This window comes from Rhinolophus sinicus, linkage group LG09 (genome assembly GCF_036562045.2).
Source record: "Rhinolophus sinicus isolate RSC01 linkage group LG09, ASM3656204v1, whole genome shotgun sequence".
In the NCBI taxonomy this organism is placed as follows: domain Eukaryota; kingdom Metazoa; phylum Chordata; class Mammalia; order Chiroptera; family Rhinolophidae; genus Rhinolophus; species Rhinolophus sinicus.
Genome location: NC_133758.1, coordinates 95,083,869 through 96,022,911, shown reverse-complemented (window position 1 = coordinate 96,022,911; position 939,043 = coordinate 95,083,869). Strand labels below are relative to the sequence as shown.

At 36.3% G+C, this 939,043-nt stretch overlaps 5 protein-coding genes, 1 long non-coding RNA gene, 1 other non-coding gene and 1 pseudogene across 14 annotated transcripts; 5 read left to right on the top strand and 3 right to left on the bottom strand.

Annotated features, from left to right (window-relative positions):
* The first annotated feature begins 6,830 nt into the window (after positions 1-6,830).
* On the top strand, positions 6,831-124,203 carry SNX13 (sorting nexin 13). 5 transcript variants are annotated; one of them, XM_074340808.1, is made up of 27 exons: positions 6,831-7,051; positions 22,396-22,525; positions 40,988-41,100; positions 46,496-46,598; positions 48,275-48,364; positions 49,585-49,706; positions 63,970-64,091; positions 64,184-64,285; positions 65,562-65,650; positions 69,723-69,806; positions 74,407-74,545; positions 74,920-75,008; positions 78,800-78,899; positions 79,641-79,834; positions 86,077-86,181; positions 86,790-86,922; positions 90,918-90,955; positions 95,900-95,969; positions 100,033-100,172; positions 104,831-104,938; positions 106,766-106,876; positions 111,007-111,168; positions 113,224-113,295; positions 115,688-115,833; positions 116,092-116,160; positions 117,907-118,019; positions 120,494-124,203. In XM_074340808.1, exons 2-27 carry the CDS (start codon positions 22,502-22,504, stop codon positions 120,739-120,741), a joined length of 2,886 nt encoding a protein of 961 aa, XP_074196909.1. In that variant the 5' UTR covers positions 6,831-7,051; positions 22,396-22,501; the 3' UTR covers positions 120,742-124,203. The 5 variants fall into 5 exon arrangements, with proteins under 5 accessions (XP_074196909.1, XP_019582779.2, XP_074196910.1 ...); XM_019727220.2 differs by having other exon boundaries at positions 100,000-100,172; XM_074340809.1 differs by lacking the exon at positions 111,007-111,168 and having other exon boundaries at positions 100,000-100,172.
* Positions 12,588-12,723, top strand: LOC141567021 (small nucleolar RNA SNORA48). The gene has a single exon (XR_012489421.1). It is a non-coding gene; the product is annotated as a small nucleolar RNA SNORA48 (small nucleolar RNA).
* A 1,838-nt stretch (positions 124,204-126,041) lies between the features above and the next one.
* On the top strand, positions 126,042-373,571 carry LOC141573207 (uncharacterized). Its single transcript, XR_012498894.1, has 3 exons — positions 126,042-127,844; positions 316,932-317,018; positions 372,285-373,571. It is a non-coding gene; the product is annotated as an uncharacterized LOC141573207 (long non-coding RNA).
* AHR (aryl hydrocarbon receptor) lies at positions 343,949-494,686 on the bottom strand. Of its 4 annotated transcripts, XM_074340806.1 has the most exons (12): positions 493,961-494,686; positions 482,955-483,142; positions 468,852-468,955; positions 468,434-468,523; positions 466,131-466,254; positions 465,199-465,329; positions 463,106-463,308; positions 462,211-462,320; positions 461,069-461,210; positions 458,203-459,436; positions 353,063-353,270; positions 343,949-349,866 (listed from the first exon to the last, which is right to left on the bottom strand). In XM_074340806.1, the coding sequence occupies exons 1-12, from the start codon at positions 494,023-494,025 to the stop codon at positions 349,850-349,852; spliced, it is 2,616 nt and encodes an 871-aa protein (XP_074196907.1). In that variant the 5' UTR covers positions 494,026-494,686; the 3' UTR covers positions 343,949-349,849. The 4 variants fall into 4 exon arrangements, with proteins under 4 accessions (XP_074196907.1, XP_074196906.1, XP_074196908.1 ...); XM_074340805.1 differs by lacking the exon at positions 343,949-349,866 and having other exon boundaries at positions 352,998-353,270; XM_074340807.1 differs by lacking the exons at positions 343,949-349,866; positions 353,063-353,270 and adding an exon at positions 420,237-420,305.
* Positions 494,687-808,435: 313,749 nt separating this feature from the next.
* Positions 808,436-822,352, top strand: AGR3 (anterior gradient 3, protein disulphide isomerase family member). Its single transcript, XM_019726644.2, has 8 exons — positions 808,436-808,693; positions 811,156-811,291; positions 815,772-815,835; positions 819,913-819,965; positions 820,496-820,572; positions 820,816-820,879; positions 821,312-821,395; positions 822,131-822,352. Exons 2-8 carry the CDS (start codon positions 811,183-811,185, stop codon positions 822,178-822,180), a joined length of 501 nt encoding a protein of 166 aa, XP_019582203.1. The 5' UTR covers positions 808,436-808,693; positions 811,156-811,182; the 3' UTR covers positions 822,181-822,352.
* A 37,289-nt stretch (positions 822,353-859,641) lies between these two features.
* Positions 859,642-870,466, top strand: AGR2 (anterior gradient 2, protein disulphide isomerase family member). Its single transcript, XM_019726630.2, has 8 exons — positions 859,642-859,713; positions 862,404-862,549; positions 862,795-862,858; positions 862,971-863,023; positions 864,442-864,515; positions 866,526-866,589; positions 868,912-868,995; positions 870,180-870,466. Exons 2-8 carry the CDS (start codon positions 862,411-862,413, stop codon positions 870,227-870,229), a joined length of 528 nt encoding a protein of 175 aa, XP_019582189.1. The 5' UTR covers positions 859,642-859,713; positions 862,404-862,410; the 3' UTR covers positions 870,230-870,466.
* Positions 870,467-876,058: 5,592 nt separating this feature from the next.
* Positions 876,059-911,223, bottom strand: TSPAN13 (tetraspanin 13). Its single transcript, XM_019727176.2, has 6 exons — positions 910,923-911,223; positions 888,637-888,804; positions 887,901-887,981; positions 886,865-886,978; positions 884,148-884,261; positions 876,059-877,165 (listed from the first exon to the last, which is right to left on the bottom strand). The coding sequence occupies exons 1-6, from the start codon at positions 910,983-910,985 to the stop codon at positions 877,091-877,093; spliced, it is 615 nt and encodes a 204-aa protein (XP_019582735.1). The 5' UTR covers positions 910,986-911,223; the 3' UTR covers positions 876,059-877,090.
* Positions 911,224-927,738: 16,515 nt separating this feature from the next.
* LOC141573091 (nascent polypeptide-associated complex subunit alpha pseudogene) lies at positions 927,739-930,144 on the bottom strand (annotated as a pseudogene).
* Between the last annotated feature and the right edge of the window lie 8,899 nt (positions 930,145-939,043).

The following is a 939,043-nucleotide window of genomic DNA, read 5'->3' as shown; positions in this document are numbered from 1 at the left end:
GCATTTTGCTGATATAGTGAACAAGATAAATATTATCCATTCAAATTTGGTGAATGACCTATAGATTTCAAGAATAAATAGCCTAATTTTATGTGCTTTCTGTTTATCTATTTGGTTTTTATACACTGGCCCTTTTCTTGACATTTCTGCTGATTTCTCTGTTCATGGGTATTTACACAGGTGACCATGACAAGGAAGGAGGTGTCTCATTTTAAGTGGAAAGGTGGTAATTCAAGTTCATTACCATATGCAAAAACAGTTCACAGCAGAGTGTGTCTCTGCTTGGTAGCAAGCTTTTTTTAAAAAAGGTGATGATGAATATACTTGCTGAAGAAAAGTGATAAGAAAATGAACTGCAACTTACTTGCTATCATAAGTACCAGTTTTAAAATCAAAAGAAACCTCAAAGAGCGTTTGATCTTGAGCCACAAGACATTTCCTAATGCTTTAAATAACAACTGACTGTGTTAATGTACATGGCATATTAGTGTTAATCTAATTATATGTTTCAACCTCTTAACTTTACAGAAAAAGATACTGAAGCTTAACAAATGATGAATTTTCATCTAAGGTTTCATTCTATTTAATTGCAAAGACAGAACCACAATACAAATCCTCTCAGGCTTCTGTTCTTTTCATTCCACAGCCAATATTATGGGGCATATATCTAATAGCTCTTTCACTTAACTGTGTGTTCATCTACTACAAATAGTTTTAAATTTAAAAATTTTATTGAAAACAGAACGATCACCATATATGTAAGTGTGAAGGTATGTCAACGTAACTTTGTGCCAATTAGTGTAATATATTACCATTTAAAAACAATAGTGATTCTTAGAATACTTTTATTTTTTTACCTTAGTTAAGCTAGTAAAGTAGGAAGAAATATAGTAACAGTCTTTGATTTCACCTTATTCTATAAAAATGGAACTAGCTGAGGTAAGACTTAAATCTCGGGACGTATTAGATTTTTGTCTGAGTACTGATTCCTTTTCTCATTTCCTCCTTTGGTTCAAAGCAAAAACAGGAGGTCAAAGGCCCATTATAGTTCTTATGATTCATGAAAGAAATTGGGGACAAGATCATTGAAAATTTTTAGTTTTTAAAGTTAACTTATTTAATATACTTGAAGACACAATATATATAATACATATCGTTCTGAATTATATAATTATACAGGATAAATGTACACACATACATGTATGCATATATTTCATTTTTTCTTCATTCAGTATTCATTCTACTACTAGTTGTGTTAACTTGGGCTAAAAATTTTAACTTTGTACCTCGGTTTCCTTTCCTCATTTGTAAAATGGGAATAGTAACAGTTCCTGTTTTATAGGATTGTTGTGAAGCACTTATAACAGAGCCTGGCGTATGGTAAGAACGTAATATTAGGTATTACAGTGAATTATATATCTAATATGTATGCATGCATGTCCTTATTGATATCTCTATCTATATCCAAATGAAATTTCTTCTATAAAATCATCAGTTGTTTAGATCTACAGATAAAAATGTAAAAATAATTTCATTATGCATATCCTTTTTTCTTTATGTTTTAGGGCTGTGAAACTATTCTGTATGATATACCATTATGCATTTGTCAGAACTCAGCACAAAGAGTGAAACTTAATGCATGCACATTTAAAAAAATCAAATCATTTAGGAGGTTGGGGAATCTCAAGAAAGAAAGTGGATTGCAACAAGAGAATCTAACAGTATTATAAATGTATGAAACAACCTCACTGAAGGGGATGGAGAACGGTGCAGAACTAAGCAATTTTGGAAATGATTGAAGTTTTTAAGACAAAAGGAACTGCATCTAGACATTGTACTCTAGTTGAAAGGGGGTATCGGTTAATAATTCTGGTACTAGTATACATGTATACTGAAATTAAATGAATAGCGGATTGTAAGAACCAGATTTCTCATGGTTGGGAATAGAATTTACAGATTAGCAAAGGGGAGATGATTCATCCTAGAATGATCCATCTAGTAATGGGTTAGTTGGACACATTAGTAGAACGTATGTTTAGCTTAATGTAGATACAGATGGTTCCAAACAGAAATATTCATAGATAGGTGTTCATATATGGATTAATGTACATGCATATATTTCCTTGCTTTGTCAGCTGCACGGGATCAAAAGAAAACACACCTTGAGCAATAAAGAACACATCTAGTGCATAGATCTTGATTTCTAATGCCGTTCTCCAATAAAGGAGCCAAAGTTCCTTAGAAAAATGGCTGAGTATAGGGCTGGGGTATGATGAGTCTGGAGTATTTTGTAGTACCAGATAGTAAAGAAGTGCTCAAAAACAAAAACAAAGAAAAAACCACCCTACATTGATGGGGATTTATTAAAAGAACATAGGACCACTGAACGAGGACAATTTGAGCAACTAAATAGTATTGGATTTAACCCAAAGTATAAAATAAATATCAATGAGTCCACATTCATATAACAAATGATTGAATCAATAAAAAAATGAAAACTTTCCTATGCAAAATATTAATTCTTGTATATACTCCACCCTCAAGCAGGAGAATAAATCCTTGCTCATTAAGTGTAGGCTATGCATAGTGACTTCCTTCCAAAGAGTATAGTATGGAAAGGGGGAACAAAGAGTAAGTTTGCTGTGGAGAAACCTGGCAAATGCTACCTCAGCCAGGTGATCAAGGTCAATATCAAGTGATAAATCATGTTGATAGTATGTATTCTTGATAAATGACCTGGGGCAAATTACTAAACCTTTCATGGCCTCTGAGGGTAATAAGATCTACTGTGATGGTCTTTGTCAGTTGTTAAATAATATGCAAAATGCCTCCCACAGCACCTGGCCTATAATAGGTGCTGAAAAATAGTATTCATAATTGAGAATTAAATGTTTGAAAAGTGCTCTAGGTCTAACTATTGTGATGTAAAATATTTATTTTAAACATAATTGACTGGGGTTGCCAATGATCTAGTAATACCTGAAATATACTACAGACCTTTACGTGTATGTCTGTGTGTGTGTGTGTGTACAGATGTATAAATAATACGTCCCTTTCTCTTTAGATCTTGGTACTGTTGTGGAGCTATTATTGAAGAAACTTGTGATCATTATTGTTATGGATTCATCTGCTGTTAGCAAAGCTTCATATTATTTGTCTCTGCCTCTTAGGCTTGAGTTGCCTCAGTCTTTCCTCAAAAAAAACATGCAAGAAAAAAATGCATGCTGGGATATTTGAAGCTAGACATCAGAATACTCAAAACTGCCCTGAGATTTCTGCTTACTGCTGCCCTACGAAAGCTGCAACAAAGAATTGAGATATCCTGCTGTTGTCTGTTCTTAGAAAGCGTCTCCTCTGTTGGCAATGCATTATTTCAATACTGATTCACTGGCTTTGAAACTGGACCTTGTTAATGACTACATAGTACTATTTAATGTTCAGTAGAAGTGGTAGGTGACACTGATGACATTGCATTATGAAGAAACTGGAGTTAATAAAGGGCTTAAGAAATCAAAAGACTAAATGTGACAATTGTTTGATAGATGCAAGTTGCTTGGGAGGTTGATACTATACTTTTCCAGTTTCTCAGAAGAAATTGTAGCCAATTTATGACAACCTGGATATGTAGCAGAACTTTGTGTTTAAAACTGAAACATAAGCAAACTGGATATTGTGAATTATTGCTTGGAGGTTTAGAAATCACTGACAGTGGCCTGTTCAAAAGCATGACTTGATTTTTGCCTCTGACCTCTTTGTCATCCTTTCCTGTATTAATTGGACAGATTGGACACTGCTGTTGGCGAATCAAACCTTCTGCAATGATAGACACAGATGTATCCTTATCATGTGTTTCTTAAGATGGATTGCTCCATTTTGTTTTAAATTTCTGATTGATAGCCAAAGAACCCAGCATCTCAGATCAGGCTGTCCCAGGTTCCCTCTGTAACAACTGATGCGATGTTTTTAAGACCACATGGAATGAAACTGCAATCTGCCAAATTAAAAGATTACATATTTTTTTTGAGCTAGCTTCTTCTGTAAGTCTTCTCTTGCCCAACTATATAACTCCTAAATTTCCTAACTCTCTGAAATGACATACCTTATTCACTTTGCTGCTTCCCATGTTAGCAAATTAAATGCATGCTTAAGATATAAATATATATGTGCTTAAGATATTATACTATATATATATATATACATATGTGTATATATATACATATATATACACACATATATATATACACACACATATAGGTATGTTTTTTAACATATTTTATCTTTATTATCTCCCCTCCCATTACCACCACAGAAAGTATCAGCAGGGAAGGGAAAAGTGTAGCTCACAATTCTGTCATAAACTTCTCTCCAGCATTCTAGTGACAGTAAAAGTAATTCCCCCATAATTGCAAGATAAGGACACACAAGATAAGGCCAATATTTTTAAAAAATTAATCTTTCAACATCAAGGAATTTTTTTTTATCAGTTTTAATTAGGCCTTTTCCTTTTGGGGTCTTTTAAGAAGTGATTCATCCATTCATTTAAGAAATATTGTCTACTATGCACCATGCACTATTGAATTCTAGGTGCCTAGGAAACATCATTGAACAAAACAGAAAAATCCCTGACCTCATGGAACTTCGATTCTAGTGGAAGATATTAAGAAAAATAATAAGTATTTATGTTAGAAGGTATAAGTGCTATGAAGAAAACTGAAACAAGGAAGGGAAGATGCTGGGTCTGGGGCAACATTTTAAATGAGATGGTCAGAGTAGGCTTCCTTGAAAAAGGTGAGGAAAGATGGCACAGTAGTGCGGGATCTAGCCATGCAGTTATCTAGTGGAAAGATCTTTCCTGATAAAGAGAACAGTCAGTGCAAAGGCCCCAGGGCAGGAGGATGCTCTGCTGTCAGAAGAGCAGGGCACTGGAGTAAAGTACTTACTAGCAGAAATGAGGTTGAGACAGGTGGATGTAGGGTGGGACTTGGGAGGCGAGGTTTTATAGGTCACAGAAAAGACTCTGGCTGAGAAAATGAGAGCTAGTGAATTTGGCTTGCTCCGAGATCTACAAACTTCTAAGCGTTAAAAGCGTATCTATGTCATATTACAGGTTGGTATAAACCTCAAGTTGTGTCTACACTTAATTTACCACCTTTTAAATAAGTGAAAATTGCCTTCTGGAATGGGAAAAACATATGAAGACAATTAAATACTCAGGCCAGACGCCTAAATTACAGTTTTAATTCACTAGCAAGTATCTTAAATATTAACGAGCCTCCTTCTGTTTTCTTATTTACAGGTTGGAACAGTATCTTTTTCCAAGTTCCTTCTTGTCTCTTGTATCTTATTTTCCCTTAATATCTCAGTCCAGATAGTATTTTCCAATCTTATTTCCTATTCATGGTTTAATCTGTCAGTACCAGCAACATATATTTTATGGAGGTCAGAATTTTGCTGGCCCAGAAATATGGAAATTACATACAGTAGATTAAAACAACAAAAACTAATTGGCCTCAATTATTTGAATTGAGTAAAATCAGGATTTTTCTTTATAATTTCTGCCTGACAATCTAAATAAACCATTTTATTTCCTTGGTGAGGACATAATACTAGAGATAACACAAGGTTTGTTAATGTCTTTACTTAATGTTTTAAGATTGTAAGAGTAATGCATTAAATAAATTTCAGTTCCCACCAGTACTAGGTGTTGCTAAGGAAGGCAGGCCAAGAGGGGAGACACTGGTAAAGCGGAAGGAACCACCGGCCTTAGTTTTCCAAAATACCTTTGTGACCCTTGGAGGGAGAGAGAGAGAAATTCTGCATGTCAAATCTGAAAATTTACTTTTCAGTTTCCTTGGAAACTGGTTTCTACATCAGGGTAACACACTGTGGCACCAGGTTCAGCAAAACTACTTTCATTACCATTGAGGTAGAGGTGACTGCCTTCAATGCCCCACGTTGTAACTACGGGCAGGTTCCGAACGGTGTTTCAGGGGCTTCCATGCACACTGCGCTCCAGAGTTCAGTGCCAGGTAAGTTGGGGCTGTTTACAATGGCACCTACTGACGTTTGCTCACCTTGACACGCAAACACGTCGGATCAAGAGACCAGTAAAGCTGCAGACGGATGGCTGTTAAAAAGCAGAAGTGGCTTTAATCTTTTTTAGGTCTCTAAGCCCTCATTGTTATACAGGTGCTGGCCAATCAACTAATCAGCGACAGTCCTAACTGCTGGGATCAGGGTAAAGCTGATCCGCCTGTATCAGTTCCACAACCTGTCGCGCACCCCAGTAGAGAACACACTGAGGATTGATAAGGACAAAGGAAAGTTTCTATCAAAGTTTAGGACAGAGGGACAGAACGGGGAGCAGTTTCAGATCATAGTCAAGCCCCAGACCGGAGAGGAAGCCAAACCTCCCGCGTGCTCTTCGGTCGCCTCGGGGGCCAAGGAAATGCGACAGGGAAGTTTTTCTACAGGACTTCTGCCGCCTCGTCCGCGAGAGGCGCGAGCACCGCAGCGCCGTCAGTCGAAGGCTCGGCCTCTGCCGGTCTCCCTCCACCCCAGGGCTGGCCAACCCCGGCGCGCGGCGGAGGACGAGCGGCTCCCGCAGGCGTGCACGCCGGCTCCCCGGCTAGCTTGGCGCGGGGCCCTCCCTTCACTTCCCGCCGCGGTCCCCTGTCCATCTGGGCGCCGAGCTCCGGAAAGCTCGCTGCGGGCGCAGACCCGGCCACCAAGCGCCCTTCTCCGCTCCCCCGCGCGCCGGCGCTATGGAGACAGTCACGAGACGCCGGCGGTGCCTGCGCCCGCCAATGGGAGCGCACGTCGCGGGGAGACGCAGACGTCGCTCTTCCAAGATGGCGGCGCGTCCGTCGCGAGCAGCCGGGCCCGGGGGAAGCCAGCGAAGCCGAGTAAAGCCGCCGCCCGGGAAAGGACTGAAGGAGCTGTTGCCACCGTTGGCGGCGGCTCAGGCGGTTTTCGCTGCTGCTACGGCTGTTGCCATGCGGCGAGGCTAGGGAGGAGCTCACTTCCCCGGGGTGTAATAATGTTAACAGAGGTAAGCGGCGACGGCGGCCAGTGTTTACCTGTAAAATGGGGAAGGGGCCCGCGCCAGCCCGTCAGAGAACATCATTTCTCCGCTGGCTGGCCCGACCCTCCGCAGCGGGCCCCGGGGCCCGAGGGGCAGCGGGGATCCTACAAGTGCTCCCTGACTAGCAGCTGTGCTGACTCAACAGAGCCCCACCACCTCCTGCTGCCTGTGCCTCTTTCGCAGTTGCCACTTGCCCGTCGCCCCGGCACTGGTCTCCCCCTTGCTGTCGCTGCCTCTTAACTCATCGCTTCTCTCGTGCGCTGCTCTATGGCAGCGTCGGTCTCTCTGCGTTGCCGCTGGTTCCTGCTCCCCTACGGTTTGCCCGAGGTCTCCCTTCAGTCCCTGGCCTCCAGGGCCCTCCACTTCCAAGCTCGGTCAGCATCCTGGGTTTGTCCCTCGGCCAAACCGGTTTGTGTCCCACCCCCTCTTGACTTGAGGTGGACCTTCTTTTACCAGCAGCGACATGTGGATAACCCCCTCTCCCACGCCCAGTCACCGTTCGCTTAAACCGTGGGAATAAAGTTCTGTTTAGCCTCTACCTTCCTGATTTGCTTAAGGCTCCCTTGGTACTTACTCTTCAGTGGAAGTTTTTTCCCTTGGACCTGAAATGGAAGTAGGGCAACTATGTGATTAGCCAATCAGTTTCCCTTTTCTAGTGCCGAATGTCCATTTCAAAAAGACTTTTTGAAGTAGAGTTTGCCTTTATTAGCAATACTTGGAGGGGAAGAACTAAATTGATGTCACTAGATGCTTGACCCAGTTATATGCCGGTGTAGGCATCACTGAGGATAAATTCTGAAGCTTGTGGATTTAAGGAAATATTTTAGAAGCTGCTCTCTTGCAGTCCAGTGAGGATTGCGATGTCAGCTGTCAGGGTCTAGTTTGGGTATCTTTGGGGCTGAACAGAGGACAGGAAACAACTTTAATCAGCAATGGGAAGTATACTTATTTAGGCCAAAAAGGAAATAAAAACGTTTGTAGATGAGTGGCTTTTGTTGTGTGAAAATGTGATAATAAAGGCCTTAACTTGCCTTTCCAACTCGATTAACTCTGAGACACTTGCTACTTTGCTATTTGTACTTAATCATCTGATAGAACCTGACATATGATGTGTCTGATAAATACTGGTTGATTTTTAACTCAGGAACTACCTATTTCTAGTAATTTGTAGTTCACTTTATATTTCTAAATGCCACCGATTTTTTCATTCCCAAAGTGTGTTTCATTCCCATAGATTATGGTATAAGGTTCTGTTGTCATTAGCAGTATTAGGTTAAAAACCAAAAAGCCTTATAAGTACCGGAAGTTCTATTTGTACCTTCAGTGTGATATTTTGGGGGGAATCATTAGCCTTATAATAAGTTTTCAGTGGTGTTTCTAATGTACAATATTTTACGAGGTGGTGTTTTGATAAAATTTGGCTTAAGTTAGCACCTTTTAAAGAGTTGTAATCCTTTCACCTAAACTCATTGTGTCTGCTAGTAAAATGATAGTGTCTTGATTGGGAAAGATTGAACTTTCTAAGCTTCTGTATTTTTAAATAATTGTGTGTTTCAGTGAAATATTTTAAACAACAGGTCAATGATAGGAAGATATACTTTAGTGCTTTGTGTGTGTGTGTGTGTGGTGCACAGCTTGTAATCGGCAGTGCCAGACTTCCAACCTTGGTAGTCCCTGCCGAGTCTATTAACCACTACCCTGAATTGGCTCCCCAAAGTAAGGTCTAGAAGAAATGGAACTTGGATCTTATTTATGATTTTTAGTAGTCATTTTATAGATTAGAAAACTGAAGTCCAGAGACTTGTCCAAGGTCAAACAATTATTAGTGGCAAAGGTGAAACTAGAATCCCATCTCTTGACTGTCAGTAGAACTCTGACCATTTTGCTCTCTCTCAATGAGTAGTTTTCAGCTCTTTTGATAAATTTTAAAATATATTACTTTCTTGTCTGAATATGTATGGTCAGGTAGATAAACTGAAAGTTATTATCACTTGAGAAAGACTTTTTGCTTTACCTTAGCTTTTTTTTTTTTTTTTTAACTAGGCTCAGAAATACTCCTTTTGTGAAATATTATAGGTACAAAATTTTACTTAATATTAGTTACTAAAATTTAATAGTCTGGGACTTGAATTTTGCTGTTTCTCTTCGTGCTAACTTTAGATCAGCAAGTTTTAGGGAGTGTAATTTAATTTGTGTTAGTTGTCAAACTGTGTAATGATGAATTGTGTTATGATAGATTCTTAAGTTTTGTAAGCATACTCTGAGTTCAGCAAGTGGTGAGTAGTTGTACTATCTGCCTGGTTCTTTTACACGTCACCATTGCGGTATGTGATACTATCTCCAGGAGACCAATGAGGAAACCGAGATTGAGAGTTAAAGTAGCTTGCTTAAAATCATGTAACAAGTGGTGGAGCCAGCTGTCACACCTAGGTCCTGGCTCTTATTCCAAATTATGTGTTTTTGTGGCTCAGCGTGGGATGCATCATTAATTTTTTGTAGCTGATAATCAACAGTATACTATTTTTAGGCTTTTTTAAAACCAAGGTGGGGTTTCCAAGTATGTGGATACATAATAACATAATAATGATAAACATTCATATGAAACTTTTCAGTTTTGTCAAAATAGATCTTTGAAACCTTTTCAAAGAAACCATGTAAGTGATCAACTAAGGGCTATATTAAGTTAAGCTAAAAGAGAAAATTGCTCAATTGAGCAAATACATACGTTGAACTTTGAAACCTGTGAAATATGATTGATTAGTATGAGCTGAAAATACAGCTCCAGTAGGTTGTCTTACATTTTTTTTAAACGTTCAGTTATTTTTTCTTCTACTGTCTTTGCTGCTGTTAGGACTTCTTACTCTTAATGTCACTCTTACTACATTTGGCAAAAAATTTGTTGTAGTATACTTGAAAATTATTTGTTTAATACCTACTCACCTTTAACCCCACCCCCCAAATAAGAGTAAACTTCCATATATCAGAATTAGTTGGGTATGGATGTTTACCTGATAATTTGTTTCAATTAATCTGATTGGTCACAGCATTGAATATAATGAAATTTGTATCAGTGAGTTTTCATTAAACACACTTTGAAACATTTTTGATGTTTCAAAAGCTATTGGGGTTATTACTCTGAGCATTTATTATCACAGAGAACCAAAGGTATAGAGGATATAGGAAAACATGCAGAATTCGTAGCAGTGCTATGGCATACTCTGGAGCTTGTTTTTATTATACATAAAACCAATTACCAGCCTGTTGACACTTGTCTTGTGCTTTTAAAAATAGTGAATAAAAATTGTAGTTATTTAAACTTAATGGTTGTAATTGTTTGGGTTGTGTGCAAACATTAGTAAATGTTAAATAAAATGGTTTATAAAAATAAAATGGTCTTGATGTTGCTTCCATCCTGATTTATTGCTTTATGTATCAGCAATAATCACTGATTTTGTGGTTAACAAATATGCTACAGGTGGGAAAAAGGTATAACCTGCAGCAGTTTTAAAAGTCCCAGGTTAATAGTTGTTAAGGGAGTAAAATTTTGTTGTTCAAATAAATTTGGAAGATAGTTGCTTAAAGGAAGTTAAATAGGTTTCTTCCCTGGAGGACTGCTTAGAGCTTTTGGTAGGTGATTTACTCTCAAAGAAGGTGATAGAATTTTGTGTCATATTGCAAAGTTGTTTAATTTAGTCTTTTTCTGGAGAACCCTGACTAATACAGAGATTTATATAGAGGGTCTTGTATTTCACTTTAGGAAATCCTGAGATATGGTGAATTGTGCATCAAGGAAGAGTCTGTGGACTGCAGGGCTCTTTTTAAACACATACACACTCTCTCTCACACACACACACACACACTGTTGCTTATAAGTGCTTAGTAAAAAATTAGGACTTGATTTTGTTGCTTAATGTATTTATTAATAGAAATACTCTTGGGATGGGTTAACTCTTTAACTACAGGAGCTATTTAATTATTAATTAATGACATTGTAAAGGCTACTAACTAGAAAAAGAACCTTATAGCCATTGCCATTCAAAGGATGTTAAGAGGGAGGAAAGATTTTATGAGAGTGGAAGGACGTTACTATCTACAGTGATCCTGGCTTGCCACTCCACACACAGCATTGTTCAGCATCTTTTGACAAGCCAAGTTGAATATTGCTAACCTTTTTTTCAAGCATTTCAAAGGGCCTTTGTTTCCCCCCCACCCCCGTTGAATTCAAGTTTTCAGGGCGTTTATAAGTAAATTATATTTATTTAGTAATTATTTCCATTGTATTTTGTTATTTCAGCACATATATATCCTTTGTTCATCACTTCATATCAGCAGCTAGCTAGTTGATAGAATTGCAAACAAAAGCAAAGTTGTGTGATTTTTTTTAATTAAGCCCTACAATTTTATATTAGATAAACAATGTCTTCCATTAGGCATTTTGAAATATTACAGTAGAGGTTCTATATTTCTATAACTATCCTTGGTAATTCTATGTAGGGAGATACTAGTATATCTGACTCTAGTGTTCAGATGAATTGTTCGAAGGTTTGTTGACCAGTTTTCCATAGAAATTGATAAAGGATAGTTTTTTGTTCACTGTATTATGTTTGTGATTAAAAGTATTGCATTAATTGCTACAAGTTTATGAAATTACTTAATTTTATTTGAGGAAATATGGAATTAAATTTGGGAGGCCTGGGAAATAAGTAGAATTGTGTGTAGTTTTATATAGATTAAAAATCGATAGTTTATAGATTAAAGGCGTTGGTTTGTGTATCATAAGGCCACTGCAAAACATGGCTTTTCATCGTTTATGTAGTAATTACCAGCATGTATACGGACTTTTGCAGATTATAGAGGGTGCTTTATGTCTTAATTTAATCACATTGGTAGATGTGCTGATGCTTGCTTATATTGTCACATCTAGTTTATGGAATAAAGAGAATTCTCTTAAAGGGAGAAGAAAAAGGGTATGGGAGGATGTTTGAAATATTCATAGACTTCTTTAGGTGGTATCAACTAAGCAGTGTGAGCTAAATAATAATGGAAAAGGAGGAGGGAGCATGAGCTTTTGGAAGAGGAATAAAATAGGTTCCATCATGGGGAAGAGGTTCCAGTGCTGGCCACTCACTAACTAGCCATTTGGTGACAAAGCTAAATGACTGTGGCATTCCCTGAGGTTCTCAGAGTATGGCTTTTTAAATTGTGTTTTGAAATTCTGTAGTTTCACAGACCATCAAGTGCTCCCTCAATTGACAGTAATCTGATTGCCTTTATTTCTGAGTCAGTGTAATGTTGATGTTACAAGGCCTTAAATGTTTGTGAGGAGAGGGAACTTGGAGTTAAAGCAAGTGGAGACAGCTCTTAAACATACCATTATCCAAAGTGGTTGAAATTGAGTGAATATAAAGCTGGAGTCATGGTAATGCATACTTATTTCTATCAACAACTTATACGTATGACAGTAGTGAGGTTAACACACAAATGACCTATACGAATGAGTCCATGTCCGTGGCCTGGGTAGAGTGGCACCTGGTTTGGTGGTGCTTATCTCACATTAGCCAGGGACAAAGTGACTCCTTGTTTATCCCAGCTTGGCTTTTGGTCTGTGCCCATGCCTGCTTTATGCCCTGGACACATGAATTAAAAAAAAAAAAAAAAGAATGAGTCCCAATTTCACGATTCATTTATGATGTGACATTGGGGAAGTTGTTTATTTCTGAGCTTTAGTTTCCTTCTTTGTAAAATTGGAATAATAATAGCACCTTGCTAAGCTGCTCTCACATTGTTGTAAAGAGCAAATAAAGTGGAAGAGGGTATTTAACTCTTTGTAAACTATCAATCGTTATACAAATATTAGTGGCTAATACGTCAGGTGGTGTTTTTTTTTTGTTTTTTTTTTAATATGCCTTGTACTAATATGAATTCAAGTCCTAGGCTCCTAGGCTCACTAGCTTCTCAGTGGGTGGGTGGATCACAGGAGAAAGAGGAACCTCCTTTCTGGGGGTGGGGGTGGGGGGTGCAGGGAACAGACTAAAAGAAGTGACAGGAAAAAAGTAGACTGAGAGCATGTCCTGCAAACTAGTAATGAGAGTAGTTTATTGTGTGGTTGGTAAACTGATTCCAAAGAATTTCTGAAAGGGAAGTTCCAAAATATATTTTGAAAAAGGTTTCTTCCTTGAAAGTCAGCAGTCATTTGTTTGTACATATTCTGAAATATTTGTGGGAAATCTTTCAATTTTAATCAACCCTGATAAATTTTTAAAATCCTGGTACATTCTTAAAAGGAAAAGCTGTTATTTAGGATAATTTTTATAAGGCTTTAGTTGTAACTTCCACTGGATATTAATTTTTGTGGATTAATTTGTTCACCAAACACAAATACACCTACTGTGTGGTAGGCACGTGTTAAGTTCTGATGCTGAAGGGGTGAGTCAGACCTGAAACCTGCCCTCCGAAAATTCACTATCAGAATTAAATTTTGGCCATAATTCAGTCAAAGCCTTGTTTGAAGTGTTTTGTCGGAATAAAACAAATAGCATAATTAAAGGGTGAAAAAGGAAGAAGAAAATGTTGGAGAAGGTAATTACTTGCATTAGCTTTATAATTCTAGGTAAAGCTACCAGTTTTGATGAGATGGCAGCCCTAAAATGAGATTCTCCTTACAACTGTAGTCAGCCCATCTCTACTGTCTGTATTTGCTCCAAGCTAATTCACTATGAGAAATGGGGGGGGGGGGGGGGGGAGAACAGATTCGTTTATTTGCTTATTTTATGTTTCTTCCCTACTTGAATATAAACTCCTGAAGATGGGGCTCACAGTTGTATTCCCAGTGCCTGGAAAAGGGCTTGACACTTCGTATTCCTCATTAAATATCTGTTGAATGAATGTTGACTATTCCCTCCAGTAAAATTAAGGTAAAGGTGAAAAATTACTAAGGCAAACATTGTCCACAGTAAATTTATACCATCACTTTAATTATCCTTCAACGATTGGTTACTATATATGTCCACAAGTTTTAATAGTACACTGTGGTTTAATCTTGTGTTTGGGATCACAACCCCTCCTCAAAAAAAAAAAAAAAAAAAAAGTTGAACACTAGGCTTTTAGTTAGAATGTAATTCTCATTTTTTCCTGCAGGGAAAAATCTGATTACATTGATGTTATTTTCATATAACCAATTTTAAATGGAAGAACAACTTAACTTTTATTTTATATCTCACACTACTGAATATTTATTAGGATTTCATGTGTACCACCTTAAAATGTATTCCTGAACTGGGTGAACTTAAAGAGAGCTTTGTTTATAATAGGGCACTAATGCTGACTTTTGTGGCACTTTGTTGAGTGTTTCGCATTTATACTAAAGCTATCTTGAAAGTTTTCAAGTGTGAGTGAAAATTTGGTCATGGATTTTAGAAAGTTGGAAAATTTGGGGCACATTGTCAAGGAGGGCAGCTGCTACCACAGTATATTGACTAAAATGCCTCTCAGTGTCATGGTTAGAGACAGTATTGTTAGATCCTTTCAACCCATCTACAATTCCACTGCATATTTAGAAATAGTATCTGCTAGAAGAGTTCAGTAAAATAATTCCACTGTGTTCAACTGTGAAAATTAAACTGGTTTAAAGATCTTTAAGTTAGTACGAGAGGCTCATATACGTCAAGTGGAATTGGCTTATTGCACTGTTTTCTCCAGTTTTCTGAGGGACCTTTTCAGTCTGATGCCTCTTCTAAAATCCCTAGGTGAATCCTGCTTTGCTTTTGACCTTAGCCCTGCATTGTTGGAAAGTCCTTGAATGTTACCCCATTTAATCCTGAATTCCTTTTGCTCCTGGAATCCTGGAGATATTTTTAGGTTGGCTGTGGTTTGGCACATGAGAGAGTATGTGATTCTTTGTATTGTGACTTCTTTTCAAGCTAGAGTTGTGTGACAACATGCATTGTGTGGACAGTGGCTTTTGGATTCACCATCATTTGAGGCTTGGAAATTATAAAACTGATTGAAGTTGTATAGTTTTAATGGAAGTAAATTTAATGGGAGTAAGTTTTAATGAAGTAAAATTTGACCTCATGTTACTGATTACATAAATTTTGGGAAGCATAATATTGTACTTTAGAATTTGTTCTTGATTTCTCTTCCTGAGTTTGAGATGGCATGCATTTTGTTCTCAGAATTTTTCTCAGGATGTTTAGTCAGACTGTAAGTATTAATATAATGAGCTACTTTTACATCTGATGCTAATGATTAACATCTGATGCTTTTTATTGAGATATAGAGTACCTAAGTGCTCACCACTTAAACGGTTGCAATAGTCTAATCCTGGTAAAAGTTAGCAGAATAAGAGGAAATTGGCTAGAGGGAGGTTGGAACTTGAAAGGTGGAACACAGCAAAGAAACAGAAAAAGAAACTGAAATAATGTACTTTATAAATAGTGGTGTGTTGATTACGTAAAAATTTTAGAAAAATCAAACAAGAGTATTTTATAATTTATAAAACTGTATTTTATGAACTAAAAAGCTGTGCAAGTTAATATTTGATAGCTGAGAGTATTCAATCAAGTAATAGGCATTAATGCAAAATTTATAGGACTACTGAAATTAGTGAGATTGTCTTTGTATTGGGACTCAGAATGTTAATCATCTGTGTCTGTATATCGTATGCTTCAATTAAGTAGGAGTCACTGCAGATATGCAAAGATTGCTCATTCTTTAGAAATATGTTGTCATAACTGATAACTTTATTAATTGGTCAATGGAGAAAAAAATTCTGAGTATTATAGGAGATAACAAGTAGACATTTGATAAAATCAGCTTCTATTCCTGAATAAATATATATAATAAAATAAAAATAGGTGAATACTGTATTAAAGATTGTATGTTAACAAATGTCAACAGGATACTTTATACTTTTTAATCTTATATTTAGCTTTTTAAATCATGAACAAGTTTGGCTTGTAATTTTTCATCTTTGCCTATCACAGAGGTAAAAATTATACTCTTGCTTTAAAAGTTTGGATTTCTTTGATTGCTAGTGGAGTTGATAATTTTTCTTATGCCAGGCCACTTGTATTTTTTGTTTTGAGTTGCCTGTTCAATTTCTTAATGATTTATAACTTCTCTTTACTCATGGATTTTAACCTTTTGTTGTACATGGTGCATATATTTTTACAATTACATATATTTATGGATTTTCTTGCTATTAATATAAATAAATTTTATGTTGTTAAATATGTGAATCCTTTCCTATAGATTTTATCATTTTTAAAAAGACCTTTCCTGGCCCTAAATTATACAATGATTTTAATTGTTTTAGTAAGAGTTTCTAAGCTGTTTTCTACATATTTTTAGTATTTTTTGTGAGGTATTTTATAGGGGGAAATACTCATAATTTTAATCAATTTTTTTTTTATAGTGCAAAATTTCAAACATACAGAAACCTTGAAAAATATTGCCATCAGCACCCAGGTACCAATTACTTAGATTTGTTAACATTTTGTCCTATTTGCTTTAGATCTGATTCTTTATGTTTTTGTAGCTGAACATTTTAAAGTAAATTGAAGGTATTATGTCACTTCTCCTCAAAATACTCTCCTGAATCTCCTAGAATAAGGATGTTTTTTGATATAACCATAGCATTATTGTCATACTTAATAAAATTACCGGTAATTCCCTACTGTCGTCTAATAATCAGTATACGCGTATACAAATTTCTCCAGTTTGAACCAGGATCTAATCTAGCAATATCATTGTTATGTCTCTTTAACAAAAAATAGCCCCATCTTTCTTCCTCCTTCGCTTTCTCCTCTTCATTATTTTGGGTGGTTGTCCATTGCGTTAGGATGCTGTGTAGAATGTCATTGATAGGCTCCCCCCACAGCCAAAAATGTTTCCCTACATCGCTAAATGCCTCGTGGGGGGGCAAAACTGCCTCTGACTGAGACACTACATTAAAGGTGGTACCTTTTCTGCACTTTCACTTTTTTAGATAAAGTTGTTGTTTCTTAGAATTGGTTTTATCTGACTCCATTCTGTTCCATCGACCTGTGTGTCTATCCTTTAGCCTGTTTTGCTTATTTATTTTACTTTCCTTTGTTGTTTAACTAGTAAGTAGTAATTTTAAAAATAGTTTTATTGAGATATAGTTCACACCATACAGTTTATCTAATTAGAGTGTACAGTTCAGTGGCTTTTAGTACATTCACGTAGTTGTGCATTCATTGCCACGGTAAGTTATAGAACTCATTACCCCAAATAGAAAAACCTTTATGCTTGTGCTCATTTTAAAATTGGATTATTTGTCTATTTCTTGTTCATTTTTAACAGTTCTTTGCATATTCCAGGTAGAAATTCATTATCAGATGTATGATTTAGAAATATTTTCTCCCATTCTGTGGATTGACCTTTCATTTTCTTGATGGTATCACTTGGATCACAAAATTTTCTAATTTTGGCATAGTCCAATTTATTTTTCTTTTGTTGATTGTGTTTTTGGTGTCAAAAGATTTAAACTTTGTAGTTCATTTTTCTTCAGTTAGCTTCAGATGGTATCAAGTAGCACATAAGCAAGACTAAATAAATAGACAAAAATAGGGCCAAAATTAAGCCATTATCATTTTCCCCAACTTGAATTTTGGAAAAAATAATTTTTTCGTGAGTTTTATTATCATATCTAGATTGTGCATTTGTGTGTGTGTGTGTGTGTGTGTGTGTGTGTGTGTGTGTGTGTTTATATAGAAGACTTGGCTGAGAATTTGAGGGCAAAAAGGGGTTGGGTTTACCTTGTAGCAGTGGATAATTACCAGCCAACCACTCTGCTCTGCCATGGGGAAGCTATTATAACTACAGTAACCTAGAATTCTGCAGTGTTTCTGTCTTCAGTTGCCCTGCTGCCAGTGTTCATGTTTAGCAACTCCCCTGAGGGGAGGGAGGAAGAATTCTGCAAAAGCAGAGACCATGTATTAATAATTCCAGCCCTGCCCTCTTTTGCCTGTGTAATCTGCTTACTCCTCTTTGCTGAATTCCTGTCTGCATTATCTCATGATTATTGGGGTGTTTTGTCCATGACTTTTTTCTCCCAGCACATTCTGAGTCTCTGGGTCTTACTTTGGAGATCTCTTACTAGGCTGGCTGGTTCTTTCAGCAGCACTCCAGGTTCAGGAATCATAACTCAGACCATGATATTCTTGAGGACATCTCTGTTTATGGTCCAGCTGCCTCTTCGCAGCGTTTTCCTAGTTATTGCCATAATTTGACCAACAGTTTTGTTTTACTTTCTCAAACAGGATGTTTCATGTTTTTCACTTGGTGGAGAAGTTTTATGACAGCTTTTATAATCGTTACTTGATAGAATAAATGTGAGTGTATTCACTTAAATATTTTAATTGCCTGCTAATTGAATATTAATAAAATGAGTTACAGATATGGTGTGTCTTTTGTAGGAAAGCTGGTATGTGCAATCTAAAAATAGTAAGTTAATAATAAGATAGTACTTGCAATATTTTTTGTTAAAAAAATTACATGCTTCTTAAAACGTAAACCAGTGCAGAAGTGTATTTAGTAAAAAGTAAAAGTTAGTACGTATTTGCTTTTTCTGTTTTAAAAACTGCCTGGGTGCTTCTGTACCTTTCTCATTTAGACAGACATGAGAGAAGTTGCATTAAATTTTTAAAAATTGCTCTTAAAGATAATGATATGAATTATCTTTTTCTGCTTTGATAAGTTTCTCAAGTGTTTAATTTTTCCAATAGTTTCTGTTTATTCTTATACATTTTCTACTCTTCTCACTTCCCCTCTGCCCTATAGATAGTAGTTGCTCAATGAACTGATTGACACAGAAACCAAGGGCAAATGGAACCTAAGTGTTAAGATGCCAATTAATTAATGATTGGAAAGGAAGATAAACTGGTGATTATCACTGGGGAAAAAATATTTATGTAACATTGATTTAAATCAGAAGATCTGTGTATTCAGTATATAATTATTTAGAGCATACTCTATGTGCCAAATGTTATACTTGGTACCAGTTATACATTGTTGAACAAAACATACACAATTTATGTCCTCATGAGTCTTATAGCATATGGTATATGCAGGAAAATAAACAGACCATCCCAACGTAATGTGATAAATGAGGATATTGGCAAGAGAGTGGTTGAAATGGTGAACCGTGGACTCAGTCTCAGCAGGGAAGTGAATACGGAAGTGGGCTAAGTCGGGAGAAAGTAGAAGAATCCAGTGTCTGCAACAATGAATGGAAATGAAAAGTAGATGCAGTTGGTGTAACCAATTTAGAACTGGAAGATGTGGTCCGAGAAAATATAGTTAATTTTCATATTTCCCATTCAGAGACGACAAGGTGATGGTGAAGTTAGAGTGTGGTCTACGGTGGCTGACATGGAGTTGCAGGAAAGTTGCTGGAGGGGAAATGCTTATGATATTAAAAAACAGACTCCTGGATCTATTATGCTTACTTCTGTTGAAGTAATTTCAGGTTATGTAGTACTTGGGATAGAGAAGAACGTTGTGTACCACGTGTCAAGAGTTTTGAGTGAATAATTAGGAGTGCCTTGAAAATCCGTGGTTCTCACTGATTGTGGCTGCACATTGGGATCGCCTGGAGAATTTATAGGCAGTGAATGCTCTCTCCTGACTTTGCTACACGTTGGAAATTCTAATGGCTAGTTCCCACCCCCAGCTAGTCTGTTTTGATTTGTATGGAGTATAACCTGGGCAGTGGGATTTTAAAATGCTCCCAGGTAATTCTAATGTGCAGAAATTGCACAGGGATGGAGTTTTTTATAGGCAGCTGGCTGGAAGTTACAGTTGAGAACATGTCCTTGCATCATGAAGTTGGGGTATGTAATGAATGAAAGAATAAGCAGCCTTTGAAAGGGCTGCAGGAGAAGCAGCTTTTACTTAAAGCAACCAGTGACGTTTTTGAGGATACAGGTGTGTTTTTTCCCATGGAAGAGAGTAAACCTAGAGCGAAGCTTGGGCAGGGAGGGAAGCAGAGGGAAGGAAGACGTTGGATAAAGGAGGAAAAAACAAGAACAGTGCAGTGGTTAGAGTACAGGAGAGGACTGATAACTGAATAAATTTATCTCTTGGAGGTGAGCAAAGATAATAGGGCATAGTGGGTTCAGAATTAGTCTGAAAAATACATTCAGCAGTTTCGTAGTGGACGGGTTGAACTTCACTGGAAGTCCTAGCTTTGTATCCTTCTCTTTGTTAAAGGGTTTGGATGGTTTGTGCAAGGTCATGGAGAGGCCCAGAGATCCAGGCTGATGGTCCACAGGCTCCTAGGGGAGTCGTTAGTGGCCAGTCTGTTCTGACGCCGCAGGAGGAGGTGCTGGGGCCGCAGGAGGAGGTGCTGGAGGGTCAGGCTTGGTCAGTTTTGCCCAGTATAGCTCCTCTCACTGCAACATGCTGCTTGCCTGAGTTTGAAGCTCTGCTGTACCTGACAGTGGTAAAGCCTTCACTGTTTCTTTACTTTTACACGTGATGCTTTTCAGGAATCATTTTAATTGTCCATTTCCAAATTTGTGAGCAACTACTGATAGGTATCTTTTTTTTTCAATGTAGAAGAAATGGTATAGACTTAGAAACAGTGAAAAGGGACGTTATGTATTACCTATGAAAACTTCCCTTGTTTACACAGAGAATTGAAATGAGTTTCACAAAGAAACGACTCAGCCTAGGTTAACTAAAGTGCAAACTCTGTATGGGACTAGAAATTTGTAATTGTTACACTGATTCAGATTTCTTGTAAGAATAAATCAGATTACTGCACTCATTTTATTAGACATGAAACTCGATTTTTTTGTCCTGTTAAACTTGGAAAATGAGAACATCAGACATCACTGTCAACAGAGTGCAGCAAGTTTATTTTTCTTTTAAAACTAAAGAAAGCTTTTTAAAGTATAACACTTACAGTCTTCAAGAACTACCCGAGTTGTCTAAATGAGCTATGAAATTACTTTTGAATGAAGAGTTCATTCAAAACATTATCAAAATTTCTCAGTATATATTTGGTCAGAATAAGGTAAGTAGTGAAGTAGTAAATTTGGTAACAGCTTGATATACAAATAAGAAAATTATATGCTTAGTGGAAAACAAGACTTTTGCATGATTATAGTGTATCATGTTAACTAGTAATTAAAACCCATTGCTTTTACTAAGCAAAATACATGACATGATTAAAGCTTTTGTACTTTTTTAAATTACATGATTTTGCATACAGTGACCTTATTTCACATGCGTATGAATTATGAAACTAAAAGTAACTTTGCGAGGCTGTGACACATAGTAGATGAAACTTTTGATGGGTCATGGGGATTTATGCGACATGAAAAAGATGCTTTTAGCAGCTGGGTTTTGACATGCATTTTTATATGTATCTTTTGTATGAATAGTTTTCAGATGTGCTTAGCAAGATGGAAACTGAGGAGCAATTATGTTAAATGGTTCTTGTTTTCCTTTTCCCATTTTGGATTGACTTACCTGATAGTCAGGTGGATATGAATGATGCCCATTTTTCTAAAAGTCAGTTGATTTTTTATTAGAACCTGCACAACGAGTCAGTTGTCTCAGTCGTCTGCGGTACATTTCACAATTCAGTTGTACAGACACAGACTGTTCAGAGGAATGTTATTAAGATTTTCTTTGGCTGTGGCAGCTGACATCATTTGGCTTAAATTTTCTAGGCCAAAATTATTTCTACTATATTGTATGGTGGGAAATTAGGATAATGCAGGGCAACATTTGTTATGTTGAAATATATCCAAAGCTGTTTCTTGAGGAAAATTTTAGCTTTGCTCATTTGGCTTTGCTGTAGTCTGCCACCTTATAAAAGTAGGTCAGGAGAATATGAGTTAGTTTCTTTAGTTTTTATGGCTTATCTGAGTTTTAGATGTATACGGATTAACTCTAAATCAGAAATATACACTGCCAACACTCAGTGACCTCAGACTAGATCACACTCAGTACCTCTCAAAGCCCAAAAGAATTGATAGTAGGGAAAATGCCCAAGAGTTATTTTATCCAACCTTTCTTTTAGATTGTCTGATTTCATCAATTTATTTAGATCTTCTAATTTCTATCCCTGGATATAGTTTGACTGCTAGAAAACGATAATCTTAGAACACATTAGTTTTCTCCTTGCAGAATTGTCTTCATTGAATTGCCTTTTAATATTTATGTCCACTTTTGTTTAAAGTCATCATGAGAAGCAATTTTGTTAAACTTTCTAATGACTTTCCTTGAAATTGTTGCTGAGAACATTAACCAGTACTTCATGCTTTGTTTTTCAGATAAATTCCTATATGATACAATGCTTTAAAAAATTAAGAGCTGCAGTATAGAGCACCAGTTAATGAGAGGAACCTTGGATATCATCTGTTCCCAACCTGTTTACAGATGAAGAAATTGAGGCTCAGAGAGGTCAGCTATAAGCAGCTGGTCTAGAACCCTGGTCTAGAAATTGTGCTTCTAACAACTGACCCAGTTTTGTTTTGTTTTGAAGTTTATAAAAATTGGAGGTGAAATTGAAATTGATATAATATAAAGTTAACTATTTTAAAGTGAACAATTCATTGGCATTTAGTACAATCAACAGTGTGTGTAATCTCTATACAGTTCCAAAATATTTTCATCACCCCAAAAGGAAAACCATCTATTTCAGTTGCCCCTCATTTTCTTCTCTTTCCCAGCAGTTGGCAACCACCATTCTGCATTTTGTCTCTATGGATTTCTCTGTTCTGAATATTTCATATAAATGGAATTATGCGATATGTGACCTTTTATGTCTGGCTTCTTTCACTTAACATAATGTATCCATGTGGTAGCATGTTTCAGTACTACCGTGTTTCCCCGAAAATAAGACCTAGCCAGACAATCAGAGCAAAAATTAATATAGACCCAGTATTATATTATATTTTATATTATATTATATTATTATATCCAGTCTCATATAAGACCCGGTAAAATAAGACTGGGTCTTATATTAATTTTTGTTCCAAAAGACACATTAGAGCTGATTGTCCAGCTAGGTCTTATTTTCGGGGAAACTGGATACTTCATTCCTATTTATGAGTATGATTGAGTAATACTCCATTGTATATAGATACTACCATTTGTTTATCCATTGATTCATTGATGGCTATTTGGGCCATTTTCCACATTTTGGCTATTGTAACTAGTGCTGCTGTGAACATGTGTGTACATGTATTTTGAGTTTTCAATCCTTTTGGGTATACACCTAGGAGTGAAATTTCTCGGTCTATGTTTACATTTTTGAGGAACCACAAAACTGTTTTACACATTGGATACATCATTTTACATGTCCCTACTTTGTTTGCTTCACCTCTACTCCACTGTGGTAAGATCATGGAGGCTTGAAAAAGAAAATGAGCCAAAGATCAGTTTGTTTTTGTTTTCTTTTTGTAAAAGGTACGGATTCTAATTTAGAGCATCGTATGCAATAGGTTTTTCAACCAGGTTTATCTTTTTTCCCGTGGTTTATTGACTATAATTTTAGTTTGTTCCTTTCATTCAAACTGTGGTAAAGTTGCACTCCTTCATTTCTTTTCCCTCAGTATATTTATTTTCTTAGAACCTACGAGAATGGTTTTAGGGGGTCTGAGTAAATGCCAATCTGTTTATTGTACCAAAAAAAATGAAAAGAAAAGGAAAAAGCAACAACATAAATAGTCTTGGGTACTTTCAAGGTGTTACTTACCAGGGTTCAATTGACTTAGGTGCAGGACAGATTTCTTCATCTTCTACTTTTGCTATAGGTGTCAGTTGGCAAGGCTTGGTGATTATTCTTTTTTGAATCTCTTTAAATTTGAGGCCATCCTATCGCTATAACATCTTGTTTAAACAATGCCTGGTATTACCCTTGATAAATGGATATTATAGAAAATTTAAAGTAAGTGGTTTAATATAGGTTAAATAGTCATCAAAATCTCTTAGGAAACCAATCCCCCACAGATCCTGAGGGATGACTGTAAACTTACATATGTACATATGTAGTACTGAGGAAAGATTCTGAGGGTTATTATTTTTTACTTTAGTTTTAGAAGATAGAGACCTACTAATACCGTGTTTCCCCAAAAATAAGACCGGGTCTTATATTAAGTTTCGCTCCAAAAGAGGCATTAGGGCTTATGTTCAGGGGATGTCCTCCTGAAAAATCATGTTAGGCCTTATTTCCGGTTAGGGCTTATTTTCGGGGAAACATGGTAGGTAGGTCTGAATGCGTTACACTTTGTTAAAAATATCAGGTATCTTAGACTTTTTAAAGGGTGCAAGTCACAAAGAAATTCTGGAATTACCTTAGGTGATAAGAATGTTGTTATAAAGGTACATGGTGAAATCAATAAAATAAGCCTTATTAGATAGCCAGGTTTCACAATAGAACAGAAATGGTGCCCTGCCTGGTTTCAGATAGATTGAGATATAGACTGGAGTTATGGATACAACACATATCTGACCACCAGAAGGTAATTCTGTGTATATAATACAGATCTAGCTACCTGGTGACCCTGTGACCCTCCTAGTATTAGGCTTTTGTCAGTCCTGGTGTTATGCCATTACGATTGACTCTCTGTTGTCTGCCTGCTCGTTTGTCCCTGTCACTACCAACTGACTGTCCCAAGACAAGATCTCATTGATTAGATCAGAGTCACCATTTATCTCGGTTACCTGTACTATTTGATAGAGCTTTTTTCCCAGGCCATCTCATAGACCACTAAACTGGCTATAGAAATCCACCCTTGTAGCTGTGGCCTGACGCGGTGGGGGTCATTCATGTGGCTCAGAGCATGGTGACCTATACTTAACAAATCCCTCAGGGGCATATAAGGTGAGTAATTTGTCCTGAGACGAAGTTTCATGTTTTTACATAGATAATACATTTGCTACAGGCACTGCTTTTTGGATTTCTGGTAGCCTTAGTGATGATCTCAATAGCAAAATAATTTATCATAACCTAACTGAGGGTCTTAGGAAAGAGCCATTTTCTACTTGTAAGAATGTCCAAACCTGTAAGTGATTTTTATCACATTTTATTTGAGCCAGACTTACCATAGTTGCTGGGAAGCAGGATCTCAGATGTTCCAGAGAATAATGACAGTTTTGCAGTTTCTTTAATACCTTTGGAGAAAACTTAAGGAGAGACTTTAAGGACGATTACATCAAAGTGGGAGAAAGCAAGGTACAGGATCATTAACAAGATTATGTGCTCTCTTGAGGGTGGTTACGCCTTCTAGGGGTCTGGAAAAGGGTTACTTCTGGCATTTCTAATGTGTGTTAATCTAGATGCACAAGAACAATGGGCTTGCTTAAGCCGTTCACTAAAGAAGTTATATGCCTGGGGGTGACCACCCGCCAAGACCTGCCCAGTAAGAAATGTATGATAAAACCACCTGTGAGGTCACTTTTGGTTAGATTTATTACAGCACCCCTTTTTTGTCCCCATCCTCCAAGTTTGCATTCTTCTTGTAGTTACAAAAATTCACAGGAGACTTCTGAAGAGTTGCTTTGAGAGTTTATCTTTGAATTTGTTGTGTATACACACACACCCCTCATGCTATCAATTCAAGTTAATTTTTAAGCCATTATAGGAAGTCTGTAACCAGTTCCTTCTTTTAGAGGTGAGTAAACACATTTTGAGAGAGATTTTGATTCCCGAGGTCCACATGATGTCTTATAGCAGAGCTAGGATAGAAACCAGAATTTCCAGCTACTTCTGTATTATAGTGTGTAGTGGCTCCTTAGTGACTTATAAAAAATAAAAATGACTTCTGTATTCCTGGAATTTATCTAATCTTGTTTGGGATTTCTCCTTTGGTATTCTTGATTGTAAGGAACAGAAATATACCCTAGTAACTTCATAAAAAGGAAAATCCTGTGACGTAAAATGGAATGTAGCTGGTGGTATGGGAACTGAAAAACTGACTAAGGTCTCAGCTCTGTCAGAGAACCACAAAGTCTCTCATGGTGGCATTTTAGGGTATATCTGCATCATTTTCAGTTTTTCTTTCAATTGGCTTTCTCACTTATCTATTGGCCTGTATGTCTCCTTAAATAATGGCCACCCCAGCCCAGCATACACATGTTCTTTTTCAGGTTCAGTGCTCACCATTGGATGGCAACAATTTGTAACTTTTCAAGTTAACTGAGAGAGAGTCTAGCTCAGATCACTCACTTCTGGAAGTATACATTGTTTGCCACACAGTAAGTTGGCTGTGTTTGTGTCAGGTCAAGACCAGGATGTGGTTGGGGGAGGGAAAACTAGATAGGATAGTACGATCTCACTGCATGCGAGGATGAGATAGGCACATGAAACCTGCCTTTTACAGTAGGTAACAATTACTGGTTTCATATTCAATTGTTTAGTACACTGGTAAATATACTTTATATTTGGATGGCAAAGATTGAATAGACATTAACATGGGGCATCACTAAGTCCCATGCATTTGTGCATTATTAACTTCATTGATTGTGAAAGAATCTCTAAAGAAATAACCCTCAAGGGTGGACATATGTGCTGTTACAGAATATTTCTTTTTCGGCCCACTTTTTAAGTCAAATTGGTTATTTTTATGCTTATTTTTAGTATTTTATAGTCCACTGTTTTGTGAATATGTTTAGTGTATTAGAAAGGGAGACTCCTGAATTCATTCATGTATTTAATGCATCTCACAGAATCTTGAGTACATACTATGAGTATGTTCCAGGAATTCTGCTTGCTATGGGGAGATACGATTGAATATGGTGTGTTCCCTTCCCTTAAAGAACGTTATCCTTTGAAAACTGAGCTGTCCCTCTTGCTGTTATTATTAGAGGTCCTACCCTCTGTACCTTTGAATCTTTCACCAACTGCTCCATGAGTCATACCTTATCTCACCTGTGCTCTCCTTTACTGGATCCTTCCCTAGAGTCTGACAAGCATACAAATCTCTTCCCACTCATTCCTAAACCTACTGCAATCTGATTCTATGCTCACAGCTCTATTGATGCTGCTCTCAGTAAGATCAACAGATACCATCTAGTTGCCAAATCCCCTGGACATTTAGCAGTTTTTATCTTACTGAACTATTCAATCTGCTTTTGGACACTGCTGATCACTCTCTTGTGGAGCTACGATTCTCTTAGCTTCTGGTCTACCCGTTACTGGTTCTTTTTATATCTTTCTAAGCATGCCTTCTCGGTCATCTTCATGGGCTTTCTTTTTCTTTTTCTCCCCCTTAAGAGTTGATGTTACCACTATTTCATCCTTGACTTGCTACTTTCTTCATTATCTACTTCATTTTCACCTTTCAGATTACTATATGTGTAGTAATAACTTCAAAATTTTCATCTTCAGAGTCTTCCATTAAATACTAACTTCATCCAGTTATTTGCTGGCTGTCTGCACTTGAGGTCCCTATGTATTTTACCCTTAATATGCCCCATACTGAACTTCACTCCTTCATCCAGAAAACAAAGCAGCAAACACGCTGTCCCCCAACCCTGTTTTCCTATATCTTGTTTGGGGTGACTAGCTATTCAGTCAGTTATTATTCTAACTTAAAAAGCTATGATGATGGCTTTCTCATGCTCCATGCAGTTAATGATAAGACCTATTGATTGGGTCATCTAGATATTTCTCCAATCTACAAACTTCTCTCCTCAACTATCTCTGCCCTGTTTCTAGCATTTAGATAATATGACTATACTTGCCCTTCATAGGTTTTCCTGCCCCCAGGTTTGCCTATTTCAAATCTTTCAAAACGAGAGAATGGTTTATACTTAAATGCCCCACTTGCTTCTCACAATCTATCTTGTGAAAACAGCCTTCATTGTTTTCCCCATGGAACATTGTTCCTTGCTTTAATGCCTACTCCTGTTGTCTTCTCTTTATCAGTTGCCCTGTTCTTTATCTGGCTATGTCCTGTTACCCTGAGACTAATCTTAGGTGTCACCTTTTTCAGATGCTTCCTCTCATTTGTCATCCCTGCTCTCTCCTGCAGAGTGGGTCAGGTCACATGCTCCTTCTTAGTACCTTGTAATAGCTGACGCGTGTCCTGTCCTTTTCCTTACTGTGTTGTACATGCATCAGCGATAGTGGGCACATGATAGATCTCAATAAATGTTTGGTCAATGAATAAAAGAACCTTTTATGTAGAAAAGGTGAATCCTCGTATATATAAATACTATGGAATTTTAAATGGTGCGGTAGAGGCAGAGAATACGCGGACTGAACCTTCTACCTGGGAAGAGAGAGGTGCTTATGAGGGAAGCCTTGATTCACGGAAGATGGAAGTTTTTGAGCTCTTCTTGAAGGGAACTTGATAGAGGCTCTTGCTGGAGAGGGAAGGTAATCCATCCTGCATAACAGAAGAGAACAGGTCCTGCTCATGGAAAAGTTAGGTGTTTCAGAATCTTTTTTCCAAGGTCATTTTGTAAGGAGGATAGAATAGATGGCAGACAGGAATCCTAGTCTTGCAGGCTATAAAGAAGGTCTGTCTTGTCTGAGGTTTTGGTGGTGAGAAGGGGAGGGCACCAAGAGATACTTAGGATATAAAATATAATTAATTAGTTGGATGTGAGAGTTCGAAGAGGGCAGTCCAAGATAACTCTGAGATTCTCTTTTCAGTAATTGAATAGGCACCAATGCCTTCTTTTAAATAAGAGAATATAAGAGATTTTTGGGATGGGTAATGAATTTAATTTTACACATGATGAGTTTGAGATACCCGTGAGAAATTAAGTCAGAACTGTTCAGGATGCAGTGGTTTTAGAGACTCAAGTGGTATGTCTGGGCTGGAGGCACAGTTTTGGAAGTCACAGTACATATGAGATAGTTAAAAGTGCTGGATTAGAAAACAGGGTTACTCAGAGATTGTATGTACAGTAAGACGATGGAAGAGTGAAGACAGAATCCTGGGAATTGCAAGCTTTCTCCTGCTTAAAGATAATCAAGGATATATGTTCAAAGCAATATTAATTTTCCTTGATCTCTTTTATTTCCTTTTATTCTTTCCTACTTTCACAGAGTTCAGAAGTTTCCTCTTTACAACCCCCTATTTGTGATTTTCTAATTTTCATCCTTCCCTTCTTCACTGGATTCTTCTTGAGGCTATTAGTTTATTCGTCTTTGAAGTGTTTGTTGTCAGGCTAAACTAGCGAAAAGCAAACGCTTAAATCAGATATGTGAATTCAAATCCCTTCATGAAATGGGCGTATGTATTTATACTGTTACTTCCACAAAGAAAGAGGCTTTCTGCCATTTTTTAAACATATTACTCTATTGGTTTGTTTATCTTTTGTTTCCCACTTTGATAGCTACAAATAAATATTTTGTTTCTTTCACCAAAACAGCTGTCAGAGTATGATGATAAATCACAGCTTTGGATTCAGCGTCAGGTAAACCCTATAGCTAGTGTTGGTACTTGGCAATACTGAAGAGTTCCTGGCTCATTTTCATGGGGTTGTTGGCACTCAGCTTTATGCCATGTGCCTTGCAGGAATGTGATTCCACTCATTCCAGAGTTTTCTGTGTTTCAAGAAAAGTCAGAAATCCTGATTTTTACGTGTTTTTTTTTTTTTTTTTTTTAATTGTTTATCCAGAATTAAAAAAAAAAATACTATTTGGCCAAATAAAACATTACAGTTTTTGATCTCCTCAAACCTTAGATTGTTTGTAACAAAGACCAACCAGCATCGCCTACTTAGGTATTCGAGATGTGTTCCTTCTCTTGCATACTTAGGGTAAGAGGAAATTTCACTGGCGCCCCAGAAGATTGTGGTGGCAAAGGAGACAGGCTCGATCCCTTGGTTTACAAGACTGAGTACTAATGGGGCTCTCGAGTCAGATGGGCTGAGGCCTGTCTCTACAGTAAGTATCCCGCAGTGAATCGTGCCGCCTTCACCTCATTTGCTGAGGTGCAAATACTGGGCACCTTCATCAGTGACTGGAAACTGGAGCGGTTGGTTAGGATACTTTCCTGTTATTTTATCCTGCATGTTTAAGTACAAAATAAAAACACTTATATACTCTTTGGTGTTTTGTCCCAAGAGTGTACCCACACGAATAATGTTTTTGTCAGTGGGTTTCAAGTTTTGAGCACTGATGTACTAATTGAACTTGGAGTATAACTAATTAGGACTCTGTCTGTCTGTCTGTCTACAATTGATAGGTAATTCAATCTACCTATCTACCTACCTATACCTACCTATTTTTGTTGAGTCAAATAAAAGGATTTGCATAGAAAACCTCCTTTTCATTACATAGGAAAATTGGGGAGATGTGTTGGAACTGACCTTTGGCTTTTCTGTTTGTTTTCCTTGGGAGGGAAGAGTAATGATTCTTGGCAAGTGAAACTTTCATAGTTTTGATTGTGCATGTTGTTCCCTTTTAGCAACCGCTTTCCTTTGTAAATAAATTCTATTTGTATAAAAATTAAATCTTACAATTAAAAATATTTTTAAAAATGGGCCACAAAGTGTTATGATTTGATTGCTGGTTCTTGATCTAACTGGCTTTTGACCACATCAGATTAGATCGTGAGAAATTTATACAGTAGTCATCCCAAGTAAAGGACGAGTGATGTTCTTTGGCGGGGAGGGGAGTCTAGGTGGAGCTCCTTGAAGTATGTGCTAATGTATCATGTCAACTAAAATTTTGATCATCTTAACAATTTTCCTTAATTAAATGATACATATTTTACTTATGCTTATAGTTTCTCTTAAGGTTTTCCGTATCAGTTTTTGCTCTCTAGTTTCCTGTTCTAAGATGAGAGATTATGAAATGTGTGAAATGAATCTAGTTAATTTTAATATCATGTAAAAATAGGGTTTTTGCATTTTATTAAAAACTGAATCAATTTTGAGCCGTTTGACTTTTAGCATTGTTTCTTTGGGGCATTGATAAGGCTGAATATCAGTTTATTCTAATTTATGCCTGGTGCCATCTGTCATCATTCTTTCTTTTTGTAAAATCATCTTGTACTTGTGATTGTTTCTATGTGGTTTTTTAAAAAAAGACTATTTTTATAGAGCAGTTTTAGATTTACAACAAAATTGAGAGGAAGGTGCAGAAATTTTCCATATGTTTCCTACCCCCACACATGTACGGTCTCCTTCTTTATCAGCCTCCCTTACCAGAATGGTAATACTTTGTTTATATCAAGGATGAACCTGTTATTAACACGATAATCACCCAAAGTCCATAGTTTAACTTTGGGTTTTACTCTTGGTGTTGAACATTCAGTGAGTTTGGACAAAAGTATAACATATATCTGTCATTATAATATCTTACTGTTGAATTTTAAAAGTTCTTTGTATACTTTACATAATAGTCCTTTATCAGATGTGTGGTTTGCAGGTATTTTCTCCTAGTCTGTGGCTTGTCTTTTAATTATGATACTACCTTTCATAGACCATAAGTTTTTAATTTTAATGAAATTCAGCTTATCAATTATTTCTTTGATGGGTTGTGTCTTTCGTGTTGTATCCAAAAAGGCATCACCATACCCAAGGTCTTCTATGTTATCTGGTCTTCTCCTATGTTATCTCCTATGTTATCTGCTGGCGCGTAATAGCTCCTTTGTGTTTTACATTTAGGTCTATGATTCATTTTGAGTTAATTTTTGTGATGGGTATAAGATCTATGTCTTAGATTCATTTATTTTTATTTTTTGGATGCAGATGTCTAGTTTTTCTAGCACCATTTGTTAAAAAGACTATCTGGTTATGTGTAGTTTTTTGGAAACTTGAATAGTGCATTTATCCCTCACAACTTACTTTATAAGTAAGTTCCATTTATAAATGGAATCTTTAAATATATTTAGACATAAAAGTATAAATAGCCTTGAGCATTGGGATTAAGTTCAGTAAACAAATGATATTCTATGTCCTACTTTTGTATCGAAGAGTCCTTTCCCAGTGGCGCACTCTTGAATAGCCTTAGCATTTGTGAATCTTTGTTCACTTGGAGTTTTCAGTTTTGAAAATTACAAAAACTTACAGTACATAAAGTTAGTAACCAGCTTGGGGTAATATAATACCATTTTGATGGAAAGAAGTGGGTAACTGTAATGAAAAGAGATTGATTTTTCTTGTTTCACTGCAAAACTGCCTTTTAAAGAAAATTTAAGAGGAGTTTCAATACTATTTAAGCTATGGAGACTTTATCTTTTCTGTATCCCCAAACACTTTATAAATGTTTTTATTATGGCACTTATCACATTACTGTTATCATTTCATGTGTATTTTACGTCTTTGTGAGCATATTGAGGGCAGAACTGTCTGATTCATCTTTATATAATTAAGGCCCAATAGATAGCTACCTAATTATTATATGAAATCCCCAAAATAATTATTTTGAAGGACAGTTCTTACATAAAATGTACGCATATCACATACAAAATAGGATGTTAAAACTCATTACTTAGTTCAATATTTAAAAAAAAAATCTTTTTGGTAATTGAATAGGCAATACTATCAATTCATCATAGGAAAATTTTAATCCCAGCTCAATTCCCTGGGCTGTAAACATGCAGCATGCTTGTGGCCTGTTTATTTCCTGCAGTGGTTGCTTAAGAAACACAAGTGTATTTACTAAGTGAATTTTGTGATTATTGTATGTGTTTAAAAAAAATTTTAATGAAAAATTTCTAACATTAAATGTAGAAAGATTAGTATAATGAACTCCCTTCCTCAAGCCCAGCTTAGACATTTATCAACTCATGGCCAATTATATTTCATCTATGCCCATTTTCACTTTCCCCCCACTTTCTACTTCCAGAATTATTTTTAAGCATATTCCTGATATATGATTTCATTTGTAAATATTTCATCATGCATCTTTAAAACATAAGTATTCTTTTTACTAAAATCGTAATACCATTGCACTGGCTAAAAAAAAGTTAGTAACTTGTTAATATCAGTAAATACCCAGAAAATGTTTAGAATTACCCAATTTCTTTTTTTCCTCTTCATCCTTCTTCTCCCTCATCTCCTTTTCCCACTGTATTATTATGTTTTTTAAATCAAGTTGAATAAGCTCTGCATATTGCAATTTGAACCTACAGATTCTCCTCACCCGCTCCGCCTTCTTTCTTTTTCCGTTGTCCTTCATTTGTTGAAGGAACTGGGTGGGTCTTTTGCCTTTTGTGTTTCCCACAGTCTGAATTTTGCTTAGTTCATCTTCATGGTGTATTATAACATTTTTCTCAGTCTTCTGCATTTCCTTAATTAGATTCAGGTTTGATTTTTTTCCTTCCCCCCCTCCCCCAAGCAAGAGTCATTCATAGATGGTGGTGTGTATTTTTCTTTCTAGAGGTATATAATGTCTGCTTCGTGTTAGTTTTCTCTTCCTCTCCCTCTCCCTCTCTCTGGCTAGATCCCTAATATATTAAGGATTGCAATATGGTGATATTCTAATTCTATCATTTCTTCTTTATTACATGGAGTATTTCCTTAAAGAGAAACTGAATTTTCATCAGCTCTCTGATTAGCCTGATAAATGCCTAATTCTCTATCACTTTTCAAAAATAGTTGGTTCAAAATAGATCACTTTTCAAAAGTGATCTTCAATGGAATGAAAAAAAATCTCTGATTTCATGAACTCAAATATTTGAAGTGCTCCAACCCATTGCATTGAATTAATCATTCTTAATGATTTCTTCTTTAGCCATTGGAAGCCTCTTCAGTTTGTCTCCTGAGTCCTTTTGACATACCCTCAAGTAGTCTTTCTGGTGTGGCAAGGTGCTCCAGGCCTATCTTAACTCATTTCCTGCTCTAGACTTCGAATCATCTTCCTCCAGTAGCCCTGGTTTGTTTTAGTGGAACTAATTTTTTTTTTTTTTTTTTTTTTTAACTGATGAGATTTAAGATGGTTTTTTAATTTGTTTTTTTTGTTGTTGTTCTTAGGGTACATACCACTAACAGTTCAGTCAAATTACCATACTGTAAAATCAGTTGAAATAGTTTTCTCCGTGTGGTTATTCTATACTTTTTATATACAATATACAGTTAGATTTGTTTGTTTCATTTTGCTTTTGATTTTGGGAGAGATTGCTTTTATATTTAAAATATTTGTGCTATCATAAAATCAGATCTACAGAACTAGGTATTTTCAAAGTTGTCTGGTTCTTTCCCCGTCCCCTCTACCCCATTTTCTCCATTCCTTATACATCATTATTTTTTAAAGTTTCTCTATGTGCATACATTTAAAAAAACTAAGCAAGTATGCACATTTATAACTGTCCCCTTCCCTTTCTTAGATGATTGGTAGCAATACATACTTTATGTAATTACCAGTATGTAATTGAATTTAAAATGATAAGCAGGATAAATATTCTGATACAAAAACTACAATTTGTTTAAAATATGTAGAATTGGTATTTTCTCATATCTTGATGGAATCTGTTTGCTCCCATAATTAGAAATTTAACTGTCATATTTGGTAGCTTTAAAATTTTTGCTTTAATTATTTTTAAGGAATACTCTTTTGTATGTCATATACACATGATTGCGTATATTTGGGAGTGACACATACATATGTACACACACACCTTTATCTGTCAAATAGAAACATAAGGAAAATAATCTATTTTCTTTCTTTTTGATAAAGATGGAAAGTTTATTTGAAAAAATCGTTACTATTTATTTATTGAAAGTTATTAAGGCACAGGAACAATATGTATAGCTAGAAAAATACAGTTTCTAAAAAGCTCTTCTGTTTTATTTATTTCAACCTCGTGTATCTACTAAACCTTTTATCAAAATTCATGAAACCTTGGTAAAATAGTTTTGCAATTTGAGGCTTTGAGTATTTCCTAGAAATCTGTCAGAACTGTTCTTTGCTATGTTGCCCCATCCACATTTTAAAAACTATATTATTCTTCCGGTATAAAGAAAGCATTAAGTAAATAGGATCTTTAGTTGTTTTAAAACTTAGTTGCTTCTAGTCCCTAATTTAGTGGTTCCCTTAATATGGGTTGTGGGGGTGAGAGGGGGGTCTGCAGCCTAAAGTAGTTTGTATTCTAAATAAACAAGTGTATATAATGAATGTATCTACTGTTATTTCAAATTGTGTACAAATATTTTGTAAATGATAGAATCTAGTTTAAAAAACACTGAATTTATTGTAGCTTCTTATATTTTCTTTGTCATTGGATACTAGAAGTCTTAATTATGTGATAGTCTATGACCTTTCATAATTACTGCTCTAGTTTAAAAAAATGGTTTTCCAGGTAGTCACCTACACATATGTACATAATTCATTCTTGAAAATGTGTAAAACTTGAACAATAGACTTCTGTTATAAGGGAGAGGGTTCTATTATCAAAGAGCTAAAAATACATGAGGGGTAATGTGTATATATGTATGTATACCCTAATTATCGTGGGCACCCCCACTTGGGAGAGGGAAGAAAAACCCCACGGGTATCCAGTGGCCATTATCTTTACCAGCTGGGCAGTTAGCCAACGTGGAGAGAGAACAGTTGATTGCGATGTCTTCCCTTTCCACAGACCGTCGGTCCCCCGTGACTCAACAGCTGGATTGAAAACTTGTACCATGCGACAGTAGTCTTTAGTCATCCTCACAGGGATATCTTAAATAGGGGTGAGGGGAAGAGGATCTTTGTTCCCTTCTTCCTGGAGCATGAAAAGAGGGGTTTGGGACCAGTTCACCCAACAAATGTACTGACTGGCCACGTGTGTCTGCTTCTCTGTGGTTGCCTTCCCGAAAAGGAAGTAATGATGCGGGTTGGTGTCTGCATATGTTGAGACAGCCAAAGAGTACTGTTTCTGTACAGGAATCCCATGAGAGAACAAGCTTTTGGATGACTTTTTTGGAGGGTGGTGTTTGGTGTGGGTATGGCTGGTAGGAGTGTGTGTAGTGCTTTTTAAAGTCAAAAAGTGGGGGTGGGAGGAGGAACACTTCAATTTAGGGTTCTTTTTCACTTTTTCTTCACCTTTTCCATTTCTTGTCCTTTTCCCTTTCTCCTGTCTTCCTCTTTTCTCCCTTCTTTTCCCATTCCATCCCCCATTTCACTTCTCTAGTTAGTAAGTTAATTAATTCCATATTTAGTGAGCTACTTGTTTGTATCAGATCTTGGTTAAATTACATAATGTTGAACGAGACAAGGTTCCACGTCAGGAGCACATTCTATTGAATTACTTAGAGAAGAATTTCCAGCTTACTGTAGATGGAATAAGGTGGGAGGAAAATAATCTATAGTTGCAATAAGGCCACTCTTCATATGGGCACCTTTTTGTTGTTGAACTCGCGTATAATTTCCGTGACCCAAGTTGGCACTGAAGTGGTATCATCTTTAAGATTCTCAGCCCTATCTGTCTAGCTGCCCTATGCCATATAAGATGTTAAGATATACCAAGTGAATATAACTGAGAGTAGTTGACACACGCTAGTGAGACTCATATCAGAGTCCAAGGACCGTTCTGTAGGAGCTCTGACAGTGTATTCTTCATGTGGTCTCAAATAGCTGTTTCTGCTTAGCCCCAGTTTCCACATGCAGCCAGGACAGTCTAGGCTGGCTCTGCATGGAATTAGCTGTGTCATTATGAGCCCAGTTACTTAACCAATCTGCTGTGGGTAGACTTGACTTGAGAGATGATCTCACAACTCAGCCCTTTTCATTGTGCTCATGGCGGTTTTTGAATCAGAGAGCCGTTTAGTGATTTTGCAGAGGTTACACAGAAATTTAGTGGCAAACTGGAACCTGTAATTTCTTTATGTTCTTAGTACTCCATTATGCTCCCTTTCCTATCATGAAAGTCTGTGGTGGGGATCAAATGAATTAATTGTCAGCATGGCTTGCTAGGCATAAAATATCATGAGGTAAATTATTTCCACTTGCTTTCTATTGTCAGGAGGCATATGCGAACTTTTGCATTGTCATTTTTTGATTCTTAAGCATCTTGGCAACAGGGGTCATTTTTAATGCCTTTGTGTGTCCCTGCGCTTAAGGCCAAACTGATACATGTAGTTATCTCAGCACACTAATATATTGGCACCCTTTGAAACCAAAATTCTTTCCATTACTTATGTAGGGCTTACATGGATAAACTGATCGTCTAATAAAAATTACACTATATATTCAGACCAAGGATTTATTACATTCATTACAACTAGTTTTCTTACTAATTTCTTGGGAGGCATGTTAAGCTGATTAATATTGAGATAAAAGAAAGTACGTATTTATGATTTTAGCATTTTTTTCTTATTGTCACTTTTTAGGCATTTGTCAGCTGACAAATTTTAAGGTTCATTAAAGAATCAGGATTGGCCTAGGATCCATTCTCATTTTTATACTTGGTGTGATTGTGGGCAATTTTTACAAACTTCTCTGTGCCTTAGTTCCTCTGTTGTTAAACTAGGAATAATAAGAGTGATTAAGTTAAAATTTGACCACTGGCTCATGGATGGACTGATTTACTCTCCACAACAGCCACATGACATAGGTGAGGAAATGAAGGCATGTAGTGGTTACACAACGAATAAATAAATAGCAAAGGTGAGATTTGCGCTCAGATAATCTAACTCCAGAGTCCATACTTTTTGAGCACTAAGCTATACTACTGTCTTGATTACTTAGGAAGTTCTGAGAAGTTAATGATAGGGTATGTGGAATGCTTGTTATAGTTCTAGTTTTCACAGCTTTTTGGGTTATAGAATTGTATAGTTATGTGGACCTAGAGGTTAATTTAGGGAGAATTATAAATATGTAAATTTTCCTTGGTTCTATACAGTGCTGGTAACTTGTTAGAAATGAAAGAATCACAGACCCAAACTCAGACATACTAGATCAGAATCTGCATTTTAATAATCTGCATTTAAGAACCCTAAAGTTTGAAACTACTGCAGTGGATGATCTTGAAGGAGTTTCTTCCAACTCACAGTTAGTGGATCAATTATAATAGAGCAATAGCTAGCGTGGACATTTCACAGTTGATTATATATTTAGAGAAAAATGGTATATATGAAGGATTATTTTAATGTAAATGACTGTAATGTAGATTTCTTTCTATATCTGGCTTTCATTTTAAGTCAACTCTAGATTTTTTTCTATATTTGGCTTTCATTTTAAGTCACTTCTTGAAGTAATACCTCTTTGAATTTATACAAGGTTTCTGACATAGTACAAAATTATCCTAAACTTTATAATCCTGTATTATCTTAGGAAATAATTAGAACTCAAGATTTTTAAATTGTATTGTATGAGGTTAAATGTTTTTCTTAATTAATCTCACCAAATAATAAGATTGTAATATCAGCCAATTTTATTTATTTATATATATATATATATATATATATATATATATATATATATATACATACATGAACACTAAGAATAACATAAAACGATTATTTTTGGACAATTCACAATTCTGTCAATGAACAGTATAATATTGAAGTTAACTATTATAAGAGATTTCCTTCAAAGCAAATGAGCACCTGACTTGCTTGATTGGAAATGTTCAATTTTATTAGTCTGTGGAATATAAAAATTTCTCTCAGACTTAATTAAGGAAAGGGTCTTCTCTTACAGATTTTTTTTTACTGTCACATTTGTTTAAATGTGTTTTTACTGTCACATTTGTTTAATTTATTTTTTGTTCACTGTTAAATCACTACCACCTGACACGTTGTAGGCATTAAAAATATTTGTTAAATGAATGAATAAGAGTTTGTTTTTGATGATTTTACTACCATTTTCAAATGAATAAGAATAGACTTGTAAGATTCTGAAAATAAGTTTTTAGACAATTGAATGTCTTCCCCATGTTAACTGCTTCATTAAATGATCTTCCTCGTATTAACTAATTGTGATTCTTTTTTGAAAATTTCTTTAATTATGGAAGATATGATTCAAAAAGAGTAAATAAAGCACTTATGCTGTTGTAAGCAAACACCTGATTAAGACATAGAACACTATTAAGTATTTGAGAAGCCCCAGTGTCCGACGGTTGCATACTCCCTTTCTTTATTCCCAGGGATAGCTAAGCTACTTGCTTACTTTCATTCTTAAAACCTTTGAATATATCTGAATGTATCCTTAATAAGTTGTTTATCCTTGAAAAACTGACTAGCAAGCATAAATCTAACTATGTAAAGAAAAAGTAATATTGTTAATATTAGATCAAATCTTACTGGAGGAGGTTGGTTGAATAAAGTATCTGGATCATAATCTGGTTTCAGTTTTCATGAGAATTTACGAGAACTCTCTTCAGAGGAAGTTAGTGGGTTAGATTTTGAGTGAATTTTGGGAAATAGCATCTGTTTCCCATAGTTGGGCATCTGGCAGTACTGTCGTGTGTCAGGTAGCGGATGTTCAGCACAAGTATTGTCAGAGGGACAGAACTGCTCTCTACTTTATTCTCAATCACCGTGCCGACTTGGAGCTCTTAGAATTACGTCAGAGGTGAAACTTCATCAGCAGTCATTCCTCTGGTTAAAAAGATGAGATTGGCTAAGATGAGAAAAAAGAATAATAAAAATACAAATAAAGAGTTCGCCACCCTTATGTAGAAGAAGAAATAATAATAAAATTCCACTGAGTGTATTCTCCTTAAATAAATCTTGTCCAAGATTTCTGTTCATGTGTCATCTAATCATTGAGAGCTTCTTGGACCAACCAAATGCTGTTGCTTTATTTTTCTCTGTAGTACTTATTCCCATCTGATATGACTATGTATTTACTTATTTTTGTCTTTTTTTCCCCTTCTGGAATGTAAAGTTATGAAGATATGTACATTTTTGAGGACATGCTTGTCTTTCTCCCCTTACTAGAATGTAGACTTCCGAGAGTATGTTTTATTCATTGTGGTTTCCCCAGCACCTTGAACTTAGAGCACATGGCAAGCAGTCAGTGACTGGTGAATGAATGAATGAATACAACTGTCTTTTCTCTCATAATCCACAGCACTTATAGTCTATTCTATAGTTTTGTGGTCATTAATTTTGTTCAGTTTAGCATCTTATAATGCTTTCTATTATTTTCTTTTGGTTCAGTGTCTAATTGTTTCATTCTGTAAGACATTCTTCTCTGTGCTTCTTGATGGCAGGAGTGAGAAAAGTGCTTCCTTTGTATACCTCACAATACAAGGCAAATGGATGTAGGGACTTGTTGAATTGAATACATTTATTTATTCATAATGACTTAAATTGCTAAAATACAGTTTTGCTTTGAAAAATATAGTAAAACTGTAAAGTACAGTATAATTCTAAACAAAATAGGTTATTTTTGTTTAGTTTTAAGGATGGAGAATTTTTGGAGATCTTTTGTTGAAATGGTAATTTTGGTATCTGGAAGTTGGAAGTTTTGCAGTTATAATTTTACAAATTTCTGCACACAATATGAATAATAGAAAAATATCACATTTTTCAATGAGATATGGATTTCTTACCTTGAAACTTTAATTTTTAAAAAAGTTTTGTCATGTTATAGTTATGTTGATACTTAGCTTTAAAATGAGATATTCTAAATAGGCACAATTTTGTTCTAAATAAGCACAATTTTATAATCTACACTTTATGTTTTGTGTATATAAATATACAAATGTTTTTATACTTTGTTGTCATTTTTCATGCCAGCATCTTTTTCAACAATTTGTATAACTGTTTCTTGTTGTATCTTTACATTGTCACTAATTTATAAAAAAATAATTGCTGATATTCTATAAATCTCTTTCTACATACAGATTTTGTATATTGTCTCTTGGAAATAAATGTCGAAAAGTGTACTTAATATTTTCAAAAGTAAATATTTTAACATTTATTGAAACAATACTGTAAAAAGAGAAATTTAAAACTTTAAAAGTTTTGCTGGTTGTCTTCTAATTCATATTTATTTAAAAATAATTTTTTTTTGCTTTATTTCAGACCAGTCTGTCCATATGGGGATGGGGAAGCCTTGGCATTGTCCTTTCTCTAATAACCTTTGGACCCTTTGTAATATTTTATTTGGCATTTTATATCCTCTGCTTTGTGGGTGGGTAAGTATATTTATTCAGTGATAATTTTATAATAAATATATCATGTTCTGTTATGCAAAATTGAAACAGATGACCAAGAAAAATGGAAGTATGATTTATTTGTGAATGCTATTTTTACAAATTGTTTTTACCAAGTTTGAAAACGAAAATTAAGATACCTATAGAAATAAAAATAATGATGGTTATTTGTACCAGAAATGTGGTTATCTTTAAAAATAAAATTTACGTTTTCAATGATATATACTTTTTTGTGATAAAAGGGAAGTTTTAAAGATTTTATTCTTTTTGGTGTTACTCCTCCTTGAAGGTTGAAATTTCCTTATCTATTATAACAAAATAAATTATATTGAGATGAAACATCAAGGTTTACATAGTCAGAGATTTTGTGTCATGATTAGAGTTCAAACAATGTTAATTATTTCCCTTAGGGAATGCTGTCTTTTTTTTTAGAAAATTCAAACACCTGATTTTTCAGTTTTCTCTTCATGGTTATTCAGTTTACAATGTTTATGCTTTTTACCTTGCATTGATGAAACTTTATAAGAGAGGTGTCAGTCATGATTTAGTATAGCTTCCTGTGCAGATCATTTGGTATCAGACATGAATTATATGTAAGAAAATGTATAGACAAGAGATGCTTGTGATTTACATACTCTAACCAAGGTAGCTTAACTGAAATGAATGTTGTTAATAGATGTGTGTGTTCATATGTATGTGTGTATATATACATATATATATCAGGGGTGCCAAAAACATGTATACAAGTGGACACTTTGGTTAGCGTTGCTCAAGCAGTAGTTCACCGTAATCAGAAGTGTCTGGACTCTGATGGTAACCACTTTGAGCACCTCTTGTAATTGCAGAAGTCAAACGTGACTTGTATTCATCTTTTGTTATTGCTATATATTGAGTATTACAATTTTAATCTTTCCTTTTTGGCACCCTCTGTATAATAACATTACTGTAATTATTTGTGAAATGAATACCTATGGGTTCTTTTAAAAAAATATTTGAGACCCTCCCCCCAAATTTGGAAGAGTTGCTTGAGCTTATAGGTTTAGAGGACTTCGCTGAATTGAATAGCATCTGTAAACTGTGGCCTGAGAGACTATATAAGACACTAAAGGGGTGGCTTCTGAATATATCTACCAACTATTGCATCTTTTAGGATATGGGTTTGAAAGTCATGTCTAGCCATTTTTGTAGGGACCCTACCCCACTGATTGTTGAATGAGTGAGAATTAATTAAATTGAGCAACTACCTTAAGAACTATTTGTAAAAACTCCTTTTTATTTTAGATTTAGTATTATCATTAAAATTGCTTAGATGTGATACTGTGTATTGAAACAATTAAGAAATAAGCGGTAAGAATCAGATAAATGGAGTTCTGAATATCTCTACTGATTATAAAGATGGTTGAAGACTAGATCTGCGGCCAGTTGGCTTCCTAAATTGTACTTCTTAGTCACAGATTCAGGCTAGAGCTGCATGGATGCACCTCTCCTCCATAGGGTCATGGCTCCTTTACTGATTGGGAAGAAGAGTGTCTCGAGGAGATGTTTCTTTGAAAGGAGAGATTTCTTCTGTTCCACTCATTGAATAAGCCCATGGCAAAAGTGAAGGAGAAGGGTTTCCCAATACTTCTGAGAGAGGAAATTGCAGCTTTGTAGAGGAAGGTAGGGGAGCCCTAGGAACCCTTGAAAGATGCAAAATTGGAGAATTATTTTTTTTAGACTTAACCGCTTCATTTAAAATTTGGGAAAGGGAGAAGGGAGATGAGCCCATTAATTTTAAAGTCACAGATTTTTTTGTTTGTTTGTTTGGTTTTATGCATCCACGTTTTTATTCCTTTGGTGTTCTGGCATTTCCAAGTTTGCAGTAAAAGTTTCAATATGAATTTTTTTCTCTAGTCTGTAGTGGGGCAGATACCACCTTAAGGAGCCCATTCAAATTTCAGTAAAACCAGGCACTTACCCTAAGGAAACAAAGAATTGCTGACACTCTCACGGGAGGTGTTTCTGTGTTAAAAAGTTTAGAAAGTGGAAACAGAGCTCCTGGCATGGAATTCAGAGGACTTTTCAGGAAGGCAATGTTAGCAGGCTTCACCCTGTGGAATGCTCACCAGTGTGTGAGCAGGGCAGGACTGGGGACCACAGCTGCTTTTGGACAGCCTTGTGCAGAGTGGTGAGGAAGTCACCAGAAGATCTTCTGTCACATTTTTTTCAGGGTCCAGCTTTATAAGCTAGTGGCCTCTGAGTATAGGGTCTTCTCATCAACACTTTGAATATTATAGGAAACATTTTCTTTCCTTCAGTTTTATCAAGCTGGCTATTTATCACAAGAACAGATCAGAGGGGGACAGGTGTTTTAACATCCATGTGGAGATTGACAGTCATGACAATTCCCGCAGCTATAATCGCAGACATACCAACAGTAGCATCAGTCATGGTTGCATTGGCACCTCATGAAGGAATGACGAGTAAAGGTTTTGCAGTCTTGATTCCTTTGAGTAAATTTATAACTATATGAAGCTACGAAGGCATGTGTATCCAGGAGCCATCTTCACGTTTCTTCATGAACCGGTCAAAGAGGAGTCTGAAGTCCTTGCCCCAGTTGGTGTTGGGGAGAGAATGACTTTCTCAGAAGAAAACAACCTCTGCGTGGGTCCTGGGTTTTTCACCAGTCCACCAGGATCTTTGCTCCCTTCTTCAGTGTGCTAATTTATCAAGGAATAATTTTCTTTTTTTTTTTGGATACTTATAAAAGTTCTGTAAAAATTTTTAGATAAGATGGGACATTGATGGGTGTAGGAGGGCCACTAAAATCTCTAGATAGTATTGAGTCACATGGTAGGTTCTGAAATTCCAAGTTTCTGCTGTGTCACAAGTTGATCTGATGTTCTGTTCCAGACTGTTGATCCCAGTGAAACTCACTGCCAGAGAAAGGGACTTCTACTTATGTACTGGAAAGCTTCCCCAAATCATCTCACGGGGATTAGGTGATTAAGCGCTGCTCATACTGTGTTTCCCCGAAAATAAGGCCTAGCCGGACAGTCAGCTCTAATGCGTCTTTTGGAGTAAAAGTTAATATGAGACCCGGTATTATATTTATTATATTATAATAACCATGTCTTATAGTAAAATAAGACCGGGTCTTATATTAATTTTTGCTCTAAAAGACGCTTTAGAGCTAGGGTTTCCAGGTGGGAATTCCCGCCTGTTCTCAGGAATATTTTTCGCTTTCCTGTTCCTGAATCCCGTGATATAAACTGTTTTCTGTTCTCCACGATGAATCGGTTCCACAAAGTGACTTCCAATACTACCAACCACCTGTGTTCTAGGAGCTGATTTTCCCGATTTCCCGACCAACTTTTCTTGGGATTTGGGAATGGAAAAGGGAAAAAAATTACCGAGCACAGGTGGGAATTCCCGATTGGAAACCCTAGAAATAAATAGGAAAAATGTCCCAGAGATGCATTGTGAGTAGTACATTTATTTCCCATTGTGAGTATTGCTGGGTTCAAGGAGCCGATTTTCCCGGTTTCCCCATCAACTTTTCTTGGGATTCGGTAACGGGAAAGAAATTCCTGAGAACGGGTGGGAATTCCCGCCTAGAAACCCTAGTTAGAGCTGATTGTCCGGCTAGGACTTATTTTCGGGGAAACACGGTAGGTTATTCAGTTATGGTCAGTGAGTACCTTAATTCCTGAGGCAAATCTTTCTTATTTTGGCTTTAATTATGAAGAATGATTGTCCCTTCGTTAATGTAACTTAGTATAGTTTAATGAATGCCTTATGAATCTTAAAAACCAAAAAAGGCTTTTAAATAGCAATGTCAAATGAAAACATTTCATATTAAAACCATGTCATAGTTTTAGTGTGTTTTTTATTGTGTAAGTTTTTAAAGAGGTGCTTTTTTTTGTTATTTTTCTTATTTCAAATGGAAGTTTGAGAGGTTTCCTATGGAAATCACCTTTTTTTTTTTTGCTAATATTTGTTTTTAAGTCCTGCAGTTTACCTGCAATGTTAAAAATGTATATATTTAATGTATATATATATATAAAGCTAATCCCTTATTTTCTAGTATAAGAATATTTTTGGAAAGAAACTGCAGGGGTTTTTTTTGTTTTGGTAGTTATTTTGCTATACCATTTATACAGTATTAGTATTTATGTGGTTATTTAATGGCATTCTGTTGTGTTTGTTTAGTTGTACAGTCACTTGTAGCAATTGCTTTTACTTAAACCTCAATGCTAGTTATTATTGTTAATTAGGTTCTTTGTGATAGCAGAGAACCTTGGCCTACTGTCACATTGTGGGCAAAGGTTAATGTTTTATCAGTCTGTTTCATAATGACATTTTTAGAAATACATTGTTAACTTAATACAAGTATAAGCATTTTATTGTGTCTGTAAACGTGCTTATAATCAGGTAAAGCAAATACAGAGCCAACTTGATTCTTAGTAATATCAGTTACAACACAGATAGGTGAAATTTACTGATAATTCTGAGGCCGGCTTTTTAAAAAAGAAAAACAGAATTGATGACATGAGCTGATTAGTTTTTATCTGTGTTTTCCACCCTCCTTCCTACTTTTGTGATGCCTGTAGTGAAGAGTGGTGAAATGGAAGGTAGCCACAAAAAGCACTTCCTTGCACTTCTTTTCAGTAATTGAGACTGACCAGATTTAATTTTTCACTGTTTCTTCCTTGTCACTACAATCTTTGAATGACTAAGATTAAGATCATTACAAAATTAAAATTTGTTTTTTTTTCTTTGTGGATTTCCTATCTACTTAGTAGTGCTTAGATTTAATTGGTAAACTTTAAATATAGGAAATATTGATAACATTTAGTCAGTACTTTATAGTAAAGTAGTTCTAAACCAATGTTTATCTTACCTTAACTGTACTTTTCTTTTTTTAATTCCAGGTGTATTTAAAATAAATCATAAATTGGATTACTTTTTTTCTGTAAAGCTTTTATTTGTTCTATAGTCACAGTGGCAAGTTACATTAATATCATGTTAATTAGTTAACAATAAAGAAGTATGGGATTTAGCTATAGATTTAGATCTCATTTGTCTTTGTCCTTGGTTATTAGCTAGCCTATTATTTAATGAAGGCTGATTTTCCTAAAGTTTGAAAATGTTGCCTGAGATTTTTAATGAAATATACTGGCTGAAAACTTTGAAAGACATTATTGTAGAAATTAACAAATGTTTATACGTAGTTCTTTTAAACTTCAGAACATAGCAAAATCTGTCAATTCCTTGCTTTGCCAAAGTCACAAACTGACATTTTAGTGAACGATAAGGCATTTATTACATCTGAAAAATATATATGTTAATAGATATATAAAATTTTGTTTTTGTATCTATAATTAATTTTTTTCAGGGGTTTTGTGGTTACTCTCCTGTTTGGAAAAACAAACTCAGAGAAGTACCTAGAGCAGTGTGAACACTCATTTCTTCCTCCAACATCAACTGGAATCCCTAAGGTAAATAGGGTAAAATGTGAAACCCCAGAGTCTTGTTCTATGCACAGATAATAATGTGATCATCTATATATGGCTTGGCAGATTTTCCTGTAATTTACTAACGCTCACTTTACATTCATGGGGTACTTTGTGATCATGCTTACAAAATGCATTTTAAAAGGTTACCTTGTAAACTTTTTTAGTGTTAGATGTTAAAAGTGGGAATGCAAATTTGAGGAAAAGACAAAAAATTGGGTTGTTTTCCTGATATCGTAACATAGGTTTTCAGAGCATCACATGCATTATTTGTGTCAATGAATACAGATCTGAATGAAATCTGGAACCAGCAGAGGGGGATGTGGGCACTTCTTCTTTGACTCACTTGAAACATATAGCTTGCAATTAGGTTATGTATTATCTATAATTTTAATAATTTAGCGCCAATTTTATATCATCTTGAATATTGCTATTCTGGTTTTTTTTTCAATATCATATTCTCTAAGTAAAATTGGAATTGAGTACCATAGCTAGGCTTCAGATTTGCATTGCCTTCAGTTCTTTTTGTTAGGATAGGGGTAGTTTCATATTTTATAAAGAGACCAATGGTCTTGAGTTGATGCTAGGAACTTAATTTTACAATTATTGTCCAATTTGTGTTAAGGTGTAGGAGATACAGAGAAAGTAATATATAAAGTAATATTTTACATTACTGAAATTTAAAAAACCCAATCCCACTGATTTTCATATTGATAATTCTTTTCTAATGTTTACTATAACTTTTAAAATAGTCTGAGGCTTTTTTCCTTCTTCCTTTAGGACTCCCATCAATATGTATTCTTTGAGTTTGCTCGCAAATCTTTCTAAAGAAATGAACCTTTTGTTTTTTTGACTAATTTCTTAGCCATCCATAGTTTCCATTTATCTGAGTGATAAATATAAAAGATGGGAACTGTATTAAAAATTAAAATCCCAAATAGTAATAAATCCTAGTCAAGACTGGTTACATCTTTGTAATCTGTTTTTTTTAGTAGATGCTATAAAACAATAGTGATTTTTCTAAAATGATTTATAAACATGTTTTATGAAAAAAATTCTTAGAGGTTGAATGTTATAACTTGAAACGTGTTGTGTGTGCACACTCTTTGGTTTGTATTTTTAATTAAAGAGTTTTCCACTACTTTTCACCCTATTTCCAGGTCACTGATCTTTCTGAAGACTGCAGGGAAATAGATTAATTTTCTTTAGTTGCTAAAAATTATCCCTAAATAAAATCAATTAAGAATATATTCATTTGGCAGTTGGTATTCTGTTTTAGGCTTGGGGGATGGGAAGGGAAGAGTGGGAGCTTTGGATAGAGAAAATTAATAATTTAACTCACTTGAAACACTAACTTATGGTTTTAAAGTTTAATTAAAATATGACAATATGTCTGTATATTTTCAGTTTTCTCACATCCTAAGTAATGTTTGCTGATTTTATTATATTTTTGAAGTTAAAAATAGATTTTTTTTTCCTGGATGTGTAGTTTTGTTAATTTGAGAAATAGTGTTTGGTTTATACTGGAGTCTCAAGAAATAAGGTTATTAATTTACTTGAAGATAATGACAGAAAAGTTACAATGAATATTCAGTTAGAAGTATACTACAGAGATTTTAAATCAAGAAACTATGCAGTAAGATGTGACGGTTTCCTTTAAGTGCTTAGAAGAAATGAAACGGGAAGCCAGGACTATAAAGATCGATAGAAGATTGACGGGTGCCAATATAATTGATGAACCTCTCCAGCAAGTGAGTTTCAGTATGTGGTATTTGAATTTCATATATTGTGTGCTGGGTGTTTTTCTTTTGAAAATATTAAGAAGTAGTTTTGCTATTTATATAATATGCTGGAAATGCATTATAATGCTGTCTTTAGTTCTATACTTAAAGATGCTGCCTTATTTATGAACTAATTTATAATCAGGTGGTTTAATTACTATTAAAGCCTTTTTATTTAATTTCCATTTAGAGAAAAGTTTTCACTGACATTTGAAAATGTTTCTAATTATTTTATACTTCAAGTGTTATTCTTTACCTGATGAATAAACTTAGTGGTTTGGTAAATCAGACATTTTTCTTTACTAGTTTTATTAGTTTTTAAAATGGATATACCTACTTTGATTCAACAATGTTAAAAAGTTAGAATTAAAAAAAATTTGTTCAACCCCAAATATTTTCACTGATATTTGGTTGATTATATGATTATTATAAATAATATGTACTTTAAAATTCTAACATTTACTTTATAGATGAACCCATATTTAGTTTATCTGATCTACAAAAACATTATATATTAAGTTGTATTATAGTATTTGCTGCTTATTGGCTAACTTAATACTGTTAACAGATCAAAGGCATTAGAATTAAGTAACTATGTCATTTTTGTAATTTGACTGCAATGAATCCGATGATATAATCTTGGAAAAATAGTTTTCTTTTTGGGACTTAGGGTCCATTAGCATTACTTTACATCTCATTTCATCAAACTGGTTACCATAGTTTGCTGTGTATAATGTGCTCCCGTGTATAATGTGCACCCATGTTTTTGGCCAAAACTTGCAGGGAAACAGAGTTAATACTACCTATATAGTACTTTTCCCCTCACAAATTTGGGCAAAAAAGTGTGCATTGTACATGGCAAAGTATGGTCAAACTATTATTGCATTGAAAACTTACTTTTTCTACAAGCTCCATCTTTATGAATTCTGGGTGGCCTTGGCCATAGATAACTCTTTAATTTTTAACAAATTTGGGCAGTGTATGAATTGGAATACCAAAATAATTTTAAAATTTTTGAAGTGGTTTTTTGGCATAGTAATCCTTTTTCTAATGAAGACCATTGTGTACCACCACAATTTAGTGTATAAAGAATAAAATATCAACTGGCAAATAATCCTTTTAGGTTTTAGCTTGCAACTGTTACTTTTTAAAACCTAGTTATATTTTTTTCCCCAATATTCTTGTTTTAGGTTATCCAGTTTTCCATGAGGGATTATGTCCAGTATTGGTATTATACACTAAGTGATGATGAATCTTTTCTTCTTGAAATTAGGCAGACTCTTCAAAATGCACTCATTCAGTTTGCTACTAGGTAAGGTCACTGCATTGTATTCTGCAGAAAAATGTAAATATATTGTTTGTACCAGTAGGGAAAAGAACTTCTAAATGGGAAGGCAAATTAATTACCATTGACCCTTGAACAACATGGGGGTTAGGGGTGCCGACCCCCACACATTCAAAAATCCACATGTAACTTGATTCCCCCAAACTTAACTACTAATAGCCTATTGCTGACCTGAAGCCTTATGTAACGATAACATAAGCAGTTGATTAACAATTTTTGTATATTACATGTATTATATATTGTACTCTTACAATAAAATAAGCTAGAGGAAAGAAAATGTTAAGAAAATCATAAGGGAGAGAAAATACATTTACAATACTATACAAGTTGATTTTTAAAAATCTGTAAGCGGGCCTGTGTGTTTCGAACCCCACATTGTTCAAGGGTCAGCTGTATTAAACGGTAAGTAGAATAGTAGATTATTACTGTGGGATAACTCAGATTGTAGAATTAGAGACCTAAAAACCTTTAAATGACTGCTTGAAATTTAACCTTTACATTTACAAAATGTTTACCTTGATTAAGCCCTGTTCTCTCAGTCTGTATGTCATTTTCTTCTTCAGGGTCCAAGGATGTGACTTTTCAAAGTCTTTCCGCCTATTTATTGATAATTTATTTTCCTCTCTTACCCAGATATTCTGTTTATTTGAGCTATGGAAGTTATTTGTAGTATAAATTGCTCTCTTAGTTTTGGGACATACCTAATGGAAGTCTTAGAGTAAGAAGAACCCAAAGGAGCACATGGCAGTGGGAAATAACTCAGTTTATTTGTTTATTTTTAGAAGAAAAGTGTATTTTTGATGATTTTGCTTTAAGAAACACCCACCTGTATACTTTCTCCTATGTGACAAAATATTTTGACCTATATCCTTGTAGTTAAACTACTTGATCTTTGTTTGGGGGAGGGGTTGGCATTTTATATCTAGAAATTATTTATTTTTGAGGAAAAGCATTTTGTTTGTATACGTTTTCTTTTTTTTTAATCCAAAGATTTTGCTTCCCGATACTTGCAAAGATTTCCCTAGTTGCCTGTAGCCTCAGAGCACGAGGCTGCATGTCTTAGCCATGAGAATGCTCACAGTTGAAAGTGTTATTTTCTAGCCAACCCCTCTTCTTCCCCACTTAGGTTCTAGAAATATAGTCTGGGACTTTTCAGTTTGAGAGTCTTGGAGGATAGATCTCTGCCCTAAGGCTCTTACTATGCTTTTATGTCTGTTATGGGTAAATATATTGGCTGCTTTGCCTTTGAGTCAGCTCTAACTCCTTGTGACCCTGTGAATGAGGGAGGTCCACAATGTCCCTCCTCAACAGCCCTGCTCAGCTCCTGCAGACTCACGCCTATGGCTTCTTCTCTGGTATCAACCCATCTCATATTTGATCTTCCTCTTTTCCTGCTGCCTTCTGTTTTTCCCAGAATTATTGTCTTTCCAAAGAACCCTGCCTTCTCACCATATGGCCAAAGTAAGACAGCTTCAGTTTTGTCATTTTTGCCTTCAGTGATGTTTCAGGCTTCATTTACTCTGCAGTGCACTCCGTGTGCGTAGCTATTTCCAGCTCATGCTGCTCTGTCAGGATTTTTCCTCTATAACTCAGTTGATCCTAAGCTTTAGAGTGGGAGATTAGTTCCTCACCTCAGGTCGTTGGGGAGGTCTGCAGTAAGGGTTATGGTTTGAACAATAACCTTACTTGTAGAGATCGATTTGAGCTCCTCCCTTATAACTTAACAGCAAGCATTTGCAAAGTATTAGATTGGTGCAAAAGTAATTGCAGTTTTAAACTGCAATTACTTTTGCACCAATCTAATAGCTAGCCATAAATACCACCCTGGAACGCAGAAAATATAATCAAATAAAACCAAAGAAGGTCAGAAATTGGATTTTATCTACTTTATTTCATACGTGTAACATTATCAAGTATTAGATATTGTTTTAGATAACTCTTCTGAAATCATTCGCTGCTTTCTATAATTACATCCTAATGATTTTTTTTTCTTTAAAAGGGCAGCAATAAGAAGAGTTCATTAACTTGTGTCTGACTGCCTAAGAATATATTAAAATATAACAAATTTTAGACCTAGAACGAACTTTGAACTAGTAATTGGAAGACTTGAGTTTGCACCTGCTCTCCCACTTTGCTGTGGAACTGTGAGCAAGAATTTTAAACTCTTTGAACCTTGGTTTTCCTCATATGTAAAATAAGCATGATGTTACCTACCCTGTTCTGCATCCTCACAGGGTTATTGTCAGGATCAAATCCATCTATTCAGCTAATATTTTTGTGCCTACTTTGTAGCAACCAGGTGCTGTGGACACAGCACTGAATAAAACAAAAGTCCTGTTCCGTGAAATGTAATGAAAATAATACTTGTGAAAATGTTTTGAAAATTGGGAAGGAATTTAGAAATTTCAGTTGTTACACCATCCAAGAGCCCTAATTTCACAGATCAGGAAGCTAAGGTCCAGAAAGATTAAGTGTTTAGCCCAAGGTTATCCCGTGAGTTGGGGGCAGAGTAAGAATTAGAATCAGCTTGTTTTTAACAGTCCAGTGTTCTTTTCCCCCCATTCCCTACCAGGCATATTATGATCTAGATTATTCGTCTTAGTCTCCCAACCTTCCTTCTCTTTGCAATGCTTTTCCTCGTTCGGATCCCGTCACCTTGTCTTTAAACTTCATGTCATCCCCGCCCCCGCCCTTACCCCTTCTGTGACGTTCTGTACTACCAAGCTAAATATTTGGGTGATTACAGCAGGAAGAGCCAGGTTTCTTCCATCCTAGACTGTCCTGAATTTACATCTGCTTTGCCATTGCCCTTAAGTTTGGGGGCAAATTAATCAGCTTCTCTTGAGCCTTGGTTTCTTTTGTTCTCTGTGAATGACTTTATTTTTGTTCATGTTTGACTTTTTCTATTATTGCTGCTAAAAATGTACGTCTTAGTAGAGGTTCCATTACTGTTTCCAATGTCAGTATCATGAAAATTAGGTCTATTTACAGTCATTTGAATATTTTGTAATCCTTGTTCTGTGCTGTCTGCTGTGCACCGTGGAGCACATGGCAGGAGCGTGTGTTACTACCCCTGTCCTTCCAGTTACAGTCTTGTATGGGGTTGTTAACCAGGGGCCCATGAAGTCCTGAAAATATATGCAAAACTGTGTGTGTGTTTTTTCCTGTTGAGTGGTTCCATAGATTTCTTTTTTAAAAAGGGCCTATGAACCTAGAAAAAAATTTAGAAGCACTGAATTCTAGTGTTCATATTTATTCATAACCTTGGGGAAACAATTATAGAATATTAGCTAAAATGAAATGCTGATTTTGAGACATAACAGGAAGAAAAGGACATATTTAACAGTCTGAAGTCTTGACTTTGAGCTTTAAGCTCTATTATTGATTAAGCTCTATGGCCTTGAATGGGCAAAAGACATAAATTCTTTGAGTCCAAGGATCACGCATATGTACTTATCAGGTTGTTGTTAGGATTAAATGACATCACATATGAGAAAGTATTTTATAATGATAACACCTTATGTTTACATTGTTACAGTATCTGTTACTCCAGTAGCAGTTTGGGGAAGGAAATCTTCCTATAGCAATCTTGAGTTTTCCTTTGTGGAACCTGGGCTTGAATTAGGCTGGAGGCTTAGGGGATGAATCCCTGATAACTTTTGTATTTTTATTCCCCCTTCAAATAAGATATAATGAGATAGGACAGAAAGCACTGAGAGATCTGTATTATAAGCCTACCTGTACCATTAAGTTACAGTGTATTTAAAAGAAAATTTCTTAGCATCTATTAGTAAAATAGTAATGCTAATACTTGTAGTAACTTTGGAGTTGTGAGGGGCAACTGAGATGATCTGCATGAAACATTTCGTAAAGTATTTGTTAACCAATAAATAACATTTTGAGCAAATTACTTGCCTTTCTGTGCCTCAATTTCTGCATCAGTGAAATGGGGTAATTATCCTGTAGGGTTATTATTGTGATCATTATGAGGGAAAAGTACATGTAAAACAGCACAGGATCTGGCAAATAATGTGTTCAATAAGGTTAACTTTGTTGTTATTTTTGTTACTATGTTTCTAGGAAATATATACAGATTCTTTGACCTTATCTTAGATTTTTGTCTTTTTTTTTCAGGGGGAAGGGAGACAAAATTAAAGCACATGAAATGGAGAAAAAATAAAGTAGTTATTTGTATGGCACTGAGAGCTAGAGATAGAGTGGACCAGAGTAACTGATGAACATCTCATGTGGCTTGAGGCCAAAGCTGGTATATTGGGATAGAGAGAGAGATAAAGGACGTGTTAGGAAAGAAAAATAAGTGCAAAGTTCTAAGAAAGGGGATAAGGTTAGTGTGGCAGAAACCATAAGGAGATTCAAATGAATAAGGAACCCTGTTGCTCTCCAGAGTGAAAGGTGGTTACTGTCTTCATTTTGGGGATTCATCTTAACCCCAAGATTAGTAGAAAGGAGATATATTCTAATGCCACTGCATTCCCTCTTGAAGGGTTTTCCCATGGGTATGGATGTGTAGGCCCCAAGATTCAGTAGTTATGATAGTATCCACTATCATTGTTTCTGGAGTGACAGAGGGGATATGTTCTGAAAGTTTTGCCATTTTGCCCACTACCTTTTGCCTAGAAATTATAAATCATATGTTCCTAGACTTGTTCAAAGACAAGCATAACTCAAATAATGGACATTTGCAACAGTCAAATTTTACACTTTTTTGCCATTTTATATTCTTTGCCATTTGAAAACTTAGTTCAAAACTAACATTAATCGGAAAGATGATTGTTGTCATATTTACTATAGGAGAGCAAAAACAATAAGGAACCATCTAAATATTTAAACAAAGAGGAAGTAAGTTAATGGTTTTATGCCCATAGAATAGCCGGGCATAAAATTGTAAATTGTGCAGTTGATCCTTGAACAACATGGGGGTTAGAGGCGCTGACCTGCTGCACAGCTGAAAATCTGCATATAACTTTTGACTCCCCCAAAACTTAATTCAGTCCTTTCTTAGTATCTGAGGGGAATGGGTCCCAGGACCTTCCCACAGATATCAAAGTCCACAAATATTCAAGTCCCTTATATAAAATGGTGTAGAACAATACATACAGTCAGCCCTCTGAATCCTCGGATGCAAAACCTGGATGTGGAGGGCCGACTGTGTATTTATTGAAAAAAATCCATGTATGAGTGGATTCAAACCATGTTGTTCAGGAGTCAGCTGTATATTTATATAATTCACATACCCTACAATTCACTCACCTAAAGTCAGTGGCATTTAGTATATTCACTGAGTTGTGTGACCTTCATCACACTCAATTTAAGAACATTTTAATGACCCTACAAAGAAACCTTGTATCACTATTGGTCACTCCTGCCCCCCCAAGACTTTTAGCTCTAGGCAATTACTTATCTACTTTTTGTCTCAGTGGATTTACCTATTCTGGATATTTTATATGAATGAGATAATAAAATGTGTTTTTTTGTGACCATCTTCCTTCACTTCGTATAATGTTTTAAAAGTTCATCCATATTGTAGAATATAGTAGTCCTCATTCCTTCTCATTGCTGAATAATGGTCCATTGTATGGCTGTGCCACATTTTGTTTATCCATCAGTCGTTGGGCATTTGGGTTGTTTCCACCTTCTGGATATTATGAAGAATGCTGCTATGAGCATGCACAGGTTTTTGTGTGGACTTATGTTTCCATTTCCCTTGGTTGTATACTTATGAGTGGAATTTCTGGGTCATATGGTAACTCCGTTTAGCTTCTTGAGGAACTGCAAACTATTTTTGACAGTGGCTGCACTGTGTTACATTCCCACCAACAATGTATGAAGGTTTTAATTTCTCCAGATCTTTGTCTGCATTTGTTATTGTCTGTCTTTTTAATTTTAGCCATCCCAGTGGGTGTGAAGTGGTATTTCATTATGGTTTTATTTGCATTTCCCTGATAGCTATGATATTGAGTATCTTTTCATTGTGCTCATTAGTCATTTGTATATCTTTAAAGAATGTCTGTTCAGATTTTTTCCCCATTTTTAAATTAGTTATTTGTCATTTTGTTTTTGAGTGTACTGCCACCTGTTTTTGTAAATGCAGTTTTATTGGGCAGTCATGCTCATTTGTTTGTATTTTCTCATTGTTTGCTTTTGTGCTACAATGGCAGATTGACTAGTTGTGACCGAGAAGATGTGGCCTGCAAAGCCTAAAATAATAGCTATTTGGCTCTTTAGAGAAAAAGTTTGCTGACCCCTGGAATAGATAATTTTGCAGGTATTAAAATATTTGGGAAGTATTATTTAAACAAAAAGGAAATAGAATAAAAAATCACACAAAATAGTGTATACTATATGATTACAGCTGTGTAAAAAATTGTAACTGTGTGCATTGCAAAGGGACTAAAAGTAAATACACTATAATATTAATAGTGATCTTTGGATTGTGGATTTATGGCTGATTATAACTAATGCAGAAAATCTAAAGAAGGAAATTATATTTTACAAGATGGGCATGTACTACCTTTATAACCAGAGAGAAATAGAAACATTTGGTAATCAGCAAAAAAGATATCTAAGGTGGCTACTTAAAAATCAATTCATTTTCCTGTTTCTGTTTTTATGTTCTTATAAACTCATAAATATAAGAATAATTTTTCAACTATAGGTGATGTATTTTGTATAGATAGCCTTTATCTCTTTATTTTCTTGGGAAGTGATGTTTTTTGCATAACAATGTGAATGTGTTTAATGCCACTGAACTGGATATTTAAAAATGCTTAAAATGGTAAATTATATTATGTATATTTTACCACAATAAAAAAAGAACAATACGAAAACAAAGAAGCACGCAAAATTGAAAAAGGCTTTGTTAAGAATGAATAGAGAGCAACAGTGAACTAACTGGGATAACCTCTCGTAGCCGAATGTACATATTATTGGAGCAGCCGAAGGGAGGTAACACAAAAAATATTTACAGAAGTAATTGCTGAAAAATTTCCAAATTTAATGCAAACCACAAACCGACATCCAAGAACTTGCTCAATGATTCCCAAGCACAAGAAACATGAAGAAAACCAAATCAAGGCATATTATCATTAAAATGTTTAAAAGCTGTAAAAAAAGAGAAACTTCAAAGCAGCCAGAGGGGAAAAAAGACTCATCATTATGTAAGGTGGAACAAAGATAAAATATAGGAACACATTTTTTAATTTTAATACCGTGTTTTGTACATGATGAAATAGTGAATATCTAATAAATTTTTGTTAATCAAATTCCCATGTATTACTTTCATGTTAATTTTTTTTCTGTAATATTTTACTGTTGGACATAGGTATTTCATTTACCAAGAAAAATTTACTAAAAAAACTGTTTATTGAAATAGTTGACAGCATGACTAATTTTTTAATACTTTATTTAACATTGTACTTAAGAATTTGTGCACTTAGCCCCAGGTTATTTTTTTTCTTTCCTGTAGCTTAATAAAAGCTTTCAGTTCTGTGTTCTTTATACTCAGCCTCTAAGATAGGTGAATATACATCACATGTGTTCCTCTATCTAGGTTGTTCGTTATATTCTGAGACCCAAGTCCTTTAGAACATCTTGATATTTGATGGCTTTGAAGCTTTGGGACACAGAACTGGACTTAGGTGGTATTGTAGTTCACTAAATACCATTTCTTTAATATGGTTATATAAAACTGCAAGCCTAAATTTTTCTCCACGTCCACCATTTTTTAAAAAATGACCTGTATGAGGCAGGAGGGTTCATATTGTTAAGGTGTAGGAGAGAAAACACTGAATTGAAAATTAAGAACCCTGATTATTATTATTCTTTTTTTAACAAAGCTCTTATTTCACTATATAATCGAGACTAAGTAAATTAAGTTCTGACTGAGGGGCTTATGGTAATCATTTCAGATCCCTTTCAGTTCTGACATACTAAGATTCTCTGTCAGGTTGGTACTAATTTTGATTTGTTTGTTTTCAATCCTACCTCCTCCTCAGATCACTCACTCACATACTCCTCCTCAAGTACTCAAGTACTCCTCTGATCTATTGTTTTACTAGTAAGAGATATTGGAGTAGGATGATAATAAAGTTTATTTAAACCTTTTGTTATATTTCTACATGGTCAGAAAGGATGCTTGATTTCAAACATAAAAGATGTACTAGACTAATCTTTTCTCACTGTATAAAAATCTTGTATTAATGAAACTTGAAAATTTTTTGATTATTTAAACTACTGCTATTTATAGAATGCTGAAAACACAACACAAAATTTGTAGTTTTATAAGTCGGCTACTGTATGTTTATGAGGTGTGAATACTCCTGCCATGCTTCATTGTAAGCGATCAGCATGAAGGCAGTGAACATGGAGTTAGGAAAGAGCTGTGCACATTGGGGTCTCGCCCTTCACACAACTGGGAGGAGGTGCAGCCAAGAAAAGGGAGCAGACAGATTTGTAACCATGAAGTGAAGAGACTGGCTTCCTTGTGTGGTTGCTAATTTAGCTCCTGTAAAATAGGAATTCTCCATATGTTTTTGAGGATTATAGGTGGAGAGTAATAGTCAATTTAATGTAAGTTTAGGAGTGTTATGAAAAAAATCAATACTTACAGTTAAATCCTGAAAGTAGATTTTAAAAGGGAAACACAGGTGCTCTAGAGAGATGTAACATGTAGTATTTATGAGTGAATTGAGATTGAGAGAAGGGGAATTGTTTTAATGGAATTACGAGCAAGTTTACAATTCTGTGCCTTTATTTTGCTCAAATTCAATTTCAGGTTGAAACTTTTGCATTGTAACAAAGTAGTCTCTCAGGGACTCTAGAAGGATGGAAACAAGTAAAGGTTTATGTATTTTAAAGCATATATCCTTTCTAATAATGAATTATGAGGGGAAGTTACTGCCTGATTCAGTGGCTCAAGGAAGAAGGAATTTCTTCTTTCACAGGTAGGCCACCTTCTTTTGGCAAGGTACCTGTGGATCAATTCATCAAAAAGCCTTCTAGTGGAATGAAAGTTTTCTCAAAATCTCAAAGATGCTTGTCAGAATCTACCCAGAAAAACCATGAATTTTACTGCGCAATGATTTTTTAAGAAATCTTATTTTTCTACATAAAAAACCTTATATAGGAAATTAATACATATTTTAATCTTATGTGTTTGGTTATTATATTGCCCTTATTGATTAAGATACCTTTTAAAAACTTTTATATATGTGTATGTGTGTATATATATGTGTGTGTGTATACATAAACAGTCTATGTGCCATTCTTTACTGTTTTTAAATAAGGTCTTAGTCATTTCTGTGAAAAAATAGTGTGGCACCAGGCACATAACATTTATTATAGAATTGTTTCTGTGGGAAAATCAGTTTTTATTTTTGTCATTTTGACATAAAAGACCTTTTCCAGGAAAGTATGCTGCAAAGAATGTGAGGATTGCCTTTGCTGCCAAATAGTCACCCGCTTCTCTAGTCAGGCAAGTCTACGTGATGATGCCACACAGCACATGCTCATTCCCCTCTTGCTTGTTCCTATATCCTTTCTTTCCCCATTTAGATACTACTCACTTAGTAAGACTTGTTTTAAGCATAGCTTCTTTAATTAATCCTACTTAAGTTACAACATACCACTTAATTAACCTGTACTTATTTCTGTGTATGGTTGTTGTCAACAAAATTTGAAGCTATTTTTGGAATGGTACCAATTCTGTGTTACTGTAGTAGAAGTTCATTCAACTTACCTGTAGTTAGTACTCTCCATTCTCTTTGTAAGGCATACTGACTTATGCCCCTAGCATTTAAGGTCGGTTAATAGACCACTTTCTGGTACTTCTGTCCACTTCTGTTCTCATCTTTGGAGCTTTAAGTTCATCAAAAGTCAGTTGTGTGATGCGTGGACCCTGCCCCCGTAAAATCAATAATTGATCTGTGGTATGAGCTTAACATACATGATTTAGAGGAGAAAGATAATCAAGCTTGTTAAAAGAAAAAGTTGCATTTGTTTCTGAACCTGTGTATGCCAGTTATACTTTAATTATAATGATATAAGTTAATTTACTTCTACAGAGACTGAAAACAAGAGTATGGCAAGGTAGTTCCTGTGAAAGCTAAATCACTTTGGAATTCTACTCAAAGCTGGTTGCTAGATAGATGACAACTGAAGTAGATGTATAAACTATGAAATACTGGTGAAAAGCCATAAAGGGCTGTTCATTTGTATTTGTTCACTAATGTCTTTAGTTGTCATGACATTTAAAAGAAACTGGAAACCATAACTTTCACAGTGTGGGAATGATTTCTTCAAGACAAAGGCCACGTTAATATCCCTAAACAACACCTTAGTCAATTAAAAGGTCTTAACCTTATGTTGAAAGATTAATGATTTTAAGTAAAATGAAATATACTCATGATTCTCTCTTTTGATCAAATATTTTTTATTTACAAGTACTTCACCCATTATCAGTTTTACGTGTACTTTGTTCACGTGTGTGTGTGTGTGTGTGTGTGTGTGTGTGTGTGTTGGGATGAGTATTTATGATCATACAGTCTTAAAGCTGTAAGTGTCCTTAGAGAAAACAAACCTTGGGAAGTGATGTGACTTGCTGGATTGCACAACGAATGAAATGGTGAATCTTCTACTTGACAGGGGCATATATGCTAGTCCACTGCTCTTTACAGGAATACTTAGTTGATTTTGATGTATTTTTTTGTGACGATAAGCTGTTCACTGCTTAGATAGAACCAGTGAAACAATTTTTATCATCTCAGTCTCAGCTCACATATTTGGGACATTCATTGCCTTTTTTAGGCATTGGCGTTAAGTAGCTTTGGGGTTTAGAGAGGCAAAAAAAGCTCAGTTTATGTTCCGTTTCGGAACTTGAAGGAGTAAAGAAGGAACTGTTGTGTGAGTCTCATGTGGCCTTTTTCAAGCTCCTGTGAACAGTGCTCTGACCCTGAAAGAGGAATCAATAAATCAATATGTATTGAGTGCTTCCAGTGTTCAAGCACGTTATTTAGCCGCTGTGAACAAAATGAACTCAGTAGAATAAAACAAAGTCCCTGACTTCCTGAGATTTTTATCTCAGCAATTGAATTTATTTCTAGCAATTGAATTATTTAACTACAGGTTGTTAAGTGCTATAAAAAGTGAAAAATTTGATGCTATGAGAACGTATAACCGGAGATCCAGACCTAGTCTGAAGAAATAATGCAGAGGGAGAGGGTGAACGAAGGCTACTGTGTGGAATTAACATTTTCGATGAACTCTAAGGGGTAAGTGGGAATAGTCAAGTGAATGTTGGGGAGAGAAGGGAAATTTATTGCATGTGGGCAGGGGTGAGCCAACTTGGCAGAGGGACTAGCCTGTCCAGAGGCACTGAGATAAGAAGTGGCGTATTTGAGTTTGAGAAGTGGAAAGACAGCCTGTGAGTCTGCAGATCAGAAGGGAAGGAAGAGGGTGGGAGAGACTAAGAGGAAGTAAGCAGTGTCCTGGGTGTGCAAGATTTTCGAGAAAGTATTCCTGCTTAGGCCTGAGATCAAGGGAGGGTTACTGAAGGGTTTGGTTTTTAAAACTTGTATTTGTACGGTCATATCACTCTGGGTGCTCTGTGGAAGATAGAGTGGAGGGGAAACAAGGGTGGATGTGGGAGACCAAGTAAAAGGTGAGGGACAGGATGCTGGTGGTAGAAGGGGAGATAGAGGCATACAGCATACATGTTCAGAGAATACACTTACAGTGTAGTGTGGCTTTTGCTTTTGTGCTTAAATTAAAACTTCATTGATAGTTGCATTCCTTATTAACCTTCGTAATTCTTCCAGCCATTCAGTCAAGATATGTAAGCTCCAGGGATCTACTACTATAAAGTTTCTATTTTCAGGGTAGGGTTAAATACATCACTTACTTACTCTCTTGGTCGTATAGGCAATGTGCTCTCTTATTTTTAAATTCAAGATGTGAAAGCTCATAAGTAATAATAAAATGAAAGTGCAGCTAATATGATTCATTATGTAATAATCCAAGTGTTTTCATTAGAATAGGAATCATGTGTAGGGAATATTTTTAAACAAAATGAAAAAGAGCCTTGACTGTCGGCATAATTTAAGAATAATTGATATTAAGAGTGCTAATGGAAAGCTACCTGTGGATCAATAGAGGGAAGTGTGCCTGTTACATAAATTGAATGCTTTTTAGGTTGATTTATATTCACGTTTCATTTACTATATATTTATCATATACATATAATTTCACCAAAATATTTTCAAATTGTGTTTATACAAATACTACTAGGAATTTATAGTAGATGTTTTTCCTAATTCATGAATGGGAAACAATATATTACTGTTGTTCTTCCTAACCTGGAAAAGTCCTTTTGAGTAAAGATTTACTTTAGGTTTTGCATGTATATTCAGTGGACATGAGTCACGTGGAGGGAAAATGATGACCTTGGATACATATACAGAATACTGTGTTCCATGTTTTCCCCACTCTCAACAAATGTACATATTGAAAGTAGAAATCTATATTTAAAATATAAAATAATTTTATATATTTGCATCGTTCTTTAGTTTTCACTCATTTAAAATGTCATTGTATCTTCTGTAGTGAATTGAGATGGGTTTAAAAAGTGCCTTTTATAATTAATAACTTTTATTAGAAAATGTCAGGAAATTATATGTATGGCATTGTACCATGAAACAGAGTAGATGTAACTTGAAAGATCATATATTCTGCTTCTAACTTTGTTAGAAGGAACCTTTTATGGATTAATAAGGTAATGGCCTATGCTAAGTAAATTCTGTCTTTATAAAATTTTCAAGTATATATGATTTTGTACAGATATTTATATTAAAGGTTTTGAAAGATGCTTATACAGTTTGTGATTCAATTTTAAATAAGAAAAAAAGAAACTCTAGCAACTATTAGGTTTAAAAGTTTATTTTAGTTTTTATGTTGAGGATGAATATTGTTACCAAGTTTAGTGTATGCTTATATGTATTACATGGCTCTTGTATTTTAAAGAATGTTAACTTCTCTGATCCCTGAGCTCAGATTACTTTTTAATATTAATTTGTTTTTGTGTTCATGTACTTAAAATATACTCTTTCTTTTCATGTATGTAACAAAATTATAATTGTGTATTTAAAAAATTAGTAGATGAGTATTAATGACTTACATTTTTATTTGAAAACAACTATCTGTTGTATTTATCAGTGCCATCACCACCTTTAAAAGCTTTCTCTCAAACAGTGACAGTAATCAAGTCAGTTTCTTCACTAGCTTCTTTATTATACATGTGTGGTAATTAACATAATGAATTATGGTGTACCTTTTTATGGCTCTCTCATTGCCCAGCATTTTCATGAATAGACTCTTTGTCTTCTATCTACTTAGTATGTTCTTAAAAGCGTGACTTAATTTTAGTGCTAATTTAAGGAAAAATCATTAAAAATGTTTGTTTAAAACTAGCGCTTAACCCAAGAAGAGGTATAAACTGTTTTTGGCTTATCTGTTGTATTTGTTACCTTTTTTCACTGGTATACTAAATATTTCTTAAAGTCTGTTGCTTTTGAGATAGAGTTTTAGGTAACTTAATAAAATTATTAATCACCTTTTTCATGGCTAAGTGTCGCCATATTCTTTAAACCATTTGTGTGCTATTTGAAATGGCCAAGCTTTTAAGTGCTAGTATATGCAAACAGAAACCAGTCAGATTCATACCAAAAGAATTTAGTTCAGAACCTGACCTGTATAACTAAAAAGAAGAATGTAGATAATTCAGAAATGGTTGAGAAGGGACCAAGAAATGTTTCAAACGCTCTTTTTTTAAAGCAACCGAAAACATTCTGAATTCCTAATGTATTCTTGTGTCTAGGGGAAAAATTGCACAATATACCTGTTGTTAGACTCATTTCAAATTTAATTGGAAAAAATATTTTTTTCTATTTAATTTAAGGACTTAGATATTACCTTTAAGCTTTGACACATTAAATACTTCAAGTAATATAGCTCGAAGACTTAGAAAGATTTGGTACGCCTTGGGTCTTGTGAAAGGGACTGAATGCTAAGATGTAATATAATTAAATGAACAAACTTCAGTATAAATAAATTTAGTCTGATAATCATGTTGTCTTTCAGTAGTCATTAAAATGAATTTATATTTTTTGATTATAATAATTTACATAATGCTTTTATGGAATGTGGTTTTTTTTTTAAGGTCAAAAGAAATAGACTGGCAACCTTATTTTACTACACGTATTGTAGATGATTTTGGCACACACCTACGAGTATTCAGAAAGGCTCAACAGAAGATAACAGAGAAAGATGGTCAAGCAACAGGTGATATCTTTATTCCATTTGAAAATTAGGATTTTAAACTCTGTTTTTCTTTACCATTCACTATATCTTGAATTGTTTCTTTCTTTGTCCAGGTACAGCAGAAGATCTTGTGGATACCTTCTTTGAGGTTGAAGTTGAAATGGAGAAGGATGTTTGCCGTGATCTAGTTTGCACTTCTCCCAAAGATGAAGAAGGTTTTGTTTCCAATTTAACTCTTTTCGGAACAGTGACTGTTCATATTGTTTAGAGACAAGTTAGCAGAACCAGTGAACAAAGATAAGGGTAAAATCTAAGCGTGAAATTATCCTTACAGAACAGGTAGCATAGTGAAGACAGTTACTAAATCATTTTATTTTTTAGCTCTCAAAAGTTGTTTCCAAATTCTTTTTTTTTCTGTTTTAACAGTCATCTTTAAAATTTAAAGATGATAATTAAAGATTACCTCTTGTCTTTTTAAAAGATGTAATAAGTATGAACATTTTATAATCGTAAATTTACTTTTTTGATCCATAGTGATTTATCTTCACTTTGAACTTACTGTTTCTAATTCAAGAATACATCTGTTACCCTAACATATTTTCTATAGGCTTGATTATAATGATTTCAAATAAAATTTACAGTTGAGTGAACTTGTCTTCTTTATGGGAGGTTAGACCAGATAAGTCTTTTCCTAGTTTTGTGATGACTAAGAGTCTTTCCTACTTGGCACGTTTTTTGATTAACAGGACCAGCTATATAATTCTATTCCCGTGAAGTGTCAGCATATGAACAACCACAGAAAAGCATTTCTAGTTGTGGGAATTGTTTTCTTTGATTTTTAAAATGTGCTTAACTTAATTTTTTTAATTTGCTTTTCCTTTTCTCTTTGTCCCTTTTCTTCTTTTCTCCTTTTTATATTTATTATGCAATTCAATTTTCAATTGCCATTCATTAGCACTGATATGAAATAACTAAATGTAAGAAGTAGATATAATGATATGCAATACTTTTATGTAAATCGAGCCCTTGTAAATCAGTAAAATAGAAGAACATACTCTTTTTTCTTTTCTTATTACCTGCCAAAATAGCGATGGTTCTTTCTTGAAAGAAGAGTTACAGGTATATTTTTAAATGTGCAAATAACTTTTAAGTATGCAAAGATAATTATTCTGGTAGAAGTGCAGGATACATGGTACAAGTAAAGTTGTTTTGTGGGCACTTTTATAATTGAAATTTCTCAATGATTCAAAAAGTAGGATGAAACTGAACAGAATAACAAAAATACTAGTTTGATTAATGAGTGGTTACTATTTGGAGAATAATGAAGGAATTTTTAATTAATATTGATAATGTACTAATTAATTACTAAAATAATAAGCCAGTATAATCAGGAAACTGCTTATTTCTACCTTTATTTATGTGTTTTATATTAAGAGTAGGTGGAGACTTCATATTTTCTAATGTTATTATAGCTACCTTTTTTATTTCTAGGATTCCTAAGGGATTTGTGTGAGGTCTTATTATATTTATTGCTACCTCCTGGAGATTTCCAGAACAGGATCATGCGATACTTTGTCAGGGTAAGCTTAAATTCATACCAAATAAATGGCTGTAAAGAAACTTAGAGGAGTGTTTCTTAAAAGTGTTGGTCTCAGGACCCTGTTACACGCTTTTAAAAATTATTAAGGACCCCAAAGAGGTTTTTTTTAATGTGGGTTTTATATATCAGTATTTACTGTATTATAAATTAAAACTAAGAAATTGGGAAACACAGAGTACACAAGCACACTTTCCATTAGTTGATTGATATCGTATCAATAACAATTTAGGAAATATTACTGTATGCTCATCTCCCTCTATTCTCCAGAGGTCCCAGGACCACACTTTGAGAACTGCCCACCTTAGAGTTAGGTACTTGGATTTTTGGTTATAACAAGGATATGTTTAAAATTTTCATTAATATAGCATTACCTATAAATTTACCTGAATTAGGCTAATTAAAATAATACTTCCCAATAGACTTAAAAAAAACACAAAACTGAGTAGCTAAGATTTTGCTACTTGTAATTGGAAAATGGATAAATTAGATGAGAACAGTAGTCTTGGGCTTTTTATTACCTGGCTGTAAACCTTTGGAGTAAAATTCTGTGTACAAATGTAAAGGAATAACATTTTTTCTTTGCTTCCTGCTTATGATTGAGAAATACTAGCTACATAAGCCCTTTTCCTGGTTGAATGGGTGAAACAAAAGTATCCAATTTTTCTAAAAATGAAAGCTTATGATCTCTTTAGTCTACCATCCTGCAAAACAGATGCCGATTTCTAAGGTGTGCTTTTATGCTTGCATGTTATTATTTAAGCAATAATAACCACACAGTTTCCTGATACCTACCTAACATGAATTCAGTGCACTTCTCAGGTAGGGTAATGGTGCAGTGACGTGTGTGGAAAATGCTTGGTTTTGAGGGAAGAGTCTAATAGATTATATGTTGTTAAGACCAATTATTTGGGCTCGTCATTATTGAGGGTGGTAAATACCTGTCATGTCTATCATTAGATTGACATCTACACTGTAGGAGGATGTTGCTAATCAGTCATAGCCCTCGTTCACACTATTTGGCATCAGAATCTTTGTCACCTGGAACTCCAGACAGCCGCTGTTAGGCAGGGTCTCAGCAGCACTTCACAGGGCTGGCTGTCTTTTCTTGAAACTGTCTTTTCTTGGCTTCCATGTGATTGCTCTTTTCTGATTGTTCTCCTCATTTGGACTCCTTTTTAGTCACCTTTATATGCTTTAACTGCTACTTTTAAATATCCAAGTTCTTCAGGCCTGGGCCTTGTTGCTCATCCATCACTTTGGCTTTAAACACCATCCAAATGCTAATGTTTTCAAAATTTCTATCTTTAGTCCAGAGTTTCCTTCTGAGTCCAGGCTATTCTGACTCGCTGCTCCCTGAAATCACCGTTTGATTGACTCACAGCCCTTTTAAACTTTAAATGTCCAACATGGAAATCTTATTCTTGCTTCCATATCCTGTCTGCCTTTTAAGTCTTTTCTCCATCCCAGTAAATGGTATGACCATCCAGCAAAATTTTCTGAGTGGGATGTGGGTTTGTTTACCTCTCTGGTCCTCATGCTGTGTAGTCACTTTATTCCAGCCACACACTTTCTTCTCCAGAAGTGCCATTTTCTCCCTAGCATACGGCTGTCTCACTCTCCTTTTCCTCTGCTCAGAATGATTCCCCTATTCTCTTGGTAAATTGTATTCATCCCTTATATCTCACTTCCTCAGAAATACCTCCCCTGACCACCCAATCTAAAACCCTGTCATAATTCCCTATTACTCTAGGTAAGTGCCCAGTTGTTTTCCTTCGTATTATTTACCATATTTTAAAATGATAATCTGGTTGTTGTGTTTATTTACTTGATGCCTCGTTCCTCCACTAGAACTGTAACTCCCATAAGAACAGGGGCCATATATATTTGTATTTATCATTATTATGTATTTGGTTATCACAGTAGCTGGCACATAGCGGATATCCAATCAGAAAATCAGTTTTAATGTAAGAGGAAACCTGTTTGCCCTCCTTCCTGGCTGTGGTGCACATGTGACTGTAGCTCCCTGAACATTAAGCTGGTTTAGGATCCATGAATGAAGTTCTGCCTTGTCACATGAGGTTATAGTTTAAATTAAGTAGGATTGTTTGAAGAGCAATTATGTTTTTGCTATAGATTGTTCTTTTAGACCAATATTTCATTTCTTTTTGGTAGAAGCTAATTGAGTGAGTGTAACTGTAGAGCACTATATTCAGCAAGTTTTTTCTTTTTTTTCTTTTGACTTGATAGGTCTTTATCAATTTTGTTGCTAATTAAATCCAAGTTTTCTCAAAGGATGTTTTTTCCAGATTAAATAGCAGATTACAGACTTCTTCTTTCCTTTGTATGGATCCTTTGCTGCACTAGAACCTATATAGATAGTAAATGTTGATTCATGATTACATCTTGACTAACCGAACCCTTTTTGAGGCAAATTAGGAGATCAAAGTAGTTTTCTAACTAATAAGAAGCATTAAATTTATTTAAAGTTCTTCCTCACATGTGTTTTTATCATTTTGGGGGGGAAAAGGAACTTAAAAAAAACAGTTTGTGAATTTTCTTCTTTCAAAGTACATTTTAAAATTTGAGCATATGGGACCAGAGACAAAATTTAAAGGAAGGAATTATGTAAATACTAGCTTAATTTTAAAGAAGTTAGAGACTAGAGCAAATCTTGAAAGAATAAGCCATTCCTTCTAATTTGAGACTGTAAGATGTCTCAAAAGGCACTTCAGAAAGTTACTGGAGCATTTATTAGTGCATTTTGGAAATATTAATTCTTTATGGGGTAATAGTTGTCAGAGACTTGTACAGCTTACAAAAGTAGAATTTATATAAAATATTTCTCTGAAGCAAAATCAAGGCGGCCTTCTATGAACTTACCCCACAAACTGGCCCAGATAAATTAGAGATCTGGAAAAAGGAATAAATAAATCAGTCTTTTGCTTAGTAAAGTGAAACATCCTTTTAAGTTTGTAGTTAGGTTCTCCAGTATTAAGAAATGACATTTTATAAATGTAGATTTCACAGGCATAAAGGAGTAAAGATTAATAACAGGTGAAAATATTATATTCATAGAACCAACACTAAATACTTAGTTTCTTTATTTCCATTCATGTCATATTTATCAAATGTCTGCCGTATTTAAAACAATGACCTTGAGAAGATTAAGGGTAAGCATTTTTGAAGATAGATAAATCAGTAGAACTGACTAGTCTCACTAACATGCAAAAGATTCCTAGAGAGTTGTAGTATATTAGAGAAGTAGAAGATACACTATTACATAGTAAGTGATAAATGCCATAAATACAGGGCATAAGTATATTTTAAACATGTAAGTAAAAACAGTATTTAACTGGAATGGTCAGGGTTTATATAATTGGGGAATTGACTCTGTAGTCAGTCCTTGAAGGAAGGGAAGAGTTTTAATAGGTAGGAGTATGAAAAGCTGGAAAGAATGGGAAGGTATATTTTAGAAAATGGTGAATAATTGTATTAACATGTTTTATTTTCATTATTTTCTATTAAGAAAAATTTCAAACACGGATAAATATAGAGAATAATACAATAGACATTTATGTACCAACCACCCAGATTTAACCAATGTTAATATTTTACTATAGTTGCTCTGTACCTCCCTTGAAGGTAACCACTGTTCTAAATTTGCTGTGTATCTTTTTCCTTTCCTTATTTGTTTTTATACTTTTAATAGGGATATAGGAATCCATAAGCACATGTACTTCCATGTTTTATCTTTTAAAAATTGACATAAGTGCTAACATACTAGAGGTATATTTTTGCTTTTCTCCACTCAACTCTAGTTGTCATTGTGAATATGTATCCAAGTCGATACAGGTAGCTTCTTCTCAATTTGTTTTAACTGCTGGTATACTAGCTCATCTGTTTATAAGCTTATGTTGGTTATCAAGTTTTACTTTTATGTGTATTGTGCTTTTCTTAAGTAACAGCATTGTGTTGTGAAATTTACATTATGCTATTGATTTGAGAAGTATATTAGATTAAATTTGTTTTGTTTTGTTTTCATTTTTGTCCAGGAAATCATTGCACGAGGAATTCTTCTTCCATTAATAAATCAACTCAGTGATCCTGATTATATTAATCAATATATCATATGGATGGTATGTACTTTCTAAATTATAACTCTATTTTTAAAGCAGTTTTTTTTAAATGTAGAAATGTGATTTGGAGATGAGGATGCTTAAGCAATAATTTATTAAAGAAATTACTATAAGAATATATCTAAAGATAATCATTATATTTCCAATGTTTCTATTTGCTAATATGTTGAATGTGCTAGCCAAACTCTCTTTAAGAAATGTGTTGATATGGTAATCTTTACAATTTTGGTGCTGGTACTACTTACTGAAATTTTAAAAAGGATATTTTTACGCCTGTGTGTATAGATGATGAATATTTTTTAAAACTGCTATTTGGTTTTAAATACAACTTGTGATCTGAACTACTTAAATAGTATGTATGTAGTTTACATTTTACACTGTGGAGGAGAATGTGGAGAAAAGAACACTACACTGAAAATGAGAAGATCTGTGTTCTGGATCTGTTTCCATCAGTGGCTTAGTGTTTTTAAGCATATAGCTTAGTTTTCTCATCTGTCAGGCATACCAAAGTGTTAGTGTTTACTAAGCTTACTAGCTCTAACTTTTTCTTCTTTCTTTATCATATGTTTTCTGATTTTATATGCTTTTCCTCAATAAATTCATGGTCAAGGAAGAGTTGTAAATGAGCTATTGCTAGTAATATTTTGATATGTACGTCTAGATCTTTGATTCACTTTCTTGAATCTAAAATTTCTTTTCCACAATTGTCTTCTATTAACTCAATCTAGCTTTCCCAGGAAGGAACCACTTGATTGTTTGTTGTTTTTCCATAACCATTATCAAACTTGCCATTGTTCTATTGTTGTTGTTGCAATATTTGTCTCTCCTACCAGATTTTGGGTTATTTGCAGGCAGAAATTATCTTTTTAACTTTGTATTCCTAGATCCTTTCATGGAGGTCACAGAACTTGATTCTTCTTTTCGTTTGTCAACTTTTATCGAGTCCTGTGAGACTCTACCAAGAGCTTTAACAATGTACAATTTGCATAATTAAAAATTTTTTAAATACATATCTTTTGGTTAGGAAGTCTCCTGAAATTTATTCTAAACAAGTTTGTAACAATATTTGAGCAAGTATGTAACAATAGTGTAACAACATTTCATATAAGCAATGAAAACATTGCTTATAATACTGAAAAATTGAAAGCAATTTAAGTGCCCCACATAGAGGATTAGTTTAATAAATTATGGCCTACAGATACAGTAGTATACTATGCAGCCATTAAAAAAAGTGGTGGTAGTATATCTTTATGAATATAAAAGGATGTTTATATTTTTATGTGATAAGGATAACTAAAAATGATGTCTGTAGATATATAATCCTTTTAATAGTAAATAGACAATTATATATTTATGAATGACTATATGATTCTGATAGGATATATACTGACTGAAATGTTAATAGACAGGATTATGAAAGCTAATTTTTCTCTTGTTTATATGTTTCACTTAAAAGGAGTATGAGTTATGTAATAAAAAATTTCTTAGGAAGCAGGAAAACAGGTAAAATTTTAAAACAGTTCAACTATAAAGTAAGAGAAAATGGTGTTAAAGTTTTTTTTTGTTACACAAAAAAAAGATATTGTATACTAACCTTAAATAATCAGGATACAATACTCTATAATTTTACCTGTGGTATAGAAACGGATGCATGATCACTAGAATGTTATAGGTATGTCTCACTCTGTGGGATTAGGAATTGTTTCTATTGATATCTTTGTTTAGTTTTTGATTTTTTTTTTTCCTTAGCTTGTGGTAACTCTATAATAAGTTATAAGGTGAAAATATTATGGGGAGACTAAAAAAATACTCTATAAAACGAATTTAAACCACAAAATTTTACTTTATCTCTCTATAGTTGGACTACTACTACTATTGTGTCTTTATTAATGAACAGGAATTGATCACTATTTTACTTTGCAATAAAATATCAGAAAATATATTTAAAAGAGAAAAATTCATCAGTAAAGGATTTTTAGCCTAGTTTGTAGTCTGGTTTACACACTTTTTACATTATTTGTGCAGAAAACCCTTTATGCATAAGTCATATAAAGATTAAAATGAGCTCTGTTCTTATTCTTTCTCTTAGGTAAATTACCATATTAATGATATCTAACTGTATAGTTCATTTCTATTTGAAAGGGAAAGCTTAGAGCAGTACAGTGGTAACATATATTCTCTGTATATAAAGTGTTAGTGTTTTCCAATAATAGTTTTAAGTTTTTAAGTTATTTCTACAAATAGTTTGAATGGATTTGCATTATTCGTTTCTAAACATACATCGTATTTCTTAAGTTCATGTTAAGTCCTGTCTCTGACTGTGGAATAGATTACCTAATCGGTTCATATTGTTATCTCCAACTAGAGCAGATAAATGAACAGCAGTTTACTTGTTTCTTAATGTATTCTTAGAAAAATCAAGTCCTTGATAACCAACTTCTTTTTCTTTTATTATTGAGGTAAAATTTATGTAAAATGAAATTTACCACACTCTGCCAAATGGTCTTCCAAAGTTGTGTTACAAGTTTGCATTTCCACGAGCACTATTTGAGAGTTCTTTCTTCTCCATATTTTGAACATTTGGCGTTACCATTTTGTTGTGGTTAACTTGCAAATGCCTGATGAGTACTGATATTAAACTTCTTTTCTTGTGCTTATTGGCCAGTTTATTTCATAGTGCAGAACTTACACAATTCCCCAGCTTTTTGACTCCTATTGAGGATGGAATATCCCAAGTCTGCTACCTTTTCATTCCTCCCCTTACTGCTTTGCTTGGCGTAAGTTTTCTTGACAGTCATAAGTCTTAGTCCCTTCACAGCGTCCTCAACTACGTTTTTCTCTCTCTTTTTATTTGCTTGGAGAAACTACACGCTGGTTACATCCAACTTAACCATCTACTCTATTCCTATTCTTAAACAGCAAGTGGCTGGAGAAAAAGACAAAGATAACAGTTACTCATATCATCGCAGAGATTTTGTTAAATTTAGGTCAGAGAATTCCACTCCTCTGTTTAAAACCCTCCAGTAACTTTTTTTTTTTTTAATTCAAGTTTATTGGGGTGACAATTGTTGATAAAGTTACATAAATTTCAGGTGTATAATTCTGCATTATATCCTCTATAAATCACATTGTGTGTTCACCACCCAGAATCAGTTCTCCCTCCATCACGATATATTTGATCCCCTTTATCCTCATCTGCCACCCCCCTTCTCCCTTAGCAATCCCCATCAAAATCCCAATGGCATTTTTAAAGAAATAGAACCAAAAAATCATCAGATTTGCTTGGAACCACAAAACACCCCGAATAGCCAAAGCAATCCTAAGAAAAAAGAACAATGCTGGGGGTATCACACACCCTGACTTTAGCTTGCACTACAGGGCTACAATAATCAAAACAGCATGGTATTGGTAGAAAAAACAGACACATAGACCAATGGAATAGAATTGAGAACCCAGAAATACAACCACATAAATATGGACAGATAACTTTTGACAGAGAAGCAAAAAACATACAATGGAGAAAAGACAGCTTCAATAAATGGTGCTGCCAGAATTGGAAAGCCACGTGCAAAAGAATGAAACTGGACTGCTATCTGTCACCATGTACCAAAATTAATTCAAAATGGATCGAAGACTTAAGCATAAGACCTGAAACAATAAACTTCATAGCAGAAAACATAGGTACTACACTTATGGACCTTGGGTTCAAAGAGCATTTTATGAATTTGACTCCAAAGGCAAGGGAAGTAAAAACTAAAATAAATGAATGAGACTATATCAAACTTAAGAGCTTCTGCACAGCAAAAGAAACCGTCAACAAAATAAAGAGGCAACCAACTGAATGGGAGAAGATTTTTGCAAGCAGTGCCTCTGATAAGGGGCTAATATCCAAAATACACAAGGAACTCACACAACTCAACAACAACAAAGAAAACAACCCAATTGAAAAATGGGCAGAGGACTTGAAGAGACATTTCTCCAAAGCGGGGCATACAAATGGCAAATAGACATATGAAAAAATGCTCAACATGACTAATCATCAGAGAAATGCAAATAAAAACCACAATGAGATATCACCTCACCCCAGTCAGAATGGCTATCATCAACGAGACAAATAGTAACAAGTGTTGGAGAGGCTGTGGAGAAAAAGGAACCCTCATACACTGTTGGTGGGAGTGCAGACTGGTGCAGCCGCTATGGAAGGCAGTGTGGAGGTTCCTCCAGTAACTTAATTTCACTCAGAGTGAAAACCAAAACATATACTATACCCTACTAGGTTTGCCCTCTGTTACCACTGATCTCATCTTCTACTCCTCTGCCTTGCTTTGGTATAGCTCTAGCCGTCATGGCTTTCTTGCTGTCATCAAACATTCTGAACACGTTTCTCTACTTTCTAGCCTGCTATATATTTTATTTACTTTGTTTACAATTTGTGAGCCAGGAGAATGTAAGTACTATGAGTACAGAGATGTAATTTTGTTTCTTTACAAGTGCTGGGGATATGGCCGGTTGTGCCTGTCACATGGTAAATAGTCAAAATTCTATTTTCCCTTAATAAGTGAGTCCCCCTCCCATCTGATTTTTAAACTTTATTTTTCAGATACGTGATTCTAATTGCAACTATGAGGCCTTTATGAACATTATTAAATTGAGTGACAGTATTGGAGAGCTAGAAGCAGTCAGAGATAAGGCAGCAGAAGAATTACAGTATCTTCGTTCTCTAGATACAGCTGGTGATGGTAAGTAGTTAAGTATAAGAATGTTTTACTTTATTGATTGCTAATTTTCAAACTAAACTGTAATTTACCTATCAATTTATGATATCAATTGTTTTTACCTTAACTAAATCTAAATCTTACGTTAACGTGCTAAGAATAAGGTCTTGCAGTTTTCTGAAAGTGAGACTATTTTTATTGCAGTTATCTCTAAAAGTAAAGATAATTGGCATGGTTTAATTTCAATTAAATAATTTTACTATAAAATTTCAAGTTATTTCGTTTATTAAGTAGTTGCTGTATGCATTGGTTTTACGTTAAATTGTAGTGAGTTTGTGTTTAAAATATTTTGCAAATATTACCACTTTCTAGCTCATAATTAATTTGTTTGTTTTTAGATATCAACACTATCAAAAATCAAATAAATAGCTTATTATTTGTAAAGAAAGTATGTGACTCAAGAATACAGCGGTTGCAGTCAGGCAAAGTAAGTCAAGTATTTTTGAGTTAATGTTTAGTTATAAATACTTTATATCCTTTAAAATGTCTAGCAGGGTGGGGGATGGGAGCAGAAGGTGAAGGGGATTAAGAAGTACAAATTGCCGGTTATAGAATAAGTCACGGAGAAGTAATGCACAGCACAGAATATAGTCAATAATATTGTCATAACTATGGGGCAGATGGTGACTAGACTTATCGTGGTGATCACTTCAGAAGGTATATAAATGTCTAATCTCTATGTTGTACACCTAAAACTAATACAGTACTGTATGTCAAATATAATGTAAAAATAAAATTTTAAAATGTCTAGCAAATGACAAAAAGTAGGATATTAACTAGTGCAGTGCTCCACAATAAAGAACTTTTAGAAAAAACTTCTCTTTACAGTATAATAAAATTATTTGTTAAACCAAGCTATAGAGATTAAAACACTGCCTGAAAAAATGCTAGAATAATTAAAGATTTTATTTTATTTATTTATATATTCATTACTCACTTATTATTTATTCAAAATTCAACATTTATTGAATTTTATATAGTGGGCACCATTTTAGATTGACCTAATAAACAAAATCTCTTCATGGAGCTTACATTTTAGTTGCAGAGTCAGAAAATAAGCCAATTAAGTTAATTGATACATAACAGTATAAAAAAAAAAGTAAAAATGTAAGTAAAATGTGAAGAAACATTGTAAAGCAAAGTTAGAGGGATAGAGAATGTCTAAGAGACTATCTAAGTTTTAGATAAGTGCTGAGAAATTTGGTGATGTTTGAGCATAGAGAGGCCTGCATCACATGAGAGAGTCCTGTGAATTTTTCTTTTTCTTTTCCTTTTTTTTTTAATAGAATCTTTCAGGCAAAGTGAGAGTAAATGCAAAGGTCCTGAGCTAGGAAAGCGATTGGTGAGTTAGAGGAGGTCAGTGTGGCTGGTATGGAATGGATGAAAAGGAGGGATTGTTCATAGGAATGAAATTGAAGAGAAAACCTTGAGGGTTAGATTATATATGGTTTTACCTGCTATAGTAAGATTTTTCTTAAGATTCTGATTGTGATGGGAATGCATTGGAGATTTGGCCTGGTGAGTGATGTGATCTGACTTATGGGTTAAGATAATTACTTTGTTCTTTGTGGTGATGAATAGATTGTGGTGGAGTGGTGGGGACAAGAATGGAAAGTAAGTGATCATTTAGAAGACTGTCGGTTTAGTCCAATAAGAAATGTCTGCAGAGGTTGTGAGAAGTAGTTAAGAGACTGGATATAATGCTAATAGGATTTGCTGATGGATTAAATATGAGGTGAGAAACTAAAAAAGGACTCAGATGATTTGTAGGTTTTTTTGGCCTGAGCAAATGCTGTGAATAATGTTTTGTTTTGTTTTGTTTTTTACTGAAACGGATAAATCTGAGGGAGGAGGATGTTTGGAAGAGAGAATCTAATTTTGGATGTTTCAGTTTCAGATCCCTGTTTGACATTCAGGTAGACACGCTGATTGGTAGACTCAAGTTCGAGGGAAAGTTTAGTGATGGAAATAAACTTTGAGAATCCTCAGGATTATCAGATGTTTATTGAAAGTTAAGAGACTGTCAGAGGTTACCTAAAAGAGGGAGTGTAATTAAGAAGATACCAAGGACCCAGCCATGAAGCACTTCAGTTACTAGAGTTTAAGACAAAGTAGATCTACCCAAAGATACTAAGTGGCTGGTGAGCTTGAAGGAAAACCTGGGAGAGTGATATCCTAGAAACCAGTGTGCAGAGCGTTTAAAGAAGTGAGAGATCAGGTATGTCAAATGCTACTAAGAAGCTGAGTAAGATGCAACTTACAATTGATCATTGTGTTTGGTAAACCAAGGGTAGTTGGTGATCTGGTGATAGCATTTTGGTGGAATAGTGGAGACAAACCCGGATTGGAGTCAGTCCAGGAGAAAATCGGAAGAGATGAGTTAAAAACAATGATTACAGTTAGCTGTTTGGAGGAGTTTTACTATGAAGGAGAGCAGAAATTTGGGACTCTAAAACAGAAAAAAACAAACATTTTTTTATTACCTTTATTTAGTTTAGTGTAGTCACCTGTTTGCTCTGTTTATTCTATTTGGGGGATTTAGTTATGACTCTCTGGTCATGTAATTTTGCAATGTATTTAAAATTCCTTCAGGAATGGAAGATATACTTTTTAAAAAATTGAGTTTGCTATATTATTACTCACATTGCTTGAGGCCCACTTTGTCATATACATGTGTGCATTTGTATATATGTCTTGCTTTGTCTCAGTTAACTGTATTTTAAAATTAGTTTGTATACTTATACAAATTCAAAATAGAAAAATGTGATATGGTTTCACTAGTGCTTATTGTTTCTTTAACTAGTTACATTATCTAGATCTTAGAGTTAGTGATCCTTTAGCATCGTTATTTAAAGTCTATTCGCCCAGACACTTTTTTATATTGAATCCTTTTAAAATTTAAATACCTTGTTTGGAAGCCTGTCAGTTCTATTTTGAATATCAAGCTTTACCGCTTTAATAGCTCAGGTCATACATTTTCCTTTGGAAGAAACTTCAAAATCCCCACAGAAGTAGTTTTTTTTTTTTTTTTTTAACCATGCTGCTCACCTTGAAATCTTAGAAGACGCTTTGTCCTTTTTATTACAAATAAAGTGGCAGTGAATACTCTTCTCCATCCCATTGTCTGTGGAGCTGCTGCTGGGCAAGAGAAATCATGTGCTGGCACTGGGTTACTTTATGCCAGTCATTTTAAGTCACTTATTATTCAGTACTTACATGAAGGGAGATACTAATTACAGAAGGAAATGCTTCCTTCTATCTTCAAATTGTCTTCCTTCCCCTTTATGTATCACCTATGCCTAATTTAGTATTCTAAAATAGAGAATAAGGCAGCCTTTCTCACTTTCAGAGAACACCTATCTTTCTTTTTTAAGTAGAAGGCTGTGCGATACGGATTTGGGAATATGTATGCAGAAGCTAGTGAAAATAGTTCACAGAAACATGGGTTTTAGAGGAAAGGGCAGTGGGCTTTGAAAACACTGACTCATTCTTACCAGCTTTGTGATCAGAGGCTACCGCTCCCATCTTCCAGCTTTCTTACCTGTTAAATGGCATTGGTGATACCATCTAATAGGATTGCTGTGGACATTAGATGAAGTAATGTGTGTAGTGTACCTAGCATGGTGCTTGACATATAGATAGATTCTCTAGATTTTGAACCCTTTTTCATATGTACTTAGTTACTGTACTTTATAACTTTGAAAAGTATATGTAATGTATTGTTTACATAGTCTGAGAAGAATTACATTTTCTACATTTATATTTCTATAAAATACATTACAGAGTTTTTACTCTCTTAGGAACAAAATTGCTCTGTAGGAATATTTTCTGTCTTCCCAGTAGATAGACTTCAATCTATACTGAAAAAATGTTGGGATTTGTTTATTCTTGGATATATTAAGCATTATAAACATCTTCTTTAGCCCCTAAAATATTCATTTTCATTTGGAGTATGTAGAGATAGAGAACAATTGAAAATACAACCATATGGATTTATTTTGTATTGGAAGAAATGAATATATATCACACTTTTAATGTGTATTTGTTAAGCAGCTCTGAAAATAACGTTCACTGAGGTGAGACTATTTTATTGGCAACCTACATGTACGAGAAGGGAAAAACCTTATTTTTATTCCTTTGTTTTTATGCCTACATAAAGATCTTTAATCTAATGAGTGAATAGATGAAATATTAACCTACATTCGCTTATATTTGTAGGAAATAAATACTGTGAAACTGGCAGCAAACTTTGGGAAACTTTGCACAGTCCCTCTGGACAGCATTCTTGTAGACAATGTTGCACTACAATTTTTTATGGGTAGGTAAATCCATTTTATGAAAATAACATAGCCTTGACATTTTTTAAATAATTATAAATACTGTAAATTTTAAATAATATTAAGCATGCCAAATCTGTCTCTCTTCCACTCCTATTCTCTGAAATGTTCCTTTTTCTTTGGAAAACATTGAGGTGTGTTTATGAGAAATAACACAGTATATGTAACTTGTTTATATCATTGAGGGAGGGACTTTATTTTTAATACCATTTTAAAATATATAACTGTTAATTTCATTACTGTTACAGCAAATTGCTTTTATTTGGAGGGCATGTTCAGCAAAACTCTCTGATTCCTCCTTTTCATGATCAAAAACATAAATGCATGGTTTATTGAAGAGTTCAATCATTGTTAATATTTAAAGAACTATTAATATGTATTATGATTAATAATCTTTATTGATAGCAGAAACTGAATGTTGGTGAAGTAGTTTGTTTCTGATGAAGCTTTGGTGTAGCACTTTTATCCCCTAGAGATTTGGTCATTTTTATCAAAAACTTTATTTAAAAAAAATGCTTTTATTTGTATTTCCTACATAACTGGTATTTTTAGCTTAACCAATTTGTGATATAACTGTATTTTCACCTCAGACATTTGCTAAACATTTTTAAAATGTAGAGTTTTAAGTGTTTGAAACTTCAGTCCTTCTTACTTGTCATATAGTTGTATGCAACCAGAAATGTGTGACATTAATAATCTCTGTTGTGGATTTTGTTTGGTAGATTACATGCAACAAACTGGAGGTCAAGCACATCTCTTCTTTTGGATGACAGTGGAAGGATACCGAGTGACAGCCCAACAGCAACTACAAGTTTTATTAAGTCGTCAGAAAGATGGAAAACATCAAACCAACCAAACCAAAGGTCTTTTAAGAGCTGCTGCTGTTGGAATTTATGAGCAGTATTTATCAGAAAAGGTGAAGATTTATTTTTGTTAACTGTGTTTTTATCTTCTTTGGTAGTATCATTAGTAGTAATTTTTATAGTACTTGTAAATATCCATTACTCATGCTAGGCACAGCTAATTCACAAAAACTGTCTCATATAATCCTGATAACAGTCTTATTGTGTATCATCTTCATTTTATAGGTGAAGAAACTAATGTTTAGAAAACTGAATTAACTTGCCAACCAAGGTCATGAAAATACTAAATAACAAGTCAAATTTCAAGGTCACACACACTTTCGATTGAAAGACAAAATAGTTGAAAGTAAAAGGATGGAAAAAGATAAACCATGCAAACAGTAACCAAAACAGAGCTAGAGTGGCTATACTAACATTAGATAATAGATTTTAAGGTAAAAATTGTTACTAGAGAAAAGAGGAACATTTTATAATAATAAAAGGGTCAGTTGATCAGTATTATAAAACAGTTATAAACATAACAATACCCCCAACATACATGATACAAAAACTGACCAAATTTAAGGGAGAAGTAGATAATTCAACAGTAGCAGTCAAAGAGAATACCTGTTCCCCTTAATTGATAGCATAATTAGATAGAAAATCACCAAGGATACACAAGAATTAAGGAACACTATAAACCAATTAGACCTTTCACACCTGTAGATTACATCCCCTAACAACAACATAATATACTTTATTTTCAAGCACACATGGAACATTCTCCAGGATAGACCATATGTTAGGCCATAAAACAACTCTCAGTTTAAAAGTATTAAAAAATTATACAAAGCATGTCCTTTACTTATAATAGAATTAGAAATCAACAACAGAAGAATTTTGGGAAATCCATAAATATTCGAACATTAAACAGCACATTCCTAAATGGTCTCTGGGTCAAAGAGAAATCAAAAGGAAATTAGAAATTATTTAGAATTGAATGAAAATGAAAATACAATGTCAAAATTTATGGGGTGTAACTAAAGCAGTGCTAAGAGGGAAAGGTGTAGTTTGAAATGCCTAAATAGAAAGAAGAAAGATCTCAAATCAACAGTCAATGTTCTCACTTTAAAAATCTGCAAAAAGAAAAACAAAATAAATCTAAGGCAAACGGAAGGAAACTAACGATTAGAATAGAAATCAGTGAAATAGAAAACATAAATAGTGAAAATCAATAAAACAAAAAAATTTGTTCTTTGAAAAGCACAACAAAATTGACAAGCCTACAGCTAGATTGGTCAAGAAAAAAAAAAAAAAGACAGATTCACCAATCATGAATGAAAAACAGAACATCACCACCAACCCTATAGAAATTGAAAGGACTATAAGCAAATATTATAAACACCTTTATGGCATCATATTGCACAACTTAGATGAAATGGACAAATTTATACAGACTCAGATTGTCTAACTACCTCAAGAAGAAATAGAACATATAATAAATAAACAAATGTAATTACTAATTAAAAATCATCTCACAGAGAAAAGCCCAGGCCTACACACTTTCACTGGTGAATTCTATTCGACTTCAAGAAGAAATAATACCAATATTTCATAAATTCTTCCACAAAATAGAAAAAAAGAAACCCTTTTCAACTAATTTTATGAGACTAGTATCATTCTGATACCAAAGACAGATAAAGCCATCACTTAGAAAATTACCACTAGCATGAATGTGGACATCAAAATCCCCAAGAGTACTCCAGTACTTTTAATGACTATGACAAAATACCTTTTAATTTATACTTAGCACAAAAATTGTATTTGAATTTTATTTGAAAACTGCTCATTAGTGTACTCGCTTACATTTTTGCCTTATTAAATACATCATACTTAAAATAGTGAACAGTTCTAAGAATAATGGTATAACAAACACCTATATACCTCATCCAGCTTAAGAAATAGAACAGTCAGTATAGTTTTGAAGATCCCTATATATTCTTCATATGTCCTCACCCCAGGTTCATCTGCTTCCTTCCTTCCTGGGGAAGCCAGTTTCCTGTAGTTATTCACTTACTTTCCCATATAGTTTTGCAATACATTATGTTCTAAACAATATATTGCTTAGCTTTGTTTTTAAACTTTATATAAATGGGATGATACTGTGTGTATTGCTTTTTCCTCCTTCACCTTTATATTTGAAATCCCATAATGTTGATGAATGCAGGTATAGTTCATTTTCAGTGAAGTATTTCATTGCACAGGTACAAGAATTTATTTACTTTTGATGATGCTTATGAGTATTTAGTTTCTTTCCATTTCATTTCTATTCACTGCTGCTCTGAATATTGTTGTTCATGTTTTTTTGTGCACATATTTAAGAGTCGAGTCTGCTGTTTGAAAACACTGTTTTAAAGTATATATCTAAGTCTTTTGCATATTAATTGTTAAAGTTAGTTATAGAGTAAATTATACTGTAGTCCAGTAGTTTGGATTACAATTATAATTGAAAAATCAGGAAATTAAGTTATTTAAGTCAATTTCAGCATTTTCAAGATATCATTTTATAGTTTTCTGGCTCTTTTTTGTTTCTGTTAAAAAATCAACGATTAGTTTGTTATTCTTTGTAGCATTGAAAGACATCCCATGTCTCAGGAAATTCTTCAGGACACAGAAAGTCCCAGATTTTAGCCATGGATGCAGAAGGTTGAGGAAAACGTACAAAACCCATCCTGTGATTCCAAAAATAAAGGCTGAAAGCAGCACGTTTTTGTGTCAGATAATGTCATGAATTATCTCCCTTCTGTAGTCATTGCTATTTTTTACCTTGACCTCTAATGTTGGCAACCATTATTTCCTCCTCGTGATAATGGACCCTCTGTTGTGTATCACTCTGAGTGCAACTTAAGTGCATTGCTATCATGATTGTTAGCAGTTCATCTTTCACTTTTCCTATCCTGTGCTTTGTATTTTGATAGGACTGTTTAATTTTTTTAACATTATGAATATTATAACTATGTTTTCTAAAAGTTCAGATAATAAAAATGAGAATAATTACAATACCAATACCATCATGAGCCAAACATCACCGAAAGAGAAGACTAAATGACAGGGTTCTTTTAATGACAGATTGAAGGAACCATACAACTGAATTAGAGAGAGTAAATAACCAAATAGACCTTATTGCACAACGTGCAAAAAATACTTTGGGATTCATCATGGTGGAGAAGGGGATATGAAAGCAAATATGGAGACTGAATGTTGTAAATACTTTTAAGTCAATAAAAAGTTCTTTACGTCTCCCCCAAAGACCCCAGTGATCACTTGAAAATAGTGGCTATTGAATTAGTTTGGGCATACTGCACAAATGAACACACATTGGCCTATCTTCCCTTGATTATTTTGTAAAAAACTGAGTAGATTACATTTCATGATTCAGAGGTTTCCACTGAAATATCCTATGGGTAGACAAGAGAAAATTTTCATGAAGGTGATTTCGTACTTGAAAGTTTAGAGCAATTTCTGTCAGATCGTATCAGCAGTCATGCTTTCTATAGTGTATTGTATTACATCAAATTGAGGCAACACGAGTATATTTTCTATAGCTCCTAGGTACTTTGATTTGAACACAGGGAGTTTTAGATGTTTTCTTGATTTCTCAGATTTTTAATAAACTTCTAAAAACATAAACTGTGCTCATCTGTCTGCATATTCAGCAGACAGTACGAATGTAAATTTTAACAAATTCCATTTAGTTCATAAACCATAAACTTCTTTCCAAAAAAAACGAAAAGATCTTACCTGCTAAATACCATGTGCTTCTTCTATACAACACGGCTAAATGGGGATATCATTCGCTATGAAAGCTTTTGGTCAGTTTTTAGTTCAAAACATGTAGAAACAATGAGATTTTTGACATTATATGAATGTCAGGAGATGACTTTTTTAACATTGACTTTAAGATGGTATCGTTGTTGCCAGTCATAGAAAAGATGCTGAAATATTGGCCTGCAGTAAAATCATATTTTCAAAAATTCGGACAAGAATAATACCTCCTTTAATTCAAAAATAGATCAAGAAAGTGTATGGTGAAAAGAATTACAATAAACAAATTTGTATGCTTTTTCTACAAAACTGTTGCATAATCTTTGAAGAGGCTAAAAGGGACCTTGAAAAGGACGGACTGACCTGAGTTGTTTATGTGTAGGCTATAATAAAAACTCGTACAGTGAAAAAAATGACTCATTTTTTGGAAATAAGACTATTTGAGAATTCAAAAAAAATATTATCAGAGACAGGCTCCTTAAACCGAATTTTCTGTTTCTTTACTAAAACTATAATTTATTTAGAATCTACCTTCAATCTTCACAAGTTTAAAGGATCTGTGTGTTTTAAAACCATTTTCTTTAAGAAGGAGAGATTTAACTTACGACGTCCATTATACTGTGAAGTATTTAAAAATGGGTATTTTAGACATGGATAACGTATGTGAAGAATTCACAGATGCAAAGGATCTGATTGAGAAACAGCTGGTCTACCAAACAAGCCTGTAAATACAAAGGCAATGGACGTGTTTTGGAGAGCTGGAAAAAAATCTGTAGAGCACTAAAAACCTGCTATTATTGAAAGTAAAATCCCATCATTCTATGCCTAAATATTTTTTTTTTTTTTTTTTTTTTTTTTTAAGGGGAACAGGACTTTATTTGGGAACAACTGTGTGTACTTCCAGGCCTTTTTTCCAAGTCAAGTTGTCCTTTCAATCTTAGCATTCAGCTTCAAGTTGTCCTTTCAGTCTTAGTTGTGGAGGGCGCAGTTCAGCTCCAGGTCCAGTTGCCGTTGCTAGTTGCAGGGGGCGCAGCCCACCATCCCTTGTGGGAGTCGAGGAATTGAACTGGCAACCTTGTGGTTGAGAGCCCGCGCTCCAACCAACTGAGCCATCCGGGAGGCAGCTCAGCTCAAGGTGCCATGATGAATCTTACTTTCAGGGGGCAGAGCCCACCATCCTTGACAGGACTTGAGGAATTGAACTAGCAGCCTTGTGGTTGAGAGCCCACTGGCCCATGTGGGAATCGAACCAGCAGCCTTCGGAGTTAGGAGCATGGAGCTCTAACCACCTGAGCCACCAGGCCGGCCCTATTCCTAAACAATTTTGATTGAAGTACATTTAACTTGGTGTCATCATATTGGACTTGTAAGGGAAAGAACTATGATGTAGGCTTAAGAGCAGAGCTGAGAGTCAGTGAATTTTGCATTTGATTGTACTCAGTTATACAGCTATGTAAAAGAAAAGGGTATTCTAAAAGCTGTGGGTAGATCAGAGTTTTATTAAAAAAAAGGAAACAGACAAAGTAAAAATATCTTATGGAGAAAAGCACCCCTTTTCCCCTCTGAAGTGAAACAACCACCACACAACTTTCCTTAATCCACTAACAAGAATTTTGAATTAACAAGAGAGCATTAAAAGTTCTGTAGCCCTTTTTCTACACATTTATACCCTGATATTTACTTATTTTATTTTTACCTTTTCTCCTTTTGTTGATTTCTTCATTGGGTTCCTTAAATATTCTGTTGGATAGCATGGAGAAATTATTTAAACAATACATTCTTTTGTTAGTTCCCCTAAGAGTTACCATCCTTAACCTTCCTTTTCTCCAGAGCCTTCAGAACTAAAATTTCAAGTTGACATACTAGAGATGACCATATTCCTAGCTTTTCAGCATTTTTTGTCCTTTCAATAAAGTAATTTTGCACATTGAACATCAGATTTTAGAAATTGTTGGAACACATTAACTTTTCAGATTTTTTTTCCCTTTCATATTACACTGGAACTTTGCTGTAGTGTTACAAAACCAAATTTACAATAAAGGTAGTCTTTTTTAAAGCTCATTCAAAAGGATTATTTCTAGTAGTAAATGATAAGTAGCAAATGGCTATTCTTTTCGCAATTGTAGTAAATACACATCCAGGACTACTGAATGCTAAACACTAACTCCTAATGACAGTATTTCGTATGTGCCAGACGTTGTGCTTTTATGCCTTATGTAAATCTTGTAATCCTGTGATAACCTTATGTAGTAATACCTCCATTTTGCATATTGAGTAAATGTTTGTCTACTTATTATATACCATGTGATGGTGAGAAGGTTCTAGCTCTTATTTCAGCCTTCTTAATCATCAAGGTGTAATTTACAAACCAAGGATTTTCTGCCAGTTACTTTCAATAATGATTCCATTATTTAATTATCCTACTATCAAAGCTTAATGTGTATTTGGAAATTCCAAAGGTCATTAATACTATTATTTTTCTGTTTGTTAGGCGTCTCCAAGAGTTACTGTTGATGATTATTTGGTAGCAAAATTAGCAGATACTTTGAATCATGAAGATCCAACTCCTGAAATCTTTGATGACATTCAAAGAAAGGTATTAAATACAACATTCATCATTAGATCTTTCTTAAAAATGTTATCTTTCTATAGGCACGTAATTTGTTTTTAAAAAGGTTATTGAAAATTATAAAAGAGGTAACTGAAAAGATGAGTTATGGTAAAAATACTTTTCAATTACCAAAAAAGTAGACCAGTTTTGTTTTCTTATTTAATTGACAAGTGAAGAAAATGCTTATTTTAGGCTGTTTTTTTTTTTTTTTAATCTGTCTGAAGAGCCACATAAACAGTCTTAGAATTTCATGAATTGATGATGTATAAATAATATCACTCAAATTTATTTTAATAATGTTCCTTGAGCCTTTATGGGGACTTGTTTCTTAGAGAATACTACTTCCTAGAACATTATGTATAACCCGCTGTCATGTGACTTGTATTGCAGTAGGACCCTTTCCAGTGCAATTTAGGAACTAGAGGGACAGAAGAAATCATTAGTTGTGACATAATCTTACTGCTGACATCTTGTAAATATAGAGCCTGTGATTCATTATAGCAAGACTTCAGTCTAACTTTTGGTGAACTCTTGTTAGTGAAAATGAGTACTGTATCTGTATTGATGATTGAATATCTTCATTTATGCAATAGGTGTATGAATTGATGCTACGAGATGAAAGGTTTTATCCTTCCTTCAGACAGAATGCACTTTATGTGCGCATGTTAGCTGAGCTGGATATGTTAAAGGATCCTAGTTTCAGAGGATCGGATGATGGTGATGGAGGTAGGTGACACACATTGCATGTGTATGTGCATGCGCGTGTATTCCTATATATTCTGCTTACCAAAACAATGACCTTTCAGATAAAAAATAAAAAATTTCTTGAAGCCCAAATAGAAATTGTAATGTATTTAAAACTATAAATGAATGACAAAGTTCAGTTACCTTACTAAATGAAAATGTTGAAAATTTAATGGCAGATTAGAATATGTAACTATAGAAGCCTTGAATTCTTAAAGAAGAATGTTTTCCTGAGTTTTGTCACCCAAATAGTTTATGGTAAGTAATAATATTATGACTGACACTAGGATTATTGAGAAGATTAAATGAGAATAACAAGTAATGATTCTGAGAGTGTACTGTAAATTATAAAGCATTATTTAAAAAGTACTTTTTTTCTCGCTTTAATTATACCCTTTTCCAAATCCTGTATCATAAGCTGGAAGAAACTACAACAGTCTTTATTCCAATCTTTCCATTTTTTCAAATGTGGATACTATGAGCTTGGTATAGTGGAAAAAGCAGACTGTGAGCGTCAGAATATTTAGTCTTTATCCCTGGTCTACTGCTTATTACCTGTATGATGTTGGCCAAACACTTAATTTCTTTAAGCCTCATTTTTCTTAGTTGTAAATCTGGAATAATATTCTTCTTATATAATATATCTTTCCTCATAGTCATTGTCAGATTTAAATGAAATTATGTATATAAAAGTAATTTATGTACTAAAATACAAATATTGGTTTTTATTAGTAGGAAACAATTAGTTATTTAATAATAGTGGGGAGACAGCCCGTAGAGCACAACAAGGTTGCAGATTCTTGGGCCTGATGACCATTTTACTTGTGATCCAATTCAGAAGTTCTTATTCAACTGTGATTAAATGCCTAGGGTTTGATAAACTTCCTGGTATGGTCTAAGCAAATAAGCGGTGTAAATGACAAGTAAATGAGAAAGACTTGACTAAGTAATATTTTAAGAGAGTACTTCGATTATAATCATTTCCTTATGAATAGGTTTATGGACCAGACCATTTGGGGTTGGAGATGCAGTAGCGATTTTAGGTGGTGAGCACTGCATTAAAAAATACCTTTATAATGGAAGTTTCCTAATTTTTAAAGGTTAAAATTCTTAATTTTAGCCTTCTCCTCTGCCCCCCCTCCAATCTACATTAGTGAGATTTTAGTTTTCAAATAATCTTAAGAAATCTAGTTACAGAAGTTTGCATTTGAGTTATAATAACTTTTGTATTGATTATTGGTCTAATAATTTTGGGTTTTTAAATTAATACTGTTTCTGGCTTATTTATTTGTAAAATTTGAATACTATTTTAACCGGATTTGATTGCATACTTAAGGAAGTTTTTTCTGTTTGTTTTTTTAAGGAGTACTCTAGGGGAGCTGAACAGTAAAATTCACTAGACCTCGAGTTTACTATATAGTATATCTGTATTTAGTGTCTGTTGGAATATCTCTTATAGAGCTGCTGTGAAATTTACAGTAGCAACTCTGCTTCCAGAAAGGATTACTATAAATACTTTTAATGTTGTCTACTTTACACATTACTTAGTATTGTGAAATCTATATCCTTTATGATCCTGAATGAGAAAGGAAAATCGAATCATAATCAACAAATTGTATGAGCTTCTAAGTAATATATAATTTAAAATGATAATAGTAGCAATATATTCTGTGGGAGTAGTTTTGGATGCTGTAGTGTAAGAACTCTTCCAAAGTCTTCTAAATGGACTTTTAGCTTCCACTCATATCTTTCTAGCCAGTCTATCTTCTTTTATGCACCTAATGGAAGCAAATTATGTCTCAGCCATCTCAAGCTTCCCAAAACCTTGTACTTACTTAAAACACAAAGTAGATTTAATTTTTTTTTTCTTTTTGCATCTGGTTTTGATCTGAAGTAAATGTACTTCTCTAATACATCAGTCATTGAGTAATCCCTCCCATTGGAATCATTGATTGTAGTTTGGAATTACATGGTATGTATCTTTTGTATTTCTAGGACATTGCTTTTTAACATTCAGTGTTCTAATTGATGAGCTTTTATATATTGTATCACTCAGAAATTGCCTAACCATTTTTTGAAACCATTTGAAAAAATGGGGAATAATGCGTATAATATGAAACATTGTTATTAAAAATAGCTGTTAGATTTATTGTCTTTATCAGTGTTTAGGCTTTAGGAAGTTAGTACAACTTTTTCAAATAGTGATGCTTATGATTTTCTTGTTTTTATAAGATCAGTTAGTCAAAAATAGGACTCCCCCACATTTTTTGCTGTAAATTCATTTTCTGACTTTCAAGATTAAGCTTCTTGACACTTGACTATATTTTTAGACATTCTGAAATTTTGGCTACTTTACAGGCATTTATTGAAATAATTGTCTAATCCAGTGTTTAATGTGTAGCTGATTGTTAGAAAATGCAAGCTATAATTGAGCCTAAAATTAATAGGCCAGTCCTTATCATGTGTGATAATACTCTGGTGGTTTTTCTTTGCTGGGGAAGAAGTTTCATTCCTATTTAAACTTCAGTAGGTAGGTAGGTAGATAGCTGGATAAACCATCTCTCGTCTCTCTCCTCTCCTCCTCCCCGTTCTTCCTTCTCTTTCTCCTTATTTGTGATTGCCTTCTTTAGTTCAGCTTTAAATTATTTTACAAGTAGATATTTTCTTTTTTATTAAAATATGTTCTCACAGTCTTTTAAAATATTTAAATTGTTTTCTGTTTTCAATTTTGTCACATTATTTTTCTCAACATGTCAAACTGTACTTTTTTTTTGTTTTCTAAGATTTATAGGCAGTTATCAAATTCTTGATTAAGTGTGGACCTACATTTATTTTAAACTTTATTTCTGCATCTTCTTATGTTGATCAAGAAATTAAAACATGCCTTGTTTTTCTCCTGATTTCACTTTTAACTTGACTTGTGTTTGGTGGGAAGCTTTAAAAGATGGGCAAAACCACAGAGGTAGGAGGAATATTATTTCAGTAAGGAGAATAGAGAACTGTTTGTTTATTCATTTCAGTTATCACCTTGCTATTAACCAAGGGGTAATCATAGGTGAAATTTCCTTTTTACCTTTTGTCACCAAAGGTCTAAGGAATGAGGAAAAGTTCTTGGGCATTTAGAACTGTTGAAGTTGGAAAGCAATACCAGCTGCCTTTTTCTGAAAGTAATGGGCATTTGTTTTGAAAACTCCTTTAGAGATCCAAATTCTCAAATAATCTCTTAAGTGCTAGAAACCATATATTAACTTTATAAACTATAAGTGAATATTGCTTTACCATACATTTGAGTTTTTGACGAGGGATATCTTAATGGTAACTTAATTTGCTCAGATATAGATAAAATCCTAAGGGAAAAGACATTTTAATAATCTATAATTGACTTACAAACATAGTTTTTAGTTGCTTTTTAATTAAATGGCATTGCTTATGGAATTTTACATATCTTTTGTTCTATTAGTTATATATTTTAAGAATCTATACAGCTAATATTTTTGAGCCAAGTCTACCAAGAATAAGTAAACTTAATAGATATATCAAAAATGAATCTGTTTTTCACACTAAGGAATAATTTTATTGGTAGTAGCTCTTAATCCAGTGAGACAAATAACAAAATACCTCTGTCATATCCTAATGGACTTCACTCTGCATGTTTACACTGTATTAGACAACTTAATATGGTACTATGAGGATGAAATATTTAATACTTGCTGTCCTGTACATGAATGCCTTTTTCTGTGTGTATGTGGAGGCAACACACACACACACACACACACTTTTTTCACTGAAATTCCTGACTTGAAAAAACCATGGGACTTAAGGGAACGGGTGTTTGGGAGTAGTGTGACACAATTTTTCTTTACTGTTCTGTTATGTCTTGGCTTGTGTGACTTTCATTCTTGGTATTTGAATTTTAGATAAAGCAATTGTTTCAAAAGTTTTTGACTGTATCCTAAGTTGAATTTCCCTTCCCACAGAATCATTTAATGGGTCTCCTACAGGAAGTATAAATTTGGTAAGTACTATTATGAATACTTTAATTATTAAAGTGGCTTGAAAATTATATGAAAGGCTGAGCCTTAACATGTAAATAAATGATATATTAGAAGCCCCCAGGCATCCTTTAATATTATAAGAAGTTATGCTTTTAAAGAAATGTTAAATTCACATGTAAGGCATTTGTGAATTAGAACTTAAGAGTAAAATTTTCATTTTTAAAAATGGGCATAGGTCATAACTGCATAATTCAGTTGTATTTGATAAAAAAATTGATTTCATTATTTTCAATCTCAGCATTTCATATTTTAAAATGAGTGATTAATGCTATAATAGGCAGTAAATTTGTGACATAGAAATGTTTTCATTGGAATTAGTTTTCTCTTGTATTTGGAAAAGAAATGTAAAGCTAGCTGAGGTATCTGAAAACTTGTAGATATTTCTTTAAGTTTACAATATAATAAATGCAGGTGGTTATAAAACATATTTTTAAGCATAGATAGTCTTACAGTGAATTAAGCAACTAATCGTATGATTACAGTTTTAAGAATAACATGTTTTTAGCATATGAGCTGTCATTGGCATTTCATGTATACAAGGTGAAGTGTGAAATAATGAACATTTCAGTTTTTTAATAGGATATCCATCCTTGCCATTGAATAACTTATTTCATAAAATGCTACTACAAAATACATATAACACATATATAACATATATATGACATATATGTATATATACATATATACATATGTATACACACACATATATATGTCATATATGTTAGTGTTCTGTAAAAGTTTCAGTTCAGAGTTTGGGGGTATATATAGGAGGAGATTATTTTCTTTGTTTTTCCTTCTACTTGCATTACTTTTTCTTCTAGACTTTTTGTAATAACTAAGTGGTTTAGAGGTCCATTATCTTATATTGTCTTCTGTACTACTACACTTATTTCTAAAATCACCTTATTGAGTAAATGTTCTATTACTGTACAAAGTATAACATTTAACAAAACACTAAAGCATATCACCCATACTGATATGTCAGTTATTTTGTAACATTTAAAATTGTTTCCTCAATCATTTGGTATCATTACCATTTATTTTTTATAATCCCATAATTTTATAACAAAACTTGAAGTTGTAGAACGTGAAGACAATGTTAGCAATAATGTTCATTATATAGAAAAAAGTTTCCATATGTGATAGCACGTTTCCTTGCTTTGAAATTTTCTAGTATTCACATTTGTAGTGCTTGTACAAGTGTTGAAACACTAGTAAAAAAATATTTTTTCTTTTATTCATATCTGGAATAAATGCTTTTTTAAAAAAGAGAGACCTCTTTTGTCATATAGTGATATAAGCCAGAACAGTTTTTGGATAGAAAAAGTTATACTTGAGGTCAGTAGCTTGCAATATTTTATTATTCAGATCAATCAATTAAATTAAAGCTTTAAGTAGCTGGAGATTTTTGGATCCTCTTTTTTAATACATAGGCATTTTAGTGGATAGCTGCATTTAAAAAACTTTTTTGAGGTTATAAACTAGATCGTGATAGTTTATTCCAAGTTTATTCCAGTATACTAAACAAAGAAAATATTTAATGTGTGGTGTTTTACTCATTTTGCAATTGAGAGTGGCAGGTAAATTATAAGCATTTGTAACAGTGCCTTTTTAGTTGTTTTTGCTGAGTTCATTATCATAGTAAATTTGAATTTTCGGTTTTTGTCTTGGCATAATGTTAAACACTTTTTTTTTTTCAAATTCAAGAACTCCTAATCCAAGGATTACTATATACAAATGGGATTTTATTTCAGGAGAGGATTATGTGTTTCTTTGGAAATCAGTTTTCTATTAGTAATCAATACTTACAGTTCTAAATCAGAATGGAGTTTTTAGTTACTGTTTTCCCGAAAATAAGACCTAGCTGAACAATCAGCTCTAATGCGTCTTTTGGAGCAAAAATTAAATAAATATAAAAATTTTATATTTGTATTTTATTAATATAAAACCAATTAATATGTAATGGTTTTATATTGTATTGTATTATATTTATTATATTAATATAATTATGTTAATTATATTAGACCCGGTCTTATAGTAAAATAAGACTGGGTCTTATGTTAATTTTTGCTCTGAAAGATGCATTAGACCTGACTGTCCAGCTGGTTCTTATTTGCGGGGAAACACGATAATTAATATTCTTTCATCAGTGTAACTTTATATAAGTCTACTTGATATTACATGTAGTTATAACTTTGATTAATGTGTAAGAGGTGTTTCATCATACTGTTTTTATCATATTTAATGAAAATAATACTTATTAATTGTATATTTTAAATGTGCTAAAAGACATTTATATACAAAGTCTTTAACAACTTATGGATTGCTAGTATAAGATGCTGGCATGTTTAAAATAGTAAGTAGCTTTTAGCTTTATAAATGCTACCCTACAAGGGAAGGCTACCGATAATAATAATAATGCTTTTTTGAAAAAGTTGATTGTTTTTAATTGGAAGAAGATCAGAGTAGATAACAATCTGTAGTTTGTAGAATACTCCCATTTCCTCTGATTCTTCTTTCACATAAATATAATATTAAAGCAATGGCTGTGCTATTTCTATCATAATGTTTTAGTGTAGGTCATATGAGCACTTGAAAATAAGTGCATTCTTTTTTTTTTCCCAAAGTATTTTCGTTCACATTATATCCTGACAGAGTCATATAGAGCAGGTGTTAATACCGTTATACCATTGGGAAAACTGAGATGCAAGAAAGACTAGGTGATATGGCTAAAGTCCCTTATGGTATCAGCGATGACGCCTGGACTAGACCTAATTTAAAGATTTCCCACTTGACTTGACCAGGGAAGTACTGTGGATATCTGTATGGAATTTTCACATTTTGCTTTCTTAATTATCAGTCTTTAGCATATATGCTTTTGGCTTTCTTCTTAGAATACAGTTGCCTTAACTTAAATGCCTTTATGTCATAACTGGCTGTATTAAAGTCACTTAGATGACTTTTCTAGTAATGATTGGTAATATCACATTAGGACTCCAAACTTCATTCAGATCCTATGGTTTTTAAAGTGTGAAATATGTCTGAATCACGCCTGTTTGTCTGAGTTCCGCAATACCCTTCCTAAGTTCAGTGATTTACCACGAGGAATCACAGGCCTACTCATCCTCGTGACTAGGAATTATGACAGCAAAAGGATATAAAGCAAAATCAGCAAAGGGAAAAGATGCACGAGTAATGTCCAGAGGAAGTCTGGCGCAATTTCCTCTCCCATAGAAGTCACATAGGACAAACTTAATTCCCCCAGCAATGACTATGACAACGCATGTGAGATATTACCACTAGGAAGCTCAACTGAGACGAAGTGCCAAGGTTTTTATTGGAGGCATGTCACATGCCTAGTATGTACCAAAATTTCAGATTCCTGGGAAGAAAGCAGGTGTTCAGCATAAACTACGAGGTCGGACAGTTAAGTTCGTGAACTCGTCCTAGAAAAAGTGCTGCATACCTCATGGCTGAATATCAGTACAGTCACCTTCCAAGTACTCCCCTTGGGAAGCTATGCACTGATGCCAGAGCCTAGCCCACCCTTCAAAGCAATTTTGGAACTCATTTTCTGGAATGGCCATTAGAGTTGTCATCCTAGTACACTTGATGTCCTGAATGGCATCAAAATGCCTTCCTTTCAATATTTCCTTTATCTTTGGGTAAAGAAAGAAGTTATTGGGGGCCAGATCAGGTGAGCAGGGAGAGTGTTCCAATACAGTTATTTGTTTACTGGCTAAAAATTCCCTCAGAGGCAGTGTTCTGTGAGCTAGTACATTGTCATGATACAAGAACCATGAATTGTTGGTGAAAAGTTCAGGCCGTCTAACTTTTTCATGCAGCCTTTTCAGCACTTCCAAATAGTAAACTTGGTTAACTGCTTGTCCAGTTAGTATAAATTCATAATGAATAATCCCTCTGATATCAAAAAAAGGTTAGCAACATCGTTGCAGCAAGTTCGCGAACATAATTGTCTGACTTCGTACATTGTACAAACAGGTCCTGTGAGCCACTCTTAGCAATTAGGGAATCGTGGGAACCTTCCCTAAATCTAAATTCCCAAACGCCATTCAATGGCCAGCCTTGCAAGCAGTTCTTTCTAAGGAAAGCAGCTTCAAGGCGGCTATATTAACTCTTTTATAGTCTGTCTGCATTATATGATTATGTTCTTTTCTCTGTGTATGTGGGTGTATGTATATGTGGCAAATTTTTAAAAATTTAGACCCAAAGACTATAGTTATAAAAGATGCATTCTGGGTCAGTCAGTAATCTTTGTTTGTGAAATTATTTTTAAAAATTAATTATTTAAAATCTACCTTAGGCTATGGATTCGCTTTGTTGAATAAGTAATCATAATAATAGCTAACAGTTTTTTTGTATTAGGCAGTCTTCTAAATGTTTTAATGTCTTCTCGTTTAAACCTCACATAACCCTATGACATAGGTGCAATTATTCTCATTTTACAGATTAAAATTATTTCCAAATTAACGAAAGTGTTAAATAATACAGAGTGGGCTCTATTATTTTTCAATATTTAAAAAAATTGAAATATTAACTTCAGAATGTGTCCATTTATTTTTATCCACATTTTTTCTTGCCATATATTAAATGTAACCAAGAAGTAGTAGCAAATCATAGTATATGGACAAGCAATAAAGGAAGAAATAATTTGATTTATTAAGTTGATTTCTAATTTACTTTGTTTTATACTTTCCTAATCTTGGCTCTTCGCTCTCTCCTGCGGTATAAATAGAATTATTGTTGAGGGATGAGGATACTAATAATATAAAACTTACATGGGGCAAAGATGAGTGATGCATATATGATGTAGAATTCTTGAACACCTTTTTCCCTGTAAAATTAAAATACCTTCTTTCTTGATTTTTTTTTTTTCCCCCCAGTCTTTGGATGACCTTTCAAATGTATCTTCTGATGACTTAGTACAACTTCATGCTTACATTTCAGACACTGGTAAGAGACTTTAATATATCTATATTTATTACTTAAAAACTATTGATTATTGTTACTCTTACATTATTTTCTACATTTATTTCTACAAACCATTCTTCTGTTCTGTAATCATATTTTTAAGTTATTTTTTTCTTTTTGGCAGCATGTTCTTCATTAAATTCTATGACGTTGATTTCCTTGTGTATGTGGGTATTTCCTTTTCTCTAAGGTTGTCAGTGCTAACATTTTAAAAAGCTCAAATTCTAAACATTTTGTCATTGCTAATAAACTCTGAAAGCAATCTTTTCCTCTTTGTTTGCGTCTAGCTGATCAGTGTCCGCATAATTGTTACTAAATTGTTTTGGGGCCGATTTTAGTTCAATATTTGTTTACATGCATGCAGAGTCAGATTAGACAACTGGGTAATTGAAGCTTTTAGGTATTGGAGTTTGTAGAAGTTCTAGACATGCTTGGATGAGGTGAGAAACCTCTAAGATTTTGTGTCTCAATCAGCATATGTGCAAAATGGTTAGTGAACTGAGGGAAAAAAATCAATTTTCATCATTGCCATTCGGTTATTAGATAAGGTTAGTAAGTAGTAGATAATGATGGTGTTCTTATCTGGCCTCTCACTAGTCCTAGAATATAGGAGTATTTTGTCAGATTGCATGTTGAAGTATAAATATATGAGATATATACCTCAGTTCAATCTCATGCTTACATTTTAGATACTGAAATGAAATTATAGTGTAAGTGTAGTTTAAAAGATAATTTGCATCCATTTTTTTTTTTAATTTTCTTTTTTCTTTTGTTTCTCACTGGAACTGGAGTCTCATTTTGCATTCTGTTCTTTGCTAAATTTCTGGGATAAATTAATCTGTAATTGCTGTTTCAGTAATTTCTTTATCTTTTACAAATAGTTGGTACACACATTACTCTGCTCTTAAAGATCGGTACATAACACCCTTCCTTGTCAATAAAACTAGAGGTCTTGTTGCTTTTCTTTCTAGCTTTTGATACAGTTGTCACACTTTTTCCTTCCTTAAAGTTTTAAATTCTTTTATAAACCTCTGTTTTCTTTATTGGCTTGTCTTCCAAATGTGAACGCTTTTTTTGAAACGCAAACGTTTAGTATTTATCCTTTTACATCTTTCTTGAAGACCTTAAACTTTATGTCTAGAGGAAGGCACTCATGTCCATATTTCTTATATGGATCTTTCTCTTCTCTTAGGATTCTGATTTTTCTGGCTACCTTGTCCATTTATTTAACAAGTATTCTTAAAATGTATGGAAGCACTATGCTAAGCATTTTTAATAAGTTGTTATTCCTGTCAGTCAGGCTTAAGTATAAATACTAAAGAAGCAGCATAATAGAGTGATTAAGAGCACAACTTTCTGTCCAGATTGTTCGGTCAAACCCCAGCTCTGCCACTTAATACTTGGGTGAACGTGGACATGTTCCTTAACTTCTTTGTACGTCAATTTCCTCATCCATAAAATGGGATGATAATAATAATATAATAATAAATAATACTTACCTCATAAGGTTGTTATAGGACTAATTAACTCATTACATTAATAATTAGATGGTAGGCGTTATATATTAGTGCTTGTTCTATAAATATTTATTTACCAATTGGCCTCCAGAATCTCTTTGAGTCTAGGTCCCATATTCTGAACATCTTTATTACAGGAAATAGAACTGAGAGTTTAGTGCAGTGTTACTGAAAGATTGGTCCATGGACTGACTAGTCCTTACTGCTTCCTTCATTGAGAAATCTTGCTTTAGAAAATATTGGCTGAATTAAGCATTGTAGTTAGTGACGAGATTGATTTTTATCCTTCTGGTTCTTGTTTCTTATCCGATTATGGATTAGTAACAAATAGTATGCATGTCACCTGCTGTGAGTAACGTCCTAATGAAAACAAAACCTACTATTTCCACTATAATATCTCACCATCATCTCAAAATCAGTATATATGTAGCCACATTTATGTTCTTTTAAAATTAATTACCTTCTGTCTTCGGTGCTTCTTTTATAATAACCTCCTTATTCTTCCTATTGTGCATGCACCCTGGTCGTGAGCTCCCCTGCCTAGCAGTTTTTGATGAATCTGATTATTCTGTTTTAGAATGCTTTCTTACATTCTTCTTTTCTTTCCTTTTCTGTTCCTTTCTATTTTCTTTGTTCTTGTTAATTCCTAATTGGTTATGGTTTCCTACCTAATGGTTCGCTACCAAACTTATCTTGAACACAACAGATAAGGCCATTCCCTTGTTGCCATGTTAACTTTGTTGGGTGGTGGTGGTTCTCTAACATGACGTTTGTTCTGCGTAGGTCTGAAGGATGATTAGAAGAGGTAAACAGTGAAAAACAATGTGACCTTTAGTTAAAGCCCCTGACAGGAACATGGCCAGTCGATCCCCAGTTTTATATTTTGTCAAATTGGGAACACTGATATTAGATGGAAAAAGAATGAAGGCAATTTTGAGTAGAAAGTGCAAATCTTAGAGAAAAATTTTGATAAAAGCCTGAGAGAGGTTTCTGTCCAACTGCGTTTGCCAATGTAGATTTCTAGCTTTCATGTGTTTAAAATAATTTACTAAGAAACTACACAGACCATTCTTTGCCTAGTTATATACGAAATAAAAAATATTTAGTCAGCGCCAAAATTGGACACTTATTAATTCACAATATGAATCAGTGTAATCTCTTATTAGAAAAGCAGTTTTGGTCATTATGGTAGTTTGAACTCTTAGGGGAAATACTACCTCTCACACATAGAAAGGCTGAAAACAATAAAATAAAAATAGCTAACAAGGGAAATCTACAGACCATCGCAGACCACAAGGAAAAACAAATTCAGGTAAATGAGGCACTATGGAAGCCAAGGAGCTCATATGAACATAAAGGCTGCTGTCTTTATTTTGATAGCATTTTTTATGTCCTCAAGTTTAGAAGAGTCAGGATGGGCTAAGGCCGTGGGAAGTTGATGTGAAAAGAGGAACTAGAAAAATTTAGCCTACTGTCAGGGAAAAGAACAGAGAATGTGAACATCATGGTTGGAAATGGTATCTATCACCCTCAGGAAATTGAAAGCCTGTCTTGTATCCCAACATGGGTATGTCTAGATTCAGCCGTCCTCAACTGATTGCATTCCAAGAATCTCCTAGCCTTGAGAGTATGTGTAGAATATTCATAGAGATAAGAATGCAGCACTATGTAAAAAGAACCAAGTAAAATTATAGAAATCAAGAAACATAGTGATTGAAATTAAGGTCAGTGGATGGATTTAAAAATAGGCCAAATACAGATGAGTGGAGTCAATAAACTTTTAGAGACCTGAAGAAATGATCTAGAATAGAATAGAATACAGAAAGGTAAGAAAATGGAAAATAGGAAAGAAAGAAAATGCTTCAAAGGGTACCTCTTAAGACTAGTACAAAATGTGGACAGGTTTTGATTTTAGACCACCAGACTTGGATGGTTTATGGCAAATTAGTAGGAAAATGCCTTTTTTTAAAAATCTCCAGAATAAACTACACTTGTTAATTGTTGAATATTATAAGTGAGAAAGACTTGACCAAAAGAGCAGATAAACCTTATCCTGTGGCTTTTTCATTCTGTTTATTTGAAGAGATTTTAATTGAAATACAACTAAATAGTGAAGACTAGTACAAAAGGTTATTATTTTGTTTCTGTTATATTTCCTCTGTTAAATTAAAGACTCTGATGCTATACTGTGAGATGGTACAGTGGTAACATAACCAGTAAGAGGTATAAGCTCCGGGAAAGCAGTCCAAAGTAGCCATCACCGTGTAGTAGGTGGGGTCATCATAACACCATAGGTTATTTTGCAACGTAGCCATCATATGTAACACCTATGGATGCCACTATAGAGGACAGGAATCTATCCTTTGGTGACATCCTTTTGTCTCAGTCTGTCATTTCAAATTCTTCTTCATTTCATATTGTCCTTTTTGTTTTTGTTCTTCATCTTCCTCCTTTTTGTGTCTTTTGTTCCTCTTCATTTTGTTTTAAATGATTAGTATATGCTGACTATGACCCATATGCTGTGGCAGGCGTTTGTAATGATCATGGCAAGACATATGCATTGTATGCCATCACTGTACACCGGCGCAATCTAAATAGTGAGGAGATGTGGAAAACCTATCGTCGTTACAGTGACTTCCATGACTTCCACATGAGAATCACTGAACAGGTAATTAGGTTTGTAACGTTTGTGTACTTTAAAATTGTTTCCTGATTCAGTATTTCATTTTGAGTATTTCTGAGCATGCTAAGGTATTGATCAAAGCTAATGAAAGAAAATAAGGTAAGAATATTTGTATAAGTAACATAAATGTTACGCTGATTTTGAACATTTAACCAGTAAACTTTAACTAGTTTTAATCATTGTGGACTACACAAAATATCAATGGTATATCTTGGAAAATTAGAATGAGTGTCTGTGTCTCATTTTAAAAGCTCTCTCTCTCTCTCTCTTTCTCTCTCTTTCTCTCTCTCTCTCTCTCTCTGGATGGGTGTGTATGTATGTGTGTGTGTGTGTTTTATTCTTTGCAGAGGTATTTGCGTTTGGTTTTAAAGTGGGGATGAGGATCACTGTAGGACATTTTGTAGTTTTGTTTTTGGCAGCGTAATTCAGAACTATAGTCATTTTAAATGGCATCCTTATCCACTAGTGTAACCGTTAAATCTTTGATATTGTATATTAAGAACCACAACCTAAATTAAACATTAGCCATATAATGTTGTTAATTCTTACTAAAAACCTTCTTGTTTTACAGAAGTATAAAGACTCTTAAAGATAATAAATATAAGCAAATTATTTCTCTCTTCTATTTTTTATTAGATATATTTTCTGTCCTTAACTTAGAAAAAAATAAACTATCACCAGATGAATTGAAGTAGGTGATCTATGAAATTTATAACTCCTGAGAGACTTTGATTTCATTCAAAGTTTTTAAATATACAACTGGTATTAAACCAATAAAAATTGTAATAGTGGTGACATTTGATTGAGTGGACTAAAGCTTTGAAATGACATTGTACAAGTTTAGTACTCAGAAAATATATTTTTCTGGTCAGCACTGTGATAATCTCATTAAAATATTTTATGAATGAGTGAGATAAACTATTAACAGCTCGAAAATTATTAAAAACAGAAGGTTAGTGTTGACTCCACAGACCCATATTAAAAGGACTATTTTGAGTTATATTCAGAAGGAAATTAAAACTGGACATGTTTGTTCTTCTGTTTTGATTGAATACATCTTTATGCTTCGCTTGATTTGTTTGCAGAGGTGAAAGAATTTTCTGCCCAACGTGGAAGAAATAATTGCTTTAGTTTTTCAAATGTTATCTGTTTGATATTATTTTAAAATCCAATAGCTTATATATTTCTTCTCATCCTCACTTTACCCAAACATAACAAATTTTAAGATAATTTGAATTGCTAAGAGTAATTTTATTTACTTTCAAATTAATGGGAATTTGCTATAATATGAAATTTTCTTTGTGTGAATATCTCTAATTTTCTTTCTACTATTAAGAAGAATGATTGTTGCTTAATTTAAATGTTCTAGGCTAGCACTGTAAATATTATATTGACAGGTACAAGTGAAGAACATACTTTTAAAAAACTTTATTAATAAACCAGTTTGTACAGAGATTTCCTTTTCAATACAGCACCAGAAATTAATGAAATTGATAAAGCACTGTTCATTTTTGAAAGGGCTCAATGCAGGTGAAGTGGATGTTTTGGCTTAGTGTTTCCTATAAAGTCACAGTCGTGTGTGATTACTTAAACATTCCGATTGCTCACAGAGCTTACAAAATTAAAATCTAAGCTTGTGCGTGAAAATGTAGGTTTAAGCAAAATACTAAGCATTTGTAAATAAGACTCAAGCTGTTTCCCTTTTAGCTCTGCCTTATCTGTATTTTTTTAAACTCAGATCCCCCATAAAATAGCAGAAGAAAAATGTAATGACTTGTAATTCACCAGTTGGTAACAGTACAACCCATTGACACAAATTTTAACTCCATAGAGCTCTTCAAGTATTAACTTTATTTTAAAGCAGGCTTCATTTTCTTAATTTAACTTTGTGATGTAAACTTTTTCCAGTCTAAATATATGAACTATCATCTATTTTCTTTAAAGATTTTTCAGTAGTCTAATTTGATGTTTTATGGATAAAGATTTATAAAATTAAAAGAAAATAATTAAAATGTTAAATGTCATATTGTTTTAGAAATGGCTTGAACTACCCATTCATTTATATAACAAATATTTATTGAACTTATCACCTGTGCCTGGCATAGTTCTCAGTGCTGGGAATATAATAGTGAACAAGACAGACCATTCTTGCCTCTAGGAGTTTACATTCCATCAGCCATTGCAGTTTTGTTTTATTGGGTGAACTGTATATAAGTATAGATGAAATACTAGTGATTTAAAAGATATTAAGTATGTGTTAGGGTAACTGAATAAAACTGTTTATGTACCTAGATATAAACACACTTTGAATCCTAATATAAAATGTCAAAAGTGCTCTTTAAATTTTCTAGTAATGTATTAGGAATCTTAACCTGGCATATTCAGTGTGGAAAGATAAAATCTTTGATTTTGGAATATCTGATTTACACATAGTATTTGAGATCTTTGTGAACATTGCAATACGCTCTTTTAATTTTTGTGAGTTCTTTAGGTAAATTTCTAATTTATTTTACATGCCTTTAAAAAATATTTTTATGAAGTTTTGGCAGAGGGAATTATATTACTTTTCAGGAATGGGCTACCTAATACTTAAAATAGTATTTTATAAACTAAGCTTGTGTGAGTTAATATAGAGGATAAAATTTTCCCATTTTTTCCTTTTATAATAATAATATTTGAAAAAAACTATTGGTCATATATGCTTCTGTTCCAGACAGATAATTTAAAAAAGAATTTGGTAGTTTACACTTTAAGAAAATAACTTATTGTAACTTTTTTTTTATTAATAAGGTTTAATATTTTAAAGTTACTGAAATAAATTGTTTTACTGGATACTTTTATATTCCCTTGGTGTATCAGTTCGCTAGGGCTGCCGTAACAAAAGACTACAGACTGGGTGGCTTAAACACCAGAAATCTGTTTTCCCATAGCTCTGGAAGCTAGAAGTCCAAGATCGAGGTGTTGGCGAGTTTGGTTTCCCCTGAGGCATCTCTTTCTGGCGCAGTTGACTGCTCTGCTAACTGTGACCTCACATGACCTTTCTGTGTGTGTGCTCTCATCCCTGGTGTCTCTTTGTGTGTCCATATTTCCTCTTCATGAGCACACTAGCCAGAACCTAAATTAAATTTAACATTTAATTTGGTAGTGCCCCACCTCAAGGTTTTTTTTAATTGAATCACCTCTCTAGAGGCTCTTTCTTCACATATTGTCACGTTCTGCAGTGCTGGAGGTTAGAGCTTCATTTTGGGGTACTACGAGTCAGTTCATAAACTGAATCTGTAGTGTAAGAGAACATGGATAAGTAATGTTCTAGGAAATTAAATATCTTTTAGGGTACCTTGAAAAAGTAAATTTACTTCCATAAGATATGATTAAAAAAAAAATAATTCAGAAAATCAGGTATCAAAGAGGACCCATTCTAATACTTTTGTGAATCACCAAGTTGGTGAATATCACGACAGCATCACATTTTCCCTGTAAATTGCCTCTCCCCTTTTTTTGTTTTTCTTGCCTTGGCTGGGACAAAAAAGCTGCCTTTACCTTTCACACGGAGCATACAATGAACTTGTTCACATTATAGCTGCAAGCAACCATCTGATTTGTCATTCCATTAATAATTTATCAGATTTCCAGTTTGGGGATGAAAATGATCCTACACCTTTTTATTTCCTCTTCTCTTTAATTTCTGCAGCTGGAATGAATGAGTTTTTAAACAAAGAACATTTTTAGAAAGTGTGTTTCATTTCAGAATGTGTATCACATGGGAAAAGCAGTGAGGCAGCTTGAAGTTTTAGATACAAGGCTGCTGGCCAGGCGCGGTCACCAGTTAAATGACTTTATGCTTAAACTGTTAGCAGCTAGCGTGGTTCAAATCTGTGCTTTGGTAAGTCACCGCAGGTTACTCCACATCAGGACCTTGAAGGTGTTCCCAAATGTTAAGTCTATAAGTGCTAGACTTAGAGTATGTATATTAACTTTGTGCTTTTGGCTTTACAAAGATACGCTATAAGCTGATGGCTCTTAATTGTTTTTCTTAGTAATCTTAGAGTTTATTTTTTATGTGATGGATGGGGAAGAAATATCAGTGTTTGTACTATAGTTGTATATGTACAGAGTTGTAATATAGCTCTAAGCTATATTTTTAAATTTTCTTTTTTCCTTTAATAGTTTTACAATGATTAATTGGTTTGAAGTCATCAATATGAAAATATTTCGTTATGAAATTTTTTAACAAGCCAGGAATTCATAACTTTGATCATTAAAAATTTATTTGCTAATACTTTATTCTCAAGTCACAGGGGTAGTTCAAGAAAATATTTTCAAAAACCTTTTATTACTAAATTTGAACAGTCTTACAATTAGAGAAAGTATTGAAATGAAACCGCATGTGATCATCACCCATCTTCATCAGTTATCCCTGTTAGTCATTCTTAATTGAAAATACCTTATAGTAAGGAACATTAGAACTGTGGTTTGGACATATTTGGACAGTATTTTTTCATTTTTCTGATTTTTGATTAATACAACATATTGCAAAATGATCTGTTCAACGTTTCTTTGATACATAGAGAAATTGCCACTTGCAAAATACCTTTCTCTTTTTTGTAAAAAGTTAAGATTATTGAATGTATTTTGTCTTCTAGTTTGAAAATCTGTCAAGTATATTGAAGCTTCCTGGTAAAAAGACTTTTAATAATATGGATAGAGATTTTTTAGAAAAGAGAAAAAAGGATCTAAATGCATATTTGCAGGTAAGTTCATGTTTGTTATTACCTATAGATTTTCATTTTAATATAGCACACAAATGTAGTAGATTTCTTTATTAAAGAATTTTTTTTTCTATAATAGTGGGATAACAGTCACTTTTGAGAAGCATGTCAGATGTGACATGCAATCTGCTCAGTAATTTGTAAATACTATTTTTCTGTTTATTTATTAACTAAGAAGCGTTCTTGAGACTCAGTACTAGGGATTTTGGTTCAGGTTTTAGATGAATACACACACACACAGGCAGGCACAAATGTGCCTTCTACATCACTATAAAGGCTAGGTATTTCATAGTAGACTAGACTGAGTAGATAGTAGTAGTTCTTCATGGTATATCTACAGCTAGCTGATCTTACTTCTCAGATAATTGTGTGTAGCTGCTTCCCATGGTCCAGAATGAGTCTAATGCTTCTAAAATTACGGGATAATTCAAGAAAGAAAGAGATCTGAGGGACTACTTCTGATGTGTAGCATCTTAGGCATGTAGCTTTCTCTTGTGGCATAACAAAACATATCCCACAAGTTACTTACTGCATAAGGTGTTAGGACTCCTAGAAATAACTTTGTTTTAGACCTGGGTACCCTGATGCCAGATATAATAAAATTATTATTATAGTTTTTTAAATACTGATGAATGATTTATAATGTTTTCCATCTATTAGACAAGGCTTTAACCCAGGTACATATATAGTGTTTCATTATTTAACTCCCCACTTCATTCTCTAGAACAGGGGTCAGCCAGTTACGGCCTGCAAACCAAATCTAGCCCACCACGTGATTTATTAAGAGTTTTAGTGGAGCATAGTCACCTATTTAGTTTACAGTTGTCTCTGACTGCATTTGCAGGACTACAGTAGAGTTGAGTAGTTTCAGCAGAAACTCTGTGGACAACAAAACCTAAAATGTTTACTATCTGGACCTTTACAGAGAAAGTTTGCTGAACTTGCCTTAGTATTTATATGTAGTACAACTTAGCTAATACTATACTGGATATTTTGTTTGGAAGGTTTCTCTCTCTCGTAAACATTTATATGTTTGATTGGGTTTGTTTATAGCCATAATTGCAATTTCCATGGCATTATTTATAATTGTAATTTTAATACGTTGTTATTTACTGAAAGGATAACAAAAACATAAATTTCTGCTGTCATTCACCTTTGTCTTCTGGCTTAAATTTGAATGTCTGATACCATTAATTGACTCTTGTCAAATGTTTTGATTTTTATTTTAAATGTATAACTTCAATTGCATTAAAACATGTATCAGTTATTTACAAGATTTAGGAAATCACCACCGTTTCCCAAATCAGATGCTATAAATGTATCTTTTAAATGTGGTTATCCTGTATACTTCTTAGCTAATGATCTCAGTATGTCAAAGCTAGAATGTTAGGTTATATTAGTAACCGTTGTGAAAGCAATATTTTGTTTTATAACACTTAAAAGTTTTTGTCTGGATTATTTTATATACTTTCTGTTAATGTTAAATTTAAAAAATGGAATATGAATAACATAACAGTTTACTAATGTGGATCTTAGTATTAGCTATAAAACCTGAAAATGGAATAGTATTTAAATATATTTGGACAATGTTCATCTTAGATGTGCTGAAAGTCAAAATAGCAGATGGAAGAATATCTACCAAACTGTTGATGGTCATAGAATTATTGATGGCTTTAACTGTATTAAGTGGTTTTTAAATATAAAATTAAAATTCTTTACATTCTTAAATTTCTGCCAGATGAAATTATAAAAAGTAGCTAATTTCTAGTACCCTATCAATGTGAGATACCTTTTTTTTTCCCCTGTTAGTTGCTATTAACTCCTGAAATGATGAAAGCATCCCCAGCTTTGGCTCACTATGTATATGATTTCCTTGAGAACAAAGCCTACAATAAAGGGAAAGGGGATTTTGCTCGCAAGGTAAGCAGACCATTGCATTGGTTTTCTTTACAGATCTATTTTCATACTTTGATCTTGAAAAAAGAAAATAAATTTATATTTGTATGTATGTTTTGAGACTAGAAAAGTTTATTAAATGCTCCTTGGCATGTTTTTCTTCTTTCTGTGCTTTATTAAGCCTACTGTTATTGATAGTTGTGTCTAATAAGTATAAACTCCTGTTTTTACATGGAGATTAAAATCCAGCAGTAACTTCAACAAAAGGGAAAAAACTTTTGAAATGATGCGTTAAGGAAGGTTTGCCTAAGACAGGTCACCAGCTTTTCATTAGCTTCAGAAGGAACTCTTTCTTATTGGGAGGAAATGTCTTCTACTTGAAGTAAGATAAGAAAAGTGTTAAATAGGGTATGATTTTTATGTCTCTTTAGTGAAATCTTTATTATTTAAACTTCATTTTGAGGTACAAGACCTATACTTGAAATAAGATACTAGGTTAAGACAATAAATGATGAAGTTCTCAAATTGAGCAAGATAGCTTGGTGGGTGAGGGCACAAACTTTGGGATCAGACCCCTGCTCTGCCATTTACTAGCTGTGACCTGTACCATGTTACTTAATCTGTTTGGTCCTTTAGTTTTCTCAAGAAGTGAAGATGTCATTCCTCATTTTAGAGCATCTGTGTATTGCAGTATACAGAGGCTCATAACCTCTGACTAAATGTTGGATCTCAGTAGTAGCAGCAATCGTAGCAGGAGCTGTAAGAGTAGGGGAAGCGGGGTGAAGGGTATGTAGGAACACTGCGTATTATTTTTGCAACTTCTTAAAAGCCTGAAATTATTTCCAAATGAAAATTTAAAAGGAAAAAGACTCCCCTACCACTTCTCCCTCACACCCCAAAAAAAAAGATGACCTTTTTTTTTTTTTTTAATTAAGGAATTGGTACAAAATGAGTAAGAATTAGTAACTCTAAGCTTAAGAATTTCATGTGATTAGGAGGTCAGTTTTAACATTCAAGTGGATGTTAACATTTCCAAGTGAAATGTTTTAATAACAAGTTCCAGCTTTTATACCTTATGGTAGGGAAAAAATGTAGTCTTATCTATGTATTTCATGATTGAAGTAATTGAGTTTAAATTCCAACTCTCAATGGTTTTATTGTCAATAGAGATGCATTCCAGTATTCTCTTTTTCATGTTTACCTCATTTCCGTCTTAAAATTGCATCAATTTTAAGATAAGCTAATAGTTGATAACAGCATTTTGAGATAAAAGAAGCATTGTATTAAATGTGCACAATTTCTTTTTACTAACCAGCAGTAGCATATAGATATAGATATATATATATATATATATATATATATATATATATATATATATATATATCTCCAAACAGTTACATATCCCTTTTTTTAAAAAATTACTGCTGGAGTCTAAAGATCCTTCTGAATGATTTCTGGAAATGCATAACATACATTTTTCATAAATCACCTTAGTAATTACCAGGGTCATCTTGACAGCTTTTAGATTGTCAGAATAATTTTTATGCATCAAAAATTAGGGGTTTTCAGCTACATTTCCTTTTTGGTTGAATTATAATATTTTCCCTTAATTATATTTCACTGTAAATTAAATAGCTATTAGACAAAAAATCATCTGTAAACATTTATCCATGGCTATTCGGAGCTTGAGAAATAATACTTTATAACACTAACTTGGTCGCACAATTTGGTTAGCTTTGCAAAATCTGGGGGCCAATTCCTAGAAAAACTAACTGACAAGCCTGTCATGCACACAGTATGTCTCTGTCAACTTTTATATCATGGTGTGAAAGCATTTTAAGCTATAGTTAAGGACCTAAATTAAAATTAAAATTCCTTCATTCGTGTTGTTATCAATACAAATTACTCAACTGAGGTGGTGACTGGATGAGTAGACAACATCTTTGTAAGTCAGGCTAAGTGTACACTTTGGCCGTGATCCTTGATTTACTCCTCTGCTGGGTAATTTGCAGATTTGTTTCCGTTTTTGTTCTGAACATCTGTTTTAAGACAAATCCTGTTTTTAAAAATGTTATCATATGGTGATGGACTCTGCTTTTATGCTTCTAAAAGTCTACTTCAGGGTTAGGCGTCAGAATCTCCTGTGGCGGTTTTTCCATCCTCAGTGGCTCCCGCTGTCCCAACCCCAATACAGATAGATGCTTAAGCTTTACCCTCAGAAATTGGGGAAAGAAAAAATAAAAAGAAATGGATTCTGTAGGTCTGGGGTGGTGCACAGGCAACTATTTTAAATCATTGTCTAATTCATGGTATAGACTTAGGTTCTCTTAAAAGAGTATCAGTGATAGTTTAGCCTTGTACCTAGATCGCGCATGAGGTTGTGTTCATTTAACCGTCTCTAAAGGTTATATTAGTTGAACCCACATCTCTACTGTGAAGTGTAAGATATATAAAATTCTAAAATATTTTTGAGGATATTCAAATAGTTTTTAATATCGGTTGTAGATTAAAGTGAAATTCATGCCTTCTTTGCTTCTGAATTCTACCTCTTCTGTGAATGTTTTAACTTAGAGAGGAGGCAGTTTTCCCTGAAGCTGTGCATTTTAAATGTGGTATTCTTATGTTTATCTCTCTTTAAGAATTCTACTTGTGTTCTCATGAATTAGTTTATTTATAATGTTATTACAATTAAAAATCCACTTGGCAATGATGTCAATATTGGAAATAATGTTCTGATTGATTTGAACACTGTTCTAGTTAACCAGAAACTACTCTTGATAGAATTAGAATTACACACACACACACACTCACACACACACGATTTTACACACACAGGCACACATGCTCATGTGAGAGTTAGCTTCGTCTTTTTGCCCTTTTTATTTTGTATCTCTTCACCAGTGGTAGTGTTTTTCAAACCCTTCTCTATCCTTGTTTCTGTCCTTTGGTTCGCCTCTAAATTATACTATGATGTTTCCCCACAGGTTGCTTATTCTGTCTATCAAGCATCGCTATAGCACTATTGGCTCACCTTAAGCCAGGGAGTAACCAAAACTCCCAACCCTTTTATAGTTATCTTGTAATTCAGTTTTTGTTGTTGTTGTTATTACTATACTTATTTTAGCTCTTCAGAAAGTTTTCCTTGATGGAAACTATGAAAGCATACTAGTGTGGCAAAGTTTTGTCTTCTTGATACCATCTATTAACATTGTGCTATATTCCTTACACAATGGAATTCAGTTTTTACTATTTGTTGTTGTTTTCTTTTTACATGGAACTTAATTTGTTTCTGTGGTAATTTTTATGAGACTCAACACTTTCTGGAAAATATTTTTGTAGTTTCCTATGATTGGTTTTGGGTCCCTTTTTTCTTTTTTCTTGTTTGTTTTTGTTATAAATCTGAGAAAGGTCCATATGTAGCTACTTTGGTTTCTTTACATGTCTCTCCCTTTCTTAATTGAAATTACCTGACATTTGTACAGTCAAACGTATGTTTTAATGCTTCTAAACCCTCTGGACATCATTCCTTTTTGTATCTCTGATCATATTTTCTTTTATAGTTTTTCTATTCTCCCTTATTAAAATATGGTTTACAGGTTTGATTCACAACTTCTCTTTTTCTTCTTCATAATGGATTCCAAATTCCCTCCGTAGGTTCTAACTGTGCATGTAATGTATTTTTAAAATTATTTTTTAAAAATTAATTTAAAGTTGTAGCTTGTTATCTATTTGAGCTGTCTGGGTTTTTGTTTGTTTGTTTGTTTTTCTTCTTGTTTACTTTTCACTATCTCCTCAAAATATCTCTGTCATTGTTGCCTTGAACTGTGGCAGAAGTATGTTGTGACTAATTCCACTTTCATCAGTTTCTGTTTTGGAAACTTCATTTTTTTCAGAATTTTTAAAATAAGGCAGCCAAAACTTATTTTCTAGCAATAACCTTATCACTTAATTTTCTTAGTCATATATTTGTGTGTGAAAATACATTTTTAAGACACATTGAAGACAACAATTATATACTTTAAAAATGCAACAAGCTATTATAGACTGGAAAATTATTGCATCTTTCATGTGTCACACTGTATTTTCCTAGGCTTCTCAGTTGAATAACAAATCTGATACAATAAAGTCATGGTATAATATCTTTTCCCCTTTAGATGGACACTTTTGTAAATCCTCTTCGAAATTCTATGAGGAATGTCTCAAATGCAGTTAAATCCCTTCCTGATAGTTTGGCAGAGGGAATGACTAAAATGTCAGACAACATGGGCAAAATGTCAGAACGATTAGGTCAAGACATAAAGCAATCATTTTTCAAGGTAAGAAGATGTTTTCAGTAATATCTAAAGCAAACTATTTTTAAATCAACTAAGATTTATTGAGCTCCTGCTTAAATTTACCGTATTTCCTTTCAGAAGACTCATAGATACATGGTCTCATAAAGAATAGAAAAACTGTTCAGCTTCAGCTTCAGGTGTACAGTGCAGTGATCAGGCATCTACACCATCCCTGAGGTGGTCTCCCTAACGAGACAAGTGTCCATCGGATACCCTACAAAATCTTCACAACATTATTGATTACATTCCCCAAATTGACTTTCGTATCCCCGTGGCAATCTGGTTACCGACTATGCTTTCTAATCCCCTCACCTTCCCCCTTATCCCCTCCCCCGTCTCATCTCACAACCCTCAGTTTTTCCTCTAAGTCTCTGAGACTGTTTCTGATTAGTTGATTCATTTATTCTTTTATTTAGATTCCACATATAAGTGAGATCATACGGTATTTGTCTTTCTCTGTCTGACTTATTTCACTTAACATAATGTTCTCTAGGTCCATCCATCAACTATAATTTTATATATATATATACAGTTACAAGAAGCGGAGGAATAGAGACAGTGGAAATGTAATGGCTGTGTGCGATGTCAGAGGGGTAGTGGATGGGGGGAGGGGCTGTCACTATGTGAGGGATATAAATGATAAATGTCTAATTATTACATTGTTTTATGCACCTGAAACTAATTAAAAAATGTTAAAAAAAAAAAAAAAAAAAGAATGGAAAAACTAAAGAGAATACATTCTTATCAGAAATGGACACTATAAAATCCAGTCACTTCTCAGTCTCTGCTATGGTAGAATTTTAAAATCCATTTAAAACAAATATTTAAATTAGTGAAGTTAATGCTTTTTGTACTCTTTTATTCCATTACGCAATTTTTATCCTATAATGCTATTAAGTTTTATAGCAAAACAAGTAAATGCTATTGTGAAAATTAGTTACACTAGTATTCATCAGGAAACAAAGTCTAATTTCACGATTCACATGATCAAAGGGAAGAAAAGCCTTTCGCCATCATCTGGCTCTGAGGCGATACCTGCTAGTACATACCTGCAGGTATATACCTGAGAGTGGCATAGAAGAGTTTCCTAGGAACCTTTTTCATTACGTTAGCAAATATAGGTAGTAAACCAAGTAGATCTTTGCTTCTTAATTTGTCCTTTCTTATAATTTAGACCTAGTTGTTCAAGGTTATAATCAAGACTATAAAAGAAAACATGTAAGCTATTAAAGTTTTCTATTAGATCAATTTGAATGAAGAGGAAATATAGAGAAACAATTTCTTTACTGTAAGAGACAATTCCCAACATAGTATATATAAATCATAGTTTTTTGTTAATTCTAGTACTTTCACTGATGCTTCATCTTTATTTCTAATCCTGAAGAAGTACACTAACACTGAAATGAGGATTTCCCAGTGCTGCTTCTGCCAATAATTAACATGCTTTCAGACAAAAGTCACTGAACTTTTTCAGGTTTTTTTTTTTCTCACCAATGACATGAAGGGTTATAACAGGTGATCTTGATGGTTCTTCCTGTGCTAACAAATGAGTATCAGCTTTTACCTAGCAATCAGTTACCCAGCAATCAGTTAATTAGTTCCTTCAGCCTGTTAACATACTATCAAGCTCTTTATGGTAAAAGAAAGAAGATTGGAGTTCTAGTCCCTGGCTATGCTACAACTTTTGGTCCTTAAATCATTTAGGCTTTTTTAGCTTTAAATTCTTCTAACAGGTATGGGAGTTTGACTAAGTAATCTTCCTTTCCAACTCAAAAGTTCTTTTTTTAGAGGAAAAAAAATCTCTTGGTAATTAAATAATCATCCTTTTATATTTGGATTCTAATTTTAGATTGTTAATACTTTTTGATATATATATATATAACATATATACATGCATACACACTTTGTTTATAAGTGTTCCCCAAAATCAAATCAAATGCTGTTGATTGTGTTTGATATTGTTTTGCTTTATTATCGTATTGTGTTCTTTCACTAACTGCCCGTATGTGTTTACTTTGTTCTTCTTTTTTTTGTTAGATGCCTCCTTTAATTCCAAAGACTGATTCAGATCCCGAACATTGTCGAGTCTCGGCTCAACTTGATGATACTGTGAGTCAGTTTTATTTTTGGTAGTGCTCAGTGGTAGTGATTCAGATCATACTTGGCAGATCTTAACATTTTAGTGAAGTATAATAATGTATGTCTGACATTAGTGTGTGTATATATTAATAGTAAGTGTTAAGTTTGATGAATTCTTGCAAACTGAGTATGCCCATGTAATCAGCACTCTAAACAAGAAACAGATTGTTGTCAGTACCCCAGAAAGCCCCTAATGCTCTCTTCCTGTCACTGTCCCCCCCACCAAGGATAATCACTATCCTGAGCTACCCTGCTTTTATAGTTTATGTAAATGAAACTGTAAGGTATGTATTCCTTTAAGTCTGGCTTGTTTTGTTCAACATTGTGATATGCGTCTACGTTTTTTGTGACTGTAGTTTCTTCATTCTCGTGGCCTTACAGTACTCCATAATATAAATATAATACAATTTATTTGTTGTACTATGAAGAGTACTCCTGTGAACACTCTGGTATGGTACAAGTGTTTTGATTAAAAAAATAAGGACATGTTTCCGTTGGGTCTATATCTAGGAATGGAATTGCTTGGTCGGAGAGTTTGCAAAAGTTCCGTTTTAATAGATGCTATCAAATAGTTTTCCAGAGTGTGCTCCACTTACACTGCCACCAGCACTGCGTGACAATTCCAGTGCTCCGCAGCCGACCCGTGTTGTAGCCATTCTGGTGGTTGTGTGGATTTCCATTTCTCTGATGACTGGTGAAATACGGAACCCCTTTTCATATGTCCGTTGGCCATTTGGGTGTCTTCTTGTCTTCTGTGTTTCGCGCTTTCCCCCATTTTTCTGTTGGCTTGTCTGTCTTTGTCTTTTGATGAGTATGAGTGTTCTATATAATTTGAATATTGGTTCTTTGTCAGATGTATTTGTGTACGGCAAATATCTTTATGTGTTTTTCTTCACTGTATATACAATCTGTGCCTATTGCAAGGTCACAAAGATATTCTGTGATTCTCTTTAAAATGTTTTTGTTTGTTTTGCCACACCAAAATTTAGATTTATGTTCATCTAGGATTGATTTGTGTGTTTGGAATGAGGTAGCAGTCCAGTTGACCCAGCACCTGTTACTGAGAAGGCCCTTTTCCCCTCAGTGTACTGTATTTCTCCTTTGTCACAAATCAAGTTGTTGATTAGGTTTGGGTCTGGGCTCTGTATTTTGTTCTATTAGGCAGATTTATTTTGAAGTTATAATTATCACCCTTCAATTTCTCATTGAATTTCTTTATAATCAACTGTCTTTAAAAAAGGTAATATTTTTGTTTTTCAAGACTATCTCAGAATGTTTTATTATGAATTGTGCTGGTATAATATCCGTAACATCATACCTTTTGTTAAGGGTTTTTACAGTTTAACTGTTTATTAGCATTGCCATGTGGCACCAAACTCAGAAATATACTTGATCAGAGGATAGAACAGTATTTATTTTGCCTCAGTAATGGAATGTCTCTCGTTCCCCCCACCCCCTCTTTGGTTAAGCTGTGAGCTTTCAATATGTGAAAGGGAAGGTGTTCTAAGAAAATGTTTACAACATGACAGTTAAAAATGTATAATTCGTGCTGATTTCCCAATATTTAAATTACAACAATGAAGAAGAAATATTTGGAAACAGTATCTGAGTGTTGAAAGAATTATAAACTTACTAGCAATTATATGCAGTTTTGTTGTAGTTGTAAATCTGCAACTGTTTTAGGCTTTATATATGTTTTTTCACATCAAAACATTCTGGTTGTCTGACTTAACTTTTTACATCGTTAATTGAATAGTCCCATGAAAAGTGTTCAAATTTTTGCTTGTTAAAAGTTAAAAGAAAATTCTAGTAGTTGAGTGAAATATGCCTTTTATAATGTTAACTTAGCTATGTACTAGAATTTATTTAGTTCTTTCTCCTGAAAATACCTAAGGACATACAACTCACTAGCAAAGCAAAGCACATTATTTTGTATAGACTGTGTTTTGGTGTATTAAATAAGGAGAAATATTGAGAATATTTTCTTGTCTTGGAAAAGATGTCCCAGGAAATAGGCAAAGGGGCTAGCACTTGTCTTATCAAACTAGTTCAGACCCTACTAAAAGAGCCAACTCATCTTTCCCTAAGACCATCATGAATCCACTTTGAGAATTTTGTTCATTATAGCTGTGGAGTTTACTCATCATTGTAGGGTTATAAAATTCTGTATTGTGTCAAAATGGCCATTAAAAATGTCTTTTCTAAATTGGAATGAAATGCCAGGTTATGAAAGATACAGTACAACTTGTTCTCTAACCTGTGAAATAGTAGCAATGATTTTATAAAAGCAACAAAAGTATCCATCTATAAGAGATAGGTAACTCAAATAAACGTATACTTATTTCTTACCATGTTTTGTCAGGTGGATGACAATATTCCACTTAGGGTGATGCTGCTTCTCATGGATGAAGTATTCGACTTAAAAGAGAGAAACCAGTGGTTACGAAGAAATATCAAAAACCTACTTCAGCAGCTTATTAGAGCCACATATGGTGATACTATTAATAGGTACCACATTTTTCTTCTTTTTGTCTACTTAGAGCTGATCTTACTTAGCTTTAAAACTTTTACTTGTGGAAATAAGATTGCTCCACCTTTATAGGAGAATTTCCTTCTCTGGGCCTTTTAAGAAGATCATTGAAGCAGTCTCTTTCTCTCAGATAATTTGCATACAAATTAAGTGGCCGGCTCCATGAAAAGTATTTTCTTTATTTCACTCACCTTCTAAAATTTTGACCTTACTTATTTAAATTTTTTTACTTTCAGAAAAATAGTTGACCATGTTGACTGGATGACCTCACCTGAGCAAGTAGCAGACTTAGTGAAACGTTTCAGGTATATCTTAAGACACAGTCCCTTCTTTTGGGTAGTACAGTTCAGCATTGTTATCGCTCGCTGAACATTGTTAACTTTGATTTTTGTTTCTTCTGGCTGTAAAGTTGGTTTAGTCATCACTGACAAACAAAAAGACTTATAAGAATTATAATAAACATTTGTCCCGTGGGCCTATTCATCTTTGTTTTCTTTAAAAGCAGAACAAAGTATAAAAGAAAATTCTTGAAGATGTTAGGCTACACTTTATCACAATAATGTGGATTTAAAGTCATTTGAAATATTAGTATAGAGAAGACCAGGTCATATACTCGAATACCTAGTTTTGGGGGTTAATTTTTCTCAGTTGTATTTGCTAACCTTAATTTTAAATGAAAATTTTAAAAATATGTTTATCTTTGGCCATAGTCTAATTTTTGTAACTATTTGAACCTCTGAAAAGAGTACAGATTAAGAGCAGTGATACTCCAATTCATACATTCATTCTACAAAAGCATTCTGAGCCCCTCCCCTATCCTAGCACGTTGCCAATCAATCACCAGGGACTGAGAAATACAGTCCCTTCAAGGAAAGCACATCATAGCCGAGAAATGAACCTCTTTTCTAGAAGTGAAAGATAAGCAAGGTATAAATATTCATGTCATCGTGTGTTTTGAAATAACAGAAGGAAGAAGGGAGCTATCAGTATTGAAAACTATCTGCTGGTATAATGCCAACTAGTACTTTATGTATACTTTCCGATTTTATCATGTTTCACGAGGTAGGGATTTTGTTCTCCATTTTGTTGTGAGGAAGTTGAGGATTAGGGAAGGTACAGCCTGCCCAAAGACTCACCTGCTGGAAAGTAAGGAACTGGGTTTCTCTAACCTGAAGTGAAGTGTCTCCTCGCGATACCGTACTGTTTTCTAAAGTGGGACCTCCGGCCCTGGCATGTTGATACTGATTCAGGGCAGGTAACTGGTGTCCTCAACTCTGGCTGCACATGGGAACCACATGCAGAGCTTTAAAAAGCCCTGATGCGTGAGCCCTACCTCCAGAGAGTCTGACTTAATTAATCTGTTGGAAGGCCTGGACATTAAGATTTTTTTAAAGCTCCCAGGTGTTTCTAATGTGGGAAGTTAAGAACGACTGCTCTGGGGAGCCTCTCCCTCAGACCACATTCCCAGATAGAAGCATAGTTACTGGGCGTAATTCCTGCCTTTGGCCCGAGAGCTAGGGAACAGGAATCAGGCACGCTGTAAAAGTGAAGGAGGGTGGGTTATATATGTGAAAGGAACATTGTAATCACTCCAGCTATAAGATGTGGGTGCAGAATTTGTTTTATATTGGCTTAGTTATAAGGGAATTAAAGAAGGGTAACTGTAAGGAATCTCAGTTCAGGATATTTAGGTGAGATGTTCAATCTCAGTGAGGGGAGAGAGGCCTCCTTTAAGTGTAAATGGGTGTACATAGTCATCTTTGGGTTCTGTTTTGCTATCTTTATCATTTGTTAGTGTTTATAAGTTACTTCAGGACATAGTTCTTCTGTCTTTCTTGTATATATCCTTTTACACCTGAAAGTGAACCTTATAATTAGTTACTATTTGTTGAAAGTCATACCTATATAAAAATTTCAGAAATGTTTCCTCCTTATGTTTATATTTGTGTTTTTTATATTTATGTTTTCTGTAGGAAATTAGAATAATTTCCCTAACTTGTATCATTAGAAAAATGAAATGGTTACAAAATGTATTTAATCTTTTTCATTAGGGATGCCTTTTGGCCAAATGGCATTTTAGCAGAAACTGTTCCATGCAGAGATAAAGCTATTCGAATGAGAACAAGAATTGCAGGAAAAACTAAACTACTTTCAATTATGCCAGGTGAGTAAGGATTGTTGGTCGAAATCTCATGAATTTGTAATAGTTCTGAATTTTTGGCATTGAGCATGCTAGTTTGCTTATGATAATACCATTTGATTGCTTATTGTATCTTAGGCACTGTTCTAGGCATTTCTCATTTTTTCTTAACTAATGCTCAAGCCTCATTGTGAAGCGTGGCACTGTTAATGTTACAGCTTTTTATGGGAGGAAACAAGCTCCAAGAGGTGAAGTCAGCCTCCCAAGGTTTCTAGATGTAGTGAGTGTTGGGATTCTGATTCAGCTCTGAGTGACTTAAAAGCCACTGCTTTCAACCACTTGGGATAGAGTGGTGCTTTTAGCCATTTCACTTTTCTGCCTTGAAACATTTTGAGAATAAAGTTGATAAAATATGTAACAGATGAGAGAGCTAGTAAAGGCATATGAAGTTTGAGGTTTTCAGGAAGAATATTCTACTTAAGAGCACAAACAGATTCTTTCAAAGAATCCCTTTACATAGGAACAACTAATGGCCCATTATTAATCTTTATTAAAACATGATCCCAGAGAAAGTAGATGTAGTGGCATTCTGTTGGTTTAATTTGAGTTACTTCTTTAGAACACCGCTGTCTCACTTAGATTCACTTTGTCCCTTTTGTCTTCTCTCAGTAAGAAAGACTATAAATTGAAAAGCAGTCTTGTGTGCCTGGGTGGTTGTTTGATTCCTTCTTTGGTTATGAATATCTTTGAAAATACCTAGATATCTCCTCTCCACGTTTAGGTTATGGTTGTAGAGAATGGAAAAGAAATATTTGTTAAGGTTTTTAATATCATATGATACCTATTTATTTTCCTATAATTATTTCTGTAATTTAAAACTATATTTCCATCATAGATTTTAATAATCAACTTCTTCTGTCAGTTAAATGGGAAATTTGTCATGTAGCTATTAATTCTGCCTTGTCGACTATACCGTTGCATTTGGAGATAAAAAGCAAATTCTAGAAATACATTTCAGAAAAATATTAAGAAACGATAACTTAGGATATAAAGTAATAAACTATTAGAATAAACCAGATCATGCTATAGACTGACGCAGTTATGCAACTGGAAGAAACCTCCCTGCATTTATTTAGTGACTGTGGCGCGTGTGTCATGCAGACATGGTCTTTGCACTGACCTTTGCCCTCTGACGCTTACATTCTAGTGGGGGCAGAACACAGACTACACAGGTAAATAAAGCACAGTGTGTTGGACAGTCGTAAGTGCAGGGGAAGGGAGAGGTCAGGGGGGATGCAGCTGTAGGACTGGAAGGTGACCCCGAAAGACGACGTGTGAAGACTTGAAGGCACTGAAAGGAGAGATAAAAGTGTTATATTTTTATACATACACATAGTCCTTCTCTTGTTTTTTAATAAATTCACAAACTATTTGCTGTATGTTGTACCCCTACTTAGAAACATACCCTTTGGAAGTTGCATGTTTCTTTGGAAAGCAATAAAAGACTATTTAGTGCTTTCGCGGCCCTGATTTTGAATCACTAAGAATAATCATACAGGTTGTTTCCATGCTCAGATATATATCTCTTGTGACTCCATCCTGCCTAGGAGTAAGCTCCAGACTTGCCCCCCTGGCACTCACAGTTTCCCATTCTTCGCTCCACTTTCTCCACAGGAATCCTAAAATTCTCCAAACTGTACCTACCCCCCATTTCTTCAACCTGCCTTGTTTCTTTTCCCCTTAGTGCTCATTGGCTCGTGGATGTGCTTTCCACCAAAGCTAGTCCTCCATCTGTTTGCACCTATCAAAGTCCTACCTGGGGAACAGTCTACTTCAGTTGTCATGTCCTTGAAAGGAACCTTCCCTTATATTCTCATGTAGAATTTTACCCATTCCCTCCCCCAATAAACATCTTTATACTTTTAGTATTTTTATGGCATTGTTAACTGTGTTGCAAGTTTTTTGAGATCATAGATCAGCTTTCACACATCATTTCCTTATAGCATATTTCTCATTGTGCATTACACACACATAGTAAGAATATTTGTATGGTGTTTTAGAGTTTATAGATCACTTTTCACATTGTCTCATTAAAGCCTTATAAATCCTTACAGTTATAAGCATATTGGTTATTATTAATCTCCATCATACAGATGAGGAAGCAGACACCTCAGGGTAGGTAAGATACAGGTATTAAAGGACAGGATTGTAATTATAATTCAGGGTTTCTGAGTCTAGATCCTACTTCTTTCTCCTGTGCTCTATTGTACCATGTTGTATTGTCTGTTGTATAAGTGGATAGATGCATGTGTGCACACATATAAATTGTGTCTCAGTTATAATACATATCTGAAACACATTAACTTAATACCTACTCGTTACTAGTTACCTACCTTGCTGTGTACTTTACATAGTTTATTTAACTTAGAGCACGGTTTTAAGCCTTGTGTTTCCTTTATTTGAGTAATGAATTATGTTATTTCCCCCTCTGCATTTAGATGAACTGAAGCACATAATTGGGGCTGAGACAACACGGAAAGGTATTCTTCGTGTTTTTGAAATGTTTCAGCACAACCAGTTAAATAGGAGAATGGTTTATGTCTTCTTGGAAGGCTTTTTGGAAACATTATTTCCACAGTATAAATTCCGCGAACTTTTCAACAAACTGCATTCACGGTCAAAGCAGATGCAAAAATATAAACAGAAACTTCAAACAACTCAAGCGCCTTCTTTACAAAAAAGGTGACACTCCAATCTATGAAGCTGGTGTTCATCTTGTCCATAACTAACTGGTATGGACAGATCTTCTGGGGCTTAACTCATATACTGTTGTGTCTGCACCGGTCTTTTAGTGTCTCAAAATAGATTAATAATACATCCATAAGACTGTGGTTCTTCTCATCCTCATCTGTAATCCAGACACTATCAAGAGAGTTGCTGTGTCTTAAATGATTTGGTGCATATTTTTGCAACATTGAAAGGATACTGCCCCCATGTCAAGCAAGAATGACGTCGGTCTCTTTCGTTTTAAACTAATCAGCGTTCTGCAGCAAAGACGAAGTGCCAGACTGTATATATGAGAGCAAAGGAAAGCACAAAACAACAGTTCACAGATAAATTGGCTGATTTGTTCAACAGTGGAAGACTGTGCAATGCACAATTTGGAGGGATTTATTTTGCATAATGATTTTATGGGTCTTTGTCAGAATTTAATATAGTGTGGATTAGCCAGGTGAATGATCTTTGGAACATCTGTTTTGGGTCTGGGGAAAATGACAGAATGCCACTATAGTGTGAAGTATCCTTATACCCAAATTACAGATTTGTGATATAAAAATAAAACCTAGTATAAAATAAAACCAATCAAAACCAGAATTTGATTGGATTTGTTATTCATTGGTATAAAACACATTTTAATGGATTCTTATGTGCTTTAAGGGCTCTATTTTGCTCTTACGGTACTCAATCATAAGTTTTCTTTTGGCATTCTGTGTGTAAAAAACATATAAAAGTTTCAAAATTATTAGTTTTCTTTACCTTTAAGAGATTACTGTTTATACAGTAGGGGGTATAATTTGTTGAAAGAACTGCCAAATGAATTCTGTCCTTCTAAAAATATGAAAACTGAAAAACAAAAACAGTACTCTATTGAAAGTTACCAGATGATAATTTTATTAAATTGTGTGACCTAGACATACCTTAGGTGATTGCAAAAATAGCAAATCAAAGGATTAAAGGAGCTTATTAGTCATATGTAAACATACAAATTCCTAATTCTATTATAGTGTACATATATGAAAATAATGAAAACAGAACTATAATATTTTTAAAAATATGCTTTTATTTATATTTTGCATAATGTAAAATTCTACTAAATAAAGCAGGTTAGCAAAACCCCTCAGTGTATACATTTAAGTCCCTAAAGTAATTTTATACCAACAATAACAAATACCTTTTCCAGTTTTGGAGCTTCTGCATTTCCTATAGTTTTCTCATTCTCCATGTGTCCATCTTGGAAGTCTTTATATCCCTTGTATGCAGGATTCCTGCATAGTTTTAAATACTTCCACTGACTGAGGATTTGGGCGTGTCAGCATTTTTTGTTTTAATATTTAACACTAAAACCTTAAAATAGTGAAGCTACTTATCACACTGAGCCAAGATCCTGGTATTAAAAGAACGTCTGGGTGCTTAAGATAAAGGGACAAAGTATTGGTATCCCAGTTATTTGGGAGCTTTAAGATTGGAACAAGATGTTAGTGTCTTGTTTTCACTGAGCTCTACTTACAGAGTGAAGCCTAATACCCTGTTTCCTCGAAAATAAGACCTAACCGGACAGTCATCTCTAATGCGTCTTTTGGAGCAAAAATTAACATAAGGGTCTTAGTTAATTTTTGTTCCAAAAGACTTATTAGAGTTGATTGTCCGCTAGGTCTTATTTTCGGGGAAACACGGTAACAGAATAAAGCCTTCTTTTAATGCTTTATAATAATCATATTTATTAATAATGCTGTTGTGCATACTTGTAGTATGCATATATTCAGTGTGTGTTGCATGTTTTCAGAATTGCATCAATGAAATCCCTTTCATTGCAACTTGCCGATGAGAAAAGGACCCCTATTTGACTCTGGTGGAAGAAATAATATTTCTTCTTCTCAGTGTGTCTCCCTGCCCTGGTCCGTCCCCATGCCCCAGGCTTTAAAAGTGAGGCTGTGTGAAACGTCTGTAAAAAGTGTCAGCATGGCCAGAAGTGCAATGATTTTTCAAATATGCCCCTGCCCATCTCAAGTATATTTTTGACATAAATAAATCTATGGGTAAACAGAAGAATTCATGTAAAAGTCTAGGGTGTACATGAGAAAAAACATTTCTAGATAATTTAAGGAACACTGGCCATCAACCAGGGAAAGAAACGTCATGCAAGATTGCAAATTTTCATAGCAGCACCCTGCAGGATAACGGCGTCATACCAAAAAATAATTGAGTAAATGAGTTTTTAAAATAATTTTTGTTTAAGAGTTTATATTTCAAAAGCAGAAATGTCAAATGGTAGTCTGCATAAACGGTTGTGCATCTTCTCTGTACACCCCTATGTTTTACATCAGAGAGAGCCGTGGTCATGCTAAAATTAGAGATACTCTTTGAATGACTTGGTCAAGCTGTGTGTAAAATATTTAACCATAAGTCAAGTACAGTGTACTATGTATAATAAAGTTATTACATTTAATGCATTTATTGCAGATACGAATATACATAAAGAGGCTTTATGTCTTTTGATATTTGATTTTTGAATGTGTTTTGTTTTTTAAGTCAGTGGTGCCTTTAGGCAGGAATCTTCAAAATTAATCATTCTTTGGGTTTTCTTTTTTCAGGTAACACATAAACTATTTAGAAACCATCATTATTAACTTCCAATAAGTTCATTCACCTAAAAAAATTGATTGTATGATTTAAATACAGTGCTTAGGTGGGCATTTCCTATTATTAGGTTGTTCTGAATATTTGCTGAAAACAATTGTGCCATTAACCAATGGATGCACTTGGTTAGCCTTAATTTTTAAAAAAAAAAAAATTAAAAACTTTCTTGAATAATTCAGTTTGCTCATTTTAAGTTTGTGCTCCTGGTGTTTGGGGAAAAAAATCAAACAGTTAAATGCTACCAGAAAGTGTACCAATTTTTTAAAAATTAAGAACAATATCAATTTCGCAATCTAAAATTTTAATTTTGTGCAATATTTTCATTTAATGCATGTGTATTTGAGTAATTGTAAAATAAATGAATTTTTAATGTTTTGAGATCTAGTTTAAACTGTCTTCTTAACCCAACAACTTACATTCCGTTGTTGTTGCATCCTTTTATTTAAGGACTTGTTTTAAAAGTCTTTTTTTGTCACTCCTTATAAAATTCTTTTGTTATTAGTAAATTTTGCTTATAGGAGCATGACTCCTGTATTACAAGGGGAAAATATAAAGAGCACATCGTAGGATTATAATTGTTAAAAGATAACTTGTGCATCTCGTTGTGCAGTAAGTGTCAGCTGTGTGCCTAACTATTCTATCAGTACTTTCCTTCTTTAACAAAGACAAAACAACAGTCAGTTATTTTTATTGAACTAAAAAGAAGAGTAAGAATTTTATTTGGTTTGTGTTATGTTCTGTCCATTAGAAAATACTAATAAAGTGTTAACAAACCTTTTTGTTGAATTTATTTAGTAGTCATGTATTTTTATTACTTTAAAAAATGCTTGCTCAGTGTTCTTATTTTTAGTATCTCTGTATATTTTCCGTTTCATTTTAGAAATCAAGCAATGCTAGTTCCAGGTTGGTAGATGAGCTATTGACTACTGACTTATGACTAACTGAATTTAATTCTTCCTTTTACGGGGCAAGTAATTTACGATCATAATGTTAAAGAAACTTCATACTTCCCTGTCATTCAAAATTATAAAGTAATTTTCCCATAGAAAGATCTATAATAATCCATTAACAATTTTTATTTGATATCATTTTTAATTTATAGTCTGCCTAATATTTTAGATGTGTCAGTTCTAAAAGCAGTAGATTCAGTACTCAGCAATGTAGCTATATCTGGTTGGTCATAATCCTTGCAGCCCCTCTTGGACCTGTATCCACAGATTTCTCAGACATCAGATGTGATTCCTTTCACCCTACCAGAGGCAGGCATGGTATTTCTTGAAATGCATGCTGTAAAATATTGGTCCTTTTAAGATGTTCCTGGGTCAATAATTTTATACTTTTATGTAACTTGGGCAGATCTACATGCTATCCAAAGCCCTAAAATGTTCTTCCCAATTCAAATGGTTATATCAAAGGCTCTGAAAAGCTGTATAATAAATCAGTTTAACTTTGTTTAACTCCCCAAACTTAGTTAACCACAGAAACTTTTGTCATAAACACTTAATAGCTTGAAGGTAACGTTCCCTAGGAAGGTGGTTTGAAAATGTTAGTAAGAGAGAAAAGGTGAAGTATCTTTAATTAGGGAACATATAAATTCTAGGAAAAAACAAGTGGATTTGGAACACGAAGATTTTTTAAATATTTTAGCTTCTCATTCCAATGGAAAGTTCAGTTTTTGGAAGAAAAAGGAGAATGAAAAAGTAATAGCTGATTATATAGCAGATATTAGAGTTGAATTTGACCCTGAGTAGCACAATAATTAACTCAATGAGGGATAATAGAGTATGTCTTACAAGAAGTGAGAAAGACACTCGCCAAGGATCTTGCTGATCTGATAAAAAAAAAAAAGCAACTAGAAATGCAAAAGGGAAGAGAGAAGTGTACAGTTTAGTTTTTAAAGTGTGTGCCAGACACTGACCCATATATAATGGCAGGTAGTATGTCTGATCTAGGAAGCATTGCAGCAGATACTGAGAATGTACTTCACAAGAAAAAAAAAAAAAAATAGATTAAAAATTATACTTACTCATGTCTACCAATAAACAGGCTATCGTAAATGTATGAAGTGTGATAATTAAGTTGATAAACGTGACCTTTTACATATTATCGAGTGGAATAAAACAATAGAACTGTTGGAAACCTCCAAGACCACCCTTCTGTGATTCACTAGGAGGGCTCGTATAACTCAGCCTATAATCATACAGCTAAGATTTATTATAGCTTAAGGATGTAGAACAAGATCCAAGGGAAAGGTGCATGGGGCAAAGTCTGAGGGAACCCAGGCACGAGCTTCCACGCTTCTCCCTGTGGAGTCTCGAAGGACACACTAATTCCCCCCAGCAATGAGTTGTGACATGTGTGAAATGTGAGCCAGGGAAACTCATTTAAGACTGCCTACTATGATTTTTATTGGGGGCACATCCTGTAGGAGGCATCCTCAGCCTGGCACATACCAAAGTTCTGGATTCTCAGAAGGAAAGCATGTGTTCTGCATAAACCATATGCTTTGTACCAACAGTTTAAGCATAGTGACTACTTTTATCAGTTTGGGGAATGTAGTTCCCAAAATCTTAAATTCTCAGATACGTAAGAACAAGGGCCAACCTTGTAAGCAAACCTTTCAAAGGACAGCAGTCATACCTGCTATGTTAACACTTTTCTGTACAACTAGAGAGGGTGCCAAATAAAAATGTATACACATTTTAAGAAAGGAAAACTATTAAAATTGTAATAATATATACCGATAACAAAAGATGAATACAAGTCATGTATATATATTTTTTTGGCACCCCCGGTATATACCTTGATCTAAAATGGCTAATAGAAAGTGATGAGTTGCATCGAAGGTCAATAAGATTTATCCCTGTGTAGAAGCCTCTACATAGAGGCAGAGGGAATGTAGATGTAGGTAAAAGGGGACAAAGATCAAGTGATATTGACATGGATATGTATCTCAATCCAAGAAGCTGGAAGAACAGATTTTTGTGTCCAAAGATTCCCATAGTAAACCGTTATGTAACACTTGCCACAACAACTTTTTGAGGTATAGGTTCTGTTAACTAGTTTATAGATGGAAAAACGCAGGTATACAGTGATTGAGTCCGTTACACACAGTTTCACAACTGATAAGTGATCAGGCTGAAATCTCAAGCCAGGTGGTCTGAGTTTATACCGGGTTTTCAACCGCAGTGCTATTGACGTTTTGGGCGGCATGAGTCTTTGCTATGAGAGCTGTCCTGTGCATTCCAGTGTGTTTAGCAGCACCCCTGGACTCTGTCTGCTAGATAATGCCAGAAGCGCGACCCCCCATCCTCAGCTTTGACAACCAAATAGTGTGTCTCCAGACGTTGTCAAATGAGCTGGTCTGGGGGCACAATTGCCACTAGTTGAGAACCACTAACCTAAGCTCTCAGTCACAAAAACAAGCTCAAGTAGGGACTGAAGCCTTCTGGCTGTCGGTCTTTATAAGAAAACACCTGACAAATGTGTGGCTTGCGTTGTAGGGAGAATGTAAACAAAATGCCTAACTCTGCCTTGAGAGTGGGGGCAGGCTGAGACAGCAAAACCAAGTATTTTACCTTGCCTTTATTTAAGGAAGCATCCCATAGTTGAGGAAGGAGGTGTAGGGAAGGACTTCGCAACCCACGATAAAGAGAAAAAGAGGATTTTTCTTGGAATGTGAGATGGGTGATTAAGAAAATTGCTGTTTTATGACCAGGCTATTAACCTCGGTAACATTCATACTTGTGGGATGTTTTTCTTTCAAATAACTGCTGTCCTTTATATTTTGTTAGGAGATTTATTAAATATTTGAACACCTGAAAATTCCCTTGCAGTCTTTGCAAGGAAACACTTTTCCTAAAATGCTCTTGTTTCTGAGTTTTCCTTTGACAGGTGGTCCACCCACGGTGATGCCCAGGTGCCTCGCCTTCTGCACTGACTTTGCCTTTGGGGATGAACCTCATTCAACAATTAGGGCTTTTACCTTTGCTGTCTCTTCTACTTTGTTCCCTCTGGTTGTTTTTCTGGTTATGGGTCAAATCTGGCTGTGGTTTTGATGAGGGCACAGCTGCTTTATAACTCCATTGGTGGAAGCTGATTTTTGTGGTCTGACTTTCTGATGCTCTGTCAAGCAGCCATTTGTCTTTGTGGGTCTTGAGGATTCTTAGGATCTGCTGGCATTTGAGACACAGGTTTAGTCAGGCCAGTACTAGGTCTTACCTGTGGGATTAAGGAGGCGTTCATGTTGCGGCCTACACCAGTAGTGGTGCTGCTTCTGCCAGAGGGAGTATCGGCCATGTTGTTTGTCTCATTTACATAGTAATACAAGCAAAAAACAAAAACAAAACGTACAAAAGTTTTTGTGCCTGCTGGAAATGAAGTGGGTCCTGTGTCTGCTGTTTCTCCTTCCAAAGCTGCTACAACAAATTGGTGAGTTTTGTTCTTTATTTTTGATTCATGGATGAAGTCGTAAAAGTGAGCCTGCTACTTCTGTGTGTGTGTGTGTGTGTGTGTGTGTGTGTGTGTGTGTAACTAGAAGAAAAAAAATCTTGTAAAAGAAAAGTAATTAGCCTTTTCCAAATGGTCTGTTTTAATTGTAATACAGCATTTGCAGTTGGCATTCACCTACTTTATTGTCTCTCAACTTCTGGAAATTAATTGGGGATAAGCACTTTTTTATTTATATGCCCTACTGGGGATGTCTAATTCAAAATTACATATTTACCACCAAATAGGAGAGGATGCATACAAAAATTTAAGAAAACGTTGAAATTAGTTTCATATGGCTTCAGAGTAAGAGATGAAACTTCAACATTTTTCTGGTTTTTGTAACAAATCAATGAGTATGTGTCACATGGGAGACCCTGCTCGCTCCGCCATTTGTCACACGGGGCAGCCTGCGGGGCCTCTAGTCCCGCTCCCCACATAAGAACGCAGGATATGGTGAGGCCAAAAAGGAACACCCACGGAGCCATAGGTAGGGGAGTCATACCACTATAGTCTCACTGGAGGCTGGAGTCACACGACAAGCGACCTACTGTCCACTTTTCTGCCAACCAACCAACTGACTCGACTCACTGGACCCACTCACCAACCAGTGCAGCCGCAGCAGTTATATCGGGCTAATTGGCTCACTGGTTACAGCTGATGGTTAGTTAGCCACAGTGGACGGCCATCTACTCCCCGAGCCAGCACCTTTCCACGTGAGGCTGAGAGCCTGGAAACTACTCTCTGGGACTCTGTCCCCACAGTATGTATGTATGGAGCAGTGGAACAGCAGATTGAATGCGGGAGGTTACTTCTGGTTTGGCAGGAGCTCCATGACTTCCTATGCGACCAGAAGGACGCTGACTAGCCTGATTTTCTTTCTCATTTCTTTAAAAACAAACAAAACCCCACAATGAACCAGATAAATAGGTGAAAAAAAGCTTTCTCTTAAAAACAAACAAAACAAAATACACGTGCATATATAAGGAATTAGGAAGAAACCCAGCACCAAACTCCTCCCGAGTCCCCTGGCTTGCTCAAGAGTCAGATCAACATTTTTTTATCACATGAATATGAAGTCTTTTATAAATGTGTTTGTTGATAGATGTGTATACTACTACTTATCTCCATAGGTAATTAATAAATTAGGTTTATAAAGTGTCTTTAATGGAGCTCCTATTTTGATTGCATAGGTAGACTGAATAGGATTTGTAAATTTAAAATTAAAGAACCAAATAATTTTCAAAGAGAAAGTAAAAGCCCAGTGGGAAAAATTTGCTAGCTCTTTCAGGAAACTCAAATACTTGCTGATGGAGGTGGGTAGGAAAAGTTAGCCATTCTTTAAATTAATGGCCTTGATTGCTAGGCTACAAGAAACAGGTATACATGTGTTATTAATTAACAAGAAGAAAAATGCTAGACCTTGTAGGTATGTAATTAGGTATGTAAATGTAGAAAATATTCAGATAATATTACTGAACAAAATGAAGATTTGAACAAATTAGATAATTTCAATAATTTTGGTTTCAAATAACTAGATACCTTTGCCCTAGGGTGAAAAGTAATATTACTCTAACGTTTCTAATTCATACAAAACTTGGATATATTTTCCCATGGAAAGCCTCATTTGAACGCCATAAATTTCCTACACTGGTTTAATGGATCAAATAAGTTTTCTTTATCTCCACACAACATTTAAGATGATGAAATGTAAAATTGTGTTTGACTAAATTTGTGATTTTTCAACTGGGGGTGAGTTTACCCCTCATGGAACATTTGGAAATATCTGGACATCTGATTGTCAGGACTGGAGAAGTTGCTACTTGCATCTTACTGAGTAGAGGCCAGGGATTCTGCTAAACATTCTGCAGCACCCCACAGAATTGTCTAGTCCAAAATGTTGATAGCACTGAGGTTGCAGAACCCTGAACTAAATAAAATTATTATGGCTTTATACAAAAGGATTTATTTCTCTGCTGCTACAAACCATAAGACAATGCTAGGTAGATAACTATTGCATTTACAGTACCTATGTAAAAGAAACAGTGTCATTGTTTTAGAAATTCATCTACGAGTATGTTGTTGCATATATGAGGAACTCATCCTTTTTTATTGTTAATGATATTCCATAGTTTGGATATACCCAATTATTTTATCTACTCACCAGATGAAGGGCATTTGGGTTATTTCAAGATTTTGGTAATGGTGACTATTAACTCTGTTGTATAAGAAAGCCTTTGACTGGCCTCTATCCCTGGTTCCTGGGAGGTGGACTAAATCCATGGGCTTTCCTGAGTAATAGGAGTGTCTTTGCTATTGATGAGACCCTTAGGTCACCTGAGTTGACTTGGGATGGGAGCTGGTCAGCACAGAGTTGAACAATGTGATGAAAGTTTTGGGAGACTTGGAGCCAGCTGACCTCTGGGGACAAGAGGGGGACTGGAGGTTGAGTTCAATCACATGGCCAATGATTCAATTCATTCTGTCTCTCTAATGAAACCCCCATAAGAACTCTGGACATCAAAGCTCGGTAGAGCTTCCTGGTTGGAGAACACGTTGCTGTACAAGTAGCGTGACTCACTCTGACTCCCTGGGAAGAGGGCATGGAAGCTCTGCATTGTGGAACCTCCCAGCCCTCACCTGTGTGTCTCTTCAATTGACTGGTCCTGATTTTACATTCTTTATAGTAAAACCGTAATCATAATTATAATGCTTTTCTGAATTCTGTATGTAGTTTTAGTGAATTATCAAACCTGAGGATGTTGTGGGAACCCCTGGATTTGTAGCCAATTAGTCAAATATACAGGTGACCTGGGGACCCCAGGTGTGGCTGGTACCAGGAGTAGGGCAGTCTTGTTGAAAACTGTGCCTTTAACCCTGTGGAACGTAATGTTAACTTCGAATGGTTAATGTCAAAATCATATTGTGCAGTACACCAGTTGGTGTCAGAATAAGCATTCATGCACAAGTCTATGGACATATGGTTTCATTCTCTTCCCTTGGGTAAATTTCTAGGAGAGAGATTGCTAGGTTATATGATAAGTATATGCTTAATTTTATTTGAAACTGCCAAACTACTTTCCAAAGCGGCTGTAGCATTTTAAGTTCCCACTAACAATTTATGACAGTTTCAGTTGCTCTGCTTCTTTGGCAGCACTTGGTATTATAAGGCTTTGTTGTTGTTGTAAATGTTTAGCCATTCTAATGGGTATATGGTTGTCTCTTACTGTGGCTTTACTTTCCATTTTTCTGATGACTGATGTGCTTTGCATTTTTCATATGCTTATTTGCCATCCTGTCTATTCTTTGGCTAAGTATATACTCATAGATTGCTCATTTCTTTTTCAGTTGTTTGTTTTCATATTAATCAGTTCTGAGAGTTCTGTATATATTCTGAAAACAAGTTCATCTTTTTTAATCAGATGTGTGTTTTGTATAGAGTTTCTTTTCTTGCAGTTTGTGGCTTACCTTTTAATTTCCTTAACAGTATTTTTCAAAGAACAGGAGTTTTAAATTTTGATGAAATATAATTTATCAATTTTTCCTTTTGGATTCTTCTATCTTGTCTAAGAAAACTTTACTCAACTCAATACCACAGATATTTTCTATGTCTTGTGTATAAAGCATTCAGAAGTTTTCTTACCTTTAGTTCTGCAATCCGTCTCAAATTATACTCACATATGGTGGGAAGCATGAGTTGAAGTTCCTGGTCCCCACTGAATTACCTGGCGTCTTTGTTGAGTATCAGTGGACCATACAGGTGTGGTTCTATTTCTGGATTTTTGTTCTAAGGATCGATATATTTATCCTTTTGCCACTACCATACTTTATAGCTCTATTGTACGTCTCAAAATTCGCTTGTGTGAATCCTCTAACTTGGTATTGATTTTTCAACATAGTTGTATCTATTTGGGCTCCTTTGCTTCTCTATATAAATTTTAGAATTGGCTTGTCTACAAAGCAAATACAAACAAACACAAAACCCTCATAGGGCTTTGATTGGAATTGCGTTTAATCGATAGCTCCATTCAGTGAGAACTGACATCTTAATATTGAACCTTCTGATCCATGAATATGGTATGATCCTCTCCTCAGTGTTTCATAATTTCGGATAAATCTTTTATATATTTTGTTAGATTTAATCAGTGTTTCATGTCTTTTTGATACTATTGCAAATGGCACTATATTTTAATTTCAACTTCCAATTGTTCATTGCTAACATATAGAAATACAATGTTTTATATTGACCTTATATTCTACAACCTTGCTAAACTCACTTAAAGATTCCTTGGGATTTTTTGCATAAACAATCATATCGTCTTAAGAAAGAGTTTTAAATTTTCATTTTCAATCCGTATGCTTTCCCCCCACCACAACCAGCCCCACCGCTCTCTTGCTTTATTTCCCTGGTTAGGAACTCCAGTATATTGCTGAATAGGAATGATGAGAGTGCATATCCTTGCCTTGTTTTTTCACTATTAACTTTGGGGATTAGCTGTAGGCTTTTTGTAGATTCTCTTAGTCAGACTGAGGGAGTTCCCTTTTATTGCTATTTGCTGACAGCTTTGATCACAAATAGATGTTGAAGGTTTTCAAATACTTCTCTGTATCATTTCAGTGATCGTACGGTTATTGATTTTTAGTCTGTTAATATGGTGAATTGCATTAATGATTTTCTAATTAATTGCATTAATGATTTTCTCCTGGGATTAATCCCAATTGGTCATGATTTGTTGTCCTTTTTATATATTACTGGATTTGAACCACTATTATTAAAATTTTTATGGCTGTGATCATAAAGAATATTAGTCATTGGTTATCTTATTATGTCTGGGTTTGGTAACAGGGTAACAGTTTCATAAAGTGTCCTCTTTTTCTATATTCTGCAAGAATGTGTGTAAATGGGTATTATTTCTTCCTTATTGTTAGAATTTGCCTGTGAGGCCATGGGGTCCTGGAGTGTTCTTTGGTGGAAAGTTTTGAACTATGTCATTTTGAACAGTGTTATTCATAGATATAGAACTATTCAGGTTATTTTTTGCTTCTTGGAAAAGCTTTGGTAGTTGAGGTCTTTTAAGGAATTTGTGCATTTCATCTAAGTCAGGTTTCTCAACCAAAGTGACATTTGGGCAGGATAAGTATTTGTTGTGGGAGATGTCTTGTGCATGACAGGATGTGTAGCTGTAGCCCAGGCCTCTACTCCATAGATGCTAGGAGCAAACTCCTCAGTTGTGACAAGCAACAACATTTCCCAATATTTTTGCCGGATGTCTTCTGTTGGTTCAGAATCACTGATTTAAGTTATCAAATTCATTGGCAGAGTTTCTCATAACATTCTCCACCTATTTTTTAGTTTCTGCAAGATTTGTAGGAATTTCCCCCTTTTATTCCTGCTGTTGGTAATTTGTATTTTGTTCTCCTCTCCCTCCTCTACCTCCTCTCTGTTTCTCTCATCAGATCGTCTAGAGTTGAATCAGTCTGGTTAATTTTTACAAAGGACTACTTTGGTTTTCATTGATTTTCTCTGTTGTTTCTCTGTTTTCAGTTTTATTGATTTCTTCTCTTTGCTACTTCCGTCCTTCTGCTTGATTTAAGTTTATTTTTTTTCTTTTCTATTTTCTTAAAGTGAAAGCTTAGATTATTAATTTGAAACCTTTGCTGTTTCCTAGTATAATAATTTAATACTATAAATTTTCTGCTATGTTTTAGTTGCATTCTACAAATTTGTAATTATTTTTTTATTCATTTTTATTCAGTTCAAAAGATATGTCGTTTCTATTTGACTTTGTGTTTACCCATGGGTTATTTAGAAGTGTGGTTAATTTCTAAACATTTTGGGATTTTTCCATATATCTGCTATTGATTTCTAGTTTAATTCCGTTTTGGTTAGAGAAGATACTTATATATATATATAATGCTTTTTAAAATTTATTGAGGTTTGTTTTGTGGCCCAGAATAGGATCTATGTTGGTGAATCTTTCATGTTTACTTGGAAGAATGTATGTTGTATTACTAGGAGGAGTGTTCAATGATTGCTAGTTAGATCAAGGTGATTGGTTGTATCGAGGCCTATCCTTTACCAATTTTATTTTTCTGCTTTGTCTTATAATAACTGAGAGAGAAATGTTGAAATCTCCAATGACAATTGTGATTCTGTTTCCTTTTAGTTCTATCAGGTTTTACTTCATGTTTTTGAAGCTTTGTTTATACATTTAAGATTTTTATGTCTATGTAATGAATTGACACATTTATCATTGCCTGATGTTCCTCTTTGTCCCTGCCAGTAGTCTTTGTTCAGATGTCCAGTTTGTCTGATATTAGTAAAGGCCTGAAAAAAACATACTGCCTGTTGGATTTAAGCTCCTGACCCTGTTTTAAGAGGTTTCTTTTTGACAAAATGTAGTTGACTGTTTTTGTTGTTGTTAGTTTGTTTTTAATCTCAGTCTTTTAATTTGCGTATTTAAATCATTTATATTTACTTTAATTAGTATTATGGTTGAATTTAAATTTACCATTTTGCTAGTTGTTTTCTATTTTTCTCATTTGTCTTTTATTCCCTTTCTCCTCTTCTTTCGGATTGAGTGTTTCTTATGATTCCATTTTGTGTTCTCTAGTGGCATTTAGCTTTACCTCTTTTAAAAACTTCATGGCTCCTCTAAGGTTTAAAATATACAGCTTTAACTTATCGCAGCTGCCTTAAAATAATATTATATACTGCTTTATGGTGTAAGAATTGTACAATATATTTCTACTTTTTCCTCTATTGTTTTATTGTTATTATGCACTTTATTTTTATATATATTATAAGCCCTACAGTAAACTGCTTATTTTTTTTATGTTAGTCAAATATCTCTTAAAGTAATTAAACACAAGAAAAAGTATCTTTTATATTTATTCATTTTTACCGTTTAGAACGCTTTTCATTTCTTTGTGCAAATCCAAGTTTCCATCTGGGAATACTACTCCTGCTTGAAAATATTAAATGTAGCCTTCTTTGTAGTACACGTCTGCTGCCATTGAGTTCTCTCAGTTCTACAAAAGTCTTCATTCCACCTTCATTTTTGAACATTGTTTTCACTGTGCATAGAATTCTGGGTTGAATGTTTTTTCCCCCCTAGTACTTTAAATATGCTAGTCTATGACTATAAAAAGACTAGTGGTTGTCAGGGATTTGGGAGGAGGGGAGAGAGGGATGATTAAGAGAAGCAAAGAGGATCTTTTTGGGTGGAGAAACTATTCTTTATCAAATAAATAGTAGATACATGTCATTTGATATGTGTCAAAACCCATACAACTATACAATATGAAGAGTAAACCTTACTTTAAATGGACTGTAGTTAATAATGTAATTATTAATACATTCTTTTTAATGGGGTAGGTATATGGACCTCTATGTACTATCTCTCAATCTGCAAATTAAAAATTACTAACAAAAATAAAATCTATTAATGATTTTAAAGATTATGTCACTCGATTGTCGGTCTTGCATGGTTTCCTATGGGAAGTCACGTAATTCTTTTCTTTGTTTCTTTATAGACATTGTATCTTTTGTTTCTCTAGCTGCCTTCTTTTATCTTTCCTTTACAGCAACTTGACTATGATGTGTCTAGGTTTGTGTGTATGTGTTTTGATCTTCTTGGAATGGTTATCTGAGCTTCCTGGATTTATGGTTTTATGTATTTCCCTTTCATAAAATTATCTTCATATTTGTCTTATTTCTTGGTCTCTTACTTTTTCTGTGACTCCACTTACCCATATGTTATCATAATTGATGGTGTCGTATATTCCTGGAATTTGTTTCCATTCTTTTTTCTCTTTGTGTTTAATTCAGGAGAGAGGATTTGATTGATTGATCCAACTAATATCCAGTTTAGGGCACTTCCGTTGGGTGGAGATTTCAGGACAGACCACCTCAGAAGTCAGTCTTGGATTAGAAGCCATTCTTTGTCCAGTGATCTACGGCAGTGCTGTACGGTATGGTGCATGGATGCCTACAGCTCATTCTCTCAGCAGGGTTATCAGAGGCAAGGAAATTTCTGATAGAGAGATGTCATAGGCATGGCCAGCACCCCAGGAGCACCACTCTCCTGTGTAATACAGGTTACCGGGGATGGCACAGTAGGAAATACAAAATCATCCTTTAGGAGAGGGAAATCGAGATAATTTTCATACTCCTATCCTAAACCACAGAAATATTGTACAGATGCTCATCCCCTGGATGTCTGTATGAGTTTGTAGAAGACAGTTACTTCCATTTTACCTAGAGTTTATATGCGGCAGAATTAGGAGAGTTACCTTTGAGGAGGCAGAGGAAAGCTTAAATGATATCTACAATCATGTAGTTAATAATATACTGAGGATTAGACACCAGCTCTGGGTTCCTATTAGAGCAGTATCACTCATCTCACCAAAACTACACTTGTCTGAAGTTGGTACATAGAAAACAGTTTTTAAGGAATTCACTAATTCTCCCCCTCTGCCGAAGGGTAATTGTGAGGAAATGTCCTCTATTCCTAGCTGTGGTGAGACTGGTCCCGTCCTGACTGCTGAGCCTACTTGTAATCGATTTGCACTTATTACACAGAGGGAGGCAGTATGCAGGGAGGGAAAGACACAAGGAAAAGGGCATTGGAATGAGACTCTCATGGCTAAAGGAGGTCGGTGACCCACCGGCTCTGTGACCCTGGGCAATTGCAAAATAGTTCCTGGGCAGTAGCCGGCTTGAGCCCCAGCCGTGCTCATTCTCAAATTCAGATGCTTTCAGGCACATATAACTGATGTATGGAGAGGCTCTACCGGTAAGAACATTCTGGAAGACAATGTGTCCTAAGGGAAGTGAGAGGGAGTCTGGGTTAGAAGCTTGGTCAAATAACATTGCCCAACTGTTCAGACAGGAATAACAATACTGAGAGAAGCATTTCAAAGGGAGGTCGTTCCAAAATCTCTGCAAGACTTTGGAGTCACAGGGTAGTTATTTGGGACCCATGTAACCAAGAGTGTGGCTCAGAGATAGAGCCGATATGAATTCGCCTCTCTCAGCAGAACAGCTTTGGTGCACTTGGGGCTCTAAAGAACAGAACACCTTTTGGGCAGCTGTGAACCACTGAAGCACAGCTCTGATGGACCCAAGGCCCAGCCAAACTCCGCCTAGCCTATCCTCTCTGCATTCCTTTGGGAGTTATTGTCCTAAGTCATTTGTTTTTCTTGTGAGACTTTTCACGTGTTAGGACTTAGGCTCTCTAGATGATGTCCACACATTCTTTTGAAGAGCCATTTATATGGCTTGAATTACTGCTGAGCTTAAAGATAACTCTAGGGGATTTTCTTATGTGGATTCAACAGATTCCAATAGTAAGTGGTAAAGAAATGAATGATTCTGTTATTTCAGTCCATCTGCTAGCTGGTGCTTAGAGCCACTCTCTTGTCTTGGTGCTATGAAGAGGGCAGTGACAGGGTCTTCACTTTATGGAGTCATGTAATTATTTCTATTGAGCTGTAGTCAAGGAGATAAATTTACCAAGAACCAGTTTACAACTTATACAAAAAGATCCAGGTACTTGTACATTACATCCTCTAACTCTGTGCTTCAGAGTAGCCCTTCCAAGCATGATTCATAGGACTGCTCTTTACTGAGGGTTAATGGCTGGCTTTTCCAGAATAATAATAATCCTAGCTAACATTTAAACAATGCTTGATGCTTGAAGTGCTTTGCATATTTTGCCTCATGTAATCCTTGAACCCCCCCCCCCCCATGAAGTCAGCATTATTATCATCACCACCTGCATTCTGGAGCTGCAGGGGCTCCTTAGGGTAAGGTACATACTCTGTGCCAGGTCACACAGCTAAGACGTGGTGGAGCTTGAATTCCAAGTTGCTCCATCACTGTGCCATCTTGCCTCTTAACAGTGAGCAAAGGGCTCCTGGGTGCAAAGCCAAGCTTGAAAGCGAAGAGACTGGATTACGAATCACAGTGGAGACGAGTAGCCAGGACACGGAAACCCATGACTCATGCAGTATGAGCATAGGACATTGCCTGGTTCATGGATCATGGAGCCCTGAAAATATAACACCATGAAGAGGATAACTCCTTGAAAACTGGGCTGGACATAGGAAATGTAAGACATTAGTCATGCTGTATATCCATGGAGGGAGCTATTTCTATGGTGTGACATGTGTGGGTGCAGACCATTTCCTTTGAATGATGAATTCTTCCTCCCCTCCAGTGATTTGGAATACAGGTGACTTCCAATATTTACCAGGGATAGAACTATTGTTCCATACCCATAAGGATCATACATTCAGAATGACAATTTAAGGAAGAAATAAGATTTTCAAAGTTGTTTTTATCTCAATGTTGCTTTTACTATCATAGCAGAAGGCCTACATACGTTAGTCATAGGTTCCTAGCACCTCCTCTCAGGACAGAGGGCTGAAGAATGTTAGGCCTCAAGAAAAGAGCCTACTCTGTCTGTCACTTATTTAGATGGTCCTCAAGTCCTGTTTCTACTTTGTGTCTCAAGGTGAAGGCTATAATGAAAGGATCAGGTCAAAAATGAATCCAGCCAGCATCCCGAGAGCACAGGTGCCAGGAACTGGGGTGCCAGCACCAAGAGACAGCCCCTCAGTGTGGAGCTCAGGGGTTTGCAATGTAGACATAGAGCTGTGGCAATGAGGACCTCAGCGGCCATCGTGGTCTCGTCTACAGGCATTAATCAGCACAGCACAGTGAGCCAGAGCAGGCAAGGAAGAAAAGGTTGAAAGCTAAAGGGTAGCCAAGAAGACCAGACCAAGGAGCACATGAGCTGCCGCCTACGATAATTCAGGGGGAATTCAAGACATATGAGGATGTCCCACAAGGGTGAGTGGAGCCAGAGAACCAGTCACAAGTGGTTCTGCTGCCACCCAGTACTAACCTGTAGGCTATGCTGGCCAAGCTCAGTGTGCAGTGGGGTTTTGTGGCTATTCCCTTGAAATGTCGCCCTTTGGGTCTCTGACTTAAAATTCATGAGTCACCAGGGGCACATGAGAGATGCTTTGAACTATGACAAACAAATCAGTGCTATTGTGAGGCAAGCTCGCAACCTCCTAAGGCCTTTCTAATAAAAAACGTTCAGACTTAAGAAAAGATAACCCTCAGACAATAAATTACAAAATTACAATGGAGAGACAGTCATACTGTTCAGCTAGTCGTTGTAGAGGTTGGTTTCTAAAAGACACGCTCTTTCGATCCATACACAGTGTGGAATGGTTGAGCATGTGAGATGGCTGGGAAACAGAGCCCAACATTCCCTTGGAAAAGTCTTTCATCGACAGGTGTTATTTCTTCCTCTCTTCAGGACATCGAAAGGTTAAAGGAGCATGAAATGTTCCCTAATGCAGCTTAGCTGCTAATCATACACAAAGCTATGAAATTGTGATGGAGCTGTGAACAAACGCCCTTTGGCACCTGTTTTTGCCATCTTGGTTTCTTTTCTTCTCACAGCATTTTCACTTCTAAATTTAATTTGTGACTTGCCCCTTCCTCCCAGCTGTTCAGCCCTGGAGAGACACACACACACACACACACACACACACACACACTCCCCAGTTGTGATTTGCATGGCTCACCACTGGGTAGGGATTGAGCCAAGAGCTCAATCACATGCAGACCTTGAGGCCCAGCACTCCTGCTGCCTTCTCCGGCCCACTATGCACTGGTAACTTGAGATTGGGGCTCCTGTATGGAGTCTGCAAAGTTCAAAAACTGTCAGCAAGGCTACCCCATTCAAGCAGGGCTTTCTAGGGGTTTAAAGGGGCTTTGGGTCAGAGTGGCCCGTGTAGAACTTTATGATATGAAAAATGACTTTGGTTGGAGTAGCCCTTGTGACATTCTCACCCTGCTGCTAAGTCAAGCTGCCATTTTGTTATGGTTTCTGGGGAATACGGGCAGATCTTGGGCGCCAGCAGCGGACACACACCTACCCAATTAGGAGTCTGGACAATTAGAACGTTTGATTTTGATTCTGTGCTTTCACCCAGTGTCAAGGAGACGTGAATGACCAGAGCACTTTCTCTTTTGGGCTCCAGACAGTGTGAATTTAACACAATCTTCATGCCTGCTATTTTTCCAGAGAGTACCTGTAGGTGAGGGGACAGAATGATATGAATTTGAAACTCTCATCAGATGAGTGGCACACTGTCTACAGGGACCGTGTTTTTTCTAGATCTGCTTGCTTCTGAAGCCATCACTGTAAAGCTATTGTTTGTTACTTCTGTAACATACCCAATAATGAAGGATGTTGCCAATAACACGGTACATTAAAGAGGCCACAAATTTATCTCCAAGACAGAAATAATATTTGAATACAAAGGCTGCCTTTTAAATAAAAAACATGGTCCTCTAAGGGACCTAGTAAGTCCAGATGTAATCCAAAATACATAAGATAATTCTCTTTGTGATGGAAAGGACATCTCATAGTGGGGCAGCAGAGGCAGAAGATGGCAATTTAATAACGGATGTTGTGAAAAGGGTGAGCTTATTTATACCTTACCTGTATATCAAAATACATTAAAAATCCAATATTTAAAAAGAAACCCTAAACATCAGAAGAAAATATTAGGAGAATTCTATTTGTGTCCTTGAAGTGGGGGAAGGTCTTCCTAATGATGGTTTAAAATCCAAATACCATAAAATTAAAAATTAAGTACATAAGTATGTAAAGTACATAAATTAAGTACACAAATTAAAAATAACCTTTGCATGGCAAATTAGCATATCATAATAGCTTATCAAAAATCAAAAATCAAATGAGAAACAGAAAAATTGCAATGATCAAAGGCTAAACTCTAACTACATAAAGATCTAACAAAATCAATTTAAAAAAAGAAAAACTTTAAAGCATAAAGAACCATATGTTATACACATTCTGCATCTTGCCTTTCAGCTTAGTGATAGTTTCTTTATACTTTTCCACCATTGTGTTTCATTGTTTTGGGAAATCATAATTTTTTTACCCAGTCCCCTAATGATGGACACATGGGCTTGTTTTTTCCAATCTTTTGCTTTAAATCATTTTTTTCAAAATGAAGAATTGTAATGTTCAAAGCTTAGACGCTGAAGTCAGGTTGCCTGTGGGTTCAAAGTTTGGCTATTATCAATTTCAAGCTATATGACCTTGATCTTGGGCCTCTGTTTCCTCATCTGTGTAATTAATTTGAAGTTAATAGTATCAACAACATAAGGTTGTTGTGAGGATTCAGTGTGTTAATATGTAGGTAAAGGACTTAGAACAGTACTTGGCCCATGATAATTGCTATGGGCCAAACAATATGAATTTTACTGGCTTTATAAACTTCTGTGTTTATAACATTTAGGACCCATTGTAAGAGAGAGAGAACTTAAGAGGGAGATGCTGTTTCCTCAGGCAAAAGGTGGGATCCAGTGGTGAGGAAGGAACCCTCTTACTTGCCATTTCTTGCTTTTTAGTAAAGAGTCGCTTAGAAATGCAATATGACAGGCACCAGGCCTGAATGTCAGTAAATGTGGAGAGCAGCTCAGGAATCTGCCTTTTAATAAGCATTCCAGGGGACTCTGCTACAGCTGATCCCACGCAACATTTTGAGAAGGTACTGCTAATTGTCTTCTGGGTGGACCCTCGAATTATAAGCATAGTGACTTGGATAAACTGATTTGAAGATTCTTAAAAATGAACCCACTGTTTAACTGTAGCAGACATTATAAACGAGTCCAGGAAAGAAAGTGTAGACTTTACTGAGGCATTATTACTTTGTAACTGCCTTCAGGGTATGTTGCTTCTTTGCGTTTTGTTTGCATCTAATTTACTCATATATTGCAAGTCTTTGAGGTCAGTGAACTTGATTTCCAGTTTTGTCAATGTCCTCCAAGTCCAGTACATATTCTCTTAGCATGTTCTTGTTACTATTTTAGTGATGGTTAGAGCTACTAAAGAAAGAAGGAAGTTCTAATACTGCTTCAAGATTTATTGTTACCCTGTAAGATTGAGACTTGGTGGCATAAAAGAAAGACCACAGGCTTCATAATCAGTCAAATACCAACTCGATTACTAAACTGAGACATGTTGGGATCGTTACTAAATTTCCGTGAACTCAGCTCATTTATAAAATCAGGATGATAATGCTTAATGCCCACAATTATTCCAATGACTAGAGGTAATATAAAGAGGATGCCACAGAGCACGGGCTCAGTGAATGGTAGACATTATTCGATTAAGGCTGATTTTTCCAGGGGATTCTCTTCTATTGTCTAATGCCCTCTCCTGGACAGCCCAGGACCTGGATTAACCAAAGGTCAGCTCACTTGCCTTCAAACTAAAAGTCATGCAGTTTCCAGACGAAACATGTCAAGAAGACTCTGAAACCAAAGCCAGATAGTCCAACCAAGAAGAAAATCCAGGAGAGGGGCACTGGGATGGAAACCAGAGAAACCAAGTAAGAGTGGAAGGCAGAATGTAGAATTTTCCGAAGGATAATATCAATTATGATAATTACTTTCTGCTGTTATTTACATGTCCAGAATTTAGATACATTATCTCAGTTCATCTTCACTGAAATTCTTTAGGACATAGGAGCAAATATTTATGACCTTGGATTAGCCAACTATACCAATAACACAAGGAACCAAAGGAAAATAAAACAGATAAATTGGGCTTCATCAAAATTAGAAGTGTTTTGTTTCAAAGAACACTATCAAGAAAGTGAAAAGCTAACCCACAGGGAGAAAATATTTGCAACTCACATATCTGGTAAGAGACTTGTGTCCTGAATATAAAGAACCCTTACAACTCGCTAATAAAAACACTAAGTACTCAGTTAAAGAATGGGCAAAGGATCTGAACATTCATCTGAAGAAGATACACAAGCAGGCAATAGCACATGAAAAGATGCTTGATACCATTAGTCATCAGGGAGATGCAAATCAAAGCCACAATGAGATGCCATTTCATAGTCACTCGCATGGCTTTAATCAAGAATACAGACAACAAAGATGTGGAGAAATTAGAGCCCTCATACACTGCCGGTGGGAATGTAAAATGGTGCAGCCACTTTGGAAAACAGTTTGGCAGTTTCTCAAAATCTTAAGCATAGAGTTACCATATGACCCAACAATTCCATCCAAGAGAAATGAAAATGCACATCCACACAAAAACGTGTCCATGAGTGTTCATGGCAACACTATTCACAGGCCCCCCAAAGCTGGAAAAAACACAAATCAGCTGATGAATGGATAAACAAAATATGGCATATTCGTACAATGGAATATTGTTCAGCTATAATAAGGAATAAATATTGGGACATCCTACAAACCTTGAAAACATACTGAATGAAAGCAGTCACAAAGGCCGTAATGTATGATTCCATTTATATGAAAAGTCCCAAATAGGGAAACCTGTAGAGACAGACAGTCAATTAGTGGTTACCAGGGACTGGGGAAAGAAAGGGAGACGAAGAGTGACTGTTAATGGCATCGAGTTCCTTTTTGAGGTGATGAAAATGTTCTGGAATTAGGTAGTCGTGATGGTTGCACAACCTTGCAAATATACTAAAAAGCACTAAAGTATAATCTTTAAATGTGTGAACTGTACAGTATGTGGATTGTATCTCAATAAAACTGCTAATAAATAAGAATTCAAAAAAAATCTTATGAAGTAGGTATTCTATTTAATAGATCAAGGAGCTGAGGCTTTCTGGAGGCCAAGTGGGCGGTGATGAAGCCAGAATTCAAAAGCAGGCTGTCAGCTCCAAAACCTGGATTCTCGACCAAAATGTTCTAATGCTCTTAGGCTTTCCTGAGCTAGAGAGAGAGTCTGAAGTAACTTTTACAGAGACCTGTGGTTGTAGAGCTGCTGGAGAGGGAGCCATTTCTTACTGGTCAGGCCTCTCTTCCAAGACGGAGTGTTCCGACAGTGGTTCTGGTTTAGCACTTCGTGGAGGAGCGAGCTCAGGGTGCTGAAGTCATTCATTGGTTGCTAAGACTGTGATGAGACCGACTGATACATAACGCACAGAAGGCTCTGTTGTGTTGCTGAGAACATTCACTGGGGTACACTGAGTCCAGATGCCCTGAAACTTTGGTGTGTTTCAGCATCACCTGATAATCTTGTGGAAAATGCAAAAACATCCAACCCCCGCCCCCACCCCGGGTTATACTGAATTGAAAACTGGACATCACTTGCTGGTGAGTGTTGTCAGCTGTGTGGGAGCAGGGCAGAAAATCTGGTGGTAAATGACAGGGTTCTGCAAATAGGTGTTGCTAACTCAAGAGCTCCAGGGGAGGTTATTCCAGTTCCTGCCCTACGAGTGCTCTTCAGGGCAGTGGGCTGCTGTACGCAAGAAGCTGAACCCGGCTGTTGTCTGAGGCACTCAGGAGTTCTTCCTTCAAGTTGGGAACCACAGTAATTGCCCAAGGAGCACAGTTTTCATTTGGGGAGATTTAATCCATGCTTTGACTATGTTGATAAAAAAACAATTGTCTTTCTTGGAAAGCTACTCAACTAATCAAGCAAAATACTAAGTTTTGAGTAGAATCCATCCCATATCTTTTCACCAAAAAAACCCCATCATTTTATACTTTGATGATCACAATCCTGGATATGACATGACTCTGAGCCTAAGTATGTGTAGAGAGAGTCTTAAGCAATTTTACATAAATGGGATAACACAGTCAATACATGGTATCATGTAAACTTGCTCTCAGTATGTTCAGAACCCCCATGTTTTCGGGAGAAAATACTCCATTTTTAATGAAAGAAAAATACCTTGGGTTTGATTTTCTATAGTTTCATAACAGTCACCATTTTATTTCAAATGTACCAACAATCCTAGTCTTAAAGTATGTATCCCAAATCAACAGATTACAAAATTTTCATTGATGTTTGTCATTACTCTTTTTTCCCTTTGTGTATTGTAAAAGCTAATAAAAAATACATTAAAATAGTTCATTTCTACCATAAATTTTTAGCCGTACAGGAAATATTACGGTTGTCAAAAAATTTTATGAGTTATTGCTAGATGCACAAATGCATACAGGTCCTTAGAAATAAGGATTGTGATGTTTGAGAGTTTATAAATTTTAAGCTTATAAATTATAAAAAAATTATAATTTTTTTATATGTAGAAGGACAGAATGCTAGCTTTTTGTCACTGAGTTTCTTTGTAATTCTAAAATTCTGCTGGGGGAAGAATCAACTTATAAGCTGTTCTATAAACCTTATTATACTTTGTAGTAAACATGTACTGAAAATGTCCCAATAAATGTTCACTGTCAGAAATTCTAGAATTTTAAAAAACCAAACTTTATGTATGGATAATCATTTTTCCTGTATTCAGGGAATTCAACAGAGTATATTTTGTGTTTGTGCTGGGGAATATCTACTGGAGACTGGAATTCTTTGTTCTAACTGAGAGCGAGAGGTAAATTAATCTAAAAAATAAATTAGATGAAAGAAATTTTGTTTTGAAACATGTTTTTTTTTTATTTCTCACGACATAGAGCCAGTCCTAAAGACATTAGCTGTTTCTCAAGAAAAATGCTCAATTTCATCTGCAAAATAATGAGAAAAAATAAATCTTTTTTATTCATGGTTAAATGAACTATTAGTAAATATTAAGGAAACATCTGGAACAAACTGACAGAAATCTCTTACACTAAATGTTAGCACATTTAAATATAAATACTACAAGTAGTTGGCACTTTTTTCTCTAGATATGACTGCCTTTTCCCACTGTTGACATGAATCTATATTCTCTTTTTAGAGGTGTATTCCTCCCTCTAGAAAATTCTCTTGGGATATTTATAAATAAGCCCCCCCAAAAATGTGTTTGTTTGTTTTTTAATTTTAGGGCATTTTGCACATAATATAACTTTTCTGCTTGTTACCACCTCCATTCTTGTAATTAGACAGATTGATAAAAGTGAAAATTAAACTTTGTCAAAACAAGCATAGAAATATTCATCCCTTATTAAAACCTTTTTCTGTTTATGTGCTCCAAGGGACCATGTTGGCCCTTAAAGTCTGCTAATCCATAGCACACAAGATCCTTTGAGTTTTTTCCTGAACCTGATGGCTGAGAAGGGGACAGGAATGAAAACAGTTTCTAGTTTTTAAAGGGTTAATGTTAGGAGTTCAACTGTATATTTGATCATTTGCTTTTAGCAATTTTGGTTACTAGCGAACCAACGATCCCATGTAGGTAGAGAGAGAGCAAAGAAACCAAAGAGAGAAAACGTTGGAAGACAAAAGTGTCCATTAGCATTAGCAGTACTGAGCATGTCCGACTGTCCTTCCAAAGAACAGTGTCAGCGTGACTACAGAGGGCCTTTTCACACAGGCACATGCATGTGGGCACCCCAGTGGGACAGAAACTCTTGCTCATGTGGAAAGGATTCTGGAGGTTTTCCTTTGGAGGTCGAACCTCTGTGCCCCCAAACAGCAACTCTCGGGGTGCGAACTCACAGCTTGAGTGCCCTTAACACAGAAGCCAAAGTTAGGATAACTGAACCGGAAGCCCAGATTGGGGTAGTCAGTCTTCATGGATGCCGCTTATTTAGTGACAGATTCCTTTTTTTTTTTTTTTTTCCTTCAGAAAAATGCCAGGCTAAGGTTATAGGATCCTTCAAGTTGACAAAGGCTTTCTCATAGGCCACTGAACTGCACTCAAAAGGAAGAGGGAGCACCGAGGCAGTTCCAGGTTGCCTCGCTGGGGTTTTCACTTCCACGTTGAGATTATGGCCAAAGGCAGTTAAATCACTGACGGAAGTGTCGGGCCTGCCTGAGGGAATCAAATGTCTGGAGGTAGCGTTGGGAGATGAGCTGTGGGAATGGGATTCACCACTTTCCACGTGTGTGTGCTGGAATGTCAGTTACATCGGAGCTGCAGATGCCTAACCAGGAGCCGTGGCAGGAGTGACAAAAGGACAGAGACCAAAATATGAGAACCACGGGACCACGTTGCAGAGGACACCTACTGCAGTGACGGCAGTTAGATGATAAACATTGCAGACCTCTTATTTAGGTTTATCAAAATGGTAGGTCTTTCAGAGACCACCTAACACACTACATGTTCAGTTCAAAGGGTAGACTAGAGTTGGGTGTTGTGGAAAACATAGCGTATCTATTAAAATAAATAGATTGCATTCCTAGCTCTCGTTAACTAGCCCTGTGACCAGGACATTTCCTCTCTTTGGGTCTCATTAACCCTATAAGAAATTAATGTAAAATAGATGAGCATGCAGTTTCCAAATTACAAATACATTATTATTAAAGTTATGAGAGCTATGTGTACTTGAGAGAGTAGGATCTTTGATAGCCTGCAAGTTTCCTGAGACATTTCAACAGTCTAACTCATTATGAAATCTTAATATCAAATGGCAAGATGGCATCTTGAATTAGGCTCTGAATGGAAAACTACCATCACCATGAAAGATTGATACACTGAACCAAGTCAAAGATGGGAGTCAAATAATGCCTTTGACCGAGATGAGCAGGCTGAGCTGAGAACCACTCTGTGATGAAGCCGCCTGCCGAGTCCTGCTGTACACTATTGTTATTAATGGATGTGACAGGGAAAGGATGACTCCGTCCTGGATTTTTCTAATCTAAACGTTATCTATGGCAATGCTACTAACCTTTGGCTTCTGGCAATAATAGAGTAGTTAACTGAAGACAAACGCTGGCACTACATACATCCAGAAATACTAGACAAAAGAAACAAACATCGGTGTTCAGACATTAGATTACTACCAAGGCAATCAGAAATGGGGGCACCAAGATCCCAGAGATTTATGCGATCTGAACAGAAACCAATGTATATGTGGTGATGGAAGGACACCTGACTCTGGGTGGTGAGCACACAATGAAAGTATAGATGATGTGTTACAGAATTGTACACTTGAAACCTATATAATTTCACTAACCAATGTCACCCCAATAAATTTAGTACTTTTTAAAAATATTTTACATTAAGATATAATTCCTATAGCATAAAAGTCAGCATTTTAAAGTGTACACTTTTGGTTTTGAGTATATTCACTGTGCTGTGCAACCATCACCATTACCTGCTTCCAGAACATTTTTATCACCACATAAAGAAACCCTGTACCTATCAGCAATTAGTCCCAATCCCCTTTTCCCCCCATCCCCTGGCAATGACTAGTCAACTTTCTAACACTATAGATTTACCTATTGTGGAAATTTATTTATTTGAAATACCTATTTATATGAAATCATATAAATGAATCATACAATGTATAGCCTTTGTGTCTGGGTTTTATCACATAGCATGGGATCTCTGGAGATTGTCCATGTTGTGGCATGTAATAGTGCTTCGTTGCTTTTTGTGTCTGAATGATATTCCATTGTGGACATGCCACAGTTTGTTTATCTAGTCCTCAGTTAGTGGTCATTTAGGTTGTTTCCATTTTTTGGTTATTTTGAATAAAGTCACTATTTGTACACACACACACACACACACACACACAAACACACACATGATCCCAGGAGAAGGGAAGTGCACAGAAGTGCGTACCTTCCCCCTTAAAACATCAGTGGATTTGTAATTGACACCAAACCAAGAAGCTTAGAAGTCAAACAGCTGCTGCTCAGAAGCTAGAAATCCAAGTAGAGCTTGGAGCCATCTCCCAAAGGTGAAGGGATGAAAACAAGGATTTCAGGGTCTGCCAAGGAGTAGGAGTCCTGGAAGCACCCAAACTTCCAGGAAGGATGTCAGAAGAAGCTATACCTCAGGAATAAGGGTTAATTGGAAAAATAAAAACATAAGCCCATTATGACAGAATATTTGAGTAACAAAATTATCAAACTTGACCAAATAACATATAGTGTTAGATGTGATAATGGAGTATTGGTTATATTTTTTTAAGTGTGTTTGTTAGAGAAGTATACTAGAGTATTTACAAATGAAAAAATAAAAAGGCCCTGAGGACCGTAACCTTAGCTGAGTAATGGGGACGAGAGGATGGATTGGAAAGGAAATGGAAACACAGGCACATTAGAGAAGCAGTATGGCCTGGACTTCTGGCCACAGTGTGAGAGTAAGACTGAAAAACAGCAGATAATATACTTCCAAATACTTCCAAAATGTAATTTTCACAGCTTAGGTGCTTATCATTATGTTTCAAATATTTTAAGAGTATGGCAATCATATGAAATAAATTAAAGACACTCTTATCAGTAAAACGCAATAAAATCCCAGCTTTTCATGTATAGCTGCTAATTTAAAAAGGTTTTGTTGTAAATCCGTAAAAAATGGAGTCTCCTATCTCTTCTCTTACAGTACACTGTTGCTTTGATATTTGGCGACATCTTCACTTTTCCAGTGAAACCTTTTTCAATTGAATATGTAATTGGAAATGCTATAAATAAGTAATCTAGATCTTCCCAAAGAAGTAAGTATGAAAGTCTTAATGGACCCAATTCTTTTGTAGTTACCCTACTTAAATTATATTTTAATCTCAAAGTCGGTTTTTTTTGCTTAATTCTTCCTGAAATACTGGCTAGCATGTTCCATTTCGTTTTACAAATGGATAAATCCCAGAAAAGCTATTGTAAAGATTGTACAGATCTGTAAATGTTATTATCGTTATTATCAAATCTTTTTTAACAGCTTCTGATTAAGAGTAGTATATTTTCAAATCAGTAGTTTAAGCCAATCATTTTCCAATTTTAGTATATGTGCTGCCGAAGTGAGCACAACCAATCATTTTCTATTGCTGCAAAAACAGGAACTCTGGAAATTCTGTGGGCAAGCTTACTTTTAAATTATGTAAAATTGTCTATTAACTCTCATTAAGCTTTCTTTTACTTTAATAATCTCATTTCCTTCTGGCTTAAGAATTCCAGTTAAGCTTTTAAATATATTTTAGAGGGGTTCTTATGATTTTGTAGTATTTTAGTTTTATTGCTGAACTTTTTTATTTGGTAGAATCAAAGTGAACACTCGCATCCAACATTAGTATCAAATATTAAACCAAAACACTCAAATGACTTTCTTTGGAGAGTCAACTTATTTCCTTTTGTAGGATAAGATACAAATTTCTTCCTATCATTGAGCATTTTATAAAACAATCTACTATTTAAAGGATTACTTTTATAAATACAGCTAGTAGCATTTATCGATCTGTCGAGCCTCTCGCTACAATTCTTAGCAATTAATTGTCAAGGACTAATATAAAGAATTGCTGATCAGGAATCTCCTGATCAGCACTTAGTTGTGTCATCTGCCCCCTGTCCCCCTGCTGTCTCCTAAAGGAAAGTAACCTTGCAATAAACACTCACATTTTTACCTGGTGTAACTTCCTTGTTCCCACTCCCTTCTGCTTATAAAAGTCTTCCATTTTGTATGGCTCCTCAGAACGCCTTTCTATCTGCCAGGTTGGAGGCTGCCCGCTTCAAATTGATTTTTGCTCAAGAAAACTCAAAATTTTTAATATGCCTCAGTTTATCTTTTAATATGTTGCTAACCAATTGTAGTTACAATTTTACCTTTTGTAACTTTTAAATCCATTGTCAGTAATTTTAAAAAATAATTCCCTTTATTACTTTTCCCCCCTTAAAACTGTTATACAAGTATAAGACCTTGTTATCAAGTGGAATACATGTTCACTTGACTGCTATTTATTGCAACGTTGAATTTCGCTATCTTTCACCATCTTATTAGTTATAATAAAACAGTATTATTTTTAGTGGAAAGCACTACATTATTTCATTTAGATTTTCTTTGTCTTTTGTCACATTAAAAAATTTATCCTATACCTGGTAAGGTCACCATTCTTTAAAGCTGGGTGCTTTACCTCCTGTGTGATCATCTGTGCTACTTGATGATCGTAATCTCATTAGAAGATTAAAACAAAAACATTTCCAGTGGCAATATTTATAATTTTCAGACTTCTCTTTTAACTCTTAACAAGGATGATAACTTTATTAATTTGTATCTTGTAAAATGTTCAGTTAGTCGTGATGATTCATTGCCACCTCAAAAACAATAAGAACTACAAAAACAGGCACAATTTGTGGGCTGATAGATGGTTTGTTCCAATACGGACATATTAGTTGTTAAAATAATGAAATCTTCCCACTCTAATTGGTAAATAATCTCTGTTCTGTGTCTCTGAGTTTTTAAAGCAGTACGTTCATATGTAGTTTGTATTCATATGTAATAACAGCAATAGCATCTAGGCTGAGATGTTTGTGATCAGGTATAATTTATGTTGTTGTTTTTGTTTTCTTTTATTTTGTTTTTAGTCCATGTGAATGTCTGGAGAAATATCTGAGCATTCAGAAGAACGTGGGGCAATTTTTTTGTGTTGCTGGACTGTTTAGCATCCCTGACCCCACATTAAATACCAGTAGTGTTCCTCAGTCATTGGGAGAATGAAAAATGTGTCTACAAGCTTCCAGAATTTTTCATGTAGGGCAGTACCTCCTCACTGAGAAATACCGGATTAGCTTATATTATTAAAATATTAGTATATCTCCTGATTCAGCCCATCAAGATGACTTAAGTCAAAACATTTAGCTTGAGTTGCTCTCTTTAAAAAACAAACAAACAAAAAAACAAAAACAAAAAGCAGAATAGAATAATCCATCTTATTTCCATATAAACAGAGAATGTGAGTTAAATGAGCCTCACCTCCTTGGTGAGGGGCAGGGAAGAGTACGTACCAATAAGACATTTTCTGAAATAAAAACATTGTGAGCTCATGTGATTTTTCCACAACAATGATGATGATAAAATAATTATAATTTATTGAAGAATTATTTTGTGCCAGGCTCTGTGGTCATTGTTTAACATTTTTGAATTTTGTTTAATCCTTCCAACAGCCTAATCTGGAATTGGTATTGCTACCCATGTTAGAGGAAAGGTATGCTCTTAGGAAAGCTGCCTGCTACGTGCTCTTAGCCTGATGGCTGGTTCCCAAGTCTGCAGGCTCTCTGAAGATGGCGGGTTAGGAGCTTGTCTCTCAAGGCTACTACTTTGCTCAGATCCAGGAAATATACAGTGAATGGTTGAGAATACAGGCAATATCATCCTGCTGTTTTTCTGCTCCACTATATCCTAGGAGCTTAATTTAATGTGAAGTTTTAAGTCTCTTCCTTTTCGAAATTGAGCTATTAACTTGAGCCAACCATGTTTGGGTTTTGATTTTTAGTATTTTTGTCATACAACTCCTTGAATTTTTGGACGGATTACCAGAGTTTTGTTTTCATATAGGAGTAATTAAACTCTTTCTGTATCTGATTATTTCTATAAACAGGCAGAAATTGTTATTTGGAGATAAATGATTTCTAGCAGAAACTTGGAACATCAATATATTGGATAGAAGGAAGCCATTTAGTCCAAATATTGGTTGGAAAAAACAATGTCTTTGTTAAACCCCATCATTTGAAAATGAAATGTTGATTCTTCCCCTAAATTCAGATCTGTTGATATATCGTTGATGGTGACATTTGGACTCAGAAATGTGTAAGATAAGGCAAAAAGAATGTCTTATTTGGACTTCAGTCAAATGCATTCTAATTGTGTGATGGCATTAGAAAATAACTGTGGAACTGCAGATGCCCTGTTAGAGCCTCACCACAAGAAGTTCTGGTGAAGATAGCGTTGCCCACATTAATTGATAGGCTTCAGGTATGGAAATTTTTTTTTAACCATAAGCAGTGTTTACGGTAACTCTAAATTTTACCTCTCCTATGACAGGAGAGACCAATATTAAAAAACAAAATAGCAAATAATAATAAACATTAGTCAGTTTATTATTTCTCATCAATAAAATATAAGTTAATGAGGAGAGGAAGTGATAGTTGATACACTTACTTACAGATTTGTTATCTGGATTATAAGAAAAGATTAAGAAGTTCTGATACATAATATCTTCTGGTGATGGCATCTGTCACTGTTAGTCCAAGGTTGTCAATATTTGGGTTCCAAAGGCTAATCTAATTTCAAGGGTCAGAGTCTCTGGGGTGGGGGTGGGGAAGCCATCAGGAACTCCAAGAGAAATTAGTGAAAATACATGTACGTACAAGACTGGAAAATAAATGTTATAAATACTAAAGAGCATTCCAAGAACTGGGAACACATATACAAAAGCTTTGTGTTGCGAAAGGATGTGTGTGACGTGGCCTGACAATAGGAAGAAGCTCACCAAGGCTTTGTGTGAGGAATATTGCCAATTAAAGTGGCCTCCCATGGGGTCTGGACCCAAAAAACACCACGTTGGTTCCAGACTGTCCCCTAAATAATTTGATGTGTGTCATCCTCCAGTATAAAGCTGAGACCCAACTTGATTGTAGTACATTTTTAATTTAGGGGGAAAATTAGGGGCCAAGGCTGAAATCTAAGAGGATGATTGGAAATAAGTGACCTATTTTTACATATCGGCATTTTAGTCCAGATTCTATAGAAAATAGAGCCAGCAAAACCTTACTTTGGATACATCATTAAGGAGGACAATCCCAGGGAAGCAGGAATGAGGGAAATAGAAAATGAAGCAAAGAAGGAGGAAGGCCAAGTGCAAGGAAGTGCATTATAGGACTGGCCACATTTGATATCAAGAGTGAATGACAGCTCTACCCCACAGAGACATTTTCTGGGAGGCTATATGAAGTACTGCATTTTAGTAAAGTCCTTCTGAAGGAGAAAGGAGAATTTATCTCACAACCCCCATTTCCCGTTGGTCAAAGATTTACCCTACAGGATGTTAACTCTTCATAGGATATTAACTCCATACATCCAGGGTGCACACACTTGACCACTAAGAGAATCCCTGGCTTCTCATGCTATAGCAGCAATAGCTGGAGAAGAAAAAAGAGGCATGAGCCGTGGGCATGAAGCAAGGCACTGTGGGCTTGTGCCATGGGAGCTCATGAAAAAATAAGTGACCGCGGGTCCTGGGCATAGGTGCTGCCAAGGGAACCTGAGGTAGCAAATATCAGACCTGATTAAGAGGTGACTGGTGCCTGGGCTGTCTAGCCCTTGAATGCTTGGCCCCTCAACTTAAGTTAAGATAAAATTCAGTTAACACCATGTAGAGAAGACCCATGATAAGAAAGGCAGGCTCTCTTTGGTCCCTTTTTAGGCAACAGGACTGGTATCCGGTCCTCATTCTTCTCCTGAGCTGAGGAGGACCCAACTTTCTTGGTATGCCATTATGGATTTGGTGGAAACTAACTGGAAACTCATGGTAGTAGAACATGAAGGAAGCATATTAACTCAGATAAGAGGAAATCTAGAAGATGGTGGATTTACCAGTTGAATCATGTTCAAGCTCTCTGCTTTCAAGTAAGCTACCATCTGCCCAGATTTTCTTCCTTTTTTTTGAGAAATAAACAGTCATATGTAATATGTTCTAACATCATAAATTTTCCTATTTTGCTTTATACAACAGCCTCAGCACCCTAAGGTACAAAATTCAACTGTTTTGTCAGCTGTGGCACAACTTTCTAAGAAAAGGTGCCAATTTCTCAGCTACATAAATTAGTTGGGTTTTTATTTGTTTATTCACTGTATTTTCCAGTCAAACAAATCCCCATTTTATATTCCAATATTTGCCATATCTCCTCTTCATATTTTGTAGTTTCGTATCTTATTTTGTACTTTTATTATTTTTGGTTGCAAACAATGGTGAAAATGTGGCTTATTTAAGCTGAAATTGAGTCTATTGAAAGTATATCTTAGCTGACAGACTCTGGGAAAGCTGGAAAAAACTTGGGCAGAAATCATGAGAGGTAAAGAGCAGCCAACTTTCTGCCACAGAATGGTCTTCTTAGGATATCATTGCTGATGGCAATGCTACCCTATACCTTCCCCCATACAGTTGGACCCAATGTCCCTGCCAAACCCCTCCCCATCTTGAATCACCTCACCCATCCATTGGGTAATGATTTCTCATCATTATCCCTTGTCAAAAATAATAAAAAGCTAATAATACTTGCGTTTCAGAAGCAGAGAGCTTTATAATTGAATTGATTTTTCTTCAGTCCCTGTTGCCACTAAAGACTTGGTTTTTCAAATTATGAATCTTAAACATTATCCAATAGCAAACTTAATTATTATGTGAGCTGTTTCCCTCTTGGGGTTTCACTACAAACGACTGATGTTTTCTCCCCATTGGTTTTACTACAGTTTTAATCAAACATAATCAGATAATTTGAATGTTCTGCCAGAGTATTTGGCATGTTATCTGGTAACTAACTGAATAAATTTATTGAGTGTGCATAGCTTGAAATTTTCTGGTGATAGTGTTTTATTGATTTGCTCTTTTATAATTAAATCAAATAAGCGAACATTTCTAGGTACCCAGGCAGAGAGAACATGACTTAAACATTTATTGGACTGCATTTGTTATTTTGTGGAATTGGCTGATGAACATACTGAACCATGCAAGATGAGAAATGAAATGTAATAAACCTCATATATCATCCACTGAGCAAAACCTACTTCTATCTAAGCTGTCCAGATTTTTTAGCACCAGCAAAGGAGGAAAAGGCCTGAGTTATCATAGTTATTACCTGTATGAGTGTGATTATAGCTAGAAAAAAATTGGAATCTTTTCAGCCTCGAGGGTCTTTCCTCCAAGGAACCTCAAAATTGTAACTGCATATTGCAGATGTTTTCAATGTGTTTAATTAAGGAAAAATAGTAGAAGTCAGTCAATAAATGTGATTTTGGAAATGGGATCTATAAGCTTTATAAGAACAACACATTTGACTGACTTTTTAATCCTTCAGCCAGCATATTTAGATATTATGTCGAACTACTCAAAGTTTTTCATAGATACTGTATACTCCACTGAGACTGAGAGGCATTCAAACATCAGAACCAGAATACAAAGGGCCATAAAGAACTGCTTGTATTCACAAAGTTAATTAACAAAAACCAGTGACTAAGTTATTTTGCTTTTCATAATGTGTAAGGAAACAATCCCCACCAGGCCCTTTGCCATAACCACAGCATAAGACAGGCTGTTCACTGACTTGATTCTGCTAACATTCCATATGGGAAATTCAATCTAAATAAACATAGAAACATAGTCTCTTCTTTTCTAATCAAGGAAAAAGACCAGGGCACGAAGAGTAATGCCTTGAACCAGGATGTCATTTATACATGAAATATTTATAAATGATATAAATATTTATATCATTTATCGCTGCGTGATTGGTGACTTTTTCCTAGAGCAAAATGGCAGGGGGTTGTCCTCTTTCTACCTGATGGCAGCACTGGAGAAACAAATGGGGCCAATTTGGAGAGCATTCATCATTCTTTATGGCCATTGCTAAATGAGTCTTCTCGAAAAGCTCTTTACCTCTTGGAGATACTTCAAAAGAGCCCGTGGGAACCTGGGGAATGCAGGTTTCCTCCACAAACTTTAAAAGGCTGCAAGAATTACCTGAGTTTCATGGGCCAGAATGTATCCTGTACTTGGCAGTAATGAAACTAGCTGAATCAGATCCATTACAAACTCACCGGAGTCTGTGGCTCTTGACCTTGCAAAGATCAGGCGCTTGCTTTCAAATGCCTGATGTTGTAATCCTAGTTGAGAGGTACAGATTGGGGGTGACCTGTGATTTTCAGGTTTCCTTTTGATCTTCCAGCTCGTCTCATTTGCTGCCCCTCCACATGTGTGTTCCAGCACAGCAACTGTCCCTGCACCTTCCCTAGAGAGCTGCCCACCTGCTCTCCACCAGCCGTCCCTTTGAAGTGAAGGGCTTCAGTTCACGGAGCTCCCCCACCCTTCACTCTCCTACTCCCTCAAGCCCTCCCTGTCCCATTAAACACACACACACACACACACACACACACATACACACACACACACACACACACACACACACACACACACACACCACAGCCTATGCTGGGCTTCTAGTTTAGACTAGGGAAGCTGATGTGATCTCTTTATACTTTGACTTCCCAGGGAAAAGTAGACCATGGTTTTTAATGATTTTGTAACCAACCAGAATGATACCATTAAAGAAATTACTCAGTGGCATTATTAAATCAGACCTCTGTTCTATATGGTGACCCACATTACCATCAAGCACAGAATATTTCTTGGCACTTTTCGTTTTAGTTTTAAGTTATAAGAACACTATTGTGAAGTTCATATGAACTCACCCATAATTTTCAAGTTACTTTAATAATGTATCAAATCATTTAATCATTTATCAAATGACCATCAGTGTACTTATTGTTCTGAGTGTGTCTTTTTAGAATAATGACTAACAATGATTAATTACTTGATCTATGCATTATGTATTAGCACTTATTTAACAGCAAAACAAAATCTTCGTTTCTCCATTTCTTAGTGGCAACTGGAAAATAAAAACACACACCAATTAAAAAAAGAAGACCCACCTCCTTAATTTAATCAAAATCATTACAGAATGCAGAGCCTAGAATAATGCTGATGATGTTTTTATCTTGGGGCCTCCAACATTACTTTATATTTTAAAGCATGTTCTGGTTCAGGGGAAAACAAAATGGAGTCTTGCTTCTTTGTTTAGCTTGGGACAGGTTTCTTAACCTTGAAGAGCCTCAGTTTCCGCATCTATAATGTGAGGATAATGATTATTCCGTCATAGGGTTGAATGAGAACAGTGCCCTAAAAGTACTGGAGCCTGCTTCATAAGCAGGAATCCTGAAACTGCTTGTGTAGAAGGCTGACCCATGCTGACTTCCTCTTCCTGAGGAGTTGGTGAAAGTCTATGAATCAGGTCTTTTCTCTAGTGCCTTCTGGTGAGCTACATCCTCCAGGCTCCCCTCTTCTTTCTTTTCTTAATTTCTTACTCATTGCCTAGCCATAGTCACCTGATCTAGCAATGCCAATTCTGCAAAGCACAGGTCTTTAAAAGACAGCATTTGCCACGTCCTCGGGACAAGTTGACAATATTTTTTCCCCACTATCCATTTTGACATTCATGTTTTGAGACCCCCTACCGCCCCACCGTAGTTTGATAATGAAGGTGTTTGACCAAATGGCTGATGACTGCAACATTTTAATGGAATTGGACCAACATTGAAGACTTTTCACAAACTTCTTTAATTCAACTGAATTACTTGATAAAAAAAAATTGTTTTTTTATATAGTGCACTTAAATCCCTTAGTGATTTTTCTTACTAGTTTTCTTTTATTGAATTATTTTCACCAGGATCAGTTATCTTCTATGAAAGTTGACAACAAAATGTTCATTTATTGATCATTCTGTTTTTCCTCATGTCAAATTTTTTTTTTACCTATTGTTATTACAAGGGTTTGTTGGGTGAGGGGTATTGTTGCTTTATTATTATTTTTTTAATGAACGTATTTTAACCCACAGCAAAGTTGAATAAAGAGTAAAACACATGCTCATATACTCCTTTCATAAATTCATTAAATCTTACTACAATTGGTCCCACTCTTTAGCTCATTTCCCTTTCCCCAAACCATTAAGAATAGGATGCATAGTCACAGTACTTCACCCCTAAATACTTCAGCCTGTCTGTCACAAGAACAAGAATGCTATTCTGCAAAATCCAATTCCTTAGTTGCACTGGGTTCATAGTTAGGAAGGGGAAAATGATTTGATGAACATTAATTTAATAGCATCAACTAACATAAAGTCCTTATTGAATTTTCCCAAATTGTCCCCAAACTGTCATTTGTAGTTTTTTGTTTATTTGTTTTATTATTTGATCAAAGGTCCAATCAGCTTCATCCTTACATATGGGTGGTATTTCTCTTGTGGGAGCAAAACCCATACTCTTCCACTATCATGACTCACATAAGCCATCACAGTCAAGAGGAAAAGTACTTTGCACTCTGAGGTAAATGAAAGTAACCCATGTATGATTCTGACCCTAAAAGCAAGCCAACAGAATAAATTTGAACATTTGCCATAAACCAAAAATCCCTAGGAAAATCAAATTTATCCTTAACTTTTACAATATTAATATTGGAATATATTTCATGACCTCTGTTAGTATGTTAACCATAAGTTGCTGTATTTCCATGTTAAGTAGACTATTGCAAACTTGGTAACCTTAAGAAGTTTTGCATTTTTCCTTTAAATGCATTTGTAATTTATTTATTTTCTTCTTCTTTCTTCCTTTTTTTTTTTTTTTTTTTTTTTGTGGGCTGATTTCCTTAGGTCTCTTTGCATGTCCTTTAAATATTTGCATCTTTAAAACTTTGGGCCCTCATTAGTCTCCCTCAATCTAAAACAATCCCACCACCTTCCTCTCTTCTTAACACTGACTGTTTTCAAGAGTTGAGACATGTTGTCCTGCAGAACATCATTGTTCTGTTCAGCGTGATAAAATCCGTGACCATATCACTACTCTTTTTAATGACAAAATTGTTCCAAATTTAGCCAGTGTGTGCCACAGGAGTTAGCCAACTCCTGTGTCCTGTTAATATACACAAATGAGTACTTACTTGTTTTCTAATACAATAAGTTGTTCCAGGTTTATCCCAGCCCTGGAATCAGTCCTGCTTCCCCTTTCAATGGAGAATGATATTTAGAAATCAAGATTTAGGCCCTTTCAATAAATAGAGCTAGGATAATAATAATTTTTAAAAAATCAGTTGGTATTATTTCCAATCAAACTCAACAACACATAAGTTTTCCCTGCTTTCTCCCATTCCATTTTATATCCTTTTTCTCTCACCAGTAGTGAAACTACTAGTTCCTAACAATATCACTATATTTACTCATTTATTCCAAACTGCAATACACCACATTTTCAGAATTATAACACCAATAACAACAACCCTACTTAGTACTTCAAGGTGAATCTGCAGTTCTTTTTGTCCTTAGAATGTATTGCACAGTACTGTGTTTTAGTTGGACATATTATTTTCTCTGTGTGATTATATTATTAATTACATATAGTTAGGATAATTAGTTTCTGATTATATTTAATTTTAGAGTTTACTTTTTCTATCATTTCTGATTTAATTTTATTGATTGGAGATGTAAAACATTTATATGGTATAAAGGTCAAAACTGAAAAATAAATTATAATCAGAAAAGTTTTGCAATCGTTTCTGCTTCATTTACCCCATTCCTACCAATTGCTGCTGATAACTACTTTCATTAGCTGGTTTATCTTTTCCGTGTTTCTCATAAGCAAAGCAGATATTTACTTTTCCTATTATTTTATTATATAACATGTAGAATTATATATATATATAATATATCAATTTGAATTTTACTTTTTTTACTTAACAGTATAGCCTGGAAATAATTCCTGATTCATAAAACTTTCCTCATTATGGCCATTAATGCTATAAACTTAAATTCTCTTTGCCTAAATGGATTTTTCTATCAATTTTAAATCAATAAATTTACTATATGCAGTTGATGTCAATTATGTTTTTCTCCAGTCAGTTTTTCTTTTTTTTAATTTCATTGTCACCAAGACATTATTATTCTGTCATTATTTCATCAAATTGTTTTTCTATTGGTTTTCACGTTCTTATCATAATAGTAAATTCAGTATTTAAAATTTTTTTTTAAATTATGTATTGTTAATTTGATAATTAATCTGTGGTTTATATTTATTTTTCATCTCATCTATGAGAAGATTTTAAGCAGTATCCTTTAGGATTACTCTATTGTTCAGTAGTAGGTGACAAATCAATTTTACATTCTTTATTGCACTTTGGTGATGAGTAGTCACTGACTACATGGCTGGCTAAGCAAAGATTTAGGGGCCTGAGGTCCCCTGGTTTCAAATGGCAAAGTTAAATGGTGAGGTCTTATCTTCAGGACAGCTGTATGGAGAGTCTCTGCTGCTTCATTAAATGGATTATTCTCTTCTGATCTGTAGCATGGAAGATTCATCCAAGTTGTCTTTTGACATTTTATCAGATGGCAAGAACCTCAGTGATCATTATAAATTAGAGTTTTCTAGTACATTACTAAAAGAATTTCGTGATTTGGTCGCTCTATTGCTCAAGCCTAAAAATCTCAAAAATAAATCCCAAAGACTACATTTGCTTGTGTTTGTGCCAGTTACAACATGAGCTTTTACCTACTGCTGTTGGTTTTACTCTGAAAAATGCTATTCTTCAGTAATGAGGATTTACTGAGCAAATTCCAATGGTTTCTTGAGGAAAACCCAAACTCATAGCTTTGTTGCAATTCTTCCACCAACTTCTTTCTCTGTGACACTCAACTTCTTTCACTGTTATTTATAGAGGAGAAATTTACCTCAGGTCTCTCCTCTATAAATAACAATTGGTACAAACTGGCAATATTGGAAATGAGCCAGTGAGGGTGAGTGGGAAATGGGGTGTGGAGAGGAGTGAAATAATCTAGGGGTCAATTTTCCTCTCTTCCATTTCACATTGAGGAATTACCATATTTTTACAGAGTTCAAGAGATTGAAGTTCTAGCTCTGCCACTTATCAGCCATTTTAGCTCAGGCAATATTGTGTAACAGCTTTTCATATGTAATATTTACCCTGTCAACTTGATGATGGTTGCTGTACACATCTAAATTAAACCATGCCTATCTATAGACAAGCAAGAGAGATGCTTAAAATACTTTTATAAATAAAGGTAAGGCATTTTTATTATTGCTGTAGCTATAGAGCAATACGACACCATTGTACATTTTCTATATCTAGCTCCATCATAATATTTTTATTTTGGTGGCTGTTGGAGTTTGCCAGGCAGTAATACTTGAGAAGTGAGTATGAGTTTCAGAGTTTGATATGATGTAATATGGTGACTCTCTAGAGTCATTGTGTATTTAAAACTTGAAAAGTGTGTCTAAGGATTCACTCTCTTTCCTTCAATGTTAGTAAATAAGTCATTATGAATATCAAGCCATGTTAACAATGTACTTTTCATTTTGGTTAAAGGAGCTTCTAGAAGCACATATCTTTGGATTAGAGCCCACTAGCCTATGGTACGTAAGTAGAATGGAGATCAAAGTTTGACCCTTAGCATCCCCTTTGACTTTAGACACATGTGGGAATGCCTGGGATTGTGGCAGCGCTCCTAAAGCGAGTATTTTCAGGAGGAAAAAAAGTACTCATTCAAGTAATGAGAGAGTCAGAAGACGCAGGCCTGGTCCAATAAACAAGGTCTGGCTTTGGAGTGGAGGGTAACATGACAACAGTAAGGTGGTGGTCTCCTTTGGTTGGTCCACAAATTGATTTCATGAGGTTTTGAGCAGAGCAGAGAGGCATTCACCGAAAGTCTCACTGAGAGCTTAGGGACTTGAGACTGCTGTGTTTTGAGAACTGTGTACTAGGAATAAGGCATCCTGTAGTCTCACTTTATTAGACTGGGAACTCTGGTGCTAGCAGTTCTGGCAGTGACAACATAGAACAAGTGGCATCCACATCATCTGAGACTCCTCTGGGACGCACTCCAGAAACCATTATGAAGTAGAGTGTGCGTGTCTGTGCGCATGTGCATGTGTGCATGTGTGCTTGTGTGTGTGTGTGTGTGTGTGTGTGTGTGTGTGTGTGTGTGTGTTGGGGGGATGTGTGGGAGGAGGTACTTAAAAAGGTCTATTAGTCCTAACATGGCAGGTGGAGATACAGCCAGAGACACCATTTTTTACTATTATTTGGACCCTTTATTTTGTCCTAGATTAGTGTAGTAGTTTTTTTTAATAATTTAAAAATAGAGAGAGAGTGAGGCACAAAATGTGACTGTACTTAATGCCCATGAACTGCATACTTAACAATGGTTAAGATGATAAATTTTATGTTACATGTGTTTTACCACAATTAAAATGTTAAAAAATGGTGTTGGAGGGTGGTGGTGGAATACAGGTGACTTTTCCATTTAAGGGAAAAAGGGTACTTAATTTAATAAATAGAACAATGTGGGACAAAGGACAGCCTCAAAGGGATTTCTGCCAGCCAGGCTGAATAATAATCCATTCTGGTTGGGTCATTAGCTTTCCTGTCTGGTCATTAATCCCTGTACCTTGAAAAAAGACAAGTGCCAATTGCAATCCTTTCCAATAGGATATCCGAATTACACTCACTCCATTGAACCCTTTCCAGACCAGATGTTTAAAGACTTTTCAGTCCTCTGGATAAAAACTGTCCTTTATCTTCTTGATTTATGACAGTTTTTCATTTGATGATCAAAAGGAGCCACTAATAATTCTGCTATAGATGTCTCAGCAAGTCCTCAGGAGAATATTTATACCCCATAGGCTTCTGTACTGCAGTCCAGCTTCACTCTTTCAGCCCCACAGGCCTTAGGGAAGTATACACTTTCTCCCATGTTGGAATATTATTGACATTATTGTTCTTTTCCTTTAGTTCTTTTAAGATCAGGGCTCTGTAGGGTGATGCGTGAAATGGCAGTCACTTGGGGGGAAATGCCTCAGGCACTACACCAAGTCACTCATGTAATTTGACCCCTGTCAAGTTTTGCCATTCTTCTATTGTCACACTGATTGTGGTGTGATGAAAGGCTTTCTGTTTTACCTACTCAGTGAAGTCAGTAGGTTTGGGAAATGTAATTCTTGTGTGGTGAGGAATAAAATGACTATGCATGATTTTTAAGTCTGTATTTTCTTTTAGAAGAAAGATCATGAAAGGAACATCTTTTCTTTGGAATGAGAAAAGTTGTGAAAGGTGGTTGGAACATTCAGAAAAATGCACATTTAGAAATATGACTTGCTAGTTCTACTTGATTTCCTTCCTGGCTGTAAGAATAGAATCTCACCAACAATGAGAGGTCTAGTAGTTTAGTCTTTTTAGACACTAAATCACATAGCCCATGCAACAATTGATTGGAAAACAGTTTAATTTTGGATAAAGTCACAGACCAGTGAGTATTTATTCAAAAAGGTGTTACAGTACTGATAATTGTGAAAAAGAATATCTGCAATTTTGAGTGCATACGTGAACCTATACTCTCCAAAATAGCTTTCTTACTTATTGTCAGGTGTCTGAAATAATGTTATTATTACTTTTTCTTTTCTATACTTTAAGACCTTATGCACAAATGTCTCTGGGAGGAGTTAAGGCACTTTTTCTAAATGTGGGACTAGCTGTTTTAAAATCACCTAGGGTACTTGTTAAAATGCAGATTTGGTACCCAAACCCTTTGAACCAGAAATTTAGGGATCTACATTTTAACATGCCCCCAGGTCATTTTTTCTTACCAAATATTGATATCACTCTTTTAATCTGTTATTAGTCATGTTGACATAATTGAGTTATTGAACTGAGGGCACCTGTTGGTAGGGAGGAGACCTAGAAGGCATTCAGAAGGAAAGGGAATGGGGAGGAGGGGGCAACACTCAAGGGAAGCAAAAAAGGAGGTAAAGACTGACTGGATGTAGACAGATTGGTTTGACCCTTGGAATCTGACATTTGGAAGTATCTGGAGGATGTTTCAGAACTTTCTGTACAGGAGAATTAAAGAAGAAATTTCAAACTCAGACCATAGACAAACTGGAAGGAACAAAGTAGAATCCTACTCAACAATGGGAGAATGATAACTTGTAGGTCTTGGAAGCAATACAAAAAATCACAAAGTGAAAGATAACTGAAAATGTCATATAAACATCCCCAAACAGAATAGCATATATGTAATTGGCGTAAAAAAACAAACAAACAAAAAAAAACACACTCACACGTGCACACATTTATGAAACAAAAGAGAGACAAATTATGAAAGGAATCTAATATGTACTGTGAATCTACTATATGCCAAGAACTTGCACATATTTATCTAATTTAATCCTTATAACTGCCTTACAAGCCCTTATTTTTATGGCCAGGTTGAGAACATGAAAAAAAACTCAGTATCAGAAAGTTTAAGTACCTTGCCTGCTATGATTGATAGCCAGATGGGTGTCTATGTTCTTACCATGGAGCACAGCAGTTCTCACATTGTGGTGGAGACTGACAGCTGCTCACCACAATCCCTATTATCCTCTTTTTCCTAAGTAGATAGATGGGCTCCATTTCCTAGAACTTTGTATTGAGGTGGCCATATGGCTGAGTTTACTGAATGAATTGACAGCAGAAGTGTTCCACTTCCAGGCCTGGCTTAAAAAATTCTCCTTTGTTTCCTTTTCCTCTTCTTGCAGACTGGAATGGAAATGCATTGCAGGGCAGGTTTGGAGCTTACCTGCTAAAAATGGCAGCGCTCCCACAGACTGAGGTCCCAGTAACTATACAAAGATTGACCTGTATAAGCAAAGAACAGGTTCCTCATGTAGTTAAACCAGGGCACATTTAGACCTATTGCTTATAGTGATTATCCTGTCATAACTAATGTTCATGTAAAGAAATCATATAACACCTCTAAAACTCCAGGGACAAATGACCAAATGATATATAAACAAAAAGTTTGTGTAATGGGAAACATACTCAATGATAAATGGAAAGAACCATACTCTAACTAGAGAATAGTTCAAGAATTATAAATTAAATTGTGAGATCTTTTCACAAGACCGTGGGGATCAACATACATTCACACAACACTGAGGCGTTATATATTGGTACAATCTTTTTTGGAGGGAAATTGGAGAATATTTATTACGAAGCATTGTAATATTCATCCTTTTGGAACTGAAAACCAGTCCTTGATATTAATCCTAAATAATTATTTGAGATAAAATCATTGGTATAGGGGTTTATGTGTGATAGCAAACAAACAAACAAACAAACCCAAATGGAAACAAACAAACAAACAAACAAACAAAACAAAAAAACCAGTGTATTAGTTAGGGTTCTCTAGAGAAACAGAACCAACTGGGTGTGTGTGTGTGTGTGTGTGTGTGTGTGAGAGAGAGAGAGAGAGAGAGAGAGAGAGAGAGAGAGAGACAGACAGACAGACAGACAGACAGAGGGAGAGAGAGGCCCTAGAGTGAAGTTGCAATTTGAGTCCAAATGTATAGTCTGCTGGCAAAATTCCCTCCTTTTCTAGGGAGATCATGCTTTTACTAGTAAGGTCTTCAACTGATTTGGATGAGTCCCACCCACATGTGGAGAGTAATATGCTTCACTCAATGTCTACTGCTTTAAATGTTAATTTCATCTAAAACACATCTTCACAGAAATATCTAGAATAATACTTTACCACATATCTGGGTACGATGGCCTAGCCAAGTTGACACATAAAATTAATTAAACTAGTATAGTTAAATACCTAAACAAGGAAAAATGTTTTATTAAATTATAGCAATAAATTTAGTGAAATATAATACAGTCACTTAAAATTATGATTATGAAAACTATATAGCAGCATGGAAAATGTCATTTTCTCATTTCATGGAAGCTTATTGCATGCCCTGGTTGTCGGCTTGTGTGTGTAGGATGGATAAGCCACAGCTCCTCATCTGAAGAAGTTCATAGCGCACTGAGACAGGCATCCTGGGAGATAGTATCTGGGAGAGGCTGTGCTGGCTGAAGGTGGGGATTCATGACAAATGAAGCCAAGGGAGTGGGCAAAGATCAGCCCATGAATGGCTAGAAGGTGAACGTGTTACTGAGGCATTTGGGCTTTATCCTGTAGCTGTAGGGAGCCCCTGCAGTGTCTTTAAAGAGAGCAGCTTTGCCTTCATGGAAGATGATTTTGTGGCAGATAGGGATTCATGTGGAGCAAGGCCTAAGACAAAGAGATTAATTAAATAGGACTGGAGAGAAATACCTTGAGCCTGGATTAAAGTGGTAGCAAAATAGAATGGGAAGGGGGGAGAGATTCCATGGAAATATATGAGAAGCAGAATCAATGGAATTTGATGACAGATTAACCATAGAGGTTAAGGGAGAGGAAAAGCATTGGAAAAACCTCTTAGATTTCTGGCTTGTTTACTTCCCAACAAAGATACAGGGCAGGGTAGGAAAAGCAATTTTGGGGGAGGGGAAAATGAGATTTTGTTTTTTAGTCCATTTTTAATATGTTTCACTTTTTTGATTTATGTGCCTTTGGGACAACTACTGTCAAGGTCCAGTTAGAGAACAGAAACCAAATCAACTATTCTCGCAGAAGGAAATTAATATAAATAATTAGTTAAGCAAGAAAAAGCTAATGAGGAACAGTAAGATAACACAGAGCTACTAAGTGCAGGAAGTGGCTTCCATCCTAAGATTGAAGTAACAAAAGGGAAGAAATCAGAGTTTTTAGACCAAGAAATTTGGGAGAGATCTCTGTGGAGGCAGGATAGAGCTGAGAAATGATGATGACGCTGGACTGAAGGGCTGAAAAAAGTTGTTGACTAGAACCCACAGGTGCTGCTGGGATGAAAGGATATTGGGAGGCAATGCTGACAAGATAGGAAGGACACAGGAAAGACTGACTCCCTTCTTCCTCCTCCAGCCTTGCTGTCTTCCTTGAACAACTCCTATTTGCAGACTAACCCACTGATGGAGGGAAACTGTAATGCGCACAGTACAAGTCCCAGCATCACAGAGTAGAGAAGGATGGGTTTGAAGATGAAAAAAAATAATTTAGAAAACTTAATGTTAGAAAGAAGAAAGGCTGAACATCAGTGATCTTTAAACTAAAAGCTGGTAAACTTGGTGTGACGCATCGTGAACAAAAAAGAGGACATGGCAAAATTCACCAATATCATGGCCGAAGTAAGCATTTTCCCACATAGTCTAACAGCATTAAAGAGAGAAAGAGGATATCAAACAAACAAACAAACAAACAAAAAAGCCAACTTAATCCAATGCATTTGAAATTCCTTGAAATGAAAAACAAAATAAAATGCTTCTTTGATGTATTTTGGAGGGAGGCCAAATCCTGCTACATCAGGGCTGTTCTGTCATTCCAGAAAGAACCCTCTGATTTTAGAAAATCTAATAAGCTATAGCACTTTGGGTTCTTCTGAGATGAGCAAGTGCTCATTAACAGGACTAGGAACATATTCCTTGTGGTTTATTCATACAGTGACTAAAGTTATGACACAGAAGAACATGGAAGAATCTCACTAACATAATGCTGAGCAAGAAGCTAGAAACAAAAGAGTGCATTGTGTACGACTCTGTTTAAAATTCAAAGGAAGGTAAAACTGACTGATGATGGTAGCAACCAGAACTGTGGTTGCCCTTGGAGGAGAACCAGTGACTGGGATGAGGCATGAAGGAGGATTCTGGGGTGTTAGATCAGTATGTGGTCATGGGGGTTTATTTGATCTCAGAAAATTCATCGAGCTGTACTTGTATAATTTATGTACCTTCCTCTAAGCATGTTATACTTTAATAAAAAAATATACTTTAAAGATTCAATTGGGATAGAGACTGAGAGAGGGATGCTGTCTTGCTTTAGTCTCATTTCTTTCCTACTCTTACTTGACTTTGCCTTGTCTTCTAATTTACTTCCGTGCTTCCGTCTCAACCAGGTCGGCAACCTCTTTCATCAGGAAGGATTTGAGGTCTGGTTTGCAGTGACTGGAGATGTTGAAATAGAGAAATACCTTTTGGTTTTTGTTAGGAAGACATTATTGGCCGGATTTCATCTGTACTGGCTGGTTGCGTTGATCATTGTTACTTTGCAAGACTGTCAATAAGTGAAATGCAGGAAGAGGGACTCTTTCCCAATGTCAATGCACTCAACTAAGACCTTTGGCAAAATTGCTTGTTCAGAATGCTGGACAGGTGGAAAGTTTATAATCTTGTGGGATCTAAAGAAGAAAAACAAATCACCCTCAAGTCCTTTGTGCTGTGGTGTTTTTCTGGTCTTTCACTAACAAGCCCTCAGACGAGAGTTCTGAGATTCAAGGCTGTCAGCTTGCTGCTGTTGAAGTTCTTCGGTTTTGCTGTTGAACTTCTTCACAGCTACTTGCTTCTAGGTATTACCTACATAGTAATAACCTTAACGGATTAAATTTAAAAAGTGTACATTGCAGAGTAGCTGTATAAAAATATTAAGAACCCATTAAGATACCCACACAGACCCACACACAAACACATATTAGCACTTTTTAAAAGGTCTCCAGATATGGTTAAATTGGGTCGATTTGGAGGGAAAAAAAAATTAAGAGCAATTAGATAAGTTGTCATAGAAGCTAAAATAGTAGATCATTGATTTTTTTACCTTTCAATTGTGTGAACTAGTTTCATGTAGGTAGTTCATACATTTGTGTCTTTCACATATTTGCAAACACATACATTAACAGCAATCTTTGTATTAGTTAATCAAAGCTTTGATCATGTTCTGGCTCAGTCCTCTAAAAAGCTGCAAATGGGTGTGGGGCTGTGAGGTGGGTTCAAGAGGAGAACACAGCACTAGAAGCCTGCGGAGAATCCATTCACAGGCAACGCTATTTGTTAGTTTTCAAACACTAAGAACTATTTTCAGCAGATGACAATGGACACAAAATCCCAGACAGGCCACTTCTTGGTTTGTTGCTTTCATTTCTGAAAATACCCGGAAGCTCAGATCCTTGCCACGGACAAAGTGCAGTGTTTTGGAGGTGCTGTTAGTGCTTCATCCACAGTGTGATGATGTGAATTCAAGGCAAACAATAAGGTCTTTACGAGGATTATTTAAACAAACTGCTTTTATTTTTTAAAGTTTATTACAGAAAGATTCTGACAGACCAGAATCACAAAGACTAAGAGAATATAAACTCATGTACCTACTGCCCAGATTAAGAAAAACAGTATTATTGATGCAGTTGAAATAGTCCGGCATGTACTCCTTTTTCTCACAATCCTCCTCTGTCCTCCAGGGGTACCCATTTCTTCAGGCAGATGTTTATCATAGCATTGATTTCTTAATACGTTAGATATATCCCTAGTACTTAATTCTTTAATGCTTTTAATGTATATTTTACTAGGAGATACACACCCACACACACACTCACACACACATACACACATACACAGACATACATATACCGGGGGTGCCAAAAAATATATATCCAAGTGGACACTTTGGTCAACGTTGCTCAAGCAGTAGTTTGCTATAATCAGAAGTGTCTGGACCCAGATAGTAACCACTTTGAGCACCTCTTGTAATTGCAAAAGTCAAACGTGACTTGTACTCATCTTCTGTTATTGGTATATGCTATTACAATTTTAATAGATTTTCCTTGCTTAAAATGTGTATACATTTTTGGGGCCATATATATATTATACATATATATACACATATATATTCTTAATACTTAATCCTTTAATATGTTATATATAATATACTTTCTGTGTATGTGTAGTTTTGCTTTTCATTTAAAAAAATTTTATGGACATGGTCTCATACTGTTTACTTTTGTTATTTGTTTTTTGATCAAGTTTATGTTGATGTAAGACAGATTCATTTGTTTTCACTGCTGTGTAATACTTTGTTGCATTAGTATATTACTATTAATCAATTTACCTGTCAATGAATATTAGTTTATCATAACTAGTAAGATGAATATTCATGGAAAAAAGAGAAACCATGTTATGTTTGTTTTGTTTTGTTTTTGGTTTAGTCAATAGCTGTTATTTTCTAATCAGTGTATATTGAAAAACATCAGGTCTTTGTCTTCAGTAAACGTTATTGGGAACTGGGTTGAGAGTAAATTTATGGTGCTGTTCTTCAGTCTAACATTTTAATAACCTCGTTTCCACTTTCATCTCCTTCATGGTTGGGAACATTGTGCCAATGCCCATTCTCTCCCCCTTAATTGAAACATAATCCACATACCATAAAAGTCACACTTTAGAGCATAAATTCAATGGTTTTTAGAATTTTTACAAACTTATGCAACATCACCACTGTTTAATTCCGTAACAGTTCATCACTTCAAAAGTAGACCCCATACCCATTAGCAGTCACTCCCAATTCACCATTATCCCTGCCCTTGAAAACTACTAATTTACTTTGTTTCCCTATAGATTTGCCTATTCTGGAAATTTCATACAAATGGACTACAGTATATGGCCTTTTGTGGATGCTTTCTTTCATTTAGCTCAATGCTTTATTCATGTTGTAGCTTGTATCAGTACTTCATTCCTTGTTGCAGATGAATACTATTCCATTGTATGGATACTCCATACCATATTTAGCTGTTTTTCAGTTGATGGACAGTTGGGTAGTTTTGACCTTTTGGCTTTACAAATAATGCTGCTATGAATATTCGTGTACACATTCTTACATGAACATGTTTTCAGTTATTCTGGGTATACAACTAGGAATAGAATTGTTGGGTTCAACTTTTGAGGAATTGCCAAAGTATTTTCTAAAGTGTCTGTACCATTTTATATTCCCATCCGCAAAATATGAGGGTTCCAATTTCACCATATCTTCACCAACATTTGTTATTGTCTTTTTAGAAATTAATGTTATAGCCATCCAAGTTGGGTGTGAAGTAGTATCTCATTGTGGTTTTGATAATCATTTTCCTAATGACTAATGATGTGGGATATATTTTCATTGGTGCTTATTGGTCATTTGTATATCATTTTTGGAGGAATCTCTGTTCAAAGCCTTTGCTCACTGAAAAACTGGGTTATTTGTCTTTTTAATTGTTAAGTTCTAAGAGTGCTTTACATGTTCTGGATACTCCATCCTTATCAGATATATGATTTGTGAATATTTTCTCTAATTCTATAGATTGTCTTCTCACTTTCTTGACAGTGCCCTTTGAAGCACAAAATTTTACGTTTTGTTGAAGTCAGTTTATGTTTTGTTTTTTTATTTTCTTTTGTGGCTTGTGCTATGATGCCATATCTTAGAAAACATTGCCTAATTGAAGGTTACAGAAAATGTATACCTATGTTTTCTTTAAGAGGTTTTCCATTTTAGCTCTACATTTAGGTCTTACGATTTCATTCATTTTGAGTTAATTTTTATACATTTCATGAAATAGGGGCACAGATTTATTCTTTTCAATGTGGATAAGTTTTCCCAGCACTCTTTGTTGAAAACATTCTTTTCTCATTGAATTGTCTCGGCACCCTTGTCAAAAATTAATTGATCATAAATGTTTGAATCTATTTTGGATTCTCAATGCTATTCCATTAATCTATATGTCTACCCTATGCCAATACCACATTCTTGATCACTGGAGCTTTGAGAAATTGGGAAGTTTGAGACCTCCAACTTTGTTCTTCTTTTTCTAGATTATGTTGGCTATTCTGGATCCCTTGCATGTCTATATGAATTTTAGGATTAGCTTGTCAGTTTCTACAAAAAAGCCATCAGAGATTTTTATAGGAACTCTAGTCAACCTGTAGATCAATTTGTGAAATATTACCATCTTTACACGTTTGGAAGATTTTTTTCCGACATTATCTTCTAATCCTTGAATTTGGGACATTTTTCTATTTAGCTAGGTCTTCTTTAATTTCCAATGATATTTCATAGTTTTCAGTTTACGAGGCTAGCACTTCTTCCATTAAATTTATTCCTAAGTATTGTTTTTATTCTATTATAAATGGAATTGTTCTCTTAATTTAATTTTTGAATTGTTCATTGCGATGCAGCACATTCTGTTTTGTCCAAAAATGAACTTTCGATTTGATGGGGAAATAATCCTCAGGGATTCACTGTCAAATACAGCTTAACAGAAAGGATGATTGTTGTGACATGAAGAATTCAGAGGGAACATTAAGGCCACATAGGTAATTTTTTTTTAACAGTGCAATATTTAAACTCACACTGATGATATTGAGATTAGTCTCTTTAGAAGAGATAGAGCTTATTATATACACATTTTCACAGCAAGTTATCAGTGAGGGCTTTGTGGACTGTGCATATTAAGCAAGGCACACAAAAGCATTCATTCCCCAAAGGAGAATTTTAGACAAATCTTATTCTTCAGACTTCATTTACTGTTTCATTAGTACCTTTTCTTTTGTCCATATAGTCAGAATGCTATAAGTTTTAATTGCTTCCGTAAGATCTGTTTCTGTAAAATTTATCTTAGCTTTCCCTTGAGGATAGGGTCATGTCTCAGGGATACCGTACTAAGCACTTATGAGTCCCTCAGGAATTTTTACAGTCTCCAAAAGTGCCTATAAAGTGCATTATCACCAAAAAAGATTTCACTCATCCAGTTTATCCTGGTGCTCAGTTTAACCAACTGATGCTCTCACAATTCCTTCATTTTCAGGGTTTGAAGCAAGAGAAGCTGTGGCTATTATGTCAGGATCACTCTGTCAACTTCTGAGAAGACAAAACTTGACTTTCACTAAGATTTTTCTTACAACAGGGCAATGGACAAAACAAAATTCTGTTTCACCTCTGTTGGGATAAACACTTGAAGCGCACAGCCGGCCTTCCCCTGATGCCCACGCAAAGGCACAATCGTTAAACAACACTGCCCTCTAGTGAGAAAACTTGAAAAATGACTAGCTTGGAAAAGTCCCCTCAGTGCAAATTCTGTCTGTTTATAACAAAACTGCAGCCCAATTGGAACCTAAATTTTGCGAACCACTGACTTACTACAAATTTCTGTCACAGGATCACAGAGCCCCTGATACTCAATTATCATTCTAAAAGAACGAGACAATTTCCAGTGTTCTAATAATCACGACCCTCCTCGCCCTGGCTCTCCCACCCCCAAGTTATTTAATGTTTCTTCGATTTTGAAAACCTCAAAGTGTTTCACCATGTGAATGTAATGAAATAATATCAGATGTAGTTTTTCCTCAGGCATGAATGCTTCATGACAGCAGGAAATTGAACTATGGATGAAAGCAGGAAAATCGAGGTAGATGGTCAGTTTCTTCCAGAGATGCTCCCCTTTCTTTCTGTGGATGAGAAACCAGAGTTCTAGCTAAATGTGGGAATTATCAAAGCACATGATTCAGAATCCTTGTCCCTTGTGTCTCAGTCCAGCCCCATTATCGCTCCAGGGTGTTCCAGGATGTACTTCCTTAAATGCAGCAGCTGCTTATGTGACATTTCTGTCAACCAGACAGAACATTGAACATGGAGAGTCTTCACTCATCAAACTGGACTCTCATTTTTAATCTCTATTCCCTGAGCCTTATCCATCCTCCCCTTGAAAACACTGACTTTTTTTTTTTTTTAAGAAAGAAGGTGTAAGAAGTTAGGTAGAGTTAAGCAAGGAACTAGTGAAAGGGGTATCCTGCAGTGGTCTGCACCTTGTAAAGCAGAAAAGGGGAATTAAAACTATGGAGCTGGGGGGAGTGTTTCTTCTCCCTCTTTTGCTCTCTTTCTTTCCTGCTCTGTTTCTTTCCTTTTCTTTCCCTCTTCATCTATTTTTAAGTAGTTGACCAAAATGGGTGTTGTTTTTTTAATGGGAAAATACATTTGAATACATATAACTGACAAAGTATTACTATCCAGAATACATTAAAATACCTGCAAGTTATTTATTTTTTAAATTAAATTTATTGGGGTGACAATGGTTAGTAAAATTATATAGGTTTCAAGTGTACAGTTCTATAATACATCATCTATGTATCACATTGTGTCAATTCTCTTTGCATCATCATATATTTGACCCCTTTTACCCTCTTCTACCACCCCGCCCAAAATGTGTTTTTAAAATTACCAGTTGACATCATCCTTGACATAATTACATCATCTTGTCTCCAAATTGACCATATTTGTTGGCTTTACCCCATTGTACTGCTCTCTCTCTCTCAATGCTCCAGCTGGTGAAAAGACATACTGCACAAGCCCTGGTTGAAATTTATGTATGACTGGATCAGAAGTTGGGAGTTGGTTCAATGATCTTCTACGATGAGGGATTAAGGTTTTAACCTAATGTGATGGTATTAGGAGGTGGGGCCTTTGGGAGGTAATTTGGTTTAGATGAGGTCATGAGGGTCGAGCCCCTTGAGATGGGACTAACATCCTTAGAAGAGACATGAGATCTCTTTCTCTCTCCACCATGTGAAGATACATTAAGAAGATAGCCATCTGCAAGCCAAGAAGAGAGCTTTCACCAGGAACCAAATTGGTCTTTACCTTCATCTTGGACTTACTAGCCTCAAGAACTGTGAGAAAAAAACTGTTGTTTAAGCCACTCAGATGATGATATTTTTTTACAGTCGCTCGAGCAGATTAATACAGTCCCTTCCAAGTGCTTTTCCCTGCACCTCGAAGAGTCATATGCCTTATTTACTTAGCTCATTTCTCTTCATCTCTTAAGATCTTGTTCCCACGTGACTACATCCCTAGGGTTAGTTATCACTGTAATGTACTTGGCTACCTACGTCCTCTTTGGAACATCCTGGGCACTCAAGAAATGAGTATTAAATGAATACACTGACTCTATGTTAAATATGTGAGAAAAATCTACTCCTGCTTTTTCAGAGCTCCTTCTAGAGAGAGAAGGTCACATCAAGAAGGATTGTTCCAATGCAAACACTCGTGCTACAAATAACCATACTAATCAAATGACAGACATTTGGTGGATATGTGCAGGTGGGTAGAGCTAGGGATAGAATCCCCAGTAGACAGGCTGAGCATATTGCTTAGATCACCAGTATATAGGGACATACAAACAAATAGGAAAAAAAATGTTTTGGAAAAAAAAAATTGGTACTGCAGGAAATGCATTGCATTCTTATCATGGTAAGAGTTTGAACTTTGTTGAAATTCCTTTTCCTTACTTCAGGGTTTAGATCTTTAAAAAGAAATATGATATTATACATGGTAGGTGGTGGTGGAGTGGGAAGCATCATCTCCAATTCTCAGATCTTCTGAAGATGGTCTTCCAGCCCTGGGAGGGTGTTGTATCAAATCTTTGTCAGAGTTTAATTTCCTGGCCTCCGATAAATCTTCCCTCAGTTTCTGAGCTCATACAACAGGGCAAAATTTCATGGTTCTGCAATGAAACTTGAAGGGGCTGGAGCTTGAGAGGACAGGTAGTACATCCTTACATTAAGGCAGAAGATTAGCTTCAAGAACTGGGCTTTGCTGGTGACTGGGGAGCACTCAGGGACAAGGTCCCAGTGGAGAGGAGGACAAAGACCTCCCCAGTTGGTGACCTCTATTCAGCTTCTTCTGCTGCTCTGGAGGCCAATGTGATTGGCCTTCCTCTTCCCACACACCCCTTAGGTAACAGGATGCCCTTCCTGACCTACGGTCTTCATTTAAGACTATTCTGGAGGCACCTTTGTAAAGAATTTAATGAGTGACCCTGCCGTAAGCTTTATTAAGACGCAGAAATCTCTACAGATGTCCTTCATTGAAAGGATTTCTGTTTCTTGCAAAAGAAAAAAAAAAAGAAAAGAAAAGGCCCAAATTAAGACAAGTAGTGAGATGTGAGATCAGAGATCAGAGGAAATTTACAGGGGAGAGTTAACAGATTCAATCATGACATAAAGCAAAGATGGAGATGTTTAACTTAGTGTAGAGGAGAATACAACCACCCGGCCAGAAAGAAAACACGGGGAGACAGCTTATTAAATTAAATTTTCTACTGTTTATCAACTTGAATATCTTCATCTTCCCATTTATTGACAGAGATTTCTCTCTGGTGAAATCACGTTGGTGACTCAAAAGGGCTTCATCCACTGGCCGTGTGTCGGCTGAGGGCCTTGTGGGACGCCCGTCATTGTTTGCACTGCTGGATGGGAGTGATGCAAGACCCAAGCAGCAACCTGCAGCAGTGCTGGTCTCAGACTGCCTCGGGCCTTGTTCTAGACACTATTTCTTTTTGGGCTAAGGGGTGGCAGGCTGCCCACACCGCTTTATTCCCAGTACCAAATGAAACCTTCCTTAAGTGTTACTACATGTTAATAAACATAGTCAGTGAAACCCACTTAAAAAGAATGACCTGTTTATGAAAGAAACCTTTTGAAAGACAGAATATTTTTCCCTGTGGGCCAAAGCTTAGGCAGAAAAACAAAGAGCTCTTTCAAAGGCTTAAAACATGATGGAGGATGGATTCTGACTTTCTAACTACAAAAATAATACTTTTCGCTCCAACCTGCTCCAGGGAGCTGTAAATATACTTTACAGGCACAGGTTGAACCTTTCCAACTTTCTACCTCAAATGCTCTTCGAACTTGTAAAGGGAGAGTAGCATTAGCCCAAACGTATACACTGAGAGACTGAGGCAGCAGAAACTTAAGGGATTTGCCCAACGCCACTAAGTAACTTCCAGGCAAAGTCAAGAATAGAGCAAGCTGAGGTTGAATATTTCTGTGACACAGGAATACCTCCTGACATCAGGACTAGCTGCCTTCTTTCTCTCATTATCTTCTTTTCTCTTTCCTCTTTGTCTTCCATTTTATTTCATTGATCCTTACCTCCTGCCAATGAGTTGGGCACAGCATGTCTTGGTATTTCCGTCATTAAGCCTGTGTTGGTCCAGGAAGCAAAGGACCTCAAGCTTGTATTAACAGGCTGGTTCAGCTTGTTGTTATTTCTATGAGCCATGAAATAGTAATAGTAAAACTAATCTTGAAAACAACATTCTTTAATCCTGAAGCACTTTGTATTTCTAGACCTACTACTACTCTAGAGTATAACATTTTGTACATGTTTTAATCTCCAGTGTTTGATGGACACTGTTCTAAAGAAATTATGTCTGAATAATTCTGACTCCCCCTTATGATTAGTCTGCCAGGTATCAAATATACATTTATTCACTCATTCGTTAATGCTTTTGTTTGACAATTATTATTTTGAACTCACTTCTGGAGCAGTACTGGGCTTAGTCATGAATATTGTAGAGCAGATTAAAAAAAATTCTTCTTTCTTAAGAAGTCTGTTTAAGGAATGGGAGCTTGTGTCTGGTTCGTTCCTCTTTCCCAATTAAAGTACTGCAAGTTGGTTTAATGGAAATAAGTGTCACTTTGTGTGACTAGCCATTATTGATATAGAGTCTAATACTATTTTGAAACACATTAATTATGGTTTCTCTTGTGCATGCCTAGGTAGAAAACCTTCCTGAAGTAAACCAAGTACCCCACTGCCTCGGGAAGATTAGGTTTCTAGAGATGCTTAAGAATAAGGAAGAATCTATATTCAGCCTTGACACGATCAGACCAAAATAAATCCTGGAGACAATAACTGTTAAAGCTTTCTGTTTGAAAGAACTTTGTGAGTATATTTAAAAACATTTTTGCTAACAAATAAAAACCAAACCAGAAAACATATATTTACACAAAAACTTATATGTAAACATTCATAGCATCATTATTCGTCTTAGCCCAAAGTGGCTGAAACCCCCAGCGGAGCCCCTTGGGTTGTTAACAGGCTGCCCTCAGAGGGAAGACCTAGCAGAGTGAGGCCCACAGTGTACCAGGAGGTGCCCTCATCAGCTCCATCAGCGCTCATGGCTCCTCTGTTAATGCTCTCTGTATACTGCCAGTAGGGACTCTGCCTCTCGGTCGTCTTCAGCAGAGGAACAGGGAGAACCATCCCATCATGGACAAGTGGCCGATGGCCTACAAGAAGGGGATAGTTCATGTTGCAAGTGTCCAAATATGAACAGGGCTCAGTCTAAGGTGTGGATGGTCAAGAGTGCGGATTGTCGAGCTAGGATGGGCATTCTGGGTAGGACTCCTGAGGGCACTGATCCACATGACAGTCCCTAATCACTCTCTTCATGCGTACGATACTTCTGCCCCATTTTAGCTGATGGGCCATTTTAACAGGATTCAAGTTCACGGTGGGATGACTCTTCTAACAGTGCATGCACCTTTTGCAAATTAAAGCTTTATCTGGAAACAGATGATATGAAAAAGTTCTGTTGAATTCAAAGCCAATTTGCATTATTTTGGAGAAATTTGATATTAGTCTGTCGATGAAAGAAAAGAAGAACTGTACGAAAATGTTCTCTTTCTGTGTGTGCCCTGATGTGGAGAGAGATGTGAGGAAAGAAGAAGTTCTCAACTCTCTGAGCCTCAGTTTTCTCTTCTGCAAAAGAAATGCAATAGCTCGTAATTAATTTAGGCTAAAGCTCAGCATGACTCTCTTCTTGCCATGCCTTAAATTAATTAGTACGTTCTTTTTACATGACATGAATAAAAGGTTCAAAATTCCAAGAGACAGACATCAGGGAGAAAGGATTTTTTTTTCCCCCTAACAAAGTCTCTATTATTTTATACTCAAAACATTAATTAATATCAAACATTGCTCATACTGTTTTCTCAACCGTCTGTTTGTGAAGTTTTCCACTTGTTTCACATGTTGGAATAGTGAAAATCTTTGCTCCACCCACTATTCCCGGGATGCAGACGTGGAGAGGATCGTCCACAATCCAGCTCCAGGAACATGGTCTGTTCAGTGCTTCTCCCAAGGGTAAGGTGACTGCCTCCTTCCTTTCAACTCATGTTTGATCTACAGGGATGGTGTCCTGTTATAAATGCTTTCCTTTCTCTTTTGCATATCTGAGATGTGAGCTTGGAAGAACCCTCATGATACAAGGCAAAACAAAGACTGTAGCAATCGCATACTTTCGACCCCTCCCTTCCTTTATTTCATATAAATTATCTCCTGTGAATGGAATGGCCCAACCCTTGGGGAATTATGCATTCTGATGACGTCAAATGCATCCTGTTCCCTCACAAAGGGAGAATTGTCACATGGCAAAATAGCCAGGGAGCCTTGGCCCTATGAGGATATGCACATGCAAGAATTTTGTGATGAACAATCTTGTGGGGAACAACATTATAGGGTTATTGTGAGGATCAAATGTGGCTATATGTGTGGGAGCACTTTGTACAATCAAGCCCTACGGATGCATGTATGCTTTATTATTGTTGTTTTGGACAGAAAGGGATTGCTAAAATCACTCACCTTCTCTTAACATAGTAGATTGGTCTGGAATGAGAATACTTGGGGATGTGACTCCAGGTTAGATGAGGAAGGGTGGTGGGCCAGAGTTGGGGGGTGGGACAGAGAGTGGGAGAGACCTGCTCTTTCCTGGTGCATTGTTTACATTTTCCCCCACTGAACTCAGAGAGAGAAGTGGTTTGCATGACAACTAGGATCTTGTTTTTATACCTGAAAATGGTTCCCTTTTTTTGAGTATTGCTTGAGCAGGATGGCTGCTGTAACGAGAGGTAAGTGTTATCACAGCGAAGCATCAGTGGCCTTGGGCCACCCATCCCAACTTAGATGAATGCACAATGTGAGGCAATCCAGACAGATTCCCCACCAACACCCATCACTTCAGTGGTGCTTAGTGCCAAGAATAATTCTGGAAATGAACTTTCTAAACCACATTCCCTATGCTATTCTTTCTACCCTACAGGTGGTTTCAACAACTCTAGAAACTTACAGTAGTCTCAGGGGAGACAGGTGGGAGCTGGGGGAATGTCTTTCAATGGAGCCAAATGAGAGTTTTCCAGACTATATGTACTCCTGGTGAAGGTCGTGGAATCACACACCAACAGAGATCACCATAAAACGGCCAATACATCTTAATGCTTAAAGGCTTTATTCTAACTCACATACATTTCTTCAACAAAGGAAACTCTTTTTTATGTGTTGCCATTGTTCCAAATTAGCTAGCAGCTGAGTCTGAAATCACTATTTCATCAAGCTAAAGCAAACTGATAATCTGAGCAACTGAATGAAGACATCTTCTTGAATTTTAATGATGGACAGAAATTTCATAATACATGTAAATGCTATTACACAGTTGGTGAGGAGTGTGGGCCAACCACATTATAATTCAACAACCTTGATCATTCCATGAACCAGTGTCAACAATATGGACTCAGGTCTTGTTGGAAATTCTCCCCTTTATTGATGGATGACCTTGGTATTTGGCTGCCCCAGGCATTAGTTCATCTACATGTTTTTATTGAGTACTCACAGGCTGAAGGATCGTCATACTATTCCCTTATGTATGAAGCAAAAGCAGTATTAATTTCACTCCATAATACAAAGTGTAAGAAATGTCATTCTTTTATTTGTCTAAATCAAATTTAACCTATATTCTTATTCTATAATGTGGGTGGGAACTTCAATCTCTGTCATCTGGAGTGTTCTTTACCTTGACCCCAGGGTCATGTGAAGATCCCAGGTCCATTCATTGACCAGAGCATTTAAAGAAGACTATTATCTCTTGAGTTTGTAGTATTCACTGCTGACAATTTAATTATCTCGGCCCATTTGGTTCCTGGAAGGCCAGAAGCTTGACTGTCTTTAAGTCAATCCTGGACATGGGCTTAGGAAAGACAAGGAAGCTTACTAAGCTATACTGCAGGGACTGGCAAAACTTTTACCTCTTCCAGTCTTGCGATGAAACCATCAAAATCATATGCTTCCTTCTGACATGCCCACATCTTCAACTCCAAGCCCATATTTTCGTACCCTCTACCTCTCAGACTATCTGGCATAATTCTCCTGAATGAGATAAATGTTCTGTAAATAAATATCCATGGTCGGTGGGTGTGAGGTAGCGTAGTGGTGTGACATTGGTTTCCCCCAGAAAGTCCTAGCATAGTGCTTGGAATATAGTATCACTCAACCAATATGTTTCGAGTGAACGAAAGAAAATCTAGGCCAGATTTAATTTTGGGGACCACCAGGAAGGGGCCAGGAGAATCTTAGACACTGATTATAACACAGTGAAGCGTATTGAATGAAGGCCAGGCACTGCCTCCCTCCAGACTTGGGTTATATGAGATAATTTATTATATTTTGCCTCAGCCATTATTTGATGGGTATTGTGTGACTTAGAGCTAAAAGCAGTACACTTTTTTCCTGATATAGTTCCCAAAGCCATAGAAATAAAGAAGAGAGCTATTTGACTCTAAAATACAGCATACCACACAAATAACACAATTCAGTGCCTAAACCTTCAGTCAGTACTGAACTACTTATAAGTAAGCACATAATATCCATAGTTTGAAAAAGGCTGGAGGAAAAATTGCATAGGTGTTAAGGTACTATTAGTAGAGGGGTGAAGACCCCAGCACAGCACCAGACCTAAGCACAGCATGAATGCAACGGAAGGGTGGAAAATGTGGCTTTATCTTGCTTCAACAGGAAACAATTTCAACATATTGAAATCTGTGTGGACAAAACAGTATGGGCATCTGAGAACTGGCTGGGGTGATTACCATTTTCAACAAGTTTGAGTGGTTTGTTTGTAACCCCCATGGAAGTGGAGAACCTTTGTGTTTCATGAATACCTGTGTCTGCCTCTGACAGAGACGGGCTGGGGCAAACTGCCAACTAATTCATATCTACAAGCTGCTTAGAATTCCTGCCAGTTGATAGCTCTTTGGAGAATATTGAGAGACCTGTGGTTCCAAGGACAGTAGTTCTCTCCATCTAAATTCATTTTATCAAAGTGGATGAAAAGCAAACTAGAAAATGCCCTCTCAGATCCATTTGGAGCCGGCCGTGAATAATTGGGTATGTGTCTTTGCAATGCTTTTCTCCCTCAAGTCATGCTGAAAAAGAAAACACTAAAAGGACTTTAAGGCCATTCCCCCACACAGCCCTTAATCAGAATCCTTGTGTTCTGTGGTCTGTATATTGGCATGAGATAAAATGACCACCTCCAACTCTTGCTTTAGAGCATGTCTGATTTCCCCAGAGGTGTCAAAGATCTGATAAAACAGAGGTCTTAAATAGCAGGCATGTGATATGACTATAACCCTATTATATACTTAATATTTTTAAAAATTGGCTCATCTTGTAAGTGTATATATATTTTAAAACACTAATATCTGTGAATTAGTGGGTCTGTTGGGCTAGTAATATATATTTTTCATTATATGTAAAATATGTAACAATTTAAAATATAGTTAATCCTGGTCACCTGAACTTATTTTATATTCTACCAGAGCTATTTGGGGAAATATTATAAAAGCTCTGGGAAGTTTTAGTTGAAAACCCATGTATGTAAAGCTGCTGTTTACAGAATGATATTTCTGGGTGACTGTGATGTCACCATGAGAAAGTCTCAACTAGTTCATTTGACCTTACTAAAAAAAAAAAGCATTAAGTATGTGATTTCCTCTAAAATTCAAGGAAGTTTTAACTACTGATATGTTGTCTTTGTATATTACAGTGGCCCTGATTAAATGCCTTTTTTTGGTAAGAGACATTTCAGGCTAGGGTTTGTTTGTTTGTTTGTATGGGTCAGCTATAGAACTTTTTGCTTTTATTTTTTTTAACCTAATAATAGATGTGAGGTATTGAATGACTTCCTAATTATCCCAAGGGAATTCTCAGCTGAATATTTGTTTAATCTTATATCTTGATTATTCCTTAAAAGTATCCAGCTCCCAACAAGCTCCAAGTCCTTCCATGTGACCACTGAAAAGTTAATTCCTTAGCATTTCAATTCTCTGCTTTAAAACTTTCAGTTGCTCCCTTACCCTGGTATTAGAAAGCCTTCCCAATACTTAGTTTATCTACCTTGTTTCCCGAAAAATAAGACCTAGCCAGACCATCAGCTCTAATGCGTCTTTTGGAGCAAAAATTAATTTAATATAGTATAGTATAGTATAGTATAGTATAGTATAGTATAGTATAGTATAGTATAATATAATATAATATAATATAATATAATATAATATAATATAATATAATATAATACCGGGTCTTATATTAATTTTTGCTCCAAAAGACGCATTAGAGCTGATGGCCCGGTTAGGTCTTATTTTCGGGGAAACACGGTATGTAGTTTATCTTCAGGTATCTTCCCCCTAGCAGGACTGAGCTGTTTATTTTTCTTATACACTTAATGCTTTTGAATGTTCTTAGACTCACGTTTATACTTTGAAATGGCCTTTGCCCCACCCCTGTGTCTACACATTCTTTAAAGGTCCAGCTTACCTATCATGTGATTTTTCTTGAAATCTTCTTTTATTCTCATGAGTTAAAAACATTGCTTCACCTCCTAAAATTCCATCTCATTTTGTACATCCTTTATGGCTTTCATCGCAGGCTTGCATTGTCATTACTTGTGTAACTACATATGTGAACATTCTTGGGCTTCTCTGACATTGGAAGGAAATATATATATATATATATATATATCAATTTCCTGTAGCGAAGCCTAGCACACTGTGTGGCACAGCATTTGGTAAATATTTAATAGTAAAGGAATACCTGAGCATCCAAAGCCAGCTTGTCTGAGTGTGTGTGTGTGTGTGTGTGTGTGCTAGAAGAGCACTCAGGGCTTAGGAGCCACCTTATACAGAAGTAGATGTTTAAGATCTACCTTTGAAGTACATAGAAATTAAATCAACTTGGTGTGAGTGACGTAGGTCTCATGGCAGCCTTTGGGACTTAGAAAGTTTCAACCGCAAAAATGTTTACAGCCAAGGCTGTAGCTGGGCTTTATGAACAGTAGCGGGGTCCCTCAGACTTACCTAGAGTCGTGGTCCTTGGAGTGTGGTCCCTGGATCAATAGCATCAGTGTGTCGGGCCCTATCTCTGACCTACACTACATCAGAAACTCTGGGGGGAAGCCCAGCAACCTGTTCCAACCAGCCCTGCAGATGCTTCCGGTGCATGTCCAAATGTGAGAACCACTGGCTCACAGGAAGCTCTGGGAGGGCTACTACTCAATCTTAACACCTCTGGATTCAGCTAAAAGAAAATGGGGCTTTTAAAGCTCTGGAAGGACGGAATGTGAATTTTGTAAGTGAGCATGCCATAATGCTTGTTCCGTCTCAGTGCATGAATCCACAGATGACAAGGTAGGAGCCTACCTTTGACATCCCAGCCTCCCTCATTTGTTTCATTGTGAGAAACTGCTGCTCAGAGGAGCTTGACAAGCAAACAGTGATGCATAGATCCAAGCACTGTGTGCTGATGCTGGGAAATTGATGTGAAAAGGGGCAGAGACGATCAGCTTCCCATCACCTGACTGGTGAAGGTCTTGATGGGACTAATAATGTCCTATGTTACAGGGATGTTCTTTGACTCTGAGGCACCTGGCAGTCCCTACTTTCTGATCTCTTCCGTTTCTCAAGCACATTACTACCCTAGTGCCAGGTTACACTGCGCCAAGTCAGCAGTCAGAGCTGGTTGATTTGCCCAAGATGCTTTTTCCCTCTTGTCTGCTGGCAGTATCTCTGTTGGTTTTCTAGTGTCCACCCCTCCTCCATGTGGGTCAGGTTCTGATTTGTCAAAGCCAATTATGGTGGTTCCATTCCCTCAACAGTGACTCATGGAAGATTGGCAGGTGATCTAGTTGTGGGCAACAAACTGAAGGCAAGTCTGCTGGTAGGTTTCCGTGTACGTTTTCTTCATTTTCAGTAAGAGATGCAAGCAGGGAAAATGGTTCAGGCCTGGACTTTGGTGTGTGAAGATGCGGTACTTGGGGCTGAGACAGCTTTCTTGGCACCATAAAAGTATCTGAGACAACCTGCTGGGGACAGCAGAATACAGAAAGTGGAGGAAATCTGGCCTCTGATAATGTTGAGCCATTGACACAACTACCCCAGAGCTGCACATATAAGGACTTATGTTATAGGAGATGGTAAATGCCCTTCTGCCTAACACTAAATATCAGGTATTTATTGTTGCCATTTCTCGCTTCTTAATTGCTCTTGAAAAATAAAAGGGATTGATGCGATGACAGATTTAAATTACTTCCAGCTCTAACAATTGATGATTTTTGTTCAAAGCACCCTTGTGGGGTGTTCCAAGGTAAAACAAGATTTGGGACCTGGAAAGGGGTGCAAGTATCCTCTGAACTTGGGTCAAGTTTGTCTGAGGTGCAGGATGAAGCATCAAGGTGAGAAGCGGGTTCAGCAGCACGAATTCCTAGGGAGAACTTAAGTCCTTAGCCCCAAAGCACAGCGAAGTCGGGAATCCAAAGGAAAAGCCAGGCCTTGCAGATAGTAGTTGGGAACCTGGTATGGGACAAGCCAGAACAATTCTGATGATTTGCTTGCCTGCGATCAGAGCTCCCTTGGGGCCCCCTCAGGGTTCCAAGCAGGGGTGATATGATAGCACTGAGTACTACATGGCCAGAGATCTCCTTGGAGGCATTGCTGGGATCCGGAGTCCTTTGGTCGTTCAGATGCACTGAATTTCCTCTCTGGCCACTATTCCCTGAACCCCTGGGCCTGGTCTGCTGTTTCGGATGACCTCTGTTATTTCATGAGAACTGAAACATGTGGATTTCGAAAATCATCAGTAAATGGACAGTTGGAGGAGAAGGACAAAGTGCCTCATGAAATAACAGAGATCCTCCGAAACAGCAATTCTCTGCATAGCAGTGCAATTTCTAGCCTTTTCGGATGTCCTGCCCTTCGAAAGACACATTGAAATAAGCCACATAAGTGAAAGAGGATGTTTACATTGGTTTCTAGCGTTTTTGGGTCAACATTGCCACCTAGTGGTAAAATAGTCCTTATATCTGTGTGTGACTTGAAACTTTTTTGTGATTGGATATTTGATTTCAAGTATCTTCAAAGGATACAGTTTTGAGCAAGAGGAGACCATTATTATGATTCGACTTAAATGTATAATTTTAAACATGAGAAAATGGAGACAGTAAAAATCATATGGAATCCAGTGTCCTTTAAATCCACTAAACTAATTATTGGGCTAATGGCAGAACTTCTTTATTTGCTCTCAAGGTTTTCATTGCTCCCTCAGTTTTTCTCCCTAACGTTTTAATCAATCCTTATCCAATTTAGTAGCTACTTCTTGGTGGTAATCATGAAACAAAACAAAGCAAAAATAAACAACAAAAATCAATTTCAGATGAACCAAAGTTATATAACTTTCCCCTCTTTGACGTGCTTGTTTTGTGTCTTTCCCCAAGCCTCTCTTAGTGACTTGTCAGTCTATGAAAATTTCATCCTCTCCTGTGTATGTTTCAAAAAGGTTGAACTATTTTAATATAATCTGGACCATCATCTGGCAAGATTTATAGTTTGGGGCTGGTCTGGGGTGAGGCCTGAGAGTCTGAATTTCCAAAACCAAGCTTCCCCAAAATGTCAGTATTGCTACCAGGGGACCAAACTTTGAATCACAAGGCTTCCTAGAACAATGACTACATTCTCAACAACCCAAACTCTTTCATCAGGAAGGATCAGAAAATGAATGCGACACATAAGGGAAAACTCTTGCCTTAAGCAGCATCTCAGCTGAAGTGGCTGTTTCCCTTTTTGGCTGATGTGGGGGTGGGGGTTTTTGCAGCCACATGAAACTGCTGCTGCTTGCACTACTTAATGAGACAGTCAGGAAAGTTCCTGCATGCTGCCCTGACCACTGGCCTCTCTGGGGAATCTGTGAGAACTGAGTCTGGCAGATGGCCTCCCAGCAGTGATCCTAGGTTAGACAGTCACATGAAAGTGCTACACTTGGTTGCACATTGGAATCACCTGGGGCGCTTAAATACCTACGTACTGATATTTGGGTTCTGTACCTGGATGCCAGAGTTGTAAAATCTTCCCATGTGATTCTAATGTGCAGCAAGTCTGAGAACCACGATGACCCTACAGGCGTACCACTTGTCACCAGGTCAGTCTGAGACAGACTTGGGGAACCCTCTGCTGGCAAGGGGATTCAGCTCTGAGCTGCTCTGGCTATTATTTGTTCTCTCAGGTCTGGACTCTCTATCTGCACCCACGGGTAAGAGGACTCAAGTATCTTGAGAGGAAAAAATTAAGAATTTCTGCTGTTAGCCCACTAATTAGTGTCTAAAGGACACTGGTCACCATATGATTTTCACTGTCTCCATTTTCTCATGTTCAGCATGTAACTCACAATAGGTCTATTTTTGAATGTATGAAAAATAAATGTAATATACATTTCAATGTTGTTTTAGAAATAAAAATAGTAGTAGTGTAGTACCTATTAAATGCTAGATAATGTTCTAAATTATATATATGTATATACATATATATATTCATTTAAACGTCAGACCAACTCCTTTGAGACTAGTGCATTATCCCCATTTTGCAGATGAAGAAACTGAGGGACTGATAGGTTAAGTAGATTCCCAAGGTCACACATCAAACCCAGGCAGACTGTATCCAGAGTTTATACTCATAACCTGTTGCCTTACTGCCTTTCTGTAGCATTAGAAACAATTCTTTAAAAAAGTTGCAGAACTATATGTGAATCATATAGAAAGTAACCTTGTTTAGAGTTACCCTTTATTTTTGACTGTCAATAATAGCTACTCCCCCAGAATAGAAAAAGATTTCTCTGTGCTTGGAGGGAGGGGTAGAGAAGAGGAGAAAATGTCTGTGGATCCCTTATCAGTGGAGAAATGGCCTAACAGTAAGTTGAAGATGGGGGAAAATTTGTGGATAGAAGAAGGCCAGTGATAAGAGGGCCCCTTCTACCCTAAAGGTATCTTGGAACTGCAGAGGGTTCTGGAACTACACCATGAACTCATTCATCATGGTTTCGGCTGGACAGGAAACCCCAGTGATTGAGTTAAATTTTCCCACCTGCATGACCTAATGGGAGCACATCATGAAATTCAATGACTTTTTCATATATAGATAGTTGCAAAAGATCTTGCACACATAGATGACTTTGTGGAGTGATGTGTATCCTCTCCCCACATCCTGTAGAAAGCTGCTTTCTCTCAGTATAACTGTGCTTTCTATAAATTGTGTGTTTCTAAAACTTTGTTGATTGAAGAAAACTTTTAATAAAATCCGGCCTGCTTCCAACTCGGGCCAAGTCATTTTTGGAGAGCGATTATCATCTGACATCGAGCTTTAGAATGAAAGGGGAAGGAGGTTGCAGATATGCAATTGAAAATTGCAGGTGAGTGTAATCAGAATGGTTGCAGGAACCCACCACAGAGAGAGTCAGCCTGTCAGTTGATAACCTCTGACATCCACGAACTATAAGAACTTTGGGGTGAGTAGTGGATCACAGGTAAAATGAAAACTTTTTTTTTTTTTGGTTGTGTTTGCTGTGGTCTCCAGTGTTCATTTTATCTAGTGTAAACACTTCTTAGTGTGTCATGTATTCTATGGCTACTATTTAAATAGCTGTTGTGCTCCTGAGTAAGACACCAAAACCATATCTCAAGTGTAACTCAGAGAGCCGAGGTTTTGACTGGGGACTATTGAATCAGAATGTTTACATTGTCACTTCAGCTTGGTTACTTATATTTTTAGCCAAAGTCTATTACTCTGGAATTGTGACAACGCTCCTATTAACCTTTCTTTCTGGAGGATTTATCTAACATGTTATTTTGTAAACTTTTTTTTTTTTTAGCATTTCTGTAGTTTTTTTATATGCGCTGCATTTATTTATTCAAATATTCAGCAAATTTTGCTGAATGCTCCTGTGGGCCAGTTATGGGGGACACAAAGAACAAGGCAGGATTTTAGAGCGTGGTGGCAGAAAGAGGCTGTAAACCAGTAACCGAGTTGGGTGCGAGCCAGACACTGTTGGTTCTCAGCTCAACAGCCACTCTTTCTATCTTCCAGTCTAACAGAACCTTGATTTAAAAACATAAAATAAAATTAGGTATGCTCAGAGAAGGTGGACTCCATTCAGGGGATGAATCATTATTGGTTTAAGCCAATCAAGCAGTCTTTGCCGTGATTGGTTGTAATGGCCACTTGACGCTGTTCTGGCCAATGAGACAAAAGGTAGAATATTCTGGGGACTACCTGGAAAGGGTTTCGTCACTAATTAAAAACGACAGAGAAGTGGGTAGAATGCCTCTCCTCTTTCTGCCTTTGAATGTGATTTTTGGGGTGATAGTGGTAAGAGCTTGAGGGACAATACTGGGGATGATCAAGTGGACAAATGGAAAGCGGGTATGTTCTTGATGACTGTCGAACAACGAAACCAACTGTATCGCTGACTTTCTCCAGGATTCTTGTTCTCTGAAGTAATCGTGATCATAATCTTTTGATTGTTTCAGGCACTTTTAGTCAGCCATTAGTTACTGTCACTAGAGAAAAATCCTAATTGATAGGTGTTTCAATAAAGTCAGGTACAAATCTTTCAATTTTTTTTGGGGGGGTGGATAGTGGGGAACAGTGTGTTTCTCCAGGGCCCATCAGCTCCATGTTGTTGTCCTTCGATCTAGTTGTGGAGGGCAAAGCTCAGCTCCAAGTCCAGTTGCCTTTTCAATCTTTAGTTTTAGGGGGTGCAGCCCACCATCCCATGCAGGAATTGAACCAGTAACCTTGTTGTTGAGAGCTCGCGTTCTAACCAGCTGAGCCATCCGGCCACCCGTCAAGAAGCTCAGTGGCAGCTCATTGCCTTCAATTTAGTTGTGGAGGGCGCAGCTCACTGGCCCATGTGGGAATTGAACAGGCAACGCTGTTATTCAGTGCTCGTGCTCTAACCAGCTGAGCCATCCAGCCGCCCCTACAAATCTTTATCAGGTACAAATCTTTAAAGAAACACAGAGTACAGGGAGGTAATTTGGCCAAGGGAAATCAGGGAGGTTTTCTAGATGAGGTAAACTTTGAGTTGCATTTTGAAGAACAAGTGGAAATCCACTTGGTAGAAAATGTAGAGAGGGACATCCAGGTGCAGGAGGGCACATGAAACGGCTCAGAGGTCTGAAGGCACGTGGACTTTTTAAACTAATTTATGGTTTTGAGGTATTTAGAGTATTTTGATTCTCAGTAGAATAAATGTATAGCATTGGTGGATTTAGCATTCATTTACATGTGCTCTTTAAAGGTTTTTAATTAAGCTTATAATCTAAAACATACAGTAACCTGTAGTTTGTCCAAGACTTGAATATAAACTTTGGAAGTAGAGTGAATCGTGTGGGCAGTGAGTGAGTCAGGCTGACTACAGAGCACACCGTTCAGCTTCCCAGTTTTGTGCCCATAACTCAATGACTTTCGTGAAACATTAGAAATTTGCTTCCTTTGTTAGTCCTGGTTGTCTGAGAAGCAGAAGCCAGGTTGACATTAAACAGTCAAGGACTTTTATTAGGGAACTGCCCTGGGAAAGAAAATGGGGAGGGAGCCAGGTGAGGCCATCAGACGGGGATGCAGTCGCAATCCACATAATCAGAGGAAAGTTTGTGTAGAAGTTCCCAGGATACCATGCAGTTTAAGGGAGTTTCCCGCACGCCATGGAGGAAATTCTTGAGCCAGAAACACCAGCAGAGACTTTGTCCCTGTCTCGCAGGAATGGGCCTGCCTCAGTATCCCTGCTCTACTCAAAGCAGCCAGTGGGAAGAACAACCTTAGCACACATGGCTGTGGATTACAGAGCATAGCACCTGGAACCACTGTCGGTTATACTCCCCGCAGCTGAAGGCTGGGGAGGCTATTCTCAGTTTCTTTTCAAACAATTGTCTTATAAAGAAAATGACTCAGACTGCTGATGGAAGTAAAAGAAAAAAGATAAAATATTTGTACATTTTATGGGTAATGTTTTTAAATCCTGAAAAATGACGCATCTTTGTAATTCTAGTTACAAAAGTGTTAAGTGTCTTTTGCCTGAGGCTGTCCCACCACCAGCTGCCAGAGTTGAAATTCAAACCTGGTCCAACTGCCTCAGCCTGAGCTTTTTGCACTGCACTGTCCCTTGTAGTCTCCATCCTCAGCTCATCTCTGAGAGCTGAAACCAGACCTCAGAGTGTGGCCCTGTTGCATCTCCACCAGGAATGCGCTTGTTGGAGTAGCCACCCATGCATGACTACAAAGCATGAGACTATTGATTGTGGTGTCACAAATAAATTTCAGCTGGTAGGGAAATCCACAAATAAGGAGGGTTGATTGTATAAGGTAAAATAATGAGGAGTGACTGTAGAAGGTAAAAAAAAAATTGAAAATGTGCTACAGGCCATACAGTGAAGAATTTGTCTCCTTTTCTTCTTTATCCTCAGATACCCCAGTTCTCTCAGCTCCCCCACTCCCCACTCCTCAGGGACCTGCCAGTTATCAATCTGTTATTTATCCTTTCAAAGGTATTCTAACAACACCTTGGAGGAAATGAGTTGTCAGAAGCAGGGGATTTGAATTTAAACAGATCTAGCCTCAGAAAACATATGCAGACTTGGGCAAACAAGGTATTCAAATTCTCTAGGCCTTAGTTTCCTCACCTCTAAAATGGGGGCAATAATCTTGCCTGCTAGGCCCCCTGAGAGGATTAAACAGTGTCATGTATACAAAGTACATGTGATGGAAAACAGCATGTGTGATAACCATGATCTAGCTTCCCAAAGCCTCCTAATTCAACACTGAGGTTCTGACTTTTCCTGACCAACTGCCTGGGACTGACTCACGTGTCCTCCACCTTGGGTCCAAGTTCACAGTGAAGGGTTTGGCTGGAGGGAGAGAGCAGTCAATTAACTGTAGCAATTCTGTGCCTATCGAACCACCACTTCTAGTGAGAGGATTTATGGAAAAGGTCATAAAGATTTTTTTTTTAAGGGTTGGTATAAATCAGTGTTTAGCTTAGCTACAGACAAACCCAGAGACAGGAGATAGGAAGATACAATCTAAAGGAGAAGAGAGAAGGCATTGCATCATTCAAATTAGCAGGATGGTGTTATCAAGCACCCAGTGTAAGCACCCAGTGTAAGCACCCAAGAACGCACCAGGGATCCTACCGCCTGTCACATGGCAGTCTGTCCTTTTCTAGTGGAGAAATCAGTTTCCTCCCAGGAAAACTAAGCACTCTGCTGCCTTTTCCAAGTAAATCTCAGGCATTGATCCTGCTTGAAATGGTCTGTGTAAAATTGATTCCCTTGAGAGAATCAAACAGCTTTCTTCCCTTCAGAAATTAAAATTATTTTTCAATTATGCATGTATTTTCACTTACTAGGTGTGCCACTGTTGGCAGAGGCTTTAGACAGGATTTAACAGAGGAGCTAGCATATCCTTAAAGAAAGGCTAGGCTTTATCTGACTCAAATCTCTCATTCAGTCAATCAGTCAGCATATAAATAAATGTAAAAATAAAATAGAAAACCGTGCCATGGGCAAAGGAGTTTGTATTTGAATTGTTTATCTGCTGTAAGTGCCCAGGCAAAGCTGTCTGGAGCTTGGCTATTTCTATAAGAGCTAGAAATACTGATATTTCCCTGCCTTGTGTATCTTTCAGATTTAATTCCTGTTGACTTCAAAGGGGAAAATGATGGCATTTACATGAAGCTTTTTGTTTTGAGGATGGTTTCAGAGGCTTGTCTGCCTTTTTAGAGAAACTAAAAGCCGTTGTTTCCTCACTTGCTCAGGAGCAGCTACTGTGTTTCCCTGAAAATAAGACCTAGCTGGACAATCAGCTCTAATGCATCTTTTGGAACAAAAATTAATATAAGACCTGGTCTTATTTTACTATACTATAAGACCAGGTATAATGTAATATAATATGATATGATATGATATGATATGATATGATATGATATAATATAATATCAGGTCTTATACAATATAAGATCAGGTGTTATATTAATTTTTGCTCCAAAAGATGCATTAGAACTGGTAGTCCAGCTAGGACTTATTTTCGGGGAAACACAGTACGATCATAAATGTAAACTCAGATTTCTCACTGTTTTATGTTTTAAGTTAGGAACAGACTATCTAAAATATGCTTGTGCTTTTTCTGTATCCTTTAAAGTAGGTAACCCCAAAACACTTGAGTTGAAATCAAGGGTGTACAATTTATTATGGTCATTAAACAAGTAATTTGTCTTCTCCATTTTTCAAGACTCAGCTCTGAGGCTGTACTTTGGAGACTTTTACTACTTTGTTCCCCAGAATTCCTGACCACAAATATTACCGTGGGGGTAATCACTGCCTGCCCACCCAGCTCCAGATCATGGTGTTGGGAAAAGCTAATCAGATGCTGCCCCAACTTTACTTCTTCTGACCTATTAGCTTCATGACAGCTAATTCTTTCTGGGCAGTCTGTAATCTCTTAAAATTACTCACAAATGCTTTCTGTTTGCAAATCTCAAGGAGATGAAGGGAAAATTCCAACCTTTTCATTGAGCTGTTTATATCTTAGAAAATTAATAGACAGAATGCTTTTGTATTGCTCCATATCTGAATACATTTTTTAAAAAATTCCTATGTGCTCCTCATGAAATTCTTTTTCCTTTGTGTACATCAAATGGCCCTTAATAGGGGAAAATAGTTCCCTACCTTTCCCAGATGATGATTTTTTATTTCCCTTCTAGTATGAGACTAAGCTGCAGTCCATGGAAGGAAAAGGAGAAATATGGTTCTGTTATCAAGATACTTACTGTTTGGCTAGTGAGCTCACACATGGAATTATTTGCAGGGATGTAGATATGATAAATATGGTTGTGGTTTAGATAAGTGGTTCTCAACCTGTCTTTCTGCCACAACACACATAAAAATTGAAGGTCACAGATGTGATACACACTCATGGGTGTAATCATGGTTAAACACAGTTCTTGAGGAAGCAGCTATAACCCCACCCCTTTCTCTCTTTGTCCAGAAAACATCAGAATGCAGGGGAATTCTTCTGGCTGGGGTTTGTGGGAAAGGATCTATGAAGGGCTTAGAATTTACTCCATAACTGACCTGCCTTGCCTCTGTCTAGGCTCAGACGCATTTAAGCACTAATAAGTGCATCCTTACTTGAGATGGATCAGTAATCAGCTGCCCCAGCAGTTTGCTCAAGCGACATAGATCAAGGCAACCATGACTTTTTGTGCTTCCCAAGTCCCCGTCGCTCATGATTCCTTTCAGTTACCAGACTAAAGGAGACACTCAGGGACTTGTGATAGCAATAGGGTTTTTAATTCAGGAATTGGCAAATGGGAACAGGGAGGTCCTGGAAGAGACTGAGTAGTCAACCCTTCTGTGGGACATTGTCATGTCAGAGATGGGCACCCGCAAGCACAGCCTCCGCGCTTTGGGGCACACGTATTGCTGGATCCGGCGGGCAAAAGGCTCGCCCTTGCAGTCACCTGCTCAGTAGGTAGGGCCGGGGGCGCTGAGGAGGGTGAAGGTGGTGGGTGCACCCAATCTTGAGCTTCCCAGAGCCCAGGCACAACGGTGGATTGAGAACCCCCACTCCGTGACCCCCATTCGAGGGCTGCATTAGACGCAAGGTGGGAAAGCAGATGGTGTTAAGGGTCAGGCCAGCTGACTGAGAACCCATCCTGAAAACATGGAGAGATGTGGGACACAGGCCTGCTGGTGAGCTGAGACTCCAAATTCCTGCGCAGATTCAAAGCTTATTACACGTAAGCTTATTAAGAAACTCAGGATGGTGACCCAAGAGCTGGGCCCTTTTGAGCGAGGGACCCTGTGCAACCTCCCTGGTCACAGGCCCCTGAAGCCTGCCCTGAGTTTAGGGGTGAGTCCTTGCTCCTCTCCCAGTGACACCAAGGGTACTTGGGCTTCTCAGTTTATAACTGGTGTTGAGGATTTCTCTCGAGGTTCTTGCATGGATAAAGCAAATCAACCTATTGGACCAAAATAATATTGCTAATCACTACATGTTTTTGATCCTTTACTTGTTAAGTTTTTGTTCTTTTGTTTTTTTTTATTTTGGTGATGAGCAATGATTACAAGGTGCTATTAACCGTCTAAGTAATTGTTCCCTCCCTGTGGATCCTTTAAAGAATTTTCTTTTTCCTTGTAGACTCCCTGTAGACTTAAATCTCATATGCCCACAGGGTTAACATGGTCTAAATGTAGGGAGACGACATGGGCTTCTATTAAGGGAGACCACATTCACGTTTGATGTGGACATATAATATCTTCCACATGTGACCACAAAGCAACCCAAATGCTGCATCACAGAAGACATGATGACGACTTTAAGTAAACCCAGTCAGACAGCAGGTGATGAGGGCAAATAAAACTGGTAGGTTCTCCTCGCCCCTGAGGCTTCCCTTCAATAATTAATACAATGTTAGAAGCCACTTAAAGATACTCTCTGGGGATTAGATTGATAAGAGCAACAAGATGTACTATGTATTCAGGTTTTCCTTGTCAACTTGAATCCACTTTGCATGCTGTTTCTTGCCAAGTCAGGGTGACATTATGGTCTCATGACTTTTCTTTTTTTTTTTTGTTCATGACTTTTCAAGGTGTGTGACTTTGTGGTGTATGCCGTTCATTGATTCTAGTGTTTTCAGACCTTGAATGAATTCCAAAGGAAAAAAAAAAAGTGCCTAACTGTATATTCTGTGTAGTGTTTTTAAACTGAAATGTCTTGAAATTGCTAGGATACCAAGGACATTTACAGTTGGAGATGCTGAATGGCACAGTAATGGTAATCTTCTAAGAGAAAATGAATAAGAACAATACTCTCAATTCTCAGAAATCTCTAGGATTAAGTAGAGATGACTTCCAAGGAAGTTATATTTTTGTGCATGGAAAAAGGAGGTGGTATGGGGTGATTCTGTTCTGCTTTTTGTAGTTGGGGGACTAGTATGTTAGAGAGAAATGTAAGTCCTTTGTATTAATCACATTTCCCTTCTTTTATTGTTTGTGTAGATTCAGTTCATTTCATTACTTCTTATTTTTCTTTATTCTTTTATTTTTGTCCATCTGACTTGCCATCATCTGACCTATTACTCGTGTACTTGATTATTTGTCTATTGTCTGGCACCCCAGTAAAACATGAGCTTCATAATAGCAGGGACCACGTACTTTGCTTGGTTGTGTATACCTACCACCTAGCACAGTCACTTAGTGACAATAATTGTTGTCAGCATAGCTGACAATAGCTAACATATACTGAATGTGCCTGACAACATTCTAAAACATTTGACATTTATATGACTTGATTCTCACAATAGCCCTTGGAGATATGTAATATTTCAATCCCCATTTTATAGATGGGAACATCGAGGCTTAGAAAAATTAAGCAAATTTCCCAAACTCATGCTTTTGGTACATGGGTGAGCCATGATTCAAACCCAGGCCGAGTGGCTCCAGCCCTTGCACCTGCCATTTCATGGGGGCAGGGACCTTGACTGCTTTGTTTCCTACCGTGTCCTCTGCCCCCAACACACACTAGGCTCTCAATAAATATATTTTTTTAAAGTAGATGAATGTTCAGCCTGAAGCATGATGTTCCTGTCACTATCCAGGACAGTGGCCATCAAAACTGAAAGGAGACTGAAGTGTCGCTGGGACCAGCTTCCTCTCAAGGAGTCAGGTGTGATGTTCTCAAGGATAATATGGAGGCTGCTCCCATCCTTTAGGCCTTTGCTTCCCCCGTCTTCCTCTTCTTTCCACCCTTCCTTCACTGACGCGTGGGTGGCTGGGGGCAGGGGATGCTATAGATTCAAAGAGGTCAGCTGTGGGGGAAAGCCTCTCAGGGCAGATCTGCACATACATCTGGGTAACTCATTCCTCTGATGTGCAGCTGAGTCTGTGGTGTCAGCAGGGCCAGCCTGTCCCCAGATCAGTGTCCTGGATCTCATCACAGAGCCCCACAACTCGTGTAGCCTAAAAAAATGTGTGGACTCCATTGACTCATGGGTATTCATTTGATGTCCTTCATTAAGAGCTCCCCTCTGTCTGGGGAGAAGCCTTCCACTTCTTCTTTTGGTCAAACTAAAAATGCTTTGATGTGTGTGTGTGTGTGTGTGTGTGTGTGTGTGTGTGTGTGTACTGTGGCTAGGCCCAGAAAGCATTTGCATCCACTTTAAAAACAGTTAGACATTTAATTTCCTTGTTCTCTCTTATTGCCACACAGCTGTTGAGTTGTAAGAGAGTCCAACAGCAGCTTTGGGAAAAACAGTACTTCAGTGTGTGTGTGTGTGTGTGTGTGTGTGTGTGTGTACGCGCGCACAGGCTTGTGCCCCTAGGTGGGAAGGAAAGGGCAGGAGGTGGAGATGTAGCGACAGGGCAGTCAGATTTTAAATATCAAAACACAAAGGTGTTGCTTCAGTTGGGACGTTAAGCTTTGCAGCCTATTAACACACACAGTGGGTGGCTATTGCACACTTAGAGTACTTGGTGGTAACATATAGCACCCCTCCTTGGGCATAATGGCTGCCTTGGGAATCAGGTTGCTCACCACATTCGTGGGACGGCTTTTCAACTGAGAAGGAAATGATCAGAATAAAAGAGGCCTTTATGTGTAGGTACATGACAAGCTGAATCCTGCCTCTGTTACCAGGGAAATTGGTTTTAGGATCAAGGTATGATATACACCCACAAAAACTAAACAAAGAAGTTGAATTACTGATTACCAATCAAGTTTCTGATAAATGTAAAGTGTGCCTTGGAACTCTTCCCTGCTTCCGCACAACAGGAGAAGTATGTAATAGTATAAAATTCATTTGGCAGCCAAATACCCTTATTTCATATTACGTATTCTCACATGTGCATTTGTGAGCTTTTGTTTTCCTTAATTCACCTAATAAGGAAATGCCATCCAAGTTTTCACTTTATATCAGTGTTTTTGGTTTTTAAGTTATCTTCATCCTTTTCATTCTAACATTCTGGTGCAGTGAGAAAAAGCCCTTGGAAAAGTCGTGACAGCAGGCATGGTTTACCTCTGCTTGCCTGATCACCATAGACTGTGTAGACCTTGGCACTATAAAATCTCGTCAGCTCTTCAAAAACCTTGAAAACTGTGATGTTAAATAAAGAGTACTTATAAAGAGTGATGTACCTGACTGGAGTCCATGTTAACTATTTTCATATGCTAAGAGAGGGTTATGATGAGCAATAAGCTCTTTGTAGATTATTATTGAGAGCAGGCTCTTTCATTAGTCATTTGCTAAAAGACAGAACAAAAAAGATACCTTTTCTCTCTGACAGTCTGCATTTTTGTGGAGGAAAGAGCCAATAAACCATAGACAGCATACATAAGTAAAATATGTGCTAATTTAGAAGGTGAGGAATGTTTTGGATAAAGAAAAGTAGTAAGGGGAAAGAGAGATTAGGAATGGGGGTGGGAGACATATGGCAATTTACAAGATGATGGTTAGATTAGGCCTCATTGAGAAGGGGACGTTTGATCAAATACTTGAAGGAGGTAAAGGAGTTAGTCGTGTGGGTGTCTAGGAGAAGAGCATTTCAGGGGAAGGTAGCAGCTAGTGCAAAGGCCGATGTGTGAGCACATCCAGCATGTGTGAGGAACAGCCAAGAAGCCTATGGGGTAGGATTTGAGGTCAGAGACAAGGAGAGTTGTAGGATCGTTTAAGTCGTGTAAGGACATTGATTGTTACGCTAACAGACAAGGGGCTATTGTAGAATTTTGAAATCAATGGATGACTTGATCAGACTTGTTTCACGTGGGGAAGACACCAAAAAGGATAAAGTAGCTGAAACTATTCTAAAAAGTACAACGTGCTAGACAGATACAAGTAAATCATGGTCACCCATGTGGGCATAATAAAAGGAATAGCTTAGTTTTAAAGAATGTTCATTCCAAAAGATGACACTGATGTCAGTTTTCCTGGGCGGAGAATGTGAGCAGGGCTGGGCAAAGGATGGAGCCCTTTTGTCTCTCCATGCGTCTCATGTGTTTCCAAGGTGGGTGGAAGCACAAACTAATCCCTGCTGTGGCCTGTTTCTACACAGTATGGCAGCACTCAGATGCTACCCGGGATAAAGCCACATTAATTTTGACCTAGAACTCAGTAATTGGAGCTGGAGAAGAAAGGATGGTTGGAAACAGATGGAGAGTTTGATTTAATAGGGCTGGTTCTGTTTTTAACCAAGAAGGCATGTGACCCTGACAAGAGAGAATGGCCTCAGAGGACCCTGCAGTGGCATGAGGTCTGGTTCAAAGTGAGATCCACCAGGAGGTAGAAAATCCAGGGTAGAAGTTGAAGGGTTGGACCAGGCTGGCTAGTTGAAGGGAGAGTACAAGAAGTTGTCTGTAATGCACTAATAAAACAGAATGTGGCAAAAACCTTGTTGACACTTGGCTAATGGAGACTGTGACAGCCATTTTAATGTTAACATAGAAGTTTCAGCTTTCTCATGAGTAGTTTTTGCATGGTAGCTATATATTTCCCTCCTTTTATTTTATACTATCTATACCTTTATATTTTAAAGAAGTTCTTTGGTACCATATAGTTGAGTGTTGATTTTTATTTTATTTTATTAATCTAGTCTGACAATCTCTGCTTTTGAATTAGTGTTTAGATCATTTACAGTTAATGTAAACGGCAATATGATTGGTTTTAAATTTATCATTTTGCTCGTTATTTTTTATTTGTGCTATCTGTTCATTTCTTCTCTTTTCTGCTTTCTTTTGGATTGAGTATGTTTCAGGATTTAATTTGATCTCTGCTATTGGTTTATTAACTAGACTGCTTTTATATATTTAGAAATTACTCTAGGACTTATAATATGAATTTCTAACTTATCACTGTCAACTTTCAAATAATATTATATCATTTCACTGTATGAATCGTATAATAGTATACTTTCTCATTTCCATCCTTGATGCTATTGTTGTGATAAACTTTACTTCTACATATGTTAAAGACCCTATCATACACTGTTACTGTTTTTGCTTTAAATAGTCAATTATCTTTTTAAAAAAATTAACAAATGAGAAACAGGAGCTTTTTATTCACCCACATATTTACCATTTCTGGCACTCTTTATTCCTTTGCGTGGATCCAAATTTCTATCGTATCATTTTCCTTCTGCCTGAAAACATCCTTTAATGTTTCTTATATTTTAGTTTAGACAATGATGCTCTAAACTTTTGTTTTTCTAAAAATGCCTTTATCTTGCCTTCATTTTTAAAGATGTATTCACAGGGTATAGAATTCTAGGTTAACATAATATTTGTTTATTTTATTTTTTTACTGTGGTATAAAACATAATAGAAAATTTACTATCTTAACCATTTTTAAGTATACAGTTCAGTAGTGTTTAAGAATATTTACATTATTGTGAAACAGATCTCCAGAACTTTCTCATCTTGTAAATCTGAAACTCTATACCCATTAAACAACAATTCCCTGTTTCCCTGTTTCCCCTTCCCCCAAACCCCAAACCTATATTACTTTCCATTTCAATGAATTTGACTACTTTAGATATCTCATATGAATTGAATCATACAGTATTTGTTCTTTTGTGACTGTTTGATTTCCCTTAGTATAACACCCTCAGGGTTTATCCATGCTGCAGCATAAGACAGGATTTTCTTCCATTTTAAAGTTGTGTAGTATTGCATTGTATGTATATACCACATTTTGTTTATTCATTCATCTTTTCATGGACTTTTGGGTTGCTTTTACTTCTTGGCTATTACAAATAATGCTTCCATGACCAAGAATGTGCAAGTAGCTTTTTGAGACTCTTCTTTCAATTATTTTTGATATATATCCAGAAGTAGTATTGCTGGATCATATGGTAGTTCTATTTTTATATACTTTTAGGAACTGTCATTTTGTTTTCCATAGTGGTTGCATCATTTTATAATTTCACAAACAGTGCACAAGAGTTCCAACTTCCCCCCATACCCACCAACACTTGTTTTGTTTTATGGTTTTTAAAAATTTATTTAATAGCAACTATTCTAATAGATTTGAGGTGATTTCTCATTGTGGTTTGAATTTGCATTTCTTTGACAGTGATATTGAACATCTTTTCATATGCTCATTGGCCATTTGTATATCATCTTGGAGAAATATTTATTCAAGTCCTTTGCCCATTTTCAAATCAAGTTGTTTGATTTTTGTTGTTGTTATTGTGGAATTATAGTTCTTTACATATTCTGAATATTAACCCCTTATCAGATATGTGATTTGCAAATATTTTCTTCCATTTTGTAGGTTACTTTTTTACTCTGTTCGTTGTGCCCCTGGAGGGCCAAATGTTTTTAAGCTTGATGTAGTCTCATTTGTCTATTTTTGCTTTTGTTTCCCGTGGACATTTGTTTATTCTTTTAGCACTTTAACATGCTCTTTTGTTGTCTTCTAGTTTGTACAGTTTTTAATGAAAAGTCTGTCATATTCTTATTTTTATTTATCTTTTTCACTTAATGTGTCTTTTTTTCCCCTCAGGCTGTTTTTAAAGACTTTCTCTTTATTATTGGCTTTAAGCAATTTGGTTATGTTGTGTTTTAGTGTGATTTTCTTTGTATTTTTCCTTCTTTGGTGGGGTTCGTTGAGCCTCTTAAATTTGTGAATTTATAGTTTTCATCAATTTTCAGTATATTTTCCACCATTATTTCTTCAAATATTCTTTCCATTTACCTTCCTTCTGCTTTTGGAATTTCAATTATGTTCAAGCTCTTGATATTGTCCTATAGAACAGTGAGGCTCTGTCAACTTTTTTCAGTATTTTCTCTCTCTCTATGCTTCTTATTGGATAGTTTCTACTGCTGTCTTCAAGTTCAGTGGTCTTTTCTTCAGCAATCTTTTAATCTGCTGTTGATCATAGCCAGTAAAATTTTATTTCAGTTATTACATTTTTCATTTATGTTTTTACTGACTGATTTTTTTCTTGGTTATGGTTCATATTTTCCTCCTTTTTTCATGTCTAGTAATTTGTGTTTATATCAAGTTTGTAGACAAGTTTTCTCTGTTTGAGTCTTTTTCAAAAGCTTTGTAAGGGCAGATCGTGAATAGTCTTTACTCTTGAGCTAATTTGAACTGATTTATAAGATGTGACCCTTCTGTGGTTTCTATTGCATACCTCAGGTATTTCATGGATCTCCATACTCTCATTGGTGGGAGCTCAAACTACTCCTGCCCCTGTGTGATCTCTAGGAATTATTTGGCTTATAAGTTCTCCGTACATTTTCTTTTCCCAGAAGTTATTCTTTGCCCTGCCTCATGGTGTTTCATGCTCTGCAAGTGCATATTGATATTCAATAATAGATTTTAGAGTTCTCCTACACAGATTTATGGAACTTATTCTCAGTATAGCTCTATTTTTCTCAGGTATTCTGGCATGGAAATTATAGCCACTTTGGCCCCTTCGACTCTAATCTTTGTCTCCTCCACTCAGCAAGACTGCAATATGGATTTCTTCTCCTTGTTCAGCGGTTGAAAAATTGCCTTTAGGCAGAAAGTCTGGGCAGTCATAGGACTCACTTCATTTATTTCCTTTCTCTCTGGGTCCACAGCTCTCTGTTGCCTGTTGTCCAACGTCTGAAAATAGTTATTTCCTGTGTTTTGTTCTGCTTTTTAGATGTTAACAGGGGAAGGATAATTCCAGGCCCTATTACTCTCTTATAGCCAAAAGCAGTTTTTCCTTAAGTATATTGAAAACTCTCCTATTACAGACTTTATACACTTCTATGACTGGAACCGGGTAATGGAAGCTATTTAATAAGAAATTTTTGAAAGAGTTGAATTAATGAAGCCTGGAATTAGGTTGAACCATATGAAATTGATAATAAATGACCATTTTTAATGTGTATGATTCATATAGTTCAACCTTATACACTTCTAATTTGGATTAACCAAAGAGAGCAGATTCGAGTAGAGGTGGTTACATTTTCAGTTTGAAAGCTGAGCCAAGGATGGATCCTTCGTGTTTTAAAGGATGTCTAGAACTGTGCATCTGGAAATCTTAAGACAGTTTTGTTGACTTTATTCTTTAAACATAACATTCTAGGTCTACTTATTTGGGCTTTGGGTTTTTGGGTGAACTTGGGTTGTTTTTGGAAAGGAGGACTCTTTCTCTGATTGAGTTTGTAGTTGATTCAAAGAGTATATTTTTGTTCTTCATAGGATCAATTGAGTTATATCCCAAGACAAAAGATTTATAAGAGGAGAGTTCTATCTTACCTTCATTGGAGTAACCAAGCACAGTGACCCATCTCTCTATCCTGGGTTTGGGATCTTTCAGCAGGAATATAGTTGAGCTCTTGGTGAGGAAAAGAATCTCACTAAGAACACAAGAATATTGGTTTCTGAGTTGTGACTACCAGAATGGACAGAAGATTTGAGGAAGTATAATGGAGGACTATATTTGTCTCACTGTTAAATACACAAAATGGAGAATCAAGCTTGGCAATTACCACCACAGAGACAGATTGAAGATAACCTGTTGTGGTTTTAGTTTTACTATTTCATCATTTGTACAATAGAGAACACTTCACATACATTTATAAGAAAAGGTATTTTGTGGGTAACCAGATTGCAATGAATTTCATTTAGCATTATAGGATCATTGCTTGTGAGGCTATTCTGTGAGCTTCCTTCGGAAGGTATTGCAATGACACATGGCCCAGTGTGTTTGCCATCTTTTTCTTCCAGAGAGCCAACCACCCTTAAATGTTGGCATCAGTGTTTACCATATCAGGTTGGATAGAGGATTGTTATGGGTTGAATTTTGACACCATTTATATGTTGGAGTCCTAACCCCAGTACCTCAATGTGTGACCTTATTGGAAATAGCATCTTTACAGAGGTAATCAAGTTAAAGCGAGGTCACAAAAATGGGCCTCAATCCAATATGACTGTTTTCCTGATAAAAAGGGGAAATTTGGACAAAGAGATACACATAGAGGGAAGATTATGTGAAAAGACATAGGGAGAAGATGGCCATCTACACACCAGGGTAAGAGGTCTGGAACAGATCTTTCCCTCACAGCCCTCAGAAGAAACCAACCCTGCCAGCATCTTGATCTCAGACTTCTAGCTTCCAGAACTGAGGGACAATAAATGACTGTTGTCTAAGCCCCCCAGTCTGTGGTACTTTGTTATGGCAGCCCCTGAAAACAAGGGTTAATGCACAACAACATATATAGACTGACTTGGTAGGAGGAAAAAGCATGTAAGGAACAGTGGGCCACCATGAAACTCCTTGGACACTGCTAGACTGTTAGGGTGGACAGTCCATCATTGTTATCATCCAGTTTGTGCATGGATACAAATGCCACCTAGGCCAAGAAGAGCAGGGCAAGGCAGCAGGCCTAGCCAGAGGTTTACTACGAGCTTATGACTGTGCTCATCTGACTGGGAGGGATTTAGACGAAGAAGCAGAATAAGACCTGAATTTTCTGTGTGAGTTGTGAGGCAATTTGATGGCTTCAAAAGAGAATGCTTGGAGTGCATAGATGGTTTGAAAGAAAAATACATAAATACTTTTGCCATCGGCATTTAAAAGACTTAATATTATACTACAACAGGGTTATATTATACTCCACTGCTCTGAAGGATGATGAAATGCATAAAATATGTATAAATCTTTCTTTAATTGAATGTTTAGGACTTCTAATGGCCTACCCTCTTTCTTTCTCTGCTTCTCTATCTCCAAATTATGTGGGTGACAGTGCAGATGTTTCAATCCCTGACTCATCCTTTTATGGTACCTACTTGCTCTTTTGTTTATAATGAAAAATTTTGTTGCAGTCAAGGTGGTAACTGGCCTAATATACAAAACAAAGAAGGAGGTCCAAATGTTACCTCCCAAACCATGGGACTTTATTAAGAGTGGAAATAGAACGTCCCAAAACACTGAGCGGGTGAATAAGGCAGCTGGAGGAGCCCCAGGCCAGTCAGCAGTCTGTTAAAATTGATGTAGGTCCCTTTACTCTGGCCATAGTATAATTTAAAACTAGGTTGGCGCTTCTTGACTTGATTACAACAGTTCCCAGGCTGTGAGGAGTTAAGCCAAAAAGATTTTTATTATTTGCCTTCTCCCTGAAGATTTTAGGCTTGCTGTTTCAAAGAAAGCTAGATACCACAATGAGCCAACTATTTGGTGAGAAGTTTCTCCTCTGGGAGAAAGCCGTTTGCTCAGATTCCAGCCTTTCAAATGTCAAATGTTACTCATCCTTGCTTTGGCTCTTGTAAGCATGGGTAGTCCTTTTTTATTTTCATTTGAGAATGTTTGCTTCCACTAGTAGCTCAGGGAACTTTTACTTGCTGTTTGAAATCTAACCCTGGTACACACAAAGTATGACTAATCCTACTTACTGGAATTTCAATGTTTTCATCAAGGCCGCAGTTTCCATTTCCAATTTTATATAATAAGGGCAAAATACCAACTGGCAAACACACTCTTTTTCTTTTTCAGTTAGTGTACATCAAAATATCTACTGTGTTATAATAAAAAGGGGAGTTTCATAGTGGTGATTTTTGCAATTGAAAGAACAGTGTCTCCAAGTGTGTTTAAAGAGAAGGTAACTCATGATATGTTACCCAGTTAAGACATTTACTCAATGAAGCACTTAAAGTTAACCTGTCAGCTGTGTTTTTTTCATCTTCTAGATAGCAAGGATATTAGGTTCTCTCTAGGCAGGAGGAATGGTATATATACTGGAGTCATGGTCAGTGGAAAGATTTTAGAACAACATACAAATACTCATGCCACAGTAATTGACTCAGTTAAGCAATCATTGTGATGGCCATTGGAAAGATGAAAGCATGTCAGCTAACCAAAACCAAATTTTCGTCTTCTTCCACAACAATCTTTTATCACTTCCCTGTGTCATTAGTGCTCCAAATATGGATTTCTGGAATGCTGTTGGGAAGAACTCTTATCAGGAAGCTGGAGTGGAATTGAATGAGACTTACTCACCAGTCCACTCCTTTAAGGCAAGTCCTGAGTAGCTTAAAAGGAATATAGATATTAATTTGGAATGGCCTAAGAGATTTCCAAATCCTGCTCAAAAGGACCACCTGGTGATTTAAGAAAATCTTGATGCCCAGGTCCCATTCCTAGAATTTCTGGTAGAGTGGGTCAGTGCGTATATCTGTTTCCAGATCAAACATTTGTTTCCAGATTATTCTGGGCTCAGGGACAACAGAGAACCTCTGGCCCCAATTGCCAGTTTGCATAACTGACAACAGAGAAATTATTCTGAATGATCGAATCACTTATGTAGGGTCCGCTGAATTTGGCATGCAAAGGCGAAACTTTGTTCTTTTGTTTAATCTGTACATCATCCCAAATCTCCTGCTGTTTATATGGCTTCTTTGATTCCTCGTTGGTCATTTGTGTGCCAATTGATCAGCAATTGGCAGAAATGTTTCTTGGAAAACCAATGTTCTGAACCTGCGTGGATATCAGAAACACCCGTGGGGCTACTTGAAAATGTATTTTCTCCAGACCTTCTAAATCATAATTTTAGGGAGGTGTCCCAACCTCCATTCTCATAAAAACCTCATAGTTGATTTTGAAAAGCAGATACTTTTGAGAATCTGATTATACTAATGGGAGAAGTGCTGATTGCCTGGTGTTGGGTACTAATTGAAGCTGAACGGCCTCTACAGAAATCATATTAATTTAATTAAGATGATTAAAGCTATTCATTGCACTGTTTTATTATTAGCTTCTGCGTTTGATCAATAGTTATTTGGTAATGGTCCTAAATACTTTTGAGAAGAGCAGGAGGGATCTTTAACACTTGAACATATATAAACGATTTCGGATGCAGCTTGCAATGAATCTTGACTTATGGGTAGGGTCTGAGCAGGCCGTGGAGTAGGGAGCAGAGAATTCCAGGTAAGGAGCACAAAATGAGAGAAGTGACTAAGATGGGAACCAGAATTCCATGCTAGTAGGACAGGGAATTAAGTGAGCAAAGCACATGCAGTGGGAGATAGTGGAACATAAAATTGCACAGAATTAATTGGGGCCTGGGAAATGGCTTGAAGTTGCAAAAAATCAGGAACCATTACAACATTTTTGTGTGTGCACAGGAGTAAAGTGGTAACGTTTTATTTAGGTAGGGTGTGCAGAAGTTCAGGATATAGGGGTGATAGTAATGCAGAGTGAGGAGATGGAACTTGATCTAGGGAAGTGGCTGGGGAATAGGAGGACAGAGTTGGTAAATGTGTGTAGAAGTAGCATGATTTCCTTCGCAGATTATTTAGAATTTTTTTTTTTTTTTTTTGTCATTATTTAAGAAGAAACCATATCAGGCATAAGAAGACATAAAATACCTATTTCCACAATTGCAAAATAACTTCATTGGTCAGATTGGCTGCTTGTTTAAATGGACAGCAAAAACTTTCAGACATAGTATTAGCAAGATTTTTGGTTATGTCTGTGGGTGAAACCTTTTCAACTTAATATGATTGTGTAGTCAGTCAGGTTTATTCTTCATAGAGCAAGCAGACAAGCATTCAGGTATTTGAATATTGTGAATAAGCAGGTAAGATAAAAAGAGTATAATTCACTGCAAAGTGGTTTGAATAGTTTTTTTTTTTCTCTTTATGCGTAACGTTTGCAATTTTTAAATGATTATGCACACAGAGTGACATTGAAGTCAAAAGACAAAGATCCTGGAATTTTCCTGGCTTTCTCCTGTCAGAGCTCTATCTTTCAAGAGCCATTTCAAAAATTACCTTGCAGGTGAATCTTTATTTGGATGCTCCTTTATGTACCTTACCTCCTGTCATGCAGGGTCTCAGGTCCCGCTCCCGCTCTTGGTGGGTGGACACAGAGTATGGTGAGGCCAAAAAGGAACACCAACGGAGCCATAGATAGGGGAGTCATACCACTGTATTTTCACTGGCGGCTGGTTTGGAGACACAGGAAGCAGGAGCCACACGATCCGCAATCTGCTGTCCACTTCTCTTGCCAGCCGACCAACCAACCAACCAACCACCCACCCATCCCTGCCAGCGCAGCCACAGCAGTTACATTAGTGGCTAACCGGTAACAGCTGATGGCCCTCTACTACCCGAGCCAGCACCTTTCCACGTGAGGTTGAGAGCCTGGAATCTGCTTTCTGTCCCCACACCTCCAGTCTGACAGCTTGGATTGTTCCTCACCCCTCTTCTCTCATCCCAGACCCCTAATACCAAACGATTCACTCACTAGAAGTCTTTGGCTCAAGGTAGCAGATGGACATTGTAAAAATCAGTGGGCGTCTGCAATGACAGTGATGGAAGGGAAACCCAGAGCAGCTGAAGTGGACCCCTAGAATCTGTAGCTCCTACAACAGAATGGGGAAGCAATGAGAGTCAAAATAACTTGGAGAAACCTGCTTTGAATTATCAGGTCCCAAGGTTACAAAGCAGCTGAAAAGTGTGAAAGTAGTTGCTCCACAGAAATAGTCTTCCTGTTCAGTCCCACAGTCATTCATGGACAGGCTTTGGGAAGATGGCACTGAACGAAGGTGGACGGGGTCTTTGCTCTTGTGGAGATTTACCTCAAAATGAGCTCAGTTTATGAAAAAAGGGGATTTTAGAATATATACCAATCCATTATATTCTTTGACCTTATGCCTGTCATGTGGTAATAACTTGAGTCTTGCTAGAAATAAAGCCTTCAAACCTTGTTAGAGTCAATGCTGTGCTTCTTCATGTCCTTAACTGTGAAAATGAAATTGAAAGGTAGACATATCTGAACAGGAAAGACATTGGGTGCAATGGAACTTAAAGTTGAAGTAAAGGGCTATGAGGTGGGATTTTCTTATAGCCTTGGGGCTTTTTCTGAGAAGACCTGTCCAATTTGTGTGTGTGTGTGTGTGTGTGTGTGTGTGTGTAATTATTTTTTTCATTCTTTTTGGAAATCCCAAGATTGCAATGGTACGAAACTCAGGAATTTTTTTGGTATAAATTTGTCTCCAATCACCTGGTAAAGAATGGCCCCAATTATTACTAGAAACAAAACAGGGGAAGGATAATTTGTCAAACATAATTTCAAATACAATAATATCAATTTGAATTTTCCTTAAATGATGAAAGCATCTATCTAGTTACAAGAATCTTTTGGCTAAATGGTAGCTGAAGATTGGACTTTGAGCTAATACTTAGGTTAATTGTATCTAATGTTAATATGTCTTAGTGGGGGCAATTAAGTGGAATTATAACTTGTCCGTGTTATATGTTTTGTCTTCCTGATTCACCTGTGAACTCCTATAATTCCTCTTTCTGTCATGTGTCTGTTCCTCCATGTGGGAGAAAATGCCAGGAGACTCTATCCCAACTGTGTACTCTTTTATAGCTTCACTTACTTTGACAGGGAAATATCAGTATTCCTCTTAATTTAAGCACTATTGTCTCTCCTTGATTTCGGAGCCACTGGACATGTCACTGGCTTGCTGGATGATTGGTACCCGTGATGGCACTTCTACCCTATACCTTGGTCAACCCTCAACTGGAATTTAAGCTTGAGGTTAGAAGATGCTCTTTACCAGCCCTCAAGGATGTCTGGCCTAAACTTAGAGCAGCTGCCCCTTAAATATGAAGAACAATCAAGCCCAATAAATACTTTGATATTTTTTTAAAGGAAATGAAAATTTTACAACATTCAGAAACTCTCTGAAGTATAAGCACGTCCAGAAAGAATGTCATATATTTCAAACTTTTCTTTCTAGATGTGTGTTTAAAAGGTGGATAACTCTATGTTAGAATGTTAATTCATGTTTTGGGTTCAGTTTCCTAGCTCATCATTGGGTATTTATTATGAGTTCAACTGAGGGTTATTTTGTTTTATTATTATTTTAACAATACAGTTCCCAGTCTGAAAGATCATTTGAGACATCCTCTCCTTGCATTGTTTCCCTTCTCCCTGAGAAGTGATAATATCAGATATTTGGCCTTTTTTTCCTTCCAGTGCCGGAAACTCCCAGCAGATGTCATTGTAAGGCAGATTTGTTTAGCAAGGCTTTTATAGAATAGCAAATAGAATTGTTGCATGTAGTAGTGATGCATGTATTGGATACTGGATTTAATTTATTCTAGTCTCATCTAGGTGTGGGTTGTTATAAAAATGCAGAGACTCCTGGGATTCTTGCCTGCCTTTCCATACTGTGGGAGAATTGTTTTCCTTCCACATAAATTAGAGAACAAAGAAGAGCAGCCTTGCATTTCCTGGGGTACCCAGCTCAGCATAAGGCATGTCTGTGCTCTTTGTGATACAGAGGGCCACAGGGGTGGGGGTGCCGGGTGGGAGACAGTTGCTGAGACGCAAGGATAGTAAGTGAGACAGTTGGAATTTAGAATGAAGAAGCTTCATGATTCTAGACTCCATACCTTTAGTGATGAAGGGAAAATACAAAGGGCATAAAATATGTGTCCTTAACATGCCCAATAGAGCACATGACTGGTCCTTATCTGAAAAAAAGAGGGGGAGTTATATTGGAACTACCTTACTTATTTCGTGAATAGCAATTTCAGGTAGAAAACATAGTTTCTCCCAGGTAAGGTCAGGGCCCATTTACTTTTTTTGCTGTAAATGTAAATGAAAGTCAATCTAAATTCTCATTAGTTTACAGCTAGACAAATAGTGATATTTTTTCCAGCTTTGTTGAGGTGTAATTGAGAAAATTGTATGTATTTAAGTATACAACATGATTATTTGATTTACATAGTAAAATGATTATACAATTAATTAACAACCATCACCTTATCTAGTTACCTTTATTGCTTTTTTTATTTGTTTGTTTATGGTGAAAATGTGTAATTTACTCTTAGAAAATTTCAAGTATACAATACAGTATTATTAACCAAAGGTCACCACGCTGTACGTTGATTCCCAGGACTTATTCATCTTAAAGCTGAAAGCTTTTAACCTTTGATTAACACATCTCCCCATTCCTCCCTCCTCCCAGGCCCTGGCAACTACCATTCTACTCTGTTGCTATGAGTTGGGCTTTTTTTCCCCCCAGATTCCACGTATAAATGATGTCAAACAGTATTTATTTTTCTCTGTCAGGCTTATTTTACTTAGCATAATGGCCTCCAGGTTCATCCAAGTTGTTGATTTTCTTCTTTTTTATGACTGAGTAATATTCCATTCTGCATACAACTTCTTTACCCACATATCTGTTGATGGACACTTAGGTTGTTTCCATGTCTTTGCTTTTGTAAATAATGCTGTACTGAACATAGGAGTACAGATATCTCTTTAAGATACTGATTTCATTTCCTTTAGATATATACACAGATGTGGGATTGCTGGATCAGATAGTAGTTCTGTTTTTAATTTTTTGAGGAACTTCCATACTGTTTTCCACAGTGGCTGTACCAATTTACATTACCACCAAAAATGTGCAAGAATTCCATTTTCTCCACATCCTCACCAGTATTTATCTCTTGTGTTCCATAGGTTGCTTTTTCTAGGAATTTATCCATTTCTTCTATGTTGTCCAATTTATTGGCATAATAGTCTTTTATGGTCTTTAGTATTATCAGTTGTAATGTCTCTTGTTTCTTATTTTATGTATTTGAATCATGTCTGTTTTCCCCTTAGTCTAGCTAATGCTTTGTCAATTTTGTTTATCTTTTCAAGAAAACAAGTCTTAGTTTTATTGATTTTCTAAAATTATTTTTCTGGTCTTTATTTCATTTATTTTTGCCCTGATATTTGTTATTTCCTTCCTTCTGCTAGCTTTGAGCTTAGTTTGTTCTTCTATTTCTAGTTCCTTGATGTGTAAAGTTAGGTTGTTTATTTAAGATATTTCTTTTTTTTTTGTTTCATGTATTTATCACTATAGCCTTCTCTCTTAGAAATGCTGAATCTCATAAGTTTTGGTAAATTGTGTTTTCATTTTCACTTGTTTCAAAACATTTTTTTTTAATTTCTCTTTCAACTTCTTCTTTGACCCATTGCTTTTTTGTTGAGGAGTATGTTGTTTAATTCCCACATATCGGTGAATTTTTCAGCTTTTCCCCTGTTATTGATTTCCAGTTTCCTACTATTGTGGTGAGAAAAGATACTTGATATGGTTTCAATTTTCAATTTGTTAAGACTTGTTTTGTGACCTGCCATATGACCTATCCTGAAGAATGTTCCATTTATGCTTGAAAAGAATGTATATTTTTGTGCTGTTGGATGGAATGTTCTGTATATGTCTGGTCTTCTGATATGAAGTACAATGAACTGATTCATGGAGTTTTCTAGATGGGAAGTCCACTTTTTTATGCTCTGTTTCATAGTACTTGATGTAACTTTCCAAATCACTGCAAATATTAAAAATAGGTATATGCATAATTCTGATCTTACATCTTAGCAAAACTATGATATTAGTGGTAACAGTGATGACACAATAATATTTTTATTGGTTTGCTTCCATCAAGTTTAATTTCAGAGTTGTTCATGTTTACATTAATCCTAAAGTGGGGAAGGAACAATATTTCAAAAGGATGAAACTCCTTTTGTTTGAGGGTGGAGATGACAATGGAAATTCAGAAAAGAAGATGGAAGGAAGAGGAGAAAGGGAAGGAAAACAGACAGCTTACTTAGAAGGTGAAATAGCACTTCTAGGAATCAGTTTACTGCACTTTAATTTCTACTGAGAAGACCTTTGCTTATTTGCATTATTAGTTAAATTAAATTGAACAATAAGTACTGATCATTTAAAGTCTAAATCTATACAAACCCTTCCTAGACATTTTAAATTAAAACTCCCTCCCCCCACCCCAAGCATTTGGTCTTGTAAAGGGAAATAGCATAATCAGCTTGAGAATGATAGCTTGAAAAATGTTTATCATCATAAGCGTATCCTGTGGTAAACAGGGCAAGGGGAAAATCAAATTCCAATTGCCATTCATTCTCCATCAGAGAAATTTAATTATAGTGTATATAAAATTCATATTTCAAAGAAGGCAACATTTTCTAAAGGATAAGAATAATTACTCCCATGTAACTTAAAGACTTTTTCCATTGCTACATTTAAGCATCTGGGGAGAATTCCCTGAGCAACTTTAGGCGCATCTGAAAATGGGATTGAGCTTTCAGCGTTAGGGCCACAAGCCAAGATTCTGAGGACTGCCTTTCTCTGTCAGTGGGATATTGTTTTGGGGTGAGATCTTACATAATCTTGGCAGGGAGACCCTCATTTTCTGCTTCTGGGTGAGTTGCTGGAGCTGAATTGTTGGTGTTCCTGGACTTTGTTCCAACCTCAACACATAATGACCCTAGAAAGCCTGGGGTGGGGAAAAAGACAGCAAGCCTCTCAAAGCTTCAATTTGGGAGTCAGGCAGTTTGAGGTACTGGAAAGGGTGCTGAGCTGGGTGTTAGGAAAGGTGGGTTCTCATCTTAGTTCTGGCCCTACTGGGTTATCTTGGCTCCAGTACTTCAATTTGAGGATTCTTTCTTCAAGGTTTAGGAATATGGACAGGATTTTTAAAATCTGTGGAGAAAAATTAAACCTTAGCTGTATTATCTTTCTCAGGAATTCTTTCCAGGGTTTTAAAACTTGTTTTAGGGGCAAAAAGTCAAATTGAATGACATCTGAAATTCAGTTATGTGTTACATTTTGGATGCTCTGATTCTAATTTGTACACCCGTAATCCATGTTATTGAGGAAGAAAGTGGGGCAGAGATGGCCTAAATTTCTAGACCACAGTCATGACCTGAGGTGATAATAGAGCCACCCCAAGTAGCCTAAGTTTTGATTCTGTTATTTTTAAATTCTGTTATTTTTAAATCTGTTATTTTTAAATCCCTTTCTAAGAGATTCCCTGTTTAGATTGGACAGAATTTTGTGCCATGTGATTTTAATGTGGTTGAAAAGATTGGTCTCCCATAATGAAGCATGGGCTCCAGACACAGAAGCCCAGAAGTCTGGCTTAAAGAGGCCACTCTGCACCCAAAGAAGTCTTACATAGATTTTTTTTTTTAACTTAAAATATTATTGTTTCAAGAAAGAAATAAGCAGTAGATTCTCAGGGCAAACTGTAATGTAGATCAAGATGAAATCCACGTAAGTAAGTTTCTACTTCTTCTTCTTCTTTCCCTTTTTTTTTTTTTTTTTTTACCTGCAGGATTGTAGGCACTTTGGTCCAACTTCCACAAATCCAGTCTCTGCTACATTCAATTAAAAAAGGAAAAAGGTTTGACTCTGACGCAGCAGACATAGTAATAGCTTTATAACATCTCACATGCATGGACACTTGTAGATACTTGCTCACCGAGCTCAGTAGCCCACACATGTCATTTTGATTAGTTCTCACAGGGTCCCCATGAGGCAGGTCTGATTATTTTCCATATTTTACACCTGAGGAAACTGAAGCTTTAAGAGATTAACTAACTTGCTCAAAATCTAAACCCACCATTTTTTTAATCTTTTTGAAGTGTATAATCTATGTTTTACCAAATACTCTTTTATATTTCTCTTGCTTACTATTCCTCCTGTGCCCCCTATTTTTCTTCTTTTGTTTTTGTTTTTATTTTTGTTTTTTGTTATTTGCCTCTGAATGACTCCAGTTAGGAAGTGAGGTCAGGTACTTTTATTTCCTGGTTTTCATGGAACTTTATGTAGATGAAAAGAGTTTAGAAATAGTATATCACAAGTAATTCTTCAAACTATACAATTTAATATGATCAAATACATGAATTTAAAGATCAGGAGAGTCATTTTATCATATGGACTAAATTTTAGTAGAGTTTACTCTAAGAAAATCCTATGTGGGAAACTTGACATTAACTCAAAGAATAAATGATTCAATGGTTATTAATTATTTACTTTACAAAAACATTTTTTGTTTAAAAAGATTAATAATAGGACTTTTTAACTGTGGTATTCTTCTAGCACATTAGGTGCTATGTGAATGGATTTAGACTCTCAGAATTATAGTGGAAAAAAGAAATGCCAACTTTTTGTGTGTTTAAAAAAAGGGTTGGTGTGTGTGTCCATAGTGGGGGAGGTGCATGTGTGGGAACTGGAGGACATGGGAACTCTCTATACTTTCCATTCAATGTTGTTGTGTACCTAAAACTGCTCTGAAAAATGAAGTTTATTAATTAAAAAAATAAGGAAGTGCTTAGAACTGCAGCTCTGTGACTCGCTGTGTGATCTTGAATAAGTTATCTCTCCGAGTCTTAGGTTTTTATTCTGAAAATGAAGATAATAATAGATACCATACCAATATTGAGACGGTTCACTGAACATATGTCTCTCTCTATCTCTAGCTCTAGCTCTATCATCTCTATCTCTGTCATCTCTATCTCTGTCTCTATTCTATCATCTCTATCTCTACACCCATGTATATACCTCCTACTTCATTATGAGTACTCACAAAAATGCTGGTTCCTTTCCCCTTAAATTCCTTTGTGTCACACTCTAGGGAGATGGTAAGTTTAAAGCAGAACAGGACTGAGTCCAAATATTCTACTTCTTTGTCTAATGCATTTTTCATAATCCCACACACTTCCCAGAAACCCAGCATTGTGTGCAGCGAGAGCCGCCTGCCTGCGCAGGTTGTAACTTGTGTGCCCTGCATCATGGGGGATGCTCACTAAGTTGGTTGACAGAAGAAACCATGTGGTGGATTCCATTTGTTAAGATCATCCCCGGTAAACTGTACTGGGCACATTTTTCAGGATAACCCTGTCCAGTTTCCAGGTAATCATTTTGAACAGCCTAAAGCTATTAAGGGGGTCTCTTAAGCAGTGTGATAAGGAACAGTGGTGTCCTCTCCATCAGAGATTCTAACTATTTTCTGTAGTCTCGGGGAAGAATTGAAGCCTAGTGGTTTTGACAGGTGAAAAGCTGTGCACTTTACTCATGGATGAGCCACTTCCAGAAAAGGATAACTCACTCTATCTCTTGGATGGTTTAATTGCTTAACTGCCAGATGGTTTCGTCTAGTCCCTTCTAACTTTATTAATTTGATTCTCCAAATCACAAGCACATCTATTCTACAAAGCGGAGGTTTTTAACCTCTTGACATCCAGAACTGCTTTGAAAATCTGATGAAAAGCACTGACTTGCTCCTCAGAAGATGCACGTGCACACACACAAACACACACACGTACGCACACACACATCTACACAGCAACTTTTACAAAATGAATTGAATTTCAGGGAGCTAAACTCTGGCTGTAAACAAACACAGACATCAAAAACACTTAAATGTGCACAAAGGATGCAGAACTAATATTGGAAAATAAAGTGAAATATTGAGCAGTTGCTGCTCTCACTTCAAAAATGAGCCCCTAAAATGAGCCACCTTCAAGAAAAACGTTGAACCCAAAGGATTCCTTCTTACTGCAACTGAACAGGGTTATGTTTAGGCTGCCCCTGGATAGTGGCAGCCAAGAGCAAAGGTGGGTCAGCAACAACTGTCTCGGCAAAAAAAACCTCCCCTAATTCTACTAATTCTAATGAAACAAAGGCAAGCAATATTTAAATATTTATGTCAATAATAATTCTTAAGTAAGTATGATTCTCCCTTCCTTACATCAGAAGAATATCCTTGAAGCTTTAATCAACGTATCTAGAAAAGACAGTACACGTTGTAGCAAAAAGAGTGCTTCAGGTTGGAAATCTACAGGTAGGAGAAATGGGATCAATAGACTATCTGATATATTTGACCATCTGTAATATTGTTCTGAGAGGCTGTTTGAGAGTGAGGAAATAATTAGCTGTAGTTACATAGAAAACTAAACAAAAAAAAAATTGAAGAAAGTGTTACTTTCTGGAAAAATAAAAGTTGTACATGTAGGAAGTCATTACAGCTCACCACTTGATTTAGCAGTGAACAGTTTATACATTCATGGCAACGTAAACAAAAATAATGGGGGGACAGGTAAGGACACTGTCATCTTTCATAATAAGAGCTGAATAGATTATACTTAAAATTGATAAGTCAAGAAATATCAGCATAAGTTCAGTTTGTAGAAATGTGGAAATAAGTCTTTGGAAAAATATAAGACATTAAAAGTGCTTAGTTTGGGGATTTCAATTAGAGAGTCAGAAGTGTGAGGCAGGGAACAGCAATTTTTTAACATGACTTTTTAAAAGTCATATAATGGATCCTTAAAAATAAAATCAAGTTTTATGCAAGAGCCCATGTTTCTGGGTCCTCCTGAGTAATTATAAGATCTGAAAACACTGGACTCCATTAAGCCTGTTCTGGACCTGAAGATTTTACAAGGGACTTCCCCTTGTCAGCCAGCCCCATTCCCTCTGCTGGCCTCCTGTGTGCATTTGTGTTTCCAGACCTCTCTTTGATGATTCTTTTAGTGTTACTGTCTATTAAGAATCCTTATCAAGGTTCAATAATTCCAATTCATTTTTACTCCAATTTCTGTTTCTTCTTTTAATGCAAGTATATTTTTTAAATATATATTTAAAACTTGCACATATAGTGTAATCGTCATCGTACAGCATTCTCTCTATGCACCTATCTCTAAAGTTGCCCTGAGGTGTCTGAAATTGTGTTCATCAAAGAAAACATGGGCTAAGCTAGGAAGAGGGTAGGGGTGATTTATTGCTTTCTTTCTGTATGATTTACTATGCTGTTGATTTTTTTTTTTAAGTGCTGTATTGTGTTTAACTTAAAAATAACCTCATCCACTCACCAACACATTTTGAAGCTCTATTTATTAGTGAAGTAGTATCTTTTTCTCTTTTCCACGCCACAGAATTTGTTGCTAGGACTAGTTTCTTATCAAGCTAAACTTTTATGTTTTCATCAAGCTGTATTTGCAAGTATATAAGCTTTCTGAAGTCAGATATTTTGTGTGTGCGTGTGTGTGTGCATGTGCGCATTCATAACTATATCTCCAGTTCCTAAAACAGTGCCAGGCACATAGTAGGCCCTCAGAAAACATTGTTTGAAAGACTAAATGGATAAAGAATCTGAAGCACCTTCCGTAAGAAGGCATAGAATTTTGCCATTTGTGACACCATGGATGGACCTAGAGGGTATTATGCTAAGTGAAATAAGTCAGACAGAGAAAGACAAATACCGTATGATTTCACTTATGTGTGGAATCTAAAAACCAAAACAAACGAACAAATGAAACAAAACAAAAACAGACTCATAGAAACAGAGACCAAACTGATGTTTGCGGGGCGGGGGGAGGTGAAGAGGAATATCGTCAGTAATAGTGTGGTAAGTTTGTATGGTGACAGATGGGTACTAGACTTAGTGTGGTGATCACATCGTAAGGGATTTAGGTGTCAAGTCACTATATTGTACCCCTGAAATGAATATAATATTGTGTGCAAACTATACTTAAGAAGAGGAAATCATATGGTATCAAAAAGTGTGTGTAAGGAGTACACAAATGTTACTAGGTGTCCGTGCCTTTTTGAAGGAACACAAAACACCTGATAACTATTTTTCTCTGAGAACAGTTTTGTAAGGCAGATAGCTATCAGGCCCCTGGGTCCGGAGATTGTACTTGTGTAACTGTCCTTGGTTGTCCCTTGCAACTGTCCCTGGTTGTCCCTCAATTCCAGTGCTGCTGACCAGTATAAAATGGGTGTGGTGCGCATTGCCTCTTCAAAGGAGCTCTGTGGGGAAGCAATGACTCATAGTGTAGTGAGAAATGGAAATGACAACCCAGATCAAAAAGGCCTAAGCTATTGGTGAACCTCACTGAGAGAAACCAAGGGTGGCAGGGGGAATCCTCATGTGCCCACTGCATTCAGTGTCAGAGCTGTTGGCTGACTGATGGAGCCATTCGCAGGGTTGTGGCTCTGACTTGAGCAGGATCCTTGCTCTCTGCTTCCTTTGGTTCTCAGGCTCCAGGGACTCAGTCAACTTCCCTTTTCTCTGGAAACCCAAGCCTGGCTATAGAGTAAGAACAACTCTCCTTCCTTCCCAGGCCATGGCATTCTCCTTGTTTGCTTTTGTAGCATTTTGGATATAAGAAAATGTGCTAGTTTAGAACTTGCATTCTAGGTTAGACAGATTTGGGTTTGAATCCTTTGCCCATTTACAAGCGTGGACAAGGCCCTCAGCATCTCTAGAGACTCTGATTGTTCATCTGTAATAGTACCTACCTACAGGATTTTTGTGAGCCACTAATTAAAAATATTCACATGAAGCGCTCAACATAATATGTCTAGCAAACAGGAAGTGCACAATAGGGTTAGCTGGTATAGCTGGTACAAGCATTGTTACAAATATTTGTTTATATATTTGTCTCCTCTAGTAATGAACTTTTCCAGGACAGAGATCATGTCTTAGTTTCCATTTTTGGTATCCCATTCGCCTATCAACATAATAAGTTGAGTGTAGAAGTTGCTCAATAAATCTTTGACTAATGAGTGACTGCGTATAGGTGTGTGTACATATTATATTTTTTATATGTGTGTATGCACACATATTGATGCATGCATATCAAATGATATAAAAAGGCCATTGAATGTCTAATGTACTTATGAATATGGATAACATTATTAGAATAGTTACATATAGCTCTACTAAAACCATGATTTAGTTAGATTGGTGACTTTCTAGCACCGTAATTGGTCATTTGCCAACTTTAATTACTCTGGGCCTCAGGAAATTTGGGTCTTCAGGGCAAGATGCAGTCCCCAAGAAAGGAGGCTGTATATCCATCCTCTAAGACTGCACATTCTCTGGACTGATTTTGGATGGAGTGCTTCAGGACAGCTGATATTTGGGGGGCAGGGAGGTCCTGCCGGTCACTCCACAATGGCCAACTCCTCCCCAGAGCCAGATTTTTCATAGTAGGGAACTCGACAGGGACACTAGTAGGGTCACTGACAAAAACTGGAAACTCAAGAAGGTGGGGTGGAAGCTACTGACATTTTGAGGTGGATATTGTATTCAAGTGGATGTGTCTAGATGACAGAGGAGGTAAAGTTGTGGCTGACAACACCAATGCCATGAGAGATCACAGAGGCTGAGGATTAAGAAAAGGTATCTGAAATCATTTAAAGCTATATAAAGCCATTTCTTTCTGGATATCAGTTCATCTGAGTGTGTATGTCATGCTTGTTAGTTGGCAAAAAGAACCGCGTAGTCTAATTAAGATAGAGCTGGTTTTCATTCCACAAATAAATTGCGGAGTTGAGAATACGTTGTCAGGGAGAGCTACAATAGACCTCTGTCTCCATATACAGGACAATGGGCCCTGAAGCTCACTACAGCTCTTGGCCACCCTTGTTTCATAACCAGTAGTTTGCAACAGAGGTGAACTCCTGGGAACGTAACTGCTGACCTTCATGAGCTCATTTTCGTTTATGTGCATAAACCATATTCAGCTGTTTGAGAGTTAAGGACTGGAATCATTGGAGCAGATTTCATGCCAAAAAGAGTGAGGAAAAGGATGAAGAGGTGTAAAATTATAGATAGATGATCAATGGAAGATTTTATGAAAATGCCAAGGTAGTATGGAAAGAAGAAATTAGTGGAGGGAGGCAAGATGGAAGATGCTGGAGAAAGAAACAGGGAGTGAAGTCCAAGAAGAAAAATGAAGGAGCAAGATGGAGAGATTGGGCAGTTAGTGTGGAAAATAAAACCATCTTCCTCTGAGCCTTGAGGGAAGAAGGAAATTATACAAGGAGAGTTAAGGTTATTTTGCAATTAACAGGATATTTAAGAGATAGTCACATTATTGCTATATAATTATGTAGGTTATAGCCATTTTATAGGGGAAGAAACTGAGTCTTAGAGAGTGGAAGTAGCTTACCGAAAGTTACACTGCAAGTAAGTGGACAGCTTGAGCGCACATATCTGTATGACTTCCCAACTTGCCTTTTTGCCAATTATGAAAATCTGATGAGAGTGGAAAGGTCAGTCCTCTGATTAAAAACAAACAAACAAACAAACAAACAAAAAATGCCCCAAGGCCCATACATATTACATTTTACACGCAATTGCTGGAATTTCATGATCCACTGAAACCCATCTATGGGCCCCTGTGGATGTGTTGATACCAGATTAAGAGCAATGAGCCAATTTTCAACAACTTCTAAATATGTGCTAGCCTTCCAACTTGTCACAGCATGATGATGTTCAAAGGACATTTCTGTGGCTCTGAACATTTCTGGAGTTTGAGCTTCAGAATGTCCTCAGAATCCTTTTACTGGCCACAAGAGAAAATCAGTCCCAGTTACTTACTTTTGTTTTCTCCAAACAGTATTTGTTGTCCTGCCTTATTCATTATCTTTGGTTTCAAATGACTTTTGGCTATTTTCAAAAATGCAAACCATTCTCAAAGGATTCCATCACTGAAGAAATCCAAAGAATGTGCAATTCGCTCAGAAAAACAAAACAAAACTGTAAAGGGACATTGTAGAAGGGGTTCTATCTAAGGTGAAACCTTTGGGTAAGGAACTGTTCTCAAATACAACCATTTGATAGCTACAGATGCTGTTTGTGGTTAGTACTTTAATGGCAGTAACTCATATTGCAGTCTATGAGGTACGATATGCCTTTAAAAATATGCTAAATTTGATTTTGTAAGTTACCTAGTAAAATTTACTGCTTTTTTTATTTTTAGAAATAATCAAGTTTTTTTTTTATTATTAGAAATAGAACCTCTCACTTGTGTAGGAACACTTAATGTCACTTTTGCCAATTTAATCCTTCAGTTAACCTTCAGTATACTAGAAATAGTACATATCTTAATGTTGCTTGGTGTGTTTGTTTCTATAATATAGTTAATTTTTAATGCCTCTGTGAAGTTGTTGAATAACTGTACCTGAAATAATGGTTTTTAAAAATTGTTTCTGGTAGCAGTTCTTGGGATATCCTCTTTTGGTTCTTTTACTGATATATATATATATATATATATATATATATATATATATATATATATATATATTTAAATTAATTTTGTTTGGGGAAATATGATGTTACTCCTTGGACTAATGGGAATAGTTCTAGAACTGTTCATGTGAACTCACTTCAGATATTTAAGCTATCAACTGTATTGACTAGAAAATTGCTTCTTTCTGACCCCCTACACTTAGGGTGCTTAAAAAGCCAGAAATCATATATTTTGTACATAAACGTCAACATCTAGAAGGGTGTGATTAAAATTTCCAGAATCTCATTCTGTCCCCCATCCCACTTAAATACTGACTTTGCAGGTGTGTGTTTCTACCAACCGGACGGGCTCCCCTTCTGGAAAGGACTCTAAGGCCACTGAGCTGCATATACTTCTGACATTACAGCAGACAAATACTTAAAGCAATGCTTCTCATTTTTTCTTTAATGACACATGTTCACAAGTTCTCATGGGCGATCCCACCACCTATCCCCATCAGTAGCAAACTGTTGGGTCATTATCATCTAGGCGGTGGTGACCTTGGGCGGTTTCAAGGTCAGGTACTCCTTGTAATTCTATTTCTTTCTCATGGAGATAGTCAGACTTGTGTACTGTTGTACTATGGTTCACAACTGTTGGCTTAAGGGATTGACCGATGATGTCCTGCGTATTTCCTCAGGTTATTTGGTGTTGATTCTTGCTGCTCGAGGTGTGATCCAGGAATAAGCAGATCTGGGAGCTTGTTAGAAATGCAGAATGTCAGTCCCCACCTCAGACCTACTGAATCAGTATTTGCATTTTAACAAGATCTTCCTCCCCGCCCCGTGACTTGTGTATACATCAGAGTTTGGGTACCACTGACTTAGATGGTTCTACATAAGCTCATACACATAAAGTTGCAGAAAATACTGAGTTTCTGTATGTTGGGTAATGGATATTGACAAAACAACAACAACAATGAACAAGCAAAAAACCACAAGCAGACTGAATAGACACAACAATTCCCTCTTTGTCAAATGATGGGTATACAAATATGTGAAATGGTTAAATTGCAGCTATTTGGCTTATTCATTTTAGCCTTTGGCATTGGTTATTTTTCCATTTCTACTGCCTTTCATCTTGAGTTTGGGCTCTGTTCTGCTCACGTGGTGAGACTGACTAAAGCTCATCATCCAAATCAGCATTTTTAATTTGCTTTTCCTGGGAGCAAGATTTTGTGGTTTCATTGCAAATGAAACCACAGTTCTTGAGAAGTAATGTAGTTTCATTTTAAATCAGTAGCAAAGATTAAGGATGTGACCAACTGACCAAAAAATATAAACCCAAGATACAGCCACAAATCTGTGTCAAAAACAAAATGCTGTGCCTGGAAAGTCACATTCCATGGGAGACTCTGCAGAGCCCTGGACGTCTAGCTGGAGCCCAGTATAGCACTGAGTCATTATTTGGTGGGATACTGAAGTGGATCCCCTTTCTCTCTTAGGAGCACAAGTTGGTATTAGCATTGTAGGAGACAACTTTGGTAAACATGTATCAAAAGCCTTCAAAAATGCATATTCTGTGATCTAGCAATTACACTGCTAGAATTTTATTTAAAACTAAATATATGTATGGATTAGTACACGAGGTTCATGAATTCTGTGAAGACATGGCTATAGTATCTATAGGAAGCAAAAGCATACTTCTCCCTGCTCCACCATTGGCACCCCTCCTTCTGCTCTTGGCGAGCCCCACCCCCACCCCACCCCAAGTCATCTTCAAAGTAAATGAAAGTCTTCTAGTAAATCATTTGCTCTCACTTGGGACTTAGTTTCCTCCTTTGGACAATAAGAAGTTTGGGAGAAAGGCAGTGTTTCTCAGAATATTATCTATGGAGCAACTTGAGTGAGTATCATTTCACCTGCTTGTATGAAATGCAGATTCCTGGGCCAAGATCATCACAACACCCTGGAAAGGCAGGGTTGTTTTCCTTTCACAGAGCAGGAAACCTGGCTCAGAGAGACTTTCATTTTACACTTGGTGAGGGGTGGAGCTGGGATTTGAACCTGCTTCTACTGATTTAATTCCAACGCTTGTTCTATCACTGTTGGTGCTAGGTGAGCAGACAGGTATAGACCCCTGCCCTTGGGAGCTCACATCCTAGTAGGGTGGACATTGAAGATTATTGTCACGTGCCCCACAGAGTTTCTTAAAGTCGCTTTTCTGGTGAAAATATTTTTGTAAATCTTTAATTTACTACCATGGAAATAGTATAAGATCTGGTTTTAGTTGTAGTTTTTTTTTTTTTTTTAGTTATAAAAAAAGGATTCTATCTACTCTCCAATTATTTAATATTCAGTAGCCAGTGAAAATGGCCCATCCATGTTGTCACAAATGGCACTATTTCATCTTTTCTTGTGACAGAGTAATATTCCATTGTGTATATGTACCACATCTTCTTTACCCATTCATCTATCGAAGGACACTTTGGTTGTTTCCATAAATTATGCTGCAATGAACATCGGAGTATGTATATCTTTATGGATAAATGTTTTCAGATTTTTTGTGTAGATACCCAGGAGAGGGATTGCTAATTCTATTCTGAATTTTTTGAGGAACCTCCACACTGCCTTTCATAGCAGCTGCACCAATTTGTATTTCCACCAACAGTGTATGAGGGTTCCTTTTTCTCCACAGTCTCTCCAACACTTGTTTTGTTGATGATAGCCATTTATTTGTTTTGTTGATGATAGCCATTCTAACAGGTGTGAGGTGATATCTCATTGTGGTTTTGATTTTCATTTCCCTAATAACTAGTGAAGTTGAGCATGTTTTAATATACCTGTGATGCTAAGCGAAATAAGTCAGACAGAAGTTGCGAACAGTGTGACTTCACTCATGTGGGATATGAAATTGAAAGCAACAAAGAAACAAGACAAACAAATAAAGAAACAAAAACTCATAGACACAGACAACAGTTTAGTGGTTACCAGAGGGTAAGTGAGGGTAAAGGGAGTAAAATATATGGTAATGGAAGCAGATCTGACTCTGGGTGGTGAGCACACAATGTGATATATAGATGATGTATTATGGAATTGTACACTTGAAAGCTATTTAATTTTACTAATTATTGTCACCCCAATAAATTTAATTAAAAAAGAAAAGAGAAGAAAATGCTACATATCATTTCTAAGTTACAGACCTCTCTAGCAGGAGAGTATATTGCTCTGTGTGGGAAGATGGTGCTACTGTGAACTGAACAGCACTGGCACTCCTTCTGTGGGTTGTTTTTACTCCAAATGGAGGTACAAGCTTTGCCTTTTTATTCTAGGAGAGCCATGATTTCATGTCTAGTTGTAGGTCTGATATCGCCTTTGACCTGTGTTGTTTCTATCTTCATTATACTTTCTGAATTGCTTCCCAACTGTTGAAAGCACATAAATCTCCTTTAAAGTGTTAATTAAAGAAATACAGAGGGTGCCAAAAAATATATACACATTTTAAGAAAGGAAAACTGTATTAAAAGTGTAACACTGAATATATACTGATAACAAAAAAAGTCACATGTGACTTCTGCAATTACAAGAGGCGCTCAAAGTGGTTACCATCAGTGTCCAGACACTTCTGATTACGGTGAACTACTGCTTGAGCAACATTGACCAAAGTGTCCACTTGTGTACATTTTTTTTTTGGCACCCCTGGTATATTTATTGAGCGCCTTTTATGTGCCTGTCATTGGGCAAAGCCATGGGGCTACCCAGTGAACAAAGCGCCCAAGGACTGATGGCCTCATGGGTTCAGATAACTTTGTCAATAGACCACTTTTAAACCATTTCTTCCTCATTTTGTTAAGGATCACTCTAAAATTTAGTTGAGAAAATGCTCAATTAAAGTGACATTTTGTATATAATCTAACTCATTGGAAGTGCAGTGGTGTGCAACATCCTGTACAACTTAAAGATTACTTCCAAAGAGGAAGACCTACAACATGTGAAGTCCCCATGTTAAAACTGAATAATAATTATTTTTTTTGTAAATAGAGTCACAGAATCTGGTTGCTTTGAAAATTCTGCCATGCTATTTAATGCTCCTTCATTATATTTGATCTTCAATTTTATGGGCTGTTTTGGTTAGTGATGGTAATGGCAGAGAATTATTGTAGCCTTCAAGGGGATGAAAGGAGGGATGGAAATGATTAAAAATAAGTTTGCTTTTTCATGTACAGGAAGGAGGAATAGTGAAGAAGCTGCAATGCATTCTTAAAGTGATTAAGTAATTTACTAAGGCATTCTGAAGCCTCATTAAAAATTAACAAATTGATCTTAATGCATCTCATCTCATTGTGTTGGCTGGTTGCCCAGTGCCTTGAGGCTCTGGTTAATGGGCTCAGAAGATAATCTGTACCAAATGGCAGTAATCTAACATTTGAAAAACCATCTTTCCTTTCTGTTGATTATAGTGAGGCAAAGACAGAAAAAGGTGGGCCCTTCCTTAGAGTAATTTTTGTAAAATTTAAATTATTGATTGATTGCACAAAGAAGAAATCTGCCAAGAGTTGCTATTGCATCTGTGACTTGTTGGCTCACATTGAGATTATAAATGCCTTTGCTGAAAACCAGCTACATCTACCTACATTTAAGTAAATTAGATTAGAATAAAAATTCTAGATCTCTACGAACTGCTTAAATTTGTCATAATAGTATGGAAGTATCAAGATAAGTAAGCCAGTCTGGCCCCATAGCCCAGTAGCAGGTGCAGGTCAATGCTCTCTCGGGCTTTGTCCCTCCATTTCTGCTCAAAAAGCCAACATCCGTTGGGGTGTTTGTTGTATTCACATCAGCAAATCAAGGAGCCTCTTGTGACTATCCATGCTCTAATCCATGTTTAATTTGCATAGGACAGCAAGCTTCTCTCGTTTTGCATGCATCGTTACTTCATATGAAAATCTATGATTCCAAGAATCATTGAGTTAGATAGGGCCCTAACAGATTCTAATTCAAGTCTGTGCCTTTAATTTTGTTTCTATATCCCCATTTTAGGCTATGTCCCTTGCCTAAAGACATAGAACTATCACAAATGGAGAGAGTCACACCAAGTCTCCTCCCTTTGCTCATCATTGCCTGGCCCCCAAGCATTGATCAAATCATTCTACCTTATTCATTTATTCAGCATGTATGTGCGGGGGCACGCACATGCACACAAGGGATAATCTGATGACACTTTTGGAGCAACCTCCTAGATATGACTTTAAAACATTAAAAAAATTTCCCAGTATTCCTAGGCAACCCATCCATACATCATATATTAGCAGTGTTTTTTTCTAGTGGCCTGTATTTATAAATCTTTCCAAATCATCCATTTTAGTTTTTCTAGAAATGGAATTCAGCTGTCTTTTTCCATTCTCATTTCATGGGTTTACATAAAATTTAATTGACTGTACATAATTGAATATTAAGTGTGATTGGAATTTGCAGTTCTGAACAAGTGACAAGTGACAGCACAGCAGTTAAGAGTGGAAGTGTGCAAAGGTACCGGAGATGAATGTAGTAGCCAGAAGTGCTCAGTATTCCATCGGCATCAGCAGGCGTCAGTTCATCTGAGTGATTTGCTTAAAAGGAGATGGACTAAGAGAGCTGCAATAACTTACATTTATGGAGGGCTTGTTCTGGGCCAAGCCCTGCATTAATCACTTAACATACAGTCTTTCATCTAATCCTTAGTGTAACTATAAAGATTAGACATCATAAATGATTAGACATCATTTATACAAAGGGGAAAAATACCTTTGCTACGTAGTGTGTCCAAAGTCACAATGCTAGCAAGCAACATTAAGAAAAAAAATGCAGATTTGCCTGCCTCTAAATACTTTACTTTTCACTGTTTTGCTATGTTATAATAATGGATTTTGACGATCTAACAACTCAAAAAACTCTGTATCTACAGAGAAAATGCAGATATCACGAATGAAATCTCTATTTTAGTCAAGAGCTATTCATTTTTCCCTACTTGGTCTCAGTTTGTTGCTATTTCTGTTACAGGAATTCACAAGAAAAGTTTTGTTGAAGGAGCCTGGAAAAACACAGGCAAAGACTTTTGGGTTATGCAGACATGAGGGCAAATAAACAAAATGTCTCCTCCTGCTCTAAGTTATTTATTAGAAAGCTTACAGTTTCAGTAGTGACTGATGTCAAATTTAATATATCCTCAGGACTTACAAAAGTTCTGTAAGCTTGCAAATTTCTAAGCGAGGAGCATGGGGACTTTATTACACGTTTGTTTTCTTGTGGTTTTTTTGTACCGTTGCTCCACCCTGTTAATTTTAAGTCCTTCAGTTACAATGAAAGCTTTGATCTTTGATGAGAGAATAATTACAATAATTCGGAAACGTTTGTGATTTGTATTGGTTATTTAGACAGGATATATATATAGCTAGCCTATGGGATAAACCCGATTTCATACATATATATGGAATTAAAGAGTATTAGGAATTAAAGAGTATTTAAAAAATAAATTTACTTTAAATAAGTTTAAAGTAGAAAATTGACCTTTACTTTAAGTCTTGGAGTAAGCTAACCATTTCTTTTGGGAGGCTTTTAGAGCCGTTGAAGAAAACTGCCTAGAAGTACTTGTCATGAGTGGATCAGAGGCTCAATGGCTTCTCATTTGTTTAATGCAGTCAGGATAATCCTGGGTTTAATAGATTTTTGGAATCTCCTGTAATGGAATTCTGTTGCGTTAAATGAATTTGGCACTTAATTTCCAAGAGCACCTTTATCATCTGCATATTTATTTCACACCTTTTGTACATTTTCATGCATTAAGGAATTACTGCTCTCATTCTTTCCTCTCCCTCACCCACAGGTGTGCTGGTGAAGGCTTAACAACAGGCTTTGAGTGCGGGGCGGGGGGGAACCCAATGCCCTGGCTCTGACGGTAGCATTTGGTGATTTCCACGGTGTAAATACTCTGCTCACGGTCTGTGTGAAGCTACCACCATAAAACCACTGAATGCTGCCTGGGGAAGTGAAGTGCACAGTCAGCCCGCACGAGATGGTCAGAGCCTGCTCCTGAAGAGCCCTGCTTCACCCCTTCTGTCCTTCCATCAATAGCCAGGGCGGCCTCACTTCTGATGTTGTTGACCAATGGGGAGGCAGCGAAACGTTTTCTCTGCCTGCACTTGCTTGCTGAGTTTCCAAGTTATTGTTTTATTAACTCTTTTACTTACTTGTTCAAATGCACTTATAAGTGAAAGATTTCATTTTAGGGCTGATTTTTGTGTGTGTGTGTGTGTGTGTGTGTGTGTGTGTGTGTGTGTGTATTCACAATGTGTTTTGTTTTAGGCTCTCAGTTTGGGTTTTGACATATTATGTTTTCTTAGTATTTTCAAGGGTCTTCAGCCTTATCTGTTCCACTTGTTCTCTTCAGCCTCCTGAATAGTAAAATCAGTAATAAAAACCTAAGCATGAGCCTATCAGTGTGAACCCTTTCTCCCAGTGTATCGTCACAGAATTCCCTACTGCAAACTGTTACTATGGAAAAGACAGGTTTCAAAGGCTCTGCTTTTTTGCTAGAAGGGGAAAACTAGACAAATGTGATATCAGCCTGTGATTTTATGCAAGGCCTTCCTAACATTTGAACAGGAATCCCAGTGAGAGTAAGACGGTTCAAATGATCTTTTAATGATGTCATGAAATGCGGTTAACTTTCTCATCAATGTCTTCTGTTTCCCCTGAAGCTCCCTATGTTCAATTGCATGATGTCAGCAGGATGAAATATGAAGAACCCAATCACACACTGGCCCTTCCTCCTCAGGACAAGATTTCCAAACATGAGATAGATTTGCTCTCCTTGGATAAGCTAGGAGTCCTTTTACAGTTGGTACAAAAGAATGAGCACATTAGTCAAAATGATGCAGAGCGCTCACACTTTGATAACCCCTTTTGCCTCAAACACATAGAAATGATAGATAGAACATAATAAGAGAAAAGAACAGAAATCAAAAAAAGAGACATAACTGCCTTAAAAAAAATAATGTTTTGGGGGCTGCAAAACATTGCAGAATTGCCTGAGAGTGAGCAAAGCTGATGTTGCCATCTGTCTTTGGCATCTTCCTCAATGCCACCGTCTCAATAAGGCCTACTCTGGACACCAAGCTACTGCAACTCCTCTTTCCTCCCACTCTGGCAACACTGCTTCATTTTTATCCTTAGCACTTAAGCTCTTCTAACATATACAGTTTTACTAATTGACCTTATTTTCTGACTCGGATTGTCAGCTACACAAGGGCAGGAATTTCGTCTCGCAAATATAAATGAATAACAAATGTAATGCATTTACCAAAGGACTAGCAGGTTGGAAGTGTTCAATGTGTGTTGTTGTTGTTGTTGTTGTTACTATTATTATTAATAGACAAGTCTTGGTGCTGGCACAGTCTGGCGTTTCCTACCTCATTGATGTCTCCCTCCATCCCTCTGCTGCTTTTGCCTTTGTATTTACTGTTCTCTTTTCTCCACTCCTCTTTCTTTTTCCCTCTCTGTCCTGTGTTGGATCCGATGCCTTGTGTCTGTGGAGAATAGCGGAGGCCTCTGCAGACCCCCCAGTTTCCCAATTCAAGCTGCATGTTGGTATCTGGTAGCCAGTAGGAGAGGGGGTGGTTGGAGAATAAAGAGGCTCATGGCAGGGACCGAGGGTAAGACCCCTTCTTATTCCTCCCCATCTCAAGTTCCCTGTGACATCCATGGGCTACCTAGCTCTGATGAGAGCAGAGCCTAAAGTTCTTCCTGATTCACCTCGAACTACACACGTAAAACACAATCCACTGATTTTTTTTTTTAATTAAAGTTTATTGGGGTGACTATAGTTAGTAAAGTTACTAGGTTTCAAGTGTACAATTCTGTAATACATCATCTGTGTATCACATTGTGTGTTCACCACCCAGAGTCAGTTCTCCTTCCATCATCATGTATTTGATCAATCCACTGCTTATGAGTTTTAAGGATGCATTTCTGTGGACTGAAACCTTCATTTTAAGGTGGAGATAAATAGAAATTTGTGGGGTGAAGAAGTGAGACAACGTACAACAATGGCATTATGGGAGGAGTATAGGGTATCAGGAATTTGAATTTAGTGCTGAAACAATTTATTTTCGCTGGTTCAGAAATGTAGTGAAGACAATAAACACAGCTTCCCTCCCATCCCCAGCAATAGAAGAGGATCTCAAGAGACATAAGGAAGCTTGATAGTGGCTTTCCTGAGGTTCTGATTACCTAGATCCTAGTCCCAGGTAGCGAGGAAGCAGTGTACATGGGAGGGTGAAATAATGAATCTCTTGCATTCGATGAGGGGGAAGTTAGTAACTTTTGCTTGGTAAGAATAAAGGGAAACACGTGGCCTGTCCCTATTAGCACTTTGTGAGATTTCTTGTACCTTTTACACTAATTCTCAGCAAATAGCAAAAGTACTTTTCAGAAGTGACTTAGGGATTTTTATCCCCCATAGATAACATGTGGTTGAAGAAATTACAAGATTAACAGCACCAGCAAAGCAAGGTGTTCAAGCTAAACTGAACATTTCATTCTATTTTCCATTTTAAAATGAAGATGAAATAGCTCATATTGTCATGCTCCATACATCTAACTACCGTTTTATCAACAGATGTTTACTATACGGATTTCGAAAACTTGAGCAATTCACTTCAAGGTAATGCTCACATTTGCTAAGTCTCTGTGGGTGGGATGAGGGAGAGGTACTTAGTTCTCTCAAAGTAGCAGCAGGAAGTGGGAGATGTCCACCAGACGCCTCTTGAATAAACGAAGACCCCTCCAGGTGATATATTCTATTATTACCCTGCCTCGCTACTTTGGCTGATGCCCAAAGCTACTGGAGCCACAGCTCTGGGGCTGGAGGTGGTGAAAATTATTGAGGAATTTCATGAAGCAAGAACTTTTTCAATAACAGGCACCCCTGTGTTAAGGTGTATTGACTGTCCATCAGTTGTAGGGATCATTGAATTTCAGAGCTGAGAGGAGCGATGGAACTTGCTCTGGTGTGTTTCCATTGCCACAGCCTGGTGAAACTTGTCCAGGCTCTGGGACTATAGAGACTACTCTATGTAACCAGCTCTATGACTTTCTGGAAGTCACTTAAACTTTCTGAGCCTCAGTTTCTTCAGTTGTAAAATGGAAGTAATGCTTGCTTGCAGCGCTGTTATGACAATGGACATTTAGTCAGTTAATTGTTTTTATTATAAATTTTTTTAAATGTAATATGCCAGACCTGTGTTAGAGGATGGGAATCCAATAGTGAGCAAAATAAATACTTTCCTTGCCCTCATGGGACTTATAATCCAGCTGGGAAAACAGATATTAAATATCACCTGGCACAGAGTAGGGTCTCAAAAAAAGATAGCGATCTCATTATTCATTAAAAAAAGGAGGACACTGAAATTCCACAAAGTTAAGTGACATGTTCCAAATTTCACAGTTAAACCTGGCAGTCAGGACTTTATGTTAAGGCCTATAATGTAAAATCAAATACTTGTCACAGAGGCTGGTAGCAGTGCCCAGCGTCTTGGTGACCAGACTGGATGTTTTGATTCACTGGGAGGTAGCGTTTTTCAACCAGCCGCTGAGGTAGCTTGGGTTCCCACAGCGTTGCCAGGTATTGCCAGGTCAGACTTATTTCAGGTCAACTGGAATAATTTAAAGGCCACAGTTAGTTTATTCCATATGGAATTTGTTACACTCTTGTAGGTCCTTAGAAAATCTGCACAAAGGTCAGTAACATAAGTCATAGGCCAAGGGTTAAATGAACATTGATTTGTATTGATCACTGAACTCATTGAGCAGAACGTCTGTGATGTAACTCAATGATTCCCGTTAAAGGACTCATGTGAGAAATTTGAGAATTCATAGCCAACAAAAATTTTGTTTCCTCCTTTCTTACAGCGAGAACCATATAAATAATCATGTTTGCCTTTTTGCCCAGCCTGCCAAAAGTGTTGGACTCAAAATTAGTGCCTTTTCACAGAGAATGCATAATCCGTTGTGGTTGGCATGTATGTTTCCTTTTTATTTCCTTGGCTCTGATATGTCTTTCATTTCTATTGTTTTATTGTCTGTATGTCCTTTAATCCAAGTACCAACATAATATGTTAAAAAAGAACTGTATTCCCTTATAGGGCAGAGAATGCCAGTATAGGGAAAAAAATAGAAGTATTGAGGGAGCTAACGGGGAAAATCATGAATGAGGATGCTCTCTAGACCAGGGGTGTCTAAACTTATTTCAACGTTTTTTACGAAGGGCCATATGCGGTAAAATACACAAACAGCCAGGCCACTCACTCGAGGTGAAGTATGTATTGCCTCACCTGGTTTATTTAAGTAAACTAAATATATTTTTGGAATTTGCTGCGGGCCAATTAACAATGGATTGCGGACTGCAGTTGGCCCTTGGGCTGCAGTTTTGACACCCCTGCTCTAGACAATCATATCGTCATAAATCTCTTTCACCAGTTAACACGTATGGCCTTTCTGCTGCTTCTGGTGGAACGAAACCCAAGGGCCTCTGTTCTCTTGGTTGACCTGGATCTGATCTCAAAATGAATGCCTTCCAGCCCTTTCTTTTTCCTCTGTGCGCATTTACGGGAATATCAGATAAGGCAAAGCAGTTAAAAGCTTTTTGGTTCCCTATTTCCCGTTTATCTAGATTTGCAAGGTCAGTTTAGTCTTGGCTTCCAGTAGCTTGTTGTCATCAGGATTTCTGTTCTCCATGATCAGAGCTATCTTAATTTACCTCTATTTTCTTTACCTTTGTGCACTAAGTTCACATCAGTTTTCTGCACAACGTCATGTTTTCTGCAGAATTGGCTCTTCTGTTCTTGTTGCTATCGAGAAGGGAATACAGATAAAACATTTGGACTCACTCTCAACTAGGAATGTTTTGACCAAGTAGAGCTATGAAAACATCATGAAACCACTCAGATTTACCCTGATCGCCAGACAAAGTAAGGTCATAATAAAAGAGCGGTGATTGCTGGGCCAGCCCAATTACTGATTTTGCGGCCTCCTAAGGTTCTTCGTAGTTGACGGGGTCACTGGGTACCCCACAATATGCTCACCAAAGCCCATGCATGACCTGCCTTCTTTTTCTGCCTCAGGGTCACACTGTTTGATCTGCTATGCCTGTTCCGTATTTCTCCAGGGATCCTCTTTTGGCTGCAATTCTTGTGACTCTCTCTGAGGATAGTGTTTCCTGGTGCTCCATCCCCCGGCCACAGGACTGGAGCTGTGGTTGTAACCACTTCTCTGCACCTGTCCCACAACCTCCAGGCTCCCTCTGACCACACTTATACCTTGTTCCCAGGCTTAAAACAAATGTTCCTATGTCCTCAATTGTCTGCAGGCCCTTTAGCATGACTATCCTTTCACTTGATCTGCTCATTAGTTAAGTGGGCTAGTGTGGTAACTGTTCATTATATGCCCAGATCTGTTCTTCACCTCTTCCAAATAATATGGCTGCCTAGTTAGAGACTACTTTTCCCCAGTCTACTCTGAAGCTAGGTAAGGCCATGGAACTGAACTCTCACTGACGAAATATGAGAGTTTACATTTTTGGTCCTTACTTAAAAAGAAAGTGTTCGCCTTTTATATTATCTTTCCCCTTTGCCCCTGGGGAACGTCAACCAAACTGAAGAAGACAGCATCCTAATGTAGTAGTTCTTAAAGTGTATTCTGCAGACACCTGGAGATTCCTCAGGCCATTTCAGGGAGTCTGGGACATCAAAACTGTTTTCATAATCATATTAAGATTTTATTTGCCTACCTTTTATTTTTGTGTTATTTTTAATTTTTTACTGTTTTGCACTTGCACTGATGGTGCAAATGCAATCGTGTGTAAAAGTGTTGATGCCTTAGCATGAATCAAGGCGGTGATACCCAAATGTACCAAGACTAATCATATTCTTCACAGCCTTGTACTTGCAGTGAAACAAAACAAAACAAAACAAAACAAAATTCCTGTTTCAGTTAAGAATGTCCTTGAAGAAGCATTGCAAATAATTTAATGAAATCATTGCTATTGAGTGCATGTCTCTTTAATATTCTGTGCAATGAAATAGAAAGCATGTATAAATAATTCTGATGCATACAGAAATATGTTGTCTCAAAGTAAAGCACTGTGGGACTGAGTGGCAAGATGAACTATTTTTTTTCTCATAGAACACCATGTTTATTTGAAAGAATGATTGACAAAGTACGTTCATTCAGACATTTGGCATTCCTCTTTTGGAAAATCAGCTTGTCACCTCAATCAAGAAAAAAAAGTCAGATATTTGTTACCAATGATAAAATTTGAGTTTTCAAGTGAAAATTTGAATTTTGGGAAATATGTATCTGCCACCATGAACTTGGCAGCACCTCAATTGTTAAAAATTGTTCTGATGAGGTTGGTGGTGATATCAATGAATGTGATTTTCTGATATTTGGTAATAAAATGTGTCAACATTTGGAAGTTCTACATAACTCAGTGAACCGATAATTTGTAAAGGACCAGTGTGTGATGTTACAACATCATGCATGGGTAAAAGACCCATTGGAAGCGTAAAATAAGAATTTTGTTTGTTTGTTTATTAGACAAATTTTGACAAGTGTATCAGTTGTATAATCACCACCATGCCAATAGATTTTAATGTAGCAGAGTATAAAAAATGTTTATTGATATGGTTTCAGATTCCATATTGTAACTAACCAGTAAGAAACCACCACTTGAGTTTTGGTACAGTATTATATCAAAGAACTATATTCACAGTGATCTGAAAGGGCTTAAAATAGTCCACATTTTCTCAGCTATATAGTTGTATGAGGCTAGATTCTCTTCACATACTTTAGCTAAAACAACTTATTGCACAAATTGAATGCTTCTGCACTGCATTCAATCATCATCAGTATCATCACTATCATCACCATCATCTTCCATCTTCTATTGTTAAGCCAGATAGCAAGAGATTTGCAAAAATACCAAATAATGACACTCCTTTCACTATTTTTGAAGACATAGATTTTTTTTATAAGATAAGTTAGTTACATTAGCACACAATGGTTTTTATCATGATTTTAAAAAAGAAATTAATAAACAAATATTTTAATAATTTTTCAGTTCTAATCTAGAATACAGTAAATATCAATACATGTTACTCACATAAACAAATCTCTCTGGGGTCCTCAATAAATGTGTAGTGTACAGGGGTTTGAGACCAAAACATTGAGAATCCCTGCCTTTAATTATAGCAGAGCTGCATGATGGACTCAATTTGGACAACTGAGTGAGCTCTTAGAAGACAGCTGTCTCCTTCCTGTCTGGTATATGAAAGAGAAATACACTCTGTTTCATTTGAGCCACTTATATATTGATGACTCTTTGCTATAGCATCTTGGCTCATATGTGAAGGAGCATATTGACCTAGAAAGTGATCTAATGGACACAATTAGGATTGTTTTTTCTCCTTCAGTGCCCAACAAGTGTCTCTAAATTGAGCTTGTATGCCTTGACTGTCCCAAGAATAGCCGGGATAGTTGAGCAATGACTTTTTTCTTAATATTTTAGACAAAATCAGCCCTGGGGCACTTGTTAGTCTTAACATAGCACGTCAATTGTCCTTTGAAGGACCTCAGGATTCTGAAATGGTGGAATTTTTAACAAGCAAACTGCCTGTGTCTATATTTTGGGATCTCTTTTACATAAGGTTTTAATCTACATTCTATCTTTGTTCTCTTAATGTCAACATGTTTGGTCTAGTTGTTATGGTAATGCTATTTTTCTGAGACAGCAATGAAGGGATGTGGTTTAACAAGTAAAAGGATACCATTCAGTACAATGGAAGAGTCCTTGATTTGAACCTTTTTGAGAAAACTCATCATTGTTGGTCATCATGTTTATAATAAAATTCCCTAGAATGTGGAAATCACATCTCATTAATTTCTTTTTACTAGATTTTACACAGTGGATAAAATTGATATACTAAGATGCTGTTTAATCATAGTGTTCCAGTTCTATTGTGTAAACTAAGGTGTATAGAAACTCTCACAAATCCCGATTACTTAAGAGAGGAGAGGAAAACTTCTGGTCTTGTTCCAAGTTTCCCTTTTTATGAACCATGTTAGATTTTCAATATTTTATCATTTATACATTCAAAATATTATAAACGGATACTCATTTTCTCCAAGATCAAATCCACTTTCCATTCTGGGCATTTAAGGCTACATAATTTGGCGTCATTCTGCCCAGCCACTGGAACTCTTCACAGACAGCACAAAACCCTATAAGTAGTTGAGTCCACAAAGGAGGAAAGAAGGGAGAGTGTAGTTCCTTGGCCCCTGGCTAGCACCACTCTCTTGAAAATCTTGTCTCCAGTCCTACTCATCTGCAACATCACAAGGCTGATAACATTAACTTGGCCTACTCTGAACCTGGTCTAACAACTGAGCATTATTGGAGAACCTCACACAACGGTGCAGACTTTCTCCCTTTAGAATCATAAACACAGATTTCAAATGGGTACCCAACAAAGACTGGCAGTCCTACCAACTTCTCTCATACCTTTAATCTCCCACTAATTGAGCTGACATCTTTTCTAACTTCCTCATCTGATGACTTTGACTCATACTGTATGTTAAGAAGAATAGATAAAACTGACATGTGTCTGCTCACACAGATTTTACCTTCCCTCCTTTCAGGAAGAATTATCCTCAGTTCCTATCTAAGGACAAAGCTCCCCATCCCTGGTCCCATTATTGGTATTTGTGTACCATCCCTGTGAAACGAGAGAGAAGATATTTCTATGCTCTCCAGGAGACAATATCTATCACAATCATTCCCATTCATTATGTCACAGACATATTGCTTTTCTTTTGGTCTTTTAAAATTTCTGTCACAGGTCTCTTGCAGTTGCTCTTTTCTCTGCTTGGGATAATGTCCATTTAGGTTTCAGCCCAGATGTTATTGTCATTTTCTCAGAGAAGCTTTCCTTGACCATAGTAATTAAGGTAGGATTCTGTATTATTTTTCTAGGGTTGCCATAACAAAGTGCCACAGACTGGGTAGCTTAAACAACAGAATTTTATTTTCTCACTGTCATAGAGGCTAGAATACCAAGATCAAGGTGTTGGCAGGTTTGGTTTTTTCTGAGGCCTTTCTCCGTGGCTTGTAGATGGCTGTCTTCTCCCCATGTCATCACGTGTTTTTTTCCTCTGTGTCTAAATTTCTTCTTGTTGTATGGACACCAGTCATATTGGATTAGGGCACAAACTAATGACCTCATTTTAACTTAATTACCTCTTTAAATGCCCTATCTCTAATGTCACATTCTGGGGTACTAGGATTTAGGACTTCAATATATGAATTCAGGCCATAACAAGAACTCTCTATCCCATTGTAACATTTTTTTTTCTTAACATTTATCATCATCTGAATTTATATTGTTCCTCTATTTCTTCATGTGACTGTCTTCCCCACTAGAAGTTTCCTCATGCCTACAACAGTGTCTAGCAGAAGCTCAATGAATGTTCATGGAGTAACTAAAAAGACAGAGAGAAGAGGGAAAGAATTATATATGCTGTGTTTCAACCTGGTGGGGGTTTTGTTCTTATTTCTGCACTATTTTGTTTTTTTTTGTAATTCTCCTACTTTTAATGCTTCTATTTTCTCTTGAAATCCTTCAAGACTTATACTAAGTCAGCCCTCTTTCTGCAGATCTTTCCAAATTATATAGCATAGATTGATTTTTCCAGTCTCTGAATCTTTTATAGCAGCTATCGTCTCAATTACTTTGGCACATCACATCCCTGAATATTACTTTTGGTGGTTCTTTAATTGTGTCCTGTTTTCATTGAGTGCTTTGTCTATACAGTGAGGTAGTGACGTTCCCAAGGGTGTCAACCATTATTTATTTATTTGCTTCTGGGTGTACTATAGAGCCCTAAGTTAATAATGAAGCTGAATTAAACAGGTTTGGATGCAATTCCATTCCTCATTTAACAGCAAAACAGACACCTCTGGGCAAAGAACCATGAGTACAGGCAGCAGCTCTGTGTGATGTGATTTCTAAGGCACTAAAGAAACCCTCTGCTCTGTTTACACATTTCTGCCCCATTCTGCCCTCCACATTTGCTCATAGATGTTTAGTGGCAACTTTCTGAAAAACTTTAAGCTAAAACAAATAGTGCAAGGTTTTTTCTGTTTTGTGTGTGTGTGTGTGTGTGTGTGTGTGTGTGTGTGTGTGTGTTTTAACTGCTTCATTGAGGTATTCTTCACATACAAAAAGCTGTGGATATTTAATGTACCCAACTTATGTTTGGAGCTTAGTATACACCCTGTGAAACCATCATCACTGTTAAGAGCAAGGTGTTTTTTATTTTTTATTTTTTATTGTGTTTTTTTTTTAAGAGCAAGGTGTTTTAAATGCAAATATTTCTCAAAGGAGGCAACGTAATGACCTGACTGATTCTTTTCTAGAAAATAGACTTAATGGAGGGTAGGGAAGGGTTGGATGTCTGAGGTGGGGAAAGTGTGCTGAAAAAGGAAGCTGAGTACCAAGTCAGCCCTGGCCTGGACTAGAAGGCTGAATAATTAGAAGATATTTCTTTGAGTTAGAATCAGGTGTGGCTGAATCTCTGCTCTAAGGAACCATAACTCAAATCTTCATTCTATGAATACAAGCCATGTGACCTTAGGAAAATTACTAAACTTCTCTGGGTCTGAGAATCCCCATCTGGTGAGTGGGGTTACTTCCAGGTTTATGGTGAAGATGCAATTAATGTTTAATACATATTAACTGAGATTTTAGGGCCCTTAGTTTAAACCATCCTTACTGTAAGGAAGAATAAACCTGTTCTCTGAGAAGTGGTGTAGAGGGTGAGAGATTCAGCTCACTGATTTATACTTCAAGGATTGATATTCCTTCCCTATATGCTACCGTATTAAGGGCAGTGGTCCTCCAACTGTTGGAATGGAGGAGTTACTTTTTATTTTCCAGAAACTTTGAAGTTACCAGGATGTAAATGTGAAGGGGAGTGCAGTTAATGAAAAATCTCTGAGCAAGCTGGAGTGGGTGTGGGGTCATGGTGCTGATATTGTCTCTGACTGATATTACCCGAGAGAGATATTGGAAGGAACTAATTCCTTCACTACTGGGAATTCCAGCAAGCTATGGAAAGAAAGCTAACCCTAAAAGAAAAGTAGGTCTAAGATCACTCCCATTTTAGAATAAGCTAAAGCCTGGTGAACTCACTTGAATGAAGATCCCACAGATGAACTCCAAACCAAGTGATTTCTTGATGACTTGATGCTGCTTTTCCCACACACTTCAGATATGAGTTGAGCTGCAAAAATGCTGAAACCCAAAGAAAATTCTAGAAATCCATGTGGAACCTCTCAGAGGTAGATTTAACCTCTAATGTAGAGTGGGGGGTGACCTTGTAAATAGTTTAGAAATACAATCTTCATATTACATCAAGATTTTCTTAGGCCACACCTACTCAGAGGCCAATTTTATGCTCTGGAGACACATACTACTTCCTGCCAGCTACCAAAACAGCCTTGAAGTGATGGGCATAATGACTCATGGTCACGTAACATTCCTTTAGACACATATCAGCATATTTGTTATTACATGACTGCCCAAACACCCACAGAATCTCAGGCAGTAAAATCGGATTAATGTTGATGAATTTAGTCCCACCCACTTTTCTTTTATTCAGATCAAATTTTTGGAATGATCACTGTTGGAAATTCACTTTTGCTCTTAGTAAGGAATAAGGGAAAAATGTGTGACCAGCCTGGTCTCAGTGTTTGGAGTCAAGTCATATTAGGGAACTCTTTTATTTGGAAACCACACCTAAGTCAGAGCAAGGAAATCATCCGACATGAATCACATGACCCAGCTTGTATGTGTGGAACTGGAAGGAATTGGCATTAGACAGTACGGCATATAATGGCAATCAGAAGGTATCCTATAAAGTGTCCATTAGCTATTCAAGGTAAAAAAAATGGCTTGCTTACAGCTGAATCAGGTAATTTGGGTCAATGAAATGGTCAGATTTACCTGTCTCAGCCATAAATATCATACCATTAATCATGGTCAATGATCAAACTCTTCTACATGATTTCCTTAAAGTAGTATAAAATACCTATAATATCTACAGTGTACATTGGATTAAGGGAATGCATATTTTATGTCAACCAGAAGGCCTAAAATTAGTAGTATACAATGAGTCAAGTAAATGTACATTGATTAATTTCATAGTTTGTTAAAATGCTGAAAATGTTTTAGTAGCCCCCCAAATATTTATTTTTTATTTTGCAATGTTAGAACATTCATTTATTTATCCACTCATTGAGTATTTAGAATACCTAATCTTTACTAATTGAGTGGCCTTTGGCAGTTGCTTAACTTTCCTATCTCAGTTTCCTCATGTATAAAATTAAGAAGATAATAGTACTTACCTCCCAAGGTAATCATTAAATGAATATGATCATTGAATGAATACATATGAAATGCTTAGAATATTGTCTCAAACATTATAATTACTGACATTTATTATTTTTGGTATAGGAAACACATTGATCATTGCTGCGTAAATAATTACCCTAAAATTTTGTGGCTTAAAACAACACATGTATATTATCTCACAGTTTGTGCAGGTCAGGAATCTGAGCATGGCTTAGATGGGTCCTGTATTTCACAGGCTGCAAAGCATCTACTAGGCTGTAGTCATCTTAGCACTGAACTGTGGAAAAAAATCTGCTTCCAAGCTCACACATAGTTGTTGGCAGGATTTAGTTCCTCAATAGTTGTTGGCCAGCATTTGCCCTCAGTTCCTTGCCATTTGAATCTTTCCAACATGGCAGTTTGCCTTATCAAAGCATGCAACTTGAGAAGTCAATAGCTAGCAAGACTCAAGTCATAGTCTTTTACAACCTAATCATGGAAGTGATATTCCATCACTTTGCCATATTTATTGATTAGATGTGAGTCACTAAGTCCAACCCACACTTAAGGACAGGGTATAACACAAGAGCATGAATACCAGGGGTCAGAGATCATTGGAGGCCATGTTTGAAGCTGCCTACCATAATGGCAAACAATAGAAACTTAAGAATTATGGTTTATTGGGGGAGAGAGACATTAAAAATTATTCTGGGGGCTGGCTCGGTGGCTCAGGCGGTTGGAGCTCTGTGCTCCTAATGCCGAAGGCTGCTGGTTCGAGTCCCACAGGCCAGTGGGCTCTCAACCACAAGGTTGCTGGTTCAACTCCTCGACTCCCACAAGGGATGGTGGTCTGCGCCCCCTGCAACTAACAGCGGCAACTGGATCTGGAGCTGAACTGTGCCCTCCACAACTACGATTGAAAGGACAACAACTTGACTTGGAAAATATCCTGGAAGTACACCCTGTTCCCCAATAAAGACCTGTTCCCCTTCCCCAATAAAATCTTTTTTAAAAAAATCATTCTGGAATAAAATAGCAATTCAAAGTTGTGGTAAGCACTATGAATTGGAAATACAATGTCGATGACCAATTACAATATTGGTACCTGATTTGAGCTGGCATATTTCAAATGAAGGCATCTCTGAGGAAATGCTTTTTGTTTCAGATGTGAAGGATGAGTTGCGTTAGCTAGAGGTGGAGTAGAGAGATAGATGAGCCCTCTCAGAAGAGTGAACAGCGGACGTGTAGGTCTTGAGACAGATGAGCACCCACAGTGGCTTCTCCATTGGGACTTGGGTTCTCACAGATGGTGGCTAGTTTCTGAGATACAATGCTCCGAGAGAGTATTCCAGGAGGAAAGAAGCAGAAGCAGAAGCTGCCGGGTCAAGCTGCAGGGCAGTCCTTGCACAGTATTGTATTGATCAAAGTAGTTACAGGCCCCGATCAGAGTGAAGGGCAGTGGTAATAAGTACTCCCTTTGGAGGAGCAGCATGCTTGGACAAGGACCAGCAAATTTGTTTGGGGGCATCCTTGGAAAATAACCACATCGGTGATTTTAGCGAGACTAATTTAGATTTGAGTCAAAAATTAAATAAGAAGTAAGAAAGCAAAGGAAGCATGTGTAGATAACTCTTTAAGAAGTTTGGGCAGGGCTGGGAGATGAAACTTAGATGGGTAACTGAAAGAAGATGGGTAAAACGAGAATTTTAAAATGATGTTTATGTGATCCCCAGAGAAGAACGTGAAGATCATCACAGAGATGGGCTAGTGGGTAAAATAGGTTTCTGAGATGGGAGGGGAAGGAATTTAGAACACAGATTTGGGGGATTGGCCTTTGATAGGAGAACTTTTTCCATTGTAATAGGAAGAAAAGAGGAAAAGGTATGAGTGGATGCAGGTAGCTGTTGAAGGCTGATTTTTCCAATAGTTCGGAGATCAATTGTAGAGACTCAGCAACACACACAGAATGCAGAAAAGAAGCCTGTGTGTAAGATGGGAGAACCGGGTACTGCAACAGGGTGGGGAATGGAGGAAGAAGGGAGGTATAGATGCTGCTGAACCCAATCCAGGCAAACAATTTTTTTTTTTAGTTTACTGTAATTGTATGTTGGTACCTAAACAGGTTGTTGTATGGTAGGATTTATTCTTATTTTATCTGCTGGATAGGAAAAAGCACAAGGAAAGTTTTATTCAGTTGCATGATCTCTGTTCTGTTCTTTTGGGCTTCCCTCTAAGTTAAACTAAGCTGAACAAAATGGGAAAAATTCTTTTGAAATGCAGAAGGATCCCTGTATTTTGTTCTTTAGCTTGTGCATTTTTCACTTGTGGAATATCTCACTGGGACCCAATCAACCCTGTTTCCTCAGCTTTGGTTGAAGGCTTATATAAGAAATACAGATATGAAAAAACTGCTGAACACTGTTTACTGCCCTTTATCACATCCATTATTTCTTATATAAGGCCCTGCATAATTGACTCTTTCTGAACTTGGCTCTCAGAAGTTTTTATCCCTTGAAATAATAGCCTATTTCTTTTGTTAGATAATTAAAATGCTAAAGCAATCACTGGTCTTTACTTTTTTTTTTTCGCATTGTATGTCAGGATCAGACCTAAATGTAGTGCCACATCACAGTATCCATGGATTGTCATGGAATAGAATATAATACAAAGATTTGGAAGTTATATTTCTGTAAGCCACAGTTTTCTCATCTGTAAAATAAAATGTTTTGGAGCCTATCATATAGGGTTATTTTGAAGATTAAATGAGTTAATACATATGAAGTACTTAGAATACTATTTGGCATTTGATTGTTAACTCTATTGGTCTTAATTATACCCTTTGCTTAACAGTGGGGCTGATGTGCAAATACAGAGCTTCACAGTTTCTGGGCTTACATTTCTATAAGGCTACATTTGTCCTACATAGACATTTTTTTCTTTCAAAATATTTTCCAGATTTTTTTTTTTTTTAAGATCTCTCTATCCCCTCCTGCAGAGGCTAGACTAGATGGTTTGTGAGGAATCAACAATATAGATTTTATGACTCCTCTCTGTGGATAAAGAGGAAAATATATACTATTTAAGACAAGATATAATCAATATAAATGGTTCTAACTTAACACTGATGTATTTTTTTTTTTTAACTTTTGAACTGGAAAATGGATATTGATGTAATACTTGTGATAGTCTTCTGGTAAATTTTCTCCCTGCCTGGTGTGAATGGATGGGTTCTGCAAGCAAAGGGTTTGCTGGCTCATATTATCTCATAAAAGGCAAGGCAAGAAAGCCTTAAAATCCTTCAAACACAGGGACATAGTCTCCACGTAGATGAAAAACCCATCCATTATTTACCATTAATTATTATTTACCATTAATATTAGGAAAAAACTCAAGGGGATACATATCACTTGAGGCACCCAGAGATTTACTGTTGAGAGATAGTCATTTTCTTGTTCAAACAAAGTTGATGACCATTTTTTCTATGATGTTGAGAGAATTGATACATTAAGTAGAAGATTGGGATAGATAAGTTCTAATGTCCTTCCAGCGATTAATATTCATGCATTTATGATCTCGTCTTCAGAGCATTCAGTCTGGAATTTCTCTACTCACAGTTCTATCGCCTCATTGAGACTAGGTGAATCATTTGGATTTCATAGTGAGGCTGGGTGTCAGGGCATCCCAAACACAGGCTATCAGACCTTTCTCTGCGTATTTTTAATGAATCCCTCTGAGGCCAAGTATAACTGTTGCTTCAAAATTTGGCTCTAGGTTTGCATTCTTTCATATCACAGTATTTTTCCTCTCTCACAAAAAGGGTTATCAAATCCTGGTTAAGGGTTGGACAGGTTAGATGTACTTTTGCATGAAATGAAGGATTTCTTTTTCCATTTTGCATCTAGCTTGGCACAAAAAAACAGATATAGCAGAGGGATTTCTTTTAAAGTTCACTGGCTGCCTCCCAAGGCTTTCAGTCGGGCTGTGGTCTCTTTATCAGATTTGATACTTCATTTGCACTGTTATGTTATGCGGGTGTGTGCTTGAAGTTAAAGGCATGAGTATGGGTGGAAGGAGGCAGTTATCTGGTGTCTAAGGCGTGGGCGTTGTGAGCAGCTCTCCTGACACCGGGAATCTTCCAGAATGAAACACACTCCTGAAAGCGCCAGGATGCTGTAAATGTATCAACATTCCACTCTCATACTGATCCTGTATTTGAAATAGCCAGATGCACAAGATACCAATTCCATTGCACAGAAAAGGGATACCTGACTTGGGCATGCCCAACATCCTGGTAGATATTACATAAATACTAGAATAGTAGATAATCATTGCCAAGGATTGCTTTTGATGTATAGCATTGAGAATCAAAATGTGTCTGGGGCTTCCTCTTTTAGTTCTTGACAATGTCAAACTTTCTAGGAAATTATGAGGAAAAACGTATGAATTTCGGGTTGCTTCTCTTTAATATGCCTTGTACTAGGCTATCAGGCTTCCCCCCCACCACCACCACCACTATAAACAACCTTGTATTGTTCTCTAATTGTTTAAAATATAGACTAGAAGCATTTCCATGGCAGGCACTGGGCTTCTTTACCTTCTTTTTGTAAGTTAGTGCCTTCTCAAGACTAGGTTGAAAGTAAAAGTAGCCAACCTCTTGAGACTTATCCTTTGATTGGCTAACCAATAGGATTTGGTTCCAACTGCTAAAAAATGATTAAAGAAGACACTTCAGGTGATACCAACAAACTTTATTGAACTCTTCATGAAGTAGAAAGTCTCTATTCAGAGGACTGCAAAATGGGGACCGCAAAATTAGGATGAAGGGTCCAGAACAAGGAAGAGGAAAATAGAAAACATCTGATTGGCTGGGGCTACATAGTCAACCTACCGTGCTTGGGTGTTTGGGGTGAGAAGAAACAAGGAACTAAGCATAGGGCCTAGAGCTGGCTTGATGTTTGGGGACTGGCTGAAAGGATATACTGCATTTCTGGTCAAGTGAAACATTTACAGGGACACATAAATTCATCTAATTTTGGTTTGCTGATGTGACACCCTGGGCAGGAGTGGCTTCATCTTGGGCTTAGAAAGTTATTTCAATATAACTGATACATTAAAAACTGGACTTTTAGGTTCTAATTTCTTAGACTATTCTAGGTGCTCTAACAATTGAAAGATGTGGAATGTGGCTGCACTCTCTCTCCCCAGTGAAGACTTAGTGTATCAAAATGAAGGAGATTGGAGAAGGCAGGAGGCAAAGAAGGATGGAATGAGGACTTGATTCCTTAGGCCCTAGGACGTTGCCTACCGAGTATATTATGTCCACTTGGTAGAGGATGGTTGACGAATGAATGTATGAAAGCTGAATTAATCTGGACAGACAAGTTGGGTTAGTTCCAAATTTTCCCTCTTTTCTCAGGAAAGCTGAATTAAATCCAGCTGTTCTTCAGACTGCCAAGGCACTTTTGAGCAAGTTCCTTTCTAGTTCTTCCATTTTTATTCATTTTCCCCTTGAGTGCTGAAGAAATAAATGCTGCACCAATTATTTATCCTTTATAAGGGCTAGCCCTCTGTATTGGACATTTTCTTAATTGTTCACATTCTGCATGTTTATTTATTTTTCCTAATGCTTTTGCATTCCCAGTAACATCTTACTATGTGACTCTAGTGATGAAAGTGCAGAGATTTCCTATCTGGGTTTCTTATCTGTCCTTTCCACATGTCTCAGCTACAGATTTTCTCTAATACCAATTTTCTTATCTAAGCTGACCACACCTTTAACTATATAAATGTGACTTTGAAGTTTCAAATGACTTGAGGTGTTGAATCTCCTGCGTTTAGAAAAAAATGTTTCAAAACTAGAGATATGCAATTCAGCTCTTTCTCAGAAATTCTGCTAGGCTTTTGGAAGGTATACCCATCAGTCAGATTTAGTGATCTAATGTGACACCTGACCAGCTGAGTAATGATATAGCTGTAAATAAATTTACACAATGTGAGCAGCTTCCTGGCACCAATAGGTCCGGCAGGATGCAATTATGGAAACTAATAAGGGGAAACAGAAAAACTCTGAATTGAAGCACCCCCTGGCACATTCAACCTTTCAACACCCGTTAGCCAGCATAATTTAAAAAGAAAACACATTAGCATTAGAGTCAATATTAAGAAAAAGAAGAAAAAGGCATTATTTTACTTTACAATGCCATTCATGATAATATGTTCCACTTCTTGTTCACATACTACTATTTTTAAATAGTAATGATTGCAAGATGTAATTTTATATTCTGTTCTCTCCTTGACCTTACTTTATATCATTGCATTTTCTTTGTTGTTATATCACTTACAGTTTACCTAGTTTCTGCTCTAATGTACCATATCATCCCCTTCCTTCTTAAATACAGGTTAATATTATTCCTAACTTTTGAGTTACTTTGCAATCCAATGGCCAAAGCCAACCGAAGCATAGCCATACTCAATTTCCTCCATCCCTCCTTTTCTTCCTCTTCTTCTCATTCTCTTCCGCTTCCTCCTCCTCCATTTTTCCCTTTTCCTCCTTTCTTTCTTATGCACAGAATAGGACTGATTTAATGAATCATACTCCTAAGTTAGTAAGAAAATATCATAATTTGTCTAGGCGTAGCTTTTATTTTATGACTTTTCTTTACTTCATCCCCAGGCTTGGGTACCACTGAAAAAATATCCTTATGTTTAGGTGGTCATTTGGGGCGTTCCCTGACTAACAGATACTTCAGTGTTCCTGGAGCAGGTCTTTCCTCCTTTTTTGGAATGAGGAAGTGTTCTCATATTTTCCACATTCATTGGATTGTGCTGGTGTCAGTGAGAAATACAGTAGAACAGTGGTTCTCATATTTTAGTGTGTTTGTTATCACCTGGAGTGCTCGTCAAAACAGATTGTGGGCCCCACACTCAGAATCTCTCCTTTAGTCGATCTTGGATGAGGCCCAACAATTTGGTTTCCAGATGATGTTGATGGTTATGATCAACCATCCTTTGAGAACTGCATTAGAGGATTTCCACCTTTATACCAAAGAACAAGTGAAAACGAATGGTACATTATTTAAAGGAGAGTGATTTACCTCACATTAAAAACCTAAGGATTTACTCAGCGTATATATTATTCTAAACCTGGAAGACACTTCTGCTATCTAAAGCCATTTAGCCACACTCCACCAATCCAGGGAGATGGTGTGTGCTTTTATTGTTTGTTTAAAAATAAGGCCAGGTTTGTCCTTTAATTTATGAGTTATACATTAAAGCCCACCATAACCCTATAACCCCAAAATTAATTGCGTAAAATGTAGGATTCCATTATTTTCACATTAATGAAAGAGCCATGGAGAGCCAACTTGTAGGGTAGGGCTGTACAGCCAATGGTCTCCTATCCAAACGTGTGTTAATTGTAGGCAAATCATCTGTGGGTTTCATTGTAACATTTTGGTTATTTCTAATCATTGGCCTCTTCAGACTGGGGTAATCAAAAAAATAAAACTTTTAAGGTGTGGAACGCAAAAAATTAGTTGATTTGGGCTAGCAGTGAAAAACAGAGAGGAAGAAGCAATATTAGGGATTCAGCAAGACAGAGAAAGATGCAGTTTGGGGAAAGTTAAAGAGATCTTCCCTTAACTCATCACTTTTCCTTTCTTTTGTAGTTCTTTCTTTCTACAAACATTTATTGCAGCGATGAAAAAGTGAACAAAGCTTAAACCAGAGCCAGGCACATAGTAGATGTTCAATAAATATTTGCTGCATAAACTGAAAAATAAATGAAAGAGCTAGTTGATAAATGCTGTGGGAGTGGAGAATGGGCTGATGACATTACTGCGGAGTGTTATTGTCAAAGCCTGAGGGGACTTTAAAGATCGTCCTATCTCAAATATTACTGCAGAAATATTATTCCACAATCCAAGCTCATGCAGTCATTCGATCTAAGTGTATAGTCCACATCTTCCGGAGAGCATGACATGATGATAAATTATTAACACCGTGGTGTGAATTAGTGTTTCCTACCAAATGTGATAGGACCGGGCATTTTATGGAGAAAGGGAGATCTGAACAATTAGGAGAGAGATAAGGGTGAATTTTGGACCTGAGGCATTTCCTGGGCAGGCCGTCACCAACAGATCCCCTGGAGTCTAGGTTCACAGAGAACAGACTGAAAGCTCAGAGAGGGCGGGTGCACTAGATAGGAGAGGAATCATACGATTGGTCTACCTCCTTGAGGATCAGCCTTGCTGCTTGGATTCTTTATGCCAGGAGTCGTCAGATCGCCTAGAGGGCTTTCATTAAAACACAGATTGCTGGACTCCATCCTCAAGATTTTGATTCAATATATGTGGGAGGAGCCCCTGAATTTGCTTTTCTAACAAGTTCTCAGGTGATGTTGATGCTTCTGGTCCAGGGACTACAATGTAAGACCCATTGCTTTAGTCGTTTCTGAGCAAAATGCAGTTTGCAGTTAATATTTTAGCTTTCGTAATGAGGCTAACAAGATTTGAAATGACTGCGATTTTATATTTTAAAGAAATGATATGGTTTTAATTGACTCAAGTTTGCTAATAATATCTTAAAGACCTTCTGTTCTTCCCAGGAGGGCATATGATTTTTTAAAATTGTATTAGGGTTAGGTCCAAATAACAAATGTTAAAAACTGCAGTTGTTTTAATTAAGAAAGGTTAACATTTGTTATATATTGGGAAGGGGGGATGGGGCGCGGAAACGTGGCTGTGTCTTTTGGAGCTTTATTATCTTTCAGGTTTAGTATGTAATAAATTTCTTACTCCATTGAACTTCATTAGAAAAGGAAAACCAGTCCCCCAAACACAAAAATTATGTGGCCAGTGGGGTGTGTGTGTGTGTGTGTGTGTGTGTGTGTCCACAAGCAGTCACAGAGGAAAAGGAGACCTGTTGTAACATTTCAATAGCATGAATGTTTTAGATAAGTTAAGGTAAATATTTGTAATTTTCTATCTTAGCTTGGGAAATCCAGCACACAATAACCAGAAGTTTTCTATAACAGTAAAAATCTAATCTTTTACATCCCTTTTATGTTTTAACAACAGTTGCTTGAACATACAGTCTCAGTGATTTTAATCTGAGTGGAATCAGTTTTATATTTATTTTCCTTTTGATAAATAGCTCTGAGGAGAGGATGCTTTACATGAGTTTTATGACAGTGACAGTAACAATAATCATAATTTATATTAGCTATCTAGTTATTCAGGATACAGTTTCCTACAACCTGTTGTTTCTTCTGTTTACCATAAATAAATCAAGATGCTGATATCAGCTCACTAATAGTATAAAGTCACTTTGAAGTACTCAAAAAGCAAATATTATCATTTCCATGTTACACATTGGATCCAGGAATCCTGGACAATGAAATGGGTTCCCTATTTATTCCATATTCTGGCTGGGTTAATATAAGAGAAATAATAAAATCAGAATAGATGATCCAACAATTTCAGCCAGCTTCGCGACCGAAAATATTGATTGCGTGGGTAGTCGATATACAGAAATATATAGGCGACCCACTAAGAAGCCAGATCAGTTGAACAATATTGTGAGTAAAAACACCAAGTCAATGCAAATTAATTGAACATTATTGTAGAGAAAAAAATACATTTAGAGGACTATAAAGTCACCTTAATTTCTATCTGGTGTACTCATCACTATATAAACATTTAAGTATGTTAAGGGCTATAGCTTCCTTAGGATCATATTTACTTTTATAAAATGGAATTTTGGAATTACTTAATAGGGCAAATTTCCCTGATAACGTATGCTTAAAGACGGAGTATAATCACTCCATCAGCTGCTTCTGTTGTGGAAGGAAAATAAGAGAGTTGAAGAACTTGCTGTAGATTTAAAAGTAAAATAACACACACCATAATGATAGAAGTAAACAAAATTCCTGATTTTTAAAATTATATTATTTTATGTCTTTTCTATTTATTTTCAGAGATAAAAAAAAAAAATCTCACATAGGAAATCATTTTAATGCTGAGTTATTTGGAACAGAGTGGGAATTTTAGAGGCATTTAGGAAAGAGGAAAGAAAATGTGACTGGGTCATGTGACTTGGTTTTAGAGAAAGGGTACTTTCTGGATGGGTGATGAGGAGGGAAAAATATTTCTACAAATATCCCTCTATTGTAGGCTCTCTAAAAACCTCCACAGTCTATCAGGCCAAAGTGAAGATTATAAGACTGGAGGTCATTATTATCATTGTTACTGTTGTTGTTATAATTACTTGTCTGCCTATCAGCTCTCCCACTGTCCTTTCTCTAGCTACTGGAGTATGTGGTAAGTGGCTTACTGGTAAGTGGCCAGATGTGGTCACTTACCCTACCCCATCCCTGGGGCTTAAAAACAATCTAAGTGGAACGTGTGATGCAAGAAGAGCCAATGAGCATTCTTCCCTGTGGTTCATGGGGGTGCAAGGCTGGGGCTGCTATCAGCCCCTATCTCCTGCCAACAGAGAAGGCTAACTTCCAGAAAAAAAGAGTGAAGCCAACACATGAGGAACAGCAGCGATGAGCAGATATGAGAGATGAATGGAGAGAGAATCCAGGAGGCACAGAGTCCAGGGTGTGTTGGTTCCTGCAGCTGTTTCCTCAATCTTGAGCTTACCCCAGTAAACATCAATAACTTCCTTTTTTTGCTTAAGTTAGTTTGAGTTGGGTCTCTGTTACATAAATGAAAACAAGTCCTAACCCAGGTGTCCTTCTTCCTTCATCTTTTCTCACCTACCTTTGCAGTTGGCAAACTGGTGTAGGAAAAACTTTTAGAATGCTACTTGGCAAATATTCTTTCTTTTCACGAAACTTCTTTGGTACTGTTCCCTATGATATACAGTCTATATTGCTTTGACTTAATTTCAAAGCCAAAAGAGATATTATTGGTGAGCTTCCAAGACTTCAAAGCACTAAATCACCTAGAGTATAACCTACGAATAACGAAACATCAAGTTCCCTAATCCATTTTGGAGGCTGTAATGAGTTTGTCTCTGAGAATGACAGAATGCTTTAATGTTGTCTAGTGGAATGTGATTTCCATCATTGATGACATCTGGGCTGAATCTGAATTTAAATTTTGTACTTAAATGAGTTCAAACTTCAAGACTTTCCTTGGGAAGGATTGGGGCTTTCAGAGAAACTGAAAGTTTTCCTTACTTGTCGTTGCTACGCGCCGGAAAGTGGACTAATCTGAGAAATGTCGGAATTCACTGTCTCCACAAGTGCATTTCCCAAGTCATTCAGGTGCCTTTTTCTGGAAAACTTTCCATTCCCTAGACTTCTTTACAGCAGTGATGGAACACTAGAATACAGTTTCCAAATCCTCAGCCGTTTCTTAGAAGATTGGGTGTTTGAAGCTTGTGGAAATGCCTTCTTTAATGCAGAGACAGACAACCCAGCATGTGTGGGATTCATAGCCTGTCATGATTTATTGCTTAAAGATCTGGGAATTAGCAGAGTGTTTTCTGCTAAGCAGATTTTCCCTTATTTTTTTGAACCAATGAGTTTTATTTGAAGGTATTAGAATTCATATGTTTTTCATTAATTTGTGATTAACTCATGTCATGATGTTATTTTATAAGAGCAATTTAACATCCATCAAACCCTCTGAGTATTTTTTTTAATATGCTCTAAGTTCCTTTTTGACCTTAGAAGACGTTAGGCATGGTATCAAAGGCAGCTGACTCAAAGGTGAAGACATGGATTTGGCTCAAAAATGAGAGCAGGCGATCACAGTAAATAGTGAACAAAGAGCCAATAAAGTTTAACTAAAGAAGTAGTTAACTAGAAATTGAAATTTTGGTTCCAATTTAGCTAGTTGTGAGGTGATGAGCTTTCTTTGCCTTGATTTTCTTTTCTGTGTAATGGTGCTCACAGGGATCTGTTCTAAATAGAAAAGGACACAAAATTATAAAACATCTTGAAAGATGGCACACAATTCAATAAAAGTAAGCACTATAATACTTGTAGTCCATCAAAGCTTTCTTCCTCAATGGTGTGATAGACTCATTTGATATTGAGAGGAATGCTGCCTCATCTATGTACTCCCCAAGGTATAAACTAACATCCCAGTGCTTTTATTTTATATTTATATTAATGCAAGTTTTGAAGTTCCAGATTTTGAGTCATAATTGCATATTTGAGACAGAGCATTGAAGGCAAATCAATTCTGTTCCTTCAATGCTTTTCTTCCTCCTTGGAGGAACATGGGGGCAAATGGGGGTGATATGAACATGTGGGGAATTTGCCTACCATGTTTCCCTGAAAATAAGACCGAACTGGAAAATAGACCCTAGCATGATTTTCCAGGATGGCTTCGCCTGAACATAAGCCCTGATGCATCTTTTGGAGCAAAAATTAATATAAGAGCCGGTCTTATTTTTGGGGAAACATTGTATAAGACATTGCTTATCTACCTGCCTGAATCAGAAAAAGGGAAATATTTTCCTTTTCAGAGTTGTATATTTGATATACACATTCATGTATAAATATATGTAATATAATCTAACGAATAATTGATAATGTAATTTTCACTGGAAGTTATTAGGGTAGAAATCATTTAACCAACTTTAGTTTTATTCTCAGTACTCTGTTGCAAAGAGATTGTTCTTTTGCCTACTAAACTCAGAAAATTCTCATGATATCTCTTCACCCAGAAGACTCTTCAGAGAGGAGGGAGAAGGTGCTTGTAGCCACAGTGGGGAGGCAATGTCTGGGTTACACCTCAGTTCTTCTCACTTGGACTCCTGTATGAATCTTCTGATTTTCCTGCCCCTCCTTTCCTTGTTCCCAATTAGCCTACAAGCTACTGCCAAAAATTTCCTTCTAAATTACAATACTGATTATGTAATTCCACAGAGCATACATCTTGATAACTCCACGCTGACTATTAAATTAAATAGAAATGTATCAAACTGACATTCTGAATTTTCTAAACTATGATTTAAAGTTTTCTAGACATCGGCTAAGACCCTTTAGTTTTTATTTTTTTAATGCTCTGTCAAATTATATTACTTGCTCTTCCCCAGATATAGCCTGCTTCCTTTCTCTAGAAAGATGTTTTTCTCAAATCTTTCCTGTTGCATTCCTTTTTATTATGTATGGCCTACTCTGAAACCCACCACCTCCATGAATCCTGCCATGTTCTCTCAACATCTATGTGCAGAAATGAAGACCTTTCCTCTGATGTGAGTTAGTGTAAGCCTTTCAGAGGCAGGTGTAGTGCATGTCGTCTTTGTTTTTCACCATATTAATAACCTCCAATGATGAGTTCTTGAACTGAATATTGAGTTTGAATGTTCTCTTCAAAATGTCTCCACTCACCTCATTATTGCTATCCCCTAAAATCAAACTCAGGCCTCCCTCACAGATTCTTCTCCAGTAAGCTCAGCCAATAACTTCCCTCCTTTACATGACAACACATTTTTTTGTTTTTGTTTTCACGATTTCTCCCACTGTTTGACTCCAAACTCTTATATCCTGTTTTATGTTCCCTTTGCTTCTTTTCTTATGGGTTGGCTCCCCAAATTGCATTTTAAATTCCTTAAAAACACAACTAGTTTGGATACATAGCTCCTTTCAAAGTACCTGGAGAGTGCCCTGTTATACCAGGTGCTCAATTGCTGATTGTTGATGGACTAATTCCAACAGTAGGAGAAATGGCCTGAAGGAAGAGGTCAATTTTGTCATTTGCTGTGGTTGGGCCTCGGAGAAAATACAGATGCTGTAGACCTTTAAGAAAGGAGTGCTAATGACCTCAGAACCACAACTTAGCCTTGATTAATTTACAATAAATCATTATTGAGCAAATTCTAGTTCTTATTTTTGGAAGGGTTCAGGATGCACTTAGATGACTTAATTTAAATTAATACAGGTTAGAAATGTCCAGGCTAGTTTTCCAGAGGTTGCTAAGTCAAATGATGGACGGCTCTCAGCTTTCTCAAGAGAGAAGGGTTGTATTGGCCGATTAATTCTTCCTTGGGAGATAATGCCTACAGTTTGGGGAGCTGCCACCAGAACAATGGTTTAGGCTGGTAGTTATACTGGCAGATGTATATCACCTCTGAGGACTTCACATGTTATATAATACACATTTCTGAACCCCACCCACTTTAGCAGTTTCTGAGTTAAATGATTTAAATTGGGAACCAAGTATGTTTTGTTTTTTTGAAGTTCCCATCTGATTCTGATGTACATCGATAGTTAAAAGCCATTGGTTTGGTGTTTGGGATCACTTGGTGCCCAAGAATAAGGTTTTCTTCGGGTAAGAATAACTAGAACGAAAGGTTTAGAGGCATAAGCACTTGACTTTGCTATTTCTATATAGTTTGAAAAAAATTATACATATATTGATGAGATTATTTTGCCCTCTTATAACATCTAAGTTAGAGTCAAAGAGAGAAAGTACACATGGTGTACTTTCCAAGTAATAACTGATACAAGCTCTGAGTATTTAAGAGTTTACATTAATTTTATCTTAAAGGAAAGTTTTTAGTGTTCTCTCAGTTATGAGAGAATTTTATGGCTCCATGCCCTTTTCCAGCTGTTCCTAACTTCCATTCAAAGGGAGGGTGTGATTTTTCTTCTGGAAGTCTCCCTGCTGTTCTGCAGTCCTTAATTACCCTTAATTCCTCTTGCTTTTGTGCTCTTTGATCTGTGGACTGCTGCTTGGTTACTGATCCTTTGAACACATTCCCTTTCTCTCTCTCTTTTTTTTCTATCCCCTGCTCTGAATTGCCTTTTAAAAAGAAAAGCGGTATTTGTGGACCTATACTTGTTACTAATTTCCTCATTCGGTGCCCCGTTCTGTTTATTTATTCTATGGTCCTCTTAAAAAGGGCTACACTCTTTTAAATTTGAATGCTTAAAAATCATCAAGCAAAGCTGTTTTTAAACAGAATTATATAGATGATGGATGGTGGTGATTAGTATGGACTGTGCTTAAAAATTGCTCAGGAAACCATAAACATTCATCTGGAGGGAGGTAAGGTACTGAATATCCTCCACATCAATGCTATACAGATGCTTTCTCTATGAAACAGTCTTTCAACAAAGTGCTTTTGATACTTACGTCCACTTAAATGGGGGTTATTGAGTAGAATTTTATTTCAGAAAAGTGTTTTATCAAGATTGAAATTCTATGAACGTTTGAGTAGCTCCTGTGTCAGCCATTGGGGAAGGCATGATGTAATCCTTAAAACAGCCTCAAGAACAGATGTCACTCACATATTTTATATGAGAAAACTGAGGATGAGGGAGTTCCATAATTTGCCCAAAGTCAGTATTACTGCTTGGTAAGCATTTCATTTCTCATTCATTGCAGTTTAAGCCAGAATCCACTTGGCCCACTAGCCATTGGAACCGAGGCTGAAAACACAGAAATTGTGAAGGAGCTTAGATCAAAGTGTTTGTCCATAGTGTTCCTTCATTCTACATGAAGGGCACTATGATAGCTTTCTGATGATGCTGTTAAAATGAGTCTATAACACCAATGGATGTGTCGTTTGGTGAATGTCTTCCATTTACCTTCCCCAGAAATGAACTGCCTCTGCAAAAATGGAAACACTCTTAGGAATCTAACAGGTTTATTTAGAGTCTCAATTCAACTAAGGAGTTAACGTGATGTTTAATTCCTCCAATTCTGCCTTCGACTTTATTGATTAGAAGGCTTTTTTTCTGTTAGGCAACACTTTGGCTGGATTCTATACAATTCTTGTCAATTTTTATTACTGTAACTCAACCCAGTTTTCATGTTTCAAGTTCACATCTAATCCAAAGCTCTATATTTCCTTCCATCTTTCAGGCCCGATCATCTCCAGTGTCTTGGAATGGGAGGCGGGACAGCAGAAGGCAGAAGCATCTCTTTATTCATCTGGCCCTGGTTTAGGTCTCTCCAGTTGGTGTTAATGCTTCTCTACTGGCAGCCACTGCCTCTGTGGGGGCAGCCGCCAACTGTTGACCTTCTCTTGGGGCACAAGGGTGTGTGTGGTCTCCCCACTACCCAGTTCTCTGATGTTGGAATCCCTTGTTTTCCAGCCCCCGAGTATACCAAGTGAAGTGAAAAAAGGGCTTGCTGCTTTCCTCAGCTGTGACCCCTAAAAGGCAGGTGTCCGTAAAATTAAACAGCACCAAGTATTTGTGCATTGAACGAGCTGTACGGTTAGGTTCAGGCAGCTTGTTTTCTAGTCCTCCCTTTCCAGGACGAATAAAAGCAGACATTGCATGCAGTCCCCTCCCCCCTCCCCTTCCCTTTTTGCTTGTTTAAGGAATGCACAATGCTGAGGCTTTTTTGTTGTGGTTTAAGGAGTCATGGTTTTGTTGTAGTGAGATGCAAAATGAGTGTAGCTGAGGAAAGAGAAAAATTCCATCTGTGAAAATGAGAAACACAACCAGTTCTAAAGTTTGTGGAGAAAAAGAAACATTTTGATATAGAGGTATCAAAGTGGCTTAGTGACTGGAAAGGAAAACCTGTCCAAAATCAGGAAATTTTAGTATGGAAAGAACATAGGATTTAGTCAGGAATCTTGTGTTCTGGCCTTGACTCTGCTACTGACTGGGTTAGAGAGGCAGCAGTTAGTAATCTGGCTAGTAATCAGCCATCCTGGAACTGATCCTGGCTTTGCCACTGAACAGGGGACATCTTTCCACTTCTCTGTGCCTCAGTTTCCTCATCTGTAAAATGGGGATCACAGTGGCACCTACATCAAGATTGTTATCAGGATTAAGTGAGTTCTAAAATGTTCTATGTAAGCAGTTGCTCAATAAAAAATACTAATTAAATGTGAGCAACTCATTGGACCTTTCCGCACTTCAATTTCCTCCTCTCTAATGTCTCTGAGATCCCTCCTTCTAGTTCAGTGTAACGATCTTACACGGGTTTTGTATTTTCACTTTCCTAGTTACTTACTTTTTGTTTATTTAAATGCAATTGCAATGGACTGAATGCTTGTGTCCTCACCCCCACTCCATTTGTATGTTGAAATTCTACCCCACAATGTGTTGGTATTAGGAAGTGGGGCCTTTGGGAGGTAATTAGGTCATGAGGGTAAAGCCTTAGGAATGGGATTCGTGCCCCTATAAAGAGACCCTAGAGAACACTCTCTTCCTCTTTCTGCCATGAGAGACTACAACGAGAAGTCAGCAGTTGCGACCTGAAAGAGCGTATCACCAGAAACAATCATCTGAGCACCCTGATCTCAGATTTCAAGCCTCCAGAGCTAGAAGAAATCCATTTCTGTACTTATAGACCACCCAGTCTATGGTACTTTGTCACAGCCACCCAAACTGACTAGACTACATTTAACACTCCAAAATTGCTTGGGAAATAAATACGGCAATATATCTTTACCAATGGGATTAATCATATCCCAGAACTTTGATTTACTTAAAAACTATTATGATAATTACAAAATAATGATCTGCTGTTCAGGAAGACCATTCTTGAGTCAGAAACAGTTCATTATAATGGATATACCATGAGATTAAAGAATTAAACATGGATGAAGAAAAGTCACCGGTGTCCTCTACAATCTAATCAAAACCTCGTGACGCCTGGCTTTATGTCTTGGGTCCCACTGCCCTTGTTGCCTACAAGGCCCTTTGCCTCCAACAGTGCTGACGAGAGTGGGGGGCCATCTTTCACTGACTAGTTGAAATGCCTCCTTCACCATAGCTTCCTTGATTTCTCTTGTTGGAAATGACGGCTACCCTTTCTGAGTTCCTTCTGTAACTTGGATCAACCTCTCCTGTGGAAATGCGGCATTATCCTCTGAATTATAGTTATTTGTGTACTTGTCTTTGCTCTTCACCTTAGATTGTGGAGCGTGTGGCTGCACCATAGAGTACGGTAGCATATACATGGACTGTAAGTGAAAGAATTTGAGAGGAAGCACAATTTGCATTATTCCAACTTAGTTTTTTTTACCTGAAAAATTAATTAACACATTAGTGACTTTCTTCTTTGTAACTCAGAGGCCCCTAAGTAATTAAGATACTGATTGTGGTTTATAACTAGGTGCATCACACTATTCAAAGTTATTTTACTGCAGATGCTGTAGTGCATTGTTTTTTAACATAATTCTTCAAATAGTTTGAAGTACCTTGTATAACATACCGAGCATAATATAATACCTAATATTAAACATATATACATATGTATATATCTATATTATATATTTTAATAATTTAAGATTAAGTATGATATTTATTTACTTTTTCTCATTTTCCTTAAAAATTAGAAAATGAGTTACATTTGTGCTTGGGGCAGGAAGTTGTAGCAAATTTCTTTCTGTATTATGTTTATATATCTGACTTAAAAAATGTCACCACATTGATTTTTGTAATTTGATTCCATTTTTTCTAGAATACCAAAGCGATGTCAGTTTGAATCATGCAAACAGTAATTTTTTGTTTCATTAGTCATAGACACCAAGATAAAACTTTATGTTAAAAAATCAACAGAATTCTATTGCAAAGGACAGTAAATGTAGAAACAAAAAAATTTTGAAGAAAAATATAATTACTCTAATTACTTATAGATCCATGGATAAGCAGGGAGAACGTTCCATGTGAAGATTATTTCCTAACATTTATTCTCTCCAAATCATTCCAATCTTACTTGAGAAACATTCAATTTCTGGCTGTGATGATTTATTTACCTGCACTGGAGCAAGAGATAGCAGATTATTTTTTCTCTGCAATTTATCATTGTGGAAGAGCTGATCCTAGAACCTTGAGCTAACCAGCATGGCAAGCCCCTTGGATTCTGATACATTTTCCAGAATGCCTATGTTTTATGTATATTTTTAAATTTAACTTGTCTTTTTTTAAAGTAAAAATTTATCCAGACATATGGTAAAATGTTCAAACACTATAATAAGATAAACAATAAAATGCAGGTCTGTTTTCCCCCTGGGTCCTCCCTTATCCTTAATCTCCCCAGTCACCCCCTCACTTCTACCCCAACCTGACCTCCTTACTTCCCTCCCCCCTCCGGCCCCTGCTGTCACCTCTCCCATCCCAGTCGAGAACTGTCATTAGTGATTTCTCAGGACTCAGCTTAAATCAGAGAGCAATGCTCCTCCGAGTCATTTTCCTTAGAACACATTGTTTTATTTTTATTGTGGCACTTATCACTATCTGATGGTTCTTGTTTCAGTATCTGTTTATAATCTGCCCCCTCCCACTCCTAGTTTAGAATGTGAATCCATGAAAGCAAGCACTTTCTTTGCTTGCTCAGTGTTGAAATGGTTTGTCTTATAAATGTGCCTGAAACAGAATAGGCACCCATTAAGTGTTTGTTGAATGTTAAATCCTTTTGTAAATGTTACTAAAGTATAACTTATGTACAATTATATTCACAAATCTAAGGGTACAATACGATCAGTTTTGACAAAAGCATATAGTAACAAAACTGCTACCATGATATGGAACGTTTTCATCACCCTAAAAACTCTCTCTACCCGTTTGCAGCCAATCCTCCTGGTAACCACTCATCTGCTATTTTTCATCACTATAGTTTTGCCTTGGGTAACTTTCAACTAGATGGATCTGTATAGTGTACAATTTTTTCAGTCTGGGTTCTTTCATTTAGAATATATGCTTCTAAAATTCATCCATATTGGTGTATGTATTCATGGTTCATTCTATTGTATTGCTGAGTAAGATTACATTTCGTGGATATACCACATTTTGGTAGATATTTGATAGACGTTTGGTTTCTAGTGTCAAGAACTGTGAGTGGTCTACCCTACCTACAAACTAACCAGTTAATCTGCTATAGTTGCATGGATTCTGGCAGATGACAGGAGAATCTTGGTTCATAGACCAAGGACAGTTTTTTTATTTGTTGTAACAACATAGCCAGTCTCAACATTGTTGTCAGGTTTTTGAGTCCTTATTCCCACAGGTTGACATGAAGAAGGCCAGTTGATGGTTGCATTGCAGGAGAGGAATCCTGAGTTTAGGGAACTCAAATCTTTTATAGTGAGCAGTAAATGTGCCTGATCTTTGATCCAGAGGAAGGCATTATCTTTATTGGACTGTACAGCCAAACAAACTTCTCCTTTCCATAGAGGAAGAAACTGTGTCTTCCAAGGCTGTTTGCTCTATACTCATCCTTGAAGAGACAGAAACAAAGACAGTCATTGTCTCTACTGTCAAGACATGCAGAAATGCAGAAGACTCATGGAGAATTAACATTCAACATCCGGTTTTGGCCACTCTGAATAAAGCTGTTATGAACATTAGAATACACGTTTTGTGTTGCCATATGCTTTCCTTTATCTTGGGTAAATACCTAGCAGTAGAATTTCTGGGTCACATGGTAAGTGTGTGTTTGACCTTATAAGACAATGTCAAACTGTTTTCCAAAGTAGCTGTATCATTTTCATTCCCACCAGCAATATTTGAGATTTTCAGTTGCTTCCCATCTTCACCAACACTTGGTATTTTAACATTTTAGCTATTCTAGAGAGTAGGCTGGGGCTTTGCATTGTGGTTTTAATTTACATTTCTATAATGACAAACAATGTTGAATGTTTTCCATCTGCATCTTTTTTGAAGTGTCTGTTCAACTATTTTGTTGACATTGTGGGTTGTTTGCCTTATTATTGAGTTCTGAGAGATCTTTATATCGGACTCGCGCGCGCGTGCACACACACACACACACACACACACACATTTGGACATTGTTGGAAGGTAAGCCTCCATGAATCTCTCATGTTTCTGCCGATTTTGTGAGCAGAACCTCTAACAGCTATGATTCCAAACTATCTTTTTAAAGGTGTTTTATAGCCAAAAAGCCTTAGACAATTGAGGTAGTGTTGCCTTTTGGGGGAAGGGGACATTTGTTGTTGTTGTCTAGGATAATAAAGATAATATCTGCCAGGTTATTGTAGCCCTTTAATAATGGGGGGCTGGAGGGCTTTCCCAAGCTTGGAGTTACTCAGCTGCGAGGCACATCTGCTGCCTAGGTAGCACCCACTAGGGCCCAGCTGCATATCACCCTCATAGGTGCTTGCTCTGCTGTGAGTAACAAAATCCTTTGTTTGTGACCCAAGAGTTTTAGGTCTCCTGCCAGAATCCATGAAATTGTGGCGGGCTAACTTGTAAGTTTGCTAGCAGCAAAAATTCTCAGGTCTTCCATAGCTCTTGACAGATATAAGTTTTCCAAAAAATTTTCTCTCACTCTATGGCTTGCTTTTCCATTTTCTTAATAGCAGCTATGAATAGCAAAATGTTTAAATATTGATGAAATGTAATTTACTATTTTTTTCTATCGTAGTTCTTACTTCTTTTTCCCCTGTAGTAATCAATCTTTTTCTAACCCAAGGACAAAAATAACTTTTTCCCCTATTCTCTTCTAGAAGTTTTATTTCACGTTTTACATTCAGGCCTATGAGTCATTTTGAGTTAATTTTTATATATGGTGTAAGATTTATTGTTTTTACATAAGGAATATTCAATTGTTCCAGCACCATTTGTTGAAAAGATTATCCCTTTCTTATTGAATTCCCCTGGGATCTTTATGAAAAATGAACTTGCCAAATATGGGTAGGTCTATTTACATGTTTTGCATTCTGTTCCATTCATCTGTATATATATCTTTAAGTTACGCTATTTTGGTTACTGAAGCCTTATAATAAAGTCTTAAAATCAGGTAGTATAAGATTTACAATTTTGTTCTTCTTTTTGAGAAATGTATTATATATTCTAGATCATTTCCATAGAAATTTGAAAACTAGATTAACAATTTCTAACTAAAAACATTTCTGGCATTTTTATTGGGATTGTGTTGAAATTTTGGATGTATTTGTGGAGAAATGACATCTTCACAGTACTGAACTTTATGATTTACTAACATGATGTATCTCTTAATTTCTTAGGTCTTCTTTAATTTCTCTCAGCAATGTTTTGTATTTACCACTTATATATCTTATAAATATTTGTTAAGTTTATCTCTAAATATTATTATTTCTGGTGCTATTGTAACTGGTAAAGCTTTATTTGAAGTATAATTTCCAACGGTTCCTTGGTAGCATATAGATATACAATGGATATTTATACATTGAGTCTGTATCTTGCAGTCTGTCTAAACTCACCAAATAATTTTAATGGAGTTTCTCTGCAAGTAGATTCTGCAGGATTTTCTCTATAGACTATCATATCCCAGAATATCATATATTCTGGGAATCAAAAGAGCTATAATCTTTTCCCCCAATCCATATACATTTGATTTATTTTTCTTGCCTCAAGGTACTAGATAGGACCTCCACAACAGTGTTGAATGGAAATAGTGAGAGTGGATATCCTTGTCTTATGCATGAACTCAGAGGAAAAGCACTTCATCTTTCAACATTTGGTATGATGTTAGCAGCAGATTTTTCTTTTCTTTTCTTTTCTTTTTTTAAATTAAAGTTTATTGGGGTGACAATTGTTAGTAAAGTTACATAGATTTCAGGTGTACAATTCTGAAATACATTATCTATATCTCACATTGTGTGTTCACCATCCACAGTCAGTTCTCTTTCCACCACCACATACTAGACCCCCTTTACCCTAGATGCCCTTTCTTAGTTTCAGGAAGCTAATTTCTACCATGTTTCCCCAAAAATAAGACCTAGCCAGACCATCTGCTTTATGCATCTTTTGGAGCAAAAATTAATATAGGACCTGGTCTTATGTAACATAATATAAGACTAGGTCTTATATTAATTTTTGCTCCAAAAGACACATTAGAACTGATGGTCTGGCCAGGTCTTTTTTGGGGGGAAACAGGGTAGTCCTAGTTTGCTGAGAGCTTTTATCATGAATGGGCTTTCCCTATATCTATTGTGCTAATTACATGTTTTTCCTTTCGTAAGCTCAAGAATTGATGAATTACATTGATAGTTTTTTGAATGTTAAAGCAACCTTGTTTTCCTGGAGTAAAACTAATATGGCTGTGGTGTTTTATTTTTTATATATAATTAGATTAAATTTGCTAAAATTTTGTGAGGAAATTTTTTGGTTGCAGTCATGAGAAATACTGGTCTTTAGTCTTTCTTTCTTTCTTTCTTTCTTTCTTTCTTTCTTTCTTTCTTTCTTTCTTTCTTTCTTATCGGGTATCTTTATCTGTTTTTTGTATTAGTGTAATTGTGTCCTCGTAGACTGAGTGCTCTTTATTTTCCAGTAGAGTTTGTGTATATATGGTGTTGTTTCTTTCTTCAGTGTGTGGTAGAATTCACAAGTGAAGCTACTGGGTCTGGACTTTTCTTTTGCAGAAAGTTTTGAAACTATAAATTCATTTTCTTTAATAAATATAGGACTATTTAGTTCATCTTTTTCTTTTCAGTGAGCTTTGATATATCATGTTTTCAAGGAATTGAATCATTTCATCAAAGTTGTCAAAATTAATGACACAAAGTTGTTCATCATTTTCCTATATTATCCTTTTAATGTCTATATGTTATATAGTGATGTCCCTACTCCCTCTGATGTGGTAATTTGTGCTTTACTCCCTCTCTCTTTCTTCTTCCCTCTCTCCCTCCCTCTCTCCTTTCCTCTGTCTCACGGTATCATTTCTAGTATTTTTCATTTTTCTGTGTATATCAAAAATTTCCTCTGGAATCATTTTTCTTCTTCTCCACAAACTATAACTTTTTTTTTTTTTTCTGTGCATGCCTGGCAATGAATGATTTATTTCTGTATATCTGAAAAAGCCTTTATTTCACCTTCGTTTTTTTGAAGATAGTTTTACTTGGTGTAGAACTCTAAGTTATGTTTATTTTTATTCTTTTCATTGTCTGGCTTGCAATGTTTTTGACCAAAATTTCATGTCATTCTTATCTTTGTTCCTTAATATATAATGAATCTTTTTCCTCTGGTTATTTTAAAGTATTTTTTTAAATTATTGATTTTCAGCAATTTTATTATGATGTAACTTGGTATAGTTTTCTTTTTTTTTAAGCCTTTGAATATTGTGATTATTAGACTTGTAGCTTTTTAGCTTTCATTAATTAAAAAAAATTGTCATATCTTTTAATTTGTTTCATCTCTCCCACTTTTCTACTTCTGTAGATAGAGAAATTAAATATGAATATGTGACAATTCTAATACATCTAGCCTTTTATAAGAAGGCTGATACTGTGAAAAAGAAAACAAATCAATTTAAAAAGTACCCTCTTTTTTACCTTTTAATGACATTTGATAGTAAAGTTTGTTGAGTAATATGATTATTTCTGTAGAAAGTAGGTAATATACATTTATCTTTCTAACACAGGACATACTAGACAATTGCTCTATAAATGATCCCTTTGTCTTTTCTATTTTTTCCTATTGCTTTGTTAATAGAAAAAAAGACTTGCTTTTAAGTGAATCTTATTTTTATATATTTGGGGACTGAAAATTGATGTGAGTCTAATGATTTTTATAAGCTTCTGTTTAAGAATTGTTGCATCTATGTATTTTTTTAGAACACTGATAAGTTTTATAAAATAGTTTATGCAAATACAATATATATGTATTTTTTGATAAATGGATAAATTGTTTTATGCTATAATCTTGTGTTATTTTAAGGATTAAGAACAGAATGGACAGATTAAACTGAGCCTCTGGGAACTTTGTTTGAATAGTTTTGCAATATTGTAGACATATATTGAAACTGTAGCATGTTTTTCTAGAATTTTATCTTAAGGAAATATATAATTTTACTGTTTGGCTCTGTACCATCAGATTGTCTCATGGTTGAATGACTGTTGATATATATTTTTCAAAAAGCCCTTTAGGCTAATAACCCTGTGCTCAGGTCAAGCAGAAGTATAAGAATCAGAGATCTGTTATGTACCCCCAAATAAACTAGTTTTGTGGCTGATATTGCCTGGTTATGTAGCAAGAAGATTACCTGTTTTATCTAAACTGGTAACTGGGTATTATTTCTGAAGTGTTTGAAATGGAAACAAATATTTGATGGCGTTGATATGAGTAATACTTTAAAATATATTGGTAATTTCCTCAACATCCTATGAGGTAAACAGGAAGGCATTATTATTATGTCAACTTAGTATCTAGGACATTAAGAATTCAGGTAATTTTCCAAGACTGTACAAAGAGTCAGGATGAGAATAACCTTTGGGTTTTCAACACAGATTCTTTCTCAAAATCCTCGTCTCTGATGAGTCACATGGGTGAATAACGTGAATAATTCAGAGATGTTTAGAGATGTGGAAAATGAGTCTCAGGGATCAGTAACTTGCCCAAGTTCTCACAGGTTGTACAGCCTTGATGGGAGTTCTGGCAACCATTAAGGATTGGGGGATAACATTTCTGAATCCATTCCATACAACTAATATACTGGTACTCCACCCTGGCTCACACTGAATCACCTAGGGAGCTTTAAAAATATACAAATGCCTGACCCCACATTATTATTCCATTTAATTTACATCTCTGGTGTTGGGGCCCAGGCATTGGTATTGTTTAAAAAAACAACAACAAATAAACAAAAAAACAAGAACTTCCTCAGGTGATTCTCTTGTGCAGCCACGGTTGAGAACCAATGATTATGCTGTAGACCTAAGAATACGATTAATTGGCTTGTTAAATCAGGGTAATCCATAATCAATGGGTTCTCAAACATTCAGATCATGTGGTATTTCATGATCTGAAAGCAAATATAGACAAGCTCCTTGTGTCTTATTTGAAATGTTGTTGTCATGTAGCATCGTCTTTTCTAGCCATTTTTCTTTTTTCTACTTTCAAGTGAATGACTTCATGCTGAGCAGTACACTTATTTCATGTTGTAACTTGGTCCTTCACCTGGTTGTCCCAATGCCCCATTTATCTTTGTGATTATGGGCATAGCCTGGAAATTTAGAACAATGCAAGTCATTTAGAAATTCAAAACATGATTTCTGGTAATGCTTCGGGAAGTATTTTAAGGTTAATTTTCATTTCCACAGTGCCCTGGACTCCTTCCTGAAATAGATTAAAAACTGGTTATTGGCAGAGAAAATAAATGGGTGGAAGGGACTTTGGCTAACACAGATGTGTGTGATTAGTACTGATTTAAATGTTGGAAATGACTTGAGTCACTTATAGCTTTTCTAATTCTCCACCTATCTTTACTGGAATATTTATTTTAACACTACCTGGGTAAAGATTTGTAAGGGAGATCAACTTGTTCTTTTTAATGGAACCAAGAACTTAGTTTTATCACACACACACACACACACACACACACACACACTTTCTTCCTTTTAGGTAAAATGGGGGAAAGGACAGAGACAAATTCTGTTAGCTATATTCTGACTTAGGACAAAGAATCCAAATATTCTGGTCATCCCAGAGCCATCCTTTGCCTAAACCGTAGGTTGACAAGTTGTTATTTTTCTACGGTGCACAATTTATCATCCCGGTCCTCACAAATCATTGAGAGAGAGAGTGTGTGTGTGTGTGTGTGTGTGTGTGTGTGTGTGTGTGTGTGTGATTATGTACCTTTAAAAAATTGTACATCACACTCCCCTCCCCCACTTAGAGCAGTGTTGCTTTGCTAAAATGACTCACTTGAATCTCAAACTTCCTATTTATCAGACATGGAATTTCAAACTAATTGCTTAATTCCTCCAAGCCTGAGTTTATTCATCTCTAAAATGAAGATAAGGCTATCCAGGGTTTATTGTGGCTATAGGCATTAGAATGAGATAATTAATACAAAGCACTAGTATGAAGCCTGGAACACAGAAGTTACTCAGTAAATGTAATTTATCTTCTCTTTTCTTCCCTATTCCCTCTATCAAAATATATTCTTAGGGAGAATGCAATGCCAGTCTTTTACATATACGTAAGTGCGAATATATGCCTTTTTAAAAATTTCCTAGGGTATCCTAAAGAAGTAGACTTATAATAATAGTAATGATAATAATAAGACAATTATAATGCTTCTATGAACTTTACTATGAGAGCTATTGATTAGATGGCGTATGCTCTTTATAGAGATGTAATGTCATTGAGTAGAACAGGTTATTTTTGTGTGTGGTTGGTTGGAGAACAGAGAAGTCACTTCACGTGGGCATCTTTCTAATCTACATATAAGGCAGACACATCCCAATCACATTCAATGATGTGTTTGTACAGGCAGCAATTAATGACTATCATAGGACCATCTATTATCAGAGCTCTATCTTAACTGATTGAGGGTAAGATTAATCATGAAAGTCAGGATCTACAAGACAGGTTCTGGGAAAGATATCAGGCTGAATTTCTATGAAAATTGTGGCAAAGAAGTAACAACGACTAGGAGATTGGGAAATGTGACCTTCCATTATTTGGTTCCCTGGAAGATATACAACAGGCTGGAGGATGTGAGAAAATCTGTGCAAGGGAGGCTTGAACTGTCTTTTAAATATTTCTCAAAGACACTCCTGCTGGGATACTTGTCAGAAGTGCAGTAAGTCTATTTTTCTGGAGACATGGAACCCTTTATTCAAAGACCTGTAGACTGAAGGCAGACAAGGCTTTAGATTCTGCTCTCTCATCTTCTTGAGGGCATACCTTATTTACAAAAGGAGATTTAGATTACATGATCCCGTAAAACTTAGTGTAGAGAAACTGAAAGCAAATATTTATTCTACGTGGATGGGTTAGCAGTGTTAATGTCATGAGATTTACCTTTAAAAAAGTTTCACTTGTTAATGGAATGACATTATGTATGATTTAAAAATGCTAAGAAACTGCTGTCAGATTTCTGGTGTAAATATTTAACTTGTGAATAAGACAACAGAAATGGAATAAACCTTCTCCCCCTCCCCCCGCCAGCTGCCACCCAACCAAAAGTCACATTTTTCATTTGGCTCAAAGTCAGTAGTAAGATGTTATTCAAAATAAGATTTTGTCACATAGAATTGTCCTCTTTGTTACTGTATTTCCTTCAACTTTCTGGGTCAGCAGTATGGGAAAAGCGTCCAAACCTCAAAGAACCCTCAGGTAAGTTCGCTCCATCCTGCTGATTCATACAAAGAAATATAATACCCAGTTTTACTAAAAATACCATAAATTATGCCTTAATCTTGATTGGGACTAAGGAAAAACTAAAGGTCTTTTGCTTCTTTCTCTCTCTGTAGTGTGTATGTATGTATGTATGTATGTATGTAAGTATGTATGTATGTATGTATGTATGTATATGTGTGTTTATGTATGTGTGTGTATCTGCATGTATGTATGTATTTAACAAAAAACTACTTGCAACTTTGTTAAGATCCTGAATACTAGACAAAGTTTCCCTGAACAGATTACTGTGTTGTGTTGAAACTTCTTTCAGTGCCAATTCTACCTGATTAGTTACAGCTCTTTAATAGCCTGGAGGTTGTGATACCTGATGTCACAGAAGTCCACAATATTGGCACATGAGATCAAACAAAAGATCAAAGCAAATTTGCAGAGGAGGTCTAAGTGTGTTCTGTAGCTGCTGGTAAAGAATGTCACACATTCATGATTCATTAATTGGATCTACACCACATAGAACGAAGTGGAAAATTTGGTCCTTGTCTAGTTCTTAATTTGTTATCCATCTACACTGATAGAACACATTAATTAGATTAATTGGTTAATGGACTGAGCTGTATTTCACTATTTGTTTTATAGACAGTCCTAGCATATAGATGGAAAATGCGTTGTTCTATCCAATTCTTAGGATGACTTTTGGCCAGTCTAAACATTGCCTAGGAATTGTTTATCATGGTTGATTTAATACTCTTCCTGAAGCATGTATACTGCTCATTTCTGCTTAAGAATCTCCAACAAAGCAAACATTTACATGAGAGGGTGATTCCCCTCTAGCTGCAGGGATGGACCAAGCCAGTGGTACCAAAATAGATATGACTGTGTCCAGGTCCCAAGACTATAACCACATTTAGTGACTGTAAAAGTTGTGCCAGGAGGAAGATGCAATGTCTCTCTGTGCCTGGGCAATATATCTTATTTCTTATTGGCAAGCCTGCAATAGAGGGGCTATACTGTTGTCTTCTCCCCAATTCCATTTGCCAGCTATTCATTGAAAGCCAAATTTGGTATATTTAAGAACATTGAAAATAGGACACCACAACAAAGGAAGAGGAAAGATGTTAGGATAAAGGGAAGTTTCCCACAGGAATTACAAAGAATTCATTTCATAGAGGAAGTCCTTCTCAATTGCTTTGTAAGCATGGAAATCTTGTCACTTGTCTTGCCAGGGCCTTGATACTAATTTCTGGGAGATGTTAAGCAATCCAGAAAGTTTATTCATCAATTTTAATTTAGCTAAATTAATGAAGAACAGAAAAATCAAATTTGCCCTCTCCCAGAAATCCAGGTTTTTTAATACCTAATAGCTTGCTCCCTACCTGGAGCAAACACATTAGTCAAATTTGATATATTGACTCATACATTACATATTAGGGCCAAATATGTTCTCTTATGACAAATTAAGAGTCTCTCTTAACGCATAAGTTGGTTCTGAATTTGAACCTGATAAACAACACCGTTTTTGTTTGTTTGTTTGTTTTTTAATACCACATTTGGAAACTAAATTGACATATGGGCAGTAAGTGATCTCTTCACCTCTCACACATATCATAGAATTTAGGGGAAGAAGCCTTGTGCATTTGGGCCTCCTCTATGAAATCAATGCCCTTCCTTAGGTTTTCTGACCCAATGAATTTGAATATGAGGTTGGGATAAGTTCTAATGACTCTGGCTATTGCAAAGAGGCAAGAGAAAGGAGCAGAATCTGCCTTACAGAGGCAGCTCCAGGTCCAGTGTGAAGTGCATCCTTGCTGGATGGACTTTGACCTGAATTCTAACACCTCAGAGACCGCCACAGTCTAACCATTGGAACCAAAGCATAAGAGCTGGGATGAATGAACTACACATGATCTGCACTCATGTTATTTTGGTAACTATGAATCAGCGATGCTAGAAATACTTTTTTAAATGAAAATATTTGAGATCTGAAGAAAGAGCAGACCAACAGCTGACTCATTCTACTAAATAAAGTAAGGCTTCAAAGAAGTTACCTAATCAAGACAATGCATTTCCTGGTTTTCCACACACACAAAAAACAAAACCAAAAAAACAAACAACAACAAAAAAACACACATAAATAAAACATCTGGTACTTTTTAATTAATAATAAAATAAATCTATAACCGTAGTTTTCTTCCTCTTTGAAATCAAGAGAATGCTTTAACTTAATGAAGATATTATATTCATCTCCCTAATTCCTTGTGGGGATTTTAGATTTTCTCTGTCTTTATAGATAGCTTTTTTATATCTTTATAGAAGTATTCCAAACAGAGATGTTTTCAACTCTTGTCAATGTCAAAGCAACACTTACCTGCTCCCTGTGTTTTCAAAGGTGCTTGGCCCTTGCTCATTCCCTTGTTTTTCCTCAGGGTCAGGCTGACCTTTGAGTGCAAAAGCCCAGGGAAACCAGACCCAGGTTAGGAGCAGGCCGACTATGTGAACGAAGTTACTATGTGGCACCGTGCCATGTATGCAAGGGGTGCAAAGTAAGACACATTTGATGGCAATATGTTTGATGAAGCCCATTGACTCTGAAAGTCAATAATGTGTCTATCGAATAATTCAATGTTTTGCTTTTGTTTATTTTGGGCATGAATATCTACTATGTGCCAAACACAATTCTATACTATCTCCTGGTGCTCTTGGCATCATATACTATGAGCGTAATATACTCTGAGTCCTTCCTTCATACTCTATCCTAATGACATCGTGGTCTAATGGAAAGTAAAATGACTTTCAATTAAGGGTGCCAAGTTCATATTTGAGGTGGGGCCCTCACTTATATGACCTTCTGCTACGTATATTACCTGAATCTCAGAATTCTGACTTATAACATAAAAATAAAAGTACCTCATATTTAAACTAGTTGGCAAGATCTGTAAATTTTTTTCTGGAGTTCCCATTTTATAAGGAAAGCATTTAAGGAAAATGGCGGCAGTAAAAAGAAAATAAAGGCATGGAGGTTAGTTTAGAAAATACTATTTATGAGGAAAAATGAAACACCAGTTGTGACATAGGTGGCTTATGAACCAAAGTGGGATGTGTTACCTGGGAAAGGACATTAAAGCATGTTGCTAAATGAGCCAATTGTATCCCAGAATAACCCCACTGCAAACATGTATGTGTAGGTTTTTGTGGGAACATAAGTTTTCATTTTTCTTGGGTAAAAATCGAGGAGATTGTTGGGTCCTATGGTAAATGTATGTACCATTAAGAAACTGCAAAAGCATTTCCTAAAGCGGCTGCATTGTTGAGCGTTCCTACCAGCAACACATGAGACTTGGTTGCTGCTTATCCTAGTCAGTGCTGATATTGTCGGTTTTGTGGGTTTTCTTTTTTTTATTAGTCAAGTGGGTGTGTAGTGTCAGCATGGTGTGGTTTTCATTTGCACTTTCCTAAAGACTGATGATGTTGAGCACCTTTTCATGTACTTATTTGCCATATTATTTGTATATCAAATCTTTTGCCTGCTCTTTAAAATTGTTCTTATTATTGAGTTTTGAGAGTTCTTTACATATTCTAGATACAAGTTCTTTACCTAACATGCCTTTCAAAAATATTTTATTTATGTCAATGTGTTGTATCTTCATTTTCTTAACAGTGTATTTGGAAGAGTAGTTTATATTTCGATAAATTTCAATCTATCAGTTTATTTTTTGGGGTTGTGCTTTTGGTTTTGCATGTAACAAATCACTGCCTCACCCAAGGTCACCCTGAAAGTACTCCTTATTCTGATATCAGTTTTTTCTGACATTAATATAGTCACTGCAGCTTTCTTTCAGTTAGTGTTTGCATGGTGTATCTTTCCCATACTTTTGCTTTTAAATTATTTGAGTCTTTAGTTTCACATTGGTTTTAAAGTAACCAGCATATATTTGTGTCTTGTTTATTTTTCTTTCTAATCAGATAATCTCTGGTTTTTGTTTAGTTTGTTTTGACCATTTGCCCTTAATGTAATTATGGATATGGTTAAATTAAAATCTATCTTGCTTGTTGTTTTCTGTTTGTTCTTTTTTTCCCTCTTTTTCTGCATATTTTTGGATTATTTTTTAATTTCCATTTTACTTATCTCCATTATTGGGTTATTATTTTTACTACTTTTAAAAAAACGTTTTTATCTCATGCTCTAGCACCATATACTTCTCTAATTAATTGCATTCTACCTTCATCTATATTATACCACTTAATGTGTAAATTTAAGAAGCTTACAACAGTGTACATCCAATTTTTCCCTCCCAACTTTTAAGCTACTTTTGCCATAGATTTTATTTTTATATATTCTATAAACACAATAATTTGTACTATTTTTGCTTTAGATAATTTTCTTTTAGTGCCATTAAAATTAAAAAAGAAAAAGTTTTCTGTTTACTTTCATTTTAACCATTTCCAGAAATTTTTAATTCTCTGTATAAGTTTAAGTTTCTGCCATGCCATATTTTTTCTGCCTAAAAAAAAATTCCTTTTACATTTTTTAATGTGTGTGCTGCTAACAAATTCCCTCATTTTTTTCTTTGCCTGAAAAAGTCTTTAATTTCCCTTCATTTTTAAAGCATATTTTCATTGTGTATAGAACTTTCAGCTGCCGTTTTCTTTCTTTCAATATGTCTTCATGTTCTCTTACTTTCTGATAAAAAAAATCTGTTGTCAGTTTTACCTTTGTCCCTCTATATGTAATGTGCTCTTTTTCTGTGGTTATTTTTAAGATTTTCTGTTTCTTTTTGGTGTTCACCACATTGTATATATGTCTATTAAAAAAGAAAAAAATCCTGCTTTGCAATCTGAGCTTCTGGGATATGTGCATTTGATGTCCTTCATTATTTTTGGAAAATTGTTGACCATCATCTCTTCAAATATTTATTCTATCTCATTGCCTCTCTTGCCTTCTTCTGGGATTTCAATTGGTATATATTAGATCATTTGATATCACCTTATAGTCCTTGAATGCTCTCATCTGTTTCATTCCCTCTCTCTTTGTGTTTCAATTTAGGAAATTTCTATCGACTTATTTTTGAGAAGGCTTTTTTTTTTTTTTTTTTTTCAGCTGCATCATGTCTATTGCAGTGACAGTTGAGGGCATTCTTTATTTCTGTTTTTGTGTATTTGTTTCTAGCATTTCTATTTGACTCTTATAGTTTGCATATGTCCACTGAAATTCAGTATCTGTTCATGCATGTTGACCACCTTTCCTGTTAGATCTTTCAACATGTTTATTATAGTGATTTTAAAATTACTGTATTATGGGCCAACGTATGGGTCATCTCTGGTTCTGTCAGTTGCTTTTTCTCTTGTCAATGAGTTGTTTTGCTCTTTTGTATGTCTCATGATCTTTTATTTAACAGTGGGTATCAAATGTAGAACCATAGAGAGTAAGGTAACTAGTACTTATGCTTGGAAATGTGTTCACCTGTCTTCTGTTAGGCTGTTATTGTGAGGTGTTATGTCAATCTATTCAGAAGTGAGCTGGGTTTGAATTTTGTTGTTGTTATGAGTTCATTCACTGTATCCCTGGCTTCAAATTCCTCTAGCATTACCTTGTGTTTAGGGTGGGGTCTCTTTTGCCATTGTGTTTTCTTAATGTTCCTGCTCCACCCTCAGTAATAAACCTTCTCTGTGTATCTGTCCCTCAGAGAGGTTTTCTCTCCATTCTTGCCACTCCCATAGAGGTAGATTACTGTTCCTTGTTATTTGGTTTTTGCTACTTTAGGGGGCAGAGGTGATCTCTGTTTTATTAGTGGAACATTAGGGAGTCATGGAGAAGAATGACTGAGGTGGTACAAATTCTCCTTGCATCTGCAGTGTCCAGGGGTTTTGTGTATTCATATGGACCCACCCTTGGACTTTAGGGAGTGATTAAAATGTTTAACTGGGTTTGTCTTACATACTTGTAGGCAGGGTTGGCTTCCTTTTGTTTTCCATGATTAAATTTCCTTTCTCTTAAAGACACTTGTCTGTTCTTAGGCTTTGACTTGTTAGATTCCCTACCACCTCAGTTTTCTAGGTTCAAGACAAATTAGGACTTGTAGTTTATCCAGACTGTTCTAGTTGATAAGGTAGGAATGAAAAACTCTTTCCATATTTCTATCCCAAGAAGAAGCCAGAGTATGAGCTTTTAAAGAAAATATTTTTTCCCCAACATTTTACACTTTTATTCATTGTAGAATAGATCTTGAAACTGTTTTGATTTGACTATTTTGGTATTTATTCTGATCAAAAATAGTCTGGATTATGAAGCTGTGAGCTCAGCCTGTACAGTTCTAACAAGGAGACAACTATACATTCTACAGAAGGTGATTCTGCTTGAAGGAACTACATCCTTGGGCAGTGAGTTATCCCATAGTTACTGGGTAATCTACCCCCTATTAACTTCCTAATTATGATCATAATGAGTCACAGGCACATTTCTAAACATAGCAACAGCCCTGCAAAATGTTTCAGGGACATATCCATCAATTATGGTCATGAGAAAGGTCATAATAGTACAAACTTTCATCATAACTCAGTGCTCCCTCACCAGTTTGCCTTGGGTATGTGGAAATACTGTGACTCTTCAGTTAGAAGCATTGTTCATTTTTGAAGATGACTTACTGGAAATGAGTAAAATATCTGAGGGAGGCCATCCCACTTAAAGGCTTATTTCTTCACTCAAAAGCTTTTTTGTATAATGAAAGTATCTCAAAAACGCTTCTGTGAAACTCACCAAACTCATTCTTCTAAGCCATTGATAATAATCTACAACGTCAAATGAAGAAAAGATTCACTGTGGACTTGGATGCCAGCCATTTTCACTGAATTCCCCTCTTCTACACTCCTGTAATAACAAAAGCAGTGTTAATAATACTGCTATGTCCCTTCTTTAAAGCATGGTGGGTATTTCTGAAAGTGTAACTCTGGCAGCATGAAACAATCCATAAAGTCCTCTGGCATTTTAATGTGGCTATAAAATAGGGTGGGATCATACAGAAAGCTGCCCCCCCCCCCAAATTAGCCTTGGATAAAAGCAAGTTGTTCTGAATCCCATTACTTTCAATAGTATTCATTCCCTTCCTACTTAAAAAAAAAAAAAAAAAAAAAAAAGCAAGTTTCCACAGCCTGTATGAATAAAATCAGATAAGAAGGATTAGGAAATCAGAAAATGTTTCAAAATTAAATATTAAAATATTTTTAAAGCCAATACTCTTAACCTATTTAAAGCAGTTCAAGCTTTCCTTTGCTAACTTTTACTCCAAAATCATATGGAGTTGTCAAACCTCAAGAGATTATTTATTAAAATGATTAATTTCAGTAACTTGTTTCCATGTTCTGGCCATAATATGGCATATCAGTTTTCCCCTGAAGATTAAGTGTTATATTTCCACATAGTATTTAGATAAAGGATTCCAAAAAGAAATCATTCTGTTTTCTCGTCTGCTTATAATTTGAAACTCATACATTTTCCCCTTCAATTAATTTGGAGTCTTTCTTTTTTCTTTACTTTCTTTTTTTTTTTTTTTTTTTTTTTTACTGTACTTCATCACTCATTGTTATTCATTTTCCATGTACTTATACTACGAGTGGTGAAGTTCTTAAATTACTAAGTTTATCATCAGCCGCAGCTCTGTGAAGGTCTGGAACCACATCATAAGTCTTTTGACACAAAAGTAGAATATGTTTATTTTGGAAGAAAAGCAATATTAGTGAAAACCAAACTATTTGGATATATTTTTGTTTGTATTAGAACTAAATTAATGAAACCAGAAAAAATTGCCTAGCAACATATGACATTAAAAAGATTCCAAAACAAAAACTAAACCACATGGAGGATAAGATAGAAGACAGCCCAAGTCTTGTCTAGATAAGAGTCAGAGTCTGTAAATGGAGCTGACTTTACCACTAAAGAGAGAAGGTAGAAAGGAAATTAAAGTTAGATACAGAGGAAGAACCAAGTTAATATAGGCTAACATGTATTGAGTGCCTGCTAGATTTCAGATCCTGTACTAGGTGCATTCTATATGTGTGATTTAATTCTCACAAAATCAATTATCTCCATTTACAGAGAAGGGCTATGTAGTTAAAGACCAGTCAACACTTAAAGTCCAACGTCTATCTGTTTAGATTCTTGATAGATTCCTTTCACTTATAGGAATCTAGGCAAACTAATTATCTGCAAATTATAGCCAGAAAGTAGTGTATTTTAGAAATACAAGTTTTACAGGATTGAAGTAGAAAGAGTAAGTTACTCAGAAAGTTATTTAACAAGATGGCCAATTTTTCCAACTTCCTAATTGACTAAGTTCTTTCTATTGAAATATCCATAGGTGGTAGGCCATATTTAGTCAGACTTCTCTGGAGGCAGCACCGATGGTAAAGCTGGCCATGGTTATTGTCACTTCATGGGGAGGGTGATTCTAAGAGTGAAAACCAAGAAGTGATGTTTGGTGCTGGGGTTGGAGAGTTTTCCAAAAAATAAACTAAATCCTGTAAATCACAGAATTAAAGTTTTGTTGTTGTTTGTTTTGTTTTGTTTTGGTTTTGCTAAAAAAAAAAAAAAAAACACCCACAGAGAGCAATCAATACCAAGTTGTAGCAGAGGAAATATTAGACTGGTGCAAAAGTAATTGCGGTTTTTGGAATTATTTTTAATCTTTTAAATTGCAATTACTTTTGCACCAACTTAATAAAATAGCAGCTTATCTTATTAGATAAGAAATATACGAAAGAGTTCTTAAGAGGTAGCATTTTACCAAGGTAGGGAATTGGAGAACATATTATTAAGGTATTAATATGCAGGCATGAGGTAGTGGTAGATGGAAACCCAGCAATGGGCAATATTTGATGCATAGATGGCTTGGTTTCTGGTTTATAGGACATTGGTTTCTTGTCTATTATTTGTGAGGCCATGGGGAAAGTACATATCCAGTAAAAAAATGAGAATTTTGTGAGAGTTTGTACTCTAGGTAATTGCATACTCAATATTTGTCATTTTGTTTGTTAATGAATACTTTGTTATTTTGCTTCATGAATGATTTGGCAATCTGTAAGATTTTTTCTATATAGCAACATTCCTAAGAATGCTAGTGGAATATGAGGAAAATAAGGGAAGAAGGTAACGGCCTGTTTAGGGCTTTCGGAAACTATGACCATGATTAGCTTTCAACATGCAATCCACCATCTTGTGATTTGTATGGTTTAGATATTACTTGGATTTCTTGGTTGGTTACATTTTTGGTGTGTATTTTTATGCATGTGTTGTGTTTTTGTTTTTTGGTGTTTTTCCTGTGTGCCATGCTCTAAGCCACACAGCACCCTGTAGAATTTTGTCTCACCAGCCTCAAGAGATTACAAGGCTTAGAACAAATTAACAAGGAACATACAGCCCTACAAAGTTACAGCCTTCTCAGTAGGCACTCCAAACCTCTCTCCTGATAGGTTACTGTGTTGTCTTTAGGTGAGCAAAACTTGGCTTCCCGTTGAACCCTTTATCCAGTCTGCATGGACCTGTCAAGAAGGTCATGCTATCCAGGCCAGAAAGAAAAATCAGAATGAGATAGGAGAAGGATCTTAGAAATGCTTAATGAGTTTAATTCTACTCTTCAAACTTGGCAGGGAAAAATTTTTGTGTCTCTTGGCAGATGGGGAGAAGATCCTCTCTATTCATCTTCATGCTGAATTCATCAAGAACGAACAGGCTAATTAATTGGCTCCCCTGAGAATCACTTGGCCCAACTTCTAACAGTATTATGAAAAAAATCTATTCTTTCTACTGAATCTCCTCAGCTTCAGTCTTCCTTCCCTCATCCATCTTTGCATTTTCTCTCCACTGAAAAACATACCCAGGGGGCGGCTGGATGGCTCAGATGGTTAGAGCGTGAACTCTTAACAACAAGGTTGCAGGTTCAATTTCCACATGGGATAGTGGGATGCACCCCCTGCTACTAAAGATTGAAAATGACAACTGGACTTGGAACTGAGCTGCACCCTCCACAACTAGATTAAAGGACAACGACTTGGAGTTGATGGGCCCTGGAGAAACACACTGTTCCCCAATTTAAAAAAAAAAAATTCTAAGCTCTTTTTTTTAAAACAACAACAACAAAAACATACCGAAACAAATATCCCTCATAGATAAAACATTCCACTCCGGGTCTGTGGGCTTAGGGACGCAATCCTCCCCTTTCTGTATCTGTAAGTAGTCCAGGAAGCTTTCTAGATGCTTTCTTAGGAACTACCCTCAAGGAGTCTATAACTTTGAAATCTACCCTAAGAGTATTATTTGTGAATCTTCAAGGTTATCAAGTCCAAGAGAAACATAGTAGTTATGATTATCTTCTAGCATGTTTTCTAAAAATTACACAGGATGCAAAACACACATATGATTCTCATAGGTAAAAGTGTGCTCACTTTTACATGGATTATAAGTTGAAACAGTTTTGTATAATCAGAGCTCCAGAAGAACTTTGTCTGTAAAAAAGGTGAAAACTATAACACTGGAAAATGTTTAATCATGTTGTCGAAAAATCCTGGGTTGTTATTTTTTCCTCCCCCATTTATTTATTTAGTTTATCTATGTATCTATTTAAATCTTATTTTGTGGTAATAACACTTAACATAAGATCTACCCTCTTATCAAAATCTTAAGCGTATAATACAGTATCGGTGATTATAGGGACTATGCTGTACAGTGGATTTCTAATACTTGCTCATCTTATATAACTGAAAATTTGTACTCTTTCACTAATACGTCCCCATTTCTCCTACCCTATAACTCCTGCAACCACCATTTTACTCTCTGCTTCTATGAATTTTACCATTTCAGATATCTCATATATGATCCCATATAAGTAGGATCATGTAGCATTTGTCCTTCTGTGTCTGGTTTTTGTCACTTAGCATAATGTCCCCCAGGTTCATCCATGATGTCACAAATGGCAGGATTTCCTTCCTCTGAAAGGCTGAATAAACATATACATTGTATGTAAATGCTACTATTTCCCCCATTTATCCATCATTGGGCATTTATTGTTTCCATGTCTTGTGGATAATACCACAATGAGTATGCGGGTGTGGATCTCGCTTTGAGAGATTCTGATTTCAATTCTTTTTGATATAGACCCAGAAGTGGAACTGCTGGATTGAATGGTAGTCCTATTTTTCACTTTTTTGAGGAAGCTCCATACTGTTTTCCTCAGTGGCTGTTTACATTCCTACCTGTTTACATTCCTACCAACAGTTTACTGGAGTTCCCTTTTTTCCATAGCCTGGTTTTGAAGGTTACTCGGAATAAAGTATCGTCCCAGCTTAGTGCAACTGATTTCAGTAGAAGTGTGGATATTTGGGAGTAAATACTTGATATGTGGACAGTGTTTTTAAAGCTTTACATTTAGATACAATCTCTGGATACCATGGTTGGTTTCTAGTGAACCACCCTGAGAAGATTTACGTACAGCAGGACCAGCTGCAGGTCAGTGTTGGGCCAGACCGGGTGGAATTGCAACGTAGGTGAAGTTTCGTCTTATGCCTGACTGCTTCTTTATACACACTCGCAGTAGCACATCTTTCCCCTTTCCCCCCCAATGTAAAACTTTACACTGAAGCGCCATAGAACAGGCCATCCTGTCAATATAACTGTGGCGGGGGGGGGGGGGGGGCGGGGGGCAGAGCAAGGATCTTCTCCACATCAGGAACCGAACCTTTCTCACTCAGCCCTACCTCCCCAAGTGGCCTTATTACCCACTAAAGATTTCTCTGGAAGTATGTGTGTGTACAAAAGAGAAAACGGGGGAATGAAAGATGTGGGAAAATGGAATGCGGCCTGTGATCTTTAGACCCAAATGTTTCTTAAAAGACTGCTGCTTATTTTCTTTCCACATTCTTCACACACAGACACCCCTGGAGGGTAGATTTATTAAGCACACTACCACAGGAATGTTGGTTTTCTGTCCACTTGCTCCAAATTGACCAGCAGATAATTCCACCTGGAATCCTAAAATTTCAGACACCCTTCAGCAGCTAAGCCAATGGTTTTGCTTGATGAGGATGACGTGACCAACAGGGGAAGATCCACTCTGTCCTTTGTCTGCAGACCTTCCTTAATCCCTGCCGCTGAGGACTCAGTGAATTGTGGGGAAGGGAATTCCTCTTTTGGAAAATGTTTCAGTAATTACATGGTATTCCTTAGTCATTGACTATCCCTTGTTTTGGAAGCAGATGCACTGTTATATTGATCTGGAAGCCTTTTTAGTGGTGCTCAGAAAATTCGGATAACACCAAAGAATGGGGAAAAAAAAAGACCTATAAGATCACCACCAAGAGATTTTTATTAATATTTTGGTGACTATCCCTCCAGTTCCTTTTTAAAAAGGTGAGGGAGGAAGAGAGAGAGAGAGAGAGAGAGAGAGAGAGAGAGAGAGAGAGAGAGAGAGAGAGAGAGAGAGAAGCATATTTGTCACAGTCATTATAGTCTTCTTTCATCTGTTAGCTCTTTTTGGACATTTTCCCATGACAATGAGCATTCCTCTGTAACTGTGATTCCAAATCAGGGGCTATTTTCACTGCCTGAAGACATTTGGTAACATCTGAAAACAATTTTTGCTTCAGGCATCTAGTGGGTAGAAGCTAGGGATGCTGTGAAACATCCTACAGTGCACAGGATAATCCCACAATGAGGAATTATGTAGCCCAAAGTGTCAGTGATGCTGAGGTTTAGAATCACCCTTTATAATATTATTTTAAATAGCTACTTATTATTCTATCCTGAGGTAGAATTATCCATTCCTCCATTGTTGGAAATTCATACTGTTTCTGCATTTTTTTTGCTAGTATACACAAACTATTGAATATTCTTGGTCATACATATTTGTATACAGTTATGCTAGATTGAACTAGAAAAAACACTTAGACATGAAAATTGGTGGATGAAAGAAAATATACTTTTTTGAACCAGTGTTCTCAATTTTTTTTTTTTTTGTAGAAAGATGATTTCACTTAATGCTCCCACTAGTATGATAGCTCCGTGTTTATGCCTTTTTCATTAGTAAAGTCCACCTTCCTAGAATGTCTCGTAGTTTATTTGAAGGGAGTTTTTAGCTTTTGCTCAATTTATACAAGATTCATCAGAGAGGGACAGGAAAAGTTAAGTAGCATCTGTGGGACCCAGGCTTCACTCTGACCACTCCCAGGGAGTTTAGGGGAACGAAGAAGGTAAAAGCAGAGATTGGTGATGCTCTCGTTATTCCAGATCTATCTTTTGACTAAAGGGGTTGTGTGTCTAGACCTTGCTATGGACAGGGGGAAGAAAGCAAAATGATTTGACCAGAATTTACATATAGGCATTTGTCAGACGCAAATCTAAACCATCAGATTAAAATGGAATATATATCAAGTGGTTGGTACAGAGCCCCAAAGGTAATAAGCGCTCAAAGCATTTTGGCTACATTTTAGAGTTAGAACAATTAAGTCCTCCAATTTACCAAAATTTTCTCTGTTAGGTCCTGCAGCAAGTTCAGTGTGGACACCCCTTCATTATTTTCTTGGTCATTGATTATCCTTTCAGGCATGACAGCTCTCTTTGGTCAGAGCCCACACAGCTAAACTTGGGTGCAAATCACCAGTATGTGTAGCTGAGCTTGGAGAATGGTAATCACTAAACAAATCATCCAGCTTTTAAAAAAGGCATTCTCTACGTTATTGATTATACTCCCCAAACTGTTAGATGGGCACTTGTCGTCTTACAGAGACCACTTCATGGACGGTGTAGATACCTGACCACCGTGCTGTACACTTGAAGCTGCAGCTGAATAAATGAATGTCAGCTATAAGTTAATATATATATATATATATATATATATATAGTCACAGGATGTGGAGTACAGCATAGGGAATAGAATCAATGGAATTGTAACAGCTATATATGTTGTCAGAGGGGTAGTAGATTGGGGGTGGGGGATTATCACTTTGTGAGGGGTGTAAATGTCTAACTAGTACATTGTTTTATACACCTGAAACTAAAACAAACAAACAAAAGCATTCTCCTATGGCAGCACATTATATAGCCACAAAAAAACCCCAAGTGAATATAGGTATGTTTTCCTACTTCAAATTAGTAAGTTTTAAAATTATTTCTTCAAATTACTGATTTGTATTGTAGGTTGATTGTTTTTCTTTATATTTTTCTTCATCAGGAACCAGGCATAAGTTTATTACATCAGTCTTGACTGAAAATTCATTTTGGTGTTAAGCTTTTTCTATGTACAGTATTCGTGATATTTTTCCAAATGTCCCTTGACTTGCGCTCAGATGTCTGTATATCACTTTTTAGCTGTCTGGAAGAGTACATGTGCTTCTGATTTCTACTAGACTTAAAACCCCTTGAGAAAATGGTTCATTCCCTTTCATCTCTATACTCAGTGCCCAGCACTATGCCTGATGTATTATAGATGCTCAGTGTGTGTTTATTGAAACAAACTGAGTATGATACATTCCTTGGCATCTGTTGTACCATACCTTATAAAGGCTTAAATAAAATGAAGAAAATATTTATTTTTCCTTAACTCATTGAATCAATCTTCCCTTTTCCATTTCCCATTCCTTCTTTCCTCCCTCCCTCCCTCCCTCCCTTTCTTCCTTCTCTCTCTTTCTCTTTCTGTCTCTCTCTCTTAAAAAATTGTTACATTTCAGGGGCTGGGAAGGCAGTGGGATGTAGTAAAAAATCAGAATAACCAATTCTCTGGCTGTTTTAGATTTTACCAGTTGTGTTTACATTTGACCTCTAATATCCTTGTAAAAATACTGTTAAATAGGAAGTGCAATATTTCAGTGTGTTTGTGCTGTTTTTCCTTAATGGATGATAAAGTACTGACCACATACAATTTTTTTTCCTCCAAGTTCTGCTGTAAAGTAGATTGCTATCGCTGTTTTCAGAGAATGAAGGCAGTCTAATTCCAAAGAGTTCAAAGTATTATCTCACCAGAAATATTACATTGCCTAATATTGCACAATAAATATCAAGGTTCAGTTTGTACTAAAGAGCTTCTTGGGAGGGTGTTGGTATTCCCAGCTCTTCTTGAAATATTAGTAGTATTTGCATGTCACCAGAAAATTTGGCAGTTGCTCTTTGCATCTCTGAGAAAGTATATTAACATTGGGATCTTGAATCCCACCAAATTCTCTATCCATTGCCTAATGAATATATGTAGAAATGCTGCTCGGCTAAAATAAGCACTGTGCAGTTGTTAGCTCCGTAGGATGATAGCAAGCATATTTGTCTTGTGCTTACTCTTATGAAAGAAATGCATTCACATTTGCCATCATATTTGGGCATAGCTTCTGTAGACACACTTTATCAGGTTCCTTTCTATTCCTAGTGTTCTTACATTTTTTTTTTTTTTTTAAATCATGGCTAGTACTTAATTTCATCTAATGCTTTTGCTACACCTATTGAAATAATTACATGATTTCTCTCCTATAATCTGTTAATGTGTTGAATCACTGATTTTCTTATATAATACTAACCTTCAATTTCAAGCATTTTGTATTCAATGCTGGATTTGGTTTGCTAGTATTTTATTTAGGTGTGTCTGTGTTCAAGAGTGAATATTTGGCCTTTTGGTCTCCAATTTTTACTAGTGTCAGAAAATGAGTTGGGTAGTGTTTTTTATTTTTCTCTTTTCTAGATTAATGGTTGTACGATTTGCTTATATGGACCTTAAAATAATTGGTATGCCTTGTCTGTCCTGTCATTTAGTCTTGGCATTTTCCTTGTGAGATGATTGCAAACTATTGATAAATTTTATTAACTTTAGTCTTTTAGTATTTGGAGTATTTCTCCTTGAATTGATTTTGTTAAATTATTTTTTTTAATTTATTCATTTTAGCTAAATTTTCAAATTTAGTGATATGACGTCATTCTAAAGATTCTCTTAACCTTTTAACCTGTGTCATTTTTATTTTTAATGTTTGTGAATTTTTCTTTGTTTTCTCTAACAATTTTACCACTGTTTTTCTATTAGTTCTTAAAAAAAAAGTTTAGATATTTGATTATTTCTATTGTATCTTTGTTTTCTATTTAATTCATATTTATTTCTGTTCTTCTCATTAATGTTATTTACCACTTTCTTTGGGTTTTGTCTGTTACTTATGTTATGTTCTTGCTTAGTTTATTAATTTTCAGATTTTTATATTATAAAATTTCTTAAGGCAATCAATACCTCTAAGTACTGCTTTAGCTATATTCTACAAGTTTTGATATGTATTACTATATTTTGTTATCTCTCAGTTCTAAATATTGTCAGTTCCTATTATGATTTTTATTTATGTTTTTGGTTTATTGGAAGTATGCTTTTAATTTCCAAATATATGATTTTCTAATTATCACTGAATTATTACATTAAAGTCAGGTAATGTGATCTGCATGGTATAAATCCTTTGAAGTTTTTTGAGGTTTTCTTTCTAGCAACTTTTATATATTTTTTTCTTTATGCATAAAATGTTTATTAGGTATAATGGATTTTATATGTCTATTAGATTAAAATAAGTACATACACTGTTCAAATCTTTTATAGCATTACTGATATTTCTGTCTGCTTAACTACTAATTAATGAGAATATTTTTAAAATCTTCCACTTGGTAATGGATTTTTAATTGTCATTTTATAGTTCTGTAAATTCTTGCTTTATGTATTTTGATCTATATTATTAGTTTCATACAAGTTTAGAAACTTTACATCAACCTGTGATTTAAACCTTTTATTATTATATTATTACCATATTTCTTTCTAGTGATATTTTATCTTAAAATCTGTTTTATCTTACATTAATTTAGCTAATCCACCCTTTTCTTTGGGGGAGAAGGGGCAAGGGGAACTTATGTTTGCCTGGTATATTTTCTTCTATTCTCTTACTTTCAGACCTCACCTTATTTTTTCTTTAAAGGGCACAATTAAATGATTTTAGTACATCCATCACCACAATATGGTTTTAGAATATTTCCGTCACCCCAAAGAGTTTCCTCATGACCATTTGCAGTTAATTTCTGCTCCCATCTCTAGCCCACAGCTGATCTGCCTTTTTGCTCTATAAATCTGCCTTTTGGACATTTCATATAAGTGCAGTATATACTGTGTAGTCTTTTATGTCTGGTTTCTTTGACTCAGCATAATTTTTCGACACTCATCCATTCTGTAATATGTTCACTTCTTTTCATTGGTGACTATTATTCCATCTCTGGCTATGTTGAAGATCTTTTCTTTGCTTCGGTATTCTACAATGTTATTATTTATCCTTCTTGGGATTCACTGGCATTCCTAAATCTAAAACTCTCAACAGTTATGCAAATTTCTCAGACATCATGTTTTTGAATACTAACTGCTACCCTGTTCTCTCTCTCTTTTTGTATTACTGGAACTCTGATATACATGGATGTTAGGCCTTCTATCTCATCCTATATTCTGGACGATTTCTTTAGATTTTTCAATCAGTATAATTGTGTTCTCATCTTCTATTTCTAATTTGTTGTTTAACTTGTACATTGAGTTTTTATATCCAAATACACATTTTTTTTTCATTTCTAGAATTTTTTTGTATTTCTTTGCCAGAACTGCCTCGTTATTCTTTTCTTATGTATGTTTTATTTCTATAAACATATGCAGCACATTTATTTTGTATTGGGTAGCACATAATTCTAAAATCTGAAGTTTTTATACACTTACATTTGCTATCTATTTTTTTCTGATAACTCTCACTCATGCTGTCCCATTTCCTTGACTTCAAAATCAGGATTCTTGATTTAATGAGCTCTTTGAGGTCTGACTATAAGTATATTTCGTCAGAGCATATTTGCTTTTTTTTCTTCTTGGCAGGTTTGGTTTATAATTCACTAGTGATAGAGCCAGGTAACTCTAGAGGGAAATTAAGTTACCAGTATGAGACATGAATTTTTTGTTTTTTCTTATTTCTTTCTTCTATCATTTTCATGTTACAGTCTAGGAAAGCTGACACTGTATCCAAAATTTTCCCTTTTATAAACTTTGTTCACTTTTTCATTTCTTATTTAATGTTTTTAGTTTCCAGAAAGAAAAGATTTAAGATTTTGAGCTAATTGAGGGGATTTGAAGCCACGTAAATGCTTTAAATAGCAGGTTTTGGACATTTTTAACTAAAGGCCAAAACTCCCTGATGAGCTAATGAAGCAGACGCTTGTCTCTCTATTTTATAGGGCATGGCTAATGACTCTGCAGTATCCACTCTTTATATCCTGTATGTTGTAATAAATGATGTCATCAGAAAATTATCTCTTTGTGCAAGAGAAGGTATTAGCCCTTGGATGTTACTCAACCCACAAGCTAATTAAATCCTTATTTTTCTGTTTCTTGTCTTTTCATAATTGTATAAATCATTTAAATATAGTATATACATATTTTGTAGGCATTATTGTTAGGGACACCCTATGACCAAGTGGTTTTTTCCACTCACTTGCCCATATATAGCAAAAGCAGTATTCTATGTACAGATTGTAAATTACATGTTACACTATAAAGAAGCAGAAGGACAGCATTAAATCTGAGTCAGATTCACAACATTTCCTTTGAATTGCTTACACAAGACATGTATTTCAGTATTTGTTCTGGAGGAAAACATTTCTATATTTAAAGTGCTATCATTATTTGTGGATTAGAGACTATTAAAATTAATATATTGAAAGCCGATGCTGTCATATATTATAGTTGTGATTTTAAGAAAGCTAACATAATAATTTTCTTCCTTTTAAATCTTTCTTTCAAATAACCTAAATGATTTTCATGAATATGAGGATTTTTCTTTCCTGTGTAAAAAAGCAACAACAACAACAAAAAAGAACAAAACCATATATATATATGGCCCTTAGTATGTGTTTAACAATTTTTTTTAGTGTGAATGAAATGAATGTCCCATTTTTGTTCTGGGAATTCATGTTATGTATCTTATCTGATGCTATAATTTTGGAGGTATAACTTCAAATTCTGTGGAAAAAAATGTTTTGTAATTCAAATAATTACTCTTCACAATACCTATCATATTTGGTGGTGTGTTGAGGTTGGGGGACCCTGTGTATTATGGCATCCCAAAGTACTATTGCGGCTATATGCAGAAATTGGAGGCAGTCCCAGTCCAACTTGTTTTCCTCCCTTACCAAAAGAATAGGCAAATTTGAATATATTTTTAAATTTATTCATGTACCTGATATAAAACGAAACAGATATTTCAAATTCTTAAAGCTGTCCACTTTGTTTCATTTTTGAGTTGAAGATCTTTGAATACCAACATAAATGTTTCCTTGACCATGTCAAGTCTCACTCCACATAACAAGGTATCTAGTGAAAAGGGATTTAATTTTTTTCTTTTTTCTTTTTTTTTTTTTGTCCATTTAGCAATGTATTTGCCATTTTGGGGGTGGGTGGGTGAGGCAGGCTGGAGAGTGTTGATCACTGGCAATTTCAATTCCTGGAAGTGAAAATGTCAGAGGCCATCTTGGATTGGAAATACTGTGTTTCCCCAAAAATAAGACTTAGCCCAACCATCAGCTCTAATGAGCTTTTGGGAGCAAAAATTAACAGAAGACCCAGTCTTTATTATACTATATTATATTGTATTGTATTGTATTATATTGTATTATATTATATTATATTATATTATATTATATTATATTATATTATATTATATTATACCTGGTCTTGCATTAAAATAAGACCGGGTCTTATATGAATTTTTGCTCCAAAAGACGCGTTAGAGTTGATGGTCTGACTAGGTCTTATTTTTGGGGAAACACGGTAATCAGCAGGATTGACACTCTGTTTACACAAATGTAGCCAGACATCCACCACCAACCCAGGATCGTAAATAAAACTGAAGTAATCTTCTGTCTGTATGTAGAAATTGGGTCTTGGTATGTCATGCTTTTGGTTCAGTAATGCAACATGAAGGTAATTTGTCTATAATTTGAGTAGGAAGAAGAAATGGTTTTCTGAGAAGAGATTGTATTAGATTGTAACAGATAGAGGGTTATTTAAGATGGATAAAGCAATATTTTGGGGAATATACTATACCACCCTTGGTTGGGCAAATTCCTCTACTTAATCTTCTAGTCGTGCCAAGCTGGCTGTATCTATCATGATAATCAATCTATTAAATAATATTTTCAAATCTTTTGTTTTTCATCTCTACTGGCATCTCTACTTTTTGTAAAAAATGACTTTCTTCTCCCCCACTTTCCCCCCACCCTGACTCCATTCCTCTGTTTCTTGTTTCCAATATCCTCTTTGTCTCTTTGAGGGTATTTTATATGCTTACAACGTTCAAATCTTGTTCTTGGTTTATTAATTCTGCTTTAGTACACACTATACAGATTTTTTATTTCAGTGATTATGATTCTAAGATGCCCCATTGCTCTTTCTTTTGAGTTCATATTTCCCAGAGCACATTAGCTATGTTAAGTAGTGATGTGTAAGCAGACTCTCTTAGTGAGTTTAGTTGGTGGGGTGGTTATTTTTCCCTAGGACAGTTTTAAAAAGGCCCTTGAGATGGGAGACAAAGTAGGAGAATGGGAGGAGGAAATACTCAAGACAGATTTGCTTATCCATGTAGTTAACACTTTGCCTCTCAGGCCAGCTAGAGCTGTGCCCCAATCATACTCCTTCACCTCCAGTGGACACAGGACTAGCTCATGCTTTTCTGCCTCATGGTGGTGATGGGTAGGGCGATGATCTGCCCAGAGCTATGGGGGAGAGGGAAAGCACACACACACATCTTTCTCTTCTCCATCCACTGTGTCCTTGAATCTCGAGGGTTGCCTGGGTTCTAGTGGAAGAAGCTAGGAAGATGGAAGATTGCTGTAGACAAGAGAGCGGTAACTGAGGGATGACTCAATGGTTTGGCTGGACCTCGTGTATGTTAGGGAACAAGGAAGTGGATATTTGTGCAACACATATCACTACTTCCTGGTCTTTGCTATCAGTAAATTAATTCTTGGAAGTATTCCCTCCCCTATTCCTCTGTTTCATTGCCCTTACCTGAACAACAAAATTCGTCCTGCCTACAATGAACAAGCAATTCCAGAAACCCTTCCTTAGACCCTTACCTTCATTGTCCCATGGTCCACAGGAGGTTATATGATTAATTACTAGTGGGCCTTTTGTGTTTCATTATTCATGTTCCTGTCTGATGAGTAATCCATTGTATTTTTTAGGCAGCAGATGTGGCAATTATATCAACAGGCAGTTATAAAAGCCAAGCATCTATAAATCCTCTTGATAAATATTTGTGAAGTTTCAAAATCCTCACATCTGATCACTAGAAGTCTGTCCGTAAGACAGCCTCCTAGGAAAGCCATTTGGAGACACAGTAGCACATTCTAGCCATGGGAACTTACTCATGGGGGTGAGGGGCAGGGAACTCAGAAGAGTCTTCATCAAAGATAAATTAGCCTTCACAGAAGGCAGACACTTTCAGATACTGATGCTAAACTTATTGAGATCCGACAGTAAGAGCCTCACTTTGGAGAGTGGGAGAGTTGGGGGGGATCAAAAGTCTAGTTTAAGTCTGGCCATTTAAGTCTAGCTAAGAGTCTAGAAGAGGAGTCCCTGAAGTTTTCTCTCCTTGTTTCATAGAAGAGAGGTGATAGTCTATATATTATTATGAGGAAGAAAAATTTAAATTGTTATATAAATTAAAACTGTAATTATGCAAAATAAATATACTTTAAAATAGTTATAACCTTTGGGATATTTTCCTGAATTTTGAATGTGAAAAAATGGAAAAAAATTCCCTCCTTTTTTATTCAAGTCCTCCCTAAATACTGACTTATTAGCAAAAAAAAAAAAAAAAAGAAAAAAAAAAAGAAGTAAAACCCCAACTGCAAACTGCACCAACTAATTGGGCTGGACTCAGTAGTATAAAATTAGAAAACATATTTATTTTTCTCCTACCATTTTTGAAAAAGTTTCTGTCATATTCCTTCCTCACACGTAGGTGATATTTTCAGGTCACTTTTATTTTTAAGGTATTAAAAGTACAGTCTGAATAAAACTGAACTTCTCATATTCAGTTTCAAGCTTTTCCCTTTCTCTTAGGCCTGGCCCAGAGGATTGGGGAGGGATATGGTGAGTCTTTTCTCTTTCTTGCTTCATATCTTCCTGACTTGCTGTCCTTTGCCTCTGGATCCTTCAAGGTTGGATGGGACAGTGGAGTAAAACATAAAGAAAAAAAAAAGTCTTATTTATTAAGCTGGTGCTGTTCATAGATTTTACTCAGCTGTCAAGTACTTGCTGGCATGGCAGGCTCCTAAGGCTCGCTCTTTCTTTAATAGGGCAGCATTGTGGGGTTTGATTGATTGATTGATTGATTGATTGATTGATTGATTTTTATCTTTTTTATCTTTGGCACCACGCCCTTCCTCCATCTCTGACACTGCACTATCTCTTGCTATGGAAAACATTCTCTGTGACTAACCCATTTCACCTCGCTCTCTTTGTCTGTTCTAGAAGTACCTGCCACTCCACAACTTTGCTTGAACTAGGGTCATTCAGTTGTTGGCAAGTGACAGGCTGTCTTGGGTGACTCAAGGTGACTCAACCCTGTGGTCTTCTATGGTCTTCCAACTCTGGGAATTGAAGCCACGCCCAAGAAGTTTTTCCCCCTTTCCACTTAATATCTTACAACATAGTATAGACAGGACCACAAGTTTCTACAGCTTAGCAAGTGTGAGGATAGCAGGGTTACATGGATGAGACCGCAGCAGTCTTCCCTTATCCAGCCAGATCCCATGAAAGGCACAATTTTATAAGTGGAACAAGGCATAGGCAAACTAACTGGTGATAGTTACTTTGTTTTAGTTCAATATCAAGACCAAATAGTAATACTAAGTTTTCATTGGATAAATATGGATGGGATGGAGGGCAAGAAATCAAGATGATGAGGCATTTGATGAAGATTAGTTTTGAAAACAAATGGATGTGTTTTGAGACTCAGCTGAATCTGGGTTAAGGTCTCCCTTCTATATAGTACTACACTGAAGACCACTGAACATCAGTCTGAATCACATCCGTCTGTGCTGATTGGGTCAATTCAGTACAAAGGAGAGTTGAGAATGTTTTTCTCTGAAAGTGCCTGTAGATGTCACTAAAGTAAATGACTCTTGTATCCTTGACTTGAGAGTGAGGCAAAAAGTCCACCAAGTAAAGTAAAAATTGATATTTTGTAAAGTCCATCTATGTTGTTATATTAACAACATCGTACAACATAGCAACAACACCATAATTCACAGGAAGTTTGCAAACGGTCCTTCCTTTTTATAGTTGTGATATATTTTAAACAATGAAAGTGTACTCAGAAATAATATTCACTTGCTAGCAGGGAAAGAAAATCCTTCCATCCCCTCTTCCCTTACAGACATGTCCCTTTCAGGGCATAAGGTACATTTCATCTCCTTTACCATTAGGAACACTGTCCTCAAGCTAAGAATATTGATACCTCATGAAAGAAAAAAGAAAAATCACATAGGTATCGACTGTAAAAGAAAAAGTCAGGTGGAGAGAACATTTTAAAACATGCTTGGGGCAGCATTCGATTCTAAAAGTATTTAATTTCTTTTTTTTTTTTTTTAATTTTTAAGACAACTGTAAACTTTGATCATCTAGAAAAAAATATACCCCCTCTCCTTCTAGGGAAGGGAAACTCAGGGCAAAATGGCCAACTAGGAACTCTATCTGAGCTTTCATAACCAGGGAGGATATTTAACAATGTCACCTATATTTTGATGCAGTGGAGGGGATATTTCTGACTGGGACTATATTCTGTAGGCTATTCTTCTCATCAAATGGCTACAGCGTGTTATCACTTGTGACCAAGATTGAGACCTACTGAAAGAAGAATGTGCAACGAAGTGGAATTTAAAGATTCAGAGCCGTGTTCACAGAGTAGGAACAAACTTCCTTATATTAACAAGAACGTTGTAGTCCTCATGGAAAAACAATTCTCTTTAGAAACCTGTGGTAGTTAAAGTGAAATCCAAGCAAACGAAAAAGTAGACACCGAGGACAAGAACTCTGAATAAAAGTTATGTGTCAATGAAAGATGGCTCAGGGCAGGAAAGGCACAAAATACTGAGAATTAACGGTAGAATCTAGAAGAAAAAAACATCTAGACAAAACAGAGACTAATCTTGTAGTTATTCCAGAATAAATATTATTTGTTCAGTGCGAGGAAGAATTGAAAGTTGGCCATAAGACCCATGGTAAATTCCTTATACATTATGATGAATCTTACATATTTCAAAGTAGTATATTCGGTTCTAATTATAAGGATTTAAGCATTTTCTATTGATCCTATTTTTGTCCTTATAAAGGCTGTGCTTAAGAACTCTTTCTGGCGTTATTACTTACAGGTATTTAAACAGAAAGAGAATGGACCACCCTACTTGCATAGCCTGGTCATGATATCAATTATCAATGAAATACATGATATGCATTTCATGCATGATATCAAGTAAATAGCATCCTTTGCAAAATTCTATCTTAAAGAGTCTTATTTATGCTTGGAATTTTCTAATCTTTGGTACTATTACTACAAAAAGAAAATGATTGCCTTTAGTTGATACAGTAAAATTAAAAAATTACGCATTCAAATGGTTTCCCAAAAAGTTACACAGAATTACCACATGGCCCAGCAATTCTAGTTCTAGGTATCTACCCAGGACAACATATGTTCACACAAAAACTTTTACATGCGTGTTTAAAGCAGCATTATTCATAGTAACCAGAAGGTAGAAACAACTCATATGTGCATCAACTGATGAATGAATAAATGAAATGTGGCATATATATATATATATATATATATATATATATATATTACATTTATATATTATATATTGTATATAAATTATATATAGTATATATGTTATATATAATATGTATAATATATATTGCAATATTATTTGTCAATGAAAGGGGATGTGGTATTGATACCTGCTATAACAAGGGTGAACCTTGCAAATATTATGTTAAGTGAAATAAATCATTCAAAAAAGAACAAATAGTACATAATTCAATTTAGATGAAATGTCCAGAATAGGAAACTTGGCAAGTCTATAAAGACAGAAAGTAGATTAGTGGGGTTGGGGGTGGGGAAGCATAGGGAAGGGGAGATTAGGAGGTGATTACTAATGGGTATGAGGGTTACTTTTTGAGGTAATGAAAATGTTCTGGAATTAGACCATGGTGATGCACAACTGTGAATATACTAAAAAGGTCACTGAACTGTATACCTCCATACATTGAATTTAATGTTATGTGAATTATGTCTCAGAGAGAGGGGGGTGGGATGGATTGTCTGTTGGGCATCATGAAATCAGTTTGAGCTTCCTTTGTTTCCCCAGGAAGGGAACGTTTTGCCTTTGATTAATTCAAGCATAACAGGTTAATTCATAAGTTTCCACCTCTCTTTTTTACTACAGGAGTAGAGAAAACCATCCGGGAGATATGCATTATTCTGGGGTAGAAAGAGGGATGTAGTCTTTTATTAATCATTCTTAAGAGGACCATTTTCTCCAGTGCAGCCTGACCAGTGAATATAAATGAGTCACTGAACAAAGTAAATGAGTCACATTAAATTTGAGGGTGGGGGTAGGGGTGGCGGGATCCTAAAATAGACAGTGGACTTACATTAAACAACACATCTGCAGAGTTTGTGTGTATATGCACAGTAATTATATGGGAATCCAATTTAAATGTTTCTGTGTTTCTGTTTTTGTTTCTTCTGGGCAGAATATAATTATACCACCCCCAAGTCTTGATAAATCACTCTAAAAACTATAAGCAGAATTATTTTAAGGATAATATTTTAGCAGAAATCAAGATAAAATGGCTTTTGCAGTAACTTTACCCTTTCAAACAGTATAAAGAAATTACATTCGGTCAAGACTGTCCTGTTATTACATAGTTTATTCCAGTGCTTTCAGTAAAAAGTGTGTTTATAAAAACCCAATGGAGTTTTATAACTAGAAAAGCCCCAAATATGCTCCTAACTATAGCATGTGGTGTTCGGTCAGCAGACTGATGTTTTGAAGTATTTTCTCATAGACCTGGGGTAGCTTCTTTGTTTTACCACGTGCTTTTGCTCCTCTAGCTCAGGATGGCTTCATAGGGCTTGGCTATTGGCCATCAAAAGTCAGTGAATTAGTGACTATTGCTGTGATGACACGTTATTTTTATTGGATTGTTTATTTCACTTCATCCTTAAGGTTTTTAAAAGTACACTTAGGAAGTGTCTAAGTAATTTTTTTTTTTCCTGCAGGAACAAGAAAATTAATTCAAGAACAAAACTTCTACAAAATTAGTTGCATCAAAACTCAATTAAAAATGTTTATTGATTTATCATCCTTCTTGTTTCCAAAGGACTTAAGGTAGAGCACAGTCATTTCACTATGCTAATATCAAAAGAGAAAAATAGAACTCATACAATAAATAAAGGTAAAAAAGAAATACACAGATGACATATATGCAAGAAGTGAAATAGAAAAATATTAACATTCTAATCTAAGAATTGTTTTTGATAGATTTTAACCAGAGAATGTAAGATGCATTTTTTTTTTTACTTAAAACTAAACAATACTTCTGATTTATAATGGTAGCGTTAGCACAGGCATTTCTATCCCTTCCCTCTTGAAATCCCAATATATGACAGTAAAGGAGTCAACTCATAAAATGGAGAGAATAGGAGAAATATTCTTGAAAAGGGTTCCCATAGATTTCTAGAAGATTCGAGGAAGGTAAAACTCCATTCGCAGACTTTAAACAAATAAGTCATAGCAGCCCAGAATACACAGACAGAATGCAGTAATAAAGAGAGGCCTGAGCTATATAGCAGAACTCCAGAGATGATCCCTGCGCAGGAGCAGTAATAACATGAATGAGAAGGAAAGCCAAACTGGGCGAGTAATTGAAAAGCTGACTATTGAATGAAGAGTAGGATTACAACCCCTTCCTCCCTGCCCTTTCTCATTCCAAGATGGGTAGAATTCAGGTATTTCTAGGCAGCCTGTAACTTGCAGGCAAAAACAAAGTCAAAACAGAAACAGACAAACAATTTTAAAACCATTTCTCTAAAGAAATCAAATGTCCTGCAGGTAGAACATGAGGTCTTCCGGTACAAAGCACTCCTCACTGTGGTGTTTGGAAGCTCTGTCCCCACTCCAGCCTAAAATGTCTCTCCTTTATTGCCCACTCTAAGATGAAGCCTGCCAGTAAACAGGTTCTGTCCACATGCACTGAACTTTGAGTCAGTCATCATCTTTGGGTCAGAGACCTAGCCATAAAATTAAAATATATAAGCAACAGCCTGGAAGATTCACACTTTTTATTTTAGAAAATTAACCAAATTCACTGTACTTCTTTATAAATATCATGCCAAAGATCATTAAAAAAAACTGTATAAAACCAGCAGCATGAAAGAACAGCTCAAAGAAGAATATTTATTTCAGAAGAAACACAGATAATTTAGGGTAAAAATGAGAACTATACAAAAAGCTACAATAATTATCATCCCCATGAAAATCTGAAAGGATGTTGCATCCAAAAATAAGAAAAGAAAGCTATAAAAAAAGGAATAATGGAGAACAAAAATGAGTTATTTTATATTAAAGATATGATTACAAAAATTTAATAATTAAAAGTGAAGTTAGAAAAACCAGAACAAGAGAAAAAAGATGAGAGAGAGAAAAAGAGAGGGAGAGAGAGAGAGAGAGAGAGAGAGAGAATAAGACTCATGGAGGATCAATCCAGGAATCTTGATATTGACTTAATAGAATTTCTGGGGGCGGGGGCAGAGGAAAATGAAGGAAAGGCAGTTAGCAATGAAAAAAAAAATGGAGAACACTTTCCAATGCTAAAGCACAAGAATTCTTTGAATTGTAAAGTTCTACTGAATTCCCAGGATGATGGAAAAAATTCATATCTGAAATTTCAGAATACAAGGAATTAAAAAAAGAACTTTATATTTCACAATTGGGATGCAGGGGGCATGTCATATTTATGATTCATGAAAATGAATCAGTTTGACATCAGACATCTCACCAATCTCACCCACACTAGATCCTAGAAGCAATAAAATGTTGCCTTTAAAGTTCTGAGGAAAAATTCTAGGCTTAGTCATGACTACAATCAAGTGTGATGTTTTTCAGACTTTCAGAAACTTGTCTAAGAAGTTTACTTTTGAACTTAGATCCTAAGTTCATGAATTTCTATAATTTTTTCTATGGAGGTTACATGAAGATTTGTTTGAGCAAAACAAAGGTGAAAATCAAGAAACTGAAAGACATGGTGGGAGGAATACCAAAGAATTAACCCAGGAGTAATTTGCAAACAAATCCTAATATATCAATTATATAGATCTAGAAAGCCATTGGCCCCAGTTATAGTCAGGCATGGTCATGACAGGGACCAGCCTGCCTGTATCAGAGTAAAGGCCTGGGGGTAGAGGGAAAGAACAGAAAGAACTACAGACTAGGACAAGAAATGACTGTAAAGTTGTCAGAGATAAGTTATAGTTCATTCAGATTGTGTGCTTTTTCTAAGAGTAAATGTTAAATAATAGAATTGAAAATTATTGGCAGGTAGAGACAATGCATTAATTAGAATTAGACTTGAAAGCATGTGACTGCATAAAACTTAAATTAATAGTGGCTTACAAAGAAGTTTTGTTCTTTCTACAAACCAAGTCCAATAGTCAGAATCCTACTACAAAATTTCCAAGAATTCATCAAAGCCTCAGTTTCCATCCAGCATTTTTCTCTGCCACCATAAAGTATGGCCACTGTCAGTACTGTCTTCATTCCCCCCAGGAGGAAGGAGAAAAATGGAGGCAAAGTGCACCACCCTTCTTTGGTGGAGACTGATCACACCATTTCTATGTATGTGGTGTGATAAAAAACTACAGTGAATGTTTAAATTAAAAATATATATATACTACAGTAAAAGACACATTGCCATTAATGTCCCTCAAAATGTTCCCCCTCACTTCAAACACACTTATCCCCATAGTTCTTGCCACTTTCTAAAGCAGTTCTGGAAGCCCTCTTTTGTGAGTGTCTTTAGTTGTGCTGTCGTGGCTGCCTCAATGTCCTGAATCATTTTGATTTGGGGGAAGAGCCAGAAGTCACACGGTGCCAGATCCAGTGAATAAGGTGGATGAGGACACACCGTAATGTTTTTATTTGACAGAAATTGCCGTACCAGAAGTGGTGTGTAATGTGGAGCCTTTCCGTTGTGGTCACAAAATACAGTGAATGCTGCTATGGAGGGCCATCCAACGGAAAGGCAGTGGTCTTCAATACAGGAAGCAGCGTGTGGGACCTTAGTAACAGGGTGTGATAAGTTTCAACTTGTTTGGTGCAGTCAGTCAGGTGTGAGCTACAGTTGAGAGAAGGTGTGTTTTAAAGTGTGCCATAAATCATCCTCCATCATGACAATTCTCTGTGTCACACATTGCATCTGGTATATGCCAATTTCTGTCAAATAAAAACATTACAGTGTGTCCTCATCCAACTTATTCACTAGATCTGGCACCGAGCAACTTCTGGCTCTTCCCCAAAGTCAAAATGACCATGAAAGGTAAATGTTTTAAATTGACTCAGGTCATCGAGTCAGCCATGACCACACAACCAAAGACACTCAAGGAAAGTGGACTTCCAGAACTGCTTCAGAAAGTGGCAAGAATGATGGGATAAGCATGTTTGAAGTGAGGGGGAGTATTTTGAGGGGGATTAATGGCAATGTGTCTTTCACTGTAATATATATTTTTTAATTTAAACATTCACCATATTGTTTGATCACACCTCGTACATCTCATTGATTAGAACTTAGTCACATAAATGCACCTAAGGGTAGTTGGGTGGTACTGTATACCTGCTAATATTTGGGGAGCTTGCAGGATGCTATTTTTGAAGAAAGAATGGAGAACAGATAATTGGGGATTGTAGACAGCCTCTTCCACAGACCCCAAGGAAAAGTCCTTCTGGTGGTTATTCTGATAGCCCTTAATAACCATATTTTATTACCCACGGTATTTCCTTTAAAACTTTGATTGTATCTGGAGAGACATGGAATGAAAAGATCTTTAAAATGAATAGATTTGCTAAATCAGGGCATTAGACTTTTTAGAAGTGTCCATGAACAGATATGAATACGTATCAAATATTTGCATTACATTAAAATCTTACATATTACTACTATTCATATGGGTACAATTCTGACTCAAAAAATGCAATTTCACTTAACTGAATTCATTGTAGTTTATTATTGCATAATTTGTCAATAGATACTTTTGCAATTATAATTGTTATCATGCCTGTGGGGGGACAAATTGCAATTTGACGGTATAAAAATTTCTAATTTTAGAAAACACAGCATTGTAATAAAAGGGCTGGAAACTATTCTTATCAAATTTTATTATAAAGATTTGTGTTATGTATTCTTGGCTTTGTTTTATAAGCTCTACCTTGTTTTGATTTTTTGCCTGGCTTCTTTCATTTCCTTTTAATTTTTATTGTCATGTTACAATGTTTTTGTGTTATTTCTGTAAGACACCTTATAGTGTTTTGGAACAGGGTGGGTATGAACACAAAATCTGCAGCCAGGTACTGGCTATTGGCGTCAAAGACGTCCATATGTAGGAATTGTAAAAGGCTTCTCATCTGGGTGTAAAAGAGGTTATTTCAAATTTGCATTGACAGTAGACTTTGGATGTTTAATTGTCCTTTGTACCTACATTCAATGTTGCCCTCTTCGTCTTTGAAATGGCTTAAAACTTGTTGTCAGTTGCCAGCTGATTTCCGGTTTCCAGTTTCCTGGAAATTATGGTTTCCCTTCAAAGTCTCTATCCGTCCTTGCTGTCCCCAGACTTTGGCAGTGCCTTTAGTTCTTCATCACCTTACTGATCTTGTCTTTAGAGTATTTCGCTTCCTTCCCACCTTTTTTCATTTTTGTTCTCTGGATATTTAACATTATTGTCATTTAGCGTTGTTGTCATCTATGGTCAACTCTTTGACTCCTGGGTGGTACTATTTGCTTTGTCTCTCTTTTCTTCTCCTTCGAAGATGGTTGTGAGATACCAAGTGCTTTCCACCCGGGAATTTCCAGTTATCTTTTATATTTATTTTTAGCCCGCTCTGGGGCTATTAAATCCAGATTTCCTCTCAGTTAATCCTGTATTTCTATGGATTATCTCGTCATCATATCTAAACATAACTGCCAAATGTACAATCTTCCTTTTGGCTCCAGTCAATCCCCCTGATCTTTTATGAGCTGCACTGAGACCTTTGAAGTACTATTTCCTCTTCCCACTGATGGTTGCTGGCGGAGAGGCTGCTGCCTGGGATTGATGGGGGGATGGGCAGGCACCACTGCCAAATAGCTGTGGTATCGTAAACAGAGCAGAGTGCCTTTCCAAAGACTACGTGTTGACCTTGTTTGGCTTCCAGAGCAATGAGGTAAGGCTATTGAAATAAGTTAGAGATTGCAAAAGATTAGACTACCATCAAGGTCATAAAAGTAAGGTAATATTTCTCAACAGAGTATGCAACAAATTTTTAAAAAGGAGGGATGATTGTCACTCTGTACAAACTGTGGATTTCCATTTTTCTTGAAGAATTTGACATTTGCAATTATTTACCAGAATCAGTGTTAATGGACCTAAACTGAATATAATCTAACCTGTGTAGTAATTCCAGTCGTCTCCATAGATAGGAACAAAGAATGCGTACAAAAGGGATCTTATGGAAGGAGAGAAAACATACCGGGTTTTAAATGTTTATAATTTACTTTACATAGAGAATGCAGGCTTTAGTAGGTTAAGCAATAAATCAACAGTGCCAAAAAAGAAAGCCACTGGAGTTCTGATGAGGAAGTTCATAACACATCAGTGGCTAACATAAGTGCTTCTGTTTTTTTGTCTCAGTTGACAAGCATTATGGGAATAATGATGATAGCATAATGATAGCATCATAGCATAATGTTGATCAGAAATTAGCTTTTATTGGTGAAGTTGGCAGCTTATAAATTAGCATAATTATACTGCTTAGTGAAATTAAAAGTTTTCAAGAAAAGTGAGTTGGTTAAAAATGTTTTGGAGATATTCTTCACACTTATATGAATGTAGAATAAGAAACCAGCAAGGCTTATACGCTGGCTTTAAAATAGTGCCTGATGGTTGATTGCTAAATGGTCCTGTGGCCAGCCATTGGTTTAAGAAGAGTTTAGGTTGTTAGGTGTTGACTACCAGTGTACTACGTCCTGCTTCTGGAAGGTTGTCATAGATCTGTCTTTTGTTAATTTTCTGTGGATGTGGGGGGGTCTATCTGGCTAAAAAGACAGAGGTGGCATTTAGTGAAACTATAACATAGGTTGTATTTTTGTCTGCTTGTTAATGAATGTTTGTTTAGTAATTGTCTGGTAAGTGTGGGAGAATGATATGAGACTTGTTTTCATTTGAGACTTGTGATAATTTGGTACATCATTTTACTGAATGGTTAACTTCCAAATGACTTCAGAAAACATGACAAAGTACGCAGTACTAGCTATTCTTATTGTTTAAATGTCTACTATTTTGAAGAATGAAAACCAAGTTATTTTCTTTAATTTTTTTTTTTTTTTTACTTCTTTGATTATTATAAGGAAGAACATTACCTTTAAGTGTTAGCCATGTGTATTTCCAGTTTTGTCAATGCTCAGTTCATGCTCTTTGGTGATTTATCTTGCAAATATTTTACCCAGTTGTGTTGTTTCTGGTTTGTTTTTTTCAATTTTATTTTAGATATTTAAATCTGACAATGTTTCCTTGTTTTTGAGCTTAGGCTTTTCTTTTTCTCCCATGACAGACAAACTCGCTTACTTAAAATGTATTTTTTTTAATGATATAATGTAGTGTTAGTTTTTTTCTTGCATTTAATTTTCATCATTATGGAATTGTTTTTGAACTTTTTCTTTTTCTATGTAGGATACATTTTTTTTTTCTTTTTCAGAACTATTTGTCAAGCAAATCTTCCCCTCTTCATTATTTGGAATGCCTTATTTATTAAATATTTAATTCTTATATATGTCAGAGTCTGTGTTTTTCACATTATTAGTCTTTTATAACATGTTTCAACATTTGGTAGGGTTAAATTCCCTTTACTAATTCTACTTCTTTTTCAAAATTTCTTAACTCTTTTCATCATTCATTATTTCATATTAAATCTAAAATTATTTTGTCAAATTTCAAAAGAAGCACCTCTTCAAATTTTGATGTAATCACTTCATATTTATAAATTAGTTTTAAAAGAACTGATATTTGATAGTATTCTATTTCCTCATCCATGTACATGTGATATTTTATTACCACATAGTCAAGTTGTTGTTTATATAAATAACCCAAAAAATATTCATGATTCTTGTACATGTCTTAAAAGGCAATTTCTACATGTCTTGTTTTTTTTCCCACTACTATGTTTCTTCTTTCTTATTTTTTAACTGTACAGATTTGCCAAGGACTAATCGGTTTTCCTATTTTATCTTGTGCCTTTCTGATTTACTGAAATTTCTTATGAAGTCTAGTAACTTTTCAAATGATTAACTTGGATTTTCTAGGTAGAATAGTATCCCTCTTTTCCAATACTAAATATTTCAAGTTCTTTATGTTCTAGGTTAGTGGCTGAAATGTGTAGGAAAATTCTAAATGTTAGTGGGAATTGTGAACTTCCTTTGCCTATTCTAGAATTTAGTGTTTGGGGCTGCCTAATAGAGTTTCCCTATTAAGAAAATGGCTATTGATTTTAGATAGAGCGATATTTTTGCCGTAAATAAAACGCTTTTTCATCGTAGTTTTTTAAAAAATTATAACCAGGAATGGGGCTGAATTTTACCAAAATAATTCTTAACAGCTGTGTTGAGAGAATTAAACATTTTGTTTGTTTGTTTTGGGTGTTTTGATATGTCACATGAAAAGATTCCCAATTGATAAACTCCATTTATCCAAAGAAATGTTTTCAAAAGTTAAAACTCAATGAACACCAGAATACATAATTTATCAACTCTCTTGCATAGAGAACATAATTTTATATATTTTAATAGGTGAATTTTACCTGAATGTTCCTTTTTGCTTTTATTAAACAGCTCTCCAGTCATATCTGGAAAGAAAACTATTTTTTCTCTACTATTAAGGCTGAACTTTCCTTACCTTTTATTTATTGACTTACTGACTCAGGCTCAGACATGGATATTTAGTTTAGAAAGATTTTTTTTTTCTCTTTCTAATTATATTTAGACATTTTATTGTTTCAGAAAATGACTTGCTATTTTTTTTTTCACATAGCTTATTCCTTTTCGAACTGGTTTTAGGAAATTATCTGTGGCTAAGGCTGTTTTGTTATTTTTGTTAGCATGTCCTTCTGTCTTCCTTCTTTCATTTAGTTTTAAACAAACTTAAAGAAAAAGATCAAGAGATCCAGTTTATGCAGCAATGAAAACAATTTAAAAAATAAATATATAAACATTGATATTAAAAGAATCATTATTGAACCAATAATTTTGTGTTTTGTACAAGTGTACTATATGTAACCCAAGTATTTTGTGAGCGATCAGGGACTTAAAGATTGTCATATTTTAAAATTATAATTTGCAGGTTGAGGTGGTTAATGCCACCTTTCTAGGCGAAGCCCACATTAATCACATTTTTCTTGGGATTCAGCTTTTGTGTCCCTTGTTAGCATTTTGTACAAGTTCAGTATAAGTGAGTGAGATGAGGAGAGTCAGTATATGTTTTAGAAAGTCTCTTCACTAAACAGTACACCTGGGATAACCTGAAGAGTCACAGGTACATCTCTATAGAATACAAACTGCAACTCTTTAGTACAGTCATTTGTACCATTTAGACATGGATCAAGTATGTAGAAGACATTCCATAGGTAAACTACATATACTAGTAACTGGCATTGAACATGATATTGGTTAAAATCATTACAACTCTGGGGCTATGAAATAGTGAGAATCAGAGCAGTTCCTTAAAAATGGGAAGTCAATCATATTATAAGGAAAAGAAATTCAACATTTTTTAAAACCAGATTAAAGTTTATAGTTTGAAAATAACAACAATAACAACTCAGGGATTCTGTGTCATGCAATGGGAAGAGTAAAGGAAGAAAACAAATGTGGATGTGAATTCCCTCTGCCACTTACCTGTATAGTTGGACAAGTTAACCTCACTCAGATTCAGTTTTCTTATTAAGGAAATGCAGACAATAACCATCTGCTAGAATTGTTTAAATTAGTGTATATGTGTGTATTCTCTCCCTCACCCCCCGCCACTAGTCCTTTGCTGTTCAAAAAAGTTCCAAACAAGTATTATGGACATTACCTGGATCCTTGTTAGAAATACAGAACCTCAGCCCTACCTAGACTTATTGAATCAGAATCAGTTTTTTTAGCAAGACCTCCCAGGAGATTTCTTTTGTACACTAAGTATGAGAAGCACTGCCTAGTCTAGCACAAAGCCTAGCACATGGGTGGTGCTCAGTTAATATAGTTTTCTTCCTTTCAAATTAAATAAATTTTAACACATGAACTCCCCCCACCCCAATATTAAAAACAACTCTGACAACTGTAATCACAAAATAGAGGTTTGGCATATTATCTCATTTGACCTTATGTAGTCCTTCCATACAGAATATATGTTTGGGATTCCCTCCTCTTTTTCATTATTTGTGCTTAATTCTTGAAACAAGAGGCTAAAATTAAGGTTTGAACAAGACACCAAGACAAAATAGATGTGAATTTTCAAAGACAGATCATAAATACAGAATTCACCACTTACACAACTCTTGGACCCTCCACTAGTTGGAGGATATAGGACTGGGTCGGTGTGGATCAGAAGAGTGAATTTTGAGCAGAAGATATCCTTGGAGAAAGCTGTGCTGTGAGCCATAGCATGTGGGAAGCAGAGTGCCTGCTCCCCTTCATGAAACCTGATAGTGAGGAGACTTCCAAGGACAGCTTAATATACGACTCCTTCATTGAGGTTTTCTGTGATCTGGCTCCCACCGGTGTATTTAGAGGGCAAAACAGTGCCAGCTGCTGTGATGGTGATAGAGCCAACAGGAGAAGCAATGTTGGGACCCGCCTGTATTTCTACAGTTTGTTGGGGCAAGGGATGGTTAAGTGTTGGCCATGGACTCAGTGCTGTGTTGAAAAACTGATTCTCAAAACAAAAACAAACAAAAAAACAAAAGCAGTGCTTCTCTGACTCCTATTTGTAGTATTTGTCTATTTCTGTGGTATAAATATTGCCAATATTTCTGTGGTGTAATTTATTACCAATTTCAAGCTATCGGCATGGTATCACTGGATATGGAGTTGGAAAGAAAGAAATGAACACATTTCTTTCCTGGTGAGGATGTAGAAGCTGGCTTCAGCGTACCTTGCCATGAATAGAGGGAGAGTCAGAGAAAATGCAGAAACCAAATGACAAGGGTTATACTGGGTGGGGATCCCAGCAGCAGTAAGATGGAAAATGTACCTGCTCAGAGCAGAGAAACTGTGCTCAGACTGGCTAATCTGAGACTCTTTGGAGAATCCATCAAAATGCTCTTTAAGAGAGTCAGCTTTAAAACTCTCTGGGTCCAAAAAGTGTAAATCCTGATAACAACCAAGGCACCTGGTATAGTCTTACCTGTTCACTTTTCTTACCAGCAACCACTGGAAGGAACAAAAACAGGTCAGGGAAGCAGGCTCCAGCTGGTGAAGGAAGGAAGAGTTCATGTTAAATACAGTTCATCATTTTGATTACTATCTTGGACCAGACATTCTAATTACTAGATTGAGTTTGTGTTTGTCGTGAAGTGACCATGGGACAGTTTATTATCTAAGAGTGAGTTTTCATCTGGTTCTAGAGGAAGCCACCCCTACTGAATAAAGTTTACAGGATAATTGCAGATATAAAAATCAATTTATATTTCAATTAAGTCCTGCATTATGCTAGTTCAATATACTAGTTACATACATAACTTCAAGAACCAGGTTCTAGCTCACGATTTAACGTGTAGGTCAGTTCATCCCATGAATAATACTCCCTCCCAATGCCTTAATAATTAAGATGTGTTTTGTAGTATGTTGTATAGTAAATGTTTACTATTTAAGATGCTCTTGTGAACTCTTGATTTTTTTCTAGGTTTCTGTATGAATGTTAAGATTATAGACGATTATAGATTATTTCTTCTACTTTGTAACTTTCCCTCCACTAAAACCTTCTCACCCTCATTTCCTGGTAAAGGTTGGCAGCTGCTTTTTTAAAGAATGGAATTAAGTTTTATTTTCCGTGATTTTGTTTGGGTTATTAAAGCAGAAATGATTAAAAATACACATGTAAAGAGGAGAACTATAAATTCATTTTTACTTTACTAAGCCTTTATGACAAATCTGGTCTTTAACAAAAGGAATATAACTCTTTTTGTGTTGTATTCTTGAAAATGGCATGTTTGCAATGGACATGGTTATTGAAAATATAATTTAGAAATTACTACTTTTTAGGTTTATAAATGGTAACATTTCATTCAAATGCTATCTAGTTTCATCATTTTCTCCAAATGAGCAAAGAAGTTTCAGGTCCTTATGATGGAAATTGAGGTCTATGGTAAAAAGAAATTTTATAAAAATGATGTGTCCTAAATATATAAAACAATATTTGGTATTAGAAATTTAATATTCTTTTACTGCTTGTATTTATTTTAAACTTTATTGTGTTATATAATGTGACAATTTCTTAAAGGTATGACAAGTCAAAGGTATGACTAAGTTAAAGGTATAACTTTCACTTAGTACAAGGGTCGTGCTCTGTGCCTAGCCTTCCATATATAGGAGGTGCTCTACAATGTCGAATCACATTCTTTTACATCTTCCACAAATATAATAAAATGAAAATGTATATGTATATGATTTATATAATTATAAAATTTATAATCTATAATGTATAAAATTGTAAATAATATATAATTAAATAATTTATAATATATATAAGTTATATATCCATTTATAGAGTCTATAAATACTACATAATACAAATATATATTACAGAATATATAAATTATATAAATTATAAATTATATATATGTGATATATATGTGTATATATATCACATATATATAAATCATCTTTCAACATAACAGCTGTCTCCACAATTCTTAGAAAGAGAACTAGAAATGTTACTTCAAGAGCTCTTTGAGTAGGAGGTTAGATTCCCAAGAACTTGGTATTGGCTGGCACCAAGGTTCAGGGAAAAAAGGCAGACAATGACTGTACCTAAGAAAGATGAGGAAAGAAATTTGTACTTTTTCTAAGGAAGAGGGAGGAAATAAGAGAACAGAGAGAGTGAAGGATGGAGAGAAGAACCAACAAGGTGAAGAAAACTGAAATTACATAAAGTGGAAGGTCAATGCCAATCACTGGTGATGATGTAATCAAGGGGAATTTTGAGTGACACTTATTATTTAATTTCAAACTGATTTTGGTGACTGGAACATAAATCCCTGTATGCTTTCTATTCCAGAAATCACTTAGCCATCTACTATGCCTTCAAATTCTTACTGTGTTGGATTATTTACTTGTTTTGTAGAAATCAAAGAACATATATTTCAAGTTTGAATTGGGGCAAAAGAGATATAGCAAGTGTGAAAGCAGAATTCAAGATCAAAAAGCCAGAAAAATGATCTTCATCCTCTCTACCTATGCCTTACTGAATTTGTTGAGAATATGAGGAGGGTTTATTTTTGTTTGTTTGTTTTTATTCCCCAAATACCTGGACTCGTTTGGAGTGAAGTGGTAAGTCCAATTAATGGGGTGTTGTTCAGCTGACATTTGGGTTATGGGAATTCTATTACTGCCTACGTTTATATTTTGGTTTGTATTTTAACAGTGCTTCCTTTTGAAAAGACATCTAACAGATGTATTGTAAATCCCATGCCTATGTCATGGCAACCTTTTTCTTGAACATTCTTGAGGTCAAAGCATTAGGAATTATAAAACAGCTTTCTTGGGAAAAGCTTAGCCCAGATAACATCATGATTCATCAACTTCAACAAGAAAATTTTTGAGCATCAAATTAATGGCAAGTAAATATTAATCAGCTGCCCATGTTAGCAATATGGCACAGTGCCTGACATCTGGATCTGTGCTGTACAACATCAATATCTTTATACACAGAAAATTAGGAATTGATGAGCCAGAAAAATCCATTGTTATTGTGTAAGTCCAACAAAATTAAATTGTTCTAATATATTAAAATAAATGAGGCACTATGAAGGAAAAAAAGACAAGTTTTTTTCTTATAAGCTACTCTCTTTTTTAAGGTTAAAAATAAAATTCCTGGTTTAAGTCTACTTCTTTTCTGTTTTCCTCAAACCTTGTTTTTTTTCTTTTACATACTCGTCTATCCATATTTTCACTTTAACATAGTGCATGTCATCCAGTAGAAGTCAGAAGAGATAGGTTAACTGGAAACAAGGTACAGATTAATTGGGTCTCTCAGGTATTTAGTGATTTTATGTACTCATGGAAAAATGACAATTTGAGTACTTATGTAGTAAAGAAAGAAATCTCCACTTACAAAATTATAAGAATGTTAGCATTCTACATGGAAGAAGATAAAAAATAGTCCACAAAAGAGATCCACAGCAGTAAATTATTTACCTTGAATTTTGGAGTGGACTTATCCTTGAACTATTTTAATTTTGTTCTATGGAAATCAGACCTAAATCAAGGAAACCACATACGTTGTATAAGGCAGTGTTAAGTAGGCCCAAAATTAGCTAGTTCTATACGATGAACTTATTCCTTCTTCTGTTTTGTTGTATTTTTATATTATTAAGTTGGACTCAACATTTTTCTTTTGCACAAGAGTTAAATTTTAATGTTTAATATTTTGACTCTGAAATTTTTAAATAAAAATATCAAGTAAATTCCCTATGATAGCTTTATACTCTATAACTTTTTAAAAATATTCCAATACTCCTTTCTCAGTAATTGATTCAGTAAGTGAAATGAAAATCATTAAGGATATAGAAAAATTAATTGGCATTATTAACAGCCAACTAGACCTAATTAACATTTATAGAGCATTTCACCAAACAGCAGTAGAGTATATAAACTTTTCAAATGCCCATGCAACATTTATGAAGATGTACTGTATGTTGGGTTATAAAATATGTCCTAATATATATAAAATAATTAGAAAATATATAAAAGGGATGAAATCATGCAGTTTGTTCTCTGATCACAACAACTAAATTAAAACAAGTAGCCAAAAGATATCTGAAATACCTTCAAATAGTTGGAAATTAAACAATACTTTTTATAAAAAAACACAAGACCAACAACAGAAAAAAAATCACTATTAGAATTTTAAAATACTTGGAATGAAATGAAACCTAAAACACAGCATATCAAAGTGTGTAAGATTTAGCTAAAACCGTGCTTAGAAGAAATTTTATAGTTTTAAATGCTTATTAGAATAGAAGGAATTATGAATTAAATTTTCTAACCCCTCATTTTAATAGACTAAAAAGAGAAAACCTACTTAAACTCAAAATAAGTAAAAGAAGGAAATAATAAAGAGCAAAATCAATTTGAAATCAGAAAAACAAGAGAAAATAATGAAACATAGCATATTCTTTGAAAAGATCAATAAAATTAAAAATCTCTAGGGAGATTGAAAAAGAAAAAATGAGAAAAAACATAAACTGGTAGTATCAAAGATTTTAATAAGGGGAATCACTACAGAACCTACAGACACAAAAAAAGAATGAGAGAAAGCTGACACTCCCCTTATACCATAACCAGAAAAAGACAAAAGAAAAGAAATCTATAGGTCAATATTTCTCATGAACATAGACACAAACACTCCTAAATAATCCAGCAATTATTGTAAAGATGGGAAAATACATCATGACCAAGTAGGATTTATCTCAGAAATGCAAGGTTGGTGTCACATTTGAAAATCAATCAATGCAGTTCACATAATTAACAGAATAAATGTGGAAAACACATCACAAGATCATCTCAAGAGATGCAGAAAAAGCATTTGATAAGATTTAACACCTATTTATTACACAAACACCCAGAAAACTAGGAATTAAAGGGAGCATCATGTACCTGATGAAAAACCTGTGAAAAACTTGTAGGTAACATGATTTTTTTTAAAATTAGAGTTTATTGGGGTGACAATGGTTAGTAAAGTTACGTAGGTTTCAAGGGTACAGTTCTGTAATATATCATCTATATATCGCATTGTGTGTTCACCACCCAGAGTCAGTTCTCCTTCCATCACCATATATTTGATCCCATTTACCCTTATCTACAACTACCCTCCCCCTTACCCTCTGGTAACCACTAAACTATTGTCTGCGTCTATGAGTTTTTCTCATTTGTTTGTCTTGTTCCTTTATTGCTTTCAGTTTTATATCCCACATATGAGTAAAATCATATGGTTCTCAACTTTTTCTTTCTGACTTATTTCACTTAGCATAATAATCTCAAGAACCATCCATGTTGTTGCAAATGGTACTATTTCATCTTTTCTTATGGCAGAAAAGTATATATATCACAACTTCTGTATCCAATCATCTATTGAAAGACACTTATGTTGTTTCTATGTCTTGGCCACCATAAATAAAGCTGCAATGAACATCGGAGCACATAGCTCTTTACAAATAAAAGTTTTCAGATTTTTTGGGTAGATACCCAGGAGAGGGATTGCTGGGTCATATGGTAATTCTATTCGTAATTTTTTAAGGAACCTCCACACTGCCTTCCACAGCGGCTGCATTCCCACCAACAATGTATGAGGGTTCCTTTTTCTCCACAGCCTCTCCAACACTTGTTAGTATTTGTCTTGTTAATGATACCCATTCTAACAGGTGTGAGATGATATCTCATTGTGGTTTTTATGAATTTGACCTCAAAGGCAAGAGAAGTAAAAACTAAAATAAATGAATGGGCCTATATCAAACTAAAAAGCTCTGCACAGCAAAGGAAACAATCGACAAAATAAAGAGGCAACCAACTACATGGGAGAAGACATTTGCAAATAATGCCTCTGATAAAAGGTTAATATCCAAAATACATAAGGAACTCATACAGCTCAAAAACAAATAAATCCAAATAAAAATGGGCAGAGGACCTGAATAGATATTTCTCCAAAGAGGACATACAGGTGACCAACAGACACATGAAAAAATGCTCAACATCATTAATCATCAGAGAAATGCTAACATGATTTTTGAAGGTAAAAGTACTTCTACCCCTAAGATCACAAACTAGGCAAAGATGCCACTCTGAGCACGTCTATTCAACCTTTTTTTTTTTTTTTCCAATCTAGTTGTGGAGGGCACAGCTCACTGGCCCATGTGGGACTCGAACTGGCAACATTGGTGTTATGAGCACCAAGCTCCAACCACTGAGCAAACCTGCCACCCACCAGTGGCTCAGCTCCAACACCAAGCCATTGTCTCTCACTGGCCCATGTGGGTATCAAACCTGTGACCTTGGTTTTATGAGCACTGCGCTCTAACCATTGAGCCAACCGGCCGCCCTCTATTCAACCTTTTACTGAATGTCTTACCCAGTGTGGAAAGCAAAACAAAGAAATAAATAAATATGTTTCCTCTGAAAGGAAAAAATAAAACTTTTTATTTGTAAATTATATGATCAACTTGTAAAAAATACAATAGAATATATAAGAATTACTAAAACTAATAAATGTGTTTAGCTACCTCTAATCCACAGTGGCAACTGACCAGAACTGCAATTTCAAAATGGAAATAACAGAATTTACTTTATTTGGAGGCTGGTTATCCAGACACTACTTGTCCTTCACTTGAGTATTTATTTTTGTCTATATCATATCTCACGTTCATACTACAATTGAGTTACTTTGATCTATATTATAAAAGCTCAACAACCTGACTTTATTCCTTGCATAGATGGTTAGCTGATAACATTCTTTGGTAGACAAGGTTATGAATACATTTTGGGTTTGTTTATTTAATTTAATACTTCTAATCCCAGAACTCGTTTTTAATTCATATTTATATTTTGAGGAGAATGCAAAGGAGACATTATTCATTATAGGTAGAATTATTTTCTGAGAATGAAAGCTATTATATCCCTGTCTTTTGAAATGTAGAACAAGCATTACTCTGGGTAGAAGAATCAACATTTGCGTATTATTTTTCACTGATGGGCATTTGTATTTATTATATCGGCCAATGTCAGATTTTGAAGTTAATAGTACACTTAAAACACACAACTTGAGGAACACAGCATGGTGTTATTATAACAAAAAAATGTCTTAATTGCTTAGTTGCTTTGATATTTGTTTATTTCCATCATAACTCAAATACGTTTCAAAGAGACTAAACTCCAAACATCTGTGGACGTTCCCTACATCTATTTCTGAAAATAATCACTGTGCATCTATAGTTTACAACTATTGGCATAGAGTCTGATTCTCCCAGTATTTATATATTGTAAATCTGCCAAGCTGCCTTAGAGTTCATGAATTGTCAGTATTTGAAGGGATCAAGAACTAAAGATGAGAGTTAGTGGCTAGAAATTGGTAGAGAGTTAAAAGCTTTCTTGTTGGAATGAGATGAAGGATTTGGGAACCTATCAACAACAAAAAAAGAGGTTGATGCTTTGTCATTTAATTTCTCCTATTTTATTGTATAATATCCATGTGCCCACGAAAATATGAATCAAGTTTAAAGGCAAAGAATTGAGAGTATGGTAGCAGTTTATAAATATTCAAAAAGTATAAATGTCAGGAAAAGGCAACCTTTAACATAGAACATGAAAATAATGGTGGAACTTGAAGGCAAATGAAAATATAGTTCAAGTATTTAGAAGAAAAATTGTTTTATGAGTAATCATTTCCATTAATTGTTTTGATTTGAAATGCTACGTTATATTAGAGAACATGATGCTTTCCTTATGTGCATCTCAAGTCTCCTCTCACTCTTTATATTTTAAAGAGCTCTGGCCCATTTACAGGTATAACAGCTGAGTGAAACAGACATTTGAGCCTCATGAAGCTAAACCATAGCAGATTAATTGGACATCTAACCACAAACTATTCCACATGAATAGAAAAAGCTTTTTGGAGATACAGTTCGGGTGTTATTGTTAATAAGACACTGGAATGTTTACAGAAGGGGAAAGGGGCATTTTTAAAGTCTCTATAGCTAGATAAAACATAAGTCAATAAATAAGGCATTATTTTTTACACAGTGTCAGAAATACCTGTCAGCATCTGTCTGTATTAAAAAGTTTTTCTGTGTCTTAACGTTTCTTGAACTCTTAATAATGTTTATGGCTTTTTTTTTTTTTAAATATCTGTGCAGCTAGCTCCCTAGCATGAACCATTACTCCCCTGAGATTGTTTGTCACTCGATCTCAAAAAATTATGAAGCAAGCAAATGAACCACAGAATAAAAATGCTACAAGATTTTACATGTGGCTACCTACAAGATGTTTTCTCCTTACCACAACTATGTCACACTGGAAATCATAGCAATATCCAATGTTAGTTACTAGCTGAGTAAAATATTGTACCCTGAGCAGTCCGATTAAAGAGGAAGCCCCTATCATTCAATGTCAATTAAGCCATATCTGGATTCTGTAACTACTTTAATTTTTCCTGGAAGTTAAAATTAAAATGAATATGATATGCAAAAAAACATTCTGTAGCTTGCTTTAGAAGAATGTATATGTCCTTCAGTCACTAAACATTGAAGGGTTAGTTCTCTTTATTTTTTAACATCATGTTATATAATTTCTCTCTTATAAAATCATTTGATTTGCTGTGCATTTGATATATCATTAAATGGTAAGCTTGCTAATACATGGGGTATAGAGTATTTAGAGTTGGTAGCCGGCGTTTTAAACAATTTAATATTTTGGTGACAAATAACTATGCAAGCCACCTGACAGTTTTGGATAACAATACCATCTCACCATTAAAACATACAGACTAATCTTTTAACCAGAGGACATAGACTAAGTTTTTCTGAAATAGGGGTGTACAAACAACTCCTACTGCTAGGTCAAATGTGGTCTGCCGGGTTGGTAGCAAACGCTATTAGAACATGGCTATGCCCGTTTGTTTAGGTGTTGTCTTTGGTGGCTTTCATGTCACAATGGTTGATGTGAGTATTTGCAACAGAGACAGTATTGCCTGCAAACCCTAAAATATTGATTATATGGCCTTTTACAGAAAAAATTTTGCCAACGTCTGCTCTAAAACAACATTAGCGTAGTAGTCCTTTAAGTTATAAAGAGAAAAGTGGACTTCAAACAATCTTTAAAATGTGATGTTTGGATTTAATTTCTGTCTGACCCATTCTTGTGTTGGTTTTAAAATGCAAATTTTGCAGATACATTAATAGTTGGATCTTATGTTAAACTCTCATAACATGTTCCATATTCAAATTCGGTTCCTGCCATCAAAGCTAATAGTAGTTAAATGAAACTAAAAGCAGTCTTACAAGGCTCTTGGTGGAGTGCTCATGCTAACAAAGTAGCAGGGTAATTGCACCTAAAATCTACTTGATCTGAATGTAAAATATCAAGGAGAGAGCAAAAGCCATTTTCAAGAAGTCAGAACAAAATTCCCTGAGCATCCAAACGTACTTTACTGAGAATCTCTTGATCTGTCACAGCCATCCCAACCCTTCAGACCTAGACATTCTGGTTATGTCCCCAGACTTGGAGGTGGCTTTTGTGAAGTTTAGACTGAGTGAGAAATAGTCACTTTAAATGTGACCTAAAAAACATCAAGGGTGGTAGTAAACAAAGAGAAGTTCACTATTAAGCGTTCTGCAACCCATTTTTCTTTTTTTTTTACTGATGTTTATTGGGGTGACAATTGTTAGTAAAGTTACATAGGTTTCAGGTGTACAATTCTGTACATCAGAATTGTAACCCATTTTTCTTGATTTAAAGTACAAGTGAAGTTTCTATTAGTTATCATTCAAAGTGTTATATTGCTAAACCTCATTAGCTAAATGTTTTTCTAATTAAATCATATAGTTACCGCCACCCCCCGGAAAATGGCCCATAATAAAACAACCCTCTAAACCCAAGTCATCTACATGTGTAATTTTGGAAAATGCCATTAATAATTCGATTTTTTTGATTTTTTTGAAAGAAGCCAATGTTTAGGTTGGTACGTAGCCTATACAGGATTTATAAGATTCTTGAGTTGATATCAGACATCAAAATAATTTTATACACCTTTATAAGAGAAGTATGACTATTCAGACACACAAAGACTTATTTTTAAAAATTTAGAAAACGAAGCAGAAAATTCAGTTTTAAAATGAACATGAGCTCACTTAGTATCTTATAGCACTTACTGCAAGGAATTGTTGTTTTGTTTGTTGTGTTTCTTTGATTTTTGTTTTTTTTGCAAAGAATTTTATAGCAAAGTACATGGTCCAACTATAACAAGGTCATAGGACTCCATAGCGTGCAGATTTTTTATTTACATAACTCATGATTTTGTTTTATCCTTTCAGTGTCCCTTTTTATTTTAAAGGGGCTTCTATCTCTACTTCCTGCACTTGTATTTCATGCACTCTTGAAAGCTGCCCATAATTTTGGGGAAAAAAATGAGAGAAATGCTTAATTGAAGTAAAATTCATTTTAAGCATAGCCATCCCAATTTGCTAGGTTTTTCATTCATAAAGTCAGAAAAGTAAAGAACCTCAAAACTAAGATATAAAAGAATCAATTTTTTATTGGCAAATTGTTAGATACGTAAGTCACTAGGATAAGGCCTTTGTGTTGCAAACTATACTGCTCTATGTTACAGGAAATGGAAAACGGCATTTATGAGAATATTTAGTATTCATCACACACCAAACGCATAACAGATACTTTACATGCATTATCTTGTTTAATTGTCCCAAAACACTATTATCATTCCAATTTTATAAATGGAGACATTGTGAATTAGGGCAGGTAAGTAATATCATAAAAAGTTGAGAAATAGTTTCACTTTTCCAAAGTTGTTGGAGTGGTTAGAGATCTTCATTGGTAGCTGTGGCTTAAATCATTCCACCAGCATTCAAGTTTTTTGAAAACCAAGATAAAGTACACCTGACAAATTTCTCGTAGGAGCATCCTTTGGTCCCCAAACCAACAGATTTATTATGGACATTATAATTATTTTACATGAAAATGTTGCATCTAAATTTATAAGTGAGCTAGATCTACAGTTTTTATAAACAATCTTTAACAGGTTGTTAGTGTTAAAATAATACCATTTTCATGGAATGATTTAAGAATATTTCCTTTATTATGGTCTGGGGTGCTTTAAGTGACATTTGAATTGTCTGTTTTTATTTTTTGAACTATAGATGGAACTAAGTCATAAATCCAAGTGGCCCTGGTATCTTTTTAATGGAGGAACTTTAACAAGTGTTGAAATATCTCCTTTGGTAATGGTAAGTTCATGTGTTCCACTTTTTCTTGGGTCAAATTTTGTAATTTATACTTTTGGGGACATATATTAAAAACAATATCATATGACTAAGTAACTTTTATCCCAATAATTTTCAATATTAGGAAACTTGTCAATATAATTCATTATTATAAACAAAAGATAAAAATCCAAATGTCATAGAGTAGGTACTTGTGGAATTAACTGTTGGATATCCCTCAATACCTGCTCTACACATCTTCAATGGTAATAAAAATCACAGTTTTAGCTGGATGAGTGGCTTCCCAGAGTAAAGAATGCATTCCTGATTTCTGGTTTCTGGTGCCACATGTAAGGAACTTGGAAGCTGCCACTCCATCCTGACAGCAAGTAAATGAAGGAAGCTGAAAAATGAACAACTTTACTTGGATCTATAAAAGAGGGGTAGACAAAAGGCAAACCATTGCCCCAAAGATTGGAGAGACAGGCAAATGAATACGGGGTGTCACTGCTTATTGGGGAGAGACTCAAAGCTGAAATGGCCTGCAGGAATCAGTGCCGGCGGGTGGTGGGGAGAAGGGGGGAACTGTAACTGTCAGATTGCTAGAGGCTCAGTGTGGGTTGAGAGGTAAAAACTCCAGGTTGACCCAGTCATAGGGGGACCCCCACACTATTGTGAGATTTACCTCTAGGAGTGACCAGTTTCCTACAGTGAATATTGAAGAAAAATTCCCTTAGGCTTTGGCACGGGGAGGAGATATGGAACCATTTTGAAATACTACAGAGCGCTCTGTTCTTAACAAGACCTGAACTCTGGAGAAACTAGTTAACCAGAGTCTAACTGGCCTGGGGGAATGGGAATCCCCAACTCCAGCCCACTGTAGCCATCTTGTCTCACCTAAGACCTGAACTCTGGAGAAACTAGTTAACCAGAGTCTAACTGGCCTGGGGGAATGGAAATCCCCAATTCCAGCCCACTGTAGCCATCTTGTCTCACCTAAGAGGGAGGAAAAAAACTGAGAAACACTTGGTGACCTTCACAGTCCAGAGGCACAGGCTCACTAAAAGACAGAGACCTAATTGTAGGATTGTAGAACATTTCTCTCCTTCATACCTCATTGCTACATTACTAAAGGCCTATTTACAACACTTCCTTTTACCTAGTCCATCATGTCTGGCTATCAAGGAAAAAGTACAAGGGACCAAAGGCAAAAAAAAACACACACACAATTAGAAGAGACAGAGCAAGCATCAGAATGAGACATGGCAGGCATGTTGGAATTATCAGGCTAGGAATTTAAAATAATTATGATTAATATGCTAAGTGTTCTACTGGATAAAATAGACAGCCTGCAAGAACAGATGGACAATGAATGTCAGCAAAGAGATGGAAAGTCTGAGGAAGAACAGAAAGAAATGCTGGAGATAAAAAACACTGACCAAAATGAAGAATGCCTTTGATGGGATAATTAGTAGACTGGACACAGCTGAGGAAAGAGTCTCTGAGCTAGAAGACATATAAATAGAAAAGCAAAGAGAACAAAAACAGGGACTGCGCATCCAAGGACGGTGAGGCAACTAAGAAAGGTGTATGTAACATGCGAAATGAGAATACAAGAGGAGAAGAAAGAGAGAAACAGAAGAAATACTTGAAACAATAATGACCAAGAATTTCTCCAAATTCCAAACACTAAACCACAGATCCAGGAAGCTTAGAGAATACCAAGTAGCATAAATGCCAAAAACTTACACGTGGGCATATAGTTTCAGTGCATAGAAAATGGCAGAAAAAGAAAAATCCTGAAAGAAGCTAGAGGGAAAAAGCACCTTACCTATGGGACAACAACGGTAAGAATTACATTCTACTTCTCAAAAAGCAATCAAACAAGAAGAGAGTGGGGTAAATTTTTAGTGTTGAGGAAAAAACAAAACAAATAAAACAACACTAACCTAGGATTCTATGAAATTATATTTTAAAAATGAAGGAGAAATACTTTCTCCAATGAACAAATATGGAGGAAATTTGTTGCCAGTAGACCTGCCTTGCAAGAAATGTTAAAAGAAGTTTTTTAAAGAGAAGAAAAATAATATAAGCCAGAAACTCATATTTACATAAAGGAAGGGCAATAAAGAAGGAATATGTGAAGGTAAAACAAAAACTTGTTTTTCTTAAGTGATCTAACAGATGACAGTTTGTTCAGAATAATACCAATAATGTATTCGATTATGTATGCTTATGTATGTACACCTGTATAAATGAAACAAACGATAGCAATAACATAATAGAAGAATGAAAGACTGTAATTCTCAGCATCTCATGAATTCAGGCATGGCCAGATGACCAATTTCTGACTAATCTAATGCAAGCAAAAGTTGTGTGCACATCTTTTGGCAAGGTTTGTCAAATGAAGGGGACTTGCCCTTTAGTTGTCCATTTTCTTCTTTCTGCTAGCTGGAATGACAACAGGGTGACTGACCCTGAGGCAGCCATGGTACCACAAGCTACTTGTTGAGGTATCAGTAAATAGGATAAAAGGTGCCTAGGTCCAAATGATTGCAGATCAGTCTTCCAGCCCTTGATTTACTACATTTTATACATCAGAGAAAAGTGCAGTTTTGTATGTTTTAAGACACTGCTTTTTTCAGTTATGGGCACTTCACACCTGAACTTGACCCTATATACATAATGCAATACAAAAAAAAAAAAAAAAAAAGGACTGTAGGACTACAGGTCAGCAGCTGTTAAAAACAAAACAAACAAACAAAAAAAAAACAGCAACAACTTAAAGAAAAAATGAAAATAATTTACTTGAATGAAATAAAGACCATTCACCAGAAACCAACATGTAATATCTTTCTATATGGTAAAATACTAAATTATGTTTAAATTAAAATCAGGCACTAGATAATTTGACAGCTATTGCCATTGCATTGGTCATCCTAGCAAATGTAGTAAAATAAGGAAATGTAATAAATTATTGAGAAATAAGATATAAAACTTCTCTTTTTTGCTGACATTTTATATTTGTAAAGAAACACCACTAGAACAATAAATGTACTTGGCAAGGATGAATACAGGATAGATATAAGCAAAACCAGTAGGTTATCTTTGTGCCAACAATAACATGGTGGAAATGAAATGAGAAAACATTTCATTTATCATAGTGATGAAAACTATAAAAATATTTAGCAATAAATTTAACCACAAAGATTCAAAGCTAGTTGTACAGAATTTTATCAAGGGTCAAAAAAAATTAATCTTAATTAGAAGGCATACTATATTCTGAGATGGGAATACTTAGTGATAAGATGAAATATCAGTGTTAATTTTATATAAACATACAAATTTAATACAATTGCTATTAGAATCCCAACAGAGTTTTCTGTAATGAATTGCATAAAATGATTTTTTAAAAGCATGTGGAAAAATTAATACCCAAGAATAGCCAGTAATATTTTGGAAAAAAGGAAAAAAATTAATAATGAGAGGGGAGTTGTCTTACCAGATATTAGAATACAGAATAGAACTACCTATGAAATCAATGTAGTTTTGACATAAACACAGAAAAGTAGGTCAGTGGGGCAGAATAGAGAATCAAGAAGTCATCCTCATTATATGTAAAAGTGTGTTTTAATTCAGAGGAAAAATGTATGGCTTCTTTATGAAGTTGTGCTACACATTGACTATCCTGAAATAAAATAGGACCCCTAATTTCCACCTGTTCCATATCATAAAGGGCTTGAGCTCATTTCTTTGAACACTCATGCCCACATTTTCAGGTTCCTTCCATATTCCCCACATAAATCATACTCTTGGCTACCTCTTGGTCTTAAGTGATACATGATCTTACAGACTTTTCTGCCGTCAGAGGGATGGACTCATGGAAGAGGCCCTCACAGAGTCCATTTGGGCAGGAATTCTGGAATCGTAGTATCTGCAGCACAATCCAGTTTGGGGTAGGGAGAGATGCGTAGGCTCAGAAGGGACATGGCCCACTGCTTATCCCATTAGGAGGCATGTGGCCAGGGGAGGGCCAGATCCATGCCTTCTATAAAGCATGGGCTAGGGCAGGATATCTCTTGCTTAGGTCTTAGCTCAGTGGCGTCACCATATTAGTTTTCCTTCTGCCAACACAAAGGTAACAACCTCTCCATCAACCAGAATCTGGGAGTGAAGATAACTTGGAGCAGAATTTCCTAAAATGGAAATATATCAAAATGAAGATATAAATCATTATTGTTTATATTTTGGGATCATTTGTTACAGCAGCATAACCTAGCCTTTTTTTACTGAACGGCATGTATATGTATGTCTCTGTGTGTGCACACGTGTGTGTATATATGTTTATGAGCATATATATAAATATGGAAGTTTATCAACTAGCTCGTTAACATAGTTTATGCTTCAGGAATGATGTGCACACGGGTTGGGAGTATAGAATGAAATGGTAAGGCTAAAATAAGCAAAAAAATAAAAGAGGAAATAGTAAGACAACAGACTACATTTTTTCAAAAGCATGTAAAATATAATACCATTTATCAAATATAATACCATTTATCTAACATGCCATAGCTATGGGTATTTGGCATAAGTAGATGCATGAAAAGGTGGGCACTAAATGTTCATGGTAATGATTTCAGGGTGGACTACCAAGGGATATTTTACTTAGAACTTTATGTCATTTGAATTTTCTAAATGATCATTTATTTAAGGATCAAGAGAAAAACAACGGCACCATTTTTTTAAAAAGAAAAAAAAAAAAAACATGGGAGCCAGTTTCTCTCCTTGAATTAAATGTCTGACTTCCTTCTGGTCCCAATGACTGTGACCTTCTTTCTCCTGGTAAACTGTGGTTTGTTCCCAGAATTTACCCAGAATGCAACAGTTTCGTAGACTAGAAATCATGACATTTGCTCAGTTTCCTTAAATAGAATGTATAATTGTGAGGAAAGAAGACCATTTTCAGTTTGCTGTCATGTGTATTCATATGTTAATCACAGGGGCGTATTAACTTTATGCTGAGGGTGTATTTTTAGCTTATAGGTTGATTCTTTTACTTGGCATAAAGGATTCCTGATAATAATCAGACTTGCCTTTCAGACTTATTTCGCAATCAAAAGATTTATCTAGGGAGGAAATTTAGGAATCAGTTGTGAAGATCTGGAAGAGAAGTAAAATGCATAAGAAGAAAAAAATATCTTTCAACATGGCTTGTGTGGAGCCTAGATCAACCTTCCAGATGCTTCCTCTTAGCCAATGTTTCTACTTGGCATTTATAAATGTTGGGTAACATTTAAGAAAAACAAAAATTATATTTTAAAGTAGATGATAAAAATAAACAAGATAACATAATAAAATAAAAAAGTAAGATAAAGTGGCATAACATAAGCACTATAAAAGGGCAAAAATAAAATGTGATAAAAGTTAGAAATGAGGCAATAAAAACTAGAAACCTAAAGCTAAAGAAAATAAAGTTGAGTTAAAAAGCAAATACTATTAGCTAGAGGAGCAAACTAAATGAAGTCATGCAATAAAATATATAAAGTAGGTTGGAGAATATAACATAAATGGTTAGAATCACAAGTGAGGACAGAATCTAGGGATGAATTGAGACCCTTTGGTCTGAGGCTGCTGAAAAAAGTGCCTGAGCTTCAAACTGCATTCATCTTCCTAGGCTGTAAGTGTGTTGGCAGCGATTTCTGAGTTTTGAGGCTCCCAGATGGATGATTTCAGGAGAGCAGAGCCCTGAGGTTTTGGCCATGAATCTCCTGTCTTGTATTTTCCTTATCTTGACCCCACCCATCATTTCCAGTTAGGGTAAATTGACACCAATAGCTCCACAAACATATGACTGATGCAATCTTTATGTGAACACATACTCAAATATTTGCATGTCTTTATATTAGTTTCTTTGGGCAAAAAGAAACAATAAGATAAAACTTAAACTTAGCAAAAGTCCCTAAATTTTACACTCAACCCTTATTCTCATTTTCAAAAGAGAAATCACTCTACACTTTAGATTCTCCCAATTTGTAGAGCTGGGTAAAATAGGAACTTTTGTGCCAGGACCAATTAATGTTACAAAATTATAATGTTTATTTCATTTTACATGAAGTTCTTAAAAATCTGATTTTCCTTTTATTACCTACTGTATAATGCAAGTGGTACAGACAGGTTTGGATTTCAAAAATCTATGAATAATTTTACCAATGCTTGAAGTCAGCAGTTTCATTTCAGTTTTCTAAACAGATAAAACCAACTTTTCTTAAATGGAATTGATATCACTAAGATAGGAACAATGAACAAGCTTTTGCTTTCTTGGAATAGCTTGAGATCATTTCATTAGCTCACACTGCAATGATTATGTCATAATTAAAATGATTTGCATTCAACAAATGTCCTTGAATAAAATTTCACCTTGACTTGTTTCCCATTTGACTAAATCTGTTGTAGTAAATCTACATGTTACACATAAACAGTACCACATGCATGTATTTCCTATAAATAGACAACAGATGGTAAACATCAGATTGAAAGTGACACACAAGAGCAATTGTGGTTTGGAGAGATCATGAAATCTGGGCAAATTTGATGTCGCTCAGCCAGAGAAGGCCAGCAATGGGACTATTGGGAGAAATGTGCATGGACTCTTGTCTCCAGTTCATTCATTTCTGACCACCTTCCTTGAGGAAAGATTTCAACAATATATCTACCTCTTTAGAAGGAGTTAGTCATTCAAGAACAACAGCAAACTTAGGAATGTCTCTTAAGGATTAGCTAAGCCTCATATTTTAGTTCAACATTTCAAACCTCGGATGAGCTTATCTCAAAATAGTCCTAACCGGTTTAAACTGGCTTGGAGGTCTCAGTTCTAAGGTAAGACTAGATATTGGTGGACCTATTAAAAGCTGAGAAAACAACATGTGTGGTGGTGCCACCGTACAGACTCCATGACAACATTGCCTGGCAGAGCACTGGAGCAGCCCTAAAAGAGCCACAGAACTCAGCATATACTGAAGGGTCACCTGCACTGCCAGGGTTATTTACACTCTTTCTATGTCATGATTCACTTTGCTGAACCAGGTTAACAGGGATTTCGGATGCTTCTGAATCAAGCGTGCTTGAAACACCACTCATATTCTGATTCCTGAGCATTTGACGGGATTGTACTGTTAGAGCTCATTTTTACCTTCCTTCCTTTCTTGACACCATCATAATCATGGTGGTGGACCGACCCCTTTTATCAGACATTATTGATCTCAGACAAAACAGCACACTTCCTGCAGCGAACGTTTAGCTGGACCGCATACTCAAAATTATTGTTTTGAAACCTGGGCCCCTGATCATGTCTTCCTCTCAGAGGAAGAACTTGGAAGAGTTTGCATGATTATTTACAAACTTTTCTGCATGCTGAAGCACAACAGAGCCTTCTTCTGGAATTACAGGTGTTACGGGTATCACCTGTAACTTCACTGCTTTGCTCAATGAACCTGGATTGTGTCCAGTGCTTAGAAAAGATTCATACAATCTCTGCTTTCCACTCCATACTATTGTTGCTGGCACCCCACAATGAAGAAAAGCCATTGGCTCAGAAGACCAGGCATATGCACCCCTTTTGTCTCTTTTGTACAGTTCAGCCCTGCCGCAATTTCAAGAACAGGCATGTGGGCCTGTTTTTGTTGACTGATCTTATTATTGTCCTGCTGACTTCTTTGTTCTGCCCCGAAAGATCCTTTTATGGAAGCGCAGCTGTGAAGCCTGCCACAGTGACTGAGGGGAAACCAGAAAGTTTAGACCAGGCAACCTGGGCTCCGAGGGCTGTAGAGACACAGTCCCTGGGAAACAAAAAGAGCCCTCAGCAGAGGAACTCATTTGAAAAGCCCACTATAACCCACACTCACTTGATTTTGTGGCAGCCTCTGTCCATCTTTGCCCAGCCTGCATTAAAGGATAACATGTAGTTTAACTTGCTTCTTTAAAATCCTAGCCATGGATCCCAAACTAGGGAGCTCATAGATCAACATCCCAGTGGATGCTCAGTGTTTGCCAACAAAATGTCCCTGTTTATGTTTTCTTCCACCTCTTGGATTCCGCATTTTCAGATTCGTCTTCTCCTGATCCTGTCTCTGTGAGAACCAACTGCATGTTTTCCTGACTTGACTTTGGATTCCAGAATTCTGATCGTCTCTTACATTTCACATAGTTTGTCTACAACACGGTAATATTTTTTGTGTTATCTGTCTACTTCCATATCCGTGTACTGTTCTTGCAGACATTTCATTTCAGGCATGTCTCACTTGACAGGTAGGCATGGTACAAGACTAACACCAAGAGAAAATTGGTGAAAATGTTTCAATCCAACATAAATCAGTTCAACTCAGTTCTAACTTGAACAAACCAGGTTCAAAAGGATTGAAACTAGGTTAAAGTAGCTAAAACTTATCTTTTAACAACTATCACATTTTCAAATTGGAGATCCAATTCCTCTTCCTCCAGTTTCAGTTTGGGCCAGTAACCTATTTAATATGCAATAGAAATAAATTAGAAGAGGAACGTTTTCTTCTTTTGGCACCTTAAGATCTTGTGGCTATGAAAGATTTTTTTACTCAAAAATTTATTGCATTTATATCATCAACCTATTTTGAGCCTAAGGTAGTAATTTAATTTTGAGAAACACCGGATGAAATAATTTGATTACTCAAGTCTTAGAAAATCTTGGAAAAATAGAGATTAGAAAATATATAACAGTTCCAATATTATTCTTTGAAATATCTAAATTTAAAAGTAAAATCATCCATGTCTGAGAACATGAAGAGAGAAAGCAGCATAACTTTAAAATCCAATATTATTAGGGAAATGTGGAAAACAAGAGAATGTTGAAACTATGAAAACTAATTCCATTTGAGATGTAGTTCTTAAACTTCCAAGCTTTGACCTACACTTCTTAACATATCTAATCAACACCAAAAAGTCTATATTTTTAGGCACGAAATTGTTCCAAAGTTTAAATAAAGGAGTCTTTTTCTATTAAAAGGATAAAGAAATATGATGTAAAATTCATTTTCCTTTCAAGCAGTGTTCATATCCAGGTTTTTTTGTGTGTGTGTTTTTTTTTAAACCTACCTAAACATCTTTTCATGCACCATATTTTTTCAATCAGTTTTTGGCAATATATCTTAAATTTAGAATTGAAACTGTTCCATTGAAGGCTCCCAGAAAAGAGAAAATGAAAAATTAAGTGCTGATTTCAGACTTATTGAAGTCTCTGCCTAAATCTGCTTTTGAGAATTAATAGTGCCAAAGTTATTTCATTTGTAACTTATTTACCATTTGGCCGAAATAAAAGGATAGAAATTATCTTATCACATCTTTGTCTCCAGGGCCAGCATTTTCCCTTTGGTAAATGCCTCCTGAGACAGTAATTTTTATAGAAAAGTGATGTTTATATTAGGAAGCAGATATTCTCTTGGTCTCTACTGGAGATGTCTCTTTACACTTAGTGGATGGATGATGCTTAAACTCGTGCTGTCCTTTGTGAAAAGCTTAGTACTTTCATACTTCTTGCACACCACACAAAACAAGTTATTGTGCCTCTCGTTGCCATTAAGACCTAAGTAATGAAAATAAGTGGTATCACCACATGACTCTAAGTGATTTGAAAGCAAACGACCTGGGAAAGCTGAGAAAATGACGTATTACTGATACAGAACTTTAAGAGATAGAAAAGATCTTTGGGATCATTCCCTCCAAACTTATTTTCATTAGAGTCAACAAAATTAAAATCTAGATAGTTTTGGGTTGTGCTCCAAATCCCACAGATTTTTTAAGGCAAGAACCAAGACGAGCTTCCAGAGTCCTGTTCTGGAAGTGAATAAAATAAAGGTCCACAGTGTACTTTTAAGCAAAAAGGAATCTCTAAAGTTGTTCAGTTGCCCACAGGCACTGTCAGTCATGCTGTATATTGTGAATATCATGATTTAGTTAGGAAAAAAGAAAAAAAAAAGCACTTCTGTTTTCATTTGAAGTTAGGCCACAAATACTCAAACATGCAGTTGGCAGAAAGCTAAATTTCCATCAAAGAATTGTGTTTTGTTTAGCTGATTTTTCCCATATGATCCAGCGGCTGAGCCAGCCAATTTTGAACTTAATTTAAGGGCAATATTGGATAGCCCTAGGTGATAATGATAATAATTACTGTACGTGATTTGTGATGCTTACTACAATTCTTTGAGTGTAGTTTCTTCTCTGTGTTATGGCTAAGGCAGTAGTTTTCAACCTTGAGCGAACATTGGAATCACTTAGGGGGGCTTTGAAAACATGAATGTCTGGGTTCCAACCACAGAGATTTGTATTTAATTGGTTGGGAGTACTACGTGGGCATCAGATTTTATTTTGAAAGCTCTCTGGGTGATTGTAATGTAGAGCTAAGATGAGAACCACTGGGTAAGAAAATGTGGTTACTGTTACTGTAGATTGGAGGCCCTTGGAAATCTCAACTGCTGCTCCAGTCTTCTTAAGACTCTATTTCTGCTCTTATGTCTCAAAGCTAATCTGGTGGGCTACTCACTGTGTTAAGGATCTCAAAAGTGGGGGATGATTTCATTTCTCCTTTTGACCGTTAAGGATCTTGTTCCTGAGGAATTTCTATCGGTTTCTAGTATTCTTTTGTCTTAATGTGGCCAAGGTGTGGAAATACCGGGGGTGCCAAAAAAATGTATATGCATGTACAATTTGGTCAACGTTGCTCAAGCAGTAGTTCGCCGTAATCAGAAGTGTCTGGATGCTGATGGTAACCACTTTGAGCACCTCTTGTAATTGCAGAAGCCAAATGTGACTTGTATTTATCTTTTGTTATCGATATATATTTAGCATTACAATTTTAATGCAGTTTTCCTTTCTTAAAATGTGTATACATTTTTTTGGCACCCTCTGTGTAAGTGATGTGTACCGCCATGTTGCATCAGAGTTCCCCATGTCATGCTGCCTGACCATTAGGGGGCGCACATATTGATATTTTGCAGGATGCTCACCGTCAGCAAAGCACTGCTGTGACACATCCCTTTTTAATTTCTTTTAGACCTTGAACACAGTTTGATATTGTTTTGCATATTGTGGTTATTTTGCATTATTAAGGTACTTCATCATATGAGTGACAAAAAGAAAAAAAGGGCTAAGGTGATAATGTGAAAGTACCTCCCAGTTGCCAAAGTTATAAAAGGGTCTTGTTGAGTTTTTCTCTATTCTGAAACTAACTCTAGAATAATATATATTTGTTACATTTGCAAAAATATTTTTCCGTATTACTCTAATTTTATACCAGCTAACCTCCATATTTACCATAGCAAATGAACATAACCCTCATGTTAACTTTAAAGCTCTCCAGATAAAGTTACCTGTGTGAGATGGAGCTCAGTTGTAAGTCAAAACCTGCCCCTGAGACTTATAAGATGGGGTTTGCATTGAAATCATGTTTTCTTTGGCTCATCATATTTTATATTAATGTCACTTCTCTCCTGTTTGGCTGTCACCAATCCTCTGGAGCTGTCTCAGTTTTGATTTCCAACAATGACTATTATACATGTCACATGGGCTGGTTTTCAGTTAGAGTATTCCAACATATCTTCCAAATCTGGGGGAAAACTAACATTAACTTATTTATTTATTTATTTATTTATTTTGGTATTGAGGTAATAAAAATCAAGTAGCCACCCATTAATTAATTTATATTGATGATAAGGTAATTAATCAATTTCACAGGTTCTAACAGACTCCCTCTTTTTCTAGCACTATTTTATAATCCTCTTTTACTTGTCCGAAATGAAATTCATGGAATATACAAATCTACTTACACATTAATTTAAAATAATACATATTTCTTTAATGTAAAGGAACATAATGAAGTACAAGAAATATGCTTTATAATAAAGTCAGATGCACGCCAATATGTATGCAAATACACAGGCACCATTTCACTAAAAAGTAAACAGCCTCACACATTTCTCAAAGGTACCAGAGCGACCAGTCTTGCCTATTTGTGAGGCATTATCTGTGACATGTCCTTTCCTACTACAATGCCCAGTCTCAACCCCCCAAAATTCTCCATCTTTTAGTCCTCAAACTATTCTACTTCCCAGGACTGTATCCAGTTTTCCTCTTTGCACAGAAACAATAGGACTTGTTGCTCCAGCTCCTTCTCCCAATGTTGATAGACAGCCTGCGTGGTTTCATTCTTACATTGGCGTTTGATGCAAATGCATGAACTCAGACAAGGGAAGGGTCTTGATAGAATTTGAAGTAATTTAAGAAAGTAAGCGGTGTTCGTCGAATACTTCAACAGTTTTCTAAAGAAAGGGCCGATGAAAAAGAGTTTAAGTTCTTCGCTTTCACTGCTTTGACTTAGTATGAAGGAGCTGGAAATCTTGGTTCTGGCATGAAAGTTCCAGTTTTTTTCTTTTGCTTCTGATTTGACAGCTCTGATTGTAGCAGTTTGAGGCAGCCAAGTTTAAAATTTTAACAATCTGACCTCTTTGACAGAAAACAAGCTGATTTGTTACAGATTGAAAGAAAATACATTTGAGATCCATATGAATTACTTTTTCTCCCCCCAAACTATTTACTTATTATATATTCAAAGGTCACCAGTACACATCAGTGTTTCAACTTTCTGGGAATTTATTCACTGCTGGTAATTTAAATGAGGCTACCCTGTTTTTAATTACTAGCTGGTATTTTTAAGTCTGTGAATTCCGAACTTGTAATTTAGAAGCAGAACAGAATAATTTGGTTTTGACATTTTGAATCATAGCAAAGAAGTTTCATATTCCCACAAGGACCATAGGAACCGGATACGAAGTTACCTCCTTCAGCAACTAACATTATCCTAAACAAGAGACTCATATTTTGGCCACATTAGGCTAAATCTGATGGGTGTAAGTTTCAGTTAAAACATTGCCAACTTTCTGTTTGAGCAGGATAAAATGCTCTCTTTCAGTAATTTGTTTTTATTCTCTCTTTAGAAGCACTGTTATTTGGATGGAAGAATAAACAGTTATCAATCGTTTTCTCCACATGGTGGGATCACGTGCCGTTTCCATTTGCCTAGTTAGGCTTTACCATATTTTAAAACTCGTCACTATACACAAGACTTTTTTTTAATAATTAAAAAGAAACCTGCCACATATTATCACAATTATAATCAATATTATTCATTTTTTTAAAACGAGTGTTTTTATCATCAGTCGTTCTGGGCAGGATCTTGAGGAGGAAATTTGCCAAGACTCTAGGACTTCTTACACTTTAATATGCACAGAGATCACCTGGGATGTTAGTAAAATGTAGATTCTGATTCAATAAGTCTGAAATCCCTCATTAACCTTATCAAGTTTTTGGTGGTGCTGATGGTGCTTCAGAAACTTTATGATCACTGTGCCAGGGCCCCGTTAAACCAGGTCTGGTTTCTGTCAGCCTCAGCCTCACTTGGGAGAAGCTTAGGCCCCACTCCAGACCTACTACATCAGTACCTGCATTTTTCACAAGCTCCTCAGGTGATTCGTGCATTAAAATGTTAGAAGCACTGCCTGGACAGTCTCTTAGTTGCTCTAAATCAGTGACTCTCGACTTTAGCTGCCTATTACAATCAAGTTGGAGGTTTTAGAGCTCCTGATGCTCAAGATGAACCTAAGAATAATTCCATCAGAGTTTCTGGAATGGGGCTGAGCCCAAGGCATCATTAGTTTCTAAAAGTCCCCACGGGATTCCAGTGTTCAGTCAAATTTGAGAACCACACCGTAGATGGAATTGGAGAATGGAAAGGTAGTATCTTGGTTTTTTCCTCAATAGATAGAGGCTTGGAGGCACTCGTGTTTCCTGTTGCCACCTTACCAGACAATGTGTCCTCAGCCGTTGGGCCAAGAGGAAGCATTTTGGGCAGAGAATTAAATTGCTTCGCTCCACTGGATTTTCGGAACCTAATACACATTTTGGCTCTGTTGCCTGGTCTCACTTTGCTCTAGCTTTGTCACATAAAACAGGAGCTAACTTTTCCTGTATTCTGCCATCTCTGGGTGAAGACCTTAGAAATATAGCCCATGGGCATTTAGGTTATTTTGTTCTACTTTGATATTCTGTTCTCTAACAGATTTTAATGGGAACAGAAAGATCTCCTGTGTGGATAGTATGTTCCAAGAGCAGATTAAGCTATTTAAGACAGATAAACAGTATAAACAATACATAATTTAACAGACATGACAAATGATTTATGTGATAGATTAAATAGAATAAAATGCTGTCGTTGACCACATGCAGGTCATTTTCCCTAACAGCAAAGATTGGTCTTGTGTGGGTATGTGAGCTGGAATGAAAACTTGCTATTATAAGCCTGTTCTAATATTCTCAAGCTGTTAAACCTTTCCTAAGCCAACCAATGTGGTTTGTGGTTGATTGATGATTTTGGAAGAAAATCATGCATTACTCACCTATAAAGAAGTGTTAGATTATTATCATCTCTAGGGGCGTAATAAAGACTGCTTTTAATTCTGGATAATGTTTCTTAATTTTATGTTCCAGGGAAGAGTGAACTGGATTTCCACATATGTACCGTAGGAATTTCTATATGCATCAGGGCCCTGATCTATGTGGTTCTGGCCCGAGAAGCATAGCTTACGGAGAGGTGGAATTTATTTCAAATCCCTCCTCAGAGATGAGGAATATGTTTGAAATGTTTTTTCTTCCTTAGTATCTTTGTCAACTTTTAAATTTATTTAAATATTTGATTCAACTAATACCATCTGTCATGCTAAAAGGTCCCATAAGTTTACCTACCACCTGTTGTCTGTACTAGTATTCCTTTAGTTTTTCCTAAGTTTCCTTACCCTACGAAGGCAAGATCTGTTGCTCTTGGCGCCTCCCTCCCTTCCTGATTCCAGTTAACAGCATTGCTGTCTCCTAGCACCTCAGCCATCTCTTTCATGAAGTGGGGTTCCCTGTCGGGATGCCCTCCACCCCATGCTGATTTGCTCGAGGGTGGCAGTGCAGCTACACACAGAGTTCCAGATGGGGTTTTGATTGCAGCCAGGACACAACTTTCCTATTGGCTCCTAACATCATTCCCAAATGTGCCCAGGATTGTGTTGATTTGGGGGGTAAAGAGTTTTATTTTCCTGGTGTTCTTATTCTGTTATACATTTTGGATGTGTCAGGAACAAATCAGTTCTTCCCAGGTCCTTTTCCTGGTTGTAGCTGGGAGTCCAATGGCATCACACTATAAGGATTAAAGGGATTCTTTTCCCCAAACTCTATCACCCAGATCAGTCAAATTAACCAAATAATTGCCGAATGGTCCTTTCCCTGTGGCTGATGGGACCTGACCACATTTCCCTCAGGAGAAGTTGGGGGGTTGTGTGAGAGATGGATGAGAGCACAATACCATATTGTTAACTATGGGTACAGTCGTACAGCAGATCTCTAGAACTTACTTATCTAACACAACTGAAACTTTACACCCACTGAACAACAGTTCCCATTTTCCTCACCCTTAGCCCCTGAAACCACTATTGTGTTCTCTGATTCTATGAGCTATGACTGTTTTCGACAGCTCATATAAGTGAAATCGTGCTGTATTTGTCCTTCTGTGACTAGCTTATTTCACTTAGCATAATGTCCTCCAGGTTCATCCATGTTGTCACAAATGGCAGGATTTCTTTCTTTTTTTAGACTGAATAATAAATATTCCATTGTATGTATAAAAACCATTTTAAAAACCCAATTATTTGTAGATGGACAGTTGGGTTATTTTCATATCTTGGGTATTGTAAGTAATGCTACAATGAACACGGGAGTAAAGATAATCTCTTCAAGAGCCTGATGTCAGTTCTTTTGGATATATACCCAAAAGTGGGATTGCTGGATCATATAGTAGTTCCACTTTTAATTTTTTTAGACAACTCCATACAGTTTTCCATAGTTGCTGCAAGGTAGATCTCACATTAAGTGTTCTTAGCGCGCGGGCGCACACACACACACACACACACACACACACACACACACACACAATCCAAAGGGAAACAAGGCAACTTTGGGAGGTGTTTGATATGTCTACTACCTTAATTGTGCTAATGGTGTCATGAGTGTTTACGTATATCTAAACTCATTAAATTATACACATCAAATATGTGCAGTTCTTAGTATCAATTATATCTCCATAAGTCTGTTAAAAAAGAGAGAGATGTATAAGGGACTGATGCATGGCTTGGTGGCAAAGAGTAAGAGAAGGGATGCAATGAATCTCAAAAGATAAGATTTAAAAGGTTGAGGGAGACTGGATGCATGTGTTACCATCACATTCCAATGAATACTGAACTCCCGCAGGGGAATCCCTACCAGTATTAAAAGCTGAGAGCCTAGAGCCTCAGTCTGAAAACAAAATATTATAAATATAATGGAGAAACTTATTGAATAAAACAAACAGTAAACCATGGCATTCTTATTTACATGGAACATGCAAAAATAAAGGTCCTTAGATAATCCTCCTTGTCTCCTCTATAAATGTTAGCAAATGTTTAACAGCCATGTTTGGAGGTGACAGTGAGGTGACTTATTTTTAGCATTTGCTAATTTCTGTGCTATAGACTCCCATCATGACTGATTTCAATCTGATGAGTAGAGATGTTCAGAATAGACTCTTGCAAGTGTGTTTGAGCTGGTCCAGGCCTCGCATACTATTGCATATGAGGTACCAAAATGTTTATGATTTTTCTTTCTTTTTTTTTTTTGCTTCTAGACCTCATTTTTCTCTAATTTTCAAATGCTACAGAGATTTATTAGTCAGAGGGTGTCTCAAAGATATATTTTCTCTGGAAGATGTTATCTTCATAATCTACTCTTGTCTCCTGTACTACTCTGTTCTTTTTTGTTTGTTTGTTTGTTTTTTCAGGATGGTTTTAAAATCATCTAAATATTCTCCAGGATAGTGCATTTTATCATCAGGCCAGCATTCCCAGAGTTCCTACAAAACTCTGAGGGTGAAAAGCAAAGCAGCCCAGTTAACAGCTGATGGTATATTCAGCAGTCAAGATGCAGAGCATAAACCATAAGTCACAATACTGTAGGGCTGATTTAAAAGGCATCATTTCACTGTCACCTCCAAACATGGCTGTTAAACATTTGCTAAGGTCATGTTTCTCAAAGAAATTATTTCTTGTTACATCCACATAGGTTCATAGCTATTAAAAAATAAACAAAAATGTCATGGACTCTTAGAAATGTTATGTCCTCCACCTCACAGCTGAAACCACAAAATCTATCTGTGAATATTGATACCAGTTGAGATTTTTGCCTATTTTATACTCTGTAATTTAACTTTAAATTTATTGCTTTGAAAAGAAATCTATTTTAATACTCAATGAGATTTTGTTTTTTTAATGTTTTATTTTTCAATTACAGTTGTCATTCAATATTATATTAATTTCAGGTGTACAGCATAGTGGTTAGATATTTATATAACTTACGAAGTGATGCTCCAGTAAGTCTAGTATCCACCTGGTACTCTACATAGTTATTACAATATTGCTGAGTATACTCCCGATGCTGTACTTTAAAATACATATGCCCGCTTCCTCCAGCCTCAAGATTCCAAAATGCTTGGGAAGGGATGGATAACAATGTGACAGATCCCCACTTGTATCTCTACTTCTCATTGAGAAACTCTGATCTAAAGACTAAGCAACCTGCCAGAAGTCACCAATAATAATAGCATGTAGGAGCAGCCCTTTCCTAGTTGTAGAAACAGAGAGAACACAACCATCCAGTTAATAAGACTTCATATTAAAACACTGATGTATACGTTTACATTTTATTTTATTCTTCTGAATGGCAAAACTTTTTGGAAACTAGTTTAGTAATTTGTAAAGTAAAGCATTCATCGTAAAGAAAATTTTACTTGTGTTCTAATACAAAGTTTATGGTTAGGTAAGTCTCTGTCAATAACCAATACAAATACAATTGCATAGAAAGTTAAACACATTAGATGTTGTTTGGAATATATGGCATGTTTCTTAGTCTAACATTAAAATTGCATTGAATTCTTGGTTCCACAAAATAGGCATACTTACCCTGAGCAGGATAGTACAGAAGTTCTGAATTGGCAATAAAATATTCAACAGCAAAATTCAAATTTGTTCATTGTTAATTTAATAGCATTGTTTGGATACCTCAAAAGACTTGGGGGACCCCAACTAAATGTGGTGAAGAAGACACAATTGTCCTAAATAATCCACTACTTTTGAATATACATATTTTTTCAGAATAGCAAAGAAGCATTGTATGCAAGCTACTTCGTATAAGACCTAGATTTTGCCATTATTTTGTGTATTGGCACTTGAACATGTGAAATGTGAATTGCTATCATTTTTTTTACTAAAGAAAGTACACTCATAATTGAAGTTTGTGGTTAATGAGTTTCTAGATGTTAGTTTTTCATTATACCACAATTGTTTTGCTAGTGATGAGCTTCTTGCTTCTAAGAGGAAAACTTATTCATTGGTGAGCAATGTATCAAATATAGTTTTCTAATGAATGGATTCCAATTCTGGTTAGTTTTACCTTAACAGGAATGTCTTCTCTCTTAGCATAAGGATGGTAGAGTTTCAATGCAATATTTTGGGGACAATTTATACCTCTAGGATTGGTATATTTTCTTACTGAAACAAATTTCTTTCTTCCTTCCATCATCTCTTAACAACTCAGTTTCCAACATTTTACAAGTCACATGACATTTCTCTATATATGTATATAAATTGTTGGTGTCTTTCCTTCAGAGTTGGATAAACTGGAGTGTGAAGTTTGCTTTGTCACTTTCTCACCAGTGAGTTTGGACAAATTATGTCTTTTAAACCGTGTTTTCTAAATCTGGAAAATGAGACAAACATTTGCCTTGTAGGGTTTTTGTGAGGATTACATGTGAAAATGTACACAGAGCATTTAACACAGCCCTAACACTTAGCATATAAGATATTACATGTACATGTGCAACTAAAGACATAAATGTAGAGCTGTGCATAGGGATATATTAGTCATAAATATGAGTAAATAGACATAAACATAACCCTGCACAATGGGATGGAAACCATTTGCACAGTCCCTGCACAAGTTGCCATATTTCTCTGGGAAACTCGAGATAGCTTTTTAATTTTAAGCCTAAATGTCCTCAGAGATGATGTGAACTACTAAGAATACGAAGGAGAAAGCATTAATTCTTTCATGGCCAGAAAAAAACTCCTATTGCCTATGACTAGATATGACAATATGTTATAGGTCAGGAATTTTTCAGTTTGGTTTCAGCAAACTTGCTGCACATTCTTATGCCTAAGTGTCCGGTGACCAAACAAGCTGTGTCAATAGCCCGATAGAATGAGAGCTGGAGGAGTGAGCGGCATCACCTGGTCCAGCTTCATTTACACCGGAGGAAACTGAAACCTAGAGAACTAGAAAAATAACATTTGAAGTTTCACATGTTGAAATTGAGTACAGAATGACTTGCCTTTTCATGTTGACAGTTCTGAAGAATTCATTTCTTGTTGGGGCTTGTATGATCGTAACCCAAAAACACTTTGAAGACAATGTGCACCATCCAATCTGGGGACACATGGAACAAGTTTCTAAAGCTATCTCATAATCCACTTAATAGTATTCAATTAGAAGCAAGGAAACATAGCAGAAGCAGTGAAAGATCTAACCACTTTTTTCAAAGGTCATATGTTATGGTAGATTAATTAGTGTGAGTTTTTTCAGGTTAGGAACAGTGCCTAATCCCATAGTGAACACGGGCCCGTACGAGGCACCTCATATATTTGTACTGTGAAGCATCTAGAAGACTCTAGGTTCCCAATTAATGTGTGAAGCCCTTAGCATATGCTGGATAAAATGTTTGTTAAATGAAATTGGGAGGTTGTTGTCATGGAAGACCTCCTGGCAAAATGGTAATTATTTTTGCATCATCATGCTCATAAATTCTCTAACATGGAAGCAAAGAAGGGAAACAATGAAGAGAGCAAAGGGAAAAGAAAGTTCTCCCGCCTCTGCCTTATTCCATAAAGTACAATTTACATACAAATGCATGAAACAGAAATAACACTGGCAAAGGCATCACACTTGGAACGTCATTAAAGACAAGTCCATTTGTAACGTGTTTGTATTCAACAGTTTTACTATTGGCAAAACAAACCTTGCTTGAAAGATAAAAGGTTTATTTTCCAAATGGCTTCAAATGCAGCGAGTCTCTATGGAGCAATTAATTACCAATAACGTTTTAATGTATTAATGTAACTGAATACAAGATACATAAACCTGAATCTCCTGAATTCCCATGTGATTCAAAATGCATGGAAAGATACTTTCATAAAAATTTTGGGTTTTTTTAATGGACTCAAACAGTTTTTAAGGAGTCTGCTGTGCAAAGGGTAGCAATTATACAAAATGTACAAAAATGTATCTAAATTTGGATATCCTTCGTGAAACATTTATTCATTGCTGCACACACATTCTTTGGGAGCATACAGTATTCCAAGACAGCAAGTAGTGGTCATTGAGGGACTGGACAAACCTTCCCCTGAAGGGCTTTGAAAGCTAGAAATCTAAATTAAGAAAATGTTCTCTTAATTTGTTGTATCTTCTTGACCCTGGTACTTTGTGTGGACCTGATTGGCTGCAGTAGGCCACAGGTTTGGTGTTAACTTAGCTGAATTAGGCTGTATCTTGCAAACAAGCCAATAATGGACATTCCCTTACATCATCTATTTGGATAACTCTGATTTTTTTGCTGCATTTGCAATTACACATACTTTTTTCCTCTTCCTTGTCTTGGTTGTAGTCGTAAGGCCTTTGTGTTCAATACCATATTTCATTGGTTTCATACTTCATAGGGAATTCCAGTAGTTGTCTCCTGGATCCGTATTGCCTTTCCCTGACACTTAGCTTCTTAGATGGAATAGATTGGCTGAACTCTAACAAACCCTTGGAAAGGCTTTAGGACCAATGTAAACACTAGTAGAAAGAGGTTGCTATCACTATGAATCATTCAAAGAATCATAGATGGTTTTATGTTTTCTAAGTGTGCTGAAAACCCTCAAATGTTAGAAGAGTTGAGGCATGGCTCTTACAGAAATCAGATTTTGGAAAACCAAATTGATGTTCCCAAAAGCTGCTCATATAAGAATACAGGCTTGACCGACTCTAGGATCACAAAACCCTAGAAATTGTCCTAAGAAGGTAAAAATATTTTATAATATAAAGAAGGAAGGTAAGCTGTTAAGTACTTCTGAGAAGTTGGCCCATACCATGTTGTGAACATGCCATCATCCTAAATAACTTTAGACTTTGGGAGTCAACATACAGCATATACATAAGCTCCTGGTAGCTAATATGCTAAATATTCTATAAGATTATACAAACTAAATTTACAGGTGAAACTTAGCAGATATCTAGAGTAGTAGGTAGAAGGTGAGGAAACTGGATCAAGCCAGGAGCAAAGAACAGAACTTTTTCCACAGAAATAACAATACATACCCTTACTATACAAAGAATGCTTTCTGTGTGATGGATGCTTTCCAGTATTTTCTGTCCTGTTGCATATCATCTGTCAAAATACCATATCCGTTATACAGATTCCACTAAAAGATGATGGTTATAAATTGCAGTTTGACAAACACTGCAATTGAAATTCAAATCCAAACCCAGAGTTGGTACTGGGGGGAAAGGCTGTAGACTTATGGAGGGAAGGGCCACTAGGATGAGGGTGGTGATACAATTTTAGGAGGTACATACTCTAACATACCAGCCTTTTACTTATATGACCTGTGAGATGCTTTAAGCACTCCACCAAAGAGCCAGGCTTCCTGTTTTATCATCCTTAACATGAACCTTCATCTTCATGGGTACCAGTGGTCCATCTCCACTCACAAACCTCCACCTTCTGCTTCACAAACACAAATAATAGAAAGAATACTCATGGGAAGAGGAAGAAAATGGAGGAGGAACATGAAGAAAGGGAAAAGGGAAAGGGAAGCAATTCTTTCCTAGAAATCCTCAACTGAATTCATTTTGGGTCTTATTGGCCAGAGCTATCACACGATTACTCCTAGCTGCAAGTAAGAGCGATGTATGTTCTCCAGTACATTGATTTGTACACCTGAAACTAATTAAAAAAAAATAGTGAGGCATGTTGCTTTTTATCTGGGTACATTGCTGCCCCCTTCCAAGTGATGGGATTCTGTTAGAAGCAATAATGGAAGAATGGATAAATACCTAGTGTTGTCTGCCACATACAAGAGAGGCTAATCCCAGAATGACCAACCCATTTAGAATAGGTAATTGAGAGCAACTGCTAGTAGAGGAAGTATAATACATGTTTTCATTCCCATTTTATACTGCGGCTTAGAGGGCAAGCAGAGCAGGACTAAATTGAAACTCTAGTCTGTTTGACTTTAAAACCAGATTTTTTCCATGACTCCATGATGCTCTCCAAGGGTAAATCAGCATATGTCACGTTTCCTCTCCTCCAAGTTTTTATCTGCAGGCCCATCTGGCCAAATGTTCTTTTTTATAGAATAAGCAGTGGAAACATCAATGAGCTGGTGATGCTCATGGAGGGCATAAGGTTGGGGAAAGTGAGACCCTTCAGGTTAATTATCAGAATTTAGATTCTAGAGAAAAGGAAGGCAAGAAGGAATGTCATAGTTTTGATTTAGATTCTAGAGAAAAGGAAGGCAAGAAGGAATGTCATAGTTTTGCCTTTCCTCTGGAGATTCAAGGAATCAGAGGATGTGGTTCAGAATATTTTGGGGAGTCCAATGCCAACTCCTGGGCAGCAACATTTCTCAACACGTGGGCCAGGAGTCCTCTAGATCAGAATCACCTGGTCTCTTCTTTAAAAAATGCAGATTCTAGATACATACTCTTGCCATCGGAGGTCAGTACATCTGAGAATGGGGCCTGGGAATGTGAATTTTAATAATAGCTCCAGGTTAATTATGATGCACCACACCGTTTGGGATCCATTGATTAAGTATCAATATGTGATAGCATTTATTGAGCACCTACTTCAGCAGACACTGTATCAGACACAGATGCATATTGTGTAATCCAAACACCCTTACAAGATCCATCCTCTTATTCTCATTTTACTACTAAGGAGTTTAGGTTCTGGAGGTTAAGTATCTTAACACACTCAGTTGGCCTTTACAGCATCTTTCTTCCTGAGCACCAGACTCAGTAAGGATAGTGGGAGCATTTTATGTCGTTTCCTCCATCCTTACTAGATAGCCCACCTAAGTACATTTTCTGGCTTCATAAGAAAGTTGAGTGTGTAGTTGAGGGAAAAGACACACAGACAAATACTGCATTAGTGTAAATGGAGTGAAAAGAATCACAAATGGAAATAGTCCTCTCAAGATTCCACACTTTAATTTTGGGGTTATAGCAGGGTTTCTCGACCTTGGCACCATTGATATTTGGGGTCTGATAATTTGTTGCTGTGGGGGGCTGTCCTGTGCATGGTATGATATTTAGCAGCATCCCCAGACTGTACCCAATAGATGCCAATAGCAACACTGCTCTGTCCCCCTCCCCGCCACTCCCTACCAGTTGTGACAACCCAAAATGTCTCCAGACATTGCCAAACAACTCCTGGATGCAATTTTGCTCCTGGTAGAGAACACTGAGTTGAAATATAAAACTTGGTAAAAGCCCTACCTGGTGGCTTCGCCCACAGAGAATTCTACTTATGCGTGGAGACAGGAAATAAGGTCAGGCAGAAGCCAGAGGGGACCCTCCAGTGTGTTCAGGTCTGCTTGACGGACTCCAGCCCTGAGAATGCATGTTAAAGTAGGCCCCTTCCTTTCTCTGAGAGGCTAACAGTAAGGAAGAGAAAAGCAGGAACAATCACAGATGGGCCAGAAATCTGCCCCTGAATCAGGGCTGACACAGAGCAAGGAGAGAGAGCTCTCACATGACATTGAGGTTGTCTTCTCTCTTCTTTGGAAAGTCATTAAAAAAGAAAGAAAGAAAGAAAAACAGAATCATTTCATGTGAGTTGGGAAAGCAGTAAATAATTAAGCTAATTCGTTTGTGACTGTGGTTCAGAGAAGCCTCCAGACACTGTGATCTCAGAATTCTGAACGGTGAACTGAGCACAAAGGCTCAGCCTCATTGGTGTGTGGTGCTGACTCTGGGATGGGGAAGGATGGGCGTTAATTATTCATCCCCAACATCTGCAAGGTCAATTTGGCTCTTGCAGTTTGATGATATCTCAGGATTAACGGGCACTTTGTTGTTTGTAAGGCCAGGATTAACTATTTAAGCACTCAGCAAATGACTTAAGTCCATGGCTAATAAATATATCAACTTAGACAGGGGACAATGGCTATAAATGGATCTGTATTTCTTACATGTTCTCTCTGCCCAGACCAAGTTTTCATTCTTCCTTGTTTTTGTCTCTCATTTATTTCTTTTCTTTTAGGTATATTTTTCTCCTTTGATCCTCTACCACCTGATGTCTTTGTTGTTCTTTGTCACATGTACTCTCACGGTTCCCCATTAGAGACTTGGTGCTGTCCTAGGGGTTCCCAACCATTGATCTGTGAAGCTCTAGGCAGTCCGTGGAAAGTGTTCCCCAGGGTCCTTGAAATCCCTGAAATCATCTGCCACAGTTTGAGGGGGTGGACCTGCTTTTCTCTGCACAGTGGGTCTTTAGACCCTCCCCCACATCCCTACCCTGGTTCCCAAAGTGTCCTTGACCTGAAAATGAATAAGAGCCACTGTGGGGACAGAGCCAGGAGTGCAGTTTCCAGGCTCTTGGCCTCACATGGAAAGGTGCTGGCTCAGGTAGTAAATGGCCATCAACTGGGATTGGATGGCCACCAGCTGTGGCTAGCTGGCTGTCAGCTGTAACCAGTGAGCCACTGGCCACTAATATAACTGCCATGGCTACGCTAACAGCAAAGGGGGCTGTCAAGAAGATGGTGGCTGAGCTGGCAAGCATGGATTGCAGTTAGGACAGCGGGTTGCAGACAGTGTGGCTCCTGCTTCCTGTGTTTCCAACCCAGCCGCCAGCGAGAATATAGTGTTATGACTCCGTGGGTGTTCCTTTTTGGCCGCACGACACCTGTGTTCTTGTGCAGGGAGCGGGAGCAGAGACCCCGCAGGGTTCCCCGCACGACACATGGCGCAGCGAGCAGGGAACGGTGCCGGCCAAAGCTCCCCCAAGGGCAGTGGAGCAGTTTGTGCATATGAACACTCAGTCTCAGGAAGACCAGGAAGAGCAGCTGCTGGAGAGCTGGACCCCCGTGGAGGGGTGGGAAGACATGGACGGTTCCCCAACCAGCGTAGGCCGGAGAAAGCAAAGGACATTGCGGCCCTGTGGGCTGGGAAGTGCTTGCTGAGGCCCTCACCCCCAGGTTGGGGAGGACTTGGAGCCCTCGCCCTGTGGAGAGGGCACACATTGTGAGGCTAACACGCAGCCCTGGCGAATGACTATGGACGGTGGGGAATTGCCTTCCATCCCTAATTTAATGGACCGCTTGACTGTTTGCTTGGGAACATACCACCATGTAGTGGAACTGGTGGATGTTTGCTTTTGTGTCTTGACCAGCAGCCATTGAGAATATGTAAGCACCTTGACTGTGAGTCGCTGTTGTTCCAGCACGGTACCCTGAGAGGCCCAGAGACAGTGGCAGTGCCCTGAGAGCCCTGGCTGAAGTCCAGGAAGTCTGGCTGTGCCCAGAGAGAGTGGCGGTGCCCTAAGAAACCCTGGCTGAGTCCAGGAAGTCTGGCTGTGCCCACAGAGAGTGGCAGTGCCCTGAGAGCCCTGGCTGTGTCCAGGAAGACTGGTGGTACCCTAAGAAGCCCAGTAAGTCTGGCTGTCCCCAGAAGGACTGGTGGTGCCCTGAGAAACCCTGGCTGTGTCCAGAGAGCCTGGCTGTGTCTAGGATATTGCATTTACCTCCAGGTTCCTCACACAGGGTCCCTCTCGGAAGATGCTTGTTGCGTAGATTGTGAGGCGAGAGCCTATAGGGGTGGAGTGTGGGGACAGAGCCAGGAGTGCAGTTTCCAGGCTCTCGGCCTCACATAGAAAGATGTTGGCTCAGGTAGTAAATGGCCATCAACTGGGATTGGATGGCCATCAGCTGTGGTTAGTTGGACGTCAGCTGTAACCAGTGAGCCATTGGCCACTAATATAACTGCCGTGGCTACGCTAGCAGAAAATGGGGGCTAGCAAGAAGATGGTGGCTGAGCTAGCAAGCATGGATTGCAGCTAGCATGGCGGAGTGTGGGTTGCAGATTGCAGAGAAGTAGACAGCAGGTTGCAGACAGTGTAGCTCCTGCTTCCTGTGTCTCCAACTCAGTTGCCAGTGAGACTATAGTGTTATGACTCCCTTATCTATGGCTCCGTGGGTGTTCCTTTTTGGCCGCACAACACGTGTGTTCTTGTGCAGGGAGCGGGAGCAGAGACCCCGCAGGGTCCCCCGCACGACAGCCACTCAGGAGCATTTGCTCCCAGCTGACTTCCAGCCTAGAAGGTGGAGGCATGTGTGTGGGAGGGCTTGATATTTGGCAGGATCTTTGCCCTGTTTTCTCACTTACCCACACAGGCTCTAGATGATATAGGTGGTGTTATTGTCACAGATAGTTGAGGACATGAAGACCTGCAGAGAGGAGCCAATCACCAAGGTGATCCAACTTTCAAAACGGCTTGGGGGTCAGAATTTAAGTGGCTCTTTTCAAGACTGACCCACTAGCCTCTTTCTAGGACTTGAATAAGATTAGGCAACTGGTAATCAAGCTGAAGCAGAGTAGAGGGAAGAAACAGAGACGGGTCCCTTTGCCATCCCGAGGACACAATAAGCAGGACTCCAATGGGCTATGGTCAATTGCCCAGAAAGTGGTTAGAACAAGGACAGTCCACATTACATTAACACAATATTTTAATAGACTGTGCTATAAATATCGTTTGTACCTTCCGAATGCCATGTTAACAACAGGTGCTATGCTAGCACAGACGGTGATTTCAATAGACATTAGAAGAAAAAAGTCCATAATTCAGTTTCACTCATTTGTAGAAAACTTAGTTTTTAACATCTTTAAATTCATTTCAAAATATATTAAAAATATTTAATATCAACTAACAATCAGTACAAGTCAATGGCAGGTTTTTATATGGTGAACCTTAAAATTGTAATTTCACTGAATGATTCCATTTATATTGCCTCCTCCTGTCTGCCATAAACAAAACGTTCATTAGAATATGGTCTTTCTCACAATTATTTTTAGCAAAGAAAATGATGAGCCACCATTATTGCTGCTATTTTTGAAAAATTTCTTCCATTCTTTGTTCCCCTTAAGCATTTACAATTATATGTCAAACATTTCCCCATATTTCTACATTTTCCATGTTTCTATATAATTATCTAACTGTTATTTTAATGGCTGCATAGTAGTCCATTATGTTGATTTACAATAATTTACTTAAACACTTCCTTATTGTAGGATGTTTCAGTAGTTTTGAATATGTTGACATTTTAAATGATGTTGAAAAAACCTCCTTGTGCATATAATATTTTTCTTTTTATTGAATCATTTTATTCCAGGGTAAGAAATTAGCAAATCTATTATTTGTCATGAATGATGAGCTTCTATCAGAGATTTTAGAAATGTAGTCCTTTTAAATAACCATAAAAAACTTATAATTGTGTATACATATTGACCCAGCCATTACATTTTCAAGAATTCATCAAAAAGCAATACTTTTGCATGTGTGTTAAGATTAAATAAGAATAAACCTCACACTTTTGTTTACAGTGTGAAGAAAATGGTCACTACCAGCTTAATAATGATTAACTAGGATTAAAAACAAAATTTGTTAGGCTTAATAGCAAAATTAATAAAATTGACTAAAATAAAATCTAAAGGTCATGTAACAGGGATCAATTAAATAAAAAGTAGGAGAACAATGAAATAAAACATCTATATTCTGCTAAAAATGATCTTTTAGGCAAATAATAGTAATAGTAGACAGTAATAGAAGGACAACAGCAACTAATATTTCTGAAGCATTTAGTATGGGTCAGGTATTGTGGTAAGGTCCTGTGTATGGTTTTATTTAACACAACTCTGAAAGGGTTAATTCATTCATTCATTCATTCATTCAGCAAATGTTAAGTGCCTACTGTATATCTGTATTGTACTAGATGCTGAAAATACAATGCTGAGCACCATATGGTGCTACAATCATGCTGGTAAGGACTCTGTGGACAGTATGGCAGATAGACATTAATTCTGTCACTGGAGAGAAAGAAAGGAGACAAGAATCTAGGGTCCCTCTGCTCTCCAGCCATCTCTATTTCTCCTTATTAGCCCCAAGTACTTCCTCTGCTTTCAGGAAAGAGTGAGCAGCTGTAAAGTGTTGGGGAGGGGCCTATTAGCCCTCACAGAGAAAGGTGTTAAAGGCCTGAGGCTCTAGAGATGGTTACCTGAGTTCAAAGTCTGACAGCAACTCGTACTATAGTAGTAGCCTTAGGTAAGTTATCCAACTTCTCCTAACCCCAGTTTCCTCAAGTGAGAAGTAGGATTAATAATAGCTTCTACTTTTGAAATTGTGATAATTAAATTATAATTCATTTGAAGCACAGAATATTGTGCTCCATTAACTTTAGTTATTATTATTGCTAGATCTCTTGCGATTGTTTTTGGAATTGGAAAGTTTTCCTTTTCCTTTTCCTGATGCCAACATCTGTCAGTGTTGACTTCATTATACCTTATTGCCAATTACATTTCTGTTAAAGGCAGAATCAGCACCCGCCCCCCAAAAACTGTATTAAAATTGTGATACTTGATATATACTGATAACAAAAGATGAATACAAGTCACGTTTGACTTCTGCAATTACAAGAGGTGCTCAAAGTGGTTACTATCAGCATAATTTTAATACTTTTTTTATTTCTTAAAATGTGCACACATTTTTTGGCACCCTCTGTGTGTATATATATTATATATAATATATATATACCCCCCTTACCCCCACACACATATACACATATATACACAACTATTTGTTTGACTTCATATATACAGATGTCATATTTTTTCATATACACAGATTTCCTATATACAGATTTTCATTTTAATTTCATATATACATATATACATACGTAATTAAAGAAGTCAAACATGACTTGTATTCATCTTTTGTTATTGCTACATATTGAGTATTACAATTGTAATACAGTTTTTTCCTTTCTTAAAATGTGTGTACATTTTTTTGGCACCCCCAGTATGTAATATATGTATACATACATATATGAAATCAAACAAATAGTTGAAACTGTGGACACTGGATTCCACATAACAGTTTTATGTCTTACCAATGGTAGGAGATGAACAGTTGAAAGATAACAGGCACTGCTGTTTTAAATGATATAAATATCTGGATGTACTGAAAATTTGTGAAATAGAGATAATTCCATTAAGGAGAGCAGCTGTTTCTGGAAGTAGACATTAGGGAGGGAATTCTGTAAACATAAACATTCTGAATTTCAGCGCCATGTGGCAGTTAAGTGAGATGGCAGCTATGCTCTAGGAGCCAGTAATGACTTCTCTTTTGAAAAGAAAAGTGGCACGATCAAATTATTCTCTAGCGGTAAAAGGAGTATGTCACAAGAAATCTGTAAGCATTCTCCATTCCAGAAATCTATGATATTGGTGTTCTAACTTGGGCAATTATTTTAATGATGAGGATATAACTTTCTAAAATTAGTGTTGAATACATTAATGTTGGCCTGCAGTTTGAAATGTGAAGTCATCATGATCCATAACATCATCTGTACTTTTGAAACATTAAGTGGAACAGTTGTTTACTGTCATTCTTGCTGGGATCAGTAATCTGTAAATGCCAACATCAGTTGCAGTGAGAGACAAAGGAGCTGACAAGTACAGAGACCACACTTCCATTCTCAGCTACCAGCAGAAATTTCCAACTTACCCTCTTGTCACCTGTGCTCTGAAGGTAAACACTGTAAGCTGCTATAGCATTCAATTTAGATAAGCATTCCGATAAGAAGGTAGGGATGATGATAAAGATAATGAATTTTCATTGCCTTTAATCCGTCATCTGGGAGAATTTAAAAGGATTTTTTTCATGAGAAAAGAAAAAAATCTATCCAGAACTTTAGTCAATTCTACAATGAGGAGTTATACATAACATCTTTTAAAATGAGATATAATTCACATACAATAAATTCACCCTTTTAAGTGCAATTCAATGGTGTACATACTATTTTTAAATGAGATAATTTTTTCCATTTTTTGACAATTTTATTTTTCAATTACAGTTGACATACAATATTATGTTAGTTTCAGATGTACAACATAGTGATTAGACATTAATATAACTTGCGAAGTGATCTCCCTGATAGATCTAGTACCCATCTGACACCATACATAGTTATTAAATATTACTGACTATATTCCTTATGCTATACCCTACATCACCATGACTACTGTGTAACAACCAGTTTGTACTTCTTAATCCCTTCCCCTTTTTCAGCTCCCCCAAACCTCCTTCCGGTTGGCAACCTTCAAAATGTTCTCTGTATCTATGAGTTTATTTCTATTTTGTTTGTTTATTTTGTTCTTTAGATTCCACATATAAGTGAAATCATGGTAATTGTATTTGACTATCTGACTTACTTTACTCAGCACAATGCCCTCTAGGTCCATCCATGTTGTTACAGATGGCAAGATTTTTTATGGCTGAGTTTCATTGTATATCTGTACCACCTCGTCTTTATCCATTCATTCATTGATGGACACCCAGGCCGCCCTCATATCTTGGCCATTGTAAACAATGCTGCAATGAACATATGGATCCATAGGTCCCTTTGAAGTAGTGTTTTGCGGGTCTTCAGATAAATACCCAGAAGTGGGATTACTGGGTCTTTCTTTGTCTCTTGTTATAGTGTTTGTTTTAAAGTCTATTTTGTCTGGTATAAGTATTGCTACCCTAGCTTCCCCCCCATTTTAGTGAAATATCTTTTCCCATCCCTTTACTTTCAGTTTGTGTGTGTCTTTCAAAATGAAGTGAATGTCTTGTAGGCAGCATTTGTAAGGGTCTTGTTTTCTTATCCATTCTGCCATCCTATGTTTTGACTGGAACATTTAATCCATTTACATTTAAAGTCGTTGTTAAGAGGTATGTAGTTATTGCCATTTTATTATTCCTATTTTTTATCATAATTTTTTTCCTTCCTTTTCTGTTAGAATGCTCTCTAACATTTCTTGTAATGCTGGTTTGTTGGTGATGAACTCCTTCACCTTTTTCTTGTCTGGGAAGCTCTTTATCTGTCCTTCAATTTTAAATGACAGCTTTGCTGGGTAGAGTAATCTTGGTTATAGGTTCTTACTTTTTCATCACTTTGAATATTTCATGCCAATCCCTTCTGGTCTGCAAAGTTTCTGTTGTTGAAAATTCAGCTGACAGTCCTATGGGAACTCCCTTGTAGGTAACTAACTGCTTTCCTCTTGCCGCTTTTAAGATTCTCTCTTCATCTTTAATTTTTGGCATTTTAATTATGATGTTCCTTGGTGTGGGCCTCTTTGGGTTCCTCTTGTTTGGGACTCTCTGCACTTTCTAAGTTTGTATGTCTATTTCCTTCACCAAGTTACAGAAGTTTTCTGTAGATTTCTTCAACTAGATTTTCAATTCCTTGCTCTCTCTCTTCTTCTGGTACCCCTATGATGCAAATGTTGGTACTAAAATGAGATCATTTAAAATGGGTCTGACACACAAGAGCCACTCCATAAATATCAGTTCCCCTTTCCTTTTCCTACATCAATATATTTTGAACTTGAAACAAATGAAATAAAGACACAAGAGATATTTAGAGTGGTTCTGTGCTGCCTTGTCCCCCATGGAGTGCTGAAGCCTTCTCATGAGAGAAGGTTGTGCCCATCTCTTCCCAATTCTGAGTTTACTGATATCACCTTGGTGACTTGAAATGGGCTATGGTGGGGATATTTATACCATGGAAACCAACCAGTTCTACAAGTCAAGGTTGTTTTGTTGTTTGAGAGCTGGTAGTTAAACATTTACCAGAACACCACTTGCTAAAGTTTGTCAATTTCTTCAAGACTAAATTTTATCATTACTGAGGGCCACAGTACATGGCATATCTCTTTGTCATGACCAACAAATTTAACTAAGTTCTCATCAGTTGGAAACAGAGAATCTCAACTGGATAGTATCATATTCTTAACTAACAAGTTACTTTTTGTGTGTTTTATTTTTGGAGGCGGTGGGGTGGGGGTGGATGGTAAAAAACCCATAACATGAAATTTACCATCTTAACCATTTTTAAGTGTACAGTTGCAACAGTGTTAAATATGACTTGTTATTGTTGTCTAGCATGGTCTGTGTGGTAGAGGGTGGGCATGATTATAAAATGTATAAATGGTTTTATTATTTCATCTGTAAGGAGGTGGTTACTTTCTATTTTGATCAGACTCACACACTGACAATTAGTTTTTTGTTGCTTAGTTTCTGGCTGGTCTTTCAGAATTTCTTGCAAGCAATTTCACATCAGGCCAACTCTTAGGGATTTTGGTCTCCAGGGATTCTGGACCTCCTTCCTGAAACATGGCAGTTATGTAATTCAGCCTTAATGATCCCGCAGTCTCTCTGACTCTCAGTCCCAAATTCCAGGTTTCTAGGACAGGACTGGGATTCACTAAATGTTGGTCCAGAAGACAGTCGCACGGTTCCAACACTGGCTCCATGGCAGTCATTTTGAACGAGGTGCTAGTAGAGGCAGAGTTCAGGAGCTGCTTCTTCCTGGAGAGAGATCCTGGAGTGTTAAAGCACCCAGACTAGTAAAATATGCTTTATGTATTAGATTATGATAAACAATGGCTTTAAAAATATTTAATCAAGAGAGTTGGTATTTTAGTTAACAATGTCTAGAATATTACAGTACAAAATAGATAAAATTATCACAAAATTTCTATAATCTTAAGAAGAGAGAAAGAAAGCAGTTAACATAATTCACTTGGGACTATATCTGGTTAAGATTTTAGTTTTATAATTATAAAACTAATTCCTTGGTTTTAAACAAGGATTATACTTTTGGACAGTTTCTGGTGTGATTTAAGTATCAACACATGTACTCTCATATTGCTCAAATGAGAAAGAGGGTTTCAGATATTTTTTAGCCCCACTTAAAGTGGACAAATTGTGACAGAAACAATTAAAGTGAATGATTTCCAGGCACACAACAATTTACAGTGTTGTCTAGTGTCTTCTCAAGACCCATATAGGCATTTCCTCAAAAGACAATCGATTATGGTTTAGGAGACAGAGCCTAGAATTTGGCCCTGAGATTTAGACTGTTAATCACTTCTACTATTTTTACACCACTCAGTAGCTACATGATCTTGAACACATAATTTAACACTTTCTGAGCCTTAATTTCCTGTCTGTAAAACAGAGATAATATCTATTTTACAGGGTTATACCGAAAATTAAGTTACATAATATATATGAGTATCCTTGTGAACTATAATGTTGCTTTCAAAAAAGTGAAGTATTAATACTTTTACTCAGTTTTCAGTTACAATATATTTTCTCCATGTGAAGCCAACAATTTATAGACATCTAATGTCTACTTATTACTTCATCAACCATTTTTTGTTACCCACCATGTGGCAGACACTGTGCTGTACCATTGGAATAACAACATCTATCTAAAATGAACCCTGCCCTCAAATAGCCAAACTCAAAGCTATTGTTATTTAATCTGAGTAGCTATCACCAGTGTTCATATTATAAAGCTATGCCTAAAAAGCGCTAACCCCAAATCTACAAACACCAGGTATTTTGCACATGGTTTTCATATTTAATGAGCTATAGGTTATGCAGTTTTTGCCATGAAATATATAACAAATACCATGTTTCCCTGAAAATAAGTCCTAGACGGACAATCAGCTCTAATGCATCTTTTGGAGCAAAAACTAATATAAGACCCGGTCTTATTTTACTATAATATAAGATTGGGTCTTTAATGTAATGTAATGTAATATAATATAATTATAATATAATATAATATAATTAATTTTTGCTCCAAAAGACGCATTAGAGCTATGTCTCGCTAGGTCTTATTTTCGGGGAAACAGGGTATCCAGCTTGGAGGATGGCCTTTCCTGGAAGGGTACTTCTGGAGGAGAATTCTTTGCAACATTGAATGTAGGTAGCCATATCTTCACTCATGACTATATATCTTCTGTATACCTAATACACTCAGATTTTTAGCTCATCAGAAAACATGTTCATTTCTCTCATCTTGATTTCATTTGCAAAGACTCTATTTCCAGATAAGATCACATTCATGGGTACCAAGGGTTAGGACTTGTTGATATCTGGGGGGACAGCATTCAATCCATAGCATCCTGATTGTTTATATTATTATTATTAACAAGACATTACTATGTCACTTTCAATAATCATTGATATATGGTTCAGGATAATTTAGTTTTGGGTGATCATATTCTCCTTATTGACTATACAGTCAAGGGAGAAGGCAGTGGCTTATAAAACAGCTCAGAAAGTAATAACCTTAATTAAACTCAGTAAGCTGAGAGGACAAGCGGGATATATTTTCTGTTCCAAGGACCAAGAACGTATCTTGAGCCCTCTGCAGTACTGCATTTCACTCAAGAGTATGAATTCACTGATTTCTTAAGAATATTTGGAGGCGACCAAAGCAAAAATAAACAAGTGGAACTACATCAAACTAAAAAGCTTTCTGAACAGCAAAGGAAACCATCAACACAATAAAAAGGCAATTTAGGAAATGGGAGAAAATATTTGCAAACCACACATCTGATAAGGGATTAATATCCAAAGCATATAAGGAACTTATACAACTCAATAGCAAAAAAACAACCCAATTCAAAAATGGGAATGGGCCCAAATAGACATTTTTCAAAAGAATATATTCAAATGGACAACAGGTCTAGGTAAAGATACTAAACACTACTAATCATCAAGGAAATTCAAATCAAAACCACAATGAGCGATTACCTCACACCTGTTAGGATGTCTATTATCAAAAAGACAAGAGATAGGAAATTCTGGCAAGGATGTGGAGAAAAACAAACCTTTGCACACTGCTGGTGGGAATGTAAACTAGTATAGCCACTATGGAAAACAGTATGGAAGTTCCTCAAAAAATTAAAAATAGATCTACCACATAATCCAGCAATCCCACTTTGATGTATATATCCAAAGGAAACAAAATCATTATCTTGAAGATATATCTGTATCCCTATGTTGATAGCAGCATTTTTCGCTATAGTCAGGGTAAGTAAACAATCTAAGTGTCTGTGGGTGGATGAATGAATCAAGAAAATGTGGTATATATCTACAATAGAATATTATTTAGTCTTAAAAAAGAAGGAAATGCTGACATTTGCAATAACATGAATGAAACTGGAAGGCCTCATGCTAAGTGAAAGCAGCAATGCAGATAAAGATAAATACTGCATGGTATCGCTTATGCGTGGAATTCTTAAAAAAAAAAAAAAAAAAAGTTGAACTCATAGTAACAGACTAGAAAGGTGGTTACCAGGGACTGGGAAGATAGGGAGCAGGGGGATAGGAAGAGATTGGTGAAGGGTATAAACTTTCAGTTATGAGATGAATAAGGTCTGAGAATCTAACATCGTGTACATCAATACAGTGTTATCTATACTTGATAACACTGTACTGTATAATTGAAATTTGCTAAAAGAGTAGAACTTAAATGTTCTCTCTCTCTCATACACACACACACACACACACACACACACACACACACACACGAATTATTTGGGAGGGATGTAAATACCCTTGTTGTGACTCACTGTTACAAGGCACATTCTGAAACTATTTCATAACATGGTCTCTGAATTTTGACATAACAAGTGCCAACACCAGTAGGCTGCTTACTGCCAAGAGTGGCATTTGGTATCATGGAGGATGAATAACAAGTTACCACAGAAACAGCCACAGCAGCAGCTTCCCCTGTTAGGGTGACAGGAACCTTTGCATCTTGTCGCTCTTCTCAGACCGTGTGGCACTCTGCCTCTGGTAGCTCTGCTGGGTGAGCATGAGGCCTGTGACATCTGGCTTCCAGTGCTTCGCTGTGATCCTCTCCTCTTTTCTCTCTGCTTTTTCTCCACCAAAAGTTGCAATGAAAATGTCTATCGAGGGGGAAAATGACATAAATCATTGCAAATGAAAATAAATCATTTAATGGATAAGAGAAGCTGATCTGGAAACTAAGGGATAATTGGATAAAATGAAATTTTACACTCATGAAAAAATAAAACTTTGTGTTTTTGTTTTATGTTCTTTGGGGGTGGGATATGACAGTGTTCCTTATATTTGATAAAAATAAAAATTATTTTGTAAAAGCTGAATAAGAGGTATAAAGGAAGAACTTTTAAATCTGGAATCTCCTAAGAAAGATATAATGAATTGTACTGAGCCTTGAATAGGGAGCTGAATAGAAATTATTATTATTATATCATTATCTTCTCATGGCATCTAGTGGTCATAAATAGTGACAAAAAAATGAAAGAACTTGAAACTTTAATTGTGTCCGAAGGTTGTTGGTAAAAATAAGAACATCTTTTCATTTGACAAGAGAATATGTGTATTCTAGACTAGGGGTTGATGATATGAACTGAGAACTTTGGATTCAAATTTACTATGAATTTTTTTAATCAAGAAAAAAGTTATTTCCAACAGAAATAACTGGCTCGTGGTACATGAATAATTAACTTGAGCCCAATTTTAATATCTTAAGTGTAAATGAATGCAAACCATATGGACCACATCTTCCTTCAAATATCCAAGTGGAAAAAAAAAAAGGAGAATATGTGCTTGACCAAATGATTGAGTGTATTTCAAATTACTAACACCCACTCACACACTCTGGCTTATTTAGCCATTCCAAATGGATTTCATGGTGCTATTTGTAGAATTTGTTTTTTGTCACTTTTTATACTATAAAAAATTGTCTTTATTTTAGAAGCACTACAAACATCATTTTATGATATTTAAATAAATTCAAACATCTCCTTGCCTTCCATTCTTTTCAATGTGATGCTAAAACTAAAGGAATGGAAATAACGTATTCAAAATATAAGGGGATTTCTATCATTTTTTCGTCTTCTTCAAAGTCCACTCATCTTAGATAAATATATTTTCAGTCCTGTGGTGATAATTCCACTCCAGTTTCAGATACTTCTTTCAGGTTACATCTGTGCCTGGAACCATACTTTTGCTTCATGTCTTTCTTTGGTCTTCCAGCTTGAGAAGCATTCTCTATTACTAAAACACTTCCTAAAATATTACTTCCACCAATAAAGTTATTTTTAAGCTATTTAGAAAAGAGATGACATTTTTATGAGCAGTATCCAAAAAATTCGACTGTATAAGTTTGATTTGCCAGGGAAACTCATGGTTCGTTCCTTAGATTCAACACTACTCATCCTAGTCTTGGAAACTATTAAGCAATCTAAGAAAGGGTATCACCTTTCTAGTTTAAGCATCATCTGAATGCACTCCCAGCCCCTGACAATGACAGGTTTGGGTAGAGAGCAGCATTTTGGCCAAAGACACAGTAGAGATGTAGATCTAGAACCTAAGGGTGACAGGAGTGCCGCATCTTTTGAATGCTTAGTTATGGAGGAACAGAAAGTCCTTTTCTGAAAGTGGTTGAGAGAGCTTAATCGTATAAGTGCTTGCTACTAAGACCAAAAGCCAAACAGCAATTTCTGACATAGTCCACTTAGGTCAATGTGCAATAGTTTGGCCATATTGTCTCTTTAGAACACACATATTCAAAAACTAAAATGGACAAATTTCCTTCATTTGATATAAATATTAAGTCCTAAGGGGAGGCAAATATATTCCTATGTTCAAGTGGTAGGGGTTTTTGCTTTAGGAATCATTAATCCAATACCCATTTCTCATAGTACCATAGGAAATCAACTCTAGTCAAGACCTACCAGACAATTTTTTTCTACTTCTTTCTTCTAAAATAAGAATTTAAATGATCCAAATTCTTTACAACATAAAAAAGCATAAAGAATAAATAAGGGTCCTTTCATAATAGTTGGTTTATTTCTGATTAGATGCCATTCTAAGTCTTACTTTGCAGAATCTTATATAACCTTAGATAATAAATTTATGATTCACATAGAAATATCTGTTAACTTTTTCCTTAAAGATGTCCAGAAAAGAATTTTATTCAGCTGACAAGAATGAAGGTGGCAGTTGAAAAACAAAAGGTAATGGCATTATTTAGTTTGTCAAGTTTATTACTGATTATTCTTCATGTATTTGTAGTTGATAAATATTCTGATCTTAAAACTGAATAAGTTTTCAAGTGCTATTTTCAAATATTGATTCTACCAACTACCCGATGAATGATCTATGTCTAGTCACCCAGTCTAGCCTTGCAAACATTTTTTTCAAAATTTTTACTTTCATAGAACATAGTTTCCTGAGGTAAAAAATATGGATAAGAATAAAAATATTTACTTCATGGTATTGTTGTGAGAAGCAAACAGAGAATGTTTATAAAAGAGTATGGTTAATTTTTAAAAAACAGCAATAATGGTTGTGTTAAAAAAAATTGAACTGAGCAAATTTTAAGGATCTTACTGGCTTTATTCAGGGATTCATAAATCAGGCAGCATCCGCTCTAGAAGCTAGAAAGGAGCTCCAAAGAGCTATATAAGGCAAAAGATTTTATAGGCAGAAGGGAACATGAACAAGGAACTTATACCAGGCAAAAGCAAAAACAAAACAAAGCAAAAAACAACAACAACAAAAAAACAGATTGTTATTGCAAGGTTACTTTCCTTATAAGGAATGGCAGGACTCTATCAGGCAGATTATCTAGTTTATACTAATTTCCTGATTAACTGGTTTAAGATTCTATTTCTAGGAAAGCCAACACTGTAATTAACTCAGTTTGGTGATATGGGGCTTAGCATTACTTACTCTATTTTGGGCCTGTTTAGTTATTACTATTAACAAAGGAGTTAGGTTAGTAATTATTTCAATGTGATTAATAAATTTCTGCACTATTTATGATACTTACTAGAGGAGCTAATAAATACTTTTTATACATAAATTTAGTAAGAACTTTTCAAATACAATTTCTAACAAAAATAGTACTATTTGTCTCATAAAAATGTGCATTAGTGATCAGATAAACATTTTTCTTTTTATTCATCGTCACATCACTTGTAAACTCAAAACCTTAAAACCTTAAGGAGTCTGAGCTTTGGCTGAAAGTCAGATTTATTTTCATCTTGGACACAACTAAGAACCTGCTTCAGGGCAATCAGATAGTAGAGGTAGTTACTCAAAGAGCACCCACTAGAGGGAGAGATTGCAGAGGAACTGAGAGTGCAGGTAAGAGAGGAAATGGGCCATCACAGAGGAATAGGAAGAGAGAGGCCCCCTTCTCGCCTCCCTGCAGGATGCCTCAAGTGTTCCCAACCAGTGAGGCAGTTTTAGGTCAATATCTAGTATCTTGACATTTGGGCCATATTCCCTTGATTAGGAAGAAGTCCAGGCTGTTTCCCCTGGACCTCCCTCCCTTGGCATCTGGTGTGTGCGCATGGGAGGTTTGGGGGGGCAGAGGCCATTTCTAGGTCCTTATGGCTAGTCCACGCTGCCTGGGCTCCCCACTGCTCTCAGCCTCCTCTGTGTAAATCAGCCTCCCCTTCTCTACACGCTGCCCTGATGCTGCTGCTGAGCTCTCAGAGCCACCAACCCTCAGGGCTCCTCTCTGTCTACGGAGAATGGAGAGAAACTCTGTTCCCATCTCATGACCAGCTTTCTCCAAGAAGAAACCTATCGTAGGACTGGAGACCCTCAGCTGCACAGTCCTCCCCAAGCCAGGGAGAACAAGAACGCAGGGCAGGGAAGGAGGGAAGGCTGGTTATGTGGGGTGGTCAGGTTGTTTCCCCTGCGCCTAGCTCTATGCTTTATCTGATTTACAAGTCTACTCCGAAAAACTTCATCTCTCCATCTTCATGGTCAGATTTTTTGTTTGTTTGTTTCATTTTGGTTTTTGTTCTTTTCCTGAGGCTCTCTGTTGTCTCTTTCTTCTGTTGCACCCTGTCAGCCAGACAGGTCCAGAGATGTCAGACTTATTAATAATGACCATCACGACCGCAAAGTGAGCTTAACTGGTTTAACCCAAAATTAGGGCATCTGTGAATACTTCCCTTGAAGAAGTTGCATTTAAAATAAGGTAAATATTTTAATAGCTGATTAAATTGTTAATGGTCTATTTACTAATACAATAATTTATTATACTATTAATGGTTTAGTGATGGATGTTAATTAAACTTACGGTGGTAATCATTTCACAATATAATACATATGTCAAATCATTATGCTATACACCTTAAACCAGTACAATCTTATATGTCAATTATATCTCAATAAAACTGGAAAAAAATAAAGCAAGGCAATTATTCCTACCCTCAAAGCTATTTATTCTTAAAAAATACTTGTAATACAATGCGCAGTAAACACATTAGATAAAGTTTCTATGAACCACTCCCAAATATTTTGCCCTTGGAAGAAGATACAATGTGCATCTGTCTTATATTTAAGAAAAAACAGTAGTAGTTTTTTGAAGATGTTCTTAAATAACATTTATGCAAAAGAGACATAAAAAGAACTCTGACACTGTTTCTCCTTACCATATATGTATATATATATTTTTTTCCTTTTTTCTTTTTTTTGCTTATTATAGGTCTGTAGAGGTAATCTGCCTAATGAGAAAAACCTGAATTTTTGTTTGGTAACTGTGGGCATATTTATGATGTGTTTGCAAAGGCATTTGTTAAAAAGTTACGTTGGAATTATTTATTTTAACCATTTCTCCGAGGATAGATTTGAGCAAAGAACTGTGACTGTCCTTTTCTACTCCAAAGATAGAAAATTACTGATATTGAACGTAAAATTTTAAGTCAATAGATACACTATTGCCATGACTCTTTGTCCACACAAATAAATTACATTTGAAAGTAATAGATTATTTTAATCCTCATTTTAATAGCCACATTAATTGATTACCAAAATCTCATCCTATCTTTTATTCATTTCTTAAAACTACTTCTTAAGCAACTACTGTGTGCAAGGTGCTGAGGATATAACTCTGAAGAACTTGGCCTTGGCTGCAAAGGGACAGCCTGGTAAAAAGGACATTTTGATGCTATGCTGTATATTCTCTATGGGGGTCAACACAAGATGCTGTGAAATCACATGGAAGAGGCCTAAAGCCATCTGGGCAGGTGGTGGACTGGGGCAGGGAAGTCCTACTGGAGAAGGTAATTTCCAACAGATGAGTGGGAGTTACCAGGCTAACTAAGGCATATATAAGAGGTCAGGGTGTTTCAGTCAGAGAAAACAGTGTAGAGGGGGATGTGGTGGGTTTCATTGGGAGAGCTGCACTTATAATGGTGTTTAAAGCTGAGTGGTTGGACAAAAGGGAGGCCAGAAGAGAGGAATGGGAATGGTAAGAGGTGAGGCTGAGTTATAAATAGAAGCTTAATCCTGAAAAGTCTTTAGAAGATATGCCAAGGAATAGGGAATTTGAACTACTGTGTGTGTAGGAAGGGGTCACCACAGAGTGTGAAGCCCAGAAGAGACAAACTAATATTTTTTATTTAGAAAAAATGACTCTGATTTTCAATGTAGACAATGGAAATTTTGTCGATGAGTATTAGCTACCACAAGATAGCTAAAATATATTCAACTAAGCCTGAATTTTCCTTAGATTACATTGTTAAATATTTAGACTATAGATCAGTTATTCTTAACATAAGTAACAATCAATTGTTTTAAGAAACAAAATAATTTGGATTACTTATTTGAAAAACAAGTCTTTCACTCTTTTCCCATTGACTAGGAAATGTATCCGTTTTGGACAGGGAAACTATTGGATGGACATATTTTTATTAAGACATTTAAGCACATTTTTTCTTTTGTGTTTCTCCTTTTGGCTATTCAGTCATGGTAATTTAGTCTTTATCAATTAAGACTCAGTTTGTCTGCCTTTAAAATAAATATAGTAACAGATATTAAGCAAGATATTGTGAACAAGGCTCCATGAGCCTCTGTGAGACATATGACATCTGACGTGGTCTCATGCCATAAGTCTCTCACCTTATAATTGGAGAAATAAAAGACATAGACAAGGGGGGAAAATCCATAATAATACAGGATAATATGTGATAAATGTTAAGTTACTAGAACTGAAATTAAGGATGTTTAAAGTTTAGGGAATGCAGAGAACACTTTGAACATGATGCAGGAGAAACTAGGTTCTTTAGCTTATATTCAACAAGTATTTATTGAGAAACTTTTCTAATCTTGGCATTCAGCTAGATAATGTCCCTGTTTTAATGGAGCTTACTTTCTTTAAGGGAGGTAGACATAGTCAAAATTAAAAAAAATGAAAAAAAAAAAAAAAACTTTAGATAATAACAAGTTTCATTAAGAATATGAAACAGGGCAAGGTGGACTAACTGAGGGACCTGGCTACTATTTCACCAGGGAGGCCTCTCTCAGGAGAAGACATTTAAGCTCAGACTGGATGTCAAGGGGTCAGCCAAGATGTGAGGAGAGAGAATTCCAAGCAGAAGAACAAGTTAGCCTAAGACAGGAATAAATTTAAGGTATTCAAAGTTCAGAAAGAAGGTAGTGTGGCTGGAGGGATTGCAATAACCAAGGAGAGACCGATAGGAAAGAAGGCTAAATGATGTAGATCATGACGGATGATGGAAGTCAAGGGGGAAAGGTTTGTATTTTGTTTCAAATGAGATGGAAAGCTATTGCAGGAATTAAGGAGGGGGGGGAAATAATGTGTAGATCTATTAAAAAGACAATTTGTCTGGTGAGTGGGGAAAGAGAAGGAAAATCAACTGTGCCGGTGCTATTGCAAGTACAAGGAAGTCAAAGCAATACCATTGGTCGCGGCAATGTGGAAATCATTGTGGCTTTGACAAGAGCCACTTCTGTGGAGTGGTGGCATGGGAACTCCCAACAGGAGTTGCTTGAGGAGAAAATACAAGATGAGGAAGTGAAATCCGTGAAACACATCTTTGTGAAAAAAATTCTGCCAGGACAGTAGGATCACGTTCAACTTGAAATCTTTGCACCATGTAGCACACCCCCAAAATAACATGTTGTAAAGCAATACGTTTTAAAAGTTAGAAGGAACTTTAGCGATGATCTAGCCCAACGCTTCCACTTTACAAATGGCTGAAATGAGGTCTGAGGAATTTAACTAGTGGCAGCACCAGAGCGAGATGCCTCACTTACAGTTTACCATTCTTTCTACTACCCCACACTGCTCCTAATAACTAGCATTTATTGAATGCTTACTAGGTGCCAGGTACTATTCCAAGAGCTTGTCCTCTATTCACTAATTTAATCCATTATAAAACTATGAAGAAAGTTCTATTTAAATCTCCATTTTACAGCTAAGAAAACTAAGGCACAGAATACTGAAGCATTTTGTTCAAGGTCATACATCTAGTAAGTTCTTCAGAGCCAGAATTCAAAACCCAGGTAATGAGATTCAGGAGGCCACACTCCTAACCACTGTGCTATTCTATTATTCCATTGAGTTCCAATCCTCAAGGTTTTATTTAGAATTAATATCTACATAATTTACTGTATTAAATTTCTGAGGTATCATTACATGTCTTCCCATTTAAGTTCTACTTGAGTATTAATTTTAATTTTTTTTTATGCATATGGTAGTAAAAGTAAATAACTACCATACTGGCATGAAATCATTGCTCACTGAAACAAGCTTCCTGGGAAATTGGTTTGTCATTTGCACAAACCAATTTGACTGACCACCGTAAGAAACCTGTTTGTGAAGGTGATAATGTAGTAAGAAATCTTTACTCATGTGACATTACTCATGTGAGTGCTTGTTTGTCTCTGAACTTCACCTTTATCACATTACTCATTCAATTGCCTCTTCCCAACATTTATATTGTAAAAGGAATAAGACACTTTGGGAGGATGCTTCAGAGCATCTATCACATGAGGATTAAGCAGTAGGGATTCAACATTTCTGCTAAGAATAAAAATAAAGAAAAGGGATTTTTCTAGTTTTTCAACCTCTTAAATAAAAACAGGGACATTTCAGGAAACAATATTACTACTCTGGTGTCCCTTGCTTTTTAAAGATCTGAACTTCAAGATCCAGCTCGATTTTCATTGAAATTTCCCATGTTCCCCTCCACAGCTGTGGTCTCAAAATACCATTTCTGCATTTATTTTAGCCTCGGGAATAATTGGTTGGAGAAACCACAGAGTCAATCAGACTCAAAATGCCCCAAATCCTTCCTGCTTTGGAGTTTTCCATCTATAGATCAAAAGATTTTATGCCCGTCAGCAGTTTTTTTCTTTTTTTAATGCATTTGCTCCTCGTATGCACAACTTCCATTTAAAGACTCTCCTTGGCTGACTTCTCTGATGAAGTTGTCTGCTTGCCAGGAGAGCAACATTAATGCAAAAGTTACGAAGGAAACTTCAGGTTCTCTTTGACATTGACCTGATAGTTCAGATAATGTCCAAGTTCACTTCTGGAGAAACAATCATTCTTTGTGCCAGGGACAAAGGAATTGGTTTTCAGTGTGTGCAAACTATGAAGATAACAGAGACCAATGCAAATCGCTTAAATGAAAAGGTCATTTAAGAAGAGAATTAGAGATACACTAGACACAATTACTGTAATCTATCAAAATAATGTCATGTCATTTAGAGTGGATTTAAGAGTCGTTTTAGTTTAAGCTTGCATATGTGCAGTGGAGTTGAAAAAACTTGGAAATGGTTTTCTTCTTATCTTTTTTTTAAAACTCTGAGTTTATTTGAATAGTCTCAATTCCTTCTTTTAATGACAGGAAAAACAATACACATAACAATAGATTTGGAAAGGAAAAACTGAAATTCCCAAGAGTGATAATCTTTTGGAAAAAGTTAATATTCATGAATTATGGGAAGCTGATGGGAGCCAACACATAACTTTCTTTGCTACAAGTGTTCAACTCTTTGCCTACAGCCAAACCAAGCCTTATAATAAAATCATGATTACTTTTAAAAGGAGGGAGGGCAGCAAATACATATTATTGAGCCTTTATAACCTCAACAATAATAAACTTATGGTTTATATTTGCATACCTTAAGCTCATGCTAAGTCTTCATGTAAAACTTCCATCTATTTTTTGAAAGCAGCTTTTTCTTTGTTTCATCAAATCAGAGTATATCTATACTAAAAAAAAAAAAATGGTTAAATGAAGTTTGGCCTACATATGAGTATCCTTCTTGCATTTCTGTATTTGTCCTAGGTCAGTAATAACACCAAGGTTCAGATTCAATATTTGGTTGATAATGCATGAACTCGCTAATTTACTTATTGAGTGTTCATTCTGTACCGCATAGTATTTACAACTATACACAATGTAAAAATACATCTCTGCTTTTCTCAAGAGTTCCCATTCTAAGAGTGCTAGGTTAAGGAGATCTAGTTCAGCCTTTTGTCCAATTTTATGTTTCCTTCCTTCCCTTAGGAGGAGATTTATAGTTTCTGGAAGGATGGGCACTTTGTGGGGGATTTTTATGAAGAAGCAGGGAATAAAGACGTGATCAGTTGGGAGAGCAGGGCTTGGCTTGGCAGTGTGGCACTTCAGGACATGGTAAGAGAGAGGGTCCCTCTCAATTGTATATGTAGTTCTTTCAGGAAAAGATACATAGCATTGTATTTGTTTTTCATCTTGTTCTGACATAGCAAAGAAAACCAACTAATGCATTCACAGGACTGCTTTTACTACACGCAGAGTTCTCACAGAAGTACATTTCTTGTTTGTTCAATGGATTTGTAAGCCTGTAAAAGGGCAAGAAGTTCAAGACTACAAATAAAAGCTCAAAATCATACGGGTTGATCTCAGCAACAGGCCAGAAAGAGATGTAGAATGTAGAATGTCAGATGAGCATGACCCCAAACTAATTGATGATCACCCAAAAACATGTGTATATATTTTGAGTAATTATTGGAGCGATCGATAGAAAACATATATATTTAATTAGCCATGTGGTTTGTTTTACTAGAATTGAAACTGCATGTTTCTCCCACTGTTTCAGGCTTTTAGGACTTCACAAGTTATAGCTACATACACACTTATATTTAATTCATTTTGATTATTCAGAAAAGTGAGCATAATTAGCATAATATTCAAATCATATTTAGCCAAGTTGTTTGAAAAACTAATTGAAATATAACATGGGTATTCCCATTATATAAGTAGTGGGAAGTCTGGAAGCTCTATTGGTTTCTAGTATATGAAGTACACCGTTTCCATTCCTTTACATATTATAGGTAGTAAGTTAGAAGTAGATGATTTCAAGAATGGTGGCAAGTTCAAGCTTAGTAGTCACATTCTATAAAGTTGACTTTTCAATTTAATCAAAACTCTCGGAAGTCTCTGATGTAATGTATACCCTTGTCCCATGCCCAACAGAAGCAGCCATGGTCACAACCACTATTTAATGCAAGTTATCTCCTGAAGCCGGATAATGAAGAATTTTTCTATTCATGAAATATTAGTCCTGTCTACTCCAAAATTCTCCTTAGAAATGTGAGGAAGAAAAGTTGCAGTTCTTTCTGAACCTAGTCATCAGCCTCGTCCCTAATAAAATGCTAGTAGGTACCCCTTCCCTATGTCAGGGCTCTATGTAGGTCTCTGGCAACATACTCATCATAGGTCAGCTTCGTCTGGATTACAGAAGCAGAGATGCTGTTTTGGTATAATTACGTAGGTGGTCCTTCATATCAATTGTGTGATTCCTGTTCTTGATATTTTATCCCTTTTCTCCTGTAGAAAAGTTACCAATCACAATATACGATCGTCCTGACCTTTTCAGGAGTTACTATGAAATGATGTTTCTCAGACAAGAAAACCGAAATATCACAACACTCAGATTTTATTAGTCGCTTTATATAGCAAAATAATTGATACCTTCTGTATCGAAATGAATAATGCTTAATCAGGCTTTTCTTTTTTCAGGGTGCAGGTGACGTTTTATAATTCAAAACAACAATGAGGCTCATGAGAATTTGACCAAGAACTCACTGTTGACTGTAGAACAAGTTATTTGGATTGCTCTGTCTTTGATTGGGCAAAAACGCATGGTGACTTTTTTTCTAGCTTCTTCACCAACTGTAATTAAACACAGAATTTTGGCATTAATCTTTTCACAAAGGCCATGAATAATCTTTGAAGGAGTGATGATTATTTCTTTGTGTTAAGTCTCTGCCCTAAGGCTATCAAAATTTCATAGTTGAGTTTCTCCACATTCTTTAAAGCTTTCTCTTTCAACTTTGGCTAAAAGCAACATGACAGGGCAAGATTCATTATCTGGGTCTATGAGTTAATCTGCATTCAAACACATGGTGGTTATAGCACTTAAACCTGTTAATCAAAGCACATGGCTTTTGGAGAAAGTATCTTTGAAAGTTGTGTCTATAAGAAGGGTAGAATAGACGGACTTTATCAGAGCGTTTGGACCACACAGCTATCCATCCACATAGAATGTTGGGAGTAGGATTCGCTGCCCCCCACAGAGCAGCTGAGTTTATGAAATGGGTAAAAAGAGACCAAAAAATCAGAAAATAGTATTAGTTATCCGTTTTTATTATTCTGGGATTCTATTTCTAGATTACCAAAGGATCAAAAGCGTTTTCACCTCTTCCTGTATTGATATCTAGAACTTATTTCCCCACTAGTGTGACAGGACTTATGTGATGAAGATTCAGCCTTCTATATCCAGCTTTTAGCTAAGCTTATTCTTTGTGTAAACTGACTATCTTCCCATTTCATCCTCTTGAAATGGAAACCAGACAAAACCTCTCTCTCCTGATCTTAATAACTTTGTCTTTGCATGGCAATAAACCTTCACAATTATTGCTCTTGTCACATTTTTGTTTTCTGTTTCCCACCTTCCCTTAACCACTCCTCAATTCCTTTCTTCTTTTGTCTTGCTGCCTTCTTCCTCATCTCTCCTATCTACGTGCCCTGCCGCCATAGTTCCAAATGCTCTTTAGAAGGCTCCATAACTCTTTATGCCTATACTGGTCTTCATTGGTTGGCACAGGGACTTGCTGCTTTCCCAGAGACTTCTCAACATAAAGAAGTGTATGATAGAAGAGAAAGGGAAATATAGTCAAGCAACTTAGGGATGGGAAAGGTTTAGGAAAAAAAATAAGATAACCTTATCGAGACAGAGCTAATGGGAGCTAAAGATTGTTTTACAGTACACATTGACTTACAGTGCCTGAAAGCAAAAAACAGCCAATCAGTCCCCAAAATGGTGATATGCGGGAAAATTACACAGGCTATTTTCATAATGTCGTTATGAGAGACAATGTGAATGGGAAGACAAAAGGTAAAACCAGATCCAGTCTTAAAATGGCTCAATCATACATGAAGATAAATGGGTTAAAGCCCGAGAAGAATAAATTCTCCACAAGTGTCCACTGCATTTTCACATCACTAGTTTGGACAATTGTTTCAGTGCCTAATTAATATGGTTTTTGAATGGATTTCTGTCCATGTTGTTGACCTGACCATGTGTATTATTCTCATTCATTATCTTTGCTGTTTATTCTGTTATGTGCCAGGTGCTTGGAACATACAAGATGCTTCTAAAATTAATTGAATACCTCCCTGTATGAGGCCCATATCAGATGTTTTATATTTGTTAGTGTAATTAGTCCTCACAACTATCCTGAGAGGTGAGTTGGATTATCCCAATTTTACAGAGGATAAAACTGAGTTTCAGGGTGGTTAAACAGCAAGGTCACCTGCTGATACATACTGAAGCATGGACTTCAGTTCAGGCCTATCTGACTCCATTGACTTGGTGTTTCACCTATTCTTTGTATTTATAGCTCTAAGTCCATTATCAAAAACCATGGTGTTCTGTCAAGACATTTGGGGTTTTAAACACCAATTCCAGGAAGGCTCAGGGATATATGACATAAAAGGATGGGAGTTGTAATTTTTAATTTTCAGGTCAAATGATGTAACAGGATCAACAGATCATGGAATCTTTACTCACTTAACTTAAGCTGATCCTTTTAAACAAGATGACATGGCTAATTAGGATCCTGCCTTCTGGAACAAGGTAGAGAACAGTGAAGGTTACAGTTACTTAGCTATTTAAGGATAAGTGTCTTACATTGATTTACTTGACAAAGTTAGGAGAGACCTAGTATATAAAGTACGATGTGGTAGACAGTGGTGATGCAAAGTAAATAAGAAATAATCTCCGACTTCAGTGTCTTTTTAGTCTCAGGGAAGGAGTAAACATGCAAATAAGTGCACGTAAATTTCCCCCAATTTAAGAAACCATTGATTTTAAGATGCCCCCCAGGAAAAAATCTGTACAATAAACTATGTCATGCCATCAATGATAGGATTTGAATGCACATATTAGAATCAGTTAAATAGAGTAAGTGCCATGCTACATGTAAATACATTTGCAATGATGGTGTTAGGGCTGGGATGGGGATGGAGAAAGAGGAGAGTCAGGAAAATCTTTCCAAATTGACCTTTGAATTGAATCTGAAGGTGGAGTAGGTGGTAGCATGGAGAAAAGATGTGAAAAAAGGCTATTCCGTGAACAAAATGGAATGAGTGAAAAAGGTGTGCCTGTCTTGTTGGAACACAGCCTGGTGTGCCCTGGGATAAGTACACAGGGCAGCTGGACCATTGTGGGAGGATTGGGCAAAGGGGCATTGAGGCAGTATGGTGGTTAGCAGTATGACTCCAGAAGTTCAGGCCAGACTAAGGGGTCTTGAAAACACACTAAAGACTCTGCTTCAACCTAGTGTGGGCAATAGGAAGCCACTGAAGAAATTCAAGCAGGAAGTCAAGTCTGTCTTGACATTTTTTCCTTCATTTCAGGCACTTTCTTCCATCCCTTCCAATGAAGGGCTTCACAGATAGCTGCCTTTACATCAAACCATTGCCACCTCAAACTTCATGCAACTTGTTTTCTCTGCTGCACTTCTATAGTCATGAAGATATGATTATCATAATTTTTGACTCAAAGATTTGCTATAAGATTCTAATAGTTTACTCCTTGGAGTTTTATCTTATTTACCTTTGCTCAGATCTTTATTCTTTGAAATCTTACTCCTTTCAAAGGCCCATATCAATGGTCACTTCTCCTAGGCACTGTTTCCTGATCTTCCTCAAATGTACAACAGCTCTCCAACATTATTTGAATCCCATTTTACTTTTTAAGTCTCTCTTTATTGACCTTCTCTTGATTTATGTTACATTATGTGGCAAATTTTCTCTATTAGACTGAGCTGTTTGAGTGTAGGGCTAGGGTCTTAATGTCTTATTAAGTCTATATTAGTATGTGTTCTGAGCTCAGTCTAATGGAGGTGGCATAACGAATAATATGACAAAATTCTGCTTCACGTAAACCCTGCCCTGCCTCTGAGGAGCAATAGGAGGAATAACATGCCCTCTTTCTTGGATCACCTTGCCCTGGGGGAAGCCAGCTGCCGTGACATGAGAACACTCATGCATGTGTAGAGGTACATGTGGCAAAGAACACAAATAGCTTGACAATGGCCAGGGACTTGAGTAATTGTGTAAATGGATCTGTCAGCCATGGGTGACTACAGCCCTGGCCAATAGCTTGACTGCAGCCTTAAGAGAGACTTTGAGTCAGAACCACTCAGCTATACTGCTCTTGGATTCTTAACCCACAGTGACTGTGAGATAATGATTATTATTTTAAGATGCTAAATTTAGGTGTGATTCATTATACAGCAATAGCTAACTAATACACTTAGCAAATGTCATTCTAATTTTATTTGAACTGAGGTTTTAGGCAGACAGGAGAAAAGAGAGTTGAGTACTGAGGTTTAGAAAGCACAGGAAATTACAATCAGATTTCTAATTCAAAAATATATGTATATTGTAGTCTTGCCTTGGCTTAATTTTAAGATAGACTTGTGTCACATTTCAGGTTTAATGTTCAGTCATATATTGCCTAAATGTACAATGATCTATTGGGTACCCTAAATGAGACCAGAAGAAAAGAACTGTGGACTGGTGGAAAGAGGGATGAGCTAAAATTCTCCTTCTAAGAACTAAGTTTTTGTTCCAGCTCTGTCACTTGCTATTTGGTTACCAATGGGGAATTTATTTAATCTCTTTTAAATCATGGTTTCCACACCAATAAAAGGCATGTAATAATTCATACTCTGCATATATTGAGGATTAAATGTGTTAGTGTGTGTAAAAGAACTTTGTAAATAGCAAGACATCATCTAAATAGAAGGTCCTTTACACACTGGGATGTTGACATGTTACTGGCTCAACCACCCCCATTTACTGAGTCAACTAGAGGATGGTTATTTGACAACACAGAGATTCTCCCCTAAGGAGACATTCGGCATGCTGGTAACTTGGGTTCCAGGCAAGTATGTGCCAATCACAAATGTCCTTGCTTACCCTGGCTCAGTCCAGGATTTTCACTCTGCAGCCCTCTGTAGCGAACTTAATTTTGACAGAAAGGCACCACAGATTGTTAAGACTAGCACATGTCTCTCCTGACCAGGGTCAACCTGATGCTGTCACTAAGAATTTAGGAAAACTTGGGGCTTTATACTTGAAGCAAGAAAAGAAAATTGTAACCATATCACAAAGAGAATCAGTTGCATTACTGAGATTGCTTTCTAAGGTTGAATTATTCAAAACAAAAGCAACAAAAGCGAAAATAAACAAGTTTAGCTAGATCAAACTAAAAAGCTTCTTCACAGCAAAGCAAACCATCAACAAAATGAAAAGGCAACCTTCTAAATGGTAGAAAATATTTTCAAATCATATATCTGTAAGGGGCTAATATCCAGCTGATTTTATTATAACATGTTAAAAATGAGTGTTTTCTATCTTAAATTTTCAGTACACATGTTTTGTGAATATTCATAATTTCTAATATAGTTTTCCCCAGCTTTATTGCAATATAGTTGACATATAGCATTATAAAAGTTTAAGGTATACAACATAATGATTCCATATGTGTATATATTGCAAAATGATTATCATTTTATTTAGTTAACCTCATCACCTCACATAGTTACATTTTTTTATGATAAAAACTTTTAAGATCTACTCTGTTAGTAATTTTCAAACATACAGCACACTATTGGTAACTATATTCACATTATATCCCCACAACATATTCATCTTATAACTCGAAGTTCATACCTTTTGACCACATTTACCCATTTCCTCCTCCACAACCCCCACCTCTGACAGTTACCAAATTGTCCTCTGTTTCTATGAGTTTGGTTTTCTTAAATTCCACATATAAGTGGGATCATACAGTATTTATCTTTCTTTGTTGACTTATTTCACTCAGCATAAGGCCCTCAAGTTTCATCCATGTTGTCACAAATGGCAGGATCTCCTTCTGCTGGATAAATTCGTGTGTGTGTGTGTGTGTGTGTGACAGTCTCTTTATCCATTCACCTGTTGTTGGACACTGAGTTTGTTTCCATATCTTGACTATTATAAATAATGCTGCAGTGAACATGGGGATACTTGAGAAAGTGATTTCATTTCCTTCATATATATTCCCCAAAGTGGAATTCCTGGATCATATAGTAATTCTATTTTTAATTTTTTGAAAAACCTTCATACTATTTTCTATAGTGGCTGTAGCAATTTACATTTCCACCAACCGTATAAAAGGCATCCTTTTTTTCTATGTCCTCTCCAGCATTTTTTATCTCTTGTCTTTTTATAATAACCATTGTGACATATGTGACAGGTGATATTTCACTATGGTTTTGATTTGCATTTCCCTGATGATTAGTGATGTTGAACACCTTTCCATATACCTATTGTCCATTTGAATCTATTCATCGGGAAAATGTCTATTCAAGTCTTTTGCCCATTTTTAATTAGATTATGTGTTTCTGTTATTGAGTTTTGTGGGTTTTTTAAAACATAATTTGGGTATTAACTCCTTATGAGATTTAAGGTTTGCAGATATTTTCTCCCATTTCATCTGTTACCTTTTCGTTTTACTGATTATTTATTTTGCTGTGCAGAAGTTTTTTAGTTTGACGTAATTCCACTTGTTTATTTTAGCTTTTGTTGATTGTTTATGTTAAGTGCCATAACTAAAAAAATTATTGCCAAAACACTGTCAAGAAAATTTTTCTCTATGTTTTCTCCTAGAAGATTTGTGGTTTCAGGTCTTACATTTAAGTCTTTAATTCATTCTGAGTTAATTTTTGTGAGTGGTGTAAGACAGGGGTCTAGTTTCATTATTTTGCATGTGAATATCCTTTTTTTTTTTCAGTACAATTTACTGAGGAGACTATCTTTTCTTCAGTGAGTATACTTGTCTCCCTTATAAAATATTAGTTGACTATATATGCAGGAGTCTATTTCTGGGCTCTTGATTCTGTTCCAATGGTTTATGTGTCTGTTTTATGGCAGTACCATACTGTTTTGATTACTATAGCTTCATAGTGTAGTTTGAAATCAGAAAGTGTGATGCCTCCAGCTTTGTTTTCCTTTCTCAGTATTGGTGGGGCTATTCAGGGTCTTTGTGGTTCCAAACAAATTTTAAGATTTTTTTTTTCCATTTCTGTGAAAAATGCCATTTTAATTTAAATCAGAATCGCATTGAATCTATAGATGTCTTTGGGGAGTATGGACATTTCAACAGTATTCTTCACAATCCATTTCTTATAAATGTTCAAAACATACTGGAACTTTTTGGTAAAATTCTTTTTTTGTGACCAAATAGTGGCTTGCTTTTATTTATCAGTGGCATTAGAATTTTTCCATAGGCCTGGAATCCTAGAATTACAATAATTCTGACAACCACTTCAGCCATTTCTCAAAAGGAATGGATTTTCAGAAGTCTTGTCAGAGACCTATTTATTTTGAAATGTTTTCAAGCAAGGTGTTGCATAACTTCTTTAGCAGGTTCTGTTGGTGCCCCACTCATTCCTTCAGTGCCCGTACAGTTAGACCACTTCTTAATGCAAACCCCTGCAACTCTCAGCCTGAGAGCTTTCTCGGACTGGAGAAGGGAGCTTGGTCTATACATGCATGCATGGGGAAGGTCAGAAACTGAGTAGAGAACATCCCCAGAAACAGCCTTTCCCCAACCAGTGACAGGAGTTACAGATACAAGAAATATGCCAGCTTCCTCATGTCTTAGGTGGGACAACTCTGAGGTGTGTTCTAATGGGACTGAGCTCTAGTTGCGTAGAGTGATAACCTGTTCATTAATATATCCTTTACTTGCTTCCTTCCTTCCCCACTCTTCTACCAGGGCTTCCTAAGATCACTTCCCAAATAAACTGTGAACTCGAATCATTATCTTCAGTGCTGCTTTTCATGTGTGTGTGTGTGTGTGTGTGAGTGTGGGGGAATCCTACCTAAAAACTCCCTCAATGAAATATTCTAAAAATATTTCCAGCCAGCTACAAATTATACATTAAAAATTTCCCTCACCAGTGATATTTACATGGGAAAATGTGTCTGGATGCCATTTCAGAAAAACTTTTCACAGTTATCCAAGCCAGAACAGTGTATCAGAATCACATTTTTCAGTTATCAGTTGGCTGCATAATAAAATAGACAGCATATTCTAAAAAGAATTTTTTTCAGATAAATGTGCTTTTTACAGAATTTCTATATCTTCTTGCATAATGAAAGGAATAATTTTTTGCAGGTACCTTTCATAAATTAGGGTTCAATGCCTTTCTACTTCTCCTGGTTCTGATATATCATCAATTGCTTCACAGACACAAGTGGGGAAATATTGGGAGGGAAGTAGATGTGGTGGCAGGTCATGTATTTGTTATTTTGATACTATTTAGTCTAATGGTAATGTAACTGCATTTTCCCCTGCTTGGGAGCTAGTGGCCTGGGGTGGGGTGTTAAACTGATTTCTCTGCTACCCTCCTAATTTAGATCAAGTAATTAATTTTAACATCAATGGAATTGAGATCAGGATGGAGAAGAGCTTACACTTAGAAACTTGCATAATATCATATTAATTTTTCATTAATTTGTTGCTTACTTCCTACATATATTCATTTCTCTTAGGTCAAGTTCCCCAGAACACAGACTCTGAGACAGATTTGCGTGAAAGGGGTTTTTGGGGGTCTGCTCTAGGAACCAGACCACCAGGGAATGCAGGAAGCCTGAGAAGCTAAACTGCAATGCAGCTACAACGAAGGCCCCAGCCAATCTCCTGGGGAGCTCTGGAGCTGAAGGCCCTGCAGAGATATCTTGAATCAGGCCAGTTCTTCCACCCTGTATCAACCAGATGTGGATGTACCTTGTAAGGAGTTGTAACATTAGTGGCTCCCTCCAACCCAGGGAAATTCCCAGAGAGGACTCAGCTCTTAGTCATATGGTAAGTACCTGGGGAAATGCATGCCTCTTCCTGTAGTGGGGGGACTGGGTAATACATCACAGCATCCACTGCAACCATTAGAAATGAGCATGTTGGTCAGAGTGTGAGAAAATCTGGGGAGGAAAACACAGTATTTTGTTTGCTGAAGTATTCTGAGTGATAATAAAAGTTTGATTATCAAGTTTAGGATCATTAGAATACAACAAATACACTTAAAGTCAAAACGCTGTGAATTATAATTTAATCTTTTCTGACTGTCACAGATGGTGAAACAATCCAAACCTTATGGAGTCTTAGGAACAACATTTATTAGCAAGGAGAAACGTAGAGGTGCACAATAACAGCTACTTGACTGATAGATAATAGATAACTGCTTTATGTTACAGTAGCACTTACACATTTTATTCACTGCACTGGCCTCTGGCATTTTTGTGTTTGGTGGCTATTGTTTCTCTGGCTAATCCAAGTCTGGCTATTGGTGCTTCTGGGATGCAGGCATTTAGATGGGAGCTCCTAGATGAGTTCTTGGATAGGGAGGTGGGCCTACGAAGAGAGCCTGCTCAGAGAATAATTCCCTGAGCTGGAAGATCCATCCTGCTTCTTTCTCTGCCAAATGCTCTCTTATGGGATCTGGCTGCTGGTTCTCCTTATCCTCAGGGCAGTCCTTTAGGTGGGGTCTCCACAAAAGAATGCCCACCTAGCTGCTTTCCATGGTGTTCTCAGGAAACTCACACATTCTTACGTAGAGGGGATGCAGAGCATTTCCCTGCTGCCATCTCTACCTCACTGGCTTTCTTTTCTCACACTCAAGTGCGTATAAGCCACCAAGTCTACTGCAAGGACAGTTCTGGGGCAAAGGGAAAATCTCACTCAATATACCAGGTTTTTTGACAATTAAGTTCAAAAATTTGTTGCAACCATGCTGCTAACCTTTTTTTGATATCAGAGGAATTATTCATTATGAATTTGTACCAACTGGCAAAACACTTAACCAAGTTTATTATTTGGAAGTGCTGAAAAGGCTGCGTGAAAAAGTTAGACTACTTGAATTTTTCACAAACAATTCGTGGTTGTGGATCACGACAATGCACCAGCTCACACAGCACTGTCTGTGAGGGAGTTTTTAGCCAGTAAACAAGTAACTGTATTGGAACACCCTCCCTACTCACTTGATCTGGCCCCCAATGACTTCTTTCTTTACCTGAAGATAAAGGAAATACTGAAAGGAAGTCATTTTGATGACATTCAGGACATCAAGGGTAATACGATGACAGCTCTGATGGCCATTCCAGAAAAAGAGTTCCAAAACTGCTTTGAAGGGTGAACTAGGCACTGGCATCAGTACATAGCTTCCCAAGGGGAGTACATCAAAGATGACTGTAGTGATATTCAGCAATGAGGTAGGTAGCACTTTTTCTAGGATGAATTTGCGAACTTAATTGGCAGACCTTGTATCTAGTTCTATGTCTACATGTGAATTATTATCCTTTAGTTAATCAATAGTACTTAATACAGTATCCAAGACAGAGGAGGAATTGGATAAATATTAGTTGAGTGAGCGAAGGTTTAGCTGCTCAACAACTCTTTACAAAAAAAAAAAAAAAAAAATTAACTCTTTAAAAAGATTTCTCTCAAGTGAGAGACAAAGTGCTCCCTTTCCATCTTGTTCTATTTTTATTGGGGAACAACATCTGTTCCCCAACCTCTTTAAACGGCATATTATATACACCAAGACTGCAATTAAGTAACCCACAGCCTTCTCCTCTTTTTGGCCAACCAACATCATTTCCGTGATTCCTTCCTCTTAAGCCTGGGTTTCCAACTCTTTAATCATTTCTGCTCTCTTCTAGATCCAAATGTCCCACTTACTTTTAAATTGTGGAGGCCCAAATGGAAATCTATCATAACGATGCTGTAAAACTTTGGCAAATTTCAGGGGAAACCGACATCTGTTCGGTCCTTCCTCATTATCTTTTTGCTGCCTTTTCATGAAGGAGTTAGAAAAAGCGGTAAAGTTTATTTTTTAATTAATTCGACAATTTTCCCTCTAGTTTTCCTTCTTATTTGTATGCACACAATTTCTATGCAAAAATGGATTCGTAAATGGAGGGCTTTTAACCTCACAAACATAAGACTTTACACAATATTTTAAAATATCTTGCACATATTTTTAGAATCCAAATACAGAATGCTAGTCTTTTTAACACTTTTTAACAAATATTTTGTTTCTGTATACTAACTCTACAGTGACATTGTATTTGCATAAATTATATTTCAGCTTAAACATATTTTTGTTGACTTTATTTGAATCTTCCCTATGCTCTTGGTATGGACCCACTGACTAAGAATTAAAACAATAACTAGTATTATGTAGCACTTATTATGCACCAGGCAATTGTTTTATATGTGTTAACACATTTAACCTTCACAGCAACCCAATAAGCCAGGTACTACCGTGCTTCCCCGAAAATAAGACCTAGCTGGACAATCAGCTCTAATGCATCTTTTGGAGCAAAAATTAATATAAGACCCAGTCTTATTTTACAATAATATAAGACCCGGTATAATATAATATAATATATAATATAATAATATAACATAATATAATACAGGGTCTTATATTACTTTTTGCTCCAAAAGACGCATTAGAGCTGATTGTCCCGCTAGGTCTTATTTTTTGGGAAACAGGGTATTATCATCACCATTTTTCAGATGAAGAAATTAAGAGACAGAGAGGCTAAAGACTTTGCCAAGATAGCACAACAAATGAGGTTCAGACCTGGGATTTAAACACCGGAAGCTTAGCTCTAGAACTTCTCTTCATATCATGACAGACTGCCACACATTTATGAATATAAGGGTTGATTGACTCCATTGTAGAAAGTTTCTTTTTATTTGTGGTCATTCATATATACAAGCCTAAGTTCTCTTTGTATTTCAAATTGATTTTTCTACTATAGTTATTAGGTTTGAGTATTGATGCTGACTTGACTAAATAAATGATTCATGGTAGATTCTTTGTTGGCATATTCTTATTGCTCCCTTACATTAAGGAAGGTTTCATTTACTTTTTGCTTTGAAATTGCAATCCTATAATTGCTAAATATTGGTGACTCTAATTTCCTTTAGGTCAAATATTGAGCTCATTTTGCCATCATGAATTGCAAATGTAACTACCAGGAACCCTATAAATTTGCCCCAAAGAGCTGTGATGTGCATCTTAGCCTACCCACAAACACAGAAGAATGCTTGATCTTCTTGCCCGGCGTATAATTCATTTCAGAGTCAGTTTCCCAGAACAGATGGTTCTATTGTTACCTCCCAGGTTTTCCTGTAGGGCTTTTGGAAACTGTACTGCCCTTTCAGAGAATACTCAAGACCTTTCCAAGAGAACTGTCTGAACTATTAAATTGGGGGTGGTGTGTTGAAACCCCAGTAAACTTGTTCCAGCTCCGGATGTTTGGGTTGTTCTTTACACGTTTCATTTAAACTTTGGGGAAAATAATTACCTGGCTGAAGAAAATGAATCACATTCCAACTTATTTTATTTGGACTAGTAAATTGAACATAATATTCAAAACTGCTTTAAAAACCCAATCCCATAGGTGCTACATCTATTTAAGAGAGAAATTTATCTGAGAAAGCCCACGGGCCCATTTCCAAGTGTGCCTTTGTCCTTTCTGTGCATAGGACAGGAAACAAAATTTATAATCATACTTAGGCATTTTAAGGAAATTTTAGCAAATATTCTTTAACCACTCCCTAATGTAATAAAATATTCTCTAAAACAATGATTTCTCTTTTATAAATATGATATGCATGATGTTTTATAGTTGGATCTGCATATATTAGGAAATATTTAAGCAACACGTATGTTTCCTGTATGCCGTAATTTTTAAACAACTCTCAGCAAAATATTAACAATATTTATCAGGAAGTGGAATGGGGACAGTTGGGAATGGAGATTAAGACTTACTTTTCATTTTATTCATTTCCTCCAGTGTCTGGATTTCTTTTTAAACATTGTGTGTGTGTGTGTGTGCGTGTGTGTGCGTGTGTGTGTGTGTGTGTTTACAAATAGTTATCTGAGCAGTGAGATTATGGGCTGTTTTGTTTTTATGCAGTATTCCGTCTTAAACAATATTATTTAAAAATGCAAAGTGCTTCTTTGACTCTCTCATGAAAACTTAATCAGCTGATGTATTTCAATAGTTGGTTAGCTGGACTTGGAAAGGGAAAAGTGCCTATCTTTATCATTTTTAGAATTTTAACACCGAAAAGATCTAGCCTTATTGCTTTACAATAAGTAATTTAAATAAAATTAAACGAGTTGTTTGAGTTCGTCCAGCTAGGAATGGGTAAAACTAGAACTAGAATCCAGGTCCCCTAACTCTCGCCAGTATTTTTTCTATGAAATCTTTCCTAAGTATTAATTATTTATATTTTCAAAATAGTATTATAATTTGCAACTGTAAAAGTTTCAAGTATATTCCATTCACTTAATTGTACCATAAAGCCAAGCTTTAGAAGAGATGTAAAGACACGTAAGGGATAAATATGATTCACAGGTCAAGTGAATTGCAACCATGTAAAGTACTAAGTGCTGGAAGATACACTCAGTTTAAACAAGAGGTGGTTCTCATTTGGGGGAAAACACATTTTTGAAGGACGGAGGATTCTAGATGGAAATTCTGATTTCATTTAATAATTTATACATTGCTATTCTTCTTGGGATTGTATGACACCTTCTAAGTAGGCTTCATGAAAACTCTTTAATTCTAAATAACTTTCTATTTAAAAAGAAAGGTTGGTAGAGTGGAGACACATGTGTTCCTATAAAAACTTGATATACTGTATGTTTCATTCAAAGATACTGCAGTCATGAAAAGCAAAGAAAAAAATAGGTAATTTTAGGCTAGAAGGAGGTAAAAGGCATGAAAAATTATCAGCATGGGTGCTGAAACCCAATTCAAATGTCGATCTTATTAATAATACATCTTAAGAGAAGGGAATGTGAAATCACTACTTTCTCCTGCTGGAATCATAGGCTTATTATTTCCCTTACTATTTATAAAGAGGTTTAGCTCAGCTCTTGGAATCAGTAAACAGAGATGTACGACGCTTGACATATCCTTTCTCTGTAGCTTGTGGAAACACATGTGCTCTGCTGACCTCCACCAAGTGAGGGAATGTTGTTCTGGAGGGACAGATGCTCTCCGTGTAGAAATCAATTCAGTGGACGTAACCATAGCTACACAGTGATGTAGTACTGAGAAGGCATTCAGGATTTGCTGAACACATTAATCAATAGCTGTCACAGCTTTCTCCTCTCCATTCTAAGCCCAAGCAAGCTTTGAAAAATCTTTAGAAAATTTACTTCAGTGTCTCTCTGTTATACTCTCTTGAGCTGAGACTACATAAAGGAAAACAGATTGTTGGAAATTTCAGGAGGAAACAAATAATAATATCAAAGAGAAATTGCTACGTATTTGTAGCTGCCTGGAAGTTGACTTTGGTTATAAAATAAATTCTCATTATTTCACCATCACCTCCTTCCTGGAGAAGATTATCATTGCTAGTAACACTTATTTGCCTTTTTTTCCCCATTTAATATGCCCCAGTAGGATGATAAATTATGTTACTCTTACTATTTTTTTTATTTTTATGTGTGAAAACTGAGGCTTTCAAAAGTTAAGTGACTGGCCACACAACGAAGTCACTGAGTCAAAAATGGGGCTGGCATAATGGGTTTGAAGAAGACCTGCGGACGTTAGGTAAGTGCTGAATCAGTGGAATGTCAGAAGTTATTGGCACTGAGCAAGGAGACAAGCCCAAGAGAAAGAAGCCTGACTCACCAGGAAGTGGAATTAGCACAAAAGGTCAACTTTCTCTCACAGATGAAGGAAAACTCACAAGTCATATCCCTGACATGATAAAAACAAAGCCTAGACACTTTGACAAAAACATAACATGCCCAGAGTCCAACTTTTCTAGCAAAGCCTTTGAATAAAATTTAAACATGGGAAGAATGTTTTTAAAACTGGGAACCTATTGGGATAGAAAGAATTTCCAGGCAAGTTAAGGATTCACTCTAGCTCCCTTGTCACATCTGGGTACTACTAGGAGTGAAAAAGAGAAATATTCTAGGAGTTCTTATTTAGAAACAAACATACAAAGGAAAATGAGAGAGAACTGTATGAAAATGATCATGTAAAATTAATTTTAGCAGCAAATATCATCGCTGTAATTGAAACTAAGAAACAGCTTTTCCAGCATTTGATCACTAAAAGGGGAAGGATGAGCTCTATTTGTGGGGTTTCAGAGACCATATCCCCACCCTCAGATATTAGTGGAATATTCCTTTTCTATTCCTGCAGGAACCCTAGGCTCAATTTATTACAAACTCAGTGTTGGGACTGGGAATCTGAAGACACTGGAGGAAGAGAAGTGCTAACTATAAAAATCTTCAGAAGGACTTGGGGAAACCATTAACATTCATTGGTTCAAGCAGTTCATTAAAACATTTTCCAGCCCACTTATTGAAGCTGCGGAGAAATTGGGAACTCACATTTCTCACTCGCGGATGTGGAAAGTTTAAATTACAAGAAGATGGAAAGGAAGGAAATAGCTAAAGAAAGGAAAACCGTGATTTAGTTATGGCTAATCTGAATTTATTGGTGTTTCTCAATTTAAAAAAATGTAGAGAAGATCAATCCAAAGGATGGGGATGATATAAACTGCAATTCATGTATGTTCCAAAAGAGGAAGAAAAGAGAAGTCTTTCTTAAATAAAGCTTATAAATGTAAACACTGTCTAGACTGTACTTCATTTATGTATCTGTTATTGCAATAAATATTTAGTGAATGGGCTGTCTACATAGTGCATGTGCCTATAAGAGTGCATTAAAAAGTTACTTGACCATTCTGAAAAATATCAAATAAAGTGGGAGCTATCGATTAAACATTAGAATTGCTACTATTTATTGCTTCCTATGTTCTAGATACTGTACAAGACAATTTATGTTATATTTCATTGGATTCCGCTAATAGCTCTGTGAAGCAGTCGTACTAGCAGATACAGTAGCTGAGAAAATTGAGGTTGAGAGAGGGTAACTCATCTAGTAAATAGAGGAGCCAAGGTTTGAACCTACAGAGCTCACACTCTTTCTACTATGCCACTCTCTCTATCACCGCTATCTTACCCTAGAGGATATTTGTAGTCTGATGAAGAAGACGTTCTTTTCTGAGGACATAGAAACCAAAGGCAATACTCTTGGGGGATGCGTGCTAAACAAGTGAATTTAAGTTTTCAACATGGAAAACTGAGAGAGTACCTGATGTAAGCAGCTAGCCCAATGCTTGGCATAGCGTAGGTGTCCAATGTATGGCGATATTGATGGAAGACATGGAAGAGGAATAAGGCAGGCTTAGGGTGAATGGATAAAAACTTGGCCAAGTAGAAAGACTTTTCTTTTCCTTTGAGTGAGATTTATAAGAGTCTGAGTGGGGTCATAATGTCACAGAAATGGAAGGAAACACACACAATTGAGGTCATGCCAGAGATAGAGTTTCTGCAGGAATGGAAAAGGAATATTCCATTAATATCTCAGGGATGGGATGTGGTCTCTGAAACTCCCCAAACAGAGCTCATCTTTCTCCCTTTAGTCATCACGAAAGGAGGGAAAGGCATTTCAAAGATTTGGGATTTCAAAGGCTAGGACATATATATATCCTTTATAACTGCGTGTTTCGTCATTTATCAGATATATATATATATTTCTTAGAAAAAAAATATATCTTAGAATTGGCTTATTTTGTCATTTAGGTCTGTGAAACTTGTAAAACTGGCTCTGTGTTCAGGTACTTGCCAAGGAGAAAGTGACTGGTCCTCACCTTTTCTCAAGCATACTGTAGACCACAGGAGACTATTCATTTACAAAACAGTTTGAGTTTTTAGCAGCATTTTGTAATAAGTTTTTCTTTTTTCTAATGGCATACTGAAAGGATTTCAGGGTACTCATAATACCCTTGAACATGTTTTTGAAAGAAAAAGATAGACATTTGAAATTAGGGAAAACCTTAAATATTTAGAGACAGATTTTGATCACACAGATTCTTGAGTGGAGTACTTCTAGTAAGTAGCATAGCTGTAGAAACAGGCAATCAAGCATGAAATCCTAGGTAACATCAAGTAGAAGATCAAATAAAGGTTATCTTATTTTATTTTTTTAGTATCACATTTCTTAAAGTATCTTAAAAACTCTGAGCAATTCCTAAGTCTGCCTTATCAAAATTATGACTAGAAAATTAAACTTTCAGTCTATATTTCAAATATTTCTAGAGTAAAACTTTTCTTTGGCCCCATTTCTTTATATATTGGTAGAAAATTATTGGTAGAAAATATGTATATTTTTCAAAATACATGTCAGTGTCTCATGATTTCTTATTATAAAAAGTAAGACATTATTTTCACCTTTCTAGAAGTAAGAAAAATAAATAACCATCAAATAAATTTGTAAACTACAGAACAGTATAAAAGGGAAACAAAGTTACCATCCAAACAGCAATTCTGCATACTTCCTGCAGGGCTGTTCGCATGTCTTTGAGACTGGAGAAGGATGATATGCTTCAATAGGACTTTTTTTTCAGTCTGCCAAGATCAGGATATGTGTTGTTTTTGTTTTTCTCTGGGACTATTACCCTTAAAAGAAGCATGGTCTAGAAAATCCACAGCAGTGCCTCTACCATCTAAGTCTTCACTTCCCCAGAAAAAGAAAGGAATGATTCTCTCTACCCTTCCAAGTAACAATCCTCTCTAGAAAAATGGATAGCCAACTCTTTACATTATAGATAATATATAAACTTATTTCAAATTTTCTAAACTCAATCTGCATGGTTTTGCATATTCATAATTCATACATGACTCCTTGGTGACCTAGCAGCAACCTCTCCCCTCCTAATTTGGGCTGGGTTCCCAGACTCCTGGTTTTAATTTTTCTTAAAGGGAAGATGTACCACAAGATTATTTTCATACTTAAATCTGAGGATACTCTCAGATTTCAGGTATGCATTTCCATTTCTAGACAGAGGATATTAATTGCTCCCTTGTTCTGTAGTAAGTTCCTATGTACTCCTGTTTTAAAAAAAATCCTTTAACACAGGCATTAAGCTGTACCATCTCATTTTCAGCCATTATTTGCACAGGTATTATTTTTTCAGGTTCTTTGCTGAACATTATTTCTTATTTCCATATCTCTCTTTTTTGGATTCATGTTTCATTTTTCACAAGTGGTTTTTTGTTCATATCTAAACAGTTGGAATTGGCTAGTTTTTGTGTTTTGCCTATTAATAATGCCTCAGCACATTATTAATAGAACAGACAGTGTTTCTTGAAGTACACTTTATAAAACCATGTTATAATGTACTAAATTTGTGTTGGCCAGAAGTATTGAGATTTCTGAAACCAGACTTGATTTCATCATTAAGATTAAACTTTCTTGTGATCAAAGAACCCCCATAAATATTAGTTCAAATGGGCCCCACACAAAGAATTCCCAGGAATACACATTTACCTTATTTCGATACATAACATTTCAGTTACACTTTCCTGCACTGTTCTACTGCATTGCTGAGTTATGGCCAAGTAAACAGAAATAGAAAATTAAACATGGTTCACCTAAGGTCTTAAAGAAAAATAAAACAAAAACTTCTCAAAAAGGTAGGATAAGTAAAGCTGTAGGTTTATTGGTGTCTCCTCTACTCCATTTCTCCTACCCCCATAAGAAGTAAATTGAATCATAGTTAGGTATATAGGACAAGAAGATAACACATCCTCTGCTTGTGAACCAATAGCACCACTGAGCTTTGTGTGGCCAAAATTACTTTCGCTACCAATTAGTGGAAAATGAGAAAATGAGATTTGGATAAGAACAACTGCTAAGATAAAGAGTGAGTCTGGAACCCTAGGCCAGAACAGCAACACTATTTTGAATTAAGACTTCCTAAATAAGTGCTTTTCACTTATACCTAGAAATTTCCATACACACTTCCGACCCCCACCCCAGTCAGTTGTACTCAAAATTCATTGCCAGTGATCCCAGCCTGTATTGTGAAGGTGTTTAAGGAAACCATAAAGACAATGAACTGTGGAAATATGGAGGTAAACTTAAAAGACAAGTCTCTTATTGAAGATGGGCAACATTAGATTTTGCTGGATATGGAAAGTGAATAGCATAGCCTTCCCCTTCATATCCTGAAGTAGTCCTGCCATGCCCACCGGAATTCCTACTTGAGAACTTGAAACAAGATTTGATTTCAGTCTCCACAATGAACACATGGTGGATATACAAATGGCTTCTAAGGCTTTTGATGTTCATTAAGAGGAAGGAGAGGGGAGCTGTTTCCTGGAAGAGTGTGGGGCACTAGGGAGCATTCAAGAAAGAAACAATGGCAAAGGAAATGTCAGTCTTTTGCACTCATTATGTTTCTATGAACAATGAATCTCGTGAGTTTTGGGACAGTGAATGGATGTGTTACAGGTTCCAATTCTCTTCTCACCACCGTCTTGGGGATCACATATAACACTTCTAAACTTTAGATTTCTACTTGAAAAAACAATCAGCACCATGCCTACTTCCCCTTGTTACTAATGGAGATACTGGGTTGTTTTGATTACAGACAATATAAAAAGATTTTGGGAACATTTGCAGTTGGAAGATTTATTAAAAGGCATGATTGTATCAAGCCTTCCAGTTTCCCACATTTATGTCTCCTTCTTAAGGACAGAGAATACTAGGAAAAATATATAGAAGAAAATAACAGCTCTCCGTATTTACATCAACCAGGTATAACCTCTGTATAACTTTCAGTATGTATCTTTACAGTCATATAAATATGTATATATATTTTTTAAAGTAAGAATTAAGGGTTTTGCAACTTATAACAAATGGGATTAATTTGTTTTTTAAGCATAGTTTTCAAATAGAAGTCTATTGTGGATTTTATTTCCCACAAAACTTTCTGCTTTTGCCAAATAACTGCCCTAATTTTCTTTCTTTTTTTTTTTTCTGACCCTTAGGCATAGTAACACCTTACAAGTTTTTAAATGGGTTTTGTATGACTCAGACATTTAACATGTATTACCAAGCATATATCATCCAAACCCTTGGATTGTTCCAAAATTACAGAAAGAAAAAGTCACAATAATCTGGACAACGCCTTACACAGAAATTCGTATATGAACTGTTCAGTGACAAGGTCCAGTCAGTCTAATCCATTCTGAGGATCTTTACCTTTGAACTTTCAATGCTGAATATAGTAGATCAGCAAATAATAGGCTAGCAATTATCTACTACCTATAATTTTCAAAGAACTGTGTGAGAAATAAAAGGTATAAGCCACAGTCCCTATAACATAAAAGGAGTGACTCTTCATCCCCTGTCATGCTTTCAGGTCCCTTAGGGGAATTATTGCATACCCAACCTCTGTTGTGATACTCAGTATTAATTAAACCATTCAAGAATGAAAGTTATTTAAATTTCAGGTGTTCATAGACCTGGCTTATTTCTGTTTTTAGAGTTGTAGGTTATGTTTCTAATCCCCCACCTCTTTTACTAATAGTCATCAATCCCTTAAAAAGGACATAAATAAGGGCAGGAGACAGCTTTTATTAACTGAGTATGCGACCCTCAGTAATACTCTATATGAGCATGTGCTTAGCACTTTAAAACTATTATTTAATCTTTACATCTAGCTCTTGATATTGGTATTTTTGGTTAATCTCTGTTTGCCCTTCAAATGTTTCTCCTCTTTTTCCTGGCGACATGGCCTCCCTATTCAAGATTACATTTCTCAGTTTCCCATGCTTGTCCTCTTATAGTCCATTCGTGAGAACTTAGTCACATGACCCATGAGATGTGAAGGGAAGAGCAAAACCTTTGTGTGCAACTTACTTAACGAAACTTGCTCCTCCTGGACTTCCTCTTTGCCCCTTTTTTGCAATCTGGCTGGATCTGCTGAGAACCAGCTTTGCCCTTGTAAATGCGGAAAATAGCCTAGGTGATGGAAGGAATCTGTGGTCCTGAGTGGCTTAGAGGAACAGAACTGCCCACCCAGCTTAGAATGCCCACCTTAAAACAATTACATGAGAAGGAGCGATACAAACCTCTAATTTAAGCCATTGTCCTTTTTAAAGCATTGTATTTTGAGGTGTCTTTCTTCCATCAGCTTAGTCCTTACTGCAACTAACAAAAAATTACTGACCTCATTTTATAGATCAAGAAAAGTGAGGTCCATGGAGATAAATCACGTATTAGGATTTTTCCAGCTTCCCCTCCTTGCACAGCAGAGTACATATCCACTGAAACTCAATGAGCCCATCTAGATTGGAAGAAGAATAAAACCCCAAATCGAGTGGGCCCAGGACTGGAGAATACTCAGCCTCTACAAGATTCAAGTCAAAACCCTCTTAAACCTCTCCATTTCTGGATCTCAAATGAGCACCCTTTTGTTTAGCAATTCTCCTCAAGAGATTTGCTTTCCCAAAACAGCCTGTTCTCATGAGAAGTTTCAAAAAAGAGCTTGCAGAGTTTTAGGTTCTGTGGCATCACCCCAGTTATCTCAACACCCCTGACAAATGGCAGCAAAAGACATGACTCTTCCCATAGGAGTTCCTCAGCTGTTCCTGCCTCTTAAGGAATACACTATTCCTTACCAAAAATCAATTGTTGTGCTTTACAAAGGCCAGATAAACATAATTAACACCAAATTTGTGTTCTGCTGACCAAATAGCGTAGCTGTAAAAAGATAACCTTCGTGAAGGAAACGGCTAGGCCTCCTGGATAAGCCAATAAGGCAAAAAAAAAAACAAAACACTTGAGAATAAATCAAGACAAATGGGAAACCAGCTGGAAGAAATCAAACAGGCAAAGCAGGTGTGTTGGCTTGTGTTTGGGAAGATGAAACACAGCATGAGGCATTACACATTTACACCAAAGCAAGATCTATAACCTTTGTCAGGCTTTGAACTGAGCTAAATGCATGACTTATTTAAGGAGAGCTGGTAGCTGGGAACTTGTTGAACTAAGAGTGTCAAGACCAATTCTGAAGATGTTTTCTTATGCTTAGTGTGTTTTTATGTGCTTCGAGTGCCAAACAACCAGTGGCAGATGGTCCTTCATCTAAGTGTGATTTTAAATGATGTGAGAGATGGCATGACTGGCTATTTCCCCAGAGTAGCAGGAAGAAGAAATTCTTGCAAAAAAAAAAAAAAAAAGCCTCTGTTGTGTTGGATAGCTATAATACAGAAAAAAAAAAGTGAGTAGAACTTCAATGGGGCTGTTCCGTATTAGGACAAAACTAACACTAGGCCAAATAGCCCTGAATGACAACAGCACACTTCCCTGGACACTCAAAAGGGACAAAAGCTCAAAAACTGAACCACAGCACCACCTGGAATATGGACCTTAGGCAACATAATCTCATATCCAACAATACTGTTGTTTCCTGAAAAGGCCGCCTTGCTATCGTGGCGGTAGATTTATATATCACAGTTGATTCCATTTTGGAAGTGTTCATTAGGCCAAAAATAATCACCTGCTTCATATCGGGCATCTGAGAATGCTTCAGAAGTTATAGTCTAAGAATGCAAAACACATACACATACACTAAACAGGGCCAGGAGTCTGATTTCCAATACCTTCTGGCTAAGATTCCCCAGAATCAGCTTCTGATTTCTCACACAAAAAGATAAAAACTAACAGAAACCACCCAAAATTCGACTTTTCAGAATCTGGGAGCTCTTACATCCAATTGCAAGATGGATACAATTGGATTGAAAACTGCTATTGAGACCCACAAATGCCAAATCTTTACAATACAGCAAGCTGCCCAGCTGGAAGAAAGTAGAGAAAGCCCCAAACCATTTGTCCTTTGGCTCAAAAACACCAGAACTATTCCAGCAAGAAAATCGAGCAGCTGTCCCTCTCCTGCACAGGTTACTGCCTTGTGAAATGGGCAAAGAGAACTTCTGTGCCCACCAAACTCTCCTCACCTGCACTCACTACCATTAATACAGCTCTTCCTACACGTATTAGAGACTGATACTCCTAGAAAACAGAGGAGCGCAGAGGGTTGCCAGATTTAGCAAATATAAACACAGGATGCCCTGTTAAATTTGAATTTCACATAAACTACAAATAATATTTTCATAAACTATGTTTCAAGTAGTAAATACAAAACATTTTTTTACTATATGTGTATCCCAAATACATATAAGACTTACTTACACTAAACAATTAATTGGCGTTTATCTGAAATTCTAACTTAACTGAGCATTGTGTACTTAATCTGACAACTCAAGGAAGGGACAAAACAGAGACTAGCATTACTGTATTGCATCATGGAGATGTAGATCCTACAAAATAAAATGTTGTAGGTTGAGGCAAATACACAGAAACCCTTGCTAACAATACTAACTGGATGCTATAAACTTACATTTATTAAATTTGTTCAGAACATCAAAGCCTTGAAAGGATATCTCAAATCAAACCAGCATACAGAATCACTATGATGAAGATTGACTCTTAGATGCTAACAAGTAGACTAGACTATATATCAATTGGCCTACCCTCTAGCTGATTTATAGCTAGATTCCAACAGACACTGATTATCATGAAGGAAATCCACATACTCATCAGTTGACAAACATTGAGTCTAGATAGAGCTTGTTTCATTAAGAGTAAAGAAAGAAGAGAATATGAACTCCATGATACAGGAGCTGGAAGTTATAAGGATCAATTGAGAAGCAAGGTATGTCAGATAAATACATTTTAGAAATTTGGAGTTAAATATAGCTGGAGTACTAGAATTTTTAGGAGCATCAGTGAAGGAATTAACAATGTATGACGTTGAAACACAGTTTAAATATAAGATGTTCTCTCAGAACTCAAAAAAAAATTCAAAGATGGAAATAATGAAGGAATGATAGTTAGAAAGAACAGAGAACCCTGCAAATTTCAAGTACAGCAATCCAAATTAATGAAAAATATTTGCACTAGATTTGCCTTCTGCAACTATAAATGCTAGGAGAGAGAGAGTGGAGAAATAGCTATAAAATTTGAGTAAAAATTGATCTTTCAAAGTCCACGTTTACCTAAATTATACTTCTTGTGTAAAGAAATAAAAATTCACATGTAAGAAAGATTCAGAAAACATACCACATATGTAATTTCTTGAAAATAAATTTCATTGAAAAACTCAACATGTGTCCAAGGAATTAATCAAATTGCGAATTCAAAACTAGATTAAGTTCTGGAGAAAGTATCTTGATACTTTCCATAATCATCTGAGGAACACTAGTATCCGTACTGGCAAAACCATGTGGTTCTCAAACTGTGTTATGTGCATGAGAATTACTTGGGGAATATTTGAAACCACCACTGATTCAGTCCCATTTCAAATTAATAAAATCAGAAATTCAGAGCAGTGGGTGTGGAAGTGGGTATTAAAAGTTCTAAAAGCTTCGTATTTGATTGTAATGTGTAGTGAAGGTTGAGAACTATTATTTAGATAAAAAACAAGCATGCTATCAGAAGGTCTGGGTTTGACCTCCTTGCCTATGACTTGTGAGACAAATAATGATCACAGGCAAACCTCTCTATCTGTGTAGACTAAGTTTACTAATTTTAAAAACTGCTATGATAATAATAGTAGTAATAATACCTGTCCCATATATTTGTCATTAGCCTAAAATTAGAAACTATATGTGTCATTCATCAAAGGAGATTTACACAATCTCTAGCCACAACACAATATTTTCACCATCTTTTCTGGGAATGGCACTGTGCCTGTGGTGTTTCATTTTCCAAGTTACTGTAAACAAGGATTTTGTAGTTCATTCCGCCTTTCTCCTACAAACCACTAACTTCTATGAAATTCTAAGCATATTTCAGGTCTACAGAGAGCAGCAACTCATTTGCCAGCCTTGAAAGGACCTCTGAAATTTGGCCACGCCCATTTCTTTTCAACCAATCGTGCTGCTCTGCTTACTGGCATCCTTATCCAAACCCAGAAGGCCTCAACACAGCCCTGCGTACTTCTACCTGGGTACATTTGCTCCTTGCTGACTGGCTGCCGTCTCCTCAAGGCCCAACTCATCTTTCATCTTCACTGCTCTTTCCTGACAACTTCCACTCTCGGTGACCTACGACAACTGCACAAACTTAGTCACATTCTTCAATACCTACTTTATAAATTTAGGAATGTGTTATTTATTACTTTGCATGTATTTGCCCTAAATAAACTTTAATTTCCTGTGGATGGTGTAAGAAGAAAGAGTGACGTGGAAAGAATACTCAACAATGTACAAAATGTTCATGATATGGTATTGAAACAAAACAACAACAAAAAAGAAGTACCAGTAGGACACTAAATTGAATGTACAATATTGACTCAATTATAGAAAACTGCATAAAAAAAGACTGGAAAATAAACTTAGGAATTGGCAGCAATTATATCTTAGTGGTCAGATTATGAGGAACTTTTATTTTCTTCATACTTTTCTCTAGTTCCCATGAGCTCTATTTATTAATTCTATAATAAGTCAAAATATGTTCTATAAAGAGGAAGAACTGTGATACAAAATGGCATATACGAAGGTCTGACAATTAAGTTCAGGAACTTGTTGCAACGATGTTGCTAATCTTTTTTGATATCCCAGAGATTGTTCATTACGAATTTGTACCAACTGGACAAACAGTTAACCAAGTTTACTATTTGGAAGTGCTAAAAAAGGCTGCGTGAAAAAGTTAGATGACCTGAACTTTTTGTCAACAATTCATGGCTCCTGCATCACGATAATGCACCAGCTCACACGGCACTGTCTGTAAGGGAGTTTTTAGCCAGTAAACAAGTAACTGTATTGGAACACCCCGCCTACTCACCTGATCTGGCCTTTCAATGAATTCTTTCTTTATCCAAAGATAAAGGAAATATTGAAAGGAAGGCATTTTGATAGCATTCAGGGCATCGAGGGTAATACAATGACAGCTCTGATGGCCATTCCAGAAAAAGAGTTCCAAAATTGCTTTGAAGTGTGGACTAGGCAGTGGTGTTGGTACATAGCTTCCCAAGGGGAGTACTTCAAAGTCACCACAGTGATATTCAGCAATGAGGTATGTAGCACTTTTTCTAAGATGAGTTCGCAAACTTAATTGTCAGACCTATAGCGGAATCAAACTTTTCAGAAAATATGTATTATAAAAATACAAGAAAATAGTATATCACTCTTGTTAATGGTATACATCAAAGAAGATATATGAATGGAGAATAGGCAGATGAAAAACGTGCTGAGTGTCATTATTTATCAAGAAAATGTGAATTAAAACCACCATGAAATATCACTGCACATACCAGAACATGACTAAATTAAAAAGTCTGACAACACCTAATAAGGGCCACTGTACTCGATGTTGGCAGCAATGCCTATAATAGCAAAAGACTGGAAATAACCTGCCTATGTAACCCTGTAGAAATTGTTGGGAAATTATTGTATCAGTTCAAAACAGAATATTTTACAGCCAACAAAAGGTATGATTTAAGAGAATTTTAAATGATAGGTTAAAAGCTTACAATAAATTTTGAGAAAATTTGTCAAAGAGCAACAATAGTTACTCTGTGATGGTGGTAGGAGACAGCTAAATTTTTTTCATGCTTTTCCAAATGTTAGCATACATTGCTTACATTGGAAGAAAAAAACATACATATATTAATGTAATGACTTGTTTCTGGAATGCAAATACAATGACTTCAGCAAGAGAGTATGTTCTTTATGAACCAGTGACCCTTGCTGATGATTTGTGAATGACGTGGGTTTCTGGACAATAGCTTTTCTTTATACAGTAAGTATTTTGGTTTAATTATTGGTCATTTTCATATTTTATATAGGAGTAGTACTCAGAATGTGGTGTGTATCTCTGGCAATCCCTGGATTCAAAACTATTTGCTTGATAATACTAAGACATTATTTGTCTTTTTAATTTTGTTGACATTTACCATAGTGGATAAAATTTCTGGTGTCTTAGCATGAATCAACGTAGTGGAAAAAAACTGTACCAGTTGTAGTCTTTGCTACCACATACTCACTGTAAAAAAAAAAAAGTAAAAATGTTTACTTCAGAATGTCGTTGAGGAAGCAATAAAAATTACTTTATTAAATCTCAGTCCTTGAGTACATGTGTTTTTAATATTCTTTGTGACACAAAAGGAAGTAAGCCTAAAGCATACCAAGGATGATGATTGTCTTAAGGACAAGAACTTGTGCTATTGCTTGAGTTCTGAGCTGAACTGTCACTTTTTTCATGGAACACCATTTTTCCTTGAAAGAATGACTGAGAGAAAGCTCAGAGAAAGCTATGGTTATTCAGATCTGGGTATTTGATCACAGTGAGCCTATTACTCCATGGCAAACAATGGGCAGTATTTGTTGTCAATGATAAAATCTGAGGTTTCTGATGAAAATGTGAATTTTGGAAAACTGCTATCCATTACCATGAGTTTAAATTCCCAACACTTAAAGACTTTTTTGATAAAATTAATTTAATGTTATTGAATGTGATTTCTTTGTTACATGATAATATGAGTTGACATTTGGAAGAGCTACATAACTCATTGAACCAATATTTTCTAATTGACCAGCGCGTGACATTACAAAGCTGTACATGTGTAAAAGATCTGTTTAATGTGCAAGAGAGACCAATGGCCTTTACTATAATGGAGTAGGAGAAGTTCATTGACAGCTTTCAGATTCTGTATTGCAACTAACTGTTAAGAAGCTATTATTAAAATATTCCTCCCTTTCCAACCACATTTGCATGAGATGGATTTTCTTTATATATTTCAACCAAAATAACATATTACAACAGATTGAATGTAAAAGTGGATATGACAATTAACAATTAAGTTATTCTCAATAAATCCCTGATTTGGGTTTATGAAGCCCTGAATTTAGAAGCCCCTCAGTTATTGTTTTCGATAAGTGAAGATTCCTATCAATTTTCTGGTACCTATATTGAACAAAACAAGGGAAACTGCTTGTTCTTAAAGATTAACAGACATTTCCTCTATCGTCTTACATATTGGAGACAAAGAAATTAATTGTAATTGTTTACATTTTAGACATCATCCTAACATTCCTGAGCTCAATACCAAAAATGCATTATTCCAATTTGTCAATTAGGATTGTGTTTAGCAGCATGTAATATAAAACCAAAATTACAGTAAAGTAGATGTTTTTTTTCTTTCATAAAGAGTTCAGACAGGTCCTCTAGGATTGGTGCAGTGGTCCCACAATGTGGTCAATATCCTAGTCTTGTCACATGTTTCCACCTTGCCATTGTAGCATACGATCTTCACGTTTTTAATCTTCATGTTTGTAAGATGGCCACTCTACGTCCATGCTGCAGGCAGGAAGAAGGAGGCAAGGGAACTGAGCGCATCAGCAACTATCAATCAGCTTTGCCTCTCATTGGCCAGAAGTGTATCACACAGCAGAAGGAGATGCTGGGAATTTGCGTTTTAACTCTTCCTGTCCTGTGGTAATGGTGGGCAGGGGAGAAATGGGTTTGAAGTACATATTGAATCAGCCAGTCCCATGTCTGCCATATGGAGTACTAATGGCTCTCCCCAGTCTAAGGAAAAATGGACTAGCCCCAGGAAAAAAGGGAGTAGGCATATGAGCGTATAATACTTCTGCCTGGGTGAAGTGAATAACACCGACTAGGTAGCCAATGCCATAAGGTGATATTAGCTGTACAAACATACTCTATTGAGAAGTAAACAGTAATTGTAGAACTTGGTTATATTCTTAAAAACAGAAAGGAAAAAAAGTCATCCTTGAATTTTCCTTGTAGGAAAAAATAATCAATTTTAGGACCAATAACCTAGTTACAGAATTGCAAACTTAACCTCTGTCAAGCTGTCAAGCTTCTTCCTTTAATGTGGCCCACAGCCTGTAAAGCAGCTAAAAGGAGACTCAATCATGTTTGAGGCAGTCCTTACTGGAAATAGTCGTCTGAAGATGACATCACAGAATCAGGAAGAAAGGCTTCGTTTCTTCCACTTTCACTGGTGATTGAGCACAACTATATATCTGCCTCTTTATGGTTAGGATGAAGAAATGAGGAAGGTCTAGTACGCCATCTCAAGGAACTCAACAACCCAGTGAAATTTGCTCTGAAGTTTTCCCCATTACTTCATTTACAGGAGGTTGGATGAGCCAACTCATGTAGAACTGTAAAAAATGGTCTGACATCAAGATTTCTGCCTTTTATATGCTTCTCAAGCTATAAAATACACTTTGCTCTATAGTTAGGGCAGCAAGTACATTATCAATGACTCAGTGACTCTTAACTGGATTAGAGCCTGGAGATAATTTTCTTGAGGCCACATTTTTAGAAATTATTTTTAAGTAGAAAGGAGAGAAGAAAGCTATACTGCTCTGCTTAGAAAAGGTGAATTAATTGTTCCTGCACCAGGAAAGGGAATTTGAGGAACAAAGATTAGACTGAAAGTTTCTTTTAGCTTAAAGAACTGACTAAAATGTATCTTCTTTCTTGAAAAAAGATAGGGATACATAGGTAAAAAGTATCTGAGAATCAAAATTGGATGCTTTGTTCAGCTTTCCAAAATTTCAATTGTAGAAAATAATTGTTTATATAATGCTTTACCATATGATATGTTTTTAAAATCTGATTTTGAATTTTGTTTTTTTTCTTTAAGCCAAAATGTATTTGAAGTGGCTGTTAAACTTCTTGATGAGTTATTCCAGTTTGTAGTCTGCTCTTAGTCCCAAATAAAACCAAATTCCTACTCAGATCTTTTTAACAGTTTACTAAGATTTAAATATGCCCAAACCATAACATTTTTGTGGGTTTGACATTCTAAATTCTGCTCTCAACTCTACTTCCAGATCTTTAATTTGGGAAGAAGGGAGAGAAATTTCCAGGTTTATGTGGCCATTAGGGGAAGTCAGAGCAATAGATTGGTTTTAGCCATGCCTCCATTTAAGCATCCAGCCTTTCCAACCCCAAAAGGTCCTCCAATTAGTCAATTCTGGTTCTGTGTAACTGTTGGACCCAAGGTTTTAGCATTCAGTCCTTTAAACAGTTATAATATTAGACGTATGAACCTCTTTATTGTGATAATCTTGTGGTTGTTTTGGGGACAGGGGAAGATTAGTTCAATATTTTATTGGAGAACCTTTATGAATATCAATTCTCTGCTTAGTTTTAAGTCTAGGCTAATATGATTTCTGATTCTGGATCCTATTACTCTAATGACATGATTACTTTTTCACCTGAAACTTTATTTCCTTCATCTTTACTTGTTAGTTCTATTAAAGTCCATATCTCTATAATAAAATTTTAATTTTAATTTTTAAAAATCTCTCTGCTTGTGTGTAAAAGCCAAGTTATTTTAGTATAGATAAACTAAATGTCAGTATAATGAATACAGTTTTAAATACAAGGTGAAAGAGAAGGGGAGAAAATATAGGACTGGAAAATATAGCACAGAAGACTGACCTTTGTCTCACTTCTGCCATCAATCAATAGTTAAGCTCACTTCAACTCCCTTTTATTTTTTCATACAAAACGGTTAGGATAAAATAACAAAATATCTATAACATGTCATTTATTTTTAAAATATCATAAGTCTCCTATGTATTAGAGAACAGGGTATAATCTGTTTACTGTTTATGTATCTTTAAATATTTCCAGGATATTTAACCAATGTTGTTACAACATCACAGAGTACCTTCAAGTTTGTAAACTTTGTAAACACACATACACTGTTAGATTATTATTTACTATCTCTTCAGGCATCTCTTGTAGGCAGACATAATTATAAGAACTAGAACAGATTGTTTAATGAGAAGTACTTCTAGTGAACCAAGGGCAAATTTAGAGCTTCCAAAATTTCATCTAGTATTTTTATAAAATATATGAGCTATGAAATCTAAATTCAATTACTTAACACTTATTAAAATTGTTCATGAGATTGAAAGGAAGTTACATACTACATATTAGAAAGCAAATGTATACATTTTACAAAAATCGTACCAATGACACTACCCTTTTTCATTGTCTTCATATCAAAATACAATTTCATCCCAGACCCTGCTTGAGGCAGAATCTGTTCCATATTTATTTTACCATTATCAATCCTTGCAGGTTTCTTAAAGATAAACTTCTAAATACTTCTAAAGATAAACTTGATTTCAGAGGACGCTAATTTCCAACACTATAAAATAAGGCTTTCTTTGCTGAATTTGTAGTCTACAGTACTTGGATTATGGAAATATGTTTTTAATGAAAAACTTCATAGGAGGTATATGACATAATTATGTATTTCTGAATATAGCTGTGGGGACTGTATTAACATTTTCCCTTTATTGCCGTTCACAAAGTGATTGTGATGGTTTTATCACTTCCATGATGCTTTATTATTTTTCTACTGACTTTTCCTGAGTGTCAGAGCCACATACTATGTCTCACCTCAAACCCTCTCAGATGAATAGATTTTGTAAATGCCCCTGGGGCATTTTTATTTTATTTTTAATAACTCATGCAACACACACACACACACACACACACTCATCCACAAGTAAAAACACACAGGGGTCTTCCCATCAATTTCACAATCCTTTCCATTTGTTAATATTAGTCTATTCCTTTCATTCATTCATTCATTCATTCATTCATTCAATAAACATTTGCTGAGCACCTTTTATATGCTGTGCTCTATGCTAAGTATTGTGGACATAAAGGTAAATATTACTTTTTTTTTTTTTTTTTTTTTTTTGCCCTGGAGCAGAGTGCAATGTACTGGCTAAGACAGACATGGAACTAAGTATTACAATGCATCATGATTAGGTGTTCTTAGTGAGGTAAGTGCAAAGTGCAAAGATAAATCAGAGTTGGAAGGATCGCTAGGAAAAAAAAAAAAAAACATTAAAAATTGAAAATAAGAGTGAAGGCAGGGGGCTTGTGCTACCACATTTGAAAACATAGAGCTGGGACCTGGTATTCTCTTTGTCCTCCAGGCAAGTCAGGTTATTCTCTCACACTGTGTGTACCACATACAAAAGGTGGTTATTTAAAGCCTCCCACCTTCGCAGCAAAACTCATTCATTCTCATTTCTCAAATAAAAAGCCTCTCTTCCTTTGGGGCTCTTGCCATCAGGTTACTGCCTTCCACGAGCCTCCTTGCTGTTGCTCACCAACACCCTGTCAACACTACACATTCATCAAGGACATTAGCACTCTGATGGTTTTCTTTGTTCGCCACCATTTTTCTAGCCCATTTCCATGTCAAAGCAGACATCACCCAACAAACTTTCTTCACAGTTTCCGGATCCCTTCGATTTCAGGGGTGAGCACCACTTAGCCTCTCCCACCACACACCCTAGGCCCTTCCAGACTTTATCAGCACCCTCCTCTTTTCCTGTTCTGAATTCTTCGACTCTTGGGAGTTCCGTCCTTATCCTGACATCTCTCTCAACCCCTCATTTTCAGCACACCGTTTATTTGATCACCTCAAGTCCACCAACACTCTCCATTTTCTCTCTTTCCTTCCAGCCTTTCTTGCCTTCTCTTCTTGACTGGTGTCTACCTAAACCCCAAAAGCTCATTAATGCATCCACTTGAGCCCAGGTGTGACTGTGGCAACACCGGCTGAGGAAAACACAAAGCTTGGTTCGTTCCAGATCTTTCCTGTACTCTTACACCTGAAGAACTTGACACAATAAGAGAGAAAGAACAAATGGATGTGATGACATATTCACGGTCTCCAACTTGATGCAGACACTTATAATGCTGCTCTGTCATCATTCTCTTTCCCAGCTTCGCAGAAATCATTTTAAACTTCTGCCAGCCTCCTCGATGCCCTGAGTTGCTATTTTACTTATCAGTTTTGACAGATGACTGAAATTTTAATTCACAAGAAAACAGTGACCATGAGACCAGCACCTCTTTGACTTCTTGACCTCGTTCAGCCAATATCTGCATGTATCGTAAACAATCCCCTTCAATTTTAGTGGGAAGAGAGACACCCACCTCTGATGAAAGCTATTTTCTCTGCCTTCATCTGGTTCTCATTTCCTCCTATATCCTCACTCACATACCTGATTCATCAGTCAACTTCTCTCTTCTATGGTCAGTCTCTCCTTTTCAGGATATAGGCATACCTCTTTTGATTACACTTCGCTTTATTGTACTTCACCAAGGTTGATTTTTTTTTTTTTTTTTTTTTTTACAAATTAAAGGCAAGATAGCACCACCAGCAAAATGTATACGTCATGCTTTATTGTGATATTCACTTTGTCGCGATGGTCGGGACCAAACCCACAGTACTCTGAGGTCTTCCTGTATTAACATATTCAAGTTTCCCTCAAATAATAAACCAGCACCCTTCTCTGACTGTTTTCTACCCAGGTACTTCTCACCCTTCTTTTCCTTTCATACCTCAGTGTTTCTTCACCTTCCACCTATCGATTTTTATAATAATATATTTCATAGGTGTAAAATAATATTCCTATAGGATAGAAGTGATAAGTTAAAAATATATACAGCTCAATTTAGGAAATAGAATATTACCAATGCCTTTAAAATAAACTGTTTCCCTTCCCAACCCATGTTCCTCCCCTGTAAAAGCAATCATGAATTTTTGCTTCCTTGTATTTATGTCTCTATAATTCATGCCTCAACAATATATGGTTTAGTTGCACATGTTTTGAATTTATATAACTTCTATCATATTGTTAGTATTCTTCTATGACGTGTTTTGTTTGTTGTTTTAGCTACACATTAGCTTTGTGCAATTTATATTGATAAACACAGCAGCTGTGCTTCATAATGTATCATGGGACTTTACTATAAATAAACATTGTTTCCAGTTGTTGCTATTATTACGTTGAACTACGTGAAATTGCAGTTTTTGTAGGTTAAAGATTTTTGATTATCAGGTATTGTATGGTTTATCCTTTACCAAAAACTCTGCCTCACATATTGTCACACATGTCTCCTTATGATGTGTGTGAGAATTTCTCTAGGCCAGGGTAGAAGTGGGATTCATAGTTCCAACAGTCTAAGTATCTCTGTATTTACTACATATGTCGAATTATTTTTCACAATTACTGTTCCAGTTAGTATCACCACCATCTATGTATAAATATTTCTATTGCTTCACATTCTTGACAACACCTGTTATAAGAGGGAAAAAAATTGCAAATCTGATAGATGTAAAATTTTATTTTACTGTTAAAGCGTTTTTTGTTAAGTCTACTTTTTTAGAGCAGTTTTAGGTTCACAGAACAATTGAGAGGAAGGTTCAGAGATTTCCCATGTATTCCTTGTCAAACAACGTCCCCCACTATCAACATCCCCTACCAGAGTGGTAAATATGTTTCAATTGATGAACCTACATTGACACATCATTCTCACTCAAAATCTAGAGTTCACAGTATAGTTCACTCTCGGTGTTGTAAATTTTCTGGGTTTGGACAAATATATAATGGCATGTATCCATCATTATAATACCATACAAAATTTTTCTACTGCCCTGAAGATATACTCTGTGCTCCATCTATTCATCCCTCCCCTCCCCAACCCCTAACAACCACCTATCACTTTATTGGCTTCATAGTTTTGCCTTTTCCAGAATGTCATATAGATGGAATCATACAGTATATAACCTATTCAGATTGGCTTCTTTCACTTAGTAATTTGTATTTAAGGTTCCCCCATTTTTTCATTGCTTAATAGATTGGGTATTTTTAGCTCTGAATGTTATTCCATTGTCTCAAAGTTCTACCACAACTAGTCCATTCACCTACTAAAGGACATGTTGGTTGCTTCCAAATTTTAGCAATTATGAATAAAGCTGCTATAAACATCTGTGTGAAGGTTTTTGTGTGGAAATAAGTGTTTCCCACTCATATGAGGGTAATACCAAGCAGTGTGATTGCTAGATTGTATAGTAGGAGTATGTTGAGTTTTGTAACAAACTGCCAAAATATCTTCCGAAGTGGCTATATGTCATGCAGGGCAGCCTGCAGGTTCTCTGGTCCCGCTCCCCACATAAGAACACAGGATATGGTGAGGCCAAAAAGGAACACCCAGGGAGCCATAGATGGGGGAGCCATACCACTATATTCTCACTGGCGGCATCCGCCTCTCTGCAATCCGTACTTACTAGCTCAGCCACCATCTTCTTGCTAGCCCCCCTTTTCTGCTAGCGAAGCCATGGCAGTTATATTAGTGGCCAATGGCTCACTGGTTATAGCTGATGGCAAACTAGCCACAGCTAATTCCATCCAATCACAGTTGATGGCCATTTACTACCCAAGTGAGCACCTTTCCACGTGAGGCCGAGAGCCTGGAAACTGCACTCCTGGCTCTGTCCCCACACTACATTATTTTGCATTCCCACTAGCAATGAATGAGAGCTCCTGTTGCTCCACACCCTTGCCAACATTTGGTGTTGTCAGTGTTCTAGATTTTGGGCATTCTGATAGGTGTGTAGTAGCATCTCAATTTAATTTGCATTTCCCTGATGGCATTTGATGTGGAGCACCTTTTCAGGTGCTTGTTTACCAGCTATATATCTTCTTTGGTGAAGAGTCTGTTAAGGTCTTTGGCCCATTTTAAAATTGAGTTGTTTGTTTTCTTATTGTTGAGTGATTAGGTCTCTGTCTTTCAGTGAACCTAAGTCTCTGGACTGCGAACTTCACAAGTGTTTCTTTTTTTCTTTTTCCTACCCCCTTAGATGGTACAGCATGACAAAAGCAGGCTGGAGTTGGATATTTCCCTCATCCCGTGTGGGAGGTACAGCTGACTGGAGTTGGGTATTTCCTTTTCCTCTGCTCATTTAGGCTCTGATTATACCCAGCAAGTTAGGCTCTGGTTAACCAGTTTCACCTGACTGCAGGCTTTGTTAAGAAAAGCACACAGGTGGTCTGGTGTATTTTATAAGTGTTCCTTTCCTCCTTCCCCTGCCAGAAGCACGCGGGGATTTTTCTCTCCTGGAAGTAAATCTCACAAAACTGTAGAAGTCCCTCTATGACGCTCAGGTTTTCCTATCCCTGTGGCACTGTTTCCTGAAATGGTTTCCACTAGTCAGCCTCTGCTCAGGTAAGAGACGACAACCTGTGTTCATTCACCTATCTGCCTCCAGCGTTATGGATGTGGCTTCCCCTCTGTCATCTCTCTTAGGGATTCAAGAGGAATTGTTGATTTTTCCGTTTGTTTGGACTTTCACTTGTTGTTATTTAGGCAGAAGTGGCATCTTCCAAGCTCCTTACATGCAGTATGGGCTATAACTATGTTTTTAATTTTCGTTTTTCTGATTAGTAACGAGGTTGAATATCTTTTCATATTTTAATCGGCCATTTGTGTTTCCTCTTCTATTTATGCTTTTGTGTTCATTTTACTATTTAAAAAAATTGTTCAGGAAGAATTATCTACAAGTTCTGGTTACTAACTGTTTTTTGGTGATACAGATTGCAAATATGTCTTTCTAGTTGTGGCATTATTTTTCCTCTGACTTTTGTGGTGTCTTTCAGTGAATACCCTAGTATTCTTAATGTTAATGGAGTCAAATTCACCAATCATTGTAGCTTTCGTTGTTAATTAAATCCTTTCCTACTCCACAATCCTTTTCCTACTCCTATTTTGCACGTAAACGTTTAAAAGTTTTGACTTTTACATTTACTTTTTAAATCCATTTAGAACTGATTTTTTGTGTAAAATATGAAGAAGGAAACCGTTTTCATTTTTTAAAAATATGGATACCAATTTTCAGAGTACCATCCATTGAATAGTCTATCTTTCGCTCACACATCTCAATGTTGAATCTGTCATGTAATTTTTCTTGTAAGTTTTAGTTAATTCAGGGCTCTTTCTTCACTTCCACTGGTCTAGTTGTCTATTTCTGCACCAAAGAAGCCGTGATATCTGTTAAAGTAAGTCTCTTCACTCATTTATTCCTTGACTCTAAGTCTTGTACTTAAACCTTCAAATTAGTCTTTTAAATTTCAAAGGAAATCCAGTTGAGATTTTAAAAGAAATTTCATTGACTCTGTACATCAATTTGGAGATAATTAACATATTTAAAATATTGAATCTTGTTGTTTATGACTATGCATACCACTCAAATTAGGTCTTTTAAAATATATTTCAAAAATATAAATTTCTTCATGAAATAATTGACTGTCTTTTGTTAAATTGATTCCTAATTACCTATATTTGGTTCCACAAATTACACCTTCTGTTTGTTAATTTTTGTATATTAATCTTATATAGTCACTGAAGTAAGCTCTTTTGTTAATGTGGATGATTTCCATCTTTCTTTTGGGTTTTCTACAAAGACAACCATGTCTTTTTCAAATAATGAGATGTTTTTCCATTCTTTTCCTATCTTTACATATTTTATTTCATTTTCCCGTTTTCATGTGCTTTCTGGGATCCTCAGTTTAATGTTGAATATGCCTGGTAATGGTGGACATCTTTCTTTTGTTGCTTTGTTTAAAGAGAATGATTTTACTGTTTTATCAATGAGTATGATGTTTCCTATGAGATTTTTCTACTCTTTTGCCAGTTAGAAAATTTCCTTTAGTTCTAAGTTTGCTAAGAGTTACTAATATGGATGCATAATGTGTTTATTTTAATTCCAAGTTTGCTAAGAGTTTTTAATATCAATGAATATTGTTTATTTTATCTGCAAAAAAATGAGATGAATTTATGGGTTTTTACCATTTTTCTATTAATTATATTAATAGTTTTTAAAATGTTAACTAGCTTTTTATTTCTTGGATAAAGCCAACGGTAATTTGTGTATGTGTTTATGTGTTTTTAATATAGTGCTGAATTTAGTGGCCAATATGTTATATAGGATTTTTGCATCAATGGTTCATAATTGAGATTGACTTGTAATTTTCCTTTTGAAACTTTCATTTTTGGGTTTTGGAATCAAGATTATAATAATGACCTCATAAAACAGTAGAAGAGGAGTAGTGCGCCATTATTATTATGTTTTTTATTTTCTGGAAAAATTTATGTGATATTGGAATTATTTGCTTCTTAAATATCTAGTAGAATTTGTTGTCAAATTGTGGACTTGGGTTTTTCTGTATAAAAAGAAAAGTTTAATTTTTTCGATGGCTATAGGGTCACACAGGTTTTGTACTTCTTTCATAAGTCAATTTTTGTAAGAGAATTTTCTAGAAATGTGCCCATTTTATCTAAGTTGTCATTGTAATTTAAAGTTGTCTGTAATATTTGCTATCCTTCTAGTTTTTGTTTCTTTTGAAGCTATGTTTTCTTTTACTTTGCCAATATTGTTTGTATCTTCCCCCTTTTTTCTCAATCAGTTTTGTCAGAGATTTGGATTTTATTGTTTTTTCAAAAAACAGATTTGTTATTTTGATTATCTCTGTTGTAGCTTTCCTTTCATTTTTTTTTTTTTTAATTTATTGGGGTGACAATTGTTAGTAAAATTACATAGATTTCAGGTGTGCAATTCTGTATTACATCCTCTATAGGTCCCATTGTGTGTTCACCACCCAGAGTCAGTTCTCCTTCCATCACCATATATTTGATCCCTCTTACCCTCATCTCCCCCCCTCCTCCCCCCTTATTTTCTACTTTATTAATTTATGTTTTTATTTCCTTCCTACTCTCTGGGTTTATTTTGTCAATATATTCTAAAAATAGAGTTAGATGCTTAATTTATTAATTTTCAGCTTTTGTAATAAGACCATAAATTTCTCTCTATGATCTAGTTTATCTATATCTTATATGTTTTGATAAATAAAATTTTTCATAATTGTTCTAAAATTTTCTAATATCTATTTTGATTGCTTTGTGTTAGGTGTTTTCAAATTTCTAAACATGAGTTTTTCATAATCTTTTTATTATTGACTTCAAACTTAATTTTACTGTGGTTAGAGACTGTGATCCATAGCATATCAAATCTGTCATATTAAAACTAGTTTTATAGTGTATTACATGATTTTTATATACTTATATAATCAATAAGTATCATGTGTGCTTGAAAATAATGTGTTGTCTCTAATTGTTTTTGTGCTTTATTCTACAAAATGCAGTTAGCTCAAGCATGCTATTTGTACTGTCGAAGCTTTTTATATTTTAGATATTTTTTTTGTCTATTTGATCTATCAATTGCCAAATAATATGTCTCAAAATCACCCACTATGATTTGTAAATCTGTTCTGCTAATTTTACTACTTACATTTTGAGTTGTGAAATTTGGTATATGAGATTTTTTTTATCATTATCCTCTAAGTGAAATAATGCTTTTTATCTTAAGGTGTATTTTATCTGATGTTAGTATACACATATTAACTTTAAAATGTTATTTAAAAATCTTCACCCTTTATTTAAAAATGTATATTTATATGTTAAACTCCTGGTATATTTTTATTTATTTCTACCATCTTATTTTGTGCTGTCTATTCATGCTTAGTACAATTTAGAATTAATCTGTACCATTCCGTACTTCATACAAGGACTTTAGTATGCTAACCCTGATCATGCTCTCTCTGACTTACTGTTTCAGTTCTACCTTGTTTTTTTTTCTCCCAGCCTCTTTGTGCTGAACACACCCTAAAGTGACCCCCTATGAGTCATACCTTTGCATAATTGTCCTCCCTTGAGTGTGGGTAGAATTTGTGACTTGATTCTAACCAATAGAATATTGCAAAAGTAATGGGATGTCACTCCATTGATTACATGACAAAGGTGATGAGGACGTAATTTCAGTTATTATGTTATATAGACTGGAGAGAGAGTCTCCTTACTGGCTTGAACAAGTTGCTGTTATACTGTGAAAGTGTCTATGGAATGGGTGGCCTCTAAGAACTAAGGATGGCTTCCAGCTGACAGCCAATGAAAGGTTGTAGAGCCTCAAGGAAATTAATTCTGCTAATAACATGAACGAGCTTGAAAGTGGATCCTTTCTCAGTGGCCCCTCCGGAGGAGAACGCAGCCTGTTTATGCTGAGATCCAAATCAGAGGACCCATTAAGCTGTGTCCAGACTCATGATCTTTAAAAAGTTACGATAATACATATGTGTGGTTTTAAGCCACTAAATTCGTGATTCTTCCTTACATAGCAATAGAAAACTAATATACTCTCAAATTTGATTTTATTATTATTGTTTTATAGAGTTACTATTTGTTTGCATTCATTTTATTTGCACACATTTTCTTCTTGAACCAATAGTTTTTCTGAAACCCTTTTTCCTTATTTTTGAGGTATATATTTAGAAGCTCTTATAGGAAGAAGTTGCTTATGGGAAATTTCTTGACTTTGTTTTATCTCAAAGTGACATTATACTATTATACAATTCTAAGTGTGTAGCTATAAATATTGTCTTCATAACTTTGATATTGTCTCACAGTTTTCTGGCTTCCATTGTTGTCATTTAGAATTTCGTTATTTCAACTTTTTCTTTGGAAGTAATCTGTTTTCTCTCTGGATTATTGTAAAGGTCTTTTGTGTTTATATTCTATGGTTTGGTTAGGGTTGGGATTGTTTGGCTTCCTGACTCTGAGAATTCATGTCAACTGGAATTTCTTGGCCAGTTTGCCTTCCAAAACCATCTCTCTGCTATCTCTCTACTTTTGGAATTCTGATTTGACTTATATCTTATCACTGTTTCCTTTATTTTTATTGTCAACTGCTTTCATAGTCCATCTCTGTCTCTCTGTGCTCTCCTGGCCTAACTGTTTCAGGCCCATATTCCATTTCAGTCATTCTCTTCAGTCGTGTCAAATAGGCTACGTTGCACAGCTCTTGCTTTTTTATTTTCATTACTGTATATTTCACTTCTATATGTCTAACTTATTTTTATTTTAACTTCCCAGTCATCTTTATAGTCACTTCTTCCTTATTCATACATTTGATTTTTTTTTTTTTTACTTTAAATATATCACACACTAATCTTATATTGTGAATGTGACAGTTGAAATATCTGAACTCTTTTTAAGAAATTCATATGTGGAAATACTCTTAGGATTGATACGATGGTTGATTTATCTGGAAAAAATTATTTGCTTTGAATGGACACTTAGGGAAGCTCAAGCCTAGTATTGTTTGAATCTTTTTCAGACTGTGGAAGCAGTGAAATGACTATGTCTCGCTTTTGAGTTCCCTGGGGACACGTTGTTTGTTTCTCCACTCAAGGCATATTTTATTTTGTTTCTTATTTATTATTATTATTATTATTATTTAAAACTTTTATTTATTTTAAGTGTGTTTTTCCAGGTCCCATCGGCTCCAAGTCAAGTAGTTGTTTCAATCTAGTTGTGGAGGGTGCAGCCCACAGTGGCCCAGGCAGGGATCGAACCGGCAAACTTGTTAAGAGCACCGCGCTCCAACCAACTGAGCTAACCGGCGACCCCTATTTTTTCTAATTTACACTTTCACTGAAGACACAGTTTTTTTTATAGGTCCCAGAACTAGAATCCAACTGTCCCACCAAAGCAGACCTGAGTTTGTCAAGGTCAAAACTAAAGCTCTAGGTCACTGAAATTAACAGACGATCTCATTGCTTACAGTTCTCTGAGTTGGTTCTTCCCAGAACTTTTGCCTCTGATGACTCTGATAGTTTCTCTTACTCTCTCCAACTCAGACATGCACTAAAATATGTTTTTAATTTTGTATCTACTTCTTTTAGGAGCTTTGTAGCAGGATAGTTTTTCAGGATATTTACTCTGCCAATACTGTTGGGAAAGGAAGTCTATGTCGACTCTTCACCTTCCTGTAACCAAAGTTTGCCCTTAGCATTTTATAGAATGTTCCCTTGCTCAGGTCACCAGTGACATCATAATTTCTAAATAAAGCAAATGTTCATTAGGTCTTTTCTCACTCTTCAGCCTTTGAAACTCTCGTCCATTTTCTCCATGAATCACTCTTCTCCCTTATAGTCTCTGATGCCTCCCCCATATGCATGCACACACACACAGTCACACTAATTTGGCTTTTGCCGTTATCAACTCTTATGTTATTTTCACTCTCTTTTTATCCTAATAAGGCTGACTGAAACTATTACCAAACCAAGAAAACTTTACCTGATCCTTTTCTGTCCAATGGCATAATGGACATACATCTCAACACCTCTATTTTTTATTTTTTTTATGGTAAGAACCACTTGCCTTTCAAGACTGCTCTGTTATACATCTATCCTTAAAATGCCAGACCATTTTGGAAATTGCCTATTGATTAAAATTCTATCAGTTGCTGGTTTTATTGCAATTCTGCATCACAGTTGATTCATTTGCTTCAAATTACTAATGAATAAATGGATAGGTGCCATTTTCAATGGAAACCTTTCAATTTTATAGATGCTATAAAAGTTAACTTCAATAAACCTGATGTTGAAATGACTAGGGTGGAAGGTTCTAGAGACATAAGTCATATCACCACCAGAACATCAGGTTGAGATCGATTTTTTTACCTGTATCCCTGCGGCAGGATGCAGGTGCATGCTCGTCAGTGACTCTTAGGCAATGGCTAATAAAGAAGATATCTTGTTGACACTCTGAACATCCCTAAGATGTTCATGGGCCTTCCTCTCCATTTGTCTTCGTGGTTGGAGAGAAATCTGGGATGAAGCCTGTGCTGAGGAGAGTCTCCTCTGAACCAGAAGTAGATATACCCAGTGTCCCCTTCCTCTCTAGCTCCTTATTTTCAGACTCCTTCACTGGTTCCTCACTAGTCTGTCTTCTAAAAATTATTCTTCCCCTAGTGTGTGTTCTCAGTCATTGCCTCTGCTCATGCTACTGATCTCCTTATGTGGTGATCTTGTCATCCATCACTGCATTACTCTGGTGACTTCTACAGATGTGTTATTAGGTCTGATACTCCCCTGAATTTCAAGTTCTTCCTGGTTGTCTCTTTTTAAAGGCACCTAAAATTCAACATGACTGAAAGTGAACGCTTCCTTGCACGTCCACTGTCAGTTCTCATTACATGAGCACCTAGTAAAATCTCTCACTAGTTCACTCCATAACATTTAGGAAAGCCTAAAAATCGGCCAAGAAATAACCACTCCTTGCTTAATCGTTTGTTATAATTCTGTCCACAAATTCAGGAAATTCCAATGTAAGAGATGTTCCATTCTTCACCTCTGAGGAAAGAAGTTAAAAATGTGTTGCAATTTCTAAAATCCTCTTTACCTTCAGGCTTTACTCTCACCTCTGGATTTACAGCTAAGCTCCTCATGACTGATAGTGATAAAAGCCTCCTATATACATTAATGTATATATAAATTAAATCATCTCACTAGAGTTGCTTAATTTGAAAAATAAATTTAGTGATAAAGACAAGAGCCAATATTAATTCTATAAGTAATGTAGACAGTAGAGAGGAAGAAAAATGACTTCAAACCATTGGCTTTCCAGAACCCAGAAACCAACATCTTTCTCACTTCCTGCTTGAGGTAAAGGAAAGCAGAGGGACTTCAGTTTTATGTTGACATGGTCAAAAGATAAATATGAGTTATTTTTAAATCAATAAAGAACTTTCCACCACAGCTTTGGCAACTTTTCACCAACCACTTCCCCCTCATAACTCTAGTTAACGTTTTTCACATCTTCTGAGAGAAATAGGTGAAGGGTATTTCCGGTAGCCTCTATTGCTGAGGTTGCCCACATTCAGGTAAAAGTGTGGGAAATAACCACTAAATACCTATTGCTGAAAGACAGAAAACATTTACATATATAAAAAAGAGAAGTTGAGGTATCATGGGGGTGGGTGGGAGACAACTCAATAAACTTCCTTCATGATAAAATAAAATTGACATGTCTGCTACAACATTGGCAGAAGCCAAGAGCATTCTTTTTATAGCCGCATCAGAAAATATATTCTGGGTTGCCAAGTGTTTAGATATTTTCAATTTCATCATCTGGGAACAGGAAGGGTGTATACACCCTGTTAGCACCCTTTGGAAAGGAAGCTGGTGTACTCTTCAGGACTGCTTATCATTTCCCCTTTACGAAGATGGGCAAAATTTAGTGACCTCTCCATGTGGTTTATTTGAATTCCATGTGAGACCAGAATAAAAAAAGATCATTTTTTAAATATTTGTTGCTTTATTTAAGCTATGCCTTTGAAGAAAATGACCCAAGAAGTAAATAGTACATATGCTTCAGGGGGGCGCGCACACACACACACACACACACACACACACACACACACACAGCATAGTCTTACCATTTAGTCTACCAGCTGAGATGGATGACGGTTTTGGCATCCAGGTTACTAGATCTTATTTCTATGTCTCATAAGTTTTATCATGTAGATGTTGAGTAATGGATGACAGAGAGACAAGAAGAAAACGAGAATGAAAGAGAGAGAGAGAGATGCATTACATTTCAAAATAGCCCATTGTGGCTTGATGTGATTTAGACTAGAAAGAGCAGAGGGTTTCTGAATAGAAAACCAGAATAGTTAGAATAGTTCCCTCAGTTCAGAGAGAGAAGATAGGAGCCAACTTGGGCTACATTAAGGAAGAATTTGGGTGAAACTGAACAAAGAAGAGGCAGCTACCTTTCTGGTGAGACAATTAGAGGAGTGGTGGGAAAAGAGAATTAAAAAAATATTTTTCTGCATCATGATCGAATGTCCTTGGGCATTTTTCAAGATGCTTCCATAGAGAAACTGCAGTTTGGAGGTATTGGACTGGGTGCCCCTTTGAATGCTGAGAGATACTGAAGTGGGCTGTAAGGAAGAAGTCAATAATTCTAACTGTATATGGCTCACATGATTTTCATCTGCCCCACAACAGTGGGGATTACATTCTCCTTAAGAATAATTTAAAATATTTGGAAGTCACATCAATTTTTTCGGCCATGACAGTACAGAGTTAAACAATTCAAATATAATTTATTACGTTTGTTGTTATTCTAGTAATATTGTTATTGGGTAATTATAATTTATAAGGAGTTGTGCTAAGTGTTATACATGAGATATTTTGATTAATCCCTCTAAGAACTCTATGAGGTCAGTGCTATTTTTATCTCTGTTTAAAGGTTGAAGACACAGATATTTAATGATTTGGCCAGTCATAACAGCAAATAAATGGCTAAGCCAGGATTTGAATGGAAGCTGCCTGACCCTTAAGCCTAGGATTTTAAGATCTGCCTCAAAGAATCTGCTTGATTTACCTATATTAATCTGGAAATGGAACCATCGAGATAGTTTTGTATTTGGAATTTTGAAACACATACTTTGATTTTAAAAGCACAGTCATGGGTAATATATCCTAAATTCATGTCTTTGAATTGATTGGACTAGTTTTCCACTGGGAAAGTTGTATTGCTGTCCTTTGGGGGAAAGATGATACTTTGATCCAATCACTAGGGCTTCCTCCTAAAGAGATGTGTCCAGGAAGGGATTTGACGTTGAAAAATGTTTCCTTTTCCTTAAAGCTATTTCACACACTCTTAAAATTAAATGGGAATATTTTATGTTGTGGGATTCACTTATTTACTTCTCTTCCGAAATCTGAGAGATCCTGGAGAAAACCCAAGCAGGATCTGACACCGGAATAAGCTCCCTATCATTCATCATTTTTTAAAATCACATGTCAAGAAATGTGACATCAGTTACCCTCAAGATACAATGAAATGGACCAAAGAGGCACAGGAAGTTCTGTTTGTAGCTTCCCATTCCACAGTTTCAAAAATTGGCTTTTGTAGATCTACAGGTGCACTTTGAAAACAATTTCTCGTTCTTTCAGATGACTAAGAGAAAGTGAATGAATATGTGAAAGTAAAAAGGTATTTCTTTGCTTTAGATCTTGAAATTTTAATGAATGTCTATCTTTCTTATCATATACACACGCACCCCTTCCAGTTTCTATGCTGATTATCCACAATGATGTGCATATAGCACATACCTACCGTATCTCCCTGAAAATAAGACCTAGCCAGACAATCAGCTCTAATGTGTCTTTAGGAGCAAAAATTAATAGAAGACCTGGTTTTATGTTTACATAAGACCAGGTCTATAATATAATGTAATGTAATATAATATAATACTGGGTATAATATGATATAATATAATATAATAATACTGCGTATAAAATAATATAATATAATACCGGGTCTTATATTAATTTTTGCTCCAAAAGATGCATTAGAGCTGATTGTCCGGCTAGGCCTTATTTTCGGGGAAACACAGTATATACATAAAAACATATATACACTCATAACATATAATAAAACACTTTTTTTTTTTTTACATGTAAGTCACTATTTTTTTAACACTCTAAAGCCTAAAACAACATGACTTCCAAATTGCAGACCTCTTCTAGCAGTTCTGGCAGTCTAAGAATGTGGAGATCTGTAAAGTCCCTCAGTGGATGCCACAACACAATTAAAAACTGTACTCTGAACCACTACCTCAAAAAAAAAGGAACACATTATTGACAGAGATGTAAGAAGAAGAAACAATATTGCAACCTGATTACATTTAGAAAAGCAAGAAAACCAAATGCTGCCCCAAGAAACAAGAAGCCAAGATAGAAGACAATGTAATTCACCATATGCAATGTGTGTTCCTTTATGAAAAACATACTGAGAGGAAATAACTAATTGTGCCTAAAATTGGATATCTAAGTATATGACACACAAGTACAAATAATTCATGAAAGTCAGCTGACCCTGGTTATGAGAAAATTATAGTTCTTTGCAAAGGGAGAAATTCCTGGAATCTAGCCCCTAAAATTCTTTGTGTCTAGTTTTCCTCTCGTGTAAGTAGTTTTTGACATGATTATTTGCCATTTAAAATGTTCAAACACACAAAAAAAGTGTTTTCTTTCAGAACCTGGGAAGTGTTTTAACATTTTGACTGCAGAAAATACATGTCACATTCATGTATACGTGTACAGAAACACACAATCTCTCGCCTACATCTTCCAGGTTTGACTCTGTCCCCTGCTTCCATTATATACCATCCAGTAGCCAGAGTAATTTCTTTAAAAATATAAATTGCATCTTGCCTATGTCATGCTCTCCTTGGCATCCAGCTTTACTCAGGATAAAAAGCTAATCCTTCCTATGGACTTCAGAGGTCTTGCGTGATTTGGTTCCATTTACGTCTTCAGCCATGTTGTTCCACCTAACCCTTTGCTCACGATCTGCAGCCACTGTGGTCTCCTTGCTGCTTCTCCCACAGGCCAAGCTTGTTTCTGTCTCTGAGGCTTTTGTTGGCCTAAAATTTTTGTTTGTTTGTTGTTTTTTTTGACTGGCTCCTCCTCGTTTTTCCTAGTTACTTCCTCAGAAAGGCCACGCGCCCATCCATTCAATTTCAAGTGTGTCTTTCATTACTATCATCCCATGATACCCCATTCTCTTCCTTGATAACTCTTGTTTAAATATACCTACCTTTGCGTACTTGCTTAAAATTGGTCTCTTCTGCTAGAATATCAGTGAAAAGAAGGCAGGAACAATATTTGCTTTATTTTTCATGGTATACTCAGAACTTAGCACATCATTGGGTACGTGTGCATACGCAATAATCTTTAATTGATCAACTTCCTTTCAAATAAAACATTTCTGGCTTCTAATTCTCCTCTGTGTTCACCTCAGATTGCTTCCAGATCTCTCACAAGAAACTCTGAAGTCATAGTGAAATTGATAATGAAGTGAGGCAATATGAGACATCTAACTCACCTGCTGGTGTAACTATAAGACATACACACAAAAACACAATCAGTTAACTAAGGAGACTAGCAGTTCACCACTTAACTAATAAGTTAACTGGCAATGTAATTTTTCTGGAAGAATTCCAACTCTAAATTTTGGTCAGTCTCATCATTGAGATTATCTGAGATTCTGTGGGCAGGATCGGCCCAGACCTTAAAACTCAGATTTTGTTAGACCATAATGACCACTTTGACTACAACTGTCAACCAGATTGGCTCCCCAATTCACTCTTATAATAGTCAAGTAGCAAACAAAACCAGTGAAATTGTTGGTTTCTATTGTGCAGACCAAGGGGCAGGTTGGCCAAGTTCTTCATTTTTCACTATTTTGGTGTCATATCAACCCTGCTTTTAGCTTTAGATACTCTGCAAAGTGGTCACTCCAAAAGTGTAATATTTCACAATAGTCACATTAGTGATGGCTGCTACTTACTAAGGCACATCTGTCACTTGAATATGTTTCTGGAGAATCTTAGAATGTTTCCATCATTTCATTGAAAAATGCAAGTTGGATCATTTTACATATTCTGATTGCCATATTATATCACAAACAGAATAACATTCTTCACTATGTTGCAAACATTTCTGAGTGAGCTTTTGGAAAATGAAAAATAACTCTTGATGCACTGCAGATTCATTTCTCAGAATGACTTCTATTTTCTGCATGCGTCTCTCATGCTTCCTCAGTATATAACTTCTGCTATTGTTAACTCTCCTGCAGTCCTTGATTACTAGTTCCACAGTCCTTGATTTTTTCTTGTGGTAAACCTATTTTTCAGACTAATATGCAAGTCTTAAAAAAAAGAAACTAGTATTTCCTTATAAAAATGTGTAGGATAGGGTGACCAGGTGGCTCAGTTGGTTAGAGCACAAGCTCTGAACAACAATGTTGCTGGTTCAATTCCCACAAGGGCCAGTGAGCTGTGCCCTCCACAACTAGATTGAAATAACGAGCTGCTGCTGAGCTTCCAGAGGGGTGGCCAGATGGCTCAGTTGGTTAGAGTGCAATCTCTCAACAACAAGGTTGCAGGTTCAATTCCCACATGAGATGGTGGGCTGTGCCTCCTGCAACTAAAGATTGAAAACGACAACTCGACTTGGAGCTGAGCTGCACCCTCTACAGCTAGATTGAAGGACACTGACTTAGAGCTGATGGGCTCTGGAGAAACACACTATACCCCAATATTCCCCAATAAAAATTAAAGAAAAAGATGTGTAGGATAGATTGACTCGGTATACAAACCTTAGATAAATGTATGCAGAATCTTTAGCCAAGATTTGGACTACTGCTTGTTAAGCTACATTTGTTAATAGAAAACTTGCAGATGTCTTTCTTTAGATGGTTGAGAAAAATTCTCCAATCGTTGTTCAAATATGTGTATATATGTGTATTTCAATTTTTAAATGCAGACACACAAAATTAACTTTGTAGCTGAGCAAACAAAACAAAAAGCAAGGTCCTGACTCAAACATTCTACATTTTCGTAGCTAACAAGCTAACAAAAGAAAAACCAAGAGTCACTGTGTTGGATCTATAAGCAACACACTTCAGATGTATTACCAAGAAAAATTGTTGCAAAACTTGTCTAACACCAGGTAAAGCATACTTTGGGAAAAAAATATGTCAGTTGAGGAACATATTTCATGATTTCGGCTTGGCACAATACTTTTCAAATGTTAGTGATCACTTTTTTATTTTTTAACTTGAGGGCATAGAAACATGCATTTACTCTTTAAATTTATATAAAAGTGGAAAGAAAAATAGGAGTTTATTAGTGTTGGATGCTTTTGTGCTTATGCAATAAAAAAATCTGGCTGAAATGCTTTGGCAAGTATGCAGTGTATCATATAGTATAATAACTTATGGTGTTTGGAACAAAAATAAAAGCTGCTAAGATATTGTGGTTTTGAACTTGGCAAAAGAGTTGTAGAATGAAATTGGCCCATGTACTTTCACAGAAACTTTCACAATGGGTAACAGGCTTTCTAAGTACTATATATATAATGAAGTGATAAGCAACTTACTACATTGAATCCTACTGTAACCTTTTTAGGGTCCATATATTAAGAGACATTATTTTATAGAGAAGGGTCCCTGGAATATCCATAAATGAACCTCTTGAATATAGTTCAAGAAAGTCATACTTTATCTTAAACTATATTCCAGAGGGATTGCTATATAGCAATATTTTAATTACTTTAACATTGATAAATATTTAATGAATACCTCCTATGGGCTGGCATCTACAGAGAGCAGAGATATTTGTAAGAAAAGACAGACCCTGCCTTTATACAATTTATGTTCTCTTGGTCTCCCACATAGGCATATCATCGTAATGATTTCATAGGCAAAATAAGTTTTATAAGAGAGGTAAAATACTTTTGTGTTTCAGGTAGCAGATCAGGAAAAGGCACTATTCCCATTCTCGCTACCAACACCAAAACATGAATTAATAAATAAAACTGCCTTCCTCAAAGATGGAAGAATATGATAACAAGTATAGGACAGAGAAAAGGAAATCCTCAAATATGCTTATTTAAGATTCCACCATAACTAGCCAAGCATTCATTTCATGGAAAGATGGAAGCGTTTAAATCTCCTGTTTGTGGCTCTCTCTTCCACCTCATATGGCTGATGTGGCCTTTATGGGAGTGTCCAGCGTTATTGAGCAGCTTCCCTGATAGGGCCTTTTGGAAGCGGTGGCACCTCTTACTCTTGGTATTGTAATAAAGGGATAAGGGCGGTTGGTGAACTACAAGTGGCCCAGTTCTTTGTGTTAGAACAGGAGAGCGCTCAGTGTTTGTTACTAATCTCTATTTGGAAATCAAGAGCCTATTTTTTCTTTTGAGTGAATTCCATGAAAATAACCCTAAGATATAAAGCAGAGATGGTGTCATGTGCCACTGGCAGCTGGTAAAGGATTTTAGGATTGGGCAACTCAGCTGTTTCTTCTTTATAAGCTTTATGAAAATGCTTTTGAAGTTAACCTTGAAAGTCACAAAGGATTTCAAAGAGCAGAAATAAAAGGGAGAACATTCTAGAAAGAGGAAATCATGCATATACAGGTGTGCAGAAGAATGGGGCAGGTTTGGAGTAGAAGTAGCAGAGCTGGAAAAAAGGATAACAGGATTTCAAGAGAGATGATACTAGAAAGAGAAGTGGTAGTTGTATTGAAAGCCAGGGTGAAAAAATACTAATAAATTTAACAAGAGTTAGTGTGCCCTCAACATTTCTACCCAAACACATGACCAAGATGCTCTTCCCATGTCCTAGAGGAAGATGCCTATTTTTTTTTTTTTTTATGTTCTCTTGGTCTCCCACATAGGCATATAATCATAATGATTTCATAGGCTCTTTGAATCTCCTCTGACTTTATCCTCCTACTGTTGAACGGAATCTTAGGTGGATCTGAAAGCTTACACAGGTAATACATAAGTAGTCTCCTTTTTTAGGTATTAAAACGCCAGGTTTTAAAATGTTCAGTCTAATATATCAAAACTCAAAGCTGTTATCCAATTTATAACTTCTGTTCTTCAATGGGCTGAGAATTGGTGTTTTTTTTAATTTTGTTTTGTTTTTAAATTTATATATTTTCATTCAGGGCAATTTTCATTTCAGGGTTATTGAGGTATAATATACAACAAATTTCACTTTGTTTAAATGTACAGCTCAATGAGTTTTAACACATTTATGTTGTCCTATAATCACTACCTTTATCAAATTACAGATCATTTTCACTATAACAAAAAGCTTTCTCTTGTCCCTTTGTGGTCTCCTCTCTTTCCCAGTCGCTGTCAATCACTGATCTGATTTCTGTGCCTGTAGTTTTGCTTGTTATGTATTTTTTAGGGAGTTGGCTTTTTCTCTAGCTTAATGCTTTGGAAATTCATCCAAGTTGGATATATCAATACATTATCGTTATTGCTGAGTAGTATGACATTGTATGATGTAGCTTGACTTGTTTATCCATTTATTAGTTGAAGAAGATTTGAGTTGTTTCCAATTTTCGACTTATGAAATAAAGCTGCTATGAACATTCACACAGGTCTTTGTGCAGAAATATGCTTTCAATTTTCTTGGTTTAATACTTAAGTGCAGTCGCTAGGTCATAGGATTAGTATACGAGTACACTTGATATATAATAAGCTGCCAAAATATTTTCCAAAGTGGCTTTACCAGTTTGTATTCCCATCAGCAATGTGTGAGAATTTTAAATTTTAGCAGTTACAGTGGATATGTTCTGGGTATTTGAAGTTATCTTTTCTTATGATGTCTTTGTGTGGCTTGCTATAAAGTAAATACTGGCCTCATAAAATGATTTGAAAAGGGATTCGTCCTCTTCTATTTTCTGGAAGAGTTTACTTCTTCCTTAAATGTTTTGTAGAATTCACCGTGAAGCCATCTGGCACTGGTATTTCCTGTCCCCCCATTTTTTTTCTTTCAGTTTTATTGAGATACAATTGACATACAGCACTGAGTAAGTTTGAGGTATACAAAGTAATTTCTTGTCTTACATATATTGTGAAATGATTACCATAGTAAGTTTAGTTAACATCGGTCATCTCATATAGATATTAAAAAAGTCTTTTTTCTTGTGTTGAGAACTTTTAAGCTCTAGTCTCTCAGCAACTTTCAAATATACCAAACAGAAGTATTAAGTATAGTCATTATGTTGTATATCACCAGTTCTTATCTATCTCATCACTGGAAGTTTGAATATTTTGACCACCTTCGTCCCTCTCCCATGGGTTAAGAATCTTGCAGCGGGGAAAGGACATGTAGTTAGTTGCTTCTCCCTTGAAACACCTCCTCCCTTACATTATAGCTGCATTTTTCTGGTGGTGAAAGAGAGGGTAGGGAGAAGAGGAAAGTGAAGTCTTATCGCTACATTTAATAGGGCATTGGTACCCTCTAGTTGTGGCCGTTGACAAAAGCTGATTCTTGCTTGTGGAAGACTTTCGTCAGTTCCTGGGACCCTGTACCCTCCTCACTTCTCAGACTTTCCATTAACTTTGCCTGGAACCCCTTCAGCTTACACACTCCCTCAGTTTCCTTAATGGATGTTTGTTGTGCTCACAGCTGGAAGCCCGCTTTCTTTTCAAGAGAGCTAGCTACCCCAAGGAAAACGTGTGTCTTTTATTCACTGTTGGTTGAAGGGCAGCCCTTTCTGTCTTCACTTTACCTTCTTAAATGCTTCCCGCTTATTGCTCTGGACTATTTTTAGGTTTTCCCCTCGCCCCACATTCCAAGGGAAATAGGACAAGTTCTCCAAGTGGTTCTTTCAAATTTCCTTCACTTGATTTGAGACAAATGGGAAGAATACCTTTCTCTTCCCAATGGGAATTACATAAAACATTTATACTTGCTTCAAAGTTATTAATAATTACCTTCTTCATTCATGTGGATTATTAGTTGCACAACTTAGCATGTGCTTCATAGATGGTCTTGCCCCCCCATTTGAGTTCCTTGGAACTTATTGGTTTTGGGGATCTCTGCTGCATTTTGACAACAATGAAGGTCTAATTTAACATCTGTCTTCCATACATAAACAGGAGACCCTGTGTATATGAATAGTGTTTCTAAGGGTTCACTATGAGTTACTTGTCTGGAATATTGAGATCATGTTCCCTAAACACCATGACCTGTGTTTCTATGGGTCACTGTTATTGATATTTAACATATTAAAACAGAAATTTTTAAAACACAAGAGGTTACAAGTAGATGTTCCATTAGACATCAGAGCAATGATAATCATCACATGTCATGTAGCCTCTGGAAAACTCTATTGCTCACTTCTGTGCATCTTGGTGTTATTGTGAAAATAGTTTTGACATCACAAACCTCCTGAAAGGATCTCAGAAATCCCCAGAGGTCCCGGGACCGTACTTTGAGATCTGCCTATCTAGGATGAGGCGGGGCTAAGATTTAGGAAAGAAGCATTGTGTTCAGTGCTTTTAAATGAAAAATTCTGATAATGGTTCTGAGAAGAAAGGATAATGGGGTAGGACAACCCTCGAAGAATGCTTTGAAAATGCTACATCATTGGCATAAATGTATGTTTTCTTCATTCATTACGTAAATACTTACACACTAAGCATTGGAAAAACGGTGGTAGGTAGATAAGACAGAGACCTTGCTCACGTGAAATATGTGTTCTACTTTATAGAGTCAGAAAATAGAGTTAACAAAGACATAAGTTAATTTGAAAATCACGAGACCTGCAAAAGAAAAATATAATTTGGATAAATCATGAATAGGAAAATTTGGGATAGAATTTAAGCTTCAGAAGATGGCAGCAAAAGGCTCCATTTTTTTAGAAAGATTATGGTGCCATTGCAGGATACATAATTTTTAAAAAGTTATTAATATAGCATGGGAGCAGGAAGCAACAGGCTGACTCTACTGCTCAGAGGGCTCCCAGCCCTAATTCAACTCGGAATTCAGAGCAAGACTTTAGAGGAAACAGGATGGAGAAAGAATTTATGTCATTTGAAATTACAAATGTCCTTGGAAACCAACCTCTGTCAACAAAGCAGAGAAGGAAGGGCACAGACAGAGGATGAACCATCCTCTATCACATGGACTGAGAATGCATTTTGGTACCTATGTTCCAAATGAAAAGTTCTGCCAAGGAATTCACTGCCATTTTTCTACCAACAAGAGCTTCCTTTGACAGACTTCAGATTGGAAGTTATTCAGCAAATTTCACACCTAAATAGATCTTTCATCTCTTATACTAAGTACATAGTCTTCCTGTAGGTGTTATAGGTGTGTATTTGGGAATGTGTTTTATATGGCAGCATTTCTATAATTATTTAAACCATTCTCCTTCATTATTAAAATTAGCTCTGTCTGGGTATCTAATTTAAAATTTGAATTTAGACAGTGACAATAAATCTATTCTCTCCTCTATTCTTAGAAGTTTATATATATTATTTTAACTTCAGACTTATAATAATTGTAGGGGTTTTTTGTTTGTTTGTTTCTTTTGGGTTTTTGTTGTTGTTGTTGGGGGTTTTTTGTTTGTTTTATGAGGAGTGAAATTTTCCTTCATTTGTTTACCCAGAATTATTAATCCATTGTTGGCAAAATATTTTGTCTTTTTATAATAAAAGTCATTGCAATTCATTGCAAAAGAATTTGGGTGGAATATTTGGAGAAGAACTAGTAGGAATACTTTAGTGCTAAAATCAATGAACAGAAGTTTCTTATGTATATATAATATTTGTATAAAATAATTAACAAAAGTTTTAGAACTTATGCAAAGGAGCATGCACCTTCAAAGTAATCACTATAAACTGATGCTATCATTTCCTGAAGTACTTAAATATGGTCTTATTACTTCATGGTCTAACCTAATATAAATATGTCATACTAGTAAATATTGCATATACTTCCACAAATGTTCATAATGCTCACAACGTTTAAACTAGCCACATTAGCTGATTTTAAAATTCTATATTCCAAATACAGTAGTATTAACTTGAGCATAAATATTATTTTAATTGTTTTATGTTTCTGTATTAGTCATATGGCTTTTATTTTACCAAAGTATGTCCCTGTTTTGCATGAATGTTGAAGCCACCGTGACTGAACTGTGTAGTAGTCTAAATACTTATTTGCTATATTATAAGGTAATGAAAGGAAGCAAAGAATGACAAAAAAAAAAAAAAAAAATCCTGCCCATATAGAACATATTTTTTTCTTACAAAAACATCATGGATTTTATTTCATCTCTTGAAAGAAAAGAAACCTATTTCTTCTTGGAAAAAAAAAAAATGGTAAAGCCAAAGCTGTGACGTTTCATAGCTGCACCAGCACCAATACCTCTTGGCATTCGTGACCTTCATTTCTTTATTCAAATCACAGCCAATGGCATAAAAATGAAAGTCCTAGGCCAAGTGTAATAAACTTTTCATGATGCCTAGCTTTTGTAAGGCTCCGTATTGAGCCCTCACGACGCACATACATGACTAAGACAGAGGTTAACTCATTAAATGTTTACAGAAAATATATTTTTCTTAAATTCTGATCATTTCCTCAACCATACTACCAAATCAATAAATGGATTAGAAGTAGAATAAGAATTAATTATTAAAAAACCAACCCTATCTACCTTTTCAGTTAAAAGAAAATAGAAATTAATATTTAATAACTCTCTGAAGAGCCAAGGGCTTCATACGTTTAAAGGGGGTAGAAGAAATCACAATTGAAAAAGCAAAAGATAAAAATTTTAAACTTTTATATTTCAGGAAATAATTGAAATAAATAGCCAAACTATCAAACACAGATATAGTTTATAGTAGTTCCAAAAGGCATATTATATTACTTCTATTTATTCAAGCTGATAAAAAAAATAGTAATAGGTCCAGTAAGTTAATGGGCAAAAGATTGGAATGGACTTCACAAAAGAGAAGATATAAAAGAGCAATTTGCATAAAAGTATTTCTCTCCACTAGCAATGGAAGAAATGCAAATATACGTAATGACAATATGTATACCCATGAAATTAACCAATTAAAGTTACAAAAAAATTCAGTGTTAGTGATATGTGGTCACTAGAGTACTCTTTAGTCATTGTTCTAGGCACCATGAGTTTTTTAAAAACTCTTACGGAAAACAATTTGGTAATATGCATCATAGACCTTCAAATAATCGTATCGACCGAATAATTGGATTATTACTTTGTCTTAAAAAATAAGTCTTGTGCACCAAAATGATAATTATAGTGCCATTTTAAATGACAAAAATAAAAGCAGCTTAAATGTCAATATAAAAAAAGTGGTTAAGTAAATTATGGTACATCAATGATGGAACATTTAGAACACAGTGTTATCTGCAGCCTGCCATTTTTCAAATCTTCACTTATTAGCTGTGTGTCCAAAGGCAAGTGACGTAACCTCTCTGGGCCATTTTCTTCACCTGTAAAGGGGGGATAAAAATGCTAACTACCTCATGGTTCTCTTGTGAAGGCATTTAATTAATATATGAATAAATTTAAAGCAATACTTGGATCATGGTAAGCATTTAACAAATATTAACTATTGTTATACTTATATAAAAGTTTGTATTTGGCAAGATTGTAATAAAAAATGCATGGAAAAAAGACAAAGTAAATATCGAACAATGAAAACAGACGTCTTCATTTAGTAGAACAATAGGTAATCTTTGACTTTATATTTCTTATATTTTGTAATGATTGTGCTAGTTTAAAAGAGGAGAAATATTGAAACATTTAATTTAGAAAAGAAGGGCATATTGTTCTCATGAGGTTATGAACTTGACAGAGGACTAAAGTTAAAAATAGGAATAACTATTGTTTAGGATAGAATGTATTACTAGCACAAAAAAAGTAGGGAATCGATCCAGCAGAGAACAGAAGAGATACTTAACAGGGAAGGTAGTATTTGGCTAAGGCCTGCTTTAATTAGATTTCAGCTCATGGGGCAATACACTTTGCAAACTGAGGGAACAATGAAGCCAAAGGCAAGAATATGAAAGGAATGATTGTGGACGAGTCACTTGGATGGGTTGGAAAGGACAAAAATTGAAATGGCTATTTGGAATCCATAGTGGAAAGTCTTAAATGACCCGTTGTAAACTTGGACCACTTCTGAGATCAGCTGGGTCTGTTCAGTTTTTTATTATCCAACACCTATCTATAGAATGATAGATGAGGTTTAACTCTTATTGACATATTGTCTTCTACCTAAAGATATTAAACCATAAAATAAACAATATTAACCCCTTTATTCTTCTCCATGCATCAGCTTCTCAGAGCACTTGCTCACAGTAGTAGCTAAGATCCTTTGAGGTCTGCCTGCACCCCGCCTTCCCAAATCCTCTCTTTGTGTTTACCTATACCTGATGGTCTACCATCTATCTCCTGAACAAATATTCCTTCCCGTATTTCCAACTTTGGTCAAGAAAATCCTCTGCCCATCTACTTGTCTTTTTCACTGCAATGTAATGTCCACACCCTGCTCCGTTTGTAGTTCCGCCTCTGCCAGGGCAGTCTTCTGTAACTCTCTGTGCTTGTCCTCTCCAAGTCACGCAAATCTGCTCTTTGTGTGCTCCCTTGAGATGAAGATCAATATTCTTCCATGTTTCCCATATTAATTTTTGCTCCAAAAGACTCATTAGAGCTGATGGTCTGGCTAGATCTTATTTTCGGGGAAACACGGTTTCCTTGAAATATTTTTTTTTGGCCTGGTGTTTATTTTTAAGAGTTACCAGTAGGTTTGGGTTTAGGATTCAATTGTGATGCCTCTTGGTATCTTCTATGTATAATTTTTTACACCAAGTCAGTTGTCGGCTGATTTTTTTAATGCTTATTTTTTTTTATTAAATCAATGAACTACTAAACAACACTCTGGATACACAAGAAGACCTCATTTAATGTATTCTATTCTGTTTCTGCTCAGGTCTCTCAGGAAACAGACTTAATTTTCTCATTAAACCCATGTGATTTTCAGATGTTATTAGTGTTTCTGAAATTCATATAAAGAGTTTTAGATTTAGCAATAATTTCCAAATACCATAACCAAATCATTTTTTTTAAAATTTGGCCTAAGGTTATTTCTCCTTATATAGTTTTTAGATATAAACCAAAATAATGAGATCTATATTTAGCACAATACTGGATTTAAATGCATTGGATAATATTTACCATCTTAAGCAGCTCATTTGGAGACAGTTAAATTTAGCTTCAGTTTTTCAACTAACAAAGAAAGATGTATAGAAAAACCAAGAAAGAGATCCAGTTTTCGATGGGAGGGTGCTCAGTGAAAGGCCTCTGTGATGAATGTACGAAGAAGCAAAATTGAGACTTGCGTCTGATCACTTTTCTTCAATGCTGGTTTGAGTATAAACATACACATGAAATAATTGTAATTTCAACTCAGTTTTTATGTTAAAAATAGCACTGAGTAGGATTTTCAAATGACAATGTTCAGAGATTGGCAAGGGTGCAGTAAATGAGCACCTTCCTATATCGCTCATGGGAGTGTTGATTAGTTCCACATCTTTGCAGTATAATTTACTACATATTGACAGAAGCCTTAAAAATGCACTCTTTAACATAGCCATCCTTCTTCTAGGAAATAACCCTGGGTGTGCACACAAATGTGGCTATCAAGATACTTACCACTGCATGATTGGCATAGTGAAAAATTGGAAAATGTCAGCATGTTTCATAATTGTATAATGACTGATACAAATAATTAAGGTCACACATTGCCACCACATGATGTTCCGGGAAAGTAGTTTTTGACATGGAAAAATGTTCATGGTATGGTCAATTCCAATGAACAGACCAAAAACTACTTCCTGAAAAACAAAAATGTGCCTGCCACTAGTTACAGACTCTGGAGGTGACAGCTGACACCGAAGTGGCAAGAAACAGACCACAACCACAACCCGATGAATTCCAGGTACTGCTAAGGACTACAAAGATGATAAAATAGGATGAGGGATAGAGACGGACTGGGAGGCTGGGGAAGGTCTGTCTAGACTGGTTAGGAAAGGCCTCTCTACAGAGGTGCTGTTTGAATCGACCCCTGAATGAGGCAGGAGCACTTAGATTTGGGAAGAACATTCTAAGCGGAAGAAACAGCAGTGCAAAGGCCCTAGGACAAGAATGAGCTTATGATGTCTGGAAATACATGTATCAGAATGCTGACTAATAATGGCTATTTCCTACTGGTGAGATTACAGATTCGTTTCTATTTTATTTGCTTACCTATAATATGCTCTTCTTCTGTAATTGACAGGGATTAATTTAAGACAAGGTAATGTAATCATAATAAAAAATGCCACTTTTATCTAAGTGCTTTAGGTGGCAGTTTCCCAAAATGATTGCATACAGTAACAAAGATAAGGCCTTAATCTGAAAACAAGTAGGGTGTGCTTTGCCAGCTGCACGATTAAAACAGCCTATTTTATAGATCTTTCTTACCATGTTTCCCCAAAAATAAAACCTAGCCAGACCATCAGCTCTAATGTGTCTTTTGGAGCAAAAATTAATATAAGACCCAGTGTTATGTTATGTTATGTTATGTTATGTTATGTTATGTTATGTTATGTTGTATTATATTATATTATATTATATTATATTATATTATATTATATTATATTATATTATATTATACTATATAAGACCCGGGCTTATATTAAAATAAGCCCGGGTCTTATATTAATTTTTGCTCCAAAAGACGCCTTAGAGCTGATGGTCTGGCTAGGTCTTATTTTCGGGGAAACACGGTATCTTGACTTGCTGTTTTTTTTTTAATTGGGAAGTAATTCATTTAACCTGGGTAAAATAATCTACGGAAGCATAAGGATAGTTTAAAGTTGCACATTTGTTAAAGACATTAGGTCTAAACTAACATGATGGGCCTGCACAGGTTGGAATACATTTATTTTGGCTCAAAGTTACGATAAATGAAATGCAGCCCACTTAGTGCTAAAATCAAGGAGGACTGGGGCAGCAATCCTTACACATGACTTTCCATAACACAAATCCACATTTAGATGCAAACATGCTATACATGATCTTATGTACAGGCCTCATATATAGCACCGAGTGCCAAGGAGGAAAAATAAGTCATCTGCTTTCTATTGATTCTGTAGGGAGCAACTCACTGAATCATCACATTTCTTCCCAGTGAAATAAGAACTTTGGTCTTTGGTTCATTTTCTGATAAGAGGTTAATAAATGATCCAAGGGAAAATACACATTTGAAATCATGCTGTATAGCTATTCTCAGTTTCTTTTTATTTAAGTCAATTTGATTTAATCTCCAAACACTGACTGTTTGCTGTGGCAGCAGAGAAATGTGATTAGAACCACACAGCTGGTTAATTCACTAAAGATGCAGAAGTTCTATGGAAAAAGGAGCTATTCTTTTGCAAATAATGAAAAGTTAACAATTCAAACATTCTTTGGCAAAAGAAGGAAGAGACTTTGAACTCTACTGGGCTAAATTTTTATGAGCAGTTGCCCCACAAAATTGAAATTAAGTATGTGTGGGATTTGGATTAAGCACACCTTTGGGGATATAGAAAGAAGGCTGAATGTTTGGGTGCAAGACCAGGGTCAAAAATCACTTTCTGCAAAATTTTGCTTGAGTTTGGCTTTGCCAAAGGGATTTTTAGGATTTATCTGATCTCTGAAGCTCTATCAGACTTTACCTTCTAATGAAAAGCAGGATAGATTTAGTTATAATTGGCTCTCTGAGTTGAAACTGTAATTGAAATTGAGGTTTGTAAGAATATAGATATTAAACATTTCAGTCTACTCAATTTTCTTTCAGATGTATCTATTATAACAAAACATGTTTTTAAACTTCTCTGAAGCTACTGAATCTATAGTTTAAAGCAGTTTATAAAACAGATAGTTCTGTGTGCTTTCTATAGACCAAAGGATCTCACAAAGTCTTTATAGGACAGATAATAAAGAGTACTGGTTTGCTTGGATTACATGTAAATCAAATAAAAATGCATCAGACTAACATCTTGAATATTAGAAGAGACAAAGCATTTGGTATTATTTGGAAGTGCTAATAGGGGTCATTACAGTGATTACATTTATAAATGAAAAGGTTTGCCCTTTAGAGGGCACAATAAAAATATGGTATTCTTAAAATAAGGGAAATTTCATAAAAATCATAGAATTGTTAAATAAACTGACTATTTGGATCTATTTTTACACAATTTGGTGGGGAAAGTTAAGATTCAAAAACCAATTATAAGTTATCCCATAAAATTTACCAAGAATTTATCAGACTAATTGGAAAACATGAAAAGAAAAGCAAGTTACATGTTTATACCTTCCTTTTAGGTTTGCCTTCAAAAGAGAGTATTTTAAACACACATGCCAAATTGAATTTTCCTTTAAAAAATCTAAATATAATGAGATGGTCTGCCAATTGCAAAGTTGTTCAGGTCTTGGAAGATTGTACAATGATATGTTTTTTCTTTTTATACAATTAAGATATAATTGACATATACATTAATTTCAGGTCTACAACATAGTGATTTGATATAGGTATATATTATGAAATGATCACCATAATAAGTCTAGTTAACATCCATTACCCCACATAGTTAGAACTTTTTGTGTGTGATGAGAACTTGTAAGAACATTTTGAAAGATAGAAGAGAACCTCAAACTCAAATAAGATATATAACATTTACTTAAAAAATTGCTAAAGCTCAAATACACTATTTTAAACTGCAAGTTGTCAAGGTATTTTGGAACATTTCAATAAAACAGATGCAAAACTACGGATTCTCTTTTGAACTATCGTAATTATTATCGTCAGATTCATTTGTCAAGGAGCTAAGGGAAAATGTAGCTAAAATTATTAGAATATAAATAAAAGCAATAAAGTCTATTAGTAAAATCAAGATAAATTATTCTCACATCTAGAATTATATTGTAACAAAAAGTTTTCCTAGGTCAAGTGCAATACGTCTCTAAGTTCTAAAAGACAGTGAATGACCAAGGATGCTATTGGGTTGTGGGGAGCCCTCCCAACCCTTAGGACAACTCACATGCATTCCATGACTTGGGACTTGAGAAATGCCCTAAAAACCATTGCATTGGTGTCAAACAGTGGACCAAATATTAGTAAAGGGTAGCTTGTTTTCTATTCCTATAAGAAATAACTTTAAATCTACATTCTGGTAATAAGTCCCTGTATCCCATTGGGTCCTTTGGTGCATTTCCTGGGAGGCATGAACAGGACTTTAGAGACTAATGCTCTCAGGTGTTTTCGTGCTTTAAAATTTATATGATCTAAGATCAGGTTACAATAACCCTTCAGTCCACGACTGATTCATTAGGCTCTGATCCAAATATTGTTAATTATTCATCTGACTAACATTCCTTCTGTAATTAATTATCAACTCTGCCTTAATATGAATACTTTAGCCATTTAACATACTCACATTAATCCTTTGGTCTCTGGGGAAGAAAAATAAAGGTACTTGACTGACTATTTTGTATGTAAACATTTGCCTAAGCATTCTCCCCATGTTTAAAGTATTTGGGGATATATTTGCTAACTTTTTATTTAGAAAAAAAGACATTACTAATGAAAACGTATCACCCGTAGAGTATTAACATACTGAAAGTTGCACTGAAAGAAAGTGCTTTGGGATAAATCTTAGGAATTATCATAAAATCTCCAACCTGAGATGTGTGTAATTAAAATAGTAAATCACAGTCTGTTAAACACACTGCCTGACAAGTCTGAGAATCCTATAGTATGACTATGCTGTCAGAGCTGAGAGACTGGCACTCAACTCGTTGAACTTTGTGATTCAACTTAATATGGTTAAATAAATTATATTTCTACAAATTTCCTTTCCAGTTTGCCATTAAGATAGGCAGTGGTGGGTGCATATAGAAATCTGGAGAGTAAATGTGCCTTAATGTTTGGTAGAGAAAAGGTAAGAGTGCTTCATTATTTGGTAACCTTGGGTAGATTTCTTTTAAATTACCTTTTTGAACTTGATAGTTTGTGTTCCACGGTGCTGTAGGTGCCTATTCTTGGTCAAAATTCCATGATATTTTACATAAGCCTAAAACATTATACATTTCTAGAGATGTACCTGATTGATTTAATGGCCATTAGATAAAAAAATCTTACCTTAAACACTTTTCAATTTGAGGATGACTTTCATTTTGAGTGCACCTCAAACAATTTCACACCCATCACCAGGACCATTCCTCCCACACTTCCATCTATTTCCTTTTCTATGAGGGTCATAGGAAGTCTCAGGTAACATGTCGCTGCATGTAATACTCAGCTGCAGAAAGGGTAGAACTGAACTCTTCCCTTAATATTTAGTAGTTTTTATTGCTCAGCCAATGTTAAATCTAACCTACCAGTTTATGTCCATTATTTTATGAAGTTAATCCTCCAAGTAGAAAATCATTTACTTGATAATTTGAGGCAAAATGATCTAGATATTTAAAAATAGTGCCCATGGAGGGGAAGGATGTCTTCTACCAAGCATGTACATATATGTATATGTATATATATATATGCTTTCACTTTGGGGGAAAAATCTGAAAAATTCCCAGAAATATTAAAGAAGAGCAACTGTCATCTTAGGAAGCCCCTTTTGAACTATATGAGGAACCAATATAAAAACTAAAATTGTATCAGTTCTGGAGATGGCAACCAAATGAAGGGTATTGCCAGGTCCTTTCAAGAGTGATCCCACCAGAGGGAGAGAAGGAAAATAACCTGTGGGAACACATATGCACACCCACATGTACGCAGACAGCTATGTAAACACTGACCCATGATAACCCACTCAATGTTCTTCCACATATGTGTATGTTTGGATACCTCTGAGTGTGCTCATTGCTAAGTTTAGCTATATATTTTATATGGTCTATTCATTTAGTCGTTTTTCTATGTCAACAACTTATACAAAACTCTCCACTCTGAAACATACAGACCAAAGCTCAAGAACACAGACCATTCACAGTGAATAGGCCGCATACACTTTTGTTTCTACCAGCTGAGTTGTCTTGACTGAGATTCATTTTTATTTGTACCAAACCTGTAACTATATAAACATTGCAAAAAATATAAGTGCAACAAGGAAGAAATTTGCTGTGCCTGTGAAAATTCAATTTAAAAGTTTTAAAACATTTTGAGAAAGGGAGTCATTGAAAAATGCTTTTGAATTTGGTGTGGGCAAGAAAGTTGTTTGAGATTAGGGAGGAAAATATTAACATTCTAGCGAGATTCTGCCCTCTTCTTTCTTTATGAGTGTCTGAGTTCTCAGTCCATTAAAAAATGGGTCCAGTAATTAATTATACTTATATTAGGTTGGTGCAAAAGTAATTGCGGTTTTTGTCATTGTTTTAAACCTTTTAAACCACAAGTTTTTGCACCAACCTAATAGATACAAGAGAGACAGTGATAAGCTCCATAAGCAGATCAATTTCTAAAGGTGAAGACTTGGCTCTATATCAAAAGATCAATTAAAAGGTGCATGTTTGTATGTTTTACGTTAAAATAAAAATTTTAAGGTGTGTATACATCGTGTTTTCATGACTCGCACTTAACTGTATTTTTCAATTAACCAATTACCTGTATTAATCTGGATCTTGTCATAGAAAAGTGGTACTGATATAACTACTTATGTTGGTCTCACTGCACAAAGTACTTGAGTCACCTTACAAAAAACCTATGCTTTTGTAAAACTACATAAAATCTTATATATGTAAAATGTACATAGATGTTATAAAAAAGTATAAAGCCAAACCTGAGATTTTTAAGGGGGAAAAAAGTCAGAATACTTGTCTGTTTTATTTAGTTCTGGGATGTGTTGCTTTAGTTTCCTACAAAGAAATTGATCATAAGAGTCATAGCATCCAAATTAAAATAAAAGACATTAAATTAATTAAAAAGAAAAGAAAACTGAAAACAGACGAATTGTTCAGGCAAAGCACAGCTTTCCCTGATAGTGAGAAAAAATCTGATAAATAGGGCAATCTGGCTTGGTTGTTTGGATACTAAAATATAGCTGAAATAAAATATATTTCTAAAGTTCTTAAAAAACTAAAAGGACTTTGTTCCACAGCAGTATTTCAGTGTAAATTCCAAGATAACCTTATAGTATTAGTAGCTCATTTTTGAGCACTTACCCATCACCAGGAAAAGCTCACAGCGTACGTGATTACCTCATCATTCCTCTCTGCCATCAGAGAGGGTAGGTGGTATCACTAGTGCCATTTTAAAGACAAGAATCTGAGACCCATAGGCCAAGTTTATAGGGCTAGCTAGCAGAATCCAGGATTCCATGCCCTCTCCCAGGATAAGGCTAAAAGTACACCTCAAGTATTTTTAGTTCATACCTGTGATCGTCACCCTTGGACAACTTCCCTGAGTTGCTTTTGCCTGCAGCTGTAATCAAACCTGCCGGCACATGAGCATCATCTGGGCAGTTTAAAAAAATATTCTTTGGCTTCACACCCCCAACCCTCACCAGAAATTCTGATTCAACTGCCTTGGAGAGGAACTTGACATCAGCATTTTGTTTTTTTTAATTAAAATGAATTGGGGTGACAATGGTTAGTAAAATTACATAGGTTTCAAGTGTACAATTCTGTAATACGTCATCTATACATCACATTGTGTGTTCACCACCCAGAGTCAGTTTTCCTTCCATCACCGTATACTTGACCCCCTTTAGCATTTTTCAAAATCCCCTTAGGTTGAGGACGTGTGGAGGTGAGGAAAGGACTCCTTAATTCTTAGTGATAAATGATGCTTTGCAAAATAAATGTCTTGATTCTCAACTTCTGGGCTTACTGTCATCTTGGGACGTGACATAATCCTTCTTCCCCTCCTTTCTCCATCACCTGTCTGCCCCCACACAGAGATGACTGGACTAAGACAACTGACACTGTATCAGTCTTCTGTCTTCCTTTGTGGTAGGCAAGGCCGATATCTAGAAACAGTTTTCTCAGAACCACCTTTCATCTGGCTTGGAGTCACTGGGGGAGGACCCAGAGGACAGGGAGGGGAAAGCTGCCTGTCACAAATCTTCTCTTCCTCCTCCCCACGCTGCATCTCAGGCCTGCTCTTAAATACACTGTGGATTGGGCGATTGTACCATGGCCTATTCTGCTGCTGATCAGCATGCCCTTAGTTTTGGCACCTCTCATTATAATTGAGGTACTTATAACACCTCACTTTCCAGCTTTATGGCTTCTGCCACAATTCCAGAACACAAAAAGTTTCATGTACCAACCCATTACATTAATTTTTAGTCAACCTTGAAGACTTTTCTGTTTATCCATTGCTGTGTAACAAACCACCCCAAAACTTGGTGGCAGAAGACACCACCTTTCCTTATACTCTCAGATTCAATGGGTAAGGGGTTTGGACAAGGATGATTTATCTCTGCTCCATGGTGTAGGGGCCTCGGCTGAGGAGGATCAGACAGAGGCAGGTGACTTAAATGGTGGTAGGTGGGGATCCTCTGACGTTTTCTTCACTCCTATATTTGGTGCCTTGGCTAAAAGGACTTGAAGGCAGCAAGTCCTGGTAGCAGCTGGGACTGTCACTGGTGTATCTTACACATGGGCTCCCTACGGGGCCTGGGCTTCCTCACACTTGCACAGCTTCACCTAATATGGCAGCTCGGGGCTCTGAGAGTGAATGTTCTACCTGACCTCCAATGGCCTGCCAGCTTCCTGGTCTCCTCTGACCTAGCCTTGGACAGTCACTTTGGGTCACTTCTGTTGAACTTTATAGGTTGAAGCACACACAAACCTGCTCAGAGTCAAGAGGAGGAGCCAAAACCCACAAGTACCTTTTAGACGCAAGGATAAAATCTATCTTTATGGCTCCCACAAAGTATATAATACCTATTTTAATAGGAATTATTTAAATATGCCTTGAATGAGCTAGTACAGCCAGTGCACTATAAAGTTTATAATGATTTTAACATCCATTGGAAGATAATAGAACCATATTCTTTAACGTGCACTTTGCTTAGCAAGCAAGATGTCTAAGTGAGCTTCTTTGGGGTGGTCAGAGAGAGCAGAATATGTACAGAGAAGATATCCCCACTATACTTGACTCCCAAACCAATTTTTCTTAAGTGTGTAACATTGGTTATGAACAGGATCTGGGTAAAAAATGTGGTTCTAATCGATCTAGAGACTAACCGAAAGCCAGTGTTCTGTGGTATTGTTACTTTGATAAATAGAGAAAGTTCTGGGTTTTCTGGGTAATTTTTAAGCTTTCATTTCATTTTCATGGAAGAAGTTACAATTACAGGGCACCTCAATAATCTTTTCAGGATGTCTCACTCCTGGGTTTCATACAAAAATGCACCCCTTACCAATGGGGATACTTTCTGGGAAATGTGTTGTTAGGTGATTTTGTGGCGTGAACAACATAAGAGTACACTTATACCAACCTAGATTGTCTAGCCTCCTACTCACCTAGGCTGTATGGTTGATAGTCTATTGCTCCTAGGCTACAAGACTGTACAGCATGTGACTGTACTGAATACTGTACACAATTGTAACAAAATGTTAAGCATTTGTGTATCTGAACATATCTAAACATAGGAAAGGTACAGTCAAAAAAACAATGCTATAAAAAAATGGTACACCTGCATAGAGCACTTACCATGCATGGAGCTTGCAGGATGGGAAGGTGCTTTGGGTGAGTCAGTGAGTGGGTAGTGAGTGAATGTGAAGGCCCGGGACGTGACTGTCCCCTGCTAGAGACTTTGGAAACACTGTCCCACTAGCCCTCCCCTTGCTTCCTTCTGATAGGGTCAGCAATAGAATATTGAAGCTGCCAATTCAGCTCCATGAATAGGACTGTGGACTGGATCGATTAGAAATGTCAAGGAGAAACTGTCTGGGTAAGAAGTGGAGCACTAGTGACTGTCAGGAAAGAGTGAAAAGTGGCCTGAGGATCAGTAGGAACAAGAAACCAAGATGGAGAGAGAAAGGAGTGTAGGGGTTGTCATGGCAGTGTGGTTTTGGCTATGGCATGTTGCAGCAGTGGTCAGATTAAGGACTTCTGTGGTATTCTTTAAAAAAAAAAAAAAGATGTTTAACATGGAAAGGGTGTAGAACTGAGGACCTAATATTTTGACTTTGGAAGTTTATTTTTCATTCCACTGACCCTATGTGGCCCAGAGGGCTCTCTCTGGCAATGAAGTGATGGAAGAAATAAAACTTACTGAAAATATGTCCAAAGCACAGGGACAGCCTGGCTCGGCACTCCCACAGGATGCTTGTACTAAAGTGGCAGTGCCACTTAGTACTTGTCCAAGTCCTTATACAGGTTGTTAGGTCCTGAACACAGAATTTACAGCAATGTACTCTGGAGACCATCAGGGTAGACCTGGGAGGGCTGCGGCCCCTTGTGAATATGCAGCACTTGGGGGGAATAGCTCCTCTATGCTGAACCAGGTCAATGGCTGAGGGATTTGGATGTAATCTGCACACTCAGAATTGAGGTGCCGTGAGTGAGAGGGAATCTGTTGTCAAGCCCCACAGATATTACTCCCATCAGAGGAAAAAGAAAATTCCTCCGGAACCACATATGCTTCCATTTCAGCTCCACTGTAATCTTATGGGGCCACTATCGTACACATGGTCTGTCCTTGACTAAAATGTCATTATGTGTCTCATGACTGTATAACAGTGGGAAAGTCCCAGATTTGTATTAGTACATGGGGTTAAAATTTATCCCTCAGTGAAATTTTTCCAGATCTATTTCTTATTTACTTAAACTGTTGAAGTAATTATTTGGCTCTCTACCAGTTCTTTACTAAGTTTAAAGTTTGGTTCAGCATTTCCATAAGATGAATAATAGTCCCCCAAAGAGGCTCAAGTCCTAATCCCCAGAACCTGTGGATATATTACTTCACATGATAAGAGAGATTTTGCAGATGTGATTACATTAAGGATCTTGAGATGGGAGATCCGCCTGGATTACCAGGGTGGGCCCAATGTGATCACAAGAGTCCTTATAAGAGGCAGGCAGGAGATCAGATGAGTAAACAGAAGCTAGAGGTTGGAGAGATGTGAAGGAGTCAGGAGCCAAAGAATTCAGGTGGCCTCTAGAAACTGACACAAGCGAGGAAGTAGATTCTCTTCTTGGTCTGGTAGGAACCAGCCTGCCAACACCTTCACGTTAGCCCAGTGAGATCGATTTTGGATTTCTGACCTCCAGAACTGTAAGATAATAAATTAATGTTGTTTTAAGTTACTAAGTTTCTGGCACTAACATAACACATCGAAGACATATAGCTGTACCTTCCATTAGATTGGTCTGAATAATAGTGTTAATATTTGATTGCTACACTGAGTATCTAAATTTACTGCATCACTGTAAAAATATAATCTGTTGTTGGTTTAGATTTCATTGAAGACTTGAGAAAATTACATATATGTTTATCTTTGAGAAAAATTCCTAAGTAAAAATTCAGAATTAAAAAATCAGATAAAGGGGTGGCTCGTCATTTTACTAAAGGATATTTTGTTTATCAAAGGCAAGTTTACTTCATGAGTCTTAAATATTGAACCACACTAAAACATTTTAAAAGTGAGTCAACTTAGAGAATTGCTATTTGCTTCCAAATATGTTGGGAGCACACCTACTATATAAAGAAATCAAGCAAGGAAACAAGTGATTGATAAATAAAAGATAAATAAAATAAAAATTAGAAAATTTTTAAAAATGAAAGTTTTTTGGCTTTTTTTTTTTTTTGAGCACAAAAAAAGAACTCCAAAATAGGTTTGGCATTATTAGCCTTAATGCTTTTCCTTATATTCCTCAATTGTGCCCAAATGTTGAGTTGTAAAAATTAAGTAAGATAAATTATGCAGAGGTACCTGTATTGGTAATTGGCATTGTTACTAATGGTAGGTATACAAGAAATATTAGTTGAGCATGAATAGAGGTGGTGGTCGCAGCTGTGTTTATTGGAAGGTGATGGATGTCACCCCCGGCTTAGTTTAGAAAGACTAGTTTCCCTTTTTTTTATCAGTAAATGAGAGGGGGAAAAAGGACCCCTTCACGCTGGCCCTGTGCCAGGATCTCAAACTACTAATATTAGCTATCATAAATAACTTGCGTTGACACTGACATACCCTAGACCATCCCATTCTCATAATGTTAAAGAACCTATGAACATGAAATGAGGTTTTAAGTACTTAATACATGTGTTTTATTTCAGAGTATTCTTAACAATGAGACAACAAATCTAATAACAAGTGGATGCTTTAGTAGGTCATTGTTCAGCATTTGCCAAAAGGCAAATACCCAATTCATTGCTCTCCCTACTCTCTCTCTTTTGTCAACCGAGTATTATTAGTAAAAGGTTTGTCACTAATACTGCACTGAGAAAGCCTCTCTCAAAATCATGTGGAGCATATCGCAAGCTGACCTACTGTCACTGAATGTAAACACAAGCTGCTCCAGAATTCAGCTAGCTAATTAGATGGCTCAGAAGCTGTGAGTAGGGGGTGGAGAATTTATCTTGAAGGGATGTTTGTACATTTGCGCTTTACATAAGACTACAGACATTTCACAACCCAGCTGGACAATCCCTGATCAGATGTGGGAGCTTCCATATCGCTCTGGTCTCACCTTCTCTAAGCTTGTACCGATGATAATGCGGGAAAGTATTGATTCCTTCCCGCTCCTTACCATACGGGCAAAGACTCAACCTCAGATTTGGCTTAACTGAAGTTTGTGTCGTTGAAACAGAGAACATTGATAATACCTTGTACGGAAAGAATTGTGCCCAATTGTAGTAATGTTCTTTCTAACCTAAATTCAATGTGTGACCCCAAAACACAGATGAGCTTTAAGATTTCTTTCAGATGTAAAATTATGTAATTCTATGTTTTAAGCTAGTTGTCTTTTCCAATATAGTATTTTTTTTTTTTTTTTTAAGGAGTGGTTTCCCTCCTAGGGGACATTTGGCATTATCTGGAGACAATTAGAGTTGTTACAACTGGTGGTGGGTGCTAATGCCATCTCTTGGGTTGCTATGGACTGAATGTTTGTGTCCCCCAAAATTCATATGTTCACGTATCTCATTATTCACATACTTAATGTGGTGATATTTGGAGGTGGGGCTTTTGGGAGGTAATTATGTCATGAATCCCTATGACGGGACTAGTGTCTTTATAAGAGAGAGAGCTACTAGCTCTTGCTCTGTCTCTACATGTGAGGATACAATGCGATGACAAACGTCTCTAAAACAGGAAAAGGGCCTCTATCAAGAACTCAACTATGCTAACACCCTGGTCATGGTCATCCAGCCTCCAGAACGGTGAGAAATAAATACGTGTTGTGTAAGCCACCCAATATGTGGTATTGTGTTATAGCACCTGAACTAAGAAATGACTAGCGCCCAGAGACGCTGCTAAACATTCTGCATTGTATAGGACAGCTCCCCACAACAAAGAATGATTGGTCCCACAATGTCAGTAATGCTGAGGTTGAGAAACCCATGAATGGGTGCAGGCTGGAGAGAACCATGTGGGTTAAGAAAGGGAACTTGTTATGAGCAAAAGCAAGCAGTTGTATTTCCTGGGAACATTTTGCTAGTTGCCTAGTTGCAATTTTGCAATGTTGATTATTACTTAAGAGGAAGCAAAGCATTCTCAGACTGAGTGGGAGACACAGATGTAAACTCTCTTAATTGTGAGAAGGTTCCTCTGCCAAGGACACTCAGGAATACAATTTGTGTATCTACACAAATACAAGACTTTTAAATTATCCTCTTCATATAACTTTTTTTTTTTTTTTTTTTTAAAGAAGCACTCACAAGAAATTCCATTTGCCTTAGGCACAGCAAAAGAATTCTCTGATGGGAACTCCTTACCATACCAGGAAAGGATTAATTTTTGGTGCAAAGCCTTACATAGCTTTCTGCTGGAGGCTCAGGTCCACAAACATCAGGCCTGGGTGTTACCTATAGATGCTTGATATTCAAATGTGTAAGCTAACAGCTTGGGTGTCACCTGGGAGCTTGTTAGAAATGCAGAATCTCGGGCCCAGATCGGACCTACTAAATCAGAATCTGTATTGTAACAAGACAGGGGCTGGATGGAGAAATTGTTTTAAAGATCAAGAAGCACTGCTAGATGATCTTCATTCTATGGTAATACAGCCCTGATTTTTGCGACTGAATTAAATGGATTTTACTCTTATCAAAACAGGTGGACATTTGTTTATGACTAGTTGTGTTGTATTGCGCAAGTTGATTCACCATTTTGGGCTTCTGTATTCTCATTTGTGAAAAGGGGATGAAGATGAGAGGGTCTCTAAGTGCTTTTCCACTTTTGACATTGTAGAAAATATATGTTTTTTCCTCCAGCGTAAACATAATTTGTAACTCGCTCAGTTGTCCTGGTGAGTGTAAACTTAAGAAAAAGAGGGTCTCTGGCCAATACACACCATAGATGCACATACCCATGTTAATTAATAGTCACTGAATTCTTATGCAAAATATTCCACCTCCAACCTTGAAACTAATAAACCTACTGAAGTCAGGGGTGTGCCTCTTGGTTGGCACTTGGGCCTACCCTTTGCAGAGACATTCTTTGCCTCCCTGGTGTCCTGAACGTCCTGCATAAATTAACCCATTACGAAGCACCAGCCTTGTCTGTTCAAGCAGGCTCTGCCCTGTGCCAAGGTGGGGTCTTGTGTGATGCTTACTTGCTCCTGGTCACCCCACTTGAGTTCCAAAGAGAGGTTGCCCAGCTTCCTTCTTCTTGCCAGTATCATTTGAAAACAGAAAGGCTGGGTGTAGGAAGTTCTTTCAGCAGCACTCACAAAGATAAAAAGTGCCTGCAATTCAGCTTCTTCCAAGAGCTATTTCTAGAGATGACTGGGGAGATAGTACTTTTGCTTTTTTGTTTGCACGATTCAAGACTGCAAGGTCACAACTATAAGCCAAATCTCAGATGCCACCATACCTCTCTTCCTGTGAAGTACAGGAGAGACCCTCAAACTTATTTTTCCTCTGGAAAAAATGGAGTAATTGAAGCAGAAAAGTGAAATGTATTTTTTAGCATAAACCAGGGCATAACAAAAATCATGGTTTATTATTGTATAGGTATCCAATGTGAACTGCTCTATGATCTAGAAATGGAAATAATGTCACGTTTGTTCATGTCCCAAATCGAATCAGAACCAGGTCCCGCTGCCTGCCAACAGATGAGCAAAAAGTCCAGTATTACTTCCTCTCTCCCGGTCATTCAAGAACTCAAAGGGCTTGTGCCTTATTTATCTGGCAGGCGGTGAGGTGGGAGGCTTGGGTGGCGTCCCCGACTTGTGGCTCCTATAGACCTGGGTCTGTTCCTCAAGTCAGCTCTGCTCTCACACGTTCTGGCTGGCCTTGCAGCCCCACCCACAGTCAGCTTCTCCGGGCCAGTGGGCCTAGTTCACTCCCACTGTCCCATTAGGAAGAGGTTGGACCTCAGAAATAGAAAAGACTAGCCCTTCCACCCCTCCAACTAGGAAAAAAGTTTCTTTCATTACTTGCTAATGAGGCAGAATGGCCACGTCCTGACACCCCTGCATGAATAAGGCACACACAGAAAAGACAACTGGAGGTAAATATCCCAGTGGACCAGTCTGTTTTGCTTAGAATGTTAACTTTAGAATACTCCCCCATATGTAAGCAGAGATATAACTGATGTAAAAAAATACAGACTCATCTGTAGGGGAGCTAATGTGTGTGGTTTTGTTTCGTTTTGTTTTTCTAAAGTTCTGTGGGTGTTTCATTTACTCAGCCTGGCTTGGGAGTCACTGGAGAAGGAAAATATGAATTTGGGAACCAAACAGTCCAAGATTACTATTCAGCTCTGCCATACCATGCCTATGAACTTGGGCAAATACCTCTTTCTCTGAGATTGTTGCATCTTTTAAATGTATGCTATGTGCTTAAGGAAAAAAGTAAAAAAGTCTGTCTTCTATCACAACGGTAAAAATTATAAAATGATTATCAGTATTTGGTGCATTTTTAAACACTATAGTAGGATTTGCAATGTTTTTAGAGATCAATTTGGCAGTTATCTTTCAATATTTTAAAGGTATACATCCTTCAATGCTAATATTCCAATAATAAGAATTTATCAAACATAAATACCTCCAGAAGTGCACAGAGATGTACATATAAAGGTGATTATTTCTGCATTGTTTGTAAAATAGTAAAAAAAAAAATTGCAAACAACTTAAATTCCCATTGATGGGGACAGATTGGATAGTATGTGGTATAAGAAGACAGTAAATCACTACCCAAATTCCTAGAAAGGAAAAATTGAATTATATGTACAATCGTGCAGTTGGGGAGGGGGGAAGGAATTCCCCCACTCTACCCTTCTTTAGTTCTCCTGGCTGGACTAATTATAAATAATGAAATTGACACAAAAATAGATTAACAGTAGGAAAAAAAACACAATATATGTGCATGGGACAATCACAATATGATGCTCAGATCATAAAATGAGGCTCAAAGACGTGATCGAACTAGGTCCCTTTTTATACATTTCAGGCAAACAATAAATTTGTGAGAAATGCACAGGACAAAGAAAGTTAGTGCTCATTAGAAAGCAATCTAAGCAGGTTTGGGAATTCGTTCGTGAGGAAACTAAACAAAGTTTGGGCAATGGTAGTAAATTAGTAAAGGTGTTACAAGATTTGTTCATACACGCTTTTTTGACTCTGGATTTTATAACTGTTGTGATAAGGTTTTCTGTCAGCCCTAAGGAGCAGGGAGAGCACTTGTCATGGAGATTTATTTCCTGCTTGTAGGGGGTCAGAGGAGAGTCAAAGAGATCGTCCTGCTTTTGCAGCTTCTCAGGTGATTTTAGTTCAAAATAATCAATATGCCATTCGGGCATATCCTGGGAATGCCTGCCCTGGGGCCCGACACAGTCGACAATAGGTTAAGTAAAAAAGCTTAATGTGAATACACACACACACACACACACACACACAATGCATGGAAATGACTGCATCTGAATAGAATATGAAAGTATATACATCAGTACAGCATTAAACATGGCTACCTCTGGAGAGTGGTTTGGAGAGATGATACTTTCACATTTTGTTTTATGCATTCCTTTATTCTGATGTTTTTGTGATAGCAGGTACTACTTTGCGAACGTGATTAATGTTTGGCTTTTACATTGGACATATATTACTTATGTAAGCTGAAATGACTAATGAAGGTGAACAATTTTTGATTACATAATATAACCAATCCTACTATTTTGTAATCAACTTACTATCAACCCTTACTCATTGTGCATAATATTACATCAAAGGCCTCTCTTCTTGGTCTCTGTCTGAATAATCGGCTTCCTTCTAATTGACCCTTTCTGCCAGATGATCTATTCTAACTAAACTCCATAGAGCAAAGAGGTACTTACTAATTTCACGGGGACAGTTGGAAAAGAGAGGAATACAGGAGTTAGGTAGGACCTCTCAGAAAACCAGCTTGTAATTCCATTTCCTGGACCATCTCCAACACACCAAGCTGTCCTTTTGCAAATGCTCCTCCTATTAGTTGTTTTCAACCAAGGGTTATTCCCTCTCCCCATCCCAGGAGGCTTTGGGCAATATCTGGACAAATTTTTGGTTGTTACACCTAGAGGTGGGGCTGTTGCTGGCATCTATTGAGTAGAGTTCAGGCATGATGCTAAGCATCTTATAACGCACGGGAAAGCCCTCCCCACAAGGAAGGCTTATCTGTCCCAGAATGTCAGTAGGGTCCTGAGTGAGAAACCCTGTTCCACATCACGACAAAAAAGGCATTCCTTTATGCTGGTGGGGAATCTCTGTGCTTACCTCATAAAGCCAGCTTCTACCATTCATAACTATTTTTGTTTACCAGCTTTACTGAGGTATAATTTATAAATAAAATTGTAAGATAAAGCATACTATACTTTAGGATTTGATATACATATACACTGTGAAAGATCCCCCCATCAAATTAATTAGCATCGACCACCTCACATATTTATCCCCCTCCATTTTATTTTTTGGTGAGAACATTTAAGTTCTATGAGCAAATTTCAATTGTACAATACAGTGCTATCAACGCTAGTCAGCATGTTGTGCTTTAGATCCTCAGATCTTATTCATCTTACAGCTTAAAGTTTGTGACCTTTTCACCATCCTCCATCTATTTCTTTCATATCCCAGCTACTGCAACCACTTTTCTACTCTCTTGTTTCTATGAGCTTTTCTTTTTTAGATTCAACGTATAAATGATACTATGCAGTATTTGTCATTCTCTGCCTGGCTTGTTTCACTTAGCATAATGCCCTTCAAGTTCACAAATGACAGGATTTCCTTCTTCTTTAAGGCTGAATACTAATTGTGTGTGTGTGTGTGTGTGTATGAATGTATGTATGTGTACACACACACACACCATAGTTTCTGGATCCATTCATCCATCAGTGAACACTTAGGTTGTTTCCATTCCTTAGCTATTGTGATCAATGCTGCAATGTATAAGGAAGTACAGATATATTTTCAAGATAATGGTTTCATATCCTTTGGACATATACCCAGAAGTGGGGTTGCTGGATCATATGGTAGTTTTATTTTTAATTTCTTGATAAAACTCCATTCTATTTTGCAAAATGGCTGAACCAGTTTACATTTCTGTAACCAAACTCAGGTTTGACTGCTTGCCACTTGTGAGCCAATGATCAAGAGAAAAGGGTTGGCGGAAAGAAAAGTAGGTTTATTCAAAATGCTGGCATTCCAGGAAGATGGCGGACTGCCATCACAAAGGCCACCTTCCTGTTCCTAGAATGGTCAAGGGGTTTTATAGGTACACAAGAAGAGACAGAACAAAGGAAAGAGGGAGTTAGTCAAGTGACTCCTTAGTGCTGATGTACTGGAGAACGTCTCCTGGGGTCTAGTTTGTTCCGCCATAGTTATCTCAAACCTGGTTATAGGGGTGTTTCAGATGTCATCTGACGGAAAACTGCAGTCTAGAACTGCAGTCTAGTTGCTGGCGTCCAGGTGTCTGAGGGCTGAATGAACTAGTTGCTTTCAAGTCAGTGTTCTGCGGATTAATCCGATTAATGAGGTATGCATGTAGACTCAAGAAAACAAAGTTATGAAATCAGGTAGGAGGAAAAGAAAAAAGAAACAAAAAACCAAAAACACTGCATTTTTAAATCTTGAAAAGTACACCGTCATCCTCACATTCCCACCAGCAGTGTTGAATGGTTCCTATGTCTTTGTTGAAATTTTCACTTTGTTCATGCATTGCTCTCCTAACCTTGGTGAGCATTCTTACACCCATTACCGTGAACTCTGTATCAGATATATTACTTATATCTGTCTCAGTAAGATCTATTTCTGGAGATTTATCTTTTTCTTTTATTTGGAACATATTCCTATTTTTCATTTTCTTGACTCTCTGTTGGTTTCTATGATTTGAAAAAACAGTCTTGACAGAGTGGTCTCATGTAGGAGATGAATCTTGTCAATCATCCCGGCCTGAATTCCTGGTTTCCTCTCAAGCCTTTGTGGTTTTCCAAGCTGCTTCTTCATTAGGGACTCCCAGAAGTTGAGGGTGCCAAGAGCAATCAGTGTCCCAAAGGAGATCCCATTCAGTGCCTAGCTGCAGGCTAAATGGAAGCTGAACCTTCATGCAGCAGCTGGGAATGTATGTAGTTAAATCCCTTTCAGGGAGAAACTGTTTCCTGGGTAACAGGCCCCAGGTGTAGAGCTGCAAGGGGGACATCTTTGTTGAACTTGTGAGTGGAGGCCCCACTGGCTATGAGAGCCAGGCATACCAGGCGCTCATCTCTTGGGCAGCCGCTGCAAAAGCCTGGATACAGACTTGTGTACCAGCTCCTTCCAGGAAGATGCTGGTGACTTGGAGCAGGCTACAAGGGTTCAGTGGGAGAGGTGTCTACCCGTTTACCTGGTCTCCAGGCATGATTGTACCCAGCCCCTATGTGTGTGTCACATTAGAAGCCTGACCCTCAGGCAGCAGCTTTCAAAGTACGCACATGGGCTTTTGTTCAGGAAAAGACTAGGAGACTGGCGATTTTGCCTGTTTCCTCTGCAATAGTCAGTTCTGGGGCAAGTGCTTGCACGCCAGTTAGCAACTGCTCCTTTGTTTGCTGTCATCTTGTGGACATAAGCCTCACTAGCTTTAAGAACTAGATGTTTGGGGGGCCTGTCTCTCAGTTGGGAGTCTTAAAAGTGGGGGACTAAGTGTTGGGTCCAAACCCTTTTCTCCTCAGGGAAAATCTGGAAGTTGGGAATTCCCTCCCGCCTGTAAGTTGCTGAGCTGCAAGTGGAGTTTATGGTGAGAGTGTGGCTCAGCCTTTCCCACCCATGTTGACCATGTGGGTATTTTCTCATTTGCCTGATATATAGGAGTCAGCTGCTAGTTTCTGAATGTCTTTCACAGGTAATTGCTTTGTGTGTATCAGCAGATTCCATGCACCTGTGGGAAGGGAATTCGGGAGCCTCCTATGTTGCCATTTTGGCTGACTCCCTGTTCATAACTATGTTGATGGTTTATTTCAAACCTTCAGACATTCACGGATTTCTTTTAACCTGAAATAATTAAGGAGAATTAAAGAATTTCAACCCTCTAATGTGTATACTGGCACCATAATAAAGCCAGAAAAAAATCAGCTACCATGAACTTTGTTGACATGTATTCCAAATGGAACTATGAATGTTAAATGCTGTCCCAGCATCAGTTATAGCTGGTACCACAGTATAAACAAAAAATTAGTATTAGACTGTAATAAAGAAATATAAGCATTTATTTGACAAAAAAAAGGAGCTGCTGTCCAGAAGACACAGATTCAGGTAGCAACCTACATTGTGTTCCTTTGAGACAGGGGAGGTCACCTTTTATAGTGAAAGTTGCCACCCGGGTTCTCAGTTAGGTCCATTTTGTGTTAAGTAAGGTATCCAAATCGTGCAGTACTGATTGGACAGGGCAGGTCTCAGTCAGTTGATAGAAAGACGAAACCAGGGTTTCCCTGAAATGGTTGACTCAGACAGCGTAAACAAGCAAGGCATAGTTGGGGGAAGCCGAGAGTTTAGTCTGAGGTTCTTCTTATAGAGTACTTGAGAAGCCCGTCAGCAAATGGTCACTAGGTTTTTATTATTAATAAAATTTGGACCCTTGGTTGACTATGGGGAGTCCATCTCAGCAAATATATTCCTTCTTGGCATTCATATCAAATGAATCTTTCTTCTCAGGATCCACAACAGTTTCTGGTCATCAGGTTGGAAACAGAATTATTTTTCTTCCTTTTTTTTACATTTTTTGTTTTGCTCTTTTTTCAAATATTCCAAAAAAGAAAAGTAAATTTGATTAAAACAAGAACCCCCAAAGTAGTATAGCACGAACAGAAAAATAAATGCAAAATAACAGCTGAGACAATGTAAATTAGAGTAAGAGGTCAACGCAAGTAAGGGAGAGGTGAAAATATAACACACATGTGCAGGCTGTAATGGCATAAATCATTGCTCTAGTTGTGCCCTGATTTGGTTTTAAACTTTCTGGTGTTCAAAATGAAGAGAGTCAATTACAGTTTGATGAGGCTAAAACATGCTTTTCTCCAAGTTCTAACTCTAAAAAAGCATATCGTTCTTTTCTAAGGGACTTAAATATAATCCCTACAGTAAATGCCATAACATAGCTCAGAAGGCTGCTTTTCCTAGTACCCCTCAACAAAACTGAGACCAAAAACACTAAAATGAAACTCAGTGAAACTCCTTCTGCAGATGGTCAAAAAACGACTAAACTACAAAGAGTTTCCTGTTGGTCAAATTTAATCAAAAGAAAAAATTAGAATGTATTTATAGATGATATAGAGAAAAGACTACATAGTGAGTACTTCAGGTGTGGAAATTAAACTATTCCACATAGCAACAAGCTGGGTTGAGGAATCTGTGCTTAGGCAGCAAAATGGCAGATAAGTTCAATGTGTATGGGCATAGCATAGTTTTTCCAAATCATATTTATAAAATAAGGACTCTGAGCAAGAGGAGCAATCCAAGAAAGGAACCTGGGATGTTTCACCATAAATCAGATTTTCTCAAAGTACGTTCCTTGGAACAGTAACATCATGTGATGAGTTCTGGAAATGGTTCCAGGGTCAAAGAAGTTTGGAAAATATTGCATACCAGTTCTGTCTTTTAGAAAAGTATGATGCATCGTAGCACCTTAGAGATCTATAGTAAAGGAATCTGGGAAACACTAGGGAAAGAAAAGTTAATCAAACTTATTTGATCACCAGGTCCACAGGTTAATATCATGTGTGACTAATATTCTATAAAACGCACATTGAAAAACATTTTGTAGTTTCTAAAGACACTGACTCAATGTGTTATTCAGATTAAAATCACTTTAAAAATGTTATTGTAAAAAATGTTCTAGGAAACAAAACAGTAGACATTAACTCAAAGTTCTTGAACACCCATCGCCAGAATCTACTTTAAACAAGTATAAAATGGAAGTATAGCTTCCTCAAAACTGGAAAAGGCCAGTGAAATGTACATGTTGAATATCTAGAACGTGAAAGATAATCAGAAGTCAAAGTTCCTCTCTATACTATAAAACTCGTTTGATTACTTGATTGTTAAATGAATTTTTAAATGCTGTAGTTGGTGAAATCAAGAATATGAGAGTCTATTATCTAAGCATGCTCATATTTTTGTTTTAAACTGAGGTATTGTCATAACTTTTTAAATGTCTAATTTTCAGTTGAGGACTTTTCTGTAATACATACATAAATGTAATGATAAATTTTGTAAATGGCCTTTGTGCAGAAGTACATATTAATTTTCCAGGAAAAGATGAAATTCTGCCAAGAGCACAGAGTGAGTTGGAATATCCTAGCTGATTCTGAATGTACAGTGGGAGACATTAATTTCATAGCTCACGTGAATCAAGGAGAGAAACCTTCTAAAAGAGTGGTCAGTCAAATGGTTATATTAATTTACTAGACAAATGAGGGGCACTTTAGGTAGAACAAGCATTATCTCATGTTCTTGTCTCCATTTCATCTACCATAGAAATAGTAATTCCTCAATAGTAATTCCTCAGTACACCCCACAACAGTAATCCCGCCTTCCTAGCTGAAGATTAACCCACAGTTTAGCATCTGTACTTCAAGGGACATTGCAACTGCTTGTAATTAACTGCATGTAGTGAATCCAATGATTCTAGTCTTGTTGTAGCCTATTGAAGACCATCCTGAAATACTTAAAAAAAAAAGTTTGAACTTGGAAGTCAGATAACTTAAGTGCAATCTTTGATGCCACCAGTTACTAGCTATGTGGTGTGGAACAATCTTCTTGGACCCTTCCTTTTCCATAAAAACTCAATTTACTCGTGTAGTGTCGTAGTCAGAATCAACTCCAAAAATGGATGTGAATTGCTGTGCAAATAAAGCATTGAAGCAATGTATGCCGCACTGTATTCAAACAAGAAAAGCTTTTCTGACAGTTTTGGGCCACTTACTCTCTTTTAATGGTCTTTCCTTAGACCCTACGAGGTGATAACATCATAGTACAGGTACACATTTATTATTTTCTTTCATACACAAGCATTTAGATACATAGCTGCAAAAAGCATCCTCAAAATAGTTCTGTTAATTTTAAGTGCAGAACAAACACCTAAAGATGTATACTGACCCTGCTTGTGTCATGTCTAACTTATTGTAGGAAAGCCATTTTTTTCTACAAATCATTTATTTCCAGAAAAAAAAAAAATAGGGTTATTTACAAAGACCAGACACGTTCATCAAGACCCTTCTTCAGACGCACATGTGGGGCTGTAAGCAATGTATTTCCTGTCTTCTGACATGAGCGAAACATCTGGAAAGGCAAAGCTGTAATGAAACTGTGAGTTGGCTGTGTTCTTCCACACTTTGCACTGCCAACGCAAGGCTGGAGCCCATCAGGAACCACTGTCATTTCATAAAGTGGAGGTTCTTTTAGAGGCCCAGCTGTAGCTGAGGGTAAAGAGGAGGGAGGGGGAATACTGCCAGACCTTCCTGGTCCTCCCTCCCAGAATGGCCAGGGAGAGGTACAGAGGCCAGTTCTTTTATTCTTTAGAAGTAATTATAATGGAGTAAATGTTTTCTTCCCAAATGCCTCCCTTGTCTTCTTAAATGCTAAATGCTAAAACCACTGTATTCGTTTCCTATTGCTGCTGTAACAAATCACCACAAATTTAGTGGCTTAAAACAATACTAATTTATTATAATCTTACAGTTCTGGAGGTCAGCAGCCCTAAAATCAAGATGTCAGCAGGGCTGCATTTCTTCAGAAGGCATTAAGGGAGAATTAGTTCCTTGTTTTTCCAGCTTCTACATGTTCCCTAGGCCTGTGGCCCTCCATCTTCAAAGCCAGCAGCAGAGTATTTTCAAATCTCCCTCTCTCTCTCTGCATGTGTCCCCACTGCTTCTGTCATCACATCCCCTTCTTTGACTCTGACACTCTTGCCTTTCTCTTATAAGGACTCTTGTGATTGCACTGGGTCTGCTGACATAACCAAGGACAGCCTTCTCATCTCAAGGTCCTTACCGTTCATAACATCTGAGAAGACCCTTTTGCTTCTAATCTGGGGATTAGAATATGAACATCTTTGAGGGGCCGTTACTCTGGATTGCTTTTTAAAGCATCATTTCGTCACATGTAAACTAGAGGTAAATATAACCTGGATTAAGCCACAGCAAAGCACTTGCATGGTGGCTGTTAGAAGACTTACTCTTTGAAAGTGCTCTTAATTCAGAGATGAAAAACTTAGATTCTGTTTCCACTGCTGCCTGTGTGACCTGACAGGCCACTTTGCCTCTTTGGCCTCAATTTCCTCATCACTAGTGGGTCACTTGAGTTTCCTATCAGCCTGTGAGAATTGGCACTAATGACTCAAGTTTCAATATGACCTCACCTGCACAAGAAAGAACTTACAACCGCTCCACAGTCTCACCCACTTATGTACAGCAGTATTAAGGAGGTGTTTCATATGTACCCACACATCACCTCTCTCACATTTCCAAAAAACTGTGACAGCTTCTGGAAAGGCAGACAGGATTGAAACCATTATTTGTAGTCATTTTTCCTGTCTCTTAAGGTGCTACTTCTATACTGAGCCAATCTGTCTCCTGAAAATGCTCCTAAGTTTTATTGGCCAACGTTTTATCTAGAAGCACTCATGGATAGCATATGTCTCTTCCATATTTTCTCTACATCACTGTATTTACTGTCTGCATATTTATAAAAAATAATTTATATGCTACCTTAAGAGAATTGTGGCAACTTACATGAAAACTTAAAAAAAAAAAAGTGCTGCTATCAAGAGGGAAGTCACAAATGAAGTAGCGGTAGTAATCAGGCAGAAGCACTAGTAACTTTGCTGAAATAAAAGCAGAGGGAAACTATTGAACCTATGTACAAACCTGAACTCTGCTTCCTGGCAGCGCAAAGAGGGAAATGAAATAAATTATGTAGTGCTTTGCCAGATGAAGCAAATCTTTTTCTAAGTCGAAACTCTTAGCTCTGCAGCTCATAGAACCGATTGAACAAAATAATGGACAATGGAAAGGGCCATTAACAGAAGTTCAGTACCAAATTGTGTTGCTTTATAATGACAGTGATGATGGTGGTGGTGGTGGTGATGTTTTGGACAGAAAAACCTTTTCCCCATTGCTCAAGTTTCCAGAAGAAAGGATGAGCACTCCTAGCCTTACCCCTTAATTCTCCCCGTGGTAGAAAGGAGGGGTGACAGTCACTCTCCACATTCCTCAAATACATGAAGCAAATCTATCGATGGTATTGAGCATGAGGAATTTATCTCTTTTTCATTTTTTTTCTCTATCTGGAACTGAAAGAGGCAGTTACATGAAAAAGTAGGCCGGCTCGGCCCACTCAAAATATCCCAGAATAGTCTCTTCTGAGTTCTAGATTGGACATTGGGGAATGGAGTGGGCAATGCCCATTGGACTGTTGTGTTATGTTATGGTTTCTAATGATGACATATTTTTTTCTGTTTCCACTTTTTTCTTATTTCTCAATAGCATCAAAATTCAAATGGAAAAGGGAGGTGCCATTTATTTTGTATTGGGATCTTTAAGCTATCCACCAAAATCTATTTCTTCTTTTTCCAAAGAAATAGAATTGTAGCTGGGCAGATGGTTGTAGCCGGGTGGGGCCATGTGACTAAATTCAGGGTACAGAATGTTGAGCAGAAGTGATATGTGTAATTTCTGACTTATTCCCTCAAAGATCCTTGGCTTGGACATGTCAGTTCCTTCTCCTCCTCCTGGCTGGGAAAGGCAGTGTTAGAAGCACACTGAGGGTGGAAGTGTTGCCCCACCAGCCCGGATGGCTTTGTGGAACAGAGAACACTTACATTAGACAAATGTCTATTTTTGAAACAATGCATTTTTTGGTCTCTTTATTATACCACGTTGGCCTTTACCCTAATACAGACTCAAAAATAATAAAAAGCTCTAACAATTTTAACACTTTTTGTCATGCCAGTTACCGTGCTGAATGCTTTGGATACATTATCTCATTTGGTTCTCATACAGATCTTATAAGGTAGAGTCCTTATATTCTGTTTACAGGGGAGGGAACTAAGGCACAGGAAGGTTAAAAGCAGCTCCCCAGATCAAACATCTAGTGAGGGAATAAGCAGAGCCAGAATTCAAACCCAGTGTATCCTGAATCTTAAACACCATGGTGTATTACTGCCTTTTACCAGGACTTACAGCAGAGTATTCAAGTCAGGGTTTCAGAGGTATTCCCATGGAAGGTCAGAATAATGTCATTTGGAGATAGAGAATTTTTTAGTTTTCCCATGCTATTCCTCCCAAAAACAGTTGTCTCTGCTGTCAAGAACAGGGAAGCAGTCAAGAGAAGAGTGAAAATTTTACTTGAAAGACTAGCAGACCAATCATGATAAGTGTTGAAAACAATTCTCCATAGGCCTCTTGTGTTTCCACCTATTTTGTGAGCAGAGGCAGTGACCACTTTTGTTCTGAACGATTGTTTCAAGGATGCCTAGTCAATAGCCTTAGAGATAGTGTGTCCCTTCAGAGCAATGGTTCAGGCATGTGTACTGCCCATTATAAAAGATTTGGCGTCCTTAAGTTCAGGGTCCCATCTTACAACTGTGCGTGAAGATGTTTGTTTTGCCTTGTGGGGAATCAGTACAAATACTGACAGTCTGGCTACTGCTATTGTTGTGGTAATAAACTGTCCTCTGCCTCTTATCCAGGAGTCTTACATCTTGTTGACAGTATCCACGAAACTGTGGCTAACTCTGTAGCTTGAATATAGGGTAAAATCTCACACCCTTCAGAGTCCTTGACAAAAAGGTAAACTTCTCCATTCTTTTCTAAGTGTAATGACTTACTCAACATTCAAAGATAGCTAGTCTGGATTTTCTACATGGTCCAACTAAGAAGGGAAGTGTCTTCAAAGACAATGAAAATTAACACATTTTTTGCGGGAAACGAGTAAACTCGTCATATCGTTTCTAGTTGGAACCGACAAAAATTTTGCAAAGTAAATAAACAGAGACCTCTTTTTAAACTAAAACACTGAAAGTTTCATAGAAAAATATCAAATAGATCGAAAGATATGAATATTTTACAGAAAGTCTAATTTTGGTGAGAAAATGTCAAAAAAGCCCCACGTTACGACGCGATTTGGCTGGAAAATGCCCGCTTACATTAACAACCTTGAAAATACATATTCAGTCAGAATTTCTTAAACTGAATTTAAAAACAGATTTCAGACTCAGTTCTAAATCTCAATCTCTACAACCATGTCATTCCTACAAACTCCTCTCCTATTACCAATGAGAAATTTCTTCTCCCCTAGTCTGGCTCATCTTGTTGTGAATTGGTGGTTCATTCTTGCTAAGTTCCTGACTGTAACTTCAACCCTAAGGGGTCTCAGATTGTAAATAGAGAAGCAAATGATTCTATTGTCCAGTGGAACGGACTACTGTGGTAATGGAGAGGGATAGATACGAGGATTTGGGTTTGGGCTTCTAGAAGCATGGGGATGGAGATATTTTAAGAAATATTAATAAAAGAATCACTAGATTTAGGAGGGAAAATGATTCATTCAGTTTTGTTCAAAGACAATTTAAGGTGCAGGTAGGATATTTTAACAAATGCCCTATAGCATGTATTGTAAAAAATAAACCATTGAAAATCTGGGCCAAGAACTAAGAAGAAATGTCAAGGCTACATAATAATTATACACAATGATATGATTAGGTGAGATTACACAGAGAGCTATACAGAGGGAGAAAAACAGACACAAAAAGAACCTTTACAGAAGTCTAGTTATAGAAGGAGGGAGAGCGACCAAGAATAGTTGGAAATCAGGAAAGTAATTAGAAGAGTACAGTGTTACAGAAACCAAGGCAAGACAATACCGAGGAAGGAAGATTTCTTACCTTAATAGAATGTTTGTCCCCCTAAAATTGGTAACAGTTAAATTCAGACTAAGGTTTAAGAAATTGGTAAGAAGTAAAAACAGCAATTGTAAGTCAGCTGCTCTATTGAAATGTACATCTTTAAAAAAAAAAAAAAAAGACAGGAAAAGAAAGAAGTGGTAACTTATTTTCCTTAGAAAATAATGGATTACGCTCGTATGCTAAAGCAACCAATGCATTAAATGACTGAAGTGCAAGACAAAGGCAGAAATAAGGAAAATCTGAAAGGACTGTTGCTAGAAAGAAATGTAAAAGTCAAAAGGTAGAGAACTGCAGATTATGTTCCACTATTTTCAGTCACGTCTATTTATCTCTTCTATAAAGAAGTCCAGAGGTAGGCAGTAAATGTAGGCTAGAAAGGTTTGTCTGGTGGCTCCAAGTCATGAGAGACCCAGGATCACCCTGTTCTGTCTTTACGGTTCAAGATAGCTATTCAATCTCTGTCAGATCCACATGCAGTGGCCAGAAAGGAAACACAGGAAGGCAAAACAAACACCCCTTCCAGCTGCAATCTTTTTAAGCAGACTTCTGGAAATGTCACCCAGTTTTCCTTTCATGTATTTGGCCAGAATGTGTATGAGCTACAACCTAGCTACAAAGGAGAATGGGAAATGTAATCTTTCTATCCTCGGTGTGACCAAAGTTAGGATTCTCTTACTAAGAAGGAATAGAACATGATATTGGTGCCATAAAAAGGGTGAGTTTGTGGTGAGGCCAATTATTTCACTTTTGTCACTTTTTCTCGCAATATTGTTTATCAGAAAGTGTTTGGGCCAGAGCTACAGATTGGACTGGCTGTTACCAATAAGAAAGTGGGCAATTCCAGAATACAAGCAAACTTATTGCTGAAATCCTGATACTGAGGTTTAGGCTAATGGAATGAAAAATGAATGTGTAGTCAGTGGTCTGGCAGTGACAATGAGGGTGAAGAGCTAGTTGAACAAAGAAAAAAGGATTGGGAAAGTAGAAAAAGGCTGTGATTAGAAGAGGACATTTCAATTTGACAGGGGTAAGGCAGTTACAACTGCTTAAAGACTGAGGTGTGGCTGTACTTAGCTGGCATGGAAAAACGCACTTTATAGTTGATGTATAGGAGTTACGGAAGCAAGACTAGAAGGGTCATAGAAAAGGATGATGTCAGATCGAAGTGGAAAGGAGACATTGAACTGCAGGCTAAAAACGAAGATATTCATCAAATCAACAGTAAACAGAATGAGGATTGATGTCAGTGTACAGATTTACCTCCAACTGAAAAGACATTCTTTCGATATCGCAGGGAAACAGTAATGGCAGACATTTATTGAGTACTTACTATGGCAATCAACAGACTGTTTTGGTATAAAAATTTTTATTTTATTTTTTATTCCTATCCACCCAACCCCTTCCCTTTGGCAACCATCAGCTTGTTCTGTATATCTGTGGGTCTGTTTCTATTTTTATTGTTTTTTTTTATAGATTTGTTTAAGTGAAATCATATGGTATTTGTCTTTCTCTGACTTAATCACTTAGCATACTGCCCTGTAGGCCCATCCATGTTGTCGCAAATGGAAAGATTTCATCTTTTTATTGCTCAATATCATTATTTATCTATATCTATATTTATATATATATATATATATATATATTACATCTTCTTTATCCGTTCATCTATTGATGGACATTTAGGTAATTTCCCTGGTACAATATTGGTGGGATTGTAAACTAGTGCAGTCACGATGAACAACAGTACTTGGCTATTACTAGTAACGCTGCAGTGAACATAGGAGTGCATGTATCTTTTCAAATTATTTTTGTTTTCTTTGGACAAATACCTCGAAGTGGAATTACTGGATCATATGGCAGCTCTATTTTAAATTTTTTGAAGAATCTCCATACTGTTGTCCATTGTGGCTGCACTAGTTTACAATCCCACCAATATTGTACCAGGGATCCCTATTCTCCACCTCTTTGCTAGCCTTTATTTGTTGATTTATTGATGATAGTTATTCTGGCAGGTGTGAGGTGATAGCTCATTATGGTTTTAATTTGCATTTCTATGATGATTAGTGATGTTGAGCATCTTTTAATGTCTGTTGGCCATCTGTATGTCCTCTTTGGAGAAATGTCTCTTCAGGTCCTCTGCCCATTTTTTAATTGGATTTGATTTTTGATGTTGAGTTGTATGAGTTCTTTACATATTTTGGATATTAACTCCTTAGCTGATGTATCATTTGCTAATATATATTCTCCCATTCAGTAGGTTCTCTTTGCATTTTGTTAATGGTCTCCTTCACTGAGCAAGAACTTTTTAGTTTAATGTAATCCCACTTGTTTATTTTTTTCTTTTGTTTCCCTTGCTCAAGGAGATATATCCAAAAAGATAATGCTAAGACCAATGTTTTCTTTTAGGAGTTTTATGGTTTCAGGTCTAACATTTAAGTCTTCAATCCATTTTGAGTTTATTTTTGTATATGGTGTAAGAAATATCCAGGGGCAGAACTCTGTAAGAATCAGATTTAACATATCCTTGAACATTACAGAATGTCTTTTACTATAAATACTAATTTCCTTTGTATGAACTAGAAAGAAGCATTTACATTAAAACATTATTTCATCCTTGGTGATTACTTTATTACCATATACATTATATACAATTTTGTTAGATAATAGTGAGGATATTATGAATTATATTTTAAACAAAAATGTATGCATGGCCTATGTAAAGCAGTAACATTTTGAAGAAAAGCGAAAAGCCATGAAAATATTTATCTAAATTTGAGTACCGTGTTTCCCCAAAAATAAGATCTAGCCAGACAATCAGTTCTAATGTGTCCTTTGGAGCAAAAATTAACATAAGACCCAATCTTATTTTACTATAATTTAAGACTGGGTTTTATAAAATATAATCTAATAAGACCGGGTCTTATTTTACTGTAAGACTGGGTCTTATACAATATAAGACTGGGTCTTATACTAATTTTTGCTCCAAAAGACACATTAGAGCTGATTATCCGGCTAGGTCTTATTTTTGGGGAAACACGGTAATACTGAAAAACACTGTTTGTGCACAGTAACCATTAAAAGCCTCACAATGCATCAGAACACGGGTAAATCATCAGGTACTGTATGAGAAACCTGGCATAGGAAAAGGTCAAACATATCTAGAGCCTTAGAAGTACACAGCATCTAAAAATAAATCCCTGAACATAGCAGTACACAAAGCTTTCTTTGGCACTTAGCAATACAGACAAACATGTATTTGGTTTAATGTGATTTTATTATTCTTAGATAAACTTTAGTTATTTTATATAGATAAAAATATACAATATTGCTTTAAAATTTTTAAATTTTATAAGTGTATAATTGACTGTCGTCATATTCACAATTTAAAAATCCTATTTTCCACTAAACAATTCATCCAAGAACATGTGAGAAACACTAACAAAATGGTTTATATGAAGACTTCTAATGAAAGATTTAAATGTAAAAATGGATTATTAATCTAAACCACTGATCTACATTTTTAGTGATACCTCCTCATGCTTGGAACAAATTATGAAATGTTTTAGACAAATTTGTTGTTTTCAACACTTAAATTGATTTTACAGAGTCAAATTTTTTACTGAAAATATATAGAACTGACATACATATCACCATCTGAAGTCACTTTTATGTACATTTAAAAAAGACAGGAAAATGTATTTTAATACTACATCTCAGTTTGGGATTCCATAATGTTTATAATACATGCAAAACGTGTCTTATATCCTTCAGCTGTCATAGTTGAATAAAAGAATGGCAGATGGTGGCACTTCTTTTAAACACCTGAGGACAGTTGTTAGTAGGGTAATTAATTTGCCTTACTGATAACAAAGGTCAGTCTATCAGAGAAACAATCTAATGTTTGAAATTAATAGAACTGCATGGTTGTCTTTTCCTTAACCCCAACTTAAAAGCAGTTGCATTCATTATTTGATTTCTTAAAAAGACTGATAAAGTATGTAAAACAAATAATATGCATATATAACATGGACTATTTTTAAATGAAATATTGAAAATATTTTACAAATAAGTTTGTTCGTTATAATGCATACAGTGCATCATTTAACTCATAACAATACTTTGCACCAAACATTATATCTTAACACTCCTCAAATATGAGAAAAACAAATAGTTTCCACTGTCTAAGAAGTGAAATTTATAAAGTCAACATATTATATCCTAAAAGATTACAGGTCTAAAACAGTTTTGTAAAGAATTTATATATACTGAAATGGGTGCTTTGATTAATTTAACTAAACCCAAGAACACAGATTCTTCTCTTTGTTGCAAGTTATAAACATGGTTGCCTTTAACAGCAGATTTTTCACATTGCAACATTCAGATACCATGGTGGTGATTTTCATAAAGGTACATGGTGGTATATCTGTTTCTTCTGGAAACACTTCAAATTTTAGTGCTATCTTAATAAATTTCTTCAACGTAAGGCACATAGCAAATTTTAAAGTCTATAAGCAACTAGATTATATAATAAATAATTATCTTTCCAATTATTATTTGTCCTTTACCTGAAGTGGGTGAGTAGTGCAGTTAAAACATGCCTGAATTAATAAAAATGATTGAATTTAAAAAATACAAATAATATTTGCATGTAGAATGTTACTAATTTAAAAAAGAAAAAGCATAGTTTGTATAAAATATACATCCTACAATGCTATAGGTAGAAAAAACCGTGAGGCACTTACATTAACAATTAAGGAGGAAAGTATTTGAAATATCTTTTTATAAAAGCACCAAACCAGTTATTTTAACATCTGAGATAAAATGCAGAAGCTAAAACTATAAGGAAATAGTTTAGTTTTGTAACTTTGTATTCGGAGGACTAAGAATTCAGAAGTTGAAACCTCAAAGCAATTTTATTATGACAGAAATAACTCCAATAGAGAAAATTTTATTTTCTCAAGAGAGTCATCAAGTTCCCTGAATAAGTTCTGTATATTTTGTGATGCTCAGAATGTGAGATGTGGATGATATCTCACTAGTCTGTTGCAATAAACTTTTAACGACTGTAATACATGTAATTTTGATATGTTTTTAACTTTTCTTTGAAAAACATAAAAATGTGGTTTGGTATTAACAGTGCGAACAACATACATCAATATCTCCACGTGCACTTGCTGAGATACAACATGACAGTTTTAGTAACTCGGTAATCTTTTCCAAACTAACTTAAACCAAAAACCAAGGTAAAAATTGGGCTTGGAATTACAGGAATCCACGGGATGTCAAATCAGGGAAAGGTCTGGCTTCTGATGGATGATGAAGGGACTGAAGCTGTGTGGCAGTCTGAGTGTTATTTATAGTATTTAAATCAGCTGGACAGATTTCATTTAAAACTCCTTCCTGGAACTGCAACAAAAATAGCAATGCAACTTATTAGAATGTATTTTTAAAATCTTCATCCTGTATGATAAATTTCAAATTGCTGCTAAATTTTAAATCATTCAATGAAGACATACTGAGCACCTATATATATTAGTTGCATTTAACCTTTTGGTTTCTCCATTAGATGCTACAGATGAGTGATACAAGTGTCTCACTTCAGATTTTGTATTCCATACATCAGGAGGATAATCAATGGGTTACCTTTAGTGTGGGTAGGAACTGATGAATCAAAGAGTAGCAGTCATAAATCACAGTTGTATATTCTTTGTGTAAATAGGTTTGCTTTGACTAGATTTCATCTCAGTCAAGTTCTGGGTACCTGGGGACTTAACTGCAGTCATGATTACTATATTGGTATTGGAACTGCAGATGACTTAGAACTTTTCCAAAAGTGGTCAGTTGTGATTTGCTAGAGGTTTCTTAATATCCCTAAAATATTATACCATGGGTCTGATTTCCTAAACCAACTTATTTAATTATACTATACTTTTAATTAGTAAGTACCACTATAATTACTGTCCTAATTACAGAATCAAGTTATTAAAATAAAATTCTCTTTCTTACTGTCTTAGAATTATGTTAGTGTGGTTTCTATAACTGCTACTGGAAAAAAAAGGAAGGAAGGACAGAGACAGAGTTCTGTAGGGTTACATAATGTTCGAGTTGTGGAAACTTTCAAACAGATTAAAATCATGCCTATGTAAATAAGGCTTCAGTAATCAAAATGTTGATTACTTCAAAGATCCTCCAAAACATACAGTAGTGAAAACCACATATCTAGATATTCAAAGAACAGCCACTCTTGTCACATTTTCAAATGGAAGGTAATACTATTTGCCCAGAGAATGTTAGGTCTTAGATAAATTACTCTCATCAGTTGTAACATCATATATGCCAGCATTTCTCTTTAAATATATTGTGCCACTTATATAATTTGTTCTAGTAGCCACATTTAAAAAGTGAAATTTTAATATTGCCAAAATTTATCATTTCAACATGAAATTAAAAAAAAAGATATTTTACATTGTTTTTACATTAAATCTTCAAAATCAGTGTATATTTTTCACTTACAGCTCTTCTCAATTGAAACTAGCCTTATGTAGATTGGCTGCCCTGGAGGCGGTGGGGGAAATATGGAGATCTACAGACGCCTTAAAGAAGTAACACGAATAGCAGGGTGGGAAGGGTCACTGTACAGAACCCTGTGCTCATGGAAGCCCTGTTCAAAGTGTCCTTATTACAGAAATATCTTCTCCACAATTTACTCAAGAGTGTAAGAGTTTAGGTACCTACCCATGTGTACTGCAAGGCAGTGTCAGGAAATAGACTATAACTGAATATTAAATTTTAATATAATTAAAGGACATCAGGAATGAGAAAAAGAAAAATCTTCATTGCCATTTTGCAATCAGACAAACCACATGTATGAAAAAAGCCAGAAAAAAATTTCGGATAAAATATCCAAGTAACACTTTTAAATAGAGGCCAATGAACTTGATTTTCTTCAAAACTACACTATTAAATATACTTCAAAATGAACTAAATATTTTCTAATGGAAAGGCATAAATGCAAACATGTTATATTCCTGGGTGGCCACAGGAAACAGATATCATCATTATGTTAACTTTTTTAAGTGATTATTTTATTTAAAATGTGCTTGCTGCTAGAAGGGTTCTGGTAACACATTTAAACAATAAAATTAGAGTATCAAGCTTGTGTCCCATGAGAGAAAGCCAGCTGAGTTACCCCTTTCTTAAGAACGCCAGGAAAAAAATTTCACCCTTAAAGGATAAAAGGAGGATCCAGCAAATAATGGAGGGATTGCCAGAGAATTCTGAGGAGCCTAGGACTAAATTCCAGGGATCATCCAGGGCAAAGACATTCAAACAAAGCAACTTACGTTGCTTTCAACCCAATTTCAACCATGTTTTTAAAAAGTTGAGCTTTGAGAAAATTATTTTTAAAACTTCAAATATATTTTTGAAGTTTAAATTTCTAAAAGGCCATATAGTTTTTAAAGAATTAAGAAAGATAAACCAAAATCACTGTTCTAAACAATTACTTTTAAGTAATTCCACCTGGTGGCTGAAGGACATATTCATGTTACTTTAGCCCCTGTTTCTTTCTCCTTTACAATTCAGGTAAATGTGATGGACTTGTATTGTTAGTAACATACTGGAAAAGTACTGGCTTCTTAAAAAAAATAGTCACAGACCTAATTAGGAAGGTTCTCTGGTATGAATGCTAATAGATTAAAATCCATCATTGACATAAACAATATGTAACTTGTATGTTTATAATGTATGAAGAATCACTGAGGGTTTATGCAGTTGATAAAACCCTTACCTTGTTTAAAAATGCCTGTGGGCCTGGGACTGTTGGATTGTACTGCATCGGAGGCACATGGCTTGGCTGGGGTTCGGGCTGACACTGGTACATGGACACGGCTCCAGCATAACAGTTCTGCGGAGTTACAAGGGTCGACGGTGGATTTAGCCCATGCTTTTGGCTTTCAGGAACTTGTAAACATGGGACAAAATCTTCTAAATTAGAAGTAGTAGTCGGGTATAAGGATGGTTCAAAATTCCCTATGGGAAAGTCTAACTGTGTACCCTTGGAATGCTGGGGTAACACAGGCTGATTACAGGGAATAAAGTTCTGTGTATAAGGCACAGTATCAATCTCAGATTTGTAGGGAAACTGTTGACTGGTCCCAGGTAAGTCTGAAAAGACATTATACTGTTGCAGGTCTTGCTGAGGACAACTAAAAGGCACGGATTGGTTAGGGTTCCAATTTGCAAACATGCCATTAACTTGCATATGCTTCATTTTCTGGCACAGCTGCAGCTGCTCCACTGCTACGTGCTTTTGATGGTGCGGTAGCTGCTGCTGTTCCAACTGTAGGTGCTCCTGGACCATGCAGCTTGAGTTCAGAGCTGGGGCTTGTTGCTGTTGGTAACCTGAACACACGAAGGCAGACTTACTTAAGGAATCCTGGACGAAAGTCAGGATTTCATCTGTTATGTCAATGTCTCTGAAGTCATCCTCACCAGAAAAGTCGGTTCTGAAAAATTCCTCATTCTGCTGCATGTGTTTGATATCTTCAAAATCAATGCCTAGGTGTTTCATGATGCCATACAAGTCACTATTTTTATTATCTAGGAAGAGTCCTCCATGGCCTTCCGAGTGTGTTGGGTTCATTTCCTGAGACTGACCAATTGGCTCATGTTTCAGGATATCACTTCCCATTGGTGCAATACTGTCTTGCCAACTACTGCCTGTGTCCATGGATTCGTCAAAAAAGTTTGTTTCAAAAGGTGTACTACTACTTGAAGCAGGACAGAGATAAATAGACTCATCTTGGGTCATTATGGCATTCAGGAGGGAACTGGGATGGAGAGAATCCTTAGTTAGAGGCGCTTTGGGAGCAGAGTCTTTTCCACTTTTAGTCCTTACTGGTAAGGGATCCATCATGGGAGGAAAGGGGTTGGCTATCTCATACAACACAGCTTCTCCACTGGTAAACATAAAAGGCAACTTCACATTTCGTTTTCGTAAATGTTCTGCTCCTTCTTCATCTCTAAAATCACATATAAGAAAGTCTGCATCTAGTAAGTTGCATCATAAACATTTCCAAACAAAATACTAATGAAAAACAGTAAGCAAATGCACTGTAATTGACAGCAGGGAACACACACTATTTTGACAGATTTTTCTGATTACTGGTGCCATAAAATTGTTCAGACGAATTTGTCCGAAAACAGTAGTTACTACTTTCAAACTCAGGTTCTGCCCCTACCTGACATACTGCAGAAAAAAATAAATTCCATTGGAATGAAGATCCAAATATAAAATCAGAGGCATGTCGACATAAAACATAAAACCCAGAAGTTACACAGGAAAAGACTGGCATAACTGACCATATGAAAATTAGATATGTGTGTACATATATACATAGCATTTAAAACAGCATCACAAAACATCAAATATCTAGGAATGAAATTAATAAAAGATGTACAAGACTCATATAAGACAAATACAACCCATTACTGAGCTAGAGACATAACCATATACCCATAAGCATGTGTACATACATACATACATGGCTTGGGAGAGTAAGTACTGTAAAGATGTTAATTCTCCCAAAATGAGCTATACAGTTTCACTGTAATCCCATATATAGATTTGGGATGTTGGGATTACACTGTAAAATATAATTTTCTAGTGGGATTTGACAACTGATTTCTAAAATGTATATGGAAATGTAAACGGGTCCAGAAGAGCCAAGGAAATCTTGAAGGAGAACACCAAAAAAAATCCTGAACAAACAAAATGGAGGGCATATGCTCAGATATGAAGACTTATTCTATACAGAGTAATTAAGACAATGTCTGTTAGTGCAAAAATAAACTAGACATTGAAACTTAACAGAGTCCAGAAACAGAACCACAGTCACCTGATCAAAATGTAGTCCAATGGGGAAAAGATGGACTTTTCAATAAATGTTACCGGTCAATTGGATATACTTATCTACTATTTTGCCAACTTAAAAAATTGGATAAGATTTCATTTTAACCTGAAAATGCATCCTAATCCATTGATACACTCACCACGGATAATTTGGTATGTTTATGATTTCCCCATGCAAAAATTTCCTACTACAACATAAAATATAAATATACAACTTTATGGCACTAGAAGTTATGGCTAGAGGCACCGCTTCATAAATATTATAGGGCTTTAACAGGCATAAGAGAAAATGATTGATCTTGATCATTACCTTAAGCCACATACAAAAATCAATTCTCTAGAGTAGAAAAGATTTACAATGCAAATATTTAACAAAATACTCATTTCCAGAATATGTAAGAAAATTTAAAAACCACTGCTTGCTTAGAAAACATATGCTAAACAAAGCATTGTTATGTTTTTATTTTACAGATGGCACTAACTTTTCATCTTTCCTGCATATGCCCAGGATAAAACCCTGGAGCTTTCTTTATTCTCTTTCCATAGCTCTACCTATTTAGTTGTTCAATAAAGTGTCAATTCTATTTTCTCAATGTGCCTTCTTTCTATACATATTATCTTAACTTCTCAATTTTTGTTTGCAGAGTAAATTCTCTTAGAATTTGTTTTTAAGTTTTCATGTAAAAGGATTTATAAACCTAAGTGTTATTAAAATAAAAACATTCTAAGTCTTTGTGCTTACGTTAGAGGTCTCTGGGTTGCAATGATATAATCTGGTCTTCCATTTTTATAAACCAAGCGTGCATTAGACTGGACCCAGGTCCACCGATTGTCTTTGGTAAGAAGCCTGAACACTACCATGCCACTCTCTCCGGTCTTAATCACTAAAATAAAATAAAATTTAAAAAATATCAAACCTAAAAATCAACATATTAAGGAAGATCTCTCCGAAACAAAGACCACCCCCCCGACATATTTCCAAATGTAATTCATTGATCATCAATGATAAATATATTGACAACTTTTAAGCATAGTATATTAAAATGAATGAAAACAGTTCTTCAGAGTTGTTCTTTTTTCCTATTTCAAACTATTATTCAAAAGGTTAAAGTGAGGATTAAGTAACAGACAATTCTAGGAACACATGAAATTATACAGAGTATAGTTTTGGGGTAAGAAGATAAAAATTATTTTCATTTTAACACGTTGCGTACGGATCACGAGAATCTTCGTTTTTTTTCTGAGCCATGCGTTAAGGACGGATAACGAGAATTCTCGTTTTTACTGTTGACTCTTTTTATTTTGCACATTTTATTGAATTATTTGTGTTTCGTTAATAGCAAAGGAAGCTGCTTTCTGCAGTATCACACCAGGAGGGATTACTAACATCATAGGTGAGTAAATCCTAAAAAATTCCATATAAAAATAATAAATGACATAGAAGCATTTACGCTTTAAAGAGAAGAGTGCATTTTAAAGTAGTTTCTTTTAAAAACCTGCCGGAACAGAGGGGTATGAGGGATTTAAACCCCGCCGTATGCAACGTGTTAAGTAGGGAAAGTTTCCAATAGCTTAATATTTTATCCTAAATTTTTAAAGTATAATCGATATTAACATAGATTTATGAATTAATGATAATGCTATTAAAAAATTCCTGCGCAAAACATGGGACAAAATGGTCATTTTTATAATAATTAAACTACTGTATTCCTGTGTGGCAGCTGTAGAACAGTTAATGAGTGGAGTGTAACTCAGGTTAATCACAATGGTATGATGCTAAGTAGAAGTGTCTCCAATTTCCTTAAAAACACTATATTATGTAATAAGTTGAAACGTGTACTAGGGTATATGCCGTCTTTTCAAACATGTTCATAAGGAACTTACTCCGGATATGGTACTCCGCACAATAAAGCATGTCAGCAGCATGAATAAACTGATATCCTGATCCTCTCATACACAGCTCTGCTTCAGTATAGCCTAAAACAATTTTTCCCCTGTTAAGAAAAAAGTAAAATAAGAATGAAATTAAAATTTAACATAAATGAAGTAAACAACATAAATTCATTGGTTGTATGTTATTTTCTGCAATGTGTTTTCCCTGACATTCAGAATTGTACATTAGCAGGTAGAAAAAATTAACCACTTCTATGTAACTGCTCTCTTTTCCTCATGGCTACCAATTTCGGTTCTAGACTATTTTATTCTCCTGAATAAAGACCATGACAGTTATTATGGCTAAAGATAAATCTAACAGGGTTGATTACATAGGAAAAACAATCTTTAATAAAAATCTAGAATGTTTATGCTCCATTTTTGAGGGGCAGGGTTTCAAACCTTTCTGTTTCCAGGTTAGCAAGGAGAAATGCAATGAGATGTTTTGATATGATATGAATACTTAGTATCATACTCCATAATTTTCTGAACATTACTAAACTTCTAGGGCTAAACATCAAATAAAGTTTGTACAATTTAAACCAACAATAAATATCATTAGGATATTTAATAAATATCATTAGGATATTTAATCTTACTAATATAACATCATTATGATACAGAAATTGGGGAAAGTATTGTAAAAAAAAATTGTAAAATAGAAAGACGATTTGAAAGCCCGATGAAATTGTTCTATTTTAAAAGGCTATACTGAAAGACTACGAAGTAATGTTGCTAATATAATACACACTATTATTAATCTACACTGTATGTTTTATACGCTAAAAGAGACACTGCTACAATACATATACATTTGATGAAATAAAACTGAAAAACTTTAACTTACTTGGCATCACAACCAGTAGGTGTAAAGTCTAGTTTGTGTTTTGTTCTAAAGATGAAATTTTTGGTTCGGATTTCAAGAATGGATGGTGGTTGAAGTGGGGTAGCAATCGCAAACAAAGCTAACTGAGGGGGAAGTATTGATCCATCTTTCCCTTTCTTGTTCTGGCCATGAAGATACTTTAACCTCCCTTGGAAATTCATTGCCTTAAAAAAACAAAAACAGTGCATTAAAAATAACAGTTTAAAATCATTCCTTTTTAAAAGGCTCAGTCATGGCCACATCCAAGGTTCTTAATAATTCCATAAAAGTTCCTGAGGTGGACAACTGCTGCTTTCTTTCATTCCTTTCTCCACAGGAAGACTATGAAAACTACCCCAAAAGGTAGTCTGAGAACCGTCCTACAGGGGCTGATACGTGAACCACTCCTGGCTTTTTAATGGTCCCAACAAGAGTACCTGTATCATTTTTAAAGCTTACACTGCCCCATCATTCATACCGAGCACAGCTCCTTGCACAGCGTACACTCAATATATAGTTCCTGACTAAATGAATAGGATAAATTCATCAAGTACATACTGTCAAACATACATGAGCTATATTCCATAGCTCACTGCATATTTCATAGTTCACGGTAATCTTTTATATAGAGATAACATACAACATTATTAAACACTAAAATGAAATCACAAAGCATGCAGAGCTCTATTAGAGATAAAGAATTTTAGAAGACAGAGGAAATGAAGACAATTTGAGCATGGACATTATCAATTTAGTTGTTTAAAATAGTATTAACAAGGCCCAGGGATGATTTTAATATCAATATGATAACAACACAAGGGAGAAAAGACCCAATTATACTCAGAATCCATCTCAGAAAATACATACTAATTGCTCATTAGTACCAAGAAAACTATCTCAATGCAATTCTAACTCTGAGAGAGCAAAATTATCTTCAGAAATAAACACCCAAACAAAAATCACTGTTTGCTAATGTTTAAGAATTGACTGATTATCTGTTTCAAAGTCCTGATAATTCATAAAAGTAGCATACAACATGCCTTGTAGTCTCTTTCTGCTACTGGAGCGCACTATCTTTTTCTTATTTGGTGGGGGGGAGAGGGTGAGTATACTTTGGGATAGCTATGCTGACCTTTATTTTCTAAAGAAAAAAAATCAAGAAAAATGGGTTTAACAAAGATTTCATGCTCCTTTCATGTGTGAGAAGCAACCTAGTAAGCCAAATATAGCAATTTGATGAAGATCTCTAAGGTGAACTAGGAGGGACTAGGCCTCTTAAGAACAAAGGGATCAGTGACCTTCTCCCCTGGGGATCACAGCATAATATATCCCTTTTGCAAAGGCTCTGAAAAGTCCTGCATAAGAAAACCCATGTAAATTTGAGAACTGACTGAGCACCTATTTGAGTGTTTATTTGAACACTTACTCTTTTTTTTCCTTTTTTTTGAATGTATCATCTTAACACGTTGCGTACGGCGGGGTTTAAATCCCTCGTGAAGATTCTCGTGATCCGTACGCAACGTGTTAAGGGTGCAGACAATGAAGAGGAAAGACCACCTGCACTCAGTATCCTGCCTAAACTTCCCCCTACGCAGGTATGGAGACTATACAACAGCATCTCATACCACTGATGATTCTATAATCATGAATATACAACCATTTTTCTATATGGCAGTTATTCCAGCCATGTAGAAAAAGCCGTCATAATTTTTTTATCTAGCAGGCATTAAATCAGAAGAGGGTAAACATTCTGCTATTAAAGAAGGGCTACATAGTTCTCAATCACGTAACCTAAAAAAGTACTTAAAGTAGGCAAGATACAAGGTTCTATGTTATTTCACTCAATCTTTCTAATTGCATCCTAAAGGATAGGGTTTTCCAGTTATAGGAAATATTCAAAAATCTGAAACAATGATTTAAAAAGTTACTTTCCTTTATCAAATTATTTGATAAATTTTTAAAACCAAAGCAAATTGGCTTCATTTATCTTTCTTTTTTATTTTCTACATAGGGAGTAGACTCCCTGAAAGTAACAGATGATGCCTTTACCAGGATCATAAGATTTTGCACCTTACCAGAAAACCAGAAGAATTATCCAGCAGACACCTTAGTCGGCATATGAAGCACCGCTCCATAAAAGAAGAGTTTTCGGGAGGAAGCTGGTCTGGGTTATAATAGACTGCTGGCTGTGGGAGGCCATTAGTTTCTGTGGAAATAACAGCAATTCAGATTTACTTTCCATTTTGTTGTACAATTAAGTGTTCTATCCAGATAGCTCAAATTTGTGTTAATGTGTAAAATGGAGTCTGAATACAAAAAGATAATCACTTTCAGAAAAAAGCTAATGAAAAGAAATTAAAACTTACTGAATATCACTTTTACCTAATTTTGTTTTTATTTCTATTGACCTATCAGTGTCAACAATTTCCACATTTTCTAATACCATTTTTTTCTTTTTAACATTTCCACGGACTTCTGAAAACAGTTTGCATTGAGAAAAATTTTTTTAATACTTGTATATATTAGTTTGCTTTTTTATTTTGTGTCTTTTAAACAGAACAATTTACACACACTCTAGCATCAACCTAGTACATTCCTTCAAATCTTTCACAATAGTATGAATTATTTTTTACAAATATATTAGTACTTTCTCACTTGAAATTCATCAATGGCTGTCATCTGTCAAAATATTCCTTAGATTTATTCATTTTTTATTAATATCAAATAAAAATCATTATGTAAATCAAATAAAATAGCAAAATAAATGAAATGACAAATAAAATTAAATCAAATAAATAATAAAATCATTCATTTTTTTGGAGTGAAAACCACAAAACACTCCTGAGATCAGCCTCTTTGGGACCTGGCTCTGGCCTTCAGCTACACACACGTGGCTTTCCATATCTTTCCTACCTTTACCATGGAATTCTATGCCCCTAAAGATTATCTGCCTCCTTCCACAGTTATGTTAAAAGCACTAAAACTATCTTTTGAGAAATATTCTTACCATCAATACTTTGTCCAGAGTCTGTACACTGCGAAGGGGTTAATGCCCAGTGTAGCTGACGCTGAAATTCAGCTCGGTCTTCAGTATGGATAAGTTCATACACACTCTGATGTATGACATCAGACTAAGGAAAAAAGATACAAGAAAATAAAAAGTACTAACTTTGTAAAAATAGGATGTACTAAAGTAATTTTGATACTCAGCTAGATTAGTGAGTGCTTGTTAGTGGCAATGAATATAAATCAAGTGATTGCAAAGCTCTTTGGTCATCCAAGACAGGAAACGCTAGAAAGAGACGAGCACTGTAATGGGTAAGCCGCAAGGTATTTGCCATCATTTCCCTACATGAACGTTTTTCAGTCAAATAAATCACCTCCCCGTTCCTTAATCATAACATATCAAGTTCTGTTTATTTTTTATCCCTTATTGACCTTTTAAATCCTACTTCTTCCATGAAACCTTATCTGAACACCCAGTTGGTTGCCTTTGACTTCTCTCTAAACTTAATAGTATTCGCTATGTACTTTTTTCACTGTTCTCTAATGGCTTTCGTTAGATTAAAGGACTCAAAGTAGACTCCCTAAGAGTAGGGGATGATACCTTTACCAGGTCAGACTCCTTCCTGTCCCTCCTGCCTCTCAGCATTTACTACATTGCCAAGGCCTTAGCCCTTCACACCAGCATTTTTCTAACTATTTTTTTACTGTAACTCATGGTAATAAATATATTTTCCATTCATCACATGTGTGTGCATATACACAGATGGAAAGAAGTGTCACAAAACACTTCATATGTGATAATACCTTGTGTTCTACTTTATTCTAAGCAACTGAAAAATTTGGTCGACAGTGACCCGCTCTATCAACTTCATAACCCAGTAATGACTTACAACTTGCAGTTAAATGGTCCCTAAACCACCACCCATGTCAGACATGAATGTTTTCTTAAAGAATATCTAGGCTACGTGTACAACGAGAAAAAAAAATAGACTGGGAACTAGCTAATCTCTGATTTCTTAACTGTTATAGGAATCACACTATTAAATAATAATTAAGATAATTAGGTAATTAACTTTCAAAAAGGCTTTCCTATAGACATTAGTATATTTTCTTTAAAATTTAAAAAGGCTGAAAGCAATTCTAAGTCTGGGTCAGCAAAATTATCTTCAGGAGTATCTTCAGAAACTGTCGCAGTAAGCAGTCAGATTCCCCTACTTCAGCTATCTAGAGAAATCTCCCTACAAACTTAAACTTGTAGCATTAAACCACCTCTATGCCAGCCGTTACACAATTGCCAGAGTTTTCATCTGAAACACAGATTGGAGCATGCACATCCCTTTAACAAAAACCTGTAGTGACCTCCACTGTGTATCTATCACAGATTAAGCTTCAGTTTATACAACAGTGTAAAAGGCACTAGTCAAACCAGCACCTTTGACATCACCTGGGAGCTTGTAAGAAATGCAAATTCATGGGCCCCACTCTACCCCTAGAACATCTGGGGTTGAGGCGCAAACATTTTATGATGTTTTATCAAGTTCTTCAGGTGAGTCTTATGCACATTCGAGATTAGGAACTACTGATACATAAGTATAGCTGGCATCCAAGTGTACTTACAAACTGTCTTCACATCATTTCTGATGTTCTTGCTCCTCAAATATGCCAAACACCTTACTGACCACTCCACTTATTCACTATTCATTCAATAACATTAAACAAACCAGACATGACATCACCTCCAGTCTACTGTTTATAGTACCTTCTGACTTTTCTTCCCTGTTTCCTCCACAATGGTCCACGCACCTGAATCCTACATTTTCTTTAGGTTAGCTTAAATACCATTTCCGTCAGGAAAGCTTCCACAGTACGCATAAATCAGAATTAAAGGTATAAGGCTGGGTATTTTGCTTGTACCTTTCCATATCACCTCATTCATTTCATAGTTGTCATATGTCCTACAATAGCCACACGAATTAGATGTCAATTATCCTCTTGCCTGCCCCCATCCAAGCCCTATCCACCCCTTACCTGAACGTTTCTTTTATGTAAGAGTTCCTTAATAAGTGAAAGAAGATACACGATATCCATAAATCTCATAAACATTTAAGGAAATTACAATGTAGTAAATTATTAATAATATAAAAATATATTAGCTAAAAATATAATTTTTATTCTATTGCGTTTATTTTAATTGAAACTTTATATGTACATATAATCAATTGTGTCCTTAAAGTATAAGATACATAAAAAATAGAAAGTTAATTTTAAAAAGCAGTATTTTTAACCTAAGAAAAATATATTTACCTGCTGAAATCCCAGGTAATCTTGTATAGTAGAAGAAGCATAGAAGACCAAAGCATCTACAGTGACAACCAACACAAAGCCATTCAGGGCCTACAAGGAAACAAGTTACAAAATTAGTAATGTGACTAAATAACCATATTGCCATTCATAAATATTGACTTCAATTAAGGCTGTTACTTTTGTTGCTAAAAAGTCTTTTCTTTAAAATGGTTAAAATGATCACACCTCACAGACATAGACACACCACACACCCATGGAGTGTAGCATTACACCACTATCGCAGGGCAGACAAAAGTGGCATGAAACACTGGGTGAGTTCTAATTCTAAATAAACTGGAAGTAATTAAAAGATCGATTGATTACTTCTCCATTTACAATTATTCTAATTATAAGGCATTACATCTTTACTAAAATTTACCTGTAATAAGAATTCTCCTTCTTGCAAGTTCAGGCCTTCTCCGAATTTTGTTCCGCAGTTATCCTGGATCTCATTTCTGTCAGCTGGGGAGGATTTTAATGCAACTACGGGAAAAAAAAAAAAGGGAAAAACAATGATACAGTAGACAGGTTTAAAAATAAGCAATTTCAATGGTCTTTGTTGGGAAATCTATGTACATCAAACAAAGAAACAATTTGAAACATGGGTGTCTACTAGCACTATAATGATTAATAATCCTATGCCAACAGGTGGTTTCCAATTCAGCTGACAGATTCCTAAAAACAATTTTTGATCAGTCCACTATATGATTTTTGGCATAGAACTTCAAAGTTTCAAAGAATTGCAAGGCGCCGCTATAAACACTCCTCCTACTCCTATCTACTTACTTATGAGAATAAGTTTCCTCAGCACATAACCTATAAAAAAAATTTAATATCTATACATATTTATCTAAATATCAGTGAATTAGTGGTGGTGGGGAGAAAGAATCAACCAAATGCCTTATTAAGAAACATACTTCCATTAAGTTTAGAATCCTTTTGTCCAGTTTTAAGGTAAAAAATTGTTAGTAGTATTATTACTAGGTTCATGTTAAATTTATAAATTAATTCATGGAGAATTAACATCTTTATGGTGGTGAATAATTCTATCTGAGTACATGTGTGTTTTTCCATTTGTTCAAATTTGTACTTTTGGTCCCACTAGTGTTTTCAGGTTATCCACAAAAAAAATACACACATTAATTTTTATATTTATTCCTAGATGTTAGACATCTCGTAAAGTGGCTTCTCCTTCATTTCTATCTTCTAACTGCTTGTGGATAACACATATGAAGGAAAGGCTGACAGCATGGTGGGTGGGACGCTTACTGCTGGAGGTAGCATGTTGTAATGCCATGTCTCCTCTCTCCTCCCCTTCCATGTTTCTCCCTCATCGTGCGTGTGTATGTGTGAGTGTGTGTGCACATGTGTGTGTGTGTGCACATATGTGTGTGTGTGTGTGTGTACTAGCAGTCTAGGAGGCAACACAGCTGAAAAGAAATAATAGCTATCGTTTACTGAGAATTATACCAAGCACTCTCAATATTATCTTATGTAAAAGCATTTGAATATTGGGATCTGACAGAATTAATTTCGAATCTTAGCTCTACCACTTAATAAATGTGTGAGCTCTTACGGCTGTTTCCTAATACTAGTAGGTGAAGTGGTAACTGAAACAAACAAACCATCCTGCAGGACTGTCGTGAAGAATAATGAGAATACATGTGAAGCTCCTGGCATACAGCAGCTCAAGAGCACTTCAATAAATGGTAGCTTTTATGATTAGCCACATTTCCCAGAGCTTATGGCTTGCCTGGTTATCATATATAACCTTTTAGATACAACTATATTATCTTTCTGATCTTTTTTTTAACTTGTGATATTTAAATGAGAGAAACCACTAAACAAAATTGATTTTGACGTTACACTTAAGAGTTATTTCATTAGATATATATGAGATAGACAATGGGGCTTGGGGACAAACTGGAGACTTACTAACAACCAGATTTTCTCTGAGTTTGAACCAAGCACCACATATAAAATATGTTCATGTTTGAAGTATACATTGTGGTAAATCGTCAATTGCATGTGTCACACTGGACTCTTATGCAATATTCTTGCCTTTGCAGAACTTGAAAACCTATCTCTGAAAGAAGAGGACAAAAGCTTGGCCTCTGACTACAACAATTTCAACAGGCCAGAGAACAGATTTCCTTAGGCCAAAAATGAGTTTGAGGTAAATTAATTGATCTAACCAAGTTAACCAAGACCAAACGAAATGCTAAACCATTTCTCTTTGAGAACCAGAAGAGAGAAAGAAAGGCCTTTTCTCCCTTTCTATTCTGTTGTTTTGTTGTTGCTGCTTGCTTTCTAATGGACAAATTTGCTTGAACACAATGAAACCTTACAAGATCAGGGTTAACCACACTCCACTACTTTTCCAAAATCTCCAGTATGAGGCACAATTTAAGAGTTATACCAAATATCAATAAGATTTGCTACTGAAACAACAACAGCAAAATCAAAACCCTTACATTTTGAAAGGAGCAAAGTAATCTTGAAAATGAATAGATATTAACAGTGTCGAACTTAAAATCTCTAAATGATCTTATTAGGAACCTTTCAAAATTAATTTTTGATCAATGGAATTGATGTCAGTTCCAACTAGAGTTATTCAACCACTGAGAAGCTGAATAAGAGATGAAAGAGACCATTCATCTCAAAGTAATTTACTATTTGTTTCTGGCCTTGTACTGGGGATATTAGCCAATGTAATTAGACATTAGACAGACTGCCATTAAGTAGGGCATATAAGCTATGGAAATAAAGGACTAGAAAAGAATGTAAAAAATATTCAGTACCAGAATGGGATTTAATTAAAGTATTTCAGGAACTTGAGAGGAAAAAAAATTAAAAAGAACAAACTCGTTCTAAACAATACTGCTTACAATTCTAAATGTTGGAAAGACAATATGTAATATGTATAACTACTGCTTAAGTAGGAAAAGTGACAACTGAATTTTGGGAAAGGATCACTGAAGGTTTTTTTCCCAAAATAAACAAATATTTCTGTTGCCTTCATGTTTGAGGTTAATATTCAGTAAAACGATTTAAGTAAATGAGTCCAGAAGGGTGATTCCCTTTCCATTCTCCTCTAAAAAAATACCAATGTGAGTTTTTTGGAAAATCTATCTTATGTCTTGACCTCTTGACTCAAACTACGTAATTTTTGCCTTCCATGAAGTTTGCCCTCTCTTTCTTGATCTCTCCCTTCTTAAAATTAAGATAAACTATATTAACACTACTCACTGTCACAAATACATTTCTTCCCTTGATAACAAAGCAACAGACGAGTAAGACGGGGACCTGGAGAATTGTCACCAGCGCTCCTTGTTGCAGTATCTGCGTGGCCTTAAACCATTTCCTTAGTTATAAGATGTGATACGTACTGAGCACACTTTGTATGCCAAGCCGTTTCCATATGTTATCTCATTTAATATTCATAATAGACCTATGAGACTGGAAATGATTGTCCTTTCAGTATATTAGGAAACTGAGACTTATGGAGGTTAAGACACTTCCCCACGGACACAGAGCTCTAAGGGGTATAAGCTGGAGCAAAACCCCGGTAGCCTGACCCTAAGTGTATGAGCTCTATTAACCACCTATCAGACTTCTCCCCCATGCTAACTACCTTTGACCTTTACTTTCCTCATTTTAAATGACAACAGTGATACCTCTGGAGACAAATTCTCGTGAGGGCTACAATAACATATAAAGTACCTGGTTAATGCCTGGAATCTATAACTGACAGTCAAGGACAGAGATGATGGGCTATATGCTCAGTTTACCCTCAAACCGTAATGGAAGGCTGACACTAAAAGTGCACACCACAAATAATTGTGTGTTTTCTCATCTATAAAGAGGAAGCATTAATGAGTATCTAAAATCACTGCTATGATGCCTACAATGCATCTACAACACAGATTTGTAAGTACTTCAAAACTGTAAATTATTATAAAAATTATACGCATGTGGTGAACACACAATGTGAGATATAGATGATTTATTACAGATTTGTACACCTGAAATCTATGTAACTTTAATAACTGTCACCCCAATAAACTTTAATTTTAAAAAAATTAGATGCAGAGGACACTTTAAACATTACACCACATGACAGTTTATAGAAACAAATAGTATCTGAAAAAGAGTCACCAGCTGATTCTGCTATTTGGGGAGCATCTGCTGTACTGAATAGACATTTGTTAAAATCCCCCTCATCTGTGGAAATACCACACTTTCCGAAGTGTAAAGATGTGACTTGAAGCATTCAGTGGAATATTAAGATATTAAACTGCCAAAACATTTCAACTATTTCCTCACTAAGAGGTTGATGAAGCAATTCTACAAGTAAAACTGTAACTTGATGATGGAATTTAAGTATAAATATATCACAGCGTTATCAAACTGTCATATTTCAGACTGACTCAAATCTTATCCCCACATGCATGTAAACATATCCATATTTCCTAATATGGCACTTTTCTTCCTTATACATCTAAGCTCAGATTTCCATTTCTCCCTACAAGCCAAATATTTTCTCTTCAAAAAACATGCTGTGAAATTGTTCAAGAGAGAAATTCATGAGGAAAAAATATTGGCATGTGGTAAAATATATTTTGTATTTTGTTATTACAGTTTGCATTTAAACAGAAAGATGACAGATAAATGTCTTGCCAGGGAAAAGCATAAACCTTTTAAATCTCTAATTGTTGACATAAATTCAATTTATTTTATAATAATATTTGCCATCCTTTTTGTTACTTTTGGCAGGAAAAGTTAAAATCCATTCCCACATTGATATAAGCATAAAAGAGAGCAAAGCTATCACTTATTATAAAATTCAACCAACTACATAAACTTTTATAAATTAGATAGGGTTAAGTAATGCTGTATATTCCTTAAATATAAGGAAAACAGCCCCAGTTTAGTCTGGTATGGATCAGTATTTCTAAATAATTTCCAAATAATATATTAAATGTACCTAAGAGAGTTTCTTCTATATACTTTGGGGCAAAAGATATTTCATTTCAAAATATGAAGTTTTCTTTTTCAAATGAAGTGTTGTTTTGAGGGAAAGAAGAAGCAAACTGAAATTAGAGCTGTTATAAGTTTCCAGGAGACAATGATTAGGGCTAGTACAGTTCACTACTTTCTGATGATGCTGATAGATTAGACATTTCTAGGCAGAAAAAAAGAATAAATTCAGTTTTTTAAAATGTGAATGTTAGTTTATATTTTTATGAATGAATACATGTCACATAACTGGTAGTTACTGTCTTTTTAGCAAATCTAAAAAACATCATTCTGAAGCTGAAAAAGTCCTTAAAATTTAGACCTATTCCTACTTTTGATGAAGTGGAAACTAACTTCCAAAGACGTTAGTTAACGTTTTTTCCAGTTGTACATTTAGTTATATGAAATTCTACTGTAACTATATATTAGGTCTCTGAATTAACACAACCAACAAGAGAAGTTAATTTACCTTTTCAGTGGAGAACTGAGTTGCATTTAGCTTTTCACAAATACAAGAATGGAATTCAAACCAGCATTCTAACCAGCAGAATTTAATCCATGAGAGCAGTGATTCTCAAACTTTCATAGACACAAGAATGACCTGGAAGGCTATCACAACACATTGCTGGACTCCACCCTCCGGAATCTAGAATGGGGTCCCACATTTTGCATTGCTAACAAGTTTCCAAGTGAGCCTGAGGACCAGGTGCCACATGCTGAAAACCAGTGACTTAACACATCAGGATTAAAGAAGTAACATAAATGTTCTGGATCTCATTCCCTCATATTTTCTAAAACTATCATTCCTCTGTTTAAAGAGTGCACTTATTAACATGAATGTCTTCAGGAAATAATTGTAATCCCAATTTTATAACGAAAACGGAAGCATGTAATTTAAGCCTGAAACAGGGCAACGATGAAAAATTCTGTATGTATACAAACACAACAAGTAGTAAGCACACCATGGCCATAGTTTATATATCCTCGCCAAATCAAGCTATGTCACTTTTCCCTGATCAAAGAGTCTAGATTTGAGTGTGTGCCACTTCTGAAAATGAAAACGATACGGGGTAATAAATTATTGCATAGTCAATCAAAAGGCTGAAAAGCGTTTATTAGCAAATTTCTACCTCTAAATCAACATACAAAATTAATTCAACTAAGGGATTCTCAGATGATATTAATACCAGGTCCCTTAAGACCTCTATGCATGTTCAACAACAACAAAGTTCTCCATTACAGAAAGTAAAATAGCAGTATTCTGCAAGAAATAATTACAATTTATATAACAATTTTAATCACAAATTTTCCTTCACAAATCTCTTCTTTTCAGGAGAAATGCACTACAAACTTAAAACACCAGGCAGGCAAGCATTCTTATTATTCACGCTGAGAAGATAAGACTATGTGGAGCAGTGAGGTTAAAGGTCTCATCTCAGGCCACAAGATCAGTTAACTGACCCAGTCTCCATGTCTCCTGGCTGCTAGTGCTTTGGTCACATGACACAACCTCCCGTCACCATGAGGGAGCGCGAATCCCGTCTCCATAACATAGAGTAGACACATAAAACTAGACACTATCGAGAATCTAATCGACACTGGAATATTCTGTAAAACTAACCATAAAAAGCGCCCCACATCATGTGGGCAGATCTAAGACTAGAGCAAACTGAAAGAATTCAATACAGACAATTTTGGGTTCATTAACTCAATCCAATTTGAGAACTCATCACCTCTCCTCCACTCACTGCTGACCCCTGAATGGCTATACAGCTTTTATGGAAAACACGAACCCAAAATTACCTCCTCTAGTATTTATTATTTTTCTGTATGGACTTTAATTCCATTTTTGTTCACACTTTCACATACAATTTTCTCTTTCACCTTCTAACTTAGAACTTGAAACACCAAATTAAAGCATCTTTACGTGAACTCATTATCACCTTCACATAGTTTCATACTCCACACACACACAGATTTGCTTTCTTCCACCTCTGCCCATCCTTAAAACATCTCACCTTTGGTATTTTTTCCTCTTATTCTACATACTTTCCCCTAGAATATTTTATTCACTTTCATAGTTTAAAATACTATTCCAACTATACTATAATCTAAATCTCAGCCATGAACAAATAAAGAAATTTGAGTTTCTGATTAGAACTGGTGGATCAAAAAAGTCAAAAGGGTATAAAAGAGCAACATTTAAAAATAACACATAAAATTAAACAAGATTATTAAATAAAAATGATTAGTTGTGTGTTTCATTATAGACCTTAAAGTGATTCATTTTATATCACATGTGAATATAGTTTCTAAAACACTATAACATGAAGATGTTTATTTTCATTAACCAACCTCACAAAAAATTAAATGATTCAATTATAGACATTTAAAACCTGTATTTGGAAAAGACAGAAAAGGAAAAAATTGCTGAAAATAAGCTGGCTTTAATATTATCCCAATGGTAATCTTCCTTTAGAAAAGAAAGTTAAAGGCATAAATTTACGACCAACTGGACCTGTTCACAGCCAAGCAATTAAGGATCCTAGAGTCATATTACACTAGGTAATGATCAAAGAGAAAACCCATTAAAGCAGTAAATTTAAAAGAGACAGGAAAGAAGCAAAACATATAATAAAGGAGTTTGTAATGAGTATGAATTACAGTTTGAATCTTTGGTATGTATTCGTCACTGTTTTGTTTTTTTTTAAATGCTTGTCAAAGCAAACAAAAACACTCAGAGATGAATGTCCTATGTAAATATTGTATTAAATTTAGTCATAGAATCTAACCAATTTCATACTGTAAGTCAGAATATGTGAGGAAAAGAGATTAAATTCCAGATCCAAAGAAGTCATTATTAAATGTAAGAGCCAAAATTTGGCTCTTACATTTAATAATGTAAGCAAGAATGTTCTACTATTTTATTTATTCATCCACGTTTCAATTTGCAAGGATTTGATTATATAAAGTTCATAAATTAAAATTTAAAAATCTCTGAATTTTATCATTTTAGTTATAGAAGATGTCATGAATGTTATAATTAGAGTTTCATGTTTTAGAATGTGAATTCTGGAAAAAAAATACAATCTAAGAGGTACACAATCTAAGATGTATAATACTTGGGTAAATAAAACTGAACACTAATGATTTCACATATGCTGGTAGTTTAGGCAAACAAACTGACTTTGAACATTTCTAGAATTAGGAGAATAAGAGATACAAACTTCCAGTTATAAAATAAATAAAGCACAGGGATGTAATGTACAGTACAGGGAATATGGTAATAACTTTGTACAGTGACAGATACAAACCCATTAAACTTTATAAAACATCAACCCTTCAAAAGGCTTTTTACTTAATTCATTTTTACTGCTTGTTCAAGTTCAATCTTGGCATCTATACCTGCATATATATTTGTTTTTCAAGATAATGTTCTGGTTACACAGATACCAGAACAGGATTGAAATCCAGAGAAACATGAAAGCTAAAGATGAATAAACACAATGGCTCTCTTTTAAAAACCTAATGAACTGGAAATGAACTGTTAAAGCACTTAACAAAGGAAGACTAAGACGTCAGCACATATAATTTTTAATTTAAAATAGTCAACAAAGATCCACAGTAAACAATAAGGTTGAATAAATGTTAGATCATACATAATATAAGTTATGCCTTCACCCTCTCCTCCCATGGCATTTTTAAGCTTCATGAGATTTACAACATTCTAATATGTACATAATACTACACTTTATAAAATGGTGATTATTTTAAGCATGTATGATTCAAGACTCAGATTTCCCCCTGCATTACCTAGTTTGTAAAATAACCGGATAACTAACTATTCCCTAGGACAACTGCAAATTCAGGACGTCTGTCAGGGTTAGTATAACCTAGACAAAAATCATAGTTTTCTTATCTCTAAGTTTGCCTTTTCACAAATTAAATTTCTACATCTCAATTATTAAAAAGTCATAAAGAATAACCCATGACTCAGATAGAATGAAAGACGTAAAAGATTTCACGGTGCATGATTATATTTTAAATGGTGTAATATTTACTATGAATATTTTACTGAATTATCAAATAATGCATGCCATTGACTCCTCCTACTGTCTCACAGAAAGAAAATGTTTCTGTCTTTTTTACCTCATTAGCTACCTGTGTCTCGACACAGAACATGGACTAGTCATTCCGAAATTTTTAATTTTGGGTGTTGCTATCAAAAAGGAGAATAATTTAAACACATGCTGATGATATTTTAAAAGGTGATAATGAAATCTAATTCAAATTTTGTATATGCAGAAATTATTCTTACTAAGTATAAAACATTATCGTACTGTTTCAGAGTGGTAGACAAGCCCCAGGCCCACTGTTTGATCCTAGCGCTAAGAAACGCAATATAGGAACATCAACCAATTTCAAAGGTTGGGTTGTAACCACTCAAATCCTAATCTCCCTTAATGAATGATTTATTGATAGCAGTCGTTAAGTTATTTAAACTTATTAAATCTCAGAGGTAACATGATATTTGAGTTTAATACTCATTTTGTGATTTGTTTCTTCCTTTTATGTTCCACTTTTCTTTAATTTAAAAAAAAGGATAGTTTCATCTTAACATTCTGGTAATTGGTGAAAAAGTTTGAACATAATGTTAAGGATTTTAGAGACTTTCAGTATGTATTTCAGAACAGAAGTGCACATTGACTTGTCAGGTCACAGGTCCACTGGACCACTTAGCTGTCCTCAGGCTTCCTGCTAGTTGGATTTAATCTATCTTGAGAGGCAAAAATTACACTTGACCACGTTTAATTGCTAACATCCGAAAACAGCCATTTTGGGTTTTTGCTACTTATTTGCTAAGAACAGAAAAGGCTCTCCAGAAAGTCTTCAAAAGTAACGTAATTTAGAAAAGGCTTTAAAAAATAAAAATAAGCAACGAAGCATAGAAGGTAACACAGAAGAGCAGTGGTACTAAAGAAACTGAACAGAACTTAAACGGTTTCTACTGTTTTAATTCATCTATTATTTCTGTTATTAATATATTATTAATCCTAAAACATGTCTAAGTGTGTCCATTGTGCAGAAATGAAAAATAAACTATTGCCTTATCCTGGGATTGTTCATCTATCAAATTTACAAATGGAGTGATTTTTTAAAAGCCAGACTTCTAGTTGTACACCCCACAGACACTGACAAAAATAAAAATGTGACAAGATTGCCAGACTGCTGGGACATACAAAAAGAAACATCCAGCAAAGAAGAAAAGGAGCAGTGGCCCAGAACAAGATGATAATTGTAAAGTGAGCAGAGTGAGGCTCCAGAAGGCAAAGGACAAGTACTACAAGCACAGAGAAAGGTGCAGTGATACTACTAGGTTCATAAACGACGTACACAGCTTTGACAGTTGAGTCCTTAACTACTTCTACATGTTTCACTCACTGTATGATCCATCAAATCAGAAACAATGTAAAAATTTTCTTACTGCTATAATTCAATAAAACAAATATTTATTGCATCTGGGTATTTATAGAGAGAAAGAATAAAATAATTGATGTAACCAATAACTGCAAACTGGCTATTAACAGAAAGATTATCTGGAAATAGTAAAAAATTAACATCTTAAACCAAGCCCCAGAAATGCATTTCTAAACACATCAACTAGAATATTCAACATGAATTTAACATTGTTTTTCAGACATAAGTTAGTGAAATAAAGTTAATAAATATTTACCAAATGCCTACCATGGTGCAGGCATTGTTTTAAGTGTTTAAGACATAGCAGTAAACATAATACTCTCAAGGAACGTCCATTCTAGTGAGAGTAACAGGCAATGCATGGCATGTTTAAGTGCACCCCCAAAAATAAAGTACTATATTATAAAAGTTTGTGTAATATATTTCATCTGTAGCATAAACAAAGAGTACAAACTGAAAAACAATTCTCTGAGCTTTACTGTCTAGAATATATGTAGTTCAAGAGTTTTCAAGGATTCAAACATTCCTTCAATTATTTGTCAGTTGTAAACAAAACTAATAACTTCTAATCTTTTTACTTCCCTTGAAAATGCTCCTGAAATGTTGCATTATAAATATTTAATATGTACATTTTTAAAGGATTTCACATACTGTAGTTGCAGTTTCTGAGACACTAGACCTTGAGCTGTCTGAGGGCATACGTGTTTTTCCCCCTCTGCTTCTTTGTGAATTCAGAATCTGCAGTGTTTAGAATAAAGCCCCATCTTGAGGTACAAGATCTATTATAAAATAATGTCAATGTAATAGTGTCAAAGAAGCCATTTTTCAGTTATGGTAAATGGTTAAGTCTTGCTCAAGCACTTCGAAGTTATATTTTAGAATGTTTTAATTAATTAGAAATGGATACATATTAATGTACTTAAAAACGTAAGTATTGCTCAAGCAGCACAATCATGGCTCCAAAGTTTAAGAAGATCCATCCAAGTTGGATTATTTAAACTCGCAATAAATAGATGTATTTTCTTGGAAAAATATCTATTGTTACAGTAAAACGAGTTTCCTTTCTAACAAGATTGTATGATTGCTCGTTTATATTGTTCTTTCCGCAGGAATTCGCACACCCCCTGTTTGCATCCTGTTATTCACTTGGAGCTTCCCTTCCCTTCACTGCACTGTTTCCCTGACAGTAGTGTTAGCTGCGCAGCAAAGCCCCCGTCACTGAGGGCTTGCTCCAAGTCTCCTCAATCGCATTCAGTATTTATTTCTTCAGGTGACGACGATTACTTTAGAAATTTTATTCTCTTTATTCGCTCAAAGGGTTGCATTGCCTTCCTAGACCACAAGTGGTCTGGACAAGACTATGGGATTTTTTTTTTTTTTTTTTTTTTACTTATTATTTCCGTCACCTTCCATCTACCTCTGTGTTCTTGTATTGAACAACCCAAGAAACTGCTTAGGGCATGCACTCCACTGAAATCCAAGCAAACACATTTATAGACTTCCTAAAATTTTGTACATTTGGAATTGTCTTTGTGAAGGCAAAAAAAACAACAATTTTTTAAAAAAGTAATTCAGGGCATAATCAAAGCCAAGTTAAATCACTGCCTCAGAGTCATCTAGGATGCTTATTAAAAATGCAGATTCCTGGGTTCTACATAGAACCTACTTAGAATCAGCTTAAAAGGGGCATGCCCTAGAATGTGCATTTTAACAAGCTTTTTCAGGTTTCTGATGCACACTGAAGTTTAAAACCTAGTAATGCAAAGAAACTAAAGTTTAAGACAATATAATTGATAAAGGATAATGCAAATAGGGTAAAAAGATCCTACTGTCAAATACACAAAACCAGAAAAAAAGGTGAACAAATTCATCAAAGAAGAGCAAAGAAAATACTTTATACACACACACAGCTTAGAAAGCAGTAATTATGTTAGTAATTACTAACATGGCACACTGGCTACACACTCTCTAAATAGCTTCAGTTCTGCTCCACTACTTCTCAACAGGGAACAACCCATATATTTTTTTTCCCTCTTTTTAAGATACACAGTTTGATTTCTCATTATAGAGGAAACAGAAAGGCAAAATGACTCACGTGAATACATCTTTACCAGAGTCAAAAACTTACGCCTCCATGGCTTCCAGACTGAACTCTCTGAGGGCAGAGAGCACATCTCACATGTCATAGAACCCCGCCACCCCACTCTCCAGCACAAGGTCAAGCAGTAAGCTCAGCAAGTGAATAAATGCTGAGGATCAGGACAGCATTCCATGATGCTGGGATGACCTTGAGGTCACCGTCCACCACAACGGCTCCTAAACGTCAACATGTAAGTAGCCCCAACACCAGACATGATGATTCTGTAGGTGTAGGATGGGGCCCAAGATCTGGCATGTCTCCCAGTTCCCAGGCGACGCTAATGCTGCTTGTCTGGGCACTGGACTTTAAGAATCATGGATCTAGGGAAAAGTATTCAGGTTTGCTATATAAGTGGTTCCCAGAAAAGAGAACTGAGATATGGTCAGGAAAAACAATATAAGGAATCTGGAAACCTGGGTTCTAGTCCCAGCTCTATCATAAAATGACTACACAGCTGATAAATGACACACACATCAGTGAATATCACTAACTTTAGATAACTAATATTATCTAAAAGATGAAGAGTCCGGTACAGATGAAAAATGGAAAATGCAAACACTTTTTATATAGATCAGAGAAAATTTAAGTGTCTACTATGAACCCCTGAATTATTACCCTCAACTCAGTGTTTACTGCCCAGATCACAACTATTAAAATATATAGCTTTTATCCAAAATAAAGAACATACAGCAAGCAAACAAACAAAAACATAAAAGATGCTCAGACTAAACACATCAAGCCATCTAAATATAAACTTAAAACGGAAATAACTGTTTTGCAATATTCTAAACACAAATGACAAATTCGAGTACCTGTAAAAGTATCGAGGGCAGCAGTATCAGCATCCCCTCAGAGCTTGTTAGAAAAGCAAGTCTGGCCACATCTAAACCTACTGCATAAAAACCTTCATCTTAACAAGATCCCTATGTGATTTGTAAACACATGAAAGTTTGAGAAGCACTGAGCTAGGCCACTGAGACTTGATGACTACTTCTTTATACCGTTTGTAAAATAACATGATATATTTAAGACTGAATGTTTCCTGAAAAGAAAATCTATTTCTGACATACAAATAGATAAAAAGAGAAATCAAAAAATTATTTTACCTGAGAAGACATATTGAAACACGTTTTTTCAAACAAAAGTTCCATTTAAAATACTTTATTCCAGGAAATATGTGTGATTACAAGGTAACAAATATCACCTTGCTCAAATCCAAAACTTTACAGCGGACTGAGGTATGGGGGTGCTAACTGGTTCAGTTAAAGTCAAACAGTTTGTCAGTGGCACATGGAGACAAATCCAATTCTACAGACTCTTATAATGAAATGTTTTTTTTGATGGAAAAGAAAAAACATTACATTTTCATGGAGTAAACATGCAGTTAATAGAAAGCAGTAGAAGTATACATAATTTTGAAAGGATAAATGAAATGACCTATCTATAAAAACATACTTAAGGAAATCCAGCAAAAATATATCATAGTAGTTAATATACATTTTAATCTTTTCGTTAAAGAGATACTTTAAAAACTGAACTGGAAGGAGAAGTAGAACTGGAAACTGACATACTTAATATGAGCATAACATCCAAATATATAATTTTCAAACAATGACACCACATATCACTTAGTGGCAACATCTGTTTGATGAATGTATCTGGAAAACTGATTTTTTGAAATATTAAAAAATTTGGCTTTGCTACTTAAGCATTACTATATAGCAATAAGCAAAACTTTTCACATATGGCTAATTTTTGCTGTTCTCAGAACAGAAGCAGAAACAGCCATATTCAATATAAGCATTTTATAAGTGATTATAGAAAAATTAAACCCTTTTGTCTTACCATCAAAGAAGCTCTTGGCTCTTAGGTAACTGACACTGAGCCTAAGAACGGAAAGTTTGTCCAGCTTATTAATAACATCTTGTGGAAAAGGCAGCAGGCTAGCCAAACGGTCCAACTCTGTATTAAGTCGGTCTCTATGTCGCTTGGAAGGATTAGACTTGATTCCTTCAGCCGGGGTTAGCTTGATACTGAAAAACAAACAAAATGCCATGAAATACTTTAAAGCATATAAAGCAAAAATTTCTATTGCATTATAGGATCGCTTCAAATATTTCACTAATAAAATATCTAAAATCTACTTGAAGTGTATAGAAATCCTTTCAAAACGTTCCTTTCATATCTTAATTAAACAAAACAAGAGGATGGGTAAAATTCTTCATAATGTTTTATTAAAAGCTTGAACCCATCAGAGGAAAATTCTGAGTACATCTTATACACTTCATACACTTCATATATACTTCATTCCTTTGTGGTATAGTAATTCCCAATTAACAAATCTACTAGGATTTCTTTCCCCCTCAAACACAGCCATTGTAAGGAACAGAAAAAAATATCTGTAATAAATTATGTGAAAATTATGCCTCCTTTGCTATCTTCCACAAGCATCATCATCTTGGTATCATTATGCTGTAAATAAATAAAAGCAACCTGAAATAAAATCTCATCTTCATCATTCCCAGCTTCCTATATTTAACACTTTCATCCTGTCAGTGACAATTTCTCAAAGCACTCTGGCACCTCCAGATGGTCCTACTGCCATCTAATGGGGTCCTCCAATATTAAAACAAAAAATTTTGACGTTAGTTATTTATATTAGTTAACTGACAAATACTAGAGGTTAACTACAATTACTGGCAAATTTTGCTTTTATGATTGACTGGTCAGTAGTTCTACTTAATTAGCATTCATAGATTGTGATTCAGTTAGAAAATTCAGTGAACGACCAACATTTAGTATGATTTTTTCATCTGAGATAAAAGGTACTTATGGTTAGAAGTAGAACTTGAGTTCAGAAATGAGAAATTGGACTACTTCACACAAAGGCCTCAGCCAGGGTTTCACAGCAGAAATGCATTATTTAAAGTGAATTTACAGATAGATCATCAGACACCTATGCTGAAATGTAGAGAAGATATTCAAAAACCAAACAAAGTCATTTTTAGATCATGTCTTTGCACCTTTCCATTTGCCAGAAAAATAAAGATTTATGCAGAGTATTTTTATAATAAAGACTTTTTTTCCAGTTTTATTGAGAAGACAAAGACATGTTTGATAATTCTCATTAAATTATAGTATCTTTAAAAAGTAGAAATTAGCCTGAGCATAGTGATATTAATTTGATTCAATCAGAGCATTTCTAGATAATTCATGTTTTCAATGTTATACATAAAGAAGTAATACTGCACGCACAAAGATGATAAAAAGTAAATATGAAATTTGAACATGTTTTTATACTCTCCCTAACAAGTAACTGCTTCAGAACTTGGCTATTCTATTTTTTCTATTACAGTTCATGTTATTCCTCCAAAAGAGTAGCAAATCGGTAAAACGTGAAACATACAAAATAAGTCAGTAAATACTATTTCCAGACTGTTTATATAATTATATACTTAATTAAAATTGTTGACTATTTCTCTAGCTATTTTCTCTAATGATATTGCATTTATTAATATAAATTCAAGTCACACCTAATGACTGCATTTCTCCAATTAATCAACTGAATTTTACCTTTTACTATAATATAAGTCTATCTCATTGAGTAATTCTCTATTGACTAATCACTTGTTAACACAAATATTTACTTGCACCTGTTATGTCCTGGGTTGTCCAGGAAAACATTCTTCTACCTATTCAAAAGGTGTTACGGGAACTAAGTACAGGTAACAACTGCTTTAAAAAGAAGAGTTTTACAAAAAGGTGGTGTCTGAGATGGACCTTTAAAGACATACAGGATTTCACCAGGAGGCATGCCTGAGGGACGGTGAACTGCTGTAAGCCCCCTGTCTGAAGTGGGAAGCGCGGGGTGCAGGAGAGAGAAGAGGGAAGGAAGTTCACTGGAATCACATGCTCACAACAAATATTGACCACACACCACATGCCGAGCACAGACCACTCAGCAGTGACCAAAACATACTAAAGTCCCTGTTCTCATGCAGCGTGCATTGCAGCAGGAGGATACACACATACAGAAACACATGTGGGGGCTGGTAAGTGTAAAGGAGAAAAATAAAGCCAGAGAAGGAACTAAGGGTAACAGGGGTGCTGGATTTGACAGCCAGGGGAGGTCTCCCTGATGTGATGTTTCAGCACAGACATGAACATGACAAAGGAGTGAGCCATGTGGGTGTCTGGTGACAAAATGTTCAAGGTAGGGGACACAGCACGCTTCTGCATAGAAATGGTACAAAAAAATGGATTTGGGTGTCTGGGAGCCATCCTAAGCTTTCCACTAGGACTTCCGTGACCAGTCAGTCGGTCCTGTGTTTTACTAAGCTGCCTCTGGTGATGGAGAGGCTGGAATGCGGGCACATCTCCCTGAAGCTTCCATTTCTCCCTAAAATACAGATCCAAGTCACTCCTCTGATTCAAGCCTTTCAGTAGCTCCACAGTCCACGTTTCTTAGCCTAGCAAACAAACGTTTCTTGATCTTTCCATGACCCCTATTTCCCGGCCTCACTGCCTCCAGCCAAAGCCTTCCTTGTCCATTATATTCCCCGAGCTAAGAAATTACTTAGTTACCAGTATGTACTTTGGTGCTTTCATATATGCCTCTCCCCTGCTCTGTCTCACCAGCTTCAAAGCCCTGCGGGATTACATCACTTTTGTAGTTTTCCCTGACCTAATCACAATGGACTCCTCCAGTGCGACTTCTGTACCTTAGGTGTCTTATGTAAATGTCTTACACAACCATTCCATTAAGGAAAATTATGTGCAGATAACACTTCCCATAAATTAAAAACGAAATTCAGTCCTGCACTCTTGGTAGCTTTCCAGTAATGATTACAAAACACTGGGGAGAAGAGTAACACAAACACTGAAGCGAGACAAGCTGATAGGACACAGGGAGAAAGAACCAGTGTGAGAAAGAGGCTTCAAGCCATTCCTCCGTGTGGGACTGCTGCCTATTATGTGCTGGCTCTTTGCAACAGTGAACCCTGCACTAGAAGACACTGCTGCTTTACACAACGCAAAACTGTTCACAGCTCTGAGGTAGGATGCACCTTCAGGAATGTTGTGCATAAGATCAAATCTCCCACATGTTATGTAACCTATATTCCACATACATAATTGTTGCTCTTATTACTATGAAAACTTAATCATTTTTGTATCCCCACTGCTCAGCACAGTACTTGACATAGAGTGGACTCTCAATTAATGTTTGCTGACCAGAAATATCCAGAAAAGAAATGACAGGAGCCTAACCAAAGGCAGTAACAGTAGGGACAGTAAGTGAAGACCAGCTTGAGATATTTAAACACAATGCTTTGTGCTATCACAAAGCTGGGGACACAGCCAGACTCAAACATCCACTGAATTAAACTGACCTGCTGACCAACGAGGTACAGGAAAACACCGAGTGAGGCGAGCTTGCAAAGGACTGAGGTTTGTAGCTTAGGATAACAACTGTATTTCCTAATGGAAGGTAACCAAACAAAAAGAAAAGAGACTTGTCTTTCCATCTTTGTTTACCAACACGTAGGTGCGAGGCTGAGGAAGAGGCACAGGCAAAAACAAGACGGGAGAACTGATATGCCAGACAGGAAAAGAACCAGGGTAGAATATTTTTGAGAACAAAGTCAAATGCTCAGATGAATTAAGGTCAGGATTAAGAAGTACCCATTGGACCTGGCATTTCAAATCCAATGTTGTTAAAGCTAAAGTAATAAGAGTCTATACTTTTTCACTGATTTTGTGAGAAATATTCAGAACTATTTTATGAAAATGTTTCATACTCATCTATACATACTGAAAATGCACAGAATAATTAAAACTAGAGAGGAATCTTATATCAATCACACATGACTTAGGTTATGCTAGTACTTTTACTTTGGTTTTGTCTTCAAATCTATGCCAAAACGTACTGCCAAGCATCATCTATTTAAATAAAAGACTACATTTGAAATATACACAAATGTCCCAAGAAGACTGAATTTGGGAGCTCTGGAGTTCAGACATTTCCTGAAAGATGTTGATCAGGCAAAGGAAAAATTTATTATTTTTTAAACCTTAACCTCAAAAATCTTGCCCCAACCTGTAATCAGGATTGTTGTGAAATCACGACTCCAGCTGACTGCATGCCATACTTCCGTGTTAGAAGCCCTAAGCTCTGTGCGTACTGGTGGTGACAGGCCCAACAGCACGTCCGACGCCAGTGTGAATGTTATCTTTCAAGCCTTAATTTTTAATATTCCAGTCTAAAACGTCTGTTAGGCTCATCACTTGTATCCAGTCTTTGAAATAAAGCTGAAAGATTTAACAACCTAGTTTAATCGTAAGTTACTGTAATTGTAAATATTTGTATTTCATATGACATTTATCACAAAACGTCAAATGACATGCAAAGACATAGTTTCAGTCATCCTATGAGATTAAAGTGACACTGTCTAACAAGAGATTCCCTATCACAGCACCATGTTTGCTCTAGCAGCTTTCCCCTCTGCGCGATTTCATCCAGTCCCACTGCTTCAGTCTACTTACCAGTGACTTGTTTATCTTTATTTCCAGCCCCTATACCTGGATCTCCTCTCATTCATATTTCTCAGAACTTAGGCAACCCCTTCTCTGTATCTAATATGACACTACTCTCCATCCCACAGCTGCAAATTGAAGCATTCCTCAGTAAATCTCTTTATCATACAACTACACCCAAGTAAGCCCAACTTTTACACCCACTAATTCTTCATTTCCTCCCCACAGCCCTAGTGCATACTTATTCATCTCTGAATGTAAATGTTGACTGTTTACAGTCATAAATAATGTTCTTAATAGAAGACTGGAAAGGTGATCTGTGGCACAAGTAACATTACAGTTTCCTGTTAGGCTGAATACAGCTGGATATTTCACTTCCCCATGTGAGGGGGGAAAAAATTACAAAAACTTCTGAGAATCCTGGCTGGATGTCACTTTTAATGAGTCAGAATTCTACAGCCACTCTCCTGCTGCTCCTCTGCGCTTGTGATGGGTTATGCCCTTTCCCTCTTTATCTAAGGAGAGGTGATGCGATACTAACAACATAGAGCCCCTAGCACAAGACTTGAACAGTGAAAACCTGAGACACGAAATATGCCCTAGAAATCACTGTCACTTTCATAATCCTGAAAAAAAGAATCATTAAGAATGTTCCCTTTTTCCTTTTATGAACATACAGTGTTTTAAAGCATTTCTCTTTAAACCCACATAAAAGGTATCTACTATAAAACATTAGCAGAAAAGTCTTTAGTGGTCAGTTGTTAAATGAGTAAGTAATTCTCAAATACCTACTATGTGCATGGTACTAGGAAGCTCTGGTAGATAAAAAGACAAAAGGACAGTCCTATCTTTAAAGAGCTTACATTTCCTACTAGGAGAAGATACATTCTATAACAAGACCAAAATCAAACATAATGCATTGCTCAATAATACAGGTGCTACAAGAGTGATGCTCAAGAGGTTCAGGTAGAGTAATGAGGGAAGGTTTCATGGAGATGTGGCATCGACATCAGGTAGATCTTAAAGACATGTAAGTCACTTCTGATTTTGTCAGAGAACGTAGCTTTCTGCAAGCACCCTTCTTTCAGAAAATCATGCCAAACAAGGAAAACAAGAGACAGAAACACAGTCTGCTTTCAATAAACTTGAGATAGCTAAACCCAGATGCAAATAAATATGAAGATGGAAAATGGGTAGAAATCAATGACACCATAGAACAGGAAGGAAAGTGTAATCATAGTATATTACTTAGCTCAGCAGTAAACAACATTTACAGTTTAAAAAAATAATGAAACACTGAAAGTGAATTTGAAATTGTGATAACATTACATTGGGAGGATGAAGAAAGATGGAGGAGAGATGAACTAGCACTAATAACCATAACTCTCACAATAAAACATAAACAGATCGTACCTAACACGCTAAACTGCAGCATTACATACATATTATTGAATTTTTTAATGTGCACGTATTATTTAATAGGAATACTTTTCAAAACAATATATCAATCATAAAAAAGGAGTAAAGTGAAAACAACTGAAAAACAGTATATGACACAAAGCAAATCAGGCAGAAAAATCTGCAAACACCACACTACTACTCTACACACACACAACCCCTATAATAAGTTCAATTATCTACTCCATCATCTTGTGTCTATGAAAGTCAATTGTCAAAATTAACATTATTAAGGAAAAATGCAAGGACAGACTACCAATGGGAATGTAAACTTACTGCAGAGCAATTTGACACTATGTCTCAGAGCATAATATTTTGCTCAGTCTTCAAAGTATACATACCTGTGTACCCTCCATGTACACAAATTCCATGTACAGGAATTTTTCCTAAGGAAATGACTAACAATTTGCATAGAAATTCACATACCTCAAGGGTATTCTCTGAAAAACTAGTTAAAATACTAAAAGGTTGGAAATAACAGAATTTTCCATTAAAATAAAAAGCAGTTAAATAAATTATGGACCACTAACAGAATGGAGTATTATGCAGCTATTAGAAGCAATGTTTTAAAGGAGGGGAGGTAGGGAGCAAATCAGTAAGAAAGAAAGAAAAGACTTAAGAGGAAAGGACATAAATGCAAATATGGAGAAAATATTAAAATCATATTTGGGAAGCAGTAAATAACACATTTAAGAACATTAACTATTTGAGAACAAACAGTGGACAATAGGAAATTCCTAAGACATGGATGTACCATATGCACTGCTAAACTTCCTCACATGGACAGTACTATGAAGTTGGTAAGAAAGCCTAGGATCCCATATTTAAACTCAGCGTTTTAATTTCCTACTTGACAATTTTGAATCTGAACCTCAGGCCCCTATCTATAAAACTGAAATAATATTACCTTTCAATAGTACTATTAGAAAAATGAAATAAAATGATGTATGCAAAGCACAGTGCATGCCTGTATCACAGTAAGTCTAATGAACAATTTTTGTTATATTAAACCACACACAAAAAATTCCATTTTAAAGAAGTGTGGAAGTAAAAAAGTACTGCTGGTAAAGATCTGCATGGTATTTATTTCTAAGTAACTGTCTTAATTACACACACCAATACGTATGTACTATGTAAGTTTATTCAGGGAAGTAGCACATTTCAGCTGTACTCATAACTGAGAATATAATCATATACTGCCTCTTACTGTTTCACAAGAGAATTGACTGTTTTGGGATAATGTTAAGCGAAAATTATGAAAAGAATACAATTTATGTTTCTGCTTCATTTTATCTTCAGCAGTCTTTACAGTTTATAAAATGCTTTTGTTCTACTCATTTTAGTTGCGAGAGTGGCAGTGTAAGAATTCACTATCCTGTTAAAATGGTCAAGAATTTGCCCAGATCTAAAAAGGCAAGGAAACTAGACCTCATCTTTTAGTTTAGACCTAGTGCTCTTTCAATTTATAACTCAGTTTCCTCTTTTGCCATCTATTCTTTATAAATGTTACCGATAACTACACATTTTCACTTATTCATTTTATAGTACCAATATGCAAGAGCCTCTATAATCACTATAAGCTATCTACATATGTGAAAGAAAAATGATGGTGAAGAAATAATTATGTAAATGAAATGACCTATCTTTTTATTTTAGAAGCTATTTGGAAAATGGTATCATACTATATTTATATGCAACATTTCCGTAAAGCATTGCATAATTTTATTCTAAGTAGGTATTATATAAATGAGGTTCCTAGATTTAAATAGAATGAATAGCAACTTAGCAAAAATAGCAAGAAGACAATGCTTTTTATATTATATTATCATTATTAGCAGGTTAATAAAGTGAAAAGGATTAGCTAAGGCTCAGAAGTTATTTCCAGTTCTGATACTTTATGATTGCTAGCTTCATCACCACTAGTGCTGCTATCATTTCTAAGTGTAGAAGTCATTTACTCAACACCTATTCTTTGCAAACATTCAGTACTAACTTTCTAGAAATATGGTGAAGTACCACTAAAACTTTGTATTAATAAGACTTCAAAAACACAAAACTATATCCAAAGTTATTATCACTAGAGAAAAACAGATTCTACTTAATTCAACAGTGCACTTTTCACCTATCTTCATGAGACAATGTTACTAAACAAATTAACAAAAACGCTATCATCTCCAAAGAAAATAAATTAAGAACATGGTTTAAGGAAAAAAAATTGTTTTTTGTTTTGGGTAGAGTGTTTAAGTATAGAACTACATTTTAAGGAAAGTTGTAATAGAATCTGTTCCTAACGTTATCTTTGAAAATGTCTTCTTGAAGGTAGGAGGCAACACGGATCAGATGCAAGGTTGCTTCAGATCCTTTAATTTCCTTTTATTAGTCCCAAGACAAAGGAAACACTTGCTGAGTGTCTACTATATACAACATACTTTAGTGGGATTAAATTTAACATATTTAAGATGTATTTCCTACTAATGAAGATAATTCTCAATGTTAGACTTGCCACTAGAGGGAGTTTATCTTGTTTAATTAATTCAATTGAAGATTGACTGGAAGAGCTTCAGGTTAAAATTATGTAACCCACTTGATTCCAAAATTTTATGGAACTGTATATTTAGATGGCTGTCTTATCAACAGCTCTATAATTATGCTACAACATATTTTCTCTTTAAGTAAAATAAAATGGCTTTCACTTAAGAGGTCAAAGTTAAATCTCAAAAGCATTTTCAGTGCAGAGATGTGTTTTTCTGAAAATGTTGGCATTATTTTAGACCCCATTAGCTACAAACAGTAATTTAACTTAAAAATATCCATATTAAACTTAATATGAGATTTTATGGCCCCAATCCTAAAATGAACTTTAATTAACTGCATTATAAAGCTAACCGTTTTTCACTCAGGCAAAAATAATTTGTAAACAATTTCATGTGATTCTGTAAATGCCAGCACTAGGCTTTTCTTATGGAGCAACGAAGTGACATTTTAAGGCATTTATATGATTAGAAGCAATGCATGGTGCCAAATAAATATCTGATAAACATCTATACTAAATAAAATAAAATAGGGGTAATGTTGAAAATGCTTTAGCAACACTGTATTACAAGAGATTATTACATGCAACTATATTAAAGTCTTAGGAAGTATATTAAAATATTAAGATAAAATAAAAGATACAGCTTACATAAAAATAAAAGGAAAATGCAGTATGTTTAAAGGGAAGATCTTTAATAAAATGTTATCTATAAGCCAAAAAAGTTAAACTTTATAAAAATGAATACAAAAATAAGGTATATGACTTTTTTTTTTTTTAAAGCCATCTAAGCCTTTTTGTAACACACGACAAAAATCAGTAACTTAAAAATCCACTAGGGAGATCTTCAAGTTTTCTGACCATATATTAAAAAAGCCCATGATGTCTCTATTATAAATTATGGCAAGTGTACTACTGTATTAATAAATACATAGAATAGGCATTTGCAATGCCTCTCAACTTTAGCCATCAAGGACAAAGTCAAATTAGACAAATCACTCTACTTTTGCTAGTTTGTAAATCAATGTCCCAGAACTGCCAAGACAGAAAATTGCTGACTCGGCAGTACTCCTGTCAGCATAAGACTTCTAAATTTTAATCAGTCGATTTTATAGATGAATATCCTCCATTAACGCCAAGTCTAGACCTGAATGCTCTTCAATATGCTCTTCATATTGAAATTCTAAAGAAAGTTAAAACTCCAGAATAATTAAACTTTTACACCAGTTAGTGGATTTAAATATAAAGCTTAAACTACTTTTCTGGTTTGGATTAGTGGTCTAAGTTAAGTTTTAAGCAAAATGCACACTTCTAGTTCGCTGAGTAAATCTTTAATGTGTTCTTAAAATTGTTTATGAAAATTTGAAAAATGTGCAGTAACTCAGAGATAACCAGGAATAAACACATGAATACTGCCAACTCACAAAAGTAAATCTGTCTCAACCAGGATTTATTTTTCTGAAAAAAATTATTTTCAAGTATGTGCTATCTCACACAAATATCCCACCAAGACAAACAAAAAAATCTGTCTGTAATCGCTCCATTAGAATTGACAAAACTTTGAAGTAGGGGGAAAAGGGAATTAGAGAAGGATATCAAGAATGAAAACGTCTGTTTCACTAAGTCCAGTTCCAAATCTGTTGCGTACTGTACAGACCCTAAAAACACCGCAAAAGCGGTAACTCTCCAAAAAGATAGCTGAAAAATCAAATCCCCCCACTGTACCTTGCCCACCAGACTCACTCACACCTGCTACCAGCTCTATACTTTTACCGATATGGCCCTCTTGAGCACTACAAAATTACTGCCAAATAAGTAAACGTGCAACGAAAAGCCAATTACACACACCTGACCAAGAAATACCTGCAGAGGCACTCAGCTCCCTTCTTGCAGTGGCACACGTTCAGCTCTTTAAAACACCTCTCTTTACCAGGAATGAGAATTATGACCGTCCTCTAACCGAAGAGGTTATTAAACATGGAAGGGGATTTCAAGAGGGGTTTATGCTAAATAATACCAGCCCCCCACAGGGCAGATCAGAGTAGTCAACAAATTAGGACCACAGAAAATAGCTGCAAATGGCTGGGGGTGTGAGAGGGTTCGTGTGCGCGGGGCACGGGGGTCATTGTTTAAAATACAATTTAAAAATGGGGAAAAAATCTAAAGCCTGGGTCGCTCAACCCTCCCCCAAGTCTCGATTCCACCGACTGTGTCAGGAATGGACCTAATCCCCAGACCTCGGGGATTTGGGGGCGGGGTGTGGCCGCCTCTCGCACCCGCGTGCCCGAGCGCCCAGCCCCCGCACCGAGGACGAGCCCCGGACACTCACGTTTTCTGCACGGGCTTCCGCCGCTTGCGACTGGCGTAGGTGATGTTGGCGCTGTTGCCGTTCATGGTGCCCAACCGCGGGCGGGTCCTCCCCGGGAGCGGGCGCAGACGGCCGGGTCTCCGGGACCCGCCTGTGGCTGGGACGGCCGCGGCGGCCGGCGCCCGGTTCCACGAAGCCGCGCCCGCCTCACCTGCGTCCTCCCGGAGCGGTGGGAAGAAACCGCGCCCTCTAAGCCTTGGCTCCCGCAGCCCCGCGCGTCCAGGTGCGCTGCCCGGGCCTGGCGCCTGGGGGGCGACGGGCGGAGACCGGTGAGAGAGGCAGCGCAGGTGCCGTCTACACCCGCGGAGGCGGCGCGGCGCTGCCCCGCAGGTGAGGCGGGCCGGGTTGAGGAGGAGCCTGGGTCGCCTGTTTGGAATGCCGGCCTGGCTCGCGCACGGTGGCGCCGCGCCCCGTGACCGTCGTCGCGGTCCTTGGGTAAGGGAGGCGCCGCCGCGCTGCTCCCGGGGCTTCCCCAATCCTGGGTGCTTCCCGCCTGTGGAGCTCGGGCTCTGGACGCCACTCCCGGTGCCACCAGCTTCCGCTCGGCTATGCAGCTGCGCCTGGTCTGAGCCGGTGGTCCCGGGCACGCGCCCGGGACAGAACGTCAAGTGGATCTTCCCGGCGGGCCCTCCTATCGCTGCGCGCACCAGCTTAATTGCAGAAGTGCCCCCGACCTCTCTCTCTAGAGCCGCCCAGCCCCTTCTAGCCCCGCCCCACCATGCTTGGCCCCGCCCTTCACTCCTCCCTTGAGGGCCCCACCGTCCCAGCACGTAGGGACGTAAGACGTAACGATGTCTCTCCGTAGCCATCTTCTTGAGGTCAAGGGGAGGCTTCTGTGGCCACATTTCTAGCCTGGAAAGAAATGTGACAACAAATTACATATAGTCAAATTCTTCATAGCTGTACTGTCTAAAGGATAGACATGCCAAATAGTGAGCTGAACTTCACCTAGATGAGACACAGTGATTCAGCTAACTTTTCACTAGGATTTACAGTAAACTGGCAGATAACCTGTGGGCCTCAATTTTCCGAGAGGGGAAGGCTTCAGAAGCCCACATTTGACTTGGAATTTGAAAGCTGGCAGTTTCCTTGTCTTTTTCTTTTTATTTTTTTCCTTTTTTTTTTTTTTTTTGTTTCGTTGGTTTCTAGACTAGACAATATCTTTTTCCTAGCCAGAATAACTTTCTTTCAATTAGGTTGAAAAGAAGGAAGCAAGGAGGAAGGGAAGCATGAGGCATTGGAAGATAATAAGTAGTCTGGTATGGTTGGACAGAGGAGCTAGAAGTGAAGTTCAGGAATTTAGGATCAAATCATAAAGCCTTGGTAAAGAGTCTAAATGTTATTCTGTAGGCAATGAAAGCCTTTTAAAGATACTTACTAGGAGATTGACTGTCTGGTGTCTTGGAAAAGTCACCCTGGGAGGAAAGTGCAAACTGGATTGATTACAAGGAGATCAAGATTGGTGCAGTGAGAGTAGTTAGGAGCTTGTTGAAATAATCCAGTGCAAGTCCAGGGAAGTGGCAGTGGGATGGAGAAAAGAGAGAAAATACAGATGATAGAAAAGGATAAGGAAATAGGGGAAGAGAGAGTAATCTCAAATTTTTCCAGGATTTCTGACTCTTTCTGTGCGGTTAACTGTATATTTGCTTGTTAGGAACAGAAGGGCATCCAGATCAAGATATCTGGGTGACGTCTCATACCTCATCCATTCCTACATTTTAAAATGTCTTCAAGCCGTTTCCACCTGGTCAGTTTGTTACTGCAAATGCAGTGCATCAATAAATTAACTCATCATTTTCTTTAGCTGAAACTTTTTCATTGGCTCTACCATTTTCCCGATCAACCTATGAATCATTTTCAATTCTGCTCCCACTTATATGTAAATATCCCAGCAAAAACTATTAAATTTTGTTATTTGCAATATCCCTAATTCATTTCCCTCCACCATTCTTCAATAATACCAGCTCAAATGCCATACCATGCAGGATTCCTCAACTGATATCCCCTGTACACATTAATTCAATCAATAGATGTTTGGGGGGGGTAACTCCAATGTGCCAGGAATTGTGCTAGTACTGGGGAGACCATGGTGAACAAAACAGAAACTTACCATGCTCTTGGGGAATACTGTAATGGAGAAATACATGATTCAGTATGATTTTCTAGTAGATAAATCTGACCTACTCATTGAAGCAAAGGTAGGCTTTCCTTTAAAAAATGATTGAGCTGAGGTCTGAAGGATAAAGTAGGCTATCCTAGGAGAAGGAAAGGGAAAGCAAGAGCATTCCAAGCCAATGAAATAGTACAAGCAACTTCCCTTTAATGAGAAGGAGGGCAGGTATGAAGGACTAAAACAAGTTCAGTATGATCAGCGGAGACAGGCACAAATGATCAAATTTGTGTTTCAAAAATATCACCATATCTGCAGGGTTTAAAACAAATTAAAGAGGGAGCAACAGAGTGGAATGGATAAAAGTAACACTCCTTAGGAAACCATTTGCAGTAGCCCAACCAAGAGATGACAATTATTGATACTAGGATGGGTGATTGTGGAGATGGAGAAAACTGAATAGATTCCATAAATATTTGGGAGGTCTTTGAAATGGAGTGTATTTATGACAGAGAGGGAAGAAGACATGTCAAAAACAATAATAGTTTTCTGGATTATGTATCTAGCTATGTGACAATGGCATGTAGTAGTGGGAAATTAACAGCTTTGGATCTCATGTTTGAGGTACCTTTAAGACATCGAAGAGAAGATATGAAGTAGACCATAGAATATACAGGTTTGTAACTGAAAGATGTATCAGCTTGAGACAAATTCAGAAGTCATTGGCATTTAGGTGCTGAGAGCATGGAAACTGTAGGGTGTGAATATATACTGGAAAAGACGTATGGAACCCCAAAGAACTTCAATATGTACTATTAGCTGGATAGAAGAAGTTGATGGTCCTGTAAAACTGATTGTAAAGATTTGCTAGAATGGTAACAGAAGAGTAAGGGGACTGTTGTGTCATGGAGGAGAAGGTAGACAAATGTCAGGAGTGGCTAACAGTATTGAATGCTGTTGAGAGGTTCAAATTAGATGAGAACTGAAAATGTCTTTTTTGGCTTCTCAACATGGGGTCATTGGTGACTTCTGTGAATACTATGTTGATGGACTAATGGACCTGCACGTCTGACTGAAGTGGGTACAGAATTGAATTGAAGATGAAATGACATTGGCAAACAATTTCTTTTTTGAAAATTTGGGCTGTGAAAGAGCGAGACCTAGGATGGTAGCTAGGGGGAGTAAAGAGTTAAACTAGATTTTTTTTTTTTAATGGGTGATGCTTAAGTAGTTGAGAGAGAGAGGAGACTGTGTAAGAAAGACAAGGCGCAGTAAAGGAACCATAGATATTAAAAACAGGAGGGAATAAGTGCCAAAACAGAAATAGGGAATTAGGATTATAGTAGATTAGATAATAGTAGAAATAGCCTCTCTAGTGCTTTACTCTTCAAAGTGGTCCACAGCTTCTCATGGGAGTGATAAGAAATGCAGAATCTCTGGGTGTCCTTACTGAGTCATAGTCTAAATGTAACAGGGTCTCCTAGGTGATTCAAATGTACCTAAAGTTTGAGGAGAACTCCTCTGCAAAAGCTTGGGAAGAGGAGAATGGTGGGTGAGATGTAGTAGGCTAGTACTTTAGGATCAGAAAGATAAAAGAGATGTGATGAGGAGGGTATTACAACATGAGCTACAAAGGAATAGTGTGTTTTGTGGTTGATGGGTTGATGGTTTTTGTTTTAATTTTACAGGACCATAAAGGAAAAGTGTTCTGGGAAGTGGCAACAAGGAACTAGGTGGACATCACCCCTGTATCCTGGATGTGTGATGAGAGAAAATAATTAGGCACCATTTGAGAGAACGCTTAGGAAAATGATAGCCTCAGAGAGAGCCAGATTTTAGTATGTATGAAGTCTCATCAATCAACCTTATAATAATTCAGTGTTGTTGCTTTTTTTAAAATCCACTTTTTTTTTATTAAAGTTTATTGGAGTGACAGTTTGTAAAGTTACAGTTCTGTGATACATCATCTATACATCACATTGTGTGTTCACCACTCAGAGTCAGTTCTCCTTCCATCACCATGTATTTGATACTGTTTACCATCATCTACCATCCCTCTCCCCATTTACCCTCTGGTAACCACTAAATTATTCTCAGTGTCTATGAGTTTTTGTTTCTTCATTTGTTTGTCTTGTTCCTTTGTTGTTTTCAGTTTTATATGCCACATATATCAGTGAAATCATATGGTTCTCAACTTCTTCTGTCTGATTTATTTCACTTAGAATAATAATCTCAAGATCCATCCATGTTGTCGCAAATGGTACTATTTCATCTTTTCTGATGGCAGAATAGTATTCTATTGTGTATATACCACATCTTCTTTAGCCAGTCATCTATCGAAGGACACTGGTTGGTTCCATGTCTTGGCCGCTGTAATTAAATCCACCTTTTTAAAGGTTTTTTGTTATTTGGTACAATCATTCTCTTATTTTGTTCTACTTACATACCCTTATATTCTGTTTGACTTTAAGATTATTTTCATTATCCAGAAATCATATAATGCTTTGTTATATTACATTCTTAGTTAAGTAATGAATCTTTGTATAACCAAGATTAAAATAGAATGTTGGTAAGATTTTTAGAATTCATTTTATTCTAATAGTGACACCATACACTTCCCTTAACATTTTTGCTTAGTGTGTCAATAAAATTAATCTTTGTAGTATAGTGACTTGCCACTTTCTGGAAACTATCACTCTCTGCTCCTAATATCAGCATTATAGAACATAGTTTTCGAGGTGTGATTTGTGGCCATCGCTAAATTTTTAAATTTTCTATTAGCAATTTTTATGTAGTAACATGAGTTTTTTTTCCTTATAACAATTAATTTGCCTATAAAAGTTTAAGAATATTTCACTTGCCTCATCAAAAGCAACGTTATCCTTTTATTTAGTTGAGGTGAGATTGCTTTCTGAGGTTTCAGATGCCAAAGTATGTCTATGGGTTCCTTATTCCTGCTAAATATTATGAAAACAAGAAATACATTTTAGCAATGCTGTTATAAACAGCTGTTCTAGAATAAAGAGATACAATCAGAATGAATGCTATACCTATTCTGTCACAGTACATGCATTCATTCATTTCTTTCAGCAAAGTGTTTTAGTTCCTATCATATACTAGACACTGTGGGAACCACTGTGGTATCAGACATAGCCCTACCCTCTTAGAGCTTATGTTGTACTGGGAGACACAAGAATTAATCAAGTAGTTTTACAAATACATGTATAATTGCAACTGTGACAAGTGCTAGAAAATGAGTACTTTGAGAATGTGTAATAGTTGAATTTGACTTGGTTAGGGGAGGTGGTCCTGAAGAAGTTTGAGCTGAATTGAGACATGGTAAGGCATTTTGTAGGTGAAGTGGGGAGGGAAGGGCATTCCATACAGATAGAACATTTATCACAATTTTTATCTCCTCTGCAGTCCCATAGTAACTTACCCCAGGCCCTCAGAATGGTTTATTTCCCTCACGTTCTGCATTTACATCTTAGATCACACATTACAGTTATAGCAAATATTTTAGAGAGCATATGGTTCATGACAAACTGTTTACAGAGGCACTCCAAGGGTACTGCAACAAGCTTAAAGGGGCATGATCATGTGATATTTAAAATTTTCGAGGCCAACCCAGTGACATCAGTTGGACACCATGCAAATCATTAGCTTCAGGTAGTTCAGAACTTCAGCATTAATTCATGCTCATTCTTTTGGATGCCATCAAACCTTCATGACGCTGGGTTTTTGTAAGTTGCTGTTATAAAACACAAGGAAGGTCCATGGGAAAATGACTGTGGAACAGGAAATAAAGATAGTGGTTTCCAATCCAATTCCAAGGTTTGAGAAGTTGTAAAGTGCCCAACAGATGTGCACATCCTATTAGGAGGGGGAAAAATTTTTTTTAAGTATGTGCATTATTATTTTAAGCAGCTAAGTTGTTATAACATACGTACATAATAAGTTTGGACATAACTAGTTAATAAATGGAATTATTATGGTTTTCTGTTTATTTGTTTTTTAACATGCAACACCATGAAAAATTACTGAGATACTAAGAGTGCCATGAACTGGGAAAGTCTGGGAATCTTCAGAATAGCTAAACCCTGCATTTAACAGATGAGACACCTGAGTCCCAGAGAAATAAAGTCGCCTCTCATTACAGCCTAGAATTCAGGTCTTGTGGCTTCAATTCCAGTCAAAGATATGTAATTTATCTTACACTGAACTGATTTGATTCATTTCTTAAAAATATTCAGTTCATGCATAGCTTGATTTGACTCTAATCCTAAAGACTAGACATACATATCTAAAGGCTATTTCTAAATGCTTAATGCTTTCTTTCCTAGCTTGGATATTCTACAGCAATGTCATAGTTGAAGCCAAAAAAAAAAAAAAGTAAATGATAGGTATCGAAGAATTTTGGAAATAACTTTTAGACTAATGCTAATCTTAACACTGAGAAGGAAACTACAATAAAATGTAGGGATAATTTGTTATCAGTCAAAATTATTTTTATGTACTTGGGGATAATTCTTTGTTGTAAGAAACATCGAGATTTTTAACATATGACAAGAAAACATAATCTGTCAAAATATTAAGATGTATTAGGTTTAGATTTTGATTTTCCTTGCTGGTCCTTTTATTCTTATAAATGTGAAATTTGATTATGAGAAATGTTATGAAGAAGCTTTAATGTTTCATATGCTAAGATGAATTATTAAACATTTTATCGAATAAGATATATGTATAAATTTTTTTGTTTTAAGACATTTAGCTTTATATATATATATATATATATATATATATATATATATGCATTTGGGATATACATACCAATAGTATTTTATGCATTTTAAATCATGAGGTGGAAGAAACTGAAATAAAGGTCAAGTGCATTTATATTAAAGAAATATTTTAAGAGAAAATGACATTAACATGATAAAAATTTAAGGAAATGTAAATTACTGTGACACTGATTTAAAAATCTATAATTTAGATCTGCTAAACTTTAAAGGCTAGCTCATTCTTATGCATATTAAAAGAGAAAAACAATGTATTCTTTCTTGAACATGTTTCACTTGAATTTAATCAATCTGTAGACCAGGGATCTCAACTTTTTATATACATTTTAATCACCTGGGAGCTTTAAAACATTTGATTTAATTTAGTTAATGTAGGTGTGGCCTGGGTATCAGGATGTTTAAGGATAATAGTTAATTGTCATGCAGGAGAAGATCCTTATTCTCAGGAAACGCATGTGGCAACATTTAAGTATATTTTTTCATGTTTACTTATTTGTATCTGCAACTTAAGAATGGTCTGGCAAATATACGTTATATGTGTACTATATATGCATACACACAAAATTGTGAAGGGTATATAGGTATTTGTTGCATTGTTCTTTTGACTTTTCCATATGTTGAAAATTTTCACAATAAAAAGAGAAAAAATAAGAGTAAAAGCAAATAGCCATTTAACCTAAAGTTTAAAATTCAGAGACAGAATAATTATTTAAAGCCTGATAACTGTTTCAGTGAGAGGTGAGGCCATGACTGACATATTAATCACCCAGCTCTTACATAAGATAAAGCTTTAGAAGTTGCTCTAACCCTTGATATTCCAGGAAACAGATGGCAGATAAGTGAAAAAAGACTCAAATGAAATGTCTACACTTCTCCAGTTTAAGAGCAAACTTAGAAGCTCAGACCCCTACTTTGCAGTATCTGTGGGCTGAGAGATATCTGTGTAGTTAGTTGTGCATTTCAAGAATTTAGCTGGCTTATTATGTTAACCACAAACTATTCATTTTGTTGTATTCACCAGTTACATATACTAAAATACTAATAGCTTCTAATACCTCACAAATATTTTTCACATGTTCTTATAGTATAAATTTGAAATTTCTTCTTTATCCACCTTCTTGCATATACTCCCTGATTTGTGTAAGGCTTTCTAGTACATCAGCAGTCATGATTTATATGTGTAAGGCATGCATGCTTAAAATAACCATTGTTTGAAAATCTTTGATAAGTAAGGATCTTAGGACCCTCCTCAATTAAACTCTATATAAAGCATCGGAAAAATCTGCCATTACCTGATTGGTAAGTTGATAACGATAAAGGAGATCTGGTTACATAATTAATCAAGGGGATATTGCTGAGGGTGGAGTGTCCTGTTCTCCACCCTTCCCTCCCAAGGAATGGTGGAAGAATTTCCCTTGTAAAATTTTAGTTGAGCTGCTTTCCGGCCTGGACATAGATTGACTTCCCATCTGCTGTCGCAGAGGCAAGGAGTCCTGATGGAAATGGGTTAGAAAGATTCCATTTATTCCCAGTTTTTGGACAAATTTCTTACATTCTTTCAGTCCCTGCTTTGGGTTGAATCCAACCTGGTTATCTGAGTCTAGTAATAATCACATAAAGTAAATGTGTTTCACAAAAAGCATGGAAGTCAAATAATTATTTTGGAGTACATTGGTATTTAAAGAAATACCAACTAGATTATTTTATAATGTAAATAATTCTTAGCTAAACTCTTCAGAAACCAGGGTTTTCAAACATTTATTAGATATTGCATTTTTCCATATTTACTCATGTAAGCTCAGGTTTTTATGAACGCACAGATTGATGCCAACTTTTTACATGATTCTCTGAGCCAGATCACCACACCACTCCAACCATCACCAAAGGAAAAAAAAAAGTCACCATAAACCTATATTAAGAAAAACACCAATCTGAATCCTGCTAGAGTGGTTTGATAGTTTATGGAAAGTATATGAAAGATTTAAATGCAACCTTGGACTCTTTGTCGTTATTCTTGAACAGCTCAGTCAAATGTTAACTTCAGCAAGAACTGAATTTTTTATATAGTAACATGAATTTAACTTCTTTAATTATAACAAAGTACTGTTGATAAGTCTAAACAGAAATGTATCCAGTAATTTATATTCTTCAATGTATGTATAAAGAATTTCTGTACTTAGGTCATTAAATGGGCACATAAAAATATATTATCAAAGATGCTTTAAAATGCATTTGGAACTAAAGTTAATATTTAATTAATATTAGTGAGATATGAGTACTACGATGCATTAAAATTTTTCCACTTATCCAAATATTTGCATATTTCATATTTTTATTTTCATACAGAAGTACAAACTTAGGTAGATTTCCCTAAGAGTATTTTCATTCTTCTATGCAGGATTAAAATTCAAGAGGATTTGACATCCCCCAACTGTTTTCTTTTTAAAAAATTTTTTCCATATATCTAGCAGAAAACACAAATTAAAATAAAGATAGGGTACAAATATTGCCATATTGGCAGGTTTTATCCAGCAAAAAGCAAGCCACTAATGTAGTCTCTAATAATGTCCTTTCCCTCATTTTAATAAGGTTTGTGTTGTTCTGACATTAAATGGATTAAGCAGCAAGCCTGCTGAGAAAAATACTCCAAGGTATTAAACCCTTGCAGTGTTGGTTTAACTGTGAGTACTGTAAAATAAGATTAAGTCTGAGTTTCAAAAAAGAGCTAGATTTGACAGAAAACTAAACGGTAACCATATTCACAGATGCCTGAATTAATGGTTCAGTGAGAAATATAATTAGGACAAGATTTGAAAACATGTCTCCTTTGGCAAATGTCTTCAGAGAGTATTCAGTGCCGTAGACTGATGTAGTGGAAAGAGCACTGGGCAAGGAGCCAAAAATCTTTGAATTCAAGTTTGTTGCTCTAGCACTCATTAGTTCTGTAACCTTGGATAAGAAATGTCTAGTCTTTGAATGGCAGTATGGTGGATGTGGCCAATTGGCAACCATTCTCTTCAGAGAGAGTGTGCATTTCTGTGCTGCAGATGCTGAAAGGCTAAAAACTTCATTTCCCAGATTCCTGTGCTTTTAAAGTTGCAGATGCAAATTAGGGTCAGCCAATTAAGTGCGCTTGTTGAGATTTGCAAGGCAGAGGTCAAGTGGAAGTCATCTTCCTGCTGCTTGCCTTATAGCAAATATTTTAGAGAGTGTACAGTTTTCTGCTACTGAGATTGATATTGTGAAGACATGACTTGTGTAGTAAATTCCAGCATACAAGGTCAAGGGTTTTAAGCAGTGGCAGCAATGGTGGTTTTCCGGTCCCTTGTAAAGACAGTGGTGTGTTTTTGAACTCAATAAATTCTGTAGTAGTGAGTTGTGGATTCCTCACCTTTCTGACTGAAACAGAATAATTCCCCAATAGATTTGTTCTGCAGTGTTCTGGAAACATCCCTGGATACCCAGTCTGGAACCTCTATATGGAAAATGGCCAGCATTTAGAGAAAGGTCCTTATTTATCCGTTATAACAAAGTTCAAACCAATTATCTGGCAATCTTAAATTGGGCAAGGAAAAGCTTCTTGCAGTGTTGACAATTTTATGGTTAAACATTTCATAGATTTTCTCCAAGTATACTACTCAAATACTAGGCAAAGTATACTGTATCCATGTTATTTTTTAAATGCATGTTTCTCATTACCATTAAAATGACTAGCTTATAGAATGCCCAATGATGTTTTTTGTTTCCTAAGTTTATTGGAAAATCATATTTAGACACAGTGGTTTATGTAGATACAGTGGTAGAAAAATCTTCCTACAATGCATGTATTTCTATCTTCCTAAAATGTATGTATTTCTATCTTTCTAATTTAAAAATATTTTCCATGTTTTATAGCCTTAATATCTTTATGCAAGGGGCTTTACCTTGCATTCAACCACAACAGATCACTGTTTTGTTTCTGACTTTGGAGAGCCAGAAAATATGTTATTGCTTCACAGTTTTTAAGACCCTCAAGAATAAAGAATCTATACAAATCATATAATTGTATCCTCTATTCAAGGAATATTCTTTCCTATTTTAAAAAAATCTCCATCGTAAGCAAATATATACATATATATATATATATGCATATATATATATATATATGCATATATATATATATGTATATATATATATACACACACACACACATAATATATTCTAGAAGGGAGCATGAGTAACTACTAGTAAGAGTGGTTATGTCAAGAGAGGCTAATGGAGGTAGAGACTTATTTTTCAGTATGCCTTTTGTAGTTCTTAGAATTTGTCCCATACATTATCTTTTCAAAAATAAATACATTTAGAAAATAAACCCGAGAACTAATAAAAAAATATACAATAAAACTTTATTATAATGAATCTTCTAAATCTATCAGCTATTGTTTTACCACTAGAAACTGCATATCTAGATCATATCAATCCATCCTCACTTGGAATTGTTTTACAGGACCCCACTTTCATGTTACACCATGGACTTTCACTGAGCAACAATTTTAGAAATAAACATGCTACTTTATATGCTTTTGTATTTTTCTGAAACACTGGTATTTTCTTTTCATATTCCATTGTGGGGACAGAGCCAGTAGTGCAGTTTCCAGGCTCTCAGCCTCACGTAGAAAGGTGCTCACTTGGGTAGTAAATGGCCATCAACTGTGATTGGATGGCCAGCAGCTGTGGCTAGTTGGCCGCCAGCTGTAACCAGTGACCGATTGGCCACTAATATAACTGCTATGGCTACACTAGCAGAAGAATGGGGGCTAGCAAGAAGATGGTGGCTGAGCTAGCAAGTGGCGGAGTGAGGATTGTGGATTTCAGAGAGGCGGATTGCAGCGAGCAAATGGGGAGTCAGTCGGTTGGCAGAAAAGCGGACAGCAGGTTGCACGTCGTGTGAATCCAGCCTCCAGTGAGACTATAGTGGTATGACTCCCCTATCTATGGCTCCGTGGGTGTTCCTTTTTGGTCTCACCGTGTCCTGCGTTCTTATGTGGGGAGCGGGAGCAGAGACCCCGCAGGCCACCCTGTGCGACAAATGGCGCAGCGAGCAGGGTCTCCCGCACAACATCCATAAATTGAAAATTACTCCAAAATTCTGAACGGGGCGGGGGGGGGGGGGAGCGAATTATTTCTCTTTTCAAATTATATAATTCCTCAAATTAGAGGAGTCATTTATCAAATGAATAAAAACATGTCATACAGGTTGTGGTCAGTCTAAAGCCCTGTGCTTTATCCCAATATGAGAAACAGGTGAATATGGAGCTGCTCTGGCTGATTCAGAGCTAAGAGGTCCAGATCGGGCTACTACTCATCTTTAGCTTTCCTTAGAGAGCCCTAATTTGAGAGTCGTTGTTCCAAATAATGAAAGTAATCATATTTTCCCTTTTCCCTTGTGAAGTGGGAACCTCAGTACTAACGTTTGTCTCTTATATATTCATTTCCTTGTGTGGGATCTCAATGTAGCATTTCTTCTCTCCCCTTTCTTTTCTGTAACTATTTCAAATTAGCATATCTGTGCTTAGAGTGAAAACAGCTTCAAATCCATTAAGTTGACTGTATATACATTAACCAATCATTTGTTCTCTCAACTTCACGGAAATAGACTCTCAGCTACAGTTTTCCCAACCGCTAGAGGCTTTCCCATCTTCCATACCAGCTTTCCGTGGAACACACATCTTAGAGGCGACTAGGGCACGATACAGGGCAAACAGATCTCCACACATCTCTCATAGTCTCAGTTGGACTCTGGGATCCAAAAATGAAAATATGATACTGTTATGATAGTTAAAATACAAAATTGCTTGTGAATTCTGCATTTGTGGAACAAAAAATGAATTGGTATTTGTGTGTCATTTTTAAAAAAAAATTTGAGAAAAGCATTTGCCTATTCCAATGAATACGTCCAAAGCCAACAGATGACATATATAACCTGAAGTTAATAAGACCAAAGTCAAATATCTCTATTTAAGACTATGGATTGTGACTCCCAGACAGCTGGAGAATGATTTACTGGAACAGTTGCTAAATACAGTAGCTGCCTTGATCAACATTACAACAATTGGCAATACCTGTGTCCATAGTGAAGCACAAGCTCGGAAACTGGCAATGTCATGTGTCAAAGCTAGATTTGTAAAAGGTGCCTAAATGATGTTAGATCAAATAAATGCCAACCTGAAAATGTATCTGTGTGACAGCTAACTCTGGAACTTTCCAGTTCTCTTTAAGTAGATCTGTAATTTTGTAATGGGTACTGATTTAAAAGGAGAAAAAATAGAATATACAAAAACAATCTTTGGCCTTAATGCATATTCAATTTAACATTTTTGCTGCTGTTGTTGAGAATCTAACATTTGCTAGACATTTGCTTGAACGTAAGAGATTCAAGGTTTACAAGATGAACAGATATTTGGATAATATGAACACCTTCCATGAAAAGAATGAAAAAAAAATAAAGAAAACAATAAGCAAGAAGGCTAGAATTTACGCATTTATTTTAGCATTGTTCCTCCTCATCTTATATCTACCATGATATTACTGACCTTAGCACATGGCTAAGGATCACACTAGTGGTCCTTCTTTCACCTTCAGCTTTTCCCTCTTAAAGTTCTTATTATTTAAGCACCTGTTAAAGCACAAGTGCTAAATGTTGACCTTTTTTTTTAACCTATTTTAAGAAGTGGTAGAATCAGAAGGCTACCTACTTAAAGAGGACTTAAAAGGCATATCTCCCTTGTTACTAGTTCAAATGTTCTTGAGGACCCATGCATTATTCCCTGGCTCTCTGCTTATGGGATATGAAAAGCACAAAAGAGCTGTCAACCAATCAGAATTCAAGAAGAAAAGTTCAAGACGCTTTGGTACCCCAAATTAGATTTATCATGACCCTTGATAAATCCTTCATCACTGGTCCATGCGATTTAACTAGTAGAAAACAGTATCAGTCATTCCTATGTCAGATCAACGGTGTCATGTAAAGAGGGGACGATCCCTATGGGTGTGCATTCTGCCTTCTGCATGTGTGAATTTAGACAGTGTAACCAACTGTCCTGTGAGCAAAATCCAGTCCCTGGTAAACCAGGAAAGCTGGTCACTTTAAACCACACCCTAAATAGCCTCAAATAGTTCATTTCTATTTATTTATAGTTAGCCAGAGCCTTTAGCTAACATTTAATCATTAGTATCATTGGGTTCTCAATGTGTGCCACATTCTGTTCTAACCATTTGGGAAAGATATTAACCCCACTTTAGGAATGAAACTGGACACTGATAATTTAATCCTCTCAGGTCTCACAACTAAGATAGCTTTCAGGGTCCATATCCTTCACTGCTTTGCACAAGGGCCTAGAAACAAATTAAATAACCCATCCGTGTATTCTTCCACCTGCCTACTTGTTTTCACTGACAAAACAAATAAATGTATGCTGTGGATTGCCTTGTTAGATTGAAATAGAATAGTTCATTGCTAATGCTAACAGTATTTAGCATAAGTACCATTCTAAAGAACATGACCCTATTTAAACTGTCATTATTTATATAATATAGCCCATCTTTTAATTGTAATAAATGGTACTGCTCTCAGTCACTTCACAGAGCAGGGAAACAGGTTATTGAAAACACGGTATTCTGGGTTTTAAGATTAATCTTTACTTTGCTTATTGTAGGATATGGGACTGTAGAAGGACGCATAACATTTGTATGATATGAGGACTAGTCTTTTCCAGTTTCATAGCTTGAATCTTGTTTGCCTTTGCTCTAATAAAAGACCATTGTCTTTCATCTTTAAGTGTATTTATGCACAAGCTGAGACAGTTTGTCATCCTGTACTTCTTCATGGGTGATTTGTTCAATGCCCAGGTGTCCCTTAGGGCAACGATCCCATTGGCTGTGCTCAGTAGTTTATTATTAGTGTCTGACACAGGGTCTCGTTTAGTGGGCACCCAATATATTTGTCGCATAAAAGGGTGCCTGAGGAATTTAATAAATTGACATTTAGGCATTTTATAAGCATTGAGTCAGAAGCTAAAAATATGGCTGCTGAGAATTAAGAAAAATATAACCGAAGTTGTAGAAGTGAAAATGAACACAGTAAAATGGTGTGGTAACATAAAATTCATGTTATTTTATTATTGCAGTTAACATTTATTGGGTGCTTATTATGTGTTAAACACTGTACTAAGTGCTTTAAAAAAAATTAATCCTCATACCAAATCTATGAAGCAGGTATTATTATTGGCCATGACTTTACATATGAGGAAATGAGCCTTTGAGAGGTTAAGCAACTTTATTTTGATCTCACTGCCAACAGGTAGTGGAACTGAGATGGTAATATTAATACCATATGCTTCCACAGTACTCTGTACTTCCCTTATCATGTACGATTCAAACTGCTGTGTAATTGCTTTAGTATCTGTCTTCCCTACGCCATGAAGGCAGAGTCTGTCTATCATATTTAACATTTTATTCTCAGAACCAAAGTTCCTGGGCTGGCATCCAGTAGTAGTAGCTCAAGAATATTGGTCAAATCAATGAATCCATAAGGTGAAGAATCAATATGCTTATGAAACAACAGGTCTTAAAAAATGATAAAGAAAAATAATGGATTACTAACATTCTCCAAGGGTTATAACACAAATACCTGTTCCCTGAGATGATTACCCACACTTGGCTTTTTAAAAAGACCACAGCTATGAAGTGCACAGAATGATACATGTATTTGGCACAGAAGCTAGCCTCCCTAAGTATAGCAGCCAAGTGCTATGTTGTTGGAAGCTGTGCCGCGTAAAGGGAAGTCACTCTGCAAAATCTAGAAATGACAACTAGAGATTATGAATTAGTAGTTCTTACAAGTGAGGATGACCTCGGCATCAGGATATTATTAAGTTAACTATCATCGTGGGTGGGATGTTTTTCTCCACCTCCTTTATCCTGCATCAAGTTGCTCCCAACCCAATTAAGAGCAAAGGATAGGTTGGTTTCCACTGTACTGATCCCACCCTTTTGTAGCTGAAAAGAGGGGTGTGTGATGCTTACTTTAGAATTAAGCCAGCTCAAAGGCAGGTGAGGACTAGCAGTTCTACCAACTGGAACTACTTAATATACTCAGGAACACTTAATATATTACTCTAATAAAAAGTGACACTGAGATATTTTTGTGCAGGCTATTTATATGTAGGTTTATCTGGAAAAAGATTAACCAGGGGATGATGTTGGATGGATGGATGGATGGATGGATGGATGGATGGATGGATGGATTTAGGTGATGACAGCAGGCATAGAAATGAAATTCTTCTGTAAGAAAACAGAATAATCAAAACAGTTTCATAATTCTTCAAATGTTTTTAAACTAAGAGTAAAATGATTCTTTTTGAAGTGTAACAAAACAGCAATTTGTAGTTTTATTTTTTTTTTTTAATGTTGTATTGGAAAGAGATACAATTAAGTTAGTGGGATGAGGAGTTAGGTTTTAAATATGTTAAATAGGACATGGCAGGATATCTAAGAGTAGAGCAGCTGGAATTACAAGATTAGAATGGTCACTAGAGACCAAGATTTGGGGATCTTCAATATGGACATGATCATTGAGGCCATCAATATTGGTAAATTTGTTGAGAGAGAAGAGTGAGAAAACCAGTGAACCTTAGGAATACTCACAGAACAGGGACAGAAGGATGACATATAATTAAAGGGGGTTATCAGGAAGTTTGTTGTTTAGGATTACAGAATTCACTGTAATGAAAGACAAGGGTGCTAATCAAACTTGTTTAATACGACAAAGGAATCAAGAGGGAGAACATTAAGACATTTGACTTTGTGCCAAAGGAAAGTCCCTGACACACAGGATATTGGTTTGTGGGAAATGTCCAAAAAGCAAATTAAGGGGTGAGAGGTAAAGTAAAGGGAGGTGGTTAGCATATGGGAGTCATTTAATGACTTTGGTCATAAAAGGAAGGAAAGAAGTATAATGGCGGGAAATGTTAGGGGCATTAGGTTAACAAAATAAAAGGGCACTGATATAATAAAGAAGAATCTAATCTTCCTGAATTCTAAGCTACTCCCTCATAGTAAATTAGTAGCCTCGGAAGCTCATTAACTCTGTGAGGGCACCAGGGTATTGTAGTTACATTGGAGTTATAGCGCCTGACAAAGCATAGGGCTATTATTCATAGCTTTAGGAAAAGCACTTCCTGTCACATTGGAGAAACTCCCTAGGAAATAAAGATACAGACGCAGCAGTGTCTGCTTTTCTAGAAGAAAGATATATTTGAAGATTACTGTCAAATCCTTTAGCCAAAGTTAATCTGCAAATACAGATTTTAAATGGCTAGGCCATTCCTGTATCCTCTTTATATCCGTTTCTTCATCTGTAAAATAAAGAGTTTGGAGTGGATGATCTATAAGAAAACTTTTAGCTTTCCAAATCTATGTTCTCTGATTATTTTTATTCTCAGACACCATCACCTGTAGAGACCAGAAGGGTATCCAAAATACAAAATGTAATGATGTAATTAAGAATGAGCAGAAGGGGCCGGCCCGGTGGCTCAGGCAGTTGGAGCTCCATGCTCCTAACACTGAAGGCTGCCAGTTCGATTCCCACATGGTCCAGTGGGCTCTCACCCACAAGGTTGCTGGTTCCTTGACTCCTGCAAGAGATGGTGGGCTGCGCCCCCTGCAACTAACAACGGCAACTGGACCTGGAGCTGAACTGTGCCCTCCACAACTACGATTGAAAGAACAACTTGACTTGGAAAAAATCCTGGAAGTACACACTATTCCCCAATAAAGTCCTGTTCCCCTTTCCCAATAAAATATTTAAAAAAAAAAAAAGAAGAAGAAGGAATGAGCAGAGGAAACTTCTGTCTTCTTGTTCTCTTCCTCCTTCTTTCCATTTCCTTCATTTTGTCCCCTTTGGTTTCAAAAACACATCTTATAAACTTCATACATTATGGATTTTATGAATCCAAAAATGTATGAAAAATTCTTCAAAGCAGTCTGTCATGCAAGGTGCCATGCGGGGTCTCAGCTCCCGCTCCCCACATAAGAACCCAGGATACGGCAAGGCCAAAAAGGAACACCCACGGAGCCATAGATGGGGGAGTCATACTACTATATTCTCGCTGGCGGCATCCCCCTCTCAGCAATCCGCACCTACTAGCTCAGCCACCATCTTTTCGCTAGCCCCCCATTTTCCTGCTAGCATAGCCACGGCAGTTATATTAGTGGCCAATGGCTCACTGGTTACAGCTGATGTCCAACTAGCCACAGCTGATGGCCATGCAATCACTGTTTATGGCCATTTACTACCCGAGTGAACACCTTTCCACGTGAGGGCGAGAGCCTGGAAACTGTACTCCTGGCTCTTTCCCCACACAGTCATTGACTTTTTATGTATTTTACCCATCATATAGCTGTCAGGATTCTTGTAAGTAGTATTAATATTATCGTGTTTCCCCAAAAATAAGACCTAGCCAGACCATCAGCTCTAATGTGTCTTTTGGAGCAAAAATTCATATAAGACCCTGTCTTATATTACATAAGACCCGGTATTATATTATATTATATTATATTATATTATATTATATTATATTATATTATATTATATTATATTATATTATATTATATTATATTATATTATATTATATTATATTATACCTGGTATTATGTTATATTATAGCCGGCATTATATTATATTTATTATATTATACCTGGTCTTATATTAAAATAAGATCAGGTCTTATATTAATTTTTGCTCCAAAAGATGCATTAGAGCTGATGGTCTGGCTAGGACTTATTTTCAGGGAAACATGGTAGCCATATCATAAAAGCAGTAATAATGAATCTTACCAATGCAATGTTAATTTCTTTGACCTAATTAAATTTTGAAAACAGAATGTATATTATTCATTCTGTATAATAGATTTTCTCATCTGTAGTCTTCTGACTTTTTGATGTACTTGGAAGAGTGAGAATTCTGCCCTCCATAACCCTATATTGTGCAAGCTTTTAATAATGCAGCTGATAAATATTACAGCCTAAAATATGGTATGTTTCAAATCAATTCCTCACACATTTGTTGAAAGCCTGTTATTGGGAGATTCTGGAGACATCAAAATGAAGTCAGAGTCGTTACCTACAGATCTAAGAATCTAATGGGTGAGGCCAATGGCTATATTTATAATAACTGTCATCCAGATGCTAATTTACAGCTTACAATGTGGTTTCACCGTCATTCTCATTTGACTCGGACAGCTGCCCTGTAAGGTAAGCATGTGTCTTAGTTTCCTATTTTACAGATGCTGAAATCAAGGAAAAGAGAACGAAAGTGACTTGTGTCACGTCAAAGTTTGTGTATGACAGTCTACAACCCGAATCTTGCCATTCGAATATCAAGGTCGACTGCAGTATATGGGAGCACCAGGATGTAAGAAATGTGCGCACACTTGCAGTTAGAGTAGATACACTAGGGATGAAGTTGTGGGTGGGGGACATCACTGCAGGAGATCGTCTACAAAGCAAGATAGAAACCACTTATTAGAGAAGTTTGAATCTCAACCATAAGAGGTTAGATGTTATTATTTATGGGTTCGGAGCTAATTGAAGGATTTTGTACATGAAAGATAGGTCAGATCTGTTTTAGGAAGAACCTGATGGTTAAAGGTAGGCTGGTGAGAGGAGTAAGAGAATGCAAACCCGAGTATAGCTCTTGATCCATGGGGGACAGGGAAAACCATGACCAGAACAGAGGCAGTGGGATTGGAAAGGAGGGAAATGATTTTAGACGTGGTTTCTCTAACAGAAGGTCTCGGCAGCTTTGGATTTATAGAGATGTTGTGAGGCCTAGATAGAGGCCACATGTGTAGTACGTATTGCCCAAGCTCTAAAAAAAATAAAATAAATAAATAAAATAATGAATTAATCTTTCTAAAATTTACTGTATAATGTAGGGCACTTAAAGATCACTTCCTTTATTAGAAGCTACCTGATGATTTCAATTACTTAACTTGTTCAGCAAGCTTTAATAAGACTGCATTCCTAATCTTTTTTCTTTCTGATAATCATCCTACACCCTCTCTATACCAGCACAGGGTACAAAGGCATCCTGTCGGTTTGATTTCTTTTCATTTCAGTCTCATCACAGTTTACCGGTTCCTTCAAAGCAGAAATGATATTTGAGAATCCACATCCATTTGTTGTCCTCTGTCCATATCAATACAACATCCCAAAGATAATGTAGTTCCATTCTAAGGGTTCATAATAAGGATGCACACTGCACCAGGCTTAATAATCCTGCTGTGTCTCCCACACTATAACCGATACCTACACCTCACTAGATTGTGAAACACAAAATTAATTTAGATTTTCCTTAAATACTTGAATTAGAATTGCTTAAACCTCTGTTGGATAAGGGTAGGAAATTAGCCCCCCAACTTGGCACCCCACTCCCAAGTATCCCTCCAATTCCTGAGGATGAATTTACATGTACTGAAAAACAGATCCATCCTCTTCTCCCACCCTGGCCTCTTTGACAGTGAAACTGTACTTCACTGGTCAGAGCTGTTCTCAGCTAATGAACACCACAGCTACCATTACTGGTCTTGGATGGTACTCTTCTTTTGGCTTTCTGTCAAGATGGCCAGACAGGCCCTTTTCTGATGCATCTGAGCCTACGCTGTAATGTTGAACAACAAGGATCAGAAATGATAGGAGAGGAAAATGTATAATTTACAACTGTTGCTTCTAAACACAGCCATGCTCAGATATTTGTCAGGTCCAGACTCCCCCACAGATACAGCTCACCCAGGATTCTAGGAAGGCTTCAGATGAGTTTCACTAGTGATGGGGTAAATCCCAACTGACAGATGTTGAGAATTGAAACTGGACAGAGAGTATGAATTTTTCATTCAAAAAATTTGGCTTCACTCTATGACTTGTAGTGCATCACAGGGTCTCATATTTTTTCTGTGTGTGTCAAAGCGTGTCTCACCCTGACAGTTTTCTCAATAACTTCAGAAAACTTTGGTAGCGAAAGCCCAGACTGAGACCGACAACTAAGCAAATGTCTCTCAAACTGAAAGGGAATTGAGGGGGAGTTTTCTTTTTTTTCTTCACTCCAGAGATTGTGGGCCAACAGAGTTTATCATTATCATAAACTTGTTTTATTTAGTTTTTTTCTTTGGGAGATGGTGCAGGGGAGGAAGGGGTGTTGATGTACTAATTTTCTATTGCTGCTGTATCAGATTACCACAACCGTAATGGCTTGAACAATACAAATTTATTATTTTACAGTTCTGTAGGTTAGAAGTTCCACACGAGTTTCACTGGACTGAAAAAAGCAAGGTGTCGGCTGGGCTGCACTCCTTTCTGGAGACTTTAGGGGAGGGTCTATTTCCTTGCCTGTTTCAGCTTTAAAAGGCTGCTCACATTCTTTGGTTCATGGCCTGCCTCCTGCATCACTAAAGCCAGCAATGGTGGGTCAAATCCTTTTTAAGTAGCATCTTTCTAGCCATTCTTCTATCATCATATCTTTCTTTCTAACCACAGGAAATTTCTCACTTAAGGACTGGAATTAGATTGGGCCCACCCAAATTTCCAAAATAATCTTCCTATCTTAAAGTTCGCTGATAAGCTCCCTTACTTAATTCCATCTGCAACCCGAATTTCCTGCTGCTATGTAACATAATATATCCACAGGTTCCAGGAATTTGGACCTGGGCAATTTCGGGAGGCCACTGTTCTGTCTACTACAGTTGGTTAAAGAATCAAGAGCTAAGAGTCAAGAAGACATAGGCATTGCAGTGAAAAACTGGACCAGGAAAAAAAAAAAAAAAAAGACAACAGGGTCTTGAGAACCTTATTAAAAGGAAAGCTAATAAACTGTTAAAGAGGAGAGGGCAAAAAATTTCTCCCAAATGAGAGTATGTTTACTTAGTTTTCAGTATTTTATTTCAGCAGAGTTCAGGAAGAAATGACGTGCTTTAATTCTCCACAGCTTCTGAAGTGGTTGTGTTTCATGTGGCAGTCCAGACTAGCTTGTTCCTGTCTTGACACCCAGTCTGCTAAAGGGATGCTCTAGTGGGACCGTAAAGGTTGGCCTTGCCAAGTTCTGGGCCAGGTTATCAATTTACTCTCAGGTGGGGCAGAAGTCTCCCCAACATTATGCATGGTGGAATGTTTCCCAAAGTCACCTCAACCATTTATGTTGAAGATCTCTCTACTCCCTGTTGCTTCATGAATGTGATATGTAGAGCTTAAGCTGTGGGGACTTGTATGTGGTAGAACAATGCCATGGGTTCAAGCTGCTGCTTTCTACCATGTTTCCCCGAAAATAAGACCGGGTCTTACATTAAGTTGTGCTCCAAAAGACACATTAGCGTTTATGTTCAGGGGATGTCATCCTGAAAAATCTGCTAGGGCTTCTTTTCTGGTTAGGTCTTATTTTCGAGGAAACAGGTAGCTCCAACAATGATGGCAGTTATATCTGAGCAACTGGGTGGCAATGATATCCCTCTACTGGAGCACTGGAGTTGTGAGGGATGAAGCTACACCTCAGGTATGGACCTTGGCACAGTGGCCCCGGCTCGGTCCTCTGCTCCGCCGATTATCTTGGGTGCTGGCCTGAACATTCATTCGGGTTTGCCTTAAAGGGGATTCCACCACATTATGCTTGGCAGGCCTCAATTCAAAATGTCCCTGCAGGTGACACTGTGTGGGCCCAGCTCAATCAGAACTGAAGCAAGCTTTAGAACTGGGGAAGGTTCCTGGAGGCCCCTGGGTATTTACCAGTTAGTGGCTTGATTGTAAGCAGAGCTACTGTTTCCAGGAAAAGAAACTGGGCAAATAAAGCAGGGAAGCAATTATATACCAACGAGTACAGAAATATTTATAATTTCACAACTGATATGGGTATACCATCTGAATAGCAGTCCTGATTTTGGTTCAGCCAAAGCACTGGGCAGTTTGTTTTTCCTTTTTTTTTTTTTCTTTTTTCAATTCTCAAAACCCAAAAGATACTCTCATAATCCTTCCCCGAGCACATAGGAGTTTTCTATCGTATCTATCCTCCTAAAAGATGCTACCCTAGATGATTCAAAAGAATGCACTATTCTTATTGCATAATTAAGAATTATCCCTTTTCTCACTAAAGTGAAAAATATAAACATTTAATTTTTGGTAAGCTACACCTTTGTTACGTATGCTTCTATATCATGTTCATCAAAATATTGGATTTATAATATATTTACCCAAACTTTTGAAACTTTAGAAAGTTTGGAGCTGAAAGGGTAGCATGAGGTAATATTAATATTAACATCCAGTTTTCCAAACTTCCATTTTAATTGCTGTGACCATCACTAGCAAATTTATTCATGCTAAACTAACTGATATTCCCAAAGATACTCCACCAAAGTTAAGTAATATCTTGCAATAACTTGACTTCCCTAATTTAAAAATCTTATAACAATAACATTTGTATGATTATTCATACCTATTGTTATATCTACTAGTTGATAAAAATAGGAGAACATTGTGAAAATCAATGAGAAATTCCTAGAAGCCATTAAGAAATACTTAGGGAAAAGATTGAGGAAAAGAAGAGTTGGATAAAAGTGTCAGAGGTGCATATACAATAGCTTTCCTGTAAGTCCTTTGATGTTAGTATTCATTCAATAGATTTTTACTGATGCTATTAAGGCAGGTATCATAAATGCTGGAATTACAAATAGGACAGAGATTATTTTAAAGGTCTGAGGTTTCTTGATGAACCATTGTTGATACAAGTGATAATAAAAATGGTGGGAATGGAAAGGCTTAGCAAAGGAAATGACTGGTAAAGTTTTGTGAGTTTAAGTACATAACATTTGTATTTGCAGAGAACCATTTTATACCTACATCCTCTTTCTAATGATATATAATCTTATGCTAAGGCTGGTACATCACTAAGATTGAAATGTCTAGACTAGACTGATATTCTCAAGGTTCTTGGCAGAATGACTCACTTGGGTATGAAACCACATACACTGAAAACAATGACACTTTGGAGTCCAAGGTGATACTCTGGCATTTCTCGACATTTACAATTTTAGAAGTGAGTAACCACAGAATGGTAAATTGCTCTACATGGTAATCTGATGAAACCGTCAAGGAAGATGCACAGAAATTAAAATGAGTTTATGTCTATACCTTTTAGTTCAAACATCGTTTCCCACTGATATGACTGGTACTTGTAGTCAAAACAGTGTCTACCACTTTTTAAATGATTAAGTCACACAGTTGAATTTTTGGTTCACTTACTCTGAAGTTTGCAGTACTTAACCTCAAATTTAAATTTTTTCCTTTGCCAGAAATATAGCTACAGTTCAAGTGTTTAAAAGCAATTAGGGTAGAACTACCAATTCTACTAAAGGAGTTCAGAAAAAAATGAAACATACGTTACTCTAAACCTTCATAAAGCTTGGCCCACACTCAAAAACTCAATAGGTAAATATAATCAAAAACCATCAGGAAAATAAAAGGCACCTTCTTTAAGTTGCAGACAACACCAAAGAGTGTTCTATAAATTGGTAAATGGTGGAATCAGTATCTTAAGAGGCAAATATTTGAATTAAAATCACCACTGTGAACTGAAGTGCCCTAAAGAAAATAAACACACTGGAGCTCAGAGCGGCATTTAAGTGCTAGCACATTTGGTTCAAAACTTTCTCAAACTCAATTTGATTTTATCCTAAAATGCAGAAATATGAACAACTTAATAAGTAAAAGTAAACATCATGTTTTTAGAGCATCAGAAAACTAGGGAATGTAAATAACATTAGTTACCCAGAAACACATATATAGAGAGATATAAACATGGAAAAAATAATGAAAGGGCATTTTAGGGAAGTGAAAATACTCCATTATATTATAATGATGATATATGTCACTATACATTTGTCCAAACTCATAGAATATGTAACACCAAAAGTGAACCCTAAGGTAAACTATGAACTTTGGGTGATTATGACATATTACTGTAGGTTTATCCTTGGTAAAAAGTGTACCATTTTTGTGAGCAATGTTGGTCATGTGGGAGGCTATGCAAGCATGACGACAGGGTGTATATGGAAAATCCATACCTCACTTTACATCTTTTTGTAAACCTAAATCTCTAAAAATATAGAGTCTTTAAAAATAAAGGGCATGAGAAGTTCAAAAATAAAACAAACTTCCATTTTCTCTTTAGGAAATTTTCATAAAGCACAGACGTATATCTAGATATATTTCCTATTAGAGAAATCGCATTACATGAGACTAAATATAATGGATATACTATTTTAAGAAATGTAATGTGCTTATGTTTTCACATTTCCTTGTGAATAGCTGTTTCCTTAGACAGATTTGTGAATTTAGGGAAAGTTAGGAGAATCACAGCATAAAGGCAAAGAAAAAGATATTCCCAAAGGCAACATGCAGACACTGGCTTAAAAGCCACACTTTGAAAGGATTTTCTAAATCCCTTTATTTCTCCCTTAAAACCTAATAGAATCTGGTGTAGCAAGACTGATCTTATTGTTTTGCCAAAAAAAAAGGTTCTAGTCAGAAAGAAAGAGGAAGACGGAAAATCCTACCCTTTTGGTCCCAAGGGTGGACAGGAAGAGAAAGGGAAGGCAGGTAAAAGAAGCCTCAATCTCCCCTTTCCAGGCCGATGTCCTAATGGGAAAAGTGTGTGACATGAGGTGAGATGCCCTCAAAGGCTCTCCTATCAATTTGGGTCTGATACAGCAGATGAACTTGGTGGTGGAGAGTGATTAGGAAGAGAGAAAACTAGAGGTTGGCTTTCTTCTATATCTGCTTCCTATGTGTCAGGAGCAGAACCTACAAGGGCCAGTGTTCCCTGAGGGGGACATGTGGAAGTAAGTGGAGAGGCCGGAGGCTGCTCCACGATGCTCAGAAGTCATGGCTTGATAACCTATATAGTCAGGTGCCTGTGAAACTTACAGTGGCACTGAGTCAGCAGGAAGATGACTGTTCTCTCACCAAGTCTGGGGTGTTCAGACCCTGAGTTTCATCAGCTCAGACGTCCACAGCAGGTGCCTGAAAACTGCTCAGCTGCTCTAGACGTCCTTCCATTGCCACTTGGCCCAGGCGGAAGCCACTTCACAAAAGAGGCCAGAGAGGTTTCAGAGGCAACCCCTTCCCACAGCTTCTGCGATGTCCCATCAACCACACACTCCAAAATAGCAAAAAAAAATTCTGAAAAGGACAAAAACAGATGCCTTCTATGATACTGCTCATTCTACCAGGGATGAATAGTATAGTGAATTTAGTTTTTGGAAGAGATCAAATTTTAGATTTTTCTTTCCCCCGCCCCCGCCCCGACATTGTAGGTGCATATCATGAAGATGACCCGATTGTTACAGAGAAATAAAGAGGCTGTATTTTCTTTTCAAAACTGAGTAAGGACGTGAGTAAATTTGCAACTCCATTACATGCATCTTCTCATCATTTACTTCTTCAGACCTTTCTAATTTTTTCCTGGCGACACAGATTATCTTTGCCTATTTTCCAAAGAAGAATCTCCTTCTTTGGCTCCTGTGACATTGACCTCCTTCGTTTTTTCCTCTCCGTCCAAGATGCCTTGTTTCACATCTCTTGATCTGCAGATCTTTAAACTTAGCCACTTCTCAAGGCTCAATGTTTTTCACCACATCTTGATTAATTCTGTCTGATGTTTTGTCTCATGGGAAATAATTTGACATGCAGCATGGAAGAAACTATTTTATCAATAATCGTGTTATGATCAATATAGTCTATTGCCTATAACTTCACATTGGATAACTGTTTCACTGTCGTCCTTAAATGAGTTCATGTCTTTATAGTTGATCTATAGTAACCATACCTAAGTCTTTCGAGAATAGTGACTGTCATCAACAGTATATTGCACAATGCTTTATCATAGGTATTTGTTAGAAAATTGAACTGCCTTGGTTATGATGAGTAAATCAAGAAGACATATGGGAGAAGTTAAGAAAATGTTTTTGTTTTAAAATAAAAAGAAACAAAACGAATGGCTGGCAACTAATTTCGAGATAAAGCAGCAGGAAATGCATGCTTCTTAAAGAAAGATAATGGACAAATAAATATCTTTCCAACCATTCAAGTTTTATATGACCTCATGAAGTAGCAAGGTCCAATTTTAAGATTCTACATCCACTTTTTTTTTCTAAACGGATGGAGCACTTGAGATAAAAACATAATAAAACAATATCAAAGCACAGTTGAGCAAGAAAAATCCATTTTAATGAATATAAACCAATGAGTTTCAACGTAAGCAGCATCGATTGGGCATGTACTGTATGACTGACAAATATAAAGAGGAAGAAAGCATGAACCTGTCCTCAAAGAGCTTTCAGTTTAGCAAGGGGGGCTAGGCAGAACCTAAGGCTACTTGAACCCACACAAAAAATGGAAACTTATTTTAGGCGATGGCAAGGCTTCTGTAAAAAAATGGCCAATGAGTTGGACTCTGCAAATGGAAAAACCTTGTGAAATATTCTGAGCAGAGAATCATATGTGCAAAGGCATTTCCACATAGCTTATTTCCTGCCCCTTTGCTTTTATGAACAATAAAGAACTATAATATTAAATTAGTCCTTTTAACTGTAGTGTAAATGTATCAACATTGTTTACCAACACGTGATAGTTGAAGTGAAAATACAATCACAGTACAAAGTTAAAGGAAATTTCCATCATTATAGCATATTGCTTCATTAAGGTAAAATTAAGATATAATTAATCACTTTAAAGTGCACCATTTAGTGGCACTTAGTGCATTGCCAATGTTGTGCAACCATCATCTCTCTTTTCTTATTTCAAAACCATTATAGCATTGTAAAAGATTAAAATTATCTAAATGATCTTATACAATTTAAACTTATTATCATCTGTCTTACCAGTAAAAATTGGTCCCTACTAGAAAAAGCACAAATTTTATTAAATTAGGCTGTATTTTTAGGACTCCATGCTTTTAAATTGTTTCACACAATTCAACAATTCAAATTTCAGTTGTATAGTGTTTTTAGACAATATGTCCACATAGCATAGCTTACAAGTGCACATTAAAAATGATTATCCATGGCATGTACATAAAATGGAATATTATATATCCCTAAAAAAGGAATTCTAACATGGATCAAACTTGAGAACATTATGCTAATTACAAAGGGCAAATATTATCTGATTCCAGTTAAATGAGATTCCAGTCAAATTTATTGAGTAAATAAATTCCAGTCAACTTTATTGAGAAAGAAACAGAATAGTTGTTGCCAGGGTCTGGAAGGCAGGAGAAAGGGGAGTTTTTGTTTAATGGGCACAGAGTTTCAGTTTGGAAAGATGAAAAAGTTCTAGAGATACATGATGGTGATGGCTGTACAATAATATGAATGTATTTGATGCCACTGAATTATACACTTAAAATGGTTGAAATGGCAAATTTTATGTTATGTATACTTTACCACAATTTAAAAAATAAAAATTAAAAAAAAAATCTTATCCAGATGATCAGACATAAGTGGGGGCTCACTAAGATATGAAATGTGATCAAGAAATATGGTGAATGTTTAAATTTAAAAAAATTACAGTAAAAGACACATCACCATTAATCCCCCTCAAAATACTCCCCTCACTTCGAACACACTTATCCCATCATTCTTGCCACTTTCTGAAGCAGTTCTGGAAGTCCTCTTTCACAAGTATCTTTAGTTTCACTGTCATGGCTGCCTCGATGTCCTGAATCGATTCAAAATGTTTACCTTTCATGGTCATTTTGACTTTGTGGAAGAGCCAGAAGTTGCAAGATAAGCTGCCAGATCCGGTGAATAAGGTGGATGACGACCACTGTAATGTTTTTATTTGACAGAAATTTCTGTACCAGAAGCGATGTATGATATGGAGTCTTTCCATTGTGATCACAAAATATGGTGAATGCTGCTGCCGAGTGCCATCCAATAGAAAGGCAGGGATCTTCAGTACGTGAAACGGGGTGTTGAACCTTAGTGACAGTGTGACAAGTTTCAACTTGTTCGGTGCAGTCAGTCGGGTGTGAGCTACGATTGAGACAAAGTGTGTTTTAAAGTATTTTGTTGTTGCTGCTGCTGCTGCTGGTACAAATTGGGGAAGAAATAGTGTCTTGTGTCAGGAGAAGTTCTGCTGTTCTTGAATTTTATTTTGTGGTTTCTGCTTATTCTTGGGCTTCTCAGAACCTCCACATCTTGATGTTGTTCTACACTGGCAAAGAGGCCCCCAGTGGAATATTTTCAAGTGGTCCCTAATCCCACTTTTGCCTTTTCAAATTGGGCTTTTGACAGAATTTCCCCTCGTCCAATAAGGTCACACTAATTTCTTAGGTAGGGATTGTGGTTTGGTCTTTTATGCCTTCCTTTAGTCTGACTCCTCCTGCATTATTTTTAGAAGCTTCATCAAGGGAAACTTGAGTTGTTCTCTTGAACAGAAGGTGTTATTGTTTGATCCTGTGGTAAGAACCTGGAATATCAGTGCTTCCTTACATTTGACTATCTCTAAAGGAATAAAATTAGAGTTCCCTGTTCCTTCAAAGAAAAAAAATCCTCTTCCAACCTGCATTTTGCCCCTTGAAATTAGGGCATTTCTTTCTTTCTCTACACAGTCCGGCTAACTGAATGACTGACTGCCTTCAGTTGCTCACTGACCAGTCACATGCTGCTCAAATCTATCAGTCCATATCACCCAGGATCTCTTAATTTATAAAATAAATGGAGGATTTGGGATGTTGATCCTACCTGATGTCTCAGCATCACCTGATGATGCTATAGGGCAAATTTCTCTTACTTGAATTCTTTCCTCCCTTGGCTTCTTTGATGCCATGTCATGATATCCTCAATTTTCCCTTCTGTTCATGGGCTTCACTTCTACCCATCCCATAAATGTTGGTGTACCTAAGGTTTCTTTCCTCATATACCTTTGCTCTTCTACTTAGTGGGTTTTCTCTCCCCACTTACATAGCTTTTGACACAAATCTCCATCTTTAGCCCAGGTTTCTCTCCTATACCACAGCCACAGTATCAAGAGCCTCCTGGGCATCCCTACTTGGAAATCCCACGAGCACCTCTCACTCAAATTCTTCAACTCTGAACTGCTCTTCTCATCCTACATCTTCTTTCCTACCTTAAACTCTAAGTCAGGAATTAGGAGTTACCATAAATGATCTACAGATAAGAAAGTCAATAGAAGTTACTTATATCTAATAAAATATAATTTTTTTTGTCATGAACATGCATTGTTTGTATAATTAACAAGCTAAAATGTCCTTGATAAACCCATATTTCTCAGCTATCAATTTCATATGCAGATAAAATAGGACCTTGAAATTTCATTTGACCTTCTGCCTGCAAGCTCCACATTAGGATAATTGATTTATGTTTTCCTAAGGACCAAGCATTTTGCATTTCAATGAGACTCTGATAGGAAATAATTCAATAAATATGGTCTATGCATGAGCTTTGTCTATCTGTGTTTTCACAATAAACTGAAGTCATGGTTGAGTGCTGACAAAGAGACACTGGCAGAAATATAAATCAGTCCCAGGAAAAGATTTTTATGCCTTAATTTTAAGTAGTAGAGCTTTATGTTTGGAAAGTATTCTGCTTAACAGGAATAACACCAAATACAGTTAGGAGAATAGATAACTCTTGTCTATTTATGCTGACAGTGTCGAACATTTGTCATGACATTTTATTTTTACATGACTTTTTCTCAATACATTAAGTAAAGCTTACCAGGAAGTGGATATGTACACTGGTGGGGGAAAAAAAAAGTTTTAAACCATGAGATGGCCTTTGGCCTGTGAATCATAGGTGAATTGTTCAGAATCTTTGCTCAAAATGTCTTATTAAACAGCCTGAGCTGGCACTGGAAAGGTAAGGTCAGATTTATAAACAACTCAATACAGATCATTGACAAATTAATGTTAAGATCTCACATCATTATATTTTCACTTTGCTTTGCCTTTGGGTTTTGAAAGCTGTCTTTAAGCTCTGAACTTATGTGGTCTGGTTATGCACAGTGAATATGTTCAGCGTGGAATGTTGAAAAAATTCTCACCAAACAAGTGCAGCAGTTTTATTCAGAATTAGCTAAAGGGCATAACACTATAAAAACAAAAATGAACCACTCATTTGTTGTCACCAAAAATGAAGAAATGGCTTAAGCAATAGCTGAAGAGTCCTTTTGAACCTGAGAACTTCACTGATTTGGCAGTGAGGAGGATTTTGTTTGTCCTGCTAGTTCTAAAGAACTGTTTACCTCAAATAATTTCAGTAAGTAAGGAGCAAGGAAAAAAATCATCAATATTTTTTCTAAATATTTCTCTTTATGTTACTATGATATTTTATATCACATCCAAAATAAAACCTTGGAGATATATATATATATATATATATATATATATATATATATATATATGTGCTGTGCCTTTCTATTTAAAATAGATTATATCTTTAACCTAATACTACAAATAAGACAAATACCCTACAAAGTTAAAGTTTTTCTGGAAAATGATCCATCTTGGGGTGTCCAGACAAGGTAGTGGAGTAGGTAAATGCTGTGCGTGCCCCCTTTCATGACCACATCAAAATTATAACTAAACTGCAGAACATCCATAATTGAAAGTCATCTGAAGTTTAGCTAAACATAAGTCCTATAACTAAGGACATACAGAAAGAAGCCAAATAGAGACTAGTGGGGCAGAGACGTGGAAGGGCTTTGTCCCATACCTACCTGTGGCAGTTCAAAATCAGGAGGGCTATCTCTGATGAGGAGGTCCCCCCCTGAGGAGTGAGGGGTCCCAGCCCAACATCAGGCTCCCCAAGCCCAGGGTTCCAGTGCTGGAAAGAGAAATCCCCACAACTTCTGGCTGTGAAAACCAACGGAGATTGTGCTGAGTGATACACAGCGTAGCTGCAGTCCCAGGCGCTCCTCTGATAGGGACTGTGCACAGATTTATTCACTGACAGACTCACTGGCTCTGAGCTCCAGTGTTGAGTAGCTGCTAGAAAGGCACCAGGGACATACGGGGAGGAACTGAATTGTTTGGCTTCAATGTGAGGGCTAGAGGGGACAGCTTTCTCCCAGATAGAGTGCTGGCAGAAGTCATTGTTCCTTTGTTGAGCCTTCCCCCCACCCAGCATCTGGACCAGGCATCCACTGTATCTAAGTCTCTGTCAACCTAGCTGACTCAATTCATGCTGCCCTGGTGATTCCCTGAGACGCTGCCCCACACAACTTGCAGGCCCACCCAAGCCGCTTCCAGTGGCTTTTCCAGAAAAACAGCCCATCTTGGCTCCTGCTGTAGACATTCCTAAAATCTCTCAAAGGTTTACAAACCCCAAACAAGTGGCATCTGGCCCATACCTTTTGCTAAGCAACCCCAAGCCTGGCACTAGCAACAGCTCTGCCTCAGTTTATAGTTTAGTGTCTCCAAGACACCTCTAAGGCCAACACAAGTGGCAACAATCTTCAGATCACTTTGTAGTTCATACCACATGGCCCCAGGCAGGGCACAGGCAATGGCTGACCTTGGCCTGCACATAGCCCTTCCCCAAAGGCCCCAGAGCTGACACACCCAGTGGCCAACTTTAAACCACACCAGAGCACCACCCAACCATCTTTAAAGGGCACACTGGGTCGGCACCAAGGCCCCGCTAAAGTGAATCCTGCTTCATAGGGTCAGCCCCCCCATACAGCTCCTCCACTATAGTCACAGCCAGTCCTCACAACCAATCAGTATGATTGTCAATCCCTCCTACTGAGATGCAAACTCCTACAATAGGAGGGCACACACAAACCACCTGAAGCCACAATAGACACACCTGAAGACCAGCTCAGGTGACCAGAAAGATTGCACAACTGGGCCTCACAGGATACCTACTACATAAAGCCACTATACAAAGACCAGGAAATATAGCAGCCTTACCTAATACTTAGAAACAAAATCAGGGAGGCATCCAGAATGGGGAGACAAAGAAACATATCCCAAATGAAAAAACAGAGCAAAGTTCCAGAAAAAGAACCAAACAAAATGGAGAAAAGCAATCTACCAGATGCAGTGTTCAAAACACTAGTTATAAGGATGTTCAGTAATCTCAGTGAAAACTTCAACAAAGAGATAAAAATGAGATTGAAAACAAAAAAGAATCAGTCAAAAATGAAGACTAGGAAGGTGAGAAGTTTTGGGAACATACAGAGGGATAGTGGATGGGGGGAGGGGGGTTCACACAGTGTGAGGGATATAAATGATAAACGTCTAAATTTTGCTTTGTCTTGTGCACTTGAAACTAATTAAAATAAATAAATAAATAAATAAAAATTAAAAAAAAAAAATGAAGACTACTATAACTGAAAGGAAGAATACATTAGAGGGAATCAACAGTAGATTAGATGAAGCAGAGGACCAAATCAGCAATTTGGAAGAGAAGTTAAGAGAAACACCCAATTAGAACATCAAAAAGAAAAAAGAATCCCTCTGCCCCCGAAAAAAAAAAAAAATGAGCATAGTTTAAGGGGCCTCTGGGAAAAGATCAAGTGTACTAACATTCTCATCATAGGGGTACCAGAAGGAGACGAGAGAGAGCAAGGAATTGAAAACCTATTTGAAGAACTAATGACTGAAAATTTCTCTAACCAGGTGAAGGAAATAGACATATAAGCCCAGGAAGCAAGAGAATCCCAAACAAGATGAATGCAAAGAGGCCCACACCAAGACACATCACTAAAATTCCAAAGGTTAAAGACAAAGAGAATCTTTAAAGCAGCAAGAGAAAAGCAGTTAGTCAACTACAAGGGAGCTCCTGTAAAACTGTCAGCTAATTTCTCAAAAAAAACCAAAAACCTTATAGGTCAGAAGGGATTGGCAGGAGATATTTAAAGTGATGAAAAGTAGGGATCCACAACCAAGGTTACTCTACTCAGCAAAGCTTATCATTTAGACTCAAAGGGCAGATAAAGAGTTTCCCAGACAAAAAGCTGAAGGAGTTCATCACCAGCAAACTAGTATTACAGGAAATGTTAAAAGGTCTTCTTTGAGAAGAAGAAGAAGGAGAAGAAGAAGAAGAAGGGAAAAAGATCAAAAATATGAAAAATAAAATGGCAATAACTTCATATCTACCAACAATTACTTTAAATGTAAATAGATTAAATGCTATAATCAAAAGACATAGGATGGCTGAATGGAAAACAAAACAAGATTCTTATATATGCTGCTTACAAGAGACTCACTTCAGATAAAAAAACCACACACAGACTGAAACTAAAGGGATGGAAAAAAGATATTTCATGAAAATGGAAATGAAAAAAATACAGTTGGGGTAGCAATACTTATACTACCAGGCAAAATAGACTTTAAAACAAAGGCTATCTCAGAATTAAAGGAGGACCCAATAATTCCATTTCTGAGTATTTATCTGAAGAAATCCAAAACACTAAGTTGAAAAGATGTATGCATCCATATGTTAATTGCAGCATTATTTACAATAGGCAAAATAGGAAGGCAACTTGGGTGTCCACCGATAGATAAATGGATAAAATAGAGGTGATACATATATATAATGGAATATTACTTAGCTATAAAAAGGAATGAAATCTTGCCCTCTGCAACAACATGGATAGACTTACAAGGTATTGTGCTGAGCGGAGTGGGTCAGAAAGAGAAATACAAATGGAATATGACTTAACTTGTAGGCGGGATCTAAAGGACAAAATAAAGGAACAAACAAAACAGAAATGAACTCATAGGTACAGAGAACATTTTGATAGTTACCAGATGGGAGGGAATTTGGGGGATGGGTAAAAAAGGGGAAGGGATTAAGAAGTACAAATTAGTCATTTAGTCATTAGAAGTATAAAATAGCCACGGGGATGTAAATTATAGCATAAGGAATATAATCACTAATATTTTAATAACTATTTATGGTGTCAGATGGATACCAGATTTATCAGAGTGGTAACTCATCATGGTTTTAATTTGCATTTTCCAATGGCTAATGATCTTGAAAATCAATTCACGTGTCTCTTTGCCCTCTGAATATCCTTTGTTGAAGTGTCTGGTAGTTTTTTCACCCTGTTTTAACTGGGTTGTTTTCTTACTGTGGTATTTATTTGATTTCCAAAACTTTTTCTCAGTTGGTAGCTTGTCTTTTTATTCTCTTAGATAACTAATTTTTGACAAAAATTCAAAGGCAATGAGGTGGAGAATGGGTAATATTTTCAACAAGTTGTCCTGGTATAAATGGACATTTATAAGCAAAAAATGAACTTCCATTCATATCTCACCCCATATGTAAAACATAACTCAAAATATATTATAGGCCTAAATGCTAAATTGAAAACTATAAAATGTCTTGAAGACAATATTGGAGAAAATCTGTGTGCTCTGTGTTAAGCACATCTTTCTCAGATAGGACAGCAAAAGCATACTCCATAAAAGAAAATAACAGAAACTGGATTTTATCAAAATTTTAAAATTCTGCTCTTCTAAGACAGACAGTCTTAAATAAAAATACAAGTTGAGAAGAAAGGAACCAGCAAAAGAATCTACACACAAGTGGCTAATGCAACAGGAAGACCCAGAGAGTATGGTGTCCTCTAGCCCAGTAAAGAAATTGTCTCAAGGAGGAAGAAGTGATTCATTGGGTCAAAGCTGCTGATAGGATGTGATGATTTTATTTTGCATCAAGGAGTCAGCAGGGACAAATGTCCCCAGATTCTACTGGCTCTGGGCACAGTTGTCTTCCTAGTCATAGACATTCTACCAAGGTAGGAGTCACAGGAGCAGCATTGGCCCATTATCTGGCAAGGCAAACTTAAACTTGGTGCCATAGGCTTCATGTCTGGTATACAAGGGATTGAATTTGGGTTTATGTGCACTTAAACTTCAGTCACTACTATATCTGCATTCATTCATTCATTCCTTCAATATTTATTGAGAGCCTTTTCTGTCCTCAACATTGAGCACATATTGACACTGGGTATATGCCAGTGATTTAAAACAGGCCCAGCACCTGATAATGTGGACTTTAGAGAATACAGGAGATGACAAGCATTAATCAAATAGTCATACTGGGGGAAACTATAATGTTCCTTTTTGCTACTTAATAACAATGACCAGTTCATTATTGATCCTGGCATTATGAGGCATTATTAATTATAGTATTATGAGGAATATGTTTGGAATTACTCTTTTGCCATCAATGGCATATTTGTATCAATTAGCACATCATACTGTGAATGTGACCCTGGTGTGGATAGATCCTGGGTGTCTTAACTCATCTTTATATTTCTAACAGATTTCTTTATCCTTCCCCAAACTGAAGTTGTCATTCACCTTAATTCTATTCTTAGTCCCCAGATAGCTCTTTTATTTTATTTGATTCCTGTTCAGAATAAATAAGTCAAATGTAAATGTAAGGACTAGAAAAACATTAATCATGACTAACTGTGATGAATCTGAAATGTAGAATTTGTATAATACAAATACAGATTTTGCTACCCTTTAGATAATTGCCAATTTTTTTAAAAAATTGGCAAAAGAGGTGAAAAATAAAGATACCTCTGAACAAAAATAACATATTTCTGCAAGTATACCTTCACAAAGATTTTTATTACTAGAAATGACAAGTTTTTGCTTTAAGAATTTTTTACAGATGAAAGAGAATATAACATAATGAGTAAGAGCACAGATTCTGTAACTAAAATACTTGGACTCCCAGTTTGTCTACCTACCAATTGTGTTAACATCAGCCAGCTAACCTTTGTAAGCCTCCATTTTCTGATCTGTACAGAACACATAATATTTGTGCTTACTTTAAAGATTATCATGAAGACTAAATGAGTCAGTACAGATAGAGTATTAGAAGAGTTGCTGGCACATAGTAAGCTCATTATTATCCATATATAGAAAGAGAGAGAGAAAAAGAAAGTGCCTAGGTTCTGGAGTTCAACAATTGGGTTCAAAGTCTGCTTTCAATACATACTACCTATATGAGCTTGAGTAATTCAATTAACCCCTCCATGCCTATTTGCAAAGCAGGATTCATAATAGTGGCATTCATTTTTCATAGAGTTGCCATGAAATAGTGCAAGTGAAGCCATTATTAGCACGTGCATTATTATTATTTTATGATTGGTGGTGATGTGTTTCCAAAAATATAGATGGAACCATATAAATGAAACACAATCAAATTATTGATGATATATTAAACTAAAATAGAAAAAAAACATGGTGAGGAAGGAAATATAACATAAATTTGCCTGGATGAATTTGATAACTCAGAGAACTTCCCACAAACAGTACCTAAAATCCAATAACACGTTAATCGAATAATGTTTAAGGTTACCCAAGTGAGTGAATAGCTTGTCATTAATTGATTTGTCATTAATTGATGGGATCCCTTGATTTATTTGTTAGGGTGAGCTTGTAAGAGAAATGTAGATAGATGAGAAACTACTGCAGCCTGCATACCAGCTGGCAGGCAGCCAGGAAAAGAGCAAAAGCTGAGGCCATTGAGAATTTCCAGGGCTGGGTTACAGGCTCTGTGAATGACAACCACAACAACAATCAAAAGACAATCTACATGCATAAAGAACAACGGAAGGGACTGTTATGACACATTAGTCTTTCCTGGGACACCTGCATGTACAAATGGTATCATAAACAGTACCATCTTCTCAACTGACACAGCACTACCATCATAGAGAGACCCAAATATTTTTTAACCAAAATAATCGAACTGCTTGCCCTATATAAACCCAATGTCATTAAACCAGGGAAAGAAATATAGACTTTTTCACATTTTATTTTCTATGGTGGGTTTTTTTAATATACATACACTATAAAACTATCAAGTTGGGGGGAGAACAGAAAGGCTAAGATTTTATTTTAACTATAAAGTTTTTCTTTGAGTAAAACTACCTCTATTAGTAAGTTGACAACAACAACAACAACAAAATATGACAAAGTATTTAAATTAAGGAAGTCAAAACTTTTTAATCCATTTTCAGAAGTTTCCATAGCAACCTTTCTCCTCAAAACAAGATTAATTTAACCATGATAAAAGGATGTGATTGTGCCTAAGAGAATTTGTTTTCACACTGAAAATTCACCTGAAGACAAGGAATATCATATTCTCTGTCTTGGACCAAGTGATGACACAAACTGTATTTGGATTTTGATCTTCAGTTATTGTCCTGACTATGAATTAAGTGAATGAAATATATAAATAGAAATAAAAAAATAAAAATAAAAAAATAAAAACCTCTTTAACTGAGCAAAATTCCATAATAATTACTAATTAAGAATCAAAGAGAGGGGTTTCTGTCTTTCTCCTAAAAGAATAAAAGTTGATATAAGTATACAATTTTTGATAACAACTCCCATAGATGTCTTTCCTTAGACCTCTTAACATATCATGGTTAGGGCTTTAAATTTGTCAGCTGAGGGTTACTTCTCATCTAGAATTTACTCTTACAATGAATGTTTTTTCTTGTTTTGCTTTGTTTTTAATGATCATTAAAGGTTACAAATTAAACTTGATACTTGTGCTTAATTCTCATACACTAGCACACAACCATATAGTCAAGGATTAAGTAGAGAGTTGAGCAACTGTCTAGTTAAAATCAGTAAACATAGTCACAATTTGTCTATACCACTGGGGACCCAAAAATATCTTTATAGGCATGGTGAGTTATTTACAAAATATTCTCTTACTTCAGTGGGAACAATGTCAAGTCAACCACTTATGTCACATTAACTTTATTAATTCTTTTATAATGTGCAAGGATTAGTGAGTTCTAAGTGGGAAGAAATTGGACCAATGTAGTTTTACAGCCAAGGTTAAAAAGTGAGTGTCCAATTCAAATAAAATATAAAGGTTTCTGGACTTTCACAAACTTTTGAACTCCTTGCAGCTTGCCAAATTTAGTTAAATTTTAATTGAAGTGTAAATATTATTTACTTTAGAATGAAAGGATAATTAATCCAAATCTTTTAAAGCAGGCAGAAAGTATTCTATGTAATGTTTTGTTAGATATATATCAACAGGGAACAAATACTGTTTGGCCTGATAACTTCATATATCCCATGCATTTTACTTCCTAGTGGTATTATGCAGTGGTCTAACAGGTAGTTCTTAAAACTTTGTGGTGAAAAGGTCATAGTGCTGACAAGATTAGATTCATAGCCAGTCACCTTCAAAAATGTGTATGAAAAGTAGGGGAAACAGAAAGTCTGTGCACTGCAAAAATAGTTTCTAGCTTTCTAAAACCCCATACGCTAAAAGGTAATAATCAAAACATCAAAAAATAAAATGTCTGCAAAATTGGGTTTTGTGTGAAACCCTTGCCTTAGTTATATTAGCAGAATTCGGTGTTAAGGTGGTATAAAAGAGGATATGAGTGTGCACAAATGTTTTTGTTAACAAACAGCATAACTTGCCAGAGATAGGAGTCCCAAGGTTGAATTTCACACCATCTAACCAATTCTTCCTTTCCCAGACACCGAGAAATATTTCCCATCAGCCAAATAGTCTTCCTTACCAATTTAAGGCTTCATATTTGATTGGGGCTACAGGAGGGAACCATCAATTCTAAAAAGAAAAAATCAGTGAAATAAATGGTATTGGACTTTGAGCATAATTAGAAACAGTCTTTTTATTAAAGCCTTGAAATAGAAATAATAATGTAAGCCTGCTTAGTATCACTCCCTTGAATTCAAGTCCAATCTCAAGTGACACTTATTCTTCGTTTTCTCAAAGAAGTGTTGTCTTTTTGAAAGAACAGAGGCCACTAAATGTAAAACATTTCCAGGTAACAGGGTAAGAATCTATGTTCATAGGAATGAAATATTGTGCATTATTCACTCTCTAGTGATGTGTGATTGATTGCTCAAGTCTGCAAGGCTTTTCTATTGTCAGGCAACAAATATTCTATCTCCTGAGTATCCAAGGAATTAAAGGGGTAACTAATCTGTAGCACATTAAATAACTGAAAAAAGTGAAAGTTATAATATTAGCAAAAACTGAAAAAAAAGGCATGTTTAGAATTGACTCAAAATAAAAACATTACATATGAAAACCTGTGATGTGTAGCCAAAGCTGTACTCAGAGGAAAATTTGTCATCTTAAATGTACTTATTAGAAAATAAGATTTGAAATTAAAAAAACAATACCTAAACAATCAATTCAACAGTCTAAAACAAAAACAGAAATAAATCCAACAATGGAATTAAAATAAATATGATAATGGATAAAGCAAATTGAAATAATTGATTAATTGACATGATTCAAAAAAATGAACGAATTCATTGAAAGGTTATATGGAACTGGTCAACCTTTGAAAATTATGCTTAAAAAAAATAAGGCACAGATTAAAAATGTGGCTATATAAGACTCTATCTGCAGATTTAAAAATCACTCACATTGGCAAAAGAAGACCTGGAAAATCCAAAAAGACAAAAAATAGTAACAGACATTAAAATGGGAATGAATAATGATTTGCCCCCTACCAGCCTGACCAAAGACTCCAGACCCAGATCATTTTATGAGCAAGTATCAACAAATCTTGAAACAGGAAATTTCTATTTTAAGCAGGCTGATTATGGATACAAAACAATAAAATGGTAACATACTGAATTCAGCAATTTACAGTGAAAATAATACTGCATGATCAAGGAGGGATTTATCTTAGGAATGCAAAAATAACTCAACATTAGAAATTGTTTAATGGAATGTACTATATTAATATACTAAAGGAGGTAAAACGATTTGGTCATCTCACTCAAGTTTGAAAGAACATTCTAAAAGAATTTGACATGTTTACAACAATTTTTTAAAAGGCTTCTGGAAAATAAAAATATATATAAAATAATTTCCTTGACTTTATCAAAGGATCTACCAAAGTCCAGCACCGAGCACTATCCCTAAAGATGAGATGTGAGAAGCAGAAACACATTGACAAGAAGAAGACACCTGCTGAACGTTTTAACTCAAGGTCCCAGCCAGTGTAATAAGGAAAACAGCTCAATATATTGGAAAAGAAGCTATGAAACTGTTACAATTTGCATATAATACAAGCATTTACCTGAAAATTCCAATGGGCCAAATTTTAAAACCAACAAGGGAATTTAATCAATATGTCCAAATACAAGCTCAGCATATAATATAACCTATAGGTTTTATACACATCATTAAGCCAATTAGAAAACAAAATAGAACGAGAGGTCTATTTATAATAATCACAATCACATCAAATCCTTAGGAATAATTCTAACAAGAGTTCACTGGAGGGTATAAAAGAAAAACTAAATAAACAGGGAAAAAAACACTTTGTTCATGAATGAGAAGGTTCAATATTTTTTAAATGTCTGTTTGTTAGTGTCGTAGAGGGACAGGACTTGATAACTAGATCAATGGAATGAGTCTAAAAATAAATGAAAGCATATCCAGTTATTTAATATATGATAAAGTGGCATTTTAATTAAATGGGCAAAGGGTACATTTTTAATACAAATTCTTGGGAAAATCATGCACTTATTTAGAAAGATAGTTCATATCTCATATTCATAAAGATAAATTCAGATGGTTATAATCTCAGCATAAATATAATACTATAAAATACACTGAATTATAGTATAATTTCTTTTTGATGTTGGGATCAAGAAGGTGTTCTTAAATAAATAAATAAAAATTAAGATGATTTCTAACAGTGAAGAACTGGAAGTGAACTTAATGTCTGTATGTAGAGGGATTCGTAACCTGTGGTATAGAATTTAATGCAGCAGTTTAAAGGAAAGAGGCACTGACAGGTAAAAATCAGGTTTTACTGCTATCATGGGAGATATATTATAATACAATTTCTATAAAATTCCTAATACAACACTATATATCTTCTCTGTAATTATTGATTTTCACAAATGCATGGAACAAAGTCTAAAATATCCACATTTACCTGATGGCAATGGTTGCCTATGTAAAGGGGGCTAGAATTTAGGAGTATTGGTGAAAGTACATTGACCTTATATATAATATTTAAATTTTAAATAAGAAGAATGTATAAAATAGATATAGGTAGCTTGGTAGTGGGTAAATAAGCATTATGGGGAAAAGCTGATCAATCTATCTTACAATTTCAACAAAGGAAATGACAAATATGAAAAAGATAAAATGCTATTAGAAATAAAGGAGCTGTCTGACTTGATAACTATGGGAAAGAATGAATTTGTTTTACCAATTCAGCTGAAATCCCACAGAATCAAACAATTTTAATTTATTCTACATTATGGTAAAATGAAATATTTCCAAAATATTTCAAAGTATAAATTATTTCGCTTAGAAACAGTTTAATGAAATAAACATAATTTATATTCAAATTAGAATTCAAATTAATGCAAATCAGAATGTCTAAACCATGTTATTTCTGTGACATTGCCTGAGGCAAACTCTTCATCCAAATGATCTTCGTAAATTACATGCATAATATTAACCCATGGTTCATATTATTTTCGGTATTGTAGTGCCTAAATAAGTTCAAGAAATATCTTTGCACAAAAGTAGCCAACATTGACCATGCAGGATTCAAAAGTAGTATTAACTCAAGGTCACTGAAATAGCCCAAAGAAAATAATGCTCCTGAAAATAAATACATAAATTACTCTTGTGCACATTTTAGAACTACACACTCTTTCGGTTGTTTCTTTTGAACTGTGGCTGACCATTTTGTGCATGTTTTAGTTCTACCAAGAATCCTACTTTGAACTCCCCACCCCCAAAAGATAGAAATTAGGAAAAATAGAAAGGAAAATAAATTTCATGCCAGTAAATATTTTTTAGGAGATAGTTAATACTGTTGGACTTAATGAGAAGTGTCTTCTTAAACATTGCTTTTGGGGAGCAATTTAACAATATGGGTCAAGAACCTCGACAAATATTCAAGTGATTGATCATAGTGGACATGTCAGGGCCAGACACACCACCACCAGTTCCACTGCCACCACCATCACCACCCACACCAGCTTCTGCTCATTAGAACAAGGTGAATTTCTCAATCATACCTCTCCCTCAAAGCTATTACTTCCAAAGTGGAAGTTGGTGCAATTGCTTAGAGAGATCACGTTTGCCAATATTTGAAATCAAAACATTTCTCTGGCCATATTGTTCTGACCACTATAACTTTTTTTTTCCTGATCAATTGTAACTTTTATACCAAAACATGCTTATTACTGTGCAAACTGAAAATATCAGCATGACCTCTGCTTCTGCTTTTTCTTTTTTTTTTTTCCTAAGCTGAGTTGGCTACCTACTTTATTTAACCTCATTTCAAAGGTTAAATAACCACAAACAGAACTTAAAAAACAATCTGCTTTAGGAATTGACCAATATTTAGTAACCTTTACTTCAAGTTTTTAGATTGTTGGTAAATTTTATTTTATTTAAAATTTTTGTTTTATAAATATTTTTAAAATGAGTATTACTTGTATACTAAAAAGAGAGAAAGAGACGTGAATCTTGGATAATGTTTGATCTTGTTCAGGCTATTTTAACTACCTTTGAACCAAATCAAATTTACTGATAGGAACAAAAAATATGTGTAAGATGAGCAAAAAACAAACAAGCAAAAAAACTGTTGGGCAATTTATCTCTCTATAGTCCATGTTTCTTTACTGTTTCTCACAATATAGTGTCACCAAATTCTTTGGTGTACTTTCTGGTCTTTCAGGTTTCTGCTCAAACCTTCCCAAATTACCCTATTTAAAGACACCCCTTCACCGTCCCACTTCTCTAGTAGGTCATATCACCTTGTACATTTCTTCCATTACTCCCACCTTAAAATCTGTAATTGTTTTGTTTGTTTACTTTTTTGTTTTCTGTCTCCTTACACCTATACATGAGCTCCATGTAGAGGCCATGTACTGTGCGTCCTTTTTCTAGAATACTGCCTGGCGCAGAAGAGTACTCAGTTGATATTTATAGAACCGATGATTAAATCAATTATGCCTCATTTTTACAGCTTTGCTAGTTTTTCTTTAACAACCAGATGTCAGAATAGTCCCCAATATGTTGCCCAGTTTTTGATGTGATTAAATCGTATTCCAATGATATTAACTTTGCTTTTATTTCACATGTGAACCAACAACACTTTTCCTGAAAATGAATAAAAAATAAGCTTGGATCATGTTGTTTTCCCAAAATTTTAAATTTCTGCATGCAACAGTATTTCAGACTCCAGCTGGAATAGAACAGAAAGGACTGAAATATTATGAGAAAAGCTATTCCTGTACAATGTCCAATCTGATTTTGCAAACTAAGTATGTTTGGAAAGGTTGTAGAAAATATGAAAGAGATTTTAGATGTTAATGCCATAAATGTCTTAAAACTAGTCTCAAAAATTGACCTTGAAAAGTCACTGAATATTTCTGCCTTTCTTGCCATACAAAATGTATTACACATGCTCTATTTTAAAATAAATGATCAAAGTAGTGACAAAAGCAACCTATTATATATAATGCTAACTATGCACAGGCATTGTTTTAAATGCTTTGTGGACATTAACTCATCTTCTGCACAACCCTGTGAGATAGGGATTTCTATCATTCTTATTTACTGATATGGAAACTGAGACACAGAGTGAGCGCACTGGATAATAAGAAGTCTCCACAGCAGTCCTTCTGAGTTTCTTCATTAAGTGTACTAATTCAATTTTTTTTTTTCTCTCCAGAGTGATTGTTGGCTGCCCCATAGCTACCCAGGCAGTTAGCCAGAGACAGAATTTGAACATAGTCTGGCATCAAAAGCTTTCCCCTAACTCTGAAAACTGTAATGCTTCTCTAAAACCCCTGTAATGGACAAGAACCATTAGCTGAGCTAAGTCTATTATCATTTACACACAGGTACCTGTGGTGTAGGTGGAACAGACAATGGAGTTGGATTCAGAAGTCTTGGGTGAAGGACAGTATAGGGAATATAGTCAATAATACTGTAATAAGTATGTACGGTGTCAGGTGGGTACTAGACTTATCAGGGTGATCATTTTGTAAGGTATGTAGATGTCTAATCTCTATGTTGTATACCTGAAACTAACATAATATCATATGTCAACTGTAATTAAGTTTTTTTTTAATAAAAATTTAAAAAAAGCCTTTTTAAAAGAAGCTTGGGGATACAATTCTTAGTTCCATTCCTGAACCTGCTACTAATGTAGCTTTAGTTTCCTTAATTCTAAAATGGAGAGGCAAATCCTCCATTGTTGTTTATTTGAGTGGTAACTGGTTAAATGGGTGACATATGTTGCACAGTTCTGGAAGCCTGAAAGAGCCATGTGAGTACTCCCTCTGTGAATTGTTGCTGCCTGTTTATAGACCTCTTTATTACCTCTGTAAGTGATCGAGCTTATTCAATTATTTAAGCAAATTATGGACATGAAATATTTGGTAATGCTGATCTCAGGTAGGAAACTGAGACTCTTCCCATGTCTTTTACACTCAAATATTCAACACATTTTTCAAATATGCTCAGGAACCTAACCCTGAGCAGGCTCTGTAGAGAGTAGCTGGAGCAAACGGTATGGTCACTGTTCTCAAAAGTCTTGGACAGCAAAGGAGATAGGACACTAAAATGAAAACAGATCGTGATATGTGCCATGAAGGGAGAAAAAAAAGTTCTGTGAATTCAGAGGAAGAGGGAGCACTTTTGGGTGGGGAGATTAGGAAAGAAGACTTTCAATATATGAATATTAGCAGCAAAAAAAAAGCAACATATACAAAGTAATTAGATTTTATCTGATTCATTTTCAGACTTTCATTGAACATATATTCTTTTTAAGGCACAGTCTGTACCACAGAACTCAGAGCTTAGGGTTTGGGGGGAGATGGATTAAGTTAGTTTTCTCTGCACCGTGGGACAATGCTAAAAGAACACACAAACTAATAACTATACTCCATAGAGATATAGTGAAAAAGGAAGTAGTTGCAATGTCCCATGTGAATACTGATGAGGAAGCATTTAATTCTGCCTGTGTAAGAAAGAGAGAGTCCAGGTAGTTCTGCAAAAAGAAAGGGTGGTTGGGCAGTGTCTCAAATGAGGCTTAGGTAGATAGTTTCTAAGTAGATAAGAGGAGAAGGGAAAGATAGTTCAAGCAGAGAATATAGCATGACCTTGGATTTTGGATATTTCTCTTGTGTTTTTAGAGAATCAGAAAATTGAGGACATGGTGGGGTGGAGTTATGGGTAACTCCCATTTTTTCTATTTTCCTCTCAGAAAAGAGCCAGCATCTCTTTATACCCTCATTTTTTTTTTTTTAATTACTTTCTGTGATACCAGGATGTTCTACTTGGGCACTGAGCAGCTAAACTTGGTCAGACTCACATGTTAATCTCTGCTCCCTGCTAGAGAATGTCCCAGAAGGTTAGAATTGGGACGGTGGAGGGGAATCATGCATTTAAGCAAAGGAAGAGCAGGTCTGGAGTGATTCGAGGTAATAATAGAATAAAATGCTTTAAGTTTTAAGAAGTTCGTATTATGAAAAATTTAAAACACATAGTACACAGAATAGCATAGCTCCTTCTTTTTATCCCCTCCCATATTAATTTGAAGCAAATTTAAGACAACATATTATCTCATCCATAAATGTTTTCATATGTATCTTTAAGGGCAGAAGAATTCATTATAGCCAAAAATTAGAATTAACATTGCTAAAAAAAATTAAACAATATGAACTAACTTTTGAACATTTTGAGGAGCTTATAAAACATCAAATGTTGATGCTCTGGGGAAATAACAGGGCTAGAGGTGAAGGAGCTGGTGTCATCAACATATGGGAGATGCCAAGGATTAGGAAATAGGTGACATCACCCAGTAGTAAAAAAGGAGGCAAACAATAGAAGAATTCATTAGGGACAGAATCTGAATAAAAGCCATAGACATGATGACTTTGAAGAACATGAGTATGTTTGAGGGCTGGAGGAATCAAGTGATCTTTGCATTTGTGAAGAGAATGAGACTTGGGAATTGCCTTGAAGGAGAACAGAACTTCCATAGGTGTTGGGAATGGTGGTGGTAATTCATCGGAGGGAAATGGTTTGAGTGACTACGTGGAGCTTGACTAGTACAAAGGCTCACCTCACAGGAAGGAAGGGAGCGGCAGGAAAAGAGGTCACCCAGGTAGGGGAGACTACAATATACATGCAAGAGTCCAGGTTTTGAATTTCATTGTTTCAATAAACGTTGATTGAATGTGTACAATGCACCAGAGGCCATGCTACAGGTTAAAGATACAAAGACTAATGAGATTAGACTTTTATTCACCAATAGATTTAGGTCTGTTGCAGAAGGCATGTAAACAAAAAGTACCACAATTATTATAAATCATTCAATAACCATTTATTGAACACATTCTGTGAGTCAGGCACCATGGTATGTGCTGCAAATACAATGATAAATAAGTTATGGTCTTCAAGAAACCATCGGACCATTAACAAGTTTTGGTTGTGATGCTGACATGAGACAAAGCATATTTAGGGAAATTATTTTTTTCTCTGCACAAAGAATGGAGTAAAGGACAATCTGAGTCAAGAAAACAAAGTGCTAAACCTGAAATAAGATAGTAGGAATAATGGAGCGAAAAGGATTATATAAGAAATGTATTAGTGGAAAAAAGTAGATGAAGAAACCGGGTAACTGATGTCCAGAAGTCTCAGATGGTGTGTGTGCGTGCGTGTGTGTGTGTGTGTGTGGGGGGGGTGTATCTTTCAGGTGTGAGCCATATCAGTTCTCTCTTTGGGTGTCTGAAAATCTTCTCTGTGACTAACATTGAGCTGTACAGAGACCACCTTTTCTTGATAGTAAGAAAAATGCAGTTTAAATGCAGCAATGTCCTGAAACATCTTGATGGGGCCAACAGGTTTTTTTGATAAAAAGGGAACTTCCCCATTGCTGACGCCTTGATACACTGATCTGTCCCCTTCAAATGCAAGTGTTGTCTTAATAAAGAAAGCACAGTGTTTCTTGGATATCCTTATTAAAGTCCACTTAGAGCATTCAGAAAATGTTTTAAATGATTGAAGTAAACTCTTATACTCTTGGTGGTGTTTACTTGGAGTCAGCAAACATCACACAGATGAAAAAAAACAATCAGTAAATTATTTTCAAGGATTGGAAACAGAAATCCTCAGATGATTCACTGATGATTCAGATTTCTGTGTATCGCTTCTACTCTACTTGTTGCCAAGGGAACTTGGGGCCTACTTCCTACCACACCACGACTATAAAAAGTACCAGCAAAAGCCACAGGAGAGTAACTTCTCTACTCCTTTATTAAAAATGGCTGACGAACTAAATGTCAGTTACACAAGAGAGACTGAAGTTTTGTCTGTGTAGATCATGGCCACAAGATATGGAGAAGTCAGGTTGTTAGTCTATTTATTTACCACCTGCTCTTCCACTACTTCCTCATGCAGGGCGTGTTCTCTAAAAGACCTAGGATGCCACTAGACTTTTCATTTTTCTTCATACAATCCAGACGGATGTGCTTTTGTAGTAATAGCCATGGCCTGTGAAATCTGTCAACCTCAGGCAGGGTTAGAACCCACAGTCATGCTGCCAGCCTGCTTGCTTCTCTGGGTTACTGTGCCAAAAGAAGGACATGAGACAGGGAGAGGAAGCTAGGTTGACTACCACAAATGGGTCCTGCACAGCTTCACTCTTGTAGCCATGGCCTGTTGAGCTTTCTCTGACAATCATCCTTATCAAGCAACATAAAAATGGCAAGACAGTCACATATTCATAAGAGAAAACCAGTCATGGATGGATACTTTTCATGGCATATATAACGTAATTTTTTTCCCCTTTAATATGTGCTTTGAGTTATAATCTCACCTGGAAATAGTAAAGGAAGGCTGCCTTTCTGGACAGCTGTCAGGAAGACATACAGGACATAAGTTACAGCAGAGACAAGCACACTCTATGCTTACAGAGGGCACAATATCCCATCCACTAAGAAGGCCCAGTAAGACAAGGCAATTGCAAAATGATTCCATGAATATTTTTCATTTGGCTTTGATGATTACTAGAAAATTTGTAAAGAAAGGAAGTTTCCTCTTTTAAGATGGACACACTTTTTCTTTTTTTTTCTTTCTCTATGAAAAAAAAGTTTATCACACATGTAAATCAATAGATATGTTTTACAAGAAAGGTTAGAATAAAGATCTCACATTTGTAAATGCCCATATGAAACATTTTACAGCAACGACAAGAGCAGTGTGAAAATAAGCAATACTCAACCAAGACCAGTATCTAAATAAGACTTTATAAAAACAGATAGGAAACAGTGCAAAAAATACTGCCAAAAGTCAGTTCTATACAGCTCATAACTGTGTATAAAACTGCCAAGCATAAGTTTATTTACTGATATAAAAAAGACCTAGAATATAGCCTACATAATTTTATTTAAGGCTTTTAATATTATTAAATTGTTTAAGGCTTTTAATATTATTAAATTGAGAGGGAGTCTATAACAAAGTTGACATGAATATTGATAAATCATGTCTTGGCATAGAATTAACCCGTGGTTTTCTGCAGAATGTAAAAGAATTTACGAGACTCTACAAAAGTATCTGGAGAAAAGATTTATTAAAAATCCGGGGGTGGGGGTGGGAGAGAGAGAGAGAGAGAGAGAGAGAGAGAGAGAGAGAGAGAGAGAGAGAGAGAGAGAGAGAGAGAGAGACTGCCAATGTTTAGCCAGGGCAGAGTCCTATGGGGGACAGCTGCACTGATGAGAAGGAGTACTGGAGTTTTATATTTTTCCACACAGCATGCAGGATGCTTGTCAGGTTGCAGGGGGCAGGGAGGGGGTCTGCCATTACAATTGTCTTCTCCTGGAAACTGTCCTGTTCCCATTTATGATGGATGTCAGCTTGCAGGGGGTTGCTGTTGCAATTGGGAACCATTCTGTCCCCATCTATGATGGGTGATTACTAGTGTGCAGGGGGTTGCCGTTGTGATTGGGAACTATTTTGTTCCCAACTGTGATGAATGTAAGGTGTTTGTCAGCCTGCAGGTGCTGTGCTGGCCACGGGAGTCAGAGCCAAGCAGTTTATGTTTAGTTCCTTCCTGTTAGCTCACAAGCTCTCTCCTGTTAACTCCTTGCCTGTCCCATCCTGCTGGCTCACAAGCCCACTCCCGTTAGCTCTTTACTGGTCTCATCAAATCATTCCCCCACGTAGGAAAGGTCCAATAAACTTCTCACTCCCACTCTCCCCTTACAAGTTTGTAGTAGAGACTGGACTTACAAGGTAGCAAGAGGCTACCATGGAGAGAATAATGTGTTCTCAGGATTCCGAATCCCAACCTGGAATGTATTTCTCGCAGCAACAAACTAACAAGCGGTTACATTTCCAGGTCAGCCCACAATAGGCACCCAGCTCTGGCTGACACATCCCTACATTTCAGCTGTGTTCAAGTCAGAAGGCTTCTGTGGGCTGACCCAAGAACCTGAAGCACAAAGTGGTTTCTAAGCTGCGGTCTTGTCTGCACATTGTTTAGAAATGAAATCTATTAAATGTGCATTCTTTTGAATGACACCACAACTGGCTACGTTTCATAAAACACAGACCAAGGAAAGCATCAAAATACTGAACTAAGTTGTTTAACAATAGTCCAGTGAAACAAACTAGTTTAGCCTTATTTGATGTAACACAAGTTATATAAGGTTATACATTTAATAGTCATCTGCAAATGTAAATCTTTTTTTTTTCCATCTAAGAATCCTCAAGCAAGTTAGTTGGCTATTGAAAGGAGCAAAGGACATGCACAGAAAATCATCTCTGATGAAGTAACCTGAAGCAATGAGATTTTTAAGATTCCAAATAGTGGCAAGAAAGTTCAGTCAAAGGAAACTCCAGTAACATTTTACAATGTTCAAGTTGAAAAAAATAAATAAAAATGGCTCTGAATTACAGCTTTCAGTTCTAGGCTGAAGGTATTGATTGCAGTTGAGGGAGGTGGGAGGCCCCTGAGAAATGCTGAGAAAGCCAGGTACCCTTGCTCTGAGAGCCACGCTAGCTAAACTCAAAGCAGGATTCCTGCGATTTTAGCAAAATAATTCCACCCCAAGGCACAAAAAGACCCCGATCCAATCTTTTCAGCTTTCTCCCAGAAACCTTTTGTCAGGTGAGAAGGCACTTGTGTTTCGGAAGGAGGAGACTAGGGAAGAAAGAAGAGGAAAGCTACAGATTGGATCACCAGCTTACTGTGCCCTTCCCTGGAGAACAGAACTGATCACAATACAACTGCTAAATATTTTGGGGGAGCCCAGGGCTTTCTCTGTTTCACCAGATTGGCCAGTCTGTGTAAAGAAGCAGCGATGAAGGGAACATGGTTTAGAAAGAAGCTAGAAACAGTCTGACTACACCTACCACTATGCCAAATGCAGAGTCAACATAATTTCACCTTGAAATAAATAACAGGTGCTGCTGCAATCATCGTTTGAAACAGGACTGAGAACTGAAGAAGATGGACACGTTTTTCTCTTCATGGTTCCATAGGCAAAAGTTCCACGAGCCCCACCTAAGAGGTATGAGATGCCTAAGATTTTTTTATACTTAAACGTATTTAACATTAGAGCCCTTCTGCTATTTGAAGAGGCAAAACGATCAAATATGAGGTTCTAAATTTAAATGTCTTAAATGGCTGTTTAGTACTACTTGTAATAAACAGAATTTTTCTAAAATGCAAACCTGATTATATCATCTCTTCCCCCCTGAAAATATGTTATAAGTTTCCTATTTCTTAGAGAATAAAAATCCAACTCCTTTTCAAAGCCCTTTTTGGCCTCCTCTCACACTCCTTTGTACTTGAGCAATGCTGAACTACTTATAGCTTTCCACTCATGTTACTGCTCCACACCTCTGTGATTTGGCACATAGATCTGGAATGTCTTTGCTCTCTTCTTAGGTGCTGTTTTCCATTTATTCTCAGCACTTAATTCAAATATAGTCTATCCTGATTCAACTGCCTGTCAAAAGCAATTACGACGTAGAACCTCTCTGGCTTTGTCCATATTCATAATAATACACTTATAGAACTATGTGTTAACCATCTGTTCACATGTACGTGTAATTTTTCTTCTATTACACTGCACAGGTTTGGGGAGTCAGATCCATATCATTATTTTTTTAATCTTTGTACTTCCAGCACTCTGCACAGTACCCAGAACACAGTACTCTGCATAGTACCCAGAACACAGTACTCTGCACAGTACCCAGAACACAGCACTCTGCACAGTACCCAGAACACATTTTGTTTGCTGATTTTGTTGAAATCTTTTCCATTTTGCAAACCTTATGATTATTGTTAGAGGAAAATTTGTTTAAAATAAATGCATCACTGAAAAATGTTAGTGATACATCAAATAAACATTGCATATCTGTGCTTTAGAATGCCTTGTAGAAGAGAACTGTGTCCAAAATTCCTTGTTGGATAAACAAACAAAGAGTCAAAGTGTCATAAATCAGACAGATGTACATGAAAGGGATATTTGTTCAACAAAGTAGAACAACAATGATGTCTTCCCAATCTCTGAGGCTGGGACTAGCTGGTAGAAAAATTAAGACGTGACTTTTTTTTTTATTGTCTCAAGGACTCTCAATGGGACCAACATAATCATCTGCTTTAATATCTGATTCAAAGCTACAGAAGCATTGCAAATGGCCTGTCAACTAAGAAGTGTGAGAAAAGAGCTAATTTCATCAAAACCAGGGTAATCACAGGCCATTAGCCCAAGTATTTCAGAAGCCCCCATCGCTAGGAATGGATGACGATAGTGAATTGACAGGGATAGATGCAGGAGAGGAGTCTTATTTTGAAACAAGACTTAACATACTGTACTTCTTCAGTAAGATCCAAAGTATCAGTAGTGCATAGCTTACTGTAAAGGAAACTACAACTAGTGCTTGGCACGGTGACTTTTCATTGGCAGCTTGGACCTTGCCGGTGCCACGACATGCTGAGAAAGCTACAATAGAAATAGCACGATGAGCCAAATGTCAGAGTAGGGTCAGGGAATGAAGAGAAACCAGGCTGAGATGTAACTGAGGAGTAGAGGGATCTCTGAAGAAGGGTCTGGAATGCCAACGAGACTTTGAGTGGTGTACGGACAGGTAGGTGACTTTAGTGTGAAGTGCTTTGTAAATAATAGCAAAACACTCTCCACTTCCCCTACAGGGGTAAAAATATTCTTTACAAAAAATAAAGAGTAGAGAACTTATCTGTGCCAGGGTTTCTAAAGCCTCAGTGGAGTTACTATTTGGAATTACTGCCCATCTCCCTCACAGCAGGACTCCTGGATCAACTCCAGGGAGCCTGGGTTTTCAGTCTCACAAAATACTCAGGGTGAGTGTCAGAAATGGAAGGTAGATTTCAAGAAATGCACCAGACAATTCGAGTACATAAAAATGCCCATTGACTTATGCAGTGCTTCCCTTGTCTTCAAACATTGATAAATGGACTTTTATTTTCTACCAGGGTATATTCCTCCTACTGGATGTTGTTATCTGGATGTTCTGCTACCTGGATGTTGTCTGCACAACACCCTTGTGCATTTGGCAGTCGAGACTCTCAATAACGCTTAGGACGCATGGTTAAAGACCTGGGCTGGCTACCAATTCTGGAACAAGATGGCACACACTCTTTTCCTGGCTCCTCAGTTGTGTCTTTCCCCCGATCTCAGTATCAGTAGGTAGCCCAAGGAAGTGTCTTCCACCCCCACACATGGCACCAGAAGACACTGTGCAGTACCCTAAGGGCATCAGAAGAACGAAGTTGACCAGAATAACCAAAATGTCTTTGGAAATAAATTCAACAAAGTATGCCAGAACCTATAAGCTCAACCTAACCAGGCGATTGCCTGCCAAAATGGAAGATATAAATAGGGTCAAGAGTCTCCTAACATAATTACCAAAAAGTCCAGGATACAATAGAAAACCACTCATCATAACAAGAACCAGAAAAACCATAATCTGAATAAGAAAAGATAATCAGCTTTTATGCCAATAACAAAGTAGATGTTGGAATGTCTGACAAGAATTTTAAAGCAGATGTTAAGAAGTGCTTCAAAAATCAATTACAAGTTCTCTTGAAACAAATGAAAAAACAACAAACAAACAGAAAAATCTTAGCAAAGAAATACAAGTTACAACAACCTATGGAATGGAAAAATATTTGCAAATAATATATCTGATAAGGGGTTAATAGCCAAAATATATAAAGAACTCATACAACTCAATAGCATAAAGACCTCACATGTAATTCAATGAAAAAATGGGAAAAACCCCTGAATAGACATTTGTCAAAGAAGATATACTTGTATGACTGGCCAGGTAAGTAAAAACATGTTCAACAGGTAAGTGAAAAGATGCTCAATATCACTAATCATAAGGGAAATGCAAATCAAAACCACAATGTGATATCACCTGACACCTGTTAAGAATGGTTGTTATCAAAAAAATAAGAGATAACAAAAGCTGGTGAGGACTTGGAGCAAAGTGAATCCTGGTACATTGTCAGTGGGACTGTAAACTGATAGGGCCACTACATATATGTGTGTGTGTGTGTGTGTGTGTGTGTGTGTGTGTGTGTGTACATAATAGAATGTTATTCAGCCATAAAAAGAAGGAAATCTTGCCATTTGCAACAACATGAATGGACTCTGAGGGCATTATGTTAAGCGAAATAAGTCAGACAGAGAAAACAAATACCATATGATCTCACATGCATATGGATTCTAAACAAAGAGGAAAAAAACCACACTCATAGAGAAAGAGATCAGATTTGTAGTTACTAGTGAATGGGGTGGAGGGAGTGGGAAATTGGATGAAGGTGGTCAAAACTTTGGGGAAAAAAGGAAGAGAAGTTTTGAAAAGACGTGGGCAGCTTGCATAGCACCATTTTCAGTCCATCTTCCATCGCTGTGGTTGTGTTTTAACTCATCGGAATTACTGCTCATAGTATTAACAGTTGTGGATTGCAATAAGCCCCTGGGACAAACAAGGATATGCAGTGGTTCTTAAGTTTCCTTAGCTATGATCAGTATTTCATCCCTCTCTCCAATTTTTCCAATCTGCTTCAGTAAATTAAACTCTTTAGGAAAGGTCAGATTATAGCATTGTAAGAAATAAAAATAACATTTACTCATGCTCTGTTTTGGGCTTGCTCAACCCAACCTGACTTGTTACCAACAAAATTAGCATCTACAATACTGGGAAAGAGGCTCTGGTTTAACTATCTCCAAGCCCACATCCAGTTTCAAGATAGATGGTCATCTATACTGAATGGAAACTAAAGTTGGAGCTGATGATCAAAATTGCCTTGAGAGTTCAAAAACACTCCCTTGCGAGAATCCACCCTACATCCCCAGTTCAGCTTGGCCTAGGTGAAAAGATTCTAATTCTTAAAACATTTTCAATTCACATCTGTTATACAACAAGCAGTCAAAACTGACAGGCAGCCACCTAGGAATATTGCTAGCAATAACTCCAAGCACTAGCAAAGCCATCTTGTCCAGAAAGATTCTCAGGTTAAGAAATTTTCAGGGGAGGCCAGATGGTTACAGAGCAAGCTATCAACAACAAGGTTGCCAGTTCAATTCCCACATAGGAAACGTTGCGCCCGCTGCAACTAAAAGATTGAAAACGGCGACTGGACTTGGAGCTGAGCTGCGCCCTCCGCAATTAGATTGAAGGACAACGACTTGGAGCTGATGGGCCCTGAAGAAACACAGTGTTCCCCAATGTTCTGCCCCCCAAAAAAAATTGTTTTAAGAAAAAAAGAAATTTTCAGCCAAATGTAGTTGTAACTGACCGAGGTAGAATGGCAAAACAATACCACCTGCATGTGAGTATGTCAAGTCAAGAAAGCTCAACCAGAGGGCTAAAGGAGCTTGAGATCAAATGGCGTAGTGGTGGGTGAGGGGTCCTAAGCAACGTCCTCACGTGTCGCTGCTGCCATCTGAAGCTGATCTGTGGCCTGGGCTAATGGACCAAAGCTGGAAGACAACTGAGAGGGCAACACAACAAATAATGATTCAAAACAAGATTATGAATCATAGTGAGGATGGTGGAAAGCTGAAAGGCTTAGTATCCGTGAATCAATGAGTTTTAACTATTTTTATGTCATTTCATGTCACTGAAAGAGATACTTCTATTGTATCTTCAGTTTGTTTTGAAATAAGGTGTGATGACATAAGATTCAAACTCAAATGTACCCAAGGTCAGACTTGCTCAATTTGCCTAAAGGGAAGATAATCATGAAAATTCTTAGAGAGGTTTAGCACATCAAATGTTATTAGATCTCAGTCGGTTCAACATTTTTGAGCATATTTATTGTACAAAGTTCAGTGTAAAGGGCTTAAAATCTATATTTTTCCATAAGACTATTTTATTGGTGTAAGTTTTATTTTCAAATAAAAAGGGAAGCTCAATTCTCAAAAATCACAATAGTTCTCATATGAATCACTTTTTGGTTCATGGATTTCTATGTTTGGTCAAATAATGTCCCTTCATTATAATCTTATATCTCCATTTTCTATCTCTTGTCAGAAATATTTTGACATATGACCAAAGGTAAATAATCCTTGATAAAGGATAAATACGGGGGGTGGGGGGTGGTACCAAGAAAATATATACACATGACTTATATTCATCTTTTGTTATTGGTATATATTGAGTATTACAATTTTAATACAGTTTTTTACTTTCTTAAAATGTGCATAAATATTTTTGGCACCCTCTGTATAACTAACCACATGATCAAGGATAAATAAACATACACTAGTTTATAATACAATTAAATAATTTTGAAATGAAAACATAAATCTAAAGATAAATGAATAAATCTTCAAATTAGTAAACATAACATGACACAGCTATGAGAAATAATTTTTCCACATATTATGAGAAAAATAAAGTCTCTAACTATAAACATTGGTTTACATTATTCCAAGATCAACTAGTTTAAAAATATTTAATGTCTGCAGGAATTAGATGAGTTAATATACTATTTCATGATATGACTTTAGACCAAAGACTTAAAGATGCAATCTTTGAAATTAACAATGAATACTTGCTGTATTTCACCCATGACATTTTTGAGTATGACATCTTTTTTTCTTTGAAAGAGTATATATTTAAATGCCCAGAGACTATATTTGAATTTATGTTCTGAATTAAGCACCTTAGGCTTTTATTTCAGTTGGAATTCTTTACGTTTAAGCTACTTTGTTTGGTTAAGTTCAGTGTGAGGAAGCCTCTTATTTGTTCTTTCTCCATAAAAGGACTCGTCTTTGATAAACAGTTTTGTCTCTTACCCTGGCTTCTAATCATAAGTGTTTATTGGGAAAGATCGAGTCTCTGAGGTTTTCTAGAGATGACATTTAAAGGGTGTAAATTCTACTCCACCTAGTACATCACATAGCATAAGTAAAAGGTAAAAGAGCGATTTACTTTGATAGTTTCCATTATAGGCCTTTCCCCCCTTTATTCTTTCACGTTTTTACTACCTTCATGACCCCACAATGCAGTCTACTGGTAGCTGAAGAAAACAAATAACCAAATGTTATTTAATTTAGTGGATTCTCCAGTTTTCAAAGGCAACTTACATTTTAGCATTTCAAAATGACTTGAGGAGATTCATCTCTGGTATTTGAAATCTCAAATATTACAAATTTTAATCTTTTGTCAGTAAATATTCTGTCAGTGATGCCCTGCAAATGGTAAACTCTCAATAGAAAATGGCTTAATGAATAAATGAACAAGTAGTGTAGTCTTAAATACACAAGAATACTAAAGTTCTTAAAATTATTTTTAATCCTACATGCATAATTCTTTACAAGTCCACTTCTCGACAACATTATCTTCCTTTTGGATGATTAATACTATTTTTAGTGAAAAGAGAGTGGGCCTTGTGATCTTGCTGAACTGAGTTTAGATCCTGATTCTCCATCTATTGGCTGTGTGACAGTGAACAACTTACTTAGCCTCTCTGAATCTGGGTTTTGTGGTTTGTTTGGTTTTTTTAGAATTAGACACAAAATATGCAACAAACACATTGACCATAATAACTGTTCAATAAATGATAGCCATTATTAATAAATTGTTAAAGCTACTTGTTGAAGCTATTTAAGAGTTCCTTGAACCACTTTATTTTCATGTATATTTGTATATTCTCATATTATCCAAGTACACAGAGACATGAAAATAAATGAATGGATGTTAATAACTCATTCTAAATAAAAATAAATATGTCAGACAAAGAAAAGTTTACTAAGTTTCCTTTAAGGACAAAGAGTTTTTATTTTTCTGCCTACTTTTTATTAATTTCTAATTTTACTACGTTATAGTTATAAAATATAAAGAATGTGATATTGTGCTTTTCGGAATGTTAAAACTTTATCACTTATTGCATAGTTTTGTGAATTTCTCATGCACGCTACTGTTACCAGGAAAATATGTCCTTCAGAAATAGTCGTTAAATTCTCTTGAAATTAAAAAGTAATATTGGGAGGTGGTGACATCTTTTGATTATAACCTACTAGTTTCTGGAGAAATTGCCAGGAGACAAGGGGAAGTAGGGATAGTGTAGGGTTCCTCTGTCTGCTGTTCTTGTTTCCGTCAGCTCCTTATTCTCTCTGTGCATTCTACTGATGGTGCCCCTTGGATCACAGGTGGCTTTGGAGGATGCTACTCTTTTCTCTCACAGAAAGAGAAAAGAAAGAATTCAACAGCTCCTCTGCCAGCCTGTTTCCTGCAGTAGCACCTGGCCCCCTTTTACTCCAGGCTGCCTGTCACCCTCACAGAAAGCCACTTCTTCCCTTTATCCACTCAGAGTTCTCACCATTTTCATGTTAGTGCACTAGACCCACTCTTCTTCCTCTCACTCTTTTACATAGAAGCTACAGTGTTGAGTTTGGGGAGGAAGCCAGCATCTTCTGCAGTTTACTTATCTTGTTAGTACTGGGACTGGGACATCTCAAAATCCACACTGGGGTCATTTTATCCCAGGGACCAGTGCTAGTCTATGCAAGAGTCCTTTGTGAAAATTGTTATGAAAGAGTTTTCAATTATACATCATGGTTGATATTGGGGAATCATTAGTCTTTCTATGAAAATAAAACACAACTGTCTCTCAGGATATTTAAGTACGAATTTTAAAGATGTTTTAAATACTCACGGAAAATTCTTAGGAAACAGGATACCCATTCTACTGTTGAATACAACTTTCTTTCTGGGAAGACGAACTTTAAAAAAAAAAAAAAAGAAACCTTCAGTTTTATAACTTACTGGCACAGTGTCTCTGATATTTTAAATGTTTTAAAATTTTTAAAGCACATGTTGAAACACTTTCTGTGAAACAGCCTACTAGGGACTGTTTTGACCTGGGGGTGGGGGTAAGTGGCAGGCAAGGTGAGGGTAACCTTCAGAGGACAAGTTACTAAATGGCGGTATGCATGCCATCAGTTCAAGGGACATGCGTTATTGATCCCTCCCACTGTTCTGATGGTGCAAGAACGTGGTAACATAAAGTACTTCACCTTCATATTGGAGGGATCTGCCAGTGGGATAAAAGAAGCACGGAATGATCTTAATTGTTTATCTTCTCTATTTCTTAGTATAATCGCTTCCCACATTTTCTATATTACATGTTCACATATGAGTTCAGCCTTTCCTTTTTGGAGAAACAATACGGCGGGCTAAAATGGTTAGATCCAAAGAAGTAAATTTCCTTCTTATGTTTACCAATATGAGATAGGCATTTCCAGTAGCATAGGAGAGTTCGTTGAAAATAAGAGGGAGGGGATGTGGTAGAAGAGGGAAAGGGGGGTCAAATATAAGGTGATGGAAAGAGAACTAATTCTGGATGCTGAGCACACAATGTGATATATAGGTGATGTATTATAGAATTGTATACTTGAAACCTATGTAATTTCACTAACCATTGTCACCCCAATGTATTTAATTTAAAAAAAAGAATTGTACACTTGAAACCTATATAATTGTATTAATACTAACCAATGTCACCCCAATATATTTAATAAAAAATTTAAAAAGCATAAAATAGATACAAGACTTAAAAAAAGACCATTCTCTGCCATGTCCAGTACATATTATGTCTGATACATGTCCTATAATTCTATATGACATAAAAAGACTGCAAATCCACACAGCCACATAATCATAGAGCCACCAAGCCTAGAGCAGATGACAAGTTCGCCAAGTTACTAGGAAAACAGCCTTGATGACACCTGGATCTCTTTCAAGTACACTACAGTACATCAGGAGAAGCACAGCAGGATGACAAAACTTTCCAGTCTACCCTACTTTAAAATCACCATATTTTACAAGAATTCAAATAAATATGATGAAAAATAATGAACACAACGATAGGTCACATTGAAAAAAACTCATAAAAATCTTAAAGTAAACACTGTCAGAGCATCTACATTTTCAGAGTCCAAAGACTGAGGGGGAATTTAATACAATTCAGTAGCAATACGAATAGACCATAAAACAACGGCACTAAAGCAATCCCATTTGTCTTCCTAGTTTATGTTCTGATAGCTGGTTTCTAAAGAAAGGCATCAGCTCAGAAGTCCACAAACTTGCAAAGCTTATGAGTCTGAAGGAACTATTGGGGTTAAATAAGTATACAAATGATGTTTTGCAAATCAAGTCCAAGTGATAAAGCTTAATGTATATACCTACTTATAGACATAGATACAGAATCATTTGTATATTAAAACCCTACCGTGCATACTATTTTGACACCCATTATTTTCACATACGATATAGTCATCCTTTTAAATCATAAGTTTAAAAGATACAAATCACGGATGTGTTTAATTTTATTTATCCAAGCCATCATTTGGGACATTTAAGTTGTTTTTAAAATCCATGATTACATATAATTTTTGGTCAATTTTTAATAAATATTTGGACATATGTCTCATGATTCCTATTGGTCAAATTCCTGGCAGTGGAAAATACTGGGTCAAAAGTTTAAAGCTTTTAAAACATTTTCCCAAAATTTCCTTCAGAAGGGTTGTATCAACAAATACTCGTATCAGTAGTACTGAAGTCTGCGTGTATAAAGTGTTCCTTATAAATACTTACATGCTTTGTATTATCATCTAGATAATCTCATATGGTACCTTTGTAAAAAGAACTTTGGCTGCTAATCCAAATGCTACTATAAGGACATCTGCAGAAGGCAATAATCCAATTAATCATGTAACCTCAGAAACGTATGTATGAGAGGAACCGATTCATATTAACTTCAGACTTCTATTAAAACTCTGAGAAAGGTATGTGGCTACTGTTCTCTGTTTCTTTTGGAGGTTAAACTCTGGATAAAGATTGAAAGCTAGCTGCTTTGTAAAGTTGTTTTCAGATTTGATTACCTAAGACATGCAATAGTAATGAGTCATCATAACAGATTAACACATGCAATAGATTGAATGTCAAGCAAGAATGAGAATTCAGAGGAAAGAAAAATGATCCCCTGGGCCAAGATATAAGTACTGTCTTGGCAAAACTGTATGTTTAGATGTAACAGATGTATTACAAGACCTTTTCAAAACCTTAAAAGCAGGTTCATTCTGGCTGTAGACTTTCAAAATCATAAGAAATTAATTGTTCTCAAGTGATTTAGCTTCAGAGATATTCAAATTCCTTCTTGGTAGAATAATCCAATATTTTTCGATCTTTGGTGTAATGAAAAGAGCATAGGAAAAAAAGTCAGAAAACCTGATTTTATATATCCCAGCTTCACTACACATACTATGTGACTTGGGATACTTTTATAATAACAGCTAATTATCATTGAGTACCCTTTATATTTCAGGCCTTGTGCTAGCATGTTTGTGTGTTCTCATGTGTCCTATAATAATTGTACCATAGAGCATATTCTGTATCCCCCCCTTTATTGTAGATAATAACTCTGAGGCTGAGAGACCACAAGCCTCGCCCAGCATGACTTAGCCACTGAGTATTGGAGACCCATTGTCAGTTTGCCTCCAGAACCCTTGGGTTTATCCACTATTCTACTGTTTAAGAACTTCATCTGAAATATGGCGGCATTTAGGGACTTAAACTAGATGTTTTCTAAATTTTCCCCTAAATCTAAAATTCTCTTTTTCTATTATTTCCTACTCTAAAATAAATGAATAAACAAACAAACAAATAAAAAAGGCAGTATCCCTACGTTCACAGGAGCAATAGAGGCTGATGGTGTCATTTAAACTTCCCAGTTCTGTTCATGCTACTTTTAAAAATAAGCAGCACTATTGAGATATAATTCATTTAAGTATACACTTCAATGGTTTTTCATATAATCACAGAGTTGTGCAATCATTACCACAATCAATTTAGGACATTTTTATCAGTCCAAAAATCCCATTAGCAGGAACTTTTAACAGAAACTATCAATTTCCCCTCAAGCCCCCATCTGAAACGCTGCCTTGGGCAACCAATATCTATTTTTCTGACCCTGTGGATTTAATCTATTATGGACATTTCATATAAATCAAAGCATACCATATGTGGCCTTCCTGACTGCTTTCTTTCACTTTGCATAATCTTTACAAGGTTCATCCACTCCACAGATGCCACAGCTTACATATGTACACTTTCCTTTTGATGGCTGAATAATATTTCATGCTATGGATATACCACATATTGTTTATCCATTCATCAGTTAATGGATAACTGGGTTGTATCTACTTTTTGGTTATTTAAAATAATGCTGCTAAAAGCATTAGTGTACATGTCTTTATGTGAACACAGATTTTCATTTCTCTTGGCTATATGTCTAGGAATTAAATGCTGGGTCATGTGGCAACTCTATGTTTAACATTTTGGGGAACCACTAGAATATCTTTAAAGCAGCTGCGCCATTTTACATTCTCACCAACAGTTCATAAAGTGTTTCTCTACATTCTCACCAACACCTGTTATTATTTGTCTTTTTAATTACAGCCATCCTAGTGGGTATAAAATAGCATCTCATTGCAATTTTCATTTGCATTCCCTGATAGCTAACACTGTGAACATCTTTTCATATGCTTATTTACCATTTGTATATTCTCTTTGGAGAAACGTCTATTCAAATCCTTTGCTCATTTTTTAAAATTCAGATTGCCTTTTTATTATTGAATAGGAAGCACTCTTTATATATTCCTGAGATAAGTCTCTCATAAGATATGATTTGAAAAAAATTTCTCCATTCTTTGGGCTGTCCTTTCTGTTTTTTGGTAGTATCCTTTGAAAAACAAGTGTCTTTAATTTTGATTATGTCCAATTTATTTTCTCTTTTGTTCTCTTGTTTTTGGTGTCACATCTTCATACAATGTTGCCTAATCCAAGGTCATAAATATTTACACCTTCATTTCCTTTTAAGAGTTTTATAGTTTTAGATCTTACATTTAGGTTGCCCATTTTGAGTTAATAGGGTGTTAGGTAGAGGTCTGTTTCATTTTTCTGCATGTGCATATCCAGCTGTGCTGGTACCAATTCCCAAACAGACTATTCTTTCGTCATTGAATTATGGCTTTCTTGTTGTCTACTTTGTTTCTGATCTCTAATTTTTCATGTCCATTTTTTCACTTTGTTTTCCATAGCACTTGTAATCTAATGGTAAATTCCTTGAGTTTAGAGACCATGTGTTATACCGATGCATGATCCACTCTCAATATCTAGCAGATTACTGAAACTATATTAGGTACTTAATACTTTGTGGATTGTTTGGTTGGGCAATAGAATTGAAGGTATCAAAGGAGTAAAGCAAATAAGCCAGGAGTTATTATAGAGATAAAACTTGTAAATTTCATCTTACATTGATATAGCTCAGCTAGTAGTTTTGTAAATGCTTAAATAATTAACTAATATTTGAAAAACAATTCAAATTAATTTTCCATTAAGAATAATTTATAAATCATTACATTCAAATATATTATTATATTAGTAACATATGCTGTTAGGGGAATTCCTTTATATAGCATTTAATCTCCAAAATCCTTTCAAGATATGGAGTCAACTTCTTTCATATACATTTTTGTCTCAGCATAGTGTATAGGTATACCTCAAAGATGTTGCAGGTTTGCTTATAGACACTGAAATAAAATGAATATCACAATAAAGCAAGTTGTCATCTTTTGGCTAGTAGGCCTTGTCGTCAATTAGTAAAAAATGCAACATTTGTGAAAAGCAATGATGCAAAGCACAAAACAAAGTATGCCTGGATGCAATTAATTACATTTAAAAAAATATTCTATCCTCTCTTGTGTGCCTACTAATTATATAGTCAATAGAATAATCTTATTAATTATTCAATATGTTAAGCCAAACAAAGCTCTGTAGACATCAGTCTCAAAAACCTGAAGTCCCAGATAAAAAGGAACTAATTGTAAAACATATTGTGCCTCTTTACTTATTGCAAACACAACTCTTCTAGATATTATATTCATGTTGCCAAATTCAGAGAATTTGAGAAGTACGAAAAGAAGAAGCAGGCTGCTGCCTGACTTACAAACATGAAACCTTAAAAAAAAAAAAGTTCTGGTTTTCCTCTACTAAATGAAAATTAAGTTAATCTAATCTAAGACTCATTTTTTCAGTTAAATTTTGCAAGCAAGTCTCTAAAAATGCAAATTATATAATAGACTCTTGGATTTTTCCTGTACTTTTCTTCCATCTTATTAATCTTGCAAGAAACATCGTATATATCTTTCAGAACATTGAATTTTAGTGGAGATGTTTCTGAGGAAAGAAAACAAAGCTACACAGAAGCACTGAACAAAATTATTATGAAAAAAATTTGAAAAGGAATTTGAGAAACTAAGGCTCCTCTTTTGTTATTTGAACCAGATAACTGTCAAATTTGAAACATTGGTTTTCATTTTTATGTAATATATGTATTTTTAAATTTAAAAGCATACAAAAGTATGCTCTATAAAATTCTGTATGTAAAAAAAAAAAGTACAGGAAAACAACACACACATATAGAATTAAGAACTGAAGTCCCAATTGGTCTTCTTATTTAATAAATTCCATTTTGCTAGTTATATTTTATGATACTTTTAAATCTTCTAGATCTGCAGAGGCTAATTGAGGAAATTATGATGAAACATTTGACCTACATCATGACATATAAATAAAAATAAGGCCAATAATCTGAATGTTTATTAGGAAACTCTGTTAAAGACTTGATTTCCATGTATCTTATCTTTCTTTGGCTATTAATTTAATTACCCTTTCAACTAGGCTTAACGATATCAAGTAACATTACCATCAATGCATAGCAAGTAGCTGATGAAGATCTTTTCCAGGGTAACCGAACCTTTTAGACAGTAGACATTACAGTGAGATTTAGGAAAGATTAAACTCTTTGTACCCTGCCAAAAGCGATAATTAGAATGAATGGAATCTGCTTATATAAACTGCTGTCATTTCTTCTTCAACAAGGAATGTTGCCATTTGCCAGTATCAAAATGGCTAATCTTCTAAGGGAGAACTGAGTTTTTACCATTTCACTTTTGTTTCCCCAGCAAGAACTCCTGAAAAAAAACAATCAAAAGGAACATGCACTCTGAAGAAGTGGCCTGCAATTGCAATACAGTCTAACCACTGTCCAAAACCATGAAAATTTCTGGAAGAGTCAGCTCAATATTTTTTTCTGATTTTTGTCTGTTTAAGTATTTATTCATGACTAGGAGTCTTATTTATCATCTTCTTCTAGCATTTTTACACCAGTCTTCAGGTTTCAGAAGTCTAGTAAATATGTTCCAATCTTTGAAAGACAAACCTCAGTTTTTATCCAAATAACTAAAAAATCATAATATCAAAAAGTACAAGGAACTTCTGGAGGTTGTTGTTGAAGCAGAATCTGTTTTCAACATAGATGATTATCAGTAAAAACCAGTTATCTGAGTCACTGAACATGTAAAAATGACGAGAGCTTTCATTCTAGATGTTACGATGACTACTAGCTGTAGGACATAGTCGCTAAATGTTACGGGAGAGAAGAGGAAACAATAATGAGTCAAATGTGAAATATTGATTGTTGAGTGATGAGGGAGAATACACCATGTGTTGAAGATCCCCAAATCAAGTTTATATACTATATTTTATCCTCAGAAACATTTTGGGTGGTAAACAGTAACTGTGGCTCTGAGAAGTTTTATGGTTTGCTTGAGAAGCAACAACTTATTAATTGAAAAGTCATGATAATGCCTGAGTCCCCAACTTCTAGGCCAGTGTATTTTTTCTCTAATTTTTCCAAGAACGTCTTAAAACATATGAACAGATAGATCATAGAAAATTATACAAATGGCCCTTATGCATATGAAAAGATATTTGATTTCAAACATAACAAAAGAAAGGCACTGAGCTATCATTTCTCAACCATTAGACAAGCACAACCACAAACTCTGTTGGTGAGACTGTAGGGAAATAGGGTCACTGCTGGAAGGATTAGAATATGGTATAAAGCCTACAGAGGAGAATTTGGCAAGTGTAACCAAAATACTGATGCATTTACACTTTGAACTAGCAATTCCACTTTCAGAAATCTAGCTTAGAAACACACCCACACAAGTCCAAAATGACATATGATCAAAGTTTTTCATTTTGGCATTATTTGTAGAGAAAAAATTAGAAATAACTCAAATATTAATGATATGGAGTCATCTAAATTAATGATAGTACATTCATACAATAAAGTAATATGGAGCAATAAAAGGAAATGAGGAATATATTTATATACTGATATGGAGAGATCTTTGATACATATTATTTCATGAAAAGCAAGCTACAGAATAGAGTGTATATGGTATACCATCTTTTATACAAGAAATGGGAAATACATGTTGCAAAAAGAAGAATATTAGAAGTATGAACAAAACAGCTAATAAACAATTAATTACTGAGAGCAAGGAAGGGTAAGTGAGGGAAAAAGGTCAGGAAAGGCATCCAAGTATACATTTTCTTAATAAAATTTTGACTGTTTCATATCATGTAAATAAATGCATTAACCCTATTTTTTAAAGAAGATGAAAAAGAAATCCTTAAAATTGGAAACAAACTTAAGCAAATATATATAACTCTATATACACTTGTAAGATATCACAAAAAAAGGTCTAAAGTAATTTTAGAACATAGGTCTTTGACTCTACATCTTTAGGGATGCATTCTATAAGAGAGAAAAGGAACCATTCAGACATTTTAAACTTCCTTTAGAAGTTTTATCACTAGTAGTGTTTTTGTCATTCCTTTATTTATACAGTATTATAAAGCTCTTTCTTCAAGATCCAATCAGGGCAAAAGAAATCATTTAAAGGGAATATAAATTAGGAAATAAATTACATAGGCAATGGAAGAACTGAGAAGCTGAGAGTTAGTGGTAAGGCAACCTAGATTTTAGAGACAGCAGGAAGCCGCTCCAACTTTAGGCTAGAGAGACACAAAGTAAAGATTGAGTTCTGGAGTCCAGAGAACCAGATCATCCAGTGACAGCCATAACCAAGTCCTGAGGACATGGAGCAACAGAAGAGAAGCAGCCACACTCAGAAACATCACCCAAGACAGGAAGAAAGGGTAGAAATACTCTAGCTTCTCCTTTCTCACTACCCACCAAACCTCCCACCAGTGATACCATTGGCTGGTGTGGGAACCTGCAAAGGTGATGGAGTAGGGGAAGGGTCTGGAACAATCTGAGGGCAAACAGTCTCAGGACCAACACAGAAGCTAATAAATGTTATTAACTTTATTAGAAATCAAGATTTTCAATAGGGGAAAAAAGAAGTATAATTATAAAAATCAAAGAAGTTATATAAAACTGTAGTATTGTTAATACTAGCTTCAAAATCTAAATATAAATGATTTAAATATATATTTATTTTCTTGCTCCATTCATTGAAATGGCCTAGATATAATTTCACTCCAATATCAATGAATACACTCAAACTGACATTTTGACTTTTAACATCATTCCTTTGTAAAAGGAATCAGGGCTCTTTGAAGAAATGTTTGCTTCTTGATCTGGGACACAAAAGGTGCAGACTGAGCCTGGGACATTTTGAACTCAAGATAGGGAGAAAAGGGAACCTTGTGCAGTGTTGGTGTGAATAAACATGGAGGTTCCTCAAAAAAACTTTAAAAAATAGAACTACCATATGATCCAGCAATCCCACGTCTGGATATATATAGCTCAAGGAAATGAAATCAGCGTCTCGAAGAGTTACCTGTACTTCCACGTTCATTGCAGTATTATATACAATAGCCAAGACATAAAACACACTAATTGTTCATAGATGGATAAAGAAAATGTGGTTTTACACACACACACACACACACACACACACACACACACACTGGTGTGAATATTATTCAGCCATAAAAAGGAAGGAAATTCTCTAATTTGTGACAACATGAATGGACCTTGAGGGCATTATGCTAAGTGAAGTAAGTGAAGTAAGTGAAGCAGAGAAAGACAAATACTGCATGATCGCATTTATATGTGGAATCTAAAAAAGTACAACTCATAGAAATAAAGACTAGATTGGTGCTTACTAGGTGTTGGGGGTGGGGGAAATAAGGATATGTTAGTCAAAGATTACAAATTTTCAGTTATAAAACAAAAATTTCTGGGGATCTAATACATAGCATGGTGACGATAGCTAACAATGCTGTATTGTGTACTTGAAATTTGTTAGCAGAGTAGATCTTAACTGTTCTCCCCACACATACAAACACACACAAAAGGTAACTATGCGAGATGATGGATATTAACTAACTTAACTGTGGTAATCATTTCAAAATACATATGTATATCAAATCATCATAAGTAAGTTACACAATGTAATTTGTCAATTATAGCTCAATAAAATTGGGAAAAATTAAGTTAAATGTTTGAAAAAAAAATAGTTTTCAAAATTTAATGGAGTCATCTTAAAAGATGACAGCTTGAAAGGGCTCCCATTAACAATGTTTTGACATAGTGAATATAAAAAGGAATAGTTTTTGTAGGTGTCTTAAAATTAATTTTATAAAAATCCTTCAATGCACAATTAAACTAAAAAGAAGGAGAAGGGCAGAGAAATGCATGTGTTATCATCTGAGTTAGATATTATATCAAACCGTAGGAGCTAGACTGTCTCCTACTATGATATAATTCAACACAACATCAGGCATGATTCATTCTAGCTCAAAATGGCTCATTTAAATATCATCAACCATTGAATTGAACTTCCAAGCATAAGAAATTTCAGGGTTAGATTTAAAACACACTAAGAAAAAGCCTTGAGATAAATCCAGAGGTTTGCTCTTCAATGAGAGACATGAAGACAATCTAGATTTTTCTAGGCTAAATGAGGCTTAAGGGGCATAACAGATGCAATGTATAGGCCTAGATTGGATTCTAGTTTTGAATAAAGCAGGAAAAAAAAGAAGATATTTGATTATGGCTGGGTAAAAATTAAAATTAAGGAATTATTAACTTTGCTCAGTGTAAAAATGGTTATTCAGATATGTAGGAAAATTTGTTTTTTTTTAAGAGCTGAATACTGAAGTAATTAGGGATGTGTTGTGATATCTGTATTTCTTTAAAATACTTCTACATAAAAATATATTTTTTAAAGAGAGATTTATCATGATTTTTCATGATCTGACTTTAGCTTAGTTCTTTCATTTCAACCAACCATATGGTAAAATAATAAATATCACCTATATCTTTACTACTATTTGAAAAATAGGTCCCTTTGAAGCTTTCAGGATAAGTAAACTTATTTTAACATTTAACAAAGTCTTGTTTCAGAGCAATTTTTTTAACCTTAAATTTTTGAATGGACCTCAGGATGTTTGAGGAGTGTGTGTGTGTGTGTGTGTGTGTGTGTGTGTGTGTGCGTGTGTTTATGAATATGTATTTATCTCAGATGATTTTTTGCTTTCATCAGGTTGTCAAAGTGGCATGTGAATCAAAAATATCAAGAGGTTTGCCAGTTTTACTTGTATAACTCAATGCACTGCATGTAGCCTTTAAAAGAACAATCCTTAACTATTCTAAGGGTCTTTAAATAATTGAATCAAATTAGCATATTATATATGAAGCTCGGTTTCTTTATTGAACTTTTGGCCTCTTTACAGATGACATTTCCATTTATGTTTTTCCATTGTATGCTGAGGATTAAGTAACTCTCAAGTTATTCTTTCACATACATCTACATGTGTTATAAACTATATCTAGTTTCAGACAATGAGGGGATGACAGTTGTTGACTCAAGGGTCTTTCAGACTTTAGAATTCTAAAGGATCATTTAGGTGGGTTATGTATCTGGTATTAAACCTGAATACTTACTTGATTCTGAATTAAGGTAAACTCCCATGGACATGCTAAAGGCTGGGCCACCAGAGGTGGTTCCTGTAGGGATAGAACTCGTGTTCAGAGGGAAGGGAAAGAGATCTGTGCAGGGCTGGCCCCAGGGGAATGCAGCCTGAGCGGTTGCACAGGGTTCCATACTTCAAAGCGGCTGGCGCTTGGGTTAATGCTTGGCTGTCAGCACCTTTAAATTCTTAACCATATTTGAACAAACGGCATCACATTTTGTACCGGTCCCCACATATTATGTAGCCAATCCTGCATATGTGGCTTGGTGTGGGCTTATCTGAGGAGCTGGCTGTAGCTCTGTTCAACCTGTTTCTTACTCAGCTATTGCTACCCCCCATTTCCTTCCTGCAGATAAGGGCTGGGGTTTGGCTGCTCCAGTTACTGCAATAGCACAAAAGCCATGAGCAAACATGTGTTGGGAATGGGGAATGTGAGGTAGGGTAGGGAGGGAGGCCTCCTGTGAAATCATTAATGTCATGGTACTTTTGTTCAATCTGTATAATTTCCATTGACAATGCTCCTTTAAATTTTTAGCAGTTCCCATCTGTCTATTGCCTCTGACATCCCTATGTTAGAAGGGGGTCACCTCATCTGTTGATGGAAATAACCTTAGGGCTCCCCTATGCACTAAAACTAAAAATGCCACTGAGTGGTGCTGAATCTGGCCATTTCCATATTTTCTCTCTCAAAATTTAAAAGCTCTGATTTTCAAAATATAGTTGAAGGCTAGTAGTGGCAACATTTTGATAAGGCAACATTTAAATGTTTTGTCTGTACGGACAATGTTATGCATTTTTTTATTTTTTATTTTTTGGTCATAAATTTGCAGTTCACCAGAGCTGCTTTGTAGGGTTGTGCTGTGCTCAGCCTACTCCAAGGAGCTTAGAGGCACCCAATGACTCTGTTTATCTACCGGTGGACGTTCACTGACCTCTTATCTGATCCTAGCCTCATTATGATGAATTCTACTGAGTTTTGCAGCCGGAGAAGTACTCACGATAAGTGGGCTAGACTTGTGTTTTTAATTTTTTTTTCCAAAATGGACAAGTAATAGCAAATCATCATCATAATAATATAGTTATGGTATATGGTATAATATATATGGTAACAATTATAATGACATTATTATTATACCCATAATGGATAATTACTACATATGAGGCACCGTGCTAAACACTTGATATGCTCCATTTCACTCAATGCCCCTAGTAATCTGAGAAGCAGGTACTGAATTATCCACTATTTACCAAAGAGAAAACTAAGACTCAGAAAAGTTAAGTGAATTGCCCAAGTTTATGTACCTAGGAAATGAAGGCGCAAAAATTTGAACTCAAGCCAGAGGAATCCAGGGGCCATTCATTCTCTGAGGCACGGTGGTGCCCCTACTCTAACAGAGAAACTGTTTGAGAACCACTGTCACTAAGAAGAAGGAGGCTCTAGCTATTTCATTTGAGTCTGTTGAGTGAATGAAACAAAAACAATCATTCATTGAAAGTGATTCAGCTTTTTGTTTTAACACTTATTCCTAAAGTACATCTATTGCTGTTTGCATGTCACTTTAGCTTTGGAAATGTCATGGTCAGCAGATAGTCATTCATCAGGTTGGATTTCAAAGGATCATAAATTGTAGACCCTTGTTGTTGGCTGTCACGAAAGGGGGAAGAATCGAGGAAGTAGGTGGAAGATAGGGCCATCTAGTCTTTCTGAGAAAATGGTGTGCTGTTTCTTATTTACCTCAAAGTATCACCACACTTATCTCAACTGTTCATATAAGTATGGCATTTAAAATATGATATTTAAGAACAGTCTACATATCTGTCTTACTATCTTTGCATTTAATTTTCTGGTTGTTTCACTTTTTATGGCTGATTTAAGAAAGCACTAAGACTTCCTAGGAATCAGCCTTCCTAGCTCTGTGAGACCACACTATCCGACCAAAAGTTTGGATTGTTTTATTCCAAAAGTGGGGACTGTGGATAAAAAAAAAAAAGGGCTTCTATGGAAAGTAACCTCATAGGATGATCTGATCATAAATTACCAACTGGACAGGTCACGATGGGTAGTCATGCCCCAAGCCTTTAACTTCTTTTGTGAAAGGTTTTAAAGCAGCCCTGTCTACTGTTCTTGTGCACCTAGGTTAATACCTTTGAAATACCAAAGTAATACCCCTCGAAGGGAATATTAACCCTCAAGAGAGCACATAATCTTGTTAACTATCCTGTAATCCAATCCCCACCTTCCTTTCTCCCACCTCCATATCCATTCCCTTCTTAGTTTTAAAAGCTTAAAAGAAACTGCCAAAGTATTATTCTCTGGAGCACTTGAAATCTTGCTCCCCAACATATATCATCAGTTTGGCTCAAATAAACTCTTAAAACTTTTTTAAAAATAAAATAAAAAAAGAGAGCACTAAATACAGCAATATTAAAAACCACACAAATACCATCTTTTGTAGATATAAAAGATATTAAATCACACAATGAAAAAATGTCTAATCATTATTCAAATGCAGTCTGAAATTTTCCAATACAGTATTCTCTTTCTAAAATTTTGCTTCATCCAGACAAGAAGAATGAGGGTACATTTTAAGGACATCCCCTAGGAGGAAATTCTTATTTGAGAATTTTGTTGTAATTGTATGGTACACTTGGCTGATGAAGGTGGAAAGTGAAGTAGCCATAATTTCCCAGCTTCTCATTCTAGTAGTCACTAATCATCTCTACAGACAAAAATGTCTGGGAAGCCAGATACCAATGGCAGAACAGGTTTTGTTTCTTTTTATTTCTAGAAGTGCTCTAAAACACGTGTTTCTGAAATTGCCAGAGGCAAAGACTATGGGTTTGTAGGTAGATATTAACAAAATGAGCAAATTCCATACCTTTTCATCCTATGAAGGCACTGGTAATTCTCAAACAGCAGAATTAACTCCTAAAGAGCCACTGTTCAATAAGAAAAAGAAAAATGGTACCAATTGTCAGTTGAATCTCATTTCCCAATAGAAAACATTAATAAAGGCTTACGTTACTGACCAAGTTTTCAAAAAATAATAGTTAACAATCTCTATACTATGTATTCTTTAAAATTATTATGTATGTTAAAGGCAGAACAACATAGTAATTGATTGACTATATCTTGTTTATGTTTATGGTATATTAGTGATTCGTTAGTGATTAGAGATTATTGACAGGCATCTTGAGACTTCTTATGCACACACTTAGAATTATTTCATGATTTTCGAAAAATAACTGATCTAGGGGTATTTGTCTTACTGTCCTGCTTTCAATGAAAATCTCTCAAAAGAATAGGCTTTAGAAAGAAATTTCATGACTTTCCTCTGTGTTTGAGGTTGTCATCTCCAGATACAACTGACATTTTTATGCGATGGCTTCCATAAGCAAAGTGCCTATGGATATAAGTAGAACTGCTGGGAATAGAAAACTTTATGCATAATCCCAGACTCACATCATAAATTTTGATGCTGAAATATTTTTAGATTAGCTACTATTTAATGACACTAGATTCAAATTTAATAACTTTAGAACAACTTTAATACTCTAAATTTGTTAAGACATGTGATATACACCCATTCTGTGAGAGCCATAGAGTTTAAGAGAAGGAAGGGTATGCATCTCAAGATGGGAATCTCCAAAGGCAGCTGCATCCTCTGACACAGAGGCAATACAGTTTGGACATGCTAACCTGATCAGACTTTCTGAAATTTAATTCTGCCTTATCCATGTCTCCTCCCTGGCTGCAGCTCTTGGTTTCAGGGTTATATATTTTTGCTTGATCCCCGTTAATCCTCTCAGTTGAAGAGAACCATCTTTATAATCACTTAAGCTGGGAACCCTTTCCTTCACTTTACCTACCACACACCTGTCAATCATTGGGTCCTGTACATGGATGATTCCTAGATATTTCTCTACCGGCTCTTTCATCTTTATGAATAACACTCCCTGTTTCTAAGCCTAATTATTTCTTGACTGAAGTATTTCAGACACCCTCCTAACTCTTTCCCAACCTCGAGCCTTTTCACTTTCTAGTTCATTCGCTACTTCCTTACGTAGGTGAACTTTCTAAAGTATACATGTAATCATATTTCTTTAATAACTCCCCTTTGCTTTCAAATTCCTTAGAAAGGAAACTAGGAACCCATGTAAATGTGTATCACCTCAACCATAAGAAATCCATGCTCTCAATGTAATGTTTACAGTTTTCTTAGCATGCAGATTCCATATTGCTTATTGCTCCATGATTGCTTATTATCAGTGTAGACTTCTGAAAGTAAAGAACCTAGAAGTTTCTTGATGCTATCTTGTTCACTACATTGTATACCCGACACCCAGCACAATACCGGGAACATACGAAAAGCCCAACACATGTTTGCTGCATGAAGGCACAAATTTATGACTTGAGCTACAGGTCTCTACTGCTGGTTCCTAAGCTCTATGGCAAGGAGAGAAGGTGCAGCAGGAGAAGTGAGGACAGAGGGAAGGAATCCATTGTGATAGGCACTCATAGGTGCTGTTCAAATATTCTCTCTAGTGCTCACAACATCCCGTGAGGTAGGTACTATGATTCTGAAGTGTACCTTCCTCCGGGAAGAAACCCAAGTTCAGAGATATTAAGTTAACTGCCCAAGATCACAAAGCTGGGACTCAAATTTTTATTTATATGGCTCAAAATCCCATGTCCTTTCCACTACCAATGTTGCCTTAACAATTTTCCCCCCAATGAACAGAAAAATATGTTTTGTAATTAAGTCTGAAACTATTCTGAAACACTATTTTCTCCCTAAGTAATGTGTAAAATTTCTTTGTCAGATTGTTTGAATGATGATGGCTGTCAGGAGATAACCAGAGAAGCATGGAACACGATGTAATCAAGCCGACATTTGTAGTTAGACTGAGTTAGATTAGATCATCCAATAAGTGCCTTTGAAAAGGTGTTTATAAATTTTAGTAACTTATTTTATGTAATAACAGGTAAGAGATACTTTACAGGCTTTTTCCTTAGTTTGTTTGCTATGAAGGTAATTTGCACTTTTTCATCGATGGTCAGTTTTTCCTTTGTTACTTCCTGTATAACAGATGCGAGAACTTCAAAGGAAGTTCTATAATTTGGATAAGCACTTAAGAACTTGGATCAAGTAGAATAAAGCATGGAACTTTTGTCATACTTTTCACTATTGAATGTTTATATTCTAGTAAGTAGATAAAAAGAACAGAATATTTCACGATTGCATTAGACAATGATTGATTCAGACCAGAATTCTGATGTCAAGAGAAATCCCATGCGATAGGCCTAGGAGTGTGTGTGTGTGTGGGGGGGTGCACTACTGCCCACCCTAGGAAACATCTTAATGGTTACCTGTACCTGAGAGCTACTTAGGCTTTTACCATCAGTAAATTACCCAAGTCCTTTAAAATATAACATACATTGTTCAAATTTCTTATTCATAAAAAGATGGAAATAAGAAAATCAAAATCATGTAATCACATCACTTACAGAAACAACTCTTGCAATTTGTCTCTTCCGGTTTTTTCTTCCCACGTGTTTTTCCAAAATATGTCTTTTCTGAAAATATCATCATACCTTTTCTAGGTCAGTTCATTTTCATTTGGAAATATACCATGATTATTACCATAGCCTTCAATATTCTCCTATAATACTATTTTAATCATTACATACTATTTCATTACATGAATTTGTCATTACATACTTAACCAATTAAAAGTTACTGAGCATTTAGATTCTTTCAATTATTTTGTATTTTTTAATGCTCAAAAAATTCCCTGTAATGCCTTTTTGAGCATATCAGTCAATAGTTTCTTAATGTCCAGAAGTTTTGTACACTGTTTATTATTTATGGTTTACATCAAGTCTTGTGTTAAGTTTCTAAGTATATGCTATCAGAATTAATTATACATTATTTGATGGAGACACATGTATGTATATGCATGTATTTTAAATGTCTTTTCTTCTTAGTATTTTAGAGAATTAGTCCCTGAAATAGTATGACCGAGAGAGTTCACCCACATGTAATTTTCTTTACTACTTTGAAGTTCTAAGGTAGTATAATTAAAACAATACCTGAATACCATAGGTATTAAATACAGAGGGTGCCAAAAAAGTATTCATATTTTAAGAAAGGAAAAAACTATTAAAATTGTAATACTCAATATATACCAATAACAAAAGATGAATACAAGTCACGTTTGACTTCTGCAATTATAAGTGGTGCTCAAAGTGGTTACCATCAGCATCCAGACACTTCTGATTATGGTGAACTACTGCTTGAACATAGATAACATCTCTTAAAATGTGTATACATTTTCTTGGCACCTCTGGTATTTGTTGATGTGTTAATTATATTAAAGGAAAGTGACAACTAACTATAAAATAAGCTCTTTCAGGGATGCCGTACTTATAATAGGTCCACTCATTAATTCTACTATTTACCACATCTTTTGTAAGACTCTACACTCTGTAATCAATTCTTTGATTAAAATTAAGTAGTTTATTGGGGGAGGGGCAAATCAGCTGTGATAATTTTTATAATGGGAGTATAAACGTTGCCATCAAAGAAATTTGCCACCTGGGAAACACAAATTAAAACAATATGAGCAACCACAACACACTCAAAAGAATGTCTAAATAACAAAAAAGAACAGACAATACCAAATGTTGCACAGGAGAGGTAGCAAATGGAACTCTCCTACACCATTGATGGGAGTATAAATTGGTGCAAACATCTGAAAATTTCTTTGCCAGTACCTACGAAGCTGAACTCTACATCCCCTGTGAACTAGTAATTCTCCTGGAAATATACTCAATAGAAATTTATGTAACCAAAGGACATGCACAAGAGTGTTCTCATGAGCATTATTCCTAACAACTAAAGGTTCACAGCACTACTAAGATCTATCAAGAGCAGAACAGAAACACAAATTGTATATATTTTACAATGAAATATCAAGTAACACTATAAAGGAATACACTACTGCTATGTGCAAAAGTATGAGTGACTCTTAAAAACAGGGATATCAGATAAATACAGTTAAATATTGTTTAACTGTATAAATATTGTTAAATATAAGATATAATTAAATACACCCAATTAATATTGCACACAACACATCTATACTAAACAGTTATTTATCAGAAATTCAAATTTAACTGGGTGTCTTATATTTTTATTTCCTAAATCTTCCAACCTTACTTTCTTTTTAAAATTAATTGTATTACATTAATTGGGGTGGCATTGGTTAATAAGATTATATAGGTTTCAAGTGTACATTTCCACAATACATCACCTGTATATTGCATTGCGTCAAGTCTCCTTCCATTACCATATATTTGACCCCTTTCCCTTCTTTCATATCCCCTCACATCCCTTTCCCTCTGATAACCACCATACTGTTGTCTGTATCTATGAGTTTTTGTTCGTTTGTCTTGTTTGTTTGTGATCTTGAGAATATCATGCTAAGCAAAATAAGTCAGATGGAAAAAGTCAAGAACCATATGATTTCACTTACTTTCAAAAAGAGTTGAATCAAAAAAGCAAGATACACAAGAGCACACACCAAATAATTACACTTACACAAAATTCAAAGCCAAGCAAAAAGTTTCATGGTGCTAGGAGTCTGGTTAGTGTTAGTTTTGAAGAGAGGTAGTGACTGGGAGGGACCCTATGGTGATTTGGGGACAGGTAATGTTCTATTTCTTGATCTGAGGGGTGTTACCTATATTTACTTTATAAAAAAAAAAAAAAGGGAGTTGCACATTTGGATTTGTTTTGTTTACCTTCTGGAATGTATATTATACAAAATTAGCTTATTTTTTAAATGTCATGATCATAGTTGTATACTACAAAATATCACTCTAGAGGTAATGCTGCGAGTGAATTAGAAAGGTGCTAGGCTGCTGTTAAGTGGCTGACATACTGATCTAGAATAAGGGTTTGAAATGGGGGCCATGGTTCTAAATTATGGAGAGGAGAGGTCAGAATGTAAATTTATTGAGATGATGATATTGACAAGACATCTTTCTAATTGAGTGCATATTCATAAAAAAGGAAGGAGTCTAGGAATACTCCCAGGTATTTGGCATAGAATGTTAGGTGAAGTGGTCAGGTCTCCATCTATGGCTGAAAAATTTGGGCACTGCACAGCATTCAACTCTTAGGCATCACAGGTTTATATATTTATTATGAAAAATTTCTGGCCAATAGTAGTAAAGTGTCTTCTTTGACAAAATCTGCATATTAAGACTTTTGTTAAAAAGAGATGAAAGTAAAGTAGAAGGAGCATACTCTTCTAATTCCCACAAATGTTCCATTTGGGCTAGTGGCAGCCCTGATGAGGTGCTTAATATCCAGAATGAGAACAGAAGAGGATGTGTTTTTATAGGTTAGTGGGGGAAGAGAAATGAACAATGAGCTCAGTTTTCAACTATTATACCTGAAGTTCATGGAATATTCAGGTAGTAATGGGTGACAGAAAGTTAAATACACGGGTATGAGTTGCTGAAGTCTTGTGTGGGCTAGCAATATAAATTTGGAAGTTATCAGTACGTAGGAGTTAATGAACATTGAAAAAAAGATCACTCAGCAAGAGTTAGAAGTAAAAAGCAAAGAGGACCAAGGGCAAAATTCTGAACAAGTCTGTCATCTAAAGAATGAGAAGTAGTATAAAGAACGCTAAAGATGATGCAGCCAGACAGGTATGGGATGAAAACTAAGAAAGAATGGTGAAAGAAAACTGTAGAATATGGATTGAAAATGCGATTTAGTCTTGGCTAGTAGGAACACCTTAGCGAGAGCAATCTTGGTGAGATGATGTAGGTAGGAGCCTTTCAGAACAAATGGAGTGATATTTTTGTTTGTTTGTTTTTGTTTTGTTTTGTTTGTTTTTTTATTTGGTTTTAACGTGCAAAATACTTAAGCATGCTATGTATTGAGGAGAGCCAATCAATTGAAGAGTTTGAAAAGAGAGAGTTTGAGGGGTGGGTCCAAGATCTCTGAAAAAGTAGAAATATCCAAGACCCAAACCATAATTGAAAAAAGTGCTCTGATTATGAGATGGAACACTTCGTTCTGGACCGGACCCACGGCAGATGTGTTTGATGATATGTGTGATATGAAAGCGTGGAGTCAAGTGAATCCGTTCCTAAAGTTTCTCTTTTGTCCATAAAATTCAGTGGAAGGTCATGTTCGAAAAGTGAGAAAGAGAACACAAAATGTCTGGGTGGTGAGTTTAAAAAGACTAGGTAAAAGTTCAGAGAAGAGAGGGAGACTGAACTGATGAAAAATAACAGAATTGCTGAGGGACATTACCAAACACCTGAGTTCAGAGTTCACCTACTTTCATTAACACCAAACTCTGGCGTAGTACAATTGTTTCCAGAAACAGTTAACTCTCAAGACAAGAAAGTGTAGTGTGATCCTTGGTGGGGTATTCAGTGTGAAGAGGACACAAGACCTTCGGAGAGGAGAGCATTGAGGCATTTTCAAGAGAGAGGTTGAAATGGTGTCCTGGAGTACAAATAGACGTTAAGCCAATAAGAACTTTCTGGGCTTGCAGGAAGGGAGGTTGTGGAGAGGGACTGGAGATCAAGATGTGATCAGAGGAAGCATTGTGGGAGTAAGTTGTGTGAGAGCTCAGGAAGCAAAGGATGCTGTGGTCACATTGTCAGTTCTTGTAGTCATAGATTTTGGAGATGGAGCTGTTCTAGCTAATAATAATCTGTTCCAACAAATGGCCCTGATAATTATTGCTGAGGTGAATTGTATGCAGGGGATCACACATAGGAACTAGGAGGTTACAGAGAAGAAATAGTCCCAGGGATGCTTAGGCCTCCCCAAAATGATGGGTGCAGCTGTGGGAGAGGGGAAGGTTATGATCTGAATGTCAGAATCTTTTCATAAATGCTCAGAAAGATGAGGAGGTCAGTAGGGGCCAGTGAAGAATCAGATACACAATAGTTGAACTGGTTAAATAGTTGATAGTGTATCAAAGGGGGTGGGCTGTACAGAAGAATTGAAAGGGCAAAGCCTGGAATCAGTACATTGGAGCTGGGAGAATGTGGTTCTCGGAGCAGCTTCATCTCAAAGAAGCTACAAAGAAAGCACTACCCTCTGGCAAGAACCAGACTTCAGAGAAGAAAATGAGCTGAATGGAGCACTCAGAGGTGGTAGATACAGAGAAGTTATTCCAATGCAATACAGATTTTAAAAATCATGGAATGGAGGGATGTTGGAAATGGGAAGATAAGTCCAGAGAAGGACCTAGAAAACAGTATAGCAGAGCGTATGAAAAGATATATTCTACAAGGGGACACCTTCACCAAGTTCCTGGCAGTCTCAGTGATCAAAGAAAGATTCAATCATATTCTTCTCACAACAAACATTAATAGATCATGAGGTTGTTCTTTATATTGTACTTGCTAAACTAGAAAAGTGGACAGACTATTTTTAAAATTAGTTTCAAAAAGAGGGCTCAAAATAAAGAATTTGGAATTTACCCATGGGTACCCAGAAAACTCAGTTATTAAAAAGACCATTTCATTTAAGAAAGTTCAGATATGGATATTTCTCGTGTTAAACTAAAAATAGTTGAAAGGATAAAAGTCTGAATGAACCTTTTTTTTTTTTTTGATTTTTTTTTTTTTGCATATGCCAGCAAAGTGAATCACCTCTTTTACAATGACTATTGGACAGTTATGATAGAACTACTGCGACACCACCACAAAGAGTTTACGAGTATGTGCATGGGAATCAGAGGTTGCAAGACAGAGCTCCCTGCTGGTTTAGAAGACAGAAAATCTCCTAAAGCTGCTGTATACTCTTAGGAGGGAGCACTTTGAAAATCTTCCATCAACATGGTAGAGTGCCAGCCATGAAAGGTACTCAGAATGAAAGTGGAGTCTAAGGGTACCTCCACAAAGGAAGTTATGTCTTCTCCTTGTACAAACACACATACTCACACATATTCAGATCGAAGAATTACTTCTTCTGCCATCTTTGATTAATATCAACTAAATCATAAGTTACATAATTGAGAAACTTGTTTGGGAAAATAGTTGTATAAAGGCCAACCTTATAACTACAAACCAACATTGACATCAGTAACTATGTGTACAGGAGGAGAGTTATGACGGAATTTACCAACTTGGTATAAGTTCACTTAAGGTCAACACAATGTTTATCTTTAATTCTGAAAAGAATCATTTCCACTGGAGCATATCCCCAAATTCAGCTTACTTAGACCTTGTACCTACAACCAATGCATCAAAGAATCTTACAATGTTAGTGTTAAAATTAAATTGGAAAACATGTATTCTCCTCCCTCCCTCACTTCCTCTCGACAGGCTAAGGAAGTGAAGGCAGGGAAGGTTAAGTAGCTTGCTAAGCTCATGACATGAGTTCGCATTGACTTGGTATACAGAAAGATTTTAATGTGAAAATATGTACAGCATTGGTACTAATCAACATAAAAGTCATCATTGATAGTATTTTGAAAAGGAGAGGTTAAATAAAACCAGCTATTTGGGCTGCATATGTCTTATTTATTGTATTTGTGTCACAAGCTCTCAATTGGAATCCTCTGAAATTAGAGTGTTTGGGTTGAGGGCTTGACCAAAATCACCTTTGGCTTCAAATTTTTATGCTGAAAAGATTTCCTGCCATAGGCTAGGGTACCTTCGGACCTTCAAAACAAGACTGTGTTGTATCCCAACAGATCATTCTCTTTGTCTAAAGCCAGAAACTTTTTAATTTTTGTGCCCTGACATGGCCTTTTCATGTTCTTCATCTTGTTTAATGTACCTTCTCATCACAGGAACGCAATGCACAGATGATGCCTGGGGATCTCCCATCCAGATGGAACTTTGCAACATGAGCCCCTGCTCCATCAACGGTCCCCAAATCTATCTGCTGCCCATGGAAGTCATCTGGTGGCTTGTTAAAAACTAAGTATCGGGCTATGAGAAACCATATGAAAAATACATGCCGAGTGCTTTTTGTGTCATCAAGTCTTATGCCTGGCATTTAGAACATACACTTAGATTAATGTCTCCCACTGTACTCTAATGAAAATGTGGTATTTGCATTGATGGCTTTTTAATTAATTTAATTTTGTTTAATTTATGTATTTTTATCATTTCCAAGGTTCCAAATGGAGAGACACTCAATAAGACTAATCAATGCTAAGGTTCTAACAGTAGTTAAATTCTTCCATGTTTATCCATGCCAGGATAACTTGTGAGTTAGCGGTTAATCTGTGAAAGGCAAACTTTTAATTCTAAGAAATAAATCTCTTCATAGAATTGGAGGCACCAAAGCATCCAGGAGGGTTGATATTTGGGAAAAAGGAAGAACTACAACCCACAGCCTATTGTTTAGGTCAGCTCTGACTATGATAATCCCCAGGGATCATTCTGAAGGGTCAACATTCACCAGCAGTTTAATGTACTGATTTATTCCTATTCTTATCACAGAAGGCATTTAAGTCCACTTTTAAGAATACATAAAAATCATTTAAAAATATATAATTTAGAAGTGAGGAAGACAAAGAACATAAACTGGAGCTAAGAGTGAGAATGAAATAAAAGGCAAAGAATGCCAACCACTATGATTTCTTAATATTATTCATTCATGCATTCACTTATTCATTCATTCACAAACGGTAAGCGTCCACCATTGGTCTGGCACCTGGCTGGGTGGCTATGCAATGACAGGTTCTTACTGGTTGTTTACCTCAGGTGTCTAGTCTGATTCATTGGTGCCTATGCCTGCTGTTAACTTAATATTTTGAATATTACTCCCTAGTGCTATGAGTATAACAGAGAGAAATCAAACACCGACCCTTCCCTCACAGGCTTCTAGTCATTCAGACAGACAAACATGCCTATAAGCAGCTACAACCGAGTATTGAAAGATGAAATAAAAAGTATTAAAGAAACAAAAATAAAACAATAACAAAGGAAATAAAACAGCACGAGTCAGAGAGATAGACTCCACGTCATGAAGGTTTTATTATTACATTGACAAGGCAGATTGGACTTGACCCTTACTGGGCTTTAAGCAGGAGAATACAATAGATAAGAGTTGCCTGTTAGAAAGATCACTCTGACTAAAGCATTAAACATCTCCTGCTGCCCCCACCTGGCCAATTCCCACCAGTCAACACCTTGCTCAGGACTGTCTGTACACTGAGGCCAGTTCTGAAAAGCAGAGGTTAATGCAGCTGTGATCTCGGGAGCTAGAATGCCTGGGTTCAGATCCTGACTTGGAATGAGTAGCTGCCTTACTGTGGCCAAGAAATTTAAACTTCCCTTTACCTCAATTTCCTTATTGGGAAAATGGGGTTAAGGCCCTACCTTACAGGTGGTTGTAAGGAATAAAAGACAATTGAAGTAACACAACTAATATACTTAGTACCTTGTCTAGCACACAATGCTCACTGGGTGCTTTACGTACAACTTTTCTCAACCTGTGACGACATTTAAGGAAAAGACCATTATTGCCATTTTGCTATACTTCTAATCTCTCAGGCCTTTCACAACACTGCTTTTTAGATTTAGTGAATTTTTTTTTTTTTTTTTTTTTCCCCAGTTCCTCTCTATTCCAACCTCTGCTGATTGCATTTGTCAACCAACAATAATTTTGAATTTTTGGCTTTTTTTTTTTCTTCTTTTTTTTTTTGTCAGCATGAATTGGGAAATTTCAGTTACTGAGGTGTGGTTTATGTTCACTTCCTAGAGTGAGTCTCAATACGTCTTCTCCTAAGAGAAGGGGCCTCTCCCTTTAGATAGAAAAAGTAAAGGATATTAGCACCTCCTGTGTGTCAAAAACAATGGAAAGGAGAGGAGCTCTGTGCATTTGGCCATGGAGTATGTCAGGTCACAAAAGTAGAAGGAAGTGCTGCTGAGATGCCCTGTGACATTGGCCTTCTCTGACCTGAAGTTTTATGCAACTTCTGCAGAAGGGAAGGAAAAACATCACCTGGTTGAGCTAAGACCTGCCAAACTCAGAGCAACATTGAAATAAACATTTCAGCAGACAAAATATGGAGGTTATGTGTCGATGAAACTTGGAAAACATTGATGGGAAAGGGACAAGTGCAGTTCCCATATTTTCCTGTATTTGTCTGAGGTGAAAACAAAGCTGTACGCACGTGTCAGATACTTTGTAAAAGGCTTCGTTAGAACCAGTGTGCTTTTTGTCACTATGGTGGGACAAAAGAACTTGTGAAGACAGTCGAGTAGGAATTTCGGGAAACAAAGAACATAATTTCCATGACTTATGTTTTCCCTGTAACATAGCACAACTAACAACTTAGACGAATGGGGCACCCCATGGGAGATGCTGCCTGAGAGTAGCCCAAATCAACTGGTGCCCTGCATAGTTTGCTTTCACCCAGGGATAAAATCATAGCACCTCAGAAATCTCTCCAAACTTTGCCTCCTGTGAAAAGCCAGAGGCTTCTCATTCTCTTTTGTCTTCCATGGTTTCAGGTCTACTGTCCCCTATAGGTTTTCACCTCTCTGACTAACCATATTAGTTGGAAGCTTCTCTTATCTATTTTTTTTCTACTTCAACTTTGCCTGAGATACTTTGTTCCTTTTCTTTTTCTTCCTTTTTGGGGAGAAAGGGGTGGGGAGGGGCAACTTAATTCAGAGCCCATTGTTAGCCTCATTTCTCCTCTCTTGTTCAGCCCTCGCTTGTTGGACTAGAATTCTAGTCCAATTTAATGCACTGGACCCAGATTTACAATGGAAGGAAACCTAAACTCAATTTTGTGGGCCAAGTCATTACTCTTGAACAGTCTTTGAAGCCCCTGGAAACCAAGTCTTGGTTCCTATTGTAGCAACTGCAGAGACTATCTCAGTTTCAACATCCTCTTTCCCCAAATCCATAGTAAATGTTTCCCTCACAGCGATTGTTTGTTCAGCTCTTTCCCACTGTTCCGCAGGACCAGTCCGCTTCCCTAAGGAGATTATTCAGCCAGCAAAACCCCCTATATTCAGGGCATTCAGTCCCATACTCTTCACATTTTCCAGTGCACCTTGAGGTTGTCAAATAGAAGTCAGTGTGTTCAGCTTAAATCTTTAGGCTCTAGAGACACAAAAATCTACACTCTACTTCAGTTCTCCCACTGAGATGTTGAACCAGTTATTTTTTTAAATTATTATTCGAGTATGTAAAAATTAAACATTTATGGAAGTATAATACACATATAAGGCATGTAAAGCTTGATGAAATTTCACAGAGTGAACACCCCTGTATACCCAGCACCTAAATCAAAAAAGAAGACACAACAATCCACCAGGGAGGTCACCCTGGGTGCTATCCAATCACTACTCTGCAAGGTAACCACTATCCCAACATCAAACACTTGTCTATTCTCTGACCCTGAGCCTAATCTTTCTAAGCCTCAGGTTCTTCATGTGTAAAATCAGGACAATAGAGCACCAACATCAAAGAATGTAAGAATGAAATGAAATAATCGATATAAAGCATTTTGCACAGGATTGGATATTTAATAAGCAATTAGATAGCTGCTTATTAATTTATTTTGATTCTTATTTTCCTACTTTCTTGAGATTGGTCTGTCTCCTGCCTGTCTGAGGCATGGAGCAAGCTACATTTCTGTCCAAGGACAGAAAGCTATTTTTTCACAACCATCCAGGTTTTGTAGCTGGCTAGAGGAGGTCGGGTTGTGGCAACCCATGGAGAAGAGACGAAAGTGAACACACACATGAACAAACTGGGGTCCATCTTATAGAAACATTGGAAACTGTCCAAACAATCTTCATTGGCGGAACAAAGAAGAGGAATAGAGTGGGAATACAGTGTTCTAGTAGAGGAGAGCGGAGAGGAACAGATAATACATTTTCAAACCCAGAGATAGTAAATCTAAGGTGAGCAGCCATGAGAACCATAGCCATGAAAAGTTCTGACACACTGGGGCATTGATGGGGAGGTGTCAGAGCACAGGAACTCCAGTGGGACCTTAGTATATTAGTCCATTTTCAGGAACATACTATGTCCAGCATCGAACTTTCTATTGAGAGCTTATCTCCATGTTCCTTGAAGATAGTATCAAGTTAGAGTTATAGATTAGTATCTAGTAGGCTCTGTCTTGATCTCTGGCCTTCCAGAAATTTCATCTTATTTATCTTCTGAACATTGCCTTGTCTCACCTTATTTTAGTTTACATGCCTCCATACCCCTCCCCAATTGTACAAAATTCATGGCCCCATGAAACAGAGGGAGAAATTCTCTGGCCTAAAAGCAGTTTGCTGTACAAAGCTCCTGCGCCCCGTATTTTCATAAAGTCATCTAACAACAAACTAGGAGCATTATTTCAACTTTCGCTCAAAGGTCCGTTGTCCCTTTTGGGAACCCACAACTACTTTAGAAAAACCACACACGGCAGATCTTTTTATCCCTAAATCCTTTCCCAGGATAGTAAATTAGTTTGATTAAAAGTGGAGAAGAACCACAGATAAATGGAATGCATACAATCCTGCAATTCATAACAAAGGCTCATTTCTTCACCTTTCCCTTCTGTTGGACCCTGAATTGCAGCATGGAGAAGTATGCAGAGTGTTAACTGAGGAGTCTAACATACCTGGGCTTGAAATCTGGCTGTGCACTGATTAGCTCTGTGATCTTGAGCAAATTTCACAACTTTTTTGAGTCTTAATCTCCTCTCTTATCAAATAAGATTAATCATATTCATACACAGTATCACTGGGAAGCTAAGTGAAAGTGTTCCCGGAGCATCTTGCTCAGTATCTAGCACAGAACAGAAAATGAGTCCACAAACTAATTGTCAGACCTCGTATCTATCCACCATGTTGCTCTTCCACTTGTTCTGTTTACAGAATCAATTTTAGAACTTGTCTAATACATCTGTAACTGTTTTATAAATAAACCATATGCATATGCTTTTGCAATGTGCTTGGGTTCAAGGTTTTGAGTCCAGCACATTTGCCAAACATGTGTGAATAGGATGTGTGAGGAGGGTACTTGGGGTTAAATGGTTCATATTTAACTTCATTTGTATTTTCCTAAAACTTCATGCTCATTCTTTTGAATTACAAATACAAACTGACATTTTAAACCGTTTGCCTAATGCCATTCTTTCATGAGATAAGAATAGTTTTTCAGCAACTTCAGTTTTAAGGACTGTCTTTTATAATAGGCATGCCATTGGATCAAATCCTCAGGATTTGAGAATATGATTAAACTTCATGTTGCTTAGTTCAGGACCAAATAAAACTGTGGGTCGCAATCCCCACATGTCAATATTCACAACATTGTTAATGCAAGTTTTCAAATAAGGGTGTGAGAGAGAAAATGTCCTCCTACAACACAGACTTGTTATTAGATATTCAGATATCAGACTTGTTACTAATAATAAAGCGAAACATACTATGGGGCAGATGTTCTATGCCTGACAGACATGACTATGCTATGTCTTCTACTTGCTTCATACAGTCTCTCCTCTCTTAACTCCCCTACATCTGAGGTTAGCAGGTGTTTTTCTGTATGCAACTCTCCATGTGGATTCTTATGTCTTTGGATTATTCCATTACGTCTAGCACTACTCAACAGCATCTCTTCCTTCATTCTCACCTCTGTTGGCATCTCTGACATTCAACTTTTGATTCTACTTCTACCTGTTGCAATACTGACTGATGCCAAGTATTCTGTGAACTATGGGGAACAAAAAATAATAATGCTTGGATCCTTCTCTCAGATTCATATAATCTAATTGGGATGTATATATAAAAGTGTGTACTGCTGTGAACTCACAGAAGTTTCCATAAGGTCAAAGCGTAGCTCAGAGAAGGGGACGGGTATCTATGAAGGGGAACTGCAGTGAGGGCTTCACAGAAGAGTTGGTCTTGGACCTGTTCACTAATAGATGCATATGACCTTCACACATGTGCCAAGTAGACAAGAACAAGGACATTCTAGGTAGAAGGAACAGCACAAGCCAATTCGTAAACGCATGAAATAATGTACCATATTTAGGGACATAGAGATAGTTTCCCATTTCTAAGGGATAAAGCAAGATGGAGAGAGCTCCAGAAGCTCAGGCTACAGAGGTACTTATAACTCGGGTTAAAAATGAACTTTGATGCCTATGAAAATTTACCAAATTATTCACTCATTTGTTCATGCATGCATTCATTCATACAAAGAGAATTCTTCAACACCTACTATAGGTTAGTAGTGAGAGGTTCTGCAGAGACAATACTGAGCAAGTGTTATCTGTACAAACAGTATACAATCTAATGCAAGAGACAGACTATTAAGCAAGAAATTATATTAATGTGATGAAGCAGAAACCCCAACCTAGGCTAAGGGTCACGCAAAGTAGTCTGCCTAGAGTAACAATGTGCAATATAAGGGGGGTGAGTAGGAGTTAGACACATGAACTGCAGCACGAAGGGAGGGAAAGAATATTGAAGCCAGAGGAAACTGTCTTCCAAGGCATAGAGGCAACAGGGATCTGGCACATCCGAGTTTCAGAATTTCAGTATGACTGGAATCACGGTTAAGGGTGGGGGCTTAGGGCTTGCTGGCATGGGGCCGGGAGCTGCCTGCAAGGAGAGTCCTAGTAACCATATTTAGGCGTTTACACTTTATTTTAAGGGTAAAAGGAGAGTCTTTAAGAGATTGAGACAAGGTATTTTAGACACATTACTCTGGCAGCATTACAGAGAATGGATTAGAAGGGAGCAAAGCTGGAGTTGTTCGAATAGTTAGAAGGCTAATGAGTAACAGCAGTAATTATCATCATCACCACCATCATCATCGTCATACACGTCCTCACTGTCACTTAATATAGGCTTACCGTGAGCCAGACACTGTTCCAAGGGCTTTGCACTAATTAACATATTTAATCCTCATGGTAGGTAGGTACTAGTTTCCTTTCACAGATGAGAAAACAGGTACGATCATATGTTCAAAGTCATACAGCAATTTCTGATAGAGCCAGAATTAAAATCCCAGCCACCGAGTTTTAACACAGTCTTATTATCCTGTTCGATGTGACATTGGCATAAACTAGAGTTAAGCAGTAAGAATTCAAAAAACTGAATAGAAATTGAGAGAAATTCTGGAGGGAGAATCCATAGAATTAAATAAGGCAATGAGAAAGAGAGATGGAAGTTACTTTAACTTTGCCCTGGAAAGCCACTTTAAATACTAAGCAATTTCCCTTAAAACTATGTGTGTTTATATTAAAACTCACCAGATAGAATGGCTTCCTAATGCTCAAAATACCAAATCCAAGCTTATACTGGCATTTAAGATCCTCTACTAAATAAAGCTCTGCCTCACTATTCATTAAGTCAACATTTAATGACCTGTTCTAAGCGAAGTTCTCTATAGAGTCATGGAAATTATATAACATACATAGTTCTCGCCCTCATGGATGGCCCAGAGAATGTGCTCAAGGTCCAGCTGTGGGTTTCCTACATTAGCGTTAAAAACTCAAGGGCAAGGACTGGATCGTACATTTTTGGAATCCAATGCACATGCCACAGTGCTTTCTTTAGACATTAATTTCAAAAAATATATGGATGGTGAAAAAAGGTATTTAGATCAATATTTAAATTTCAGCAACTTAAAGTAATTAATTTTAAAACATATAGTGTATTCAGATCTAGAGACTTGATGCTGTATACATCTAAAAGTGAAAAAAAAAATTGTAAATAATGTTTTTAACCTTTATAATGGCCCAATGAAAATTTTATTCAAGATTTAAAATAATCTCTTTTACATTATGTCTTATCGTTTTCATTATTTATCAAATCCTAATTGAATTGAATTTAAATGAACGCTTGGGAATAATTGCCTGATCAGCCCAAAAGGCGGACAAGATTCTGATAATCACGCAGGGATGAATTTTGCAACCAGAATGCCCTACTGATCAGAGAACAGCAGTAATTCAGTCATAACCATTAAAATACCTCAACGCAATTATAAAAGTAATTTGTTAAACTTTTAGAGGTTTAAAATAAAGAAGACACTGGTCATATACAGTGGTTAAAATGTTATAGTCTCTGAAGGAATTAAAGCATTTGAACTATGTATTCACTTTTCCTTTAAAATGATAAAGATTTTTGTTTAAAAAAAAAAAAAGAAAACTCTGAAAGCTGGAACACCCATTAAGTTTTCAAGGGATTTAAAATCAGGAAGGTAGACCTAATTTCAAAAGTGGTATGAACTCATTGTAGGAAATAGTATGTTCTGATTGTCCTATGTTTGTCCTTTAATCTAGTGAAGATGATGAGTGGGTACCAATTGCTAAATTATTTGATCCAGTAGTATTTGCATAAGTACTAGTTACCTTCAGAGTGAGAGTTTCCTGGCATCAATTTGAGATTCGCCAGGTGGTCAAGAACCAACTCTTCATTACGATAGATTTTATTTTCCCGATAAGGAATAAATATCCCATCAAAAACAAAATTAGGATTTTTTTCTGATGAAAAATTTTGGTAATGTTTCCTCTATTCTCTCTTGTCCTAATTGTTAAAGATTAGTGCTAAAGAAGGCCTTTTACCCTAATGATCACATTTTGAAATGTACCGTCAGCTAGAAATCAGTTGAACAAAAAAAAATCAATGGATTTTTTTACTTAACATTTTAATTTTTATCCTAGCATTCTGTGTTAACAATGTAGGTTTTCTTACATAACTGATGAGTAGTAACTTAGCTAAATAAAAATGAAACTTCAATATCATGTAGTTCCTCATTCTATGACTAAAGTTATTTTACTGGAAGAACCTATTGTTGATCTCCATTTTTCTAAAAGTATGTAAATATATTACCCATGTTACAAAACCTTAGGGTATTATTATTATTAGTTTCAGGTGTACAAAGCAATGTAATAGTTAGACATTTACACCCCTCACAAAGTGATGACCTCTCTCCCCCAATCTATTACACCTCTGACATTTTATATAGCTGTTACAATTCCACTGTATCCCATAGCTATATGTATATTAAATTATAGTTGATATTCAGCTTCAGCTTCAGGTGTACAGCGTGGTGGTCAGGCATCTACACCATCCATAAACTTGTCTCCCTAATGAGACAAGTGCCCGTCTGACACCCTATAAGATCTTTACAACACTATTGATTATATTCCCCAAACTGTCTTTCGGGCCTAGGGTTTTATTTATCAGACATTTAATACATGAGGAAATTGATGTGAACAACTTCCAAGTTTTGATTCATTGTAATTTTGACTTATAATCAAGAATCTATGAGTTTATTTGACTTTGGGTGTTTGTTATAAAGATGTGAAAATCCCCAGCTTTCCTTCACACTGAAGTGAATTAATATTCTCATATTCAGATGATGCACCAATCTACAATCATGCTTATTAGAGAAACATAAGAACAACTTAGGATCATGATTTAATATATTTTTCACAAATAATTCCTTTAGTATCATGAATTAACTTTTCCTAATAATTGTTTAAAAATACCTCCCCCCACACACAAAAACACCCTTTCTTGCATCCCACAATTTTTGTTATACAGGAATAAGTTATCTTTTTCTTCTACTTTGTGTTTAGATCTTCATTGAGATACACGGTTACAGCCTTTGCAGTATTTGGCTCAGTTTCCCTCTCCTTCTTCACATCATTGCAGGCAAGGAGTTCCTAACAAGACCTTATGATTTATCTAGTAAGAGCCAACCAAACAACTTTTATTTGATGACCATGTGAGCACACTGTGTAATAAATGAGATTCTTTTCCTCCTGCCAGAAAACATGGCTGAAGCCAATGACCTAGAGCTAAATTCAAAACACATTAAACATAAATGAACCTGTTGGGCTCAAACTCTGCAAAATGATACTGTTGTATCATTATGACTTGATTTTTCTATCTTCTTTGTTGAAGACTTATGATTTACTGACTTAGGGCCAACTGTAGTACACGTATAAAACAGAAGTTCAACAACCAACTATAAGCAAACCCATTGGCTTACATTTTCCCTGAATAAAACAAGGTGTCAAAAATTATCAAATGATTGGAGTGTGGTCCTGGTCACACCCCTGAATCTGATGGAAATTGGGAAATGGACAAAGAAGAAACTAAGTACAGGGATGCATGAAGCCAAAGCATCCAGAAAGCAGATCCAAGAAAGGGAGAGTCTTGTGAGATCTCTGAGTCTTAGAAAATCAAGTTATTCATGGTTGGAACATGAGATAAAAGAAAGTCTAAGTGATCAGGCACTGGTGTCAGAGACACCAGTTTTCAGGGAACCGCTGAAGGGATCCGGGCCTCGGGATGTGAGGGTCAGCAGAACCAGAGCTGGACCCACAATAAGCATACTGGAAGGCTGCACTTGAGAGCTGTTAAATACACTCCCAATAGTCCTTCCATTCCCCAGTAACCCATAACCTTGAGACAGAACATGCAAGCCCAGCTTAAGCAGACATATGAGGGCTTTGGAATGATGACTTCTGGGTTTAGGTGATTAGGACATAAAGATACAGGCACGCCAAGTGTAGAGTGATAACCTTGAATACCACATTTGACAAATGGGGCCCCTTTTTACAAATCCCACATTTCATTAAAAGCATCAAACCTTAAAAAAAGCATAAATCATTTCAGATTTTACATCTTCATGGTAGAAATATACGATTCACCTTTTGTATTTTTCTCTACCTGTTCGAAGGCCAGCAAAGCCAACTCAAAGTGAAGCTGTGAAGTCTAGACATTTTTGTCTTCTATCTTAGTCTCCCATTTATGCAGCCATTTCTCCTCTCTGGTATAGATATTTAAAATTTCCTTGTTGCTTTATTCTCCCCTCAAACGGGGAGATTTAAAAGTCTGCTATTTGTACTTTGATTGAATTACTGATTAGAATCTAAAGTTTAGCCTTTCGGTGTTACCTCAAATAAGCAGCTTCATTTAAAATAGGCTATTCATTTCTAATTGCTCAAAGATATGATTTTGCACATAAGAAGGGGAAGTGGGAAGAGTTCTGTGAGTCAGTAGCAGTTGGAGATGGTTTGAGGTGGGGGAGAGAGTGGTGGCATGAAGGTGGTACATTAAAACTCCAGTAGCCTTGCCAGGAATATGAACCCGGTGGTGGTCTTTTAGAAGGCTTGGAAGTTGCATGAGAGAAGGTTAGAAGACAGTCTTAAAGATAGCCCACAAGTGAGCAGGGAGACTACTTAGGTGCTACGTATATACTCCTAAAAATTGAAGGCCTGGAGAAAACCAGGAAGTTGAAACTTTTTTTTAAATCAAAGTACTAAAGAATTTGAAAAATATGGTGATGCTCAAATGATCATATATCTATACATAATCGAGTCCAGAGGGCATCGCTACCCTATTATAAGTGGTTGATTCTTTTTATAAGTAAATGGTCAGTTCCTGCAACATTAGACAATTGTAGTTTAAAAGTGAGTAATCTAATTCATTGGTCATGGCAGAGATTCAGCTCTTTGAAAAGTATAGTCATTTTTAACTTCATTGTTTATTGTTATGCATCTGACAATGAGATTTAATTTTTAGATATTTAGGCCTTTTCCTTAAATATTGGTACCCTCAAGGCAGTCATTTCCGATGGTATTTGGAATTCCAAACCTTTATTCTTTTCCAAGCACAATGGAAATAAACAATCCATTTTCGGTCTTTCCCTGTTTCCTTCCTAAAGCCTTTTCACTAACGCAGGCACATACTCTCCCTGTGAATCCAGGTTTCATTACCACTAGTAGTCTCATTTAAAACTTGCCTGAATGTGGTGCAAAGGAAGTTTTCAATGTGTAATAGCTGTGTTACCCTAGAAAGGACAGAAGGCTTGATTTGTTGCTTTAAATTCACTCCCCGCCCCTACACACACACACATACATAACACACACACTCAAACACACACGATTCTGATAGGGTAGCTTGAGGTTCTGAAGTTCTTAAACTAAAAAGTAATTTCTAAATAAGCATTATTTTTCTCTTCAGAGTGTTCGAAAATAAGCTGCCACCATGAGACTTCCAATGTCCCCTTTTTGAGTCCATCTCTACCTGAAAGTGTTTACCAAACCATTGAGTCCACATCTGTATGAGGACAACATGCCGTTTCTGATAAGAGCCCCCGAACCCGGACAGAAATCCTTAGTTCCAAGCTGTCTTTAGGACAACAATCAAGTATAAATGTTTATTACTTCTGTCTATGGAGACAACTTCAATGATTTAATATTGTTAAAAATCTTTATCGTTTACAAAAATTGATTTCAGAGGTTTCTTTTTTTCTTGTTGTATCTTAATTTTTATTCCCAAATTAAGTGTCAAATATGCATTAGAAAATTTGTATAATACCTGAAATTATATCATTAAACTGGCTATAGGTTAACTTTTAAGTTGAATCTAAGGATGTGTAAATTCTCAAAATAATTTTAGTGTTTCATAGGAAAATTTAACTGATAGTTTACTTTTAAAAATTCATTAGTGTTTGCTTGATATTCTATCTTCAGAGGCTATCATTCTAATGACAGATTACATTAAATCAACAAGTAGTGTATTTGTTTTTCTTTCTTCTTTAACACATTTTAATGAACTTCTAATTGATCCTGTCACAAAGACATTTATTAAATGAAACAAAGAACACACAGATCCCATTTCTTTCTGATTGTGACATGTATGTCCATGCCATTTTGACCTGCTTTCTTGCTCTCAAGTGTTATTTTTTGCCCAGCTTTACTTATTTTATTTTATCACTAGCCAACTCAGATTGTCATGTTGACGGGATATTTTAAATGCCACATGTAAACTGACAAAGTTGGCAAGTCCAGAAAAAAACGATAGTTCTAAGAGCAAACAGATGGCTGCTGTGGGTGAGAGCTTTTCTCTCTAGAGACAAATAAAATAGATAACAGCCCCAAGTTGACCGCGTTTGACATGGTGAGCCAAGAGAAGTCAACGAGTGAAATAAATTGATAGAAGTCAGAAAGTGAACTTCGAACGTGCGACGCACACTTCGGTTCTAACATGAAGTGCTCAATTTAAATACCTGCTCTGGCCACTTTCAGATTTTATCTGGTGCTCTCTCTAGGTACAAAGTTGCTCCAACTGATCAGATTGTTAGCAATTACATTAGCACATTGAATCACTCACCTTTGGTGAACTGCATGTGTTCATTTAGTTTGTCCCATGCATGATATTTGTGAGTTATTGAGCATTTTTTTGTAAGATCTTTATAGTTTTTAGATGCAGTGTGCATCCCTCCAGAGAGTTATACCTCATGCACAAGCTCCCCTGTTACGTGCTTTTGTCATTATCATGAAATAGGGCTGAGGCTGTACCTATTTTCTCAGCAGCAAAAGTGAATACCTCATTTCTCCATGAAGCCTCCCTTTCTGAGCTTCTCAATGTCTAGTCATTCCCTCATACAGAATAAATATGGGGGATGCACATATATGAGAGATGGGGAAGCATTACTTAAGGCACGTAAATGTTGTAAACATGGTGCCTACTCCTTGGTATCATGCATCCTGAAACAGAAAAGCAAACATATAATTTCATAGACATTGAAAGGGTGTGCTGTCTAAAGGATACACATTAATATGTAATACACACAACAACAATCTATATGATTTTATATTTGAGATATTTTGTCTATTTTTTTTTTCACAGTGAAAGCTAGTCAAATAAGGAATAACCAAACTTACAGTTAGGAAACTCTTTTAAGAATTCCCTTAATCAATTTCTTCTTTCAGAAGTGTTGTACATTCCACACTCACCCTCTGGTCCAGAAAGCTTTTGGAGTTTGCAGTAACTGATCTATGAAGTTAGTCTCATTTCAGGTAATTAAACCTTCAGGTGGCTCACTCTGTCTACTTGATCATTATATCTATACGTTTTATCTTCATTCTCCCTTCCAGTCACAAATTTTCCTAACCTTTGAATTCATTCATTTTTTTATTCATGTGCATACTCTTGTAAATGACACAAAGAAATAATAGAGTAGTATAGATCATGAAAATGTCAAGTGGGGCAGAAAAGATATAAAGGCATTCCCATATTAAAGATAAAATAATAACTAGAAAATGCCAATAAATGGTACAGACAATAGCTATCTTGAGAAGGGAGAGAAAACAGCGATCCATTCAAGAAATGAATGAATGCCCATGAGCCCAGAACGCTAATTTATTGGCTCATCAAACTAAAAATTGTAAGCAGACAGGAAAGGGAAAATCCTGAGGGAGGTACCATCTGAGACAGGTAGAAGCAAAGTTTACATACATGTCTGCTGTGATATACCTACCCTGCTCGATGCGTGTGTATTATTTTTCATTCATTGGTTATTTTAATAGAACACATAATTCTATTTTGGTACTGTGTCTGGCATTGGAGATACAAAGCTAAAGAGATGTGATCTATGCCATCATAGAATTGACTGCCTGCGTGGGGGGATAGAGGTTTGCTGGGTTCAAAACATGTCCTTCAATCAAATTTCCAACAAAAAGTTTTATCTGTTCTCCTTGTTTGCCTATTCAACAAATATTTTCCTAAAAGTCTATGTTGTGTCTGACATTCTCATAGGCACTAGAATGAAAAAGAGACAATCAGCTATTCTGATGGGACTGGCAGAGACAGTCAACAAATAATTGAATAGTGTGTCAGGTTGGATGAATTCTACAGGAAAAACTAGAGGAAGATAAAGGCGTGAGGAGACTGGGAAAGCTATTTTGCGTGGAAGGTCAAGGAGGGCCGCACTGATGAGATGCTTAAGCAGGCTCCTGAAGAAAGTGAAGGAAAAGTTATGTGCCTTTTTTAGGGAAGGGCATCTTAGGCAGAAGAAACAAGGTAGCAAAAGCTCAGTTGGGAAGGTGTTTGTTCAGAAACAACAAAGAGGCTATCCTTTTTAGGGAAGAGCTATCTAGGAGGAGAGTGGCAGGCGAAGGATGGCTTAGAGAGAGAAAAGGTGAGGATGGGATCAAGTCACCAAATCCCATTCAGCTGCGTAGCATGGGGGAGCCACTGCTTAATAGCTGGCGACCTTGGACAAGTTGCTTAAATTCTTTGAACCTCTGTTCCCTTACCTGCATGATGTGGGGTAATAAGAGATTCTTCATGGATATTAGGAGAAGTAAATATGCTTTGCTCTAAAACACTTAGAATTGCTCCCACACAGAGTAAATACCTAACGAATCAATATTAGTCAACATTACTAATACACGACTGATTGGTCACAAATTTCTGTAATTGTCCCCATCTATGAGTATATGCCCATCATCCCTCAGGCTAGATTACACGAGGAGCTTTCTTCCCAGTTCAGTTCCTTTTCTACCAGGTCATCACATCTCTTTTTCTTAGACATTGCTATCATCACCGTGTCATTTGTGACTTCTTATAATTTGATCCAAACGTAGAGTTCCAAAAGCATCTCTCATGACTTTGCAGCTGGGACCATCTGTTCTAATCTCGCTAGGTTGTCTGCTCCACTCACCCTCCAATATGTCTGAGTTTGGGCAAATTATCAGAGCCAGGTTTTTTATCATCACACATTTGAAACTGCCCTTCATCACATCTACTTAGATTCTACCAACATTTCTAGGCCTGCTCTGTTCTTAAGAGAACCATCCAGAAACTACTCATCCTCTCCTCTACTTGTGAACCAATCCCCTACTGATGGATATTGTTATTTTAGTTAATACTATTGCAAGAAGTGTGAATTTAGAACACATCATAGTATTTAAATAAAAACTTTTCAGACTAGAAAAAAGACTTCTTATGGCAGGGGTTGGGGGCAGACCAGAAGTCCTGGTCAGTAAAAATACTGAGGCCTATCATACTTTATAAATACCCAAAAGTTTTTGTGATGGTGTATTTTTAGTAGATACGACATGAAAAAAAAAACTGTCAAACAGGAATCAGGGAGTTCTCAGAGCTTGTGCCAGGAAGAGGTCATAGTATAATTTAAAACATATTGTCTTTAATAAAGAAAAAGCAAATATGTAAATTACTCCCATAGCTTTTTTTGTTGTTGTTGTGTTATTTTGATATTACTCCAATGTGGTTAAAGTAATACTTTTCACTTTGGCATCCCCAAAATCTTTAAAGGAGAAATTATTTTCAAAGAAATCCAGAAAATTAAAACAAAATTTCAAACAGAAATCTCAAATTGTTGCCTCAGTAATACAATTTGCAGAGTTTTGGCATCTTGTGCTGTTTATGGTGTGTATAACACACACACACACAATATATGCTTAAGTAATTTTCAAAATATCCTTATTCCTAATTTTCTAATTTGAAAAATGTTTGTTAAGTATGAGAGAGAGAAAGAGAGAGAGATTTAACTTCATGTTAACCTGATTACAAACTTTATTATTTATCTACGAGACCAAGAAGGAAAGGTCTAAGTGTGGCATGAATAGTCTTAATACCATGACATTTCATACAGTAAGGGCTGGCTACAACCTTAATTTGTTTTCCAATTGGCCTATGGGGAGATTTTATCCTTAGTAACATACAGTATAAGATATATATATACTTTAAAAAAAAAAAAAGTTATTTAACAATAAAAAAAAAAGCAATTCATGGACATAGAGAAACTTTCTGACCATACAAAATAATAATAAATACAATAAAAAATATATATAATTTTCCACTCCAGTCTTCAGTTTCTCTTCACAGAAAAATCAGCTTAGTAGTTTCTTACGCACCATTCCAGAAATAGTTCATGGATATATTGCATAGAAAAACATACAAATGGCTTCACGGGAATGTGCACGTGTATGTTTATAGGTGTATATAAAAGCAGTAGGTTTGGGCAGAAATACATTTAGCTTGTCATATATAGCCTGCCTAGCACCTTTCTCTTAGAAATATCATCTTCTTTCTTTGGAATTTCTCTTTCCTCTCTCCAACCACGTGTGTCCATAGGAGTTGGCCTTTTTTAACTTAACTGTGCCTCCTTGGCTAGAGAGGATGCTAGAGCCACCCCTGCCAATTAGGTCTTTCCCTGAGAGCTTGTAATCAGGTTGACATGAAGTCAACTACACGTATATTCCTGTTTTTACCTAAGTGGTAGCATAGCATTTACACTCCTATAATTCTACTGCTAGGTAGATAAATCATAATAAATTTTGCCAGTCCCATATTGGTTCAACACCTAGGTTGCTTTTTCTATTATAACAGTATTGCAATGAATATTCATGTCTCCGTGCCTTTGCAAATATATTTGTATGATAAATTCCTGGAAATACAATTGCTGGCTCAAGACTATTTTTCATAGCTTTATTACAAATTGTCCCCACTAAAGTGCGTCACCACTTATATTCCTACCAACCAAATATAAGAATGCTAATTTCCACACAGACGCATCAACACAGTGTACCATCAATTTTTCTTTATCTTTAGCAACCAGTGTTTCATAGTTGTATGGCTCTATTTATCATCACCTTGTTAATCATCATAATCAGTAATATCATCTCAGAAGCACAATAATCACCTCTGCAGCACACCTTCCCCTCCTATGAATATTAACTTTTCCTTATATCCATAAAGTGAAAAGTTTGTCACATTCTCCTGAGTATTATCCTCAGTTAGGAGGAACAGAGAGAAAGAACCTAACTTAGACCTTAGACTATAATATAGATTAACAATTTATGTTAATACCACCAAACACCCCAATCAAAACAGAAAAATGCTTCTTATATGAAGCCCGTGCCTTTACAAATTAATTAGTCCTCCCGGCTGGAGTAAAAATTCAAAATGGCAGGCCTATAATGTGATAATGTTAAAAAAAACTTTGTAGTGAGCTTTTTCTTTTAGATGTGACTTGTGGAAAAAATTTGAATTTCCTGATTTCGAATGGCAAACTCTGCTATTACATACTTTGTAATTTCAAAGAGCATCTGTCATCACACAAAGACACATATATTTCCCAAAGAAGACATCTGGTACTTTTTAAAACAAGCCTCAGGCCAGCTCTGCGCAATGAATGAAAAATGTGCTATAGATAGTGTTATTTCATGTTGCTTTTCATTTAATCAGTGAATGTGGAATGTTTGCATTAAATTAAGCATCTCAAAAAAGCAGTCTTCTTCAAGGCCTTGGAATAGTGTAGAGGGTCTTTTTTAAAAATACATATTTCTCCACATAATAAATAATGTTCATATAAGTTGTTAGTCCTCTGAAAAAGAAATTATTTGTTGGGATAACATATGTTAGGGGTCGGGTGGGGGGACTTATACTTGGTGACTTATGCTTTTCCTCTGTAACGGTTTGTGTTAAATGACTGAATGTATTTTCCATGAAAAAGTTCCTAATTCATCCACTACTGTTGTTGACACTGATAAACCTCTAATAGTTCTTGTCATCTAATGCACATTTTAAAAATCAAATAACATGTGGCAACAATTCAAAGAAATATGTTCATTTAGAGGGATATCTTTTACAACTCAAGATATAGGCCAGGCTGGGGGCTAGCTTTTTGTTTAATTGTTTTGTTTTGTTTTTCTACTAAATCTGTTCAAGTCCCCACCAGGGTAGAAAATGTTTAAGCATGCATCATATAGTCTATAGCTCTCTCAGAATCGATGGCTGGAAGTATAGCACAATGGCTGGCATCTGATATAAGAGGCAATGCTAATAGTGAAATGAGTCCTCTTTATAAAATTGAAAATTGGAGCAATGCTGTCACTTGATCAAGCAGGGGAAAAGAGGCAAAAGGGATAGCAGTCCATGCCTGGTCTTGCAGGGCCAGATTCAAAGTGCCAAGTTCAAACTGGCATGTTTAGCATTATTTGTGCAATGTTGTGAAGACATCCTGTTAGAATAATATGATCTTGTACATGAAAATATTTCATGTAATGCCTTTTCTGTGATACGCCTCAACAGAAAGAAATATATACATTGAATAAATATATTCACTGAATTTAGAAATTATGAGAAATATCAATAGTGAGCCTCAGTGGGAGGTGGGAAAGGATGCTTCTCGCTCGGGTCCCTAGAAGAGTTACAATTTCTTGGTGTAGAGGTGGGCGGTTAGACTCTAATGTTTCGAAAGCTCTCTTTAGGAGATTCTGAATGCTCCCACCCATCCCATCCCTACCCCAGTGAAGATTTTTCTGCATCTTTTCCTTGTTACCTTGGAATATATGCTCACTCATCAGTGGCTTATGCGTTATGAGGCATAAATGCCGCTTTTGCAGTCATCTAAATAAAGCCTTTCCTGTTTATTATACAGTTCCAGACCTTCTTTTGTTCCTACTAGTTAGTTTGGGGCACCCAGGGTTTATCTGTCAATCCAATTTCCCACTTCTCACACAGGAAGGCTGCGGCTCCTGGGTGAGCAGAGGTACTGAGCTGGGGGCAGGGGTGGGGGGCTCAGCAGCAGGACATCCAGCCCCAGGAAATCTCAGCTTCAGTCTGGTGTAGGCCTGGCTTGAGAAGCTTCCCCTTGAACTATCTTTGTAAATAAGGGAGTAGTGGGAAAAGATTTTCTGTGGCTTTCTCCACTTTCAGTGGACGGGAAGAGAGCCCTAAGACAACCAAGTTGCCCACCCCGGAGAGAGCCATCTTTTCACCCATTCCTCCAGCAGGTCCCTCGCTTCCCTTCTGAACAGGAGCTGAATACGAGTAGCTCATCTCTGTGACTTTCCTCAGGAGGTTACGCTCCCCTTTCAATTTCAACAACCTCGCAGATGTTTTTTTATTCCTCTGCTTCTATCGCCACAGTGCAAATGTTGTTTCTGTTCCGACTACAGACAGCACCATCCACCCTGTCAGCCTTTCGAAAATACATCAAATATCCTAATTTCTTTCTATAAGGCTTCCAAGTATCACTGCATTTATTCCTTTTTTTTTTTCCATTCCGACCTTATTCAGGTGTCCTAGGATATGCCCCTAAATTGTTTTCACTTATTTGATTTCCCTCCGTCGTTGTTCTTCGATTTTAAAGCACAGCATGCATTTTGGAAACTTTATATGAAGGATACTGAGACCTCATTTTTTCCACTGCTTCAGGCACAAGCAGATGCCTGTTTTGCATTTAAAGTTACATTACAGTTTAGATCTTCAGAGCATAAGCTAGAAAATAACCTTAATCTAAAAAGCAACCCAAATACCTCTGAACTCAACTGCTAAATAAAACTCACCCCCAGCTCAAGCCAGCTAACTTACTAAGAAATCATGGAGCCACTCGGTCTTACATCCTCATGACAATTCAGAACTAAATTTAGAAATATAGATGCAACTTCTGGCTTAAAGGATAAGAAATTAATATTTTCAAACAGTCTCTTTTTCCCATATGTAACTATAAAACTTAGCAAAGAGATTAGAAAAAAATAACTTTGTAGTGCTTATAAATGACAAGATGCTTTATAATATCTAGGGTTGGCCCAAGGTATTAGGGAAAGCTGGTGGCTACATATATACAGAGGGTGCCAAAAAGAAGTATACATGTTTTAAGAAAGGAAAAAACGGTATTAAAATTGTAACACTCAATATATATTGATAACAAAAGATGAATACAAGTCACGTTTGGCTTCTGCAGTTACAAGAGGTACTCAAAGTGGTTACCATCAACTTCCAGACACTTCTGATTATGACAAACTACTGTTTGAGCATAAATAACATCTCTTAAAAGGCGTATACAATTTTTTAGCACTCCCAGTATATGCTATGAGCTAACAAGTGCCGAAAGGTCCACATGACAAAAATCACCACCCCTGGGACTTTCATGTAGGCTTAAGACACTTAGCCTTCTGTCTAAAAAATCAGCCGAGGCCCAGGCCAAACCCTGGCATTTACTGCAATTCAGTTATAGAAAACAAACACTTGTAAAGCAATTATTTCTTGCCGAGTACTGTACTTAGGGAAAGGAGACTCAGGTTCTAACAGATTAGCTAGAGAAAAACATCTACACAATTAACAGTATCTGTAAGTTCTTACAATGTCAACAGAACAACATGAGAATCTTCTCAGTGTTACAGGGCCATTAAAGGTTGGGAGGGAGGAGAATGAAGAACTCACGGCCCAGATGGTGCATCAGTGGACCCTAAAGGGTCAATGGGATTTCTTCTGGGGAAGGAAGAAGAAAGAACACTTAAGGAAGAAAGTAGAGCAGCACCAACATAGAGAGGCATAGAAGATACAACATGGACTGCAAAAGAATTAAACCTCCATTTCCATGAAGAAATCTGGAAAAAAACTGGACCTTTGGATGCATGTAGAAGTAAAGCTAAAAACTCAGCTTGAAAAGGAGGCTGTGGCCAGCAAGTGAAGGGCCTTACAAATCTTGCCAAGAAGTTTGGGATTCTTCCCAGGGGTTCTGAGGAATGCCTGAGAACTATCGATCAGTGAAGTGGCTTCATTAGACTTGAATTTCAGAAAGCTAATCAGAGCATGGAAAGTGAAGCAGAAAAAGACTCGAGTTTAAAGATAGGAGGGTACTTAAGAGCTAACTCTGCTTCAATGGGGAGGGGCACTCTAAGCATTCAGAGGACAAAATAAAGGAATGAGAAATGAGAACATGGGACACAGATTACTGAGTTTTGATGTAAGAAGGGAAAGGCAGCTTAAATGACATCTGAAGCAAAAGGTGGAACTGCAGAGATGCCAGGCAAACTAGAAGCATCTAGTAAATTGACTAAAAGACAACACGGGCAGGAGAAAGGCCCCTGAGAAGTCAGCAGACTCTAAATTTTAAGAGATTTCCTAAACTTAGAGAAGTCAAATTTTGCCATTACATTTGGATCTATTGCTAGTTTTAAGTTAAGGAAGGAGAAAACGGAACATTTATTGTCACTGAAATATGAGATAGACAAGTATTGTTTTACAACAGAAATTCTATATGATATGGTAATATAGCTTTATCAGGATCAAGTTTCATGCTGAGAAAAACTAAGCAAACTAGATAAACTACGAACATTAACTCTTTGACGTTATCAGAGAACCATTACGACAGCCAGAAAGGAAGGGGCCAAGATCAAGGAGGAAAGAGACCACAGAGAAGTGAGTGTGACATCTGTGCCACTGTTTCCCTCAAAGCATTTGCTGATTCTTCAGCTTTAATATCAATGCATATAACAGACAATTAAGGAATCACATAGCTGAACATTCAGAAAAGCTGAGGGAAGAAGCTCAGGAAGTATTTTGCTTTTGAGGTCATGTACTCTTCTGAAGAGAATAATCAGAAACAGTAAACATTCCTTCATAAAGTGAATCAACTTCCAAGCAAAACCAGATCTGATTGGGCTCTGGACAAATTGCAAACAAAATGACCTAGGATTGTCAGATCAATTTTAAGGAACTCTGTAATCCACTGTGTGTTTAAGTGATTCTTCACTACGAAAGGTGAAATATTTGGAAAAGAGCACCCTTTGAAGTTTAAGCCAATACCATTGATCTTCTCTCAGAAATTTATCTGCTATGCAAACAACTTTTTCAACTCCAAAGAAACCACCAATGAAGCAACCATTTTACCTGGTTAAAAGAATGTAAAAATACTGCTAATTAACATTTCGTCACATTTGTATGAGGTACTTTTTATAGCGAATCTGTTATTTATCTTCTGTAAGTTTAAATTCAGGTTCAGATGTAGTTCAGGCAAATCAAATTATGTAAACAAGTTACAAAATAATTTAATTTCCTCATGTCATTTTCCATGATGTAAACTTATCAAAATGACACTAGCTCAAGATTGAAGAGGGTAAACTTAATCAAATTTAGTTAGAAAAGACGTTCTAGATATACACAAAATAAGCTGTAGAATAAATACTGCAACTTGATCTATGGTAAAATAGTTACATAGTGAATTCAGTCCCATATATGTTTATATTTGCTTTGTCACTAAAAGGATTTAAATTTCAAACAACAAATAAAACAATGTAACACAAAATAGAAATAGGTGCAAAAGCAAAAGAAAACAAAAAAAACTCAAGGGTATAGATGTAAATTAGAGCCAGAACTAAAGCTAACAGAATGATTTGTTACACAGTGCTCTCTACACTAATAAAATTAGGCTACACATTTGGTCTAAGCTTTCCATCAGCCAGTGAGAAAAGGGAAAGCTAATCGGTTACAGAATTCACAGTGTTCCTAAGATAGAATCAAGTTATTTAGAGTCAGGCAATACATAGTCTGATACAAAGACTAGAAATACATGTTTCCTTATTGTCTTCATGAAGTGAACACCACGTAATACCATAAATAACAGCATTATCTATGTAATAAACATAATGGGCGATTTTGCAGCAATAGCAGGTGAACAATCCAAATAACCAAACGGACTTAATATGTTTTTTTGTGTGAATTGACCAGTTATTTTGACATGACATATGCAAAATAGGATCGTGTGTAGTGAACAAACAACACGGGAGGCAGAAAAAGGCAAACATGGATTCCATCCAGTTCTGGCTCAGCTACTAACTAGATCTGTTACCTTAGAAAGTCACTTAAATTTTCTGGGTAACAGTTTCCTCATCTGTAAAATAACAAGACTGATTTCTAAGGTTCTTTCCAGCTCATCATGTCTATGTTTCTAAGAGAGAAACCACGTGATTTACTGAAAGAAAACTTGAGAGTCAATAAGAATAAAACACCTTTCACTCTCAACTGTCTGCAAAGTCATTTTGAAACAAAATGAGAAAAAGTGTTCTCTCTGGAATAAAACAGAAACTGTTCCCACATCTCACTTAGTAAAACATGAACATATTTGAGACTCTTCTATGCCTAGAATTTATAAATAGGTGCACCCACATCATTGAGAATGGTGTACAGGACATTATTATGATCAACACACGTGGACCCAGAAACTTCTCAGTTACAAGTGTGGTTTCTACCTCTCAAAGACAGATTGAACTTGAGATTTGGGAAAGAACCAGAAATGAAACCTGTATAAAAAAATCAACTAATATTTTATGAGCACAAATTACAGAAAATACACTATTTTGGGCATTGTGGAAAATATCAATAAATACATACGAAGCAATCGTTGAAGCTTCAAAGGCTCTTTTAGTATTATATCTTTCACTTACCACTACTATGATATTTTTAAAAAATATTTATTAGATTCTTCATTTAACATAGTGCTGTCCCTTTCAACCTTCAGTAAATGGTGAATACATTTCAAAAATCAAAATTAATCCCAAACAAAACTTCATTAAGTTCATTTGCATTTTTTACTGAAAAAGATAAAACAATAAAAGGAAACCCATTTTGATTTGCATAGCATTCCTCCACATGGTTTAATCCCACATAGTACATGGCAATTATATTGTATCTGCTTGAGAAAATATTGTTGGTTTGTCAGAATAAATATTTAAAAGGGGAGAAGCATGTTACTTTGCATATAAAACCTATATCTTATTTTATCTCAAACATGGAAACGAGAGAAAACTTGGAATTGTTTATAGCTAGTATTCCAATACTGGATTTACTGCATTAACAAAGAAACACGTTGGGCTACAGGCACCCAATAGGAGACCCTTTGTGTTCTGTGGATGTGGCCGAACAACACATACTCAAAGCACATAGACACTTCTGGTGGTCCTAATGCCTCCACACTTCACCTATAGCTCAAGGTACTTGCCCTTTGGTTCTTGGAATTTGAAGAGATGGGGCAGGAAACATTCAGCTACAAGGAGATTAAATCCTTCCATTTATTCTATACAGTACATTTATTCTATTACAGTGCTGATTCAACTTCTTGGCCCAGCTTTAAATCCCCTCTCTCCTATATCCTAACCTTTACCTAAGATTGTATGCCTTTGTCTTTTTAGACATCAGTCTTCCTCAACTTCGGCCAGCTGATTGGCTTTCCTTGCTCTTACTGAATTCCTTTGTTTGGCAAAGATTTTCCGAATCCTGTGTCTCTGGACTACCTAAGAGTAAGAAATGGGAATTTCTCGAGCAAACAGGACAGGTAAAAACACTCATTTTTTACATGTATCTGGCTATAGTCACCCCCAAAAGACATCTAGTAAGGTTCAATCAAAGTTGTGCAGTAGATTGGCTAACTAAAATGAAGGTAGGGATCTAGACTACAAAGAAAAACATAAATAGAAGAAAATGTAGACTGAAAATATGCTTTCACCAAAGAAGGAATATTTCTACTTTTAGAAAACACTCATATAGCTATGGTGGGTGTGGTTACGACCATAGAGTCTTGGTGTCTATTCCCGCTGTACCACTTAACTATCAGTAACTAATTGCTTATTTCACGTCCCTCTTGTGTGTTTCAATTTCAAGATAGAAGATACCCTAGAAGTAGCTTGAGAAGGTGAATAAAAAAAAGTAGGACAAAATGAAGGTGAAAGTGTTGTTAATTACTGAATTATGGTTATACAGGGGGCAATTCAGGGTGGAATCAGTAAAGCATTCACCTTAGAAAGAACCCAGACAAGATTTTCACAGGGGGATGAGCCCATTTGGAATGCTCCTGAACTAATAAATCAATAAATTTAACAATCTATAAGAACTGAGATGACAAATTGGAATTTAGAAGTTGAGCAAATAGTATGTTTCAATAGTTGGTGCAAATGGTAGAGTCCACTTGAGAGGAGTAAAAGGATTAAAGGGTAGCAGTGAAGATACAGCTAAGTTTAAAATAGTACGCGTTTGCTTGACACCCATTTATATGCTTCTGTCACATCATCCAGTATTACATGACAACGTAGAAGTACAAAGAGACAAAGAAGGTGAGTATTGAAGATTTTCCTAAATGGTCGACTAGAGTTCCAAGCCAAAGCCCCCCTAGATTATGGGGGTAAATAATAAATTAGGGAAGAACCAAAAGGAGCTGGTGTGGAGTGAGCTCACAGAAGCACCAAAGACTAGGTATCGGGGCAGGGTTAGGATCATGTTGACTGGAAGTGAGAGCAAATATTTGGAAGGTTGTGACCAATGATAGAGAATTGGAGGAATTAAATAAGATTGAAAAAGTGCTTTTCTGAGGACAGCTAGAAGTTGAGTAAAACTGATAACTGGAGTTGGTGGTGTTGCACACCTCCTCAGATTGCCTCAATGGCTTATTTCTGAAGAATCCACCTCCTTGCACACCTCCAGTGACTTTGCTGGTGCCTTTGCCTAGTTTTCAGAGGAGGCATGAATCAGATTTAAAAACACTGGGCCTATGTTCTCCTCATTTCTCATATGTTGAGCTCATCTTTGCCAAGTAATTTCTGGATTTCAATAAAATACCACGTTATCTGCTTTTGGCACAGCCAGACAATGAAACATAAAATGCAGGAAAGTCAACTCATTATGGAAACACTTTGACCAATGGGAAGCGGGAGTCAAAGGGTGCTAGGCAGAAACATGTCCATTTCTTTGTTTCTTTGGTCAATATTTTCAATTATTTCCTTACAATCCTTGCAAAAAATCCCTCATGCCAGAAGAACATACCTACTAAGTACCTAATGTGTCTTTCTGCAGCTGGTTGAGAAGGGTAGCTAGTGCACTGACCCACTGTATTCCATTGCTTTGCATCTTTCTTTGCCTTTGCCTTACTACCATTTGCCACCATATCATTGCCCAAAGCTTGCATTTCCTCAGTATAGGGTGAGCATTATGATCCTGGCCTTCGACTCTGCTTTCTAAAGAATCCAGGTGAAGACATGAAGTTTTGGTGGGGTATGTGTCATCATAAATGTGGCTAGGGTCAAAATGTAGGAGAAGTCTACTAATCAAATAGACATTCTATTAATCAAATTCTAAGGAATATAGAAGAACGGACATAAGAGAATAAGAGGACTTACAAATGGTCACAGAATATCTGCAACTCTCAATACAATGTGACGTGGAAGCATGGTATTGAGTGTTTAGAAGAAAGACTGTAGAAGCAGTAATCTCAGAAGCACTGAGTTGAAGTGGCCTTATATAAGAAAGTGAAATCATGGTTTGAAGATATTTACAATAATTGCAGTATTATGGGACAAGGAAAATGACCCAAATGAACTTACATGCTTACCCACACATTCACACATATTAAGTATCTTACAGAATATTTATCAAATGAAAAAGTTTATTGTTGGGCTTTCTATTGAATAATTTAAAATCAAATTTTTATTAATTTTCTATTCATCAAACATTTACTTGGGCCTAACATGGACCAGGTACCCTTCAATGTGCTAAAGATAAGTAGGTAAATAAAACATCCCCCCAATCCCACCCTACGGAACTTATATTCTAAGAGCAGAAGCAGAGACTAAATAACAGACAAAGTAGCTGAATAAATTCTATATGTTAAAGGTAGTAAGTGCTATCGGGAAAACAGAGCAAAGTAAGGAACATCAACTCTTGGGAAGAAAGTTTATAATTGTAAATAAGATTTCAAAGTGAAAGAATAAGCCGTGAGGATATCAAATGGATGAATAATTACAGGCAGAAAACACAAGTAATGCAAAGGCCTGAAGCAGGAGTAGTGCTTTTCAAGCAATAGCAAGGAGGCTAAGGCGCTGGGTTAGAGCGAGTGACAGGAACACTGTGAATGGTCGGGTCAGGCAGGTAACGGAGGCAAGTGAGATTATGCAGGGCCTCATGGGACATTACAAGTGCTTTGGCTGTTACTTTAAGAAAAACTGGGAATCACTATAGACTTTAGAGAAGGACCATAGAGTGATTTCCATTTCATCAGGATTGCTCTGGGTGTGTGTTAAAAATAGACAGAGATCTAGTACAGGCCATGGACCAGGCAGCAGCAGCATAGCTGAAACACGGCTCTGGTTCAGGCCAAAGCATTAGCAATGGAGGTGTGTGAGAAGGGACTGAATTCTGACTACAGGTTGAAAAACAGATCTCACAGGATGTTCTGACTGAATTGATGTGAGGTGTGAGAGAAACCAAGAAGTAAAGAAATGACTCCAAAACTTTTAGTCTTGAGCAATTGGAAAGATAGAGATGCCATCACTGGGATGGGTAAGACTCTGGTTAGAGCAGGTTTTGGAGGAAAGGTGAGACTTTGGTTTTGAACCTTTTCAGTTTGATACATGTTTTGGACATCCAAGTGGAAATATAAGAGGGGAGTTAGGTATATGAGTCTAGAGCAGAGGCCAGCAAACATTTTTTATAACAGGCCAGGTAGTAAATGTGTCACTAAACTTTGTGGGCAAGATGTTCTCTGTCACACCAATTCTACCATTGGGCAGCCACAGACATTATGCGAAAGAATGGGCCTGGCAGTGTTCTGATAAAACTTTATTTACAAAAAAATGCTGTAGCCAAATATACTTTGAGGGCCATAGTTTGATAATTTGTGGTCTAGCGTTTGGGGAAGACATCTAAATTAGAGAAATGCATTTGGGAGTTAATCAGTATATAAATATTTCTAAGCCCATGGTAATTCAATGTAATGACATCATTTTGCATTTAATATTTATGCTTTTCGCCTAGTTGCAAATGGTAATTGTATATTCTAAACTATATATATATATCTATTTTTTCAAAAAAGAGCCTGGAAGGAAATATAAAAGTCAATTTGGTTCAATAAAAGAAAAATCTGAATGAAAACAAACTTTAAAAAAAAAAGAACACAACTGATCACTAAATATGAGTGTGCAAAACATGTGTTAATATTTAGTCTGCTTTCCATAGGCACATAAAATTGAGTATTTATTTTTGGAAGTCTGTGCTATGCAACTTAGCCAAGCTACAGAGATATATATATATACACACACACACATATATACATATATACATATATACACATATATGTACATATATATGTATATATATACACACATATATATATATGGACTAAAATATATTGTCACACATCATATTCAACAAAAATGGAAAATACCATAGAGACTTTGAAACAATTGTGATTTGAACAACAACAAAAAAGAAATTGACACCTGCGAACTAATTCTTCAAGGCAATCTTGATTTCATAGCCAAAGATGCTTTAGAAATAAACAAATAAAAAGGCTATAGGAGAAAAGAATGATGTAATATTAATGATAAAGAATGATTTGGTTGAATCAACAGGATGTTTATCAAACATAAGATACCTTCTTTCCTAATTACTTAGCAAAGAGAAAACTACTACTAAAAACATTCTTGTGGGTACAGGAAAATCACCAAATCTCAGTAACTGATATTAAAACAATGATTTAGAGATACAGTATTAGGAAAACAGAGAAAGCAAAAATGATATTTTCTGGTTTAGGTTTGGGGTTAAAACTGTGCAAGAGAGCTTGAAAGCTGGGGAAGGAACTGTTTCTACATGAGTAAGCCATTTTAGAGGAGAATAGCAGGTTGTTTCTCAACTTTTTTATTATTATTGCCTCCCCTATGGAGTCTTTTTAGGCATTTTCTTCATATTTACAGCTCCCCTATGAAACCAATACTTCTGATACACTGTATATATGTTTGTGACTGATAAATAGTATATAAGTTGTTTAGAAAAACAACAGCTATTTTAGTATCTAAGACTTTGCCCTGGAAGAACCAATGCTTTCCCCAATTCAGTCAGAGTGGTATTGCTCCCTTGAGAATGACTGCTTTAAAGAATGGACTGTCCTCAGATCAAATTTACATGCTTCAAAGCTTTCTCTGAAATGCCTTGGTTGGGGGGGTCGGTGGTGAAAAGGTGATGGAGGCTGGATTAGCTAAGAAAACAAAAGTTTATTTAACTAAGTATCTCAATTTTAGGGAAATATGGATAGGAAAAAATGGGTACCAAATATAAAGTGAAAATTTCAGAAGAAATATTCTCATAATATAATTGATACAATTAATATCACATCTAAAGATCAACTTAAATCTTACTTTCACTTCATAAAGCTTAATCACCCACCAAGATCCTTTGGTAGCCTAAATCAGTGGGAGTTACAAAATTCGCTTCAGTTTGGTTTCATGAGATAGTCTGATTGTTTTAGTGTCTCAATCTCCAGGTCTCAAGCCAATCTAGAACTGGGATTTTGAAGCATAAAAACGATTGCAGTAACCAACTACAAAATGGTCTTTGGTATCTTTATCAAAATGAGTACCTTGAATTTATGAAGAATTCTGTCTTTGCAGAAAATATAGTGAGTTTGAAAACAATAATTTTAAGGCAATGCTGCAGCTTCTTAACCAAGGCCCTTAGCTATCTTTCCACATTGTGTTTGAGGGGGAGGGAGAGACTAATGAGGGAGGGCTATTTCCCAAGGCTGAAGATGTAGCATGACTCATGGGATCCAGGCAAACTCTGTGAGTGAATTCTCAGAGAGACATGAGTAATACTCTGATTTTATTTCTACTGAAAAAAAGATTGTTGCCATCAGTATGGTAAATTCTGATTATTTAATTCTATGCCCCATTTATATCCTGTGGCCAGCTAAAATTTGGATGTGTGCTCTCTAATATTTAGTGTTATGTGATCAAACTTGTTTATATGAAAAAGTTTGTTTTAATGAAAATAAAAAAACATACTTGGGTCTCAGATTTTTATTCCACTAACTGCTAAACACCCAAATCTTTTTCCTCAGAAAGCCAATGTGCAAAGATAAAGCTGCATGTCTTCTTTTTTGTCAGGAGTGGAGAGGTTACCAAACGATAGCAACATGTTAATGGCACATAAAGAAGTTGGAAGAAGCTCATGAGGATGATAATGAAGAGGGAGTTTTTTCCCCATTAGAGATCAAGCTCACTTCTGGTTCGGTACTTCTTTGGAGCTCTTCTGCAACAATGTCGCACATCCGAAGTTCACTGTTTTACAAAAAGTGAATAACTGATAACAATTGTGAACTGTAGCTCTGAACTAAGCTCCCTTATTGCAAAGTCAGTGCTTAACCAAAGCGTAAACCAATTTTGATTTTCCCAGGAGATGCAGATGTTTAAAGCTACATTTCTATGATAAATTTTCAGTCTATCAGTTCATTTACCCAAGCACCTATCCAAGCCCAGCCCTCTTCATCCTTATAAAGAACATTTTCCCATGCCGTACAAGAGAAAATCCAAGCCGATTCCCCACCTGAAAGGCTCCATTGGAGCCTAAACTGTCTGCAGTGCTCACTTGTCTGCACATGTGGGGTACCCTGGTTAAACAACCTGCAGGCAATCAATTTACCTGTTTCATCTAGGTGCCCCAAAGGGATTTGCTTCCAAGGAACAGGTGTGTCAGGTGGAGAAAATGACCCAGTAACAACCTCTCAATTCTGAATGAATCTTAGTATCTCTTAGCCTGTTCACAGCCTGGATTCACTTCTGAATATTAGGAGAGATGAGCCTGAAAGTAAAAATGGAAGGAACTATGTTCACAGATAACTCTGTGAAGCATTAAGGAACAAGGAAGCACTGTACTGATTTCCATTAGGCAAAAAAATAAAGATTCTCTTTGAATATCCTGAGTTTAGTGCATTTTAAGGATTTAATACATGTAGAAATAAATTATGAAAAAAATAAGTAAATTAATTCCAGAAAATGTACTCATAATATCTGATATGTGTCCTCAAATCCTAGCAGCTTTAAAAAAATTTTTCTCCTGTAAAATTTAGCATTATTTTGATATCTTGCATTAACAAGTACATATCAATATAAGCTAAAAACTCAACTCATGTCTTAAACAACCAATGACTTTTCTCTTAAACCACTAATATTTTGATTTGATACATATACAGTATTTTGGTACATCCCAATAAAATTAGTATGAAAGTTCAATTCAGCAGAAATAGTTTAAAGAATAATTTTTCTCTTGGAATTTCTAATTTGTCTTGTTTTAGATGGGAAGTACCATAAATTTAACCTCTCTCACAGTCTTTTAAGCCATTTACTTGAAGTATTGTTTAGAATACAAAGGTCAAAATGTTTCCAAGTCAATAAGTGACAGAAAAAAAGTCTGCAATTAAAGTTACAAAATTCCAGGTACAACAAACATTTAATGTCAACTGTAAGTGGCTACTCAATATAAAGTCAATGTTTGAAAAGGGTTTTTAATTTCTTGTTTAAATGTTACCCTGTCCCTGTCACCTCCACAGGCTTTTTTTTTTTCTAGTGGTTTGGGGGTTAGAGAATAGGGTCTTCTTAGTTTTACTTACAAGACTGGGGCCTGGAATTAGCTGCTATATTTAATCAATTTAGTGCTTATATTAATTTTGCTTGCCTTTCAAAATTCCAGTGAGTCCTGAGTACATTTCTATTTTCTTTTTTCCTTTTTTAAATTATTAGTTTCAGGTGTATAAAACAACATAATGATTAGAAACTTATACCACCTCACAAAGTGATAACCTCCCCCCCACCAAGTCTGCTACCCATCTGACATCATATATAGCTGTTACAATACCATTGACTATATTCCCGAAGCTATACTTTACATCCCGTGACCATTTTTTTCCTGAGTATATTTCTAAACAAATCCAATAAACAAATATATTTATATTCTATTCTTATTGTTAAATATTTGTTATATACACACAATGGTTCAGTGTATGCTTGGATGATAAATATATGGTAAATGTGGGTTACCTCACAAAAAATCATTGACATTTATTTTCTATATAAGCCTGTATCTTTAAGTATAATTTGCAATAGTCAAAGAATGTAATATCGATATTGTAACACATCTGGAAGAAAAAAGAGTCTATTATAAAATATTTTTACATCTAAAAAAACTCTTAAATGGAATTAACAATAATTGAATATTACTAAAATGATAAATAATTTTAAAAGCTGCCTAATTTCATAAGGAAGGCCATATGTAGTTTCTACTTTGCTACCTAATTATTACAGAAAGTAAAATTAACAATGCCAGTAAATGCGAAATGTAAGCCTTTTTTACTTATGACCATCAATTATATATTTCTACATTTTACTGCAGATACTAGGATTTCTAAAATATCATATGGTTATGATTGAAATTAGTAACTATATTTATTATGACATGAAAATGATTCAGGGGGCCTCCAAACAATAGCTACTTTGTCTGTTTCAATGGTCTCATTGTTTCCATTACATAGCTGTTGACATTGTGATAAAATGTTCATCGTGACACATTGTGGCTAGAAATGCCTTTGTTTTCTGTTATACTAGGCAAAACTCTTCTTCAGTAGAGTTCTGTCACTTTTAGAATCCTAGTAAAAGCCCAATGAAATAAATAGGACCCACTTCAAGTCATCTAAGAATGTTAATATTCTGCAGTGATTAAAAAGGGGAATTATGCTACTTTGACAGTAAATCAAGCACCGACTAGATTCCTGAGTTTTTTTATTTAAACCATAATATTTTAGAAGCTGAAATACCAGTTAGTCAAACTCATATGGGATATATTTATCTTCCAAGTAATGGAGCTCAAGAGTCAAACATATTAGAAATAATACTATATATGATAGCAATTTAAAATGTTATGTTCTTTATTATTGGCCTCTTGCTCTTTCCATAGGAGGAATTGCTTCAGTAACTATTAAAGTAAAGATATTCTCACTGCTATAAATATGCTCCATAATTATTATAATTAACTTTAATTTTATTATGTTAATAATTTTAATAATTATGCTTTAGTAGATGGATTAGAAAATAGTTATTTTCCAGAATTTAACACACTGTTCAACCAGACATATTCTTTCCAGCACTCAAGATTTTTTTCTATTAAGTAGAGGAGTATTTATAAATACTGTTCATGCAGAGTTTATGTACAACTACATTTCTTAGGCACAAATAAATTTTGCTCTGCAGCACCAATCTTTTCCTTGAGGCTGTCTTCTGAATTTTGTGTTATGCTTTACTGAATTTTCCAAGACACGGAAGGGAATCTGGTACCAGTAACGTATGTTGTACCAAAGAGACACTCAAATAGATCTTCCATCAGGAATGTCCTCGTCTGAAATATCCTCTCTGCAGTTGACTGGTATTGAGAAAATTCTAATGGAAGTGTTTCTGGGAATAGGAGGTAAAGGTCCCACAAGAAAGACTAAGAGGTTTTTGTTTTTGGTTTACCTCAGTTCTCAGTTGTGGTAGAAAAGTCAGCAAGACTTCCTGAAACAATATTTTGCAATCTTTAAATATCTTTATTATTAGGACATTGTTGATATTACTTTTCCTGATGCTATTTGAATTACTGTCCTATAATCCTTCATCAAAAGTCAACCTCTTTATTCATTCACTCACTCACTCATTTATTCATTCCATAAATGTTGACCCTGCTATGAGAGATGAATGAGTTAGTATCTCTGATCTGGAAGAAAGATCTTCTTCCTTTTTCCTGGAATCTCTCTCTCTTTGAGCAGTTCCACCATACTTTTAAGAAATTAGAAAAATAAGAAATAGTGATGACACTCTTAGTCTCTCAATTCAGTCCCAGTTTGTTAGATCCAACCCCAAACCATGTGTGTTAAGGCAGGGCCCAGTTTCACAGTCACCTTCAGGGAGCAATTCTGAGAATGAACACCATGGAGCTTCAGAAATATTATTTTTGATGCTTCAGTTAAGTGAGTCTCAGAACTGAAACTGAGTCATCTGTAAAAACTGAGGTTTTGCAGCAGGGTGCCACATCTGTCCCATTCGTACCCTATTAGCATTTCTTCCGTCACTTAGACACTGACTTTAATATGCGTAGGACCACAGAGGACTTGTTAAAAATTAAGATCCTTGAGCCCCACCACTTATGAACTGAATCACAGTTTCAGGAGTTGGACCCAGTCATTAATTTTTAGTTAGTGCCACAGTCTATTCTCATGCACACTAAGGTTGGAAACGCAGAACTAGAGAGACAACTGCCAGCAACCTCTTAATTCCCAATTGTGTTTTTAATATTCTGTCTAATTTCCCATAAATATCTTTGCTAAAATAATCTTCTCAGAAAATCTTAAATGGCTCTTCATTGTCTAGTGAATTAAGTAAAATGTTTGTCTGACTATTAGGAACTTCCAAAAATGTAAACGTACAGTGTTTAACCGAAAATAAGACCTAGCCAGACAATCAACTCTAATGTGTCTTTTGGAGCAAAAATTAATATAAGACCCAGTCTATATTGTATTATATTATATTACGTCATATAAGACCCGGTCTTATTTTACTATACTTATACTATACATATACTTTACTATACTTTTACTATATTTATAGTAAAATAAGACATCATGGCATGCAATTTGAAGAACTGAAAGCTTCAAGGGGCGTTCTATTTTAAAAACTGGAGAGACATTTAAAACAAGAAATTGAAAAAGAAAATATGTTTAACTTACTACATAAACATACTTTTAAAGTGGACTTTCAATATAACTTTTTTAAAATCCAGATTTATTAACATTTCTTTACACCAAGGGAGGAGAGCTAGGGAGTTTGGGGAATAATGTCCCTCCCCCACCTGAGCATTGCTAAAAGATGTTTTGTTTTGTTTTTAATGGAGAGAAGAGATATAATAATTTATCTGCTACTAATGAATATGTTTCCAAGTCATTGGTGATTTCTGGCAGTAGTTTCTGAAGAAAATGTAATTGGATGTGGCCAGAGGATGGACTCGCCAAAGTGTCTGTATTCCTCATAACATAAACACTGCATACTGTATGAGTTTCCTTTTTTAAAAATATTTTTTTATTAAATGTATTGGGATGACATCGGTTAGTAAAATTATATAGGTTTCAAGTGCACGTTTCTATAATACATCATCTATATATCACATTGTGTGTGTGTTCACCACCCAGAGTCCGTGCTCCTTCCATCACCATGTATTTGACCCCCTTTTTCCTCTTCTACCAGCTCCCTCCCTTCCCCCGCTCTGGTTTTTTGTTTGTCTTGTTCACTGGTTGCTTTCAGTTTTATATCCCACATATGAGTGAAATCATATGGTTCTCAACTTTTTCCATCTGACTTATGTTGCTTAGCACGTATGAGTTTTCCATTGCTTCTGTACCGAGTAACCACAAATTGCTTTAAAACAACACATGTTTATTGTCTCACAGTTCTATAGTCAGAAGTCCAGCATGGCTCTCTCTCAACTAAAATCAAGATGTACTGACAATACCAATTGCCGGCAAGGATGAAGAGCAACAAGAACTCTCAAATTATTTCTGGTGAGAATATAAAATGGTGCAAATACATGGAGAGCAAGTTTGATGGTTTTTTACAAAAAGGAACATAATCGTACTGTCTAGTCAATGTACACAGAATCGTGCTCCTAGGTATTTACCTAACTTATTTTTTTTTCCTGTAAATGGGGCTCATGCACTTTCATTTTTTATTTTAAACAGCTTTATTGAAGTATAATTGATGTAACAGACATATCCAACACCTGCCAGTGTTTCCTTTTGTCCCTTTGTGCATGCATGTGTGTGTGTGCATGTGTATGTAACAACATTTAACAGATATTTACCCTTTTAACCAACATCAAAGTGCATAATGCCGCATTGTTAACCATAAGCATTATGTTTTATAGCAGATCACTAGAACTTATTCATCTAGCACAAATGAAGCTTTAAACTGATTGAATAACAACTCCCCATTTCCCTCACCCCAGCCCTTCACAAACGCTATTCTATTTTCTGCTTCTATGATTTTGACTGTTCTGGATATCTCATATAAGTGGAATCACATGGGTTTGGAAATATTTTCTCCCATTACATAGGTTTTCTTTGCAATCTGTTATATGATTAACATCAATCCTTCTCAAATTCTTCTCAAAAATTTAAGAGGAGGAATAACTTCCAAACATATTAGACCACATTACCCTGAAGGCAAAACCAGACAAAGACACTACAAGAAGAGGAAATTACAGGTCAATATTCTCAATGAAAATAGATGCAAAAATTCTTAACAAAATACTAGCAAACCGAATTCAACAGCCATTAAAAGGATCATACATCATGATCAAGTGGGATTTATCCCTGAAATGTAAGAATAGTTCAAAATATGCAAATGTGATAAACACATTAACAGAATGAAGGATCAAAAATGGCATATTCATATCGATATGTAGATATAGAAAATTCAGAACCCCTTTACGATAAAAGTACTTACCCGACTAGGAATAATAAGAAAGTACTTCAACATAATAAAAGCCATATATGAAAAGCCCACAGCTAAAATCAAACTCAATTGTGAAAAGGTGAAATCAGGAAAAAAAAAAGGTACCCACTCTCACCACTTCTATTCAGCATATACTGTAACTCTTAGCCAGAACAATTAGACAAGAAATAAAAGATATCCAAATCAGAAAGGACAAGTTAAAATTATCTCTGTTTACAGATAACATGATCCCACATGTAGAAAATCATCAGATTCCACCAAAAAATGTTTAGAACTAATAACCAAGTTCAGTAAACTTGCAGTATACAAAATCAACATACAAAAATCAGTTGCATTTCTCTGTACTAATAGTGAATCATCTAAAAAGACATTAAGAAAACAATTCTGATTGAGCCAATCAAAATGGCAGCATGAGGTGAGCCTCTGTAAAGCTTCTGTGGAATTTACAACTAATTGAACAACAATAACTCCACAAAGGACTCCCTGCACAGCAGACAGGCAAGACGAAGAGGCCCACTACTGAATTCACCTAAAGGTGGGCAAATCGCATGAGTGGGGGAGGAGAGAAGGGAGAAGTGTGGAGACGGAGCAGCACAGGTGCAGGACACAGACCTAGCTCAGTGCTCCGAGTTCGCTGCATCGCGAAACGAACACAGCTGTGGGAGAGGGAAGAACTTGGACTGCTAGGGCTCTGCTTATGGCCCACAGGGCTGAGGGGGCAGCATATAACACAGCTGAACCCAACACTCACGGCAGAGACCTCGGAGAAAAGACTGAGGGAAGAAGTCTGAAAAACATGTTTTAAGCCCTCACTGCCGAGCAGAGAACGGAAGCCTTAGGCACTGAGACTAGCCGCCCCCTCCCAACACTCCCAGTGCTCGCCCCGCCCCACCTGCCCAGTGCTAGAAGCAGAACAGTAGCAGTGTCAGATCAAAAGAACAGAATATTTGCTGTTCTGAGAACTGTGGATTGCAAACACAGATTTGCTGCCCAACTAGTTCTGGCAAAGGGGAGGGAGCTGTGGAAGCAGCACCGGCTGTGGTGGTGGTCGCTGCCATTGCTCGGGGCCAATTCTCACAACTCACCCCGCCCCAGGCCCCACCTATCTGGGCGGATCCCTGCAGGAGTAAACAGAACTGCTGAAACACACCCAGCATATTCTCTCATCACAAGGCTTTGAAATTGGATATCAACTGCAAAAAGAAAGCAGGAAAAAACACAAATGGATGGAGATTAAACAAAATACTTTTAAAGAACGACTGGGTCAAAGAAGAAATTAGAGGAGAGATCAAAAGATACATAGAAACAAATGACAATGAAAATATATCCTTACCAAAATTTTTGGGATGCAGCGAAAGCAGTTTTAAGAGGGAAATTTATATCATTACAGGCCTATCTCAAGAAACAAGAAAAATCCCAAATAATTAACCTCATGTTACACCTTAAAGAACTAGAAAAAGAAGAACAAGCGAAACCCAAGGTCAGCAGAAGAAAGGAAATAATAAAAATCAGAGCAGAACTAAATGAAATAGAGAACAAAAAGACAATAGAAAAAATTAATGTGACAAAGAGCTGGTTCTTTGAAAAGATTAACAAAATTGACAAACCCTTGGCTAGACTCACTAAGATAAAAAGAGAGAAGACACTAATTAACAAAATCAGAAATGAAAAAGGGAAGTTATCACGGACACCACAGAAATACAAAGGATCATCCAAGAATACTATGAAGGACTATATGCCACCAAATTCAATAACCTAGAAGAAATGGACAAGTTCTTAGAAACATATAGCCTTCCAAGGCTGAACCATGAAGAACTGGAAAATCTAAACAGACCGATCACCAGTAACAAAATTGAATCAGTCATCCAAAACCTTCCCAAAAGCAAAAGTCCGGGACCAGATGGCTTCACTAGTGAATTCTACCAAACCTTCAAAGAGGATCTAATACCAATCCTGCTCAAACTCTTCCAAAAAATTGAAGAAGAGACAGAACTCCCTAACTCATTTTATGAGGCCAACATTACCCTGATACCAAAACCTGGTAAGGACAACACAAAAAAAGAACACTACAGACCAATATCTCTGATGAATACAGATGCAAAAATCCTAAACAAAATTCTAGCAAATAGAATGCAACAATTCATTAAAAAGATTATTCATCACAACCATTGGGGTTCATCCCCGGAGCACAAGGATGGTTCAACATCCACAAATCCATCAATGTGATACATCACATAAACAAAATAAAGGACAAAAATCATATGATTATATCAATTGATGCAGAAAAAGCATTGACAAGATACAACATCCATTTATGATTAAAACACTTAATAAAATAGGTATAGAAGGAAAATACCTTAACATAATAAAGGCCACATATGACAAGCCCTCAGCTAATCTCATAATTAATGGTGAAAAACTGAAGCCCTTTGCTCTACGTTCAGGAACACGACAGGGCTGTCCCCATCACCTCTGCTTTTCAACATAGTGTTGGAAGTCCTTGCCAGAGCAATCAGGCAACAGAAAGAAATAAAAGGCATCCAAATTGGGAATGAAGAAGTTAAATTATCACTCTTTGCAGATGACATGATGCTATATATAGAAAACCCTAAAGACTTCACCAAAAAGCTATTAGAAACAATCAACAAATACAGTAAAGTTGCCGGCTACAAAGTCAACGTACAAAAGTCCATTGCATTCCTATACACTAACAATGAAATCTCAGAAAAAGAAATACAAAAAACAATTCCTTTTGCAATTGCAGCAAAAAGAATAAAATACCTAGGAATAAACTTAACCAAGGATGTGAAAGACCTATATGCTGAAAACTATAAGACATTTTTGAAAGAAATTGAAGAAGACGCAAAGAAATGGAAAGACATTCCGTGCTCATGGATTGGAAGAATCAACATAGTTAAAATGGCCATATTACCCAAAGCAATATACAGAGTTAATTCAATCCCCGTCAAAATCCCAATGGCATTTTTTAAAGAAATAGAACAAAAAAATCATCAGATTTCTTTGGAACCACAAAAGACTCTGAATAGCGAAAGCAATCTTAAGAAAAAAGAGCAATACTGGAGGCATCACACTCCTTGACTTTAGCTTGTACTACAGGGCTACAATAATCAAAACAGCATGGTATTGGCAGAAAAACAGACACATAGACCAATGGAATAGAATTGAGAACCCAGAAATAAAACCACATAAATATGGACAGATAATTTTTGACAAAGAAGCTAAGAACATACAATGGAGGAAAGACAGCCTCTTCAATAAATGGTGCTGGGAGAATTGGAAAGCCATGTGCAAAAGAATGAAACTGGACTGCTATCTGTCACCATGTACCAAAATTAATTCAAAATGGATCAAAGACTTAAGCATAAGACCTGACACAATAAACTGCATAGAAGAAAACATAGGTACTAAACTTATGGACCTTGGGTTCAAAGAGCATTTTATGAATTTGACTCCAAAGGCAATGGAAGTAAAAGCTAAAATAAACGAATGGGACTATATGAAACTTAAAAGCTTCTGCACAGCAAAAGAAACCATCGACAAAATAAAGAGGCAACCAACTGAATGGGAGAAGATTTTTGCAAACAGTGCCTCCGATAAGGGTCTAATATCCAGAATATACAAGGAACTCATACAACTCAACAACAAACAAACATACAACCCAATTGAAAAATGGGCAGAGGACCTGAAGAGACATTTCTCCAAAGAGGACATACAAATGGCAAATAGACATATGAAAAAATGCTCAACATCACTAATCATCAGAGAAATGCAAATCAAAACCACAATGAGATATCACCTCACCCCAGTCAGAATGGCTATCATCAACAAGACAAATAGTAACAAGTGTTGGAGAGGCTGTGGAGAAAAAGGAACCCTCATACACTGTTGGTGGGAATGCAGACTGGTGCAGCGGTTATGGAAGGCAGTGTGGAGGTTCCTCAAAAATTACAAATAGAATTACCATATGACCCAGCAATCCCTCTCCTGGGTATCTACCCAAAAAATCTGAAAACATTTATACATAAAGACATGTGTGCTCCAATGTTCATTACAGCTTTGTTTACAGTGGCCAAGACATGGAAACAACGAAAATGTCCTTCGATAGGTGAGTGGATAAAGAAGTTGTGGTATATATACACAATGGAACACTATTTGGCAGTAAGAAAAGATGATATAGGAACATTTGTGACAACATGGATGGATCTTGAGAGTATGATGCTAAGCGAAATAAGTCAGACAGAAAAAGCAGAGAACCATATGATTTCACTGATATGTGGTATATAAACCAAAAACAACAAGAGAACAAGACAAACAAATGAGAAACAAAAACTCATAGACACAGACAATAGTTTAGTGGTTACCAGAGGGTAAGGGGGGTGGGGGGTGGGAGATGAGGGTAAGGGGGATCAAATATATGGTGATAGAAGGAGAACTGACTCTGGGTGGTGAACACACAATGGGATCTATAGATGATGTAATACAGAATTGTACACCTGAAATCTATGTAATTTTACTAACAATTGTCACCCCAATAAATTTAAAAAAAAAGAAAACAATTCTATTTACAATGGCATCAAAAAGAATAAAATACTTAGGATTAAACGTAATCAAGAAGGTAAAAGACTTATACAATACACTGGAAACTATAAAATATCGATGAAAGAAATTAAAGAAGACACAAATAAATAGAAAGACACCATGTGTTCATGGATTGGAAGATTTAATATTGTTAAAATCTCCATACGATCCAAAGTAACCTATACATTCAATATTATCCCCATCAAAATTCCCAATGGCATTCTTTATAGAAATAGAAAATAATGAAAACTCATCTAAAACCATAAAAACCCCAGAATAACCTAAGCAATTTTAGCTGGAGGCATCACACTTCATAATTTCAAAATATACAATACACTATATAGACAGTATAGCTACAGCAATTAAAACAGTATGGCACTGTCATAAAGACAGATATATAGACCAATGAAACTGAACAGAGAGCCCAGAAATAATTCCATCCTTATACAGTCAACTAATCTTTGACAGAGGTGCCAAGGACACACAATGGGGAAAGGATAGTTTCTTTAACAAATGATACTGGGGAAACTAGGTATGTACATGCAAAAAAAGAAAAGAATTAAATAAATTAGACCCCACATAAGACCATACACAAAAATCAACTCAAAATAGATTAAATATTTAAACATAAGACTTGAAATTGCAGAATTCCTAAAACAACCCATAAGAGAAATCTCCTTGACATTTGTCAGCAATGATTTCTTGAATACGACACAAAGTGCAGACAAAAGCAAAAATAGACAAGTGTGAGTACTCAAAACAAAAACAGACAAAAATAAAACAAACAAAAACAAGAATTTGAGTACATCAAGGAGACAGAGGAGTGAACTGAAAGAACTCCCAATGGCCAAAGCTAGAACAATTTTAGCAACAAAATAAATAAAATAGTATTGGATTATAAATCATTTTGTAAATATTCCAGTCCATACTGCTATAAATATTCAATAAATAAATAGAGAACACACAAATCTGTACAGAAGAATTCCAAATAACTTACATAGATATTTCATGTTCAAGGAGGTAGAACATAACTCCCAGCTCCTTACGTACAGGTCGTACATAGTGACTTCCTTCCAAAGAATACAGTATGGAAAAAGGGCAAAGGATTAACTCGACCACAAAGCAAACGACAAACACTGCCTCAGCCAGGTGATCAAGGGTAACATCAGCAGTGATGAGACATGCTGATAATATATATGTACACTCCTTGATATGTAATGAAATGGTCTTCTGTTCAAAAGCCCATAACCCTGGTCTAACAATGAGAAAACGAATAGGTCACTTCACTGGACACAGCTGTTCTCATCTGCTGAGCACCACAGCTACCATTACTGGTCTTGGATGACACTCCCCTTTTGGCTCTCTGTCAAAATGGCCACTTTCTGATTCTCCTGACTGAGAATGGACTATAACATTGAACAAGGATCAGAGATGATGGGACAATTTACGCTGTTACATTGAAACACAGCCATGCTCAGATATCCGTCCGGTTCCAGACTGCACCCCAGACACAGCTCACCCAGGCTTCTCAGTAAGGCTTCAGATGAGTTTCACTACTGATGGAGTAAATCCAAACTGATAGATGTTAAGAATGGGAAGCGGGGCAGAGAGTGTGAATTTTTCTTTCAAGAGGTTTGGCTTTGACTCTGTGATTGGCAGAGCCAGAGTCTCATATTTTCTGTTGTAGGCCACAGCATGGATCACCCTGACAATTGCCTCAAAAGCATTTGTCAGTGAAAACCCAGATCACAAATCAACAACTAAGCAAATGTCTTTCAAAATGAAAGGGAATTGATGGGGGAGAACTTTCTCTTTTCTTGGCTCCAGAGAATGTGGCCCAAGAGAGTTGCGTCATTAAGTATCAACTTCTTTTGTTGGAAGGAGGATAGTTGGTATATTCATTTTCTATTGATGTTGTAAAAATTATCACATACTTGGTGGCTTTAAGCAACATGAATTTATTCTCTTACAGTTTTGGAGGTCAGAAGCCTAAAACAAGTTTTACTGGGCTACAATTAAGATGTTGGCAGGACTGAGTTCCTTCTAGAGACTCTACAATGGAATCCATCCCCTTGCCTGTTCTAGCTTCTATAGGCTACCTGTATTTCTTAGCTCATAGCTTCTTTCACCACCATCAAATCCAGCAACAGTAGGTCAAGTCATTCTCACCCTGCCTTCTCTCTGATTCTCTGCAACAAGGAAAGCTCTTTGCTTAAAAACAAAACAAAACAAGCAAACAAACAAAATGCAATGTAATTAGATTGGTCCCACCTGGATAATTCAGGATACCTTCACCATTTTAAGATCCTTAACTTTAATAACATTGTTCAAAGTCCTTTCTTGCCACGTAAAATATCATTCATGGGTTTTGAAACTGAGAGCACAGGAATATTTGGGAGCCATTAGATGTCTCAAACATATAATCTCAAAAACTAATCTTCCAGCACATGTATTTCTTCCTTAATTTGGAATAGTTGTACCTAACAACCTAAGCTCAAAGCTGAAGAACATTCTTCTATAATCCCCCATCAGGTTGGTAAACCTGTTCACTTTAATTCCTAAATACTTCTTCAATCCATCCCTGCCCTGCACCTCTCCTACCACTAACTACGCTTGTGCATTTTTCATTTCCCTGGAGTTACTGATGTGAATAAGGTACCCATGTTGTTTGCCTCAGCATGGAAAATACACATGATACAAACATGTGAGATAAATGTCCTGGAAGGAGACATGCCTGGTCTTTCCGATCACGTACCCCTGGTTCCATTTCGAAAACTTAAGGTGAACATTTGTGAATTTTCTAGAGAGAAGTCATCAAGCCGGGGAACATAAATGCAGTCAAGAGTAAGCGAGTGTGTGTGTGTGTGTGTGTGTGTGTGTGTGTGTGTGTGTGAGAGAGAGAGAGAGAGAGACAGAGACAGAGACAGAGAGAGAGAGAGAGAGAGAGAGAGAGAGAGAGAGAGAGAGACCTTTCCCTAATTCTGGAATATAAATATGGAAATAAGACTGCTAAATTATGTGTTAAATATGGCAACTTATTCTTAGTAAAATCAAGCTAGAATGGCTTTTAGAGCTCATCTGGATAAATCGTCTAAATAAAGTTAAATTTCAGATCTTAGGTTCCTACACCAGGTATAATGAATTAGAAAGCCTGGGGTTGCCCTGGAGACGTGCATTTTCAACAGGTAGCCCATGAGTTTGTTGTACATATTAGGAAATTATCGAAACAATTTCAACTCACAAATACTCCGTCCCCCTTCCTTCTTCTATAGCCTGTCCACATTCCTTGGCTTATGTGCGGCCTCTACCTTCCAAGCCAGAAATGGCCGATAGAATCCTCAACCAGCTTCTCTCTGACTTTACTTCTGTGGAAACATCTCGCTCTGACACCAGCCTAGAAAGTTTCTCTGCTTTTAAGGACTTGCGTGATTAGATGTCTCCCACCTGAATAATCCAGATTATTCTTCTTACTTAAAGACCTTTGAATGGAATCACCTCCGCAAAGTCCGGTTAGCCATGTAAAGTAACATATTCAAAGTTTCGAGGGACTCGGAGGTGGGCCTCTTGGAGGGGAGGGGGGACATTTTTCTTCTTACCACAATATACATTGTGTGCTGAAAGCCTTTTCTTCACTGCTACACATTAACCACTGTATTGACCATTAGCACATTCCTTTTATCCAGGTCAAAACGAGAGTGGACAGAAAACTCTTCAGGAGACACACTGAAAAGAGTTTTCACCACTCAACTTTTAATCCACAAAGGAACCTTAAATGCAAAGAGAGAATGTGTGCCTACCACTCATCTACATGCCCTGTTTCCCCGAAAATAAGACCTAGCCAGATAATCAGCTCTAATGAATCTTTTGGAGCAAAAATTAATATAAGACCCAGTCTTATACTGACCAGTTCTATAATTAATATAATATAATATAATATAATATAATATAATATAATATAATATAATATAATATAATACTGGGTCTTATATTAATTTTTGCTCCAAAAGATGCATTAGAGTTAATTGTCTGGCTAAATCTTATTTTTGGGGAAACACGGTAGGGCACTACTTGATTTCTAATACTAATATGCATTTAATTTGATATAGAAGTTAAATGGCCAATAGTTTAATTGTTGGTTCTTACTGGTGCTTCACAGGGCTATAAGAACTTAGAATATTATTTTAGTAAGATAGGGTATTAGGATTCTCCAGAGAAATAGAACCAATAGGATATACTATATAGATACATAGAAAGATTAATTATGAGTGATTGGCTCACATAATTATGGAGGCTGAGAAATCCCATGAACCTCATTCAGCAAGGTGGAGTCCCAGGATAACCAGTGGTGTAGTTCCAGTCCAAACCCAAAAGCCTGAGAATCAGAGGAGCCAGTGGTGTAAGTCCCAGTCTGAGACCAAAGGCCTAAGAATCTGGAGCCCTGATGTCTGAGGGCAGAAGATCATGAATACCCCAGCTCAAGCAGGGAACAAATTCACCCTTCCTCCACCTTTTTTGTACTATTCAGGCCCTCAGAAGTTGGATGATGCCTACCCACACTGGTGAGGGTGGAGCTTCTTTATTCTGGCTACCAATTCAAATGCTAATCTCTTCCAGAAACAGACACACCCAGAAATAAGCTTTACCTGCTGCCTGAGCATCCCTTAGCCTAGTCAAATTGACACATAAAAGTAACCATCACTGTTATCAAATGTCGATAGTGTATTGAGTGTCACATAGATGCCGCAGTTTGGGTTACAGAAAAGGAAATGGACACTCTGATTTGGATTACAATCTTTGTTCTTAGAGCATGCTATCATCAACACAAAATCAAACATGAAGAATTTACACAAAGTCCACCATCTTTATTTTAACATAATTCCTAAAATAGACTGCCATCAGTCTTTAAAAGTTTGAGACTTACTTGCTTACATTCTGTTTTTGATCCATGATTTTGTCCTTTTGTGGCAAGTTTTGGAACTCACCAAGGAGTTACGGATTGAAGCATAGGAGATGTTGAACTTGAAATGTTAAAATTTTTCCCCCAAGAGGCTGGTTAGTAGTTTAGAGCATGAGTAAAAGAAATAAAAGGCATGTGGATTAAGACTTGCTTTCTTTTCAAATTAACCACGGTTCTTTTAGACAAGAAGTAACTCTGACACTTAGGAACAGAAGCTGCCGCAATCAAAGCTATACAAATGGCAAAGCAACAAGGTAAAGGCTCCCAGCAGCATAGTATACTCCTTTTTCTCTACAAAGAATTACAGCCCTCCACTCAGGAAACCCCAAAATGATACATTGTTTTCATCACACATGCCTACTCAGAGATAAACAAATCCAATACAGATGTGCGCTCCTGGAAAAATGTTCATACTTTTCATTTGAATTTCTCTGTTCAGTGTTAAGAAGATTAATGAAGTCTGTGTTGACTGGTTTCTGTTGGAAGTTTTGTGAGGCAAGCACAAAGGCGTGTGTAACTCCACTTACTATAACCCTTGAGCACCAAAGCAAATTAAATTTGTATCAGGAAGTATTAAAGCAAAGATAGTTTTCTAAATGATGAGGTGTTTTGAAAGACAGGATCATGTTCCAAAAACGATTGTGCTGAGCCCATAATCTGTCATTTTCCTGCATAAAAATCTCCACTGAGAGACATAAGAGAAAGGGTTAAGGAATTCTAAGGTCATATGGATGCCATTTTGTTAGAAATCTCTCTAAACCTACTCAGTGTCATTTAAGCACAGTTGAAGAGAAGAACATGTTACCCGAGTCTATTAAATGAGATACCAGAAATTTTCCGGTTCAGACATTACTTGATTAAAGCTCAGATGTCTTTCCCAGAGCTGACTGTATCATCAGAGAATGCAGTTCATGGGGTTTCATATAGTTAGTTCATAAAGGAATCCTGGGTGTTGAGCTGGCTGTGATAAAACAGCAGCAAGAGAGAATGTCAAACATTCAGGCACAATTTAACAAGGAGACAGAGCTCAAGTTACCAAAAGGCTTCTGTTTGTGCAATTCATCAGGGAGCTTGTCATTCAAGCACCTCAGCAGGCATCCTTTTTTTCCCTGTTAAGTTTCTTATTCTTAGGGGAGTAGTAGAAACAAACAAAAACCTCTTCCTTTTCTCTCTATGTGACCCCAACCCCTCACGTCACCTTCAACCACAGAAGTGTAACGTAGCATATTAGGAAGGAAAAAAATGGAAATCTCAAAAGATGAAATTGAGTGGTTAGGGATGGGTAGAGGTTAGAAAAACAGAAAATGATCACAACAAACTTATCCACTACAAACCTTCCACGGAATGCCGCCTTAAAGTGTTCCAAATCTATTCTAACTGCTGTGAAACATCTACAGTTAAATAACCTATAACAGTATTTGTCCACAAACTGAAATCATTATTTTTTCTCTCATTAAGTTTTTGTTTCCTGTATCCCGTTTCTGTCGCATTTACCATCACATTATTTCCAGGTTAGACACCTCAGAATCATCTTTTATTTTAAGGCAATTTCTTCTAGCAGCTCAGGTTTTTGATAGTTTAGGCACATTCCAGAAGCTTAAAAACTTAATTGAGCTTGATATAGTGAACCAAACTGGAAAAAATTCATGGCTTTGAAAGCAAACATTAAAAGCCTTAAAAGAAAGTTTAACAATAACTGGAATATTTAAGAGGTGGTTGAGAAGTGACAACAAAAATCATCAATATTCAGTATATTGAAGGTGTTTTATGTCAAAATTCTTCACACATGCAACTCACTTTTATTTTACACTAAACCCCTCCAACAGTTTTTTAATGTTTTATATTCCTCTGAACACTTAACAAAGGTCTTTAATATAACTTCTAGAATGAAGTTGTGTTAAGGTATCTATCTATACTCTTTACTCACACAAATCCCTATTGTTTTACTATCTGCACCCCTCTAAGCGATGCCTCGCTGAGATGGAACAACTGCATCGTCCCTTCCTAGCCCCTATTCTCAGTCACATCTCTGATGTTTTCCTCTCTTTTCTGAGGTCTGCACCCATTATGATAACTTGGTTTTTATTCAAGGATGAACATGTGACTGTACTGCCCTTGAGAACAACAAGTAAAAGTAGCCTAAACTTTGACATAACAATGTGGGAAACTGGTTTAAGTATACCTGAAGGCAAAGAGATAGACGAATTGCTTTCTCAATATTCCTTCCTCTCTACTGATTGCATGACATGATTGATGTTATCCGAGACGTTTAATATCAAATAATCTTATGAGATCTATGGCAGAAAATTAAAAGTATTAGTTTACCAAGATTCAGCGCAATAATTCCATCTACTTCTAGAAAATAGGCACAGTTTCCCCCGCTTTGGGGGAGATGAGTGCACCCCACCATGTAGATGAATGTGTATTATCTTGTTCATAGGGGTGGAGCATAAGCCTGTGGTGAAGCAAAAGGCTGACCAGGAAGGGAAGCATCTCTTTCACCTCATGGGGGAACAAAACAAGAAAAGAGAAAAAAGTTGAAAATGAAGGGTGTCTTAACATATTTGCAGTTTAATATCTGATTTTGCCTATTTTTCACCCAATGTCCTTCGTCCAATGATCTCTTCTCAGAGCATAATGAAAATGCCATGTCCAATAAGGCGAGACAACAAACAACACCCTTCACACTTGTCCAAGACATGCTAATACTGAATCTTGCTAGACAACTTAGATTCACTGGGTGGGAAAGACATTTCTTGAATTCTCGTTGCTGAGACAGAAAGACAATTCAAAATCGTTCCTTGATATGGTCTATAGAAGACAGTCAAAAGCTTTCCTGGAATGTATTGCTTTCCTCAACATTCTCTTTCAGCTCTTATATGACAGGCTTTGTACACAACAAAACTCAAGAGTTAAAGAGCCACATAAGATTTTATCAGGGTGATAGGTGCTACTATGCAGGAACTATACCCCTTGATGTCACTACCGTATTGCTACCATTCCCAAACCCTTACATGTCTCACGATCCCAGGGAGACCCAAATCCATCACTGTCAATGCCGACACTGGCATTAATGTCAGGGTTGCAATACCATATAATCAGCTACTTATATAACTCTCTGATGCTGAGAAAACGAAGCCTAGCAGTACTCAAATGGGCATCAGCAGGACACACAGTTTAATTCAATTCAGTCCAAGCTTTAGCTCCTTTTGCTCTGGGCTTTTGGCTCTTTTATTTCCTTAAAATTACTGACCTTCCCACACTTGACCATGAACTATGGCTGAACGTCTACCCACTCAAGTGACTTTTCTTCCTCCACTTTGGTATACGGCCTAAGTCCTGGTGCCCAGTAAATGACTCCTCCTTTCCTCCTCGGTATCACCAACTCTGCTTGTCCTTAGTGCCTCATGACAAACTACTCTCAGGTCAGACTTGGAGTCTGTCGAATCAGTTGAAACTGAGCGATATGTGAGACTTCTAGCAATGGAGCAGATGAACCATGAAATACTGAATAGCTACCATTTATTTACGACCATGTTAGACCTGGTGACTCTGTAATGACTGATTTCCTGTTCTTCAGGAGCTTGGAATTTAGTTCAGGAGTCTAGACTAACAAATTGATAAGAGTAAAGCAAGACAGCATAGCCACATGGTGCAGCCCAGAATTGTCACGCTACGAAGGCTCAAAGGAAGAATATCAATGGAGTTTAAAACTATTAGAGAAGATGTGGCGCAGTGGATCAAGCTCAGCTAAATAATGAAAGGAGTGGACTTGGCTAGGTAAGGAGAAAGACTCAACATTCCAAGCAACGTGAAAGTAATGAATGAGTGAAGACAAAAAGGTAGGAATGGTGACGGTGAGTTCTCAGAGCATAAGATGTGAATATTTCTCTGTGTGGCCAAAGCAGAGGGAATCTGCATAATGGTTACAAGTGAGCTTCAATGTATAAAGAGAGGACTGACTCCTAATAAAGTTTTTGTTTGGAGAAAGCCGAGAGTTATTGTCGGCTAATGAACAGATGTATTCGCTGGAGTAACAGAAGCTCATGTAACAGATAAATTCCATAAATTCAGTGACTTACCATAATAGACATTTACTTCTTATGCTAAGTCCAAATCAGGTGTTTCCGATTGAGACAAGTTTGTGTTTGGGCTAATTAAATAAACGATGTCATAGCTCATATGTAGCTTTCTGCCAAGATATATTTGTTATAAACTCACATAGCAAACATCTTTTAGGCAGCAATTATATATTAGACACTATGCTGAACTGACACTGGAGATATCGACTAAGGCAAAAGGCATGGCCCCTGCCCTCGAATAACTCCCAAATGGTGAGGGAGCCAGACAACATGAAAAGAAAGGAGTAGTTATATTGTCTGGTGTGGAGCACCAGGGAAGAAAGTATTTTACAGCCTGTGAAAGCAGAGAGCTCACATTAGAACCTTTTAGTGATAATTACTTGATGTTTCTCACAGGAACAGCAGCTCTAGTAAATGCTTGAAACAAGTATTGTAAATCCCCTGCATTCAGTGCAAAAACACCTAACTTTTCATCTATTGACTTTAACAGCTACAAAGATACCTGCCACGCCACTTCTGTCCAAGTTTGGCTGTTGATTCTTTTTTTTTTTTTTAAGATTTTTTTTTTTTTAAGATTTTTTTTTTTTAAGATTTTATTGGGGAAGGAGAACAGGACTTTATTGGGGAACACTGTGTACTTCCAGGCCTTTTTTCCAAGTCAAGTTGTTGTCCTTTCAATTTTAGTTGTGGAGGATGCTGTTCAGCTTCAAGTTGTTGTCCTTTCAGTCTTAGTTGTGGAGAGTGCAGCTCAGCTCCAGGTCCAGTTGCCATTTCTAGTTGTAGGGGGCACAGCCCACCATCCCTTGCGGGAGTTGAGGAATCGAACTGTTAACCTTGTGGTTGAGAGGACACGCTCCAACCAACTGAGCCATCCGGGAGCTCAGCAGCAGCTCAGCTCAAGGTGCCATGTTCAATCTTAGTTGCAGGGGGCAGAGCCCACCATCCCGTGGGGGACTCGAGGAATCCAACTGGCAACCTTGTGGTTGAGAGCCCACTGGCCCATGTGGGAATCGAACCTGCAGCCTTCAGAGTTAGGAGCATGGAGCTCTCACCGCCTGAGCCACCGGGCCGGCCCTGGCTGTTGATTTTTCTATGTCCTCTCGTGGCATTATAAGTATGTCCTAGTTCTGATGGCCTCTCCTGAACAAACTTTGTTCAATTTTACAGAGGCATATCAGAACGGGGAACAGGAGAAAGAGGTTCTTCTGCTGACTCTGCCAATATGATAAACACACTAGGTGTGTTTGTCTCGGAGATTCGTCAGGGCTTTAGTTTTCTCCTTGTACAATAATTTATAAAGTCCCTTCCAGTTCTAGCTTGAAAGTATATACTTCAAATATTCTAATTGAAATTATATTTCTCCTCAAGACATGTCTCTTCAATGTAGTATATTTGACAGTCATGCTATTTATATAGTTATATACGTCAAAATGGTAGAGTGGACTGGTTATGGGTGTAGGATTAAAGTCAGTCTGACTAGTATCAAATCCTGCATAATCTCTTGTTAGCTGTGTGGGCAAGATAGTAAACCTCTTCTTGTCTTAGTTTCTGTAAATGGAGATGAGATTAGGACTTACACCCTTTGATTGATATGAAGACTAAATACACTATTTCAGAAGGGATCATACCTTTTTTGTTTATGAGCCCTAAGTGTCTCAGTAATTTCTTTACTGTGTCCCTAGGCCAGGGGTGTCCAAACTGCGGCCTGTGGGCCAACTGCGGCCCTCAATCCATTGCTAATTGGCCCGCAGCAAATTCCAAAAATATTTTTAGTTTACTTAAATAAACTAGGTTAGGCAATACATACTTCACCTCGAGAGAGTGGTCCGGCTGTTTATGTATTTTACCTCATATGGCCCTTGGTGAAAAACATTGAAAAAAGTTTGGACACCCCTGCCCTAGGCCAAAAGAAATACCTAATAGTTCCATTTTTCAAGTAACTATGCCCAAACAACTTAATAACTATGTACACCCTAACAACTTCCAGTAGTAGCCACTGGAAAATATAACATACATAAATTAAAAGAAAAAAATAGTATTGTAAAGATATAACAATTGTAAGGAATAGTATGGAATCTAAGGTCTAAGGGGGTGAAACTGTGAAACAATTTGAGCTAGAAGTTCAAACAGTGTCCAACCGACACCAAGTACCACAATACTTTTCTTAAACATCTGAAATACGCCTGAGCTTCCGTGAGTTTGCTGCAATGCTCCACAGCTACACCATTTGGGAGTCACGGAGCTAATTCCTGCAAATCACTTAGAACAGTACATGCCACGTACCAGCATTCAATACATGTTAGCTTTTTGTCCGTTTTATCTCTGATTCAAACAACAAGCCACAGAGGTAAATTTAAGTTTTATTACAATTATCTTCAGATTAGGAAACTGAGCTGCCAGAAGGTCATACTACCTTCTTTTAGTCTGAGATCTGATTATACTGATACATTTTAACCTTTAAATTTTTATCCATGTAGGTGGCATATTGGTAAGACAGCTATTTCCCCCATAGCTAAAGAGTAACCACTGTTATAATCTTTGAATAGGTTTAATTTTTTATTTTATATTATGAAATATTTCCAACAAACTGAAAAGCACGAAAGAGAATATAATTTCTACCAAAATTTTACAGATGTTAACATTTTACCACATTTGTTTCACATTTTTAAGGAAAAAAAATCATAAATAAAGCTGTGCTCTAACTTACCACCCTCTACCTATCTCCTCTTTATTCCTCCCTCCCCAGAAGGAATCACTCTCCTGAAGCTGATACCACTGCCATGCACATGTTTGTTCTTTCACTAAACACGTATCTGCACGGTGTTTACCAACCATGCAAATTCTCAGACGCCAAAATCTATACGTTTTCTTTTCAAGGTTGTATCCCCAGTGCCTAGAACAGAGTCTGGCGCACAGAGTTTTCGGAATGATTTTCTGAGTGATATACCTGTATATATCATGATATATACAGATATATCATTCATAACTTTTTAACTCATCTTTTATTATTTCTGTGCATAAAATAGTATTTTTACCATGCTTTTCCACGACATACTATTATGTGAAACATATTTCCCTAAATGGCTTTGTTCTTGAATGGTAAACAAGTAAAACAAGCATTTACTTGCAGAGTTCCTGCAGGCCTTTACCTGTTGTGCTATACATGGTTATCTTTCATGCTTTGGCTTCCTTACTTCTGCAGCAGCTTCTTGTTAAAAAGAGCTAGATAAAATTAGTCTTTGTTCCATCATTGTTTTGCTAGTCTTCGGTAGAAAACATTTGGCATGTTTTATACTTTTCTTATACTACGTTTTATACTTTTCTCATTTGTAGTAAATTTATGCATGATTTCCTGGATTGCCCTATATGTTCTGGATAATCTTAGAATTTCCTTTTGTATTCTGCTCTAGTTAGACTTTATATATCAGCACACTGCCTTCTGAAATAAATTGTTAGACTCTCAAACGGAAAAAATTATATTAGCATATTTAAACATCAGCTCAGAAACCCTGGTTCTTCTAAAATAAATTTACTTTTCTTTAAGTGTTTTCCCATGGTTTGTGGTTTATTCAAATACCATAGATAACCTTAGGGATTTTCCAAGCTCATGAGTGGGCTTGATACTCAGAAATTAGAATTTTAAATTATATGTGACTCAATATCTTATTTCTTTATTTCCTAGATCATCTAGGTTGTTCAGGGCTTTATTTGATATTTAATTATAGACGTGACTTTCGGTCCAATTAATAGCATAATATCTTTTCTCCTTTTTTTTCACTTTGTCAATTCCCTGATTATATGGCATTTGTTCATATATTTTCATCTCACTGATTCTGCTTTATTTTATTTTTTTAATATAAGCACTGTAAAAATTTATTTGGAATGATAAGTATATAAAAGAAAAAGGCAATAAAATAAAAGAAGGACATAAATGGTAAATGTGTCTAAATTAAAGATTAACTAAATTATCTTAGCTTTGTCAATTGGGCAATAAAAGTTCCTCTTTCTTCATCCCACACATACCATTCCAGCTGTACAAACTCACCAGCATTCCCCAGTGCTCTATGCCCGTCATAACTCTATCTTTGAACATGAAGGTTATGATGTCTGCAATGACCTTCCCCTTTCTTCTGAAGAAATCTTATTCTCCGCTCAAATGTTATTTTCTCTGTGTCAAATCATGGTTCCTCTTTCAAGAATATAGTTCTTTTCATGTCATATTGAATAGCTATTTACATGTCTGTCTCTCCCACTAAGTTCCTCAGAGACCAGGCCCATGTTTTATGCATTTTTGTAACCCTAGTGCCAGACAAATATTTGTTCAATTCATGTATAATGAATGGCTACGTATATAACCTTGAATAAGTTACTTAGCTTATCTCTGCTTTCTGCTTTGTAAAATGGAAATAATAATAGTATCTAAATTAAAGGATTGTTTTGAGGAGTAAATGAAATAATCCATGTAGAATACAATTCCTGACACATAATTCATGTTCAGTAAATGTTTAGCTGTTGTTACATATGTTTTTGAAAAATATTACATTTAATCATCAAAATGGTTTATATCTATCATTATCAATAATGGTCATGAAAATGGATGTTTCATTTTCTGTTTTTGGGTTTTTTTAATAAAAAGAATATTTGCCAGGTGTTCTAAATACCAATGTTGAACAAATAGACTTGTTTACCACCACAATGAAATATCATTCTAGAAAGACCATATGAAGGCTCTTCTCTCTCTGTAACTGAAAAGCCAATTTGCAATATGACATCATAAAGTGCCTACAGGGAAGAAACAGTCAGACAACTTCTAATATCCTGATCACCAGTGTAAGCTCTGTTTGACTCCAGGATCTCGCATGTCTCTCAGCAGCTCTATTATCAGCTGTCTTTCATCACGTAAATCATCAAATATATTTCATGGTTTAAATTCTCCACATTAAAAAATTCAGAATAGATCAATTTACCGATAGTAGCTGTTTTCACTACAGACAGTTTTCAGAAATAAAGCTTATACGATACAGGCCATAAACTGCTGTTGTTGATTCCAAAAGCACAACATTCTTTGATGAGAACATTTCTTAAAAATAACACAGGTAGTAGAGATTCTAAAAAGCAGGCCTCCAGCTTTGTTTTCTAAAATTTTAAAAAGTGAGCATCATGTGCACACATAAAACAGGTGAGAATTTAGCCAGATTTGAAAGAAGTAAATTTTACTATCAGTTGAGTTTCATGTTAAGTATTTTCTAAATAATAAATATGTACAGGTAAATATTAAATGCTACATCATACATAGCATACATTCAGGATATGTTAAATATCTCATCTATATTCAATATCTCAGCAAAGCTTTTTGTTGTGATTATATTAAATATTCAATATCTTGGCAGTCATAGGATTCTATAAGCAAAGCTTTCTGTTGTGATATGAGTGTGTCCAATTCCATCTTTCTTTTTGCTCCAGTACAGTTCACCAAGTATAGAATGTAAATAAAGTTATTTTTGAGGTTTATTTACTTTAAGGGATTCCAATGAGGAAACATATTTTACTATCTATTTATATAACTTTCAGTATTAATTATCAGTCTTCCAAAATGAATATGTTGATTAAAACCATACTTCTGACTAAGTTCATCCAAAAAAAAATAATAATAACACACAGACTTTGAAAGGTTTGGCTTTCTAGTGCCATGCCATTTGATCTGATTACTGACTCCTTAAATTATATGGACCAATCATTTTGTAACTCAGGTATTTCACTTATTTTAACAATGGTGACCAGTTAACTACCTCCTGTAATCTACTTATACTCATATTTTTTAATTAAACCATTCTACTAAACACAAATATTTCTTAATAACATACCTGGTGACACAATGAGACAAAAGAGGGTAGGAAAAGGAACAATGGGGTTGAAAGAAAAATCCATTAGTGTAAGGTTTCTAACTTGTAGTCTTAGCCAAAATCTCTTTCATTATGGGGACCATATTTTTTAGTTAAACGGGGAATGGAAAGAGAATGAAAGGAGTTGTTTTTATTAATGAGGATAGGTTGACTTTATGCTGTACTACCAAACAATACCCAAATCTCAATGGCTTAACTGCAGAAAAGACTATCATTTTTTTCTTATTTAGGCAACATCTACTGTGAGTCTAATGATGCAGACTGCTTCAACCATTGGTCCAAACCTGCCAACAGAGCCTCCTCCTTACTTGCTGCATCAGGGGATGGAAGTGTGAGAGGATCGGACATGTGTGATTGAATGCTTCAACCCAGAAATAACACTGCTAATTGAATGCCTCATCCCATAAATCATTCCATTCACAGCTCATTGGCTTTCCATTTGCCTAGAAGGACAGGAAATCCAGACATTGTTGAAAACACTAGAAGTGCCTATCGTGGGATTCTGAACAGAAACTAACAGTGTTTTTCCCGTAATGGTCACTTCCTAGAGCGTTAACTCCAATTTCAATTGTCCAAATAATTTAGTCTTAACCGAGTTTTACATAGGTAGCTGACATCATGGTTGAGACAACACTGAAACTCAGGTATGTCTGGCCAGCCTGGAGCTTTGGTGGCACAGGCCTACCAAAAGTTCATTTTCAAAAAGGATTAAGACACCATTGAGGAGAGGACTCACCTTAAAGGAACAAGCTTAGAAAGATCATAGAATTCCAAAAAGAGTGCTGGTCTCTAGAGAAGAGGGAAGTGTCAGTAGTGTTTCAGTGAGTGGCGTTCCTACTTAGTGAGCAAGTAAAAGAGGTGCTCTACCATTAACTCTTGAAAGCACTGGGGTACAATCTTCTTTGTTTTGGTTCCCCATTTAACAAGTAAGATGCAATACAATGCAAGGGGATCTCTACCAAGCTTTGACCCTGAATAGAACTTGACACCCCGAAAGTTGCAAAATCAGCAGCATGGGTTGACATTGCCAGGAAATAATTGGTGGTATCCAGTAGAAGTGGCCATAGTGCCAGGCAGCAGTGCCAGGGACCAGGAGACACAGGGTTGCCCAGAAGATCAGGATCAATTGTAAAGTGATCGTGCCCAGCAAAAGCTGTACGGTGGCCCAGGCATAGTGGGCAGTGATCCAACAGCATGACAAGATAAGGGCCAAAGCAGAAGAGTGGTAAAAGTGTACACCTCTTCTAGGGGAACTCCACAGATTTTGGGGGTAGTGCCTTGCTCAGATCCACCATAACAGACAAGAATATCCACCTCCAGCTGCTGGGTATGCTATCTGCTCCTAGTTCACAGCTGGACTTTCTCTAGAGAACTGCCTCCAACCACATGGGAGTTCTCCTTCCCAGAGAATGGCACCCCTCCAGGAGACAGCCTGCTGTCAATAACTGACTGACCTGGGTGTATAAAATGTTGCGTTGTTTGCCTCAAGGTAGAATCAACTCTGAGCACTACTCATGTCAGAGTTCCCTGTGGTATCAGGCTGAAGCTATCTGCTGAGGCCACATATTCTTGCTTAGCTCCGTCTCCCTCATAATCCTGTTTCCTCTTTTTTTTCTACATGGACCTGATGTTCTAACACAGTCTCTGTTTCTAGGGAACTCACCATAAACAATGAAACAAAAATGTGAGCAATTTCTATGGGGCACAGAGACCAAAGACACTACCTTCCTAGAGGTGGCTTACGCATTGAGATCTGCAGAGCAAAGAAAGACTTCCCCTTGACCAAACATTTAATCTCACTATTGGTTCAGCTTGGGAAACTTACCTCTCTCCTCAATGACTGCAAATCTTACCCATCCTGTTAGACCTCCCATAAGGCCACCAGCTTTCATAAAATCTTTCCAGAGCCTACTAACCCATGGTAACACTCTCTGAATTTTCATGATACTTATCGTTTGTGTCATTAATTCTGCAATGATCCTTCAATGTTAGGATATCTCAACATTTCTAATAATTAATTCATTCTTCTGACATTAACCACCTACTATGCCAGACACTGGATGACAAACACAAATGAGATACTACCTTCCATGATCTGTGTTTAATGGAGAATATAGATATGTAAGAATGTTACAATACTTTGAAGTGTATAATACAGTGTGAGAATTGGGGATATTTTCACAAAGGCAATACTGTAAGTGTGTTTTTGAGAGATACTGAGAATTTAGGGATGGATAAAGCATTTTAGGTAAAAACTAAAGAGGTACACTCAAGGAATTGAGATTTGTTCAATGGTTACTCAGTGCACATGTTATAAGCAAGAAGAAAAGAAGAGGAGAAAATAAGTGCAGAAAGAAAAGTAAGATCCTAGCTGTAAAAGACCTCCTATGTCATGCGGAGGCATTTAACTTCTATCCAACAGTCTATAAGGAGCCAGCCAGTCTTAGTAACATCGGGACGATGACTGCACATTGTAATCCATATTCTGTCAGCCTCTGATTTCAGAATAAGGCAAACTTTCCTTCAAAAAAACATAAAATAATGTAGACATGAAAAAAATATAGACAGTACAATATAATGATTACCTTGCTTTTAAAACCTTTCCACATTCAAGCTCATAAAAACTGTGTTTTCTATTTTCACCTACATACTTAAAATAATTATTTTCACATTTAGGTCTTAATGCATTATAAATTTATTTTTTTATATCATGTGAAATATGAACCATATTTCCTTTCTATGTGGGGCCTCATGCAGGTCACTTAATAATAAGTATGTTTGTTTTGGGTGGAACCAATTGAGATACAGAAGCAAAAGTCTGAAAAATGGAACTCAGATTACGACTTTTACTACTGAGAAAAGCTGATTGGACGTGATCATCTTAGATCTGAAGCCAAATAGACTTGCTAAGAACTTACTCCCAAATTGGACATAGTTATTGCTATGGTCTGAATGTTTGTGTCCTTCCAAAATTCACAGTGGAAATCCTCAGCACGAATCAGATGGTATTAGGAGGCAGGGCCTTTGGAAGCTGATGAAGTCATGAGGGTGGGGCCGTCGTGAATGGCTTTGGTGCCCTTATAAAAGAGAACTACTCCTCCCTTATAGAAGGGAACCCCCGTCTGCCATGTGAGCACACAGTGAAAAGACAGCTGTTTATGAAACAAAAAACAGGTTCTCATCAGACACCAAACCTGCAGATGCCTTGATTTTGGAATTCTCAGATTCCAGAACTGTGAGAAATAAATTTCTACTGTTTACAAGCCACTCAGTGTATGGGATTTTGTTATAGCAGCCCAAACAGACTGAAACAGTTATTTACCAGCCACCTATTTGCCTCCTACTTAAGTAGTGCATTCACGTGAGTAAGAACACCTAAGAATGTACCCTCTCCATCGGCAGACAGAGCTGAAGAGATCAGTGAAGAAGTTGCTTAGCAGAGCATACGCAACAACTGCTCTCAATCTCACCAACCGAAATAATTCTTACTCATGTAAAGACGTGGAGTTAATAAAGAGGGAGAGAACAAGACAAGAGTTATTTTAGCTGAAAGTCCTTATGCGGAAACATAGGAGGTCTGACACTTAAATTTGCAAACTTGTTGCAATGATGTTGTTAACCTTTTTTGATATCACAGGGATTCTTCATTATGAATTTGTACCAACTGGAAAAACACTTAACCAAGTGTACTATTCGGAAGTGCTGAAAAAGGCTGCGCGAAAAAGTGAGACCACGTGAACTTCTCACCAACAATTCATGGCTCTTGCATCACGACAATGCACCAGCTCACACGGCACTATCTATGAGGGAGTTTTTAGCCAGTAAACAAATAACTGTATTGGAACACCCTCCCTACTCACTTGATCTGGTCCCCAATGACTTCTTTTTTTACCCAAAGATAGAGGAAATATGGAAGGAAGACATTTTGATGATATTCAGGGCATCAAGGGTAATACGACAAACAGCTCTGATGGCCATTCCAGAAAAAGAGTTCCAAAATTGCTTTGATGGGTGGACTAGGCACCAGTGTTGATGCATAGCTTCCCAAGGGGAGTACTTAAAAGGTGACCGTAGTGATATTCAGCAATGAGGTATGTAGCACTTTTTCTAGGATGAGTTCGCAAACTTAATTGTCCAACTTCATAAGACATGAAGGATAAGAGTCTTTCCCCCTTAATATTTGAAATAACAATGGACACAAGAATCCTAAAACCATGTAAACATGGGAGAGAGAGATAACCATGCTAAGCTATATTAAAAAACTATAAAGTCAAACAGAAAAGAGATTGAAAAATCAGAGAGAAGCCTTTCAAGTTGGAACCAGTAAACTCAATTTTGAATTTCTACTTCCAGTTCTACTGTGGCCTGCTGGGACTTTATTTCTTGTTTTTGGATGACCAAGCTAGACTATTGTATTCTTGCCGTAACTTGATCTTCTCTCCACTTCCTGGAGTGAATTTATGTTTCTTGCAATCATACAAACCTAAACTAAATTACAATGAGAGAGAGAGAGAGAAACAGAGTAGAAATATGCTTACATCTATGAACCATAATTACCAGACTTTTTCAGAAGATTCTAGATTATGGTTTTCATATATCCACCTTTTTGTTGTAATACCATTACACATAGCAAATTTCATGCTTAATGACTCATGTACTTTTCCCAACTATACTTGAAGCTTTTGTCAATTTTGTCCTATTTTAAAATGTAAATAAAATATTTAAATGTAAAAAATATTTTAAATCATATAAAGAAAGCACAATAACTAAAATATATAAATGACAGAAATGATTAAATGGAAAACACAAGTGTAATAATAGAATGCTTGAGACCAGTTTTTAAAATGTTCTACAGAAGTAGAAGTTTGGATTCCCTTTGAAGTCAAATTCTGTTTTAAGAAAAACACTTAAATGGGACATTTGGTTTTGCAAAAGAAAAGAACGGACTCTGTTCTGAAAAAGAGGGGGAAATAGCTAATGTAAAATTTTCCTACTAAAATGTATTCTTGGAGGAAAATCTTAAAGACTACATTTTGCACAGTCAGACAGTGCCCTGGGCTTTTACTACTTGAGCATTTTAGAAAAGTATGTGTGACCTACCAAGTCTTGAGAAGTTGGGGAAAACCCTGTTACCCAGATATGACAACACAAGAGTATGTTTTATCTATACAATACCAGACAGCAGTGCTTGGAACAATCATTCTATGGTATTATCTATATGAATATGTCTGCTATAATAATAGGCAAGATAAATGACTATTTTAAAATGTTGCTTCTTAAAACAGTTAAAATGCCAAAAACAACAAAAAGGCTAAGATGTGGATAAAAACCCTTGACCCAGTGTTTCTCAAGCTCATGAATAAACTGCCCTATAAAAGTGTATTTGATAAAAAGATAATATATCACCAATGATTGAATTTATTCTAGGAATGAAGAGGTGTTTTAATATCGAAAAATCAATTAGTGATGATACATACCAACAAAAGAAAAGAAGAAAAACTACATCTCAATATATGCAAAGAAAACATTTCAGATAATGAAAGATCAATTTACATAAAACACTCTTAATAAACTGGGTATAAAATGGAACTTTCTTAATAAGATATTCATCAAATTGTTATAACAGAATTCTTACTTTATGGTGAAATATTGAAAAATTTCCCCTGAGACTAGTAATAAAACCGTCCTTGTTACTTATCTGCTCTGGCCACTTTTATTCAATATGCGACTAGAAAAAGTTGTCAATCGAAGGTGTTAAAAATGAAAGTGAAAAATTAAAAAGGAAGATATAAAACTGTCATTGTATTCAGATGAATTGATAGTATACACAGTAAATGGCAAAAACAAGTTAAAAACAATCTATACTCAAACCATGTAAATTAAAAAGGGAATTGAGTATGATCTCTAGATACAAGATCAATGTACAAAATTAATTGCATTTTATCTTCCAAAGTGAAAAATAGAAAATAAAGATTTTTAAACAAATCCAATTAAAGTAATACCTAAAAAATAACTTTGCTAGTAATAAATCCAACAAAAAATATGCAAGTAGAGTAGAAACCTAAAAAATAACTTTGCTAGGAATAAATCTAACAAAAAATATGCGAGTAGAAAGTATTACTAAGAGAAATCAAAGTGGATATAAATAGATGTAGGGTTTTACCACAGTCATAAATTGTAAAAACATTGTAAAAATATAAATTCCAAATTGATCCATAAATACAAATGTCAGCTCTTTTTTGGTGTAAGTTGAAAACTGATTCTAAAATTTACATGAAAATGAAAAAGACCAAGAATAGCTAAGACAAATTGGAAGAACAACAAAGCTGGAGAAATTACACTAACAGACCGCTGACATTAAAAAGCCATAGTAATTAAGACAGTGTGATTTTGGAACAAGAATAGACAAATAGACCAGTGAAGCAGAATTGAAAATCCAGAAATATACACATTTATTTATGTATATATAAATATTTATACATATGTATATATTGTATAAATATATATACATTTATTTATGACAAAATGACACTATAATCTTTTCCAGAAAAGATGAGTTCAGTATGTCAATTGGAAACCCATATGAAAAAAATAAACAAAATTTGATCTTTGTCACACCATATACAACAATCAACTTCAGAAAGATTGTAGATCTAAATATGAAATGTAAAACACTGAAAATTTCAGAAGGAAACAGGAGACTTTCTTCATGACCTGAGGTAGGCAAGTATTTTTAAACAGGATTCTAAAAAGGCTAAAGAAAAAAATGAAAAACTGAACTATGTTTTTTGTTTGTTTGTTTGTTTGTTTTCAGTTATTCATTTATTTGTTTGTTTATTATTGACTATCTATTATTGTATCAAATATGTCCTAGGCATCCAGAAACAAAATATAAAAAAATCTCTGCACTCCTGAAGCTTACATACTAGAGGGAGAAGGCAGACTATAAACAATCAATATTATATTTAATACAAAAATGTATTGTTATATTATTAGATTTAGTATATTATATCTACCATAAGATAAGATTATATAGCATATGTACTAATTAAATAATATATTAGAAGATGATATACATTATGTAAAAAGAATCCCAATGCCAGGGGCTAAATGCAAATCAATACATCAGGTTCTGTGGATGTGGGGTCCTGGCATCAGTACTCGTATTTTTCAGAAGCTCCCTAAGTGATTTGATTCTTTTTTTGTTTTGTTTTTTATGTTATTTTATTAAATTTATTGGGGTGACAATTGTTAGTAAAATTACATAGATTTCAGGTGTACAATTCTGTATTACATCATCTATAAATCCCATTGTGTGTTCATCACCCAGAGTCAGTTCTCCTTTCATCACCATATATTTGATCCCCCTTACCCTCATCTCCCACCCCCCACCCCCTACCCCCCTTACCCTCTGGTAACCACTAAACTATTGTCTGTGTCTATGAGTATCTGTTTCTCATTTAAAACTGAACTATGTTAAAACAATCAATTTCTGTTCTTCAAAAGAAAAGGATACACTTGAAATCTAAAAGAGTAAACTATATTGTGGTATAAAAATACATTTTTTTATAAATGCATTGTCAAAGAATGTATATGAAGAAAATATAAAAAAAAACCTATACATCAATAAGAAAAACATAAATAATACAATAGAAAGATAGGCAAAAGATTTGAAAAAGCAATTCACAAAAGAATCCATTTAAATGCCTCCTAACATATAAAAAAGGGACTTTAACAGTAATCAGATAACTACAAATTAAAACTGAAAAGAGATATATTGCACACTCACCAACACAATACATTTTTAAAATACAGGCAATGCCAAATGTTGGATAGTATATGAGTCCAATACCACTCTAATTCCTTGCTAGAAATTACTAAAGCTACAGAAGACACATATCCAATAATCCTGCAATTCCATTCTTAGACTTGTACCCATAAAAAGGCACACATGTTCACCAAAAGACAGTGACAATGCTTATGATGGCACTAATTGTGATAGCACCCAACTGGGAATATCAAATGTCTGTAACAGTAGAATAGATGAATAAATTATGATATATTGATACAATGGGTTACTACACAGTGATGAGAATGAAAAATTGTTAACTATAGCAACACCACGGATGGTCACGTGCATACTTGAAGTGAAAGAAACAGACACAAAACAATCCCTGATAGATGACTCCACTTAGATCAAGTTTAAAAAAATCAGGGTAGTGGTTATCTTGGGGGTTAGTGGTTGAAAGGGGGAGAAAACAAAGTCTTCTGAGTACAAATAATGATTTGTTTCCTCATCTGTGCGCAGGTCCCACACAGAAGTCAACACTGTGAAAAAAATCTTCATGGCTTGTGTATTTTCCTGTATTTTTTTTATACTCCCACAATAAGTTAACTTCAAAACACTTTCCAAAGATCCATAGTCAAGAGATTCTAAATACAGATGTTCACAACGATTCACAGTTGAATATCTCTTTTGGAAAATCCTTTGGAAATATCGCAGCTTTCAATGAGGAACATGAACAATTCCCCCCATAAGCATTCTTTTTGGCCAAGTATACCACCCTGAAATTAAAATCCTAATCCATATGTAAATTCAATATAACTGAGTAATAATGGACTGAAGACACTGGAGAAGTTCCAGAGTATTTGTTTCTTCTGTGAGGGTCTCAAAGTTGACTTGCTTTGCCATTTCTAAATGGAAACTGATAAGTGCTCATTCATGCCTGGAGCATACTCAGCGCTTTAATTTGTAATGGCCAGCTTCCCTTGCAGAGAGACCATCATTGACCACCACAGCTCTTCTGAGAGTTTCATGTTCCTGCCTAGATCTTTCCTTGGATGATTTTCCAATGCTTACTAATATACAGTACTATCTGATGACTTTAGAATTGATGTAAACATGCCTTGTCCTTTCTTTAATTTTATTGGCATATGCATTCTCTGGAGCTTTGTAAGAGGCTTAAAAGCACAATTAGTTCTTCTTTAAATGAAAATATATAGTAAGGTTTTGGCCAATAATCTCTTATTAAAGGGATCTTGCTAGTTATACCTAGGATTTAATACTTGAGTTAACATTTTTAAATTGAATAAACCTTTTGATGGAGAGAAAATATCATATCAAGGGGGGTGAAGTTATGGTTGGAGCACCCTACCAACCTAGGGGGAGATCCAACCTGACTTTGTTTCAAACATACTGTGATGAAGCATAGCTCATCCAGAACTAACAAGAATGTTCTCTAGAAAGATGAAATTTTATCCTTGAATGTCATTATTTGGTTCCAATTTGAATTCAGACTGGGTTTTTCAGCATTTTATAATTTTTTTCACAAAGTAGATAAATTCCAAGATAGCATTTATAAAAATGTTTTGGCATTTTATTTATTCTGTTTAAAAGGTTTCAAAATTGCTATACAGCTCTTTTCTAGATATTTTGGGTATAATTGGTTAGTAGAAGGCACTGAAAGTTTAGTGTTTTTTTTCATGGTAGTTATGGATTGAATTAACTTTAAAACTTATATGAATAAATCTGAAATTATCAGAAAATATTTCCTTAGCCTTTGTAATTTGCGATTGTGTTTGAAGCTATGCCTACGAAAATGATTTCTGAAGCACTTCAGTGCAGCATAGAAAACAATAAAAATAATCCTTTTTTGCATCTGTTTCTTTTAACAAATCACTAGGGCAATTTTTTTCTACTCTTAATGCTGAAGTACTGGTGTACAAAATATTTCATTAACTTTAAAGGAACTACATGTATAATGGGAACCAATTTAGCCTTTATTTAGGCAAAACCTTTGTATAATTCCATAAAGAAACTTAACACAGGACAGAACTACTCAGTCCAGGAAATGGGTAACTAAGGGTAGTCATTTATTTTATTCATGCATCCAATGCCTGATAGTGTCTTCTATATAGATATATATATATATACATATAATTCCCATCCAGTGAGTACTTTTGGTGTACAAAATTCTCTAGGAAGAATACCTCATTTAATTATCCAGGTTTACAGTTGGAAACGGAGGTTCAAAGAGGTTATATAATTTCCCATACTTACGAAGATAGTACATGGCAGATTTTGAATTTGAACTGGGTTCTGTTTGGCTATAGAAACCACCTGCTCTTTCCTAAATCATGATACACTGTGGACTCTTAGAAGAATTTCTCTTACTGAGATCAATAGACAACTAGTGTCACAATCACCTGGGCTGCCTGGTGAAATGGAGATTCCTGATTTCCACCCAAGATCAACTATAATTTTAATAAATAGCTCAACTGATTGTTACCTAAAGTTAAAACCTGAGACCACTGATCTAAACTAAACATAGTTCTTTCATAGTTATTCAAAACATTTTAATTTACATCACTGGATTTATTTAGATGATGGACACCTTGGCTGATCTCTCTTCTATTCCACTGCAAGGAATACAAATATTATTTAAAGATCCCCAAGTAGCAAACCACTTAACAATCATTATTCACATTGTGATTCTTGGATACACAAGCAAAGTTCTAGTAGAAGTTTTCCTTCAAAATATTTAAAAAGTTTTTATTAACTAAAACTAGAATGGGCAATCCAAAGAACTGAGGTAGTCTTCTTGGATATTTGCCAGTTGTATTTTGAACACTGTTGACTTTATTTGCAGAAGTTGGCATCAGAGTAAGCCTAGACCTCTCTCAGGAGCCTATTTGGGCTTGCATACTATTACCTACATTGAAAACACATCCTTGTATGTGAATATCCCTTTCTGGGCAGGCTGGCTCCTTTGAAGCCCCAGGACAGAATCTAATATCCCAGAAATGTGGGATGGTATTATTAAATATCATCTCTGATTATTAAAAGTGTTCTGAAATAAGTTATGATAAGTCCAGCCATGCATGTTTGCTTTTACCAAGTAGAATTTTGATCGAAAGAAAACTAATTTAAGGGCAGTAAACTGGATCCACAAATTTTAAAAATGCAGCAAATAATTGAGGAAACTCATTCATAAAATATTTATTGAGCAATTACTATGTGCCTGGCACTGAACTAAGTTCTAGGTCTAAAATTAGTAACTCATTGAAGACCTCAAATAGTTTAGACACTGCACTGGGGACTCAATGTGAGATTGATCCTTTTCTAACAAAATTTATGAGAAGACTAATAAGACAAAATTTATATATATGAAATAATTATAAAATAATTGTGTTCAGTTTTAAGATAGTGAATAAAAGAGTTCAAAGGGAGAAATCTAGTCTTTCAAATGTTGGGTACTGTAGTGATTAAATGTTTTACCCATATCATCTTTTATTAATTTTCACAAAATTGTGTGATATCAATATTACTATTAGTATTTTAAAGAAACAAAATCATATTGGGGAGTAGTGATTACACACACACACACACACACACACACACACACATGTACTCATTACAATCAGTACTCAGTAGTTGCAGCAACAGTACTTTTCCAAATACCCAGCCAAGTAAGATGCAGAAATGGACTTCAAATCCAACTTGTTTATCTCCAAATTATACCTGTGTTCTTTCAGTTATATGTACCATAATGCAATGCTGCCTCCTCCTCTCAGAAAAGGAGGGAGCAGGGCCTAATGTGGGTGGAAGTACTCAGTAATCTTTGTAGACATGGGAAAGAATAAAACTGAATATTAAAATGGACTTTGGACTTTCAAGCTCTGATGAACAGTAAATATCCTTTCCCTCCAAAATATAAACAAACCAACAAATACACAACATCATCTCAGTGCCAGAATAGAGCCGATCTGCATGTAATTCTTCAACAAGACACACTGCAGTCCATTTTCACTGAGCTACTGAGGAGAAAGGATTACCTCAGAATTCCCTGAATCTGGGCATGGTGAAAGAAAATGAGACAATCCCAGGTGTGGGCACTTCAAAGCACAGCTTCCAGCTATGTAGGGTAGTGGTAACTTCTGGAAAACAACAGCCAGGCGATGAAGCACCTTGGCATGCAGATTGAGCAATGGGGTAAGGGCTTTGGCAAGGGCATGAACAAGTTCCACACTAAGTGATTACAGCTGAAAATTCAAGAAAAGGATTTGCATGGGCACAGGTAGAAAGGAGTGTTCATCTAGTTTGATCAGATGAGTCATCCACAGAGCTTCCCACAAAACAGTTACTACCCTGCTGCCCTCTATTTTAGTAAGAAGCACAGAAATGTGTCATGAAATCACAGAATTGAGGAAATGACAAACATTTACAACTTAAAAGACACTGAAGGACCATGGTGTACAAACTCATTGCTAAGCCAGTGAGGAAACTAAGGCCCCAAGAAATTAAATGTGTTGTCTAGCGTTACAAGGCTACTTGGTGAGCACTCCGCCTAGCACATCTCAGTTCTAACTTCAGAGCTCTTTACACTCGTCATGAGGCCAGATAATGGGATGTTCTTGTCTATTGTACAAAAACCATTAAATGGGTAAAGGTAGGACCATAAAGCGACCATATCCCAAATTTTCAAAAAGATGGAACAAAGTTACACTGAATCGTAAAATTGCCTTGAATGAAACAGAAGTTGTTAGGATCTTGCATAACACCAGGCAATTTTGAGATGACCATAAGTCAGTGGTAGTCTGTACACATCTTTCTCACGTAACGACTAATGGAATAAATTGTTCTAATACTGCCATTTTCAAATACTTACAGGTTATGTTAACTCCTCTTGAAAAGAAGTTAAAAACTAAATATTTTTCCACATACTTTGTTTACTTCCTTCAGGTCTTTCAAATGTCACACTTTCAGTGAGGCTTTCCTTGAGCACCCATTTTAATATTGCAAACAACATGCCATCCTATCCACCCTTCAGATACTTGCTGTTTTATCTATGCCTTATTTTTTTCTACAAGGCAAGTAACATAACCTAACAAATGATAATTTACTCTTTGTTATCATTTCCTGAACTAGAATGGAAGCTCTGTGAGGCCAGGAATTGCTCTGTATCCCCAACAACTGAATAACTAGTCTATGATAGGTACTTAGCAAACATTTGTTAAATGAGTGAATGAATGAATGAATGAATATAAAAATATGAAAAATAAAATGTTTTGAAATGTCCATTAAGATATTGCCTGAATTAAAAAATATAAAAATAAATATGTTCACTATATCTTTTAAAAACTATACAATAAGTTTCCTGGCCTCACACAGGCTGAACATTTGGAATCTAAATTTTAGACGAATGTCTTGATGTTTTTTTTCTTTTCTTCAGCATATTTATTGCAACTACAGACTTTGAAAGCAAAAAAATAAAATAAAAAGATAATACATGATGGCTAATCTAAAAGAGCAATTTGACCTGATTTCTTAAGCAGTTAACTTTTATAATATTAAATGATATTAAAGAAATTTCATCACTTGTGTTTGCTTAAAAGTTTGAGTTTCATTTTATACTTTTTTTCTTCATGGACATAGGAGAGATTCTGTTTGTCCTTGATAACATTATCGAAGTTTTTAAAAATCATCAGATATTTTATAAATTTAACACTTTCTTTGACAAACATTGTTTTTCTGCTCCTTTAGGACATAAGAGGGGATGCTGAACAACCTAAAACAATCTTGATATAGTCGTCCTGTGTGAATCTGTGTAGAAATCGCATTTAAAAACAATGACAATAACAACAATCTGAAAGACTCTGAAAAGAATCCAGGAGTGCATTCTGTGCCCTCGTAGTCACCATGATTCAGTCCCATGACATGTTTCTCAGTTTATTCCACTCCCAAACCAGGAGTTCTGTGCCAGCTTTAGTATCCAGCTGTGTGCTCTAACAAAACTCACTTTCAAAACATCTCAGCTACAAAACACAGCTAAAGAAAACTATGAATCCTGCCAAACTCTGAATCATCAAATGTACATGAGTTAAAATACAGGTCTGGAGCCTAGGACATTTTAACTTCAACAGGTGAAGGTGGTGGGGTTGGGTTGGGGTGGTTGGGGTGGGGTAGAGGAATTGCTCCTCTTGTCTCCTCTTCAGCCATTTATTTCTTCAGATACTGGTTGAGAGGAACTGTGCTCCTCAGGGCTGGTGTTTTGGGGACTTTCACCTGAAGGCCATGTAGAAATACAGCAGGCAGATTTCTTAGTATTTTCTATGGAGAAGTCTATATATTTTAAGAAGTCCCGGCAAATTGAATGCATTCTCAAAGCAAAATTTAGTTAACATGTTACTCTTAATGTTGGTTATAGAAATAAAAATGTGATTCCCCTAATTCTAAAAATTTAAAAAGTTAGCTGGAAATTTAGCTTGGGAGAATTATATCTTCATTAGAAATCTGAACTCAAGAAATTGACTCACACACACACACAAAAAGAAATTGACTCACTATATCATTATTTACTTAATCGTATTTTAAGGATCATCCTTCTTTATTTCAAATGTAAAAGAATCATGTGAAAAATTCCTCATAAAATGGGTGAATACAACATCTGTGCTTCTAAAAAACCACTGATAAGAGATATGGAAGTTTTAATAGACATTCTTATGAGCCCAACTGTTATGCATAAATCGATGGTTATATAAATGTTAAATTAATCTATAATTTTAGTGCCTCCTCCAAAACAAAATTTTTACTTACATTTCATTTCTAATAAGGTGGATTTGATCTGAAGAGTCTTATTAATGTGGAGTGGCTGTCGCTTCCCATGACATCAGGGGAAAGAATCTTCCTTGCCTATTTGCCCCACGCTAGAGAACCGGTGCAAGTCAGTGACGACAGTGATTGTCACCAAAATAGCCCCTTTTGTGGACGAGGTTCACTTCTCATTCTGGGTGTCTGCACTTTAGTGGCAATGGGAGCTCCGACTGGTGCACTTGGATGGCACCAGTGTGGCAGAACCACAAATGTGACAAGAGCTGAACAGGGGACATTAGATGGTGTGTACGTCACAGTGGTGTTCTTCATTACCAATAGCATACCTCAATCAAAAAAAAGGGGGGGGATTCTTTTTGGTATGAATTCTCCACATCTTTCCTCACTGCAACTGGGCTGCTCTTTGGAGTGACTAAGCAACGTTAGACGTTATCATGCATGGGCAGAAAGACATTGTCATGAAAGGTCAAATGCAGGTCCCAAAGGATTGATTTTGATTATTATAAAGAACGTAATGGATAGTCTCCTGAATGATTTAGTTATTCATTAATAAAAAAAGAGTTTTCTATCTTCTGAATCAATATTTATGCTAGGTTATTCATTTTCTTCTATAGTTATTCATTTTCTTCTATTGTATTAGTTACATTCTTTTATGACACTGAAATAATAAGATGGAGTGACAATCCCTGTCTAGTTTCTGATTTTACATTAAGTAGTTATAGTGTTTTATCACATAAAATAGTATTAACCATTAGTATTTGTGAATTTTTATCTAAGTTTTTATATGACACAAATACAAGATTAGGTTTACACATGTTCAACGGACATAAAAATGTACATTCTGTATTGAAGTATGTAGGCTCTGTTGAGCTTATGGATTATACCGGGGACTATCATGATGGCCTTCCTTATTGTTTATTTACTAGATGTGTGCACTTATGAAGAAGTATTTTAAAAATTTAATAAGACACCTGGATATATAATAAAGCCTTAGATAAATGGATAAAAATTTTAAGTGTAACATAATAAAAGAAAACACTTTACATTTAAAAAATTACTAAAATACATAAAACAAAGTAAGCATAAGTTGAAACAACATACTATTCATTTGCCCATCTTGTTTTTGAACGGGAAATTTAACATCATTAAAGATTCCATTTTCTCCAAATATATCGATTTAATGTTATTTCAATTAGATTTACTGCAGGTTGTTCTTTTTTAATTAAAAAAAAATAAAATTTAATTTAATTAAAATTTTAATTGAAAAATTTAAAAATCAAATATTTGAAAATTGAAAAATTTTTTAAATAATTTAAAAAATTTTAATTACAAAATTGCTTGGGAATGGTGCACTGTTTCTCAATTGCAAATTGCAGACGGTGCTTTTAAAGTTTATGTTATAAACAATACACTAGGAGGCCTTTGATGGACATCACAGAACATAAAAGTTCAGGACAAAAAAGAAAAAGGAAAAAAAAAAACTTTTCGTTGTATACAAAGACTCATGTAACTATAGACACCTTTGAACTCTACCCAAAATTACCGCTCACTCAAATGTTGGGACTGTGTATTTTGGCCAAACGTGCACTTCAAATCCCAAATATGATTAATTTTTCTCCAGGTAACTCCTTGATCTCTTAGATAAATATATTTCGATTAGGTTTGTCCCACAGTCATACTCTATGTCTGAATCCTGAACTAAACACAGTTTAGCACTGAAGAGGGTCACCATGTACAGTGATTTATTTGAAAATCATTTAGACCCCTTTTCAGTGGTGAGTTAAAGCTGGTCTGAGGGAAGCTGATCAGCAGCAGTTAAGACTGGTTAACAATGTGCTTGTGCCCTGTCCTGTGCAAGACTAATGAGAGGTCCAGGGTCTTGCTTAAGAAAATGTGGTACTTCATAAAGAATATGAAAATCAAGTTGTAGGGATAACCAGGAAAAAAAGAACATCAGGACGTCTTAAGCAACTGAAAAGGAAGATATCAAAACAAATACCTTACAAGAGGGAATATTTCAGGAGTCTGGAAAAGGAGAAGTAGTGAGTCTAAAATAATTGTTGGTAAGTAGTTTAGAGGCCCATTAAAAAATAATAATAAAAACGTAGTTACAAAAACTTGCCTTTCACTGAGAGATCAGATCCCATTCAGAAACACACACTTTACTTGGGTGAAGTTATAAAGATTGTCAGAAACTGAAATTGAGTTTAAAGCTCGATGGAGAAAAACATACTATTAATTTGCTCAAAATGTGTATTTCTACATATTTGTATATAATTTGCTCATGAGAGCTAAACAAAGTGGATAATGAGAGTGGATAGCTAACTCGGCAATTAGTCAGCAAGTGAGACCTCAGAGTTTTGATGGAAGCCAGTGTTTAATATCCCTACTGTCTGTTGCAGACAGACTTCACGAACTGTCTTTGAGTAGGGAGGAGCAAAGAAGAGTGAAGAGGGATTTCATGGCCTACACTCCCAAGCATCCCATCTCGATTCCTTTGGTGCATGAAAAATTTACACAGAGAAAAGGAAGGGAAGTCGAATTATTTAGGCTCCTGCATTCTTCAGTTAAAAGCAGAGGCCAGGTGGGGTGAAGTGGACTAAAGGTGAGGCCATGCTGTTTGGTAGGACCATGAAACCAAGCCCTCCCTTAAAAGGCAGCCACTTCAGGTAAGACTTCTGATAAGAAAAGGCAGTTACAGCTTTTCCCTTAAAGAAAATACGTCTTAGGGATGATGTTTAGGAAGATAATTCTTCCTGTTGTGCATTGAGATACTTTTAAAATGTGCTTGCTTTTAACATTTCTTCAAATACTCTCTCTTCTTTTTTATCTGGTATGGGGTCATGGGGTACTTTAAATACTGATTAGCATTTTTACAGTGTAGTGCTGTCTTAGAATATATTACCTCACCATTGATACGCAGAAGCTATGGAAAGGCCCTGCTGCCAAGAGCAGCGCATTCCTCCATGGAATTGATCTCTGAATGAACATGAAGTTATTTGTTCATCAAGTATTTGTCAAATGTGCTCACAGAAATGCAGGCATATACCCACAGCATGGGGATACAAAGTGCACAAAATGTGCAGCCACCACTTCTATCTCACCCTCGAAAGAGTGCTTTAAATAGTGAATTTCATCTCGAAATTCTTATTTCTGGCTTCTCTCGAAAAAAGTATTGGAAGACTCAGCAGCCACAAGCCTGCATTCATCCTTGATGACAATGGACTAGAGCTGGTCAGTGGCTCTTGAGAGAGGGTTTGTTCCACTGGCGTCACCATTCAGCGCCACCTTCAGTCCCCTTCACTCCATCTGGCCCTATAATAATTTTAATCTGCGAAATGAAATCCTGACATATCTTACGTAATACATGGCCCACTAGATTATCTCACAGTTTCGACCTCCATGGTATCTATCTCTGAGTGAATATGAACTTATTCGCTCATCAACAGTATTTGTCAAACAAATATGCCATGTTGCCTTTTATTCACCTAGGAAAACACTCAATGGTGGTTCCTCTGTGATCCACAAGATGAAGCAATTACACTGCGAACTTGTGAAACACAGAAAACTAAGATGCCTTGCTTGCACTCCCACAGCCATTCCAGTACAAACCACATTAGTTAGTTAGCTCTTAATCATAAACTATCTCATGTTTTTTAATCTCTTTCATGTATATTTATCTTGTCTCCCCCATGAAACTGCAGCTCACCAAAGGTCAGGATGTTTGTCTTTTATGTCTTTAAGATCCCCCATGTTGTTTTGTGCACGGTAAGGAATCACGCAACGAAGACATAGTCACTTACTGAAAACGGTGCTATGAAGTGGAATCCTTCAACAATACCCATCAACAGTGACAATGTTGCAATATCTGAGACCATCTTCCTCTGCCCTCTCTTCCTTTATAGGAATTATCCAAGGCTGAATCACGTGAAGCAATGCCAACTGATTTTTTTAGATGGGACTTCTTTGGCTCCTTTCCCTCAAATCACAAGCCAGGTCCTTTGAAGCAGGCCCTGCCAGAGAAGGGAACGATCAGGCTGGGATTACAATAAGTATGCAGCCCTGGAACCCAGCACTGGTTACTGGCACTTACATGTTCACACCAGACCCTGCCAAACCACATGTGCTCCAGTCCATGGAGCTTCCTCTCAACACAGGGCAGGCTGGCAGGCTGCTCGCTCAAGAAGATGAATCAAAGGCCCCAAAGGCAAGCAATAAACTCCCTCATCTTGGCACAGACTGTAGGCCAAGACCAGTCCAAATGGATTCTACAAACATAGATAATTATCTAAAATGAATGTACCCAGACTCTTCTCCGTTGTAAAAGGAGCCATTAATAGATCCAGGTAGACTAAGCTGAAAATGGAAAATTTACTGTTGGTTCAGTGGGTTTAGGCAACATGTGACCAGGATACCTACCATAAATATGACATAATGAGATGGGAAAGTGGGTATAAGAAATCTGGCCTTTTTCCTGATACTTTAGTTATTTTTCTTGTGTTGAGCTAGTACAGTATGTGGCATATAGCACGGGTCCAATAGCTGTTGCTGTATGCAGTGTTACATTATTACGAATAGTTAACAAGACTTAAGTGGAATCCAAACCCTCATACTAGAAAAAAGAATGGTCAGTTTTAAAGAAGGCAAATGGTTCCTAGTTGAAAAAATGTAACTACCCTGTTTCCCCGAAAATAAGACCTAGCTGGACCATCAGCTCTACTGCGTCTTTTGGAACAAAAATTAACATAAGACCCGGTCTTATTTTACTATAAGACCGGGTCTTATATAATATAATACAATATAACACCCAGTCTTATATTAATTTTTGCTCCAAAAGATGCATTAGAGCTGGTGGTCTGGCTAGGTCTTATTTTGGGGGAAACATGGTACTTTCATACATAATTTAGAACAATATGATTTTTAAATGTCATTGTTTCATTAGAAGTAAAAACAGGGAAGAAGATTATATTTGACATTCTCCCTTACTGCATAGATCTATTGTACTACTTAGTTTCTCATGGGATGTTAGCAACAACGTTTTAATATGGTTTAATCACATCAGCTTATCACATGAAGTGATAATCAATTCAGGAGGATCAATTAGGAATTAATAGACTGAAGGAGGAAATGCCTAGGTGGCCCTGGTTCTCATCATCCCTTTTTCCCTGCATGACCCACAAGAAATCTTTTGACTGTTCTACAAGATAGCTCGTGGATAGAAAAGAAACAGGAAGGAAGGACCAGATCTCGCGTGCAATTGTGTCCACTGAGTTACAGGATTGCTGGTCAGCATTAATTAATAGTAGGCATAGTATACTTTAATTTCCTACAAAACAGATTCTTGATCACAACCCGAATTCTCTTTCCTTATGAGAGCCTTTCGTCACCACCCCTTCTAAACACTACTCCTCTACTCAAACCATTCTGACTCTGAGCTTACCCTACTTTATTATCACCAGAGCACTTACATTTGGAAGTACGTTTCTGGGTTTTTTGTTTGTTTGTTTGTTTGTTTGTTTACTTGTTTATTGTCTGCGGTTTCATCCACTACTAGCTCCACAGCAGGAGAAATACTTTGTCATATTCACCACGTAGTGGATGCTCAATAAATATTTGCTAAAAATTTAATGAACAAATGAACATTGAATACTTTCAGATTGTCAAATCAACTGGATCAAAATTTAAAAACAGGTCCTTTGTTTTCAAATATGTGTGCTGGGAGTATCTTTGGGTATCAACTAATGTAGGTAATATTAGAGATGGAAGCCACAGAAAATTAACAGAGATGAGAGACGGGAATCTGGTCCACTGATGGGATCATGCTACCTCTAAATTTTCTTTTCAATGGGCACTTACAATTATGTTAAAAATACATACTAAGATGAAGAAAAAACAGAGGTTAAATTACATCTAAAACCTGTTCCCAAAATGGCCTAGACTACAAGGTGTCAGCATCACTCCCAAATCATTACACAAAGCTTTTCCTTTCCAATTCATTTTTATTATGGTAAAATATACATAACATAAAATTTACCATTTAACCATTTTTAAAAGTATAGCTGAGTGCCATTAACTACGCTCATGTTGTACAACCATCACACTATCCATCCTAATTCACTTTTAACATATCTCCTGCACTCACCATTTCCTTCTTTTCATTAACTTCGCTTTAGTAACACGCTGAGCTTTATGACCACAAAGTGTTCTGCTGGCGTCCTTCAGAAACTGGAATGGATGGGTGAAGTAAATCCCTGAAGGAATACCCTTCACAGGCTATCCAAATCATAGGCTTCTGTTAATGGAGTTTAAGAGTCAAGATTTCACTCCATCGCTCCCCTCCCGCCCTTTTGGGCATCAGTTATTGATAGGGAACCATAGCAGCACCCACATCTCTCCAAAAAAAAAAAAAAGCAACAAGAGTCCCTAAAGGAAGCTGCGATGAGCCAGCTTCCAGCTTCCACAGCTTCCTTTCCTACCGAGCAAAGTGAGTCACTCAGGGACCAAGCTTTTCATCGGGGACTGCAGGCAGGAGGTGAAGAAGAAAGAAGAAGAAAGAACCATGTGAGAAATACAGCTGAAGTTTTAGTCCTTCTTTTTGCCCTCCTCTGGTTCTCTACGCTTCAGCATAAACCACTCAGCCTGCAGCCTTATCCCCGTAAGGCCGCTGCCTCTACCTCTAAAATTTTTTTGAGACAGAAAAATAGTTTCTGCCATCACTATTTAGTTTTTGCCCTAAACAACTCAGCCAAATCTATTCTTCTCAATAAATCATTAAAAGGCCTACAGCTGAATAATCAAAATTACCAATTGAGTCCAAACTGCCTTGTGAAAATGGCCATATACATTAATAAATACCATACACTTTTTACAAAGCTTTTAACATGTTTACCTCATTTATCATTTTAATTCTTAAAATACACCCCTTAAATTAGTTACAGCAAGTACGGTCATATCCATGTAACATGAGAAAATAAACCTAAGGAGGTTAAGCCACTTACAAGGTTTCTAGCTGGTAAATTAGAGTGCAAATCATCTGAATTTTAGCCAACATCTATTTCCAATATGCTGCCAATTGCTGATATACATGTCAAACTTCCAAGAATTCCAACATATGACTTTTTTTTAATTAAAGTTTATTGGGGTGACAATGGTTAGTAAAGTTACATAGTTTTCAGGTGTACAATTCTGTATTACATCATCTATAAATCCCATTGTGTGTTCACCACCCAGAGTCAGTTCTCCTTCCATCACCATATATTTGATCCCCTTTACCCTCATCTCCCACCCGCCTCCCCACTTACCCTCTGGTAACCACTAAACTATTGTCTGTGTCTATGAGTTTTTGTTTCTCATTTGTTTGTCTTGTTCTTTTGTTGTTTTTGGTTCATATACCACATATCAGTGAAATCCTATGGTTCTCTGCTTTTTCTGTCTGACATATGTCTTTTAAAATGCGATTCATGATCTAGTTTAGATTTCCTCTTTGAGAATGAAGCAGTTAAAGATTTAACTTGTATAAGGGAGATGACACTAAACTTTCTATTGTCATCAAATTATTTTTTTAAATATTTTTATAAAGTCTGACATCTCTTCCACAGTGAAAAATATATACAAAATAGACATTATAGCCTTATTTCTATTTCAGTTATTGGGTAGTAGATAAGGGTATATAACCCAACAATATGGGCCAAATAACTCAGATGGTAGATGTGAGGATGTATATTAAGACAAGGTCAGGGTTACAGCTAGATTCTGCCAACACTTGGTACTACAACTGAATTTTGATATACCATCACTAGCTATGGAGGCATTTGTAGAGATATTGAAAAGCTACCAAATTGATTGCCACACAATTCAGCCAATCTATGTAGACAACCAGATTGCCTAACATTTGACTTGTCAATTTGAATCACCTAACTAATGAAGTTGCATTAATACTATGAAGTCCATTTATTGAAAAAGGGTTTTTGTTTTTTTTCATATAAAGGGAAGAAGTTTGACATAGATAAGTTATAGTTATTATGTGAAATGAATCTCTCCTTATGTCATTGTATTAACATGCTCACTATTGCATGGATCAGTACATTTAGAATACTGAATTAAGGGGGATGATTTTTTTTAAAAAAAAAAACTATGCAATAAGTCAGACAGAAAAAGTCAAGAACCATATGATTTCACTGCTATGTGGGATATAAAACTGAAAACAACAATGGAACAAGACAAACAAATAAAGAAACAAAAATTCATAGACACGGGCAATAGTTTAGTGGTTACCAGAGGGTAAGGGGGAAGGAGGTGGTAGATGAGGGTAAAAGGGATCAAATACATGGTGATGGAAGGAGAACTGACTCTGGTGGTGAACACACAATGTGATTTATAGATGACGTATTACAGAATTGTACACCTGACACCTATGTACTTTTACTAATACTTGTCACCCCAATAAACTTTAATTTAAAAAAAAAACTGTGCAGAAATAGTTTTAGAAGATGAACTTATGTCCATATGCTTTAGGTGGGTGACCTCCTAGAAAATAAATTCTAATTTTCTGACTAACTCCTGAGAGATTTTTTAACATCTTGGCCGCTAATTTAATCTCATAACTGAATTTTGAGATAGGGTCATTATTTTTTTCTGGAGATAATAAGATAAATGGTAGGCAGAGATGACAGTTAATATCACACCAACACCAATTCTTCACATCAAGAACCACTTTTGTTCTCTTCAAAAATAAGTACAGATCTCTCTCTACAACCCTTTAAAGTATCATTATTTTATGATTTCAGCCATTTTGGAAACATTCACCTAGTTAATAAAAAGAGCAATTTATAGAGTGTACCTAGTCGGATCAGTACTGAGACTGTAAATTCCAAATGATTTCTTGGAAACAGCACTTTCAGGTTATTTCCAGACTGAGACACACTGCCTGAGTTTAGATAAACTTTGGATATGCTCTGGGAAGATGAATTTCCTGAATAGTTTAAGACCTGGCTTCTCTACAATCTCTGTGCCTGAGATCCACACTTCTCATTTTAATGACACATTGAACAATGCTGGGCTCCCTGGACTCTGTCCTACCGTGTTTTCCTGAAAATAAGACCTAGCTGGACCATAAGCTCTAATGCATCTTTTGGAGCAAAACTTAGTATAAGACCCAGTATTATATTATATCATATCATATCATATCATATCATATCATGTAAGACCTAGTCTTATATTCATTTTTGCTCCAAAAAATTCAGTAGAGGTGATGGTCTGACTAGGTTTTATTTTTGAAGAAACACAGTACAATGATGTCCTGATACTCCTTTGTGCAGTTTTGGTATTATTTCATTTGGGGGGAACATATAATAGTACACAACTAAAAAAAATATCTTATTTTTGCCTATCATATACATTTTGATAACTAAACATTTGAGTAATACATACCCAGTGGATTTTGAGATGTAAGATTTGCTCGAATATTTTGAAAAACTTCCCTTTTCCTAGCTAAGCCTCTCTTACCCTGATCTCATTCCCAACTGCTACTCACTCATTCTATAGAACCTTATCCATGTTTGTATCACAAAGATGGCTGATGTTTAAAACAGCAAATATGGATTGTGTTTATATGATTAAATTTGCTTCCACTGGGGAAGGGGGAAACTGAAATTTTGGTAGAAAAATATTCATTACCACCATCTTCATCCTTATGTTACGTTTTTTCTTTACACAACCAGTTTTACAGAAACTCCTTATATCAGTTAAGCCATTAAGAATGCAAGTAAGAAGAAATCCAATTTGAAATAGCACCAATGATAAGGTAACATAGTGTCGCACCAGACAAGAAGTTCAGAAGTGAGGCAGTTCCAGAGCTGGTCTACTCAAAATAAAAAATCAATCGAATCATCAAGGACACACGTGCTTTATATGACTTTACTGTGCCATCTTCAGGGGCTGGGCTTTGTCCTTAGCCTAACAGCTACATAAAACAGCAGTCCAAAGTCTCAGTCGAGAACATCCTTTCCTCAGTTTTTGTTTTGTTTGTTTTCTTCTTATAAGAAAAATCTTCTGGGCATCCCAGTAGACGAGCCCTCATTACCTCACACATCCATTCTTAACCAAATCACTAGAAAGGTGGAAGAATTACCATAGTTTACTTAAGAGAAACCAAGACGCATGACTTATGCCCTGACTCTTTCAAGGAGCCCAGCCTTCCTTGAAGCACTGGGCCCCTAACACCTGAGATGGTCAGTGATCTAGAAAACGCAGAGATGATGACCCTTGGATAGATGACTAACAGTCTTCAGATGTCACTGTTCCAGGTATGAAATGATTTACCCTTACAATTTACCATTGCATATCCCAGTTCTTTGTGTTTAATTTACTCTTTATCTTTCTCTAATAAACATGTCAGGGCTCAGCTAGAAATGCCTATTTGAAAATCTACTGGCTTTTCCATGATAACATCTTAAATATAAAACTCAAGAAGTTCCTTAGATTGATTATTTGGAAATATTTAGAATTCCTTATGTTAAAAGATAAACAGGGGCATATTAAAATTAAGAGTTTATTTGAGCAAAAATGGATCTGAATTGGGCAGTACCAACCAGAAGTTGGTTATCAGTGCTCCATCAACAAAAGCTCGGGGCAAGACTTTTATACAGATGAGGAAGAAGAAAGGACATTATTTGATTGGCTATAGCTTATGCTTTTGCCTTTTTTGGGAAAGCCTAATTAGCTATTTGTGACTAGTGTCAGGTTTTGATTTCTTAACGTTGAAGCATTTCAGGCTTAGGTTTTGGTTTGCTAATGCAAGCTACTAAACCCACTCCGCCTAATGGCCTCTTTGTTTAATTAATTTAATGCTTACATGTTCAGTTATTCAGTAAAGACTACAATTAAATTATAATAAAGAATTAAAGCATGATTCCTTAATTCAGATAGGTAAAATATTTCTCCTTTAAAGGCTTTGAGCCTTAAAATAGCCACTACTTTGTACTCAGATACATTGTGTTGCCATCTGATACATGAGATTCAATTAGAAGAAAGACTGACACAAATTATCACAAAAGGCTTGGGAGAGCTTAGGAAAGGTGTTCTAGAGCTATTAGTCACTTCTTCCTAAGGACATAATTGCATGCAACATGCAGGGCATTGCAGGAGCAGACACAGCAGATTTTCATCCTTAAGAGGACTTTTAAAACTGCCTGATTTTCATTGGGAAAATAAAGGATAAACCTACTCAACGAACTTGTTATGAGATCAGATAAAATTGTATTTCTCTTGATAGAAAGGTATGTGGGTGTATATACGAGTATATATGCGTGTATGCACATTTATATATATATGTATATATATATATATATATACACACACATATATATACACACATATGTAAACATAGCATATGTGTATACATTAACACACATATACACATATTCATGTATATATACACATATGTATATATAAATATGTAAAGATTCATACATATGTGTAGACATATCCATACCCTATTTATTCACAAATATGTATTCATTGCAACCTATAAAATGTAAATTATAATACATGAATATAAGATGGCTATATTGTATACTCATAATAATACCTTTATATTTGATTATGATAGTGCAGATGATAATGATCTTTGTGAGGATGTTGTTGAAAATACAAAGCATAAATAATATCCATTATTTATGGATATTAAAAATATCCACATGTTAAAAATATCTCTTGAGACTTTGAGCAGATTGCTTAGTGTTCTTTGCTGCACCTGATTTGGCCTTGGGAGAGTTACTTCATTATTAATCCCTACAAGTTAATTCATCACTTGAATCCTACAACCCAGGAAAAACAGTTGGTTGAGGCATTCTGATATGCCCCAAAAGGGCCCTTAAAAAGGGATAAAAGTTCTGTTTGATTTAGAATTTAGAAACACCTATTTTTGGTTTATGTTTGAAATACAGAATTTCTTCTAGCATCACTAATTAAGAAAACATATTCAGTAGCCCTTATTTATACTTTAACAATGATCAGAGAAAGAGTAAATGGGAATAGATAAAAAAAAGTCATCCTGTGTAATTTTTAATAAGTATGCTTCTGATTTTTATTTTAAGTTTAGATTCTGTCCTAAATTTCAGAGAAGGGATGAAAGAAGCTTATGGGCTACTGCAAAACATTTAAGTTGTGTGTGGGGGGAGTGGGGGTGAGGGAAAACATAAACAAATCAATTTCTGCTTATACATTAAACCCCCCCTCAAAAAAAAAGTAGTTGGGTTTGTAAGTAAAGAAGTTCCTTTGGCAATTAGTTTTGGTTTTATTATTCCACAAAAAGTTGTAAATTAGATAAACTCCCAGTTTAACCCATTGGGCCATAGAAATAATGACACTGTAAAAGCTTGGTGAACTAATATTCTGATCTATTCTAGCAGCAAATAAAAGAGCAAAAATTGCCCTGCTTTGCAAAGATGGCGGTGAATTGCTCTGCTCCTTGGATGGTGGTAAACAATACAGTTTCTTCTCTTGAAACAGATAGGAAGGGTAATAATTGTACATTGCAGTGTGTGCTGCTTGTATATTAGGCGTCCATTTCTTTGCAATCGGCCATTGATTAAGTCATTTGACATTTCCTGGATGTCAATGACAAGAATAAACATAATGACTCGTCTTTCCTAATTATTTTGTTCTATGTGTTTATTATTTGTGTTGCTCAAAAAATGCTTGAAAATAACTATCTAGTTAATGATGAGCTCTGTGACATTTTTTTGGTTGTTAAAGTGTTGATTAAGGAACAAAATAAACACTGCTAGTGTCTGCCTAAGCAGGCTGGAAAAATCATGGGGACACATTTTTTAGTGCTTTAACTCATTAGCTGTCGCATCATTGTGTCAATAGTAAGGCCCTAGGAGTTGCTTACACAAATGATTTCCATTTTGCTACATTCTTAGTAACATTCCATTCATTTTTAGAGCAGAATTCTTGGATATCTTGGCATTACGTAAGACAAAAACATTTCTACTTTTCATAACCCACAATGATATGGGTACCAGTACTGCATTCTACTTTAGTGTGATTTTCTAAGTAGAGCGTATCATTTAGGCCTAAAATACATCATTCAGTTTTAGAGATTCAAAAGATTTGGATGCATTTCAGATTGAGCAACAATTAACTTTCTGGTGCAATGGAAAGATATTCTAGCAGTTCAATATGCAGGCTCTAGGTTTAACTTCCGAGAAGATGAAGTAAATGTACTTATTGTATTTCTCAGACTAATTACAACCAAAAACCCTGGGCTTTCCACATAAAATAAACATAAAAAGACTCTGAAAGAAAAAGGCAGATTAGCTAGGGACATTGGAACCTCAGGAATGATATGGGGGTGAGTTCCCTGGATTTTCTTTTGGCCTCCTATATCCTAGGCTTGAAGTTAAGGAACTCACAAACACTTCCAAACACTAACTAGCAACTTGCAAACACTAACAGGTATAGACAAAACCAACCAACCAAACAAACAAACAAAAACACCTTTTCAGCAAGAACTACTCTACTCCAGTCAAATACCACAGAAAACCTATGGACCAACCCACAGCCACACCAACGAGGGCTGAGTGAGTTGCCTAGACTTACACCTACGCCAGGCTTTGAGACAGTGCCCAACCTCCCACCTCTAGGGTGGTGTCAGAGAAGGCCATGTGGAGAGACAAAACTTCCACCACTACCAAGCAGTCAAGAGGCAATCTCTCCCCTCTGTAGTATCAGTGAAGCACATAGAAAGCAGTAACCCCTATATCTCCTAGCCAGGGAGGTTGGTGAAGGCCTTGTGAGGAGCCAGAAATCCCATTCTGACCCAGGACTCATACAGGACCTTCCAGACTCAGATGTCAATAGAAGAAGCCAAGTGCGAAACCTGGATTTCTACCCTCATTTGACAAAACAAGGTACTGCCTCCCCTGTATCCCACTGCAGTGGGGTCACAGAAAACCAGATTTAAAAAAAAAATCCTAAAAAGTAACATACTATTTCATTCCATTTATACTGAAATAAAATTATAAAAGTGGAAACTAGATTAATTAAGTAAAGAGCAGTGGTTTCAAATGGCAAAAAAAAAAAAAAAAAAAAGCTTGAAACATTTGAACAAGGTGGTTTACAAGATTATTGACCAGGGGTTAGAGAAAGGAGGACAGTTAGAATGTCACAAAAGACTGGAAAAGAGATTAAGAGTCTGATTCTGGGAGCAAGTTAGGAGAACATTCTATATTCATTCAATTGTATTTCAAAGGAAGCAATAGCAGGACTTGAAGAGAAGTAGATACAGAAATATGTTTTTCCTTTTAATAACAAAAATTCTGATTCACATTTTTGCCTTCATATCTATTAACCGTGTTCAAGTAAAACAAGAATTATTTCCTTCAGAAAGCAATAACTGTCATCATTTTTTGAAAATCTGATTTTTATTTAAAATCCTCATCGGAGCATTCAACATAGCCTAATGGTAAAACATTGGATTTCTAATCCTGATTTTGCCACATGACAACTGTCGGACAGATAAAATAATTCAACTTCATTAAAAACACATTGAATCAGTGTCATAAACTCAGGTTTTCTGTATATATATGAAAATAATTAATTGATGGAATGCTTAATAAAAATATATAAAGTATCCTGTGGCTCTATTAGAAATAAACAATATCCTTGTTCAATGAATGACTGTGTGAATAAACTCTTTTTTTTCTTGTTTTTGGTTTTAAATTATTTCTATATAGTTTCTAAGCAACTGTCAGACAATGTTCTAGTAAGAACTGGACCTAACAGACATTCTTCAAACATATTCACTTTAATTGCTGTTAAACAAATATTATTTGAAATAAAGATTTGGGCGGGGACAAAACTATTCATTATAAATGAGCAGCAGTGGAAATCTAAACCGGTCCTCAGGAACTCCAATAGGTTTCACAGATCTCACCAAACATCATTAATGGGGCATCCAAACCACAGGTGCTCTCTTAAAAAATCTTTGACATGTAAAGTATAATTTGCAGTGCTCCGATCTTTCTAACTCAGTTGGTACAAAGAATCCTACATAAATAAATTTATCTGAAGTTGTTTGAAAAACACCCCAAGCTTTACTTTTGTGCTTATAATTACTGCCTCACCAAACAGTTACGAAAATATATTTGCTGCCCTCCAGGCTTATTCATGTGTAGTAAACATAGATATGTCTTTTAAATCCAAATACCTTTCAATAGAATATCCAGTTGTACTGGTCTTTAAAAAAAGTTTAAAAAAATACATTTTAAGTATCCATCATTGCAAGATGTGAAGGGATCTTCATATAGAAATGTGCTTTTAGTCTCAGAAATGAATAGTCTTTTACAGTAAGAAAGTGTATAGGCTAGTCTTGGAAAATAATTCAAAGTATATGTCTAGAATTCACCTCTGAACTCTACTCATTTTGTTTTCCCTTTCCCTCAAGGCAATAGCATTTCATACAAAACTTAAAATGCCAGGCTTCAGAGACAAGGAATAAATTTGTGTGTATATGGTGGAGCTGTAGTGTAATTTAGAAATTGAATACTTTTAAGCTCTGAAAAATATGCCCCAACCAGCAGGATGCATCGTGACTCACCAGAAGAGCATCAAAAGAAGTCAGTGATTCAAACTGAATCAGAGATGACAATTATGCTATTTGTTTCCACTAGTAAATTCTGAAGCCTGTTTTACTACGTAACGAATTGTTCAAACGATATAAAAACCTTTTTAGAAAAGGCAGTTTATTATCACACAAAAAGGTCAGTAAATAATCTTCGAGTGGGTTTGAATATGTCATTATACAAATCAAGCTGCCACTTGCTTAATAAAATTGGGGAGAAATGATATTTTATTACTGTGTACAGAAGGGTAAATTATACTAAAGTGCCACATGTTTACATTGGGTTGCTATTAGGAGGCCATACTTCCTGCTTTCAATGAGAACTTTAAAAAAAAATGATCAAGTGTTTGGATACCTACATCACTGTTAAAACAAAGAAGGAAATCTTTAATCAAGAGGACTAACAGAAATTTCTGTTCAGTTCTGGGCTGCACAACATACAAGAAAATTTGAAGCGGGTTTAGAGTAGAGTCATAAGAATGATTAAAGATGAAAAACTGGGGTCTAATAACAAGGATAAAAGAAACACATTTTTAAAGGGAGATAAGTAAGGACTTCAACTTTGAATCACCCAGGTAGTTAGTTCAGCAGCAATCTTTTTATAACTTTCTACCCAAGTCTTCTATCACCCCACTGTGGCCAGGAATAAGAAAAGTAAACCCTGCAGTTTTATAAAAGAAGGCAACAAAGTCAGTGAAAACTGACATATCTATTAAATACAAAGAATAATCTAAGTGTTATGGAATATACAAATATCATTGTGAGACTGCATTTATCAGCCAAATTTTTCTTCTACAAAATTATCTCCATGGAATATTGGACTTAATCCTTCACTCTAAAGCCCCTCAACAGAGAGATGCCAAGTAATTGTCATAATTCATGGAATGTTTGAGACATTTTTTTCTTTATTTAATTGACATTAAACGGATTTAAATCATTATATCTTGAATAGCTGTCCGAATGAAAACGGCTACCACAACATTTGTGATTTCCATTGCTGACCACAGGTCTAATATCATTTGTTCCTAGTCCCAGTAGACTATACTTTCATCTTTTATAAACATAGAAATTCTGTGTTGTTATCTATGGCTTATAATCTTGATGTCTATCTTCTCATTTCTGAAGACATCCTGATACTGTCCTCCCTGAAGTGTTCTTATTGAGTAAGACTTAAATGAACGTTCAATTACTAAATCATATTTACATAGAGTATAAAATTACATCTCTCCTACTTAAATTCTGGTATTGAATCCCACCTTTTATGAACTATTACAGTTATCCTCTAACTGACAATTTTCTGAAATTTCGTATGTGTGAATATTTTGCTTTCGCAAAATGATGTTCAGCCTCTCTTATATTAGAAAACTTCGCTGGCCTGGAACTCCAGAGAATGGGATTTGGGCCAAAGCTTAACCACAACTCTAAAAGTCACAGTTTATAAAACACACACACACACACACACACACACACACTCCAAATTGTTTGCCAAATTTCACTGCTGCTATCTTCCCACAATATTCTAAAAAATATCAGACAAACAGGCGTCAGTATGATTAATTCTGATGATTACTTTACTTTTTTCTTATACACAGTGACCTCTAGAAGCTCTGAGTTCAGTTAAATATGCACAGAGTCACTTCAGTTAACAGAAGTGTTTGTAAATAAATGATATCTTTTCTCCATTAACATGTCTCCATCTTGACCTACAAGAGTGGATTGAATGGGTAATCTCAGATGACTAATTTGTCTTTTCTTCAACCCACTCCAAGGGAGCAAAAAAGTACAGAAAACAGAAATATTTTAAAATATATACGTATTCATGAACCACTGCAGAAAGTAAATTTCTGCTGAACTCAAGCCAAGCGTTCCTGTGAGTTTCTATTTTTTATCATGAAGTCTAAAGTCCAATAAATAATGACAATAACGTGAATTTTTATTTTCAGATTAAACAATACCTTCATGTGTATTATTTTACATTCATTAAAATCCTATAGCCGAGATATTATTGTTCTCATATTACAAATGGGGAAACTGAGGCTCAGGGAGGTAAATTACTCAAGTGTTACAGATAGGAAACGGTTCTCTGGATCTCTATGTCTGGATCCTGGCCCTTGGCCACCGTGACTGAGAGTGTGCATGTAATTGCATGTGACACAAATTCACATACAAACAGAGACATGCAGAAATAGCTCTTTAAATACAACAAAGAGATTTCTCCAAATTCCAGTTTACTTTCAGATCACTTCTCTGGCTGATAATATTGAGCTGGCCAAAGGCTGTTTGTGCATTTCAGAGCAAAGTGAAATAGTACCTGTATACTTAATTAAAACAGTCCAACTGTAAATTATATCAACTACTAGAAAAATATCCTTGTTTTCTATCATTTCTTTAAAAAGTGAGACAATATCTGTATAACTAGAGAGTTCATCTATAAATTATATTAGCTAGCAAAACATAACCTTTTTATATATCATCTCTGAGAAAAAGGAAATGTGCATTTAGTTTACGCAGTATTTATAGTTTTTAAAATAATTCACTGTTAATTTCTTTCATAATTTATAACTTATTTAGGGCTTAGTTTTACCTATTACATAATGAGATCAATACTTTATTGAAATACATGTTCAATTCTATATTGGCTAGGTAGCAGTAGCTGCTTTAATAAACTCCAAAATCTCAATGGCTGCAGCAGAAGCTTATTTCTCAGGTGGACAACAATCTGACCTGTGTGCTCCTGGCAGTTTGCTTTTCCTCACGTCAAGATTGAAAGACTCTGTGACTTCAATCTTACGACTCTTCTATGTCTTGGGGACTCATTTTCCTCTGCCAAAATTGGCAGGAAGGGAAGAAAGCTTAAAGAAAACATCCCCTTGACCACGTTTCTGCTCATGTTCCCTTGGCAATATCTACTTCCATATCTAATGAAAATGCAAAGAAAACTAGAATGCCTGGCTCAGCAGCTACTCCCCAACAACAGGTCTATACATGGCAAGGCAGGCATGAATTTTGGTGGCTAGCTGTCATCTCTACGTAACTATGAAATGACATAAAATCTGCCTGCCTTTGTTCTATCACAGGTAATTAACACTTTTTATCTCATTTTTTGTTGTATACCGATAGCCAAGAGGCTAGGTAAGTATACTATATTTGGTGTGAATGTAGTCTGAATTTCCTTATTCATCCTATAAGCAAAAATGAGAAAATCACTTGTTCTACCTCATTTCATTTCTACAAAATGGAATTATTTTATAGAAAGAGTTTTATGAAACAGAGAAAGATAAACTACATTAAAATACAGTTCTGGACATTTCCTCATTTCAAAGTATTTTATACTTAATATATTGATAGTAAGTCCTCACTTAACAGCATCGATAGGTTCTTAAAAACTGCTGTAACTTTAAGCAAAATGATACATAACAAAATCAATTTTACCACAGGCTAACTGCTATAAATAAGAGGTAAGTTCCTATGGCATAGTTCTGGTCACAAAAACATCACCAAACTTCTAAATAAGGACCCCAAACACTTCTAATATTAAACATTGAAATACATGTGAGCTATATACATATATATATGTAAGACAGATTAAGTAAAACAAGTATGACAATTCTTTTCCAACCAACTGATTCCAGCTCAGGGCCACAGGTGGCCCAAGGTAGGACCGCACCAGACAGGACACCCTTCTACCTCAGGGCCACGCACACACCCCCACACTCAGTCAGACTGGGACAATGGAGGCGCCAAGTCCCCTCATGTGCACAGCTTTGGGATGTGGGAGGAAACCAGAATCCCTGGAGAAAACCTATACAGACATAGGAGGACACACAAACTTCACACAGACAGTGGCCCTGGCCTGAAATCAATTTTATTTTTTTCTCATCAATGTTATAATGAAACAATGTTGAACGAAATGATGGTATCTGAGCACTGACTGTATTCTTTACTTTCTGCATGAGTTTGCATTACTATTTACGTCATGGAGAAGATCAATAGACCCAGAGTACTTTTTCCATCTGTGACCTGGACACAATAATAAAATGGTGCTTTGTCATTAACTAGTGATAATAAAACATATAAAAAAGAGTTCATAACTAACGTGACATACTAAATGTCACAGATTAATATGTATCAATGCACATTAATATGAAAATGTACATGAACCATTTTTAAACTTTCAAGTTTCCTTATGAATATTAAGTTTTTATTTCATCCTTATAACTGCTATGATAGAGGATCTCAGACTTCCTGTTATGCTTTCTAACATACATTAGAACCTCAAACTATAAGGTAGTTTACACAGATGCTAACACTAAGAACTTGAGTAAATGAACTATATACTTTTACAAAAATCTTCTAGCTACTGGCAAGACTTCTCTTAGAATGATTCTACCGCAGATGTGCTCTGTGGAGTAGAACTGTGAAGTGTAAAATTTCTGGAAACTGAGGAGAGCAGAAAAGAATAAAAATGGGATACAGAGTAGCTCCAGCAATCCTCCACATGCGGTTAAGTAGCATAGATGGTAGGGGAAATAGAGGGCAAGAGGAGGTGGGTTTGCAGATTTCCTACTAAGTCTGGATCATGCATTTCCTATATGCATGTTTGTATGTATTTACATGTATTTTGCAGAGTTTTAATCCATAACATGTTATTTCTCATCTGTGAAATCAAGTTGATGATCTCAACCTCATTTTAGGAGAATATTTCACATTTTTATGGCAGTCTCTCCCATGGTCAAATAATTTCATGTGCTTATATAGCTTATGGGTGAGGGGATAAGCATCAGGAAAGGAAAAATTCTCAAAACAGCTATGAGCTTGCCCACCTGGCAGAGACTCCAAGAAGGAACCAATAGATTTATTTAAATAAGTTGTGTACGTTGTGTTGTCTGAGACCGCCCACACAAAACATGTGTGTGACTTAGCCTGCATGGTGTGCAATGTATGTGAGCTCTCACAGAGGCACACTCAACATCGTGTGCAATGTGTAACTGGAGATAGGTATGTGATTTATTGGCTTCATTTTATTTTAACACTCATGTGCTATGAGTTATTATTTCATTGAGACATAAACGATCCTTGTAATTCAATAACCCTACTGTAAAAATCTATTTGAAATTGGTCACTAAAAAAGAAAATGGAAACATCGTCAAACATTTTTTTTTTTTTTTTTTTTTTTGCGTTTTAAAAACTGTCGTTTAAGAATCTGTCAGTAAATAATGTGTTTTGCATAGGAAACTGTGCAGTAACCCAGAGGCCTAGAAGAATAACTGTGACTCCATAAATTGAAAGATGCATTCCAGATTTCCAGTTGGAGTCAATCAAATCAAGGCTTTCTTTCAACTCTGATGCCTTGTCAACCATGTGCAACTACTGACAATCCAAAAGTGAAAATGAAAACAATTGTTCTTAATTGTTCTAAATAGCATAATTGAATACAAATCTGCCTGGATTTGGTATGTCTGCCCTGGTTAAGTGTGTAATTTGCTATAGGTATTACTCTATGATTCATAAGGATGAGAATTTCTGGTTTTAATATTTTTTTTAAAAAAGTTTGTTCGTTTTCTTTTTCTTAATGAGAAGACACTGTGATATAGCGGAAAGAGACTTGAAGTTGGGTTCAGAAGTCATGAATGTTCCTTTTCTGTCACTTACTCTCCATCTCCTTGGACAAGTTACTTTATCACACTAAGACTTAACTGACTCATGGAAATAATATTCTTTCCTCATGGAGTTGTAAAGATGAAACACAACATTATTTGTGATGTCTCATTCCTAGTAGGTATTATATAGTGTTGTGGGGTATTACAACTTGAATCTAAGAGTACATTGGACTGCTCTGGCCATTGTTAGGAAATTGGCAGGATGGGCCTCCAGAAGCCTTTTGCAACAGGACTGGGCAACTCCCCAGAAGAGTAATTGTTCTGATGGAAAAGGTAGCCCAAAATGATGAGCTTAACAGAAAGCCTCAGTTACTGGTGATGACAGGCAATTTGAGGCAATATGATGTACTAAAAAATCCCAAATTCCTTGGACTTTTCAGTTGTTCCAGCCCTGTTGCACTCTCATCCAGGCCACGTGGAAAGAAAAAAACTAAAAGAGCATCTTTACTAACATCTTAGTCATGACATTAGAAAAGGAGCAACACTTCTTTGATGTCATTTAAAGCAGAAGCCTGAGCAGCGTCAGTACTTCCAGGACGCCATGAACAGTTGTCATGGGGGTTGAAGGGGTCCGGTGACCATGGTGGCACCCAGAAGGTGCTGGGATGGGACTGGGCAGTAGACCAGTTCATCAGCATGTGTCAGGCAATCCGGGGGAGGGGAGTTCCCAGGAAACCCAGAGAGACTCTCTTCAGAGGGCTGAGGCCTTACAGTAAGCAGTAAGCAGGGAAAACTACAAGTAGGTCACACCATTTATGTAACTGTGTCTCTTACTATGTGTTGGTGATGCGTGGGGAGAAGCTCAGAATATAAAAGCATATTGTCTGTCATATGATTACAAAATATAAATATTTTTTAATTCATGATTTCTCCTCTCAAAGACTAAAACTTTCTGTGAAATGGGATGTGAAAATTTTCAAACAATATTGCTACATCGTTTCCTTTTTTTCCCCTCAAAAATAAAAAGGATGTGAGAAACCCTGTTAAAACACATGTTGGACATATCATGAGAACTTCTTTTTAAGAGCAGAAATACCTGTTTATTTCATTCACTAAATCTGAAAGTAGGTCTAAGAGGCTAAGTAATTACAATTTTAATTATAAACAGCTAAATGAACAAACCGAAAAAAAAAGAAAAAAAAAGCTATCCAAGGAGTTCTGAAACAAATTTGAAAAACAGTTTTCAAGTGTTTTCTTTCTGGTTTTATTTTTCTCTTTTGAGGCAGCGTGGTATAAAGGAAAAATCATGACACCTTGGAGTCTGTCAATTCCTGATCTTTCCACTTAACTGATTGTGACCCTGAGCAAAACATTTAACCTCATAAAATAAAATGTTACATGACACGATTAGATAATCTGAGGCACCTAGCCCAGTGCCTAGCACGTTAATTCTTTTCCACCTTTCCAATTCCCTGCCCCCCTTTTCCTCCAAACATACATTTCCATTTCAAGTATCCACAGGCAGGACAACGAAATGGTTAAGAAATTCTACATGGATATATATTCTGTTTCCACAGGTTATGCAAATTATCATGGCCTCAGTTTCCTTATCTATAAAACGGGGATTATAGCACCTTCCCCATCGATTAAAAAAAAAAAAAGAAGAAGAAGAATTAAGTGGGTTAAGTCATGTGAAGTGCTTAGAAGAATGTAACCTCCAGGAGAACTTTTGGTCACTCCTATATCCCTGGTATACAGAACAGTTCCTAGAACATAGTGGGTGCAGAATAAATATGTGTAAAAAATGAGTAAGTGCAGTAATTGGCTTCCTTCCTTTTGTTGGAGCTAAACTATTCCTTTACAACTCTGGGATCTGTGTGGGCGTGTCAAGGGCAGGGACTTAGAGATTACATCCTGAATGAAAATAAGGACATTCCCCCATGACTTCCGCTCACCTGAATGGTCCCTCCATAATAAATATACCTGCCCATCTTGTACAGGTTGCAGATCTGTATTAGAGGCTTGAGGATCTATCTATGTGCTAGCATGCTTCTATGCTGCCTGCTGTGCAGGCTCAGAGATTAGAGGCTGCTAAAGAGTGGTTTAGCTTCTATAGTTGTATGTTGTGTCAGATGGGCACTCAATAAATAATATGCGGGGTGAATAATTCACTTTCCACAGTGAATGAATATTTTTATTATAATGAATCCTCTTTTATAGACAAATTCTCAATATGTTCTATCCTCTGAACCAGTAATATTATACATTCCAGAGTTAGACTGTGTTACTAGAGTGTAGGGTGTCTTGATGACTCTTCTTGGTGACTTCTAGCATGCTAGCAGATAGACTTCACTATCTGCAACAGTGGGTTATGTATCTGACAATCCAGTTTCTGTGTAATTAAACTGCTTTAAAAGCAAAATATAAATTCAACATAGCACTATGATGCACCTCTTCACTTTGTCCCATGAAAATTGGAGACACTCTATACGTCCTGAGTTAGATTATTTGTCCCACATACTTTTAAGTGAAGCCCCTTAGTACTTAATTTCAAGCAAACTAAACTATAGTCAAATGGTCCTCAGCAATTCTCATCACACTGTGCTTTGAGAAGAAGGGTGAAACAAAAAGGACATGCAATGTTTTGACCAAGCAAAACCAAAGGAAATGCACCCCTTCCAGCCTCACGATGTCCTGCTTTGTTTTCTACCTCTTCCTTGGTGATGAACCAACAAAAGAGTTTATTATGAGAACCACTGGAAGTGTCAGGTGACATTTACTAAATGAAAAAAAGCCCGATGAGTAGCCAGAAGGATGTGGCAGGCCAATATTTTGTAGCTACTTGGAGTTTTGCATTTAATGCTCTTCTTCCCCAAACCAACCATGGGAAGACAATTACATGAGGAAACAACTTCCTGTTTGAGAATATTTAGTGTTAGAAAACTGAATTAGCTGCTTCTATTGCTTTGATTCCTTCCACACTACCAAACGGCTAATGAAGACTTCACAGGACAATCATTTTCTCCTTGCAGCTGACCAAATAAAGATTTTATAGTTCCTCATTTTAGCAATCAAAGTAGTCTATTATGATTTAAGCATAAGTCATGCTCTCTATCCCTGTAATAAATCTGTCCAACAGTTAGTTACTCGATGCTTAAGAAGAGCAAATGCAGCAAACAATGTATTTTGTAGTTGTGTGTGTGCATGTGTGTTAAAAATGCTAGAATCTAAACATTTTTGGTACTTTACAGGATTGCAATCAAAATCATTCTTAATTTGAGAATCAATTAGTGTGGGACTAAGAGTGCTAAAAATACCCCCAACCCTTTTTACATATCCCTCCCACATAATCTTACAAGTATAAATTCAAATTTTCAACTGATTTGGTTTAAAAAAATCTCCAGTTTGTAACTGCTTAAGCTTACATAAACAGGAGCATTCCTCCTCAAAACTTAGGACTTATCTTCTAACTCTGGTTTGGTCACATTCTACCAAAGTGTCTGTAGAGAGCATGCATGCATGCACACACGCACACACACACACACTCAAGTCAGGTAGGAAATAACCCAGAAATGATGGCTGAGGTGTGCACTTGATTGAGACCTATTATAATAAATTTTCATGTCACTTTCATTTAAAACATTACATGACGGTTGAAGTAACACTACCGTGTCTCCCCGAAAATAAAAACTCGCCGGACAATCAGCTTTAATGATCTTTTGGAGCAAAAATTAATATAAGACCTGGTCTTAGTTTACTATAATATAAGACTGGGTATAACATAATATAATGTAATGTAATATAATGTAATGTAATATAATATAGTATAATATAATATAATATAATATAATATAATATAATATAATATAATACCAGTTCTTATATTAATTTTTGCTCCAAAAGACGCATTAGAGCTGATTGTCTGGCTAGGTCTTATTTTCGGGGAAACACAGAAAGTAGAAATCCTCCAATATTTTTTTCAAATCATCAATTCAGGGGCAGTGAGTATGCTAAGAATGTACTGAGGACACCACAGCTCAGCCCTACCTTAGGAACTAGAACACTAAAGCATTGATTCTTTCCTTCTGGGTAAGGGACCATCTCTGAGAATCTCACCAAAGCTCTGGACATTCTTACTTGAAAATGCGTAAACGCAAGCCTATACATTTAGAATACAATTCCTTGGTATGGATTACAGTCTAAGAACCCCTGAAAAAGTGCCTGAAGAAGTCCTTTGCCTTGGGAGTCTTACAAAAAGCCATCTTCTGCACTAATAGTCTTGATGTATTGTATAGATATAGGAGCTAACTATTTTTATGTTCATAAAGCGGCATCAATGAATATATCAGGTCTGACAATTAAGTTTGCGAACTCATCCTACAAAAAGTGCTACATACCTCATTGCTGAATATAACTATGGTCACCTTCGAAGTACTCCCCTTGGTAAGCTATGCATTGACGCTATCTCTAGACCTCCCTTCAAAGCAATTTCGGAATTCTTTCTGGAATGGCCATCAGAGCTGTCATCGTATTACCCTTGATGTCCTGAATGTCATCAAAATGTCTTCCTTTCAATATTTCCTTTATCTTCAGGTAAAGAAAGAAGTCATTGGGGGCTAGATCAGGTGAGTAGGGAGGGTTTTCCAATACAGTTATTTGTTTACTGGCTCAAAACTCCCTCTCAGACAGTGCAGTGTGAGCTGGTGCATTGTCGTGATGCAAGAACCATGAATCGTTGGAGAAAAGTTCAGGTCATCTAACTTTTTCACACAGCCTTTTCAGTACTTCCAAATAAACTTGGCTGTTTGTCCAGTTGGTACAAATTCATAATGAATAATCCCTCTAATATCAGAAAAGATTAGCAACATCATTGCAACAAGTTCACAAACTTAATTGTCAGACCTCATACCTGGCAGTCTTGGTAAAAATATTTGCATAAAATCTACATATATACACATATATTAAATAAAATGTTTTGACAGCCATCTACATTACACCACATGTTCTATTTTCAATTGTGAGGTTCTTTTTCAATTTCCATAGTTCAGAATCTCATATTTTCCTTGTTAAAAATGGAAATACATATACTTAAAATGTAATAGCTGTATGTGATGTCAGAGGGGTGTAGGTGGGGGGAAAGGGGTTATCACTGTGTGAGAGATAAATGATAATTGTCTGTTACATTGTTTTGTACACCTGAAATTAATAAAAAAAAAAAGTTTACTTCTTAATGACCAACATTTTATCTGAAAAAAAATTGGCCCATAGATTTACTATATTCATTATAATAATAAAACTTATTTCCATAATAGCGTAGAGCTCAGGAACTGCAGCAAAATATTGACATTTTTTTTAAATTTGAAGTTATAATACTATGAGATATCGTCACGCAGCACACATTTTTCAAAGAATATGGCCAAATATTTTTTACCTTAAAAGATAATTGCAATGTATGAAAAAGATGAAATCTGGAGAAAGGAAAATATTGCCATAAATATACTGCTACGCATACCCAGCTCTACGGTAGCTGGCTGGTGGCCAGCGTTAGCACATCTGAAATATGTGCAGAACTCGACAGATGTGCCAGGGAGGCTCAAGTTTCACAGCCAAAATGTTAGCCAGCAAAGTACTGCGAGATCAGACAGGGTTTGAGGGCATTCATGGACAAACAGGTCATGACATAATAATATGACATTTAATTAGAAAATGTTGGGAAAGTATGTGCTTGGAATATTCTCAACTGCATTACCATATAGAGTAGTTTCAGTCATCAGGTTGCCAGGTATTCAATCAACACATGTAACCTTTACATGATTCTTATGATGCTTGATATCTTGTCAACACGATCTTACCCAAAGGTAAATAAACTCTCTAATGGGGCTGGCTCGTGTGAAAAAATTCTAGTCCCAATGCTAGGATCATGTATGGGAATGGCTCAGTTCACCCTCTTCTCATTCCATAGCAGCCATTCTTTTCCTGGTTCCTAGAAAACTCTCTGGAGAACTCCATAAAATGTCTAGGTATGCTCAGACATGTCTATCACTCTTTAATATTTCTCAAAGTATCTATCATGGAATCTTAACCCTATAAGACTTCCCGCTAGGCAGGGGAGGGACAATTTCTCCTTGGATAAATAATTTTAGGAAATATAGCATAAAATATTCCCTCATGTGTGAAATTTCATAATACAAATTATTAAGTTAGAGATCTGTTACTTTGGGTCATCACAAAATTATTTTGTTACCTAAACTTTTATTTGGTTATTAACTAACATCCTTGGGACTCATATTTTGCAACACTTTGGAAAACCCTTTACCGTACCCTGAAGTTCATTCACATAATTTTTTTGCTACCACTAATACACGTTTACCCAGAATGGAAGTCCGTTCTCCTTATCCTCTCCCTTATCTAAAGTTTCTTCTCCAGATACCATTTTTTCCTTCCCTTCTCTGTAGTTAATATCAGCTATAACCTAAACTTTCACCACAGATGACTGTCCTATTCGGAAGTTTATAAATAAGTTGGTAATTAATGGTAGCCTGTTAATTAAATGTATTATGCTTCACTGTTTTGTAGTTGCAATTATTCTCCTTTGTTATTACAAAGTAAAATACATAATGCATTGTAATGTAACTTAGCTGCCGATTGAATTAGTAATGTTCTTAACTTTCATTTGATTTAAATTTAGAAGAACAGAAATTAGTAAGCACTTTATAATTATATGTTCTTACCTAACTTGGGACTACCTATTTGTGTCCTGTTCTCACTCAACTAGCCTTAAAAAAAGGCCTACGCATTCATTGTGGTAAAGGACCATTGGAATCTCACGATTTACATTGGCTGTTCAACCTATCAGGAAACAGGATCATTCATCCTCTCATGAGCTCTGTAAGTTATCAATATTCACCTGAAAAATAGCAATTTTTTTATCTTACATCTCATGGCTTGGGCCCTGGAGTCCAAATGCATGCCTTGAGTCAATGCTTCAGCATTTATTCTGTAACTTTTACAAAGTTAACCTTTTTTACCTTTGGATTTCTAATGTGAAAATAGTAAAACTACTAATACGAATGCCCACAGGGCTATTAATGGATTAAAGGAGATGATAAATGCAAAGGGGTTGGAATTTTACCCAGAGTATCACAAGTGTTTAATAAATATTAGCTATTGTTATTATGGCGAAAGTGGTACAGATAGTATAAAATCACAAACTCAATGTTCACCTGTAAATCCTTTCTCTCTTCACCTTACTAGAATAGAAACTGAATAGCCAAAAGTAGCAAGAAATGGACTCAGCAACAGAGAAAGCAGACTTTGTCTTAGCAGATGATTAGGCAGAGATAACACATTCACAGAAGTCATTTGAATCAGCCATGATACCAGACTACAGAAAAACGCAAATATACACCTACTGAGGGGCAGGAAGTTATCAGTACAAAGACTTGATCAACTTATCCATGATCTCAACATCAGTAAGCACGCTTCTATGAATAACAGTGGTGAGAAAACTCACCAAGAAAATTTCTACTCCCATATCTCTTTGTTGTCTTTGATAAAATATCACCTTCTCACATAGGCCTTCCCTGATGTACTCTGTGTACAACTGTAATACGCCTCCCAACTCCTAGCAAACCTTAACCCATTATTGATTTATTTTATTGCATTCATCACCTTTGTTATAGACTGAATGTTTATGTATCCCCAAAATGCGTATCTTAAAACCCTACCTTTTTATATTATATTAGGAGGTGGGACCTTTGAGAAGTAATCAGCATACGACAAGGTCATGTAGATGGATCCCTCATGAATGGGATTAGTGCCCTTAGAAGGGTCAGAAGAGAGTTTGCTTCCTCTCTCTGCTCTCAGACATATAAGGATATGATGATAAATTGGCCATCTGTTACTTAAGGAGGGCTCTCCTCAGAATCTGACCAGGCTGGCACCCTGTACTTGAACTTCCAGATTTCAGAACTGTGAGAAATAAATTTCTGTTGTTTATAAACCAGCCAGTCTGTGGTATTTTTGTTATAGCAGCCTGAGATAACTAAGACAACCTTCTTACACACTAATAATTTATTATTATATACTATTAATTTACTATCATTCTGTTTAATGTCTGGCTTCCCTACTTGAATGTCAGTTTCATTGCATAGGGATTTTTCACATTGTTTTCAAAGCTATTTTCCCAGTACTTAGAATAATTATTAGTATATAGTGGGCCCTCATGAATATTTGATGAATGAATGAACAAGTTCAGAAGTGGGACAGATACAGTCGTCATTAAGTCAGTAGCTAAAGAGTATTATCAAGATTCAGATCTCTTCCATCTGTCTATTCTGCCACCCTTAGTGTGGGCTTCATCCCACAGTAGATTCTTTTTGCCTTTGGTTTTCTCATATGAAAAATCGTAACAATACTAATATAAACTCCCATGGGGCTACTTAATGGAGTAAAATAAATAATTCATGTCCCCTTTTAAGAGCAAGAAAACATTCACAGAAGGCTCTCAATAGACTTCCCTTCATACCTCACTGAATGGAACTTGATCCCTTAAACTGATTAGTGTTTAGGAGAATGAAATGTCTTTAAATATGAGAGAAATTAGGATTTCCCCTTAAAGTGGGAAAAAGGATCATGCTCCTCAGGGGTAAATACTTCAATCTATTTGGTGTTCCATTGGCAAAGGAGAAGGCCTGGAAGGGTAGACAGTGAACAAATAACTGTCTCTGCTACATGATCAGATCTCTGCTTCACTGCACTTTGAAGTGAGCTGTAGTAAGACTAAAAGCTTTCAGAACTATTTCAAATAATACTGTCCTTAAATATAAACAAAAAAGGAAGGGAAAGCAGACCCACATTCAAAGACAGTATATTGGACCACTTCACATGTGAGCTGATTTAGGGGCCATCAGTCAAGTAAAAGCCACATTGTGAGTTTGTATTTGCATCCTACTCTCCAGATGCTAACTCTGCTTTCACAAAGAGTTTAAATGGCAATGAGCTAAATAAAATCCATCTGTGAACTAATCTACTCCAAGAATGTCCACTTACATTTCAAAATGTGTTTGATATGTTCATGTTACAAAGATTAGTTGCCTTTTTATTTAATATAACCTGTCCCATTTTTGTTGGCTCTTCAAGTGGCGGCCAAGATAAAAAATAAAAAAGTGACTATTTTTATAGGTATCAGAAGTGATGTGTTGAAATGTTTTATTGGTTTACGTTCAGTTTGTAATCTTTTTTTTTTAAGTGGATAGCAGATGTGAAAAGAATGAAGTTTATAAAAATGTCTTCTAGAAAATAAAACAGTACAATTGAGTATTTGCTCAAATATGTAAGTAAGGAATTGACTTAGGATTTTAAATGATGGAACTGTATGCTTAAAGAAATGATTAATTTTACATAACACAACTTGTGAAACTTTCAGGATCTAGTAATGTTTACTTTCTTAACCTCCATCTGCAGTTTGTCTTTTATGTATTTTACCTTATTATGGATATCTACAAAAGAAGAAAAGTAATCCAGTCATCTACCGCTGGGCATTTTGGTTGTTTCCATGTCTTGGCTATTGTGAACAGAGCTGCAATAAACATAGGGGCACATATATTTTTTCGAACTAGAATTTTGGATTTCTCTGGATAGATGCCTGACCACTGTACACCTGAAGCTGAAGCTGAATAATATTGAATGTCAACTATAATATATATATATATATATAGATATATATATAGATATAGATATATATATATGTATATATGTATATATATATAGATAGATAGATAGATATAGATATAGATATAGATATAGATATAGATATAGATGATATAGATATAGATATAGATATAGATATAGATATAGATATAGATATAGATATAGATATAGATATAGATATAGATATATAGATATATAGATATAGTCACAGGATGTGGAGTACAGCACAGGGAATAGAGTCAATGGAATTGTAACAGCTATATACAATGTCAGAGGGGTAGTAGATTGGGGGCGGGGGGATTATCACTTTGTGAGGGGTGTAAATGTCTAACTAGTACATTGTTTTGTACACCTGAAACTACTAAACAAAGAAGAAGAAGAAGAAAAGTAGTTGCCACAAAAAATGATAAAGTGAAATTAGGCCATTTTGCCAAACCTTTATTCTTCTGATTCAACTCCCATAGGGGCCAGGATGAAATTGATGAATAACTATGAATTTAACATTTTAACTTCCATAGGTAATTGAGAGTTATATCAAACTTGTCACTTAAGAAAATATTGCTTTCTTTCCCAAACAAGTGCCTTTATATGCACCTGACCAGGGTCTAAGAGTGACAGGTATTTCATAGGAACATATACCCTAATATTTTATCTGGAATACCTCAACATTAATTACTTCTGATGCATTTAATTACCAAACTGCAATTAGACCCTCCCTGATGACTTCAACACTCCTCTTCACTGTCCCCCAAATGCCATGTTCCTTGTCTATTTGCCTTTTTCCATGGCACCTAGCTCCTTAGGCCCTATGTAATTTACTAATGTGTTCTACTTGTTTATTAAACACTAAAGCTGACATTAGATAGGTGAGGCAGAAAGCTGTAAAGATAACACAAATCTAGCAAACAAAATAATTAAGAGGAAGACATTAAAAAAATACTTCCAACATACTAAGTTGGAACACAGTTTGTTTGGAACACAAAGCCAATACCATTTATGTTTTAGGTTATCAGTATTGTGATTTATGTAATAGGCTCTGAAAACAAATCAGATAGTAACAGATTTCTACATTGTACATTATGTGTCCTGAAGATTTCCTGCTTGAAACATAGAGTACTTCTATTCATTGACCTACATACACACAGAGGAAATAAAGAAGACAAAGGCAAATAAATGGTCAAAATATGCAGAAGACCAAGATTTGAGGACGTTCTTGCACAATGAAAATGTGATAGTCAGGTTTTCACAGATATGCTGCTAACATAACCCCACTAGAACAGAGGACTCTGGCCCACAGTCAAGTAAAAACTTATCTTTGTGTGGAAGGCTGTGAAACAGCCTTTCCAAATAAAGCAGGCCTCTTTTGTGGATATAACAATCACTGATGCCATTCCAGTTTATGTTTAACATAATAAATGGAAGATAAAAATCATGCATTCTACCCATAATACAGGATGAATTGCTCTATTAAACAAGTACATGTAAAGTTAAAAGCTTGAGTCAAGAGAGAATGTAAATTCACATTTTTTCCACACTGAAAAATTATTGCAGCAAGGAAGGTACAAATTATGAGAATCTTAACTAAGAATCCACTTATCTTTTGACTGAGAGGTGAAAGAAAAGCTGAAGATGTGACACTATTTCACAGCTATGTAAAACCCATTGAATGCATCAAAGGCAGGTACATCCATGTCAGAATCAGGGTGTCACGTTCAATATGATCCGAAAGACCACAATGCATTCACACTTACACTTTAGGCTCTACATGTCTATAAATGTAGTAGAATTGTCCAGTTCTCTCTCGTTTTTGGTCTTTCCGTTTAAGAAACTAACTTGTATCCATTTCTTCAGGGATTTATTTATAAACAGAATGGCAGCTGATTTTATCTGAACAAATATTGCTCTCATTCCTGTATCAAAACATCTAAGGTTGTAACATGTTTTCTGGGATATTAATTTCCAACTTTATAGATAAACTTCCCACAACAAAGAAGGGGAAAACAAAAGAACAGAGAGGGAAATAATTTAAATCAGCTTTGTGTTCTCTGTGGTATTTAGATAGTATCTTACTTTTGTTCTAAAATACTTTAATTTTATTTTGTCTCTAGGGAACATCATTTCAGCCTCGAATACAAAAGGATCCGTATGTGTGGGGAGCAAACAGACAAGTAAGTTTACCATAACCTGGTCAAGCTGTATTCAGTCATTGAAAATGAAATAGAATTGTCCAATGACGATGAGATGGATAAGAACTGTTTTGTTCAGCGCACCATACAGGGTTTATAGAGTTTTGGTGCTTACAATCATGGATGGATGTTGATATTTTAATTATTTTAAATACCAGCATGCAAGGCCACCCTCAGAAAGTATTATTCTTTGAAAGTGTTACTGGCAACAGTAAATAAAATGGAGGAGAGTCAGACATATATATTATGAGGTAAAACAAACAAAATGACATCATTTGTGGGAGTTGTGAAATAATCTGTCAATGTAAAGTAGCCCTATGTGTGAAAATACAATGATAATCTTTGAAACTATTATTGCAACAATAGAAGGTACTAAGATCTCAGTCTAATATACATTAGTATCTCACTGGAGACATTCAAGAATGTGATTCAGGACCACTCAACTGGTATTTTATAAACTGTTTCAAACCTATTTAATGGCTGGGTATCAGGAACAAACAACCTTTAAAGTTTCTATCTCTTGAGAGACTATGATTTCGTGACTATTCAAATTATTTATCAATAATCTCTAATAATTATCACATAAATTCAAATACACTATTTTCTTTCAAACAGTTCTGTGAAACAAAATGGCAAAATCAAGGCAACTGAATACATAATGTCCTGGCTCGAGAAAAATAAACATGTATATCTTCATTTCTTTGATGATTGTTTCAGTTCTCTCATCCAGCTTCTATTTTTGAATTTCCTCTATGATTTTTTTGGTCAGAGTCAGTTGGTGACTCATCTCATTCTTATTGAAAAAAAAGAAGTGGTTTGTTGTGTATCACTTTTTTTCTGTTTTCTATATGCTGTTGTACTCTAAAGATACTGAACTTTCCTTCAATCGAAAACATTTTTTAACCTGTTCAAGGAATACCAGGTTAAACTATTGTTTTCTAAAAGTTCTCCCTTATAACCTCTGGACTTTTTGATGTGATTTGCTTAAGAGATTCTGATTATTACTGTGAACAACAACAAATATGTGTGTGTGTGTGTGTGTGTGTGTGTGTGTGTGTGTGTGTAAATCATTGCAATGGGGTTTAAGAACTGGATGGAAGGGTGATCTATAATAAAATATTGTACAAACCACTAAAAAACAGGTATCTGATACTGCAAGATAGCCACCCACTGAAGTAATGTCATAAGACAATGCCTAATTGATTTATACAGATAATAGCTCTTAATGTTCAGAAGAGAAAGAAAGCTCACAGAGCAGAGTGACCAAATGGATTCCATGAAGAAGTAGGTCTTGAAGGATGTATAGGGTTTTTCATTTTTTTCTTGTCACTAACTATAACATAGAGACATAAACATGCGTGAAGTGAAAAATTATAAAGCAAATACTCATATAACCATCATCCTACCTCCTCAGAATTAACCTCGACGTTCATTTATTCACCCTACCTTAGAGATAACGTCTCTATTAAATATGACAGGAAGCATAGTTGTGCTATTTGAGTATGCATCCGTAAACAGAATTGTTTAGTTTTGCCTATTTTTTAGTTTTATAATTTTGGAAACTGGCAATGGGCATTCTTGTGTATCTGACTTCTTTTGTTCAACATGATGGTTTTAATACTCACCCATGAGATCCATGGATTTACTTTCAGTGCTGTATTCCATTGTATGATTTTATCATTTATTAATTCATATTTCTTTAATGTGCTTTGTTTCCAGGCTTCTGGCTTTTAGGAGCAATACTACTTTGAACAATTTTGTGTTTGAATCCTGGCCAACATAATCACACTTAATTGTTTAAGTTGTGGGTCATCCCTTATGGTCATATTTAACCTTACAAGATAATGCCAGTTTTTACCAAGTGACTGTTCTTTCTTACCTGCTGGATAAGTTTTTCCATGGTTCCACATCCTTATTGATGTTTGGTATTGTCAGACTTTTTCATTTTAAACAATCTGGTGAATACATGGTGGTTTCTCATTGTGGTTTTTATTTGCATTTCCCTGATTGCTTGCTAATAAAGTTAAGTACTTTTTTTTACAAGTTTACAGATTATTTGGATTCTCTCTTGTGAAATGTTAATTCAAGTATTTTGTCTATGTTTGTTTGAGTTTCCTGGCTTTTTTCTTATTTGTAGTTCTTTACATAGAATGAGAATAAGCCCTTTTGGAGTATATGTATTGCAGATATGTTTTCAGGGCCTATCGACTGCTTTTTCACTCTCTTCATGGGGTCTTTTGATGAAGAAACAGTCTTAATTTCAATACAATTTCATTTATCAATCTTTCCTGTTCTTGTTAGTGTTTGGGGGGAACATAGAAATTTTATAGGCTGAAACGAGGCCATTCTAACCTGGGTGAGTGACCTAGACAAAATCATGGAACTAGGAGAAATCCAGTTATATTTGCATAGAAAAGCAGTAGAGGACAAATCTGGGACTGGTCCTGGAGTCCTCAAATGTCAAGTTAAAATGTCTGAACTTTACCCCTTAGGCCTTTGCCTACAGGACTACCAGAGAAAGTTCTGAGCTGGACAGGTTTACAATCAGAGGACTACTTTCAAGAGGTAATTAGAAGAAAGAGACATTTGGGACAAGGAAACCAGGTTACAGGGTTGAAAAAATGTGGAAGACACAGGCTGCAGTGGTGGAACGCTCAAAGCTTATTCACACAGCAACAAGAATTTCAATGTGTTCAGGCTGTTTACTCTTAAGGGCATAATTGTTTGCTACATAACTATGAGGTTTTGAAAGCTTGAGCTCTGACACCTGGGTGATATTTAGTATAGGTAGACATGAGGGAGGAGAGGAAGAAAAACGTGAGGTAACGCACAGTGACATAAACAAATGAGATAATTTACCAGCAAAGAAGATAGACTGCATCCAGTCCAAGAGGAAAATAAGATTAGATAGTGATATGGTGAGGCCAGCAAACAGAGAGAATTCTGGGTTTTAATAAGATAGATAAAGTTATGCTGAACAAAGGATCCTGAAATTCCAGTGACTTCACCTAGCAAAAGTTTATTTATTGCTCACATAAACTGTGCTGCAGGTGCAGGAGGAGGCACTTCAGGGCAACTCCCCTGGAGGCCATGACTCAGTGATCTCGACTGCTTTGATCTTGTGATTCTACCAGCCAAGCAAGACGGCCCTTTGCCTACTCTCACTCCTGAGTAAGCGAGTATTGGAGGGTCTTATCCTGGCAATAGAATGCCATGGCTCCAAAGTGACACAACCAGTGGGTCTTGCCAACTACAAGGGGACGAAAGTGTAACTCTCTAAAGTGCACAAATAGGAGAATCATGTGTGAAAACTAGAGAAGAATTTAGATTTCACATGATAGACCAAAGGGAGCCGGCGGGAACTTAGATGGAAGAGGATGAATCATTCTGTTGAGGGCCTGTTAAATGCCAGGGTTGCCATTACACATTCTCTTATTTAATCTTTATAATAATCCTATGACTGAAATAGTATGTCTTAGCACATAAAGAAGCTGAGGATCAGAGAAGTTAAGAAATGTACCCAAGATCTCATAGCTAGCACCGTGTTACCTCGAAAATAAGACCTCTCTGGACAATCCGCTCTAATGTGTCTTTAATATAAGTGTCTTTAACATAAGTCTAATGTGTCTTTAAAAATTAATGTAAAACCCGGTCTTATTTTACTATAATATAAGACCTGGTCTTATATAATATAATAGGCACATTAGATGCATTAGAGCTGATTGTCCAGCTACGTATTATTTTCGGGGAAACATGGTAAATGGAAGAACTGGGATTTCACTTGTCTTTCCAGTTCTAAGTCTGTGTTCTTTCCACAACAGTATACTGTTATTGCCAAGGACATACAGTTTCATAGGGTAGAAACATATAGGACAAGTTAAAGGATATTTCAATGAAGGCTGGGGAAGTTCTCTGCATGTAATGAGTGATAAATCTATAATTATGGACTGGGGACAGAGAACGGGGAAAACAATTTTTTTTTTTTTTAATATTTAGTATCTGAATGAATAGGGGAGGAAGTAGTAATGAAGAAAGAGTGATGATATAAAGATTATTTCTATTTTCTAACCAGTCATCTTGGAATAGTGATGGCATCGTATGAAGAGAAATGGAGGATGAAAAGAAGTACATTTGTAGGAAAAACAATAAATTTGGTTTCAGATATTTGAGGGGAATAAAACATCTATGTATAAATATCTAAGGATATAGATCTGGATTTTTGGAGACAGACATTGAAGATATAAATTTCATCTTTTCATTCATATATATATATATATATATATATATATATATATATATATCCTTTTCAAAAAAGACAATGAGATAATTTATTACAATCACTATAATTACATGTATATTAAGTAGTTCTCAATTTTGCCAAAATATTCCTTATGTGTAAAAATATCTTCCTAATATCCTATAATGAATCCTATCAATCTCCAGCTGAAAAACTTCTATGACTCCCACTGTCTACAGAATGAAATCCAAACTTCCTAATAGGGGATTTAACCTTCTAAAATCTGGTCATCCTACCTTGCATTTGCTCACATCACTGCGCTTAAACATCTGAGCTGGTCAAGCTGTTATTCTCAGGTTGAATGTGTCATGGAGCATATGAATGAGTTGTCTAAGATTCTTCATTTTTCCCGTCAAGTAAAACACAAATTTAGTTACAGTACCAGTCACTTAGGTATTTTGATGTTACCTCAATGGTTATAAACTGTTAGCAGTAAGTTATAAATAGCATATGAAAATTTACTATCAGACAAATTTAAATTCACTTTATGTGAATCCACATCTTTTAAGCAATAATGACTGGCCCTGATTCACTCAGACTGCAGATGTGCACTATATACGTGAAGTGGCATCACTTTCCTCTCCCCCAGCTCAGGGGCAAAGAGAGTCAATTATTTTGTTATCAGTCAAAACTGTTAATTCAGCCCAGAACATGCTGATCAGACAGGTTTAGTTAATGGGAAGGTCTTCTGTGATCTGGGAAATCTATGTATTATCTTACTGCAAGGCCATATATTTCTTCCATCTTTGCTTATCCTAAAAAGCAATTTTTATGCTTCTCATAGGCATATGTATGAACCCTTTGGAATTGGTGGGAACAGTGACAGTAGCTTTGTACATTCACTTTTTTGCTGTTAAGTGATAGAAAGATTTCCCTCTTTGCCTGAGAACACAATCGCTGCTATTATTGGTAGCCAACTGGAAAGGTAAGTGAACAGTTCTCTCTCCATTGTTAATTCTTCTAAAATGTTAATCACTCAGCACTAATGAACAATCAGCTGAACCTGGTCTCTTTCCTTCAGGGAATAGTATTTGCTTCTGGGGTTATATTTATTGGTTTTCTAAGATAAGTAATAAACTTGCTAAGCGCCCATTCTTTCATCTTGAGTATTCACATAAGCCACACTCCTGGATGTCTGGTAGACTTTTAAAACTCCATTTAATAGATATTTTGAATTCCTGATGCTTCTCCTGAAACCTGTTCCAATTTGCCTGAAGAATGGCAATTCCATCTAGCAGTTGCCCAGAACAAAAACCTCAGCGGTGTCCTAACTCTTGCTTTTTATCATAACTCCATGTTCAATCTGTCAGGAAATGCTGTGGCCTTTACCTTCAAAATAGACCATCAGTTTGACCACTTCAGATCTGGGCTATTTTTTCTGCTCTTAATGGGTCTTCTTGCTTCGACCCTGGACGTCCTCCTCCCTTACAGTCTATTCTAAAACCCACAGCCAGAGTAACCCTTGCCACTCTATAAAACATAAGTGAGATCATGTCATGCCTCACTCCATGCAAAGGCCCCCATTTCACTGAACCATGACCTATATAATACGGCTTGTTTCCTCTCTCACCGTTGTCTCCTGCTTCTCTTCCCTTCGGTCACTCTACTCTGACCACATGGACCTCCTGGCTTTTCACTGAACATGTCAGGTATGGTTTCTCTTAGGACCTTGGAATTGACTGTTCCCTCTGCTTGGAATGCTCTTCCTCCAAATAAACATATGGCTTGCAAGGGCTACATAAGAACAGGCAAATACAAATGTTTCATTACCTATAAAGTAACAAATAAATATAAGATTCTTCACTATCATTATTTTAATGACCAAATATCTGTTGGCCTTATATCTTATCTCTTTAGCATGAATTTGATTCACCTATACATTGGAATCTAACTGAAATAGCACTTGTCGTGTACAGCTTTAGTTAAAGCACTGCTGAAATCACAATTCTGAGACACTAATCTTTTAGGTACATGTCATTACTCTTATATCATGTCATTAGTCTAGGTAGACATGAGGGAAGACAGGAAGAAAAACGTGAGGCAACACGTAAGATGAGCCAGGCCCTCGATTTAAAATGTATTATCTGATTTAATCTTCACCTCAACTCTGTCAGCTAGGAAATATTGTTTCCCAATTTAACAGATGAGGAAATTGAGCCCCAAATGATTAAATAACATACTTCAACCCATAGTCAGTAAATGTGCTGATATTCAAATCTAGAACGATCTGCTCGAAGGCCTTATCTAGTCCTCCTTATGTGGTCCTCACGTCAGAACTCGGAAAACACCACTGTAATTTATACAGATGTAGCTGATATATAATGCTCTTGAAAATGCTTGAGCTGCTTTGAATGCCAAAGTAGTTTAAAGGTGGGAGAAATTGATGCCATGCTCTCAACACAATTGCTACCCTGTTTTCAGTTAGCAGTGAAGCAAACATGGAAAAATTCCTCATATATACTAGTACAACATGTGAAAACAAAGTGCCAGAGTAAATTACAAGTGGAATAGGGTAAAAGGAAGAAACATGAAACATGCTTGAGAGGACCAGGAAGAGTTTATTTAAGGGATTTCCAAAATGAGATAAAAAATCAAAACACAAAAGAATCAGGTGCTTCTTTTTTTTCCTGTAAGAAATGAGCTCAGATGAACTTGGGCCATGTGACGACAAACCTAAGCATATGGACCATCTAAATGGCAAAACCCATGCTGATATGTTTCTAGTTACCAAGTAAACAAATAGCTACATTGCAGTTCAGCATAGAAGAGCTCTCTCCATTCTTTCCTTTAGCCCGGCATGTGAAAAGAAAATGAGAAGCTTTAGAGCCAAATAGGAGATATTATATAAATGTGTAGCAATGCCATCTGTGCTTTTCTATTTCTGGATAAGAGAAGGCACATGCCAACTGAGAAGATACCAACAGATACAGCTGTAAATACTTATGCTAAATTAGTGTGTGGTAAGGCCAAAGAATAGAAGTTGTCATCTGGCTCAAGTGGTGAGCCCTTTTCAGATGAGGCAATGTGTTCTAAGTCTATTACCTCTTCCTGGGAAAGCCTGTTGACCAATTACCCAAGAACAAATATAACTATTCCATTTGTCTAAAGCCTTTTTAGAAATTATTAACTGAAAGCATCTTTGTAATTGATACACATCTGCAGACCATGACCTAGCGTGGACATAATGGCTATCAAGGAAAAATGATCAAGTGCCAAAATGGAAGAGTACACCTTAAGAGTCGACATTGTAAATATAATGCCACGCCTTGTTCTTTTGATGGCCATGGAAACTACACTTGGCTATTCACCAATATACTTAAGGCTTTGATAAAATCTTTTTCATCGAAATAAATAATCTACTGATAGCAGAACATTAAAAAATACTTACAATCATGATTGTGTTCCATCCACACAGAAGGAAAATGTTCATAGTGCTAGAGGAAAAAAAGATCAAATGATTAAAGTGGTTAAGCGTTCTGACATCTTGGTGAGAATAAATATTTAACCTCTCTTGGCCATCAGAACTCTAACTTAGTCTGTTCTCTTTTCTTAGGTATGCCAAAGTCTATTTTGGAATCTGGGAACAATTGTTTTACAAAGGGAAGAAGTTGTCTTAGTCTAAATCCCACAGGGGCATATTGAAATCTTCCACTCACTTTTTTCATTTATTCAACAAATACATAAAAAAGGAACCTACAATGCACTAGGCAATATTCTAGGCACTGGGGTTACAATAATGAACAAGACAGACAAAGTCCCTGCTCTTAAGAAGCTTACATTTTGGTGGGGAGAATGGAACTTATACACAAATAAATGATTTTGTACAATTATAAAAGTAAAACAAGACAATATTGATATTGACTAAAGGGAGGAGGAATCCATGTATTATTCCAGGTGGGCTAGGTTTGCAACACTAACAAACAACCCCAAAGTCTGAATGGTGTAAAAAAAGCAAGGATTTCTTTTTCCCGCGTAGTAAATGTCCATCATAGTTCAGTGTGGGGCTCCGTTCCCTGTTCTCTCTCAGGGAGGATTCACTGTTGAATGTCACCAATAGCAGTGACATAGGTAAGGACATATGACAAATTATATGCCAGCTTCTAAAGGCTTCCCCCTAGCAGTGTCAGGTCACATGTTCTCACATCTCATTGACCAAAGCAAGTCAATGGCCATGACTTTAAAGAGGTAGGGAAATGCAATCCTACTGCATACCAGGCAGGAGGAGAACCAGAAATATTGGTGAATCAATAATGATTATCACAGTCTACTTTACCTCGCCTTCCTCAGAATGTTTCTCTGAAGTAATGACACTTCAACAAAGACTTGAATGATGAGAAGCCAGTCATAAACAGATCAGCAAGAATGCATGCAAAGCCGGAGGAGAAACAAGTTTGGTGTGTTGGAGGAAAAGAGAGCAAGGATGGTGAGGCTGGAGGAGTTAATCAGCACAGTTAAAAAGAGTGGACGCTTTTAAGGTTGTGATCAGAGTAAGTAGAGACCACATTATAGTAGAAATTTATACGTAATAATAAGTGTATGTTTTATTTTATTTGTAATGAAAGTCCATTTATAATTTGATAAGACTAAAACCAAACAGATTAAACATAACTTTTTAATTCATAAACACACACACACACACACACACACACAAAGAAAAGATTTTGAAAGATCATAAAATAACAATAGTTATTTCTGGATTGCTGAGATTTTGAATGTTTTATATTCTTTTTTATTGTATTTCTTATTTTTGGTAAATAAATATTTATTTCTCTTGTAACAGGAATCTTGACTTTTAAGAAAAATTTTATAGCACATTAATAAATAAATTAACATTTATAGAAAATTAATAAATAAGAGCACAATTTTTTAACAACACCTATATGTATTTATGGGTGTGTTTGTTATTAATTTGTGGTTGTGGTTGTATACACCACACACACACACACACACACACACACATGCATACACACACTATATATGTATATATATACATATATACATATATATATTTATGTGTATATATATGCATATATATGTATATGTATATGTGTGTGTGTATATACATATACATATATATACATATATATATATATACATATATATATATACATATACATATATAAACAAACATATCCCAAATAATTGGGCTGGCTAACATCAGCAAAGATTTATTTTCTGTTTGTTATTTTCTGTACCTTAAAAGTTTAGTGTAATAGTCATATCACTTTTTGGTAAGAACTTTACTAAGCCAATATTAATAGGTCTTACTTCTCTGCTACTGCCATTTTTCACCATAATTCTCGCTGAAAATTCTTTACACACTGCGAGATTTAATTTTCCCACAAGTCACGACCCTCTCACTCTCTACCCTACAGGGATTAATTTCAACAGAAATGATCTATGTAGCTTAAAGAGATATTCTAGTTTTCTCTCACCATTAAGTAATCACTTTTGGCCACTGTATTTAAGTCTGATACCACAATAAAATTCTCACAATTCATTGATTTAGTAAACTTGAAATAAAAAGCAATAAATCCTGAAAACAAATGTGTCAAACTTTAAACTATGCTTTAATCTGTATTTATGGAGAACCTATTTTTATTTTTACCATGAGAGCTATAAGATATACTTAGGTTCTGATCCTAAGAGTTTATAGAATAATGAAGGATATCAATATATGCTAAAAAATACTTTTAAAACACTAGTTAGAATACTTCCCAACCTCTGTCCTTCATGGGGAGAAACTCCTTTTTTTGTGAGTCTTGGTAGGAGGTAAGGAGATCAGATCTTGCCTCTCCTTAGCCCCTGGCAGGCAGCTATGGCTTGAGAGCATGGCAGAGATTTACTGGACACTTCCACCAAGAACTCTGACATTTAATGAAAGGAAGAGGGAGGGAAGGAGAGAAGAAGATACTGGGAGAGCTTTAGAATTCACTAATGGTGATAGCATACAATATTCAGGTATAATAGTACCAAAGCCATGATGTTCTAACCCAACTTTCCTGCAGAACCTTGTTTGTGCTGTCTAGCCTCTCTAGCTTTTGACCTATATTTTTAAGCCTTGTTGTCAATAGACCCTGCTGATTCTGTGAGCTACCCAATGTAGCTCTGCATAAATTAGCTAGAATCTGTTTGTGTTGCTTATCATCCATAACCTTGACTAACACAACAGTATATAATTATAGGCTCAGCGATGATGATACTAATTAATATTTATTGAAGGCTTTATAGAATGTTTGGTTCTTGTCATTCACTCTCACATTTAATCTTCCCAAGAAACCTAAGAAGTAGATATTCTGATTTTCATTGTGTCATGGAAAAGCTGAAGTTAAGACTGATTAGTTAACTTGCCAACCATAGCTGGTAACTGATGGAAATGTGATTTGAACCTAGGAAATTTGACTTCCGGACAACCACGCAACAGCCACCTCTCTTCTTTATGTCTTCTAGTTGGGGTCATCCACATAGAAGCAATCTGAGAAGTAGGTCAAGAAGATCTTGGGTTGAGGGTCAAGGAAGAATTTTCATTTATAGTAAAGCAAAAGTGCTGAGGCAAGGACCCTGATGTGTTTGTGGGTTAACAGAGGCAACAGGTTTCTATTAAAAATAGGACTGAGTTGGTGCATAAAACCAGGCCACGGAGAGCTGTGAACATTACAGTTTAAAAGTGGTTGCCTTAATAGAATGATAGAGAGTGTTTAAGCGGTGAAAATGGCATGAAAAAAATGCCACTTAACTTAGCTAACTAAAAATGATTGAGCTCAAAATGTGTAAAAGATGACATTTTTAAGTGTCGCGTTACCATGACTGGCAATTGTAAAAGAAAACCAAAGTGCTTTTGTCACCACACAATGCAATGTAATGATGTATTATAGAATTGTACCCTTGAAACCTATATAGTTTTATCAACTAATGTCACCCCAGTAAATTTAATTTTAAAAAAAATACTAAAATGCATGGGACTATTGATCTGGATTATTACATACTTGGAAATACATCACTTTACCTATTCATTAGGTGACGGCACATAAACTGATATTTATCATAGTCCTCGAGCACAGAGCTCTAACAAATTCTTGCACCTCATCTCCCCAGTAACTTCTTCCTACAACAGTCATTTTAAAGGACTGTTGGATGTCTTTAATAGGCCTTTGAGCTTAGTTCTAATTACATTACAGTTAATTGACTATTCCAGAGAATGTGTAGTTCATGGTCATCATTATCAATATTTATTAAAATTTTCCCTCTGGACTTCCAAGGGTCAATGATGTACTCTCCCAGAATACAGATAGAAGAAAACTCATTTTATTTTTTATTTTGTACCTTACACACAGCTATATCTAGATTCCTTCTGCTATTCTCTACATTATATCCCTTTTAGAAAAGGCATAAGGAAAACTATATTGAGTGAAAAAATATGCCTTTAGAGAGCGCTGTTGCAAAAATACCCCTACTGCAAGTTATGTGGCTGGACCATATTCCAATTAGGCTTAAAGCTTATTGGGCAGATTGAACTGTATAGAAAACATCTACAACTTTGAAATCATCCAACTTTATGTGCCTGAATGGGGAGAGAACTTGATTCATCTATGCATACCTCTAAAGAAGTTTATAGGTGCCCTGAAGAGACCCCCATAATAAAGAAGAGGTCTCTCCAGATTACCAAATTTACTTACAAATCAGGAGCATACATCAGGCAGCCCAGACAGATGGCACTCTGTTCTATGTTTAATCATCTCCAAGAAAAGTGTCCCCAGAAAGTTCATAAGCTTCTCAAATACCTAACAGGGAAAGGTCAGTGTGTAAATGAGTGGAGTAGCCTTGAGGAAGAGCTATGGCAAACTGGAGCAATGAAGGGAGGCTATACACAGCTTCTGCTAACTGCTGTCATGTGGGAAAGCCAGTGTTCCTGGATCTTCTGATTTTTCAAGAGAAGCCGGAAATCCAGATTTGTATGTGAACTATCTTGACTTTCAAAGATTAGCAGCTAGTTGTTTGCTTGTTTTTAATATTGTAAGCCAAAGTAAGTATTTATGGAGTGTGAAATCAGCCTGGGGCTTAGCAGTTTAAGACACATAATCCGATGAGATACATCTATAGACATAGAACAATCAGATGAGGTATTTCCTGTCAAATCTTTCTGAAATAGAAGTCATATTTGATCCTTTATCTTTAGACTGGAAGTTAGTCTTCACCTCCCTATAAGACACTAAGGGAAATGTCACCAAATCTGGGGTCTTCTGTCCAAGCACACTCAGTGGATTCTAGCCAATCTACCAGCCATACAGACATGTAACTGAAGAAGGAGCTTAACCCAGAATATCAGGGAGGCATTATAAAATATTAGAGAAAGTTTAAGTTTGAACTTAGGTAGACCTATGTTTAAATTCCAGACTTGATATTTAGTTCTTATGTTATCTCTCTGAGTTTGAGTATTTTCATCCATAATTTGAGCCTTGTACCACTTGTGAGGATCAAGTGAGGAAAAACAAATGTAAATACCTACAACATGTGAAAAGCATACAACATTCTAAAAAGCCATTAGTTCCTTGCCTACGAATGCTGAGGGACAGACAGAAAATCTGAGAGTTAGAAATAAAGATAATTTGTCTTTAGCTTTCTTATAAGGTGGCAATATTAGCTGGGACAGTACATTTATTAATTATTTTCTTAAGAAAACACTATTCCTTAAGGAGGACAGAATTTTATTTTCCTCTTATGTAAAGGTCTAAAAAGAGGTAACTTGGGCTGGCTATGGCAGCTCTCTGTTCCATAACCTCTTCAGGAACTCACTCTTTCCAGCCACCATTCTGCCATAGCTGTGGTATGATCCTGTACACACAGACCTAGGTGGTACCATCTGCATTCTAGGTAGCAGGACGGAAAAGAGGCAAAGAGAGGAGTGTACGTCGAAAACGTCTCTTAAGAAAGGTTCTCAAACACTGACATAGGATAGCTTCTATCACTTAGACACATGACAACAATTTGCTGCAAGTGAGTCTGGGATATGCAGTCTTTATTCTGAGTGGCCATATGCTAGGATAAAATTTCTGTTATTATGGAGAAAGGGAAGATGGGTAGGGTGGGGGGAGAAACTAGTGTATGCTTCAGAGGCCTTTCTACCTAATGAGGGCAAAGGGGTAACTTTAAGTGTTCCCATTCTTATCCTACTGATTGTCCCCACTACAAACAATCTGTTGTGTACTCTGCCCTTCTTTTCCATATCCTTTCATTCTTTTGGAAGATATGAATGGAGGGGATGCCTGGGCATAGTTACCCATGTTTAAATGCTTTTCCAAAACTGCATTGTCCATCTTTTGTTGTTTTTCTGTGAGTGCCTTGTTACCTCCAGCAACAAATTAAGATGTATAGTTAACGGGAAAAAAGACTCTTTGCTTTTAAAAATTAATTTTTGAAGCAGCATTGCTAGATTTTTAAGCTTTAGTGTGCTCTAAAATTCTCAATGTGAGTGTAAAAGAAATAGAGGCAAGTCTTCAGGAAAATCCTGGAGCACTGATCATTTCTTTCCTCACATAATTGATGGTTATTTCTCAATTACAGATCTTTAGATTAAGAAACGAAGTATCTGACATACCACAGAAATTTAATACATGAATGACGAGCAAGTGGTAAGAGGGGGGAAAAGAAGGGAAGAGAAAGAGTAAAGAAAGGGAAGAAAAAGGAAAGACAGACGTCAGAGAAGACAGAAGGGAGGAAAGGAAAGCGGGCCTCCAATAATACAATAATCTCTTCTTTGATTCCCCCAAATCCATCCAAGAGACTGGAAACTCTTTCTCCAGCACAAAGCAGGAATTCAATGGCTACTTATTTCTGAGCTCTTCCTCAGAGGAAGCTAAAATCTACATCCCTATAATTTCTACTCACACTTGTCCTACCCTGCCCTCTCCAGAGCCAGAAATTTAATTTCCACGTCAGGGTATATTCATTTTTGGCAAGCACTTTCTGACTAGTAAAAGGATCACTTCATTGGTATGTGCCTGGTTTTTAAGTGGTGATAATGTTGTGCATTTTACAAATAGAGACAATAACGTGTGCACAAGTCGCTGAGTGTGGTTCAAAGGCTGAAAATAGGTTATAGGAAAGCTCTCCACCTCCTCAGAACTCATACAGTAGTTGAAAAGGCAGACTATAAATAAATAACAATATGTTGGTGTTTTCAAAGATCCAAAAAAAAGAAAGTAAATAAAAATAATTTTTGTTAAGGGGTTCATAACGTTGAAATTCTTCACCGAAATACCAGATTGTGTTCAGATCTTAATCGCTGCTCTCCAAACCTCCCATGACTGCAAAATCAGGTCAGAGATTTCCATCATGCACTCTTTGGTATGCACTAAGATTGTCAGTACAGGATGAAGGGAAGTGGGTTTGGAGAAGCTATTCCAGGAATAGGTATGAACGTAATTTACACAGACATTTGTTCTAACAACAACAACAAAAAAGCAGACATTGCAAAACTAAACTTTATTTGTGTACAGTACAGCTCAGAGTAAATTATACTGAAAGTGAACACCACACAGTAGTGACCAGAGCTCTTTACTGCTTTGTCATCATGAGATATTAAAACAAAGTTGCTGTAAGTTTTGACAAAACAACTAAGGTCACAATGAATTTGAAAGTAATCATATACTTTCGCAATGTGAATAATCGAAAGGCGTTAAAAAAATAATAAACTAGGCTTTGAAATCTTTTACCTTGAGTATTTAGAATTTATAAAATTATTGTATAATTCTTTCTAGATTTGATAAGTAGTCACTGCTTTTTGGAAGTGCTTCCCACTCATGTGCAATTTTCATTATAAATAAACTTTTTTAGAGTAATGGGTTTTCTAAACATGTAACTAGATAGTGGAAACAGAATATAAAGTGTGCCTATTACCCCAGGCAGGAAAAAAAGTTTATGACCGATGACTAGACAAACTTCAAGCCATCAAAAGAAACCATTAGTGTCTGCTAATAAGTCCAAGGTTTGCAAGGAACCAAAATTTTAGTTCTTCTCACCTTTACGTAAGGAAAAACAGAGCACCCTACCAGTTGGAGTAGAAATATCTGACCATGATTCACTCATTCACTCATAGGAAAAAAAATCTAAATAGTATGGGAAATAACAACATAATACAAGTTACTCTTAAAAAGCTATTGTATCTTTGAATTTACAGAGAATCATTAGAAAGGGCTTTCCTCTTTCTCCCAATATTGACCTACGTTTTTCTATCAATCTGTACTTCTGACAACCATATATCAGTGTGCAATACATAGACACATAAACAGTCATGTATAATAGTTGTAAGCATATATACAATCATGCAATTAAAGCTTTCTCTCACATACACAAAAGAAAGGAGTAAACATATTAGACATAATCCTTCCTTATGGTTATGACTAGCTAGCTATACCTCTGCATCCCATTGAAAAAGTTGTCAAGTATAAGTGAATAAACTCAGAATATGATTCTAGCCTCAAAGCAGAGGTCTAATTAAAATGACCTACTGGTGTGATGCACAGGGAAGTGCCCACTTTGCTTTTAAAATAAAATCCGTGGTAAAATAGGTGGATCTTCGTGTTATAGTTCATGATACAAATTATTTTTCAGCCCAAATGTTCACATTCTCCAAAGTAATTTGCTCTGAGAAAGCCTTAAAAAATTCTGATTGGTTCAATCTCATAAAATTTTAGGGTTAATATATCATTAGTTATTTTGTTTTGATTGCTGGGTTGACATGCACTGAAGGACTGATTTCAACTTCCTTCTCCATAAAATTAAAAAATCAATCAGGCATCTCTTCATTTTGATTTGGACTATGCTGCTACCTGTTCTTAATTGTTAAAGTACCTATTTAGTTCAGTAGTGATGTGTTTGTGGCTTCTCTCTATCCAGTGGATCACCCTGAAGGGTACTCCTTCATTGACAATACATTTTAATTTATGAAACTTACTCTATTTTCTGTGCCAGGAAAAAAAAAATTGAAACAGAGCCAATGTCTCATTCCAGGAAAAGGAAAGGATATCAAGGGTTTCCATGGCAATCAGTTAATGGAACTAAATTAGGCAGGAAACCTCTTCAGAATGCAAAAGTCTTGCAAAAACAGAGTAGTTTAAAATATCCAGGAAGTGTGTTACAGCAAAACGAAAGAAATGGAGATATGAATACCTCCATAATATAAACTCTCTAACCTTAAAATAAACAATTAAAAGCTCGCCTTTGTCCTACAAAAATAACTCCCTAACAACTGTCATCTCTAATCAAATCCTTTGTCCCCATTGGTTTTAGTTTTTTAAGTCTTATCTCTTGTGATCAACATCATGTAAGAATATAAATAAAATTGTTTCTGTAGCTAGGAAAAATAATTTCCTTTACATTATAGCTATTAAATTTAGTTTGTATGCCCATTAACAATGAAAGTGTACAGACTTCATCTTTCTTCACCAGTGAGATCAGAAGGAACCCCAAAATTAATTTTAATGCAGAAAGAAAGAAGTAGACTCCTTAGCTCAGAAAAGGAATCAAACTTTTTAAGATAGGAGTTTTCATGGTAATTTAGATTATTGATGGTTTAAAAATATTATTCTACTTACTGGAGTAAAGTGAAAGAAAATGAGTCTTGAAATTCCAGAGAACAGAAGAGTTAGAATAAACTAGGAGTGCCTCACCTTCTGTCCAATGGCCAAATCTTCACAATAGTTTGCTTGGAAATAGTGTTTACCTATGAAAGTAACTTATTTGTCTTATTTATCTTCAGACCACCTAAATGCATCTCTCTCTCTCTCTCTCTCTCTCTCTCTCTCTCTCTCAGAGGGTTGTTGGAGCAAACATTTCTAAAGATTTACACTAAAAAATTTTAAACCATTCCTAAAAATTTATAAATTACTGGTTAACCTAATTTTTAGGTTAAATCAGTAATTGTTTTGAGTGAAAATATAGGGTCTCTTTTGATAGCTAACACAAAATAAACTTAAGGACATACACTGCAGAAGAGTAAGGTTTTATAGATTTTTTACCTCGGCTATTCTGGCCTTATTTTAGTGTGAGCTTTAACGCATGATCTCAACGTTTATTGTATATAATATTAATATAAACATTAGGGAATACATTATCACACCAGCTGCCTGATGTAATTTTCCTGGCATCACTGTGCTAAGCCTTCCCCAAATTTTTTGTAGCAGAAATAGCTTTGTACAAATGTGTTGCATCACCATAACACACACACACACACACACACACACACACACACACACAATCATACATGCAGAGAGAGCACAGTCTTAACAGCATGTGCCATGGGGACTCCCACTTGACAAGGTTATCAGAAATTTGATTCTTCTGGTCATGGACCATCAGGTTCCATCACCACCATCTTTCCCAGGTCTTTTTCCCAATTCCTTTACATTCCCCAAATCACTAATCTCTTAAAAATCTACTTCAGCTTGGGAAGTGTTTTCCTGTATGCCAGGTAGAAAAAAAAGCAGGTAGTTTTCTCAGTTTGGGTTCACAGACCAAGACAAGATTTTTAGTGCAAGTGGTTTATACCAGCTACTTTTTCCCAGCCCAACAGTAAAGAAATAGGGAAGTAAAACAAAGAGGGAAGGAAGCCAGTGCAGGTTGTGAATGAGCAGATTACCGTGGTGGAAATCTTGGTTCACTCCCACTTGAGATCTTCTAAGAAGCTGTGTGGAACATTCCTCAGAATTGTCCCAGCAACAAGAAAGATGGGCTATTTATCCACCAGCTCCCACCCTTATTAGTAGAGGGTCATACCTGAGGTATTAATTTCCTCACAGCCCTGGCCTGCACCTCTTGAACCTACCACACTCAATGATCAGAGATTGCTCTCAGGCAGAGAGAGATTCTAGACACTTCACTTATCCTAAACAGTTGAGGGACTCAGAAGCTCATAATTGTTAATAATCCAAGTGTTTTATGGTATATGGTGTGGAGGAAAAGTCTAGCAAACCAGATCAAGTCTGACTCAGGTAGCACATCATAAAGAGTACCGCTTTTTTTTATTTGGTTACCTGGGGACAACCAAATGTTGCCTGTGATAATGAACAGAGGTCTTCCTGACCCAAAAGTCTGAATGTGTTTGAAGGGAGTTCTTTACCTTACAATCATATATAAAGGCAACAAAATGGAAGGAGACACAACACAGAATGAGAGCTGGACGATTTTTCCTGTATTGTTAACTTACACAGGAATATGCATACAAAAATAAAATGAGCGTAGCATGCAGTCATGCCATTAACTTGTAAACTCTTCTCCTTCAATGAATTAGTGAAACTGGTTTCATTGAGGGAAGTCTCTCCCTCTGGTTCTTTCTGTTGTCTCTTGGTTCTTGCTTTCTAATCTGTCCTCACCTGACCTGCCACATTCTGTGGTGTTTATGTTCTTCCACAGAACCATATCAGAATGACTGCCTCCTTCAGGCAAGGCTTTTACAATAATTCCAGAGAAATCTGTCTCCATCTGATAGTGGCTGAAAAAAATACAGGAGGGTTGCACAATCCTATTCCTAAAGAGATTGCTTTTCTTTGATTACATTGTTTTCAGAAAACCTGCTGCCTATTTTACCTTAAGAATGACAGACAATTCTTTATTCATATAGCATTGCAACACCCAACTTCGTCTTTCCAAAACACCCCAAGTTGTATCAGTGAGATGGATTATTTTCTACTTTGGCTTTCACGGGTAAAGGGACTTTTTCAACATTTTACCTCCATGTGCAAAAGTCTTCAAACTCTGGGGTTCTTCCAGTGAATCACTAATCTATAATCTCTCCGATAATGCCCTTGAAGTTGATTGAGATTTTACTGTTTTAACAACTCCTTGCTCGCTAATATGTAGGTTAAGCTAGCATTAAAAAAAAAAAAAAAAGAGGTTGAGAAGTGGTTTTATTTACTTTGGCCCACCAAAAACCAGGACTCGAACTTCATAATATCTGAAAATATTATCTGAAAAATAATATCTGAAAACAGCACATAAAAAAGCAGCACACTGTGCAAGAGCAGAAGGTAGGGCCTGAAGTGTACGTTTGTGACTTACTAGCGATTGACCCAAGGCAAGACAGTAACTAACCACCTTGCTTCATCTAGCAAGCGGAGTACTGTCACTATGTACGAGGTGTGTAGTGGCTCTACCTGAAACAACCTAGACAAAGCATGCCCCATTGCATCATGTTACAGGCTTTTGTCAAATATTAACTCCCTTTTCTCTTCCCCAAAATTTCAGTTGAGAAAAGTATGAGTTTAGAAAGTGGAAGATAAATGGTCAGTTGTATAGGAATGGAACTGAGTGCTTTTCTCATGTTGTGGTAAATCACTGAAAATTTATCCTCATGTCACATTCTGTTTGGAGAGCAATGTGCATTTATTTCCCCTTCTAAATACCATTAATCAGTGCATCCATGCTTTTTTCTAAATAGATCAATTTTAAGTCTCTCTTTAAATATTAATAAGACAGGTGACTGACACAAATCATAAATCTGCATAAACAGTTAAAGAATATGTAAATCAAGTTGAGATCACTAGAAAAAAAAGAAGAAAATTGTAAATAAATTGTTCTGAAATAAAATGACTGACCATACATTGCAATTGGAAAGTCTAGGAAAAAGACAAATGTAGCTTTGTTTGTTTGTTTGTTTTTTGTTTTATTAGCAACTGCATTACTTTCTTTCCATGTCTCCTCTACCAGATTTGCCACATAAAGTGAAATAGGAAATACTATATGCTTGGAAAAGTAGACACTGTCAGATGGAAAGCATGCCTCACTGTTCTCTTAGGGCATTACATTCCAGAGCTTGACTCACTATTTTTTAGCATAAACAACTCAGTCAACTCATCTCTGTACCATTTAGCCTTGGGAGAGTTAGCTAGAAAATCATACTAATATTTTTAGTTTTTAGGAGAAGATTAACATAGAGAATTAATGGATGGGTTCTGCAATGTCGTTGTGGGGGAGGAGGACTTAAATGAGGAAAATGATTTTTCCCCATGTAACAGGCAAGTTCACCAGGCTTGGTGAGATTAAGCAACATGACTGAAGTCACAAACCTAGAAAGAGACAAGACCAGGGTTTTAACAAAGTCTTTCTAGTTTCAAGGGGAAAAAAAAAAAAGAGTAGCTTAAATGTATTGAGATCCTATCATGATCATGTACCATTTACTATGCTCAGAAGTTTACCTGCATTATCTAGACCCCTCACAACTGTTTGTATAGTAGCTATTACTATCCCCTTTTATAATGAAAAACATTGTGTCCCACCCATTGTCCCTAAACTAGTTACATTACAGACCTAAATTAAAAATTCAATTCTGTTGGTTATAAAATCTTACATTTTCATCCACTGTAGCATATTGTTGCCTGAGAACTACCTACATTATCCTGTGGAAACAATAGCAGCTCAACGAATATTAATTAGCTAACCCCTCAATGGCTTCAGTATTTCAAGTCATTGTATTAATGTTTCTATCTTGAATTTATTATGTCCCTCATTGTAGAAGGGGTAGTTAATGATTAACTTGTGACTAAATAAGTCCTATCTTTATCTCAAAATAATATGAAATAATGAAGAAAGCAACTATAGCCATTCAAGTTTTTACTAATAAATGGTGACTATGACACAATCCATGCAAATTCAACAATAAGCAGCATATTCTTTCTGCAGAGAACTTATAGAAAAGGCATAGGCTATCTGAAATAATAGGCAGAGAAATAAATATGCAAACAATCAATATGGAATAAAAAGTAAGTGAAAAAAATCAAATTTGAAGCTTTAATATTCATTATTCGGCTCTGTGGCCTATTGCTGCCAAAAAACTTATTCAGAAAAAAAACTATTACTTATTAAGACAAAAACACTAAAAAAAAATGACATAGGCAAAATTTCTCATAATTTATTAATGTGCAATACTACATAGTGACATGTCTAATTTCAAAATAATCATTCCATTTTCTAGGTGATTTTAAATCCTAAATCTGAAGGACAAAGATTTGAACTTCCTGTGAAAAACAACAATCTTCCAGAAATAGTTTAACTATAATTCTGTTGTTAGCATTAAAAATATGAAATAAGTGTTATTAGCAGTGACACATTTGTTTACCACAATATAGCAAGCCTGGGGTGAGACTGATGTTAGGTAAAGTATTCCATTTGTCTAGGACTCTTTTATTATCAAATATACATACAGAAATAATTCCTTCTTGAAAAGCACTATATTGATAAGTTTGTATTAATAAATTTTAAAGTAAGCAATTTTTCCTCTATTGCGTATTTATCATTCTCTTTTCTCCAAAACTTTGGTCATCAAATAAATTATTATTCTTTTTACATGATTATTATTTAAATGTATCGCTGAATAGGATATGTTAATATTAATTTTAGAAAAAGAATTGTTTTTTATGTTGTGAAATAGGCATACTTTCTGCTAATCCAAAGGATGACTTGATCAAGTTAAAAAGGATTTTGAATTCATTTCATGCACTCCTCATTTTAGGGCTCATATTTAAATATAATTTACATAGTTTTTCCTGCTTTTTCCCAGAAGCCCAAACCTTATCTCTGGAAGACAAAGCAAAGAGATGTTTAGCAATATATTCTAATGCTTTTGGTTTCATAGTACCTATTAAGATGGTAGAAGGGTAAACATATAGCCATATCCAGAGTCTGAATTAATGTCTTCTCTACTAGGAGCAAACCAGACTTAACCTAGTATACTAAAAATAAACAGCTACCCTCTTGGTAACCGTAAATTAAGTTCTTCATATTTTCTATAGTATATTAGAGTTTCAAAAGCATTTCCTCACATGCTATGTTTTAAAAATCTCATCTTATCCTTAAAACAAACCAATGAAGTAAGAATTATCTTTGCTTCACAGATGAAGAAATTGAAATCCACACAACATACATGTCTGGCTCCAACTCTTACAGTGAACAAAGTGGATTTAATTTTCACCCCCCAGTTAATGATCTGCCCTTCAATTACCTTCATTTTATCTCTAATAATATTTAACAGGAAGGACTCCCAGTATAGGTTGGAACAGGAAAATGGACTTGTTTCAGCCTCCATTTAAGACTAAAATGCTTACTATAGACAACAGGAAAACCACACAGAGACCAATGCTTACACTTATTCTTTTTACATGATTATTATAATCTTATTATAATCTAATAATGTTAATATAATCAATCTGATTCAAAACCTTAAAGAAAATCTCAAAATAATTTTGTGCCAGAAAAGTATGTATCTCAACTACATAATAGCGCGACCTCAATCAGAACAACAAAACAGAGTTGAAAAGCAGACAGATTCCTCTAAGAGGCATCAGCAAGCACACAGTGCCATGGAACTATGAAGAGTATTAAAAATTATAGTCATCTTTTTACTGTATCTTTCACATAAACACAGTATTTCAAATTGATTCTTGATTATTAAGAATAAGGATTTTAAATCCAGGTTTTAAACTTTGAACAATTTACGTCTCTAAGACTCAATCTGAATTTGCTCCTCTATAAAGTTGGGACAGTGTGGGGAATCGGTGAGGTGAAAATCAAATGTATGTCATCTTCATGCATCTAATGTATGTGTTGTATGTAAAGTACTTAGCACAATCTTGAACATATGAGCGCATGAGTAGGAATAGAAATCACAGCAACAGTTACGAGAGCTACTTTCTCTTGGGCCCTAATGGATGGAGCTGGATATTGATGATCCCACCACCTGCATTCTACCTGGCAGCACCTGAGTCCGTAGCTCCTTCTACAATTCTACAACAGTGCTGGTGGGGTCAGAAGCAATTACGTGGCTACGATCTTCCAAACGTTCCCTTTGTCAGAAGAACCCTTAGGCCCTTTAGCCAATCCCTTCTCAGAAATTAGAATACAAAACGAAATTTCAATTAATAAATTATTTACCACATCAAGAGAGTCTTATACATGATGATAGGAAAAATCAAATAATTTGTAAGACTGATTCTTAACTCTTTGGAAAAATAAGTATTAAATCTCTATCTTACCCTATTCTGCAAAACAATTTCCAAATTAATTAAGTAGTACAATGTAAAAAGATACAACTGTAGAAAACCAGAAGAAAATGTAGGTATGTATTTATCGAATCTTATAGTGGGGGAGACTTTTGTAAGTAGTATCTCTACATGTATTATTAAATGGCCAATGAATAAGATAAAACTAATTCAAATTTAGTCAAAGAAATAAAAACTAACTCAATGCCATATCATTTTCCTTATCAAATGGGTAAAACAAAACAGATAATATAATGTCATTTATCAAGACTGTTTATAAGTAAACTTACATGACGCAGCTAAAAATACATTAAATGATACCTTTCTGGAGACGTTTTGGCAATTAAAGCTTTATAAACAGCTATACTCTGACTGAAAAGTCTCCTCTGAGGAATTTATCCTAAGAAAATTCTCCGAGATATGTACAAAATTTTTAATTAAAGAATTCTTCATTATACGTTATTTATGACAGCAAAAGATTTCAGAACAACAGAAATATCCAAAATTATATAGGATTGGCTGAATGAACAATGGGATTTTCACACAATGGAAGAACATATAGTCATAGAAAATCATATTAGAGAAGTTACTTGCCCAAGGAATATTTATAATACACTAACATATTAATACACATATATGCATAGCAAACACTAAAGGAAATGTCAGATACTTAGCTCTGAGCAATAGGATTATGGATGTTTTGCTTGGTAGTTGCAGGAATGAAAATATATATTACTTTCCAAATTTAAAAATGTTCTTAAAATGTCTATTTAAAAAAAAAGAAGAATAGCTAAAAAGAGAACATGGAAGAGGAAGGAGGCAAGCATAAAGTACAGAATGGGCATTGGACAGTGGTGTGAAAGAGAATAGCGAGAAAAATGAGGGGAGTCAGGCCAGCACAGCCTAATGGGAAGATCTTCAATTGGTTTTCCAATAACCAAGGTTCCAATCGATTAACTTGCAGGTCTTCAAGGTTATTTGATTAAAATTGGACAGTTGTCACACTGTAAGCTTCTTTCAGTTTCTGGTCATGTCCATTGAAAACGAGAGGAAAGGGAAGTGGCTGATACAGCCACTCTTCCCATGGCCAGTCAAGTCAGTTAGGGGCCAAGGAGAGGAGTAAGGGAAGTGTTCTGATTTTTCCTTAAAAAGACACTTTGTGTCAGCAGCTTTCTCTTTAATATCACTCCTAGCAAACACTCTCTCTCTCTTCCTGTCCCCTTTGGGATGCAGGGAAATATTTGCAGTGCCCAACCTAAATTTTCAATAACTTAATGACAATGTAAGTCACAGATACTAGTTTTACAAAAGCAATTTAAAGTTGTACCTCAGGCCAACTTCTCAAAACTCTAACTCACCTGGATAATGCTATAGAAAAAAAAAAAAACATTAGATGTGGAGAACAAGAGATGGGAGATTTGGACAGAACACAGGGTGTGGAGCAAATGCCTTCACATTCCTTCAAGTCCAGGGAGGGGAGAGACATACATGTGAAGCCTCATCCATTAGAAATCCTAGAATCCTTGGAAATCCCATTAGCAGGCTGGCATCTACCCTTGTGTAGGGACAGAAGCTGTGTTCTCAGTTCTCTCCTTCCTTAGACCGGCCAGGAGAGCCAGGCAGCCACCTTCCCCCATCTGTTATGTGAATGGGGGTGTTTTCTGCAGGAGACAGTCACAGATTAAAAACAGGCCCAAAATGGAGTTACCGGTACTAAGTACCCATGTCACCAAACTGAGACTTAATTATTTTCTTTGGCTCTCCCAGAAATGAAATCATAAATCAATCAATAGGGAATCGCCTAATTAACACTAGCCAGGTAATCTGCCTGACAGACCCCCTCAAGGAAAGTGACCTTGTAATAACAAACCTGTTTTTTTGTTTGTTTGTTTTTGTAGTATAATTTCCTTGTTCCCAATCAATCCTTTCTGCCTATAAAAGTCTTTCATTTTGTACAGCTCCTTGGAGTTCCTTTCTATCTGCTAGACTGAATGCTGCCCAATTCATGCATCGTTGAATAAATCCAATAAGATCTTTAAAATGTACTCAGTTGTATATATATTTTTTTTTAACAACCAACAACCAACATCCCAAAGGCACAGCTGTCTCTATAACTATCTGTATAACCCACAGGAAACTAAAAAGCAATGGTGGTGTTCTCCCAAACACCACTCCAGAGCAAGAATCTATAGCACACTGAAGAGAAAATGACTCTACAGTTTGGTTGATTAAGACTTTCCCTCAGTTATATTTCAGTCATAGTTCCTTTTCAACACATGGAAGCCTTCAGGATAATACTCTATTTACAATATAAATCTAATTTTCTTATTAGCTCTTCTGTTTTTCTTGACAAATTAACAATTGATAGACTTGATAATTCTATTTAGAACCTTCGTTATGGGAAAAACAACCCTCTACAAATGACTGAATTCCCTAAGCTTACCTCAAATATAATTATTTGATATAAGGTACAGACTGCTTCGGCATTTTAGTAAATGGGATTAAGGTTTGTAGGATTCACTCTCTCATTAACAAGAAAATAGCTGAGGGCAAATGTATTGAATCTAGGGCTCCTTTGAAATGCATACTCTGGCTGAAAAGTTCCTTTCGGCTTTTCTTTGCAGACCTCAGCTCTACAGGGAAGATGCACTCAGATACAGAAAAAAAATGCACTGTTTTTATTATCTCGGACTACATCTCTAAGCAGGACTAAACAGAAAGAATTCTAATGCCACTTCCTATCTCCCTGGGTTAGCTCTAATACTTCAACAACGACCACAAAATAGATGGTGTAGATTATAAAGTGCTAGCTAGTATAGGCCAGTGGGTCCTGTTTCAGTTTGAAACAGCAAAATGCCCCTAATCTAATTGAAAAAGTTCAGCTTCCAAGGTCACTGAAGGAAAATGTCTCCCAGGAGAGATTTAGACATGATAGAATTAAGGTTTGATTCTCTTCATTACAATTCTTTGTGGACCTCTAAGTCAGGAAAATAATTAGAGATCAGCAGAAATCCATATATATGTGCAAATGTGTTTCCAAGAAATTTGATAGAGCATAGCTTTCGCTACCATTTTATGAACAAACTAAGAGCATTTCCACATGTGTATCTTTATGCTTGGCTTTCCTACTTTCTTGGTTTTTCCAGTTAAAACCGTATGCTACCACCTAACCCAGTTCCCACCTTTTTTGTGAAAATCTTTCCAGTCTAAGATTGTTTTATTTATCTTTATCTCTATAATAGCCACTGATGGTTTTGCTTACCATTTTCTATCTTGTATTCAGTCCTTCATTCACTCATCCAATTAACAACTATGTGTTCAAATTTATGCTATGCTGGGCATTATACTGGTTCCTGGGTACACAATAGTGATCAAAACACAGACAGTATTTCCATCATGGAGCTTAAACTGTGTAAGCTCTAGCAGAAAAACAAAACAAAACAAAACAAAAAACTAGAAGGTTGTAGAGGAAATGATATGGGAGATACCCCTTAATTGAGTAATCAGGCATGGCTGGTCGTAATGGACATTTGTTACTGGGGGCTGTCCAACATCTTATGAACACCCTCCCTGTGTTATGATAATATTCTACATTGTGAAAACAGCCTTCTTAAAGTAGAAACCAAAAACCCTACAGTATAGGACAAAAATCTGTCATCCATACTTAGATTCCTTCAACTACTTCCTTCTAAAGGTGCTACCCACTTCTGGACCATGTCACTGTCCTGGGATGAAGCTCTGGCCCACATGGTCCACATCTCTCACATGTTTAAAACTAGCCATCCTAAGTTGCCCCTCCACTTACTGAGATGAAATTCCACAATGCCAGGAGTGGAACCTGGCTTCCTGAATGGTCACCAGGGGGCTGAATTATGCAACTTGGCCGCATGAGGGAAGTGGCCCAATGTCAGATTGACTTTGGCCAATAGCAAATGATCTGAGAGAAAGCTCCACAGATAAATTTCTTCTCTTTTTTCCTTCTAAGGACTACGCTGAATCATTTCCTCTTTTTAGTTGCTCTGGAGAAGAACAACATGTCAATGGATATGTACACTGAGCAGGAATACACACAGACATGCATTAATCACCTTGTTCTGCCTCCACTTTTTTCTCATCTTCCCTTCTAAATTTGTACCTCTCAAATAAAATATCAGCATGTTAATCCTTGTCTCAGGCTCTGTTTTCTGAAGGACCTGGTCTAAGAAACTTAATTTCCCAGACTCCTCTGCAGCTATGGATAGATATATGTCTAGATTTCATTAGTCAGATGCACCTGAGATTTAGATGCACATAAAAAGCATTATGAGTGAGTGGCCACTGAAGGGGAGACTTTTGGCATGTGCTACGGTGGGGTAGTAACATGGATCTTCTGAAATCCAGATCCAAGATCCATAACTGACCACTGCCAACCTGGGACAGTAGCAGGTGTGATATTTTGCAAGAAAATCCTGTGGTGCATTGGGTATGATCCTAGCTATATCATTAGTTTCTGTAATCAGTAATCCTAGTGCTCTACGATGTTTGAATATTCTATAATATGATATTCTACAATAATTCTTTCTGCCTAAATTAAAAACTGAATTCTATGGTTTGCAACGGGAAATTCTGACCAATAGAAGGTTGATGCACTGAACATCCATTCTAAATCTTCTCCTTTCCTTGCTATCTTCATAAACACAGACTAAAAGGTGACATATCTGAATTTCTCTTCCCCTTTACAGCTAGGGTATTCCTGTGTTACATATAGTGCTGGCTTATGAGAGAGAAGGGTAATTTCATGAGTACGGCTTCACTTCCTGAATAAGGGGAAAAGAACTTTCCTTCACACTTTCTTCTTGTTCCTACTTTAAAGACAAATGTTCCTACCTTAAAGCCATGGCAGTCATCTTGCAACCCTGAGGTAATAGACCAAAACTTTAAAGATGGCAGAGTGAAAAGAAAAAAGAAATCTGGGTCATTGATGATAAAATTAATTGGTAATCATGAGTTACCATGTCCTAACCCCTGGAACCTGTTAATATGTTATATTTACAAGGGACTTTGCAGTTATGATTAAGTTAGGGATTTTGGGGTGAGAAGATTATCCTGGATTACTCATGTGGACCCAATGTAACCACAACAATAATCATAATAGGCAGGCAGAAAAATCAGAATCAGAGAAAAAAGATGGAAAGATGAAAGCAGAGGTGTGAGAGGAAACAGGATGCTAAGCTGCTGGCTTTGAAGGTGGAGGAAGGGGCCATGAGCCAAAAAAATAGGCTGTCTCTAGAAGCTGGAAAATACAAAGAAAGAATTCTCTCCAGAGGTTCCGGAAGGAACACAGCACTGCTGACACCTGGTTTTTAGCCCAGTGAAGCTGATTTCAGCCTTCTGACTTATAGAACTGTAAGATAATAAATTTATATTATTTTAAGCCTCTGAATTTTTGGTAATTTGTTACAGTGACAGGAAATGAATGCAATTTATGATGCTCTTAATCTATCATTTATTAATCAGATTATCTAATCCTCACAAAAGCATTCCTTACTGACACAGCGACAATCATTTATTTTATTATGGAAAGGATTCTTGACTGGCGGACGGAAGATGTCGATTTTTATCTTAGCTATGCCACTAACTTGCTTTGTGGACTTTACATCAGATTCCTCCTCTACTTGGATCCAAATATTACATACCTTATAGGATTATTGTATCCAATATTGAGTCCAATATCAGGACACAATTTTTATAGGATAGTTGTAAAAATAAACTGTCTTTTCATATGTGTATACATTGCACAATCTCTGAAGTGTCACATAATAAGAGAATTAGCATATCAATGCCTGGCTTTTTGTCTGTAAATTTAGGATATTGAAATTGATTAGAGATGTAAAAATACCTAACATCCTTGCCACCATTCTCTACGCTGGGTCCACGCAGTTGTAAGTAATCAATCATACAACGCTTTTTCCCTAATCTAAATGCATACCAAAATTTTTCTGTATAAATGCTCCATACACCCACTACCATTTCATCAGTGTTAACCCAAAAGTATAAATCAATTTACAATGCCAAGACAGTTTGTAAGATCTGCTCTATCTATAACATTCCAATTCCAATATTGTGTATATATATATATATATGACTAAATTACAAATAATTCCACATCTTATGTTATACAAAGGATTCAGTATATAATAGATGTTTAATTTAGGAGATGTGTCTAGTGGAGGATTATTAGTATAAATTTTAAAATCAGCATGATGCTGTTATTAATATGCCTATTTTATGAATATGATATCCCAGTTTACTCAACAAGTTAAATCTCAGAGTGTAATTATTATGTACTCTAAACCATGCATTCATTACTTTTAATTTCATTTATTTTCAATATGCATATTGTTCCATCTCCCTCCCCTCCTCCCTGTGCCCGCTTTCCCCTCCCTCTCTCTTCCTTCCTCCTTACCTTCCTTTCTTTCTTCCTTCGCCATAAAATACTCACAAAGACACCAAACACACAATTGGACTCATATATACACACAGTTCTTCAGAGTTCTCAAGGTCTAAAAAAGAACTTACACCAAAAACAAAGATATAATGAAGTATTTATTTTAATACATGAGATTACACACATCCACAAAGAGAAGATATGGCAATAATGCCTAGACGATGCTCTATGCTTTGTTTGAGATGATAAAATCCAGGTACAAATGTCAGTTCAGTTGAGCACTCTAAAACCACCAGAAATCTAGAAATCACTCAAAATTTCCATAAATTTGAAATTAAAATAGAAGGTAGTAAACCTCAAGATTTAACTTCAGACCCCATTTACACCAACTCATGTACATCAGATGTACTCTCTTAGCTAAGATAGCAGCTAGAGAAGAAGGCATTTCACTCACTTACATAGGAGTAAGTATGGCTATTGTCAGCAAATTCATTGAGCACAAGACCGGAGTCAAACATAGACTGTCACACTTTTATCTCAGGGATTTCCTAAGACACTGAAGGCTTGAGGTCCAGGTCCTCTCAAATGAGGAGCTGCCTTAATTTTTATCGGTACACTTCCATGTAAAAAATATCGTCCATCGATACTCAATAGCTATACAACCGAGACATAACTTCGGTTAAATACATTTTAATCATTGATTATTTGTTGAGATAGTTCAGGCAAACTTCTTTTGAATTAACATTTCTTTGGAAATTAATCTTCATATTATATGTTTTTTGCCTTTTCACTTCACATGAATAATTCTAAGTGGGAAAGTGAAACATTTATTTTTAACTCAATTCCCCACTATCTACAATTCCCCACTACATGCGGGAGAAGAAATAAAGCAGGGGAAAATTAATTTTGTTACTTGTCGCTTTCTAGTTTTTACCCTCTAGTCCTCTCCAAAATGAAGTCAGTCCATTCCAACAGACACAAGAGAGGAATAACGTTCTTGTCATTAAGACAAGAAAATCTGGTTATAAAATTAATCTTGAAAACATACACTCACAGTTATATTGATTAGCACTGTCCAAGAACCAGAAATCCATTTGGCCTGGAAAAACAATAATAATTGAAATTCTAATCCATGTTTTCTGGTTGAGCAAAGCATTTCTTAAGGCTGCTTATGCTAATTACATTCAGATGCATCAACATTATGATATTATTAAAAGTGAGAGGAAAAAGAAAGGTCAAATACCATTATCGCAAATGAGGTTTCATGCTTCCAGGCTAGAACAGTTAGCTTGTTCATTACACATAATTGTAATTTCAATAATGGGCAAATTCCAGGACAGAGATGAAGAATCTCAATGGGGGCAGTGATGTCCCTTTGAAATATCTGTGACTGAATCTGGGATATGGAAATTAAGAAATATCAGAACTTAAAATAAAATGTACAATATCATGAATAACTAATGAATTATGTAAAATGTAGACTAGTAGAAAACACAGACGTAGCAAAATCATATTCTACTTATGCATTGTAGTAAGAAAGCAGCAATAGAATAATATCCAATAAAACCCATATCCCGCAAATATGAAAAATATCAATAGACATGATTTTTGCATAGAGATACAGACAGATACTCAAGCAGAGCACTTTTTGAGAAGGGCTGAAATGAAAGCATTCAATGTCTCAATAATATTCTGCCACCTTGTTCTGACCCTGTAAGGCTCATTCAGTTTTGCATGAATCTGCCACCTAGACTTTCATCACGCACTTATGTAAAAGGAAAAGATTACTAGGTTTCAGGTAGAGCACATGAGTCTTGGCCTTAAGTTGCATATTTAACTACATAAGGCAATTGTTAAAAAGTCTTGAATTATCAAGTTGTATTGAATGAGGATAGTTTGCCAACTACAGTAGGACTATGCATGTGATACAAACAATTCCAACATAAAACTGTACAGTTAGGTATGTTGCACAATAAAGACTATACATGTAAACAAAGAGGAGGAAGAAAATGTATAGAGTAGTGGGACTTGAGCTAAATCTTGAAGGGAAGTTAAGATCTAAAAAGGTCTAGAAAAACTCGGCCACTTTGTTTAACTTGATATTGATAATCTAATATAGATAATGAACAAACATAAAGCAGAAAAAGATTCTATTGAGGTTTGACTTATTACTGTAAATTATCCACAGATCACCTTTGAGTTTGTGATAGCATGACATCTTTATACAGAGGGTGCCAAAAATACATATATACACATTTTAAGAAAGAAAAAAACTGTATTAAAATCATAATACTCAATATATACCAATAACAAAAGATGAATACAAGTCACATTTGACTTCTGCAATTACAAGTGATGCTCAAAGTGGTTACCATCAGCATCCAGACACTTTTCTGATTACAGCAAACTACTGCTTGAACAACATTGACCAAACTGTCCACTTGTATACATGTTTTGGCACCTCCAGTATATTTTCATTGTCTCCAGTAATCTTTATGCAATTAACTGTCATTTTGCTAAGTTAATTTATAAAAACATTTAATCCTCAAAGCTCTGTTTTCTGTATAATTTTTCTGTAAACATGCTTTCTAAACATCTTTGGTAACTTCTACCTTTTTGTGAAGAAATTCAAGGAATTTTAAATTTCATGCATCTTGCTGGATCATCAGAACCACACACAGAGTCTGTATTTATGATCCTCTACAGAATTTCTTTTACGAAATTGAATTCCCAGACTAACTTAACGACATTATGAAGAGAGCCATATGAACATTATTACATTTTTACCTATTAAAGGAATGTTATAGATTATATACTTTATATGTATACTATAAATATCCACTATATTGTACCATATCTTTATTGTAATAAAGATACAAAGGAAATTTTTCTCTCGAGTTCAGCATAATGGATAGCTCTGCTTCTCTGGAACAATAGATTTTCTTTCATTTTATTAAATAATCACCATCAATCTAAATACAAATCACATTTCCCTCTTTTGTAAAAAAGAATGGAAAACAGACTATATAAGTTATAGATCAACATAACTATTTAGGACAGATGGTCAAAATATTTCACCCTACCATATCATATTAAAGTAAGCTTAAATTCCAACCAGCTAAACTCCACAGTGGGGATCCAGTCCAAACCATTAATTGAAGAAATATCCCCACTGAAGATGTGAAAACCTCTTTTTCTTCACCGGTTCTTCAAGAGATCCAGAAACTGTTTTACTAGTAGCCTTGTATATAAATTATCAAATCAATTAAGCTAACACGCATCTCCTCATAAATCATCTATTGTAGGATACTGGGGAAACCATTAGTAACTTTTTTATCAAAGAATATCAGAGGACATATTGGAAAAATAATTTGGAAACTTCTAGTACCAACAGATAATCCATTTTTAGAACTTGAAAAGCTAAACATTTATGCTTTAATTTTGAGATATATTTTCTATCTAGACCTTCTGTTTCTTGGTTTCAGTCCATGACACATTTTAATAAGCTAGTGAGCTCAGAAGTCTAGCAGAAGAACTGTTTTGTCTGAATTTCCAGTAACACCCACAAGAAAATGATACTTGAAGGAGATGGAACTTGGAGGTGCCCCCACAGCCCTAGTCCTCAAGTGAGATTTTCAGAGTGACAAACCTGGACCAGAAACCTTGTCTGGGAGTAATAAAAAGACTGGATTTTAGATGTGGAAGATGGGTACCTAAGTTGTCTTCCAGCCCAGCCCCTCAAAGACTTGTGCCAGTTTCCTCAAGAGTGGGGAAGCTTTATTAAAAATTAATCAAGAGATACACTCCATTACTAGAGGTACAGTAGGGAAGCGAGAAAATGGGGCTGCCCTGGTTTTTGACTCACAAATAAGATCAACGCATGTGATAAGAGGACAGTTACCACCAATCTCTGCACAACCACAGTAGGAGCAGAGACTCGCTGGTTGCCAAAGTGATGATACAGGAAATGTGACCTGAATGCAACTGGCAGAAAAAGTGATAGCAATAAAAAAATGAATAGGAGCCAAAGTAAAAATATGCTGGGATATGGAACCTGAGCTTCCTTAGCCAAAGAGAAGGTGAAATCTCAAATCAGAGAAACGATCTTACCATCGTATTATGCCTGTATTCATTAATTGTACCCAAAGGTTAATACAGAGTTAGGAAATGTACTTTATACAAGTATGTAAGTGAGTAATAAATTGCCAAAATAAGTCTTTTATAATTTATAACTGCGAGATTCACATACATGTTAGAGTTCAAGACACAGATGAAGGACTTCAAAATAGTAGAGGGAGCCAACACAGAAAATGAAGGCATATGGTGTGTGCAAGTGACTGAAACACATGGTGAATAAGGTGGTAAGGTGTGAATAAGGTGGTAAGATGATATGGGAAAGGAAGGTTCAAGTCAGGTTATTGAGTATCTTATATACCAGACTTTGGTATTTAGATTTGTTCCTAGGGAAATTTCGGTGTCATTATAGATTTTCAAGCAAGAGAGTACATTGCTCATATTTGTGTCTAAAAAGTAACGTAACTGATAGTTTGACGGATGGAGTTGAGCAAGGGCTGCTGAGGACCACCTCCAGAACTAGACTAGCAGTGATGCTCAAAGAGCAAATTTAAAAGACATGTGATTTGATGGGAGCAAAAAGAGAGGACAACTGATTCAAGCTGGAGCGCATGAGGAGGTGCCAAGAAGAAGTCACTCGTTCAATGTCCAGGAGAATTTATTGAGAGCATTCCACGTGCCAGGGACTGTGCTTGTTGATGAGGATAAAAGGGTGAACCAAAATGAATATGATTGCTGTGCTCTTTGGTAAACAGTGAGGAAATGAAAAATACAGTCATTTATTTAATAATCACTCAAATTTGTGCATAGTTTGCGTCTATACTAAGTTCTAAGAAGAAAAAGGCCATTTTGAAATAGCTTGTGAAAAAAAATTAACTTGAAAGAGCTTCTGTGAGGAATTAGTATGAGATATGTATGATGCTTAAGGGTTAACTAAGTGAAGGGACATCTGACAATATTCCACATAGAGAACGAATTTGGGCAGGGTCCTGGAGGAAAAGGAGTCTGCTCAACTTAAAAAAAGATTTTAATGGGTTTCCTGTTGATGGTAAGATAGAAAATACAAAAAAGAGAAGCAGATCTAAGGGCAGTGGTAGAAGAGAGTAAGAAAACGTGTTGTACATTGGACTCTTTTAAGATGTCTGCAAAACACTGGGTTAGTTGTCCAGGGAAGGTGGACAGGGCTGGAGATTGACAGTTCAGATTCATCAGAGTCAACGTGATACTTCGATTCCTGGCTTAGAGAAGTTGCCCAGGGGAGTGTATGTAGAAACAAAAGGGTCAAGAATGAAACACCAGGGAAAAACCAATAATTCAGTAATAAACAAAGTAAAAAGAGGAAGTCAAGGAGGCTGGAAAAAAAATGGTGATAAAGACTAGAAAAGGGACACAAGAATGGTGTCATGGGAGCCAATGGCAGCAATTTTCACAGGGGAAAAAAAGGCTAATTGGGTGAAATGTCGTAGATTGATCATATATAATGTACTATAAAGAAGCCATGGTTGGCCAAGTAAGAGGTCAAAAATAACCTTAGAACATGAAGTTTCAGTGCAGGAGAATCAGGAAAACTATTGAGGAATGAAAAGGAAAGTTCCATACACATTAAAAAACAAAAACAAAACTAGCTTAATTTCTATAGTTCTTAATTGCCCTTCAATTGTTTTTTTCTTGTAAATAAAGCCTCCACTACCTTTGCTGAAAACAGGTTTCAAAGCCAACTTCCATGAATAGTTAGATGCTTGATGTGGGACAGTTTATTTTAAAAAACTAGTCTAAACTTTTTTGGAGGGGAAGGAGGAGGATACAAATCTGGTATAACTTGAGAGAACAATATCTTTGTTTTATAATTTCCTTGTAGAATCAGATTTGATTTTCAAAAAGGCAAAGGTTATATGTGTGGGTAGGATACCATCTTATACACATAATAGATTCCAAGAAAGCATTGTGTGATGTGGGTGGTTAGACAAATATTCTTCCTTTGGTTCCGGTACTTTCCACTGGACTTTTGCTTTCTGAGTCTCAACTTGCCTATTGGGGGAAGCAAAGAATGTGGCAGAAACATGTGTCAGCAAGTGTATGCTTAGTTCAAAACAGTGCTAACGAATGAAATATGTAGATCTTATGACTTTGATGGTATAACAAATAAATGACCTCACAAAGCGATTGTTACACAAATGTAAATAAATTAAGGATTTTCTAAAGAAATAAAATGATGCTTTCCAAGTGGTATTGTGCTTTTATAAAAATATATTTTAGAAGTGTTTTAAAACTACATATGCTTCTTAATTAATGTCTAAGTATAAATTAATGCAAAAGGACTCATTTTCCTCCCTATTGTCACCAGATATTGGGTAAGCAGGTGTCGCACCTGCACACACACACACACACACACACACACACACACCCTTCAGAAACCAAAAGGAAACTAACAGGCCAAACAGAGCTTAGATCATCTCCAAGTGAATGATAAAAGAGTAAGGCACAATATTTATTATCTTTATGCTAATTACTTTCAGATATACAACCTCTGAAAAACTTCATTCACACCCAACGGGACACATTATTTAATTCACTAGAACACAGGTGAGCTTGAGAGTGAAGATATATGATGCATATGTCAAAATAGAGTACCGGACTGATTTTATTCTGAGCTGTGCATCTTTGCTCCATCTCATCCCTTAGATTTTCCTTCCCTTTAATCTGTTAGAAAATTTCATTAAATGCTTTTATATATCAGCTTAGCCTCAACTTCAAAACAGTGATCATTGTGATCAAAACAACTACTATTTATAGTGTTGCCTATGATACAGAAAACATGTAGTAGGTGCTTTATAAATATCCCATTTTACAGATGAGGAAACTGAGACTCAGAAAGTTGATTTCATTTGTCTGAGGTCACACAACTAGTAATGGTAAAAGAGGGAATTGAAATTCAGGTATGAATCTGAAATCCAAACTCCTTCACCATGCTGTAATCCACTGTTATACCAAAAGTTGAATGGAAGGTGAATTAGAGACATGAAATGAAAAACAAACTAAAAAATAAACTAATGCATAGGAAAAATACAAACAATGTTAAATGTGTAAAGCCAAAGCTTCTTATGTGGTCTGAACATTTGCTGTTGCAGCTGAAAATGATTACATTTAGAAATCCCAATCAAATGCTCACAAAATGATTTTTCTTCTGGGATCAGGTTCCACATTACGACCATTTTAATAATTTTCTTAAGCCATACATTTTGGCTTAACCACCCTCTGCTTGACACTCCTTCCCTTAGCTGTTAGACTAGCATGTCTTACTCTGATCTTCCCTGCAAACCTCTGTACCTTCTTCTCTGACATCTGTTGATTCTCCTTCAACTTAGCATGTTTCCCAGGGTTCCAGCCTCTGCCCCTTCACTTTATTTTATCTGCCAAGCTAAGCCACTAAAGTTGGAGTAAAAATCAGTAGTTTACTCTGCTTAGCCGGGCTGTCCCTTATGGGGAAAAAAACTGGTGCTTTGCTAAATTAAGCACTACCCAGAGGCATCCCCAGGGTGTCGTCAATTTTTTTATCCACTCATACACACTGTGATGTGACATGAACTACTACTAGATGTTTAAAGGAAAGGAGAAAGAGACCCTTCAAAGGAACAGTAGGCATTTAGGCAGTGGGTAATTTGCTACAACACAGAGGCTATGCTCTGTTGAGAAAAGTCCAGGCTAACATCGAGAAAAGAATGAGAACAGCTGCATATTTTGTCTGCAGCCACAACAAAACAAACACTCAGGTGCAATGTGAAAAAACTGCTGGTAATCGACCCCCAGGCAGGGATGGTCATCGCCACCAGGAGTGTTATCTTTAAAGCGCAGATGTCACTTTCCTAAGTGTCCTCTGCGACAGCCAAGAAAAATAGCATATACCCTGAGACTTGCTGATCAAAGCAAGCTGAAGTTCCCTAAAGGAATCAGGATATGAACCGATATACATGCTTTTCAAATGAGGATACTCTCAGATTATGTATAAATAACCCCTAGTATAGCCCACGGCCATCTTCATCTAGACCACACCCTTCGAGCTCCAAAAGAATTTGGAGAAATAAGCTTGGCATGGGGACTCTTGTTCATGGTTTTAAGTTGGAAACCTTGAAATTCCTTACATTTCTTCCAAATCAAGATATTTAGATTGCAAACCCTTTAATCCAACTAAAAAGACATATTTGGAATGTCTGAGCTCTCCACCCAGATTGAAGAGTTGTTTTTCAATTAGTACCATGGATTGAGAAATTTTTCTGGCATCTGCCACTAAATGAGTAAATTCAAAGATGATAAAATAAACTTTAAAAGCCAAAAGAATAAGTTCATTTTAATTAACTTCCGGTAAGACTTAAAAGTCAACCTAAACCACAAAAAGTCAGTTTCCAAGATGTTGCTCTTTTTTGTGTTCGCCAGACAGGATGACTCCACTGCCACTTATTAGCATTGATTTTTAAAGCACTGCCTTTTTCTTTTTTCTTTTTTTTTTAGTAACTGATTCAAAACAAAGAATCAAAGAATATAATTCTGAGAAGAAGCAAGGCAACATTGGCATCTCTAAATTGTTTTAAATTAATTCGCCAAAACCATAATATGAACATATGTCAACATGAACTGTTTTAAAAATCTAGGTCAGGGCCATGCTAAATTTGTACCATTTCTCTACAGAGTACAATAAATTTCACTGGGTTTTTCAACCATGGACACACTTCAATGCTTTGGATATAGTCTACAAAACTATTACTTCACTTGTCCCTACATCCTTACATTTGCCCCAATATCCTAACTACAGTATTAGGAAAAAACAAAAACCGAAACCGTATCTTTAAATTACATCTATTGGTATTTTGAGAGACGCCACCATCATATTATCAGGTTAGATTTTTTTCTTTTATTTAATTCAATTTTAACTGATTAAAATTTCTTTTCTTTTCGTATTTATTTTATTATTACCATGGTCCTGGCACTTTGCTTAACCCTATCAAACGTTTTGGCAAGTGCAACTTTTATAAAAGATGAAATCGTATGTTAGAAACACTTTTACTTATATTGAGAATGTCTTGCCCAGATTAGAAATCCTATTCATATGAAAAAATATCTATCCTTCACACATTCAAGTGGCCCAATACAGTGAAAGCGATTTATAATAAGATGTTAATTCAGTTCTTGTGCTTAGCAGAGTTGGCAAAAATAAGACTTGCAAAAGTACCTCAAGAAAATCGATTCATTATTCTGGCAATGACTTGCCATTTTCCAAATCCATGTTAAGCTGTGACCTTAGTCAAACCTTTATCTCCACTGCTCTTAATGAGGACGTGGGATTGTTTGCTAATTCATTTATCAAGTTTTCTTGATATAATTATTACATATGTGTGAAAGTTTAATAGTATTCTAAAAGAATGTATTGAAAATTAGTGTATATATATATACTATTATATATATATAATATATATAATATATCATATAACCTATATCCATTTCAAAAATAGTAGCTATAGATCGGGTATGTGATGTGTGACTTTAATGATGTGATTTTTTTACACTCTGGAATTGTTCATGACTCTCAGTATTTATCTACCACTTAAAAACTCATTCAGGAGGCCTTCTGACAGAACACTGGATTGTTCCCAAAGATATGGTGATGAGAAAAGGAGATCATAGTCTTTCCCAAGGGTATTTTTTTCAAGTGTCAGACACAGGGGACATGATCAGAAGTCCAATTTTTTTTTCCTATGCTTTTGAAAAATGACATAAACTCAGTTTTGAAGAGTGAAGTTTTCTTTCTTAAAGGACAAATTTAAGAAAGCACTTTCCATCTCCTTTAGTCATTGAGCCTTGAATGGGTTACAGGCAATCCGGTGACATTGTTGTCATGGTAAGCTGTCCTGGCAAGCCTCACAATTAATTCTGCCCCTTCAAGATTATTCAACCCAAGGGTGTTGCATACTCATACCAAATCTTCTTGTGAGGTGACGGAAAGGCAAGAATCAACTGCACAGGGGCAGAGAAACTCTCTCCTCCTGTCTGCCAGGGAAATGGAAATAAAGGGGGCCCATTCTGCTGATGTAAGGAGCATGGCAGTGGAGTAAGGGAAAAGGAAAAGCGGGACTAAAGCCCAAATAGCAAATGAACCCACTTAATTTTGCCCTTGTTAGTGGAAAACCATATGAAAGAAAAGTATAACCCATTACCAAAAGGAAGACCTTACTGTGACATGATCAGACACAGATAGTTCTGTTCTCAGTGATGTGTATCAGCTCCCACCTCAAATGATCTTTACACAGGACTTCCTCCCGGCTCTCTCAGATCTTCTGTCTCCTCTGTGATCCCTTTCAGCCAAAAGCACATAGTTAATCATGCACTCTCTTTCCCCTTGATCCTTAATGTCCTTTCATTGCTCAAGGAGAACAGGATGAAAGATAACAGCCTTTCTGGATCTAGCCTCAAAAAGATACAACATTAAGACCAACGAATTGCTCACATGGTAAATATGGCCATCTCCTCCAGCAAAATTCCAGTGAGTTATAATGCAGAGTCACTCCATAATTTCTCTGTTTTACCTTTTTTTTTTCTTTCTATTTTAATAGAGGACAGGATCTCAGGATAGGGATGGGAATGCATTTCTCTCCAGAAGGGCAGAAGCAAGAGGGGAGAAAACCCTATCCTACTACACATATGATGGCAAGATCCCTCACATAATCTTCAAAGCACCCGAAGAAAGTATGTCCGAGTATCTTTGAGCACCTGGGTTACAGAGAACAAACAAGACTGGTGAAATCAAGGGCTTCACAACTCCCCTTCTTTAATTCTTAGTTTATAACATTTACACTTTCACGGCTATCAAATGAAAAAAATCTGATATACATCATCCTTACCAGACAGGTCAGAGAGCCGAGACAAATAGATATTGACCACTTAAGGATTTATGACTTTTTTCTGATTCTCAGGACTTAATTTTTGTCCCTTGATAATGCCCCATCCCAGAAGGAGGTTAATGATTTCCTCATGGCCAAGAGACTATGAGGCACCTGAGAATCCTGAACTGGAATATTTTGAAGCTTGTCAGTTATACAAGTGAAATATCCTTCACTAATTTTTGGATGGTTTATTCGTTTGTTCTAGAAAACCATCCCAATGGGCTTTGCAGTTATACAAGACTCTCTCCATAAATGGTGATGCTTGACATTTCAGATCCAAGGGGTTAAAATTGCTGGAGTATGAAGCAACCAATGATGGTGTTGAAAGCAGAGCTTCACTTCTGCACATCAGGTTATATTCGAAGGAAATGTGCTCTGTCAAGAATAACGACCAGGTGCCAAGGTGTCTGCCCAGCTTCTGGACCTGGATTCCATGAAGGAGTTAGTGACATTCATAAGGTGATAAAAACCATTTACATTGAGTATATGAATACAACCCAATCTGTCCTTGGACCCAGAGTACAAGGAAGTCATGGATTTTTGCATATTCGTTTTACATCTGACTACTTTAACAAATTCTTACTAATTCCAATAATTCTTCACTTAAATTTTTGGTGTCCAATTACATTATCTTCATTTAAGGGCAATGTTGTTTGTTCTTTCAAAAAAGTTATTTCAGCTGCAAATCAGGTTCTTTTACACTTAGTTTGAATGATGAAAAGAATGTTCAGCTTTTCAAGCAATTTTGAGACACACGTATAAATTTGAGGACAAAATACTAAAGCAAAAGCAACCGAACTATTATCAAGTACTTGTAAACTATGAACTACTACTATTGTAGTAGTTTAGGTTTAATATAATGGTGTATGAAATTGTATGATTACTAAAATACACACACACACACACACACACACACACACACACAGAGAAATATCTGAAGAAAATTTTAGATTTAAAAAAAAGTTACAAGTTGGGAAGATGAGTAGGCAACAACAACAAAAAAATGACTCCAAATTTTTAACGTGCAATATGGTGGACTAATGATCAGTAACCAAGGTTGTTACATTTTTTTAAATACTGAAATGCATTACAATATAGAAATCTGAAAAAAGGATTAAAAAGTAAATAAATCTAACTTCTTAGTTTATAAACAGTCCAAAGTATGCAGATCAAGAGAAATAAGCAAACATTCTACCATATCTCCATGACCTCATACCAAAATATTTCATAATGACGTATGTATAAAGCTTTTGCTCTACACGAAGCAATTACAAATAAATTATACGTAAAAATGATCCTTAGAGCAAGGCTGAGAGACTTTTGACACTGAAAATTTCTAAAACTAGTTACAGGTTACAAAATCTTTTCTATGATTTCAGTTCATAATCACAATCCATCCTTTCTTCTCTGGCAAATCCCATTCTACCAAAACTGATCTACCATGTTGTTCCACCCTTCCATGGCTATGTGTCAATCATCTTTCCATTCGTAGTATGTGTATGGTGAATTCCTAATTAGCTTTCAAAGAAATCTTGTACTTCCCTTGAAACAGGAGATTAAAGCACACAGGAGATGAAATTGAGGTGAAGGCAGCAAGTCTGTAGACAAGAGAAGCTTCAGTCATTTTGCCCTTTCTGGGCAAATAGGCAGACCAGATCAGGAGTGTGCTGGCAGCTCTATTCCACAGCTGTCTTGAGCATCCACCGGTAGTTACCTATCAGAACTCAGGAAACCATATTACTGATGATGCTGGTGAATCTGCCTTGTTTCCATCCCCCGCAAAAAACAACATAAAAATTGTTTCTCATGCCTTTCCCCTTGGCCTTCTGTACTTACAAATCTTTCCCATCCTTAGCCAAACTTATTTCCCTTATTCAAAGGTGGTGGGGGGAGGAAATCGTGGCTTTTGTTGCTAGCAAAGACAAACCACAACGGAAGTTGCAGTCCATTTTTTTCTCTAGTCTCAATTGTATTGATTATTCTCCAGGCCAAGTCAAAATTTTAAAGCAAGCAAAAGAAAATTTTATGAGAAATGTTTAAAATCAAATAAAGTATATCATCTATTACATACAACCACTAAGGTTCCCAGCATCATTTCTATTGTGAAGAATGAAATTATCTAAAATTTAGTAACTGCACCTTATAGAATCTGCACTGTAGTAAAGTGAAGGTATTTTTGACAGATGGAATTTAAGTTCCCTTATGTTGCATCTATGAAAACACTGGCAAGTGTTTAAGTATCAATAAGACTGTCGGTACAAGTATCTTTCTCCTAGTTACATCCCCTCACCTTCTATTCTTATATTCCATTTCCTTTTTCTAACTATCCTGCTCTTTTCAAATGGCCAAGGAGTAATTAAGATAGTAGAATGGGAAGAGGGAGAGGGTCTAGACAATGCTGATGGGAGAAAAACAATTTTATGGATCGTTTTAAGCCCTCAAAGTGTTTTCCATGTGGAAAGGTGGTGTCTTTTGCTAATGATCTTAACCCAGACTCTGAACTAATTTTGGCTGTCCTAGAACATAGCACATGCTGCTTTTATTCCTATTTGGTTACCCCATTCACTCTGACATCTGCAAGAAATGGATTATGAAATAATTTTCTTCAGCAGAGTTTTTGAGAAGTATTTATTTTCCCTTTTTTTAGTTTCGGAACATTGGTCTTGGGTAACTTCTCTGAGACCACGTTCCCAAATGTAGCTGTTGATCTAATGACATTGGGTGGCTCAAAGTGGTCCCAGTGCCTGCTCTCACTGATCTGACCTACAGGTCCTTCTTAATATACTAAATCACTCAAAGTAGGTGACCAAAAACATGCCCCAGTCATTCATGCATCTGCTCAACAAACATGTACTGACAGTGTTGTGATATTTGCAATATGAAAGTGGTGATTCTTTGTTCAAGTAATACTGAACTAATTAATGTACTCAAATCCCTTAGCTCCCCCTATAGGGAGGGTTGGATTAAAGTAAAATGTAAGGGGAGGCATATTTACAGGCAGGGTCAATTTCAGGGCAGAGAATAAAAAGCCTGACTGTTCATTCTTATCCCACCATGTAAACGTCCAAAGAGCGACCGAGAATATCGGTCTTAGTTTTACAGGATGAGTCAAGAAAAAGCACACTTTTGCTATTTTGTGGGAGAAGCAAAAGCCTATAAATATATACAAATATATAATAATATCATCTCTGCTAATTATCCTTTCTATTCTCCTACCATGTTTCCCTGAAAATAAGACCTGGTCTTATATTCATTTTTGTTCCAAAAGACACATTAGGGCTTATGTTCAGGGGATGTCATCCTGAAAAATCATGCTAGGGCTTATTTTCCGGTTAGGTCTTATTTTCGGGGAAACACAGTATTCCTTACATTAGCTCATCAATATTCTCAAGAACAAGACACAAAGAAAGACGACAGTGACATTCTGGGAAAAGCAGCTGTAGGACAGAGTTAACCACCTGTAACAGAGTTACTACGATCAACAGTTACCAGGCAGAAGGAAGGGATTAACTACAAAGGGTCAACATAAGGCAATGTTCTGAGGTGATGAAACTGTTCTACATCCCAATTGTAGCTGTGACTATATTAATTTAAACAGGTGTTAAAACTCACAGAACTATACACCAAAAAGTGAATTTGGCTGTGGGTAAATTACAAATAATTTTTGATGGGGAAATTGTCCTAGATTAAGAAAGCCTAAAAATGCATATCAATCAATTACAATGAATAAACCTAGATTGGACACTGTTGTTACTATTTTTCTTTTTAACAAAATAAATATAAAAGGCATTCTTGTGATAATTGTGACAATTTGAGTATGAACTTTACACTAAATCTTCTTAGGTGTGTGAAGGATATAACGGCTTCACTGAAAATTATTCTCCTACTCAGGAGATGAATGCTAACATGGCTAGCTGTCAATTTCATCATGCCAAACATTTACCTTCAAGTGGTACAAAAAAAATGTGTATGTGTGTGTGTGTATGTGTATAACACACTTTTTGGTGCCCTCTGTATATTTATCTACCTATCTATCTATATTATATATATATATAAATTCATTTTTATTTATGTATTTATTTATTTATTTATTTTATATAGAACCTAGGTTAATGTGTGCAACTATTCATTGGACTATTTTTTAAAATTTTCTGTATTGAACAATTTTATAATAAAATATTGAGGAAAAAGTGTATCACTAAAAAGTCATAGGAGAGCTCATCCTGAAAATGTACAAAAACTGAGTCAATGACAAAAAAATATAGCGTTTCATAAATTTCTACTTTTGTTAATCTTTAACACCTACATCTTTGAATTTGTGTTTATATTACAAGGTTATTCTGTTTTATATACTGACAGAAGTCTATAGTAAAACTAACTTTTTTTTCAGCAGCTATAGATGTATAGACTCCATCAACTGAGGGAATAATGCAAGCATTAGAAAGATATGGGTCCAGAGGATACTGATCTCCAAAATGCTGGTGCCAGAGACCTTAGAATGATACACGGCGTAGAATCGTACAGCTCTGGGGAGAGATACATCCATATAAATAAAGCTGAGAGAATTCCCAACATTTTTTAACATAGTGAGAGATGATTTACATAATTGAAAAAAGAATAGAGGCTGAATTAGTGATAGCTAGAGAAGCAAAGGAAAATAAGAAAATAACTCAGATATAGTAGAAAGTGTGCACAATGAAAAAATAATCAAAGTTTACTGTATGGATCAGCTACAAATAGTGTTTACAAAGTCTCAGTAATCTAAATACTTAGAAATAATCCAAACAAAGTTATAAAACAATATTGAAAAAGATAGGAGCATGGAAAGTGTGCATGTGTCTGGTGAGAGGTGAGGGACGTCAGTGAAAGAGGTAAATTTTTTATGTTCCCTCATAAGTCAATAGATGCTGTGTAAAATGGAAGCCAAGAAGTAGCAATGCAAGCATTTTTAAGAGCTATGGAGACCGATAACAAAAGAAACAACTAAAAGAGATGAAATTTTTAGGGGACTATATAACTCTTATAGAACCATATGATTCTTCTGTGTACATACATGTTTTTAATGAAAATAAAAACTGAATTTAAAAAATGTTTTTAAGAGTATAGTTTCCCTTAAGAAAAAGACACCTGGGAAGATTGCGATGATGATTCTAATTTATCACGCTTCTCTGTATGCAGGGAGTTACTCTCACTAAAGACTGAGAATCTATTTTCCATCACTTTTTCATCTAGGGTGAACACGTGACTTACTTTGGCCAATGGAATGTTATCAGATGCTACAAAAGCAGTCTGGAAAAGTGCTTGCATGTTTGGGCTTGCCCTCTGTCTTGTACCTCTGCCATAGCAAAAGAACATGCTCGGGTTAGCCTGCTAGGGGATCAGAGATGCTAGAAGCAGCACCAAGTGTCCCTCATCCTCTCAGCAAAAGCCAGCCCAGGTCAGCTGACAGCCAGCCAATCCAGAAACGTGAGTGAGCACACTCAAAACCTGCCTAAACTCATACTGCACAGACTGAGCTAAATCAATGCTTATTGTTTTAAGCCAACGAATTTGAGGATCATTTGTTATGATTGTAACAATACGGTGAGCATTATCGTAGCAACAGATAACTTATACAGCAACCAAACAATAATGCAGTAATGGTCTTCAACTAAAAAAGACATGTAATGTAAGCACAATGACCAGGTCTACTTCATGTGTAGCAAGGTGTGAATACAAGGAAATACCTGTTGCTTTTGCATTGCCAAGTTCAGTCACTTTCACATCTAGGAATCCCTGTAATCTCTCAAACTAAATTGACTTCTGTGATTGAGTAGCTCAGTAAAGACCCAAATGAAGCAAACAGTGAGGAAGGAAGAAATGGTCCATGTTAATCCAGTCATTATATTTTCAATACACACCAATGTTTTCATGCTAATTGGGTGTTGAGTGCCAATGCATGGGCTTACATTCAGCTTTCAGTTCTGTCATATGCTTGTGGCATCAATTTGTATTACCAGCTCCCTTCTCAGCTGATTTGTTTAAAAACGAAAAATTTTAAAATTAACAAAAAAAAAAAAAACAAGGCAGAGGTTTCACAGCAATTCAGACACATTCTAATTGAGAAACTGCCTTTTGTTCCCAATTCTACACCTTTAAAACAGTTCTAATTTTTCCTTACCTGTGAAAGGGAAAATACCCATAGCATATACACAGGTTGTTATAAAGGTCATGATTTGTATAAAGTGTTAACTGGAGTGCTTTGCATTTACTAAACATTGAGGAGATATTAGTTGCTGCTGTTACTGAATACTGTGGATAAAGAGTTTAAGCCAGGCTGACATAGGTCCAGTTTATTAATAGGATCAATTATACAAGTCTGCAGGAGTGAAGATGAATGCATGGCTCCCAGGTACCCACATTATTTGTTTTACCAGCTATATAGTGAAACCTCCTATTCACTGGGCCTGACCGCTGGAGACAGTAAAAAGGAAGAGAACTATAATTATAACAATAACTAACGTTTATTGAATATGTCCTCTCTCTGCCAGGTGCTCTTTCAAGGGCTCACTTGCATTAACTCATTTAATTCTCACAACAATCTTATGAAATAATAGGAAATTATTTTTTAATGAAATCATCTTTTACAGATGAAGAAACAGAGGCAGATAGCTTAAGTAAGTTGCCTAAAGTCACACCCATAGTAAGTGGCACAGCCTGGGCCAAGGGTCTGTGTCCCTAACTACACCTTATCACCTCTTGTGTTAACAACGATTTCAGTTCTACTTTAAGTTCCTAGGTGCAAAGAGACTGCATAATGAGAATTTTCTCATTGTTTGTCTGAAGAAGCCCATTGCCTGTCTCCTACCAAATTCCCTAAGAATCCCCTCCACTGGCCTAAATCCAGACCTGAAGTATTTCCTGGCGTCTCCTATTATATGGTGGTTGAGCTCCCTACAGATGCTATCCATTTTCACTTCGCCATAGGCTGGAGTTACTTACCAGTTAGCAATAGTGACTAGAAAGCCGTGATAAAGAACACAGATTTAGAGTCAGTTGGCCAAGATCAAATTCCAGGCCCTGCCATTCAACAGCTGCGGCAAATACTTAACCCTCCTCGCCTCAGTGTTCTTATTTGTAAAGTGGGGGTAATGAGAACCTCTACACACTAAGGCTGTTGTAAATAAGTTAATAATAATTAATAATACACATAAAGTGCTTACCATCAGTTTGAAAGTGCTCAATAAAGATGATTGTTTTCATCATTAAAATTCTTATCTCCTTTCAGGGTCTTGCTATCATGACCTTTCTCTTTTATCTATTCTTATTTTAACTCTCTCCCACTCCATTATTTTTAATACAATAAATTGCCTCAAATTAACCCTTTTCAAAGTTAAATAGGATTCAAACAATTTAAAATTAGGCACATTAGTTCCTAGTGATAGAAAACATTATGAGCCGGGCAATGAGGCATGTAAATATTTATCTATATCCCAATTGTTCCAATTAGGCTCTTTCAGGTAGGGGAAAGAGATGTGGGAAATGTGCTGATATAAGGATACATTTTTTGGAAGGTGAGAGATAAAGAAGTCAGGAAACCCAAGAATTCAGTCTGACCTTGCCATAGAAACAAGAACTGGATGCCCAACAACCTCAGAGACCTCAGCAACAAAAGGTCAACCATCTCTGCCACTAGCCAGACTCTCAGTTACTCCCTCTGTTCTGTTTGTGCGTCCTCTCTCTTCTCATACTGTTTTTAGCAGCATCCTCATCTTGTACGCTATGTCCTTTCTTCACCTATGCTTCTGCTCATGCACGGTTTCTGCCATCCTGTAATCTTGGCTTACACATGGCAATCATGGTCTGACCACTTCCGTCAATTTTAGCTTTAACTCTTACTGCTGATTGCTGACAGAGAGATGCTGATTGATCCAGATCCCCTTCTCATATTACAACATGTCAGTCATAGGTCACTAACTGGCTTATGTATTGACTGCCTTGGTAAGTCTCCCACCTGTGGTCCAATGAGCTCTGCTATAATAAGTGGAGTCATATGGCAAAAGTAATTCAGCCAATTATGGTCCCATTAGTAGGCTCCTTGATGTAGCAGTTCCTCTGCAGATTCCTGTGAATATGGCAAGGTACTCTGCCCCAAGGATTTAAGATTTTAGAATCATAGGAATGGCCAAGGATATGGTGGTACAGTTCACATCAGAACAAAAATATTTTCTAACCCCGTTATTTAGATTATTTTTTAATGAATAATTTTATTTTGTATCGGTTAGGAAGACTCATGCACCCACTCTTTCTGACAGACTTCCTGACTCATAATGGTAACGATATCCTCATATTTGTATAGAATTTTATAATTAGCAAAATTAGGTTCAGCTACGTATGAAAAGTAACTTCAATTAATAATGGTTTAAACACAAAAGGTATTATTCTGTCACATAAAAGAGGTAAGGCAGTCTGGTAGTCCAAGGATGATTGGGCAGTGTGATGAATTCACCAGTATCTTACCTTCTACAGCCTTTCCTTCCAACACACCTAAAGTGAGAAGCCTCATCCTTACCATGCAAAACAGCAACTAGAGCGCCAGCATTACACCCATGTTCCAGAAAGCAGGATGGGGGGAAGAAGAAGAGCCTGTGTCAATCATTTTAAAGAAGTATAATGCAATACTACCTCTTACATCTCATTGCCAGAGACTTGTCACATGGGCTCACAAGGCTGCAAGGGAACCTGAGAAATGTAGTCCTTTAGCTGAATGAATAGATCCTCAAAAGGAATTTGAGGTTTTATAGTTGAGAAGGAGAGGGAAAAATGGATGTCCAGGAGAGAATCAGTGATCTTTGATGAGGTCTACCCTTTCGGGTATTTAACTCCATCCATGTGTACTCCTTCCCTACAAAAAGCACTCCCTCCCTCTCCAGTGGAGACAACCCAAAGTCTTCCTCAATTATTGTGTCAAGCTCAAAGTCCAGGATCTCTGGGTGATGCACAGTTCTCTCTGGCAGGTCAAGATGTTGTACCCCATAGTCTGATGGCATATAAACAAGCAAACAAACAAACAAACAAAATAATCCTTCCTCCAACACACATGAAACACTCTGGCAGACAAGGAACAGGACAGCTGCAATTAAACATCCTGTTTGGAAACGGGAAGAATGGCAAATGCCAAGCAATTATAAAATCCAGCTGGGCAGAACTGAAAAGGTACTCAGCCCTGGTAGTAAAGTAAGTTCCTTGGTTGGCCCCTCTGGAAGCTTCTGGTTCTGCTTTAGGGGAAAACACTATCATTCATTTTCTGTGATGCTTGGCTTTTCCTCCTGAGAGATTTATCCATGTCCACTATCATCTACGGACGTACTGAAGTAAGTCCTAGAGGATAGAACGTTCTCAGGGTCCTGCACAGCTTTCACAGCCCACTTCCAATGGGGACTCAAAGTTCACCTAAGGGGTTTAATTGTCACAGCATGCTGCAGACCAAGTTTGGGGTCTCTTTGCCAATATCATACCCTTAAACCTTAGTAAGCCTCTGATATATTTGTTTCCAGTTAGTTACACATGCAAATAACCAAAATTTTGTTCATACAGCAGGTCCTTGAATAATGTCATTTCTTTATAATATTGATGAGTAAAAAAAATTGATTCACTGCGGGAGCCACTGTCTTTATGGAGTCTACACATTCCCCCCATGTCTGCGTGGGTTTTCTCTGGGGACTCCAGTTTCCTCTCACATCCCAAAGCTGTGCACATGAGGGGAACTGGCGTGTCTCCATCTTCCCGGTCTGAGTGAGTGTGGGTGTGAGTGTGAGTGTGCACTGAGATGGAAGGGCATCCTGTCCAGGAGGGGTCCCACCTTACTCCCTGAGTTGATGGGAGAGGCTCCAGCCACCTAGGACCCTGAACTAGAATAGGGCGTTAGAAATAATTCTCTTACTTGTTTTTATTCATTTTTCTTAAATGTATACATAGCTTACATTTATTTCAGTGTTGAATATTAGAAGTGTTGGGCGGTCTTTATTTGGAAGTTTGGTGATTTTTTGTGACCAGAACTATCCCGTGGGAACTTCAATCTTTTTTTTTCCCTCTGAAAAGTTATAATTATTATTACAAAAACCTCAAGCAAACACAGATATACAGGGGTACCAGCATTCCCATCCTGTATACCACGTAGCTTTATCCTTGGCAGGCATGATAGAAGAAATCTCTTGTTATGCGTCCTTGTCAACTCTCAGGGGGATCTTCAGCAGGGGAAGGAGGAAGCACAGAACGTAGGGTCACAGGTACAAGTTCTCCCCAGAAGCTAACACAAATCCCTCATACTAATCCCTGCCCTGCCCAGGGGTATGACTAGATCTTGTTTACACCAATTAGCCTGTGGTAAAACTGGTTTCCTTATACGGTTCCCTTAAAAGTCACAGTTTCCAAGAACCTATCAACGACGACGTTAAGTGAAGACTTACTATACTTAGTTTTACACCCTGGCAACGCTCATCTTTTATTTACTATTATCACCTCTTCTCTCAAATGAGTGGGGGCCTCTTGGACACCATTTGGGAAAAAAGGAAAAAAAAAAGCTTGCATAGAAAAATGAGAACCTTCAGCTGATATTTTCAGTCCATCTCATTCCCATTGTCTGTAGAAAGCTGTTACTGTAAGGTCTAGGGGCACAATAATACCACCTATTAATAGTCCCACATTGTAGCCATTACTTAAATTGCTTCAATTTGAGCTACAGAAGAAGGGTGCTTTCTCAGACCTTCAGCACCTCAGATTGCAGGACTCACAGGCAATTTACACTACAGGATGTTCACACAGAGAAACTCTGAGAGTTTTTTCCTTCTCTCTCTGCTTGAAGTCTGGCCGACTCTAAGATGCACTCTTACAGGGCTTGGCTGCAAATGTCAATACGTACCCCACACAAACCAACATTTTTCTTACCATTTCCCTTAGGGCTCTAGCTCCAATTAATATGTGGTCTGTCTTCCAAAGCACACAAGGCGATAATGTGACCAAATATTTTCCTATCCTGCCATGCGAGTCCACCCTGCAATAGCTGTGTCCTCACCATCTAAATGCCTCTTTTCCACTCAGAAAAGTCATGCATTTTTTTGTTTGTTTTTTATTGGGGAACAGTGTGTTTCTCCAGGGCCCATCAGCTCCAAGTCATTGTCCTTCAATCTAGTTGTGGAAGGCGCAGCTCAGCTCCAAGATCAGTGGCCGTTTTTAATCGTAGTTGCAGGGGGCACAGCCCACTATCCGATGCGGGAATTGAATTGGTAACCTTGTTGTTGAGAGCTCGCACTCTAACCAACTGAGCCATCCGGCCACCCTTCTGGAAGTTCAGCAGCAGCTCGTTGTCTTCAATCTAATTGTGGAGGGAGTAGCTCATTGGCCCGTGTGGGAATCGAACTGGCAACCCTGTTGTTCCAGGCTCGGGCTCTAACCAACTGAGCTATCCGGCCATCCAGGTCATGCGTTCTTAAGTTCTGTTGTTACACCCTACTTCCAGATGCCAAATTCTGTATTAGTTAGGATTCAGCTTGGCTGCATATAAACAAAAATAAATAATAACCAATATATCAGAGGCTTCCACAAGATAGGGTTTTGGGGTTTTTTTTCCCTCTCACATAAAAAAAAATCCTGGAGGCACATATGCTGGAGATCCCACTGGGGCAAAGGACAAGCATACTTACTATCCAGTATACAAAAAATATCTCGCTCCAGAGCAAAGGGCAGGCATTCTTATTGTCCATTATAAAATATTTTGGTACCTTAACTTTGGGATTCATCTTCTGTAATGCAACCCACTTGCAGGTGCCTGCATCTTCTGACCCTCCTCAGGTCGTCCTATGGGGATTGCGGTTCAAGGAACCAGCACAAATGCGGATGCTCTGGCTACTGCTGTTGGTGTGAGTGATGCAGCCTCCTCGTTCGGACCCAGGAGTCACATGTCCTCAACCAGCATCCCTGCATCTGTGACAGGCTGCTTGCTAGCTATGTAAGCAGGGCACAATCACAGACCCTGCACAGTTCTTGACAGATAAAATAGACAGTCAAGATTAGTTCTGTTTCCGGGGTGAAAATGATGCTTGGGGAGATAGTCAGTCACCTAAAATCACACAAGAACTTTGTCTGTTTCTCTTCACTCCTCATCCAGTACAGACTGCTCCACTTACAGCTGCTCTCCAGGAACCACAAATTGTCTTGGAGAAAGTTGTAGAAAGTGGCTATTTGTTTTAGGAGCAGGGCAAGGACTAGGATGGTGCAAGGGTGACTCCCAACCTGCAAAATTTAAGGAGGTGCTCACTCTCAGATTCCAGGCCGGCACTTGCATGAGCCTGAGAGTGAGTGACTCCTTAAATACAGAGAGTGCCAAAAAAATGTATACACATTGTAAGAAAGGAAAACTGTATTAAAATTGTAATACTCAATATATACTGATAACAAAAGATGAATACCAGTCACGTTTGACTTCCGCAATTACAAGAGGTGCTCAAAGTGGTTACCATCAGCACCCAGACACTTCTGATTATGGCAACTACTATTTGAGAAACGTTAACCAAAAGTGTCCACTTGTATACTTTTTTTTGGCACTCCCTGGTATTAGGCCTTGAGACCTTCTGCTACGTGAATTAGGCCAGTCACAGAAGGGCAAATGCTGCATGCTTCTATTTATGTGAAGGGTCTGAAATAGTCAATTCGTAGAAACAAAGAGAAGAATGGTAGTTGTCAGGGAGGAGGAGGGAGAAATGGAGAACTGCTATTCAATAGGTATAAAGTTTCAGTGATGTCAGATGGGTAAGTTCCAGAAATCTGCTGTACAACAGTATGTCTACAGTTAACGATACTACATTGCACACTTAAAATGTGTTAAGAAGATACATATCATGTTAAGAGCATATATATGTATGTAAGTAAATGCTAATAATTTTTCAGTTCTCAAAAAATCAGAAAAGATCACTTGTACTGCTATGTGTGAAATGGAAAATAAAGTTACTCTATTTTGCTAAATGGTTCAGACTTTTCCCTGCCACAGGCAAGTGGCAACTGAAATGGAATCTTGATTTTCAGTGACAGAAGGTCTAAGCCTCATTTAATTACATCTCTTTTTATAACAGATTTTCTTTCTAACTTTCCTACCCAGTATTTTCAATACTGGGGAATGTAAGCAATTGATATATGTATATTGTATACTGGCCGACATTCATCTTTCTACCAAATGTGTATTTAGAGAAAGTTGAAGTTGTTTTAATGAGAATTTAAGCCATTTGTGTTTTGAGATAACAACATATGATTCCAAACATATTTTTAAAGTTAACTTCCTAATGTATCAGACCTTGTACCTGTCATTTTCCCATAAAGTTGGTCGTGGCACATGTCAGTTTTATTTTTGAAAAATATATAACTTTTATTAATTTTTTTATAGTTTTCAGAATTAAAAGGACACTTAGGAGGGCAAATAAAACATATATATGTTATGTCCTGGGAGCCTCACTTCCCACCCCTTAATCCTGGCCTGCTTAGATGTCTCCAAATCCAGTACCTTTCTTTTCTGACTTCAGATTCATTTCCTTTTCATCCTTTTTTTCCTCTTTCTGATCCCACTATACTTGTCCTCAAAACCTATACTCTGAAACAGATCTGAAATATGTTCACACCAGCGTCAAATAACTGGTAACAGCTTAACATTACCCTTCAATTTTAAAAGTAAGTTGGAATTTTAAAAGTAAGTTTTTGCCAAAAAAATGAACACTGAAAGTAGAAGCTCAAGTATTCTGACTAGACTCGCACCCTTTCTCTGGGATATCTGAGGGAGGGTTGCTGTCTCTGATAAAATACCTTTATGACTTAGAAAAACCAGACCACTCCATATTGCCAGTTATCTACTATGCTGAGCTCTAAAATCTATAGTATACTAGGGTTATTAATAGAAAATAGAATATTTTTTTGAGAAATCCTGTTATCTAATTAATTGCAGAAGCAGAAATGACCTTATTTGTCCCTTTGAAAATGGAGGCAAATGAAGGCCGAAAAGGCACTTGTATTCATAGTCATTCTCATTTCGGTGAAGCCGCAGGATGAACAGAAAGAGTTCTCCATCAGCCAGAGGGTGCAAGCAAGAAGTCAAGTGAAGACAAACCCCCGATTCTCTGTCTGCCTGGAAGCCACTGGCATCGCCGTCCAAGTAGAGAACAGACGAGCCTTTGTGCTTGCACTCATGATGGATGCCTTTGAAGCTCTGGCATCCTGACTGGCAACTTTTCATATCTGCCCATCTTAGAGCCGGGGAGATGGGAAATGGAGAGGGCAAGGACCAAGTAAAGTAGGGAACACTTCACTGGCTCCGAGCCCACTGGGTAAACATGCTAGCTCCCTTCCCACACAGATAGCTTTTCAAAAATGCAAAGGGAGTGTTCAGCTTCATTTGGAAGAAAGATGAGGAAATGACTCTCAGCTGTCCACACACAATAAGGAAAAAAAAATACAATCACCAAGCAGTAGGCAGAGCCTTCTATCCAAGGTAGGTCAGACAGAATTTCTCTCCCAGATCCCGAAGTAAATGCTCCCCTTTAAGGATGTTTACAGGCCTGGTATCTCCAGCATGCTGAGGAAAGGGACTTTTTAATGAGATCCATAGTCTTTACTTTCTACAAAGAATACACAGTCCCAAACTTTCCTTCAGGACAAGAGCAGCTTTGCTTTTCTGAACGCTTTTCTTAATCTAATTATACTAACAAGGCTGTGTGGCCTTTTGTTTTGAGTATAGGATTATGAGATTGAAAGGCTGAGGTCCAATTTTAGTTTCGTACCTAACTTCTTGTGTGGCTCTTTACAAGCAATCATTTCCTGTCTTATTTTTCTGAACTATTAAAGGGACGATGATGATGGTGGTGGGGAGAAGGGAGGACGGCGATATATATCCAGGTTTAAATACTTTCAACTGATTTCAAGACAACAAAGTATTTATCAAACATCTATTCTCAATTTACCAATGGGCCAAGAGAAAGAGGAAAAACCATGAAAAAAGAAGAATATAGAGACGCTGCATTGAGGAAATGTACAAAATAAATGACATGACAAAACTTAAGTACTTAACGTAGTCACAAGAATTAGCAAAGCATTATCCAGTAAAATACAAAATTGGTTAACATGAACTATAACTACTGTAAGAATTTGAAAAAAATAATATCTCATTATTAGTAGGGTTATTTGGGATAGGCTTTATAAAACAGAATGGCCTTCAGGTTAACTATAAGATAGATAGATAGATAGATAGATAGATAGATAGATAGATAGATAGATAGATAGATAGATAGATATACATACATATACACACACATATATGACAGTCAAAAAAAAGTGATAATAATTTCCAGATATCAAATAGGCACCAAAGAGCTTTATCATGGTTAACATCAAGGTTAACCAAATTATGATCTGATTCCCCTTAATAATTCAGAGACTTATTACATTAAAAGCAAATACTATGAAGAGATAATTTACTGAATTACTAGGGACATGACAGCAGGATTACCACATAAGTGACTTTTTTAGGATATTGGGCTATTGCATCTGGTCCCAATTGCTAACTTCACTCAAAAATATTTTTTTACCTACTGTTCCTTCACATGTCCATCGTCTCTTTGCCAAATGCCTGCCTTGTTTAAGGGGTATGAAAACTAGACTTGACCATTTATATACTCATATTTCATCCAGTAACAAAGGCCATTGAAAGTACCTTTACATGAAAAATGTAGCAACAACATATCATCTCCATTTTCTTGTAACTTTGCTGGAAGCCAACACAAAGCCTCACTTTCTGTGGATTTGTGCCTTGGGAGTTCTTTTCTTCTAAAGTTGTTCAACATTACCACATTCACAGTGTTCTCGTTCATGGTATCTGTGCCACTCATGTTTTCCTTCTCTCTCTCTCTCTCTCTCTCTCTCTCTCTCTCTCTCTCACACACACACACACACACACACACGGGTATTTATTTGCCATAAACAAGTTTAATATATCTTAGCAGAGCATCCAGTGGAAATCAAACAGAATTTAAAGGAAGTGTAAAGTATATTCAACTTTATTTTGAATTTATTGTCTCAAGATCTATTTTTATTGATACTATTCTAATTTATTCTTTATCTGTGTACATGAACAAGGACTCATTTTTAAGACTAGATAAGCTAAAACACAAGTCTAAAATAATGTCGCCTGCATTTGTCCTTACAGATCTGCTAATGATGACATAGTCTAAAGAATACCACACTATGTGCCCCAGAGATACAACTATATAAAAGAGAGACCTCATAAAACGGAGTATATAAGCTCCATCTGCAAACTAGATTTTATTTTATTTATATGAGAAGTCAATTCAAGACCATAGCTATCAACCTTCATCTAATTAATTCTACAGAGACACCTGTAGTACCATTAAGGAAATTTGCCAGCTCCTATCAAATACCTATCTTGATAAAGCCCTCCCCTAATGCTGAAGATGGAAAACCAGCTCCTTAGTATCAAAAATAATGTGTGTTTGGAGTCATGAGTAATTTTTAATGGAGAGAACAATGAAAAGTGTCTTCTAATTCAAAATCTATGTGGCTGTTTCCAGCCAAGATAAAGTAACAGGACAGGAGCATTTACTCTCCCCTATGAAACAACTTTTTAAGAAATGGACAAAATATATGACACAATGATTTTCAGACACTGGACATCAAGCAGCATAGGACAGTAACCTAGAACATAGGACACAAAGAAAATGGTCCTTGTGGTTGCCCCACCTTACTCCTGGGGAATTTCTAGGCCAAAGCTCAGAGAGCGGGAACCCAGGTGGAGTCTGGTAGAGTCCCTGATGTGAAGAAACAGAACTAGGAGACTGGGGAGGCCAGGAATTCACAGGCAGATTCCCAAAAGAAAAAAGCTGCAGAGAAAGAGAATGAGTTCAGGAGATCTGCAGTGTCCCTTTGGAGTCTTCAGCTGCATCTGATCAGCCCATGAGTGGGAAGAAACTACCCAAGCCTGGGGAGAAAACTACCAGGAATACTCATCAGAGCTCACACAGGACATGAATAGACTGTGCTCCCCCCATTCAAAGTGGAAAAGCTTAGTAATTCATGGGACATCAGACTGAACATTCAGAAGGGTTTCACCTCCAGAGAGGGAAAAATTAGTCCTCAATTGAAGGCTGTTCTAATCCCACCTAACAGAATGCAAGATCTACATGGCTGAAATAATTTATTCCCATCTTTGGGGATGGTTCTCTTTCCATCTGGTCCCTTCATAAATATTTAGTAAATGACTGTAAAGTTGAATAGAGATTTTCATTTTGTCCAGACATCAGCGTCGCACTGCTCAGTGACGCCAAGTGCAAAGATGGACATAGGTGAGAACACCACTCAAGCGGAAAGGCACACCATTCAATTTCTACTTTCTCCTCTCCCATGACTGCTTTTCCATTTAGCAGCAGATAAATACAACTCTCTGGTTAAAGGTATAAAATTGAATGTGCCCCTCGGTTCCATTTAGGGAACTTGTGATGGCAACACTGGAAACTGTTTACTTCCTCATTGTGAAGAGACAATATATACATTGTTCAACAGCGTTACTGCATTGTTGTTATGCAATTACCCACAGACTATCACTCAGGCATTGCACCTCTCAGAGACCCTGCCGTTGATCTTTCCACCCATGACATTTGCTCCCAGTTCAATTTCACTGTTAACGAAACTGAATTTGATAAACTTCATCATGTTGCTGTTGGAATTGTAAGTTAGTCTTCCAAGGTTGGCCTCATAAACTTTTTGCTAAAAAGAGATTTTACATATATATATATATATATATATATATATATATATATATATATATATATCTTTTTCTTTTTTGAAAGGGAGAATCCCATAGTCTTACTTGGGGGAAAATAAAATAAAATTTTAAAAAGCTGTGATTTCTCACAGGATTTCACAGCTGGTGTGATAAAAATCTTTATGTTCCTCAGTAAAACTGTGATGATACAACACTAAGTTAACAATACTTGTCATCTCAAACAAGCATGGGCAAATACAAGATGCTGTGATGACATGGCTGGTGTTCTTTGATTTCTGAACCCAGTTGCTATGGCCAGAGAGCGTCTGTTGACTTCCCAGATGGCTGATTCTATTTTGAGGGATTGCCTGGGAGGCAGTCGCCTGCAAGATTTCAGGGGCTTCCTGCATAGCATCTGAGTCCAGATGTTCCTGTTCCCTGCCCTCTCAGTGCTGGTAATTGTTTACCTCTCTCTGAGGGTCTGTACAGATGAGAATAAGCCTTAGAATGAAATCGTACTCTTCTTTGTTAATATTTAAACTTCTAATGAAAAGTCAACAGGTGGCTCTATTATAATTGTCTGGTGTGGAAAACCACATTTTCTTAGGTCCTTCCTGGATTGAGCCACAGACCAGAGAGTCAAAAGTTCAAATACAAGTCTTACAGGGGAATCAAAACCCAGATACCAGCCCTCTCTGGCTTTAATTCATTGCAGCCCTTATTGAATGCCTATAATTTTGAGAGGCAACTGGTAGAGGGTCTGTTTACTCCTATCCAATGTATTCTGAAATGTTATGCTCACCTAAGCACTTGTTCATAATGCTGAAAAGATGTCTTCCTTTTTCTAGGTGATAAAACTAGCTCTCTCTCTCTCGAAAAGGAGAGGTTCCTATTAATCCATATCTAGTTAAAAATTCATTCCAAGGGCACAGGATAAAAGGAAAATGTAAGATCAATTAATCAAGCACAGAGTTCAGAATAAAATGCCAACTTGATTAGAGTTTCTTCCATAGATTTCTTATGTGTATGTTTTTAAATATGCTGGAGATTATTTAGAGCTTAGTGCCTTTTGTGGCAAAGAAACTTTTATCGGAAGTGCAGCATTTTCTTCAGTTTCACTTCATTTTTTTCCTTCTATTAAATTATAATATTAAATGTAAACTTATTATTTTAAAAAAGCACTATAGTATGATTACATTTTTATAATGATATTTCTATCCATCTTCTCACCTAACTATATGTGTGTCTATGTATACACACACACACACACACACACACACACTTATGTATAGATATACATGTACATAGATATATACCTAGAGAAATGTCTGGAATAATTTTTGCCTAATGTTAATGATGGTCATTTCAAAGTGAAAGGATTGGGTAATTTTTTTAAGAACTCTTTAAGTTTTTCAATGTTTATTAGAAGTTGGGTTTTGTTTGGTTTTGTTATATATGGTGATTTTTATGTATTTATTATCTTTCTGTTTTCAAATTTGCATTAAAAATATAGCTGTTTCATTTTTAAAAGAAAGGCAAAAAAATAAGTAATGTTTTAAAAGTCCTTATAATGACATCGAAATACTTAGGGACTCTTTAGAAAGTGTGTCCCCAAATCACTAGCTTAGGGTTGCAATATTGAATGTGGGTTTGGCTCCAAGTGGTAAAAAAATCCCATTTCGAGAGAAGCAGCTGCTCTCTTCAGATGACCATCACCACTGGCACACACTACTAGCGTCAAACAGAGAGGCTCACAGGCAGGAAGGTACAACAAATTTCAAGCGACTGTTTTTTATACATAGCCTGGACCATTCCCCTCGATTTTATCCCCTAAAGTCCTCTCCATAAGTGGAAAACCCAAGCTTTGTACACCACTCCCTTGTTAATTCCTACCTGTCCAATGACAATTTAATATCCTAACTGTGTGCTGAATGAATATCACAAAAGACTGAGTGGTTGTGTCAAGCCCATTTCTATGGCACCCAGGAGACAAAGAGTTTTCCATGGTAATAGATATTGGGACAGAGAGGCAGAAAGACCGTTAGTATTAAACTGAGACTTTGAGACAAGTGAAAGAGAAAAGCAGCATAGAAATCTCAACAAGATTGGCAGCAGGGTAAAGACATCTTGAGAGAAGGATATAGAAAAACAGATGCTATTATTATGGAGTGAAAGCACTTCTTTTTCCGGAAGATATTCGATTACCATCCCAAATGAAGCTTGTAAGAATCAAGACATCTAGAGAGTGAGAGGGTATTCAAGCTTGAAGTGTGATGAAGTGGGAGCAATCGTTGGAGAGGGGGGATTCTTAAATTTAGAAACATATTTTATATAGTCTGAAGATTTTTTTAATTTTGAATTCCAGAATTCAGAGAGTAATGAATTAGGAAAATCATAAAAGATGTGGTAAGAAGTGATGAAGAAAAAATATTAGTGCATATTTAATCACTGGATTACATTATAAAGATTTTCAGGGGGAAACAAACATATTCCTTGATTCCGTATTAATAGGACCACGTCTTGAATCACAGCAACATGAATTATCATTTAATTAAGGACCCAACAGTCTTTATAGAGAAAAAGCAGAAAACATGAGATAACACATAGGTAGAGAAGGCAGGTCAGATATTACATTCCAAGTTTGAGGCTATTTTCAAGGACCAAAAATCAAATTAAATGATATGATCTTATGTATTCCTCAGAACACCCCTTTAAGCTCTCTAAAAGAGTACCTAATACATTATTGGACTATTGGAACAAACAACTGTGGAACGCTCAGTCTGTACAATACATGTGGCGACACCTTCACAGCATCACATGGTGACACCACAACACACATGGTGACACCTTCACAGCCTCAACAAATGTTGGATACCTGTCCACTTTGAGCTAGCTCCAGGAAAATAATCCACAACCACAGAACAATCTCTTGCAGTTGCCCAACCTGTTCGAAAGTGGTTGTAATTTGGTGGGGATACAATTTATGCTCTCACCGAAGGCATACCCCTCTACGTTTCTAACCCAAGGGTGAATTCTGAAGCTTGTGGGAGTTTGTCTCTTTTATCTGCTCTTATATCCATCTTATCGAGACGTCTTTATATTTAGGAAAGTTGCCTCCTTTGTCCCTTGTAAATCCAGGAACTCAAATCTCTAAGGAAAAGTCTGGCCATTTGTAAAGGCTTTTTTGTATACGTCTCTGATAAAAAGAGTCTAGTTGGCTACATTTCTTTTTGAACATTCTGTTTATCCATGTAATTATCCTGGGAAAACTGACATGTTTATCAAATTAAACTAAACAATTACACAGTAGAACAAACCAATAAAACAGGGTTTTCAGGAAGAGCCACAGCTCTGTTGGCCATTGGCTTGCGTAGAGTTTGTCTTAGTTAAAAGAATATCATATTCAGGGATTCGAGGTTTGAAAAGAGAATTAAAATCTCATAAAGAAAAGGGTACATCGTTAAACACAGATTAAAATAGAGCTTGTTTTATGAGCTCTGTGATCAGGACAGGTTCATGTAAATCACCATAATTAAAATGCAGTAAGCATTCATGTATGCAACAACATTTATGAGCTTGTTTTAATCTGACTTCTTGAATACAATCAAACAAATGACCTTTCAGACACTTGAGTTTCAGACTTGCTGTAGAATAGTGCCCTCTGCTGATCACGCTGAAGCACTACATGATAAGAGAAAAAAAACAATACATGGAAAGGACAGAAGGAAGGAAAAGAAAGGGAGGGAAATGAAGGAGAAAAAGGGTAGGGGAAGAAAAGGACAAGAGGGAAGGGGAGGAAGGAAGATTAATCTTTAACTGAGGCTTTGGTGTACATTAAAAATAAAGTAATAACTATCGTGTCAGATGGGTACTAGACTTATCAGAGTGAACACTTCATAAGTTACATAAATGTCTAAATACTAGGCTGTACACCTGAAACTAATAGAATATTGTATGTTAATTGTAACTGAAAAATAAAATTAAATAAATAAATGGATAAAATAAAGTATGTTTGCCCCATCATTATGATTGTTTCATAACTAGAGATTGTGACTTCATGGCAGAAAATGTTACTTGAAAGATTAAATAATAATGTTATTGTCATCAAAATTATTCTGAAGTTATTACATGGTAAGGTTAAATTAATTTGGAAGGTTTTCAAATTTAATAATTAGTGAAACACCAGCTAACTAGTATTATTATTAATGCTAACTAATATTATTCCCCCCTCCCCAGTGTCACCTGTGTGGCCATGATTCTCACATTTTAATGGGCATCAAGAGCTTCCTAGGGACCTTGTTAAGAATCCAGCTAGCCAGGGTTCTACCTTAAGGATTCTAATTCACCAGTGCTATGGACTTAGGAATCTGCATGTTAATATTCACCCCTTAGGACAATAATAAGGCATTTTTTATAGCTCTATTAGGAACACAAGGGCACTGTGGAAATGGTCTGTGATTCAGGGTACCAGAACTCCAAGTGTTTGTATATCATTATCATCACCATTGTTGCTATCATTTATTGACTGTTTCCTATACACCAGGCACTATACTTTCATTTTCCTTAGACAGTGATGGCTTGGAAAATTCTTCTTTCTTTTTAATATCAGGTTCTGCCTAAAAGGAACCTGGACCATCTCTATCATGTAATTGATCCTCAACAAATGTTAGTTTTGCTTCCCTTCCCCTTTGTCCCTTGACATTTTAGGTCGAAATGGTTGTGTCATTCTATCAGGGCCCTCGTTAATCTCGGAGAATTCCTGGTTGCTTTCCATGGTTGCTCAAAGTTCAAGTTCTATGGAACAGAGACCTCATTAACTGATTTCTAAAGAGGCTTTCATTTCCTTCCAAACATTCTGAAAGACGCCTGCTCTCAGTTGTTTTCCGAAATGCACGTATTTGTGCCTCGTGCTACTTACCCCCTCTGGCCACAGCCAGGATGCAGGTCAGTCGCCTCTGTGCTCTTCCCGAGCTGAGATACGGAGTCAGCAGGGAAAACGGGTGAAGCTAAGTCCACGTTGATCCTTTTATTTCTCATAATCACAGAACCTGATGATTTCTCAGTAGCACCATTAAAAAGACACTGGCAGGTTACAGGTTTTACCGTATCATTATTTCACACCCTCTTTATGTAATGCCACTAGCACATGTAGGGTCATCTGTATCAAATAAAACAGGTACATTTTAACAAATAAGGAAAAAGTGGTTGGCTAGTGGAATGAACAAGAACCCAGAAGAAGTTACCAAATTGAGTTGATCAGGACTCGCCTAGGTACACGTTGCATGAAGTCAACTCAACCTGGCGTAAAGGGGTAAAGAATCTTTCTGGGCTTCCATAACACAGAAGTCCAGGAGATTCCAGTCCTTGGAAAGCTCACTTAATCCCTCTCTCTGCTTTCTTTCCTCTGTGGTGGCTTCATTCTCAGACAGGCTCTCCTGCCGTGTGGAGTTGGAGATGACCCCTAACAATCTCCAAAGGAGAGATGGAACCCCTTACAATGATTTCAGTAAAAGACATTGGTTGGGTCACTTGTCCATCTGGGAAGCAATCACCATGAACAGAGAAAGAAACACACTACCCAGGCTAGGGTCACGGCACCCCAGCCCTTGCAGAAGGCAGTAAAAGCTCTGGCTGAATCCCACTGACTGCAAATGGCGCAGGAAAAGACAAATGCTCACTGGTTAGATACACCCTCTTGAAATCTTACGGAGACAGCTTTTCAAAAAGAAAGGGGGAAAAAGATTCATAATTCCATTACTTAAGCACCTGGAAGTAAATGTGACTCAACATGGTTACAGAGCCAGCAAAAATGCTGCTCTCACTGCAACCCTCACAAGAAGACTTAAGAGAAGAGGAAGCTAGAGAATCCAACGCAGATTCACAGAAACATTAACGAAAATAAACATGAAACACCACTAAGAAGTCTCAATCTCAAGATGCAAAATGTCAATATACTTTTGTGGTCAATAAAATGAGCTTATTATTGATGTCTGAAGCAAAAAGGTGGTCAAAAATGCTAGGTTTACTTCGTAAGACAAATATGTTTTTAAAAGACATGAAGAAAGAACTCCTGAACTCCTACGTAGCCTGTTTTCTCTTCGATTTTTAGCAGAGATGCCTGGATACCACCCAAAAGCTATTTGCATCTTCTAAGTAATAGAAATCAACTCTCATGGGGGTTGCAGTATACCCAGTCAGAGATTTGTTTTCAGCCTCCCTTACAGCTAAATGTGTCCATTTGACAAAATTCTGGCAAAAAAAAAGGATAAGCAGGCTGTTGGGGGAAAAGCTGGCCCAGCAGTGAGTCACCTTGCCCTGCTACTGCCAGCTACTTGGAAGATGGAGGTGTTGGATGGACCCCCTGCAGTACACCGAAGCTTGAGCCTGAAAACCAAGTATTAGAATGAGAGAGCAAAAAGAGAAAAGGAGCTGGATCCCTGCTCATTGGGAACTACATTTACCGCTATTTTGTGGAACGTGCTATGCTCTTTGTTTTCTGTTGTTTGTGGACAATTTTAATAAGTGAAATGATCTTCTGACTGAAAAAGGTTGAAATCAGCTTTGGTCAGTCAAGATAAGGCAAGAGGGCCGTTTGTTCAATATGTCAAAATATGCTTTGTGACAAGACTTGGCTAGGCCCTGGGGAATGGAGCCCTAGAGGAACTTATACAATTACCTGATGACTCCAAATTCATTAACTATCCCAGCAGGAAAAGCCCAGCTGGGGTACTAAGGTTTGAAAATGAGATAGGATGGTAATTTAATAATTACAAAGTATAGAAAGATGCAGAAAAGTTAGATGTGGGAAATTCATTCTAGTTTTTCCAAAAGGGGAAATAATTTAGAAAGGGTAGCTGGGTGTGGCAATGTTCCAGGACAGACTATTTAAAAAGTGATTTCTAAACAACGGTCAGGGATGAAACAGTAACTGACATGCAGAAACAACCAAAATGTCCTTTGATAGATGAATGGATAAAGAAGTTGTGGTATATATACACAATGGAATACTATTCGGCGGTAAGAAAAGATGAAATAGGACCATTTGTGACAACATGGATGGATCTTGAGATTATAATGCTAAGCGAAATAAGTAAGACAGAGAAAGCAGAGAACCATATGATTTCACTGATATGTGATATATAAACCAAAAACAACAAAAGGACAAGACAAACAAATGAGAAACAAAAACTCATAGACACAGACAATAGTTTAGTGGTTACCAGAGGGTAAAGGGGGTGGGGGGTGGGAGATGAGGGGAAGGGGGATCAAATATATTGTGATGGAAGGAGAACTGACTCTGGGTGGTGAACACGCAATGGGATTTATAGATGATGTAATACAGAATTGTACACCTGAAATCTATGTAATTTTACTAACAATTGTCACCCCAATAAACTTTAATTAAAAAAATAAATAACTGACGTGCATCATAGATTTACTAAAAACTAGTTGTAAAGAATTATCTTCAGTTTCCTCTTTGATACATAAAAGTGCAGTCCATGGATTTTTCAGCAAGGGTTTGGTTGCGATGTTTCTTAATATTCTTCAGGAAAAGTTGGGCTGAGTGTTCAGACAACTAGGTGGATTTGTATCTGATTGAACAACTATGAATGGTTGTGATTAAAAGATGAACATCCATCTAAAGGGAAATGTCTAGTGACAATTCACAGGCTGTTTTGTGTGTATGTGTCCTTTTGACCCATTTTCATCATTTCCTTTAACGAAGCTACAGAAAGTCTATTCACAAAGCACAGAGGTGACATGAAGTCAGAATGGATGATGAATACATTGGATTACAGATACAGAATTTAAACTCTTTAAGAAGATAAAATATTGCATGGATGAATATAATACATTGATGTGAAATTCAGAACATATGAATATAAAATGGAGCAGAAAGTGACTGAAGAATACCTATTTAAAAATTCAAGATTGTATGTCACAATTTCAGTATGAACTAATAGTATCACATGTCCACACACACTCAAAGGTGAATTCATTGTTAGATTGCAACATCAAAAGCAACATGAAAGAAAGAGGTGAGAAGATCTCATTTTGAGGGCTGGACAACACCTTTTAGTAGAATGAGAGACAAACTGAAAGAAGAATGGAACAGCCAGCAGGTGAGAGGACTTAAGATCATATCAGAGGGGGAAGAGTTGAGAGAACTGGGAATGTGACACCCAAAAAGACTGAGGAATATAGGATAGCTTTCTACAGACATTCAAAAGGGGATGTTTGGATACGGTGGCCTGAGAAGCAGAACCAGACAGAGCTAAAGGATGAAAATCTCAGAAACACAAATATCAGAGGGATAGAAAGACATCTCCGTCTGATCTGTCCAAATGTAACATGAGCTGCCACAGGCTAGAGGTGAGTTTTCTATCTTGAGGGATGTTCAAGGAGAGGACATTTGTACATAGAAGGGATAAATTACCCTCTGGTCCCTCCCAGCACTGAGCTTCTGTGATACTTGATTGATTCTTCAACCTTAAAACAGTAAATGTAATTTGGATTTAAGCTTATAAAGCATCTGACTTCTATGAAAGCAAACCATGAAACTCTCCGGTCTTTATTGATGTCTCCGCTGAAAGTGTCAGGATCTAAAAGGATCTTACTTATTTGAAATGCTAACCATTCATTCACATTAGAAAGCCTCAAGCCTGCAAAGTGGCTCCACGCATGTTTTGTTTTTGGGGGGTTTTATTTCCAGAAAACTTCTTTGAAAGTCATGGTTTCAAAGAATCATATTTCGAAAGAGCCAAGGCAAGTGGTCCCTGCATGGCAGACATGAGCTGAGCACAAAACGACAAGCTAGGTTAACTTTGGGGACTGGGTCACCCAGTATCTAGGATGCAAGGATGCCAGAGCATAAATAGCAGCAGTGGGTGCAAACCGAGATAAGAGTCACCTGGGGGACGATTACCCAAATTAGAGGTGACCATCCAAAGCAAAGGGAGGATGGCCAGAAGCCAGTTATGAGTGAGAGGATGAGTAAATGCAGTCATTGAGGTGGGGAGACTGATGAGTGAGGGGACAGACTCTACAAGTCAGTCGTGCCTAAAGAATGTACACTGGTCATGTTTCTGTTGTTCGAGATCCTGGGAAATTAGATTCACTTACTCACACACTGGTTATGTTGTGACGTCCCTAACAGATTAATATCAACATCTCCTTTTGTATTTTCTCCAGAATGTTCAGGAGTGAGACAAAAATCAACAACACAGATTTCTTTCAGTGCCTGGACTGACTCTGCCTTTTCCATTTGAAAGCACCAAAAATCATCGCAAAATAAAAAAAATCCTCTAATTTTGCAAATATAGGAAATCTAAAAACTAAATGAGAGTGGCTCTATAATCAAACAATAGTATTTTCCTGACAGAAAAGAAATTCCAAAGGCAAGTGTGCAGGACAAAAATAGCCTTTTCTCTGAGCCGGTACCATTCAGATCAAAGCCATCAATTTATTCAGCCATCATGAGAACACACAATCCAAGTTTCTAAAGCAGCCAGTAAACTGAATCACTGCAGATTAAATAAACATGCTGAGTTGAATCAAAAAGTAAATAAAAGGCCTCTTCTGACATAAGTTCGTATTTACAGAAATCCTGTGACTAAAAGCAACTTAATTTTGGATCATTAAAAACAAAACAAAACAAAACAAAGTTCCTCAAGTTTATGTTAATTATACAATATATCCAGAAACCCAGAGCCTGACTAAAGTTTTAAAAATCAGTTGATTAATCAAAAAGTATTTTTAGCAAAACTGAAACATTTCTTAAGTTAAGCTTATTTTCAGACTAATTCTAACTATTGAAAAAAATGAACCTTATCATCAAAATAGGTGACTATGGCAAAAGCTGGTAAACATATTACAGATGCTATGTTTTAAGAAATTCAGTATCACCAAAATGAAACATTTCTGATTACTTTGCAGTCAGATACTATAGTAGAATTAAATAATCTATTTCTCTAAATAAAATTAATTTGTGGCATATCCCAATATTTAGGGAGTAATTTAATCTGACCCCTCTCAATCTTCAACTACATTTTTTGTTGTTTGTTTTAGTTCCAAAAAAATAAGAAATAGAAAACAAAACCAAAAATAGAAAATAGAACCTTCTGAGAAGTCTGTTGGAGAGTCTCAGATCAGGCAGATTGCCCTTAGGTGGGTCTGCCCTTAAATGCTGGGCAACTTGCTGCCCCGTGGGGATGCAAATGTGAGGAATAAGACAAAATGAACTGGATTCTATAGGATTTTGAAAGTAAGGGAACAGAAGGCCCTAATATGCTATAATCCTTAGGAATTCAGATTATGGAGTTTTAAATATCTTCTTGAGTGCAGTTGAGCGTTATGTCATTGAGGAGTTATACTGAGGCAGTGACAGTGTCAGATGGGCAGGTTAAAGGACAGTGGAGAAAGCAAAGGAGAAGAAACTGGGGATGCAAAACCAGTAGGTGGCTACTGCAATAGTCCAAGCAAAAGGAAGTGAAGATCTGATCTGGATACTGGCAGTTAATACAGAAAGGAGGGGGTAGATGCAGGAGAAAAGTGTAGAAATCCCCAGGTTGGTGACTTGGGTGCCATTACAATGCCAGACACAGATACTGTCAACTAGCCTAACTGTTTTCTTGCAGTCAGGAAAAATAGACAGTGTGGTACCATATACGTACCCTTTAGGAGTATCAACTGCACAGACTTATTGTCAGTCTCCAGAGAGCTATCCTAGGAGCATAGTAAGTCTAGGCTAATATTTGTATGTATATTTGCATGCCAACACTCAGAGAAACAATAACATTAAGACAATCTGGAAAGTATGCGGGTGAAATTGCACATATTTACCAATCTGTGTTCTCACACAAGTTCCTGCACACTTTTGAAAGCTTTTAGGATTTCAAGACTCAATCCCTCAAGCCGTTAGAATACTATTTCCAAGCAAACAACGACCCAACTTACTTTTAAACTAGTTCCAAGTTGTTAACACAAACTATTAGCACAGCACAACCATCTTTTCTAATTACACAATTTAGACAATAATAATGACAAAACATTTGCTTATAACTCCTGGATGAATGTAAGGAGAATCTTATGTCCACAGGATGATCAAATAACAATGTTCCACTTAAGACTATGGGCAGTATCCCAGAATGGTTCTTCGAGTTTCTTGCTCATACATTGGGCGTAATCAAAATCAAGCATTTTATGCACAGGTAAAGCTGGAGAATGCATTTTCCTTTTTATCTGTGGGCATTTTGAAGATTGCTTGAAGGCTATCATCTAATGGTTACCATTCGTTTAAAATGGGGAGTGCTCTGACATTGACAGTTCAGGGACAACTTTTCAAGTTACAGGTAGCCTGCAGGGAAGGGACACCCTTCCTTGATCTTCATTCTGAGGAGGGTTAAGCTAGAACCCTGGCTTCTCTCTCTAACCCTGGTGTTTGTTCCTTCAGAAGAGAGGAAGAATAACTAATCTGATTATCCAGAGCACGATCTTCATGGACCATGTTTTACTGGTGGAGGCTTGCAGCCGCTCAAAAGCAAGAATTAGTGCCGGCACTTCCTCTTTCTCTTCTTACCCTTAGGCAGAGTGTGGCCTATTTCTTCTTCTACTGCTTCCTGTTTCAAGTGGTTAGCAAACCAGGACTGTGCCTTCTCCACAGTCTCAGAGGAGGATGCCAATCCACTCTCTGAAAGTAGCTGTAAGACTCATCTATGGGCTTGTTCCAACTGGACCCCAAACTCTGCTCTGCCTACATAGACTTAACCCATTCCACCAACAGACAGCCCTGAGCATTTGTTCGTTCTAAGATTTAGAGTCAATGCAGGAGGAAGAGCACCTCACTTTATCCTCAAGCCGAAACCACTGTTTCTTTAACCAAAAAGCCCATCATTGGACAGTTTTCAGTCCTTGCCCAAACCAATTTTTTTTTTACACCATTATTCATTTGATTGGCAACTTGTGTTCATTCTCCATTTGAAAACCCCACAGAAGGAAATGAGCGTGGCAAACCAAGCCTGCTCAGAAAATATATGTTCTCTAATTATTAATGAGCATTTTTGATGATCAAATGGGAAAGTGATTTGTCAATTGAAATTAATAAAGTTTATTGTGTTCAATTTCTACTTTGTGTTATAATCTGAGTACTAGACTCTAAGTTACTTAAAAGCAGGAAACTTGTCTTATGCTTTTAATTTTGAAAAATTGTGTATATGTGATATATTTTTAGATAAATGCATAAGTAAGGTATTTACATACGGGGTGGAGTTTTTAATGCAGTCTTTTTGTTTGTTTGTTTTATAGTTCTCTCCTTTCCTTCCTTTTATACCCATCTAGTCTCCTCTTCCTCCAACTACCAGTTACCCCATCTTAATAATCTAGTTAGTAGTCCTTATTTTTCTCTGTGATATCATTATAAGCAATTAAAAGTATACACATTACACAATTTACAAAAACGGGATGTCATACATACTTATAAACCTACATTTATACATTTCCCTATTGCTGGACATCTACTTTTCTTACAATTCTTTGCCATTTTAAGCAATTTTGCAACAAATATTCTGTTTCTATATCGTATGTACTGATCTCTTTATTTCTACGGGCCAGATGCACAGGAGTACAATTACAAAAATGAAGAATATGTGTATTATATTTATACTTTTAAGAGATTCTGCCAGATAAATTGCCTGATGTACTGTAACAATTCAGACATCTATCATCATTTCTGGAGAGTACCCATTTCACCACATTCCGGGTAGCAGACTTTATTTTTCTTTTTCATATTTGTCAGTCCATTGGTGGTGAAGTGATATCTCATGGTTATATTTCCATTTTCCTTACTGGCAAACAGAGTGAGCATTTTGAATACGTATCTTGGTGACTGAACTTACTTACCTAAGAAATTTCTCTTCATATTCTTTGCCCTCTCTTCTATTGGATAGTATTTTTTTCTAATTGTCAATTTGTTTTTTCTTATAACACTGTCTTTTTGTCCAAGAATATGGTATATCTTTCCCTTTACTCAGATCTTTTATATCCTTCATAAGTCAATAAGATTTCATTGCTTGTCATCTCTATCTTGTAGTTTTCTTTGTTAATTTTATTATAAATATTTAAGTAACTGTCAATGTTTTAATGGAATACTTTTTATATTCCACTTCTAGGTGTATACTGCTAAAAGAGAAATATTTGTATATTTATATTTGTATATTTGTATTGTATACATACATCTCAAATTTTTGTATTCTAAAGTTTTTAAATATAATACCTTGGCCTTTTATCATCAGTAGAAAATCTGTATCACTTTCTTTCCTCTATTTATATCCTATATTTCTAGTTTTTGTTGTAAATAGGTCGATATTAAATTTATTAGGGAAATTTTCAACCTTTACTATGACCTGGAGGAGTTTAAGTAACACTGAAAATATATGGTTTTTAAATTTCTTAATTTTATAGATAAAATTCCAAGGTGAAAGCATCTGATCATGGTAAAAATTTTCATGATATTCAGTCATCTTTTCTATATCTTCTAATGGCAACTGCCTTACTTGCTTTTCCTATTATTTTATTGGGTTAATTTTTGATAATTTATATTTTGATAAGAATCGTGTGTTAAATCCAGAGTTTTAAATTTGTGACTACAGAGTTGCATGTATCCCCTTATGCTTTTACAATTTCTTCTTTATCCCATATCAAATGATTTACAGATAAAATAATATGATGCCTAGGATTAGCTACAAAATAATCCAAAAAAGGGGGTAAGGTATAGGTGAAACAAAGTTTGCTTTGTGTTCATAATTGTTGAAGCTAAGTGATGGATTAATGGAGAGTGATCATTCTATTCTCTCTATTTTTATATTTTTCTGAAATTTTTTCATAATAAACACTTTTTTTTAAATTTCGGAATGAGTTCTAATTTTTGCATGTAGAAATAAAGTTAAGGTCTAGATTTAGGCACATTGCTTAATCTTTTTCTATGCTACTGTCAGGATGGAACCACACAATCTAATGCTTTACTAATGACCTTCTATTCAGAAGATGAAGACCATCAACTGTGAATTTCTCCTGCCTCCCTCCATCCTCCACGTACTTTAAATATTTAGTCTAAGTGAATCCTCTTTGCTTTCTGTTTTGGATAAAGAGGAGAGATTCTCCTCTTTATCCAAAACTAGCTCTTCTGACTTCTTCCAAGGACCTACTTAATTATTCTTTCAGTGTTTTATATGCATCCCATACTTTTCATCCACATTCAGGTAGTCACAGGCTAACCTAACTTCGAAAAGAATTGCATAATGCAGCACCTAACAAGCTCTGAAGGATAAATTACAACAGGTAATTTGTGTTTTTCTCAAGAGGTAATCTCTCTTCTCTATCAAAAGAGATATCAGAACATCAACTTGAGATGACTAAAGGTGGTTTCGCCTCCTGAGAATGCGTGCCCATCTTAGAATCACTTAGGGAATTGCCCTCAGAAGAGGAGGAAGAGGCATGTGGGGACACTGAGGGTAACTTCATTTAGAAAGCTGGGAAAGCAGTCAACTTGTCCAGGCAGAGTGTGGTATTTTATAACCATTGGACTGCGCCTTACTTTATTTCAGTACCAATATGTCTTAGAGGTCTTTCCATGTGCTCAGCGCAATCATTCTATTTTTTTTTCTTTGCAGAGGCAAACAAGTCCTTTGGATGACTGAATCATAAATTATTTAACAATATGCTTTGTGTTCTGAAGCTTTTAAATAGAAAACTATTTTAACTTTGTGGGGAGAGGAAGACAGAGAAACAGAAAGGGACCAGCAAAATACCATCCCACCACTGAGTCAACTAGCTCTGAGAGTGACATTTCTCTGTGTGACTCTTGGCTTCCATCTCTGACCCACAGGGTGAGAAAAAACAGTGGCAGTGGATGGTGTTCACATTGCTGCGAGTGGGAGTAGACTATCACCCTGCATTTGATTGTGTAGGTCTTTGATATTTCTGTTGTAATTAAAGGGGAGCATGAATGCTTGGGAAGGAGATAAATAACAAAGTGTCTGATTAAAAGATGGGTGGATGTTTAAATTACTCATTGGAAAGGCCAAAAGATGTGACCATTTTAAACCTGAAGCTTGAAGAGTATTTTCAAAGTAATACTCTCTCCACAGTTGAATTGAATAAATATGCCTAAATCTGTAGCTTATATTTTACTATCACTAATTATCTTTTTAAGCCTACTTTGTTTTACTATTATATAAACTAACTCAAAAAACCTTTAATGAGTATATAACTACCAAATCTAATGATCTTTCATAATCTCTGTTTGCCTTCATGTCTCTACTTGACATGATGTGCCTCTGCTAAAATAGTAACAGAGCAAGTTGAATTTTCCAACTGCTTAAAACTCTTCTCTTTTAGTTTCACTAATTCCTTGCTAGTTTATTTTCCTCCTACATCTCTGATTATTCCTCTGTCTCTTTCCTAGCTCTGCTTGGTCCTCATTTTTAAACTCTGGCTTCCATAATGTAACTATCGATGAATATATATATATATATATATATATATATATATATGCACACATGCATATATATGTTATGAATATATTATATATATTCAGTTATATATATACACATATATAAAATCATATTATATATTATGTATCTTTATGTATAAATATGTAGAAAGATTGAAAATAAAGACATAGAAAAAACTACATCACAAATTAGCAAGCAAAAGAAGCTATATAGCTATAATGATATTAAACAAAGTAGGTATTAATATTAAGAAATAGTACTAGTGATAAGGAGATATTATTTCAGAATGATGAAACCTTATTTTAACAGAAGGTTATACAAAGCCTAAGTAAATCTGTACCTAATAAGAAAGCTTCAAGATCTATAAAGAAAAAAAAAGAGACAGAACTAAACAAATTCATAACGATAGTGGAAAAATGTAATATAGTTCTCTCAGTAATTGATATCACAGGCAAACAAACAAACCAAAAAAAGCACTCAAATGTAGAAGGGTTGCACACTGTGATGAACAAACTTGACCTAATTGACATTTAAAGAACATTGTACTCAACCTGTCAGAGCATACATTCTTACACATATACTTCTCCAGTGCAATGGAACATTTACAAAAACAGAAAATTTGCTAGACCATAAAGTAAGTCTCAACAAATTTCAAAGGATTGAAAAATACCAAGAATGTTTTCTGACTTCAGCAGGATTAAGCTAAAATCAATAACAGAAGGAAAACTAGAAAGCTTCCAAATTTACTCAAATTAAGCAATACATTTCAGAATAACCCATGGATCAAGTTAGAAAAGATACATCTCAAAGCCATAAGGTTGAGCGAAATAAGCCAGACAAAAAAGGGTACGTACCATACTGTATGGTTTCAATTATAGAAGATTCCAAAACATTGCTAGTCATAAAGGTCAGAAAAATAGCTACCTATTCAAGAGGACTGTTATGAGAGAGACTTGTAGGGTGGTGATGATATTCTGGATCGTAATATCCGTGTGTTCGTTACATGGGTGTATCACTTCGTAAAACTCCACTGAGCTGTTTACTTACAGTGTCTACATCTTATTATTATTTATAGTCCAACACGAACGTTTATCAAAAACAAATACATATATATTTTTTCATGGAGGTTCTCTTTAACATCAACCTTTCCTTCTTCTCATGTACCGCCATGGTTTCAGTTATGCCTTCTGCGCCTTTGCTCTACAACCCTGTTATACAACTCTGTCATCTTCCAGACTTCTAATTTCAGCACCAGTCCTGGGTATTTAAATTCATTCCCATTGAATGTGTAGTTTATAATCTCAATTGTAACATGTTTAAAACTGAATTCTGCTAAAAGATGATTATTTTGCCTTCCCAAGGGTACCATCATTTATCTGCCCAGTTACACAGGCTCACCATCCTGTGATCTTTAAATTTTCCTTATTTTTAAATACCCTTCCCTTATCATGAATATCTGATGATACTTCCTTTATTATGATGATTATTTCTTGTATACTCCATCATTTCCATTTCCACTGATCTGATTAAGGACCCATATCTATGTATGGAGAACTCCAGTAACCCTAGATGATGTAGCTAATCCCTTCTTGCTAAAGCTGTCAGAATAGTCTCCTCACTGGCCTCAGCTTTCAGCCTCTACTTCCAAAACTTCCTTTGCACAGCTGCTGTATGAATTATCTTAAAGCACCGCTTTGATCACTGTTTCTCCTATTTAAAATACCTTTAATTATTGTCCCCTAACCAAAAGAAAAATGAGAAAAGAAAAAGAAATATACATATATACTTTTTTTTTTTTAACAGAATCTGGCCCTGCCTGTTTTTCCACTTTGTTTATAACTACCATAGGATCTTCCTCCTGCTTATGCTCCCACTTAGCATGTCCTTCTCATTTCTCTCCAGGTCTTTAAATCTTATTCGTCACTGAAGAGCATTATGCCACCATAGACCTTAGGCTTTGCAATCACATAGACGAGTGCAAATCCCAGCTTCACCACTTACTGGCACTATGAGTTTGAGCACATTACTAACTCTCAGATTCTCAGTTTACTCAACTGTAGTCCACAAATAATTACTGGGTACTTTCCATCTGCCAGACACTGTATGTGGCCTAAAGATACAATGATGAACAAAAAAGAACAAATCCTTTCCTGTCCTCATGTAGCTTCCAGTCCAATGAAATGATAGACAGTAATGAAATCCTACAATAACCACTTTGCACAGTTGTTAGGACTCTCTAGAATATATGGAAGGATATAACAGAATAGGCAGACAAAAAATAATAGTTATCATTATTTATAATCCTAGAAAACCCGGTGAAATATCCACCTTTCGTGATACATTCTTGCACTTTTCCCATTTCCTCTGGAAATACACATGACCCTCATGTTACCATGTATATACAAAGATCCTCTCATTCTCTAAACTCTTCTTTTTCTGTCTTTATCATACTTCTAGAAACTGAGTGTGTATGTTTTTGAGTTATGTGTATCTGTTATATTGCTATTAAATGTTGCAAACATTTTATCTCCACAGCTACATGCCAGTGTCTTAAGACTATGTACTAAGTTTTTTGTTTTTTTTTAAGTTCTGTGTTGACTAAAGCTTCCAACACATGCTAAATATTTGTTGATTTAATAAGTCCAACCCTATGAGACTGAATCTCAGTGGAGTACTTGAAATGCTTCCAGAGTTTTCTCCTCCCACACAGAAAACCAATGTGGACAAGAATATTAGGAAGTGGAAACATCATTTCTCACCCTCTTTGTGAGTTCCTCCCACCCATTTTCTTCTTCAGCTTGCCAAAATTTTTAAATCCCTAGGAGCCTAGGAAAACACTGTTTTTTTGGCAGCTGACAAGAGAGGGATGAAATGTTGATGAAGAGGAGAAAAACTAAAAAAGTCAGAGCCAGAATTCCTGAAGAAATATTTTAAAACTGAATTTCTAAAAGGAGCCTTGATTCTCGAAGTATGTTTATTTCCCCTCTAGCTTGGGATATTTTCCAAAGGAAGTCAAAATGAAAATACTTCCCACTAGGAATAGTAGAAATTGGCTTGCCAAGTTTACAATCTGCTAACTCACTGGGTCCTAGATTTTGAAAGGTAGTCACAAAAAATACCATTTCACTTTTCCTCTGGGAAATAACTTCCAGTTTCAAAGCCTTAAAGTGTTCTAAGATATTAAGTTATTCTCAAGTAATATTTTATGAATGCCAATATTAAATAATTAAAAACACAAGGATTTTGTGTCCTGTCAATACATTTATGTTTGACAACTGATAAGGCTATCTAGTAAGAATCTGAAACCATTTCAAATCTGTGGGAGAAAAACAGCGGAGGTGATATGTAATTTTAAAACTGTGTGCCTGGGTTATAAGTAGCAATATTTATAGTAGTCTGTTTCACTGTACTCCTCTCACAACATCTGAAACTAATCTTCTAAAATGTTGTTAGAAAATTGCCACCCATACCCGTCCACGCACCCACTGCTCACCAACTCATAAATGTCTGTTAACATCAACCATCAAATTTGATCGCTCAGCCATATTTTGTTCCCTGTTTCTATTAAATTCCACAGATATTTTCTGAATGACACTGGCCTACTTTAGGTTCTGTGGGGATGTAAAAATTAATGACAGCCTCAACCCTTCAGAATCATAACTAGGTTGGGGAAATAGACATCTATAGCCATAATACAAACAGAAAACTGAAATAAAGCAGTGGTTCAAAAACATGATAACACACATGCACACACCGCACTCTGGAGAAGAAACTCTTGGACGGGTAAATAGAGAGTCTAAATTCATCTGGAGGAATCTAGGAAGGCTGATGACATTTCATCAGTTAGTAAGTAGAAATGTTTTGGGGATGGGGTGGAGGAAAGAAGCTTTGCAGACAGAAGAAGCAGCTGAAGAAAACGTTTACAAAAAGAATATGTCTTTAAGTGGATGTGAGTGTATAGGTTTTTGGTGCTAGTGCACAGGGGGAGTGTAGGGGTAGCTTGCATGAGAAAAGTCAGTGAATGGCTTATACGAAGTATGAAACAATCAGGAATTCTAACAGCAGGAATATATATAGGTATCCCACAAACCTACGGGCTCGGGCTGAACCTAGCTGCAATGAGAGAATCTAAAGAGGCAGATACAGATTCTGACTCAGAAGAGAAAATGAAAGGCAGTTCTCGAAGAGTAGTGGCAGTTGTCATATTCACGGGGCAAGTCTAAGAAAAGAAGAGCTGATGATCACAGACCCAGAAGGCGCATGTGCGGACAGATGATAAGTTAAGATGCAGACCCTGGAAACCTACAGCCATATTCTTGCACAGGAGGTGACCACAGGGACAATGCAGCCTATTTTATGACCCAGGGTCAAGATGCAATGATTCTAATGTCACGTACACCACCATTTGGAAAAGCAGGTGGTTTTCTTGTCTACATAATGCAAAAAAACTAGCCACATTAATTTTTTTTTTTTTTTTTTAGCTTTGATTTAACTAATTCTTTCAGAAATTTACGAAGCTGGTCTTCCTTCTATGTGGATTCAGGGATGACTTAGTGGTGAAATAGCCACAAATTTGATTGTAACAACATGCTTTCTTCATAGGAATGGATCACATATTTTTGATTTTACAGATTATATCTCAAGCCTTTTTCACTTAGTATTTTGGAAACTGATAAGACTTCTCGTAAGTGCTACAATGAATAAGTCATTTGATAATCATTTTTATGTACTTGAAAAAAAAAAGATGCCATACTTCTTAAATATAGTAACGGGCTGAAGGTAGGGAAACAGGTTGGAAAGTCAACATTTTCATTGTATTCTACCCAATTTTGCTTTGCATCTGTCTTGAGAAAGAATTGTCTTTGGTAGCTCCTTTCGGAGATACTGACATAAAATGTCTGTTAATGCCCAACTCTTAGTATGCTTTTCCCACTTTCCAAGCATCTTTCATCCTGCTTCCAACCCTCTAATTCATTTCTACCATTTCTTTTCCTCCAACAACTAAAATACATTTATCTGCATGATTGTATGATGCAATCAGCAATGCACTTACTGTACACCAACTAGTCTATTCCCCTTTTGTGACTATATTCCAACAGGAAAAAGGGGCAGGGATAATCTTGTAAAGGGTGGTCTCATTTTCTTGTCCTAACATCCCAAACACTCACTTCTTTCCCTGTAAGAATTCCCCAATGAAAGAAAAAACAAACAACAAAAGCAAATAAAAGAGATGAGAGATTGACAGAAGAATCAGGAAGACCAACAATGATGCGTCAGAAAGTCCAGCTTACAAAATAGAGCCTGCTGAAAGAATATACATGGATCAAGGTAAGTCCAAGAAACATCAGGAGATGCAAATAACTGAATTTACGGTAAGAAATACGAAGGGTAGTGAAAATTGAGACCGTGATAATGGCCTGTGTTTGCCAGAATAAGGTGCTGGGGCCTTGCCGAAACACTCTTAGTTCCTGTTAAAAGATTTAAACCACTTTCTCTAGCTTTATGGAGATATAATTGAATATAACATTGTGTAAGTTTAAAGTATACAATATGATGATTTGATACACATATATTTGTAAAATGATCACCGTAATAGGATTAGAAAGTAGATAATAAATGACTTTATATCCACCAACAGCACATTATGAATCCTTAAAAATAAATTTTGTTTACAATTTTTTAAATTAAGGACATGATAATAACAAGCAGTCTGAGCATTTAAAATGTGATAGTTTTTCTGTGCAAAATATTTATGTGCATCTATTCATCTAATGATCAACAAATGAGATAGGTGCCATGATTATCCCCATTTAACCAGGAATAAAAGATTAAGAAAGTTGTCGAAGGCAGCCAGCCTTGAAAGTGACAGAATCAAGACTGAAACCTAAGACTTAACCTCTCCACTCTGACATGCTTCCAGATATCGCTGATTATACAATGTCCAGAGGCAAGTAATCTTTATATTCTCTTGACTTCCTGATTGTCTTTTATTTCAGTTCAATGAAGAAAAATATTTACTAGAGTACGAGGTCTGACAATTAAGTTCGAATACTTGTTGCAATGATGTTGCTAACCTTTTTTGGTATCAGAGGGATTATTCATTATGAATTTGTACCAACTGGACAAACAGTTAACCAAGTTTACTATTTGGAAGTGCTGAAAAGCCTGCATGAAAAAGTTAGACGACCTGAACTTTTCGCCAACAATTCATAGCTCTTGCATCACGACAATGTACCAGCTCACAGGGCACTGTCTGTGAGGGAGTCTTTAGCCAGTAAACAACTGTATTGGCAAACCCTCCTTACACACCTGATCTAGCCCGCAATGACTTATTATTTATTTACCCCAAGGTAAAGGAAATATTGAAAGGAAGACATTTTGATGACATTCAGGACATCAAGGGTAATACGATGACAGCTCTGATGGCCATTCCAGAAAAAGAGTTCCAAAATTGCTTTGAAGGGTGGACTAGGCACTGGCATTGGTGCACAGCTTCCCAAGGGGAGTACTTCGAAGGTGACCATAGTGATATTCAGCAATGAGGTATGAAGCACTTTTTCTAGGATGAGTTCACGAACGTAATTGTCCAACCTCGCACATTCACTAAACTCTAGGAAATTGGCCACAGAGCTACAAGCCTTCGTTTCCATATTGGTGCACAGTAATACAGGTGGTTCATATCTCCCTGGTCATCTTTTCCCCTTTTTACAAAAGCAACTGTGTAGTTCAACAGAGATAAGAACTTGAGTTTTAGCCCCAGCTCTGCCGTTTGCAGAATGACCTTGGTATTCTACGCCTCATTAGGATGGAGTCATTTAGACTAGAATCTCTAATGTTCTCCAGCTCTATAATTCTGGTAGTTTACCCTGTTCACATTACTTTAATTCTCATAAAATGTCTTTGTTATGGGAAGCATTTAATCCAAATTTCTTAGATGGACAAGCTGAGGACTCCAAACATTAAAATCTCATCGTTTCAAAAAGGAATAATAGAACAACTATCCCATTAAATTCTTATTGTTCCAGAAGGGGGAAAAAATAGATCCAGCTATCCCCTCTTCCATCCACTACTTCTCGCTAATTCCAAGTCTATGACTTCAACTGCCTTTATTGGCCATCCAAAGCCTGTGATTTACTACATAGTTTAGCATTTACTTTGTAGACTCAAAATAGAGTGCTGCCAGCCCCTTCTGCAGCTTTCATGTGCCCTAAATCCAGTCCATCCCCAGGACAGCTATTAGTATGGCCATCTGTTTCTTAAGTGCTGATGCCCACCCCTCCCTGAGCCATATCTCCAGAGTGAAACAAATGTTTGTAAAAAGGCAGAAGCAACTGCTTACATTTCACTTCTTCAAAGCACTGCCTCTAATGCTTTTTCTCCTTCATAATCCTGCTTCCTCGGAATACCCTTTCTATGCTACAGCTGTGGGGGTTTTAAGAAGCAATTTTTCTAAGTCTTTTCACTTCCTATAAGAGTACTTCCCTTCAATTCAGATTTAGGATCCTCTCAAGCCCTCATGCCAAAGGGGACACGTGATTAAAATCTAGTTTTTTACTATTTAAAATAAGAAGCATGCAATTTTATTTAAAAATGTTATGGCAAGTACCCTCAATTCATGGTTAATATTCAATCTCAAAGATTCCAAACACTTTCATTCTTATGTAAAATATACACATTTACAAAGCATCCAGTTATTAAAATTTTATAACTGAGCTAAGAGTTTCTGCACAATTTAATCCCATCATTTTAATTTAGAAACAAGGGAAATGAGAAGCTGGTAGCAAGGTTCAAAGAATAAGCACAATATTCTGGCTGTAAAAGAAGCTAGAGATGGTTCAGTCCTACTAGAAAGTAAATACATTATTTTCACTGAATGGCGATGCCCAAAAGAAATGTTAAATAGATATATGTGACATATAAGTAAATACTATATAAATAATACAAAAATATAAACATAATATAAATAAACATGTGTGAATTAAAATTTGAGAAACACTGAAAGTAGGAAAAATTTTATGTAGTTAGAGCAACCATTTTATGTATAATAGACAAATGATTAAAAAAGTATTGCTTATCAATGAATTTTAGAGTACATAAGATGATGGGTTACAAATTTGTTACTATCCCAGATAGCCTTGAAAAAAATAGCCCAAGGTTAGAATTTTATAAGAGATAAAACACAGACAGACAATGAGACACAGGAAATGTGTTATTAAATTTAAAATTAAATAAAGGATAAGATTCTCTCTAAATCCTAAATTCTGAAACAGTCGATACCCCAAAACAACAGACCACATCTGCCGAGCTGGGTGTGCAAGTGGAACCCTGATAAATCTGTGGGTCAAAGTCAGCTTAACGGGATGGTTGAGTGACAGGCTTAAGAAAGAGAAGGCACAGTACTTACCTCCAATGGTGTCCTAGTTGAGCTTACCTTGGGATTCAGAGTCTGGGCATATCAAATAAATAGGAGGCATCTTCATAAGGCCATTTGCTATGGGCCTGAAAACACTCCAGGAAGGAAGAAACGGTAGCTGTGTCCATAGCTGGGCTTCAGATAGATGTGACAGAGTAGAAACCTGTTTTCAGGAAGGCAAATGAAACTCTTTTCAGAATATTCTTTACAAAAAGATAAGCAGCCATCAAGTAGGAACGGTTATCGTGACAAAACCTTAATGTGAAAAGGGGTGAGGTGATTTTGAGTACCACAATGATAGCTGTTACTTCAACTGATAACCTAACTGAGCCTGGACATATATTTGGGTCCGAGTTCAAAAAGGGTTGTAAGTAAGAATATAGGGACTAGTTTTATTGACCCCACCAAGGCCAAGCAGCTCTGACTGACACAGCCTCTAGAACAGCGTTAAGTCAAACAGCAAAGAGCCTTTCTTCCTCACTCCACCACAAGCCACCAGGTGATTTGGGTACCTTTAGAACACACGAAATATCAAAGGGGAACTGTGCCTGGCAAAGAAGCAAGAAAAATGGATGTAGCCCCTCGTGGATAGAAGCTATAGGCGTGATACACTTGTAATTTAGGTTCTTGAAGATAATGCTCAGGGGAATGAAGCTTCTGCATTAGCAAGTGTTAAGTACAATATTAAACTGACAAAATTTAGTTAGATGTTCTGTGAGCTTTGTTGACCTCTGGGCTGGTGAGCCTGGAGAAACATGAGTAAAAGGTGATGCTACAATGCGGCATAACTATTAACTGCTAATAAACAATAAAAGGGAAGCTACAAATGTATAATTTTCATGTCTTTGCCCACCTCCCTCCCAGCTCCCCTCCACAAAAGAAGAAAAGTTGCTAATCTGATTGGCCAGAAATGGAGGTAATGATTGGCCATGGTGACTCTTGGGCAGGGTCAGTGTGCCATCCAGGGCAAGGACCTGGGAGTCATCCCCCTCCATGGTGGCTCTTGCCTTCTTTATAGCAGAATGCATGAGCCAAGTCAGAATACCCATTGGGAGGCCTCTTCCCATCCTCACTCCCAGATTTCAGACAGCCCCATATAATTTGTCCATCCCTTTCTGTCCCTGGGCACATGAAAGCATATTAGTCCCAAGTTTTAGGAGGTAGGAGAAGAGTGGATGAAGGATGTGAAACGCAGGACTCTAGTCATCGATTCCAACTTGGCCTTTGGCCAGAGTCTATTTGGCAATAGTGGACTTTTCTGCAGCTATTAAACAGGGATCACGTTCTAGCCCTTTTAGCCATGTGGAAGAAAAGAGATTGATAGGCAAGATCTATTTATATTCATCCAGTATGTCAACAGCCTCTGCCGCCACCCCTAACACTGCCATAATAATTCCATTAATTTTGAAGCATGTAAAAATCTGCATGAGAATAATTTAAATAAGTACCCTGGGACTACCTGATCACAATAGAATGTTTCTATATCACAAACCTGTATCAAACTCTTTACCCCGTCTCTCCCAATACAATATTGTGAATGATAATGCGACCTCTTGATGTCCTCTGCCAGGAGTTTTCCAGTGGGAATCTACTACATCCATGCTTCTGCTGGAAGTAATCCATTAACATGATTTCCTCAGACCGCTTAGGAGCCGTGTCCTATATGTCTATCACTATGTACTCATTACACATCTCCAATACACCTGTTTTATGTAAATCTATTGTGTGTGTGCACGCGCGTGTGACCACGTAATATTAAAAATCATCTATCTTATTTGCTGCTTGACATATGCCAAAAATATGCCTTTGCTTCTGGAGTCTCTAAAAATCAACACTTAAGTAATATTTCATGAAATGCTTTAATGTACCTTTTGCTGCTCTAACTTCCAAGTGCTGTCCCATTTCCATTCACCATGGAATTAAGCAAATAGGGACTGAATAACTACTATGCGCCTACAGACATTCTGCTAAATGTTGTGGAAATGCACATGTGACTCTGACAAAGAGTTTTAACAGAATTTTTAGGAGTTGCTGAGAGAATATGGTGATTCCACCAAGCTGAGTCATAGGGAACCGTGCTGTGATGGTTTGGCAGATGGGTACACATGAGGAAACCAGCGTTTGTGATCCATTGGGTTTTCACTGGGGTTTCTGGAGGTTACTCTTTAATAATTCCAGATGTTGCAAGTGGTGCCTGTGGCAGACCCAAGACTAGGTGCCACTTGGTGCGATGGCCACCACAATTTATTGCTAAACTTCAGCTTGGTCTGGAAAAATTGATTCCATCTTGGAATTTTGGCACTCAAACAGAATGACAAGCAATACATGTAACTTCCCTTTATGGTATTTTAAGCTCTTCTGCCATGTCATCTTGTGCAGCTAAATCATAACAATTCTAATTGCCTCACCATAGTGAATTTCTGGAGGTTCCTAACTCAACTCTATAAAACTCACCCAATTAGCCCAATGAACACCCCCACATCAAAAATGTTGATGTATTTGATGAATATAGTTTATCCTTTTGGAAGAATATTGAAAAGTGAATCTAAAAGGCTGTGCAGCATAGTATTTAAAATACATTTAATATTATTAAATATTTACAGCTGAAATGAAATTATGTCTTAGATTTGTTTTAAAATCATCTGACTGGGTTTGGGGAAACTGGGTTGGGGTATAGATGAAATAAGATTACTCATATATTGATAATTATTGAAGCTCAGTGATGAATGAATCAGGCTCATCATACTCTTCTGTTTACTTTGAGTGCTACTTTTATATTTTCTGTAATAAAATGTTTTTTGGAAAATGCAGCTACTACTGGGACATCAACTCTAATCTTTATAGCTGTCCAATCAAAGTTGCTCAATCAAGAACCAGTTGTCAATTTATCATAAACATGCCTTCAGCTCTTACCTAAATGTTGCTAGAAGAAGTATCTATCAATCAATCAACAAGTGTTTGAGTTGCTATGATGTGTAAGCACTGTGGGAAATTAAAGGTGAATCAGACATAGATCTAGTCCCCAAGTAAGAGCCAGAGACAAAGCTCTAAGAGAAAAAGTTATATGATTTTAATAGTATGTCCAAGAAGGAGAGAGATGGCCAGGATTCCTGAGCTCACTGCTGGCTACCTGTTATTGCTTGACCTACTCCCAAAATGGGTTTCTCATGTCGTATGTGTGTGTGCGTGCGTGCGTGCGTGTGTGTGTGTGTGTGTGTGTAAAAACTCCTTTCGGTAGAAGATAGGCTTAAGTCCACCAGTCTCCCTGCCCTCCACCAGATGGAGGTGGTGTGGCTATCTCAGCCCTATTACCCTCTGCTCCCTCCCTAACCTGGGCCTACTAGATTGTAGCACTCTAAAAGAAAGAAGAACCCAGAAAAGATGAATTTAAGCCAAAGCTTCTTGAGGAAAGAGGGCATTTTTCTTCTAGGCTATGACCAGTAGTCAAAACAATTCATCCCAGGTCTCCTTTCACTGGGCTTCCCATGACTTCACTGGGCAGTCTGTGTGTGTCTGGGTGGGCATGGGCGGGGGGGGGAGGGTCAGATGCTTGAAGAAGGGGAACAACTTGTCTCCCCCAAACAGAAGCAAGCCCCAGAGTTCTCTTTAGTTTCATGGGAGAAAAGTAGAAAGTGAACAATCACAAGAGAGGCCTTAACTCCAAAAAGACAAAATCTAACAAGTCGAGTATAAACACTTGCACTTTTAACCTTCTCCGTTTTTATATTAAAATGCCTGTGCCTAGTGCTGTCACCCCGGAATGACTCTGAGGAATTCATTTTATCCCTGACCCAGGTCATTGTCACTCTCCTCCTCTTCCTGACTTCGAAATGAGAGAAAGAACAGATGAAAAGAGTCTTGATTTCCCATTACAGGAACACACAGGGCATTGAATGAGATACTTACCCCATGTTGGAATCCCTCATGTCTTACAATTGTTTCCTTTGTGCATTTTTATTCTTCTTACAGGAAATTAAAAAGAAACGTCTTCAGGGCTATCACTATTTCTGACCTGATTCAGAATCTGAACTACAGCTCGGTTTTTTATACTTTTCATTTTAACACACACATATTTTCTCCACGTGCCGGAATGAACCAATCTCAACATTCAATGATCCATGACTACATTCGAAAGGCTTCTAGCCATCCCAGTATATTTACTGTACAGGCTCAGTGCCTTACCATAAACGTATGAAATGAAGTCATATATTTTCAATTACCCCATTCATGAAAATGCCTCTTCAAGCACAGCTTCTTATTGTGAGCCCAGCTGTTTGTTTCATATTACAGTTCAAGAGCCAAGTTTCAAGAGCAATAAAAGTTTTACTATACATCACTGTCTAAAAGACAATGATAGACCAACTAAGCAAACCCTGGGATTTTACAGACTTTACATAGTGTAAAATTTCCCACACATCAAGGGCAACCATTTTCAACATTGATAAGGATTATTAAGAAAGTGCCATACTGAAGAAAATTTCCAAATGTTGGCAGAAGGTGTTTTTTGGTTGCTTATGTTTGTTTGGTTGGGGTTTTTTTGTTTGTTTTGTTTTTTGTTTTTTGGGTATATAGTCATGCTATTGGGAAGATACAGCTGCCTGAAAAACAGAACGAAATATAATAGGTTATGCTCTCGGTTTTGGCAAGTCCAGGCAATTGAATCCCATGTCTCATTTAGCCAGAAACTTTAAACAGAATAATTCACATTGCCGTTGAAGAAATATACAAGGATGAGGGCTCCATTTCTGCTTTTAGCTGAATGCACACAATTTTACCTGCCACTGGTACTTGGGAATGGAGACAACGAGAGTGAATGGCAACCTATTTAGTCTTTGGGTTCCTACCATTGCAGAAGCTGCTTCTACTCCCACGAGAGAAAATCAACTACAGTTACATTTACTTAGCTGGAAGTAGGTGTGCGTGAAACAAGAGTAGAAGGAGAAAGCAGGAGATAAATAGAACTTTCATGACCTAAATTTAACACAGGTTACATTGAGATAGGCCATCAAACTGTCCATAGGAACCCTCAGCTTCTCCCACACACACATACTCAATCTAATGAAACAAAGAGTATGGTGAGTGTGTTTAGAGAAAGGCTCGCCAGGATGGAAGAAGAATAATCTAATTCCTTCATAACTTCATGCAAAACCCATGCACAGCTACATGAGTGGATTAAAATATTATTGCATTGCCATGCAAGGTTACAGGTAAAATGTCAACTGGAACCATAGAGCGTTTCATTGAGAAAATATTTGTTAGGTAGCCACAGTGGGGATCTCTAATTTTATGTGATCACGTTGAAACGGAATACCAGAATGCTGTTTGTTTTATCCAAATAAATAACACCTAGAAAAATCATCATTCATATGAGTGAAATGAAATTTTGTAATAATCTCTCACAATGAGCAAACCACCTGAAGTAAGTAACACCATTTTCGATATTACATATACAATCAATTGAGCAATTAGCAATAGCATGCTTAGGCGGTTTACTATCACTGATAGCCTTAGACGTAAAAATATCTCAAAGTTTAAAAACCTTGAAAAGCAAAGTGACTATGCTCACCCTAGCTAACCAACATTGTGACTGTCTCAGTCTTGAGCCTGCCTCTGCAGGAAACCTTTGCGGCTGGCTTTAGCAACGTGAAAGGGCAGTTTTATCTCCTTCACTTCTTGTTCCTGGAGTCGTGCATTCAATTCTATTCTATACCTGTGAAATAAAAGGATGTTTTTCAATGATGTATGATTCAGTTTGTAACTTCTTGCATGGTCACTAGAGATTTTTCTGGCAAATACACAATATCTAATGATGTTTTCTTTTGCAATCAAAGACTATAATTCATTAGTAGTTCTAACCCTTAGTCTGGCTAACCTCCTTTGAATCTTCCTGTTTATATACAAGTTAATATGTTTAGAATGCTAAGGATTTCTCTTTATCTAATCTTAGCTAAGGAACTACAACTGCATAAACAGGAAGACTGAAAAAATTAATTTATTAAGTAGACCCAGGTTAGATCTGAGGTTAGCCTCAAATTTGGAAAAGACAGGGACTAGCTTTTGTGCAAATACGTATATTCTTTTTCTCTTAATAGACTTTTTAAAACAATGTGTAATTGAACTATTTTTTTATATAGAGTAATGTAGTGACTTCTCATACAATTATTTTATATTTCTGGATGGTTTTTTTGATCCACATTATTCCCCATACATTGCTTATAAATTGAGGAGCTTTCCATTTATGTTTAATGTCTCGTTAAGCAGCCAACATACCTCTTTACTTGTTTGTTAGTTTGTTTTAGTTGATTTTCTTGGTTTTTCAAAGGAGAAAATCAAAGATGCAAATATTGATACCTTTTCCTTCTGGATCTACTTTTTATAAGTCACAACTCTTATTGTACCAATTAGAATTTCTCAAATGACATCAAATAACAGTGGTGATAAAAACAGTACCTTTGATGTTTCACTGTTAGGTATGTTGTTGGCTCTTTAAGCTAAATATTTCGTATTATGCCAAAAAACTCTCTTCCTAGTTCTAATTTACTAACTTTTCATCCAGACTTGATGTTGAATTTAATTCAATTCTTTTTAAATCTTGAGATAATTATTGTTTTTCTCATGTAAATTGTTCATGTGATCAATTTGGTCATATTCTTTTAATATTGAATTATCCTTGAGTTAATGGACTTTGCACTACTTGGTTCTTATAATGACCAGCATTTATTTGCACAATCTTCTTATGCTTGGGGAAATTTATGCATTAGTGAAACTGTGAATCCCCAAGTTAGAAGCAAGAACCTCATTTCTTCAGCCTTCCTTACAAAAAGAAGCCCCAACACATAACCTGGGATCAGCCAATCAGACATGCCCTTGGAATAAGCTAACGTGAAAGTCAATGCCATAGAGAAGCAGGTATTGCATAAGCTCAAATCTGGCAAGGATGGTTGCTGGGAAGCCCCGTGTTTTAAAGCAGCACTGGCTGGACTCCTGTATCCTCCACACCAGTAGCACAACCGTGGAGCCCAGCCCAGCAAAAGGACCAGAGAATCTCTCTGGAGCAGCCTCCTGGTTGGGTGTAGGCATCAGCTCAGCTTCCCAGTCTCTGACCCTATGAAGAGTCTGTAAGCTACACCTAGTAACTTTATTTCTGTTAAAGCCAGAGTGGATTCAGTGTTACAACTGATTGAATTAATAATTTCTGATTGAATTAATTTACCGAGGACTTCAGTTTGTTAGCATTTTATTAAGGATATTTCTTTTTACAAGATATTAGTAAGAAAATTGCTCTGTGATTTTCTTTATTGAGGGGAAATAGAGTGGAGGCTCTTCTTGTTATACATTGATATGACTTTGGTAAAGTTTGAGACATTTACCTTTTTTTTTCCTGCCCTGGAACAGCTTAAATAATTGGTGAGTTTTCTATTCCTTAAATATTTGACAGAAATTCTGCAATGAAAGAAATATATATACTTTTTTTTTTTATCATTTTACCACAGGTATAGGTCTATTTAGGTTTTTGAAATTTCTTCTTAAAACATTTTAGACAAATTATTTTTTTATTTTCAAAAGTATTTATTTCATTCACATTTTTATATAAGAAACATCTCAATTTTTAATCTCTATATCTTATTATAGCTATTGCAGAGGATTTATCAATTTTCCTCCTTTTCAACAATTTTTTTGGGAAATTTTTATTTTATTGTCCTTTCTCATTTTTACATTGAGGTTCCAACAAGCAGTGAAAAGGTAGAGAATGGAAATGACAATGTCATCCCCTTTCAAAATCATTTGTCACATGCATAATCTTACTTGATTATTGCAAAAGAACCTCAATCATATGGGAGATGCCGTATATATACACATACATATATATAATGTTATTGTATAAATTTTTGAAAAATCTTCAGAGAGGTTGGAACTTGCCAAAGTGACTTAGATAAACATGTTCATTTCTGATGCAGACTCTTTTCACTTCTCATTTTTGCATAAAGATGAAAATAATGCCGTTAGAGCTACTACCATTGCTTGGTAATTCTATATAATAGGCACTGTTCTAAAGCCTTATTTGGATCTTATTTAATGAAAAAAGAAAAAAAACCACTATGAGAGGACATTTATTTTTCCCATCACTGAAACACTAAAAATAGTTCATTCACCTCAGGCAAGGGGAGCCTGAAACAGAGGCCCAGTTGTTCCTCCAAACGTAAGGATTGGGATAATCTTTCATGTCTGCTTCATCAAAAATAATCCCAGAATTAATGTCTTAGTAAATTATCCAGAGGGAACGATGGGAGAGAGAGAGAGAGAGAGAGAGAGGATAAAGGAAGGAAGGGAGAGAGGGAGGGAGGGAGGAGAGAGATTGTATTCTGTAATACTCTCCTTCAAGAAATGTTGCATTTCTTTGTTAAAGAGAAAACTTGCACCCGATGCTTATTAAAAATGTCATGAAAGACTTTATTCAAGACTATTCAGTAGTAGTCAACACTTGCAATAAGGAAGAAAGTGGATGCAGCCCCACTGAAACAAAATGGCTATCAGTTAGGCTATCTGTATTTGCTAATTGGCGCTTATTGAAGTTAGATTCCTAGCCTCACACAGAGACTGAGAGACAAGGCCCTGTTTCTCCATAATTGCATTTCAAAGAGATGAATCCCCCATCCTTGAGAAAGATGTTTCTGTATTGTAGAAAAGTTACTTCTCAAAGGAGCAGAGAAAGAATTTACAGTTGCATATTTTTGAAGTAAATACTCTAAGAAAAGGGAAGTCAGGGGCTTACAGTCTGGACAAACGCTGTCTAAAGCTTAGTCAAGCTGAGAGAAATATTCAGGCTGTGTTGGTCATCTTTGTCTTTCTAAATCAGATATACCTGCCCCAAATATCATTTACCAGGCTGTCAAGAACTTCTAAGTCATATGTGGTTGGGGAGAGAACCTCCTTCTCCTCAGTGTTTTGGAAGAATCTCACATGTTTAAAATAACTTAGAACATTTGGGGAGGGGCCTCTATCTTCAGTCTGCCCCACTAGACACCACTGACAAGCTCACTGCCCAAGTTTTCATGGTCCCTCACTAGAAAGCTCATCACTCCGCAGCTTCCTTGCCAGTCTGTCACCTGGAAACTCTTCACTGGCCTCCCAAGATCACAGCTCTTGGCAATCTGCAGATTACACTGACTATCTCATTATGTTTCATGATCTGCCCTATGATAACCCCCAACCAAAAAAAAAAAAAAAAAAAAAAAAAAATCCAAGTATCAGCAAAAACTACAAAGAATATTTTTGTCTCTGAGAATGGCCTGCTTTTGCCTTCCTCAACCCAGGTTTTTCCAAAAACAAAAGCATACATAAAGATTATTTTCTGAGTACCTGGCAACTTTTGCTTTTGGTCAGTCAACACAAAAGTCATAAACAAGAATCTTGGAGCATGACATTTGGCTACCTTCATGAGATGCAAAAGTAATAGCTCTGTGGGGGAGGAAGAAATATCCCTCTATCCTCAAGGTTCTTTCAGTTGGTCTAATAATCAAATAGACATGAGACAGATTAGCAAGAGAAAATAATCAAATTAAATACATACATATGTATGGAAACCACACATATATGAGAGAGTCAGAGATACAGAAAAGGGGATGAGATATATAAGATATCCTGAGCTAAACTTGGAGGCTTCAAAGAGTCATTGCAGGCAGATAAGAAGACGTTTAGTAAACAGAAGTTTACCCTGCCCTATAGATAGGTCAGAAGAAGTTACCTCTGATAATCGCTTATAATGGGCAAAGCCCCTGATTCAAGTTCTTCTAGGCAGTTAAAGGGAGAAGCATAAATTTCTCTTGAGCCTGAAGCTAAAGTTGCCTTTCGCTCAAAATAATCTGCATATCACTAAGGCACATCTTGGGGTGATTCATTCTGAACTCCCACCGTTCTTTACATTTCTTCCAAACTTTTATGGCAGAGAATAAAACAGAAACTAATGACAGAGTATCCCATCAGATATATCTGTGAGTTCATTTAGAAATAAATAAATTTGAAAATTAAGACACCAAAGATTAACAATGTTGCCTTTTTCTACGTAGACTGTAAATTAATGGGTAACATATAAAATTTTAAATTTTTTATTCCTTTATCATTTGTTTTGATTTTTCTGTATTTTTTATGATAGCCAACAAAATATCACGGATTTCTTTTGAAATGAAGAAGTAACAAAAGTTAAAATCATTAAAGAAAGGAAATGTAAAAAGCTTCATATCAATAATTTTAGCACTCTCAGAAAACGTATTTTTTAGAAGAAAACTTGAAATGATGAGCTAACAATATTTAGGTATACGAATACAAAAATTGTCCCATAATTACAATTATGTCTTATCTACAATTGCCTTAGGGGATATTTAATTGTAAAAGTCATATATTGATAGAAACTTAAATATGCCCTGGGACATTCTAGGACTAAGAGTCTGCTAATAACCTTGTGTGTGTCTCTGACAACAGAATACCTGTTACAAACATGTTTCCATCTTCTATTACCCACACAATAGCAAGCCACCACTGCAGCCTCATCTATGGAAACAGGTCAGTAAACATTAGGCTATTCTTCTCTTTAAAATTGTGCTTCAAATAATAAAGAAAGCTCTGGGGTATTAGTTATATAAAGCTGCTATGGGGGTATTAGTTATATAAAGCTGCTACTCAAAAGAGAACAAAGCTACCATATTGCAAAAAGGTTTCTTATTTTTATATTTTCATTGTGTGATTTTATTCTTTCTTTCCCAGGGCTTGCCCCTGAGTTCCTGCAACAAAGCTTCCAATTAACTAAAAGGAAGTCCTGTCTAGACCAGATAACATCAGGTTTTTCTTATCTAAAGGATAACATTTCTTTTTATCTCTTGTCAATGTTATAGATATATTTGCCTAAGTTTCAGCTAGAATATTGCAGTTCTTAAAATCTTGTTCCTGACATCAGTGATCAAGGAAGCTTTAGAATAACAAGTAGTACTACAAATTGCTACATTTTATTTTTAAAAATCAAGAAATATTTTCAATACATGGTTTTGGGAAAACTGGACAGATACACACACACACAAAAACAAAACAAAACTGAACCACTTTCTTATACCAATACAAAAATAAACTCAAAATGAATTGAAGACTTAAATGCAAGCTCTGAAACCATAAAACTCCCAGAAGAACACATAGGCAGTAAACTCTATGACATCAGTCTCAGCAATAATTTTTTGGGTATGTCTCCTCAGAAAAGGGCGACAAAAGCAAAAATAAACAAATGGGAATACATCAAACTAAAAAGTTTTGCACAGTGAAAAAAACCATCTACAAAATGAAAAGGCAACCTACTGAATGGGAGAAGGTACTCGCAAGTGATACATTGGATACGGGTTAATATCCAAAATATATAAAGAGCTCATACAACTTAACATCAAAAAAACAAACAATCTGATTAAAAAATGGACAGAGGACCTAAATAGACATTGTTCCAAATACATATAAATGGCAAACAGACACATGAAAAACTGCTCAACATCCCTAATCATCAGGGAAATACAAATCAAAATCACAATGAGTTATCACCTCACACCTGGCAAAATGGCCATCATCAATAAATCAACAAATAACAAGCATTGGCAAAGATAGGCAGAAAACGGAAAACTACAGCACTGCTGGGGTTGTAAATTTGTGCAGCCTCTATAGAAAACAGTACAAAGGTTCCTCAAAAAATTACAAATAGAACTACCATACAATCCAGCAATTCTTCTGGGTATTTATTTGAAGAAAATAAAAATACCAATTCAAAAAGGTATATTCATTCCTATGTTCACTGCAGCATTATTTACAATAGCCAAGTAGGGAAGCAACCTAGGTAGTAGATAAATGGACAAAGAAGATGTGAGATATATGTATATATATATATTATATGTATATATAATATATATATATTACATCATATATATATCACATCGTATGTATATATATATATATATATCTCACATCTTCTTTGTCCATTCACATATATATATACATATATACACACACATATATATACATGTGTGTGTGTGTATATATATATATATATATATATATATCACATCACACACACACACACACACACACACACACACACACAATGGAATATCACTCAGCCACAAAAAAGAATGAAATCTTGCCATTTGCAACTGGCTGGACCTAGAGTATATTATGCTAAGTCAGAGAGAAAAGGGCAAACATCATATGGTATCAGTTATATGTGGAATCTGAAAAAACAAATGAACAAACAAAACAGAAACAGACTCATAAAAACAGAGAGAAAACTGTTGCCAGAGGGGACAGGAGTTGGGGGACATATGAAAAAGGTGTAGGGGATTAAGAGGTACAAGTTTCCAGTTATAAAATAAGTAAGTCATGGGGATGTAATGTACAGCATAGGGAATATAGTAAATAGTATTGTAATAACTGTATGGTGGCAGATTATTACTAGGCTTATAGTGGCGATCACCTCATAAAGTAAATGTCAAATCATTATGTTGTCCACCTGAAGTGAATATAATATTTTATGCCAACTATATATTAATTTTTTAAAAAATCAAGAAATTCTTACTTGGAAAACTGATTCCAAAATTGCATTTAGTTAACTGGATCACATGTACAAGGTGTGATAAAAAAAAATATGGTGAATGCTGCTACCGAGTGCCATCCAACAGAAAGGCAGAGATCTTCAATATGGGAAGCGGCATGTCAAACCTTAGTAACAGTGTGTGACAAGTTTCAACTTGCTCGGTTCAGTCAGTCAGGTGTGAGCCACCGTTGAGAGAAGGTGTGTTTTAAAGTGTGCCATAAATCATGGATCATGAACAATGCATTAACATGAAATGAGCAAACGGTTTCATCCTCCATTAGGACAATGCTCGGAGTCTCACATCACTTCTGGTATACGGAAATTTCTGTCAAATAAAAACATTCCAGTTCGTCCTCATTCACCTTATTCACCAGATCTGGCACAGTGCAACTTCGGGCTCTTCCCCAAAGTCAAAATGATTCAGGACCACTGAGGCAGCCACAACAGTGCAACTAAAGACACAAAAAAGGACTCCCAGAACTGCTTCAGAAAGTGGCAAGAACGATAGGATAAGTGTGTTCGAAGAGAAGTGGAGTAGTTTGACCTGGAGTAATGGCAATGTGTCTTTTGCTGTAATAAATTTTTTTTGTTTAAACATTCACCATATTTTGTGATCATACCTCATATTGAATCAATCTACAATCTACTCTAAAGTTAGTGCACTAAAAAAGAAATAAAATGATAGACTGATTGATTCATGATAGATAGATAGATGATAGATAGATAGACAGACAGACAGACAGACAGATAGATAGCTAAATGAGATAATGGGTGGGTGGGTGGATGGATACACACACAAACACACACCAGGACTATTTCCTGACAATCAGAATTGTTCAGATATTTCCCTAAATAGCAATTCCCTTCTGCCTAAATACAAGGTCAGACAATTAAGTTCATGAACGCATCCTAGAAAAAGTGCTACATACCTCATTGCTGAATATCACTATGGTCACCTTCGAAGTACTCCCCTTGGGAAGCTATGCACCCATGCCAGCACCTCGTCCACCTTTCAAAGAAATTCTAGAACTCTTTTTCTGGAATGGCCATCAGAGCTGTCATTGTATTACCCTTGATGCTCTGAATGTCATCAAAATGTCTTCCTTTCAATATTTCCTTTATCTCCGGGTAAAGAAAGAAGTCATTGGGGGCAGATCAGGTGAGTAGGGAGTTCCAATAGTTATTTGTTTACTGGCTAAAAACTCCCTCACAGACAGAGCTGGGTAAGTTGGTGCATTGTCATGATGCAAGATCCATGAATTGTTGGGAAAAAGTTCAGGTCATCTATCGCAGCCTTTTCAGCATTCCAAATAGTAAACTTGGTTAACTGGTTGTCCCATTGGTGCAAATTCATAATGAATAATCCCTCTGATACAAAAAAAGGTTAGCAACAGGGGCCGGCCTGGTAGCTCAGAGGGTTGGAGCTCCGTGCTCCTAAAACGAAGGCTGCCGGTTCGATCCCCACATGGGCCAGTGGGCTCTCAACCACAAGGTTGCAGGTTCGACTCCTCGACTCCTGTAAAGGATGGTGGGCTGCACCCCCTGTAACTAACAATGGCAGCTGGACCTGGTGCTGAGCTGCGCCCTACATAACTAAGATTGAAAGGACAACAACTTGACTTGGAAAGAATCCTGGAAGTACACACTGTTCCCCAATAAACTCCAGTTCCCCTTCCCCAATTAAAAAAAAAAAAAATCTTTAAAAAAAAGAAATTACAAAAGACAAGTTATACAAAATATTTCTTAAAAAAAAAATGGTTAGCAACATCATTGCGACAAGTTTGCGAACTTAATTGTCAAGCATTGTATTGTCAGATACTTCCTTACCATTCTTATTTTTTTCTTATGATTGCCCAATTTAAACCCCCAAATTTCAAATATACATTTCACAGAATTTTATTCCTATGAATTACTTATTTAAATAAGGACTGCACATGGCACGTGTTTTGTCTTAGATATTCACAATGCTTGTTAGAATTCATTCCTGAGAAATTTTGCAGTAAGGAAGTCTGCTTAGATATATTTAACCAGCATTTCTTAAACTTATTTGAACTTGGAGCTTTCTCCTGAATGTATACTTTGAGAAAAATGGCTCTTTTCTATTTAACTTAGTTTTGTAAATCCCAGTCACTTTACTTACTTGGGACAGAGAAGACAGAAATCAATTAAATATGTCTTATTCAAAAGGAAAATAATATTAAGTACATCACATTAGCACAGATTTGGGCACACACATTCATTTTTTAAATTTTTCTCTACATTATTATTTGTTACTGTTTTTGTAAATTAATACATGCTCACTGTAAAACAATTCAGGCACACACATTTCACCTACTGATTCCTGAATAAACTCTCTTCCCCAGATACCTTCAGATATCTGATCTAGTTTGTGTACGTTCAGATCCTGGTCCTACCCCCCTTGCTTGAAATTGGGGGGTTGGGTGGGGTGGTTGTAAATCAGACACAGCATGTGAAAACACTTGGCAGGGAGGCGGAGCTCAGCAACACATCACTGTTACTAACACACCTACAACAGGTGAGGGGCCAAATACAGTGGTGCAAAAGGCAGAGAGAGTAACTAATTGGAGCCATTTTTAATATTTAAAAAAAAAATCCTGGTCACTTTGATCCAAATAAAGTAGTTTCAATAACCCAGCAGAGTAGGAAAATCATCAGAGGGGTAAATTTTCAGAAATTATTTTTTAAGCAATATCCTTATTTGATAACGATAAAAAGAAAGAACCACCTTTTCATATTTTAATTTTTATTAAAGCAATATGTACGTATGTTTGGGGTTTGTTTGTTTTTAAGCCGTAGTAAAGGATCTTAAAATGAAAAGCAAAAGTCTCAAGCCCCACCTCTACCCACCCAACCCCATATACCACTTCCTACTTCTGTTTCTAATTCTTGTCGTGGTTCCCTCTCTCACTCAAAATAATATCTGTATAGCACAATTTTTTTTATTTAAACATTTAAGGCATTATCTATTTACTTCACCTCTAAGAATGAGAATATTCATTTACTTTATTGTTATGTTTATTCTACTTCTATCAGTTATATTTGTGTCTGTTCATAGTATATGTAAATATTTTGTTATTCTGTTTACCTTCAACATTGATAATATTCATGCTCTGTGCTACAGCTATTTTTTTTTTTTTCATCTTTCATATTTTGCCTATAGGTAGATTCTACAAATTGGAAATAAATTAACTGATATCACACTTAGTGGAGCATTTAGCTTATTGGTAAATCCACATGTATTCCCAATCTGTTCTTAACTCTGCCTGCTATTGCAAATATGGGACACATTTCCCTGAGTTTCCCTCACAAGAGCATTCTAGAATCAATTTAGTCCCATGCAATGCATTTGGAGAAATGGTAGAAGGCAGAAGGGAGACAGAAGCCATTCTTTCCCTGGCAGAGGTGGTAGTTGGTACACCCAGCCTATAGTCACGTGAGTGTTTGCAGCAGCCAGCTAGATTCTATTACCTACCAGTCCCCTGCCCTGGGGCTACAGAGTACCTAGTAACTGGTGTGATGATTTCCTGAAGCTTTCATCCCTCTGGGGCAGCTGCAGCTTCTAGACCTCTAGATCCAACTATACAGGTGGGACCAAAGGTTCTGCTAGCAGTAGCTTACTGTTCACTCAGCCAGGCCTTTCAGTGATTATGTAAGTACCTGATTCCCTGCTTTAAACCCCATTCTCTTTAAAAGATTTTTCAGTGCTTTTATTCCACATTGAAAAATGGTACTTGTTTATGTATGTTTCATTCAGAGAAGAGCTAAGTAATGTTAGGAGTACATTTTCTTCTGCATAGGTCTAATATCATTACCACTATGCCACTCAAGAGAGAACATTCTCGTATTGCACATCACTTGCTCAATACCATGCCCCATTTCTGGTTGCTTCACAGTTGAGCCATGACTTTGTTTATCATGGAATTGGCCTATTTTCTGCTTGAGGAAAACTAACATGCTTTGTCACCATGTCATTAATAGCATCTAGCATCTTAATCATATCCATTTCAATTTTCTTCTTTAAAACAGTGCAACCTACTCTTTAGAATTTTTGTCTTCCAAGTCTGCTAATATAACTGCCATCCTAGGCTTAACTCAAACCACACTCCTGTATTAGGACCCCAGTTTATCATCTCCTTTAAAATACTTCCTTTCTTGCTTCTTTCCTTCCCTTCTTTCTTCTTCCTTTTCTTTTTTCTTAGTATATTTCTTTGAGTAACTTCTTCCAAATAAAGGTAAGTGGAAACTACACTTTCTAGGTCCCTGTATTTTGAGACATTTTAGTTTGCTTTCTCACTCAATTCATACATTCAGTTTGACTGAGGATAAAATTCTAGGTTCAGACCTCCTATGGCACGGATTTATCGTTCTCTGGCATCCAGGATTCCTATTCCTATGGTGTTTGATTCTTCCTAATATTTATGAACATTTTCCCCACTCTCCAGAAGCATGTAAGACTTTCTCTTTGTCCTTAGCATATGAAAGGTCACAAATGCAAATCCAGGTGTGTCTTCTTTTCATTTACTCTGAAGACTCAGTTCTCTCTTTAGCTGTAGGAAATTCCTTTCTCACATTTCTTGGAAAATTTCCACTCAATACTTTCCCTTCTTCCTAATTTCTGGACCACCTACAACACTTAGATAGATTTTTCTCTGTTTTATCTTTTCTTTCAAGTTTCCTTGATTTTTGCCATTGCTTTATCTTCTAGGCAATTTCTTTAGTGTTATCTTCAAACACATATGAAAGATTTTACTTTAGTGAAGATGCTTCCTTTCTAAAATTTCTTGTTCTCTAATTTTTCATAAGTTCTTGATTTGGGGGGGGGTTATATTATCTTCTGTTTAGTGAACTACTTCTGTTTTTATTGGAATCTATTCTATTTCTTTCTCTTGGCTTTTCTCTTTCATGCTATTAGTCTTCTTCACATATTTGGATGTTTACCAAATTTGAGAACTAAGGCATGGGTTGCATTCTCCAAGTAGTCAGTAAGTTTCCTCTGCCTAGTATGTGCTAACTTTCTTCACTTGGATATATAAATATAGGCATTTGTATTTTAACTCCAGCTCTTTTCAGGGTGTTGGAATGTACGTACGTGAGCAGGATTTGGGACTAGCTGCCTTAGCGTGGGTCTTCAGATAGGAAACCAAGCTTTAGGTGAGCAAGTCCTCCAAGTGCCAGAATGGAGAAGGATGCAATTTAGGGCACCCTTATGTTTTAGAATACAGACTCCTCTTATTTATTTATTTATTTATTCATTCATTCATTCATTCATTCATTCATTCATTCATTCATTTTGCCTGCCCTAAACATAGTGTCAAGAATGGGGCAAAGGCAAGAAACATAAGGAGCCAGTTATAGGAAAAAATGGAGCTATCCCTTGTCAGGATGTTTACAAGCAGCTTGAGTTAGAAAAAAACCACAGCAAGACAACCTGAGGTAACATCAGACATCCTCATTATATGTGAATAAGAAAAAAAAAATGTGAAAAAGAAAGTACTTTTCAATGGAACAAAATATATGAACGTGTTCGACCATTTAAATACTCAACAAATCATCATTGAGCACCCCCTCTTCGCTTAGCCTTGTCATCTACTATTGAATTTGATTGTTTTATTGCAGGTGAGTAATTCTTCTTACTTCCATCTTCGCCCATCTAAATAGAGTTTTCTTCCTGCTTCCTGCCTCTCAGAAGACTACGGAACAGGTAAGTGTGGCCTAGACAGGTCCTTACCTGCTGGCATAACCCTGGTACCGGAGAGAGGCAGAATCTTGGCACAGTTAATATTTACATCACCACAGCCTTAAAAAGCTGAATGCTATAAGGAAGTTGCAAAACTCAGAGCCAGCCCAGGGACTGCTCCTGATTTTGATCGTGTTATGTGTACTTCCGGTTACATGCGTTACATACCTGGTATTGTTTGGAATTATTTTAGTAGCATGCAAATTTATTCTTTGATTTTTGTAAGTGTTTACATATATAGGAAGTCTCCATATGACATTCTCATTATAAATGCAGGTCTTTGTCATCTTGCTCCTAGAAAACCTGGATTTTTTAAATTTATTTTTCATTTCGTTAATTTTAAAATTTTGGACCTAAGTCAAGGTTTCACCAAGTGTGGTCTGTAACTCAAACAACCAGGGGTGCTTGGTAACAAAGCAGTCTTCTGGGAAGTTATTCCAAACCCAGGCTATTAAAAATGAGCATCCCAGTCAGCCCGGTGGCTCAGGCCGTTGGAGCTCCATGCTCCTAATGCCGAAGGCTGCCGGTTCAATTCCCCCATGGGCCAGTGCCAGATGGCTCAGTTGGTTGGAACGTGTCCTCTCAACCACAGGGTTGCCAGTTCGACTCCTGCAAAGCATGGTGGGCTATGCCCCCTGCAACTAACAACGGCAACTGGACCTGGAGCTGAGCTGTGCACCCCACAACTAAGATTGAAATGACAATAACTTGACTTGGAAAAAGTCCTGGAAGTACACACTGTTCCCCAATAAAGTCCTGTTAAAAAAAAAAAAGGGCATCCCAGGCACCTACATTTTAACATGTTCCCCCACAGTGATATATTGGCTCATGACTTTTTATGTGTATGATTAAGTACTGTGGGGGGTGCAAAAGAAATACCCAGGGCAACCCTTGTGCTGTGGGGTTGGAGTTCATGCTCAAGTGCAGAGGGAGTAACAATAGAAGCTGTATGCCCCGTGGCTCCAAAGCCCTTAGGCCTCTTGAGTGGACTTGCCAGTGTGAGCAACTACGCTTGTAAAAGCCCGGGGGGATTAAGTAAGTGTTAGGTCCAGGTTCTGTCAAGGATAAGCCTGGACAGAAATAATAAAAAGTGTGGGTCAGCATTAGCATTGGCAGTTTCTTACTTAGGAAGCCATTGTTTCCCTTTATAACTTTACCTTAGTATAAACTACACACACAACAGATGTTGCCTTAGTATAAAAGACAACATCCATACGTCCCTGCTTACCAGGTGAGTTAGCATCTCACTAACATTTTCTAGAAGGGCCATGGGTAGCCCAGGACTGCAAGCATACATACATAAGGATTATTAATTAGCCATGTACTAGGGTGGGAAAACACTCCAACAGATAGTAAACATTTGCATTTTTTGTTTATATGGAAATGTTGATTTTCTTCCTTAAAGAGGGAAAAGAGGTTTGTTTTGATTAAGACCTTACAGCTGTTGAATAAATATGCACAAACAGTTAGCAAGCAGTCCCACCTTCACAGCCAAATGTGCAGTCCTTTTACCTCGCAGGTTCCAAAAAAGTATCAGGAAAAGTGGCTGGTTATTTTAAGGGAGAAGCTCGGAAGTGAGTGGGCATTTTAGGATCCCAACAACCACTTTACCAATAACTTCAGTGTTCTTTTGAAAGCAGTGGACTTCCTAGTTAACAGGTATGGATTCTGATGAAACAACAAAAACATTTTTTTTTCAAATGTTACTCAAGTATGAGTCAGTATATAGCCACAAACATTATGGATAGGGGAAGGGAAGAACATTTCGGAGGAGAAACCAGAGAGAAAGAGGAAGTTGGATGTCCAAAAGGGAAACAGCTTGGACAGAATAGAAACAGTGTGAGGAGAGAAAGGGGAGCAGAGGCAGGAGCTGGGCCTGACTCCAAGCCCGCAGCCACGGACCTAAGAGACAAGCATCCCTCCAGCCAGGCGAAGATGTTTTAGGGTACAGATGCTGAAAAGCACACCATTTTGACGGCCTATTCCACAACATCTGAAATAGATGCCATTTGCCCACTTGGTTTAAAACCTGAGAAAAACGGCATCTGGAAAATGTCGACTATTTTGACAATGTTTTCTCACTCAGATGAAAACCTACAGGAACCCTCATATTAAATGTTTCAGGCATTCTTTGTTGTTGCCATTTAGTTTTATTTTTGGCAGGATCACAGCAAACACACTGGAGGCTTTCTGTGGTCATACAGTTGGGGTACTCACTCCAGTTTCCTCACAATGTTCCTCACAATTAAGAATCAAGAGAAAAGCAACACTCGGGACAGAAACAAGGATCTAAAAAGCCCCATGGCTCCTAGTACTAACAAGTCATTTCTCATTTGGTCTTACCATCATAAGTTTTCATTAAAAACACACAAACAAACAAAACGTTTTAATTAGTATGACTTGACAATATTCTAATCCCCTGAGGATTTTGTTTACAACAGTTTTCTGTTGCTCCTCTAAGGTAGAAGCTATATCTATGTTCTTTTTTCACTTTTGTTTAGCGAGAAACCAACTCATCCTGTCCTTTCTGAGAAATGCAAGCCACATTCCTCCAGAGACAAGTAAAGAAGAAATGGATTCTTTATTTTTAGCTCCTGTTTCGAAAATAAGTCAGAGCAATAAAGGACTGTTGGCAGAAAGAAACAAAAAGTTACAGCAAGCAAAAATTAGCTGACAGCAGATTCTGTGCTACCTTTTTTTCCATCAGTCTAAATAATTGCCCCCTTTGGACAGTCTTCACAAACCTATGGTAATACTAGTCCTCTTGCCTTCAGATATTCATCCAGCTCTGCCTGGTAACAACAGAGGAAAATACCCTCCCATTAGTCAGAGTAAAGCAGTTACAAAAAATACCAGAAATGCAAATCTCTGACGAAAAGCAGTATGCCCAAACTGTTCAAAGCACTCTGCATTGAGTGGTCCAACTTAAATAAAAAAAGAAATTGTATTCTTCATTTTGTTCCAAGGCTTTATAATCATAACTAACGTATAAACTCACAAATGCCTATTATCTCCGAGGTTAAAAAAGTAAGTAAACTCAACTAAAGAAGAAAACTCAAGTATTTGAAACCTCTATCTAGACCAGGGGTGTCAAAACTGCAGCCCACGGGCCAACTGCAGTCCGCAATCCATTGTTAATTGGCCAGCAGCAAATTCCAAAAATATATTTAGTTTACTTAAATAAACCAGGTGAGGCAATTCATACTTCACCTCGAGTGAGTGGCCCTGTTTGTGTATTTTACCACATATGGCCCTTGGTAAAAAACGTTGAAAAAAGTTTTGACACCCCTGATCTAGACCTAAAAAAAACATGTTAATAATATATTTGAAATTTAACTATACATATTTATTACAGAAAATTTTAGAAAATTGTTTAATTTTATGTAAACATTTTTTGTTTTTTGTTTTCTTAATTCTGTCATATCACTGGATAGTTCTTCTTTTTAAATTCTAAATCCTGCACATGGCAAACATAAAGCTTTTTAACAGTAATGTTAAAATAAGAAAACAGTAATTATTAAATGCTAAAATTCCTAAATGAATTGAAGTTTTGGGGGGAGAAGGAAAATAAACTCTCGAAAACTTTCTCTCTATTCTTCATGAATACACTTTCATAAGTGTCAATATTACCTTTCATAATAGTTACAGGGTTTAGTAGGAAAATGGTTGAATTGTGTTTTTTTTATGATGTTTCTTTCTAGTAAGAGTAAAATGAGTTATATCAGTTAGATCAAGCCTTTTAGGAAAGAAGAGAGGCTAGAATTTGGAATAGAATACTTCAAATAAGGAAGTTAGAAGTAAACTCATATTTAGGACTCAAAGACAGGGTTTGGAATGAAGATGAAAGAGAGCTGGGTAATAAAAAATCACTGGAAAGATGTATGTGTGACATTGTCAGCTGTCTGACATAGTGGGAATTAAAGAGGAAAACCACACTGGGAAAGAATATCCAGAGAGCAGATAGGGCATTCATGAATAAAATCTCAAACTAGCCTGGACAATCAAAATGCTATGCACAGCAGATGGTAAAAGCATTAATTTTAAAGAGTAGGTTAGAAAAGTAGTACTATCTCATTTATACATATAAACTAAAATTAGGAAACTGTAGAAGCAGACAGGAAAGCACAAATATCAGAAGCTAGCGACTCTGAGGCTGGGGCCCTGTGGTCCATAGAATGGGTGGAATGCTTCCTTTTCTCAACTGTACAGCACCTACTTTCTCTGCCAACTCTTTAGCCCCTTACATGTTCTGCTTAACATGTTTAACTCTCTTTGGACAGGTGTCTGAACTCTCACCAATAGACTTGGAGATTCTAGGGGGCAAAGAATGTGTCTTCTATTTCTGGACCATCAGCCTGTATGACGCAGAGGGAAACAGTGTACGTTTAGTGTTCATGCTAACCCTTAAGATATTAATGGAGAACATTATATTTCACTTGTACGGGCATCTTGAAGAGGAAAATGCTTGATGTTCAATAACTGTACCATGACTGAACTTAAGATTGAATCCAGTTGAGAGATTTTTAAAAACTAAGGAAAAAAAATTAGGACATAGGTATGTGCATTGCACCAAGTTCTTGGTAAATCTAATGCAATTGGATCATGAAGTGGAAAGTGCTGTATGCATAGTACCATCCTCTTTCCCAAGTGTGAAATAAAATAAAAAAATTAAAATTAAAAAAAAAGACAAGGAATGCCTCTGTGTGTATAAAAATTAGACTGAAAGGGAACATAAGAAAATAAATTTAGGTGATAGGATTTTTAAAAATGGATATAGTTCTTTATAAAACTGATTTGACAAAGCATCTCGATTACCGTCAATCAATGAAAGGGTAATAATCATTAATGTATAAAACTGTGTCTAAGATTCCAGCAAAGTCTCCAAATATTGTTTTCACATTTTTTTGAATTCATTCCTTTAACAAACATTTACAGAGTACCTTTTACTGGGAACTATGATTCATGGCAGGTACATACACATAAGCAAAGCAGACACATGCCTGCTTACCTTTTAGAGATGGAGACAGATGATGACAGTAATGATTTCTCAATTATTTACTCATGCAACAGATACTCTCTGAGTGCCTCATACCTGCCTCTACCGGACCCTTGAAATCCAGCAGTGAACAAAACAAATTCCTTGCATTCATGGAACTTAAATTATAGTGAGAAAGAGATATTATCAATAAAAAGGTAAATATATAAAAAGTTTGAAAATGCTACAGAGATAAATAAAGCAGGGCAATGGGACAGGAAATGGAATTCTGGGTGGAGCAGGTTTGCATGAGTTTATATGAAATGGTCAGGGAAGCCTTCCCTGAAAGAAGGGAAAGAGAGAAAGGTGCAGTCAGCAGGGGAAGGATATTCCACCTCCCAGAGATGGTGATGACAGCACTAATAACGGTTGACCGGTATTGAGTTCTTGTTAGATGCCAGGTCATGTTCTACACACTTTGTATGAATAAATGTGTTTATTCTTCGTGGCAACACTATGAGGTAAAGATTATGCTACTTTACAGATGAGGAAACTGAGGTATAGAGCAGTCACATGATTCATAATATGTAGAGCCACAGTTTGAATCCACTTAGAACAAGATAAAAAGTTTCTTTAAAAAATAAGTCAACAAACAATAAAAAATAATTGCAAGCTTTGGTAAGTAGATAAATGCTGTAAATAAAACAAACCTCTCCTCTCCAAGGAGACCACATTTCACCTGAAAACTGAAGGAAGAAGGAGTCATCTAGAGGAAGAACTGGGCAGGGGCATTCTAGAAGAGGGAAGAGCATGCACCCATATCCTGTGGTCAGAAGGAATGGGCAAATTGGAGGAGCTTGAGGGAAACCAGTAAATGTGGAGCCCAAAGAATAAAGACAAGTGTTGTTAAGAGATGAGGCAGGAGAAATAGGGAGAAGTCACATCATGTAGGCCTGATGGGAGTTTGGATTTTATTATTAGTGACTGGGAAGCCATTTATTGAGGGTACTATTTGGTTTTTCTTTTAAAGAATATCACTTTGCTATGTGAGAAACAAATTAGATTTTCATGGACAGTTGATAGAAAATGTGTTGGGGGGGTTGGTTACAGCTCACATTTTCTTTAACTGTACAACAGAAACATAAGATAAGGAACAGGCCAACAGCCTCCATGGGTCTGTATAGATGTACAAATATATATATGAATCCTGGTGTCCAATATTTACTTATAAATAAATCAAAACTGTTTTTAGAAAAGCTGTCCTGGTTATGCCCACTTTGTGTTTTTAAGCAGACTTCACACAAAAGGGATATTCTACCTACGTTCTCTAGGATTTCTGAATCCTTGCTGTCACTGGATTTACTGAGTGAGGCAGGGAATATGTTCCTTGTTTCTTGTGAACTTCATTCTTTAACTTTTTGACCATTTCTCTAACTACAGAAGGTCATCAGAACGCTAGTTGTGGTTTGCTTGGACTTGACACATCCAAGCTACACATTAAATTTATAATTCTCTGTTTGTGAAAAGAGGCTGTTGATAGAAGAATGTTCTGGAACTGTACAAACGAACTCTACCTCGGTCTGTTTTCGCAGGAATGTTTGTTTTATAGCACACTGTGGTTTTGAATTTAGGATCAAATTTGGAACTGTACCGCTTTCCGTTCAGTAAAGCAGAACTAAAATGTCACAGCTGTGAAGATGTATTTTTTTTTTATTAGAAGAAAGAATTGCCCTGTCATGAGCACCACCAAGTGGCCTATGCAGATGCTACAAGTCTCCCAAGATGTCACTTAATTGCAAGGTTTGGTCCAAAGGCTTCACTGGCTGTTTACATGGAGAATATTAATTTTTAGGCAAATGAAGTAATAACTCAGAGAATCAATTTGTTGAACTTCTCCAAAATTTAACCAGAGAATAAAAATCACTGCTGCAGTTTGAAGTTCGAAATGTGACACTAAAGAGTGTTGTGTGGTAACTCGCTATAATATCATAAATAGGGAGAGTGACAGAAGGGAACTAAAATTGGGACCAAAACTTTGGACTGTCTATCTTCCTATGAATGTGGGCTGGTCCCCTTTTACACAGCGATAGAAACATATTCCTGTCTGTTCCTGGGGTGTAACCCACCTTCACTGAGTAACTTTAACCTAGGAATAGGAAGGAAATGAATTTCCATCTTCTCAGTTTCACGTCATAATATTTCTATTCCCATACATGTGTGAACATAAGGTTTAAAGACTTTCACATTCACGTCTTGTCTGATTTTTTTTTTTTTAACTGTTAAAAAATTTAGGTGTAAAAACACTAGAAAATGTGACTTCTGGCAGGGAGAAAATGAGACTGGAAGAAGGACACATCCCTTTGTCTGGTGACAGATGTAAACTGTATCCTGTGGGAAGGAGGAGGGACGTGCTAGGTGGCCTTAGGGGCATACTAGGTGGCCTTAGGTTGCAAGTTGACTTCAAAGCAAAGAAGTTGGCCTCAAAGAGTGACTTCTGGAGCCTCAATCCTCAGCCTGGCCGGGTCAATTCATGTCTCACTCCCATTTTGACAAAATTAAAACAAATTTTAAATGATCAGGACTTTTTAATATTTTAGGACTTTTAATTTACTTTAGGGTCTAATAATATTATCTGGAAATCATTTCTATAAATAATAAACAAAAGATTAAGATTTCATGAAGAGCACCTGAAACTAATAAAAAAACATAAAATAAAATAACTCCAAATAGTTATCTGTGTAAACACTAAAAAAAAAAAATGTATTTTAATCTATTTGAATGACCGTTAAAAATTGGCTACTTGGGGTTTTGAGGTGATCTGTTGTTTAGCTTTTCCTCTGATCTATTGCTGGTCAACAGTGTTTCCCTTAAGTGTATCCCAGAGAACACCAGTTCTAGAAGGTGCCAGTAGATATACAAAAACTGTTCAAGGGCCAACTACTTTAGGAAATATTACGTCTATTTACTAGAGGACTTCAGAAACTTCTTGATGACTAAGAGAGGCAGATAGAGTGTGCATCACCAACTAAATATTTAATCAAAGAGCTCTTTTGTAGGAGTATAGTGCTGTGCAATATTTTGGCAAATACTTATCTGATAAATTTAGGTTATTCAGAAAAATAAATTTGTTGTAGGTATAAATACTGTAACTTGCTTCTGTATTTCAGAAGGAAGTTATAAAACACAAATAAAATTGATTGACATTATGTGCCAGGCAAAAAAAAAAAAAAAAGATTTCATTAAGAAAAAAACTAATGTCATTATAGTTGAAGAAAGCATGCCATAATACACAGACACAGCACAAAACAGTCTGAAATGTCACTATTATTAAGAAAAATAAGTATGTACAGAGGGTGCTAAAAAAAGTATACATATTTTAAGACAGGAAAAACTGTATTAAAATTGTAATACTCAATATATACCAATAACAAAAGATGAATACAAGTCATGCATATACATTTTTTTTGGCACCCCTGGTGTATGTCAGTGTAAACAGTTTTCTACCATGTTTCCCCGAAAATAAGACCTACCCAGAAAATCAGCTCTAGTGCATCTTTTGGAGCAAAAATTAATATAAGACCCGGTATTATATTGTATTATATTATATTATATTATATTATATTATATTATATTATATTATATTATATTATATTATATAGACCGAGCCTCATAGTAAAATAAGACATTGTCTTATATTAAGTTTTGCTCCAAAAGACGCATTAGAGCTGATTGTCCCGCTAGGTCTTATTTTCGGGGAGACACGGTAACTAGATGGTGATGAAAAGTTCCACCAGGCCCTGCTAAGGAACTGGAGGCTTGATAGGTGACTGATTTGCCTGAGGACACAGAGCAAGGAAGTGGAAGAATCCTCTGATCCCACCTTTGCATTCATGTGGTATTTTGCAGTTTACAGGATGCTTGCAGGTCCATTTGTCCCTTTCATTTGAGCCTTGCAAAAAAGAGTGAGGCATCACCCCATTTAGAGGTAAGGAAACTCTCAGAGAAAATAAATGATGTGTTGGTGGCTGAAAGCTATGGGCTAGAACCAGGCCAGGCTTGCTTCACTCTGCAAAAATTTTCATTGATTTTATAGTTTTCAAAGCACTGTAGTGTTTCATTTATTTCTTCCAGGAATGCTGCAACATTTGTAAAGTAGACATCATTGCTAATTAATAAGTTAAAAAACTGGTATTAAAGGGGGGAAGTGATTTCTCTACGGTCAGGCATAGCTAGAGCTAGGAGAACCAAATCTCCTGAATTCTAACCCAGTTTTCTTCCTACTGTCTCTATTTTACACTACAATCTATATTTTAATAGTCATCTACTACAAGAATCAAAGCTGAAGTGACTAAGAGGCCCAAAGAAACAGGAAAACATAATTAGATAGAATTTTTCCAAAGAAAAAGTGGGCCCAGAGAAGGTGATTATTTACGTTATAAGATTTACATACAATCATCAGAAGAAGCAAAAATGGCATCAAATGCACGAAAGTCATACATACTTCAAATTCAAATGTTAGAAGAAAAAAATGTCAGTGCAGGGTAAAGAAGAGAAAAGCAGGGAGGTCTGAAACTATGTCAGTGAATTTAGACTTCAGTTGCCACACATCATTTTGTCACAAATACAGACCTGAGAAAAATATTCTGCTCTATGAAATGGCTACTTGCCTAAAGATTTTATAATTTGTAGTGAAAGGATTCAAGAGAGATGGAAATTCCAGAATTACCTCTTCCAGTCTGGTGAATACCCAGGTGTGAAAGCCAGAGTTGCACTTCCACGTTAAGGACGAGCAGCCCTGGACAGAGGGGACAGTATGAAGCTTATTGCTGAAGCCCAGGACTACATGGCCCTTTCAAAAACAGGGTCAGAAATCCTGGTTCCACCTCTACGCTGCCATTTGGGAGTCAGTCAAGTACTGTCAACCTCAGTTTCCTCAGTTGTAAAATAATGTGAGTAATGAGCATAATAACAGTGACCCCATTTATGACAACGAAACACTTCACACGCATTCTCTCAATCATTCTGCACACAATCCTGTTATGTAGGTACCGTCATCCCTCGCTATCACGGGGGATTGTTTCCAGGACCCCCGCAATTACCAAAATCTGAGGATGCTGAAGTCCCTTATATAAAAATGGCGTAGTTTTTGCATATCATCTACATTTGCATATAGGCTACAGCAGGTACGCGTACACATCACTCCCTTCGTATGGTTTCAGTGTTGTGCTCAATGCATGGCCAATTCAAGTTTTGCTTTTTGGAACTTTCTGGGATTTTTTTTTCTGAGTATCTTACATCCATAGTTTGTTGAATCTGCAGATGCAAAAAGGATGCAGAGGGCCAACTGTACCATACTTACTCCCATGTGACTATAAACCAAGGTCTAGAGAAGTTGTTAATGTGTTCAGAGGTACCATTGATCTGATTCCAAATATTATTCCCTTAACCTGCCTTATTGAAAATGAATTTTTTAATGGTAAAGTAATAAACTGGCATTCTGGTTTTACATATATGAGTCTATCATGAGCTTTGTTTGTGAATTAGTCCGCAAGTCCAGCTCCAAGAGTAATGTCAAATTTCTGACACATCAAAGCTAAAGATTGGATCCCAAACTAGAGTAACAGTGAAGTTTTTGTGTAATTGGCCAGGGAGCCAGTCATTGAAGACAACCCGCTAAGTCTAGTTCCAGTAGAAATTTTGGCAACTTCCATCATTCTGCCATCACCTCTTTTAAAATGTAATGAAATGAGAAAAAGAGGTGGGATTCAAGCTGAGTTTCCATGAGCAAGCTGGATGTTTTAGAACCCACATTTATTACATAGAAACTGCAAGAGTGAAGAAAGCCAGCACCTTGACCTTTTACTCTGACTAAATTGTCTTTGAGACCACAAAAGAGATAGTAGGAAAGATAGACACTGAAAGACTTATCAGAAATGGAAATTTGAACTCAGCTTTGGGACAGACGTGGATGGACTACCATACTGTATTCTGTGTAAAACTAGCTAAGACAGCTTTGGGGGAAAGCTGGTAGATAGGTTGAGGGTGTCTCAGAGTGTGAGTTGTGTCGCTTGGGGAAATGGATCTTAGCTGAGGAAAGCATATAAAATACTCATTTTACAACAAGGCATGCTCAGACTATTGGCAGGCTAAGGCTCCCAGTTCCCATTTGCTTGCAATAGACAGGGAATTCGAGACCAAACCAAGCCCTCAAGCGTTTCTCCTTTTAGAGCAGAGAGAAGGGAAAGTTCTGTACATACAGGTCTGGGGTTAGTTAGGCGGAGGTGTGGAGAGGACAAATGTTACCAACCTGAAATGAAAGGATGTGTGTGTGTGTGTGTGTGCATGTGTGTGTGTGTGTAAGCATTTACATTGGGCTAGAAGTCCTGCAGCTCTAGGAAGTAGAGGTGGGGTAATATATAAGCAAAAATAAAAATCAGTCTTTCACTAGAGAAACACATTGAACTTAGAAGATATTTCAGTAAAATACATTTCCTGCTTACTCCCTAGGCAAATATTTAAAACAAACAGAAAAAAAAAAATCTCCCTTGTATAGATAACACTCCACCCCACTTCTCCAAGACAGGTTGGCTCTAGAAAAGGACTAACTAGTCAAATGACTATGGATGGTTGTACAATCTGTATAATTTGACCCCATCTCCTCATGGGTCGGAGGCTTGGACTATCTGGTGAAAAAGGCAAATCATGTGGGAAATGATTTGCTTGAGAAACTAACCCTCAGTGTGAAGGTAACTTCTGAGACCCAGACTGAGGCCCCAGCCTTCCATTTGTATGCTGACCTAGAGTACCTCCTGCAGGATGATTTGTTAAATATTAATGAACCCACAAGCTACAAAGAACCCCTGGGGTGACCTAATTGCTTTTAGAACTGCTTAATTCCTGTGAGTAATCCACTTCATTAATTTTGCCAAGCAATACTTCCTGTGTTAGACCTTTCATGGCTCATTTCCAAAATGTTAACATTAAGTCAACAACACTGTTTGCAAACCACAGTCTGGCAAATGAGACATTAAAAGAAACACCAGAAACTCTGAATTACGTTCACTTTCCTGAATTGTTCCACTGAAAGCGTTAAAGAGCAAAACCTCTTGATCTAAGCTGTCTAGTGTTTCTTTACTCTGCCTCTGTGGCAGACTAAATATCTCCCCCAAAGATGTCAACCACCTAATCCCAGGACCCATGGATGTCACCTTAAGTCGCAATAGGGACTTTGCAGATATAATTAAGTCAAGGATTTTGTGGCAGGGAGGGTGTCCTAGATCATCCAGGTGGGGCCAATGTAATCATAAGGGTTCTCATAAAAGGAACACAGGAAGGTTAGGGAGAGGAGAAGGCAAATTGATGATGGAAGCAGAGATTGGAGTGATACAGCCTCAAGCCAACAACACAACAGCCTCTAGAAGCTGGAAGAGCCAAGGAACAGATTCTACCCAAGAGCCTCCCAAAGGAAACAACCCTTCCAACAGCTTGACTTTAATTCTATAAAACTAACTTCAGATTTCTGACCTCCAGAACTGCGAGGCAAGAAATTTGAGTTGTTTTAAGCCACTAGGAGTATGGTGATTTTTTTTACACAGCAACAAGAAAACCTAAACCAGACCCACTTGTAAATGTGTGAAAAGTTTGGAACATTACAGTAAACAGCCCATAAAACACCCCCCATGTCTGCCTTGCCCTTAGCTACCTTCTGAGCACAGTGTGCAGTCCGTTCCTCAGGTATAAGCTGTCCTTCGGCTGGGCGACATCTGATTAGATCCCATACCGTTACACTAACAGGGACCCGAGGACATGAGGAAGCCTGGTGCGAGAAGTCTGCCCAGTAACATGCTCCAGGATGGACAGTGACCAACCGAAGGAATCAGATCCTCTCCCAGCGTGTTTCCAGAGTAAGACAGCAAGAAGGCAGTAAAAGTACTAGGGGGGAAAAAAAGAAGTGTAAAAGCAGAGAGAAAAGGCAGATAGAAAAGATGAGGGATAAAGAGGACAGAGTGAGTAGAAGAGGGATCAGAGGACACCAAATTCTAGGGATCCAGTCGCTCCACTTCTCTAGGGTTCCCAGTGCCTGTGGTGGCCCAAATAACTGTTGGGGTGGGGCTCAAATAACTGTTGATATGATGACTGATAGTATACTGCATTCAGTTTTTTATGAGACCTGGATTGCTGCTGAGAATGGTTCTTGCATTTCCTTATTTTCCATGTAGCCTTGCAACTACCACACCCGACCTGAGATGACCTGAGTAGGTTCTGTCCTTGGTAATCATAAAGAACCTAATCATGATTCTCCCTGACCCAGTCTCATCTTTTTAAAAGATCATTGAGGGCAAAGGACTTAACATTTCTTCAAAGAAGATATACAAATGGTCAACAAGCACTTGAAAAGTTGCTCAAAGTCATTAGAGAAGTGCAAATCAAAACTATAAGGAGCTACTACCTCCTACCCATTAGGACAGCTGTACTCAAAAAAGTGATAGTGGAGATGTGGTGAAACTGGAACCCTCATACATTGCTGGCTTTGGAATGTAGGTGCAACCATTGCAGAAAACAGTTTGGTGGTTCCTCAGTAAATTAAACAGAATTACAATATGACCCAGCAATTCCACTCCTAGGTATATACACAAAGGAATCTTAAAAAAAATAGGTGTGCAAATCAAAACTTGTACACAAATGTTCACAGTGGCACTGTTCAAAAAGTAGAAACAGCAAAAATGTCCATCCGTAGATGAGTGGATAAACCAATTTTGGTATCCACATACAATGGAGTATGATTCATCTATAAAAAGGAATGAAAAGCTGACACTGGCCACAACATGAGGAACCTAGAAAACATTATGCGAAGTGAAAGAAGCCAGACACAAAACGCTGCATATTGTGATTCCATTTGTATTAAATATTTATAGTAGGCAAGTCCATCAAGACAGAAAGTAGATCGGTGGTTGCCAGGGCTTGGGGAGAAACGGGAGTCACTGTTCAACAGGTACAGTTTCTTCTGGGCGTGAACTCGGTAATGGCAATGGTTGCACAACATTGTGAATGCACTAAATGCTGTGGAATTGTATATTTAAAAATTTTGTTAAGATGGTAAATGTCATGTTATGTGAATTTTACCACAATAAAAAATATTATTATACATGTATTTCATGTGGTATGTTCATTTATTTGCCACATTTTATAGATATTCACTTCAATTTATGGTTAAGCGGGCAGACACCCCAAATCCTGTTCTTGGTCCAAGTGGCCTGGGTCTCAGATTATCCCTTCACTATCAAGGGTCCAGTCTAGGATGCATCACACAGACATCTCTCCCTGATTTAGCAGAATCAGACCCAGGACCACTTTCACACAGGACTCTGTTGTCAGCCTATACTCTGTTATCAACATACAGCTCATTTTTGCAAAAAGGAGTAGAAAGTGAATCAATGGTATTTGTCCAGATTAATCTGACCCTAGACTAGCCTCTGAGTGAGCAAGAAAAGCTATACAAAATTTAGGTCCACGCAGACCTTTTACTTCACAATTTTAACATGAGATCAAAGTATCTTTTAAAACAATGATCCTGTAGGGGAGGAAAAATAATTTTCCCTCTATCTAGGATCTTGGCTGAGACCCCCAGTAATAAAAGATAGATTAAAAGAAGAAAAACAAAAGTTTAATAACATGTATACTTCCTGTATACATGGGAGATGCCCAGGAAAAATTAAGTGATGGCTAAAGCCACCACCTTACATATCTTCTTCAGTTAAAGAGAAAAGAAGATTGGGGGGGTGGGGGGGCAGTGGAGGGGAGTCAGTTATGAGTGGTTACCAGGAAAAGCAGTCAACAAGAGTAAGGTTGTTATGCAGATCTAAGTCCTTGCCATCTCCATAGATAAGAGTTTCTAGAAACTTAGAGACATCCTTCTCTTCCTGGTACAGAGGGGGAGACACCCTTGCAAATGGAGATTTGCCTTATAAATGTAAATGTCTCTTACAAAAGGGTAACTTCTACGTGGTTTTCAGAGATTGTCTCTTGTTTGCTGTTTCTTAAAAATAACCAACCTAAAATAATCCTTATGCCAAAGAGGCATACTTTGGAATGGCAAATACTGCTCCCCAGCAATCCCTTCATAAGAGTCTATCACTAAGTGGACTAAGAAGTCATGGTGACACCATTAGAGAATCATTTCCTTAAAGACAGTAACCATAAAAGAATCTGTAGGTATATGTCACCAAGCTCTTCAATGCAATTAAATTTCCCAAGAGAAGAAAATGACAGATTGTCCCACTCTTGCTGAAAAAGATACAAAAGAAGACTAAATTACATTGTATGCTTCATAAAATATTCCAGAAGTGGTTTTTTTTTTTTTTCAATCAGCAGATGGCACTGCCAACATATCATTCAAATTAAAAAGATGACAATGTCCATTTTCATTAATCTCTTCATTATATAGGAACTTTGGAATCGTTTATTAATTTTTGTATCAGTGTCATGCTTGGAATAAACTTCACTTTCTTGGTATTAGTGGACCATCTCCAGAATTCCGAAATCCTCAAATTTAATTCAATTACCACACAGAAAGGGCCTTTCACACATTAGCTTTATTATTATTAATATTAACTAACTAACATGGATTGGGTATTTTCTATGGGGTAGGCACTTTACTGGGCCTTCAAATAGGTTCTCACTTAATCATAACAAACTGAAAGGGTATTATTTCCTTTATACAAAGCAGAAAACTGAGGCTTAGGTAAATGATATTCTTTGCCGAAGTCACACATCTCTGTAAGAAACAGAAGCAGGGCTCTAAATGATGTATATTTTCATCTAAAGCCCACACTTGAACCACATTCCCTCCATATCACACCTATAGTCATAGTGCTATAGTGTGACCAGCATTTTGGGGGGAAAAAAAACACTTCAAAGACAGTCGCACTAGATGAATGTCAAGATAGGTAATCTTAAACTACGGAAGACGCAGATGACCCCAATTCACACCCTTTAAAAGCTAGGTTGATTTAACTCACAAATGCTGCTTGTATCCAGAATTCATTCAAAGCTTATAGCACGTTTGACCTTATTTCTGTGTTGAGAAAATTAAGAATGAAAAGTGATATCCCACTGAGTGAAATTGCTAGGACAAAGACCTTGAACAACATTCAGAATAAAAGGCAACCTGAAACACAGAAATGATGCAAACTCCACTTAGTGTGTGAATAAAAAGAAGCTAAATTATTGAGACAACCTGTCCAGTAGCAAAGAGAAGAAAAAGAAACACATTTGCATACTCAAATTTGACCTTTCCATGATCAGATATTTTTCTGAGCGGTTCAGGGGGAAAACCAGTGTTTTGTCTATTGTGACGCTATTCTGAGTAAAAGGTTAAATACATAATGCAAAAGTTGAAGTAAAACGCGTTATGACATAGGAGTATGCAGGCTAAATTGTTTTCTGATAGTCAAATCCTATATGTTGATTTATAAAGGTCACCTGATTTTTTTTAAAAATCAGCACAGTAAGGGTTTTTTCCTCAACCTAAAAAAACACAAATGTTAGTCATCTCTGAAGTAAAGATAAACTGGGGACTTGTCATACATAACCCAGCCCTCCATATTCCCATTTAATCATTTAATGTCACCACCTTTCAGGAGAAGATGGGACAATCCAGGGTCATGAACACTATTTTAATAAATTGAATCAGGTTTTCTCCCCAGGCACCCACAATGGACCCTAGTGAGCTAGTCTGGACAATGTTTCTCTGGTTTCTGATGTACCACAAAAACCAAATGACTCTCTTTACCAGAAGCTGCACCTAGCCATTGGCCCTTGACATTTTACCTTTTCATTAGCAAATCAGGACAGACCCGAGATGAGAGAAACTTCTCTCAGGGTTTCCCAGGACAGTGAGGCCCTTCTATGCATGACTGATAATATAAATCTCTTGGGAGGGGCGTGAGGACAAAAGCAACCCCAAGAGGTCCCAGCACACCCAAGCAGACCTTCTAATGTATTCATTCCTCACACGGCTCTGCCCACCCCCTAGCACTACAACCCATCAGCTTTCTTCTTTCGATATTATTTCTGTTATATTGGCCAAGCCTAACTCATGTCATATTCAAAACACAAGGACAATCAACAGAAAACAAAAGTCAATCACATGTCAGATAGTGTTGGACAACTACTACGTATGGGCTCAGAATTGAAGCAGTGCAAATGATGCAGTAACACCTTGAACGTGACCACTGGTGGCCCTCCAGGCCTGTACAATTTAGTCTTTCCTCTTTGAGCAATAAACATGCAACCATTTGTATAGAATGCAAGCAGATATCTAAGTAAGCAGATGGAAGAAAGGAGTCAGTTTTCAAGATACTTTAAAACAAATTGGCTTTGCCACCAGTACTGAGAACCCAACTCTTATCCCCTATATCATTATACTCCCTGGGATCACCAAGGTCAGTCATATTGTTATATCTGATACTCATCTGGCTTTCTGAATTTTCAGTAATGTATTAACCTCATGATGCCCATCAGAATTATGAGAGGAGATAAGCGAAGGCCTCCATCACAGCTTGAGGAAGGAAGATGTTGTAGAGATGTATAGACTAAGCTTCTCTCTATAACTTTCACAGTTTTCCCCCAGGTGTAACCCTTCCATCACTAAAGGCATTCCTCTGCAAAAGTCGGAAGTAGGGACTGTTATCAAGAGGCAAACAAAACGAACTTTTGATATTTGTACTTGGATTCTAAGCCAGAGATCTTGTGGGCCCTTGATAAGCCAAGTTATATACACACAAGGCTGATATTCAACCAGTAGGCACTGATACCACCATTCCAGTTGTTAATATGTGGAAAAACTTTCTCCATGAGCTGCCAAAATTGCTCACCATCAAGTCCTCTTCCACACACATGTGGAGCACCCTTGTTTTCCCCTAGAACTCCCAGCCCCCACTAGTTAACATCCATTTGATTCATCCATACCTATGGCATATCAATTATTAAATACTTTGAATATATTCCAACAGTGTGTGCCAATGCATACACATGGGAAAATAAACTTAATACAACATCCACTGGGAGGACGGATTTTTCAGATTACCATTTTGCCTGATAATAAAAGGAAACATGCAATGGCCTCCATTCTCTCCAATGGTTTGTGGATACTTTGCTTAAACAAATGCGGATTACCTGGTAACTGTACAGTTAACACACAAATGTCAGAACATCCGTCCAAGTATGAAACAAATTTTTAATTTAAGATCATAAACTCTTTTGGTTCTTCACATCTTTATCAAGTGAACTTATATAATTAACAAATATTTAAAGGGAGATTTAAAGTTTCAGCTCATCAGAAGATCTAGAAAGACTCTCAAAGAGCTAGTCTGTTAAGTTCTTATTTATAACCTATTAGGATTATTCTGCTTTGAAAAACCCTTGGGTGCCTCTTACAGTTTTATCATTGATTAGGGGATAAAATAGCAAGATATGCAAAGCAGTTAGTATTGGTTTCTAATCAATGTTTTAGGAAAATGGATGCTATCGCCATAATATATTGTTTGTTTTTGCCATGGCAATGTGGATATGCAAATCTTGATGTCACAGATTCTTTGTACCACAACAGAAACATGTATAATTTTCCCTCCAAGTTCAAGTTCCACATAACTGTGCATTTGCTTGCTCTGTTTTCCCTTGATTGTAGTGACACCTAATGTCAGAATCAGAGAATATCTTCAGCTCAGCCCCTGTCAAGCTTCCTAACTGACTGGGCTCTTCAGGTTATAACCTCACCTGCTCAGCAGATAGAGTTCACTAGAATAACTCGTTGGGCCATGAAAAACATGACCAAAACTGAGTTAAATTTGTTTAAAATGAAAGTGGAATTATTACTTGAAACTATTTGAATCACAAATTTTCAAAACTGGCTGTTTCTTGAGAGAAGTCTCCCCTTCACCTAAATACATTATACCTAATACCTAATATACTACATCAGGGCATCTTATTGATAAAGAGTTTTCCTACTTAGTTTCTGGATTTAGTGGGCTCATTTGAATAACAGTTATAGGTATAAATAAGAAAACTAATATTTATTAGGAATTAATCAAATATCACTTTTTATATTCCTTTACTATCTCTTCCTAAAAAAGAGAGCAACTTGAACTTTATACTCTCTGTCTTATCTCCAGTAACTACAAGAGAGTCTATTCCAGACTAGGACATGTCTAGGAAGGTACTGTATACTTTCTGTCACTTTTCATGTTCGTTCTCATTTAATCTTCACAACAACTCTGTAAGACGGCCATTATGATCATTTCTATATATTTACACCAACACGTTGCTTGGGATTACAGTAGCTACTTATCCCGTATTTGAACCCAGACCACTTGGCCCTTGAGCAGGACAACTGGAGACTGGGAGCAGAGGGAAAATGGCCTCATGATCACTGTTACCATGATCAAGTGACTCCTATAAGTAGTAAGTTGTCATGACAATTGTTAAGGCAATGATGAAAATGTTAGAGGGAGAATTATGAAATATGGGATTAAAATCAGCGGTTCCACAGTGTAGTGTGTAATTTAAAAAAAAATCCCCCTTTCATGTTCTTGCTTTCCCTCCAGTCAACCTGGGAGAATGAGTTCCCCATCCTTGCCCACCATGGGACCACTCTTCTAGCCATTAGAACCTATCTTCTCGTCTTCTCTAGGGCGCCCAATCTTAACCATTATGTTTGATGCCTCCCTTAATAGGAAAAAAACACTAAATTTGGGTTCAAAAGATCTAAGTTTGAAACGAGGCTCTGTCACTGTGAGCTGGGGCAAAATCACTGGACCCATTTCAGGTTCAACTTAAAGTGGAATAAATGGTAACTTTCAATTCAAGATGGTAACCGGAGCCCACATCCTTCTAAACTCTCCCTTGAATATTGTAGGGGAAACATTTTTTCAACTCTTTGTAAACTACAGAAAGGTATACTTAGCCGAACTGAAAATTCAAGGATTCGCTCTAAAATAGCACAGGCAGGATCAGAGTGAAAGAAGGAATGATTGACCATCATCTAAAATATATAAAGGAATGCCATCAGAGGCATAAATGAAGGAACCCCTCTAGCAAGTCTGCAGCGATGCCTGAAAATAAAGCCAAGTCATGGGATGGTAGGTGGGAGTAAATTTCAATTCTGCTGGAGTTTTGAGAAAGTGCAAAAAATTTGGAGTCTTCATACAGTGGGGGTGCCATAAAGGTACCCACAGTGCAAATCTGGCAAAGAAACTGGCTAGGAAACTGAGGTCACTCCCAAGGTTTCATATCTGGCTGGACACACCTCTACAGAGGCATCTTACCTTACATATATAAAAACAACTTAAACAGAAAACAACTTAAAAACAGAAAAGAGGTTTATAATTGAAAAGTGTGACTGCTAACATTTTTACTGTAAATGGAAGCAATTAATAATGAATTGAATACTACAAGAATCAAACCAGTTAGAAAACACTTGATAAATTCTGGCCTTTGAGGAAGAGGCTAAAAAGATGAAAATTATGACACATAGATAATAATATCAAAAATCCAATATACCCCCCCTAAAAAAAACAAGGTTTCCAGAAAGAAAAAGTTGAACAGAATGATAACCAATAACCAGCTCCCTAGTAAGAAAAATAATTTCTAGAAACTGAACACAGATTTGTCTGTTTACATTGAAAGAATTCATGGAGTTCTAGGCAAAATTAAAGAGTAGGAATTTATACTTCACAATATCTTGTCATATATATATATATATATGACTTAGATTGGCCTCAAATCTTTCGTCTACACTAAACAGTAAAGGACACTGTACACCAAATAGGTAGAACACTAAACAGCTACATCTAGAATTTACTGAATCACAAATAATTTAACATCCAAGCAAGCTCTTACTCACATGAGTTAAACAGAAAGACATTCTAGACTTATACAGATCAGTACATATCACCCATGTATCCTCGCTGCAAAATTCTACAAAACAAACCAAAAAATTCCAATGAGAAAGACGTAAGAGAAATGTCAAGGCGAATGAAACCAACAAAAATAAATGTCAAAAAAGCTTGAAAGTTTAATTATGAAACAAGCGAATGCTAAATAATTTTATCAATTAGGATACTGCTGACTAAAAGTGACAGAAAATTTTGACTTAGCTGGCTTAAACAATAGAAAAAAAAGTTATTTTTATAGAACGAGTCCTAAGTCATGATGATTCCAAGGACAGTTAAAACAATGACTCTGATATTTATACACACACACACACACACACACACACACACACACACACACACACACAGATTCTTTCCTTCTTCCTGTCAGGCTCTTTAAAGTGCATCAACTTTGTCCTCCTTAACCACCCTCATTATATCAAGGTGGGTACCACAGTTCCATCTATTACATCCAGACATGATAGATAATCAAAAAGGGGCCATTATCTTTACATTTATTGATTTCTATTCATGACAAAAACTTTTCGTACATTTGCCTTCGTACTTCACTGGCCAGAATCATATCACATGTTCATGCTTACACCAACACTGGTTTAGAATGGGACCACCACAATTTGGTTAAAATAGACCAGAAGTTTTCAATCTCAACACTATTGACATTTGAGCTGGATGATGCTTTGCTGCAGGAGCTGTCCTGTGCTTTGCAGGGTGTTTAGAATCATCCCTGGCCTCTACCCACTAGATACCAGTAGCACCCTCTCCAGTTGTGACAATCAAAAATGTCTCTAGATATTGCCAAATACTGCTGGTTGAAAACCACTGGAATAAACTCACCAAGATTTCCCTCTGATGCTAGCTATAGGGCCCACCTCCTCTAAATATACAACAGCACAGAAATAAGGGAATATCGGAAGGATATCAGTGTCTTCCAGAAAAGAAGCATGTATGAAAGAAAAATAGTCTTAAGTAAGCAACCAATGGTATTTAGTACAACAATTATTTAAAAGGGATATACAGCAAATGTAAACTATGAAATTAAAATCCTGTGTTACCTGAAACAAAACAGAGAGAACATGAATGAAGAGCTTTAGCAGGACTGAGGGCTGTTAGTATATTGGTCACTCCTCAAGCACACAAAATATCAATCTGTATTTACAAAATTATAATATGCAATTTAGTTGACTTGTAGAATATGTCTTTAAGCATGGATTTGCATTGAGGATTTGTACGTACAATATTTATTCCCTAAGGACCCTGACCAAGTATTGCACTTGGCTGTGTGAAGTAGAAGATCCTCTTTCAGGGAACATTCCTCTATCAACATTTTTTGAAATTATAAAAACAAAATGATTCCCTACACAAAGATATATAATTCCCCTAGAAACATAATTTATTGTGTGGCTTGGTACTTTCACATCTCCAGCTCGTGAATATAATTTAGCTTTTACAGATTAAACCATAGCCTTTAAATTCAAAGTTATGTCATTACAAACATTATATTTGCCATCTTAAGATTCTTCGTTCCCCACTCTCATGATAAGGCCACATCCACACTCTCTCCAGCTCTTTAAATGGAGCCGGCTGTCCCACACATCATCCAAGAGACCTTGAATCCCCAGACCCCACTGCCTATTCCTCTCCTTCCCTCGGTTCTGTGACTCCCTGCCTCTGCTTTCTTCTTCCCATTGTCTCTACTGCTCTCCATTCATTTGGTAACTATTTTTGGATTGGAGGCAGACTTGCTATGGCTGCCTCCCAACTCTGCACACTCCATTTTAATTTCACCCATAATTTCCAAAACAGGCTCTCCACAAACTGTAACTGGGGAAACTGAGTGGCCAGTCTAGGTCCCTGATCTCCCTCCATGAAAAGAAAAATGCTCTGCCTATTCAAGGCATAGAGACATTTTTATGGATAAAAGCAAAATGTTACCCCCACAGGCTACAGGGAAGAGCTTAACTGAAAGACTTGAATCTAATCCGAAAGCTACAGTCATGATTCTATTTAATCTTATGTGGCCCACAGGGCAAGAACCAAGGAATAAATCCCGAGTATATTCATATTGTGAAAAATAGCACATGTTTACAAAGTGTTTGGTTGTACTACTCTGAAAAAGAGACTTAAGATGCTTAAATAAAGAGTTGTTATTTTGCAATAGGAAATGGAACTATTCTTGACGGAGCAAGAATCTATAGGTTGCTGACATAACATGAGAGGCTTATAAAAACACTATGATTTTAAATGTTTGTTATAAAATAACACTGCTCAATAACAAATTCTGGAGATAGCTATTCCTTTAATCCAAAGAATCTTTTTTTCTAGAAACAAAAAATTTTAAAGTATTTTCTTCTACAGGATTTAACAAATAAAGACAGGTAAATGTTCTCTACAGAATAGTCTTTCTCTTTTATTTATTAGTTTCATAAAATTACCTGTTCTGAGATAGTACGATATTAAACATTATCAAAAATAGGTCAGAAATATTGATAGAATTACACCATTTGTGTTAATAAAAAAATAGGAAGATATATACAGAGATGATAGATAAATAAATTAGATAGATAGATAGATAGATAGATAGATAGATAGATAGATAGATAGATAGATAGATAGATAGATAGATAGGGACATGCTTGAATATAAAGAAATTATTTCTGGAAGAAGCCTCAAGAAGTTGATAATTATTGACTCTAGTTAGAAGATGCAGACTGGAAAGTGGGTGGGAAAGAGATCTATTTTCCACTGTCGACCTTTTTGTACTGTTTTTGTTTTCAATGTATTCTGAAATACTGACAAACTAAAACATAAACAGACAGATGGACACACAAATACACAAAGTGGATAGGTAAATCCTAACCCCAAATTCAATTTATGACTTATGTAACCAATTAATCTTATGAAAATATGGGTCACTACTCTTGAAAGAATTAACGCCAAGTGTGGACTATCGTGACTTATTAAAGAGCCTTTATTTAATTGGATAAATTACTATTCTGTTCCCAAATGAAATAGAAAGGACCTACAATTTCGTAGCTTGGAAATTTAATAAAACATTTAAAATAGATGTTTCTAAAGGAATGAACTAATCAGAAACAGTCTCAGAAACATAGAGGAAAAACTGAGGGTTGCTAGATGGGAGGGGTGCGTGGGGATAAGGGGGAAGGTGAGGGGATTAAAAAGCACAGTCAGTAACCACAAAATTGCCATGGGGATACGAAAGTCAATTTGGGGAATATAATCAGTAATGTTGTAAAGATTTTGTAGGGTATCCGATGGACACTTGTCCCATTTGGGAGACCACCTTAGGGATGATGTAGATGCCTGATCACTGCACTGTACACCTGAAGCTGAACAATAATGAATGTCAAGTATAATTATCTATCTATCTATCTATCTATCTATCTATCTATCTATCTATCTATCTATCTATATGGAAGAGGAGTACAGCATTAGGAATAGAGACAGTGGAAATGTAACAGTTGTGTGCGATGTCAGAGGGATAGTGGATGGGGGGCAGGGGGTTGTCACTGCGTGAGGGATATAAATGATAAATGTCTATTACATTGCTTTGTGCACCTGAAACTAATTAAAAAATGTTAAAAAATAAATAAGTAAAATAAAATAGATGTTTCACCTTATAAAATTGAAGAAAGGACTCTAAACAGAGACTAAAAATAGCATTGGAGATAATTTTTAAATAAGATTAAAATTATAATTGAAACTATCCTCCACTGAAATTTTCTTGAGCTTACCAGGTAACCAAGCACCTACAGGAAGATTAATTTTTAAAAATTAAATTAAAAAAAATTAAAATTTTAACTTAATTAAAAATAGTATGGTTTACAGAGATGTACCAACTGAAGCTGATGACAATTTCAACTATAATATCTTCCATGAGGACAACTTTGAAGGTGATTGCAGGCAATTTTATAAAAAGAGTAAATATAAGATCCCATTGAAAAAATAAAGACCACTAATACCAGAACAATCTTCAGAAAAATACCAGCCACCCAGTATCAGAGACAAGTATGGTTAAGAAACCAATTAACAAACATGTACAACGAATAATTTTTAAAATTTCACCATAATGTGCATGAATGTACTTTTTAAATTTTTAACTTTTGAGAATAATGTTCAAGAGTACTCTTTGTGATCTATTATATAAGAAAACCAGTTTTAGCTGACAAATATATTTCAAAATCTTATTTCAAAAATTATGTAATTCCAATAGATTATGTTACCTCCTTTTACTCTCAAAGGTGTCCTGTTTTAGAGGATATCTTACATGGTTACACTGGTGGGTGGGAACAAATGATGTTGGTCAGCTCAGACATAGGACTTAGTTTCACTGCCTCTTAGGTACTTGACTTCTTTCTCATTCTCATCTCATTATCTATTAAAATACATTATGTGAGGAGTTTAGCAGGGATGTCAGAAGATTTTGAGAATTTTCTCTAAACCACTGCCTGTCACGAACAAGGTGAAAGCATTGCCACCCTCCTCTGTAAGAGGATCACTGCCCAGTTGTTGCTTTGCTTGGAAATTCTGGGTTTGAAATTCAAACTGTAAGTCAAGTTTCTTAACCTTCAGCAGAAAGAATTCTATTTGACTAGCATGTCCCAAGGAAGGTTCCCTTTGAGAGTCCTTTATAAGCAAGAAAGCACAACTTAAACGAATAAACAAGTCAGTGGTATAGTGCGAGAATACTACAACCTGGCTACATGGGGTTTCTCTCAGGATCACAAGCAAAGTTCAATTAAGAAAACTATAAATTTACTATATGAAATGAGAAAACCCCTACATCCCTCTTTATAGAACAAAATCCAACATCCCTGCTTTTAAGAGATGTAGTATAGGACTATGAAATGTCTCCCTTCTTAACGCAGTGAATCAAACCAGCGCATGTCTGAAGTTACAAGACGAGAAGCACACTCACCTTAATGTCAGAAGCAAGACAACCATCACCCGCCCCCCTTTAACAATGCATTTGTTAGTATATTGAGTAATTAGACAAAATGACTGATAGAGAGGAGGGAGGGAAGGAGGGAGAAAAGGGAAAGAGGGAAGAAGGAAGATTACTGAACAATAGGCTAGATTAGGGAACAAACGTATTCTGTAAAAGGCCAGATAGTAAATATTTCAGGGTTTGCAGGTTATTCAGTTCCCATGACAGTACTCAACTTTGCTGTCATAGTACAAAAGTAACCATAGACAATACATAAGGAAATGAACATGACTGTACTCCATCCACTAATCCTTATTTATAGACACTGAAATTTGAATTTCATGTTTCACATGTCACAAAATGTAATTCTTCTTTTGATTTTTCCCAATCATTTAAAATGTAAAAACAGTGCTTAGCTCCCAGGTTGTACAAAAACAGGTGGGCCAGATTTGGTAACCCTCTCCTAGATCATTTTAACAGTAATTACTTCTGGGAAGTGAAAGTGTGTGTGTGTGTGTGTGTGTGTGTGTGTGTGTGTGTGTGTTTGGTGGGGTGCACAAGGAAAGTACTAGTGAAGGGAGAAGAGAATTTTACTTTTTATTTGGTACAACTCTATACTTGGAAAATGTTTTACCATAATTATGGATTAATTAGAAAATTTTTTTAAATATAGCAGATAAATATAAACAAACTTATTTAATTGCCTGTTTTCCTATGTTTTTGTATAGTAAGGTAAAGGTTTTTATTAAGACTGTAGAGTAATCAAATTATTAAAATGTTGAATTTTAAAACAGCTCTCTCTCTCTCTCTCTCTCTCTCTCTGAAGAAAAAAGGACCTGGTCTCTTTAGCTGTTAATTGCATTCCTGTAAACAGAGTAACCCTTAGGAATTCCTGTTTGCTTTATATCTAATCTGCAAGCCTCACTGAACTTTCATCAAGAACAATGGTGTACACACAGTTCCTACATTCATACCAGTTCCTTTCTCCCCACTTTTTTTTTTTTTTCTGGTGTTGAACTCCTGCCAAACATTAAATTACCTTGGGAAGTAAAAGGTAAACAAGAAAAAAGCCCAAAGATTGTATTTGGCCTCATTTGCTGAGGACACTCAATCTTAACTTAGAGAAAGAGAGAAGAGTTTTTTTTAGCGTGAGAAGCATGAGAACTGCAATGAAACACAGGGTTTTTCAGACAAGCCCCTTTTTTAAGTTTGCAGGTGACTGACTGCTCTTGTTTCGATGCAGGTGGGGCTGCAGGTCAGGGGTGTGTGTGTGTGTGTTTGTGTGTGTGTATAAATCCACACCCATTTTAAACCAGAAACATCCAGAATATACTTACAGCAAGAGCACTGGCTGGTTCAGGTAAGCAAGCAAAATTTCCTGATTATATAATCGGTGGTCAAGCTCTTCTACAGTATTTAAGTAATCCGTGTGTCGCTATTCAAAAGTGAGATTTTCAGTAAAGTGTAGGGAGCATTCAATGGACCTGATATTTTTCTTTTAGCGAACTGTATTTCTTCTGCTGCCTTCATGCTTTTATCCTCTGCTTATATTAATGATACTATAATAAACTAGCATTGGGAAAAAAAAAACCCTTCAAAAATGATGCTATAAGTAACAATTGTTTTTCCCTGTTCTCCTTTAAATGTTGTTATAGTTTAAAATAAGGAATATCTTTCTATAATATCTAAGTAAATGACTTACATCAAATTACTTTTGTAAAGTAAAATACTAGTGTTAGAAAATGCTAATTGGCCAATGTTTATAACACCTAATTGTAGACATTGGTTATGTGCCTCCAAAGTGTGCTGTAAGCTGCTCCAGGGTTGTTACCATGTCATTCATTGGTGCCCCCAAGCAGCTGAACCGTGCATCTGGTGTTAGGGAACCCTCAGCAGTTCAAGTTCTGTTTCTTTAAGGAAAGCATTGTTTATTCAAAACTAACAATATATAAATTGGTTAGCTTTGTCATCGGATGTATTTAATATCTATTTTTACCATTTATCTAACAATGTAAAATAGAAAATTGGTATTTTGATTTTTTTTTAACTAGAACAATCTTCGACAATAACTTGAATTTTGAAAAAAAAAACTTGGCATCTTTAAAATAGGAAAATGGTGAAGTTATACTTTTTCTTTTTCAATGTCGATTCCACCTACTTATCTCTATCTCTACCATAAAGAACCTTTTCTGATGCTTCCTCCAGATTTAAGACCCTGCCCTAGAGGGTTGCTTCAGTTTCTCAACGGCAACTTTCAACCTGACACAGCTTGCCTGCCCTTCATTGCACTTTGTGTGCTAGAGTCGGCTCTCTCTATCCCCTAGTAAAATTGACCCTTTCTTTGTTTCAGTCTTTAAGGTACAAGATGACCGGTCCTTAAAGTAAAAGATGGCATTCTGAAATGTTTTCTGGTATTAATAAGTTATAAGAACTTACACTGAGGCCCTTATCATGCACCATAGTTATTGTTTAACAGAGTTTTTCCATAATTGAACAAAAAGAAATATGAAATGGGGTTCACTGCAGAGTAGGAAGGGAAATGATTTAAATAGGGCTAGCCTGGAGTGACAACCATTTTCAATCCAAAGGGGAACTGAAGGGAAACACCATTGGCAAGGCAAAGATACTACAATGAGAGGAATGAGGAAGTGTCTGGAGAAACCTAGAATCTATAAACCTCCCCATCACCAAGCTGTCCTTCTCATTAACTACCGTTGCTCTATTACATAAGGAGCTTATTACCAGTGTCAAGCAGTAAATTATTTTAAGGAGCATTTGTCTTATTAATCTTTCAATTCTCCCACAATGCCTAATACAGTTACATATAGCAATAGTCATGTTTGGGTAGAATCACAAAACAGTCATTCACTATTTTGGTAGGAAGTTCAGTACTAAATAATGTTAAGTCAACAGGAAAATGGTTTTAAAGGAATTTTAAATGTGAATGATTTTTGTACATTTACCTCATATTTTGAGGTGATTTCATGACTGCATATGTCAACTATTTCACATGGGTTTTATATGCTACAAATAATATTTATCAAGTAGTTTAAGGCCAGGTCCAACTCTAGACTTGATTATATCTTAAGATAGTACATTGACTCAAAAAGCCATTTGAATTCTAGTAACCAAGGGAGAACTATAGACAGCAGGTTTGTTCTTCTTTACACATATATTTATAACAATATGACAATAAACTTGATTTCAGAAAGAGCGGATTGTAAACTGAGGGGTAAAAGGCTGAGTAACAAGTGGAAGGATGAGAAAGATAAGAGACTATCAAGGAACTGAAGAACAGAATCTCGGTCTTCCACTTTTTCTCTGAAATCTATTGCAGGCAATATTTGTTCATGCCTAATCTTATTACCTTGGCATAGAGTTAAAGGGTTATTTTAATCTATCAGATCAAGAAGAATCGAAAGAATATTTATGCATGCCAGAGGTCACCATTGCATTATTCTTTAGAGATGAAAGACCTTTAACAAATCCTATCTTATTTGAGTTTCACTGTAGAGCTGTGAACAGTAGAATGCCCTCAGAAATGAGCTCTGAGTGCCCCAATCCAGTTCTCTTTCAGCTTCATTGCACTGCTCCCACGATGCCCAGAATATAGCTTTTCACCAAGTGGACACTTGTTGAGTTGGGTGTATTTTTAAAATATTTTAAAAATAAAACCTGAATGACATTCTAGGAGGTTATACTGTGTCAACTCACACAAGCAGAGCCATCTGTCAGCATAGCTTTTGTCTGACTTGTAACAAATGTCTTAATGACAGCTTGAAGTAACCTGCTAGATTCTGAAAATTATTTTCTGTTGTCTAGCTTCTCCAGAGGGGTTCTCAAGGACACATGATGTTACACTCAGCTTCAGCCCTCTGCCTCTTGCTCGTCGCAGTTTCTTCTAACCTTTCCATTACAATCAAAAAAGAAAAGAGGCCTCCTCAGACACTCGCAAGAGGTACTGGAATCTCATTTTGTTTCCTAAACTCAGTCATTTGGATTATTTTAAAATTCCTCATCTCTTACCCATAATCTCCTTATAAAGCAAACTCAATTAACTGGAATATTTTGTTGTTTACCACTTTAAAATAGGCAAAACAAACCAAAACAGGAGGGTAAGGAGAACTGACTCTGGGTGGTGAACACACAATGGGATATATAGATGATGTAATACAGAATTGTACACTTGAAATCTATGTAACTTTACTAACAATTGTCACCCCAATAAACTTTAAAAAACAAAACAAACAAAAAAACCAGCAACAACAAAAGCAGAATCAGTTGATTTTAAAGCGTGAACCAAACCAACTGTAAAACAATAACAATTTGCTATATCTTTTACAGAAATAGTGGAAAATTGGTTTGCTAGCCTATAGCTTTAATAACCAGAGTTCTGGAAAATAATATTGATTGATATGTCATAGCAACGTCCTAAAGGCAATGAATATCCCTCAAAATCTGCTCCAATTCCCGGTTCTCTATTCAGGCAAAAAAATAACAATTTGGAATGATTTTATACAAGGATCCCAGAAAATTATACTTTATTCCTCCCTCTGAGAGTTTTGGTTAACCAAGTGTTTGCAATATTGGCTCCTGAAAACAGCTGCAGTGGTTTTAGACACCATGATCTAGATCTATCATTAGCTACATGTTTAGAAAACATTTCTGTACTTACTGTTTTCCTTGGGCCTAAGAAACAAATATATCTTCATCTGCAAAGAAACATTTTATAAAGAAAATCCTTAAAACTAGTTCCTACATTTCCAGGTAATCAACATGGAAACAAAATCATTTGTCTCCAGATAGCTAATTTAAAATGAGTAGTACAAACTGCAAAATGTGTAACCACTACTTGAAACAGTGATATGAATGGAGCAAACAAATGGAGACCAATTACAGCATCATTTCAAGTTTTAAAATATTGACTTTCTTTCCAAGTTCATTCATTCCTTAACAGGTAGATTGAGTGCCAGCCAATTATCCATCCAAGTCCAGCCCAGTTACTTAATTCTTCTTCAGTTTAAAATCACAGAAACTATAAACCAAAATGACCAGTAAGTTTTTGCAAAACAAATAAAATGAATGAAGGAACTATTTTCCTAAGTATAATTTATCATGTTCTCTCTATATTTAAACACTATAGTTATAAAACAATGAGCTCTGTGGCCTAAAAGTGCCAGAGACTAAACTAGTCATTGCCCTAAAGATGCTCCAGGAAAGAGTTAAAATGCATGCTACAACTGGGCCATAAGGCCCCAACATTCTGTGCATTCATTTTCAAGTTATCTATGAAACTTTTTGGTGAATTTTTGAAAGATATACTCAATATGCATGGTACATTTTAAAGAACTTGATGAGTCCAGTTATTTAGAAACTATTTGAATAAGGAAAATGAAATCAGCTGGGAACTCCATTATTAAGAATTGGTTTACATTTGGTTAAGCATTTTACCGTCTATTAGCATGTAGGAAACAACAGAAAATGAAGCTCCGAATGAATGAGGATTAAAGACAGAGGGAAGAGGGACGAGTTTGGGTACAGCGTATACAGTAGCATATGGAGCCCCTTAAAGCAGGGGGCAGCAGCAAACAAGTAAAGAGCATTCAGAAGAGGGAAGATTATTTGGAAAAGGTAATAAAAACTTTAAGAAAAAGAAAAAAACAGTGACACTCCACCCAAATTCTTTCGATCCTTTTGAATCAAAAGAACTACTCAATGCCCAGCACCCAGCCTAGTGACTGGCTATAGCAGGTTCTCAATAAATACATATTGGATGAATAAATAAAATCTCAGAAGACAAGCAAGCATAGCTGGAAACAGAATTGTGGTAATGAACAGAGACTCTGAAGAGAGTTTAAACTGTATCACTTTTGGCCTATTGTAATTATGAGATTAAAATGTATACACAAAATTGTAATACCATGTGGCTCCCCTACAAGGCTATGAATGGTTTGAGAGCAGGGATTATATTGTTTTACCTTTGTACACCCAGGGCTAAGTGGAGTAAGGCAAACTGCAGATGTTCCTTTAATGTTTGTGGGACTAAGCTGAACAGGAGCAGAAACTAGCAATTATTCCCGTTGCTGGAGTTTCAGCATTGAATGATACTTGGAACAGAATCAAAAAATTAAGTAGGAGCCCAGTCTCAGTGGCTGTTCTCAAAATAACTCTTATTTAATAAAAATTGTGATATGAAGTTAACACATGTGTTCAAGCACAGCTGTAAAGAAAATCAAGATTATTATAGTTAGGCAAAGTATTAAAGTAACGTAACGTGTCTTCCAATGTTAAGATACTTAAATCAGGCAAAAACAAACCAACAACACTGCTGGTAAAAGTGTAACATAGTGCAACCACTTTGAAAACAGTCTGGTAGTTCTTTAAATTATTAAATGTAGAGCTACCATATGACCCAGCAGTTCAGATCCTCAAGAGAAATTAAAACATGTCCACACAAAAGCTTGTACACTAATATTCACAGCAGCAGCATCATAAAAGCCAAAAAGTAGAAACAACCCAAATGTCCATCAATTGATGAATGAATAGTGAGGTCTGACAACTAAGTTCACGAACTTGTTACAATGATGTTGCTAACCTTTTATGGTATCAGAGGGACTATTCATTATGAATGTGTAAACGGGACAAACAGGTAACCAATTTACTATTTGGAAGTGCTGAAAAGGCTGCACTTCCTGAACTAGACAAAAATGACCTGAACTTTTCGCCAACAATTCATGGCTATTGCATCACGACAATACACCAGCTCACACAACACTGTCTGTGAGGGAATTTTTAGCCGGTAGACAAATAACTGTATTGGAACATCCTCCCTACTCACCTGATCTGGCCCCCAATGACTTCTTTCTTTACCCGAAGATAAAGGAAATATTGAAAGGAAGACATTTTGATGACATTCAGGACATCAAGGGTAATATGATGACAGCTCTTATGGCCATTACAGAAAAAGAGTTCCAAAATTGCTTTGAAGGGTGGACTACGCACTGGCGTTGGTACATAGCTTCCCAAGGGGAGTACTTCGAAGGTGACCATAGTGATATTGAGTAATGAAGCAGGTAGCACTTTTTCTAGGATGAGTTCGCGAACGTAATTGTCCTACCTCATAAATAAAATGTGGTCTATCCATACAATGGAATAATATTTGGCCATATAAAGGAATGAAGTATGAATGTGTGCCACAATATGGATGAACCTTGAACACATTATATTAAGTAAAAGCATACAGTTACAAAAGACTACAAATTGTATGATTCCATTTATATGAAATATTCAAAATAAGAAAATCTATAGATACAGAAAGTACAGTAGGTGTTTCTTAGGGATGGGGGAGATGGAGGAATTATGGGGTGACAGCTGAAGGGTACAGGGCTTCTTTCCGAAGTGATGAAAATGTTCTAAAATTGATTATGATGAGGCCTGTACAACTCTGCGAATATACAGAAGTGTACGCTGTGACTGCATGAATCGTATTTGTATGTGAATTATATTGTAATACGGCTAGTCCCAAAAAGCAAACAAAACAAAAACAAACCAACAAGCAAAAATGATGGAACTGTGTTTATCTTGCTTATAATTCTGCTTCATAACTCCTGGCCATCTTTTAGCCATGATATCAAAACCAAAAAGTGCAGTCTGACATTTGAAACATATAAGAAAATCTGGGTCCAAACTAGCCTGCAAATATTTCTGTTTTCACACTAATTTAATCTTTCTCATCTGTAGACCAAGACATTTCCTGAAAACACTCTGCTATATTTCTGGATTTTTTTTTTTTTTTTTTGGTGCATTCTTCTGCTCAATGATCTTATTCTTTAATCTCTAATACACATTCCCAACTACCCATATTACTTTTTAAAAAGTTACTGGGTTCTCTCTCTACTCGTATTGTTTCCCTCTCCTTCACTCTTCTGGATGCTTCCAGAACACCTGTGTTTCTCAACCATGAAATTCCCACACCAGAATTTTCTACTTGTCAAAATTCAAAGTTCAATTTGGAATTCCTTTTATTCATGATATATACTTACTTAAAAGGGGTCAAGCCTCGCCAGGCACTCAAGATACAAGGGCACTGCGTGGTACACTCCAAAGTATTCCCTATAGCCTTAAAAAGTATGCAAAGATTAATTGCATGGTGCAGAGATGTCTTTTCAATCATCATTAATTATAATAGCACTTATTGAGCACTTGCTGGGTTCAAGGCCATTGGCCTTGAGGTTTGAAACACTGACAAAAACCTCAGTACTATAATCTGAAAGGACACCAGCTCTTCATCTCTAGTTATACTCATGTTTCATATGTCAGATAAGTGCTTGGTAGCTTAGTTAAACGTCTGTAGACAGACAGCTACTTGTCACATGTCCATTTCAGAGCTCTGCTGTGGTCCTGAGTAAATGCACTGATTTCTCTCTCTTCTGTTTTAGGATGGGGAGATGACATCACTTGGGTACAGACTTATGAAGAAGGTCTCTTTCATATTCAAAAAAGGTAAAACACCTCTCAGTTAATTTTGACAGATCATATAGATACCTCCTCAAAGAAGAGCCCCAAAGCAGCATGTTAGCTTTTGAAAGAATACCCATGTATTTGCTCTGCTACTCTACGCTGTTTAGACTAAGAGTTGCCATTAGAATGTTTTTGTTTTTTTATAAACTAGAGCTTTAAATACCTTTGTATTAATTTCTTAATTACTCAATCAAGCTTTCGAATATAAGTTGTATAAAAACAGTACCACTCATTAGGCATTATAAAACTGAAACAGGAAACTCGTGTACAATAGCAGTTCTCAAGTCTGATCATTGGAGTTTTCATTGGAATCCATATTCATGATCCATCAATCAGTCAAGTACTTACTGAGTAGCCTCTGCTCTGTGCCACACACTGTTCTACACTCAATGACCAAGAGTCACACAACCTTTATCCTTACAGACATACTAAATCTTTAGGAATAGAGAAGAGAAAGTTGTATTTTTTTCAAAGCTCCCAAAGAATTTATGTAATATCTGAAGAACATTCAATTACAATACTCTTTTAAGAAGAAGGAAAGATTCCAAATGAGAATTGAATAAAACACTGTCTCAACACTGGACAAATATTACCAAAGAAAGAAGTCTACAGAATAATCATTTCCAAATAAGAGGGTAATAAACAACATATTATCAAAGAGAAGCCAGCGGAACATTTGAAGAATACACCCCGATTAAGTGAGATTTAGTCTGGGAATGCCAGGAAGATTCAAGATTAAGAAATTGATTGATTCAAATAACTTAATATTTATAAGGAGACAAATCATAGTATCTCCTATCTCCAGAAATGCTGAAAGACATTTAATAGAATGCAAAATCCATGTTTGATTTTAAAAAAAACAAAAACTTTTATTCAACAATACTCATTTATTTTCATTCACCCTAACAAAGAAATACCCATCCTAGCAAAAAAGCCAACGTCATCCTTAGTGGGAAAACAAATAAAAGTATCCCATTAAAGTCTGGATAAGACGAGGATGTCTACAATTACCACAATTAGCCCTTCATCAATATGAAACATTTGACAAAGCTATACTAAAACAATACGTTACTAGTAAATGAATCAAATGAATCAAATAGAAATAAAACTGGACACTACAGAAATTTTTTACGAAATACAGTGGTATTTTTAGGTCAGGGGTAAGGGAGATAGAATATGTAAAATAATTACTCATAGTGTTAGAGAGAAACTGGTAGCCACCTGGGAAAAATAAATCTATTTGGATCTATGCCTCAGATTTTATCACAATAAATTACAAAGATTTAACTATAAAAATGAGGCCATTAAGGTACTAGAAGATACTATTGCAAAATTTTATTTCTTTAAATTATTGGAGTAGGGAAGGGCTGATACTCGTGTGAGGCAAGGGAGGTGCCTGGGATGCAAAATGAAAGCACTTAGCTTTTGTATCCTAGATGCTCTTCTGGCCCCACCCTACTCCTTCCATGGAAAGCATATGTATCAAAATTATAAATGCATATACTCTTTGACCCAGAAATTTTACTCCTGGAAATTTTTTTACAAATATACAACCCATATGCAAAATCATATATAAATAACATCACCAAAGCAGTGTTTGTGTTTGTAAATGACCAAAACACAGAAATTTGGAAACAATTTAAATATCTATCTTCAGCGGACTAATTAAATACATTGAAGAATTTCCATGTAATGGAATATTATATAAAAGCATAAGGGAATGATATCTAAGATGTAGCATCATGCTAAAAATGCAAAATGCAAATACATGTGCATAGTGCAGTAGTATCTGTAGTTTTAAAAAAGGAATATACACATACACATGCACATGGATATGCATGTGGACATATAAAATACATTTATATATTCATATACATAAATATACATTTTCATAAATGTATGCATATACATGTAGATATTAATATGCTTATTCATATATAAACATAATGTTATATATTATATATGATATGTATTTTATACATATACACATGTATATATTTATATATATACACACATGTACATATTTGGGAATATGACCTGAAAAATCTCTGGAAGGAAACATAAGAAATGGTAACACTGCTTACTTTTGGAAGGCAGTAGCAGGAGGAAAAATTTTTAACTTTTAGATTTTAAACCATTTGAATTTGTAACCTATTTTAAAAGGAAAAAAATGTAGAATTTTAAAAGATGTTTTTTTACCAAATGATGCTGAAGTACAGCTACCACAAATTTTTACTTTCTCTCAACTCAAGTTTCTCACAATCTGGTGGGCTAGTTCATGAGATTTTACACCAGGGGCCACCTGTTTTTATTTGGTCTGTAACCTAAGGATGATTTCTAGATTAATTTTTTTTTAATTCAAAAAAAAACACAGTATTTTGGACATATGAAAGTTACATGAAATTCTAATTTCAGTATCCATAAATTAACTTTTACTGTAACACAGCCACACTCATTTTGTTACATATTGTCCATGGCTGTTTTGCAATAATGGCTGAGTTGAATAGTTGTGAATGAGACCACATAGCTTGCAAAACCTCAAATATTTACTATTTACCTCTTTGCTGAAAAAGTTTTGAGCCCTTTTTTAGGCTATCCCTACTTTACTGTCTTCCAGAAATACTTCTCTGCTTTCCCTGAAATGAAATAGTGCCTTGGTTTGAATACCTGAACAACCTATTTGCAGCTAAACTGTTAAGACAGATTTCTGTAGTCTTGATCAAATTTCCCTTGGACTCCAATTGCCCAGGAATCTGATGTTGAAATTAGTTTTCCACAAATTACATCAGTGTCTTTCCCTACACATAGCTGTCCTTGTTTCCAGCTGTTGGGTGGGTGTTCAGGATCAGAATGACTCATGCCGCTTAACTGTTCTGTCTCAGGACACCTCTACCTATCTAAGTTCGAACAGAGAAGAGTTATCTAGTATAAAGTTTACTACCTGATGGTTAGGCAGACTGAGTTCTACACTTGCCTCTAAAAATGTCAATAAATATTATTAGCTTTAGTTTTCTAAAAAATTAGGAATGATATTTCACTCATTGGATTTCTCGACTGCTTTTTCACCAATGAGTTTGAAGCTGTTGGCAGATGCTATCTTTACCTCTATGTCATAAATCTTAAAAGGTGAGTTGTAGGATTTATTCTTACCTAAAATTTACTTATATTTCAAGTTTGAGGATTAAATAAAATTAATAAAAATTCCAAGTTTGTTATTTAATACTTTTGAGACCAGAGTAAAAAAAAAAATAGGGTTATAGTATTTCATATGATTACCTCTGTTGATTTTAAAAGATTTATGCTTAATACATATACATTGGAGTCTATCTCTTTTTGTACTGAGCATCGTCTCAAAATTAAACTTTAAAAAAAACACATCCTGTATACCCAAATCATAACTCCTTTATCCTTCACTATAGTTAAATACACTAATTTTTTTCTCTTATCCTAATGAGGAGGGAAGTCAATTAGCTACCATAAAAGCTTTTTTCAGAGAGTTTAAAAATCAAAGTGAAACTGAAAAATGTACAGAGAAAGAACTCTCACTGAGACTGTATGTTGTGAGTTGTTACAAGAATGAAAGGATGTGAAAACAGTCAACTATTAATAGCCTTTTGGTGAAAACCAAAAAGAAAAAAAACAACCCTGACATCTTATACCAGATGTTCGCTGGAAATTAATACCTCGTTCATAATATTGTTTCATCTCTGGAGAAAGGATAGACTTTTATTTAACTGTACTATAGTGTACATAGGAATGACCTGGTGAGCTTGTTAAGCTACAGAGTCCTGGACTCCACCCATAGAGATTCTGATTGGGTGGGCCTGGGATGGAGGCTGAGAATTCTATTTCTAATGTGCTACCTGGTGATGCGCCAAGTTCTCGGCGCATCTCGGGTTATGTTTTCAGTAACACTACTACGGACTACATTGCTATGATTTGTCAGTCAGATTTGTACTTTAAGTCTCACTGAAAATACAAAAAGTTTAAATCTAATTTCACTGTACATTTTGACTCAGACTTAATCACTTGACTTAATTCCACACTCTCTCTGTTTAGTAACAAGCCATTGATGGTTATTCATCACTTGGAAGACTGTCAATATTGCCAAGGTAATTTTAGCTCCTGAGATCTTATTGTATTTCCAGTATGAAATAGAAAAAGTGACCTGGTAAGAATAGATAAGGCAGCATTCAGAAAATCCCATTCGAAAAAAAAAAAAAAAAAGACCACTACCATACAACCATTTCACTAAGGTGCTTAAAGATTACAATAATTGTTAGCAATACACTGAATATATTTATATTACATGCCCTTTAGAATTGTTTTTCCCTCTTCCTCCCATCAAGAAAATAAAAAGGGGAGAGGAAACTTGCTGAAAGAAGATGTTGTTATAACCAATGAGTCAATGAGTTACATGAAATTAACTGGTGGCTCCATTAATGTGATTATCCCCCGATGTTTTCATGGACAGACTCTGACCTTCACTGTTTCCCAATGAGAGACAAAGTGACAATGGGCCAATGAAATATTTACATTCCAGTTATAGATGCGAACAAATACTAGTTTTATTTTGCTATGTTCTATTGAAGGTGTCTTTATCCTCAAAACTGACTGGTGTTCATTATGTTTTTCCCCACAGCACTAAAAAAAGTGTTTGCCCAAAATAAAGAAATACAAGAAATGGCTCAGAATAATTTCATCATGCTGAATCTCATGGTATATGACCTCTACAGTGTTTTCGTAATATCACAATTCAATGGAAAATTTGAATCCCCTTATTTTTCTATTTTTAAGACAAAAAGAGCTATAAAGTATTGGTGGATATAGAATATTATATAGAATTATAAAAGGCCAAAATATTTAATTTACTGTAAACTTCATTCATATAAATTATTTTCAAAATCAACTGTCAAAAACAATCCAATCCAATAACGTTTAATTGTTTTCTTCTCTTGCTAGCATGAGACCACAGATAAAAATTTATCACCTGATGGACAATATGTGCCTAGAATCATGTTTGTGGGTATGTGTGTTATCTCTTTATATTCAGATTTACAAAATCACTAATATTCTTGCATTCATTTATTTTTAAATGCTAGTTTAAATACTATTTTTTAAAAAAGGAAGACATTGCCAACCCAGTCAATAACAGCTCTTGCTAATTCTACAACCAAAATTCACCATATCTATTACATGTAAATTTGTAAATATGTTTTTAAACTAACTGATGTTATTAAATCAATATCTCAATGTAATTTCAGTACAGTCCCCCAAACTGTACTGACAGAGAGCTATGACACACTAAAATGAGAATTCAGGTTAATTCATTATGAACTCACATGTCTGAAACTGATTTTGCTTATAAATTTGCTTCACATTTGTTTTAGAGTAAGAGGCAAGAATGATTTTAAGAACATTTTAAGTAATATATTAGAGACTTATTTTTTCTTGGCAGATCCTTCTTTAACAGTCAGAGCTGATATAATGGGAAGATACTCTAATAGATTATATACATACGAACCTCAGGATTTACCAATATGTAAGTATTCAGAAATTATCTTGAACAGTGATACTAGCTGACATTTGACTGTTAGAGGGGTCAGTCCTTCTACCAGGGGTCAAATCCCCACCAATGGTGCTATCCACAAATCAGATTCACGGGGGGGGGGGGGGGGGGGGAGTGTTTAAAATGCAAACCCTTAGCTCCCACCAAAATCAGAATTTCTGGGGCACCTCAGAATCTGTTTTTTAACAGGGATGTCCAACCGTTCTTATGATCACTAAATTTGGAGACCACCAAAAAAAATAGAGTATACACTAAAATTAAACAAACCTTAAGAGAGCCAATCCATTCTATGGGTATAAAGATCACATGTGATTTCTTCAAAGTGTTAATAATTAAGTATTTTTTTCTCTCTTTCATAAGCAAGGAGATACAGTCTGACTTGGGGTTTTAATTTTTACAGCACTCACTGTCAACTATATTTAATAACTATTCGTTTCAGATCCAGTGGTACAAATACAAAATGTTCAGTTAAAAAAATAGAACCTCCCTGAAAGTCTCTCTGATAAAATTGTTTACCATAAAGAAAGTTGATTAACCAGCTCTGAATGCTCTAATCCCTAAATTTACATGTACACCTTAATGTTGTAGATAAATTCCCATGTTTTCACAGCTATTAAGTGGGCCAATTTTAGATTCAGGGATTAAAAGATTATAATATTTGATACTTTCATTTACTAACAGACTAATGTCTATTTACTTTTATTTCAGTGATAGAAAACATGAAGAAAGCATTAAAACTTATTCAATCAGAGTTATAAGGAATTATCTCAAAGAGGTCAAATGTCATGAAGACGAACTTCCGGTTAACAGACTCATGCTAAATGTGCAAGGACATGATTATGATTCTGTAATATTACCATTTAGATTTTTAATGTGTTTGCAATATTCTTATGAAGGTAAAATGATATTTCAATAAATGTCAGAACCTGAGCATGACAGTGTAGTAATTTGATTGCTCCCTGCATCCATAGCAAAGAAAGCTTGTCACGAACGCAGAGTTAGGGTAGAGACAGGAGGACCTAAATAAGAGGTGTCTACACTGGTTGTCCCTATTTCCTCACCTCTCATTCACTTCACCAGCTAATCTAATCTTAATTCTGCCGCCTCCACTGTATTGAACCCACTAGTATAGATCATAAATGACGTGCATGTTGCCAAAGCAAACGGATGTATCTCTGTCCACTTAACTTTTAGCAGCATATACGTATGTCAGAGTTAACCATTTGCTGCTTTTCTTACTTCAAAGACATTTAAAAACTAATTACAATAAAGTAAAAGTAGATTTTAAAATTTTAACTACACGTGGACATTTAATATTTAATTATTGGGTGAATATTTAATACTTTGAATAATATTAAGAAAAGTGTTAACTCCCTCTGGAAGATTGAAAACTGTCTCCAATTAACCAGCAGAAGAGAATTATAGCCATTCTGAAATTATCAAACATCCAACCACCAATTCAATTCTTTACAGGAAGCTTCTGGAGAGTCAGTACCATGTCTTCTATTGCTTTAAATGCCACAAAAGTTCCTAACTTTTTAATGGAAAAATAAATCCCATAATCACTAGGGAGTAATTCTCAGAAGGGAGAGAATGTTTCAAATGGGCAGAAATTGTCCTAACCCACAGGATTTGATTGCATTTAAATATTTTTAATTATTTTAAGATACAAACATACACTTTAATATGAGATAGGTATACAATGTCTATGTGATAAATATTTGATTAATTCCCATGTTTTCTGAGTCAGAGAAAGAAAGCTTTCTTCCAGGTTTTATTTGATCACTATTGTGTTGATTTTAAGCAGACTTAGTAATTAATCTATTTGGATACAAGTAGGTTACGTGACCAATACCTAGCTAGATATCAGTACCAGATATCCATGCATCACATTTACAAAAGAATGTTAAATATCCCATATTTAATTTTTAAAATTTGAAATCAAAGTCTGAGGGTTGATGTTTTTAATGAATGCTAAGACTTCAAAGTGCACTGGCATTCTTAGATTCAGTAATTTCAAGTATGAAAACTAAAGTAACATAGCTGATTCCATTGTTGCATAAGCAGTGAAGAGACAGAAAATGTCAGTGGTCATTTGCAGTGAACTAAGAAGACATCAGTTGACAATTTAGTTACTGTTTTAAGAACTAATAAGTAAAATAACATATTCACTATTTTTCTTCAATTAGTGTAAAAATGTTAGTAAATGATAAATTACTCTTTGTTATAAAAATATACGGGCCTTTGTATTTCAATATACATATAATAATGATACTCTATTACAATTTAATTCTGTATATAATTATACATATACTAATATTTAATATACATAATATATTATACATACAATTATTTGATGATAAGTTATATTAGTCAGTGTAGCCTTGTAACCAATTTAATTCCCCTCTCTATCCTACTTTAACAATTAAACTCTATATCCTAGTTGATATTTCTAATTTTTTCACTTTACAAAATTAGTGGTTTAGATTTGATCACTTCTAAGTTTACCCCAACCTTGAAATGTAAAACTACACTTATATTTCCATTACTTTCAGCCTTGTAGCCTCCAAAATAATTATTCATTCCTTCTCTCACACATCCACTGTTAAGAATTAAGTTACTAACATCAAGTACCTGCACGATTCTGTGTGCATAGGGATTTTTATGAAGGAGCATTCAGAGCTCTCATTTGCATTTTAAAGAGATAATATTATAGTTTAAAAAGTTACACGTTAAAAAGATTAGAATAGTCAGTAAGGATATGGGTTAAATTTAAATTAGAGATAACATTTTTTTGTTTAGTCTAAGTATATTCTATAAGTATGCAATATTTGGGATATACTTATAGTAAAAATAGATTCATTGTTTAATGTGAAATTCACATTTAACTGGGTGACCTGTACTTTCATTTGATGATAATGGCACCCTAACTTAGAATTACAGTACTTATATGCTCCTCTTTCTCCTCCTCCTCTTTCCCCTTATATTTTTGCTTCAAACAGCAACTTTTCTTTCATATTTCAAATCCATCTCTCAATTTCTGAGTTTAAAAAAAACCTCAGTTATTTTATAGCATTTAACAATTATCCCAACATTTAATTTCTACTCTTTGCTAGACACTGTGTTTGGTATTGTTGACCAAAAGATGAACTAGATAAAAATAAGGCAATTTTTGTTCCCCTGCAGAGTTCCTGGTCTAGCGGTAAGATCTGCAATGGATGGGAAGTAATTCCTTGTTAAATAATGTAATAGGATAATGTGGGAGCAGCAGAAAGATCATCCAACTGCCTAGTAGGGCTGTCAGGCTTCACACAGATGTAGCACCTGTGAATCTTGAATGATACAAGAATGTATTCCACCATGTGGAAAACAACGTGATGAAATTGAGAATAAGGCATACTGCGGGGGCTAAAGAAATGAACATTCATTGGTCTGACTCTAAAATACAGAAGTATGCAGGGCTTTTTCTTGGTAGAAATTTTAGGTTAGGTTTATAAGATACTGTGCCAAGCTTCCGACAAACTTACCTTAACATACTAATTTCATACTATAAAGTTTTATAGAACTTTGCTTGAGAGTTTACAGTAGTACTCCTTAAAACACACTGAACTTAAAATGATGCATAATACACAATCACTGTATTCACATTGTTACTGAGTAAAGAAAAATAAGCTTTTTTTTCTGTTTTTTTTAAATTGTTTCTTATGCAATGTCTATCTTTTTACGCTAAATGGAAAGACCTTGAAAGCAAAGTCTCTCTCTCTCTCTCTCTCTCTTAAAACAAACTGAATATTTAGCAAGCACCTGCAATAGGATTCCATTAAATGCATAATCCCTCTGGTGTTTTCAGTGATTAAGTTTATGAATACCAGTTTATGAACATCTTTTCCATGAGACGAAACAAATCCACTGGCCACCAGCTTTGTCATCATGCAACTGTTTTTTGTTTTTTTTTTGTGTGTGTGTGTTTTATTTTTTAGCTGTGGATTGATTACTGCAAATTCTGGAAGTGTATTATAATTATTTCCAGGATAGGATGCTGTTGCAATTTGAATTGTATCCCCCCTTCCAAATTCATAGGTTGAAGTCCTAAACTCATAATACCTCAGAATATGACCTAATTTGGAAATCGTCGTTGAAGATATAACTTATTAAGTTAAGATGAAGTCATCCTGGGGTAGAATGGGCCCCTCATCCAATATGGCTGGTGTCCTCATAAAAAGGGGACATATGCACACAGAGACATGCACACAGAAAAGAATATCATGTGAAGATAGAGGCAGAGACCTAGGCCATGCAACAGAAGCCAAGGAGTGATGCCAAAAGTTGCCAGTGAACCACCAGAAACTAGGTGAGAGGCATGGAACACATTCTCCTTCACAGCCCTCAGAAGGAACCAGTCTTTACAATACCTTGATCTCAGACTTCTAGCTTTCAGAAATGTGAGACAATAGATTTCTGTTATTTAAGTCACCCCATGTGTATTTAAGACAGCCCTTGCAAACCAACACAAATGCTTTTTCCTCCTTTCCCCAATTTGCATGATTCCCATCATGGGTAAGGAAACACCCAAACTTCCCATCACACACTTAAAAAGAAGCCCTGCTTAAACAAAAGAATCATTTCTTACAATAAGTTTGTCAGGTTTTAGTTCTACCATCAAAACAAATTTCTGCCCAATTAAATGTTATTCCAGTACTCAAAAAGTTTTACCAAATGTAGTTGGGTTTATGAACTACTTTGAGCCAATGCTGTGGTTTTTAACGAAAAAGCAAAAGTCAGACCCAGAGAAAAGAGCTGATTATTATACATGGTATTTGTAATTATTATTAAAATAAACATATATTGAATCCTTTCTATGTTCCAGGCTCTGTGCTGAAAAGGTCCTTTCATGGATTATCTCATTAATACCTCACCACAAATGTGAAATACTGTTATTCTCATTGCACTAATGGGTTAGCTGGGGCATGAAGACGTTCAATAACTTGGTTAAATTAATTAATTAATTAAAAAGTCACACAGCTAATTAGCAGGGCCTGTACTCAAATGCAATAAGTCTGGCTCCAGGGTCAGCAGACTTAACCATCGTAATACTCTGCTTTGGATTTGTATGTTGTCAAAACAAAAGATTTAATCAAAGCTAACGTGGTGCAAGAACTGAAAATACGCAGAGTATGTCCTTTTTAAAAGGGCAGTACACATTGATTTCAACTAGCATTTTACAGAAAAATTGTAGGCAGTGCTACCATGCTCAGCTTTGAACCTCTACCCTCAAACCAAAGGACGAGCTTCTGTCAGCTTTTGGTGACTCAGAGGAACTGCGATACTCAGCCTGAGAATCTTGGGGGCCAGAGAGGAGGGACACGTAACAATGATTCCAATCTCCTCAACACACCCCCTCTTTCAACGTCCCTGATCTAAATGACCCACTATTCTTACTTTATAATGCTATGCACGATACCACAGGAAAATTTTAAAGACACTGTACCTTGGGCAGCCTTCTTCACTTTCTTAGACCTCTTTCCGAGGCCATCTTGATATCACCTGTTACCCAATCCTCACTGGCTCTAGGTATATCTTTACTTCAGCAACTTTTGCTCTCCTCCATAAGATATTTGTGACTAATACTTTCACCAGTATTTCCGTATTTAACAATGGAAAGCGAGGGATATCAGAGCTTTAGAGGTTCCAGGTACCAACAAATGGTCCTTCAACAACCCCTTAAGACCACCTGTTCTGCTCACCTAAAAGCCTGCCTCTGGTACCATACTGAAGTCACTCTCCCAATTGTATTAACCCTAAGGGGCACTTTAGAATTTTATTTACGCTAATTGTATAACTCTTTGGTATAAGAAAAAATGTAAACCAATAAGTCCCTAAAGAGCAGGTATGGTTTGACTGCTTTCATGCCTAGATTTGGCATAAAACCTGTAAAAACTTTTAAAAATCATCGCAGGCATCTTAGATAATCATGTTTCTTGGTTCAGGATGTTAGTTCCAGTCTAAAATCTTCATAAAAATTCCCTGGGAATTTGTTTCAAAACGTTCAAACTCAAAAATATAAGAACTAGTAATCTTTATGTCTTCATTTTTTATTAGCATCTTCCCAAAGGAGGAAAATCTCAGAGGCAAGCCCTTCAGGGGACACATCATGTGATGTGATCATCGTGAAATTTTTGTCCCCTGGAGGGCTTCTTTAAAAAGCAATGACAGCTGCTTCAAAGAACAACGGTCCACTTCAAGTTCATTTCCCAGGTTCTATAAGCTTATTATTTAGTAGTGAGAGCAAGCATTTCAGGGACAACTCTAAGGTCAAGTGTCTGCCAAAGGTCTTTGTCAGTTCAAATAAGGACTTCTAGTCATTGAAAAAGACAGATCCCTATGAGTCGTGTCCTTTTTTGCTGTCACCCTCTCCACCCATGACAATCTCTCTTCAGCTAATGTGGACAGTCAGACCTGCTGTCACAACTGCAGAACACGAGTGATTGATTCATTGATTTCATTCCTTCAACTACATCACTAGCCTGAAAAATTTATAAATGCACCCACATACCCAAAGCGGATGGTATTTTTCATCCTCCTTTCGACCCCATTACTGTAAAAAGATTATATCAAGAAAACCTGAAAGTAACCTTTGGGTTACGAAAACGTACACACCCTATTGTAATTTTATCAAGCAATCTTAGCATGGGGCAGCTCAAACAAACCCAGGGTTGCATAGCGTCAGCGGCCGTCACTTACAAGCTGGAGGAACAGGATACCATCCTGTATCCGTCTCCTTACAGGTGGGTGTTGGCTCACATTAAGCAGATGGTGGGTCTACAATTCTACTGTGTTATATATTTCTCAATAGTCAAATATTTGCACTGGACCAGAATACACAAGAAAAAAATTCCTCAGCTTAGTCTCCAAAGACTACATGAAGTTTTAGGACACCTCAGCATTTAAACTATTGTAGGAAGTGGGTGAATGAACCATGACGCCTACCTTTTATTTTTCTTCTACATAAAACATGCCCTGACCAATAAAGGAAAAAGGTTGGAAGGTGGAGTGTAGTGAATCTATTTGGGAATTACTAGATTTCTCCTGTTAGGAAAGCTCTTTGAAGTGTATAGTATAAGCAAACTTTACAGCTAATAAAAGGATGCCAGTCACATTCCCAATTTGAGCCAGAAAATGTGGCCTATCTAGTTTTCTTCTTCTAGTAATGTATATTGCTTTTTTCCAAAGTATGACATGGTCATTTTTTTATTCTAAAGATAAATACACTTATGAAGGAATTTGAGTAAATGTTCAACAGGTTTAACAGACTATTAGTTTCATATTATATCTTTACAGCACATTGCCATCTCTTCCATGTGGGCCTGTTTTTTGTTTGTTTGTCTGTTTTGTTTTGTTTTTTGCTTTTGTTTTTCATACACTTATTGAAAAGGTGGAAATTAGTATTTGATTTAGCTTCCCTGCTGAACTTGGAAGAGCTGCTCCAGTGGGGGAGGAATGAGACAGATGGATTTCAAGGAGATGATGACATTAAGGAAAACATGTAACCTTCTCCAAAGCAGCAACAAAAGAAAAGCAAGAGTCAATCATTGGAATGATAATAAATTTCACAAATGTGGTAAATGTTTTAAGTCCTCTAAAATATATTTTGACTTTTGAACATTGGTTAATAGTGGGAAAACTTATTTAAATGAATACTCCTCCAAAAAGCAAAATAGTTTTTGACACATAAATCTCATCTATCATGCCTGGAAAGTTAAATTTAAGAAAGGAAATAATTTGATTCATCTCAATTTCTCTATAAGGAAAAGGCAATCAGAGAAATATACAATTTCCAAGGGCCTTCTTGCACTTCCTTGAGAAAGATGGTCCAGAGAAATGCAGTAATTGGGCCTTCTAATCATCCAAGAGTGGCCTGAGATTGTAGTACTACAACCAAAAATCTCAGCAACCACTGGAGGAAGGCAGGCTGGTGAGATGTGGAGGAAGATGGTATAAAAGAGAAAGTCAAGGATGGGTATCTGGGAAAGATTTGGTGAAAAGGTTAGGGAAGAGGGAGAGAGAAACACACACATGTTCTCTCATGTTCTCTCGTGTTCTCTCTCTCTCAGCTACAAGTTTGAGAGAATTAGAGGAGAAAGGAAAAGGGACTTAGAAATGAGGCTATGAGTTATGACATGGATCTCCGTTAATGTTCTTTAAGAAGTGAAAATAAAATGGGAATCATTTTTAATTATTTTTGTTGGATGGAGCTTTATGGGGCCTGAGAGTATTTGAATTAGAATCATTGATTTCATCAAATATTCTACTTAATTATGATTCATAATCCATAAAACATTATCTTTAAAGCATAGATATTAGAACATATCTAGCTTAAATTATATTTAAAAAATTCTTTGATTATTGAGAGCCTTCAAGTATCTCAGATTCCATCATGCCCAAACAAATGGACCATTCTCTCGTGCCAATGAATCAAACTCTCAGGAGAATTCCAGAGTTGCTATCTGTATAGAGCATATAAAATATATACGGTGGATTGAGATTTGCAAAACAAGTTGTTTACTAGTATGTAAATAGGAATATGGCCACACATGTGTGAGACTGGTAAGAGTGAAGTGAAAAGCATGTTTTTGTGTGAAACTGAGCATAACAAAATTGAGTGATAAACACCTTCACCAAAACAACCTCTGGTTATCACCTAAGAAGTAAACAACTCCTGGCAAACAACTTCTGGTTATCGCCTAAGAAGTAAACAAGTCCAAGGAAAAGAGGATAAAAACAGAACTCCAGAGCAATGCCATGAATGGTCCGACTGGATGCTCCTGCTAAGACCCTGTGCGAGGCTCTGAGCGAGACACTCTGGAATGATCCTGCAGGCGATAGACAGAGCCCTCTGCGAGTTGCGAGCCGCGATACTCTGGGACTTGCCCAAGTTCTTCCTTGCCAGACCAGCTTGCCTCAGACCTGTAGTGGGCCCAGTCGCCTCTCCCGGACCAGGGATCTTCTCCATCTTGATTGTCTCTGGGACTTGGTTCATTATGAAATTCTGTTTTATCTTATATGACCTCCTGTGCCTACCAGAGCATTGACCTCTGGAGGGACATTGGCTCCCAAATAAAGCTGTGTCACTCTATCTGAACCTGTGTGTCAAGACTTTGTTCCCCTCTCACATCACAAGTACCACACAGGGACGAAAGGCCCTGCCGAGAGGTTAATGTCCCCTTTACTTTCAAGAAGAGACTGAAATGTTAGCGACTGCCCTTCCAGGCACTCGCAACAATATCTCTCTTGAAATATTATCCCATTTTGTGACTTAAACTCTCCGTACTACAGATTTTCCACCTGCCTTTCTGACCAATCTTCCCTAATATCCTCCTATGCTCTCTAATCAACCTCCAAATTTTGAAAGTACTAGGGCCCCATACTAGGCCCGCCTTTCTTTTTTTATCTGCAATCTCTCCATAAGTTACCTCTTCTAATTTTATTTCTTTAAAATCTATTGATGAGCTGATGACTCACAAATTTTATGTTCAGCCCTGATTGAAATAGAGGTTTCATGTAACTTAAAAATAGTTATTTGCTATTTTCCTCTTTGAAACAAAAGGAAACTCTCAGAGGAGCATAATCGGAACCAATCTTGAAACCTCACTTCCTCAGAAGACAAGACATTCTGTAATTCGAGCAACAACCCCACTAAAAGAAGGAATTTAAACTAACCAATGTGGAGCTACTAAATGAAGGACATATCTGCAAAAGCCATAGTTGCAACAGCCCTGGTTACAAGCAGCTGTTTTACCACCTGGTCTGTGCAATGCCTTCCTTTCAGAAGCACTGTCTAAAGAAATCCCAGCTCGTACTATTCTGTGGTCATTCCTTTCTTGAATATCGAGAACTTAGACTAGTCCATTGTGGTGTATAAAATCACTAAGGTAAGCCTTTGAGAACATGAGTAATCTTTGAAAATTAGATACTGGAGGTGAAAACAAGAATCAGCAATGTTTAGCACATTTACCACGGCAATGGTTAAAAAACTATAAATTGATCTAAAAGCTTGCAAATGTGCTGTGATATTTTGGGAAAAGCTAACTTAATGATAATTAATTTAGAAAAAATAAAATTTTACAAGAAAAGTGTCCTGAGAAAATGAGGCCCCAGAGACCTCTGATGCAGGAGATGCCTTGATTTGCAGAAGAGGGGTAACTCATAACACTAGCAGTTGCCCAGTAAATTTCACTAGATTTTGTCTGTGTCCCAAGAAAGCTCATTCCAGCAGAGCCCCAGGAAAATACTGATTACCAGCTGTCTATATGTGAAGACAATCATCTGAGTAAAATGGCATGTATGTGCAAGACAATAATGGGATGCTAACACTGGCCTCATTTGAGAACCTTCCAGAGCTTTGACAGTTTTTGACTACTCAGCTTAGCATTGCATCAATCATTTAGAAGGGTTCTTGAGTTATTTGTTTTCTTGCATATGTGATTGTTGCAACAACAGTGTATGGCAGCTTCCAGCATCTGTTAAGTTGAAAATGTAAAATATGTATAATACATTTTACCAAAAGGTCACAATCAATTGCAAGAAAGGTCATTGTTTTATATATAACGCTAAAAACCATTTACAAATGATGCCAGTTCAACTATGACACATGGTCGTTTGTGAAAGACATTCCCGTTTCAGAGCTGGCAAAAAGTTGAAAAATGTGCATCTTAGAATAGAAGAACCATGTTTGTAAAAGACAGATTGTAATGCGCATCTTGATTTCTAAGCTTACATTTACTAATTAACATTTCCTGGGGTCCTAGCAACTAGTGAATTTACCGAAAGAAAAGGTAACTTCTTGTATTTTGTAAGTTCAAAAAGAAGCAGATTTAAATGAATAAAATGTTTTCCATACATTTGGAATTTAACATTTTCAACCTATATAGCTAAAAAATAAATCAAGCTCTCTCTGACCTCAAATTACATATTATGACTTTCACTTGTCTCTGCACTTTTGAATGTAGCATGAGGGCTTTGAGCCCAGGCTTCATAGATGTTTGACATTGGACATGTTGTGCAACCTCTGGGTTTTTCATTTGTAAGTAGGGATAGCAATAATAGTGTTTCTTTCACAGTACTGCTGGAGGACTTAAAGGAGATGTGTAAAGTGCCTGGAATGGATAGTGCCTGACACACAGCAAGCACTGAGTAAACGTCAGTGATTATTCTCATTTCACATCCACTCAAAATATATACACGAGTAGTAATACAGAATTCAGCTCCATTGACATGCCCACGGGAAGGGGGCATAGGAAAGGGAAGGAAAGTGTTCTATACTATTGCTAATTGACAGACCACCTCAAAACTTAGTATCTTCAAAGAGCTATTTTTTTATGTGCACCGATTCTGTGGGTTAGGACTTCGGATAGAGCACAGCTCCATGGCGCTGGAGGCCTCACCAGGGAGGCTTAAAGGTGGCGGAGGGTAACCCATCAGCCAAGGACTATATAATCACCTTAAGGTGTCTTGTATGTCTGGCAGTTGATGCAGTACTGTCTGCCAGAAAAACATACATGCGAATTCTCCCTGTGGTCTCTCAATGTGGCTCAGTGTGTGTCCTCACAGCATGGGGGCTGGGTTCCAAGAGCAAGATTCCCAAGAGAACCAAGCAGCAGTTGTATTGCTTTTGAATCCCTCTTACATCACAGTCATGCAGCAAAACAAGTGGAAGAGGCTCTTAATTTTGAAGTGTCAAATAACCATTACCCAAACACAGAAACTCATTCAGAACTCTCGGGTTTATCAGGTTCATATACTCTGAAGGAGAGCAGACCATAACAAAATGTTCAACGTTGCTTCTCACACTAAGTAGAGCAAAGAAAACAATAAAATAAACTTGTTGTTAGATATATAGATACTCTGGGCCCACCATAAACCAGGTAAGGAGAGAAATTCAACTAGTAGAAAAGGAAGAGAGCAAAAACGACTTTATTTCATAAGGCTTCAGTTTGTTTTTAAGATTAAATTGTAGAATTCTTATGATTTAAAAATAGTGACCTTTTATTGTGCATTTATGTGCAAAGTGCTGTATACAATGTTTACTTTTTAAATATCTGATCTTTGCAACATTATGAGATTAGTATAATTGCCCCCATTTTACAGGTAAGAAAGCTGAGGCTCAGAGAGGCTAAATAATTTGACTTATTCTGCCAGATCCTAAATTCTATGCACGTTCCATTACTACACAGTGCTTTTGATTTGTTTATAAAATTAACTTCTAGAGGACTTTTAAGTTAAGAGTACCAAACACAGTTTGAAGCAGATTTTGAAGCAGGGAAATAGATTTCAAAGTACTAGAGAAAACTTTTTATTTTTAATATACTAAAACATTCTAAAGAAGAGAGCATTTAATGTCCCGTCAACAACAACCCAATGAGCCTTTGGAGCAACATACTTTGAAAGGCGCTCCATCACTCAAGACCTAACTTGACCTTAAGTATTTTTGTGAAGAGCATGAACCAAGAGGGAAATTTAATTAATTTCAAACAAGTAGAAAGCAGACAACTTCACGCAGATTTCTTAATGAGTCCAAATACAAATTTTTGAACAAAAAAGTACAAATATTCAGAGGTAGTTCCAGAAATCAATAGGGACAAATGAGTAATAAAAATAAAAACCTTAAGTTGACTGTGTTAATTTGCTAAAAAAGTAAATATAGATGTCCAATGTTTCTAGAGCTCAATATTATCATTAAAAAAATAGATATTGACAGCAAAATATTTCAGAAGTTTTAACACGGCAGACTCTTTCTCAGAGGCACACATTTTTCTTTATTTTTCTTGAACTTCTTCTTAGGTTATAACCTAAACTTTCTTAGGGACCTCACTAGATTTTTTTTTTTTTTTCTCATTGACATGACCTTCCAGATTTCTCTCAGATAATGAAGACTTTTATTGAGCTCGTGAAACATTTTTATTTAGATATTTCTTTCAAGATATTGCAATAAAGGCATTTTATTGTGGTTTGCTACTTATGCCAAAAGGAATCCTGGACACTTTTTAAATATTTCACAGCATAAAACAAATTTTACAACTGAATTTATAAAAGATAACCTAATACTGATACTTTCATCTAAGTAGTACATAGAGCTCTCTTATAAAGTTGGCTCTTATCTAACATATTGCTGGAGAAGTTAGGAGAAAATTTTCATTAAGTGAAAGCAACTCTATGTACAGGTCCATAGCAGAAAATACAAAAGGAAATTAGAAATATTAAATTACATTCTTTCCACAAATAAGCTAGTTCTGACTATATAAAAGGAAGAAGCTCTTTGTTGAAGCCTCTTCCAGTAACAGTTTATGTACACCATTTTAAAACAAAATGCTAAATTTGCCCAAGCTATTAATTGCACAAATTTGAAAGCTTCTGTATGAGAGTAATTTTAAGAGTGTGTGTGTGTGTGTGTGTGTGTGTGTGTGTGTGTCTGCACATATACACAGAGGAGTAAGTCAAGAAACAAAAGAGAAAGTGGTGTCTTTCTTGTTTGGATTTTTTTTTTTTTAAGCATCTTTCTATATCACCTCAAGCTAGTTAATGGTGGTTTAAATCCTTTCCTATTCAAAAGCTTCTATATCTGACACCTGTTTTTTTAAGCTTTAGGTTCAAAATCTATAATAACAAATTAATAGTGTGGTTTTTACCATTTTCTCAGAGAGTAGGAATTTACTATTGTATCATAGAGAATTGTTATTCAGAAAAAAAGAGTAGTTAAAATATTTTTGTAGCTCTCAAGGGATTACCAAGAGCTCTGTCTCTGCCACTCACCTCAAAATCACCAGAGACCAATCCCGTGCTTCCTGACTTATATAAATGTTCTGGCTGCTGAAACCTAGTCCCTAAAAACATAAATAATCATTTCAGACCCTGATACTTGATAAACGTTCACCCTCCTATAAATAATGACTACTCAAAGGGCCACAATTTATCATCTTCAACTTACCTTCAAAAATAGGAAAAATGTTCTTTTTCTGGAAATGAACATCATGATTCATTTGCACCTCAGGATCTAAATCCAAATGCTTTATTGAGTAGCATGTAATTTGAGCAATTCTTTCAAGCTTTTATTTGGAATTACAAGTGGGCGCCAAGGGGAAGGGAACTAGTTAGTTAGCAGAAGCCCACTCTCATCTACTGTGCACAGCTTCATAGAAGACTAAGAATTTTTTTTTTTGAAAGAACTATAAACACTAAAAGCACTAAAAGGATGTGGAAAGTCCCTTTATGTTAGAAACACTCCAAGACTTTCCTACACATTCCCTACAAATACTTTCCTATGTTGTTTTTGTTTGTCACCTTCAGAGCTCTCAGAGCTCAGACACCTATCAACACCATCAGTCAACAGACTGATGCAGCCCATTAAATTGGTTAACAGACCTGGAACTCCCCCAAAATGCTCAATGAATGACTTATTCATGTCCTAGGAAACAATATAAAATAGACTAGTTAAAAAATAAATGTTGTTTATTTTCAAATTTAGATAGTAACTGGATCTAATTTATGCAACTGCTATTAAAGGTTTCACTTCAGTGAAGAGATAAAATGGTGTGTTGTTGATATATAAGATAAACTGCAAAAGAAGCACTAACCTCAACCCGATTCTAGGTTTTATGTTAAACTGTTCACGTTTTTAATTAGATTGCTGCTTTAACTAGGTAAATGTTCCCACTTGAAATCTTATTTACATCATATTTTGGCAAAGACTTACTTTTCCAAAGGCCTATCAAAGTTTAACGTCAAACTAGCCGGATATACATTATCATTGAGTGTAAATCAATGATAATTGACAATATGACTTTATGGCAACAGGAAGGCACGGTTCCAAAGAGTTACTTATCATTGATACAGTTGCTTTATGAAAAGTATTCAACCCCAAGTTAATTTTCTTTTCCCTCCACTGTACCTAGAATCTCAGACTCATCAATGGTCAAGGTTTGGATTCAAAGAACAAAAAGGGCCCGGAGAGAAGGAATGGTACTTGTGTATAATAATGATGCCTTCTCCTTGTGAGCCATGGGCTACCGAGGGCTTTCCAGGGGGAACTAATAAAGCAAGGTAAACTTGCAGCAATGTCCTTGGGTCTGAGTAGCAAGACAAAGCACCACTCTCTCTAAAAAGGCAAATTTGCAGTGCCTTCTGAAGTGGCTCAATCAACAGGTGTTAATTAACAACATAATCTGATTTTTGGCTTGAATAAAGGACAATTTGCAGGAATGCTCTGCTCACTGGGTCATGTCTCACCTCTGCATTCAGGCTTCTTTCAGCACTCCTTGACATTGTATGTTGTGGTCAACCATGGAGATTGTACAGTGGTGCTGGACTCAAATCCCAGTCCAGCCATGTTTTAACCTATGTTCGTTTAGACAAGTCACATTGACTTATAATGGTATTGCAAGGATTAGAAACAACTAATTTTATGTTCCTGGCACATAGTTGGCTCTCAATCTATGAGAACAATATTATTACAGTTCTTTGTGTTACTTCTGCCTAATTCTAAACTTTAGTCTTAAGCTGAGCTATTTCAGTCTTTGCAAAGATAAAAATCTCATTCTGAACTTCCAGTGCTGGACGAGATGGAGTAGATGTACTTCCCTCTTCCCTCAGTCCTCTGCTAAAAACCATAGACATATTATATACATATATGTGTACATATATATATATATACACATACATACATACATGGGTTTTCTTTTTGCCTCAATTATCATAAACTTGGCGACCTGGAATCACCAATAAGCACAGATAAAATAGCTGCAAGAAAAGCCTGCTCTCTCTGTCCAAAGGACCAGGAACAGCACAGCCCAGCAAGACAGAAAACTTTCAGACAACAACCATTCCACTATAGCCAAACACCCTGAGACAAGTCGTGGCTTCACCATCACCCTTGCTAGCAAAGGCCAAGATGATAGCCAAGACTTCTACCACCACTTGGTTATAATGTGGTGCCCCTGCCAGTTGTGATAGCATCAAGGAGACCAAGTGCAAAGTCGGATTCACCCCTCCCAGCATCACTGGGGCCATCTCCCACCCCTGTGTTGTCACCAAAGGCTATGCAGGGAGGAGTTACGAGGTACCCCATCCTGTCCCAGGTAGGGTGATATCATTGCAGGCCAAGTGGGAAGTCAGAGCTTCCATTCCCATCCAGCAGTAACAATGTACTCATCCAATCCTTTTTGTGTCAATAGGGATTGAGTAGGATACCTGGATTTCCTCTACCAGCAGTAATGAGATGGCTCCCCACTTCCTTCACCAGGATGGTATCAGACAAGTCACTGATAAAAAAGAAGATTTGAATAAGATCTAGAGTCCCAGAATACCAAAATTATCCAGGATCCATTAGAAAAATTAAAAAAAAAAAAATCTCATCATACCAACAACCAAGAAAATCTCAACTTGAATAAGAAATGACACTCAGTAGATGTCAGCACTGGAATTACATCGATGTTGGAACTATCTGACAAAGACTTTAAAATAGCCATCATGATGATCCTTCAATGAGCAATTATAAACACACTTGAAGCAAATGGAAAAAAACACACACAAAAAAAAAAAACAGAAAGTTTTAGCAAAGAAACAGAAGACATAAAGAAGAACCAAATGGAAATTTTAAAATGGAAAGATACGATAACTGAAAAATTTTTTAAACTCAGTATGTGGACTCAGTAGCAGAATGGAGAGAATAGAGGAAGGAATCAGTTAATTTTAAGACAAAAAGGGGAAAAAATCACTCAATCTGAACAATAGAGAATAAGTATACCAAAAAAAAAAAAAAATTTGAACACAGACTCAAGAACCTGTAGGACTGTAACAAAAGATTTAACATTCATGTTATTAGCATTTTGGAAGGAAAGAAGAAAGATGTTCAGACTGAAAATCTGAAGGAAAAAAAATAATAACCGACAAATTGAAAGTTTGGCAATAGACATAAACCTACAGAATCCAAACGGGATAAATTTATAGATATCCAAGACACAGGAAAATTGAACTTCTGAAAACTAATGCTATAGACTTGAAAGCAGAGAGAGAAACAACACATTACCTACTTATAGGGAGAAAGCAATCAAAATGACAGTAGATTTCTCATAAGAAACCCTGGAGGCCAGAGGAAATGGACATTTTTTTCAAATGTTGAATGGAAAAAAAAAAAAGAAAGTGAACCCAGAATCTTGTATCCTGTGAAATATTCTTCAGGACTTAAATGGAAATCAAGACATTCTCCAGTAAAGGAAACCAGAGAATTTGTTGCCAGCACCTACTCTAAATGGATAACTAAAGAAAAATCCTTGAAACAGATGCAAATATCAAAAGAAGGAATCCTGAAACTTCAAGAAGGAAGAACAATATAAAGATTAAAATACAGATGAATACGAGGTCAGACATTTAAGGTTGCGAACTCATCCTAGAAAAAGTGCTAAATACCTCATTACTGAATATCACTATGGTCACCTTCGAAGTACTCCCCTTGGGAAGCTGTGCACCAACGCCAGTGCCTAGTCCACCCTTCAAAGTAATTTTGGAACTCTTCTTCTAGAATGGCCATCAGAACTGTTATTATATTACCTTTGATGTCCTGAATGGCATCAAAATGTCTTCCTTTCAATATTTCCTTTATCTTCAGGTAAAGAAAGAAGTTATTGGGGGCCAGATCAGGTGAGCAAGGAGGGTGTTCCAATACGGTTATTTGTTTATTGGCTAAAAATTCTCTCACAGGCAGAGCTTTGTGAGCTGGTACATTGTTGTAACACAAGAGCCATGAATTGATGGTGAAAATTTTAGGTCATCTAACTTTTTCACGCAGCCTTTTCAGCACTTCCAAATAGTAAATTGGTTAACTGTTTGTCTAGTTGGTACAAATTCATAATGAATAATCCCTCTGATATCAAAAAAAGGTTAGCAACATCACTGCAACAAGTTCGCAAACTTAATTGTCACACCTTGTACATAGATTTGCCTTCTTCTCTTGAGTTTTCCAAATTATACTTGATGCCTAAAGCAAAAATTATATCATGTAGTATTCAAGATACATAGAGAAAATATTTAAGACTATTTTATTATAAAAAGGGGAAGATAAAGGGACGTGAAAGAAAGTAGAATTTCTACTATTCATTCAAGTTGGTAAAATGTCAATGCCAATACACTGTGTTGTATGTATGTAACATAATATCTGAAGCAACAGCAGGAAAATATATATACAGAGAGACACACTCAGAAACACTATAGATAGTTCAAAATAAAATTCTAAAAAATGTTCAAGTAGCCTACAAGAAAACAGAAAAAGGATTTTATTCTGTTTAATTTGGAGTAGAAATTGCTGGTAGTTTAGTCATGTCCTTCACCAATACAAGCTGTGACCCAGGTTCAACTTCCCTCTGTGAATACTGTTTATGACACATAGATCTATATATTCAATGTACTGCACTAATAACCACGACAGTCTTCGACTCAATATTAATCAAAACTTGTGCTGAGAAAAATAATCCTCAGTGCTGACTGAAAAACAAGAGGCCTGTTTTGCCAAAGAGGCAAATAACTTGGATCAAGCAAGACCACAAGAGATAAAGGCATTTGGAGTACACTGATTTCTACTCCTACCCCTTCTCCCCCATACACACACAGAATAGCTTTTATTATATCTCATTTTGGTATAAAGCTACAAGCGTGATATAAAGGTTTTTCAAAGAGACATCCCTGCATCAAATATTAATAATAGCACTGGTATCTCCATTTATTGGGTACCTCTTACATACCAGACATCTTGTAAATTATCATTAATCCTTAAAACAATCCACTCCTTCAGACTGTGACTGTATAAAGAATTTTATTGGAAGAATTCTTTTTTTTTTTATGACCTCCTTAGGAGGAGATACCAGGAAAAATTCTGAGTTTACACAAGCAAATAATTGCTAACAAGAATTATAATCACAAGGCTAAAAGACAACCCGAAGTAATTAGGACGTGTAGCCAGGAGAGTGAACTGAATCTATGAACACCCAACGAAGAAAGAACTAAAGAAAAAGCCTTACAATCACCAGGAAATAAGAGAGGGAGGCATCAAACTACCTTGATAAGTTCTCACACAGGAGGATTTTCCTGTTTAGACAGGAACTAATCATGTATGGGAATTCTAGAAATTGTAGGATAGAAAGTATTTAAATGCTACTGGATGTAAGTGGACAATTGACAAGGCAGTTTTTACAGTCAGGTTCTGATACACTGTCTGGGTTTCTATTCACTCTCTCAAGGATTTTTAATATATTTGCATGTCAAAAGCAATCCACATTAGACTCTGGAAATTTCCCTGCCCCACTGTCTTTTATTGTAACAGGCAGCATTTTCTTGAGAAGTGAGACGATTTGGGATCTTGTTCAGTCTTGCACTAAAGTAGTGAATGTTTGTTTGCTAAGCCCCTTAATGTCTCTGAGCCTCGTTCCCCACTTGTAAAATAAAGAATCTGGATTAACTGATCTCTAAAATCATTCTCAAATGTAAAATCCCATGATCTTATAGAAAATATTTTAGAGACAAGCCTCAAGTCCTGATTGTTTGAAGAACATGATATTTATAATTCCTGCTGACTTCTGGGTTATTACTTAACGTCCAATAATTTTTGTGAAAGGTAACACAATTTCACAATGACCAATCTTTATAATTTTTTAGTGCTATAGTGTTGTGTAATTATTTTAACTGTCTAGAACACACATCAACACCACTATTTTCTCACAGAACATTTATTTTTCTATTTTTGGTTCCTACGCCATAATCTTTCCTTTCCATAGCAGCCAGATGTTATATAAGACGTCTCCCAGTGAAACCACCACAAAAGATGCTGATAGATTAACACAAACCAATCACCATGGTGACAAACACAACTCAAAGCACAAGTACCCCCAACAGTGATTTGACACATTTGTGAAACACAGCTCTGGATGCCTGAGGAGTCAGAACGACAGTACCTCTTGAGGTACATTTTTCCTTAAGTCAAGTGGGATAAAGCTAGCTTCCCTACTTTCTCAAACAGTGGTGTTAAGAATCAGATGGTATAATGTACGTAAAGAATTTTGTGCACACAGAAGCATATTGCCATGGTGTAAGTAGCTCCATCTTTCTAATAATAGCTTGTACATTATCTTATCAACTAGGCAGTGGTCTAATTCTATAAAGTATCTATTTTGGTGAAACATTTTTTACATTAATTCGAGATTCCCTAAAGTTTGTCACATGGAATGTTAGCAGTTACTACGCAAATAACAACACTAAAAACCCCTTCCAAAATTTTTTGATCAAATAGTCTGAAAAAAATCTTGGTGAGGTCAAGTTCAATAGACTTCATTCCTGCAGCACTTAATAAAACTCTGAACTGCTGGTACCCAATATTCCATGGGTACTGTATAATGCAGCAACTGCTAAGCTTATTTGACCATAGATGTGTCTTCCTACGGAACATCTCTTGGCAATAATGCCCAGCAAGTACCATTAGGAAACAGCACTAAGAAAAATGTTTTCTTGTACAACTTGCTGAATGAAGCAGAACCTGTTCAGCTTATACCTCAGAGCTGGAATTCCAAACACACAGAAAGAAGGCACAGTAGCTCACACTGATTCCAACTGGATAAATCACTATCCTAATCACATTAAAATAATAAGGCTTCTGGGCAGCAGACAATTTAGAAACAACACATTTTTTTGCTTCTCAGGTTTTAAAGTAAAACCACAGGTAAGCAGATATCATTTGGCCCCAAATTCACCCACCCATGTCACTAGAGCTGCTCCTCATTCTCACTTCCCCCCATCCCATATTATAATATCCCATTTCTAACTATTTCCTTCTCTTCTCTGTTCAAAAATGTAAGGTACTAAACTTTCTGGGACACAATAGGGGATCTGTAATAAATAAGAACTTATGTGGCAGCCAGACTGCCTGGATCCAAGTCCTAGGTACAGCACCCACAATTTACCGGCTGGGTGGCCGTGGGCAAGTTACTTCACTTTCCCTGGCCCCAGTTTCCCCCAGTATCAAGTCAATGTTGCAATATAAGTATACTCACTATTTCAATTTAAGAGCTAAATAATTTGAATAAATCACTTGTTATCCAAACTCCTACTACTTGCTGTCTTAAAGTCAGGAACAAAATTGATTTGGATAGTATGATGGCCCTTGTTACCTACCTTTACTACCTAAACTCAGCAACTAAATAGATCTGATAGTAAGGAATATTTGTGGTACCCATATCATAGAATTGTGAGTGTTCAATTATTTAACAGCTTTCAAGTGCTTATGAGTATACAGTATTTGCTATTCTTATTCCAGCTAATATGATATAATATTCCACAAGGAGTATTAAAAAGAGACCTCTTCTAGGCAATTTATTTTTATTTAACAGAGGCTCTTGGTACTTTAATCCAAAGTTTTATTAACTGTTTGACCCCAAATGTTGTTTATGTATTCATTTATTTATTTTTTTTTACCAGAGGATGTTTTTAGAAAAGAAAAAGAACATGGGGGTATTAACCTCATTTCTAGTCCCATCTCTGCAAAGTGCTAAAGTAATAACACATGGACATAACCTCTGAAGTTTCAGTTTCTTCTTTGGAAAAGTGGAACAAATGCTACCCTTCTTACCTCATGGGCTCAACAGAGAAAATGAATATAAAAGTGTTCTGCAAGTGGTAACACGCAACACTCAGAAGAGAGCATGCTTGCCACTCCACTTAGATCTCTGCTTTATTTATGGGATATAACCTCAGAATTACAGTCCTAATCCTAAAACCCATGTGAAGTCCAGAGTCACAAACATATATTTTGCTGCAGAGGAACTCAGAGCACATTTCACACTAGTTCGCCGACCAGTGGTTGTCTGACAGGACATTTTGGAACAATAGTCACTCAAGCACCAAACATTTATTGAGCAGCTACTAAGTACCAAGAGCTGTTCTTGGTGCAACCCTGGTTGAATCATGAAGTGTATCACTCATTATCTACAGAACCAGATGTTAATGTAAATTTTCCCTGTACTTGCCATATTGCTGATCCTTATCAAGTCACTTACACTCTTTGCTCAAGCTTCCTTCTTTGTAAAAAATGGCCTCCTCCTTCAGGAGACTAGGACTATTCATAAGAGCATGCTATTAAAGTGTTTGCTTTTCCTCAAAAGGAAAGTATAACTGAAAACCAGTCTACTTATCAGTAAAGCATTAAGGGCCTGATTTCTAAATGCAATGCCTGCTTTGTTGTTCACTCGTTTACTTCCCTCAGAAATCTAATAAAATTTATCTAAGAGGTCATGAGTCCTTCCTGAATAGCAGTAGCAAAGGTATTTGTATATCATTTAATGTTTAGCCAACCCTTTACAATCTCACTGTTTATTTTCCTCCTAGCAACTCAATATGGTTCATTACGGCCATACTTTTTTTAGAAATGGAGAAGCTGAGGCCCGGTATATACACAATCTATCGAGTGTGACCACCCATATTATCCTCACTCTGTTAGTCAAGTGAGAAGTCACTGAGCTGAGTAACATTTTTAGCTTTATTTTTTTTTTCTCTTTTTTTAAATTTTATCCTCTAAGTATAACTGACCAAGCAAAGAAGATTTAACCCTAGCAGGAAGAAGAAAAGGAAAAAAAAAAAAAAAAAAGGCTCAGGTAGATATGAACCCAGTGACAGACAATAAAAAATATTACTATTTAACATGAAAGAAATTCTTCTTTCTCTCTTCAATATTCTTTCCCCTTATCCCAATTATCTGCTAAATTACCATAAAATATGCCATCATCTTATCTTATACTACTATGAAACTGCAAAAAAGAAAAAAGAAAACCCAGGCAACTAAAAACCTTACGTTAAAAACAAATGGAAAAGTCACTAAGAGTGAGAGTTACAACTCCACAGCCAGTACTGTGTGACTTCTCTAACTCCAAAGCAATTTGCTTTTTTGAAAAAAAGATCATAAACTCCCCCTGTCTGAGGATACTTCAAAGTGATGTTCTCTGACCTACAGAGTGCAGGTACTAGGCAAGTTCAGATAAAATAATAAATTTTTAGAAATAAACTGTTCTTTCAACGATTAAATCAAAGGTCTGTTTGTTGCCAGATCTTGTGGTCTGTTTTCAGTTGTCATCTTCCACCCCCGCCCCCAGACCCAATATGTCCATCTCAGATTTACTCTCCTTCATTCTTTCACTTCTTATAAAACTCAAAATCTTATAGTGAAATACATCTTCCCCGTTTTTACATCAAATTGGTTGCCAATATACAGTCTGTGCTACCTCCTTTGTCCCCTTTTCAATTCCACTGTCACAACCCAATTTAAACTGCCATTAAAGCCTCATGTAGAATCCCAAATAATTTCCTCCACTACCTTCTCTCCCCTTTCAAAACAATATAACAGATTTGTCCCCTTGTTTCAAAGCCCAGCTTGAATCATATGAGTCTCCAAGCAAATGGATGCTGTGCATTTTCCTGTCTCCATTCTTTCAATGCATATTTATTAAATTCCTCTGTGTGCAGGTACCATGCTAGGTACAGGCCATTCAGTGCTGGATAAATGTAACAGCAATGAACGGTTCAGTCTACACCAGCGGCTTTCAAATATTTTGTCTCTAAAATAATTAGTCCAAAAGAAAGTATTCTTCGGAACCCTTCTGTGTAAGACACACAAAATGAGAGTTGTTCTGAATGAGATTTAAGGCTGCCTATTTTTTCTCTCCTGCCACAGGATCCATCAGAGATTCTGCAAAATATCTTAGGCCTTCTTGATTTTCATATACTATGTTTTGAAATACACACACACACACCACACACACACACACACACACACACACACAACTTCTCACAGTAGACCAAAAATTTCCCCAATTTTTCTCAGATACATTTTGTGTGTTGTCCTCCCCCAATCATTATGTTCCCTCCTGCAAACTCTGGACCAAATTTTATTTGGTAGCACCACTGCAAAAGATTTATTATTATTTTAGCATCATTGAATCAACTTATTCATAGAAAGGTAGTTTAGAAATTCTCATATTACAGATGTAAAGTGCAAATGGACAAACCTACAATAGTAGAACCAGAGCTTGTGAAGAAATCAAACATTTTTAGCTTACCTTTATGTCATCTATTGTAGATTCTAAGACCTGAGAAACACTCTTTAAAAGTCCTGTCCAGATGCAGGTGAGCTAGAGATAACAATTAAGTTCCAATTTACAAATGACTTGAAAGCACGGAAGTTATTACTAATTTATAGACACACATGCATATATATATATTCTTGCTTTTGATACTTTTTATTTACTAAAATGCCTGCTATAGGAAGACAAATTGAAAGACTATTAAGTAACATCCATAAAAGTTAAATTCCAGAAGCTAAGTAACCTAGAAATTTTTGTAACACTTAACAATGTAAGGAGTTAAGAACACTTTTCCAAGGCCCACAGGACCGCTTCACATAGTCATCTCTTCAAAGCCTCCAGATTTTTCTTAATGGAGCAAGAGGTTGTGTCATGTGTTTATGTACGTATCAGTTGTCAATAAAGATAGTGTAACCGGAGAGAAGTCGTGGCTAGAAAAGGAGAAGGAGTGAGTTGGTTGCTTGGGATAATGTGTAACATTTGCAGAGGCCTTATCGTGTTCCAGACACTGTTCTTAGTACATGACAGATGTTAACACACGTGTTCTTTTAAAATACCTTTTGCAGTCGCTTCTACTGCATCCACAGTTTACCCATGAGAAAGCTGAACTATAGAGAGATTTCGAAATTCACCGAATGTCCTTTAGCCCAGGAGCCAGGATTCACACCCAGGAGCCATCTTTGTGGCCCATGCTCTCACTACAGAACCAAACCTTCCGGTGTGAAGCAGGGTACCGGTGATCAGCTCCACACAAGACCAGTTCTTACAGCTGCTCAGTCCTTAGGCTTTAAAAATCAGTTTTCTCTCCCAAACGCCACCTCCCATATTGTCAGCAACCATGTCTGAAACTCTATCGTTAGTAGGATTTTATGGCTGCTTGTGTAAGTCCCCTTACTCCATGTCCCTGCCTTTTTTTTTTTTTTTTTTTTTGATTGAAACAATTTTTATTCTCATTCTTTTTCCCCCAAATTAAATACACCTCATAAAGCAAGTTTACATATGCTGCATGCTTCTTCCTCTCCCAACTAAACCCAAACCTTTGGCTTTTAGGGACATAACTTTTATTATTATTATTATTAGGTGTACAAAACAACATAGTAATTAGACATTTTCACACCTCACAAAGGGATAACCCCAAAAAGTCTATTATTCATCTGACACTGTACATAGCTATTATAATACTATTGACTGTATTCCCCACTATATCCCATGACTATCTATATATATATATAATATTTATATATTATGTATAATATAATATATGTATGTATCTTAATTATACTTGTCCATGTCCCTGTCTTATACAGTAAACTCTCAGGAGCAGGTTTCATGTCTCATTCCTTTTTGTATCTCCCTGAGGTACCCTAGCCAAATGCCATATACGCAGTTAAGTACAAAAGTAACTTCCTGTGTGCAAGGACTCTAAATTGTCTTTGAGTCTCTAAGGAAGTTTATCCTCAAGCACCCTAGAGAGGCAAAGTGAATGACAACCTGAAACCAGTATGAGCCAGGATCTGGGTAGAGACATGTTGGCCAGGTGCCTGGAGGATGTATCGCAGCACAGCACAGGAAGGACCCTGAAGGGATGCTGCAGGGATGCAGGGCAGGCTGGGCCTGCCAAGGTGGGGGTGAGGCAGCCTGCAAAGAGCAGCTCTACGGGCTCTGCCAATCCTAGGGAACACCATGTGCCCTCTCCAACCCCCCAACCCCCCCCCAGAATCCTGCTCCACTCTTTTATCCAGTTCACGCGAACATAACAGTGCTTTTGCCCAGTGTTCTCAGTTCTATGGAGATTGGATGTGGTGCCTTCTGCCCCACCACAAAATCTCCATGGAAACCTCTCTGGCTCCATCCCCTACTCCTCCCTCCTACCTCACTCAGCTTCAGCCAGACACCTCCTTCTCCTCTTGGGCACTCCTACCGGGATATTTTTGCCCTTGCTCCTGCCTCGGCCAGGCTGGCACCCTTACCTCCTTCTCTAGGAGGCCTTCCCTAAGCACCTTATTTAAAATTACAGATGCCCACCACCAGCATTCCATGTCCTCCTCATCTACTTTATTTTCTTCTGTCCTACTTACCTCCATGTAACACACTTCCTATTTTACCATCATATTTTGTTTATTGTCTGCCTCTCTGCACTAAAATGTAAATTCCATGAAGCCAGGAATTTTGCTCTGTTTTAGTCACTAGTGAATCCCGAGCCTATAAAAGTGCCTGGAAATGGCAGGGTGCCACAATTATCTTTTGTTTGAATGATGTTTCCTTCACCTTCACTAGTGATTCATTTCCACCAAAGATACTTAAGCACCTGGTATGTGCATATGTACAGATATGGATATAGATGATAGAGAGATAGAGATAAAGACACACCCATATAGATAGGCATATACAAGGTCTGACAATAAGTTTGCGAACTTGTTGCAATGATGTGGCTAAACTTTTTTGATATCAGAGGGATTCTTCATTATGAATTTGTAACAACTGGACCAACAGTTAACCAAGTTTACTGTTTGGAAGTGCTGAAAAGGCTGCATGAAAAGTTAGACAACCTGAACTTTTTGTCAACAATTCATGGCTCTTGCATCAAGACAGTGCACCAGATCACATGGCACTGTCTGTGAGGGAGTTTTTAGCCAGTACACAAATAACTGTATTGGAACACCCTCCCTACTCACCTGATCTTGTTCCCAATGACTTCTTTCTTTACCCAAAGATAAAGGAAATATTGAAAGGAAGATATTTTGATGACATTCAGGACATCAAAGGTAATATGATGAGAGCTCTGATGGCCATTCCAGAGAGTTCCAAAATTGTTTTGAAGTGTGGACTACGTGCTGGCATTGGTGCATAGCTTCCCAAGGGGAGTACTTATATGCAATACACAAGTACACACATATACCCCCTGGATAGTATATTAGATATATTAAGAACATAGTTAATATTAAACACTGAGTGTTCTTGGACATTCTGGGAAATATCCTAACTCAGTCTCTATCCTATCATCTTACTTTCTTAGATGTTTATCCTGCAATACACATATGCTGAATATTGTCACGTCTCATTCTGAGGATAAATATATAAAAGCAGGAACTAGAGCCTTCTTCTACTACTCCAGAAAGAATTAGGTGCTATTGTCATTCTAGCCACCCTGAATCAGGCCTCTATCCGGGCACCCATCTGCTGCCCAGCACATTTTAATAACCACCGGACTCGCCCCAGGCTTGCTGCCAGCTCCTACCTCACCTACTTCCCTTCCTTAGTCTCCCTCTCACCAATCAATATGAGCAAAGCTCAGGGCTGGCTCCACCAGGACCTGAAATAAAGTCACTCCCACGTCACTATGGCAATAATCAGTCCTTAGACAACACTCTTTATGCTGTCCCACTGGACTCTTTTTCAGGGAGCAAATAATGAGTAAAAAGGAGTCACGAGAGCTTGCATGAACACAAATCAGTTCAGACCTGGGTATTGCAGGAGACTGGGTTGTTTTTACACCCCCCTCATCTCCAGCTGACAGCTCCAGGAACATTCAGAAGTAACAAATGGGTGTAGAAAAAGTGATTTTGGTGCAAGCAACACAGCTAAAACTGAGAACTCTGCTGAAACTAGGGCCCTAAAGAAAGGAGGATAGAAAATTTCACCTTGTAGCTAAGAAACATGGGAAAGCAACTTGTTTTTTGTGAAGACCTGATAGAGAGAAAAAAGAAAAAAATGGGAAAAAAAAAAAACCCCAAAAAACATGGTCTCGTATAAAAGCAAAACTCTACACCTGTCCTATGTGTGAGTGTGGAAATGAAGTTTACACTGTCATCATTGTGCTGGAGTCTTCTAGAGGAGAGCAATTAATCTAAAAATGGACCCGGACCAGGGATACCACTCAGACGTCATCAGTCAGACACCTGCCAGACACAAATTCAAAAATCCTTTATAGAAACCTTTGTACAACCTAGCAAACTGGATGTCTACAGAAAATAATCCCAATGGAAGATGAGTTCACAAACAAAAGGTATAGACCACGGCAAAAAATGTCCCCCCAAGGGGGGACATTCAACAAGTAAAACAAATAGGTTTACTTAACACTGTCAATTCAAATAAGTATGCTTAAAATTATGAAATAATTGCTTAAAATGAAAAAAGAGTAAAGGTAGAACGCTATAAAAATAAACAGGTGGCTTCAGAAAGAATGCAATAAAACTTCTAGAAATAAGTAGAACATCACCCTGGTGCTCTCTGGGAGAACTTGAAGTGATTTCATTTGCATTCTATAAAAGGACAACTTCCCCAGGATGTCAAAAGGACAGCACTCTGACAAAATTCTAGCAATGAGAAAGCACAATAACTCTCTTCGGAGCCCGACTGTCATCATGCTAACAGAGGAAGGACGTGAGAGTATCCAGACTCAGTGCTGGTTTACACAACTTTTCGTCAGAACACAGCACTCTGCCTAGTGAATACACAGGCATCCTTGGGAGAGGAGATTTGAGGAGAGCAAGTCTAGGTGCTAGGACAGATGCTGAGGGGACAGAAGGACAAAGCGTCTTAGGGACTCATTGTTAGATGGAGGAAGTCCTGTCTTATTTTTTCTCCTCTTGTCTGAAGCACTGAGTGAGTACAGGCATGACCCTGAGATTACTTTCTTGGACTTCAGATAACAAGACAGACTAAACAATGGATTTTTGTGGCCATATCTCTGATGCTGACCTGTGGATGGAAATAAAATATAAAACCCTTTGTACTTAACCAGCACATCAGAATCCTGGCAATTAGCTAGCATACACTGGCCCCCTGGGCACACTTTTGCAGTGGTAACTTCCTTCTTCTGAGCTAATAAATCTTTGTTACGTTATTGCCTAACCTGAAACGTGCTTGCAGACGGCCTTGCAAAAGGGAAAATGACCACAAAATCAGAATCTCGGAATGGTGTGCAAAACTTCCTGTGAAAGCTATCATTTTGTAAAATTGTGAACTAATTCGATCTTTAGTTCCACTGAAACCTGCAGTGTTTCCAAGTGACAAGATGTCAAAGGACGTACTCCTGTTTCTGGTATGATATTCTTTGGGGATTAGCTTTTTTAAGTTTAATCTTTCTTGGATCACATGTGCCAGAACAAATTTACATTACTTCATACATGGTCTCTGGTTTACTCTAGCTCAGAACATGCAGTTAGTCAACAAAGGGACACAGTTTTGCCAAAATTCAGAAGTATATACTGTTTGAAATGGCTACAAACGTAATACATCAAAACAACACAAATTTTATTTTTACTCATGAGAGTGATTTTATAGGAAAACAGGCTTCCTTAAAATTCATGTGTTAGTTTAGTAATCCCCAAGTAATCATTTTAGGTCCGTTACTCCCTTCTCCCTAGTCCAGTAGTACTAAACTATCTAAAGGAACGCCAATAGGCTAAATCATTCAGGAAAAGCTTGTGATAAAAGTTGACAAATGGTGCTGCAAGGAAAGTGGTGAAACCATGGCAACCAATTCACTACAAAGAATAAAGAGAATATGGAACCAAAAAAATGAGGGGCCAATTATATTTTGAGAATATTGTGCTTAATAAATGAGCACCATAATAAAATATCAGAAATCATGGCTATCATTATTAGCAATAATTTAAAACAGCTACTAAAGGGCACGTTTTCAGAAATATTAATAATTTTCCCAACTTTTTTGCTTATCTTCTTTCTGTATCTTCAGGAAGCCATTAATCCCCGTTTTCTAAACTAATCTGAGCTGTAAACGATACACATGTCAGACAAGTCACATAAGTCTTTTGAAAGCAGTATGAGAAAATGAAGGTTTTCATTCAGGAGCAGTATAAAATGAGTCTGAGTAGGGCTAGTGAAATGAATCAGATAAAATTCATCTTTAAGTCATAAATAAGATGTCCATGTATTCATTTGAAATTGAAAAAAAAAACAAAAAAAACTTCCTATCCATAGTTTGGTGCTTAAAAAAACAAAAAAATCATCCTAATCCCAATTCTATTATTTTAAACAACGTGACCTAATTGATTCCATATAGAAACCTCCTTGTAGAATATCTATATTTTGTGTCCTGAAAAACTTCAAATATCGCTCAAACCATCTTACAGCCTCAGGGAATTCACCAAAGGCACCAAATAATTTAATGTTTATAGTAATTAGCTGGGGAAATTTTTTGTACTGAGACTTTTATTTGACAACCTAACCTAACAGAGGAGTAATAAAAAACTGGTTTAACTGTAATTAAGATACACTTCTAAAATTACATTCTAAATATTCACTGAATTGGAAACCATTTTTCCCCATCGTGCCGAGTCTAAAAGCCTATAAATAATGAACAAATGTGATCTTTTCCTATAAGCGCATATTAGAAAAAATGCAATGTGGTGAACACAGCAAAGCTTAGTCTTGAAATGATGACGAGGTCTTAAAGAAATCAGGAAGAAAGTAAAAGAACAAGTTTCTTTTATGTTTGCTTTCAGGGCTGACCTATTCCTGAGAATACTCAAGTTATTATAGAATGAGTCAGATGGAAAACACAGGCAAACAGAAGAATATTAAGAATATAAGTACACGTTATTCTTTCATTGGCACTTAACTTTAAGGATGAAACATAAAAACTGGACAGTGCGAAGTATCCCAAAAGATAATTTGTGAAATAAGTGATAGTATTTCTTTAAATAACAATCATAGAAGTTTTTCTGAAAACCCCCAAATTACCCAAACCCTAATGTTTCAAACCAATTATTCCATTTGGAGAAACTGTTACCAAATCAATTAGTATAAAAGATACGTACACAAATACTTAAGGCAAATTTGGAATCATAGATCACAGAAAGATTATTTTGATCCTTCAAGAAATATTCAATTATATGCACAAAAAAATTGAGGTCTTGGAAAGTTACTTGTTACTATTTGACAGATGAGAAGATTATAAGCATAATAGTCCTTTCTTTTTGAGTACATTTGTTTAACAGTGTTTTCTTCTGTGGATTCAAAATGTTAAAATCTATTATTTTTGCTTGTTAAAACTTCACAAACTTGGAAGTATTATATTATATGATATAAACCATGTGTTATATTTACCATGTGTTATATTTACCAAGATAATATTGATATGTATTTATCATTTTCATATTAAGTTGTTATTCATTTGGCACTATCTCTCACAAAACACTTGCCATTTCAGTATACAGATGGCTAAATAATAAGATAGGAAACTCTAGTCATGGCCACAAGACAATCCACTTACATAAGGAAATAATGATATAATAGTTTTTAAAGGAGTAAAAGTAAAAACAATTATGAGAAGATGTTTCATAGAACTTAAGTCAAAGTAAAGCTATCTCAGAAGGTGAGATTGTACTTTTAAAAGCCACTTGCATTCTCAAGGAGGATGACAGCTTCTAACAGCATCTCTGCTTGTTCAGGGCTCCACCCTAAGGAGTATGTTTGTCATGTAACAATATTGACTCTAGAGTCAGACTTCAACTGCTAAGGACACGTCTCCCTTAAGTATCTAAAACCCTTCTTTCATATATGGCTAACGTAGTTACTAGATCCAGATATATATATATATTTTAAATGATACCTATTTCCAACCTATCCAAACTCACTAGTAGCATATCACTTCAACGGAAAGTTCTAAGTATTTATGAGACTATTCACTTCAAATTCCCAAAGAATGATGTTAACGTTTCCTTTATAAATACCTATCATCAAAAAAGAGGAGAGTTCATGGAGAAATGACTTAACCACTTTGGATATTGACACATTTCAAATTTCTTTTTATTCCCCCTTTCCTATAAGGCCTACCTCCACCAGGTTCTAAAAGGATTTCTGAATGTGGGCCTTTACTCAGGGAAAACAAGAGACTTGAATGGCTGTGAGACTAGGATTGCTTCCAGCTTAGTACAAGGTATAAAATTCCTGATACCCAGGAAGAAATATTAGATTGTGCTATAAAACAAGTGCAGAGAATGAAATGCCCATTTCTAAAGCTGTGGGCTCCTTGGGAATGGCTAAGCATGGAGACTTGAACACTTAAGGAAGAGTTTTTAATCTGCGTCTATGGATCCCTCAAAGGAATCCTTGGATTAGGTTCAGTATATAAATGAGCCCACTAAAATAACTGCAAAATTATGTGTGTGTGCGTGTGTGTGTGTGTCTCTGTTTGTACACTCTTGCATGCACATTCTTTTTTCCTGGAGAGAACATTGACAGATTTCATCATCTAGACCATCCAACTTATTGTCCACATTATAATACTTTTGAAAGTGAAAGGGAATGTTCTCAATTTTTATGCTCAGCAACAGGCTTAAAATGAGACTTTGAGCAAAATGGGAAGTATAAAGAGGCTACTTTATCTCTAACCCAAGAAGGTAATATACTATTGCACCAGAGAATTGGGCTTTTCATTATTTCAACTCACGAGCCATGCATGAAGCCTGATTTAAGGCAATTGATTTTTATACAATCAGATGTACTCTCCAAGTGTCTGGGTACATACCAGGCCACCTTGGGAAGCCATCCAAATGCTTTTAAGCCTACCAATTCTCTTCTCTTAAAACTTTCTCACCTGCGTTTGATGCTCTTTGTTGACTTGTGCTTTGTAGTTCCTAGTAAACTTGGATTCAGGGTATAGCATTGGCCTGGATGTTCTTGTACTTTTTTCTCTGATTGTTTTTGTGCTTTACTAGCACTTCTTTTCCTCAATGGATGAGTATTACCAAGGTGCAGTGCTGAGCCTTCTGCTCTACACTTTCCCTTGAGAAACACATCCACTTGTACAACTTTCAGTAGAACAGATCAATGACTGGTTCACAGCCTTGATTCATATCAGCATCCCAAACTAGACCCAGGAAGCTTGGTCCACCTGAGGGGTAAACTAATGAAGTTACTTAAATCCATAGTATTAAGACTTCTATGTGAAGTTGAGGAATAAGTTTTGAAAATATTGAAATAACCTTCATGTGTTTGTAAGAGAATCTTATCTTTTAGAGCTTCTGAATATTAGTCTGTAACTCTAATTAAAAATGTGACTAGAATTATGATTTTAACTTAAAAAGTATATTTCACTGTTTGTGAGCAATCTTTATATGATTAATAAACTCAAATTACTATCTAGTAATTTTTATTTATAGAATATTTACAAGAATTGCTAAAGTGCTTAGAAAGATTTTGCGAATGAAGTTTGTAAATCCGCCCTCTTAAGGATTTAAAAAGTTTAAGAGAATTAGATGTATTGGTATTAAATTTGTAAATGTAGTCAAAAATATTTAAGGGAATATTATTAACAAAGTTTGTAAAATGGGCTAGTTAATCAACTGAGTTTAATCTATTAAAATCTAATTTAGGTGAACTTAAATCTTTATTAATTTATTTTAATTAAACATCAAGAAACAACTTGCAGACATCTGAGGTACAACATTTTGTTTATAGTTAACAATACTGTATTGTACATTTTAAAATTTGTTTATAGGGTAGATCTCATGTTATCTCTTCTTACCACAATAAAAAGAGAGAGAGAGAGAGAGAAAGAAGCAAGTTAAAATATATTTCAATGTTATACCAGTCCACTGTGTCCAAAAATATTTTGTATACTTTATACAAATAAACAAAATTTGTATATTTTGAAACTTAAACTTAGTAGATTTAGGAGAGAACTAGGTTTTAAAGTTTTACCTTTAATACACTGAATAGCAATTAAATCCCCCCAAAATGGGACACAATTAGTTTTGTACACAAAAGCCCCCATCAGACATTGATAAACTCAAATGACATCAACTCTTCCTATGTGTCAAACTCTCATGCTATGGGTCTATTTCTCTAAACTAGAGTTTAGAGAGAGCTGATTTATTCAGCAACTTGGTTTGTAGTTAGATATACAGTTGTCCCTCAGTATCTGCAGGGCATTGGTTCCAGGACCCTCCAGTAGATACCAAAATGGTGTAGTATTTGCATATAACCTACACACATCCTCCAGTATACTTTAAATCACCTCTTGATTACTTATAATACCTAATACAATGTAAACGCTATGTAAATAGTTGTTCCACTATATTGTTTAGGGAATAATGACAAGACAAAAAATCTGTACATGTTCAGTACAGAAGCAACTATCATAGGTCTAACTACATGGTACACATCAGCAACAACATTTTTTAAAAAATATTTTCCATCTGTGGTTGGTTGAATCCACGGACGTAGATCCTGTAAACAGAGAAAGCCGACTATATGTTTTTGAAAAGGCTCTTTTACAGGCAAAATCCTTGAGTGCTTAGAAGCTAGTCTCATTTTCCTCTTCATAAGGCTCATCATTATTCAGTTTGAGAGGTTAACAATTGCTTACAGTTTATGGCTTTACTTCCTGACATCAGAGAGCAGCTTGGTAGGCTGAAAGGAATATTGAATTTATTATCACAATCATGGGCGATTTTAGGTCCTCTTTGTACTCTTAACAGTTTTGTGTCTCTGGGCCAATTAAATCCACCCATTTGAGTTTATTTATTTTTAAAAGAAAATAATGATGTCTTCGGAGGTTCTTATGATGATAAATTAATTTTTTCAATATGTGTTGAAAGTTTAAGCCTTATGCTAGGCCATGATTCTGCTGTCACAGAGTTAACAGATTTAATAGTAGTTAATAGAGTAAACAGACTGGGATCTAAATGATTGTAATACAGAGAAGCAAATGAAACATTCTGTAATAATAACTAATATTTTTGAGTGCTGACTATGAGCTATGCACCATTCTAAGGACTTCACCTCTATCGTCTTATATAATCTTCCACAGATCCTATAAAGTAGGTCATACTATCCCTACTTTACAAGTGAGACAACTAAAGTACAGAAAGGGCAGTTTGAAGAGGTTAGGCTAGTATGTAACAGTCATAAAGTTAGATGTAAACTCAAACCAATCTGAATCAACACCTTAGCATCTTAACCACCAGGCAACCCTTCTTTTGAGAGTGAAGTTTAAACTTAGAATGGTATTCAAGGCCCCAGGCAAACAGCCCCCAAATGTATTTCCAAACCTATTTATAAGTTACCCAGATGGTTCTCACTCCAGCTAGGCTAGTCCCATTAAATATCCAACAAACATATTTTGCAAATTCTGTATCATTCTCTCCAACTGGAAATTTTGCTTTCTACTACCAATTTGAGCATTCTAATGTATAGCAATCTCTACCTCCTCAGAGAAACAATAACAGCTGAAGTCTATACCACTTATCTGTCCCTTATGGCATACTGTTCTCATAGTGGATGGTTAATTTTCAGTGTGGTTCTATTTTAATTCTTCAGTCAGATTGTAAGTAACCTCAGAGCAGGAACAATGTCTTCAACTTCTCTGTATTTTCCCAAGGCATGACTTACCAACCTGAATTGCAAATTATTCTGGTAGGTGTCTGGCTACCTCAGTAACTGACCATGTCTTTTTCATCTTCATATCTTGAATGCCTAGCATAATATTTAGGTTCAATGGATATTTCGTGAGGGAAAAAAATGAGTGAAAAAATGAAATAATAGGCTGAGTACCCAGCACATATTAGATACTCAATATTTGCTAATTATTATTACTGTGTCTTTAAATTTTACTCAAAAATAGGAAATAACCTACTTTAAAATCTGCTTGAATAAAAGCCTCTACAATAACAGTGACACAAATATACAAAACACAAAGTTATAGCACCCACCTAATTAGGCTATTGTCAGTCGTTGGTACCAAGCTCAGTTTCACAACCAATCATTATTTTATATATCACAATTTCAAACCCTACTCAAGAGAAAAAATTAACCAAAAATATCTACTTGATAATGACGGATCTTTACAATAGCAGGCAGATCCCAAAGACTGATCACATGACATCCCTACTAAAAGTAGTGATGCTTGATAACCTACAAGAAAAACTTGCACCATGTACAAAACCCTCGTTGCTTTACACTGAGACAGGTATGTGTGCCAAAGATGCCACAGGCACCATGATGTGTGTAGGGTATGTTGTAATAATCACTTCTTCCCTGCCGTACCTTAGCCGCTAAGGGAAATACTGGAGTTTTACCAACACACGAGTAGGCCCAGGACGACAATAGGAGAATTATACCATCATGATTAATTATGACATGGCAGAGATGTTTTTAATTACCAAATGTTATGGGCTGAGTTGTTCTCCCCAAAATATACATGTTGAAATCCTAACCCCAAGTACCTTAAAGTATGACTGACTGTATTTGGAGATATGGTCTTTAAAGAGGTAATTAAGTTATAATAAATCATTCAAATGGGCCCTACTCCAAGACGACTGGTATCCTTACAAGAAGAGGAAATTAGGACACAGATAAGTACAGAGGGAATACCATGTGAAGACAGAGGGAGAAGAAGGCAGATAGAAGTGAAGGAGAGAGACCTCAGAAGAGAAGCCTCAGACTCCAAACTTGCAGATACCTTGACAGCAGACTTCCAGTTTCCAGAATTGTGAGACGCTAAATGTCTGTTGTCTAAGCGACCCAGTCTCTGATACTTTGTTACAGCAGACTTTGCACACTAGTACACCAAGTCCTTTCTCATTTCTTAATTCATTAATATCCAATTTAATACTGACAATCATGTATGGTAATATTTCCCCATTTCATATTAATAGTTAGGGAAATTGACGCTTCAGAGACGTTAAATGCTGTCTGTGAGATCATCCAGTGAGCAAGCACCAGAGTGCAGATTAGAATCTCGTGCCCTCAGATGCTGCTGACTTTTCACTCTCAGCAGGTGGTGGGTGACAGGACCCCCGGCTTTGATCCCAGCAGTGACCTAAACTTGTTATGGGACCTTCAGAGTCATTCTTTTTTTAACATCTTCGTTTTTTCCATCTGCAAGATGAAGGGGTTGAATATTATAACAACTGAAGAGACTAAGGGTCTATATAAAAGCCTTTCTAGTTTTACAAATTTAGCTCAAATCATTGTTTCCAAACTCTTAAAGAAATTCTCTCTGTAAACTCATTCATTTAGAGTTAAAAGAAACATCAATTATTTTGGGAAATCACTTACTATTTTGCCCACAGCAATCATCGCTATCAAAATATACATATACTTAAAAATGCTTTAAAATATGTATTGTGAATTTCACTGACTTACAAAAAGTAATTTTTATAGGGCTTGCATCTCACTAATTTTTTTTTTTTAAGATTTCTCCATTGTGAGCTTTTAAGAATTGCACATAGCTTCATGAACAAAACACAAGACTGAATATTTTTTTAACAGAAAATCTGAGTTCAGGTTTAAATTCTTTAGTGAATAATTACATAATCTTGAGTGGGGGGGTGGGGGAAAAAGAAAAAAGAAAAGCAGTTGCAGACCTCAGTTTCTAGGTCTGAGAAATGGAATAAATGGCTTCCTGCATGCCTAGCTGGAAAGTTTGCCATTAAATGAAAGAGTATCTGTGAAATACCTTGGTACTCTTAGGAGGGAAGTTGCTGCATATATTCAGCAGCAAAGTAATTAATAAAAACTCATTGTTTTGGGGTATGTTTTATCAATTAACTCCCCCAGTTTTGAAATACATGAGTGCTTGATTTGTATGTTGTTCATACATATAGTGAATGTATATCCTGTTTGCCAGGAAGAGGGAAGTATATCATGGAAAATAATTTGTACTAAATGGAGGATAGCAAGTTATATGACTGTAGGGGTCGGAACTGTGAATCATCTCCTGCGTTTTTAACTAAGTAAAGGCAGTCTGCTCAAGGAAGAGAAAAAAAAAATCTACAAACCACACACTCCATCCAATCACGTAAAGACAAATCAGCCGTCAGGCAAATCAAATGTCTTCCTTTAAAGCTTACCTGGATTTGGCATTCTGCCCATCTTTTCCAAATCCTTTAACAATATACTTTCACAAAGAGTTAAAAATTATGCATACTGAGAAGCATATCCTTTACAACATTATTTTTTTAAAAAACAAGGAAATCTTTAGCCCAGGGAAGACAATTGTTTGGGAAAAGCAAAGTTCCTTTCTGAGTTTGTAACACGTAAATAGGAGATTAGTGGGTGGGATTGAGGTGTGCTCCGGTGCATAAATAGAAGCTGGGCTGAGCTAGCACACTAGGAACCTTGGAAACAACGAGGCCATCTGACTCACACAGACAGGTGAGTGGGGAAAGCCAGGTAAGGCCCCTGACAATAGTGGTGGAAGGGCACTCACTAGCGTCAGCTTTAGCCTCTGATTACTGTGGAAAGTTGCAGACAATCAACAGAGAAGTGAAGTAAAGGTAGTTTCAAGGGCAATGAGATGGGCTTTGGAGAGAAAATAAATGGAATTCTCAACAAAGGTTTACTAGGACCTTTCTTTGCCCAGAGCTGGCAGAGTGCTATGTTCCTGAACTGGTTCAAGGTAAAGCTTTCTTTCTTAGAAAACAAGAATAGATGAACTCCAAGTGTTTTCAAGCCTGGGACAGGGCCCAGGGTCTTCTGTCACCGTGCATTAGTCACCACCGAAGGCTCTGCTTCTCTCCCACTGCCTAAAGCAAAGAACTGGGCAACCTCGGCTCAGAGTGCCCACTTGGAATTGCAGTTCAGAATATGATGGCAAATCGGAAAAACAGTTCCCTTTCTCTGTCTGGCGTAAAGATATTCTTGTTGCATCTTCAATCTTTCAATTCATGGGATAGACTCTAAGAGGAGAGATATGGGTGCTTTACCGATACATTTATGACCAGGGAGACCAAAACCTTCTGCAATTTCACTCCTTGCCAAAGATAAGGATACAGAGATGGAGTGACCAGTAAAAAATGCTGGCGAGAGGGAGAGAGGGAGAGAGAGAGAGGGAGAGAGAGAGAGAGGGAGAGGGGAGAGAGGGGGAGAGGGAGAGAAGGAGAGAGAGGGGAGCATCAAACTGTCAATATCTTCCACAGCTGGCATTCCATTTTGAGGCGGTTTAAGCAGGAAGTTTGCAGAGCAGAGTCTATTCACATTATGAAAACTCAATAGAGTGAATCTCAGAAAGCCCACAGCACAGCAGGATGTTTGTACAGGAGTTATATTAGGCTTTGTTGAATCACCATGCCATAAAACATGTGTAATATATCAATAGTTCCAACCTATAAGCTGTGCAGCTATTGCAAGGGCTCTTAATCGCCTCTTTCACAGCAAGAATTGTCAATGGACTAAATAGGGAAAATGCTTCGATTATGTTTTACGACTATTTTTTTAAAAATATACATAGATGCTGTTGCTGTAATTAAAATACAAAATCAAACGTTTGTTCATAAATTCAAAGTAGCTATTTGCCATGTTTCTGAATCAACTAATATTCAAACAGTACAATTACTCTCACATAAAAGTTCTTGTTTTTTTAACATTAAAAATAAACCTTTGTACTAAGAGGGCTGGGAATTGTTGACTTGTAGTACACTTGAGTTGTTCCTGAAAAATACTTAGACACAAAAATTGTTATTGGCATTTCCACATCTTTATCGGTGTAGAAAATGAAGAAAGTGTATCCTTGTTTTTCATTTTTGTCTTTTTGAGTAAGGCATTCTGTGGCTACGTACTATGGCTTGGATAGTAATTGGATAGTTTAATACAAGGCATCATCTGATTTGGTGATTTAGCCAACCCTTTTTTAAAATCAGCTAACACTTAGCAAAGGGTCCCACTCAAGCTATCAGAACATGGGAAACTTTTCCCCTTGAAACTACCAAGCATTGATAGTCCATCCTGCTTCCTTTGCAGAGTTTAATTCAAAACCCATGCTAATACTAGACATTTATTTTTAAGCAATTTCAGTCTTTGGCTTTACTAAAATCCCAAGTCTCCAGCTTTGCATGTTATGCTGGAGTGATTTACCAGTGCAGCTCACTTTGCTAGCTTGCTCTCTCCCTCAGTCATTCATGGATCTTATCTTGCCATTCACATTCCTGTTCCTTAAGAATTAACTGTGGAATACTGGGAAATCAAAAAAGTTAACAAAGAGACACCCATGGGGTTGCTTTCTCTGCATTACGGGTCCCACAGAATACTTTTGTGCACACAAGTGCATGCCCACAACTGCCTACCTATAGAGGCCCACAGAGGGTCAAAGAATTGTTGCAGAAGGAGCTTGAATGACATATTTTAGTCAACTCAGAACTAACACATAGAGTTTGAGTCAATGTTACACTGGGGGAAGAGTTATGTGGGTGCAAGTTTTTCAGTTAAGTGACAAACATGGCAGGTTTTAAATTAAACAAGGAACCATTTTACTCAGATCTTTTTCTTCACTGGCAATGTCCCCATTTTAACAGAAGGCTAAAGAAATATGTACGTTTAGGGTAATTGTTTCAGGATGGGAAAATGGGAACCAGCACTGCAAAAGGGCAAGATCCAGGAGCCATGGTTCTGCACCCATCCCATAAATCTTCCTCTCTGAATTTCAGTTTCATTTATAAAACGAAGCACTGCAGAGTAGGAAAAGAGGAGGTAACCCATAAGGTGCCTTCCAGTACTAAACATTTTAAAATATAAAATTTAAATGTAAATTCCCTTAGCTATAAGAGTGTATACATCTACTTATTTTCTTAAAATATATCTGTATCTATTTCTATATTATAGATTTCTATGGAGGGTTACATCAGTATATTTATGTCTGTATAGATATATATTGATAGATAGATCGACACTATGTATTCTTCAGAAAATTCTGTGGAATTTTTCATGTTTTCAAATGAGACTGCATGTTTTCAACATCAGCGAAGCCTCAATTCCTGTTGTATCTCATGGTTGTGATCCAATCTGAAGATTTTTGAAGACTGCTAATTCCCTTTTGTTTTGACTTTTTGCTTATTTGTTTCCCACATCAGATTTGCCATGGAGAAGATTTCACTGTCAGCATTCTTACTCCTTGTGGCTCTCTCCTACACTCTGGCTAAAGATACCACAGTCAAACCGGGTGCTAAGAAGAACACAAAGGACACTCCACCCAAACTGCCCCAGACCCTCTCCAGAGGTAGGAGCCAGCTTCTCATCGGCTTCCAATGCTACTAAATTGGGAAACTGAGACTTGTGTGCTGAATATATTTTTGTATGTGTTCCTTCTAGATTTATCAAAATGTATAATTATTTCTACTTTCTGTAGAGGTTTTTCTTCTTTAATAGCAAATATATATTTATCCCAGTCTTTTGCATTGCTTTTCAACAGCTTGGAATCTGAAATTATGATAGCTTTACATACACTGGTTCATTTTGTTCCAGGTTGGGGTGATCAACTCATCTGGACTCAGACATACGAAGAAGCTTTATACAAATCCAAGACAAGGTAAAGACAAGGGTAACACAGAGCTCAAAGCTCTCAAGAGCACCATCTAGTGATATTTAGCCATATGTGAAATCCTAGTCATTAAAAATTATCCAATCTCTTTCTCTTAAAGCAACAAACCCCTGATGATTATTCATCACTTGGATGAATGTCCACACAGCCAAGGTAATTTATTCTTCTAAATATAATTTCCTTTATTATATTTATTTCCTTTATTTATTCTTCTAAATATAATTTCCTTTATCTGCTTCTAGCTTTAGGGACAAGGTTCAGGTCATTCATCTTTATATCCTTAGTACCTAACACAGTTGAATAAAACATAGTATTTCATGTAGTAAAAAGGTATTTTAAAGTAACTTCAAATATTTCCATGTTTTGTGTTAACCATTGGTGCATATTTTGAAAAAAACAAACCCTAGGATTCATCTTTGGTGTCTTGCTTTCGCTTATATCCCATACCCAATGCATCAGCAAATACCGTTGGCTTTACCTACAAGTATATGCTAAAGCCAGCGCCAGCTTCATGGGCTTGCAACCTGTGCAGTCACACAGAAACCAGTTCTTAGAACGTTCCCATGCTTTGTTTCAAGTCCTGTTGTCGCTGTCTTCAGATTCTTTATGATTTTTGAACAAGAGGCTCCATATTTTTTATTTTGCACTGGGGTCCCTCTATTACATTGGTCCTGCTCAAATCCAAGCACTTCCTATTGTCTCATTGCTACTTGCCCTGGTCCAAACCAAGATAACATCTTGTCCAGAACACCTGAACAGCCACCTAACTGGTCACTGCATAGTCAGTTCTCCATACAAACGGCCACAATCAGGCTGTTAAACATAAATCAGATCCTTTCATTCATGTACTCTAGTGGCTTCTCATCACAGGTAACATTGCATCCAAATTCCTGGCCTCTGGCTCCTTCCTTTCTTACCACTTTCCCCTTGTTTTATCTCTACTCCATCTAGCCTGTCCTTTGTGCCTTTCCTCAAACATGTGAGCTCATTTCTGCCTCAGGACTATTGCTCTTACAGTCCCCTCTGCCTCCTGTGACATACCCCCAAAATCTCAGAATGGATCACTCTGTCACTTCAATGTCATCTCCCCAGAGAGGTCTACCCTAACTACTCTATACCTCTTAAATCTCTTGCTTTGCTTTATGTTTTTATTCCAAGAACATATCTTCACCTGAAATTATTAGATACATGTTTGTTTACTTATTTATGATGTCTCCCACACAAGCATTTGAGCTCTATGAAGAAAGCACATTACATTTTTTTCTCACTGCTCTACCCCCAGGGCATAAAATGGTACCTACCACAGAGTAGCCACTCAATATATATGGGTTGAAAAAAAATGAATGAATGAATGGATGGATGGATGGATGAGTGAATGGCAAGAAGCAAAGGCAGTCAATGGCCTAGACATTACTTCACTAATCATTAGCTGAAAGGGCAAAATTGAATATTGTGATAAAAATACATTTTTAAATAAAAATATATTTTAAGTTCAACCGAAAATATAACAGAGAACAATGGTTTTAACTGGTGAGGAGATGGATGCTTAACGATTTTTCTTTATATTATAGCTCTAAAGAAAGTGTTTGCTGAAAATAAAGAAATCCAGAAATTGGCAGAGCAGTTTGTCCTCCTCAATCTAGTTGTAAGTTCACTTTTCATCATCAATGACATTTCTCCACGGATCATTATTTGAAAGGGATGATTCATTTTTCCTATATGTCCTACACATACTGCATGAACTGGGATCTGTTCCAAATATCTTACCTCAAAGCCTGGAGAGAAAAAAAATGATACTTCATTTTATTAATAACCTATCTTTCATGCTAATGTTTTTATTTAGTAATTAATTTAGGTTGTCTGAAAAATAATTCTCCTGTGGCTGGGATTCTCTCCGTTGCTGTCATAATTGGAAGGTTTCTGTATTTTTGCAAATTACTTCCTGTGCCCTTTCCTGCAGTCCTGGCTACTCCACGTCATTCTTAGTGCTTGTCTCCTCTCTCTCTGGAAGAGACAGCACTCTGGCAGTTCAAATATAATCATGCCATCGTACTTTTAGCCTCATGCATTCCCACTCACTTCACCATCACCACCTCTCCTGATGTTCAAGCTTTCTGCCTTACTCTACCGTAACCCTTGGGTCAGCCCCCCCGCCCCTTGCCACCCTCTCTCATACGCGTCACAGGTTGACAGACGGGCTTCCTCAAAGGGCATCTACACCGATAGTTCTTCCTCACCTCCCCTCCACAGGCTCATTTTCTTCCTACCCCTAGTATTAGTAACTTGGTGTCTCTACTTGACCTACTTCTCTTTTATGTAGTTTATATCCTCTATGGATGTCATCTACATCTGCCTTGAATCAATGTCCACACAGTAATAATTCCCACATCTTACACAAACATGCAACAACCTCCAACTTGGGCATACAACCATGCTTCAGATCGCCCATAATTAGCTTACACGCAACATGTTCAACACTAATTTTATTGTTTTTATCCAGGCTTTTCAAATAGCTCTTCTTTCTTTATTCCCTATTTCACTGCACGTGTTATTCTTGATTTTACTCATCTCTCCTCCAGCAGTCAAAAAGCCCTGTGGTTCTTTTGAATACGTTTGTATACTTTCTCTGTGAACTGAGGACCACGAGAATTGTTCCCTTTGCCTAGCGCACTGCAGTGGCAGTTTAACTAAATGGCTCCCTGCCTACCAGATAAATACCATCCAATCCCACATGGCCGTCAAGATAATCACTCTGAAGACCAAAATGAGATCATGATACCTCCTCTAACATTCCTCCACTGGTTCTTATCTTTATGAACAAATGCAAACACTGCGGCAGGGTGTGCAGTCACGCAGGAGCTGGCCCCTGAAGCAGCTCTCCAGCATCTTCTCTCACCACCTCATGCATCCCCCATATTTCAGCCCTTTCCAAACACTGGGTCATATCAGCAAAGAGGTTTGCATTTCTCCTTTGCATAATGTCTCCCCTCTGCCTGGAGTGACCTCCTTTTCCATGTAACTGACTTCTATTTATTTTTTAAGATCCCTCTTTACCCACTTCATAAAGTCCTAATCACACTGCGTACTAGAGTACATGTCCTCCTCGGGGTACGCATGGCATCTGCGTATCCTCCATCAGGACAGTTCAGCCACTGAATCCCCAGTATTCATTTTCCTACCTGTATCTACCAATAGGCTGTACACCTATCAGAGATAAGTGCTATATATTGCTAAATACACAAACTCTTAAATATAAAGTTGGTTAGTGGATGATAGTTGAATGCTCAGGATAGTCCTATTTCTGTTATTTCTCCAAAAATGACTTCTGCTTTTTTCACTAATTTATTTCTTTATACTTCATACAAGATGTCTTCCCCAAAGAAGTTATAGTATAGTTATAACTCTTCCTTCTTGAACGTTTTTGCTCTTTATCTCATACATTCAGCTCTTTATTTCTGTTATGCGTCACATCCTGCACTAAGTTATTATTTCATGCATATACCTTGTCTCTCCATCTATAAGCTCTGGAACAGGTGTGCCTTACAGTATTTTAAGATGCCTACTCCAGTAATGGACACATTTTTGTATTAACAAGTTTGAAAATAACTACAGAGTAAACAAACTAAAAGCTGCTTTTTTCTTTTTTTAATCTTAGTATGAAACAACTGACAAACACCTTTCTCCTGATGGCCAATATGTCCCCAGGATTATGTTTGTTGGTAAGTAAAAGTAACAATGAGATGAAACACACTCTTACAATTACACAAGTGCTGCTGTCATTCTTCCTGTCTTTCCCCATTCTCCTCTGCCACTCTACCATGGCCAATGCCACCACAAAGCTCTAGTAAGGGATACAACATTCCTTTAACTTTCACAAAACATTGTCATCAGAAAGTGTGATCTTCTAGATATTTCCACAGATGCCATTTTTTTTCTCATATGCTAATTTTAACTTTTCATCTTCTGTCAGAAATACATCTGAAAAGGAAGCACCCCGTTAAGTGTGTAAATGTATTAATCATTTTCCTAAATACACCAGGTCTATGAATTCCTATTTTTAATCTGGCACACTTTCAATCTGTGTGTTGGATTTTTCTTTCTGACATTGCTGATACTTATTTTAGGAAAATTAGGAATACGAATCGGGGAAAAAAAAAAAAATCAAAGGAGCTGTTCCTTCCTGCCACTAGTACTTTTCACGTTGTTGCCTCTGCTGGAAAACTTTTTCTGCTTCCCCCTCTGCAACTTCTCATCACCTAATTAACTCCCCAGTCATCACTGTCTTTCACTGACCTGGCCGAAGCCCCACTATGTGCTTTTGTGGCACAATGTTTCTTTCAATGGTTGTACTTTCCTCAGTTATAATTTTACATTTATTGGGTGATTTTTTAATAAATACTTTCCCCCATGGGATTATAAACTCCATGGGGCGGGGAGTGTATCTGTTTCTGCTCACCATCAAATTTTCAGCATTACCCTGCGGTAGGCTCACAATACATACTTCTTAAATGAATGAACTAATTGAGTTTGGCTTTAAACAAAATCACATTGATTTAAAGACAGTCAATAATCAAATCCATCACATAAAAGAGCTCACCCTAATCAAGCAGTTCACCTATGTAATCCCTCCGAGTTCACACTAAATGTACAAAACGGGAGAGAAAAAGTAAAGGAAGAAAAGAAGGACGGCTGAACTAGAGCTTTACAGATTTGGGTTTGTTAGGATTTAGAAAATTTAGAACGCTTGAAATTGAAAGAGACTAATAGGTCATCCAGTCTTACCTTGTGCAGGAATTCTGTTCACAGTATTCCCATCTAAGGGCGTGTTAACCCACGTTTGGTCCCTTCAGTCCTAAGAACCAACTCCAACTCTGCTGCAGCTTCTCTCCAGCTCAGTAGCTCTCCATGCTGCCTGCACATTAGAATCACCTGGAAGCTTTTTGGAGTTAAGCCGCTCAGGCCACACCTCAAACAAATTAAATCAGAATCTGGGGTTGGAATGCAGGCATGCGTATTTTCAAAAACTCTCCAGGTGATTCCATTGGGCAGCCATTGGTTCACAACCAATGGCTGGGCATTTAAAAGCCTTTCTGTTAATTTACTATCTAGACCAGGTATTGGTATCTTCTGCACCAAGCAGTAGCAGGTCTTGTCTTTGTTGAACAAAAGAATGTCTCCTCCATGTAACTTATGTTGGTCCTAGTCCAATATTCTGAAATGGCAGAGACTATCCAAATACTGGTGACAGACTTTGCAAACACGCGGGTGCTTCTCTCGCATCCACTTCACCTAGATTTCAGGACACGCACCTTAGGCTCCTTCAATCCCAAGGTTTCTAGGCCGCTGTGCATTCCCAGTACTACCTACCTCCCTTTTGGATGCCCACTTTATTTTAAAAATACCTTACTGTCCCATCGATAACGTCAAGTTAAATATAAAACATGAAAAATCAGATTTAAGCAATACATAAAGGATGATTCCTAAATCTCTATTTTCAAAATGCAGCTGGTTAACAATAAGTGAAAAGTAAAAAGGGACCCCACGTGCTTATTTGACCTTTGCTGCTCTTTAAGGGCTTGCGTTCTTTCATTCATTAAAAAAAAAAAAAGAATAAACCATTGGGTTTTGAACACTACCTAGCATTGGGTGTGGGTTTCCAATTATTTGGTTGCTCTTGGTAACACATTTCAGTTACAACGTATCATTTCAAAAGTTTAAAATATCCCATAGTAGAGAACGCCAATGTTTTCAAACCAAAACACTTCCCCAGTAAGATACATCATCCTGTTTTCAAGTTGCTATCGATAGAGCAGCAGGGTTTGTAACCTCTTCCACAAATAACCATGCACAGCTGTTGTCCGCGCCCAGCCTCTTGGGTCCTGATGGCCAGAGGCTGGGTTGCAGCGCAGAGGGAGTAGAATTGCATCCGACAGACACACGCTGTGTTCCTTTGATAGGACATGGAAAAAATACGTGATCTTCATCAAACAAGAGGTTACCTGGAAACAGAGCACTCCATTCCCTTTTGCTTTTCTTTGTAGACCCATCCCTGACAGTTAGAGCCGACATCACTGGAAGATATTCAAATCGTCTCTACGCGTACGAACCTTCGGACGCAGCTCTATGTAAGTGTTACCTGCTTTGAACATGTCCATTGTGCGGTGCGGGGAATAGAGGCCTCGTGACTAGAGAATCCTAGAAGCCTTGTCTCATTCGGTCTCTAACTAGGGTCGTCCTCAGGCAAATTACATTCACTTTGATCTCTTTTTTTCTTTAAATCTCAATCGAAGATGAATTATTTAGATTAAGTATCTTTTTCTGGAAATGACAGTATTACCTGCTTTTCAGGTTTTCTCCCAGGCACACTAACAGGCAAGTCCTTCTACCACAGAATGTAACGATAGTTGTAGTAATCTGCATGCTTTGTTAAATATTTTTTTTTCCCCAAATAATGAGAGTAAAATAATTTAGTCCAGCTTGTTGAAGTTAAAATCAAGTTCAATTTTAAAGATCAGTAGTAAAGATGGCTGCAAATTGTTGCCAAGACACTTCCCCTGGGGTTGCTATAAAATAGGGGAGGGGGGACTCAAGGCAGATGAGGTACCTTGATGGGAGACTGTACCTACTTGTCTCTGGGTTAATTAGTCCTTTTGGGAAGAACTGGGTTTTGTCCTAAGAACCAATTCTGCTCAATGACTAGTGGCTCCTAGAATTACATTGACCAATATATTAGCCATTAGCCACATGTAGCTGTTTACTATTAACATTACTTATACTTTACAATTCAGTTCCTCTGTCACACTAACCACATTTCAAGTACTCATCGCCAAGGCACTGAATTATTTTTCGTCATCACAGAAATTCCCATCGAGGGGCACTGACCTAGAACCTTATGTGGGGAAGGATTTTGAGGCTGTGTCTTGGTGGCAGAAAGATAATCATGGTCCATTAGAAATGCCTCAGATGGGTGCTGGGAAGACCAGGGAAGCATAGTTCAAGTATTAACCATTCCCAAGATAACAACACATACGGTATCTTAATAAGACTTTGGACTCCTTAAAGGTAAGTACCCTGCGTAGGCAATAACCTAGTGCCTTGTAGAAACGGCATTTAATAGATATTGGAAAAGAACTGAATTATAACAGAAGCCATTAATTTTAGAAAAAAATTTACAATCCTATTGCCAACTATTCACCCTCTGATAAAATAGCACCCCATTAAGCAACAGTCTTCAAGTTTGGGGGTTTACTATATCTGTTAATATAATTTTTGGTCACGTCTTGACTCTTATAACTTTTCCCCCCATTAGTGCTCGACAACATGAAGAAAGCTCTCAAGTTGCTGAAGACCGAACTGTAGAGCAAAAACAAACTTTGCAAGCTCTTCACTCTGTTAGGCCTTGCGACTTGGAACCAGAGATTTCAGAAGACTCTGGAGAAGGCAGAAGCACTGGTGGCCATGCTGATAGATTATGGTTTAATGTTACAACAGCAATGTTTTTTTTTAATTTGGTTTCAAGTATGCATATATGAAAACAACATTGTATACTACCATAGTGAGCCAAACTTTTTAAAAAAATAAATCCTTTTGAGGGTGTTCAAACTGTTATATCTTTTTTCCCCCAAGTTGGTCTTTCACAGAACACCTATTTGGTTCATTCACCTTTGGATGCAAAATGTTCAAAGAGGGGACAAGACAAAACTAGTTCAAGCAATGAAGACCAAGTTCTCATCACAGCTCACTATAATTTCTCGCTGGGTGACTAAAAGATATTAGCTTTATCAATAGCCGTTTCAAACAGCATATGCTTTAGTGTGAAAGAAGAGGTAGAAGAACGGCATCACAAGAAAATCAGGTACCTAAATTGAAGACAACCCCTCCCCACCCTGGCCTAAAACTCCTATGTATGTCCACACCTTAATTTTGTAATTCAAGTTTAGTTAGATTTTGTCCAGCTGAATGCTCTCACAGAAAGGCTCTGGCAGGTAGCTTCCCCCTTCAGAAGAATCATTTTGTGAAAAGGTCATTCAAAGAACATCTGCACTCATGAACATACACTAAAGAAATCCTGAGACTTAGTCTTATATTTGGTCTCTCAAGGTGTTGAGTCCTGGCCTGGAATCAATTCAGTTGAATTGTTCCTATCTTCTTCATTAAAATGTGACTGGGAGAAGAGCAAAGGGCAGTGCTATCTTGTCTATTAGGTAGAGATCAGAGGTCACTAGTTATCTGGAAAAGTTGAGAAAGAGCATAGCATCAGATAGGGGAGCAGCTTTAGCCACTGTAACTCTTTCTTCTGCCTGACAAAAACTAGAACTCTATTAATTTCTTCACGACATATTGAGTAACTTCACATTCATGATTATATGGAATTCTTTTTATTACTCAGCCCCCACTAACTGCTTTAGCCCTGGAATGGCTGTGATGGTCTGTACAATACTTTGCGTATTGATTATTTATTGCTTGTCTTGAATAACTTTTTTTTAGATAGATCTTTTTCTGAATAGATCCTTTGGTATCATTAACTTTTTCAGGGCAGATAATATATTTTAAATACTTTTCTCTTTCACAGTAGTTTGACAGAGCTATTCACGAATAGGTTCTGAGCATATATTGTTGATTTAACGACATAAAAATCCTCAGCAAAAATATCACCAGAAGAATTGGGCTTCCTTCTCATAAGTCAGTAGCTTACATGTGCTTAAAAAGGTAAAATATTCCATTTAGAAAGTTCTCTGAGGGTTAATGGGAGGAAAAAAATATTTTTCACATGTATAAACAAATATTTTGAATGACAACTTCTAAGATCTTCATCTATCATACAGCAAAATAATGTTTCATTTTTATTGGGTTAATGTGACATAAGATTAAGTTCTTGAAATTTACTAGTGACAAAACAGTGTTTTGGCAATACATATAATTTTGGAAATATCAAGAAATCTCTGTGAAGTCAAATGTCAAGGTTCAAGGAAAATGAGTCTCAGAAAAGTGTTAAACACAGAGCAAAAGTCATTAAAAAAAAAAAAAAAAAGTTTGACATTGACCCAGGCTCCTCAACTTCTGAGAATCTGTCCTAAAAAAACCATTCCAGAGAAAGAGTTCTGTGAAGATGCCAGTGGCAATGCTGTTTAAACATACCTCCCCCCAAATTGGCCACCTCCAGATATGATTACATAGTTTATCAACTGAAAGCAGGGGAAAGATATTTGTACTCTCATGTTCATAGCAGCATTATTCACAATAGCCAGGAGTTGGAAGCCACCCAAATATCCACTGATGAATGGATAAACAAAAGGTGGTATATACAGACAATGGAATACTATTCAGCCTTTAAAAGGAAATTCTGATACATGCTACAACATAGATGAACCTTGACGACATTATGGTGAGTGAAATAAACCCGTTTCAAAGGAACAAATATTGTGTGATTCGGCTTATATGGGATATCTAGGGTAGTCAAATTCATAGAGACAGAAAGTAGACTGGGGGTTGCCAAGATCTGAGAAGAGGGAGGGGAAAGGGGAGTTACTGTTTAACAGGTACAGATTTTCAGTTTGGGAAGATGAAAAAGTTCTGGAAATGGATGGTGGTGATGGTTGTGGAACAATGTGAATATACTTATATGACATTGAATTATACAGATAAAAATGGTTACAGTGACACATTTTATGTATGTTTTACCACATTAACATTTTTTAAAGTCAATTTTATCTGAGGCCTCCTAGCTTAGGGGGAAAACAGAGGAACTAACTTTTTAAAACGTTGGTAATGTAAATCATCTGTAAGAGTCATTTACGTGGATGAGCAACATGTTTGATTAAACCATATTTACCTGTTTTAGAGCCAGTCTTCCTCAAATGACCGATTATGACCATCTATCTCTGCTTTGGTTTTTTGTTTGTTTTGTGCAATCGGTAATCCTAAGTAGCTACTGAGTCCTTATATTTAGTAATCACTGGCAAGAATGGGAGCTGGGGGGAGAACAGAAAAAAACCCTAAGGCAGAAACAAAACTTTCTTCACTGTCTCACCAAAGAGGCAGACTTCAAAGTCCAAATAAAGTCACCTTAACTTATTAAATAGCCACTTGTCAAGCTATGACCTCATCTACTTGTAAAAAGCAAGATCTGAAAGTAAGCAAAAGTGGTTTCACCCTCCAAGTGATATCAAAGTCCACTCTGACACACGTGTATATTTTAACTCACAGGCAACTCCCTCAAGCCCTTACTGGAAAATGAATTCCAAAAGCTGACTTTCCTGAGGAGAGTAGATGAGAAGTAGCCTCATACATGGCAGGAGGGTCTGATTTTCCCCTTTTCTAGTCTCCAGAGGTATTTCAATGACTACAATTGCCAGGTTGTGATATGACATTCCAGAAAAACTTCCACACCAGGGCTGTTTCTCTCTCTCTGTCTCTCTCTCTCTCTGGGGTAGGGTGGAGGGCACTGCTGGTTGCTTCCTTAAAATGGTTTAGAAAACACTCACTAACACATATTGTAATTGTAGTTGGCATAGAGGGCCTGGAGTAAAAATTAACTGCCAGCCCCAAATATACCAAGTGCAGAGTAACTGGACACAAATCCCTTCACTTTCCCAGAAACCTGGAAAGCTCTGTCTTTAACTTTATCGTCATCTCTAATAAAACAAGTGACATGTGAATGATCCTATTTGTCTGATCACAATGCCTAAAAGTGTTTTTCGCCTATGAAATGTACTACACAAAAATGTGATTCTAACTTTTCAGTACCAGCTAAAAAGTGTTTCATATATTTACTCGGTGCATCTTCAAAACGATGAATAAACTGTAACAGGGTTACACAAATATTTAAGAAAATTATAGGAGGAGGCTTTTGGCTTAAGGAAACTAAGAACTAAAAGCCACACCCTGGTTTCTTTCCTCTCTCTGAAAGGTTCCATTCAGCATCATATTACTTAGGTTGAACATGCAAAACTGGTTTTCATACTAAACTCGCTGCTGCTTAGAAAACAGAGTATCTGGGAGGAATTTATGCCACATGCACTCAGATTTTAGAAATTACAGTCTAATATTTTCCCTTGGTATGAGCATTATATTCTCTAACTAAAATTTCACCTTTAACATCAAGGCTGGACGAATGTTTCAAGAAATATTCTTCTAACTCGAACATGTAAACAGGAACCAAGAGAAATTTATAAAAGTAGCCATTTCTTTTCTAAAATAAATGCTAGGTTTAGAAAAAAAGGAGCTCCAGGGTTTTGAGTTGGCTTGGGATCAGCCTGACCTCCCCTTGCTCACCAGCAGCCATTTGGGATTCAGGATAGACCTATTCAGAGGCCTTTCCAGCAAGTGTTATAATACGCTATGGAATGGGAGCTGTATCTCTGTACCCAGACACAGAGATCACAGGAGACCTCTTAAAAGACGCTGGAGAATCTATCACCTTTAGATCTGCCTGAGGGAACAGAAAGCTTAACCTAACAAGGCTATGCTTGATACTTAAAAATACAGAGTGTGCCAAAAATATGTCTACACATAAAAGGGAAAACATATTAAAACTGTAAAACTCAATATATACAAAAGATGAATACAAGTCACGTTTTACTTCTGCAATTACAAGAGGTACTCAAAGTGGTTACCATCAGCGTCCAGACACTTCTGATTCCAGCAAACTACTGCTTGAGCAACGTTAACCAAAGTGTCCACTTGTATACTTTTTTTGGCACCCCTGGTATGTTATTTCTTGAGTGGCTAATACCAGCTATTACCTACTCTTACAATGCTATAGTTTATAGCCCTAAAGATGCATGCCTCCAAAGCTTTGATTTGTAATTAGGTGGACCCAAATAAAGTCCATTGCAATTAGAGCACAGACCAAGGCTATGGGTTGGTTCTTGCCGCCATTGCCCTTTCCACATATAATCCTTTCTATCAAGAAAAGTATTAGAAGATTCCAGAAACTCCAGTGAAGTTCACAAAGCAAATAGGGAAGAGAACAAACAAAATGCCTTAAAGGAAGATAAGAGTTCAAAAGCCTCATTTCCTCTATGCGTCACTCACAATTTCATTTTATGTATAAGTGGGAACTGTGTTAGTGTTGTTCAGAACTCAACATGACATTGAAGGATGGCAGAATATGCTACCCCAGAACATACCTCTTAGGCATAAAGATTCTTTTGAGCTGATTATTTCTGAGAAACAGCACACACAGAAGCTCTGAAAACAGGAGTAGAAGTTTACCCTTATGTAAGGGAAATTCACATTTTTAAAGGGAATCTCCATTTGTAGGCTGTCTCCTTCTCTGTATGATGGGAAGGAGGACTCTAAATCACAAGAAACTTAACAATGTAAAAGTCACTGAATAATTCTACATAACAAACCTTACCTATGTTTACTGCACTGTTCCTGGTAACCACCCCATTCACTGGCCTACACACACACACACACACACACACACACACACACACACACCTCTTTCGTCTTTCGCTAAAGATGGTATTTAAGATGGTGGGTTGGGCCATCTAGGGAAGTTACTTAATTTTTCTGGGTATCTCCTATGTATACATGAGGTATGCATGTGGATAAACTTGCTTTCCTCTTGTTAATCTGTCTTATTACGCAGGGCGTCAGCCGAACTCAGAACAGTTGAGGGAAAGTTATTTTTCCTCCCCTACAACATCACGGGAATGTCACAATTTAGTTTTCTTGAAAGATTAGCAATCTTCCAGTCATGGAAGCGACACACACACACACACACACACACACACACACACACACAATACTCTAACATTCTATAGATCAATCACTTACCATCTTTCTTGGTCCAAAACCCATCAAGAAAATGACTGATAAAATACCATATACTACATAGAATTCAAGACAAGAAATTAGGGATTTTCTGTAACAGGAAGAACTTACCTATTTTTCCCCAAATAAATATGAATAACTTCTCTTTTAAAAAATAATTCTCACTATGGAGAAAATATTAAACTGAAACACTTTAAGAAAGGATTTTGGGATGACTACCAGTAGACATTAGTGCTGGAAATTCATTTCCATGGGTGGATTATACACTAAAATATCAATACTCAGCTATAGTTAAAACAGAACCCAAATTTAAAAAAAAAGAAAGAACAATGAAGTCCACTTAACTTAATTCATGTATCAACTCTCCCATTAGTTTTTTTTTAATTCAGATACTCATACATGAAGAAAGGTTTCCATCCTTTAATTTTTTTAACATAATATACAGGATCACAATACTATTTCAATTTCAAATGATGGGAATTCACATTCAAATATGCTTGTATTTGACAATTTGCTGTTACAATACTGAGAAATTTCATGAAAAAGGTATTTGACAATTTGTAAGATAATCAAATATCTTTTTGCTACGTGGGCCAATGCAATAATAGTAGCTTGTTTAAAAATGCAGTCTTGGATTTCAAATTATTATAAAATATCAACATTATATAGATACACTTTCTGAATTTCTCAAACTCATTCCATTTTGAAGGCTGAAGGCCCATGTGACACATGAGAAGATTCATAAGACCATTTCCTTTGTACTTACCTATAAAAATCAAAAACTAAACCACACTTTCCTAAAGACATAGCTATTTCTAGAATACATTAGTGTAATAAAAGACTACTAGAACTAAATTATAACTTTTATGTTAACAATTTTCACCACAATACATACCTTCTCAAAAGACAAAAAAATAAAATAATAAAATAAAATAAAATAAAAAAGGGAATTTAGATTTCCCATTCTGAACTTAACACAATATTAATAGAAACTTATACTTACTGGCTTTAATAAACTTGAATTCTTTTTTTCCCTGTAGGAAGTAATCTACACAGCACAGTGCTACATACAATTAATTATTCCAGTGAGACGTGTACTTAGATTCACAATAAGATCAACAGCATAGTGCCATACAAAGTTGTTCTGCAGTTAAAATGCTAAGAAAGGCCACAAAGGATAGTGCTAGACACTGAGAATACAGTAGATTACAGGGACAACTGAGGTTCAGAGGAGACCACACGTTTCCTTTTTTTTCTTTTTTTTTTTTCAGCAATGGGGAAAAATAATAGTTAGAGAAACATAAGAGTAAAAATATATAATTCCACTGTCAATCATGTAATTTTCCAGACGCTGGTTCCTTAAACAAGCAAATTAGCATAACTTCAAGTTAGCTGTGAACACCACCAGAGTATGAAAAACATTTCCTTGTTATTGCATCAAAGGAATGCACTAGGATTAGCACGAGGGTCTTTCTGGTTTCTATATCTGTAGGTCAGCCAAACGCCCAGGATCTGAAATGGAAAAAGAGAAAGGGGAAGAAAGAAAGAGTCACTGTTGTGTATATTTATTCGGTTTATAATAATCTGGAACCTCTCAAGCATTTTGCATTATTTGTTCAATGAGGAAAAGATTTCTTCTTTTTCAAACGTAGTCAATAACCCAAAAGAGAGGCCCAAAGAAAAATTAATATGAACACTGTGGTAGGCTAAATACTGGCTCTCCAAGGATGTCCAGCTCATCATGCCCAGACCCTGCAGATATGTCATCACCTTGCATGATAAGAGGGAACTTTACAGATGTGATTGATCTTGACAGGGAAGCAGAAGAACAAATTCAGAGATACAGAGAAAAGGTGCTGTGATGACAGAAGCCGCAGGAAGCAGAGTCAGGGAAAAAGATGCTACACTGCGGGCCGGCCCGGTGGCTCAGGCGGTTGGAGCTCCATGCTCCTAAAACAAAGGCTGCCGGTTCGATTCCCACATGGGCCAGTGGGCTCTCAACCACAAGGTTGCCAGTTCAACTCCTTGAGTCCCACAAGGGATGGTGGGCAGCGCCCCCTGCAACTAAGATTGAACACGGCACCTTGAGCTGAGCTGCCGCTGAGCTCCCAGATGGCTCAGTTGGTTGGAGCGCATCCTCTCAACCACAAGGTTGCCAGTTCGATTCCTTGAGTCCTGCAAGGGATGGTGGGCTGTGCCCCCTGCAAGTAGGAACGGCAACTGGACCTGGAGCTGAGCTGTGCCCTCCACAACTGAGATTGAAAGGACAACAACTTGACTTGGAAAAAAGGCCTGGAAGTACACACTGTTCCCCAATAAAGTCCTGTTCCCCTTCCCCAATAAAAAAAAATCTAAAAAAAAAAAAGATGCCACACTGCTGGCTTTGAAGATGGAGGAAGGGGCCATGAGCCAAGGCGTGCAGGCAGCCTCTCCAAGGGAGGTGTGGGGGCTACAATTTTAGAAGATAAGTTGTTATTGCGCTATGTCCCACACTAGGTTCACTAAAGAGTTAACCAATATAACTTATCGTTTAAACTAAGAAATGGGTCCATTATGTTCCTGTTACCTCAAAGTTGACTTATTTAAAATAGTGAAAACCCTCTGAAAAAGACACAATTTTAACGGAACAAAATGAATTACAAATTACATTTCCCATTTTAGATCTATGCCAACTTATAATCTAAATTTTGTTTATTTAGTTTATAACCACCTACTCATTAGCCCCTTAAACTACTTCTAGGGAATTATGGTAAGTCCCACATTTTCTCAATTTACCACAATAATAATTGCTGAGTTACTGTATAATTCAAGACTGGGAATGTTTATAGCTAAAAACACATGAGGGTTTATGGAACTATGGTTTGGGAACTGAATCAAAGAAAAATAAGCCTAATTTAAGGAAGTGGAAAGTCTGGTTTGGAGTCTGTACGACAGGGATAAAAAGCAATTTACTTAAATACGCAGAGTATTATGGGACAGACTCTGTTCTATACACTAGAAATTCATACAATCCTCCCAACAACCCTACATTCCCCTCATTTATCAGTGATGGAGCCGAGGCATAGCAAGGTTAAATAACTGGGTAATAAATAGTCACACACGTCATGAGTGGTAGAACTGGGTTTAAACCTGGAGTCCATGCTCTTAATCACGTTTATGGTTTTACATGAGATGCTGATGTGCCACTGGCCATTCTCAGAGTAATATTTCACCTACCGTTTCAGCTATGCTGGTTGTTACACCTGCCTGTTGTTAAACAGCTACTTCTCTGACACCCCACAACCTGCCCCAGCATCATGTCCTTGACCCTGCCTTGGAAATGCTGGCACCCAAGGAGCTTCTGGTTAGAACTTTTGAGATTGTTCAATATTTGGATTATCACCCCTGGGTGTGCTAATGCTGTAAATAATGGTCCTTAAGGGCAAAAAAGCAACTGAGTCAATTAAATACTTATAACCTGGAGCCATATTTTACCAGAAAATTTCTTTCCTCCAATGCAGCTGTAAGTGACAAAACAGGACAATCCCTTCCTTTGCCCCACTGCTGAACCACCATCTCCTCCCTCATTCTCAGGGACAGCATGGAAGGGAGGCCACACCCAAAATGCAAAAAGATCAACATTAGACACCTATTGGATTTTAAGCTTACAAAAGTGCTCATAATTTAAAATTTGTCAAGAGTAACTTTGACTAGCCCTGATCATGAACTCTGCTGATTCTAGAATTCACATCCCATATACAGTAAGTCACCAAAGTATAGCTGACACCTAGAAATGTACCGGAGGTGCCAAAAACATGCATACATATGACTTGTATTCATCTTTTGTTAATTGGCATATGTTGAGTATTACAATTTTAATTCAGTTTTTTCCTTTCTTAAAATGTGTATAAATTTTTGGCACCCTCTGTATATGTAAAGTATGTAATAAGTCTGTACTCGTTCTATGAAATATAGAAAGGCAGAAGAAATATGCCAAAATATAAACAGTGACTATTTCTGAATAGGTCATTTTAGTCAGTAGATACATTTAGTCTGACATTTTAATAACTTTCTGTATTTTCTAAAATTTCTACAAAGAACATGTACTAATTGTCATTACTTTTGTCAGATTCAAAATCAATGTTACTTTGATAGTTTAAATTTATTTTCAGGTATTAACAGTTCAAATCAAATCTTTCCACTTCACCTATGGTAGGACATCATCAGCTAGTCAGCCTCACCCTTTCAGACTCCAAGAATCACTGATTCTCTGAAACAGTGAATAAAATAAAAATTTTTAAAGTGAGAGAGCCTATAAAATATTATCCAGAAAATATCAGGTTAAATAAATTATTATGAAAATCTCTAGCTAGGTTTCAAAAGAACATGGTATATAACATATAGAACAGGATTCCTTGAAAAAAACATGTTAGATATCTAAGATTCATGAGTTTATATTCTTAAAGAATTGGTATTAAAAAAAAAAAGCAGGGGGAGAGATGCATAGTTTGAACACAGAGGATTTTTAGGGCAGTGAAAATACTCTGTATATTATAGTGATGGAGAAATGTCCTATACATTTGTGCAAGTCCATAGACTGTATATCAAGGGTGAAGCCTAATGTAAACTATGCACTTTGGGTGAGAATGATGCGTCAATGTGGGTTCATCAACTGTAACAAATGCAACACTGGTGAGGGACGGTGATAATAGGGGAGGCTGTGCATGTGCAGAGCATGGGCTATAGGGGAAACCTGCGTACCTTTCCCTCAATTTTGCTATGAACCTGTAACTGCTCTTAAAAAAAAAAAAAAAGTCATAAGTGAAGGCAGTGTGATCTGGTGAGAAATATTGGAGCTGCTCAAAACAAAACAAAATAAAATTCTCAAAATAATTTCCAGATATAAAAAAAGAAACCATGTGGCAAAACTCTAGCTAATGGAGTGAATGGAGATCCCTCATTCCAGTTTTCCCCTATCTATATTTTGAAGTTCTCATGACAAAAATTCATGTTTGTTTGTTTTTTGTAAAGGAAAGAAAGGAAGAATGCACAGAATTGTTTTCAAGCTATATATGCCTTTTCTTGAATCAATGTCAAAATCAACCCACAAGACAGCTGTTTCCCAAGAAAAAGTAAAACGAAAAAAATGCTCAGAGTAGGAAGGGATATCAGGGAAAAATTCTCTTTAAAAAGTGAACATTAAGCTTGGCCTTTATCTACACTTTGTTAATAAGAGCCAAGTGTAGATTTTTTGTGAGGGGGGAAAATATAACTGAATTAGAATCAGATATATAACATACACACATGTATATGTATATATAATGTACCCTATATTACTCATGTTACATTAGGTACACATTACATACACAAATGCAATACATACATTATATGTATATGTTACACACACACAATCAAAATGAGAGGATCTAATGTATAACATGGTGACTATAGTTAATAATACCTCATTGTATAATGGAAACTTACTAAAAGAGTAGAAATTAAATGTTCTCACAAAAAAATAATAATAGTAAATAGGTAGTAATTAACTATCACCATGTATACATATATCAAATCAAATGATGTACACCTTAAATATCTTACAATTTTATGTGCCAATTATACCTCAATAAAACTGAAAATATCTATATCTATACAAATTTCTAGGCCTAAGATGGAGCTGCTCCTGTCCAGGGTGCCACATCAGCAAACCAAAACTTACATAGCTTTGGTGTCCCTACAAATGCTCCACTTGACCACAAACAGTATATTCAGTCAGCCAGTCCCCAAACACTAAGTTTTGGGCTTTCTCACACCAAACAAGGTTGACTCTGTGGCCCCAGCCAATAAGATATTTTCTATTTTTCTCTTCCTTGTTCTTTATTACTTATCCTATAAATGCTTTTTAACCCTCTGCCCCATTCTGCAGTTCTCCAAAAGGAGACTGAAAGTATCATCTGAATTGTCTCTTTTAATCATTTCTGAACACATATAATCAAAATGAGGAAGGTCTTTCTAAGCATAAAAATCAACTGGATAAACCATAGAGAGAAAAAAAAAACTGCAACGAATTTAATTACATGAAAACTGAAACCTTCTATACATTTTATTTAAAAGTCATTAAAAAGTTAAATGAATGCCAAAGAAAGTAAAAGTGAAACAAAGAAACCAAGTGAAGTGAGGAAGAAGAGGAAGAAAGGGAGGAAAAGAAGGAAATAAAAGGGAAGTGCGCACATTCTTATGCACCTGGGTTTCTAAGACAACCCTCTCAGGAACACCAGCTCGGTGCCTACTTCTCACACACCTAGGCCTTGCATCCCACTCTGGGATTCTGATACAAAATTCCCCTTTTGTACGTATGCTATTTTGAGTTTCTTACATGCAATCCAGAGGACCTCGATCGAGACAAAACTGGGCATTAGCATAGGGAATATAACCAATAGTGTGGTAAGAACTGTATGGTGCTGGGTGTGTACTATTGAATAACTATGATGTGCATCTGACACTAATATAATATTGTACATTAGCTGTATTTTAGGAAAAATCTTACAAAAAAAGACAAAAGAAGAAATGCAAATGGTCAAAACACATATAACTACATTGTCAGACTCATTTGTCACATTTTCAAAAGAACAAAGAGGACTGTACTGTGTTTCCCCGAAAATAAGACCTAGCCGGACAATCAGCTCTAATGTGTCTTTTGGAGCAAAAATTAATACAAGATCTGGTCTTATATTACTATAAAATAAGACTGGGTCTTATATAAGACGGGGTATAATATAATATAATATAATATAATATAATATAATATAATATAATATAATACCAGGTCTTATATTAATTTTTGCTCTAAAAGATGCATTACAACTGATTGTCCGGCTAGGTCTTATTTTCGGGGAAACACGGTAATACTATTTTTACCAATCAAACTGGCAAATATTTTTTAGAATAGAAATATCTAGAATTAGTGGTTAAATCAAAATTTGATAGAATCTCCCCAAAAGGCAACTTAACAATATTTATCAAATTCTTTTAAAATGTCCATACTAAATGTGTCATGTTTTACTTCTAGAGATGTAATCTAAGGAAAAAAAAAACACTTGAGACTACAGATTTTAAAATTACATAGGAGGAAGTTAACCATAGAACTATTTATTATAGTGACATATTGAAGGAAAAATTAAATGTCCAAGAGATTAAATTAACACACTAAACGTCAATCATACAAAAACACAGGCTTTTTCTGATTATTTTTAATAGCATTATTCTATACATGCTATTCTATTATCTGCTTAAAGCAGGAGTGTGACTACCATGACAACCATTGAGGTCCCATTATTTTTTCTTAATGAGGTGTAACATGGTGACTTATCCATCAATAATTTACTAATGGCTACAAAATGACAGCTAACACTCACACAGCCCTTGCCATGTACTAGGTACTATTCTAAGTATTACAAGTTTTACATATACTGACTCCTGTAATCATCAGAACAACTCTATGAAATAAGGGTTTCCCATTATTACATCTGCTTTTTAATGAGGAAACAGAAGCAGAGAAAGGTTAAGTAACTTGCCCCAAGGTCACACAATGAATAAGCAGTGGAAACAGGTTTCCATGCCAGACAGTGTATTCCTTAACTATTTGCTCCTTTCTAATATACCCAAATTTAATTAGCTCATTATTGAAAAACACAAGTTAGCCCAAAGGTTTCCTGTTATGAACAATAAACATTCTTGTATTCATCTTACAGTTATATGAGTATCTCCATGAAATAAAGCACTGCTAGTAGAATTTATGAGTTAAAGAAAAAAATTTTAATTTTGATACATATCGCCAACTCAAATGCATAAAAAAATGTCCATGGTTATTAAGAGTTTAATAAAGACACTGGGGAAGGAATTAGCATTCCTCAAAAATTATCAAAATCTTTTTTGTGGTTTCGCTTACAACACATATATTACATATGAATGTATTAAGTAATATAATATACTAATACAGTATAAATATATGTCATATATGTCAAAAATCAGAGATAAGAAATTAATAGCACTGGTTACCTGCAGGTTTTAGAAGGCTAGTAACAAAGGGGAATAAAGGATGGGTTGAAAGGAAATTTTTCAAAGTGTACCTTTATGTATATTACATATATATTTAACAATGTTAATGTCCTAGCTATTCCAAAATCAAATTTAAAATGATAATTTATCATATAGCTCAAGAAACAGGAGAGACCCTAGAGATACCCCAGTCTGATCTCATTTCATTTGTTCATTACATTTTACACACTGATCAAACATCTCACCCTGTATAAACTTAATGCTAGATCTGTGAGGTCTTCTGATTTCCAGGACTTTCCAGGCTCCTGCTACTACAATACTAGTTCTCAGTGAAAATATTCATTGATACATTCCAAAAGTTAAGAGACGTGCTAAGGTAAAACGCTATGCCTTCTCATCAAGTACCACAAGAATCCCTATGAGACAGGATGAAAGATATTGAGTTATTTGCACATACCTCTGTAAAACTGAAGAAGAGACCAATGCCACCGACAAATCTCAAAACCTCTCCAGCGTATTTTCCTATTATCGGAGCACACAGTGAGCATGGGTGGCCGCTTTTCGTACAGCTCTGTATCAATTAAAGACAAGAAATGTTATTTCAAAGTACATTTGTAAAGAGCAGATAAAAACTGCACCCACATAAAAATTAGTGTCTGGACATTATTCTAAAAACGACATACAGATGACAGACATATGAAAAATGCTCAACCTCACTCATCATTAGAGAAATGCAAATAAAAACCATAATGAGAGACCACCTCACCCCAGTCAAAATGGCTATCATCAATAAATCAACAAACAATCAGTGCTAGTGAGGATGTGGAGAAAAGGGAACTCTTGTGCACTGTTGGTGGGACTGCAAATTGGTGCAGCGACTATGGAAAACAGTATGGAGGCATCTCAAAAATCTGAAAAAGGAACTACATTATGACCCAGCAATTCCACTCCTAGGTATCTATCCAGAGAAATCCAAAACTCTATTTCAAAAAAACTTATGCACCGCTATGTTTATTGCAGCACTATACACAATAGCCAAGACATGGAAACAACCAAAATGCCCATCAGCAGACCACTGGATTAAAAAACTGTGATACATTTATACAATGGAGTATTATGTAGCCATAAAGAATGAAATCTTACCATTTGCAACAATATGGATGGAACTACAGAACATTATGTTAAGTGAAATAAGTCAGACAGAGAAAGACAAATACCATATGATCTCATTTATATGTGTAATCTAAAGAAAAGAATAAATGAATGAACTAATCAGAAACAGTCTCAGAGACATAAAGGAAAAACTGAGGGTTGCTAGATGGGAGGGGGGATGGGGACAAGGAGGAAGGTGAGGGGATTAGAAAGCACAGTAAGTAACCACAAGATGGCCACGGGGATACGAAAGTCAATTTGGGGAATGTAATCAATAATGTAAAGATTTTGTAGGGTATCCGATGGACACGTGTCCCATTTGGGAGACCACCTCAGGGATGATGTAGATGCCTGATCACTGCACTGTACACCTGAAGCTGAAGCTGAACAATAATAAATGTCAACTATAATTATATATATATGTATGTAATTATGTATATATATATGGTTACAAGAAGCGGAGTACAGCATTAGGAATAGAGACAATGGAAACGTAATGGCTGTGTGCGATGTCAGAGGGGTAGTGGATGGGGGAGGGGGGTTGTCACTGTGTGAGGGCTATAAATGATAAATGTCTATTACATAGTTTTGTGCACCTGAAACTAATAAAAAATGAAAAAATAAAAATAAATAAAAGTGAAAAAATAAATAAATAAAATAAAGTCTATGCTGCCTGGAAAAAAAAAAAAAAGAAAGAAAAATTAGTGTCTGGAATATTATATCCATTTTGGGGCCTTATTTCTTTAGTAGTGTCCCAAATTCTAAGGCAGCTCTCAAGATTCCCACCCCGTGTCCACACTGAGTAATCACTTCCTTGAGTGTAGATGGGATTTTTAAGTACTATGGATGGTCACTCCCATGTTTATGTGGCGTTGCTAAGACACAATCCTAAGAGAATGGAGAGAGTCTCATGATGACTTTGATGCTGCCATGTTGTGAGATGGCTGAATTGTTAGGACCTGAGAGTAGCCTCTAGGAACTGGGAAACACCCGGCAAGAAGACAAGATTTCAGTTCCACAACCACCAGGGGCTGAATTCTGCCAACAACCACGGAGCTTGGTAGAGGACCTCAAGCCTCAGATGAGATTGCAGCCCTAGCCAACAGCTTGATTTCATCCTGGTGAGATACTGAGCAGAGGACCCAGCTAAGCCATACCCATGGAAACTGAGATCATATAAATGGGTGTTGTTTTAAGCCACTAAATTTGTGATCAGGTGTTGCATAGCAATAGAAAATTAATAACCCCCACCCAAAAAAAAAAAAAAGGCCTCGCTGAGGAGATATCCAACTCAAGTCTCAGAGAGGTGGTAATAGGAGTTTCCCCAAAACATAAACACATCTGAACTTTCTAGGAGAGCCAAGCTCCAAGTCCAACCTCACAAAGGATTGGTTTGGAACCTGGAAGTCAGGGGTCTGGCCTGGGACAAAAGAATGGCTCTAAAACTGGTCCATCACTAACTCAGTTCCCAGAGTGAAAGAGCAAGAGTTGTAATGGGAAAGAAGGGGGAGAGGAACGATGTTAGTTCCATGAGTCCTCCACCATAGGGACTTTAGCTAGTTAAGAAGCCCAATTTAATACAGACCACTCTCCTCCCTGATATGCCTCAAAACAAAGATATTTAGACACCTCCTCTGAATCTCTAAGGCTGATCTGCTGTTATTTCTCTTTCACAATTTGTTCTCTTAGGTTGGTACAAAAGTAATTGAGGTTTAAAAGGTTAAAAATAATTGCAAAAACCGCAATTACATTTGCACCAACCTAATAGAAGAAGCTAAGTGGGAAGGCATTAGGGACAAAGAACGAAAAGCATCTGTGTCTGGCAGGACCCTGGATAAGCAGTACTCTCAGAAGTGGATATTTGAAGACAAATGATACAATAGTGTACATGGAATATAATTTAGGTGTATATAAAGCATTTAAGAAATACAATTCAATATCAGAAAGTCCATTTCTTCCATGTTCATCATTATTCGTCTAATGTAATACATCTCCAAAAAAGATTTTATACTTTGTACTTACAGCCAGACAGGTGTCATTTGGATTAAAACTTCGGAACCCACAGCAGTTTAGATTTCTCTGGATGTCATTCCGGGCACTTGCTGTATTGTTCCAACCAACTTCCAGAAGCTGACCCTAGAAAATTTAATATATACATGAAAATGTGTCATCCCTGCACTAAATGTATAAATCTACGGCCTGCAACTTTTTACTGAGTGTACCTAAAATAAATACTTTTTATAAGACCATTAAAACTGATCGAAAGGTTATACCTCACTCTGTAACGAAATTAAGGCACTATTTCTATCCAAGAATGAAAAGTCTTAAATTTTACATGCAATTTAAAAGTAGCACTGGGTTGAGAAGAATACTCCTTAGCGTGTAACAAGAAACATTTTCCATTGCCCCAAAATTAAGACCCATACTCTTCTACAAATTCGAGTTTGAAAAGGGCAATTGCTAGAATGGAACTGCAATATTCTGGAGCAAATGTTTCACTCCAGTGAGAAAAGACTGGGTGAACATCTGTTAGCAGTAGTATTTTTACCCAGTGCAGGCAAAATCCTACTTAAAAGATGCAATAACATAGCAACAGTTTTAGGGCTCTAATCAGGCCCACGAATGCAATCAGAAACAAAAGGTTTTTCAGCTACCGTGTTTCCCTGAAAATAAGGCCTAGCCAGACAATCAGCTCTAATGCGTCTTTTGGAGTAAAAATTAATATAAGATCCGGTCTTATTTTATTATAAGACCAGGAATATAACATAACATAACAACATAACATAACATAACATAACATAACATAACATAACATAACATAACATCAGGTCTTATTTTACTATAATAAAAGACCGGGTCTTATATTAATTTTTGCTCCAAAAAATACATTAGAACCTATTGCCCGGCTAAATCTTATTTTCAGGGAAACACGGTAGGTACTGTGAAATGGCACTGTGCACACAAAAAAAGTTATTTTATATCCCTTTCATTTCTCCCCCCTTTTTTCCTACACATACAGTGTGGCATAATAAAGTAGAAGGAAAAAGTCTTTGCTTACCTGTTGCTCCTCGTTCAGGGCTAAACAAGCACATGATACAGAAAACTGAACAATAAATACAAGTAAGAGAATGATCATGTACTGAGAATTCAAGTTAAGGTTATCTCTTGATACTCTTGAAATAACATAAAACAGAGGTACTGACAACTTTAGAATTCACTAGAAGGAATTCACCCTGAAAATAGAACTAATGGCACTGACAGAAAATTCAAAAAGAAGTCACATGATTATTATTTTGACAATACACTGTAGCTGTAAGTTCATATAGAAAAATACTGACAATAATAATTTCACCTAAAAGCTGATCTAGTAGAATTTCATTTCGATTAAAATAAAAATTCTTACATATATAAAATAGGAAAATAAGTACAGATAAACGTATAGATCACTGTGAAATTCTCAACGAAATCTGAATGTGTTGGAAAGGACTGAGAGGTCACCGAATCAGTTCCACGTAACTCTGAATTTGCAATACTCAATAAATAGGACTATACTGAATTTGCAAAATACATTCTTTAGGACATGAAAAGCAAGGGTGGGAACACGTACACATATAACAACTTCACCTTAAGAAATGTCCCTCATGTTGGTTGAACAAATACACACAATGCTCGCCAGGAGTTTGTCTCACCATTTCCTGAAGATAATTTAAAATTCGTTATAGTTATTAAAAAGTAATCAATCAAGGTAAGAACAAACCCAATGGGGGGAACGGCCCCCTTTTTAAAAAGGATACAAAAAACAGCAACACCTGATGATGCTTGACAGCTCCGATCAGCCCCACCAAGGCAATCAGGAACAAGAAGATGCCCACTGCAATGACCACACCGACCACGCGGAGACTGGATATCAGCCCGAAGCCAATGCCCCAGGCGGCAATTCCAATTAGCAACAAACTAACCAACTGTAAAAACAGCCAAAAAGGGAGGAGAGAGAGGGGGGAAAGCGTCAATTTGGAACAATAATATCAAGAACATTTTTTCAGGGACCCACACAGTATCTTACAAAGGATTGCTAATACTCAATACTAGAATACACACAAGATCTCAGGAGATAGTATGGTTTTAACAAACTATATTAATCCTTGGTCATGCTTTAAAGAAAAACTGACCATGGCCTATAAAATTATTATGGAGCCTCAGAAGTCACCTGGTTTACTGAGCCTAAATGATTTCTACTTAAGTTTTTGAAATAATAGCATATATAAAATTTCTAGATGCCAATACTCTTACATCTCAGTCCAACTTACTGAATTTCTTCACATGGAAATCACTAATCTTTCCTTCAAAAACCAGTTGGACTGTAACCTTCTCTGTTATGCTTTCCAGGTCCCCAATGAACTAAATGAATCTTCCCCTTCTCTGTCCGACTTGAGCATAAGGACCCCATCTTTTCACCTATCTCCCCAGAACCTATCAAAGAACTTGACCATTGGGAACAGTCAAAAATTTCTCACTGGGCTGTTGCTGAAATGAATTGCTTTATGTGTCATTATCTATTCTATTAGAATCCATATACAGTTGACCCTTGAAAATCACAGGTTTGAACTGTGGGGGTCCACTTACCTGTGGATTTTTTTCAATAAATACTTACAGCATTATAAATGTATTTTCTCTTTATTACTTTCTTAATAACATTTTTTTTCTCTAGCTTACTTTACTGTAAGAATATAGTATATAATACATATAACATAAAATATGTTAATCAACTATTTATGTTGTTGGTAAGGCTTCTTTCTGGCAAACAGTAGGGTATTAATTTGGGGGGTATCAAAAGGTATATGCAGATTTTTGACAGCATAGGGGGTCAGCACCTCTAACCCCTGTGTTGTTGAACGGTCAACTATATAGAGAGAGACCACTGAAACTTTTGGATGAAAAGAGTGTAAAAGCTTTTCGCTATTTAGAGTAAAATGGTATTCTGAGCAAGAAGAAATTACTTTACATTCCAATCATTTTATTTATATACTTATTAAAAAAACAAGTGAAGAGGGAGAACACACGCCTCAAAAATCGATCATTACCTATAAAAATCAAAGTTACAATTATTCTTTAAAATAACACAAATAAATAGCACGCCATATAATCATTAACTGATAGAGGCTATAACTTAAACAGGTATGTGGGAGACAGAGAGGTGGGGAACAGGAAGGAGATAGTATCTTTAATTCAGTGGTGAGTCAATCATTTTCTGGAACAAGATGACTGTATACCCAGTTGGGAGGAATCAAAATATATAAAATATACTTTTTGAGCATCACTTCAAAGCCTAATGAAAACTTTGGGAAAGGGAAAAAATTCTCACAAATTTTGCCACCACGAAATTTGCACAGTCCCTCTCACTTTCTCAATTGCTTTTTATCAGCAGGTCCATTTGCTGCTGCGTCATTTTTATCATCTCACTTACAACCTTCTCACAACTTCAGACACTGTTGGATTGAGAAAAAGTCCTCTGCCCCATCCCAAGTGAGCTTATTTCTGACTCTGTGGTATCCAAATATAACACATGTCCTTTCACGAGGTGTAAAAGTCAGCATCCTGAAGGAGGTGTGATGAAAGCACCTCGGTGAGGTTAGAGGGCTGCACTCAGCATCTTCACTGCATCGCGGGACCAAACACTGAAGATGGTTCACACTCCAACACATCAGACTGACTCACCACTTACCAGCCAGGGTTCTTCGGAGAAACAGAATAGGATATGTATTTGGGGGGAGGGGGTTATTTTAAGGAATTGGCTCATGTAATCGTGGGGGCCAGCAAGTCTGAAATTTGTAGGGCAGGGTAGCAGGTTAGAAATTCAGGTAGAATTTCTATGCCGCAGTCTTGAGACAAAGTCCGTCTTCCTTAGGAACCCTCAGTCTTTATTCTTAATGCTTTTATGCTTCATATTGTAGATGAGGCCCACAGTGTGGAGGATAATTTGCTTTATGGAAAGTCAATTAAGTGTAAATGTTAATCACATGTAAAAAAATACCTTCACAGCAACATCTAGCCTAGTGTTTGAAAAAACATTTGTGCACCATAGCCTAGCCAAGTTGACATATAAAATTAACCAACACACATACCAACTTCAAGTCCTGGATATGATGTCTATTTCTTAATACAATTAAATTCAGGTGCAGGACTATTACTCTACATTTCTTTGAGTGTTAGGGCCAAGAGGATGCGAAGCATGAATAATATGATACATAAAATTCTTCTAACCCCATAGTTTTAAAGAATCCAAACTCTTAGTATATTAATGAAATTCTTATCACAAGTCAAATATTTATAAACAAATGGTTGGTGCCCACTATGCACTAAAGCCAGAGACAAAACACCCCAACTAGAATAAAGATCAGAAACTTTCTCTGTGTAGGGCAAGATATTTAACGTCTGGCTATGTGGATCACATAGTCTCTGCCACAACTATTCAATTGTAACACGAAAGCAGCAATAGACAATACATAAATGAATGAGCAGGACTGTGTTCCAATAACACTTCATTTACAGATACTGAAATGTAAATTCATATAATTTTCATGTGTGACAAAAATATTCTTCCTTTGATTTTTTTTTCCCAACAGTTTAAAAATGTAAAACCATTCTGAGTTGGCAGAATATACAAAAATAGGCAGTGGAATGGATGTGGCCCAAGGACTGTAGTTTGCTGCCTCTTGTTCTACAAGTCAGCATAAGAAAGAATGAAAAATTACAATGGGACAAATACTTGCTCTATCATGCATTTTCTTTCTCAAGGGTGAGTCAGAGTACAGAACAATAATCCAAAAATCCAGATAAACAGAATGGGCCAAAGACTAAATAAACAGGCAGTAGGCTGAGCAGGGAGTAGGCTGCAAAAATGACCTCCCTGTTAACAGTGCCTTATTTAGCAAAATAATAAATAACATATTATATGGCAAAAGAGGTGACTGAATTAAGGATCTTAAAATGAGGAGCTTAACCTGGATTACTGGGTGGGCCCTACATGTCATCACAAGAACCCTTATAAAACAGAGACAGAGAGAGATTAGAGAGAGAGAGACAGAGAGGAGACGGCAATGTAAAGACACAGTCAGGGCTTGATGTGACCCCAAGACAAGAAATACCAGCAGCCACCAGAAGACAGAAGAGGCAAGGAACAGATTCTCCCCCACCAGGGCTTTCAGAAGGAGTGCAACCATGTCACCACCTTGATTTCAGGCTTCTGGTCTACTAAACTGTGAAAATAAACTTTATTTCTAGCCACCATGTTTGTGGAAATTTGTCACAGCAGCCCTAGGAAACTAATAGAGGACAATTTATACATTTGAGGTGAATAAGTCAGGAAACAAGTCAGCTGTTTCAGAAAGCTGTCTGATGTTTTACCACCAGTAGAACCTCTACCATGTAGCTAGAGTTAAGAATCCGGGTATCCTATCAGAAGCCTCCCAGGAAACCAAACCCTTTATTTACAACAGCAGAATTTCAGGAAAATGAAACTGTTCTCAGCTCAGCTACCTTCTTACAGGTTTGTTAATAATCAGAATCTTTCACCTTTTCAAAAATAATAGCTATAACTAAAAAGGGGGTACTTAATCACTTCTATAAGAAGTTCTAGGTCTCAGACTAGGCATTATGCTATCACTGAAAACATTATCTAGAACATTGAAAACTATCTCTGCTCTGATTTTGTTTTTCCCTATGTAGGGGAAGAAAGAGACAACAAACACCCTTTTATATAATTCTGTCAAGAGTATTCCTTAGATCACTCTGCTGTGTCTCTAACTTACAGAGGGTGCCAAAAAAATGTATATACATTTTAAGCAAGGAAAAAACTGTATATTAAAATTGTAATACTCAATCTATACCAATAACAAAAGATGAATACGAGTCATGTGTATACATTTTTTTTGCACCCCCAGTAGTTTTCAGTGTATCCCCTTCACAAATACCAAAAACATTGAAGAGGTTATCAGTTTCTCATTGCTGCTTTACCAAAAGTTAGCACAAGCTTAGTGGCTTAAAATAACACAGACTTATTTTGCAATTCTGGAGGTGAGAAGTCCAACATGGGCCTCACTCGGCTGAAATTATGGTACAAGGTTGCAATCCTTATGGAAGCTCTAGGGGAGAATCCATTTCTTTGCCATTTCCAGTTTCTAGAAGCTATTTGCATGCCTTGGCCTAAAGACCCCTACTCCATTTCAAAAGATAGCCGTGTAGCATCTTCAGATACCTCAGACTACAACCTGCTTCCCAAAGCACGTCTCTTTGCGTAGACCTTGTGTAAACACCCCTGCATTCCCCTAATAAGGACTATTGTGATTACATAGGTCTCTGCCAGATAACTCAGAAAAATCACCCCATTTCAAGATGCTTAATTTAATCACACCTTCAAAGTCCCTTTTGCTATATGAGGTAATATATTCATAGGTTCCAAGGATTGGATGTGCACCTTTGTGGGGAAAAGGGCATTATCCAGCCAACCAGAGAGGGTTTTGGGAACACGGGCAACTGAATTACCATAGAACCCTTCCTGCCACAAATACTTGAAAATATTGAAAAAGACTGTAACATTTGATTTAAATATATGAGCACAGGGAAACCATGGGAAATTCCCATGGGCCAGAAAGGAAGAAAGAACGGAAAGCCAAAACTAAAAACATACAGTTGGTCCTGTAGTGGCCCAGGAGAGGGTGGGAAGAGGTTCTTGGATCAGAACAGTCCCTTAAAGGGGAAGGACTTGGGTTTTAAACCAGGCAGAAGTGGGAAGTGAAACTAAGACACTTGCGTAACTAGGACTTCCCGACAGCTGTATTTTCAGTGTAAGGGGTTACAGAAAAATTACACCATGACGTCCAGGAAGACAGCAAAGATTTTTGAGTCTCTTCAAAAAGCATTCTGCAAGAAAGAGGAACACCAAGCCTACCGTGACCATGTCTGGAGTTTAAAAGGTACTCTATTCAGGCATGCAGCAATCATTAAGCCAGCAATTCAGATAAAAGCTAACCACAGGGAATGATGGCATTTAGGGGAGGAAACTCACAGAAGCAAATCCAAAATGACTCAAGAGGGACACTTCCAAATTCCAGCCCTCACACCATTCCCAAAGGAAAAAATAAAAACTTTGTTGTCAATCAAAAATCACAAAACACATAAAAAAAAAAATCTACCACGAGAGAGATACAAAAGAAGACATAGCAAAAGATTAGCACTCCCAAACACTTGAGCTAATAAAACGAACTGAATGAGACTAAAATTAACCTGTTTAAAGGCACTAAAAAGATAAAAGGAATAAAAACAATATAAAAAAACAAAACCATATTTTAAAAATGAAGACTTGAAAAAGAACCAGAGCAAAACCAAAAGAAGAAGAGAAACGTGTAACAGAAAGGTCGAAAGCTACATTAAAAAAGAAAAAAATTGACAGGCCTTCACCAAAATTATATATTAAAGGAAAGAATAAGAATAAATAAATAAATAAGAATAAATCCTGCAAAATTTCCTTAACTGATAAAAAATAACTATCAAAAACCCAAAGCAAAAATCATACTTAATGGTGAAACCTGAGAACCATTTCTTTCAAAATTTAGGAATAAGACAAGGGTCCCAGCCATCACCACTTATATTTAGCATTGTAGTAGAGGTTTTAGTCATCTGAATAAGAGTGAACATGGAACAAAGATGAGGAGAAAACACAGCTGTCAGGATTCAAATTAATAGGAGCATCTAGACAAGAAATCTAAGAGAATGCAAATATTATTAAAACTAGTAAGAACCAGAAAAGTTGCTAAAAGTAGGATCAATACACAAAAATCAAAAGAATGCTGACGCACCAAAAGACTATCTCTTAATGCATTTTTTAGGATGCAATTTGTAATAAACCCCCAACATCACACATATAAATAAATCTAACAAAAGTATTGTAAGATCTTCAGGAAGAAAACTGTGAAATAAATTGAAGAACATGAAAAAGATCTAAACTAAATGAAGAAACATATCATGTTCATGGGTGGGAACAGTCAATATAATAAAGCATTAATGAACCTCCAATTTAGCCTACAAGTTAAATTGCTAGTCATAGTCTCCATAGGGTTTTAGGTGGAATTTTATACAATGATCCATTAATGTACATGGAAGAACAAATGTTATCAAAGAGCTATAACCATTTTTAAGATTAAGAAGAAAAGCCTGTGTTTGCTGCACTGTCACCAGCACCATGTATGTATAAAAAATGCTCCCAGTAGCAAATCAACCTTTATCAGTGGTTCCATCTAACTGTCTCAAACTGTCTTTGTTGCTGCTTTCACCATGCTCTGCAAAATCTGAGTCTGATTCAACCTCTTTTGAATGTGTTTGGTTTTGTAAAATTACTAAAATTAAATATATAAACAAAAAAGAACTAAACAAGTTAAACACCATCCCAACAAATATCAGAACTTATTGTAATGGTTCAGTAGTTAAAAACACAGATCTAAATAAGTCAACAGTGCGGACTTGGAGAGAGATGGAATTCTAAATCAGTAGGGAAAGCATAGGCTTTAATTAATAGCCCCGTGACCATTACCTTCTCATTTTGAAACAGGAAAGTAGTAGTCCTTACCTCACACCATAGAGTTAAATCCTAAATATAAAAAAGTAAAACTTCAACTTTTAGGAAAAAATACAGAAAAATGTTTTGACTTTGCCATGAAAGAATTTCTTAAACAAGAACCCCCAAAAGCATGTAAAATACTAAATGGGCATTTACTGTGTGCAAGAAAGTAGTCTTAAGTGCTTTATTATAGTTTATTAACTAATATTCTCAACAACCCTAAGAGGTAGGTAGTACTATTGCCTCCATTTTCCAGATGGGGGAAGTCGTGCCCAAGTAACATGCAAGGTTACACAGCAAGGAAGGAATAGAAGTGGGACATGAACCCAGGCTGTCTGGCTGCAGATTCTGTGTACTTACCTACCACACCATACCTCACAATTAAAATTTAAATTCTATACACTAAAAAAAAATTTAAAAAACAAAACAAAAAAACACCAGACTAATGTAGGATAGGCCTAGGACTAGAAGATACTTCCAGCATACACATATATTAAAAAACACCTACAAATCAATTTAAACAGACAAAAAGCACACTGAAAAGTGGTCAAAGGTAATTTAAGAGGCAATTCACTGAAAAAGAATCCAAAAGGCCAATCAACACATGAAAGATGTTAAATCTCATTATACATCAGGAAAATAAAAATTATAACAATGAGAAACCATCTCACATGTACTTGATTGGCAAGAATTAAGCCTAATGATACCAAGGATGTGGAGAATCTAGACCTCACATTCTAATAGAAGTGTAAATTGTTGTAGTCACTTTCCAGAACGTGACAGCACCTACAAAAATTAAAGACATGTATCCCTTACTAAGCTAGCAACTCTGCTTGGGTTAATACCCAAGAGAAACACCATGTACCCAACTAGACATATATCAGAATTTTGCTGCAGACTTGTTTGTAATAGTAAAAAAACTGAAAACAACCTCAAACACCATGACTAGGGAATTCATAAACCGGTGTAATGACACAGTAGAAAACAAATGATTCTGATCTATTTCTATTTAGTTGATAAATCTCAAATCTAAAAAAATAAAATTGTATAAATATTGATAAAACATATCATTCATATAAATTTTAAAACACAAAAACAATACTGTGTATTCTTTATGGTTAATAGGTCAAATTGTTATAAATATAAGCGTGCATTGGTGTGCGGACAGAGCCCCAGAGAGCAATTTCCAGGCTCTCGGCCTCACATAGAAAGGTGCTGGCTCAGGTAGTACATGGCCATCAGCTGTGACTAGTTGGCCATCGGCTGTTACCAGTTAGCCATTAGCCACTGATATAACTGCCGTTGACTAAGCTAGCATGGTGGCCTGGCGGAGTGTGGACTGTGGATTGCAGAGAGGCGGATTGCAGCTAGCAAGTGAGGTTGGTTGGCAGAGACATGGACGTCAGGTTGCAGATAGTGTGGCTCCTGCTTCCTGAGTCTCCAATCCAGCCACCAGTGAGACTATAGTGGTACGACTCCCCCATCTATGGCTCCGTTGGTGTTCCTTTTTGGCCTCACCATATCCTGCATTCTTATGTGGGGAGCGGGACTAGAGACCCCGCATGACACCCTGCATGACAATTAGATATGACAAATATTGATTTTAGGGTAGTGACTACTTTCAAGAGGGGAAAAGTGGGAAAGTGGATGGAAAGTGGGCCTTTAACACTTTGTTTGTTTTTGTTTTTATTTTATTCTTCAATTATAGTTGACATTAAATATTACTTTTTTTTTTTTTTAGAAATTTCTAGTTCCTTTATAAAGATAAAGTCTGCCAAACATCTATAGATTCCATCATCAATATTATTTTATATTAGTTTCCGGTGAATAACATAGTGGTTACACATTTAATTCACAAAGTGATCCCCCAATTAGTCTAGGACCCACCTGGCACCATACATAATTACTACAATATTGACTATATACCCTATGCTGTACCTTACATTCCTATGACTATTTTTTTCTTTCTTTTTTTTAAAAATTAGTTTCAGGTGTACAAAACAATGTAATAGTTAGACATTTATCATTTATATCCCTCACACAGTGATAACCCCCCTCTCTCAATCCACTACCCCTCTGACATTGCATACAGCCGTTACATTTCCACTGTCTCTATTCCTAATGCTGTACTCCACTTCTTGTAACTACATATGTGTGTGTGTGTGTGTGTGTGTGTGTGTGTGTGTGTATATATATATATATATATATATATATATATATATATATATATGCACATACATACAAAAATTTATTTGACATTCATTATTGTTCAGCTTCAGCTTCAGGTGTAGTGCAGTGATCAGGCATCTACACCATCCATGAAGTGGTCTCCCTAATAAGACAAGTGTCCATCTGACACCCTACAAAATCTTTACAACATTATTGATTCTATTCCCCAAACTGTCTTTCATATCCCCGTGGCAATCTTTTGGTTACTGATTGTGCTTTCTAATCCCCTCACCTTCTCCCTCGTCCCCCACCCCCCTCTCATCTCACCACCCTCAGTTTTTCCTCTGTATCTCTAAGACTGTTTCTGATTAGTTCGTTCATTTATTCTTTTCTTTAGATTCCACATATAAGTGAGATCATATGGTATTTGTCTTTCTCTGTCTGACTTATTTCATTTCACATAATGTTCTCTAGGTCCATCCATATTGTTGCAAATGGTAAGATTTCATTCTTCTTTATGGCTGCGTAATACTCCATTGCATAAATGTACCCGTTTCTTAATCCAGTCGTCTACTGATGGGCATTTCACCTATGACTATTTTTAATGCCTATCTTCTCAAAAAGAGAGAGATGTGGCAAAACATTGGCATCTGTAAAATTAGGCTGTTAGGTTCACAAGAGTCCACCACATTATTTTCTGTGTATATGAAATACTTCCTGAATAAAACTAGACTTGAAAATTTAACAGCCCTTTTCTTACTAGAGCACCAATTCTAAGTTCTTCTGCTTTGCTTCCCTCTGTAAATTGGTCCAACTTTTCTCATCCAGCCTTTCCTTTCACTATTCTTTCAATACAGCTACTTAAAACAAGATCTTATTTCTCTCTCAAATATTTCACATTAATGCCTATCTGTGCATCTTCAAGTACTGTCCACATTCTCTCCTATAATTTAGGGAACAGGAAGGTTTTCAAATGAAAGTGGTATATACCTTAAGTCAGTAGGCAATAATTTGTTGAACCTCCACTTGTTTATAACAGAAAGCAAAGCTCTAGGTGTGTTACATGTGGGTACTCTTACATGTGAAACAAGACACCATCCAATCATCCCCTTCTCAAACCCAAGTCCCAAGCACACACATGGACACAAATACACATTCTCATTTGTAAGGTGGAAAAGAAGATAGCTTTAACTATCCGATCCAAAACAAATACGAAATTTATTACCAAGACAGTGAAACTGTCCAAACATAAACTTATTTGAGCTAATCAATTTTCTGATGAACCCCCAAAATATGTTAGGTTTTCTTAAATTAAAAAATTGAAAAAAACATGAATGTTTTCTTGTCTTCCTGTGTATGACTGGTATTTCTAACACATTGTATAACAAAAATCCCCCAAGTAGTCACTTTTTAAATTAAAAAAAAAACAACAAAAAAACACACCTGAACAATTATGATATGCCGCTAAATAGATTTGCTTATCAGTGTTTCTTTAACTTTTACTTAAAAAGAACCTTTAAAGATAATAAAGAAACTATTTTTGAGTAGTGGTAATTCTATGTTATGGTTGGTTTGTAATTTTAACAGAATAGGATTATAATGAAGTCTTCCAAACTAGTGACCTAAAAATTACTGATTCCAATAAAATTAATTCTAACTGAATAATTTAAAAGCCTGTTTGTCACTAGAATTTGGTAGACAAAGGAACTGCGGGAATCTTTTGTTCAATAATAACAATAGTTTCCTTACAAGACCAATTGTATTAAAGTAAATTTAGACCTATGACCGTTTCCTTCCTTTGAGACAGAATGCTGATAAAAACAGATGATGGAACTGTTAACTCATTGATAGCAATGTTTTTATGAACAGGAAGCGCCAACCTTTCCTGTTTTCTCTTAAAAACAAAAGTGAATCATACAAAAAGAACTTTTAAAAGAGAGATTAGAAGAGCTATTATCACGCCAAAGAAAGATTATAAAAGTGTCCACAAGAGGAATTGCTTCTCCCAAGCAAATCTTAAAAGAGGAGGTGGGGACAAAACTACTGGTACCCACACGGATAGCGTCTGATGAAGGTGAAGAAACAGGTGGGCGCTAGTGGAAGGGACGCAGCGATTCTTAGCACAGGCTCACAGCAGAGCACAAACTCATAGAACACCGAGGCACAAAGCAATGGCCAGTGATTTTAATCCAGTCTCTTCATTTGATAGGTGATAAATCAGAGTATCCAAATAACATGCCCAATGACACAGAGGCAGAACTGTGGCAAACTTTTTGTTTGGTGCATTGTTTTCTCCCTGTAGGATTACATCACAGTGCCTAAGAATATATTTAAGTAATTTTTAACATTAGATATAATACTAAAGACAAGATTATAATGCACAACAAATTGTGGATTTTGCTTAGTAGCCACATTAAGATGCATTTGAATAGCATCTCTTTATCTTACTCATTATGAGACCTGGCTGCAGTCATGTATAAAAGAACAACAAAGTCCTCTACCTCACATGACTTTTCGATTAGTTGACTACCATACTCATTTTGTGCTTTTTATTTTGCTTGACCTAGAAATTTTGTCACATATGCCTACCTTCACACAAAACCACATAGTGCATTGCCTGGAGAAAGGAAGCAAGAAATTCTACGCAGGATGAAAAGCCTTTATCTTTGAGATCAAATACTCTAGCAAATACAATTGTTTAAAACTAATAAACAGGTATTTATGCACCTTTTGGACTGATACATGCACTGCCATCACAGAACAAAGTAAAAAAAGATGGTGTGCATGTCCTTTATAATAGTTTCAGTGAGTGCAGAAAGCACTACACTAACCTTTTCAAATGATTAAGGAGTTGACAGAATATTTTAGGATTAGAAATAGAAGAACCAGCCAAATTGCTGCCCAGAGGAGAAACGACCTCTGTAGCAGACATATGCTACCATTACAACCCAGCACATACACTTCTTATAAAACTCTTAAACATAGTCTCACTGGCCCCCTCCAACCACTAGCAGCAGCAGAGGCACAAGATTTAAGCCTATTAATCACGGTTGCTCATCCTCTTATCCACAGTGGTTGGTCCGTGGGATTGGGCGACAAATCCACGGAGTCAGTCAGTATGTCTCATATCATAATCCAGAGATATAGAAAGATTTTTAAAAACGATTCTTCTGGCATAGCAAGCTATGAGGACAATTAAAACTGAATCTTCCCGTGGCCATGTTGCACATGTAAATATCTAGTCTCAAAAAGAATTTAAGCAGAGACAAGGTGGGCTGAGAAGTGATAGAAGGAGCAAGAGAGTTCTGACCTTTTCTGAGGCCCTCGTTCCAGCTATACTTGATGATCCAACTATTGGATGTACGGAATTAGATTTCTTTTAAGAGTTCGTGCTATCTTGCCAACACATTTTTTCTAAGCTCGTTTATAACCTATGAAGAATTGTGGTTAACACAAGCTCCATCTTCCACGAGTTTATCATAAATTTTTTAATACCTGCAAATTTGCAGTAACTCTAACTTCACCACTGTGACCACTTTCCTACCTAGACTAACTCCAAATCCTTCAACTCATCAATGGGCTTTTAAAAAATTGCAGCACTCTCTCTTAGCTGAAAAGACTTCCCTAAAACTTCTTACTATAAGGACAAAACAACAAGGGAATCAATGAGCCAGAGAACATCCTAGGCCATCTTTCTGCAAGCAGTCTCCTTACGCTTACCAAACTTAACTCCAGCCTAAGTTTTACTGCTGAGCAGGTCAGTGGTTGCCTGCAGATTGGGAGCAGGGGTTGCAGGGCAGGCGGGAGGGATTACAAAGGAGAATAAGACAACTCTGGAGGGTGATGGATATGTTCAAGGTTTTGAATGTGGTGATCGGTTCACAGGTGTGTGTGTGTGTGTGTATATATATATATATATATATATCAAAACTCATCAAATGTATACTTTAATGGGCAACTTACTGTATGTCAAAATACATCAATTAAACAGTTCCAAAAAAAAAAAAAGATAGCTTTACAAGGGAAAGCATTTTACAGCATCATCCTTCTTTGGGCATGGAACAAATCATGATGCCTAGAGTTGCAGATGTAATTTGATGACAAGGAATAAAGTTACACACCAAGGATGATGGGGCACGAAAATAGATGACGACTGAGGCCTTGATTAACACGCCTGAAATTATGCCCCAGTCTGGACTACCTACTTCTGGACATGTTGCTACATGAAAATGATTAAGCTTACTGTTTTAAGGCGCAGTAACTGAGTTTCTGTTACCTGTAGCTGGACTCTATTCCTAATATGGTGGTTTTGGATGGTCTTTTTTTAAAGCCAGTAAGATCAGATCATACCACACTGGCTATCTTTTGTTTCTAACCTTAGAACACAGTTCAAATCCAAGGCTGACAAATCCAAGAATGTAAAGGGTTTGGATTATCTCTCGGGGTAATTCACTAACCACTCTTCCTCACCTCCAGCCATACTTTGAATTCTTCCAACGAGCCGTCTACACTTTAAGTGCCATACAATCAAGACACATGTTGATCTGATATTCCCGGCACCTGGCTAAGAGCCTGGTACAGAAGAGATACTCCAAATACACTGCTGAATGAAAGAACTCATGATATTGCTCATTATGCTTCAAAGACCATACCTGTACAATTCCCTAACCTGTACAATATTTGGGGAGAAGAAATCCAACCTAATGACGTTCCAGATTATTCCGTCTCTATATAGCCGATTAAAGAGATTTGCATTATTTCATCAAATATGCACATTTCAAAAACAAGATGCAAAGAAATTATTTCTACAACAGCTACATTTTTTTTGTGAGCATCCAAATTCTATCAGAGTAAGTGAATCACCTTGAGGATAAAAGAGGAATGTAGGAACATTTGAAAACACACTGGATTTGATTTTGTAGTTCAATTATTCAAAAATGTTTTCTCAGCACAAAAGCAAAAGAGAAGTCGTGGTGGTAGTGGAGGGTAAGGAAGGTAAAACAGTAATAAGATGTAGGGCTCCACCCCCAAAATGTAACACAGCTTCCTCAGAGGCGTAAAGAACACGAAGGCCCCAGACAATGGGCCCTCTATACGCTTCAACCATTCATAATGAGAAATTACACGTGAACATGGAACTGTCCCTCTGAACGCCTGCCTAATGTGGAAAACTTAAGAACAATTCAGTGATGATCAAGCATGTGTTTCCATGATGCCAAACATCTGGATGGAAAATTTGAAAATTCTATAAATAAATCCAGATATTGCTAAATATCCAGACATTTAGTGTGGAAGCCAAGACCTCAGTTCTTTGATGGTTTCATTTTTATTCTTCAAATGACACAGGAAGCCAGAAATGACTTTGTCATATATTTTTCTTATGTTCTCCATGGTGCCAAGCGGATTATTTTATACTTATAAGGCACAAAATGCATAGTATATAATATGTGCTGAGAAGAAATTATACAAAGGGAATCTAAAGTAAGGGACCTTGACTTGTCATTTTCCAAGGATGACTAGTTTGAGGGGGCACCCGCACCTGCCAACACACTTCCAACCCCCCCTCTCCCTCTTCTTTGGAGCTGTCTGGGAGACAAGAGGTGGAGTAATGGGTAGACCAGCCCTGCACTGATTCCTTCATTCAAGCAAATGCCAACCATATGCCAGGGCTTTGCTGGGCACTCAAGAAAGCAGGTCCTTATTGTTGAGGGCCATATAGTCTATGATGTGAAAAATAAAAGCGTAATTGCCCTTTTCAATGACTTCTTCATTGATCAATTCAAGTATCAAGTCTTAGTCCTCATCTTACTTAGCAGCTTTTGACACAGATGTTCAATTCCATCTCCTTACAACGATTTGCACTTGGCTTCTAGGACTCCAAAATTTACCAGGTTTTCCTCTAACCTGACTGGCCATTACTTCTCAGGCTCCTTTGCTGGCTCCTCCTTGTCTCCTGAAACTGTTATTTTAAGAGTGCCTTTGGTTCAATCCATGGACCACTGCTTGTCTCCATCTACCTTCACTAACTTGTTGATTTCATCCAATCTCAATTCTAAACACCATTCTCTATGTCAACCGCTCCCTGAATGTAAACCTCCAGCTATTCCTCTCCGTTCTTAGTCTAACTGCTCCTTGACATCTCCACTTAGGTGTCTGACTGGCATCCCATCTAATACTGAACCCCTTCTTTTCCTCCCAAAGCCTGCTCCACACACAGTCTCCTCATTCCCATTAACAACAGATCCATCCTGCCAGTTGCTTAGACCATAAATCATGAGTAATCTATGACTTGTCTCTCTCATACCCCATTCGAATCCATCAGGAAATTATGGATTCAAAATACACCCCAAATCTGATTATTTCTGTTACTTCTACTGCCATTCTTAGTCCAAGCCTCCATCACCTCTTGCCTGAAGTACTGCAATGAATAGCCTGATACGTGATCTCACTGCTTCCACTTTTGCCAGCTATAATCTATTCTCAGTTCAGCAGTCAGACAATCTTTTAAATGAAAATCAGGCACAAAGGCACCAATAGTTCCCCATTTCATTTGGTTTAAAAGCTCAAGTCCTTACAGTGCTTGGAAGGCCTTCATAACCTGGGTCCCAGAACTTCTCTGATTCATTTCCTACCAACCTTTGCTCACTCTGTCCCATTCACACTGGACTCTTTGTCCCCCACACAAACCAGGAATAGTCCTCCTTCAGGCTCTTTCCAAAGGCCGTTCCCTCTACCTTAAATATTTTTCTCAGCTATTTATCCTTCATCTCCTTCCAGTCTTTGTTCCAAGCAAGCTAATCCCGACCACCATACATGCCACTAAGCACTTATCCTCCCCTCCCCACTCCACTGCCCCACCACTCTTCACTCTTCTCATTCCACTTTTCTCCATAGCACTTTTTCACCTTATAAGACAATGTATAATGTATTTCCTTTTTTGCTTATTATCTAGCTTCCTCCCATAGATGTAAGATCCATGAAGGCAGGATATTGTGGTTTGGGTTTTATTCATTGTTGTTGATGCTCAATCAGCATTTATTATTGGAATGAATAAAAGAAAGAAAATTATTTGGGTTCATCTTACAATACATTTATGTTACGCTAACAATAATATAGCAGACTAAATATAAAGAACCCGAGTCAATTAGGATTGTAGTACAATTTTACAGGAAGTAGCTTTGCTCATGGGAAAAGTTATAGGAAAACCTCAGAAGGTTGGCCAACGAGGGAGGAAAAAACAGCATTTCAAGAAACATTAGATTCTACAGTAGAGAGGTAAAAGTAATTCGTACTTATTATTTTTAACCCAATGCTAACTTTCGTGTTTTAAAATATGTGGCTGCCTTCTAGATACACCTTTGATCAGATTATCGTTTTTATACACCGTTAGGTATGTTTTGCTGCTGGTGAAAAGGGGGGCGGCCAATTTGCAAATTCAATTCAAGAAGTATTCAGACAGTACAGGTTCTGTGTTAAAAAAAAAAAAAAATAAGATGCCACTCACTGATGGACACAACAGAGAAAGCTACGATCTCTGCCAAGGAAAGGTTAATGGACCAGCTAGAGGGTAAATACAGGCACAAAGCTATCTACAATATGGAGCGGCATGGTCAATGGCAAAGACAAAGTAAAACCTCACTGTACTTTAGAATTAGCTAGGAAGCTACCAAAAAGCTTTTTGAAGAAAACCACACACCCTCCCGCCCTCCCTGAATCCTAATTGAATTCGGCTGGGGTGGCATTCAAGTATTAAGATTCTCCAGTGAAACTTTAAGGAAACAATTCATGCTGACTAAAGAAATAGGAGGCTTTATTTGAGTAACCTTACAAAGACAAAGCAAGGCATTATAGGTTAACAGCAGAGGCTCAGCGAAGACAGAAAGGCAAGAAAGGGCAAGCTATGTGGGGAATCCTGTGTGGCTGAAATATAGAGAGAGATGCAGACGGAAGGAGTAGATGCTGACAGATGATGAATGGCATGTTGAAGAATTTGGGTTTATTTTCCAAGAGTTTTCATCCACCATTCCAAGTGGGCTTGAATTATTCATTTTACCATGTTAAGACAGTTTGGAGGATGAATTTACGTGAAATGTGATAAAAAAGGAAGAGGAATTCAACCTTGCCTGTCCTCACCGGTAATTCAAATGTGTTTGAAGTGACGATGGCCCACTTTTAAATCACCTAAAAACTGTATGTAATATTAAGCCACTGAGGTGTTCAAATCTCCCTTTTCAAATATGGGCTGAAATATAATTTTTCCCAAAATTAATTGTTTCTTTGTAAATGCCTCTTAATTATGTAGTTAAACTTTGTGAAAAGTTGATAACCTCATTTCAAGTAAGAAATGGCATAAATGGCACATTTTTGTTATTGTGTTTTTAAATCAAAAGTTGGAAAATTTTACAAACATAGTTGGCACAAAGGCGGTCTATAAATACCAGCACAACAATATCATGTGGAAGTTCCAGGTTCTGCAAATAACAAATCATTTTTAAATTCATTCAGTAGTTTGAACAAAGGCAGAGAGAGAAATAACATAAACCTAACCACACATTAAAATATCAAAAAAGAATAAATTTGAAAAATGATAATTTTGAAAAATGATAATGCAAAAATTTGAAGCAATTGCAACACGTAGATTTTTCTTTGGTTTAAGTACTAGTGTTTTTCATTTATTTTACAGTTGAGACTAAACAAAATTAGAGCAGTCTACCAGAATAAGACTAAAAAAAAAACAAAAAAAGTTCAGCTAAATCATTCCAAATTTATATTTACTGTATGTCAGTCATTTTTCTTCCTTACAACAAAAAGATTAATATTATATTTTGAGGGTATAAACTCTTGCCTATGTGGGACCTGCTTGAATTAACACGAGCCTTAAGTGTTAGTAATCCTAATAGTCTGAAAATGTCTTTATTGTAACATGCAGGTTTATAATTTCGAAATTTAAAATAATTCAACTTTTTCCACTTGAAGCTGTAAAAACTTAATTTTTTCTGTAGTACATCCCAAGCATTTACCTACATTCTCTCATTTTATCCTCACTACAACTCTATAAGGGAAGAATAAAAAATATCTATAAGGGAAGAATAAAAAAATCACCAGTTTATAAATTAAAAAACAAAAACAAAAAACTGAAGCTCAAATAAAGTGAACTGTTTGCCCAAGATTACATTCCAAGCAAGTTGTAGAATTAGTACTCAAACTTGAGCTTTCTTCCCAAATCCAGATTGCATAAATAGATCTCCCCCACAGACTGCATAAATAGATCTATTTTTATCAGATAAATATGTAAGTTTTATCTAAGACAATCTCAATTTCAGAGATATTAAAATGTGTGTCTTAGAATGAATGTAAATCAGTATTATTTTTGATGCTGCATGGGGATTTTTACCAAAGCACTCAAAGGTATCAGAAAAAACTGCAAACGGAAAACATCAATAGAAACAAACTTGGAAAATTTTTAGAACAAAGAATGAACATGGAAAAAGACAAAACTGAAACTTCTGAAATTGCCCTTTTCATGTTAAGACCACATTTTAACTTATTTTCTGTTGCTTATACTCTTAATTAAAATTATTCATACACACAGACACACACACACACTGAGGGTGCCAAAAAAAATGTTTCCAAGTGGACACGTTGGTCAACGTTGGTCAAGCAGTAGTTCACTGTAATCAGAAGTGTCTTGATGCTGATGGAAACCACTTTGAGCACCTCTTGTAATAGCAGAAGTCAAATGTGACTTGCATTCATCTGTTATTACTGGTATACTAGTATATTGAGTATTACAATATTAACACAGTTTTCCTTTCCTTAAAATATGTATACATTTTTTTGGCACCCTCTGTATATATGTATATATCTCATGAGTGCAATTCCTACAAGTCCTTTCTTCGCTTAAGTACAAGGAGATATATTATACATCTCAAAATGTTACATATTGTAATATATCATTATTTTATATTTCCTAATATTCCCCACAAATCACTAAGCATAATTTTAAAAAGTTGGTTTTTACTATTTGCCAAAATATTTTCAATTAAAATTATTTTTAAATGATCTATTAAAGATAAAATAAACCATTTTCTCAAAGTAGTTTTAATTTGTATTTCTATCCTAAACAGTGTAAAAAAGATCCGCGTTATTTCTATTATACATTTCCTCGATTCAATCAGACCTTCACTCCCCTGATTTCCTGGACCCACAGAGAGCTCTCCTAAATGTTATGGCACCTAAAGTCAGTCCCTCCCTTATAGTGTAGCATTTAACTTTCCCACTCCATGAATCTCAACTAGATCTTATCTTAACAGAGTAGGTATTTGCCTTTGTATGTGTTTATTGTTTCCCACAGTTCTCAGCAGAATGCACACAGGAGGTAAATGTTTATTGACTGAATAAAGCTCTTGAGATCATACATAGAAAAGACAGTAAATAAAAAAGAGGGTGCATAAAGGATTAATTTTAAAGCCCAGTTGGATACACTGCTGTATTCCCAGAATGAGAAGAGAGCTTAGCACATAATAGACACTCAGTAAGTATTCACTGAGTGAAGAAACTTTCAGTTTCTTTAAAAAGCAAGTCATTCTCTTTCTTAGAACACCAGGAAGGTGCATGAAGAGCCTGCCATACAAACTATATTCACCACACTTAAAGTTGCTCAGTACTAGGGATCTTATTAAACAACCAAACCATAAACAATAGCAACAATAACGATTAAAAATCAACTGCACCTTTGGCTTGTGATCAAAAATCCACGACAAGTTTGGGGGAATGGTCCTTCCAACCTATTTTAGTGACATGCTTCCTGGACAGATCAGAATGTCTGCTCTAATATCAGACTCACCAGCAGGCCACCAGAGTATGTGAACAGTTTGGCTAACAGTCCTAAGTTCCTCAAGAAAATGCTTCAACACAATAGAGATGACACTTAAGGGCGGCTGTGGCCTTTACCCCTGCCACTCACTCCATATGCCACCCTGGTTTTACTGAACACTTTTAGAAATGAACTCAGACCTAACCCTGCAACCTGGAACATATTTTTGAGGCAGTGGCTCAGGTGGGATTGGAACCTACAAAGGGTCCTCCTATTCCTGCCTTAAAAAGAAATGTCTCCCAAGTCTTCAACCTTAACCCCACCCCAAATCACCTAACATTTCTCATCTTAAAATGCTGAGGGAGTGATCAGGAAAAACACAGAATCTAAATAATAACTGTGGAACATTTTCAGCATCTATTTAAAATCTGATCCAACTTTTTAACTTTTCTTTACCTCCAATTTAAACTGCTGAAATTATTTTAGCTTGTTCACAACGTATAAGAAGTAGACACTAATTCATTTCAAGAAATATATTTTTGTCTAAAAAGTCTAGGATTTAAAAAGGCGAACCATTTTTATAGTATTATGAATATCCAATTAAGTTTTACTGCATAGCTATTAAAATCAATAGAATACACTTTGAAGGTCAATAATTAAGATATAAAAGTCTTAATATGTTCCTGTAGAATCACCTTTCTCCTTGCTTTTCTGATACACAGTCAATATAGCAAGAAACGATATACCTTGAAAGCAACAGAACTAGATTTAAAAAATAACTTCCCTTTTTTTAAAGAATATACATATTGCAAATTAACCTAAACAGATCCCTCGGTCAAGTATGCAAAGTAGACCTTTTACTGTGTGTTAAGCAGACACTACAAGGTTAAGTGTCTGGTGAACAGGTGACTAAATCATTGGGGTGGGGAAAAGTCAGGGCACAAAATGGGGAATCTGAAGTTCTAAGCAGGCCATCCATCCATGCTAATAAAATACCTGGAGAATTGGTCAGCATTTAATAAATAATCAATGTGATAAGCATGCTTCAGATAAGACAAAGGTGGATTTTGATCTGAAACTTGCCATGGATCTCCAGTTACAAGGCGTTGTACCACCAGGTGTTTTAGAATTGTTGCCCCCAAGTCTACCATTAGTGACCATGTTGATTAGATTCCTAACTAACCAGAACAGCATACGTGATTCCAGTTTCTGTCCTGCCTTGAAAGCTTTGCAATCCTGTTCACATACAAAGGACCAGTTATGGTAAACTGACCCAGCCTCTCTCCTGTTGATGACCACAGGGCAGCCTCCATTCCAAAGATGTAACCTAAGCTTGCACAGATGGCCTAGCTCACCGCTACTGCAGAGGAGCTAGGTTTGTTTTCAGGGTGGGTGCTGCAAAACTCCAGGTGTATTTATAGAAGGGAGCAAGACTATATGATGGAGGGATGATGACAGAAGAGTAAGTTTCTTCCGTCTGGTCGCCTGTGGAAAGATCTGGATTCCACAGCCTGGGTTCTATTCCTGACTCGCTAGTTACCAGCTATGTAAACTTTATTAAGACCCTTTTTTTGGGGTCTGCTATCTTAAGGGTAAAATTTAGACAATGCCTCTTTGTCGGTCCTCGGTGTGATGATGGACGAAAATCACGAATGTAAAAACTGGGACGTGGTAGGCAATCAATAAAGGGCAGCCTGCTTTCCCATCCTCCAGTTCAACCAGAATTGCTCCTCAAAAACCAAAAATAGACTGCAACGTTAAAACTAAAAGGCCCTCGCTGGTTAGCAGGGGAAAAACGATTTGGGTGGAGTCTCAAGGATTTACTAGAAGATTTTGCTTAAAATGGAGTTAGGATATTGATAAGGGGGAAGACATATGGAAAAAGCATCCAGTATGAGCAAAACAGTCCAAAAAAAAAAAAAGACATCCCTTTATGTAAGCACGAAACAAACTTCCAAAGGTACGGATATCCTGTGAACCTCCTCTACGGCCTCAATTAAAATCACAGGAGCACGTAGAGCTACGCTAAACGCACAGGGTCCACAAGCCTCCTCGACAATTTCAGATCAAGCTATTTTGCAAAACTGTCCTCGAACCCGAGGCGGCTCTCTCGCCTCCAAACCCGTCCCAGATGGGGTTGGAAGCCAGGAGCGAGGTGCAGAAGAGGAAAGTGGGAAGGTCTGGTCAAATAACTGAAAATAAGGCGATGGGTGAGGGGGCGGGGTAAAGCAGTGTGGCAGAGACCAGGCCAGCCAGCCAGAAAGACCGCGGCTTCACAATGAGAGAAAGCAGGCGACTGCGACAAGCGCCGGCTCCCGGTCGCGGGCGGGGACTGATGGCTAGGCCCGGGGGCGCAAAGCGTGGGAAGACGGGAAGGGGGCGCGGGATGAAGTGAGAGAGTCGCCGGCCAGACATGGAAGCTAAGAAGCACCAGAGCAGGTGCAAAGCCCCCAGACCCACAGGAACGGGCTCGAGATACTTACAGTGTAGAGCAGGTTAAGCACGCAGAGGCAGTTCTTGGAACACGCAAAACCCCCGCAAACCATCTTGAAGCCTGTAGTTTCCCGCAACTGCAGGTTAATCTGGCTCCGGAAGACCCTCCCGGACAGCCTCTTTGTCCTTGCCTTCGGGGCCTAGCCAAGGAGAAGCAGCAGTGCGGCCACGGGTGGGGGGCCCGGGGCTCGGATAGCAGTACACAGCGCACCCGTGGCGAGTCGGACTCGCTCCGGAACCTGCGGCCGCTGCAGCTGGAGCCCGAGCCCCGCCCAGCACCCCCCCCACCTCGCCCCGCGCGCTGATTGGCCGCCAGCAGGAACAAAGGTAGAAATATGCAAATAAATGCGCTCAGCCAGTCGGGATCTGGAAGGGGCGGGGCGGCCCAGGGGCTAAGGGTAGGAAGCCCGAGGCCAGAGCTTGTGACTTGGCCTCGCTGGCATTTCCTGGGGAGCAGGTGAGGGGAAGAGGGCGGGGCTCGACAGAGATCAAGCAGGCAGAGAGAAACGTGACAGCACCTCCCAGTTCTCGTCCCCGGCGGATGACGTGGCACCATTTCGAATGAGATTTAAAAATTAAGCACCTGGCCTTCTTTAAATAAACGAAGGAGGGAAGGAAGGCATAAATGAAGCAATAAATGAATGAATGTCAGATTTAAAAGAGAGAACGAAATGGAGAAAAATGAAAGGAAGGTAATTAGTGAAAGAATAAAAGAAGAAAATGAAATTCCTGACTCCGAAAACAGGTAAGATAATTGTGACTCTTATCAGGTCATATTTATCCTACAGGGATTTGCAAAATATTAATAAACTTTATGAATAAGTGCATGCAAAAGAAAATCAAGAGATTATTTTTGTCATCCAATTCTGAATTTCAATAAACTTTTTTTCCACAAATAACTGAAAATTTTTAAATGGCAGTCTTCATCTCAGTAAATTCATTGTCACTTTATTGTCTACTGTAGAAATGCATCTTATGTCCTCAGATTTCTGACCTATAAATTGGAATCATAACAATATGTCAAGCTTTTTGCACAGTGCCTGGCAATACATGTCAACTAGTATTAGTAGATCTAACAGTTTTTGAATGCCAACTGTGTTCCAGGAACCAATAAAGGTTTGATTATTTCATAGTACCTTCTACCAGAAAAGGTTCTTATAAAGGCATTTTCAGAATCTTACATGGAACCTAAGTGTTCATGTTAAGTAAATTATATGATAGCAAATGTTAAATGTATGTTAAATAAAACACTGCAGCTTATTAAAGTAACTTGTCTCCTTGGAATTCTCTGCTCCCTCTTCTATCCCTTTCTTACATTCCCAAACCCCACCACATCAAGAAGCCTCCACTAATACTTTAGCTTTTGTTTTCCACGTTAACCTTCTGTATACACCAAGAAGTATTCCAAAAATCAATCTGGAAAATGAGCCTCTATCCCAAACAATATTTTGGTGCTTGGCTTTCCATTTGAAAAGCCAGAGGCTTACTAAAAAAAGGCTTATTAGCAGGGAGATCTATTCTTTCTCTTCCCATTCCTGGATGTCACCAACATTGCCACCACTTCAACATTACTCAACCAACTATGGCCACTCTCTTTTTGCCTTCTTCATAATATTGTCTACGATCTCCCTGTAAATTGAATCTCTTTCTTTTTCCTCAAAGAAATGCCACCTATCAGGGATCCAGCAGGAAGGAGACAGCTCATTCAAATAGCATAATTGAGAAGAGTATAATTAAGGGACTATTTTCAAAAGTATGGACAAGATTAAAGGAAGTCAACAGTGGATGGTGAATCAGCTGAGACCTAGCAAGAATAGGTGCTTATGATTTCCCTTAAGTCTGAGGGGCAACTTAAGGCAGCAGTTACAGAAGCTAGATAAGGGCTGTCGTTGTCGGAGGGCTGTCTGACAGGAGTTGTGGCCTTTAATAAGGAAAATAGAGAAACTACTGCAAATTGGTAAAGAAAACAAACATAGTGGATTTCTCCTTAGTATTGGAATATAGAATTTTACAAAAGACCATTTAGTCCACGCTAGCAAGCAGCTAGATAAGCTACAAAATCTTAGCTTTTCAAAAAAATGTATCAGAGAACTCTGAGGCTCCAAAGACATCTAAAGGAACTAAAATCCAGGAAGTAACAAGACAGTCTTAGGAAGTAAAAGCCACAGTTGCTTTTATCTCTTGTGGATTGGCTATCAAAGGAAGACTGCTATAGAGAGGGATAAAGAGAAACTAGTTGATCATTTAACCATATTTTAATGCCATATGTGCACTAGTGTGACAATTTATAATCCAAGTGTTACCAGTCCAAAGTCAGTGTGCCCAAAACTTCAAAAAGCCAAAAGTCAAATGTGAGAGTCTGGAGTAAGAAAAGGTTTATTGATCCAGAAGGCACCAACTGAGAAGATGGGAGCCCTAGTGATTACCTCAAATCCATCTTAAGAAAGTACAGAGTTCAGTCTTCTTTTATGTCAAGGGGAGAGGGAAAAGGGAGGGGCAAGCGGAGGTTGACCACCATAGTTATCTGGGGGCCAACGGGTTCGAGGAAGATTGTGCTAGTTGATGTGAGTCTGATCAAGAGGTTCCTGCAAATCTTTGATAAACAATCATTATTTTTATGCATACTTCCCTTATCTCCTCAAGCTGCAAGCAAAATTCCTCTAATGATTGTTGTGCCTATATGCAAGACTAAGCAGGAGCTATCAGCCTGAATGCCATAGGAACAAAGCAGGCTTAAACAAAGTAGAGTTAGAGAAATGGAGCATTTCACTCTGTTACACAAGGATCCCCAGACAGAGTGAGTCTACAACTACTTGCCAGCTCTAACCCATGGGTCTTCACTTAGTACAAGGGTTATACACCCCAAAGGCTGTGGTCAGAAAAGAGTGCTCCCTCCCCAGCTAAATTATGGCATATTGGCCTTCCCCAAGTACATGACAGTAGCTAAAATCCGGGGTCAGGACATGAAAGACAAGAAAAATCTCTACAAAGCAATCTGCGTCTTTACCTAAACTGGTCTTTACCCAAGACGGTGGCTGTCAAAGGCTAACGGAGTAGCAGAAGAGAAAAGTCCCTTGATGGTATACTGCAAGATTCCCTCCAAGGCTAAGATAGAACAGGATAGGGGGAGAACATGCAGGACATGACTGAAAGCCAAGGACATAACTAGAGATCAAAGAATATTCCCCAGCAAAGAAAAAGATAACAGCTAGGTTGTTAGGCACAGAAATCTCCCAAGGCTCACAAAGCTGGTGGCTGGGCTATAAGGCACAGAGATCTCTATGCAGACCTCCTTCCTGTAGAAGAAAAGTCTTGATAGATAGTGCCCTCAAAAATAGTTGAAACTAATGCTAAATTGAATCTAACTAAGCCTGTAACAAATCCTGACCCAACTCAACTACAGTTTGGACTGACTTAGGCACGAATAGTAACAGCCTGACAGAAGAAGGGATGTACTATTTTCTGGAGGTAACTATTTTTTATTGGTCTCAAAATGTTTTACACACAATCTGACACACATGAAACATTATAAAAGACTTGGATGATCAAGAAAAATATAGTCAAAAGAAGAAAGAGTCAATAGAAGCAGAACCAGACATGATCCAGATGTCAGAATTATCAGACAGGTCCTGAAAACTCAACTTGATGAATACATTAAAGGATTTAGTGGAAAATATGCAGGAACACATGGGAATTTCAGCAGAAAGATCAAAACGATTGGAAAAATAAAAATAAAATACAATCAGATTTTTTTAAATGTGATTTCTACAGACTGGACACACAGAAAAAAAAAAAGTGAATTGTAGGATAGGTGAATAGAAATTGCTCAAACTAAAAGACAGAGATAAAAAGAGTGAAAAAATGGATTAGAGCGCTGGATATCTGTGGGACAAAATCAAGCAGTGTGTGTGATTGGAGTTCCAGAAGGAGAAGAGAAAGAAAATGGGACAGAAGAAATATGTAAAGGATAATAGTAAGGAATATTCCAAAGTGAGTAAGAAATACCAACTCACAGATCCAACAATAGTTACCTCTGTCATTCTCTACTGGTCCAAGGAACAAAAACCTGCCCAGATTCAAGGTAAGGGGAACACAGACTCCACTTCTTGATGGGAGGGTTACACATTGCAGAAGAGCACATAGGATGTCAGAAATTGTATCTTTGAAAAATAAAATCTGCCACAGGTAATGTCCTTTTTTTTTTTCATATTATGTCTCCGTATTGCCCTTTTGCTGATAAAGTGCCTGTTTTAATATAAGAAAAACAATAGAACATTTAACTGTAGTTCTCAAAGAGTTACATGGAGATAAAGCTAAGAGACTGTGCATTTTGGTAAGTGCAAAAGGAAGTTTTATGTTTATACAATAAATTTGTCTTTGTCCATAAAATCAATAGAATGGATCATTGAAATTTATTTTTTGAAAATTGGGTCTTCTAAGCAAACTGGTTTTTAATAGTTTTTAAATAGGAATAACAGAGACAAACTAAATCTAATCAGTTTTACGTATAATTTCTTAGTCCCTGAATAATCTTCATTATGAGATGAATTTCTATCAATTTAGGAGATTGCTATAGTCATTTCTCCTTCATTTAACTTTTTTTTTTTTTTTTTTTTTTTTGAGCCAAGGCAAGCAGAATTCTTGTGCATTAGTCAGGTCCTCTGAGAAGCTGACACCAAGACTGGATTAAATGTGCAAGCGATTTATTGGGAGAATCATCTGTGAGGGAAAACTGGAAAGGAGCTGTAGGAGTCTGGGAGAGCTAAAGTACAATTCAGGTCTGACCTGCAGGAGAGTGGGAAGGAAGAAAGGAGAGAGGGAGGAAGAGAGGGAGGAAGGAAGGAACGTCTTAGACTGCAGTAGAGTTTTAAGAAAATTTGGCAGGGCCAGCAGGGCATCTAAGCCGAAGTCAGATATCAGAGAAATCCGACACACCTCCCTGTAATGAGCCTGCCTTAGCATCCCTGCCCCACTCAGTCACTGGCTGGAAACATCAGTACAAACACAATGATGGGTGTCAGAGTATAACATTGGGACTGGCTTCAATTACATTCCCCACAATAGTAGATCTGAGACGTGCATTTTCTTGAAAAATAATTCTAACTAAATTTTCCCTTTGTGTCCTAAAAATATTACCCTAGTTACATTTCAAACTGTCTTTCAATTTTTCAACTGTCACCATTTTAAGAGGGAAGGAAATTCTCTAACTTCATCTGGGTAATCCATTTCAGGTTTTAACAATCTTTACTTAAAAATTCTTCATGGCTTCGGCTTAGCTTGATATTATCTCAAATTTCTTTAATTTCTTTTTTTTATCATTCAAGGTTAAGGTCAACATTTATTTTTTTTAATAATTCAACACCAAGACTTGATTGTGTTTCATAAATGCTAAGCAAAATCACTCCTAAGCCATTGCACAGCATGTTAACTGCCCTACCAAAAGATTTTCTAGACTTCTCAGAAATATAAATGTGACATTAGATAAACATAAAGTTGTTCATGCACAATTTATAGTCACATAAAATATCCATGATACAAAAAATTTTAAATTGCTTCAACAACTGTACACCTTGCCATAGCTAAACCCTAGTATATTTCCTTAGCCGATAAAATCTTATTATTAAATAAATTAAATACCCGTTTAGAAAATGTCTGTCAGTGGTTTAAAATAAAACTGATCCAGTTCAATTATTTCTAATGACAAATAGATTTTTTTATTACAAGTTTTTTTCGTCCATTATTCCTCTAATATTATTCTGTGTCCTGGGCAAATAAAGGGAAGAACTGTAGAAACTTTCCTTTGCAATGATTTGCAATCTTTTGGATTCAATGAATCACGAGAAGGGAGTTTCTTAGCCAAGAATAAGACAAAGGAGCTGATCAATAGCCACCTCTCTCCTTCCAAGTCTATCTCTTGCTTTATATTTTCTGTTATCCTTTTTGATGTTTTGCCAAACTTTAGCAATTAAATGCAACACATTCTTCCCTCCTACAATGATATTCAGCCTCTTTTTTGCTGTGCAGGATGTTTCACTATTCATGCCAAGGACTTCAAATCATAATTCAATTTCAGAACGTTTTTCTTTTAATCACAAATTAAACTTGAAGTTTCTTCTTGCTGTTACCAGCTTTTCCCCCCCTTGATCTGATGCCAATGGGACGAAAACATGTGCGTATATATGGCTGTATAATCATATGACATGGCATTAAAATCTCAGTTCTGACTTTCTGTGAGTGATTATTTTAGGTGGCATATTCCGCTATTCCAGCATTATGTACAATTCCAGGGCCTAATGGGCAAGTCCAGCTTGATGACCAGACGAACCCAACCTGACCATTGATCAGCTGACTGAGGGGGGTAATCAGCTTTAATAACAGGATAATCCGATTACTCTTTGCCTCTTTTTTTCCTCCACATTCTTCCTTCTATTTTTTCTTTATTCACTATATTAACAGCTCATGAACAGGATTATAATTTAGAGTGAATTGATGATATTTTTAATATTACATCACACCTAAAAATACTTTCTGGAAATCTACCCTGTTTTGATTCTGAGGCATGAGTCAGTTTCCATTTTGAGCATTGTAGATCAATGTGTTGTATTTATTTAGTCTAATAGCTACTTCAGTAAATACATTATTTTTTGTATCTGCAAGCTAATGATACTGCCTTAATTAATACAAATATATCAGAATAAACAGGAAAAGGTGCAATTAGAGTGGTCAATTGAGTTTATTAGAATAAGTTGTCGTTATGTTTGAGAAAATGGAAGGAAACCTGACATTTATAAGGATGACTAAGTGTTCTTAAATTTTATATAAACATCTTTCTGCCTCTCCCTTATAAACAGTTTCTGAGTTCTAAAAGTGAGATTGATACAGTCTAATTCCGCTCTTTATGCACTGGATAGCATCCAACCTGAAAACAACTCAGATATTCATCAATACTAGAAATGGATAACGAAATCCTGGTACATTTCACATAATGGAAACCTATCCGAAACCAAAAATGAACCAAATCAGCTACCTCAACAATATGAATGTGTCTTACTAACAGGGAGTTGAATAACAGAAACCAGAAATATAAGCATGTACATTGTATGATGCCATTTATATAAAACTCAAAAACCTAAATTTTAATGACATCATTTAGATATGAATGCTAAAGAGTAAACTATTAATAAAAACTAGGGATTGATAACTGTAAAGGTCAAGATAGTCATGAATTTGAGGAAATAGAGATTGAAAAAAGGTGAGGGGGGACTCCTGGGGTGTTGATCAAGTTGTGATTAAAGTATAAAAGAGTTGAAGGGGGGAGATAAATACTTATAGCCCGAAGTACCCATAATTTAAGATTTTTATATTATATAAACAATGTTATTATATATATAAAAATAGTGAAACTATCAGTGTATTTTTCAAACTTTTTTCTTGTGCAAATTTTTCTTTATAACAGTAACTGTTTATTAGGGAATGTGACCGATTAGATGACTTCTGTCATTGCTTTGTATATTGGCTGTTATTGCCATAAAATGCCAATTGTCTTCATGATGTTTTTGGCAAATTCTACCAGGTACAATTTAGGGCAAAAAGACATCTTTTTTGGAAATAAAAGTGTGTCAGAACTAAGTCATATCCTATTTACACAAGATCCAATATCTGTACCACATTGTTTAGCACTTTCCTGAAATAAGTTACATGGTAAATTTTTTGAGACTTTATACATTGGTGAGAAAATACTTTTATTCTTCTCTCTCATTTTATTGAGGGTTTCCCAGTGTATTGAATAAGTTGGAAGTGTTTTTCCCTTGGAAGTTTGAAGGTCTATTAAATTTTATCTTGTAGTGCTGTTAAAAAGTCCAAAGCCATTCTGATTCCTGACACTTTATGACAATTTGTATTTTTTATTCTTCTTTTTGAAAGTTTGTCGAATTTTCCCTTTGACCTGTGTTCTGAAATTTTGGAGAAACTCTTTAAGAAAAATAATACCAAAGTGCAAAAATAAAATTAGGTGCAAAAATAAATATTTGTCTAAAATAGATAAAGAAAACACAACAAATTATAAATTTTTAAGATCAATAAGTACTACAAAACCTCATAAAGTCCTTAAAAAATCACATAGTTTTTAGTAATTAACTGCCTTACATAATGTTATAATGCATTTTCCTACTTTTTTGGATGCTTACTCTTGAATTTCTTCTTTATATGACAACAACATTATAATTTTTTCCACAGAGAGACTAGAAAGATATTTCATCTTTCCTCTAGCATAGTTAATTGAAATTATCTTTTATTATCAATAATTTAGATTAACTTTTTTCTGCTTTAACACTTGTAGTCACAATTCCTTGTTGGTAATGAAATATAAACTTCGGGAAACACCTAACCCCCATTAATTATTTCTCTATAACATATTACTTCTAAATTTAGTAGCTTAAAACAATATTCATTTTATTATATCTCACAATTTTGTAGGTCATTAATTTGAGCATGCTAACTGGCCAGTTTTTCTGCTCCATATGGTATTGACAAGATCATTTGGTAATATTCAGGTGGTGGCCAGGCTGGTCTGGGATTCACCTGGGACTCTCTCTTTCCATGTAGTCTCAAGGCCACGCCACATGGTCTCTGTGTGAATTTACCACAAAATTGCTCAGTGCTCCAATAGACAAAGTGAAAGTTGCCAGTCCTCTTAAAGGTAGTCCTCCAGACTGGCACAGAATCACTTCGACTGATGTGTCCATAGGGTTGGTTCCTGCTGAGAGCTGTGCAGGAGAATCTGTTCCATGGCCACTGTCTCGCTTCTGGCGGTTTGCTGGCCCGCACTGGTATTCTTTGGCTTCTGCAGCGTCACCCTGATCTCTGCCTTCATCCTCACATAGTATTTCCCCTCCGTTTATGTCTCTGGGTAAAAGTTTCTCCTTTTAATAAGGACACCAGTCATATTCGATTAGGAGCTCATCCTACTCCAGAATGACTTCATCTTAACTAATGATATCTGCAATGATCCTATTTCCAAATAAGGTCACATTCTAAGGTATTGGGGTTTAAGACACCAACATGAATTTGGAGGGGACACAATTCAATTCATAATGCCTTTAATATCGACAAAACTAAGGAAAGGATAGAAACATTACTGAGCTCCCAAATATTCATAGGCTATATTATTTTTTCATATAAAATATTATTTGATATATTATGGAGTCTGTTTTCTCCCTTGATATTGTCTCTTCTGTAAGAAGTATTGGCAATATTGAAATAAATTTCCAAGCTTGGTGAACAAAAAGGAACATTCATTTACAAAAAGAAACAGAATTTTAAGTGTCATCTGAGAACACTTGGACAAACGAAATTAGCAATTTGCTCAGTTTCCTGATATGGGACTTACAGTGTTTAAAAGTGCTTTCTAAATTATCTATTAAAAAGCATTTAATTTTGCATAAAGCAGCTTTCACTACAGAGCCTTAATTAAAAGTCACTATTCAATTATTTATGTACCACTCAGGGTATTCAAATAACTTAGAAAGAATAGCAAGTAACATTCTACAGATTTGGGCCCACAGGCACACAATGACTCAGGGTAAGTTCAAACACTTTTGGCTTTACTTCTTTGGTTTTTGTATCCATTCATCTTTTGAGAAAGCTGCCAGTTAATCTGGTCTCTGATGAGATCAAAAGCCATGATGCTGGAAATATTCTGTATATCCATTTAAAAGGCGAGAGAAATTGAAGCTCTAAAAGTTTTCCCAACTTGCAAGAGAAGCATTAGGTTGACAATTTAAAAATGTAAGAGCGAATTAATAATCACAAGGAAAGAAAGAGGACTCACTTATCTAATACAAGAGGACATCTGTAGCTCCTTGGTGACCAGGCAGGCTCTGAGGGTGTTGGAGTCCTCAATCTGGTGGCCTCAGCCCTGCGTGGTTGACTCAGGGACTTCTGAAGTAAGAAGAGTTCAAGGGCCTGCCCATGGTCCCCCAAACCAATGAGCAAAATGAGTGACCTGGGTACTCACAGCTCCTCTCTGATACCCTGAGGATGTCCATGACGTGTTCTCCCACCGGGACAAGTGGACAGCTACAGAGGTGGCACTGCCCATTGTGGACAAGCTGCCCAGGGAGGAGCTAGAGTTTTGGTATATCTAGGTGGAAGCGAGTCAAGCAGGTAGGTAATTCCAGTTGTAGCCCTTTGGGGTCATGAAGCCCAGAGGCACAATGGGGGCTCTGGCCAATTTCAGCTTCAGTCAACCTGAATCTCTCTTTCCACATAAGCAGTATCCCAAAAGTCTTAGTTCTGTTTTAAGTTTTAATATCTTCAGTAGAATAGATGTTACAAACTTACAAAATGAGCAACGTTGGGAAGACTAGTTAATTTCTTACACTTATTTAGTTTTGAAATATTTGAAAAATCAATGTTTATTTTGTTTGTTTGTTTGTTTGTTTGTTTTAGTCCCTTGGAAGATGGCAGACACTAAATAAAACAAAAGATTAAATTAAAAATGCATTATTTGGCCAACAAGCACATGAAAAGAGGCTCATTAGGAAGATGCAAATCAAAACCAAAATGGTATGCAATGCAACCTCACACCCATTAGGATGGCTACTATAAGAAAAGAGAGAGAGGGAGAGAGAGAGAGAGAGAGAGAGAGAGAGAGAGAGAGAGAGAAGAAGGAAAGAAGGAAAAAGGGAGGGAAGGAGGGAGGGAGGGAAAGAAGGAAGAGAAAATAACAAGTGTGGGTAAGAATGTGGAGAAATTAATAGACCCACCAAAAAGCTATTAGAAACACTAAATGAATACAGTAAAGTTGCTGGCTACAAAATCAACATTAAGAAATCCATTGCATTCCTATGTACTAACAATGAAATTTCAGAAAAAGAAATAAACAAAAATCAAGAAAACAATTCCTTTTGCAATTGCAACAAAAAGAATAAACTGCCTAGGAATAAACTTAACAAAGGATGTGAAGGACGTATCCACTGAAAACTATAAGATATTTTTAAAATAAATTGAAGAAGACACAAAGAAATGGAAAGACATTCCATCTGCATGGATTGGAAGAATCAACATAGTTAAACTGACCATATTACCCAAAGCAATATACAGATGTAATGCAATCCCCACCAAAATCCCAATGGCATTTTTTAAGGAAATAGAACCCCAAAAAATCATCAGATTTGTATGGAACCACAAAAGACCCCAAATAGCCAAAGCAACCCTAAGAAAAAAGAACAATGCTGGAGGTATCACACTCCCTGACTTCAGCTTGTACTATAAAGAAACACTAATCAAAACAGCATGGTATTGGCAGAAAGACAGACATCCAGACCAATGGAATAGAATTGAAAACCCAGAAAGAAACCCACATAAATATGGACAGATAAATTGATAAACAAAATATGGTTTATGCATGGTATTCAAATAACTTAGAAAGAATAGCAAGTAACATTCTACAGATTTGGGCCCACAGGCACACAATGACTCAGGGTAAGTTCAAACACTATTTTGGCTTTACTTCTTTGGTTTTTGTATCCATTCATCTTTTGAGAAAGCTGCCAGTTAATCTGGTCTCTGATGAGATCAAAAGCCATGAAGATGCTGGAAATATTCTGTATATCCATTTAAAAGGCGAGAGAAATTGAAGCTCTAAAAGTTTTCCCAACTTGCAAGAGAAGCATTAGGTTGACAATTTAAAAATGTAAGAGCGAATTAATAATCACAAGGAAAGAAAGAGGACTCACTTATCTAATACAAGAGGACATCTGTAGCTCCTTGGTGACCAGGCAGGCTCTGAGGGTGTTGGAGTCCTCAATCTGGTGGCCTCAGCCCTGCGTGGTTGCCTCAGGGACTTCTGAAGTAAGAAGAGTTCAAGGGCCTGCCCATGGTCCCCCAAACCAATGAGCAAAATGAGTGACCTGGGTACTCACAGCTCCTCTCTGATACCTTGAGGATGTCCATGACGTGTTCTCCCACCGGGACAAGTGGACAGCTACAGAGGTGGCACTGCCCATTGTGCACAAGCTGCCCAGGGAGGAGCTAGAGTTTTGATATATCTAGGTGGAAGCGAGTCAAGCAGGTAGGTAATTCCAGTTGTAGCCCTTTGGGGTCATGAAGCCCAGAGGCACAATGGGGGCTCTGGCCAATTTCAGCTTCAGTCAACCTGAATCTCTCTTTCCACATAAGCAGTATCCCAAAAGTCTTAGTTCTGTTTTAAGTTTTAATATCTTCAGTAGAATAGATGTTACAAACTTACAAAATGAGCAACGTTGGGAAGACTAGTTAATTTCTTACACTTATTTAGTTTTGAAATATTTGAAAAATCAATGTTTATTTTGTTTGTTTGTTTGTTTTAGTCCCTTGGAAGATGGCAGACACTAAATAAAACAAAAGATTAAATTGAAAATGCATTATTTGGCCAACAAGCACATGAAAAGAGGCTCATTAGGAAGATGCAAATCAAAACCAAAATGGTATGCAACCTCACACCCATTAGGATGGCTACTATAAGAAAAGGAAGAGAGAGAAGGAGAGAGAGAGAGAGAGAGAGAGAGAGAGAGAGAGAAAGGAAAGAAGGAAAAAGGGAAGTAGGGAGGGAGGGAAAGAAGGAAGAGAAAATAACAAGTGTGGGTAAGAATGTGGAGAAATTAATAGACCCACCAAAAAGCTATTAGAAACACTAAATGAATACAGTAAAGTTGCTGGCTACAAAATCAACATTAAAAAAATCCATTGCATTCCTATGTACTAACAATGAAATTTCAGAAAAAGAAATAAACAAAAATCAAGAAAACAATTCCTTTTGCAATTGCAACAAAAAGAATAAACTGCCTAGGAATAAACTTAACAAAGGATGTGAAGGACCTATCCACTGAAAACTATAAGATATTTTTAAAATAAATTGAAGAAGACACAAAGAAATGGAAAGACATTCCATCTGCATGGATTGGAAGAATCAACATAGTTAAAATGACCATATTACCCAAAGCAATATACAGATGTAATGCAAGCCCCACCAAAATCCCAATGGCATTTTTTAAGGCAATAGAACCCCAAAAAATCATCAGATTTGTATGGAACCACAAAAGACCCCAAATAGCCAAAGCAACCTTAAGAAAAAAGAACAGTGCTGGAGGTATCACACTCCCTGACTTCAGCTTGTACTGTAAAGCAACATTAATCAAAACAGCATGGTATTGGCAGAAAGACAGACATCCAGACCAATGGAATAAAATTGAAAACCCAGAAAGAAACCCACATAAATATGGACAGATAAATTGATAAACAAAATATGGTTTATGCATGCAATGGAAGATTATTCAGCCTTAAAAAGGAAGGAAATTCTGACACATGCTACAACATGGATGAACCCGGAGAACATTATGCTAAGTCACAAAAAGACAAATACTGTATGATTCCACTAATATGAGGTATCTAAAGTGGTCAAAATCATAGAATTAGAAAGTAGAATGGTGGTTGCCAGGGGCTGAGTATAAGGAGTTAAAAAGGGTAGTTAGTGTTTAATGGGTATAGAGTTTCAGTTTTGCAAGATGAAAAACTTCTGGCAATTAGTTGCACAACAATGCAAATATACTTAATACTATTTAACTGCACATTAACAAATGGATGAAATGGTAAATTTTATGTTACGGGTTTTTACCACAATAAAAAATTGGCTATTCAAACTGTCTCAAAACTGAATAAAAGTGAAGTAAATAGAAACAATTACATTTTCTTTTTTTTTTAATCATTTATACTTCTGAGATTATTAAAACTTAAAACCTCACCAAGACTTTTGAGATATCCTATGTTTTGTGTGTTCGCTCCATTTATGGCTGATGGTATACATTATGTGGTGTAGGTTAGCTGAAATGTTACTGCTCTAAAATCCATGTAGTAAATGAAAGCTTCAATATTATTTAGAAATACTTGATATTTTAAACGTTTGTATGGATTTGAAGTCCATTTGCATTCTCACAGAAATTTCAATATTACATTTGTCAATGGAAGAAGTGAAATGCCATTAAGATTTGAAAATATAATTTTAAATGTATATTTTAGAATAGTTATAAACACAGTTTAAAGTTTTTCACTTTTATTTATGAAAAAATTCAAATATATAAAGAACTAACAGAGATGCTGGGACAACTGGATACCCACATTTAAGATTTAATTGCACACTGCTGAAAGCGTTAACAGCAGGATCAGAAGGCTCATAAAAACTGGGCTCCTGAGGAATAAAGAATTTTTTGTTGCATTTAAAAAATAACTGTTTTTAAAATCAACAGAATATTTACTTGCAAAATCAAGTTGTACAAATAAGAAGGCTAGAATACTCTTCTAATTTAAATAACTAAACTTTTTTTTTTTTTTTCTGAGTTATTTCCAACAGGATCAATGAAATCACAGTAATTATCATGAGGCTGGTGAGAAAAGTCAACCTCCTAAGACAAACATTGTTTACCACTTTAAGTGAAGAACATTCTCTGCAACAAATATTTTCACAAACACTGCTTTCCATAAACAAAATAGTGTTAAGGTCAACAGTGCTTAGAGCACATCTAATAAAACAAATAGTAAATATAAATATAATAAACATTAAAAATTGAAATATTGGGGGAAATTCCCTTCTTTTAGTAAGCAGACTAAGATATTCACATTAGGATAATAAGGAACAGACTTAATATAGATTAAATTTACTTTTTATGGTAAATGAAGGATAAATATTCTTTGTTCTTTATCTCTTTCTTCCTTATCTTTCGAAACATATACATAGTATGACTTAGACCTTTGAATTTATTGAGTCAGCACTCTTTAATTTTTCCTTCCAGATTTCATTTTCAGAATCTTTGCCTAGTTACGTTTTTTCCTCAAACTTAAATCAAGGGTGAATTAAAGTATCCTGGACTAATAATTTCCTTTTTCTTTTTAATAATTTATTGTGAGTGAGCTTTATAACCAACTTTATATTCTCATTAGCATTTTGACAATCAAATCATGTCCCCCCCCCAAAAAAAAAGATACCCATGTCCTAATCTCCCAAACCTGTGAATATGCTAGTTGACATGGCAAAGGGATTTTGCAGATGTGATTAAATTGAGGGTTTTGAAATGGGGAGATTAGCCTGAGTTATCTGGGTGTAATGTGATCACAACAGTTCTGTAAGAGGGACAGTAGGCAGGCACAGAAGCAGAGGCTGTGCTGTGGTGCTGGCTTTGAAGATGGAGGAAGGGCCACAAGCCAAAGAATGCAGGCAGTCTCTAGAAACTGAGAAGGCAAGGCCCTGGATTCTTCCCTAAAGCCTGCATAAGGAACACAGCTCTGCTGACCCACTTCAGACTTCTGAACACCCCAAACGGTAAGATAGCACATTTGTGTGGTCTTAAGCCACTACATTTGTGATTTGTTACAATGCCAACGGGAACTAATACAAAGGTCTGTCAGCAGCTTTCCCTCATCTCCTTTGTGGGATCTGCACGTCCAGTACTGCCTGTGGTATTGCTTTTATGTGTCTTTGTGAAGCTGACACGGCTCAAGCCAGTGCCTCCAGTTACAGGGCTAGAAGGTGGTTGGAACCCTAGGTGTTGCCTAAGCTGCCTTATAGTAAATAGCTAGGTTTCTCCTACGTGTGTCCACATAAGATACACATTAAAAGGCTATTTACTCTAAAAACATACTAACACATTAATTTAAAATAAGATAGACAATCTAGAGGAAGATTCAAGGAAACGCCAATACCTAAGCCCAATTAGTGAGGCAAATCAGTAAGTTTTGATTGTTCATCATTGCTTAATCTGAGTTTCCTGTAAATTTGAGTAGAATACATTCATCTTGAATTATTATTTCTTTGAGATAAGTCTAGAATTATCAGACCAAACTGTTATGAAAAATGTTTCCCAACTGCAATACTTTTGTTCTCCTTAATTAAATATTGATCTCCGAAATTTTCTCTGAATTACCCACCCCTATTTGGTTCAGAGCCTAGATCGTCTATGACTTGCATTTGCTTCCATATAGAATTAAGGATATTATTTTTCTCCCTTCATTCTCCTGGGCTGGATTCTGTGATTGCTTTTTTATCTTATCCCTTGTTTACCTTCCAAGAAAAGAACCTCAGAGATGGTGTGTGTGTGTGTGTCCATGCCCTCCAGCATTTTCAGATAAAATCCCACTGAAAGATGGCCTGGAAGAGATCAAATGTTTAAAAAGGCACTTCGGGTATTTAGTTATCTCCGGGTATTGCAATTCTGGGGGTTAGTACCACCTCTAAACAATCAAGTTTCAAACATTAAATCTTTAGCACTATGTGTTTGACTTTTAAGTGTTTTCAGTGTTTACAAACTGAAGGGAAGGAAAAAACAATTCATCCAAAACAGACACTAATATGTGTAGCCTGGGGTATAGTGGTGAGCATAGCTGCCTTCCGATAGATACTAATAGGCCATGTATTGCTTAGTTGGCTGTTGTGTTGGACAATTCAAGTTTATTACCTGAGTTAATAAAACAGAAATGTACAGTGAGTTACCAAAACTACTTTTTCTTTGAAACAGTGTCCTGTGGTGTTCTAAGGCCAACTCCCAACCTAGATAAACAAAAAGTAACTGGGTCACTGGAGCAGGCACTTCATTAAATCAGCCCCAATTCTTCCTTTCCTATTCCCTGTGATTCTCTATGCCCTGAATTCCCTTTCCTCTTCATTTTTCCATTGTTAGACTATGTCAAGGAAGGAACAATGGCCCTCAGGACAAAAATGATAGGGGACTCTGATAATGACAATGGCACAGACATTTTATAGGGGAATTGGGCCGTTGGGCTATCTGAGGTCAGTTACCTTCATACCACTATTTGGCAAGTTCTTGTCAGCTGGTTGTTACTTTTTTTTTTTTTTTTTTTTAAGATGCAGTGTATTCTTTCGTAAGTTCTATGTAATTTTCCTAGAATTTCCCATTTCTAACATATTTTCCAGTCTAATCTTCAGAGGCATCTACTGTATTCATTTTGTTACTTGTAAATTTTTTTCACTGTTAGAATCATTTTTTCAGCATGATTTTTGGAACATTTTCTCCACATCTGAAGCAACAGACAAATCATAACAACCTTTGGGGAGTTCATTTGTTTGCTTGTAACTTTGTTGGTCATTGTATATGGAAAATAACTTTTTTTTTATATATATATACACATGGGTTAAACAATGAAAACAAAACTTTGGACTCCATCTAGCTAAAACAACTTTAGGAATTAACATTTGACTTAAATGATGATTTGTAACCACAGGGTGGTAGAGAAATGTACTGGTGGTTTTTATGAATTTTATTGAGCATTTAAAAAATTGTGATTTGTGGAATTAGCAAATCTTTAAATCTTTCTATTATATTATACCTTTAAAAAAAAAATAGGACTCTTGAGAGCATACCGGCAGTGTTTAAAGAGATCAGAAGGCAGTTCTAGAGCATCTCCATATTTCAGGTCCTATGTATGGAAGTACGGAATCACAAATCATAGACACTTAGAAAGATATGTGCTCTTAGAGGTCATCATGTCTAACCACCTGCTTTTGCAAGACAAGAAACTCAAGTCAAGAGAAGAATGAAAAGTAGAGAGACGATGGTCTACTTTGTTTAAATTAAAACATTTTTTGGAGATTGTGCTCTTTTTCCCCCCCCAATCCCATAAGAAGCCATAACTTTATTAATAATAGACACAGTACAAATTTCAAACCAAGCTGCAGTTACTCTTTGGAAACACCAAGAAAAAGGTCTTCGTTTTTAGATGGTTACATGAACTCCATAATAGCATTTACAATATCATTCCTGTTTTTCCTAGGGGCTCGGACAGCCTTTGCTCTAGACACAGTTGCTTGTGACATGACCAGTTCTATGTCCTTAAGTTCCACATCTGGTTTGTCAACGTCTTCTTCGCTCTCCTCTTGTACAGTTGGAGTCTGTGTTTTCTTGAATGCCTGAGATAGCTTCACCTTGACCTTTGAATTTCTTAACCAGTTGCTAGCTGTGCTTACTGAGGTAAATCTTTGATCTTCACTTTCCTCAAAACTATGTATGTAGGTATCTGAAGCTGGGCTCTTGTAGACATCTTGTTTAGTGATGACAAAGTGGGATTACTGGATAGGGACCCTAGTAGCCCCTGAAACCTATCGAAGACCCAGTTTGGACATAGCCTTCTGAGCCTTCTTTTCACTCTGACTGTTTTTGCTACACTAACTGGCTCTTCATCGATTTCAGTGGCTGCTGCCAGCTGTACTTGTGTGGTTGCCAGTGTGGAATCTTGTTCCTGGAGCTCTGGTACTGATTCATCACTGTCAGATCCTGTTCCAGACCCTGTCTTAGCCTGGGGCTGTGGCAACTCCTGTTCTGTAGCAGGAGAGGTTTCTGTGGCTTCACCGGGCATTTTGTGCGGGGAACGCAGAACTAAGATGGTGGCAGAAAGACAGTGAGCAAGAGACCCGAGCCTGTTGCAGAAGGAAGCCTGGCGGAGGATGAGACCGTGGTCTCTGGAACCCCAATCTGATGCACTCGTCCCCAAAACTGTTACTTCAGACGTTGACTGTAAACAAATGTAGTTCTCCAAAAACTATTAGAAGAATGAAAAGGCTATAATCATTTTTAAAGATGTCCTTGACAGTTTGGGGAGTATTATTTCGCTCTGAAGAGAAACTGAATTGATAGCATTTGCAGCCCTTCAAAATGAGATTAAGTAATACAATTTTTTTATCCCATGTAGCTTCCATGCAAATAGTTTATACACCATGTATATATAGGTGTGTGTGTGTGTGTGTGTGTGTCTGTCTGTCTATATATCCTACTGGTTCTCTTTCTCTGGTAGAACTCTGACATACAGATTTTGGTATCCTTATATCTTGATACGATACTACAGTTGAAAAAACAACAACACTGAATCGTTGAATAAGTTATGGAATGTAATGAAACCCGTAATCTATTTCTAAAGTGGTTTATCATCATTATTTTTAAATGCTTGAACAAGCTGCCAGTAGAGGTTGATACTAAAACTACCAGGAAATATGCCAGTATTTGTAATTTTGTGTTTTTCCTATCAACTAGAACATAACAAGGTATATAATAGGTTTTAAAGGTGCTTTTAAGGAAACAAAACAATCAGAGGCCTAATAACTGCCCGCCTCCCCTTGTGTGACAGTGATGCTCATTTACTGTGTAATATTAACTTTGTGATATAAGTTGTGACCTACAGGAATTCTCTCTTCCTCATGATAGCATGAATTCCCAGTCCCTGATTGATTTTTTTTTTTTTTATAGTAGTGAGCATAGCTGCCTTCTTGATTGTTTATTAGAGATTTTTGTCCTATGGAACCTACAATGATGTTTATAAAATATCAGGTTTTTCTTGCTGTTGCCAAGGTAACTAATACCTGATAGAGACAGTAATAAAAGGTGAAGGAGAATTTCTGGAACCAGAGCTTTCTCTTTGGAGCTGTGAGCCATCAATTTGAACATGAGTTAAATGACTTTCATATATATCTCTGACCAGGATCTTGACATGGTATAGAATTGTCAACTATTGTTTGAATGTAGTAGAGTCAGATGTCAAGTTCATAGTATATACAGTCTCCCCTTTGTTATCTCCTAGATCTCTTTTGACTTTTAAAGTAAATTAAACCCTACTTTAAGCCATTACCAATAAGGTGAAAACTTGTTCCTAAAGTTAGCTTTCCAGATGTGGAAGCTACAGATTTTCTTTTTTTTCAGGGTGTTTAATGAGACAAATGTAGCAGAGTTGAAAAAAAAAGCTTACATGTAAGAAATGCATACAAGGATAGGTGTGGGGATTGTGTGGCTATAGCTACAAGCTGGAATGATAGGATGGTCAATATTCCTAAAATAATTCACTGTTCAAGGTCCTGCTTCTGGAAATGGCTGAGTAGTTTCTGTAAGACCTAACTCCCCATAGATACCAATAAACTCTAAACAAAATAGGAAAAACAATTACTTGAAGATACTGGAGAGTAACAAAAAATCAGGCAAATACTGGCGGGAGGGCAAAGAATGAAAGAAGTTGACACTTAGAAGAAGTGTATTGGGTGAGTGAGTTGCCCCAGCCCCCACCACCTTTTTAAAATGCATATAGTATATATAAAGCTTTTAGCTTGGGGCAGTTCTAGAACAATGATTTGATTTCCCCACCACCACCCCCAATCTCTCATAAAAAAAAAAATAAATGGAGGATGAAATATAGTGGAATAAGACCTTAAAAGCACTGAAAGATAAAACTGCAAACCCACAACACTATATCCAGTGAAAATATTCATTAATAATGAAAGCAAAATAAAGACATTTTCAAATAATAGTAAACTAAGATAATTTGGTAGCAGATCAGATCGACACCAGTAGAAATTCTAAAACTAGGGATTTTTGTCTTTTTTTTTTTTTTTTGGTTGTTTCATAATTAAGATAAATGATGCCAGGTAAAACTCAGATCTTCAGCAAAGAGAAGCACCAGAAAAAAATAATATAATAAATGTAAATGTAAAAGTGTAAATAAATGGATAGATATAAAACATGTTTTCTTTAATTAAAAAAAAAATACAAAGAACTGTTTAAAACAAAAAGTATTAATATCGTATTCAGGAATGTATAATGTTTATAGATGGTAATACATATGAGAGCTATTACATAAAGGATGGGAGAGAGGTAAATAGACCTATACAGTCACAAGATACTTGTATTTTGTGCAAAGTATTACAATATTAATTCTAACTAGATTGGAAATTTAAGATTGTCTGTTGCAATCTGTCCATTGTAATCTGCAGAGAAACCACTAAATAGATAACATAAAGAGTATAGGTAAAACAGATTGGTGGTTGCCAGAGGTGGCGGGGGGCGGGGGGTGAGGGATGGGCAAAATGGGTGAAGGGAGTTAAAAGGTACAAACTTCCTGGTATAAAATAAGTAAGTCCTGGAGATATAATCATGACTATACAAGAAGTTAATAATACTTGACTGTATATTTGAAAGTTGCTAAGAGAGTAGATCTTCAAAGTTCACATCACAAGAAAAAAATAAATTGTGGAGCTATGTATGGTTATGGATGTTAACTAGACTTATTGTTGTGATCATTTTGCAATATATACAAATATTGAATCATTAAGCTGTACACCTGAAACTAATATATTGTATGTCAATTAAACCTTAATAAAAAATAAAGAACGGAGGGTATAGTTAGAAGGCAATCAATAAAATAAAATAGAATTCTAAAAAACATTTAATTAAAATTCAATTAAATAAGAAAGCAGGAGAGACAGAGAAATAAACAGAGAGACAAGTAAGAAAACAATTGTAAAATTGTAGACTTAAATCCAACTATATCGACAATGACTAAACACACCATTTAAAAGGCAGAGATTATCAGGATTTTTTTTTTTAAAGCAAGACTCACTTATGTGCTGTGTACAAGTTATGCTTTAAATATAAAGACATAGGTTGAAAGTACATAGATAAAAAATGATATGCCATACAAACAGTATGCCTAAAGGGTGGAGTGGCTATGCTATCAGACAAAGCAGACTTCAAGACAAAGTTTATTTACTAGAGGTAAAGAAATCATAAATGTATATGCATCTAATAACAGAGCTTCCAGATACATGAAGCAAAATTGGTCAAATTAAACAGAAATGGACAGTGCATAATCTGAGTTGGAGATGTTAATACCCCTTTCTTTGCAATTGACGCACCGCCTAAGGGGGTTAAAATCATAAAAAACAGAATGTCTGACAACACTGTCACACCATGACCTCATTGATATTTATAGAACACTCCACACCAAAACTGCAGAATACACATTATTTTCAAGTACACATGGTGCATTCACCAAGATAGACTATGTGCTAGGCTATAAAACAATTTAAAGGCTTTGAAATCATACTTTACATGTTCTCTGACCACAAAGAAATTAAACTAGAAAGCAATAAAAACAATATGTCAGAAATATTCAAATATCTGGAAATTCAAAAATGTATTTATAATCCATGGGTCCTTTGTTCATAATACATTAGAAGCCATTTAGCATTCACATGCTGTGATGTAAAACATATTTTGATGTGCATTAAGGAGCATAGGACATATGGCCAAATTAAACAGCTTCTCAAAAATCCGTGGTAAAGCTTCACTGTTTGGCCAAAAAAGATAAATGATTCTATATTTCATCTGCTATTTCATCCCAGCATTAATGCTACATCAGGTTTTAAAAAATATTTTGTTACAAGGTTTTAAAAAATATTTTGTTACAAGGTTTTAAAAAATATTTTGTTAAATGAAAGCCTCCTGTCTCGACTTCTATGTACACGTACACATAAAATTCATTTTTCGCTACTCTGTTGCCTCTGTGTTCCTCTCTATTACCCAGAAGTCCATCTCGAGAAATGTTGAGAATACTCATATTCTAGATTCCATTGTATTTAGAAAAGCTGCTGCTCATTACCACAAAACCTGCTGTCGTGCTTGTTGATGAGCATACTGGAAGAAAAGAAAAACTCAATACATTTTCATTTCACCGCTAAATACGAAGATAAAAAATTGAGAAACACCAGCTTTTAGAACTATGACTTTTCAGAAGGTGTTTTCACACACTTGGAAAGAGTTCATATTACCCATCAGCCACTTCTATAGCTTGATCTGAGTCATAGAGCTGCCAGGGTAGTGACGCCATCTATCCTTCTATCAGGTAAAAACCACGGAAGGCTGCCATGTCATCTTGCCCCAGACACTGTGCCCTCTCTGATCAGCCTTCACAAAGAGTGAGATCTACCATCTCACTAACCCCAAAGCCTGGTCCTGCCTTTGTTCTACTTGCCCTCTCACCCATCCATCATTTTAGGGATGTGTGCCAAGATGGTGTGACACCTGTGAGGCCAGGGGTTCTTAAACCTGAGTATCATCAGAATCACCAGGGAGGCTTGTTAAAGTAGATGGCTGGGTCTAACCCCCAGAGTTTCTGATTTTGCAGTTCTGGCATGGGTCCTCATAATATGCATTTCTAGCTAGCTCCCACGTGATGCTGATGTGGCTGGTATAGGAGCGACATTGAGAAATACATTGGGTTTTCCCGTTAAAGGAGAAAGAGTATGTTGAGAAAGGTTCCAGGATTTACTCAAAGGACTTTTTCTATTTTAAGAAGTCAAGACTGTCAGAACAGAGATCTTTCAAACCCTCCTGTACCTCTTGAGTACGTTAGGATTTCAGAGGAGATAGGAGTTTAAGAGAATTAGAGGAGAAATTATAGAAATTCAATAGCTTTTCTTTTCTATTTTTTTAGGTACCCCATTCCTAACGAATGCATCAATATCTTTCAAGCTAGTCTAAATATATGGGGCTGGGTTGCTTCAATATAGCTGTTAGACTAAGGGATATTAGTCTATCCCAGTGATTCTCCACCAGCAGCAGGAACTTGTCAGAAATGCAAACCCTTACATCCTACCTGCTGAGTCAGTAACTCTGGAGCTGTTGTCAGTTGATTTGTAATTAACAAGCCCTCCAGGCAATTGCAATCACAGTCAAGTTTGAGGACTAGTGACCTAGCCCAGCCAGTGACATTTGACCTTTCTTAGACCTGTTCTAGGATGGATGGTGGAAGAGTAAAGGGATCACAACTCGTCAATATTGTGTGATCAATACCCACAATTTGCTGTTACAGTATTTTACGAGAAAGTATTTTTGCTTCTTTTGGAAACAAATAAAGTATGGTGTCAGGATAATTTTATAAATTAGGGGCCTTCGTTTTATTGGCTCTGTTTCGGAGAATGACACAATCAATTATGATGCATTTCTATTTAGTGCATTCATCCAAATTCTTACTAAGTAGCAGTCAGGCTGTGGTCCTGACTCTGAACTTTAAAGAAGACACAGGAACATATTAGATGAATTTATGATCAACCCTTTAAGAGGAATTCTTAATGCCCATATGCTCATTTATTCATTCATTTACTGAGCACCAATTCTTGCCAAGGTATGCATTGTTCTGAATGTCAATCAAAGATACAGACATGAGAAAAATACAATGTACCTCCTTTTGAAGACAGAAAGTCAGCAGGGGAGTGGACCTTAGTAACTATCGGGCCCAATGGTTCTGTGTAGCCCCAACACCAGCACCTCATTCGGGAACTTGTCCTCACACCTCACCCCAGACCTACTGAGTCAGAGCGGTTCAGCCAGCAATCAATTTTAAGTCCTTTGCATGATCCTGAAGCATGCTGGGATTTGAGAACCAGCAATCTAGCCTTTACATCTTACCTTTCCTAGGTCAGACAACTCTGAGAACCCGATGAAAACCATCTTTCACATAACTCTGGGTGCTGTGAACTGTGAAGTCCCAGTTTTAAGGACTCATCTTGCCCAGAGCCTCATTTTACAATTAAGCAAAGTAAATACTAAGAGTTAAGTGACATGCTAATTAGGTAAACAACTAATTAGCGGCAGATTGGTGTCTCCAAGCTCAAGCCAACCAATTCCAAGTGCATCTCTCTACTACTCTGCCTACATAGCTACTAAAGCAAAATGTACGAGAAAGTACACACAATCGAAGCCACAGTGATTTATGATTTAATTAAAAAATATGTTGCCCATATAAAAGAGAAGGCAGGGAATGATTTTCTTTTTTGTAATTAGTATTTTCAGGAAATGCATGTGTTCCAAAACTCTCTCTGTAAAACAGATATGTACCTAGGAATTATTCTCTGTGCCCAAAAAGAATAGCACAACATTTTGGCCCTTTAACAAAATACTGTTCTCGTGTTTCACGTGTTCTTGAAACAGCCGGGTATTATGGTTGGTAGATCAACTGTGTCTACTTAATCACATACCAGAAAGGAACCAAACACAAAGAACAAAAGGAGATGAAGCAAAGTTGAGTAAAAGAAGGCAGAAACAAACTACTGTGTGTATTCGTTTCAAACACAGGCAAAGTGAATCTATGCTGTCAGAACTCAGGATAATGATTTACCTTTAGGTGGCGGAGGTTGGGTGGGGGCATAAGGGGACTTCTGTGACTGCTAATGTTCACTGCCTTCATCTGAGTGCTGCTGATACATGTGTTGTTTCTCTTCAAGCCACAGACTGCATTTTTCTATTCCGTATCAATAAATAGTGAAAACACACATACACAAAACCAGGTGTAGACATTTTAAATATGTCAAGACTAGCTCTAAAAAGGTGTTTTGCATGGAAGAAACAGTTTTATTCCCATCTATTTATTCCACAAGTAGAGGGCCATGGAGAGGCCTCTATCGAGAGGGAACTTGAAGCCGACCATTTTTCAAAAGCAGAGAAAGTAGGAAGAACTATCTTCATTTTATTGGAGAAGGTGAGGTTAGACACTGAATCAGCAGAGCTAGAAACGCCACATTGGCTCAAACCAGATGATTCGACAGCCGTACAAGACCTGACGTGTCTCCAGACTGCTGGTGTTCTTGGCTTGAAAATGAAATAGTCTAATTTTCCTCGCCCCTACAATTATACAAATCAGATCTGCTGAATTCCAGAAGTTTAAACTTTCATGTGTTTAGAGGTTAACAGATGATTTTAAAATTTCTTATTGAAACGTTATTGCCTTGAACCAGCTGCATTCAAATGCATAAATGCAAATTCAGAACATAAGACCACACTGTCTTATTCAGAACATCAGACCACATTAAAAATATTCAAGTCCCTGGGCCCAAATTCCATTTCTATTTTTTTCCCTAAGTAACCACAGATGAACAATGATTGAGTTAAGAATATTTTAAGTGGCTATTTTTAAAAGCAAAATGTTATAAAATACCTTGTATTGAGGAACAGTAGTAAAGATTATGCCCCACCCGTACCAAGGACAATTAAATATATTTTAAAATCGTGTTTTCAAAGAATAGTTATTGATATCGTAAAATTATTGCTAAAAGTCATGAAGAAACTGAGGCCTACCAATCACCACTGTCAGCATGGAGATCTTACAGCCTTCAGGTGACTGCAGCCGCAGCCAACAAACAGCTTGACTGCAATCTCACAAGAGGCTCGGAGCTAAATAAACCCCCTTAGCGAAGCTGCTCCCGGATTCCTGACTTACAGAAACTGTGACTTAACGTTAATTGTTTAAAGCTGCTAAGTTTGAGGATGGTCTGTTATGCAGCAATAGATAACTACTGTAACTACTTTTATAATTGGGACAGGTTTTATTTTTAAAAAGGAAACAGAGAAACTTGTCTTTCATAGAAAATGCGTTTTGGTTTGAGGATTCATGAAGTCCTTGCTGTTTGAGCCCTCTCCCCCTCCCCCAAACTTGCTTTTCTTGAGATCACTATCTCAAGTTCTGTTTGGGGAAAAAAAGGTCTGTGTTAGAAAATGCTCAATATTTAGTATTCTATAATTGCTATAGTTTAAAGATTAGAAAATAGATTTTCCAGATGTTTATTCAACAGAAGTGCTAGTTTTAAAAACCCTTTTGCTTAAGCTGTAGAAATTGAAGATTCTCATCATAAATACTTTTGACAGCAGATTATGGAATAAAAAGCATAGGTGTGGGACTGTAAAGATGGGAAATTTAGTTCCATCTTGGTAACTAACTCTAAAACCTTGCACCACTATATGCCTTTCTAGGTCTGGGTGGTCACCTTAGAAATAGTGGGGCAAAGTCAAATATCCTCTAATGCAGCGACCTGCACACTTTACTCATCCCCTAAAATGAGGAAAAAAGAAAACTCTCTTACATATTGGCATGTAAAATTAAATATAACAATATAAAACATACAAGTTGATGTCAAATCTTTTTATCATAAATTGAATGTAGTTTTCAATATTTTATCTTTAAAAATATTTTGTCAAAATACTAGAAATGCAGATTTAATTTATTTAATTTATGGAATATCTCTACCATATATCCTCATTGGCAGTCAGCACTTGCCCAATTAGTTGGTCAAATTTATTTTTAAATTATAAATTTTCAATTCAAACAAATACATTAATATGCACTCTTTGATGTGACTACCACTTAACTTCATAATTCTGATTATTAAGCTAGGTGGCAGGGTAGATAGATAATGGAGACTTGCTTTGAATTGATGGCCTGTAAGAAATCAGACACCTCTCCTTTCCGTTTCCTGCTTTACTCTAAAGGAACTAGTCTATAAGAGCAATGCATTCTAGAGGCACCCCTTTGTACCATATGGTTTTCACCTCCAGGACAGTGTACCATATTGGGATGAATGAGTTAATCCTTTCTTTTATAAGACAGGAGAAGGGCAATTGTGAAAGGGTGAACTGGAAAGGAAAACTGGTATGAAAGAGGAGCATTCCACAGAAGATCCATTGTAGGAAAGAATATACTTGGGGGGGCAAAAAAAATGTATACAAGTGGACACTTTGGTCAGTGTTGCTCAAGCAGTAGTTCGCTGTAATCAGAAGTGTCTGGATGCAGATGGTAACTACTCTGAGCACCTCTTGTAATAGCAGAAGTCAAACGTGACTTGTATTCATCTTTTGTTATTGGTATATATTGAGTATTACAATTTTAATAGTTTTTTCCTTTCTTAAAATGTGTATACATTTTTTTTTGGCACCTTCTGTATAAGTACATCCAGATGTATGCTAAATAGTTTAAGGTCCCATAAAATTCTTTATTCTATGACTTCCAATCATTTTTGGTCACAGTTGTCTGTCCTTATTTTCTGTGTAATGAAACTGACATTCGCACCTATAATTTTTAAAAAATACTGTATTTCCCAGAAAATAAAACCTAGCCAGACATTCAGCTCTAATGCGTATTTTGGAGAAAAAATTAATACAAGGCCCGGTCTTATTTTACTATAACATAAGACAGGGTCTTATATAATATAAAAGACGCATTAGAGCTGATTGTCCGGCTAGGTCTTATTTTCAGGGAAACACGGTATCTATTTAAATTGATATTCCTCTGTCCATTGTTGGGGCAGAGAACTCGACAGTGCTCTCGCTACATGGGAAAAAAGGCATTCATCAAAGACTTAGTATTTGAAAAATGGAAAAGTCATCATGTTAAAGACTTGGGTATGCAGTCAAATCATTCATAGGGAAAAAATTCTTTTTTCTCCTGAAGACAAATAGGAAACTAGAGAACATCTTACCTC

Coding starts and splice junctions, on each gene's coding strand:
- SNX13 (XM_019727220.2), top strand. CDS start 22,502: ATGAAGAAATTGAGGCTCAGAGAG. Junction 65,651..69,722: donor TCATGCGATACTTTGTCAGG/GTAAGCTTAAAT, acceptor ATTTTTGTCCAG/GAAATCATTGCACGAGGAAT. Junction 78,900..79,640: donor TGCACTACAATTTTTTATGG/GTAGGTAAATCC, acceptor TTTGTTTGGTAG/ATTACATGCAACAAACTGGA.
- AHR (XM_074340805.1), bottom strand. CDS start 494,025: ATGAACGGCAACAGCGCCAACATCACCTACGCCAGTCGCAAGCGGCGG. Junction 468,524..468,851: donor AAGGAGAATTCTTATTACAG/GTAAATTTTAGT, acceptor GTTTCCTTGTAG/GCCCTGAATGGCTTTGTGTT. Junction 465,330..466,130: donor CTCTGGACAAAGTATTGATG/GTAAGAATATTT, acceptor TTATTTCCACAG/AAACTAATGGCCTCCCACAG.
- AGR3 (XM_019726644.2), top strand. CDS start 811,183: ATGATGTTACACTCAGCTTCAGCCCTCTGCCTCTTGCTCGTCGCAGTT. Junction 815,836..819,912: donor CTCTTTCATATTCAAAAAAG/GTAAAACACCTC, acceptor CTCTCTGTTTAG/TAACAAGCCATTGATGGTTA. Junction 821,396..822,130: donor ACCTCAGGATTTACCAATAT/GTAAGTATTCAG, acceptor CTTTTATTTCAG/TGATAGAAAACATGAAGAAA.
- AGR2 (XM_019726630.2), top strand. CDS start 862,411: ATGGAGAAGATTTCACTGTCAGCATTCTTACTCCTTGTGGCTCTCTCC. Junction 862,859..862,970: donor TTATACAAATCCAAGACAAG/GTAAAGACAAGG, acceptor TTTCTCTTAAAG/CAACAAACCCCTGATGATTA. Junction 868,996..870,179: donor ACCTTCGGACGCAGCTCTAT/GTAAGTGTTACC, acceptor TCCCCCCATTAG/TGCTCGACAACATGAAGAAA.
- TSPAN13 (XM_019727176.2), bottom strand. CDS start 910,985: ATGGTTTGCGGGGGTTTTGCGTGTTCCAAGAACTGCCTCTGCGTGCTT. Junction 888,805..910,922: donor TGCTTAACCTGCTCTACACT/GTAAGTATCTCG, acceptor CTGTTTTTACAG/TTGGTTAGTTTGTTGCTAAT. Junction 884,262..886,864: donor CAAATGACACCTGTCTGGCT/GTAAGTACAAAG, acceptor TAATTGATACAG/AGCTGTACGAAAAGCGGCCA.